The 1,151,180-nt window shown below is 39.8% G+C and overlaps 2 protein-coding genes across 18 annotated transcripts; one reads left to right on the top strand and one right to left on the bottom strand.

The window, feature by feature from the left end:
• The first annotated feature begins 87,405 nt into the window (after positions 1-87,405).
• DIO2 (iodothyronine deiodinase 2) lies at positions 87,406-103,576 on the top strand. 2 transcript variants are annotated; one of them, XM_030950105.1, is made up of 2 exons: positions 87,406-87,627; positions 98,461-103,576. In XM_030950105.1, the coding sequence occupies exons 1-2, from the start codon at positions 87,406-87,408 to the stop codon at positions 99,076-99,078; spliced, it is 840 nt and encodes a 279-aa protein (XP_030805965.1). In that variant the 3' UTR covers positions 99,079-103,576. The 2 variants fall into 2 exon arrangements, with proteins under 2 accessions (XP_030805965.1, XP_030805966.1); XM_030950106.1 differs by having other exon boundaries at positions 98,461-99,033.
• A 75,795-nt stretch (positions 103,577-179,371) lies between these two features.
• Positions 179,372-1,143,561, bottom strand: NRXN3 (neurexin 3). Of its 16 annotated transcripts, none has more exons than XM_030949965.1 (22): positions 1,143,487-1,143,561; positions 1,090,698-1,091,948; positions 1,059,058-1,059,075; positions 1,048,933-1,048,962; positions 1,046,593-1,046,604; positions 884,215-884,516; positions 877,485-877,646; positions 844,497-844,935; positions 839,154-839,537; positions 805,744-805,947; positions 798,168-798,194; positions 721,883-722,002; positions 715,276-715,657; positions 713,711-713,901; positions 713,030-713,203; positions 696,979-697,098; positions 422,970-423,151; positions 313,233-313,404; positions 291,932-292,021; positions 285,378-285,685; positions 217,232-217,316; positions 179,372-182,947 (listed from the first exon to the last, which is right to left on the bottom strand). In XM_030949965.1, exons 2-22 carry the CDS (start codon positions 1,091,404-1,091,406, stop codon positions 182,022-182,024), a joined length of 5,037 nt encoding a protein of 1,678 aa, XP_030805825.1. In that variant the 5' UTR covers positions 1,091,407-1,091,948; positions 1,143,487-1,143,561; the 3' UTR covers positions 179,372-182,021. The 16 variants fall into 16 exon arrangements, 14 of the variants coding, with proteins under 14 accessions (XP_030805825.1, XP_030805826.1, XP_030805828.1 ...); XM_030949966.1 differs by lacking the exon at positions 1,143,487-1,143,561 and adding an exon at positions 1,142,870-1,142,966; XR_004060782.1 differs by lacking the exon at positions 1,143,487-1,143,561 and adding an exon at positions 189,984-190,716 and having other exon boundaries at positions 182,824-182,947; positions 1,090,698-1,091,406.
• Positions 1,143,562-1,151,180: the final 7,619 nt, after the last annotated feature.

Genomic DNA, 1,151,180 nt, shown 5'->3' with positions numbered 1-1,151,180 from the left:
GGCAGTCACCAAAATTAAATGGAGTTCAGCAAAGGAAAGTGATGGATTCTGCATCTGGGATGGGACAACCCTGATGTACAGACAGACTGGGGAATGAGAGAGTGGAGAGCAGCACGATGGATCCTGGTCACTGGTAAGTTGAACCTGAGCCAGCAGTGCCCTGGCAGCCAGGAGGATCAGCCCTGTCGTGGGTGCATCAGGCTCAACATCACCAGCCAGGCAAGGGAGGGATTGTCCTGCTCTGCTCTGCACTGGGGCAGCCTCACCTCCAGTGCTGGGAGCAGTTTTGGGTGCCACAATATAAGAAAGACATTGAACTATTAGGGAGCATCCAAAAGAGTGTGATGATGGTGAAGGGCCTTGAGAGGAAGATGTATGAGGAGTTGCTGAAGTCACTTGATCTGTTCAACCTGGAGGAGACTGAGGGGAAATCTCATTGCAGTTACAACTTCCTTGTGATGGGAGGAGGAGGGGCAGGCACTGATCTCTTCTCTGGTGACCAGTGACAGGACAGGAGGGAATGGCCTGAAGCTGCGCTGATGAGGGAGGTTTAGGTTGGATATAGGGAAAAGGTTCTTCACCTGGATAGTGGTTGGGCACTGGAAGAGGCTCCCCAGGGAAATAGTCACAGCACCAAGCCTGAAAGAGCCCAAGAGACATTTGGACAGTATCTTTGGGTATGTGATGTGATTCTTGGGGCTGGTGCTGTGCTGGACCAGGAGTTTTCCTCAATGATACTTATGCATCGCTTCCAGCTCAGAATATTCAGTGATTCTGATAAAATAATGAGCTTCAGAAGTTTGACACTGTGTGTGTAGAGACCATAATACAAGTCAGTTACTATATTCCTTATCTGCTTGCTGCAATTCTATGGACATCCTACTTTTATTGTACTGAAGATTCATGCTACATTTCCATTATCACAGTATGTCTAGTATTTTCCATTAAAATTTCAGGTTTTTCTGCAGTTTAAGACAGTACGATTTGAATCTCATGATAGATTATATAACATACAGAGGAAAAAAAGGGCAGTACCATGTATCTCTGTGATTTCTGCCTTGTAGTTTAGCTGAGCCAAAAAAGAAACTGGTAAAGAGCCAAGTTCTATTAAGCAGAACACTCACTGATTTGGGCTGGAATGGGTTCTCATCCTGCCTTATTCAACACAGTCAGTCTTACCTGCTTTACTCTCTCTCTATGAAGAGAGTAGAGGAATGCAGTCAAAATCATTGGAATCTGCCATCCTGAAGCCATTGCTAGTAATGCATGAGCAAAAATTGACAAAGGGAGGGAAGGAAGGAAGGAAGGAAGGAAGGAAGGAAGGAAGGAAGGAAGGAAGGAAGGAAGGAAGGAAGGAAGGAAGGAAGGAAGGAAGGAAGGAAGGAAGGAAGGAAGGAAGGAAGGAAGGAAGGAAGGATGGATGGATGGATGGATGGATGGATGGATGGATGGATGGATGGATGGATGTTCAGCAACCAGAATAAAGCTACGAAACACTGAGGAATGCATATAGGAATCTGTATGAAACAGAGTGGAAAGAATTAGGAGGGTCAGACGCTTGTGAACAGCAGAACTGTTGGCAAGATGGCTGCGAAAGTCTAATTGAGGAGACAGTGAAATAAGAATTCATCAAATGCAAAGTGCGGATATGATGCTAAATGAGAGAAGACAGAGGATGTGTGAGGACAGAAATTCAGTTTGATCACCTAAGAATATATGCTCTGTGTACATCCATTTTCTTGTGTTTGTGCAGAAGTTCTAGAAGCTGTGCTTTTTGCTAAGGAAATTGGAGCCAGTTGGGAGTTCAAGGAGAGAAATTTAGAGATGAAAACAATGATACCAAAGTGAGAAGTCCTTGCTAATGCCAAGAGACAACAGGCAGAAAAAACTTTGCATTATCAGTGATAGAAAAAGGAGTAAGAGTAACACAGCTAAAAAATACAAGTGAAAATTGGAGTAAGATGCAGAGAAAAAAGAAGGAAGAGATTTAAGATCTAATATAATACATGACCCAATGCAATATCTCAGTCAAAAACTAAACAGAGCATGCTGAAATCAATGAGATTACTTAAGGAAGAAATATTGATTTTGTTAGGAAGAGGAAAAAGAACAATTAGATTGTTTTTTATCTTCCTAAAACAGTGAAAAGTCAAGTATGCTGAGATATAAAAAAAACACTGCAAACATGATTTTGTTTATTGGCAAACAGGTAAGTGATAACGCAAAATTATGACTAATAGATCAAAACAGTTTGCTGTTTATGGAAAGCTTTGTGAGAAACAACAACCTGAGTTGTCCTGGGAATGAGAACCTAACTGTTTTACACACTAAAATACCTTCTTTCATGGTCCTGAACAAGCCAACCTTCTTCAGAAACACTCTTAATGAAGGACAGTGTTTTGCTAGCCAGCAAGACAGGATTTTCAACTAATCCAGGGTATATATAATCTGTACTTCTGCAGCAGAACTTCCTCCCAAGCAAGGTAACTCAAAGCTTGTTTTAGTTTCCTTTCTGAGTAGAACAGCCTTGCCCACAGCTGCTGTGCTGCTGGTAAAAGAAGAGCAGCATTTATTAACTGAATTGTTCATCTTTGATGGCATACTTTAAGGAAAGAATAAGACTGGGTCAAAACTTTACTGACAGTAGAAGCATACCAATTTTCACAGCAGAGAATGTGGAAGAGAAGAAAACAGTGTCCTCCCAAGCATTAAAGATTTTTTTGTTTAAACATTTTCTTTGGGAATTTCAAATACCTTTTGAATTCTGTGAGCTTAATCTAACCAAGCAGTGGATGCTTGCACAGGTACTGAATAAACACTGTGCTGGAGATAACTGCACATTTTTAGCACCAGTAAGCACAAAGAATTAGAATTTCCAAGCTGAACAAATGTTAGTTTTCCAGTTGAGTGAATAAAACCTGATGTGCTTAATCCAAACTGATTAGGCAATGCTTGAGCTTGTACTTTGTGTGACTTCTTTATTAAGGTATTTCTGTTGGCAAATGTTTTAAATACCCACTAGTTTGTTTCTGAGATGCTGGATAATAATTGACATTTGAAAAGAAGGGAGAGAAGTCTAGGAAATCTAGGTAGGAAGCAGAACTTCCACTCTTCAACAAAATTAGGAATTAAATGAGTTAGAAACGTAAACCTTATTCAATCAAAAGGAAAGCAAGATAGGCATCAAAGTTCAGTTTATGGATGTCATATTAGGGTGAAATCTCATCACAGTAAAGTACATTCCAAAATTATCATCAATTTCAGGAAGGACAAACAACTAGGATTCTCTTTCTTTATCTTGACTATACCTACTTGAGCCATTGAGGAGCCTTTCAATCTCAGTTTTTAATTTGTGTAAGTCAATAAGAATGGAACCCTGACAGTTCTCATGTGCAGGATCTAGTGTACCAGGTTCCACCTTTGACCATACAGGCAGGATTTTGGAAGTCTCACTACAGTAGCATTAAATTCAGTTTTTCATGCTGCAACCTAGAAGCTATTGTCAAATTTTGATCTTCAAATTTTGGCTATCTTAAAAACTTCACTATTATTGACCCTGAAACCTTCTAAAATTCAGACATATCATCCCAGTTCCATTCTTGCTGATCACTCTATAATATTAATATACATCTTGGGTTTATGTTTTTTAAAAAGCCCTGAAAAAAAAAAATCACAGCTCTAAGTAACTAATATCTGTAATGGAACAGTCAGTCCTTTAGGGTGAGTGACTCAGTTCGCAGAATTGGTGTAGTTGACTTCAGATGCCTTCACATAATATTCGCAAAACTTTAATTCATTATTCATAGCTTGAGGTATTCTGAATATTGTTATCAGTTCTGTTTTATGTTTGGACTGCAGTATAAATGGCAGGGAATTTTTGCCTTATGGAGTAGCTAGTTTTGAGAAGGACACTGAAGGCGGTTGAAAAAATGTCTGCATATGGTTTGAATCAGGAGCAGCCATCTGAAGGGAGAAGTAATAAGAAAATCAGCCAGCCAACTAAACAACAGAATATAATTCCTGCTAAATCTTTGGCACAGAAGTGCCCTCCCAGTGCCCCAAAGCATCTGGGAAATGAGTATGACATTCAAAGCCTGACAGATGGTGCGAGGATCCTGCATGTACTCAGGCCATGCCAGCTGAGGATACCTGGTCTTTCGTGGTCCGAATTGCGCTTGAATGCAAAAGAAATTTTCAATCTTCTTAAAATTGAGACCATCTAGATGAAAACAATATCTAGTTTTGATGAGAAACAGAACAGGTTGGATATTGGAACCGAACACTAGAGGCTTCAGAGTGAAAATTGAAATCTCTCTGTGAAACTGGAATGTTTTCTGATCCATACTCTTCCTTAAATGATCTCAGGTTAGCAACTGTGTGTTAGTGAGATATTAACTCTTTCTGAGACAGATTTTTAATGGAGAATTCTGCCAGTCCTATTTCTTCTGGAGAGCAAACCAAGGTCCCTTGGGGCAGGAAATAAAAGGTGGTCCAAGAAGTTTGGCTCCCTGGAATATGGTTGAATAGGGCAAACAATACATGTCTGCACTGAGCAGCCAAGCAGCCTTTCAGATGGCTGGCACTTCCACAAGGTGGGCATCTCCACTGCAATATTAGTTTAAAATTGGCATAAAACATATCACTTTCCCATTCTAAGGGACAAAGTTCATATTAAACAAGAGGCTATACTACATATGTAGGTATTTTGCTCCAAGTTTTTTAGTTTTTTGAAAATTGTTTCCAACATTGATGTCTTCAGCATGGCAGTTTTCATGGTATTTTTTAACTTATATGAGTTGATGATTTTGCTTGGTTGGTTGGGGTTTTTGGATAAATTTTATTTTTCTGAATTTACTTATTATTTGTATCAGCTTTCTACTTGTCCATGTTGGTGTAATTTTGCTTTGTCATAAGGCTTCCTAATAGTCAGTGTGCATTCACCATGTGCCTCTTTAGGCACCTTTGAATAGACATCAGACTGCTTGAAAGGTTCTACCTCTCTTAGATGCTCCTTCCAGCTGTTTTTAAAAGAAAAAATCTTGGTCTTTTGTGTGTTTTGCTTTTGAAAGAGGATGCAATTGTGTAGGTTTTTTTTTAATTTGTTTTCTTGTGTTTTCTTTGGAGGGTGTTTTTTTCTGTTACATGGATACTGAATTTAAGCATGTTAAGGCTGGTGCTACAATTCTTTAATTATAAAGATTTTAAACGTGGTTCTGAGAACTGCTTTGCAACAACTGAAGGGCATCTTCTATTGTGGGATCCTTAATCACTCCCCCATTAACCGTTTGTGGATTGTATGTCCAAACATAGGACCAGAGTCAGAGTATGATATCCATTCCATAGACATGGAGTGTGTTCAAGTCCAGAGCTGGCCCTTGCAAACATGATCAGTTGTTACTGTTGAGACAGCAACTGAGACTTCTTTCAAAGAGCTGATCTGTCATTTACAGCTCATATGTGATGCAACTCTGTGTTTATAGGAAAGAAAGAGCTTTGCTTCCAGCCATAGACACAGAAAAGAAAGACTTCAAATATTTCTTTAATCTTGAAAAAATAACTGGTGAGCACTTTTGATTTCTATTCCCAGCCCACCTTTGAAAGCTTGAATACTTTACCAGCTCTGCATCAAAATCACTGATAGGGATTGCTGTAAAAATCAGGCCACCTTCTGAACATTATGAAGTCAACACTGAACGTAAAATGGTTGTAAGTTAAGAAGCAAATGTTCCTTTCCCATTATTATAATTTCTTATTTGTTATAATCTGAAAATATGGTACATTTCCCTTCTAGTGTGTGTACCTTTTTTCCAAATTGCATTTACTTTCTTTACCAGAAAGTTTATGGAACTGTTACGGCTTCTAACTAACTCTGATTAAAGGCATATTTCCTCTGTGCATGTGTACTTTTCAGGACAAATTTGGGAGCTAGAGGTGTCATCATGGCCAATGGCCTTGTCTGAGCAAGTTATACTCAACATCCTCAGGTTTGCATCAATAGAGCTACTGAAAAATTTGATATTTGACTGATTCTGCCGAGTCGAGAGTGTAGGCTGAAGAGGACAATTAAATAGAATGAAAAATCATTGCTGGTAACTCCCAACTAAGATGAAGAGGTTGCAGGGTGCAGAGATATTTGTTGTTTTATATTCCATGCAGGACAATGTCCTAAGTACTTTCAGTAGTACTTTTCTACTTTCTTCTAGTACAATCTACTTTTAAGATCGGAAAAAAATTACTTCAGTAATTTTGTAATAGAAAAAGTGCAAACTCAGAGTCAAGGGAACTAATATTAGTATGGCAGAATCTGGATAGTTTTGTTTGCATTCTACAGAAGAACTTGGTATTACAGCTTTTGCTATCCAGATGTGTTTCTAATGAACAAGAGTCTGGACCAGTCTCTCCTCTTAATTTTCTTTGTGTGGAGAAGCTTTAAATGAAATTACAGCCTGCTTTCTGTAACTTGTAGGCCAACCTCCATTACCTTATATACTACCTAAGCTCAAGCCTGAAACAATAGTTGAAACTCTGAAGCTGAAAATAACTTTTACTGAGTAGCTGGTAGAGCACATCCTGCTTATGAGCATTGTGTTTAATTTGTATTGTTTCATACCCTGTAATGGAAAGGAGTCCATAAGATCCTGGAATTTGGACCACAGTGTCTGCTTCCATTGTTGTAGAATTCAGTCCTGTGGAGACAAATGCAGTTGTCATCTTTGCTTTAGTATTAAACAGTTCTCCATAATGACATTTTAGAGCTGCAGGCACAGTTTTGAGCTGTGACTGCAAATTGTTACTTGGCTGGTAAAAATCAGTAGGGAGGTGTTAGAACCATTGTCTGAAGCTTATTTTTGAATGCCTTCCTTCTAAAAGGCAAGATGCCAATTTCCTTTGAGTTCTTTTTCTTTTCTGGGTTTCCCTTGGCTTCCCTAACGGATAACTGTTCTCTGATGCTAACAAAAATCTTCAGCATGTCTCTGTTTTGAAGTTTTCACTCTCATTTAAGACATGGTGTAGGGTCTCCAGCAACACATGAGTTTCACATACACAATTATATGTGCTCTAGGAAGGGATCTGATTGTGCCCACTGATGAATTTCTGTTGAGGGAAGAAGAACTTATGCTAAATATCTCAGATTTAGCCCATGCCTTTAACATCACATACCTGCAGCCGCTATTGATATTTATCCAGACCTTGACGTGACTGATCACATTACATTTTTGAATATCACTATTCATTTCTTCCTGAATGTTCACAGGGAGCAATAGTGCATAGCTGCCCCAGTGGGAGTAATTGACTTTAAATATGAAGTTCACAAAAATATTTTGTCTGGCTGCTTCTCTGTCTTCTCATCTTTTGTGCAGTACGTGCTTTCTTAGGCTAAAACTTTTGCAGTGCAATAATGCCCTAGGAAAGGTCTGTGTTATGTTGTGAATACAGTCAGTCCTGGTACTGGCAGAGACCTCAGAAGGATGTTACATCCATATACTAAATACTAATAGAACAATATGTTGATAGCTAGGAATATTTTTCCCCTACTATTTGGCCTAAATTTGTTCATAAAGGAACAAAAAGTTTAGTGTATTATTTCAAAATTAGGTGAAGAAATACAGACATGTTTATATTTAGAACCTTTAGCTCTTTTAAGTGGGAAACACCTTTTCCCACTAATGCAGTCAGATTGTTTGATAAAGTTATCTTAGCTTCCTTGCTTTCACTTTAACCCTGCAGATATTATTAAGTTCAGTATCAATCTGTCAGCTTAACTGCTGTGTGCTACTAGTGCCCAGTCTGATAAAATGTTAATGACTGACATTTATAATGGCATCCAAGGATTTCAAACTGTCTTCTGCCAAAGATTACTAGTCAATCTGTCCTTCATCTCCTTTAACCTGACAAGGAGTTAAAGACATCAATCAATTACAGAAATTACAGTGTAAGAACATGTGAACAGCCATTCCCTGTCTGAGCAGTGATTTATGTAATTTATTAGCCGTCCGTGGCACTGCCCAGCAGAAAAGGCCTGGAGAGGAATGAATGTATTGAATGAACTCTGTATTCAGTTTCCCTTAAGCAGTGGTTTAGAAACTACATCCAGAACACTTCCAGCAATGATAATACTTTCCATTATTCTGATTCCTGAACCCTTTTTATTTATTTATTTAGTGCTCAATTCATATTGTAATGGATTCCCCATTGTAATGACTTGTTGAGTGAAAAGTGGTTCCTTGTTTTTTGCATTAAAACCTTCTGCCAGATCACCCATTTTACTTCCCTAGCCTGGAAAGCTATGAAGAGCAGCAGAACAGGATCCAAAGGATCCTATCCAGATCCCATTAGCAGAGGGACAGAAGGTCAAGGTACCAAGAACAGCCGTGACTACCAGACTTCATGCATTGCAATATCACTTGCAAGTGTCAAGGGCCCTTTGTGCCAGCAGTGGTACAGACTTCTGAGAGAGAGTACGATGCTAAGAATCGAAACTCTAAACAGAAGAAGCTGTCAAAACGAAATAATGGAAAAACAGGGTTCTCATTCTTTCTGTCTGTTTGGAAAGAGCTAGAAAGTCACAATTATTGCTGCTGCTGCCTAGACAGGAGGCTGGGAAATACTCTCGTTCACCATCCTCCCACTTTTACTCAACTTTCTTCAGCTACTTTACACATTTCCTGCTGGATTCATATCAGGAAAAGAAGTAGAAGTTATGCAAAAGAGTCAAAATGTGAATGGTCAGCAGAGAAGTGACTCCCTCTTACGAACCTTATTGCATCAGGATCTCTGAGACAGGGATGTTCAGAAACCACCTGCTGCTCCCTGCACAGGACCACAATTAGTACAGAACATGGACTCCAAGATGACAAGTATTGACTGCTACTTAGGGAAGCAAGAAGCTGCAATGGGCAGGAGAAGGTAGAGAAAGTTCCAGATGAAGTATTCTATTAAGATTTATAACTAAAACAACCTTATGCCCACCCCTGTTATGTTGATGCTCCCTTGTATAACACTGCTGTCAATAAAAGAGCATTCAGACGTTGAATACTAATTTGTGATGCCAAGTAGAAAGCTGGGGTAAGATTTGAAGGAAATGTAAAAACAAGAATTTATCCAGAATCTGCAGTTCTAAATTTGTAGCATGACTGCACCAATGAGTATCCTAAAACCAAACCAAATGACAAGAGAAGGTAAGTACAGGCAATTCCATACTGATATTTCCCCAGAATGTTCTCCCAGTAATCAGGAGTCTACACATCCCTCTAAGACTTTGATGAATTTTTTTTTTCTGTGGGTTGTACATTCCCTTTTTGAACCTGCATGACCTTTGTCTTCTATGGCCATAGGTTAAACAGCACAGTGATCAAGAAGTATCTCTTTCTGATGCTTTTGAATCTAGCCCTTATCATCTTGCTGTTCTCTAGTTATTATATTGAAAAGTTTACTAAAAATTCTTCCACATTTTACTCTTTATCTTTTAAACCACTACTATATTTCAAATTAAATGGTCTCAGTTTCAGGTTGTGGAACCTTAGCTAATTAGTGTTTTTCTGGTTTGGGCTCCCTACAATACTGCTACAGGTCCTTGTTTGATATCTCTTCCAATTCTCCTCTTTTGGGGAAGAGAGGTCAGACCTACTCACAGTTTTCACAATACCAATGAGTCAGGGAGTTACACAGTGGGATAATCCTGTTCTTATGACTGCTGGTGTTCTACAGTCTTTTTCTGACTGTTACAAATTATTGAGATTATGTTTTCATCAAACTATTTAGTAAATCCTCAACATTTTCATCCTGCCTTGAATTAGTCAGCCCGGAGCAAGAGTTTATATGTGAAGTTCAGGTTGTTTTTCCCCATAGGCATTTATCTAAGCTGAATTTCAACTGTCATTTCTTTGCCAAGCCACTCATTATCATAAGGCTTTTCTAAAACTGTCTCTCTTCTTTATTGCCTTGAATAGTTTAGTGTCAGCACCATTCTTTGCCACCTCAGTATTCTTCCCCCTTTAATTCATTTATGAATATACTGAGGACCTCAGGTCCCAGCACAAAACCCTGTGGGACTCCACAGTCTTTTTGTTCTTTGGCTCTGTTTCTGATCTCCTAAACAGTTCTTTATCCATCCAAGGACTTTCCCATGTTGTTTAGATTATTTAAGAGTCTTTGGGTGAGGAACATTACTGAATGCCTTTTGAAAATACAAGTAGACCATATCAAAGGGATATTCCTTGTCCACATTCTTAATTGCTTCTTCAGAGAAATTAAATAAATTTGCAAGGCACAAATTTTCTGTAAAAAAACCCACAAGAAACAAATAGTGTTGACTCTTCTCTATTTGTATTCATCCACATGTCCATTAATTTTAATAGGTAGGATTAATTCCACAAACATTTGAGAGGGCTGGGAGGGTCATTGGTGAGGTCTTCCTTGGGTGTCTCTGAAACTTCTGGAAAATAATCAGCGTCCTGTTGGCCATCTCCTAGTACCAAAGCAGTTTTAGGTACAAGATGCAATATACCACAATTAGTGCCTCCCTTCTTCATCTTGAGTTACCTTAGTGCTTTAGGGTGAACAGAAGTTGATGATAGCTTATAATTAATTTCTTATGTCTTTTGCAAGTTTCTTACCATGATTTTTTTCTTCTTCCTCTTTTTGACTCACCTTACTGTGCTATTTTCTCACTTAGCATGCTGCCACTCAAATTTTCTGAAGGAGTGCTTTCACACTTTAAAAGCTGATTTTATTCTGCTTTCTTCTGGCGCTTTCTGAGACTTTCTTTATGTGCAGTGCTGCTTTGTCCTGAGAATCCAATAAATGGTGGCTATTCCAAGCTGTGGTTGGAAGCTGCTGATAGGAGGAGTGGCTGTAGAACAGAACAAAGTAAAAAGAAAGAAGCAGTGAAGAGGAAGGGAATATATTTTAAGTGACTAAGCATCTTGATGTGGCTCTATAGGACAGCAGGAAGACGTTACCTATGCTCCAGCAATGGAGTTTGGATAGACTCATGATATTGCTAGAAGGCATACAGGATGTTTACTGTAGAGTAGAAAATTGAACCCAGATCTTTAAGGTCCAGGACTGTCACACAGCCAAAGCACCAGATGGATCTCTCTTGCTCTTTTTAAAAGTGCCATTGCTGGGAGGATCATAGTCCTGTTAGCAAGTCAGCATTTTCACTAGAACAGTGGCTCAAATATTATTACAAATGAACTAAAAAGAAAGGAAAATAAAAACAGAGAGATCAGGACCAGTGGCTTTCAAGGAGCATGCTTCTTTTCTTAAACATTTGGCTGGTTGCCTCAAGAGGCAGCTGTGGGAAAAGAGGATTAAATAGGGGAAGTATAAAAGATGCAACTGGGATGTGTACAGCTTCCCTTGAGAAAGAAAACTGAAAAAATGTGTGGAAATATTTGGGAAGAAAAAGTGCTTTATTCTGCTAGCTTACAATTTCAAAGATAAAAGGCCCATGTCAATATTTTTGTTTATTTTGAGGATTTAATTTTGCTAGATGCAAATAGTAGAAAAACAGACATAGAAAGAAGGGAACAAAATGTCAACATGCTCACCTAAAGAATTAATTTTATTTTAATGGAATTTAAGAACACTATTTCTGTATGTGAAATTATGGAGCATTATAAAAAAATCAACTAATGAAAAATGTTTACTGGGAGATATATTTGTTCTTACCTATGGTTCTATGCATGGTTCTTCTCTGTGGTTATCCTATCTGCTTATTAAAAATGGGATGCAGAATTAGATACTTTTCTTCTGCTCCTGCTTCAGGCTCTGATTAGTTTGTAACCTCTGGCATGTTACTTTGTATGTCCCAGCTGTAGAAATAATTGGAACTTATAATACAACCTGAAATATTTTTACTGTATGTGCTTGTAACCATTTTACATTAGATGACTGGTGTCATAAGTCCTCAGCATGTTCAGATTTCAGTATATGTTTTGTATTTTTAGTTTCTTCTTTTTCAGTAGTAAGTCTATCTGAAGATAAGCTATCTGCACCCACTTTGACTTTTGTGGCCCATTTCCCCAGGAACTGGAAACTACCAATTGCTATTTTGTATTCAAAGCAGTTTCATATTTACATTTCTGTTAATTCTGGCTTAAATACTATGGGCTGTATACTTACTTTTAAAAGCATTTAATTTTAAAAGTTTAAAAAAAGAACTTTAGAATTGTATTCTATTATAAGTATTTTGAAGTTATACACATTAAACATTTAGTTTTAATATAAAACATTTAAAAATGCCTCATACCCATTGTTCAGTTTCGTATCTACCTTGCCTTGGGCCCTGCTGAAGTACAATGTAGGAATAGATTGGAAGTTTAGATACAACTCTCAGATATACAGAATTGTCTTTAAACCCTTGCTGCTTGTGCCATCTCTGCCTCTGCATAAGACTCTTTAGAGGAGAAAGGAAGATGAAAGAGCAAAAAAGAAGGTACTTCAGGTAATTTAAACATATGCACTTTTGCACTTCAAATATGAATACGATTTTTAGTTGTTGCCATAACTTGAAAATGATTAGTCAGTTGTAAAATAACATTTATTTTGTATTGAAGACAGCTGAGCTAGATCTTTTTCTTTACAACTTAGATCTCAGAAGCATCTTTTTAAAAATGAGTTTATTCCTGTTTTTGTAGATTTACTGTGACATTTTATGTGCTACCAACTTTAGTAGTGACTTTGTAGTTAGTGAATTTGTAGTGCAGTGAATTTGTAGTTACAATCCTCTTTAAAATTTACCAATCCTCAAGCCATTAGAAGCAAAGAAAATAATTTTGCAGTACCTGGCAACATAATGTATTCAGTTTAGCTTCCATAATTTTTTTTCCCTGAAACTTTTAAACATGAAACATTTGTTAAACCCCTGGCCTGAACAAAGTGATAAGGTAATACTGTGAAATACTGGGACCTTCCAGGTTTTCCCAGATAAAATACAGGACCTTCACCTCTTTCAATGTGCAGAATAGGACTCTCTTGAATCTATTCCAGAAATGTAAAAATAAATAAAAAATCAATACTTCCTGGAATATAGTACAAAGTTTGGAAGAGCAGCAGAGATAAGATAAGCTTCCCATGTGTGAAATCCTTTCACCTCTGTAAAGGCTTTCCTGTGTCATGAATTTCCAGTGAAAATAGTATCAGGAACTGATATAATGTCCTGAATGAAATGGAGTAAATGCCAATCCTCATTTCACAAGCCCCTCTAATGGATTGTGCTATTCTGCACACTGAAATCGTGACAATATGGGACTTGAAAGCAGGAGAAGCACAGCTATGTGGCCTTGAAACTCTCTGAGGGTGCTGCTGCTTCTGATGCACAGAGCACACCAGGATATTAATTTTTCTTCAAAGCTCTGGACACCAGCCTCTTGGATTAGATAGACAATGGACCTACTATAACATAGAAACTTTTAAATGGAATGAAAGTGACAAAAGAGACAAATTAAGACATAGAACAAAACAAGGCTAACAAGGCTGTGAGTTTAAAAGTATTTTGCTGCTTTCTTTTTGGATGAGCTCCCAACAGAAAAAAAAAAGGCCAAAACAACCCCAACCTAATATTTAGTATTGTCTTTAGCTATGTAACAGGAGAATGTGTTGCATCATTTGTCTGCTGCTTCCAGGTGCTTAAAAAAGCTCAGTGGTTGCTCTCACTGAAACTTGAGTGCTGTCCAAATGTTAAAATCGGTTTCTAAAAAGCGTAGTTCATTCTAGAAGGCCATGCCCTATGGGACAAAAACCAAGGGACCCACTGCCCTACTTTGTTGCTATCATTGGCACTTCCCTCTCAGGTTTGTTGGCACAAATCTTTCTGAGACCATTTAATAAACTGGATCAAGGGCTGAAAAAAACACCCTTCTTTTCTGATGGGTTATTTTGAAGCAGGATCATTTCCCTTTTTCAGTTTAAAATGAGATACTACAAACAGTTGTGCCATCAGTGGTGAGGAGATACTACACCTCTTTCTAGCAGTGAGTGGTGGAGATGGAATAGGTCAAACTCCATTAATTCTGTATGGAAAATTTATTCTGAGCTAGACCACCTGATCACTGGTTAGATAAAGCTGTTTTACTACTGAAAGACCACAGAGGGCATATAGGCACTAATATCCTTCATGCATTGAGTTCAAAGCCTAGGAAATCTCCAGAGGGAAAGCACATATGATGTCTTCAGAAAAGCTGTGCATGTTGGTTAATAATTTAAAAAAAAAATGGAAAGGCATGTCAATAGTGGTCCTCCTCTAGACATGTCACAGTACAATTTGGAAGAAGGCAGAAGAAATGCAATAATTAGAAAGAGAATTAAAGAAAAAAAAACAGTTTTGAAATCAGATCATGGTAAACTGTATCAGGTTGTTGTATTCATAATCCATCAAAGAAGTCTGTTGCGGTTTAGGAATGGTACTTTCCCATTTAATGCTTCCACAGAGATTCTCCAAACCAAGCTGCTGCTCACCTGCTCAGCCCCTCTTTCCCCTGTTCCTCTCCCCCGCTGGAGAGGAGGGTTGGAGGCACAAAAAAATTAAAGATCACAGATTGGGATAAGGACAATTCACTGGAAAAGCAATGAGATAAAAAAATGAACAGTAACAGCAAAAATGCTAATAACAAAGTGTACAGGGCAGACAAAGGATAGACATGTGGTTTCTTGTACGGGCCTTACCCAACCCCTCCCTCTGCCCACTGCCCCTTCCCCTGCCCCTGGCAATGGTCTGTGAGACCGTGAACAATACCAGTGCTTGGAAAAGAAGGTGTAAACACCAATCCAAGCTGTATGTTGATGACTCTTGCTTAGTTTTGAGAGGTGGTGGTGAATAAATATGCTGCAAATGTATGCCTCATATTTCTAATTATGTTTGTTCTTATTTCTGAAAATATCCAGCATTCTTCCAGGGCAGGGAGCAGGCCGGTCAGCAAGAAGGCATGGAGTAAGCTTTCAGTTCAGCTTCCTACACTGTTCATATTCTATGAATAAATAAAGCTTCACTGGTTTAGGCTGACAACTTTCATTGAGTGAATTTATTTGAGACTTGTCCTAGTGTTTGGATTTTGGCTTTTTTTAAGGTCTGTAGAACAGATGATGTTGAAGGGAAGCATTATGAAACAGAGCCTGGACTTGTTTTTTGAGGCTTGGTCTTTCCCTCCTGATCTTCACTTCAATTAGCACAGCTGGGGTGTGGCACTAAGCAGATAATTCCCCCCTTCAGCAGCACAGCTGAATGCTGTTAATCTTTCAAATTGCCTTTAATTTAAGACTATTCTTGGTTAGCTTCGCTTGTGCTTCATTAGTAACTAAGTACATCACTAGAGGAGGAAAAGAATAGTTTTCTTTCCTTAGCTGAGGGAATTAATCCTTCAGAAAAATGTGAAGTTGTGATGATGCTGATTCATGTACCACTTAAGGTATGACATGCAAGTAACTTGCTGGATTTTTTTTTAATCTTTACTAGGCCTTTAAAGAACATTAGTATCTAACTTAAATGACTGGTGGCTTAAGAATACTGAATGTGGTAAATTTTTAATCTGTGTAGGTCTCATCTATGGTTTGGCTGTTGCTGCATGTGTAGTAGCAGAAGTACATAGTCTGGTGTACTCATGTATACCAGACAAGTTCTTCCTGCTTGCAGGCACACGTGCTTCTGGAAAATGGCTCTGAACAATGAACATAGAGTGGCTGTAGTTAAGTACAAACTGCTCTGTAGTATTTGTTCCTTCTCATTCCCCTTTGTCCTTTTCTTCTTTACCCTTTTCATATGTAACATAGTATTTGAGCCAAATTTCAAGTACAGTGAGTACTGTGATGTATATCAGTGCTGATAATATGCTAAGAATTATGAATTATGTCTGTAAAGACATCCTGCTTGAATGTGTAAGCCAGTGTTTGGTGTTGAGTTCTGACAGGTTCCTGGATGTACTCTGAGGACCAGTTATTCTTGAAGAATAGTTCATTACAGTCTGATTTTCTTTGGGGTTTTTTGTTTGCTTCCTTTGTTGTGCTGGATCTCATCTCTGCTGAGGCAGCCTCAAAGAGACAGACTTGTCCAATGTTATAAATGGACTTTTAAGATGAAAGGTTCTTAGTCAGAAATTTCCCAGATCTGAGGTCCTTACCACAGCTGTTCTGCAAAACTTGAGTCTGATTTCCTTGTACTATAAAGCATTTTTTTATTCCTTCAGCTTTTTAAAAATATTCTCAGTATGAACAAACAAAATTCCTCTCCATGGTCTCTTACTTGCTTGAGTGGCATCATTAGCCTTACACTCCATGACAGCTTAAACCTGCTGTTTATGTTATACTTTAGACTGAGGGGCTAGGGTTATATTAAAATTTTCACCAAAAATGGAAGCAAGAACAGAAAATAATACAGATGCAAATGTAGCTAACCTTTCCATTGGAATTTCCTGATTTTGAAAGTGGTTTACCAGACTTGGATCAGATTTTGAAACATTTATGCCTCTGTATAACTTTGTATATACTTGGATAACATTAGTCATTAGATAAATGTCTGCAAGAACATAACAGTGTGTTCACGACAGCTTTTTTTCATTTAATTTTCTAGATTTTCCTTAAGATAAAATAAATACATGAAAATTCTCATAAAAGTATTCCAAGTAGGATTACCAAAGCTGAAAGAGGTCAGTAGATGGGAACTTCCCTGAGACTCATTAATCAATAGGAGACAAAATAATACCATGGACAGATGGCACATGACTGTCCTGCTGTTTCTGTGCCCCTCACTTATTTCTTGCCAAGCACCGAGTAGTGGGATAAGGGAGACTGAAAGTCCACAGGATGAATGCCATGAGGGGAGAGAAGGGCTGGGGACATTGAGAGTGCTAAATGGAAATATGTTGCTCCACAGATTGGTGGTTGTATAGCATGGGAAGATAGAGGGCTCCCTTGGGGGAACTTTCAGAGAGCTGGATTGCTATGGGAAAGATGAATTTTGTTGTCCTCACAAAAGCAAAAAGAACCTATCTTGTCTCAGATGGGCTGATCAATTTTCATCTTTTTTTGCTTAGAAATTTTGGGAAAAATTAGCCCTTTTCCTGCCTCCAAAAAGTAATTTCACTTGCAAAGACTGGATCACTTGAAGAAGCTGACTAAAATGGAAAGGTTTTACAATTATTTTGATTGCGTGCAGCAAAACATATATCACAGACCTGACTTTTCCAGTGCTGCAAAATTTATTTTGTCTCAAGACAAAATAAAGACTTTGTCTCAAGACTTCCTTTAGCCCAGTTCTTCCAAACACTGGAAGATCTCTCCCCTCTCACAGCAAGAATTGTGTGGAAAGGTCCAGTCCCCTTTTCTTCACAGCTTCTGAAGCTGTTCTTTGCTGTGAGATCCTCAGATCTCAGAATGACCCTTTGGGACCTATAGTAGCAGGTGTTAATTGGAACAATCTTTTGGCTGCTAGGATGCACTCTGGGGACAAGCTGGAGTTTAAAAGCTGTATGTAAGCGTGCCAGATCTGAATAGTTAAAACAGAAGGTTTGATGTTTCACGTTTCAGGCTTTGTCATGTTTCCCCCTTGTACTGATTTTTAAAAGTACAAATGGAATTAACAGGGATCCTGGGCAGGAGCCATGGTGTTCATTCACTTCAGGCTATTGCAGATAACAATAGAAATAAGAAGTAGTTTATATTTCTCCTTTATTAAAACTACTAAAAAAAAGTCATCATGTATTTGGAATCAGTCTGCATCTGTCTCTTTTCAGCACAGTTTGGATAAAATGGAATTCACTTGGGCACTTTTTCAAAGATAAGACTTATTCTTCACTTATTTAGTTCACAGCCATTTAGAAAAAAAAATCATCCAAATTTCAGTATATTTCATCATACTCCCAGTACCTCCCTACTTGACTGTACTTTCTGCTCTTGAGTAATGAGAACTTGGTGCTTGAGTTTGGCCATCCAACATTTTTGCTTTCTCATAGAGATACAAAGGGATGTGTCTTGTATTCCATCCAATAAAGATTGGGTTTTGACTTATTTTTGGATGCTGGCAGGAGATTTTCTGATGGAATGAACAGTGTTTAAATATGCAATCTGGGCTTGCCTCTTCTATCTCTAAGCAAAACCTTTTAGACTAAATGTCACTGTGGAGCCTAACCTTTGAGGTAGGCCATGAGATGACCAGTGCTGGAGACTCTTACACCCCTAGGATTTCTATCAGCCTAGGAATCTGATAAGAATCTGTTTTTACTCTAAGGAACAGCTACATACACAGAGTAGTAGTGAAAATCTTAATTTGCTATGAAATAGGTTTTTAACAACTAAGCTAAATAAATCAAAAAAGTAAAGCTTGAATTTGTCAAAGGTTTGATAATCAACAATTTTTCCCCAGAGAGCTTTATGAAAATTTTTATGTTTGTGTGTTTTGGGAATCTTTGGGGTTTTTTTGAACAAAACACAGAAAAAGGTGATACCAAAGATTACTTTTTGTGGAAATTTAATTTCAGAGGCAATTTTTTTTAATATTGTCATTTCTCTCTTAATCTGCATTTAGTGTAAGCATAAATTCACCAGTCTGGATGTTTTGTTTTGTTCCCCCACAGATATAAATGACCAAATAAGAGCAAGAACTATTTTCTTGTGCCATGTAGCATTTGTAATTTTCCCGCTTTTTGAAAAAAGAGCATTTCTCTACTGTATAGTTCAGGATAGGAATATCGGGCTTCACTGGAGACAACAGCACATTCAATACAGCATCAGAAAGCAAAAAAAAAGGAAGTAAATCTGCACAGTTTTGAAATTACTTCAATCTTAACCCTCCCCGCCTTTTACAATTTCTTTTCTCTCTGTTTACCATGCGTGTTAACTTTTCTGATGGAGTTTATATGACTGAGTACTCTAAAGAAGATCTCACAATGAGCTGTAAGACTTTTTCTAAGCCTTTGTAATGTCCACAACTTTTGATCCTGTCTTAGAAGAAGCAGTTGTGACCATTTGATGATAAATCATTTACTGGTATTCAAGGATCCACTGGGCTTTGTTCCCACTCCTTCATCTTCAGAAACTTTCTGCACAGAAATATTTTTTTCCCACTAGAAGTTCAGTGCCTTTGGTGGCATTTTAATTTTATTATTTCTTTTTTTTTAACCCCCCTTGTAACAAATATGTTTCTGACTTGATGTGGTAGATTGCAGGGACAGAGAGCTAAAAATGCTTAATGCTGTGTGGATTTGCAGGCTCTGATCTGTTAAGCAGGCAGCAATGACTTTACTGTCACTGGGGTTACAAAATCTTGGCATCAGGCTACCAGAGGGACTTTGCCCATCCCACCCTGTCCCCTATTTCCAAGGTCAACTTTGGTTTGCAGCATTTGATTACCTCATAACTGCAGAACAAAACCAGCCTTTCAACCATTGCACCATTTATATTTGTTTAATTGTGTTAAGTTAGCATACTTTTTTAAAATTTTGCTTTTAATGTGTATTATGAACTCATGATTTTCATAAATCCTGATATATTCAGAAAGTAATATCGCCAGGGGACAGTGGTAGCCTATGATTTATGATAAATTTTCATGTTTCTATTTAGTCTTGAGGTGGTAATTTCTGCAGACTTGTGTTGAAGACCACTGGGAGCTGGGGCCACAGGTAAGAATAAACAGATCCCATAGGCACAGAGACTGGAGACTGATTTCCCTTTCATTCCCTCTTCACTGCTGCTATGTTAAGAGCAGTAGGGGAAGCAGTCAGGTTTCTCTGGCACAGTGACGCTCTCTGTGCACACCTCCCATGCTGGATGCTTTCCTGTCTCATGTTTTATACCAACCTTACATGTGGAGATTGCAGCAGGGGAGAGGGAGAAGGGAACCTGACCTTGGTGTCCTGCAGCAAGTCCTGACCAACATGGGCCTTTGGTGAAGCAGCTGGTATAGATTAGAAGAGCCCTTGGATTGCTTTCATCTATGGAAGGGCAGGGCTGGTGAAAAACTGCCCCCAGGATAGGAGAAATGCATTGGTTTTTCATGGATCTCATCCTCAGCCTCCTCCTTAGTTACATCTAATGAACAATGGTAGAGCTGGGAATGTGGCCACACACAGCTTGGAGAGTTTCTTTTTGTAACTAGATCTTGGGAAAGATTTCCCTTCAATAGAGAATTTCATGGATTTTCTTTGTGCAAGTTGAGAAAATAAACAAACAAACCACGTCCAGCAGTTGGAATGTTTGGGACACCATGAAATGAATTTGATTTCCCTGTCTGATGGTATACCAGGGGCACTGATTGTAACAGATGCCCTAATGGAATCTGAGTACATTTAGGTGTGGTTCTTCCAGTCAAGTATCTGGAATGAAAGTATATACTAAGTATGTGATGTTATTTCTATATATTTTTCATTTTAATGCTTACATTTATGTATTTAAAATATTTCTTGAATTACTAGGAATTTGGCCACCAGAGCTAACTTAGTGGCTCCTGGCACCTGTTTTTAGGAGATTACCAGCTGTTTACCATTTATTGTCCACAGTAACTGCAACTGCTCAGACCTCAGTGTGTTTCCCACAGCTTTTCTGAACTGGCTGAGCCAGTTCTGCAATACTGAAGTGGCACTGACAAATGTTGTTACTTGATTATTACACCTTGTTCAGGCATAACAGGTTTGCATATTTGTATTTCTTTTACTGGATTAACAAGAATTTATTTATGATACTTTAATTTGGTGTCCATCCCTGAAGTTTCTTTAGAATGTCTTTGCCAGTTGGTCTGGTAATACAAATGTAGTATTTTCTTTAGCATGTATAGTGTAGAATTGCATGCTCCCACTCCTAGGTGTGACAAAATACTTATGTCCACAAAAGATGCACAAAAGAACAAACACAATGTCTTGAATATTTACTAAATATGAATAGTGACAAATATTACTTCATCTTTTGCAGTCATGAAAGTTATTCTAGTCTAATAAAATGCCCTTAGTTAAGAGGGAAAAAGAGGAAGACAGAGATTTGGGTGTGTGTAGGGAAGTTAAGTGTAACAATTCATGGGGTTAACTCAGTTTTGCCCTGAGGCCCTTCAGCTTTTTATGTTACGTTTTTTCCGTCTGTCAAACTGGCACACAGGGATTTTATGTAACCTATCAATAATCAGCAGTATAGGGCTATGGAGCAGAAAGCCTTAAAGAAAGTCACAGGATGGATGCATTTGGAAAGAGGAAGGACACAAGGAGGGTGAAATTTCATGAGAAGGACCACAAGCCAAAAGGGGGTACAGCAAACACATGCGCTTATTTTTGAAGTTCACAGAACAGAACATCTCTGAAAAGAATCAGAAACACTCCAGAGACAAGAGTCTGGGTGGCACCATGCAGGTGATAGTAGGGAGTGAAATGCAGTATTTCTTTTTCAGCATCCATATCCCATTGGATCAGCTTAAATATCTAGTGTAATTTTAAGAAAGAGCATATGAGCACATCACAGATGGCTGAATGCCAGTGCAGAGCCATATTACCTTTTCCTGTTCATGTATACCCAGGTCTGGTCACATCTCTTTCCAGAGTAAAAAAAACCAGCCAGAAACAACAACATTGTCGTGTAAGGCCTTTGCAGGATGTTTGAAAGAATTTCCAGATATGATTTGACTTTCATCTGTTTCCCATGGCTTGGTAAAAAGCATGATTTTCCAATGCTTTCTCATTTTAATTTGCAGTCAGGCCAGTGAGAAGATTACACCTTCAACCTACTGCTTTAAAATGATGATTTTTTTAATGTTTGGAAGGCAAGGTAATGTGGAGAACTGAAGTTGAGAACTTTCCTCAGAAGCTTGCAAATCATACTGGATACCAAGATCACAATGTGTAAATGAAATACTGGCTTCAGGGGTGATAGGGAGTACCAGACAACATAGAAGGATTAGGATGTATATTTGCAAACATGTGCATATACACTAGCACCAAGCATGAACTTCAGCGACACAAGTAATTTTGGACCCGAATTTATCTCTACTGCAGTTCAGTGTTATCTAGTCTTAAAGCTGTTGTTGGGAAAATTCAATCACCACTGTAGTTTAAAATTCTTATTAACATAGTAAAAACTAATCTTGTGTCTATAGATAGCCACAAATAAATCATATGTGCTGTAATGCATTCTTTTGCTGACTTACTAATTTTCTGACTGGTTTTGAACGGCTGAGGAGTCCCTTTCTAAAGTTTTTAGATTTCATGATAGAGAGGGCAGCCTCTCCCTGATGTTTCCACTGTGGTCTATGACCATGTTCGAGCTGTTTTAAAGTAGCTGATCTCCAACAAGATGTACTGATGTCCAAACTGAGGCCTGTAATAAAGACTAAGTGTGACTGCAGTGATGTTTTAGAAGTTAATGTCACACCTGAAAGAAAAGCTGAAGGGGAGGACCCTCACAAGGGGGTCTTCTCTAGCTGTCCCTAATACTTTGAGCAGCAGAAACTCACTGAAGTACCCAGTATGTCTCCTCCACGGCTCTTACGGAGACTGAAACACCAAGCACTGCTTCCTAAATTATGTCCAAGTTGCAGCCACTCTCCTGTTTTCTCCTCCTGTGATTTAACCTTGTGGACTGCATCTACTTCTCCAGTGTGAGAGCTGTTGAAGGTTTGAGGCAAAATCCTTTAAAACGTGTGGGAGTCGTTCTTCTGGCTCTTATCAGGCTTCCTGTTCTTTGGTGTTATGGTAACGTATGACCCTCAGTTGACTTGTAATTTTACACTTGAGGAACAAAGAGAGTGATAGCATGAAGCTGATGTTTCATTCCAGTAATAAGCTGACTGAATTGGGGAGGATTTACTGCAGCTGGCCAGAGCTAATGGCTGTGAGTATTGTGGTGGCTGAGAGTTCCCTCTCATGTGCGTGGAAATTCTGAGGAAAAACTGACTCCACCAAGACCAAAACATACTAGTGGGAATTAAAGGGACCATGTGATGCAAGGATGTCTGTCTCTGGGCTGGGAATGCTAGTTTGGGTCAGGACACACAAGCTGCTGCTGAAAGGGCCTGTCTACAGTTGTCTTCTGCACATCCAAACAGGGAGATCTCCTCTAAGAGAGAGGGTTTTTTTCTTCATTACATTTTCCCATTGCTGGTCTTCAAATTCTTTGATTAGGTGGGCAAAATGGGGACATACTTACATGTGATGATCAGTTTAATCCTTTCTGAAATGGATTCAGTGCTGGGAATTCCCACTGAAGACTCCCTACAGTGTGAGTGCTGTGTCCTTCTTCCAGCATTTTGTGATCCATTTATTTGTATGGAAGGCTGGAGTAACTTAAAAGCTGCCTTGAGGCTTAATAAAACAACATCAAACATGTAAGCCTCTGGTCTTCAACTTCATCCACTGTAGGTTCTTTATAACCAACAGTGATTATGCAGAAGTGTGTGTTTTTTTTCCCTACAGGTGAAAATGTTAACTGTGCTGAGGCTGTAGACTTTCCTTGTAGATTTTGAGGTAAATTAATATGTTGGCATGTATGTCCATGTATATTTATGTTGCAGTATCACCTAGTAGTGACAGATCTTTTTGTCTGAGATACGCAATGGAGAAAGCCTCAGTGCTTGCATATTTACAAGTCCCATAATTATTTTTGTGTTTATTGTAGCTTGGCTTTTTTTCAGTCTCAGATCGAAAAGTAGTGTAGTAAAATTGAAGCATCACTCTATCTGGTTTTCAGTGAGGGATGGAGAAGTAAGAGACAGAAAGGCACATGAATGCACATATATAAGCATATAGGGATGAATATCGATGTACCTTGGCAGACAAATACATTGGGTGCGTGAGAATTTAAGAACACCAGATATTCTATAATGCATGTCTGTTCTCCATGCAGTACTATATCTAAGAGGCACATGAATACTTGAAGTACAGAAATCTCCTCTAGGTGACTTGTTGCTCCTTTGGTACTTTTACATAAGCAGGTAGCTCCAGTAGTTGTGCACATGCTTCATTAATGAATAGATATAGTTTTTTTCACTGTCTGAATCTGAGACAAATGAACATTTGGATGAGGACAGCTTGCATGATTCAGATAACATTCTGAAATGCTACTTTGATTTTTGAATGTTAGCTTTCATTGAAAGTGGTATTATGTTAGAGTTCTTTCCCATCCTCAGAATTTCCCATAAACAAGAATCTTGCTTAAAGCCAAATTCAACTCTCTTAATCTCCAGGGATTAATTTGGCTCATTATGCTATGGGCAATTACTGTTATATGGATTTTTAATCTGATTTCTTCCTCTACAATTTTTTTGGGGTTGGACTTTGTTCTTGGGCACACTCTCTCTTTAGTATTCTATTGTTATAATTCAGCTGTAGTTACACTTGTCTGGTTTTCTTTCTGATTGTCATGGATTTAATTCAGAAAAAAAAATATATTTGGCATACTATGATGAATTTTGTCACTCAACCTATTAGACATTAACTCACGTGTGCCAATAATGCTGTGGAGTAATTTTTAAAAATTGCTACATGCAATATAAAAATTAACTTCTGAGCTAAGTAAAAAAACAGTCTCTATAGTTACATAACCCTGGATACACTTTCTTTTAGAAAGCTCAGAAAGAAATTTGACTTGTGCCTCTATTTAGAGCTCATTAGCAGTTCATATTTAGTTCTACCTATGTGGTTCTTCCTTGTTTTTATATTTAACATTAATACTTTAATTGCCAATAACTGAACAACAAAGAGCTACTACAGTCTGAGTATTCTCATTAGAATTTCTCTTCTATGCAGTATTCTATTAATTTTAAACTTGAAAGAAGGAAACAAATTAATGTGGGGAAGTAGCACACGTCTTTGATTGTAGTGAGGTAATTCCTTCCCTTTCACAGAAAATCTTCTGACTGATAGACCTACTAAAGAAACAAATGCCTCTATCAAAGTCATCCTTAGGATTCCCTGCTTTCCTCAGTTGTTACTATCAGTTGTGAAGAAAAGTCATTTAGACAGATTGACTTGGCACACGTTCTATCAGGGCAGAATTTTGTTTTTAATTTTGGACAAGGACCCTCTGTTGGAGAGACAATTAGGATAAACATTCTGTCATCCCAGTGGACTGTCCTTCACATTGTCTTGTGGTATGGTGTTACTTCAGTTTTTTATAGAATATATTTGGAAATAACAAGTATGTTTTGTTCCCATTTTGCTGGTAATGGCTGCGGAATTATATGCACTGTACTTTTTCACAGAACTATTGACTTTTCTTTTGTCATTGACCTAATCTTGAAAACAAAATTACTTTTACACTGAGGGTGAATGGAAGGTTTAACAGCTTCGGAAAACCAGTATTTCATTTTCTGTTTGATACTTCTTGTTTAGTCCATTCTGTGTAATTTTGCTTCCCCACATCCTCAGCAAATATGCAGCGTATCTTCTACACAAGAGCTTTTCCTTGAGACCTGCCTTGAATGTATTTTTTCTTCCTTTTTTTGGTATTGTTCACTCCCCATTGAGCAGGGACATTTACAGCACAGAAGTAGCTAGTACAGGAGGGCAAAGTCTGCCTCCTGAGATATCAGTGACCTGGGAATAGCGTGGTGTAAGTATATTTTTATGGCTTCAACCTTCCTCTAAAGATAGAGAATACTTTCTCTATCAGTTGGAGAGATTGAGTAGCTGCATCTGCTCCTAATCATGCAGGTGATAATAGCCCTGCCATTGCATAGCATTTTCTCCTTTCCTTTGCTTTAATTTTCCAATTCTGCTTGTCACTGCTTGAAACAAAAGGCATTTAATGATGTGATGCAACTTGAAGTAGACAAGGGACACCTGTCTCTGGTTTGATCTTTCTGCAGTACTTCATAATGGAAGACATAGGCAGTTCATTACAAAATCTAAATTAATGCTTTATCTGTAAATATGCTGGGAGGATATGTGAAGCTGAACAAGGAAATGAGAATATTTAGGAAATACCATCTAAAGATTTATGGCCTCTTTGGATTCTCTAAGTGTTGTATAAGAATCATCAGTGGCAGACCAGCAAGTGGATTGCAGTCAGTGTGTGGATACAAGCCCGCTGGAGGGGGCAGGTCAGTGTGTTGATGTTCCTGACCGTGCAGATGCTGTGTCACTGTGCTGCTGAACTCCAGCTCCACTCAGGGCTTTGTTCTGTTTGGAACTGCTAGGTCAGCAATGTGCACCTATTTAGGAGTTGTATATTGTGCTAGATATACTGAGGGGAATAAAGAGAAAAGCATACCTGAATTTACATCAGCCTAGAATCAACTGGAAATGCTTCTGGAACTGAACTGTGGCACTAAATATGAGAAGACAACTTAAGCTTTTCAGCACAGATGCTATGTAACCACACTGTAAGCAATTGCACTAGATTTGCAAGAAAGGACTCAAGTAAAAAGATGGATTGTTATTATTTAAAAATATTCAGTGAGTGGGTCTGTAATGTCACTTATCAACCATGCTCAAATCTTTTCTCTAAAGAGAAAATTATTTTAATGGTGAAATATGATAGTTCTTTCATAATTTATTCTCTGAACCTGGCTCATGTCTGTGCCCTAATGTTTTTCAGTGTAATAGAGAAAGTTAAACTTGGCCTAAAGTAGTTACAGAAGACCAAAAAGTGAAAATAAACAACAGAGATGTCAGTTTTATAACTCTTCATACTTAGGGTTTTTTTTAACTAACGTTAAGTGTTGGAGTTCAGACTCAGTGACTGTTTAATGCAATCTGATATTTTTAAATTCAGTATTTGTCAAACACTGCAGAATTGTTGAACAATTTCACTTTTTCATAATCAAAATAAACTGTTTCTGAAACCTTTTAACATCAAATATAGTTCTGCTGTTTATCCTCATCTTCAAAAGATAGTCAATATGGTACTCCCTTCCTCCCTCACGTATGTGCTAGAGAGGATGTGAGAATCAGCGCTGAAAGGCATCCTATAGGAAACACAGTTGCTGTTGTCTTTTCAGGGTCCTCCTAAGGAGCTGGATAAGTTTGCAGCAGTGAGATTTATTTGTCAGGAAGGTTTGCCTAAAACAATCAGTGAAAATCTCCAAAGTAAGTTAAAGCTGGTGAAATTCTCACTTGTTAGGGTGCTTAGTCTACCCTGGTTTTCTGTGTACCTTGAGGGAGCAAACCCGGGGAGGGTTTAGCATGACAACAGAACATCCCAAAGAGTTATTTGCTTTTCTTTAGTCTCCACAAGAAAAGAAGACAAGAGAGGTCCCACCCTTAAACAAGATTGAGAGCCAGACCTCATTTTGAAGATTATTTGGCAAAAGAAACACAGACAAGAAAGTTTCCTGAAGCTAGTTCATTTGAATGATGACCTTTATCTTTCTCCAGATGAAACTGAAAACTCTTCCTACGCTGCATGACCTCCAGTGAGATTAATCAGTTGCATCATGATGAGATGATTGTTATATATCATCTGTTTCTACTGTGTCCTTTTCCCATATGTGGGTTCCATGTTAAGAAATTTTCTTCTTCATCTCTCTCCCTCCCATCCCTCCCATTTTTACTCCTTCTTAATACCTTTTTTTTTTCACTATACCTCATCTGTCCACTCACTGCCCAGAAGTGTCACAGTGAGAAGAACGCTATAGGCATAAGAAAGGAATGAATAAACTTTTGGTTTTGGACCAGTTTCATAATCTTTTGCAGTTTAACGAGTTACCTCTGTTGCAGGGGACTTCTGCGATAACTTTGCCAAAACTGCAACTGTTATAATGGACTCCAAATTAAATGAATTTCAAAACTGGCACGGAAAGCATAGCTTTACATGTGTTCCTCCTAGGAATGGATCAGAGAAGGATTTTTTAGTTGCAGTTGGTTAGAATGTTGGCTAGGAAAACATTAACTGTCCATTAAGAATGAATAAACTTTTAGTATGAAGTAGCATGCCAAATTCAAGTCCAAAATGTGGTCTTTTTCCTGCATTCTCTCTTAATCTAGATTTTTAGTCAATTCTTATTTCCAGTAGCTGTTTCCCTTGGAAAACATCGTGCTTGAAAAAGCTCTGTTTGTGTAAAGAGCTCTGATTTCAGCTATTATTTCTGATAGTTGACTAGGATATAAAATTTTCAATGTTAGGCATACCATGTAGAACACAAGTGCAGCATATATAATTTTCAAACAAGTATTAAAAGATATAATTTATGGGAAATATTGAAATTGATGCTTACTGGTAATATCATTGTGATTAACCCTTTGTGATGTCCTTTGTGATGTCCTTTGTGATCCCTCTCAAAGGGATGTTGAGTGTAAGGACCTTTACTGCACGCTGACTCTTCTTTACTGACAAAACTGCTTTCTGTTCAATTGATTTTTTTTTTCTTGATTGTCATTTTGATACATTTTCTCGCAGAAAATCAGTTCCTTTTTTGCTCGTCATGTGAAGGCCTAGACATCCTCTGCCTTTGCAACCACTGTTACAGAATCTGCCCTCTAGTTATGACAAATTTCTGAATCTAGTTCTGAGAAGGTGGGGGACAGAGATTTCTTACCTGAATCAACAATGCTTTTCACTAGATTGACACAAGAAAAACCAGCATAGTAGGTGAGCACGCTTCCTTCATTACCCTTTCTGGACAAGGGCTGTCCATCTGCTTGCATAGTGCACAGTCCAGTAAAGCCCTAATTCCAAGGGAGACTTTTTGGCACTAATATGAGTGGTTAACAGTAAATCTGCCATAGAGCATGACGCAGCCTTGGTAGTGAGACAAACAAATGGAAAAGGTCTCTTCAGTCTCCGGTTTATATGCTGCAGACTTAAGCTGAATTCAACTCTGAACCATGATGTCCAAGCAGGAATATTTCACCAGATCAAAAGATTGGTGCATCACAAACAAACCACGTGGAACTTAAGTTAGTGTAAAAAAAATGATTTTCTAAGGATTGGAAAGAATCCTGAGAAACTTTGAGGTAGATAGAGAGATTTAAATTATAGATAAGGTAACAACAAAAACCTGCTTTCAAGTTTTCTTTAGTTAAGAAGTTTGTGTCTGCTAGGGTCCTTCAAAATGTTTAATGATGGCCAAGAGCACAGGGAGTTCTGTGCATCATGATGAGATTTATAGGAGAATGGGATCTCAGTGCAGGTGCCAGCTGGAAAAACTCAAGAGCTCCAAAGAACTGCCATCACGAGTACCCTTAAAATGCAAGGTGAACTCATTGACTAGAGGCTTCTAGTAGCCTTTAGATTGACTCTTCCTGGTGCTGTAAGAATTTGTTATAATAATTTTTGAAAGGAAGCTGTTTAAAAGTTTTTTCTCCTGTGAAAAATATTTGGTCACTTCCAAGGCTATGCAGTCGACAGCACAATAGGTGTAAGGGCTGGGACCCCTCTTTCTGCAATACTTTGTGGACAGAAGAGGAGAAATATCTCACAGACTGATTTAATCCTTTTTATATCTTTCTTGTCCCTCAGGAATACACTCATATACACAGAGAACTGAGTACAGAGGTCTAATGGGACACAAGTTAGTTTCAAGGCATACAGGCAATGAAAACCTATATAAAGGAATACATTTTGACCTTTTTCATACCCATTTCCAAGACTGCATCTCTCCTGATGAGCAGCGGTGTTAATGTTTCTTATGCTATTTTGTTGTTTTTCCAGGAGATGCTCTTATTTATAGTGTGAATAATTATAGTTTAGCAGCAGAGAGGCAGCAGCCTCAGTGTGACACAGCTTTACTCTCACAAAGGCAGAAATGCTGAGTCTTCCTATTCAAAAGGCTGTAAAATGAAAATTGCTTAATGTAGAAGTAGCAGTCCTAGCAACCTTAGCTGTGCTTTTATTAATATATGTGCACCTCCTTTTGGCAGAGATTACACTGCATTTAAAAACTGCTGCAGATGCTTTTTGGGGGATCTAAGCATGTCCATGTGGGTGGTGGGTTTTTTTTAAACAGCAGCAGGAGTTTTCAATCATGCTGCAGATTTCACTCTTGAAAGAATTCACAAAAGGTCCCATCCTTAGTCTGCTGAAAAGCTATAAAAACATAGGCTTAACTGGTCTTGTGTTGGGGAATATATAAAAGGATTTCCATCTAGCAAGCAAACAAAGGTACATCAGAAAGAAAAGAAAATGCACATCTAAGGAAGAACTGGGGAAAAATAGTAGTTTTCATCTCTTTAAATTAGACATTGGATGAGAGCCTGAAAATTGAGTCTCTAGAAGGATTAGGAAGTAAACATCTTCACTTTTCAGTCTATTACAAGATTATATCAGAGCTGATGATGAGTTGTTAAGGTGATGAAATACCAAAAGCTCAAGGCACCAAACTTCTGCTGATGACTGTATTTGGTAGCTGTTAATCTAGCTTCTTGTTGCAGGTTTAAAAAAACGAAGTGTTCTGACTTAATCCTCTCTCCTTGGAACCAGTGGTTCAGAGATTTATATAGTTTACCTCTCTCAATAGTTCAGTATCATCTTTCCATCTTCATGTGTCCACTTGTCTGTGACAAACACATGAATAAAGAATTAATGCTCTCTCTCTTCGCCCACCCCACTCAGTACAGTTTTGCATCTTACTCAATAACAACAATTGTGAAATTTCAAACAATGATCCATCAAGTTCATTCTGAGTGCCTGGGATTTCACAGAAAGGCAGCAGCCATGTCACATCTCTGTGCCTTTAGCCCACAGTTCAGTATTGTGGCTTTGAAATGCAGAACTGGATTTCATCTCTGGTCTTTGGTGATCTGCTGAAATAATAATGCATAAATGTTGTTAATCCTCTAGCAATGGGTAGAATTATAGAAGCTGAATGCATGAATGTTTTCTTCCAAGACTTCACAGGAATTTATCTCGGATATTTTCCAATATGTGCTTGAAAAACATATTGAAAAATTGGATGCATTATCTGCTGGGAAAAGTTTCTCCTTTGCACTCCCTTAGTATTTCATACACATTTTTCAGAAAGAACGTTTATAAATTAACATTTTCACAGAGAAAAAGGAGTAAGAGATAGGGCAAGGTGAGAGTAATTTTAATTTAGATTTCTTAATAGACACCTCAGAAAACTCACATTCCTCACAATAGCACAATACTACTGCTTCTGTCCAATTCATGTTGTGCCTCAGATTTTTGGTAGGAAGAGGCAAAGATGGGCTGTAACAAGGTCTTGTACACACTGATAGTTGCAGTGACTGGGCAGAAGAGTAGGTGGGAGACAGGACATGACAAAATGACCCTCAACTCTTTATTTGAATACTTGCTTTGAGAACTTATTCCATCAGGCATCCAACCTGAGCACCAACCTGTGACCTGTTCAGACTGCCTATAGAGGTTTAGTAGACCCTCTTGATCCTCTTTCACATGAAGGCTGTTCCAGTTTTATACCCCATCCTTAATATATTTGTTTCCATTTTATGTAAATCAGAATGCCTTCATTGTTCATAGGTGCACTTCATATGGCTCTAAATCCTGAAAATCTCATTATATGGTTTAGCCCTAAGCCCTATAGCTACTGTTTAAATTGGCACAATTCATCACTAAATTCTTTCAAACTCTTGGTGAAACATGGAATTGCTGGCTTCTGTGCGAGCTGACAAATCAGAACCACAGAATATCCTGATATGGAAAGGACCCACAAAGGTCATTGAGTCCAACTCCTGGCCCTGCACAGATCAGCTCCAAGATTCCCACCATACGCCCAAGAGCACTGTCCAAATGCTTCTTGAGCTCTGTCAGGCTGGTGCTGTGACCACTTCCCTGGGGAGCCGGTTCCTGTGCCCAACCACCCTCTAGGTGAAGAATATTTTCCTAACATCCAACCTGAACCTCCCCTGACTCAGTTTCATGCCACTCTCTTGAGTTCTGTCGCTGGTCACCAGAGATAAGAGATCAGTGCCTGCCCCTCCACTTCCCTCAGGAGAAGCTGTAGACTGCAATAAGGTCTCCCCTCTGTCTTGTCTTCTCTGTGCTGAACAAGAGGGTAGAAGGGAAGTATCTTTTCACTGTGTTAAATTTCTTGAATTCTGTTCCTTAATGCAATTTTTTTAAAATTCAAAGCAGTGCAGGATTGAGAATCAATACGCTTTACCTTTAGTGATCTTAATGGTACTAAAGTTACATGTTGGAAAAATTTCCTGGAAATTTCTGTCCCTCAGATATTTTCTCTCTCTGCCAGTTTGCCAAATCCAGCCACAACATAAAAAGAGCGACTGGAGATGAAACAGTTTTCCTCTTGGCTTATGTGGCCATATGACCCAGCAAGAATTGAACTGTAGGTAAATGGTGCTAATACACATTTAGAAATGTGCACGGGTAGCTCAAACTGAATCAGCATTCTTAGCACTTCGTGTGACTCTCCTGAGTCACAGGAGCAATAGAAGCTTACAGGAAAGCACTGTGGGAGAAAAGAAAGCTGGTGAGAGAGTTGTAATAAAAAATCTGTAACACCTGTTTCATGTAGAAGCAGTGGCAATTACACAGTTTTATACAACTGCTTCATCTTCCTCTTTTCCTTTGACACCTTTGTTCTTTTCCTCCCATGGTCTTAACCCAAAAAACACACACTTTTTCTTTTATTGGGAAGTTTGTTTTGTTTCTCTCTTTTATTCTTTTATTAATTATATTTAGGGAAATTGTTATCATATCACACATTCTTTGTAGGCTTCTCCTTTATGTGTCCAGCCAGATGTGAGATGAAATTAGCCTTCATGGGTTGTAAAGCACTTTTAGAGCTAAATTTGGGACTGGGAAGGAGTGTGGTGTTTATGCAATGTAAACAAGCAATAGAAGTCAGCAAGGCAGAAAGGATGATTGGGAAGTTGGACACATGTCTAAACTGGCAGCCTAGGAGACCATTTAGGGTAAGAATGAAGTATGCAACAGCTGCTGGTTGTGGCAAAGGAGGCTTGGATGTATATAGCTTATCTGTGAGGGGTGCACTCAAAAACTACCTTAGATCTAGTCGGAGACAAAAAACCTAATATAAAAGAAGTATAGTTACATTATCATTGTGATTTTATAATGAGCTCTGTTCTCAGATGTAGGTTGATTTTTTTCTTAAGTTCAAGCTACTTGATCTACCTCTTCCCTATGCTACTTTTCCATGAAGGAGGTGGCAGCTTATGTCCTGCTTGCTTTAAAAATGCTTTGAAACTAACAGTAGTGAGGCAAAAAAATGCTAGTGATAATTTCAGTAGAGATTTGTTGAACTGTGGTAAAGGAGAAAATATTTTCACTGTATCTGGAGGAATGGACCACCCTGTTCTCACATGGTGTGAACTGGAAAGGCTCCAGTTTGTGGATCTGTCCTAATCTGAGCATCAGCTGACAGTCCAGCTCACTCTTTATGAAGACCACTTCATAAACGGATGAAAAAGTAAAACACAAGATCTCTGCCTCACCATAAGCTCTCCCTGCTAGAAGCACACAGTGCTCTGGGCAACAAATGGGATGCTGAAATCAGAAAAAAATGGCACAATCAGAGCTCTGGCATCTGAGAAGCTGTACTTCTGAGGAATTTTCAGCTGGTTTGTAATAGTGTTTCAGGACTGGCACACTAACAGGTTTAAATGTGTTTTAATCCGCTTATGTAATTTGAGCACTTCTGGGAGTGGTGAGCATTCATTAAATTATTTGTTATGGTGGGAGTTCTATCATATTGAGCCAGATGCTGCTTTCCATGAGATATGTTATTGTGTCTAGTCCAAACTAAGCTGAATAACTCCATCAAATTCGATTAGGCTATAAAATAGGTCTCTGCCATGTATTAAAAAGCACCAGAGCACATCCGTGGCTCTTCTAAGCACCTGAAAAGTAACTTTATCAGCCATGCTACAGCTGACAGTTTTTTCCCTTCCTTTGATATTATTTTTGACTCTTTCTACATCATTACCCATCCTACAGACAAATGTTAGTAACAGCTGATTTAGTTGAGAAGGAGAAATACAGAGGTGTGAAATGGCTCAGAGGTCTCCTTTATTGCTGTACATCAAAGATCATTATCCAAATGAGAACTAATTTGATTTTGGAGGAAACAAAGAAAAATTGTTCAAGTCCATGTTCTGTATTATTTATTCTCCCTCCATTTTGTGAATTAATATGCACATGAGTAATCTATCCCTGCATAGTTCCATAGTTCCAAAGTTTCAATCCTGTGTTTCTTCCATGCCCAGGTTGTCCTTGATCTGAAAGGGAATTTGGAATTTGGTAGGAATATGAAAGCAAACCATCATATAAGGCATATGCTCTCTTGGCATGGGTTGCTACTGAGGTAAGACAAGACCAGAAATCTCACATGTAAATAATGTGCACTAGTGCAGTAAAATTTATTTTCACTTTCTTTCTGAAACATTTTCTCTAATAGTTCTACTTCATTTATTTATAGCTGAAAGTATCAACAACTGCTGGATAGGCCTGAACTATAATTTCTGTCTTAAATTCCCTGTTAGCTTCCAAAGAAGGATAGTTGTATGTGTTTGCAGAGCACCAAGCATTGTTCCTTTGTGACTTTGTTCTCTGTATTCTTTTGGAACCAGTTCAAATTGACTTTCTTGAACTGACTGTTTAGATTGAGGCCAGTATGCAAAGTCTCTATTACAACCCATTTTCCAGTGTAGCCTTTTTTTTACCTTCTCCATCTTCCAGGACCAGCCTGGCATTCTGCTTCCTGCCATTCTGCCCAGGCTCTGTATCCCCTCTCATGGTCTCTGGGCAGATGGAACTTCATCTGTCACACTCTGCCCACCCAGACTGAGGCACTGATATCTTTGTCTCCTACTTCTTGAAGGTTCTGGATCCTATTCACATCCCTACTGCTGCTTCCCATAGTCCCTACACTTTCATTTGTTTAGACAGTAAAATATACAAAAGACAGTGTGCCAAATCCAAAATCATAAACCAGAATAACTGCTAAATAATGTACCCTACAAGAGCTGTGTGTAGGTTTCTGTAGGTGTCAGCAGCTGCAAAATGTGTTGGGTTTGAGTCCTGTAAATCTTTCCTTGAGAGAAACATTTATGGTTTGAGCAAAAGCCAGGGATATATATATTTTTATGAGTTAAATAAATAGAAGCATAAGTTCTTCTGTCACATTTTGAAGATTACTCCTCAACTTGCAAACATTCAGGCATCTTTTGGAATAAATATAAAGTATTTTTATGGAGTGTGAAGGAAAACAAAAACCCACAAGAAACATGATAACCATGTATATCATCTGTGTGATAAACTGAAAACTAACAAACAGTTTCACTGGAAATTTGGCCAGCTTCAGAGTTCTCAGCTGCAACTATCTGAAATGAAGCTGAAAACATTCACAGAGCAACCCATAGCCTCTGAAAATCCATTTGTAAGCCCAAATAGGTTTAAAAGTGAAGGCCACTGGGATGTGTTTGTCTGCACCACTCTTCCTCAGCCGTGCAGCCAGGCCTTGTTTGATGAGGACCTCCAAAGTCCAGCCCTGGCACTGGGGGCTCCCACTGACCAAGAAGTTTGGATCTGGGCTGTCATCCTCTCTATGGCCATGGTGAAATCAACTCTGGCCACTGTGGTTCTGTTAGGTTCAACTTTTATTTAATTTGGTACTGTCTGCTCAGCAGTGCTCTGCTCATCTAATCTGGACCACTTTTGGGTAACCTCCAAGTGGAGAACGTGGTGAGGAGCCCACCCCTGGAAGGAACCCAGGCTCCTTGGCACAGAGTGAGAGAAAGAGAAAGAAAGCATGAGCTCTGCCTTCCCTCTTGGACTTGTTTTCCAGTCTCAGGCTGCTGAATGTAAAAACAGGAGGACATGCTTAGTTCTGTGCCTGTTTTATGCAGCTTCTGTGTCTTTTCATTGACTTTAGCAACACCAACACTCTCTTTGCATTTAAACTACTGGAATACAAATGTAAAAAGAGCAGCAAATATGATTCATAGAACGTATGGCTGACCTCACACAAGACTTCACTGGGTCCCTAGATGTAGTGACTACATCCATTAGACCATTTTTCTCCTAAAACATTTAAAAATTAAAAAATCCATCCTGCTGGTGAAGTGATAGGGTCTGATGTCACCCTGTGAATGACAGTCACATTGTCTGTGAATGACAATTTAAGCAGTGCCCAAGATAACTACTTGCATTGAATACATTCTCCTGCAGCCAACCCTTTAAAAGTCACAGAATTAACATAAAATGTTGATATGCACATGGATTTTTATCACATGCGTCTGGAACCATTCAAACATTTCCCTAATGAAATACATCAGGGCAAGGACAAGTTTTAATAATACACAGAAATGTTAAGAAATGTCTTTGATGGAAAGCCAATTTTTCAACTAGGGCAAGCAATAAGCATTATCTTTGAGAAAAGGTGGCACATGTTTTAATAAGCCATTTTAAATGCGGTTCATCAGCTCTGAAAGAAATAATAACAACAGTGCTACCAGGTTTAACAAAAGTGAAAGGAAAGGATGTTTCTGAAATGCCCAACTCATTTAGGACTAAGAACAGTTAATGAGCTCCTGAAATGGGAGGACTTGTACCAATTAATTTCTCAGAATAGCTGGAGTATATTATCCCAGTTCTTTTCTCCCTGGAGTAGAACAAAATGCTGTCGTTACCCTATTTGGGAGCAAAACCAACCCATTATTTACTACCTAATGGTAGCCAAGATGACTTAGTATCTTGAGTTCCTTGTGTTAATTTTGAGATTGTAGATGGAAAATTGTAGATTCATTTCTGTTTTGCTGTTGGTTCTTATATTTGTACTAAAATACAAACATAGTCAAAATGTAATCGTCAAGGTTTTTTTAAAGTTTAAAGGCAGATAATTTATCATAGATGCTTTTGTCTCACCTAAAAGGAGAAGAAATGTTGGTTTGGCTTTCCTTTACTGCTTTGATGCTGAAAACCATCCTGATTTATAAATGTTTTAATATTAATAGTTTAATCAAATGCAAAATATTCCATTGCAATGTCAGAAAGAGTAGTTATGTATTACTGGCTGAAGTATTTTTTTGCTCCATGTTTTGGTTCCTTAGGTAACTTTGAGGAAATGTGGTTTTACTGGTATAAAGGGAAGCAACAACAGGACTATGAAGAGAATTTAATGGGCCTCAGAGTAAATCTTGTTTTCTTGAGAAGTGTTTTCATATATTAGTCCTTCTCACAGTGAATTTCATGGTAGTCATAATCCCAGCTTGATTTCTCCTGAACAGAAATTCTCTGCAGCTAAAAAGCTATGGAATGGTAGAAGTCGAGGCAGATTCATCTTTCTTTGCCAGAACCTCCTAGTTCTCTTCCATGTGTTCAGTTATTGAATGGAGCACCAGCTTCCACAATGACATCACTGTTTATTGTATCTTTGGAGTTCCTATATTGAGATACCTTGAAAGAATGCATTATTTGGGAAAAGTTGAATTGCCATTCCCTTATAACTTAAGGCAATGTAAGTATGTCTTTTGAAAGCACTCGGATAATGACACATCGGCAGATAAGACAGATAATAGAATAAATCAGAAGAAACCAATTATAAATACTCCTCTGCTACTCAGTATGGAAAAATATTTCCAAACATAGTTTTGTGAGTTTAATTTATGTTGTTACAAAAACTCTATGTAAAATGAAAAAAAATTACATGATTACATAAAATAATACTGACGAGGATTGTAGTGTAAGAGCCCTAACACAAATTCTGATGTGTGGCTGAGTAGCAGAACAGGCAAGAAGTTGCTCTGCAAATGATATATGCCATTACAGAGCCTGAAGAGAAAAACAGTAATGTTTTGCTAAAGTATGTATGTGATAAGAAAATATCAAAACTTTTCACAGACTTTCTAATTCAAGAAAGGCACAGTTTTAATGACTGAACAGGAGAGCACAAATTACCTGAGACCAACACAGTTCTAGTGTAGAACACAAATGGGGTCACTGAGGAGTGCTCCTAACCTCAAAACTACTCCCAGCATAGGAGGAACAGCTCAAATGGACCCAAACGGTCATGGATGATGAGGTCTGAATGGCAGACACACCTGCTGACATTTTTCTACCTGCCAATTTTTTATAACCTTATAAACAATCAGCAGGTGGGGCAAACACCACAATTTCTACTTTTACCACCCACAGCAAAGACATTGCTCTGTAGGAAGCTCTGAGTTATAAGAAACTCTGAGATTTCTGGTGAGCTTGGACTGAAAAACAAAACTCGAGCCTCAATTCTTTGCGGTCACCAATCTTTCCACGGCACTTTTGTGAGCAGAAGTGTTGGCATAGTGGGGTCAGCACATTCTGCTGACCTGAAAGGACTCAGTGCTCTTTCAGTTCCGTGCAGTATGCTCATGGATCAGAAGTCCTTAGCTTATGCTTGGTGCAGCTAAACAGCTGTGAAGTTTGAGCTTCATTGTTCATAAAGTGAGGGATGATGTGATTTGAATTTGTTAGCTGCAGAGAGATAGACTTCATTGAGACATATAGAAAAAAACCAATGTGGATGTGAACAGCCTCAGAACTATATCATGTCCTCAACTCACACAGTCTGCATAGCTCTCTGGATCCCTTTCAATATGAAAAGGTCTATGGACCTCTAGGAGGATATTCTGATGTGGATGCTTGTTTTATGACGATGGAAGAGGGAAAATGCAATGGAAAATTTGATTGGCATCACAGCCTCAGTCAGGCTAATGGCAAAGAGCCCTAAGATTTAAATAATTTAGGATATTGCCTTTGTTTGGTTCTGGTTATGTAATCTTCTGTTAATCTCTTTCCTCCCACTGTTTCTCTGAGGGAATGTGCTCTAATGAGTAAATGTTCTGTCCATTTTATTAAGGATGGAGTGCTAGCCATAAAGAGAGTTCCCATAAAAATCACCACACAGAAGGGGATTAAATGACAAACACCAGGACCAAGGGCCCCAATGGCTGGAATCATGTCATTATTAGAAACTTTAAGCTTCTGTCTTTTGTTTGAGGAAAAAAAATGTTTAAAAACTACTATGTAGTTGAGGAAAACAGTTTTTGAAAACACAAACATGCCTGAATTATGTACTGTATCGTAATAGAAAACCAATTCCAGTTTCATTGTCTAAATCAATGCAACAATGCTCTTAATTTCAAAAAGTTCCTTACAGTGCTCTGCAAGCACACATTGCACCCTCCTTCTACCCCTGCCCCCAAGACACCCCTACACATATCCATTAAAAAAAGAGATCTCATAACTTGACTGAGGTGCTTCAGCTCTGGCCACCTATGGGTGTTGACCCAGAGGTCAGGGCCAAAGTCCTCAAATTCTGTTCTGTTCTGTGGACACAAGAAGTAGCCAAAATTTTATTCCTGACCAAATGTTCTTCCTGAGCATGTTTTGTACACTGAAAGTCAGGCAGGCACGTGCAGTTGTCCTTGCTTAGCCCAGGCAATTATGCTGCCTGCAGAAATCACTTGCAGTGAGTTGTCCTTCCACACTCCAGTTTTAGAGCATTGGCTTTGCGTGGGCTGTGAGTGAAAAAAATCTCAGCCAGCAGTTTTGCAGGAACTAAATCTAAGGTACTTTTTTTTGTTAGGGACTTGCTGCTTTTAGGATATTTTGTCTTTATTTAGTCTCCTTTTGCAAAAGCAAACCTTGTCAGCAATTCACTATAAAGACAGATGAAAGAGTCAACTAAATGACTACAATGGATTGTCACTGATGGCTCTTATGGACTTAAGACAACAAAACAGAAGGATCTTCCAAATATATCTGTAGCTTGATGTCATAACTTTTTACATCAATTAAGGGTTCATCTATGGGAAGAGACTGATTAGTAAGAAAGAGGAAATTACAGTACATAATTGTGGGATGAGGGAAATTATAGGAATATCCCCTTTGTCATTCTGGGGAGGGTTGAGGACTGGGAAACTAACCTTTGCCATTACACCTCACTAGGAACAGAAGACCATGATGGCCTGGGGGAGTACAGCGACTCTTTGCCAGTTAGAAGAGAGCAGAGCCTTTGTGAGTGGTCGTCTAGGACACAAGCTGCCCCTTCCAGCTGTGCTGGGCACTCATGATGAACAGGTCTCTTTTCTTCCTGTCATGGTTTAGGAATAGTAGTATTTCCCCTGAAATCACTCCAGGCCACACACTTCTCTCCTTCCACCCTTCCCCTCACCCTTGTCTGTGGCAGAATGCAGAGGAGAATTGGAGGCACAAAAGATAAGGATCCTGGGTTGAGATAAGAACAATTTACTGGAAACAGCAGTGAGATAAGGAAATGAACAGTAACAGAAACAAAATAGAAGGTTCAAGAAAAGAAACATTATTTTGCATCCCCGAAACTCCCAAAAATAGACAATGCCCATCTGCTCCATCGGCCACGCCAGTCCCACCTCTCCCTCCAGCTCAGGAATGCAGGTACCCACCGGTACCCACCCTCTCCCTCCCTCTGGCTTGGAGCCAGCGTTACCCCGGCGCTCCCTGTGCCCAGCTGACTCCCCTGGCAGGAACTCCTTCTCCTATGAAGAGGATCCTTTTCCCCACCCCAGCAATGATGTGAGGTGGTACAGGATAACCTTTACCCCCTTCTGACTGCTGCAAAAAATTAACTCTGTCCTGGCTGGAACCAGGACACCTCCCCACAGGAAAAGATTAAAGCCACGAGTATTCTCATTTCCCCAATAGGAGGGTGAATCACCTCACCTGGTTCTTAGAACTGGAAGTGTTTGTGTGCTTACACCAATGTGTGCAAGCATTTTTGTGATTATATAGCATAGTTGACATTTTGCTGAGGAGATTAAAGAGTTATGCACCTGTAGAGAATTTTAGGGTACCTATTTTTATCCAGGCACCTCTGCCTTCTCTGCAAACACTGTACACAGTAGATTATTGTTAGGTGAACTTCCAGCATGAATCAAAATTTCAGCAGCTTTCATCAAGCTGTGGACACTGAATCTGCTTAATGGCTTATTTATTATAAGGGTCCTTAAAATCTTTCTGCAGTCTTTCCCTAGTGCATTTTGGGATATGTCCTTAATATCAGCCTTCTGGCAAATATACCATTTGTATGTTATACATGGAAACAAATATGCTTTTAAGTCACTCATCTGCATTTCCTCATGTACTTACAGCCCTGACAAGGGCTATGAAGGCCCAGGTGGCTTTGTGCTGTTTCATCTTCAGAACAGCAGGTTTACTCTTTTGAACATTTCATAATGTGAACATTGTTCTCTAATACCGATTTTTGAAAATTGGATCAGACGTCTGAATATGAAACTTGGAAATCTAAGCAGGCATCCAGGTTCCTGTAAACATGCCTTGCAATTTTGCTTTGCATGGCTTAGAAATTTGAATCCTCTTATTGGCCAGTGAAGTGTGATTGTGATTTAAGTTTTCTGTCTTTCTGATGTATAGGTCAGGAGGGCTCTAACTTTGGAACACACCCTTGTGAGAAGATAAAATGAGTTCTGTTGCCCAGCATCACCTGTGGTTAGAGATCAGTGTGTCAGGTCCTGCAGCACTGCAGTGATTTTCATTTGGAAAGGATTTTTTTGAGGTGACCATGTGAAATGAGGGGTGGTGCTGCTCCAAAGTGGTGCCATGTCCCTTTGCCAGGGATAAGCAAATGCTTTCCTCTTGCTCAGACTTTCTGTACTAGAATTTTGTACAAATATAGTGAAAGAATGAATGTTCAGTGGCACAGAACACAGTTTTGATATTGATTTGTGTTCCTGTTGCATAACATTTAGGGACTCTGTAAGGAGCAGGGTCAAATCAATCTACATGTGTTTAAATACTCAGAAATAAAGCAATGGAAAAATTTTGGGAAAAACCAATCAGATCTTATCAGAAAATGATGTTTATTAAGTGCTAAGCCAGACCAAACTCTCCTGGTCTTTACAAAACCATTATTTTAAGAGCTGTTTTAGTTCTGGAACAACAACAACAGGCAATGAGTATTGACATTAATGGAAAGTCAAGGCACTGTACATATCAAATTATGCCGTGCCAAATTTGAATTTCACTTAGCAAAATTAATAATGGGGATCAGTAAAAACCTGCATGCTCCTGGCTTTTCAATGTAAAAATATATGTAGTCCCAGCATATATATAAATGTGGAGGTTTATATCATGTTGAATTTACACATGGTAGTATGAGGCACAGACAACATAAATGCCTATATCACCTAGAAGATTAACGAGCAAAGTGAGCTACCATCAACCTGTCTTTGTTCCCTGTCCAAGGGAATGAGGAACAGACACTGGTCAGTAGGCAGATAGCAGCACATGAGGCCCTTCTGCTTTGCCACTCTCTAAGACTTTTATTGCTACATAACTGCCTCTTTCACTACAAAAGCTGTGGCCCCTTTATTCCAGCTAAAAGTGCTCTCTGTCACCCAAAGAGACAACCTCCTTCTACATACTTGGTTTGCATGTCAAAGTAGACCCTGGTGTGATAGCAACTTAAGTTTATGTATGTGCAAACAATATATATCTTCTATACACATCTAGATTAATACATTAACTGGGGGGATAGGGACAATTGTAAAGATTGTTTGGTTGAGATTCACACTGGAAATAAGACCCCAACATAGGTTCAGTTTCTGTATCTAAATGTCCTCAGTATTGAACTAGACTCAGATGTAACATTGCACCTCGGAGCTGTCTCCATAAATTTTTTTACTTGATTCTTGTATATTTTTTTCATGGCTGTTTTAATTAGATGGTTTTTAATCATGCTTACTGGTACAGGAAAAAGTAAGTTTGCTGACAGAAGGAATGTATTTCTTAAATAGCTGAAGTTATGGTCTTTTAAAATCAGCCTTGAGTCTGAAAAAAACTGTTTTGTGAGGTTTCCAGAGGTTCCTGCCAAAATGCCATGAGACCATTACTTCACATTTACTTCCAGATTTATCTGGAACCCAGAAGTGCAGACACAACACAGAAGAGCTGGAAGAAGCAAGAGTTCATCAACTATTTCTGAACTTTCAAAATGAATTATTTCTGGTTCAGTCTGAGGAAAACAGAAAAGTTTGTGTGGTGAGGAAGTTGACTTTATTTCCCAACACTTTTCTGTTCTAAAGTAAATCCTCTTCAGATTCAACAACATTGTGATTAATTAGAAGATAACTATCCATTTGCTGACTAAACAATAGTTTCTTCTGTTGAAACTAAGCAATAATATCTTCTTGCTCATCCTCCTTCATGTATTGGCAGCAGATCTCAGGTACATACTGAAAAGAAGGTTTGGTCCCTCTGGGAATGCATGCATGTGGAGGGAAAAAACGCACTCATTTGAGAAGGGTGATTGTAATGCTGCACACATTACTTCAGGTATGTGCAAGTCAAATAGCCACTGACCTGAAGCAGTCATGGTTCAGACAGCCCAGCATGGTTTCCTGCCCGCTGTGACCTGGCACAGCCCAGGACAGCGCGAGGTTTCTCCATGCATGGCTGGCTGCCACTGCTTCCCTAGGAGTAGAAACTTCAAGGCTGGTGATAAAAGGAGAGAAATTTTGCCATTCAGAGTTAGCTTTCTGAACTCATGAAACAAGGTAGGTTCATGATTTCAAATTAGTGCTTGCAGGTAGTGGTCATCCTTCCCTCCCTTTCACAGCTGAGTGGGGAGCACTTTCCTAAGCTGACGTCCAGATTTCAATGCTTTTCTAAGTGCTGGGCAAAGACCAGCCCTACTGTGGTGCCAGTGCAATGGAGACACCAGGATGCCCCAGAAATGATGCCTGGTTTTGCCTGCCTCTTTTGAACCTTCTCTCAACTTTATTCAGGCAGATCTATTTTAAGAAAATTGACTTGTGTAAGATAAAATACTAATTTCTGGAAGGGGAGCAAGTTTAGACAGACCTTCATGTTTTTTTCCCCACATAAATTAACTTTTTGTCACTAGCACTGAAGTAGACATCTCAAGGAAACTCAAGCTCTTTTTTGGTGAAGGAGAATACAATAGTTTGACTGCTTTATAAACAGTCTAACTCTCCTAAAATTAAGTTTTTGGTGTATGCCCAAATATATACAAAGAAAACATTTCCTGTAGTATTTTGGTGCTCCTGTTCAGCTCCAACAGAGACTGAGAAATGTAGAAGCCATTTCAGACATGAATGATTGTAACAGTTTGCACTTGTAAAGTGATCCAGATACTAACAATAATGGACTGCAGTTGGAATGAGAGCATGGTAAAATGGCTCTGTTACAAACACAGTTCTTTAAAGGAAGTGGTGAAAGGGAGAAATTAATTATATTAGGTCTGGTATACTTTGACTAGAGGTGTAGTAGCCTATGAAACTGAAAAGGCTGTTAATTCAATCACTGAAATGATTTAGCATAAAAAAATGGTAATTTTAAAATAAAGCTAAGAGATTTTAATTGCCTAGAACTTAGACTTGCTTGGAACTGCAGAAAAAAGGGATGGATGGGAACATCATGTCTTATCCTTTTTCATGGTATTTTACACACGAAAATAGAGAAAAGACAAATGATTTAGACTGGTTCCTTTAAGTCATATAATGACTTCCTCTTGACACTTTAAGCAATCCTACTGTTCTTAGACATATTTCACCCTCAACTGCAGAATGTTCTAAGTTTTCCTAAGTAAGAAAACATGGGCACTTTTGTCACATACAAAGCGAAAGAGAGCAGGGGAAGCTTAGAGATGGTTGGCATGATTTACAGCATTTGAAAAATAAATATAGGCCTAAATGTTCATGAAGGATCATGAATAGAAGCTTTCCCTCTCACTGAGGATCCTTAGCAGCATTTCTAGTATCCTGGTCTGTGTATATTCTTGGGCTATACGCTCAGATACAATACAGGCCAGTTTGCTATGTGAAACTCACTAACTCAGTGGCCACTGCCTATTCAAAACATATGGTAATCAGACAATTACTGGGGTTACCCCACCATAGTATCAGAACCCCCCACATATTTTTATTAAAGCAAGTGGGAATTCTATTTCCAGTAAATTCAATTTCATAAACACCTATTTAAGACAACCATAGTTGAACACTACTCTATTCCATGTTAAAGAATACACACAGATATACAGTTTGTGCTTTGACAATTCTTTCAGGGTCATAAAGGAAAGTATAAGTTAGTGTTGACTTTTTAAACAGTAGTATTAGCCTTGCATCCCAGGAAAACCAAGCAACAAATCACATTTATGCAGTACTCATAAATCAGTAAAACACAAAGCTGAGCTGGAGAACTTTTACATGACATCAATCACGAACTGTGAAATACCCAATAAAATTTCACAACGTACCTGTGGAACAAGTTTTGCAATGTGCAAATAACACAGATTCCCCACTACCAGGAAGAAAAAAAAAGTCTTTCAACACATACAATACAAATTCTACAGCACACATGAAAAACAAGTTCCACTGTATATATGGGGATTTGAAAATAAATATAGTATCTTAATAGTCACTAAACCTGAAGTGATGCATTGTCTCATGTTTAGCTAGTACTTGGTTCTGTGGTCTGTCATTGCCTCAGGGCTTTATTATGAAGATGAATTAATGTGAAAACTGGTCTTTTAAATCAATTGCTATATTTCTGATCTGAAATGCCATTATCAGTCTAGAACCTGCCTGGTATTGGCCCCAGAAATTGTCCCCTAATAGATTCATAAAGCTTCTGAAAAGCAGAAGTGCAAACAGAATGGAATATAACCATCTGAAACATAGAAATGCTTGTGCTTGGTTTTAACTGTATAAAGTAAACAGATTAAAGAGGCTACAGGGAGAAGGAGGGCAGACTGGCAAGCAATAGTGTGATATTAGAAGGTGTTCCTTCTAGGAGACCAGTAAAACAGCACTAGAGCAATGGATGAGAGATAAAGTTAGGGGTAAACATCCCTAAAATATAGTGACAAATTAAAAAAAAAAACAAAGTTAGTAATAATATCCACAATTTTATAATACTGTCTAAAGAACAGAAGGTACATAAAAGAACTGACACTGCTAGTATCAATCTGTGAGCAAATTACCACCGCCCTCGAGTTGGAAAGATGCTTCTCTTCTTCATCTATGTCCTGGTTCCAGCCAGGACAAGGTTAATTTTTGCAGTAGCCAGAAGGGGCATGGTGAGGACCCTGAGGTTATTCTATACACCCTCACACCATGCGCAGGGGGTGGTTGGGAAGGGGTCCCTTCCACTCAGGAAGTGTGGAGCAGTAGCTGGGTATTGCCAATTTCCATCTACTGAGCCCTCGCACATTAATTATTCGCCTCTCTTGTAAACTCTCCTATCAATATTTTTGCTGTGACTGTTAATTTTTGTATCTCATTGATGCCTCCAGTCAATCACTCTTAACTCAGCCTGTGATCTTTATCTTTTGTGCCTCCAGTTCTCTCCAGCCCACCCCAGGGGGAGGAGGAAGCGCATGGCTTGGAGCTTTTTACTGGGAACTCTAAATTGGAGAATACCATTCCTAAACCACAACAGTTAGTAATTCCTTTTCAAATTCTTTGGAAGTATTTGGCCTTGCAGCTATGGAGGCACATGAATGTTGCTTTAGCCATAGAGCCTCTGGTCACAAAATGTGCAAAAGCTCAGCTTGAAGAAAGGAAACGTGTGTATTTCTTTGCTTTTAACTGAAGCAAAAGGGTGTGATGTAAAAGAAGACCAGAAAGACAAGGAAAGGCAGGTCACAGAGAGAGAAAAGAAAATTATAGGAATGCAGATGTGGAGAAAGAAGATAAGACTTGTCACTTTCAGATAATCATTTGGGGAAGTGTTACAGCACGAAGAGCTTGATTTTTGCTTAGGAACTGGTGTAGAGCAGAGTAATATCCAGTTCTCTGCAGCTGTGAGAAGGGGCATTTATATTTTTCCCTCTCAAACAGTTTCCATTTGACAAAATACTTGGCCACATACTGTGTAATGGTGGAATGCACAAGCCCCTCCAGGTGAGCAGTACTGTACTTTGGGCTATAGCAGCTCACTACCTCAGTAATATTACCAGTGAACTCATGTGCTGTTGTCACTGTTGATTACAAGGATGACAATACTCCTGTGCCTGCTAGAAATCCTCAAAATCAGGCCAGAGAAAATAAATTCCTATTATTTATAGAAACTGCAGCTCCCTTTTGGAAAATGGTGAAATTCATTAAAGAATGACTGTCTTTGTTCTTTTCAGATTTCTGTGAGAGCTAGTCCAAGTAAATCCAAGAACCAAAAGAAAGTTATTGTGTATTAATATATTTTGTTTTCAGTGCTGCTTATTAACAAAATAATTTGAGAAACTTATAGTAAATGAATATTTTTCATGTGCAAGTAGGAATCAGAATCTTGTACCTTATTCCTGCCTCATCTTTCAGGTTTCCTTTCTGGCCTTCAAGTATACTGTCCTATGTATTTCTTTGTTCCACTCAACAAAGGAGAGTCATGTTGAAAGTAGGGCACCTACTTAAGTGTTTAGTTGGATTAGGGTTCTTCAGAGGATTTCCTAACCTCTGGAAAAAAATGATTAATTGTTGAAGCATTAGGCCTTCAAGGCCCAGATTTCCAAGAAATTCAGCTCTCAATCCTGGGCTGGGTTGACTGAATCATTTTATGATGGCCAGACCTAGGACTATGCAGGGTATTGGTTTCTGAGTTCAGACAAAAATAGGAGGAGGTGAGTGCTGAGTGAGTAAAATGAGATTTAGAAACTAAAAAAACTCCAACCAACCAACCAACACCAAAAAACCAAACAAAACTAATAAACAAACAAAAAAACCCAAAAACCCAAAACCACCACCACCAAAACAAAACAACCATCTCCCCCACCCAGAAAAAAAACCCAAACCCAAGTAAACAACCCAGTGGAAAAGAATGCACATTCCAGTTGCAGTTTAAAACTTTCTTGGGATATAGTCATAAAAGAGAAGATATTGTCTGATTCTGTCTTTGTATTTAACTTTGTCAGACCAACTTTCAAGATGAAAACAAGCAAAATTATGTGATGACACTGGCTTTTGACATGCTGCAGTTATCCGTGAAGCCTTGACCATGTTTGTGATGGCAATAGTTTCCCATAAGTGTTGTGCTTTGCAAGGTAAATCACAAAGTTAACTTCAGCTAAGTAAAATTTGGAGGAAAAGGCCCTGATATGGTTAATTGGCAAATGCCCATTTTTTCACCCATCTGAAAAGCATCCACGTTCAATGTGATGACATTTTCTTTAATCTGATTAGAACACTTGAATGCTATCAAATGTTCCCATACTTGCCCTATGTGCTTGAAGACCTTTATGCATTTCTTATACATTGCATAAAAACTAAAATTACTTTCCTGCTGGCTTGCAAATACTTGGGTTAATTTTAGCCAGTAGTTGCATTTCTCGTAACCTAGTCCCTCAAAGTGTCTTCTTTTCAGAGTTTGCCAAAGGGCTCACTTAGAAATGCTAGTTCTCACAACTCTCACCTCACTTTGTTGTGACTAAGCCCTCCTGAAATGCTCTCTGTTCCACAGGACATTCCTTCTGCAGCTGTCACATGCTGCTGTGCTTGCTCTGTGCTTACTGAACTGCCTCATACTCACATAGGAGTCTCAATTGTTTTTTTCAAGGGAGAGTTTCTGTTCTGTCCTGTGTACTTTTTCCTTGGTTGCTGATATCTTATGGTACTCTACAATGACAGAAAAGCTGATAACAATCTTGAGTAGAAGAGATCAGCCTGCCTGAATGCTGATATAAACTGAAATGGTGGTATGAAATATGTCAATAAATCATCTTGCAGTGCATTTCACACATGTTTTTTTTGCTGGTGTGAGTAAGCACATTTGCTGAGATGGGTCAGACCTGGGATAACATGAGTTTTTCTAAGAACTGATGATATCCCTGGTATGTACAAGTGCTTTGTAAGTTTAACCTGTTATATGCTACTTCACCCCTAACCCCCTTTTCCTCCAACTCACCACCTTTTAATTGCCTCCTAGAACCATTTTCATGAAAATACAGAGCTCTGAAATTTCAGCCAAAGGGAGACTCTGCCAATATTTTTTACCTGGAAAAAAATGCTTTTCAAAAATAAATGATAAGGAATAGTCTTAGTTGTAATCTAGAGTTGCACAAAATAATTGGCTGCTCTGAGGCATAGTTATTTGGCACAACATGTTGCTTTGGAAGCTGTTTCCAGGTATAGTGTGGAGCAAATCAATTTCGTTCTTGTTTCTGGGAGTTCCCTGTCCTTGCCATGGAATTGCAATAAGCAGTCAGAATGCTGTGGTCAGTGGCATAATTGGGTTTGGGCCCGGAAATAATGGGAATTCAGCCAAAGCCTCTGAGGGAAAGAGAAAGGACTCTGTAAACAGTTGTAATTGGGTCTGATTGAAAAAAGATCATTAATGGTGCTGTGTCTTTTAAACTGCTAAAGCTTCTCTTATGCTCTAATTCTACCCCTAAATGTCTGCATTTGGTGCCAGTCATTACCTCTGTGACTATATGGAAGACATAGCTCCCATCAATTCTATATTCAAGAGACAGGTTGGATCCTTACTTTCTTCCTGTACTTTTTTATCTTCTGCCTCTAGTATGAGAGGCACAAATGCTGCCAGGAGTTTCTACTGCCCAGTGGGGCAGCTGCCCCTGCACAAGAGGAGTACCATTGCAACTCCCCACTTCTACCTCTACCCTTCACCACTGTGGTGGGATGTAACTCTGCTGATAAGCAGGGTACCCATGGGCTGCCTGCACATTCTGAAAACACCTGAATTGTTCTCTGCAGAACAGAAATGACGGGGAGAACTGCAGAGGAAGGCAAGGTACCCCCCAGAAATCAATCAAGATCTCTCCATTGTGAAAGAAAAAATTGGGAGACAGGAGGAACTGCTGGATGGGTCGGAAATATATGGATATATGGATATATCCAAATATATCCATATGCTTTAAAGAAATTCTCGATGTACGAGGGAACAGAATAAACAAGGCTCATAGATTTTCATTTGAGAAATTTCTTGTGCAAGAAAGTGAAAAACAGTGCTTAGAGCAAGGATAGTGCTATCCCATTATACAGCTGAGCCTGTGGGCACCACTGGACAGGGTGGCCCACTTGTATCTTGGCATTTTTACTGTTCTTTCTTCTAGGGAAATAATGTTTACCATGTTTTCATTTTTTTGTCCCAGTGGAGACAGGGAGAAGTCTTTCCTGAGAAGTGTTTTTTTTCTGTAAGAAATGACTAAGTCAGGTGAGACCTACAATGCCAGAGAATGAAAAAAGAGGCATGAAGAATGACCTGTGTGCCTGAAAACTTGGCTGCTAGTTAATCTGATAAAATATATTGACTTTGTCTACAGACTTTGTTCTGGATAGAAATAAACAAGAGTCATGGTCTAAAATCTAATATCAAGACAGAGTTGTGCTCACATGAAAAACTGACAAAACTGAAGTGCAAAAACCAGAGTGCAGCCCTACCCTGTCTTGGCTCACACTCAGCAGTGAAGGCACTCCAGAAAGGGGCTTTACTGGTATCATCTAACTAAAATCTTGAGTTAGACCTGGTGTGTAATATGTCTAATGATCTGGAAAATATATGTTGGATATTCTCCCTGTGGTAATGGACCTAGACACAGAAAGACAGCCATATTTTTCAAAAGTCAAGATTATTGCTCAGTTTTCACAAAATCTGTACACATTAAAACTGGCGCTGTTTTCTAACTATTGAAGGAATGCAAAATTAGTGGAGTTGGGGAATTACTGAAAGTAATAATACTTTTGAAGTCAGGCCCACCCATATTTAGGTGGAAAAATGCAGTGTAAGCAATACAACCCAAGAATTATTTTCTGTATAACTTCAGTTTGAGTTCTCATCCCAAATTCGGTGATGTACTTGTCTGAATTTCTACTTATCTCCCTGGCTTCATTACACAGCATCTGAATGTTTAAGAGTGCTTAGAAATCTTTATGATGCCTGTGAGGCAGGAGTAGTATTCTTGTTTCCCTTTTGTTTTAAGGAGGAAAAGAAAACAAGAATTGCCAAAGGGTATGCAAATATCTGTGCCAGAGCCAGGAAACAGGTACATGTTTTCAGTGTACCAGCCCGTACCAATGCTTGCAAAGGCATTTTTTTCCCCCCAGTCGTGTCTATGTATGCACATAGACATAAACAGATAGATGTGTAGTGTGATTATTTCCTACTATGTGTTTGCTCCGTGGGCGTTTGACAATCGTGCTGTGACATTGGAGCAGGCCTTGGTCAAACACACACCAAACTCACATCCTGGAAGACTCTTTCAGTGATATAATATGTACAGAAAAGTGGCTCTAATATCTTCTGTCTTGGTCCCGATTCAGGGTCAAGAGGATATGTCCAACAGTTGCTTTTTCCAACAAAGAGTGCTCTGAAAACCCAGGCCCTGTGAACTGAGTGAGTGCTCAGAGCACACACTTCTATAAGAAGCTTGCTTGCCTACTAAGCAATTCTCAGCAATGTCTTTGGCTGCAAGCTATTGTTACTTGTTTGTACTGTGGCAATGCCCAGAGGCTGCAGTCATGGATCAGGGCCCCATTGTGCTAGGTATTCTAAAGACACAACAAAAAGGTCTTTGTCACACTCTTAAGGCAAATCTGAGGTGAGTCTGGGAAAAGAACTTTCCCAAATCCAAAGTTCTAGGGCCAATTTATAAGCAGTTTACTGCTCTCCACACTTTGGGTTTATCCTTGGTTTTCTTATCTGCATTGTTTATTCAACACAGATAATAAATGAACTCTGAAAAAACAATGGGAAATGCAGAAATTTTATGTAGTTACTTATATTTCCTACTGAACTTTTAAATAAATAGCCATTCAGTGACTGACAGAGGTGCTTTGAGAACTTGGTTGCCATCTTTGGCTCCCTTGAAGTATTTTGTTGTGGTGACTAAAGCGACTGAAGACTGAAGTCTGAGGCAGAAATAACACTTGAGAAAACCCAACCTTTTTCCATTTGTATTTTTGATGTGTGAATATAATTTGCTTCATGCATGTGGCATTGCTGGGGGTATCCACATGACACAGGATTTTTGCATCTCAGGCATTCACCAGCTGCTGGCACTTGAAGTCACATTCCTTTCTGTATCACATCAGTTTAGTTGCTGTGGATACTCTTGTACTGCCAAAAACAAAGGATTAGGATTACCGTAGCCCTTCCTCTCCTAGAACAAAAGGTTCTGTTTGTGGATGTCCTATCTGCATTGCAGGCAAGTGGAGCACTGAGGGTCACAGAGGAGGGATGGGGCTGGAGCTCCATAAACACAATGTCTGCCTCCCCAAAAGGTTTTGGGTGAATAGAATTGGGAAGTAAACTTGTATTGAAGTCTAAACTAAACTTGTACTAAAGTGAAAATACCTACAAAGTCATGTCAGATCCACCTCACCACTTTGGCTTTTTATGTTTTCTGGATGTCCTCTCTATACCTCTAGTCTCAAACTAAGAATGAGAATAAACTTTTCTTGGTTTTGGAGATACTGCTAGTGGTGTATGGGACAGTTGAATCCACAATAACAGGAAAAGGGTCTGGAAAGTCCCTGGAAGTGGTTCTTCACTTGTTGAGGAATCACTATGTAAATCAAGACGATGGTCTGAGGCCATAGTTTATATTTTTCTGACCCTCAAAAGCAGCTCTGTAGGAATTGAGTCTATTTCAAAATCCACATTCAGCTAGCAAAGGAAAAAATGAAATGTTTCTGGAAAAAGAAAAAGAAATATAGTATTAATTCTCAGAATAATTCACCATTTAACACACATAATTCTTGCCTATTTTCATCTATATGCTGATTAATTAAACACCTTAAAAACCTGATTATGTATTATTTTTTAAAATATTCTTATGTTCAAAATAAAAGTTAAATTAATACATCTAGCCACTGCTGGTGGGCTTTTTTCATTAGCCTTCTTTGCCATGGATTTAAGAACTGAGAGAACAAACATTTATCAGCTGGAATAAAGACTTTTTTTTGGTTTCCGTTCCTGTCTTCTGAGATGCATTCCAGGCTTTCAAAGAAGACACAATAAAGTTCTAATTTTCTATTTATGTGCTCAAACATTATTTTCATTCATATATCTATAACCAGATAAACATTCTGGAAATTCACATTGCAGTATAATCACTTTGTTCTTCTTTTGAGATACTGACTCATAATTAAATAGATGCAGCTGAAAGACAAAAACATGACATTGAGACTGTACTGTTGCAGCAAGGGGGAAAAAGGATGAAAACAGAAGTTCTAAGGTCAGCAAACCAGACTGGGGTAGGAATTCAAAAATTGGGTTAATGCTCTGGTGCATCCACAAATACCCTTTACAAACCATGTACATTACAGCTAGTGTTTTATACTTTGGCTTTAAAATGGGGATTATTACTTGCCTGTGTCAGAGGGTTTTGTGAGAATATCTATCAGTGACTGTAAAAAAAAATCTTGCAATATGGTAACACTCATATAGGCATCAAGAGAAACAAGAAGCTTAATTAGCATCTCACTAGAGACTTATATTCTCCTTAGAAAGAGCAATAGACTGAGTTACTGAAGGTAGCCAAAATTCAATCCCTTGCTGTTTATGTAATGAGCTAACTCACAGTTGGTATTTGTTGTGAATTGCACAGTAAAAGAATTTACTTTAAAAATGCCTTTTTGTTGAGTCTTGAATGTGTTGTCCAAAATGTCTAATTTTTAACAAACTTTCAGAGAATTTGAGCCTGACCTGGATTTTGAACCTGGCCAGGTTTAACACAGCAGGCAGCATCTGCAGCTCTGGGTTAGGTAGCTGCAGGAGCATTTCCAGGCTAGGGCTGCACACTCCAGGTCTGAAGGCTGACTGGGTTTCACCACCCGGCTGGAAGGGGGCTCAGGCTCCGGCTGTGAAGCCAAGACTTACAGCATTGGAAGTCTGGAAAAGGCTTTTTGGATCTACTGGGCAGGCTTATGCCACCACTAAAGCACAAGCTGTATGTAGGGTCTTAGGGTCTCCCCTCTTCCAGGGCACAGTCCTTTCACAGCTTGCTGTGGAGCTAGGGGAGCAGACAGGAAAAAAAGTGTTAGATTTATTCTTTTATAAGTCCCTGCCTTAAAGCAAACAATTTCTTTCTGGGGGACAAAATGTTCCTTAAATAAAAACATGGTATTTCTTATAAAATCTGTTAATGCTGCTGAAATGACAAAGATAATGATTGCAATAATTGTTTTTAAGGTATCAGAAATGTGCATAGGCATATCAAAACAAAGCAGTCTACTTAAAGCTGACCACACGTAGCAAGTAACAATAGTGTCTAAAATATTGTAACTATCTAAAGGTTTTAAAAATGTCTTTGTTTAAAAATAGGATTTACCCATGGATTTTTAAAGAATTTAAAACAATTACAAATTGATTCATAAGAAAATGCAATTGTGTTATTTTATTTTTAGTCACTTTTTTCAGGAATAGGATAGTCAAATTCCCTGAGTTCTTTGAAATGTTTCTATTAATCTTCAAGCTTTCATTTGTTCATGGGATAATATTCCATGTCTAACCTCAATTTTATTAGAAAGGAAAATTTCTATAACTTGACTCAGTCCGTTTCATGCTGCACTGCAAAGGAAAAACAGCTGTTTTTTCAGACATCTCCCGAGCAAGGTGATGTGTGTTTCCATGTAACTCTTGCAAATACAGTGCAGCCACTTTTACAAAGAAAGGTATTTTGAAACAGTTACATCCTTGAGATATATTGTAGGGTGTTAGGAAATTAGTCTTAGCGAGACTGAAGGTGGATTCTTAAAATAACTTGTAGTGTTTTTAGCTTCTGTAGAATTTTTGATGTGGAGGATCTGCTAAGAGTATAGAATCATAGAATAACTGGGTTTAGAAGGGAGGTTTAAAGGTCACCTAATCCAACTGTCTCTGAAATTAATCCCATCCAACCTGACCCTGATTCCAAGAACGAGGCATCCGCAATTTCTCTGGGCAACCTGATCCAGGGTTTCACCACTCTCATAAAAATTCTTGTATCTAGTCTCAACTTGCCATCTTTTAGTTTAAAACCCCACTGCAACAGGCCTTACCAGAAAGCTGTCCTCATCCTTCTTACAAACCCCTTTTAGGTACTGAAAGATTTCAGTAAGGTCTTCCCAAACCCCAACTCTTCCAGCCCATCGTCCCAAGAGAGGTGCTTCATCTTTGTGGCCCTCCTCTGGACCTGCTCCAACAGGTCCACGTCTTTCCTGTGCTGAGGATCCAGACCTGGATGCAGCACTGTAGGTGAGGTCTCATGAGAGTGGAATAGAGAGACAGAATCACCTCCCTCACCCTGCTGGTCAGGATTCTTTTGTTGCAGCCCAGGATATGGTTGGATTTTTGGGCTGCAATTGCACACTGTTTGCTTGTGTCCAGCTTCTCATTCACCAGTACCGCCAAGTCCTTCTTTGCAGCATAATAAATGACCCATCAAGGACAAAATATATTTGTTCTGAAATTTAAATTCACATATTTTTTCAGGCGTTTCCCACTTCTTAGTCTTAAAATTTGCCTGTTCTATGGGGAATTTTCCTTGAAATTGACTATAATATGTCTGAAAGTCCTTGAGTTCAGATAGCCAGAGGACCTTAAGACTCCTGTCTCTAGCAGGTTTCTCATGACTTCCAGGTTCCTTCTCATGGTGCATCCATGCAGGTTTTATGGACTGGGAGATTTCAGAGTATCCATCTGGGCCTGTCTAGGCTAGCTGATGGCACTGCAAGTACCAATTTCATTCACAATCTGCAAGCTTAGGGAAGATGCTTTTAGAGGCAGCACAGAAATGTGTATTCCAAAGTTTGTTTGTATTTTTGAGCTTGTGAGAAACCAAAGGTATCAGTTTCAGTGTGACTCAGGTAAATATTATATATGAAAAATATGAGATTTTAACTAATTCAAAGTCCTTAAATCTTTTTGAGTTTGCACACATTTCATCACACAAATCATTGTTGTAGTGTAGTGTGTTATCTTTGGATAGAACATGTTAAGATGTATACTGTAATGCTAAAAAAGGTTATAAAGTTATGCTAAAAAAGGGTATAAAGTAGGTTGTTACTTGGTTACATATGATAGAGGTCCTGATCTAGTACATCCATCAATGACTGATCTCCAGCCATTGGTGCTGTACTTTCAGTTGGTAAAATGTCATTTTTTGTGTCATTTTGGCTGCTTCTCTGTCTACCTCCAATGAGTGAGGAAAAGACCCACACCTTCTGCCCTTGGCTCACTTTGCAGGTGGTCTGTGGAGGAAAGGTGGTGCATGAAGTGCTGCAGGCAGCTGCAGTGTTCCCAGGCACTGAGGGCACCGTATGCTCCCACTGCCCACAGAAAGAAGAACATGGTCTCTGCTGGAGAGGACCAGGCTTGCAACAAATAAATATATAAAAAAAATTATCTTTCTATTTAATGAACTTCTACAAAACTAAGAGCTCAGCTTTGAGAAAATGACACTGGCAAACTCTTCTCTGTTGTGAGCAGGATCTTGTCTTCATTCAAGGAGGAATTTCATATTCTGGCCCTAGCTTGCATTGTTAAAGAAATCTGGACATTTCCTAGAAACCTGAAGGTTTTTGGCTACTAGAAATGCTAGAGATTTCCTCATGCTAAGAAAAACCACAGACTTCTCCAATTACAAATATAATTGTAATTCACAATTAGAAGTTACAATAAAATAGCATTTCCTGCAGAACCAAAGACTAGTTTAAACTTGCAGTCATTATTTGCAGGGCAGGAAGGATGGAACTAGATTGTAACTAGGACTATTTATGTGACTTATACATGGCCCTTAATAATATAAACATTATGCCCATGTTGGCCACACTCTTGAAAGGCAAAGTGAACTATTTGAAATAAGAAAGGCATTTCTCAAATGTCTTTTTCATCTTCTCCATCATTTAGTCCCAAAGTGTTCAAGTCACATTGTTGTCTGTCAGACTAAACAGAGAAAGGAAAGCATTATTCAATTCTTGAAATATTTCAGTGCCCACACATCTTCAGTTCTCATGACTTTTTTTTGTCCAGTGATTTGTGTCAATGATATTATCTATTCAGAGAAGTATGAGGCAAGAGGATAGAATGTTAACTTCTATAAAGTCTTTCATTCCACGTACTTCCCCAAACAAATGCTTTACCAAGTTAAATAACATAGCTTCAGAATTAAAATATTCCAGAGGGAGAGGCAAGGAAAAAGCCAATGTTTTCAGTTGAATGTGAAAGAGAGACATGGCAGCTTCTAAGGCCTGTTCTGGGATGCAAATGAGGATGTTCTTATAACCTCAGTTCTGTATTTCAGGGACTTTGTTAAGGGCAGGGTGCTCAAGCAGAATTTGGAAGAGGGCATTTCCAAGGCAGGAAAACAGGACAGAATGGCATTTCAATTCTGTTTAACCACTTCAGGTCTATCCTGCTTCCATGTTTTTTCTGGCTGAGTGAAACACTTAAAAGGATACAGTTTTCCAGAGTAGCATAGATTGATGTGATTCTTAACTCTGCAGTGTGATGCTGGTTTATATGAATTGTCATAGATCATGTTTATATGAAGTGTCAAAGATGAAGACAGTGGAAATATTAGAGTTTTGTGAGGTTTTGCAATTATGAGCTGAAACTTTCCTGAGACAGCCTGTGAGATTTTTGATACACTTAGGTAAGATATTCTCTTTCTGTTCAGAGCTTAATTCCTGGCACACATTTGAACTTCAGTTCTGAAGTTTTATATTAATCAGGTCTGAATTCTGCATATTTAATGCATTTTTTTCTCTTTTTTATCCTATCCATCCTGTATGCTACAATTTACAAATATTTTCTCACCACTTAATCTTTTACTGATGAATCACTGTCTTGATAGAAATGTATACAAAAATAAATGCTAAACTAGAATAGAGTATAGTTACATCACAGAGAACTATCTGGCACCTGACATTAAAATAGTAATGGAGATAATTTTTAAGTCTGTATAAATATGACTAGTAAAAGCTATATCTTTGTGGTTTTCAAGGAAAGTTGTATATAATCAAAGTGATAGACTCCTTACAAATATTGGATTAGTCACATTTAGTGATTTATGGAAGTAGACTGGTCATCCTCATGAAAGCCAACACGTACACCTTTTCTCTTTGACGTTTGTTAGTCATTAAGGAGGTACCTCAGGATACGCATGCTTGACTCTGAGACTAGCATAAAGTTGCACTGGGAAATGCCCTGATGTCCAAATATCTACAGAAAGAAATATGTATTTTTACAGCCACCTGGATATTGTGCAGAAGCAGTGATGAGATGAAGAGAGTGTAAATTCTCTCCTCCTTGTAGAGTGGAGTTTTCCCTCCACTAGTGAAATTACTAGTGTAATTCTGTGAATGAAAAACATAAAATTTATATGTAAAATAGAAAAAAAATAGAAAAATTCTATTTGCAAGAGGCAGGTTATATTTAACTGAATCTTTAAAAATGAAGAGGCAGTATAGATGAATATATTTTTTTACATTTATGCATTTAATAAATCTTCACATAATCCCGTAACAGATATTAAATACCTTAATAGTCTTCCATTAATTTAGCAAGGATGGAACAGCAATGTAGGTAATGGCATTTAAAAGTTTTCAATTATTGCTTGATGTTTGAGGTTCTGCAATCCTACTTCTGAATTTATGAATATATTTGTCCAAAAAATCTATACTTTAATCAAAATAGAGGATTTTTGAATTAACAATCTGGCTTTGCAAGGAGAACTACAAAAAAGTTGTGACATCAGCAGCTGGCATGGGTCTACATGATACCTTTTAACTTGATATGGGAATGTCAGCTGGTCAGCAGAGTGCATCTGCACCTCTTTTGAGCTTTGGCTAGAGGAATATACAACAGGAGGGTGAAATGAGTATTCACTGTAGATTTATCCCTGTGTATTTGCCACAAGTTCCATTATCACAAGCCTTTTTTGTATTATTTGTTCATCCCTGCAAATATTCTTCAAAGAAAGGTCAGGGAGCTATAGAGCTAAGCTTAATACTGCTTTTGAAATATACCATAAAGTGCTGCACACCAGAATCCAACATGTGCAATGGTCATTCCCACTTATACAAACAGAAATGACCACTTTAACTACTGACTCAAATTAGGTCCAGCTGGAATCCTAAGGCAAATTACTAATTTTCAAAGGTACTAAGTAAAATCTTTTTCTCTGCCCTCTCAAATTGTGAATGCCTCGAGGAACTGGAAGTAACTAATAGTCATCTTTGTGTAAAACTTCATTTATTTTCCTTTTAACAGTCTCAAAAAATCAAAATCTAACACACTCTGACCATTCTCAAAATCTGGGCTAAATGTTCTGTCCTGTATTACCCAGCTGGAGAATAAAGAGAAAATAATTCTCTCTTACATATTACAGTCTATAGCTATTCAGTGACAGCAGTCTTCAATTAAAAAAAGGATTTGAATTAAGTAGATCCAAGTCCTTCTGGCATTTTTCTCTACTGCTGTATCCATGTACAGTGACACTGTTGCTCTGATCATCCCAAGAGCATCTATAAGGGCTGGATGTGTTTCAGTGCTCACCATACGACATAATTTTTGCAATGAAATAATGAAAATATTTTTTTTTAAATTAAAGGTCCAGCTAGCTTAGTATCATGCCTCTAACAGCGGTCAACTATGGTTGCAAAAAGAATCAGAATAGGGCCAATGTACATACGTTTCTACATCATACTTTCCTGACATTCTGGAATGTCCTAATGCAGTGGTAATTCTTCTCTGTTAGAAATATAAATTATGTACCCATTACTACATTGTGAGCACCTGTCTTATGGAAAATGAGTATGTTCAGAGAAGCATGTATATGCACACACACACGGAGTTGGTCATTGTCAGATTCTAAATACATTTGTAGATAATTTCCATTCTAATGCCAAAGTGCATCCTTGGTTTATGAGGGCCATGGCAGTAGGGAGGCCTACTGTACATCAGTGTGTGTTTAAAATTTTCACTGATTGTCTAGTAACTATGCTCTTGCTGGCTCAGAACACCCGGCCTCTGTGCATCAGTCCTCCAACACTGTGGACACTTGACACAGAATCACAAAGAATCACAGGAACTTCAGGGTAGGAAGAGACCCCCATGATCATCTAGTCTAACCATCAATTTAGAATTTTGATCACCCCTAAACCACATTCCCAAGTGTCACATCCTCACATGCAGCCACCTCTTGAACACTTCAAGAGATGGTGACTCCATCACTTCTCTGGGCAACTTATTTTATCTAATATTTAATCTGAATCTCTCCTGGCATGACTTAAGGCCATGTTATTTCATTATATAAAATAGTAATAAAAAAATAGCAAGGGAAATTTTCATTGTCTTTTGAGCTTTAGGTTTGGAGAATGTTTTCTGACCCTTTCCCCCCCCAAAAGATTTAAAATAAGAATTTGTTTCCAGCTCTTGAGGTGTCATGTAGCCACAACTTCAAATAGTCCGAGCTGTAAGAAAAGCAGCAAATACAGCTAGCATTGACACAGCAAGTAATTTTTAGGTAAAAAGCTTCAGCCAGGCTTTCACAGCCACTGCTACATTCCTTCTTTATGATGTTTTAGAAGTTCCAGACAGAAGAGGAAGTGCTGAAATGCTCAGAGAAAGGCACTCCTCTGCTCCAGAGTGGAGTCCTGTCTGGAACTCAGCGTGAACCACTGGACCTCATAAGAGAGACTGTGCTTGGGTGAGGCTGATTCTGGCTTCTAAAACCTACGGCAGCTGAAGACTTGAGCTAAGATGCAGGGCAATAGACTGTGACCTTTTGTGGGCATTCTTCCCATAATTATACAATAAAAATGCAGACTGTTATTTCTATCTTGCTAAATATCAGCTGTGAGTTTGAAACTGTCCAGGATCCCAAACAACACACTTTAACTTAAAAGCTAAAAGCAGGGAAAAACCACAAGCTGGAGATCAGGGATAGCAGCATGTTCTACAAAAAGAAGCATAATATGACAATACTGATAGGAACTTGTGTGTGCCTATTGGGTAGAAAATGGAAATTTTCCAAGACTTTCTAGGAAAAGGCAGTATGAGTCATTTTGGGATGCCAGAAAATGTTGACAACCCTCAGGTGGGGTAGCCTTTAGGAAGGTTAGAGAATGGGTTGAGGGAAGGAGATGAAGAAAAAAAAGTCATCATTGTGGACTTTCCATTAATGGTGAGGTAAAAGGTTGAGAAATAATAGCAGAGGGACAAGAATATTTTTATTTACTGAAATTATATTTGCCAAATGAAGCATTGTTAGTCAATGAGAATAGGTGAAAACAATTCCTGAGATGATATCATGGGTCCCGTGACCATTAAATCCTTGCTCACCTGGGTACCTGCTAAATCAGAGTAGGAGGAGCACTCTGGGGGCAGTTCAGCAATTGTCTTTTTGGCACGAACCTGTACTTGTCTTCCATATGATCAGAGAAACTTATTGAGCAGTGTCTTGTATTGACTGATGGTGTAGAAGCTATCATCTGTAGATCTTTCTGATAATTAGTTGGTTTTGTGCCTCCACCAAACCATGGCTGCTGAGGTAGGTATGCAAAGCTCCACGTTGTGCACTGGCTGAGCTTTTCCTGTGGAGTAGGGAATACTTGGATAAAGTTGACTCAGAGTAGATTATCTACCTCGCAGCTATGTGGAGTTTCAGGAGGGCCTGGAGCACTTCAGCAGTTAGTTAGTAGTCTTCACCCTGGGTCTTAAAAACCAGACGGGAATTCTCTTCCCCTTCTAAGTGCTTTCTGAAGGACTTGTGTACCATGTACCTTTCCTGCCACTTCACTAATTTCCTCTGGCTCTCAAAGTATCTTGTGCTTGTATAGAAAGGGCTGAATGGTGAATTTTGTCTCATGATAAGATAAGAATTAACAGGCACAGCAGATTTAAATGAGCTGTATTAAAGTGAAGTCTGTCAGCACAGCCCATTGGCATAGCAAAAAGATGAAAATGTGAGTTATGATGTATCTCCTGTGTGTTGTAATTTTTTGTATGTGGAATAGTTAAGAAGAAATATTAATGGTAGTTAAAATGTATTTCATTCTGATGTATTATCTAGAATTCCTTTATATTTTTGAACAGGAAACAAAGAGATCTTTCGCTCCCTGATGAAGAAATAACTTCATGAATTGTTTTTATAAAAAACCTTTTCCAGACTTATGCTGCATCTGCAATAATTTTGTTAAGAAGGTGTTTGAGACCCAGAATAGAATTTCTAGTGATGACAAAATGCAGTTGCAGAGTAGGTATAGCCCAGTGTGCAGGGCCATCTGCCTAATTCCAATGAATATCCTAAAGTTAAATCTCCAACATCCTAGAAGCTGTTAGTGCTCTCTTTTCACCCCAATTATGTCATGACCAAGCATCAGAAGTTCCTTTGAGAGTTTATGTTTTCTATAGAATCTGGTGATACTTAAATGTATAATGGCTTAAAATAAATGTGGGGGAAAAAAAAAGGAAAAATATGAACTTTCAATTATTTTAAAAGAAAATAGAACTTAAACCCATGAATTTGAGGAGCCACAGTTGCACTTTTTGCCAAGAACATCAAAATCAATCAAAAATGTTTTCTCATTTTTTTCCTTGGTCATCCATTTGAAATGCAAATGCTCCTTTTTCTGCTTATGTCAACACTAAAATGAAAGAATCAGGTTTTTAATAGGATTTTACTGTGGTGAGAATCAAATCCAGTATTATCCAATGACTTTGTGAAGGAAATTATTAACTCTGGAGAAATGACTACAAACTTGGAGACAGCCAACAGAGCTATAAGCAAAATTTATGTCTATCCATAATATTGTTTTTGGCACAATGGAAAATGAATGAGCAAGTGCAAGAATAGGAAGTAGCTGAACTTTGTCAGATATTTTTTGGTGTTCTGAAGAGTTCTGTGAATAAATCAGCAAGAGAGAAACATCTCTCAGGTATGTCCATGCAATTGCCTCCCCTTAGATGAAGGATGGTGACCTGTGGCTCCTCAGGTGGGTGAAGGTTACAGCCGAAGCAGGTCATGCTTTAGGCAGAACTGGGGTGCCCTCTGGAAGTCAATCTGAGCGTGAAAAACAGGGAGATGACAGGGAGTGGGCTTAGTAACAGTAAAATAGGGAATAGCAATATTGACACATTGAATCCATCACTGCTGTGTGATAAATGAACATGCAAGGCACAGGAGCACACGCTCTGAGACCGAGACTTGCTTGCTTTGCAGGCTAGAAATAGACCTGAGTTTGTTTTGAGCTGTTCTTGGATCTGGCAATATTATATCTTGCCAAAAAAGGGTTATCTTTTCATTGCTTCTACCACCTTTTCTGCATCCACCTGTGGTGACAAGCTGAAAGGGCTGATACAGTAAACAGAAATATTACTTGATGTGCTTGTTTCAGTTTTGAGCTTTAAGGTTGCTCATCCTTTGCACTTTAAAGAAAGCAGAACAATGCAGAAGTATGTAAATAGCTTCTGGGTTGCCAGATAATGTAATTCCCTCAATTAGTTAATGAGAGGATGGGCACTCAGGTGAGATCAGCAGCGGCTGTGTAATTGTTTGGGGTTTTTTCCATGTATGTGCAAGTCTGGGGATTTTTAATACCTGAAAATACAGAGATTTTTCCTTTTTTTCTTGCATTCACTAGTCTACCAGAACAAATTGTCCTTTGGTAATTTTGATTTTAAAGCAAATACTTAAACATTTATTTTCTGCTAAACATGGGCCTGAAAAAGCATGTGTTTATAAAGTAATTTTGGGGTGATGTTGAGAGTTGTGGAGACAAGAAAATCTAGATTGACTTTTTTTTTTTTTTGAGAGAAGAGACAGCAGTACCTTCTGTGACAATCACATATTTGAGGGGAAAAAACTTCAATATTTTCAGATTTCTGCTTCCTGCAGGTATAAGATGAAAGAATAGCTTCCTTCCACAAAACAGCTGTGCTTCCTTTGATAATAGGGGGGATAGAAAAGCTTTGATTTTGTCTAAATTAAAAAGAGGACACTGGTACTTGTGAAGTTTGTAGCCTACCCTACTGTAGAAATAGGAGAGCTGCAAACAGAGCCTTTTTCTCTACGCTGTGATACTCAGTACTTGGAACCACCATTCTGAATGTGTTTAACTTTTGATGCACGAATAATTCAGCTGAAGTCAAGCTCACATGAGATTCCACACACCCTCCTTGGGAAAGTAGTCATTACTGCTGGGAATATTCCATGGAGCTACGTGTATAAGGACCACCTATATGGAGAACAAACTCAGGCAGTGTTGCCAGGGAACCCCAGGAGATTTGAGAGCGCACGACAGCGAGAACAGACAGAAAGGGTCTGTCCTGTACTGCTTACACTGCAGAACTACACACTCTGGATTATAATCAGCCCCTTGAGGGCTGCCAGTTTATCCTGCCTGTATTTCACTACAAATCATTCTTCTCTGCTGGGTGTATAGCTGCTGTGACACTGCTGACGTCATCTTACTTCAGCCAAGGTGGCAGTCTTTACAATGAACCACTTCTTTGGCAAAACATTGACAGCTTTATGGTGAAAGTAATTTCTGAGTACTTGGATTCCAGAGTCTCCTTATTTATTTTCGTGTCAGAGGTTTTTAAGTTTTTGGCTACATCATTAAAACTAGTAATTCAGGTGGATGATATTAACTAGCCATTTTTCTTTTCTCTGTCACTGTACTCACAAGCCCATCCTTGCCCAAGGGTCAGAATGTTGCTATTTATGTATTTCTGGGGTATTTTTTCGGACCATGTCACCACTTGTTTTCTTCTTTTTTCACAGCTTCTTAGAAATCAAGATTCTTGTCTTCACCCTCAGGGTATTTCTTGGTTTAACTCATCTACAGAGGAAGAGAGCTGTAACTGTTATTCAGGAAGAGCGTCACTGAGCTCAAAGACCAACCATACAAATTTGCACCTTATTCTACTCTTTGCACCTTATTTTATATTCACGGTATTACCTCTACCTGTCCTGTCTGAGCATTTCTTTCACCATTTTATCACCTGCTTCTATGCTAAAATGCAGGATGTCCTTTCTGAATGAGCCAAAAATACTACGGTACTGACTCTTAGAATCATAAATTCATAGAATATACTGAGTTGGAAAGGACCCACAAAGATCATTGAGTCCAACTCCTGGCCCTGCACAGAACAGCCCCAAGACTCACACCACATGCCTGAGAGCACTGTCCAAATTCTTCTTGAGCTCTGTCAGGCTGGTGCTGTGACCACTTCCCTGGGGGGCCTGTTCCTGTGCCCAGTCACCACCTGGGTGAAAAACCTCTTCCTAATATCCAACCTAGTCCTTCCCTGACTCAATTTCATGCCATTCTCTTGAGTTCTGTCACTGGTCACGAGAGAGGAGAGATCTGTGCCTGCCCCTCCACTTCCCCTCTTGAGGAAGTTATAACTGCAGTGAGGTCTCCCCTCAGTCTCCTCATACAGATTCCTCTCCAGGCCCTTCACCATCTTCAGTACCCTCCTCTGGATGCTCTCAAATGCCTCAATGTCTTTTTTACATCATGTTGCCCAGAGCTGCCCCCAGCACTGGAGGTGAGGCTGCCCCAGTGCAGAGCAGAGCAGGACAATTCCCTCCCTAGCCTGGCTGTGTTATTGTGCCTGATGCACCCAGGACAGGTCTGGCCCTCGTGGCTGCCAGGGCACTGCTGGCTCAGGTTCAACTTGCCAGTGACCAGGACCCCCTGGTCCCTTTCCATGGTGCTGCTCTCCAGCATCTCATGTCCCAGTCTGTCCGTACATCCAGGGTTGCTCCACCCCAGGTGCTAAATCTGGCATTTGTCCTTGTGCAGCTCCATGCAGCTGGTGATTACCCAGCCCTCTAATTTATCCAGGTCTCTCTGCAGGGCCTCTCTGCCTTCTAGGAAGTCAACAGCTCCTCCAAATTCAGTGTTGGTGAACTTACTTAGTGGTTTTATTTGGTTTTTTTTTTGTTGTTGTTGTTGTTTAAAGACTCTTCTGTATTTTACTTTTGCTGTGTACAGGGCTTTAGTCAATGCATACAGTAAAAGGTATCTGTATACATTAGAATTTGTGAGCATAGGTGTACACTGCAACTGCACTGCTTAGCCTTTGACTGTTGGGTGATTAGCTCTCTGGGCTTTGTGTGTGGATTCATTAGACACTAAATGCAAATTAAGGGGAAAAAAAGGAGTCAGGACCATGAATTCACATGGCTTTGAATCTTGCCTCTGAAAATTATGGATACATTCCTCTTAAAAGCAAAAATAAAACCAAATTGATGTGTATGATTAAAACAGAACATCTCTTGTTTCCGACACTAAGTTAAGGTCAGGAGGTAAAATTGGGGGGTAACTAGGAATGTCTTAACAGATTCCTGCCCTGACATCAAGGCTTTGAATTTCAATTCCCCTGTTTCAATCTTCACTGCTTCACAGCAGTATTATGGAAAGTAATTAATTGGCCATTGTTTGTGGAATTAGTTTCTAACTGCAAATGAAGAACAACACAATTTTCTCAACTTTGGCTGAGACATGACATTCTGATTCCATTTCAAAGGGTCTAATAATTTTCTATTTTGGTCTGGCTGTTTGCTGAAAGGGAAATAGGTGTGCAAGGGAATTTTTGGAAAAAACTGTGTAGGGAATTGATGGAAGAGACTGGTATGAAAACTAGACAGATGTTACAAATTCTAGAATAAAATCAAGTTCTGGTCAGTAACAGTAGACACCACAACCACCACCTTTAGTAGACATGATCTGCATTCAAGCAGCAGATAAACTTTGTTCTGTTTGGCCTGTGATGTTTAGAAGGAAGAAGTAAAGATAATGACATATGTTTTCATTACCTTCTTCATCAAGTTTGGAAATTGAGCCTTTTATCAGAAAGTAAGAGCAGTTTTATTTTATTGAAATTGATATCTAATTAAATGAAAAGCAGCATTGCCTTTCAAACCCTTTTTTTTCCCTTCCCCTGAGATAAGACACCAGAGTATAATTATAGATATACAAAGAGCATCAATGTTCGGGAAATGTGTTTGTATCTCATCTTTATTTCAGGAACTTCAGCAGTGGACTCCCTAATAGGCAGTAATCTGCAATATCAGGTATTCCTAATAACCTGAAGAATTCAGGTAAGTGTAATAATATATTCAAATTATTTTGGATATACAGGATCACATCTTACTGACTTTTTAAGAGGTTAATTCTTTCACATACTGGTACAGAAATGAGGTTTGATTGAGTTCTTATGAGCTTTGAAATTTTTCTCAACTACATAGTATTCCTCTAAATACTGCAGGAGGCTTTCTCTGTGTGAGTAGCTGACATTGGAGTGTGTTTGCATAGTGTGTTACAGAGACCTTGGGAAGTGTGAGGAGGACAAGGAAGGTGCATGCATGTGTTGGCTATTTTTTATTATATTCCCAAGTTTATTCTTTTTTTTTGTGCTCTGGTGTCTGAACTACCCTTATATATTTTGTACATAGATCTTCAAATTTGTAGAAATACTGTCACTGGAGAGCTTGTCCCAGTTATATTAGAAATTCTGTGTCTTAAAAATGTATACATTTCCAGTACCTTAGTGACAGAGAAATACTATCATTCCCATTTTAAGTGCAGAGAGTGTGCAACTTTCCAGCATGACATAGTCTCTCTTTTCCAAGATGAAAATTAAATACACAGGTGCTGGATTCAAGCTCAGTTCTGGCATGATCTTCCCCTCAGTTGGAAAGGGAGAAATTGTTCTTTTTCTAGTCCAGAATTAGAATTCTTCTTTTGCCTACAAGTGCTGGTTAGCTTTTAATGTATGAGCAAAAAATACATGACTAACCAAGTCCTAGGAAAAAAATTAATTCTAAAGGGTGATTCTTTGGACTCTTAAATTTCTTCAAGTATTGAGCTCTGTGACCTTCACTTAAGCTCTTTGGATTCACACTGCATCATACTTAACCCTTCTTTCCTATTTGACTTTATTCTTTCTCTTAAGTGGTGTTGTTACCTTCAAAGCACCTGAATGAGCCTCCAGAAATCTTGGCTTAGTTCTTGGTCTTGCCACAAGCCTCCTTCAGCTAAAACTTTCTACTCCCTGCTTTCAGTGGGTTATGGATGTAGGACTTTTGGCCTAGTGAACATGGGCGAAGGGACTTGGATTTTTCTGTAACTCCACTACTATGATGCAACCATGAATAATCAAATTAATATTGTTTTTGTGTACATAGGCATACATCGAGTCTCTCTCCCTCATACCTGTGTCGTGATTTGGGCACATGGAAAGAAAAATAAATAATGTAAAAATGTAATAATTTAGGACTTGTCAGGCTGAGGGATGCTATCTCTCTGCACATTCTCAAGAAATCATGACAAAGTGCCTAGGCAGGGAAGAGACAATGCCCTGGAGCTTGTTTCCCATGTGTGTTGGGGTGTTTTCTTCTCCACCCCCTCTCCTGTTTTACTGTTCTTGTTTCTATCGCTGCAAAAATTATCTAAAGAATGATGCCATTAAGCAATGCATATGCAAGTGACTTAATTAAAATAACTTCAATTATGCTAAACACAAAAAAATAATTATATCCATTTAAACAATCGTTGTTCACATAAAAAAGATTTTAGCAGTAAGACAGGATATAGAGAGGAGAGCCATATAGGCAGCAGAACATAGTATATATATATTCTCCTAATTTAAAAAAAATTAAAATTCCCTTTAATCTCAGTTTAATTAGTCCATCAATCAAACAATTGCTTAAGCATTTTATTTCTACTGACTCTGAAGGAAGAAATTCAGTGGAAATTATGCAAATCTTTTACAAGTGGTCAGTAAGTTAGATGGTGATTTACACTGTTCTTGCTATTGTGGTGGCTGTGATGGCTGTAGATGAAGCTCCTTTTCTATTAGGTGCTGCACAAACACTGTGTGAGGAGAAATCACAGCAGTGAGCAGAAATAGGGCTAAAAGATCTCTGAAACAAAGGCAGAGGAATCTGCATGTAAGTGGTGAAATGACTTCTGTACCTCCAGAGACAATCGAAGAATAAGGGGTAAAGTTAAAGCAAAAGATTTAACAGGTATTTGAAACCAATTAAAAAAATCCAATAGTTAATGAAAACTAATCTTCCATTTTTACACTAGGAAAACTTAGATAAATTGATAGAGAGGCCACAAAAAGGAGCTAGTGAGACACATAAAATAAAGCCTGTCAAGGCTAGAATTAGACCTTGACCCCCAATTCCTTGCAGTAAGTAAATCATGCTGCATGAAATTAGTCGTCATGTGTTTTAGTCATCCATTCTCGGATTGATTAATTTTGGGGAAATAAAACATCATCGTGAATAATTTTAAGTCAGTACAAACAATTTACTTAGTCTATAGGGTTTTACTTAGTCTATAGGGTTTTTTCCCCGTAAGAATCTGCTTTTCCTAATTCCCAGATAAAATGAAACATCTCCAGTAAATGTGATCACTATGCTTTTCCACATTTCAGAGACAGTAGGAAATCCCTTAGGCTGTATGAACAAGGTCTGGCTTGCCAACCTTTTGCAGAGGCCTGAGTAGTCAAAGAAAAGCCAGTGGTTCTGCACAAGAGAGTGCAACAGAAATTGGCTGTGGACAATAATTGTCTCAAATATTTTTTATGGAGTTCAATGATCCTGCTCTTTTCGACAAGATGGTGTCAGCTGCAGCTAGTTTCACCATGGTTTGTCTTTTTTTTTTTCTCTAAAAACTATTTATTTTATCCTTAGTGACTCAGCCACTTTTGCCAAAAAGGCTTTTTAGTTTTTTATTCCTCACAATGGGACAGAGAATAGTGTTGAAAGGTATGGTAGCTGGCATATCCTGAAGGCACTGTGAAGCCAGGTAAAATACTTTGTCTCCTTCTTACTGTTTAATCTTGGCTTGTACTCCTACTGACTTATTACAACAAAATGGAAAAAAACCCCAACCCACCCAAATATTCCAGATTGATTTTATCATGAAAGGGCTTCTGTGCCAAGAACACACCTGGTTGGTTTGAGAGTGTTGTTTTCCAACACAGCCAGATTATTAATTATATTTCTTTTCAGGGGGCTGGTCAGAGTTTTGAACTCTGAACATCCTTTACCTCTCCACAAACAAAGCAAATATATAGGTTGGCTTTTATTAATTAACCCGTCCTGAGACTGCAGGGTGCTGACAAGAGCGCACAGTGGTATTAGAAATTTGGATTTCCAGATGAAATTTGGAATCTTCCTGAGCTATTATGGCTTTATCTTTTCATCAGCATACCCCAGGATCTTTAATTTCTTCATTTTTCTGGTATAATTTCAGTCTTCTGCCAAGTCTTTATCAGATATCTCTTTGTTTCTGACCCTGAATATTTGGAGATGAACTCCTGAACTTGCCAGTTCCAAACCCTATGATCATAGTAATGATGCAAAGAGTCAGGAGTCAACTGGAAATTCAGTTGCAAAACTGAAATTCAGAACTACAAGCATATAATAAGCCCAAAGAGACATTTCCAGAAAAAAAAAACCAACAAAACCAAAACCAGAAAAACAACAAACCCAAAAAAACCCCACACAACCAAAAAACTTGGAAGCTGCTATTCTAGAAATGAAGTGGTGGCTGTCAGTTGCTGTTATTGTTGGCTAAATTATGGCAGCAGGCTGAAAACTGGAGAGTGACACACACAAGGATCTTATGTGATCTTGCAACAGGATATTTTAACTGTAACCCACTGGAATAAAAGGGGCACTAAAACTGTACTGAGAGGTATCTGCAGCAGAATGAGATTGAAATGTCAGTGTTATGTTCCTGCAAGAAAGACGCTGAGGCTGACAGTGGGCTCCCCACCTGATATTCCCAGTGAACTCTGGATGTACATCATATTTAGATCAGCCCTAGGGACATATCTCCTTGCCCAGGCAGTCTAACTTTCCAGTTGCCTCTTTCTATGGCTTTGGTCCGAAAGCAAAGCCTGATCGTTTCTTCTGTCATGATTCTGATGTTGCTTACCATAGATATATATGGGATTTACAGTGTAATTTGAAACTGAAGTTTTGTGTATCTGTCTGGGTCACATGGTTACACAGAAGGTTCCGCAAATGCTCTGTCGCATAAGGTGGTTGTAAGCTCTAAGAGCAAAGAGTATGTTAGCGTAATACTTATTGTAAACGAGCAACTCAGAGTATGAGGCACTTTGTCACCTTTTGTTACTTGTTCTTTCTCTACCATTGAAAAAACTTCCTTTATTCAACATGAAATTCATCCTGGCCAAGATCTGGTATATATTGTCTGAGCCATTTCATTCTATCATTGCAATGTATTTTGTCATTATGACATCCTAGTTAGTTCGGTCTTAAAAATTCAGCAGAGTTGAGACTGGGTGGTAAGTGGGTGAATGACTTCCAAGAAAACATCAGTGTTACACAGGAAATAGCTTAGTGATTCATAGAAAAATTATGATTCTTCAATTTGAAGTACTTTAGAAATAATAAATCTTCTGTATTTTGAAGAGGTAAAAAAGCTGAATCATTCTCCTCACTATGAACCCTGAGGGTTTTGATTTTATAGTTGGTTTGAATTTTTTTTCTTGGTGTGGGAAGCTTCTCTGTCTTACATGAATTGTATGGTGCTGCTTTACTGTTGCCCTTTAGTGGCCCCAAGATTAGTCTGTAATGTCCCTACCTGAGTATCTCTTGGATATTTGTCATGTAGGATGTTCTTGGTAGTAAATCCCTTGGCCCACCACTACTGCACTTGCTGCCAATGTGCAAAGACATTATACTTCCTTCAGGGCACAGTGGGTGCACAAGACTATTATGCACATAATTAACTAGCTGCTTAAGTGAGCTGAGTAATAAAGGCAGGTAGCTTCTTTAATATGAATCAAATATGTTGAAGAAAACGTTGCTGTAAAAAGAAATAAAAGGCATTCACTATTGGGAAAATTACTTGACCACTTGTAGAAGTGGGGGATATGGGAAGGATGCTCAGGGAAAGAGACTTTAAGTGTAAATTTTCCAGTAAGATTGCTGTTTGTCATCAGCTTTTATATTTGTATCAAATGGGAGAGGTGAAGGTGAAAGGCTAACTCGCAGACACAAAGTGAGCCAATGATTAGCATATATTATTCTCCTAGTTTCCTGAACTTTAGAAAAACAATTTGCTTTTTCCTCTTTCTGTGCAATTTTAGGAGAGGTTGGTTATTCAGAATTAAAAAATTAGCAGAAGAGTACTTATGCCATTTTAAGTGTAAGATGCATAGACATCAGCGGGGCCCTTCTCCTCATCACAGCCTTTGCTAGATCTAGCATAGTTCAGCAAAACCTTGCAATGATCCTGCTCAGCCAGTAGAGCAAAAAAAGGTAAAGGAGAGTATGAAGGCGGACTCTTCTCAGAGCTGTTCAGTGAAAAGAGAGGAAGGAATAGACACAAACTGAAACACAGGTAATTCCACTTAAGAGAGAAAAAAACCCCTTTTTGTTGTGAAGGTGGTTGAGTAGTGGAACAGGTTGCCAAAAGATGTTGTGGAGTCTCTGTCATGGAGATCAAACACCTGACTGGAGAAGGCTTGGAGCAATCTGCTTTAGCTGACCCGGCTTTGAGCAAGAGGATTGGACTTTATGATCTTTGAGGATTCTTTTTAATCTCCACCATTCTGTGATTCTATGTAGCTATCTAGAGGTAAGTGAGCTGTATAAACAGTGAGGAAAATTTTCTGCCATATTTGGCATTCCTCAGCAAAACTAAGGTGTACTGGAGTGATCTTTTGAGAAGAAAATATAGAGGTGAAAAGCCTTTTGAATTCTAGAAATTGTAGGTTGCTCAAATCTTCTGCAAGAGAAGGGACAGAAATCACATGCCTGGAAATTTCTACCAATTGAGACAATCCTTTCAGAAGAATTGTAGAGAACAAGCCTATCTTGGCATGGGGTGGACTGCACAGGTCTCTGCCTGTGCAGGTAAATTTCTGTGATTCAAGTATTTCAACACAAAGGGACACATTACTAAAGCAGCATTTTATTTGTGTTATGTAGATGTACTTGTACATGACAATGGCTCAAAGCAAGTTTTAATGTACTAGCAAAAAAAACCCCAAACAAACAAAAAAAGAGAAGGTAATCATCAAGGGGAGGTGACTTGTTTTGTTGTGTTGTTAGTCAAAACAGTTTGAGCTAACTCTCCTATATTCTAGAGTGTGTGAAGGATTTATCTGGGTAAGCAAGTGGGGGGAAAAAAAAGCAAAATGTGTGAAGCCAGATTTGCTAGTCTAGATGTGTCCTTCCTGGTTCCTGGAATGCTTATTCATTCCCTACATCTTTTGCTCATCTGCAAGACCTGATATTTGAGGTTTTGTTGATTTTGGTGTTGTTCATACCTTTAAATATGCCTAAAATATTTTTTAAAAGCTGATTAACAATGCCTTCCGAGTATGGTGTGGGAGTTCACTCAGATATCACTTATCTGCTTACCTTTTTTACTGCTTACCTGATGCAGCATAAAGGATTATCTTTTACTGCATGGTCCCTCATTAATTTTTATTAGTTGCTGGTCAACTCCTTAACTCAATCCACTCTAATAAATTAATGTGATAAGACACAATATCGTAATATACTTATTAATACAAATGAATGGAATCAACTTTTCTGCACACCTGTTCTCAGTAATCTGTGCAAATACCAGGGAATTATCATTGCCTCTCAGAAATAACATCTACAGTGACATCTTGTTATTCTTTTTTGCTGGCTGATGAAGCTCATGTTATTGCATTGCACAGGATGCTTTGGAAAATACTGTGACTGTGAACTGTGGCTGAACTTTACACATCTTGAAGAGACAGCTCTAATTTGCTTGTGGCTCCACCAGAACTGTCTCCCTTTATGGCTGGAAATGCTATAATACAAAAGTGTTTCAGAAATATCAATGTATTAAGTATTACTAGAGCTTAAAGGGCAAAATCAGAAGAGGCAAAGTAGAAGTGGACTTGAGTCTGATGGGTGTAAGTTGATCCTCTGTAGAAGGAATTATTTCCTTGAGATCTGCTCTGGCTCACTCAAGGTCATACATGACATCCATGACAGAAGGCATCCATAGTGGTTTTAACCATAAGGTGCCTGGAGGAGAGGTGCTAAACTTGCAACATACCTGGCTTTCATTAGAGACTGTGAAAGAGGAAGAATATGCAGATAATGTAAATTTTATATAGTGAAAAACATTTAACATATTTTGTCTTGTCTCAAAATATAAAAATTTGATTCCTTTTTCTGTCCTTCATGATAAAAAAAAAAAGTAGTTGCAATACTTGTATCTTTTTTTTAGTTCTGATTTGAATCAGTCATTGCACTTGTTGTAAGGTGGGGACAGTGAGGCATATAGACATCTGAGAATCTGTCAGGAAGATCATTTCAGACATGGACTGGATGAAAGGGATTCATGTTTCCAATTTGGGAGCATAAAGTATTAGAATATCTCCCATGCCCCCCCCTTCTCACTCCCAATATCTGTTTAAAAATCTTTGTCTTGTTCAAAGGTTGTGTTCCAGTGCTCAAGCTTTGGTCTTCTGAAATGACTGAGTTAAGCTTAAGTCCAGAGCCTTGGCATTTTGCATGTGCTGGGAGAAGCAGAACTGAGAAGTTGAATAGCTTCTTCAGACTATGGTCATATGAAAATTATTCCTAACTGTATGCAGACAAGCCATTCCACCAAACACTTTCAGCCAGTTCTGCCCAACATTACAAACAGCATATCTTGGTTTACAAAATTAATCCAGAATTACTGTGTTTTAGTATCTATTCTTCTAGTTTACGTGTGCTGCCACCTCTTATTTATACTCTGCTGTCTTCTTGATATGATACTTAAAAAGTCATGTCAGTCAGGTGAAGCCCCAGGTGACTGGAAAAAGGAAATAGTTGTACCAATCTTTAAAAAGGGTAAAAAGGAGGACCGTGGGAACCACTGAGCTGTCTGTGTCACCTCTGTGCCAGGGAAGATCATAGAACAAATCCTCCTAGAAGCTGTGCTTAGTCACAAGGAGGACAGGGAGGTGATTTGAGACAGTCAGCACAGCTTCACCAAGGGCAAGTCCTGTCTGACCAACCCAGTGGCCTTCTCTGATGGAGTGACTACATCAGGGGACAAGGGAAGGGCTACAGATGACATTTTTCTGGCCTTCTGTAAGGTGTTTGACGCAATGCCCCACAACATTCCTTCTCTCCAAACTGGAGAGAGATGGATTTGGTTGGGTCTGTTTGGTGGATAAGGAATTGGTTGGATGGTCACATTCAGATTGTGGTCAACAGCTCAGAGTTCTGATGTACCTCAGTGACAAACAGTGTCCCACAGGGATCTCTGTTGGGACCAGTGTTATTTAATATAGGCAAAGGGATCAAGTGTACCCTCAGCAAATATGCAGATGACAACAAGCTGAGGGGTGTGTTTGACACGCCTGAATAATGGGATGTCATCCAGAGAGGCCTATATGAGCTCAGAATGTGGGCCTGGGAGCCTCATGAGGTTTAACAAGACCAAGCACCTGAGTTGGGGCAGCCCCCAGTACCAGTTGCTGGGAATGAACAGATCAAGAGCAGCCCTGCTGAGAAGGACTTGGGGATGCTGGTGGGTGAGAGGCTGGGCATGACTTGACAATATGTGCTGAGCCCAATTGTATCCTGGGATCAAAAGCAGCCTGGCCATCAGGACAAGGGATGGGATTCTGCCCCTCTAACTCCCTCTGGTGAGATCCCACCTGGAGTGCTGAATCCAGCTCTAGGGTCCCCAGCAACAGGAAGGACATGGAGTTGTTGAAGTGAGTCCAGAGGAGGGCCACCAACATGGTTAGAGGGATGGAGTACCTCTCCCACAAGGACAGGCTGCGAGAATTCGGATGGTTCAGCCTGAAAAAGAGAAGGCTTTGAGGTGACCTAATTGCAGCCTTTATTACCTGAAGGGAGCCTGCAAGAGAAATGGGCAGGGAAATTTTAAAAGGGCATGCAGTGACAGGACAAGGGAGAATGGTTTCAAGCTGATAGAGGGTAGGTTTAGATTAGATATTAGAAAGCAGTTTTAATTGTGAGGGTGGTGAGGCGCTGGAACCACTGTCAGGTTGTGGGTGTCTCACCCCTGGAAGTGTTCCAGGCCGGCTTGGATGGGGCTCTGAGCAACCTGGTCTGCTGGAAGGTGTCCCTGCCCATGACAGGGAGGTTGGAACTAGATGACCTTTACGGACCCTTCTGACCTAAACCATTCTATGATTCCTCTGTACCAACTTCTCCAAAGAGAACATAACATGTCTAAGTGGTACACTTTCCTACCTTTTCCATAGACAAGTTTATAAGGTCTTAGATGAAGCAGTAATTCCATGTTCATTTTTATAAAATCTGCTGACCAGAAATCAAGGTTTTGCTGCTTTTGAACACTTACAGAATGTCAGCTAAAAACATTCAGATGTCCATGTATTACCAGTGACTTCTGAGAGCACAATAAGAAGAAACTGTCATATCTCTGAGAAACAGAAAGGATGTTTTATATAAATTTACTCTAAAATATCTTTGGAAGAGATTGCTGAAAATGGTTAGGGAAATTGATGGAGTTCACCAGCCAGAGGGATCTTTTCCTGCTTCTCGGTGGAGGCAGCAATGACTGGGCGGGATTATTGTAGCACTGCATGGATCAGTTAGATAAAAAAAATGATTTTTCACTAGAAAAATTACCTTTGTGAGTTTAATAGATTTAACTTTGTATTTATGGATTAAAATTTAGTATGCTTGAAATTGAAAAGCAAAGTTGACAGATGCATCCCAAGTCCAAATATATTTTTTATTAAAGTGGAAGTGTGTTGGAAGAGGGAAGGGTGAATAGTTGTATGGGAAAATTTTTACACAAGATGGTATTGCCTTTAGCTGTGAGAAACTGAAGTTTACTTTTGCATGCAGCCCAGACGATTTGGCTGGCATGATGGGGAGAATGGCAACAGGTGTGAAACTGTCACCCTAGAAGAGCAGCTTCTAGCAAAGTGTAAAAAAACAAGGAAAATGAGGCTGTGAAATTCAGTTGGTGAAACATACTGCCCTTTTACTGGCCACCTCCTTCTTATAAGGAACAAAATGAAGGTCTCCGATGGGAAGTGCAGCATTTTTCTTGAGGGCAGGAGTGCTGAGAACAGCCCTGTTCTTAGAAATGTAAGGTGTGGTTTTGCAGGAAAAAATAAAGTTTTTTGTTTTATAGCTATGACATGCTATAAAACCACTGCTGAAACTGAACAATTCAGGAAAGGCAAACAACTTAGAAAGCACATAAAAACTGATAAGAGACTTCACCTGGTAAAGTCAGTGGGACTTTTTACCTAGTATGTTGAAAGGTTGAAATCTCTGTAATAAAGAAAAAGTGAAAAAAAAAAGGAAAAGCTGTGACGTATAATTTAGGGCTTCATTTTACAGCTTTATTTGTTTAAGTAGTTTCACTCTTTTCTGAAGGCTTATTCCATGTGGTGAAGCATTATTTTTTCCTAAGTTATGTTGCCATGTTAGTGTCTTAATAGTTTTCAGACATAAAGGTATTTGGAGACATATCTTTCCCTTTTTGAAGTAATGACCAACACTCTCACTTAATTCAAGGGTACTTTAATCTATCTTTTCAAGGCTCTTTTAATTAAAATGAATTATTCAGTATGTGTTTAGCACTTTGAAAGTACGCATAGCTACGTAAGTGCTAAGTGTTATTACTATTCAACTCATTATCTTTTATCATAAAACTAGCCATGACTTAGCTGCTGTTAAGCTTCTTAGTTCTCAAGGAAAATGAACACTAGAAAATGCTTTGACTTTTTTTTTTTAACCATGGCAAATTACTACTACCGCTGATTACAGCAGTGATGGCAGGGTATGAGCCCTAACTGAACCAATGTAGAGATCAGTTGTAGCTTCACTTCTTTAGGAAACTGAACTCTGATGAGTTGCTGTGCTGCACTGGATCATAATGATGGTGGACACAGGAATATGATTTATTATTGCTCCATTCTTTTTACAGATACAAACATGCAAACAGTACAGCCTTGAAAAATGGTAACTATACACCTAACTTGTCAGTGGTCACAGGAGTTACACCGGGCAGTGGAAAATCAGAAGTGGAAGACACCTACAAGGCACTTGCACTATGCCTGTGCATATGTGCTTCAAGAATGGAACATTTCTAATGCTGTCATAAGAAATTTCTTTCTATACAAGTGCATTTGAAAATCCAGGCTTTTGAGGTTTCTATGTTGGACTAAATACATCTTGCCTAAAGTTAGGTGTGTGTGTGTTAGTTGTGGGTTTTAGAAAAATTATCTGATTTTGTCAGGAAGATGTAGAACTTTAACTTTTTTCATGTGAAATTAGAATCTTGCTAGGCCCCTAAAACAGGTACTCTGTCAAGTTTGCCATCGAATAATTATAGTAATAATAATTAAACATTAGTAATAATTAAATAGTAATAATTCATAATTAGTAATAATAACAAAATAGCAAATATAAAAATCTACCACTAAATATGTCAATTAATTTGTTTTTCTCAGTGTATATGTACCTTATCCACATATATTCAGAATGTTTTGATGTAAAAACCTGAATTTTGCTGTAGGGGAACACTGTGAATTAATAGGAGCGGGTAGAATAATATTGTGGATACCTCTAGGGTAAACACTACGTGGCATTATTTAGGCTACAAAAATACTTCTCATACTTAGTTGCCTTTTGGCTTGGTTGTTACTGAAGGACCAGGAGAACACTTTAGTTCTTGAAGTTTTAAAAATAAATAGATTATATCCTGCCCATTGCCCAATAGCTTTTTCATTTATTAAATTATTAGTGTCATTCCTATCTATACACAGTGAAGATGAGAGCCCTTTTTTCCACTTGCAATGAGACTTCATAAACAAAATTACATAGAAACTTGATAAGATTCTTGGTATTTTGAATGTGAGGGAATAATAGATTGCTACCTAGGTAACTAAAGGTATAATGAAACCTTACAGGTGAATGGCATTATTTTGTGGCTCTGCTGCATTATTCTGATTACTACTGTTAGTAATATCTGACACACATCTTTTCTCTGAAGATGTTAAAATCTTCAAAGCCTTGAAAAGCTCACTCAAGTTTCATAAAAATCTGTGTTTTATGTAAGTCTTTAGGTAAAAATAGGTATTTAGCAAAGCATGGCAGAGGTTTTCAGAGGTATATTTAAATGCACACAGTGAGCTGTTTGCTGACTGGGGACAGCTTGTTTGACTCTTAATCTAACACTCCATCTAAAATTCTTGTTTCCAGCAGCACAATTCTTCTAATGTAAAGGGAATTACATTTAACTTTCTGAATCACTACATTTCCTTTCAAATGCCTGTTCAAATATTGTTAGGAGGAAATGAAAACTAATGTTCCTGGATGCATGCTCACTTCATTTATTGAAATGGTCTGTCATGCTGAACCTCAGAACAAGCAGCTTTCCTCATCTATAAAAACTTCACCTTTCCCAAGAGAAGGCTAGCTGCTGGGAAGTTTTTTTTCTTTCTTCAGGTTAGGAAAGCAGCATAACAGATCTCATAACAGATATTTGCGCAATTATAAAGAGCAAAATGTACTTGGAGCAAAGAACATGGTGAGGGGATAAAAAGCAAAAATCCTAGACCCTGTACTTGTGTTAAATTTATTTCTCAGACAAAGTTTTGATTTTTTTTTTAACTGAATTGCCCCATTTTATAAACTTGCTTTTTGAGGGTACTCTAACATAAAATCATCAAAATCTTTTTTACTTGACCCTCTGTTGTTGAACATTAGTTGGGGCAGCATCAGGTAAATAAGAAATTGAGAATCAAACCTGCTGTTTCCTTTCTATTTCTGGCTGGAATGAGTCTTTGCTTTGATAAAAGGAGTAGAGCGATACACTGAAATAAAAAGATTACAGAACCCTGAAATTCAAGTTCTGGCTTGTGGCTGCAAATTGCTGAAATTCTCGGAGGCTCTGCCCCTTTCTCTACCTCATTCTTTCAAACTTTTCTACTTAAATTGAAGCTCTTCAAGGCAGGGATTTTCTATAATATATACTAATTCAAGGCTTAGAATAGTTGATGTTGGTGATTTAACTTAAAAAATCATATTTACTAGTGAAATGAACAAGCCATAAAGAAAAGAGCATGAATCATGACCCTAATGTGGGGAACTGTGGTAGGAGGTGGATGGGGTCAGCTGTGGGATTGTACAAGTGTCACAGACTTCTGACGGCAGAAACTGAAGACTGAAATAACATGCTTTTGCAAGGCATCCTAGGCCTAAATGATTTCCAAAGGAAAAAATGGTAATAGGATTAAAATTAATTAAAAACAAAGCCAAACAACAAAAGAACCCAAAGTGGGAATGGAAAAGTCAAATTTCACTAGAATCAAAGCAGAAGTTTCAATAAAGCTGCCCCCTCAATAAGTCTGAAGTCAGTGTCAGCTGAAGACTGAAAGTATTCTTATTTCTTACAATGCACAACTCTTGAGTACTTTCTACTGCTCACACTGTTGAGTATGTATCCTGTATAGCATCCCTATTATCAGTGGAAACACGGCTCAGAAATTTGCTGGGTTTCATGTAAAAAAATGAAACTATTGAAATAGTGGGTTTATTTTTTTGAGAAGTGACTGACTTGAAATATTTTCCTCTGTTCTGAAAAATATTGTCATGGGCAAAAAAAAACCCACATAAATTTATACATATTTAACAGTGCTCTGTAAGAAGCAAAATGTGCACTTTTTGCATTATCACTTAGATTGTTTTAGTATAATAGAATAAACTCTTTCTAAGGCAGCAAAGAAAATGTTCAGTATGGACGATTTTTCAAACTGAAGAAAATATAGTAGAAAACCCAGCATGAGCAGATGGTCTAAGTAGTTTAGGAAAAACTAGAGCCCTGGGCTAAGGCAGACTTTGAGCAATATTTTTCATGTGTTCCATATACATTTAACAGTTCTAATAAACCCATGAGACTGAAGGAGTTCATTAAAGTAATGCCAGTCTTCAAATGGCCTGAAAGGCATTATTTATACCCTTGAATATATGAAAACAAGTTGTTGCAAGGAGATTCGGACACCTACAATATGATTTCATTCAAAGATTTATGGTTTCTGACATGAATATTGAACACATTAAAATGAAAGAAGAAGCCTTGGCTTTCCAATTTTGATATATGAAGTTCCATGTCCTCAGTTAGGAAAATAAATTGCCCATTAACTCCTTACTGCCTCATCCAAGAAGACCTAGGTATTTTCCTTATTCCCAAGGATGAAGAGCTAAAAACTCATGGATTTCCCAGAAGATGCAAACTTCAAGGATATTTTGGCTGCCAATTCATGCTTTCTAAAAAGCATGCAAATGATAGTAATAGAGTATTGACAGAACTGAGAGAAACAAGGTTAGGTAGGAAATTAGAATCCAACTGAAAAAAAATTCAGTTGTCTGATCTGAGACTGAGCATTGATGGTATTTGGATATAGGTAGTTACTAATCTCATGCATCTAAGAGGCTATTCTTGTGAGGAAGGTCAGTGGTTTGTTGGGAAAAAGGAAATGGACCCTTCTCAACTGGAAAAGGTGGGACTGGGGGGCTTTTCTAGAGCTTCGAGCCAAATTACTTAGAAGGGGCTACAGAACTGATAATAAATTTTTTTACATACATAGCTCCCTCTCCCCCCACCAATCTCTCTGGTTTTCAGATGGGTAGGAATACATTAACAGCATAACTCATTGACATCTACGCACTTAGCTGCCAGTATCCTCCTGCATACTTGTATTTCATGTGGATAGTCACGGGAGAGATGGACTATAAATTCTAGACCCATCTTTTCTGGGGCATTTGGGAGGTAATTTACAGAACCTACAAATAGAGGAAGTTGTTCTCATATTCAAGACATAAAAGTCTCTTTTGCTCTTGTGCATTATTCAGAATATTTGGGCTGACTAATTTTTCTTCTGACAAAGCTTTCTGATTATCCTTGTTAATAAATCAGCTTTCCTGGTTTTCTTTAAAGAAACTACCTTATCTTTTAGGGTGGATAGGGTGTTTTGTTTTGTTCTGTTCCCAAATTAAGTCTGACTCACCCAGGTGTGTTTCAGCATCAACTTTGTTGAAAATGGGAGACAATTTTTGTTTTGCATAGAAATTTGAGGATCATTAGTGAAGGGATGTGAGGAATTTTTCTAGTCTCAAATTTGTCACTATTATACAACCACGCCTGTGAGTCAATTTTTTCATTGTGCTATCATACAATGAATGCAGGCTCTTAGAAGGTGCCAGACTGACAGCTTTGAAGTTTACAGAACAGGTTTTGCAGTGGCATTAGCAGTTCTTCTTGTGCACTTCGATCTTTCTGAACAACTGCAGCTTGATTAGAAGACAGCCTCAGTTACTTCCTGGTGTATCTAGTTATAACTTGCCATCTCTTAGGATATTCTGTTCTTTCCTTATCTAGAAGTGACCCAATTATATGGCCTTTTTTCTTCTTCTGCTCATTTGAATACTGTTCCAGTTTGGGGCCTACTGAATGAAATGACCCCTAATTGTAGCCCTGCTTTGTGGACTGAGTGGGCAGTGAGGGTGACTTCCTTCATCTGCTTCAGGGACTTCACTCCAAATTGCTATGGAGAGCTGCTCCTGTGGGCAAATTGCATTCCTCTTACCAGTACTCAGCCACACTGCAGATAAACTTAAGGAATCAGGTCTCTAGGTATTAAATCAACAGCTCTCACAGCTGCCAGTTTCACAAAATAATCAACTCTCAATTATGCAGCATAATGACAATGGTAGAATAACCCAAGTAAAACAAAACCAAGGCTGATACCAAAGGTAAATAAATTAAGCAGTAAGGATAGATTTAGTGTGCTCACCTTGGAGATGCTGATAAACAAATTCCTGTAGAGAGCAGAGGCAGCTTTAAGCAGGCAGAATGGGGCTGGGCATGAACAGTGCCCCATTCAGATGAGGTGATGCAGCCAGGAGTGATGGAGGAAGGTATGGCCTGGAGATCCACACCGTGGATAATCCATTCAGATAACACTGCAACTTGTGCAAAAAAATATATTTATTTTTTCATTAAACATATTAATTCTTTTAAGGAAATATGCTGCTGATCTTAATCAAGAAGTGTAAATAGACAGTGAATGCTCAATGGCATTTTAAGTGAGGGAATTGTTGCTGAGAGATGGGTGTGATTTTTCTCTTTTGGCAAAGAGAAAAAATGCAGGTTTATGAGAGGCACAAATTCTTGTTTGGCTTTAATAAACAAATTTTGCCCAGGGCAGCAAGGCTAAGCTAAACTTTTCTCTTCCCGATCTCTAGCCATATCACTCTGCAGCTGCACAATTCTCCAGGGATAAGCTCATGGACACACTAACTAGCCCTGAAACAAAAAGCTTCATTCTTTGGTTTTGGCAATGAAAGCAGTGAGAAGCAGCAAGGCAGGCACACAGGTTGTACTGAATCCTTTGGGATGGTCTCTCCCATGAACCTCCTGGGGGTAGGACCAGAGCTTCAGCCTTGCTTGCCTGTCACTATGAGGTACTCTTTCACAGCTGTGCTGCAACGAGTAAGTGTATTCAAAATAGTCTTGCTTTGTTGGAGAAAATAAGGCTGAGTAACCAAAATATCAATCAGTCTACTTGGTTTGTACTCTACTTTCTTGAAACAGTGTGACTGAGTGCCACAGTAGCTTTCAGAGGTAATTAGGTAGCCAGCAAGTAAAAACCAACACAAGAAACTGAAGATTGTAAAACACAATCTCTGACATGCAGAAAGCTAGTATGGATGCACTATAAAATGAGATTAGAAGAAGTGGCTTGAGCTGTAGTAATTCCACCTCAAATTTTCTGCGACCAGTTACAGTTATCAAGAGGGTTGCAGTAAGCAAACTTACTAGGGACTCATGTCCTAATCTTCATGCTACTGTGGTTGAAACTGGAAAGAAACCCGATGCTATGCATGGTTTCGGTTTTGACAGCACTGATTTTTATAAACATTACAGAATATGAACATCTATACCGATACTGTTGACTTTAGCCACATACAAGGTTTAGTAACAGTAAATGCTTTAATGTTGCTGGCTTTGCTCATTCCACCTTGACAAATTATGGATGATATGTTTAATTTCCCATTACTGAACCTGACTGCTCCTTAGATTACAAGAGGACTTTTATTTTCTTTTGCTGATGAAGAACTGAGGTACATTGTAGGGCTATGCCCAAATTATATATTGGAAGATATGGCAGAATAGGTAACTGAAATGAGCTTTAGCTGAACCCTATCTCACTTCTGTCATTTGTAAATTCAAACCTGCCTAATTCTTCCTTGTGTATCAAATTCATTCCGTTTTCCTTCAAGAAGGAAGGCTTCAAGACTCCAAGGCTCTCTTAATGTCTCAAGGTCTGAAACACCTAGCCTTTCTTCCTTGTTTCATGATCATCTGCAGGGAAATAGCAACAGAATCTTGACTTCAAAAGCCAGATTGTGCTCTACATATCTGACTTTAACAAAAGATGCAAATAGTGATTTCCCTTGTATTTTTGATGTCTGAAATAAACACAGGAATCAGTTTCAGTCAAGAAGGAGAAAAACTATTAACTACTGTCAAGAAGTAGGGTTAAGGTTTCCATCTCTGTTGAGGGCTGCTGGACTGTCAAGCTGACTAGAAGCACATTGTGCCCTGCAAAGACAGGCTACTTCTGAAGACAGTAATGAGAAACATGAACTTTTTATATTTATTTACTCAAAAGATTTATGACTTTATGTTTGAATTAGGGAGTTATCATCCATTTTTTGACTGAAGCTCCCAATCACAATCAGTTGCAGCTCTGTTTAAGTCTATCCATGCAGTCAGCTTTATAGGCAAGAGAGGTGACACAGTAAATAGGAGCTACCACCAGTGCTTCATGGGCTTCCTGCTCAGTTCCCAATGCACTTCAAAGCTCTGTGGCTGTCTGGTCTCCAGCTGTCTTACAAACAACCTCTTCACCCATGAAGCATGCTGTGGGTAGGGGCAGTTGTTTCACAGGAACCCAGAATACATTGTGTTCCCAGGGTAAGTTCTTGCCTGACTTTACCTCCAGGGAACAGGAAGAGCCTGAGCTGGACTGTCCTCAGAGATGTTTGCAAACTGTTCTCAGAAACAATGGCTGATGATTCATCTGGCGCTGTCATCAACGATCTCCAGGCCTGCCGTTTAACAGACCTTCCCAAAATAAAGAAAGGGCACCTTCCCAGACAGAATCATGTATTTTTTTAGTAGTGAATCTACAGAGGAGTAGCTTAGGCTTAAGAGTGCTTGCAATCAAGTGATTACATATGCTTGCCCGAGGTCAGACAGTAAGCAAGTTTAGCAGCTCTGGGGACCCTTGTTCCTGTCTTGTGCTCACATGACATGAGCACACTGACTCATCCATGTGTGGGGATATATAAATGCCTTCTTATAACGTGTTTTTGCAAGTTTTAGTAATAAAGTCAGATCTGTGAGGCTGCAATCCTTCTATGGCAACAGAATACTGACATCACCAACATTTGACTTAAAATAGTTTAAAAAAGGAACTCAGTTTCTTTGTTTGTTTGTTTGTTTGTTTGTTTTGTTTATGCTAGTAATGCAGAAGGTCACTGGTTTAATGTGTGCAACCTTTTAAAGTTATTTCTATGAGTAAACATTTGCTGGAAAATATCCTGTCTGGGTGATATTTTTCGAGAATGCCTGAAATTAAGCTACCTAAAAAAACTTTGGTGAGAAGAAGACAAGACATGGGGTGGCTTTTCTGGAAGTGTACATCCTAGTATAATGACAGGCCAAGTGATATTACAACGTCTGAAAATTAAAGACCCCAGAGAAAGGAAGACTGATGGTGTTTACCTTCTGCATTTGCTAGCAGTGAAAGGATAGTGATGACAGATGAAGACTAAGATATATTAATGAAGTAGCTTGTACTTCTCATCAAGGATGTGAGCTGACAGAGGCTAGATATCACGCTGGCATCTCTGGGAGTGAAATGTATCCAGGGAAGAGATCCTAGTCAGCACACAGTGAAGACATCCACTAAAACCCAAACTTATGGATGTCTGCAACAGCAAATTAGTGAAATATTTCCCTAAGGGATTTAGAACCATGTCTACTATAGCTCCCCAAAAAATCCTGTGAGAAGAGGACTAAGTATTGGACTAAAAAGGTGAAAGAAAGAGAAGTGCAAATGAACAAAAAACCTTCAGCATGGGGCTGAAGTTGTTAAAATACCAATGGCTCTGCTGGAGGAAACTTCTATTTTGTTTTACAAGCTTTTAACCAAAAGCTAGTTACCCTAATATTAAATAGGAATATTAAAGTCCTTGAAGCTCAGTTGATTTAACATCATTTAAGGCTAAAGCATATATTTTTTAGGCAGGGAACTTTAGCTTCAAAAACCCAAATCCATAAAAAAATTATTTTCTCTCTTTCTTATCTCCTTCTCTTACACATCAGTAGATGAAGTCAGTTATAGGTGTTCACTTATGTTACCAAGAAAGCAATATAAGATATTTATACTGGTGCTTCAGGCAGGTGGGAGAAAAATTACAGAAATGTGCTCTTTCTTGGGATGCATCAACTGACAAAAGCAAAAAGGACAAAGAAAATAAACCAGTCAGGAGAAAAAAAACCTATTGATAACAAAATTCTCTGTTGCTGTGTCATCTTCCATGTCACATGAAAATACTTCTTCCAAAATTTGGAAGAATGTTGTAAGAACATTCAGAAACATATTGGTTTTTTTCTTTCTCCTTTTCAAAGCAAAGCAAAGTTCCACCCTTGCTCTCTGTCTCTCTTTTTTTCTCCTCTCTCTTAAGGGGAAAAAAAAAAGTTTTGAGAATTTCATTTTTTCTATTCACTGCAGTCCTGGCCAAAGTAAAGCCCTCTTTTACATTGACGTCAAGATCTTTACTAAGATTAGGGTTTCATTTCTCTATTGCAGCAATTAGCTAGGGAATGTATAAAAGGCTTCAGGGAAGCAAGCTAGGACTCCAGAGGGGAGAGCACTTTGCACCATAGGCAGATAGCAAAGAGAGAGTGCGAGAGGAGGAAGGCAGGAATACAGAGACGCCGAGTAGGAGGGGGGACGGGGGAGGCTGAGAGGGAAAGAGAGGGAGGGAAGCAGGGAGGAAGGAACAGAAAGTTTATGTTCATAAACCTTTTATTTTTTCAAGTATTGTTGCACCTAGTAGCTAGCTTTACTGACACAGAAATGAGAGGTTTGTTCAGTGCTTAAATATCCGAGAAACAATGGGATAGTGCAGGAAAGTTAACAATTAACAGTCTCAGCTTAAATTTTGTAACTGCAGGGAACTGGAAAAACAGCTGCCTCTCTCTTCAGCAAAATCAGGTCTCCTGGTTAAGAGAAGATTTTAGATTTTTTTGTTAACATCTAAATTTCTGAAAATTAAGCAGCTTGCATTTGAATGAATACCGTGCAGTTATGGTTTTAACCAGCCTGCTCATACTTAACTATCTCTGCTTATTTTAAATAGAGCAGTTGTGAAAGGGGTAATGAGGCTTTTGAAATGCCTTTTGCTTTACTCTTTTAAATGAGGGTACAGAGCAATAAAGCCAGCTGAAGGTATCCGGCTGAGGAGAAGCAGCGAGGAAGATGGGTCTGCTAAGTGTGGATTTGTTGATCACGCTTCAGATCTTGCCGGTCTTTTTCTCCAATTGCCTCTTTCTCGCGCTCTATGACTCTGTGATTCTCCTGAAGCACATGGTTCTGTTCCTGAGCCGCTCCAAGTCTGGGCGCGGTGAGTGGCGGAGGATGCTGACCTCGGAGGGGCTGCGCTGCGTCTGGAACAGCTTCCTCCTGGACGCCTACAAGCAGGTGAGGAGCCCCGGGGACCGGGACAGCGGGGCCAGGGCGGCTCGGCTCGGATCAGCATCCCGCTTGGCAGCGGGGAAGGGGAGGGAATGACTGGGGGGTGCAAACTATCACCTAGCTCATGTAAAGTCTGGTGGAGAAGTATAAACTGAAAGGAGTGGGATTTGTAAGTCGGGGTTAAGGATTCGTGAAATTCTGGAGCTGCTGAATCCCTCTGCTAGCTCTCTGTGCAGCCTTAGCCATGTCTCTTAGTTTAGGCGTGCCTCAGTTTCCCCAAGAGCATGAATAATAATCTGCATGTTTTTGAAGTATTTCAAGGTCTTCGTTTAAGAGTAATTGTAAAATGCTCTAGGTGTTTTCACAGCTGTAGTTTATTATTGCCATGTGAGAGCCTCAGATATTATAAAAAGACTGCATCTTCAGATAGAGCTCTACATAGATAGACGTTAGCTGTGTAACTAGAGTAAAATATAATTTACCTAGAGTAAAATATAGAAATGAACCATTGTCATCACACTGGCATTTTCTATTACTCATATGTTAACTTTTATATTGGAGGAGGTATCCAAGTAAAACTGTGCACCTTTTTCCTTCATGAAAGCAGTGACAGAAGGACATGTCAGAGACTAAAAATGAACTTGACTAGCTGTCGGACAGCTGCCTGGTGATTTAAGTTAATAAAGCTAGTAACAGTTATGCAACATGTACTTTTCTTTTCCTTTTAAGATTTCTTACAAACATTACCCAGTGGTACTGCCCAGGTCTCATGGGGTAGCTGGAATTCCCTTTTATAGATTGAAAAGGTGAACCCAAAACCATGAAATTTCTTGCACAGACCACCCAGTTAGTAAGTAGAACTGGATTCAGAGCTCTGTGGCTCAAAACAGTGCTTAGTCTGTTAATTTGTTGTCTTATTTAGACCATCTAATTTGACATACTCCATGTGATGTCACAGGGGTCCTGTCCAAATGATACTCTTCTGAAATACTTCTTTTTGTATTGCCTTCCCCCCAATTTGCTTTCACACCTCTACAATAGCCTTTGTATTTGCTCTTATCTAAAAATGTGAAGAGCTGGTGATGCTGGTGTTTGCTGGCTTTGTGATATGGAATACCATCTGCTTTGCCTGAAACTTAAGCCATGGGGACATTAATTTTCAGTGTAAGACAAATATAAATAACTTTAGCTTTTGCCAAATGGGTCAACCTCTTACTGCAACCCAGGAATCATCCAGCTGGCTACCCAAATAAAATAATGCTGAATGAAGCCCACTATTCTCTTAGCCCTTCTTGTCTTTGTTTTTATTGTCTTCATAGACATTAAGTAAGTACATTTTACAGTGGCCTTGTTAAATGGGTCACTGAACACAATTGTTCCCATTTTACAGGCAAGGCAGGACAGTTAACACATGACTTGGTCAAGGCTCCAGTAGAAGTTGGTAGCACAACTCTTCAACAGTCAAGTTTTGAGTTCCCATATTTGCAACCTATTATGTGGCCTGGGGTCTGGAGAATTTGTGAAGCTATAGGAGACCTTATATCCATGAGATACTTTCAATCTCTTTTTGCTTAGATGGCACACAATTATTTAAAATTAAGATATTGCATGCCTTTCTGTAGTCTCCAAAGTCATGCTTTGCCTTTCAGTATCATGATGTTAACCATGGGAGTGACAGGTATGGTGACTCTGCTATTTTTGGTGTTGGCAGTGAAACTCATACCTTGAACTTTGGTAATTTTATTCTCTCCCTTATCATGATTAAATCACCTGTGTTGTTCAGGTCGATCAGGCCATAAGGTTCCAAGAATAAACTCTGTGCCTCAATGAACTCAGCAGAAAAATGCATATAAACACAACCAAATTTTATCACCTTGTTCCAAAAAGAGGAAAAAGTCCATTCATAGTAGCTATGCTTAACACAAAATGAATTGACCAACAATTCATGGAAAGACTATTTTGCTTAATAAAATTATGGGCCACAAGGACAGAATATCATTGGAAACTCTCGATTGTCACAGAAAGATAGTTAGATATAAAAATCAAATTGTAAAGGGGACAAAGTAAACTGAGGAGCAATATTGGAAGAAGACTCATCACCTCCACAATAGATGAGAATCTTTTGCTGCTTCTGTAAGGAAGAAATAGGAAAAAAAGTCTCATCTGAAAGTTGTACTAGTAGATTTGAAAAAGATTGAAACATATCCTGCTTTGTAACATATTTTAAAAAGCATGAGAAAGAGTGAAATATATCAAAGAATGTCCTACAAGGCAAATTTTTCCTTAAATCACCCTTTCTAAATCCTGAATAGAATTACCCTGTTGTGATATCTTACTCTGAGATAATAAGTGAGAAAATAAAATCTTATGGAATCAGGGTACTATACAGCATGGCAAAACATAGCTGATAACATACCCATGATTGCTTGTTGCTCCAATTTACCAGCTGAAGCCAGGTATTAGCAAATGACTTTAAAAGGTACTTAAACTCATTCCACTGAGCAGAATTTATGAGAAAATCACCATTTTTCATGCAGAATAACAGAATTGCAGATGTCTGAGATAACCAGAGCCAGAATGCCAGTTAGCAGGAGACTGGATCAAAGAAGTAACTGTGCTTAGTTTTACTGTGTTTTGTGTCACTTACACAGAAGTCTTCCTGAGTACATTTCATAATGTTTTTCACAAAATTACTTTTACTTGTTGTAGAATTTCTATTCAAAGAAAAATTTATGGGAAGCTATTCCAGAAAAACACTGTAGGTAGACACTACATTCTGAATTAAGGTAAACTTATTACAAGAAAGTACCTTTGCCTCAAAAGCATGCATTGTCCCAGAATTCTTTTTTTTCCAAGGCTATTGTGTAGAAGATATGGTCTTGTAATTGTTAGAGTATATTTCAAAGAAGCTCTTCTGATTTACTTTCTTATTGTCTAGAAAACCTTATTAATATCTCATCCAAATGTCAACTTTTTTTGGCTTTTTGTTGTTATTAATTATTATTGCTCAAGATTTTTTGGTGAGGGCAATTATTTCATAGGCAAGATTACCTAGCAACAGTTGAAGATTTTAACATCATCAGTGGGAAAACAATGCAAAGTTTGTTGTATTGTATGTAGAGTATATTCAGTGTTCTTTTCTATTGGAACATTCGATATGACTGGTTTTCTCCACATTTTAAAGTCCTACTGGAATCAAAATAATTGTTTTTTTTGTTTCTTTTGATTTTTAATGTAAATATTACTAATGAATAATATATTTCTTTTTACCTCCTTAGCTCTGAGTTCAATATCTGTCAGACTCAGTGTTGATATTGTCTACACTGCACCGGCTTTGTGATTTATAGACCATGCTCCTATTATTTTCCAAGAGGCAAGTGTGTCTTACATTACAAGGGAGTCTTTAGGACCAAACTAATCATCATAACAGAGATGACCAGAGCTCGTAGTCAAGTTGGATTAACTTTCTGTAATTGAAAGAGTGCAAATGTTCTAAATATTATATTTATATATGTATGTGTGTGTAGATATTTACAATTTTATATGTTTGCCTGTATAAAGATCTATATATACCTCTCTACCTCTATATATATATATTCATTTATGTATAAATAGGAAAAAGTACACATATGTAAGCATACACTTCCAGGAGTCAGTCCCTCTCATTTCTCCCTATGTGTATACAAATATATATATGTGTGTATGTACACATACATACAGCTATGAATGCAGTCACAGCTATTGATGAGAGTGAAAACCCATTACTTTTTGGGAGGGTGTTAGTGTATCCATGACTTACATAGGCCATTTCTACAAACGCCAGGGAGGTATTTGTTCCAGCTTAAAGCATGTATACTGAATGTATCACACATCTGCAAAAATCCAAAGAAAAAGCTGGAGAAGTTTTGAAAAAAGAATTTAAAAGCTTTTTTTTACCTGCTAAGTTCTGTGCTTTATTTAGTAGTGGGATGAATCTAAGATACCAAAGGTGAGAAATTGTTATCTTAAAATGCTTTTAAAATAGGTTAAGAAGTGGTTGTACCCATTAGAGATGCCCTACCCAGTGGTGAGCCCTTCTGCTGGAAGCTTTTCCAGTGCTAGATATGACTCTGTGTTTCAGCAAGGCAGAGCTGCCATTCATGGTCTCTAGTAGAAGGCTTTAATGATATCCTTGAGGAAATCATCCCTCTTCTCCTCCTCAGTGTAGAGTAGCTGTAGGGAAGACCTGAACGGCCTCTCCCTGCAGCAGCCCAGTATTCAGGAATGCTGTGGTGTACCTATGGGGGCAACGTGCACAAGCACACACACAGAGATGTGTGTGGTGTGCGTCATGGGCCTCAGAGGGATGCTGGTAACTCCAGTGATAGATGGTGGTGGGTGTGTGTGTACTTGTACGGCTTTTTACTGTCTCTAGAATGGGCCAGCAGCAAGCTCTGGCATGACGGTCCCAGCACAGGGGAACGGCTGGCACAGGATCCCAGGCTCATGGCGTAGACCCAGCTCTGGATGTAGCAGCAAGTAGAGTGGTTCAGTAAACACCCAGTGAGATTTTCCTGGGTTTTCACACAGGCAGTTAAATTACCTTTGGCTGATTTTTCCTGCCTGGTAGGTAGACAATCTAAAATAAATCAGAATGCAAAGCAAAACACTCCCAAACCTTACATGTTAAATGCATGCTGAGCAACATCATCACAAAGATATATGTGAAAGTAATATAAAAGCATGGTCCTCTATCTGCTCTTTGGCTGTCCAGTAACTCTTTGCTTTTTGGGGAAATGTTTTAAAGGTTGAAAAAAAGACACAAGGTTCATACTTACTATTTGTATTTATTTTGTCTTGCAAGGTAAAGAAGTCTCTCTCCCTGCATTTGACAATGATAAAGGGAATCTGTGAAAGAAAGTCTGTTGTATAATTTCAGAGTGTAGAACTAGACATTGTGTGGTATTAAAAATATTTTATTGGCTTTACAAAGTTCAACTTTACCAGAATTGTTTTCATTGACATTTGCAAATGAAAACAATCTTGAAAGAAGTGAGAAAAACAAAACTGAAGCAAACCACAATTAAAACTTCTCCTGCAAAGTTGGGAATGTAAATTCAACAGGATTTGGTCTTGAAATTATAATTATTATTAAAAGTTTCTTATTATTACTAATATATAATCATGTTTGTTGTAGTTGTGTCTGAGGACCAACCTAGGCCAGACACCCATTGTACTAGGCAGTGTCCCAACAAAAGGAGCAGACAGCTGGTCCTATGGAACTTAAGAGTTCAAACATTCAAAACAGACAAAGAGTAGGAAAAGGAATATGAGGAGTTTTATCTCACATGGGCTCCTATCCCATTTCATTTTTCAGATCTACATTCAATTCTTCCACACCTCTTTGCACTGCTCCATTTTATGTGTGAAAAAATTACTGTAAGGAGTGCTATCCTTGTTGTCAAAGCTCTGTGAAAACCCATTTTGCTGTCATAGACACAAAAAATTAGCTAGTGGGCACTATTCAAGAAGAGGATCCTACATGGTTCTTGAGTGCTGGCTCTACCTCTCTGTCTAAACCACCACTGTGTATTCATACTCATAAAGCTGAGTAAACAAAAAAAATTAAAAAAAGAATGGCAAACTGTCATCCAAATTAATATCAAATTCCCTTCAGGTGCTGAGTAACAAAATCTGGTGAAGGCCTCTGTCACATGAAGTTAGATCCTTGTGGCCAGGGTGTAGTTGGCCATGCTCTCATCTTGAGGGAAACATAAAGCCCTTAAGAAGCTTGCTCTTGGCTCCTCAATCACAGCAACTAAAATTAACTGTAAGAGCACAAGGCAAAAGGCTCCTTTATGCTTTCCTTGTGCCATGCATACTCATTTGTGGGACTGGTGGCTTTTAAATGGAGAGAGTAGCATTTGACTAGTTATTTTTATCTGGACTGTGCCTGGTTTGTTTGCCTCCCACTTCTCTTCATCAGCTCCACATACCTGATCCTAAATGAAAGACTCTGGGAAAGCCTGAGCCATTTCTAGTCTCTGCTCTCCAATTTGAGTAATTCAAGTTGCCACATTCCCAAGACAAATGAAGAACTTCTGCACCCTTACTCTACTCCAGACAAGGGTCTTCTGTGATTTTTGTCAACTGCACAACTCTGGGTCACGAAATAAGGAAAACAAAAATAATAGTTTGTAGAATTTGCCAACCAGAGTAAAATTATGATTTAGATGAAGCTACCTAGCTGAATGGGATCAAATCAAGGCAGAGAATTTTTAAAAAATGTTAAAGGCTGCAGGGATTCAGTTCATTAACAATCATTGTACTCCAGTCCCAAACACAACATGTCTGTATTCAAATGACTAATATCACAAGCTGTTAATTGTCTGGCAGCACCTATTTTTTTAAGGGGGTTGACACAACCTGATGAGTCTGCCAAACTGTATGAAAATCCCTAATGCAGGACATTTAAGCTGTATTCCAGTGCACAGGATCCCTGGAAGGTTATACTGAAAAGCAAAACAGGAAAAAAGAAAAGGCAAATGAGGAGACAATGTTTTGTCTGTGGGGCTTTACCTAGTTCTTATGGAAAATGTACTAAAAACTTAGCAGTATGTGCTATTTCTAGCCTGCAGTTTATGAATAGGGCTTTCTCTCCTGCTCCTAAGTCTCCTTCATTTTGCAGGCTGTGAGCTAAAACATCAGCAATCTTGTTCCCTTTTCGCTTTGCACGCAGACTGAGAACAGGCTGTCAGGCAAACACAAAATTCTCACAAATGATGCGAGTCACTGCTTTGGTGTAGCTGCCTGCTCCTGCTGATGGCAGGACTGGCTCAGGCAGATTTGGTTGGCCTACCTTGCGTGTCCCAAGCAGACTGTGTGGGAGGGGATGCCTGCGTGCTGCTCAGTTGCCGCCTCATTCAGAAGGCTGGCAACAAATGGCCAAATATTCACGCACAAAAGTACGTGATTATGGAAATGCTGGATTGTGTGTGAGGAGAATTCTGCTGGTTTGTTTCTCAGAATTAATATTTTGCCTGCCTTTGTGTAGGATTTCAAAAGCAGTTTGGCTGAATACATGAGTGTTTTTGTTTGTTTTCTCATTGCGTTGATTTTCTTTTCCAAGAGCTATTTTTTCTTTCAATAAATAACAACAAAGAAGATGGCCAAGGCCTACAATGCAGATGATCAGCAAGGATGATATTGTCATCCTGTGTCAATCGGTTCAGAGTCTGGTGAAATAAACAGTCCCTTGGGAACGTCAGGGCTTCATCAACACCAATTAGTGGATCTGCCGCTGCTGCTTATGTTTAAGCATTAACGACTGGGCAGGGCTGCTTTTTGGAGTGCCTGACACTGGCATGGAACAAGGCACCGACCTAATTACTTCTCTACAAGAGCAGAAAATGCCTCGTGAATGCCTGCTTGGCAAGGATGTCTCATTAAGGGGAAAAACCCAACACAAGCACTCCTAGAAACAAAAATTAAAATTATAGGTAACCTGCGGCCATGAGACTTCCTTCATGGCTGTGGGAAATGAAGAGAAACTACTGTAAGGTGTTGTATAGATGGATAAAGGCTTCTTTGTACTTTGTTTCCTAACTCCATCTATTTTTATAGTCCATAAGAAGTATGAGAGGCAGAATGCAAACTTGCATTGTTGACGAACAGAAAATATATTGTCATCTTTGGTGTCAATGTTAAATAGGGCTTGAAGGGCATTCCCATGTTGGTGTCTGTTGGAAGTTGTTTTGTTATATATAGCCTCTCTTTCTGCTTAAAACGATCAAGAAGCAAACTGTGGTTTCCCAGTTCAAGAGTGGTGGCTAGATATTTTCAGTCATGATATTTTGTTAAAATAAAACCTGAGGAGTAAGTAGAAGCAACTGTTCAGATGTTTCTCTGGTCCTCCGCAGCTCTGTTCCTTCCTGACTTATAGGTGCTTCTTTTTACCTTTATTGTTCTTCTCCTTCGAAGAGTGACAGCGAATACAAGAAATTAATTGTGTTGTTTAATTGTGATTTTTGAGATAAATTACATGTCATTGCTTCTTTTCTTTGACTGGATGAGAAAACACTTTTAAATACTGAGGCCCACTATTCATCCAGGGTGTTGGGTGAAGTACAAATACTTACACGTCAGGCTTTGCCCAAAAGCCACATTTTCAGCAAGCTATCTCTGAAAAAGTGTATGGTAGTTCAGGAACAGTTAAGCTTTCTAGGTGAAGAGGGATCTAGTGTTTTTGTAGATATGCATGTGTTGTGTTTCTTGAGATGTCCCTTCTTTTGGTAGTCATCAATTTATCACAAATTGCTGAATTGTTTAATTGGCTTCTGGATTGAATGCAGCTCTCAGGGTGATTATATGGACGCCACATGATCTTGACCTGTGTATTTCTTTGTTCAAGAGCAGCCTTTTACCTTACTCCTGCTTTATCTAGCTTACATCACAGAATGGAAGAGAGAAATGATCAACAGTTGAACAGAAGACTACGTGCTCAGGTGCAGGTAGCCTTAAAATGCTGTAAGATGCTTAATGCTACTTCTTAGATGCAAGAGCCTGAGTTGCTGAGCCTGCCTCTCCAGACAGATAATTTCTTCTCAGAAATTGGGATATAGTTATTTTCTTTCTTTGAGTTCAGTGGACAGTACACTCATACATCAGGTCCTAAACTCAGCTGTTTCAAGCTGTTTTCAAAGGCGAAGCACAAAGCTTTTTTTAAAACTATTACCAGTGCTCTAGCAGAGAGCAATGCTGCAGATGAAGGTTTACAGGGATGGGGCCAAAAGTGCCTTTGCTTTTCCAGAGCATCCTTGTTTCTCTTGACTGCTGCAGCTGCATGTCCTCTGCTTCCAGTGGCATGATCGCCACATACTTGGCCTGGTGAGATTTGTGGGTCTCAGGCCATGTTTCTTCTGTGGTTCTCTTCCTTGCTGATCTCTGGGTGAGAATGGTAGCATGGTTGTGTTTCAATTTGCCCTATCAAAAAGGGTCAGAATAATGCTCCTAATCGTGTGCCAACATGCTGAGACATTCTAATATAGCTGTAAAATCTGGAAGCATTAATGGCTGCGCCTTACAAACTTTTCTTTGATTAGACTCTTGCTTCTGTTGTTATTCTGATGAAATAGTGCAGAGCCATGACTAACTGCAGTTTTGTTCAAGATAGTCAGGTTTCTGAGGGAGAAATGGAGGATCCAGTATCAGCAATCTACTTGCCTTTGGATCTGTGTTCAGCAGCAACTGCATGAGTTCAGTATTCAGCTGTTGACTCAGCTTCTTACTGCATCTAACTCCTGTATTGCATCTGATACCCAATAATGCAATGTAAAATAGAAGTGCACCAAAAATGAGTTATTTATTCAGTCTTTACGCAGTTCTCATCTGTAGACTTAATTGCAGTGTAGCTTCAGAAAAAAATACATAAAATGTTAAAGACTTTGGCCTTGTGTGTTTCCTTCAAAGCAACAATTCTGAACTTAATCAAATAGTCAGTGGACAGAGAAAGAAAGAGTCAGGAAAATACAAAAGGATCATTGCATTGCTGTACTAGAGGCTGATGTTAAAGACTGAGGAATAGGAATTTCTGAGGCAGAGCTCATTAAAAATTAATTGCATTATGCAATAATGTTTAGTGCTTGTATAGTAGTTATCAGCTAAGGATCTTTGAGACCTCTGCAGGCTCCACCTTATTCTGTGATTGCCTCCTGTGAGTTGCTTTTATTCTGTCTTTTGTTCTGTAGACATGCAAACAGAAATGGTCAAGCAAAATGACCTTTCCACCACTGACTGCTGAGTCTGAATTAGATCTGGAGTTGGAGCTGAGAACGGTTAATTTTCACCTCATCTTACTTCAGCCATGATATAAACTTTCCCCTTTTCCTGCTGGATTTTTTCCCCCAGTTATCTTGTACAGAAACATTGCAGTAGAAGGAAATGTGTCACTCAGTCACTGATGAAATTACCACAAAGGGGTTAGAAAAATTTTAGAGAGCACAATCTTGAATGATTCACTGGTCAAAGCAGTGTATATATTAAGTGGGCATTTGCAGAGATCTCTTGTGTTTGGTACTCCTGAGTATTTTCATTCTTGGACTGCAGGATGAAAGAGAATACATTAAGCTGCAAATCTCTCAAAATTGAGAGGCACTGTGTGTGTTGTGAAAATCAGGAATATAATGCAGAATGATTTTTGAGAATTGGAAAAATGGCTTGAACTGTAGTCTGTGGGCTGAAAAGAGACCTAGGTTTTGTAACACTTTACTAGCTAATCTCTAATCAACAGGCTACTGTTTTTCCAAAACAATCATGGTGTCTCATAAAAAGCAAAGATCTAAAATATATAAACAGGTGTAGTCTGTGAGCTACTTCATTATCCAAAGTAGTTGTCTGATTATACTAAAAATTAGTGAAAATACTGTTGAAGTTTTGAATAGTCAGCTTCAAGGATGATGTGAACCAAGTGGAGAGAACTAATGGAAAATGCCAGTGGAGAAAAAACCCCATGTGTTGCAGAGGAAAGTTAGAAGAAATTTGAGGTAGTCTGTCTGAAAGCAAAGTCTCCAAATACATAAGGGTGGACAGGACCAAGTACATAGTGGACAGGACAGACCTCTTATCAAATTTTCTAACCTTAATGAAGTAGCATATTTGTCAGAAATGCCACATTTTCCTGAACTGTGAGCGCAGGTGGACAAGATGACTGTTTTGGAGGTGCTGCTTTTGATGATTTGCTCTGCTCCCATGTGACTTGTTAGGTGTACTCTGAACAAGTGACTCTTTGAAGAAAGTATTCATAAGGATACTGCCCAAGCAAGTCACACTAACTTGCCATGTTTTAATTTGTTCTGCCATCAGGTCAAACTGGGAGGAGAAGCCCCAAACTCCAGTGTAATCCACATAGCCAAGGGCAGTGACGACAGCAGTGGCAGCTGGACGAATGTTGGTGGCAAATGCGGAACCAAATGCCACCTTCTGGATTTTGCCAACTCAGAGCGGCCACTGGTGGTCAACTTTGGCTCAGCTACCTGACCCCCGTTCACAAGCCAGCTGTCAGCCTTCAGCAAGCTGGTGGAGGAGTTCTCTGGTGTGGCTGACTTTCTGTTGGTCTACATCGATGAAGCTCACCCATCAGATGGCTGGGCTGCACCTGGAATCTCTCCCTTTTCATTCGAAGTTAAGAAACACAAAAGCCAGGAAGAGAGATGTGCAGCTGCTCACCAGCTCCTAGAGCACTTTTCCTTGCCACCTCAGTGCCAAGTGGTGGCTGACTGCATGGACAACAATGCCAATGTGGCCTACGGGGTTTCATTTGAGCGAGTATGCATTGTGCAGAGACAAAAAATTGCCTACCTGGGGGGCAAAGGCCCCTTTTTCTACAACCTTCAAGAGGTCCGGCTTTGGCTGGAGCAAAACTTCAGCAAAAGATGAAATCCATTCTCCACGCGAGTTAGGTCAACTGATGTGTCCCTTTAAGGTGATGCAAAAGGGAAAAAAAGAAAACATATGCTAGTTTGAATAAAATCTTTCAGAAGATTGCAGGAGAACACATTTGATAACAATGTCAAGTGAATATTAACTAGGAAAAGAAAATAAAACAAAAATCTAGCTCCACAAAAACATTGTCAAGTGAAAAAAAAATCGCACTCCTGCTCTTGCTATGGGACAGAAGAGGTGAACAGGCTTCTCCAAAAAGGTGCTGCTGGCAAGCAGGTAGGGTGTTAGGTAAGACCTGTTTCCCAGAAGCCCCAGTCCTGGGGTGAGGCACAGAAAGCGTTTCTGCTTGGAAGGCATTCCATGGAAAGGCAATGCTGTATATTTCATCAGAAATGCTTCTTTACCCCCTGTGGCCAATGCAAGGAACCGGAGAGGAGCAGGGGTTTTGCCATTGCTTTGCATACAAATGCAGTGCAGTGTGGTGATTTTCCTACCTTGGTAGAACATTTATAGTTCAGAGACTTCAGGAACCACATGCAGGCTGGCACAGGCAGACTGGCTGCTCAGAGCAAGATGAACCTTTGTCTGCTGGTATTTGTACTCTCTGTGGACACCTCTGCACAGCATATTAACTATGTAATGCTACCTTGCATGTATGTATCCAGTGTGCAGGCCTGTGCCTGCTGAGAAAGGTGTTAAAATCTATGGAGTTGGACCAAAAAGACAAAGGTGATCAAATAAGCCCATTACCATCTGAAAACTGAAATACCTGGAGTAATTATAACACAACATTGAGAATCATCTAGAGCATGCATCATGAGACAAATCTCAGCTGATATCAACCAAACCCTTGGTTCTGAGAGCTGACAACACACATTTATCAATGTTCTCTGGTTTTCATCTCTGTTTCTTTACCCACCTCCACCTCTTTCTGTCTAGCAATAGGATTAAAGGTAATTTCACTTTTTGCTTTAAAAAAAATAACTTATTTCTCTCTTTTTTTTTTCAATGTGACCTTGCAGGTATATTTTGGGGACAGGAGAACTTATGCACAATTTTACCTCATTGAAATGGAAACCTATCCTGTCGCTTTCCCTGTTAAATGTAGTCATGCTGCCTTTCTTAGATACCTGAACCTTGTTTATATCTATGTTAACCTGAAAGTTAAGTTGTTTGCAGCCTTGATTGGCTGCAGTTCTGCTACTGGATGAGCTGATAGTCTGTTTTGCTCATGTTCTTGAAAATCTTCCCAGAAGAGAAACAGGGAGGACAAATATTTGAATTAATGTAAGTGTAAAAGATAGCAGAATTTTCATATGAATTCATATGATTGTTATGTCGAAAGAGATACTGTGAACTTAGAGTACACATTAAGTTTAGGTATTTCTAAAACTAAAATTATTTAATCAAGCTTGATGAAGAGGCAGATTTACAATGAGCTAACCTATTAGAGCTGATAAATGAAAACCCATATGGAGATGGACTATCCAAGTTTTCTCTCATCTTTGGCAGAAACATGAAACAGATAAAATAAGTGGCAAAAATCAAATTAGTTCTTAGTTTCTCATCCTGTCCATCATCAGGAATATAACGTGTTGATGCTGATACAGGAAAGAATGGAAAATACATAAATGTTTTAATTTTCACAATGCCCATTACTATTGTGTATTTCTTCTAGCTTGGCTGTTGGTCAACTTAGCCAATGTAGGAGGAATTCGGAAATGTGTTTTCAAGCACAGATCTGAAATAATGACAGTAACATGGGTAATTTCTCCTGTACTCAGGTTCATGCTTCCCATTCTTCTCACATTTTCCTCCACACTGTTAGACATAGATACACATGCACTTACACAGTTGGTAATGTGCACTGAAGAAGGGTGTAAAGAGTAGCTGTGAGATCTCCTAGTGAGCCCCACTTCTCAGAAGGCCTGTGTCTCTCTGTGTGTGCATTTATATATGCAGCCACATGTATATAATACATTTTTATATGTGTGTATATATATGTGTGTGCACGTATAAATGATGTCTAAGACCACTAATAATCATTATCCTGTCCTACCATTCATTAATGTTACTGTAAATCATCGCTCAATGCAGAAGATTGTTACAGATCTTCATGACTAACTGGGATATATAACTGAATTTTAAAAACCTGTTATCATAGAAACAGTAACAGAGCCAAACTACATGGTTTATTTAATCCAGTGTCCTACCTCTGACTGTATCAGATGCTTCAGGGGAAGGTGCAATAATTTTTAACTTAGAGAATTTTTATTAGCTTTAGCCCATATTGTTTTTGCCTCATCTGAAGTGACTGTTGATGTCTCATCATCCCTCATGAGAGGCTGATTCTGGGTATTAAGATTTAAATACTTTCTGAGGTGGGGATTACTAAAATTAAAAAAAAAATCTTTTGAGTTCAAAGAAAACCAAATGAAAACAGATTTTTTTCTTTCATATTTAAATAGGCTGCTTTTCAATGTCATTCTCATCTCTTGCTGTTATATGCTAAACCACTAAACATAAACGATCCCAATTTTTCTTCTCTACATTGGTCATTATATAATCTATATAGAAATTTGCATACATTTTGTTTGTTTAAGACAAACAATAACTCATATTCTTATACAGATTCATACTCTTTCCTTGTCTTTGAATCTCTTCTGTTTTTGCCACACTCTCCTTTTACTCGGGTGAGTAAAGATGTAGACATTAATGCAAGTGAAAATCTGTATTGATATACCCAGCACAGCATCTTTTCCTTATTATATCCTATTCTTCAGTCAGCTGAAACTTTTTTAATGCAGAGCAACTCCATAGCCTTTGTAAAACTTAAGCTAGTAAATCTTTTCTTCTTTTCCTCATTATACTGTTCAAGTCTGAACTGTTTATATGGGAAATGCTAGCCAAATGTTTAACACAGCTGCTGAAACATACCTTTAGTTCAGAGAAAAGAGTCGGAATTAGTAATTCAGTTTGTTAATACCATTTGCATATCTAAAGTTACAATTACTTTTCAAGTCCATTCTCTCCTTTTTCCATTATTTTGTTTTGTAATTCATAGATGCCTCTTCATCACATAGTATACAGGAATTATAAAATTGGCTCCTGTAAAAGGGAAAAACACATTGATTTTCCAAAAGTAAAAATGCACAATAACTTCATTTTTTCTTGGCAACATGTACGACTGTCCTGCCTAAAATTTAAAGATATTCCAGCCTCACTGATTATCAAGACAGAAATATATTTTGCAAAATCTTGGGTTTCCCCAGAAACTTCTGGTCAGAAAGCAGGGCTTTCTTCAAAATAAAATGGGCATAAATGAAAAAAAAAGGAAAAGTATTTTCTAGGAGGCAGACATAATGACTTTTTTTTATTTTACAAAATTAAAACATTTTATTGAAAAGGTTTAAATGAAATGTCATCCCCAATTGATAATAAAAGTGGCCATATGTCACATATCCAAAATTGTTGTAACAGTTGTTTTGGGCCCAGGTAGAGATTTTACTACTTTTCTAGCCTTGTCTAGTCTGCTGTGAGACTGGATTTGCTTCTGTCTCTTTCTCATTGTGTCAGGGCACTATACCATATTACTTGAGGTGCTCCAGTGTGACATACATGTTGAGCAACAGCTCTGAAAGCATTCTGGGAGGCTACTGTATATAATAGAGGCCCCAATACTGTGTCTCAACATTAGTATGGGAAACTTCCAGTATTTTTCATTTTGAGTAATGTAAAGCAATTCTGGGCTATCATTCTACATTGTTCTGTGCTTAGCATCTGTATTTAGCACTGTATAAAAGGAATGTAAAACATTTTGTGCAGATGAGGAACTATAGCATTTTGCTCTTTCCTTGTGTAGACAATGACATAAATTTGAGGCAGCAGGGAAACATGCCCCGTCAATTAAAAATAAGAAAATATATATGAAATATGTTGTTGAACGTCTGTCTAAACACTCTGAAAAACAAAATACAGTGGTTTTTAGGAAGGTGATCTTGGTGGGGAAACCTACAACACTTCTCAAAAAGGTATTTGTGCTATGAATCCAGGTGTGTGCGGAGGGAAGTTATGTTTCTGCATGTGTAAAAGTGGCTTTTCTGTGATGTGGAGTATAGATTTAAGTTTAAGACTTTCATTCAGTACTATAACCAAAGCAATAAGAGGAGTCAGGTAGGGAATATTGGCCAGTTTTGTACAATCCGACACCATGTCTGTGACAAATCCATAATCAGTTGGGCCCAGCTTGGGAGTCTTCAGTGAAGACGGATTGGGGTGAGACAGGGGAGGCTTGTGTGCTCATGAAGATGGCTAACAAAAGAGTGATTAACTCAGTTAGCTTTCAGATGCCCTCACACTGGCTTTGCCCTGTGCACCTCAGAGTGGCTGTATTTGAAAGAGGAGTCTCTTTGGGCCTGTCAGTAAGATCCCCGTGGTGTAGGTGCCTTTGTGTACTATGTGTGTGTCATTGTTTAAATGTCAGAAATACACTGCAGGAGAGCCAGCAAAATTTTGTTACAATATGGTGCTCCATGAAATGTGCTTTCTAGATTTGTTTTTCTTGTATTATAATAAATGATAATGGAAAATATACCTCTTCTGTGTTTTATTCTGATTGCTAATACACAGTGGAATCTTGACATTTGACCAAGGAAACTTAGACCTATATTTAATACAAAAGGTTGTGCCACCCTGATTAGATCTTAAGCAATGCAAGCAAAGTTCCTTATAAGTGGTGGAGCTAATTTACTATCTGACTACTCTCAGCTTTTAAGAAAGGTAAAGGGGATGGAAACAGAGACCTACAAGGACAGTAGTTGAGTCTGCACAGAATTGTAGCGTTCAAAAAACAGAAGTGCTTGAAGAAAGCATGCCAAGCTGTATACAGCACATGAAACCTAGGCAAATTTGTTATGAATGCATGAGCTATAAACACCACTCCCATTTCAATGTACAGGCAAAAGATAAAAAAGCAAATTAAAACCACAGCTGAATAGCTGCTACAAGAAAAAAAAACTGAAAATGTGCAGCAACTTCTTAACAAACTCACTTTGTGATTTAATTGTATTTTAGAAATTCCCTCTTCTTTGTCATCTTTTGTTACAGTAGGTTTTATAGGGCCCTGCATCTAAAAACTGGTCTGAATATAGGTGAGAAAGAACAAAAAAAATCTGCAAAAGGAAGACCATGAAAAAGGTTATATCCCAGTACCCCAAACAGAATTATTCATTATGGTATACTTTATAGCCCTTGATACAAACAAATATCTCCCTCTAGATTATCTAGCTTGCATCACAAAAATAACCCCCAAAAGTACTGAAAGGAGAATTTTGAGTCAAGAGAATTTTCCTGCAGTCTGGTGTTCAGTGATTATAACCATTATATCAACTGTTGCTATTAGGAGGTACTCAGTTGTGGGCGGATAGAATGTAAGAAAATAAAGATAGAGCAGAAGGTAGTCTCACACCTGAGGAGTTGCACCTGTACTAATCACCAAAGATTAGGAACAGGCCTGCCCTTAATAGGCCACAGCTGTGTCCAATAAGACAAGTGCTACAAAAGAGCAGGTTAGCTGGGTGAGAGGAGAGTTGGAGTTTGTTGGTTGTGGTGTGAAGAAGGAGTCAGTGCTCTGCCTATGAGAAATCACTGAGGAGGTATGGAACTTTTGAAATAAGATGACAACACTCAGCACTCTGGAAGAAACAAAAGTACCCTTCAAGTCTTGCTTCTTATTTCACAGCTGTGTAAATCAGATGAAGAAAGATGTGATGAAATAACAGTTTTATTAGAAAATAGGAACATGAATAAATAGCTTGTTAACAAAAATTAGACTCTGGATACTCCTAAATATTTGTGAGAGTGTTTTGTTTGGTTTTTTTTTTTTTTTTTTTCTGAAATAGTGATATCTGTGGTAGAAACAAACTAAAAAGAAAACAGGTTATCTATGGAGCTGTATCTCAAGATGATTGACTACTGCTCAAGATCTTACTTTCTAACAGAGGATTTCTGAGACATAAAAAACCCTTCCCTAATATCGTCTTCAAACAAAGGACCCAAATCTTGGTTAAAAACACTGATTACAGACATGCCAACTCACTGTATATGCCTGTGTACTTCTTATGCTCACATTAGGGAATCAATGAGCTTAAATGTGTCCTGGAGGGCTAATGTGAAATGGACACACATTGAATGGGCATCCTGTTCAAATCCTTAAGGCCTAAGGATTTTTAAGCCTTGTTATGTGACTTGGCTAGAGAAAGAGAATCCAATATAGGTCATATATATGAAACATATGAATATTTAAAAAAGTTTTAGTTGTCTCTAAGTGTCTGTTATACAATATTAAAGAAGTAGCAGGCAGGAAAAATGATCTTTTTAAATCAGTATTCGCCATGTTTTCAATATGTATATTTTTGTTTTCCGTAGAAAAGATTGTGACTTAGGTATTGGTTAGGTGTGCAGGTAATAGGAGGGGAAACTTTCTTAAAAGTCTTATCTTTAGGCATTGATTAGGTTTTGATGTCCTTTGACCCTATTCTTTTTCCTCATATCCTTCCTGCACCTGATTTCCCATATTTCTTGAACCTGTGATATCACCAGTGATGTTTCCCCCAATTCTGTCTTTGGTTTTGTGGGGTTTACTGAAGGCTACAGAATAGCTGAGGTCTTCATTTCAAGTATGATGTCAGGATGTCTGTTGTCAGAAGGTCAAGTGAGATATGGCAGAGTACAATATTTTGTTCTGTGTATCTCTGTATTCTCAGTGCACATCATCTTCACATGGGCTTGTTCTCAAACATATGTTTTTCTATGCCAGCCTGCAGAGTTAAACTGGCTTTCTGGACAGATTAGAAGAACATAAAATAGCTTTATGCAGACTGGGAGTGAACATACAGGTTTTCAGCTCAGCCCCAGCTACCAGAGTTTTTATTTCCCTGTGTCTGCCAACCTTTTGTGAAAACTCACAACAATGCTCCAGCCTCACACAGAGTGGGGGTCTGAGCACAGTGACTCCCATACATTAGACCTCAGCAGATGTCTTATGAGACAAATCTTTCTGAGGTTTTCTCAGAGATTCACAGGAAATTAGAACAATCCTTCCAAATCAGAAATTGGTAGACTATACTTGGAAATGAAAATCACTTGCTTCGTGAAAAAGGAAATCTTGTAGCTGATGCTGCCATGGAAGGAGCAGCAGAATTTTGCTAGCTGCAGAAATTGTCTCTTAAGTGATCCTTGCAGATCTTCACAGGTGGGTTGAACAGCAGTGCTAAAACTGTCCGCAGTAGTTTGCATAAAGTCTGAACACACCTAATGGAAAATAACACAACTTTGTCACCTGTGCTCCTCGAAGCACCTGAAAAACAGAAGTACATCTCTACTACAGGCTAATTTGATAACAGCTAGGCTGGATGCCTGACTGAAAGCGCATGTAAACATAAGAGCTATTTTCTCAGGATATTTCTCCTGCCTGTCACAAACATCTGTATACCTCAGTATAGTGCTGCTTCTCTTTTGTCCAATACTGTGGCAAACAGTCCAGTATCACACCCAGCTCCTCCTCAGTAGATTGTAGTGCCCTCTTAATTTACTCTGTGTGACACTGGTGCTGAGCTGAAGTTCAGGTCGTCTTGTATTTTATTGGGATGGATATCTCCAAGTCAACAGGTCAACAAATTTCCCAGCATAATTTTCAGCAGTGGAAGTATACAGTAGGTGATGCTGGGAGAAGAAAAGTTCAGCAGATTCCAACGGGACTTACTACTTAATGTTTGCAGGAGTTTTCTTAATATATGTTTAGTTATGTATGAAAATCTTCATGAGGCTTCCACTTGTATTTACTTAGAACATCAAATTCTAACTTCAATGGAACTTTCAGTATCTGAAAAGGAATTTCACAAGACATAAGTATTTTTTTCAGGTTTCAGAAACTGTAACTGTGACAAAGTCAGGAGATACTCATTAAAGTTCATGATTGCTGCTTAGAGATTTTTCTGTGAGTTGTTAAGGGAAGCAGAAAAATAATCATTGTCCTGTATCTTGATCCATGTCAATGTGAGGCAAAAGGAAGATTTTCAGCAGTCCTGTGTGACTTCTAAAGCATTCCTTAATGTTAGTGCCTCTGTTTTGGAGTGGATCATCACTCCTTGAGAAAAATCCTGCTGGGGTGGCCCAGTGGTGAGATGAGATGTTTTTCTTTAAAGGACAGAATTTCCCCTCAACTGACCACTTCAGAGCAAACAACAGGAAAAAAAAGTCCATGAGAACTAGGTAAGTTTCCATTCCCAAACTGACTGTGGAGGAGGAAGGTCTTCCTGTTGCATTTGTACTGTTTGAATCAATTTCATGTTTTCTCCCACTACAGAAGTGACTGTGCTGCTTCAGTGATTTGAACATTTACAATGTCAAAGCAGCCCAGGCTACTTGGATCTTTTTGTGGCCCCTCTCTTCTCCTCCTTTCTTTGTTTGGGGCCAGGTAAACAGATAAGTCATTACTGAGATTACTGCAGTCTGGATCATTACCCAGAATACCATCTGCCAGTATTTTGTCAAGCTTCCTTCTATTAAAAAGCCATTAGATGACATCTGACATTCATTTATGATCAGCAGATTAACCAGTTCCCTTGACAGATAAATAGGAACCCAAGTAACTATTTTTTTATTTGTGACTACTACCGTATGTTGTCACTCATGATATATTTAATCACTGATCATGCTCTAATTAAAAGTATCTTAAACCTCTTTGTCTTGCTAATAGAAGAAAAAACAGATGGCAATACTTTAATGTGGCTTCAAGTTTACTGTAGACTTACGCTTTCACTGACATGCAATAAAAAACTAAATTTGAAAAAAAATTATAGCTGTTATCAAGATGTAGCATGCATGCAGGTTTACTTCTGATATTTGGAGAACAAGAACTGTTGTGTAAAGTTTGTGATACTTGAATTTTGAAGGAAAATTCAGAGATAATTGTAGTATTTTTATTAAGGAAAAGGGCTTTCACGTACTATCTTAAAGATTTTTGTGTACATTTGCTGAAATACCTATTTTAAATATAGTGGACAACAAAAATAAAGGATATTCCTATTAAGTGTGTAAGTGTACTTAAGCAATGTAATTTTTACTTTTAACAGAATGAAAGAAAAAAGTGCTAAATTTCAAACTTAAAGACTGTTTTATATCAGCCTCTCTTTATTTTTCACATCTTACTATGTTAAAAGAAATGCAGTGGAGTGTCCTGAGGATAACTCTATCTGAAATTTAGTTACAACATACTACTTAGCTTGTTTTCTGACTCCTGGCAGCCTGAACCAGAGATGCACATGAGTCAGAACAGAATGCAACAATCAGTGTCTCCTTCAGGGCAGTATGTAAGTTTACAAATAAGTCCATCATGTGATTAAAATTTCTTAAGCATTTATGGGCTTAAAAAAATTAAATGTGGTTAACCTAAATACAACTGATATAATAAGACTTCACAGTTCATACTTTCCATTATTCATCACTCTCTTTTGAAACATAATCTTCTGTGAATTCTTTTTCCCCAGAAACATTCCAACCGTGAAGTCTTTCCAAAGTTGTTGGGTTTTTTGTTATTGCCTTTTTTTTTTGGTGGAAAATGTCAAGACATTTTACATTGCTATTTCAGAATGTGGTAAAGAATAGAGATACATCCACACAGAGACACACAGACTGGTATTTTTCCCATGGTAAAAAAAAGAAGACATGATCACACTCAAATAGGAGATGGCCATACCAAGCATGAGTGATGTTTTTCACCCTATATGTTGTATATAAAACCTCTGAAGTAGAAATCTTCAGGAAAAATAACATTCATGTAAGCTGTTGAATACCTGTAGATGAGCATTTTTTTTCCGAGAAAGCAAGCACATAATGGAAACTGTAATAGTACTTTCCACAGGCTAGGACTTTATCTGTTTTCTAATCCTAAGGATGAACATGGAGGATGACTCTTTTAAAGGAAGTATTCCATAGGAAGCCAGAACCTGTTAAAGGAAAATGTGTGCCACATAGTGTGTGTCTATTTTCAGAAGATTTTTCTTACCATGGGTGAAAGCAACCCTATGGCCAGCCAAACTTTCATTATGACTATCTCTCTAGTTATTTCTGTAGAATCTTGCTGAAACTAACTTTTTTCCTCTCTTCTATGTTCTGCCTGCATCCCTAAATGGGAAGATTTTCCAGAATATGAAGGAATGAGTAAAAGAAAGGAAAATCCTGGAAGTGAATATCTCCTTCATGAGAATCCATGAACTCTAGCTCCAACGGTATACAGCAAGCCTACAGCCTCACATGATTGTTACCCTAACTGAACATATTTTGAGAAATGTGTTTTTACACTCAAGACGCTCAAAGTCTAATCTTTAAGGAGGACATTGTACACTGACATTTCAGACAAGAAAAAATTTAGATAATTGTAACAAAGTTAAGACAAGTTACCTGTAAAACAAAATTTTCAGAAAACTCATCTGACATTATAATAAAGTTTAACTATATATCAATAGAAAGTCTGGAGTTTAAGCAACAATATTTTAGTGATTCATCAACAATACTAACATGATGAGTAATCTAGCATTAAATAATTGCATTTCAGTGGGATGTAAACAATTTGATTATTTTTACTATTTTTGCAAAAAATTTGTCTGAACCTTTAAACAAGTTTTAAATTTAATTGAAAGTGTGAGCACAGACATAATATTCAGAGCAAACATAAGAAAAAAGCATAAAAGAAATGAATTTTACTGGCAGCAGTCATCAAAATATCATAGCTTTACTTGCCTTGTTCTTGCCTTCAACCACTTGGAGTTTATGCTGGTCTGCAGTTTAGGACGAAGGTAAGCATGAGACAGGACCAAAGAAGAGAGACAGCCTTGGTATCAGCAGTGTAAAAATGTTTAAAAAAAATAGTCCTTTCTTTGTCTTAAATAACTGAATGTCATACTCCTGCAGACTCCTGAATCTTTGGAGTATCTACTTTAAAAAAAATCATTGCCTTTATAGTGGGCAGCTCTCCAAGCATTTGTCAAAAGATCAGACCTTTGTGCCCACATGCACCCACAAAACAATATCTAAACATGCCCGAAGTAGGTTAACCAGTACAAAACACATTAGACCTTATATACCTATCTCACATAGAAGACCAGGGTTGGGAAAACAGTAAAAGAACTGTTTTTACTATTTCCATAGTATATTAAAAGGATTTTGTACAGCTTTTTTTTTTTGTCATTGCTTGGTATCAGTGAGAGGACAAGAACACTCAGCTGATTGATTTTTGTTCATATTCTTCCAACACTGCTGCAGTCACAGGTCCAACCCTTCTAGGGCATCCTGTTGCAAAGTGACTCAGGACAACATGATGGATGAAGAACTGGTTGGCTAGCCTCACACAAAGACTTGTGGTCAATGGCTCCTTCTATATGTAGAGACCAAAGACAAGTGGTGTCCCTCAGGGGCTGAAGTTTGCTGACAGCACCAAGGTGAGTGGTGCAGTTGACACATTGGAGGGAAGGGGTGCCATCCAGAGGGACCTTGACATGCTTCAGAGGTGGGCAGATGCAAACTTCATGAAGTTCAACAGTGCAAAGTGCAAGGTCCGGCAACTGGGTGACGGCAATCCCAGACAAACCTACAGGCTGGGCAGAGAAGTGACTGAGAGCAAGCCTGTGGAAAAAGGCTTTGGGATGATGGTTGACAAAAAACTCAGCGTGACCATCAGTGTGGGCTCGCAGCCTGGAAAGCCAAACCAGTCCTGGGCTGCGTCAAAAGAGGCGTGGCCAGCAGGATGACAGAGGTGATTCTGCTCCTCCACTCTGCTCTTGGGAGAGCCCCCCTGCAAAGTGCTGCATAGAATTCTGGTGCCTTCAGTAGGAAGAACATGGACCTGTTGGAGCAAGTCCAGAGGAGTGTCACAAAGGTGGTAAGAGGACTGGAGCACTTCTCCTGTGAAGACAGGCTGAGAAATTTGGGGCTGTTCACCCTGGAAAAACAGAAGGTTGCATACAGACCTCATAGCAGCATTTCAGTAACTGAAGGGACCTACAGGGAAGATGGAGAGGGACTCTTTGTCAGGAACTGTAGTGATAGGACAAGGAGCAATGGGTGCAAACTGAAAGAGGGGATATCTAGGCTACTGTTAGGAAGAAAATCTTTACTATGAGGCACTGAAACAGGCTGCCCAGGGAGGTTGTGGATGCCCCAACCCTGCCAATGTTCAAGGCTGTGTTAGATCTAGTAGGAGGTGTCACTCCCCATGGCAGGGGCATTTGGGACTAGATGATCTCTGTAGTCTCTTACAACACTTAACATTCTAAGATTCTCTGATTCTAGAGAGAATTCTCTGGAGAACAATTTCTAGGTCTCTCTCCATTCCAGTTCTAAGTGATGAGACACATAACTATTTTCCATTAGTATTTACAAGTTCAATTACCTTCATATGAATGTTCTTGGTTTGATTTTTTTTTCTGTTGGATAAAGGTTTTTTTCCCTTTTTTGAATTTTCTGAGACACCCAATCTCCCTTGTTATTAACTAAGAATCATGCAAACAAACCAAAGGCCTTTATCCAGGCTTTCATCCAACCCAATTCTCCCACGTTTCCTGTTTCTCAGCCCTTTCCTTTAAACCTTAGACCACACTGAGTAGTCCAAAAATCTATTTTAAAAATCACTTACATATAAATAAGTTTTAGAGTAGTTGTAAGATTTTGAAGATCCCAGGTGGGAAGATCAATAGCCAACATTCTGTCTTGGTCTTTTGGAAATAGATACTTGCAAATATAGTTGAGGGGTTTTTTGCTTGGGATGCATCCAAGCTGACGTTTTGTGGTCTATCTTCTGTAAAAAAATATGTGTTAAAGTTGCCTCTGTAGGTCTTTGAAGGAAACTGGTAATTCAGAGAACAATGTATACTAAATACTCACTGAATATCTTGTTATGCTGTGGAAGTTACTTGTACAGTGTTAGTTGATACTGGTAACAGTTACAATAAGAATTCAGATTTTTGGACTTATTTCCATAAAAGATGAGAATCTTTCCATCACCTCTTCAGTAATACTCAAGGAAGCAAGGGAAATGTAGCTGTTCTTTTGGATGACTGTTTAAAAATATTTTTTTCTTGCAGCACCACATAGTTTCTATTTCAGTTCTTATTCTTCCAGGCCTGACGTTATTCCTGGACAGGTCTTTATGCATTTATGTAATTATGGATCTCTACCTTTCACAAAAAAGGCACAGGTAGGCCCTGTTGTTTAAGCAGCTTTCTGATCCATGGGCATTTTTCTAAGAGTTTGTTTTTTTTCTGAAAAACTGGGCAGCTGCAGGATGTCAGATGATCAGTGGCCCAGCAGTTGGAACCGTGCTCTCTGAATTGGTATTGCACTAGAGATCCTCTAACACATGTCTGGAGACTATTGCCAGGCAGGCCTCGGTGACCCTGGGCACTGCTGAATTTCTGCTAAGCTTGCACAAGAGGAGTGGTATTTCCCCACTCTCTTTCAAAGTATTCAAAGTTTGCGCAAATCTCTTTTTCTTCCTTGCATTTGCCCAGCTCTTGCCAGGCAGGGGCTCAGCCCTGCTTGTTACAGCTGCAGTCCTGGCACTCTGGGCCTTCATGTGAAGCCGGGGCACGGACTGGCTCTTGCTGCCCTTCTGCAGCAGGTGGTCAGAGGACAACTGCTGACAAGCAGTGGTGAGTGCTGCCTGGGTGGCACGTGCTGAGCTGTGTGGAAAAAGGGTCAGATCCAGAGGAAATGACATAACTCTAACCCAAACTTAGCGAAATACTGCATCGATTTGCCAATGACTTACCAAGTATATAGCCTATGGCTTAAAAACAAATGGTGCTGTCAGAACCTGTGTTCACATACAGGGGAAAAAAGTACTGCTGCTTGTCTTGTTGGTCCTCAGTTTATAAGGCCTACGGATTTCATTGGTTTTTAACTGACTCTTGTGAAACTGCCTTGCAATGTTTTGGTTTTTTTAAAATTCTGGACGCAATATGTTAAAACATTACTATCCTTTACTCCTTACCCTAAACCACATGTACACATCCACACATGAAAAGGCATCACATGCTCTTTGTATGTTAAGGGGCTGAATTTCCAGTGGGTTCAGCTCCCATACAACTAATTTCATAATGATCAGATTCCCAGAAGGGGCTGACATGCCAGTTTTGTGAACTGGAATAAATGAGACTGAGATTCTGCCATTAGTATTTTGGGAGCTCTCTGAGTATTCAAAATATGAGAGCTTTGCTCTATTGCTACATCAAACAGATGCTAAGCCAAAATCAAAAATATTTGGAAATTATGTTATAGGAGCCTTGGTTTCAGATGTCAGATATTAAGGAAAAGCCCCTAGACTTATTCTTGTCTTCCTTAATACAGGTTAATGCTTCTTGCTTGTCTTTGAATGGCAGCAGGCTCTGGACTAGTCCCTTTTCTTGTTTATGCACTGGCTGGGATGCAGATTAGAAGAAATTCAAAGTGAATCTCATCAGACCTGTTAAAGCCTTGCCTTCCCCTGGGGTTTGTCATTCAGTGAATGCCCTCCCTTTACGCTCTCCCCATTAAAACTGAATTCCTGGTTCAGTACAGGAAAGTTATGGGATGTTGTTTTTTTTAACTGAAGAGAAAAGGTGGAGCTTATACCTAGCCAACAAGAAGTACCTGCTTTATATTGACCTGGTGATCTGTCTTCTGCTGATTTGGGTAAGTAAAAAGATACAAGTATGCATTAGTTGGAACAAACAATACATCCTCAGATACTAATGATCCGCGGTTGTTTTCATCAGACCAAGCAGAGCTGTGCAGTTCCCCACAGAGGAACACAAGCCTTGGAAAAGACTTAATCTTTGACTATTGCTTGTGGCTGGGCCAGTTATGATTTTCAAGACAGATAAGAGTTTTGAAAGAAAGTGAATTTTCACAGCAAAATGTCAACTACAGCACTACCAAAGTTGAGAATGGAAGACATCTCTGCAAATGAAACCCCTAGAATTCTACAAACCTCTCCTAGTCTGTTTGGCTGTCTATGAGAGCAGAAATAACATGCTCAGTTCATTTAGCACTCAGTTTTCCTCTTATTTAATAATAGAGTTATTTGAGAGGAAACTCTCCCACCTTCCTTAATTTACCAAATAATTACTAATTGTTAAATTAAACCTGAGGCAGGTGTAAATTTACACTGCCCTGACACAGCAGGCCACAAATGGACTCTGATTCCTATAATAGAGCTTCCAGATGAGAGCTTGGCTGTGAAGCTGCCTCTGCAGAGACACAAGAAGAGGCTTCAGTTTTTAGTATTTTTTTCGAATAAAGGTCTGGACACAGTGCAGGATATGTGCTCTTGAAAAAGACTTGGGCTATTCTTAAGGAAGAGGGGGTGGTACTGAATATCTTTTGGGCTTATATTTTGAGTTTCTTTCAAATCTGAAAGGCCATATTGCTTATACCAAATCAATTACAGACAATATGGTGGCAGGGACCAGGAAATTTAAAGAGGATAGGAGCTTTTACTTCTTTTCATATGCATTGCCCCCTAGCCTATTTCTAGTGCATTCTGTAAGATAACATTTTTTTAGCTCAAATATGTTTGTGCTTTCAGTGCTGATGAACCATTCTGCCCTGTGAGGGCACCTAAAATAACAGTCTTTAAAACAACATTTGGCATTCAAGCAAATATCCCACAACAGAGATGATAGCCTCTTATCATCCCTTGTTTCAGGCTGACTGCCCTCAAAATTTTTCAGCTTAAATCTGTGATGGTCATGGCCCAGGGTGTATCACAGACTTCCTGGCTTTGTCTTCACGGTTATTGCAACAGTTTTGCTGTGAAGGAACAATGAGGTAGTGGGAAAGGGCTCTCATATCTGGGGTATGACTTCTTTGCAACTGGTACTTAATCTTGGAAATTGTGTGTGAGGAGACTTGGTAATGTGGCTACAGTTAAATGAGTGCTTTACCTCCTAAAAAGTGGAGTACTCTCAGAGATAGTTATTGGCTTTGAGAATTCCTAAAGGCCTTTAAAAATCTGGGTGACTTGCTTTGCATTAGCTAATACTCTTAATATGTGTACAGGAAAACCTGTCCACAGAATCAATCACTAGGGATTTTATCAAGGTCAAACAATGAATTAGTTGTAGCGATTAATTACATCTCACCTCTTAATTCCTGAACAATGAGAGAATCATACTGTCTTACAAAGTAATTCCCATGCCTTTCCTTTATTCCTCCACATTATTTTCCCATAGACCTCCTTGAAAGCTGAAGGGTGGGCATGCTGTTTTCCAGCCTTTAGTAAAGATTTGCAAAGGGTCAGCTGTGCATTTAATGTCTGTCCTTGCTCTGAGACAGTGAGTAGTTGTTTAGCCTGGAGAGCCAAATAGCTCTGGGGCAAAGTAATCGGTCTCCATGCATGGTTTGTAACTAATACTATTGTAACACAGAAGAAACATGAAGCTCTGAATGTTTCTTTCCAACACTATGGCACTCAAGCAAGCAGGATATGTTTGAGACATGCCAACTTCTTAATCCAAAGAGTCTACATGATAAAAATGAAATAGTAGGCTAGAACCTGCAAAAACATCTCCTGCCTTCCCCTTATTGTATAGTGCTTTCATACTTGCAGAGAAGCAAATTTCTATAATATCATGCATCTGTCAGAGAGAGGGGATTTTTTCTCCCCCTCTATTGTCAACACAAAAAAAGGATCAAAAATCAAAGGGTAAAAACACTTTCAGATTCGTGTGTTCAAATTGAAGTTCTGCCTTTTTTCAGCTGGCTAAACTCTGTGATTTGCTCTTTGGAGTTTCTCAGCATCAGTTTATTAATGTATGTTTTCATGCAGGGAAAAAAGGCAGGAAATGCACAGCTGAAATTACAGTTGTTTGACCTAGTTTGTGAAGTCCTAGGCTGTGAGTCTGTCAGCCTCTCAAGTCCAGCTCTGTGAGAGGAGTCACGTTTAAGAGATGTGCTAGTTGTTCATGTTGTGTTTGATTTATGAGAGAAGATTTTAAATCCTGTTTAATTTTGGGATGCTGAAATAGAAAGATGTTAACAGTCTGAAAAAATTGTGTGACATGAATACCAAGAGGAGAGGGGTCAGGAGAAAGGAAATATTTAGGAGTGTAGGCAGGATAAATACAAGCAAATGAAAACTGAGATGGACCATGATAAGAAAAATCCTGAAAAATTAAAATGCATTCCACTGAGTTGCAAGTACAGTTGCATGATCCTAGCTCTTTAGGACAGGCAATAGTAGAATAGAGAAACACCAGAAACCTACCTATGTATCTATAGAATCTATCTGTAGACTATCTAAAGAATCTCCCTACATGCATTTTAAAGCGCTTCTCACTGTGCTACTAGAAAGAGGATTGGGGGGCAACCTGCTGAGCCAGGGAAGTGGTCTACGTGGCCTATGTACACGTTCTGAACAAAAACTCTGGAGCCCAGTTCTCTTGCTTTATTACATCACTTTGCCATGCAAATAGGTGGGATTTCCTAGGAGCGCATCCTTATAAAACTTTTCTTTCACTCCTTTACTCAATGTTTCGACATAATCTTACAGCTATCTGAACTTAAACTAGATTTTTAGATGCCCAAAACTAGCTGAACCTGCAGGAAAGTGGCACCACCACTTCTCCCTCTGCCATGCAGAAAGCACTCATAGGTCATCACATTCCAAAGCTGAACATACCACTTGGTTTTCCTGTGTAAACCTGATGTATGTGTTAAACCTCATGTGTCTTTTACAATGGCGGTTTGACTTTTCTGTATTGTATCTAGGATGGGCAATAGAATTAAAGTTAGCTCCAGTACTAGTGGGCTAATTTTCTTTTAATTATTATTTCAGTTGTCTATGAAATAGTGGCTTTAAGCACTGAGGAGAAAATAAATTTATGTCCTTTCCAGCTTTGAGGAGTCAATAGATTTGCTAAGCTTGAGTAATTTTATTTTATTAAAGTTATTGAATTTAACAGGTGGAATTCAGCCATTACCAAGGTTTTGTATAATATTTCTGTTGCCTTACACACTGCCTGTTGCTAACAGCACATTGGCCTAATCTGAGGTGGCCCAGCTTCTGGAGTCTGCAGGCTGAATTAGTTGCACAGGATTTAAGACACATTGCCCAAATGTGAGGCTTTTTTTAGATGGTAAGTCATCCTTGCAGTTTAAGGCTAGAAATGGATATCCAGACAAACATCCCTGAACTGGAGAAGAAATATGGATACAAATTTTGAAACTAATATTTTTCTCTACTGGAAAAGAACCCCCTAATTTTCTATTTATCCTGTTCTTCCTTTCCCTAACAAAGCAGTATTTTTCTGATCATGTGAATTTTATTTACTGACTACCAAGTAATTGCATGGTGAGTAATTGGATGGCTTTGCAGCACTGGAAATGGAATGCTGACTGCTTAACCTGTAGGTGAGTGTTCCAGCCCTGTGCTGTCCCAGCAGTGAGGGCAGATTGTTTTCAAATGCTGGCTGCGTGATATGACGTGGTGGGATTCAGCCCAGTGGAGTCAAGTGTGTGCCTCCCAAAGAACCACTTAGCTCTGTTGGCAGCCTTGGGAAAGGAGCAGGAATGGCTCCTACCATCTACCCATTGTCTGGACAGACTGTGTCTATGGCTGTCTGAGAACACAGAAGTACTTGTAGTAATCCAAATCTCAATTTGTTCATGCTGAGTACCTGCTGAGCTCTGTTATCTTTCACTGACACTAGATTAAAATTAAATATTTGATTTAGTTGCAGGACCTTAAGTAACTGCCTGAATCACTGCTGGAAAAGTAAATAAGATTTTAAAAGAAAAATTTGTAGCAGAGAAACTGCCAGAAGGAAGCAGTACTCAGCACCACTGTGGCTGAAAGAGGGGAAAAATTCCTGCCATTTGTCAGCAGAGGATCTTTTCTTTCTGACCCAGCAGCAGTTGATTAGTTACCCTGAGCTGTTGCAATCTGCACCAGGTCCCACTAAAATCCCTGGGTTTTTGCTTGAGAAGGAATGGTGAAAAAATGCAGCCCAGCTGTTACAATATAGAAACCTATAAGAGCAAGTCTTGTTAAAAGAAGCCCAGCAGAGAGAGAGCTTTTATTCATATGGATAGTTTTTTCTCATTTTCTTTCCTTTTCCTTTTTTTTTTTTTTTTAATCCATGGAGCTTTTCCCTCCTATAGTTTTTTGCAAATCTTCTCCCCGTTGTTGCTGGGAGATTTAAAACAAACAGCCAAACAACCAAGAGCATTTAATGAACTCTGAATTGCCTTGCTATTAACTGAGAGAATTTCTAGGTTTCCCACTTCCCCAACTGGCCTAAAATCACAAAAATAACCTCATCTTGTTATAATCCTGTTTCACAACTGCTTAATTCCACTCTAGACTGGATTTTTCTTTCTTAGCTCTCATTTTTCCCCTATTACACATGTATCCACTCTTCCTCTGTCACAAACAAGCTTGCTCACACACCCCCACACATCCATGCTCACATGCACCAGGAGTGGTTTACAGTTTTCAATTTGAAAGATGTTTCTTAACAACAACAACAACAAAAAGCTTTCATTGTTTCTGATGTGGAGCACAACTAACAAAACAAAGGAAACCAGAGTGGGCAGTAAAACTCTTGGGGTGTGCAAGCTCAGTTGTGGGAAATGTGGTGTTAATTTTTCTTATTTTAAAACCCACTAATGCTTCTTACAGAACTCAAAAGAACATTTTGTTTACTTAAAAAGTAAAAAAAAAATAATCTGATGACTTCGTTATATGGGATTTATTTGGTTTCTTTTTCTTAACTAGGAAAGTTGGTAGGAAAACAGGATATTTGTCTCTGAAGAGGTTGTCTGCTACTTATTTCCTGCATAAACTTCCTGCTGTTGCTACTTCAGAAACTACTGTCTAATCCACTTGTGTCCCAGGCCTTTAACTCTGTCACTATGCACCTGGTCCCCAGATCATGGACTTTCAAAATTCATTCTCCCATATCACCCCTGCCCTTAATTTCTTTAGTATCCACTGGCTGGGTCATGTGACAAGTTTTTCCTCACTCATTCTTTCCTTGAATAATCACTTCGTTCACCTCTCCCTCAAATTTCCCTCTTTCCTCACACGGCATTCTCACAGTATTTAAATTTGAACTGTCCGTTGAAGCCTGCGGAAAGAAGGTCCTTGCTTTTGCGGCTGTTTCAGCATTGTCTTGCTGCACACAGAAAACACCCACAGCCTTGCAAATATCCCTGGAAATTTTATTTCCTGGGGTTTTTTGACTTTACATCAATTCCTTTCATCCTCTAATTAGTACACTTGTTATAGGCTCACTTTAGTTTAGATAGTCTCTGTGGAGTGTGGTAATACCATGCCAGAAATTTTTTTTTTGTGATAAAATGCCATTTTCTTCCATCAGGGCAGGTTACACAGTCAGCTGTGTATTAAAAGGTCAATGTACAAAAACCTTATAAATGTATCGACCGGTCTGGAAGCTAGTTGTTATTTTTGTAATGCCCTGGTGACACAATGATTAAACTGATTAAGCCATAAATGATGAGGACATCAACTTCTGTCAGTTCAGCTCTTGGAATAGCCCTCCAGCCCCTAGTCTCCCAGTGTTCTGGATAAATGTGCTTTGAGTTCGTCGTAAAACGCTGGGTCAATGGACTGCCGAGTACTCAAACAAAGCAGAACGCCCAGACCACGTGCATAGCCAGCTCTCCTGCCTGTGCTGCCACAGGTGAAATCAAGGCAAGGAAATGTGAGCACTTGGCAGACCTACAGCAGATGCCATCTCAGTTTGTCTGTGATGAAGGTGAGCTGTTCCTCTCCAGTGGTGACATGCTTTCTACTTCTGCCTGGCAATTTGCCTGGCTGCTCTCCACTACTTATTAACCAGGTAGTCTGAGGTCTGATATATTTTGCTCTGGAAAAACTTTCTGTCTAAATCTTTGTAGAACATAATCACAGGGCAACAGCTTCAGAGTGAACCCCTGAATGTATCCAGCACTAGCTGCTGTGGCTACTCTAATGGCTCCAACAAATGAAGCTAAACATTGAGAGCATTTGAGGAGTGTGACAAGTGTGGATGGTAGTGGTGGTAGTGACTTGCTTATTATGCATGTCACAGCAGGAACACTGCACTCCAGCTTTCTGCCATCTGAGTGGTGTGCCAGGACTTGGGGCCAAAACTTAGTCCTAGCTGTTTAAGGCCCTGATTACCTGGGAAATTCTCCTTTTTTGCAGTGTCACATACCCAGGGCTGGTGACGAGGGAGCTGAAGTGGGAGTGCGTCAAGACGACGTTTGTGGCAGCACAGTCTGTGGCACAGCCTGCATTGGCTCACTTGCTAGGCAACCTCTGAATGCTGCCTTTCTCAAGTGTTTGGGAGGAGGTGAGCTGATTTCCTTTTGAGCATGGCTAGAACAGAGGAGCTCTGATTCTGAATCATTATTCTGCTACTGATTAATTAACAATGGGAACAGTTTATTCATTAACTCAACTTGTCTCTCTTCTCTGCTTTAATTTGGAAAAAGTAATTAAGTACTAGGGTTGATGAACCAGAGTGTAAATACAGAAACAGTTAGTCCCCAAACCCTGTGCCTTTCTTTATATAAGGAGGGTGTTAACACCTGTTTACCTGTAAGGTAAACTTCCTTCAACTCCCCTGTTAGAGCTTGGAGAATCAAGCTATGGAAAGTAAGCAGTGTGGGTGCAGTGTTGGCACCCACACACAACAGAATCTTGGCTTGGGCCAAGATCAGTGTGCAGATGCAGCTGGTTCATCAGGCCCTGCATGGATTTAGCAGTTGCTATGCATCAGTGGAACTAGTAATGGTGCCCAACAACCTTCCATGGAAGGAATTTGTCATTTTTTAAATCTTTATAAAAAGCCCCTTTGTAAATGCAGCTACTTGTACTTGCTGCAGTAGCAGAGATGATTTTTTGCTATGTATGTAAGGATCACTAGATGCATCACTGAAGTATGTCTGCCTTCTGGATGGAAAGCAACAGTCTTTGTTACTATTTCCTGTGAACTTTATGGCCTTGTGGTCTCTTGCCCCTCTCCAACTCCTAGCATTCAGGATGAGAAAAACACTACCAGATGAATGAGCAACTGGTGTAATCCTGCTGAGACAGGATACCACTTTCAAGTTGCATATGATTGAAATTTGTGATGATTTCCACCCTTCTGGGAATCAGCTGGCCAGCTATAGGCAAAAAATGGTTCTGGGTTTGAGATATCTTGGCAGCTGGAGGGATAAGCTCTTGAGCAGTCATTAACTGATGTAGACAGACAGAAGCAAAAGGAAAGCAACTTGAGGGGAGTGAGATACGTGCTTTTCTTTGAATTTATTCTTTAGCTGCTGTTTGTTAACATGGTCCACTGATTCTGTAGTTAATTTTGTAGCAGAGATTTTGTAGTTTCTTTATAAGCTTGGGTCTCATTTTTTCAGGAGTGTGTTCAAACGTTTAGTCTTGGTCTTGCACTCTCATGTGACAGATTAGGTACCGGCATTATAATTATGACCACACATTTTCTATTCACAAGGGGCTTTCTTGTCTCTTTCTCATTGATGCCTGGAAGAGTTCACTAACAGCCAAGGGAGTTAACAACTGAGCTACATACTTCTTCAGTCCTTGGTGAGATGAGCTTGTGAAACTGCAGACTTGTTTCACTGTTATGTATTAATGGTTAAGAGTGTGGTAGCACCTAGAAGAGAAGACAAAAATACAAATTAGGCCTCCACCTAACAAATGCCCTCCTTCTTTGCTGGACAAATATGTGATGAAAGAAAAGAAGTAAGGCAGACAGAGATGGAGGTACAGAGGGAGACAGCAGCAAAGATGGGGGTGGATGCTGAATAACCACGTCTTCCGGTCTCCTCCATAAACTTTTTCTCTTCAGCCCTTTTAGAGAGGACCTTGTTGGCAATCAAATTAGAAATGGAGGTTAAAGTCTGAGCATGCAGTGGGAGAAAGTGGCAGCTTGAAACTGCAAGACACTTCTCTTCTGTGCTGTGAAGAGGGATTGTCACAGGACTGATGCCAGAAGAACTGGATTGGTTTCAGGGAACCTTTGCAAAAGGGTAGCAGATGAAGGATCTGAATCTCAGTGACACTTATGTGTCTGACACAGCTCAGAGAAAAATGTGATGCTTAATTACATGAGGGTTTCAATTACACAAATTGCTGGTGCAATGTGTGGTCAAAAGCTTGTATGGAGTAGGTCCTTCATATTGCTGAGCATGCTTTCAAGACAAGATATTAAGGATAGACGAAATGTGATTCAAAACTGTCTTATAAAGATGCACTGCAGTCATCTCACTATGAGGCAGACGAAGTTTGTAAGTGGGCAAGGAGTGCATTGACTTTGGTCTCTCTAAGACCCTCACTATGAATTATTTTGACTTGTGACAGCCACAAGCCAAAGTAATAAAATAAACTTAAACCTGACCCTGCATGCAGCCTATGAACATCTCTCTTCTGCCAGACAAAATGCTTTCAGTTGTCTCTCCTGGGGCAATTGATTATTTTGATTATTGAAAAGCTTTTTCTTTTTCTTTCTTTTTTTTTTAATCTGGTGACATACCACTTGCATAGGTAAGATGTTTCTCTTGGATCTCCTCTTCTCATCCTCTATGTTGTTTATGCAGCAGACAGCAGCAGTGCTGCACGTTCCCTCCTAGCCTGGAAACTGACTGTGTGGAATAAGCAGAGGGAGTGAGCAAAGGGAAACTTGAGGTCTAACTGGGCAGTTGGACTTAAGGAAAATAAAGAATAAATGTTTGTCATAGAGCCTGCATGTTAATGATCAGCCAGAGTTGAGAAAATATCAAGCTCAACAGTCATCAGGTGTGACAAACTCCTCTCTAAGAAGGGAATTCAAGGCCTTACTTTGTTAGGATCAGTTCCAGACCAGGATTTAGGTATAATGACTTTCAGTAGAGGAATTCCTTCCCTCCTCCCCAGTTCAAAAGCTTGGTTACGGCATATGAATGTACAGGGCTGACTTTGGATCATTACATCATGAATTTAAGTGACTAAGAATTGCAGTCACGCTAAATGGAGGGGATGAGAGAAAGTCTGATCCAGCCAACTGGCAATGTGATGAGACCTCTCTCTCTGTATTGCCTGGATTTAGAGGGTGATCTCAGAGGTGGCATTTCAAAATAGATATTCAGCTTCTGGCAGAAAAATGCCTGGCCTGTATCTTCAGGTAAAAGCTGCCATTTTTTCATAAAACTTGTTTGAAGGAAGAGCTTTCAACAATCCTTTTTTCATACATATATTACTCATTCAGGAGGTGTTAAAGATGAGTATAGACCTTTTGCCTGCAATGATGCCATAAGTAACTCTCATAGGGAAAATGTTCTGTATGTCTTGAGCCTCACTTAGTGTGCATAGATTCATTGGAAAGCAAGTAGAAATAGAGCATAGTTGAATAGTACAGTGCTTGCACCTTGAAATTGTTGATAATTTTAAATTATTTATTTGTTCCTTTCATTTTGAAGGCAAGAACTATAAATTCATACAACTTCAAGAAAAAATGTGAATGAGAAGCTGTCAGATCCTAGTTAACAAGTTCTGATTACTTCCTCAATGGCAGGGTTGCACTTTGAGTGTTAGAGTGAAGGATAAGAGTGCTGGTTTTCCAATGAGTATAGCAGTAATGGGACCCCACTAATGTCTCTAGTGGCATAAAATGAGACAGATTAAGGACAGATAACATAAGACATAAATCTGTCAGTTATTCTGAGTAGGCAATATGAGAAAGGAGAATTCAAACAGGAGAGCAATAGACTGGCATGCAACTTGGTTGCCACAATCAAAGAGAGTGAAAACCACCACACCCTCAAGAGGTATAATTTTGCTCTATCTTTTTCTGTGCCCATAAGCAGGGTCCACAAAAGCATATTTGATTTTTTTTCCATGCACTTTCCTCTCTTTACTTTCACCTTAGGGATGACACTTGATCATTATGATTTCCAATGACTCATGCTCAACAACACAAAGCTAAATTGATTACCAATCCATCCTCCAGGAAATACTGGTGGGTATCCTCAGGAATCTAGGTTAGGTTCAGGTAAACATCTCTCACACTGGTTCTTCTGATGACTAGAGCAATTTGGTTCTCCCTGCTTTCTGTTTCTAACAACAGAAGACTTGTTCTTAGTTAAATAAAAAAAATATATACTTGGTAGGTAAAAAAATCCACACAACATCAACAAAAAACTACCCAACAAAACGTTCCAGCAGAAAATATAATGATATACCAGAAGAACCATTTATGCATTAAAATCTCTTCTCAATTTTCCAGAAGGCATCCGAAGCTCATTAAAAGAGGCTTTATTTTAGTGTGGTTGTGGTTTTCATTTTCTCTCTTCTTAAAACAGCTTCTGTCACAGACAAATCACTTTCTCTGGCATTTTCAAGCACATATTTCCTAGCAGTCATGCTAATACCATCACAGGAGGGAAGAATTTAACTATTGCTGTTTCACCTCTATCTCAGCAGTGCACAAGTGTGACTTGCAATTGCCATTGAATACAATTTTTCTGCAGGAAAATAGAGCTCTTGCCTTAAATAATAAAACCAATGAACTTATGCAAGGACTGATTTCTGCACTATGTAAATTTGTTCTTTTGCATGGTTGAATTGGTGGAATATGAAGAGATGTGCAAGTCAAGTGATTGGAATGTACCCAGGATGCAGCACACAAGCTTGAGATTCTGTTGCAGACTATGATAAGGATCAGGTCAGGGGCAAAATTATTCAGTTATGCTATGTTTGCACCAAAGTGGTTGATTTTACCTGAAATCTGCCTCTGTTGTCTGAGTGCCAATCTGTGTGGCCTTATCTGCAATATTTGCTATGTAACAGCTTAATTCAAGAAGTTTTGAAGTCAGTGCAAGGCTTCTCATTGTTTTTAACAGTTTTGTGTAAGGCTCTGATTTGAACATGCATGGGAAGCCTCAATTACAGCCTTCATCTCTCTACTTTGAAAATGTGGTCTTGGCCACCCAGCATAAAGAAGCCTTCCTTAGTGCCAACAGCTGGAGCTGGGTTTTTTTATTGTTGCATCCCCTACAGGCAATGTCATTCAGTAGAGTCTGATTTAGCAAGGTGCTTCAGACACATTTTTAATTTAAAGTCGCCTTATGAACGTGTGTAAATCAGGGACAAATTGCTTGAGTACTTAAAATCAGGTCGGTTCTCACCCAAAACCTTAAAAGGCAGAATCAGAATAGCCATACCCACATCTAGCAATCCTCAGTGGTACTGCATTACTAACTACTGCTGTGGTTTTGTGCAATGAAGATGGGACCCTTTGGACCTGAGGTATTCTGTTGAAGGATCTAAAACAAAGCATTTATTTGTCAGAGAAATACAAGAAAGAGATGCTCTTGAAGGGAATATTTGACAGGAATGGCGTCACTGGAAGGGAATACTTGACAGGAGTTAGTCACTGGAACAAATATGCCCACTGATGGAGAAGTGGTTAAAGAGGACCAGCAGTCCCAGAACTAAATACTAGACCAGAAGCCTCTGCCTGAGTGGTTGCTATAGATGTAGAAAGTTAATACAAAGCTGGAGATAAATTCCCTTCTGGTGTTATGGCATATCAGACCAGTTTTCTGTGATGGCTTCAACCTTAATGCTTTCTTCATGGGTCTCCTGATCTGTGAAGGTGTAGCAGCATTCCCTCCCAATAGAGTCGACCTGGTGACTTGACCTTGATGTGCATTTGAGGCATCCTAGGGTGAAATTTTCTAGGACACTGAAGCTGGCCTGATATTTAATTTCTTTTTATAAGAGGTGAGCTTGTTAATTTGTTAGCTTTATTAGTAGCTAGTTTAGGAAGTTGAGTTAGCTTACAAGATAAACAAGCATTGGAATGAGTGCACAGGGAAGTGCAGAAGTAGTCCACAGCTGTGGCAGGGGTGTGGGCTCTCTCCAGAGAGAATTAGACTAATGCAACCACTTCATGGAAGGTCAACATTTTTCATACTTCTTGCCCTGTATTTTCAGAGCTTAATGATCTACCTGGCTCACGTCATGCTTCCCTGTGTAGGATAGTGCTGCAGGACTTAGGATTATTGTGCAGAAAAGGGAAGGTGATAACTGCAGCACTTGTGATGGAACCTGACTAGATGCTGAGTAACAAGAAACTTCCCATTTACTCTGTCTTCTTCTGTCTTCCCATGTTAAGTCACCACCTTCATGAGACCCTCGTTTTGCCTCTTTACAGGAAAAGAATAGTCCTCTACCTTCTAAAAGTATTGCAAGGCTACATTGTTTATTTTACAGACAAAATAGTTGGTTTCAGCTTCAGACCTATCAAACATTCTCATGGTTCTTGTTTGTACACTTAGTTTTCTCATCTCCCATACATTTTTGAAAAAATGAAGGTTAGTGGTCCAAAACAAATTTTAGTGGTTATTACTGTAGCAAATAGTTGGATTAAATAAACATATGAACACGAGCTTTTTCTTCTCAGCACTTTTTTTTTCTCCACAGAAGAATGTGAGCCACTCTTTATTAGGTGTAAATTGTGTATTACTGCATCAAGAGATTGATGTTGATTTACGTGGGATCATGGCTTGGCTCACTCAAACTCTGATCCACTTTGCTGGACTACTTTGTGACTGCAATGAGGCATCCTTCTAATTTCTCCTGCAACCCTATTCCTCACATTTCCCAGGCCATGGTGTTTGTGTTTCCTGATTTTAAAGCGCAGTGTCTTAATTATGGTCAGAAAAAAATGTAAGGGAAGGGAATGTTCTGATCTGTCTTTTAACTGCAGTTCTTACTGGTATTTATTTCAAAGTAATTATAGGAATGGAAATTGCTATGAAAAAATGGTCTTTTCCAATCTCAGACCTTTATGTGTGTTTGAGACAAATGTGCAGACCTTTGTTGACACAAGTTTTGTTGCAAGCCATATTTATTTTCCAGCCACTGCTGTAAAATAGCCTTGCAGCAAGGGCTGTCTTCAAGGAGAGGAGAAGGGTAAAGAACCAGAGGGACTTGCAGCGCTAAAGTCACTTTTTTCTCTTACTCTCTTACCACAGGCAGCTTTTGCTGCCGAAAGTGTGAGCCTCTCCTGCCCCCTCGTGCAGACATGTGAGCACTGCCAGCAAGTCTCTTTCAAAAATCTGCTCAGAGAAATAACAAAATAGAATAACATGCAAACAAGTTTCGAGATAAAGCAGTTGTGCTGAACAGTGTTTTAGAAAGGATAAATGTATGAAGACAGCTGTAGAGACCTGCACTGGGGTACCTCCCAAGCCATTAACAAAGAGAAGTTGCTTCTTGAAACTTGCTTTTCCAGGCTGTAGAACACATAACCTTACGAGAATGGTAGATCTGGTGAAAGTCTGTTTATGTGTCCCATTCAGATTTGACAATAACTGTGTCCAAAATTTTAATCTGAAGAATGGTATCTTCAGGAATTAAGCATGGAAACAGTTAAGCCTTTCTACTCTACTGTTTCTCTCCACAGGACAGCTCTCCCACGTATGTTAAGCCTTTGCTGGCATGTTGCTGGGTCCTGCTGCCACCTGGTGCTTCTTACACCCTCATCTGGTACCCAGATGTCTCGGGCTAGACATCTGCTCTTCTGGCCTGTGGTCTCTCACTATACTGACTTCTAAAATATTTTTGGGTGCCTTTAACTGAAAATAATTATCAAGATTAATATCGAATAGTTTGTCAGAAATGGCGTGGTGATCAAAGGGTGAGAGGCACAGCAATACTAATATTTCAATGCATAGTTTTATGTACCAGCACCAATACCAGACCATATTTAGAAGACTATTTGTTTTGTTTTTCTCAGTGCTAACTTAGACAAAATTTCACTGATGTTAATGGGAGTTCAGCTGAGTGGAATACAACTGGAATCAGGACTGTGGTATTTGGTTGTTTTGGTTTTTTCTTTCCCTAATACAGTCAGGGTCAGAGTGGATTGGTCTGTGTTTTAAAAACACCTTAGCAGAAGATATTGAATTACAGCAGCAGCTTCTTCACCTTATTTTTGAGGACCAAACTAGGTTATATAACTTATGTTGTTGAGCAACCACGTACTGACATTCTCTGTGGTATTAGACATCCTATTTTGAGCGCAGCTTAACTGTTTTAGGAAAAAGAACAATCAATATTACAAGACTGATCAAGAGCAGAGAAGATAAATGGAATGGCTCTAATTCTCTTTGTAGATTCCCACCCTGTAGGGTTTGGATCTTTTTCATCATCTTTCTTCACATAAATGAAATCCTAACATCTCCCCCTCTCAATTCACCACACAAACACCAAACCAAAACTGAAAGCCAAAACCAAAAAAAAAAACCCAAAAAACAAAACAAACCCAGAAAGAGAAAACCCACAACAAAAACCCCACCAAACAACAAAGAGAGGAAATTGCTTCTGTGAGTACTGTGAACAGACTCTTAAGAGCAGATTTTAAAGTCTCCTAGTCTCTAAATTGGCTTTGCTTACAGGGAAACATTCTTGCAAGCAGCAGGGCACCACCATGCTGTACAAGAGAGGGGGTGATGGTGAGGTACTTGAATAAACAAAGTCACAGAATTAAAATACACTAACAGTTATTAAATTTGAGGATACAACTTTTGTGTCAATAATTTCCTAAACTATGGATTGCTGAGGCCCCTGTCTTTCCCAAGGGATAACAATAATAATCTTGCTATGCTACTTCCCTTCCTAACAACTGATAGCCGCTGCCAAAAAATAGATAATCAGGTAGTGGATCTTCAATCTGGCCCTACCATTCTATTCTTAAGGGGGTCTCTTAATCTGAAACCCAGTGAGAGCAAATAAATTGTGATTTACGAGGAAAGAAATTAAGTAGAGAGTAATTCACATGCTCTTCCCAGTGCCCAGCAGACCTGGCTGCAAATGTACAAGTAACTACAGAAACAGAGTATTGGAAGCCACAAAGAGCCATAAATGGATTCATCAGATCCAAATTTTAAATAATTCAGCTTAGAAAGATTAAGTGGCAGTAGTGTTGTTATTGCAACTTTTTTAAGGCCTCAATTAATTCTAGAGAAAGAGAGCCAATGCACCTTTAAAACTTTCTGCTTAATCAAGTATAGCGAATGCTCATTTAATGATTGTCTTTCTGTACCAACAAGAAATAACAACGCTTTTAGCAAAAGAAATGGAATGAGAGAGAAATTGCCTAATCAGCCCTACTCATGCAGTGCTTTGTGAGAGAGATTATTGAATTTTCAGTCTCTGCAGAATTTTAATGAAGCTCTGTCTTGCTGGAAAATCCAGCCCTTTGTCAATAAAGTTCAATAACTCGACCACCCATGTAATAAGATGTACTGCCTGCAATCTTTCACTTGCCAAAGCCAGAGGCTTGCTGAAGTCTCCCTGGAAGTTGAAAGTACTCATTTGTTGTGTATTTTCCTACAGTCTGCATGCAGTGGAATTTGTATTTACTGTAGTGAAGGTGTTTACAGTGAGGTAGAGAAAAAATTCAAATTTGTCTCAATGTGCTGGCTGCTATGGTAATAGGAATATTGCCCTGCTGAAAGGGAATACAATGAACCTGTCTTCAGGACCATATATGTCCTAGTACAACTCTTCATTAAGTTACAAAATAAGTAACAATGTACTGAAGAAGACAGAACTATAAGAAAGGAAGTGAAAGGTGTTTCAGTAATGTCTGAGCTGAGGTGAAAAATTAATGGCCAGAGAAATTCAGAGGGTCACTAAACAGGAGAATACCCTTGTACCACTGCTGTTGCTTGGTATAAGAAGAAACGTGAGACCACTGATCTGCCAAACTAGACAGAGCAAACTTCAAGGGATATTCACAAAACCCTCCAAAAACCAAAACCAAGCAAAACAAAACCAAAACAAATAACAACAAAACACCAAAAAACCCTGAAGAAATGAAGTTAATTTGGCTGGATGGGTATGGAGTGACTATGTATACACCAAATTTTAAGTCTAAAAATAATCAGAAATTGCAGGGATGTGAGCAGGCTTTTTTCTATGGAATAACTGGCCACACTGAGGTCCTCTGTGCTGCTGGTTTCAAACAGAAGTTCTACATTTCTTTCTACAAGACCTTTTGTTGATGAAAATTTCATTGTGGCACTAACTTATTGCAGAGAGAAATTGTTTTTATATTAACTATGGTTTTTTTCAGTGGAAAAACTTTTGCTGAAGTGACTTCTATACCATTTGCTCTCTAACTCTGGAATGTATTCCAAGATGAGCAAGAGAGGAATTAAAACTTGTGAAGTGTAATTTCTTGCAAGAAAAATCCATAGACAGCTGTGGGGAGCTGGGATTTGATAAAACCAGAAGAAGACTCAGTCTCCTCTGATGAGACACAAAGTTATTGAAGATAATGTTATCAGAAACTAGTGGGGTAATACAGCGAATAGCACAGAAGCAGATTAGCCGCAGCAGGAGAAAACTTAGAATCAACCCTGACATCAAGGTTGTGATGGAAGTGAAGAAACCTGTAGAATATACGTCATGGAGAGCAGGAAGAAGTGTGAAGATTTTCTTGTCCCAGCTGCCCATAAACATCTTTCAAACAATGGTTTACAATAAATGAAGCTAATACCACAAAGTCAGAGGGACAGAATAGACAGGGAAGTAATTAGAGATACCCAAAGAATGAAGAATAGGCAGCCAAAGAATAGTAATGCAGTGGATGGTGTTTGCTTTATAGAAACAGCAGAAGATCAGAGAGGTTTAATGAAGATTCTTATAAGCTATGGAAATCTGTCAATTAAAATAGTGTGAGTTGCTGTAAATGTTGCAGACTGCTTTGGAGAAGAATGTTTGTCTGCTGCCTAATAAAAAAACCTTGTAGAAGGATGCCAAAAATGCATTAAAAGTTTCACAGTGATTGCTCTGGAGAGAAAAGGACTAAAGGCTGGTGACTCTAGTTTTGAGTAGCTTTTAATCTAGGTAGGTGTCTGGAGTTCTTGCTACCCTGACCAAAATACTCAACAAGCCGTCCAGATTAAAGGACATATGAGTAATAAAGGACTCCTTTTCCAAAGCTGGTCACAGGTAGCATTATCATCCTCTGGGAATTTTATGACACTCACTGGTAGAAACGAGAAGAAATGAGATTGGACACAGGTAAATATCTTAATGAGAAATATTAAGAAACACTGCTAAAGCTATGGGGATTTTAGTCAATGAAAGAATTAACTTGGAAATAGAAGAAAGCAGACAGAGGGAGGCAAAGAGAATGGGTAAGAGTAAGGGAAAGAGGAAATCATTCTGGAAGGAAATGGAGATGATGGCATTGCTGAAGAACAATTTAATGGAATGGAGCCGTCCATCATATTGAAAACTAATATAAGTAGAAAGACAGATTATTAAATACTTGCAGAAGAATTGTTTTCATGTCCAGCCAGAGCTAATCCCAGAGCAGGATAAGAATATGAACTGAATTTTTAAAAGAAAGAGACTTTTTTCCTGAGTGCTTGCTGGTAAATAGTTTAGAATTGGATTAGCAGAGAATGTATTGGAGAAAGGAAATTTATAAATAAGGTGTTGAAGAGAGTAGGCTTTTGAGCCCTCAGGAGTTGACTGTAAAGTGTGAACAAAGCAGCTATTTTAAAGGATGTGTGTACCAGGAAGGATCTAGCTGACTGAAAAGACAAAAAGAGAGAAAACACCAGAGAAAGAAGCACATGAAAGTTAATGTTTGAGGCATATGATGTGTCCTAATAGCAATGAAGAGAAAAGAAAGGATTGCCAGCAAGACTAGAGATCAGAGAGGGTGTGTCAAACAATGGACTTGCATGTAGCAGTGTTTGTTTGCTGGAGTCAGATAATTGCCAAAGCATTTGTGGTTTATGTGTTAGAACAAATGTCTGGGAAGAGTCCAGGCTTTGTCTTGCTGAATGTACAAACCAACTGAGATGAAGTAAATACTGATGAACACAAGGCAAGAACCTTTTCCTCTGCCAGTGAGACTCTCCAAAGATGGGTGTAGGTTAGCCAAACCTTTTAAGAGTCATTTATTTTCCACCTCATAAGTTATTTAGACAAGGTAAAATGTGCCATTGAATGATACATCCTAGGTCAATCATGAGACATGTTGCTCCATGCAGGGGTTACTTGGATATAATTCTGGCCCTTATGTCAAAGGGAGTCTGAAAAGTTTATTTTAATGTCCCTTTTAGTTTTACATTTCATTAACACAAAGTTTTACATTTCATCTTCTTCATATGGAGACAGCATTCTCTATAGAACAGTGTGTTCTCTGTGTTCAGAGTAGTATTTTCTTACAGGAGGGGATTCTTACTGCATCCCTTTCTACTGGTGTGAATCCATAATTAAAAGGTATTACATTAAGCAGGCGCATGAATAAACTCTAGGTGGGACAAAGCAACGGCACCTCAGCAAAATTTTTTAGAGGAGGATGTGTGCTGGTTCCCAGACTTCCCTGAAGACCCACCTCATGCATTCCTGAGTGCACATCCTGCATGCAATTCTGCACCATAGGAGCAGCAGTAAAGAGACAGCAAGTGGAAGCCAGTAGCATGTGGAATGCATGGGTTTCTGTGAAGCAGCAGTTCCTGCCAACACCTCCAAGACTAGAGTTCAGTTGCAGTCTTGCAGATGACATCTATGTAGGTCATTGTGGCTAATTATATATCTGAGAGCTATTTTCTTTCCTGAAAAGCTGCGAATAACTGTGAGTAGCTGGGTACCTCTCTGAGTTGAAATGGCATGAGATAACAAGATTTAATTACACTAAATACAAGTAATTTTAACCTTGTTAAGAGCCTACGTGAAAGGTAAGAAATATGGGTTTTATTCCTGTGTTTGTTACAGCATTTCCTTCATTATGAGCAATTTTCAAATTTACTCTTGCTGACTAGTACTGTGTTTAAGTATTTTGCATAAAGTTAGGCACCACTGTAAGGGTTAAATCCTTGTTCTTTCTTCTCCTGTATGTGACATTTTATGTCTGTAAAATGTGGCGTAAGTCCTTAATATAAGATACTAAACAAGCACAAAGTTTGGTAATACAGTAAAAAATTATGCTAATGAATATGCAAAAGTCAGTCCTGGTCTTAAAATAAGCATATGTGATAAAATATAGCTAAATAAAACTATAAAAATATATGAAACTGAAACTGATGCAAAACTGCATCTGTCCCAGATATAATGTACACTGTGACAGTGGAGCAAATGTATTTTCATTAAAGAAGCATCATTACTGGAAACATTAACACTGCAAACAAAAGTGCAGGAATATCCTTGACCTTTATGAACAGGTATTTTTTTGCCTTGGGTACATTTTGTTTCATTTTTAAAATAAAACTTTTTCAGTTCAGTGAAGCTTAAGTTTTATAATTAGAAAATACTGATAATCATGCTACTCCTCTTAGTTGTTGCCATTTTAAATTTCATTTGGTACCATGACTCATTATGTACCATGTATTTTATATTTTTGTGGAAATAATACTGAGAGATACTGCTCTTACGATATCTTCATGGTCTCCTAAAAGGAGATATTTTAACATGCTAGCTGCTCTCTCTCTGCATTCAGGACAAAAGCTGAATGGGTCAGGGAGGCTGAAAGCAAGCTCCTTGTTCTTGAAGTTGGTAGGACTGGTTTCAAGCATGAGCTAAGTGTTTGGATTATATAATAACTGCTGACATACATCGTCACAGGTATTTCAGGCCCTTCATTTCCTTTGGTTCTGTGAGTATCAGTGATTTCAGAGTATACAAAGTGATGTATGTGAGCTCCAATATGCTGATAAACGTCCAAATTGCCAACCTTCTTCTTTCTTTCTGGATACCTGCCCCCACCTTCACCACATTATGTGAGGATCTTCGCTTTCAAGGCTCAAAATAAAAGAGTGCTTAAAAAGTTAGATGCTATTACAATGAAAAAATCCTACTTGTGAATCCACTCCTTTAAACTTTACTCTGGCTTCTCTTTTGTATTAAGCACATCCATATCTCCAGTGTTGTTTCACGTCTGCCTCTATGTTTACCCTTGAAGAAAGTGGGGGGGCATAGGCTGCCTTGAGAAAGCGGATGGCAGGAACTCGGGGTAGAATTCTGTTATCTTTTTTCTGTATTATATCCCAACTTTTCTTGATTAATCCTGTGCTAAAGCTAGAGGAGGATCTTTTATTTGCCTGGCCTGACTTCCTCATCCTAAAAGGCACTTTGATTTGCATGGAAGGAATGGCATTGGAAAGATTACACAGAAAGGGGCTTATATGAAGGAAAGCTGATTGAGAAAGCTTATTTTTAAAAGTCTGGTCCTTTTAGTTTTGTATTATACATTAAATTAGTTCTTTACCCTTTATACTTCTGCGCTCTTGGTATGAAATAAAAAGTTAAAAAGAAGGATTTTTAATATACCATAAATTCTCAGACACATTTTACCCAAGAATGTGGAGGCTTAAAGCTGAGGATAGATCCAAGAAAGAGTTAGATGTCCTGTTGAGAGCTGGGGAAAGGTTAGTAAACCTGACCTCATTCCTGCTTCCCTCCTGGGTGTTAGAGCAAAGGACAGCAAGGGGTGGAGTGCATAGAGCAGTTGCTGTCAGCCAAATTGTTGTGGTTTTAGAAGGGAGGTCTTGATGGGTGGGTCCTGAACCATCCCCAGGGGAGCACCATATATTAGTAGAAGTAGATAGACCCAATTTTATAAGAAGCAATGATAGACATTAGTGCTAAAATGAGATAAATCACCCTCAGCTGGAAACACTAAAGGTCATTTGTGATTTAGTACTTGGAGCAGCTTTGGAAAGGCAATCCTATCCTCTTCATTAATCATTAAAAGTCCTGTATTGAATAGCTTCTTTGTCTGAAAAAATTGCAAGATGCAGAAATTTTCATGTTTTCCCTCCTTGATGTTAGTTAATTTTGTACTTTTCATGTGTAATGCCCAAAGGCATAGCTTGTCCTTTTACCTCTTCTTTCTTCAAAGTCTCTTATTGCTGATGTGGTTGTAGAATGACACTCTTGCCCACTCCAACCTCTCACTGTATAAATGGCAAAGAGAAAAGAAGGGAAAAAGTGGCAGAATGAATAGGAAACATTTTGTATCCCAGCTTTGCACAGCACTGAAGCCCAGATCTTGTCTTGTGTCTTGAAGCAAGTCTTGCTGCTAATGAAAAACCTTCTGCCATAGAAGACATATTTGTTGTGGCCTTCCTCTAAATTCATTGTTGAAGGACCCTTTTCCAGACTGCCCCTAGCTGGGTAAAGTGCATTTTACCCTATGAGTAGTGTAGGTAACATACATATTTACACATTGATATGTTTTCTGGCCCTCTGGGAAAAAACTCAGAATTATCCCAGTAAAGTGAATTTCTGCATAACACTGGAAACAATTAAAAAAATCAGTTTATCTAGTCATTAGTTTATCTGCTTCTACCAGATGGGAAAAATGAAGAGGAGATATGAATTTCACAATTACCTGAGATTTAAGCAGAGATTTAGGTCTTTGTTAAGTTCATTTGGTAGAGAAAAATAGGTAATTTTTACAACTTGTGAGAATAGGGGTCAATTTCTTTCAAAAACTTAACTTTTGTCTAGAGCTCCGCATATCCTTGGATAACCCTTTTGGCAGTGTTGATAAATATACTTCCAAAGACTTCTGGAGACCTTTAACTTTGATGAGCAGTTCAATCAACATAGTCAGTTATGACATTACTTCTAATGGATTAGAGCATTTTTTTTTCACATGCAGTTGGGATGTGTCTCTTCCTATAAACAGGTTAGAGAGAATAAGCATTTCTGAATTGTCACGACAATTTCATCTAAGTCTGTAAGCTGTTATAGTCTACAATTTGAGAACAATTTAATTATGTGAACATTGCAATGGTAATAAGAAAGACTGCTTATTGCTAGCTCACAGCAGAGATTATACATGATAGGTAATGAGACAAAGCTGGCAGGCAGCAGTAAACTTGGTCCTGGCAATTCCCCAATTTGAACCTGCTGGTTTTGGAAAAAAGTGGGCATGTAACTGTTTTCATGGCCCTGCGGGTTCTTGTAGATGGAAGCCATTTTGGGAGGTGCTAAGTGGTGCCATGAAGTCCATGGATATAGGGTATGCTTTGTGCCTCTTTGGGGCAAGACCCAATGGACATAAGCCCTCAAACCAGTATTTTTGTAGAGGATTGTTTCATCTGGCCTTTATATCTGTATATGTGGTCTCAAAGAAGCGACTCACTATTAAACAGTGAATCAGAAGAAGCACAAGCAGAGGCCGATGGAATTGTACAGGATTTCAGCAGAACCACAAGTGCCTTTTTGGCTTATTTCTCTTGTTGCCTATGTAAGGCCTTTCACTATTCTGAAAAAGAAATGGCTCAATAATCCCACCCTCCTCCAAGTGGGCAGGATTATTTTTTTCCACACCCCCACCATCCCTCCACAAACAGTATGTGAATAAGGGTATTGCTGGGAAGATGAAGGAATGCTGATCCCTCTAATTTGATCCATTATGCACATCTCTGCCATCCAGGATTATAAAGAGACCAACTTTATCTTATGTAGAAGGTGATTGATGTTGCACATGTGTTGCAAGGCTCGATGGTGAGCCTCTTATTTGTGCTCCTCTACGCAGCTGCTGACTCTGTAACCCAGGGTGGACTGTCAGGACACAGACATTTTAATGTGTATTTCATAGCTATATTTTCAGTGGTTTTGTCTCAAAGTGGCCCTTTTGACTCTGGTGTTATCAAATATCTTTTGAGCTTTGCACTCCTGCAATGTGATATTTCTAACCCCTTCATAAAGTTACAGTTGTGCTCCAATGTCTGTTGGCCTGTTGTTCAATTTCTACATCAGTAGATGTCTCTGCTTCCGTAGTGTGTATGAGAATTGGGTCTGACTGCCTTTATTTCATTCTGTCATTGCCTGTTGCCATTTGGAAGGTATACAGGGCATGAGACTATGTGGCTAGCATGCCACTGCATCACCAGTTTCCATTTTTGTTCTACTTCATGTTAGCTCTTCATCAGCTGTTTTAGAAAAAACTATGTGCAATGAAAGAAGACCTTCTCTTTGCAATGTCATATTCCTTTTTGGAATCCATCTGGGGGCTGTGCCTGTAGCAGCTTTCTTGCTAAATGAGAGACAATTCACCTTTTTCATATTTTCACAGTGTCCATTTTTTTCTCCTTATGTTTTGATGATTTGCAGATTAGGCATGTTTTAAGTCAGCAGTGAAATTGACTGTGCCCTGGGGACCACCATTTAAGGGTAATTTTAGTTCCTGGCACGCTGACTTAGCAGACACAGGTGGATACATCTGCTGTGCACACAAATGTTAAGCCTCTTGAGAAACAGCACACAAAGCCAAGCAAGAAGGCAATACAACACATTATTCCTGCAAATGCCTGAACTTAACAGAACAGTGGTTGTGAAAGTGTGCAGTGTGTTGATTGAATCTGCCTGAATGTGTGTAATTGCACTCATTGTTCATTCAGTCACAGTGATGAAAACTGGTCCATTTTTTTCCTTCTTCCCTCCCTTTCTCTCCTTTTGTAATATGTGACTTTTTCTGTACCTTCCTCTTTGTGTCCTCTTTGCAAATGGTCTTTGCCAAATGGAAATGCTGTGTGGCATTAATGGTTACACTCTGAAATAACATTGCAGGCTGTAATAACATTCCATGAGAAATAAGCCATTATTTTTGAAAATGTGTGTTCTGTACAAGACTGAGTAATAAGTCAAAGTTCTTTGCCGCCTTGAATGGGGAACTCTGCTTCTGTGTTATCTCCACAATACTGAAGCAACAGCGTGTTGCCACTGTCAAATTTTCAATATATTTTAATTTTTTTTTACACTTAAAAATGCTTCTTCCTCCTGTTTATGTAAAACAAAGGTGTCCAGAACTGTAAAATGATTGAAAATGTGTTGCTATTGTTGGGGAGGAGTTTGTTTTTGTCTTCTACACTTCTTTTAGGTCTTAAGTTCCTCTCAATGCTCTTGTACTGAGTTACATTATCTCTCAGTTCTAAAGATTAATCATTAAGGCTTCTTTAGATAGCTTTCTGGTAATACAGAACCTCCAACAGAAACCATCAGCTGTATTATTTAAATATTCTTGCCTCAGAAAGCTCATCTTCATAACAACTGTATCAAAGAATTTATTAGCCGTAACTGTGCCACATTTTACAAAATATGCCAGACAATGGAAATACTATCCAAACTGAGCTTTTGTAAGTACAATTGGTATGAACTAGGTCTTTGGGAACCTTTTTTCACCAAGCCAGTTTGCCAGCCATTCTTCCTAATTTTTATGCTGTTCTCAGTGTTATTTTGCTGGTATGGGAGTGAGTAAACACTTCCCAAACTTCCAGATGGGACCACAGTCCTTTTCTTCTCTATTTCATATCTATCAGGGCTGATGCAAGACCTGAGTGAAGCAGGTAACTGGACTGGGAAACTAGTGTAGACCATTGCCTCCTTTTTTCTGTCAGAGCTCTGTAAAGCAGGATTTATTGCTGCTGATGCCACTAGGGAATGGCTGTCATCTGTGGCATAGCAGGTATGAATGCTTGTGAGGAGTTCAGTCTCTCCAGGGAGCCCAAATTACCCTTCCCAATAATTTCATTACTTGGCAGGAGCAGAAAGTGTGCTCTTTCAACAGTGAAGCTAAGCTTCAGGGGCTCAGCCTCTTGCCTGCCAAGCAGTGAGTGCCCAGGCCTGTGCCTTCTCCATGAGACCACAGAGCTCAGTGTCAGTCACACTGCCTGACACCATGACATGATCACCACAATATTCTGCACTTCCATAAATGACTCTTTTGACTGCAGGCAAGTCACATTCTCAGTGCCTCAGTTTCTCTATGAAACTCACTTCCCTTTTTGAGGAGATAGTGAAGGCTGGGTAAAATTTGATTAATGCTTTCAGAAACAGGGGTAATTATAATCCCCATTCATCTCTTCTTTCCTGTGACAGTACGATGAAATGTGATCAGTAACAATCAATTGCCTAGAACTAAATAAAAAAACCTCAAAAGGTAAAATGGAACTATTGTAGATGCTAGAGGTTAAAAGCTTTAAGAGATGGAAGTGAGCTAGTTTGGACAACTATTTTTTGATGATGCTAGTAGCAAAATTATTCAGTACATGCAAATGGTAAATATAAACTTAAAAATGTAAACTCTAAATCCAAATTTTACCTGGGGTTATCCCCAGGAAAAATAAGTCAGGGAAAAGGTCCGTAAATGTCCATCTTCAGCAGTCCTAAGAAAATGGCAGTATAAGGATGATGTAAGAAGGACACTGTCAGAATCAGGGCTGCTTCTGGTGGTGCACATGTGGACACTGTTAGTCAGGGATGGATGCCCTGTATTTAACTTCAAGGTGAATCTTTCCTCTGAATGATGATTTATTTCTTGTTTTGGTAAAAACCATCTAAACACATGGAATTGAGTCACAAGTTCAGATCCCACCAAAGGAATCTCTGTTGTTTTGAACCTCTCTTACTGTGTATTCACATGACCATATGTGAATGCAAACACTGTCCCTTGAAATGAATTTTGCGTCAATAGCTTGTGTATTGGAACTCAGCAGATATTTGCTTATACAATGAGGTGGGTGACAAGAAAATACTTATGATTTGATGGAAAGAATGTAAAAACCATTTGTCAACTACTCAGTAAGGTGAGTGCTGGATATACCTAACAATTTGCTTTGATGGTGGTGTGTATTTTCTAATTTATTGGATGCCTGCTTCCTTCATAAAGTAAATTATGTACCATTAATCTTGCTTGGAAGTTGGTACCTTCAAGATAATTTAGTGATTATTTTCTTAGATAATCTACCAGTTAGGAAAGTATGATGTGATCAATATAGAGAACTAATCTAGCTATCAATAATTTATGTGTGTACATGTACAATATATGCCACACCACACTTGACCTCTCCTTTCAAAGGCATTCACATTTGTTTTGGGGAGTGAAATATTTTATTTCACATCTTTTGGCACTCAATGTTGATAGCAGCTAAGATTTATAATGGCAAAAGGAGTACATTGATTGATTCCTACACTCATCTACCTAAACATTTCTAAAATGTGGGAAATTAGCACTGATTCTTCAATAACCTCCGTGAAGCCAAAGCCATGAATCAGTGTGCGCTGCAAGATCTGGGCTATAATCAGTGTTGGGAGGACAGATTGATTTTTGATTCAAGAAAGCAATTAAGCATATGCTTAACTTTGAGCACATTTTATGCCTATGGTAATTAGCTACCGCAAAACCCATGTGCTTTTATAGCAGAGCACTGGAGCCCTGATAGGACAGTCCAGAGCCCATCCTACTCACCTGGAAATCACAGGAGGCTGTGACAAGAATGACTGAAGTGGGTGTAAGGAAGTGAGCTGAGCAGGGACAGCTGGTGCCTGTTTTCCTGCTAGGTAACTGTGTCCATGTGTGCTCCTGCAGTGCATGGATGCACTGGAGCTGTGCCTGAGCCTGCTAGGGATGGTGGGATGCTCCAGTGTGACTGCCTACTGAAATTGTTCTCAAACAGAGCCTGGAGGCCACTGTTGCAAACACTACAGGACCAGATATTATGGTCTAAAGATGCAGCAAAGATGAAACCCAGTGTTTTTCTGGAGGTAAAGTCTATTGAATCAGACCCTGTTTAGCAGATGCCCAACCATCTTCAGGGGCAAGAAATATTCTTTCCTTCCAGCTTGATTGCATTTCCAACCTGATATTCCTGTTACAAGAATAAAACATGGAGACAGGATCTATTTGCTTTTGGTGAAAAGTGTAGCTCAATGAGAAGGTAAAGTGGTTTGAAGAAAGTTAGGCTCTGCCTATGTCTTCTCCCCAGCTGCAAGGTTTTGGAAAAAAAATGGGTAAATAAATATATCTTTGATGAAGTCCATTTCCACTGCCTTCTGTGAATTTGTTGGTTCAAGTTGGAGCTGGAGTTATAATTACTACTACTATCCAGTGGCAGATATTTCTATCATGGTTCTAAACCAATGGGGTGTTTTGGTAAGAAGTCTGTTCTCAGGTGATGTTCTGGCTGATGAGACAGATAAATCAATGGTGTAATGCTACTGAAATTAAAAGGCAAATAGCTGTTCTCCGTTAGTTTCATTTATACCATGTAAACGACAGCGGAGCATGCTCTGCTCTCTTGTTCCATGGAAGAGTATTGTCCAAGAGGTAAGAGAAGTAGCTGAACTTTTGGATTGTTCAACTGAAGTTGATTTTTGAACTTTTAAGTTTTGCTTACCACTGAAGCTAATGTGTTCCAGAAAAAGCTGTCTCCCTTTGTGACCTTCTAATGACTGACTATTCTGCTCTATTCCATTTTTTTATTTCACACCTCTCACCTTTGTATTTGGATGCCAGTGAGATGAACACCTTGAAAAGTGATTGAATTCAAAGGACTCCAAGTTTTTCTCTAACTTTAGTTTTATAGAAACCTATTTTTTGCTCCAGTTAGCTGGCCTCTTGGAGATTGCTTTCTGATAGTAACCTGGGAACACTGCAGCCTATTATCCTACAGGATCAAAGGACATGGTTTTTTTGCAATGGAGCTTTTTCCAATCTTATATCAACCATAGTAGCAGAGAATCTGCACACAGAGAGTTGAATCCATTTGGGCTTTAGGATGTAAAGGGTTATTTAATTAATTTTTCACCATAGAAAATGTAGCTTTAAAGATGGCTTGAGTCATTTCACAAGATATAATGGGATAAAAATGTATACATCACCTTGATATATATAGACAACATAGAATTGTGGAATAATTCAAGTTGGAAAGGACCTTTAAGATCATTCAGTCCAACAATTTACCCAGCACTGCCAAGTCCACCACTAAATAATGTCCCTGAACACCACATCTACACATCTTTTAAAGACATCTGGGGATAGTGACCCAACCACTTTCCTGGGCAGCCTGTTCCAATGCTTGAAAACCCTTTTGGTGAAGAAACTTTTCCTAATAACCCATCTAAACCTCCCCTGGCACAACCTGAAGTCATTTCCTCTGGTCCTATTGCTTGTTACTTGGGGGAAGAGACTGACACCCACTTTGCTAAGACCTTAGCAAGGTCTTAGCAAGACCTTGTGTGGAGATCTGCCCAGAGTCTCCTTTTCTCCAGGCTAAACAACCCCAGCTCCGTCAGCCACCGCTTGTAAGGCGTGTGATCCAGACCCGTAATCATCTCTGTTGTCAGTAGGCAGACTTCCAGCCTCTCTGTCCCCAGCCTGGGGCACTGCATGGGGTTGCTGTGACCAAAGTGCCTGCACTTGGTCTTATTGAACCTCATGGAGTTGGTGTTGAGGATATAACAGATGCTATCTCTTATATAGGAGACATTGTATGGCCATCTGCTGCCTACTGTAAAGAGCGTAGGGCAAGGCCTGTCATTCAAAAAATGGCAGATTTGCCTGGATGTATACAGGATCTACTGGTCTTTGCTTATATCTAAAACCACCCAGATCCTTCCAATTTCTGTTCACTTGCTTTATGTGCTTAAATTTTCCTTAATGAAGTTTTCTAGAAAACAATATCTCCTATTAGTCATGCCTAGAAATGCATTGAGTGGAGGGCCAGTGATGCTGAGATCTGAAGTTCACCTATCTGCTCCTTAATGGCTAATGGAAGACGTTTCTGGAATACAGCAAGTACTTGTATCTCTGCACCAAGATGAATGTTTTACCCTACATCCTTTTATTCAGTGACTTAGTCATAAGAGCTGTCACTTCAGAGATGGGAGATTGAGATTAATTTTCTCTCTGCCTGAGGTTTGAAGTTGCATCTCCCACACTAATGGTCTGAATATTAGTCAATTAAATATCATGGGGTGAATAATCTCCATTTCCCTTGAAATGGACCAGTTCATATAGAAAAAATAAGCGACTGAAAATCTAGATGGGGAAAAGGACATTACTGCTTTAGAATTACAAAGCTACAGGGGAAATGGAAAAAATATTTGGCTTCAGTAAACCTTGTGTGCATATTCACTGAAATTATACACACATTGGAACTCAGGTCTCCCCTTTGCCAGATGGGTGGCACAACCATCTGTGTTTCTGTGGATTTCATAGGACAAAAAGGGCCCTAAAATGTTGATGTTGTACAATGCTTGATTCTGGTTGCAAGGGCCAACTACCTTTGAGAATCTAGCACTGACTTTTTGCAGTAGCTGGGGTGTTTTATAGTTGGTAATTACGGAAATTATCTATTATAATTTGCATTTTTATATACTTCATTCACTTAGCTGAATAATTATAGCTTAGGATTTAATTATCCAAAACACATATCCTTCTTGCCTCTAATTTTAGTCTGTTCTACTACACCTGTCTCTCATCTGCTGTGTTCATCTCAGTTGCAATATGATTGGAATGTATTTCATGGAAACATAGAATGGATTGGGTGGGAAGGAACCTTAAAGTTCCAACCCCCTTCCACTAGACCAGGTTGTTCAGAGTTCCATCCAGCCTGGCCTTGAACACCTCCAGCATCCACAGTTTCTCTAAGCAACCTCTGCCAGTGCCATGCCACACTCACAGTAAAGATTTTTTGCCAAACCTCTGATCTTAACCCACTCTCTTTTAGTCTGAAGCCATTCCTCTTGTCCTGTTACTACATGCCCTTGTAAAAAGGCCCTCCCCATCCTTCCTGTAGGCTCCCTTCAGGTACTGGAAGGTATTTGTCTTCTATACCTTTCTTTTACTAAGATTTCTGATCTCTGTGTCAATGACTCTTGTTCTCTGACCTGTTTCAGTTAGTATACAATTCTCTAAATCTTCTTAGAAGCTAACTTCTTTCCTTTTTCATGCTGTTTCCCCCTTATTTATCATGCTCTTAAAATAGAAATAAAACCATTTTGTAGATCTACTAATTTTAAGTAATATCTCTTTCCTCTTGAGATCATTATTTTTATAAACCTTTTTAGAATATAAAGTGTAATATAAATATAAATATTTCTAGAATAGAAAGTGAAAAAGTCACTCTAAAGGAGAAACTGCTAAGAATGCAGAATAGAAATTTTGAACTTCTTCACTTGCAACTCAGCCAAATCTGTGATTGAAAAAGGAATGCTGAAAAATCTTCTGATGAAGAGCTATGCCATTGAACTTCCTGATGACTTCATTTCTTATCAGTGTGGCAGTCCTACAAAGACAGTGTTTTGATTCTCTCCTGTTTGATTTTCTTGTGCTTGGCGTAACAGTGCTGACTGATACACAACTTAGCAAATTTTTACTTTAAGAAGAGGCATTCTCTCCTCAAAATAGCTGAATATTTTGAGCAAAATATATTGGATTTTGCTATGTTGTCAGTTCTTGCTGAATGCCAGTAGAATAATCTGCCTCTGGCACTGTTACGGTGGTAAAAGTAATGTTCTTGAGATCTGAAGGTAAACAAAAACTGGTTGCAACTGTTAAGCAACATCTGCAGCTTGGAGAGTAGAACAAAGAAGACAGCAACAAGAGTCATATTATTTATTTCCCTTTATATTCCTTTGTGAAACCAGAAACCTTTTTTTATTTTTCCTTTTTTTTTTTTTTTTGTAGGTGGTGTCAGTTGCAGCTGCCAAAGTATAAAATTATGGAGCTAAACCTCTTTGCTGAAATGATGTCCAAGGCTAATTCATCTGTCACATGGCATCCTACATCTGGACACGCAAAAAGTGTTTATGGGAGAGTCCCCCACGGGTAGGATCACTGCAAGTGATTGGCATATGAAGAAAATTCCAACATACTAAAGTTAGGAAATACAATCTCTGTGTGGAAGTTATAGCTAGGAGGCATATGTCTCATTCTAACCTGCTGGGCTATATACTGTTAAATCTGGAAAAGAACAGGAGTGTGATTATGAAAATGAAGCTAGATACCTGCAAACAAGCAAGCAGCAATTTTCCTGGGATATGACTCTGTAAGTGCAGACCACTCAATGCCAGCCAGGTGGAAGGTTGTAGTAGCTGTTTAAAATCAACTGGGTTTAATCAGTCAAGCAGCACATTTTTGGGAAATGTGATTTTGTTTTCAAACTAGGTTGGACAGCAGGTTCCTCTGTAATGTATTCCACAGCGTTGCCAGCCTCCAGCCATTAGCTGTGGATGGATTTATCCTGAATTACCATGGTGAGCCTGAGATTCAGATTTCAGCCTTATGTGTTTATTATGAATAACATTGTGAATAAGATTTCAGAGTTTGGGAAAATTTGGAGCTGGGTGTAGTGACACTGGTAATTTGAGTCGCTGTATGAGCTATAGTATGTCTTCATAAAACACAAGGAGTGGAAGGAATAAAAAACTTCTTGAGATGATGCTGTATCACTAGAATCTTCCTCCATGCCTTTGCTTTTGTGTGGTTGTTGATGAACTACAACAAATGTACTGATATGGGCATCACACTGCTGATACAGACACAACAACCTGTCTCTTCAGAAGCACTACTGGGAGCAGTATGCTGCTACTAGCACAGGGGAATTCCTACTCTACATTAGATTCCCATAAAATACCAACACCTTCACTGCCCCAGTTTTTGATTTCAAGATGCTCAGTGATCTGAGCCTGAAAACTGAAGACTTACCTAAAACTTCAGGACTAGAGTGCTCAAAGACTTCTCTGTTAGAGATAATTTATCTCAATTTAACTCACACAGCAAGAGTGAAACTTGCATGTGTTGGAAGTAGAACTGTTGCTTCCTCACACTGTGATCATGATGGCCTCAAAACTATCTCAATCATCACTAAAATTTATTATGGTCTGCTGTTTAACTACCTATGGTAAATGGCAGCTGAAATATAGAAAATGTTCAATAAGTAACTGAACAATAAACCAACATAAAAACCTCATCTTCTCTAAGTAGTAAAGCAAGAAGCAGAGAATCTGCTTTGAGAAGTATCAGTGATGTGCAAGTGCCAGTAAGGTGCTTCTAAAACATGTAATAATGCTATGTTAGAACAGGGCATTGAACAATCAGAGCAATAGAATGTGTCACATTTCCCATCTATTTCCCTTTTCAGTTGTTTGAATTGAATTCAATGGATGTTCTGATTGAGAAGTTTTTGAGTAAGACCACTTACTCCCTTTCCTAAAAATAAAGTATATTTTTCTAGGATGAGTCAGTCTACTTTTATTCCATCTCCAGTACTATCTGGACTGTTGGTTATACTGGTAGCTGGTAACAGGCCTTTGTAGGAAGTAACAGAATAAGCAGTTCATTACTCCCAGTTCATGAAATCTCATTTTTTAAAGTAGAAATGGTGCAGGGGAAAAAAAAAACCTCCAAGAAAACGTAATCATTTGCATTCAAATAATGCAGAAGGCATCTCTTCACACAGCCTCAGAATTGGAAACAGAGTCAATGTGGTCCTACACATGACTAGGACAAAGCAAGAGCCTAAGCTGCTGTGCAACAGAGAGAATTGCATATACAGAGTCTAAGAAATCCTGAAGAAAGTGCTGACTCTCATGATTGCATCCCAGGATATAAGATGAACCCATGCTAGATTCTTTCCAGCTTGTAATAGAGATATATAATCAATTATTTTCAGAATTTCTCAAATCCTGTAAGATCAGGGCTAGGTTAGAGAGAATCCAAGCACAAAAGGGACTGAATTAAAAGGCAATTGAAAAAAGAGCTAAAGAATACGAAGCCAAAGCCAAAGCCAAAGCCCCAGCAGAAACTGCTTTTGTTCTCATAGCTGGGGGCAGAGTCAGTGATCTTTCCTGAAAATAAAAAGTAAACAAAATAAAATGTGACAAGATAGTCCTCTTGACAGATGGTTTAAATTTTAATACACCCTGCTGATGTTTAAGGGCTAGGAGGTTTTTTACTGTTTCAGCCGCCAATCAATGTGAGCTCTTAAGCTTATGTCTTTTCAATTTTCAGTTTTCCCAACAGTAAGATGGAGACAATTGAATTATATCTTTTTACACTGTTTTTTAGCAGTTGAAGATAGGTGAAGGTTTCTGTGGATCTTGTGAAATGGAGCAAATTTAATGTAAATGCTTTTTGTGTTCTTAGATACTTACTTTGCTGGTCAGTGGAGACACACAACTGCTGTGTCACTTTGCTCTGGTACAAGAACTGAGACAGACCACTTCTCAGTCAAGCTTCAAACTGTCTCCAAGTGCTTGTGACATGGGAGAGAATTGGACTCAGGTTCTGGATCTGTTTTTAGTGTAATAAACAATTTTCATCCAAACAGAAGTCTGTCTAAGAGCCATGAACATTGAGCTGAGTTTCAAGATAAGCAAACATGGGGGAAGGTACAAAACCAAGCCTCAATATATCCTATGTCTAGTTACTCACACAGGTGTAGAAAAGAAACCCATGTCTCTACATTCTCCTCAGGCTGCATAAGATTCCTCTAATTTTTCTGTCTCCCTCAGTAGAGCTAGTGTTGTTCATCTTAGACTGAGCTCACAGTCAAGCTTCCAAGCTTTCAAAATAATACTTGCAGCAACTGCAAAAATGCATTGATGGCAGGTGTTTCTGTAGCTATGTTAAATTTTTGCTGTCCTTTATTAACTTCAGAATTACAACACTGTCAGTCATTCTAGGATATTTTCTTTGTAAATTATATCCAGCTATAAACTAATATGTCCTGATAATTACACCACTTCCCTAAAAAATCGTAGAGCTTTATCTCCAGGAAAATGAGACATTACATTCCAGTCATTAGACACATCTCTTTGCTTTTCTGACTTTTAACATAGCTGACGTGTGACTCAGAAAACAGATACATGATTTGGTTTTGCTGTCATTAATTTCTCTAGCACATGAACAATAGTATTTCAGCCCACTCCTATGCTGCTAAGAATATTTCTGCCAGTTAGGGCAGGTAGTGTGATATGGATCTGCTTTCCCCTATATTTTTCAGAGCTGCAGGTACTTGTTTTACTTTGCCATTAGCAAGTTTCACTTCAGAAGCTGTAGCTATCGATTCAGTTTCTATTAGCAATATATGAGCCTGGCTGGTACAAGAGGTGCTTAGATCCATTGTGTAGTAAGAGTTGAGATTCTTGGGCTGATGTGACCTCAAAGAAGCAAGATAGATGGATCTGAACCTTTTGCACCACAGCAGTTCATTCCTCACACCACAAACTACATAGTCAGCATGATGCCACAGGCAATATTACCTTTCCATCAGAATCCCAGTATTTGTCATGTGGTGTATCCTCTCAGACAGAGCTGCTGCATTTCACTTTACTTGAATCCCTGGCACTTTGTTCTTCCAAAAGAAAATTCAGATTCCTTCTCTTCTTACTGATGGATGGGGTGTTCCATTTTCTAGTATTATCAAGCATATAATCTCAGTGGCAAAATTTCTCATTGATCTAAATGCACTTCAGTATGACTAATTCTTCTGTTGGAATGTCTTCCTGATTTTCAGAATTCCAGGTGTCCAGTTACAGATGGGAAATTTTCCTGAAAAGGTTTTTTTAACTGCTCATGGAAATTATAAGCTAGGCTAAAGTTTGAGATTCTGGAGTAAAGCCTATCAAAGTGGAAAAAATCCCCGAAGTACCATCAACATTTGGAAGGCTCTAGATCTGACCTATTAAAAGAGATAAGCCAGATAAGTCTTTTCATTTCAGTGATGAAATGAAATTAGCTATTTATATTTGAGCTCAGAAATATAAGATGGGGTAAACAAAGGTCTTCCATCAGATCTTCATATTCTCATTTTTGAAGGACCCATATGGATTTACAACAGAACAACCGAGATTCTTATGCATGAAGACTGATTGAAAATGTATATGTATAAAAATACCAGAAGAAACAATACAATCAGAAGAATGGCAAGAATTGTTTACCAGGGAAACAGCTGTTTTTAAATAAAATCTGAAAAGTGTGTATTTGCATCAGGACAAGAAAGCTGTTCCTCTGATAAGGTCACAGTAGAGATGACTTCTCAGCAGAAAGCTTGTGCTCTAATAGCAGGAGAAAGGCAACAAGCTACAACTCTGTGTGCTGTTCCTTCCCCTACCTGTTATCCCAAGAGGAATTTGGTCTAAGATTTGTGGAGAATGAAGCAAAAACATATCTTGAGGTAAAAGGTCATGATACCTAGTGTTGCTCCAGCTGTGTATGAAATAACCCTGGGTGATGATGCTTCTAGACTTATTCCTTGGGGAAAACAACCAGTATTTAATAAGCCTGTCTTTATGAGGAATTTTTCTTTCTTATTAGCTTACAGTCCCCTGAAATCAAACACAGTGTCCACACCATCATAGTTAAAAATCACTAAGAATTTCATTGAGGGAAAAAGCCCCATAGAAACCCTTTGCATTTCTAATAGTAAAATAATGCCCAAATCAAAATTAATTCTCATAGGTAAACATCCCCTGATTTTATATGGATCTGAAATTTGGACCAGAATTTTGTTTAGAAACTAATTATTTTACTGAAGGTTCTTTAAACTTCTTCGCTCTTTTTATCTCTGTGAACGTGACTGCCTGTATAGCCACCATAGGTCACTGGGTGGCTTGTGGGCAAGATGTTTAATGGGCATTTTGCACAGAAAAAGTGTTCAATTTTCTCTTCCAAAAGTGAAGTGTTGGCTCTGTCTGCAAGACTGGATGCTCATTTTCAACAACAATTTCTTTAAGGAATAAGTAGCCAATCAGTTGAGTGTCTTTTAATGTTGTTAATCCAGTTAAGTGCTTGTGCAAAGGAGCCTGACAATAATGGCTAACCCATCTGAAAGCCACCCATAATTGTCAGGATCTGGCAAAAGGCTGCCTCAAACACACTGGCTCATACCCTGCAGCTGACATGTCTTCTTCCCTTAAAACTCCCTTTCTGCACATCCTTCTGTCTTGGTTTATTTTGTCATGTCAAGTAATGTCATAGCTGTGACAATCTTGTTTCCAAAGTCTTTAGCATTCATTCCTGACCAGTTTATCTCAGAAAAACTCTTTTCTTCCCTTTCAGTATTTTATAAACTATAGCTGGTGTCTTCATAAGATGTTTTTTCACAGTATTTAAGTTTTAAATGATGTTATTATGGCCATAAGCTACAAGACAAAGGATCATCTACTGGGAATGACTTTCTGACATGAAAATCAGTTTTTGCATAATTGAAATGTTCTGAAGAAAAAGAGGAATAAAAAATTTTCTTCTGGCTCTGCTCATCACCAAACATATTTATTACTGTAATAAAAGTAATTATTTTAATGTGTAAATGTATATTATATTGTGGAATATTTTAACTTTATTCAGTGAACCTAAATTGAATAATTTCAACAGAACTTTGAACTGCACTTTTTATTGCCTTTTGACTGCTGTGTCTCATTGGACCCATGACTGCTGGAAATTATACATGTTGTATAAATGTATACATGGGCCCTTTAAATAAACTTGTTTATTTAACACACCTGGTTGCAGCTGAGTAATTGGTAATAAACTCTGCAATTCAGACCCTCCTTCCCTGGTTTGGTCCGGCCAGTGTAACTGAAGAGATGGTGCTGGTCAAGGTAGGACTGTGTAGCAAGCCTCTGGAGAAAGGTTTTCTGAATCGTGGTTTTGGCTGTAAGTGTGTAACATCTACCCAAGCTCCGTGTTGCAGTGCTGGTGACTTGGCAACCACTTCTACATTGCAAATTTGCTTATAGCCTAGCTACTTAAAATGCTCTATTATGAAAATGCTGTTGCTTGCTATCAATATTTTCGGATGGGTATGCAAATGTAGACAGCTGCATATTAACAAGGTTCTGTTATGAGCTACTTGGAACGGATTGCTGTTTTACAGAAGTGTGTGTTTGCTATGCAAGACTGAAAGAGAAACTCGACATTGAAAAAAGGAGACTTGCTAGAGTTCTCAGCTCCTATGATTACTGGGCAAGGTACCCAAACCAAAATATCCTATGTCAGGATTATATCATAAATTCAAGTATCTACAGCGTGGGCCTCCATACCTGAGCTAGTAATATAAAGGTTTATAAAAGTGTGATCTGACCTGAATGTGGAGCTTAGAATTTAGTATTAAACTGAAGGCTGTTGGCAAACCCTTTGATCAGATCAGTCACAGTGTAGACTCTAATGAGTGTATATGGACAAGATTTCCAGTGATCATGAAGCGGTTCCAGACAAACACAGAGATATCAATGTGTGTTCAACATGTGTTTAACACTTACCTATGTTCCTTTGCTTCTTGCAAATATATGTTGCATACGCCAGATCATAAAATTCAGTGCTGAATGGATCCTTCAAAATTTTCTGGAAGATTACTACTTGTATTCATCAGAGGATTTCAAACAAATTTGCAGGCACATAGCATGGCTAAAAGTACCAATGCCGTATGACTGAGAGTGGTGGTGGTAAAATCCTCAAGAGGTTAACATTGTTTACACTGATGTAGTTATTGGAAATGCACACATAAGCAGAAAGCAAAAGGCTTAAACCAGCCCAGATAACTGTGTGTGTCAGAGTCTGTGGCTGTCACATAGCCTGTCCTTGGCAGCTGTAATGAGGCATTGTAGAGGGACCACAAGGCTGAAAATTGCTCGGGTCAAATTCAATAAAGCCTCCTTCAGGCAATCCTTCCCACAGTCCCTTTTTGGTCCTGTGGTTTTCAGTGCAGATGTGCAGTTTGTTGGAGCCTTGTAGGCGCTCGAGGCAGTAGGTGCATCTTGCAGTTGGTCTTTCTTGCATATGAGTTTATTTGGCATTTGCATGCTGCACTGTATCAACTTTTCTTTTCTTGGTATGAACCATGCAAAAAATCCTCAGCTCTAACAGATCAGAGAAGGTAAACAATTTCCTCAAAGGCACAAAATAAAGTGGTGACAGAGCTGAAAAAAGGACTGAATATCCAGGCCCTCTGATCCTTTTGCAATGAAATTTTGACAGCATTCTTTTCAGAAATTGCTCCAGTGCTACAGTTTTTAGGAGAGGACTGAAAGAAGTCCAATTAAAAAATAAAGACAATCAGCTCTTTATGATTTCTTGCAGGAAAGCTTAATGACATATCTCAAATTTTCACATTTGTGAAGCTCAAACTGGTTAGTTTTTCTCCATATAAAACAAGATATCAAGAGCTTGACAGTAATGAAACATTCATTTTCTTTATCTTTTTACAAGGCAGACAATTAGTAATTTTATGGTTGAAAAAGCTCGTTTCTAAACCTTGCATGTGAATGTTATTGCTAGGCCTATTCTGATGTCAACTTTGTTGAAAAATAATGAGTGTGACTTATTCTGAATCTACTCCCTTCTGAAGGGGGAAAAATCTTTCAAAACAAACAAACTGAGAAACTGTTTTCAAAAGGTTTGCAAGTCTTGTACACTTTCTCTTTTGGTTTGTCAACACAGCTACAATGTATATTTTCACACTAAATTTAAGCTTCACATAACTGGCCTTTCTCTGGCCATCTCGAATGTCTTTTCCTCATTAAGTGGAAAAGATTCTTTCTTAACCTTTCTCTCTTGTGCTGGCTCTTCTAGTGCCCTGATGCACTGGGAGTTCATCAGTTGTGGTTTGAGCAGACTTGTTTCCTATTGATAGCCATATATTACACAAAAACATAGAAATGACTGTTGAGCTGAAGACCTTTTTTCCCCTAAATTTGTCCCTGTTCACGAGTTTTGAGGCCTTGTTTGACATCAAGAAAAATGCTAGATTCAGTCTCTGAGAATCTCTACTTCAAAGGCTTAAGCAATTTTTACTTGGGACCCTCTCCCCTGAAGTTCTTTTCCAAAAAACTGAGAGACTCCATCTTCCAGGATTTAATAATAAGCCCTAATTTTTTCCCCTATCTGTTTCTATGCCAAGGAAGTAAGCCCAAAGGGATGCAACATAAAATTTTATCAGAGGAAAAGAAGTAAGAATAAATAATCGTGATAGGAAAATAAGAAGTATGGGATTAAATTCCTGCAAAAGAATCAGGGAAACTACAATCAGTGAGGTGTCTGGCTATTACTTTTCCGACCTTGTATGTGAGGTTTTAGGGTTGATTGCTTCGGTTTGGAGAACATCAACCTCTGAGCAAATCTTAACCTGTAAACAATATCCAGAATCCAGTGCCTTTTGATATTTGAACAGCGAGTTGCTCAGGGGGAGTTCCGGCTGCTTCAAAGCTGCTTGTTTAGTCTCCCAGCAGATGGTTGTGTTCTCCCTCCTAAGCTAAACAAGCTCTCTAGGATCTTTGAAAAGACAAATATTTATTGAAATTATATTTGCAAACTGAGTGTAATTTAGTAGCATTGCAGATTTTGTTGACCTGTGCTGGGCAGTCCCTCTTGCCCTGGAAAGAAAGGTTTCCTAGCATGTGCGTTCAGTGAATGGCTGTCAGTGCTTGCTGTGTGTGAAGTGGAGGCTCAGTCACATCAAGAGTTTTCCTATGGAAGTTAAGGCAAATCTTGCTTCTGAAGCTAAAACAAAAAATTTCTTAATTTCAAAGTAGTAGTTGAATGCTTAAGCTGATGGAGATTGTCCCTTAACTGCTTGCAGACAGTAATTTGAAAGCTAAATTTTTATCTTAGTTATACCTGTATACCTACAGTCTTTTAGCAGAATTACCTTATGAAAAAAAAATCTTGTTCTTAATTTTGACTTGCTGCCTGGCCCTGAGCTCACTGACATCTGAAGATGTTTGAGGACTGTTTCTTTGTTCTCTGTGGTCTGTATTCTCACAGGCCCAGCCTGACAGATGTTGTTGCAGCAGGCTGGAAAGCACAAGCAGCACTAGGATGGGTAGATGCCTCACTATCATTAAGGTTCTCAACTACTCACTGTTGATTTAGCTTTGAGGGTGTGTACTTGAAACTTTGTGGGTTTCATGGGATGTAATATCACCACTGTGAACCCCAAAATGAGAGCAAAGGAGTTAAAGCCTTTTTTTAGCCAACAACCCCTCATGCAGCTGTGCAGCTCCATCATAAGCTACAGCGCACTGTGCTTAGTCAGACAGTTTCAAGTTCACAAAGATCATTTCTATGATGACCTCCATTAAACTGATTTGTGGAATGTTTCATTTTTTCACAGCTTGGACATCTCTTATAAATTTCAGGAGTCAGGACCTGTTATATCACCATAATGGCTTTCCTGTAGAGGGAGGTTTGAAACAAATCTCTTCAGTGCGATGGGGATCCTTTTATGATCACGAGCATCAGCATGTAGTAGGGTCCTTAAAACAACATTATGACTTTCATGATTTTCCCTTTGTTGTTGCCTTTTAGTATTTCCCTGGACTTGCTTGCCCAATTCCAAACTGCTGTTTTACAAGGGTCTCATGCACCTCCAAGAGGTGAAGTACAGTCCTCCTGCTGTATATGCTACTAGCCTATCTTGAGCTCTGGTTTTGAGTTTAGAAGAATGCTTGCTGTCTCTGTTAACAATTTAAAATAAAAAATCTGTCTCCCTCTTGCATGACATCCCAAAGGAAAAAAACCCCTTTAGTTTTCCATGCAATACACTCTATAATTGCTTAAGTTGATCCAAAATGGCTAAGAACCTTTTTACTATTTTGGACTTTTAAAAAAAATTTTTAAATTTTTATTTAGAAGTTGTATCATGAGGAAAAAAAGATAACCATGGTAAGAACGACCAAGATCTGACAGCACTGGCATTTGCAAGCCATTGTTTCTATACTGTCTGGATGAGGATTTTAGTTATAAGTTTAATGTAATGTATAAGCCCAAATAGACTGTATAGAACTTTGTAATATAGAACTTAGCAATATTCATTGTAACAGTAATGAATTAAAAACATAAAGGAATAAAAAATGGAAATTAGATAAGAAAAATCTCCTTATTACCTTTCATGTTCGCTGTCATCCACCATGACTTTCAGGTGCTATATCAATAGTGTGACAGATATGAAAGATTGCCATTTCAGCTAAGAATAGTGTTTTTAGATGTCTGAAGCCATTTTTAGTTTGTCACTGATGTACATCTAGAATAGCCACACAGATTTTTCTTGATTTACTTCAATTTCACACCTGCATTTCCTTGTGAACAGGTGTGAATGGTTCTTTTGAAGAGAGCAGCTGTGAAGTCCAGTCTTTGGCTGCGCTTGTGCATGGTAGCTCTGGTAAGAAAGCGTGAGGATGAGACTGGGGGGTGTTTGCTGCAGGGCCTGGTGCGTGCAGGAGCTCCCTGCTCCCTGAATCACAGCCTGTCACACCCTCCCTAAGCTGCCACTGGTGCCAAGGATCGTGACGGGTCTGTGGAGGGCAAACTAATTACCACCAACAATCGTGTCTGCTTATTTCTCACATGAATGGATAACATCTTCAGCGGAGCTGGGCACTCATCATCGCTCAGCTTTAAGGGCTGTTGATTGGACAGAGGATGGTTTGTGGCTATTCATAAAGAGGAAGAGTGAAAATATGGCCAGTTTCATCTTTTATAACTGCATTTGCAGTTCCAGGGTAATTATCTACTAAATACTCTGCAAAATCTCTTCTAGATGCAGCAGGTGAAAAGTGCAAAATGTGGAGGATGCAGAATTAAAAAATGCCTTGATGCTTACAGATGTTTTAGGCATATTTTACCATAATTAAAGCAGCTCTCTGTCAGCTACTCATACAAAATGCTGAGTAACTCCTATAGTTAATTTTTCACCCTCCATTTCCACACTGTTCATAGAGTCCAGTTCTGCAAAGTCCTGTGCTTTCTTGGGACAAGCTGATTCCACATAGACTCAAGGGCACATTCTAGAATTGAGCAATGAGCATGGTGCAGATCACCAGGTGTAGATAGGCACACACTGAGTGTGGAACAAGGGTAGGAGCTGAAATGGTGCTTTTCTCCTTTTCAAAAGGGAAGATTTGATATAGGACTAGGTAGGAATCAGTTACTCTGTTGCTAAAAACAAAAGCAGCTGGTATCTGTGGCATACAGGGGGTTCCTAAAGACAAGAAAGGGATATTTAAGTGGTTTTCCGTGTGGCAAGAAAGGATGACTCTGCAGTCCAGGAATCCTGGGAGCTAAAGGAGCTTGCAAATATATATTCACACACATTTGTCTGCTTACTCCCTGCCTTTAGAGTCATGGCTAAAGATTCTGAGTGACTGCAGTGAAGAAAGTACTGGTCTTCGTGAGCTATCGCAGATAAAAAGCCAAAACAAAGCAGAAAGATGGCAGGTTTTCCTACCGATATAAACTCCTGCTGAAAAAATATGGACAAATTATTTGACTTTTGATTTTATTTTTAAATTTATACACCTAACTGCTATTTCATAGCTTCCCCAGGAGGTATTACCAAAGTCACTGTCCTTGAGATCAAGAGTGTGCCTGGAAGGCTGGTGATAGTAGTAATTAATGTAAGTACCAGGTTATTTTGGAAAAAGGAGGAAAGGAGAAGAAAAGCTTCTACCACTGCTGACTACGTTTTATAAGAGTAAAGCATTTCAATGAGCATTTCAACACTGTAAGAAAACTCCCTGTTTCAACATTTCTCTCACCTCTCCCTCCCATCTGTGTTTTTGCACGATAGCTCCCAAGAGTATTGCCACTGGACTAAATCATGTGAAGGACATTTCTCAGGGTGTCCTGCTTTCATTGTAGTCATTCTTCCCCGGAGCTGCTGCTCTTCTGAAAGCAGAAGTCAAGTTTTTTTGAACTAAGAACTCATGATTGTGCTGGAGCCCAGGCTCCCCTGTGAAGATGCTCCTGAACTAGAGAAACATCTGGATGCTGGATTTGGCTGTTCCTGATTGTCAGCTGATTCAGAGACTGCTGTTCTTTTTATGCAGTTTGCTCTCTCCCTCTGTGCTTGCATGTGTGGAATAGGATTCTTAGTAGCTGTTTTTTTCCTCACTTAGGTCCCTGTTGTGGATTCTGAGAGTGGCATTGATGGACAGTGCTGCCTGCTCTCCTAGCTGGAGGACTCTCAGAGATGACATACCATGAAGGAAGGAAGCATAGAAACCCCTGAAGATTTTGAGATCAGTGAAAAAACCCCCAAAATCCATAGAGTAAAACCATCAAGAATTTTCTTTCTCCTGCAGAACGAGCTGCTTATCAGAGTACCACTATTTTGCTGGACCTTTCCTGCCACCTCTGAAAATTCTCTCTCTGGTTCAGGTTCATAGCCAGTGATTCATCTCTATCTGAACTTGCTCTTCAGGCCAGATTTTGGGACACTGAAGAAAGACAATACAGAGAGGCATTTCCCTGGAGAAACTCTTGAGAATTTCTGGTTCTCTGGTGCATTTTGGTATGTAGTCTTGTGGAGAGACCGGCTCTCTTTCTTCCTGTCTCTTCCACTTGTGTCTTTAATGCTGCTTCTCCTTGGAGCCAGGGGCTGATGGCAATGCAATAAATGGGTTCTGTGCAGAGTGTGATCCCTTCTACCATATGGAGAAGGGGTTTGGCTACAAAAATGTTGTTCAAATATTACTGTTATCTTGCCTCATAGGACAGGAACTCAAAGTAAGGCAGCTCAAAAAACAGGCTACTAGGGGGATTTTACCTGAAAATAATATGAGTTTTAAATTCTCTCTGCATGAGAACCTGTGTAGAGCAAAGCTGTAGAATGCCTAAAATCATGCCAAATTGTGAGTTGAACTGAGAGAAATGGAAAGACAATGCAAAACGGTTAGCACAATTTATGCATACACAATAGTCCAAATATATTGTAAGTATGCAATAAATACACAGTATAAATGCATAAATGTATAAGGGGGACCAAGCTGCCTCTTTCAGAACATTACAAATGACAGCAGTGACAGCCAGTGTTGCTAGTGTTGAGAAACTGTAGGAATTCTCTATGCTAACATTTGCACCCCTGTCAAAGGCTGTATTGTTTTAATGGCCAAAGGGTCCTTATTCAAGAAGAAGTGCAATTTTCAGGCTTAGTGATGCCAAAAAGGTATAGTCATTTTAGAAGCTTAGGATTTCTAATTCTTCATCGGGAAAGAAATTAATTGTTGGACAGTGTCAAAGAAATAACCTGGGTTGAGGCTGGCAGCTCAGATTCTTGGCATTTTGCTTAGTGATTGCCAGGAAAATACGCATTTTGCTAGAGAATATAATCTAATGAATGTGAAAATTTCCAAATTGGAATTTTATTTCTCTCTGTCTCTCTCCTAGCATTCCCCTAGGTGACTTGGGAGAAATCAGTCACGTGCTTCAATTACTCCATTTATATGGCAAGCAAAATAGTACAGAACTTGAATTTTGATAAAAGAAATAATCTTGACTCTGATGTCTCATTTAGACTTCTAGTTTCCTACTGCAATCAATCTGCAGCTTCTCAGTAAGTCTCATATTCAGAATAAACTGTCCTCCTGTCTTGTAACTTCTCAGAGTTTCTCTAAAAGTTATATCAAGCTGGTTATTTAATTCCACTAATTCTGAAACTTGTGATCTCTATTTTCATTGCACAAAATGACAAACTGAAGCAGTGGCTCGCTGGCTTATCTAAGGTCACACACAAAGTAAGCATCAGTCAGAGGTCTGACTTTGAGTCCCTGTTTGAAAACACAAGATAAAAATACTTATCTTGGGCACGATTTAAGAACAGCTTGGAGCTTTCCTAGAGAAAAAAACAGAAAAATCCAGGTATGGCCCATGCACTTGAGATCCCAGGTCCTCTAAATACCTTACTGAAGGAGCAGACAAGGGTGAAATGTGAAGGATATTTATGTAGCTTGCTGAGGGTACAGCAAAGGGGAAAAAGAAGAGGGTCAAAAAGATTGATCAGGTAAGTCAGTGAGCTTGACGTAAGGGTTAGAACTTGTGACATGGATTAAAGATTATCTTGGAGACTTATAGGACACAGGGTGTGTCAGTGAAAGATAAGAGTTAGAAAAAGTCAGCAAGATGAGGGCCACAGTTATCTTTACCTTGGGTATAAGTGAGCCAAAGGAGCATGCCATTTCAGGTTGCTGAAGTTTGCAGATGTTGCCAAGAATGAGGACAAACTTGGGAAACACAAGAGAGAATGTAGGCCCAGATTTCTAATTCTTCTGACTATTTAGATTTACTGTCACACAGACACAAATTTAGAGCCACTTGAGATATGTGACTGTGTTCAAAGATGTTTTGAAATAAAGAACACAGATATAATAATCAAGTGTTGGCAATAGTTCTGTAATGTTGAAATCAGTTCTGTATTATTGTAACAGCTCTCACATAAATAGATAAAATATGATTCCTAAGTTTTTGCTAATCTCTATTACTTCCCTCCAGGGTGAGGTATAGTAACTGTCTGCAACAGGGAACAGGAAGCATTTAGAATGATTGTCTGTGTCTGAGCAGAAATGAGAATCTAAGTTTTTAACTGCACCCACTGGAAGTGTGACACTAGAAATTACATATTTTATGGAAAACTGCTCAAGGCAACTAGTGATTAAGCCATCAAGCAATCTGAAATCAAGCAATGCTCCTTCTCAGTAACACAGTTAAAATCAGGTAATTGTTCAGGGCTGTGTCCAGACCACACTGTCTAGGAAGGGGGGCTTGTGGTCTCTAGAATTAAACAAAGAAACTGGGCTAGGGTGAGATGAAAGGGGAGAACACTGCTATCAAATTTTCTGTGGTTCTCTTCAACAATGTAACCAGCCCAACAGGGCTGCACTCTGCCCTTTGCTGAAAGCACAGAATGACAGCGCAGCCCTGTCCAAGTTTATGATGTAATTTTGTAAGTGCTCTCTTATGTGTGTTTGTTCTCAGTAGTGTAGCTCTTTCATCCCGTGCCACCACTGCCTTGGTATTCTGAGCACATTCAGAAGCCAGTCCAATTTAAATGTACCCCTGTTGTGATACCTTTATTTCTCAAACTCATCTTGAGTGTGTGGGAAGGAATCATTGTGGGGTTTTGTTTTCAATGGAATCTGATCTCTGTCAAGACCTCTGCTCTGGGCTTTCCATTAACAGCTTTTAGTTTACTAATCACTTCTTTTGAGCTACAGGCATTAACCATTTATGCAATCTACCATAATACCTGGATAGGATCTTTTACATTTTAGATTGCTGTTGTTTGCTAAGAGTGAAAAAATTGCTTGTTAAGTGGGTGTCTGATGAGAGCATAAATTGCTGGCAAAGGAAATAAAAACAGCCATGCTGTAACATATCCACAGCTCATTTAGACTTTGACAGCAGCTGGATCTGAATGCTTCATCAAAAGGTGTAACATTTCCCCAGCATAAACAATTGCATCTCTGTGTTCCAGAAAATTTCTTTCTTATTCAAACTGGTGCTTATTTTATGCCAGAAAGCTTGAATACTAATAACCTTAATGTTCCTTGCAGTAATAATAATTAGGCTAACATTTTCCATCTATAGAATAAAACCAACACAGTACAGAACTTTACAATTTTAATAAGAAAATCAAACAGCCAGTGGGACACCAAGTGTCACCCCAGTGCAAAACCCAACTGGCAGGATTTTTATGATTCATATACGTCCAGGTCCCAAAGAGCTGTTTTGATTTATTTAGGTGGTAGAGTAACAACTTCTGCAGAAACATTGGAGGTGCTCCTTTGCCCAGCCTGCCTGTGGCTACCAGGCAGGGTGTTTGGACTTTGCTGAACACACCATTTTCCTGTTGTGTCTCTGTATCATCTTGTTGCCCTCTGAATCTTGCCTGTAGACGCACCATTTCCATGAAAATGGCCGTTCATGGAAACAACTTGCTTCCAGCAACAGTCTCTTCCTGTGCTAGTTTAGCTGGGCCCTGTTGCCTCAGTGTGATGGTTCTGAGACATTTCTGTGGACTTCTCCTCCTTCATAGATACGTTGGGAATACTTAGTCCTCTCTGGTCTGGTTTATAGAAATCTGGCAGATGTTATACCTGAGATTAGACACCCACCTTCATTTCAGACACTACTGTATGTAGGCCCAATGCTGATGCAGTACTGACATGTCTGCCTGCGGTCATGCTTTGTTGAAGTGAAATCTGTTATTTCTGCATTGTGCCCTGGCATAAATCCTCTAGAACTGGAATTTTCACATTTCCCAGAAAATGGAGAGCCACAGAACCACAAATAGTACTTCACAGGTAGGGAAAAGAACAGAAGTTACCTGTAGGTCTTCAGGTTGTCTTCTCTTTGGATGTGCTGCCTACATCTAGAGGTCCTGGAGTATCTCAGTCTCCTGCATTTTCTCCTGAGAGACAGTGAACTGCTCAGTACTCCTCAGCCATTGGTTTCATAACATCTTGCAGTGCCTCCATTTTGAGCACAATTTACTCTGAGTACTTTAAAAATTGTCAGAATACTGGTCCTACATCAGTAATGAGGTTTACAAGAGACTGGTGAAAGTTTTCACTAAGACAAATAGACTCTTGTTTCCTGTGTAAGCTTCGCTGGAGCCTGGCGAGTGAGAAACAACTAAACACAGATTTTATGCTTTGAGATATTTTCTGAGGTCTGAAAAATCATATAGAAGAAGAATATTTATTGTTAATTTAGCACAGACCACTAGGGGCAAATCTTTTGTAAATCAGAAGCAGGATGACAAAATTACAATACATCACAATTTATGAAGGAATCTGATGTCTAGCATGACCCAGGGTAAAATGTCCCAAGATTAGAATTTTAACATGTAGCAAACTTTTAACATGTAATTAATTTAAATTAAGGAATGGAATGCAGCACATGTTACACATAGAGGGTGATTTGCTGGCCTAGGGCCTAATACTTAAAGATCCTAAATATCTAACTGCTGAGTGCAAGATCAGTAAAAGCATGGTATCTCTAAGTATGTAACTAAAAGGAGATTAACTTCATCTAACAGTCCCCGCCTTTGAAATTAGTAATAAAACTTCTATTATCATCAAGAACTGGTAATCAAGAGATAATCCTGTTTTATTACTTGGTAACTGAGACACTCAGAGATTAAAAGTAAGATCTGCTAAGAGATGAGTATTCTCCCAACTCTTGTCCTTATGAGATGTCTGAGAATTCTACTGCTGCATTTGCCAGCGCCAAAATATTTTTGAAACCTCCCTGCATTGCCTTAAACTCAGTAGGTGCAGAGCACGACAAAGTATTGTGTTTGTGTCCTCTGTTTGACCTGTGCATGATTTCTGTCTCTCAGAGCACACACTTCCTTGGGTCCTACAATGTTGAATACATTTCAAAGGATACAGATAAAACAGTCTCTTCCACATGCATTAAACCCTTTTGCTTCCTGCTTTCACCCCCTTCAAAATTTCAAACTGGGAAAGAGCAATCAGAAAGGAACCAGATATACTTTAAGGGAGATTTTTTTTAGTGTGTACAAAATAGGAGAAAATAGATACTGATGTAATTTTGAATAAAAGTAGTTGAAAAATAGTGGCAGCAAACTGAGAAATTACATTAATTAAACTAAAATATGAGAGGAAAGGGTTGTTTATCTGTGTTTTAACTAGTAGAAATTAATGGATAATATAGAAAAATAGCTACCATTGCAGATGAATATATTCTTCAACAATTAAAAAAATATTATTGTTTACCTACAGCTGTAGTAAAGAATAAAGGCTATGGAGCCTGGTCTGTGTGGGGATGTCTGTGAGTGCATCAAAAGCAAACTCATGGACACATATTCTTTGCAAAACAAAGGACATTGTTTCCCTATGAAATACAGTTGTTGCTGCCACTGCTTCAGATCTTCTGCATTTCTTCACATGTTCCCAGCCGAACAAGGAAAGGCTTCATAAATACTTTGATGAACTGTGATGCACCAGAAAAGAGGGAGCAAACAGTGCCTTATGTCTCTACCCATCTGAAGACTGGGGGAGCAGAGGACAACCAGGGAGCAGAGGTATAGCAAGGCAGATCTCAAATCTTTAGTAGTCTTGGGTTCCTGCCTAGTTTCTAAGATATAAAGGATTTGTACAGAAGAGCAACCAAGTAAAAATAGTGAGCCCATCCCCTCCCTGTGACCACCTAAATCTCAAACTGCTAAGAGAGCACCTAGTGGCCCAGCCAAGTCAGGAATAGTTATTTTCTTGGCCACTTGGCCAAGTATATTGAAATTCTTGCATTAAGCAGCATGACCAAACCCTGACAATATGGAATTCAGGCAGGAGGAAGACTGGGAGTCGCTGCAGAGCTGGAAGGTGAGAGATTACTCTGGCTAGACAACTGGGAGGGTGACTGAAGGGTTTCATCTCATGGCACTTTATGAAAGCAAAACATATTAATGCTTTCTGACTATTAAATCTGTGCAATGTCAGTGAAACATTGAACATAGTCCTAGCAATAACTAAAGGGGAAACAAAGGAACATGATTCTATGTTTTTGTGGTCCTTACTCCAGATTATTGAATTTGCAGCTATAATATCTTACCCTAAGAAAATTCTAAACCAGACAAGGGATTTTCATTTAATTTGTCACATTCTTTTTGCAAATTTTATTCAATTATTTTTCCCATCAATTAAGAAGATTTATGAATATGTTTTCCATTATGTGATGTTTGTCAAGTAAATTATTCATTAGTTTTTCCTCAGCCAGCAAATTATTTGTGAACCATCATTTCCCTTTTTGTTTTTCAACCTGCTTAGATTTCTAAAATGGTGACAGAATTTGTGTTTGATGAATGTGCTTTGTTTTCTTCATAATTTTTACATAACCAAATACACTTTTTATAGGTACTTGGACTCACAGTTGACTAATTGAACAGTTGCACTTAGTAATGAACACATGTAAGATCCCAGGTTTAGTCTAAGTTGTTAGCCCATCCCATGTTCTGCAAAGGTGAGGTATGTTAGGTCGTGTGTTATTGGTCAGTTGTCTAACCTTAAAGATTTGAAATACCACTGAAGAAGCAGTGGATCTTAACTCTTTCAACTTCCATAATGATCACCCTAACACCAGGCTACAGACTCAGCTGTCATTTCATGAATCCTAGTGCTTTGAATAACAAAGGCTGAAAGGCACATTCACCTGCAATACTGTGGTAGTTTAGGTGAACTTGAATTTTCAATGTCCTTATTTGTTGCTGCCTCAGACAGGTGGTGGAGGATCTTGTAGAAGTTACAGCTACAAGACTGATAGAATTGGATTGTTGGTAGCGATGAACAAAATGTCCATCCCTAGGATGCCTTTAATACAATTGTTTATCTACTTTGTATAACTCAGCAATGCAAGTTAAGAGGGGCAATAACTGTCAAAAATACAGCCAGGGTTTGAATTTGGCATACAGGAAATTATATTAATGGGTGTTGATATATATCTGCAACATCCATGTGACATTAGGAATTGGCCTTCTGTCAGGTCACAGGGGACAAGCACTTGACTAGAACAAGATATGGTCATAATCAACACTGAATTGCTGGCAGACTAAATGCAGGAGCCATATAGGGTGATGAGGGTAAGTCTAATTTGGCCTTTGCATTGATGTAAACCATTCTGAATCCCCAGGCAGTAGTAAGGTGCTACCCTGCTGACACCAGGGGGAAAAAGTGCCCTGGTACAAGTGAGTCAGAAGTGAAGAAAAAGAAAATGGCTGGAACCATTTGTGCCTGTTTGATTGATTCTCAAAGTGTGTCCCATCCCAAACATTTTTTTCAATAATTTAGCTGTTTCTATTGTTCTTGCTACAGCTATTGTTTTTCTATTCCTTCTTGCTGCAGTGGAGCAAGTTTGTTTTTAACTTCTACTACTATGGAGTTTATCTCCCGGGCTCATGTGAGAACGTTAAAAGAGCATGACATGGGTGTGCATGTGGAAATGATCAGTAATCTTTAGCCTGCAATAGCAGAACTCTCTTATCTCAGGACAAGGGAGTAGGGAATGAAATTGGATTTCCTGCTCCTCATGACAGTTTCTATAGCTGTACTGTGGTAGCCCCATTGGGTATGATACAGCACAGCTAACCTAAGCTGCTTTTCTCATTGGGAGCAGCTGCCAGCTTCTCTTCAGAACTGTGGAGTGTGAAAACTATGTATAGAATTGGCACTTTCCTTCTTGGTTTATAATTTTCTGACTCACATTATGTAAAGTTTTCTCAACATTTGTGCCTCACAAGAACACACCCAAAGTAATTAAGAGAAAAGCCCCAGTTCTTTACATGAACAATAAAAAAAGCATTATTGCAATTGTGACCTTAGCTTTTGTCTGGAGAGATAAACCAAGAGCAGATGTTATGTTTGAAAATAACTGACAGTGAATTAGCCATGTAGAGCGTGTCTTGAAAGTGCTGTAATGCAAAACAGACATTGTGTTCCCCCCAACTCTCTGCAATGTGCTCCTTGCATTGGCATAATAGGAGCAACCAGATATTTGCAGTAGTGGAACATGAGACAGGGAAGCTGCAGCTTGCAAATCTACTTGTTGGAGGCAACTCTCTGTCAGGTGAAATCCATGGGATTATTCTCCTTTCTGTTTCTTGAGTCAGTGTTTTTTGGGGCTTGTAAATGTGAGGAATTAAGAAAGATCAGTTCAGTCTAGATGATGTCCTAAACTGATCTATTCCCTCACTTCTTGCCTTCTACTCAAATCATTCTCATCTTCACTTGTGTGAGGTGAAAGTGAATCCTTTGACTTATTCCCTTTGTATCATGTTATTTATTGAGAGTGAGAGCCTTCCACCCTTTTTACTGCTTTTTGTGTTGCTATGGCAATGGTAGGTGAGGCCCATGCTAGTTTGGTTAAATGTAATTTTAATTGCTTCAATAAATGTACTTTAAAAATATACAGTGAAGGCAAATGTTAATCTTGTAGTTATGTTGCATCACATGTAGTAGAGATAAAAATAAACGTTAATGTAAATTTATGTTTAACTGGTTTTGAAGCTAGTGATTTAGCTTTCAGCACTCTGCCTTTTGTGCTGTGGCAGGGCTGATTGCTTTGGGTAAACACTTGTCTTCAGCTGAAGCCATGGGTAAATAGGATTGGAAAGATGTGCCTGCGCCATGGAATGCAGTTCCTTAGGATTGCAGGTGACTGTAAAATAGGCATTTAGCCTAGACTGATGCACAGAGCATCTGGATCATGAGATATTCTAGAAGAACCCTTGGAGCATACTTCAAAATCCTGTAACAGAGTAAAAAACTTTGTCTGCAGAGTGCTGTTAGGAGGAGGGCAAGAAATAGGGCTACTGCTGATATTCTATATTTCCATGATTATCCTACCCTACAGAGCACAGGGAAATCATATGTCATGGCAATGGAATGCATTTCTAAAGGCCTTTGGGAGAACGTTTTAGTGGCAATTGCTTTTGTTCTTTTCACATGTGAAGAGTGAAATATGAGCAGAAATAGGCGTGGTTGTGTCATCTTCTGGCAAGATGCTAAAGACTGACAACGGACCTGTACACTTGGTCTCATATTCAGTATTTCTTCCTAACACTGAATTGTGGAAAGGTGTAGAAAAGAACTGCAAAATTGGTTTGAAAGTCAGAGAAAACATCCTGCAGTGAAAAAGCTACAAAATTGGCATGTTTGAATTATTAAAAATCTTTAGAGGAAGCTTGGACAGAGTGAATAAATATCTTCCTAAAGAGAAAATACCATATACCAAAAGGGCCTTTTACTTAGCAGAGAGAGGATTTGAGACCAGGCACACCCAGACTGGATATAAACCAGATTAAGCTTGAAGACAGACTAATCAGACACAAAGAGAGTGTCCAGCAAGTCTTCCTATGAGGACTGGCACATTCCTAGAGAAATTGTTCCAGTTTTACACAAGCTGGTGGGCAGAAAGGGCAGAAAGGGGCAGCAGAGGGGGAAATTCTGTAACATTTTATATACAGATATACCTACACTGCTTATATGCTCACATAAGCACACACATATAAGGCAGAAGTGATGACTTGTTAGGCTTTTCTGGCTCTAGACTCCAAGGCAGTGATCTGTGTGGCAGTACTGAACTTGCTGTTCATAAACTTCTTACAGAAGACTTCTTAAAATAAGAAAGGTAGAAAGCAATTATAAGTTTTGTTGAAACCAATTATAATTTTTGTTGCTAAAGCTCTGCTAGATTCTGAAGCAATTATAAGAGAATTTGAATTATAATGTAAGTGTACAGTGGTTAGCTTTGATATGTGAAGGAAACATGGTTTCTAGTAATGGAACAATGTTGGCAATTAAACCTTGCAGTGCACAAAATGTTTGTAAACTAGATAAAGGATGTGTGTTTGTTGCAAGGGTCTTTATATGCCATTAGTGAAGTCTCCTTGAGTTTTGAAAAGTTTGACATAACCACTTTTTCATGGAGAATTTATAAAATACAATTTTTAAGTTCTAGATTAAAGCATATTATGTAGATGAAATAACTGACCAGTGGACAGTGTACAAGTATGTACATAAGTCTCATATTCTAAACAAAAAATTGCTTAGAAAAATGGTTTGTAATCAGAGGAAATTTTACTAATACTTTTGCTAATATCAATATTTAGAAGTATAAGAATGACACAAAGTTTGACTTTGTGAGAAGTTTAATTTGGCTTATTGTTTACAATAAATAAATAAATAAATAATATGTTGATATATAATATAGAAATACTATATTGATATGCATAATATATAGGTAAAGATAAAAAAAATATAAACTTAATTTCTGCAAAGTGCTATTTTTTTTGTCTTGATCATGCCCAGGTTTATTAACAGAAAATGTTAAACATGTTATTCTGCAATTCTGCACCATTTCCTACAATAATTTGAACATTTTTGTGTTTTCCAAGGCATTAGGAATGTTAATGTTGAATAGTTCTTAGGGTCTGGCGATAGCATAATGTAAAAACAAAGTTAACCGATTCAAAAAGTTCTAATGTTGAAGCATACATCATCTGTTATAACAGAATGTTTTTTTAAATTAGCAGTTAGAATAAGAGACCTAATTAATGAGCTGTTTTGGGTGGCTTTGCTGACTCACAGCCTGATTGTGCTTTCCCCTGGTGCTGGCTGCAACCTTACCTGCAGTACAGGAGGTGCTGCGTGGCATCCTCTGCTCCTGTGGGATGCACAAATACCCTGGCAGTGCAGGGCTCCCAGGTAAGGGCTGGGAGTGCCAGAAAGAGCCATTTGTGACCCCCTCCCTCACCCCTGCTTCCTGAATCCCCAGCACAAAGGAAATGTTGGAGATGCAGAGTGTACCTGTCTGTTGAAATGAGCAGACATGATGGTTTCAGGTAGTTAATGTTGCATTGAACAGCACTAATTTAATGAGTATGACATGAGCTATTTAATCTGCATCGAATCATTGCCTTGCAGCTGCATCCTAACCCCTAAAAACTATGGGTGTCTAATAAATCACAGGAGCCAAAGTGGCAAGTTTAGAATTTGCAGTACCTCCTAATCCTAGTAAAACAGTTATGAAGTAGGTTGAATAACTAATGGTGAATGATTTTGAGATCTATTTTATCTGTCTTTTAGTTCATAAATAGCCTACCAAAACCTTAGGAGCCTTTTTAACTTGTCTTTTATTACCAATTATTTCCTGATTCCTTTCTGCCGGTAATTTTTGATCTGTCTTATAAATGAGATAGCAGATGCTTTGATGATCAATTCAGAAGTAATAAAAGTATATATGTATTAAAGTAAAGTATACCTTTAATTATGAACAGCTCTTCCTGATTAAATATCTGCCTTCCTCTGAATTATGTTAATTGACTTCTTATTAATTTTGGAATATCTGCATCTGCTTATTACAAGTAAATAAAAAATGAATTTGACATATTTATCTAGGAGTACATGATATGGAAAAAAAATCTGTGAATCACAGAATTGGGTCTAGATGGGCTTCTTATGTTATCTAACTGCAAGAATGCACAAACTCCCATTTTAATGTCACTGCTTCCTCATATGTGAGATTAAACACTTATGATTCTGCCATCTTTTTTCAAATATTTTGAGATTTTAAAGTGGATTATATCCATTGTGATTTGTTCCTGTAGATGAGGATCCACATCATAACCTTTGGGTCTCAACTTTATGAATTTGATCCGGTTTTTTTTTGATGTCAGACCTTCATTGCTACTCTTATAATTTCTTGTTAAAATTTCTTGGTGCTGTCCATATTTGTAAAATGAAATTTGAAGCCTGATACCAAGCTTGTCTGTTCAAAAAGATTTCTATTTTGTGAGGTTTGAGATGTCTACCTCAAATGCAGAAAAAGAAATGTAAGCATGTGTCCAGTTTCTGCTAAAGACACTAGAAAGGACTGCTCTTTCTTTGGAGTTGGTAAGTGTAATCAGATCAGGCAATTTGATGTGCAGTTGCTTGGATACTTGCAGAATACTTTTACAGAGCTGTTATATTACTGAAAAATATTTATTCATTAAAATATTCTGTAAGAGACGACTTTGACCAAGTCAGAGCTAAACCAAGAGCACCGAGAAAGCCTTCATAAGCTTTTAACTGCTTGGGAGGTGTTACTTAGTGAATGTCAGCTCAGTTGCAGTGGATGGTGCCCAGTGTCACAAACATAATACCAGTGAGATGGCACTCTGTTTGGGTCCCAGTTCACTCTCTGTGATGTTCAAGAGAAACATGTTATTTAAATTAGGTGAATACTAATAACCTGGTTATTATTATTCTGAGGCTGAGAATCCCTGAAAGAGCACTTGCTCACACAAAATGTGTCCCAGGTGACTTGATGCCCCTCATCCGTTCACCAGTCTGGAGAAATCTGGTGTTAGACAGTGTCATTCTAGCTGCAATATACGTGAAAGAAAATAAAAGAACAGAACCCATCCCCCTCCCCCCAAAGTCTCTGTTACATCGTTAAAGTTCACTGTCTTTGGCTGAGCTCTGAGACTTGAGACCCAGACGAAAACATCCATTAACATTCTGAAGGCACATTTGTTAACTGCAGAACTATTTCACTCAGCGCCTTGACTAAATTATCTTTGTGCAAATTACATTTTTTCCCTTATCATCTCGGGTGTTCACTTGGAAGGCTTCCTACTTTTCTGCATCCAACTGCCAGGTATTACTTAGAAAAGCTTCACACCAAACTTGTTTTTGATGATATCTGGAGTAAAAGGCCATTAATACAACCTGCTGCTGTGAGCCCACCTCTGGGCCTTTAGCTGTCAGGTGCCTTGCTTTTTTCTTAGCTCATATTTGATATGATGGAAAACTTGAGAGACTAGCCTGTGCTTTTCTAGCACCTGAAGCACATTCAGACTGGATTTAGTCATTATCCTGAACCCTTGCCTATATCTTACATGGAGATGCAAATAAACAGCTCATGCCAACATTCACAGGGCTATTATGTTAAACAGGTGCTGAGGGCCTGGGTGGGGTGTATCAGGGCAGATCAGTTTACATGGCTTGCAGTATGCATCATTACCCTCTTACTTGGACACCATAGCTGCAGGCAGGCACAAGGTTTTACTTGGCTTCAGGCAGGAATGAGGTGTTCTCTTTCTGCCTGTGTTTATTGATTTATGGTAACTTAAGATTCTTAAATTATTAAGTTAATTTTAACACAATGATTTCTGGATAAAATACTCAAGCACCAAAGCAAAGCCTGCACAGATTAACTTATGATTTAGCAGAATGCTGAAGTCTCTGTTGCTAGAGGGATAAATGGACACCCAGACTCCCAGAAATCCAGACTTGAATCACTGTACTGCCAGCTATGCAAGTGGAGATGTTTTCTGCTCTTCATTTTGCAAAAAAACTACTGTGGAGTAAAGACTGAAAAAAAAATAATCCGAGGCAACAAAAATATCTGTGAGAGGACCTAATCTCCAGTTCCTGACCTACAGAAGTCTATTCCATCATACAGTTTCTGAATGAAATGCAGAACAATCCAGGGAATAAAGACCAGATAACAGAGCAACAGGTCATCAATTAAACCATGTCAACATCTTCCTAAAAATGGGAACCATTAGGCACCTGTGCAAGAATCAGGCACCATGAGTGGCATTCTCACATTTAAGGTACTTAAAACACTAACTTTGAAGTTTTGGGCTGGATAAGCAGACAATGAGGTGGATTGAATACTGGCTTAACAGCTGTGCCTGGAGGATGATGATCAGTGCTGTGAAGTTTAGTTAGGGGCCAGCGGCCAGCAGTAGGGGAATCCTAGGGTCAGTGCTGGGTCTAGTCCTGTTTTCATCAATGTACATAAATACCAAAAGGGATGGTATAAAGAAGATGGAGCTGAGCTCTTTTCAGTGACAGGACAGGACAAAACAGTGTCAGTTCATCTGAATTCAGACCACACTTCTCAGACTGAAAGGTATCTAGTTGTGGGGGATGTTTGGCTCTGCACATCAAACTTAGGAAGAATATAGAGACAGCTGAAGCCTGGTGAGATTGCAGAACCTCAGCTCTGTTTTAAAGGGAAATTTAATTGTTGACAGCAAGAGGTTGGCTTGTATCTTTTTCCCCATCCTTTTGTTAAAAGACACCTATTGTGTACACCAGACAAATTAAATGGCCTCAAAGTCTTATACCTCTAAAAGCACAGTTGACATTCCTGCAGAAAAGTGCGTTCCAGACTCCAGATTTCCTTCCCTCCCAACCCTCAGCTACTTTAACCATCAGACGATTCAGCCTCTAACCCATTAATTGCCTAAAAAACCCCATGGCAAAAGTTTTGTGTTAATTGCTGTCAGTTTTGTGTTAATTCCAAGTGCTGAGATCTGACAATGCTGACAATATTTTTTAAGGCTTAGCCTACCTACACAGGCCTATCAAGATGTCTTTGGAGATTTATCTTGGATATGGAAAATGGGAATCTGGGCTGACCCATTTAGGGAATGAAAATAATTGTGATTGAGAGATGCACACAGAGGGATATAAGTGTGGATCTGTATTTTAGTGTGAACAAGTAAACAGTCAGCACTATAATAATCTGTAAGGCATTTGATCCCAATAAACCATCTTAATCCTTAAGGCTATTCTGGCAGTGAGAGATAACTGCACAGAAACAGAAAAGTTCTTAGCATAAAGCTTACATATCTATGTTTACTGTGTGTGTTAGACAGTTTCAGATCCCTTCCCCCTCTTTCCCAAAACTGATGAGAGCTTCATCTGTACAGTCTGCTAGTTCCCTACTTCACTAGCCCTTCAATTTGGATTTTTATTATTTCCAGAAAGGGCCAAGACAAAAGGAAAATCAAGTCATAAAGAAATACTTGGGACTAATGCTACCCCACTGGCATGCCCTCCGCTTCAATGAAGTTTCACTGCAGATTTTGGTTTAAATAGCCATACATGTGGTCCTGTGCTTGGTGGGAGGATGCATTTCCATGTCTCTGCTCTTAACAAGCCTCTGAGCTCAATGTTTTTGTGGCTGTCTCCTGGCTGCTGCATTGTCTTCATTGTCTGCATTGCAGACAAAGGGCTACAGCTCAGAAATGCAGAGATGGTGAATGCCTAGGCAGTGAACTGCTAAAACTTGTTTCATTTGTTGTTGTTACTAAAGACTGAACAATGCTAATGAAAGGGTAGGAGCAAGAGCACATTGTACCTCCAAAAATAGGTAGTGCCACTGCAGGTTATGTTACCATAATTTTTTTATCATCTTCAACCCAGCACTTGCTCCTTCAGTTTTGGTATCCTGGAATCTAAAGACACTTGAGGTCTGTCTGGTATTTTGTGAACATACAGACCTTGTCAGCAGTGCAGGTGGGTAGTGCCTGGTGCTACTGCTCTAGTACAAGTGCTCTGCTGGCCTAAGCTTGTGGCAGACATGAAAAGGGGACTATTACTTAGAGCTCAGAGATTCCCAGGATAAAGGTGGAATATTTCTATAAGTTTTTTTCATTGATCAATTAGTTTGCAAAATCTTTTTAGGTTAGATGGGTGAATGGCCATTAGGTGCCAGGCTTTGACTCAGGTCAAGGTGGTTTGCTAGGGAAGCTGAAACCAATTTTTCCTCCCCCCACAAATAACAAGCTCGGGTTAAGACTCTTCAGCACAAATGTTGCCATGTAATGGCATTAAAATGATACACATGTATTTGTGTTGTGAAGTCTTCAAGGTCTGGAAAAGGACTGAGTTCCCCCAGTCATGCAAATACCAGCAAAAACATTAACCTAGATGGGAACTGCTCTAACTGGGACAAAACTCCCACATTTTGCATCCATATTTCACATTTAGTGATAGCTTTAAATTGCTTTTATAAACAAGAATTTGTAGTTCTACTTCTTATTGTTGGACAAGGATGTATAAGAATTTTAGCTTCAACAAAGCTGCACAGGTGCCACTGCAAGAAATGATCCTTAGTATATGGGATACATTGGTTGTACTGTTGATTGCTAATTTGAGGAGGGAAGTATATATCATTTATTTTATGTAGGGAAACTTTTCCTTTATATGTTTTTTTGATCAGTGACAAAGCATTTCTTAACTTCAGTAGTAAGTACTCAAGGTGCAATACGTCTCAGTGCTAAATAGTGTGGTCTGATGTATTCACCCTGCAGGTGTAGCTTAAGTGCAAGAGCCCATGCTTATGTTAAATGCAACAGTCCTGTTGATGGATTATGCTTACATTTACCTAGATGCACTGTATATGCAGCTTATTTTCTTCCATTTTGCTAAGCAAATTATTCAATGAGAAAGCAATACTATGAAGTGCAATCAGCTATGAAAAAAAATTATAAAGCTATTTGTAGGTAAAATAAGAATTGTAAATTTATTTGTAAGTCTCTTTCTGTAGAAGAAATGTTGATATTATGGCCACTTAAAATGAATTTTGTTTTTGAGGGCCCAGAAACACCAGGAGAACAGAAAAACCTTTGAGAGCTTCTGTACTCTCAATCCTTGTGTTAAAAAGTCTTTGAGGGAGCAGAAACAGTGCTTCAGAAACTTTCCTTGTCGCAAAGTAAGCCTTTAGAGTGCATACCATAATTGTTATTATTTGTGATCATAATGTGACTAATATTAAAATAAAATAAATCAGTGAACACCATGAGGTAAGGAAAAAAGGAAACATCCAAACAGTTTTTACAGCAAAACTTGCAGAGATGCAGAGATTTATGGAAAGGGAGCACTCTCTGTTTATTGTCAGGAAGCTTTGCCATTAGCTTCAAAAGAAGTTTCAGTACGTTCTGAATGTTTGTAAGAGTTATGACTCAATTTATCCAGATAACAATATCTTTGTTATCTAAAATCTTGGAAACACTGTGTATTTCAGTGCAGACTGCGAGCGATAACAATCAACTTCAACTCTCACTGACCCAGGAGGGCTGTGATATGGCATTTAGTATTACTTCCTATAATTACATGTAATAAAATTGTGTTGTCGTTGGTGTTATTGTAATTGGTATAAAAAGTTGTTTATAGCAAAATATTACAGATGCAGGCAGTGATTTTCTGCAGGAGTTCACAGATGGCAAAGCTAGACTCTGGCAGATTAGAACTGCCAGAGTATAGTGCTTGCACAGTACAAATAAGCTCTAGTTCACAATGCACATGGGAGAAAAGGGCTTGATTAACAGATTAGAAGCTTCTTTGGATGTTAAAATGCATTCATGTGCCTGTGTATTTACCCATATGTATAAATCCAGGACATTTAAAATAAACAGTTAGAAACCTAATGGTTTCCATTTTTAAATGGTTCGTTCTTAGTTAAAAGTGTTTTATTCTCTTTTTAGAAGCTCCTGCATTTACACCATTTGTTCTAAGTTTTCTTAGCCAAATCAAATCAAGCCAGCTCTTGATTTGGAGAAGCTAGTGTTAATGGGAGGAATGCATATGTTATACCTCTGGCAGCACGACAGTGTTCTTTGGAGGCATAAGTAAAGTGGGAGAGTCTGGAAGCTCTGAGGGCTAATCTTTTTACAACCATGGATTTTCTATGTAACCACAGGCAAGTCTCTTTGTCTAAATTTCCATCCTTGCACAGGGGAGATACTAGTATCATCTCGCTAGGGAACCATGGAGATAAGTTAATGTTTGTGACTCAGAGAACAGGCAGAAATGAACAATCATATGATGTAGAAGAAGTGGTCAAGATCAAATACTTACAGAATTCAAATAGACCTACTGGAAGTGTCCTGCATAGTACAAGTAAACTCCAGTGCATGATGCATGGGGACAAAAGGGCTTGATTGAAGTTACACACAGAGTTTTTAGCCCTGGCACAGCTCAGCTCAGTATTCTTGTTTTGGAAATCAAAATCCTGTTCTTCACCTGCTGCTTTACTAGGTGAATGGCTGTGCACTGCATGCAGGCTCTGTTTCTTCATCTTCATCTGTTCTTAAAAATAGCTCTTGGAAACTGTTCCTCCGAAGAGGAACCTCATCACCTTGTGAGTGATTCTTCCATTTATCTCTTTCTCCACATAACTAAAGACTTGCTGTTACCATCACATGATAGTAGTAGCAACCTTAAATTACTGGGCCAGGCTATAAGACTGAAAACTGTGAGAACCATGTGCACCAAGGAGGCCATGCAGATACAATTACAAATGGTTTACAGAGCATTCACTTTTCCCATTTCCACTTCTGTTTCTGTGGTATGAGTCAGTCCTGTTTTGTTGTTCTGTGTTTTAATGCTTTATGTAAGTATTCTTGAAATCCAAAAGCTGAGTGAATTTTTTCAAAGTGTTACAAAGGCATTGGCAGCATTATTAAATGTATATATATAATTCTTTCCCAGTGAGTTTAATTTTCCATGTGCATCAGCCAAAGCTGTTAGGCATAGTGCCCGGCTTACGAGCCATTGAAGAAAAGCATGCCTTAAGTTTTTCCAGCTGCTTGTTCAGGATGTATCTGACCCACGTGGACATTGTCCTTTTGTTGTATTCTGTAAACAGGCAGACAAAAGAGATGCATGGTGTGGTAGATGAAAACTCTTGCTGAGTGGCATTAGGTTGTGCTTGGTGGCAGAAGTACAGGTTTGGTCTTCAGTTGGGTTTTTACGAAGTACGTAAATAAGCCAAAGTATTTTTTTTCCTTGTTTTTGGTCTGCCTCAACTGAATTTAAGGAAATAGCATGCTCATGCAGCTTCATCCTAGCATGGTGAAATGGATTTGTCTCCAGGCAATTTACAACATATCTAAACCATCTCTCATTTTTACTCCCACTCTCAGGGCAGGTGAGTTATGTAAGCCTCAAGAGAAAAAGCAGAACCTTGTCCACCACTTGCCTACACCATTAGGTACTGCAAAAGCCCAAGCAATTAACACTAGCTAATTAACTTTATCTGACTGCTACACTGAAATAGCCTCAATTTTTAAAGGTGTTTATGTAGTTGATTTCCCCTGTTTTCAATAGGAATTAGCCAGCTTAATATCTTTAGAAATTTAGCCTTTCTTTAGCTATATGCAGTCTAACATAATCTCTTCAATGTGCTCTTTTCCCTCTCTCATGCAATCCATGTGCCCAAATTACAAACATCAAATCCCCTCAGACCAACATTTACTGAAAAATTTCCTTGAATGGCACTGCATTTACTGATGTGTGAAGGACAACATGAACAGGCATGCCAGAAAAATGGGGTTATTGGGAACTGTTTGGGGACAGAGAGGAGATATAGCACTGTGCAATGTGTATTGTTTGAAGAGAAAACAGAGTGTGATAGCTTACTACACAGCTTTTTACCAAATTGAATAAGAGATTCTGATTCTTTTTTTCCTTAAATAACCCAACAGATGTTTCTACTGTGGGAAAACTTTCACCAATAAAGAGTAAGTATCAGCCAAGACCTTGCACCCAAACCTCCTTCATTTATCATGACACCCCTGCCTGCAATACTTCTATACCGCCTAGGCAAATGTGCTCTCAGAGCTCAGCCTGGGTCCCATCCAGAGAGCCAAACAGCTGGCAATAGTCTTTCTTGCCATGCTAGTACCTCTACCAACCCAAGAAGGTCTGGTGAGGTTGACAGCTGGAAGGCAAATCTTGTTGCTGTTCCATTTCTTTGTTATCGCTTGCATGTCGGAAGGGAAAAGCAGTGACTTGTTCCACCATATAAGAAACATCTTCTAGGGAGCCAGTGCCAACCTTGGCAGCTAGGGAGGGTGTATGATGAAATGGCAACAGCTGCACATGACTTTATGTTCTGAAAGGGCCCTTGACAGAACCTTGTGATCTTGCAAATGCCTTACAGACTGATAGCATTAAAACTGCATCTCTATAGAAGTAACATGCTTAACTTTGGCCCTAAGTGTCGAGTCACACTCATTAGTTATAATTCATGTGTCTTTGCCTTCCTTGGGTGTCATCATTACCTTATGATTGAAGATACTTTCACTAGGGAATTGACAGGAAGGATATTTTTCTTTTAATCATTATTACCCAACTGTCTGATCAGAATGTTCTCACTTCTTGTGGAAGAAAAACAGCCTCGCATGGCACCTGCAGAGGAGATCAGCATATCTGCCCTCCCTCCCAGACAAGAAGCACAGACAGAAAGGTCTGGAAAAGGAACCAGCATTGACATTGCTCCTCACTTGTCATTTTCTGCAACACCAGGGCTGGGAAAGGTCAAGCCCATTTGTGCTCAGATCTTCATGACTTGTCTCAGTGAAGAACCTCTGCAACTGTGCAATAAACAGAGATATGCTGAACAGTTTTGGAAATACAGGACTAGGCATCTAAGCGAGATCTTCAAAAAATGTCACAGTAAGTGGGATGTTGTTTACCAGTACAAAATGGTAGGAAGAGGAGCAGCTGCCCAGCCCTGGTTGTTGAAAAGAGCTGTGTACCTAGCTCAGTTATGGTGATAAGGCAATTGTGTCTGCTCCAGATACTGGAGTGAGTCCAATAAAGAGACATGAAGATAAACAAGTGATTGGAGCATATGTTGTACATGGAGAGGCTGAGGGAGATGGGACAGCTCAGCCTGAAGAAGCAAAGGCTTATAGGGAATCTTACTAATATGTATGAACACCTGAAGGGAGGCTGTAAAGAAAAGAGAGCCAGGATATTTCCCCTGGTACCCAGAAAAAGGGTAAAAGGAAATGGGAATAAATGTATTAAATTTCACTGAGCCACAACAAAAAATGTTTACACTGAGTGTGCTTGTACAGAGCAGGTTGCCTAGAGAGATTGTGGCATTTACATGTGGAGATATTAACAAAAATAGACATAGTCCTGGGCAAGTTGCTGCCGTTGACTCTGCTTTGGGGTGGTAGTGCTTGGACTACATGATCTCCAGGGGTCCTTTTCTATCTCAACAATTCTATGGTTCTGTGATGAGCCAAAGACATACAATAATTCCAAGCCTTTTAGGCAGCAATGAAATCTCTTTTCTGACATTTTCATTTAGCCTAAGTAATAAAATGGTCATTAGATGACAGAAAAAATGAGAAAAAGCATGACTACAGCCAGAGGGTTAGGGTAAGTCAGGTTGAAATTTCTTGCTTCACATAATATTTCATAATGATATGAAGTATAACAAGTTTTGAGAGAAGTATTGAGGAAGAAAAATATTTTTTCAGAACACCAACTGCTTGGTGATAAGGAAATTTTTGGCAATATTAGAAGAGATATTTAGGTTCAGATCTATATTTCCCACCAGCTGATATATATACCAGCTGATTGCTCCAGTACTGGAAATATTAGGTATCAGTCATCACTCAGAAATTTAATGATTTTGGGAGGGAAATGAGTGAAGATTAGACCAGAACCTGTGGGTTTGATACATGTAGGAATATGTCAGAACATTATTCACAAAAGAAGTGAAAACAGTTGAAGAACCTCACATGTATGTACACATACATATTCTCACATATGCAAAAAAAACAATGTAGAAAATCACAGGCAGTACCTGAACAATCATTTTATCCCAAGCTGAATTTTATTTGTAAATGAAACTTGTGGAGAACACTGCTCAAAAGACCTATGGATTCCACCTAGGGGAAAAAATGGTGAAGTCATCCCCAATTGAAAATGAAAGGGTTGTGAAATACTCATTTGGCTGACCTCCAGATGCCTGTAAAAAGTAAAAAACCTTGCAGATAGCTTGTGAAGCTTGAATCTGTCAAAACACCACACTGCTACTGTGAACTGAAGTTCTGTACAACTTGCTGAATGATAGGGTATTGGCAATTTTGCATGATGGCCAGAATCAGACTATAATGCCCAGTAGGACGAGGAACATTGAGTACTGTAGTTGGGGTTAACTGGGAAGAAGTGAACACTCAGAGAATCTACCACTGACTCCTGACCAAAGACGAATCCAGAATCCCATAAACACTATTGAAAGAGCTACACACTTCAAAGGGAGCACATAAGAAAGGGCATACTAAGTCAATGTCCTAGGTATGCTTTTATGTGAGATAACTGAAGCCCACATTACAGAGAATGATGCAACTGAGATGGTGGAAGTGGTATGAGAGAGACTCCAGACTCAAGTTTAATTTATATCTCTGCAAAGGAAAGAAAAAGGATTCATTGGACTAAAACAAGAATGCAAACATGAAGATGATTCTGTAATTTGCTGGATAGACGCTCCTGTGGGATGGGGGATACTTGCATCACAGAATATTTTCACCTTTAAGGGTCTGGAATTTCCCTGAAGTCTTTTGGAAATAAAAACACAGCAAGCTCCAGGGCTTTGGGAAGAACATTTTATTGCTAAGCATATCTTTAAACAAACTGCAACTAAGAAAAGAAAAAGAATCAAAAAGAAGAAGAAAAAGAAAGGGAAAAAAAGCAATAACATCACGATAACTCAAATAAAAATTCTCCAGGTTGTCCATAAAGCAACAGGGATATGGTAGTAGCCCACATACAGAAATGCACATGTTCCCAAAAACTGTCCAATAGAAACTTACACAAAAAAGGAAAGTGTAAATATTTTTCCTTTAACTTAAAAAAGGAAAGCAAAAAGGAAAGGAAGAAAGAAAGCAGGAAATCATTTCACAAGACTCCAAGACTCCAAGAACAGCAATCTTTTACAGACACCAAGATATAATCAACTTTTATATAGTTTCGGCCAGTTAAGTCATCTAAAATCGTGCTTTCATACCTTTTTAAAACCTGTCTTTTTTTCTTTTTAGTATAAAAAATAAAAAAGAAAAAGCTCAACCTCACACACGCACACACGCACCACACACACGCACACATACACGCACTGAAAATATTTGTTAACATGAAAGTGCCTTCTCTAAGTGTTTGAGAAGACTGTTTTTCTGAATTTAAGTTCCCATGTGCGTGTGTTATATCTGATGAAACTTCTTCAAAGTCAAATATTCATGCGACTTATAAACACCAGCAAGAGTAGATTTCTAAACCTAAACAGCTGATTAGTTTTCATCCGCATACAGCAAAAGTTTTCATTTCTGATATCCCAGGGCTCTCAACCCATCTTGGTTTCTGTTGTTTCCCACTGTCTCTCTCTCCCTCATCTACTTTTTTGCACATGATAGGCATGGCCATCATGCCACCTCACTATTGTTCTGTACAGTAAGATAATCCTTTTCACAATAACTGGGAAAATGTAGAAACCAAACAACCAAATTAAATAAGTTAAATAAAACATAAGACATTCCCAATTTAACCATAAAACAGTATATACACCATTAGGGTATCCATATAGAAATTATACTAGCAAAAAAATAGTAGTAAAATATGTAAACAAAATTTCTTTTTTTTTTTTTTTGACACAGGTAACTGTGACAAAGCTAAAACACACGCTCCCCTCACATTTTAAGGTTTGCTTTTGTTGTCTGTTTCTTTTTACTCTGTTCTTCAAGAACATTCTCATTCTGCATTAAGACCATAACAGAACTTCTGTTCCAGCCGTCCCATCAAACATACCATGATAAATATATCTGTGTGTATATATATATATTAAATTATTAAATTAATTTTTCTTTATTATTTTTTGTGTGTCACAGCAGCTTTATTTATTTTCTTTTATATAAAAGAGAAGGAAAAGGGAGAATAGGGCAAATGGAAAGACAGAGATTATCTGAAATGTCAAGCTACAAAATTAAAATATTACATATGAAAAACAGTTATATGTCAAAAAAACTATGTAATTTGCATTCTTTTACAAGTGTTTAGCTTTTCTGATGTTCATTGGTCTTGTCACAAGTTGAACTCCAGTGGTGTCTTTCTGATCACTTTATTAAACTGATTTATTATTATTTTTTGCATGCATTGCAATGTCACAGAACCAGATCCCAGAGGAAGGCTCCTTTACTTTTGCACAGTATATCCAGTTCAGAACAGTTAATAACTTAAGCATTCTTTTTTGAATCTCTGAATCCCATTAACCATATTTTGGTTGTCAAATGCATACTGAGTGCTATACTCAAATAAAGCCAATAACTGATCAGAACAGACCCAAACCCATCTGCTCTTCAGTTCAATTGCAGATACTGGAGCCAGAACCAAGAGAACCAGCTTTCCATGACAATTTTCCTCAGCACCACTCATCAGACACTGTCACTGCGTTGTTAGCAAACAACTTACTACAAGAAGATGGATTGTAGAGACAATACAACCAGATATGCAGAGTAAACACCATGGGTAGCTTTTGAATTCATATACGGCAATAGTCTCTCTTTATTTATTATGGATTTTTTTTCTGAGATTTCTTCTCGTGTCATGGGTCACCCCCCACATCATTCCACTCCACTCTTCCCTCCCTCACCCAAAGTAACCAAAGAAACCAAACAAAAAGCAACCCAAGAAACAAAACAAAATCAAACAAAAAACCCAACAATCTCCAAACTCATTTATTCCCCTCCTCCAATCTCGAAAAGTTATGTGTATGCTGGACACGGCCAGATCAGTTTGTTCAATATATCTTTGTTGTTTAATAATGTTTATATTTTTTCTTTTCCCTTTTTTTTTTTTTTTTTTTAAATAAGTAAACTGAAAAATTATTGATACAGTCAGGGATCACGAACATTGTTAAAGACTCACTTGGAGATATGAAACAAGTAAGCCATGAAGTCTTCTACCTTTGCAGAAAGTTCAGCGGAGGAGGAGATTTGGAGATGTCCAAGTTCACTAACAGAGCAGAGCTGTGTGCGCCATCTCCAGAACGCCAAGTGTGCTTTATAATACATTAGGGCAAAGTTTGCTGACTCCAAGTGAGGACTTAGACATTAACAGTCACTGCTGAAATTTTTTCCCAATACTTTTTCCCACAAACGATATCTCCCAATCATCTCGTTCGCTGCAATGGTTCTGATATCTCAGTTAAATCTCATTAAGTATTTCTATATTTATATATAAATAATAATTCTTTTTACACATAATACTCTTTGTCCTTGTTTTTCTGCTTCTTGTGGCCGCTCTTTGAGCTCTGCTGCTTCTCCTTCACGAGCGTGCCGTTGCTCTGGGCTGAGTTGCTGATGTAGTTCCGCGTCTCGTCCACCTGATAGGACCCCTCGTCCCTGTTCCTGTACTTGTACATGGCATACAGGAGGATGAGGATGCAGAGGGCGGCAGCAGCCACAATGCCGACGACCATCCCCGTTGTGCTGCTCGACTCACGGACCACCTCTGAGGCCCCCGGAACCCGTCTGATTCCCGGCTCCGTGGGGTTTGCTGTGGGCACATTACGGAACATGGGGGAAGTGATTAGCGGGCTCTTCAGCTTTGTGCTGTCTAGCTCATAGGCAGTGGGCAACGGAAGCAAGACTATGTCAGGCTGGGGTTTGAGCTCACGGTTATTCATTTTGCCGGCTGGCAATTTGGGAATCATCACAGTCGAGGACGAAGCTGTGGAGCGGATCAGCTCAGGGGACAAAGACGTGGTAGTAGTCCTACCAGTTTCGGAGACTTTGTTAGGTCTAAAGTCCTTGGATTCCCACTTGGGTGCGTGTGCTTTGTAGCCACCTTCGAAGATTGAAGTGGAAAGACTCTTATCTGTTACCAAGGAGAAGGTGGTGTAAAAATCTTCATCATCAGTAGGGGGTAGGTTAGAGTCAAAGGTTTCCCCTGAGCCATACCCAGATATCACCAAGCCATCATCATCACAACCATCGCTGCCTTGGTCCGACAAGCAAGGTAACCCCGCCTCAGAGGTCATGGACAGGGAATCTTTGGTGGTCTCAATAATGGTGAGGAGGGGGCGAAAGGTAGGGGGAAGTGTAATGAAAGGTGCACGAGTAGCAATAGGAGGGATATCTAAAGGGTCTTCTACAAGTAGAGGGATAACTAATTCACCTCCTGGGATGGAAAAGAGAAAAAAAAAAAATTAGTACATTTTAATGACACAATGCACCATTTTCAGTTTACTTAAGGGTGAGAGAGGATCTGGGCATTATGAAAAGGTATCAGGGATCAGCTTTCTCTCTCTCTAGCTACACTACCAACATACTTTCCGGGGGCTGCCTTTCAGTGTTCCCTCCCACCCTGCCTGGGCATTGGCAAAGTGAAAGCACTGTTTCCTACCTATGCTAGGTATGTACAGTGAAATACCCTGAATTTTTACAGATCCAAATTTTTTTATTTTTGGAGATACTCTCAAGTGACTCTGTGATCATCAATTTTTGGTAGTGATCTTTTTCAAGTATTTGGTCAGAAGACTATTTAAATTAATTACTTTAGACTGCCATAGACCAGTGTTCTCCTAGCTTTATTTTCCACCATTCATCTTGCCAGTTTTTCCTCTTGTGATTATTTTAATTTAAAATAACAGTGGTATTTCTTCTCTGCCATTCTAATATGCTCACCCTCTGTAGCAGTATAGAAGTCCTTTCCCTAAGGTGTTTTCCATTCATCCATTTCTTCCTGATCATTGTCTGGCTTTTAAATTGTGGGAAGATTCATGAATGTGAGGGATGGAATAAGAACCAAGTACTTACTGGGTCCATGAAGGTAGAGAGCTCTACTCTCTCATTTCTTTTTAATCTTAGCATTCTGTTTGACACTAGGAATGTCCCTTTCCTTGCATCTTTTGGGGCTACTAGTGCCATGCTATCTTCATCTTCCATTCTTCTTGATATTCATTTACTATAATTTGATTAAAAATTAAGATAGATTTTATAGTGATTGACAAAAAACTGAATAAGGACTTTGATGAACCAAATTAGTACTTGAGTCCAGGATTGCACTGCAGAAATTGTCTTCACACCTACTGTTACTTCTTCTTGACAGGCAGACAGTTGCAATCAGTTCTACTGATTTCTAGCATGACGGTTACCTGCCTACAGAGGGCTGAAAACAAGGTGGACTTATGGTCTCCTCTTCAAGCAGAACAATAAAGCTATAGATGCAACATTTGTACCCTACAACAGTATAAGCTGCAAATGAAACAAGAAAATCATGGTATCATTTCTGTGATTTGGACTCTGAGCAGCAATATTGCTTTTAGGGTAATAGCCTCCTGTTGTCTCTATATCATAATGTGACTGCACCTCTACTTTTGAGTATATGGTAGTTAAAACTCCAGTGTTTTATAATCTTATTAATTTATCTAATTTCTCTACCTCTGTTTATATAGTCTTCTGCTGACATACAGGTCATCAACAATTTTTTTTAGAGTAAACTATATTGATTTTGAAAGTTTGTGTATAGATTTTCATTTGGGTAATTTTTCTTTGCTTAGCCACGTAAGTAAGCAGCTTAAAATATAAATTGAGTTGTTCAGCTAACATAATGAGAATCACCTAGATCTTTTCAAAGGAGTGCAACTCAGTAAGTATTCCTAGTGCACAGGAAATTTTGATTTATACTCAGCATTGCTTAAGGAGAATGTACAAAAGGAATTGTAGCTTCTAAATAAATAAGTCTCAGTTTTAGTTATGTATTAATAACTGCTAATGAACAGTTTGGCATTGCTACAATGCTGAATTCATCAGGGTCAAAAATTCTACTCTCTCAAATTTACCACATATATTATATGCACTTGTTTCCCATTGAATTCTGCCAGTAATGTCTACGGAATGTCTATAAGGAATATTGTCTAAATCAAAATACCTTCTAAATGCATTTGGAGAGCAATATATTTGAACAAATTACGCAAGGGAGATAGAAATATACTGAAAAAGGTACTTAACAGTTTGATTAAATCTGGATAGCTGAAATAGCAATATGGCTTATTCTTTTCCTTAATGGCAAAGTAAGTGGTGACACAGTTTAATCAATTGAAGCAGTCGGAATTCTCTCAGAGGTACCAGGGTTGAAATTACGCCAAAATAAGAAATGTAGTACTTTGCATACTTTCATGCAAAGCTAGTTTTAAGTTAAGATACAAAGGGACAATTTGAACATGTTGTTTAGTTTTCTGAGCTTTCTCAGTATGTTCATATATCTCTTTTGCTACTGCAGAGAGACTGAAAAAATAAGTATCAATGTCTCTAAACTACATGCTTTCAAAAAAATTATGTAAAAAAGCCTACAGTGTAGTCTGCCAAATGGCTGCACTGCATTTTGTGCTCATGCATCTGAGCTGTTTTCTGAGCAGTGCAGAAACTAGAGCATATAATATGATTTATATATGTCCAGAAGGCCTATCCATGGCTTGAGTAGAGCATCTATAATCTATGCAAACAGGTGGTCTCAGGATGAACTTGGAGTATGCCTTGGAGGGAAAGATCATCTGTGAGCCTGGTTAAAAAAAATGAATAAAAATAACAGAATTTAAGGGAGGATTGCAACAAATGGCATGAGTCTGGAATTTAAGTTCCAGAAAGTCAGGGATAGATAGTGTTTCTTTAAACAGTTTTTTAAGATCAGTGTTTTACTGTTCAATTGTTATACTCATCTGTGATTTTCATTCATCATCTGTGACACTCAACTGGAAAGAAAAAGTTTGTTAGCTTTTAATTGCTCATCTGGAGCCTTGAAGTGCCTTTGTTCTGAAAAGCTATTATACTGGCCTACAGCGTCAGTATGTAGTTGATCTGCCACCCATTGGAGCAATATTTTGGGTAGCTTTCATCCAAAAATAAGTTATTTTGGTCCTCTTAATGATTAATTTACTGGAAGGAATCAGACATTTCTTACATTTAATATGTATTTATCCTTTTGCCCCAGTAACCTTAGCAGGTCTTAGTTTTTGTTGCTATTGAGCATTGAGATAATGATCAAGACTAGTGGAATTATAAAAATGATCACAGCCATCTTGAAATATGAAGTAAAGTTGATAGACTTGCTATGGTAAGTCGGGTTTTACTTAAGTGATGGAGATTTTCAATGCCAGCAAGTCTGTTGGATGGAAGGCAATAAGACAGAGTCAGAACTAAAGTTTACAAAACCTTCATCTCTCAATGTATGTGAGGAGAGAAATAACTTTCATACTGGAGCACTGGAATAATTTTGATTCAATTATTTAATCTCATCACTAGTTTTTATTTCAAATTGTCCAATGATCCACTGTGGTTACATGCATACTCAAGAAATAGAGAGCGTTTAAGCTCCTTCCTTAGGAGTCACTTCTCCATCAAGGAGTTAATTTGTTACGTTTACCTTTGTGGTGTATCAGATAGATGAAAAGGTGGCAATAATGTTTTGATTTTTAATTTTTTAATTGTCCATCATAGAAGAAACTGAGGCCAAAAAAGGCTGTGTGACAGTAAATCAGCAAAAGCACTTTAGGTATCAAATCGGGCTTCTCTTTTATTGCATTGTTAGGCATCTATGCAAACCTCACAGCAAACTTGAAGCTGTAAGTTTAACAGGATGCAAGCACAATGAATACTTCCTGGGGTATGTGATTTATAGGGAATAAAAACATCCTTAAAAATGACATGATAAAAATGCCACTCAGTCTAAGAGAAATGTGTTATTTAAGGATAACAGGGAATGTAAATCCTGAAAAGTTCCCAGGAAAGTGCGAGAAATATGATCACCAATATCTATGGAGCAACTGCAGACTTTCATATCATACCTGCAAGCAACTCTGTAAGTGGTACTACATTTCTGCAGGTAAGAGACATGAGAGGGAGTCTGATGACCAGCAGATTGAGTGTGTGTGTGTAGGGGGAATCATCTTTCACAGAAGAATGGCTGAGGGTGCAGGAAGCTGCCTGGAGCCAGTGGTCCTTTAATGGTCGAGTAGCGATGCCCCTTGCCCAGGCCCCACATCAGATTAAAGGTGAACACTGCAAGATTTTAAAAACTAAAACTGGGTTGTCAAGATATCTTATGTGGGATTTGGATCCTGAATAGTTTGCTGTAGAAGGCAAATGTTTTACAGATTTATGCCGCTAGAAAGAGCTAGAGGAGCCCTTGAAAAACAATGACAATTTTGAAGATAAATATGTTTGAGAGAGGTTTTATGTATGTCAAATTGTCTTTTCTCCTCACAATGTCTACCCATTTTTCAACCCCAAAATGAATGCTTTGCAGCCTTGAATAAAACTTACAGATTCAATTTCCAAATTGCTCTGTTCTATGAAAAAAAAAAAAAAAAAGCAAGGCTGCAACCCTGTTTGGGCCATGGCTTCTAAACAAATATTCATGTAAGACTTAGATTCTGCTTGCGAATGATATAGGCTGTTTCCTGGTAGTTGTAGGTTTCTTTCTCCCCCCTTTATTTTTTCTGTTGGCTGTTAAGTGCCTGTTAAAAGTGTTCACCTGTATGCTATGAATTCAGGGTTACTTTAGCAATCCAAAGATTTCACAAGGATTTTCCAGATTAATTTTTCACCTACTTTGTGCTTTCTCCCCTAAGCAGGGAATAGAGGTTTCTTGAATAGAAATATGTGTTTTAAAAAGCTCCTCTTGACAACACAATGCGAAAGAACTAAACAAAAGAGAAAAAGATAAAATCGTTTCCTCAGCAGTGACATAGATGCAAAACTCATCCACAGTGTAGATGAAAAAAAAACCCAAATCCAAAATGTTTAACACCAAACTGGAAGGAGCTCTGAGAGAACTGAAGTCTGTGAGGTGGGAAATCTTATAACAAAGAGCCCAGTGGTTTGCTTGGTGTTTTCATTCCAGAATGTGTGCATATATTAATTAAAAATTAGCCTTTTAATGTAACACATATACTACTTTCATAAAGTACCAAGAGCACTGGGGGGTATAAAAGGTCTGCTTAACCCTTGGAGCTGCCCTGCTTTTTGCTTTATGAGTGTATTTATAGATATATAATTCATACCTCTGGAGCTGAGCTCTAGTCAGAGTCCTCTGCCACTGGAAAAGACGGAGTGTTTAAAATTTAATAGAAGCCTTATGAACTGTGAGGATGGTGTGGGCAAGCCAGGAATGCAGAGGGCACCAAAAAATCTGATAAATAAAACAACATGAAAAACTGTGGCAGCTGGTTGTTTTCATCTTTAGAGCCACAACTACTTCAGTGGAGTTTCAGGCATCAAACTGATACAGGACAAAAGGCACACAAAAAGGAAGCCTAAAAGATTCATCTTCTGCTGCTGATTGTAAGGAACACACCTTATAGTCTCTCTTTTCCAGCTGCACCTGAGGAGCTTTAAAATGTCATCCATAAAGGCTGCACAATTCATCCATTCCTGCAGGTACTTGAAATTCTGCATCCAAAGTTTGCAATTTTCATTTTATTCTTTTGATGTTCCTCTGAAGTCTGACTCCATTTTTAAGATGGAATACTTGCCAGACAACTAATTCCTTACCTTTCTTCTGCCCTGTATCAACACCATAATTTCTTATTAAAAGACTGAGTTAATAAATTTCAGTCTAATGGTATTTAGTTAATTCTGCTTTGAGTCCTCTGAGGATAAAAAGAGGGAATTATTCAGAATATAGTCTCTGATTCAAAGGAATGATGATGCTAACACAAAACCCAGTATATGAACATCCTCAATATTTTCTACTCTTGCAGTCTGAATTAATTGCAATCGACAGAGAGTAGTAGAGAGTAAAAGATTTCCACAATGGAATACTGCAACTCTTTATCTCAGATATCTCCTTTTCATTTCAGAGACTATATAGTCCTCAAAGTCATTTGATAAAACTGGATTTCTGGTGGAGTTGGTTGAAAAGCATTTCCTAAGTCCCTCCCTCCAACTGCATTAAAAGACATCGGTAAATGCAGTGTTTCCCAACAGATGGCTCATGAGCAACATGAAGGTACAGTTTGAGAGGTCATGAATAATCATGTTAATGTTGGGCTGTCTGTTACTGATGTAAATTATTGCTCACCTTTGTGGAGTTTTAGTGAAACAGAACCTTCCAGAGAGGTCCTGACATCATGTCTAGAAGCAAAATTCTAGAGCAAAACCAAGAATTTTGGTGCCCAGACACTGAACTTCTCTGAACCAATTGAGGCACGCCCTCTTCTATTTCCCACCATTATTTTAAACTTTTATGATTACCTGGTGACAGCTTCCTATTCAGTATAATTATTTGTTGTGTTTTCAGCAGCAGTTGTCCCAGGGACTTGATGGTTGAACCTAATATACGTGCTGAGCACAGCATTAATATGCAGAAATGGTGAAAACATATATACTTATAAAGATGCACAGCTTTCTCTTATTTTAGTCACTGCTTTTTGAAGAAACTAACGCAAACTTCTTTTGTAGTAAGGAAATGTTAGAGGTTCAGGATCTGTCTGCATCATTTCTGGACAATGCTATCAAGTCTGATACTAATAGTAATATGGTGGGTGCACTAACCTGGTAAGAGTACACTTGAGAGTATCATTTGGACTGGACATCAGACACATAATCAGCAATGAAAAAATTCAATAGAAATAAAATAGTTTCATGGGAATAAAGTAGGAATGGTGTAGAGCTGCAGTAGGAAAACCCAGAGAACTACCAAAATGCTAAAGAAGCCCCATAAATTTTGACTTGACATGAAGGCTACACCACCAGGTTAAATACAATTTTAGTAGCATGAAAAGAAGTAATGTTACTGGTGATTCGTGTGGGGAAAGGGAAAGAAAGCTTTTAGAGGGGGACTGAGAAAGAACAGAACCAAATTGCCTCAGACTCCTTCACCCCGTCCTATGCACAATACAATATGGCAATCGACAATATACAAAGAGCACATAACATAAAGGCAAATACAAACTGATTAAAAAATAAATAAACTTATATATATTTTCCTAAAGCAAAACCATACACTAGAAAATAAAAATGCCACGGCAACAAGGTCAGAGAAAGGAAAAACAGAACAAGTAATTCACTTTATCAGCAAAAGAAAGATCAAAACCTATGAGAACTGAAAAAAATTATGAAAATCAGAAACATTATTTCCTTTAAAAAAAGGTAACCAAAAATACATAAAAATATTTAGAAAGCATACCACATTGATTTCATAACAGTCAACTTACATCAACAAATTGCCCGCATGTTTTTTGGCATGAAAGGAAAAATTTACAAAAGAAAGTTGTGTAAGAATGCTCTTGAACAAGTAGCATTGCCACATTCTTGTAACTTGCTTTTTTTTGCTGTTGTTTCTTAAAAACTTTTTTAGCAAAATGTTTATTATTTCTTTTTAAATATATTTGTTTTACAACAAAGGGCGATACAGGGAGGCAACAACACATACATCCACACCACATAACATGAAAAGAAAAAAATCTTGCACCTTAACAAATTTGAACTTTTTCTTTTTTTCTGCTGTTTTTGGTTGTATTTTTTTATCTTATGTAAAGTTGTTAGCATATTGCAGTTGAAAAATCCTGTACAATTTATTGAATTTACTTTTGCTTGTTTGCATATCTACACATATAATGTTTTTTGAAAAGCAAAGTTTGTTGCTCTTTTGCCTTTTTGGTCAATTTGATATATATTTTTTTAAACATTTTCTTTTTTTCTATAATTTTTGTGTGTGTGTGTTTTAAGGAATGGATGACTGCACATAAAATTTTAACAATGCTAAAGAAAGGGGTGGTGAAGGGAAACTTATGGGAAGAAAAAATGCTTAGGGTGGATGGAGTGGGAGTGTAAAAATCTATGAGTGTACTACACAGGAGATGAAGATGATGGGAGTGAATGTGTAAGTCAGTTGCCATGTCCATGTAAGGGCGGTACGGAGTGATCTAGCAGCATTAGAGCTTCTGGCTGTAAGGAAGGGATGGGCAATATACAAAAACAAATGAGCATATTCATGCCCATCAACAAAAAGAAAGAACAGAACTCTAACATTGACAATCTCACAAACCCTAAGCTGCAACTTCTTCAACATGCAAGTTACAAAAAATTAATAATTATAGTATTAATATTTACATTTTCATTAAATGTTCTCAAATTATAAAAACAGTTAAGACTTTTCCCTACTAAAAATAGCAGTAAAAGTACACAAACTAATAATAATAATAATAGTAATAATAATAATAATAATAACCAGAGAGTAAAACAAAAAAACAAGGAAACTAGTTTTATGCATTGGAATTAGAACAACTTCATCTGTAGCTACCCACAGCCTTCTTGTTCTGAGAATCATCTTTTCTGAAGTCCATCAAATTGGCAGTGTATTCTGAGTAATTTGAGGCAATCGCTTCTTGAGTACATCAAATGTACTGTTTCATATGTAAAGATCATGTTTGCACCCCCTTCCCCACTGTCAAATTAGACTGCTTTCATATTCAGATTCCCTGGAGAATCTCAAAAATACAGCTGTAGGATTCTGCCAGTGAAGTAGTTCCTTATTTAAAGACAGAAATAGAGGGAAAAAATTGCAGAAAACAATTCATAACTATTTTGTTTTGTTTGGTTTTTTTTCATTATTAGATTGGAACAAACCAAATCTAAGATAGAAATTCAACCATTGAAAAGAAATACATCAAAATAGAACTATGTAGAGATATACTAAAAAAAAAAGCAAAAGATGAAAGAGAGAGTTCTCTTTGTTCCCAGGAAGAAGGAAGATAAGAACAATTGCTGGACTTTGAAATTTTAATTTTAAAGAAAAAATTATTCCACACACTTTCAAAGATGGACAAACCAGATGCACACATTGAAAGGAACAGACAAAGCAGTCTAGGGACACTTTCATAATTTGAAATTAAAAAATAATTGGATTCTCTTTCCTTCCGTCCCCCTCCCATTCAAATATGTTTTCAATTGTCGGCCAAAAACCCCACCACCCTTGAGTGTTGCTTTTTTTTTTAATACATCTTTTTTTTAATCACTTATTTTTAAAATAAACATGAAGAGGAAAAAAAAAGAGGACGTGCAGTCTGGATGTACGTCATAAATAGACATAGAAAAAGATAGAAGAAATTGGCTGAGATCGACAAATGGGTTATATAATAGCTTAATTTTACTGTAGGATGTTAATAATAATGCATGCTTAAAGTAAGTTGCATTTAGGGAAAGTAGAAAAACAGAAGAGCAAGCAAGGATTTGGGGGGTGGGCAGGCAGAAGGGAAGGCGCGGACAAGGGGTGTACCATCCATGCCTCTCCAGAAAGGGCAAAGCACATTCCAGCAGGATCTCTGCATTTCTGGGGGAGGTCAGAAGGGGAAAAGGGTGAGGAGAAATTATAAGCTACGCTAGGATAGACTTTTCACCCTGACTATGACCTATTTGAATCTGTTCAAAACACCAAACTCCATCCCTAGTTCTGACTCTAACTCTCCAACACACACTGAAATCAGTGACATATTTTTCTGCCTAGTGGCAGAAAATGCTGCCACTGCTACTATTAAGACAGGGACTACTTTCTCCTATGCTAAAAAAGTATTAAAAGTTCAAGGAGCTATTACTAATTAGTTCTTTCCTAAAACAGTATTCCAGATACTGTATGTCCTAGAGGGGTCCTCAGCTTCCTCTGAATTCCTTAATGACACATATGATGTCTGCGTTTCTCTTGTGTAAAGACCATCACTTAGATATCAGAGTCCTTCCAAGAAGGAACTCAGGACCCCAGGCAAACAAACTGTTTTGTTTGGTGTTTTAAAAGACAATAAAATTGCATATAAAGCTCTGGACCCTGCCTAAGAGAAATCTCTCCAGCAGGTGGGAAAATCTGGCTGTGAGCACTGCATGCACCTTAGCTTTCCATCAGGAATGTCAGTAAGATTATTCCATGAGCCATCAAAGGTCATGCTACCATGAATCAGTTGAAGTGGGAGCTATCTTGAGATTGAATTTCTGGGAATAATGGGGATATCCTCTCTGTGGATGTGGCATGGGGTACTTCTGTGACGTTACGATAACAAACAGGTAGGATGTTCTGGTACTTATTAACATGAGGAGCAATAGCACCTCTAAAGCCACTGACCGATCAGTATTAGTTCTGGGGAATATTAAATAAGTATAAATCCCACAAAAATTAAATAGCCTGGGTTGGTTTTAGATGTATTACAGAAAAGTGTCCAGTTCTGAGAGGAGTTATATAAGAGCTCTACTTCAGAAGTGATGAGATTGCACTGACTAACAGCACAGTGCAGCTGCAGCTGGAATGTACCATGCCTATGCTGGGAGGCTACACTGGACTTATCTCCTACATCCCTTTGGTAAACATGTTAGGAAGGGAAGAGGTCAAACCACAGAAGAGGAAACCTAGTCAGGGTATCCCAGGGACAAAACATGCAGGTTACAGGAAGCAAAACGTTGGGGATTCATTTGTGGATCAGAAAAAATTGGTTAGGAATATGAAAAAAATTTACAGAAGCAAGGCCTTTTCAGACCTCAGTGGAGATTTTTGTTTGGCAAGGTTACAAGGCTAGTGTCCCTGGACATCACTCCCCACCAGGATTCCGAGCCTCTGGCTTAATTGTATTTAGGGAGTTTCACAAAGAGGCATGTAAGCTTTGAATTTTAATCAGTATTTGTCATGACTTGCAGCTGGATTTTCAGAGCAGCGAAATATCCCCCTTCAGCACATTAAAATTGAGTGCCTTCTCTTTGATGCAAAACAGACTGTAAGGCATGAGTCTGGTTGCCAACTGCGCAGTCTATGTCAGGCCTCTCCAGAAAATACTTATGCCCTATTTGACGATAAACTTCTAACTCATTGCGTGAGGGTCTGGAAAAGCCTTTTACTGCCTGCAAGATCAAAAGAGAGAACCACAACTGGAGCCAGAGACACTTAAAGAGATGACAAGATTTTGTAAAGGAAATCTTGATGTCAGCCTTACAAGAGGATTTGAAGGGTGCTAAGCATTTTTTTACTTGGTCAATACAGAGGTGCTTGAATAGAAGTAGAATTCTTTGGAAAATCTGGGTCCAGCAATTTCTGTTCAGGCTGGCAAAACCTTATTCAGTATTTAAAAAAATTCTGGCAGTTAATAATAAAAATTAGATGTCCTAATTTGAAAATTGGATCCTAAATGCTTCCACATGAAATTACAAGATGCTATTTTATTACTGAACACTTAGCAAATTATTCCAGAAAAACAAAGACAAAAAAGCATAACTAGTGCAGCTCTTTTTTTTTTTTTTTAATTTTCAAAAACTTAAAGTAGATCAAAGGACTGGGAATATAAACATCTGTATTATCAAAGCTTACAAGTTTTTTGCTTGAAGGATTGAGCTGATAGCCAGTGTTTTCAAATGAAAAAATCCATATATCAACAGGGAAACAATTATACAAAAAGCCCCTTGTTCAGTGACTTCAATGATAAAGTTTTATTATACTATTTTTTGTTTTCAAGTTGCATTTTAAAGGGAAATGAGAAAAGTGAAGGTAATGCACATTTCTCTGTGTGTGTATGTGTGCATCCGTGTGTATGTGTTAAAAAGCAATATGAAAGATGGATGGTAAATTAGCATCTAGGGATGCACTATTGTACCCAGGTTCATGCTAACCTCTGGAACTTCCACGTCTTTTACCACTCTAGTCACAGAATCACAGATTTACAGAATCACAGAATAGGCAGAGTTGAAAGGTACCCACTAAGATTATCGAAGTCCAACTGGTGGCCTTGCACACCACCATCCCCAAGATGAGTCCCACCACGCACCTGGGAGTATTGCATAAACACTTGAACTCTGTCAGGTTTAGTGCTGTGACCACTTCCCTGGGGAGCCTGTTCCAGTGCCCAACCACCCTCTGGGTAAAGAACATTCTTCTAATATCCAACCAAAACCTCCCCTTACACAATTTCATGTCCCTGCTCTCCATTAAAGCTGACAGTTTCTCTCTTTCCTAAGACACTGAATCCCAAATTATTTGAGTTCTATCCACTGCAACACAACTCTGGTTCTCCCTGCTTGTACAAGCTGCCAAAAGAACCTGTTCATTCTTGCATGCTTTTAACCTTTCATAGCGTTTTCCAACCATCCAGCCAAACGAATGCTTAGCATACCACAAGTAACAAATAGCTTATAGATTAATAGGATTAAATACTAAGTTTCAAAGTAAAACCTCTTCCTACACCCCACTCAGAATAAAAATCTGTTCCTGTGATTCCCATCAGCTATCTGCACTAATTTAATCTGCAAGACAAGCGTGTTGAATTAGCTGGTCCACTACAAAACACAGAGATAGGAAGAGCCTAAGAATATAAATTAGTTATATCACTTCTCTTGCACCAGCTGTTTGTACTGGTAAAAAGCTCTCTCATTCTAAGCCCATGGGCACATCTGAAGCTTAGAAATAAAAAAGCAATCCATAGAAAAAATATCTATATGAAAATGACTGGCAAAGTCCCACATGCTGTTCTGTTTGGGTTTGTGTTAATTAGTAGGGCTTCTTTATAGCAATGAGCAAAAAAACTATCATCAGAAATGAAAGCACATTTATAGCTCTGAGAGCTAAAGAAATCATAGGGCTAAACTGCCACAGCAGTAAAGAATTTTTCAGGTGTTTGCCATAAGCTTATTATCTCTTCACAGTCCTTCAAATCCAAGAGTATTTGATGATTCCAGTGCTAAGCAGCCCAACCAGTATCACTGGCCTGAAAGCATTCTTCCCATGCAGCTCTAAACTGTCTCTTTCTCCAGGGAGCAAGATCTGCTGTGATGTTTTTTGAAAGACTGAAGATTGGTATTTGTAGTCAGCCCAGCTATGGCTTTTTTTTTTTTTAATGTAAAGCCAAACTTATTTAATCCTAGAAGTCAGTTAAATGGAAGGAAGTGTTTCTGAAGGGATTTTGCAACCAAAACCCAGATTCTCATACTGACAAACTCAGCAGCAGAGTGACATCCTATAATTGGAGTGGGAGCAGGAATGGTTTACTGTCTTTGGTCTACACATACGTAGCAAAAGTTTTCTGCATATTTATGCAATACTAAAATGTACATAATTTTCTGCTAATCCACAAATATAGAGCAGCAAGGCTATATTAGTCTTCTCCTTTCTTCAGTATACAGCTTTGAAGCAGACAGGTAAAAATACATGGCATCAAGTTGTCCAAATGCTGGTAAATACTTCATGACTTCTGCATATCTTCTCAGTAGTAGCATCCTAAGAAGTCACATCATGTTGGACTGGTTGGACCAAGGGCTGAGATAAAACTGTACAAGGCTCAACAAGGCCAAGTGCTGGGTTCTGCACTTGGGTAATAACAACCCCAGGCAGTGCTAAAGGACAGAAAGTGGCTGGAAAGCTGCCCAGCAGAAAAGAACCTGAGGGGTGCTGATCAACAGCTGCTGAACATGAGCCAGTGTGTGCCCAGGTGGGCAAGCAGGCAAATGGCATCCTGGGCTGTGCCAGAAATAGTGTGGCCAGCAGGACCAGGGCAGTGGCTGTCTCCCTGTGCTGGTAAGGCCACACCTTAAGTGCTGTGCTCGATTTTGGGCTCCTCCCTGCAAGAATGACACTGAGGTGCTGGGACATGTCCTGAGAACGGCAACAAAGCTGCTGAAGGGTCTGGAAAGTCGTACAGGGAGTGGCTGAAGCAGCTGAGATTGTTAAACCTTGAGAAAAGGAGGCTAAGGTGAGAGCTTATCGCTCTCTACAACTACCTGAAAGGAGGTTGTGTACTTCAGAAGTAGGCAGAACACTTTTTCAGTGCAATATTTTTAATCACTTGCAAACTAGGCTACATTTGCCATTTCTGTTGAAAGTTCCTACAAAGGAATCGAATTAATCCCTAAAACAGCATAAGCACATTACATTTTCAAAGTCTGCAGCTAATCCAACTGCAAGGAACTCAGTGGATGGAACTTCCTCCCTTGCTTTGTGAGAGAAGAACCCAAAGCACAGCAGAATCACTGGTAAAAGGTTTCTCTTGCAATGAACTTATTGCTGAAGGAAAAGTAGTGATTCTAGTTCTGCCCTCAATAACCCCTCTTCTTTTAGAATTTCCTGTTGCTGTTAGAGACACAAATCAGTCCTGGTAAGAACCTGTGTTTGCAGCTTGTGTCCAGATATAGATATTGTGCTTTTTATCTTGGAGTTGTAAACAAAATAAAGAAAAGTAAAACCATACAAAGAAAAGTCTTCACTTCTTCAGTGGCTAAATAATCCAGGAACATCCTAGGCATTACTTATGTCTCTGGAAAACAATAAAGATCCAAAGCATTCCACTTTAGAAGTCTCCACTGATGCAGCTACATCTTATTCTCAAGGATACATGGAAATCAGTATAACCTTTAACAGTGTACACACAGTACCAAGGAGAGTGTTGGACAAACTCTAGAAAAGAGCAAGGGTGTTAACATGTAAGCTGGACTATACAAACATGATGATAAATTCCAACTAATAACAATACACAATTTCCTTGATAATTATATCAAGCTAAATAGTGCAATTACTGAGAAGAAATAATTAACCATGTCTTTTCAGCATTGTGAACATAATTTCTTTGTAAAATGTAGAGTGAAGAGAATTTACAGCATGATGGTTGGGAAGAGGCTTATTCCAGCAGGCTTTGAACAAGATGAATTTACCTGTGCCTTAACACCTAAACCTATTTATTTTATTAATCACAGGGCATGATAGGGATCCTTACAGGGCATGCTTTATTCTACTAAGTTTGAGCAATTTTAAGTTCCCTCCCAGAGTAACTGGGGTGTAAGAGTTAAGAATTGAAATGACCTATTCAAGCACATGTTAAAAAACTGCACTAAAACAGGAATAAATAAGCTCATCTTCCAAATGATGGAAGCAGTACAGCCCTGCTGACAATGTCATTTTCCTCATGTTACAAGAAGCCTTTGGAAGTCCAGAACTGAGTCCTAGGACTATGGGAGTTTAGTCTCCTCTTCAGACAAAAACAAGGTGAAACAGTCCCCAGAATGAATACAAGGACTGCCCCACAGCCATCCTAAAAGGCAAGGGCAAGTTCTCCTTCAATAAAATGAGCTGATGTTGCATATACTAAGGCTTTAATCCCCAATAACCTGTAAAGGAAAAATGCTACATAAGAGACTGTTACTAATGAGAAGTTCACTACCAAGTAGACTGCTGACAGGTTCTACAAAATTACCGCTAGGAAGTGATAGAAAACCCTAGGTAGAAACCCTGATAATCTGTAAACATAAATAAATAGAACCCCAGCTCTTCCTCCAGAAAGGAAAAATGGAAGTGCCAAGCTTTTGGGCAGTATGTTAGGTGTTGTTCTCTCACACCACTTCAGACAATGTGAGATGCTCTTTCCTTTTGATTTTAATAATGTTTAAAAGCACTAGAATCCCCTTGAGATCTCAAGCAGAGATGTTTAGAGATGGAATGGCAAATGCCTGTTAATCCATACTTTGACGTCAATTCTCCTACTAGGCAGCACTTGTAACTGCATCAGAGACACAATATAGCTAACTAACATATGAGCTATCTAGCTCTGAAGCACTGCAGGGGGAATCCTTTGTATAGAAGCTTTCAACATGTGAGCTAGTTCTGTCTATCATTTAGAAAAGACAAGAGGGGATGGTGCTGTGACTCAGGCATTTGGGAATGGATCTTTGGCAGGACTTCTTGTTTGTTTGATTTTGGAGGGAAGTTTAATACTAGACATCAAGTGCAGAAGCACAAAGAGAGGCTGCTGTTTTTGCAAATTTTCTTTTGAAAGTTCAGGATTACAGCAATGGAAGGCTGCTGCAGGCAAGTTTGAATCCTCTTTTTCAACATCATGAATGACTGGAATAAATTCTACTGTGATTCAGAAGCCAATGCTTTAAGCTGTTTATCAGAGGTTGCATTACAGCAAGAAAGTGGCTGGGAAGGGTATTTGCTCTGTTTTCATAAAAGATTGGATTAGAAGAGAAACAGATCTCATTCCAAAAGTTAACTTACTTTAGTCATGATGATATTAGTATCTGGGGCCCCCAACATAAGAAGGACGTGTGAGAGCAAGTCCAGAGGATGGTCATGGAGCTGAGGGCTGGGTCTTATTTCCTGTGAAGACAGGCTGAAAGAGCTGGGGCTGTTCAGCCTGGAGAAAAGAAGGCTCCAGGGACACCTTACAGCACCTTTTTCCAGTACCTAAAGGGGGCCTACAAGAAAGCTGGAGAGGGACTTTTATAAAGGTATGTAGTGATAGGACAACAGCTTCAAAATAAAACAAGGTATATTTAAATCAGATATTAGGAAGAAATTCATTATTTTGATGGTGGTAAGGCACTGGAACAAGTTTCTCAAAGAAGCCCCACCCCTGGAAATGTTCAAGGCCAAGTTAGAGCAACCTGGTTTAGTGGAAGGTGTGCCTGCTGATGGTGAAGAGGTTGGAACTAGATATTTGAGGTCCCTCCTCACCCAAACAATTCTACAATTCTATACTATGATAATTGTATCTATTTCAGAATCACAAGTAAAGCCAACATGTCCACAAATAAAGATTGACACCAGAGCTTCCATACAGACTTTTTAAACAAAAATTCAGGATGACTGCTTTTTGCTATTGATTAATTCTGTTTACCTCATTTGTAAGCTGGGAGGCCTTGTCATTCTTTCTCCCTAATCTTCACACCATGATAATGTATATCACACCATCCCAGAAGTTTATTTTCTTTGTTAGAGAAGTTTAAGCACTACCTTTCAAAATGGATGGAGAAGGGGGATGGGGGGTATCTGAGAGTATGATGTGTATTTATTTTTTTTTTTTAACCAACAGTTAATATTCATAGACCAGGGCAAGTCAGATTGCCGTGGATTCACTATTTAAAGGGATATATAGTCATATATTTGAATATCTTTTCCATATTATTTCTTACTGTATTACCTGAAGTATTTACATTTAAATTTCAGGGTCATTGTTAGACAATCAACTGAGAAATGACTGCACAGATATTAACCATCATGTCTGAGCTTCATGGTTTAGTAATTCTCAGGAGCATAAAAATCATGAATACCTGTGAAATGAAAGTTAACTGCAGATCAAGTCTAATAGGATGGAAAGTTAATTAAAAGAGGCTAAAAAAATCTTATCATATCAGGCTTTCCTCCGCTATGAAGTAAGACATTGTACGGTTAGATTTTAATAGGAAAGTCTATTACTATCTCATAGACTCTAATTTCCTTTATCTGTATGAGCCACAAAATTTTCTCATGCAGAATTATTTTTCTGATGAATTCATTATTTCTATTCATATTCTTAGTCTAATTGATGGTCTTAAGCACAATCAAAAAGAGATAGAGCTGGAAACATTATGTTAATAGAACAAACATGTTATTTGAGCAATTCTGCTATTGGCAAACTTGCAGTTTTGAACTTTGTGAATGAAACAAAAAGGTGTTCAAATTTTAACTTATTGCCCTGTGATTTACTGCCTTATTAGGGTATTTATGAACAGCACTGTTTTGAAGTTAGAAGAAATGTTTCAACTTCAAAAGGCTCATTATAGACACTTGAGCCTGTTGCTTGCCTTCTGCAAAGGACATTAAATGAGAACAGACACATGGACCAACATTTTACTGAAGAAGAACTGGCAGATTTGCCTGCTTATTTCCAGTGCCTAAACAATTCTTGCTAGTCTTTCATGGTAAATTTAAGTGTTTAATGCAAAGAGGCTTCTTTTCCCAACCTTCCAAGGCATTGAATTATTCATCAAATTGGAAGCATGCCAGAAGCCAAATTATAAGTTGCTATTGCTGTCTTATAGCTCCATCACAATTCCTTATTATTATTTCATTGTCTGGTAATTTAGTAGTGGTAACCTCAGTTGAAAAATACTGAGAAAGGGAAGCAAGTGGCAACTCAAACATACAACTACAAAGAGCAGAATTCAGCACCGGAGCAATAAGCTTTGAGATGAGATGACAGCTCTGTCTTCATAGGTAGGGAGGCATAACATGGAGTTAACTGGAAAAAACATTTCACTTCTGCTCTTTCCTCATCTTTACCTTTCTCTTAAAAAAATACATTCCACTTCAAAATTCTACCATAATAAGCAGGTGTTTCCTGCTTATTATGTGTCATTGGATGATTTTCCAACCTGAAAAATATCTACTTCCAACTCTAAAGATATTCTTCATTCCAACTTGCTGTCAACCTAAGTTAGGGATCTGAGAGATGAGTTCAGGTCTCCTTTCGTTACCACTCAACAGGAGAGACTGTAGGTTAAGGTATGCACTTGGCAATGTACCCTATTGCCTTCAGTGATCTTACAGAAATATGACGGACTGAACTTTAAAATTGAACATGAATAAATGACTCCGCAGGAAAAGTGAGGGACAGATTGGAACTCATTCCCTAACCCCAGCACTGCATGGAATTTACAGGGACCATCAGGATATAAAACCTTAAAAGTCAGCAGACTGGTGTCTGAAACCAAACACACAGATCAGTGAAAAGGAGGAAACACTGTGTTTGCTCATCTATGACATTCAGGTAGAGCTATGGGTGAAATTATTCCTTTTGCTTAAACAAATATGGCTTTTCATAATGAAAAAAACAATTTTATTTAGAAACATTTCCTGTCCTTTACTAATGCAATTCTTCTTTTAAACTCAGCAGTAGTTTATCCTCTTCCACCTCTCAACTGTTGCATGCGCTACAAATAATTTTCTCCCTGCACTGCTCCATGTTTTGCTCAACTAAAGCTTGTTAGTGAGACACCTCAAGAAGTATCCTTTAAACGTCTCTGATTATTGTATTTATGAAAAGCAGACAATAGCATTCATCACTCCTACTAAAGGTCTGAAAAGCTTCTTTTAAACACCCTCAGAACACGTTTCAAATCTGAGATAAACAATGCCACTGAAGTAGTAACAGTGCATTTCTGGTCAAACACCTTACCTGGCATAAAGGGCTGGGTGCTCTGTTAGATAAGATCAAGAAGATCCATAACACTATCAAGTGCAGAAATAAAAATGGAAGTAGTAATGGCTTACTTTAAAGACAGAAAAAAGCAAAAGGAAGGTTTATCCCTGCTCCTTTCCAGAATATTAATGTGCAGAATACAGATGCACCAGCTGGACTCAAAAAAGTGAGTGAAAGTCAGAAGCTGCCTAATCTCAGAAAATCAACAGACATTCCTTATGTATTCAAACAGTGTAGAATAAAGTAAAGCATTGTAATGAAATACAGTAAAAAATGTAGATGATACGCACCTTATTAAAACAAGCTGCTGTATTTGACAGCTGAGCTTTGAAATGCTCCAGCTAAAGTCTCTCCTCTCTGTTAAATCACCTGGACTTTTTTTTCCAGTCTGTGATTTAAGGTCTAGCTAACTCTATATAGTGATTTTTTCCACATATAACTGTACAAAAGCCCTAATACTATAAACTGCTAAATACTTTCTACTTTCATTAATCCCAAGTCACTCAACATCTCATCAGGCTGCCAGTTTTTTCCAGCCATGTGGTTAATGTAATTAGCAAATATGCAGGCATATGCATATATACAGGAATCTACACAATTTTTTTCCATTTTTTTTTACTATGAAAGTATTTAATTTGCATCCAAATTCCAAACTGCTTTAGACATCCAAGTGCTGACTCTTTCCTTTCCTAAAAGAAAAATCAATATCCTGTTCACAAATGCTGGGGACAAATGCTTTGGAAGAGAGTTATAAAACAAGTGAGGAATGTGGCAGAAAAGTTATGCTTTTGGTAATTTAAGCCTACTACCAAACGTAGTCTCCCAGGAATTCCTCGTACATACACTTGGGGTTTTATTCTGTATATGCTATGAATTACCTAATCTACTCTTTCTGATTTAATGTTCAGTTCTGGCAAACAATCCTACTTCTGAAACTTAAGAGCATGATTTTCTACTCACCTGCAGAAGTTTTACACTGATAATGCTTATATGCATTATTGCTAACTTACATTAGCAGTAAATGAGAGGTACAGCATGTGCATAGTTTCTTACAGCGGAATCAGAGAAACCTAAAATATGACATGCAGTCTATATCCTGGGGAGAGGATATTACCAGCACTCTGTTTGCACATCTAAGATATTTTCTAGAACCATCTGAAAACTGTAATAATATTACATAACTGAACAACACTTACGGGTTTTCATATACATTTACTATATGTAACCGATATATATAGTTTTTTTTTCTTTGCTTTCTATTTCCAGCACCTTTCTCAGTGCTCCAGTCAGAGACATAAAGCTCAAATTTATTGGGTTTTATAAAAGGAAACTGAATTTGCCATCCCTTAATCCTTTCTTGCAAAGAATCTCCTTCCTCCGCACCAGGTCCCTACGCTTATTAAGCTCCCCAGCTACATTCAGAACCCTGGTGCTGTATAAGCAGAGGCGTCACTGTAATGGAGCAGAGAGATAACAGTGCCTCTACTTAGCTTTGTCAGCACTGCCCCTGAAATTATGTGTACAGTTCTGCGCATTTCATTACCAGAACAGAACAGCACAAGACAATGGAAAAGAGAAAAACGATAAAGAACTGCTGTTCAACAAGGAACAACAATCATTGCTCTAAGCTGATGTCTAAAATCTTTGCCTTCACTGTAGATAGCTTCATCATCTTGGTTTGTACTTGCTGAAATCTCCCTTGAATTAGAAAATTGATGTAATATGACACACAGAGTAAAAGCTGTCATTGCTCTAACATGGCTAGATCCCCAGAAAAATGACCTCCTGGTGTGTGTATCTGTCTGAAGATTTGAGAATTCTGAAGGATCAAAATACAACTTTTGTTTAAAAGTAGAGGAGAGATTAACTAAGGTTGGAAACTGAAAGAAGAAGTAAGACTCCAAGGTCAAATTTCAAGTTCTGTCATTCAGCTAAACCTTAAGGGCTCGGTCTACAAAAGGATTGACTATCTCTTGTCAGTGTATAAATCTAAAATTTAGATCCTAGAAGCAAATGCTCAACTGCTCTAATATCCACAAAGCTCCCCTTAGCTGCTAGAAAAATCATGGCAATATAGCTATAAAATGTTGGGGCTATTGGACACTCACATTTGCAGTCAAGGATATATCTCAAGGATATAACTATTAAAATTCATTTAAAATAAGCATCTTGAATGTGCAGCTGGCTTCTGAGATTAAATGCCAATATTAAAATACAATAAACAATATTGCTTGTATAGGGATTTTAAGGCAAAATCCATAGGTGTCAACAGCAATTCATATTCTGAAGATCGTCAAAAATCTGGGCCTTCACAAAATGTCTGCTACTACAGTAGTCCAAATGGCTTTGACCTGACTTGCTGTTTAGACTCCTAATTAATTAGCTTTAATGAAATGTAAGCAAATTTGGTTGTGAAAAAGAAACAAGACTGTTCCAGTTCCTCAGGATACTTTAAACATTTCATGTGAATATAGTGTTCTTACATGAGGCATGCCAAGCTTGGCAGGTCTTAAGAGTTTCTTAAACTATCTGAATTGGCAGCTTGTGTTTGGACACTTGCCACCTACAAGACAGGCCAACAGAAAACTTGCAGCTTGTCATCAGGAAGGAAAGGTCATCTGAGAGGCAAAAGAAAAAAAGTCACCAGGAGAATAAAAAAATCTACTGGCTCAATAGTAAATGACACATAGATGATTGGGGTTCATTTTTCCTATGCTATCACATCTTTGTGTTTGCTGTGGACAGCACTAACTGCTCAGCAGAGAACTGTGTGAATCCTTTCCAGAGGAGGCAAGCTAGGGGGAAAACTGCTGTACCAGGATTCCCCGCTCTTCTTGCACGGAGGAAGAATTACTAACAGAGTGAGTTAGACACACAAATGGCTGCTTTCATCTTTCAACAATCCCGTTATTAGAATAGAGGTGCTGCAGGCACAACATCTGCAGTTTGTTTTGCCATCTGTTTCTAAAAATATCATCTCACTGAAAGAGAATTTTTTTCCTGTCTCTCAAAATCATTTTTGTTTGCTTTTTCTTTCCAAGGCAAAAGTGATGGATTTGGAAAATGGCATATGTGGGAAAGATCACTCAGCTTCAGGGGTGGACTTTATCATTGCTATTCAAAATACAATTAAAAGCTGTGAATAAAACAACTGAAAATTTTGAAATATACTGGCTCAACTCCTTTGATGAATGTAATCAAAGAGCTTAGTCTTCTAACGTAATTCCTACAGAGCTAGTGACAGATGTTTCCCATGCAGGAAATTATGGTTTAATGTTCTGGGGAACCTAATGGGGGAGAAAAGAATTTGAAAAACTGAAAAGAATTACAAGAAGCTCCAAAGTTATTTACAGGTGAAGTTTAGTAGTCATATTTTCAGAAATCAAAAAAAGGAGACAAATTAAGTGGGGGGACAAAAGAAGTTCCCATTAAATACTTCAAAACTTAAGTTTGCTTCATAATTATAGATTTTGTTAGAATGCAATTTTCACTTTTTTTAAAGCACCAATTTCAAAACACAAAAAAAAAAAAAAATCAAACCCAGCATTTTAGGGGTCAAGGACCCTTTTCTTGTTTTGGATATGACACAGACAGCTCACAAAAGACTAGATGGAGTCCCTACTGTATTTTGACAGCACCAAATCTTCATTTTTTACTAAGAAAAACTAAGGCGTGAATATATTCAACTAATTTTCAGTCTCTAAATTCCTTTGGGGCTTATTTGGTATGCTTAAGCATGTGAAGCAAAGGGTGTGAGAGACTGAAATGTTAAAGACCCAAACAACTGGCCATTTGCAAAAGCAGCAGGTGCTTTGCTGAGGCCAGGTTTGCACCCCCACACCAAAGGGGCAGAGGAGACTTTTGGGTGCATGGTGGCAAAACCTCTGACCTGTGTAAGAACAGTCCCAGTGCCAAGGAGGAGTCTTCCACCAGTGGACTGCATATGATCCACAATGTTCCAGGGAATGCCACCCATCACCAGTGGGAATAAGGGCAGATCAGGTAGTACGGCCATTTTACTGAACAAAAGAGCACTTTATTTTATTTCAGATACATAAATACTCCCACTTCACTGACATTCTCTCCAGCTGTCAAACCTTTTTAATCCTCTCCACAGGTCTCTGAGAGTCCCCAGAAGCCTGGCAGAGGTAAATGATTCAGAACCTCACCAAAGACACCTCCCTGCTGTGAGTTCAGATGCGTGACAGGGATCTTCTGGTTCTGACTGTTCCCGGATCTCAAACGTGAGTCACACATGCCCTCACTCACAAAACACCCTCCCAGAATGATGGGATGTACTACCAGCTTTCTGAGGTATACAAAAGCCAAAGACCTGAACTAACAGAACATAACACGTGCATGAGAAAGAGGATAAGGCCAGATTCAATCTATTTGTTCCACATTTGCTTATAAAGCTCCCAAACAAGTTTATTCTACTATTTCAGTTCCCCAAAGTGCTTCTTTTAGCCAGAACATAAACATGGCATGAACAAATGTATAAATATACACACATGTACAGAAAGAGAGAGGGAGCATGTGTGCACGTTTTGCAGTATATTAATCATCCCTGTCTTAGCACTGAAAAAATTAGCATACAGAATCTCCAGGCACTCCACAGTAGACTTGTTACTGAATGGAGAGAGGTCAGAAGAAGAGAATAAAATTTTATTTTGATGCATTAGAAAATATCCATAACTATTTACAGGACTACTTTTGCTCTTTTCATCGGTCAAATACAAAATTTATGAACTCCCCAAGATGTCAGCAGTGAAATCAGTAGTTGCTAAAACTAGTATCTAAAATCAGTCATACTGGTTTCAGTAGTAGGGAAAAATCCTGAATTATGGACATATATTAAAAAAAAAAGCTCAAAATTGCTAAAATTGCTGTGCATTTCTGCCGTCCCTCAAAGACAGGAAAATCTTTCCCCCTTTTTGAATAACTGACATTTATTGTTCTGACACTGAGGTGGAGTGAAACCAGTGGAGATAAAATTTGGGGCATTTTCTTGTTGCTCTAAATGAAGCTAATGTTGAGATTTTGCAACTTTGTTTGTAAAATAGTTGTAGTTGCTCTTGAATGTAAAAAGAGGAGCTGATGATCCTTATAACACCACCCCCTGGGACCAAAGAACTTCAGTTTTTATGAGACTCAGCAGAAGAAGAAGGTCCTTGGTGGTGGGTCTTTTGCAAGGTTTTAATAATGTATTTGTTAGTGCAAAGATCAAATGGGTTCTCAAATTAGTAAACGTCTGAGATTTCAAATCAAGCCAGTCTGATTTATTTTTGTTTTGGTTTTTTGCTTCTATATCTAATTTCCAAACTGGTATGGGCTTTGTCTTCTGTGCCTCACAAAGCATTTAAGCTGAACAGTATTAAAGAAATACTACACTTGATGTCCCCTAGGAACTGGGATCCCCCCTTCTTACACTTGGGAGAAAGCACTGATTTCTGCAACTTGTAAATAAAAAATTGGAACTGAAACAGAGAGGCAGAATGAAGACAAAGCAATAACCCCTTTGAGGTAATTATAAACTTTGGTTTCTCATGATCTACTTGGGTGGAAAATAGAACAGGTTTTCCTGCTCTACTGAGGCATTATTCTAGGTGTTATAGTTCATGTGAACATCAGTAACTTTGAACTTCTAGTACATGAGGCATCCTTAGATCTAGGCATGATGCCCAAAAGAAATTTATAAGAAAAACCTTTAGGACCAAAAGCCTATCTCTGTCCCTAGTATCTGTAAACACTCAACACGATTTCTCTCTAACAGACATTATTATCTTTCAGAAATCAGATACTTTCTTCTTGTTTAAAGGTAACTAATCAGTTGCTATAGACATTTAAGGTTCTAATAAATAAACACTTGCTTTTGATGCAAAATCTGTTTCTGAGTCATGTGCCAGCTCTTCTCTTCCACTGAATGTGTCATTGGCTATTTTTATTTTCTTTACCATATATTTTATGAAGCTGAAAATCAAAGCTAACAGGGACAAAAAGCAAGTCACAGCAGGTTGAAAATATCATATCTTAGTATTTTAGACATGTGTCAGCTTGATAACATAGGCACAGCACTAGAGGGATTGCCAGAATGTGACAGTGCACATGGCTTTGAGTTTAGAGAACACGCTTTATAAAAAAGACTGGAAGGCAGCAAGGGCAAGGTAGCCAGACTGTGGGGCTGATTCTCATCTTTCCTGATTTTAAATGCAAAAACCAGGGAAACTTACACCAGCTAAGTCAGGCTGGAGAAACTGTTTCGTTTTCAAAGCAAAATTCTACGAGCATGCAAGTCCAAGCAATGGAAGTGCTGATATTTAAGATCTCTACATTGCTGTCCACACATGACATTAATTTATGTAGCCTGAGCATGGTTCATTCCAATGCATGTGTTCATTCTAGAGGTAAAAATGATATTTAATGAAAATAATGTCACACCAATGATCCCTGAGATTAAAATACTTGACTTTTGTATCCCTCACTTAATTCTCTCTGCATTAGCAGATTAGGAATTGTACTTACTTTATAAAAATATGTGATAATATTACTTCTCCCAGAAAGTGAAGATAGCATATAGTACTAAAACCTTAACAATAATGCAGTTTATTTGCACATTTCTGGTAGGTAGCAGTACAGAACCATTTTGGGGTGTTGAGCAGCAATTTGCACCTGAATATCAAAGTCCATTAAAATAGTAACTAAATCTCCTTTCCATTCATCTTTACCTCATTTAGCTAGAAGTATTTCATTTACCCTGCCTTACAGGTAGACAAATGAACAATATACACACGCAGTCACAGAAGGAATCAACAGTAGAACTGGAAGCACCACACCATAGCTCGGCTTTTTATTCTTGGCTTAAACAACTGAATTCTCAGCTCTTCCCCTTGCTCAGTGACAAATGTCACAAAAAGCTGAAGCCAGCAGCCTGCCCTGAGACAGAAAACAAAAATAAGAACTAACTATTTCTAGTACCAGATACCCATATATAACCTTACTGGGATAAAACAGAGTACAGTGGGATCTCTCACAGCATCTCCTGAGCTTGAGTGAGCCCCTTGCCCCTGCAGAAGGCTGGTTACAGGCATAGCAGAGGCTACATAAGGCAAACAGGAGTCACCATTCAGTAGGACACAGAAGCTTTATCGCAGCCTGGAGGTTACTGTCCTGATGCCTGGACACTTGATCATCACATTACTCCAGTCTGAAGGTTACCCTGAACTTCATGATGCAGGGAGCTAAAACTCCAATTGTTCTGCTCCAGTAACCTGCCACTTGTTCTACAAAATTGGTTTCTTTTGCTGCTTGCATCGTAACAGGACTGTCCTGATCTCTCTGCCAGAGGGCAGTATTACACAAAACTACAAGCTTGTTGATTACAATATAATTTTATAAGCAGTCGCTTTACTTAAGGAATTGCCAAGAAAAAGCTTTAGATTCAGTAGGAATTGCTGGTTATGAAAAACATGTGAGATCTAAAATATAAACAAAGCCAGCTTCAAATATTGATTCATTTTCTGTTGTAATAATTACACTCAGTAATTTTCCTCAGATTATGTAAGAATTAAGAAAACTAAACTGAACATAAATAATTGGTTCCCACTGGTGAAAGAAAAGCGATCTTTTTATCTCTCTGTAAGTACAGAAAACATACCTTGGGTAAGTTAAATGAACTAACTAAATAATTCCATATTGGAAACCTGAACATATCCCATCACTTCCCTCTTCCGGTAGCTCTTACCCTAAAAAGATAATATATCACGGTCCTGTGAGAAAAGTTCACAGATTTCAATGTCTTCTCTTCAGAACAAACTAATTCCTACAAAAAAGCTGGAATTTTAGCTAGGCTAAAAGTATGTGTCAGTATGCTTTTTGTGATGATGTGAACATTACCTGCACAAAAACCTTTTCTGCCTTTTCCTCCACTAACTGAGCTGATCCACTGATGCCAGCTTATGTATCCTAATGCACTGAAGCTTCCTGTGCCATTAATGTGGCTAGTACATTCACAAAGAACTGAATTAAGGTACCAGGAAATGAACCACTGGACAAGCCAAACTATATTTTTTCTAAACAGTATTTCTAGTCTAGGCAGACGCTTGAAAACTCAGCTTGTTTTCCTCTGCTTTACGCATTATTGCACATTTATGATGCATATGGCAGAAGACACCCCAGATGCGATTCCAGAATTGTGTTCAAGTTATACAAGTAAACATCAGCAAGCCAGTTTTCACCAGCATCAGTAAGAGGCAGAGATCACACACTGACAGACAGAAGACTGGCCCCACAGAGTGAAGACACACTACACTTAGAAATCCTAGATACAGCCTAGACTTTTTTCTGCTAACTACAAACAATCTGTGAACTGTGGATTTTAAAAATACATTCACAAAGGTATCCTTTCTGCACGTGCACAGTGATATTCCTTTTCCAAGACTGCCTTTTATAAGAAGTCCTAAGTACATCCCATTGTCTGGTGCCTAAAGCACAGATAGCAGGAATTCTTACTCTAACACATCAGCATATAGGCACAAATCCCTTAAGAAGCTGTATAAGAAGTCACTTAAGCATTATGCCAGCAAACCACTTCTAGGAGTGAAATGATAACAGAGTTTGAAAACTACTGAAAACAGAACAGCTGCAAACTTGGTCTTATGAAGCTCTGCAGACATCTTGAAACATCCATCCTGAAGCCTCGGGGAGACACTCAGAATATCATTCAAAGCTTGGTGCCTCTTTGTGGACCTCCCTCGGGAAGGTGAGGAAGGGAAGAGGGGAAGGGAAGGGGATGAGGGATGACAGAGCGCCGAGGAGCTAAACACCAGCTTACAAACAGAGAACAGAATCACATAACAACACTGGACCAATGGACTCCAAGACACAGTGACAAGACAGATGGACACAAACAAGACGCAAAATCACTACTGAGAAATAAAAAAAAAGCAAAGAAACCCCATTAAAAAAAGTAGATCTATAATTCCAAGGCTGCAAGAAACAGCCAAGGGTACTGGCATAACTCTTCCAAAAAGAATAAATTATAATATAAATAAAAAATAAAATCAAAACAATATCCCCCCCAAATCATACACTACAGACTTGCTTGGTTAGCCTGAATGCGTAGCTCTGATGGAACATACGATGGTGTCATCATAGCCCATGCACCAGTTAATGAAGGCCATGGTTAGTTACATCAGCTAAACTACAGCATGCCAGAAAAATGATCTTGCACTGACCCAGAAATAAAAGATACAACAGACACTCTGCATTGCAATAAAATTCTTTTTATGCCATCTGCAGTTTCTAGGGCTCTTTACATCGGAAGAGTTTTTCCTGGGAATATGCAGGGTAAAGGGGAGGGTTCATTCCTTCTGGGTGTTTTTTTCTTTGAACTCAATTGGAAAAAAAAAAGGAAAAGGGAAAAAACAGGATAGAGACTTTGCAGAAGTTTAAAAAAGTAGGAAAATAAAAATAAAGGAGGGGTAATACTCTTCATTCTTTTAAACACAACTTTCTTGGGACGTCCAAAAATGTGAATTTCTTGAGGATGGCAAGAAAAGATTTTGTTGCCTTTATTGGTTTGCAGATCTATATCTCATTCTTGAGATGATGAAAACATTATTTTGTTGGAAGAACTCCAAAAATACAAATTGAGAAGTACAGCGATGATTTTAAAAATTAAAAAATAGCAGTATGGCACGATTACAAGCCAAAAAAATGAAAAGGAAAGAAATATAAAAGAAACTAAAATATCAATCACCAAAAATTCATGCGGCACAAGATGAGGTGAAACGACAGAAAATGTTCTTCAAATATATACAATGTATATATCTATCTCTATATACACGGAGTAGGTGTGTATATATCGATCGATATACCTGTATAATTTTTTTTCTCCCTGCCCCACCCTACCCCAAGGCTAATTGGTAGATGAAATTATCAATTAAAATCAAAGAAATAAATAAAAGGAAGAAGGAAAAAAATCTAACAAAAAAAGAAATTAACGTGCTTTGTTCACCAAGAAATAACAATATCATGCATCTGTTCACACCAGCGGATGCCAGGGTTAGATGAAGGCATGAATTTCTGTGTAAACATGTGATTGAATGATAGGGACTACTGCTGATATTGGTCATTTATTACTTTAGCATATAAATATATATGCACACTGTATATATAGTGCATATATAGATAAAATATCCTCATGGGTGGGGCCTTTGGACCTTACATAGATAGAAAGACCAATATGCTGAAAATCAATCTCAGTATTCCTAATGTAAAAAAACAAAAAAGAAACACAAAACTAAAAAGAAAACAAAACTTCCTGTAAGTCATCTGCATGATTGTAAAACTCATTTGACTTTGTTTTGGCTGTAAGATTGTAGCTAGGAAATTCCACCAAACAAGTGATGCTATTACACCCTGGGAAGTGCTATGGATGAACCCCTGTCCTTAGGGTCCATATGGTATTCAGCTTATGAGATGGGAAGTCTATTTCTCTGAGTACTCAGAGGCATGCACACAACTTTAAAGGCCTTTCTTACTCACAACATGAGAAATGGGGAAGCATTCCTGCTTGTCAGAGGGAAAGACTGTGGATAACTGAGCACTGGATTGTGGGGAGTGTTCCAGTTAGGAGAACAGTGAAAATTCCCTGGGTGCTTCAGGAAGGTTGATGCAGTTATGGAGGACAACACTTTTGGTTTCTTCAGTGGAGTTTTCACTTCCAACATATTGGTTTTTGTACTGTGCCAGCTGTTTTGGAAGACAGATTATGCTTGTTTTCTGCAAACCAATCTCTGACCCAGGCAGGCTGCAGGTGGATGGCTGCAGGCCAGTAAATTATAGATACAGAGGGCATATCTGTTGGATATGTGCCTCCTGTGTGTGAGTAAGTGTACAAAACTTCCAATGCAAAGAACTGTAGATTTTGGCATATCTACTGCTGTGTCCAGTCCCCCATCAGAAAGGCTTACCAGTCTGATTAAACAACGACAGCCTTAACATATCTGAAGCCTTTTGGGAGACACAGAGTAAATTTCCCTGGGGAAAGAAAATCACATCGGAAATTGATGGGCTGATAGGAACGGAAAACTGGCAACTGCACCAGGGAAGAAACACAGGATGTGTCAAGCCTGGGAACAAGGATTAAGCCCTACAGACCATTTCAAGAGGCTATTTTCTGGGCTTCAGGCTAGTTGGTGAGTGTTTGAGCCTCACTGTTTTGCGTAGTCCAAGGAGCAGCTTGGGCTACGATCCCAACCAGCTGCCTGGCCACCAGCATCCAGCCTGCCTGGTGCCAGAGCTCCACTAGTGGACTTCCTTAACAGGAATGAGGGCAATGGTGTGAGGAGACAGCAACAGCTGTCAGGAAAGCATAATTATCATCCTCAAGACTTTGAAGTCTCAGTAAGATCAGATTGTAAGGGTGCTCCTCATTTCACTGAAAAGAGATAAATGCTCTTTCTTCACAGTGCTTCCTAGTCATTCCTTGTCAAAAAACATGTTTTCCTTACAAATCTTACATTCTCTGAGAGCAGATGAGTGACCAAAAAACCACCACAGAACTGTGCTCAGAAGCACAGACTCAGAACCTTGGCTTGAGTTTTGAGGAACTTGAATATTTGAGTCTCAGATCTCCTTGGAGCAGGCCAGAAGACAGTCCTGTACTCATACCAGAGAAAAGCATCTGTTTTGGCACAGAAAAAAGAAGATTTTTGGCCATATACTGGGATAAGCAACATTTTCAAAGAGATGAAAGAAGATCTTCTCTTGACTGTTAAGTAAATGCTTCTTCAGGGCAGATAAACAGGTTTTTTGCCCCTTGTATCGTTTAGATTAAGTCTTCTGGGGATCTAGAGATCTAAGAGTTTCTAGGCTTGTCTGCAATAAGATGAACAGGGGGCAATTTCTGTCCCTGAACCTGAAATGGTTTCTTTTGCATTACATAAAATACAGGAGGGGTTTGGATCCACAGCTGTCATTGCTGTCATTTAGAATAATTCCTTATGTGTCTACGGGTGGTGTCTGCAAGCTACCTCAGTCAGAACAAGTCCACTGACAGCTCCTGTTTTTTTAAATGAAGTTTTTCTACCAAAATCCAAAAACAAGAAATCACTTTTGGAAGGGGGCCAGCCTGCTATAGTGTTTCAAGCCAGCCTGAAGAATCCTGAAGAGAGGAGTTAGGGAATCAGCTTCACACTCTCTTTTTTGAAAGAGATGCAAGTGTTCAGACACAGATCGTATGCACATGGGATTCAGATCTTAGATTCAACTGTCAGTCAGAGTTAAGTGGCAGTAAGACCCTGCCAAATGGTCCTCACATGGTATTCAGTCTCAAAGAGGACATGATTTTCAGCCTCTGAGTACACCAAAAACAAAGGCTTCAAAAGGACTCTATGTAGAGTACTGCCTCTGATTCCAAGGACCAAGACCAAAGTAATATCTCTAGATACTGGGGTTTGATTCTGACCCATATGAAATCTGTAAACTTCTGATCTGCAGGGAAATATTTTCTGCTGCCCTTGTCTTGGCTATTGCACAGCAGTTTCATAGTGATGTGTATCATATCTCACAGCTGCAGCAGTGAGTTCAGTAACCTTTACATTACTAGACCATGGCACTGAGGGTGATGGAAGGCCAAATTTGGCCGAAACTCAAGAGCTTTAAAAGCTACACATTATCAGAGCAACAAAAAGAAGACTGCGCTGCGTTAGGTAATTTAATTTTCAGTCTGCTGTAAAAGGGATCAGGCAAGGCAGAAGGCAGCGACCTGTCAACAGAACAGGATGAAGCAATTTCAATCGAGCTCAATTAAAAAAAAAAAACCCAACAATAAGTTAAAAAAAAAATCTGAAGCCACACACTAGAAAACACAAGCAAGATAATCTGGATCTTTTCTCTCCACAATGTACATATTTAAATACCAGATCTTGGCGTGTGGCCAGAATTCCGACTTGGCTGGTGAAGTGTAAAGGCAAACATATCTGCTCAGCCAAGCCAGCACTATGGGATTTTGATAAGCTGGCTCAGATTGCTTTAGTGCTCCAGAGGAGAATGGGCTGAGTGAGTGCTTTGATACTGCCTGTATGGCAGACACTATGCACTGAGAATGCAGACAATAAGATAGACAAAGAAAATGAGAAGCCCCATAAATCTGCTACTTTTCCTTCTAATTACGATGGAATGAGTTAAGTTTATGCAAAAAGGACCTGCATATTCCTCCTCCTTCTGGCAATTCTGTACACCAGCACCTCTGAGAGCAGAAGAACTCAAAATCTGGAAGTGCAGATTTCATCAGCAAAGACCATCTGGGAGACTTATTTTTACATATAATCAAGCTAACTTTTATTCTCAATGTCATAGTAATTCCCTAGAAAAGAATCAGATTTCAGTGGCTTATGTAGTCTACCCTCCTATGCAGGAGGAGTAGGGTGCAATGAAAGATACTGGGGAAATTTACAACAATGTCTGGTAGTTTAGGAGAGAACCTTCAGCAGATTTTCAAAGAATCATATTATTTTGCACAGCAGATATTCAAACGTCTGTAGGCACTTCTATCTGCCAACTGTAATGCTTAGCAGGATTTTCAGAAGCAAGTAATTTTTACAAATCCAGTTTGTACCTGTTTGTAGCATTAGATTTCTAACTGTGTCAGGAAGGAGGTATTTTTAGTCTGGAAATGTTGCTGTACAGCACTATGAAATTTCATGCTAAACATGCTGTTTTACCAAATTTCAACTCAAACTTTGATTTTTCCACTGGCAGCACAAGCTGAAAACATTGCTCTTACAATTTCTAGCTGCTGAAGTTATTGTGATTTTTTAAACAAAAATTTACAAGAGAAGGAGTCTGATAAAGACATCCTTTTGTCCTTTAATTGAAATACATGACAATCAGAATATAAATTCAAAAAAAAGAAGTCTTCACACGTTAGTGAAGCTTTAATGAAGTGACTTTATTTATTTGCATATCAGTTGCAATAACTTTGTCCTTGTGTCCATAGTCCTATTAATCTCATGCCTCACTTTCATCACTGTGCTGGTATTTTATTACTATTTTTATTTAAACTCAGTACCCCCATTGTTTACTTTTTTACTTCACAATCTAGTTATATTTTGACTGATTTTCCTGCAGATGGGGAGTAGAAAAATTCATAGGAATCTGTGAAAAAAGAGATGGGAAGTAGGCTGAGCTACCTGTTACCAACAGTCTGTGTCACTGCCTTCACGGTCATCAGAGGGAAGTCATGAGCACGGGTGGAAGTTCCCAGCTACAATGCAATGCCAATCTCAGGTTACAGCGAGACCAAGTTCTACTAAAAGTGCAGGTACACCATGATGAATTGAAAAGAAATGTGAAAGCACTAGCCTTGGGTGAATTTTTATTTTAGTATTGTATTACTCAAATGGCTTCAGGAAATTAGAAACAGAACATTTATAATACTTTCTTGGTATTTTTTTGTAAGAAAAAACCCCCATCATCCCAAATAAAACAAAGGAAAAACAAACAAAACAAAGCCAAATGAAAAAAACCCCTCAAACTATTTATATGTTTCACTTTGAAAGACAAAAATTCTAACCAAAATTCCTCTTTTTCTTTTAAATGTACACAGAAATTCGATGATGTCTGTTCTCTATTATAGAAATGCTTAACTCATGGCAAGCCTCAAAAAAGAAGACTTGAAAAAGCCTGTAAGAAATAAAGTAGACTGCAGTTGCCTGCTGGATACCACATAATATATCTCACCAGAAAGAAAAGCCATCAATTTATCAAAATGTATCTGAAAGGGAGAAGTTGAGTCAGTTCCACATGGCCAGTCCTTCTGACTCTTTAATGGATACATTTTGAAGCATCACTGCAGATAACAAGGCAAGAATTACTACTAATTTTGTTATGTTAAAACTATGTTTTGGTGCTCCCCAATTTCTTTGGAGTCACAGGAAACAAAATTAGTATAAACACATTACCATGTTAACTGTACTCAAAATCCCATGGACAAATGTATCCCTTAACATCCATCTTCAAAGTAATTAAGAAAGATTAAACATCACTAATAACTTATTTTTATTTCACTTTTCTCTTCTGTTTTCAAATGTTCACCCTCTCGACTTCATAAATCTTCATTATTCGTCACACTCCATATTGATTTTTTTTCCAACTGTGTTAGCAAAGTAACATCTAGAAATATGTGAACTATTAGCTGGAATCACTTTCAGAAACTTTGCCTCTCCATGCGAACAACTTTATATAAAGCGAATAGTGACTACATATTGGTGTTTTGCTGTTGCCAAGTCCATGGGATCTGATGCTTGGCTGTATAGTTTCTTATTTTATATACAGTGTATATATACATGAGTGCATATATATACACATATACACACACATATATACATATATAATTATATATGTATACATTCACACACATATAAAATATATGTATGCATTGTTTTTTGCAAATGAAATCAGAAAGCAAGCAAAACACGACTGACCTGACTTACCTGTACTGGGTTCACAGTCAATGAAATCTTCATCATCACTGGAACATTCAGCTGATGAAACGATGTCATCTGTTGTCTGGCATGTGAAGCAAAGGAACAAAAGAAAACAAAAGTAAGATACTTGCAAGTCAAGAAGCTATTACAGAGGCAGCTAAATATTCAAGGGGAAAAAAAAGGTTTCACAAATCTAACTTTTAAATTATTTAAGTTGTACCAAGCACTCCATACATATGCCTGTGTAAATGTGTCCTCCACTGAGTTGGAGTCTCCTGTTGGACTAACAGTGCCTATCCTATGCTGCTGAATATTTCAGGTGTGCACAGGTGCTGTGCACCTGCTGGGCTGTTTAGGGCAGCAAGTGGATCACACTGGTGCTGTTGAACGAGGTACAGTGGGCAACAAAGCCTGCTTGGCTGGCAAACTGCCCTCAACAGCCACTGTAGATGTGTCTGGGGGGAGGAGGCTGGGCTCCTCCACAAATACCAGTATCATGTAGGGCCAGCCAGAAGGCACTTCCTGAGAGACTTACCATGTGAGGCACGCTCAGACTAAACATGCTTTCTGCAAAGGAAAATATACAAGATAGACCCAGATAATACACATCACTCAGCTAGCAGTACTTTTGCTGTGCCTGATGCACCACTCTGAGGCAGACATAATTCCTGCCCTGTTAACGCACCTCTTGGGCTGGGAATATGGTGTTGACCCAGATAGTAAATATCTGTGCAACTCACTTGTTGCGTGATGAGGAACTACTGCATGTGTCAGGTATGCCCAACATGCAACCTCACCTCCTTGCTTAGCAAGGGAACAGGGATGTGGATGCAACTAGGCTGACCAGATGTAAAGTCTGATTGTGAAAGGGTTAAACCAAACTGTAACCATTCACAAACATTACAGGTTTCATCACATTCCTTTGCATTTCCAGCTCGGGATATTTTCTTCTTCTTTATTTTTTTTAATTTTCATTTTTTATATTTTTTCTTTCTGTGTGTTTACTGCTCTAATTAATGAGCAGCATGTACTGCAGCATGTTAGAGAGACATGTACTGGTGTCTCTTCCCAGCAGCATCTCCTGCCTGTAATTGCTGCAATTAGTTGAATTAGTAATGCAGACCATTAGGGAGAGCCTGTGGCAGCCTCTGGACACAGGTTGTAATGTTCTTGCGCACAATACAAAATTACCCCAGCTCAGCAGCATTGGCTCAACCACGGCTTCTGGTGAAACTGTCTCCCTTAACAGCTCTTCCTTGCAGAGAGCTGCCTATTCTGCCAAGCAGTAGGATCAGTGGGATGACTCCTGAAACAAAACAACTGAAATGCTCCTCACCAGGCAGGAAGCATTGTTGAGCTCAGGAGCAGGACAGCTGCACTTCAGTACTCTAACTGGGTAATATTTCTAGGAATCTCACATTTCAACAACACTTTCAAATCCTTATTCCTGATAAAGACTCTCCAGCTTTAAATAAGGTCTCCTTTACTTTTTTATATCTGCTATGGCTCTTCCTTCTTCCCTTTACAAAAGAGTTCTGAGGACTCTGCCCTTTCTTTAGCCCCCTGTGCTCCCAGCACTATGAAATAGCTCTGACCCCGGCTAGAAGTTCCTTACCCTCCCCGTCTCTGTTTGTATTTGAGCTAAGGGGAAAACAAGACGACCAAGAAGTCAGTCAGAAAGATCAGATTGAACCTAATGATCCCTCAGTCTTGATTTCAGTGGCTTAGATTGAGCCAAGAAAGAAAAACAGGATAGGTCAGTTGCAAGTAAAAATTATAAAAATAGAGTAACTGTGAAAAAGCCAGTCATGAAGTATTTTATGTGTTATTCAGTCATACCCAGCATGGTCATTCGGCAATGTTTTGTGCAATGCTATCTTGCAGTAGTTTCATGCTTAAATACTTTCATTAAAAACTTCTACAATCTCGCTTCCATGGGGAGTCAAGATTAAAAGGAACTGAAGGTAATATGTTCTTGCCTTACATGTCAAGGTCATTTTTTTAAGATCGCCTTTCAGTCATAGAAAGTGGAAGAATTCTGTTGAAATCCTGCTGACTTCTCTTAAGACAAGCTGGCTTTAAAATTTTGTCTGCTCAGCAAGGGGACAAGAAAGGAGGAATGCACAAAACAGAAATTTACTTTTTTCAATTCTCCTCGTCCTGTCACACATATTTTAGAAAGTATTATTTATGCCCAGAAACTTTACAACTTATACAGTAATCAAATCCTCCAACAGTGAAATGCAGCTGTTCCTGGGTGAAAAGATATTAGTTTTTAATCGCACCAATGTAAAGTAATTTAGTACAATTTAGTAAACAAGGCTATACTGCTAGAAATTTTTAAGTAGGGGAAATGTAGTTATAGAAACTAGAGATTCATACTGTAGTTGTCTAAGGGTAAGAATGGTGCTGTGAATAAAGAATAAACTACCCATCACTACTAGAAGACCTTGCTCAGACAGCGCTAAATCTCTGGCAATTGGTTTTGCTTTCCAGGTTAAATTTAGAGCATGTGGATTTTGGTCTTAATTGAACATCTGACAATTCACACTTCTCATAGAAAAACAGTGATGATTTGGTCCAGTAGGAAATAAACATAAAAATGATAGCAATGTGTTGTTGTCACTTATCAGCTGCTATATGTATTTGATTACCCACTTGCTCAGATCTAAAGGCTTCATGTAACATTAACATGGACTCAAATCCAACTGAACTGACAATGTGATTTGGTATTTGTAAAGAATAAGGAGTTCCTTTATAATTATTTTTTCCCTCTTGCTTATTAGGGGCATCATATGAAACCAGGAAGGTAACAAGGCTTTTTTTTTTTTTTTTTTTTAACTGGACACCTCCTTGCAACAGGACACTGGTACATAATAAAAGTTTAGAGCATTTTGGAAATGATCAGCCAAACTGAGGGTCAAAGCATCCTTCCAGACCTATTAATTACCCTATATCTAGTTTGGGAAGGCCCTGTACCACAACCTGAAAAGTCATGAAGCCTGGCCCTTGTTCCTCTTGTTCAATTTCCCATCTCATAAGCAGCTTAACGCAGTACATGCAACACATTTATGCTGCACTCTGATACATGTACTAGATTTCCTCCTATAAAATCCTCTTGCAGCTTGTGTTGGTTGTGAACAAAGAAGGGCACAGTAAGCCAGACTCAGACAAAATGCAAATATGTGATGTGCAATACTTACCAACCCTGTCAACTTCAACCTCTATTTGCACATTTTCATGACTGGTTCCACACATGATTTTATCAATTAATCTCCATCTTTCCTCCCCATCTCTATTACATACTATTTCACCTGATATTCAATTTTTTTTTTTGCTTGGTGATTGCTCTTTATCCCGTCCTGTTGATTTTGTGTGTATAAAAATGAGGGTTAGAAAAATAAAAAAACCTCCAGAAGCGGTGTTAGATTTAAGTCAAGGTCATTAACGAGATCTCTAGAAACCACAGAAAAGATAAGTACACTAATCTGTCTTGCTTTTCCTATCTTGTATTTTTAATCTCAGTACTTTCCATTGCAATTCATCACTAACTGATTTTCTAGTCCCACCGCATACGGGTTTTCCATACACCTTCCGCTCAGACACCACCATCTGAATCACCCCGAAGGAATAAAGCTATTTCAGTGAGAAAGAACGGCAAATTCCTGACCACAGGAACAGGGTCAACAAAACATCCAGAAGGCCATTACTTCCTGTAACAGGAATTTGTACCTTTCAAGACCCTCCTGGAGCTGGGAATTTTCACTGGCTGTTTATTAAACTTGCTGGTTCCACGAGACAGGAGAGACTACTGAGCAGAGACCCTGGAAATTGATCCACTAAGATAATTTCTTCACATCAGAAACAGCTCACTGCGAGGGAGTAAGCAAAAACACTACCCCATTTCTGGTCACTTTTCCCCATTATACTCACCCACTGGCCCCAGGGAAAGTAAGCAGATTAATGCTTTAGTGTCTGCCCAGTGATCCAGGGACAGTAAATGCTAAACATTCTTATGTACAGGCAAAAGGATAGTAATGAAACTTCTCCATATGCTGTGATGGAAATGATGTTTGTGTTTTCATTGGAAAGAACATGAGAGAGAAAATATTTTTCTCTTCCCTATATTAGCTAAATTCTATATTAAAAATAATAAGTCACACTATACTATTTTAAAATATGTATTTCATTTCTAAAGAATCCCAGCTTTGAAATTACTTGGCCTGTATTAAAGGCCATAAAACTAAAGATAGGTATTATAATAACTTTCAATAAAATTTCTGTCTGGCAGGAACCCTTTTTATTCCTTCCTCTGAAAGATTTTTTATGGGATTTATATTATTATTTTTTCTCTCCCTCTCTCTAGTGTTTAATGAAATTGCTTTGGAATAAAACCAGGGTAGGAGAAAGTGCTAAACTCTGGTCCACCCCAGAGGATTTATGGGCATACTTACCTCCAAATTCTTTCTATTTCACTGAATTGGCTCCCCATTCCTTTCCATGAATTATTAGTTCTGTAATCACCTCCTCCTAATTATTCACTCTAAGGGCCTCTTCAATCTTGACACGGTGATAGTTCTACAATCTTTGTTCATTACACTGTATGTACTGGTGCGGGATATGTAGTGCAAGGAAATTTGGCATGGTGTGGCAAGACCTGCTCAAGATGACTCCATTCCTGTCCAATGTTTAAATTGCCCGAAGCCCTAATTTATGTATCAGATCCATAACCCTTGCTCCTTTGTTCTACACAAAATGGGAGATGCTGAATCTTCCTTTTCCCTTTTCCCTTTCAAATTTTTGACACCTTGCTGTTTGGGTACACCACTATTTAAGAAATATTAAGAATGCTGGATAAAATAAGCTCTGTCACAGAACAGCTTTATGAAATTATAAAAAACACACGCAGGAATGATGGAGCTTTCCCTTCTAGAGGGAGAGAAAAGAAAAGGACCCATAAATTCCACCCTTAGAGAAATTCATGCAGAATTACATATTTGGCAGTTGCTTGACTTGATAAAGTAGGATTCCATTTTCCTACTTGCCTTTTTCTTGAAATTCTTCTGCACACTATACATGTTACTTCCAATTCAACATCATTATTTGAAAGGCAACACTTCAGGCTTTGTTGTGAGAGAAGTGTAAATCTATTTGCCACCGAGGAACCACAATTTACAGTACTTGAAATATGACCACCACAAAATGTTAGGCACAAATATCTTCCCAAGGGTGGAGAAATACAGTTGTATTAACCTGGGCAATGCATTTGCCTTTCACACCTAAAACATACAGAGATGAAAGTCAACGAACTTTTTCCTAAATACAAGCACTTGACCCCCTCCATTGCTTCCATACTGCTGTGTTTTCTATAGATCTCAAATTTATTGTGGTCTATGGACTACATATTTTCCTCTATGCCTAAAAGCATGGAGTATAAATGCTCCCTTTAGAATAGCAAAAAGTCAGTGATGCTGTCCAGTCTTCCAGAAGAAACTTCAAGAAGTTTCTTGGCAAAGAATAGGCTCAAGGCATTTGCTGTCGCGCCAAAAGAAGATAGCAGATGAAGTGTCTGTCTCATTAGGAGCCATTTCTAGTTTGAACACCTCCACCTTTTGTACTTTGGTAACTGGGCTTTTTAAAGAACTTTTTGTATTCTGTTCACACTATTCAATTAAATGAGAATCCTTCATCTGTCCTTTCTACACGTTACAATTGTTTCTCACTTTTTAATTAATCTTTATTTGCAAAATACCCTGGAGGTCACTACAGTATAGCAGACCTGAGAGATTCAGTCTGGACAAACTCAAACTACTACATACAGATAGAAATAATCTGCATACAAATGGGAAAAAATTAGAAATGTTGCAAAAATCATAATGAAGTATTACAAAAGAAACTGCAATCTGGGACTGTATAAACTTTTTAGGGGAGTCTTAGGTCTCCTGTCTTTTGCTAAAGTGTATAAATCTTTTCATTACCTGATAGAACAATATGTATTTTCTTATCATGGGACAGACACAGCCACAAATATGTGCAAGCCCTTTGCACCCCCACATACTAATGCTGAGATTCTGTCTGCCTCTGCAGAGGCAACGCATCAGAGAATATGACACTAATAATTTTTCCTCATATAGCTAATTTGAGGTAAATAAAAAACCAAGAGGACCAAATCCTCTGTTTGTTTAAATTGGCATTGATTTCAACCAGACTGCAACAACTTGCAGCAAGAGAGAATGGCTCACTACATTTAATTTTGGACAATTCAATGCCAAAAGATTAGGAGTAGTTTTAGTCAATTCAGAGAAGAGCCACTGAAAAGAGAAAAGAACTTGACAGATGTATGAATGAGACAGGCTTAGTAAAACTAAACATCAGAACTTGATTTAACAAGGACTTAAGGTATGATAAAGTTTTACAGGTGTCACAAAGGACATCAGGAAGAATGATGAACTCTTTAGAGTGCTTCAAAAAAGGATAAAATTAGGAGAAAAAAAAAAGGTGCTATTTTAACTAAGAAAAATCTCAGTAGTGATCTTTATCAACTATGGAGAAGTCTCAAAGAAATACCAGAAACAAGTAGCACTGAAGTCAAGCAGTTGCCTAAGCCATCCTAATGGTAATGAATACCATTAGTGTATGTGCCCTAACAGGCAAGAGCTTGCTCCATCTATCTTTAGTCCAATCTAATTCACTCTAAATCAAGTCCATATTTGCATCTTTGCTGTCACTATGTAACATAAACACATTGCACATTTCTCTGTCATTGCAAAGCAGGCGGCAAAGCTATCCAGCTCAGCCTTTCAGTTTGCTGTGCTCAGAGCCAGAATCACAGAATATTCTGAGTTGGAAGGGACCCACAAGGATCATCAAAGTCCAACTCCTGGTCCTGCACAGGACAGCCCAAGGATAACACCATGGCTCAAGGATAACACCCCATGCCCTCTGTCCAAATGTTTCTTGAACCCTGTCAGGCCTCATGCTGTGACCACTTTACCTGGGGAGCCTTTTCCAGTGCTCAGCCACCCTCTGGATAAAGAACTTCCTGATAACCAACCTAAACCTCCCCTGACCCAACCTGAGGCCATTCCCTTGGGTCCTGTCACTGGGGCTGGTGTGTTACCTACCAAGAGGTTGTTGGGTGTCCAGCAGGCATGTACCCTTCAGCAGTAGCCCAGCAGAAGCGCATCCCCTGGCTGCATGCTCCTGGTTGGATATACAACCTGATTTGCTGTCAAATTATAGCATTACATTGGGATCATGAGAGAGCAACCCCTCAACAAAATCAGCCATTTGTCCACTACTAGGGCAGACAACAGATAAGGAACTAGGCAGTTAAGTAAGAGAAAGCAAAAAATAATCTTCCCAACTGTATGTCAATCTAGATTCATGAGCAGTCATGATTAAAAAGAGCTTTGAAAGCTTGAATTATTCCATCGAAAGCCAAAAGCCTGTCTCACTAAAATCAATAGTTCATTAAGACTGTAAAGTCTGACTCCTCTGGACCAAGTCTGATGCTAAATTTCAGAGACTTTGTTCTCTGCCTGAGCTGTGGAAAGTCAACAGGGAAAAATCATGTTTCCACCTTTTGTCTTTGTCTGCTGGCAGTGGGAAGGGTGATGATGTTGTGAGGCAGTGTGAGCAGAGAGAGAAAGAGAAGGGAGGGCAAAGAGGAGAGAAAGGAAAGTGGGGAGGATTAATTCATCTGTTGTTCAAGGCACCCTGACAGGGGAAAGAGAAGTATTGAACCACAGCAGCTTAACCCAACTTCAATGTACCTTCCCAAAAGCATAAGGAATGTAATTCTTCATGGTGTTCTGCTGATAAGCAAATCCTCCTAAATCCTTTCAATTTATTTCTTGGCCTGAAGAAATTACATACTATTTAGGAGCTAAATAAATAAATAAAATTTCATTTCCATGAATCTAGATTGGCTGTTTATTGATTACATAGGCCCACAGAGCCACTTGCTTTTCTATTTCTTTCCTTTCCTAACAGAACAGACTCTTTTTGACTTGAACTAGGAAAGCATCAACTGGCAAGCCTTTTCCAGACTACTCAATGTAACCTTCAAGATTTGCAAGAGCTTTAAACTGGGCTGTAAAATACCATTTATTGGTTTTAATACAAAAGATAGTCTTCTCTCACACCAACGCTGTTTCTCCCCTCTTATCAACCAATTTCTCCGTTCCATGTGAATTTTCCTTCTTCCAAACAAGTACTTTTAAGGTGAAAGTTGTGTGTCTATACACTGAAGACAGAGCCTCTTGGAAGAACTACACAGGAGAATATTGACACTGATTATACTTTTCATAATTTGATGAAGGAACCTGTGCTCCTTCCCTATTATATTTTTACTTCTTATTGAAAGAAACTGTTACTTGAAACAGAAACCATCAGTCCTCTGTTATATAACCACAGTTATGCAGATGGTGCAGGTGAAAACTCCCTAAGAAATGTACAGAAGGTATGCCCATCATGAACTAAAGTAACTAAAAAGCTTAATGCTAAAAATCAAGCCACTACAGCTGACCCCACAACAACTACCACTCTAAAGTCTGTGAGAGCTGCTGGAAGAACAATTTGCTGAAATTCAAACACTGATCATAAATGTGATTCTCTGAATATTACATTAATATACATAATGGTGTTTCCCAATTCTTGTCCAAAAGTCTTCAAGTGGAAGACATTTCTTTTAGGAAATGGTCTGAAAATAGATACAGTGTGTTCCCCCCTGTGCCATTATCCTACTGAGAAGAACCAACAACCATCTGAACACATAGAGCAGCATAAACTTCAACTTCCCACTCTTTTCAGCATCTGCTTAAAGCAGGACACTGGAAGCAAAACCTGAATAAAGATTCTTATAGGTATGTAAGAAAAAGCCAGACTATTGACAGAATTTAGCATCCTGCTGGTGTGGGCTCTAGTCCCTTAGGTACATATTCTAATATATTATGTTAAATGATCACAGAAATAATTTTATTAATATGGTGGGCTATGAACTACACTTGCTGAAAAATAAAATGCTACATACTTCACCAGCAAAAGGGCAGGGCAGATCACTGGGACGCAGTTACTTTTTAAATTGCCCCAGGCCAAATTGCCAAGGACATTGAAACAGAGCCCACATGTTACTTGATTTTATTTTCCTGATATTGTCATGAATTTGCTATCTGACATGAGCAAAATTGCCCCCTTTCCTCGTGCTTCTGTTTATATTGCCATAAAATGGAGGGAAAACAGTTTCTCTGCTTGCTTGACATACAATCATGACTTTAGTAAACATTTTACATTCTCAAAGCAAAGCCTAAGTACAGAAAACTCCTTTACATTTAGTAAAGGGAAGCCTACATTTCAGAAAGTTAGAGACTCAAATGATGGGAGATGAATCAGCTGCCCTTTGAACGCTCAGCCTCTAGTAAGAGTAAATGGGTTTTTCTTTGCGTGCTAGCTGGCACTTAATAACTGTGTCAGAAGAATATTTTTCATTTACACTTTGCTCCTTTGCTGGAAATCAATATGTCGTTTGCTGGCATTTTCTCCTGGACATCTTTATTTAGCTTGTCTTTTTTCCTCAGAGGGGAGGGAGTTGTATTTGATTTTGTTCTGTTATTGATTGGATCACTCTGAGCAAGAAATAAATAACTATGCACAGCACAGTAGCTTTAATGACAATCTCTTAAGCCTCAAAATCTGCACACTGTGTTGCACTCCCCCCTAACACGATTCAAAAGAAACAAATCTGTAAAGTATAGTTACTGTATAGAAAAGAGGTAGTCACACGTGCAATTTAACTGGCATTTCTACTTATGTGATCCCTTAATAAAACCTTACAAGTTCTGTTTCTATTAAAGTAGCACTCCTTTTCCTGTAGCACCTACTGCTGGGATCTCATAATCTCTTGCAAATGAGGTTTAACGAGAAATTAAAGATACAGGAGATCTTCTCCCAGCAGACATCGTTCCCTGGAGAAAAGAGCAGCACGTTCACACACTAAACACTGCTGGCAGTGCAGCCTGGTCCCTGAGGTACAGCAGGCCAGCGAGTGCTGGCAGAGGGGCAGTCGCTGCACCCTGGCTGCACTGAGCAGCACCAGCCCCAGCAATCCTGCCAGCATCCAGCAGGAAGGGGTGGGCAAGCCAGCCCCAGGGGCTGCACAGTAATTGCCCATCATCTTTTTTTTTAAACAAGGGAGTTCTTTACCTCTTCCCCTGTGTCTCTCTTAATTTCTCTTACTCATTATTACATTGACCACAAACAGTTGGCAGACACAGCTGTAAAATTCATAAAGGAGAAAATACCCTAGTACGGTCCAAACTGTGGCACTTAAAATCAAATGTGACAGGGAATGTTATTCATAAAGTAACAATAAACGTAAAGACTCTAAATAAATGTGCTTTAAAACAACTTCTGCAATTATTATAAGTACCTCTGAGTGCAGTAAAATAAACAACTATCTTTGAATATTCACATTAATGCGCTAGACTATTCTTGCCAGACAAATATTCTTGCTCTCCAAACATTAACCCACACTTAGAAAATGGCATTTAAATACTGTTACTCACAGGATTCACACATTGGCTGACAAGGGGAAGGCAGTTCTCACACATTTAAATGCAGAATAAACATAATGTAGAAGAAATAAATGCAGAATAAATCCTGGCCCTTTAGGTACAAATCAGCCCCTGGAAATGCTCCCTGAATAACGTTAGAGAGTACAACATTTAACAAAGGAAAATAGGCACTAAATACCTATATGTAAGCACACATGCAACATACGTGCTACAAAAAGGCTATGAATGGTTTTAATTTATAAACAATAAGAAGTTTATAAAGACAAATGTCACAAAAGTGGCTGTGGTAAACTCATATTTCTCAGGAACATTGACAACCTCTTAATGACAAGCCCATACTCCCTCTCTTAATATAGGATATAAATGATTATCAGCCCTAGTACAGAGACATCTGTTTACTCAACAAAAGGCATATATTACCATTAACCTATTAACATAATGACATTATCATGGTCAAATCTAATAAAAATGAAGTTTAACAATTCTAGACAATATTTCACCCAGAAATACAACTGCTTAATAGCTAATGTTTAAAAATCATACTTTTCTATCATTGCCATTTTTTTTTCCTATTTGAAATATGAGTAAACGAACACCTTTACTGGAGGAACAGGGAACTGACTTCACACCACATGTTAACAAAAAAACATGTAACAAAAGAGTAAACAGAGAAATGAAATCATTACCACCACCACCAGGGATCATGGGGGAAAACTTAAGAAAGTTAGAGCCAGAAACTGGTCTAATCATAACTTTATCAAGGAAAGAGATCTACTCCCATCAAACATATACTCATCAGCTTAAAAAACATACTTGGTCCATCAAGTACTGATGAAACCAGGTAAACTTCAGCCTCATGAGGTGTGGAGCATGACAAATGGTTCCTGAGCATTAAATCTGAAGTGAACTTCACTTAAATGGCACATGAAGTGGTCCAAGCTGCAAATGGTTGTTATGCAAGAAAATTTTGCCGTTGGGTAAGGCAGACTCCCATGCTTAGCAAGCTTGACAAACACTTATCACCGCTGGGTTTCTCAGCAGCCCCTGCCTAATCAGAACATTTGCCCTGCGAAGGATAAGAAGGCCATTTTCCTTGCTTATTCATTTAGTTTTCTAGTGAGTTTGATTAACTGTGGTAAAGACAAATCAATCTTTTGTGTTTGTGTAAAATGGAAAAAGGAAAAAAGTTAGCTTTAATGGCCCCAGAGATGCTCAGCTGGAAGGCACTTACTGAGCAGAGAGCTAGACAAAGGAATTCAGGCTTTAAACACCATCAAGAACTGGCTGGCATCATCTATACTTCTACCTGCTTAAAGGGAAAACAACAAACCTACTCCACACACAGTGAAGAGGCTTTCTTTTTCTCTGCAATTCTGTCTACAAAGGTATCAAGTACTACAAGGTTCTTCCTTGCGTACTTCAGATTTCCATGGTGTAATTTGGGAGATACTAGGAAACAAGTATCCAAAGGAACATCATCAGAAGGAGAGAGGATTTGAAGCTCTAAATCCATAAGAATACTTTCACTGTCAGTAAACTTGCTTCTCAACTCAGTTTTGTGGCAATTTTGCATTTTTGACATCAGTAACTTCTTGGTAAGACTGAAAGATAGCATGAAATTCATGCCCACTATGAAATGAAGAAGCTTCTGCATAAGGAATTTGAATGAGACACCAGTTGAAAGTAGAACTCTGAGAAATTTTTCTTCTCATATATTCTGATTATAGTGTTGACAACAGTGGAAATCACAAAAGAAATGATGCCATTTTAATGCAATGCCCATTAAAAGGCTTTAGTAACACAAAGCAACACCCGGGTTTCCAGACTATGGACAGCCAAGTTTTAGCCCATGAAGAATTTAACCTTAGTCTTAGCAAGGCATAGAAAAGGACAGCTTTACCAGGATGGAGCCAAAATGTAGCAAGAGTCCCCATATTCAAGATATTCCAGACCCTGAATAGACAGACAAAAGTGCATGCTTAGATTTCTTGCTACATCAGTTTCTGCTTTTTCATAAGAACTAAAAAAGCACAAAGAATCAGAACTTTTGTTCTGAGAAAAACTCCATCTTCCATTGCTATAACACCTAAAGCGACAGCTGATGGTGCTGAGGGGATGCTGGTATGTTTCTGGTCTCTCCTGGGAGGAAACAAGTTCAGTTTCCCTTAAAATTCCCTTTTTAATGGTGTCATTATTGTAGCTTCACTTGTACCAGAAACAAGACATAATAGCCACTGAATTTAAAAGATGGTACCTCTGCAATTTCAGATGTAGGCCCTACTCACACTAAAGAGATTACTGGCATTACAGATGAGGACATACCCAAGCTGGTAGAGCTCCTCCTTTTAGGTCCAGCAATGCTGACTGAAGAAGGCCTTCTGCCAGAAGAGTTACACCACCTATGAGTGTTTCAAACTCACCTGACAATAACTGGCATAGCTATGTCCATAGCAGGATTTTGACTGGCAACAGCAGATAAAATCAAAGCACGTGCGTTTCTGCACTGTGGGACATGCAGTGAAGTTGTCAGAACTCCAGAGTAGGACACTGTATTTCTCTGAAATGCTTGAGGATGGAAAAAGGGTTTCTAAGAAATCTTGTAATTTACTCCAATTACTAGCAGCTGTTACTAAACGTCTGACAGTTATTAGCAGATGTAAGTCAGGATTTTGCAAGTAAAAGACTGCAGTCAGTGAGATTTCTTTTGATTCAGAAATCTTAGGTGAGAGGGGTCCATTATTTTCACCAAGTCTGACTGCCCATTTTACACAACTGTGAAATTACACAGAAGAGCTGAGGTCCAGGAGGCCTCTGCCACTGGTTTGCAATGACCCTTTACAGGGCTGTTAATATGTCAGCACACCACGGCTCAATTTTTAAGATAGTGAAGATATACATGTATCTCTTGGAAGCAAATGTTTATAAATTGCTCTGACAGTACCTTGAGGACAGTACTGTGTAAAGCATCTGAAGAAAAATTATAGAATTCTGAAATTGTTTGGGTTGGAAAACATTAAAATCACTGAGTCCAACCATTAACCTAATACTGCCAATTCCATCACTAAGCCATGTCCATATACGTGCCACATCTTTTCAATACTTCCAGGAATGGTGAATCAACCTCTTCCCTGGGCAGCCTAGCCTGACTGTATCCAGTTCTTTATATTTTGTGAGCAGAAAGACTCACACTGTCAAAATGGAACTCCCATATGGACTGTAACAAACTGTTATGCGGGGCTGAGGTAGGAGGGACATAAGAAACATTCTGCTCTCTTTAATGTTTCTGAAATGAAATAAAATATTGGGAGGTGACTGCACAGTTCCTACAAACAGAGGTTCCTGCAGACAGGAATTTCTTCCAAATTCTTCTCATCAGTGGGAAAAGCCTGCAGTGCACATCTATAGAAGTAAATGGCAGCAGACCTTAACACCAAAGGCAAATGACCCTCAGAAAAAGAACCCTGCCATGGTGCACCACCAGTACTCATCAGAACACAAAACTTGCTTTCACAAGCTCTAACACAGCTTTTCCAACAGGTGCAGAGTAAAGCTCTGTAAACCTCTCTACCAGGCAGCTTTGAATCTTAGCACCTCACAGGTAGTGGAACAAATTACCTGTCTGGTCCCAGGACATCCCTTTTACCTAAGTCTTCCACTTACCCAGAATGTGCAATTGATTGAAACAAACGCTACAATCTGACACCATGGAGCGCTTGACAGCTGTCAACTCATTAAGTTCTATTCACGGGCTTCCCATCTCCTTGCCAATGTATTACACAAATTGCATTTTAGCTGGCAGCCTTTTCCTTTGCCTGAAACCATTTTGTACTGAGCATATTTAAGTTCATTGTTTTTTATAAAAATGAATTTATTCCCTTCCCTTTGGTAATTTGCCTTGCCTTGCAACAGTTTGAATAGGCTGCAGGATACTGTTTCATTATCAAGCTGCAACTGGAAATGAATATTTTATAGCAGCTGAACAGAGGTTTGGCTGTAAATGACTATATCCTAATTACACAAAACAAAAGGAAGACAGAAAGAAAAATGAATTTAATTAATGAAATATTGATGCAATTTACAGACAAAGGCCTTCCCATTTAGAAGGGAATTCCTGCATTGTGAATTTTATAAAGAGCTGGAGGTTCGCTGCCTCCTTCTTGATTTATCTAGTTATGTCTCTCATATTTAATTTTTGCTTCTTTCAGGCTCTTTAAAATGCCTGAAGATATGTCTGCTATCTGTCCACACTAAGTCACAGATGTAAGTGCTTCAAATTCAAATATATACTTATAGTGACTGTTATAAGAACATGTAAAACCAGAGCAGAAGTGCAGTCATGCTAGCTCAAACTCCACTGAAGTCCTGACTCCTGCCGCTGGCATTAGACATTTATGCTTGCTGACAGATAAAGGATAAACACAGGAGAAACCTGCAGAAGTACTTTTCTCTCACATATGCTAGTTGGAGTGGCAAGCATCAGTTAGGAAGTGGTTATACCTGCAACTCTGTGCTGTATAGATTTTGTATTTCATGGTTCTTAATGGGCTTTTCAACCACATGCTGACATATTAGCTTTTAAAATCTATTTATATTTTTTTTCTATAATATCACATGGCAGTCAGTTCCACATTTTGTACAAAAGCACTTCCTCCAGTTTGATCTCCACCTGCTTCTGCCTTATTTTACTCCTCAACCTTTGTTTCATGAGAAACTGTGAGCAGTCATTGCCTAGTCACAATTTCTCAGATACATTTTGATTTTAAAGACCTCTGTTATCACCACTTGGTTACCAATCTTTCATCATGAAGAATGTCAGCCTATTTAACCTCTCCTCATATGGAAACCATTGCATATCCTGCAGCTTTCTTATTCATCATAGATCAGTTTTTGAGAGCTGATGGCCAAGTGAGTGCAATGCAGAAGGCAAGGCACAACATGGATTTATACAGTGGCACAATAATAGTTTAGATTTCTTTTCCCTCTAGCAATTTCTAAATTTTGGTTTGCCATCTTGAATGCAAATTCAGGTCCAAAAGTTACCAAATCTGGTCATCTGTTAGCATACAAAACATTTTTCAATGTTCTATGTAGTTAAGATATATAAATCAGTGCCAAATAATGCATTTTTTTTTGTTTGGCCTCAGTTTCTGAAATTTTTGAATTAAATGCCCTATATCTGAAGTGATTTATTGATTCCTGAAATGCTTCAGAATGGCATCTGTTGAACTGTATATGGAGTGTGATCTACAAAGAACTAATAAAGCTTTTAAGAGGATGCTGCATTTCTCAGTCATTCTAAGTCCAACAAGCTGACACCTTTCTGAGGTCACAGAAGGCACCTGAGTAAGCTCCAGGGATGCCTGACAGGTTCACAGAGTCAGGAGGCAGAAGGAGAGAATTGCAATGCACAATCATTTAAAATGGACTGGAGCAAGCCACACAAGATCAGTAACAGACAGAAGACTCAGTGTCACAAACAGAAATGTGGAATGTATTATACATTCCAAAACTGAGGACATACTGTAGAATCTCCTCCACCTTGTTTCCTTATCTCTTTTTGATGGTAAATGGTCTTTATTATCATGCATATTGTGAAGTGAATTAGGCTTCAATATAATGTCAAAATGCTGCCTGAATAAAATTAGAAGATGAGAATAGACCTGGGCTTTAGAGAAAATCACAGACAGCTGTACTTTGTAGCCCAAAAGACAGTTAAAAATGGAAAAACTATGGCATATGTTTCCCCAAAATAACCTTTATCTTCAAAACACCTGTATCATTTTGGATTAGCATGACTTTTCACCCTGGTGTGGACTCTGTTGTCCACTGAGGATCAGTAATGAAATACTTTTAAGGAAACTGCTCTGGTTTAAAGTTAGTAAGGTCAAAGAGAATGCAGACTAATATATCCTATAACTACAGAACCAAGCAACCACAGAATCTGGCTCTATGTGAAATGCAGTCTTCAGAAACGTGGAAGAGAAGCTATTGACTCTTGCCAGGCCAATCAACAACATACCAGTAGGCAAATCTTGGCAAAAGCAAGAGAAATCATTGACCTGAAAGTATATCATCTAGAATTTTCTTCAGGCGTAGTTTCTTTAAATCCTGTATAGGATGTGAATATAAAAGACAAAAATGAAAACACAACTCCTATACAATTCCATACCTAGCCATTGATTTAAGTAAATAGAATTTCTCATCCACTTCAGCAAAAAGAGAAAAATATCTCAGGAGCGAATGAATGAAATAAATGGATATTTGACAAGTTTGGAAGGGAGACAGATACCTTCCACAGACTTCAGTTACATCTCCCCTGTGCTATGATTTGTTTTCTAGACTTTAGTCTCCATTTCCCACGCACTGTTTCCACCTTCAGCCCAAAGCTGTCAAAGTCTTTCTGCTCCTACTGTGCCTCTCCCTCCCCTGCAGTATTACTGAAGCTCAGCAGCTTTGGTCTTCTACTTTCAACATTACTCCTCTTTTTCTCTGCTACCCCTTCTTCTTTCAGACTCTGAGGAAAACTGAGTGGCCCTTTAATACCAACAGAGATACTGATCATAACTCAAACACAGGCTTTTAAATTTGCAGGGGAAAGATTTCTTTAAATTACGCGTTATCAGAAGGCATAAAACTTATATGTGAAGATACAACAGCTATTACCTGAATTTTAACAATAATGATATTATCCACAGCCTCAAATCAGATCAAGATTCTGTTATTTAGATACTACAGTATAAATAGGATAAAAGAGACCTTGTTGCAAGTACTGCTGCTTCAGTGAAGAAGCAATATATTTACTACAGCTGACAAGGAAATAACAGTTCAGTTTTATGGTGAGTTATGATTTTAAAAGATTAGCTTTTGTTCTATGCTTGAACAACCCCAAATGCCTTTTAAAAACAAACTCAAAACCAGAATGATATAAAATAATCGGTTTTTGGATAATAATGTTTTTTTACTTGCACCTCAATTTCAGACATACCATTCAGTGTGTGCACGACAGCAAAGCACCCACTGGACGACACCTGGGAGGGTGCAGCCCCCACAAAAGGATCCAGGCTTGACATCCATGCTTCTGAATAGCTAAAAGCAGGGAAATTTCTCACTGCATCAGGAGCGTAGGAACAAGAACCTGCAACATCTCCTTCCCACAGCAGTGCCCTGATTGCAGCCTGCTGTGGTGAGAGATCCTCTCCCCTCCTTGCATGACAGAACAGAGAGCACGACAGAAGACAGCCTTAGGAAATACCACTTATAGTCAAGATTAATGAAAATGCAGAGGAAGTATGGGCAGGAAAAGACTGTTTGGCTAAACATGGATTCCTTAGTCTGTTTAGTCTGGGAGATTTCCAAAGAGGCTAAAAAGATTTTATTTAGGAATGCAGTTAGTGCATGTGTAACGTTAACCTTAATAGTCTACAAAATAACATTAGCAAAGATTATACTTATGCTTGTAGGGCCTTCTGACAAGAACAACTTCAGGAAAAAAAATAAGGAAAAGAGAGAACAAAAATGTAATTGCCTGCCTATCAGCTCCACTATCATAATTACTTTCAAACTCTTGACATGGGTTGAATCAGATGAACACCAAATCAATTTTTGCAGCCAGCAATCATTGCATTCTTAGCTCATAAATTAAAATGTCACTGGTAGACTGAGTACAAAATAATGCCTCTTTCAGTATTTTAGCCTGCAGAGAGAGCAACATCTTTCTCCTTGTTTGTGAGGGTAGCTTGTGTATCCTTAATCACTTTACAGAACACTACACTCATCTAATTCAAACCAAAGTTTGCACCGCTGGATCCCACACAGGTAAACAAGAAATTATACACTACCTACAGAGTGGGGTAGTTTATCCCCCTGGGTATCCAGAGCCCCATTCCAGATCTGGGGAGATGGTGACACGAGTTTTTGTCTTGCCTGTGCACAGCAGCAGCATCACAGCACTGGGGATTTGCTGGCTACACACTGGGTCAGGGGAGGAAGTACCTCAGTCCTGCACTGCACTGTCCTCCTCTTCATCCTTTTCTGACCTGCAGTGAACCTCATCAGGCTGAAGTGAGTAGAGGGCTCCTCAATACAAGGAAAATTCTCAAAAAAGCCCCAGATTTTAAGGCCAGAAACTATTCTTTGTTGTGATTTCTTTAAGGAATAAAGCGATCAGGTTAAATTTATGAGTCAGCAGCATCTGTTGAAACCTGACCCATAATAACAAAGTATTTAATTTCATATTACCTTTGGTGTCTCATTTCTGCATCTGAGTAGATGTAATTTAATGGGCTGTTCTGTGCCCAGTACCTTGCCTATCACCTCTCCCTCTCTATTTTCAACCACAAACTCTGCAGCTGATGGTCACAGAACCAGGCTACTGACTTTACTTTTCATGTTAACTAGAGTTACCAAGATATTCCATTGTTTTCCCCTTTTTAGGGGCTTTTGCCCCTATACATAACATTTAACTGTATTTTTAAGTGAAAGCACATTGCTTAACCTAATGATTGAGATATTTTTTTCTCTCATGTAATGAGAAAAAGCCCCAAATAACCTGTTTTTACTCTGAACTATCTCTAACATCATACCAACTTTCCAAAAGATAAAACTTCAAGCACCTTAGTCTCACCCACCCCAGCAGAAAAGGAGATATGAAGATCAACATGGGTTTAATTCCCAATTGCTCCAAAATTCTCCTCCAAAGCTTCACCTCCAAATACCAATGAACAAGACATCCAGCTGCACTAGCAAATCCAACTGATAATTTTAAATGCATTTCTGTAACAGCCAACGTCAGTATTCAGAATTTTGCCTCAAGGGATGTATTTGAAGAGTTGAGGATTTTCTTCTACTCTTTCTAGCCTTCAGAAGCTGAGCTATAAACTCATCTAAACCTGTACTGTAAAGTACTTCCTTATTTAGTAAAAATAGGATTGCCTATCAGTTCAACCCAACCAGCAGCCAGTACATAGTGGAGTGCTGCATTTAGGGAAAGTCTCCTCTCTTACAGTTGATTACTTCTCTGGTTTAGAAAGAGAAGTTTCACTTTAAGTGGAATGATTGACTCTTTACCTGATCAGCGGGGTAATTTGACCTCACAGGATGTGATCAGCCAAATGATCACAAGGTCTGGTATGTTTTTCAGTAAGTTGCCTGCTACTGTCTGCCATGGGGAGCTCTGCAGCTTTGTGCAAAAGCTTTCTGCTGAGCTGTGCCACCTAAGAGCTGACAACTGATCACACTGAAGCTCAGCAGAGATATGGTCTCATACCTCTATGACATTGTCATTAGTACAGTCCAAAATGACAGTAGGTGCAGACTCATCACATACACAAATCACAGGAAAAGAAGAAGAAACCTCTAAACGTGCAGGAGTCAGTACTAAGCTAATTCTGTTCTACATCAAATAAAGCCATGAATAAACTTACTCTTCGGGACCTCTTCCTCCAGATGACTCCCATTTTGGATAGGAACCCATTTCTAACTTCCAGCTGTATCTTATTCACAGTTGGATAGCAGCCATTTTGGGCCATGCAACAATTTTATTTAAAGAAATAGTTTCCCAGTCTCCTCTTTGTAAACACAACACACTTTCAGAGAGCAAGCATCTCTCTTTTATTCTTTCAGTATGCAAGCTAAAGAAGCTAAATGGTGAAATATTTCTTCCACTGAGACTGACTCCCAATTCACAATTTGTTGTCCCTCAAAACCTTCTCTGTACCAGTGCAAAATCCTTCCAGTCATTCTGGAACGTGAGCAGATATGATCTGAAACAGCACTGAGCAAACTTGATTTTTTTTTTTAATAAAATACTTCAAAGAACAATTCTGCTGTACAAAATAGTGGCATGTTTGTGTGAAGATGTTTACAAGTTCTTTACTTTCACAAGTAAAGGAATACAGATAATTATGTTCTGTCAGATAGAAAATCAGGTTAGCTACGAGACCACAAAAAGATCTGACACCAGTTCTTAAGGGAGGGATTTCTAATGGCTTAAATGCAATGATGTTTAAGGATCAGCCCAACATACTATTGAACAAATTCAATTCAGACCATCTACAAAATGGCTGGAAACAAAAACATGCCCCTTGCTTGAGCACAGGAGGAAGTAAAGATATCAAGCTGAGAAAAAAAGGCAGTTACTTTTCAAATTGTCATCTTTTATCTCTGAAGAAACACAAAAACTGAAACTGATAATTCTCTTGATATGTTATCAGTTATAATATCTACATTATGGAGATGTATTACAGAGTAAGTCCTTAGAAATTCCAAACTAAGAAATCAAATATAATGAATAAGTGAGAAAGCCCCACATTCCATTTCAATTCTGCTCTCCTTATCTGCCATGCTAATATTTAGAAAGTAATTATTGCTCTTGATGATTAAATTTTTTTTTTCTCCTCTTGAAATGACTGATTTTTCTTTTGAAGTCTGCATCACCCTGAAGGGAAAATACATTTTTCAGCAGATTTTTTTCCTATTTGCCTAACAAGGAAAGGGGATTAGAAAAATTAGAATAAAATGACAATAAAAATTAAAAAGAGGGAAGGGAAAGAATGAGCAAGGAAAGACAGGATTTTTTTTTTAATGAGGATTGTCTTTGGGAATTCACAAAGAGGAAGAAGTGAAAAATTATGAGTTCATCACATAGGGTATGACACCTCATGCTGCAATCTGGAGTTCCTATAATAAGGTGAATGGGCACTGCTGAGAGCTCATTGCTGGGGAGAGGTTAAAATGAGTTCTGCATCACCAGGCCAGGCATTTTCATCCTACCACATTACACATAAATTTTTTTGCAGCATTATGCAGCTGGGTTAGTTCACTAAAGTGAGCACAAATGCATCTTATCCCAGAGTCTGAGTGCCATGACCAAGTTAATCTGGGCTGGAGGGAAAGGAATTCACACTGTAATGAAGACGGGAGGTGAGGGAACCTAGATAGTTGGACACTTTATCAATATAAAGACTTTAAACTATGGAAGTTTAACTACAGACTCATGTGTCCCCTATAATAAAAGGCAAAGTAAATAAAAACCTAATATACTACAGGATATACCAAAAGCAAAATATAGACATATGTCATTTCTCATTCTGTAAATTTCTCTCATTGAAATGATCTAATGAGACATCAGGGTTTTGGATGTATGGTATACTGAAACCATGTGTGAAACTCCCTAAGAATCAAAGCTGGAATGCAACTCCTCCCCTCCTGAGTTTCAACCCCTGAAATCACTGTATGCCATGCAAATTAGCTTGGCCAACCTTATATATACTATTGCTATTATAATTTGTGAGCATGGCTCCACACTGCTGCAATGTGAACATGCTGGTGCAAAGTTAATGGCTAGACTCGATGATCTGAGAGGTCTTTTTCAACATCAATAATTCTCTGATTCTCAGATTACTGCACTCTGCTCTTGCAGAATGGCAAGCATAAGATATGCATTATCACAGATGAAAGACACTTTCTCCATAGCCCCTATGTGAGGCTGAAAATGTTGAAACTAATACTTCAAAGCACTCTTTGGTAAGAGTACTCAAAATACCACATGACAAAGAAATTTCCTTTTTTTTTTGTTTTCAACAAACCCTCAAACCCCAAACTCATATGTGGTTGTTTCCAAGGGAAAAAAAAAAAGAAAAGAAAAGAAAAAGACAAGGTATGAGGTCTTAGAAGATGACATACTGACCATGATTCCCAGCTAAACTCTCGGATATCTGCTGCTCAAGCCAAACTATAATTCACAGAAACAAGCTGGAGAAGAGCCAGCTCTGGATGAAGTGATTGGCATATTTTGGAATATGAAGTGTTTTCTCTTGACTGCAAGCCATGTTGACTGTCCTTGGGGAGATGCTAAGAAGAAACCTTGATCAGCCATGAGACAAAGCATCAGTATTGGGCTGTGTAATGGATGGCCATTCTATGCCTTTGTATCTGCAAAGAGCTAGGTAATATCTGCAATAAAATAGATGTCTTCAGTTGCTAAAGAGGCTAAACATACATTTCCTGGCATTGTTAGTGCTTGATAAATCATTAGCAAGTTTTGTCATTGTCATCTTCTTTATTTTAAATACACTGCTTTTGAAGTTAATAAAATGACTTGTTTCTCCCTTGTGCTGGACCATTTGCATAATTATAAAGAGGGTTCATGAAAGAGAGTCAATGAGATAATTCCCACATGCAAATTAAAGATCTTTCAATTAACATGGCAGGACGTGTGTGAAAACCATGCTAATGCAGTAGAAGATATCCCTAGTGGCACATCAGTAATCTGCCTGTATACTAAGGCATCTCTTTGTCTCCCTTTGCTTTGTCACTGGTGGCCTTTGGGCAACAGGGTGGTGGAACAGAGCAAAAAAAGAAGCTTTTTGGGAAGGATCATTACTTCAATGTTACTGGTGGTATGGGAGAGCAGTACCTTAATCTTTTTTCAGGCAAAAATCAAGTTGATTAATTAAATAACCATGCTTCTTCATATCAGGGAAAAAATTTAAGAAGAGTCTGATTTCCAGAAAGCTTTTTCACTCACAGATCAATTTGCTTCTAGTTCCCCTCCTGAAAGGTGACTTCCCTCTCTTATCTTCAGTAATAATATATGCACTACTTTCATAAGGCTTCCCTAGTTTCTCTGCTTACAATTAATGGACTCTCAGAACAACTACTGAAAAGCAAATATGAGTAGAAAAGGACACTGGATACTTGATAACACTTAGCTTATACCTGATAAAAAGCAATAAAATAACACCTTTAGAGTTCATATATATATCTAAGTTGGTAATCAACTTCAAAATCTGAATTTAATATTTCCATGAGTATAAACATGCTAGATGATCCTTTATGGAAGTATTACATCTTTCCCTCAAGCTTGGGAAACATTAAAGACCAGATACCAGAAGACAGATGCTTGCTTGCTACTGTGGCACCCTGCTAGCTTTCTAATCACTGAATAAATTTTCAAAAGCAGCTCTTACCCAGGAGAAGTGATATCTCTGTGTCTTCCAGCAAAACAAACAGAACTGTATTATTTTAGGTGCTAGTTGCTCCTGAATTGGGACCTGAATTAGGAGTCTGCAAGTCTGGAAATCAAGAGTCCTTATGTGAGCATGTCAGAACTCTCCCATGAAGGTATCTGCTTTACTGTCATCATGCTGACATCCTGCCCAGGAATCTGAAATAGCCCTAAAAACTGCTTCTCAGGGAAAAACTTACTGATTGCCTTATAAAAACCCAACCCACCAAGCAAAACCCCAAAACCTGCGGTTTGCTCTAGGTAGGAATAATTCAGCAGAATACATATTTATGTGGATGATGAAGGCAAGTAACAGCAGTGATTGTCACAAACTTAGAACTATGTTACGGAAAGCAAGAAAGTTATCTTTTCTGAATGCACTCAAATTGTGTTTGTTTGGTTTTGTTTGCTTTTTTTTTTAAACGACAGACATTCTCTAATTAAAGGAATATGACTTTCACAAACAGGAATAATCTCCTACCAACTAATCATGAGGATGAACTGGTAGTGGCCTTGGTATTAGTATGTCTCTGTCAGATTTAATAATTTCATCACCAGCCCACAGGTCATCCTTGTAGGTATTCCGCTTCCTGGTACTGATGTATCATGGAGCACAACCTAATTTAATGGAATAAATACAAAACTGGGAATCATGAACCCTTATTGTAAGGCCAACTGCTTTCTCCCTGGCTTCTGCACCATACTGGTGGAGCAGGCTTAATCCCTCTCATCTCCCTTTAGGGGCAAATCAGTTTCCCATTCAGGTCTTCAAGTTCAAAACTCACAAGGGGAATAGTGTTGTGAATGAATTCAGCTGAGACGCAAGCCTTGGAGAGCAGCAAAGTTTGCAAGGAAGCAACTGTAGCTCCCACTTATGTTATTGTGCATATAACTTCCAAATCATTGGAGTTTCCATCCATCTACCAACATTTAAAAATAAAAAAAGGATAATTACAAAAAGCTGCTGTATTTGCATTCCTGTCCCTCTGGATTTGACCAGTTTATAGAGTGGTTCAAACAGATCAACAGTTTTAAATGCTATTTTTATGGTAGCAAATAAAAATCAGGAGTTAATTCTCAGCAGGCTATTAGTTTTATAATAATTATTAATACTAGTTGTTTTATTATGTAGCACTAACAAAGTAAACTCAAGCTTTTCCAGCACATTTTAGCTTTAACAAAGCAATTACTTGAGTCAAAATCATGTATTAAATTGAGCAACTTCTAGCAAGAATTGTATTTCTGTCTTCAAGTCTTTGTTTTTCAAATAGTAAGGCATAATAACTTCTTGAAGAATTAGTAATCAATGTGTCACTCCTCTAAGTAATTATTTTACTTGAAACAAGTAATAAGACTGTTCCCATTTGAGGGCACATGTAATTGCAGTGTATTGTTAATTCTGCAGTCTTTTGTACAGAATGAATACTCAACTTTAATAATCATAGGAAACTATCAAACTATCTCTAGTGTACATTCTCTAGAAAAAAAAGAATGAAAAAGTTAGGACTCTGAGTACCTTTTTAAGTTTCAAACTTCAGAGAAAAACACAATTTACTGAAATGTACTCTGTGTGTGGTATTTGTGTGCATACTCAGCATGTCCTAAGGTTTTGTTTGTTTGCTTGCTTTTTTGAAAGAAAACTATAGGCCTAGTAGAACTTAGAATCAAATAGGCTGTTTCTTTATGTTTGTCTCTTCAATTGCATTTTCTGTCGTACAAGGAGCAGAGCACAAGGCTCTTCTCTGCCTCAGCTTCACTGCCTTTAAAGTGCAGAAAAATAAAATACCTGCAGTGAACATTATTGTCATGAGTGATTGTTTTCTAAGCGCTTTAAGGTGAGTAATACATGTTCTTAGCATTACTTGTTTTTAAAAGATAAATTTAAAATAAATATGGTAGAACTTTTCAGCTTAATATAAGTCTTAGGACACATTAGAACTTGAAGTTGCATTTTTGGAATGAATTTCCATGTGAAATGAAACAGATATTTTACAGTCTACATAAACACTATACTTAAGTATGAGAAATGACTTCCATCCACAGAAGGTGTTCAAGAGCCAAAGGATATGGCCCTAAGTAAACTGATATGACCAGACCTACTTTGAAAAGGCTCTTGGTGGAGCTCCTTTTTAGGTAGAGCCTTCCTGGACTGTCCTCACTATTCTGCACTTCCCAAGTGTGAACCTTGTATGAGTGCACAAATGGACAGAACAACAGTGAAACCCTCAGTCTGACCAGCATTTGGCAGCACACAGGATGCAGCCAAGGCTGTGCTTTGAGCCAGTTCTGCTCCCAAAGGTGATTATACATATTACCTCACAACTGTGCCTCTGCAAAGCCTTTCCTCACAGCTGGACTTCATTTGTGGGCATTGTCCTGTGTTAAAGCACGCAGATGGCTTTCCTACTGCAGAGAGCTCAGGGAATGTGCAAAACTGTCCACACCTGGGTGAGCAGTGCTGCCTGTAATGTCTCCTGCCACTACAGAAAAGCACCATTTATCCCAGACTCCAAAAGTACAGGTGCCACTGCTGTGTCTCTGTCATTGCCTCTCACAGCCCTGTGCTTTCAGCACCGTGCTGGGCTTGAATTAATTGCTGCCAGAGAGAGAACAGCAGCTTGTCAGCCATCAGGAAAGCGCATGACCACGCATCATACACCACTGACACAGGACCAAGATGAAGCTGGGTGTCCAAACTGGATGTTTATGTTATTGCTCTTATTTTGCCCGTTTGTTTGTGGTTTAATGCCTAGGTGGTTAATTTGAGGGCGATAAATAGCTTTTTGAGAAAACTCATTTGTACACAGCTGCAATTAATCAGAGTGCAGAGAAGAGTGCACCAGAGCTGAACGCCCTGCTGAAACACATGGCTGTGCTGCTGCCACACACTCCTGCATTCCTGTGAAGGTTAAGCCAAACTGCAGAGCCCTGGGAATTTGAGCTTGCACACATGCTGGCTCTCCCCCCACACTGGGTCTGTTAGGGAAAAGCTTGAATGATTTCCACCTGGAAGCCTCCTGGGGCTTGTAGCCATTAGTTGAGAAGTTTAATAACCACTGGCAGGGGAAAAAAAAACCTACCAGAAACAAGCAATTCGTCGAACTTTTCCAACTGCACAGCTGAAATTTAGTATCTGGTCCTGCTCCTGACTGTTTTCTTTATATTGCCTGATCCTCAAAACTTTCATGGTATAAGAGCAAAATGATAGCAGCCAGATGGCAGCTCCAGCTTACAACAGAGCAACCTGATAAGAATCCGGTAGTTTTAGTTGTTTCTATGGGATTCTATCTGAATGCAATAAGAAGTTAATAGTCCCAAGGACAGAGAAGCTGAGGTGCACAGAGCAAGGTGTAATGGTTTTAAAACTTCTGGAGCGCAGAGTGGGTTCCTGCAAACCTTGAGGACTGATCTGCAGTTGTACTGAAGGATGTGCTGACTCAAGTGAAAATTGTGAGTGCTGGTACCAAACAGAACTTTTCTGAAATGAGACAAAAATTCTACTTGGTGGCACCCATCATGCTTGGGGCATGCAATGGCTTGTAAGATGGTTATTAAGATTATTAATTAGGTTATTCACCATTTGCCTAAGGTGTATCCAAGAGTTACCAGGAAGAGGTTCAGCATTCACTATAAAAATCTTGTCATTTAAAACAAAAAAAAAACAACAGATGAAAACCAGAAAGATTATGTTTGAAACCTGAACCTCTTTCTAATACACAGATGCTCTACATAATCACTAGAAGATGACTAATATCCTTTAAGTATTGCTGCTCAATGAGTCTTAAATGCAGAAGAACAGTGATTGTGTAAATGCCACAGCTATTGCGAGTGATTCTTCAAAGGTCAGTGTAAAAGGTCCTCCCACATGTACCATTATATTATGGAAGATAGTCTCAAAAGAGACTAGTATGAGATATCCCAAAAACACGAGATCATGTAATCTCTGCCTTAATGTTGTTGATTTCAAAAGTGCTAGAATCAATTTTCATGACTTCATTGAGAAACAAAAGGCAACATGGAAGTGAAGTTCTGACTGTATGGGCTTGCTGCAGCTAAAGGAAGAGAATTTCACTTTCCTACCCGTTTTACTTTCCTGTGCAAACACACACAGCCCAGCAGCAATACCTTGAATAAAGGAAGTACTTCAGCCAGGGAGTAAAAGCAGATGGCCAAAGAGTTAAAACCTATATATGCCCCTCCAATAAATTCACATTAGATAATTAGTGTCAGGTTTCTAGTTCTTTCTTCTTTGCAAACTCTTCAATGGCTTCGATAATTTGCCATTATCTTGAAAAGGAGGGATGAGAAAAAGGGTACTCAAAATGGTTGCTTAAAGACCTAAGCACTGTGCTATGCACTTGGGGAATTCTAGTTGCAGGGCAGAAAAATATCTGCATAGATCTTTAAGGAAACTGAACTTGTGAACCCTGGAGTTTAAAGGCTTTTTTATGATTCTGCACAAGTTGTGTGTGCTTTTTCTTCTGGCCAGAACCTTACTTTCCTAAGAAGCGAAAGTAATTCCAATGTTGATTCCAATAAACTTAGAGATAGTGTATTATTTCTCTTGTTTCTATCAACTACATGCAAACATATTCAACAGGCTATTGTCTTTGTCACAGGCAAGAAAAAGGAGTCACCATTTCAAGATTAATCTTAACAGTGGGGATAAAAATAAGAGCCAGTCCTGGAGTTTGATTACAGTTCTGAAGGTAGTGAGATGTAGTTTTGGGCTGAGAAGCTGAGAGGATTTCTATGTGGGCAATAAAAACCGCACATGCAACATCAGCTGAGAAACCAGAAACCCAAGCAGGACTTCCTATCACACTTTAGCAAGGATAAAAAGCTGTGTTATTGCAGACCTTACACAGTGTCTTCTGTTATTAAAGTCTGCAAAATACAAAGCTATAGATCAAGTAAAATTTGTTATTTCAGTCAGAGACAGAAGTCCAGACTTGTAGTTTCTGCTGTTGGTTCTCATATTAGACTTTACTTTATAGGGCCATCACTATTATAGCACCTGACCAAATTTTATGTTTTATCCTCATAACTGATATAAAAACTATTAACCTCACTTCCAGAAGGCACTAAAAGCATCAAAAGGCTATCTTGCCTAAGATCATATGAGAAATTCATAAAAGGAATGAACTGACCCAATTCTCCCAGGACTCATGTTTTGAATTTCCTTTGCTCACATCCACTCAAATGTCCATAACCTCAGTTAGCTCTGGATATAATTTTATTTTCACCAAGATGGGTAAGAAGACTGAATTTTAAAGCCTTCTGAGTTGCTAGGATGAAAGGCATTACAAGAAATTCAGTGTACTATAATAATCATTGGCCTCATACCTTGCAGTAGTAAAACAAAATAACATCACTACAGCTTATTATTCTTCAGATAAAATGCTTTTCTTGTTTCTACTATACTTGTAGTTCTGCAGCGCTTAACTCCATAACACTCAAGGTCTCCTGTTTACTCCTCGAGCTCCAAGCCATAGTTAAGATTTGCTCTGTAGTGCCTCACAGTGAAAGCTTTGGGTGAGTACCCGTGGGCAGCCAGCAACAATGGAAATAAAACTGATCTCAAAATTTATTGCTACAATATACTGATTGTCTTCACTCCCACTGTGCTGAATGGGCTGAAGATAAAATCAGGGATATCCTGTTGGGAGTTATATATCAGCATTACAAAGCAACCTGATCAATGCCTAGACAAGCACATCAGCCAAAACCAGCACAAAGGCATAGCAGCAGGTAAAAACCAACAGCCTAACTGTGACCACACCTTACTGCCTAGAATGGGACAGCTGATGTGAGTTTAACACTAAGCCTGGAATACTCTGCCTTTATGAGACAGTGGTTCACTCAAGTGAACTAGAGGAAAAAAAAATCCCTCAGGCTGAGCTAGCAGGAACAACACTAACAGGTATTTGAGATGTACTTCTACAGTAACAGAAGAGGACTGCTATTACCAGCTTTTAAAACAGGTATGGGGAGCTAGCACATGGCAGCTCAGCAGAATAAATACTCTCATTAAGAGCTATATCCATTAAAGCTATCATGACCCTCTGCCTACAATTTACATAAGCCTTTCCTATCTACATCAGAGTTGAAAGGAAATGATGTGAAAGGGAAATGCACTGATTCAAAATAAAAGTTGCGCTAAAATCCTAAATCATATTCAAGTGTTTTCTGCTAGATCAATTAGTGAATTCCTATTGCCTCTTGTAGAAAGGCTCCTTTACAACGTCTATAACTTCCCTGTACTCCCTATAACAGACAAAGAAGGTGAGATCTCCTGGAGGTGATCCTTCTGCCTTCCTGTCCAAAGCACAGAAAGCTTTTTAAGGGCTATGCTGATGTGACTTGCCTGTGCTGGTGTGAGTGCAGGGGAAGCTGTACCTGCTACACATGCCAAGTGTGAGCGTGGGCTCACACACGCATTTCTTGGTGCCTGCTGAACAAGATTGCTCCTTGTGGGAAGGAGTTTGCTGTACCTGAGAGCACTGACGTGTGTAGGTGAGGAACATGGTGTGGGAGGGTGTAGTACATAGACAGATGAGTAGGTGTGTGGGTCTGACAAATAGTTAGACAGACTGACATGACTGGGAACTTTTCTGTAACTTTTTGGTGTACATGAGTGTATACTCTCTGGGCAAATGGTATCTATATGGTCATTTGAGGTGTACTGTAAGGCATCATAGTAGCTGTGCACACTTTGATGAACTTATTGAAGATCTCTAAGCATGGTTTAAACTTTGTCCTCTCGCCTTACATGTTGGCCAGTATGAGAGGGACCAACACATTCTAGGACAAGGGTTTTTTGTGCAACTAAAGAGAACAGCCCTTCTCTTCCCTTCTTGCTCTTGTCAACTCATCCAACATTAGATTGCTGAATTACCACCTTTACTTGTCCTGTGCATGATCATTTGCGTTTCATTCCCATCATGTACCTGGAATATGCATGAAGCACATAGTTCTTTGAGATATAAATCATGGGAAACCTTCCCAACACCAACAACACACTGTCCTCTCTGCAAGAAGTAGGCAGAAAGCTGAACTGAGCTAGAGAAGATGCCTCTACCTATTTCAAATCAGATCAAATTGAAGTCTCCAAAGGCAGAGGCATGAACCAATTCATGTTTTAAGTGTTTTTTCCTTCTTGATGTTGAAAGAAAAGGTGACTATCACTCATATTATACTTTCTCTTCCCTCTAGTCCAAAACTTCTGCTTGATCCTTGAAAACACCAGCCTGTGTAATTTCTTTTTGGTGACTGGCAGTCTGTGGAGCAGGAAAGCAATCCTTGCAAATGAAATTCATCCAGCATTTACAAACCAGACAAGAGAAAAGGAGGCTGAAGTGAAAAGGAACCTTTTGTTTTCAGCAGAGAGCAGAGCACAACAAGGAAATAAAAAGATGAATAAACCTGTCATAGACTTTTTCTTTATGGAGCAGAAGCACAGTTATTAGGTACCCGCAAAGAAGGCATTCTGGATATATGACTCCTAATACATCGTCCATAATACAGCACTGTGCAGAAGGCATACAACTTTTCAAACAGTTGTCAGAGACAGAAATAAATACAGTGTCTTAGTGGAAAAAAATGGCCAGAAGGATTACAAGTGAGCATTGGGGTGGTGCAGGCAGAAGCCAGAGAGCTCTCTCTGACAATGTGTTTTCATACACGATACTTGTCAGAAAAAAATAGAATTATTAACCTATTATTATTATTTTTCTTTTACTAATCAGGATGAGGTTTTTACTGCTCATAAAATGCGACAAATTGATAGTGCTCAGCAGAAAGGGAAGGCCACAAACACAGAGCTCTGCCAAGCATATCTCCATCCACAATTGTGGCACTCTTTATTAAACACAGGTCACACCACCCATTTGAAACCCATGATCTAACTAATCTAAAGGCCCAAAACCCCACTACTAATCCTCCTCACTGCTAATTGGTAACTTCCTTCCATTTCATCTCTTCCTACAGTTCTCACAAAGTTCAGTGATCTTTGTATCATATTTCTCTTCAGTTTTCTATCTCTGGCATCAACTGCACATGCCACCATGCTCTGTAGCATTCCTTATCTCAGTGCTGACCTCCTAAAAATGAGCAGCATGTTCTAATGCTTGAGTTATGCAAGTACTGCCATATCTCCTAATGCAATAAAGCTAAATTTTTTTGTCATACACTGACTCCATTGCACAGTCTTACCCATCTGCCTGCCTGTCTACTTCACCAGCATCACAGATTTGGGGGGCAAAGACGTATCAGAATGTATAGATCTGGATGCAGAGGGGCATATTAGGAAAGATCAGGTGAGAAATCAAAGGTGGTTTGTCTGCTGTTGCAAATGCTGAGTGGAGGATGTTTTGTTCTGTAAATTTGTGTATTATTACTTTGAAATAAGCAACAGTCTTTTTCTTTTTTTACATATGTATACTGCTAAAATGCATTTGCTGTTGTTTTTTTTTCTTTTTGTTTTTTTTTTTTTGTTTTTTGTTTTTTTTTTTTTTGTTTTTGTTTTTTTTTTTAACATTCAAATAATATCAGTAAAAGCTTCAGGTAATAGCAATAAAAACATTTACCAATTATTGTTTATGCCTTCATGATGACATTAGATCATGCTGTCTCCATGCTAACTAATAAGAATCTATTCTGAAATGAGAAACTGGGAAAATCTTTTCTATCCTTTTTTCAGCAGTTTGCCATTTGATATACTACAATTCAACAGGAACCACTACAAGACTATTGCATAGCCCAAATTCCTTTATAGACAGCCTCATTTAAGACCTGGGCCTGAAAAAGAAAATAAAATTATTTTCAGTGATGGATGATCTCAATAGTGAAATTTTGTCTGACTTGTTGCTGGAAGCAAGGACCACACTACTGACTTGAGGTAAGTTGGTCAGGCTCAAATATCAGAAACTGCAAAACTTGCAAATGAAACTGAATTTGCACCTGAATAGAACTTTTGCTCCGAGATTTAGACAAAGGAGGTGTTTTTTTTTTTCCTTATGAATGAAGCAGTGTTTATAAGAGCTCTAGCTAAAACGACAAGTGCCCTACCACAGTCAAAGCAAAACAACTGACAATCCACCAAGGTTGGCAACACTTTTTCAGTTTCACTGACCTACCTATCTTTCACTCTCCCTCCCTAGCCTAATCTCTTTCTCTGATCTTTCTCCTCTTTGCCTCCCATGTAACTCTCTGGTCACAAATTATTTCCACTGTTTTAGGGAAATGATATAGCACAAAATGAAACAGCATAGCACAAATGCCCACACCTTTCTTATATTGTACTAAAATGTTATGAAAGACACAAGTAACCTTACTCTTTCTGTCTCTAAAAGCAAGGAGGAAACTAATCTGTGACCCTAAACCTGGCAACTGGTGATCCCTAGATATGACAAAAACCAAAAAATGAAGTTGCAGTAGTTACAGCTCAAATTACATCAAAACAAAAAGCTGCATTGCTTTCTGGCTGGCTTGTAACCAAACACAATAACATGTAAAGTAAGGCCAGTTTTTACACCAGCCCTTCTCTTTGTCATGGTACTGCTACAGGCATTATCAGCCTCTGGCTTTGAGCTTCTTTCCTCAGTACCCTACTGTGCATAGAAATGTATAAACATGCAACTTAGCTTTATGGACAAGGCCAGGGCAATGAAGCAGTGATTTGTCCTCTCAATAAGGGTGAAAGACAACTTCATATAATTAAGTCCTTTATTCACTCTGCAGCTAAGCTTTATTCACAAAATATTTTAATGTAACATAAACAAGTTTTATGGGTCATTACTCAGACAGGTGTGCTGCATACTGCATCTTTCAGATCTCAGGCCAGGAAAACGAAAACAGGAATGGCAAAATTACTTGGCTGCAAGCATTCAGAAAATGTGGTGAAATGTTTAATGACAAACATTAAGTTTCACTTGCTGTCTTACAACAACTTTTTTGAAGTTTGACATTACATTTCTTCACTCCTCCCCTCTTTCCTACCTTTCATACTTTACTGAAAATGGCAGCTTTCTGATACCAAATTAATTGAAAATCAATTAATTGCTCTCCTAACTCTCATAAAGTAAGTGCTGCAAAAGTGAAACATTCACCTCCCAAATAAATCAAAAATCTAATCTTGTTAATTTGCACTCTTTATAATACAATCTGCTGTTTGTACCTGGTGTGTAGGACTTAGGGAAGATGCTCTTCTCAGCACAGTGATGGCTAGACCACTTCCTTGCTAATGTGTAATTCCATTCAGAAATAATATTTGTTGGGCTAATTCTACCTTCAGAGGAAATGAGTGTGCTTTTGCAGTTGCATATAAATGCTCTATGGCATTACTTTCCTTTAGCTTCTACATACTGCCAATAGGCTTCTTCTGATGCAGTACCCACAATTTCCAGAGAATTTTTATTCAAAATAAAAGCAGTTTCACCTAATTACCTTCACTGATGGCTTTCATTATTGCATTTTGCACTGATGTAATCAATTCCTATATCTTAACCAGGGCCACTAATTTCTTTCATCATGCAAACTAATTTGAACAATCATATTTGCATCCTAGCATCCTATATGACCGGTCCTGTTTCTGCAGTGAAAGTGGACAAAGCTCTGACCACCTGTGTAGAGAGTTGCCTATTCAAAAAGTTCCTACATGAAGGTAAATTCAAGTAGATAAAATTCATCCCATAAGGCAACTGAAGTAGCACACCACAGGAGGTATTCAATGATTGCAGCAAATGTTTCACTTTCTTGGACAACAAAGAGTTTTTTTGAAATCTCCAGAGTAGAAGGCTTGAGTTCTTTATTGGATCAGTACCTGCAGAAATCTGAACTGGATATGCCATTCCTTCTTTTGTTGCTTTCCAATCTCCCCCCCTCCCCCCATCCCCAGTCTTCATGAAAGTTGGGATTAAAAAATGCAGCTTTAGGAATTAAGTGGATTTTCACTTAAATCTGAATCACCAGCCTCTCCTGTTCTAAACTACTTCTGCACATTACTACACAGCTTTTGCACTCTGCAGAAGACAGATGCAAATAAGAAATGAGGGAAATGAAGCATGAACAGACTAGAAAGACAAATATGTAGCCTGTTAGGGATCTAAGACATTTAGGGCTCTGCTTATGCTGAAGGATTGTAAAAAGTTACAAAAAAGCAACCTATAAATGCAAAAATATTTTGGGGAACATTAGCTTCAAACTGCATCACAATGGATGGGTGGATTAACATTCACATACCTACTTTTTTGATAAATATTTCTCCATGAATTTTGCAGATTAAGAGATATAGTTACACATATTATGGGTTTTTTCCCCCTAGCTCACAGAATCTTGGAGCAGATGAGATGCCGTGTTTCGATTTACCTGAAGAACCTTTTAATCACAGAACTGTAAAGAACAGAGACAACTTTGACTCAAAATTATTTCTGTAGAGGCTGCTTTAAAGCCCATAAAGGGTGAGAGAATCCCATTCGCTGCTGAAAACTCTTCCCATTCTGAAATTTGAATGTATTACTTCCCCACCAAAAAGAAAAATCAAACTGTTCTGACAAGAAAAGCTTTCACATCGTACTTCACTACCCAGGAAGAAAGGTTCTAGTATGCCAGCCTAAAATCATGCTATTCTGAGTGCAACTATTTACATATTACAGCTTGAACAGAGAGGGAAATACAAGATCATTTCACAGACACATTGGCCAATTAAGTATATGGCCAGTTAATCATAATTACATCAAAGTAAGCCAAGCATGACTAGAGGTAATCACAAGGCAAACACATCTTAGTTCAACTGACAACAGAAGCAAAATTTCTTGTAAAATTAAAAAAAAAATTAATGCTATCCAGTAGTAGAAAGATTCTAGATAATTTGAACGCCCTTATTTTACTATATCAAAACTAACATAATTCCATATCACTTTTACAAATTTGTGTATATAAGGAGAATTCAATTACTGTGAAATTTGAAATATTAAGTGTACATGCAAAATAAACTGTGCATTAGAACAGTATGCATATTTAAATAACAAAGGTACCTATTCATAAAGACTAACATCTTATATTTGGTAAAAGCAAATATAGAGAGAAACATTTCTTTTAATAAAGCCAAATGGAAGGTTTTAAACCAGTGTGGATGTGAAAGACAAAGCTGTTTTTTCATTTCCCTCACTAATGAAAAACAGATCATAGATTTACTCGTTACAAGTAGGAGCTATTGTACCATTAGGGTGTGCAGTGTTCTATGGTACAGTGCTACCTACTATGCACTGAAATTGCACAATGCAGTCCTGTGGAAAAAATACTTGCAATCTAAAGAAGTAAATTCTGATACTAGAAGCAATAAAGCCATGTGGTGCTGCATACAACATTGGCTGATTTTCCCTGTTTCTCAACCAGGTAAAATTATCTGCACGGAGCTCTGGGCTGCTATGGTTAAACTGCTCCCAATATCTGTGCACATTTGTTCCAAGCTACCTTGCCCATCTCAGTACAGGACTACAGCATTGTGTGCAGGTATCTAAAACTATTTTACTGAGGGAAGAAGTCAGAGCCCCAAAAGGTAGAGTTAACTGATGTACTGTTTATTAGACTTGGCTTTAATAGCAGTCAGTAACAGCTCAGAGCTAGTGTTTTATAATGTAGCAGGCTGGGTTTGGAGGAGGATGTGAAGGAAGACCGTCTGCTTTGTGCTCTGCTGACGTGAGCATGCAGCACCTGGTAGTGCTGCAGCTTTGAATCACATCAGCCATTAACAGAAAACAAAGTCACCCAAGCAAAAGACAGGAAAGCCACGATACATCTTGGAGTCAGTCCCAGCTAGGACAGGTTCCTTGACAAAAGTTCAGGATGAAAGTGGTATAGTGCAGATACCAGCAAAAATGCCAACTAGAAATTGTTTGCAGAGAAGGAGAAAGATAATCTCTGCATCACATCTGCAACATGAAGCTTTAATTAACATTTCACAAGCCCTGGCACACTTGAAATGTCAGTTTCTGTTTGGTATGGAAAATCTGTGGGGGGTTTAGAACCACAGCTATGGATGAGACACAAAGGCAGGACTATGATTAGGACACAGCTGAAATAAAAGCAAGCCGCCTTTCCTCGTGGCCACATGAATCATGACAGAAATAGAAGCAGCTGTTACTGTTGGTTTGGTCGCACTGGGGACAGCTATTGCCACTGGCATGAGTAACTGGCTAGCTGCTAGCATCGCTGTAGTGGTTCCACTGGCACAGACCACCACTTCCCTGTCTGCAACAGTTTTATGAAAATATCACTGTTCAAAAATTTCCATTTGGTTCAATTTCTTAGCTGATTGCTTTCTTTAGAAATTAATACTCTAAGAATTTTTGGGACTAAGCCCCCTCAAGACACTGTTATATATAAACTAGATCACAGGCAACAGAACTGAAAAGTATGTATTTCAACATGATTTAAATTTGCTAAGCAAGGATATTTTCAGTTCTTTCTTGGGGAGACTATTCCAGAGTTTCCCAAATCTTGCTTTTATGAAATTGCTTCTGCTTTCAGTCCAAATTTATTTATTCTTAGCTTCAGCCCAATAGAGCTAGTTGCCTCAATACACCTATATGCCCTCAATGCATCACTCTAAAGCGTTTATACCCTTTAAATATGTAATGTCTATCACAGTTCTCTTGCTTCAAGTATCATTTAGCAAACAATGCACATTTATAATTTGTGTAATTTCTTATCAGCTCAGCTTGTGTTCTAATTTTTACCTCCTTTTTTTTTCTAGTTAGGCATCTGAAGTGGCATGCAACAATATCACAGAAGAGGCAATTCTGTTCAAAGTTATTTTAAAACACTTTTTTGTGCTTGACAAGCTCTGCAGACAGGCAACTTACAGGGTCATTTGCTATTTACATAGCAGTATGGTATCTTGGCACAAATGGGAAAAGAAGAGCCTTGTGTTCTTGTCATCATCTACAGCATCATCTGCTGACTTGATGAAGCATCTCCATTTCCTAGGCTCTAATTCAACTATTGCTGCACTAAATTCAGAAGGAGGAGACACAGCTATTACTATGGGTACCTAATTGTTTCATTGCCTTTTTGCTGTGACTCATATGGCTCATACTGCACCTTCTCTGAAACATCCCTAGTTCCCTTTGGCTTGTGCCTTAGCAAATATACTTCATGCATCAAGATTCAAGCAGTTCTGTGTGGCCTCTCTAACAGACACTTCAGAAAGTTAAAAGCCCTATTCCTCTGATAGTGTTATAGAGGCACTGTTTCAATTTCTTCATATAAAATTGTTTCAGAGTTTTCAATACATAAGATGTCCCAAATGACCTTTGTCTATTTTTCCCAGAATTGCCAAGACCATTGCCCTTAGAGGTACATCTGAACAACACTTCAAATCAGGATAACATAACTTCTAACCTCGACAGCTACTCTATGCTTATCCTCTGTCCCAGGAGAAGCAAGCTTTTTCTTTCAAAAGGTATAACAGGAGGCAACATGGATACAAATTTCATTTCATAACATCAGAAGCAGCTGCCTCTTTGCACCAGGGTGTGTACACACTATAAATAAAAATACAAGCCCAGGAATGTACAGAGGGATTATTAGAAAGTGGAAATGGATTTTGAAGCATTTTAGGTTGTAGATGTTTGATATGATGAAGCCCTGCAATTCTAACTGACTGCAAGTCAATGAAGAGAGGCCCTGCAGAGAAACCTTGACAAACTAAGAGGGCTGGACAATCACCAACCACATGAAGTTTAACAAGTGAAAAAAATGGATTCTGCATTTGCCCTGGGACAGGGAAGCCCTGTATGTATGGACAGACTGGGGCATGAGAGGCTGGAGAGCAGCACTGCAGAAAGGGACCAGGGGGTCCTGGTCACTGGCAAGTTGAACCTGAGCCAGCAGTGCCCTGGCAGCCACGAGGGCGAGCCCTGTCCTGGGTGCCTCAGGCTCAGCATCACCTGCCAGGCAAGGGAGGGGATTGTCCTGCTCTGCTCTGCACTGGAGTGGCCTGACAAGATTAAAAAGACACCAAATTATTACAGAACATTCAAAGGAGGGTTACAGAGGTGGTGAAGGGTCTGGAGGGGAAGCTGTATGAGAAGTGGCTGAGGTACTTTGGTCTGTTCAGCCTGAAGGAGACTGAGGGGAGACCTCACTGCAATTACAACTTCCTCACGAGGGGCAGGCACTGACCTCTTCTCTTTAGTGACCAGCAACAGGAACTTGAGGAAATGTCCTGAAGCTGAGTCAGGGGAAGTTTAGGTTAGATACAAGGAAAAGGTTTTTCACCCAGAGGGTCACTGGGCACTGGAACAGGCTCCCCAGGGAAGTGGTCACAGCACCAAGCCTGACAGTCTCCCGAGGTCTCCCCTGACAGAGCTCAAGAAGTGCTTGGACAACACACTCAGGCACATGGTGTGACTCTTAGGGAAATTCTGTGCAGGGACAGGAGCTGGACTCTATGACCCTCATGGGACCCTTCCAACTCAGGATATTCCATGATTATTTGAATGTTAAATAAATGCTTCAGAGAAGAACCTAATGAAGCTTTACCCTCACTTATGACTTTTAAACTAACTACATCTACTTTACCTTTCTCTGATGCTTATAGTTATTAATTATTTTTGTGAGAGATTAGAATTTGTATTTATATACTGTGTATCTAATATAATTTTGCATATCTGCATGAATGCATGTGACTAAGGAAGGAGGCAGGACATTGAGGTGCTGGAGTGGGTCCAGGGAAGGGCAGGAAAGCTGAAGAGTCTGGAGTAAAAGTCTTATGAGATATGGCTGAAGGAGCTCTGGTTCTTTAGCCTGAAGGAAAGGAGGCTCAGTGGGACACCTCAGGGGAGAGGTCAGGAGAGAATTTATCACTCTCTACAACTGCCTGAAAGGAGTTTGTAGCCAGGTGGGAATCGGCCTCTTCTCCCAGGCAGCCAGGGACAGGACAAGAGGACATAATCTCGAGCTGTGACAGGAGAGGTTAAGGTTGGACATTAGGAAGAAATTCTTCACAGAAAGGGTGATTAAATATTGGAATGGGCTGCCCAGGGAGATCGTAGAGTCACCATCCCTGGAGATGTTTAAGGAAAAACTGGACCTGGTACTTAGCGCCATGTTCTAACTAACAAGATGGTGTTCAGTCTCAGGTTGGACTTGATGACCTCAGAGGTCTTTTGCCACCCAATTGATTATATGATTCTGTGAAAAAGTTTGTATTTTGAGTGTGTGTAAGGATAACCTCTTCCTGTGCCAGTGAATGAAGAATTTAGACATTTATGTGTGCAAGGTTAAATGTGAACAGGAATGTGCAATGTGTATGTGTAAGGTGCAAAGTCGATTTAAAGACAGTCATGTGAATTCAAGTATAAATACAAATAGTCAGCTCCCTGTTTGAATTAAAATCTTAGGTAGGCAGAAGCTTAGAAAGGCAGTGCAATTCTGTTTTCTTTTGTGAAAAATCTTTTGTAAGCGCGTCTTTTAGGTTTTGAAGGTTTTTGGAGTACTTTTTATATTCTTGCTCTTCCACATGCAGCAAAATATGTTCTGAAAATGATAGTTATCTGTGAACTCAGCAACTCTGCCAACTAGAAAAACAGCTTTCAGCCCCACAACCCGTTTGGAGCGATAAAGAATTGCTGTGGTCTTGCACTGAAATGGACTGACTTCATTATCACACTCAATGATGGTTTTAACTTCATATTTCCTCAGCTCTGCCTGAAGGAAAAATGATAGCTCTGATAACCAAAGAATATTATTAAAGATAGTTTCTCAGGGAGTTTAATGATAACTGCATTATTTCTCCTTAAGAAAATGAAATTGTGAAGCTGGTTATGTTCAGTGTGCTTAACATTGGAAGACTTTGTACTACTGGGTTTTAAAGGGCAAGCTGGCTTGATTTTTTATACCTATGTGTGTTACATTATTCAATGGAACTGGTTTTGGGTCACACTTTGAAGGTAAAAATGAAGTCTTCCTACTACTAAGTGATCTTTTAATCAGATTGTGGTCTTTTCTTTGGTGCTTGTAAACAATGAAAATGAAGTCTGGATTTACTTATTTATCCACTGTGTATTTCACTGTTTGATCACATTAGGGATTTCATGACAGAGAAAACTTTAACTTTACCAGCTCCTCTTTATCTTTGGCATACATCATACAGATGATCTTGCTGCTATGTATAAGATTAGTGGACTTTTTTTTTTAACTATGTGCACATGTTGATGAGTGTTTCCAGGCTCAAAACCTGCTTAAAATGGTTTCTTCAAACACAAGGTGATGAATTATACACAGGAATCTGTTATTCTCTTATACAATAAATTCTTGTATTTGAAGGGATAAAGGGATGGATTATGTCCTTGGTTGTATTTCACTAAAATGGTAATTATAATCTGGTATGCTACCAGATATAACCAGTTACTGATATAACATGGGCTACATTAACATCCTACCAGTGATAAGAAATCTGCCCTGACTTTATGAGTTCACATTTTAAGCAGCAGATACTTCCATCTGAAAAGGCAAGCCAAAAGGAACTATTTAATCTGAAATTGCAATATGGTTTATAAATTTTTTTCACCAATTTAATGTCATCCTTAGGGAGATAGTAATTACCAAGCAGATCAGATGAGTGATCTATCCAGACCAGTATCACACATCCCTCAGAGCAGATGCCAGCAGCTGTCTCCAGAAGACTATACCCACTATTTCATGAGGTACCATGAACCACAGTTGCTTTTCTTTACAGCTTCACAGTGTGTTTCTGTTAGTGCCTTAACACAAGTTGATATCTCCTTTTGGAGTCCTATAAAATATTACTGAGGAGTTTCTCATTAGTATGCATTTATTTAATCCTCTTTTGAGCACTGATAAATTCTTTGGTTTAGGCTCTTTTTTGTAATTAGTTTTATAGGTTAATTATCTTTTGAATAAAGCACATTTTCTTCTATCATCTTCAAAAACATCACCTTTCAATTCCTCTGAAATCTTCCTGTTGTTGCCATTTTGGAAAGGACAAATAAGACCGTTCAGTATTTCCTCCCCAGATCATTCAGGAATTTTTCCCGTGCCTGCCTGCCTTTCTTGTGAGAGGCACAGCCTCCTAAGTATTTCCTGCTGTAATTTACTCTTGTGTCCCTTGTCAATATTAGCAGCTGTTTTCTGAACTTCCTTTAGTTATACTACTTCATAATTCTATGAGCAGAAATAAATGCTACATCCTTGGTAAGGATGTACCACTGTTTTATACAATGCTGTGATCAGTGGAATTTTCTACCCCATTATTCCTGTATCACAGTGTAATACTTGCTTTTTGACTTCTGCTGTGCAACGAGCAGATGTTTTTACAGAGCTTCTGGCGATGTCCCTTAGGTTTTTGTTTTTTCTCCCTGAATGGTTACAGTTAATTTAGAGTCTAGTAATGTGTATGAATGATCCAAATTATTCCTTGCAATGAGCATTACTTTGTAGTTGTCAACAAAGGATTGTGTATGATGTTCTGCTGCCAATACAACCTTTTTTATCAGGTGCCTCTGAAATTCCTCACCATCTTCTTAAACACAGACTTCCATAAATAATTTCTTATTATCTGTAGATCTTGCAACTTCATTGCCAATTCCCTTTTCCACATCACTGATTAAATACAGTGGTCCTCAAACAGAAGTTTGAGGCACTCTTCCATTAACCTTTTGCCATTTTTCTATTAACCTGAAAATCAAGCACCTATTTCTCTTTTTGGTCTCCTGTCCTTTGCCAGTTTCAAATCACGACAGACATTTACCTTTTCCTATCTGACAGCTTCTCTTCCTTATCAGCTCTTACAAGGAACTTTCTGAAAGACTAAGTCCCATTTATTTGTTTCACTATTCTCATTGTATGGATGGCACAGAATTAATACTGGCAGATTGGAGAAGCACATTCAATCCCAGATTCTCACTTTCATATTATATTAAGTGCTGGTTCGTACACTAAATTAATTTAATTACCTAAAGTCACAATTATGGAGCTATATAAATATGTACTGAAATTATGTGTACTCTGCTTCTGTTCTACAGCAGTTATTTTCATGAATCTTTTTCAAGCTGTTAAAGATTTGCTCCTCTATTCTATCTGAACTCCCTTTTTGTTAATCTAACAACCTATTCCTTTATATTATTCTGATCTGTCTTCCTGAAAAGAGCAAGTTTGAAGCATGTTCCCTCTATCATAGAACAGCTTCCAAGAAGTTATTCAGCAACTCTAGTGCTTTCTAGGAAGTGTAATTTCTCCCTTTACTCCTTCATTGTCAAACCAACATGGGGATACTTTATTGAACATTGTGATATTCCACCTGTAAAAATCATTAGCCTGTTACTGCAGACAGTTAACTAAGGAATTCCAAAACAATTTATGTCTTAAAGCCAGTGACTTGAGAGGTCCAGGATCATGAACCATCCTGTAACTTTTCTATTACATGATCAGCTTCAGTGTTTAAGTGGTAGAAAAGAAGGGAAGAATATTCAAACAGAAAGTGCCTGGAGAACAACAGGGAGGTGAATAACAGAACTGGATTTTTCAAAACCAAACTATGCCAAAGCATCCAGCTTTCTCCATGGGTTGTTGATGAGGGTAGAACCAGAATTTATACTTTGAAAACCCTTCAGAAGAGTTTCACATGTCACAGGGAAACATACTTATAGTATGAGGCACATAGAGGCACAAAACCAACCGAAACAACATATTCTGAGAATAATTAGCAGTGGTTCTGAATGAAAATGGGAAGTTATATTGAGTTTGTTTGTCCTGCTTCTGGTATCAATATTTAATTTATTTAGGACCTGGAGGATAGAATAAAAAACAGGCTGATAAAATCTTCATCTTAATCAAATTTGGAATTCACCACAAAACTGAATTTACCTCAAATTGATTTTGAAATTTAAAATATAGGAGGTGCAATGCAATAAAACTAAACACAGTTTCTACAGTAGTTTAGAATAAACCTGGCTGCCTATATAATGAGGACTGATCAGCCTGGCAGAAGTTGTGAAGAGGAGGACCTAGCAGGATACACAGCAGTGAAAAAACTCATGCTGATATTAAAATAGGGAATAATAAACCAAGGTGTATAAATACAGTTATAGATTATTGCAGAAATACAAACCAGGGGTCTACTATAGCCTCCTGTACAATGTATTCAGTGTTGTTAAGTCTTTCCCTTAAACACTGTATTTGGGCGCTGCAGAGCCTGTGAAGTTACAGGAAAAACAGCTGGAGAATATACAGGACACAGCAACAAGAACAATCAGAGCTCTAGAAAACAGAGACTAGAAGAAAGGTGAAATAACCTACTCTTTTGCCTAGAAGCCTGGGCCTGAACATGGCAGTTGCATTAAAATATGTTAAAGTGTGCTGCAAAGAAGGTGACTTGAAAGATGGACATGACAAGAATCACGAGCTTAATTTGAAGAAATGGAGGTTTCAGATAAAACATCTGTCTAGATCGAGCAGGTGGTTTTGTGAGCTTTTTTTCACCCTCATTATCTACAATACTTACTTAAAAGAAAAAAAAAAGAAAACAGCTGCAAGAAAAATGCTGAAGGTATCAGAAATGGCCTTGGGCAATTGGGAATAGGCCATGACACTGAGGAATCAAGTTAGTACTATGCTAGTAAAAATACCTCTTGGCTCCCTCTTTTAAGCCGTGAGCAGCAACTGAAATGACTGCATCCATCAGAGAGAGCACCATCTAGTCCCAGTAAGTTAACTGAGTCATATACTCTGGATTCATCCTGTGGCATGGCACTGATTCACTGCACAGCCTTAGCTCACTTGAGCTTTCTGCACTTGCCTTCCTCCTCTGAGGGAAGAGTACATAACCTACCTCAAAAGCACATCACAAGTGAATCATGGTAGAAGCCTTGGTTAAAAGGGTTCATCATCAAGGAAACTGAGAAAAAGCTTGCTTCCTAGAACACAGCTTCAGATAACTTAAGGGCACAGGATCATTGTTCTCTGTACTGTGGCCAAAGCCTGCATAACACAGGTTGTTTTGATCCTTTCAGGCAGGCTGTCAGAATGGCTGAAATAGTTCCCAACAAATACAGAGAAAAATCTCAGCAGATGGTCACCATGTATCCTTTCAGCCTATTTCTCTGCTTTTTGCCTGCCTTCTTGAGCAGAAAAATCACTGCTCCTAGTACACTCCTACTGAAGGCATTTTACAACATACCACAGTGAAACAAACCATTTCACTCTAAGGTTGTTCTACAAGACATTTCCCTCTGAAGTTCCTGGGCAGTACCAGGTCCTATGTCTCCTCATTGACATCACACTACCCTGCTTTCCTCTGTACACCTAATCTTCCTTCAATCTCTAGGTATTTTACAACCATTAACTTAATGAACCATTATCCTAGTCAGATCCATCTTCACACTTTATAACCAGAAAGTTAGAGTTCAAGTGTTCAATTCAACATCACAAAGCAGGGCAACAACTGAACTAAAAACAGGTTCAGGTTGATTTGATTTCCAGTTATGGGCTATGATAACCTACATATATGCATATATGAGTATGCATGGATATATATGGATCCATATTAGATGTATTTTACATTTCCATATGTGCATGTGTAAAACAGTTTGCTTAGCTGTGAAGACAAATAGAAGCATATGATTCCAGTTTCCCTTTACTCTGTAAAAGTATATTCCAAACAGGTTCAATTTCAAAATATGAATGAGACAACTAAGTGTTTTAAACTATATCTTTCAGGGAATAATGAACACTTCTTAAGGAGTCTTTAGGCAAAAAAGAGTAGAAATTGTCTATGTTGGCTATAAATCTTTTGATTACTGTGTGCCTTATTTAGAGAGCCAACTCTGACTTTCTATTTTCTGGAGAGCTTGCATTCCTAATTTTGGTTGCTTTTTTCTTTGTTGACTACAGAACTGATACACTTTGATTTTCATACATGACTTATCTAGTTTCCATGTGCTTCAAAGCTGTCCAGCCTGAAGGCATCTATTCTGGCCTCAGTCCAAGGCAGACCTCAATACTTAGAGGCAACTGGGGACATGCACAATAGGAGAACACAAGTCCTCTGCTCTTAGATTTCTCTATTTAAAGGAAAAGGCTAAGCTGTCAAATACAAAAAAATGGAAGCTGTGACAGGGCACAATGTAGAAGTCACTGTATAGAAAAGAACAAGAAAATTGTTTGCCTTTTTGAAAGACTCCAGTTGATAACTGACACTCCTGTCACCTTCTTAAGTCACCTGATCCAATTTTCTACCAAGCAGTTCAGAAAAATCTATAGGCAGCACAGCCTTTGCCAAAACAGATCAGAGCATCAGTCAGTCCTCCTAGTTACAATACCCTGCCCCTTCACGTGCCTGGAGAGAGCAGTAGTTTCTCTCATCTCCTATTCAGTCCTGCACTGCAGCAGATCAGATAACCTCACTCAGAATGAACACCCTGTATTCATATCTAGCAGCAACCACATGAACCTACATCATCAACTCTGCTGACAGTCACTGTCTTATACACAGGAAGGGGGCAGTGAATTTGTTCTATTTGAGAAAGCTCTTGTACCATACTATTGCAATATCCGAGCATCTTACAGCAGGATTTTAAAGGCAGTGACTGTATAGCTGAAGAAATTGCTTCCTCTCACTTCATCAGCCTAACCTATTCACCTGGAAAACATATTTTCCTTTGGTAGAGAGGAAGATCATAAGCTTTTTCCTGCATTCTTCTCTCGTAGAAACAGCGATCTTGGGTAAGAGGTAGGCTAGAGAGAAGCAGAAAGGGAAGAGAAATTTCAAGGCGATAAAGTGACCACTAGCTATTAGAAGAAGTGAGAGACAGGAAATACTTTTTCCTGTTGCAGCTCTGCATCATTCACAAGAATGAGGGAGCAAAGAGGTTGGGAAGCTTGAGATGAGCAGAGGCCCTATGTAGAGTCATGATTCTCTGCAGACACAGAAGCACAACTTGCTTCTGCAACTTGCCTTTACAGAAGTCTAGCATAAATGGTGTTGATTTCATAGCTGGTTCTTTCTCACAGAAGAGCAGAGCATAAAACAGCAGTGCTTCAGGAATACATTATGGCAAAAATATGTGAATGCATATGCAAATTAGGCACAGCTTTCCACTCCTGCAACATTACAGAGTATCTCCCTGTGTCACAGAGTTTGGGACTGCCTGTTGTGCAGGCATAAAGGTAAACGTCAAAGCTCTGCTACTTCTACAAGGAGTAGGGGGGGTCAGTGGCTCTTCCTTTCTAGCCAGTGATTAATCATTCTGCACTGCAGCAGAAGCCATACTCCATAGGTTTCTGTCTGGCAATGTTACAAAAACCAGAAGGATGGCCATTTGACAGAAAATCGTTATCTTCCCTCTCCTGTGTATGACCACACTGATAGCTGCACGGGAGAAGTACATGAACAACCTGTAGATGTTACAGAGTTAACAACACACTTTCTTCAACTCTGCTTTCAAAACCATCATCCTAGAACTGCAAATGTTCTTTAAAAAAACCCAATCCTTTTGAGACTTTAGAGAATCTTTCTTTAAAAAAAGTCTGGCAACAGTGAATTTCAACATTGCTGAAGGCCAAAGATTTCCCATTGCAAATATCTTTCTATGAGAAGGTCATAATCCCATTCTGTAGAAATTATATCCGTCATTAGGAGTACTTGTTTCCCCCAAAGTCATATGTCTCTGGCCTCAGCAAAAAGGTGCCATTTAAGGGGAACACACACATACAAGAAAGAGCAGTGAGGGTGTTTCAGTGACCAAGCTCTTGATTTTATCCCTGAGCACGAGATTTCAGTGAATGATTTTAGATTTAAAGGCTTTAAGTTTTCTCCTCATGTTAGGAAGCTTCTCAGGTTATAGCTCTATCCCTTAGATATTGGGATCTGTCAGAAAATGACAGAAATTATGGCCTCCATAACAGAATATACTAATGTCCAGAAATGGGATTGCTAGTGGAATATACTTGGAAGCTACAGAAAGCATGTTTATAAAAAACTCAGTGTATTGCAAACAATAAATTAATAGATCTGTGCCATTGTGATAGAACTTTTGAGGGCTGATCATTCAAGATATTCTTCAATAAAATAAAACAAATAAACTAGATCACCCTGCTCCTGCCTGTGATGTTCATACTATTTGTCTAAACATATGGGATCAGCATCCAAAGTGTAGTGTATTTCAGTAATACTCAATTCATTAGCAATTAAATCAAAGACCATAAAAAATTCTCTCTTTACTAATATATGCATCTTTTAAAAAAAGAAAATTACATTTTTTATGGAAAGCTTTCTTATCCTCAGTTATAAATGAAGAGAATTTGCATTGAAGTGCATAAACTAAAGGGAGAGAGAAAGAGGAAGATGAGAGAAAGTGTGTGAAAGAAAAAGAGTGTAATTGATTGCAACACAACTCATTAGCTTCAAAGGTCAAGGCAGCCAGTGTTTTTATTGGATCTGTTTACCTAGGGGCATTCGCAGTGCCTTGACCTGAAACAAATGAGTTGCTGTGGCAGGGCTTCCATATAATTATGTCATTCCTAGGCTAATGCAAGCATTTCTTGAAGTCCTAGTGCAGCACAGCTAGTTCTATGCAGTCATTATCCATTGGCTGAAAATGCCAGGCAACAAGCAGTGGCACAGAACCATCAAATAAGTTTTTTCAACCTTCACTTCATTGCTACTGGATGCTCTTTGCCCTTGGGTTGGTCTGGTGGCAAACATCCTCCACAGGAAGGAGATGGCAGCAAGGGGTTGTGCAAAGCTGCTTCACTGAGGAACGTGCCTATCCAGGCAGAAGGAGTGTTCTCTGGAGAGCTAGTCCTTGCCAGGGAATTTCAGATGTGCTCTGGGATACTCACAGCACCAACAGTAGAAAAAAAGGCCAATAACTAGGTAACCAGCAGCTTCCCAGATGATCTACTTTCAGCTGCATTTCCACTTGAATTTACAGGCTTATAACTTTTCTCGAAAAGAATGGCTCATCTAGTTAATAAGGAAAGTTCAGGATAGTGAAGTTTTCCAATTCACTCCAGTTAAGACTATTAAATCTTCTGTAGCAGTGGCTCAGATGTCAAGCCTAGTGGAAAATGGCATCCTGGCTGACATAGCAGATGTTATGAAAGACCAGCTTTTATGTTCACCCTATCTTTTATTAGCTGCTTTGGCATGTGGGCTGAATTTTTCTGTCTTGAGAATATAACCCTGAAATTCCTAGTAAGACTTTTGCCAGCCAGTCTTCAGCCTCTGCAGATGGGTTGCTGAGACTCTCCCTGAGGGAAGTACCCAAATGAAGAAAAGATGGTACCCAAAGATGCTTAAAGTATCCTGACTTCAGAAATGCTTCCTACAGAAAGGGTTACAAGTTCAGCCTGTGAAAAAATGACTCTAAAACAGAGATGTGAACTGAAGTCCCTTATATGAAATGATGAAGGAAATGGCAGATACCAATCTTCTCTTCAGCTGGTGGCTCCACAGTGCCACACTGGACAAATGAGGGATCAATTCTATGAAACTACAGGTCAGTACTACTACTTGTTCCTGAAAACATGCTCCACCATTACTAAAACCTGAACTAGTGGTAGGTTTACCAAAGGCTTCAACAGCTGAAGTACAAAGCCAAGTGCACTAAAGCAGCTATAAATTATGGCATAATATAACACCTGAGCACTCATTTCACATAAGCCACAGAAATCTTACAAATCATATTGACTCTGAACCACTAGCGATTTACATTGGATGTGTTCTGGAAGTCTAAAGGCGTTAAATATGGTCTCCTTCTTATTCACATGACTTATTAAAAATGCTTTACAAAAACAGTTGAAGCTTTCAAGAGGTTAAATTAAAAAACCTATATAGTAGCAAAGTTAACCATCTCTTTCTTTTAAAATATTCCTTCCATCTCAGTGAGCACAGTATCACTAGTGCTTACACATGCCACCAATGCAGAAATTTGTCATCTAATAATAGCCAAGGAAGTATTAGAAGCTGCTGTGATGCTCAACGACTGAATCACCTTTAAGGTCCTTCTACCTGGGAATAGTCTGTTTCTGAGACACACATCTTGACAGAGAGGGGAAAGAAGGTTCCAGCCTCAGGGTTTCTTACATATACAGCAAAAATTAGAAAACCAAGAGGTAAAACTGTCTTGAGACCAGTGCTTTCATGGGATGACAAAACTAATTGGAAGTTTTAGGTCTGCAATGTTAAAGGAGAATTTTATTTCAGCCTCTAACTAAAATGAAGGCTCCATAGAGGGAAGTTTATACAGAAGCTAAGATACAAACAATTATCCATGCATTAAAAATACTGCAAGAATTAATTTAAGAAGAGCAATAATCCTTTTCCTGTATGGTGCAGATACCAGACGTAAGAGCAGGCAAAGACTGATAAGAGGTAACTAGAACTCACTATAAAGTGTCAGAAAGTCATTGTCTTACAAGAATGAAATGCTGAAGAAATGACATTGACTGAAAATTCTCCCCATTCCCATTAAAAGTTCGAATGAGATATTTTAATTCAAGCTGATATTATTCAGTTATACACCTCACTTCATTTTTCAACACCCACTCGAACACCAGTCCAACATTTATATTCAGTTTTGACAGTTCAAAGAGTTACAGCATTTGGGAGCTGTTGGTAACCATCAGATACCACATAATGTCATGCTGGCACAATACTGGTATCTGCAATTATAGTTTTACATACTTTTACAGCTCAAAGAAACAACTTAATTGTACAAGGGTGTACCAGGAAAAAAAGACAAAAATATCAGCTGGATAGAGGCTTACTGTAGTACCACTGTTATAATTATGTGATATATTTGTTTGCAATACAGCTCTAGCAATGTGTTAAAAAGAAAACGTTTAAGGTTTGCAACATAGCCTGCCTACATGTAACAATGGGTCTAAGGAGACAGATACCACATTTTGTTTGACAGCATTAAGAGATCAGAATCTTGACCCATCATTTTTATCTCTGACCTAAAGCTCTGGCCAGGCTTTCTTCTTCTTAAAACACTCATTTTAATTAAAGGTAAACAAATGTGATGATTCAAAGAAGTGAATGTGACACTGTGGAATGGAGAAACACAAATGGTTTTCCAGCGAGAACAAAAAATCTCAAGTCTGGGAGTGGTCACCGACATTTCTGATCAATGCTCTTTAAGCATCTCAAGCCACATGGAGAGAAGAGCCATATGAGTTCCCTGCACCAGAATAATTGTGTCAAGCATTACCCATTTGTTGGAGATGCACCCAATTGCTCTCAAAGACCTATGGTGTCCCCTGCTTCTCTGTATTCAGAAGTGGAGGCTTGTCCCAGAAATGCTACCAAGTTTGTGCAGGCTTGTGTAAGGCTCTGGAAGAAGACTGCCGGGCAGGACAAGGCGACAGCACTCAGAAAAGAAAATGGAAGTTATTTTTGCACAACTCAGAATAGGAACACAGTGCGTACAGCTCATCGTCTGCTGTGGTTTCCTTCAATCCCAGCAGTGACAAGTGCTGAGCTGTATGTGCTTTTTCATTTATCTCTGCAGCTCCAGGCTGAGGGCAGACAGAACCCATTTTACCACAAGACCACGCTTGTGAGACAGGACAAGTGTATTTTCAATTTGCAAGTAAGCAGAGTCCTGTCGAGGGCAATATTAATTTCTACAGGGTCTAAAAAGCAGATCATTATTCCTGACTCTGCCTGTGGGTTATTGGTGCATTAAATAAAAAAAAAAAAATCATCCCAAATAAAGGCATTTGTTGTTGTTATTGCCAGCATTCTGTATTGGTCTCCAGGAAGATGTGTCAGCTTACTGCAGGTTTCTTCAGATATATAATGGCAGTACTAATACAAGCAATTAATTAGTATTTTTCAGCTATACATCCAAAAACACTTTACAAAAGAAGAAAAAGGAAAGGCAGAGGACATTTACAAGCTGGATCTTCAGTTTGTCATTGCTTGTCAAAGGAGAAAGCATAAAAAGAAAAAGTAGCAGGCTAGCATAAAGTAACAACTAGTTTAGAAGCTTGCTCCAACATTCATTCTTATTATTTCTCTTGTGTAGTTATTGGACAAGTTATGTTTTGTTTAATTCTGATTTGAAAGAAGAGACTCAGATTATTTCAATTTATAGCTAGCTATACATAGCTAGAGGTTTTCACCACTCTATAATCACTGCTCTGACTACACTGATAAAAAGTTACATGTGACTTAGCCTTGAAGTTATCTGTTACCAGGTGAGTGAGAGAATTCTAGACAGAAGCACAGAGATTAATGAAGGCTGTCTTACCCTGCTTCTCCCATATACACTGAATTTTAGGCTGCCAGTTCTCACGGACTGGATTACAGAAAACAGCAAACAATAGATATGATTGACCAGAGGGTTCCATTTCTGTAGTCTTGTAACACAAAACCAAGGCTAGGCAAATAAAAAAGCAACTGATTCTAAACAAATAAATGCCAGTATTTTATATTTTGTGAAATGTACTGCTGTATTACTATGGCTAATTGAGTAATAAACATCCTGGGAGGATTAAGTATTTTCATAAACAGTGCTTGCAGGAGTTTTAGCCACAACAGTAGTTTAAGGTAGTAGTTTAAGCACTTCTCATGCTCTGGGAATCAACATCTAGGGACAGAATCCAAAAGAAATATTGCACAAATACAAAATTCATGAGCAGGCGCACTGGGAAGGTAACAATGTCCTCAGAAACCTCCTGGCTGTTTCATGGGCTCAGCTACTGCCTGTTAAGCCCATTGATCAAATTAAGACTAAGCCCTGCAAGGCAGGTGCCTACCATTGTCCCAGGAAAGAGCTTCATTCTCTTTGTACTTTGCAAATTTGCTGGAAATGGAAGGGTGCACCCTGTTCAAAGGGGGCAGAGATGTTACAGAGCCTCTAGCATTTGTGAGACTCATAAAAACAACTCCATCCGAGGGACTTCATATCAATGTATTAGGTTTGTGTTCAGCTGGCATTAAAATAAACACAAGGTGGAAGCACTGAAGAAGCAAGGAACTATGAAAAGATGACTGCATGAGGAAGGAGAAAGACTGTGTGGTGAGATGTAATGGCAAGACAGTGGAGAGAAAAAACAAATATCAAAAGCAGAACATGCAAGCTGAGACAGAAAACATTAAGTCTGAGCCCTGGCAGTCTAATGAATTTACTGTGAATTCTTTGTGGGGGAGACAGCTGCCACTGAGTGCACATAAACACTCCACAGCAGAGCAGCTTCAGAAAGCACAGCAGAGGTCATTCAGAAACTCTCCACATCTTAGAAAGCCTTTTTTATTTTAGAAGAAAAACTCCAGAGTTTGACATGAATGGTTTGATTTGTTTTCCAGGTCTGCAGAAACAGATGACACAGTAAAGCCTGGAAAGTGCATGTGAGCTCATCATTTTTATAGAAGCCTTAAACAACACAGCAAGCATCTCAGCCTTGGTGAGAGGACCATGCAGGTGTGCCTGCCACTCTAGGTGTATTTTAATAAAAAACTTGCCTTCCTGGACAAGTAACTAGTTTCACTTGGCTCTTCTATTTTAAAGAGAAATAAATTCTTCAGAAACCATAAGATGTTAGCTTGGAACAGAAGGAGTAGTGAATAAGCCATTCTCAGGGGATGCTAACATAGGCATAGGGTGTGAGATGCCAGTACAAGAGGTCAAAGCCAAAGGTAAGTTTAATGAAAACCCCTGACAACTAATGAAAATCTTTCACTGGTTCAAGAAGGACTTCAAATTGGTAGAAATGTCACAAAATGAAATCCAAGAAATAAGTTGTTAGGTGAATACACCTAGGGGAAAAAGGATATTTGTCTGAAGCAAGTATTGTATTCTTTTAAAAGGTTTGGATCTGTGTCTTCACTGGGCACTGCAGAATGTAATACCATGCAGAGAAACTTCAGTAACACTTTGCAAGGGCATTGAAAAGCTTTGCCATGTTAAGAAATAGCCTCGGTTAGAACAAAAGCTTCTGACTGACATCCTGTTTTACTGCTGTGGCAGTGGTTGAAGACATTAACGTCCCCAGCAGAGGTTACTGTCCCTGCAGCAAGGGCATTGAAGAAGATCCATGTGTCCACTCCTCCACAGCTCCAGCTCAGGAACCAGCATGCAGCCTAACCTGATCATCTGAAGGGGCTGGCACTGCAGCACAGGCTGTGACCTGCAGCAGCTCAAGCATAAGCATATGTCCTGATCTGCCAGCTCTGCCAGGAGGCAGCTCAGAGGAATGATCAGAGACATGTGACTGATCTCCTACTAAATGGCAAAATTCAGTAAGGAAAGTCCTTAAGTCTCAAACATTGAGTCTTTTCCATCTCTTTGATTCTGTCACTGAAGTTGGCCACTTGCACTGTCTGTTCATTTGCTACCCATGAACCTCAGCGACCTCTGAAGACAGTTGCAGTATAACATCCTATCAATCAAGTCACGTCATCTGTGAACCAATTAATCTGACACCATAGATAATATTTCCTGCTTTTCAATAAGCAATGTGATAAGTTAATACGGTGAATATTTAACACTGCCTAAACTGAGTTAATTTGGACTCAGTTTGGACAGTGCTTCTCTGTTGTCCAGAGATGCCTGTTGTTCTTTAACAGAAAAATAATAATAAAAAAAATCAAAACCACCCACTGTCTCTGTAGATGAGAAGAGCTTGCACATGTTAAAATGATATACAAAGTACACCACGAAATACAGATGGGGAAGATTCTCATTAATCAGTAGATGTAATTTTGCCTGTTAGAAGAGGCCGTTGTTGAGGTAATGCTCATATTGAGATCATTTAACTATTCAGAAACCTTTTCTTAAATATCAGTTTTAGGGTGTCCTGATGTAATGACAGCTTGGTTATTTACAGGCTTTGGTTTGTTTTTGCTTCTTGCTTCATGGCCATGCTGAAAGCATCCTTCATTGCCATTCCAGACTACTGCTGGCTTAGCTATGCATTATTAAACAATAATTAGCTGCTAACCTACAATTAACTTCGTATCTGTGATGAAAACAAACAATCCTTAGATACAATTTGTGAGGTGCTTCATAAAAAAATCTTGTTAACAGCTGTTTTCATTACTGTTAGCATGCATACACAATGGTCCAGCAGGTGCCACGAGATCCATCCCAGAGACTGAAGCCTTTGGGCAAGCAGGTTTGAAATCCACCTGCTTCCCTTGCTACAAAAAAAAAAAAAGAATCACAGCCCTACACAGTAAGATTAGGCTGGAGGGATTGCTTAAGTCAACTCCCTCTACCTGGTACTATGTCAAAGGCATCAACTGGATTATCAGTTTTCCCAAATTACACACGCAAATTACACAAGTAGGAATACAATTTTTTTTTCCAGAGCCAGGAATGGCTGAACTTCTGCATGCCATCCGATGCCAAACAAGGTCAATCAAGTTAAAATTGGCTTTCTGATGCTGCCATGTAGGCTACAGCCCAAATTTCACTGCTCTGTGCAAAGGAAAATCATGCCAAATACATTTAAATAGAGTGAAAATGGCACCTGGAACAACATGATCTGGTTAAATGAACAATGACTGCAAGCAGTGATCATAAAAAATGCAGTCCCGCTACAGACACCATACCAGACTTACAGGACAGTCCACACTTCTCCATATCTCCCCCAGGACAATTTCCAGTTAGAAGTGCTTATGATCCCACTCTTCAGTGATGTGAATTTTCTGTTAAAATATTGTTTTGCATTTTCAGAAGGCAAATCAATGTTCACAAACACATCCCCCTTCTATTATTCTATAAGCTTTAGAACTTTCCACCAAATTTTCTTACACGAAGATTTCCAATAAATAATTTTTTTCTAGTAACAGAGAGTATGGCCACTCCTGTCCACTGACATCTTTGACAACTTTGAGGCCACAATTCATATTATGGCTTTTATCATAGTTTTCATCTGCACAGCTCAAGTCAGAAAATGTTTTTTTCCAGACCCACACTTCCATGCAAGTAAAAGTGAAAAATTAAATGATGAATGATAAGGAAAAAAAAAAAACCAAACCCAAACAAGTTATTAATTTAGTTTTAATTCTGCAAAACAAAAACCAGCCTTCCTCTATTTCAGAAAGTACTTTCTTTTTTTTTTTTTTTTTCTTCTTTTAAATGGTCTGCCTGGATATCAAAAGGGAAGAGAAATGGCAGGGGTCTGGAGTGATTTTTTTCTAAAGTCTTTGCCCTCTATGAATGAATTTGCACATGCCTTCAGGAAATAATGCGCTGACTTGGAACATGATGAAGTTATGATTTAGTCCTCATTAAACTCCATATAGTTCTACAGTAAAATGTATCCATGATATTAATAAAATATACTAATAAAAGATGAGAATTTCTGTCTCAAAGAGATTAAATAAACAAGTGGATTTATGAAATCTAGGTAAAGTACATAGGTGTTTTGAATTAATAGTCATTATTTCTCCCCACATCCTTAGTCTGAATTAATGGACCATTGCAGGTGGATGGCACTAGAGCTGCAAAACTCTCAGATGCCAAGGCAGTATACTGCAAATGTAACTTGCCAGATGGAGCTTAGCTCTACTCATGGATAATAGTAATCACTGCTCTTGTTTTCTCTGTAACGTCCTGTTGGGAGAAGTGGGGTACAAGACTGCCTAACCACTGTCACCTTTCATTGCCACCAAGTTGCCTCTCAGATTTAGAAGGACAAAAAAGCAAGGGAAGAACAGCTAACAGCAGGGAAAAAGCCTCAAAAAATTGAAATCCCCAAATCCTTCTGATCTTCAGCTACAGCTGCCATTAAATCAGGTTTGAATAGAAGAGAAATAGTAAGTTCCAAGTGACCAAACCTGACAGAAGTAGAGGGAAAGCCAGCCTGTGCTATTCCCTCTCTTGGCTTCTAGAACAATCCTCAGTGTTCTAAACTGTTATTTACATTCTTTGCCTTGCTCAATCTTCAACTCTCTTGGGAAAGGTGATGACACTGCCATCTTTTCACCCTATTTCTCCCCTCACAGTAGAAGCCCTGATGCCATTTAACTGTGGCCGCCTTTGATGCCTCACATCCACCACCTCAATAGAAAGCAGGAGGGCACAAGTGCCTGCTAAGAGTTGCAGCAGCAGATCTTCCCAAGCCATGCCAAAGGAAACCTGGCCCTGTGGAGAGAGCAACTCAGGCTCAGAATCTGAAACAGAGACCTATCTCGAACGATGTAACAAACCATCATAAAAGAACAAGTCACAGACTGCAGGCCTGGCAACTCACTCCTTTTGACATGGCATTTCCTAAGGCCAAAGTGAACATAGCAGATCCTGGTCCTTAACAATCCACTCCCAGGCTCTCACCTTCCTATCCAGTTCATGCCAACTTCCCTCCTTTTTTACCTCCAGGAATCACATGGAGCAGATATGAACACCATTCCCATGGCTTCAGTTAAGAAAGGACAAAATAAACAGTTTGCAAGCATTGGACATTAGCTGAGAGGCATCCAGAGAGATACTAAGCCTTTTCACAGCAGATTGTAAGTGGTCCTTGCTTCTTGCCAGGGCAACAAATGTTACAGCCAAGCAAGCAGAAATTTCTCTGCTGTGCTTGAGTCCATAAACAGGACAACGTGTGATCAGCCATCTGAGCACCAAAGAATTATTCATCTTCAGGCAAGCAACAATACCTCAGCATGAGTCAGATGTGGGGGTGGAAGAAGTCCTCTATGTGAGAGGCTCCCACTGCAGTGGTTCTTTCTGAGGCATGTACACAACATACAACCCTCCTTCTTCCTCCCATCCATCTTTCCTTTCCACCTTGGCATTCTTATTTATATCTAGCAGCTGGAAATCCTGCTGATTCCCAGCAAGCAAACACAGCTCTGTTACAGAGCTATTCCAGCTGCCCTCCTAGCTCTGGAGGAAGCCCGTAAGCTCTGCTGCACACATCCTCCCCTAGTGCTTTTAAAGCTGGATGCCTTCAGGGACTCCAGAGAAACAGGCTGTATATTCTGACCTGCCTACCACTCTACATTTCTAAATTTCATTCCCACTAATTGCTAAATCTCAAGACAAGACAAGCAGGTCACAGCAGTCGTCACCTGATCAGCCATTGCTCACAACATTAAGAACAATTAATTATGCAAGTCTGACAGGTGACAGAGTAAATGGCAATGCATTAGGCAGTTGAGACAATGATATACAACTTAAATAGTATATGTAAACATATATGGAACAAACATGAGGGGAAGAGTGGCATGCATGAGGAGTACAGAATCAGTTTTAGCTTGCTTTTCTATGCATATCTCTAATGAGGCTATGTTTATAACAATGAAATAAATCTACAAATCTGGGCATGAGAGACCCAAGCGCTCATATAAGTTTTAATACAAATGGCATTGCTCTAGCAGAGAAGAGGATTAACTGCTGTCTAAATGTAATCAATTGGGAGCTAAGACAATGATGCATAAGATTTGGGCCCTAAACATATTTGCAAGTCTTGAGCCTACTCTGAGGGCATTATGCTAATATATCCACAGCAGAGAGTAATCAAATAGTCTCCAGGAATACTGACCCTACCAAAAAAAATGCTTCTAAAGCATAGATATCACAGATCACAGAATGACTGGGCTTGGAAGGGACCTCTGAAAGTCATCTCATCCAACTCCCCCTTCTAAATTAGGTTAACCTTGAGGAGGTGCACAGGATCACATTAATTCATTTTTTGAGTATCTCTAGAAAAAAAACAACTTACAACCTCTCTGGGAAGCCTATTCCAGTCTCTACCACCTGCACAGTAAAGAAGTCCCTCCTGTTCAGAGGGAACTTCCTGTGTTTCAGTTGTGTCTATTACCCCTTCCCCTGTCACTGGCACCATGGAAAAGAGTCTGGCCCCATCCTCTTGACATTCATCCTTAAGATGTTTTGTATACATTGGTAAGATCCTAAACAAGTCTCTTCCTTTAATTCAGGTATCCCTTTCTATATTCTTCTGCTCAAAGGGAAAACAAAACAAGGTCTGACCTCTTAATTACCGTATCTTTAAGTCTTTTTTCTTAAGATCCTGAGGAAACAAGACAATTGAAATCCAATCCTACTCACTCATAAGACAGGCCTCCTACTTAAATCTAAGTCATATGCATTCAAAACATCCATTTCTGTTTTTACCACAGCATAGAGTAAATTTTCTGCTCTCTGCTTTACACCTCTCTAGAATTAAAGTGCAACTTCAGGGTCTAAATGCCACTATGAAAGACCTAGGCCAAGAATCAGGGAGAAAGGAAAGGGAATATACCACCTGATGGAATTTACAAGGTATTATCCATATTATCAGAACAGTGCCTGTGAACTTGGTTGTGAGATGGACCAAGGACACTTATTTTACTACAGGGGAAAGAAAAGAACCATCTACAGAGTGGGTTTCTTGACAGATGCTGAATGAATAGAGTAAGGATTAGAAAACAGTAGCTCAAGGCTCAGAACCTGTATCCAGCCTGCTACAGCCTTTAAGCTTTCTAGCTGAAGTACTGCAACCCCAAAGCAGCTTGGCAGCTCACCTCCCTCTGCAAGATGCTTGTGTTCCACTTGCTGTGGTCTGCCCCATTAATCTTCTCACCATCAAATTTGCTCTTACCTCTTGCTTCCTGCATTAAGTTCTTCTAACAGAAAGATAATATATTAAAGGAATAATAATAACACTGATAACAATAGTTTAAGAAATACATACTTCTTTCTCCGTATTTCCCCTCGTTTGATTAGTCTCCCAGCAAGAGCAGCATTAATCACTGGGACAAGAGATAAAAGATAAAGTCCAATTTGAATTTTGCTGTGTACTACCGAGAATGTATGTGTGTTCAGGCAGGAGGGAGGAAGGCCGCAGGATAATCTGTCATTTTATATATTTATGCTGTTGGAGGCAGTCGGGACTGGTTCTCCATTGTTACCACAGATTAAAATCATTCATGTCCTTATACTTTCATTGGAGGTCATCTTTCAGGAAAAGAGAGATATTATGACCAAGTTAAATTCAAGCTATTTCTGCAAATCTCTGTGTATGGCTTGGACACCGAGGCAACAGCTTGGATGTTAGAAGAACACAACACATAGTGTTTTTTTTGTCCTTACCTGACCTGACTCTTTTTACACTGAGTTTTCTTGCTTTGAAACAGTTATGGGAAAAAACAGTAGCAAGTGAGAGGAAAAGGTGCATTTTAAATTATCTTAGTACAAGTGAGTGATCTCAGCTCTTTTCTGACTTTGAACTGCCATGGAGGGATCCATGGATCCTCAGATCTCACTTCCAGCATTTCTACTGAACTGAGTCCCAGCCAGCTTGGCAGAAATAAAAGACTTTCTCCTTAGGGAACATGGAGTGTGGAGCCAAGCAAAGACTAAAAGTAGAAGAGTGGTTACTAGGCCATATAGTATGAGTTTGTCTTTCCCTGAAACCTTTACTTCTCCAAAATAGAGTTCCTAGAACCATTGGCCTACCAGTTCTGGCCGGGTCACTCTCCCTCTTTAAATCATGGTGGTTCTTTCCCATATCTCTGTGAGAGAGATGTGTCTCATCCTTTGGACCTTAGTTGCCATCTGCCCCTCATCATTCATCCTTTCTGTATCCACTTTGATACATTTAGCCATTGGAGCATTTTCAACATTTCCTACTCTCTTATTCATGCCACCTATAAAACTACTGGTATTCCCTGGGAATTGTCCTTACCCAGAAATCAATTTCCTTAGAACACCTAATCTGAGACCCTGTGAAATGGGCAATACAGCACCAGTCAAAAACTCTAGAAGTAATTATTAGGGAAGAAGATCCCTTTCATTAGTCATTTTAAGGGTGAAAGGCCAACATATTTTGTATGCAAATACAAATACCAAATACAAATACCAAATCACCAAATAATAACATTTCCTCCAAAAATCCACTGTAAGAAAAAACAGAAGTGTTTATATCCTATGCAATACCAGGAGAACTGAAATCTAGGTTTTCACCCCTGTGGCTTTATTTTTCCTTGGGAATTTTGTGGAAACACATTCTTATCTTTCAGAATATAATAGAAGTAATTTTTCAATCAAAATGAACAACATCCCACCTACTCATATGCCATCTAAGGGAGGAGATAAAGAATTGGTGGTTGCATAGCCTGTCTTGTTAATCACTACTTTTACGAGCTGTACCGTGTCAGACGTATCTTGCAAATCAGTGACAACTCATCCCACAGATGAAAAGAAACTAGCAGAAATCCTTCTCTTTCTGTTAGCTAACAACACCATCATTCTGCAGAAAATCCAAGGCATTAATTAGATGGTTTCAGAAAGCAGGTCTGTCACAACAACACGGATGTGTTTCCAATTTCTGTGCATTCACTGAAATGAATGATCTAGGAAAGGTAAGAGGTACATTCCCACCTCTCTGCTAGTCCTGTAGAAAAAAAAAAAAAAACCAAAAAAAAAACCAACAAAAAACCAACAACAACAACAAAAAAACAACCCCCCAAAAAAACCCCAAAAACAAAAACACCAAACCCAAAACCCGAACCAAACAAATAAAATGGAACTATATGTTCAGGAAGCATTCTGGCAATGTCTGCAGCTTCTAGGCATTTCCCTGAAGTATATAAATAGCAAGAGGAACAGATATGCTAAAACAAAACATGAGCCAATCCTCCAATTATATTTAAGCCATAACCATTGATTCTACTCCATTTGTTTCCAAGTAGTTGCTTTTGCAATATTGGATCTCTTCATCATATCTTGTCGCTGCACAACTATTCTAGAACAAGATACTTGTCCTATTCTTTCACTTGGCTTGAGATCAAATGTATGGTCAACAGAACAGCTTCAGTTCCTGAGTACTGTATTAATCAGATTTTGAAAATAATCTTTCACGTGACTTTCAAGAATCCTTTTTGACAGGGTAAATGACATGTCTAAATGCACAAAGGGATACTGTGCTCTGAAAAAAGTGCCTTACGATGTTATTAATTTTACTTTCTGAGAAATGTATGCCTGCCTGCCTGAAGAAGGCAGGTATCAGCTTCCTACAGTTGTTATTTCAGCTTCCTATTCTTTTATTCAAGAAAAAGGTGTGTTGCTTGTTCACCTAGAGGCAAGTAAAAATTTCAATAGTTCTTGATCAAGGCAAAACAAAGTATCAGAGAAAAATCTAAAAAGATTCTGAAATTCTAGAAAAGTGCTAGACCTGCCCCCTTTTACCCTTCCCTTGCTCTTTGACACTGGGCCAAATCTTCATTTCCAAAATTGACAGGAGAACTGGGTACATGTGTCAAAAACATCAGCTGAGATTTTGCTGCAAGACCCAAATGATTGCTCAGACCTGTAAGTTAAGGGAATGTAACCTTTTAGAGATGAATCAGCCAACTCAGACCTTCTGTAAACTTTGAGACTGAAGAAATAAAAAGGCAGTGTGGATCCTAACAAAACACACAGAGGAATGGCTGAAGTAACTACTTGCTAATGCTGCTATATAAGAACAGGTTATCCAAAGAATTAGCGTAAGGTATATTTTGAGAAATCATGCTATATGCCAACTTGTGACTCTCAAGTTTGCCATACACATTCAGTCAAACCCCTTCCCTGGAGTCATGAGACAGACATCTCCATTTGGAGCCAAAAATGGCTACTAAGTTTAATGTTCCAATATCACTGCTGGTAATGTCAACAAATGACAGCACAGACCCATACATGCATGAACTGTTTTACAAGCACAATGTTCTTTATTACTGTAATTGTGCTTAGCAGAAATACAAGGCTGAGTTTACTTTCATGATCAGTACTTGTCAGCACTGGGGAGCATAGCCTGGAAAAATAATAGTACAGCAAAATCACATTCTTCTTTTGAATGGGCACTGTACTTGTGGTTCACTTATGGCACTTCTAGAAGACTGGATCCCTATGGCACTTTTAGAAGTGAAGCACAACTGTCTTCTGCAGAGTGGATGAAAGCATGAAAATGTAAGATTCTATTTTAGATGATATGAACATCACAGGTAATCTGAGTATTCTGAAAACAGCATCAATAAATATAATTTAAACACAGCATACCACTTGCACGTCTAATAGTCACTTGGAGAATATTTCTGTGCCTTTCCCATACAGAACATTATCATATCATATACATGTTTCTGGTTAGGTAGCTACTACATTACACACCCAAGATTCTGTATTTCAGTGTGCACTAAATCTATTTCTCAATTACATATTTGTAAAGTATTTAGAAGTCATTTGGTATTATTGAATTAGTAACTGTAACCGACATGAACAATAGTCTGCATGAAAATTTTCAATTTTTGGATTCTTGCTTCCAAACTCTGCTTTCTTTCTCTGCTCAAAGCACGCTACCATTTACAGAAGAGATGTGACTATGAATAAGTAAATGCCATTTTGTGAATGTCACTGCAGAAATGCAATAATGTAGTATAGGAGAAGGGATTCTACTCTGAAGCATTTGGAACTTTGGTCTCTTTAAAAAAAAATAACGGAGGAAGAAGCGGACAGAAAGGGATAAGAGCCAGACTCCGTAATTCTCAGCTGTGCCAATGAGCCTGTGAAGTCAGTCTTTAAAGCGGAGACTCATCAAAAGCTCTTTTTTCATTAGAGCTTTGCAGTCTTGGGATGAAAATGTCACTAGTGACTTATAAGAAGCAAAAACCAAATTAAAGGCCAATTTCTTTCCCTACCAAATTATTATCTATGAGTGTAAAAGAAAGTACCTAGGCAAGACCAAGGGTGAGACAATTTTATTTGTCTTACTGACAGTGAAAGCCTAATTAGACTGACAAATCTTCTGTGCTATTTTCCTTTGTGATATACACTGTAAGGAAGGATTTAGCCTGGAGCTGCACGTTATGGAAAGACATTAATCAAGATTATTGGACACTCAACAGAGAACACAGTTAGAAGGCTGAAAAGCCTAATGGTTAAAAATAAAGGTGGAGAACCTTATTCCAAGCCATGACAATGGGCTGGACTCTCCATAAAGATAATGGGAAGATCCCCTCTTCTACTCTCTAGAGAGAACAGTCTGCATATAATAAATCATGAACTGTCATTCTATGGCTCCAAGATCATAGCTGAAAACATCCACAAGTAATTTATTCTTGTCACCTACAAGTTATAGTTTGAACAGTTACGTAAGTGTCATTCTCCGCATCTCAAGAAGTTGAGTCATGCCCTGGATATGTAACAGAGCACACAGTTTCTGGCTCCTCATGGAGACCATACCTTCATCTGTCCTCCCAGAAGGGTTCTGATCTCTTTCACAGAGAACTGTTTTGATCTTGGGTCCTCAGCCATCCATGCCATAGGCCAGACTTATTAGGGACCTGCCCTGGGGCCTCCAGGAGATTACTTGGTTCTCCACTTGGATTTGATGAACTGAGTGTGTTTGGAATGAAAGATGTGTATCACAATGAATGATCTCTAGACTAGCTTTAGTAATTAACTTCACACAAATTGTTTGAAAACTGAATGACCCAGCTGGAAACAAAGACAGATTGAGCCACATAAAAGCAAATGGAGAGTCTCCTAAAGAGCTTTGAACAGCGACTCATTAAAGAGAATTCTGACCACTCAAGCAGCTGTCATGGAAGCAGAAGACACAAGAATGAGTGTCACTCTAACCTGTTTTCACAGAGGTCTCCCAAACCAAAAAAATCCCTGAAGTACTTCATTAATAACTGAAGTTGTTTAAATCAGCATATAGGGACAAATAGGGATGCCAGGACCTCTAACTAATGAAGTAACCCTGTGAGGAGCATGACAGCCTTGCAAGATTGCAGTGTGGCTCAGCACAGTGACTCTCATGCAGAAGCAGTCTGCATGGCATCTTACTGTACCACACATTAAAGCTAGCAGTTTGTCTTCAGGCCTTTGTGGCTAATGTGGCAAAGCAGAAGTCTCTGAGAGGATATTATTATCAAAGGAGAGCCTGATGCGTCAGGGGCCTGAGAGGCAGCAAGAAATTAGTACAGCACATGCCACTTCTGAACAGACTGTACTTAAATTCGGGACAAAACCATGTGTGAGAAAGTCCAATCAGTGCTTCTTCTTGTGGCAGCAGAGCACAAGCACCATTTGCAACTCACTGAAACAAACACAAGTCGAAACTTCTTTCTCTCCCTTATTTTCAGTTAGCAAAAGAGTCAGCTCTTACTACTTCCTTCTCTGAATCACAGGAACAGTCCCAGCATACAGCCATATATCTCACCTGTTTCTCACTCAAATCCTAGCTGTCCTCCTTTGCCTTGAGTTTTACTGCCTTGCAGAAATTCAGTATAAATTTATAGACATTTTAAATGTTAATTTCAGTGCCACTGGGTATTTCCAGTAATATTTTTCTCTCAATTCCCTTTATATTGGTTATTTGTCCAAAACTATATACCATGTCTGAGATCTTCAAAAGTTGATGCATATCATAGGCCTGAACATGTACTGTGTATTTCTAAACCTCTTCATTTTCCCAGCTGCTTTGATCTAACTGTGCTCTAAAATACTTCTGTCAGTACTCAGACAACCTAACTGCAGGAGGTGTCTTGGTGTGTGTTACAAACAGAAGATATCTTTGCACTTATCATGCTCTTCTGTAGTTTCCTAATGAGTGATGTGTAAATCTAAGTCCTTTGGAAATTCTGCTGCATTTTGTAACACTTTGTGATTACTGACTTGATATTCTGCACAAGGTTTATATGCATTTCAAAAAAGAATAGTTTAAGTTACTTACATATGAAAATGAGTAATAAAAGTAGCACAGATACTCCTAACAGAGTAAGAACAGTAGTTCTTTATCATGATTTGCGCTATTTCACATTAGATGCTTCACTTTTATTTGTATCATGCTAGGTATTTCTACAATTGGCCAGAACCATTCTGTGCCAAGTAAGGTGCGTGTGCAGAATAAAAAGTACATTTTGAACCAAAGGAGTCTGCAATCTTAGCATTAAACAAGATACTACAAATGGATACAGAAACATGGATAATAAAACAATGTGACAACATTGATTGACCTGACAAACAGTTGTCTTAGATCATCATCACCTTAACTTTTTGACTACTTTTTGGCATGCATCATGATGACAAAAAAGTTTCAATGGGATTGGAAAAATAACCTGCTATTGCCTTTTTTATGGTATCAGGAAGCAGAAAGATTCCTATGATCAAACCTAAGAAGTGAACAAAAAGTGCCTGAATCGTGCTGATTGGAATCAGAAGACACTAAACTTTAAACAGCCTTGAAAGCAAAGAATAACTGTTCATTTCTGAGCAGAAAAGAAAAGAGAAATCTGGAACAAGGTAATAACTAACTGTATTTGTATCTCTCATAGCCTTAGGTATTTATATTTTATGTTTCCCAAAGCGTAAACTTGCTCTATTGGATTTTTTCCACCACTTAGATCTAAAATTGTAAGCAGGCTTGATGATGGTGATGTTGTACACAAGCGAGATAAAATAACCTGAAAAACCATGGCTGGAGATACTGCCCAAAGAGGAAAAGACAATTTCTTCTCACTTTCACCACACAGATACTGCAACTTAAGCAGATAGAATCAAATTCCACCAAAAATAAGGAAGAAAGCCAAGCTATCTCTGCTGCAACAGCGATAAAATGGCCCAATATTGAAATGCAGAAAGTTGTAATGGAGGTACATATTGACCTTTATTTTTCTTTCAGCGGGTAGCACGAAGTGTCAAAGAGTTATTGCTTTAATATCAGCTGAGATGAGGCCATTTGTTGTGGTGCATGTGTATCCAGGAAATCGCTGCTCTAACCATGTTTTTAGAAGCACTTTGACACTTTATTAAATCTTCTTGATGCTCTTTCTGCACACAGTGGTCTCTGTAGGCTGAGTGAACTGCCACGTAGGTTAGGCAGGAAGCTTTCAGAAAGAGTTCCTTTTCAGGCAAGCCAGCATCATTTCCAGTTTGACCTAGCCCATAAAGGTCCAGTGCCATTTTCTGTCCACTGGTATAGCTAAACACAGTTCTGCTGCCTTTAAAAATTATAGAGAGCAGGATAAGAACCACAGACTTTATCATTCTGGACATGTAACTGTACAAATATTTTCTCTAAAATTAGAACTAGTCACTGCAGAGAAGGAAATTCTCATAAAGTTTATGACAAACAGTGACCAAACGTGGGGTAATTTCCCCTCATTTAGTTGTAACTTTATAAAATCACCTACTGGGTGTGTGAGGCTAATAATGCAATTAATCCCAGTCATGCTGCCACCTGGATTTACAGAATACCAAAGCGGGCACTGGTAAACCTCAGCTTGGAATCAATTACTCTAATAGTTGTAAATTCCACTGCAGCCAGACATACCTCACAGAACTGCTGTGGTTGGAAGGGACCTCAGGAGGTCATCTAGTCCAAACCTTTGGTGAAGTAGAATAATGCAGAGTCAGCTGTCCAGGACTATGTGCAGATGGCTTTTGAATTTTAACAGCAGGGACTCTCCACATACTTTTGGGGCAACCTGCGCCCATGCTCAGTCACCCTCATGTTACAAATGTTTCCCAATGATTAGAGGGAAAGTCCTGTGTTTCAGTTTGTGCCCATTGTCTCTGGTCCTGTCACTGGGCACCACTGTCATCTTTATACTCTTCCTTCAGGCATTTGTACACACAGTTAAGATCCCCCCACGAGCCTTCTCTTTTCCAAGATGAACAGTCCCAGCTCTCAGCCTTTCCTCATACAGGAAATGCTCCAGTCCCTTACTCATTTTAGAGACCCTTAGCTAGAGACTCTGGTAGCTCCATCTCTCTAATGATTTCAAAACATGTTTCATTCTAGTTGATAACACAACAACATGATAGCATACTGCTGAAATAAATAATCCACAGCTCAGATTGCTTAGTCACATGATTCTTTGCACAGACAAGGACAGCCAATTGAAGGTGTTTATTTCTAATCAGTACCATATTCTGGCTGCCACAAAAGCAGTTCCAAAACCACTGCATTTTAAGGGTTGAAATAACTACTTTGGCACAACTAAGTCAGATAATCTGAAATTAATTTTTTAGTTAAGAATGATTTTTACCAAATAGATGGGAACTATTCTATGTTGGAACATCTACATTTTGCAAGAAACTGATCTTGATAGCGTTCCTTCAAAATTCTCTGCAGGAAGGCTATAAAAGGGAAATAAAAAATGACTCCAAATGGAAGTAATGCTCCATTGCTTTTCTCCTCATTATGAACTTCACTATTGCAGCAGTTCATCCTGTCATAATAATAAATAACCATACACCCACCTTCCATTAAGCCGCGTAATTCGCTTCAGAATACATTTCCCCACATATGGAACTTTTGACACATAGTTAAAACCTTGTTCTTGATCACATTGTAACAATCTCACACAAATCAGATTGCACAAGATCGGGAGCAAAATCCATTCCCACTCTTACATGTATGTGCCACAACAATTCAGCCAGCTGTTTGTCCTGCGTCCAATACAGGAGGACCACATTTTTAAAATAAAGAGTTTCATGGAGCATTATTCAGAGAAGACAGCTCCTATGAACTTACAAATGAGCAACAAGACAAATTAAGATCTGAAGGAAATGGAGAGGACTAACTGACTCACCTGGATGCTGGGCGGGGAGCGATTTTTTCGGGTGGTAGTGGTCGCCATCGTGGTTGTGGTTTCCATGACTGTAGTCGACATTTCTGGTGGCACCGATGTTGTGGGCGTTGTTCCCAAGATGGAAGGGACTTCCCCAACGAGTCGGACGCTGCCATTGATTTTAATGTTGGGGTTGTTCTCTGCCGCCATGTTCAGCACTTTCAGGCCATTGTAATAGAGCCCGGAGAGCTGGCCTTGGAAGAGACGCCCTCTGTCCTTCCCTCCTATGGCTATTTGCGCCTGGGTGTTGAAGATCGTTAACTGTCGTCCTAGTGAAGGGGGGTGAATAACATTATTGACAGACATTTCCTTCAGTTTGCATACTACATTGAGCCCTGGCCCGAAGTGATGGACAAAGGAGAAGTAGATTCATTCTTGGGAGTGTATATGATGACTGTAGAGAAACAGTATGGAAGTGTGGTGCCTAAAAGTCATTAATAAGGATGATTAGCCTGGAAGTATGAATACCAAAAACTGAACCTTATACCTCAGCATCCACTCACACATCAAAACTCTGGAGGATCTTTAGAAATCTGTACCTGTTCTTTTAGGATTGGATGAATTCTAAACTACAATTAGAACTTCAATATGTGGCTATTTTTGTAGTATCAATTCAAACTGGAGTACCTGTCAAGCTTTAGCCCATAAATAAACCTCCTTTTGGACTTTTTGGTTAAAGCAGTAGATTAACTCATAAAGCCATTTTTAACAATGCCAAGGTTTCAAGGGTTGGCTCAAAAACAGTAAAACATCAGGTAAAAATGAAGTGATATAAGAATTAAGTAGGAGTGTTATGATAGAATCAGTCATGATCTTTCACCTGCAAACTTTGTGTTGTGAAGGCCTGACAATCTAAACCCAAGAAAGAACACAAGCAAACATTTCTGATGTCTCTGAAAAAGCAAAGCTTTTGAAATAGTGAGGATAACAGTGCTTCAGATGGTTAAGCTCCAGAATGCCTTACTCCACTCTACAGACAGTGAAATTCAAATGTAGGCAGGGTTATGTGGTTTAGTTGAGGTCACATCTTGAGTGTTAGAAGAGGTCCAATATCATATGTAATAAAAAACCCAATTATTAAAAATAAACCTAGTAACAATTGCCAATTCACCTAGTTCTGCAGGACACTTACATCACATTCAGCCTGGACTGCTCTATAAATACTGTTCATGTCCCAGGCTGCACTAGGTTTACCATGTTAAGAAATAAATTGCTTCATGAAGTGCAAAGGCAGTGCCTATAATTTCACTACTCCTCAAAAGATTAGGGGCATGCCACCTGAAATCTGCTGAATTGGCAGACAACCAGACTGGACATTGCTCAGAAGGGTTATGAATGCAGCTTCAAGTCAATCATTGTTTAAATATCTTGCGCTTTCCCATTTTTATGAAGTTTGATATATGTTTTCCAATCCCAATCCCACTCCCCAGTTTTCATTTGCCACTTTCTGCCTAGTCCAGGCTGATGAGAGGTGCAGAATATCACCATGTAGGAAAGCACAACCTATGATCCACTGCTCATTCCTTCACAGCCAGTGGTTAGAGTAGATCAAAATACACGGGGGAGCTCACCAATTTTGGTCGTCGTGGCAGGTCTCGAAGCCAAGTGGTGATGCGGTGTAGCATCATCTTATGGTGACAGGATGGACCATGGGGAAGAGAATGAGGACAAGAGAAGAAATGTATCTGAAAGTAGTTCCTGTCCCCAAAGAGGGCCCTAGCTAACTAAGCAACAGTATATGGAGAGGTAACACACAGACATGTGGAGGTGGTCTGCACATCCCTTGTGCTACTCACTCTCAGATTTGTAAATGGAAAATCAGGAGTTGGTCAGGGTGGAGTAAGTGCATTGATGAAGAAATGAGAAATAAAAATGGGGGATATCCTTCCCCTGGAAAGTGTTGAAACACCTGATGCGATGTTCTGCATCTCAGGAGGTTTTAAACTTGCCAGAGGCAACATGTGTCTATTAAACATCAAAAAAAATGCACTGAAGCCACACATCCTCAGAATGTAAATAGAGCCTTTACTCTTGTCTATGACAAAACTAGGGCCCAGTAACAACATCTGTTAAGATATTCATCCCTCTCAGCCCAGCTCCTGTCTGAATTAGAGGAAATGGCACTGTACACTGTAGAAGGTCAAACTCCTGTCCCATACCATGTCCTCAGAGCTTGCTTTTCTTTTCTGTCATGCTGTGCTTTGGATTTTATAAGGGATATGCTGTAAGAACCTCACTACACCATTTTCCCTTCTCTAAATATGTTCCCTCCCACCAGCACTATAGTCCTGTCCATATTGTCCCTTCCCCCAGAAACTCAGACATGTCACTTGCAACTTTTCCCTTCTTCCCACCTCACGCATGATAGAGGTAAAGATGAGTAAAGAAGGGACTTAGGAGTAAAGGGACTTATTTCACTAATCTTGACATGTTATCCCTAAAAACAGATGGGAGATAATGGTCAGTTCCGTTTTCCATTTGCATTTCTGTTTCTTTCTTCCCTTGAACTAATTTAGTATCTTTTTTCATCTCTTGACAAAGGGAAGAAAGTGGAAGGTGGTAAGAATGGAAAATTTTTTGCTTTTCCAGGTAGGAGAGCTCCCCAAACAAGGATAGGAGAGGGGTTCTCTCACTTTTACTGGAGGACTATGACTCAGCTCAAGATATCAACTATTCTAACCCAAGCTCATAGCATAGTTTTACATGTCAGATCTCGCATTATTTGCAAGAAGGAAGAGTAAGTATATTAAGCCTGAAAAAAGAGACCATGTCTCCAATTCTGGGCCTTCATCTGCATCTTCTAATGTTGAAAGAAAGTGTACACCAAGGAGGTGACCCTTTTCCAGCAAAAATAAAAAAAAAAAAAGAAATTTGATTGTGTATTTTGGAGTCTTCACTGTTAAATGGTTTTCCAGATCAGGATTCATGCATTTCACCATATGGTTAATGCTGGAAACCACACTGAAAATGTGTTTGCTAAAAGAACAATCACTTGTTGCAGTCACTTACTACTTGAAATTCCTCATTCTTTGCTCTAAGACGGTGTGCATGTGCTTGGTAAAGACACCAGGGAAATGAACATGAAATGAGAGAAATCTTTGGAGAGAATATGCATTTTGCCACCATATGTCTCTTCTGATCATTCTTTGAATGGAATTTAGCTGAAGCCTTTTACTTCCCCCAAGTAAAATTTATCTGGCCACTGGATTTCACTGATGAACTATTTATATTAGTAAATTCTACTAGGTGTGTAATTCAATTCTGCAGTCCTTTTTTTTCCACAGAGAACTCTTCCTACTGCTATATTAGTGTCATACTAAAGAAAAATAATGAGGTGTTTTGTAAGCATTCTGAATAGTTCAGGCTCTTGTTTCTTTGCTCTCTCATTGTCTTCTTCATTTGGAAAATGGAATTCTAATTAAAAATACCACAGAGAAATCTGAAGTGCAACTTTGCCGTAGCACTAGAAGAGATTTTGGGCCTGATTTTGCAAATCCTAATTCATATTAATAGTACTTGCTTCAAATGTACAGCCACTTACATCAAGGAGACTTTACAGGTAAGAGAGATTTGATTAATTAAGTGCTTCTGGGATCAATCCTTTTGATGAGATGCTTCTGGGTCTTTATTAGCTCATCCAATTGCAGAACAGGTAGCATCTGTGCCTTAGCAGACACCAAGTATTCTGCTAAGGAAATCTGCTGGATTTATAACTACTGAAGTTGAACAATTTAAGACTAACTCTTCTTTTTATATTCACATACATAATCTCAATGAAGTTAATAGCATTTAATATTTTGCTTATTACTCATGCAATTCCAGACTGTAAACCTGGGCTCTTAAAATTATTTTAAACTAATTTATAGAATTTAAAAAACCCTTCAAAGCCAATGTGATGCCCCTTCAGAAAGATAATGCGTTATATTTGTTTTCCAAGAATGAATTATTTCATTATCATGAATAACATAGCAGTAACAAAGGAAAACCAAATCACAGCATTCAAAAATGTCAGTCAAAAAGTGTTTCATCTTACCTCACCTAAGCCAAGAACTCACATGGGCAAGACAGCTATTCTATACGCTGACTCTTCGATGAATCTATTCCTCCCTCCATCAGTTTGTCTTGCTCCATTTTGATAGGAAGTTACCCTTTCACTCACCATTTTTATAAAGTCTTCTGACAGAAGGTTTCCATGTTACATTAATTGTTAGATGGATGACCAGATGGATGAGCAGGCTGGTGAACAGCTACATAAATTACTCACTGTTATATTTTTTAAATTTGAGTGATACCTGAATTGCTGAAAATGTCTGTCTACTTTGGAATGAACTAACCAAGTTACATTGTCTCAGGGGCTACACTGCACACTGTAATTCCCTGACACATAATGGAAAGACTGAATTTCCTTTCACTTTAGTAAAAACATAGCCCTATCCTTCTAGCCTGACCACATCCAGTGCTTTGAGAGCACCGGAAGACTCAAATAGTGTCTCTTTTAGACTCTAGTGCATGCGTGATTGTCTTTTAACAAAGCATCAATATCCACAAAAGGTAGACTTCAGTTCAAAACTTCAGGATGGATTACAAATGAAAGTCTTGGCATGCTTTTAAGCTTAAACTTGAAGAAGCTGCGACATAAAGTAAAAGATTTGGTGGAAAACCAAAAATGAACAAAACAAAATACCAACAAACCCACAACCAAACCAAATGAAAAAAAAATGGGTTTCTCAAGCACATGAATTGCATCAAGGAATTAGACATGCATCTGTTTTAACAAAATTGAGGCAATCATTGTCTTTAGTGTTAAAGGGACTTTAGCAATTCAGACTTACCAAAATTATTCTCTTTTTAGTGTTAAACTTTATTTATCTATTTTAGTTTGATCTTGTAAATTAATAGGGCAACCCACTGAGACTCAATAGCATTTTCTGTTTATTGTTATCTTCAAATTTATTTATAATTTAGCTGAATTAACTGTGTATGACATACTGGTGGTAAAAAACCAATTCTGTTTTGGTTACACAAATATTTTTGCCTTATTTTCATTAATACTTTAGCTTTAGTTTTAAACATTACACCTTTGTAGACCAAACCTGAAAAGTGAGCAACACTACTAGCTCTCGTTAATAGGAGTTAATAGGAACTGAGTGTGCACAACACTTTTCAGGATCAGGCCCTCCACATGAAAATATTTTGACTGGATTTAGCCACATCCTTCCTGACCTTAATTCATACTGGATAAATCAATTTGTTAATTCAGCTGAGGTTAGAAATTTGAAACAGAACATAAATTATATTTTTCCAGTCCTACAAGAGATTGTGTTTCCTTCCTGGAAAATGCATTAACTATAGTCTAAATCAGCACAGAAAATGCAAAACCTGAGTTCAAAGGTCACCCCCTTTTATTACCTGTATTTTCATAAATGGAAACAAGAGAAGATTGTGTTCTGCTTTGTCTAGATTTCAAGGCAAGGAGTTAGTTACAGGGCTTTTGTTTATTAATACCACATTTACTAATAGAGGGAGAAAATCTGGCTGACATTAACTCCACTGTATTACCAAGAGCCTAGTTCATGCCCTACTGAAATCAGCAAGTTATTCTGTTACCTTCAACAGGCTTTAAAATGGGTTCTACATCCAAGATATTTTATTTTTCTGTCTCCAAATTCCTTACCAAAAAATAAAAAAATTACTGTTCTGACACAAGTCCCATTTCAAAAGGTCATGGACTGTATGCAGAACTTTCACTCACGCCATCTGGACTTATTCATGTTAACAAGTTTTTTTGTGGAACTGAGGCCAATTACTCCAGGCAAACCCACAAAATTAAGTGGCACTGCCTTAGACTAAGAATTTGATCCATATTTTAGACAAATAACATTTGACTGTTCAACCTGTACTCCAGACATAGCATAAAAGCAACAGAACAATAATTTTCTCTGTCTCCCTCTCTGTAATTTAAATGAAAATGTTAAAAAATGTTTTCTTTACAACATTTTTTTAAAATCATTTAATTATATTAATACAAGTAGGAAACACATAGCTATAGTGGCTAATCAGACTCATGAGAAAAATCAACTTAAAGGAAGTGGTTTAACAAGTAGATTTGAAAATCTTTTAAGAAAACTTCAATAAAAAAGATATAAATGTAGCTCAAGCCCAAATTAAAATAGGAAAATCATGCAGTGGTTAAATTGCCATAATACATGTTGTTGCTCTTCACTCTTCTTCATTTGGCTTTTTTTTTTAGAAATCATCTCCTGAATTTTTGCTTGTTTGTCATTGCTATTACAGCAAGCTTAGAATTTCGTCCCTTTAACTGCATTTTAATAGCAATGTATTATAGCATGATTTATCAACATATGGCAGGTGGAAGCTGACACAAATTATAATGAAAATTAAAACACTCATTTATGCAGCAGGCGATTATCATTTAAGAAACATTTATTTGCAGGCTTTAAAAATGAGAGTTTAGAACCAAATGGGTTTAAAATGAAAGTTTTAATGACTGTTACCTTTTTCCTGCAGCCACTCCTCTACAGGCCGGTTATATTTGAAGGGGATTTTCTGTTTTACCATTTGGAACCGTTCACTATCAGTGTTGCCTTTAAAGTTTAAAAAACAGCTTAAAAACAATCTGTAAAGTCAATGAAATAGTTAAAACATCCTAGATTTTTTGGTTTTTTTATGACCTTATTTAGCTATAGATAAATAAGTGTGCACGTGTGAACATATATATATATTTGAAAAGAGAGAGATTTATCTTTAGTAGAGTGGAGAATAGTTATACATCCAATTGCCTGAGGTTCTGGAAGGTCAAAGAAATTAAAGCCTACCAAAAAAAAAACCAAAAAACCAACTCAGATTCTCCTCAGAGTATTTGTTTATCCAAATTGGTTAGAAGGCATGTGCAATTTGTCTGCAATGTGAGACCTTGTGTGAACTCAGTGCCATGAGTTAAAACATTCTGATCAGACTCTGGATCTGATTGCATATGGACATGGCACAATATGTCAGTCACGTAAACACACATTAGTAATTTGAAAAACCTTCTTGCACTGGTAAAAAACACGTGTTAGGACTAGAAACCCAGTAAACAGGAAAAAAAGAAAGGAAGAAAATATAAGAAATTGAAGCCAAAGTATCTAACAGAATTAGTTTAAAAAAAAAAATCCAAACACATAAGAATGGAAAGATAAACAGAAAAAAAGAGAAGTAAAATTTAAAAAGAGGAAGAACTGTTAATTAAGGATACATGAAAACTTCTGTTCAGTTACCAAAGACTTGGGCCTGTTGCCAGAATAAAACAAATGCTTAGAAACTAATTTAAATAAAAGCAGAAAAAATTAGCCAAAATGTAAATTCCGGCAATTACAGTTCCATTGTTCCATGTTGATGGATAATAGACTCATCCTACTCATTACTTGCATAGCACAGAGAGGATTCACACAAAGCCTCTGTCCAAATTCCCTAGCTACTGGAAAATTGCACAGGTCAGATGGAACCTCTAGTAGAAAGGAGCAGCTCAGTTTGATGGTGCTAGGAAAGACAGTGAACAAGTGCCATCATTCTGCTTTTTCATCTTCTTCAGCTAGAGCAATTTTCTGATTAATTCTAATTTTTGTTTCAAGTATTATTTTTACAAAAACTCTTCAGACAGGCATAAGAGAAGTCCTTTTTTTACATGTGACATTATAATATTGTAGAAAAAGGATTAAGCCCACAACTTACTGAAGCAATGCTACCATAAGCAGAAGTTCAGTAGATCAGTTGTGCTCCAGTATGTGTTTTGGATAAATGGTGGTCAAAGTCAGCAACTGCTCTGCACAATTTGCAGTATTGCCTTTAAAGTCATATATATAAATATCCTAATGGGGCTTCATATTTATTTGACTTTCTGAAACAGATGCTGTAATCTTTTTTCAATATAAAGGGACGCCAATGATAAAAAGCGTAATTAAATAATATAAGTCCAGCCAGTTGAGAGCAGACACTGTCATACTGCAGGGAATATGACTGGTGAATCTCATGTGTTTGATCATCCTCACTACATAGCTGTTGCTCAGAAATGCTGCCCGTGAGTGTGAGGTACCTGCTGACCACAGCTGGGCTCTCCAGCAGCACCTTGGGACTGCTGACTTTCTGCTGCAGGTAAGAAGCACTACAGCAACACACCAGATATAGTCCCACAAGGATTCATATTACCTAACCTTAAGGAGTATTTGTAAAAATCATCATCTATATTACTGTAAGCTCAGCTGTAAGGAAAGCAGCAATTTGCATTTGGGTTAGTATCTCAACTATAATGATGAACATTTAGGAGCCTTGCTGTTTATTTGGGGTACATGGTAAAAAAGAAGCAAAAGCATTAAATAACTTTACTGGCCCAATTGCTTACTACCTTCCTGAAAAGTCAGATGACTTTTTACCTTCCATATTATATATTAATTGTGGGAAACTTCTATTCCCCCTTGCAGAAATATCTAATTAAGCACCATCTGACACACATTATTGCTCCATTTTCTCTGTTGCACCTCAGGTGCCTGCCATATACACTTGGTTACTCAGATAAACTAAAAGGAAAAGATAAAATTGAAAATACTCTCTGAGTCATCTGTCAAGTCATATTTAACAAAGTACTGTGGTGACTTGGAGTCACACACAGACATGAAGTTACATTTAAGTACATTCCCACCTCTCATAATTCATATGAGCATCACCAAAAAGTCAATTTTATACTTCTATGAATACGTATTCCTAAAATTTGAACCATGTTCAATCCAGGAACGAAGAAAAAACTGATAAAGAGGAGCTGAGTTAATATAAACAACAAAAACAAAGAAAACACTCTACCTAAAGCTAAAGAGACAGTAATATTAACAAAACAATTATATTTGATCTGTTTATTAATAAGAAACTGAAATGACAGTTTCTTTTCCTGCAAATTCTGCCACTCATTTAAGCCTAGGGGCAGCTTACAGGACAGGGAAGCAGATCCATTGGTCTGGGGAGAATAGAAGCAAAATTAAGTCAAGCTCACTACAAAACCAATTTATTTTTTAAGATCAGTTAGCAAGACATTCAGCTTAGGTCTTTTCTCAACACACTAATCTATGCCTACGAAAATAGATAAAATCGCATTAATGCAATCATAAAAATTCTGCATCTCCTTTAGGATTTTTTTTGTTTAGTTGCAGTGTGCCTATTTTTTTTTTTTTTGCATGTAGGGAAAGAGTACTAGGTCCTGAAAAATTCTCAGGGGGCATTTCAATGGCACTTAAAGACCTAAATTTCTCTCTCAACTCAAACTTGAACACTTACAAAGAGATTGCTACTGCATCTATATTGCATGTGATAGTGACAGACACAGTTTTGATAGAAATGGGGGTTATTCCCCACTTTATAGAGTACATTTTGAGCTAGGACTGGTTACATGAGTGCATTGATAATATAACGTTGATGGGCAGGCACATTTTCTGTAGCCCCAAAGAAATTCTCTAACACTATTTACGAGCAACAAGAAGCTCCACTGTCTTCATCCATATCAGTATGCACATAAGTAACCTTTTACTGCTGGAAATAAGGTCTTTTTCAGAATGAAGACAGTTCAGAGGAACACTAGAGTCAGCCAGGGGCTGGCATGGGCTGTTTCTTCCTCTATGTGAAAGGCTGACTGTAGAAAAGAAAAAAACGTGGTGAATTGAAACTCCTCAGAAACAGGGTGTCTGACAAGAACAGGCCAACAAGACTGAGGTAAAAAAAGAGAGTGGGAGAATCAAAAAAAGACATGATGATGAAAAATGGGTTTCTTTTAGTTCTAGACCTTCAAGAAAGCCAGAAAGGACAACTATTCCCCACCATATCTTTAAGATCTTTTTTTAAAATCAGGTTTAATTTAATTTTATTATGTTGTTATTATGCAGATATATTCAGCGAGATTAAAATACATATAAAAATCATACCTTTAAAAGCAATGAAAAATTGAAGGGCATTAGAAAATTCAAGTAGGTTTATGTTGCAACGTTAGCATCTGATCTATTATTTTTTGGTTTGTTTTTAAATTTTATTTCAGACATAAGTAAGAACGATTTTTAAAAACATGTGCATGAGAATGTGTTTACTCATATACCCAATTACAACAGTGAGATAAAGAACAACCTTTTAATCGTTAAGTACTCGGAATAGCCATTAAATATAACCAATAGAACCACACAATTATTAAATTAATACTGACTTGGAGTTTTGCTTTAGAAATAAACACAACATTTGATATGAGAGCTCAAAAAGGAAATATCATGGGTTGCAACACGAAGTAACAGAAGTTTGGCATGAAGAAAGCTTATTGAACCTCTGACAGCTGAGGCATGATATGATTAAAGATGTTTCTCGTCCATCTTCATACACAGAAATTTTAACAATCCATCTGTGACCTCAATGAAATTTCTTTCTATAGTTGAATGATACAAACATTCAAACAACCCCTTCACGTAGCTAATACAGATTCTCTCTTTTTTTCCTTTTGAGTCCAGATTTGATTCCAGGCTGTTTTTCAGAATAGAATACACAGGATAGAGTGATTCAAATTTTCAGAAAATACTCCTAATCACAGAATTCTTCTGCATTCAGAATCAATGTGGGTCTCAAAGGTCGCAGGATATACTTTTTTATAGTAAAATTGTGTTGATTGGTTTTGCCACTTGTGATTTACTAAATATTTTCCTCCCGTAGATTCTAACTGCTTAAGTGATTCAAGTACCAATAGGAAAGGCTCATTTTAATTACGTTTCCTCTTTTTTCCTTCAACCACATAATAAATTCCTGTATAGCAATATGCCTTAGATCTGCTTAACAACTTAGCTTCTTCTAAAGAACTATGCCTCATAAACACATTATTTTGCCTATTTTTATTCCTTTTTCATGTAAAAATTCTAAAGCCACCTGTGAAGACTAGGATTAAAAGAAGTCTTGTGTCCCATTTAGGACTTATACGCACAATTACTAGAAATTCTGCTGCATCTCCTAAGTTTTTCAACAAACTGATAAGCAATCAGACTTTTATGACCTCAAGGATTTTAACAGTAACATCTTGAAATCTTCTAGATTCTTGATTCTTGGTTAACCTGAATATTCTAAATATTTCAAATACCATGGACATTGCTAAGGACCAAGTACTTTGAGAAGGAATATGGCAGAAGTGCTCTATGTTTTTTGGGTTTTCTTGGATTGTCCCTCTTTTTCCAAAGGAAATGTGAAATCCAGTCATAAAAATAAGAGCCTACTGGTTAAATATGATCAGTTGCTGGCACTGTGTCTTTTTTCTGAAGCCCTTGGTATCCCTGCTCTACAGACTATACTGATAAATAGATCAGATTCACCTTGAACTTCAGCTTTTGATAATCTTCAATTTAGACCAAACTAAAATGGGGGAAAAAAATCAAACTAATTTGCTTGTGCCAATCACTACTGGCAGTTCCCACAGGAAATATTTTTTATGCAGTGCAAGAGTCCAAGGGACACAGTTTAAATTTGCTCATGGACAAAGCAGAATTTTCTTCCAAAACCCTTCAGTGCTGGAAGATGTTGTTCTTTTCTGCTGATAGTTCCTTTAACAAAACAAGCAACCTTTATTGCATTAAGCTTATTTCTAAACCAAAATGGAATCTTAAGCCAAAGAAATTACAAGAACAATTGAAGCTCTGAAAAATCTTGCTTCTTGGCCTAGACCAATCATAATGATTTACTACCTCTTAGGTGTGAAAGAGAAAAACAGAAAGGTTCCAGCAAATTGCACCAAGCAGAAGGAAAGTACTTGCTTTTAGGTAGAATATTAATCCATCCTGATGTGTTGTCAAATCTGTGAATATGCTGAAAAGAATACCACAAGAAAACACACATCTGATCTAAATTACTGTCAAAGGCTGTTCTATGAAGCAGAATTTTCTTCATTGCTTCTAAGTCTCTAAAAAGAATGAGACATTTTATCTAATGAGCAGTTATTAAGTGAAAGATGCTACAGTGATACTAATGATTTAAAGAAACATCTTGAGATCAGTGTTCAAGCTTTAAAATGTTTCCACCATTTCCCCTTTGTTGTAGATGGAATATCAGTAGGAAAAGAGCTTGTTAATGCCTAGTGTTTGATAGCTCAGTTCACCCAGCAGCCTGTAATGCCAGATCCCTTTGAGTTTTTACGGATGCCCATAATCTCACTAAGATTTACACACACTTAATTGACATCATCATGGGAGAGAAGCAGTCTGCTACAGCATGAAAAGTGTCTATTTGATGGGTAAATGCTCTACTAACATAAATTAATTCAGTTCAATTCAACTCCAAAACTCTCCTAGGGCTGATGCTGTGTGCCCTGGAAAAGGAGACTTGCATGCATCATGGAGAAGCTGCCATTTCCCCTCTGATAAAGGGAACAAAAGCTTCCCAAGTGTGCTTGTGATTGGCACAGACTGAGTCTCTTTAACCATTTCTGTTTTCAGGCAGCTGCACTTAAAAACTTACACGATACTGAATTGCTCCATTTTCACATTTCCTTGAGTACATATTTTGTTTTAAATACTACAAAGTACAACCACTATTTGTTCATAGCTTGTATGCAATTAGATAACTGACAAAAGTCTATTAGTAAAGGATTGGAATCTATTTTTAAGACTAGACCTTCCTCCATACATCAAAAAGGAATAACAACACTTACAATGAAGTTTTACCATCAGGTCTGTTTATGTATAGATGTTTATTTTGTTGTGTTACTGTAAGACCATATTGTGGTTTATGTTATATAACATAGAGAATGGTTGCACTAAAATCCAAACCAGGAAAAAAATCTCTACTTACAATGGCTTTAGAAAACCCTTGAAAAATGTCCAAACCTGAAACCACAGATGTGGCTTATACAAAAATGAGACAGGATGGCCATGCTAAACAAAATAATTACAAGGCAGATGATCTGGAATCTTTCTATCACAAGCTGTCCCTCTAAAAATTCTTGTAAACCTTCAGTTTTGCCTTGTATAAAAGGAGAGCTATAGAAAATTAATTACAGTTTGGGATTTAATTTCATTTTAGTGAATTGAAAAATAGACAAGTCTTAACATCGTTTAGCTTTGCTTCAGTTCTTGGATATTATATTCTTCCCCTGCCTTCACTGTTCAATAAAGTTGCATCTTTTGCTACTGAATTCTCATTTTATTACTTGTCCTCATTTTCCCCTTAGTCCTAGATGCCCTTGACTTTATCTTCAATTCCCTCTGTTCACATTGTTTGCTGGGAGCAACACCTTTTATTCTGTTCATCTCGCTATGCACTGGAGTTTAAAGCTGACCTTCACACTGCAACCCTCCTCAGCTCACTGCCCTCATGTCAAGAGACAACAACGTCTTGGTAATGTAAGTACTAAAAATATGAGAAAGAATTAGCAAGCAAGACTCCAACACTAAAAATTATTCAGGCAGCTGGAGCTGTTTCTAAGTCTCGACTACCTCGACCAAAACTTTACAACACCACCATTCCCTATTTAATCTGATCTTTTTTGGCCTAAAAACTTGAGGTTCTAATTTAAAGTAAAGCACCATTCAGGCCAAAATCATTGGGAAATTCAGAAGCAAACTAAGAGATAGGAGTTTAAATGTCTGTGCAGGAGGTATAGCTAATGTGGACTACAGTGACACTAATAAGACTAAGAAAGACTTGAAGAAGTCATCTAATTCAATGCTCTGCCCCAGGACAAGATCAGTAACATTTCAACCTCTCTTAGATTAGTCTTTCAATCCTGTTTTGGATGACTGAGAAAATAAGTGCCTTACCTTTGATAATCTAACACAGAAGCACAATAGGAGCAAAACGAAAGAAAACTCAGACTAGCAAAGGTGGAAGAAGGTTAATCAAACCTTTTCAAGCATCCAGAAGAAAAGAAAGATTGTCAAAAATATGACTCAAGTCCTATTTTATATGTGCACATTATGCTGAATCACTTCAGCCCTGTAGAAGTTGAGGCCATGGGCATGAAATAAAAGCAGTCTGCTTTAGTTCTCATTTGAGTTATGTTGGAAAATTGAACTACTGTACAGTGCAGAGAAAGCAGTTACCAGTTCAACCTTTGTAAAAATAAGAAACAATTTGGGTGCCTACATTACTAGATGTTTGAAATGTTTTGTAAGGAATGTGTAAATTACTGTGTTTTTTCACTGACCAGACCCAAATTGAGCCCAATGTCAGGCAGCCAAGGCTGAAGTGTCTATTAAAGAAAAACTGAAACTACATATTGATCTTTCCATTTTAAGCAAGGAAAAAAAATCATTTTGGAGGAAGAAATCAGAGATTGGAATAAAATACACTGCTATTATCCCCACATCCCACATTTTGATTCCCTTGTGAAAGGTCAGGGTGTGATTTGTGTTGCCCAGTGGGAAGAAGCAGCAATAATCAAATACCAAAAGCATTTTATTTCTATTGACACGTTAAATTCTATTAACTCTCATTTATCTAGAGGTTGTTTATCTGTTTTGTGCATTAGGCAAAGTCAGGACATAGAAACACTAATATAATTTACATATTTGAGGTGAGGCATTGGAGCTACATGAGTGTAGCTATTTTGCTTCCAGGAGAAATGTGAGACTGAAAACAGCTCAGTTGCCTTTGGAGGGTGCATGATCTAAGGTAAGAAAACTTGTGGCTTCTTGAAGGGTCAATGGCTCACTACCACAACCCTGCAAACAAGAGCAGTTCAGTTCCAGCAGAGCTGAAGTCTCTGCCTTGGTGCTGGTAGCTGGACTGGCTCCATTAGAAACCTTCAGATGTTTCTGAATCTCATTTCCCTGTGCACATATTATTAGGGAGATAATATGGGGAGTTAAATGTACAAATAGAGAGAGCATGTGCAGTCCTTTCCCATAAATACAGTGCTACTGTAGGGAAGCTGCTCAGTCAGTAACAATAACGAGACTAATGCCTGTAAGACCCTTAGTCAAATGTCACTGATGAGGACTGGAAAGCTAACCAGTTAAAAATGACCAAATGGCAAAACTCTATGGAAGTGGCAAGTTCTCTAGAATGAGTGCCAGGAAATAATTAAAAGCATGTAAGAAACTGATGAAAGAAGAAATTTATTAAGAAGCGCTTCCTATCGAGATTGCATATTAGACAGTGCTACAGTATCCTCAGGGAAATTCTTGAATTATTTAAAATTTTCCTTGAAAAAGCAGTGGGGCATATCAGTTTATTACAGAATGGAATAAATGAGACCAAACAGGCCTTTCCCATTTCTAATTGCTACAAATCACTAAATCAATTCTTCTGTTTGCATCAATTTAGAAAAAGGAAAATTCTAGGATTCTGTAGCAACCCAATGAGTCTTCTCAAAGACAGATGCTATTTGCCAAGCTGTGCCATGACCAAGAGCAGCAGGTACTCAGTAAGTAGCAAAGATGTAAATTCATTGACCCAGTAGGATTTCCATGCTCAGTGAATTGTAGAATATTTTCTATTTAAGTCACCAAAGATAAGGTAAATTGGAGCTTTATCCTTAGTTTACTGATGGGAAAAACCAAGCTGCAGAGTGGTAAAAGCATTACCCAAGATCACAGAGAAAGGCATCTCTGAACACAAGGCTGGGATTCATGAAGTTCTGACTCCTAGTTCCATGACTGGCCCCTCTCATTTCTGACCACCCTTTCACACAGTTGGTTTACTTCAGATTGTAGCAAAGGATTTTAATGACTTCATGCTTTCCAGTGCCTTTAGCAAGCAGTGAAAAGGCTGATGTGGATGCATAAACCCCTTCTGTCACTGCATGTCAGCACGTCAACCTGGGATTACAGCTGGCACTGTTTTTTCTGCAGGCAATGCGATCAGAAAAGCACAAAGTTGTTCAAGCCTGTGATCCCTCAGGACAGATGTTTGTTTGCTCATTCTTACTGTGCACACATGTGTGTTTATGAGAGAGAGACAGGGACAGAAGGAGAGTTAGGGAGAGGGAGGGAGATAGAGAAGAAATAAAACATAAAAACTCTGTTTGATCAGGAGACCTGAAATATAACTAACCCAGGAGAGAAAGGTAAATATATTCATGTCTGGGAACTCACTGCACTGTGCTGTACAGCAGGATTCTATTTAGTCTGAGTGTCCATCTGAGAAATATTTATCCATCCTTCTCTGCACTACTTTATACAGCTACATTTGATGTACCATCAAATGGCTGAAGCAATAGCAATTGGTTGGATGCGGCTTTGAGCAATGTGCTCTAGTGGAAGGTGTCCCCACCATGGCAGGGAGTTTGGAACTAGATGATCCTAAAGATCCTTTCTAACCCAAGTTCTTCTATGGTTCTAATTAATCTTATGCCAGCAAAGGATAAATTTACCAGAAATCATTGTTGATAATGTTTATGCCTGGTGTTTGGACCTCATACAATCATGAAGCAATGGACACCAACAGATGAGAACAGCTCAAAATATCTGAGCATTCAGTCAGGATTCACATGCCTGTGTGAACAGCTGTATACTTGGGCATGGAATTGCTGGAATGTATACCTATATCTCTTAGCATGTAACTACTATTCATGGAAAATGGCTGGATGTCAAAGAAATACAGGGAAAACCACATGGATTGTATTTGTTTTGCACCATAGTATCTCAGGAACTGGGACTCAAAGGCCTGTTGCAAGTATATGAATGCAATGCCAATACTTAGGGATATTCCAAGGTTCTTAAATCAGATGCCAGGTGAGAACAATTAGGCAGAAAGATCCATCAATGCCCTATGGATACTGTATCTTGGAATATTTTAAGTGATCATTCTGACATAGAGCAAATCTAGGACTGGGAAATCATAAAGCTCATCTCTTCCCGAGTTTCAGTTTATGCTGTACTGCCATTGTCAAAGGTTAATACAACTTTTCCTAGGCATTCACCTGTGCTGCAAGAATTTATCTTACAAAGAATCCTAATCAATAGAACTAAGCTAAGAGGAAAGAACTGAGATTTGAGAATCAATACCATCAATGGAAAAAGAATCAGAAAAATAGAGGAAAAATTAGAGATGCCACTAAACTACCAAGGTTTGTTAGGGTTTAAATTTGGCTGAGCAATGGGGTCACAGTGCAGCAGAGTAACTTCTCCAGCTGCAGAAGAAGTGGGAGTATTTCCACACAATCATGTCTTTCTGAATAAATTAATGAGGGGAAAACAAGGAAACATTTGCTTTTCAACTGAGAAATACAAATGTAATTGCTGTAGATATGATACAAACACATACAGCTTATTTGACTTCATATTTCAGATCACAAACTAAATGCAGAAGTAGGGCAATATTTTTTTAGGAGGACATCTTTTGGGGCATATTTTTGTTGTTGCCATGGTGTGTTACTGTAATTCTCTGGAGCATCAGGCACTTGACAGGTCGCAGACTCAATAAGCTTGATTAGATGAACAATCAGGCTCTGGGAAGACAGAAGACAATTCCAAATCCAGGACCATTGGAAAGAAGTGTCATTTTGACCATTAAAGCAAATTTTCTTCAAAAGTATTTGGAATTCATCTGCAGATTTGACATACTGGACATCTAGTCTGATGCAGTAAGATGTAAGAGTGTTGCTACGCTAATTCAGCTAACAGCTGAATATACAATACAAATAATACATATCTCTGGTTTTTTGGACAGCACCAAAAAACTTTTGCTCAAACCATCCGTACTTTCTGTTAATATTTTTTTTATCTAGGCTATAAACTAGATAAATATTTTGGCTAAATTAAAACTAGTATTGCCTCTAACATGTATTTGCATATTAGAAGAACCTTATATGTGATTGTTATGTAGCAGTAATAAAGACTGCTACAGAAGAATACTTCTTACTCCTCTCCCCTCTCACTCAAGGCCTATCAGTGGGATCCTGGCTGGGAATTAGATGGTCATGGCAACTTGCATGAAGATACTTTTCTATATTTACTTCCTTCCTTAGGTAAACTCCTTCTTTCAACCCTATTGCTGTTAAATTATACTGTGCTGCTTGTTCTGTTTCATTACCTTACATGTCTTCATAAAGACCCATGCATTTCCCTCTTTCTTGATGCCAAGCTGACAAATTCCAGCACTTGATAGACTGCCACTCACATGGGCTTGAGGTACTTGGTGAAGTTAAAACTACATCTCACTCAGACTGAATGCAGTGTATTGCAAGAGCTCAGATCAGTTTTATGAAACAAAAAAGGAGCAATGGATACTGGAAGCTGCAATATAACCACCTTTTTGTTTGATTGTTTTCTGTCTTTTCTCTCTTCTGTCCTCAAAACTAGAATTTGGAAGACAGAAAGTCCTTACAACACTTTCATGAAACTCTTTGAGAATGGAGCAAATCAGAAATAAACCACAGCTTCATTTTTTCTGTGGAAAAGCAAAATACAAAGTACGCGGTAGTTAAACTCTAAGCGTAGCGGCAACATTTATGTAACTTTTATATCATGTCAGATCCTATCCCATCATCCAGTATGGAAACACATGCATTAACATGAGGTTTTTTGCACAAATTTCAAAGTATGTTTGTTTGTTGATGACTTCATCAACAAGTCTTATATGTTTTATATGTCATTGGATACAGGGGAACAAAACTTGAGTGTTCATATCAGGTAGCCATATTTATCAGTTTTCCAACCCTAAAAATATATTATAGATGCTATGGCCCTCCAGTGACAAGCTACAATCAACTCTTGATTTCATCAACTTGTCATGCTTTAATCATCCCTCTTGGCAGATCTTTCAACATATGTTGCAGTACTGCCTTCAAAATGTGCTTCTCCAATTCTGTTTTATTAACCCTGTCTTTTTATATGTTTTAGGCTCATTATGAAATGCAGTAAATCTGTCAAAGGCACTTTATACGCTGTCTCCAATTCATGCTGATAGGAAGCATCTGAGAGCTCATTTAAGCCCCACAAAATGAGTACAATATGAAAAGTCAAAATCCACAACAAAGTATGTGACAAGAACCCTGGTGATCACATTTAGCCTACAGGGCTAATCAAAAAATCAGTTCTCTTGTTCCTTACTCATTTCCCACTCAGAAGGACATTTGGATAGGAAAATATTAAGACCACAGTGGGATCTGGTAGCACCAAGAAAAAAAATCCCTTCAGCATGCAGATCAAGAAACACATTAATGATTCCAAGTCATCCAGCACAAGATCCATTTTCATGAAGACAACTGGGTTCAGCCAAACTTCTTACTATAACCTTGGTTTCAGAAGCAAGGTTTCAGAAATGAAAAGGAGATCATAACAGCCTCAAGTCTGAGGGAAGGAAAAGATTGCTACAGGGACACAAGAAGGCAGAAGCCAAAGTTTTTGTGGGGAGTTGAAGGGTAGAAAAAAGACGAAATGACATGTCAAAGTCATTCTGCAAGACAGAATGAATTTGGGGGAGAAGGACCCAGGCTCTAAACAGCACAGAGAACTAGAAATTTCCTCTAAGGATCCATTACTGAACATCTGTAAATCACTGATGTGGTGCAATATGAGCCATGTAGAGGTACTGTGCAGGGATAAGTACAAACTTAGAAAGAATTTGTTGCAATGACTCAAACATCTCAGTGAGTTCTGCTTTTGAGTTTTCCTTGTTAATTCCACAATCAGCATTAGACTTTGCGTCACTGAGCTCACAAGAACTAATAATCACAACACTGTATATTATTTACAATATCAGTGGACATGTCAGCTGAAGAAAGGACACGTAGTCTTTTCCTAATTTCCCCAGTGATGCTACTATTAGACCATCTAAACTTACTTTCCTTTTCTTGTCTAATGCATTGTAAATTAAATAAAGCAAAGTTGGAAGAGGTAATATCCCATTGATAACAGTTAAAAACAGACAAGCTCTCAGAAACAGAAGGTGCAAAAAAATTACAGAAGTAGAAAAATATAATGCCACTGATTAAAAAAAAGCCTACCATGAAGAACTTATATATCCTGAAATGAGGCTGATTTTTTCAACTATATTAGGTTGACTCATAAAAACTATTAACCTTCAGTAATTATGCCTATATAAGTGAAAACTAATACAGACATCACACACTATTTCTCCACAGTTAAGGCACTCCTATTTTCTAGGTTGGTCAGCAGGTACCAAAACAGAGCACAGAGAAGTCAGCTCAGTCCCCTGCTTCCGTCTTGGGAAATCTACTGTCTCCCCATGTTCAACAATAAAGCCAGTGAGATTAACTCTAGCATGCACAAAGAATCTCGATACAATCTTGTGAGACCTTCTGTTTCCAGGACAAGATGGGGATAATATATAAAAATCAGCGATCATGAGTGGGAGCTGCCCTGTATGCTTTACATCAAACAAATCCTTGCTAAATTTTGTCTTTAACAACTACAACAATCACTGCATTATCAGAGGAAATTCCTCATCATAACAAGCTCTTGTGTGTTTTGTGTAATTCCTTTACAAATAACCTTGAGCCTTCTGTATGTCCTCTTAATATCACAGGAGAGGATCTCATTTTCTCCTCCTCTCTTCCTCTCCTGCCTGCCTTCCCCAGCCCCCCCCAATTATCTCTTGCTGTCTTCTGGGTGGTTATGTTTAATCTCAGGATTAGGCAGAAGCCTGCAGTTTGCTTTGAACAGCTTATCAGCTTCCAAGAGACATTTACAGGGAGAGAAAGACTCCAGTTTTGATAGCAGTAATTGTATTTAGCTTGTAAGATACAAGGCTATTTATCTCACGGCTGGGAAATCACAGAGGGAGAGAAAGAAAATGTTGTTGATAAAAACTAAATAAAGCCTAAAAGAATGGAGAGGAGAGGAGAGGAGAGGAGAGGAGAGGAGAGGAGAGGAGAGGAGAGGAGAGGAGAGGAGAGGAGAGGAGAGGAGAGGAGAGGAGAGGAGAGGAGAGGAGAGGAGAGGAGAGGAGAGGGAGAGGAGAGGAGAGGAGAGGAGAGGAGAGGAGAGGAGAGGAGAGAGGAGAGGAGAGGAGAGGGAGAGGAGAGGAGAGGAGAGGAGAGGAAGAAGAGAAGAGGAGAGGAGAGGAGAGGAGAGGAGAGGAGAGGAGAGGAGAGGAGAGGAGAGGAGAGGAGAGGAGAGGAGAGGAGAGGAGAGGAGAGGAGAGGAGAGGAGAGGAGAGGAGAGGAGAGGAGAGGAGAGGAGAGGAGAGGAGAGGGGAGAGGAGAGGAGAGGAGAGGAGGAGGAGGAGAGGAGAGGAGAGGAGAGGAGAGGAGAGGAGAGGAGAGGAGAGGAGAGGAGAGGAGAGGAGAGGAGAGGAGAGGAGAGGAGAGGAGAGGAGAGTCCTCAGAATCCTTTCAGTAGAGGGATGAGGTGGGAAATGGATCTCATTGAACAAAAAGATTGTGCCAGTTGTGGAAGGAGACTGAAAATAACAAGGCAACGGTAATAAATGGCTTGAGTAGGACAATAAATGACCTGTTTTAAAGCAGTCTATGAATTCTTATTCAATAGTCACGGTTGTGTAAAACTCATGGAATTTTATTTGTAGAGATGGGTAGAAGCATTTTTAGAGATACAGAGAACCAACTGCATTTGAAGATAGCTGCATCTGTGGATATCCACATCTCTGGAAATGAAATCTGCTTTTTTGTTTTTCACAGAAATTTACAATAGTACCCACCATGGATTGTGGGGTGCCATGCAACACTTACTACTTAAGCCAACTTCAGGTTCCTCTTTTATAAAATGCCCTTTCCATTTCACATTAGTAGCATTCAGTCTGCTCTCGCCGAAACAGCCTCATGCTTCATTTTTCCCACCTCACAATTCCTGTAAAATCTCTGATGCTGGCTTAAGTCCTCCTACTGTATTACTCCATTTTTAAAGTACCTACAATAGGTTTGGGTGGGTATTTATGGAAAAAAAAAAGTCTGAGATATTTTGATTCTTATTATGCTGCAACCAGTATTCTAATTTGCTACAATCAAACAAAGCATGGAAGGGTTAACATTATCTCACTGAGAAATAGTCAGCACTTTGCGAAAGTATCAAATAGGTAACAGCAATTTAAAAAATGCCAGATTCCAATTATTCTGATACTTTTAATCATAGAATACTTTTGCTAAAGGAAGAATAAGATAGAACCAAGCTTTCAATCTTATCAAGACAAACACAAATACTTCAAGCTCTTTCCACCACCACAATTAATTCTCTAGAGTTAAAACAGATGGAATGAAAAATACATCTATTTTTTCTGTGTTATAGAGATGCAGTATATAATTTCAGGTGTCCAAAACATGCCTCAAAATCATGAAATTTTCTCAAAGATGAGAGATCACAAAGTGAAAAAAAAATTGAGAAAAACTGACAGACATGAGATTCTTTCTCTAGCCTTTGTTGCATCACCTTTCACTTAAATACAGAACTATAACCTCTGCCGGACATTCTCTATTTCTTTGTGAGCAAGTAGTTTAGACTAGACTAGAATATTTGGAAAGTAGCTACAACAATTATCTAGCTCAATCAGGCGGGCCAAATGTCAAAGCATGTTCTTAAGGGCAGTGTCCAAATGCCTCTTAAACACTTATGGGCATGAGGCCTGCTGACAATCTCTGTAGAAAAATGGTTCTGTTTGACCAGTCTGTGAATAATGTAATGCTTCCTAAGATCTACTATGAACCTCCTCTAGCACAGCTTTGAAACATTCCTACATGTCCCATCACTAAGTACCATGGAAAAATAGCGCAGCACCTGTCTCTGCTTCCACCCTCAGAAAGCTGCCAAAAGCAATGTCACCCTTAGCTCCTCTCCATAGGACATGCCTTCCAGCCCTGTCACCAGCTTTGTTGTTGTCCTCTGGACATTTTCATGGATGTTTACATCCTTCTCAAATTATGGGACACCACCAAGAGTGAGACCACACAAATGCTGAATAGAGCAGGACAACCATTCCTTTTGACTGGCTGTCTGTGCTGGCTTTTATGCTCCCCAGAAAACATGGTTTGCTGTTTTCACTGTCAGGGTCCACATATGACTTACACTGAGCTGCTGCCCATCAGCACTCCAGACCCCTTTCTTCAGGGCTGATCTCCAGCCACTCCTCTCCTAATTCCTAGTAATGGCTCGTGTTACTCTGCTCCAGATGCAGAATCCAGAATTTGTTCTTGCTTAATTTTATCCCATTAATCATTGTCACATGTTCCCATCCACCTAGAATTCCCTGCAAGGCTTCTGACCCCTGAGGGGGTCAACAGCACCTGCCAGTTTAGTCTCACTAGCAAATTTCCTACATCCACTACCTTCTCTTCATCCATGAGATAGGTGACCTTACCTCAGAAGAATGAATATACTGAACAGCTCTGTCCCTGGAACTGAACCCTGAGGAACAGCTCTGGTGACCGGTTGCCAGGCAGATGTTGCCCCATCCACCACAGCCCTCTGAGCTCTGCAGTTCAGCCAGTTCCTAACCCAGTGCACTGTGCACAGTTCATCCCACAGCTGGGCAACTTGTCTGGAATGGTGCTGTGAGGGATGGTATCAAAAGCATTACTAAAATCCAGGAAAAACTACATCCACTGCCTTCCCTTCATCCATAAGGCAGATGACCTTACAATAGAAAGACATAAAATTAGTTACATGGAACATTCCCCTTGTGAACCCATGTTGAGTGTGTTTTATGACTGCATTATTCTTCAAATGCCTTTTAATAGCATACAGTATAATCTTCATAATTTTTCCAGGAGCTGAGTTTGGATGAACAGGTCTGTAGCTCCCTGTGTCTTTTCTCACACCCTTCTTATAGCCTGGAATAGCAGTGGCTAGGTTCCAGTCAGCAAGGACCTCCCCAGACATCAAGACCCTTGTTAGATAATTGAGAGGAGTCCTGCTGTGAGCATCCTTCAGTATTCCTTCAGTTAGCTAGAAAAATTATTGAAAAAAGCAAGTAAGAACTCAGCCAGTTTTCTTCCCTATCTTACATAAAATGAGTGGCACAAATCTAGCTACTTCAGATCTTTCCATCTAGCAAATGAAGAAATACATTTTAGCAAGGTAAGGTAGGTAGGAGAATCTAAGCCACTATCACTTGGACCTGTTTCTAGAAAGATTATTGTTTTAGACAAAGACTTTGTCTCACATAGACTAACAAAGATGTAGTTCAAATTGGATTGGTTTCAAATGAAATTGAAAAAAGAAGGTATGCCCAACAGTTCAGGAACATTCAACCCTTGGAACTGGAACTACTCTGAAAGAAAATCCCAGCACAGATATCATGGTCTCAGAATCAGCTTTTTGTTTTATAGGTATGCACTTATCTGGCCAGAGCAGTCAGTTCTGCTGCCAAGAGCTAACAGTCCAGCTTTTCCAGAAATGCAATTTCCTCTCAGAAATGTACTTTAGAGACCAAATAAAGTAGGGGCATACAGGATGAACTATTTTTTCTTTTATCCATAGCAAAAAACCTGCAGAATAATGTAATTTGAAAGGGCAAAGACTACTGCAAGAAGAGCGAGAGATAACTCAAGAATGATAAAGGGGAAAAATATAAAATATGTATTGTATGGATGAAATAATGAACCCTGGTAATAATCCAGTTGTTTAATACTGTCTTAATTCTTGTTTCTAAAATGCATTAAAAAATCCAGGTTACACTTGTTTTGCTGGATCATGCATTTCTTTAAATGACAGCTCCTTCCTACCTGCTGCCTTCTTTCCTTTAATCCTCTCCTTTAAAACATTACTTCAATAAGATATCTTTTTTTACCGTGGATACTCTTACTTAGCAGCTTGTCTTCACCTTGGGGTTTTTTTTTTTTCCCTACTGCAGAATATGTAGTTGGTGCCTGGATCCTTTACCATTTTTCTCTAACCCTTTTCCTTACAAGAAAGTGCAAAGCTCATGTTGCAGGTGACTGGAATGCAACTGGATGCTATAAAACCCAAAATGTCAGTGCCTGAGTTGTAAGTTTGCTGTCATTCTATTTTCCTTGTCTTTTATTTGAAGTTGTAAAAATACAGCTTTGGAGCCTTTTGGTCCCATTGGGCTAGTTTCAGTTAATTTCAATTTAACTAAAGACTGTATTTTAAGGAAAGCCAATATTCTCTCACTTTTCTCATTCAATGAATATCCAACTTTTATTTGTACTTTTCATTGAGCAAGTAATTATGAGTCTAATGTATAATCCTTCCACAAGTAATAAAACTCAGAGAGGAGCATGGAAATGCCATTCAGAATGCAGCCCTGACTGAAGATTGCACCATGTGTGATGACAAAGAAGAAACATTAGATAGTTTATAAAATTTGTAAACATTAGGGTATAGCACTGTGTGGAAAACCAAGTACACGTGAAATTGTTCATTTTACAGACAATGCAGTGTGCCCAAGCAAGCATGGGCTACACATACAAGATTTTTTAAACACTATCAATAACTGTGTTTCCAGAATTGACATGATGCTATGTGAAACATAGGGGATTACTCAGCTACTATCACTCAAGTTTGATATGAATTTAAATTTTCAGCAGGCTCCAGTTGAAACACACTGGATTAGCCTGGGTCCATCCAACCTCAAAGCCTTTACAGAACTGAATCTCTGCTGAACACAGGTTGGTCTTACAGTCAGATCAAAAACAACAGTGCAAGTTGGGTTTGTGAAAGACAGCAAGTAATTAATTTTAAAAGCTCCTGTTCAGTCTTTTTTTTTAAACCATTGTCTGTGCAGAAAATGAGACTAATAAGTATTGGCTTCCTATAATAATTGGTTCATTGAATCTTTTCTGAATCTTAGGTATTCATAATACCACTCTGTTATATGGGTATTCTGGTATTTAACATGAATTGACATCAAGCCACAGCCCTTTCCTTTGGGAAGGCTGGGACATTGCCTTCCTCCCTTGGGGTTTTCTTTTTGTCTTTTTGTTTGTTGGTTTGCTTGGGTTTTTCCCACAGTAATGTAATATCTTCTGGTTTTTTGATTTTTACCTTTTAATTTTTTTTAATTTGGCTAAAATATTGGTTTGAAAGAAGTCGGAAACAAGTAAGGGATAAACCTGCACACACCAAGTATGGTCCCATAAGCCTTATTTTCACAGGGACAGGCTGAAAAATTCATCATCTACAAACAGACAAAAATTGAAATACGTGCACAGAAAGGAAAAGGTGTCTGGAAGATAAAGGTGTCCTTTTTTCTTAGGGTACAACTGCACACACTTAATACTTGCCCAGAATATAAGATTAATGCTGATTCCATAAAACCATACATCTTCTAATGAAAACACAGAAATATCTTTAGCCAAGGCAGAAGCCCAGGGTACTGAGGTAGTCTGTAAGTGTGATTTATTTTCCCTTAAAAAAAAATCTCTAAAGCATTGAGCTGAATATTTTGTTTCTTTACACCAGAGACTTACTACAGCAAGCAATATAAGAAGAAAATTTATTCATAGGGTTTGTAGTGACTGTAATTGGCTGCCAACTGGACTGGAGGTATTTTACAAAATAATTGATCAAAGGAGCAGAAGAAAGATCCTCAGCTGGACCTTTCCTCTCAAACCAATGGACAGCAGAGCTAGAACCTAACACAGCACATTCGTCATGACATTCTTCAAAAAGAATTTTTTCACAGAAATAAGGTTAATAATTGAAATTTATCCTTTTGCATACGCCTCACAAAACACTGACAAAGGGACATATGTAGTAGAGAGCAATATAGAACGATGACTCACATTTAAAAACCTTCCTGTGTGCTTTCTGAGGGAGTAGAAGACATGAAGTCATCCCCTTGGAGTAATTTATTAGTATAATGTCACATAAATTAGCATATAACCTCAAGTTAGAATATTTCCTATGATTTGAGTTTAAGTTTCTTTTGAACAATTCCTACACCACTAGCAAGAAATCTTCATTCTGTCTTGAATTACTACTGTACAACCTAGAAATAAAGAACTGAATGTTTCTTAGACTCAATATCCAAAACCAAGAAGATAATGGCTTGACCTTAGACAACATATGAATAAGAGGAATGCGGTTAACACTGGAGTTCTTTCCTTGTGTTCATTCTTCCTTTTATAACCAGGCACACCATCAGATCTCAGCTATTTAATACACTGTCAGCAGCACACAAAGCAATCTGTTTTTCACTTGGTCTAAGTTTGATCTTTTAGCATGGTGACAAAGTATCATGACATTGTGATTTGCCAGTGGTGGGATAAAACATGTGACAGTGTATCAAGAGCTAGTTATCCACTATTTCTAGTGGATTTAGGGTGATAATTTCCAAAGATAATGAATTTTTCCGCTGCATTTTGAAAGAAAGTCAACTAGGAGTTGTCAGTTTTGTTTAGATGCTGTGTTAACCTTTGTATCTGCAAACCTAAGAGAGAAAGTGAAATTCAGAGGATAAAAAATGATGAGGCAGGCATTAGGTCTGCTCAAATACTTGCTTATCTTCCATGTTCCTTACATTTCTGCTCTGTATTTATATAGATAGTATTTCGGGTGGGGCTAGAGTCTTTTCACTTCACTGCTCCTTTTCATAAAGTCTGTTCTAAACTTTTCTACCCTAAATATTTAGAAAACATCACAAGTAGCAAAACCAAGTTTGTCATTGAATGGCTCTGTAAGTTTGTGTAGAACCAGGATTCACTTAGAGACCTCTGAAATAGCATGATCTATGTACATCATACCACACAGTTGGCATGCTTAATCTTCCAGTGTAAAGGACCATTAGTTTGTTTTCCAAGAGACAGAATATGCATCACCAGGCTTGTGAATTTATTGTTGAGATGAAGCAACAAAGATTTATATAGCAACCAGTTGTTATTAAACATTAGATTATAGGTACAGATAAACTGAAAGAGAACAAAAAGAAAAATATACGTACCTGTGGGGTAGTGTTCATTCACTGGCCAGCTGTCGACCTGAAGCGTTGCATTGCCACCATTCCTGGTAAAGCGTACTACGTGGTATTTGCCATCATTTACAGGTGTGCTTTCCTCTTTAATAGAGATGTCCACCGTGCCAATATTGAAGACTACACCAATCTTGCCTTGCTCCTGAAAGAAGAAAAGAAACAAGTGTTTTAAAATTGCTGCCACTTAGGAGAATGTTCTTAGCCTCTAAGTCTCTAGTGGGTAATTCTGCCGGTAGATGGCACTGGAGAATACACAGAATTGTCATTTTGTGCTTCCTGAGGACACATTTCATTGGTTCTGCTTCAATGTAAACACTTTCTTTCACACTGTTCTTTACAGCATTCACCTGAAGACAGTGACTCATTTGTTCCCATAAAACATCACAGAAGACAGGTGAGAAACCAGGCAGCAAAAATCAGGAGATATGGATAAAGAGTTATTTGAGCAACATCTCTACTGATTATTACTAGTCACTTGTTATATAAAATGCAGCCAGTGACAGGCTCTTATCTCAACACCTGTTTTGTTCTGTTATTCTTCTTGAGAAACAAACAGTCCTCACTCCCCAAAAAATAATTGCGGGATCCAGCAGGAAGAATGCAGTTAGAAGATGAATGGAACTTGAAGGGAGCAGAAGTATTATTAGCTGACTTCGAAATCCGGAGGGAAGCTACCTAAGAGACAGGAGCTGCCCATCTTATTTTTCTCCATCACGCAGCTAACAGTGCCTTACCAATAAAGCAGTGTTTTCCCAAATTTGCACCAGTCAGTGACTGAAAGGGAAGAGCAGGCAAAACCAGTTATAATAGCCACAACACTTCCTTCTGCAGGTCCCCTCAGTGATTCCAAGTAGTGACCATATTTAATGTCTTCAGGTTGCAAAATACACAGCCAGAGTATACTCTGATTAGATATATGCATTTAATACTACTAATTTAAACAGCAACAGAAATTCTCATCACTGTACAATTAAGAGGAATGCATCTTCAAACACTCAGTAAGGAGAGGCACAATATGCTAGTGTCAACAACTATGAAGGCATATTAAGCACACTGCACATATCCAAAACTGGTACAGACAGGCAGAACTAAAATGTATCATATAGGAAGTCAATATATTTGCTAGCTATCCATACTATAAAATTGAAACAACAGAGAGTAGATGGCCATCTTCTATGCAAATATATTTTCCTTGAAAAAACTGAGGTATAATAAAGGGTCACAGGACAATTCTGTTCCATTTACTACCTTACATATCTGCTTAGAGGGCAGAGGATTCCATTCTTCAGGGCTGTTACACTAACTTTAGTACATTCACTTTAGCAAATCTCAGCAATAAGACAGAAACTTCTGCTCTTGTACTCGATGGCCACCTTGGATTCCTCTCCTGGATTTATTTCTGTCTCCTGGTATTAAAAAATCTTTTTCTGCAAGTTTCACCATGTTTCAATTTCTCAGAGAGGTCTTTCTGATTCCTGCTTTACCTTATATTTCAAAGCTCACTCATACCAAAGCACTCATCACAAATTCCTTGTATCTTCACTACCCTTCTTTTTTTTTGACATTTTCTTCCTAATACCAAGTTCCTGGTGTCAGATTAAAACATTGTTTTAAGAAAGGAAAGAAAACAATCCTGTAGCAGAAGAGGTCATGAACAGTGGTTCAACTACTTGAAGCATAGCACTGAAAACAGTAAGCATTTTTTTTTCTCTCATTAAAACAGTAAATTTTAGATTGTGCTAAATGTATGCTGGATAGAAAATTTAATGTACATTCACACTGTTATTCTTTGAAGGGACTTTCCTTCAAGATAGCAATATCATCCTTCTCTTTGCACTGGACTGTGAGGTAAGTGGATTGCTGCTCCCACCAGATGCATGAAATCAGATGCCATTTGGAAACAACCAACTTTTCTTCTCTTATGCTATCACAAAAATAAGTTTCAGTTAACAAAGATTTATTTCAGATAAAAGCATTGCTGGCACAGTTTTACCACTTCTTTGACATATGAAGTAAGTGATCTCCCAACACTGTTTTAGTGAATCTTTTGCTGGCAACCACATAATTATCTTTACCTGCATAGCAATTACCAAAGAACGTGTGATTAATTTTTCCTCAGACTCAAATAATACATAGCGACCAGGTAACCTGGCTACTAATATTGTGGTTTTGCAAGATAGTGCCTTATAATCAGCCTCCTGGATGACTTCTCATATTGCTTTTTAATTGCCATCAACACACCAAGCTTCTTTGGCAAACTGTGGCTGCTCTAAGAAGAGTCCGCCTTGGTGAAGGTATAGCATGAGCAGGTAAGATGAAGACCTGCACCTTTTCTAATGGAACAGATTAGAACCACCACCACAGAAGAGGAAGGGATTAAAAGGTATTCAGCAGAGTGAAAGCTGCACACCTTCAAGCCTACAGGCTTAATGAGGCAAAGGTAAAAACTTGCAGGTGAGGAAAAGGATGGTGGGAAGTTCAATTAATCTCTGCAGAATGAGAAAATGTTTCTGACTTCTCCTCAGAGGAAAAGGAGATAGCACCTTTCACCATTTCTTTTCCCAGGGTTTGAAGGAAAAGACCTATTTAAAGAGCTAGTGATAAGAGGGCAAACTGGGAAAGAGATAAGATTCTGAAAGCAGAGGACTGCAAAATGCCAGTGGCCTTTAGTCTGATGGAGAGAAGGGGGAAATGAGCAAACTGGTGCCTTCCCCATCCCAAGAGGCTTCTCCTCCCAGAGCCAGAGAAGACAGCCCTTCTAAAAGCAGTATAACACTTTGTTGCAATTAAGAAGTGCAAAAAATTGTCTAAAAAAATCATGGTTCTTGTGAACAGTCTGTTCCAGCTCTCTTCAGATCACTCTTGGGCAGAGCTCCCTGTGACTCTTTAACTCGACTTTTGCAGAATCACAGCTTCTGAGACTCTTATTTGGACTGAGTAAGAACTTGTCATGAAAATGGTTTTGTTCCAATTACCAGAATAAAAGACAACACAATATGTCAAAGGTAGGGCTACTGAACCAAACTGCACACACAGACCCCAAGATACAGTTTATTTATGATATTTTAAATCTCCAGGGAACCAGACACTATGAAAAAATTAATAATTAGTTTATGCATTCCCAGCAGAAGAAAAAAAATAAAGTAAAGCAAAACACAGAGAAAATCCTACAGCAGATAACAGTGGCCATGGACACAAGGGGCAAATCCACAATTTATTTTCAACATCTCTTCAAATCCCAGTTTCTTGCACTACAATACTTCATTAAAAACAGCTTTTACCAAAACCTACCTTCCTTCTAAATCTGAAAGACAAGTTTGACCATTACAGTTTAACACTTCATGATGGACATAGCCTTTCATTCCTTTCCCCACACATTCAGCTGGTGGATTTTCTTTCCACTACAAAGGTAGTAACTAGACCAGTAAATATGTGACAAAGAAAGGTTTATATTTGAGCCACTACCTATAACATTTCTTTTTTAGCTATAGGAAAAAAAATCATAACTATGCAGCAAGGGAAAAGGTGAATACAGAGCTACACAAAGCAAACAAGTTACGTGGTCCAAAAGGGTTCAAGAGAATTTTAACAGATGGCGCAATTTTTTTCCTCTCTATATTGGTACTCACTGGGTGCCCCAAAAAGTTTCCATGAAAAGGCAACCATTAATTAATGTCTTTGAAAATTCCAAGTGACATCAAGTGCTGGCACTATGTCTTAGAAAACTGAGAACCATTTTACTTATAAATAATGAATTCAGCATTCAATCTATCTTACTTTTTCTCTTCTTTCTTTAAGGCTATTTGCCAAAAAGGATTTTTAAAGTTTTTTCAAGAATTTGTCTTGTGCTGATTTATCCCATAAAATTGCTGCCCTCAAAAACCACATTACCACTTCATTCCTTACAGTACTTCTGGAGATAAACTTCTGCCATTATGTCTCTAAGAATTTAGAAATGTAATTATGATCACATAATGGAATGGTTGTAGATAAGTTAAAAGAACAAAAAAAGCACAAAGTCCTGAAAAAAAAATTGTACAAGGCTTCTCCTTGACCTGTCTACTCTACACAGACTCCTGCCAACACTTTGTTATATGCACAATTACCAAATATTTTCAACATTATTAAATGACAAAGAGTTAATCTACAGCCCAGATCAGGAGATCAGCAATTTATTGCTTGCCCTGAAGAACTGGTTCACTTTGTGCAAACTTTTCTTTTAGCTTACTGTAAACCAGATTCTTTATCTGTGACAGAGGAGTTATAGACACCTATCTTCCAAGCTCTACAAGCCCTGAAAATCCAGATATATTTCATTTGAACACTGATTATATACTGCCAATCCAAACATTTCAGCCCTGAGAGCAACTATGATCTGAGAGGAGCAGGTCCTAACCTTTCCTCAGCTTCTACATTCAACTCCTTCAAAACAGGTCTGAGGTCTTACATTTTAGCAGGTATGTTTTAACTTTTGTTTCCCTTCATTCAAAGAGAAGCAGAGCCGGTCCTGTGAGCAAATTGTCAGGCCTTTGCTTTCTCCATACCATGTCTTCACATTTTGAAGGCATCTGTCTTTATGTAGCAGACCAGGTACGAAGAAAGTAAAATGGGGTTGGCAGTGATTTTATAAGATGAGCAGTTCAAATGTGTTAGAGGGTACACATACATGAACAACCACATACACTCTGTGCTCTTTACTCTTAGGTTTTCTTTTTCTAAATCTAAAATTTATATTGTCCACACTAGAAGTATATACTTGTTCCCTGTGTTTAGAAAGGATTTCATTTCAAAACCAAGAGAGAGAACTCCAGGCATTAGGACAGATCCTACTCTCAGCTGCCTCAATGTGAATCCATAGCAATTCTGTTGAAGAAACTCAATTCCTACTGATGCAAGTGGAAGCAGAGTTTATCCCAGCATCTTCTTGCATTGTTTTGTTTATTTTTCTGAAGCAAAATGTAAAATTAAAGGAAGCATTTACAAAACATACCTGAAATCTGACTACAATCCCAGGCTGTGTTTTCTCACAGTCATTTTATTGCACAATATTTAAATAGCAACTACTGCACGTACTGCCTCCTCCTCCCACCCTGGCTGGTTCCAGCATGGCTAGACATCAGCCCAAACCTGGCAGACAATACTCCTGGTTACTCTGTCCTGCAAATCACTGCTGATTTTGCTGCTCTCATTTCAAATTGATACAAGCTCTTTTAGTAATACAACAAGCCATTTCACACTGTAGGAAGCTTTATTAAACTTTCACTCCCCCCCCCAAAAAAATGCCACACAGATACACTTCAACCACCCTCTAAATTCAGGAAAATTGCTTTGTTTTGTTATAACCCTGAGAACTGCTCTTCCTGGAATGTCTGTCTTCTGCTTAGGCTCCTCACAGTTGCAGTCTATGTTTTTAAAAGAGATTGAACTTTTATTTCTTCCTCTTTGCTTTCACTTCTTTCTTTAAGACTTTCTTTGCTTGATTTCCTTTGGGGTTTTGTTTGCCTGGTTGTTTTTTTATTTTTGCTCTGCCTCAAACTTGATTCTGAATGTTAGTCCCTCTGAAGGATTGCTCCCTCTCTGTGGTTTAGGGGGCTTTGCAGAACAGTGCTAAATGTCGCGAGTTATCCAGGAGAACCGAAGGTATAGATGCATATTCCACAGAGGACACCCATTTATTACTACAACTACAAATCACTGGATGTGAACTTTCACTGTAAACAGAAACTCAGAAAGTTCTTGCTGATTAGAAAGGCAGTAAAAGCCTGCATTGTCCTTAGAGGCCTGTCTGGGCTGCAGCTAGAACTGAACGCATGGCTGGACAGATCTTTCTGGGACACGCGTGCCAATGGATTTTAGAAGGGCAAGTATTAGAACCTGTATTCAGCACAGAGTATAAGGCAGTTAGCTCTACTCTTCTCTGGCTGGCCATATTCAGTACTGTTTTTGATATCACCGAGAGGTAAATCTGAAATCAGGATTCAATATGTAAAAAACTCCAGGCCTGGGTAAAGGGAGAGTTTACTGAATGAAGTCTGCCTTTATCCAAACAGTGACAGCAGGGGAAGAACACTCAAGAATCAGTATTGCCACCCTGGCAAATATGATAATCAACAAAACCAGCAAATGCTCTGAGAGAAAGGACAGGTATTGAAGCTCACCTGACTTGGAAGTTTTTTGATCAGGGTACCAACACTTTACAGTTATCTTGAAACAAGGAAAAATGTTAAGGGGAAAGGAAACACACAGGTTAGGTAATTTTGTTTGATTTTTAAGGGCTGTTATAAGGAGCAGTAGGTAAGTTTTTGTTCTATAGTGTTATTGCTTCTTTAACGTGCTCAACCACATCTACTCAATGCCAGTTAAAACCTATTTATCAGAAAGAATCACACGCACAGAGGATAAATATATATAGAAATTATTACCCTTTGGGGGCATGGTTTTTAAAAGAAGCATTTCTCAGCAATACATAATTTATAAGGCTAAAAAGGACAATTGTTATAATCCACTCTCCTCTAAAATTTTATAGGAGGTCATTTATCTTGTCCAAATTGATAATTTTTTAAACTACAGAATATATTTTAGAGCAACATTTGTGATTTGCAGCTGAGGAAAGAAGGCTTAGATTCATTACAGTTGCTACTTTGATGAGATTGGCATAGTGTTGAACATGATCAAAAAAGCAAGTGGAATTCAAGAATTATAATGAAAAAGAACAGTGTACAAAAGGAAAACCTCTATTATAAGTTAAAGGTAGACCTTTGACTTAAATTCTTGAACACAGTACACAGATCTTTATAGGCCCTCACAAAAAGAAAAAGAGGAGATATAAAAGGTTCCACAAAGTAGTACACTTGAAACTGTGCATATAGTCACGAAGCAATGATTCAGCATTAGCTCTTTTTAGCTCAAATAACTACAAATATCTAAGAAAAGCATTTTACAATTATGTTTAAGAAAAAAAGTACCAAATTCATGGGAAGACTCAAGAGCCATTGAATACAGCAATATGAATATAACCTTGTGCTCAGCTCCTCCTGAAAAGCAGATCATTAAACTGTTACTGCCTATACTGAAACATGACCTAGCATCATACTGCCACAAATGTCTTGTGAATCTGTGATCCAGCTAAAATTTTCTTGAACATTGCTATTGATTCTTGTTCATTTTAAGAAGTGGTGAAAAAATTACATTGGGAAATATTAATGAAAATCTAATCTTTTCCACTGAAGGTTTAGGAAAGTTTGCTTAGATAAACATCTGTCAGCCACACACAAGGCCTTTAGTCCATCCTCAGAGCAAAAAAAAAACCTAAAGCAAAAGACAGGGTTCAAGCTTCATCTTTCCTTGACTGCAAACTCTCTCCTCAGTTTTACAGAACATAAGAGAAAACCACTCAGCCCTCTGAGTTTCTTGCTTAAAGCCAGGTTTTCCAATCTTTCATTTAAACTTCCCCATGGTCCTTTTCATGGTTTGACACTGGCACAAGGCCAGTGCCCCCATGAAAATACACTTTGCCTAGTGTCTGCTGTGAGATGTGACCAGGAATAAGCAAAGCAGGCTCCTACTTAGGAATAGAGGAAAAAAGTTTATTAACTAAACTACAAGTAAGAAGAAACACACACACACAGGAACAATGAAAACCTCACAACAACATTTCCTCCTCCCCCCACCAAATTCTCCCAATGCAATACATCTATCCACAAACAATCAAACCTTCCCCCAAATTCCCAGTTCTCAGTCCATCAAGAGGAGAGGAGTCCGTCTTGTGCCATAGGCTTCGCCTGGAAACACCGTTGAAACCTCGTGTGTTTCCATGTCACTCGTGGCACCACCCAGAGTACATCTGCCGTCGTGACCTCTTCCTTTCATGTCCAGCACTCTCACCACTGAACATGGACCAGAGCTGTTTCTAGGGTTGTCCTTTCTAAGGGTGCTTTGTCCAGTTCCAAAAAGGGCACAGTCTCTCCTTTCGGGACACATGTCCCCCCCAAATTTTTTCGCCCCCTGGGGCTGAGGGGCAACCAACACTGAACCCTCTCAGTTCCTAACCACTGCCTCCCCCCCAGATGCAGTCTCTGTGTCACAAGGAAGTATGGTTCTGTCCATGGCAGTACAAGAAAAGTCCAGCCAAGGGTCACTCCATCATCTCCTGCCACATAGGATTCTTCTAAAGTTCTTTCACAAACCTGCATCACATCACACTTGCCCATTTCCTGCTCCATTTCATCTCTGTCTTCTCATTCAGATCCAGGAGGATAAGTATTCGCAAGGTTTCCATTATTCAAGAAAAGGGTTAAAATCTCAAGCTCTGCCGCCCCGGAACTCCCATGACTGCCCTGCTGGGCACTTTCTCATGCACCCCCTTCCCCCCCTTTCTCCTTCTCGCCCGGCCGTGTTATCAAATTTGGCACCAGCACAGACACCAGCCCGCTCTCTCCCTGGGGGCGGTGGTGCTGCCCGATGTCTCTCAGTGCTCCTCCACCCTTCCATCTTCAGGGGCCTTCGACCCCCTCTCAGTCCAAGGCCCGGCTCACCTCAAGGCCGCACAGCTTTCCTCTCCCCCAGCCCAGATGGCAGCTGGGCAGGGGAAGGTCTGACCTGTTTCCCAGCTGGAACCCAAAGAGGAAGCTTCCAGGGGAGAGCTCTGCTTTTAACCCCTGTGTTCTCAGAGGCGTATCCAATGCCCCAGTGGCCAAACCAGGTGCCAATATTCACATCTGAACACTTATTGGCCTGACCACTCTATTCCCAGAAAACCTACTTCCTGTAAATCCACGACAGCCCCGAAACTGCTTCAGTTTACTTGTAGTTTTTTTTTAATAGCTGGAGACACCAAAATTTTTAACTTTAGTTTACAGAAATTACACAATCTTACCATGGGGGGCTCATATTTGAGGCTTATTCACCATGATCAACAGTTAAATTCAGGAGTTCTCTCTGGGAGTGTTCCTTGTATTGAAAGATGATCTTTACTCCTTGGTTGAAGACACATTACATTATTTGGCTAAAGTAAAATTCATACTAGTTTCCTTGGAAGGTCTGTGTGGGACACAGATGGTAATATAGTATTTTTTCAATGGCCCTTACAACAAGAAATTGTAGCACAGCAATACACTGCTACTAAAGTACATCTTACTCCTGGCTCCTGGTCTTGAACTTTTTTTGACCAAACACCTTTGCAGTATTACAGAAATAGATTTACCAGTAGGATATGAAATTGTCATTCTCTTAGTTTAATTTTACCTAATCTCTTTGTCTCCCTGCATCTTTCTGTCTTTCAACTTTGCCTTTTGTCTAATAAAAGTTTATTTTATAAACAAAACTACCCTGAAGACAACCAAAAAAACCCAAAAAGGACAAGAATCTCAATTCTGAGACAGTTCGACAGTTCTACCAGGGTCAGGAGTGGCTCATTATGTGCAACAACACACACTGATATTTTCACCACGAAAAGACATGAAATGTAGAAGCTGCTTGTTTATTTCAGCCTAGATACCCTGCATCAGATAAGAGCTTTACACATCACTGAAGCAGTTGAGGTAACATTAAAACATAATATCAGCAGAATTACACTTAGGAATTAATTTTACACCCACAGCTTATATATTTCATGTAAGGTGATTCCATTAGTACAGATTGAGACCTTTAAATTTTAACTCACTCACAGAGGTAATCAAGATTAGTTAGATAGAGTACAGGGTTGAAAGAAAAGGTTTTTGCTCTTACTGCTGGTCTGCTGTACCTTGAAAAAGCCACTTTAATTTCTCTCCCTCCAGTCTGCCTTTTTATAATGTGAAGCCACATTATCAAAAGGCTTATCAAACAGTATATTTGTATGTGGAGCCCTAGTATCCAGTGGGGCCTCCAGATGTTGTTGCAGTACAGTTAATTAATATCAAGCAGGGTACCCTGCTTTACATTATTATCATTACCATGATGAGGCTTGTACTAAGCCTACCCTAACTAAACCCACTTCCTCAAAGTCTGGGGAGTGCTGTGGCATATCTAGTTGCTCTTGTATCTGACACCTGCCAAGCCCAGTAATCAGTGGTATTCAGCAGTCTTAAAAGGGAGACTTCCTTCCGTGCCATTCAGTGCCTAGGATGCAGTGCCCAATTAAATCTTTATTCCTGTTACCTGGGATAGCGCCAGTTCACTGCCAGACAATTAACAGGCAGTAAAATGTTTCAAGAAACACATGCAGGTGTGTTTAGGCCACACAATTTCCAAAAACCAATTGTTATTACACAGCTGGTGAAACTCCAGCCACAAGGCTGCTAAATCCCAGTCATTTAGAGATATCATACTGCAAGTAAAGAAACAGAAATCAGCAGCATGCTGAAAAGGGGATTTTCCTAGGGAAACAGAATGCAAAACAGATTAAAGGGGTGATACCTGTCTATTGGTTCACTAGCAAATACATTATTCAGATGACTAATTTGTTCTCACAGACTAAAATACACATCATAAAAATATGCCCTCTCTGATGGTGCGAACTCCAACTATAATTAGGATTAAATATTCTGACAGTGCCTTCTGAAAATACAAACAGTATATCCTGAAAAGTTTTGTGAAATCATACCTTGTAGATATGATTCTGCACTAGGTCAGAAACAGGAACCATTCTGAATGTTGACACAAGCTTCAATTTTCCCAGAGAAGGCAACCAATGCATATTGTGTGCTGCATTTTAAACTTGAAGTATGCTTAAGCTGCTGCATTCTTCCAGAATTATAGAAGTTCACTGATTAAAAGTAGGCCTTTACCTAAGAGCTGCTCCGCAATTCACTCTTCAGACAAAAACATGACCAGCTGCTAAAATGTCACATTCACTCAATAAAGAAATGACTGCAGTAGCAAGTCACGTTTTAGTAGGGCACAAGAACAAGGAATTTGCTCCAAAGCAGAGATCTTCCAGGAGAAAATATGCCCATCCATCTCACAACATCTCCCCTGGGGTTTCAGTCCACTGCGTAACATTGCCAACAATTTGTGCTGGCAGAAGCTAAAGTGGCAGTCACACTCCAGTGGTTTGAACCTTGCTGGACACCAGATACTCACCAAAGCCTCTCTATCGCTTTTCCAATTCAGCAGGACAAGAAGAAATAAAATTAAAGGCTCATGAGTTAAGGGCAGGGAGAGATCGCTCATGAGTTGCTGTCACCGTCAAAACAGTCTCAGCTTAGGGAAATTAGTTTAATTTATTACCAACCAAATCAGAGTAGGGTAATGAGAAATAAATCTTAAAAACACCTTCTCTTGGATTCTCCCTCCTTTCAGGACTTTACTCTCAAACTCTCTACCCTCTCCCTGCTGCCTGCAGCACCATGGGCTTCACCATGGGCTCTATCCCACTGCCATTGCTCCTGCTCAGCAACTTTCTCCCCCCTTTTAACTATGCTTTCACAGAGGTTATACCACTGTCATGGATGGCCTTGGCCACCAGCACGTCCTAGTTCTGGAGTTGGCTGGCATTGGCTCTGTCAGACACGGGGGAAGCTTCTGACAGCTTCTTACAGAAGACACCAAATCCCTGCCATGCAAACCCAATACATACACAAAACATGGAGTTAAAGATTTGATACTTACAAGCCACGTGGAATAAACCATGTACCTTAACTACAAGACTTTCTTATCAAAAACATGGGTACAATTGTGAAATGTCAGTAAGCTGAAGGCACAGAATATATTACTCAGTAACAGCAATCAGAGCTGTCTGTCTCAACCCAAAACCAACAGAAAAGTGAGCATTTGCCACGAAGATGGCATTAAAAAAGGACACTGCGTTCTGACAGGAAAGGTGATCACAAATACCAACTTGCCACCATCCAATTAACCCAAGTGCAACAGCTGTAGAAGTGCAAGGGGTTAAGAGGCTTTGGACAGACTTAATCTATTTAAACTTGATTTTGCCTAGAGTATATTTTTTTGCAAACTCTCTTCTCTTAATCATAAATAATATCCTAGAGTTTGAGTGGTCCAAAAATAGGTATTTACATGTATTATATGACTAAGCACTATATACTACTGCACTTGCCTTTTTCTTTACTTTCTTTACAGTGTTTTCTTTACAGAATTTTAATAGAATAGAATTCTAATAGAATTTAATGCATCCAGGGCCTATGTTCTATGTTCCTTTTGGAATCTATGAACAGATTCCATAAACTGTATAATATCAACAGCCTATTGTAACCAAAGACCAAAGTCTTCTTTACGAGACAAGCAAGAAGTTTGAACTAAGGTTCACTAGGTCCCTCCAATCCAACAAGAAAAAGAAGGAAATGTGAAGTTTTGCAAACACAAACAGTACCTAGATTTAATAACAGCTTATTTCTAGTTTTTCAAAGCTTGTTTTAAAATGGTAGATTTTTGTGGTATAATGAGGCTTTTGAGATGTGGCTGGATTCCAGGTGAAGGCCTTCCTAATCCTGAATCAAAGAGGTTTCCCTAAGATTTTTAATGGAAGCAGAGCATTAAAAATACATGAACATTCCATTTCTAATGAAAATACTCTAATTACTCAAAATAATTTAATACTCTACCTGTGGTATAACAGAGCACTGATAGATAAGAAATAGTGGAATAATAGACAGAGATGGAGAAAGAGAAGAGAAGAACACAGTGGTTTGAAGACACAGCTCACAAAGGAGGCTACCAGTACCATTTGCATGCTGGAAAGCAGAGACAAAGATAAATGACTTGAAAAAATTCTGCAGGAACAAGTAGTTACAGAAAAAGAGCAAACAACTGAAATGTCCTTTCATTCTTAAGCCACTACTTAGCAATTTACATTACCTTAACATTGCTACCAAGGAACACTTCAAACACCCATGTTTTACATACACATAGGATGCACTAACTACTAAGTAGGTCAAAAGGCTGCATCTCAAATTGGTTTGAAAAAGGATCTCACATCAAGACTGACTTTTCCTACAAAGATGAGAATTTTATTAAATAAAGCTAGGCAGCTGGGGAAAAATACAACTTCGCTATTTGCATATTTATTTTGTGTTGCAGAATTTGCTTATTTTTTGGCAAAGGGGTATCAGCTGAGCCCCTTGCCAAGTTTGTACTAGGTTAGTTAGAACTGCTGATATCAAATTGAAACTTGATTATTTGGAATGGATATCACAAAAAAGCTGAAGTACTTCCAGTACTGATTTTTTTTTGCACAGTAGGTGTGTGAAGGAGTAATGAGTAAGGAAAAGGCTAATGTCACAATTTCAGCTTCCATACTTCTTCCTGATAGCTTCTCTGTACTTCCTAGGAAAAATGTTATCCTTTTACAGATTGGCTGTAAAAGGACAGCCAATGTAGCAAAGGAAAACCCTGTTTTAGGACTGTGCTGAGATCCTAATCCTCGTGTAATACCAGCAGTGCTTATAAATTAGTGTCCTCTAGGTTCTAGAACACTTTGAAATCAGTAGGAGAGAAAAGAACTTAGCATAGGGATGCATTCCATTACTCAGCCTCCCTTGTCCTTACGGCCACTCACTTATTCACATAAGCTTCCATGGGAAGAAGCTATGTTTCATCAGGCCTGCATGAAGGGACAAAGACTACCTTTAGAGACACCCTTTATTCAGAAATCAGTGTAGCTACCATTAGGAACACTGAGGGTAAAGGAATCTCAGGGTATGGGAGGTAAGACCAGTACAAAAACAGCCCTAACATGTCCATTCCTTGATCAAAGAATAATTTTTGTGAATAAACTAGAGCAGCCAGAGGAATTTAGAGATACAGGACTGTTGTGATTTAGACTATACAGTTTATACTTACATACTGGAAGGAAAAGTTTTCTTGCTTTTGTCCAGCACTCTGTGATTTAGCAACACTCAGTAAATATTACCCAAGTGCAAGAACAGAGTTCCTCTGTTCATTGATTATTTTGTCAGCAGGCTGCTGAAATTATTAGGTCAAACTCTGACATTTCTACTCAGGAGAAAGTACTACAGAGGACCTAGATCTGAAAAAGGATTTAGCTTGATACTGTATGTTCAGCACAAAATAACACAGCCTTTAAAAATCAAATTTAAAGAACTGCCATTTTGTTTAGGGGTATAAAGAGTAAGATGGGCCTTACCTTTTTGCAATGATATGACCATACCCCAACTCTCCATATTTTCTCCTTCCTAGACAATTTAGTCATCTGACAAGTTGATTGGGGGAGACAACTTGCAACAGGCAGATCTAGTAAAACACAAACTGAAGGAGCAATAAGGGTGATGGATGTCTGTGGCCAACTACTACGGCTGTTGTCTGTGTCTTCAGGCAGATGGAGGACAGCACTGGCAGCATATGGCATGGGAGTTTGGGCTTGGAAGACAGATACAGCAGACTCCTGATAAAAGGAATTAAAACCAAAGCAGCATGGTGGCTAGCAAGCCAGACTGACAGACTAAAGTGCTGATCACCTTCCTCATTTCTGCTTGTCTACATCTTGCTCAGTTCTATAGGCTCCCACCTCCATACCTAGAGCAAGTCTTCTAGCTCTGCCTGCAGAGAGGGAGCCAAGAAGCCTTAGCTGGAGATGGGCTAGTGTCAACAATCATTTTGGCAGATGCAGCCAGGCAGCAGTGGTCAGTTGGTGAAGCTGGCCATGGGGAACCTGGCCTCAAACACTTCCAGGGATGGGGCAGCCACCATTTTATTAGGCAACCTGTTCCAGTCCCTCACTACCCTCATAGTATATAATTACATACTAATCAGAAGTTACAGTATTTTAAACAGAGCCATTTATTATAAGAACATTGGTTTTCACAAGTGAAAAAAAAAGCTCCTGAGGTCGATACACACTGTCAAGATTCAAAAGATTTTTTTGCAAATTGGTGGACAATGCTAGTGACACAGCCTTGTCAGGCTATAAAGAAAGTACCAACAAAACAAAGCAGACAGTATGTGTATGCATGTGTGGACACTTCAAGAACAACAAATAAAGGAATGCTGGCATGGATTCCCTGTGTTTGTAGCTACCATGTGTTCTATATTTAGTCATATTACAATTAGAAGAAGATGAGAAAATACAACAAAATAGCATATATCTGCTTTTTGCAAAAAAAGATATGGTCCTGCTTTTGCAAAAAAAAAAAGAGATGGCCCTGTTCATCTCTGCAGAGTCCCACTGCTCCTCTGAATAAATATCACTATCCTCAAATTGCTTTCTACTTCATTACAATATTAATAATCAATTACTCTCCTTCAGAAAATGGATATAGTTGTTTTGGAACTAGTAATACAAAATTTATGTTGATCCACCGAACACCATTCAAGCGCTTGTACCAAAGAAGAATTAAGTACACGACGTAAGTGAAAGAAGCTCCAGGGAATTCATGTAACACCAGTCTGCATGCAAAGATAGCCTATACTAACACTTAAAGGACGGATAAAACAAACAGATTGCAGTTCTGTATCATAAAATCACGATGGTCTTTTTTCACACTAGAACACAAGTTAACCTAATTACAGTTTCCTTAAATAGATGGGTACAAATGCCAGCCTTAATGCACAGCAGATTCCTGCGTCAGGGCTCTAAAACTTTCAGAAGGGTTTGCACAGCTTCTCGTTAATGAGCCTCACACAGCAGCAGAACTGTCCCAGTGTGGGAAGAGACCATCAATGAATGGCCAGAATACATCAGGGAGCGCAACAACTGGTCCAAGACTTCAGGTTTTTTAAAAAAAAGTATCAAAGACTTTAAAAATTCCACCCTATGATGGCGTTTAAACTTCTCAGATTTTCCATAATAAAATAATTACAATGGTTTTATTTAATTACCAAAATTTTGTTAGAATTTTAATTTCTAGATATATTACTTATTCTTACATTTGGTCTGTATTTTCATCCTCCCTTTTCCTTTGAACAAAAAAAAGAAGCAGAAAAGATGACAAAATGAGATAAAGAAGAAATCTTCTTACCATTTATAAGCCTAAACTTCAGATATTTATTTTATCTGCAGACACAATTTTCTAATACAAACAGCAACATTATCTTCAGGGGGAGGCATTCAAACTCTAAAAATGTGTCCAGTTAAAATCTTGCTTTATAACATTTGTAATTTACTTTTATCTTTCCTAGACAAAGAAATATGTGGGTTTTTGAATTGAAATTACCTGCAGAGCGTAACCACTTCAAACTGGTAGCTCATGAAGCCCACTACTACTTTCAAAAAGGCATATCATAATCTTCTGATTTTGTATACTACATTTATTCTGTGTGGTTGTTGCTCTTGCTAAAGAGGTTGGCCTCGCTGAAGCTCCCTGCCAAACTTTGGGAAGCGTTATCTCAAGGGAACAATAAGAAGAATTACTATCAGGGGAGATAACACTGCAGTCCTTTTAATAAGGACTCTTCTTGACATTGAAGCATGTGCTACATGGTCGCAAGGGAAAGTTTGTTTAATATAATTTCCTCACACAAAGTTTTTTGAAACTTATACTGGTCTGGTGCTGTTTAAAATGTAATTATCAATTCATTTTTATCATGATTCACTTTCTTCTTTCAGGTGACTACATCTCAGATTGTTTGGGGGTGATTTTGCTTTTAATGTTGCATATTAAACAAAGATGCATCCCTAAAGTAGTGGGCTGAGTATCACAGTCAGTGGTTAACAACCCTACAACATTCAAGGTGGCACTGGAGACATCCACTACCTTCAGCCTTCAGGGCTACATTTCCTTCTTTATTTGTGAAACCATGTAGGTGGTTTCAAGAAGAAAAAAGAACATGAAAGCCTTGCCATCTTTTCTAGCAAACACTTCTCCAACATTTCAGAATGATCTGAAATGGGATGGAAGCATGAAAGAGGCTTTATTGTTTTTGTGAGAAAGGTTAAAAGCAACAGCTGCATTTAAGAAAGAAAATAATAGAAAAGAAAAAGGTGAGGGAAATGAGAAAAACCCAGCAGTTATGTCTCAATTTTGATCAAAGCAACAGAGAAGTAGCTGTGCCGAGTGTCTCCCCATTTTTCTGGATAACTTTATAGACATGCAAGATATAATACTTAGTCTCCTTTTTTTTTTTTTTTAAACATCCAACTATATGCAACAAACTGCAATGAAAACTCCCTATGTGCCAGCCTCACTAACCAATGCACCATCTGAGAGGGCTCCAAGAAAAAGAGTGAGATTCAAACCCTACAAAACTTTCTCTATTCAGGTTTTCAGGACAGATGGACAGAAAGGAGTTTTAACTTATTCTGAGTGTTTAAAACCTGACTTTTTTTAGCATTTGCAATTTTTCCAACCACTATCAGTTGGGCTGAGACTCCAGCTCATTTGCTGGAGACTACCAAACAGCTACAGAAGATTTGGCGTCTACTTTTATTACCTGTGTGGATTGAGATCAACTGCTAACTAGAAATTAAGGGCATTGTTTAATCCTGGCAGCATTCCTTAGACTTCAGTGTTGCTTATCTAGAAATACATTTGGCTTGAAAACTGTTTCTTTAAATTGATCCTCTGAGTCTTCTTAACCCTGTTAGCAGTGGAGGATTGGGTATACTGCATTATTTTCTGAGATTTGCCTGTGGTTTATTTGCAAAAGCCACTTTTCTATCATTGCACTGACACACAAATGGAACCTGCACTTAACCCCGCCACATTTGCTAGTTGAACACAAATCAAAGATTTCCACTCTTCATTGTCAAAAAGATGAACTATTTTCTGTCCAACTCAAACAGCCCCACTATATCCAGATCAGTTGCTTTCCAGAAACGATGTAAGCCACAATAGCAGGTCTTGACCGCTAACGTCTCAGAACATTTCCCTCTTTTGACTACGGGTTTATGAGTACCTTTCTTGCTGTGACAAGCAATTTTGAAAACACTCTGTAGTTCCATTTGTGTATGTCACTTACAAGTTATAGTGCTTTTTGTCTTATACACCAGGGTTGGAACAACGATATGAATTGCTCCTTCCTGAAGAGGCACTCATAAAACTATGAAAAGGAAAAATGGGAGAAATTAAGCAGGAAGTAGACCCACAAAAGCATCAACACTATGTACCAAAATACTACTGCTAGCACAGATCAGTGTCTCTACTGCATGTCTGAGATAGCTGAAAAAGAGAACAGATGCAATGACTCATGTCACTAAAGGTAGAGGGCTTGTGATCGGAGCCGAGTTTCCTGGATTCTTAAATCAGCAACTTTGTTAAATGCTGAATTAACGGCGTTTTAGATAGTATTTCAAAGTTACAGTTGGTTACATTTGAGCATGCTGACCTTAACAATGTTACATTAAATATTTTCTTTGTAATTAAGGTAATAGCTATGCTCTGAAGATGGGTAATGATTTTCACTTTTTTAATTTTACTGTTAAATGGAAAGCAAGACATAGAAACAGATTAGCAGAGAAGCATGACAGAATGGCCCTTTCAGCTAGCCTGAGCTGCCAGGATGCTCACAGGGCAGAGGCAGCAGTGTCAGGGCCAGGCAGGCTGTGTGTGCAGGAGCCCTGAGCTCAGGATGGCTCAGCACCCCCAGCTCCACATGCAGCTCCTTGGAGCAGCCAGCACTCACCACTGGCAGCCACGCTGGCTGCTGCCGACACAACACACTTAAACTTCTGCACAGATACAGGGGAACCCTTTTCCCCAGCAGCACAAGGGCAGTTCTGCAAGCTCCTTTTCTGTTGGCTGCTGGAGTGTTAACACTGGGTGTCCTTCCAGCATGATAAGGGAAAACTTATGTGTGCCAGCAATAACTTAGGCAGAAAATGACCTACTTTGGTTACTGAAGTTCAACCAGATTGCAACATGATACAACACTGTTATCATGTAACATAATCCTACAGTTTCAAGTGGATTACTTATATTTAAATTAGAAATTAAAATTATTTGTGCTATACAGAGACTTTTATAATAGGAAAGTCTCAAAAAACTCAAAGTGCTTCAAACTAGGACAGCGAAAAAAGTGAAAGTATGAGATATACAAAATAATGTATGAAACTGAGAAGTCAAGCACTTTGATTCATCTTTTCTAATTAACATATAACTAATAAAACTAAGTTATCCATTTCTTTTCTTTTTTAAAACAGTACTAGTTCAAAATCTAGGCACATATTTGTTATAAAATATTTTTGAGACCATTGCATTAGGAGTTAGCATTCATAGAGATAACAAAAATTTCTAAGAATGCAATTTTTAAGGATGCAATTTTCTTTTCAAGAAATCAAGAATAAAGACTCTTGTACTCCAGAATATGAAATTAATTGATGGTACTTAGACAAAATACTTTTCTAAGGGCCCAAACCAGGAGCTACTTCCTCTCCTTGTGTTGGTTTTACTTCATAAAATTTACTGGCCAAGACATTCCCATATGGAACACACTGATAATTCTTCAGTGTTCAAATTTATCATTCTGAATATAGGAGCTCTTAAAAGTTTTCGTCATGGATTTGCGTCCTGTTTCCACAAGCAATAAATGTTTAATCTGATTCTTCAAAATTAGGCCCATTCATTTTATCTAATATATGATGAAGAAAAGCTCCTTTACCCTTCATAATTACAAGAGAAAAGTGTTAACTGTTAAGAAAAGTAAACATCTTTCATCATGCTCTCTTTTTGAAATTATCATGTTATTCTTGCTCACAGGATTTGTTACAGAGTAAGGAAAGATTCTCATTGGATCCATTCTGAAAACACCAGTAGCACATCACTGCTCACCAGGTAAAGAAGGACAGCTGGCAGAGCATTTAGTCCAGCGACTGGAAAACAACAAGTCATTTGTTTTTCTGAGGAAAGCCATGGTTTAATAAGCCAATTAGAGAGCTTCATGTCAGAAGATCTTTATCCTATCCCTTATGTTAGAAGGGACTTACTGTGTAACTAGCAATCATAATGGCAATTTTCCCCCTCTTTCTTTTTTTCAAATGAGAACATAATTTTTATTAAGTGGGTACAGAGAACCCAAAATGGGAGAAGTCTTGACAAATGCAAACCTCTACCAACCATTGTCCGACCTCTTACTGAGATATTTACAGATTTGTCTGCACGCTCAACAGTTGCTGATAGCAGGATGGCTTGTTTCAGTGCACAGCCCACCCCTCCTGTCTGCAGCTGTTCTCAGGGGACACATGTAATCATCACATTTGTCATGATGGCAATGGTGATAATGATACCGTGTGCACTAATGAAAGGCAAGTACATATTTCACTTTCTGTGAGGGTTGGTGCTTGGGCAACCCTGCCTGCCAACTGTCTCTGTCCCCAGCACAACCTGTAATTTAGTTAACAAAATGAGCCATTTCAGAGATCAGTCATTATCCTGCCTGTCTTTATCCATTTACTGTTGCTACCAGTGATAAATATAGTAGGTCTTACAAACAAGGCCTTTATGGTTGGAAAGGATGGAAAAATAATAATAGAAAAAAATATACAACTCTTCCGCAATCTGATCTGACTAGTCAGATCGTTTCACCAGAGTTCTGGAACTTCTGCTTCTTCTCATCTCTAAAGTTAAGCAAAAGTCTCTTGGACACACAATTAATTTTCAATTTTGCATCTTCACTTCCAGCTTTCTTGATACTTTAAAGGTTTTTGTGTGGTAGCTGTGGTCTGACAAGAAATTCCCTATAAAATTTCTTCCTGCTTTATGTCCACCATGTGTTTTAAAATCCAGATAAATGCTATGGTTCAGTTAGTCTCCCAGCCAAATAAACTTTTAGGGGTCAAACAACTTCAGTGGCCATAAAGAAACAATGTTTGTCACTGCTGATGTTTTACTTCCCATTTGCATGAAATTTGATGAAAGAATTCAGAATATTTTGTTGATTTATTTTCCCCCTCTATTGATGGAACAGGTATATCCGACACCTCTCCTAATCAGTAGTGGGACCACTGCTTATAATTCAGTATTAGTCAAGAACTGAGTGAAATTCTGAGAATAAGTCATTCTACATCATGATCTACACCTTCAAGGTCTCACTCATTTCCCCTTCAGTATTTAGTTAACATTTGGTACTGCATCGTCCCTTAATTCAGTTGCCACTTACTCCACTCCTGTATCCCCATCAAAAAAACCAGACATCTTATATCTTCGAAGATTGCAAGGATTTCTACATCACAAGAAGTAGGAAGAAGGATTTGGTTTAGTCTTGAGGACTTCAGAGTACTGTTAGAAGAGCCCTAATTCATTTTTTGAGAAGCCACTCAAGTATCCCACTGTCAGTGCTGATGAGGGGCATGCACACTCCCTGCTCTCTGAATGCAATCAACTTAGGTCTTAATGACTCTCCAGATGATTTTAAATGTCTAGAGCCATAACCTAATCACAAGGATTTCCACCAAGATTTGATTCTGAAAATGGTAACTTGAAGAGAAACTTTATCTGCAGTCTGAACTTCACACAACGGTACTGCATGGAAGCAAAAAAGGTGGAAAAGGGACGATAGCAGGTCTGGATTTTCCCTGTTCGTACCACAACACTAATGCTATGCTACCATTTAATGACTGATGTGCAGTTCATTTTTTAAATAGTTGTGAAGAGCTGCAGTATCTACTGAAAGACACATAAATAGTTAACATACATTATTCTCAGAATACAATACAAATTGTGGTGGTCTTTCAAACATTTACTTAACAGTTACAAGTAAAGTTGATTTCCTAGCAAAATTATACAACTATTCATACACGTCCTGTCGCAGGCATTTCTTTTATGAAAAATCCTTTTTAGGATGTTTCCTGCTGAAGCTGAGAAGTTTCAGCAGCCAGATGTAAACAGTGATTGTTTGCTGCTGTGGAATGCAACAGGTGGACCTGTGATCTGTCTGGTGTGGATGTTTTGGTTCAGTGACCAGGCACAGCAGAGCTGGCTCTTGCTCTCTGTCGGAGCCAGCTCATTTGTTATCATTCTTTACTCTCTATTCTTAGCTTAGCAGCTTCTGGAAACCTTCCCTTCTTTTTCTTTTTAGTATAGTTATAATATATGTATATATCATAAAATAATAAATCAAGCCTTCTCATCATGGTGTCAACGTTCTCGTCTCTTCCTTCACCCAAGAACCCTTGTGACCACCATCAAAGCGTCCTATAGAGAACAGCCACTACAGTACTGGAAAGTAAGACAGACATCTTTGGGTTTTGGTAGTTTTCTTTGTTCTGGGCTTTTTTGGTTGCTTTTTTGTTTGGTTGTTTTAATTTGATTGTTGTTGGGGGTTTTTTGTTGTTATTTGTTTGTTTTTAAATATTTATGATGCTTGTGACAATGAGGCACCTGCAAACCCTACTTCATTGGTAGGCACTGTACAGAAATAAATGTCACAAATTATTAAAATATGACAATACAAATGCATTTTTCTTTCTATAAGCAATAAAATGTACTAGGACTCTTTGGATCTACAAAGACTTAATAAAACAGCAGATAAAAGAAAACAGATGTCAGATAGAATTTCAAAAGGCCTTTTAAAAGAGCACTTTACCAAAAAAGCCTATAAACATCATAACAGGAGAAAAAGTGCTGTAAAGTATTAAAAATGATAAAAACACAACAAAAAGAAATTAGGATCAAAATTGTGGGGTTTTTTTCAGTATGATAAAGAAAACAATGCAGGCATTTTGCTTAAGCAGCCCCACCTCACTTAGCTGTCAGGGCTGTGGAAAAGGATGTAAATAACAAAGAAACAAATCTGCAGCTGGAACAAAATTATTTAAGTTGTTTCTTAGTAGAAGATCTATGAAAATGGTCTATGCAATGGCAAATTAAATTTACTGTTGACAGATGCAAAGAAATGCATGCTGAAAATAACGAACAGCTGCATGTGTACTGCCAAGTTCCAAATTAACTGGAAGCACCAAGAAAAAAGGCCCCTGTGTGTGCATCTCAACCTGTCAAAGTCTAAACATGAGATACAACATGGGATGAAGATCCTAAATGAGGGACACAGTAAAACCACTCAGGCAGAAAACTTCAAATACTTGGGAATTTATTTGGAATGGCTTTTTTTTGTTTTTCTGAAACCTCTGCTCAGTTCTTCTATATTTCTAATACAGACAAGTTTTGACATTAAAATTTGTCAGAAACCAAACAGCAAGAGAGCATACATTAATCTGGGACCAAAAAAAAAAAGTAATGTCCCTTAAAGAGACAGATTTTGAAAAATATTTCCACATATATGTCAGTACATGAGGAGGCCACTGGAGCATCATTAACCCTGGATTCTACAACATGTCCAGATGGATGCTGATTAGATGAACCACTGGTCCGAAGAATAATATTTACACCTCTGGCTTTGCAATGCAATCCAGTTCTGCCCTTGATAGATAGCACTGTCAAGATGTACATAGGTGTGGCACATACTCAACCTCCTTTTATTTTTGCCTTTGATTACAAAGGAGTCATTGCTCACACTGAAGTCTTGAGTTTTCCAGATTGTGACACATCTCTGATGGATGAATGATTCACGTCAAACGAACCAAAGCCATGCACAGCCTTACATCAGTGATGGAAAGATGCTGAAAGCACAAGCCAAGTGTGTTTATTTCTTCGAGGACCCTATTCCAGGCAAGCCAAAAGAACAGCCTGCTTGGCTTGGTGGGTGACGCAGACAACGGAGGCAGAATTCATGTTGCATTAAGTGTTTGGTAACAACTCGCAAAGCAGAGGATGTGATCTGACAAAGGGGTGGAACATGTAGGAGTAAAAAACTTCTGAAGATTTGGCAGCATATCCATGGGTTAAATATGTAAAGTGTGAGAAACATAAAAAGTATTTAAGGAATGTAAGCTACAAAAAAATTACTCCTCTCCAAACCCTGAGAGTTCCCTACTGACATAATTAGACTAAAAACCAAACCACATAGACAGGGCAGCAAACTCACCTTGGGATGTGATCTAGTTTAAGTAGACATGGGGCTGCTAAGAACTAAGGTAGAAGAAGGAAATGCAAAGGGGTCCCTGCTTTTTCCTTACCTTGCCCTTGTTCCAAGCAGTTGTACTTGTGCAAGTCTCATGAGTTTAAAAATTTATTCCTTACCAGAGCAGGATCATTACATTTCTATCTGTCCCTGCTGGGATAAAAATAAGGTCAATGTGTCACAAGCAAGATGATCTCAGTGTGCAAAAAGGAAGAATATTACTAACAGGAAATCACTGAGCAACACATATGCTTCTCAGTCCTGCACACTATGAGAAGATTTAAAATTCTGAGATCAGAAAGAACAAATAAAAAGGAAAGAGGGAAAGAATAACTCAAATAATAAACACCCTTTCTTCACAGTAGTAGACATCTTCAGGTTCTTATTAATGCATTCAAGAGGAGAGGCTATATAAGCCACATAAGTATCTCTAATCTAAATCTTATATCTATGTTCTGCATACATAACCAAGACCTGTTTGAAATGGTTGTGTGTTTGGTTGTCCTCTACTGATCTACATTCTTGTCCGCAGAATGTACCAACCATTTACACAGTTTAAATTTAAAACATCCTGATCAACCTGGTCAAATTATTATACAAAATACTAGGATTGGAAGAGAGTATGGCTGTGGATGAGTTTAATGGAGTGGGTAAGAAGGAAATGGACGTTTTTACATATATCTATGTTGAAAAGAGAAAAAAAAAAGTCTAGTAGCAGGTGCAACCACCATGTCTTCTCTTCCCCTGCCTCCATACCTTCATCCAAATAACTCAGTATTAAGGTACCAGGAGAAGACATTTCACATTTCTGTAAGATCAACCTGACAGCTTACCAGCTGTTTCTTTACTCTTCATCCCACAATGGCATGAGTAATCCAAAGAGTGTTCTCACTTTCTCTGCTAGCAGCATGGCTACCTGCTGTTCATTTCTCCTAGTCTATTCTCTGAGCAGCGAAGCACTGTCTCTTTTAAATCCCACTCACTTTGCAAACCACAGGATCTGATATTGTGTAAGAGCAGCTATTACCTCTATCTCATCCTAGAAGTTCTCATGCTGGGAAAACAGCTTCCCATCTCCTTTCTCTAACGTCACTGTCCCAAAGATACATTGGTCAATTTTTGGTGCTATTACAGCACCTCAGCCTTAAGAAGAAATTTATGGGCCAACATGTATTTCAGCTGTCTCCTTAAATACTAAAAGAGCAGAAGTCCAAGTATTGAATAAGAGATAAACATGGTCATTTTGGGGGAAAGTCCTTTTCTGTTACAGGAGTCTAGTTGTGTCTGAGAATGAAAGACACTAGTGCAGCAGGCTTTGAGGGGCTATGAGTCTTGTACTCTCAAAATACAAAGCTCTTAGAAAAAATACTGTAATAAAATCACTACCCAGGACTTGAGCCAATCCTTGCAGATATGTCTAACTTATCCTGGGTTGCACTGTATCACCTGAAGTCCGGAAGTCTGAAGAAAGTACATTTAGTGTCACAATCAATAATTGGAAGGACACTTGCAAAGCAAGCGTACCCCAAATTCTCTGGTGAATCTTGTAGGTTAACACCTGCCACGTCCCATTATTTCAGCCTGAGAACATGTAAGGGATGTGTATAGTCTTACCCAACCGAAATCACCCCCCCCCATCTTTTTTATTTTTTTAAGGGATCTTTTTTCCTGTTGCCTGTGTCATTCTGTTTTCTGAATAACTGTGTCTGTGTAGGTAAAAGGCCTGTGGGATTTGTTTGCCCTTCTGGCAAAGCCTGCAGGCACGTCCTAAAATGGAGAGCCAGACTTCCATTGTGTTTGCCAGTGCTGTACAACTGGCCTTTTTGAAATGCTACAAAACAGAAACGGACTAAAGGAGGATGGCAGTACTGGCCAAACGCACACACTGGTCTGGATAGTCACTTGGGTGAAGAAGTAAAAAGCTGTTAGCACTGGGATAGAAACAGACATCCAATATCCCCACCCACACAGATGGAGGAAAATAGAACACCTCACTGGAAATGGTTTTCAGCAGGGACACAAAGCAGGAAACAAAAGAGGACAGACACCAGCAGCACCATTTTTTTTTTACAACAGGTTCTTTTTTTTCTCTCTCTCTCATCTAGTGTCTAATACATAAAGGAGCCTAAATCTCATCTTAAAAACCCCCTCTGCTCCTGGATGCACTTTACAGGCAATGATGTATGAACACAGGAAAGCACTGTGCTTAATAAAAAAGGACTTTCCTGTCTCATTCTCTGTAATCATATAATAATATCTCACATACCAAATAAATGGAGACAAAACAGAAAAGAAAGAAGGCTCAGGATTAAAACTGTGAGGCCTAGGTAATACCACATTTCTTCAAAGCTTTTGACTGTCTTTCTGCAGCTCTCTCAAACTAAGGTAATAAACAAAGTCAACAGTAATAATACTGATACTGCCAGGAGTAATAATTTATCCTGAGACAGAGCAAGAAGAAGCCATCAAGAACGTGGCCTTGTCACACTCAGTGACAGGACAGCATTCACAGTATAAAGGATACAAATCAGCAACACAACGGGATGCAGGACAGATAATGCTTGGTTTGTCTTCAAATGGGACTTGTTTAGCAGATCAGACAGAGAAAAGATACTGATAGTAGAGACAAGGCAACAAGAGACAGTGACCAAGTCTCAGAAGGAGGGAAACAGAAAATAAATGGATTAAATCACCAATCAACAGAGATGATAGGAAGTTTTCCATATTTTTGTTCTCTACTTAAGTTCTTTGAAGAAAACAGTTATAGAACAACTCACTAAGGTTCTAGCAAAAGATATATTACAGTACAGTCACTATTATTATCACTGCTTAATAAAAATTCCTTTTCTATACAGTCACAGCTCTAAGACCATAACAAAGCATTCTGACACACTTTGAAACCAGGACACGGCACAATGGTTAGCAACTAAACGAAGGCACAAATGAAATTTGCAATAAAACATCTTTAAGCAATTTGGGCCCAGGAACTAATCTGCCAATGGGAAGTCAGTCCACTCAAAAAACTATTAGCTTGGGAGAAATGCCATAATGGGAAAGTACAGGTTTAAATTTTAGGTGCCAAGTGATTACAGCCCCATTTGAACTGGGCCAAGGAAGCAAGGCTAGCACACTTTCTGCTGTGAAAAGCACGCAGAGATATTTAAAGACCATAAGCACAGTTGGAACATCAGTTCTACCATCTGTCTCAAATGGATCCTCTTCAATAATGGTTCCACTCAACACAATTTTGAAGCCCCACTTTTGTGTCAGCTCTGAAAGTAAGAAAATATTTTAGCCTTCAGCCTTTAAAATGGTCTTTAGCTCCCTTCACACCCACCACAGCTTGTTGAATTAAAAAGATTACAGTCAAAACCAAGCACAGTATCCAGGATTTGTAATGGAAATTAACAAGAAACTCACATGCACTTGTTGAGTTTGTTTTGGTTTTGTGTGTGTGTGTTTGTTTTGATTATTCAAGACTTGCCACAGAATAGTCAAAAAAAGCATTTCACAATCGGGTTTGTGCAAAAACCCCAGTAGTGATGGGAAAAATATAGGTGAAAACAGTGCTAATATGGTTGACAGTAATGCTTGCTCCACCAGCCTCCAGAAAGCTTGTTTAACTTATGTAGACAGCTCACGATATCAACTCTATTCACAGAATCAGGATCACTACATATCAAAGAATAGACGACTCAAATTTTAATGGTCATACTTCCTGAGAATGTCCCTGTTCCTTTGTAAAACTGTTTTATTTCAAGCAACAAGCCCCATGATTTGACTTGGGCAAAGGAGAGCTGATGGTTCCAACAAGATCTGTGGTCATCCTGCACTTTTATTGTAGCACTTGATTTGAGCACAGATTTAATTCTCCACAGCTTTAACCAACTGTGTATTTTCAAAGTTTTGAAATAATTAAACTTCTCCCTTCATCTTCCCAAGAAGAGCAACTGTGAGAAATGAGAACATACTGAAAATATGGAGATGACTAACTGATACCAAATTTTCAAATTTTGGAGGTTGCTGTCAAATAAAAATGCAACCCACTTTTACAGAAACTGTTAATATTGATGTTAAATCATCCGCATCCTTGAACGGTTCCAGAAAACGTAAAAGTCACCACTGTGAGTGGGAGTTAATCCTGTATGTGAGACAGTGAGTTCCAGAACCTCACACCATGAATTGTAAATACCATGCTCACAGTGTGCAAGCATGACTCATTGATCTATCTGTACAGATGAATTGCATCACTCCTGAAATGAGAAGAATGTTACATATCCTTAGTAGCACACAGCAATGCCAAGCATCACTTTATATCAGGAAATGTTTACTCCAGCAATGTACAACTGAATTGTAACATAATCTGACCCATGTGGAAGGCCAGTACATTTTTCCCAATGTTTTTGGCTTCCCAGCAATGTTCTTGCTTTTGCTTTAGGAATCCCATACATAGGCACAAAGCAATATAGACTCCCTTTAGTTTTTGAAAGCTACTGAGATCACAGGCAGGCCTGCCCTGCCTACAGCTGCACCTACACTCCAGTGCACTATGGAACAGACATACACAAGAACAGAACACATCAGTAGGACTTGGCTTTGAACAACCAGCTCTGTGCAGCAGGACAGGTTCTCCAGTACCTTATGGGTACACAAAGATGGGGTTTCTCTCCCAGCATTAGTCACTACTATTCAGACATGTATTCATAGTTAACTGGAATACTCCCATACTCAGTAGTGAGCAGGAGCACTTTCAGAATGAGTCTACCCATTTATGCCAATGGCATGATCTGCTCACTGGGAGCACCTATCCCTCTCCTGACTATAAACAGAACCCAGAAAACACCACTGGGCTTAAAATGCAAGATTACAGACAGCTGATAAGTAAATTATATAGATCACATTACAATTACATTTCCATAGCTCTTTCTCATTGTTATCACTCTCTGACTATACATAAAAGGAGTGTGGAAATTTAGTAGGTCTTTTGGTCCACTGTTTTTAAGGAAGATTCATTATCTCAAAATACACCTACATCTGCCATCCTTTGCTACCACATAGCAATGCTTATTGACCTCAAGTGGCACAAGTATGTTTTCAAGCAATTATTTTCAATACCTATATTTGCCTCTACTGTTTTGTTCTGTAACCATCTAGAAGTATTTAGGTTTTAAAAAATAAATTATTATGCCAATAATGCCTGAAAGAAGAAACATATACTAAACATGCTGGAGTTATAAAGACCCCAATGAAATGACAGCACCGAATATGAGAAAGGTGGTAAAGACATGGGTGTTTTCACCAAATATGTGATAGCCTTGTTTTCTTCTAGCCAGCAAGTGTTTTAATGTATTGTGTGATGCCTCCACTCCCCATAAACAGACACCGTGGAAGTTGCCCATCTTGTCTTAATCAAAGCACTGGAACAGAAAGATAATAACATTGTATAGTATTATTACTGAAATACTTTCCTGTGTTTATTTTTTTAAATCCTAGTTTTTCATGTACTGCATTCTCATTAGATTTTGATGCAGTCAGCATCAATTTCTAAGCAGCAATAGTAAACCTCATGAATCATTTTGGCAAAACCTTCCTTAAAGTGACTTTGAAAAGGCAAGAACTTTTGCTAGCTTTATCTTTTTGTCTTTGAAAACTGGCACCATCACACACTTCAGCACATACTTCCCCATTCATAAACAGCAACACACTTACAGCTAACTTTCTACCTCTTGCAGTTTTAAACTTCAAAAAATCACCTTCCTAATATGTGCTTCTAATTAAATTTCAGTCCCTAACCACAGCTGCTGTGATTCATGCATACCCTGCAAGGTTCAGTGTTAATTAATGAGAGCTCCTTAAATTCTCTGAGCCGGGTTGTGGGAGAGAAATAGGGTGTATGCATGACATGAGGATTTCTCACAGTTGGTTGTAGGGTGTTGTGATGCCCCTCTGGGAGGCAGCTCAATTACAGTATGCATCCAAACAAGAATGAAAAAGGAGGTGGGGAACTGGGAACAGAAACCCACACAGTGTATTATTCATAAGCAAATATATAATTATGCAGTCTCATGAATTAGGGATCTACACGTTTAAAGAAAGACAGAAAAACTGTGTCAGAATATTGCTTTGCAGTGTATTGGTTTAATATTCCCTTCCTCCTACAAAAATTTAGAGGTAAAGTGGGACACAGTCAACTGATCCCAGGGGCCTGTAGGCAATCCAGGGACAATTTCTGACAGGTACAATCTGAAGTATTAATAAATTTCATGGAGTGTGGATTTCTGCAATCCTTTCTGGGACTGCAATTCAAGGCTGCAAATGAAAGCACCCAGCAGCTCAGCATCTCTACAGATAAAAAAATTTCAAGGTGAGATTCTAGAGCTTTGCTAAGTAAGCAAAGCAGTTGGTCCGGCTCACATGCATGTAAGTTCATAAATAATCACAGTTATTGTCATGTATTTGTCTTATGCACTGGGCAGGCTGCTCGAGACACCACAATTCTCTCTTCAGCTAAATGTCTGCCAGTTGAGAACACATCTACTCCTCACAGGTTGCACAAAATATTGATCTGAGAAGGCTATAATTGGTTGGATACAAGGATAAGCCTTTCACCTTTGTTCTTCAGTATTTATTTTTCACATGATTGCAATATCCTGCCTCTCCCAAGCATCTTTCATCCTTTATGTCTGCTCTTAGCAATGCAGTACAGAAACAAAGCGACCCCAGTACCAGGATCTGAAATTAAGTAGCTGATAGCTAAATGAAACCTCAGAGGGGAGGTTTAGAGAAACAGAATGTTAATTACTGAGGAGGGATTTGGCCTTAGCTTTCACAGAGCTTCCTCTTACAAAATATTCTTTGGTACATTTAACAGTCCTGAGCAGTCATATCCTCAGACTTCATCTTACCTGACCACTGATATTACAGGTGCTCTGAAAACTCCAGTCCCACAGGTGATAAGCATCATGCTCGCACCTGGGGTGGAATCACATCTTTCTTTCTCTTTCAGAGGGAAGTTTACAGTAAAGACATCAGCAAGCCTTCCCAGAATCAATTTCATGTTTGGTCCTCTGAGGACTTTAACTAACAGTGGATAGGCAATAACCACAAAGGCTCTCAAAACACATTATTTTTTCCTGTTAATAGAAATTCTGCATAGGATTAAAGAAAAAAAAAACAACAACAACAGATTTTTAAAGTAACAGGGGGAAAAAACCTCCTCTAATCCACTATCTATCCCTAGTGCTTACTGTTCCTTGCTGTTTTGGAAACTCTAACCCAGGGATACTCAGTTATTGTTTTTAATGGGTGTGTAAGTACCTGGTAACTTAATCATTACTTTTTCAAGTCAAGGACTGGCTCTGACTCTGCTGTGCTAGTCTGAGTTAGGTACTCCCTTTGCAGGGGGCACACTGCAGCTGCTCACAACATGAAAAAAAGACACACAAGAAGTCTGAAAGCAAAGCTAGCAGAATGATCTAAGCAGAATTTATCCACTGCCTAGATCTAGATTTGAGTCAATCTCAGGAGGAGCCTCATGCAAAGCTCTTCAAAATTTGCAGCAGGCAGAGGGGCTGCTCTTTTAGTAGCTCCAAACAATTGGTTTACCAATAGAAACTCTTTCAGGATACAGGTTTTCAGCTCTGGTTAACAGCTTCTGGATTTTAACACTTGGATCTTGCCTAATAAATACAAACACTGCAGTTATACTGCCACTGGAGCTCTTTTTACTATTTCAGATAGCAAGTTGAAGCCAGCATGGTCTAGGAACAGCACATTGTCTTCTGCCTATTTCTGTCTCCAACAGGTGACAGTTATCATCAATTCCTTCTTAGATAATTTCGCCGTTGGCAAGCCCTCTATTACCCCAGAGGCATTATAAACTGGTTAGCCTTGTTTCCTTAAGGTACAAATAATTTTTTATACTTAGATCTTAAAAGACAAGAGAAAAAGCTTTCACTTCTCCCCAGAATACTCAGAAAAAGGTGCCCTTAGTCTGACCCCCAGGGAGAGTAGGATTTTTCTTTCATTTAGACTAAAGGAAGAATCCAAAAACCACATCAAGAGTAGTGATCCATGGAATTGCAGCCCTACATTGGCAATTCCTAAATATTACAGCAAAATATACCTTTTTAGCTGAAGCAGAGGAGGCCTACCTTTCCAGAGTCAAACGAGATGGACTCCAGTCCAATTCAGGTCTATAATCTCACTTACTAGGTTTGTCATAAATTTTATCATGATCTGATTTATCCCAGACTATAGGCTCATGGGGCTGCTATCCTGCTGAACTGTTCTCTAAATCCTTAGGTGCTATTCATATTGGACTGTAATTTGAATCCTTCTTTCTACCAGCCTTTTTCCACTACAGTTCCACTGCCTTTCTAGTGCTCACTCATTTGTTTTGAAAGGATAATCTTTTAACCCAGTCATTTATTCCAGAGTTACAAGAAGCTACATGAAAAAATCTGCTCAAGTTGAAGGCTTTGCTTCATCTTCATGCCTCTGATTCTATAAAATACTCTTGGGTATAGGCAGTTCAGATAACACAATGAAGAAAATTATTTGTGCCTTCATCCGTGTCAGTTTTGGTTTTCTATAGTCTTTTTGACCTTTAGAGCACATAGGAGGTTGTTTTCTTACAAGCACTTCTGACCACATATAAGACAATGATGGAAGCAGCACAACCCCTTGTAGCACTCACAGAATACTACCACTACCTGCTACAGAAAGTTTTGCAACAGATTTAAGATTTGCCATTAAATGCTAAAATCTTTGGCTGGGAGTGGAGATACTTCCTCTACCCTAAATTGCAAAGTATCTATTATGTCACATCTTTTAGGGCCACTAATATAGCAATTTCACAGGGCTACCATTGATTTCAAATAAATTGAAAGCCCATTTAAAGTAAACCATGGCACCCACACCAGAATACGAAATTGCATTTGTATATGATTGTTCACAGCACTCAGCAGCAAGACACCAGAGAACTTTGCTCTGTCCTTCCACATCCCCTTGCTGCCTCCCAATGTCTACCAACATGGAGGGAAAGTAATCAGCTTTGGTAGTGCTTCTGAGGCAATCAAGCTGCTCAACAGAAAACTACTATCCCTCAAGACAAATACAACAAAGAACTGACAATTCTCTGTATAATGCAATTATTTCCACCTTTAAAGACATGTTAAGAGTAGCCTATGAAAGATTTCATCTATCCATTAATTTTTCAACATGCAGGACTCTTCTCTGTTCCTCCCTGGGGATCTGTCCCTTACATGATCCAATGGCTGATATCTCCAGAAAATCTTGGAGACTGAAGTAACCCTTGTTTGAGGACTACTGCTGAAAGGAATGTTTGCTATTCTCTGAATATTCTCCACAATGCTATGAAATAAAAAAGGATGTCTGTATGGCTGAAAACTCAAAGAACAAAGTCAGTGTGTAACCAATAATTGGAACCTTGACATCTTCACAAAACTGCCAAGAGATAATGATTTTGTGCTTGCTTCTGGAATGTTGTCCTGCCAATTTTTATATTTGGAGAGAGGACTGCAGAAAAAATAGAAAACTATTTAAGAAATAGAACAGTTGTCTTCCCAATCCAAATCACTAAAAACACTTCTTTATTCAGACTTTAGCTAAAAAGGCTTAGATGATCCTTAAATTGAAGTGGAATTAGGATTTAACAAATCAAATCCTTCTTCCTAGATCTCAAAATGAGCCTGGCCCTACTGCCATGTGCAAAGACATTAAAAGAAGAAGGATAAACTCTTCTAACCTTTAATCTTAATGATATTTTAATGTTGCAGAATTCAGTGGAAATGTGGCTTCACACCATTTCTCTTTTTTCTTTTGCTGTCAAAATGTCGTGATTTGTAGTTTTATGAATTTGCCACTTTTAGAACACCAAAAAAATGTACACACAAGAAACATAATAGCATGATACCTAACTTATCAGTAAGTCTGAACTCTGTAGTCAGTATTTCATAAAGATAAGGGCACACCATCGTCATTACCACACACACCCTTTAAGAACTGAATATTGTCCATTTATAATTTTTAGCTGTAGGGCTGTGGGAAGCTTTGCAATGCATCCTTTGCAACTGTGGATGATTATAGTGAAAATCATGACTTTTTCCCCCTACAAGTTTCAATGGCAGAAAATATCAAAGTCAGCTGTGTTTCTCATTAGAACACTGGTCCATAAACTTTCAAAATAATTTGCTTCACACTTAGAAATTTGTACATACATACACACACAGACACATATATGTATATATATACACACACACACACATACATATTGTGGGGGTGTGCAACACATATGTATATATATTTACGGTGCCATTCCCCAGTCTTTGGACCATGCATATGATCTATGATCATCCATTGGCTTTATATTCCAATCTCAGCTCTTCCTCCTGGATTTCCACAACTTTAAATAGGTCAAATTGCACCGATAAATGAGCCCCTAATATCTATGTACAGATTATTAAAGAATAAATGCCTTCCAGAGTTTTTGCTAAAAACAAAATTAGTCAAAGAAATAACTAGATTTTGGCTGAAATTAACATCAATTTACCTTATTGAAAGCTATGAAAATCTTAAAACTCCTGCCCCTCACCCTTTATAAATATGACCATTATTCCACCAAAACACAATATTTTACAAAACTGCTTCGTTCACAAGACAGAAAAAATTTGAGAAAAATAATTTGAACTTTCTTCCCTCTCAGCTACTCAGAGTTCCTTCCATATAGTCCATGGAGTTATGCTATGAGACAGTGTTGTAACACTGACTTCTATAATTAGTCAGTGAACTCTTGCCCAGTGATACCTGGAAAGGATACAAAATTCCCATTTTGCCTCTCACTTTCTGGAAAAGTATGAGCCCTTCTATGTTTTTAATATAATTATCTGAAACTATGGAATGTGTCTCTCTTAACTTTTTAGAGATCTCTAAAAAAGCCAGCTTATCTTTTGAAGTGTCCTGGAGACCCATGCACAGGAGTACCTCACATAAATTTTGTTCTATTTAACTGGATGAATTTTAAATGTCATGGAGTAGTCACTTTGAGAACATAACAGAGAACCACTTTTGGTTATGTCAAATCTTCATGATCTTCAGTCTGGTAGTTAGTTTGCCCACCCTCTAGATCTTCTTACTATCTAAAGTGCTGCCTGGTCTTTTTTTTAATCTTGATCTATGAAAAACCTGTTATTGCTCACATCACCTGTGATAGTGTTTTCCATTTTTGTCAAACTTCAGGGGGAAATACTGACACCCCAGTTATGAGCCATGTTCTCTGCTTAGAGATACTTGTTTCTCCTACCTACCAGTGTACTGGTAGCCTTCATAGGATGTTGTGTTTGGGGGGTAGTGATCTCAACCAGACCACTGGACCAGACTGTCAGACCTTGTACTTGGGGCTTGAGGAGCCCATGGCAGAGCAGCAGCAGCCACTGCATGGGAGCCTGTGGGAGTGCCCTGCGCCAGCCCTTGCTGTGGGCTGCTGTGTGATGTGACAGAGATAACCTCACAACTTGTCAGGAGTAGCTACATGATTCTGTTTGCTACTCAAAATAAAAGTGCTACACAACAGGAGGGAGGCAGGAAACTCTCTGCAGACAGGATCTGGGCAAAGTGCTGTGGGAAAATGCATCTGAGCTGCACCCAGTGCTGCACAAAAACAAGATTCCCAGACTCTGAAAGAGTGTGAAAATTGCTCACTATCGATATTCCTCTCTTATTGAAATGGCTATCCTATTAAGCCATTTGTCACCTGGCCTTTTTATTTAAATCCAGAAAGAGCCCTGCTTTTCCAATATCATGCTCCCTTCCCTTCTGCAGAACATCAAGCTGGTCCAAGAGGCCCAAAGTCTTGCTGGAATGAAACACATACTTTATGAGTCATTTTACCTTCACACACAAGGACAGCAAATACTCCTCTAAAAGATCAATTTGTTCCTCATACTAAGAGAATACTTCATTAATTGACATGACAAATACAGGCTGGGAAAACACATCATTAATCAATAAGTATTGGAATGATAGATGTAAGTCGAAAGCTTTGCAGCATCAATTGGCATTTATTTCACAGTTATGTTATTTGTCATCTGTTGTTCAGGCAACGGTTCTTAGACAGCCTCTGGAGCATATAGAATATGACTGCCAGCATGTCAGAGGGTCCCATGTCACATGTGGCCTGTGAGGTGTCCTGGGGGAAGAGTGGCTGCTCCACAGTGCAGAGGGTTCCAAGTGATACCTTTACTTGTTCAATCATTTTCAGCATATATCGTAATATTGCTGTTTACAGGCACCTGGTTAAGTTGATTTATGGATTATATTAACTGGTTTTAATGAAACCTTGCAAAATGGACAATTGTCTTAAAAACATTTCTACAGAGAAACCACAGCCTGAGAAGACTGATAACATGAGCACAAGTGAACAACAAAAAATGGCAGAGTTAACACTACTTCTTACTCCTAGCTCAAGCTCCTCATTAGCAACTTTATGAGGTAAAAACAGTGACAATCTGGTCTGACAAGAACTAGGCCAAACATATTTTGTAATTATCAAGAAGATGATTTGAAATATGCATTTTCATCCGTGATCTTGATGATAAACCTTGCCCTAAACATACAGTATGCTTTGATATAGTATGAAGTCTCCAGAATTAGGAGGGCATTTAAAAACTGAGCATCCAGAACATGAATGCAAACATTTTATTCATGCAATATCCAGCACTTTACAGGACTCAAAGGCTGTTTAGCAGTAGGAGGTTTCTTATTAAAAAGTGGAACAAAAAGAGCCACATGTTGAAATGTTTGTTCCTCCTGCCATGGTAAAAACTACTGGAATAATACATGGAAAACAACAAACTTAAATGTTTTCCTTAGTTAGCAAGACTTTAAACCAGCAGATTCTTTACAAAACTTTGTAGAGATGGGTGGGTATTGACTGTGAAAATCTTTTGTACCACAGAGAAGTTGTCTGGTTATCTTGTGGCAAAGTGCTTTCACTGAGCTATCCAGCTTAAGGGTGAGTTACATACTTTAAGAAAAAAACAAATGTTCCAAATTTGCTGACCTTTCTTGAGATGACAAATGGCTGTCAGCAGTATGCTACCTAGCAAATATACTGAAAAAAAGAAACACAATCTGTCCCTTCAAAGACAGGTGACATTTTAAGGATGACTGCAAAAACATTTACTGTTCTAAGAATAAATAAAATTAAATAATTATTTTAAAATATTGTTAGTCATCCTAATCTTATCCATTTTCTATTTTTGTGTAAATTATGTAATAAGCACAATATATTAGTACAATAGTATATATATGCAGTAGGACAAGCAGAGTTATGATTAACTAAATACACATATGTAAGGGGCAGAAGCTCAAAAACTTTTTAATGATAAGGAGGTTTTTAATCAAAACTGTTTGGAGATCCCTACTGTAGTGTAGGTAAGTCAGCACTTCCAGTGGCACATTATCCATAGCATGCTGTGGGATAAGGAGTGGTCCATAGAGTAAAGGGAAATTGCATATAAGAATACCAAAACCAGAAGAATTGGGGAATAGCACTTTGCAGAAAGCCTGCAAAAAATAGTTGATTGAGCTGGTAAAACAGCTGGTAAAAATCAGCCTGTGATAGAGCTGAGGAGGAAACAGGTTTAAAAGACAGTGCAGACTAGCAGGGCAGAGGGAATACTCTATCATAGGTGCTTTATGCACTTGGAATCACACATACACACCTCAGCTGTGAAAAGTGGCTAAAGCTGTGCTGCTTGTGAGAGATGCTGCTCAAGAGCATTTCTATGAGTGTCCTATGCTTATATGTCACAGTGGCTTTATCTCTGCATATCAACCTTGCAGCTGCTGAAGGGGGAAATAAAAGAAGCTTCTTTCTGAGCAGCTGAAATCATACTTTTAAAGTGTACAGTTGCCTCTTTGATAGATCCTTGTGAGACAGCTGAGAAATGATGACATAGGTGAAAATACTTCCTTGTAAACTGCAGAATTTCATCACTGAGTCTATCAATCAAAGTTCCATTTATCATCCATCCTACACATGTAGTAATACTTATTACCAGAGGTGGGAAGCTGCTGCACTCCTACCTCACAGCTAATCCTTGTTGTAAAGAATCACAACAGCTATTTACACACTACTGATCCCCTTACCACAAGAGATGCACACTTATTCAGCATGCTCTCAAAGACCTTCATCTTATTTGTCTGAAAGGACTGAAAGAGATGAAGGACTGAGTATCCTAAGGGAATGGAAGGTAGTACAATTAAGGACTGTTTGCAGGAATGATTTTCACAAGTTTTAGCTGAATGCACCACTATCAATACATGGAAGATGAGTGGGGTTTTTTCCCCATTTTGAATATTCTTTAAATAATCTTAGTTAGACACCAATCTCAGCCAAACCAGAGCAAATTCTGTATGCAGCACATACTTCATACTGCTGGAGGTATGAAACAAGATCCAAAACTAGGCATATTTTTAAGTTAAATTTTTCTGTGTGGCAAAAAGTTGATTAAACCCAAAGCACACAACAGGAAATAGGAACACAGTGAATTCAGAGGAAATATTGGGAACCTACCATAGTATTATTCTGTTTGAGGTTGCTAAGAGCAACAAAGAAAATCTAAGAACTATTGTATTCATGGTAATGTAAATTGAAAATAATAGCCAAACATAGTAATTGGATGGATGGCCTCTCCCTTCCCACTGAACCTAAAAGATCACTTCCATAGCAGTAAAGGGCACTAAAGTATCATCATTCCCTTCAGAAAGGTGTGGAAGCACCTCTAGCAACACAGCATGCTCTTTACTATCTTCTAATCCTTCTAGAAATGCAGCACTAAGACAGTCCTGTGACATATCTCTAGTTTGTTTCTTATTTCTCAAAGCATGGTTTATTTAACAACAATACATGGTACAAGATGCAAAAAGGACACATGTAGTTACACATGGCCCAATTTTCTCCCTTTTACAATTGTTAGGTATGGGGTATTCATACACACACACATAGTATTCAAAATAATACTAGCTTGCTCAATTCCACTTCTCAGCTCTATTCCACCTTTTAAGAGATCCAACAATTGATGAAATTTAATGAAAATAAAAGCATGATACTGTGCTTGCACCCTTAATTCATTCCTTATGGTTAAATCTACTTCATCTACTCCAAGCAATTTTCCTTCAGCATTTGCATTCTTCAGAAAAGCCAAGTGCAAATTAACAGTATTTTCAGGTTTTTTGTAGACAGAGCTTTCTGAGGGATGAGTCTTGGAACAGGAAACAACATATCTCAAATATCAAGACAGTTGTAGGTAAATCTGACACTGGTAGGTATTAGACTGACATGACATTGACCAGTATCTATTGGACACATGGTTATCTTGCCACTATATCCCCTATCTTTTCTTTATCATACACCTTTGTGAACAGCACAAAAGCTGATCAGTTGAATATGTAAATTCTTTTCTTGTAAGTACCTAATGGTTATTCGAAGTGACTCTAATAGTTAAATTTCCCTGTTCAGTATGCAGCACATTAAAATTTCTGTTTCATGATTTGTTCATTAATGGCACTACAATAACTCAGCACCTCATCAGCTGCTCTAAACAAGCATTTTTTAAAACTAAATAATAAATAATTCATAAATATTTATAATTAATAAATTAGAGAGCAGAAAGATCAATTGTTGTGTATGTTGTATGAAAAGAACATTCCATTAAGGCATCAGTGGTGCTGTTGGCTGGAATACTAAAGAAGAGAGAAGAACTGTGTATTGGTGGAAATGTAATGCATTCAATCCAGTCTTTTCTTGTATCAGATTCTGCCTCAGTTTTTTACAATACTTATACTGATTCAAACCTATGTTTCTACTTGATCTTGCCAACTTACATTTCAGCTCAATCTCAGTCTAGCCTTCTGGCCAACTTGCAGACTCTGGGCAAAAGGTTTCTGGACTGTCTAATTAAATGTTAGCAGGTCTGAAATTGAGATCCTAAATTCCCCTCTTCAAATCTTTCCTTTTACTGTCACTGAACACTTCTTCCTACATTCTCATCACTTTTATGATTGTAACAATCAGAAGAAAATGCGGCTATGCCTAATTGGGCTGCTTTCTTTCTATATCTCCTTTGGAAATACTCCTCAGCTTCCCTATGGACTACTATTAAAATGAACTGCTCAGTTAAGGCAATCCCTCCTTTGCAGTTTTCTCTCTTTTTTTTTTTTTTTTTTTTTGTGTCATGGGTAAAATATAACAGTTTTTCAATAGACTGCAATAAAACATGCAGTAATTCAGGCAAGAAGTGAAGAAAATTCCTTTAACTGAATTCAGAGAGATGATGATATTACTTCCAGGCATAGATGTACTGGGATACCAAAAGTAATATCTTTTATCTTGACAATCAAGTTTTGATGACAACATGTGGGCAAGTAGGTTGGATGAAGCAGCAATACAATGTCTGTAGCTTACATTTCCTTTCCTTTACATCTCTCTCTCTTTCCATCCTTCTGTCCTCTCTGCAGCTAATGTGGAAGGAATACAACCCAAAAAATCTGATGTATTTCTTAATGAATTTCTGAAAGAATTAAGTAATTAAAATTGAGCAGAATAGAATAGTATTTTTCCAATTATCTTTTTCAGACATTTTTCTGTTTTTCAAAAACTTTAAAACATCCACAGAAGTTAAGATATTACTCCAATGCATAAGAAATCATGTGCCATCAGTCACTGCCATGGATTTTCTTTTGCCCTTGATTCTTCTGACTGATTGCACTAGACTTAAACTATTAAATATTTAATTGCTGTATTTCTTGGCCTCTGTACATCAGTAACTCACCTTGAGGCCATCTAATTTTGTATTATGGTAAGATTAAGTTGCTATGACTGTTCATTTTGTCATTTATCACTTTTCTAAATGATGCAGTCTGAAAGCATTTTTAAAGGAAGATCCAGTGGTTCCATTTGCACCTTCTATTTTTCCTTTAAAAGAGCATAGGATGATGGCTGCTGTATTCCTCCCAGCAGACATCATCACAAACGAAAACATTGTGCATTTTATTACAATTAACAAAAGACAAAAAAGGAGAAACTCATGCAACAATTCATATTCTCTGATAACAACATAAAATATTTTAGATTACACATTTTTGCAAGGCCTGTAACAGCAGAGCAAAAGAGGAAAAACGAGAATCTCTTAAGATGTCTCCCTAAGAACAATTGATGGAAAGATGCCAGAAACTGGTACACAAAAGAAAACCACATATAGTCACATAATAATTGCATGGCTGACAGCCTCATCAAAGTACCTTGATTAGCATCTGTTCTGGTCCCAGTACTGAAATATCCACAGCATGAAGACACTACCAGCTGTCACAAGCACAGTTCTGAGAACGAGTCTCAGAGATGTTCAACCTGCTTCTTAATCTCCTGAAAGGCAACATCGCCTGCTTCAAGGATGAAGGGGAGGCAGTAGACACAGTTTATTTCCTGGGATTTAGTGTAAGATTTTTGATACCATCCCTCACAGCACCATTCCAGACAAGTTGCCCAGCTGTGGGATGAGCTGCGCACAGTGCACCGGGTTAGGAACTGGCTGAACTGCAGAGCTCAGAGGGCTGTGGTGGATGGGGCTACATCTGCCTGGCAACTGGTCACCAGAGCTGTTCCTCAGGGTTCAGTTCCAGGGACAGATCTGTTCAATATGTTTATCAGCAATCTGGATCCTGGAGTTGAATGCAGTATTAAGTCTGCTGTCAGTAACAACTGGAATGTGTTATCGACTCTCTTGAGAGACGAGAAGCCTTGCAGAGGGCTCTAGATAGATTTAAGAACTGGATGTCATTAACGGTATGAAACTGGACAAAATGATTCAGATGCAACACACAGATGCAGGTAGAGCCACAAGATGCAACGCTAGAGACTTCAATAATGAAATCCCATCAATGTATCATAGAAATTTTATGCAACATGATCAACTGGTGTTATTTAATATATTTCTGTTGATGGACGCTTTACTGGAGATAAGAAAAGTAATTAGACTGTTGAAAATTGTGTTAACATCTCTCATAATTCAATATTGACCATCACCAGCGCTACAATATGTGGTAAGACTGATAACTAATTTTGTGCGCAATTCCTGTAATAAGGCAGAAAAGAAACAAAAAGTGATTGGAGGTGAAAGTGTTGCGGGATTATTTGATGAAACAAAACAGTGTTTCACCAGTTTGACTAACTATATCTCTCCTCTATTTCTTACCAAAAAATAGTTCCAGTTTTGGTAAAATACCATAGGTATATTCACAGACAATATAATTAATTGTTCTAATATCAACATATTTTGAGAATGAAAGACATATTCTAGTAGTTATTCCAGCAAAGCTCTCAGGGATTTTGGACATTACAAAATGCATGAGAATGTGTTATGAAATTGAGTTGTGAGGGCTATTAAAAAAAAAAAAAAGAAAGCATGGTTAAGATATTTGCAGCCTCTAGTTCCAAATTATACACCCTTTATACAACACCTTAATTAAGTCACATCAAACAAAAAGCCTTGACCTAGACTCTGCATCAATAAATATACAACATCTGAATAATACAAGTGCCAACAGGAACAAGAGAACAACCCAAGTTGATAATAATATTCACAAGGAACATAAAGCCTTTCAAGCAGCAATGCCTAGATGCAATCATAGATTCAAAGTATTCACCCCGTAAATCACAAAGATTCTTAATAGCAAAAGGTTTTGAAACAGCATATGTAGTACAAGCAGTGGAACTTCCACTTAAGTATTCTAAAATAAAGGTAAGTAAAAGACAAGTAAAATAAAATCTCCTCTAAATTAGGAATTTCTTTTGCAAGAGAAAGACAAAAAAATCTAAGAGCAATTTTTAGAGAAACTAGAAAACAGCAGAATAAACAATCAAGATTTGCCCAAGATGTTTGTGGTAGTTTTGGACATGATGAAAGGAAGGATTGAGGTCCCTAGTGAAGGCAAAATACTCAGGCAGAGAAACACATCTGTGAAAGACTATCTGTGGTCACCCTGTCCTTTAAAACTTTCTAAACATCTCTGCATTACTTGGTCTTTCTGTTTGCACTCATAAATAAATAAGTAGCAGTCATTCTGCAGCCAGATCTTGTATACACACTTACTGTGGCTTGTGTTGGAGCAAAATATTTACCCAAACAGCTTCAATGCATTTCTTTCACCTGACATAAATATAAGCAACTTTGAAAGCTCAAAGCTTGAAAGTTTCAAACAGGATTCATTTAGAGACATAAACCAAACAGTCCTATCAGACTACGTGCTTCAATTTGGAAAACATATAAGAATGCAATTAAAACTGGCTGTAGGTCAGCTAGCTTGTAATTTTGTAAATACCATACACATAGCCAAGGGACAACAAAGCATGGGAGGGCACACACAGATGTGAAGTGTTCTTAAAGATCTGTTAATACATTTTCCCTCCACAAAAAAACCACTCCAAAACATTAGGGCTTTTCCTGGAAGATTTCTTTTTTAAACAACTATTAAATTAACTTCTTGTAGTATTTCTGTTGATGGTCAGTGTTGGATGCATGTTACTATAAAGATATTTATCTTGCTCCCAGGAAAGGTGCACACCAGTGTTAGTCAGAAAATTCAGCCCTGGTGGGACAGCTATACTGATTCACTGCAATAATTACAGTCACAGTTCCTATTTCATTACTTGATGGACACACTGTTCTGAGAAAGGTGCAAGAAGAGAACAAACAGTTATCCCTCCCTTGGGAATTCCAGTTTCTAACCGATCTCTAGATTCTAAGTGCAGTTACCTTTTCCTATGGTCATCTCAGACCTTGGCTAACATAAATAACTAACTAGGAAAGCTAATCCAAAAAATAGTAACATTTGTGGTGACAATTTTCTAAACATACTGCATACATTCTGTTGCTGGCCTCAGCCCATTTGGGTCTCCTGCATGCACTGCACACAGCCAGACCCTGAAGGAGTTCAGTGTCACTAACAATATAATGAAAGCTAGTAAAGGGAACTGGGAATCAGAAATACATTAAACACCACAGACTTTTCATCCTTAATTGGGGCTTTGTATCATTCCCACAGTAGATAAGTTGATACTGACTTTAAAAGTCTCAGAGTTGGGACTGTTACAATGCTATTGAATTGGTATTACCTGGACTTGAATGGACCATAGTAATAATAATGGAGCTCACTGAAACCTCACAGGTGACTTTCTCAAATATCATTTACTCTTGATTTTCTGTTTCTGTTTAATACTTCTTTAGGTGGGCTTTGTAATGCCCACAAAAGTTTAAAATTATTTGCCTTCACCCAGCTGGTGACTCTCAAATTCTCAGAGCTTTCCTGTTCTTATGTACTAAGAACAAAATAATGCAATTGTTGATTTCAATGCTTTTGTTTCAGGAATAAGTTCTTTCAGGGATGTCTGTGTACATTTTTGTGGTTTAGTGATTAAATAACGTTTACTGACAAAAGTTTAATAGAAGTGTAACAATGCCTTGTATTTACAGATCATCTTTTGTTAAACATCTGAAAGCACTCTATGAATACTCATGACATCAGCCTCTTAGGTGGACTTTGAAGGAGGTAGCAGGTCTATTTTGCAGAAAGGAAACTTCAACACAGTAAAAGAAGACGAAAAGACCTTTTCAGGCAATATGTTCAAGACTATAAACAGATCTTATAATACCAAATCTTGTGTTTAATTACCAGCCCACTTTTCACTTATACATCAAATAGTTACAATTCTGTGTCACCTCTTCTTAGGAAGGTTTCACTGCAGTAATTCAACCAAGTAACACTGAAGCATTATAACATCTCCTGCTTAACCTTTCCCTTCTCCCTGACTGCCGCAGACTCATACATAATTTGCTGATGTCTCTTTTGGCCTTTTGGCCTCCTACTTGACAAGCTGGCATAACTTGTGATTTTTAGTAGATAGACTGACAAGAAAAAATGGGAGGGATCAAATACATACATCCACATTTAATTAGCCTTCAACATGACTGCTTCATGGAGAGCAAGTTCATAAACATCAAAAAGAAGTAAAGCCTCAGTATAGACCCATATTCTTAATTGACTGCTGCCATTGACAGGAAGGCTGCTTTAGTGAGGGACTAGCCCTGCACTTAGGGGTCAGAACAGAATGTAACAAGTTAGAAATGAGCAGATACAGGCAGTCCATTATTCTAAAAGACCAAGTCATATCATTTCCCCAGCTCATTGCTTTTTCACAGGTTTATATCTTAAAGCTCCAACAACTTTACATCTCATATCACATCTCCTAAGAGCTGCTCACATTTACAAATGGGAACCTAAAGCCAGAGAACAGATAGCTGCAATGGACAGCCAGAACACGCTGCAAAACAGCGGCAAAGATGCGTTAGTTCAGGAATGTTTGTCCACACTCCTTGGACCTCACCCCATTTAATCTCAGTGGATTCCTCAAGACAAAAAGGAGCAGAACTAATGTACTACACTAAGTTGCTGAAATAAACATAAAAAATGAGACTTTTAAGTGAAAACTCTAGCTCTTGATGAATACATGTCTTATTTCTAAGCTGATGTAGAGGACAGATCAAGGTCAAAAACTTTTCTGTTTTAAGGTGCTTGTTTAGTCCCCGTTGCATTCTGGTAGCATAAACCTGCCACTAATCACTTTTTGCACTAGAAGTAAAATGCAGAATGACTAGGGCAGAGATTTGCCTAACGTTTGCAGATGTAGGATTCACTGCTTAGAAATGCCTTAGTTAATTTTCAAAGCACTTCTCCTCCTCCTTCATTTAGTCTTCATTCGTTGCCCTCTTTCCCATTATTTTCCTTCTGTTTTCATTCCCTCACCACAACCATCTTGGTTTTGACTAGGTGGTGATGAGGGAGAGAATACGACTCCGCATTTCAGCAAGACTATTTTTCTTCAGGTAACAAAAAGATATTTGCTAATTTCTCTCTTGAGTGTGTTTTGAAGATTTTCCAGGGCTCAAACAAGTATTTCTTAACTACTTCTAGAGCATCCAGCTATTAGAAACTTTCAGGTTATAGTTCAGAACATTTTTATTGCCCAAATTAGGCAGTTCTTCCATCAGTTGGCATGATCTGGCAGCAAGAACTCCAGAGCATGTTTCTCCTGCATACCTCTTGTTCCAAGGTTTGATGTAATAGTTGGCATGCTTTCCTTCTCTTTCATGCCTGGCAGCAATGGAACAGTGCACACATGGTACCCTGGCCCCCATCACAGCCCACCTGCACAGAACGAGGCGACTGCGGCGCACGGCTGAGGACACAAACACACCGAGACCAGCCTGACACTACAGCGCCAGGGTGGGCACTGCTGCTCAGGAGGGGATTGCTGTTCTCAGAGCAGTGTCAAAGCAAGCAATCAAGCCAGCTGCTCCCTGAAGCATCCTCCAGGCCTCAGCTGCTTCCATGCATGCACCCAGGACGCTGAATTCCAAACGCTGCTTGAGCACAAGCACCTCACTGATGTCTGTTCTATATTTTCCTGTCCTCAGCTTGCTGAAGTCATGCAGGGCATTCAGGAAGCTGGCTTGATATTTCCTACTGACTTCAGTTGGATCTGAATGGTGCCCCTGCTAAGTGGTATTGCGGTGACAGCCTTTGGAAGGGCAATGACAGAACAGCTTTTAGCTGAGATGCTGAAACATGATGTATGACATGGAAGAACAAGCTGGGAGTGTGTTGGGAGCTTAAGTTCTGTGTCTGTCTGTGAGGACTGACACACAGTCTGAGCGATGTGCTACAGCAGCCAGGCTGCAAAACACCTCACATATTTAAGCAATCAAGAAAGATTTATCTATTAAATAATCACTGCCACCCAAGGATATCTCTCAGTGAGGGTAAATACATCCTTACTGGGAGATTCTAGACAGACCAACTGATGCCCCATGAAGACAGGAGATGCTTGCACAAGGCAAGGTTATTGTGTTGGTAGCCCAGACAGATACAACTTCTGTAGTCTTACCAAATGCAATAAAGACCAGCTTGGAAGAGAGTGATCTAACTCCGTTTTTGTAAGGGATAATACGGTAGACAGAAGAGCTTCTTGTAAAGAAAATTATTTTACCTGCATATATAATCCTTGTCCACAGCAACATTAGGTGCATCTGTCTTTACTGACTGTTTTCGCTTTTTTTTTTCTTTTCAACCGTCTAAACCTACTCTAGGCTTTCACAGGGCACTGGTGTATGAGAACTTGTACTTGAGTTGTTACTACTCCCTTACAACTGGACGTCTTCCTCTCTTCCTCTCCTTCCTGTTTCTTACTGTGCATCAGAAATATTTAATTCACCTACCAGTTCTCCTGTATACTTTACAAAAAAGAAGAATTGCTGAGATTATTGATGACTGAAAACAAGTCTTTTAAGTGGAGGTGTCATTTAACCTAGAACTACTCCCCTGCACCCTTGATATGCCTCAGAGCCTGAAAAATCAAAGTGTATTCATTCACAAAGCTGATATCTTTTTATCTCTATCAGCTTTGGCAAAAGATGAAAATGGAGTTTTTAACCTTGCTGGTCAATTCCTCAGGTATCTTATTTCCTCAGAACAAACCTGCATCTCTCAAGATTAGATGCAAGTAATTTTTTTTACGTGCTGTTTCCAAGATTTCACCACAACTCTAAGTCAGGAATCAGTAGTACAAAAGGTTGCAGGAAACTAGTGTAGTGAGAGAACACTGACTGTACTAGAAGTGAAAGAATGTACAAATAAATTCCACTTGTCTTTGTCAGGATGAGAAAAGTTTTCAAAAAAGAACAGAGACAGGACAGGATCAAGCAGCATTTACTGATACACAAGACAACAGATACACAACTATGGCACCTGCATCAGTATTTCCCACCAGCAGCCCAGCATTCTGCAGTAGCAGCAAAATAACTTACACTTCAGTGGAATTTTAACTACAAACAAATTGAGCACTTTCTTTGTTCCTCTGAATAGGAAGGAATGAAGACTAAATCTCCCATAGGAATGGCTTGTATGCACAGAAAGTAATGTAAGTCATTTATCACTACTCTGATGGTCTTTTCTAATGAACATCCTCCAGCTACTGAAAAATAACATCATAATGTAACACACACTTTGCTACCTGAGTGAAAATGCCACTGACATCTTCTGTTTACTTAACTAGAGAATACAGAACAACGAAGGTTAAACCATGTAGTACCTTCTTTGGAGTAAAGCAGATTTATTCATACAAGATGGTCCCCCCAAAAAAAACCAAAAAACCAAACCTAACCAAACAAATCACCACCGGAGCTAAATTGCTGAAACAAACAAAATATTAGATGAGTAGAAGTAAAAGTATTGAAACTTCTAGTCTCTGGCTGACCAGTTCTTATCTGATCTATGTAAAAAGAGGCCAAAAGCCAACATTATCAGATGTTAAGGGGACTGCATGAAATCAGCACATGGAATTTAGTTCAGGTCCATCTTACAAAAGCAGTGAAGGAAACAATAATTGCTTTCCCTTGCTTTTGACAATTTCACTGTAAAAAAGCCCAACCCACTGACACTGACTACCTTGCAGATGCCCAAGAAGGCACTCCATCAGGTACAGTGAGTGCAGGGACACAGGGACGTTTCCATAGATCATACTTGTGACATAATTGCTAATCAAGTTAACAGAAATCACTATTATCCTTTTCAAAGTTGTCATTAGCACTAAATCCAGTTAAAATGGAGCGAGACTATAACATCAAAAACAAAAGAACAAATCCACAGGAAAAAAACAGCCAAGCAAACCCACAAATGAAAAAAAAAACAACTCAAACCAAAATACCAACATCTCTTCAAACTTTTCCATTAATATTGTCACTAAAAAACCCAATGGCATTTGATAATGATTTATGAACATGGAAAAAATACCAGTTAGTAATTATTTCTGAGAAAGGTTCATATGGTTTGGTTTCTGCTATTACTTGGACTATTACTTCATTAATTATTTGTGTGCAAGTTTAGTTCAGAACTGCATATTCACATGCCTTGCAGCTTGAAGATTTTGATTGCTGCTGCAATCCCCCACTTCCTGGTTGTATTGAGCAATGAAGCTGTCCAGCTGTTCTGCGGTGCCGAAATAGTGATTCAGTGAGGAGGTGATGGCATCAGATTTGATTTGTTAGTTTGTATTGTGGTTTCTAGAACCCATGAATCCTTCTCATTAAATAACCATCAATCGTGCTGGAGATGATTAACTTCTGAAGTCAGAATTAAATCAGCATTGAATCTGCACTGCTATTAGTACAGTTAATTTTCTGTTTGATGGCTGATATGCCAGGTGTCCATTGTTCAATGTAACTTGAAAAGTGAAAAAAAATAATTGCGTGCACACGCTCTTCTTATTTCAATAATACACTGGAATTCAATTTCAAAGAGTGGGTGAGAGCAGTGGGAGTTGTAATGGTATTGACCTTCCCCTCTGTGGAGGATGCTAATGCTGCAAAACAATCAATATACTAAGAAGACAACCAAAAAAATGAGGCCACATTTTTGCTTTTCCTCCTTTAAGATTTTTATACTGATGATGTGCCAGGAAACTCATTTTACATTAGACCAGTAATTCTTTCTATACAAAGAAGTGTTATATTAGCAGCTGACAATCCATCGGAGCCAAGAGAGCCTTCTTAAGAAGAAAGTGAAACAAGAGAGATTGCAAAATGGAAAATTTTGACCTTTTCCTTGCATCAAATAAAATTCCCAAAACAACAGTTCCTTGTCACAAAAAAATAACTAGATCAAACAGCAATTCTCTCCATCCTCCATTGAAACCACAGTTAGAAACCTATAGGCTGCTTCTAAAGGAGGAAAAAAATCCACCAGCTTGACAGCTGAGCATTCTTTTTTCTGCTGTTACCAGTGTTTTTTGGGCAGAGTACAAGCTTTACCCTTTTGTTCATTAGGCAACAAGGTCACTGCTGGACATAGAGTAAGAGCCAAAGTATTCATAGTCAGGATTTAGAAAATCAGCTTTTGCACAAGAACAGGAGATGGCAACTTTATCACAGACTGTACTTCTAAGAAAAATACTAAAGAAGCTGGACTTTTGTTAATGTTTCAGTGTTGGGCACAGCTCTCTTTCAGCTCTCTTGTCGTGCCTAACCTCAGGCCACTTGTCTTTTATCCCTCTGCCCACAGAGTGCAAAACAGGTTGAAAGACAGAACCGGCAGAGGTGTGAGCAAAAGAGAGCTGAGGAAGGGTTCATGTCACCGGCGTGCACCTGCACAGCAGCAGCCTGTGCATGTATGAGAACAGCCTGCCCCAGATGTCTGACCCCTGCATGAGTGTCACCCACTGAGAGACAGCCTTGTCCTACTGCCAACAAGCATCAGAAACCCAAGCAAATCCAACCTATCTGCAACATGGAACTGTCATAATGAGGGAAATTGACATCTTATAAAGGCCCATTAGCCTTCCTGGAATTTATAGATACTGTTGGTCTACAGAAGAATAATTAAAAAGGTAAAAATACTTGTAGAATACACCCATAGGAGGAAGTTGATGGGGCAGCCAGCACTAGCGCAACCCATTAAATTCTGTTTTGGTAGGTGTGTTTTATCACGATGGTCCTTTATTAAATCATTATTTAACCATTTAGAACTTGCAAGCTATACACATCTTGGTGTACTTAACCACACAATTGTTTTAGCTACTCCTTCCTCCTACTTGTTAAATTTATCAGACTGGGCACTGGTAGACTGTCAGGAGTAAGTCTTACTTAACAAGGCAATTAGCCCAACAATTAGTATATATACAGGATCTGTCCCCTCAACAACTTCTACAAGCCAAAATCAGATTAAATACTTTTACTGAAAGCAAAACCAGTCATAGACAGCCATACAGCAAATGAACCTACTGAACTAAATAAATGGAAGTACTTCTTAAAACCAGTTTGGCATCCACACAACAAATATTCAATAGCATTTACTTGATCTTTGTTATACCCTTCTGCCTGCCATTGCTGTTATTTTACTGTACAGTTGTAGGCAGCTCATTTTCATCATCAGGGACTCATTAAGAGTCAGCAATTTGGTGCTTAATGACTTGTTAGCCCTGAATAAATATATTTAAATAAATTCAAATTGAATTGCATTTGGATTGTATTTTCTTTTATTTTCTTTTTTGTTCTGTTTAGTTTTGATTTTTTTTTTTGTTCAATAACATCTGCAGCAAGAGAAAGTAGCATTTAAAAAGGAATTTTTGCTAAAATATATATTCCAGATTGTTCATACTTTTCAACACACAATCCACCTTCCTATGGTTTGCACTCTTATATTTTGTGTTACTTCCTTATGGTTTATATAGTTTCTTCAGCTATGGTGTTAGCTCTGATATTGAAGACATTCAGCCTACTCTCAAAGACGTCTTTTACATACTTGAGTACTACTCTCCCTCTTCTTCCATTTTCACCCCATTACAAATACAGTTTTAGAAAAATCCACTCTTGTTCTTTTTCAGGGTTTGGTTTTATAAACAAGGCATGTGAAATAAAAACATCAACACCCAGACCATTCTATTTGGATTTTTCTATGCCTAAAGACTGCTGAATCTTAAGTGTTCTTATATGCCTCTCTTTTTATTTATGTCCTAACAAGAGGCAGTTACGGAGCTCTAGCTGGTTCAAATCAACAGGAGAACAGAAAAACAAAAATAAATATTTGCTGGAGATCTGCAAGTCTTAGTCCTTCTCCACTGGGGGAATCAGGTATCTGAAGCTTTAAAAGGAGCTGTTTGATGCTGTATTTTGGCCTGCTACAAAGCTCTTATGGCCAACTCAAAACTACCTGTGGATGATCAGAAATGAGGTGCAGCTGTTCTACACCATCAGTTTTCAGGCACTGTCTGCAGGCACAGAAGTGAAAGAAAGCAGAACTCCAAATTGTATTATTCTAATGACCATCTTGCTCTGCACTGCATTGTTCTCCTGAGTTGTGCTGCTCTTTTCTCAGGAATTATCACTAAATAACAGAAGTTTCTTTTATTTTATGCACTAGAACTATCCATGCTTAACAGAGTACAATTGGTGTGCTACACATTTGTGGGAAGCAACTCCCAGAGTTGATAAGGAAGGGAGGTCTGCTAAACATTACAGTGCTGGGGCTTTTTACAATATCTCTACTGAACTTACTGACAAAACTGGCATTCAAATCATTAATTCAGAAACAACACGACTGCAACAGAATGGGCCAGCCTTTATTTTTCTCGTACATTGTACAAGTTCTGGATACGACATCAGCTAAGGAAATGCTGATATTCTGACCCCAGATCAATCCTCTGGATTGTTAATAGCATGATCAACTGATAAAGGATATAAATGCTGTTAAAGTGAGTTACAAGAAAATTTTAGGGGTGACAGGCTGAAATGTGAAATCAAATTTTATAGGCAAACTGAAGGGTGTATATATATTTAGCTATTTTTATTCCTTAATTTGGCTTACTAGATTTTCTAATTTACAGAAGCCATTACTGATTTGGAACTTTAATTTTTTGGTTTTTTAAATTTTGCTTATTTTTACATAATTCTGGCACCTGCACCTAACAAGTTCATGTACTACCCTCAACAAGAAAAAGCACAGGGAACACAGATGCAGGTGGTCTTGAATGGAATAGCTTGAATAAGATTTGTGACGGCTTCTCCCCCCACCATGATTTTACTTGGCAGATTTCACAGATGAGAAAGACAAAAAATGTCACTAAACACAAGCAGAAAGATGCTTTCTCAAAGTGTACTGTTTAATATAGTGGCTGTATGTTGCTCAAAAAGATTTTTCACAAAATAAATGAGATTTTATGAGTAGGTGAAGAGAGTCTCTTCACTTGGATGTCTAGTCAACCATGGGTTGACTCAGTCAAGTTTTATATTTTGATACTGTGTGTATTTTAATTTGAGAACATGGCTTTGGTTTCATATTGAGAGACAACTCAAAGCTTCATTGAGTCTTACAGGAGTGCTGTTCCTTGGATAGAACAAAACAATTGTTGAGTTCAGAAAAAGAATACCAACTTAAGTTATCCCATATAATTAAGAGAAACAGATACTGCACACACAAGCTGGAATTTGGTGTAATATGGCAAGACTAACACCTCATTTTTTGGAAAGAAGTTACAGTGATCTGACCAAATGCAAAGGACTTGAGGCTGCTGCTTTACTTCTGTACAGGAGAAGTACTGCTTCAGTTGATTAAAAAACTGCTGCTAGGGAATGCAGGTATTCACACCAGGGTTTTGACCAGTTGCTTTTTAAAATTCCTTATGGACAGTTTAAAATAAACGGACAAATAAAATCCTAAAATGACTTGCTATTTTAATTGTGGACTGTCTTAGCAAAAGTAAAACTGAGAGGATGCCTACAAATGACAGGTAATTGATATCCATACTTCTACAGAGTGAAAATAGATAAAAAGAGTTCCTTCACTATTGTGGTAAATAATCAAAACAACCAACAAACATTTTTGATCCATGGTACCATTCACTCAGAATCAGACTCATTTTTGAGAACCGGTGCCTAAATGAACAAGCAAGGGATTGGCCTGCTGTGGCAGATCCTTGCAGTGAAGACAACAAAAGTACACTCTCTTTTCTCTAAATAGTGTGCCAGATAGACAAATCAATGAAATGCAATTTCATCAAACTTGGCTGGGGTGGCACAGACTGTATGGCAGAGTATTGTCTGACCCAGATTCATCCAATACAATGTGATGAGAAGTTTATGTGACACACAGAGATGAAGCAGAGAAAAGAGCACAGAAATTTGCAGTTTCTAATAGAAAACACACATCTTTCCACTGTTATTTTTATATAGGGAAGCTTGCTAATCATACAAGAGGTTAAGGCATGTTCTACATCTCTCTTATGAACAGGAAGGCCTTTATTTTATCCTTATATATTAGAAATAATAAAGAAGTCCAAAATAAATTTTTATCATTAAAAAGCCAGCTTAACTCTGAAGACTTTGTTTACCTATTTCTTCTGAGGTCATTCTTTTTGTTGAAGAAGGATTAGCCTACTTCTAGACTCTGTCATAATACATAACATCTGTACTTTTTCCTTTCATTCTCTACAATGAGATTTAATATATAATACAAAGTAAGGTATAGCTTGACAAAAGGTCATTTTTAATGGCCTAAAAACCACACAACTCCTCTGATTCCTTTATAAAACAGATTTAGGCCAGTACTACCTCATCAGTATTTAACAATGTTACTCACAGAAAAAGAACCTGGGATTGCAGAGAGAACAATGTTTACATCTTATATAGGAAGCTAAGTCCAGTAACAAAAACCCAGTAAAAGAACCGACCCAAAAAACCTCCAACCCTCCCATCCCCTGCAAGTTCCCCCCAAAACTTCCAAACCCAACCGGCAACGACAAAAGAACACACAAAACTCAAACCCAAAACCAACCCAAATCTCCACCATTGGGAAAAGAGGCAACTAGTGACAGCAGCAAGTTTTTCTTGAATTTTTACCTGTATATTCTTGTGAACAAGGTATAAAAAAGAAAATCACAGGCATTTACTTCACCATCACTCATTTATTATAACTCTCTCCCAGTGCAAGGTTGTCTCACTTCTGCTAGTATCTTAGCTGATCTATTGCTAAGACAGAATACAATTCTGTCAGTAAAGACATGATGTTTATGAAGTAATTTTCTGAGGAAGCACTTGGAAGCCCTCAAGTGAAATAGATGACAGAAATTCAGAACATTTTAATTATTTAGTGCATTTCCTAATGCTTTGTCCTGCTTTATTTTGTAGTATTCAAATAATTAGCAGTACAAATGGAAGTGGCAAAAATCCCAAATCTATAGCACAAACACAAGAAACCACACACTTGGACTTTTGCGCTCCCCAGTTTGCTGAAACTCAGCAGCAAGAAGTTTCTCCTCTTATGCCTTGCCTTATAGTTAGCTACAGAAAGTCACAGGGCATATAAGCAAGATGGCAATACTACAGATAGATGCTGCAACTTATTCACACCATCTTTTTATTTTTATCTCAGTCTTCCCCTCCAACATTGCCCACACTGCTTCTATCCACTTAATACTCACTGCTATTTCTTGCACTGCAAGCTTACCTCACCTTACAATATTGTTGCATTGTAAAGCTCCTTTCTGAGCCTGCTATAAGGCCCTGATAATGCACATGAATGCTGACCTGCCTGCCAGTACTTGATAATTTACTTCTATCAAACCATTCTTCTGTTTCAAACCTTCTTGATACCGTAGCCTTGCACCATCCTTGCTGTTGCATTCCTGCCCAGTCTCTAGCCCTGAACATAAAACTCATCTTAGTCTTAAAGTCCACTGCTACTTCTGTTTGAACATCAAAATAACTTTTTTCTGGTACAATGCACTCCTCCTTGATTCTTAGACCAAGACTTTCCAACTCAATTCCCTGAAGTTTGAAAACTCTATGAAAGTTTATGTTCAATATTCAGTGCCTACCTTCAGGCACTAACTGTTGTGGGAAGTCCATTGCATGCCCTGAGGTTACTCTTCCCCTCCAGACTCCCTACCTTCCAAGTACAAGAAATGTCTCACTGTAATTCACAGGCATAAAACCCACATTAAAGGACAAAAAGTTGGACCTCTTATATTCCTCTGATGCCATCTGCCCTTCCGCAGATGCACAGCATAAAGAACCACCAGGTTCTGCTTCCTGAATAGGTGATGCCAGTGAAGCTATGGCTTGTTGTTGAATATAGACAGATGTGTCCATTTCTCACAATTCTAAGAACATGTAAGGGTGGATTAGATAAAATACAGGTTATTTTCAAGTGAAATTATCTTGTTTCTAAATTGCACTTCAGGGTTGTGCAAAGAGAACAAAGATTTGTTATCTAGAAGCAGAAAGTTAATTTGTGTGATAAATAAATATAAAAACTTTTGATGAATGAGAAAATAGAGAAATGGTCAGTACCTTTGAAAATCAGCTATCTTCTGCATAAAACAGACAAACTGCTGATATACCAAGCACATAGATATATGATTTACTTCATGAATGATTACAAAACTTTTTCAAATCATTAGTTCAAAAAAAATGCTTGAAACCTAGAAGTTCTCAGAGCTGATCCATTACCTAAATGACGCAGTATACAAACCAACCCAGCATCTCTGCCAGAGGTCAAAAGAAGCTCTTTTCTTGTAGATCAGCTAAAACATGAAATGCTTCAACAGAAAATATTTCAACTCTTTGACTGACCACATATTGTTCTTCTTGATTGCTGTCTGGCTGAGGACATATCAGAAAAAAATTCATTATGACCTATATCCTGATCAGAAAAAGACACATGTAAGGTTACACACATGAAAATAATTTCATTTAGTTGTGTTGGGGGCCTGGAGTGTCTGCCTCACTAAAATTTTGGAAAATATTCACTGTGGAAAGAAACAAACTCCAAATAAAGGAAGAATTCATTTCTCACGCCATCAGGGGATCTCAGAAGATTCTGAGATGTGTCTACTATAGTCAGACCAGCCATGGTCACAATAATGTCGCAGAGTAGGATATAAATGTGCTGCCTAAATAAGAAAAGACTAATCATCTTCCAAGAATCTTCACAGCCTTTGTCAGGTAGCTGTTTTCATATCTACACACTGTCTCTTTGTGTCAGTAAGTCCACATACATTACCCTGCAGCATATGCTCATCTCTTTATGGCTGCCTATTTTTCTTTGTATATTATCCCATTTGTGAAAAATCTGATCATATGTCTAGAGAAGCTATACAAGAAACATCTTTCCCAGGTAACTACTGCTTATAAGCTTTTAAATAAACTTGTTTGAATAACTCTACAGAAATCTTGAGGAAAGTGAGTTTTAAATTAACTACACCTTTCTCTTTCCCCCTTTGGTCCAGATCAATCAGTATAAAGTAATATCAAAGTGGGATGAATCTTTTTCCAGCATTCCCAAAGTGAAGCAACTCTTCATGCCTTTGCTCTTTTCCTTAAAACTGACCAGAAAAGGAAAAAACCCTGGTTTTGCAGTTTCCTGCTGTGTAGGTTTCTTCCTTCTCCTTCTTTGTGTGAAGATAGGTAAGACAGTTGAAAAAAGAGAAGAATGAAAAAAGGCAGCTTTTCTGACTGATCCATTTCCCACCAGGCAGTCTATTGTGTCTGAATCGCATCTTCCTACTTGGACTGTGAGCAGGTCTTTGACTGAAAACATTTGTTAGTGACTGCAAATGGGAAGTCAGTCTTGACTTTGAATACTCAAGAAGTTGGAATTTTTTCCAAAGGAATTTATTCAAATTTTGTGCAGCTGGATATTTCTGCTGGGGATGAGACTCAGAGGTGCTTTGAGGGCAGAAAAGATCAAGGTGGTAACAACTTTCTGGATGATGGAGAGAAACATGAGAAGTCCTGAAAAGACCAGCACCCATCATCTCCCCTCTTCCAGCCTAGTGCTGACATTTCCTTTTCATTTGTGCAGGAACATCTCTCACTACCGTCAATTCATTGCCCCATACTGAAGTGTAGTGCCTCTGTGCATTGCTAATCTCTTACCACATCTGGTTTCAGCAATGACCAAATTCAGGTGAGAATGACTCATACTGATACAAAATCTTAACATTCTTTCTGAAACCATCAGGGTGACAGGACTGTATGAATAATGCTGTTAGAAGAGTATCAGTAATGTGTTTGTCAGCATAAGACCCCTTGAAACTCTGGGCTTGGCTGCAGCACTCAGAGCAGTGGAAAAACAAAGATTTCTCTGGAAACTCTGTAGGAGCTGGGAGCTGCCGCCTGTCACAGTGTTTAGGTACCTCTGGGATAAGTAGATGATTATCTGACTGTGACCAGATGACAGTCCCTGACCTGTGTTATGGACTTCAAAATCCCAAGGCAGCAAGCCTTGAACTTCTGCTTTTCTAAGTGGAAGCAATCCTTGATACAATCTGACCTACTTTACCTGTAAACAAACAACAGGGACAGATACCACTGATCAGCTACAGATTGCTTTTTTGCTGCAATGAAATCCCACTGAGGTCTTGGGGATCTGAATGCCATACAGTGATGGCACAGCGGTGCTCAACAGAAATACCAAAGTGGACAGCCTCAATGGAAGAGCGCATTCAGCCTAGTTAGGAAGTGACAAAGGATTACAGGTCAGGAGGTGCCTAGAGCAGACCTTCAAGGGCAATGTGATTAGCTTGACTTTAACCCCCGTGCCTGGCCCAAAAGCAACAACAACAGATGAAAATACTGGAACCTTTTCATGATTTACTTCAAAAAGTGATTGGCAAAAAGCAGCAGAAAGGATGCCAGTGTGCCATTTTGAGCCCATGGTGCAACAGACAGGATTCCATCATAGAAAAAGCATTTCTACTTCCCCTACACATGCTGTGACACAGGGGATCTAAGATGCCTTACTGAGCAGCTTCAACGTGGGAAGGAGCAACTTATGAAAACCTGATACAGCTAAGAGGAACTCTTCAAAGGAGTAATTTCAAAGAATTTTAGACAGACCAAGTGGAGAAAAACAGAAGGCAAGGAGAAATTCTATCATATTTGTTATATCCAGGATCAATGGCTAAAGGCAGGGAAGGAAAGTGCCTGTCACCCCAACACTTTGAATTTGTCAACCAGAATTTAAGGTGATCCTGGATTTAGGCTTTCTGCTCATGTTCAAGATGACTGTACTTGACTTCAATTCCTGGTCCCTGCTTTGAGCAGAAAAGGCAGTGTTAGAGACAAGCAGTAATTAGAAAGTAATAGAGGGAAGAATTTACTATTCTGTTTCAGTTTTTGCTCTGTCACTTGCCTATAACCTAGTCCTCACTCTTCCCTCCCAAAGCCAGTGCCCATTTTTAAGAAGAAGCTGAAGGAATACATCTATGATTTGCTGTAACTGTATATTTATGTCAGCCTGTTAACTTTTCATTGCAAGATGAGCTTTTCATGAGTGAGAAATTTTTACAGTTCTGAGAGATGCTTTACTGTGATGAGGTAGTATTTTCTGTAGCCATTTACAGTGGGGGACAGTGAGGAATACAAAACTACTACTATACAACTTTCAGCCCTGGTTCTACACTCAACTGATGTAGAGAACTTGAGTCTGGACTTTAGCAACGTCACTGAATGGTGTAATGATAAGCCAAAACATTTGGCAGCATTAACATTTTATTATCAACATATTAGGGGCACCTGACTATCTTTGTCCATATTTAACATTCTTCATTTTTTGCCATCTCAAATTCATCAATTTTCACAGCAGCCAGACACCTGCACTCTGACAATCCACCACCTTATTTAAATACCAAAGCATGAGAAGTCTCTCAATAAGGTTAGAAATCCAGGTCTGTACCTTTAAAAAATATTCTTGACCATATGGACATATGGAATTTCATCATAAAACACTCAGTGACTGCAAGGCAAAGCAGAATTGACATACACCAAGATAAAAAATGAAGTATGGCTGCTTACGACACATTTTGGATTTTGTAGTTCTATTTTTTGTTGTCTTGGTTTTTTTCTTGGGTGGGAGTGGGAGCTACAATTGTTATTAGCTATAACTTTTGAGACTTCTATTCATTTTGAAATGGTACATCATTGAACTATGACACTTTTGCCTAAGACTTGAACACAGTACAGTGGAAATTGTGTTCTTTCTTCACTGTGCTTACAGTTACGTAAAATCTTTATTTATATTGGTTTAGGAAGCAGGAGAATTAGCTCAAAGACACCAGTAATCTCTGTGTAAATCTGAATTCATTCTATTTTAATGAAAATCTTCCAGTTCTATTTAAAACAGGGTAACAGCAAAAAACTAAGTCTAACTCTTGGGCTAAGGATACAGTCACTGCAAAGGATAAGCACCTGTTCAGCTTGAGACACACGCAAATGTAAATCCAAAGTGAAATATGTCACATGGTTTATTTCATTATGCAACTCTTTCATCCCTCCCAATGCTTTGAAAGCACTAAGGCTAGCTGAAAAAAAATCACAGGCACAGCAAGTGATACAGCTCCTGTGATGACTCTAATGTCTCCCTGAAATGCTTTTCAAAAATTGTGGTGCAAATGTTAAACTTTCATTATAAGAGCAGAAAAAAACCCCAATTTTACCTCTTTGCTTTAGAAGGAAACAGCTGTCAAAATAGAAGCAGGTCATGTGATGGTGTCTCGTTAACCCAATTTTACAGAAACTTCTCGGCAGCTAGACAATAGCAACCTTTAAGATGTAATTCAGCCTCCACCTGTGCCATTACTGTCAATTATGGATACTTTAAATGTTAAAATTGCAAAAGAGAAATTAAACTAAACTAAACAAAATGAAACCAACCAAACAAATAAAAAAAAAAGGGCAAAAAAGTGATACCATTAAATGAGACCCTCCCAACATTTACATAGCACTGCTACACAGAGAGATTGTGGTTGGAGAGTGGTGAACATTTTTCCAAAGTGTTATTTAATACTAGTCTGCACCTCAAGTATGGCAATCTAAATTCCCCTACAGAACAAATCTTTTGGTTTTAAAGACATAGCAATTTCTACCCATGCTTAAAGAAAGAGTGGGTGTTGTGAAAATCAGAAACTACTGCACAACAGAAGGTCTTATGTTCCACCTAAATATTTAGTTAGAAAAAGGAAGGCTAAATAGCTGTGCTTTTCCTATCCATAAATTTCCCTACAATGAAGAGAGGTGGGAGAGAGGAAGAAAAGTTAAGCTAGAGGGTAACACTGGCCTCAAAACAAATGGCAGTACATGGGCTAACAGCACACCATAGGATGCCAACTAGAAACTGTGCCTCCTCATTATAGGATTTGGGTTCCATAACAGCTTTTCAAAACACAGCAAAAGGAAAAAATTCAATGAGTTAAGAGACAAACCAGTATTATTATTGAAAGAAATTAAAAGACACAGTGACTTGCAGTAGCAATAGTTTGGGATCAGTGACCCACAGGTCTTTTGCAGCCATAAGGTCCATATTGCAAAGGAAGGAAATTAACCTATGTCAGAAAGAGAAATCATTTAGACCACCACCTAGATCACAGTGACAACACTGTACTCATGCTTCCTGCAGTGCCTTCCTGCAGCCTTGCTGAGCACTCAGGCAAGGAGTTCCCACCTGAAACAGGACAGGACCAGCCTCAGTGGTAACACCAGGATTTGTTCTTGTGAGCTAATAGAAGTATCATATACAGTCAGGGAACTAACTGGGAAGACTTTCTAGAAAATGAGGGATAGATACTATGCTGCACCATTTATTTGCTATGAGAAATTGTTGGCTGTCCTGGAAAGGTATAATCTTCCTAGACAAGCCAAAGTAACAGCTGTCTGACAATACAGTTTGCCAGAATAATCATTATCATGCCATTACATAGCAGGCCCTGTGAACCCAGCTGTCTTTTTAATGGTGGCAGCTCAAAATCTTGTTGTGGGAAACAAACTCATTCTCTCACTCCCACCCATGCTAAATGCCATTACAAGCCAACATATTAATATCACTCCACTTGTATATTACATATCATGCTTATGTTTAAATAACACCCTCAGATACAGTATGAGCAATCTGAACTTTCTGATAAGACTGAAAGCTGGCTTCAGATTTCAGGTCTTTCATGTAATGACCTGTTTTCCTTAGTCTTTGCTGTACACAACAAATCTGGGAGATGAGCTTCCAAGTTTCTGGTTTCGTTTAGCAAAAGTTACCATTTTAAGCCTTAATACATTACCTTCCTGGAACAAAATCTTCTCCCAAACACACAAATGTCTGCTTTGCGTAGCAAATCCTACTAAATAAATTTCAAACTGTAAGGAAAGAGGAAAGAATATGGGGACATACACAAGTGTTGCACAGCAGGACCAGCAAGACTGGGGGACAGTTTGAACATTCTAAGAACAGGATTCTGTAAATGTTTTGTTTCCTGGTTGCAAAGGCACTGGAGAAAGCACAAATATATATAAACTGTATATCTCCCATGATACTTCACTTATTTGAAACCTGTCACCTGTTTATGCCACATGCTGCCATTCCAAGTTAATTAAAAAAACCCAAACAAACAACAACAACAACAAAAAATCTGTAGTTACAGAGGCATCCAGCTTACATCCCTCCCCCTTTACAAGCTGTGGAATTTTTCCCACCTAAAAGGTCTCAGTTCAACTTTGGTTCAGGCTGGATACTATGTTCAAACCAAAATACAGCAGAAGTGTCTGCTAAACAGCTGGCTTTCTGGACTTCCTAATGCTTAAATTCCTGCAAATTATCTGTGCCAGGTATGCAAATGAAATAGTGCAATGAATCATGGGAGCACTCAGGTCTCAGTGTTTCATGTAGCAAAGCACTTTTAGCCCACCCGCTCTCATGGGTGGGTGTGTTACCTCACAAGGAGTGCAGGGCCAGTTTCAGCCCTAGCTGCTGTCTACAACAGAGGAAGGGAATTCTGTAGGAAGCAGCTTTGGCTGGAGAATTGTATCTCTAAGTCTATTTAGGCCAATACATGAACACCACAATATGACTCTTCCCATGCTGTATGTTATGTGCCTTTAACATCAAACTTTAATTTGTAAAACCTTTGCTTTCATCACAAAGAAATCTAGCAAATAGTGGGTAGCTCCAAATCCCATGACTTTTGTGGAGTCCAAGAATATCCTAGGAGAACACTGTGTCGAAAGAACACCCGTTACAGCATTTGCTACTAAATTACATCCCAAACTTGAGAATAATAGTCCCTATTATGTAAGGCTTATAATTCAACTTTTCATTTGACATCTCCTTTGTGCACCGTAGAGCCAAACAGGCTGCCTCTTCTGAATGGAACAACAGTTCTCATTTCATATGTCTCATTGAAGCAACACCTCTATAGAACAGATGGATCTCCTTTGCACTACACTCTATGAAAAGAAGTGTCATTTAAACATGAGGCCTTTATATCAACTGCAAATGGAAAAATAACCAGCATGGCTTTCTGATCCTGGCAGAATCTGACTGCCGGCTTCTATTTGTATGCTTTTGAGGATGAAAGTCTGAGGAAGAATAAACGAGGGTAATTTTTAAAAAGCTAAAAGCCAATACTTATCCCCTCAGTTTCTCTTCTTTCCCCTGACATTAGTTGGAAGATAGTGATGGGCTGTGTGCATGCATGCAATGTGCATACAGACCCCTTGCACAACTGCAGAAGAAAACCTAATTTCAGGAGTACAGCTAGATACACAGAACTCAAGAAGCAAACTCTATCTGTACACAATCCCATATTGCTCTCAACAACTCCAGCAGTGTTTATTGGACATCTGCCCTGGTAGCACAACAGTGAAACATTTACAGTCCCACACACTCTCTATTGCACAGTTCAAGAAGAAACTAACACACTACTTGAGTAATTGGGTTTTGTCTGGCTGCTGCACAATGCCATCTGGGTTTACAGGGGTTTTATTCTCCAAGTTATGAAGTCAGCATGACACAGCTATTTTAGAGGATGGCTACTGCACATTGGTCATAATCTGAAGCCATTTTCTTCCACGGATAGAAAAGAAAGAAGCATTAAAGTAATGCATTTCCTTTCTGGAATTTACTTTAGCTGCCTAAAGCTAAATGACTATTGCATGCCCTCCAGTTTGAGAGAGAGAAGAACAGGAAGGAGAAAGGGATCATTAAATGATTATTTACCACACACATGGTAGCTGAACAAAAGTCCTGTGTGATAAGAATGAAGCACTTTTTACGTTCTTGGAGGTAGAAGAGCATAATACTGACAACTGGTGTAACACCAAGAAGAGCCTTCTGCCTCTCTGCTCTGAGGAAAATAAGGAATACACATATTTTAGTTCAAAATGAAACCTCATTCTCACAAAAAAAGACTTAAACATATACATTGAACAAGCTATCCCTATTCCAACAGAAGGAAGCACCCATCAAAATAGACTTTCTCTTCCACACAAAACCCCCAGACAACCATCAAGAAATAGAGCTGAATTGACAAGCATACTGAGATCCATAGGTTTCCAATGTCATCTGTCTTTCAAGGAGATATCCTGGTATGTCCACAGGTCAGTGTGTCCCTTACTCTCGAAGAGTAAGTGTGGAGGTGCCCAATCTGGGCAGGTTCTGCAACTGCATCAGTCATAAATGCTTGGGCCATTGGACTGCCTCTGTAGTTATGCATGGTTTGAGAAAAGGTGATTGTCAAATTGGATGAACTAAGGAATAGACTAAACTTTCAAGCAAAGCTTGAGAAATATCCTGCTTATTCCTAACAGAAATCAGTACTTCCCATATTAGGACAGAGCTGGAGATAGAAGTTTGCAGAAAGGTTTGTGGGAGTCAGATACTCCAAGTTTATGTCCACAGAGTATGTTCACAGAGAGGAGAAAAAGGAGCATGTAAAGGATCAGATAGAACAAATCCAAATTAGATTATGCTGACAATTTCCTGAGAAAATACACTCAGGTGAGATTTCCAGGCCATCAATCTCTTACCGATTCTTATATGAGAACCCTTGAAAGAGGTTCATATCAGGCTCTGTACGCCAGAGCCCTCTCAGCTGTCACTGTTACAGGAAGATGGGCTGCAGTAATAAATCAGCCAGGGAGAACAGGCTGCTTCTGGTTGCCATGCAGCTATGCTGGGTCTGTGATCTTTCCTCTCTGGCAGCTGTGTCAGCTTTCCCACACTATGCAATACCCATCCCCACATAAGAAAACCTGTCTTGGCTCTCACTGTGCTAAACATTACCAAGATCAATGACACAAGTGACCTTTTTATTTCAATAATATAGGCAACACTGCTCAACAGATATCTACAAATGACTTTTTTTTGGTATGTGTATACATGAGCCCCTGTATTCACCAACATTTCAGAGAGGCAAATATATCTATTTAAGAAGAACTGGTTTAGGTCTAATGATCAGAGATGGCAACAGTCACCCTTCTCAGGCCATTTTATTATGTCTCAGAAGCAGGCAGCTTGTAACAAGTGCATCACATCCTGCAGAAGATGTAACCAGGACAATTGTTTATTCCATTACTGTTTTCTTTCCCTTATGGTAGGAGCTCTGCTGAAGAAGAGGTTTTTGTCAGTGGGAGAGCAATTCCTAGTGCTACTTTGTCATACCCCACAGCCAGGTATCCTTTACTTTTCTCACTGCTACAGGTAGCTCAGACCCCACATTCTACCTTCATTTTCCCTTAACATACCAGATTTCATCTCTTTTCCTCCTAATACTCCTCTCCACATTGCACATTCCTTCTCTTGTTTTATTTAAAACAAGTAAAGCTGTTATTCAGCAGCTGGGAGAAAAGAGATTTGATGAGACTCATCTATTGCTGAGACCATGCTGACCTGGATCTTTCACTTTTCTCTTTCTCTCCCCAGTGAGCTGCAGTAATAAGAGCTCAGCAGCTCTAAAAGCAATCGATACAGAGATGACGTGGGCAATTACCAGCCTGGACAACTCAAAGGACTTCCAGTAAATAAAGAAAGAAAAAACAAGTTTTCTCAGGCCAAACAACTGCACCAGGAGACTTGGTTGAGGTGGAAAGTCACAAGGGGTGGTGGTGGTGAAATAAATCAATGTCCAAGGCAGATGAGAAAGGCTGTAAGGAGGGCATGAGAGGCACTATGCAAGCTGGCACAACGGAAACACAAGGGTCCAAAGACATGAGGACCAAACCCAAGTTTGCTCCAGCAACCTGTCTGCACCATTATAACTCCACTGACTACAGGGATACAGCAGAATGCCACCAGTGACTTGCTGTGCTTACAAACTCACAGTCATACAGAGGTGTACCTTGAGGACATATGAAGACAGGCATTCCATTTCTCCTCTCTATTTCACCCCCCACCCAGAAAGCCTGCACCATCACAGCATGTAGCTTGTACCTCAATACTTCCCTTTTCCTGCAGCCAAGACTAAATCCATTTCCCTGTGGAATGCTGAGGGAAAATCTCCACAGCTATGGCAGGATTCCACATTCTTCCATCACCCTTCAAGATGTTAATATAATCCTGGAGTGCCAAAAAGCTCAACCCCCCTCTATTAATCATCTCACTAATGTTGTACTTCCACCAGTCCAATTAATATAAAATAGTGCTTACTGAAAGAAATTTTTAATGGCTGTCCTCTTGCACATTTGTTGAAAGAAAAATTCTCCCAGATCAAACCACTTGCATTAGTTTCGTGAGAGTGATTCCTTTTACTTTCCCATCACCTCATTTTTATTTATAAAGATACTCCTTAATCCTTCAACTATCTAATGTCTTTGCCCCTTTTTACCCCTTCCTCTCTGACACAGAATGTTTGAGAAATCTGATGTCCCTCCTCCCTCCTATCAGAACCATGCCAGAGGCAGCAAACGAGATGTCCTGAGACTGCAGTGTAGCCCAATGGAACTGTTTTTCATGTCTTGCAAAGCTGTTTCACCACATGGTGCTCTGCATCAAACAGCTCTTACAAGCCTCCTGCACCCTTAGGGGGTTTGACTCAGGCTTCAGCAGCAGCAGGCAGGTGGTCTGCAGGATGACTGACACTTCAATACTTACTATAGGACTGGGGGTGGCAGGAAGGCACATAGATATTTCTTGTCTGTCAGTGACAGTAGAAATGGGAAAACAAGTGACACCTGCTGCTAATGACAAATGATGAGCTCAGGTTCAGAAAGGCTCATTCACACTGCAGGCAGTATTCATGTGATAGATGTGGGCTCTGAGATCCAGAGCAGCTTCAGTCACTGGCAAAATCTGGATGTGGAAAAGAGGAAGATGACCAGCAAAAAGCAGAGTGAGCTGCAGACGGTGCTGCCCGTGTTGACGTGTTTGCACCCCTCATCTCACAACTCCTTTGAACTAAAATTTCGCCTATATACAAAAACTGGATGCTTAGTTACTGATAAGAAATCCCAGCATTGTTTGAGATCTGTAAAGTTCAGGAAGCAGCCATGAGAAGTGCAGACTGTTATGCTGTTAGTGCAAAGACAAAAGACTAGGTCAGGATTAATCTAGGATGACACAGATAAGCAGGGGTCTTAGCCATGGGAGTTGTAGTATCAACCGCCAAATAAAGTTTCTGCCTGTTCGTTAACATCCACATATGATTCCAGCATTTCTCTTATAAGAGAGTCTCCAGAAGCCATCACTGCTTCTGGGAAAACACTGTCCCTATTGCCTGTGCTCTGCTAGGGGCATATGCATCTGCTCTGAGGCTAAAAACAGAGCCTGGCCAAGGCGATTTCTATAGTAACAAGATTGTCCAAGGGGGCAACTACTTCATCCCTTTTTTCAACAAAACCTTCTCTAGTAACAACTGGACTTCCTTGCTCATTTGTCACTGTTTTTTGAAACAGATGGCCATGAAACAGATGCCAGTGAGAGGGAAATACTAGGGGTCACTATACACTAGGCTTAGCAATGCCTTTGAAGACTGGGCCTCATGGCATATATAAGCTCCAGTGCTTCTTGGAGACCACTCAATGGACCACAGCTCCTCTTCCCTATGCTCCTTCACTTTTGCTAAATCTGAGGCAAAAGCAGTATGTGAATATTCCTGTGGGGTTTTTTAGGAGAGAATCATAAAAGTGTAACTTGATGACTTAGGTTTGGATTATCGACAGGAGAGCTGACAAACAGTTCTGGCTTGAGTGATAAACTTGGATATCAGAGAATAAATCTAATAGAAAAGAAAAATCTATCTGTCATTCTTGGTCACATCTGCAGAGCCTGAACTGGCAACAGGGATTTATTTTCTTAATTATGAGCAACTTGGAGCTCTCCTGTGGTCCCCTGTATCACCTCTCAGGCCCCACAGACAATATAATAGCATGTTTCATTCTAAAGCAGAAAAATTCACCTTAGATCACACCCCTTCCAGGTTGTTTGGTTTTTCTCTCTTCACCTTCCCCTGCCTGTCTACACTCACCCCACATATTCAGACTGCCATGTGCAAAGTATTTGTCCTTTGACCAAAGTATGAGAGAAAGGCAGATGAAGCTGAAGTCAGAGAAACACTAAGCCCACTGACCCTGTGCACCTGAAACCCCAAACCAAGTTCCACTTCAAGTGTGTACAAACACAGCTGGGTCATTGCAAGATTTATCACAGTGTGGATTGTAGGACCAGCCTCAGAGTATCTACTGACATCTTAAACCCTTAGTCCTTTTGCTGTGGGGGCACCTTGAGCTACATTTGTTGATTAGTCTTGTAGTAATGTATCCTTGCAGTAATAACTAAGTAGTCTAACTTCAGGCATCTTAAAAAACAATAGTCCAGCAGAATTGGGCAACATCCAGGGATTTATGGACGCTTAAGGCTCTTGTGACTCACCAACAGCCTCCAAATACCTTGTATTTCCTTTCACAACTCACTAGTTCTCCCTTGGATATCATTCTCAAGACTTTTGCTATAAACACTATAAAGTCACATTGATTCTTCAGAGCATTAAAGATGAGTATGAGGTAAGTACCTCCAAAATGCATGCCATATAATGGCCATGTACAAAAGTGAATCTGCTATAGCTGTACTTTCATTTACCATTTGATTTAAAACTAGTGATCAGAAACTCTCTATTGCATAAAGAAGTTTCTGTGGTGCTAATCTTACAATGGCAAACAATTTTACAGTGTCATACTGAAGTGTGCTTTCATTCACACAAGGTAGGGTATGGTGACCAAGCCATGAAGTACAGTCAGAATAAAAGCACAGGTTAAAGAACAAAAGCCTTGAGTCCCTCCTGCAAAGCAGAATTGTCATCCGTAATAGTTCTACAGTATAATGTAACTGAGTACTGACTGCAGGAATACATGTTGGCTAGTGGTTAGGGCATAAAAAAGAAAAGAAAAACACATCAAAAAGTTATTGCATATCTTGACATTAAACTTGGAAGTTCAGCCAAGCAAGTAAAGTGGTGCAGGGAGTGTATCTTGAACTAGATCACCCAGTGGTCCCTACTTCAGAGTAAGCTGAAAGACAAGCTACAGCACCCTCACCAAACTACTGTGATGCACAACTATTTGCTCCTCACCCCCATATGAGAACTAGCCCAGAAAAAGGAAATGTGGACATAGCATCCTCAGAAACAACTCTTCTATTTTACAGTTATTGTCCCATTCTGCCATCCAGCTTGCTAATGTAACAATGTTTCCTGTTTTTTAAAGTATTATCTAAAATTATCCTGGCATGTACAATTTCCCAGTCATGAACTAATTTGAAAAATAGTAGTGAAGTGTTTTTGTTGCAGAAAACTAGGAATAAAACTCCCTAACACCCTTTGTAGTATTAAATTACTTTACTTTCAGTGCTGAGAGTGCAGGGGATATCTCCTCCTATCACACACTGCAGTTATCTAACATACTAGTTTTATATCTATGTAACTAGTACATATTCATTGCATTTCCCCAAACTCATACATATATGCTAAACATTCCTGCAAATTCTTTTACGTATTTAAATCACTTCTCAGAACTCATTTACGTTAGAGTAGTTACAGTAGAGTAGTCTCTTGTGGTTGTTTTTGGGAACATCCCATTCCTCAAATTATCCTTGTATTGTCACAAGCCTCCAAAAAAGGAGTTTCTTCTTCTTGAATGCATCCCAGCTATGTGATACGACCAAGATATACCTACTTATCAGCTTTGCTCAGGCCAACAGTTTTTAGTCTCAAGGCTAAGATAGCCACTTGCACACATTAATCAATGATAGGGGTGAATATAGGACTAAGCACTGTCCCTTAAAGCAAAAGGAATTTACAAGACTTAAACACAATTTACTACAATTAAAGATTTTTCCCAACAGCTTCCCAACCTTTTCCAAGAAAAGCTTGTTCTTTGTCATGATGTAACCCTCTTCCCCTGCAACTGCTGCTGTAAGGTTTTTCCTCCACCCCCCCTTGACAGTTTTATTTGTGTATCAAAGACCCAAGGCCTGTCTCTGACACAAAACAGTTACTGGGACTAAACAGCTGAGAAAACTAGGAGAAAATCTGCAGAAAACCAGAAAAGGTAAGAAATACAGAGGGAACTAAGTTTAGTGAGAATAAATCATTCCTATCTCCAGAATTCAAGAGTGAAAACACCAACACAAAAAGCTAAGAAATCCTATGAAAAATTCAAGGAACTAGTCAGGCCTCCAGCTTTAATTGGAGACCAGTCTAGAACACATACTTGGATCAACCTATCCACCTTCCTCAGGATGCTTCCTACAGATCCTGGACTTGACTTGCTCTGCTTCTAAAGCACATTCAAATGTTTTGAGGAGGTTGGGAACACTCAGGGCACTGATGCCCAAACAGATATCCTACAAATGAGGATATACAGCTCCCAAAAGAGTCACTTAAGAGTAGAAGTAACAAAGAACTATTATCTTTGAAACCTACTGCCTATTGACTCTCATGGTGGCTGTTACCGCCTTGGCGTCCCTGTGCATCCTGATGTGATTGGAGCACACCAAGCATTGCTTCACTCCCCATTTCTTATCTTATGGCTACATCATAAGGTTGCCAAGGCAGGGAGTATCTCATGGTGTCTTTTCAAGGCAGACAATGAGCACTTTGTTTTATTATTAGAGTTCCATCACATTAAAGTGCTATTGATAAAAATGAATAAAATTATCCATGTGGCTCAGATGAGTCAGTGCTGCCTCATCACAAATTTTTCAATAAAAATAAAGTTAGGGCACCTTCACTGAAACATAAAAACTGGCATGGAATAAGTTCTTCCAAGTGTCTAAGAACTGTCCTGAATATCTTACAAAGTGTAGAAACCCAAAGTTGCACACACTCTACTACACTCCCTACCTACACAAGCCAAGGTTTATTCAGCTTTTATCCATTTTAAATGATGTTTGAGTTTCATTGCATGCTTTCGTCAACTCGCAAACTCAATTGTGGTTTCTCCAGTTATCTTTTATTTCTTCTATTGACCCCATATCTTCTAAAATTCTTCATTCCTAGTATAAAAACTCCTTGCTTCACATCTCATACAACAGTCCCCTCAACACTCATTTCCTTAAGCTGCTTTTAATGTTTGCTGTCTTTTATAGACCTTCCCCATTGTAGCCATTTCGTTGTGATCAAATCCCCATAACTCAATATTGTTTTAACTTTTGCCACTAATTTATTTGGAGATTTTAAAAGCAGACACATGTGGGTGTCTGTTATGAACCAAAGTCCCAGTATCTGGATCGAAACGGGACAAGGCAGTGAGAGAATGAAACATATTGGATCATATTCTCTGAGGAGGAAGCACACTTCAAGGTGTTTTCCTACAGAACATTACCATAGGGTAGGAGGTAATGGAACAAAAAACCTTGGAGAAATTACAAACATTAGAACCAGCACTGATCAGTTAATAATGAAATTTCTGTAACATACAGACAGGGTAATTGGGGGGGAGAGACAAGTATGATAACATTAAGAAGCTGAAAATGCTGGTGACAGCAGGAAATAAGCAAATCTGTTCTGACAGAGCAAGAATGGATGTGAATGTCTGCCACATTAATGATAACTAGAAGAAACTAGGCAACTGGCTTTCCTTTCTCTCCCCCTCCCCCACTGCATTTGGGTTTGGTCTTTTTCTTTTTTTTTTTTTTTTCCTGGTGGATGCAGTTAAGGGGGAAGAAGTTAAGGAAGGAATCAGGTTATAGAACATGGACAAGATGATTGACATTTGTTGTTTGCAGTCCTCTTGGAAAGACACATCGCTGAATGTTGCGCCGGCGGGGGAAAAGCCACACTTGACTGCAATTGATCAGCAAATCCCGTTTATTGATCATCGGATACATCTTTTTATAACAGGGATAATGAACTTCATGAATAGTCCAAAAGCGAGCTCATAATTGGTCACACAGTCAACGGTCTATCACGCTTAGGTCTGCATTCCTTTGGTTTAATTAGCTGGGATCCTTCTACCTTCCTGCTCCTGTTTTCCATCTACCTTATCTCCTGACAGCTGCACCCCAAGGACAGCCTAATTCTTTCCCAGGGGAAGACTGAGAACTAGCTTTGTTTACCTTTGCTTCTCAGGCCTGCTAATTGCACCAGAGAGCGACCTCTTTCATTTAACCCTTCCTCTACAGCTGAAATAATAAAAATACTAGCTTTATATTTCCCAAAATCAAGGGATAAGGAAGCTCTCTGTTGTTATTGCCATTAAATATTTATACTGCTGTTCATAGAATAGAACACAGGTCAGGGCACAAATGTTCTGTGCAAATATTGCAAAGGATAGTCCAGACTCAAGAACATACCAGTAAAAATAAAAACAAAACTCAAATGATGCTGGAGGAAAACACAAATACAAGGGTCCAGTAAAAAGCTGCGCTGAAAAAAAATTCCATCTGTTCTCTCTCTTTTAATCAATCCCATCTTCCCACAACCACTGAAGAACCTCATTAGTTTCCTATCACCATAAATCCAGAGTTCACTGCCCAGATGAGAGGAAAAAAAATTCAAAATCTCGTTCATGGCACCTCCTTCACAAACCTGTCTTTTTCGCACAGATTCACCTATGCTCTCTGTCTGTATGACCTTAATTCCACTCTCCATCCCAGCCCTCTGTGCCTTCTGCCATAGGAATGGCCAAGAGTCAGAAGTGGCTGGGGGACAAAGCAGGTGTGTGAAAGGAAGGCGTTCAGAGCCAAGAGCTCTGCCATGGTGCCCTGGCCCTACTGCACTCCTCCTCTCTGGAGCTCCTCTGAGGTACAACCAAGGGATTAACTGGTTCAGATGATAGAAATCACCTTATAATTCTGCATTTCAACAGCCAGTGTTCACTTGAAACAAATGCACCACTATACTAGGGTTAGCCCTGAAACCATAAGAAAAGTTAACTTGATCTTTGTGGGGGGAAAAAATCAAGGTTAGAGGAAAAGGCAGACAAAAACCCCACAACCTCACCATCACCTACAGAAGCATTTTTAGAAAGAATGAATTCGAAGAAATTTTTAAAAAAACAACTTTAGAAACACAAACACTTTCCTGGGGCAAAAAGTATTTTTGCTTCCTAAATGAAATACACCTCCCATTTCCCCAGATGGTAATAAAACATACAAGCATTTTCTAAGCATGTCTGTATGTGATCCTTTTGTACTTCATGGCTCCAGAAACCTAAGCCACAAAGAAATTGGCAACTTTGGAGTCTGTAGCTCTTCATGTCCCAGGTTCTGCACCAGGCAAGCCTTACAGAACATATCATTATCCCATACCTCTGGAACATCTCCAGGCAGTTTCCTTAAAGTACCAGAAAAGAAGGGAAAAGAGATGGTATGCAGGCTGCTAAACAGGTGCCCTCCAGGAGGTTACAGAGGTTTCCATCTGAAATGTACTCACTTTTTTTTTCAACTAAATACTCACCTGGATAATTTATTTTCTTTTAGGAAATTAACATTTCCAATTAGAAAATTCTTGACCCAGATCCAGTGCTCATTAATCAGTGTATATTACTGAGCACAAAGGACTAATACATCTGTGAATACACAGACATGCTCCTCTTTCCCTGAAGCACTTTGATGTCCAAAACAGTGGGCTACAATATTCCAGAGATGTACATGTAGCACAGCCTCAGGCATACTGCACCTGCTGAAAGGGCTGGCTCTGGCTAACTGCCAAACATCTTTCTTTTGGAAAAAGCATTTGCTTTAATATCTGCTAATTCCAGGAAGGGGGCTGTGCTCTTCTTGTTTGGCTATGTGTTTGCATTTGCAATGAACAAAAGAAAGGGACAAGGCAACCATCTGTGGGTGCTTCATAGAAAATAAAACCCCGGTGGGCTTCTTATTACAAGGAGGAAAACAGAAAGAATAAGAGATAAAACAAGCTGAATGAAACAAGCTGACACCCTGAGCTCACTTCTCTGCAGCAGACTTGTTAAGCATTCCAGCCCAGACAACCTGGAAAGTCTTTGAAAAAAAATTTAAAATCAAAAGGTTTCCCCAAAGCATTTGCTTTTCCTTAGAACAGTTTTGTTCCATCTAGTTTAGAGAAAGGGAAACCTACTCCTCCTACACATTTTTATAGTCTTAAATGGAACTTAGCCAGGCATCAGCCAGACACCAATGGTCAGATGTATTAGAGGTATTTGCATTTGGCAACTAGAGATGACGATGAATACACTGTAATATTTTGAATTAATAAACATTTCCAATTGAATGCATATGTAATTGCTATTCTATGATCAGATTCACTCCGCACTACAATTCATAACATAAGGTAAACAGAATTTTCTAAATTCCTTCCCTCCATGTGTTATGCTATTTCTGTCCACATAAATAGCACACTTAATATCAGCAAAAAAACAACACAACCTGCTTCCAAATACAGTCTCACATCTTTTAACTTTATCAGTGTCTCAAGATTTTTACTAGCATGAGCCAAAATACAATGCTTTAAGTATAAAACTAAGGCTTCACACTAAAACAAAAGAGTGAATCAGCAAAAGAAAACACAGCCTCCTTCCCATACTGAAGAGTGCAGTAACAGACTTCTCTCTGGAGATTTCCAGTAATGAATTCCTGTTTTAATTGAAGATGCAGCCAATGCATGAGATCCAAATAGGCTTCCCTCTCTTTCTCTCTCTAGGTGATGCTGTGCAGGAAAGAGCTTTTAAATCAGTCAGCAAGCATAATGAACTTCAATTTCCCTTTGACAAGGGCAAAATTACAAACATGCACTTCACTTCCAGACAATTAATTAATTTGTTTACATGATTTCTTTGCTTTGTTTTATTTTCATGATTGTTTTCCCCCTCCACTTATTTTAAACTTTTTAACTCTCTAAGGTGTAGGATTAGCTTTTGACAACTCATCCTGGTCTCAGGCACAGAGACATGAAAATAAAGCAGATTTTTACAGCAGGGAAAGGAAGCACTTCCCTTCAGGCTTACTGCTATTACCTAGGGACAATGATAAAGCACACATGCCCATTCTGTAGAGGACAGCATCAGCTTTTGCCCCTTGTTAGCAAGGCAGACACAGTTGTTGCCACTTGGAAAATGTTTGCCCACTTATTAACATGAAAGGGTGGACTCAAAGTGCTGGTGTCTGCAGAGACCACAGGCTGCCAGTCAGAGATTAATGTGACTGGCTTCCAGGGGCAAAGGCCCTCTCCACCAATGGGATGTAAAGGAGAAGGCATCCAAGTAGCCAGCCAGAGCCAGCAACCACAGGATGCACACAAATATGCAGCCTCCCAACACTGGGCTCCCACTCCTGTGGGATAAGGAAACTACCTCAAAAGCACTTGAGAGGAGTAGCAATGGGGAAAAGAGAAAAATCACAGGACTCAGCAACGACAGGACTGATAGATTTGAGACAGTGAATATAAATAATTTTTTCTTGTAGAAAGAATGTTTCTTCTACATAACACCACAGATTAAATCCCTCTAGCAATATCAATACTGTCTACATTACCACAGTGGTGCATGTTTAATTTCATTTCTGCTGCTACAAATATAGGCCAATAAATTTGACAACACATCTGTTATTTACTTGCACTCAACACGAGCATATTCATGACATTTACTTTGCCAGTTTTAAATTTAACAGCTTTCCTTTTATTTATATCTACTTAGTGTTAGTGAAAAGTGCTCTGGTGACTTTCCATATACATGTAGTAAGTGCAGCACATTTAGCAACAGTAAAATATTCCTTGGCTATGTACCATTACTGCACACATTTCTGATCACATAGAACGAAAATATTTTACAGTGGTATGAGATTGTTACATCCACTCACTTTGAGTATAACTAGTAACTCTGTGCAGCTAAATCATGCCTGCAGTTGTGCCATCAGTAGAGACCCAGGAACTCATTTCAGTGCTCACTGAGTTGCTGACACACACTGAGGTCCTTCATAGGCTGTGACTTGCATCACAAAGAGGATTTCACATGAAATATTAGCTCATTCCTATCCTCTCCATCCTTTCATTACTCTTTTGGAGTAAAATATGAGTAGGGACATAAGAAGTTGTGACCACAGATATAAAAGAAACGCCACAAATATTACACAGCAGATTCTCATGAGCAGCAGGAGAGCTTTCCAAAGTAGTGTAGAGAGGTGATGAGTGCATCCAGCTCAAGGACATGAGCACAGAGCACCAGCAGAGCACAGTGCCTTGCACACACTCATCCAGGAACCAGGGACTGGGGCTGTCACACAGAGCACAGCTGCACTGCCTTGCTCTTGCACTGCCCCTGAGCTGGGTTATCAGTCTTCTGTCTCCTGCAGCACAAATCCACTATTACAGTGGCTAAACCATGTAAGTTTGCAAATCATGTTAAACAAATCACAGAAGACCAATGAGGGAGATGAAAATTCACAAATCAATACAAAAGCACAGAAGTGAAATTACAGCAGTAAGATGGCTTTTCCTGTCTGACCTCTGGCTTGGAATTCTCTGCATTTTCATGGTACTACAACTGGAACAAACAAGCTCATTGACATTTGACAAAACTATACAACTACTATGCATTCATGTAGTGTGGCCTTTTTCAGTATTAGTTTGAATTGTTAACTGCACAAAACTGACTCCTTAAATAAAAGATCAGAAGCATGTTAGAAAAACTCAATACTGTGCTGCTTAACAACAAGACCCTCAGCCCATGGTCAGACTTTTACCATGTATAGTCTCAAGTATGGTCTGCTGCAACAAAAACATGCTAGCAAATTGAAGACCATACCACAATAATCTGCTTTGTGAAAATACAGTGTATAGAGAACTATGCATATCGATACACTTGATAACAGTAGGACAGGGGCACACACAGCATGGGGTCTTTCAGAATCTATTTTGTAGTTTTACAGATGTAACAGCTTTGCAGAGAGAAAGAATAAGCAGTGCAGAGGAACCAAGAATTTATCTATTGAGTGGATGTGGATACAGCAGCCAAACTGCAAGTGTGTGTGCTTGTGTCTGTTGGGGAGGATGGTGGGGGCAAATGGGACAGAGTAAGACAAGATAGTTCACACCACCCAAGCTTTCTATCCTGTGCTAACCTGCTACGTACTTTCCAACCTGGAAAAACCTTGCTAACTCTGCTGAGGACACACAGTTGGCTCCTAGCTTGTGATTTTACCATCAGCAGTGGAATTGCTGCTGCTCCAGACTCCAAATCCTGAGACAACAGTCACCTTCACCCCGTCCTATAGCTTGGTGATGATGCTGGTAATTCTGTCATGTCCATAAATGGCCTCGCCAGTTAAATCATTACTCTATCAGTCCAATTTTTGTTACACACTCAAGTTGTTCAGAACAGAAATTACATTGCCTCCATTGACCACCATTTCAACTCCTGCTCTAAAAAAAGCATGACAAACAATAAAACACCATTTGTGGTTAACTAGCCTTTGGCTTCATTATTGACAAACAAGAAAGAAAGTTGATACCTTCAGTATCTAAAGGGGGCCTCCAAGAAAGCTGGAGAGGGATTTTTTCACAAGGGTGTGTATTGACAGGATAGCGGAAAGGGCTTTAAACAGAAAAGAGGTGGTTTAGATTAGATATAAAGAAGAAATTCTTTACTATGAGAGTGGTGAAGCACTGGAACAGGTCTCCAAGCAAAGCTTTGGATGTGTCATCCCAGGGAGTGTTCAAGGACAGTTTAGATGGGCTTTGAGCACCTTGGTTTAGTGGAAGGTGTCCCCAGCAGGGCGGGGTGTAGATGATCTTGAGGTGCCTTCCAACCCAAACCATTCTACGATTCTTTGGAAACAAACATGTCTTTTAATCACTATTCAATGCTATTTCAACAAACTCCTTCCTTCTTGCCAGGATATCCAATAGAGGTACTTACACTGGAAACTGCTGAATCTGAAAACTAATGGAAACAACTCCCGACCCTCATTCTTCCTACATTTTCACAAGCAATTTATTTTTTCTCCCGTTGTTTTGGCTTAGTTTGTTGTTTTGCCATTTTCTTCTCTTTCCCATTGCTTAGATGAAATGCCAACAGCCCATTTCTCACTGCTTCATACAATGGCAGCCACTGCAGAAAAGGCTGTAAAACTTGGCACCAGTAACATGGAGCAGAGGAGGGGAAGTGCCATTGCCTGTGGGGGTGTGTTAGAGAATGAGGAATTGCTCCTTAGTTACCTGCCCAAAAGCAATTTTCAAGAGGTGTGAGGGAAGCTTGGAGGTTTCCCTCACAAATACAAAGAGCAGTTTAAGGCTCTGTCATTTGCTGGGTGTCATTCACACTCAGAGGACTATTTTCTTTAAATAATCTATGATTTCCAATCTGCCTTTCAAACTCTAAGCTATTTTTCAGTTAAAATTAGAGTCTGTCATGATCATAGCATTCAGGGAGCATATCATAGGGGGCGTATGTAAGCTGGTATCAGACATTACTACCAAGTAAGCCTGTTCTCTCTGCCTTACCACTAGTTCTTCTCTGGCCTTCAACCACTATCTGCAGTAAACCAAAACAGTTTTACAAGATTCTCTCAAGATCAGTTTGCTGTTTACATAGGCAGCCTAGTAAAAAGCTTTCCTGAACAAATCTGTTTTATCTGAGTGTTTATGTCACAGATTATTCATCTCATCTTCTTGCAATTGCCAAATTTTGCAATTGAAAATCTCCTGAAGGCATTCATTGCATCACCCAACCCTTTCATAGAAAGGTTTTCTGGGGTAAGTATTATCAAAACCTCATTCCTGGAGATAACTGTAAACCCTTTTGTTTCCCACAGCACCCTGGTAGAATCCCCACTAAGTGTCAGCACAAAAAGGGATAAGGCAACTGAACTACAAACCTGTGACTTAAAGGCCTTAAAGGCACAGGCCACTCTGCCCCATAGCACTAGTGGTATGTCACAGGAACTGCCATCAGGACAGTACAATGCTGTTATGATAATTATCTCCTAAACACAAACTGGACACAGCTTCCCTCAGTTGCCTGCAGCTTGCATTTCTCCTAAAGCTCTGTAATAATGGAGAGCAAATTAGGAAGATGTAAGCTACTGGTAGCAGGAGCAACCAGCACACTTCCCTTGAGCCTCACTTAACTCTGATGGTAGAAGAGAGCATAGACAGACTCTGTTTAGTGGTGTAAATCCAGGCTCAACCCTGTAATTTCACTGGAATCACTAGAGGTTCACACTAAGCAAAACTCCAGGACTATGCCTCTAAATAACTATGTGCAACAGGTAAGACACTTTAGATATTTAAAGCTCACAAAACTGAGTAAGCAACAATGAGCAAAACCGTCAGATTTACATGATAGATACATTTTTCTTGCAGAGCATCTTTGAAAGGTGTTTAAGGTCATCCAAATATTCCCTCAGAGTAATGGAAAAAAGCTGGTTCCTTTGAATTTTTTTAGCAATATTAACATCTGATCAGTGCCATTTCTGAACAGGTAGCAGCCCAATGCCAGGGCATGCTTATACATAGAATTGAAGACCACGTTCAGCTCATTTCATTAAGAGCTTTTCACACTGCACAAAACAGCAGTCAAGTCAGGTCACTCAAAAGCAGGATGACTGTGATTGTTAATTTAATTTCCAGAATACTGGTATCTATTCTACCAATAGAGGATAAACAGTAGGTTACATGCCTCTTAAAACTTCCAATAGGAGTATCAAGTAATCTGTGGATAAAAGATGCAGTCAAATTAGCTGACTTCTAATTCCCAACAGATACCTGTGTACACTGCAAGAAAAGACAGTCATAGTCCAGAGATAGGCTGCCTTCACCTTGCTGTGCACACAAAAATGTTACACATATTAGAGATAAATCATAACTGCTCAAAGTGGTCTGACAGGTACTCAGCCATTCAACACAAAAATAGACAAACAGAAATGAAGACTGTTAATGACATGTAAAAGCTCTTCAGACATCAAAACAGGCTTAGGGGCATTGGAGAGATACTTGCAAGAAGCATTTTGATTATACAACTGAAACTACAGGATTCAACTAAGAAAATGCTTCAGCTTTGGGAAACCATGAGAGCTGGTGTGCCTTTAGAACCAGGGTAGGTTCTTGTAGCTTTGAAACTGGGTACCCTGAGAAATTACAATGGGGGCTCCAACCTCACCACAGGTTCTGGAGATGAGGCTACAGAATTTCCTGCTACATGAAGAAGTTATGGTAACAGGAAGAAAGGAACATTAAGGACATTTATTCTCTGCCCTAATAACTCTGGTAGAAACATTCAGTTATTCTTGCCAGGTTTTGGGTGATGCAAATAATTAAGTACCCAGATCTGTAAGCGCACAGAAGCAATGTACATGTACTAATTATCAAAATGCAAATCAGTGGCATGACTCATCAGAAATAAATGAAACTAACTCTCAGCAATATATTTTCTTCAAGGAAAGATACTTCAACAGGAAAGCAGAATAAGCCAACGCAGGCAGGCGTAAAACGCAACATGAGATTTCCCCCATCTTGCAATTCCTACAATAAGCATGAGATTCAACCTGTCCCAAAATCCTTGGTCACAGCCATTAAACCAATTTATTCTTCTTTCCCTATCACATGCAGAAAGACTGAGAAAAGCTGAGTTGAGGTTAACCCCTTGTTCCCTGAAAACAAAGCATCACCATTTGAGATTCTCACGAGCTTTGAACACATGGGAGATGCAGGAATAGATACCAGATAATGCCCCACTCAATCTGATTTACTCCCCTAAACAAAAACCAGAAGCCTCCCTTCTTCATGGTAATTAAAAAATTCCATCCTTCCCAAGACAATTGCAGGGTTCTGCGTTTAAGTCTGGAACTGACAACCTCTCTACCTCTACAGCCTTCAACCAGCTCAACTTCCCCTTTTGATCTGCCTTAGGTAGATGGGCAAGATCTGAACAAAGAGTCTGTTCATGAAACCTGACCCCAGAGACCTAGCCTTACCCTCAAGGCTTTTTTTCCCCCACCCCTAATTAAACTTGAATTCACACTTACAGACCATTATCATTCTTTCTCCCTATGCACATGCAGAAACTCATACTATATACATATTTCTGAATAAATACACATATGTGTACTAGTTTAATGCAAATTTCAAAGGCCATTTGCATGTCAGGTATGGAAATGAGTCCTGAACCTTGCTTTGAAGGTTTTTCATTGCTCTACAGAAGAAATTAGTTCCAAATGGTCCCAGAGAAAACAGGCTGTTGTTAAGGGCTGCTGAAGCACTAGGTTTCACTAGTTAGACATCAGTGGTATCTATATGTTCATCTGTCCACAAAGGTGTTTCCTCTTCTCTGCCAGACTACATACCCACTGATAGCACCTGTGAGAACAAGGTGATTTTAGTAGCTTTTGGCACGTAATGCTTTTTAAATTATAAATTATCTGGGCTTCTACCTTTGACCAATGCATTGTGTGCTAGCAGAGCATAACTCTGTGACTTCCACTAATAATCTGATGTTGATTTTACTAAAAATTAAAAGGAAGAAGTAGTACCTCAAGGGACTGTATTTGGTACTGTGCTGATTAATGCAGAAAAAATTGAGGTTATATCATACATTTAATCTCTAGGTATTACAAAGTATTTAACAAAACAGTATAATTGGTGTTTGAAATGAAATAACACCTGGGCAAGGGAAAAAAAATCAGCAGCTACAATGTACTTGAGAAAAGCTTTGTCAGTCTCAGGGTAAAAGCAGAGCTTTCACACAAGTTGTACCAACACATGTTTTGATATTGGTTAAAATAACCAGATTTATCTGGGTAAGTTAAGTGGCCCTTTATGCTGTCTTTAGTTTCCAAATAATTGACATTACAGTGGAGCACCAACAAAGGGAGCTAGGAAACCTCCTGTCATTAACGTTTTGGTGTGATCAATTATTTTGTGATCTTTTGAAGATCCCAACTAGGAAGAAACAGGAAGAATGTCAAATAACAGTCTTTAAGAGAAATAGAGGAGGTGTCGGTCTTTTTTCATCAATACAGAAAGCCAGTAAGTGCTGTGATCCCACAGCTGCACACAAGTTTATCAAATAATTATCATTTGAGACTGGCCTTTGCTTTAGTGCCTAAAGGAAAATACAACAAAGAGAATTCTACATCCAGCCTTAAGAGCCCACTGAAAAATCCAGGTGGTGGATTTTTCAAAACTATAGTGTTTGATTTTGCTTCTGCTGCTGATGACATTTGCCTGGACTCCAGTACCTTGACCTGTGAAGCAATATGTTGGTAAGCACAGTTTGCATCATTATGGATAATGCATATATTCTGTATAATGCTACTGTCCAATGTTTAATGCATATATAATGATACAAACACCACAAAGCATTAGAGTTATTTATACCTGTGTGATTCATACACAATACCACTAAGATCTGGCTAAGATTCCTTTTCCCCAGAAAAGGCCAGCCTTAAGTCTAACCATACACTGTTATGTCATTGTAGGCACCCATGACATATAATTAAGTTACAAAACACAAGCAGTCATGAGACTGTTGACGTTTAGAACTGTAGGGCTTTCACACACATCTGCTTGACTTGGGATATGTAGGTGAACAAATTCACAAAGTCCAAACTGTGCTTTCCTGTGCTTTTTAAAATAGTCAGAAGATGACCTTGATCTTGCTTGACTCTAATAATCTATGTTTTCTTTCAAGATTTTGTATATCTCTGTAAACAAAAATGCAGAATAAGAATAAAAGTTATCAGTTGATGAAATTCATCTGAATTTAAGACTTCTTATTGCAAAACTTTAACAAGCCACTAACTTTTACAATCTTCAGATAGCTGAGGATACAACACTCATTTCTGCTAGCACTTCATAGCCATCTATAATTCTGCCACAAAGATTATTTTTCTAATTTGTCACTGTGACATGGTCACACATCACAGTGATCCTACCTCTGCATTGCTTCACAGATTTCCTCTCTCTGCCTCACATACATGGTCTGTCTTTATTTTCACAGCCTAGCCTGTCTAGTTTTTCTCTTATTAAGAGATCATTTCTGATCTTCCAAAGATCTATTGTTTCAGTCTCCACTCAAATTTACACACAGGCAACTTTTCACCAGTCCTGCTCTTCATACTCGGCAGGAGCTCCCAATTAAATACACATGAAGTACCCCAGTACTCCCCTGCAATTTTCAGTTAAAATTCTTAAAAACTCCTGAAATGTGGAGATCACCACCCACAGCTGCCTCATTGTTATTCCTGTCTTATTCCCTTCATCAGCCTATGAAGGTATATCTCTTGTCTTTCCCTAGGTTACTAGTGTAACACTCTTGATAGAATAAAACATGGGGTTTTTTTACACATAAATTCAGTTACTGAGAAAATACCTGACACTCATTTCCAAGTTCTGTAGCTCAGTATCTTTTTATCATTTTCTTTCAAACCATGTCTCCAGTGTTTTCTTCTGAGTAAAGTAGCAGGTGATAAGCACAGGAAGGTAAGCAAGAAACAACTAGAAACATCAAATAGAAAGACTCTACACAGCTGTTTCTGAGCTAAATAGAATTTTGCACCACCTGTGATAAGGGATAACTTCAAATTACTAAATCCTCTTCCACAAAGTCTACACCCAGCCAGGCTGAGCAGCTTCAGTGTCCTAACAAGTGAATAGACACATTCAGCACAGATGCCCCTGTTCAACACATAAAACCTGAGAACCCTCACTTTTCTGCAAGTTAAGATTTCCTTCACCCTCCTCCTCTTTTGCAAGTGTGTGTACATGTGGCCAGCCATCCTGGTGAAAAGCAGAGCTGCATCCTCCGCAGGCAGTGAGCTGCTCCTGCAGCTGCTAGCACAATGTCTCCCTTGAGAGCCCTATGAGGCGCTAACAGCTCACCATAACTTCCACAAAACCTCTACTCATAGGGCTTTTCCCCAATTTCATTTATAGGTGAACTCTAAGATAAGCAAAAAGAACAAGTATCTTCTTCTACATTTGGATTTTTTGAATTCTCTTGAAGAAATTTCCCCTATAGGGTTTCTTCTTAGAAATCAAACACATTGAGAAGTAAGCATCCAAATTTTTATTTTTATATCTTTAATAAAAACATAAAAGTATAAATAAATAAATAAATACACATATGCATTTATATTTATAAAACCAACCATCTTCAGATTGGCTGGATTACTTAAAACTGAATACCTCTGTCCTAAGAAGCTGGGGACTCAGTCAAGAATGTAAAACCAGAAATGTGCAGGGAAACAGTCTCTTGCTGTTACCTACATTTAATTACCCCTCACCACTCATCTACCATCCTACATAATCTCAGTATATAAGAAAAGACAATGCCTTCCCAAGCATGCAACAATCCAAATCCCAAAGGTTTTAGTACAGGCTCTCAAACCCTCTCCAAGCTAGTAGGGAAAAGGAGACTAGCTTTGCTTTCTGGCCAGTGATTTTCTTGGGAACCTTTTAGTGGTAGCCTTTTTCAGGCATGCAGCAGAGTGGGGTCAGATAAAGCCCTGCAGTCCAGTGCTTAGGGTGCTACTGTTAGATACCACAAGCCTCCTGCATTTCATATCTGGCTCCAGTGACAATTTCCTGTGTGGCCTTGCTTTAGACTTGCATGAGATTCATTTGTTGCATCTGTAAAATAGGTATGATAATAACAGCCTAACTATTTTCCTTTTGACCCAGTCAAATTTTGTGAGCATCACTGATTTATCCAGTAGGAGCACCTCTTCCAGTGATAAGCACTTTGAAACTGTAGTTTCTAGGTGGGCATTTTTACCTACATTGTATTCACTCCATCTTTCACAGGATAAGACACTGCCTCCAAAGCTGAACACCATACCTTTTAATTTTGTATTGAGGGATATTTCTCTTCAGAATCTACTTGTACTGCACTCTGTCTTGCCAGTGATGTACTGTAAAATCTAAAGTAAATCACCCACCTCTTTACCTTATTTTGCCTGTTTTATTTAATAGAAGCATTGCTGTGTTACTGGAAATATCTGCAGGGGCATTCTTAGGGTCAGCTAGATATTCATTACCTCAAAGAACCTAAACAATGCAGACATACCTAACAGTCTATTCCAGTGCTACAGTGCCTTCTAACAAAAAACCAAAAATTATATATGATTGTTTGCAAAGAAAAAAGAACTGCTAGAGACTAGCTCTAGATTAAAGCCCTATCTTTTAACAAACAACAAATATGTGCTGCCAACTGCATATTTGAGAAAAAGCTACTCATTTCTGAGGTCAGAGGGAACAACTCCTTTCTGGTATAAAAAAGAAAAAGGAATACCCTTATCAAGTAATAAATAAAAGGGAAGAATTTTAGCCCATAAAACCATTGAGGCATACCACAGAAAGAAGAGAGGCTGAAGAAAGACTATCAAAAGAGACGAGACATTCATTGTAGACAAAAAATACCAGGGATATAATTCAAACTGCCATCAAGGCAGAAATCAGCAAAACCACCACAATGTGCCTACAGAACAATGTAATGAACACACGGAATTTCCCTTTATTATGGGTATCCCATGTTCTTTAGAAGGAAATGCATCATTACAGAATTGTCAGCCAAGGGATATGACTAAAGGCATCACTGCAGCACAACAGACTTAAGGCCCTGCTCATCTGTTGGAAGCAGCTCCTGCACAGCATGCAGACTTTAATGATGGCTGGAAAGCCCTTCTAGGCTTAAAGCTATTTGCACACTTTGAGATCATAGCATGACTGCCAGCAGTAACTGCCTTAAAAATAACTCCTAAATGTTTAGTCTATAACTGGCACTCGCGCTGTTTATTGGAGAATTAGATGATCACTAAGGCAGGCGGAGATGCCACAAAGGGCATAAAATGATGGATCATTTTTTTTTAATCCGTCACAAAGCTCCTGTCTGTATGTCCTGGGTAAAAGCAACACAGTCTGAAAGCACCAGAGAAACAGATATCTTCAAGATAGAATGCAGAAAGGAAGAACATGCAATTCTATAATATATCATCACTAGGGCAGGTTCTGGAAATAGCATGGATATACTCTTTTGGGGTTATAAAGAGAATTTTTTGGGTTTCATTTTTTTTTTTTTTGAGGGAGTGCTGGGAGTGAGTTAGTTCCCAGACAACTGTGCTGTAAACCTCAGATGAAAGATGGCAAGTCCATTTCATGTATTGTTATAACCTTTTACAGCTCAAATCTGCCTGCAAACCATGTAAATTCAGAAGCTACCTCCCATCAAATTTTTTGTTACCAGAAGATTTTTACAGCAAAAAACCAATCAGGAAACAAAAGTGGTAAGATGCTAGTAACAGTAGAAAAAAAATATCCATGACTAAAGGTGTGGTGTTTAGCATCTGCCACTTCTTTGGTGATAATTCTCCATGCATTGAAGGTATTGCTCATTAAAAGCTATACCAATTACTGTAACTTTCTATTTTCAGATCTGCATAGAAATGCGTAATGGTACCATGGAGGGTTTGTTCATGCTTTCTTTCTTTTCTTCCTTCATTTGCTCTCTCTTCAAAATACAGATGATCTGTTTTCACTTCTGTTACAGTTACTCTTACATGGGAAAACTTCTCCTCACCGCTTCATTCTTCCCTCACCTCTTATACCCAGTGGGCTATCTTGCATGAATGCCTCTAAAAAATTCACAATCAGAAATCCCACTTGCAGAATTTTGAAGCTACAAGTTAGAATTGAAGGCAGGCATCTGGAGCAGTTTACATAAAAGCATTTTTTCTTCTACTGAAAATATAATTTTCACCCTATCTGCAGGCCCAGGCATCATCCCCTTCCTTCCCCAAACATCCTGCACGTACACACACTCACTCCTCAGAAGCATTTGCATAACAGCCTCATCTGGGGTTTGCATGTTCTTCCTTATTAAAGTAACTAAGTCCCTTGATCTCAGGTGAATTATGTACTAGAGGATGCATATGCTTAAGCCTTTTCAAAACATGTTTAGGTGGAAGAATGATTTCCTTTTGGTTCCTTGCAGATAGTATCTGCACCACCAAAAATCCATCAGTTACCAACAGAAACTACTTCTTGAATTTTGAATGTCCAGTTCAGTTGTCCTCACAGCATAAGACAAAATGGAAACACACTGGAGCTTACATAAGATCCCAGTAAGAAACTTCACCTTCCTATCCATAAAATAACTCAAGTAGATGAATATATCTAAGTGTCTTTATCATTCATCCCTTTAAGGAGAATTGAAAATATATTTTCCCCACAAAGTGTTTGCCATTATGCTCAAACAGATGATGCTTTGAATGAAAGGTTGAAGTACTGAATGGAAGCAATATATACAACATTAAATGGTCTGGTTACAGCTAGAGTTAAACTTCACACTTGTGTGCAGTATTACAATGTCCATAGTGCTTTCCCCACAGGGGGAAAAAACGTCAGGAAAAAACCTTCACACTATCCAATTTTGCCTACTGACATTATAGGATGGCTTTCTCAAACACAGTTGAGGTATTCTTTACCTAAACCATCTTGTGTCCTCCTACATAAGCCATCAATCTTGGAAGCTTCTATGTTGTATGTATGCATGCAACCAAGCCAAAACAGATAAGTTAAAACACTATGTTTGGAGGGCAAACTCAAATATTGAATTAATAAAACATCAACCATAAACTGGATTGTAGCATTCAGTGCAAAGTGGTCCAAATTCTGCTAAGGGCATCTACAACAGGACCATTAAACATACGTGGTAATGTGATACATATGGTTTTACAGACAATTATGCCACTCCAGTGAACTCCAATCAAAGTTAGTCATTGTTTCTTGGCTGAGGTGCTTGCTTGTGGCCTATTCACTAATTCTATTTATGTACTTCTAACAGGGATTTCTGGTACACTTCCAAATAGCTTTATTCATTTATTAACAATGTGAACTGGGATATGCAGATATTTTTCTCCGTAGTCCCCTGGAGATCAAGGGGCACAAACTTGCATAAAGCAAAGCCAACAAATGAAGTGAGTAAATTAAAATTGTAAGAGGAGAAAAAAAAATTCAACCAATTTCCAGATATTGAAATTATTGTTATTGAGAAGAATAATTATGCAACCTCAAGGAATAACTGAGCAGTATTTGTTTCCAAAGTATTCAACCAGCTTCAGACCATGCGTGAGCACACAGCTGTGAGAGGCTCCTTCAACTACTCATTGCCACTTCCCTGCCCCTTTTGTACCAGTAATAATTAGCAACATAAAGAAATATCCCCTGCATTTTTGTCATCATGCTGTTCAAGCTGATTTTTTGATAGCATAATCCAGTGTTTGACATATTGTTTTAGATAATATGATCTTGCAGAAGCATATTGCCAAGCAACCTCTGAATGAGGACTACATTAATGAGGACTACTCAAAGCCTGAGTGAGGATTAAGTTGAATAACAGATACTTCTAATACATTAAAACCATTACAGAGCAGGCTTCTTCCTAATACAGGTGCTTGACATTTCCCATTAAAATATCTTCTTTCAAGCTATCACCATTGCAAAAATGAAAATGTTTACACTGAAGTCACCAGTACTATCTGTCTGCCTCAAAGTTGTTTGCTTCATGAAGTTTTAGCCTCAAAAGAATATCTGCCTCTTAATTCTATTCCCTCTTTGGAGTCAGGAACAGCCCCCAGCACTTCCCAAACCACAACATTTTCATACTTTAAACAAATATTTGTGAGCAACTGATCCAATAATTTCTCTCAACTCACTTTAAGGGATTGCTCACAACATTAACAACCTTGGGAGGCTTTATTGAGTGAGGTGACATCTTTTAGCATACTAATACACAATCCAGCTAGGAAAATGAGGTTTTAGGGAAATATAAGCCCTTTCTTCATGTCCCAAAGGGAGAAATATGTTACTTTACTACAGCTTTCAGAAGAAAATCTCATTTCCCCAAAAGCTTCCAGACATTCATCTTCTAGGTGGTCAAATAAAAGTTATTGTCAACATACAAATCCTGCTTTGATCTTTAGGACATTACATCTACAACAAAAACAATATTATTCCCACCAGTTACTATGTTGTGTTCAAGTAGCAAAAGGAAGCGCAGTTACAATTAATATTCTAGTCCTTTTTGAGCTGGAGATATTCCATGGTAGAATCTCAGCTTTTTGAGTAATTTGCTCATTTTAGTCAAAGCCAGGGAAATACTACACACACAAGAGAAGAGTATTTGCATGGTCAGATACTTAAAATAGGTAAACAGAATTGTTTTACTATTCATTTTTACTTGCCAGCTATAGGCCCCAGGTTATGATTTGCAGAAATACTGAGCATTCAACTTTAACTTAAAACAACAGGAACTCTGTGTGAAAATATGTAATACCACCTGGTACTAACAAGAAATTCTCAAAACAGCTTACGATTACACAATTTACTAAGGAGAATAAATTTGTCCCAAACCCATGGAAACTCTTGACTTTAAGACTTGTATTCCTTAATAATGACCTTCCAAAATATCTATGTGCTTTGGTGATGACAGCAGTTGGAGATACACTGTTAACAGCTGAAGGTTTGACTCATTTGGGCACTGATGAGCTTATAACCCTTTAACATCTGTACATAATAATACTAGAGCATTACTGTTGTGATTTAACCCCAGCAAGCAACCAAGTACTATGCAGATGCTCACTCACTTTTAGCCCCCTCACCTCAGTGGGATAGGGAAGAGAACTGGAAAACAGCAAAATCTGTGGGTTCAAATAAGAACAGTTTCAGAACTGAAATAAGGCAAAATATTAAAAAAAATATCGTAACTGAAAAAAAAAAAAGGGACATAACAAAAAGAGAGAGGAAGAAACCCCCCAAGATGACTGGAGATGCAAAACACCTTTGCTCACCACCCAGAGACTGATGCCCGGCCTGACCCCAGCAGGGACTGTCCCCCCAGTTTAAATATTGAGTGTGATGTTCTGTGCTATGGAACAACCCTTCAGGCATTTCTGGTCAGCTGTCCTGGTCATGCTCCCTTCTTGCTTTTTGTGCACCTCCCCTCTGGCAGAGCATGAGACACTGAAAAGCCCTTGACTTAAGGTAAGCACTGCACATCAGCTAAAACATCAGTGAATTATCAATGCTATTGTTACACTGGACCCAAAACACAGCACTGTAGCAGGTTCTAGCAAGAAAATTAACTTTATCCAATCAAAATACAAGACAATCCATCTACAATGTCTTATTAATAATTTACAAGCAAGAGGAAACTTTGCTCCAAACATTTGATAATCCCCACAAAGAGATAAACTAGCCTATAACAACAGATAGTAGCATTGCATTAATATACAAAGAGGGTGGATCTCAACAGTGTTCTGCAGTCTCAAAGAATGACCTTGCCTCATGCTCCTGAGTCAATAATGATGGCAACAGCCCAGCGAGTATGAGCCCAAACCCTAATGTTGAATCAATAATCACTGTGCTGCGTCATGGCCCTGCATCAGTCTGAGATGGTTTTATATTACGATGTTGCAACAACTTGTACGATATTGCAAGGTCACCTTGCATTGGTTTGGTGGTACCATGCCATGATGTTGCATGAATATACACAGATACTTGCCTGTGACAGCAAATGAGTATAGAGAGATGCTCAGTTTTGAAATGATCATCAGGGAATCATCATGCATGATATTATTGATAATGATTGCTGACTTGTATGTCACAAGGTCACTTAATTTTGTCCTTACAGGACAAATTCAGGGAAGTGTGAGTCAAAAGTAGTAAAGTTTTGCCAAAACTAGCAAAGGCACCCCTTTACCCAAACTGTCCTTTCACATTTTCACTCCAACCTGAATGGACAGCAGGTACTTTGTTCTTGCACACTTTTTATCTGCGCAGCCATTTGACTGAATATGATTGACCTCACTACAACCCGTGCAGAGTAACAAGATTCAAAAGGAAACTACTGTGACAGGGAAATGGCCCAATTATGCTGAGACCAGCTTTTTCTCTGGCAAAAAGAGATTCCAAGCATAACACATCAAGACACAGAAGGAAGCAGGAACCCAGTGATTGCTGTCAAAAGAGGAGAACAAAGGGATGGCAATTATTTTAATAATTTTCCAAGAGGTGGCAATAATGTTTCTTATAATTGCAGAGAGAAGCAGAAATGTCAATAGTTCCAACCAGCCTTTCTTTCTGAATGGTGCCTGAATCAGCTCTTCATTTAGGCTACTGAAGCATCAACTCTTTCCCATTAAACTATACTTGGGTCAGTCTGCTTTGGTCACACTGAGCTTAGATTGAATTTGAGAGAGATAATTACTGTGAATTCACATCATTTTCCTTGGGTGAATTTGTTTCAGTTTCTTGATACTATTTCACCATGCATGTTTCCTTATATGTCCCCTTTATTGATACATTGTTTTCTTCTATTTCGTTATTATTGCTACAGTGCTGACAGTTGTTGAAGTATGTTTTCCTGAAATCCATTTCATGAAATTTTATCTTTAAAAAAACCCCATACACTTATTTATAACTGTATTATAAAATATAACAGCAAGGATTGCTTTTAAATACAAAAATAGTCCAGTAAGAGTAAACAAAAGATGGCACAGCAATTACTAGTTCTTTTGTCCTCATTTTCAATAGTCCCTAGTAAGCAACAACCCAAGCTAACAGTAGACCTTGTACTCTTCTACCTCTACTCTGTGTGTGCCTGGGTACTGGGCAGGAGCAAGAATCACTCCCTAAGAGCTTGCAGTTTGAAAATTACACAGAAACTAGTCATGGATGTTTTGAGGATACTCAGCAGAAGAACAAAATGTAACAGTGAGGCAGAATGTAACTCTGTGCATACTCTGCATGGGGCTGGACTCGCGAAAAGGTTCGGCCCAATGTCAGCATTCCAGCACCTCTGATAGCGCATACAAGGCTCTTCCACTAAGGACTCCAAGACGAATAAATATTCTCCTTCCTATCATTTACCCACCTGCTGTAACATTACAGGGGAACTGATCCAGAAAGCAGTTATAATAGAAGCGTATGTAATGAAGTTGGAGTATAACAGTGAATTTTAAACAGAACTTGTCTCAGTCTCCCAGTACTGTGTGTAACTGTTCTGGGGTTCCCAGCCCATCACTTCATATTTCATTTTGACAGTTCAGTGTAGCCCACCCTGAGTGCTTGACCTGAAAATGTAGACATGTTTCAGATGAAACAGAAGGTTAATTAGAAAAGCTGAAGCCATTAATGAAGGCTATCAATTATTAATCAGTTGGTCCACTATTCTCTTTCCCCCTATCCAGAAGTATTTATAAGCCAGTGATAGGATTTTAGGACTGATGACATCTCTTAGAAACTATATCACACTGGTTATATGATTAGACCCCACAAGCAAAGGAGGAAAACATGAAACATATTTTCAGACAAAAGATTTCTAAGGAGAAACGCAAAGTGATGAAAGACAGAAGACAAAACTACTTCACACCTCCAGAACCTTCCTGACCACTGCACTGCAGTGGACTCTGGCCTTGCATCTGAGTCACTGAGTGTTACTGGTAATGAAGCACTGAACCATGAGACACAGAGGATTTTAACACAGGCTTGCATTTTCATAAAGAAAAATCACAGCAACAGCTGTTTTAAAGTAAATATATCAGTCAAATAATATATGCATCCTATGTTATAAAGAACCTACCAGGAGTTTGCAGCAGACAGGTAATTTTGAGTACTCATAGACAATGTTGAAAGATGCCAGAATATTAGCAGGGAAAATTATCTTCAGAAAATGAGAGCAGAGTTTCCATTAATTGTCCTCACATACATGAAATTTATTTCCCTTGCAAAATAAATCTATCATTGAAGAAAAATGTTTAATTAAGAAATGTTAATAGAAACATGCCTTTTCAACAATTTATATTAAGATTTTATTGCTACGTTAAAGATGAAAGCCTACTCAGTTGTGAAATCATCACTTATACGAAGTGCTAAAATCATCATCACTGGTTAACTGTAGAGTAAGGGAAAAAGACTTAGGAAATGCAACAGGAAATCCATCTTCAGAGCAAATTATGATTACTTTGGTCTTTTCCTCCTCTGGGATTCTTCATTACTGCTAGATGCAGGGTATTTTTCCATTGCCATTTTTCAAAATTTAAATATGCTTTTCTTGTGTTATGGTTTGCATCATCACAGATCAATTTTAACTTCTAACATGAATGATTATAAGTTTGTTATGTAATACCACATACTGCCACTTCACAATAAATCAGTATACATAATTATCATGAACTCACAAAATGACAACATATTCCTCCCCTCTAAGGTCATTAAAAATAACTTAAACCTACCTAAAAAACCCAAACCTTACTAAATGTGCATTATTATGCCTTCTGCTTCAGAAAACTTTCTATTCCTTTTTGCATCAGAGATCTGGAGAATAAACTTTAGTAATACTTAATGTCTTAAAGTTCAGCTTTTATCCTTCGGAGAAAACTCACGCTCAGGTAATTCCTCTGCTTGATTGTTCAGTGCAGACGGAACATTTTCCAAGGAAAAAGGCTACAGAAATTTTACAGAAGATACCCCACCATTGTACCAATTTTATATCTCTTTTTATCTTACCTTCCACTTGGAATAAATGATTGCTTGCAAATACTTTCCTGCTGACCTTTGTCCCTCTTCTTCACATCAAGTTTCAGGAAGTCCTGGACCATTTTAGACATTAACTTGCAAGTTCTTAGTGGATCTTTGAGAAAAGTCCATTTCATCCTTCTAAATGGACCATCACTGTTGCCTCACTCCCACATTTTGAAGACTACACTCCATCTATACTGAATCATAATTTTCCTCAGTTTGGCAACCCTTTAACAAGCTTCCAAAGCCTGAAGGAATCCCCCAGCACTCCAAACATGGGGGCAGAAACTGACAATAAGTTGGCACACACACAGGCTAAAAGGATCTGCTTCTTCATGTTGGCCTTTACAAGTTTAGATACTTCTATCAGTCAAACAGAGAGGACATAAGTAATGGGGAAATTCAACAAAACTACCAGGGTTTTTAGTAAGATACCATCATTACAAACCTTCAGCTCTAATACTGATCTCAGTGAAAATTCTCAAAAAATAGTCTGTTTCTATAAAAATAATCAAAGCACTTTGAAAAAAGTAAGACAACTGAGTTGTTTATATTAGCACAATAAAGCACCCTCTTACCTTCAAGCAGTAGCCCTTTTATAATTTGAAAATTAATTCCAGATCCTGCGAGGCTCTTATTTTCTTTTCAACTTCTAAATGACTATAGTTAAATTCCATGGCTTCTTCCAAATTTTTTATAATCTATGAGTCAGTACTTATAACACATTTCCAAGCCCACCATCCATACTCTGCTAACAGCTCTGACATGGGAAGGGAGGCAGGAGGCACAAATCGTAAGAAGCAGCACAAACCTGGACAGTATGAGATGCAGTGATGGCACCCTGAAGCCTAAATTTACTCTCTTTAGGCAGACACCTTCACCTATCACGACTTTTTAGACGCAAAGCACTCTTTAGGGTCAAATGGAGCCATTCCATATGGAGCAGATTCAGGTTTACCAACAAAAGAATGGAAGGAATTTTAGTCTCCCATTTGCTCAAAACTGCCCCCCTAATGCATTTTAGTGGCAGTGGCTTAGACCTGCTGGCAGCCAAACTCTCACCCAGCTGCTTTTTCCTTCCTAGTTTGTCCTCCCTTCTGCTGAAGACTAGGAACAAGAAGGCTCATGGTTCAAGATGAGCACAGGGAAATCACTTTGCAATTACTGCTGGGGACAAAACAGATGCAGCTGAGGGAAATTAATTTACTACTAGTTAATGTATATTTATTTATTTACTGGTTGGGTTAGCAGGAACAAAAAAAAGACCAAATTAAAACAGAAGGAAAACACCTCTCTACTCCCTTTCCCAGGCTCTACTTGACTCCTTCACTGCAGATTCCAGTCCCCTGCCTTTGTAATTGCCTCAGGCTACACACACTCCCCTCAGTGAGGCAATAAACGTGGATGGGGTGGGTTACTGTCAGTACACAGCTGTTCCCTCTCCTCCTACTTCTTTCTTACACTTTTGCTCAAGATTCTCCACAGGCCATTTATTTTTTTGGAATTTCTACCTGTTCCAGCATGGAGTCTTCCACAGGCTAAAGCAGACAATCTGCTGTGTCATGGAGCACCTTCCTCCTCCTCTCACCTTGGTGTTACCTCTGATGTTTTTCTCCCTTTCCTGAATGTGCTTCCACAGGTGACACTGGCTTGGCTGATGGGCTCAGCTGTGTTCTGCAACAGGTCCATTCTGAAGCCAAATGAATCTGGCATGGGGCATACCTTGGCCTCAACCCACAGAAGCCACCCTGCCCACATTTACACCCAATACATGGTTTTACATATGCGATGTAATAATTCAGATGGGTGCAAAACACCCTCTCGTTCCTCACAGCAGTATTTAAACAAGGCACATTCACATCTGTGGATACACCAAATTTGAAGCAGATTAATTTACTTTTGAAGATATCTGCCCACTTCTGCTATAATTTTTAGGTGTCCCTGTCATCTCTGTACCTAATTTATACACCTGAGATAGTGCAGTTTGGTAGTGATGTGGACCACAGGCTCTTCAGCCCAGGCAAGACAAACCAAAAGTCCCAAATTATGGAGGAAGTAATTTTTTTTGTTCTCATTTTAAGCAAGTGACAAGAGCAACCTTCTCCCTTGTACTCCTCCATTTGTCAAAAATATACTTCAAGTGAACAGAGTGAATGTCACTAACGTTCACACCTGACAAAAGACACAATGCAACAATCTCACCAGAGAGCACAGCCCTGCAGATGAACTCAGTCTGCCCCATATTTGCCTGGTTTCAGGAACTTATCACCTACTCTAATAGGCAAGAAGCACAAAAGAATGGTTCTAGTTGTACTTGAGTAAAAAAAAAACACATCAAGATTAATTTTTAATGACTTCTTAAAAAGTACTGAACAATATTCAGCAGCTAAAGCTTTGACCTCTTTCACTAACTCAAATGTATTCTCTGGACTTTGCCTTGCCCAGGTGATATGAGTGACCCACAAACCCCAAAACCACTTACTGCATCAGCAGCTCTGGGAAAGAGGCAGTGAATCTCATTTTCCGAGGAAAAGAGTGGCTTTTGACACAGAAGTGCAAATGGGAAAACAAAAAAGCTTCTGTAATAAGCTAGCTAATTTTCTTCTTTCATGTACGAAGAACCAGAAACTATCCAGTGACTGTCAAGCACCACCTCCATGGGTAGCTCCAAATCAGGAATTGCTTTCAGCAAGCACTGGGGAAGATGCATCATAAACCAAATACTACACTGCATAATGCTCTCAGGCACATGGCATTATTCTTAGGGTTGTCCTGTGCAGGGCCAGGAGTGGAAAATGATGATCCTTGTGCATCCCCTCCAGCTCAGGATAATTGATGATTCTGTGAATCCTATGAATGCTCATGAAGGGGTTTTATACTCACAATTCCTCTATGGCAAAAAAAAAAAAAGTTTTCCCCAACCTTGATAGATTTAAAAGTTGTTTAAAATTACAATTTGCCACTTTCATTGAAGATGAAACTCAAAGAAGAAAGAAACAAGAATCAGGCACCATGTACATTTCACAGTAGCAATATTGAGAAAGCTACTGGATTATCATCCTGTGTGTGATGATGTCAGAGTAAGGGCAGGTGTTATGCACAGAACAATACTAAAGGCACTATGCAATACCTAAATGAGGTGGGCAAAGCAGTTCACATTCCTAGTTTGCCTATTTTTGCATTTTTAAAGACAAAATACTCCTTCCCTATGCCTCTATAAATCTCTTATTTTCCTAGCCTCTTTTCACACCCAGTTTTGTAATCTAAGTTTTTCATTAAGGAAATAAATAAGCTTGCTAACAAAGAGCTCTTCTGAGGGGGGGATAGGAGTAGGGTAAGCAGGAAATATATTGTGCAACTTGAACAAGGGATCTTAAGACAAGGCCAAAGTAAATCAATATTGGGTGCCTTGCTTTAAAATTGCATGCAACAACGTATTACCTCTGTCCCCAAAGAGCAGCAATCATCCTTCAGTGCCACTGCTCACATTACAAGTGATGTCTTTTCAATTATCTCAAAGGCCAGATTTACCACTCTCTATTCACAAGTTCACAAGCCCATTAATAGCCATCTTGGGAATCATTGCAAGGCTGCTGACTACGAACCACATGATGATCTCTCCGATAAAGGTTGTATAAACTGAGTCAACATGCCATCTAACGTGTCAAAATACTTTTTTTCCTAGACTGGTAACAGGAAACCAGAGCACAGCCCCTCTGCCTTCTAACCCAGCATTACCACTTAATACCAGCTGTCACTGAAAGCTGGAAAAATAAGTTCTAGAAAAATAATTACACGTAATAAGCAATGATGTTATGATGAATGCCACCACACTGGGAGGGAACTGAAAGGTCTTGGTTGAGAACACATCCTTTAAAATGACCCTACCACTGCCGTAAAAAGAATTTTGGAACAGATGTGATTGGATGACATCTGTGTGCAGATGCACCCAGCTGTGTCTACACAGCCAATCAAGCTCAGAACCAAAGACACCCTGGATGGCTTGCAAGGACCCAGCTTGGGTCTACAAGAAAGTAGTGATGCATATTTGGCGCTGCAGCTGCATGAATAAATCCTCCCAAACACAGCTGGACATTCAGGTGCAAAAGCAGTGAAACCTGCCTGGAGCTGCAGCTTCTGGACTACTTTGTTTGAATTTGCTTTAGTCCTGGGATATCTGCATTGTGACCCATTATAATACAGAGATAGCCCAGAAGAGCCAGGGGGGGTTGGTGGGGAGCTGCTGACACAAAACACGGGCAAGGCAATCCTCTTTGAATGCCACTGACAGGTAAACATCAACAAACAGAGAGGAGCTGAAGGGAAACATTGGCACAAAACAAATGAAGGTTAGACTGAATGAATACATACATGTACTCATTCAGTATTCATTACAATACTGTATGAATATATGTCTATATATGTATTCATACAATACTGTATGAATACATATATAGACATTAAAATAAGTTAAAATCTTAGAAAAAACATTGATTTTAGAGCAGCATTTCAACAGAAATAGCAAACGAGAAAACCAGAAGGGATGAGGTAGATCTGATACAGCCAGAAAAGAGGATGCAATGGTACAGCATCTATAAGGGTAGAGGATTGGACTTGATAACCTAGATAGCCCTTTCCCTGTTGTGTGTCCCTAAATCAAAATGCATACCCAGCAACCCCAGAAACCTCATCTATATGTAAAGCCACAAAACCAAACAGATTTTTCCCATCAGAAAGGGAACACAGGAAAAATTTTGATCAGAATAAAAATTAATGAAGATTTTTAAGTCTGTTTCAAGCAAAACAATTTTCTAATATGTAAAATAGTTTGAAGTATATGCTTTTTTATCTACAGATTCTATTAAAAATTGAGTTAATTTCTTTGGAAAACATTAAGGTAGTTAACAGCAACAATTGTGGGAGGACTAGAGTTAATTTGGCTCCCCAAAAATTAAGTTTTAAAGAAATATAAATGAGAAAACACAACCTCCTTCCCTTCACAGAAAAAGACAAGAGAAGACAAGAATATGGTGCACAACAGTAAGAAGTAAATTTTAGCACTAAAAAAAAAAAAACAAAAAACCAGAGAAGATCTGCACATGAAAAGACTTTAAAATTCTTCAAATAATTAATACAAAAAGAAAATTCTCTAGTCTCACAACTGGACAGAATTAGTACAGTTAGATTTTAACACATTGTAGGAAAATCCTTTCAATGTAACAGGACAATGGACTAAATTCCTCTTGTCAAACCTTCCCAAAACTGTAAGGGTAAAAAAAACCAATTCTCAGCAGTGGTCTCTGGAACGATGGATGCTGCAGAGTATAAACTTATACACAGGCTTCTGTACATTAGTAAAGCACCACACAGAAAATCACAACCAAAGGGAAAATCACACCATACTTCTCTCCTTGGCAGTCTCCTAGTCCAACAGCTTAAATATCCTCTGGCACATTAATGTTGCCCAGCTCACAAAACAATGCAGATCCTGTGGCTGCTCTTGAAAGTCTCTATTAAGGAAAAGATCATTGATCACTGAGGGCATAGTCTCTCTGAATATATTTAGGATACAACATACATCTATGAAAGGACAACCTACTGATAGCAAGAATATTTGTAAGAATTGTTTAGCAATGCACCCAAAGACCTTCAAAGTTGGTGGATCTATTTCTATTGCTAGTTTAGATAGCATATTAGAAGTATGAACATAGTTCCCTACAGAACTGATTAATCCCACCATCTCTTTAAGGCTGAGCAGTATCATACTAGAAGGGTTAAATTATCCAAAACCTGAAATCCTGTACATGGTACTGGATTTCAGATGAGATTTTTTAAAAATAATACAATAAAAGAGACGTGATAAGATAGAAAAGGAAGCCTGAGTCAGTATAAGATACTTTTCTTTTTTCATACTTAATGAATGCTATTACCCACCTTCCAGAAATTGCACTCTTAACACCAGTAATTGACAAGAATAAAGAATAAGCTAAAACCAGGCCTGTGTGCACTGAAAGTAAATTTGGACAGTCAAAGCTAGTAATATACTTGATTATCAGGTATGGGTAAAAATATGCTCAGCTGATGCTTTGCACTGTCCCAAATTATATCAGTTATACAAGGCAGTCTTTTTCTGTAGGCTAGAAATTGTTTAAACAAAGCACCAAGAATTTAAATGTAGCAGAAAAAAAGATATGCCAAGATATTTAAGAGAATATTCACACTACATAAGCTTTACTTCAACTTGCTTTCAGACTGTTGAAGTCTTTACAGTCTCTCCATCCCACTTTTACATAAGGAGGTGGAAGAAGAAAATGCCTGTATCATGTATTTAACATAAAAGCCTTTCAAACCAGCAGGAATCCTTCAGTTCAATCATGCTTTATGTACTGAAAGGTTAACTAATGGGAGAGGCTTATTAGCACAAATAACACCACTTCTGCCTTGATCCCAACAACACACCAGATAAGCAAGCTCAGGCTGCATGCACACTTGGAGCAGAAAAACAAGCAACAACAAATGTACCACACAGCATTTTACACCTGGTGCTGTAAAATCAGTTCTCAGATGTGTGGGCAACAGCAGCTTTCCCAGGGCATTATCTTCCCCCAGCTGCTGGGACTAAACCTCTCAGGTGGGAGAAGGGAGCACTTTGAAGAATTCTGATTTAAGAGAAGATGAACATTCAGAGCCACCCAGCTACAGTTCTGAGGCAACAGACCTGTTACATCATTTAAACTCTAAAGCCTCAATTTTCTCATTTCAGAAGTATGTTTAAACTACCTTTTCAAGAGATATGGTGATGTATTGTGTTTATACAGCTATTCTAAAATTACATGCAAAAGTATGTTTTAAGCATTATAATAACTGTTAGAACAATGTTTCTGAATAGGAACTGTTTTCAAGTAACATGTTTCTTGAAACTTATGGTGAGAGAAACTCACAAGAATTTGAATGCTAGAGTTTTAGCCAAATTCCACTGCATTTTCTCCTCAGAATTGACTCTACAGTGTCCTGATAGAATAGGAAAAGGCAAAATTGCCCTTAATTTCCTTTATAAAACTGTGCAGGACTACTTTTTCATGTTTTTTACAACAGATGATTTTCAACTCAGTCAGCTGCATATCAATGATCAAGTTTTCCCTGCATTGAGTTTTGAAACCCTATAAAATTCAAATCCTACAGCAAACAATGTGTAATACTGCCTGGATTAGATCAAGTTCACATTTTTTTCCTCATAAGGTTCAATAATATATCCTGTTTAGGATGTTCTTCCTAGAGGCTTAATAGAGAAACAATTCATTTTGCTGTCGCTGATGTAGTATGAAACAGTTGTTAACCTTTGATGAGAAGGTTACATGAGATACCAAGCTGGGGTAAATTATACTGACAATTGCCCTTGCTTAATTGCTTTTGAGTAGTACTCAGTATGTCTAAATGTGTGGTGAATTATTATTGTACCCTGCTGCTATCCATTAACATGGAGATCAAGAATTTTATTTTACATTTTTGATGCAACCATAGAGAAGGTGATAAAGGCTTTAACTGCAAACAGATTTATTTTAGAACCTATTAGTGCAATTTATCCAAGCATACAGAAAATAGGTTGGTCTGAACAAGCTTGTACATTTAAAGCTTCTTATAAAAGGCAAAAATCTGTATTGCCAATTGTTACAATCTACAAAAATGAAAGATTTTAGTCTCTTTTGGAACAAATACTGAAAACTTCACACTTATCTTATTTGAATCTTGGTTATTTCAAGCCAAGAACTTCACTGGAGATGATCTTATTTCTTTGGTTCAGCCAGAAAAAAACTTCACATTACCTCAATTCCTTTGTATTTAGTATTTAAAAAAAAATATTAAGAAGCAGAATGGAACTTTTCTCAGCATCAAAAAAAGTATCCCTAATCTAATATTTCTTTGTTTATTCATTCACTGACAAGACTGTGTGACAAAATTTGTGTGACAATTATTAGTTCTGAAATCCTAAGAGAAGGTACTGCAAAACAGGAAAGGCAATTCATCTCAAGTTTTATTGAAATTATGATATATTATATAGCCCTAGATGACATATTCTACCTAAACACTACAGTCAAAAGAGAGAGTAAAATTAATATCAAGCAAACCACAGTATTTGTTTGTACAGTGTACAAGAACAAGCATTAGCATAATATTTATTGCCATAGAGGATGTTTGGATAGATACTGTGAGGTACTCAGAGATTTGATTGTTTAACATCTAATACCAATTCACAGAACCACAATGAATCCTAAGACAAACCTGGACAAAATAACAAAGTTTCAAGCTCCACAATGTATTTTAAACAGAGGCTGCATATTTAGGGATGAATCTTTCTTGTGAGCTATCCCATTTGCTTCTAATTAGGAACAATTTTTTTTATTTCTGCACTTAGACTGAAATACTAGTGTCTGACTTTGCCAGATGTATAACACTAAAACTGGCATATGTGTATTCTGAAAAAATGCTGTCCGCTATACCAAACCACTACGATCTTAGATGTTTCTGTGACTCAGCAAAGCTCCATCTTTTAAGTTATAGTATTTAGTTGCCCTTATCTTCAAGACAGGTTTCAGAAAGTTACCAAAATGTAACTTCCCACTGAGTGTCCTCCATCTCCTCTAATTCTAAATTTTCACTCTCTGTTATCCCACTGAATTCAACAGATTTGAGAGCCAAACTCCCCAAATTATTTTCAGATGGGTGACTCTAATCAGGCTAATTTATGGTCTAATCAGCAATTTTACTATTCATGCCAACATTGCCCTACCAACTCTTTCTTCCATGTCTCCAATCAGCTTCACAATGTTCAATGACAACTGCAAAAACACTGGGATCTATGCACAAACTGTCACTGAGTGAGGAGTTAATGAACCCCTGTATCAAAGCACTGAGCATCCACACTGCCTGAGTGGAGCTAGGGATGTAAAATCCACCATCTTTAGCCAAAGGACACCAGTGTGCCATTTCCTGCACTGCTGCATTCAGCGCCGCACGCTCCTTCAAACACCTGGGACACACAAGGCAGGGAAGGAAGCACGAGAGAGCTGGGTGGGGCACAGTGCCGAAGGGTGTCAGCCACAAATAGGCACACCAGGGTGAAAACCTCCCCCATGTTCATAGGTTTAGTCTCGACTCATGGCCTCCTACCAGAGACTCCTGCTCAAGAGTTAGGAGACAACAATAAATGGACAATTCCTATGCATAATATGAACTAGCTAAAATACAGTAAAAATGGATTATTAATCATGTTCTAAAAATAAAAAAAGAAGTACCAATAACACGTTTTAAAGCTGGCTTGAAAACCGAAAGTCCGTTTCTTCTCTTCAAATTAGTTTTCCTTTACTAATTCTTCTGCGCTCTAGGGAACAATAAATGCAGCATGCACAAACACATGGGACTTCAGAGACCAAAAGTGTTTAGGAAAGGACAGGAAAAGACTGAGAGCATTTTGGGACAAGATCATTGTGTATTTAAATAGAATGCTTCCATAAAAAAAAAAAAAAGTCAGGCTCTTTGGCAGTTTTACACCAGCTGGCAAAACAACCCGTGACGTGCATATCTCAGATTTGAAACTCATTCAGATATAGCCTCTCTCAGGCAAATTAACAATGCTGAAATCATATATATTTGCTATGGGGATTTTACTAATTCTTTAAACTTGATATAATGGGCAAATAGCTACATTAAAGTCCATTTCTTTGTGCAGATGATCTGCATATGGTAGCCTATAATACATTCACTACTTTCAAAGTACATGATCAAGAACAGAAGCCTTTTTCCAGGTCAAGACTAAGTAGGACAGCTTGACCCTGCCTAGAAACTGAGGACCCCCAATCTGCTCATTCACTTACTCCTCTTGAACAAGGATGCAAAGAAAATTGGAGAAGCAAAAGTGAGAGAACTTGTGGATGGATATAAAACAGTTTACTAACTGAAGAAAACCATACTGCTTCCCATTTACAGGCAGATGTTGAGCCACTTCCTGGTAAGCAGGGCCTCTACATGCATAACTCACTTGGAAAGACATAGGCCATAAACCATCAGCATCCCCTCTTACCCCTTTTTTTGCTTGCATTTTATTTTTGCCAGGCACATTATCTTATGGCATGCAATGTCACCATGGTCAACTTGGGTTAGCTGTTCCAGCTGTGCTTCCTTCCAAATTCCAGTGCACTGACAGCATATTCACTGACTTATGAATTCATCATGGTTTGTATTTTAACTTAGATAGTAGCTTTTAGGGTAATTTTACCATCTCCAATTCTTGTGATCAACATAAAGAAATGGAGTGCCATTAAGATGACAGCCTCAACTGAAGATGACTATCATCCTAAGGAAAAAGAAAGATGTGACTTAAAACTTGCACTTAATAACACAAATAATTATAGAAAGGTTGTAAACACTTGTGATGTGCTCTGTAGACACTCTTAACCTATTTGTCATGCAATAGCTCAATGCTTATAGTTTCCCAAGTTATTCCTTGCTGCTAGGGAACAGTGCTGCCACCCCAATCATTGTGGTGCCAGCACTCTATCTGGCCTACACAGCACAGCAGAAACCTGCTCCACTCTAGCAAGAGGAGGTAGGACATTTCTTAAGGTACTGCAGTATATGGACACATATGTCACATCTTAAACGAGGATTTTCTTGCCAATCCCAATTACCTTAAATGGAATGCAACCCAAGTTAAGTTAAAGGTATCCATTAACTAGTTAGTCTGAACTTCAAGAATTGACAAATCACAGTAACAGTTGCTTATAAGATATAGATGATTATGTGAAGGAGGGACTTGAGGAAATCTTCACACACTAACGTTAAATCAAAACAGTTCTTCCAGTCCTTCATTTGGCTCATTTTCCATCTTGCCTAGGAGGTCAGCAGTCAAGGTTTCAAGTCTTCAAGCATACATTAATTCCTAGGTGGTACCTATTAAAGATGGTATATTCAGAAGTGTCTGCCAGAGAACTTACTCCTAGCAGGAAGCCACCTTCAGACAGTTTTTATATGTTAATAATCACAGGAGACCTGCAGAGCACTCCCTTAGGATGGTTGCTAGATTTGTCATGGTAAAAAATGTCTGCAGACAGTTTGTTCTTTTAGACCTTCTAAGGATTTAGACAATATAATCTTTTGCTTGAAAGCTCGTCCTAATTCTCTCCCCTTACCAGCAAGCAGTCTAGTCACTCTCATTCACTAACTGTTCACTTCCTCAGCTAAATGTGCTATACAAGATGTTGTCTCCTGCACTTAGCAATTTTATGAATAATTTCTTGCCTCAGCAAAGAAGCCTTTGTCGCATTTCACCTTTTTCACTGATTGCTTCACTATAAAACATCTTTGATTGAACATGTGTTCTATACCAATCTGTAAGGGCTCATAATTTGTATAAATTAAATTAGGAGAAATGCACACAGTTCTTTGCTGTTTCATGAAGGAAATGAGGCATGATGGGCATGAAACACTTTGGAACTGGTAACTGCTTAACCACTTCTGGTATTCTCCAAGATCTGTATCAAACGCAAAGACTTTACACACTGCTTGAAATCCTGGAAAGGCAAGGGTAAAAACACTGTTCTAAATAGACATCAATGTAAACACAGTCAAGATATGGTAGATAAAATTATTTATGCTCACAAAAATTAAACTTGAACAAACTTAGGTTTCTATATAAGAATAAAAAGTTGGTCTAACATGGTGAATCACCCGAAGAAAAAACTGTAACTGTAACATCAGTAAAGGCAGCTAAAAATAAAGCAAAAACACAAGATAGGATATTGAAGCAGATCACTCACTTTTTTTCATGATCTATAGTCTCTGCTGATATACTGCCTGCAAAATAACGCAGGTTAGTCTTAAGGAAACTCTGCTCTTTCTACTTTCTTGGATACAAAAATGTAAGCCTGTTAATGCTTAGTCTGTATTCGGCCTAGGAAAGGCTGAAATATCTTGCATCAAAGAGATTTTGGTTTCAGAAAAGTGAGACACAAACTCCCATTGTATTTTGCCTCCATTTATTATCTCAGAGTAGCCCTTAGGTTATTCAGTTCATCATATACTCTCTGGTTATGATAAGGACACCCTGCATCTATCCCTCTCCTGATTCTAAATCATCTGCTTCTTCTGTGTCTGCTCAGATGACATGCCACTGCAGTTTGGAAGGCAGACTTCATAGAGAGGAGCAAGAATTGATTTTACAACTGTAAAATCCACAGACTTGGGCCAATCACAGTATAACTGAAAAGAAAATAAATGACTGAAAGTACAAATTAATTTTCATCCCTTGATACATATTTTCAGTTAGCAATGTCATCTCTAACTCAGGGAAAACTTACTTTTTGCTACACTTGTTGCTTAAAAATCAGAATGGGCTACAGCAGATTCTGTAGCTTTCAATGGCAGTCTAGTGCTAAATGATGGATCCCCCCTAGCCTGGGTCTACTTAAGCAAAACTCATTCTAAAATCATTAATGTTTTTGCCCAAACCTGAATTCCTTCTTATAGGGAATTCAGAAACTGGAACAGCCTCACAACACCATTCTGAAGATCCAGAGGCTTGATGGCAGTTTACCACACAGAACAAAATGAAAGAATGCAGACTAACCCAGCAGCACACATGAATGATTTCTGTCTCCACAATTACTACAAGAATGACACCCATCACCACTTGCAGCTGTTTCTCTCCCCATTTCATCTCTATGTTTTGTATGTGATGAAGCACCAAATACAAGGTGTAGTGGTGCAAAGTGAATAAACCTACAGAAGCATTGAACCCACAACTCAAGACATGCAGTCTTTTAAATATCCATTGTGGAAGACAATTTCCTGGTATAGGTTTGGACTTGTGCTTTGAATGAATTGTTAGAAAAACAAAAAAATAACATAAGGAGGGATCTAATGCTCTAGCAACACTCTCATTCCATGTGCTACAGTCTGTTCACACAAACATCTCATGCTTCATATGCAGCATTGATCTGGATGATATACCATCCATTTCTGCAGGGCTGCCACCTCATACTTCACTGTAAGTCAGGAGAGAAAATAGTTTCTCAGAGGCTGTAATTTTTTGTCATATAAAACAGACATCTTAGTCAATAAATTCCCACAATATCTGAAAGACTCATAATTAAAAAATGAATTCTAACAGAACAGCTGTAAATTAAACAGATAAATATGCAACTTCAAAATAAAATACCTTCAAATCTACAAATAGAAGAGATCAATGGATGCTCCAGAACATACATGATATTAAAAAAAACCCAAAAAACAGGCTAACTACTATAAGGTTTCCTTAGAAGAGTATGAGCAAGTTTTACAATCTTTAAAATATAATCAGATCTTGATAGACCATAGCCATTACTATTACTTTTGGATTAGATTTTAGTTTAATGATGCACATTAGAAAACAATGATCATCAGGTGGCTTTTGCCATCTGTTATCACCAATAGAACACCCAGGGAAGTCTGAGGAGGTCAGCATCCAATAAATAGCATCCAAAAGAGTCTGTGAATGGAATATCTAAAAAGGCTCCCATAAAAGAAGTGTCCCCAGGATTTTTTATTAACCCAGGCAAATCCCTGTCACTTTCATTATTACTATTATCATTAAATATAATTGCACCTGAAAAAGTCAAGATGCTAAATATATATAAAATAAATTATATTAGTGTTTTCTCCTTCTCTTGTAATTTGCTTTATGGTCTAAGTAGTTAGGTTTTCAAAGTTTATTTTATTATCACTTTAATCTGTTTTCATAGCTCTGATTTTAAGATATATTTATCCCACATTTCTATTAAAATTTTACCCATGCTGCCTTGTTTCTCTTGACAATTGAAAATGGCCTAATGGGAGGTTTTGAAGAAAGGAAGATGGACAAAGTCTTTGATTATCACAGCACAAGCATGTGGTAGTTTTTAGACATTTACAAAAGATCTTGCTCTCATGAAAAGTTTGCATGCAATTTGCTAAGAGATCCTAAATGGTCTTGCATTTTAAATGTCATTTCAAGTTGCACCTTTAACTTCAGATTTCATTTTTTTTCCAAAATAATCCTGATGTAAGCTCACTTCTATTTCTTTGAACCATAAATTGGCGATAACAAAGTCCTACACACATTCAAGAAGTCAATAACACTTTAAAAGTTCCCTTCAACTTTCCTATTGGATGTCACAGCATGAGTCTCAGACAATATTCTTCATTTGAACAGTTAGGTAGAGCCACTTATATATATGATGATCACTAATACCATACCCAGAAGAGCACAGCAGCATGCCTTTGCTCCTCATGAATGACTGGCAAATCCTCCTAATCCATCCTGACCACAAAGGAACAAGAGAAATTAAAGCTGAACTAGTTCTATATTTACTGCTAGTGAACAGCTTCAAGGATAAAATTGGCCAAACTACACAGAAAGCATTCAACAGAACTTTTAGCAATAATATCAACCACAATTAGTAGTTTTTATTTAAATATCTGAAATAATCTGAAACTAGCACCATGCCATACAGAGTAGTTAGAAAAAACAACATGGAAAAGAAGCTGAAAATTTTTCATTATTTTATTTTCCAAAACTGATTGGAAAGAGAAAGCAATGATTTTCTCCTGTTATTATTTTTTTTAAATGAATGGTTATATCTCAGGTTTAATTTCTTTGTTTCAGTCTGTTCAACACATTTTTTAATAATTAAAAAATCAGTCATTAAAATGTCCAATTAAAGGTAGGGAAAGGTTTGAGACCAAGATATAGAGAAAAAATATGTGTCTTCATCATTAATGCTGAAAAGAGTCATTGTGCAAGTATTTATCTTAGTGCAGAACTTAAATTTCTTTGGTTGGTACTTGTGACCATTTCTCTTCTTCCTTCCACTGACTACTACAAAGAAGAGCCTGACTTTCATCTTCCCTATAACATCCCATTAGGCATCCAAGAGCAACATAATATTATCTTAGACTTTTTCTACAGCCTTAACAAATTCATATCTCTGTACCTCTCCACACACGCAAGAATACTGTTTTCCAGTTAACTGATAGCATTTTACACGTTATAATGTAACACCTGAAGAATATACATTGCCTTGCTCAGACACATCAAGCCACATTTGCTTAATTTGAGTCACAGAGTTCCAAGCAATTAGGCTCAGCACTGCTCACTTTTACAGTCTTCTGGGGTTCTTTTTATTTTGTTTTTAAGAAAGGAAGAAAACCTGGTTTTATATTTAAAAAATGCCAAGATTTGATCTCATTTTCATTCCAGCACAAAACAAACTAAATATTTGGATATATCACGAAAGAGAAAAACCAGAATGGGTGACAGTCTAATGGCTCGAGCCATATCTATCCCATTCCAATGAATCTGAATTTTACAACAGGAATCAAAACAAAAATCACTGAAAATGCTGGCAGTGAGCACCAGAACATTGTTTCTGGTTGTTTCAGAACTACCCTGCAATATACCCAGTGCTTCAACATGATTCTGAATGTGGCAAACTCCAGCAGCAGACTGAGGTCTTTCGTCATTCACATTAGGTCTGTTTTGGCCCCTGGCATTCCTTCCCGTTTACTTATATCTTCAAGGTTCCATGAAATGTTAACATATCCCCAGCTCATTCAAAATTTGCAAAGGGCCCAATTGCCCTTCCACTATGAATTAATGCATAATACATTGCAAATAATCTGAACATCAAGTAACATGATTAGCCTCTACCTCTGGTAAACCTCTTGGCTATTTGCCAGGTGAAAACAAAGCAAACAGCATCTCCTCCCAAAGAATCACATAAAGTAACAAACCCCAAGTGTTTCCAGTTCTAGTGTTCTCATTTTCTCAAGTAATTCAATATCCTAAAACCCCCTTTGCTCAAGCTCTCACAAAACTCTATTCTTTTCTTGCAAAGCCATGTTGCGCTAACATACAATTCTTATTCTTTTGAGCTACCCTGCTAAAGCAAGCATCAGCTTGAGGATCTGTTCAGTTCTCACTTAACTTTCTTCGTGAGGAAAAAACCAACAACCTCTCATTCCCTCTTACTCTTTGCCTTCCAAAAATAGTAATACTTCACCAGAAATTCAGCTGTGTTCAGAACTGTGAATATGAATCAGTAGATTACCACCAATGCAAAATGTTTCTTCACTTTTTGAACAAATCCTACTATTGAATCACATAAGGCTTTTGAGTTTTGTTTGTTTCCTCCCTCCCCAATTACTTCTGGCATCAAGATTTAATTCTCTGTGCATCCCATTCAGCAGCTCTACAAAACCCTAAAGAACTACTATAGGCACTTGAATCTGATGGGAATTGAAGCCAAAGAAAGTACAGAATATGACACATGGTATTTTACAGTAACAGCTTTCTTCAAACACATATCCAGTTAGGAGAAACCCAGGTCTGGGAGAGACATGGGCCTGTCTGTACTCACTATGTGCAGCTGCAGAAAGTCACCCAGCCCAGGGGCGCTGTCAATCCGGACGAGGATGCCATCCTTCACTGTTGTGCTGAAGCCCACAGCAAGACGGTCTGTCCTCGTGCTTGGTCTGTCATTAGCTGGCCAGGTGTACAGGATGAGACCTCCACTCTTTCCAAAGATATATGTGGCACCAGCTACAAGATACAAAACCAAAGAAAAGTGTATTAGTGACTTATTTGCCAAGTCTTGTGGCAATCCTATGACTTCCAGGAGGAACAACTTGAGCAAGCACATGCTTTCATTAGTTAAGGGGTGAAACCAATGTGTCCTGCTGGCCAGGCCTGATGAAGTACATTACTAGTTCCTCAATAAAGTCATACAGCATCCAAGACAAAGAAAAAGGAGGAGTTGATCAAAAATCACCAAGATGGCTTATCAAGAATGAATTATTTCATTAGTGCTAATACCCCAGACAAGGCTGGATAGGACACTGCTGTACAGGGGCAAAAGCCACAAGCCACTCCTGTTTCAAAAGCATGGGATTCAATCTTATAAGACAATTCAAACAAAATATTTCACATTTCTCCTTTAGGTTGGACTTGCCTTCAGCTAAAGTCTATTCACACATAGTAGGACACTATACTTTTCTCAACACTTCATGAGATTTTTTGATATCTAGTCCACATATTTCCAGCACCATTTATCTTGTCACAGCTGAGCCTGGGAACTTGTTCCTTGCCCTTGTTTTTAAGGACAACACCAAACTTCTCCCATGCTGAACACTGTCCTCCCACATTCATGAGGGCCATCTGAGCTGAGGAAGGCAGAAATGCAAGCGAGGAATTATTATTGCAGACGAGGAAGCTGAGAAGCTAAAGCACATGGAGTTCACATTCTGACTTGTACTCAACAGTCTGAGTTAGAAACAAGATTTTATAACTCAGCAGTTATAAAACTGGCCCCCGAGCTTCTTAAAAAATAGATCTAAAATTCCTGTCCTGTCCAAACCTACAGGCAGGCCAGGAACAAGACTCCTCCATGTTTCAGCCACTCATTGCACCTCATTTTTCTGAGCACTATTACAATGGTTACAGAAAAGTAAGCAAAAATAACCAGCTTCTGTTACTGCAACAAGGATAAAACGTATGTAGAAAGTACAGGCAATTACTAGGTACATTTTCTAATCTGAGTGAAACTACAACTGAGGGTTACAACATGGATCACACAACCCTGTACAGAGTAAAAGCAGATAGATAAAGAAACAGGTAGGATCATATCACGGTAATTTCTACACTTGCCTACAAAGCTGCAGCTTCACTAAAGCTCTCTATGAGCTGAATCCCAAATAAATGCTACATATTAATAGAAATAATTGATACACTTCTCTCTTGCTAAAGAGGCTTCCTCTAGACATCTCAGAACATATTACCAAAACAGACATCAAAAACTCAGCCACCTAAAAATGAAATTATTTGTGAGCAGCTGACTCAATGACAGAGTGATAATGAATCATGTTTCCTTCTTCCTTTCCAGGCCTGTGCACATCCAACAAAACATGCCCTCAGTAAATTCAGACAAAAGTGTCCAAAATCAGGGTCACATAGGAAATTTCAGTCATAATTCTGAACTACCAAGAAAGAACATTCTGGCATTCTGGAACTGCGAACATACACTATTTCAGTTTGAGAAAGAATAATTTTACAGATTCAGTCTCCTCATTTAGCTTTAAGCTCCAGACAGAGGGTGTATGACTATTTTAGGATGTGTAGAAAGAGGTTTTGTCTGTTTGTTTAAACACATCCCCAGCTCTATCTGCAACCTTATGGCTAGACAGCTGGAGATGACCAGGTAGTGAATTAACTATGTCCTCTCCCCATGCTCAGGTATAACAACAGTCCCCAAAACTACACTACAAATACACTCCTTCAGTTTATCAGTTTGTTCTATAACTTGTATGTATTTGCATCACAGACAAAAACTAGGCACAGCAATGTGGTAAGCAAAATAAGATTTATTCATTGTTAATGGCTTCACAAATGAAAACCCACTTCCCAAAATGACTCTCACTTGAATTTCAAGTTCTCCTCCTTTGCTTTGTACTGGTTATCACGCCTTTGAGCAGCAAAGTCAAGCTTGGAGGTGAGTTCTTCACTCTTTATGAAGACAGATTACTTTTTTGCCTCTCTAAGAGTCATTTGGCTGCAGGTAGACCATGTCAGCCCTCCAATGAGAGGCAATTAGAACCAATTACATCCTCACAAGCCTTTCATGAGACTTAACTACTTAACCAGATCTTATTTTCTCCTCAAAGAGCGTAGATTTTGTGTTTAAGCCTAATCTGACAATATTTAGTACTTTGGTACTACGGCACCAAGGTTCCTAAGGTAAGAATCAGGAACACTAAGAAATAACACAGTATAAATCTGCCTCTGTTGGGTCTTATTCCACTTTTCTCTGAGATAGCTCTACATAAGGCTTCATGAAGAAATGTAGTACTCTGGTTCAGCTGGGAATGTCAGCTTGGCTCTGGAGTTCACCTGGTCCACAGGCTGTCCAACTTTACTTCAAATGTGTCAGGGGTTTACTGTGGTAGATTTTGCAGTCATATGTTCTGGCAAGGCACTGAGTTCTTGAAATAAAGATAATTCAGATGCAACAATCAGAGCAGCACTAGCCCAAACAGACCTGTAAGCAGAAATCTGATGGCCAGAAGTCATTTCCTTATTTTCCAGGTCAGAAAATATCTGCATAATGAGAGATGGACCACTTGCTTTATCTGTGTGTAGCTGAATGTACAAATTTGTTGGATACATCAATGCCCCTTCCCTTCACCAACTTTTTGAGGACAAATAGGATATCCATTGACATTTTTGGAAAGAGATGTACATTGACATTGTGTCAGTATATTTTTTCCCCAAATTATGAACAAAATAATCATTCCAGTCTGAAAACACAAGGTTCATCAAGCAAAAGTGAAAGTATAACAAGAGTTAGTACCACATTGCAATCACATAAAGAGAAAAGATAACAAAAAAAACCCAACCATACTACACAAACACACTTGACTTAAATACTTCTATTTGACTGCAGCAACCATGAATTTCTAGAGTTTGAAAGTTCAAGACAATTGAAAAAGACAAAATGAAAGCAAATTATAACCCTGGACTTCAGGAAAGGAGATTTCACCTTACCAGAACTTGACAAGGCCTGGACAACTCTATTGGATTGGACTTGCTTTAAGATGGTGTAAGCTGGCTAGACCAGTTTACCTCCAGCAGTCCCTCCTGATCTTACATCAATAATTATCCTTTCTTTGTGGTGTTGCAGAGAATTGTAGAATAATTAACTAAAGCATTCTGATTTTAAAAAAATCTGGTGAAATGCGCATCTCTTCATCTTGATACCTTCTTGTACCTAAACTCTGCTACAGTCCTCTTTATAAGACAAGAATTAATAGTTTTCTTCCAAGATACTTTCTATTCAAGACTGACAAGAGACTACACTCTTAATGAGCAGCCACTTTATATTTAGTTTTTCCTCACTGTTAAAGGTTTCATTACGTAACTCTTTCAATAAATACAACACCAACTGTGCCCTACCAATAGAAAAGTCTGAAGGACTGATTAATTTCACTGTTTTATATGTATTGTTGTTACATTTCACCACTTCAACTTTATAACACTAAATTCAACCCAAACCATGTAAAAAAAGAAGAATAATAAAATCAGGGATACAAGCATACAAAATTATTTCCCCAGTCATTTTTGTGAGCAATCTCACTTCTCATAGTGCCCTAGGCCAGATTACTGTACCAACACATAAAAACAAAGGGAAGTAGAATATTTTCAGGTACTCTACATGTTGCATCCAGAATTTGGTCAGCACTGGGAGCTCAGAGAACTGAAGAAGTACACAGCGAGGAAACACTCCCTTACAGATTTAAGCTAGTAGGACACCATTACATGTTTAGCATATACAAAGCTTATAAACTCGCAAAATTTAGTGTGGCAGATGGGTAGTTGACGTCTCCCAGAAATTACATAACCTGTAACTTCTATCATTGGTGTTTAGAGATCAAACATGGGTTACAACATGTCTTACATTGTTACATGTTGCAACACATGTGACAATGCAGTCTGCATATCTAGCTTAGGTAAATTATGCATTTGTTAGTTATATTCATGAATAGAGCTGTTAGATTATTCATCTTCAATCAAAACAAAATAGTCTGAGGCAAAGACTCCTCATGGAAAACTTCTAACAGAAAAGTCATAACTAAGATTATAAACCACAGCAAATAAAGCCTACAAGTGAGGTGTTTTAAGAAGTGTTTAGTTTAAGCTGGCACCATCCCTTGTCATTTTAATTCATAATTGCCCAAAGACCTCAAAAACCTATTTTAAGGACGAATTTCTTCAATCAGCACAGTACAACTGCAACAAAGTAAAGCAGAAAAGTAAAATAGTAAAGTAAAAGTAGAGTAGTAGAAAACAAGTCTATTGCATCTGCACAAATTATAACTGCTATGCCCTCCACTCCTGTGAATTCTCCCACATTAAATCATTGATTGCAAATTATCTGTTTGCACCTACTAAGCCATCAAAAGCCTGATATTCTCAGCTACAGCACAGCACACACACTCATTTCCCTGTGGCCAAGAAAATTTAACATTTGGAAGGTATTACAGTGTTTATACACTGAAGGGTTAACTGCAGCAACTCTGCACTGGGGGGTGAATACAAGTTTAACATAATTTAAATGCTACAGCTCATATTTTTACAATGAAAACATACCTTTAAAATGCAAATTATGAAGAACCCAGGCCAATTCAAAAGCTGCTATACTTAGTTGAGCTCCTTTCAGAAATCTGCACCAAGGGTGGATAATCATGAGTGGTATGGAATGTTGGAGGGCATGGGCTACCTTTTGAAGGCCTTTCCTGCTGCAGTGATCTGGAAGTTCACCCCTGAACAACTACAGGACCCTGATAAAGTGACAGAATATTTGCAAAGAGAATGGTGTGGCACCTCCAGAGATGAGCCCTGGAGACATATCCTGTGCCTCACACCACTGCCTGGATGACCACCATGGCTCTTGAAAAGCAAGTCCTGCAGCAGCACAGCACCCTAGAAAGGATTGAGTCTGACAATGGAATTAAGTTCAAAAATAACTTTTGTAGACATCTGCACCAGAGAGCACAGAGTGGGTGCATTGTACTCCCCACCCTGCACCAGCCTCTGGGAAAACTGAACAGTACAATGGACTGTTAAAAATCACATTGAAATCAGTGGGTGGTGGGACCTTCAAACATTTGTATGTACATTTAGTGAAGGCCACCTGTTCAGTTAACACCAGAAGCTCTACCAGTCAAGCTGGCCCTGCACGATAATAACCTCCACATACCAGAAAGGGATGAAGTCTCTGTGGTGCACATGAGAAAGGTGTTAGGGAGGACAGTTTGGATTAGTCCTGCATCAAGCAAAGGCAAATCTCTCTGTGGGATTGTTTTTGCTCAGGAAATTGGATATACTTGGTTGGTAATGCAGAGGAACAGAGAAACACAACGTGTACCCCAAGAGCACTTGATTTTTGGGTGAGAACTGTAATGCTGAATTTTATAATACTGGTGGCTAAAATGATGTTGCCACTGTATGCCACAAGTACCACAGAGAATGAGGGTGGATTGCTTCAGTTACACCAGTTGTGAGCTCGTGATGCAGCTGGCAACCAGCTGCATCTGTTGCAACTGGTTGCCAGCTGCCCTCCTGTTCTGGAAGACATCTAGGATGGATGGAACCCACATGGAATAAATGAACCCAACAGACATCTTGAAGGGACAGCCATTGACTATGGAAATGAAACCCGTGCTTGTGTTTATATATGCATATAGCTGGAAGGTGTAAGATTTGAGCATGATATAAGTGGTATAGAATATCATACGCTAAGTTGGGGAATATCATTTCTAAACCATAACAAGTATAGGTATTATTTCACTTCTTAACATTGTTGTAAAGGGAATGGAAATTTTTTTTATATTATATTCTGCTTAGTCCAGTAGTTCAGATGAGTCTCCTATGGTCTTTCATATGCTGGTGTAAAGGTCCTAAGAAGTTCATTAATAATCATAAACTTCTGCTATTTAACAAGAAGCTATCAGTTCAACTACAGGAAAATTGATAATGGCATGATGATGGCATTTTGCTCTTCTTTCTTGGCAGGAAACAGAATTTTAGGTAATTTTCAAGAAGCAATGATGTCAAAGGATGAAATCAGTAATACATTGTGCTTGACCACAGGTTACATGAGCAAATCAAGAGCCATTTCACATCAGGAAGGAAACGTTGGTAACACCTGTAATTAGCAGCCCTTTAACCATCAGGCTTCTGAAAGCATAACTAAATAATGGAGACCTCAGAGTTTATGCAGACATTCAAAAAACCCCACAAAATCTCAACAAGAAAAGGTAGAACTTTTTCCAAACTTACATAAAGAAAAAGTAATGGTGACCTTTATCTTACTGTATCTGGACTAAGAAGTTAATTTACTATTTCCATCACCAGAAAAGGAACGCAGGTTATAATACTGGCATGAAAGAAAGTGAGATCAGGCATACATCTGCGAAAACTAAGTAAGGAGACAAAATTTGCTGCTGCTGGAAGCATCATAATTGGGTCATGTAATAAAAAAGCAGTTCCAAAAAACATGGTATACAGAGAGTTATTCCACTCTCATAAGTGGAAATGAACAAAGCAACAAGGAAGACCTGCTAAGATCAATTTCTGTTGTAATAGAAAACTCTAATAACATAGATTGGAAGTTTTGCCAGAAATCTGATCAGACTGATTTGAGCACTGTCCCCAGAATTAAGGTTCTCAGCCACATGTTTGCAGCTAAAGGAAGACTCCATGTTTGATCACTGTTTCCAGTCAGAGGAACAACTGTAGAGTAGCTCCTCCTGTCTTTACTTGGCCAGATAGTTCAGCATCTTGTTTATTTATGCTTGCTACCCTTGACCAAAAACAATCCATGCTTTGACCACCAGCTCTAAGGGGAAGCAAACAACACATACTGCACAAACCAGAAAAGAGAACCACAACTTTCAAATGACATCTGTTTGTTTATTACTCCCCGAGAGTTTAGGACATCACAATGCAAACAATAAAACATCAGTTGAAACCTGTACACTGCCAAAAGGATGCACTTTTGCTGAGTAAAAAATGAAGCTTCTGACACTTGTTTTCAATACTTAAGTCATCCTGGCCACATAAAATACACTACACACATGCTGCACAACTCCAAATTTTCATTAAATTAATTTATTAGGAGTAAAAAGAGTTAAAGAGTGACAAAAGAATATTTTGAGAACAGCCGAAGAAAGGAAACAGTGTCCATATGAATTAACAACAATAATGATTAAAATAGGTAGAGTTTTCACCTAGCTTTGCAATATCCTCCCAAAGAGCATCGATGATTTAGCTGACTCTTCATTACTTGAAATCACTTCAACTGGGTCAATTCTAGGTGCGTTGAAACATCTATATTGACTAGAGACAACCTAACAGGTATTTTCAATTGCTAACTTCTGCAAAGTTACTCCTGTGGGTCCTGTCTGCTAAAGGCACTGCATTCAGCATAATACAGCTTCTTTGCCTCACAGTTATACTGGATGCATGACAGCATTTCCAGCTACTACTATGAAACAAATTAAGAATTGAGAATAAAAAAAAGACCAAGAGAGAATTGTCCCATTCCTTCTGCCCTTTCATATTTACCAAGGCATCAGTTTTGACAACAGCTATTCTTCCTTCTCCAGGTATAAACTGTCATCTTATTGCCCTCAATCCTAAACTTCAATTACATTGTTATCCTAATCCCTCTTTTACTCCTCATCTTCCTATCCCACTATACATCACATCAAATTAAAAAAAAAAGTAATTCGACAAAAGAATTAATTGTATCTCCGGAACCAAAACCAAGCTAGACATCAATGCCATCTTCTGCCTTGAAGCACATACAACAACATTCTTACATATCAATCAACTGCAATACCTGGACATCCCAGGGACATCTTGTGAGCTAGTGCCACTCAATAAAACACATAAAAAAATGGAAGTCTCATCAAAACTGAGTATCATCAATCAGGACAAAAAGTCTTACTCCACTCAGTTGCTGTGTTTTCCACACCCTGAGTTTAAAAGGTCTATTGATACAAACACCTGCTTGATTAAAAAAGGAGATGGGGGTTAAAAAGGTTACAGAGGATCCAATCACCATCATCATCTGGCTCATTTGACCATTCCATCACAGTATCCTTCCTGGCAGAAAGGCAGATCTAATCCTTTCTATGATACGACTGAGGAAACATCCTTTTATTTATAAGAGATTTAAATTGCCTAAGAATAAAGAAAACTTAAATCCCTGGAAAATGCAAAGCTTCCAGTGTAATCCTGAAAAAAAAAACAAGTTTGTGTGTTTAGAGTTCTCAGGAACTAGCTCTTCTTCCTTTCAGGATGCTCACTCTTTCCTTGATAAACCCTCTGAGACTGAAACTGAACACTATATGAATCTCAAAAAAGCAGACAATGTTTGACATGGAACTTAAATTCCTTCCTCACTTCAAAATATGAAGGAGCTGCTTCTATACAAAAAGAAGGAGGAGCTATAAAAGCTGCAAGACTAACACAAAACAGAAGCAGCAATTCAGATCATGCCTGCTTTCTGTGTTTGTCTTTTTTAATGACAGCAAATTAATACGAGTCACTTTCTTCCCAGTATGTGTGCATCAGCCAACAATTGGATCAGACAGTATGTTACTTCTTATTAGTTACACTGCATTAAAAAGATTGGAAGAGGAAAAGAAGGAGAGCAAGGGAGTGTTCCTAGAACTACTACAAGGTTCAAGATAATTAATGCTTGAAATAGGAATTCTATAAATCTGGGATATCAGGAAGATTGAGGTTTTCTCCAAATATGAATTTGCCATGGGGCATGTTGGGGATGTTTATCATCTCACAAGAAATTTAGGGATTAGCTCCTGACTAAAACAGACATAAGATGACCATAGGCACACCAGCTTAAACATAAAAGATTGCAACATTTGAAAATATTTCAGAAATACCTTAATTTCCATTTTAACAACACAATTGGTCAGACAAGGATTACTGTCATGTCTTCAGCATTGATCCTAAGTGTATACCCAGGGAAAACTAAGTAGAATAAGCCTATTTCCTTTAAGTTTGCTCTCAGACCATGAGTCTTTTCATCATTTAACTCAGCCTCATGTGGTTTGTTTATATAGGAACTCCAAAGAGATCTATTTTTCAAGTACTTATCCAGTCTCTCTTTAAATTCATTTAAAAGTTTTGCATTCACCATAATGTCTTACAAACCCTTCCCAATGACTCACACCAATCTGCCATTGATGCAGCAAGTTAAACATTAGCCAGCTGTGGGCCCTATCAGCACAGGCAGCCTACAGCATCTTGCACTCTATTAACAGGACCTGAGGATGTTCGTAGATGAAGTGATTATTCCCCTTTACTCAGTGGTTGTTAAACTGCATCTAGAATAATGCATCTGATTGGATTGACAAACTGGAGTGAAGTACCACAAAGGCAGTTGGGTGGATAAAGTGCCAGCCTTGTGAGGAAATGCCAGCAGACTGGGGCTTTATCAGCTGGGAGATGACACAGCTTCAAGGGGCCCTGAGGGCAGTCTCACAGCACCTGCAAGGAGGTTATGGAAAAGCCAAAGGTAGGCTCCTCACAGTGGTGCACTGCTGAAGAACAGGATGCAACTGCCATGCTTCAAAGTAAGAGAATCTGACTCTGCAGCAAAGAATGAGCTTTCTCCTCACAAGGACAGACATGCAAACAGGTTCCCCCAAGGAGATTTTAGAGTCTCTGTGCATGGAGGTTTTCAAGATATGACTACGTAAACCCCAAGCAACCTGATCTGACCTCACGGCTGACCTTGCTCCAAGCAGGGGTTTGGACTAACAACTTCCTGGTGTCACTTTCCATCTGAGTGAAAAAGGATCACCTTTTTGTGTGAAGAATCATCTTTTTCATACTTGCCCTTGATAAATAGATTACATGCTCCCTAGGTCTTGCTCTGTAAGTAATCCGTCCCTATAACAGTACAGGGACAGTAATCTGTCCCTATATCTATCCTCTCAGTGCCAACTTTGCCTTGCAGACATATCATACCACCACCCTCAATCCTTAAGTAATTTCTTTCAGTAAAGAGATCAGTTGTGCCATCAAACTCAGCTCCCACAGCTTTATGCAGCTAGATGACAGTTATCAATCTAGAAAAAGTCCATAAGGAACACTTCTCCAGGTTTTTTTCTTTTTCCTTTCTTTTTTTCCTACACATTACAGAGGATGAAAAATATTTTGCAAAATAAACCATCCCCAAACTCCCCACAGTACTGATAACAAAATTGAAAACAAAAGGCTTAAAAACACTATGCACCAGAAGAAGAGACAAAAGAAACTACAAACCCAACTGAAATATGAAATTTGCTGAGTAAAAGTGCCTGGAAAATTGTGACCCCCTTGTAGAACAGCAGGATATGTTTACTAGGGTCAAGTTATCCACCGCCTACCAAGAGATTCCATTACTTCATTACCTGCAAGTGTGACTAAATTCAGCAAAGGTAGATGGAACCATTTCTTAGTTGCACTCTGCTGCCAAAGGGGATCAGGATTCAATTTCTTATTTCTTGGTATTTCCTGATAAAAGAGCACACTGTGAGGATGTCTTTAGAGAAGCCCAGAAGGCAGGATGCCAGAGGAGCTGAACACAGAGACTGCTGTTAGCAAGGAGAAGCACAGCAGGATTCATAGCTCACTTGGGGCTTGGAGGAAGAACAGGAATGTTAGTTCAGTACAGTTTTACAGAATCTGAATGGTTACAAAATAGCCTAGATACCCCTCAGGATGGATGAAGGCCAAAATGCTATTGCTGATCTCAACCCAGTCAACACTCCTCTAGAGAATCTCTTTCTAGTGTTTATCCTAAGCTATATTTTATTTATTTCATTAAAACAAACTAACCCTCACAAGAAGTCAAAAGCAAAACAAAAAATACGAGCAAAAAAAACTCCAAAACAATGAAAACCAACCAACCAACAAAAAAAAAAATTCCCCAAGACCCAAACACCAAACAAAAACCTACACCAACACAAAAGCTAAACCAAAACAAAACTGCAAAGACAACTTCTGTTCTCTCAGCTTGAGTCACTTCAGCTTAAGTAGCATAACACCTTGCATGACCAGTCTGCGTGTACAAGGTTTCTCTTGTTTTAACTGTAGGCAATCCTTCACTCTTCCCTACACACCTGCTCTCATTTCCTTAATCACAGATATCAAAACAGAAAATAGAGTTCAAATTTACTGCCTTCATGGTCATCACTGCAAGAGACCAAGTCCAAATTTTCAGTCCCGACAGCTAAAAATATCAGCTAGAAATATCAGCTACTGGTATTTATTAGAGCCTCAGAAGGTAAGAGTTTTACCAAATCTAATATGCTAAAATTAGCAGCAGAGTTTGGAAAAAGAAGTAAGCTTTCAGGTATCTAACTTTTTGCTGGCTACTAGCATTTTAACAGTATGCTTTTGAAACAAACTTTTTTATCTATCACCACTAGATATGTTTTGGTTCTCATCAGAGCAGTCTCAGAGCACACAAGCTTGACTCCTTAAAATCTTCCAGTTCAGTTTAAAACTAAACAGGAAGATTTTAAGGAGTCAAGCCTGTGTGCCCTGAGTTTAAAACTAAACTGGAAGATTTTAAGAAGTCCAGTTTAAAACTAAACTGGAAAATGCAATCCAGCTTTTAAGAAGATATTAGTCTATCGTACCAGACTAGATCTAGTCCAAAGTAACACTTCAGAAGAAAAAAGCCTGCAGTATAGATCTCAGGTCCTTGGTACTTATTTTTTTTTTCTAAAAAACAACTCTCACACTGGTTGTTATTGTAGACACAGCCTAGTCTTCAATGACTAAATGGGACCCATTTTGGTCCATCAAGGAAAGAAACTCAGTTCTGAGCTCTTTGACCTCACCTCAAATATGACATTGTCCCTCACAAGTACTGGAAGGTCAATGATGCGAACAAATGCATTTGTGGAAGCTCACCATTCCCAAGGCTCTCTAACTTTCCCCAAGGTCACATAGCAGGGATGTAAAAACAAAAATATCCAGAGCTATTAATAGGGCATACAAACTATTCTGTAAATGATATGCAGCTTTCCTTGCTATTACCTCTTCTTGCCACCAAGAAAGGACATCCACCACTAGGAGAGATGGACATAAGTGAATTTCATACAGGCAATCTGTTAAAAGTACCATGCCAGAGCAAAAGACAAGTGTAATGGTTGTTTAATCATTCTCACCATGAAGTGCCAATTCTTTAGTGTCTTATGACATTCATGAATGATGCAGAGGGCTGGCATGATGAATGCAGAGCAATTCCGACTGACAGATACTTTCAGAGAATTTATATCCTTCCCACACTTCCAGGACAAAGGGGCTCTTGAGCCGAGTTATCATTTGTTCCATGAGAGGATTTACAGTCTTGCCAGCAACTCCTTTTACCTTACTCTATAAAGTGTTTATTTTGATATACTGATTGTGATCATTCAAGAACAACTGTATCTGAAGAAAGTCAGCAGGGGAGAGAAAAAGCAGAGTGGCTCTGAATAACTTGCTCACCTTGACCTGGGACTTCATTTCCCTCAGCCAGTTTGCTTTGTTTTTGGTATCAGTTTGTTCCCAGCATGCTCTGCTATTCCATTGTATTACATTACAAACGTAATATCACTCAAGGGACACATGTAATCTCCCATGCCAGGCTACCCTTTCTTCATGGCAAAAGCTGAAGTTTAGCCTCAAAAGCCATCCACCACAGTCCCTTCTTACCATTTCACTAGAAAGCACCTCAGCTTCACAGTTTTCACACTAGCCTAGAGTAGACTCTATCTTACAGTTACACATAGCAACAGCTCCTGCCGTGAGACTCGGTGGCAAAGGAGCACCTGGACCTTATCCAGAAGAGCAGGGTGATACAAGCACAGAGTACCAATCTCAACAGGACTGAGAGACCAAGATATTCCCTCTGCTGTGATGAGCACATCAGAGGTGTATTGCAGTTCAGCTAATGCAACACTTCTCACCTCTGGCAGAGGCTACCCTAAGTCTTGTGGCTTGATATTCAGACACTATCTAAAAGTTTTTTCATAACTCTTGTATTCTGAGAAATTCAGCAGTTTCAATCTTGACTAAAATACATCATCACCTAAGAGGCCCTGAGTCTGTGGCCTTCAGCTGCACAAAGCAATAGCATGTGTCACACAAGAGAGGATAATGAAAGGTCTGTGTGCTGATCACATCAATCTAACAACAGCAGTGATTTCCCTACACTTCATTTGGAAATCTTTAGGTGACTTCAGGCAGAGAAGCAATAGGTTTCTATGAATATTACAAATAATATCCATAATATCATTACAGAGAAGGATATTATCTTTTTTTACCCATTTTAAATGATGTTTTAATGTCATACTTTTGCACCTCTATAAGTATTTGATTTTAAATGCCTTGAAATGCTCTGCTCTTAAAGGGGACCTACACAAACTAATAGGAGAAATTTAACTTGCTTGCCTTTGAAATTAATCAATCCTTACTTTAGAGGATATTGCACTCCATCACCACACAATGTTAAGGTAGACCAGTGACAGATGCTATCAAATACCTATCTAGAAATGTAGAAAGGACTTCTAGAGCAATGAGTGAACCTTATAGTATCTAATGGGTATTGTTAAGAAGTTCTTGAAAGAGAAGTTAAATTAATAAGACTGAAGAGATAACAAAAAATGGGTATGCTATGTCCTCTTAATCTCTTCTCCCACTGAGAAATTTTGATTAAAATTGAAATATGACTGAAGAAAATATTTATCAAGTATGTATTAATCACCTCTAACCACTAAACCTCAGTATTTTTATTTCTGTCTCTACCACTTTATTGTGAATTGCCAGCTTCATTCCCAGTAAAGCATTTAATTACTCTATCATTTATTTGGGAGACAACATAGGGAAGAGTTTCTTTCAAGTACACCTTTCAGGGTGCCAAAGACATAAAATTCTATATAAAGTTGATTTCTGTGCTCCCTAAAGGGGAAAAAAAATCTTTTTCAAATAACCTGGAAAAATAAATCCCAGTCTATCTTTTCTTTTTCTCCCATGCTGTAAATACAAACTATTGATTTACCTCTAGCTCTTTCATGCCTTTCACACGCTTCAATAGTACAGAGGATTTGTTCATCATCCTTTCATCTCCAGGCCTGGAATGCCTCTTAAGCCCTCTGTTAAGGGTCACTCATTCTTCCTCCAACTGCAGCACTAGCACCCCACAGAGCTCCACAGGTGACAGCTAGCGAGACATGCAAGTAGCACATAATCACTTACCTCCTGATTTTTTTGGCAGGTGAGACAGAAAGACAAAATTTATATAAACCCAAGTTATTCAAAGTTTTGATCATTTATGTTTGATCTTCTGTAAGCCTCCTTCTGAATGCAATATAAAAACAGTAAAATATGGATAAAAAGTAATTTCCAATGCAGCACCTTGCATGAAGTTGAACTGGCAGCACTGTTCCATCAGGTCTATATTCCCATAGAAAACATGTGGACATTCTCACCTCAAATGGAGGTGGAAGATGTGGACATTCTCACCTCAAATGCATAGAAACAAAGAATCATTGTATAAGTGGAAAGAACATGCAGACATAATTTTGTTTTCCCTCTCCTCCAACTCAAAGCAAAGTCAATGAGAAAAGGTTATTTAGGAACTACTTCAGTCCAGTTCTGAATGTCTCAAAGAAAGGAGATTCAACAGCTCCTTCACTGGCAACCAATTCCAGTACTTTACTGTCCTGCTTGGTAAGTTATAATTTTCTGTATTCCATCTTGTGCCTGTTACTTCTCAGGGTATTTCTGTGGATCTCCAAAATGACTCTTATCTATAAATTCCTAGTCTGGTAATTGAAGACAACCACAGTTTTTCGTCCCTCTCTCCCCTTAAGGTTTAACAAACCATGTTGTCTCATATTTTCCAGCACTTTTACCAACTTCACAGCCTTCCGCCAAGCGAAGCCCAAACCTGAATGCAGTACTCCAGATGCAGTCTAACAATTGATTACAGGGCAGGAAAGCATTCCCCGAGCCAGCTGACTGTATTCTTGCTCAGGTAGGTCACTGTGTAATTGGCTCTCCAAAGAAGGACAAAGTCAAAAAGTCATGAAGTCAAATGGTCAAACACCTTTTCTACACAGCTGCTTTCTTTTTCATTCAGTTGGCACAAGCCCGGTTGCACCTCTTGCACAGGAATTCTCTATCCTAGATGACTTGGCATTTTCTTTTGTCAAATTTCATAAGATTCATCATGATGACCCCATTTCTCCAACCTGTTGAGGTCTCTCCAAATTGCAGCTCATCACTGGCTGTCCCAGTTTGGTAATTTGCAAGCTTGCTAGAACCACACTCAGTTTCATCACCCAGGTCACCAGCACATACATTAAACAATATTGGCTTCAGTATCAACCCCTGAGGGGTAAAACTAGTCATAAGCTGCCTGATGAACTTTGGCCATTGAGTACAGACCTTTCAACCAGCAAGTCAAGCCAACTTCCCACCCACCCAACTCATATCTCAAAGGTTGGTATATCAGGATGCTGCAGCAGACTGTGTCAAAACCTGTGTAGGACAGAAAGTAAACAACATCTCCTGCACCCATTATCCACAGAGCCAGTCACTCAGGGCAATGAGTTTGGCCAAGCATAAGCAGCCTGCAGCAAATATATGTGGGCTATTCCAAATTAGGTTTTCATCCTCTGTGTGCTTGTAGGTAGCTTCTAGGAAAATTTGCTCAGTAATCTTCCCAGGAACTGATGTTATGCTGACTACACTTTAATTCTCTACTAAATGTGGCATTTACCTTCCCTCCCAACTCCCTGTCACTAATAATATTTTGACTGTTTTGTTTGGTTTTGTTTTTCCAATCTATTTTCTCTCCACATATCTCACAATTTCTCACTGTATTTATTGAAGATCAAAGTGCCACAGTGGGACGTAGGATCTTGGATCTTAATATTTCTCCTATCCTAGATAGAATTTCCTCTCATCAGATAGTCTGTCCTCAAGATTCCTGTTAAAAATGGATCTCTCCTTGTGAAAACTCAGCCTCAGGATCTGCAAGCATTCCTTCATGTATTTAAGGGCCTGAAAACTTAAAGAAAAGCTCCTGTTCCACTTAGTTCATCAAAGAATAGGACCTGCTCCTGAATTATGTGATTGTCTGTTTCATGAACACACCAACTATGACCAGGGCTACATATATCATAATGTCCCATTTTCCTGCAAATCCAGGAAAGTGTTTTCCTTCTTGTGGAATGGGTCTAGACTCACAGTTCATTAATCTGATATTTTCTTCATTTTAGCAAAGTTGAATGGGCTCCCTCATGTTGTATACTTAGAGCTATAGGTCAGACCTTCTGATTTAGGTATTCTGCTCCAAATCCAACTCCTAATTCTGCTCCTTTGCTCTAGAGAATAAGATTACTAAAGAATTCTTCCAGCCTTTCCATCAGTGAATGCTGCTATAAGATACTCATAAAGTCTATGAGAGCTGCAGTTTCTTCAGGGAAGTCCTTCCAACATGTCACTCTGACACTTACATCTTCCCTTCAGTTCTGATAAATTGAAATGCCTTCAAAGAACATAAAGCAAGTTCCAGGAAAAGCAAATTTTTTTTTCAATGGTCTCAGAGGTGCAGGCTGTTCCATGGGCTCATTTTCCTTTGCCCAAAGGTTCACAGGTTATTTTGAAAGGTGGCTTCCATACAGTACTTTGAAGTACTTTACACATTTGTGTGTGTATATATATATATATATATTTTTTTTTTACATCCAATCAATTTCCATGTCATTTTTGCTAATCCTCCAAGTTATTTATATTTAAACAACAGCCTCTGGCTTTTATTCTCTCCACTTGATTCTCCCATAAGTCATAAAATGCTGAATTGATAAGCTAACAATAATTGCCACAACAGAACAGTAAGGTCACAAACATAAGCAAAAGAGAAAGTCATTCTGACTTTGCAACAAGCGTAAATCTGAGTAATTCATCTCAGGTCAGTGATTTAATTCAAGTACATTTAGTTATAAAAGAAATCATGCTCATTGTAGTACTTCAAGGCAGTATCTGTTTGCATAACAATTTACATACAAATATAACACCTTCTGTAACATATTGTATTGGGGAAATAAGAGGGAAATCTAATCATTGGAAAACTGAAATCACTACCAGTGACATTTTCTACTTCCTACAGAATGCATCAGAACTTCCTCCACCACTCGTATATTTCTGTAACAATGTATCCATGAGTAAGTGGGATGGATCTTTCTTTTTCAAGGCAATCCTTAAAGAACATTTCAAGAATAGACTTAAACCACACACAGTTGAGCAGAATTATAGATGTTTCTGTCCAGTTATTTTGGCATTACGCATAGTCTATCAGCAACCAGTTACTGTCATGGTAGAGCAAAAGGAAACTGAAGACTTGTTTGGGCTTATATAGCAGCTAAATCATCAAGTAGAAAAAGACTGGAAACCAAACAATGTAAAAAAAGTAAAATAATCTCTTTTGAGTTATGTAAAGTTAGGCTATACGTGATGAGGGAGTTTATGGCTGTCCTGTGCAAATTCATGTGCCCTGGTGTATCTACAGCTGAACTACACCAAGGAGAGGGTACAAATAATGCCTTACAGAAAAAGAAGAGAGACCATGTGCTAGTGGATGCCAAAATACCATTGTTACTTGTCCACTCATGAAAGACCAACCAATCCAGACACTGAGCAACTACAACCACACTGAACTCAGTCATCGTAAGACCTATGGCCCACATACATTTCTGTGTTCAGTCAGCAAGAACCAGGTAAGTAGCAGACCTGTCAGCCACTGGTAAAAGGAGCTGGTATCTCAAGAATAAATAACTATTAACTATCTAGGATAGTTACTATTTTCCTCCATATTTGCAGATACACTACATTTGTTTTCTATATGCAGCATTACAAAACCAAGCTCTTTCGTGGATAGAAAAATGGGTTTCGTGGGTTTTTTCCTCACACCACTTAGGAAAAACTTTGTAGGAAAAAAAATCAAAATAAACATACTAAGAAAATACCAGAATGAAAAAAGTATATTTATAAGTTCTAAAAATCTCACGTGAGACTCTCGTGACAGCAGCAACCGTACATGCTAACCCAACTAACCAAAACACAAGAGTCATCTCCCCCTCCTGCACTTCTAACAACATGCCAGCATCTTGCTTAAAAAGTTTGCACGAAAACATAAATTTCCATTATTCCTCAGCTCTCACTTTTGAATGTAGAGATTTCCATCACTAAGCACTACATAAATCAAGATATTGCATTTCAGCATGCTTTCTTACTACAAACATACTGTTAACCTTCTTTTTATTAGAAGGGGAAAGGTTAAAGAAGTTGTTTCCTTCAATTAAACTGCAAAGCTTGGTTTTACTTCTTCAACATTAGCATCGTAGATTATTGTGCTCATGTTTATTTCTCCTTCCAGGCTACCCTCTGTATGCAGAAAAGAAAATAATTGCAATGTTTTCCCCTCCAGATCTTCTTCTATGACATACATCTTCAACAAGATCCATGAGAAGTGAATTATGAAATGATGGGTAAGGCAAATAGCATTTAATAAGAAAGAAAAATATTTGGAACTTCCTAGTTACAAATGTATACCACTGAAGGTCAGCCATTGATTAGACTCTCTAGAGACTGCTGCAACACAAGTTGAAGAAAAGTATTTCTGTTTGAAAAGACAACTGATCCAGCATTCTGAAATAAAATTATTCTTGCTTCCAGGCACACAACCCTATTACTGCAGCTCCCATTTTTCCTTTGCTATTCCTGCTGTTCCTTAGTAAATTGATTTGCATCCAGTTTGACATTACAGGAGATCCTGCCACACAGAAGCATCCTGTATCTCCAATACAGGAATAGAATTTAGTGATTTGTTTGTTCAGCACTGGTCCAAAGGTATTTTGATGCAATGGCGGTATTTTGTCTGCCACCAGTATAAAATAAGCTAGTCAACAGTAGCATGTGTGTCAATAATGTTGAAGCACAGACAGCTTAAATGTACATATTTTTCTGAATTAACTTAAACTCACTATATCAATCTATTTGCAATTTGCAAGGAAAAACAGACAGAAGTATTGGCTAACATCATCCCTTTCTGCTCCAGTCTGAATTATCCACATCTAAAAGGACTGAATGAGGAAATGACAAAAAGGTTACGTACTCTACACATAGCTTCTCTAAGGAGCATGTTTCAAAGATTCCTATAGTGAAAAAGGAGATAAACTTCCTACGTGGCAGCAGAAAGGAACAGCTAGGAGTAATGCAATGAAAATGGAAGGGGAAAAAAAGAAGGAAAAAAAGAGTCAGCTGAATATCAAGGGCAACAAGAAATTAATAATGATTACATTAAGGTTGGAAAATACTTCCAAGATGATCAAGTTCAACTTTTGACTGAACACTGCAATAGCACTAATGAAGATGAGCTCTCACCATGCTTTCATTTTCCCCCTCCTATTTATGAAGTAGGCCTTCTAACAACCATCCTCACTTCAAATCTATAGTGCCTAAGCACCCAATCAAATTTTCTAGATATGTTTCTAGTGGACACACAAGAAAGCTGTCTTCCAGAAGTGTATATGGGTCCCAAAACCTCAGGTACAGCACTACTATTTCTGGTGACCAATCTACACTGCTGTATAAAGACTGAAATTTTTACATAGAGCCTGTAATCAGCACTGTTCAGATGCGCCCTTAAAGCTCTTTTCAAGTGGCAGTTCAAAGAACATCACCAGCAATATTTATTTCTTTATTTTCCTGCCATATGTCTGGGACCTTTTACTTGGGGACTTTTGTTCGACTTCAGTTTCAGTTTCACTGCTTTTTCTGTCTCCCTGCTGATGCCTGCCAGAGGCATCACCATGGTGACTAAAAGACCTCCTGAGAAGATAACAAACTCTCAAAGTTTTCCTTCAGAGCAGTCTCCAGCTGTTGCAAACGTTCCCCATTTATCTCTTCACAGCCTCAATTAGGGCAATTGCATCTTGGAACCGATTTCCTCCTCCCTCCCACTGAAAATGCTTTGGTCCACCTGTCAATTCACATCCTTGCTTCATTACTTGCTGACAGCTCACAATACAGCTCCCTTCCCCTGGCAAATTACTCCTAATCAATTCCTCCTGCAACATGATCTCATAGCTCTTCAACATACAGACACACACTTTCGCACACTGGGAAGGGGCTAGCTGGAAGGGCTGCCTCCCTAAGAACTATGATACATAAGGAATTTGATGCCTGGAATATTTTCCTGGGCTTGCTGCTGGTTTGTTCTGGGACACTGGATGAGCTTCATAGCCTCCCTCTCCCCTTCTATCTATACAGGGTGCCTAGAGAAAAGTTGATGGAAGAAAGCTTGATTACTCAGGATGAAAACAAAGAGCAAGTAAATAAACAATATTAATAATCACTGCACTGCATTATAATTGCCTGTTTACCTACAATAAACTCCCTGATAATCTGTTGATTTTTGCTTAGTTGCCCAATCAGATAATGCTTTTGCTTTAATTCCAAATCCTCATCCCCTTTCTTTACACCAATAAGATAACATGGCAAATACTGTAAAAAGACAGCTGCCTGTTCTGGAACAAGAGACAAAAAGAGCCTTCACAACTTTGATGCACCATCTCGGGAACTTTAACCACATTAAGTGAACCAGGCTGTCTTATTCAGAGAAGACAGAAAAGATGAAAGTCATCATGAAATGTGACCCATACTACCCAAGATTATTACAACTTATTCTTCTGACAGGTGGATGTTACTTGATTCTGTTACTTCAATATTTCTTAATGCTGTTTTTCCTCAATGGTGCCACACTATTCACTAGACATCAGTCTAGAAGGGTGTTTGAAGAGCTTTTATCCATATGTTCTATGTAAGTGTCTCCTTTGTTTTTTAACAGTTTGTTAATGTAATAAAAAACACTGAAAGTACCTGTGCATGTGGATACAACAAACTCATCAACTGACTGCTTCTAAATTATTTGGAGCACACAAGGGCACATTGCTGAGATGTTAAAGGTCTTTCTTTGCTAGCACATTTAAAACTGCTGAAATTTTCTCGGTTGACATGGCTCTGGATAAGGACATCTGCTTGGCAGATTTATCACTGGGAGAAGCCACACAGGTTTTAACTACACAGCCTCCAACACTGCTGCTACTGAGTCATGAATTTCTAGGGCCGAGAACTAAGTTCACCTTTGAATTGTTTTTTACTCCTGGCCCTCCCAGGTGAGGCTGCCAAGAAGATGTGCAATCAGAGTCATGAGTGATAATGGGAACTGCCAAATGGATCCCAGATGCACCAGCTTCTGCCTCTGTTCTGCACAGACACAGCACTAAGCCTTTAAGGGCTAATGTAATGTCACAGAGCAGCGCTTGTTCAGCGTCCTTATTATGTGCAGGGAAGCAGTTTTCATTTTGTGCTACAGAGTGCAGAACTAGAGGGCTGGACACAAAGATCAGAATAAGGAACATTGTTCTTTTTTCCTATTTTTCAATATGGAAGAAGTAAAAAAAACTTGTCCACTTCCCTTAGAATAAGAAAATCATTCTGGGTGCTTCATTTTATAAACTGAAACAAGCTACAACTTCTAATTGTTTTTTTTTTTTTTAATTTTCAAGCAGTTAGTAGTCCAGAAGGCACATGTTTGTGGGTATCAGTAAGCATGTGACAAGTGTAAAGGATTATTTATTACAGGCTGACTGGATAAGCCATATATCAGTCAAAGGTGGGGAAATCACATGTACTCATATCCCCAGAGACAGAAGCATTTCTAGTCTCATTTGAAATTAAAGGAAAAAGGAAATAATACATTTCTTTTCAAATCTGTGCTGTCATGCAAAGAAATAGAATTAAACCATTAAGGGAAGTGAATGACTCCCAGCAATCTGTAATAAAAACATGTTAAGAAAAAGAACCTGACCTTATAAGTTTTAAGAAAAGTTTTTTCTCTCACTCCTTATTACTCGGAAAACAATTATCAAGAGAACATGATACATTCTTATAAACAAGATTTTTGAGACATACTACCACACAACAAGCTCACAACAGACAAAAAGTACTTTTGATTTCTTTTTGCTCTCTGCTTGCAATTACTTCAGGCACCCAATACACCCCAAGGAAACAAATCCCAGCACTGCACAAAGCTAGCACATCAGCTCAGAGATCTTGCTCAGACATACGCTGTTGAAGTGAATTCCAAGAAAGACTGTGAGGTCACCTTCCCCTTTTTCATTATTAAGAAACACTTAGATGATGCTGGCTTTATAAAATGTGATGATAATTTACAATAGGGATTCATAACAACACTGTCTAATTTAAATCCATTTTTCTTACTATGATTTCATAGTACTTAGAAAGAATAAATACTATTCATATTTGGTAGCTAAGTAAAAGCACCTCAGTGGCCCACACTTCTGGAAGAGCATGCAATTCCTAGTAGACTAAATCAATAAGTGCAGTAGGGCAGATCTCTGTCTGCCTGTGATATACCAAGCCCCATAAGGTCAGTGAGACAGTAGAGAAAAAGTTCAGGGATTCCAATAGGGGGATTCCCAAAGGTGACCTAGGAATCCATAAAGACAATCTGAAATTGGACTGCAGAACCCCATTACTATGTTTCTGTTTTGTTTCTGTTTAGAAACTCTATGATGCATTTATGATATTTCCTGATAATTATTTTTGACAGTAATTCAATACTGAAAAGAATGAAAGATAGAAAACACCCTGTTCCTTACAATATCTTATCCATTTTGACAGGGACCTATGCTGACATCAGAGTTACAGCTTCTGATGAGAAAGGAGTTCCAATAATAGAAGTGACCAACACATTTTCGTGGAATGAGTTGCACAGAAGAGTGCCTAGTAATAAATAGCTAAGAGTGACAAGGACTGAAAATGAAAAATTGAAAAATCACAATCATTCCTTCATAAGTCTTATCATTTCAAACATATGCATCAGGACATCTGCTGCTCTTTAATCTCTCTTAAAAGCAGTTACATATGACTGTGAGGAAAAAAATTCTCCTGACCTACCAGTGGCACAACTGCAAGCAAAGCTGATATATTAGTTTGATGTTTATGACATCTTTCTTTGTTTAAAACCAAGTAAAAACATCATTTTCTTAAGCATTCAATATAAACCAGAGGACAGAAACCCAACAGAACCAAAAAATTTGACCTTAAAGATTCAGTGGGACTAAAATAACTGCCATGCAAACCCTTAACCTCTGCTCCCTGCTGCTCAGACTGGGATCCCTGAGGTGCTTTGCCACTGAGGCACTATATCTTACCACCAGGATCCACATCCTGCAAGTGCATTATCTCCATAAGATTGTATAGTTTGCTGCTTCTACTAATTAATTACAAAAATTACAGTCAAAAAAAGCCTACTGCTCAAGAAAGGGTGCATACAAAAATGCACTGAACTGGAAATGATAGCACAGAGCCCTGCAGCAGAATGATCTAGAATATCTAATTAGCTATTGCTGAATTTATTTTAACTCAAAGGTTTCCTCTTCAACTCATTTGCAGAGGCTTTCACGAAAGAACAACAAAAATTGTTTACAAATAAAAAAAAAATAATTTGTGGGACGTCTACAAGAGACATAGAATTCAAGCATCTGCACTATAACTCAAGTTATCTGCATGGCATAGAAGAGGCTCAACCACTGTTTCTTGCCTTACTAGAAGCATTACAAATACATCAAAGACAGTTCTGCTGCTGTCCCATTGTCAGCCCAGAAAGGTTATCTAAAGCCTATCTTCTTCCCAAAGATGCAAGTAAAGACTACAGAACAGGAGACCAAAGACTGAGTCCAGAGAGACCTCTGACAGTCAAAGGGAACATAACCCTGTACTTTTCATATGGGAAGTATAGTCCTCTGTTTGTGAAATCTCTAAAATGTAACAGGCCGCTTGTACATACATTGTCAGTTTAGTGGAAAACATAGTACGGAATAATTTCCATCTGCAGAAAAAACAGAGATTCCCACATTCATTCTAAATGACCTAAAAATAGTTCACAAATACAGTTATACCACTGTGTGCAGGAATCTTCTCACCAGTAACAGTAGAATACAGTATATTCAACCATTTGAACACATTAAACTGACACCAATTTAGCTCAGAAAATATCCAAGGTGCAGAAAAATATGCACCAAAAGCATCAACCCTTTTTCTGCAAGTGTTATGTGACCATGTGACTCTTTGAAACTTTAGAAATAAGTGTTCCTAAAGATCATCCATTTATGCTCTCTACTAGAAATGTAATTTCAGCGTCACCCAGGAGTTAAAAAAAAAAAAACGTTACTAGAAACAATGCAACATCGTACTTATTGACATATTTACTAAAACCAGAAAAAGCAAGTACTCCAATTACAATATAAATACAGCTCTAAGCCATCTGGGATCCTTCCTACAATGCTGTTCCCTCCTTAACCCAGCAGGTGCCATTCCTGCTTTTAATGAAGTCAAATTAAGATCTTCCAGAGAACTTCAATGCCTCAAGATGAGACACTGCTTCTCAGTTGAGACTTCCTTAAAGCAAATCAAAAGGGTAAACGTCTATCACATCTTCACCTTTTTTGTATGTACTGCATTTTGAGCATGCAAATAGAAATTCACTGCATTTCCCATCCCTTCAAGTTCCAGATACGCAAGTCACGAAACGATCGAACCTACAGTCTTTGTTTGATCCTAAACCTATTGAGATGAAAGGCTTTGAAACAGGACCTTTAATGTTTGGAATGGATTTCAAAGAAGCCTCTAATTAAATTAATTTCTTTTTGTATTTTTATTTTTCATGACGGAGTTAAGCTGTAATGGGACAAAGATTTGAAAAACTCTGGTGAGGGCCACATTGATATACAGAAGAGTTTGAGGAATATTTTTGGGTTTATTATCCATTATCTGCTAGTATTCCCTTAACTTTAACTTGCACCCACCAAAAAGATTTTAGCCAGAGGGTTACAGCTGCTCAGGATATCTTCTGTGTTCAGATCCCATTTAATTGTATATTATCAACCATTCCCTGGAGAACACCTTTCATAGATGACAAACACGTTTCACAAACAAACTTTCTCAAGAGAATTGTGAGATTTGAAAGCCCTCACAGAGAGCAATGATCTGTGTAACTTCATATTCTGTGGGGAAACCCATTGCTCTGTTTGAACGCTCAAATGGTGGGGAGCCCACCAGTGAGGGAGGAATTCTAATTCTGGAAATACATTAATAGGTAGAATGAGCACTCATGTTGGATTGAAAGATAGTACACTTGTTGGCTGGGTGCTAAATATCCCAGTTCTTCAGAGGGATCAAAATATACCTCTGCTCTGCCCCCCAACCATTTTCTGCTTATTCCCTTTTAGTTTCCAATCCTGTAGTCTCTCTACATGTATAAAATGAAGTGAGAACACAAAGCCTGAAAACAGGTATTAACTAAAGATAAGCAGATGTTGCACTCAGGGGTGTCTGTCAGATGTAACTGTTTAGTAACCAGAGGAGAGGACACTGAAGGGGGAAGTCTCTAACAGAGAATAGCTTGACAGAAGGTAAAGCACAGGAGACATAACTGAGGGCATAATCAAGACACTAGCAACCTCCTCCTGCCATGTTCATGCACTGTTGATTCAGTATCATCTTGATCCATTTATAGAGAGACAAAAAATATTATCTATAGCTAAACACATGGTGAAGGATCTGGGGGAAAGGACTGTCTCTAAACCAGTTCAAGTGCACAGCACCAGCATCCTGAACCAGAGCAGTTTTCAAACATACTCCCTTGATTAATCAGATTATGACAGAAACTTAAAAATCTTTTTAAGAAAGCCTATCAACACAATATTAAGGAAAAAAAGTGTTCAAAACAAATATCACAATCTACATATGTGTATGCTTTGGCAAACTGTTCTTCTAGATTAAGTCTTTGTGCTTTACACTTACACTACAGTCTGCAATACACAGTCATTTAACTGGAAATTAGGTAAATTTGATCAAATTAGAAGTTTTGATGAATTAGACGCAGAATAAAATAAAACAAAACAAAACCAAAACGAAAAACAAAAAAAAAAAAAAACAAACAGGAGACAAATTCAGCAGTCTGGGCAAGTATTCATTACAGCCAAGCAGCTTCACAAATTTCCATCTCTCTCACTGCAATCAGGAAGCTATAAATAAATACTTCTTCCCATTTCACTTTTGTAAGATCTTTCTTCCATCAAGTAATATTCTAGAAAAGTTGGATATTCCAAAGGTGCCATTTCTGACCTTCTGCATTTCTTCCTTTCTTTACCCTGTTTTCAAAGAAACACAGATGCAAATACTACAAACTGACTCGGAAAACAAAACAGACTTGGAAACTTTAAAGGATTTTCTGATGCAGCCAACTGTGTAAAAGGCAATAGTGTTTCTCTCAGATCTATGTTTATCTTGTTTTAATGAAGTGGATAGCACCTCCTTTTAACACATTGCTTTCTATCTATATATTTTTATTCAACTAGAAGTATCTAGAATCAGTCGAAAATTCATTAACACTGACATTTAGACAACACAAAGCCATTTCAATTCAATTAAACAAACACAGTGTGTTAACCTTCAGCAAAAGAAGTAGCCGTTCATTTTTATAGGCTTCTGTAAACAGATTTCTGGGCTTCAAAGCCAAGATCAATAAAGCTTCTGCAAACAATAATAGTCTCACACAGACTCCATCGACAGCTGCTCAGAAAATATAGGCTGATTCTAAACATCTTAGTGACTGGGTTCTTTCTCAGTCTTTTCCTCTTGCTCTCTAACATCAGAGTGCAAATGCCAAGACCTTAGTGCATTCCTTCAGAGCAGATACCAAAAGGAGCTGCTCCCTTCTTTAGCAAGAAAGTCTTCCCATTGGGAGAAAACTTGGGGACAACAGTGAATCCATGCATTGCACAACTACCTAAATGCTGATGAGACATATATTGTGCTATAAGACACTATTCCCATAAAGCAGTGAGAGACAGATGAAGTCTTAAGCCTTCCTCTTCTTCCTTTAGATCAGTGCTATTAGCTTAACACTCAAGGAAAACTTTCTCTCATCCACAGAACAGGCACATTTCAGGGACCAGGTCTGTCCACAGTGTCTTGCTCTCCTTCCTAGAGTCTCATAATGCAAAGTAATAGATAATAATTCAGAACAGCAGCTTCTGCATTCCTTAGTCCTGCTAAAACTGCCAATGCAAAGGCCAGCCTCATGTTCTTATCTACTCCAGTAAACATTTTACTTCTTCCTACTTACCTCCCCAGAATCTTTTTGACTGCCTGTTTAAGGGGGGGGTATGCCTGTGTGCAGGGATTTGCTTGGGTTTGGGTGTTGGCTGGCTGTCTTTTTTTTTTTTTTTTGGGGGGAGGTGTTTTGTTTGGTTGGGTATTTTTAAACAGCTCTTTGGAGCAGAGATGGTATCTTCTCTAGTAATGTTGTGCTTTAAGCCCACTGATAACTGAGAGCCAGCAAATACAGTAGCAGTGCTATGCTTTATCAAGTGCAGTTATTATCACAATAGTCAACAGAAGACAAATAACTGGCTGATCAGGAAACACAAAATGCAAAGAAGTGGATGGCAAATCATGTCTTTGCTCTTCTAGGTACATTAGGACTCTTGCAGACACAACATCTCTGACACTAATATTTAACAATGAGATGCACTATATATCCACAGTTACTTAATCACATATGGCCAGCATTAGACTTAGGCCTTTATTGTAGCACAAGATTAGATCCTTATATTGTTTTTCTTTCTTTCTCAGCAAACTCCCTGTGAAGTAAGGAGAAGGGATAAATACAGAATGAGTACAGAAATTTGGAGACTTCCTCCTATCTTCTCTCATATGTCAGAGAAGGATTGAGGTGAGAACTCAAAATGTACTCTCTGATAGCTCAGAGATCAGGTCTCACTCAGGTCAGTGGATTAGGCTGCTTGAGAACTACTGAAAAGTCTTATCTCTGAATAGAAGATTAAGGCTTAATTTTGTGTGGTCAATATGAAGTTTTTGGAGGGTTTATGTAACTCCACAATGGTTGGTTCAGCTATTGCATCAAAAAAAAGAAGTGCACATCTTTCCTTTAGAATACTTCCCTACAACACTACAGAGTTACATAACGTATGAAAAGGAAGCTACCACACGTGTTTCTGTCAGACATTATACACCAACAAGGCACATTCCATACATTTAATTCTTTCAGAGCTTAGGACCTCATACATTGTCTGATGTAATAAGATAAAGTATAATTTAATCACAAACATCAGAGATATCAAAGGAATTTAGGACGTTTAGTCCATCTTAATAACAGACGACAAGCATTCCCACAGATGGCCAGGTATCACATTCATGGTTTAGCTGTAATTTTAGGCTATCCCCACTAACTTTAAAAGTCTATTTTCATAGTCACTCATTTCATTTGGATTCATTTGGATCAGAAGGATTGGACCTTCTGGGGTATTTAGTAAGTATGTACATGACACCATACTGGCAAATAAGTAGTGTTCTAATCCATGTGTAGATTAGATGCACATTCTTGATGCACAGATGACATTCTGCTGAATACCTACAATTTGCACATGAGGTGGTTCTGGTGCTTGCTGGATGCCTCTGGTTTTTCTTTACTGTATTTCTTCACTAGAGCACCAACAAATTAATTTTCTATTCATGGACATCTCATCCAGAGGAATCCTCAGCAACACAGCACTTACTGAAGCAATAAAACAAAATCCAAGCAATAAGCCTGGTGGGGTATATTCCCATTTAGCTTGATTCCCAAATCACCTTGACAGATGGTAAGGGAATCTAGTTCATGGGCTACAGCAAGGCAATTAATTTAGGTCTTCTAGGTAGAAGCCTCCACAGTGTATAACAATTTTTCTTTCCTTTCACTACTGCAAACTAGTGCCAGATTTACAAGATGACATTTCCAATGAAGTTTATAAGGAACACTAAGTACTCCCGACATCAGCACAGGCACTTTTGGGAAGTGGGTGCTACTCTACCCAGTTGGCAGAATTATTTCAGTTTTCAAGGGCATTCAGTAACATTAACTACATTAATTTTGAAAGTAATTGTGCTTCTGCTAGTAAACACCATTTGTATCACTGCATAAGAGGTAGATTTGCTTGGTTCTGTCCACTCCTCCTCTTATCCCTCAATTTATGAACGAAATCTACTTTTCGCTGTGAGCTGCCTCTTTGGAGGCAAACAAAGCGAACACACAGAAATTCAGCAAAAGAACTGTGAAGAGGCATCACTGGTGGGACTTAAGGGAATGAAAAGGAAATAGATCCTAACAGAGGGTTACACAAAGCATCTGAGCCCTACGGCAGAGGGCTCTCACTGCTGAATTCAGTTTACCTGCAGAAATGAATTGTCTAGTCATGCGGAAAGAAACTAATAAGCTTACTTCTTCCAAAGGCAGCAGTTCATCACACCTCCAACTTCAGAGGTTACAGGTTTACTCAGATGAAGTTAGGCAACAGGTACCTCATTTTTATCACACCTGGCCTAAAGGAGGAAACCTGTTGGCAGGAAAGGGCATCCTTTGTACATCTCAGCACTAAAGACACTGACTGACCATTCACTCAAGAGCTCATGTAGCTGTTATTTTACTTTTTATCTCTCATCCTGCATTGCAAAAACACCACAATTTGATCCTTGAACTCATGCGGATAATATAGACTATGTTCCTGTATCAGCATCTTCACACCCATACTGTGCCCAACATGAACAGCTGAATGAAACCTATACTTCAGAAACAAATCAAATAAAACTCATCTTCCCTCTCATCACATAAAATGATGTCAAAGATGAGACTAATCCTCATGAATCACACAATCCACTTCCTTGAGGCATTCAGCTTCTTGAGTCATCCTTCAAGCTTATCAGCAATTTCACCAAAATACCAGCAAAAAACCCCTCACGACTGCAGACACGTACGTGGGTGTGATGAGTTGGCCCTGGCAGGAAAGCAGGAACCCACCAAACCACTGCATCACTCCCCTCCTCAGCTGGACAGGAACAGAAAATATAAGGAAAGGCTTGTGAGTCAAGATAAGGACAGGGAGAGATCACTTGATATTACTGTCATGGGCAAAACGAACAGACTGAAGTTGCAGAAATTAATTTATTACTAATTAAATCACAGTAAGATAATGATAAATAAATAAAAATACTTTCCCCGCTCCCACAAAATTCTTCCCAGACTCAATTGCACCCCATTTTTCTCTACGTTCTCCTCACAAGCAGTGAAGAGGAGTGGGTTAGTTTGTCACACACTGTCTCTGCCACCATTTCCTCGCACTCTTCCCCTGGTTCTGTGTGGGGTCCCCTCCCATGGAAGACAAACCTCCACAAACTTCTTGCATAGCCCCTTTCCATGGGCTACAGCTGTTCACAAGCCAGTGTAACGTGGGACTCTTCCAGGGGGTACAGTCTGGTCCAGCATGGCTCCTTCATAATGTCTGAAGTCCTGCCTGCAAATCTGCTCCAGTATGGGCTCCTCTTCATGGGGACCCAGGTCCTGCCAGGAACCTTCTCCAGCACAGGCTTCCCACAGGGTCCCAGTCTTTCAGGCACACACCCCTGGTTCCACTATGTGTTCCTCCATGGACTGCAGGTGGATTTCTGCTCCACTTGGACTTCCATCAGCTGGTTTCAAATGTGACAGTGGAATAATAATATATCTAGCTGTCCTGGTTTCAGCTGAGAGAGAACTGATTCTTTTCCTAGCAGCCAGAACAGTGCTGTGTTTTGGATTTGGTATGAGAATAATGGTGATAACACAATGATGCTTTTAGTTGTTGCTCAGTAGTGCTTACCCTAGGTCCAGGACTTTTGGGTTTCCCAGTTTCTGCCAGTGAGCAAGTGCACAAGAAGCCAGGAGGCAGCAGCTGACCAGAACTGATCAAAGGGATGTCCTACACCAGAGAATGCCACATTCAGTTTATAAACTGGAGGGATTTGGCTGGGCATCAGTCAGTGAATGGTGAGCAATGGTATTGTGCATTACTTGTCTTTCTTGAGTTTTAGTCCCCTTTATACTTTTGTTGTCTTCCTTTTCATCATTATTATTATGATTCCTATTATGTTTAACTTAATTTCAATACTTAAACTGTTCTTATGTCAACCCATGTACCTTACTTTTTTCCTACAATTCTCCTCCCCATCCTCTTGGGATGGCAGGGACTGAGACAGTGGCTGCATTGTACTCAGTTGCTGACTGAGGTTAAACCACAACACACACAAATAACAATTACATCATCAATTTTCAGAGGGAAAGCATTTCTATTCCCCCCTCATGGAACACTGCTGTCTTAAAGCCTACAGCTCTGATCTGGCTGTACTGGAAATATTAGCATTGTTTAGGGGGAGTAAAACGAGTTCACTAAACAGAAACTGCATTATTTCCTTTGGGGACAGCAAAAGGAACATACAAGGGCTCCCTCTTAAATACCTGCTGTCACTTTGCCTACGCTCCATACAAACCTAATACATAGAGTTAACATTCTGATAAACAGTTTATGCTAAATTAGGATCTAACAGAGAAGGCTATTTTACTATACAGAATTTCCCACATTTTGTCAGAAAATATCATCCCCATGGCTTCCACAGGGGTTTCTTCTTACCATGCACTTGCTAAAGAAAAGAATAGATTTCCATTGTTTATCACATGATATAAAAAACATTAAAAATGCCATAATTTAACCATGTTGTTAACAGCTGTTCCCCTTCCCCATTGGCATACACATCACCAGCATTTAATGGATATAGTTAATGATGCTTCTGCTCGAAAAAAAAAGTGTCCAAGACAGCAAGGATGATAATCAGTGTTCAAGTTTTCAGCATAGAAATCAAAATCTGAAAATCCAATTCCCTTTTCTATCTTTCCTTTCAAAAGCACACATGCAAGATACTGATGGCAAAGTAAAAATGGCACCACAGTTCATGATGAATCACTTTCTCCTCTTTCAACTACTCTATTGCAATTTTCATGAGTGGGAAGTAAAAGTACAGCAGATGATGAAGTAAAGTCCTTCCTAGTAGTATGGTACAGCCCCAGGACATCACAATTCCATGCTTTCTCACAAGACAAGCATCAAAGGCAAGCAAATGCACTTGTCCAAATGGTACTACTAAGAGCAGATTTGTGCTGGCTGCAGCAATAGTTACCAGAGCTAGTCAAATACACAAAATTTGGAAAAGGCATGTTCTCAGAAGGAAACATGGTGTAGAAAGAGTGATAGACTGTAACAAAAATACACAAAGAAAAAGAAAAACATGAAGAATTGAGGCCGGTGGAAATGAAGGGTGAAGAGTAGAGTTGAGAGGAAGCAACAAGATCGATAGTTAATTATTTCTACACATAAGAGAGTGGCAAATTAAAAATTCAGAACACACGAAGACACATATATTACTGTAACAGACCAAGAAAATGTTCATTTCAACAGCACCTGCCTGTCCTTCCCAAAGGAGAAACATGCTTTGATCTGACTCCACCAAAATCCTAAAAGAACCAGAAAGAGCTCTAGTTGTAAAAGTTCTACCTAAAAAACAAAGAAAAGCCATGGCCAAAGCACTCAGCCACAGGACTTTGTCATGCTCTAATGCCTGATTTTAAAAAATCAACCAAAATAAAAAAGCCAAACACTCCACAAAACCCACCAACTATCAAGTGGGCAAAGCCACTGCGGTGGCCTTGATGACTCACTAAGAGGCTGTGATATCTTTTACAATCTCTGCTCGTGCTGAATATGCTTTCTTGAGCTGCTGCCTGACTGTGAAGCAGACAGCATGGGCTGGAGGTCGTTCATTTAATTGTCTTGCCAGCTGGATCTTCTTTAGGACAAATCCCAAGGGCTCTCTCCCTAAAGCCCTCACTAAAAGCAATGGATCAGACTTTTGAGCACCAACAGTGACTTTAGCCAAAAAAAAACCAAACTGCTCAGAAAGTCAGACTTGAGGAAAAAGATTAAGAAAATTAGAATTCAGTTATTCCAGCTGCTTGCTTCATCCATCCCTTATCAACCTGCTTGTAGATTAATCAATACATAGATAGCAAATTATTTCATACACACAGTGACCTTGCAAAATATTCCAATGACAAATTCAACCAGGCACAACAATAAGACTGTTTGCTACAGAGGCTGAAATTAATATTGAAGTCACACCAGAACATTTTGCATTAATGCTGAGTATAACAGCTGAGCATATCAGCATTATATCCACTTTCCACACTCTTTGTGAGGAGATGAGGTGAGGGTTTACATTTCTGCCCCCTGTTCTTTTTTCCATTGTGCTGACACAGTTACTTGGAGTGAACCAATCCAAAAACTGTTTTCTAGAATTACTTTTCTGGATCACTGAACTGGTTCCCCTCACAAACTCACACAGTAGAGTCAACACCATCCTAGCAATAGCAATGGAAATGTTTAACTTGACATCACTGCCAAGATCCCAACAATGCGCAACAGTAATGTAGACAGACCTCAAAAACCACCACAAAAATGTAACCTACCATGCACTAACCTCAGTGACCAGCTGCTCTGAGATCACAAGCAATCACAAAAGCATTAAAAAACCTCTGCATCTCCTCTCTCCCCTGCCTTTTTATCATTAATAAATTAAAGACATAAAAATATTGAGATTACTATTCTGTATAGACTTGCTTCTATACTCCCACTTACTGTTCTATGTACCTCTCAAGTACTGAAGAGTAGAATAGAAGATGGTTTCATTTGGATTGTTTTCCTCTTTAATGATTGTGTCATTTTAAAAATATGCTAGAGAAGCGTTGACCCATCAAACACCTTGAGCTTCAACTAGCATTAAAGTACTTGAGTTCAAGTGGTGACACTTGCTTTCCCACATTCCTCTGCAGCTGTCATTTAGCCCACTTGAACCCTACTAACACAGTGTTTCTTTTCTTTCCCGCCCCTCAAGTGATGTCTGAGAGGATGGTATTCCTGACACAGATGCCAGAGCAGCATCTGTACCATTCTCTACATAAACTGCTTCGTCTCACTGAAAGGTAATGGAACCAAGTAGCCTTTTACTCAGTGCACAAGAACTGCTCTAGTGATCACACCCCCTGGTATTTCAGGCTGGGTGCACACAGTATTTTTAAACTACAGCTCAGCTTTCACTTAAGAAAAATCTGCCATTAGAGAAGCAGACAGGGACAGAAAGCTTAGTTTTGCTTTACTGGCAGAAACCACAGGTAGAAAAATCCACATGGTTACAACAGTCTATGTGCCATAATTCCCAGCAGTCACAAGCTGAAATTGTTCAAACAACAATCACCAGCACTTCAAACTTCATTAGGGAATGCAGTTCTGTTTCTGCAGCTGGCAAGAGGAACACATCTCAAGTATGAAATCATATTGTGTGTGCCTGGGCAATGTTTTGGCTGCAGGGGTAGCTTCCTATGAGAAGATGCCAGTAGCTTCATAAGAGTTGAGTCTGGTTTGGCCATCAAAACAGCTGGTGAGTGGTCTCTCCCTGTCCTTATCTCAACCGAGAAATCCTTGGTTGCAGCTTTTTCCCCCGTCTAGCTGTGGAGAGGGAGCGAGAGTAGTGTGGCAGGCCAAGGAAGGAAAGAACAACCAGCCCTCATCTTCCCACTGATTCCTTGTATCTGCCCAGGAATGATCCTCTACCTGCAAAGCCTCTACTTCCAGAAGGGGAGTAGGCAGGAAGGCCTTGGCTGCAGCACACTGGGAGTGAACAGCCTGTTAAATTTCTTTGCCATGAGCCACCATCACTATTTTGTCACTTCCATCATTAAAGGTGTTCAGTTTGCCTACGCCAATCCTTTCACAGCCCTCTGCTAAGGGAAACATTGCGCACAAAGATGTAAAGAAAACAGAAAGAAGCGAGAAATGAGAGACTCACTGCAGTTAAGGATTCAAAGCTGATGAAGTAGAGGGTTTTAGGTTATTTTTAAACATTGATGCAGTACTGTAATGTGCTAAAACCTTAAAAGCCAGCATCATAAGACACACTGCCTTGGATTCTGTAATAAAGCACTTGCAGCACACCAGTCCATGTGTCAATAATTGAGCTTCAGGGTTTTTTTCCTTCTTTTTCATTTTTTTCCTTAAATAGTATGCTGATATTCAAACAAGAATATTAATTACTTCATTGAATAGAAGTGTCCTAGGGCTTTTTATCTCCTGCTCAGCGTATTATGATGTACTACATGGATTAGACTGCACCAGCTGCTAATTTTTTTAAACAGTGTTCACTCAAACCTTCTGTATGTGCGCTATTATGCAGGAATTGTCAGGTCAATTAGGACTAGTGCAGCCAAAGCTCAAAAAGTGGTCATTTCATTACTGTAGGGATAAAGCTGAATAAAGGACATGGGAGATGCAGTAATGTTAAGAAAGAAGAAAATTCTTCTAATGGCTAGACAGACATTACTTCACAGCCAGAAAAAAAAGTTGTAACTAGTTCACAGCCCCAGTATGGATTGCTATATGACCTTGAATCAGTTCTCACAATTCTCACCAGACATATTATGGGACCTGAGATCCTCAGCTAAGAGGTACTAGAACCATGCAAAATTAAGGCCTATTTCAGAAACACCTGCCCTCCCTTCTGTTTTTTTTTAAATGCAGGTGACACAGCCAATGACTTCAGTAAGATACTAAAACTTGCTTAGCACAGCCCTTCTACACTCACTTTCACCCCCCTCTCCTTTGGCTCCTTATTTAACCCCCTCAAATACACACAAAGTGACCCGTAGGTGGAAAATTTCAAGAGGCAAAGACATCCCAGAGATTTAAGATTCTGCAGTGAATGGATATTTATTAAGTACATGCAGCAGACACAGTGGCATTGGTTAGTTAGGTTTCACACTTCCCTGCCCCTCCTCCAGAGTTACTTTAAAGACAATAAACTTTATAATGAAGAATTGATAACATCTTCCCATTTAGGCTAACAGGCTTATCACGCACTCCACCACTGAATATGCTGTTTTAATTAGCAAGATGGATCTCAGAGCTGATATGTTCTGTTGTGCCATAACTTCTGCCTTTACAGTAATTTTCTCCTGTTTTTCACAGTATAATGTGCTATAAATCCTACTTAGGCTGCCTCACTGGCCTGTTGCTGCTCAGAGTCAATCTTTCAGGCCCTCTGTTTCCATGACAACTTCCTGCCATCCTCCCATTTGCAGGATTATCCTACTGCCCCCTGGGGACACTGTTTCCAGTCTGGATGTTGGATGCTCATGGGCTCCTAAATCTGGAGCTCCACTCAGCCCCCTCTCTGCCTCCAGCAGATTTGGTTTGCCCAGCCTTGTCACGCTGGCTGTGCCTGGGGGGCATCCAGGGAGCTGGGCAACCAGTCCTCTCCTTATCCCTCTGGAACAGGGGTGCCTAGAAGAAAAAGCTTGGCTGCTTCAATCCCTAAACAAGTCATGAACAAATTAAATAACCTAATAACCTGTCCTCTCACTCCAGCATTTTGGGTGCTTTTTTCCTTTTTCTCTGTATCCTCTGCTTCCACATTCAGTCTCCATGTACACATTTCAGACTATAAGCACATACCCTTACTGGTTCTTAATTTTCAGTTTTTGTCATGTTATCTCTCTCATATTCTTCTTTTCCCCTATTTTATCTTGCCTTCTGTTCCTTTTTTCCTCTCTATAATATTTCCTCATATACTACAATGCTTTCTAAAGACAGCTGTGATGATCCAGAAACCATTACAAGGTCATCCATCAACTGCTCCTGCTCCCCCAGGTCATACACCACATTCCACTAATACTTAATTAAATTTCAGTCTTTGAAAAAATAAAAGCAGTATTTTTTTTCTCTCCTATGGGTCTCCTTGTTTACTTTTTCTTCAGTCTCATTCTGAGTTGTGAAACATTTATAAGTTTGGAGCAAGTATCAATCCCTCCATGCTGTTTCAAGGAAGAAAAAAAAAACAACTAGGATTGACTGTTCTCTAGAGCTAAAGGAGAGGCAGAAGGGCTGCACCTGAGATGGCAACTTTTCTGAAGTCACTGTATAAAGACAGCAATTAGGAGCCTCCAAACATGCAGGCCGTGGGGAAAAGTATTTCTCGTATTTCCCTCTGCATGACCTATTGATTCTCCAACCTTATTTCTGTTTTTATAGATGCAGTTCTCTATAAACAAAGGGTACATAACTGTTAACAAGAAGAAACACTTTAGGGATATATACACCGCCTAACCTTAGGCATCTAATAAAACTCAAAGCTCACAGGTTTACAGTTTATGAACAGACGGGATCTTACACATCAAGCTCCTCTAAACTTTGGCCTTGGCACCAGGCTGAAAGCCCAGGTCAGGTGCTTCAGGTAAGTTGGGTGATGGAAGATGTAAGAAGGAATCTCCTTACAGAAGATTCTTCAATAAGCTTATAATTTCCGCAGACTGAACCCACATCTGCAACGTGGCAAGTCTCCAGCTGGATTTCGGTAAGGTATGACAGACTTGGGCACAACAGCACTTCTTCATACCCATGGCACAGTTAAAATGCAAAATGACTTCTGCATGGAGAGATGGGATCATTGCCATCCTTTACTCTTCAGAATAATGACAAAGGAAGCTCTCCAAGACAGCAAACGGAATCCACAGGTGTGAGTCAAGTAATTTGAGAGCACACATTATGGTACCAGATTTCTGATAAAGTGAAATATCTCATATCTTAGCTGTAGCCACAGTATTAGCAGCTAGAGAAAATGCTGGAAATCCTTCATAATTCAGTAGCATCTCTACAATCTTTACATTTCCACTATAGTCCAAGTTTCCAAAATGCAATCTGGGCTTTGAAACACCTGCTGCCCTTTCAGCTCTAGACACAGCCCTTAAGATAAACCTTTACAGAGAAGCAGAAAGTGCAGCAAAAGAATTTAGATCAAGAAAAAATAAACTTTCCCTAGGGAAGCCACACTTAAGAGTGTTTTGGTTTTTATTCCCCCCCTTCATGCTGTCATCAGTTTATATTCAATAGAGCTCATGATTAATGTAAATAAGACACTCCAGATATCTTTAATTCAACAAGTGGGATTCTTTTAATCACCTTGTGTAATATGGATTGTAATTCTACCTTTTAGAATTTGGTTTTTACACAAACTAAGTCTGATTTTAAGACTAACAAAAGATTATACACTAAAAAGGTGAGCAAATATTAGAAAATACAGAATTAATTCTCATTAAGAAAACTTACACAGAAGTAAGGATATTTTTCAGGACTAAAATTTCTGGATTTTTTTTTTTTTTTTTTGCTTACAATTTCTTGCTCTTGTGAGTCAGGATCATCTTCCATCTTGCACATGAGAACTTCAGTGGCTAAATGAAGCAATACTTAGCCTGTACATATTCCATATTCCCCACAAGATCATATTAAGTGCCTCAGATCCCACACTTTATACAGATTGGCAAGTGTAACATGTTTGTCACAGTTATCATAGGAATTTCAGCGCCTTCATGAAGGTTTTCTCTGAACTGGGTAAAGTGCTGAGCTAAAGCCTAGTTTAAATTGTTCTTTTTTCCTCAATCTGTTTCTTGTTTTAGAACTAGACTTTGGACTCCCTTAACAGAAGCACCACATTTGTTCCAATTCATACAGCAGACCAAACTTGAGAGGTTTGATTTGAGTTGACACTGCTGCAATACCTATGTAATGATTAAAGATTGTTTTTAAATGGTACGTACCAGGAAGAGGCGTTCCATGTCAGATCTGCCCTCCATCTACTCTATGTTCTACCCCTGATGGTTGCCAGTACCAGATATTTCACAGTAGCTCCTTCAACCTTCTGGTTAACTCCTACTAACAGCCTCATTCCCCTTCTGAGCCAGAGCTTAATATAAAATGTCCTTCATCTTATTAAAGTGAACAGAAATGGTTTAGATGAATCTCAAGATTCCACATTTCAAGGCACTGACACATTTGAGCATTAAACATTTAGTAATTTCTCTGGACTACACCCATTAATTCACCTGAGCACACAGCTACAGATATGTTTTCAGGGAGTTCATTAGCATCTCTGCTGTTCTAATAAGGACTTCCCATCCACACTGTAGAAGGGCTATCCTGCTTCTAGCAGGACTAGAGAAATTCCAGAAAGCTAAACTCACAAGGATCATGAAAGCAAAGCTTTTAGTTCATTTCCCTCAAAAAGTTGATTATTCATGCACCAAGAAGCAGGGTTTTGCCATATATAAATACACACACACACACATATATTTTCCAAACTCTGCTTTGATAATAAATTGGAAATTGACGTCCCCAATGATACCCCCAAACACCTCATAAGTCAGTGACATGTTTCCAAAGTGACATTACACTGCACTGACAATGGCTTTGTTCATGAGGGCAAATGACTAAATCATGTCAGCGCTCAAGCTTGATGAGCCCAAGACAGTCACGCCAGTCAAGATCATCAGTTGATAAACTGCAAACAGTTCTCAGAAACTGGAACAGTGTTCCTTGCAACTCACAGTAAGTTGTTTCAAGGCCTTTCTCTTTTTTAAAGTCAGTTGCTGTTCTTTTTCACTAATTATCTCCTTTTGTAAGAAAAACAATAATAAAACATGAGGTTGATGTTTTCCAGAAGCATTAGCTAACTTGAATTTTGGCTGTTGTGTTCTCACTCTCCCTTCCCCTGTGCAGCTCTCCAGACCTCACACTGTTTACACCACAAGGCAGATGGACCAGCTGAGTTCTGAGCCATCTAATACCAGAAAATTTGTTTATTTGAAGGGGTTCTATTCACTTTTGGTTGGTTAAGGTCACACGGATAACAACTCTTCACCTGAATTCCAATGGCAGCATCTGCTTAAGGTTAGAACATGAGAGCAGCAGCCTTCCCTGAAGGCTGGCTTATGCTGTCACACAACATCCTGATGCCTTCACCAGCACAAGTGCAGAGCCTGGCTCATTTTTTGAACTCAAGGAGGGCACAGAAATATCATGTTCTTATTAAAACATTTTAGTTGAATAGACTATTTCTGTACACCTCACAAAAAAAAAAAAAGAAAAAAAAAAAAAGAAAAAGAGAAAAAAGCTGCTCCCCTGTAGCTGCATCAGTGATTGGCTAAGAAAAACTCTTTTTAATTGTGTAATAGAGGTTGTACAATGATTTTAGAACTTTCAAGTATATTGGAAATAAAGTTTACAGTGCACCATAGACATGCATTTCTCCCACTGTTCAAAGCAAATAAAAAAAAACCCAAAACAAAATAAAACCAATTTCACATCAAAATAATAATTTAAAAAAATCATAACCAAGAGTCACAACTCACAACTTGCTCAGAACCCTTCATAGGTTTCAAACTCCTGAAAACACAGTTTGATCAAATCTTTGTTCAGGACAACCCATCAGTGGTAAACTGACTCCATGCTATCAGTACCACACAATTCCGGCTCCCTAATACATACAAACTGCAAACAGTCAAGCCTGTGATTATGTGAAAATTGCTCTAATACTCCTCTGACAGCACTCCAGCTGAGAAGTCTCCCTGAGCAGTGAACAGCTGTTGTGTAGTATTTACATTTACTTCTTATCTTAGAGAGTGCTCTCAGTACAAGCTCTCCAGTATAACCTGCAAAAGGATGACATACTAATGACTACCTGAGTTCCAAACAAAACCCCAAACCAAACAATCACAAGCTGTATTGTGAAACACTATACTTTTTAAAAGTTGGAGGGCCAAATAAAGAACCTTTAAAACTTTCCTTGTGGACTCAACCATGCAAATTTCAGTCCAGATTTTCAGAGAAGTTTTGCTACACAAAAACCTTCTCTGTACTTTGCACTTTTGCTGAACTTTCCAATAAGAGACCAGACAATGCCCAGAGACTGGACACCTCTCCATGAACATTTGAAGGGAGCTGTGCATGTGTGGAATAAGAATGAGGGAAGTCAATGGCCTCTTGAGCAAGAATTACCCATATGTTATGGAGGTTCCTGACTCTTTTTTTGTATGTTCAATATCTGTTATCAACAACTTGAATACATCAGTTTTTAAACAAGGAGTTGGACTTTTCTGACAACAGTTTGTTATCCCACATAGAAATGTATCAGATACTGAAATATCGTGTGTTTTGAAAACAAGATTATCCTCATCAAAACAAACAGGAAATTCAAGGGAAAAAAACCAGAAGAAAATATTGCACTTATCTAAACTGCGACACTAACCCAGGAAACTACTTCAGCTAAACTTGTTCCAAGAGTTGAGTAATACCCCTGAGAAAGCACACATTTCTAGTAATAGCAGCAACTCAAAGATAGTGTCTGGAAGGAAATGAAGATAACTATCTCAGTTTTCTTACCACAGCATTACCCAGTCTGGGGTGTAGAAACAACATTTCCTCCTGATACTGTTATTTCTCATATGCTGTATTTAGCATTATCTAGGGATACAGGTAAGATACCAGTTAGCTGGAAGTCTGTTTTGTTTGATAACAAAGCTTATGCTCTCCAGACTGTATAAAAATTGGGTAATGAGCTTGCAAGCTCTGTTCCACTGTATTTTTATGGGAGGATCTTGGTCTCCTGGTACACACAAGAGCGAGGAGATGCAGTTTCTCCATATGCAACTGCACTTGGTGCCACTGGGCCACATGATGGGGATGTGCTGCTGGGACCATATGTTGAAATTCAAAACAGACACTTCAAAGCACAGACATGCCAAGGCACCCAAGGTCACAATCACAGTACTTCAAAACAAAATGTTAAAGTCTCTGGCAGACCAGGATTTAAAAGAAAAAATAAATTAAAGCCTGCTATAAACCTTTCCATAACAGATTCCACTGGTTCATCACAGTTATTCATTACCAGGTAAATAACAATTGATTTTAATGTCCCTGCACACATCCTGACTCAATAAACCATTTTTCAGCTGATGAGCTACAGGTGTCCCTGAGATAAATATCACCCAACTTTAAAACTACATTAGAACACATCCATGTCACCATGACTACTGCAGGTTTTGTTTGGTGACAAAGGTCAGTGAATGTCAGGAACTACTTTGCTTATGTAGCTGAACGTGTATATATGTTAGGTTTTCTCTACTTTAGTACCCATTATAATACTTAAGAAAAACATTAACTAATTAAGAAATAAGAAGTGGGAACTACTAAAGAAAAATCTGACTCAGGCCAGAGTTTTCTTGTGTGGGGGACACACCCATTGCTTGAAGTGTAACATACCTTTTCTGTTCAGTTTTCACCCTAAAATGCCTTATATGTCTCAAAAGACAGAGAGCACTCTTGATGTCTTCCACATCCACCCACACCTGTTAGGACATCCCTTCTAGTCAGAAACAATCCCTTCTACCCCTGCCAAGAAACAGTACAACAGAAAAGAGGAACTAAATTCCCCCTCCATTGCCTAAAATTAAAATGCCATGTCTTGCTCTTTCTGCAATATTATCAGGCATTGCCTTACATGTCTATCTAACCCTCTCTTTCCACAGATGCCACTTGAATCCCAAGATTCACATAGCTCATCTTAGCATCTTGGACCCAGTTTTCCAGTCCTGCACACAATCTTAGGGTACCTTACAACCCAGCTTCCACAGCATTTTCAGGTTTTTAAAAACCTCTTTTCTTTCTTATCCCGTCCATCAGCAGTAGCCATCCATACTTATCCCTGTACATTCCACTTCCACACTCTAGCCCTCTTGAGCTTGAGAGCACTGATTGCATCAAATTGGGCATAGTTACATTTAGTGGCTCAGCATCCAGCAAGAACAGGCTCCAGCCATTTGAAATCTTCATTTAAGCTCCCTGCTGAGCTTCAGGCTTACTGAGACAAGGATGCACTGAATCTTATATGGACACTTTACTGCCAGTGATTGACTTGTCTGTGCCTTGCACCCAGGGAATTCTTCAGGTGCACAATCTGTGATAATCTTGCACTCACCCATCTGTGCGATGTGACGTGCCAAGACCAGGCAGAGGAGGAATGGTCTGCCTCCACACCCTATACACACAGATGTAAAGAGCCTGCATAAGCTGTTTATGCACTCCTGACCCAGGAACCCATTTGTGCATGGGAGCACCATCAATTAAAGAAATCTTTATTACCCTGGAGGAGAGAACACCTTTAGCATTCTGCATTATTTTTCCTAGACCGAGGAGCATCGGGTCAGGCACAGCAATAGTCTGACCCAGTGCTTCCCAAGGGACAGCTTGCTTTGCTTGTGCTGCATCATGGAGGCTGCAGTAAACTACCTCTGCTTTCCTACTTCTTCTCAAACACTGGCCTAAGGCAACACATCCAGACACGGCTATATGGAATGATATGCTGGGTATGTTTTTGACGTACTTTCCAGAGCAGCAAATAAAAAAAAGTGTAGCATTTCTTCAAATGTAAACAGGACAAGCTGTCTTTCAACAAGCAGTTAGAGTACAGATAATCCTTGTGTAAATTGTTCAATCACATTGGCAGCAAGTGTGGAAGCACTTCCAGACAATGGAACACAGGTTTATACCTTCCACTTAGCATAAGAAAAGGTAGTTCTTTCACCCACAGAAATATTTGGTTCTTAGAGTTGTTTGTCTCCGAGTAGAAGAGCACTGTGCACAAAGAGGACAAGGACCATTATGCTCTGTTAGTCATATGAGCACAGAGGCAAGGGGGACAAAAAAGGGGAGAGCTTGCACCAGACTGGGACACGGAACAAAAAAAAGCAGCAGCAACAAAGCCTGGAAAAGGAGAAAGCTTGGCTCAACACACTGGGGAATGTAACTGCTTGCAAAAATTTGAAGTGTGCAAAAACAAAAAGTATCTTAAATAACTCTTAAGTAGAGGAAAAGGATGAAATTAAGCAAAGGAAATTGCAGTTTGAATGCCAAAAATAGTATTTATTTTGAAGGATTTTGTTCTGTGAGTTATATGTGATGAAAGACATTAAAGACTACATGCTGGCAATATATTGATTAGGAGCAATGCTGAACTGGCCACTCTGAGTTTGTTGTGCCTTGCCTCCCACCTCTCTTGTTTTTAAGAAGTTTGGCACACATTTTTCTTTCTTCACCTTCAGCATCAGACAGATGCCAGAACAGCATTTGATATTAAGCAAAAGCCTCACACTGGTACCTTCGGAAACAAGCTCCAATGCCCTAATTAGTCCAACACATCCTTGGCAATGTCTATAACCCTTATATAGTCACAGCAGTGCGAATGATACAATCATGAAATCTAAGCAGGAAAACAGATGGTCTTAAATAAAAACTTGGTGTGTAATTCATTTTACAACATGGTGCAAGGTCTCCAGCTTGATAAAGAAATGGGAAGGGGCAACTCTGAAGGGATCTTTGGCTTTGAATTCCTGTGTTTAATTTGGTTTATAGATTAAAATGAAACACAAAGATTCAAATTCAAACGAGCCCATGAACACCTAAGTGTATGCCACAGAACTGGGATGCAATTTAAGAAAAGTGGGATAGCTCTCAGAGGACAGCAATGCAGTGATTTTCATTAGTGCATTTCATTCTCAGGAAGATGCAAGCAGTGGCACTTATGAGAAGGGAGCACCATGGACCTCTGTAGGAGTGGGCCACATGGAAAAGCTGGACACATCAGCAGTTAGGGTGCTTGAGGACACAGCTGAAGAAAACTCCTATAGTTTCTCTAAGGAGCCCATGTTGAAACTGTCAAAAAAACACTTCAAATTCTAGATCCACTGAGCAAAAGCAAACCAGGACTGTAAGGGATGCTGTGTGTTAACACCTGAGGTTTTCAGCAGAGCCAAGTACATGGAGCCATGTAGGTGCAGAGGGTTGCCTCAAGGTGAGGCACATCCAGCAACTTGTAACAGCAGAGGGGTTACAAGGGAAGGAAAATGTCACAGAGAGCTCACAGACATTATCTAAAAATTTTCTACCCCATGATAAAGCTTCCAAATGAATTTCATCAGCACATCATTACTAAACTCCATTGATTTGGAAAAGAAAACAATTAATGCCAAAGCAAACATCTTTGACATCTTTTAATATGATACTGCAAACCACAGGAGTGTAACTTAATAGCTAAGCATTTTGAAATACTCCAAGTTTTACTGGAGCATTGAGGAGAAGACTTTAAGATGTGAGCAAAAGTCATCCAGCACACAGACCAGTGCTATTACATGCACCTGTGCTCTGTTACAGGAGTTGTCATAATAACACGGGCAAACACAAACTCCAAAGTCTCAGGAGGGTACCTGCTACTAAGTGATACATTCAGAGGATGAGAGAACTAGAATCTCCACACCAAATGCAAAAGACACTGACAGTTAATTACATTTGTTCACTCTCGGCCTGTGTAAGAGTTTGTCTCCTCAATAAAACACAACTTCCCCTCAGCTTTACCCTCTCCAGCTTGAGCAGCTCTCCTTCCTCAGTCACAGTGAGGCATCTCACCAGTGCCATTACACCTGAAACTGATGGACTAAGTCAGCCAGTAACCAGTTCTGTTGGGCACTGACAGCACTCAAGCTGTAGGAGCATCCAAGAAAGGCCCTGAACAAGCCCAGTGCTGCTTCGTCAGCAGGCACACAGCTGTGCACTGCCTTCTTTCAGGCATCGACTGCCCATTTCTCTCCTTTTAAAAAACCCAGGAAGCCATCTAAGGTATGTCAAATTCCATCACCTAGTTTCATAACCTGGATGGATACTCGTCAAAGGCTGTAATGAACCCTAGGGAGCTCCAAATAATCAGCATGGTGGTGATGCCAGTGGGAAAGTTGACTTGGCAAGGAGGATCCATTTAATCAAATTCTCACTTTGTGGCATTCCTGCAGGCTATTCCTAGGACTCTGAAAACACTACTGCAACATCAAAGAATACAAAATAACCAAAACTAGACTTTCACCTGTGGGGTTTGCTGAGCTGGGAGGAAGGGGGAATAGGCTTGCAAAATGTGCCACTTAAGTCTGGTAACCAAAACCTGAAAGTAAAGTACTCTTCCCAAAGTACTCTTCCCTTTGACTTTTGCAAGGAAGGCAAATAAATAAAAAAGACTCAGGGACAAACATGAAATATGTTTGCCTTACACATTTTCTTCTTACTCTTGTGAGTCATTCCTCTTCAAAATAAAAAGAAAAAGAAATTCAGGGGAGCATGCCACAAGGCAGAGAGAAGGCTGCCATTGAGATAACATATGAAAGTCTCTCTTCATAGTTCATCATCCTAAAGTTCTGGGTGGCTTAGAGCCTTTGCATGAAACTGTTATTGCCTCTGAGGAGGAAGAAGGAATCAATGGCAGGCAAGAAAAATTGTATGCAGCTCTGCGCATTACTTTTATTGCTGTTCAAGAAGAGAAATACCAGAACCAGGCTTCTGGCTGTTGTACCAGAATCCACTGCAAACAGAGATATAAAGTCAGAAAAACAGGATTACAGAATTTCTGGGCCATCCTTTACTGCTCAGCACAACAGCCCACAGAATTCAGGTAACAACCACAGAGCCCCTGCCACAAGAGGTGGCAAACTGCCTTAGCAGCTTCTTCAATCACTAAACAAGGACTGCAGCCTTACACCAGAAGAAAAACAATTGGATATTGCTTGTCACCAGGTATATTTTGCTGAGGCAGGTTTTTTTATGTGCTTTTTTCCTATCTTCATATAAACATACTGTCAGCAGGAGAAGTCAGATCATTATACAGCAGAAACTAACTTCAAAGCAAGATGGTCAAACTCAGTCCCAGGCCAGGCTACATGCAGGCCTATGGAATGCAGTGGACAGTTTATACTTTCACTTAATGGTCCCTGAAAGTTTCAAGAAATATCAATAATCCAGAAATATCGATTTAGATCACCTCCAGATTCAGTATTCAGGCTGACAAAACTTGTCTCAAATGCGAGCCCATCCCTGCCACATTATAAATCAACTCACAATAGTAAAATCTTATTTGTAAGGGAGGAGAACCATGGCTGGGGATCTCCAGCCAAGGAGAGCCCCTTTTCTTTCATATCCTTCTGCAGCAGCTTGTAAGGCTGCTTGTAAAGACAGCAGTACTAAAGAGTCAGAGTGGAGAAACTGGAGCTAGAGATTTGAGCAAGTGATGGGAATGCTTTCAAAAGGAGTGTATTTGCAGCAGAGAGTAATTACACATTCAGTGCTGAATCAAGTGCTGTCACCCTAACATGCAGCTACTCCACAATTCTCTGGGGCTAGGAAACATCTCCCACTACTAATAAACTTCCACCATCTTTCCACAATCTAGACAAGGAGTAACTTCCATGCAGTCCTTGTTTTCAGGATTAGATTATCACTAAACTACTACCCATTGTCCTTTATGAGCACACAGATAAAAGGTCAGCAATTCACTTGAATTATTTTTCAGTAGAAAGTTTCATAATGAAAACTCTCAAGTTCTTCCTCGAGTTGTCACTTCACCAATCTAGACAACAGTTACATGTGTTCAGGAGATGCTTGACCACATTAGTCTGTGGTCTTCCTTCAGACAGATTCCTGCAGCTTTCAGAACGCATTACTGCTACGATTCATCAAGGGATACTGTTTATTTTCTCATTGTCTTTATGCAGGACTTTTTCTGGTTACAAGTTATCTATGAATGCCCTTAGTTCTTCTCTGAATACTATTAATCTCTGCCCATTTAGTAATGCCTAAGTGCTCACAAGTGGATACAAATCTGAATAGCAAGCAGTTTTAAAAACAGGTAGAACTGCTTCATTCTTGCAGTCAGAGCACACTGCTTCTTGAAAGATGTTTTAAGTTCCCTCTTGCACAAATGTGATTCTCAACCACCTCATCAGTAACCTTAAAACAAGGCTAGGGTACCTTTTCTTGTTCAGTGCTCATTTCAAATGTGGTCCTTTTAGAACACCAAGAAGTAGAAACCCATAGTTTCTGTGGGATTTTCACATTATTACCACAGGAAGAGTCTATATTTTATAGTTAACCTGTCAGCTGGAAGTTCTATCTCTACATTAGAGGTTAGAAAAACTGTAGTTAGACCAGGAAAGGATTATATATTTCCGTCAAGCTGTATACAATAGCTCATCTCAGAAGACAAGTGACACAAAACTCATCCACAGTTTCCAATTAAAATTTATAGATACATACACCAGCTAGACATAGGAATCTCAACTCTGGACAGATTGCTCCTTCTACACTGACCACACATTACATAATCTGAGATATTTCACCACAAATTTGAATCCAAGCTAAAGAAAGCTTTTTTCCATCTTCTCAAGGGGTCAAGAGACTGATACTGTGAGCCAGAGCAGGCTTTCAATACCTTTTCCACTGAATAAAATTAAAAAAAAACAAAAACAAAACAACAAGTAATTTCATGAAGCAACTTTAAAGGGAACCAGTAAAACATTGACTTGATTTCTACCCTACTCCCTCCCTTAGAACAAAACAACTACTGACTCCATCAGCACAGAAATATGCTCTTGACCCAATCCTGGGCAGTGAGTACTAATACAGCACTGTGTAAAATACCCAGTAAAGTACGGGATCTTAATCTAAATTCTGTAAAAATTTTGTCATACTTTCCCTAAGAGTTCTCATTTTCTTCATTGTCAATTTGTGACCTCAGGACACAGCACCTTCTGGGGTTTTTTTAAGGTAAAAAATGTTGCCATTATACAGCAAGAGTTCTATTGTCATTACACTGCAAGGGTTCCATATTGCTGGAGTTTTGTACCTCCTCGATGTTTCTAGTAGGCAGCTCCTCTAGGCACTGACTCTTCCTTGTCCTCACAGTGGCCAACTGACTCCAGTTCCCACCAATCCACTCTTTTATAACACTCTTCAGATTGGCTACAGCTGCGGCCTGTTAACATCAGGCCTGCTCCTAATCCTTAATAATTGGCTCAGCTGCAGCTCTTTAGGGGGTACGATTACTTTCTATACTACCTTTATTTACTTATATTCTATCCCCCTACAAAAAAAAAAGCCTGATGGTTGTTTCATTTCTGAAACATTTCTACAGAGCTGTCATTTGAAGATAAACTACACCTGCATATTCCAAGTTCAAAAACCTTTGCTTAGAATTCACCAAATGGGTATTTCAACACTGTACAATATCTGTTCCTTTTTTAAAATAGCATGAAGCCCATAGCTTTTTATGGTAGGGAGACAAAGACACCAGAGCACCGAAGCAGATGGGTCCAGCTGCAGCTGTGGGTTTTATTTTGCCAGAGAGACCCCAACACTGAAAGTAAGTTTTTCAAGTGTGTGTCCTAGTGACAACATCACAAAAATAACTTAGAACCAAACACATAATTATGTGCATTTATTTCAACCTTCCATTACTGGAGATAACAAGATGAATAGTGCAATGCGAACTTTAACAATCCTGTAATTACAGCCACTGAACCGTATGTTATTGAAAGAATTGTGCAAAACCCAGATGCAAAACAATCAATGAGGTATGTAAATAGAAGTGAAACAGTAAAATAATCAAGTGATAAAGAAGTAATGTGCAGCACTAAATAGTTTCTCAGCATCTCTTGCTGCCATGTTTAGTGAATACTTTCATTTTTTCTTTCAGGTTATCACTTTTTCCACTACCATATATTGTTCAGAGGTTATTCTTATAAGTGGGCTGGCTGAAAACACCCTGATAGCTACTGTAAACAGTTGAATATAACCAGAATTCTAGAAATACTATGATATCTTCAGTTGACACAGATGAGAAAGACTTAATTATTACAGGTAACCAGTCTTACAAGGACCCAGGAACTTCAAGCTGCCCCCATGAGATGTAGCACTCTCCTGAATTCCAGCAGCCAAGCTCAGGAGTTATCCTCCCCCTGGGGTAGGCTGGCTTTCAGAGCCAAACTACAGACACCAAAAGCAGACTATTGTCCACAGGCAAATTGAAGTTCCTGCTAATACACAGCACAGCCAACTATTTTAGCAAGGTTAACTCATTTTCTTTATGATGGGTAAGGATCAGGAGGAAAGGACAAGTTGTTCTCCTCTTTTCCCCAGAAGAGCTATTTTGTGACATACAGATATCTGTATTTCAAGCAGTCTGAAGCTATTTTAGTCTACAGAAGAAGAAACATGCAACCTGGATTTTAACAATCCTAATGCATCTTGGCCTCTTCTGAATAGCCTCTACTCCATTTAACCTATTATTTGACTTCTAATTTTGACAGCACAGAGTCAAGGGACTTCTTTTTAACCCCAAGGGTCTCTCCCTTCTCCACAAACACATCAAGGAAGGAAAACAACAGACTATTCTAACATCTCACAGTATACTAAGAACCCTGGACCTTGTCCCGGCATTCAAAACACAGCCATTTAATCAAGTTACCACAGCTCAGCAAAGGCAAATGGTATCCTGGGGTGTGATATGAAAGATTGGAAATATATTATAGACTTTCTACTCCAGGAAGCAAGCATGTAATACCATCCCTACTGGATATTTGGAAGAATAGGAAAAATTTTACACTAGCCTAGACACTAGCCAGTACTATTAACCAGCATTAACTCTAGAACCTGCTTTGGAGGTCAGGCCTCACAGCTTGCAGTGCCCACCGTGCTGCTTCTCAACAGCTTTATGCACCTACAGTGCTCTGCTTGTAACAGCTCAGAGTATCAAGCTACCCTACAACATCCATTTTATTAGTCTTGCCTTCCTAATGGTACAACTGGCCAGGTTTAGCTTAACAGTCCTTTTATCATTCATAAGCCATTTTGATAGGACCATCCTTAGCTAAGTTCTAGGTTCACTATTATAGCCCAAAGATGAGGCAACTGGGCAACCCAGCCTCTGATCTTCCAGAGCTCACAAGCTGCTATGCTACTTTCACCACCATAATTTCTCTTCTTCTAAAAGACAAATCCCCAGCCCCTCCTCTTATTGAATTTCCTGCCCTAAATAACTAAGCATTCTTACCACTCACCAATATCTCAATCTTCACAATCTTCAATTTCCATCTTCATAATCCATACCTTCTCCCTGATGAACAGGCTCATGGTTTTCCCATCCTGGGAGGCTGCCCTGTCTTAGGGCACACAGATGTAACTGACCACAACTCCCAGCTGGAGGAAATGATGAAGTCTCCTTAACCCTTGATGGGCTGAAGCTGAGATCTTTATCTCACAAGTAATGAACAACTTCAAGGCATTTTTGGGTAGGGCCAGAGAGCTTAGACAAATAAAGTGTATCAAAACTTGTGTATGGTGCATTTGACATCATTATTGGCTGGTGGGTTTTACTGGGATCTATCACTCATTTTCTTACAAGCAGTCACACAGCTACACACAGAGCAAAAGATCATCACAGTGTGCCAATGAGACTCTTTCAAAGTGAGCAGAGAACAGCACTGAGGACTTGCCATTTGTTTCAGATGTTGGCATGATTTAAGGAGATATTTCATTCTATATGTCTTAAGTGCTTTTTAATAACTAGAAGCATGTCCTTGTTTGTCAGGTTTCAAAAATATTGTTGGTATTAAAAATACAGAACCATCAGCTAGATATATGCCCAGGAGATATTTATCAAAACAAAATTCCAAGGAAAAATGGAATAATTTTTATTTGCCCTCCTTCTGTATTTCCCACTGGTTAATTATGCATCATGTAATACATTCAGCAGCATCTAATGAAAACATCCTCCTGTGCTTTGACCTAAGAATGTCCTGCTTATAGGTGAAAGACCACCAATTGCTGAGTAATCTTGACTCCACAAGAGTTGACAGTCTAAACCCCTTGCACCTCCCATTGATAGGTTTGAACACATCTATTTGCTTAGAAGCACAATTAATGCAGGCAGAACAGAAACCCATACCTGAGTAATTAAACGGGAAAGAACATAGGGAGCCCAACTGTACCCCCTCTTCCCAGGTAGTTTGAAGTATATAATGTTATACTCTGAGTGCAGACAGATAGCAGACTCTGAGCTCCTTCAGATCTTTTTCCCCCTGACCAAGTGAAACTAAAGGATAAATGGAAATTCTCTGTGTACAACTAAAAGATCAGAAATATAACTTCATTGCAACAGTCTGACTCTAGAATGTTATCTATAAATAGCAAACAATTCACAGACTGCTTCTGCCTTCAATCCTGGAGCAGATGAAGGATATATTTTATATACTTTCATATATATTTTTATATACTTTCATATATACTTTATATACTTTTCATATATACTTTACCTTGAGATGGTACCATTACTGGTATTTTCTCTCCCCATACACTACAGGGAAACTGATTTTCACTGACATCCAACATCCCTTTGATATTTAGAGACTAAAAGCAAAGGTATTAATTGAAGAGCATGGGAAGGAGGCTCTCCCTGTATGGCCTTTCCTAATCTTTCTCCCACCTGCTTGAGCATGCAAATTTTATTTCCCCAGGAACAAAATTAAGTCAAAAGCAAAAATAATGTCCCAGACTTCTTCAGGCAGGGTTGACAAGCATCCCTCTTCCTCACATCCCCATGTTATTTTACATGGAGGTAGCATCAAAAGTCCCATCCAGTGGAGACTCACTTCCAACCATGCAATTTCTTCAGCAATAAAGTAGGATACAAACAATTCTGGAGCTTAAACTGAGAAATGTGAACTTAAGATTAAATGACCCTAAAGAATATATCTAAGCCAATATAGTAAACTTAGATGAAGAAGATGAAGACAGATCAACCATGATGCATATTAAGCTAAGGTATTTCTAGTGGATTTCTCTGTCCTGTCATGAAAGTCCAAAGAGAATTTTTAACTGTTCAAAAATCTAAGATGGTATCAAAAAACTACCTATGCTTCCTGACATCTTTTATGCTTTCTTTTGATGACAATAGCAGCAGGCCCCTTGTATAAGTTGCACTTTGTTAATAATTCTAGTAGTAAGTAAGATTGAATATTTTATTTGTCCTGACCAGTAGGGAAACAACAGACACACAAACTACTGCATAGCCAGGTGCTTCCAAGCTAATTAACACCTTTTTAGTTGGACTAAGCTAAGACAAATACCAAAGCACATATGCAAAACACACAAGGAAGGAAAAGGGAAGAAAACACACCTACGCATGGAGGGAGAAGAGAAAAAGATTAGATAAGGGTGGGGGGAATAGCGCAGCAAGCATTTTAGAAATCTCTGCTCAAATCACTGCTTAGTTGGCTGGGTGAGAGGAGGTTAAGATAAAGGCAAAACCTGTCTCTGAGCTCCCATTTACCTCAGCAGATAAACAACTTTGGATTAAAGGCAGAAAAAAAGCTGAGATGTCAGCATACTTCAAAAGCAGAACATTTTACTCAGTACACTTTCCATTAGCTGGATTGCTTCTAGCTCTCTCTCTCTCATATATTCCTCACTGATTTAGCTTACAATAGTGTCAATGACAAAGATGAAGTTACTGATAAAAGCCTCATGGAATCAGTCTAATCCATGCAGCATAGACATGCTGTTCCCTAACTACACCAAACATTACTGTTGGGTAATTTTCTGCACAAAAACAGAAAAATGAAAAAGACATGCTTAGTATTTTTTTCTCCTTCACCCTCCATACATATTTTTATAATCTGTCCTTATGTGGCAGGACAGATTATTAAAGATTATTTATCAAAATTAATTTGGGTGGTATGTGTACCAGAAAGGAAAAATCCCATGCATTAGATTTGATGTCTACAAAGCAAATGTGAGGCCAGATTTCTCTTTGGTATTAAAAAAAGCTATTAAAGTGGGTAAACTAAATAGGCCTGGAACATCAAATAATCTAAACACAATTTCTAAGTTTATGAAGTCTGAGAACTGTTCATCTCTCTTTCTGATTTTTGAGCCCTCTTTTTTTTCCATATATCCTTTTTTGTTCTGCCACCTTATCAGGAACAAACAGTGGGGAGATGTGATAATAGTTTTCAAGTACCTGAGGCTGCTGCAAAGAAGGAAATAACCCATTCTCCTCATCCAGAGTGGATAAGGCAAGAAATAACAAACTTCAGCTGCAGCAAAGGAGATCCAAGTCAGATATATGAAAAGGTTTTCCATACTTAAAATATTGGAGCCCCAGCTCAGACTGCCTGGGGAGACTGTTGAGTATCTGTCACTGAAAGTCTCTACAAATAGACTGGATCACCATCCATCCAGAAAAAAAATGTATAATTTTTCTTGCCTTGATGCAGATAGATGAGATGATTTCTTAAGGCTTCTTCTTATCCTGAGCTCCCGTGATCTCATAAGATAAAAAAGGTCTGGATTTGGTCTGGTAGGTACTTGTAAGACAGGTCACCTGACAAATTAGCCGTGGAAAGATTTCTGAGTGTTCTCACCCCTCTAACCAACAATTAGCCAATATCTCAACTGGGCTATGTTCTATCAAAAGTGTCAGCAACTTAGTAAAAGGGGAATTCTGATGACCTTAGTCTACTAAGGTTGTTTTCTCTAAGCTGAAGCCTCAACAATGTTTAGACTGTCTGCGATTTATTGTCTTAGTAAGTCCTTAGATCCCAATTAATTACAGTGGGTGTTTCAGGAGGCATATTGGAGAGAGATCTTAATCTAAAGGGTGCTTTGGAGTGGCCAGGAAATACAGAGTTGATCAGTAGTACATGGTGAGGGTACATTCCCAGCTCCAGCAAAAGCAAGTAGCTCAACATCACACAGAAGTGAAAATAAGGCAGACACACATCCACTCTGCAGAAATCAGATGGGGAGAGAGACAGGGCTCTATTTGCTTGTCCAGTTTTGTATCAGCGGCCAGACTTGAGTTTTAAAGTCATATAATGCATAACCAAAGCAGCTACATTTTGCATGCAATAACTTCAGAAAATCCTAATGAAAGTTGAATAAGACAAAATAACGTAACACAAAGTTATTATGAACAGAAAACTAGTTCGCTTCTTTGGAAGCTATGCATTTATACTGCTTGAAGAACACTTCAATTACATCTTGAACATCTTCTGAAGCAGGAAAAGGAGGAGATTCTCATCGCACTGTGACCTTTCCTACCTCCCTCGGTACACCATCCTCATTTCTGTAAGCAACCCAGCCTGCTAATGAAAAAATCCAATAGAATTTTCCTCTTTAGGTTTGGAAGGCAGATCATTCTAAACAACACAGAAGCAAAATACCCCATCACAAGCAGATCAAAGGAAACACAGACAATAATTCTGCAGAGAAATCTCTAAAATCAGTTGGAAAAAATGTTTTAAGAGTCCAGTATAGTCCTTTCTTCATTTATTGTCACGGAACACAACCTAATTTTTCATAGTTGGATATGAAGAAAGTATTCTAGAGATTATATATCATTTACCTTCACCCGATTTCCAGCTAAAACACATCAGCCAAGAGAGGAAAAAGACTTTTCTAAGGTCCTTGGCCACTTTGACGAAAGCCCACTGTGGCTGCTAATCTGAACATTACTGAGCACTTTGGCTCTAATAACACAGTTGTGACTGCAGGACTAAAGCTGCTCTATTCAGCTGTCCTGCTGCTAAACATATAAAAAAATATTGGGCACCCCAAGCCCACAAAAATGCTAAGCATCATATGAAAATCAAAATAAAAGCAGTCATTGGGTAGGAGTTTTCTTGTGCTTAAACCAGTGCCATGAAAGATTATCTCCACTAGCTTCCATGGGAGTTACACAGAAGAAAAATCTGTATGAGAAGGAAACTGGAAGCAGTCCTGCACCAGAGGACTTCAGCAGGCGGACTCTTATCAGAGAGAGTGGGGCTCACTCAGTGTCTCACTGGGCTTTTCAGAAACCTCAGACATTTTAAAAAGGCTGCAAGCTACTACTTCAGGATAGGGTCACTGACAGGAACCATCACCTCCAAAAGAAGTCAGTATCGAGAAGGAGCAGGGAGGGGAAAGACCAGAATAAACAACACAAATATACGGTGTTTTCACACTCACATTTACACAAATGGCACATGAAAGAAGGAAATGATCACTGAAGAGAATGAAAGTCTGAAGTCAGATGAGAGGAGAGCACGCAACAAAACCCCAGAGACTGGAGCAAATGTAAGGAGCCAAGTGGAGACATCAGAGAAAAGACAGAAATTTGATATCGCTTTTATTCACAAAAGATGACGTACTATTAAGATTCTTTCAAATGGTTTTTCCCTAAGCAGTGATGGACTAGCAGCATGCAGATATTTTATTTCTAGTAACAAAGATGTTTTAGTGCCTAGGAGTGGACAGGCACGTTACTGGGTATCCGATATTGGTTGTGTCTTTACTGGTTCATTTATCAAGCTGCAGACCTATGCATTTCTCACCAGAAATCACTCTGGGTATACGTAGTACCTGATTCTTATTTATACTAAGGCTGCATTACTCATTCAGTGCAAAGGATGCTTATTCTGTGTTGCCTCTATACATCTTCTACACCACCATCCCTTTGTGAAAAGGCCTTGGAATAAATGAGAATCACATCTGTAGGTTACAAGTAATTATTGCGCTTCATCTTTTTACTCTACGTTATTTCATTTCATTACTGCCCTGTTTTCTCGTGATGCCTATTGACAGTGACTGCAGTGAGAACATTACATGAATTTTACTTTCACCCTAGACTCATCAGAAGGCTGTTCCTCTGACAGCATAAGGGAAAATCATAAGTCTATCCAGAGCAACTTCCCCTTCAGAAGTTTACAGAACATAACCACGAGATGTGTCCATATAAGGCGCCTACATATAGTCATGATGGGTATAATAGACAAATCCAGATGTATGTACTATACACAGGACAGCAATAAACCAATTAAGTAGAATTAGATGAATAAATTTTCAGGCTCTGCATATAAAATCTAGCACTTAGAATACAAACTGCACAGCTATTTGCATTTACTTTTAGTGTGTTCTCAGGGAAGTACTAATCACCTCCTCAAATCCCCACATTTCACCAGAAAACATCATAAATTACTCTTCTTTTATACAATATGTAAGGGGAACATCTTTCAATATACTGCAATTATACCAGTTCTGGATCTGAAATCTACAGTTTCAGAATTTACTCTGTGGTTGCACTGATAATAATTTAGTGCAGGCCTTAGCAGACTTAATACCATTTTCAGGACACAATGACACCACATACTGACATAAATCTGTCATGCAAGATGCAACTCCACACTTTCTCACCTACATTTTTCCCATTTCTAGAAAAACCACACACAATTTCACTTTGCAATGAATGTTTTCAAATTTAACTTTTTAAACTGTCTAAAGTATGGAGAGTATTTTTTCCTGGGTGGTCCACAATTATTATTATTATTATTATGGAGAAAAAGATATTGAAAGAGAAGAGAGGAAAAAGAAGGGGGAAAAAAAGCATGTATGAGAAGAAAACAGAAAATGTGTAAGATGGTGTGAGAAGAGTGAAAAATACAGAGAAAAAAGAAAACATGTCAAAGCAAGTCCGCAATAAAAAAAGTTAAGAAGGGGCAGGAAGGAAAAACTATAACACATGTTTACTACAAGACGATATATAAGACAAATATATGATTCTCATTATAATCCCCCATTCTGGCAATTCATTACAATACAGGATCTCAAGTATCTATTATACTTTTCAATCTGCTAAAGAATAGATGTTAAGAAGATAGAGGCTGAAGTATGGTATCAACATTTCCCTACAGCCACAGACCTCCCTGTCAGCACAGATAAACCTGTGCCAGGATACCTTTCTCATCAGAATATGGGCAACAAACAGTTTAAAATCCTGTTGGATTGAAAAGATCATTCTTGTTGCAGCTCCCTCAAAGTAATCAGAAGAGCAGCACAAACATATGCTGAAATCAAAACACCTTTGCCTCCTGATAGTGAGATATTAATTATGTACTGGGAATCAGCATTAAGAGAATGATTTCTCCTTACTGACCTATGCCTGCTAAGATGCTGAGCTACAAACTGAAGTACAAGCACTCTGGCCCAATCTTATCCTGGGAATAGATAGATTTGTGCAAATTTTGGTTACCAAGATTTCTGAAAATTATATCTAATGAGAAGTGCCCTGTTGTTTGCTACTAAAAGAATAAAAACCTGCTGTTGACAGCAAGAGATCTAATCTCTGGCCAACATTTCCACACTGAAGGAAACACAGTTAATTACAGAGTTTTATTTGTTTATGAAAAATTGTAGAAAAGCAATAAAAGGAAAAGCAAGAATCATTAGTGAAAAACCTTCCTGACAGTGAGCTCTATCTGGCTGTGAAATTGTCTCTCAGAGGAAAAGAATCCATTGGTCATTTTTAACTGGAATAGACAAAAATCCTATTGAAAGTAACAAAATTCAACACAATTCACTCAGAGCTTCAGAAATTCCTCATTAAATCTTCTGAAGAGCTACATCCTTAGATGCAGGGTTCTACCAATGGTCTTAAAATCCCTAGGGAAGGACTGCAATTCTGAATTCACAAGAAACAATTCACAGGACTATTTCCTATTGGAATAACATATTAATTCATCATTCATACCACATGTACTCATACCACACTTGATCTGGCTTATTAAGTCTTTCTCACTTCTAATTTACACACAAATATTCATGCAGCCTTTCATTTTTATATTTCAGGTTCATGATCTGAAATACCATTTTTTGAGTTATACCAGTCAAGAGTTATGAAATTGCGATCAATGTCAGAAATATCACTATATTTTTCTGTAAATGACAACTTTGATTTGCTAGTGAATCCTATGCTTCATAGTTGTCATAAAAATTACCTTATTTCTTGTCTTATATTTTTATGAAATTTTTATAGTTCTTCATTAGTACCTTGATTCTTTTAATTTGATGTTTAATCTAAATAGTGCTAGAAAGCAGGATGTCTTTGTTATCAGCTATCAGGGAACTGTTTTTTCCCTGGGGAAAGTCCCATTATTTCCATGAACTGTGCTTTCACCTACTGCATAACACTGGTTGACAAATTTCAAAGAAATCTGATAAATTTATTTACTACAAGGCTGTCAGAAGGGGCAGATGTAGAACAAAATTCAGATGCTGAATTGTAAATTAGAACCTGTTAAGTAGGTTCAAATTCCTTACCAGTTTAATTTTACTAAATTCAATTTATTGACATTCTAAGCAAGAATATACTTCATCCTAAATACCACATCACTGGACATGTTAACAAAAGTAGAGCAGCAGATACAGACTGACTGATGTCATGGGGAGGATTTCTTCAAGTATTACTCCCTATGAAGTCAATAATTTCTCTTTTCTATACTCCCAAACATCAAGGGACTGCTCATAGAAAGGGTGTCCCAAAGACTGTACTGCTTCTTGGTACAATTTCCTACTCATTCTTCCTACTCATTCTTGTGCCTTCAAATATACATGATAATGTTAGTGGTGGGAAAACTGTATGAATTAATATTGGCTAAATGAGCATTCATTTTGCATGAAGACTTTCTGTTTTATAATCCAATCTTTTCACAACTCAAAATCTCATGCCCTATTATTGTCTTCCATACTGCCTGGGAGAAATGGCAGACCCCATCATCTTATTCCAGTTCTTTGTCCCATCTTTTAAATATTTCATGCTCTTCTGGTTATGAAAACCAGGAGACAGTCATCACAGCATGGTGTGTCTAGCACACACTGGAGACTAGCTGTTGGAATCTTTCATGAGTTATGATTTAAAATTTAAGAATGATGGATGGTTGGCATATGAGACACAAGTACCCTTTTTGACCTGACCCTTGAGAGATACTATTCTGCTTTCATTAGTTGTAGAATCACACTTTATGCTGTTATTTCAATTATAAATAATTAGTGTTTAATCAATGTTGTCATAAACAGCCAAGCAAATACCACAGACTCTACTGAAGTTCACTGGATGATAGGTTTTAATAGCTGTGGCTCATAATCACAATAAAATATTCTCCCCTTATGTGTTGTGAATAACAGCGGTATTTTCTCATGATGCTTACTTATCACATATGAACTCTCTGTAAGCCATTTACTATTTGTTATAAATGAGAGTAGATAAAATTCAATAGACAAACATGTGAAAGCTCTGAAGAGACATGAGCATTTTCTGCTCTTCAGTCAGTCAGCCAGGTGTTCTTGCACAGAAACATATACATGCTCATCTCTCACACCTGAAACAGAGATATGTACAAAATCTTACTGATTGTAATTAGGAGATTAGATAGTCTATGCGACTCCTATACAGGTGAAGCAACTTTCTTTATCTGATGAAATAGGTGTGTACACTGCTCTCTTGATAGTCAGCCCTTTTATGCTCTGCAAGAATAACAACCCTGGTTTTCCTGAAGGTGACTTCCATCCACAGGAAGACTGCCAACATACTTAATTTCTATATACTCCAATATAGTTTAGAATAAAAAAGTGCATGGAACAGAATAGCTGTTCCAGTGTCACATATGGCCAAATACTCTGTAAATAATGCAGGCACTTAGCATTTTGACTTAGGGAAATAGATCAAAATATTACAGGAATTGCTTCACCCCATTCTACCATGGAGACTAATGTTATTATAAAAGGGCTATTTCTAAAACCTGTGTACATGTTTAACTTTAGTTAACAAGTCAAGGCACTTCATTACATGCACAGTAGAATTTTATGGTATCCTTGCATTTGTTTTCTTTTTCTTTTCAGTCTCCTCCATCTCCTCCAGTCTCAAATATGTAGCAGTGATTTATTATTTTCTATGGGGACTCAGAGAAATGCCATTTCATTTCCCTGTATCTTTCTATTTTTCTAGGATGACTTACGGTTGAGAGCATATTTTTACATGAGAGCTCAAGTACTGTCATCTCATTAGGAAAAGAGAAGGGCTCAGCACACACAAGGAAGGGGAGAAAATTCAAATCCCAGGCCATTCATTTCTTCTGTAAAAATAACTTCCATAATGCTACATGCATTAGTAAAAAAAGAAAACATGGATATTTCCAAAAGCCCAGCAATTATTGAAAATCTTGAAGGCTTTTGAACTTTTGGACTATTAAACGTTCTCTCCAAAATTTGCTCTGAAGCAGGACACCTTAGAAGAAGTGAGATAGAGAATACAGCTGGTGAAGCTCTAGGAAACTCTCCCTGTTTTTCCCTTCACCTAGGGAAGAGCCTGCAGTCATGGGCTGACAGGGGAGAAAAGCTGTACCAAGTTCCAGTTCAACCTCTGCTATGACAAAGGCCAACTCCTCTGAATTTAAAAGGTTCTGACTAAGGGCAAGGTGAAGGAGAAAAGCTTTTTTAAAGCTGCATGGTGGATGGAGCCTGCAGAGGTATCTGCCAGGATGGGCTGGGGTTTGTGCACATCCATGTGTGAGCTGGGGTCTCCATCAGTCCCCATCAGGTGTGGCCAGGGGGGCACTCCAGGTGCACCTTTGAGCAACAGAAGGCAACTACCAGTGCTTGAAATTGGCTGCCTTCTTCAGGTAAGCAGTAAATGGAACTCAATGTATTTCAAACACACATACTAGTGCTCTCTGCAGAGAAAACAATCCTAGCAGAAATCATATCTGTTGCATCAGAAGGATGCAACAGAGCAGAAAAAGGTAAGAAAATGGCAAAATGGGGAAGGTTAATGTGCAAATATAAATTAAACTAAGATTATTCAACTTGGTTGACAGCATTAGGAAGATTTACAAGACCATGAAAGAGACAGAGAAGATAAATAGGGAATAATCACTTACTATTTCACAATAAAGAAACCAGATTAGCAAGCCAAAGCTTTTTGAAAAATAAAAGGAAATACTTTTTTTTTACATGATTCATAATTAAAGTTGTGATCACAAATATAAATGGACTGAAAACATCATTAGAACAATTCACAAAAGAAAATTTCACTGATGATTTAAATACAGAGATGTAAATAAAATCTCTGACCTTGGAAGATTTTTTTGGGACATGGGAATGTATTTCAGAAAAGGGATAACTTTATTTTTGCACTGGTTTTATACTTTTTCTTCTTACTATAATATTTTAATTTTTATTTTAACTTCTGACCATGACTGGATATGAACAGGAACATCCAGCTGTGTATTAGAGCTAATTAACAAAGATTTCCCTTCAGTTCATGTAGCAAACAAACATATCCTTCCATTCTATCATTACACTACTGTGGACTTTCAAGCAAGCATCATGTGGTATACTCCTTGGTGTAATGCAAAACCTGAAACACTTAGAGAAACAGAGTTTTGCAAAGTATATTTTAAAATACAGCAACAATCCCATTATGTCAGTGCTAGACCACATCAGAATTCTGACTTTGTTCTGCCTTTTTGGACAGACAGCTCCACTCATTGTAGTTTTAAGAGTTAAGAGTAAAGGACTACAGTGTGTCATTATATAAGAGAATGCATTTTTCATGCAAGACCCTGGCTATAATGCTGACAGCATATTATGAATACAAAAGCAAAGTCATCTTCATAAAAAAGCTAAAAAGAAAATAGATTTGTGGCACAAAGCAGAAATACCCTAGTTGCGGTCTGTAGAGCACAAAGGGTAGATAAGACATTTCTTGGCTGTCTGTCTGGGAAGAGCAGTTTCATCATAAAGCTCTTCCTCTTTCTCCTTTTTTCCAATGACAGAATTGCATTAAAAAGAAAGATACAAACGTACAAATTCCTAATCTCACTTTTCCCTGCAAGCCATCGATATTGCTGTCATCAGGATGTTGTGGGTTGAGAATCAGTGAAGAGATGTCCCAAAAAGATAATGTATCTGTAAAATGTTTTGGAATCCCTGTAATAAATAATGCATATAACAGCATGAGAAATAATATGACTAAAACCTAAATGGCACAGTTCAGGAGTTATCAACTCAGCTGGATTAAAAGTTAAACCTTTAGACCTGAATAACTCAAACTGAGCTCCAGATCTGAATATAACTTCATATGTACAATTCAAACAAGCTAATTAATTTTTAACAGAAGCAATTTTGCTTCAGTGGGAAAAGACTATCTAGTACAAGGTATGTCTATCCCAAGATAAATCTCCTAAAGGATATGACTTATGTGATCTTCTAAGTGCCCTCGCAATAATTACACTTTTTGAACTCCGCTGCTATGCAACTCTTCTATCCAGTATTGCTTGGGGACACCAAGATAAATAGTGAGCAGCTGCGATGGGTTGATGCTGGCCAAACGCCAGTGCATCCATGAAAATCATTTCTTCATTTATGCTTTAGCATAAACAAAAAAGTTGCACATTAATAAAGGCATAGATAGCTATTCCACAAAAAAATTGCTGTACTTTTCATAAAGTAGCCACCACCCTTCATCCCAACCACTTAATGTGAAGAATTCAGGTATGCAAGGCAAACCAAAGCCTTTCAGTTTCATTACCTTGCCTAAAAGCCCAAGTTAAGAATCCAACTTTGGGCCAAAACACCACAGTTGTTAGTACAAAACAGGCGTAATGGAGTTACTTTCAAAGATACACTGATAGTTAACAAGTAGATTAAAAAAAAAATCCAAATTTAATTGTGTGGTTTTTCCTTGGCGTCATTCACTCCTCCAATATGCAGCTATCAGAAGCTGCTGAGTGCAGTGGAGTCTGGCAGGGATTTATGTGATCAGGACCTAGCTCTGCATAATGACCATATTGATAATGTCTCGGGTTGGCAGCTGAGGTACACAACTCAGACATACCAGCACCTTTTTTCTCTGTTCCACAGTTAGTGCAGCTGCTTGCTCTAAGAGTGCCTTACCAGCATGGCCAGCTGATTTTTCCAGGTGGAGATGAAGTATGTTTATAATACCCTTCAAAATATTCAGCTGCAGGAACTGCAGAGAATTGCAAAGACTTTTATTAAATGCAAGGAGAACAAAGAACTCACAAACTCCTACAGCATATTAAAAAAGTGGTTCCATGCATAAGCAAATAAATAATGATGCGTTCACATAAATATAATGGATTTCTCTTCTCCATCTATGGTTCTTTCCCTCCTGCAATTATTTCTGAGTGAAGTGAAATTGTAAATAGCTTTACCCACTAAATGATCTTGAGAAAATTATTTCTGAAGTGCCACAGTGCAGCTTGGGGGCTTTTCCCAATCATTCAGTGCTCAGATGATTAGCTTGAAGCAAATTTTTGCAACTATGCTCACCAGGGCAAAAACACATTGTGAGGAATGATGAAAGCAGAACCTAAGTCACATTTGATTTTCAGCAGAAAAAGGCTTTGAAACAGGACTGGAAAGATGCTGAAGGCCACAACAGAAGCACTTGCAAGAGCTGGGGTTGTGAACTGGAACAGTGAAAGCTGCAGTTATCCATACTGAACTAGCTAATCTACAAACTTCAGTTCAGGATAGAGATGCCAGGCTTGGACTGCAAGAGAGCCAAGGAGAGCAGTGAGCACTGCATGTGAGAAACGAAGCACACTGGAAATACTGCCAAGAAAACCCAGGTTGGGGCAGCACGGATGAGCGAACAGCCCTGGCAGAGCTGTACAGTGCCCTGCACGAGGCCTGGCTCCAGCCAGCAATGCTCAACCTTTCCACTCAAACAGACAAGCACAAATCCATCACTTTTACAGTTTCTTCAGAGTCTCGAAGCTCTTTATCTCTCCAACTAAGGGATCAAGAAAATAAGTAATTATCTATCTGGTTTGAATTAGTTCCTTCTAGCAAATGGTAGAGGAGAGCCTTTGAAACACCTCTGTAAAACACTCCTGTGACTAAACTAATCTTCCACACCATTACCAAGATTCCTCTACGGAAAGGCAGGCATGAAACTGTTCCGATTGAAGAAATGTACTGCCTTGGTCAGAAGGTGATTCTTTTACCCAGTAGGTTTCAAGAAAATCTACCAATTCCCTCCAATTTATGTGAGAAGCTTACACCTGAAGAGAACTCAGCAGCCACAAAAAATCTCCTAAGTAGTCTGAATCTTGATTGTTTTTACAACAAAGAAAATAATTTGCACAATATATCACTTTGAAAAACAGTTCATCAGCACTGATGTCTCAACATCATCAATACACTAGAAGATTGAAAGATAGTCAGGAGACTTATTCATCATACACACAACTTGGGTTCCATCAGGCTCCACATCAGCTGAGAAGACAGTGTGAACATCCAAGGAAGGGGCAAAGAATAAGAATGTCCAAAGAAAGAGTTTACTCCTGATGTTCATCATGCCCAAAGTTATTCAGCTTCACTCTGTTCACAGGAAAGGATATCAGGATGGCGACCCAAGGTGCTGGTAGGAAATGATTGGTGCCCATCTGCTCACTATATTTCTTCACCAAACACATGTAATGCTGTCATGCTACAGCATGGCTCCATCCTCTGATATATCCAATGCACACAAATAGGTTATTTAGGAGGTTCTATAGCTGAGTTAAATCATTGCCAATCAAAACCAGCTGCTGATCAGAAAAAAATGTTGCCACAGATGCAAGAGAGGTGTTGGTTGTGTTCCTTTAACTGGATGTGGTCATAAGGCAATATCTCCTCACCAAACAACCCACACTACACATCTCTGCCTAAAGATTGTTAGTTGGAAGTGAGGTCTACCCTAGCAGAGTTGGTGTGGCAGTCTTTCAGATGGATATTGGCTGGGTGTCACCCAAGAAACCAGTAGGAGTCAGTTCTACGGGGCATCCAATTCTGCAAGTTCTCCGTGACTGAAGAAAGATACACAATTAAGCATAGCCCTAGATACCATGATTGGAAGCAATAAATGTAAGAAAACCATATGTAATCTTCTTCATCTCCTATTTTCATAGAAGAATTGGCAACCCATAAGATTGACTAGGACAGACTGAATGTTTCTGTCAGAAACAGATAGAGTAAGTGCATTCATTAAAATGGATTTTTAAATGTATGTTGGCCTGAGGGAAACAGCTTTGCTCAAATCTTTGTAAACAGTTATTCACTCTCTCCCTGCCTTTTGAAGCAGATGTTCATTGAACTGTGAGAGGGAAAAATACCTAAGTCCAGGATGTGTTGTTAAAGATCTGCAGCCTCATCAAAAGGTTCAGGTACATCTTTTGTCACCATGATGGGTACAGCTCATCTCTGCCTACAGTAAATTAAACTGATCCCAGTAGCTGAGACCACACTGTGTCAAAGAACTAGGTGTGCAACAGAGCAGAAGATACAACTGGAATAACCATCATCAACAACGTTTTGTCAGCTAAGAAATGACTCTGATCTCCATCCTCATTGCTAATTTATTACAAAGCATCATCTATGAAGGAATATCATTAGATGCCTCCTTGGCTTTGGTATTTCATACTTGAAACCAAAATTTAGTTTTTGATCCATGAAAGTGTAGTGAGGGACAAACCCAGCACAGAGCTATGAGGGAGTATCTCATCTGCTACGGTACCCTCACCTGTAAATGAGTAATGAGTAAATGGCAGGGACTGGCTGTAGGACAACAATTCAATCACTTTTAGCTGGCCTCTAATTAGCACAAAAACTTAACAGTAAGTACACAACCATTTCTGCATTAAACCAACACATTCCCAGAAATAAATGGGATAAAGGTGCTTCAGGACACTAAAGCTATCTCCCTAAAAATCTCCTGGCAAGAAGAAAAAGACAGGGAACTCTCTGCTTCTTTTGATATTTTTATGTAAATGATCAGTCACCCTCTCTATTAAAATTGTACCTGTTTTTCCTTTTGAATATATTTAGATTCAACTCCGAGTTACTGTTTTTCATTACATAGTCCTCTGCAGATCAAAGATCCATTAATGCCTGGTATTTTCTTCCTGTAAACATACTTTTATACTGATGACAGGTCACCTCCATTTTTCTTTCCTACGGTGTCTTTTAAAAATGATGGAGTGGTGTTGCAGATAATACACCTGGGGACAGTTTCAGGTAGTTATTTTATTCTGTACCTATTTTTCTCTCTGATATTTTGGATGTTCCAAAAGTTGTGTATGCAGGCTTCACATGGGAACTAGTTAGGAATTTGATGAAAGTATGGAACTACAGATCTGCAGAACTGCACTATACTTTAAAAATAGATAAGGGTTTTTCCTTCTTTGTCAGATCCCAGATTAGAAAATATTTTTTTTTCTAGGTTCAACAGAATACTGCATTTTTTCACTGTATCTTCATTCTTGGTGGAAATTTTCAATAGCTGCAATGGTTTACCCTAGAAGTGGCTGCATGTGCCTGTAGCTTGAAAGGTACATCTGGAACACTGAAACTTATTAGAGATTACAGGAGCTTTTTTCAGGTAAAGGAAAGTAGTATCAAATGTATTAACTTTTAATACAGAGTAAATGTCTGCTAGAAAAAGCACTGAAGTTCTGCTTTATTTTTGACCTTGAGATTACAGTTTGTATGTTTTACAGAGTCACTGTGGCAATCTGAAACCACACATGCTTTGCATTTAACCATGCCAACAATGATGAATCTAGCTATCAGAGAGAATACTTAAAGCTGTCAGTTTGAATTAAGGCTATATTTATCCTTTAAAATGCTGCTGATAATAATGATTTCTCCCAAGAGTCAATAACTCCCTGAAAAAGATTAAAAAAGAAAAGCACAGGGAACAACAAATCAGATTCATATTTTTCACACAGTATCTTCCACTCTACCTTCTCTGCTCAGGTGAATTCAGGAGTTCTAGAGCTATGAACCTATGACTTGAAAACATATGAAACAAAAAAGTAGTCCCAGGGCATCTCAGTAGTCCCATGGCAATGTCAGTGAGTCCTAAACAAACAATAATTCAAGATCTCTAAGGACAGGCTTAAAGTTAGGCACAGGCTTGTGCATTATGTTTAGTGAAGAAAAAAGATCTCTTAGATACCATTGCCATTTTCAGAGTAAATCTTTCTTCTTCAAATCTCCCTGATCTTTTTCTAATCCAGAATGGTTGGCTGAAGCAATTCCATGACCTCCCTTCTTCCCCTTCCCAAAGTGTTTCAGATAAAAACACATTTTCCATTTTGATTTTTCTCACAGAAGAAAAAAGAGTGGAGAAACACAAGGGTAGTTGCACAGGTGTTCTTACTTCATATATAAAAGAATAATTTGGTTTCAAATGTTTCCAGCATTAAGAACCAGTAATTTAGCAAGAACTGAAAAAATTTCAGTACTTTGGAAAAAAACTATTTGTTTTTAGAATGTGTGGGTAATGTGGAGATGTCACAACTAGTGTGATTTCCAGTACAACTTGATCAAATTGCAGTGACATCAGTACTGGTACAGAGTGTTAGACTGTCATCCCTATAATATAAAGCCCACAGAGTAGATACAACTTGAGTTATAAAGGAGAGATTGCTATTGATTCTTGCAAATGTGTCACACTGGGAGAGGCATTTTCCAGAAAGCAGACTGAGTTTCCTTCAGTATTTCAGCTGAAGATGTCAAAGATGTCAGAAAACCATCAGTGTGCTCTTTAAAGAGGGCTCCTTGTATACAGCCAAATAAACTCCTTGTATACAGCCACATGAAATCCCTCCAAATGAAAACAGTCAGCCAAAATCTCACAAAGTACATAATTCTCCATCACTATGGAAGTGGACTGGCATCCACCTTCTTTCTTCTGCAAATTCCAGTCATCCTTTCTTGTGCTATAACTATCAGCAGAACCTGCTGAACACATACTCTGTGGGCAAATAATGAATTGAAAGGATAATAATTATCTCCATGTGGAAACCTAAGGCTCATATATACTTCAGGTTGCCAGACTGAAAATTACATCTATTAGGCAAAACAAATTACTTGTGTACTGTACTAGAGGTAACCCATAAAGGAATTTACTTCTTCTACCTTTGTACCAACCTGTGATAATTTAGATGATAATAAGTGATGATTTGCCACATTAAATGATTGCAATAACTCCATAAATTTTTATCCTATCAATTGGCCCCTCTCAATTAAAGAAAGAACAGAATTAATCATTGAAAGTCAAGGTTTCCTAGGAGATCTTCTCTTGCTATCATTGAACTGGTAAGAGGGGTCACGAGGTCACCATCTGAAATCTACCCAGACCGGTTACCACTGTTGCACCAACTGATAACAGTCTGTATGGTCTCATTCCAGCCTGCACACTGCAAACATATCTCACTAATACTATAACCTTGGTTTATTTCCATATGCTGGGTAATTGCCATGTACTAAGTGATAAATTAAAAAGATTAACCAAAGTACTAACTACAATAAAGCAGCTAATTTAAGAATTTCAGCTTTATATTATCTTCTCTTTATTGAAATGGAACTTAAAAATCCTCCCTCTGCTTCAGCTAATGATAAAATGCTGGATAAAGATAGGTTTCTGTATTCTCTATTGGTTGACAAATAACAGTTTATCCTCTAATTATGCAGCTCAAATAACATTTTCCTTGACTGCAATTCCACACTTGCATATGGATCTTAGCCTGCCTAAGTGGAAGACTGCCCCCACAGCAGTTGTTTTCAGTCTCCTGCAGGTTAGAGGACAGAGAAGCTGTCAGCATGTCAACAAAGGCATTTCCAGAAAAAATTCCTGGTGTGACGTGGAAATAGCAAAGATGAAGAACACAACACCAAGGCCCCACCAATACTCTGGAGTTTATAGAGCTTTTGCCATTATCTGTAAGCCTTTCAATGCACACTGAAAAGCTGTAGTTAAACAATAATAAAAACTCCTTCAGTTAACCAACAACTATTTAATCTTTGGGGAGGATGTCTGCCCCCTCTGCATCACTCCCTAAATAAACATTATGTGCTGATGGTCAGGAAGACAGAAAGAGATTCAGGCTACTTTGGTCCTGGGTATGAAACCGAAATCCTACACTACCAGTCACCTGTCTGGGCTCTTTTACACCCCAGAGTGTCTCTGACTGTAAGCTGTGAAGTCCCCCATTACTATTCTGAACATTGGAAAGACAGAAAGTGTGTGAAACCACAGATATATGCTCAAAAATGGGGTTTTAGAATGAGGCTGTGCAGTGCAGATCTCTTTGAAATCCAAAACACAGATTTACAAAGGGCCATTTTGATAGACATTGCTCCTGGCTACCATTCATAAAATGATAAAATCATGGAATCATTAAGGTTGGAAAAGACCTTAAACAAGTTAGACATGACTGCCCCAGTACTGAGCCCTGGGGAACCCCCCAAGGGACTGGATGTGGCACCATTTATCACTCTCTGGACCTGGCTGTCCTGACAGTTTTTAACCGAGTGAAAAGTGCTTCTGTCCAAGCCATGGCTGCCAGCTTCCCCAGAGAATGCTGTGGGAGACAGTGTCAAAGGCTTTACTGAAGTCTAGGTAGACTACATCCATGGCCTTTCCTTCATCTACTAGTCAGGTCACCTGGTCACAATTTGTCTGACTAAAGATTAAGAGAAATCCTCTCCTTGTGGGTTGGTACATCCTGGGAGTACTGGGAAAGGTTATATGTTCATTGCAAGTAACCTTTAGCACCACACCATAGTTTTCCTCTTTGTATTACAAAAGCAACACAGGACTTTTTGCCTGAATTGTATTTATTCTGCCAAACTCAGAGCATGCCTATACAAAGGACATAACTATGTCTTACCCCTCTCTGTTCTCAAAGCCATCTTCAAATGAATCAGCTCAAATCTGCAGCTACATTTCTGTGGTGCTATGCCCAGGCTAACATGTCCTGCCACTCAACAGGTCCCATTATCTGGGTCACAGTGCCAGGCTATCACAACTCTGCAAATTTTGGACTTGATCTTACTCATGTCTGAATAACTTCATAGTCAGGCAGTGTCCTCATATCCATTTCCATCTGTTCACTCTATCTACTTCAGCTCTGTTTGAAAAAATATTCTCAAGCTTTATCTTAACAGTTTTCTGACTCTCTTCACCTGCCTGCCTGTCTTTGGAAACTGCCCAAAAACTTCACCACTGTAACAGTTAAGAATTTTTCTGTCATCTCCAAATTCCATTTATCCATCACAAATTTATTCTGTTACCTTTTTTGGTAAAATTTGCCTTTCTGAACTTCAAAAACATTGCTCTCCTTTGTGCTTAACTGGCTGATGCAGTTACAGGGAATAATCACCTCCACTCTCAGCATTTGCTCTGCAAGGCTGAATAAATCAAACTGGTTTACAATCATTTTCTGGGAAGAACTTTTCATTCCTCAACAACCTAGAAACTCTTTATCTGTTCCAGAAGAAATTTATCTTTCTTGAATAGAAGTGACTAAAACCAGACACACTTTCTAAAAGAATCCTCACCAGTTTGGCACAGAACAGCACTAATGCTTCCTTATTTCTGCTGGATGTATGACAGGTCTGCTCATATATCCTGGGATATAACCTGACATTTCCATCACCTTTTCATGTTTTTTCAAAGTCCTTTGTTTCACAAAACTGCACTTTAAATCTCAGAGGAGTATATTCATGCACAACATTTCTGATCCCTTTTAATTCTAAGCAAAGGCAATCTTCATCAGAAAAAGTTCCGATCTATGTCTAGGCACAAATACCTTGGAATCTGACTATGTTCAAAGTTAGTTTTAATTGGATCTATCTTTTCTTTGTAGTAAGCTATAAAAATTGCTCCTACTAGAGTTCAGACATTCTCAGTTTGGGACTAATTTATATTGATGCAAAAATGCAAAGCAATTGAATAGTACAACTACACCAGATGTTTTCCAAACCAGTTTCTTAACCCAGTTCTTTTTCAGAAATAGTTAAGAGAAGCAGAATGTTCTCCCTGGACTGTTTTGCCCACTCCATTCATCCCTCTGATGTTCTGAGTAAACCCAATACAAGAGCATTTTCTTCCCTGAATCCCTTTCATGCTTTTTGCAATCCTGCTATACAATGCAAAAGATCCTGTAAAAGCAGAGTGGTTTGTCAGCCAGATCTGACACTGGCCTTGGCCTCTCTTCTCTCGAGTGGCTCTTGAAATTGAACAAGAAGATTACTCAAGTGCTGCTGGAAGGAGGGAGGGTACAGTGATGCCATTCACACCACACTCCATACAATTTCTGAAGATCTCACAGCAACATGCCACACTTAATAATCTCTTCACTACCAGCTTTAACCACCTCCTCTCTGGATCATGACTAAGTTCAATTTTTACTAAAGAGACCCTGTCAGATATTTTGTAAACTTGCATGGGGTTTTTTCCCCTCTGGATATCTTAGGTTATTTCTTCTACTGTGGATATAGTTTTATTTTGAGCCAGGTTTTCAGTCAAGATAAGTCTGTGAAGCTCTGCAGAATTCAGTTCACATCACTTGATGAGCTTTCCTTTAGCAGACAGATGTGGGTTTTTTATCCCAATTGTTTCTTTAAGACAGGAAACAAACTCTTCATACTGTCTATCTTTGTATTTCAGGTCAAATCCAGGACACCAGCAGCAAACTATGTAAGTGAATTTAAGTACTGATTTGGCTTCAGTTAGGAAAACAAAACAAAAAATGTATGTACTGAAAATGTACAGGGCCTGGTTACAAATAAGCTAAAATCTCAATTAAAAAAAAAGAAAGGCCAAGATTTAAAAATCAGTTTGCAAATTTCGCAGCATTTAAACCTTTTTTTCCCCCAAACAGAACAAGGAAAGTGATAGGGAATGAAAGGCCTCCTTTATGAGATCAAGATGGGCAGAGTGATGTATATGTGGACATGGAGTAACCTGTTGAACAGTTACTTAGGAAGCTGACTGCTATTTTCAGTTCCACCAATGACATGCTTCATAACTCTCAATAAATTCCTCTATTTCTTCTGCCTCATTATTGTTGCCACAAGGCAACAATAATAATTCAGACATCACATAGCAGAAAAAAAAGCAGAAAACACAACCTAAATGTTAGGTATTGATGTCAATTTTTTTTCGTGTAAACACAGGGCAGTCCTTAACAAAAGTCCCTGTAACAAAATTGCGCAGAACTGTTAGAGATCATTTTTCACAGAATCCCCTTTAATTTAGGTCCTCCTCAAGTCTCCTTTTAGCTCTGCCCTATTTTGCAGAAGTATTTTCTATATTGATTTGTCTTTACTTAGGTAGGTTGGTTTTTTTGGTGGTTTTTTTGGTTTTTTTTTTTTGAATGAGAGATTTTCCAAGTGTTCTGTACATAAATGGCCTTTGAAGCAATCCAATATAATTTCAGCAATATTAATTCAATCCACTTGCCATTCTTGAAACAATTTTTGACTTTGCAGAAACCAGCGTTTGCGTCTAATGTAGCAAGTATTGTAAATTGCCCTTAAGTGCTTAAAAATTAGCTTCAGGCTGTATCTGGCATCCATTTGTCACATAAATGCCGTGAATATAAGGCTTTTATCAACAACATCTAACACATCTGAAAGCCATAGAGTAACTGTCAAATGGCAACAAATTTTGTTTGAATCTAACCTAAGTAAGATTTGAAATACAAGAGAGTGTTGCAGCCAGCTAACATCCTAGGAAGCAAGATATTGCTTCAGAAGTGTGGCAAGGCATATCTTCCAATATGGGGGGTGTATGTGCATTTATATACCACACCTGGATGAGGAGTCTCTATTTCTTATCAAATTAGTTTACAGCACACTGCAATCCCACCACATTAAAGCTACACCAGAGCTCTGTGATGCAACGAAGCTGAACACACACGTACTGGTATTTTGTATGTGTGTGTGTGTGTGCAAGCCTGAAGTCTGAACCCCTAAGTGATTAAACAGGGAAAACTTCTGAAGTGAGAAGAACAAAGTCAGATTAATTCTACTGCTTTCTACCTCTAAACGCAGGTGCCATTATATTAGTTTTCCAAATGTAAAGGTACAGTACCTAATTTTAAGCACTTACAACTAAAGTAAATGATTAATTAAAAATCTGATTTTCATCACTTAAGAATTGTAGCTTCCACTGAAGACAGTTGTGGTCAAAAGCATTCAGGCTTAGATCAGGTATAACAATAACAATAATAATGGTATTGAAGTACATAAGTCTTATTGGGTGTCCTAGTTTTTCATTTTCCTCAGTTTGCAGATAAATACCTAAATAGGTGCTAACAGTGCTGCATGTGTGAGATGAATGGAGAGGCATGTTCTGTTCCTCACCTTCAAACTTCATTCTCTTTCTATCCTGCCACAGCTTCAATAGTCCCTACAACAGTTGAAAAGTACTTGTGAAAGCCTCCTAGTTCTTTTTTAAGGGTCTACCAAGATCTCTATATATGGTTCTCACTGCTACTACACTTTAGGACTCACCAACTTTCTTGAAAGAAAGCTAGGAGTGAATTTGATCTCCACCTTTCTGAAGCAAAATAATTTTGAGATACGAGGTATTAAAATGTTCAGCTCTTAGAGGATTACTTTTTGTAAAAAAGCACTGAAAATCCTTTGAAAGAAAAAGATCTTTTCCTTCACCTTATATTTTACATGGCAAGATCTTGGTTTGTGGGAAGGCAGAGAAGGAGGTAAGGCTGTCTGGTTCGTTTAATGAATTTCAGATAATCACATCAGAAGCCTGTACAGAAGCAGAATTAACCAGGAATGGTTCTTTAGAAAAACCCCTTGAAACTAAGCAATTATTTGAAAAATTGGCCCAAACTCTCTTGCATTTATGCCAGTTTAAATGTGATGCAAATTCACTAGCTTCTGTAGCACTGCTTTCAGATCACAGCCATAGCAAGAAAAGAACCAAACCCAATCTTCTTATTCCCAGCTCATAAGCAACATGAATTCAGCCTGAGGTTTATGAAATCACTTCCGTGCCACATATCCTTCCATTCTTCCTCTGCCTCATTTGCTGAACAAATGAAAAAAATCACTTTCCGTGAAAAAGCAGCAGTAATGGAATTAGAGCTGTGAAGGTAACCTTAGCCCATTCCAACTCCAGTCCACAGCAAACTGCTAACTGCTGTCCCAGAGAGCTGCACTCTGGAGTGGCCCAGCAGCAATCTCATTGACTTCAGCTTCCTGCAGGATCAGGACACCATTCCCTCTCACCTGGACCTTCCCTGCATAGTCTGGGGCTGCTTTTCTGCCCTTTCACTTGGATATTAAGCCAATGATGTTTTATCATCTAATAATTACATAAGGTCACATTATTTTTAGATATATTATTAATCTATTGGGGGGATCTTAAAAAAAGGGGAAGATAAAAAGGCTAAAAAGGAAATATAATTCTCCCTCAATGGTCCCATGTTATTTTCACAGCTATACACTGTATGGTATAATGTTGCCCCTCACAGGCTACAAGGATGAAGCTTGAAGAAGAGTAATGAGAATAAGGAACCAAGAGGCATGGCTCAGTCAGGATTTCTGGTTTCTGTTGCCAGTTCCAAAAGAATGCACTGACCAGTCCAACACATGTTACTTCTGTGCTGCTGGTAAAAGGCACAACAAGATTTCCCTCCTTTCTCAGGCCATGTCATGAGGATCAGGTAGCCACAGAGCTGCAGCCAAGAGACTGCACTGCTTTTCCTTCATCCTCTCTCCCTTCAGCTTCCATGTGCACTGAAGCACAAAGATGCCTAGCTCTAAACACTATTCTTTCATTAAAACAGAGGGGATGCAGGTAAGGATCCCCTATACATCCTGCTTACACAGGGCTTAGCACAGTTGAATGGCTCTGAGAACCATTCCTCATCTCTGTAAGGTTGCAGTCAGAAGGTTGAGCTAGGCACAGCACAGAGAATGCAAACACATATTACAGTCAAAGAGAGGGTCAGGCTCAAGTCAAATCCAGCTCTGGATTTCAAACTCACATTAGAGTCTGGAGAGACTGCTTTTCAGAACTGAGAACCTGCTTTTAGGGGGGATGTATAACAGTAATGGTATCAGAAGCAACGAGCTGAAGTGACTGTTTGCTATTTTCTCAGGACCTAGAGAGATAAGAACAAAACAGAAACAAAAGATAGGGAGGAAGAGAGGACAATGTAGGCAGTAAACACTTATCTACTTCAAAATAATCAAAAAAGCATGATAGTAGGGAAAATCCTACAAGAAGATGCTACACTGTCAGCAAGAAAGGGCTGCTGCAGAGGGAGATCAGCAAACAGACATTCTTAAGGCTCAGGGATTTTGAATTTTAGAGAGATTAAGGAGACACATGATACTGGTGCAGGAGTAGAGCATTATGTCCAGTTCACTCTAAACATGTGTGAGTCTTAATACTGCTTTGTCTTGATACTATTTATGACATAAGCTCTGTAAGAAAGACATCTGATATGCAGAGCACACATATGGTCCCTTACTAAACACAAAATAGGACAGGCATTCCCCTCTAAGAGCAGCCTGCTTTACAGATCCAGCACAGCACAATAACACACTGTCACTCCCATGCCATTCGTTCCTGCAGTCATTATCAAACAGTAACGCACATTGCAAATGAGAACAGGCTAAAGGGCTAAATGTTTCTCACTGCTTTCAGGAAATTATTAGTGTATTTTGTACCCAGCTTCCCTACTCGAACTGTCTCTATCTTTGGGAGCCCAACAAAAAAACAAATGATACCCTAAGGATGTTTAACTTCCTCTACATACTGCCTTTTTTTGCTAAGCCAGCCAAATGTGAGGTTGGCCTGCTTTCAGTATGTGACAGACCAAATTCAGATATAACTGGCCAAGTTCAAGCAAGGTATATGCCATGCTCTCCAAAGAAGATGATTAAAACTTAAGGAAATGTAAGTCGAGTCATCTTAAATCAAGGAAATGGGGCAATGCTGTAAACGTAAAAGGGGAAAAATTATTTTGAGCATGTCTTGGAAAAAGTCTGGGACACATTCATAATGGCACGATATTCCTCAAGGGTGTTTTCTTAAGGGATATGCAGACTGGCGCTAGCCACAAAGCAGCAGGCTGAGAAGGATTGTGGGAGGGAGCAAGAGAAATTTGGGACAAGAGAGGGTGGTCTAAAGCAGTCATGTGCTAGGAGGCTGAAAATAAATCAGCTCACAAAACTCACATAGGCTGTTATGCAACAGTGCGTGAGATGCCCAAGTATCCTCAGATCTGGTCATCAGTATCAGCAGCAAAGGCATAAAAAAACCTTTTGGCATCCAATGTGTCAACTGTTGTACAACTGCTTTCTGCTTGTTATCTTAGGAGGAGAATGTACATATGATAATGTTTTATTTATTTATATATGTATTTATTTTAAATTGTGTAAAGGCAACCTATTTGTAAAGAAACAAAGTGCAATTTCAGTACCCTTAAGTGTAATTAATTAATTTCCTTGAGCTGATATAAATGTGGCCAAGACACTCCTGGCACTTTTCACTCCACTGTTCTCCCCACAAAATATCTCATCAGTAGCACTGAAAATCTCTTTGGCCACAAAAAGGCTTCACCAGAAAAGTCCATCCATATCCTTAGTCTGTTTCTTTCCCTGACATATCTTCATTTTGTATAGTATGTCAGGTTCCTGTCTCTTCAGCTGTTGTTCATATTTCAGAAAGCTGCTGGGACTGAGACAGAAACACAGGATATTACTTCACCCCAGTTTAGACCCAAAACTGGCAAAAAGGGTACAAGAAGAGGCCAAATAGCATTTTACTAGTGGGCTGCAGGCCTTTTGTTGGTCCAGGGCAGGAGCAAACAAAAGTGAATCACATCTGCTGGTGGTTCAGGACCCTTCTGACATGAATTACATGGATTTGGATCTGATTTTTTAGAGACAGTATCAACTCAGGAAAACCAACACATACTGTTATCCTAGAAGCACCTTAAAAGCAAGGAGTCTTTGGGGAATACCTCAACAGCAAATACAAGGAATCACTGCATAACAGAGATCCCCTTCCTGGCCATATACATGAGCTCTCCACTGTATACATATGGTGAAAATAACAAGAGAAGCTGGCAGACAGGCTGTCACTTTATCACTGTAGCCATGGTCAATCAATTGAATTCAACAATTCAGCACTTTCCCCAAGTATACCGACACACTATATATCCAAACTAATATAGCCATATTAAAAATCCTCTAAAGGCTCTAGCTAAAGGGCTAGTTTCCCTTGAACTGGAATCAAAGATGTGATGAGAAAATGTACAGTTTTTTTATTACCAATTATGAGGGTATTCATGCAGCACTGCTTAAATATTATCTTCTAAAACTGATAAAAGGGCAATGTAAGGGGGAGTTCTTCAGAGAGCAGGAGACCAGACAATTAAAGCTCTTAATTACAAGGCAATGCCCAAGAACTTAAAGATCATACCCAGACTAAACTCTGTCCTTTCTATCAATATTCATCCCACTAATATACATCTCTTTAAAAAAGTCCACACATCATAATTTTCTATCATATTTTTAAAGAATTTTAATAACATTTCATGCACCAGTTAGTTCAAAGATACTATGATACATTAAAAGTTCAAAGCTGCAGCTTCTCCCTTTCCTTTTATATCTCATTTTAAGAAGGAACAGTTGCATGCAATTTAGTATTCCTCTTCAGCAAGAGCTTGTACTTGTTGCTCTTACCCTGACTGATGTAGAAGCTCCTTTAACACAGAGAAGAAACAACAGTATATACTGTACTAATGGTAGTGAAACAGACCAATCACGTTTGAAAGAATATGGGAAATTCCAGACCAAGAGTCCTTTGTGCACAGAGGAGCACAGGTCAATAACCTGCAGCTGCTCCCAGTTAGCCACCATGACATATTTAGACAGCACCACGGTGGGTACACTACTGTTGTGAGGGAAAACATGAGCAGGTGGTGCACTACTACCTCTAATTCATCATCTTAACCAGTGACATATAAAAAGCAGTGAAACACAAAGTGCTATTAGACCTGAAAAGTTGCCATAATTGCAATAGAATTGCTAACTAACCATTCAGCCCCATGTTCTGAGTAATTAGGGCAATGGTTTATGACCAGCGCTTGGTGGCATTAGCAAAATGGAACAGGAGATTGAGCGTGACGGGTGGGTTGGTAAAGAGGGGGAGGAGGAGAAGATGTAATTTACAGCTCTAGGGAATCACCTGTTAAAAAAACATGTGTCCTTTACTGAAAAGGAAGAAGTTCCCATACTCTATGGATAAGGAACAGGGATTCAAGAAAATGGCAAGGTGACAGTCTTTTACAAGAAAGTTTTTGACTTTTCTCCCCACATACGGATTATGATATTTGCTCTGACAAGTCAGCAGGAAAAAGGGAAGTTGAGCAATCAGGCTTTTGCAAGATCAATTCTGTATGCTTAAATGATTTCAGAAAGATGTTACCTTACTTCCTCTTAGAATGAAAAGGTTGATATAAGTCACCTACACTGCAGCTCTAGACACAGTAGGAGGGGACTAGGGGAGTTCACATAACACAAAGAAAAATACCACAGAGGGAGGAGAAGCTCTTGCTTCTTGCCCTCCAGTGTAAGGCTTCAACAGTGAAAATTCTGCAGAAGATGCAAAAGATAGGTATGTGTCACTTATTTTTTCATGGCCATTAAAAATCTACCCTGAACTCTAGCACAACTCACGCAAACTTTCTTGTTTTAATTCTTACCTGAAGTCCAATAGCAGGGTGCAAAATACAGAATTCCATTTTTTCAAATTCTTTCAGTGGGGGTAGCAGACGAGATTTTTGAGGGAAAGTTTCCAGCAGTGATGGCTTTCCCACACTGCAGAAAACTGAAGTGTGCAGACTATTACACGTCTACATTTGTCTAGTTTAAAGTTCCAGCCACACAATCATGTCATGATTTCACTTTTAAAAAACTAAAAGCTCTCTTAATAAATTGCTGTTTACCACTGTATGTAGCTGTAGATTTTTATTGTCACCCCTCCATTCTACAGAATCATTGAATTATTTAGGTTGCAAAGACCTTTAAGACCATCGAGTCCGAATGTAACTTAACACTGCCAAGTCTACCACTAAACCACATCTACACATTTTTCAATATATTCAGGGATGATGACTCTACCACTTCCCTGTGCAATGCTTGACCCTTTCTATGAAGAAACTTTTCCCGATATTCAATCTAAACCTCCCCCCCATCACAACTCAAGGCCATTTCCTCTTGTCCTAACACTTGTTTATTTGGGAGACTGACACCCACCTCACTACAACCCCTTCTTTCAAGAAGTTGTAGGGAAAAACAAGGTCTCCCCTGCCTCTTCCTTTTCAGGTAAATACTACTTATCTCTCACTGACAAATTTTTCAATTCTTGTACCAATTATTATATTTAAGAACTATCTCTCCTCTAAGGTAATAGCAGCTGTATAAATAGAAATGTATCTCATTCACAATCACACCAAGACTAAATACATTTGTTCCTACTCAATACTGTCCTTTAACATAACCAGAATAATTTAGTCCTTTGGCCACCATATTACCCTGGGAACCCACTTTCATCTGAGTAAAAGCCATGATCCTGAAATCTTTAGCAAAAATCAGTACTTCCTAAGGTCCTTTATAAGGATGGCTTACATTGTTTTAAAACTGATAAATTTCAAAACAGACACTTTAAAATGCATCTTGTTCAGCTGCCCTCAATTTGCAGCACAATTCAGTCTATCGGTGACATTTCATCTCTGAATGTTTGAACTACCCTCTGTTTGAGCCATTCAGTGCCAGGTGCTTTGTGAAGAGGATTCACAAGACACCATTTTCCTATGCATATGTTTTTTCTCTCCAAACAGCTGTTTAAGGCACAACTGTACATTCTTATTCATTCAGAGAATCTTGCAACACAGGTGGCAGTGGCATTGTGAAGAACAGAAAATAAGCCAACTCTGCCAGATCAGGCAGAAAGAAAGGGTCATGTTGGGAGACTAGCTCAGCAGAAGGAAGCTGGCATACATGAGTGAAGCAGGAATGATCCTCCTCCACATTTCAGATCACCAATCTTTGGGGCTGGGTGCCTCTCTATATCTGAAACAAAAAGCTCTGAGACTGACATTGCTGATCAGGGACTGAATTAAAGGTATGTGGCAAGGGGATGTTAATGGTGAGAAATACACACGACAACCACGCTGGGAGGAACAAACAACAGGACTGCATAACTTGCATTTCCATGATAGGAATTTGTTTTTTCATGGAGAAAAATTTAAATTGACTGTCCCTTAAACCTTTGGTTTTTTGGTAACAAAGTCAGCAGGTTCTGATAAGGGAAAGCAGAGGCTCAGAGGCTTTTTTCTGCTTAAGAAAATATCCTTTTCTAATGGGACATAGAAGATTCTATAGCCTCATCCCACCTGCCATACAGCAGTGCATGCCACATAACAGCATGCCTGGGGACACTGGCAAAGGGAATAACATTTCCTCAGAACCCTTGATGGTGGATAAAGAAAAGGGCACTTGGTCTTCCCCTGTTCTCTTTGAGCTGTCACAGAGATGTGCTGCACCCATAAAACAAGGCAGGGGCTGCTGAGAAATTCAGAGCTCCAAGGGAGCTTGTTTAGCTTTTTTCCAACCTCCAAGAGTCAGAGGCCTATAGTAAGTACTGTGGTAAGCATAACAGCAAGACCAGAGAGGGGAAAAAAGGGTGTTTCTGGATTTATAGCCATTTGTTCTGAGCCAACTGACAGAATCCTGAGTGGGAGGGTGAGGAGCACAGGGTGCAAAATTAGCCTGCATTTAAATAAGAGACATGTGGGTTTGGAACCCCTCCCCCCTCTGTTTAAACAGCCCAGTGCTGCCGTGAACAAAGCCTAAGAAGATTATGTTCTGTGAGGATAATCTCAGCTCTCTAGTGCTGTCTTGGCTTCAGAAATGCAGCATTCCAGTTTTCTCTCAGGGTCATTTCTACCATTTCCCTTCAGCTCCTATATGCTTCTCCAGCTACTCTCTGATTTCTGGAGTGAACTTTTTAAAAGTTATAATTATCAAGGCTCCTTGGATTTTCCACCATTCAGGCTTGAGAGAAGGTAACAGGATTAGGTGTCAAGGAGCTTTCTCAGCAATCCAGGTACCCCTTTGGAAAGCAGAGGAGCAGCATTCTCCATGTGCATGAGGACCCAGCAGCCCAGAGAGCCTCACTGTCCACCCAAACACATTATCTCACCTGGGCATTAAATAATACAAAAAATATTCCAGCAGCTCAAATATTGAGTAAGTGGTAATGATGCTGTCACTTTGGCAGAATGCGCAAATATTGATGCAGATGGATAGCATTTGTGAAGGAAATGAGCAAGATGAGAGAGGACCCCTTTGATCTGCCCTGTGCAGTTCCCATTGCAGCTGAGGGCATAGAGCTCTCTGCCAGTCAGGGACAGCTGTTCCCATCCTGGCACACCCTTTCCCACTCACGTGCAGACTCTTTCCAGCTGCAAGAGTGCAGAATGGCTTGCCTGGCAGGCACTGTGCACCACTTGAAACATGCTGAAGCCTGAAGAGTGGCATCTCTTTATGCTAGGTTTGAATTCACTCCATACCTGCCAGAAGACTGAAGAACATGCTGTGTAGGGTTTTCCCCTGCTTTAAAAAGGTAAAACAGGTAAATGAATGTCAGAGATATTTTACACATCTGAATATGCTGTGCATAATATTCCTTGGTTGCAAATACTGTTCCTCATTTTGGGGTACATGTTGCCTCATTTAAATCTACTGGTTGTATATGGAACAGAAGCATAACTACCAAGAGAATTAATAAATACGCAGGAAGAATAACTGGGAAAAAAAAGCAACACAAGGACCAGGAGTCAAAACACTGTTAAGAGTTGCAGCGTCTTCCTAAGGTAGGGTCTGGGGTACCTGGAAGCTCATTGCACAGGACAGGCACAAGTCTCTGGACTTCTCTGTGCCAAGACCACAGGATCAACCTTGTCCAACACCTGGATGCCACAAACCCAGCTTGAGAATGCACCTTCTTCCTCTGGTCCAATGAAGGTTAGTCTGCATTGCACTTGGTCTTACCATACTACCTTAGTCTTTCATTTGGGCTGTGGACACAGAACTCTGGCACTGACATGAAAGCAACAGAGCAAATAACCAATATCACATAAATAACCAAAGTAATTGTAATTGTTCTTTGTGGTACCAAGTCCTGCAGTGTTGACACCAAACAAATTCCTTTGACTTCTATGGATGCTTGGACTGATTATGGATTATCTGAATCAGCCTGTATACCACAGGCTACAAAGGAAGTAGAGCATCAGAGGAAGAAAACAAACACGAGTTGCTCTCAAGTGCACCCTCAGGCTTAAGAAAGATTGAAACCAGCCAGTACATTGTCTCATTCCATCATAGTCCCACTGATCTGGAGATGCTGCATCAATATTTGACAGAGTCTTTCATATCAGAGCTCTGGATGGGAAATCCCAATTCCCAGTAAACCCAAATAAATGCCCAGATTAATTTAAAAAACAAATGCTGAAATAAACCCACTTACTCTAATGTAATTTCTTTTCCAGTGGCATGTTGCAAAGCCCAGCAGGAGCACACCTGCTGCATGAAAACCTCAAGGGCATTTTATGAGATTTCCCTCAAACCCAGTAAAAATGGCCAAGAAATTATCTTGGTGTTACAAAGCATCATGCCTTAAAAACACATTAGAAAGCTCTAAAGGATGAAATACAGTCTCTGTAGTCAAGAACTTTCAATCCAAGGAAATTCCATCAGGGTATGCACACAGTGCAACTGATTGCAGCCCTCCTGAGGTGCCAGGTAGTAACTACACATGGTATAAAGTAGTGGATTAAATATCACATGGGATTAAAAAAAATAAAGGATCAAATATCAACATGCTTCTGAAATGCTGTAAGGACATTCAGTGTCCTTCCAGATCACGTAGTTGCTCTGGGTGTAAAGACACAGACACAGTAAGCCCTTCAAGATCCATCTCCTGCTGGAAATCCAACACACAGGCAAGGAGCCAGCTAAACCACTTCTGTCTATAAACGTCCTGAGGCTTCCTGGTGTACATGCTCCTAGTGGCTGGATGCCTCTGCCACCAATCAGCTCCCCAGTGCAAGCCTTTCATTTTCCTCCTGCAGCAATTCAGCTCAAAAGCCTCAAGTCAGGCATTAGAAAAAGGGAACAACAAGGTGAAGTCTGACATCATTTGGTGCTATTTGACATGAGCACGTGCATAGGTGTATGTAATTCTCCCTGCTAAGAAGCCTGATCCCCCAGGCCCCAGAGCCATAGCAGCAAAGGAAGAAAAACACCCCAGCTAAGCAAGGAGAGCAGTACTAAAATGACAGCCACTTTGCATTTTTAATGAGGATTGTCTCCTAAATGTCTCTGTACCTCCACAAAGCCCTTAGCACTGCCTCAAAACCCATCTTGTTTCTCTCAACTGATTAGGAATTTTTATTCTTTCTTGTTTCCCCTTCTCCCTGCCTTTTCCTGTGTCCTTGGTGTTAGTGTGCCCTGACAGCAGCAGCTCTGTGGTGCTCTCCTGTCTTTCCCAAACACAGCACCTCATTGTGCTGTCAGTCACCCACTGCTGCCACTTCTCCCGCACCACTCACACTGGGCAGTCAGGAAAGTCTCCCTCCCTGCCCCAGCCCAAGAGGAAGGAGCATGCACAAGGCCCTAGGGAGCTTCCACACTGCCCAGTCCATGTCTGTACCCTAAGTCTGTCCCAAATCCAAAGTAGGGCAAGAACTCCACATATATCAACCCTCCCACGTAACACCCTAGTTTTCATGAATGGGAAACCTGGAAAAACGAGAGGGTGTGGAGGTGCCACATGATCTTGTCCTGGTAAAAGATTCAGATCACTGGGAGCCCAATAATTCATGGTGCAATACAGTATACATGCAAAGTAAATTTAGCTACAGCCTGACATTCTTGCTTTCCTGCTTGTAAACAGAGATAATTGTGCTTTCCTAATTAGTGCATGAGTGTTGAGAATAAACAGCAAAATTCTTGAGGCACATCTTAGCATAAGAACAAAACTCACGGAGGCTAAAACCATCTACAGAGGCCACAGGAAAGCTTTACTTCACTTACAGAAGATGTGTTCAGAGAAGGCTGACTGCTTCCCAAATGGAACAAAACCATCTTAAAGCCATAAAACCTCCAGAGTACATCCAACAGTACCAGACAAACATTCCCCTTCCTCTCACAAGCTCTTCTGACCTCTCTCTTTCCCTCTACTAGTCATCCTAATACATCTTAACAGCTGTATACTTTAAATATACTTGTACACGTTACTAATGCCAGTTCTACAAGGCTATAATTTCACCATGTTTCCTCAAGGCATGAACAGCTCAGGCTCTTTCTTTCCTCCCAAAATCCAAGGTTTAGATGGCTCTCTATGGCTCTACAGAGTGAAAGCTCTGGGTATACATCAAATAATTCAGAAGTAGAATAAGCATCAGGAGCTAAAACTGACTAACCTTTTAGTCCCTGAGCTCAGCCCTTTTGTTTTCCAAGCATTTGACAGACCAGTAACTCAGTCTTCACTCCAATCACATTGAAATTTGAAGGCTCCTAAGACAAATTTTTCATTCAAATAAAAATATCCCAAGAGTCACAAAAAAGAAGTGTGTGCTTGTTCTTCAAGTGAGACAACATGTCAATTGTATTTCCATTTTCTTTGTAAGGGATTGCTAATGTTGTAGCAAATGATGGCTTCTAACCTAGGCAGCACTGCAGTCTCACAGCAAAGTTTTAGTGAGCAAGTGGAATCCTTTTGGCAGGTTTATTCACTCATAAGGAATTCCTTTCATTATTTAGTACAAATAAAGATATACCTTCATGAAAGGCTTCTGCTGCTCATGATGCTCACTTTGATAGCTGAACAAACAGCTAGAGACTTTTGCCTGTTCCACACTAGTGTGCAAGACAGGTTCTCTTCTGAGACTGCTTAATTTTCAGAAGAATATTGGGTTTTCATATAGAATTAGATGGATTTTGTATCAGATTTTGCTTTCTACCTTTAATCTCCTCTAAGGGAGTAAAAAGAGCTTGCAGCACACTTTGCTCATCCAGCAAAGCGAGGCACCACAGGGAGAGACTCCTGCCTGACCTCTACAGGCGTCAGATAATGACTTGAGCTATGTGATTTGAATATCCCTCTGTTCGAGCCTGAATATGCCTCTGATGCACATTCCCCTGTAAGGGCAGGGAGTGAACTAGGACTGTAAACAGCATTTTAGACCCTCTCAACTTTAGTTCTACATTAGACTAGGAAGGACCTTGTAGGGACCCTATATATGCCTTCTCTCTGCCCATGCCTGTTCTCCTCCTACAACAGCACTAGCCTGCCATCATTTTCAAAGCCCCCAAAAGGTTTGAGAGAGAGGTGGGAGTTATTGCATTCCTCCTCCTGCTTTAAGATGGCTGCACACAATCCAGTGTCTTATAATAGCAACTTGTTACTATTTTGAGTGAATGTGTGAGCTGGGTTCTGCTGCCCTGTGGCAATAGATGGTATAATGCTGTAGGTCTTGTTCACAGCACAAAATGATAGTTCTTTTAACATCTCTGCCTTGTGTTACTGGCTGGCCCTTTAGTCTCACATTATTGAAGACTGAGAACTCAATGCTGATCATTTGCTTCCTGATTCTTCACAGTCCTTTCACTAACAGTGAAGTAGCCTTCACTACCTCAAAGGTAGACAGTCCTTTTCAGCATCTCCTGAACTTATCACCTTCAACACTCAGTGCGTATTTTCTCCCCAGATTGTGCCAATGCTAAGAAAACCCAAAGCAGAATTTTGTGCTCTGATTATGTCCAAGCCAGAAATCATAAGTGCAGAATTTGCTAGGGGAAATCACTGCAAAATAAACAGATGAATAAGATACTCTGCATATTGCAAGCCTATAAAAAGCTGGGTTGGAACAGAGTGGGCAGGAACTTAAGGGCTGAGTGCCAATAAGGATAGCTGAGGGGTCTGTTAATTTATCCCCCAAAGATTTCCTTCTCCCTTAGGTTGTAACTAATAACACAAACTCCTATCTAATGCTACTAATGCTATTATGCTGGAAAGCCCAAACCCGAGGAGGGAAAAGGCAGCGTCTGGCAGCAGATGCCAGAAATCAGCCAAGATCAGAAGCAGAGCATGTCTTCTGGCTATATGTATGAGATAAATGTGGACTTCATTTCTATCCATATCCCCCATACTCTGCTCCCCTGAACCCTCCCAGTGCCTCCTTTTCCAAAACTCTGTTCTGTTCATGTCAAAATGATAATTGTTAATTTATTCTGCTTTTCTGGTTGCTGTGCTAACCCACAGCTTGTGCTGCTTGGTGTCTAAGCAGCTTGTCCTGGGGATATGGTTAAACCTGCCTTTGATCAGCATTTAATCCTTCAAGGTGCTCTAGGGGCTGCATTTTAGTTTCTATGTGAAAGCAATGAGAAAAGGCAGAAAGGAAGGAACAGGACTTTCACTCTTATTCTCCCTCCAACCCTCCCTGTCTCCAAAGAAATGTTTCCAATGGACTGGGGTGGTTGTTACAGTGGGGGAAGGAGTTGCTCCAGGGGCCTGATCCAGAACTGATGACTGTGAGAAGCAGGAGCTCTGAACTTCAGGAGCCTAATCTGTACATCTCCACAGATAGCCCAAAGATCTGCGCAAATTTGTTTCTCAGCTAAATATAAGCTGCTTGTTAGGGAGAGAAGCTTATTCTCCCCTACCTTCTTTCAAGCTTCCATCGGGGAGAACAAGTAGAAGTAGCATTTTAAACAGATGGGAGCTAAGGGAATCTTTCAAAGTAAATAAATAAAAAGCAACTTGCAGTTCCTACACACAGCTAAATATGAATGTCTAGATAAAGCCCTAACGGTGGGGCACAGCCATCTGCAGGAATACAGAAGCTGCAGTAGGAAAACAAAGGGTGGAGCTGGAGAAGAATTTGAGAAAGCAAGGCTAGACTGGATGAAGAAAGGCAGCTGATGCCAAACATCCCAGAGAAAGCTACTTAGAAAAGGATTCAGTTAATGTTCTGGTACAGCATCTCTAGGAAAATTCCACACCTAAAATCACTGAAAATTAAGTGGTGTGATGTCCACATCAATGTATTGCCATGGCACAGGACTTCCCTCAATGGGGAAAATGTACCATCCATTCAAAGAGTTTACAAGCGCTTGACCCTTGTGAATCAAAGAGCAGCATACTGTCCACTTGTCTCCCACATTTCTGGCTTTAGACTCACACTGTAGAGGGCACAGAATGGTACCTCTCAACTTCTCTGTACATGGAGCTTAATCATTGCAATGGCACCAACTTTTCTGTTGTTGGCTAGATCGTGTCAGCCAAGCTCTTGGTGTCACAGAAATGAGATACAATACAATAAATGCCTAGCGAAGGTACTTCCAGAGTACTGATCAATGCAGTTGTCTAGGAAATGTATCATCAGGATATTAAATTGGTTACCATTCCCCAAGTGCTCTGGTAGGTTACTCAATTTGAGATTAAAGGAATAAATCAAAAAAATGGTTTGAACTGTAACAGGAGAATGCCACCACTGTGACCACCTGTATATGGCTTGGTTTAGTAAACTTGGGATACGCTGTAGCTCCTGGATTTTACTTGTTCTGCAGCAGAATTGTTTTGTGCACCTGATGAGATGCTTCTTTTCTCTAGGCCTCAGTAATCTCATGATATTTAGTTTCCTTATGAAACTCAATTTTCAATGAAATGGAATTAATGATATTGTCCTATTTCGGTAGGATACTTTTAGCTGGCTCTAGACGTGTAAACAGCTGTGAAATTGCAAGTAATAATTTATCTCATTTGCACTTGCTCACAGCTACACTATTGTAACTCTTTGTATGCTCCCATATTTCTGCTCTGTAACTGGAGATAGGAATTAGAATTTTAACCTGCTACTTATCACATCAGAAAATGCAAGTCACTCAGCTCCAGTATTTAGGAAAAAATTCAAATAACTGTATGCAATTTTGAAGTACCAAATGAACTTTACTGCTTGACTTGAATTTCACAAATCTTCATGCCATGACACCACACTAAAGGATTGCCAGCTGAATGTGCAGCAAACAAATGAAAATCCCTTAGCAGTTATATACATGACTTGTTCAAATACCACACAGGAGAAACATTTTTCATCTGGTATGGAAAATAAATTAGACACCTGCCAGCCCCAATTAGGCATATATTAAATTCTATGAAACACCCCCTTTTATCACACTTAAAACATGTGGAAAATACTGATCACACAGGGTTAAACTGGTCTTCAGAAGAACTTAAGCAGATTCCAGGAGTGACTATATAGACAGGAGCTCCCTGACATCCTATGCTCTCTGCTCCATGGCTCTGAGCTGTCTCAGGGCAGGAGAGGAGCAGCCCCTTCCTCCCCTCTTCTGCTGCTCCAAGCCCTGCAACCTTACAAGAATTCTTGGTTTCTCATATCATGTTGTACTCTGCAGCCCTAAAGAAAACATCACATTGGCTTTGCTGCAGAAAAAATCACTCCTACCCTCAGTGTGCTAGCAAAAAATAATTGAGAGGTACTTGAAATAAAGAGTTAAATCTTTTATAAAAACATGTCTCAATCTCTCTTAACTGAGATTCGGCTATTGTTATCCAATTTTTCCTTCTCCGGCTTTTTCAATATAGAAAAAAATAATGTGTAAAAAAAAATAATAAAGCCAGCTAGCACAGCAGGAGCTACATGCTGATTAGAAAAATTTTGCTTTCTTGGGGCGCAGGTTTGGGAGCGGGAGCAAATGAAGCAAATAAATGGTATTAATCTTTTAAACCTGAGAGTTTTAGCTATTGCATTAAAATTTGGCAGTGGTATCTTCTAATCCCAAAGCCCAAGTACAGAGTATTATCCAGCAGACTGGATTCCCACACTTGACACCTCCCTAAAAGCTTTCTGTCATGTGTGCCAGTTTTATCGGCTACCTGGAGGACTAAAAGAGAATTCACTCACTAATTCCCAACCTCAGAGCAATCTTGCTCTGTTCCTTGAATGGCAGGGTGAATAGGGCACTATCTTTAGAAAGCCTTTGCTTATTCAGTTACACCACCTTGCTTTGCTAGCAGCCCTGAGTCCAAACCATATTAGTGAGTAGAAGCAGCAAAAGCATTCACTGGTGGTCTAATTCTGCTCTCCCTGCCTTGCCCCGAGGTGTCACTGCCTCTGATGTGGACCATGAAAGCTGAATAGCAGCTCACAAAGGCATGATCAAACACTGCAGGTCAAGACACGAGGAAAAGTCAATATCCAAGTAAGCCTGCAGGAAGAATGTAAGGAGTCAGAGTAAAAAAAAACATAATTGGGATGTAGCCAGAAATGAGGATTAGCACTAGACAACATCAGTGACAATGCATGATGAGGACTTCCAGCTGCATGTCTTATACCAAAAATATCTCCACAAGTAACAACCTGCCCCTAGAGGAGTGATCTCAGTGCTAAAATGCTGGAAGTGCCATTGCAGATGACATCTTGGTCCACATAGTGCAGTATGTGTCTGTGGCAGTAGCCAGTGTCATACCCTGTGGTGAAAGGACAGCAAACCTTGCTGTAAGAGGAAATTGATGTAGTTTAGTAGAACAATGGTGCAGCTGGAATAAACAGGCAATTTATCAGACAAAATATTCTTCATGTCAAAAAACTAGTCTGTTACAGACCAGTTTTATCAGTGGTTTACTAACCTTTCTTCATTTACACACTAACAGCACTGCAGCCACAACAACACAATTAACAACAGTCTGCTCTAGTACATTTTGGGAATATGTGCTTCCGTACATCCTAGGTCTCATCTTCATTTCTGGGCATAAGCCTTGAAACAGCACATTTCTTACTCAGAGTGAGAGACCCCTCATGCTACCTTGTCAATGGCCACTGTGAGGCACAATCTCCTTAAAACCATGCTGAACCAACTTCCTGGTCCTCCACCAGAGGGATAAGGAAACACCACCCAGTTAAAAATAGATGTTGACAGGTTTTGTATAATTAATATTGATGCTTAACAACTCCAGATCTCCTGCTCCTTTGTGAGCTCTTCCGTAAGTGCAATATGGGGTCTGCAAGGAACATGATAACTGTCCTTTAATCCTGTCCTCTTTCGAGTTATAAAATAAGATTTCATATTAGTATTTGGGTCAAGGGACAAACCGCTTGGAGTTTTGGTGTAGCACAATATACCGAATGCATTATTTTTCCAAGTCACAGCTTCCCTTCTGGATTCTGACAAGGAAAGACTGACACACCGGATAAACCAGGGAAGAAATTACATCATATGCAATCTGTTACTTTCTCTCTTTCTCTTTTTTTAAGACACCTGAAGCAGATAAAAAGCGGGGGGTCAGATCCCCGCTGGGTATAAGCTGGCATAGCTCTGCTATAGTCACTGAGTAGAATGAGTCAATATATTGATACCTACTGAGAAGTTATCCTGTGTATCTTAAATATTAACCCCAGAGTCAACATGAAGGAAAATGGAAAGGGGCTTTCACCTCGTCTGTTCACCTTTTCAGCCTAATGAATGTATAAGTTCCCTAATGAGCACACACACTTGCTAAAATAAGCCTGGCTGAGTCAGAGAGGCACTGTGGGACCCATCTGCCCCTGCTGATCAACCTCCTCCGCCCATCCACCCACCTTCTGCCCCAGAATACACCTTGCTCCCCTGCCATGCTTCTGTGTGGGGCACAAAGTTCCCTGTGCAAGCAGAAGAAATAAAAATAATAGCCTAGGCAGGCTTCCAAAAGTCAATTATCTATCTGCTTTTTTTTAATTCACAGGGTAATTGGTCCACGTTCTGCTATTACTGTTATCAATGCAAACCTGGGAGATTGCAGTTAAAGACAGCAGAAAAGACCTAGGATGAGAACCAAGTACTCTCCTGCTATATCTGAACTTAAAGCATAATTTGGCAGTATATAGTATATAGTATACATTCTTGCTTCTTTTTGTGCCCATTGGACTAGTTCATGAACACATTATTTAACCTAGGGAAACATCAGAACTTTCCTTCATAAATTATTTCAATCCAGAGGATTGCTCAAACAGAAATGTCCAAAAATTTGATTTAGAGGAAACCACAGCAGAGAGGCTGTTAGATGATGAGAAAAGTCTTATGGTATTTAAACATAGACCAGAAACAGACAGTGCTGGATATATGTGTGAAGGTACATTATACTTTTTGTACAGCTCTCTTTCTCTCTCTTAACTGAAGGAGCCAGTTAAAAAGATGATTTACATGCTCTGAAAGGCTGGGATTTGCAGTCTGGAATGGGGAATGAATAACAGCAGCAGCAGCAGCAGTGTCCTTTTTGGATCCCAGCACAAACTATACACTATAGGCAGGATCTATGCATTGCCCCCCACAGCAGAGTGAAGCTTTCCAAATTAGGTGCATTCGACTCAGGACTTCTCTCATACATCTCTCCAGCACTGGCAGACTTTGAGAATTCTCAGCTGTGTCATGTGACAAAAAAAAAAAAATCCAGTTTTGGTCTCCCCTGAAAACCTCTGGCATAGGTGTGGTTATATCTAAAAAAAACGCTGACGGTGGTCAACAGCCTTTGGGGATTTCTGCTGGATTGGGAAAGTTTAATACCAGGCATGCTGGGCAAAGGACTAAAATACTTCCATATTACGTGTCAGGAATACACACAAGGAGATTCAACTCAACCAACTCAATGCCTTCTTGTTCCTGTCACACCTGTAAATGCTACTGACTGTCATCCAGGGATATGCTTCTCTAGGACAAGCAATTTTCCTGTGCAAGGGAAGTTCATCACCATTAGATATGAAGAACTATCCTATCCCTTTTCATCTCCAGTCTCTGCTTCCTTTGGCAGTGTTCTGGTGCTGATTTTCTTAGATAACACAATCCTTTAATGTTTCAAAACTAAAGACTTCTTAAATTGAAAAGTGGTGTTTTAACAATTACAGTATTTTACTTTTCAACATTTTTCATTTTTACAACATTTTAAATGCTAATTCTATTATCAAAAATGTTATTGGAACTGTTACCAAAATCATTATAACTCTAGTAAACCCCCTAAGAATATAAACCCCAAATCTATCTTAAACCCTGCGAACAGAAAAAGCATCGAAACCTCTATATTGAAAGGGTAAGTTGAGAAACATTATTCAGCCCAGCTCTTTAGTAAGTCACACAGTTAACTCACTCCTTGCTGCACTCTCTCTCTCTCTCTCCTCTCTTCTCCATACTGAAATGTAAGAAATACAAGCACTGAAATGAGGGTGGCATTTATTTCCTTTCAACACAACACAGAAAGAATTTTCCAGAGTCTACCATCCTACCTACAAATGTACCAAGCAGAGTTTCTAGGGGGCTAGCTGCTCACTTGCCCACAATTTCATGTAAGAAGTGTGAACTATACAGGTTAAGGACACTCTGAATAAACTGTTTTACTGGGGCATGCTTTGCAATAGGACACACAGAATGCTACGTGGTCCTGACCACATGCATACATGCACATGCCAGGGGTTGGGTCTCCAGAGCTATTTCGGCTGTTGGAAGAAAGATCAATGACTAGGAATTAGGGATCCTACTTACCTTTTTGCCTCTAAAATGCCAGTGCTAATGAATAGCTGCATGTGAAATCAACAACAAAAATGGGAAGGGAGAAAAGAAAACCCTTTCCTGAGACATAAATTATGATCTTTTTTTTAAAGTAATGGCACAAAGATCTCCCTCTTTTTTAAATACTCTCTGGGAGCACAGCTTTACAGAGTTCAGTCTAACAACTAAAAGGGTTGTCACGTTAAATGGAGCCAATGATGGCTAAGTCTCAATCCCCAGTTAATCATTTGCTCTCACCAACATGGTAAAGCTGAGCATCCCAAATCTCCAGGACAGTTGTGCTAATGAAATAAGCAAAAAAAGTCAAGTGAGATGTTATCTGAGCCTGCCTGATGAGATTGCAGTTTGCAGACAACCCTGGCTTATCTTAGATGATGAACTATCGTGGATAAACAGAAAGCATCAAGTCTGTTTCCCCAAGACCTTGACTTGCTGGTGGTAGGGGAATATGAATAACATCTAGACAGCTCAATATAGATTAAGTGAGGAACTGGATAAGATCATGGTGTTAATGAATATGCCCTTTAAAAATATCACCAAATACCTAGTCTGATAACCACACACTGCAAAGCTTTAGGCGTCTGGTATACATTACTTTAGGGCAGGTAAATTAAGGTTAAAATCAAGGACTCTAAATGTAGTATGTAGTTGCAAACACACACAAGGTTTTCTTTGTGTGTCCTTACAATAGTACCCAATTGTAACGTGATTGAAAGCTACTATCCATCTGAAAATTTATTGCAAAGCTGTGTCACTATCACAATTCTGACACATAGGAGGAAACTGCAGTATTGGCTAGGGTTATAAAACCAGAACATGCAAGATGCAGAAGAAGGTTCTTGGACCCTGCTCTCCTCTGCATTCACAAACACTATACATCAGTGATGTTAGCCAGAAAAAGTTTGGTAAGAAAGCCATAGAAATCTTGCAAAATGAAGACTGAGTGTTGTCCCACACACTTGTGAGCTCATCCAAATTATATATTCTGTTTGATAACTGCCACTGAGAAACAAATTTGAAAACATCTAGTTTAGGCAGGCAAATCGATAATGAGTAGAGACATGTAAGGAGTATTCATTTATGCAAATGTGACTGCATTATAGGTGTCTGAAGAAGCTATTGTAATGCACTGCATTAATGTACCAGATTGTTTATCCTAAACAACGTGTTGTCTAAACAGTGACTTGTTTGGGCTTCAAATTTATTTAGCTTTAAATACCCAAAAAAATCTGGGTACCTAGCCATGATGGTGGGATTGAGGCACAGTTCAGGCTTGCCCCACCAGCAGGTTACAGATCAAAATTTCTTGGTGCAGAAGTAGTACACAAGTTGGCTGTGAAATCTTTTTGCAAGAGAATCAATGACACTTTAACAAGCCCACAACTACAGCTGGGTTTAGAAAAACCTACAGCACTGGGTTATTACACAGTGGCAGTTAAAATAATACCATGACCTTATAACAGATGCATGACATTGCTCCATGTCTTGGAATGCTTTTTCTCAGAATGTCACTGGCAGCAATTTCAATTTAAGAATTCCTCTTCAATTAAAATCCCAGCTAAGGAGTCATAATACAACAAGCATTCTGCCTTAAGCCTAAAACTGTGCAAAGAAGCATGCTTTAGAATACTCACTTCCAGAGCCCTAGTCACCTACAGCTAAAGTCCAGAAATTTTACTCATTCCCCTTGCTGTTCAAGCCACAATGTATCAAGTACAATAGAAATAACAGCAACTATTTTGGGAGCCTTCTAAATGGATTAATACTCATGTAACCCAGGCTTTCAGAATGGTTTTAATGGCATAGATGTGAGCTTTTGCTTGCATTTGTCTACAATCATTTTATGACTAGCATTGGTTGAGAATTTTCCACTGAAGGGTAAGTCATCAGAAGTAAACTATTTTTAGGGATTGTTCTGTATTCAGTTTTAAACAAGTTTAGGCATTTAACAATAAGGTTTCAAGTTCTATTGAAAACACGTTTTTTGCTTGGAAAGCTTAATAAATAAATACTTCAAAAAAATTTAAAATGTGATGTTTCTATACCCATGATGATTAATAGTTATAAATGAGCAAGATTTGCCTTTAGTAGACCAACCAGTATAGAAGGAAAAAAAATCAAAACAAAAGGAACATAAACCCTATTCAGATCTAAAAATATAGCATCAGCTTTCAAAACAACATTTAGGTTTATACCAATAGCTCTAAATTTAATACTGTAATCTAATAAATAAGCCAATTTGAGACAAGAGTACTGTTACCTGTAGATCCATGGGGAATGGTACCAGAAATGGCAATAGGCTCTCTCCCTCAGAGGGAGAACTAATTGAAAAGAAGGAGAACTAATTATTGCCTATAGGATATGAAGAGTTCACAGGCAGCAGGACATAAGAAGAATTACAACATACAATAAATTATTATTGCTATCCTCAGCCCTTTTAGCAGTAACAAATTTTAGTTTTTAAGATCTTTCTTTGAAACTGTTTTGAAGAACTCCCTTGAGGATCAGGGCTAATAGGCTAGAGTGGTTATTTGTGAAAAATGTTCTCCCCCCGTTAACTGGATGGTTCTATTTACTGAGTGTCTGGGTGAGTTTCCCCTGGTATAAGGCAGGTTTCTGTTTTCCCCAGCTTTGGTTCCATGAGGACCTCTGCAAGCACTGGATGACTTTACAACACTGATTAATAGGTTGGACCCTACATGTGTTAAATTCAGGGCTCTGGACTGTTTACTGTGAGTGACATTTTACTATGGCAACTACAGAAACCAGGCAGTCTGTGCTTGGTTTCATTAAATGAATTTTGTTTCTGGGGATGAATTTGGTAAGATTGTTGTAGAAGTAGTCTGAGTGTACTGGCATTGTAAGGAAGGAATGAGTTTTGGGGGAACATCTTTTAAAGATACTGGTTTTCTTGTAGAAGTTTAATGATTTTCTGTTTAAATTCCTGCATATGGTGTTAAGCCATGAGCAGATGGTTACAATGGGTGTGTGTGCACAGAAAAAGGGTTGTATTACCAATGCTTTGCACCAGGTTCTTGGATGTTTCACAAAAAGATATGACCAATCTCTCTCAAGCAGTAACTGCTTAAAGAAGTTATTTAGACTGATCTCTGGATTCCTTGGAATAACCAGTTCAACATTTTTAGCTTTTTGGAGTTTTGTCCATATGGAAAAAAATAAAAAAATCTTGAGTAAAATAGATGGGACAGCTCTTTATTCTCTGTATCCTACTCTACTCACATCATATGTTACAACAAATGGAAGTCCTTTCTGCCCAGGTCGTAAGTCCCCTTTTGTGGAATCCCTTCTCTGCGGCTGAGCCTGCCAACTGCTAGACAAATACAAGAGATCAATAAAGATTTTCATTTGAAGTTGGCACAAAGTACAGCTGAGGCTGAAACTGGGATACTCAGGTCAGAGTTACTTCTTTTGCTAGGCAGGTACAGACTGGGACAGCAAGGGAGCTGCTGTGACCTGCTGAGAGCCAGGTGAGAGCCTGGGGCCAGCAGAACAGACTCTTCTTGATGCCAAATGTCTTCTGGTTTCTAATGGTGAAAGTAAGATCAGGCTGGTTACGCCTCCCAAGACTAGGAAATATTTCAACTCCCCATTACTACCTGGGAGTTTAGAATATGCAAGGATCAAGCTCTGACTTTGTCTAGAGCGACAGCAGAAGGCAGGGCTAAACCATGACCCATACCCACAAGTTGATGTTTCCATACTCCTTGCTCAGACTACTCTGCCTCTTTCCCTGTGGGATGCTCATGTGAAAGCTGTTCTCTGGGAGATTTACATTAGTTTAGACAAAAACACTGAATATAAAGGACTTATTTCTATGCACCACAGACTGTAACTGAAACACTGAGAGTCCATGGCAGCTGCTGTTTGACACTGGACACAACAGGCTTAATGTCACAGTTTGGAGGCAGAAGAGAAAACATTTCTGGCAGCATTTAATGTGACTGAGGTTATTATTACTAGACACAAATGCAAACAAAACCAGCTTTTCTGCAATACAGTGTGTAGTTGTGTCTCTCACACACACATCATACTTCCAGTCCTCAGAAATCCATGATGGAGGTTGCTATTAGGAACCAAAAAAGGTACAATACTATAATTCTTGTGTAGCAAGCCAATTTCAGGAAGACATGGACAAGCACTGTACCAACAATCTACCCAGAAACCATAATTTTTTAAGGAAAAAAGTAAGTATTTTAGACATATTAGCCTAAAATTACGTGGATAGACTAATCATGATGGTCAATGCCTCACGGTAATGTCAAACTAATTATACAGGGGCCTCCCTTCCCTGTGTGTGTATTTCAGCAAAGAAATCCTAGACACAACCATGCCACCATGCAAGAGCAATGTGAAAAGTGCACTGGATCAGATGCCACCAGTGCCAGGATGTACTGTCAGCTTAGACTTTGTGCACAGCCACATTCAGATAACCTAAATTCTATTAACCTCCAAAGCCTTTTAGGTGCCTCCAATCAGGCACCTGATAACCTGGACTGAAGTGACAGAAAGCAGTAAACCCTGGGATTTCAGCAGAACTCGGGCTGTTTAAATGTGGCAACAGTTTCTGACTCAGCAAACTGCTTTGCCTCTCCATGTCCCATTTTCTCATCTTAGAATAAGAAATACAAAAATTGGTTTCTTGCCCTCTATCAGGGCTGTGATGGTCTAAGAAGCTGCATAAAATGCTTTGAGATGGCAATTTAAAAATAGCTAAGGAAAAAGTTAGCAAAATAAAAAGACTTACTAATACAGAACAGCATATGAAATATTATAACCATGACAAAACTACAGTGAGTCCCCTTCTCAGTTCTTTACAGCATAAGGCGATCATCATTTGTGAGGTCAAGGAAAAAAAAAATACAACCCTCCCTTGGGATATACAATTAAACATATCAAAGAGGTTATTTGCGTCCATCTGTAGCATCTGGCACTGGCCACAGTTGAGAGACAGAATACCAGACCAGATGGACCAGTGTATACAGAAATTCTTATGATCTTCCGTGATTAATTTCTTCCTTCAGGTTGGATATGTCTCTTCAAATTGTGTATCAACATCTACCCAAAACTGGTGCTGACATATCATTGATTGCACTGTGAGTTTATCTGCAGCTCAGCGTTCTGGGACAGTTTAGTCCCTTGCTTACCTCAACTCTAAAGCGGAATTTCTTTATCAGTGAATTTCTACATTCACTCACACATTTTCCAAGCCTTATCCTCAGAGATTTCTGACAGAGTCCATGACTCAACTGTAAATTGAACCAAAAATCCTTTTTAGTTCCTGAATCTTTGCTACTGTAAGACTGTAGCCTACAAAACTATAGACTATAAGACTCCAAACGATTTGCTAATAGTACACTCTTGTCCATGAACTTATAGAGCCTAGGTTTGCATGGCAGGATCCTAAAACTTGCCCACAAATTCTTTTGGAATGATTGCACTGTTTTCCTGTGATCCATGCAAAGATATGCAAAGTAAGGGTGAAGTAAAACAGCAAAGATAACAGAAATCTTCTCTTTTACAAGAATCACCCATTGCATTTTTTTTGAGGGCCATATAGGTAAGAATAATAAATTATTTTTAATCCTTATTTTATTTATAAATAATTTATTTTACAAATAACTAGAAATCATTAGCACTGCAGTACAAAATGACGACATTGCAATATTATAATACATCAGGGACTTTGTTGCCATATTTTAAGCTTCTTGACTAACTAGGACCTCTGTAAACATGGTCAAGTTCAGCTACACGAAGGGCAGGGATTGAATCATGCTCTCTAGTAGGTGCCCTTGAATCCGGGAATCCAAATAGGTTCTAGAAAAAGGTTAATGTAGAATGGTTGCTCAAGCAGAGAAATAGGATAAAAGAAAGAGCTCCTGCAGATATTACTGCTTTGTCTCTACATAGTATTTAAAGGGAAATACTCTCCACACACAGCCCCTAGCCCTTTCCTGAACCTGAACTCAGCTCTCTTATGGACATGAACTAAGCATCACCCCAAACCTCAGCAGAAATCTAAAAACCAGACACTGCTTCTAAGAGAAGCAAGTTTCCCCAAGGAGAAATCCTGCACATATCCCTGTGCACACATGGAGGGGTGCCCTGGCAAAAATGTGCACTGTTCAAGCGCTGCGTTTGAACAAACTGCTCCAAGTCTCTTGTTGTGTAACAGAGGAGCACAGACAGGGCAAGCACACCCCCAGAGGCACCACCACTGCTGACTGCCACACAGCCCTGCCTTCACCTGGGCCTGTTCTAGTGACCTTCTCAGCAACACAAATAAAGTACTGCACAGCTCTCCCCTTGCCAAGCAGCAGCAGAATCCACTCTTTCTCCCTCCACAAAAAAAACCGCGCCTTGAGTCTTTAGACTGATAGGCATTAAGTTAAATTTATAAATGTCTTGTTCTAGATATTGATAATAAGACTTCCAAAAATACATAGTAGGGGAAAAAAAACCTAAAAAAAAAAAAAAAGAAAGCTAAACAGGTGAATCAATCATCACAGTAACTGGACTTCTGAAACATAGTGAATCCTCTGCAGTCTAGATCCAGGGTCAAAAAGTGCGTGGCTAAAAGACCACTGTACATCGAACATCAACAGCTCAGGGCTCTGCTGGACAAGATGCATATCCCACAGCCTTCTTCAGAGCACTTGAAACTCCAGCTCAGATGAAGAGCCAACAGGACAGCTGCTTTGCTGAGCTCTGATACTGCTCCTTCCTGTCCTGTTTATTTGGTGTACTTTTTCCCCTAGCTTCAAATTGCCTGTCTCTTTTCTTGAGTATTACTTGGGTCTTTAATGGCTCTTCTAATGCTTCCCTCCTTTACTTCTGATTAAAGAGAAAGAAAGAATGGGAACGAATTTACACTTCAGCTTAATTTCCATCTTTCTCCTCTTTTCTCCTTGCCCTCCTCTGCCCCTTGATTGCTGAAATAACCTCAATAATTTTGTTCACGATTTCTGGTAAAATGAATTGATTGAACAGTTTCAGACAAAATCTAACTTGTGACAGAAGCAGAAGACAGCCAACAAGGACAATGAAAGTAGAGGTTGGGATATACAGTCAGCTTTTGGGTCACTGGTCTAAAAAATCCCCTCCGATTTCTAAAACCAGTGAAGAGAAATGCATGTCCACAATGCTCCTTGAAGCAGTAAATGAAACTATCACCAGCAGTAGGAGCTGCTCTCACAAAGAAAGGACTGAAACAAAATACTGTATCTAATCACACAGTCCCGGCATCTCCTATGCTTCTGACAATGTATTCTTAGGATGAGAATCAGTATTTCTTTGCAGAACTGGCTTCCTAAAAAGGCACTCATCCTTCCCAGGACTTCTTCTAAAGAGAGTACCAGGAGCCATACCCTGTGATGTTCCTTAAACTCCAAGGACCAAATATGCTGGCTGAAGTTTGAAGATACTTTTCCAGAACATTGGGGCAAAAAAAGTAACAACATAGTTCTTTTCCCTTCATATGTGTTACGTCAGGATCTAACAAGATTTTAAAAAATCATCATATATTTGCACTACAGCACAGAGAAACTGAATCACCTGGCAATGTATGATTCACCATCCAGTATATCAAGGTAAGGCAAGAGCAGAGCTAGGGAAAACATTTGGGAGTTCTTATCTTCACTTCTGTTCCATGCTGTTGCTGAGGAAAAACCTCTTCAGCACTGCTCATTAACAACTGGAATATGGCTTCAATGACATCAACGAACAAATTTCTCACCAAGGAATGCACAAAAGGCTCAGGTTTTGACCGTTTTTGAAACAGTTATCAAGTATTAATTAGACCAGTAGGGGAGGTTGCTCATTTTGCCAGTGTATATTTCCTAATGACTGGGCCAGGAAAAGTAGCCAAGTATATGGCTTGTTAAGTAGAAATTAACCTGTCTGAAATAACAATAACCTGAATTGAAATAAGCTTTGATACACACCACTGGCAGAATTTGCCACCCTGCCATCTGAGCAGAATTTGCCACGTTGATATTTGGTTACAAGACATATTCTTTTGATATGAAGCAAATGCACATCGATTCCGAAGGACAGGCACCCACATCACCTTATTCTGTTCCAGCCTACTGCAATCCTGACATGTTCATAGCGCCTAGTGTCAGAAAAATAAGTTACAAGGTAAATGGATGTTTGTAGGGCACAGACACTTTTTGTCTCCAGATTCTCCATGAAAAAAAAAAGTTTGAAAATAAGTTCGTAAGAATTCTCTGCTCTGTTTCTTCTCTTCAAGCCTCTATAAGGTGCTGAATATATTTCTCAAGGAAAATTAATTTCTTTGTCTTTCCCTTGCCTCTAATGAACTGCCTCTGAATGCATGAGGGGACAGGAAAGAGAGCAGGCTCCATGGTGAGATAATAAAAAGTGAAAAGGCATTCAAAGCCATCAGTATCTTCCAAACTTACACTGACAGAAATATGCTGGACTGTAGACAGGGGAGCAAGATCAGGGAAACTTAGAATAGCTTTGGCATTCACTACTAAGCTACAAAGAAAAGATGACATTGGGGGAGCAGAGGTCATGCTACAGAGAGGTTACACAAGCACATGACTAGATGTAGGCCACGTAAACTGAGGATCACTCTAGGTCCTATCCAGGCCACCAGCATCCCGAAACACTGTACTCAGTGAACATCAGTGAGTGACAAACTCTCCTGTGAAAGCACAGAACATCATCGTTATCAGTAGCATAAGCAGAATATGAGAAAAGCTGAGATAAGCTACCATTAGACAAGTAAGTCAAGAACAAATAAAGGAAAGAGAAGAATGTCAGGTTTCAACCCATTGTTTCCACTTCCATTTCACCAGATACTAAAAGATCAACAGTGCCTGTAAGTTAGAAGACATGTCTATATTACCGCAAGCTCCAAGAGTCTTTGGTGTGAAACTGTGCCACATGATCACCATAACTCAGGAAATTACAAAAGATTAAGGTTTGAATGCAATAAACACAGGAATTCCTATGTGTTAAATCAGACAGTGCAAATCTTTCCAGAGTAGAAGCCAAGCAGAGACATTGGGAGAACCCATTTTCTATGTGTAGTCCAGTCAATGTAACACCCAAATAAAATTGATCAGGTCCTTTTTTTCTCCTTTTCTTTTTTTTATTTTTTTATAATTTTCTTACTCAGAAACACTTGAATTTCTTCAACAATTTCAGGTCTATTGTATTTTTCATGTGTTCTCTCCCTTAACCACCCTGTATTTGACTTCCCAACGCTACTCAGGGAATTTCCATACTCTGCTGCTTTGTCCTCACGCTCATGGTTGAAGTACTTATCAGAAGAGGAGGACTTTTGTGCACTGAAACATTGGTCGCTGAGACAGAAAATACTCAGAACCAGCTGGACAGAAATATTTCCAGACATTACTCCGGTAAAGTCTCCACTGGCTGGAGTTATTAAGCAAACCAGCTGGAGCAGAGCAGCAGGCTTTTGTAACTGCAAGATCCAGCCATGACAGGAAGCCATGAAAACCATCACTGGGCAGTGCAGCAGATGAGCAAGGAAATAAAAAAGTTCACCAACCATGTCCAGAAAGTCAGTTCTTGTCATGCAGCACGACGTTAAAGATTGAACTTTTTAAAAAAAATCCCAACTTCACCTCCCCACCCCTTCCAATAATTTGATCTTCTTAATTTAGAGTAATAATCTTCCAATAATTTGATCTGATTAATACAGATTAATAATCTTCCAGTAATTTGACCTGATTAATATGCTGAATTTATTTTAAATTCAAAATCAAGTTCCAAGGATAGCACAGAAACTGATTCCCTCTGAAGTTATTAAATAGAGCCTGGACTGCTGACTAAACTGATAGTACTCTCTTCCTGAACACTCTGGAAAACAAAGTCTTCCCTCACTCTTTACCACGTGGTATCCACAGAATAAGTGAAGGATCTTTTTTCAGCAATATTTTTATGTCTTTCTGATTCATTCACCTGTTCCTTGATCTTCTGCAGACACAAGACTCTCTGTAGATTGTAAAATACGTCCCCCACTCCTGCCCCCCATCATCAAAAATGCAAAAAGATGAAAGATGCAAAACGAAGAGATGATAAAGTAAACTTCAGCACTGGATCAATTTAGTAATGTCCTCTATCAGCCCCACTATTCATGCTTTGCAACCACTACAGCTCACACTAACTTCATTTTCATCTTAATACACCATACAGAAAAGCAGCCTAAATATACATCCCCAGATATAAAGCGTATAATCTGTAAACTACAGGAACAGGCAGATCATTTCCATTAGTTTCTTATGTAGCAAAAACCACAATTTACACCCAAAGCATATAATTATATTCAAATTCTAAAAGACAGTTTCGGAAGTACTTTAAATTCATAGTTTGGGGGAAAGTCACTCAGGGATATAAGAAGTTGTTTTAATGTGCAAAAACAACACACACACACAGAATGCAAGAGAAGTAATGCACAAGAGTGGTGAGAGAGCCATGGTGAATCACAGGTCCCTTGTTCCAGCAGCTCCCTGGAGTTTGGCATAGCCAGCACTCTGCTAAAATGCTCTCCTGTTCCTTCAGAAACACCAGTGCTGGGATTTGGCACTAGAGCCTGTCCAGGGTTTAAAGCCATAAGGGATAACACTACTAGGATCTGTGCTCAGAATCGGAAGGTGTCTTGCTTGTCCTTCAAGAAGAGATACAAGCAGGCTGCTCTTTTAAGGTTCTCTGACATCTAAAGCCCAAGAGGACTACTGGGGTTTCATTCATTTCTGTGGATCCTTGCCAAGGGATCTCAAAGCACACAGATGCACCAGAACTGCTCACCTCACCTAGGGGAAAAAATGGTTTTCTCTTAATTTCACAGATGAGGAAAACAAGTCAGAAAGTATAATAATGTCTTGTCAAGGTCATACAGCAAATCAGATCCATCGGTCAACTGCATGTCGTCTGGTGTACAGGGGTTACACAGAAGACATGAAAACTTTGGTTTTTTGCTAGTACAAATGACCTTCCATAGTTATCAAAGACCACCAGGACAGCAAGGGCAAAAACAAACAAGAAAATCAACCAAACAAACAAAACCAAAACAAGGTGGCCAATCAGCACAGGACTGTCATCCTGGGCAACTACCTAGAGAGCTGGTCTTAAGGCACAGCGCAAAGAAAAGAAAAAACCAGAAGACTGGTCATCCTTTGTACTTCCCAGACAAAACTTCAAAACTTCTACTCCTTGCGCTAAGAAGCTCTAGCTATTTATTTGGTTACCTGCTGTATGGGAAACCATGGGACTTCCCCATCACCAGCTAGAGACTATTACGTTCTTGTCAGTATTGCCACATTACACGACCTAGATGCATTTTCCTCATTCTAGTGAGATGTGTAAGGAATTTGTAGCTCTCAACAGCGCAGTATATAATAATCCAGTGGCTGTCATAATGCTGTTCAAGCATATATTTTCATGCCATGGCAAAAGAAGAGAAAGAAAAAGAAAACAAGAAAAACTAGCCAGTATTATTAGGGAAAAACCCCCAATATTTTTAAATGCAGAAATATTATAGAAGGTAACATTCTCATTCTGCAGTATTGTGACTACATAGCTGATGTCACATAACCATATATTCTTTACAACATCAACACCTATACAAAGCATACAGCAGGATCCTTTATCTTTGAAATGGAGTCACCTCTGCAGAAGAATATGGCAGCTCCTTGAAAAGTCAGGGTTGTATTATCCAAAAGCAGAAACAATAAAGAAAAGAAACCTCTCTCCAGTCCAAATTTCAAAGGAAATACAAGGAGGAAGAAAGCCCTGATCTAATTCTGACTAGGACTAGCATTGTCCCTTTTGCAAAATGTGCTATGAGATACTGAGCAAGCACAACATAGCTTTCAAAGGAGGCTTTTTTACACGTCTTAAGAAACTATACCTTCAGCAAAATAGGTCTGAGCAACATTTCAAAGAGCACAGAGACATATATTAAATAAGACTAACAGGGTTCAACAATAAGTTTCTCATGTTCCAGATCTCATAAGATCATTGGGATCTCCTAAGAACAAGTACCAGGTGAACAGACTTTAACATCAGTTTTGGAGATCAATCAATTCCAAGCTGAGAACAGTTAATACAGTGCACAGAATGAGAAGTCAAAGCACCTGATCAGAAATTGTTTCATAGAAAAGCATGTAAAGGATAAGTCAAATAGCATAAGTCAAATAGCAACCTCATTTTGAGGAAACAAATTTGTACATACCAGATTTTTTCCATATTCAGCTACTGAAAACTGTGCTTCCTCAGAAGAGCTACAGAGTCAGCACAGGGAGGGAAAAGCCCAGCTATGATCACTTAAAACTCCAAGTGAGTCAGTTTGGATGCTTTGATTTCTGGATAGCCAGCTTGAGATAATTTAAGGAGACTTCCTTTAAAAATAATTAATCATTGTTAACATCTCTGCAGAAGGGAATGTAAACATTTGGGCATACACCAGCAGTAGTCTTTGCCAAAAAATTAGGCTTCATTGTTGATAGGAGAATAAAGGCAAGCCACAGAAAGCAGACAGACTACTAGATTTTCACCTTTGCAGAACTTAATTGCAACTTTAATTTCAGCTCTGAGTGAAGTTAATTTTGCTGGATCACTGACTGCTTTGCACAGAGTGATTTTTTCCATTTTGTTAAAGCTACCAATCTTGGCTCAAAGTAATCTCCTGGTGAAGGAGGGATGGGAAAGGTCCTGCTTTGTACTGGGGAATGGGCAGTGCCAAGGATGGGGAATCTGTTTCCTCCCATAAAGAAAAGGCAGGATTGCAAGAAAACAGAATCTTGAGATGAGGAATAGGTCACACTGGAGGAGCAGCAAGGACATCTGTATTCTAAAAAAAGAAAGGTGCACTGCTAGAGCTGTGTGTGGCAATCTTTGACACTGCTTTGCAGAAATACCTGCCTATCTTATGGAAACACTCTCTTGATTTGTCCAAGCATTCACTCTCATTTGCTAATTTAAAAAAAGACAGAAGGAAATGTTTCATATAAATAACAGAACGTCTAAGAATTTATTCAGGCCTGAGAGTTATACCCACAAGATCTGGTGATTGCTCACTACCAGTCCTCACAACAGACCTACACTTTTTCCTAAGACTAGTGCAACAGCCCAGGCTAGCCTAGGCCCCACAAAGTGAAAATGAAGAGAAACTATCCCGTGCCCAGCACTGCTCCCACAGCTGCAGAGCAGCCCCTGCAGGCAGGGGCAATCAAGGCATCACACATCACCTCTGAGAACCCCTGCTCCACAGCCATTAAGGACAGCCAGAGAACAAACAGCCGGAGGAGAAAAAAAGAAAGTAAATTAATTAATTCATCACTAAGACCAAACACGCACAAAATCCCTTCATTTTATCTGTCAAGCAGAGGCACACATTATTCATCAGCTGAGGACACGAGGACTGCAAAGAGGGGCTGTGAAGTCACTGCTGCAGGCTCTGGTAAAGCAGCTGACCCAGCACGGCGCTAAACAGCCCAGGGGAGACAGGAGGATTCAGCACATGTGAACTTTCAATAAACACTGCCCCAACTTTGTTCCTCCCTCTGTTTCACAAGCCCCTAGTGAAACAAAGAGGAATCAAGGGTTTCCCTTCCTATTATTCAGGGATAAAGATTCTGCTAGTCTAGGAAGGTTCTCACATGGAAAAAAGATTTGTTCTAACTTGCTGAAGTCCCCTGCCTGGCCAGGCTCACTCCTCTGCCGAGCAGAAGGTAAATCTGTTAGGAAGACTTTCTCCTTGAGAAGATGTGCTGTGCCAAGTTTTGCATTTGCAGGTTGCAGCCCAACTACCATAAAGCACCAGCTGGGTGATTTCAGAATTAACTCTTGTAACACCAGCCCAGCAGTGACTGCCAGATCTGGGTCTGGTCCTGCTCTAGGTAAGCCACAAGAAGATACTCCACTGATTTTAAAGGAGCACTAATACACAGGCTCCAAACAAGTGCTCACTGGTGATAAGACAATTATTTTTCCTCTGTGCTAGATATTAATTTGCTTCTTCAAACAGATTGAAAGCCAATGGGATGTAGGAGGAAAAAAGGAAAATATGTTTAAATACAAGACTGAGTCCCAGTGGTCAGCACTGTGGGGCTGGAAGACAACACAGCAGGGTGGCCATGATCCTGATCTGATTCCTTCCAAAACCAGCATTAATGTAGCCACCAAGCAGGGCAGCAATCAGAATGAATTTCTAATTTCTCTATAAAAAAAAACAAATAATGAAAATCCCAGGAAATACAGGGAGTGCACAGCCTCCTTGGAATCTGACTCCTCAATGCTGTTACAGATCCAAGTTCCAAGGGCCTCTGTTGTGCAACAGCAAAAGAACACACAAAAATAAACCATGCATGTTTCCAAGACCAGCTGTCTTTGTGGTCTCTTCTTCCTCCCTCAATCTGCCCACCTCATTCACCCTCTTATTCATGGACAAAGGAGGTTTTTATGATAGCTTTGCTACAAGGCATGATAAGGAAAAAAAAAAAACCAAAAAAAACACAACAACAAAAAAAAATCCCACAAAGAAACCAAACAACTCACACTGCCTTGCGCATTACCCTGAGCTCCCTGAGTTCTCTATTTCCCTTGATTCCTTTCTGCAATGGGGACACCAAAAAAATGCCTGTTTCTTACTGAAGTTGATAACTGCTTTTGATCCTGACTCTTAAATGAGGCTTTGCTTGACTTTCAGGGCAGATGGAAATGGCATCAAGGAGAAAAGAGCTATCATTTCTTGACCAGAAAACACACTGTAGACTCTCCCACAGACTACTGACTTTAACAGCAAAGCCAAACACTATCACATTTTTGACATCCTTCTCTCCTTTCCTCACAAGTGACCTACAAGCCAGACTTTGCTATCCCCTTTCATCACAGAACTAAGCCACAGAAGCTGGGGTGTTGAAAACCTTTTGGGGCAGTGACTGGCTGATCCCTCATATTTCTTGCTTTAGCACAACAGGGACTCTCTCACATGGTCCTCAAGCATTGCTACAAATAACAGGGCTCCTGCTGCTAGTGATTAATAACCCATAACTGAGTTTCACATGGGTGGTGCTTAACAGATGGTCTCGATGTCGGGCATGGCATTGATTCCCTTGCCATGTGGGGCCTGAATGTTTCTTTTGCATTTTAGGATGGATGTGAACTTTGGAGCAGAAGTGGGAGTTTGATAGGCTGAAAGGATAGTGCCACTTGTGTCTGCAGAAATGGCTGAACACCTCCCACTCAACCTAGTGCACCCAGTGCCACTTCAGTCCTGAGCCCTGGCCTCTGCAGCACGGTGCTATTCTGCAGTGCCCTGGGCTCCCCCCTCCTGCACTGCCAGAGCATCACGACCTACCTTGCAGAGCTCTCTGTCACCCTCTTCCAATGCCCTCCAGCAGCTCTGCCAGGGCACCCCTGCTAGCACAGCCCTGCTCCGCTGGTGCTCAGCTGTGACCTGCAGCATCTGCCTCCTGGCTGTGTTCCTGAGCCCTTTCCCTCTCCAGTGCTCCTCAGCTCAGACCTGCAATACCAAGCCTCTTCTACAGCTCTGCCAACGTACCTAGAGATCTCAGTGGAGTGGAGGTCCATTCATTGCTGTGCCATTTGAACCCTCCAGACTGCTCTGCTGGTAGTCTGAGCACTTATCAGTGCTCCAGGTTTCAATATCCTGGTAACCCTGACACAGCCCTGCCAGCACATCCTCATAGTCCCTGCTGCAGCCATGTCATGCGGCACCAACTGTGCCAGGGCTCTTCCTTCCTTCCTTCCCTTCCCTCTCCTTCAAAGTGTTCCTATGCCTCATTTCTGTTCATACTGGTTCTTCTTCTTCTGGCCCTGCACAACAGTGAATCTCCAGGTGAATACTCCTATGATGGAAGGCCAGACCTGACCCTGACCTGCAGCCCTGGAGGAAAAAGGCCAGGCCTTGGCCTGCCTGCCTCTCCCGGCTGATATGACTGAAAACAGAAGCTAAGGGACAAGGACAGCAGACAGGAGAAGGTGGGGATGAGGAAAAGCCCCCATGTCAGACAGGCCTAGGCCAACTCCTGTCAGGGTGGGAGACTTGAGAGAGCTGGTTAAGAGACTGTGTAGGTCCAGCTGCCGAGCATTGCTCAGCACTTCAGGGGCACGATGCTGGCCCTCTCACTCTCTCTTGGCATCTCTCAGACACCGTCCTCCCCTTCTCCCTTGTTGCCAGACTGAAAACCTACTCCCTATTATATCCTGCCCCGGTGCTTCCCAGGAAGACACTACCAGATACCAAGCAGGAAGCCAGGAGCAGGAATGAGACCTCGCCTTTTCCTTTGTACGCCCCTTTCTCTCCTCACCCAGGAACGCTGCGAGCGCGCAGGCAGGGGAGGAGCGGCGGCAATTCCCCAAGCTCCCGGACGGCCCTCCCGCAGCCGGGCGGCGGGGAAACCAGGGTGGCCGGCGGGGAAGATGCGCTGCTGCAATGACCATGTCAGCTGCTACAAGCCAGGGAGTTAGTGCTTCCCCGTCGCAGGATCCCAGCGGGACAGGAGCGGATGCCCTTCCGCCGTCCCGAGCTGTTCGGCGCTGCCACAGAGCGACCCGAGCCCGTCCCGGCCCCCACCCTCCCTCCTGCTGGACCACAGCGGCCGGGAAGGTGCCTCTCGAAGGGTGCGTCCTCAGCCCTAGGCTCGGCTTGGGGGCAGGGGAGGAGTGGAGGGTTAATGGGGAGGGGGCAGAAATATGAGGGGCAGGGAGGACCCCCCTCCCCCGGAGACACAGCCATCGTCCCTGCTCCCCCTCTGCTGCTCCAACAGCTCTGCAAAAAGGTTAGAAAGAAACAAGAGTGGGAACCCACCGTGTCCTCCTCGGAGGGAGACAGGGGAGCGGTAGATAGAGATAGGCACAGAGTGGTGCTTGCTGCCGTGGAAATGATGCTCATACTGAGCCTGAGAAACAGACGAGGAAGAGGAGGCAGAAGAAGCCACGTTAGAGGAACTCCACACAGAGCTGACGATACATCCCCAAAAGAGGGAGCACATCCACAGGGTCCAGGCGGGGCGGCGTCCCGGGCAAATGCTGGGGTCTATTCTCAGGTGCATGGTCAAGGCACAAGACACCTACAGACGGGCAGTCTGAATTCCAGCCACGGAGAGAGAATAACGTTCATGATGCCAGGGGACCCATGCTAGCAGAAAGGAGAGTCGCTTCCGAGGCTCTAGGGGTGTGCGTGTGTGCTCAAGAAGAAAAGAGACAGTGTGTGTGCGAGAGAGCGAGTGCTAGCGGGGAAGGGGAGGGATGGGGGAAGGTTAGTAACCACACAGAGACGAATAAGACGCGCCGTTTCCCAGGGCTGGATCTACTGTGGCAGGAACCCCGCGGCCGTACCGAGCCTCCAGGAGTGCGCAGGAAAGCCGCACATGTCCGCACGAGGGTCCTGTTCACGTTCCTCCAGGATCACGGGGTCCTTGAGGACTTTTCCCTGCCTGCGATTCCTGCCTCTCACTTTGCTGAGAGGGACTATTAAAAACGAAAAAGAAGAAATAAGCCAGGGACCCCAGGTAAAATTTTGGGTTTTTTTTTTTAATCCCAATTCCGGGGGGTTTCTCTTGCTTCTCCACTAGCAAGTGTTGCAATGCAGAACTGCTAGGACACGCACACGCGCGCACACACACACACACACAGCAATCTAGATTATCATCCTCCTTCCACCGAATCCAGGCGACCGAGGGCTCAAGCCGATTAACCCTGCGAGGCCGTCGAGCACATCGCCAGGTCCTCCCGGGCGGGTTGGAGCGGCGGAGCGGCGGGGCGGGCGGCGCGGTCCGGGCACGGAGCGAGCGGAGCCGGGGCTGGCTGCGGGCGGGCGGCCGGCGCCAAGTGCGGCCAACTCGGCGGCGCAGGTGAAGCGCAGCCGGGGCGGCCGGGGAAGCGGCTCCGCCAATGGGCGAGCCGCATGCAAATGTCCCGGCGCCGGCGAGCCAATGGGAGCGGCGGCAGCGCAGCGCAGAGGGACTGGCTGGCTCCGGGGGGAGGCGGGGCCGGGGCGTGGTACCGCCCCCGCCATTCATGCGCTCGTGCGGTCCCGCGCGCTGCCGGCCCCTGGGAACACCCGGCTCTGGAGCCGCAGCACGGGAACCGGAGCCCGGCACCCACCGGAGCCCGGCATCCGCCGCTGCCCCGAGCGGCCCCGGGCAAACGCGCTCACCCCGTCCGTGCGGGGACGAGACCTCCTCCCGTGCCGCCGTCCCGCTGCGCCCCGGGGGCAGCCGGCGCGGGGAGCCCTCGGCCGCGGCGCGGGAATGGATGCGCTGAAGTGCCAGCGTCCCGCCGCGCCGCCCTGTCCCAGGGCTCGTCCTGCGGTCGCACCTGCTCAGGAGCAAACGAAGAACCAGGAAGGATCGCGCTCTTTAAAACTCCCTACGGCTATTACCGATTTTTTTTTTTTTTTTTTTTTAAGGCTCCTGCAACAATAGGTTTTAGGCCAAGCAGGTGTATCTGCACTTAATCCTCGGAGAGTGAGGAATGCAGCCGGAGTTTGCAGCCCATAAATTAATAAACAAATGCAGTAGCTTTATCTAGTAATTTACTGCCTATCAATTTGCATGGCAAAAATCCCCAGCCACAGTGGGGAAGGCAAGCACCAGGAGTGAAGTGACTTACACATGATCACTCAGGGAGTCAATAAGGAGCTTTAGAAAAGGAGCCAGCCAGCCCCAGGACTCACCTTGCACTGCACTGCCTCCTTCCCTTTCATTTATTCATACAAACGAATAAATTGTTTATGACTGTAAGTTTTTTGTTTTCCCCTCTAGAGCCGTGTTTGTAGGTGTGCACGCATGCGCCTCTGAAACCTGCTGTTTGACTCGAGTATTCCCTAACACGGAGGTGCTCTGTTTTCCGTCATTGATCTCAATTTGGTACATGTCAGTAACTTGTAATGATCAGCCTGAGTTGCACACCTAATACTATTAGTTGAGCCTGATATGCTTGTAAATTTATTTTCTAGTAACTTACAGTATAAGTGATCTAAATCAGGGGCTAAAGCATCCAGAAATGCTTTGCTGTTTTGCTGGGTTTAATCAGTGATTGTAAAAAGCAAGAATATTATCTTCACATTTATCTCACATCTGCCACCTAAGAATCTCAGTGTGCTTTCAAATCTTTTATTAATGAAGCCATTCAACAGCTTTAGGTATTGCTTTGCCATTCTGTAGATAAGGAAACAGAGGCTCAGTCATGTTGAGCCAGTGAGTGACTGATAGACATGGGAACTGAACAGACACTGAGATTCTCCCTCCCAAGCAGTACATGCTGCTATTATAAACTATTGGACTGATCTGGTGGCCATTTGCTAGCCTTAAAGCGTGAATATCAGCTTTCCTGACAAGGGGACACACAGGTGGAGACAAGACTGAGTACCCTGCAGTGCAGGTGCCTCCCGGATGGCAAGTCTGCAGTGCCATACAGAGGGCACAGAGCAGTTTTATCTATGCAAGACAGCTTTTCCTGGCCCTTAGTTTTGTTGAGGAAACTGAGGTTGCTGCCATACATGTGGCGGGATACCACGTACATATATATGTACTTGGGGGAAGGGGGGAATGTAACCTGTCATAACACCTTGAAGGGCTGCTGACCCATGAGTCAGCACCCTTGAATCCCTCATCACAGAAGTCCTAATTTTCACACAGCCCACAGACAAAGTGCTCTGGAAAATTTATTGTGTAGTTAAGCTGTAGGGAGCATGATTTAGGGGAAGAGGGGAAGGACAGGTATTAAATACACATCACTGAGGAACTGATTTGTAAAATATAGGAAATCTGAATGAGTTTCAGACCCAGATAATTATAAGCAATGCAACAAAGATCTGCCTCCCATCATTTTACTTTGTTTTCTCTGGCTACAGCATTACAAAAAGGACAGAATGTGTCACACATTACACGATCAGTCAAAGGGGCTACAGGTGCTACAGGTTTAAACATTGAGGACTCAGTGCTGCTTTTCCAGGAGGAGGGGGTGAAAAATTCATTACTTTGTGTGGAAAATATAAATGTTTTAGAAAGTGCAATTCCAGAGATAAGAGCAGGGGAACTGCATGGATACACTCCTTGCCCCTGTCCTGCAGCTATTTGCCCTATTACTGAAAGAGAAGAAAACAGAAGAGGTTGTTTCTTTGACTAAACTGTGGTGGCATCCTTCAGCTTTTAATTCCGCTTCAACAGTCCAACAGGCCACATTCTCATCTCCAAACTCAATCCCCTGTCTATCCTGCCCACCTACCTCCTACCTGTGGGAGGCAGAGCCCTCAATGGCCAATAAATTACCAAACACAAAACCAAACCACTGATCCTTTTCTTCATTCAGTCTGCCACCAATCCTTCCCCACATACAGAGGTACCAGGTAAGGCGTTGGTAGGACATACAAAGGTGAGCATCACTTCAGACTGCCCTGGCCAGAGACAGAAAATGCCTGGAAAGTCCATGAACAGGAGAAATAGAGTGGCTGTGTGTTGGCCCTCTGATAGGGATTTGCTCTACATTCTGCCTACCAGCCTTCCTTTGCTGAAAAGCAGTGGTTAAATTGCCTTAGGCAAAAATGAGAAGGGCCAAGTAAACCAAACTCTAGGAGTACACCATAAAAATAAATAATGAAAAAAAGGAAAACCTGGGAAGCTAGCTATAAATACATCATAGGATTCTGGTGACACCATAAAGTGCTGGAACTTCACTCTGCCTTGCTTTATGAGATGTCAGTGGATGTATTTACTGCCCTGTAGTTCACAGGTGACTCATTTATTTAGCAGCACCACTGCAGGAAAAGGGCAGATTTCAATTGCAGTCTTCCTCTTGGGTGGCAAGGGGAAGTTTATAGTCAGAAGTGATGTTTCAACATTATTCCCATTAGATTTACTTCAAAAGAGGCTGGCTTTGCTGTATTCATATCAGTTTATTTGATCATGGAGTCTGTCTAAATGCTCTTGTGTCTTCAGAACCAAGATGGAATCCCTTAACGGATAATGGTTTCCACGATATGCTGTGCCTTACAAACATGAGAAAAGTCTTTTTCCTGCACAGCTGTTTTTTTACTAAAAGAGCAGAGGGCAACTATAATCTGCAGAAATGAGAAATAATAAAGCAATTGTTTCTGAGTTTTAGAATCCCAGAAAGAGACCCAGTCATCTTCAAGCCCAGTAAGGGTTTGTACTCCACCTTATTTAAAGGAGCAAGTACAACTTTCTCTATGTTTCCTATTAAATCTTAGCTGTTAATTACTTTGCTGCACTCAGAACTGAAAAATCAGTGCTGCTGTACAATGAGAGATCTTTTAAAACTGCATCCAATGGGGAAAGTTGATTAGCATTTATCAGGGCAGGGTGCCTGCTAGAGAGAGGACAGCTTTGCCTCCACCAGTAGAAGCTAACAAGGTACAGTGTTAGTCAGTGCTTTGGTGTATAATAAGGTTAGGAGAATAAGGTCAGCTAGAACAGCCTGTCACCCAGAAGCTTTTGCCAGACTGAACTGCTTCTCTCAAGGTTCAAAACAGTTCCATTATTTTTTTTGTGTACTTTTCCAAAAACAAGGAGGGTGAAAATATGCCATACATATGACGTTAAAATACAGTTTAAACTAAACTAAACTAAACTAAAATAAACCAGAGGGAATTGCATGCTGTAGAGAGCTGAGGACTGGCATTTAGACACCTTTGTCTTTAGCAAGCTACTTCAAATTCTGCTGACAACGGCAATGACCAAAAATCTGGTAAATTCCTCAGCACTGCTGGCAGCATTAACTGCTCTGAGACTAGTCCCTGGTGCCCCACTGTCCTTGTCATCACTGTCTCTCTGCAGGCAGCCTCAAGAGGCAGGACCCAGCAGCACCAAAAAATTATCAGTGTTTGCTCATCCAGAGCGAAAGGGGAGGGTTGCTCCAGGACAGGGCTGAAAAGTATGCACACAGCTGCTGTTATGCAGTACTTTTTTTGCATATAACCAAGTTGCTGCAGTCTCTGTAGTTCTCAGTTTTATTCTGTATCTGGGGAAAAAAAAAGAAACAGGAGCAACCTTTTCTCAGGGCTTCTGTGCTTTCCTCTAAAAACCACTAAGTCCAGTTACCCACAAAAGTTGAAGCATATGTCTTACATGTTACCAGTAACAAAGGTCAGGTATTCTCTTTTCTGCTCAGCTCCAAGGGTCCACATATTGCCAAAAGCAACTAATATAGAAGCTTTAGAGCCTAGTTTTGTTCTTATTTATGTCAGGGTGAATAAACTCAACACAGCCAGTGGATTGACATCAGTGAAGGGAAATCTGACCCTTAGTGTTCATTTGTGAGAAGAAAAATGCAAGTTGATTACAACCAGGTAGTCTGGACTAGCAGTAACTTAGCCAAAAGCGATGGTAACCACTGAGACACAAATTCAGTTCTATCAAACATCCAATTTAAGGGCCAAAAATCTCAAAAAGTTCAGACTTTCTGACACACCCAGAGCCCTATGTTGGTGGAAACAAGCAAGAACAAGTGCATGGGCACACAAATACAGTAATATGTCTCTTTTTGATAAGCATTAATCAACTATAATTGGGAAAGTGGCAATGTCAGGATTTGCTAATGCAAACTGACAATAACATATTAAAATTGCCTGTTTGCTGGATAATGTGCAAAGGATGATCCACTGTACTCAGCAATATGCAAACTAACACAAGCTGAGAGTCCCTTCCCTGGAGAGATTACAGACTTGCTGGAAAGGCAGGAGCCAACATATGTCAGAACAGCTTTATGAGCAAACAGTACCTTTTCTTGGCCAAAGTCTGCTAGTCTGCAGACCTATAAGAATGGAAAGCACTGGCAACAGTGCCTTGACACAGGAGTGTCTGGCCCATGCTTTCAGCCCTGAGCATGGGAGTTCTTCACTCCCTCATCCCTGGGAATTCTCCTTCACAGAATGTGCTGCAGAGGTACCCCTAACCACCTGCACAAAGCACCAGCAAGCATCCTCTCTCAAAAACGAGGACAAAATCCTTTCCACACCTCAGACCTCTACCAGATCAGCAATTATGAATGGGATTTGTGCTAAATAAAGGATGCTCAAGTTTCGTTTATTTCAATCATCATAAGGAGGTTCTGTTATTCAGGTACCAACCCTCTCCCCTGGTGTCTCACCAACACTTTAGTCCCTGCCTCTGGAGTACTTTATCAAAGTGGGCTAAGCAGGCTCTAGTCTGCCCTCCAGCCGTGTGCTGACAGGCAGACTCTCATCTCACAAGAGACAACTGATCTTCTGTGGCTGCAGAGCTTTTTCCTCCAGGAAGGTTGGAACTGCATCTATCTCTTACTCTCAGTAAAAGCTGGGCTCAATGGCAGCTGCTCAAAGCTTGTCAGGCAGAGAAACAGAACCTGCTTGGACTTCTTGTACCCCTTTCAGCAATGTGACTTTTTATCAAAGGTTTGTTCAGGCTCAGAAAGATTCTAGAAACTAAAAGACTAGCCAAGTCAAAAAATCAGATTTGCCCACTGCTTGACCTTAGTAATTATTGAATCACCAATGAACAAAAAGTGTCCAACAGTTCAATTTTATGATGTTTCTTTCACAGAATTCACATTTCTACTACCTAAGTTTCACTAAGTATATCAGTATAAAATGGTAGTGACCTGTAGAACTGATTTCCATCATTCATAACAGCCCCCTCTTACACATCTGGGATTAGCTTGATTTTATGTTGACCAAAATTAATCTCTAGCCTAACTCCTAGCAACTGATACTATGGAGGCATGTGGCTACTATGTTTATGGAAACAAAAAGAGAGGTGTACCTTCTTATGTTTGGAATCAGTGTTGGCAAGTCTAAGGTGAAGGGGAACAGCCTGTTTCCAGCCTAGGTGTGAGCCCTGCCTGGGGTAAGACACTGCTGTGATCCCTTGCCTTCAGTGACTCTCACAGCAGCAAGAGCATAGATGCACCAGCACATCACAGATGTTGCCCACTGTAATTTTGTCTGTATCTATTCTGCAGATCTAGATCTGGAAGGTCTGCAAGCTGTGCCTTACACACTAGGGCAAGTATTAGCACTGCAGAACTAACATCTCTGTCACAAATTCTTAGTGTGGAACACTTAGCTGGGAAATTGTTTTTAAGAGTTATGAGTTCTAAAATTTAATTATCACCTGAAATACTGAAGTAGAAAGACAGAGAGAATAGATGGAGCTAAAATACCTGCTGAGATAAATAGGGAACTATTTTAATTTTACCCATGAAAGCAGAAAGAAGACTTATTTTTTCTTTTGCATTCAAAGAAATCTTGTCTGACACAGAAAGGAAAAGCTGGAAAAACTGTTGCTCCTTTAAACAGACTTCTGTACTAATGAAAAGTGAGCTCTCTAATATGCACTGTGCACAGGCTCCCCTCTGCTTCTCTTCTCTCTTCCATCTATCATTTTTGCCTGTAATCACCTGTTCAACTCACAGCAATAACTTCCAGGTGACTGCTGTTTGCTGTGGTCATCCAGCCACCAAAAAAAAGAAAAAAAAAAGAATTAAAAGCAAAGAAAGATATAGGGGGAAAACCTTTCAGTGCTATGAGTGCCTCACCACCTGACAAAGAGCAAACTGATTCCAGCAGCCAAGCCTCCTTGCGTGGGAGCTGCTGGTAGGTGTAATTTCCTAAGATGTATACCTTGTCAGAGTGCAGGAGATGAAAAGAAAAAGAAGGTCAGAGCAGCCAAAGCTAAAAATCTGAAGGACAAAAGAAGATGCTGTGGGGAACAACTCTTCTGCTTTTAACCCTGAAAGAGCCCGTTCTGCATGGTCTGTGTCAAATTACTTATTGGCTAGGGTGTAACAAACAAGAAGCTGATAGATGGCCTTCTCCATGCCCACAGGGGACAGCTGTTTTTACAGGTGGTGCCTGTGCTACATGACCTGCACAGGGTAGTACAAGTATACAGTCCAATTGCTCTTACCCACAGTGGAAATGAACATTTCCCCTCCAGGTAACTAGGCTCATAACAGACCAGACAGGCAGGTACCTGAAGAGGCTGTATTGTCCCTGTCTCCACCAATGCAGTATAAACTTTGTCTACAACACTCTTGCTGATGTCCCAAGTGCAAGGATGAAGAAGCAATTCTCTGGAAGCAATATCTACCAGCAACTTTATGAATATTTTTTTTCCCTCCTTCTCACAAATTTGCCATAGTCAAAGTCACGTGTGACACGTATGAATTAAAAATGCATTATTCAGGATATAATTAATCTTAGCTTTGCTTCTGCCTAGGTATAAACATACTAAAATATTGTAACTAACAGCAGTAGATAATATATTGCAACACTGATGGTATATATAAGCATCTCACTAAGTATGTGAGCAACATGACCACCAAACAGGCAAACAAGACATAGTTATTTGCTCATAGGAGGCATCCAGGCAACAAAAAGTTGCAACAAAGGACAAGATAAGCATAAGGGATCCAAACAGACAGGCATCCTGTTAACACACAAGAAGCATGTCTGAGGAAAAAAGAACAGGAGAAGCAGCACTGTTGGCAGTTGAAGATCCCATTTTTGGGAGCTCAAAATAGCATTAAAGAATCAAGCACGTAAAGGGTAATTGGATATGGAAGATGACAAGCCAGCATCACTTCCAACTTCTCTCATCCTTCTCTACTTCTCACTTCTGCAGCTAAAGCAACCAAGAACTGTAGCTGTCAGTGCTAAGTGTAGAGACTCAGCTCTGTGGCACTGTGTAGTCACACTTAATTTAGGACATACATGTTCAAGAATAACAGTTCTGTAGTTTTGTATACAAAGCAATAATTAATGATAATATTTGAGAATTAACCATTGGCATAAAGTGGGTTGCTACTAAATGAGTTCAGTAAAGTTTTGGTTTAAAGTTCAAAACTGGCCTGATTTACTAGTGTTCTATATGTTCCCTCCCTAGCAATCTACAATTCCACAACATAGAGATACATACACATTTTCAGTTGCAATATTGAGGTGTTATTTCTTCTCTATCATACAAGAAAGATTATTTCCTTCCTCTTTACAGATGCTATTTACATATTTGAAGACTTCTGCTATGTCCCTCCTCCCTAGACTAGGACATTTGCTCTATTGTTCCTTAGAAATCTATGGGGTTTAGACTCTGCTCATTATTGCTGGTTTCCTAGAGACTTTTTCAAAGTATCCACATTTTTCTTGAAGTGCAATGTCCCAGACTGGATGCAGTCCTTCAGATAAAGTCTTATGAGCACTGCATACATAAGAATAATTATTTCATGTATCTTATTGATGATACTCCTGTTTACATTCCCTTTAAGGTGTTTGCCCCTCTTGCACAGAAGGAGAGCTCATATTAGCACCCTGCCATCTACTCCCAGTTTTATATTTTGTAACAGAATTATATATTTTTTTAATAGAAAATACCACTACGCCCTGGTCCACAGGCTCCTACGCCTTTTGCAGTGAGATTTTTAAAAGCTTTTGCAACTTTCAGAAAGTGCAGCTTCAGTCACTGCAGTATTATGCTGAGATGAGTAGTTATACAGCATCAACTACCTGTTCCCTGCTGATATATGTAATACTTCCAAGGACAGGTCCTGGCTTCAAGGCATGCAATGCACCCACACAAACAAATCAAAGAGATGGAAGCAGAATACACTCTGTGTCCATTTGCAGCAACTGATCAGGGACCTTACTGGGATACTTGGTCTCCAGCAGAGAGGCTCAACAAAAGCATAATAGTGAGAATAAGGAGCACGAACTGCTTTAAAAACATCTCTCTCCTTGTGATGCACCTCCCTCTCCTGTCACTCCTAGGGTCTCAAATTCCACCTACACAAGCTTCCCCAGAACTGCAGGTCTCCTGAGGCCCCAGCAGTTTCCTTGACTTGTCATATCCTCCAACTGACATGAAATTCAAGGAGTGTTGATAGTATTCAAAAGGATGCAAAAAGCCAACTTCCTCAAACTGAACACTTCTCTTTGCCCAGCACCCCAGTCTTTGAGCCAAATCCAAGGGAAAGCGCCTCACAGCAACAAAATCCCACTGGAGCTGCAAACGCTACCAGAGCAAGTACATTTACCAGGTGTAAAAGGTCTTTAAGGACCAGGCAGCCATGAAAACTGGGAAAAAGGAAGGAGTAGCAAGCTCCCTCAATGATAGACTGTATACAAGAGATTAGGCATGAACTGCTACCAGCATGGATGTACTCTCTATTGGGTAGAGCCCACAAAAAATCCAGCTACTCATTGTAAAGGGCCAAGGAAAAAATAAAACCAGCAATGCAGGGGTTACACTTAGATGCATACAAACACATATGCATGCACAAGAGCACACACATTTCTGCTCTGCTCTCTCCTCTGTAGCCTCTTTATCTCCTCCCCAGCCCATCAGCCCAGGACAGCTACAGAAGAAACAAGAAAAAAAGGGAAAATAGCAAAATGCCTGGCATAACCTGTAGAGGGAAGTCACTTGAAGAACCACACTTCTTTATTTCTTCCATCAGAATTTTGAATTGGTCATACAAAAGCCATCTGTACCCTGGACCAATATATCTCTTAAGTAATACCTTAAGTTATAATTAGGTCTGCATAGTTTTAATTAGATGCCACATTTCACCCCCATTGCCTTTTTATTAGTCACCTAAAGTGAGCACTCAGGATGGCAACACACAGTCTGCCACTGACTCGTCCAGGATACTGGCAGAAGTATGGTGGGTATATGAGGGTGAAAGAAATGTGAGTGGTCTTCAGGATGACTAACGGTGAATCATTTTGTTGCTGTCTTTATCTCTGCATTCTGATCTCCTCCTGCACAGAAATCTGAAGGTAGCTATTTTGTGACAGTGCAAGCTACCAAAAAAAAAACCCAAAGAGGCAGAAAGCAGTATGTGATCAACAGAACAAGCAGATATACAGGTGCTCTGTATAACACATTTTCTTGCACTGAGACACTACTTACCCACTACTAGCCCCTACACTAGGTGTTATCACCAGAAATGTAGCAGCAGGCAGATAAAACAAGGGCATCTGATATTCCTGGCTACCTGAAAAAATGTTTGTTCTACAAGCAGCAGAACTGCAGAAATAACTAATTAGGAAATGAGGCTTTATGATTCCCCTTTGTTGTGCTGTGTGCGCCCTCCCCTATTCACCAGAATGTCACCACATGACCTTTGGTTCCCCCTTCATTCTGTCACACTCCCTCCTCTGATGTGCTCTGTTTTTTTCCTATTTCCTTACCCCACTGTAACACCTTTCATTTCTTTTCCTTCTCATGTCTTGCTTTGGCTGAGGAAGAGGTAGTCAGTGTGGATGCAGGCTCAGAGTTGCAAGCCTGCCAGCTGGTGGGCCAGCCCTTACACCTCAGCAGGGATGAGGAACAGGTTTTGGAGGAATTCAGTATCTCTGGGGCTTTAATGCTCCTGTCAAATGTGGTGGCTGCTGGCCAGGCAACCAAAGGGGTAATGGTCAAACAGAGTGATTGTAGAAGCATGATCTCCCCATAAGAACAGACTGAAATAAAACTGTATTTCCACACTTGTACAGAATGGTCCAGAAGGAATCCTTCAAAATTGAGTAATTCTATTCCCCTTTGGTCAAGCATTATTCTCCACTAGAAATGGGAGATTTCATCTGGCACTAGCAGCAGGACCTAGACCAGCTAGACCCCAAAGGTAGGATGCTGCTCTTCCTCACTGCAAACACTGCTTCTGTATCAGAGCCAAACCCTGAACAAAGCTTGCACTGGAAAGAGAAATCAATTATCTAATGAAGTTAGAGGACAGAAGAAAATACTACACAAGCGTAAATTTCAAAACCAGTAGAACAGCAGATTTCCAACTTCTGCCAGGGAAATGGGTGGCCTCTGAGGGAAGCCCTAAGCTGTCTAATTACTTGTGGGTTCTTTGAAACCCTTTGACCCATCCCCAGAAAGAATGCTGAGCTTTAAAATAATTTTAACAAAATTTTCATCTAAGGAATAAAGCTATAAAAAACTTCTGTTTTCAAGAAAGGATGATCTAATAATTTTTGTTTGGTTTGTTGTTTGGTTTTGGTTTTTTGTTGTTTTTTTTTCCCAGCAAGCTGTATTGCAGCAAATCATTCTCATTATTGGGTTTTCTCAGGCCACTAGTTACAGGCTGAAAATAATACATACCCAGATGTTTATACAGAGCTTATCATAGCTTAGGTTACATAAATCATGGTAAAATAGAGTTAAAATCACACTAGACAAAGCACTGAGACAACCAGGCAAAAATCCCACTCCATCCAAATGGGACAGCTGGCATTTAGCAGGTATTTTTATTGCAATCCATCTTCATTTTTCTCCTTATCTCCCATATTTGTAATGGCCCATCCCACCCTGCACAGTAACACACACAGGCTCGCCCACTCACTCCCATTTCTTCTCTTGCCAAGAAAAGCATCCTGGTGGGATTCAATCATTTGCTGTCCACAGAACTTCTGGTGTGTGTCTCTAAATAGCTGACATCTGGAGGAGCTATACCTTCCTTGGCACAATCAGATGCTGCTAAAGAACATGACAAAATGCCTCATTCTTAAAATATCTTCTTTCTTCCCCTACTTTATTCCAATGAGGTGGTTTTTTGTTTTGTTTTGTTTTTTTCCCGAGAGGGATTCACAGTCCACTTCACATAGTGACCAGCTTTCCCAGCTGTTGTTCCCAGGGACATAAAGAAACCAGTGTAGAAGTATACACTGATAACAATCCATTCTTTCTGCCCTCACGTCTGTAACATACTCATTGCTGTTTAGGAAGAATGCATCACTCTAGTATGCTGCTGTTGAGCCAGGGAAACAAGTGAGGCATTGGATTCCTTAATTACAAAACTCCACTTTTCTCCTTATTATTCAGAAAATTTTTATATCAACTAAAACAGAGGTTTCACAAACAACAGAATTTTCCATCTATAAAAATTTGTTTCACTTAATGATTCTTTCTGGCTCAGAAACAAATAGGGAGTCTACATGAATATGATCCTGATCTTGATATGATTAAAAAACTGAAAGAAATGCAGAAGGGGAAAAATGTTACATGGATTTCCAGCTTGCCTCAATTTTGAATGCATGATTTTGCAATAAAAATCCCAAATTACTCAGAGCAGGGTTGTTGTTGGCTTTTTTAATGTTCTCTCTCACACACACACACCAATCCATTCATGTTCATGTGTAATTTTTACTTCAGTGGAGTATGCTTTCATTCAAAAAATACAGCTAGCACATATATGCCTCAGGTCACCCAGGCGAAAGGAATGCTAACAGCCAGCAAAGTGATGGGCAGCACAGATGCTCCTAAACTGATTAAATTGCTGTTGCTAGAACAAACACACCACAAGCCCTTTCCCTTTTGGTTCATTCAAGGTACCCTGTCATTCTTCTCCAGCCCCTTCCAAACTGCTCTTGTTAGCAGGTTGAGAGAATTAAGTTGACTCACTAATATTAACAGGTCTCTCTAATTCAATAGCAGTTTGTTCAGAGAATGCCATCTGCCTTCTCTTTAAGCAAAAGATACTGAAACACAGCCAACACTTCACCCAGCTGTTTCAAAAGCTAAAATTAGATACACCTTTTTTAACAGTTGTTTCAGCAGCTGGACATTGGGATTTGGATCATTCAGATTTACTCACAGCTTTTTCCCCTTAGAGCCAATAGCGCAATTTTAGTGTTTCATCCTGTGTTTAGAGAAATTATGCTGCAGCGGATGGTGTGAATGAATCAAAAGAGGTCACAGTGTTTCTCTTCCACATTGCTGGACTTTGCTACAATCCAAGAAAAACTGCCTTTTCAGTTCCTGCCTTCAGATTCCAATGGGATTGAGATATTCTGGTCTTGACCTAATAGTATACAAGAACAATATCTTGAACCATCTATAAACCAACATAGTGATAAGCTGCAGGTATAAAATGGCAAGTTTGTGAGATTTGTACTCTCTTTTTGCTGCAATGAGTTGACAATGCTCATAGCTAAAGCCAGCAAGTGAATCCTGCCAACTTTTCCATGGAAAACCCACTTCGCCAGCATCTAAAGCACAACTGTCCCACCAGTTGTGTTCACATTCAAAGTGATCCCCCACTGCAGAAACCTATGTTATGCTGAAAACAAAAACCACTGAGATGTTATGAAAGAACTGACTGCAAAGTGAAAGACAAAATACATTAAATCTTACTGAAATTACACTTTAAACACTTGCTGGAGCTGTTTCCAAGCTTCTGTATCTGACCAAGTTGCTTGAGAATACAAAAACCTTGTCCTAAAAGGAAGGTTCAATTCCCTAAAATCATGGTATTTCACAATCTAGTTCTGTTTTACTTTTTCCCTGAGGCAAAATCAATTTATACAGTGCTATCCAGACCCATTTATTTCCAAACTAGAGTCAAGCCCTCTGGTGTTGAATGTGGGACCAACTGGTAAACACGATCAGGGAGATAATCTATGTTACAAAGAAGCATGCAAAACCAGGAATTCCATGAATTTGTGTTATAGCTAAGACACAGAAGAATTCTCAAAACAGTTCTTGAAGTTACAGTTGGCCCTGTAGTCTTAGTGTTCCCATATAATCAGAAGCCATAAATAAATTTGTAAATGTGAGTGCACTGAGTTATATAAAAGTAAACATCTCACAGAGTATATACTCATTATGTACTCCTCTGGAATGGGCACCTGAGTGTTTTCAAAGAAAAGACACCTATGCTATGAACCCAGAGAGGTAGCATGCACACCTATGGAGATTATTTATAATGTACATGAGTGTATGCAAGCATACAACCATGGCCATACATCTCTGTAGCCAAGGGAGCAGGGCCCTCAGAGCACACTGCACATTATCAGCTTCCCATCAAAACACACTGCAAATTTTCTAAGAGAAAGGGGCAAGGGTAGGGAGACTACTTGGCTGTCAAATCCAATAATAAATGCTTGTCAGGAGTGTTTTTGAGTAAAAGTGCTTGAAGAAGTGGGGCCACCATGATCAAACTGTCCAAGTTGAACTCAAGAGCAGGGAAGGCAGGAGAGACAGTGACACAAAGACTTTCTCCTCTTTCTGGGAAATAATGATCAAATCCTTCAGGGTAATTACTCTGTTACACCTGCTAGCCCTGCTCTCAAGTCCATATGAGACAAAAGATGCTCCTATCTTCCCTCAGATTAAATGTGCCTTGTAAAAAGCGATCAGAGATTGGCACGATAATTATCCTTCCTCATTAGAAAGCAAGCCCTGAACCTGACTGAATACGACTCCTCTGTCAAGGCCCTTTGTGGGCCCTAACAGAACCCAGCCAACATCATAGGCACAGCACTTCATGTGAACAAAACAAAGCAACATATCAAGTAATCTTGTCTTTGAAGTTGCTTTTTCTCTTCCAAGCCTGATAAGTGAGGTGGGAAGGTGCCAAATTCTTTTTTAACTAGTATAAATGAGCCTAAATGTCACAGAAGAGCCTTGCGAAGTGAAAAGCTTTCTAAATGTTTTTCTCTCCCACATCTAAAATAGATTGCTCTTTTTTCTTTTGCTTTTCAGTTAAAAAAGGCACACTCTCTCAGACCACTGCCTTTCACCATTCCAAGGGTCAGCCACCCAGAGAGTTTTCAGTGTTCTTCTGGAGCAGTATTACCCCAATAGTGCGAGGGCACATCTTTGTACACGGAAGCCAGAAAGAAGGGTAAACACATGGGTAAATGCAAAGTTAAAAAGTCTTCTGACAGGAGCATGAGCAAACCTAAAAGGCCTTTCTGTGACAGAACATACATGCTCCCTCTTTTTTTTAATTTTTTTAATGCACGTGGAGCATATTTGTTGCTTTGGTTCTTTTTTGTTAGCAGGAATGTGAGCAGTGACTAACCTCCAAGAATGCTGACCCCAGTGACTGCAGCACCACCATGGAAAGGGCAGTGCTGAGGCTAAACACTACTCCTGGCACAGACAGGGCAGACAGGACAATCTCATTTGAAAGGGATGAGTGGGAACAGCTCAACCTTCCACACTGGTGCACATCTAGATATGACTGGTAGATACAGCACAGTGAGAAGGATGGGTGGTCAATGGTCAGTCATTATGGGAGCTTTGTGACAGCAGATGAGGGCAGACAGCACTGGCTAGTGCACACACTGAAGCATTAGGAAGAACTGCAGAGAACTGTGTTTAGTGGCTTTAATGAATCAGCTACTTCCCTTTTAGTACAACCAGCCGTGGTCACTTTATCATTCCAAAGGTCACTCCTACCACCTCAGTCTGGCTCATTTCTTGATGGTCTCAGTTAAAAAGCTCTGATTGCATTTCTGGGCTTACCAGAACAATGTCAGGAGAAGCATCCCCTCTGGTTCTGCAGCCAAATATAAGGCTCAAAGAAATGATCACATCCTACAGCCTGTTTAACAAAACATGCTGCAAAATGATGCTACTTTGTAGCAGTAGGAGCAGAACTCTGTTAATGCATTACAGTATCCTGCACCACTGTCAACTGAGATGTGTGGTGCCAAAATGCAATGGCATTTAAGAAGAAAACTTATTCTTCAATCACAAGATTACAAGTACATCACAAGAACACAGAAAACACATATAACCTACAGGAATGCTATAACTTAACACATAAGAGTAGAGTCAGACACCAAATTTAGGACACCTGACATCACAGAAGGGTAACCTTGGATAGTCTGCAAAGGAGCTCTCTGTGAGCTACTCATGCATGGGACTCCACTGCAACCAACTCCATTCTCAGCCTCCTTCCAACACCCAAATCAAGAGACACCTTCTACACTGAAAAAATGAAGTCTCACAAAATTAATTTTACTATTTCACCATCTGCCACAGTCTGCTCTTTCCCAAGAAGGAATGTGGGCCTTTCCATTCCAGGCAGAATCCAGAAGCTCAGACTAGTAAAACTACCATCCTCTGAAATCTAAATCTCAGAGCTCGCCCCTCAGGTGCAGCAAGAGGGATTTTAAACTTTTTTGTTGTTGTTGTTTTAATATTTTATTGTTCCTTTTATTTGCCTTTTCTTTTTGTATGTGGGTAAAGGGAGAGGGAAACTGGGGTGTGGGGGGTTGTTTTCATGCTTTCATCTGTAGTAAATAAAAACTTTTGTTTCATAAACATGAAATGAGCAGATTCAATGATACTATATGCCTGAAGGAGCTCAGATTCTAAGATACACATCAGCCACCAGTGGCCTCAAATTAAATTATGCACTAGCAATAAAAAGCATCTCACATTTAAAAAACAACAGAACTCTTCATCAGTGAACATTTCAAAATCTCTGCTCTGCAGAGGCATACACAGGTGTTTGCTAGGCAGATGTGACAGAGCATTACTACACTGGAGCAGTGGTTAATTGCTGTGATCATTTAAATACGCATTTATTTGCCTTTGGATTGAGAAAATGAAAATCTAAAGTGGAGTTGTTTTGTGGCCCCAGTGCTAGTAACTAGCCTCCTCATCTAGGTAAATTTGGGTAGGCAACATTGCTCTTCCTTGCCTTGTCTCAGATTTCCTAAAACTAATCATCTTCACAGAAATCTGACTTATTTAATTGGTCTCCCTTCTCCTGTGACCACTTGCCTCTTTCCCTTTTCTGTCTTCCTTCCTTGTCTCCCTGTTTCATGGGCTGCACTGGGACTAGGAGCAAGAGGAGCACATGCATAACCCCATTTCTTTACCTTGCTGCTTACAGCATTTCTCAATTTCAGGAAAGTTCCTTTTTATTATTGCTGGCTGGCACCTTATTTGCGTAAGGATGAACTATGAAGAAGTGTTACCTCTCTTCTTCTGCAATACCAGAGTGTCTCCTGATGAGTTTGAGTAGTTTTAAACAGGGTTATGCTTTCTCTTGTGCCCTCTTGCAAGCTTGGTGCTCTGCCAGGCAGCTGCAGAATGGCTGCATTGAGTGCTGAATATTCCCTGTGCAGCAGGATAACAGGAGCTCCAAGGGGGAAGGCTCATCCAAGCTCCCACAGCTAAAGCCTGACAAAAAGAATGAGCATTCCTGCTGCCCTGAAAATGATGTATGTGCCCAGAGGCTTTGCACAGCTTACAGCCATGTATGATGCCCCACACTGCTGCCCAAAGCCCTGCACGTGCTGTAAATGGCCATGCAGAGAAACACACTCAACAGCACTGACCTGAACACCACCAAGATCAAGTAATGTAAAAGGTAAAGTAACTCTACTGCCCAGGGTCAGCCTTGGCTTGCAGGGTTTGTTTTTATGTAGATATTCATGTCTAGTTTAATGGCTGGCACATTGAAGGGGACAGCAGGAGATAAGCTGGCTTGTTCCTTTTGGATAGGATTAAAAGCTTTTACACTGGTTCAGCACTTCTTGAAAAAAATAACTGTTTCTCCCACAAACCTCAAAAGGCAGGAGGTTGCAGTCTAGCTGGAAATGGTGACAACAGGCCTTTTGGCACTTCTGCTCTAAAAGGAGCTGTGAAAAAAATACGATTTTCTCATCTTCTCGGAATTAACCAGATCAAATATTCCTGACCTTCTGAAGAGCAGGAAATGTTGGGGCACTCCTCTGTCAATGCTTAGACCTGAGAGAAAAGTTGAGGTCATATCCAGCTGGTCTGACTAAATTACAAAAAACTTACAAGTAGCTTAACCTCAGCAGTTCCCTTGCAAAAGCAGCTACAAGACCCCCTGGCCAGTGTGATAGTGTGATCCCAGCAGCCCACATGGAATTCACCTCCGTGATGGCCTCAAAGCAAGGGGTGCACATTTACAGTAAGTCACGCACTAAATACAATTTGCAGCCTGCTAGCAATGAGAAGGTTTACTGCTAAGAAAGATATGGGATTGGCACTTTTTTTTTTGTCAATTGTGCCAGACATTTAGGTAAAACTCTACTTGTCCTGGGAAAGTGGCCAGGTGAGATTATGCAATACCACTGACATCTCATTTTCTGTATACTTGTTAATTCAGTCTATTAACAAATTTCATCACAGTTACAAACACTGGCATAAACAAATATTTTCTTATATTCAGCCATGTTTTCAAAAGTTTTGCAAATCTCTCATCATTTACAGGAAAATAGGGTCTGCCAGTTAATAATTTATGTCAGACTCACGCAGAATACCCAGCTATGTAGCAGGAGAGGACACTCCATTCTCCTGCTCCAAAGCTTCTGCCTCCTAGACTGCAGAAGACCTTATCTCCCCACTGCAAGTAGTGTACAAAAATATCAGCATACTCTGAGCAGCTCTGGGCCTATTCAGCACAGCAGCAGAGCACTTGGTTTTATTCTACATTAAATGCATAACCCTGAAAATACACAAAAATCCTGTTCCAAAATCCACAGTTATACAAAGAAATTGTTTACTACATAGGAATATTTTATATTTGTAAAATGTATGGTATCAAACTATTCCAAAGGAATTTACTGCCAGAGTGTACATAGAAAGGAAGCATTAATTACTCCAACTCAAAGGAGAGCCAAGATGAGGCAGTGAGGGACAGACCACACCACTGGTGGGGGCAGGAGTTTTCTGTGTGTTTCTACACAGCCTCTAATGATCACATGCTACTGTTTTTTGACATGACCTTTACTTTACTCCTTGCACAAGAATAATAATGCCTGTTAAAGGTATTGTTACTTGATTCTATGTTTTTCCTTCATTGCTCTATTTGTGGCCCTTCTACACACTACTAATCCTGCCCTGAAGAGTAATTTATTTCCACATGGGCTTTTCTGTGGCGCCACTCAGCAAAGCACTGGACTGTTTTGCAAAAACTAATCACTTTGGACAACACCTTTCTCAGGTCATAAGCTCATTTTCCAAATGCTGAGCTGAGGAATAGGGAAATTGAATCAAAATGTCCACTGGTATTGAACGCACAGTCTCAGATTGCAAATTCTGCATACACAGTGAGCTTAGAACCTAATGGAACCTTACACATTTGAAGCATAGCTGATGCTGACTTCATTCCTGCTTTTAAGGGCTCAATTCTGTTTCCATACAAGCTCTAGATCTCAAGTAAGGGACTGGAACACAAGAAATGCATAATTCAGAGGTAACCTGAAGAAAAAATTAACTTAGCAATTTCCCCAGCACCATACTGTGACTCTGGAGTAGAAAGAGGGATAGAAGAATGAGATGTCTTCTATCCAATGCTTTGCTAAAGAGGTATCCCTCCCTTGTAGGAATCTTTTTCTTCATTCGCTACACAGTCAGCTTCAGAAAAATCAGTGGCATCCTATGTACAAGGCCATCAATTTGAGAACAGATACCAAGTGCCAGAAGCTCCTTTTTCTTCTGTGCACAGCATGGGTGAAAGGCATATAGGGGAAATAACGAGTAAAATGTTACCAAACTCTGTATCACAAAGACCATAACCAAAGGATCACAAAGTCTTTTTACACTAATTTTTAACTCCTTGACTTTGGATTGTCCCCAGTCCTTTCAGATTTGTCAAATGGGAAACAGCTTATATAAATATTTATATAGAGATAGATAGGTTTGAAAATACAGATATACAAATATATATATATATGTACATAAAAACATATAGCCTTCTCTAAAACTTATTTAAAGTTTTAGTGAGTTCCTTTTGATTTAAAGAGATGCTACCATATCCAACGGCATTTCTGTTTTACATTTTTTATTGAACAAATCTAGAACTGAAAACTAGATTTCCTTCAAATTCCCCTACCTGCATAATGCAAGGAAATGAAAATGTCTGTCAGCAAAAGTAATGTGTTTAATACCACACCAGCCCTAAACATCAGTAGAGATTTCTGTGTATTGCAGATAATTCTATCACCAAGCCATATTGCTCTGTGATGTGCTTTTATCTTTGCTGTAGGATAATATCAATATTTCAAGCACGAGCAAAAGAATGTTTTATGAGATTGATGTGGGAAAATACGGTGACAGGTACATAAAAAAGGGCAAAGAAAAATGCCAGGTACTCATCATAAATGCCTTCCATTCCCACCAGAATTTGTCTAGTTTATCCAACTTTAATCAACAAATAGAGATCCACTGGGGCACCAGTGGCTTGGATTACATTTTCAGTGCCAAAGAAGAACAGCAAGCAAAAGACAGAATAAAGAAGGTAACAGGATAGGGAGACTGTTACCTACATCCTAGAAGTTTAGACCTTTAGAGGCCAAAATCGTATATTGTTAAACTTTTAAATTAAATAAAAAGAAACGATTTTTAAAGAAGAAAATTCAATGGGGAAAAAAATTATTGAGCCATTTGCTGTACTGTACACATGCCTGATAAAGGCCAGATGACACAGGGCAAAAATACTCAGGGAATAAACCCATGATGCCCTGAGCAGGCAGCTCTTTGGGCACTGCTGGAGCCTGGGCATGGAAGTGCTCAAACAAGAACTTAACCCTGTATGGCTTTGGTTGAACTTGAATGAATTATTCACCTCCTGCCTACTTCTGAAAAGTAGACAAGGTAGGTTTTCTGAAGAAAAACTCTCAGTTACAGATACAATTATACCAAGAAAGACAGTGTTTTTCCCCAGTACAGCTAATTAGTTACCTGTGCCTCACACTGGCGCAAGATCTAAGCTTGTTGATATAAACTTTGCAAGTAACTCTTCTGGCAAATCCACCAACGCAGATCATTTGTCATATTGTCCTTTTTTTTCCTCTGGGGCTTGCAGTTCCTCCCAGTTTGACAACAGAACTGATGACTAGTATTTAACCCCTTTCCACATTAACACTGCAGCTGTTCAGCCAGACTGATTTGTTACTGTTGTTTGGTGTTATGTACCTCAATATTCGTTTGTTGAACTGAGAACCCTTACAAGAAGCTGAGTTTCAGGAAAAGAGCAATTGGCACCTTCTGTAATCAGTTTTAAAACTGTTCCAAGTCATTAAAATTGAGGTAATCAAAATTATTAGTTCTGTCAATCTTGTCTGATTTAATTGCAAGCAAAATAAAATCTCACAGCCCAATCTTTTCTGAAGTATCCTCCAACTCTACTGTCCAAGTCAATGTTCTCCTGGGGACAATCAGATAGTTTTTAGTCCATCTGAAACAGTGCTCGTTTCAAACCCAATTTCATGAAATGCCTAAAAAACTCTTAGAAAATCACTCTCATAATAAGTACTGAACCTTTTATGATGTTACATTATTACCAGACAGTAAATTCGTCTGTCTCCCCAAATCCCTTATCAACTTCTTTTAAATACATAAATAAAGAGGGGGAGTTTCAGTGGATATTATTTCACAATATGTGGATTTCAGACATTTTAATAAGAAAGGCACTTTCAGGCTAAGAGGTATGAGTTGTACACCAAAGAGAATGGTTTAATACAGTGCTTAATGCTGTCATCAAAAATGATAACAACATGATGGCTTTTACATATCTTAACATTTCTTTAGTGCTGGAAAAAGTGGTAGTGAGAACTATATTTGTATATTACAGAAATGTCAGAAGTCATACAGAACCACACAGTTCTAACAGCATTGCCTCTCCCTCACCAAAGAAATATTACCTGGAGGGATCCAGGGATTTCCTCTGAGACTACTCTTAAAGAGAGTGCCTCTGCCAAATACCCCACCAGTTCATGTGAAATAATGAACACCTGCCATGTCCTCACATCCTCTTGCTTCTATATACAGTGTGTTTTTTCAAAAGCTTTGACACAGAGTCAAGGAATGACATGTTGATAACAGCATTTGAAACAGGAGCAAGATGGACAGGATACTCCTATCTACCAGGGAACAACCCATGACCAGGAATCCCCTGCTGGGCAGAGAGTCATGCAGGAGACAATGATTTTGGAGAGGCCATCACAGCAGCAATCACTTGTAAGCTCTCTGTGCAAGGACCTGGAGAGACATCCTGAAGCATAGATAAATATACCTGTAACAGCACTGTAGCAGTAGTACCATGGATGAAAATAACTCTTTTAGGAGAAGGAAGGGGCTCCTCTCTCAGCTATAGCCTTTCCCTAGCAGAACCTTGCCAGGAAAAAAAAACCCTGACTGTATAGCCCATGATCATACAGAAATACTGTTGGGGGTGCATCCTTCCATTTCTTAAAAAGAGGTAGTGGAGGCCAGTAACTTAAAGACAGCAGCCTCCTTAACTGGCAGCAGCCCACAGGAAGCCACCCAAGCCTTGGTGCTTTTCCCTTTCCCAAAAGGTAGAAGGGGAGAAGTGGTATTTTCTGGAAGCAATCCTGGATCTCCCTTTAGGGAGTCACCTCTGCATGTGTCCATAACTGCAATGCTAGCACGATTTTGACTCTCATAGTCCCGAGGATGGGAAGATTGTCAGGTCCCATATGGGAATTTCCAGGAGTGAATATGGGACTTAACTGCTGAGGCATTGACTATAAAAGGAGAGGCAGAGGAAGTCATATTGCTCTGGCTTTATTTAGTCCAAAACATAAGTCTTGTTTTTGTGTTCCCCAAGCCCCACCAGGCTTGTGATATAGGACCCAGTCTACTCACACAGCACATATTCATTTCATGTATTCCTGTGGACTCAGATTGACCAAGTGGCTCTGTCTTCAAGATACTGTTGCAAGAGGAGAGCTTTTAAACTGCTAAAATGCCATGTAAAAGTAAATGGTCTTTTAGTGTTCTGTAGCAGGGCTGTTCTAAATTGTGCAAGCTCTAGCAAAAAGTATTAACTTGTACATAAATGTTTTCTCCTGCTTTTTTATTCTTCCAATGAACAGGAAGTCCCTAGGGTCCTGTTAACTGAGAACAGTAAAGACTACTTGCACTTGTCAACAGAAACAGGTTTTACATCTAACAATAAAGTATTCTGGCACTTCATAATGTATATTTGCTTTTAGCTCCATACCCCTTAAGAGGGATGCTGGCACTTTTGCACATTCAGTGGGGGTAAGTGGGAAACATCTGAAGCCACCTTGTGCCCACTTTCTGGAGGACAGGGACTTTTCTTATTCCATGGAACACCATTACCTTCTTGAGGAGTCAGCACCTCCAAATAAGCAGGTAGCATTTTCCAAGAGAGTGTTTGGATTTATCAAGCATTCAGGACAACTTCCAGATTTCTCTCAGGTTTCTGTCCCAACCTGAGAGAAATCAGGTCACCAGTTTCACTTGTCCTACCATTCAAGACCTCTGTTTCCCATGGCAATATTAAGAAATCTGTGCTAAGGTATAACAGGAGAGAATAAGTGATAGAAATTTCCAAGAGGGAGCATATGCCTGATATAGGTTGTCTTGAAGACCAAACACATAGCTCATATGTAGCTACTGACCTAAAAGGTGTGCATTTCCCTTTCCTTTTTCTAAGGAGCATGTTTTCTACACAGGAGAAGTAAAAAAGCAGTTTTTTCCAGGCTGGAGTTGAAGGTTGGAGCCTTTTACTTTTCATAGCTTTATCTCTTTTCATAGGTGTAGGAGTCGTGACTGTTTTCATATTGAGATATGTTTGTTGAAAAGGTCAGGAAAGTCTAGCCCAAGGTAATGTTAAACCTTAGCATTACCATGAAGAAAAAAGAATGTTCTGGGTTCTAGGCAGTGGGGGCTTTATAAAAGTATTAGTTCTTAATGCTGAAGTACACACGTGTGAAGGGGCTGAAGGACACATGAATGAAGGGAAGTACACAGGTAAACAATCCAAGTTTCTTAGCTGCCCTATCCTCCCCTAACCTCACCCTCCACATCCCTCAGCCCTTCCCCCAGGGCTTCTATGAATTCTTAGACCTGGTTTCTCACACAACTGACCAGCATTTACTTAAATGTGTGTACAAGCACATCTATTTTATTTACTTCAATGTAAGTATCTTCATGGGCTTTAGAGAAAATTTTCCCCCAAGTATGAAAACATAGTACATTCAGCTATTCTTTACCTAAATAAGAAATAGCTGGAATACTGGTATAAACTAGGTTTAAATCAGAGTCTAAAGACAGTACACTATTTAAAATGGCTTCAGGAAATTAGGATCTTAAGCTTATAAACACAGTTAGTTTCTCATAGCTCTGATAGGCTTTCCTATTCGACTTGTTTGCAGCTTTTCAAAACTAAAACCCTAATAACATTTCTGGGCTGGGTGCTATGAGCACGGCATCAAAACTGCAAATTCTAAAGAGTGAGGCCTGGTAGTTTTGGTTGTTCTGGGGTTCTTTTTAAAAAGACAAACAAAAAACCAAAAAAAACAACAGGTTGATTTTGGACTTAAAATTGCATGTGTATAATTAAGAATTGCACTTGTGGATTCTCTTTGAGTGCTGACCCAGCTGAGCGCTGCTCCTCAGCTCTGCACTGCTGCTCTGCCATTATGTCACAACTGATCTCAAACTCTTCCATCTGTGAGTTATTCATTGCCTCTCCTCATGTTCGTCTGCTGGCTATTTATAAATTAAACTCCACTATCACAGCAGTCACTAGTTTCCCTTAAAGAGAATCTAAATTTACAGAATAAAATGCTGAAGTTGCACAAACACTCGCTACACAGGGAAAAAAATTAATTCCCATCTTAGAAACAGCAGTTACTGTGAAATATTTGAAGTATTTCCACTTGAGTCTATTCTAAGTATCGCCATTTGATGCAGCCATTTTGGATTTTAAGGCATAAGGGCACCAACCAGCTTACTGAGAATCATTTGCACATATGCTGATAAACTCCTGGCTTGCAAGAGACTGAAAAAGCAATCACCACTAGGCAGTTCAGCTTCCTGCAGCTTCAGAAAGCCTGTGCATAAATGACTGCAGGCTGCAAATCCCTAGGTATCTTATAGCCATACTCTGTCAGAAATAAGCCCTGGGGACCAGATCCTCAGGTCTGTATTCCCATTGCCTTTGGGAAATCCTTCTAATTTATACCAGCTGAGGAACCAGGCTTTATATGTGTAGTCTCCATAATTCTCTTCTACAACACCTCAAATAAAATGAGAATGATAAAAGCTGAAAGGGTATCAGAGCGTGAAAAGGAAGCAAGTCCCTGCTCTATCTTATACCAGTAAAAACAAGAAAAAGGCAGAGCTTGGAACAGAGGCTTCAGATCCACCCTGACACACAGAGAGCAAAACCTGACCAAAGTGATGTCCAGAATTAGGAGCGCAACTCTTGATGCATTTTCTTATCTCTGCTATGCTTTCTTCCTGACCTTGGGTAAGTTGATTAACCTTTCTCTTCTAAGTTTCTCTAAAAGTGGTGTGAGTCTGCACCTCTCATAGAGGTTGTGGTGCTTAATTGGCCAGTATCTCTCAAACACTTGAAGTGCTTTGGATGAAATACGTTGTGCAAGAGAAATAATTGAAGTCAATGGAGCTGTGACAACTGACATGAGCTGGTGGAACCCTGATGTTTAATAGGATCAGAAGGAGGCTTAGTTAAAATCACAGGAAGCCAAAGAGGCATTTGGTGGTAATAAGATCATAAATGAGTCAAAGGGGTTACTGTTTGCTGTAGTAATACTCAGAATTTTTCATCTTCCAGGCATTTTATCAGCATCCATTAATTTTCAGGCCTCCCCATAAACAGATCTGTAATATGTCTCCCATTACACAGATACAAAAATCAGGCAGATGAGTGATGTGCCTTATCCACAGAACAAAATGTAAGAAATCAAATTTGAGGCCCTGGTTCCCAGGCCTATTTTCAGAGCTCCCTTTCTGCCTCTCTTTTGTTGTCTTATATATTTTCTTATCTTTCTGTTTCAATTATGAAAGCCCATCTCCTGCTCCATTTTCTGCAAGCATCCTTGCCTAATTCCCTGTTAGATACTGCTCAGATCTAACTCAGATCTGCTCTGCCATAAACTTCTCAAAGCTTTCAGACAGAAGGCAAAGCTGGGGGGAATGCTGCTGGGCTGAGCAGCTCTCCTTGTCTTAAGCCCCTCTTCCCAAGTGCCAGGATGTAACAGTTTTGCCCTTCCAAGTATTTTTCCTGGTTCCCTACCAGTTCCCCACAGCACCTGGCTGCTGCAGTGCAACCTCTCTTCTCAGAAGCACTTCTCATCAGAGTATGCTGGGACAAGGTCTGTTGCTTCACACTGCCTACTGCTCATTGCTGGAAAAAAATCATGACCTGCTTAAGCCCCTAGGGAAAATTATTGTCATTACTTCAGCTCTTGAAGATGTCTGTCATGAGAGGATGCAAGGCTGAGCTTATGTAAGTGTGCCAGACAAATCCAGATGTTCCAAGGAGTCCAACCACAGCTGCTCTGCTCCTGGCCCCCTCTGGAATGGGTGTCAGGCCAAGATTTTGGGTGCTCAGTCTAACTAATAGGCTCTAGGCACATCTCCACAGACTAGTTTCTGTGTAGAGGGAATACATAAACTTGAAGCAGTCCCCTACTTGAAAATACAGAAGTATTAGTGTGCTGGGATGCTTCTGTAGTGAAGTGTCCCAGCAGATGGAAATGTAACATGAAATGAGGCAAATTATTCAACTGTTATAATGTTATTAATCTATAAATATGCAACAAACCCAGACAATATTGTTTACTCTAAAATAAAGACTTCCACTGCTGCTTACAACAATTCCACAGCAATACTGGGGGTAATTACTCTTGTATGCTAGGGGTTTCTTTAATTTTTTTTAAATTTATTTGCCCTATATTTACACTCATAGTTCAGAAAGAAGAGGTTTGGCTACATTATCTCTACTTAACTAAAACCCAAACTAGAACAAAGAGGAAAATATAAAACATTACCCAATCAAACCCCAGCACTTATTTGTGATAACACCATGATGAGCCACATTTGCACACATTATTTTCTGGCTAGCTACAAAAGAAGCTGGTTTTTTTCACCCTTAAAAAAAACAAAACAAAACACCAACCAACGAACCAAACAAAACCCCAAACAAACAAAATTGAGCATTTCAATTGCCATAAAAGTGCAAATTTTGAAAATGAAATTATGAAATTTGAAGGACTAAGAAAGCAAACTGAGTACATAACTGGATAATAATTTGTTTTGTTTTTTTTTTTTTAAGGACAAAAAGGTAAAGAAGGATGCATATTTGCCCTTGCTGACACTTGAGCGCTTTGATGGTGACATAACACTTCTTGTGCATCTCTGTTTTATACATTGGAGACAGCACATGAGACACAAGAACTGTAAAGGTATACTGTAAATTCTTCCAATCCAGATTAAATGGCAGTTAGACTCATAAAAAAAAATTATATGAAAAAAAATTACTCTTCCTGTCCTATTCTGTGCTCTTTGCTTACTAAGATGTAGATTTTGAGACTTTTGATTGAAATGTTAGGTTCTTAATATACTGAGTATCTTTTGTTACAACACAAGTGAACTCCCTAAAAATTTTAACTCAAAGTCAACAGATAGGATTCAGCTGGACTGACTCCCTGTATAATATACAGGTTATAATCCCTGTATAACCTTAGTGAAATCTCTTGTCTTATATTCCTCCGGTGGGAGCTATTACAGTCAATTCATTAATGTGTAAAAATGTGATTTAAGACCATCAGACAGAAAATCTGAAAGAAAAAGCATTGTCATCACAGATTTACATCAAATTATCTTAATAAAGTGAATGCTGTGCTATCTTTAGTTACAAAGTTAAAAAAAAAAGTAGGCTGCAGAGTCACAGTATCCAATAACTAACGCAGCGGGGAGATCTGTGACAAGTAGATCCACAACAGCTAAAACTTCTGAGGTTTTCTGCAAAAGTACAGGTGAAAGCAATGACATCTTTCATTTAGAGGCTTGCTCAAAGCTCATCTCCTAATACTGTTTGTCTGGAAAAAAAAACCCAGAAGAGAGAGAAGGTAGCAATTACCATTGGGGAAAACATAAAAGATGACTGCTCTGTGTGTGCCAGGCATTGGGGAAAATTACTACTTTGTCTTTAGCAGAGAGATGACATTATCCCTGCAGCCAAACAGAACCTACACTGTAAATGCAATGTCCAAATATATTCAACAAGAAGAGGAGAGAAATCCAGCTGGATTAGAAACAGAGCCATTCATAAACTAATTGGGACAAAGAAGTTTTGCTGGCAGTCTAGGCTGCATACAGCAGCTCACTAGTCATTTAAAAGAGGTGGCAGTACCATTCCCATTTTGGGAGCTGTAGCAGGTTAGTGATGGGAATTACCCAGGATAACAGTGGGAAGCAGAGTGGCCACGAGCACAGGGGAGGTAGTCTCAGCTGGCAATGGGCTTTTTGGATGCATTTAAGTGAAGGATACTCCTTAACTGCCAAATGGAGAGACAATAGTTTCCCGTTTGGAAATAGATTCCAGGATTTGATTTTTTCTAGGTAGCATTGATCTGGAATGATCTACAATGATCCAGTGGGCATATACCAAATAAAATGATGACTCATTGGATATGTGAGCTTTTCACATTTGTGCCTGCTTTTCTCTATGTGGCTGCTGGCTTGGAGGGAAAGACTTGGACAGAAAAGAAGAAAAAAAAAATAAAGCAGCACAAGAGCTCAGGGGAAATGGGGCAAAACTGTAATGAGAAAAAGGAATAAATAAATTGAAGTGGTACATAAGCAGCACTTAAGTCTGTGTGAGGTTAACACCAAATGCTTACTCCAAGCTAAATAAATGCTGCCTGGGGACTGTGATTAGAGCAGGCAGCTCAGGGGAGCCAGCAGCCTCTCAAAGCTGGAGCCAGGGGAAAGCTTTGGGAGCTCAGCAGTGTGGTGAGCATTTTTGAGCATTAGCTCCATCTGACCAAAGGGAACATGATGTTCACAATAAGGGTGAAAGCACTCCCCCTACCACATCTATCTAATGCAATGCCATCATGCTGCCAGCCTGTGCAGAGATGTCATGTCATTCTGTCACATTAACATCACAGAGTTTCAGAGCAGCTGGAGATGTCACGTGCCCCGTCCAAAGTGACCAACGCATGAAGCCAACAGCTTGAAATGCCTCCTTCCCAGGTTAGGGTCCTAGCCCAAGACAAATGAGCAGGCAGTCAAATGCAGATCAAAATCTTTGTTTGAATAATCTGCCTCTTGTAATACTTCTCCTTTTTTCAGAAGCAGGTATTGGATAAAACTGCTCAGGTGCAGCCCTCAGTCAGAGGTAGCAGCCAAATTATCACTTTACTTCTTCTGATTCATATTACATTCTACCTGCAGGTATGTAATCAGGCTTTTATTCTCCTAACTGCTTTATCCTCTAACAAGCCATTAATCTGAAGAGATTTTTACTGCAGGATTTCCACTGTAAGGATCTTTTTTTTCTGTTGGAGAACAAACTCACTGCTTCAGTGCAACACTTTTGCTCATTAAAAATAATTTCTCAGTAAGTTTGGTCATAGTAGCTCTTCAGTCATATTAGAGACCCTGTTGCAGCATTAGTGCTGGAGAACATGCTAAAGATCAGCAGGGAAAATGAAAGGGAGAGGAGAAAACAAGAGGATGGAAGGACAAGGCAGATTGCTGCAAATTATAAGCAAGCGCAGACCTGCTGCTGCCCACTGAGGTACTGATTTGTTGAGCCCTGGGAAATGTGCTTGACCATAAAGTCAGACTGAACCCTCGTCAGAATTTCTCACCTACTCACAAATACAGTTCTTTATGTATTTTCTCTCTTGCCTCACTCTCTTCTTGGCTCCCTTCCCTCTCGCATCATCCTTGGCTTTCTTCCTTTACTACCATAACTTCTGTGCTCACCAGGGATGCTCTGAAGCTTGCTTTCGCAACATAGCCTCATTCCAATCTTTAGGGAAATTTGGTACAGAGAGAGCCTGTAGTTTATATCAGCAAATTTGGTAGCACAAGCACATTGCCCCAGAGAGATGGCATGTTCAGCTGCCTGTGAGCTTACTTCAGCTCCTTTGCTTGTGGAGCAGACAAGCCCCTCCTCAGTAAGCCTTGTGTGTGTGTGGTGAAGGGCAGGCTCGCAGCAGCCTGTTCTGTTGTTACAGGATGGAACAAAACCTGACAACTTTCACTGAAGCTCCCTGTTTTCAACTAAATAAGAGAACTGGCACAATCTGGAGGTGGAGAAAGATTATTTCAAGATGCAAAGCATGTTAATTACCCTTCTTTTGACTTAAGCACAGGCACCAGTCAGTGACTATTTCTAATATACCATGTAAATAATGAATAACATTATTCAGAGAAGTATCAGCTCAGACAAATACAGAAAGAAGCAAGGTACTACTTTTCATTCTGTGGGACAATTTCACCTCCAAAGTAAGTTAAAAGCCTTCCTGAGGCTCTTCATCAGTTGAATACAGCTTTGTTTTAATAAAATCAAAGCAGAGTCCCTTAGCATAAAAGTGCTAATCACTTCAGGGAATTCATGATTGTACAATAACATCTACTTTTCTTTAAGTAGCAGAAAAAGGAGGAACTGGATAGTCTGTCCTGGGCACAGGAAAAATATTGTGATTGGTCACTGTCTAGCCTAAGGGAACATACTAAAAGATCAAATAAAAAACTGCAGTATTTGTTTAGAGAGGGAATACTGCTCTAACACAAAAAGAACTCATATGCCAGACACCTCCCTGCCTGAGGTGAAACAAGAGACATACAGCTCCTGGGACTACCCTGCAGCAGAACAACCAGTGCTGCAGAAAGAATTAACTAGAAGAAATTAACTTTTAGACCTTGTCCATCTTTCATCTTATTGAAAAGAGCTGTCCTGGTCACTGTGGCTGTGTAATCTCCTAGGAAGACAAGGGAGTATAAATTTGGGCCTCCAGGCTTGAGAGGCTCATGTCAGTGTTCACTACTGACTCCTTTGTACCTCTGCTGCGTCTCAGGAGTACTTTGATTCACTTCTAACTTTGATTCTGGCACTGGTAGGTGAGAAATGGCCCTCCCACTTGCTTTTAAACCCTGGGGAAATTCTGCACTCTGTTTTATTTCTAGTATCTGTTCAACTGGTGTAATTGGGTTGTTTCAGGATGGATGAAGCTAGAACTGAGAAATGGGTATCCATGAGTTACTGAAAGGAGAAAAATGTAAACAAAATCAAAGACGAAGATAAAACTTAGACACTGCCCTCTCTTCCAAAACCTCATCTGTAACATGTCAGCAAAACAGATGGTATAGGAATATAAAAGACTCTCTTGCCTCCTCAGACTGGTCCAACAGTGATGATGATAATGCCAAGAGAGCATCTTTCACCAGGAAGGGGAAGAAGTAGTTTTTGCATTCAAAAGAAAAGACAGAATTAAAGCAAACAGAATGTGAAATGAGGAAGCTAGCATCAAACAACAGACATGATGAATTGAACTTACAAACAGATTTTCTAGTTGTCAAGCCAGTATCCTCTCCCAGAAAGCATGCTTTATAAAGCACTTTAAAAAAAAATCTGTAGACTGCTACATAGAAAAGAAAACCCCATAGGACTAGAGAAGAATGTCAGCGAAGATGCACTGGAACCTCCTTTTTTATCAACAATTAATGGGACTAGTGTCAGCCCTTGTATATGGAAAAATATACGAATACCTGAAGAGAAACAAGCATGATTTGTCAGCACTCATACAAGAAAAAGCCCCATGAGCATCTGTCACTCTTACCCATCCTTTACTAAGTGTGATATGTGGCTTCTAGTGAGACTTGCCAAAAACAAACAAATCACCAGCCCATTGGGTAACCATGGTACACTGGCCAAAATTCAAACTGTCTGATTTAAAATTCAAATGGGTGCCTCAGCATCACAATCCTGCTGGCGAGGACTCACCCATCATCACTTAGGCCTCTACATATGAGAGAGTCAGTCAGATTTCCCTCCAAGTCAATAGGGCTATTTCCAAGGCTGTGTCTTTTAGATGTCCATTTTAGAAAAAGAAGAGAGAGATACCAGCTTCAACACTGAGCCTCAGAATGGAAATGTAAATGTTAATGTGTATCAGATCTTTTACTGAACCAACTCTCAATCAAATAGATGAAAACTGGGGATTGAGATAGATATACATAAAATTCAAGTAGTATGAGCTAAAATGAAACGTTACAGGAAGTCCTCTCTAGTGTCAAATGGGAAGCTTGTGTGCCACAAAGATCAGCAATGGTAACATACTCCATCAGATGTTCCCCTGTATTGATGCATACTGCCAGGAGAAAATGGCTACAGACTCCACACTATGCTCTACCAGCACGTTTGCTACACACAAGGTAAGTAATGCAATAAGTAAGCATAGAGACTGGTTATTACATTAAATTCCATGACTGAAAATGAAGACTAATTCCAACAAGAAGACATCATTAGAACTCAGCACCCAGATTTCAGCCAGTGTACATTTTAAGCCAGTATTGACTCTGAGTGCAGGAACTTAGTTTGGTAAAACCAGCTCTTCCTCAGGAATTCAATGAAGATAAGGCTGTTAGCTGTGACTAATCAGAACTGTCTCTTATGAAAAAGGAGAGTTTAATTACCTCGGTGTTCTACTCAGTAACTTTTCTAGATATACCGCACAGTGAAAGATACGTGACAATGTGGGTGCCAGAGTTTATATCATCACGAGCTTGGGACAGCCATGTTAGTCATGAATTTGATTCCTGTCTCCTTCTTTTCTGAGGTGCATTAGCTGCTATGGAAACTGTATCATTAGAATGGGCATGGCTTTCTGACACCCCGATGAACCCTGTGCTGATGCTAACTGATGTATCTTTTATGCAGAGATAGGTCCAACCCCAGCATTTTAACTAATCCAGATCCATCACACACCATCTGAAATACATTTCTATACAAAGGAGGTAATTGACAAAAGTTTTGCAGTTTTATCCTACTCTTACCCATTCCTGACCAGTGGTGGACTTCTCACACCCTATAATGCCATGAAAACAGCAAACTGCTCAACACACAGCTGCAATGATTGGCAATGTGACACTTAGTTAAAGAAGCCTGAGAAAATCTTCCATGCTCCAGAAAGACTAGAATCCCTCTGATGAAGTACAACCACAATGTAATGAAATTAATTTTTTATGCTTCTTTCAATTTTCCTTTTGAAAGGATGCTGCAAGAGGTGCTACTTCAATTGGATCAAGAGATGTATGGAGAAGCCAGACTCTTACATCGCCATGCTAAATGGTGCTTACCAAAAGACTAAGATACAAACACAATGAGACCCTGTCTTCAGAAGGAAAAAAAAAAAAAGGAAAGGAAAACCAGTTCTCTTTAGTTAAGAGCCTTATCAAATTCCATAATCTGAATGAAAATTTTTCAGGGAAACAAAGAAACAAGAACTTTTCTGCTCAATCAAATCAATGGCTCCTCTGTTCTTGTGTCTAAATGCGACAACTGCCAAATTTTCTGAGCAAGATGTAACCAATTCCCTGTCTGCTACTGCAATTCATTTCCATGCTACTGCACTATAATATGCATTGTTATATTCCTCCCAATGCCATTCTGCGATCTCAGATAGGAGGATCAATTTGGAAAAGCTTCAAATGCTGCAAAATATTTACCAGATTTTAGAACACCTGGAAAGCTATGAAATAATAATAAAAGCAACAATTACAGTATATTGTGCTTTTCCAACAGTGTGCTTGTGATTTATTTCACTTCCCCAGTCTTCTGTAACTACAGAATAAATGATGAGACATCACAAGGAAAGCAACTGTTGGGATCTTTCATGCAAGCCCAGAAGTGTAGGAAATGCCTTTGCTTTAGCAACCAATCCTACACCATTGTAGAGACCCAAAAGACTTTGAAAATCTCAGTGAAGCTTCTAAACCAAGAAGCTTGAAAAATTCAAATTATCACATTATTCACAGCACTCAACCTCCAACATGTCATTTTTGGTCTGTATGCCTCAGTTTACCAATTAATTCTGAACAGCAACCTCCTGTGACCAAAGACTTTTTTTCCCCCCTGAAACAGTATAGTCAAATTACATATTAGTAATTAACCCATAGTAAATTAGACTTGATTGATTAAAATCTACTGCTCTGCAGAAATAAAATTAACTGGAAACCATCATGTAGCTATTAACTTCTAACAAAAAACAGTCAGAGAAGTCTGACTGTGAAATAGCACCTGAGCTGCATATTGCAGTGGAGAAACAAGATTAGGACTAGGGCTCCCCCTGCAATATATAGTTGTAATGTTCCATGTTTGGAAAAATGAAGACAACTAACCACAACACAATAGGCATGTGCATGCTTTCATTTTTATTTCTTAGCTAGAAAATTTCCAATTCTGCCTTTGAAATTGCTAGCAAGCTATCTCTTTGACAAGGCTGGTCTTTCTACTCTTTGATATTAAGCAGAACTGAAAAGGAGTCTCTGGTGGAGTCTTACATATCTTGAGCCTTGCTAAACTGAACAGGGGAACTTCACAGCTCTCCCCTGAACAGTATTCAAGGCCAATGGCTGAGTACTAAGAATTAAAATCCCCAAAAGATTGTAAAAAGGTTTGAGGCACAGCATGCCTGCGCATCTATGACAGATGGTTACTACGGCTCCGTGATCACACAAACAATTCTCACTCAGATCAGCAGATACTTTGTTTACCTTGGATTTTTACAACTAGGAGGAGGCAAGGATACATTCTTCAGGAGACTGCTGAGCTAATTAAAGATTCAACCTTTCAGTTTGTACGCACTCAAAAATTTTTGGGCCTTTCTTGTAGATCTCTATATAGCAGCTTTAAAACAAATTACAATAATCTTGCTTTACTTAGTTACTTTTTATATAACTTAGATGTAGTCCACTTACATCTATTAGTCAAAATCTAAAGACATGCCAGTAGATATTTTCCATACCTTACTAATGAATCCATCAACTTACAATAAAAAGTCAGTTTATCAATAGTTTTTCCTAGTAGAGATCACTGCTCTCAAGATACTTCCACGGTCTGTTACCTTTAATCTCCTATTTCAGGGCGAAGTGCCACCACACTGTAGTGTTTGCATTGCACTCAGCGGGCCTAAGACAATCTTGTGCTGCCTGGGTGCTGCAGGTTGGCCTTTCAAGATGGATAATCCTGAGCAACCCTGCAGCAACCCTGCAGCAAACCCGGGATGAGTGAATCTATTTCTGCCTGCATCCCTCAGTATCCTATGGCTGTGTGGTGCTCACAGGGTTAGGAAGAAAGTCTACAGAGATAATGGCTGCAATTTGCAAGGGCTTCTCTTTGTTTCACTGTCTGAGCTTGCTTGCTGAGGCGGCACTAATTGCAGAACAAGGCTTCAGCTCAAGGGGCCTCACAAGCAGAGCTGCTCGCTCCTGAAGCTTAATTCCCTGATTCGTGACCTTGGAACAGCAGGGATGGGGAGAAGAGGGAGCACAAATCCGACAGTTGTTGCAGAGAGGATGGCAGAGTGGCCTGAGGGCTCAAGACATAGATCCTGTTCTCAGCTCTACTTTCTACTGGATGTCAGCTGTGGACATCTCACAAAATCTCTCCTTGGACTTAAGTTTGTCTCATACTGGCAATGATCAAGTGCTTTGAGATATTTGGAAGATAGAAAATGCAAAAACATTTTGGAGCATCTTATTATTAAATATAGGACTAGACAAACACCTCTGAATTTTGTTATTATTCAGGTAGATAAATATAGAGCTGGTTGCACTGAGTTCCTTCTGTGTTTTCCTTCTGAGAATATTATAGCAAGTGACACATAATGTGGAATGAGAAATAAAAAGGGAAAAAGGATAAAAAGAATAATTTAAAACTTGTATTAGAAGCTGTTCAAAGAAGGAGATTTTTTTTGATTGTGTTAGTGCATTTGCATTTGAGAACTGACTTGTTTTATGGGAAAAAAACAATATGGTCTTATTGTAAAAATAATAGCAATAAGCCTCCCTAATTATAAAGCCCACTGAACTATCCTATAGCCAAATCCCTGAGTAGCTTCCTCCTATGTGGCATCTGAAGAACCTTCTTTTCTCTTCAATGACTCAGAATTCTGTGTACCAGTATAAAAGTAATTTAAACCATGCCAAATTGTCATAGGTACCTAAAGATAGGGATGGTAGCAGGAGTCACATTTAGGATCAAACTGAACAGGGAAACCACTTCGCAAAAGTTTAAAGAGAACAGCGCTAATGGGAGAGATGAGTGGGAGCAACTCTCCACAGTGAGAGGCACTGTCTCTGCAAAAGGGCAAATGAAAGACACTTTGAGCCTCCCAGCTCCACAAACCCAGAACCAGGGAGCCAGTGGAAGGGCTTCCTTCCTGACACCAGACTATGCCCAGGGCAGCTCCAGCACTGCCATGCCCGCACAGCCAAGAGATCCCATGTGCAAGACAGGGCAGGAAAAGGCACCATCTCCAGATGAGGATTCTCCAGGGTAGAAAGAAGACTCTATCTCCAAATAAAACTAGGTCAAACTTCCACATGCTGTTCTTTTGGTTTGGTCCTCTCCAGCCTCATCTATGCTCTCTGCTTATGACCCCTGGGAAAATCAGTAATTACTGATAGCACGTGCCCCTAACTTGATGAATTCTATGTCCAGCACCTCAGTATTGGCAGAAGTGTCTGTCTTCTACAGAGAAAGGAGGACCTAAATGACCTCCCTATGTATCTGACAAAAAAAAAGCCAACAAAGGAAAAGCAAAAGTCATGCAGTACAGTTTGTCCTCTAGGCAATTAGTAAGGTCAGTCTCAACAAGCAAAACATAAGAAAGGCTGATGTTTGGAGATTCAAGCTGAACCCCGAAATGTCATTGTGCACCTTGCTGGGTGGAAGTTTGATTACTTTTCTCACTAACAGCTTCAACTTCCACCACCAGGACTGCTGGGAGAATTATATTCACCTCATAGTAAGCAGAAGTCAAATTTCAAAACAGTTTTACATCAACAGAGGTATCAATAGAGGTGAGGAGAGGTGAAGATGCTGAGGTGAGAGGCAAGATGTTCAAATAACACAGAAATAATGCCCAGTCTTACTTCTCTTTCAGATTTGCTCTAAACCTTACAGAGATTAAAATAATACCAATGTAACTCCAAAGAAAATAGACTAGAAAAAGTGATACACAAGTACTAAACATGTTGTACACAATGGCCACACTATGACCAAGGGGCCAGAAAGACTGTTGGACTTCTGATTTTTATTCCTGAACTTGCCACGTCTTTGCAAGTTCATCTTCAGCCAGCCATTTATAGGTCTTCTGTACATCTCTTTCAGTTTATAAAAGGCACAAATTTACTTCAAATTCTTCACACAAGAAGTGCTGTACATGACCAGGGTGTTATAATTACTATTAATTCATATAACCCAATAAAAAAATCTGAAGTCCTTAAAAAAGAGGAGTGTAGGATTGGGCTATGATGCTGGAAATGTTCATAAGATATTTCTAAGGATATTAATTTATTAATCACTTTTCTCCTATATAGCATTGATACAGATTAATAATCTTCATGGAAAAGAGAGAGTCTTGGCAGTAAGCTTCAAGAGCATCAGGTAAAAGAGCCCAAATTGCAAGTGTTCCTGAAATGACAGTTTGTTCATTGTGTCCCACTGGCATCTCCTGATATCATATCACAAATTTTTTTTTACTGTATCTCACTTTATAGAAAGAATCCTTGTAAATCCAAACAGAAGCACATTTAGAGCAGTTAGTACACCCAAATTTAATTACCTCCCTTTCCTCTTATTTACAAAGACACACATATTTTTATCTTTGAGTGTTTCTATTTTACAAATTCAACCAAGAAAAAATCTGTAGCCTGACAATACAGCATTGGCATCTCCTGCTGAAGGAAACCAGGTCCTCCCTGCCATTTTCAGTGACTACCAAATGGTTTTTCCCATAATCTTTCAATGTTTATATTTTATAGGAATATGTAATAATAATAATACATTATGCAATAACATATATGCAATATATAATAGCATATAATAATGTACCATATAACAATATGTAATTATGTTACATGAGAAATAAAAGCAATACTACTAACTTGTACTGCAGCACAAGAATCAATTGAAGATGTAACATTATTGCAGAATTTGCATTCCATGTCTAGTATTCAGATGACCAATACTGAAGGACGTTAAAGAAAATTTCAGTACCAGAGCTTCTTCCCATGAATAGATAAGGCTTCATCTAGATACCTAGAAAAGCACATTAGACTTCTGTATCCTCTCATAAAAAAAACCACCAGCAGTTGTACTGGACAGGTGTGGGCTTAGCAAACACCTAGGACTGCTCTGGCCACACTGACTGCATGCTCAAAGCTGTTTATGTCAAACACATCAATCACTTTCTCTTCAACTCAGATACTGCCTTCATCATTAAAGCTTCCAAGCAGTTGAAGTGAAAGGTTACTTTCCTCTTTTCTTGCAGTTCTCTATTTAATGTCAGGATTTTTTGAGATACTTGCTCAATTACAAATTGAGTGTTCATTACCGTCTCAGTTTAAGCAAGGTTAGTGTGCTGTGGCCACAGCAGTTTACCTTAGTTGGAACTATCACCTTAATCTGTGCTGTCCTTCTCTGTTGATCATCTCTGCTTGTCACCTCTCAACTTGATTTTAGAATAGCATCTCTTTGGGAAAGCAACCACATCTATCTGCAACATGTTTTAGTCATTGCCTAGCATAAGGCAGCTGTGATATGAATAGAGAAAAAGTTGTCAAAAATTGAGAGAAGCAGAGAGCTCCACTGGCCATAACACTGAGCTTTAAAGCCCTAACTTTTAAATCCAGCTTGACGCATGCCACAGAGGAATCCATTTCTCAGCAATGAAGTTCACATTGCAGTGTGAAGAATTTTGGAGCAAACACTGTTGGCAGTGGTCCACCTAGAAGGTACCAGTCACTTCATTATATAAGGACCAAAGATAAAATTAGATTGAGAACAATGTGTAGCATCTTCTACAGCACAATGACTCACATTCACACGAGGCTGTCAAGCTGGAAAACGGCCATGGAGAGTGTAAAAACAAGGCTGCAGTAAAAAGTACATCTCCAGATTCTCTTGCTGAAAATATAGAGAAAACTAAAGACCTAGAGGCATATTAGTGATCTGCAACTTAGTGCTGTAGGCCACAGAAACTCATGAGCCATAGCAGATAAATAATAATAGCTCCTTCCCTAAACATTGCAAATCAGCAAACAGAGGGAATTCACGGGGAAAATTATGACAAAAGAAAGACTAAATATCCCTAAGAGGAGTTTCAGGAGAAACTACTCAGAAGGTGAAACCCTTTCCTGCAATGACATGTCAGCTCACACAGAGACCCCAGGCTGTCTTATTCCAGTTTACATTCCAGTTTAGCACAGACTGGAAAATGTAGGATTCTGTACAATTCTAGCATTCAGAAACTGCGTATCATTCTCATTGTGGTACACACAGAATGAGATGAGTAGATCTGTCTGGCTGCAAACATCTGTTCTCTTCCCTCATTTCAACTTCTAATGAAGGAAGCAACATTGCTGATCCTCCCTTCAGTGCATTCTCTACCTGTATAACCAGCACAGCCTTGCTCATCAACTCACACAACCAAGGAAAGACAGACCATTTTTTGTTTCCAGTCTGGTTTTATCCACCTGAGTCCATAACAATTCATGTTTTATAATTCATCAGAAAACGGTCCTCAAAACAATTGCTGGGTCCTGACTGCTGTCCATGCCTACAGCAAATACTGTCAGGAGGCACTTCCCAGGCACTGTCAACACCTCTCAGTGAATATGTTCAGAAGCTGTCTCCCAACAACTGTGAAGAGCTCTCAAATTATGTGGTCTGAAGCTAGCACCCAGCTGCTGTCACCTCACAACACACCTGGGCAAAGCCGCTTCCTGAACAGCTCTTGATGCCATCCAGGTCACTTGTGTGTACTGCTGGTGACATGAAGAAAGCCACAATGCAATTTGGCTTCCACAACAGCTAAACAACTGATCTCTACAACGTCATCTCACAAGCAGCAAGCAAGTACTCTGTACTGTGGCCTTGGATAACAGGGAATCCCTGCAACACATGGGAGTGACAGCACTGTGTACCAGTGATCAAGAATTATCCAGCAGTTTTATACAAGTAAGCAAGTAAAAATACCACCACTGAAACAAGGTGGATCTCACTGCCATGAGGTTTTACCTCTGGCGCATTCAGGCGAAAATTCCATTCTTAAGATGTCGCTTCTCCCTTGCTGTACCTTCTTTTCTATGGTTCACTGTAAGCAACACTTCTCAATCTTTGATTTCAAATAATCATCTCATCCCTAATTAGTCACAAATTAGTCAAATTGTGCACATTTAGTTTGTTCATTTAAATTCACATGCAACTGTTTGGCTCTCTTAGGAGATGTACAAGGCAAGGAATGCTTTTAGTGAAAGCAGAAAATGACAGATTGTCCCTCAATGTGTCTGTGTATATATATACACACACACATACACTGTATGTTCTGGCACATGATAGGGTGTATTTGCTGTATGAGGCCATATGTTTGAAGAACTAGAACAGAGGAAAAAAGCCATTTTCTGAATATTATATGTCTAGTTTACATATTGTTGAATATATTCTAAATATACGGGAAACACAGTTCATGAGATTCATAATTGAACAGGCAGTCACATATAAAGATCAGTGAGTGTTCAGGAGTCAGATTTACAAAGAAAGAAGGTAGAGCACTTCTAATCTGTATGAAGACTTATCACTGCTCCTGTCTTTTCAGCTTAATAAAAAACTCTCATAAAAAATTGAGCATGCCAAATGTAGCAGAAGCAATATCATAATCCTTGCATCATGTGTGGATTTACTGGAATACGCTTCCACTTCCATTGGTGGAATTACTGGGTGCTCTAATCATGTAATACAAATATGTCTGTAGAATTCTTGATGCTTTTGTGCAAGTGTAAATATGTTCAATGGATGAAAACATTGAGAGTTAAAAGGCTTTTTCTACCCAAAAGAAAACAGCATAACAAGAAGAATTAGCTGAGTGCTGGAAAATAAAGCAAGATAAATGATGAGAAATAAGCACTCAATAACTTCCAAAGAATTTGAATATGTAGATTACACTTGTAATCAGAAGAGATTCAAATTTTTAGAGTGAGTTACCTACATCAATGCTTTCTTACCCTTTGTTACTTGTTGTTTTGAGGCATCTTTTATTCCTTTCTTATGTCATTATAGATCAGAAATAGCCACATTTTGTGACACTTCCTTTTCACTGGAGTTTTAACTGAAAGAGAAGAGTCCAGTGCTTCGACAGAGTCAGCTTGGTGACAGCTTCCAAAGGCTGTCACCACAATTATTTGTATCCATTTATCTGTGCCAAGTCATAACCTTGTGAACTTGTCATTAAAACCAAGACTTGGGAAAATGGTACCCCTGGGGAAACATTAGACAGGAGCTAGACCCACTCTTTAGGATTTTCAGGTGTATAGTGAATTAGACATATTGTTTTTAACACATGCAGCACCTTGTTTGGAACCTCCTAATGTACTGAATTACATAGCACCATTGTGAAACCAACAGTTCTCTGATTTTACAGTTATTCTCTTAATTAGACAGCTGTGAATAATTCAGGTTACTAAAGAACAATTAAATTCATTTTAGTCTAGCAAACTATCACAGAATCACAGAATACAGTAAGTTGGGAGGAACCTACAAGGATCATTGAGTCAAACTCCCAGCCCTGCACAGCACCATCCCCAAGAACCACAACATGTGCCTGAGAGCATTGTCCAAATGCTTCTGGAACTCTGTCAGGCTTCATGCTGTGACCACTTCCCTGAGGAGCCTCTTCCAGTGCCCAACCACTCTCTGGGCAAAAAAACTCCTAATATTCAACCTAAACCTCCACTGACACAGCTTCAGGTCATTCTCTCAGGTCCTGCCACTGGTTACCCCAGAGAAGAGATTAGTGTCAGCCCCTCCACTTCCCGTCACAAGGAAGCTCTAACTGCAACGATGTCTCCACTCAGGCTCTTCTTCTTCAGGCTGAACAGACCAAGTGACCTCCGCCACTCCTCCTATGGCTTCCCCTAAATGTCCTTCACTATCTTTGTGGCCCTCCTTTGGATACTTCCCAATACCTTAATGTCTTTTTTATATCGTGGTGCCCAGAGCTGCCCCCAGCGCTGGAAGTGAGGCTGCCCCAGTGCAGAGCAGAGCAGGACAATCCCCTCCCTTGCCTGGCTGGTGATGCTGTGCCTGATGCACCCAGGACAGGGCTGGCCCTCCTGGCTGCCTTGCTGTGAACTATGTCAACAAAGGACTTGACGGTACATCAAATCACAATATTCTCTTCAAAAATGTGCCAATTCCACAGGTGCTTTAATAAGTGAACCTAAACCCAAGGATCTTCATGAACAGATCAGCTAGCTCTGCTTCTTTAACTGAAACCCATTCCTGAATCATGATAGCACTAGGAACCAATTATACAAGGTACTTCAGTATGCTTCAATTAACTGTTGCCTACAAAATATCTCTGTAGTTTTGGCAGGCCTCATTTCCCATTCCATAGCCACTGAACCTTTGTGAAACCTAAAATCTCTTCCCATTTCAGTGCCTCAGTTCCACTTCCTTTCAAACATAAGGATGATGATGTCAGTATCTACCTCAGAGGAATTATGAGCATTAATTGTCAGATGACTTGAAATTATCTGAACTATGATATGTGGGTAGAAACGATGAATTATTAGCAGATGTTATTATTACAGTGACAATTTCCTACATTTTAAAATCTCACATTTTTGTGTGACAGAAGAAAGAGAAACATCTCTTGGTTTCTACACCAGGACTTAGATTTTTTATTTCATTTTAACCTTTAAGATTCTTTTAACTTTACTGTGCAGAGAAAGAAGATTGAAAGCAGGGACTGGAGAAGCATCTGAAATTCAGAGAGATTCTCTTGTCTGTCTTCCTTCTTCATAGTTTCTTTAGACCTGCACTATTACCCATCAGTAAAGCATTCTGCCCCACGGGTTAGAAGTGTGCTGAGAAAACACAGTCTCCAGCTGGCAAAGGCAGGACTTGATACATAATGTGAAACAAGCAGCAGCAATGACAGGACAAAAAGGACTTTGATGGAGGAAGATTGATGGTGGCAAATGGAGAAGTGTCACAAAGCCAACCTCAGGCTTGCCAAACTCCAAAGCCACATTTTTCATCTGTGGCACTTTTTCCCTGGTGGAGGCTGCTTGTCAATGGGACTAGTTCGAGTGTTCAGCAGGTGAGGAGATGTGGAGGTGAAGAAGTAAAGACATCATTCTTCATTACTCACTTCAGAAAGGGGGAAATGAAAATAAGGAAGAGTCAACCACAGTACAGTCTTGATTAATTACCAGGCTTGTCAGTGACAGTGAAAGCCAGAGGACAGTGAATCTTATTGCTGTATACACACAGAGCAAATACAAGTTCCCTGAGACCCATCAGTTCAATGAGGCAGGCACTAGTGTCTGGATCCTGAAGTCCTGCAGGCTGAAAACACAGACCTGCACAAGCATCCAGCCCCTCCTCACTCCACATTGCTGCTCTGGCCCTCAGAGCTTTTTGCATGGCAAATCTCAATTTCTGGCAGTAGCTCTGGCCTCAGAGTAAGCAAAATATTGCACACGTAGTTACTAATATGCACATTGCATCTACAAACTGTGAGAAAATTCTGTTGTGTAAAACTGGAGTGGTTGCAGAGGATTTAAATACTTCCGAAGTGCAAATCACATGAAATTGTGATTTTAAAATCTTTTCTGATATCTATCCTAAAAGTAGATAAAGACTTCATTTGGAAAACCTACCTTTATTGCTAAAGAGGCCAATACCTGATCTCTCCTTACATGTTACTTAAAATAATTTAGAGTGTAATTATGGGTCTCAGACCACGTACACTTAGAATTCAAGAAAAAATTGCTGGGTTTTCCTTCCCGGATTTCCAACCTGGCAAACTCAACCTCTGACCTAAAGTCTACACTTGCAGCTCATATAACATCTGAAATAAAGAAAGGACTTTTGGACTTCACAGTCAATCCTATAAAAACTTGTAAGACATGAAAGATGATGCATCTCTTTTCTCTGAAAGTTCTGGTGACTTTCATAAAAGTGAAAAATACTTTAAATGCATCTTAATTTCTACATCCTACAGTTCCAACTCTGCAGTCACAAAGGATTAAAAATTGTGCCTATTATTATTTGAGCAAATAGGCCTGAAATCATATTCCAACAGGTTTCAATCTCTGTGGCAGCTACTGAAAACCACTTGTCCCATGCTCGTTAATAGTAAAATTGCTTACAGCAGTGGTTGAGTGGGGATTAGAGCCACTGATGACAATTACAGTTGAAATACAGGTCACTTTCCCAGTACACACTAACCACAAGCCTCTGCAGTACCCAGAATAAAGACTCTGACACTAAGGACCTGTGTTGTGAACAATTTTTTTACATAGGCCCTGAAAGAAGGAAGATTTCCATAGCTCAAAGACAAGTATTCAGAGGTCTTAATAGCTGTAGGGGGTCTAAAAAGCATACCTATCAATGTGGTCTCTCTCAATCTCCTCGCACCCTGTTATCTCCACCTGAGTTAGGCATGAGGACATCCAAAAAGTGAACTCTGCATACATCCAGCACAGCAAAGTTGGCAGCTCTTCTGGGCAACATGACAGCAGAGTAGAAGACCCCCTGGCAAAATTTCACTAGAAAATACACATACAGTGTCACAGGCAGCCATGCTGCCTAAGCAGAGTTTTCAGTATCTTTTAAGCTGTACTTCTACCACCAAAGTGCTTTTGTTGATACCAACCACAACCTTTTGCCACAGAGACTTTCACCACCCTGTTAGCAGAATATATGATAACCTTCAATGTAATGTATCCTCCTAAAATGTGAAGGACAGAACTGAGAAGGACATAACTGATGTCACACTACACTATGACCTGAAAATAAAGTGGTGGATGGAGGAACATCTTTCAGAAAGCCATGAACCAGTTGTATCCAAGCTGTGCTAGAGTCAGAAGCAGCACATCTGGAGAGCACTGTGTCTGCTAAGAGGCAGAGACCAACAGCTGTACACGGATAACACAACACTCCTAGGAGGAGAACAGCACATCTCTGCGTGGATCTGTTCCACACATTACAGAGACACGACTCATGGAGCTGGGCCAATGCACCCTGCACCGTGCTCAGCTGTGCAGCACAGAAAGGCCAGTCACTGCTCAAGGTCACTTTATTCATCTACAGGAAGTATGGAAAATGTGCAAAACCTAAACTCCTAAAAATGGCATCACTTTTATCTCCCTGCTTCCCCCTGCCCTGATTATCATGTTAAATATGGTTCCATCTCTTCAAAACATAAACATTGTCACCCTCAAAGCATGCATGCTTTCTCAGGAAAAATGAGTCACTTCCTAAGTAAAGGCAAACTTTTTTCAGAATGTTTTAAATGCCTTCATGCAAACATGAAATACCTGTTTTAGCACGGTTTCTCACTAAGCAGGTGGTTCAAATCCCAGAGAAGAAAAACTGTACAGATTTGTGCCTTTTTAAAAATAGTTTAATTTCACCAGGTTCTAAGTTGCAGTTCAAGGTGCAGAAAATATGTACTACTACCAGGGCCTGTCTTTTCCCTGACACACTTTATTCATTGATCCCACATAATGAAGGCCAGCTTGAAAGACTGGTCTATTTTGCATCCATTTTTCATGTTCACTGGCTCTCAGCATCCTTACTGCAGCTGGTGCCTCAGTTAAGTTCCACAGATCTGCCCCCTGCCATCAAATCCATTCTGAAAGCACCCAAATCTGCTCTCAAGCAAAGAAAAATAAATGTACCTGCAAATGCCTGAGTAGCTTTCCCCTCCACCCCTCCTTGCAGGTATCCATATTTTGTTCTTCCCAGGTAAGCCTCCAAGTTACAGCCACTATCCTTCTTCCTGGCCTGACAATGAAGCCTGACAACACTTTCTCTCAATCATCTGAAGCTTTCAGTCATTATGATTGACACACCAACTCACAGCTTGAACATATTACACCCACAGGAGTCCCACTGCTGTCTGGGCTACACAGTGATAGTTTCTGACCAAGTATTCTAAACCAGGTCTGGACAAAGGGGCTGAGGCAGAAAAATACAACAGATGTGCCACCAGCAGGTTGGTGCTCTCCTATGCCCTGTGTCCATCTCACAGCTCCAGAGCAATAGCAGGAATGAGATTTAGATCACAAGACTGCTGAGGCAGAAACTGTACATTTTATTATGTGCAAATTCAACACACTGTACGACATATCTTTATCTTAGTGCTTGAACTAATAGAGAACCTCCATCAATGGACAGGAGTTATGACACAACTGAGAGATTCGGATTCAAGCTGTTAGAGAAAGCTATATATAAATGCACAGTTTATCAGACAAGGGAAAACCTTCCTACCTTTTTCCCCAATACTCAAACCAAATGTTTCAAATGTTAGAAAACACTTATAGTTCTTCCCTATGATACTTCCATCTTTGCACCTGATAATACAGTCACAATTCAAAGTGGGAAGTGAAAATTACCTAAGAAACCAAAACCTCTATGTTGTTTCAATTGCCCAAAAATGAAACAGAAATACTAGATAAGGTATAAGAAAGACTTTCCACTTCAAAAATAAACTATGATTACAGAGATCATAGTATCTAACTGACAGGAGAAGGTAAAGAAATTCTGCAGAAATTATATGGTGAATTTATTCTTAATCCTGGGGCTTAAACAGGATGATGTCTCCACACCATGCTGCCCTATGTCTATTCCATGCTGAGCAGGTATGAACTCTCAGTGCTCTTTGCACAGGGTTGACAAACTCCAGGGAACACAGGCTGAAAGAGAAATGAATCCCCTACACTCAATACCCACAAAAGTAACATCAAAGTCTTGTCATTTAATGTGTGCTCAGATGTTTATTCCCACTCTGCTTAGGCTGGTGAAAGTATGGATCAGATGCTTAATGTTTTCAGCAGCCACCTAACACTAGAATCAATACTGCCAAACACCATAGGTTGTCTCTCATTAATACCCTTACAACAGTAGTGTCTCTGATTTAACATACTTGTAATGGCTTTGAACACTTGATCCATACACTTCACTTGCCTAAACAGAAAGCAACAAACATCTCTTGACACACTGCACGATGTGTGCATGGGCTATGAAACCAAAGAAGCAGAGTGAACACTGGGGCAGTGTCTGCAGACAGTCATGCTCATCACTGCCCTTAGCTCTTTAATTAACAGACAAAATTTCACCATTCCAGTAGATAAGTAGTAGTGACAGGAAAGGCAGAAAGCAGGGAATCAGAAAGAGAACAAGGAGAAGGCCAGCTTTCATGTTACTGCTCACGTTTAAGGAGTAGTTTGGAGTGCTAAAAAAACACAAGGAGCAAAAAGGTTCTGATTTTTCATCTTTGGGGACTGTGCTATAAAGACTTGATCTTGTCTTTTTTAGGATTTTTGCAAAATCCCCTCCACTTTTTTCCTAATGTTGTATCACACAGTATGGAAGTATTTTTGCTGGACATCACATGGTGGTACCAGGTGAATATGCAGCTACACAGGATGCTCTGGGGCCTCATGTGATAGGCTGATGGTATGACTGTGTAAGACAAGCGCCTGTGGGTAGATGGATTGTCCCAGTGTATAAACACTAAAAGGGATCCACAGAAAAATACATGTCCCTCAGATCCAGCCCCCTCAGAACTACTCAGTGGCTGTTGGTTATACCCTCTATGTGTGCATGTGCATATATTATCAGTTGTACAGGCACTCACACACAGGCATATAATCTCTACTCAACAATTTCCAGAAACTAATTACAGCCTTGACAGGGTGGGTCTTGCATCCTGATAAATTGCATAGCCACAACCCATATATATTCCACAAAAATGTATCTCCAGATTACTATGCTTGTGGTCACAGCTCAGTGAAAAGCACTCTCCTCTAAAGGATGACAAACAGCATCCTCACACTTTTTAGACTTTTGCTCTTATGACTGCATCCTAGCAGCTTATCATGTGTTTCCACACCTGGGGTCTCCAAGGAAATTCTTTAGCACCTAGTGCCTGCCAGAATTTAGATTTCACTGTGATAGAGACCAGCTCTGCATTTCCACAGGGGCTCTGCTCTCTGTCTCTAATAATCTGCACAGACATTGCTCTATGGAACAAATCAGAAGGGCAGATGACAATGCATTGCCCTCCCTGCAGTTTGGCCTACCCATCACCTTCCCTTAGGTCAATAATTTTCTTCTGGCCTTATTGTGGCTGCCTTCCATATAAATACATCTTTCACCTTCTACCTTTGCTTCAGGTGCTATTTAGACAACATAATATTTCTTTCCCTGTGGAATATGGGGGATGGGAAAGTGGCAGACCCTTGCCTCTAGGAGAGTGGCACATCACACTCAGAAATCATGGGGACTTGTTCTAACTTAGTATCATCTGTAACTCAGCTGATTCTTCTGTTCAGTTGTTGATTCTGTCAGGCTCATTTGTTTCCCCTGCATAGATGCGTACCTCTCCCTCAAATAAAGAAGCATACAAGACAGAGATGGTAAGAGGAAGAGGAGGAAGGCAGGGCATATTTGTTCCTCCCATAACAGCATGAGGAAGGTGTGCTGGGGACAGAGTAGAGCTAGTGCTATCCTCCAGTAATCACAGCTCAGGGAGAGAAGCTTGCTCTGCAAGGTGCGAAACATCTTTGGAATGTGATTTTCACTTGATAACCAGGTTTTCTTTTATATTCTCTTCCTTTCCTCTGTTTCTATTGCCAGCCTGTAACACGTGGGAGTATTTTCCTTCTATTAAAGGGGAGTTTATCTCCCATTCTTGCAATAAAACAAAACACCTAAACAAACACATGAAAAAAACATCACCAAGAAGAACACTCTTAAAATCCATCTAGAATAGCTCAAGAAAGCAGCTAACACAAATTGGATCAAATAGGAGACAGAGGACTTCTGGTCTCTCTCAGAATTCTTGTGGATTTCCTGTGTGGTCACCTTTGGTAGTAAAAGTCCTTGGAAAAGTTTCAGCTTGCTGCTCTCCAAAATTTAGAAGAGAAAACTTTAAATACCTTTATTTCTTACTTGTGTAACATCCCTCACTCATTTTAATGGTGGAAAGCCTGTAGTACTGTGGCAAAAAGGAGTATTCAAAGAGTTAGTACAGTGGAAAAGCGTGGAAAACCTTAGAATACAAGGCAGCAGTCCATTACTATGTTCTACTAACGGTTGCTCAGCCACTATGACACCAAAGGGTGGGAAGGAAGAGAAAATCCTGCTGCTGTTCTAACAAATAGCAAACATGGTCTTGTACCTGGGGCCTGGGCTAGCAGTTAGGAGATGTGGTCTTATTCCCCAGCCATGCCTCTCCTCTCCAGCAGAATGTCCATCACACCAATACTCTGAAGTTCAATTTCTCCATCTATATAATGGGCATGTATTGGTTTTCTTCCCTAGACCACAAAGACCCACAGAAAACTGACACATAAGTGCTAATTATTGTTAAAAATATGATTCTGTCCTAACTCCTTCAGACACACTAGCAGCAGCTTGGAAAATGAACAGCGCAATCTCAGTAACGATGATCATCCCAACAGCACTGGTATGTTTAGCTCTGTATAAATCAGGCCTAGCAGCTTGATGAGTTGCAAGGAAGGCGATATTACATCTCCAGAGGAATGGACAAGTGCTGACAGCTCACCAAGGCTTCCTCTGCACAGACATTAAGCAGCTTTCTGCAAATGCTCAAGCTCCCGTGAGAGGAAAGAACCGTACGAACAGAGGGAAAGGAAAACACTTTGTACACTTTTTTCTCAATTTTTTTAACTTCTGCTGCTGCTCCATCTCCCTCCCCAGCTCCCTTTTATTACAAATTAAACAATTGCTGGGCTGTAGCCCAAAACACTGAAGATTTCACATCTTGTTTGGTCTAATTATATCAGTCGGCCTGACAAAATGGTTTCATCAATGGAATTGCCTTGCAAGAGCTCCAGCTAATCAATTCTTTGACACTTAATTAAGAACTCTGCTGGTCTGGGAGGATTCAGGGAAGTTGGGGGGAGTGGGGGAACGTTGCGCAACAAAGTATCTGTAGAGTGCAGGTTGTTAAAACTCCTCGCACAAATGGACCTCTAATTCCTTCACTGTACCTACTTTAATATTACCTCACACTTTATCCCTCTCTCTAACCATTAGCTTCAGTTGGGTTTTTTAATTACTTTAATCTTAGCCCTGCCACCAGTAATGGCTTCAAAACACCTCTAGGGCCTTAGATTTACTTTCAGACAGATGTTTCCAAAGCAGGCAGCAGCAGACAGGCTCAAAGCATAATGCCTCAAGCTGAAAGTGCACTGGACCTCAAAGACAAACCAGCCTGAGCTTGGCAGCACGTGGGGAAGAGATCTGTGCAGGGGAGACACACGGCCATGGTGAGAGGAACCCAGAGCAGGGTCATTCCCCTGAGCCAGCACCATCCTGACACTGCCTGCATGCCCTCGCAGGCTGCAGGGCAATGGCTTTCTTCTGAAAACTGCCAGGCAATCGGGGTATCACCCATCAGTGCAAGCTGTCATCTAGGTCTGCAGCAAAAAGACAGTTGTTTTTCTTTTGAATGATCAGTGCACTAAATTCAAATCTTATACTGGGTTTCCTGATTATACAGGCTTTCATCTGGCTAAGGGAGAACAGATAAGGACCATTCTGGCACAAAGTTAGAAAAGAGCAGAGTACCTGGTCTAGGATAACTATTTCCGTTCACTGCAGGGTTAACCCGCTAATATTTTTCTTAATAGCTTAACACCACCAATGTGAGTTTAACCTGAACAAGTAAATTGTATTATTTGGTGGCAGTGTGTTTTTATTTGGCCCAGATCAGAAATTAAAAAGTGTGAGCTACTTGAAAACTGTACCATTTAAGAAAGAAAAGTGACTTTAATAAATAACATTGAATTAGAAAAAACAGAATAAATAAACAAAAAACCAAACCCACACAAAAAAAAAAGCGCAAAAATTGGTAGAAAATTCTTGGTAAAATCTGCTTAGTTTAACAGTGTTTAAAGAAAACACGCGACAAATGCATCCAATGTCATTTCACATGCTAAAGCCACATCACAAAGCACATACTGAGCCCTAGCTTGCTGCTCTTCTCATGGAATACACAAGGTTAGCACTACCAGAGGTAACAGAGAGGTGGAATTCTTTTAGCTTGACCATACATTAGCCAGATTTGCACTAAAATGCTTGGCTACACTGCAGATTCAGAGCCTCAGTTCAATTTCAGCAGTGGCGAAGACTGACTATTAAGAGTTAGAAGGCCAAATGCTTTACTGCAAAGAAAGTAGCCAGAGTAAGGCTCCTTCCCAACATTAACACATTTAGAACTGTTACACAGAACTCTGTGGGCAGTTACACTTTTTCATTCTAAACTCCATACATTTTGGAGTGCAGCTCAGAAGACTTTTGATGAAAGATAAGCCTTGAAAAGTTTCTCTATCTTCTGAAATTTAGGATTCAAATTCAAAAAGTCTGTTTTAGGTTCATCCAAAAATCAGATACATGGCAGAAAAGGAATTAATCCAAGATATAACAAGAAATGACAAAGCGTGGTTTGCACACATTTGCTTACATCTGAAAGACATTAGCCAGTAACTGTAAAATCCTCCAACTGTTGTGTCCATTCCTAGCTTGGAAATCAAAAAGATTCCAAAAAGAACCAAAAGGGCTTAAAAAAAAATCAATTTTTAGGTGTAGCATGTCTAACTTTTACCAATACTAGATGGCAAGACTGGCACACATGGGAGATTCCCCGAATCTATCATCCCAAACAGGAAAGAAAAAGTGGTAACAGTGACAAACTGAACATATAAATGTGAAGTTTTGGCAATCTTGAAAGACCGTGAGAAAGCCAGATACCCTGTGAAGAACCAAAACTGGAGGCAAGCAGACATCTTTAGCTCTCAGCTTCCAAGAAGGTTCACCTCATCCCAACAGCATCAAGATTAAGAGTGACTAATTTTCTCTCAGTTTTGTCATTGTCTTTCGCCCAATTTTAATACTGTAACTGAGAAAACCTTTCCGTTTGCACCTCCTGCCATCAGAATATACTTTTCTCTATTCCTTTCTCTCACTCTCTTAAGCTCTCAAATTTTTTTGTTTTCCCAAGAAATTCATCACCTTATACCTCTTCACTTATTTTTCACTTCTCTGAAAACAAGACTTACTGTACTTTTATTTCCATTGATGGAGGTGTGTCAATTTACACAGTGGAAAAATTTGTTTACACTAGAAAATTAGCTTGATAAAAATTATATAAGTAATAATAGGAGAGCTCTTTTATTCACTGCTAAAACAAATCTGAGTTTGTAGCTTGCAGGAAATAGTGAATTTTGTAAGAATTAGCTGACTATCTGGATCAGCTGGGACTGAAAAAAGAACACAGCAGAACAAATGGAAGATGAGGCTAGTGAAAAATGAAATTTGGGAATTAATTAGGAGCAGAATGAGAAAGATTGAAAAACTACCTTTATAAAGCTCTGTATTCATTCCAGTCCTTCAGTGTTGACTGTCAGGAAGTTAGTATTTTGCTGTAAGAAATGTGCAAATCTTTCATATTTGCAATTTTATTTTTTTTTGGTGATGGGTAAAAAATTAAGGGAAAAGGAGAAAAGGTCCATTTGCTTCTTCGCAGAGAATATGATTTCAAATTTCAATTAAAATGAAACGAGCAGCACGATTATCGCTATGGAGCAGGCGCTCAGCAGCGCAATGGGTGCCTTTCACTGCCATGGCAACCGCCCTCATTGTCACGGCTACCTTGGCACTACGTGTAATTGTCCATGTGTGAGCCTGCCTGATAATACACAATCAATACCCCATAAGCAGCAAACATCATTTTCTGTCTGAGGGAAAGAAAGAAAAAGAGGGGCGATGCTTGCAAAGGAGAAAGAAAGCAGCAAAAAGAAACAGGGAAGTGAGAAAAACAGAGTAGAAAAGAAGAAGGGAGACCTAACTCGAAAATACCATTAACAATGAAACATGCAGCTTTTTTTTTTATAAAGCAAATAGCTGGAAATATCCCACCAGCACACATGAGCACCTGCTAAGCCCTTCTAATAATATATTAACTAATTGTTTACGCCAACATCATTAAACTATTATCCAAACACCACATCAACCAACGGAATGCTTTTTGTATGTAATCAACAGTAATTTTGGCAATGCCAAGTTCTCTGGAAAGAGCCAGCACTTACAGTCCAAAGCAGGAAGCTGATTTTTGTATATGGATCATTAGGTTTTTTGACTAGTTGAGTATAAGAACAAAACAAAACAGCCCAGGGAACAAACAGATCTTGTAGGGGAGCTTAGTCCTCAAACACATAGCAGAAAGTGAACTGTGATATCAGAGTGGAGACAGGTGCAGGAGGATAAATGGAGAAATAAAAAGTCTGCTTAGTATTAACACTAATACTTTGGTCACCTCATGTTCTTCTTTGGACACTGTGTCCTTTTACCTAATATTTGCATGCTGTGCAGTGCAATTGGGTCCCATTATCGGTGAATGAAAATGGAAAATAAGAAAGGATACACAGAAGAGTATAAAGAGAAAAGTGGAGGGAAAGAAATTAAAAGAACAGTGCAGGAAAAAAAGGGAGGAAAGTGAAGGAAAAAGCTTGACTCTATTTTTTATAAGTGTGGGGTCCTAAAGATCAACAATGCAGCCATGTTTACTTCAGTGTGAGCTACCTGCATGTTACACCTGTATATACAAGCCTACAAGACAGAGCCTACAAGACTGGGACCACTAGAAAGGCGGCCATGCAGCACCAGCCATTCTTCTCCAGAGGACTGGCCACCAGCAATACTAGAGAGATTTCAGGTCAAAGTGGCTAATATAGGTATGAGATGGCATGAACTCACTGTCTTGAGATTTAAGGCATTTTATTCCCTCAAAATTCTCTAGGGATAAGTATCATCAAACTCTGTACTCACCTGAAAAAGTGAGGCAATAGTAAGGGGACTGAATTCCTCTAGATATGAAAACAGGGATCACAAAAATTCCTTAATGGGATGCCAGGAAAAGTCACAGGCTCACCCAATCATGGGGAGATAAGCTGCATCTCACACCCCTGCACACCTCTGGGTGTTATCAGGGGGTGTTAGTGAGGCTGAAGATAGCTAAGAAAAATGTCTTCAGAATGGTATTGAAAGGAAGTGCTCCCTGTTCTCAAACAGCCTTCTAGATATTTTTTATTTTCTTTGTAGATTTACGTATTCCTATGAGAAACTGATGTTATGCAGGTATACATGAACAACTTTTGAGTTTCATAGCACAGGGCAAGGGAAGCTGATGGTACAACATAACAGAGATAAGCTTAGTATATTAATACTGAATGCACAGTGAGAATGTCTTCCCATTTTAATCCTTTTGAGATAGTCATCTGTAATAAATTAGACACATCAGAGACAGAGAAGAAATTCTTCACTGGCTTGGACAAGCATGGGCAGATGTGAATCACCCTATTTTTAGGTCTACCATTTCTTAAATATCAGCGTTCTGTCTGCTGAATCTGGGCATGTACCTTTGCTTTAGATTGGTGTATTTTCAAAAGCGTGCTTCTCTGAGTTATCACATGTAGTAATATTAATTTATAAAAGCACATCATGCATTCAAGCATCCAATATAGAAGTGAGAATGTGTTTCTGAATGAGTCCATTTAGACAAAGTTCCCTGTTCCCATATGTAACTACACAATGCAGTTGATGTTGAAAGTTCAGTTTTCCAAAATAAATAATTCTATTATAATTACACAGCGTTATTTTAGTTACAATATCAATCACCTCTTGCACGAAGGAGAAGTGCATCATACTCATTTGCCAAGTCCAGGAAGAATCCTGCACTAGTACTGTAGCAATATGCTTTGCATTCCCTTATTGCCAATCAAGGCAAGCCCCACAAAACAGATCAAGGGATAGGTACCTGAAGCAGCTTTCGCTCTTCCCATTTTAATCCAAATCTGAGATAAAGATAATGAAACATATGGATCTCACCACACTTTAACTAAAGACCAGCACAATCTCATATCATAGAGCCCTGAACCTTTTATATGCCTTCAAACTCCCTGACTCTTCTGAAACAACATGATACCATCTTCCTAAAACTCACACTCCCTCCAGAATGATCAACTGTAACTTGCACCTTTATTTGTCAAATTCACACTGCATAACAGATAGGATAATTGGGCCCCAGTCGACTAACTTTTATGGAACAAACCTGATAACAACAGATTGATTGACAGCCCCAGCTGTAGAACACAAACACAAAGTCTTTTAGATTATAATGTTCTAAATGTTAATGCTGGGGTTGAAAAGCAAAATTAAACAATAATAAAGGACATACCTGTAACAAATGCAATGTCAGAAATTTCCCTGGGGCTTGAGTTAGGACTGATAGCATTGTTCTAAAATAAAACTTGAAGACACTATAAAGTTCTAGTTTTAGTAACACTCCCCCAGGCTTTCCAGGGATGCCTTCTTATTTCCCAGTATCTGAAGAACTACTTTCCAGACACTCACTTAGGAAGCTTTCATTTTCTTTTCCCTTTATGGACTTGTGTTTCATCTTACTTTCTACCTCTGCTCCTGACTAGTCCCACTCAATCACACACACTGAAAATTAATATAAACCCCTAGAAGACAAAAACAGCAATCTGTTTAGTTTTGGCTCTTTGTCAATTTATCTGATCTATTCTGACTTTCAAGTTCTGTTTGAGACAATATGTCAGGGGAAGCAATCAAAACCATTTTTGTTTACTGTGTTCTTTTTAGTAAAAGCAACTTTTTATCCATTTTCTAAATACAAGTTATTAATGATGTCTAATTTGTGCTATAATTAGAAGGAAGAAAGAAATTAAACAGCCACTCTTTTCCTCCCAAAACAATAATAATGTTAATAATATCCATTGAATGTATTTTACATAAACTTAGAATACCTAAGTAATTAAATCATGTTATCTTGCAGCTAGCAAGGTTTGTAGATACAGAGGCCTCCTAGCTCATTGCAAGATAAATGCCTGCCATACTGGAAAACATCCTTAGCTCTGAGAAGAACATGTGTCACTTGTGGTACTTTTATCAAGACACGCTGAAGAATTTAAAACTCCCTCTATCCTTATTTTCAAGTATTAGAAGAAAATGTGAAAAGAAGATCTGCAAATATGGCCACTCTCCATATCTCAAAACCAACACCGCTTATGAGCACTGGGAATAGGAGTGATGTGCATAGTCAGGACAGAGGGATGCTACAGCCTGAGAGAATGGAGAGCAAAGGGAACAGCAGTCTGACTGAAATACTAAAGCCCTTCCATTAAACCACTCCCACTTCCTGAGTTTGAATGAGATCCAGTCCCTAGTCACTACATTTACAGCTGCTTATTTGTGCTACTTAAGGTAAGTCATGAAGCACCACATGATGGAAAGTTAAGTTCCTTATAGCTCAGGGACCATATTTTGCCACTAATATTCACAGTTAATAGTAAAGCTCCAGAAAACCTGATATGCCAACAAACCTTTAAAACCTTTTTCTGTTAACCAGCCTACCTCTTCCAATGAGATCTAACAGGCAATCTAAGCTGGCATAAAACAAAATCTGCTTGAAAAGGAACTTGGGCCAGTGGGTGAATATGTCTGGCCTCCTTGCACCTCATAACTCTTCTCCTGTCCTTCCAGCTCTGGGTGACTCTGGCATCCAATGGAGACAGTGCTTTTAAGTCAATGTTACAGTTCAAACTGCTCGTAGACAGGGCTACAGACGATCGCAGGGGCTGTTTGACAAAACCTGCCTGATGGTTGGAAAGGCAATCTCACAGAAAACAGCGTGCTTCATAAATGTCTATGAGCTTTTCATGGGCACATCATGCAAATGGGGAGAGATAGAAGAAGGGGAAGGAAACAATTCCAGGTTGTGCAATTAGGAAAAAAAAGACACAAAGGAACACACAGGAGAAATGTCAGGATGCATTTCTATTTGGCCACAAGGTCCCTGGAACAGCCTCCACAGAGTGATGGTGGAATTTATGTTGCTATAGTCATTTATAATTAAACTGGATGTATCACTAGTGATTGTGACATAAAGAACAAACTTGTAGCAAATGCCAAGGGAAGGACTAGATGGCACAGGTGTTTGCCATTTCTTGTGTCTAAGGCATCTTTCACTTCATTCATAAGTGTTTTCTAGTCTTTCTCTATAAGTCTTTTAATCCCACTACCCTGGCAAAATTCCAACTAAGTGATTAGTTTCTGTCTACCTTAAATTTCCTTTTGTGGCTTTGATTTGTTATAGCATTATCACATCTCCTCTTAAGGGAAGTATAATATTTTGCTGCCATGTTCCACTCCAGAAGTAGTTTTTAATACACACAGAAGGAGAATGTGGTGGCTGTTTAAAACAGCTCAGCAAACATGAAAATGTAACACAGCAAATGGAGGAGGAGATCGCAGCCAATACAAATCTGCTGCAGAAACTAAGCAGAAAATAGCTCCTCAAATTGGAACTAGACCAGAACCCTGGATTTAACATATCTGCAATTGTGAAAACTGACAGAAGATCTTTACAAACACCAACACTCATGAAATAGGCCTATGCACTATCCCCAAAGACCAGTGGAATCAGAACTCTTTCAAGGGGCAGAAGACCATCTACCGAGTCATCCCTAGGGATTGCTGCAAAAAACTGTTTCTTTGGGGTGTTTTGGAGATCTTTCCTTTAAGCCCTAACTAATACTATTTGAAACCTTCTGACATCAGAACACAAGGCTGTGAGGCTACATGAAGTCAACTAATTTCCTTCGTAGACCACCCTCCTGTCCTGTGTTTTTAGCATATATCTCAGCCTTAAAATATATGAAAAAGTAAAGACCCCACAGACCAGACTTAAAAGAAAAAACAAACATCAAAATAAGATGTTAGGTTCTTTTCCTCTATGCTTTTTTATTCTGTTAAAACTTGGCAATTTAAGTTCCTAGTTGGGTTGATTTCTTCCGTTTCTTAAAAATGCACCCACACTAAAAATTACACAACACTGCTTACTTTTAAACTGTAAATGTTCAAGAAAAACACATACCAGAAAAAAATAATTTCTTCCCTTTGTTCTTCCCAACGAAATAAGTTGCATGTATACCACATGCAAAAGTAAATCCTTGGAAACTGCATGCTAGGATCTCAGGAGACATGGAAGAAGAACTAGAGATGACAGTATTTTCGGACAGTCATTACAATTACTGCTCAATTTTGAAGAGAAGCATCAATACAAAAGAAATATGAAAGCATTTTTTTTAGGACTGCAAAAAATAAATAAACAATTGCATTAGTTAAATCCATTCTCACATCTTGAGAGGTTATTTATTTTCTCTGAGGGCTGATAAAAGTTCCTGATGACATGCTTTCTAATTTTAAAATTGCTCTCACTTCACAGTTCTGAAAAAGTGGATGTCAGGGAGTGAGTGGGCGGGTCTGTTTTAAGTGTGATTCACACATTAGATTCTCTTATCAGCTCATCCATATTCAGAAGTGCTATCCATGGGCTGTGGGGTTCAGGAGGAATCCAGAGGGCCAGAAAGGAAAAGGGTCATTTGGAAAGAACTAATTAAACTAGGGGAAATAAAATAGAGTAATTGTTACACTATCTGTGCTTCATGTTTCAGGCATGCAAAAGATGGCATATTTATGCCTCAACAGAGTATGTCACAGCTGCAGAGAGCCTCTCCCTGTCCTGAGCTCTGGTTCTTCCCACCATCTTGTGACTCTCAATATGCAGAAGTAAATCCAAGGCTGCCATAATCTCCCCAGAAAAAGGAGACATGTTTTCAGAGATGCCTGGGACTGGAACTCAAGATCCAAAGCTAAGGCTGATTCACAGGGTAGTGTTTGTGTAAGTCTTGTGTTTAAAGCATCCTGAAATAACACACTGCCCTGCTAACTTGTCGTCTCTTCTGTACACACTTTTAAACACTACCTGCTCCTACTGTGGGTCTGATCAGGATAGCTCTTCCCCAAACTAATTCCCAGGAGAAGAAAAGGCCATTCTTGAGATGAGATACAACCAGGTAATGATGTCAGCTATCCAGGTGAAACTCTGCTGTCAGAGTTTCTTGGCCTGTTTCTCAGACCATCAGGCTGGCTAGCAGAAATCTTTCCTCAAAGTCCTTTGCTAGAGGGAAGTGCTTTGTCTCTTCCCCCTCCAACTGCAAGAGGTTTGCTGGAATTGAAGAGGGTGTTATGGAGTAACAAGATAGCAAGCTTGTGCCATCGTGTTGGTGGAAAACCGAAATTCAGCCATGACAGCTATACAAGAAGATTCTGTATGATGGCTGCTGTGCTGGACACAGACATGCCCTGAGGCACAATCTGCTTCTCTCACTGCCTTCATGGTTAACATAGCCCATGATGAACAGCCTCGTCACAAAGTCTCTGCAAATCCTGCTCTAGCCTAAGCAGATGAAAAAGGTTCTGTTGACTGCAGTGCACATACCTTGGTCCTCAGGAGCTGGCAAGCACAGCTGAGCTGGGGGAGGTAGGAAGAAGGTTGGGTGGCAGGGAGGGAATATGTATGATATAGACACACACAACACTGTAATTAAGGGTAATTTCAGAAGCATTTACCTGTGTTTCAGTGTCTGACAACTTTTCACCTGTGAATGCTGCAAACGCCTCAGCTCTATAGACTGATCTTGTTTTTATGTTGCTGGAATGGGAGGAGCAGAAAAATGAGAATGTCGTTTTCTGAATTAATTACCTGCTCAGATTTGAGCAGCACACACTGAAATGCAGTTTAACTCTTGCTCAGGATCTATTTGCCTACAGTAAAACAGAACTGAAATGGAGCCATGCCTTGTGTTTACAAATACAGAGCTATTGTAGAGGCTCTCCTCCCTACAGAAGATAATCAAGGATGAATGCTGCCATATAGAAAACTCACTGTTTTTGAAGAACTATGCTGGAACCTTAACTCGACCTAATATGACCTCTAGCTAGCAAAACAGTTACCATATATATCACCTTTGTTCAGTCACCACCCTAAAAACCACCACTTAATTTCAATTTCCTTTTGCTGAAAATCTGAAGTTCCCTGTCCCTTAAAAAGTACTATAATGGGATTGAAAACCAAGCTGCAACTCACCCAACTTATGTCCCTAATTCTACAAGTGGATCAGTTTTGGGCACATTACATTCTACATTTGGGTACATTATATTCCTATTTGCCTGCTCCCTAAGGCAGTAGCAGCATCTTTCATCTTTGTCAAGTGTTCTGAAAGCAGGGACTCACAGATGTCTGAATAAGGAAATCTTTGGAGATGTCCAGAGTTAAAAAGTTGTGAGGAAAATTGCATTTTAAGTCCAACATCCAGTGCTTGCCTCACTTTTTTATTTACTTCTTTTTTAAATTAGCTTAGCAATTGTGCTCCAGGTCCTGACCCACAATGTCACTCTCTGCCATGTCAAGGTATGTCACACATCAGACTATGACTATATTGGACATGATACTTTTTGTCATGAAAAAAAATACTCCTTCCTGACTTGGTGGCAGTGATGGGGTAAGAAAAAGGAAATATAAGTTGCATGTTATTTTTTCTCATTTAAATCAAAATCACAGTTTATTTTACCCATCATTTTTCCTTAAATACATAAAATATTTCCAGAGTTTATAGTACAGCATGAGTAAAAGCATAAAGTCGAACTGCACAAACTGTGCCCAAGTGATACCTGCCATATTCTCAAACACTTCTGTCCTGATGTTCAGCTCCCCAGATAGTTCAGACCTAGGCACTACAATAACATTGTCACCCTTTTCAGAACTCATTCCTGTCCTTTTGTTACCTGTAGCAATTATTCCACAAGGTAACTCAATCAGCTCTACCAATGAACCTCTGCTAAACCTCGTGTTGTTCTAGTATTTCAAGACTTTAAAAGCCCCCTCTGGGGCTGGAATCTATAGCAGAGGAGTCTGAGATCACCAGGTGCTTTTACTCCATCTGACTGCAAATTTGACCCTATACCTATACAGACATCTGAAAAACCTGAATCTTATCTATGTTTACTGTTTTAATCTAGTCTTTTTCCACTGCTCCCACTATGCAAAATAAGTATTTTCTGAGTAGGTCAGTGTACGGCTGCTACAACGTAAGAACATAATTTCTCCTTCCTGCCAGTGTGATATGCAAATCTTGTTCACATGTTTATGGTATTCTCCTTTGTTTCTCTTTTAAATGTGATTTTCCAATCTTCTAATTTTTTTCCAGAGCAGCAGGGAGCAGTATGCAGCTGAACTAAATTTTCTGCAGCTCACAAATCTGAACAAGCTCTATGTGAACAAGCCTTGGAGTAATGATCACTAATAATCCATCCGGGTAGAACTAAGAACAATTATGACCTCCATTTCAGTATTCAAAGCAGCAAAATCTTTCTGTAACAGAACTAATCTGTCACTGACAGCAGAAGGCACCACAATCAGCTGAGAAAACACTGAACAGATTCTGGTGAACTGTGTGGTAGCAGCAATTAACTTTGGGTTGTCATGTACCCACCTCTGAGAAACAGCATGACAGTGCCTCTTGCTAGTACCAGACTGAGTGGACAATTCTACAGCATTACACTTACATCAGCACCACTGGGTAGGTGGCTCCCCCTCACTCACTGCACAGTGCTATCTATCCCTTTAGGACACCTGGCTGCTCACACTCCCAGAGCATTGAGTCAATCCCAACCCAGCCAGCAGCAAAGAAAGAGGTATGACAGTGGTCAGAGCAGCATACAGAGAAAGATGATGCTGGTTAGTGCCTGACATTGAATTGCAAGGGAGGAGAGTTTACTGTAAACAGAATACTAAATTAGGGATGGGCTCTTTCCTATTGAAACAAATCAAGAAATTACATGACTTTTTGACACAACTTGAACTGATATATGCAACAGGAGAAAAAACAGGAAGGGAAATATCATTTGTACTTTGTATTCACTTCCATGGATTGATTTGACTGCGGTTGGTGGACAAAATATCATAGCAGCTGCTTCTTCTCCACTGACAACTCTTAACGATTGAAAAAATCTTCCTGTCATTAATCCTTCCAGTCAGAGCAAACCTTATCCTGCAGAGCACTCTTGTATCTTAATGCAACTCAGTTGCTGCAAAGGTAGGACCTGAATTCACTGTGAACATGGACAGGACTTTTTGAGGAGTTCCAGTTTCCAGTCACAGACTGGAAACACAATTGACCCTAATAAAACAAAAGAAAAGAAAAACTATTTGATAAAAGCGTCAGATCATTGGGTCTGGGAAGGACATCATCAACCACACCTGTTCTAATCCCAACACAGACCCACAGATCTGTCCTAGGCAGACAAAGCTACTCAGCATAATAAAGATGAGAGGAGCAGGGATTCATACTGTGTTTGCAGGACCTTGCAGCCCTCTTCAGAATGTGATTCAGAATGAGTGCCTGACGTTGGTGCTCCAAAACTCTCAGACATCTCATTTCTCTTCAGAGCCTATGCAGTGCCTTACAGCTTAGTTACTCAGAATTAGATCGCATGAATAACTTTCAAAATACTTATGGATCAATCACAAGTCCAACTGTCTCTCTGAGGAAGACTGACAATAACAAACAATAAATTCTGTTTAGTCATCTCTGATTGGCAATTAATCATCAGTCCCCATGCCAGCACTTCCCCTCCTGCATATTCTTCTCCCATCATACAGGTATATCCATATAACAGCTCCATAAACCTACCAAGTGCCTCTTTTCTGGAAATAGGTCCCTATCTCCAGAAGGCTAACTATGGTCTACTCATCCCTCCAGCCCTACAGAGTGCCCTAACAAAGCAGCCCTTGGAGAACAGGTATCCTAGGTGAAACCACAGGGATACAGAAACAGAGAATGCAGAGGCAGCAGCTGCCAAGATGGATGGATGTCTCTGACACTGCAGTGAGCATCACAGCCTCTTGTTGCTCTCTATTTGGAACTGAAAAGACCATTTGTAAATCATTTTCAATTGTCATGTTAAAGTGCAGAGAGTGCAGCAATCAGAGCTGGTGGTGTTGGAGGCCTGACACCACCATCAGGCACGGATCAGCAGACAGAATAACAGGAGGAGAAGCTGCAGGGTCACACAAGCAGGCACAGGCAGGCAAGTGGGAATGTGAGAGGGGAGGTCGACTGGCATGCCCTCTCACTGCTCTCTTCTGGGGAGCAACTCATGTGAACTCAGTGGCAACACAACCTCTTACATCATGCATTAACTGGGTCAATTAAAAAGACACACAACTCGAAATTTTCAGGGGATTTTTCACAATGAAATGACTGGGTTACTTGTAATTTTTCTCTTTTTAAGTGCTGTGAAGTGGCTTCTTCAGCTCCTAGTAGTTCATCCCTATCTTGACTAGAAATTATCATGAGAGGTTGCTGCTGAAGTTCAGCAGTCTCTGACAAGCTATTCACCTTATTGCTATTATGCCTTTAACCATCTCTTAAGTGAAATGGTTCCTAGAAAATCTCACCAAGCCAGGGATCTTCTTTCCAGAAGACATAGTTCTCCAGAAAAAGATACTCAGAATCAGAAAAGGTCAGTCACTCTGGAAATATCTTTTCAGTAAGTCCTGTACTAACTAGAGAAAGAACTTTTTAGGTTGATCTAGAAGCATGGGTTCAGTTGTTTCTCATTAACATGTCTGCCTCAGGGTATCTGTGAAACACCAAACACAAGTTTGGATCCTGTTTGTCAGAAGTTATAATACATAGTAATGGGTGTTCACTGACCTTCACATGCTTCTCACAGCTACTATTTGCTATTAAAAAACTCTACAGCACTTTAAACCGAAGTGCATTCAGTTGAGTTTCAGAGGGCAAAACCCCTCAAATTCCTTGCTCACCTCTCCGATCAGTCAACTACTGGGGAGCATAGAAAAGCAAGGGCTGAAATGAAGGATCTACCCTGCCTTCTCCACAAGTAGCCAGACTACTGGACTAAGAAGTCCTGGGTGCATTCTCTCAGTAGGTACAATCATTATGTGAAACAGCAGGCAGCAGGAGAGAGGCACAGAAAAGGGTTCTGCTTCACTGAGGATTCTTATTACTGCTTAAATACAGAAGATTGGATTTTCTTTCATTATTACTCCCCAGGAGACCAGGAGCCTTGCAGATCTAGGATGTTTTGTAATCTGACATAAGGGACACCTGTTCATCTGCAGCACACGGATTCACTTAGCAAACACATTCTGATTGTACTGAGAGCAGCAGAAAAGCTGTGCTTGCAGTTTGAGGGTGGAAGGTAGCAATGGCTAACTGCTGCCCTTCAGACTCCAAGAAACTGCTTTGATTGCTGTTATCCTATTTATAGTTTCAAAGAGTTATCCTTGCAATTAGAAGTAAGAAATTGAGAACAGTCATAGCCATGCCCACCTCTTCTATAGCAGCACTCCTATGGTCATTTTTCTGCCAGCCAGAAATTAGCACTATGAAAAATGACTTTCATTATAAATAAATACAGAAAATAAATTCCAACTTTATATTATGAAAGCAGCAGACAAATGCTCCAAAACTTGGTTCATTATGTTTAAGAACAAGTCCAATGCAATACTGATCAGGAGAGAATCAGGCTTATCTTCTCTGATATTCTTGCTGCAGCTTTCTCAGCCGTAGGGAACAGAGATGATGCACAGTAAACAAACACAGCCAGTTCCCTATGCAAGATTTCAGTGGCCTGCTGAAAGGAGTTCTATATGTCAGGGGAACCTGTCCTGGGATCATTCAGGCTATCCCATTTTTGACATTTTATTCAATTCAAGGTCTTACAGCAAAAGTGTGGTCTGCAAACACATTCATCAGGCCACTGACCAATTCAATCGATTTGTCTGTCTTCCTTCCTTTGTGAACCACAATTCTTTTGACATGAGCTGCCTGTAAAGCCACTAGCAGTCTCTTTCCATCCAACCAGTTCCCTCTGGAATTGCTGAAAAACCTTCCTTCTACTGGTGCTATCCTTCCAGAGAAGCACCATTTCACCAAGGAGCACAGTATAAAAGCCATGTGAATGGTTTTGCTTTCACACACTTTGCTTTTAGTTCTGTGATTGGTGCTCTAAGGTGAAGACAAGTACATAGAATAAAATGCAAAAGAGATAAGCACAAAACAATCCTCCAAAAGGAGTAACTACACGGGACAGAAAACAAAGACAGGCTCAAGATACTCTTCAAGTCACACTTTTTAAAACAACTTAGAAAATCTATTTCTTGACTACCTTGATTTTATGTAGGAAATTGGGGGTTGGAGGTGGTTAATTTATGCTTCGGGGGAAAACAGAATGTTACTCCTCCCATTTGCAGTTTTCTTCAGTTCATTAAATGAAAGAAATTGATTTCGTGAAGGTAATTTTGTAATTAAAAAGCTTATCATGGCTTTCTCTAATGAGCTGAGCAAACAGACAGTAATTCAGTGACAATATTTACACAGTGCACACTGGGGGACGTTTGTTTATAAAATTAAATAATAGAAGGAAATAGGAAGAAGAGAGAAGGAAAAGAAAGGAAGGAGATGAGGTCAATTCTAGATCCAAGTTCATCCCAGGGCACTGGTCCTCTGATGACTTGCTCCTGTTTCCATTGCATCACAGCAGCAAAAAGAAGAAAAGGCTGTAAGTGACCTAAGCTAGTCCCTTGTGTAAGTGGGCTTTTCACAGACTGAATTTACTATGCTCTCATCTCCAGCTGGGAGCATAGCCAACTCTCTATTCAGGATTTCAGGGAACAGCTTTATACTCATTCAAGACTAAGAATTACCTTTCCAGGATACATTTCCTCCCTCTAGGGTGCCAGAGGCTTCACTGACTGAGGGCACAGTATGGAAGGGAAGAAAAACTCTTGAGAACTGTAGGTAAACTTAACTTCAAAAAGCTCTTCTGTTACATTTGGAATGAAACTCAGAACTCAAACTACTCCTTTTTTACCTTCAGAAAGCAAGAAAACACAACAAAGATCCTTCCTGAAGCAAAGCTTTGTGCGTTGCAGGATGAAAAAAAAAGAGAGAGAGGAAATCCAGCAGTTCCCTGGAGATTTTTTCCCTCTTGGTCTGCTCTGCTATGCAGAGGCACCATTCCCACCCTAGGGGAAAGCTTCCTAGTACAGAAAGGAGGAAGTCTCTTCTCTGCCCCTGTTTCTCTCAGCCTTCAAAGTTTGTTCTCCAATCATCTCTTCCCACTCTGTGTAACTATGGATGAAACCTCTGGCAGTTTAAGAGTGGAGAGAAGTGAGCTCTGGAAAAATCATTCTCAGTTTTCTGAGCTTCTCACACTTAAAAAGCTGTTCCCTCTATTCTTGAAAAGAGACCTGGCTCAGATACTGTAGCAATTGACAAGTGTAATTCAAAGGAAAAAGATGAGTTCCAAAAAGAGTGAGCAGAAGATCAGTTAGACATGAGGCAGCAGAGAGAGAGGAAAATGCTGCTAAGAAAAAGGTTAATAGTGGGAGCAAACTCACAAAGCTTAAAAGACCAGAGAGAGAGAACAAAATGGGAACTTCAGTGGACAGAGTAAAAGAACCTGTAGATCTAAAAAATTGTCACGTTTCAACTCAGAAATAGCTGCCTTCTGATGCCTAGCATATGCTTTCAAACCCTTCTTTACAGCTATAACATAGAGCACAAAACTCATATTAACAAAGAAGAAAATAATTTAGGAGATTAGACTCACAAATTTCCAGATGAATTTCCTTCTAAAGGAGAAGGTAGATTCATCCCTTTGCATCATCAGAGGTCAGCATATCACTGTGCCTCAAGGATATATGAGGGGGGACATAACAATGAGACCTCTTTCTTTCTTTAATATGTACTCCATGATAAGACAGCCCACCTCCACTTTGAACTGAGTCCAACAGGAACCACTGTTGACGGTGGTCACAAGGGTTTCAGGGTGAAGGAAGAGATGAGATGGGCTCCATGATCAGAAGGCTTGATTTATTACGTTATGATATAAACATCTATTTAAACTATACTAAAAGAAAAAGAAAGGGAAAGTTTCCAGAAGCTGCTAGCTACCTAAGAAAAGTAAAGAATGAATAACAAACCAGCTCTCTCAGACTGTGTCCGAGAGATCTCAGTTCTGGATTGGTCACCAACCCCAAACATCCAAACTGGGCCAATCCAGGCAGACCTGCCACATTCCACAGCAGCAGATAACCTATTGTTTATGTCTGGTTGCTGAACTTCTCAGCTTCAGCAGGAAAATCCTAAGAGAGGATTTTTCATAAAAGAAATGTCTGTGACAAACCACTAGTACAGCAAATGTTCCAGCACCTCCTGAGACTGACACCAAAAGGCATTTTTAGATGTAAAAAAAAGAACAAATGAGTTTCTGTCTGCTGAGTCCAGGTCCACACCTACACTTTTCTGAATAGCCTCTCAAAAATTAACACCAACCCAATTTACTAAGTTAATAACTGATTTCTGTGCTGTAAAAAGGTATCTGCAACTTACATACAGTTGTATGAAACTCAGTCAAACTGCTCACTTACTAATCATGCCTTATGCTTCCTTACAGTAAAAAAGGAAGTTCTCCATCTCTGCTTTCCTCAGAGGTATCGTGCATACATCCCATTTTTCCTCCAATACTGGATACTGCATAAGAGCATTCTGAGACCACAAGGCAGGCTCTGAAGTTCTGCAGGAACTGAACTCCTTGCTGCAGGAGCTTGACAGAGCCTACTCATAAGTCTGAGAGCACACTCATGATAGTGGCTTGGAACAGAGGATAAAGTCTCTAAAATGATTGGAGAGACACAGGGCAAAACAAGACGGATAAAATCACAACCAAACTGAGCATTTGTAATAATCCTTAATCTATTCACCTAGATAGGAGACTCCTGTGACTTCTCCAATACCACACCCTGCTGGCTGTCTCCGAATATTCTTGACAAGAGGGCACGATTGCACAATCATTAATACCAGACATCCACACATTCTAACAGTACTAATTTGATACATATCAGGCATAAAACCACAGCTTCACCTCTCTAAAATTAGCCAAAGAACATGATAGAACATTTAAGGCTATTGTCATGTCAGTTGGGGTTGAAAGCACCTGACCCAGCATATAATCAGAGATGCAAAACCAGACAGTCCAAGATCCAAGTCTCTAAGTACACACCAAAATCCTTTGAAAAAAATATGAGAAAGCAGAAAAAGTTTATTGGTTCCACATGGCCCAGTTTTTCTGTTTTTATCTGAGATGTCCTAAAGCTGCGTCATTGAAACAACATCATTTTGCACGGCAAGGAGAATCTCTTTCAGCACACAGGCACAGAGGCAGAACCTAAGATAAAACCAGAAGTGCCCTGCTTGCCATGACTCACAGTCAAATGTGTCTAGGAATTGCTGATAATTAAGACTTATGAATCTCAGCACCCCACACTCAATCCTGCAAGCTAACATGCACCCCATGAGTTAAAGGAATTTGATATACTCACAACAGTTACTAGTTGGTTACCAATGAACTGAATAATTGGTTGTCAATATTCCTCCCAAATCCCCTTTTCAGCTATATTTTCCAGCATAAAAACTATTTTCCTGTTCTTCATCCTTTGTCTTCTCTCATCCTTATAACTCTTCCCTTAAGTGCCTTTGAATCCAGGAGCAATCCCTTCAGGAGAACAAAGTTAGCCAGTGATGATTTGCTGGCAAAAAAACAGACAAGAGCCCAAGAAGCTGCCTAGGTCAGACCTCAGGGTACAACTGTGCCACTTCATTAGCTGCAACAGTAACATGAAAATCCCAGTGGCTCTGCAGTAATAAATATGTAATAAATACTACCTTTATATATAACAGAAAAACCCCGCAAGTTACACTGCTGGGGAATAATTCTGCTTTGTGCTTAAGCAAACTGACTAAATGGAATATAGCAAGGCAAGGCTTTTCCATCTCTTAGTTCTGTAACCTAATATTCTCAGCAAAACAGCAAATACATTTCTTATTTCTGGGGTTTTTTTTTTTGGTTGGTTGGTTGGTTAGTTGGTTTGCTTTCTGTTGTGTTTTGGTTTGGGGTTTTTTGTAATGATAAACTTGTGATTGATTTGTTTGTGGGAGACTGGGTGTAGCTGCTCCCACAGGACAGAAGCAGAGGTGCTTGAGCAGACAGCACTGCTCATGAGCTTAGACTGTGAAGCCAGAGCAGAGAGTCTCCTACAGCTCAGGTGGAGACAGCCACTGGCTTTTTGAAGAATAGGACCAGACCTATGTCCAGTGCCATTATGCTGTATTGTAGGGACTCTTTTTTAATAAGATAGTAACTGTTGAGAACTCACTCCAGATTTCCTTTGACCTGAAAGAAATTATATCTGAGGCAACACTACACAGAGAAAATTAATAGATAATTACTTAAACATCAGAGGGCCAGCTGAAGAGAAGGCAAACAGAAGAGCTACTAAAAAGAGCAGAACTGAAAAATGATCCACACATCTCCCACCTTACTGGCAACCCAGGGTGGGCTTTTTTCCTTGTCTTTTTATTTTTTTACCGTGGGAAGTGAGGTTGTCATGATGAGAAGAGAATGAGGTGGCTGTGAGGTTTCTCCAAGGAGTACTTAACTACTCTCTGGGTATTTTAGTGCCTGCACACGTGAAACACTTGAGTATTAGCTTACCACTCTTTCTCCAGCTAAAAGCATAAAATTGCAGATACCAAGTGTTTTCCTCCCCTCATTCTCTTTAAAATTCCTGAAAGCTAAAGCAGTTTTGTCATGACTCACATTATAAAAAGAACAAGCGATGTAACTGCTCCCACTTATCATGCACATGTACAAAACAAATATTCTCTGTCCGCTCTACCTTGACTTGCTGCTGCCTGCAGTCCTATCATCACTGCCATCTGTTTAAGCATTAATGCCAAGCTCTGCTCCATGAAGCAATTTCTTCTTTTTTTTTTTCTTCTTTGTTTTTTCCCCCCTCAAGGTTGGAAATCTCCCCCTACTCCATTATTCTTCTATCACTCCCATTAAATTAACTAGAATTTGTATAGGACAACGGGAAGAAGAATTAGGCTACAACATGAGTAAAATCCTAGATGGTGACAGAAAATACCCATTCTCAGATCGCAGAGACTGGACACAAATCACAGTTCCAAAGAGAATTTGAAAACAGACACTCTTTATGATTTTATCCACAAGCACTTATCTCCCAGAATATATGGTTATTCTTACTAGAGTTATTCATGAGCATAATTCATTCAGTGACATGATCTGATCACTGTTATACCTTTTGATTCAGCAAATTTGTTAGCGATGGAAACATGATTATGTTTCTAAATTAAAAATACACTGAGAAAACTGGTGAGGCTTTACATTAACCTCATAAGTCTTCTCAATGAAGACATTAGTTGGGTTTTCTCCATAATCAAAGTAATGTCAGTGTCTGGAAAAGAGGCTTTTCTTTTGAAAAATTATACCACCTCAGCCCCTTTCAGCTCTCAGCTCACAATGTTACCACTGCTGCAGTTACAAAGACATCCAAAGTACGATAGGAACTTTTGTGAAGTCACACGAAAAGTTAGGCTTTAATTGTCACTTGAGCACACCTTTCAAAAGTTGCAACAAAGAATATAATTTAACCATGTAGAACAGGTGTCATGTTTGGGACAAATAACAGATTAAATTTCCAATTTCAATAAAACAGATTAAAAAGCTTTACAAGATAGGAAATAGCTGTTCATTAAACCCTCACAAAGTACAAAATTTTTGCAACTACCTCTTAACTTCTGCTCCTTTTAGACTATGAACCTTGCCATTTACATATATATGGAGCTGCTGAAATTATGAAGCACTGGACCATATTTTGGTGACAAGCTTTTTGAGTGACACTAGTTCGTCTCTAATAAGGATGACCCTCCAATCTTGTGAGTCCTTGCAAACAAGTTCAGATTCAAGGAGCTTTGGATCTGTTCCCATTTTCAATGTAAAAGCAGAAAGAAAACACTGCCAAAGGCTTGTGCACATTTGTACATTTATTATAACCAAATTTCAAACCTCAGCCTTTCCAGTCTTTCCAAGGGATGGGTGAATGGTTAAAAACCTACAGTTCCATTTCATACCTCAACCCTTTTCTTGTAATAGGCACCCAGATGGAGCCAGAGGGTTCCTTACTACTATGAATTTGCGATGCACACTGCTCTGACTCATGACCAACTCATTCTTATGACCAACAAAGGTTGCACAGTCTCTGCAGAAGGCAGAATTCCTAACTCACTTTCACAAAGCCTTTTATCATCGATAGTGTGTATAAATCACCGAGTAATAATGATTATGGTTAATTTTTAATTCACTGGAGATAAAATCCATACAATTTTGGCCCTTCTTTATTGCTCATGGACTAAACCATATTTCTGTGAATAGATTTGTTATTCAGAAACATCCACCAAATAGTTCATTTGAGCACATTTCCGCCTCCAGAACACTTGTGAGCTGCTCACTTCAATTATCTGCTATTCACAGTGTGCGAGTGGCAGCACACTACTGTTTCCAGTTCCTGACTACAGGGAAAAAAGTTTTCAAATGGGGGAGTGATAAGCAGTAAATGCTACATCATTTTTCATAAATAGCTTTCAGAGATAGATGACTTCATGGCTACATGCTTACGTTAAAGTCTATAAAACCTACAAAACAGAGAAATGTTTTTACAAACATCCTCAGGAAAGGAAGACTCTGACCCACATACAACTATAATCATATTCAATACTTTATTTCTAAAATTATTTACAAGTTACCTTTTGTATTAAGCAGCAATTTGATATCCATGAGTGAGAGGTTCTTTTAAACTCTTGGGCAGTGACACTATACTGAAGAATTCAATGCCGTTTTTCAAATGGAAAGCAGAGACATATTGGAGGAGAAGCAGTCATTTTTAAGCAGATTCTGCACCTTTTCTACTGACAATCATCACCACTTCCTTTTCCCATTTTGTGTGCTGTATACATATGTGAGTAATGTAATCTTCCACCCAAAGTTGTGATGCTAAAAACCCACCCACATTTTTCCACTACCTGATAACAAATCACTGCAAAGTTCTCTGATTACTGTGTGAAGCATAATAACAGACAGGAAGGGAGACAACCGAAAATTTATTGGCATCAATCTCAATAGCTAAAAGCTGGTTATGCTATTTCTGTGCCAGAAGAAGGAGAAGTGCTATACTATATAATTTAGCAGCTGGATTACAGCATTCCTCTGCCATGGTTGAGATGTGGCACATGATCATTGCACAGGGACATTTGGGTGGCTGATTGATGGAGAGTTTTTGCAACACTGAGTTTGACAGGGTGTGGCTGTGCCATGACTTTGCCATGAGTGACTTAATTTTTTTTTAAGGTGAGGAATAGACAAGAAGCTGTTTGAGTTGACAGAAGTCAAAAATGAGATATAATAAGTACCACTCTAGCCATCTATAGCAACAACATCTGTTCCTTCTGAGTCCTCTTTTCATTTTAATTTTGAACTGTCAGTAAAAAAGGCAAAATACCCAATGCTGTAACTGTCAGAAGAAATCAGCCAAGAATCAAGAAAATGAAAGGCAACAAACTTCCTACAGTTTTTTAGCCTAGCTACCCTAACCCCCTTGGCTCTTCCAAATCCTCCCTCTTGTTTGCCAATACAGTGCTCGCCCCCTCTTTATTTTCAGAAGTATTTTTTACAGTTAAGGGCTGACTGTACGCTGCAGGGCTGACGGGGACTTGGACTGGATGCTCACTTCACAGGGAATGTGCTGGGTGCTTACCCAGGAATGACAGGGCATCACTGCTGCTGCTGCACGCAGCGCGCCCTGGTGAATAATCGAGGCAGCTTTTATAGACACGCCAGAAATGCCCATCACAGATTGTCTCTGAGTCAGTTGACATTTTTATTTTATATATAAAGCAAATTAGGGTGGAAGACAGACAGAGAGCAAGAGATGAGGCTGTGTGCCAGCCTCTTCAGATCTCATTTAGTCTATGTTACAGAGTACTTAGTCTTTACAATCCAGCATGCTAATAAGAAACATATATCCCTTCTCTGAGAAATTAATAAATCTTGAGACAGCTTAAAGGAAAGACAAAAAAAGAAGTTACAGCCTTTAGTGTAGACATCTGTGCCTCTGTATGTGTAAAAGGATTAGAGAGGGAGGGGAAGGTTTTGCAACATTGCTGAGGAGAGGGGTGTGGGGAGTGTCAGATATTTCCACAGGCTAAGAGCCTTTCCAACATCTATTAAAAGTAACCTGGTAATTACACTGGACACAAACAATGACAGTGAAAAACCAGCTCCTTTTATAGGAACTCTGCCACAGTGCTTTGAAAGCTCTGCTGTCCTTGTCATAGTCCCCTACCACCCTCTCATTGCGCTTATTCCAGCTTGAGGGTACTCCCAAACCTCAGAGACACATCACCTTGCTGGGAAGTGAGTGACAAGAAGTGTAGGCCATCTACTCGACAACTTGGTAAGATACAAACCAAACTCCTTTTAAGATTTCATCTTTTTGAAGAAACTAGAGCTTCATTAGTGCTTGAAAAGCCTGACAAGAAAAAAAAATCAGAAGTTTCACAGGTGGGAGAACTGAAGCACAACACATCAACAGCAGAGTCTGGAAAAGAGTTTGGAAAAATCACCCATCACCTTCTGCCTATTCCTTGACATTTTTGCACTATTTCCACTTATCTCTGGGTCCATTTCCTATCTAGATCAGAGTTACTTTCCACACAACCTTATAGTGAAGCTAAAGCCAAAGCCTACTTTTTTACCACAGTATTTCAGGAAACAGCGAGGTAGGTCCTCATAAAGAGAGAGAGCACCATGCATAGCCAGTGAGAGTGAGGATCCTGGGAGATACTTTGGAACAACCTGAGTTTCACATTTTTGACTGATCCTGCTTGAGGGATGCTCTGTTAGAGTGAATCTTATTTTTTTTTTTTAGAGGAAAGGACTGTATTTTACTAATCAACCTGTGCCAGACCCAAGTTTTATCAACGCAATAGCTACATGCAGCCTAACGTGCAATTTAGTACATGATTACCTACTGCCAGTGAATCCTCAATCTTTACAGTACAGCCAGTACTGACAAATGTTCAAAATACCACTTACTGTATTTAGTGGAAGAGGAAGAGAACTGGAGGAAGGAAGTGGGAGAAAGAAATAGCACTATAATGAAGAGGGAAAAAAAAAAGAAGGTAAAAAAATTGAGAGAAATAAAGTGGGAGAAAAGGGAGATGAGACTTAACGAGAAGAAGAAGTTGAGACAGGAGGGCAGAAATGGATAAAGGGTGACTGCAAAAGGATAAAAGTTTTAAAAAGCTGAAAAATAAATTACCTGGTTTTTTTCTCCTCAAGTGAACTTCTTGTGCAACATGGCTACAGCAAAATTCACTTATGATGCTCCCCTCTCCCTGCTAAAACCAGCCCAAGATTTCTCAGCTGAACTGCCAAAACTGAAATTTTACAGCCAAAATAAAGTAGATTGGGAGTGCTGTCAGCATAGGAGCTTGAGCACACCACTCTTGTCCCTTCCCATTTTATGTGGGCATTGGAGTGACAATAGCAGCAGTAATCCCTGGCTAAAGGGTAGATATCCAAGAAAACCACCTCTCATAGGCTTTGGAGCTGCAGCCAAAGCCAGGCTGCTCTGCCACCATCAAGCATCCAGCAGTAGAAACCTGCAGTCCAGGGAGTGTAAGGCACCCCAGGATCCAATTCCTCTCCTTCTAGTACAGGCAAAGGTGTCAGAGGGGTTACTCTGTGTTACCACACTCAACAAGTCACCACTAACAAGCACCTGCTTCCTTGAACTGTCCTGGCTGCTCCTACCACCATGGAAGAAATCAGTGCTTGGTGCTCAACACTGGGACTGTGCACCACTGTATGGTCTTTCTTTGTCTTCTCTCTGCCTCTTTTTGCCTGACAGCTTCATTTCCCTAATGGCCAAAATATTTCCATTTGTACTTTCCTCCATTTACCCTTTCCACTGTGCTTTACCTGTGTCCTTCATTTGCAATTAAAACTGTCTATTACTGGACTATCTAAAAATGTTACTTTTATTATAATTATTCTATGTGCCTTCTTCTGCAGTCTCAATATTCGGAAAAGCAAATTGATTTCACTCATATAGAACATGAATTCCCTGTTCTAGCTCTATGCAAGATGCAGTAAGAATTTTCCTTTTATTTTTGGAATTTCAGCCCTTCTAATCTCAGGACTGCATGCATCAGAAGAAAAAAAGGCAAACCAGATGAAACAAGAACACTGGAAAAAATTGGCATGTAATAAAGGACAATAATAGTTATTATTATTATTATTGTTGTTATTATTATTATTCAAAGTGAGGCTAAGTTCTGATTTTCTCCTACCCAGATCATATATCTTCTAGAAAATATTTGCTCTGTTGAGTTGGATGTTTCCACTTTTATGGACTCTGAGATGAATGAACATGAGTTAAAGAGACATACTGAGAGTTCACATGATTATTTTTCTTTTTGTTACCTTATCAATTTCAGAATGTCTTTGCATTAATGACTTAAGTAGTTAAATAACCTATGAGCTATTTGCTTTACACTGAATTAAAATACAGACATTTGATTTTTTTTTTGTATTTTCTTTTGTTAAGCCAGTGCGTTAAACATATCCCAGAAGCACAATGCCACATCAGTGTCACTGACTACAAAGCTGAGGCTGTGGCTGAATTTTGGCAGCTTGTTAAGTGAGAATACTGGGCAGAGACACTGACTGTCTCTCTCTCCTAACAGCTGTTTTGCTTATATGTTGGGCTAAAAGAAGTTTTCTAGATGGGAATATGCTGAAAGCTTTTCTAATTTTTCCAGCAGTAAATGTTTCTTTTTAGTTTAATTTGGTGGTTATAAAATGCTCCTGTTTCATTTGTATGCCTATTTGGGGGTCTGTGCAAGATTCAGATTCATTATCTTGTTTTATCAAGCATGTAATAAATAAGTTCAACTAATTTGAAACTTTCCATTTGTTCATGTTGTTTATTTTTGTATCTGTACTAATCACAGTTTTTCTAGCTCTCCTTTTTTCCTGTTTACTGTACTCTTATTACTATTTTCTTATATTTGACTGGAAGTTCCTCACAGTCATGCTGTCAGATACATTCACACAACACAGACTGCATTGGGAAATTGGGACCTGATACTTAGAGGAATTTGAGAGTGATCAAAACCAGACCTGATAAACAAGAAGTAAAGGTAAGTTTATCACTCATGCTCATTCATGATCATGGCATTGGGAGAAAAAAAATATAAAATTGTTTTCTTGGCAATTTATTATAATAAATCTATATCTGTGGTAATGCCTGAATACCCAGTAGCTGCCCCTACAGGAGAGCACCTGTGGAAGAAAGCCATCTACATTGGGACAAAGAAGAAAAATGAAAAATCCAGACCTAAATTATATTCATATTCCAAAACATCTAAAATAATGTTCTGCTTCTTTACTTGATCTCTAGCTCACTCAGCCCTCAATCTACTGTAGAGAGCTTTTTAACTTCAGCCACGGATGGTTTTTTGCAATTGTTCCAAAGATAGCTCAAGTAGGTACATCCAAGAGCACAGGAAGACAAAACCAAATCCAGTTCACAAGGAGCAAATAAAAATAATCCAAATTTTCTCCCCAAAATAAATAGGAGACAAGGATATGGATGATGTTCAAAACCTACAGAGATTATCAGAAGAGTACAGTCACAAGTACACATATGTCTATATCCTTCCTTTTGCAATTTCACACTTGAAGCAAGTTATTCAGTCTGTCTGCTCAAAGGAGATTCAGGGCTCAAGGTCAGAGGTGAAATCACTCTCCTTCCACTGGAAACTTCTGTTAACAATGAACCCTCCCCAGTACTTCCCCCTGAATTATGTCCCCGAAGCAAAAAGTTCAAACTCCGTATGTTTCTATCTATGCTTTTTCCCCCTCCAGTTGAAGCACATCATCATTTTAAAGCACCAAGGCAGTCTGAAAGGTTCACCCTAGTGACCATCTTGCAAGGCTATCAAAGTGGAAACCTCATTGAGAAGCAGCAGCATCAAGTCAAAAGCAATATTCCAGAGAGAGCTCCCCTTAGCCACATTACAGTAACTGGATCTTTTCATGACCTTCAAGATGCCACTTCAGTTCCCTCCAAAGAGACTTAAGCAGCCTCTCTGCCATTAAGATGTTCCTTCATTTGTCAACAGAAAGCTGCTCAATTGCTAGCCTGAGCAAATTTACATAGAAATTACCAGTGATACTCTGCAAACAGTTAGAGAATGACAGCAGAGACACCCAGCAGAAACAGTCCAGGATACACACCCTTCACAGTCACTACTCAGACAAAGACATAGAGTAAAATGTTACCAGGAAAATTCACTGGACTTGCAGAACTATTAATATATGGGCATTCAGCAGTGTGAGGTCTACTGGGGCTCTGAGTTCATCCAAAACCTTTCCACAGAATGAAGATGATGTTGTCAGCATTTCCTTCCTACCTGACAAGTACTTCCAAGTTGCCAGGCAGCTGAATCTTACGTGAAGCCTGCAGATTGAGAGGGCATCCTGATAAAGGATGCCTGGCTTTTCAGCCTAGCACTCAACTTTATCCTCCTGTCCCTGACAGACAAGTCTTGCTGCCACCCTCAAAGCTCCTCCTTGAAGAGAGCAGTCTCTCCTTGTCACACTCCTCAGGCCCTGCATCTACTCTCAGTCTTCCCAGAGCCCTTTCCCTACCCCTAGAGACAGAATCCAGGCACACCAGGAGCTTGATTGGTTCAAAACTGTCTTTTTTTTCTCCCTTTTTTTCTCCTTTCAAGGGTTCTTGACCTGATCACAATAGACTTTTATGTGAAAAATTGTAGAGCTGTGAAGTCTGCACTTAATCCCTTTGTCAAGCACTACTTGTGGTAGTATCTAACTTCCAAAGCCTTGTATGAGTGCTCAGACAATCAGAGATAAAATACAAATCTGACATGGCTGCTTCTTGACTGGGAGCATGACTGAAAGAATGCTATAGGTTCTCAATGGCAACATTTCCCCATAACTGCCCTTCAACAGAGCAATTTTTCTACAGCAATCAACAGCCTCAGCACAAGGCCTTAACCCCATAAAAATTAAAATACAACCCAGAGACTTAGAAGTAATTATGGTTGAGAAACACAAACAGTACTGGGCCCTGTCTGCCCAAATACGGACAACTCCAGAAGCCAAAGTAGTGAGCACTAAAGCATACCAAGAGACAAGTCTACATTCCCTTAGACACTACTGCAGCAGAGACTGCAGTTCAGGATCAGTTCAGGGCAAATAAAGAGGAATCAAACAGCAAAAAACTATCTTCCTTTGTGTAGTGATGTATATTAACGGAGGTACATTTGTGTGAGCGTACACACAAGAGAAAAAAAAAGGTGGGGATTCAGCAGGGCATGGGGTATCTGATCCTTACTATGTGCTCTTGACATCAAATGACTGCACAGTGTAGAAGAAAAACCCTATTTCAAATAATGATCAAAGCCATCATAGGGAAATAAGCAGCTTCCACTACTTAAAGTCAACAGGCAGGTAATATTTATTCCACAGTATAGACAAAACTCTGCCTTCTGTCAAGGAGAAAGGAATAAATTGTTTGCCCATAATGGTGTTTTCTTTTCAATCAATTTCCCTTCAAGCTTGATTTAAGAGGATGCCATGCCAGAACCTCAGGCAAACAGAAACCGAAGATACTCCCCCAAGAAAGGTGAAAAGGATGATGCAAAGTTCCATCCAAACACCAGTGCTGCACGTGAGTTCAGTCATGCACTCCTCTCCCTCCTCCTGCTCCTTTTCAAATAAAAGGTTTGCAGCAACAATGCAACAAAGGGCCAACAACAATGAGGAGGAAAGAGTTCAGAGCATTAGGAGTAACAGCAATGGAGATAAGCTGGAGTGCATGTTGCTTCAGTTAGGGATAGAAGCACTAGGGAAACTCTTACAGCTCATTTTGCTACATACACAGGCATATGTGTATATGTTATCAACTTTAAATTTTTTTATTAGTGAGACATTTGTGGATATTATCTTATTAATAATATGCATGCATATAAGAAAGAAGAACAGCCACATCTGGTAAAACCCCTGGCTTCTAAGAAAAGCTGGAAGGGGACAGAATGAAGAATGAGATTGTTCCCAAGGCATTGCAGGCACTTAGGTACTTGCAGAGCTAGGTCATCAGGGAGCACTTCAGCTTTAAAAATACTGCCTTGTTAAAAATTGTGCCTATTTTCTGGGGTTACAAACAGCCCCTGTGAGTTGGAAAAATCACAGTAGTTCCACAGTAGTTTTCAGAAAGAGACTGATATTGTGGAAACTTCCCCATCTATTTCTTTTAAATGCAAATTGTAGAAAGACTGTTTCCAGGAGGACAGGAATTTAAAAATAAAGTTATTAGTATTTTTTAATCTTGGAAAAGTGTTAAAAATTTGACCCACAGAGAGTATGGACACTCAGAACAGTTCCAGTAATATCAGAACCCAAACACATAGTCTCAAAATTCCAACTAAGCTTTTAACAGACACAAATTTGAAAGACAAATGACCCCTTATTTTTTCTCTCAAAAGGTGCTTCAGAGGATGCAATTCCCAGTTATATAAATCATCTCTTCAAAAGTCATGGAATTCTTTCTATAAGGTTTTAGTGACAGGATGTTGATTTTAAAGACAACTCCATCCCATTTTCTTTCTTACAGACCTTTTATTTGAATGGATGCTGCCTCAAGACAGGGCCGCTTTGCATGTTTGAGTACAATGAATTCCTCATGGCAGTACAGTAAATAAACAGCTAGCAAATTATTTGGGTGTTCAATGGACTTTGCAAGCAAGATTCTTAACAACAGCAATGTTAGTTAAGCAAAAGCTAATGAACACTTACTACAAATGACATTCCCATTTCCTGGCCCTAATTCTCTTATTACTTATCTGCAAGCATCATAGGCATTTACTGGTTTTAGCATTTTTACTGGTTTTAGCATTACTGACAACAAAAACCAGAAGCACAAAGGATGCCACACCCAGTGATGACAGCTGTCAATTAAGTTGGGGAAGGGACTGCTGGGGAGGACTGAGTTAACAGCCAGCCCTGCCTAGCTAGGACCAGCAATGAGAACTCCCTCCTGCTGCTGAGTACTGACCCATGAACACATCTATCTGCACATGCACCTGCACAAGAGAGAGCCTTACAGGACTCTTTTAAAGATTAAGATTTTCTCCACAAATGTAGGCCAACATTTTCAAAAATAGATGTCCAAAGTTAGGCATTCCAAAATCCATATTTAAGCATCTACAGAATTGTCCTCATTCTCAGAAGTGCTGAAATTGCCAAGAGCTGTAAAATGCTCAAATTTTGAAAACCAGGCCACATCTTTAGGTGCTTGAAAACAGATTTAAAAGCCTAAGTTTAGGCATCTGTATTCCTGACTGTAAACTTCTATTACCCAGGAAGATCTGCTATAATTCATCACACATACATGACATTCTCAAAAATTTACAATACTAATTGTCCTAAATTTTCAGTTGCATCTGAAAAGTGCACTGCCCAAATCAGAGCAGGATCACAAAGGTAGCCACTGCCCTTCTTCACCTATTTTCTGGTAGTATTTATGGCAGTAAATTACAGTGATTGTCAAAGCACCCGGTGAACAACAGTGGCAGCTGACCTAGTCCATATTACCTTTATCTACCCTGAGTCTCCAGCAGAAGAAAGGATGAAATTGATATAAGGTTGCACAAATCAAATGAAAAACAGTGCTGGTTTTGGCTGGGATAGAGTTAATTTTCTTCATAATAGCTGGTATGAGGCTATGTTTTGGATTTATTCTGAACACAGCGTTGATAATACAGGGATGTTTTAGCTGTTTTAGAGATAGCTAAAACACAGCCAAGGCCTTTTCAGCTCCTCACACTGCCCCATCAGGCTGGAGCTACACAGGAAGCTGGGAAGGCACACAGCCAGGGCAGCTTACCCCAACTACCAAAGAAATATTCCAGACCAGATGGCACCACCTCAGCATATAAAGGTGGGGGAAGAAGAAGGCAGAGAGGATATTCAGAATGATGGTGCTTGTCTTCCCAAGTCACCACAAAATGTGATGGAACTCTGCTTCTCTAAGGAAGGACTGAACACCTGCCTAACCATGGGAGGTGGTGAATGAATTCCTTGTTCTGCATTGCTTGTGTGTGGCTGTTTCTGTATTTAAATCTGCATCATACAAGTGAAATAGGCTCCAGACTTATCAATGTCAATGTCATTTATTAAACATGTGAATAGGGTATATCTGCTTATTTAAATGTTACCAAGTATAATTCAGTCGTGTCTTTTGAAATCGATGTCGATCCTTTAGCTTAGGGAAATTAAAAAGAAATACACACAACTGTGTGCTATGCTGATGCCTCAGCAAACAAATAGCTTCCCCCTGTGCTACATGTGGTAAAAGCAAAATAACAGCATAGTTAATATTTAAAGGAAAAAACACACTAAGGAAAATTTCATCAGTGAAATAGCGAGTATAGAGAAGATTTTATTTTAATGCTTTGATACAACAATTCTGCCTCCTCTGAACCCAAAATCATGATATTAACCCTGTGAAATATACTCTGACAAAGCTCTTAGTATGAATCAGGGTCTTCATGTACCTCTCTTCTCCATTTTTCAGTAGCATTTTATAATATTTGCTGCATCCTGTAGCTTCAGTGATTAGACAGCAGCAAAGACAACATATTCTACAAACTGCCTGCACCTGTACCCAACTAACTATACTGTCCCACACAGCTGGCAAGTACTTGATGAATGGGCATACTAGAACCACACAAAATTATCCTGAATGTGAGGTAAGTCATATGTGGCAAAACTGCAGTGAAAGCAATCATACTTGTGTAACTTATTTTATTAAAAAAATTCCCTATTTGTCTACCATATTTACATTTTCAATATAGTCTTACAAAGGGTCAAATTCTCAGTTGTCCTCAAATGTCGTATTCCACTTATATTAGAGCTGTTATTGTCTTGAACAAGTGAGAATCTGATTACAAACTGCTTCACTTAACAATAAGCTATGACCACTTCTGGGACAGTTACAATCACCATTCAATGGCACACAAACAACATTATCTAATAGTTTATAGCTGGAAATAAAGGAAAATACCTTCTTCCAAAGATACAGCAAGAGGAAATTAACATAGGAAATTAATCCAAAGTGGCCAATGCTTTTAAATATATTGTTTCAACATGATGTCCCAAAGAAAAATACATCTATTTGGTCACCCCAAACCAGGAGCACAGTTTAGCTTAACCTCATACAGAGCAGCCACATGTGACTCCTAACAGGAGCCATTGTCACTCCCTCTGCCCCACCAGCCTCCTCTGGTGAGGCCACATCCCTTTGTGAGCTACCCACATAAGCCCCTCATGTTTTAATAGGACTATCTCTGCTACAGCATATGTCTATATGCTTCTTGAATCCAATGCACAGAGGGACTTGCTTACTCAGCTCTAACTTCTTCCCAGAGGCTCAAAAGCTGCTCAGAGGCTAAGCCTATTTATTCAAGCACAGAACCAGTTATATTGGCTTCTAGACCACTCTGTTTACTCATCAACCTGACCAAATGCAGGGCAATTCCAAATGCACGTTTGTCAGCAAAAGGCCCTGCAAACTTCTCCTTAGCTCATGTGAGCCAAAAATGCTCCAGTGAAAAGGTGGCACCTCTGAGCTTTTTGTAGCAAAAATTCCTTTTCATTTGCCACACAGCCCAATGACACATGAACTACAAATAAATTCCAAAGGTACAACAAATGAGAAATAGTCTCTTAAACTGCTTTTTGACCAAAACCTTCCATTTTCACTTGTGCTGCTAGAATTTTGTTTCTGCAGTGACTTGGGAAAAAAGAGGTTATGGGCAAGATTGCAAGGAAATACTTGTATGAGTTGAAAATGGTGCTTAGCACACAAAAAAGACCGGGCAAGGCAAGGCATTTCTTAAAGAGATAACAACGGAAGAGTGGAAAACCAAAAAAATTATGATCCTGAAGTCTGATAAGAGTTAAACAGGAATCACATGAAGCAGAAATGGAAGGAAAAAAAAAATTTATGGTGCCTTGGATGACAAACAATATGGTCTGAGCATGAAATGTAAAAAACCTGTCAGTTCAGAAAGAAATGTGAAGAAAGTAAGATCAGCACTAATAGAGAAACGGCTGCATAGTGCTATCTCAACAGCCACTTGAATAAACTACACACAAGGAAATCCAAAGGAAGAAAGTCACAACAGTCACAGTGCAAGAGATTAACAGAATTATGAACAAAGCTTTTAGCTGGAAGACTGAGTTTAGTCAGGAAAGTGACACCTTTTGCTGGCTGTGCCAGATCAAGAATTGGATGAGTGACAGTTGGCCAGTCACCTGCTCCCTGTGAGCTGGAGCTCAGATCTAGTAGTGGGCCAAAGAAGGAGAGCATGCTTAGCTACAAATTTTAGTGTATGGCTCTTGTCACTGAGAGAGGAGCTGTGCTCTGTGTCTCACAGTGTAGGAAGAAACAGCTGCCTCTGAATCTTGGTATCTCTGCATGGCACAACTTCCCAGAATGCCGTCATTCACACAGCAATGCCAGATCCAGGTTTTTCACAGCAAGTATTTGTCTTTGAAACCCTAAGCTCAGTTTTGCAGACTTCTACACAGGAGAACACCACTGAAAGTCGCATAGAAATGTTCCTGCAAGAAACGGCTCAACGGCAGAAGTGGTAGGAGTAATGGGACCGCAGGAAAACATTAGGGCAAAAAGGCTCAGATTTCTCTGCTATAAACATTTCATCTTTATATTTTAAGAAAAATCAACTTAAAAAGCTTTCCATGTTAACCAATGTATCTGCTGATCCCTAAGGATTCCACCATCAACTTTAAACCTCGAGTTTATGAAGCTCATTTTTCCCCTTGATTAGCTCTTATTGTCCTATGTGTGCTGCTGCAAGTATCTCTGCAGTTCTTAGAGAGATAGTGGCTTGCAGCCTCCTTGGTCCCTGTGGAGCTGTGCTCTTCAACACGACCCTATTATTCTGACACTGCCTTTCTTATTGCACCCTCAAAGGGCCAACTCCCTCTTCACAGAGGCAGACAGCCACAGTTACAAGAGATACATGTCATGTGCTCTATTATTAAGTAAAAAAATATATACATATAATAATAGAGAGGGACCTTTTGTCTCATATCAATGCTAGCAAATGCACAGGCTACCGTTAGCAGACCAAAGCCAGCGAATACTGAAAAGAAGTGGTTTGAAATTTTGGTAAAGCTTTGCATGGAATATGGTTTGCTAATATCCAGCATTCAATTCTGCCTTGTGGCCTGTGCCACTGTAAATGTACAGTTCCTGAGGAGAAGAGAAGCATGGACACTTTGCAGTATTAGCAAGAATGTGCTTCAGAGTTTTTGGAAACATTTCCTTTAGTGTAAGAAAGCTTTTGATAGGTCATTACTGAGTATGTGGCCTAAATATTTATTAATCTCTTACTTGATAGTTTGTTTATATTCTCTAAGTATTGCATTTTGTATTTCTTACAGGTTTTCAAAACAATTTTTATCAGTGAGAGATTGCTCATTAGTTATATATATTGTTCCATATAACACTTCCTGTACACCACAGATTTCCAATGTACTTAAGATTCCACAACACCATACAGCAGTGAGTTCCATAGGCTCATTATGTACATAAAAACAGAGTATTTCCTTAGATTTTAAATACTCAGCTTCTTTGGGAATCACCTGCAAATATGCACTGTTAACATTATATTCCAATCTTGCATTAGCTAACAGTCTCACTGTACTTAATACAGATACATAATCAATTAAAACCTGCACATCTTAAGGACTCTGCTTACAAGAAAATAATAGTAAATCCACCAGCACTCAAGAAAAGCCAAGAGCACACCATAGAATAAAGCCAGTGCTGCGATTTCAGTATTTAATGATAGAGAACTATGTTCAATAACAAAGTGCGTTTCACTTTAGATTAACATCACTTAGGTTATTGAAAACACACTGTAATCTGTAGCTTACATTTTTCTGGAGGAAGAAGGGAGTATTAAAAACTTTCATTCACTAACATAATCACAATTTGAAGGACACAAGCTAAAAATTGAAGATGGGCTTTCTCAGCTTGTTGGGTTTCTCAGCTTTCTAATTATATCCCTTAATATCCCTTACTCTATAAAACATGCACCAGACTAAAGAACCAGAGGAACTGGCAGACTGAGGCAGACTGAAAATGTCTTAATTCTTCTCACCTTTACCACAATTTTCTTTCTCCAACAGAATATACAACTGACCTTTTCCACCTAGTGATAGGACAGTTTATGGCAGATTTCCATTATCAAAAGCTCTATGCAAATTCACTGCAGTCATTACTGGTAACCCAGCTCAGCTCTGCAAGGATATAATACACAACTCCCTGAAACCCTAACTGTTGGTTGGTTTTTTTGTTCCAGAAAGTCACAGTGGCCATGCTTGCATACCTGCTAGTTTTCCAGATGTGCACAGAGGCAAAATACCTGCAAGACAGCCAAACATTACAGCTGTTCCCAGCAGAAACATGGCTGAAGTGTTTCCAGATGCACCAAACATTCATCTAGGTCACAAACTTCACTGGGTTGAGGGATGTCTCAGTCATTAGGCTGCCTGCCTAGCATACAGGAGATCTCTCTCTGACTTAGGAGGTGACATTGAGAAAGTCACTAAACTCTTATGGCTCTGCTCTTTGTCTGTAGAAAAAGGGTGGACTGCATCTCCTCTTCAGTGTTATGAAACTCTTCAAGACAGTGAATCATTTACCACTACTCTGGTAACAAGGTCCAGATGGAGAAATTTGCAGAATATTTTAGTTTAAGTTTATAATTTCATTACAGAAAGACAACAAAACATTGTGGCGTATGGTATACAGGTTTTATTGGTACAAGCTGGATATGTGATTATTCATACCTAGAAAAGCCAAGTGATTCATGAAGTTTGCATCAACTGACTAGCAACAAAGACTTTGTACCCAGCTGTACCATCCTGGTCTTTGCAAATTTCAGACGTCTATTAAAAAACCCAAATGTTTGTGATACTTTTTATATATTTTCACATCTTTTTAATTGAAACTATTTTTACATTGCTCCAGCTGTAAAGCTAGACTCTTTTAGTAACCGTGTGTTCAACTACAAGGATCACTGTTGAGAGAAAACTTTATATTTCTATTCCCAAAATAACCTGTATTCTTATGCTTTCTTTCTTTGTTTAAACTAGATTCAATACAGACATATAGAGTCAGGAGTATTTTGAGTGGTTATCATACGTCTTGACAGAGAGTACCACAAAGTAAGAAGCTTTTCTGTAACTATATGTCCCTCTCTGGTCAGCAAAGACAAAGCTGCTGGGGTTTGCAAAGGAGTCAGAGGTAATAAGACTTAAAAAAAAAAATCTATAAATCAATGCAGCAGTTGCATTGAAAGTGTGGGAGTGATATTTGACTTTCTCATTCAGACTTGGCTTGGGATTTAAAATCCCAGGGGTTTCCATCCTGCATCTTACTGTGGTTTTACAGGGAAATGAGCACTGAGAGAGAAACATGAATGCTCAGACAGGAAGGCCAAGAAAAGGATCAGAGAAAAGTTCGTGCAAAACCAACACAGTGAACATGGGAATCGAGCCTCCTTACATGCATGACCACTCATGATCATGTTTTGAAAACAGAAGTGGAATTAAATGGGAATTGAAGAGGCCTGTGATGCATCCTACCAGTAGAGAACTTCTTGAGGACACATCACAGAGACAGCTAGAGAAGTCCTGAGTGCAGCACTCAAAAATTATTACAAACAGCACAAAACATTAAATCCGATATATGTAATCTTAGTGCAAGAATTTCAGGGGTCTGACTATATTTACTTCTTGGGTAAATGTATTCTAGGTTACATAAAATTCCACTGCAGACAATATTCTTTGCTTTGCTGTATTTTGCCACTAACCAGTCATAATATTTTGTGCCATTATGACAGAGAAAAAACTGTTCATAAAGCTTTGCAGGGGCCTTCCACAAAGAAAAAATACACTCCCAGAAACAGCATTCCAGGAAAGTGTTATTTCAGATTTTAAGGTAACCAGAACTAGTGCATGGTTCATGTACTCTTAATTTAGAATTCTACTGACACTACTCAATAGTTCATTCTACGTTGAAAGGAATTTGCAATACAGGTATCATTTAAAAACACCCCATGCTTCAGATAGAATGCCTCAGACTGGGAATAAACAGTGACTTACAATCAAAATCTAACAGGACAAAAGTACTATATAAAACATACTACGTATATATTTTAAATAAATATATAGTTATATGTTGCACATAGAAAGAGAAAAGATATTGAAGGAAAATTAATGAAGGTAGAATCCAGAAAGGAGCACATATTTTAAATCTTACAGAAAAATCTGACTTCCCTGTAGAATTCCAACCTGGTTTCTTTTGTTTTGTAACACAGAAAAGCTTAGGCAAATATGTAAAGAACTGATTATTCATTATTACTTAGCTAGTGGGTTTGGCTCTGACATTTCCTTCTTCATTTTCATTCCGACTGCCTACCAAATACTACAAAGCTCCTTTTGACAATGCTAAGAGGAATAGACATGAAAATCTGTGACTGTCTTAGACTGATTTAGGAAGACAGTTTCAAATCTGTATATTAAAATCCTGGGCCAATGCTGACTAAGAAAAGAAATAAAATTGGCAAATATGAGACCTATAGGAAAGCTGGAAGACCAATTCAAAATGATAAAAATCAAATTAAAAGCATAAAAATATAGACTGAAGAAATTTAGACTGGAAATCTTCCAGAAAGTGAAAAGATACCACAGAATTATTATTTATTGTTTACAATGTTTTCCACAGAATCTCAAAACTGGATCACAAATATAAAGTAACAGTTTCATTTCTCAGAGGATAAAATCTCATCACTAAGGGCACATAATTAAAACACAGAAGAATGGAAAAAGCAATTGAAAACAAAGCTGTAGGGGCTTCACTGGTGCCAAGAGTAGCATAAAATAGGTTTTCTATTTCTGAGGAGAGTGATTGTAGCAAAAGTAAAAGACTTGCAGCCGTAGGAAAAAGGATACAGAGTCTTGGGTTTTTAAAGAAGATGTAATTATAGAGGGAGGATCCTCCAGTGGTAAAACACATGCACAGGACAGTAGAACATCTCTTACATGCACGTCAAAACATTGCTGCTGAATGCAGAGACAAGGTGACTTTGCTGAGCAAAGGCCACAGTTACAGACACATATCTTTTGCTTATCTTTTACAGCCACCTGAATATTCCACCAAAATCTGATGCACCATGAAATTTTCAAGAAAGTCCTGCTCTGGGATCTTTTGTTCATTTTGCCACTTTCACATCTGAACTCCTCCCTCTTCAACAACCCAAAGGTGAGATGCTCCCTCAGCCTGTCTCTGTCTGAGTACTTTGGAATCATTTTGCATCACAGAAAGAATGTACTTTTCAAGGTCTGCCATTGACAGCCATTCTCCTTTCCCACTCATCCTTCCTCAGCAGGCTAACACATAACTCATGCTAACACCCCCACTGAAGGTGAGAGAGATGACCAGTCTGAGCGTCCTCTGCTTTTTCCTAATCTGTAACTGATAACCCCCAGTGTGACTCAACTGTTTATCTTTGAGAAAAGGCTAAAAATAAAGGAAAGCTGCAATGGTGAGAAGCTGGATGAATAAATGTTTCATTTGTTTGGTTTGGGGATTCTGGAATATTTAGTTACAACTGACAGAAGTTTGGAAGCATCATCTACTTCCTCAACACCTTGGGACTGCACTGAAGTTGTGCTCCTAAACTAAACCAAAGATAAAATAATCATCTTGTCTTGGTTTTGCAGCATATGCAAACCTTAGATTTCATAAAACTGTGAAGATTTCATACAGATCCTCAGAAACCAGGTATTTCAGGAAACATCAAGCTGATATTTTCCACACTGATCCAGGGGAAGAGAGTATGTACTGGCTGGAAAGCCATAACTACGGCTTTATCTTTACCTTCCTGGCCTCCAGGGAGAGGTGAGAAAAGAAGACGACTAATTTTGCTTTCTTCTCCATCTTTAAAAGGGTTTGTTTGCATGTGCATGTTGGGAAAAAGACATGAAGGAAGGGACCCGAGAATAGGAATTTTCAGCAGCACAGCACGTCACCAAATACTTTGCTTCTCCACCATTATCAAGAGTAGTACTTAATTTCTCCTTTCCTGACAGATTTGCTTGGTAGGATTTGCCACACACAGGCCTTCATTTGCCACATTGTGGCACAGGAAATCTGGGGTTGTCTCTCTGAGGGGCTAATTAGGGATTTCTATTCTGTTCCAGTATCTCTATTTAATGCCTGAAAATACAGACACCAAAGCTTCTAATTGAACTCATCCTTGCTCTGTATTCCCATCCAACAGAGAAAAACACCCTAGAAAAATTGCTACTAGAGCAGGCTAACATTAAAAACAGAGTTTGCTTTTCTTCTTCTAAATGAGTTAGTTAGAAACCAGTCAGCTGTTTGTTCAACATTCTGAACCAGAAGCCAAGCACAGATCTCTCCCTTGACATACATTTGCTTGGAGAGTGCAAACAATAAGCAAGCTGGGGCTTAATGAGCCTGTATGTGGGGTCAGTCTAGCAGAACAAGAGAGGATGGTCATTTTTTGAGCCATCCCAGTTTGAAACAGAAACTAGAGAGAGGATAACAAGAGCAACAATGAAATAAGGACCTGCAGAGATAACTCATAGAAAGGATTTCTTGGAGAGCAACTCCCTCATGGTTTCTTTACTCCAGCTGATGGTAAAATACAATTTCCCAAGCACTGGCACTGAGCAGCTAACCCGGATCAGCCTGCATCAGCCTTTGGCACAGTGCAGGGGCATATCTGGACTGGGAAGGAAAGACTGAGCCTCTTGCACAGGAATGTATATTTTCTTTTAGAGAGATTTGTTTCAGATAAAATGTGTACTATCCAACATGCAAAAAGAACATGATTCCAAAAAAAACCACCCCAACATCTCTAATATTTTAACTATTTCTGAACAACACATGATAGAACCTTTTGTTAAAACCCAATTGTGTTAAAAGCATGGACTTTCACCATCAGACCCAAAATTAATGTCCAAAGCTTGTCTCAAAAACATGGAAGATAAACAATTCTAGACATAAAAACACTCCACCAACTATGTGGAACTGGACAATACATGCTAGAGGAAATACAGAGCCATGGTAGCATCTTCAACCAGTCTCTTTTTCCCAGCTTATGCCACAGACCACATTCTAGGGCACATTTCATAATCTCTCTTCTACACAATTTAACAGCCTCCTTTGATTTGCCTGGCCTCCACACCTCTAAAGAGCAAGAGGAATGCCAACTCATTAACCCAAGAGGTGCTCAGTTATAAAGGTGATAGGCTGATAGAAGATTCTAAAGGCAGACAGGATTAATGTCATAGGCACATCTCTGGGCCACCCAGAGAAGGAATTTTCAATTACTACAAAGCAAGGTAATGAGCTTTTCAAAAATTTACCTTGGAAGAACATTCCCCAAACTGCAAAACAATGATCAGAGAAACTGAACATCAGACAACTGAATGGTTAAAATCCTGCTTGTGATTTGCTGCAGATGCTTTCACTGGGAATGTTTGAGCATAATAGTTCTGCGTAGGAAGAAAGGAACTGTATTTTAGTCATCTGCATATATTTTAGTTTTGGTTGAGTTTTTGGTTTTTTGTTGGCTTGGGTTTGGGTTTTTTTTTTAAAGCTACACTTAATGATTATTCAGAAGTGGACTATTACAACAGTTAAAAATAATATTCTTACAGATTTTAATCAGCTCCAGTGTCTCTCCACATGTGTGTGGGTAGGAGATGAGCACCATGGCCAGTAGGCAGGGACTTTTTTTGTACTGATGGGGGTGTATATTAAAACTTTAAAAGTTACTCTGATTAATTCACATCAAGTCAGCATAATTTTCTTCACTGCTTAAGTATTCCAGCTGCCAAGATTCCTAAAAGAGAGTAAGCTATGTTCCTGAACATGATTAGGGTCATGCCTTTTTTTTTTCAACCAGACTGAGACCCACCAACTCAAAACTTGGCTGGGACTTTTCATCAATCTCATTCTCAGAGCAATATCCAGTAAGGTAATTTCATAGTAAGACTCCAAGTCTCCCTTTCTCAGCAGCTCTCCCCTTTTAGACTATTGATAGAATTCAAATTAAGTAATTTCAGTTCTCTCAGGTACCTTAAAAATACTCTGGCTTTTGACATAAGCACCAAGAAAAAGGCCTTCTTACAAGTTTTTTTTCCATTAGCAAATGCCCAGGGAGCAGGAGAGGTGGAAAGATTTTGCTTCCCAATTAGTTTTTTCTGGGATGTTAAAGGAAAGTCTTCCTTTCCTATTCTATCATCCATCCCCATAATGTCTAACTAAGAAAGTAGCACCAAGTTTTACAGAGCAGTTGTAGCTTCTCCCTAACAATGATCTTTTTCTGTCTGTAGCTTTCACGTCATTGTTTTGCTGATGCTTTTAGCTCTTCTTGGTTTGCATCCATTTTAAATGAAATAACCTGATTAGATTCCTTTTGTAAGAAGGTTGAGGTCACATCAATCATAGCAAGAGTTTCCTGGACACATGGAGAATGAAAATAGGTTGGATACCTTTAAATTTTCCATTCTCCTACAAAGAGCCAGATTATCCATTCATATAATAGTCTTTAATACAAGCGTGCAACACTTTATTGTATGTTTCATTCACCCTCAAAAATGCACATGCAATTTAACTGAAACTACTACAAATGAAAATCATATTCAAACTGTTCCAGCCAAAACAATAATGTCTTGTACAATCTAAAAAAGGCTACATAGTGTTTCAAAAGAAAGCCTTTACATTTTCATATAAAAGTGAAACTCTCAATTTAAAATGTCTAAATTTTTAAGTCAGTAAAAATAGTAACTAAGCACTCGTCCTAGTCACATGCAGAAATATACTGAAGTATATTTTAATTATAGAGAAAAAAACTGTGCTTGACTTTTTCCAACACTCCTTTCTATTTCAATCAGCAAATTATAAAAACAGCCTTTGCATTTTTGTTCTACATACATTTACAAAAGCTATCTTTGACTTTGCTCTTCAGTTTTCTACTGATGTATAAAATCATTACAGCTACACCTGTTCTGCTAAACTGTACTACCTTCAACACTTGAAAATTCAGCCTACAAATGCATTTTGCTTCCTAATCTCTTGAAGAGGCTATTGGTTACACTATCCAACTTATTGTAAAATATAGAGAGGCAGTGTAAATTTCTGGTGGTCATGCAGAAGGTTTAAAAAACATCTCTCCTGGCTTCAGACATGCTTTCTGACATATATCCTTTTTATTATGCTAATGAGTCACATATAAATGTTTGTACTGCTGAGACTGCTAAGGTTTACACAGAACCTACTCCATCAGCAGAGTTCTGATCTGTCTTAAACTGTGTTGCTATTGATATTTGCTCCTTAGCCCCATGTAGATCAGGATAGATACCCACATAACCAGTTCGTTCAACACAGCAGTACATTTGCAGCTACTATGGAAAAGTTGCATTTGTTTTTCTCAACCAAAATTAACACGCTGAACTGTCACTCTGGTTTTAGTAAGTAAATGAATAGGAACTAGGCAGAAAGAAACCAATGCATTCATTTGCTCATAGAAATATAGGCTTAAGTAACCTTGCTCTGCAGAGGTGAGAGGCTTCTAGACACTGAGATAATCCAGCTTGGTAGCTTCTGTCAATTTAATTATTTTTCACTGAGATTGGCACTCATAAAACCATCTCTGATTGACAGCCCTGGAGATGATGTCCTGTGTTATCTATGGAACAGATACAGTGTAAGGAGCAGCAATGTTTTTAGGTCTGATTTATTTTCATTTCAGTCTTAAATGTGTCCTTCAATTTTTAATTGATGATAGTGACATCTCTTCCCCACTAGCACCCTTTCTTATTTTTCTGCAAAAGACAGTTATTTCCTTCAGCCATATAGATTTTATTTCTAAACTGATTAATTCTCCCTAAATACAGACCGTATCTTCATAAATAATCTTATTATCGTGATTGTCAAAAGTCTACAGGTTACTTAATCAGTGACTTAACTTTTAAACATGGAAACTAATCTTCATTTACACTAAATGCAAACATCTGAGTGGTTACATTTTAATAAGGTTTTGTTTTATGGAGAAAGATTGCTAACTGAAACTGACATTACAGAAATGCAATGAGGAATGGAAATAAAGAAAAGGGAAAGAAAAATGGGGAACAAATAATTTTAAGATATTGGCTGTCATGTGCTGTTTCACCTGTATATATACCACTAACTACATGGAGCAACGTAACCACTTTGAGGTAAGAGAATAGCACAAAAATGTCATTAACAGTAAGAGAAAATTTTCAACCAACATCTGCAGGAGGCAAAAGAGCAGGAAGAAGGAAAGGATAATCTAGTGAGCAGGCAATTACGAATCTGCTTAAACCTGAGCCTCAAGAAAGATACAAACATAGAGGCTGGTGTGCTCACAGCCTGGCTCATGAAGCGATAGTTCCCAAGATTCAACCATTAACATGAAAATGCAGGGAGATTCTGCTGTAGGCAGCAAGGAGGCAATCAGATCCTAATATAAAAGGTAATATCCTCATCTCCAATCTTGATCTGAACCATGAGGTTTAGTACCCTTTCCAACTTCCCTGTCCCTGTTAATAGGAATATCCAAAGTTATAGCGATTATCAACATAAATGTCATTTCTGCATCTGGCTAAACTCCTATTCTTAATGAAACCCTTTGGCAAATCATGCATTCTAGTACTTAGGTTCAGCCTGTTACCATACCACAGACTTGTGTGTTATATGCAAAATCTTTGAAGAAAAGATTTTTAAAGCAAAGTTTTTTAAAGGAATTTAAGCACATTACACATCCTTACAAATCTGTTAGATCCTGCTCTTATAATGAGGATAACTGCACTTTGCTGTATCTGACTTATCTTTACAACATCTCCAAATTACAGACAGTAAAAGCATTTACTACTTGAGTCATGACTACGCAGGTGTGTAAGGGACAATGTACTTAGTGATGAAATTAGGTAAACTGTCACATAATGGCTAGTCACCAGCTCCTTCGGCTTGGAAGAATTATTTTCTAAAGACCATTCTCTTGTTCTTTGTTAAGTTTTAAGTAAATGAAATATCAAGACTGCTCAAGATTGCTCTCCAGGGGCAATCACTTCCCCTGGCCCTGCTGGCCACATTATTGCTAATACAGGCCAGGATGGCAGTGGCCTTCTTGGACACCTGGGCACACACTGGCTCATATTCAGATGGTTGTCAACCAGAACCCTCAGGTCCTCTATACAGTCTCAGATCCTTTTCTGCCAGGAAGCTTTCCAGCCACTCTGTCCCCAGCCTGTAGCACTACCTGGAGTGGTTGTGACCCAAGGACCCAGGTGCCAGGACCTGGCATGTGGCCTAGCTGAACCTCATTCCACTGGCCTTGGCCCATTTGTCCAGCCTGTCCAGATCCCTCTGCAGAGCCTTCCTGCTCTCAAGCAGATCAATATTGCAGGCCAACTTGGTGTTGTCTGCAAACTGACTGAGGGTGCACTCAATCCCCTCATGCCTATCATTGATAGAGATATTGCACACAACTGACTCCAATACTGAGCCCTGTGGAACACCACTTGTGACTGGCCATCAGCTGGGTTTAACTCCATTCACCACCACTCTTATGGCTTGGCCATCAAGCCAATTTTTTTTTACCCAGCAAAGAATGTGCCTGCCAAAGCCGTGAGCAGTCAGTTTCTCCAGGAGAATGCTGTGGGAAACAAAGTCAAAGGTTTTACTCAGGCCCACATAGACAACACCAACAGCCTTTCCCTCATCCATTAGTGGGTCATCCTGTCATAGATGGAGATCAGCTGGTCAAGCAGGACCTGTCTTTCATAAACTTGTGCTGGCTGGGCCTGATCCCCTGGTTGTCCTCTGTGTGCCACACAATGGCACTCAAGATGATCTGCTCCATAACCTTCCCTGGCATCTAGGTCAGGATGACAGGCCAGTAATTTCTTGGATTCTCCTTCCAGCCCTTCTTGTAGATGGATATCACACTGGCTAACCTCCAGTCTTCTGAGACCTTTCTGCTCAACCAGAACTGCTCATAAATTATTAAGAGTAGCTTTTCAAGCTCTTCTGTGAAAGGATCCCTCAGTACTCCTGGGTGGATTCTATATGGCCCCATACACTTGTGTGCATTAAAGTGGAGCAGCAGGCCTCTGTTTTCCCTTGAATTATGGGGCTGCATTCTGCTTTTCATTTCTGTCTTCCAGCTCAGGGGGCTGAGTGCCCTGAGGATAGCTGGTCCAGCCATAAAAGACTGAAGCAAAACAGGCACCTCAGTCTTTTACACATCCTTTGTGGAAATATTTCCACCCACATCCAGTAAAGGATGGAGATTCTTTATGCTTACCTTGATAACAGCAAATCTTTCACCCTTCTGACTTGTCAAAAGAAGAAAGACATCATCGCTATGGGAACATAACTATGACAAAGAATCCCTGAACTGCTTATTGAGCTTTGCCTTGGACAAAACCTACAACAGACATATCAAGGAGGCCTGCCAGGGACAGAACATGTACACAGCCCCTCCACAGTGAGCTCCTTTCCTTATGTTTTATCCCACTCCTCATCTTGTTTGCTAAAGCCCTTACCAGGTCAGAATTGGAAAACTTATGCCCTACCATGGCTGCTTTGACGCAGACTTTTCCACAAAACCTTAAAGTAATTTTTGTACTTTAGAAAATCTATATTATGAATGATAGACAAAAATGCATGAAATTTGTATCAGGTGTCAGCAAGACACCTATTACTTAAACTCTAACAAGGTCCAGTGAGGCCCTGTTGAGCAGTCATAGGAATACCATAGGCTGGAGGTAAGGAAGGAAAGAAATGAGTCAGGCTAATTGTTCTCTTTCAGAATTTCTCTGCTTGCTATCTTTGGCAATGCAGTTTCAAATCCCAGTAATAGACAGAAAGATCTGAGATCAACATTCATTCTCAATTCTACATCTTAAAACAGGGACAGAGAATGCCCTCATTTAAGATTCAAATTTAGCTCCCTCCTACTCGGACCTTTCTGCCATCTTGTGCACTTCTTATGAAAAAATATTTACATGGGAATTGTCAACTCAACAAGCAAAGGGAGAGGAAATTTTTATGCCAAAGGAACAAAGCCTGATGCAAGTTGACTTTCTCTTTTTCTTCTTAACAAATCATTCTGTGGCATGAGTCAGATAATATGGAGTGGGAGGATCACACTCCAGCAGGCTGTGGTAGAGCAGGTGGAGCCGTGGAGACAGCTTGGACACATGCAGCATGTGTGTTTTCTCTGGAAGGACTTAGAGAAACAAGTGCTACAAAGCTGATTTTGCAAAGGTATCTTGCTGGCTAAATTTGTACTTTAAAAGCACTGGGATTTCTGAGTTGTTTTCCTCCACTTGCATCAATTAATGTTTTTCTTCTGTATTTTTTTTCCAAGATGAGGCAAAAAAACCACAGATTTGTCTCACAGACTATTTGGGAAACTAATTCTGAGCGCAGATGACAGCTGTTTCAATTATCAATGCATAATACTTATGCTATTTTCTGGACACAGAGCAGACTCAACAGTGTAGAAGGCATATTCCACAAGGGGGACTCATATAGTGACGCTGGATTATTTTCCCTGGCCCCTAATCACTGACTTTTTTCTGATTCTTCTGCTGTTACATTCCAGGTTAAAGTAGCATTGTGGTACATGCAAGCAAATTGTCATGTTAACTAGTCAAAGGTTTTCACAAGTCTCTGTATTCCTCCAACCATCAAGAAGCTTTTTAACAGTGCTGAAAGTCCCTGGATTTAGTAATCAGTTTTATTCCATTTCCAGGATTATAGATGGCCTGGGTCTGTTTGTTTGCCTTATCAATAAAATAATAATGACAGTGATCCCAGAGAATTCACACTAGTGTAAATTAGAACGTCCAATATTTTTAAAAACCCAACACTTTAACTGCTCCAGCCTTTTCCTCTTCTTCCTCCCTAATAAAATCATCCACTCGTAGCTTTTTGAGGACAATGAGACTTCTATTTTGGGTGAAGATCAAGAAACACAAAAAACAAAGCTCCATGGTAAGGAGGCCAGCCCTTGCATTAATGTAGCCTCTCAGTGGCCCAGCAAATCATTTAAAATAAATAAACAATGTGAACAAGACACAGTAAATCCAAATTTGAATACTGAGAACTTAAGGTTTGCTCTTCTTTGGAATATTATTTAGCTGAACAAACAGTAGCCCCAGCTGCTCTCCAACAAGCCCAGCAAGCTCCCTAAAGGTTTGTTAGCTGACTGCTTGCCTGAGGGCCACGGGATCTACCACAGTCTTGCTGTAGCTTCCTCCTGTACTGAAGAAACCCTTCCTGAGTGTCTCAAATCTGGCACCAGGCTAGTCAGTGAGTATGTCAGGAAAATTCTGTGGAGACCCCTGTGAGACATTACTTACTGTGCCTAGCTTGGGATGCCAGACTTTTGACATCTCAGATCACATCTCATTTTTTTATGCGTGTTAGGAGCTTTCAATTAAGGTGGAGCGAAGTGTCCACTCTCCTTCCATGGCAGACAGCTCAGGCTGGGCACGACTGCAGTACCAAGGGATAAGGGAAGATCCTCAAGGGGAAAAGTGGTGATGAAATTGGCATGATTGCTAGTGGCTGCTTGTAGGAGACTGAGCTAGTAATTTGGGAAAACAAGCTTGTTAGAGGAAAACAGGAATGACATCAATCTGCTGTAATGAGCGGGCAGTAGAACAGTGCCTTCATGTCAAGCTCCATTCTGGGTTTGAGCCACACACTGCAAAGGCTGTGGCCTTGCTGGGTGTAAATTAACACAGCCTAATGATTTCTCCTCTCTTTTCAGTCTCCCAAGCTAGTATCAGTTTACAGTGAGAACAAAAGACAAAAGCAATGCAGCAGAATTGAGGGCAGACTAGGAGATTTCCATCAACCATCCTATATAGACTTTAATTTGTCAGGGCAAAGGAAATGAAAGACTGGATGCTTTAACCAACTGTTTTGGTCCTGAGGTTAAGCAGTTACTCACCTGGGGCAAGGAGCTTCCAGCTTCCTCCAGACTGTGGGCATTTTAAAAAATAATCATAACACTCCAGAGTACCATGCAGCTATGAGAACATTGTCCAGGGAGTAAATTCTTCAGATGATGAAATATTCCTTTTACAGATGGGAACACGGTTGCACAGAAGGATTAACTGACTTGCCCCAGTATTATAAAGTAAATCAGTGATAAAATAGAGAAAACAATCAGATGTCCTGATGCCCACTTCTGTATATAAATCACTAGACCATAATTTCCTCTGCAAGATCATCATTTCCTCCTTTCATATGCTATCTTGCTGCCAAGAGAAAGATTATTCTACATGCTGCATGGACTAACATTTTTCCAAGTCTAATTCAAAACCTGTCAAGCCACGGAGTTGCTCTTCTCTTCCCCTGGGAAATGATTCCAGAGCTTGACAGGGCAAGGACATATCTCCATGACAGGAAGTTTTCCATAATATTTACCCTTAAATTTTTCTATTCTCCACTTGTAGTCATCTAAATATCTTGTCTCTTTCTATAGTATTTATGATTATCAAACACTAGCAGAGTTGTATTTCCCCTTCTCTCTCCTAGATATTACTTAAGCAAGATTAACTAACTCTTTCAGTAATACCTCTAAAAGCAATTCCTTTAATTCCCAAAACAGTTTTAATTTCTTTCCCTAAACTTTCTCCACTTGTCCAATATTAGACACTTAGTTCAATGTTTCCACCTTTGACCTTGACCAGTACTTCTTTTCTCCCTGCTGATGGGACAGACTGCAGCAGTACATAGGACACTGGGAAACTGGAGTCTGGAACAGGAACTCAGTGAAGTCACAAGACCCCTAGGGTTGAGGGACTACAAGAAAGCTCCTGGAGCAATCTTTGTTTTCATCCACTGGAACTGGAAAGAGTGCCAGATCCTACATTAACATTGGGCTAATTTACCCGAAGGTGAGAGGCAGAAGTTACTGCTTCCTTCCTGTTCTTTTTACCATTTTAGCCCACAGAAATCAGAAAAAACAGACATTAAATTCCATCATTAAATAATAAACATTAGATTGTTTGTTTCACTGCTTGGCTAAAGCAGCAAAAGGCAAACACCAGTACCTGAAACCCCTGCAGTTTCTACTGTGGTCAGAATGAAGCCTCACAAAAATGGCCATCTCAGCAGAAATATACAACCCTGGGCTGCCACATTACCATAAATTACAGCAGCCAGAAATTATTGCTGCCTCTAATCTCCAAAGACTCAGGAGCTGAGCTGCGTTCAGCGGAATGACCTGTCCTTCATGATGCATTAGTGTTTGCACTCTCTCTCCCATGCACACACAAAGCCCGTCCTTTTGAAGCACAGAGATTTATGCTTTCTGAAATAAAAAACCCTATACTTTAACTGCTCCTGCCTGGTCTCCTTCCTCCCCCCTAATAAAATCATCAACTCTTAGCTTTTTGAAGACCGTGGGACTTCTATTTTGCGTGAAGATCAAGAAACTAAGAACAATCCAATGCTTCAATTAGCATCTTGCTACGGCCTCCCAAGAAGAAACAATAACTTCCTTTCATCTCACATTTCTAAACTGAAAATGATGTGAAACAGTTACCAAGAAGTTACAAAGAGCCTGTGTGCAATCATGCTTGTACAAAGTCACATAAAAAACCTAGCTGCTGATCTTCTATTTTCTGAATTTATGCCATCCATCCCTCTGACCCATCCCCTATATCCCATGTCTTCTCTAACTTGTCTTTACCACTCCTTCAAAACATTACAATTATGCCTATGAACAAGTCTGTCTAAACTAGGAGAAACCATTTATTTCTACTAAAGGCTGACTTATTTTAACTTAATAGCTGGCTTTTTGTTTGCTTTTTAAGTGCTTTAGTTGCTTTCAAAAAACTGATAATACCCAAGTTTAAACTAAAGTGGGTAGTCTGGCTTAACAAGGCTGATAGGAAGCAGTATCTTAAATTTAACCAGTACAACTGATGGCAGAGGAGACCAAAGACTGAAAGTTTACTGTTGAAGAGAGAACAACAAAGGTTTGCCTAAAACAATAATAATAAGCAGAGGCTGAATCACAGTAGAAATGGTAGATTTAATTGCCACCCAGGTATTTGAAAGGTAGGCATAACAGAAAGTTGAAAACAAGGTTCCACTTCAGACAAAAGAATGATATCATCCTGTTTGAGGTCTTGAGCAATTAGAATTTAAAAAAAATCCAACCAACAGCAAAACACAACACAACACACTATAGCTATGCAGCTCCTTTAAAAGTCAGGTGAGAGCAGATACACTCTCCAGGCAGAGAGAGTGACAGAAGTTCAGGTCTGGCTGAACTCACATGTGTGGTGTGGGTGAGGGATGAGACATTTGAGGAAGGATACACACAGAGAGAACTGGTGCTCTGAGTAGACAGGAGCATCTATGTTTCGTTTCTTACTTTGTTTGAGAATGAAGGACTTCATATAGTTCTTTAAAATAACAAAAAAACATCAAAGCTTTCTGACTCCGTGAAAATCATTTCCTCTTCATAAATGGAATAAACTACTACCCCCAAATTTAGACCAACTATTGTAGTGAAAAGAAGCAGTTTTTAATAGGAAGGTGGTAGCAATAAATAACCTGGGATCTATTACTACAATAAGAGCACAGTGCTGACAATGGCTGAGGGTTACTACTCTGAAATTGCCCTACATAAAATGACAGATTGAATCAAATCTAGCTCTATACATAATACAACTCTTCCACACATTCAAATGTTATGTTTTAAAAGCCAGACAACAGCAAACACAACTCTCCACATTGCCACCATGTGACCTGAAGATTCCACACTACCCTTCACTCTCTAGGACTGAACAGCTGTCATAAACATAGAAAGCATGTTAATACTAAGGATCACTGCTATTACAAATGTACCAAATAAAATAACTGGAGTAAAACAGTTATTAATAATCATACTTAGGACATTTTATTTAGGACTAGACATTAGCAAAGTGCTACAACAGCATGTTAATGGCTATTTGATGCAGGTAACCCACACTGCAGAGCCAGGAGAAAACCCAAAAGGTTGCTTCCAGAGAGAGCTTTGCATCTACTCTAAAAGGCCTTTTTAAAGACCAACAGCAACACCAGATTAAATCTGCAACAGAATGGATGACTTTCAACTCTAAATCAGTGAAAGTCTCCCACTCTTCTATTTCAAACTCATCACATGTTCCCACCAAAATAATCAGCTGTGAAAGAGTGAATTATGCCTATATTTAAAGTTCATACTGTTAGGCTTTGGAGCTGCATCCCCTTGAAACAAACAGACAGACATAGTCCTAACATCCCTCAAAGGCACTGCTTATAGGTTGTCTACAGCCTCATCCATCTGCTTGGAAAATATTTAAAAGGATACATATCTATGAGACACACTCAATTAAAACATTGCCAGCAAATACTTCAGGCAGCACCTAGTTCTCCCCTCATTTATACCTCTCCTTTCATTGTAAGAGACAGCACTTTCAACAGTCAGGCCCATCAGGTTATGTCAGAAACATAACCACTGTCCTTGTGTCATCTGTGTCACAGATATCTCTTTTTTCTTCCTCTTCTTCCTCAGATCTAAGTCCCTAAATCTAGAAAGGTTGTCTACTTCTTTTATGCCTCAACTGAGAAATCAATAAATGCTTTCAGCCGTTCCAACTTTATGTTTTTACTTGACAAGAGTATACAACAACAACGATCTATGTGACACAGTTACAGCAGAATATTCTTAGGTGTACTATTACCTTTCTGCAATTGAACAGGATACAATAAAAGAGATTTAAGCTAAGTGTTACCCTGCCTTTGCAATGAAGAGTGTGCAAACAGTTAATTAAAGTAACTTACCTAACACAATATAGTGTGATACAGCATCCAAATCTCACTGGTTAAATTTTAAGGTGACACACTCACTCTGTGGTAAAAGATCATCCAACTCAGGGTGTTGTCTTGGAATAGCTATTTAATCACCATTATTCAAGTCCATGTTCCCTATTTCAGCAAGCATACACTATAGTCCCTCTTGTCCTTCCTCCTAACCCGTTACGGGCTCACTGGATTTGCACAAACCTGTAGTGCCATGCTACAAAAAATCTGCTAAGGAAAATGGACATATAGGATTCCTGCTAAGTTTTGGGATGCTTTGTCCAAGATTACACCAATGAATTAAGGATCATTACATGAATCTTAAACTTACATGAAAACCATAAAGTACTCCTAGATATTAAGGAGAGATCAGGGGCCCCCACCTTGTCACATGCACATTGAACTTGACAAAAATAGTTTTCTTAAATGAGCTCTCCATTTTGCTCATTTTCCTCCACTTAAAGAAAAATCCAAAATGAAACAAAATATAAATTATTGCCAAAAGCTCAAATAAGTAAACAAACAACAGAGATCATACAAACTCATCACAAAAGAAACAACTTGAGTTTCTTGTGAGAAATATTCAAAGAAGCAAGGCTAAGCTAATCAAGTGATGCCAAATGCAGGAAGGCTGGGATGGCCAAGGCGCCTTCCTGCCCTGATAATTATATATTTGGGCTGCATTGCCATAATTATGGCTTATGGCAGTCTCTTCCCTTAAAAAAAAAAAAAAAAAAAAAAAAAAAAAACAAAACAAAGAAAAACCATGGAAAAGAAAAATCAAAGTCAGCTATGGTTCGACAGGTCTGCAGTAAAGCCCAGCCATGTAGAAAATAGAGCAGCAGCTGCACTACAGGATCAAAAAACTGAGTGAGTAAACTCCATCATCAGGCAATCAGGCAAAATTATCTTACTGGATAAAAAATAAAAAAAAAAAAAGAGATAAAATAAATACACCCACCCTCACTCCCCAAATGTCTCACCCAAACCCAAGGGATTTGGGTTTCTGATGCAGGATTTCTGCATATCATCCAATACCTGCCTTACAGGCTTATTTTCTTCAAATATTTGGTTCTCATCAGACTTTAGTTTAGCATTTCAGAAGGAAGAAGCAAAAAGCATGCATAAGGCAAGGAAGTCTAACATATGAGGGACATGTCTGTCCTTCACAGTCACATTCCGTGCACAAGGCTCTTGGAGGAGTCATCCTGCCAGGCAAGGGAGGAGGGTTGCTCCCACATCCTGTCAGGGCATAACAACAACATGGCAAGCTCAGGTAAGGTAAGAGTATCATAGCATCAGCAGACAGCATCCAAATCATCTCACAGAGACAGGCTTAAATCATATCTCCATGAACAACTACATTCTTAGAGTGTTTTGAAAGTTTAATACTGCTAATACACATATCTACATGTGAATCCAGAGGCAAATTTTAGATATTAAACTCTCACCTCAAGTTCTTCTCTCAGTATATAAAAGAGCTCTGCCCCAAAAAAGCTCAGCCAGCCTTTATCCCAAAAGATAGTGGACATGAGGCAGAGAGCTCAGAAATACTTCTGGCTAATCAATTTTGAGGCTCTAGTATACACATGCTGCCCAGAGATACAAGGATCTTCCTTTTTCTGAACCTTATGGAGCTAAATCCCTGCTTTGGGATTGGTAATCTATTCCCTAAAACAGCCCTACTTAAATCCCTAGGAGGAGGAGGAGTGTCCTCTTATGCCTGTACAATTTCTGATGGTGTTCTCAGCTGACAGCAAGAAATTGCAATTCCTGAAATACAACCAGACACTGTTCTCCATCAGGTGTCACCAAATCACATCATCATTTCCTAATTTCCCCTGTCCAGCTCTCACACCATGTCTTGCTCACTTTTTTCTGCCTATTTGAATTCATGAATCCCTGGCTGCAAAGACTGAGGCATCTAAAAAGGTCATCCCCAGGTGTTTATGGGACATGTCTACTAACTTCATGGCTGGAATGAATGATACATAGCACTCAAGTACGCTCTTTATTCATGCATATTTGTATTTGTGACTTGTTAAAAAAAATCCTCAATGCCTCAAGCAAGTGTTTACAGGACAGAAATGCCAGGAAATCCTGTTAACTAAGGTGTCAGTGCATGGGTAGTATAAATATACATCTTCTAAGTGGTTATCATACAACAAAGGAAAGTGAACACCAGCAAAGAGGTCTGGAATTCTGATGCTCTTTCAATGCCTTGGTCTTCAGCAGAAGGTTTTTCACTTATCTCCATCTCCTACACTTCTTTAGCCTTTTGGGATTGTCAGTCCTCTGCATGTACAGGAGAAGTGAAAAACCACAGAAAAACCACAGAAAAACCAACTATAAAGAGCAGAGGGGAAAAGGTGGGTGTCTTTATGACAGAAAAGTACTGAGGTACACTTTGACATAACCCTGCACTGCAGAGAAATCAACTTACCCACAGCAACAGCAGCCAAGGGCAGGGAGCACACCCTTCTACTGAATTTGCTACCATTTGTGAGATGATCACAGCATAAAACAGCACAGAGAAATCCTGTAGCTGCAGTAAAAGCAGGTACCCAAGCTTGAAACAAAACAAACCTCACAAGAAAAACAGAGTAATCCAAGGAATTTTCATTTAATCCCCCCAAGTCTTTTACATTTAAGGCACTTCTGTCACTTCGACAATTCTTACTGCAATATGCTGTAAGTGCATTAGGATTACGAAGAAAAGATATATAAAAAGATAAATAAGCTCTTGAAGAACCATGCTGATACAGCACTGAAACACTAAAACACCAAACTGGACTCACAAGATAGCTTTGGCTTTATAAGCACCTCCAGGTAAGCTGAAAGCACCACTGGACACTGCCCTGTTGCAGTGATGCCTAGAGGGAAGGAGTAGTAGCACCCTTTGGCACTGCACAGCCCTTCCCTCCACAGCACCCACCTGAAGAGGGCAGGTGGCTGCGGCACCAACACCTCCACAGGCTAACAAATCCTCTGGAAGCACTGACAGCCAGTCTCCACAGGGCCTGAAGGAAGCCAGAACTGCTCTTCTGTAGCCTCTGTCTTTCATACTCCAGTGCACTTGACCTGAAGCAAAAGTCCATGTTAGCTGCAGATCAGCCCGCTGCAGAGTCATCCAAGCCACAGGTAGAGGGATAAATAATGGAAGTCAACATGTTTGAGAGCAACTGGGAAGTGCAAAAGTTTCACACAAAGCAAAGACAAACAGCAACATGATAAAAAAAGTAGCTGAGGTGAATGCAAGCGTCACTCATCTGCAAGAGGTGACAGCACAAAAACAACTGACAACTGGGCACACTTGGGAGTGTAACAGGTCCTCTAAGGATATGGTGACATGCAAATGATGATCTGCCTCTGGGAAAGCACTTTTCTTAATTCCTAAATTGTGTGAATGGGCATGGGTACATAATGCAGGGGCATTTTAGGGATGTGCCCTTATGAAAAGACTTACTTTGCATCTAGAACAACTGCAAGTCAAGGGCTGTCTGTACTGCTTCAAGATGAGCTGCAATGCAAGGTCCCAACTGACTTTCAAAATGGTGCCATGAGGAACTGTCCTCAGCAGGAAGATCTTACTACTGTTCCTTCCAATTTCACAGCCACAGGAAAGACACAACAACAAAACTCAGTCCTTAAAGTCACCTTGTGAGACTTAAGCGTTTACCCACGAAAATCCAGCTTGTGGATGCACAGAAGTTCTTGAAAGAATGAATGGTAGGTACAGAGGACCAAGTTTGAAGAGAAACAGAACTAGAGAAGAGCACAATGCATCGACTTATTTTCTCAAATTCTGAAATTCTGCTACACTTCAGAGATGGTCTGGGCTATGTTGGAGCCCCACTGACACAGCAGATTTCAATAGAAAGCTCTCAATAATATACTCAACAATCTGACTACCACTGGCATAAAAGAAAACATGCACATGTGACAACAGTGTATGAGCACATCTCTGGAAGGTCAAAATAATACTTCAGTCTGTGTTGAAGCACTTACTGCATGTCTTGTCAGGAACTACAAGGGTGTCTGCCTAACAGATTTTCTAGAAGAAAATACAGCATAGGCATTAAAAAAAGGTGGTTGATTCACATTAAAATATAATACTATAGACAGAAACGTTAACCTACTTTAGCTCTTCTCCAGCAATGGGATGAAAAGGGATTTCAAGGTCATCACTCATCATCATTACAGCTTCACAAAAACAGTACTAGCAAGAGCTGTAGATAAGAATTATGTTTTTACCACTGTATCCTGTAATTCCTGTAGTTTTCATAGGCATACCGTGTGATTTGGTTATTTTTGCAGCCTTTTTGCATTTGCAGATGTTCTAGCAAATGGTATTTATAAGAGGAATATTGCAGTCTTGAAAAGATGCACATTTCAAATAGCATATTTCCCAGATAATGCAAATTTGGATAGGCTTAATGAAATGGAGAAAAGGTGAAAAAGAGGCCAGATTCACCAAGAAATATTTGTTAAAGAAGTTCCTGAAGAGCATGATTTAACCAAAACTTCTCAATTTGTGTAGGCCAAGAAAGAAGAGTAAATATGCAAATATATTATTTGTTTTGAACCACTTTTAAACTTCAATAGTTTCAACTTCTTAGTTTTAAGATCTTGGTATCTAGCTTGAAAATAATCATGTAGAATACCTGTACACAGTCCTCTCACATCTATATTTTTTAATCATTTTGTAATATATGTCAGAACTTAGATGTCTCTTAAACATCCACAGCACAAATGAAGTATTTGACCCTATGAAGTATTACAAACATTAGCCTCTACTTTCACACCTACAGCAGGCTGACCTGATATCAGAACTAGCCCTGCAGTCCAGGAATTCTGACCATTTTGACTGCTATCTCATGCCAGCTCTCATCCTTCATCACAGTAGCCACATACCCAACTTCATAGTTCTTACTTCTAAATATTCTCCCAAATTCTTCTCCACAAAGCATCACAAGAAAAGCCAATCTAACACTGAAGGAAATATAACAAAACCAGCTATGCTGGAGATAGCTGCAAGCAATTTCCAATTACTCCCCGATAGCTTGGCATCTCTTCATAGTGTCATTCAACGTTATCAGGTAATAACTAGTTATTTCTCAGACAAATAGGTGAAATCTAATCCTCTTCTACTTGGGTTTGCAAGACTTTTCTTATGAGTTATCTTCTGAGAATTCTCTCTTGAGATTTTCTTCTCCAATGCAACAGGGCTAAAAGATATCAGCTAAGTTCAGAGTTCACCAGGGCACTTGACAATTTCTTCAGAAGATGTTCACATGCAGACTAGGTGAGATATTATGCTGAATAATATTGTTTATGCTGGAAACATCAGCCTGAAAGGGACACATTTCCTTGGAGTAGGCAACCTGGAACTAGCTAGAAGTGCAGTTCAGAAAACAGAACAACTGATGGACATCAACCCAAGCTGCACACTCATCAAGGAAAGAAATTACCATGTTAGTCAATACTAAATTTAGCTCCAAAATTTATACACGGGAAAAGAAAACAGAGTAACTCAGAAGTCCTTGACTTAAGTTCTTTCACTGCTCTGTCACCAGATATGATTTTATGCAACAACCAAAACACACTGGCAAGCTGCAGCTTCTGATACAAAAATGCTCACATCTCTCTCCCCAAACATATCATAAAAAGCTTCCCATCACAGGCACTTCAGCAGACTGTTTATGGTCTGTAAAAAATGAAAGAAATTATCTCTCCTTCATTCTAAGGGCACTAGGCCACGGCAGCACAAAAAAGGAAACTGACATGGCTGTTGATTCACAAAAGTTTTGTTTTAGGAATTATTCTAGGGTATTCCTCACCATATGTCCTAGTCCAATTCCTGTCCCAACACCCTCCATTAAAAATTATAAGATAAATACGAAACAATTGGAGAAACATCTGAGGATTCATCATATTCTGTAAACATCTTTGCAGCATGGTGTTTGTATTTATCTTCTTTTCATCCACCCTGATGTGAGCTGCTTTTGTAGTTCTCCACAGACTTTGTGCTAACATCTTGGGGAAAACAAAACCACTTTAGAAGTTATTTTGGAATGTGCAGATATAATGCAGGAACACCATTCTCAACCTTTATATTTGTTTCAGAGGTAAAACAGAAAGTGCATTAAGGCTGGTCTGCATAAAATTTCTCATGAAGCCAGATTTTGGTGCGAGGTAGAAAAAAGACTCTCTTTGAACTCCGTATTGCTTGCATTTGCATTTTGAAACTGAAATTTCCCCTTGAAACTCCCAATATGTTTCTGTTACCTTCAGGGAACAATAAGGGAGCCCTCCTGTGGATAATGCATCAAATTTAAATTCCCATGACCGACAAGGAGACTACGTAACCTAGGGGATAAAATGGCTCTATTTTAGAGCAAAGAGAGTGAGGTGGTAATCCACTGGAGGCTGTAGTTTAATTTAAATGGCTATTAACTTTGTTCCATTGGGGCAGTTATAGCTTAATTCATACTACTTTTCTGAAGAAAAAGAAATCATATAAAATAAAACATCCAGGCTACAAAAGATATTTTAACAAGACAAAAAAAATGTGCGATGACTTTTTATATAAATTATGAATGTAAAAATATAATTATTTATGCTTCCAGCTCTTGGAAGGAACCTCATTCATGAGGTTTAACTTTAGCTACAATAGTCACATGAGGGCATCAGTATTGTTTATATTAGCATAGTTAGGTCTTTGCTTGACTCTGCATTCCTTAGCACATCACTTCTTTCTTTACACAAAGCATGGCAAAAACCAGAATACCCTCTTCCTCCTTTCTGAAAAAGAAAAATACTCAGAAAGAGAGAACACCAAAACCAAGTTAACTCTATTGCCTGCCTTCAGTTCTTGTGTTCAAATCATCCATTTTGTTGGCTTTAAACAGCAGCTCTGCTCCTGCAAGGAGCAAAGTGGACACATTCACCATCACAACACACTGTTGTTTGTTGTCTGCCACTGGCTTCAAATAATTTTTTTAGAAAAACAAATGAAAAAAAAAGTATTTGGCCCTGCTGGGATTTCAGCACCAAAAAAAAAATTTCTGCGACAAGCACTTCCAGAAAAATGCAAATGTCTTAAAAAGTTTTGCATGATCTTACATTATGGACTATAGGTGCTGACTTCCATCACATCTAATGGGGCTTACAATTGCCCAGCACCCTTACAGGATGGAGATTCTGCTCTAAAGATCAAAATTGCTGAGTTCCCGCAGTCCTCAGACTTTTTCTTAACTATTCTCTGAGCTGAATTCCCCCGGCTGATTTCACTTTTGAAGTGGTTGCATGCAAAAGGCCAATCACAGTAAAATCCTAGAGATGTAGGGACTCCTACTATAGAGGACACTACTGCAGGAATTGTACAGGCAGGTCAATTCACCAGCAGGGAAAAAAAGAGCAGCACTGGAAGTTAACAGAGCACAACAATTTTTTTACAATTACTTTGGCAAGGAACTGAAGAATATTCAATGCAATTGAAACTTCGGGGAAAACTTAACGATCACTTGTACTCCAATTTGCTCACAACACTGAAACTAATGCTCTATCTGAACTTACTACACAGGTATTTTGGACTGCAAATAATCAAGGCTTGACTTCTGCCTTCTGCCAAAGGAATTTTATCACAGATTTTTACAAAAGTAGTGATAAAATTCAACAGTCTTTGATATCATGAGTCCTCTCTATAAACAAAGAACATTCAACCTAACAATATTTTCTTCCTTTGATCTGCTCTCTGAAAAACTGCACCTATTAGAGTATTTCTCTATCCCACATGAAAAGCCAGTAAGGAATAAGACACGAAAACATCCCTTACTTCTTTCTTAGTCTGCCATCACACAAGGCCTGATTTCCAAATTCACAGACGTGAGCAGGAAGATTTCCATTTCACTCAACTAAATCAAAATCAAATCCATAGTACAAGACAGAGACAAAATATTTGCAAACTCAAACACAAGCAGCAGTCTTAGAATTTGGTATGTACAGAGTAAGGCAGTAATATTGTAGACTCAATACCTACGTACCAGTGTAAGCACAGCAATTCTGAAAAAATGGTCCATCAAAAGAACACTATCATGCATATGGCAAGAAAGAGGGAAATGGACTTAATATTTCAGATTAATAGTAACCCCTATGCATGAGAAGAAATTTCTTCTGTGAAAAGATGTCTGAAATCCTAATGCACAGTGGTATGCTCAATATTCCCTTTTCCAAAATCCACAAGGAAGTTTAAATTAAACTACACAGAAGGATGCTTGAAAAAAGAAAGAAAAATCAAGAACAACAAAACAAAACAAAAAAAAAAAAAAAAACACAAAACCAAAACACACAACTACTTGAAGACATGTAAAAAGAGGAAAAACCCTAAAGAAAACCAAACACCAAGTAAAGGAAGGAAATACCTTCTCTCTGGGATAGAAGCGCTACTAAAATATTAGGAAAGCCAATGAATGAGAAGATAACCACACTGAATATTGGGATCCAGAAAACAAATGTGGGTATCTCACAATGACTGGTCTCTCCAGATTTTCACACAATTACTCTATTTTGTCATGAGGTAAAAGTTACAAAAATCCCCACTGCTTCTAGCAGTTTTAGGGAAGAAGACACCATAGAAGAGAATTTCTACAACTTTAGGAGTTCTTTCAATATTAAAAAGAAAAAATTTCAAGTCTTGGGATAACATTCAAAGCCAGCCACACTGCAGCAACTTTGACTCATCAAATTCTCACCTAACACAGCATGAGAAAGGAGAAAAGATGGAGGTAAAAAGGCATGACACCAAACCAGTTCCAAAGACCTTTGTGACCGGAGGCAGATTTCAATGAGTAGTTTTATAACACCTTCAGTCCCTGCCTTTTACTGGAGTATGAGCCAGGGTCACCACAGTCCTGGAGATGAGATACTAATACACAGGATAAGGAGAGGAAAAACAACATAAAAAGAAGATTCACGACAGAATCTGGAATCTTTGCAGCGTTTAATACATCTCCTTAGAGATCTTAATTGCACATCAATCTTCTTCAGCTGGAGAGTGAGAGGTGAACGTGCAATTCTTTAGCTTGGCACAGAGGGCAAACTGGAGTTAAAAGAAAAGGAGAAAAGAAGGGCATGCTCAATCAAAACTGGATTTTCTCTCCTCTTACCACAAGAGGACAAGAAGTTTTTCCTTAGTGCTTGCCAATACAGGAAAATTACTTTGGAACAAATAAGAATGTGGCTTAACAGCATTCTGTCTATAATTCTCTTATTCTATACCTAGAGCTCTTTTGGCAGTTAAGCTTAATCCATTTCTAACCCACACAAAGGCATGTTCAGTGCAGGGTACCCACGCAAGGAATTAGTAGAGAATAAGCATGCTAAAGTAAGAAGACATAAGCTCAACGTTCTTCATCAACCTTCATTGCCAGCGTCACCCTTGTGACACTCCTGCTGCCAAGGCAGGAAAAAGAATTAGGTAGGAATTGTTGCTCTCTTCTCCTATAAATGAAAGACAAGAATTACCCTCTACTGGTATCAGGGCAAGCCACATCCAAGCTATCTAGCCATATTCAGACTGGCATATGCAAGATAAAACAAGGAGAGTAATGTCCTATCTATGCTATGTTTAGATGAGCTGGACACAATCCTCTTAAATGCCTTTAAGCTGTGTGTGATCTATGCAGCTCTAGACAGAACTTTAACATTTCTCACTCTAAGTCTTGGTTTTGGCTAGGATAGAATTCATTTTCTTCCTAGGGTCTGGTATAGTCCTGTGTTTTGGATTTAGTATAAGAATATTGTTAATAACACAGTGATGGTTTTAGTATTTATGCTATGTCAAGGACTTTTCAGCTTCTCCTGCCCTGCCAGGGAGAAGTCTGGAGAGGGAGAAATAGTTACGAAGGGACAACCAGAATAGCTGACCACATTATGATATGCCATAGCATATGTGCCACGCTCCTCATATAAACCAGGGGAAAGTTGGTCAGGACCCTCGGCTCAGGAGCTGGCTGGGCACTGGCTGGGGAGTGGTAAGCATTGTATATCACTTGCTTTGAGTATTCAAATGCTTTAGTTATTATTATAGTATTATATTTCTTTTGTGTCCCGTTTAATTGTCTTTCCCTCAACCCGTAAGTTATCACTTTTAGTCTTTCTCTCTGCCCTAGTGGTGGAGCAAGGGAGCAAGTAAGCAGCTGAGTGGTGCTCAGTTTCCATCTGGGCTTTACCCATGACACTGTATGAACAACTCATCTATTTAACAATAGCAAGAAAAACAATTGTTACAGTCCAGACTTAACAGATCTAGATTGGGGATTTATGTAATCAACAGACACTTGATTAGTAACTACGACCTTGTCTGTATTTTATCCCATAAATTTAAGATTAGTAAAGTCACTAGAGTTGAGATGACTATCTCAAACTCGAATTCTCAAACGCTCCTGTTCTTCAAGTTCCTAAAGGTACACCAACAAAGGAATGCCCTGTAATACGACTCCCATTCATACCAACAATATTTTCCTCTAAAGGCAGCTTAGAGTTAAGCAGAAAATTAAAAAGACACTAAAAAGCATTCCCAGTTTCTAATTCAGAAGAGTCATATTTTAAACTACGTTCCTTAAAACACTGTAGACTTATGCCCCACTTTAGGTTTGGGAAAATTTCTTCACAGATCTAAACAAACAGTGTCAGGATTAGAATTATGGAATGTCCCCAGACGAGCATGCAGTGACACACACCTTCGGACCTCTTTAAGTCATCTTGCCCTAGGTTACTCATGAGACTATCAGAACATGTTAGAAAAATGTAGGTTAGATTTCCCTATTATTTTAAGATATGCATGAAGCAAGAGATGAGTGGTATCAACCCATTGCACTTTCTTTTTATGCTCTGCTCTTTCTTGCTCTGAGTAGTAAAGAATAGAGAAGTCTCTCCCGCTTCTAAAAATAATGATATTCAAATTCTCTTTTTCTATAAAGGGTATTATAGAATCTATACGTTCTTGAGGTGAAGCACAGGCCACATTAATTTTTAAAACCAAACCCACATTTTGAATCTAAGTAGCACATTTCTTATTTTGGGTCTGGCATCTCAACCGTAACGTAAAACTTGCAGTAGCAAAGGATGAAAAGGAGAAAGCATGCTTGTCTGCCCTGGAACTCTGCTGCCCTTAGGCATGAGCCAGAAATAATCCCAGAGGCAGAATGCAAATGAAATGTCTCGTCAGCGTGCAGGCCTTAATGCATTTTACCTTAAACATTTACATTAACAGATGGTCCCCTGCAGTCCCATAAACTCACTCCCGAGTTCATTTCCATCTCACTCCAGGCCCCATTTGTCACTGGTCAGACAGAAGAATGTTGCAAGAGAATTGAGCCAGAACAGAGGAATGGGACAAACTGTATGAAATGATTGGTGTCACCTAGAGACAAGCATTTGACCTCAGTTACAAAGGGAGAAAAAATTGTATGTAAGAGGAAAATGAATGAATATGGTGATGATCTGGTGACCTAGAACTACCAAGATTAAAAAAAAAAACCTTCAAAAAAAAACCCAAAACACAAAACAACAAAAAACAAAACCAACAAAAACCACAAAAATTTCCCCTTCAAAAAACCAAAAACTACCACCACCAAAAATCAAACAAGAAAACCACACAACTCTTTTTGTGGAGGAGGCAAATGGTACTTTTTAAAGTGGAGATGTAGCTGTGTACTGTGACAGTGGACCAGGTTGGCTCATGCATTTAAGTAAAAGTGACTGACATCAGGAGTGGCCTAAGACAGCCAGACTGCTCAGCCTTCACTTGTGGGAGACATAAAACTCTCCAATCAGCCCAGTGCGCTTGTACAAGACTTTGGCTTTTGCTGAGTCTCTAAATTCTCAGCTCTGTCACAGAAAAGGATATTGGTTTTACCAGGGGAAGAATAGAATTAAGCCCTGCCATGGTAGGTTGAAAGATACCAGCTCTCGAGCCACAGCTCATCTGTGGCTTGGGTTTGTTATAGCAAGGAAATAAATTTTGATTTGCTTGTGTTATTTTTGTCTTGGTCAAAAGATACAAAGAAATTGTTAGAACAGAGACACCTGCCAAAACAAAACTCTCAAGTGCAAGAAGAAAAACCACAGATCAGTCTAGTTGAACTCTATGAGGGATCAGAACATAAATGGATAAAAACTGGTGACAAGGTGCTACTTCTTTATTCAGGATCTGAAGGATATGAGCAACAGAGTTTGATCTATATTCTCACCAGAGCCTTATACAGATGCCATAGGTGCTCAGACTGTCCCAGATGTATAATACACTGAGTTATCTCAGAACATTTCTCTGAAGCACAAAAACATCAACTCTATTTTTCAAACTGAACTACATCAGAGATAAAGAAAATTGTCACTCCACAAAGAATACCCCTAGTCAAAAAGAAAAATTAACTGAATCACTCAAATCTCCACTTAATGTCATAATCATTCAACTCTGCCCAGACCATGCAACTGCTCTTTCTCCCTTCCCTGAGCAAGCAGAAAACAGGTACTGGGATGAACTAGCACTATGGCCTAAGCTTCTTTGCTGTGATGGTAAGAAAAAGCACTGCCAATCCATTGTTTTCATCTGAGAAACGATGCCTTTGTTTATTAAATTAAAAGCTTACTTTACTTCTCTAAATTGCTTCAGGGGATAGAATATGCTACACTCCACATTGCATCCATGGATTTTATACTGCAAATTTGAATACAAGACTTATATTTGAGAATTAATGACAGTGTTCTACAGTAAAGATGAATCTTCATAAGAAAATCCCATTGTGTCAGATTACTAAAATATATTGTTTTCTTTAAATCAGAGGAAGCTTGCCTACTCCTACAGTCTATATCAAGTCTTTCAGCCTGAGTCAAAATGTAAGACAATTGTGAGAAATAGTGTTTTCCATTCACCAGCAATATTCACACAGGTTCTTTAGCTGCAGTTCACTACTGCCTAATGACTTCACAGATCATGCACCAGAGCATCCAGGTACTTTGGAACAGGATTTTGCCTAGCAAAATTTAGGAACATGTTCAGAAAGATGTGATTTTTCTGTAACATCTCATACTTCAGAAGACATTCGGGAATTTGTCATGCTTCCTCTATTTTAGCGGCTCATTAGAAGCCAAGGTTTATAAAACAGAAACGGAAAAACTGCATTCTCCAAAGGTCCCATACTTGCATCCATGACACTCACACATTCTTTTCTTTCTCTAGAGTCTAACAGCATATGCCTTGAAGGAAACCTCTACCCCTGAAGTGAGTGAGCAGTATTCATGATAATGAGAAAATTAGAAATTGTGGGTTATCTGCCTAGCTGAAAGCCCTGCTGGTACCTGGCAATGAGAGCAAGTCACAGCAGAAAGGGTACAGGAGAGCTGCTGGGCACTGCACTCAGGGCAAATGCCTCTGGCTCTCTCCTTGTAAACTTAGGCCACCTCCAAGTATAATTAAGGGACTGTGTCAGGAGGAGAACAGCAGCCTTGTAGAGATAGCCAGCTATATAAGAGCCACCTATATCTTTAAATTGTTGTAAACTAGTAGAAATATCAGTTGACTTGAACAAAAACTGGCCATGACCTGTATTTTAAGCATTTTCAAGTTCAACTAATCAGTTAATAATTAGGGCTCTTTGTCAGAAGTCTCTCTCATTTATGCCATGTCTGCAGCTGAAATACATTTTATTTCACCTTTTGGCCTGTTCATAATGAGGAAACAGGAAATGTAGCAGTAGACTGGTTCTTCAAAGATATGATAACAAAACAAGTTGTGAAATGACAATAAGAGGGAAAACCATAACATTTTGGAAGTCAGCAGCCAAAAAATTACACTGCAACAATATTCTCCTCCGGCAGATAAAATGCAAGCCTGACTGTTGCTGCATGCCTTCTACATTAAACTCAGTGAACACCTAGGGGGCTGCAGTGAGAGGGAATTTTAGATGCCACCTTGTGCCAAAGGCAGCCCTCAGAACTCCTGCAATCTCAAGGCCAGCACAGTCTGAATTTCACAGTGAAATTCAGCCAGCCTGCTTGCAGCAACAGCCTCTGCTTTTACATCAGGTTACCCTTTTCCTCCTTGCTGCTCCTCGCACTCTCAAACCAGCTGGGTAAAGAACACACCCTCATGGCTACAATATTCTAGTTCCTATTTGTTATTATAATTACATTTTGGTCTTCTGATGTAAAAAATCTGAATACATCTTACAAGTTTCTGCAAACTACATTCCCTAAATAGATATGCTGATCATCTTCAAGCAACAAGAATTTTTCAATAATTATCTGCTAGGATATCACACTGCTCATCCACTTATCGTGGCCTGAACTGGAGGATTTTTACAGATATCACAGCATGTGCTGCAGTGCCCAGAGTAATGGCAACCCCACATGTATAGAGTATTTATACACCTCTAGAAAACACCCATACAACACTGCTTTAAACTGCATTTGTGTATATCCTGAGTACAGGTGACTTCTACAAGAGCAGCAATTCTCATAGCTCCTCTTGTGGGAAAAGGTTTCATACCAATGAACAGATAAGCTGTCTCCATGGGCAATTGCTAGATTTCATCATGGTGATTACAACACATTGCCCATAGAATCATTCCCTGAGCCATCCACCACAAGGAATTCAAGTCCAAGAACAAAACAAATGTTTGAGTACAGGTCTAATACTTGCAGAACATTTGTGCATACCCTGCTCTCATTTTTATGTCACTTTGACTCAACTGTAAAGGAAAGAAATCTCCACTCAGTGCTACTGGATGAGATCATGATAGCAAGTATTTCATTTCCACTAAGGCAAAATTTTACTCATTAATCTTTTCTGTTTTTTCAGTGAGTGGTGATTTAAGCAAGCTGTATTTATAGCACTGATTCTGCAAAGGGAGAGAGTGCCCAGTGCGAAAGGACTGCAAGTGATGGATCCCAAGGGAGCTAAAACACAGATGTCATAAAAACGCATTTCAGAAATTGTACACAAAGGCACAGCTGTGCACTGGGAAGCAAAACAGGTGGCACTGGCATCAGGGGCTGGCAGAGCATGGAAATAAACACACCTGCCTCGTGTTACAGTACAACATTGCCACAAGATACCATCAAAAAGGACCCTTAAAAAAGGCCTCTTAAAAAAGACCTCTTAAAAAAGACCTCTTTCTCCACTGCCTCTGGAGAAGTTGCTGAGGTTAAGCAGCCCCCTTCAAACAAAGCATCCCTAGAACAGAATGCATTTGTCCTCAATCTGTGAATTTACACAAACTACCAAAGACTTGTGAAGCCAGCTGGAGTTAAGAGCCCCTCAGCAATATACTAAATCAGTTCCACACTCAGCCCAGAGTCCTCTACTTAGAAGCAACTGTTTTTCTACTGCTTTGTTCAGCTTTGCACCCTGAGGTTGAACAGGCCAGTTATCCCTCTCACTCAGTGGCAGGTCAAGAGACAGCAACTGAAGCAGCACAGGACCCAAGAGTCATCCCATTGCCACTTGCCGGTCTGCCCACCAGATCAGGCTGCTTCATTCCCTCTAATCTGCTGGTGTGTAGACAAATTCTGCCTGCACAAGAGATTTTGAAGAGTTAACCAGCTCTCTCCTCAGTGGTTAGAACAGATTTAAGGGCAGTGTGATCCTAGCAGGATGTGAGCTTGTGCTATTTACTGCTATAAATCAACTGCCTGGATTGAGATTTGGAAAGCTGGAGCAGCTCCCTCTGAGGCAGTGAGGAGCTCACGCAGTTCACTGACATGTGACACCTTGCAATGTTTTAAAAGTGTGTTCTGAAAAGCAACACCAATAAAAATAACAGTGTAGAGCTTTGTTTTTGTTCTGTGATGCCAGATCAAATCTTCTGAACAGAGACTCAAAAATCTAATGTAGCCATCCCCATCACACTGTCTCTTACGTCACCATCCACAACATTCCTGTTTTAGGAACATGGCTGCCACTACTGGTGCAATCATGATAAACATACTGGAGGGCCCACTATGTCCCTTGCTTTCCAAAGGTTCTAAATCTAATCTTTTTGAGAAGGATATAAGCATCACCCAAATAGCTAGCTTGGGACCAGGTTTATGTCACCTGTGCTTGTTTTCACATGTGAATTTTATTCTTTTTGATTACAAAAATAAAAATAAATTTTAAAAAGAATAATAGCAAATACTTATATCTCACTGTTCATCTGTAGAAAGAAGATATTTGTATGCCCAGCTGCTTCACAAAATCACTGAAGAACATGTCAAGTTGATCATAATTGAGACACCAGTAAAATGCAGTTAACTTAAGAACATTAAAGCAGCTTCTTAAAACTGGAAAGTGTATGGAATTATTTTTGCTATCAGGCATTTCAAAGCATTCAGTCTTTCCTCTGATACTTGTTTGTACTTGTATTGTTTGAAGGAACATGCCAAGATTTATCATAACTAGAAAACTGCTCAATGCTATTACTCTTCCAAACACTTATATCTTTTGATGAAGAGGATCTTCTTCCACAGTGTTTCCAATGACTGAGGTATCCAAGCAGCGCAAGGTGCAGCTCAAAGAGATTAGAGGCACCAAAGTTCAAGACACAACACTTGCAGAGAAAATATTAACATAGCAGGTTGAAAAAAATGAAATTTTGAAAGAGAGTTCAGGATAACTGTAGAGATCACCACAGAAGCAGCTTTTAAAAACAAAAAAGCCTCTTCTGTCCCATGGGTCAACTCCAGTGACAGAGTCTCCAGGTGGGATATGGCTTGCCTCACTGCTGGAATCTTGTCAGCCCAGCTTCACTGTGATCCTTCCTTTGACCCCCACACAGACACTGCAAGGTTTTGCTGGTTCTCAGACATCAGGCATATGAAACAACCAAAGAATTGTTAAAAATTACTAATAATTGACTCAACTGAAATTTTCCTTTAACAGCTTATATGTGGGGAAAATACAAAATTCAGCTTGATGCCAGGGAGCCTTGCACTCAGACCATCCAAAGACCATGAATGCTGCAAAGATAACCTTGCAAAGAAAGCATAGGTTTAGGACAATATCACAGTATTGAGCTCAGTTTTCCAACAGTTTCTATGAAATACCAGAAAAAAAGATATTCAAGCACTTTTGTACAAAACTAATGATTTAATTTTATTTATCTAGAAAGATAATTATGGTATATGAAAAGTCATTGAGCACACAAATGCCTTTAGCATCAATGGGAAGCCAAATATCTCATTGTGACTGCAGGGGTAAGAAGACAAATGAATCAAGCTTCTTACCTCAGTGCATAAATTCAAATTCCTCATGTGAAAACCCTGCCCCTGTATTTTCAGGAGAAAGTATGGACAAGTAAACAATACTGGATAAAAGCTAATTCTTCTCAGCCTACTGTGGTTTTGGCTCAGCCCTGCTACAAATGGTTTTCCCTCCTTGAGCTAACTGTGGCCACACCCCCATCTCCATCCAAACATGCCTGGTTCTACTAATTTTTACATCTCGAAGCACTGCATCTTACTGCAGCCATCAGATTGAGCCCTGGCTATTGATTAATCCTTAGCAAAAACTGCTACAACCCTGTTTACCCATAGGCAAATACTATCAGATTCCCCAATTCCTTTTTATTTTTCCATTGTTTTTTTACTGTCCTTTCTTGTTTTCTTTTTAAACTCAATTAATTAATTAATTAAGTGCCTAGCAGGGCCAAGGCCCTCCCCACAACCTCCCTTTTGAGTAACATGGCAGAGCACCAAACCAGCCCTTTGTAAATCTAATTGAAACAAAAGCTATTGACCCAGACACATGCGCAAGTAAATCTGGTCGGACTTCAATCAGAGAGCATGTGTTTGACAGCAAATTATGCTTAAGTGCTACAGCAAGAAAAATTAAAGGACAAAACACATACCAGCAAGTCTAGCAAATGAGATTCAGGGCAGAAAGGAGAAGTGCAGGGCTGTTTCTTATTATAGGAATCCAGCACTAAGGAGATTTGTTGTCCTCCAAGAATGCTTGGGCACAGGAAATGATCCTACACTGCTGTGAAAAGGGCAACAACCAGAGACAGGGGCTGAGGGGGAAGTTAACTACATTGCAGGAGACCTGAAAATGTCACCTTGCCTTTTGATTAGGGGTTTTTCAGTCTAAAGCTGAAAATGAAGAAAGCACAGTTTGCAACTGCTGCTCCAAGAAATTATCTTCAGAGAGGCCACAGCAATGCTACAAGTCAGTGTAATGCAGCTACCAGCCCTGTCCTCACCCAGATAATAATCTGCCATGTATTACTGAAACAAATACGAATTCCAGCAGAAACAACTGCAGTAGACAGCTGAATCCCCTGTTCTATAATCTCACACAGCACAAGAAACAAAGAGATCCTGAGCAGGAAGATAAAGGGTTCCTCATGCAAGGAAAACCACAACAATCATTGCTTGCTACAATTCAACAGAAATACAAACATCATGTTCTGGAACAACTTGGAGGGCAGAAAAGCATATGAATGTTCTTAGGGGAAAAAACAACCCAAAAACCCCCACAGAACATCATCTTCATTCCCACCACAAAGGGGTTAAGACAGCTCATCATTTTTATTTAACTATGCTCATTTGGGTGTGATACTTATCAAAATAATTATTCCAACACAAACCCTAATTTAAACACAATTCTGTATGTTGGCACAGTAATCATGGCAAAGACCAGGATCTCTCACTCTCTTCTAAAACTACTGTGCTCTGCATTTGAAGCCTTCTTCACACCTTTTCATCTTTATCCACGTTATATCATGGTGAAATGTCATGGTTCATAATAAATAGATTGATTAGAAGTGGAAAATAGTTTCCAACACTTTTCTCTTGAGACTAGAAAAATAACCTTCCCCCTCAATGTTTAAATGAACTTCATGAATGGACAACCAAGCCTCGTAGGCTGGCATGTCCCATGGAACATTACAGACATAAATCCTCTAATCATGCCCTCCTAGTAATGTGTGTGCTCTCTGCTGCTATCAGCTGGGTTCCCACTGAACAAGGCAGGAGGTCTCACAGATCAGTGGACAAGTTGTGCCTCTGATGTGTTTGACTGTCACATTCATAAACACAACAAGCTATGCCAGCAGCAATAGCAAGGCAGCATGGTGGGGGATTCAATACAGCTCACATGCTGCACAACATCCATCAGTGCAAACAAACTCAGTCCATGGCTTCTCAAGCTGGTTTTCACAGCAGGGGCAGACAGCTGCCAGTGCTGCCCTGTGTCCTGCTTTTGCTCACTCCTCAAACCCTGAATCCCCAACACAGCTGCTATTCTTCTGTGACCTACTGGAACTCGTGGCTACAGCCTAACAAACACTGACCACGAAGGGCACTTTTAGAAGCATCTCAGAGACATGTCCCACCTCTCTCTTAAGGGGAATTGAGTGCCAAGCCTTTCTCTGCAAAGGGATAACCATATAAGCTACACCAAATGCCTCAGACAATTACATATCAGGTCCAAGTAAGTCCCCTGGTACCCGAACCCAGCAAAGACCATTGTCTATTAGGCCATGACCTCCATCCACATACCATCTCCTCCTAGCATTCAAGTGCATATGAAGGTAAGTGTTTTTTAAAAATAAAGTAGTAAAAAAATTTACTGTGATTCTTCAACACCAAACAATTTTAAAAATGCATGTTTAGGAACATTTCTCTCTCCTCTTCTGAAATGCTATTACTGAGATGAAATTGGAGTATTTAACAGCACATTCAATTACAAAAGAGAGAGCAAGGAAAGGAGTCTATATTCAAATTTTAAAATAGAAACTCAGGAAAGAATAATCTTATTATATAACCCATAGTTTGAAAGGGTAAAAGATTGCTCTGGCCAAGAAATCTCCAAGAATTTCATCCATCCCTGGAGATGAGACTATTAGTTTCATGCTTGGTAAAGAATTACACCACCAGTCCCTGGTACCCTTGGCTTAGTGCAGTGTCCTAGATCAGAGCTGATGGGAAGCAGACTGCTATCTACTGCATTACTCCAGCTCTTGGACTCTCCAGACATCAGCAAAGATGAGAACCCAATGGATGGCAGCTGGGGACTAAACTATGAAGGGAAAGAACGCAAAACTAAAAGAAAAAACTAATTGAAAAGAGAAAACTACGTTGGGTACCTTGACAGATATTGACAAGAATAGAAACAATAAAAAAGTCCCTGCTGTGAAAAACTCGTCAAGTAGGGGATGATGCATACAACGCAGACCTCATGCAGTGTCCTCCCTCAAAGATGTCACAGTTCTCATCATTTGCTACTGTAATATTCCTTCAGGAGAGCAGAGCTTAGCTGACACCCTTGCCAGTCGTCCCAATGACTGCTGACAGCCTCAGGGAACATAGGGATGGGAAACTGATGCCTGCACTCAAAGGCTGCTGTCAAACCCAGATAATAAACCCATGCTGCAAGGCAGCATAGCCTAAGCATGTGGAAATACCTACAGGATCCATACATACACACACATTTACATATCCTTGGCTGTATCCACAGTGATGAGAGGGAGACAGAGTTGAGTCTGCACGATTCCAGCAAGCCTGGGGTGGTGTTGTGAGGCGCAATGTGAGCTTATTCACATGACAGCTGCACTAATTCCTTTGATCTGCAGTGACTGGGTTGCCTCATTGCTATGTTATATAATAATATAAATTAAGATCAGCTACAGTAAACAATAATATAGCATGAAATACAGTCAGTGTTTGTTCAGTGGACATTACCAGGACAGACCCAGAAATAGCACAGCACCTGGAGAGACAAAATACTGCCCTGAGGTTTTGACATGAATTTACTGAGCAGGACCTAGTGGATGCTCCTTGCCCCTCATCCTCAGAGTCTGAGTGTCTTGCCTCAGTTTTGGACACATTGCAGAGCAGCAAACTCTGAGCCTATGCCATTCTCCCCTCACCTCAAAGCTGTAAGGTACCAGTAACCCTTGCAAATTTGACTCTAGTCTAAGTATCAGTTTCCCACTGGAGTGAGCCCAAATGGGCTCTTGACTACCTGCCACACCTTGCCTGCAGCTAAATCCTAAGGATGCAACAAAAACATTACCCTGTATTCCCAGTACCTATTTGACTAACAGCAGTAAGAAAACCCGAAGGAAAATGCAATATGACATTAAATTAGTTCATGTTCTATACATTTAACTCTTTAAAAGTTTGCTGGTGTGGGTATCACTTGTTTTAATTCTTGTCAGTATCACATTCCTGAAGATGCTTCTTTAACGCATGTCAGTGGCAAAGATGAGGGCTGGTAACTTTGAGGGGTGCAGTTAGATGACACTGCAATATTAAAAGTATTCCTAAATTTTTAATTTAATTCCACCTTCTTTTTTTAATTGAAGAAATAGAAATAGAAAAAGGATAAAAGACCTAAACCCTCCACGATCCAATCCAAACATTAATTTTTGATACAGGAATCCACAGGAATTCATGTGTTTTGTTACTGTCCAGGGCACTGTAGAAGCTGACAACCAAATTACCAATTTATGGGGCTACCCAGCCTTAATCCACCTAAGCAGCAATGTATTTCATAGAGTACAGATCTAATTAAATATACATCACTTGGGCTGTCATTTGGTCAGATAGTGGTTTACCAAAACTGCCCACCTCCCCAGTAAAACATAAAGCAGTACTTAGGTTTAAAAAAGGTGACAACAGTCAACATCATTTGATGGAGGGTTTTCCTCCTACTCTCTTCCGTTATTGCACCATCTGGGTTACCCAGGACTCAAAACCTACAAGAATAATATAATTCAGTTTATCCCCTTCCCAAAGCAAACAAAAAAAAAAAATCAGCCCATGAGTTCCTGAGGCCCTATGATTTACAGGCAAGCATCTCTGATTCAGTCCAGAGTGAAAGAGATCAACAAGAAAAGAAACCAGAACCATCACCAAAAGTTAAGTGTTTTCAGCTTGCCACAGCACTGATTAAAGAGGAAAATGTTTCTCAAAGAGTGTGGGGAGCAGTCACCTTTCCCAGCACTGACTTTGTGCCGTTTTTCAGATCATGACAAGGAATTCTCTAAAACAGAAAAAAATCAGACCTCTCCTTATCAGGTTGCCTAAGTTAAACAGCATTTTTTATCAAAAGTCAGCCACATACCAAAGGAAATCTTACTAAAGAGAATGATATCAGAAATTGCACTAATCCATGTACATTACATTAGTGGTTCTTCCCTTATGCACCAACACTCTAAACCTGGTCATAAGAAGGCCATTCCCAGAAAGGCATGTGACAATGCAGGCTAAATCATAGCTGGGACTGGAAGTGAAAGACTGCAAAGCAGCTGTAAGGGGACTGTTAAACAAACAGAGACTTTGCTGCTCAGCCAGGGTACTGATGCTAATGCTACTGGCCTAAAAAATCACCAAGAACAATATATAGCTCCATTCTAAGGAAAAGCATACCAGAACTTTGTGGATGGAGGTTGGCCTCTCCTCCCAAGCAACTAGCAAAAGGATAGTAGGAAATGGCCTCAAGTTGCACCAGGTTCAGGTTGGAAATCTGGAGGAATTTCTTCACAGAAATGGTGTTCAGGCACTATAATGGGCTGCCCAAAGAGACAGTGGAGACATCATCCCTGGAAGTGTTCAAGATGTGGCACTTAGCATTATGGCTTAGTTGACATGGTATTGTTTGATCAAAGGTTGGACTCACTGATCTTAGAGGTCTTTTCCAGCCTTAATGATTCTATAATTACCCACAGGTGCACAGGAATCAATGAAGCCTATGTCCATGGTGCCTTTGACAGCAGGCACCCCTTCCCTTCAAATCTGAGGAGACCCACCTTCACTTTACTTTCCACCTCAAAAATAACACAAAATGTAGACAGGATCACAGCCACTACCAAAAAGCTGATTCCTCTCCACAAAGCATACTCAGTATTCTTCAGAGCTCTCTAACCAAGAGCTGACCCTGCCCAGCCCTGCACAGAGGGGATCTTTGACTGCATGATCTAGCTATGCCACTAGAAAGAGGTATTACTGTCATATCCATTTACCTTTGCTAGCTCCTGGCAGCACTGGTAGGCTGTCAAGAAAAGAAATGAGCTAATGTTCACCAGCAGACCCTTGCCCGCTTCTGCTCTCTGGACATGACAAGCCCTGTCATTTCTCATATGTGAAAAATCAGAGTAATAATGCCTCTTCCCTCCAGGATGATATAATGGTGTCTGCACAAATAGAGAAGAGCAGCAGAAACTCTGGCATTCTGTACAGTGTGCAGTATACAGATACCAAGAAAAACAACAAAACATCAGAAGAAAACATTGTTTTTTAAATGCCATTTTTGATCGGAAGAGGATTTCATACATGGGGAATTGGCTCACACTGCTATTGAAGAAAAATCCATTGAAGCTGGCTCCTCACTGTTGGTCCTTTCAACAGCTCTGCCTGTACAAGTCAGAGCTGCCACATTTGCCACTTCCTTGTTTTCTCCAACTGTGAACCTGGCTGAGGCATCTGGAGCTCACACTGCCTGTAATGCAGACCTTTCTCTACTGTTAAGAGTTGCACAGGCTACAGGCAAAGACTGCTACTGCCACTCTGTGCTGACACTGGCACTGATCATTTCAACCAGCTGAGGAAAGGAGAAAGCAATGTGAAAGGTCCAGACTGCTGAGGTCAACTCTTCCCTCCACCTTGTCAACAGGATTTTTCCATGTGAAAAGCAAGTACCAAATTTATGTCCTCTTATGGTTCAAATTCTCTCAGAGACCCTTACCCACACAAACTCTCACCTTGACCAGTTAAGAGTACTGATGAATACCATCTCTTTGGAAGTTCATCAACAGCATCACACAAATAATACGAATGGCATTGAGAAACAGTAAAGAGAAGCCCATCAGCAGCAGCCTTAAGAAGATGCAGAGAGTGTTTAGCCAAAATTATCTTAAGTGCTTATAGACTACTTGTCACTGCTGGTTACAGAGAATCTTATTCCTTGTTGAGTCACTTTTTACACTCCAGCGCACAGGTCATTTCAAACAGACCCCAAAAGAGATACTGTGATGTACTGAATAAATTGTGCAAAATCTCTGAATGGCTCTGACACATGCAAGAAAATAATTGCACTAAGGGAGCTTCAGCTGCCCCAGAAATGTGTAATGTATGTATGTGTATACATACTTGCAGGAAAAAAAATTCAAGTTTAAACACTAGGCATATAGTAATTTAAGAAACAAGGTGATGCAGCAAGTCTGTTGCATAACTCAAAGCATGAAGGAAATCTTTTCTCACCATGTACCAAAACATGCAAAGACAAGGCACATAAAAGCTCACCTGTGCTGTCACCTCCTCCTCTGCTACACATTGTATACAAATGATTGCCCTTGTGGGTGCAATTTAATTCTGCTCATTTCAGAATTAGCACAGTTGCTATTACAGCAAGGCCATTTTCTCTGCAAGAATTCATAAAACTTGAAGTCCAGAAGTTTATCTGGGTTCTTAAACTGGCAACTGCACTTATACACAGAGAAAAAAGGAGAGAAACAGCTTAAAAAAATAGGAAAAAACTAGAATGACTGAAGGATTGGTGAACAGACAGTGGTCAGCAGACAGACAGCAAAAAAGAGAGGAAGAGAGAGAAAAAGGAAGGAGAGAGGCGAAAGAAAGAACAAAAGTGCATTTTTATTACAATACTACAAGCCCTCTGATTGCTCTAATTACACCTAAAGGAAAACAAAACTTGCCTGCTAGTAGCAAGTGAATGAATAATTAAATGGAAAGGAAGGAAGGCAGCAATGCTGCAAAAAGCCCGAACAATCTTAAGCCATGGACAGGTTCTCTGCAAAGCAGGAAAGCATTTAGTTCTTGGTGTGTGGTGGTGTTTTTTTCCATTTTCGTCCCTTCCTGTATGTCAGCTGAGCTTTCCTTCTCCTCCCCCACCATTCTTGGCCTGTGGTAAGCCACCTCATCTTGTGATGCTTATACTTCTTACTGTGACTTACCACTGTAAGCTGTCTGATTTTACAGACTGTTTGGGTGAGAGCAACTCCTAGGAAAATCCAAGAGAACACACAGGACATGGATTTTTTTTTTTTTAAAGAGCAACCACTCAATTGCACTAGTCCCGTAGTCCCAAAGGGACTACAATAAAATCTAAGGCTTCAGTAGACACTAAAAACAGACTCTTTAAATGTAATAGTGCCCCCTTTCACAGTTCTTCTAAACAAAAGGAGTTTGGGCCTCAATACCTTAACACACCTCCAATCTTCTTAATGAATTATACAAGGACATACCATAATGAATTGAAGCAAAATGATGCTGTTCTTTTTGCTTGCTCCCTAAACTGTCCTTTAATTTTGAAAAAGTAACCCTCAGGAGCTTTGCCTTAGCATTGAAAGTGAAACTGAAGTGTTAGGCTTTAGCATTTATTGTAAAATACAAACCCACCTAACTAACCAATCACATAGGAAAGAGTAGAAAAGGGTTTGATCATGTACAGTAGCATACACAGTAGACAGATGGAATGGAACATCTCTGGAATGAAAAGAAACAAACTAAACTAAAGGTGATCAAATAAATATCTCAGATAAAGCTTTTATGTTCAATATAAACAAAACCCAAACATTTCTGGAAATATGAGTAGAATTTTATTAAGTAACTAGAGGGGATAAGGGGTGGGTAAATATGTTAGTAATGACTATAGAACCTCAGATGATGAAGTATTAATCATCATTTCATCTATTTTGCTGAAACCTCAATAAAAGAAAGAGAATCATCAATTCCAACAGGAAGATACTAATAGGATCCAGCAAAAGTGGTATCTTTTCATCCTGAAGCAATGTCTTTGCTGGTCCTTAGGAATGAAAACATTTGCTCGCAATTAATCAAGGAATTACAAAAGAAATCTTGACTTAATTTTCTGGCATTCCAGAACAATGCTGATATCAATCACTTTAAGTCTGTGGAGGGTTAAGTGCTAAATAAAGCAACTTCCAAATTATGGATATTTACCAAAATAAACAAACATTACACAGTAGGCAAGGAGAAGAAAAAGAACAAGAAGGAGGAAAATAAAGATTTAGAAGGAGAGGTCCTTATGTCTATTTATTTATCTAATATCTGGAAGTAAAAGCTTTTTGGAGTGCAGAAATCCAATTGCTACATGCACCATGATGGATTAGCTCTGGTAAGATGAAATAAATAGCCATTCATCTTACTGCTCACATCAGCACTGGGTGTACCATGTACAGAACTGAAATGAAAAGCCTACAGACAACCCTAACCTGGGGATGAACAGACATTTGCAGTGTTAGGGCTGTCTGTTGCCTGCAGAGAACCCTAACATGCAGCACAAACATTTGCAAAACAGCTTTGGTACCAGAGCTAATTCTGAATGCCCCTTTGGAGTCTCAAACCAGTCATATTTGAATCAGCCATTCTGTAATTCTCCTCTCTGTGGATAGGCACACTGAGAAAAGCATGTACATAGTCATCCATCCTAAAAGGGCTTGAGGGCTTTCTCTCCCCTCAAAGCATCTCAGGAGGTCTGTCCTTCAAAGACCTTTTGTCTACTGCTGTAATACAACTTCCACACTACCACCACCAAATGCTGTGGCAGCATTTTGTTCTCACTTTTAAAGTCTCTTCTAAATATGAAGACTGAAATAAACATCTTGAAACAGCAAGTTAATGTATCAAGGGCTCCTCTTACATACATTCTATAATGCCTTAATAGTTTTACTGATCAGCGGTATATTGCCCTAAGGAAAAACAGAATTTCTCCATTTATGGCAAGAGCATTAAGAGCAAAAAAAAACTAGCCTTGCTGGAATTTGAACTTACGGGTTCAGGATACCTTCCACTTTGGTGCTGAGAGCCCTGAGTAATGATCCTCAGTCCAGTATACCATTTTCCTCTTCACTTTGAGAAGAAAAGGCTTAAGAAAGCTCTGATCTTTAGCATCCTATTTCAGGGCCTTTAGAAAAATTTTGAGGACATCATCATCATTAGTATTAAAGTAGATGCACAAAAGTAGAGATTCAGTTGAACAGAAAGTTGAGAGCATGGACATTGAGCAACTCAGGCATAGCCACACATTTTCTCTCTGGCACAGCCAGAAATGACTTGTTATTTACCAAGCCAGATACTCACTCTCACTTACTGACTCCTGAGCCATGCAGCAAACACCCCATTCCTACTTTCTTCCCCAACAGATGTAATTAAACACCTTCAGGACAAAATTGTTTTGTTATTTGATTGCTTTGTTTTTGGTTTTTTGTTTTTTTTTTTTTTCCCAAAGCACCTTGTCCTCTGTCTCAAACTCCTTTTTACTGCTTAGGTGAAAGAAACTTAACGACTTTTCAGCAGTATAGTAATTACAGTCCTGGTGGAGTCTGTAGAGGCAGGAGGTCACTAACACCTGAGCAAATCTGATTCCAAACAGCCTATCTACACCTGAAACAGAGAAGAGCTGTAGTTGCCTCGGGGTATTCATTCTGCACTGTCTTGCATGAGTGGAAGCATATGTTTCTCTTCCTCACGAGTGTTAGTTTGTCAGAAACTTCTCTTTCCTAAATTTCCTGGTCAACAGCACCAATGGTACAGTTGCAGTTATTCCATCCTCCTCTTCTCTGCCCTGAGAGAGGAAGAACAAAAGGAGCCCAGATAATAAGGTCAAGGCTGAGGAAAGACTGAAGGACTTCAGGGAGAAAACCATCCTTCCCCTACTGCTACGGAAGTGTTCCAAAGCCACATGCAGAAGCAGTAAAAGAGACTCTCTGAGATGCAGAGCAATCTGAGAAAGGAGAGAGCTCTACCCACAAAGAAAACTGGAAATGAGAACCAGTAACAGAGAAGATTCTACACAAATTGTGTACTTGAACAGAAAGAAGTCTGTTTTCTATCTTTCAGCTCCAGACCCTGAAAAAGAGGATGGCATTATAGAGCCACTTTCAGCAGCACACACACACACTATGACTCCAGTCTCCAAACAATAAAAAAAAACAACCCAAAGTGATGAAATACTGAATGTTTCCTAATGTACAGTATCCTCACATCCTTCTGTTATCCCTCCTCTTCTGAATAGACACTTTTTAATCAGAGTGGCATGCATGGTTATTTTTGAGTAAGATACAGATGATTACTCATATGTGAACCTCCACTTAGGAGAGACAGTTCCTGATAAGCTTTATTAATATTATTTTAATCCACAGATAAAAAGTTAGTTGCTCAGAGGGTTTCGGTGTTCATCACCTTCAGTTCATACACTCACCTAGCACTAATTCTATTAGTGCATTTCATCATTGAAAGAGAGCTCCCATTAAATAAACTTCATGAACTGTTCCACAGATGTTTAACAAACTGAACAAGCTTCCTCACTCACAATCCTAAGCATCTGTGTACAAAAAGCTCCAGCAGATTAATTTCTAAAACTCACCAGCCTCACAATTGAGCATGTGCCCAGCTGTTGCATCCTTGTTAAATGCTCTGATTACATGAGCTTTCGCTCAACAGTAGCTTTGGGCTCCTCCCAGGAGCCAGGATCTGATGAACAAACATTCATGAAGCTCCTGGGAAGGAAATAGTTGTAAATGCCAAATCACCATAATCCAGACTTTATGAGTCTGTTCTTCACCCTTCCCTTTGGCTCAGTCCTCTTCAAAGGGAGACATCTAAAGAGAATCCAGTGGCTGTCCACTCTTTCATGTGACAATAAACCTGTCATTCACCTAGCAGCTTCCAGTGATCATCCAACATTTTCTGAAACTCATGCAGCTTTGTTGTGCACCACCACATACTTGTCTCATTTCAACCCAGAGGTGGATACATTGCCTGACTGCAGCTCATCAATTGCTTCAGGTCTCCCAGTAAAGGTGCTGGACAAATAAGAGCTATTACTAGCATAGACAGCAGCAGTGTCCAGCAGCAAGGACTGGACAGCACTGGTTAGCATTAATCTAGCCCCTCTGACTATCAGGATCCTCCCTCTCCCACATCTGTTGTAACACAGGAGCAGCATATCAAGCCATCCTGCTGCCACCAAAAAATTCAGTGTGATGACCAATAAACTCAGATTTTGCTGGGACCTAAAGAACACCCAGGAGCAACAGTAAAGACACACAGAGCTGCCTCATTAAAAAGAGGGATGATCTGAGAAATATCAATGTGCCAGACAGCTGCTAGCAAGCACAAATTGAAGGGCGGCTGGTTTGTGCCAGCTGTCGCCAAAGCAGCTGCTTAGGGTAGGACACAACTTTCTGATGAGGGCAGCTGGGAGTAGAAAGCATGGCCCAACAGCCCAATGAGTTAATGCTTTCTGCAGAAATATCTCCAAGCGTGCAGTTCAGTCTAGTGAACAAAAACAATATTCCATAGGAGAAATGGAGAAGTCTTCAGATCCAAAAGACATGAGGAGGCTATAGTAAGTTCTTGCTGTTGACAGCATTTCTCTGCCAGAAGTTCCATTAAAAAACTGCTCAGAAAAGCTGTTTATGTTCCATCATGTTGCTTTTCTTTAGATTGGATTTCCAACTCATGACTAGCAAAGTCCATTTTTAAGATGTGGAACACTTATTAGCACCACATAACCCTATGAGCTGTCAGAGGCTATCGTATTCCTTTCCTACACAAAAGCACTTGACAGAGAGTTTTATAAAAGCATTATCCCCATGCAAATTAAATATCAGATTACTGATCCTATATTCAGGGAAGCTGGAAAGGTATATTGTTCCAGGGACATGGATGGGACACCAAAATCCAAACTATAAGGAGAAAAGAATCTCTCCAACAAGAACATGCAGAACTTTTATTGTCCTTTTTCATCCAACAGCTCCCAACAAAGTGATGAGGAAAGAAAAGAGATTAAATATTATGTGATGGATAACAGAAAAAAAAAATAAAGAGAGGAAGTAAATTGGTATTTTTAGGTCATGTAAAGAGTAAATGGGAGTGCTAATAATGAGCAATACCAAATTATGTCTCAGGCCCTGAATGGATCATGCTGCCTTGTTTTGACCTAAATGCTGGAACTCAATTTTTTTTTCACATCAAATCAAAATCAGAATATGGGTCCTTTTTGGTTTTGTTTTGTTTTTTTTTTTAATCATGGCAGTTGACAAGACTTCAATCATTGCTTTTACAAAAAAAAAGACTGCTCAGTGATATGCGGCAAGCCAGAGTAGCTGCATTTGAAGTCCACGGTTCATTCATATTCTGTGACAGAGGAATATATAGTTATAATTTGTGACAATCCCTGACAGAGTTTATCATTTTTAAAGGAACAAGTACTCTCTAAGCCTAACAAATGGAGACCATATAACACATCTATTTCACTCAAAAGTGTGTAACTTAACATAGTACTTTTGGCCAGCTCTGTAACAAAGAACTGAGAACAACAAAGTGAAGATGCTGGCTGCTGAAGCATTGATTCTTCATGTCTGATTACTCCCTAGACTGCATCATCTCAAAAGCAGACCCACAGACTTCTAGGTGTCTCCAGACTCTGAGAACCATTGAGAAGATAGCATTTCAACTCTGAAACACATCCAAGCAAGACTTGAAAAAAAGGCACGGGGAGAGGGAAGTAAAATTCAGGCAAAATCAAACTTCCAAGTTTCCAGGTTAATCTACATACACATTAGTCATATGCTAGGTCTCTGTATGTCAGGACATAATGAAACTAGTACCTAAATAAAGTGACAAAACCAGAGACAACATAACCCTACTGTGTCTAATGAAAATTCTCTGTTATAAACAGAAAATAAAGGTGTGGAGAAGACACTGCTCTGTAAAACTACCAGTGATATCCTTTCTCTGCATATAGAGAGCTTTAAAGTTTTATGAAGTTCAAGTGGGTGCAACTTGCCTTCTAATTTGAGGTAGCCTCATTCAGAGGACACATTGCATGACTCCTAAATACAACCTGACTTTTAGTCTACCTCATTGTCATTACCTCTTAGTCTTAAATGGAGGTTGAAGAAAGCAGCTGCCTTCTACTGCCTAAAAAATAAAAACTAGCTTTTGGCAAACCCAACAACTTCCATGTTACCCATAGACATCATCAAATATTCCAAAAGATCATCAAATATTCCATCTTCTGTGCTGCCTTTGGTGGGAAAACAAAATCCTCTTACGATTTGCTTCATTTGGCTATTTCAGATTTTACTCCTTGAAGCCTCATAATCTGTATACAAGCAAAAAGAGGAGTGCCATAACTGGGATTCAGAGTTGCTTATGCTGTAAAACTGGTAGCCTCACATTTTCTGTGTTGCTAGGCAGGCAACAGAAACAAGGACAACCAGTGGAGCATACAATCAAACCTGTACTCTTACAAAACTCCTCTGGTCCTGCAATGAATGCAATGAATCTTTTAGCCTCTCTATTGCTTCCCCATTCTCACTTGAAAACAAGATTCCAAATTCATCCCTAACCACACAGTGCTTAGGGCGGCTAATACTTTTAACAACCCATTTCTCCAGGTCACACCAGTGTCTTTGAATTGCAGCCCTGACATTTGGCATATCAATTGATTCCACTATCTAGTATTACCTGCAAACTTAAAGAGAGGGATTATTCTATCCTGTCACCTCACTTATGAGTGAATGCATTAAGCAATATGAGCTCCAACACTGACCCCTTGGGAACACCACTGCCCTATGCCAAAACATAGGCATTTTGTTTCACCTTCCTGAAAAAACAGCTCTTCATGAGGAAAAAATGGGGGCCAGAACTAGATGATGTATAAGGTCCATTCCAACCCAAGCTGTTCAAAGAACCACCAGTACTGCAATGATGAAATAAAAAACTGATTGGCTGACAAGTTAGAACTCATCACATCTTGGCAGGGGAAGAAACAGCACAGGTCAGATCCACTTCATAAGTTTATTAGTTATCAGACACCAATGTCTGTTGTCTCTGGCCACTATTCCTAAAAAAACTAACAAAGATTTTTCCAAAGAAGCACTGAGGAAATCTAGACTCTGACATGAGCCATTATTTACAGAGTTAATAAAAAGGCCCTACATTATTTATTCCAAGATCTGCAGCAAAAGTACTACTTTCTCAACCAACATGAATAGTTTTTGCTTGAAGTGAACACTTGCCACCATAATATCCTTATTCTGAATACATGCTTTGCATTATTTCTACATTTTTCAAAGTATATTATGGTTGGAAACATCAGCAATCAAGTGTCCCCGTGAGGCAGATTTGTGCTGTTAGTTGCAATTGATAAAGTGCAGCAACTTCTAGGGTTGAAAACAATACTCAATTACAGTATTCACACACAACAAAACCCTGATATTACATTACAGGGTCCATCCAATCCAGAGGCTTATTAAAAAACTCTGATATTTGTATTTAATTAAAGTAGTTTATAGTCAGACAATGAATCTTCCCACTAACTAATTTTGAATAAATAAGGAAAACCACTAGTTGCAGGATCATCTGGTCAGCTACTGCCCTGTCTGTGGATTCTTCATACTAGGAAAGAAATGGGAAAATTTCATCAAGCAGAAGTCTTCAAGTTACAGTTCAGAGGTCTGAAATGAATATGCGGTATCTTTAAAAGAAAAGAGAGTATATCTGATCTGACTCCTGTACTTGGGACAGTGATAGAGCTGGACTGTAGAATGGAGTCTCACAGCCAAGTCTTAGTTCAGAGCACGCTGTGTCAGTATAGTATATGCTAACCAGCAATTTTGGCAATTTGTGATGCATTTCTTGTATATTTACTGTTCACATATAGCAAGTGCTGTGGCCTAATTTTGTTATGTTTCTGCTCTGAAAGAATTTGAAGCAATAAAACATAATTGACTGACATTTTGTCTCCATGCCACAACACTGTGCCACAGAGCCATGCCACCTGTCACCACTACTGGCTGCAGGAGACTGAACCCTCCACTAGTATTTCCCCTGATTATCCACGGCTCACTGGTCAAAGCCCTCTGCATTTTCAGTTCCTTTAGGGATAATCTCCTCTATAATTGTACTGATGGGAAATGACAGAATAGAAGGGAGACCAAATGATTTTCAGTCTGAGCTCTAGCAAGTTCTTGCTGGATTGTTCTCAAAACTGCATGCTCTAGGCTTTCCTAGCAGTGTCCTACAAGCCATCTCAACGTTCACACTGCAGAAGTGCCTGTAATTCAAGGCTGCTGAAAAATCAATTAAATCAGAAAAGAACAGTGATGCCCATCCTGTCACTCATTTACAGGAAGAAGTAGATAGGAAAGCTATGTGTAAGAAAAGGTTGAGGCAACAGATTTGTCTCAAAAGTTGAAAATTATTTGTCAGCTATCAATGCTTTTTAAAACTACATCCTTGCTTAAAACACTGAATGCAGCAACAAAGAAATATGACTAGGAAAAAAAAAGTGTGATCTGTACCTTGGTGAAAAGAGATGGGCCAATCTTGGCTTTCTGTGCCAATTCATGGCAACAGGACTTAGCAAAGCGCCACCTTCTGTTCCCCACCTCAGCTTCCCTAACCACAATTATGAGTTAGAACAGTTAGCAATTTTCCAGCAGCATTAGAAACCTATGCATACATAGAAGAAAGCTCCTCAAATTGCAGTTGGAGAAGAACCATACACAGCTTTAGTGCTGGTGCTTTGCACAGTGCTGACTTGACACCCACCTGGAGCCCAGGGACAGCTGTAGCCCACAACTCTCTGCTATTAAGGGCTGTACAGAAATGTTCCCTCAACATAGAAGGTAGTGATGTGAGCTAGCACAGAACAGCTGACTTTCTTTAAAGCCCTGAAGTGATCAAAAGATCTGATGGGCACCACAGAGCATTTAAAAGGTGTGAGAGCCTTTGGGATCAGCTGGGTGCCAGCCGCTCTGTAGGCACAGCTTGCAGAGCCAGCAGGCTGCCCTTCTGCACAGCCTCCATTCCCAGCCCCTCTCTGCCAGACGTCTCACAGCTGGGGAGGAAATGCTGGCTCAGACTCACAGGGGACACAATGGCAACACTTAAAAGAAAACAAGGTATTCTGCTTCAGAAAAATGTAATTAAACAATCCTCATGCCAGCCACTTTTCCTCAAGCTCTGCATCCCTTGTACAAATAAAAAACAAGAAAGAAAACCCACCACAGATTCTTAGCACCATATTAAGTTTTATGTCCATTAAATTTTACCTGCAGAAAATAAAACAATTTGTCTGTTTTCTGTCTTCTCATAATGCATTTTTATGCCTCTAGGAGCCTGCCTGTTTAGACTCTAGGGGCTGTAAAAAGTATTCTGTACACCATTACCTGAATAAACACCCTATAAATTACATCTGATATTTATCAGCCTCATGGCAATTCCACTACACTAGAAATAGTACAAGACTGTATTTAGATTGATAAGATATGGGTAAAAGATTAGCATACAGAGATGTCTAAAAAAATCCATGTCTGCTATTCTAGATGAAATACATACACGTTACTTTAATTAACTTTCCCCGCATTTGGAATTCCACCAGGATACAAAGATAGCTGGAACACTAAATGCAATAGTATTTTCAGCCCAGCCTGATACTTCACCAGAACCATTCAAATCAATTTATCCAACAGAGACATTTGTCCCTGGCCTGTCACTGTGGCCTGCATTGAGCCTCCTGCACTTCTTTATCTTCTGGCAGGGCCATCATAAGCAAGTGACACAGAGGGCGATATATGGGTACTCAAATAAGTTATAAATCCTCCATCCCTTCATCAGCCATCAGCCTAAGTGAATTTACTCCAGTCAGCATTGGCAAAGACTCTCTGCTCTCAGGAACAAGTCAGCTCTATGACATGTTCTTCAAGGAAAAAGCTCCTCATTTCTTTTGGGAAAAGAAGGGATTGCAGTGGGAAGGAATGGCAAAAGGCTGCATCCCTGACAGGTAGTGATATGCCTAAGTATCAGCAAATCTCTTCCATGTATTCAGATGCTTCTCAAATGTTTAGAAATCCAAATTAAGAATCTGGCACACAAAAATCCAACACAGTTATTCCACTGACCAATCTTTGTTTTAAGACATTATCCTTAAAATAGTAGTAATAGTAATGACAAACCAAAATGCTAAAAAAACCCAACCCAAAATACCCAACACTGAGACCTAAAAGAGTGGGCAGTTACCTGCACTTCAGAATAAAGAAAACTGAGTCATTTTAAAAACTCAGAGGAGCAGTGAAAGATACTCTCCTTTTTCATAACAGCATCCTAGGGTTTCTTGCAAGGTCTTTTTGAACACCTTTGAGAATGTCACAGGTGTCCATTTTCCTGTCACATAGCTAAAAGGATGGTAATTGAAGCCATTTACTCACTAATGCAAGAATCCTTCACTGACAGGGTACAGAGGCAGCCAGATGGTCCAGACCAGTAGAGACATCTTTGCACAAAGCATTTGAAATGCCAACACCCAAACTGTAGGTCCATACTAACTCCTTTCCTCCCTGCTGTAACTGCAGGCCTCAGCACTGCACTTGTTTATTTGATTAGCAGATATCACTTCTGCAAAGCTCCTGGGTCTTCACTACTTCCCCCTCCCTTTTCAGTGGTATGGATACCAGCTCTACAGCACCACTCTGCACTCAAGGGGCCAAGTCTAAGGCACTTTGTCATGGCAGGTCAGTCCCTGGATCCACATGGCTACATAGCTACAACTTCTGTCTATAGAGAGAAATGCAGAATAGAGACAGTTTACACCAGTGAAGTCAGAGCCCTGGCCTTTTCCCTAGCAGAGGATATATGCTGGTCAGCTAAGAACTAGTCCGATTGCATGTAAACACAGATTTGATATTATGAGTACCCTGTTATCCGCTTTTTTGTGATTTCTAAGTCACAAATTATCCAAAAAATCTTTATAAGCTACTACCAAGAAAATATTCAAACACTTTCCCAACAAAAGCAAAATTAAGACATTTTGTTCAACAGTATATTAAAAGTTACAGCAATAAGGTGAGAGAATTAGATAAACAATGGATCTATTCTGAAAGATCTGGTGCATGTTTTCTTACCCTGGCATATTGAAGAAAGCAGAGATATGGGTGCTTTCCACCCACCAGCATTTCTTTTCTTTCAGGCACACAAGACTTTGGAACAGCTATGATAGGGGGATGGTTTAGGTTTGAGACACAGCCAATCTGTTCCAGCCTGGACACACAGGTTAAGAACTTTACCAATTATTTCCTCATCAACAGCGTCACAAAAACAGTTTTCCAGAGGTTTTCCACCTCTGGAAATACATACAAATTTAGTTCAAAGCACAAAACATCAACATAAAAAAATTTAATAAGCATCTCGGTTCAGCTAAAGTTTCAGGCATTTAAGGCCTAATTTCAGTTTGGAGAAAAGTTTAGGTCAATGGTTATGACCTAAGACCCTTTCTTGTAACAAGTTCAACTACAGAGCTTTCAAACAGAAATCGTTCAGCCCACCCTGCCCTGGCATCTGCCCTCCTCCTCTGCACCCACTCTCAGAAGCGCACGTGCAGGCACACTCAGACTCTCACCCCAGTCATTTCACACCATCATAAAAGCAGCAGCCTCTTCTTTCCTGTGCACACATCTCATTACCCATCCTTAGTACACTTCTTGAGTAATGCAATTTAGTTCAATGTCACCAAGAGAAAGACATTCCTCTGGGACTGTCATTACCATAAACCACAATCTGCTGCCAGTTTATATGTCCTTATCCACCCCTTGTTTTAACTTTATAAAGCATAACCAAGTGTTTTGCACTCCAGTGCTGTCACTTAGATTCAGAAATCTTTCCCTCTTCCCCCCAAAATCATGCTTTGCATTTTGCTCCCCTGTACATCCCTATATCTTTCAATCCCAGCCCCACAGCACAGTTCTGTTGCCCTATCAGTGCCCATCTGCCCATCCCAGGTTGACTGCCACCTTACAGAACTACTTCCCTGGCCTCTTACAAGTCAATTGACCTCTCAAGACCACATGATGCTCTAGCCAGCAACCTCAGAGGGCCTCATGCTACTGTCAGGTGAAGCAGGACAATCAGGACAGGTCATCAATGTAATCATAGCTGTCCTGTATGAATAAGCCATCTCAAAGTGTGATCCTACAGCAGCTCAACAGCTGAAGAGAGTTAAAGTTGTGCAGGAGATTTTAACATCTCTATAGCAGAGATTCTTTTACTTTCCTGTGTAGTTGTCTGCCACCAGCATAGGTTAAGGCGTCACAACAGATTAGAGAAAGAAGCATGAGTCTTGAGGGGAAGAACTCTTGAAATGACCAATATTGATATTTTGCTAAAAAAAAAGGCATTTAAAAAAACAAACAAACCAAAAAACAACCTCCAAACTACTAGAAGGAGCTACAGAGAGTTTCAGCAGTAGATTTAATAAGAAGATGGGTTCAAATTAAGTGTATCCAAATCAGAACATGATTTGTGAGGTGGTAGTTAAATACCTGGATGATGAGTATTGCTAGTATATGACTGTACCCTGTGTCTATTAGGGATAAAAGTCTTATTTTTCATAAGTAAATTGAAAAAAGTATTTGGAAACAAAGAGCAGAGGTCCCTTGTCAAAGGAGATATTTCTGGACTTAAAAGTAGAAATACATGAGACTTCAAAATCCTAAAAAGTGGACTTTTATCTACATTGTGATTGAAGCTGGTCAGAAAAGCTAGGAGAATTATTTCATGGAACATAAGGAAGTTTTTGCCTTATGCAAATATTGAAAACTTTTTTAGCTTATGAGAAACAGTTAAATCTCTGTTTGTTAAAATATTTATTTGCTTTTATTGTTTCATCAGTTTTAATAAGGTTTCTTGTTCCCTAAGATTTTTAATGCAAACTAATTTTATGAAGATTTTACCAAAAATCAGACAACCTCTGAAGAGAGGTGCTGAAATACAGAGTCAAGAAACTACTTCTATTGCTCAGTCAGAGAGCAAGCATATATTCCAAGCAAACTGTTTCCTCCAGGATGCTTTACATGAACACAAGTGGTCCAGGTGGTGCTGGTAAGATACTGAATTATTCACTGACCAGCAAGCCCTGGAGATGCAGCATCCCATTACTGCATCCATCTTCTGAATCTTCTGATGTTTGTGTACATTTCTGTCACATGCTGCTCACACCAGCTCACTGGACTTCTGGGTGGAAAAGCTTTAAAACATGTCTTAGTTATACAACAGCATGCCTCCTTAACCCTTCAGAACTCTAGCAAAAAAAGGAGGGCATATGCAATTATAGCACGACCAAATAGATTTTGCCTCCTTGGACTCTTCTGCTTTTAGCATGGTGTGGAATTTTCCTTCATCTGTTTTTCTTTTTTCTAGGGTTATATGCTGTTGAAAATCCATCAAAGTCTATCTCAAAGAGCATTATCTTGGTGTGCAGCTAATACAAAAATGACTTTGCAATGAAAGGTGCTACAGGAGCACAGGTGCCAGGGACCCCATGTTACTGAAAGACTCATGGAGTCTTTACAACACTTTACGCCTTGTACTCTACGCCTCTGAAAATGAATACATCTGCTCCTTTTTTGCTAAATTCTAGTGCCCATGCCTTGTAAATGATAATGAGAGTTCCAGAGGGAGGAAGAGCCAGGCCCCAGAGTACATGCAGTGACCCCAAACTTCAGCAAGGCAAGGGGACTTGGGAATGTCATTCCTTTAGTGTGGAAAACTGCACAGTGAGAAAGACAGCAGAGAGAACAATAGCCCGGTGTGCCAGAGCAGGACCCAACTGCTGATTACTAGCTCCCCTTGCACAGAATGGCCAAAAATGTCACATGGCTCCAATAGTAAGATTTAAATCCTCCAAGAACAACAAAATAACACACAAAAAAAAAAAACTGCTAAAGGGGGAAAGCCAGGGCTATAACTGCAGCTGAAAAGCATCATTCTTTGTACCAAGAGAAGCTATGACAATAGCATTAAAAATAAATCACTCTGACTTTTTTTGTTCAACAGTGGCATTTGTCTGCCACTGCTTTTAATTCAAATTGGGCTGAAAAACAAGACTCATCCATTTTGAATCCCGGATCTCATGTAACAGTAAGGGGCAAGCCACACAGTTATTAACAGCCAAGCAGTAAAGAAAAAGGAACTTGATAAAGGTGGTACATTGCAGCCAAAAGGAGATCATTTTGCTGCTTTGAGATTTCAGCAAGGCTGTGGGAAAGCTTATATATTAATAAAACATGATTATTGACATTCACTAAGACTTATTGTTAGGTCTTTCCCTTTTTCTTGTATACTTGTACACTTGTACTTATTTATCACAGTCTATAAAAACCGATCATGAAGTGTAAAAATGTTAGAATTACTTTATAAAGGGTTATACATCTATACAGTGTAATTCTGCAAACAGCTTCCCAATATGTCAAAAGCATTATATATAAGAAATGGCATCCTGTTCTTTAGATTGAGGTCATACTGCCATTTTTGGCATTAGACAACACCATAAAGGCCGTCAGATCTCTCATACTCTGTAGCATTCACATTCTTTTTCCTGTTCTATGGAATAGGTTATTCCGAAATTATTTTTTTTTCTCCGAGGCAGGAACATTTCGACACTCCAGAAATAATTATCTTATCACTTGATGTGAGCCTCAGTTGGGCAGACTAGAGAGAAATAAATAATCAAAGAAATCAAGCAGCACACCTGCCCATTTAGGCCCTCTTCTCCTTCAATAGCCCAATGCTTCTTGCTTTCTTTACTTGTTCAGGATTTTAAAGACTTGGGAATCCTTTACAGTCACGCCACATGTTGCTTACTGTTACACATCACCCCCAAATACGACTCATTTATACCAATAAGCAGTAGATTGGGTAGTAGGTTCTTCTCAATCAGTCTTCCTTTTCGTTAGCATCCACATTATCTGTTTAACACATGAGGGTCCTTTAAGAGACTTCCCATCTTTTAAATGAAGCGGCACGTAAGTGACCTTATTCTGTTTCTGTGAAATGGTATAGGGCACATTAGCTTATCTCCTAGCTTGTTTCCTTTATCTGTCTCTCCCCAGTAATTTAAAAAAAACTCAAAATCTTTCTGTGCTGCTGAGAAGAACTGGCTCATGTTTCAAACCTGTTTCCATGCAATAAATTCAGCATTAGAGCAAACTTCTGAGGTACCCTCCATATGTCAGGTTTCTTCTTTGTATGCTCTTTCAGAAAAGAGACAAGAGCCCCTAATCTGCTGAATCTGTTCTGCCTTGGCTTGCTACCAAACTTGCCAAGAAAAGTGATAATCACTTGATTTTAGAGAAGCACAGGAAAACAGATTCTAAGGAAAAGGGAAGTAGCTACTTGTTCTACAGAAAATAAAATTAAACCCTAGATTTCACCAGGATGCCAAAAGAGCACACACTCTCGCACTACATCCACCTTGGAGTCCTCCAACCCCTTGAGCTGTTGTAGGTTTTTATTCTTCCTTCTACTTTTTGCCCTTTTTCCTTAAGACATGCCCTCAGCTTCCAAAAGAGAGAGACTGAATAATCTCTTAGTAGCTGACAGAAACAAGATCTTCCCACAGGCAATCATTCAGCCAGAATATCATTCATTCTCTGCTTTTCCCCACCTATCGTTAGGCAGTTTCAAAACCCTGAATGGCCTGGCAGTCCTTTATGCTCTTCCTCACCACGTATCTGAAAGAAATGTAACTGCTATAAACTCGATTTTGCTAATATGAGCTACAAATGTGGGTTTAATCGACTAACTGAATGCACAATCCTATTTACAAAAATGTTCATGAGCAACAGACAGTAACAAACTTAACAGATTTTAGAAAGAGATGATTCAGGCCCTGAAGGCTTCTGTTGTTCTTCATTGTCCATAAGAGGAGTTTGACTAGTTCAAACATCCCTAATGGGGCAGGTGTCCGTGTAAGGTAATAGCGAGTCTACAGTGTGACTGAATGTGCCCAGGTTCACCAAGGTTTGCCTACGATGAAACAACTCTGCCAGACCAGCCAGGCGCCCCAAAGCACTTCTGAAAAGGACACCTGGTCTGCAGGAGCGTTCTTCAGCTGCCCGAGCCAGTGCTGGGAGAAAAGGACATATCCCAGCATGTACAAAAAAGTCTTCCTTTACTCTTGTGCCAGCGCTGCACACAGACATTGCCACCATTATTTATTTCTATTTACCAAGCATCAAAGGAGGTAAAACTTGCAAGGAAAACCAGTAGCGTAGTTCAGATAAGAGTTATACTTCCACATAATACCCAGTTAAAAAAAGAGCAGAACATTCAAAAATCCAGGACCGGGCTTTCTGAACACAAATAAATGTCAATGCATGTACAATACCGGTCAAGGAAAAATAACTAAAACAGATGCAGAGGAAGGCTATCAGGGGACAGACAAACCGGTCTGGGAAAAAGAATATTAAAAAATCTTGGCTTGTTCAGACCATCTAAATAAATGTTGAGAGGAGATACATTTACCGTGCACAAACACCCAGGGGCAGAAATAGCTGAGGAGTGGAAATGACTATTTAACTAAGGACAATACTGGTACAAGAACAGATGGTTATAAACTGCCAAAGAATAAATTTAGACTGAAAATTAGACAAAGGTTTCTAATCAGCAGAGCAATGAAGCTTTTAAAAAGCCTTTACAGAGAGCAGGGGCAAAAAGCTTCTCTAAATGAGGGATAAAGCTTCATGCATTTCTGAAAAGTATTATGAAATATGGTTCCCTACCAAAGCACAGTACTGGAGGTAAGGACTCCTGAGGTTCCTTGCAGCCTCCTGCTTCTCTGCATTTCCCATTAAAATCCACTCACAGCAGCACCAGCATATTAGAAGTACAGTTCTGAAATACCTTGACCTCCCAGAACAACTACATGAAGAACCATTCTGGCTGGACCCTGCTGAAGGGTAAAACAAGGTAGCTTCTAAGGGAGGGACCTCGGGAGCAGCCAAACCCGGGAAGAAAGCCTGAGCTGAACTTTTACGTTACCTTATTATGAAAGCCACAGACAGAGGACAAGCACAGACAGAACATGTCATCTCCTTTAAAAGCTCGTAAAACAAAACTCTTAAAAAAATTCCAGGGGCTCATGCATACAGAAAAACTTCTCAACACATTGCTCCATGCCAGGCAACCCTCCTGGTGACTGTCAGTCATTGAAAGATGCAGTTTTGTTGTCTGACCATACAATATCTTTATCAAAAGACCAATTTTTTTTTATTTATTTTTATTAAGGTTTTCTATAAAATACAAGGATGGAGCATTGTGTTTTTGCTTTCTATGAACAGGACACATACACAATGATAAATATTTGATCTTTTCAACACGTGCATGTGCCAAAAGTGCTAAAGCACAAAAGGAAAGAAACTTCCTGACAAGTCCTGCAGAATTATAGGGTTTAATCTGTTTGCTTCATTCCTTAGTTATGGCTGCATTGTGTTTATGCCACACACAACATGTATCATTATTTTAGGGTCAAAAAATCCAAAAAGCTCTCTCAAAAAATGGAAATTTGCTACACAAACTGTATCTCATCCATCAACTGCCTACTGACAGCCATTTCTATAGTCCATATTATCAGGGCAGTTGAAGAAGATATTCTAAACATTTCAGGCAAAAGTGCTTGGAAAGCCCTAGACCCTGAGGAGATATTCTCTGGCATACTGAGAAAAAAGGCCAGAAATAGGCCATGGATAAGTTATCTGGCCAAGACTGTTCCTGATAAAGTGAGGAAACACATGAGGTATTTTTGGAGAACACAAACTTCACTGCTTCTTCAGAAAATCTTCAGCTGACTGATGTAAGACAGTATGTGGTTTTCAGTTGCAAGCTCTGTGCCCTTGGGCAAATTAAGAGCTCCAAAATTTGCATAAATAACCCTAAACTGTTCCATGCAGAGACCATAGCCAGTACCACTGTACACCTCTTTCCACAGACTATGACCACGTTCACTGTGACTGAATCCTCTGATGATGGGAGGTTTTCAACTGCATGCCTGATTAAATGCTGCCTTCCAGAATTCTTGGATAACAGGAATTAAATTTTAATGCCCTTAATCTAGTTGACACTTTTTCATAAGCTCTTCCTCCCCTCCTTCTCCTGTGTTATAAATGACCAATTACCTAATCTAAGGTAATGCAGGCTTTGGTGGAGGCTAATGAAGATGCGGTGGGTGAGATCCTGCTTGCAGCACAGTCCCATTAGGAAAGGTTAATCACCTCCTATCTTACAATCCCACGTTTTAGCTCCAAACAGCAAGGAGGCAGAGAAAGAGGCATCCATCACATTAACCAAATAGTACAGCAAATGCCTGGCACTTGATCAGCAGTAAGGTGCTCTCCTGATGGGAAGAGGAAGACTGCAAAACAAAGACCAACAGTGACTCTCCAAGGTTGCTCAGGGACAGAGATCCCCATGTAAGAAGTAGGGAAGGGAAACACACCCAGATAACAGCTGAGATTTGTGCTTTAGAAGAGAGGCCTACATCTTCCTTCCCTGAGAAGGAGGTGCATCATTCTCTATGTGATGTTGCCCTTTCAAGGAATTAAAAACCTTGTCTCAATGAAATGCGCATAAGCAGCTGAAGGTAACCAGAGAGAAACAGTCCCAACTTACAAAGAATGAAACAAACCTTCAGTGTTATTTTATAATTCCAATGCCTCAGGAATAGCCTAGGCAATGGTGTAGTGATATCTCGTCTCCATATTCAGACTATTCATTGCTGTTCAATGTTCACCAACAAAAATAATTTATATCTAGTGAAGTCAGAATGTACGTGAACATAGAGCCAAGGGGTTTGTTTATTGCATCAAAATGACCCAGCCCTGGGTGGCTACACCTGCTTCTGTAGGTATCTAGAACGAACCTTCATGACACCAATTCATTCCATTACTAAGTCCTTACTCAAAGAAAGAATAATTTCTTTTGTGGACTGAGGCAAAGGGATGGTTGGTAGGAGGAGAGGAGACATTCCCCTAAAACTTTTGCATTCTCATTGACTACACAATAATGTTGTGTAATTACTAGAAAACATAGGGTTTTTTTGTTTGTTTTGTTTTTTGTTTAACTCTGAGGTTTTTTTCTAGAATTGTCTTCATTCATTACTATTGTGCATGACCATTAAATTTCCTTCGCATAAACAGTGAAAATCCTTCCTCCTCATCCAGAGATACTCCCAGAAAAATGAGAAATACTTTAGTTGTGAGACAGAGGTATTGCCTCCTTACTGTCTCTATATATATATCCATGGTTCCAGGTCACCTTCCTTGCTGGACCTCTTCAGCAATTAAGGTCCTTGAGTGTTCTTGCCCAGATAACACAAATACTCTCCCTTTCATCATTCGAGATATCTTACAAACCCAATTTATGCAATCAAGAATAGGTCCCATGATGTCAAAGCTGAAATAGGATCCCCTGAAACTGGTAACATGTATGGCAGAAGATAGTAAACAATTTTTTTTAGCTGTGTTTAGTCATGATCAAATTTAGGCTCTTTACAGCTCTAGAGCAACCTGTCATCAGTGAGTGCTCTATTTAGTTCGCAAAGTAGGAGGATGTTTCCATGCAGTCTAAACTTAACCTTATTTAAACAATTTCTGCTTCTCTCTACTCTTGATCGATAAATATTCAAGTGAAACATTTTATGTTAATTTCTTCTGAAGCAGAAAGGCAGACAATAGTAGCAAAAGAATCTTCTGCTTGGAATCTGAACAGTGAAGAAAACATTCAGATGGTGATCCTCTACAGCTGCCTACTTGAACTGCCACCAACTCTGACAGCTAAGGGACAAATTATGAAAAAATACAAAAGGAAACCCATACAGACAGCTGAAGTGGCAGGCAGAGGTTTAAAATTTGATCTGAGTGATCGCTTTGCAAATCTGCAGTGTATGTAAGACTAACATTAGGCACAGGAGAATAAGAAACCTAATTTAGAAGTATGAAATTGCTTTTTGAAAGGATTTTGAAAAAAGCTTAGAAATTAGCTTTTCAAAAACTCCTGTCCCAAGATTGCTTTCAAATTATTTTCTAAATACTTAACCCTTTATTTTACTAGAATAAACTTTATTTTTTCTTCTTTTTTATTAAGGCTTATTAATGTGTGTCTTTAGATGAACTAGCCAACAATGAGCATGTTTGTTTTAAGAACAAGTGATAAACTTGCATTTTATGCCCAGCTAAGTTGAAATAAATACTTTCAGGTTCTCAAGCTGTGTCTACACAGCCATACTTATCAGGCAATGTGCAGAGACTCAAAAGGACCTACTATCATACCTATTTATGGTAGAAACCAGTGTAGTTCAATGAACATATGAATGGATACGGCAAAGACACTAACTCATGGATTACAGCAGTCCAGGTGAAGATGTCCACAGCACCCCACGAGCACTAACAAAGAAGAAGAATTTGCTGCATACAAATTGCAGGGAAAAAGCTCTACATCTTCCACATGGAATGGCTGCAGTTAAACAAAGACCAGCACTAACATCACACTAAGAGACAGAACCCAGGTGCCCTCAGACAGTTCCAGCAGTCTCTGCCACAGGTGGTTTCACAGATCAAAAGGGAGAAGACAGATTTACCAGCCAGGCCAGAAGGTCCCAGGCATAGGAGTGTGGGCCTTGCTGTGCCCTGCTCCTTCAGGCAGTCATTTTCCTTAAGAAGATTTTTCCTTTTCCTTGGTGTGTGAAACAGAAGGTAATTCTCAGGTGGATTCAGAGTTATTCATAAGTGTCTTTGGATATTGCTGCAGCTGGTCACTGTGCTTGCTAGTTTGTATTGTACTGGTGAGTAAGTGAAATAATAGGGTAACTGCTACCAAGGACTTTCCTATTACAATTAGGAAAATTAGGAAGAGATACTTCCATTATCAGGTTAACAAGTTTTACTAGCATTACCAAAACATCCAGTCAAAAGCTGTAATTGGCAAATGCTAGAGATCATGAACAGCGGCTCCATCAAAATTTCCTGTTGGATTTCCAATTAAAAAAACTACAGCTTTCAGCATTTATTCGACAGCGTTCACTTACCTTAAAAATATAAAAACCTTATTCAGGTTCTGACCTCGCTTCTCTGACCACAAGCCTTAATTAGAGCCAAAAGCAAGAGAACTGTTCTGATGTTGAAGCTTTTCCTTAAGAACTTTTCAAGATCTTCCAGTTCTCCAAAACATCCCACAAAGTAACCTATGTAGTGGTCATCACAGAACAGCTGTTATTTTCTCAGAGACTGAGCCATATCTGACCAGAGGAAGGTACATAACTGATCCCAAGCTAGCTCATCTTCCCTGCCATCTTCCAACTGCTTTTTGAAGAGGAAGCCCTCTCTGACATGAAACAGCCTCACTACTTTCTGTAGCTAGCAGTTCCCAGATTGAAAAGATATATAAGACAGGAGCAACGAATGCCAAAGGAAAGTTGGAGTCATTAAAAAACAAAACAAAGAAATTAACAAAAAAACACAAGCAAACAAAGAGCAAGCATGCTTCCCAGTTTAAAAATTCTGTCTCTGGAGAGTTCAACCCCTTCTGCTCTGATGTGTCCTCCTGCTGTTTTACTGCAAGCTCTGTCAATTCACAGCTGCTGCTCTGCACAAGTCCTGGGCTGCCTTCAGAAAAAACACATGGGAGAACCATTTCCCCCACTCAAACAGCAAATCCCAAGTCAGAAAGAAGACACCAACACAGAAGTCAGAAATCTGCATTATAACAGCAATGACAAGGTGAGTCAGGGCAAAAGCTGTACTCATCAAACTAATCAGAGTAGCATCAGCTATTTCCCACACTGAACAGGTCCTGCTTTGAACTAGTCTACCTCACCCATGCCCCTGCATTCTCATCCAAAATGCTCTCAAGTGACTGGTGCATTATGATCCAGTCTGGTCCCCAAAGCTCCGTATAATCTATATGTAGTGAACACGAATCACTCAACTGGAACAGCAAGAGGAGTTATTTGCTAACATGCATGCTTTTGAGGAAGGCAAAACAACATTGTATGCAGAAAACACCTTCACAGTGCTATTCATAAAGTCTTGATCATATTTCTCAATCTCCTAAACCTTGGAGACATAACTACTACATCAAGATAAGATAACCCCAGAGAAGTATCTGGGAGGGACTCAAAGACAAAAACCTATCAGTGAAGCCCAGCTTTTATTGTTTGGTACATTTTCATAGTAGCAGAGACAGGACACTGTCTGAGACAGAGTGACAGGACACTGATTGAGAAGTGATGAGAAACACCACTTCTGAAGTTAAAAATCCCTCTGGTGTATATCTGCTGATACACAGAAGCACTTCTGAAGTTGTATCTGGGAATTAAAATTTGAATGAGAAATCAGAGATGAGCTTTGAGCATTGGAACATTTACTAGCATCTTTAAAAACTAGCTAGAGGTATTCAGATAAGAAGCTTTTCTTGCCCTGGAGAACATGCATGACATGGAAATTCCATGCCACAGCTCTTGGAGATTAACAGCTGATGGCAAAAACTGCTGCTTATATCCAAAACACATCCTGAGGTAAGAGAGTAAGAAACAATCCTTACACAATGATGTCATCAATTAGGTCCTAAGGTTCCCAAGATAAGTGAAAAGTTACAACTGTGAAAATTGTAAGATGCACATTAGGAGTCCTGCTGAAATGCCCTTAGATATTTGAAATGGAACACTGTTTCTGACTTGCCCCAGAACTGCAGTTGCTCCACATTAATCAGGACTAGACATAAGGAGTTAAAAAGTGTGGAGGGTCTCAGCCTCATTTAGGCATGTAAAGATTTTGTACCTCTTCTCTACTACTCACCTCCACATCACTTATGGGGATTTGAGACTAGATATTATAAATCAGGAATTGGCTCTCAGTCAGCATAAAAGCAGGAAAGTGCAGGTTCAAGCTTTTGAAAACTGCTAAGAACAAAAGTGGGAGGATAAGTGAGGTCAGATTGTACTTTACAGAAGCATGAGAAAATCAGAGGCAGAGCTGTGAAGACACTGGACACACAAAGATATGAGTGATAATCAGGAAGCTAAAATGGCAGACTCCAGGGACACACAATGGATGGAGAAGTCTTTCACCCCAAATATCTGCTTCTGTAAAAAAAAGAATCTATTCTACAGAACAAAGGGAAGGTCTCTATCCATAACTTCAAAATTAACTAGTAAGTTGTTTCTTTTACTTTCCACGCTGACACAAAACTCGCTTTAGCAACCCAAGAAAGGCTAATACCCTGGAAAGTTTGTCAAAGGTGACTTTTCTTTTACCCCCAAGAAGTCTCTTTCCCCCTTGTGGCAGAAGATCAGTGGACTTCAGCCATTTCAAAGACAAGGTTCCAAAGTTTCCTCCTTGCTAAGACAGTACCCTCAGTAGTGCCCTGCTCCAAATCTAACTGAAAACAGGAGAAATAACACACAAAATAACTCCCAAAACCATAAATAGGAAAGCATACGGTAAGAGAATGAGAACAGCACAAATGCTAGTTATTTTAAGTGACAAGATCACATAATTTAAGTTTCTAGGCCTGAAGCCCTGGAACATTTTGCACAAGACTTTAATAAATAAAAAAATGTGGAACTAGGCAGACCCCTGCAATATACAGACATCTTCCTGACTCAGCAAGCTATCCACAAGGAATGGCCACACACTGAGGTTTTTCTTTTTAGTATGCCTGCCCTGAAACTATGGCATCTGGAAGCAGCCTCCAGAAGGTTTCCTAAACCCTCAAGCCATGGCAAAGCTGCAGGACTCCATAAATATCAAGGAAGACATAATCTGCAGAGGACTATACAAAGCCTTAGGTGATTTTGGAAAACCTCTTTTTGAGATTAACTTGGAGAGGTGAAAAAGACAGCTGGAAGATAGAGATTATTTCTAACTTCATTTCAAGTTTTCATAATCCAAATATCCACCAACAACCGGGGAAAACTCAAAGGATTCTTGGGGTCTGTGGGTACACAGCACCATCTCGTGGAGTGAATGAAACAAGTACAAAAACCAAGGAATGATTCCAGCACTTGAGACGTCTGCAGCTTGGCTTTTTGACAGGCTGCTCTTCTAGAAGGTTAACAAATCTCTCTATCGAATTTTTGCTTTATAAAAAAAGTTCACTGCAGATCTATAAAGAACAAATGAACAACAAACAACTCCCTATTTTTATCTTTCAAACTCATCACTGTTAACATAAACACTGCAGGCCTCTTCATAAATAGAGTGTGGGCAGACAACCATCTGTACTGAATTTTATTTGCCAGCAGGCCTAGCACAGCTGTGAGCACCCTTTTCCTACAAGTCTGAATCTCATGTACTTAAGGTGGGCAAAGAAAACAAGTCTACAAATACTAAAATTTGCCAGGAATAACAACCTATACCTCTCTCTATTTAGTACTGGAAAAGAAAAAAGTCCTTTTCCATTTAGAAAAAGAAGGAAACTCAGAGAAGCAGCTATCCCACCCTTTCCAGTATTTGCTCCCAAGTATGGAGGTATGTTAACAGTGTCTGAGAAGGAACAGCTTAAGCTACCCAATGGGTTCACATCTTCGCGGCAATAAATAACGATTTCCAGAAACTACTGAAAGAATGAAGACCTGATTCATTTCTACCTTATGACAGGTAGAAATTCATCTGTGCCACAGAAAGCATTTAAGTGTCGTGACTTCTAGAGGAGCTAGGAAAATACAGGGGTCTCTGTGCAGAAGGGACGTAGTTGGTCTTATTTTCAGCTCCATCTCAATTATTGTGTTATACCCAGCTCCACTTCAGAAAATACTTCAAGATTTATTCTTAGTTCATCCTGGCCTCCTGGATGAAAGTTGTTTAAAACCAGAAAGCACTGTGTATATTGTCTACACACTTCAAATAGCTCCCATAATTATTTTATTACAGGTCTCCCAAATGGGATATTTGGGCTAAGCTTGTTCTCTGGTATGCCTAATTTAAGTTTAAATGACTTGAACTATCTATATTCCATGCATATGAGCCATCAGTAGCAACTCCACAGCCAAGTGAAGATCTCCACGAGGATGCCTCCCTTAAGAAAAAATTCAAATTTATGTTTCAAGTATCCATCAGAATAATCTCTATTTCAGCATGAAGGGGTAAGGGATTTAAGCCTCTCACCTCTTCCAAATAGGACAAATGCCACTGGTAACAAGTGCAAAAAATGGAGACAAAAAAAAGAGAATAGGCTGGTGGTTTAGGTTTTGGGGTTGTTTGTTTTGGTTGTTTGGATTTTTTGAGGTTTTTTTTCCTGACAGTACAAACACTTAACTCCTATGATTTGTGTTAAACAATGTGAAGCATAGACAATTCTGACTGATGTCAGTTTCCAGCATTCAAGTAACTATAACAAGATAAATTCTCAGGATAATCTCCATGTGGCAGCACTATATGCTTCAGCATCATGTGGCATGTAGGATTAACATGATGCCTTGCCTAGCTCAAAGTACTACACAAATGTACACAACTCAGCAATAGTTCACTCAGGTATTTCAGATATCTGTGCATGGCAACTCATCCAACAAATGCATACTCTGCACAGCTGATACTACCATTACAAGACATCAAAATCATGCCCTATTGGGTAACTTTACATGCTTCTGTAAAATATTATGCCCATTGAACTCAAGACAGATACTGGTATCTCTGCCTCTCACACACACGTACAGTACTCAAACAGATTTTTCTCTTGTCCCATATCACACAGCAGGAGTGCCTACAACTATTTGCTGGCAGTCAGATTCACAGACACTGCTTCTGAGAACTTGGGCTCATTCTCACAGAGCCAGATCTGCTCAGCTCATTCTGCACTGGTAACAGAACCAATCCAGTGTTACAACAGCAAAGTAGGAAAATGAGCCTGCTGACATCAGCAATAGTGCTGCCTTCTGTAACATGCAGCTGGCTTGGATCCATAATGTAAACCCTGGTGCACAAGCACTTTTTGTGACAGTCTGCATACCCAAGTGAAAGGCACCTGATGGCTGAAGTCTTCAGTATGAAAAAGAAATAACAATTTAGCCCGCTCTTCAGCATTTTGTGGTGTTAAGCTATGAAACTATCTGTGACGGATGAACTGTTAAAGACACAGATGCTTCTGTGGGAGCTATAAATTGTATGATGGATGGCTTGTGATATTGCTATCTATCTTCATCATTTGCCTGAGATCAGAGGGCAGAAATGTAACAGAAAGAAGGTCATTTAGTACAATCTGAAAAAGAAAAAAAAATGAAAGACGATAAATATGACAGATGTTTATGGGAAGCCAGCAAACCTGACACCAGTTTTGCTGTGGTCAAGCACTGCAAATAGGTTTCAGACCAGAGACAAGAGGAAGAATAGAGCCCCAACCACATTTCCTTCAAAATAAATGTTGGAGTCTCTCTGGAAGAAAAATATGCTTTTATTTGGCAGTCATATTATTAAAGTCAGACTCTAGTCAAGACATTCTGGTCTGGAGGTCAGTTATCTTATCTGAGACAGTTACTCAATAGACATGAGCACAACTACTCTCACATTAAGGCTAGAGACACCTGAACAAAAGCTACAAAGATCAAACTCTGCTTTCATAGGGATGGAGTCATTTTCACATCTCTTTCCCCATCCTGCTCAAGACCACGCTCCCAAGCACTGCTGGCAATATACAGAAAGGCACATCCTAGACTAGGGAGGCCACCACAAGCCTATGCTGCTTATCTCCAACACAGAGATCATGAGGAGCCTCAGGAAGTCTCAGCCAGTAGCTTATTAAATAATAAACCTAGGCAGAGGAGGATGAACTAACTTAGATCAATGCTTTTAAACTAAGATTAGTTGTCTTCTTTCTCAGGATTTTAGGCATTTTCTGCTAACTTGCACAATGAATTCATCCTTATGATGCAGTCAATAAATCCTGAGCTTAGTTTTGAAAATAATTAAATCAACCACATCCTACTTTTTTATTCCTTCCTATTTTCTGTTCAAAGCTATTCCAAGACTTTCACTGAAATATGCAAAGTTTTTCTTGCCCTAAGTGTGCAGTTTTCGTCAATTAAACTACCGCCCATGAAAAATTTTCACCAGCTCTGTACGCACCCAAGACTTTGAAATGAACTAACGTTCACAGATTGGAAAGCTTTTTCATCTGCAGACAGCTGTTAGCTAACTGGAGTTTTGGTTAACACTTACATCCCAATAGAATTCAAATCATATGATTATTCTTAGGGTTTCTTACTAAAAAGCCTAATTCCTCCCGCAATCAGAAAAGTTATTTTTTGTCTCAAAATCTCTAAGGACAGCAAAAGGCAACTGAAGTCCCAGACTCCTCTCCCAGCATTTGCCAAGGCCTCAGATGTCAGTACACAATGAAACACCTCCACAAAGATAAATTAAATCCATCAAAATGTGCTCCCCTGTGCAAAGCTTGTTTCACAGGTACCCAAGCAGCCAATTTCAATCTGCCCCTCAGGGATCATTATTAAGATAACTGTAATTAAGGTTTTTCATCTAATCCCCAATGTTCTACAGCTGAGATTATATACCAGCTCCTGGGTAACAAGATTGCAACATAATAAAGCTATGTCCCTATTGCAGCTAAACTCCACTGGAGATCAATAGTAGCCTTCTGTCAATGACAGGAAATAATTAGTACATTAGGCAGCTCCGATAGTGAACAAAGAATCTCCTTCAGGACCTCTGACTCCTCCTGCCTTTGTTTTTCTGTTAACAATTTCCACTGCAAAACAACAAATAAGTATAAAAGATGCATCTCTTGATCCCTACAGACCCCAGCTTACTCCCTTAGGTAGCCCCAGACGTGCAGGCTCAAAAATCAGAAGGAAGAAAAAAGTTTAAAAATTCCGGTACTGCCTGTCTGCATGTTGGCATTCTCTCAGCTACCCACACTGTAAATATTTTATGACATAGATTTGCCCACCTAATGACTGTAATCTTAAAGGTAGCTTTTAGTCTAAGGTCTATAAAAACAATATATATGAATCTTAAAAACAAAACAATTAGGCATATTTGATATGGGGACTGAGAATCCCATAACAGATTCTGATCTGCAACTATTGGCATAAATGAGAAGTTACCTCATTGAATTAAAATAATTACTTTGTATTTATAAATGTTACTGCAAATGAAGTCTAGTCTGTAAAATAGAAAATATTTACTTCAATCCTCATCTATTTGTTCTCACCCAATAATGTAGGCTTCTCTTTGTAAACTGTTCTCTATGTACACAGCCTGAAAAACAAGCAATAATCACCTTGAGGACCCTAGAGGAATAAGGAGGCAATACAGTGTGTGCTATGGCAAACAGCTCTATGCTGTCTGGAAAGCACCAAGTGAACCCTACCCCATCTCATTAACACCATTACACCCCACTTATCACTCATCAGATTCAGATCAATGGCTTAAAAGCACACATATATAACTCAGCTGAGTGCTGCAAAGATGGGAGAGCACACAAAGCCCAGGTGGGACAAAAAACAGATTAAGGATTATTGCAAGTTAGAGCTTCCATCCAGACCGTAAGCCCAACATGGAAATCATATTTTCATAATCCACAGTGCAATTTACAACAGACTCATAGGGGATTGGAGGGGATGATCAAAGCCAGCTGGGTGTTCACCCGGACTAGTGACTGGGTATCCCTGCTGCAGATCAATTGCAACAGCTAAAAGACCAAACAGATTTTTCAAGGTTTTTTTTCCCTTCTCTTCACAAGAACAGGTACTATCTGCATACCACATGGCACTCAAAATACCTCATGCTGATGAAACCATAGCAGGTGTGAGATTATCAAAAGTATTTGAACAACACAATTGAGGACAGAAGTTTCATAGCATTGTGTGGGGAAAATAATCCATTTAATATAAAAGTCCTCAAGCACAGGGTGATTTTTGCCTTTAAAATCCAACTCTACATACATTTTTCATTATCTTCCAAATTCAGTTCTGTACTATCTACTGTGAAGAAGCTATAATAAGAATCTTTAAAGACTAAAATTGATGGTTGAAGACTTTTTGTATTTTTCTGAGTTTTTACATTTTCTGCTTCTCAAAACAAATATGAACATCTGGAGGATATTACAAAGAAAATGCTAAATTTAAAATTAATCAAATCATTGTTGCACTTGACAATTTAGAACACTTAATTTATTATCTTACGTTCAGTCAAAAGATGTGCTTACAGATCATCATCGCCAAATGGAGCTTGGGGTGACAGAACAGAGACTCTTATTCTGCTGTACAACATTTCTGTTTCTGCTGCCAACTTACATCAGTGTCTTATCAGTGATTACACCCTGGGTGTGCCATTACTGAAGGAACAGCTTCTAAGGCCAAATTTCTCATGGGGCAAAATACATAGGACACAGTACCACTTGATCAGCTACTTTTAAGTTGAAAAGTGAAAATTATTGTCATGACTACCAAAGAGCATCAAGTTAAAGAAAAAGACTGTCAAAGGGAGTAGAGATCACAAGGAACAAAATTATGGCAAGAGCTTTCTGTGACATGCTAATGAAAATGGCATAGCTGCTGAACAGCATCGGGAAGGGAATTAACTGCTTGAACTGTTCAAAGGCTGATAACAGGCTGTAATCACTCCCACCTGCAAAAAGTCTCTCTCCTTCCATGCTACTGAAGTCCGTAGCACGGCTGGACCATAGCTCATGTGCTGACAGCAGCCAGGTGTGCACAGATATCAATGACTGATTACAACTCTCATTCTAAATGCTCCTTCTGCCAAGCTGTTGAAGCAATCGTAATTAAATTACTCACTAGAGACCTAGCTGCATTTTGGGGAGCACAAAAGGATAAAGCTGGCTAGCTTTCACTACTAAAAAAAGGAAATACTTTCCTGTCAGGGCACCTTGAGAAGCTGAAAGGTGCAGAAGAAGCAGTTTCAAAAAGCACCTGTCACTCAAATTCCCTCTTTCTCCCACAAAAACAGGGACAAATTTCTCCCTCTAATGTTGGCAGCACTGCCCATTCCAGATGACTCCCAAAGGGAACATGGGGCAAACAAGTTCTTGATCTGCAGTCTGATCTGATGTTTAGCAGCTGTTACTCAAGGGAGGGAAAATGCCTTTCAGTACACTGAGAAGAATGAGCATTCTTAAATCACTGAAGAGCTAAGGCCATTACGTAGTGGGCTATTACTAACCATCAGAAAAGTGCATGGTGCTTAAATAAGAAGTAGCACCAGTTCCTTGCCCTAAAGATGTTACCTTTCTTGGACCTGCAGAGCAAATTAAAGTAAACAGTGCTAAGAAGGATGAAAGCAGGGTTCACAACTCAAATCACATTGGTACAATTTACATCATGTACTAAAATACAGAGTTACATTTCCCTTCTTTTTATGCCCATTCTCAGAAGATATGGTCAGAAGACACCAAAGGCTTAAGTTAGGAACTGAAAATGAGCCATCAGCCAGAAAACATTAGTTATAATAAAGGAAAGACCACTAAGTAAGCAAGAAGAAAGCATGAGGAGAGAACTAAGAAGTAGGCAGAGTGTCTGACCTGTTGTAATGAAGTATGATTCACTCAAGATAAATCAGAGGTGACTCTTGCTTCATGTAGGATGGATGTCTCTGTAGTATCAAAGGCAAATCCCCAAGCATGCTGATATTTAAACAGCTGACTGGTTTAGCCATGCATGACTAATGAAGTCTATGCAGATTTATTTTCTACACACTAGCAACCTCTTGCTCTCTGACTCAGTAAGTGAGTAAGCTGGGCACATTAGAAACAAATGGGTGATAATTAAACATGAACAATGAAGAGTGTTTCTGTAAGTAAATCAAGCTGAGTTTTTGGCATTGACATTAAAGGAGGTCATGAATTCTGGACAAAAAATGGCCCAGATGGTGAAAAACACAAAATACTGAGACAGAGGGAATAGGGCTCATCTCCCAACTGGGGCTCTGAATCCTGCAATGGAGAGCACGAGTTGTAACTGCTCAGTGACTCACAAAGTAAATTTGGGGTGCAAATGGCTCATGAGCACATCAGAATAACGCCATTATCATAAAGGAATGGTTACTTATTTAGTCATTTGCCCTGCTAGTAGTTTCTTCTAATGACTATTCTGCTATGCTATTTAAGCAGGTGTGAGGGAAAACAGTTCTGCAACTGCAACCTAGTTTACAGACTGTGCTCCAGAAGCATCAATACACTTTCATACTCATTCAATTACTTTGTAGAGTGCAAAAAAGAAGGCATTAATAAAGAGGGATGGGTCTGCTCTGACAACCTTGTATTTCACACATGTGGGGCTAAGGCCAGCTTCAATCTTCCTTAATCAATCAAAAACACTCAGTGCTTTACTCTAAAGCATTTTTCTCAAACAATTTTTGCTAATTTTGATATCCTTCCTTTTATGTCAAGTAAAAAAACTATTTTGGCTAGTAAGCCTCACTCACTATTATTACATAACTGAAGTTATCAAAAGCTCTCCTTGTGATGATGCTAAATTAATGAACAATGGAACAAAGTCTCCATACCTCTCTTTCCCTCTAATCCTTCCCTCCTCAAAATGTGACTCACATAAAGACAGTAAAAGTATATAAGTTATACATCACATGCAAAGGGATTGTGGAAAAAAACATAACCTATTGCACCAAAAAAACCCCAACAGCCTTGTCTACTACTTCTCTCCCAGACAAAAGCAAGCATCACTCAGCCAAGCAACCTCATTGGAAGGTTACTTAGGAACAGGATCCTTGAAAAGCATGGAGACTGGAGGCATATGAAGATACCAACACAAGAGAAGAAAAAGCTTGGGCTGCCTTTTCTCTTTACCGATCAAATGGAAAAGTTGTTTTTAAACCAGGTGTTTTAAACCAGGCTATTACAACACAAAGTTTATAAATAAATGAATAAATAACCCCTCTAAAAAGACAATCACTAGTCGGCAGATGGATTTAACTGTTTCAACAATAACATAAAACCTGTTTGAAAAGGTGATTTATACTCTGCTTGCACAAGTCATTGCTGCAAATCATTGATTTTTCACAGATAAACACCTCCACTAATACATACTTGTGTCACCCTGGCAATTGCTCTTGGAAAGCTTGACCCTCAGTGTTACTCATCTGCATGAAGCACTGAGGAAAAAGCAGCATTTTCTATTATCTAGTTTGACAAGGATATACCATTTGCATTTGCTAGATTGCCTAACAGGCAGCATTGGCATTCTCTCTTCTGCAGAAAATGTTATTGTTTCATCACATACACAAGAATGTGAATTAATAAAAGAATCTGTAAAGCTGTTCATAGACAATAGTTAAAATACAGGTCACTTCTCAGGTAGGTTGGAATGCTCAACTCTCATGTTTTTATCACATTTCATGGTTAACATTAGCAGGATGGAGTACACCCCAGATGCAAGACACTTTCACTAACATCGTGCGTTAACTTTACTTCTGCTACCTTACATGCTTAAAGTTGTACATTTGAACAGTTTAAGCTAAAGCTTGGCATGCCAAGCAAGTATTATATTTCTAATATTAACTGCAGTACACTAACACTGACTTCCTACATCTTAGAGTAGTATGTAGATTCTTAAAATAGGTTGAAAGCCCACACTGAATGTGATGCTGAAATGATTAAAACATCTATAAAGATTGAAGACCATGGAACAACTTCAAAAATTTGAGACTGTATTTTAAATGACATGGAAAATAGAACCAGTATATCCTGAATAGCATTATTGCTTCTATTTCTACCTTTCATTTCAGATGCTAGTACTGGCCAGTGTGAAGGGCAAACCTTTAAATTCACTTTTGTACAATGGATCTTCTCGAATAACTTGAGGAGAGGGAGTGTCTGTGGATTTTTCCTGTGTTTGGTTTTTTTAAACATCAGTACAGTTGTACTAGTCAGAATGAAGCATATTAAAACTGAATTTATGCCCCCATAGCTCCCATTAATTCCTTATTCCGAAGCATCTTGATTACTACAAAGTAAAGAACATCTAAAACAGAGCTACAGACAAACAGCTAAAAGGCTATATCATCATTTCCATTAGGAATTTAAATTCTAGTCTTGTTAAGCAATACTGGTGAATGGATAAACATGTCTATAGGTTTACAAAATGCATCTCTGTCACCTCTGAAGGGTGAAGGGGAATTACAGGTGCTTTCTCAACATCCTTCAGAAACAGCAGTTCCAAGCCATTTGCATCTGAATTAGGAAGTTTAATGGCCTAGTCCTGGGACAAAAATTAAAAAGGAAAAGCATATTGGTGCATCAAACTTTACTCAGCATTGATAAGACTGAATAGCTTTGCAAAGTTTGCTCTAGCAAATAATAAAAAAACCCAAGCATAAATCACACCTACCAATAGTTAATTAGGGATAATCTAGGAGATCAACAAGAATAATTGAAGAGAACACCATACTTTCCATTTATCCGTCTCAGAGGCACAGATATATTCTTCATCAAACACACAAAAATGCAAATTTCCAGCGTGGACAACTGACTTGATTAACGTAAATAAAAATGCAAAATATGTACAGTAAGTCAGCCTTTCGCTATCATTTTCAATGCATAAAACTCGACCTGTTCCATTTACTTCAATATTCCATATTTACACCAGTGGGAGACCACCAATTGCTCATAAGGTAGAAATAGCCATCTACTAAATAAATAGAATGGACTGCTGTGGCCAAAAAAAAGTTCTACCAAAGACCCTGATGCATTTCTAAATAAAAGGCCCCAGGTTACACAGAAGGTATCTCCCCTTGCCATTACTTGCACTAAAACCCAGACTAGAGTATTTGCTTCAATCGATAGATGCCTGTACTTTGATTAGCAACGACATCTAAAAGGTAGGAAGGAACAGGACTTTAGCCTTCTCAACTACACACCCACAATGTATCTTTACTGTATCAGGAAGCCAGGAGTAAAAGTCTATTTCCAATGTCATGATACATGACAAAGACAAAATCAAACAAACAAATAAAACCCACAAAAAATGTCATACGCACTTTTTGAAGGTCCAGGATGAAGTCTTGTCATGTTCCAGAAGGACTCCACACGACTTACCTTTCCAGATCACTTTGAAACCCATATCCTTCTGCCCATGTTTGTCAATTACCAGCCAGGCCTGGTAAGTGGAGGCTGGCTCCTACACTGCCCACAACACCCCCACTCATTTCAAGCTCCTTTCTCAGCGTTATTTCCAGCTGCCAGCTCTAAAAATCAGCAAGAAATCCCCAATTACAGACACAGGAACCTGACTCTTCATGATACTTCTGGGCCTTTTCTAAGCCATTAGCAACAGCTTAGCAAGGGCACAGCAATGTTCTGGAGTTGTGAAGCCAAATACATTAGAAACAAACCCCACAGTATCAATAACCTAAGAGATTTCCTGGATATGTATTTAAATGCAACCCAACAGAATTCAAAGTAGTGTTTCTTTCACACATTTGTGTGCTACCCTTAGCAAGTCTAAACTGATTGACTGAACGAGTAGTTTGACAGTGGGAAAGTGGGTGTCCAATTGATAAAAGCAAACCAAAATAAAAATGCAGAAAATTGGCACCAGATCTTGGGACTCCAATATGAAATGCTTCTTCTGGACCCAAAGGAAACATTCTGAATTCCAAAGCAATCCAAAACCAGACATAGCATTACAGTCTATGAATCTGTGTCAGTAGTACCTTGTTTATATAGCCCCTGTCAAAGTATGAATGCTGATAGGTCTTTCCAATATCTGTTTGAGAGAAATATGCTGGAAGAAATGGGAGACCAACACAGACAATATTACATATTATGAATGACTCAGAAAAGCAGGCATTTTGGCCTTCAGCAGAGATGGACTGTCACCATATGCTACACAGCCTGTCATATGTGCCATCAATTCAGTCATGTCTCAGATTTTTAGGGGAAGGCTTGCAGATATGACAATGCTGTGGCACCAGTATTGCATGGACCTTGCTGGTACCACTAATTAAGTCTACCACAGATACCTTAACGAAAAGCAGTTTTTTCTATGTTTAAAATTTATACAGTCAGTGAACCAAATTATTGAAGCCTACTGTTACATTTACTACAGCACTCATGATGTATTCCTTTGTTCCCTGCCTTTGAGCAAGTGAGGGAGAAGGGGGCAGTCACCTCAAATAAGAGAAGCAGGCAGACAGTAAAGCTGAAGTGATCTGTTCCCTCCAGGCAGGAGCAAAGGCCAAACCATGATGAGCAGAGGGAATGTCAAAAAGCTGATTATCTGCCCCCTAAAGGCAGACTTAAGGGGTTTGTTGAATTATTTTATCAGACATCCTAGTACTACTTGGCCAAGAACATTCAATGTTTTGAGATTAAGCAAATCAATACCAAGAACCACAATGGTTCTGCTGTGTATTTAACTGATTGCTGGTTTTAAGTGAACATTCTCAGAAACATTACTCAGCATTTCAGCATACAGCTATTTCAATCGAAGACTAGAACACTGCTATCTAGAACACTATTCATTTTACATGCATTCCATGCCTTTTTCACCAAGGTTTGAATGAAAATCTCAAAGCATAAGTCAGTACACAAAACCTAGACATTTTTTACCTATGAAAATATTACATACAATATCTGCAAAGTCATTCCTGGTTTCTCTAAACCAGGAATTCCATTAACATCAATTACCACTATTGGACTGGCAAAGTTAGCATTCAAAAAGAAGAGGAGGAAGAAACCAAAAACCAAAAAACAGCAAAACAAAACCCATACATGTTGAATTGCATATTTTCATTTTAAGCAGAAAAAAAGATAACCTGTTGTAGGCTTTAAAGAAATTTCCAGGAAAAAAGTTTGGATTCGACACTGGGAAAGTTGTATTGCAACTGAAAGAGCAATGAATCATGTGTTTTCTGTACTCTCATGTATCAGAACTCACAGGTCACTAATGCACTGAAAAGTCTACTTACGATCATTACACTGGCTCCCAGAATATGAAGTCATGGAGCAATCACAGGTGAAGCCTTCCCACTGCTGATTACAGATGCCCTGATTCGCACAGGAATCTTCCTGGCAGGTAGTGCTCGGTCCTGGAGAAAGGATGACAAGAAAAGAGTGAAATAAAGCTGAGAGAATCACCAGGTCAGGCCCACAATATCTTCAATTAATCACTACCATGACCATCAGGATCCTCATGCAGAAGAGAGAAAGCACTAACCAAACACTGTTCCACTGCTGGACGTGCAAGAAACTCAGGTAAAAAGACACAAAGACAGTGTACACCTCACAAGAAAACACCAAACTGTAACACAGAGCAAGGAAGAGGGAACAGCAACATATTCCCTCTTAGGCAGGCCCAACTCATATGTTCCCAACTTGCTCAAAGAATTTTACAGTAAAACAGGGGTGATGCCAGGCCAACAAGCATGGTCAGGTTGTTGTGCTTCCCTAGAAGTTTGATCCCCTTATAGAAATGAAAGCTAATTAATAGGTCCCTGAACAATGCTTCATCATACCCAAAGAACACTGATAATGTAGATTCAAACTGAAACTTCAAACTGAAGTTTTGAAGCCTCAGCTGGCTACAACTTGGCTTCATAGATTAATAGAAGTCAGCCAAACAAAAACCAAACACTCTGACGTATTATATAGGTTCCTCTGGAAACACGCTAATAAAGTCCTCAGAAGGGCATGACATTTATCCACAACACTTCTCTTTTTTGACTGCTTTCCATGCTTTTGGTGGAAGCAGAGAAGGAAGCAGCCACCACTAACAGAACAGCCTTTCATTGTTCTGTGATTTGCAGCTAACAGTTGCTATCCTACTCAGGTAAGCCTTGCAAAGACAAACTCCAAGAAATAGGCAAAAAAGTAATCTTCAGATCAGTGAGACTCTGAATTACAGCTACTGTAATCCACAAGGAGGTAGTTGGATTCTGAATCATCTGAGAGCAGGCATGAAGCTGCAAGTCATACATCACAAGAATATGAGTTCACAAGTTACCTCCTGGGTAAGTATTTTATATATTCAGCCTTCTAGACAAAGGTATGTCGCTCCTGTTGTGCAGGTTTTTAAATAAAATGTACATATACATTTGACATACCTACTGTGCTATATCCTGTATGTGTTGGAAAAGAAGAAATGAAAGAAATAAAGAAGATAATAAAGTATCATCTGGCTAGGCTGCCTGAGATCAGTTCATTAGCCACTTTTGGTCTAGAAGAATACCATAAGGACAAAGAAATAACTGTTTAACCCATCCCAGCATCCTTCTTCAGTCTTTGCTAGCAACAGCAACTCCACAAGACTCAGTCCTTTCCTTATTTCTTCATCACATCAACACTACCATCTGTGTTTTATAGATTAGATAGGACAGACCAAAGCAGAGACAGCATTTTTAGATATTTTAACATAACATGAAACCCTTCAACCGTCCATAGTGATTTCACTAATTATTCAGCATCTTTGATACTGACATTGCACACCTGGGCTCTTCCATATTTACAAGCCCTTGCAGAACCCATATCTAACTGCAAGTCCCATGCGAGGCCACGATGCTCCCAACAATTCAAAGACCAAGCCAGGAATGGACCCTTAAACCTTTGGTGCAGAGTTTCTGCTCTCCCCACCAGACCACCTTTCCTCACTGAAAGAACAGAATGGATGAATTTCGGTAGTTTTTCAGCTATCTGCATTTCTTTACATCTCTCCTGCAATGAGAATGAACATGTGACTTGGTAAGTAGAGTTTGACTGAACATTAACAAAAACCTGAGCTTCTTCCAGAATTTACACTGTTATAAAAAACCAACCAAACAAACAAATCCCAAAACCTCTACGTAGAAGCATAAGTGAGGTTAATAGAAGACGACAACAAAATCCCTAAAGGAAAGTTCACCTATTGAAAAGAAGTGACAGCAGCAGCCACAGCAAGAAAACCCCTTGTTGCCATGCTGAAAGAAAGTTGAGCAGCATTTTTCAACACTTTTCTCCTTTCCCCCACCTCTTCTTCTCACCCACCTGACTCTCATTTGCAGCCATATGAATCCCAGTGGTCTCAGTGGTACAGTGTGAAATTAACAGATCACTTCTAGATTAGAACAGAGCTGACAGACTTTCCAGTGTGGGCGGGCAGGCACATGTATATACAGGCCTCCCTCCTGCCTTTACTCTTGTAAAAATCATGGATATAAATAAATATACCTGTGCATCAGTTGGTGGTCTGATATTTGCTGCAGACTTACTCTGGCCAAGAAAAAGAAGGGATAATATTTAACAATCTGAAATAGAATATTAGTTGTCATTTTGCCTAAAATGTCTCAATTATCTGAGGATAAGGAATGAGGAACAGATACCTCTCCTGCACATTACTACCCCACTATCTAACCTCTAACATCAATCATGAATGCCAATACTCCTAGAGGTATAAACAAGCAAGGTATCTATGCCTATGTTTTAAAAATTAAACCAGAAAGCAGCTATGACTCTATGCAAACTTGCTACAGCCTCAACTATATTTACAGAGAAGCAGAGCAGAACACCATTTTCAACAACAATTCTCCACTTTTCCTACATTCTTCTGAGAATGCTGGACTTGACAATGGGCATATCCTTTGTCTAGATGCTGCAAGAGAGCAGACTCTGTTCAAGGAATAAGACTGCATGAGGCCCAGTACCTTGACTTGAAGTCTTCATATGATAGAGCCCAGAGAGCCAAAGCACTTGAATTCATGGCCTGTATTATGGTATCTGAATTGTATTGAACAGAAATCAGCTGTGAAGATGGGAACAGCACTTTCAGCAGCCAGAGGGGGAACAAAAAAGGAAAAAGAAAAAACCACAACGATGAGGAATTTTGAAAGCCTGACAATACCACAAGGAAGCTTGAAGCCTGATCTGCCATCTTTAGAGTCGGTCGTGACAGCACAGCATAGATGCTGGGTACTTGGCCTCACTTCTTAGTACTATGGGCCATTTGAATCATAAAAGGATCGTTGTCTCAGAGAGTTCATCTACGCCTGCTGCTAACAGTCACTGCCTGATGTCATAATCCTCTGTGGCAACAGAATTTTCTTCAGAGCAACTAATAGGGATGTCACAGGGAATTAGGATTTTGGATTAGGGAGCAAAGTGACAGAAGCACAGGAAGGATTATAAAACATGAAGATTGTGCTACCACGCACATGCCCTTTAGTGCTAACGAACAAGGAAAGAAGATGACAAACAACTTATATATAAAGCAGTCGAATTGTTTCTCAATTACCAGTGCCATCAGGACTCAGGTCTATTTTTAATCTCATTCCTCTGGCAACACTAAGAGCAGACAAAGTATTTAAAAGCAAAGTTTCAGAATTAGTCTTCACATAATAATCTGAGATACCTCTGATGTTACTGTCTGTCTGTAGCTGAGCTTGGTGCATTGCCTTCTTCATGCCACACACACAGTGGAAAGAGGAGTAAGTGGGCAGTAGATATCAAGTAGAAGTGGAAAAGTCCCCAGAAAAGCAATGCCACTAGCAGAAGCATGACTTGCTGTGCCTCTTCCTGTCCAGGCTAAGCCTACGAACAGAGGCATGTCCTTTGGAACATGAAATAGCAAGCCAGGATTCTTCAACAATGTCCTTTTTATCTTTATGTCTGGATCTCTTAATTTTTACTGGAACAGCTCAGTATCCAAGGGCTTGCAGGATCTGACGTTCGTTGGGTCTCCCTCCCCGGGAAGGAGACTAGTACTACACTTTTCTTCAGCTACCTATCCAGATGTATTGTTTGTTTACAAATTTTTCTAATAAGTATTTGAAGAAAATCACCTTTGAAGAGTATAATAGCCTGATCTTGTATCTGTATTCTGCTTAGACAAATTGGTTTTTCTGCCCTCTTTCCTACAATATCAGTTGTATTGTATATTTCTCTTTGCCCTGAAATTAAAAAAAAAAAAAATTCTACTGCTGCATGTTGCTAAAACTTCTATGTTTCACTGCCAAGAAAAGTCATTCTTCCTGTATCTTTTGAGACCTCTTTGCAGGAAAAGGAAATTGAGAAATAAAAGACAGCATTGTGTTTACTGTTCTTTCAAGTTACATGTGGAATCAGTTTATACAGCAGCTGCAGCATTATAACACAACTGCTTCATGCTTTGATCACAACTAGCAATAAATATTAAGATAAGAAAACCATTATTGGTCTTGCACATAATACCTTCCTCCACACATCAAAAATTCACTCTTTTTGAAGGGACTCAACCATTTGTGTTAACATTATTGTCTCAATAAGATGAAGATCAGCAACAGGGGATGTTCAATAACAGTACGGTTCCATTTTCATTCTTCATCTCCCTAAATGCTCTCATCACTTCCCCTTGTATCTTCAGAAATGATACAAAGCAATAGGAAAGTAATACACACAAGGCATCATTACAGCCTTTGCAGAATAAGGTGCTTTTTTAGTCCTATAGTTTCTAAATTACAAGTATCATGCAGCACTGAAATATCTCTACCAATATCTCTACTGTAAAGTCAGACATTTCAATCAATTTACATCTTTGATAAATCTACACTCTACTTCTGTCAGCATTCCTCTTTCATAACCAGAGAGCATCAGCCTTTTTTAATTCACTCTGCAGTAGCAGTTCAGCTCAGAAAGGCATCAGGTCTTGGAAACCATATGTACCAGGTAGAAAATAAACCTGTTCCAGGACTCACTCCTCCTTGCAGGTTAAGTAGGAAACAAAGTTATGCCCAATACTTTTCCAGTGTTAGAATAATTTGGAAAACAAGATTTTTCCTGTTTAAAAAGTGAGCAAAATTAAAGGTGAATCTCATGGAACCATCAGTTTCTGGGATGGATCATACCGCATATACTGTTACTGCCAAATACATATTGGTGGTATGTCAGCATTTACTTTGCACAAAAGCAAGAAACTAAATTACAGTCAGGGTTCAGTGCATGATTCAGAAAGTTAGATCCTGTATTTTGAGTCACAGATAGCAGAAAGCAGGAATATCACAGACTAATATAGCAAAACCAGAACCAAAAACCAAACAGATTTTCAGCGATTGCAAGGCCAGCTCTTCAAGCTCTCAGTTTCATACTTTGTTAAGAACTCATCATCCCTTTCATCACCTAAATAAGGTTAGGCATCTGTCAGGTTCCATATTTAAAGTTACTCATTGTCAGAAATAACTCAAAAGCCAGCATTCTTCTGTCCTCTGAGAAATGTAGCCCTTTTTTTCAGTGCCTCAACAGAGCCTGAATGCTTCATCCACCTGATACAAGTCATGGTGCTGAGTCCTTTTGTTCCAAATAAGTGGCTGGTCTGAAAACTTCAGGAACTGGGACTAGTTAAAATAACAAACGGACAAACACGCTTTCTCCCACAGAAAGCACATCTATCTTAAGGTTACAGAAGAAGGGAATCTAGAAGCAATGGCAAATCACAGAAATGGATCTGCAAAGTGCTGGGATTTCGTTCCCCTCAAAGAAAGCTGGCATATACCTATCACCCTCTCCCTCGCCACTCTTCCACTTTCCATTTCTAGGTAACCTAAAAGGTCATGAGCAACATGCTTTATACACATGCTTGTGAGGAAAGAACCAAAAAAGGCCAAAAGAATAAAAATCCCAACCAGAAAACAAGAAATCAACTGCATAAAAGGGAGTATGCCTGCACACAGAATGCAACAAGGGACAGGGAGGTAGAAATGAAGCAGAGGAAGTAAACAGCATTTGGACATTCAGACACAGAAACTAAAAGCATAAAGGAAAATTGAAAGGGCTGTACACGAACAAGAAAAAAACAGAGTACATTGGAAAAACATCCTTCCTCACTGCAAATCACAGCAATATAAAAGAATCACAGAACAGTCTGATTTGGAAGGGACCCATGAGGATCATCAAGTCCAGCCCTTAAGTACAAGGCATCATGGCGTATCCTGAATTAGCCAAACCTATTTAGCAAAGGTTGGTTTCCTGGAAAGCCAATAATCCTCTTTATGCACTCAAGCCAAATGCTTCCCCTTAGGCTTCAATATAATCAGATGTCTCTATCTGAAGGGCAAATACTCCTACAGGGTTAAAACCTTGGTAAAAAAATTGAGCATGAGATGCAATAATCTTCACAGGTGTAATATGCCTTTGGTTCTGAGGACTCTGGAAAAATCAAATCAATAGATCTCTTTCTTCCAGAACTTCCTGCACATGATGCATCCACTTCAATGAGCATCAAAAATCAAGCTCAGGAATTCCTGAGCATGCATTCTGAATTCTGATGGACACATAACTGACTACAGAGAACAACAGTGGCTGTGGCAAGACACACAATACTTGCTGATGTCTAATGTAAGTCCTACAATCATTGCCACAATTTCAGAGGATAGCAGAAAACACATTAATCCTAAAGTTATTTATACTCAGTGTACTTCCAGGATGCTTTTCTCTTTTCACATCGGTCTCAGTCCACATATATTCTCTATTTTTTCAAATCTCATCTTTTACCCTTTTTATTTATATAAACTTCAGAAATCCCCTAGGGGCAGCACATCTCTATATCACTCACCTCTGTAAGACAGAGTACTTCAAATTTTACAGTTGGGAACAGGTCAGAGATGCCAACAAAACATAGTTGCAGTCAGATGCTCCACACACATAAGGCAAAATACATCATATTAACTTCTGTCTACCTCAAGGCTGTCAAATATTTCAGATTCCATGTCTCATACAGATTCAATTGCTAAAATTATCTCAGACAGTCAGTATCATTACCTGTTGGGTAAGAGAGTATCTCTTAATATGCTCCTGTCAGCAACTGCTATAGCGATAAACTGTTAAAACATCCTTATTCGTCCAAATTTATTTTTATCCTTTTCTACTGAGCCACAGAACACCAAACTCTACTTTAAAAACACCGATGATATCCTGAAGGAAAGTTAATGGCTACCTGCCTATACCTGGAATACAGAACAAGAATATTTTAATTTGAAAATGGCACGTATTACATTAGATGACGTCAGCAATATCACCACGTCTTCACAGTAAATGCAATGATTAGAAAAGGAGTTTATGAATCATGTGATTAAAGCTACAAAACCCTAATTCCAGAGATATGTAAAATTTCAGGAAGTCTCTATCTCAGAGAGTGAAACAGGAACATTCTATGTTTTGTCTCGCAACAGGACCTTAGACATTAAGTGGCTTAGACATAAAATGTCAAGGTGACTAAGATGATCCCATAACAGATGCTATCTGTGGCTTCAGGACTGCTAAACAGAGACACATTGTTCAATTCCTCTGACTTTCCCTTATACCTGAAATCATTATCTCTTTTCCTATTAAAAAAGAGGAGCATTTTTTTAACTTTCACAGCATTCCAGAATAAATTAATTTGTACTCTATATTGCAGTCTTTACAGATGAATTGGGAAGTACATTTTCATTATCATATTTAAAAAGATTCACTTTCAATGCCATGGAAAACATCTTTCTGTTTATACTAGTATCAAAGACCTAGTAATCTCTAATAAGCACATTTCCTTACTTATGTCCCAGGAAAAAAGTCTACACAGTTTCTGAGAATACCCGGTTTCCTTCTTATTCTCACATTTGCTACTCAAATAACTCCTTTACCTGGTGGCACAGCTCCTGGAAAAGGACACACCTGCAGGGGAGAGGACTCAGCCCAAGTTTCTTGGACAGGCACTCTGTACCACCAGGGCCTGCAGACCTGCCAGAAAGTCTCTTTGGGGGGAAGCCTGTGACATCAAATGTGGCAGCAGCCACTGGGGAAGGAGCTTTGTGGCACAGAACCAGCACAATGTTGGCAGCACTGAATGCTGAGACAGGGACAAGGGACCTCCTCATCCTCCTCGGTGTTAAGAGCTGCTCCCATGTGCTCCTCTCTGGTACTGCTACTGTGCTGACCCTCCAAAAAGGAACCCTTCCTACTCTGACTATGGCTTGTAAAAAGCCATTTTAAATATTGAGGGAGCTTGTAGTTTAGAGATTCTTGGTTTGGGGTTTTTTTTTTTTTTTTTTTTTTTTTTTTAATTGAAATTCCAGAAAGTTATTTCTGCGGGGTTTTTTTTTCAAAATCTACATTAAAAAAATAAAAAACAAACCCAACAGTTTTTACCTCCTGATCTCCCTCCTTAAGATCAGTACTAAAGAAACTAAGTCAGCTTTCTGTTTTTCAAAGCTCTGAGGGCCTTCTACATCTTGATGCACAGCAGGTATTTGTGTGATCATTAGGCTTTCCAGGAAATCAGCTGGTGCTTTTATGGCTATTCAGAGATTGATACAGTCAAATCCCCCAGGTCAACAGAAGCAGCTCCATTGTTTGCCATGTTCTTCAACCCTGAATCTCCCACCAAAGATGCCGGGGTTTGCCATTCTGTTCCTGTCTTAGAGGTGTGACTGCACCCAGTAAAAGGCACTAAATGTTACATAAAATCATCTTTCATTGAAACAAATAATGGAGAAATGGAGAAGAACAACCTTCACTACCTTGCAGGTCAGCTTTGGTCAACTCAACTTTGTTAGCCAAAAAAAAAAAAAAAAAAAGCAAAGACAATAAACAACAGGTTAGTATAAAAGCAGATAAACCAGGGTAACATCACTTTAAATAAATAAAAGCAACTGGTATAACTATCACAGCTAACATGCATAATCAAAACACAAAGAAATGACAACATAAGCAACAAAGGTGCAGAGGGACTGTGACCACATTAATGCAACCAACAGATAAAACCAAATAGAAAGAGAAGAAATGCAATTCATTCATGCACACACAAAATCACAAAATTTATAGAGAATACAAAGGGAAGAAAAAACATCACATTCTTTAATCCATCTCTCAGCATTTACAATAATTTTAGAGAGATTTTGTCTTGTTTGAGAAATACCTAGAATCCATTTAAGTAAAAAAAAATCTGTTTGACTTTCAGTACCTCCATCAAGCATGCATTTAGTTTATTTGGCTTTTTGTCCAAAGTGGATTTATTCCCAGAAAACCACAGAGGACTGATAATTCTATAAGACAAAAATTTCTGTTTATCCAAAACACTGAACTCAACACGGGATATAAGTGACAGTAGCACCTTGCCCCCTCACAAGCTGTCACCTGCTTATAGATTTCAACACATTCTTTAAAAAACCTTACATCCACAGGCAAGCACACAGCTCAGGCTTTAGACCCATATAGACTTAATCAGTCATCAGAGCAATCAAAAAAAAAAAAAAGGACCAGTTCATTATTTCACCTAGGTTAGAATAATCTTGTTATCTGTGGTCAAATCATAGTTCACACGGGAAAAAAAAATCATAGGTCTACCAAGTCTGACTGTCTAAAGATCCAAATGCACTTTGTGAAGACTGAAGAGCATTAAAAGCAAAACAATACTTGCACTGATGCTCTTCCATGTAGGCACAGGGTTTCTGTTATCTTTCCTTTTTTTTTTTGTTTGGGCTTTTTGTTTTGTTTATTTTGTTTGGTTGGTTGTTTTTTTTTTTTTAATGGAGTCACTTTACAAGGAAGCCACATAGATTTTTGGTGTGTTATACATTGATTCTAAGTTTTCTCTTTCGGAATGGAAAAAGTAGAGGACAAAGATGGGAGCACAGGCAGCAGCTCATGAATCCCCTGCCTCTGAAGGTTAAATATTTCTATTACACAGCATAATAAGAATAACAACAAAACACCAAATCATCAACACATTGCTCAAAAGATGGTTATTTAAGAAGTGCATACTTACCTCCTTAACCTGTTCTTAAAAAGTTCTAATATCACAGCTAATACTGAAGAAAGATTGGTAGTTCTCCTTTCCCCATTGTCTTCTTTTACATTTACAACCCAATAAATTAGAACTGACACATGCAGATGCCATTTCCCGTGCTTCCTAAGAATTTTAACATTTTAAATCTTTGCTGTCTCATAGCCTATGAATGACTCAAGATAGCAATTATCCTCCCTTTTGAGATAGTCTGAATTTTCTCTCCACTTTTGAAAATGCTTTACTACATAAAGCTATAAAATCCCATTTTCCTTAAACAAAATTCAAAAGAAAGGGGGAAGGAGTAGAAAGAAAAGGATGCACTTCTCCATGCATCATTTTCAACACTTATTCTAACAAAGTAATTTCTCTACAACAAACAAGTACTTTTCCTACTTCCCTGCGCCTCATTTTCTTCGTAGCTGAGAGAAAAGCTCATATTTGTTCCATAAATCCAGCACCATTATGAGAATAGCATACAAAAGCAAGGAAAAGGAAAGCTGTCAGACCATCATGGAGCAAATTAATGGTCCACTCTTCAATGGACAACCTTTGATTCCAGAGAGAAAGTGAAGTATGACCAGATTCGAATTTTCTCTACTGAGCAGATGAAGGGTGAAATCCTTTTTGACATTATCCTGCTGTGAGATTTTAAGCATGAGATTAGATTTGCTGTTTTCCACATACTGCTTAGTATGCAAAATGTGTTTCTGATTATCCAGCCTGTATATGTCATTCATGCTTTTCATGCACCAGTGAATTCCAAAGGTTAACTATACTATTTCATGGAAAGTAGCAAAAGATTATGATTTTACTGTGGGATCTGGAAAGAAGATTAAATTAGGACCAAAAAAAAGTCCCAAAACATCTGGAATAGTGTCAGCCAGTTTAATAATAGTCAGTCTCCTTTGTGAGAAGCCGTTAGTGGAACAGGTGAGGTCGAAGCAACATCTCTAAAGCACATAGAAAACTTCCTTACAGAAGAAATAAAATCTTCTTTAGACACTGCTGTTAGGTTTTTTGGCTGGGCACAGGGAGGGGTAAAAATATTTAGAACATGCAGCTGAATTTTAGATAGCTCTAGTGCCCATGGTAAGCAATACAGGGATGTCCAATTAACAGAAAGGAAAACATGTGAGAACATGTGGCAAATTAATAGAGAGATGAAAAAATGCCTCAAAAGGCAGAAAGTACTCATCAATATTGAGGGCATCCTCTTCAAACTACACAAAAGATTGGACATCTGATTAACTTTTTCAAGGACCAGTGAGAAAAAAAAAACCACTGAATCACTCAGTCTAGACTTTTGTGGATGGAATTAATTGATCCATTTATCTAGTAGTAAAACCAGGAATGAGGGGTTCAGCAATAAGAACTCAATTTAAAAGTCAAAAAGTGAGAGAAAGCTGAGGTGAAGTTTAAATTGTTTACTTTAAAGAAGGGAAATGAGGTCACCTGGTACAACTTCTTCCATCTACCAACTCTTCATATATACCATAAAGCAGACATCTTTTCTGTCAATCTGTGTATGTTTTATGTAGAATAGTCTGTATTGCTCAAACTCGGAAGTAAAAAGTTTCCAACCACCCTTCATCGGCTGTTGAGATACAGACTGGAGACAACTGTGTCCTGATAGAACACTTTTCTTCAGTTTCTAATGCTTTGCTCGTGTCCTAGAGCCTCAATTCACATTTTCAAAGTGGTTTACAAGACATAGATGAATTTCATATTTTTATCACAAATACAAGAACACCTGGAAGATGACTTTTATGGGTGGGGAAAGCAAGGCCGAAAGTGGGTAGCAGACTTGCCTTCAAGCTTCCATTAGAAGAGGCCATCCCATTTGAAGACCTTTCTGAGAATACATTTTGTCTCTTCAGTGTGTTCAATACCCTGATGCAACACTGACACAAGGACCATTTAAGTCTTAACCTCTTCCCTACTTTTGGTAACTTTTCTCAGGCCCTTTCACCAATGCCTTTTCTGAGGTGGTGGTAAGGGGAAGGGCCCTCTTGTTAGGTCAGAGATAATGGTGAAAGCTGCAGTGAGCACAAGAGATCAAGAAACTGAAAAATGAACAAGTATATTGGTATCATGTCATTCTCGCCAAGATTTTTTCTCCTCAGAGCTGTGTGCAGCACACCTGAACATACCCCAGGCAGCAAGGTGGTTTCTGGCTTTGCAACATCCCTTCCAGGGAAACACAAGCTGCCACTACAGATCTGACCAGACTACCCAGATCTGTGAAGAGCTGCCTGTTGGTCCTGAAAAATGAGGAATGTAGCAATTGCAAAAGACCAATGAAAATAAATGAAACCACCATATTAAAAAAAAAAAAAAAAGTGTGTGATATGAAGCTTTAACTTCATAAACTCATTTGACATTTCACACTCTTGGGTTCTCTTCTTCCTGGTAATTCCCCTCAAAATCCTTTGCCAAAAGCAAGATACATACAGGATACAGATATACTACAGGGTACATTGAAACACAAAACATGTCAGTGTGGTAGCTATCATCTTGTCAAACACACAGGTGATTGAACAGTAGACTTCAAAAGCTGAAACCATAAGCTTCTACAGCACACATGGAAGCTGCATGGTGCAAAAGGGAGCTGATCTGTCACCTAACAAAAACTATGAAGAGGTTATTTAGTTGTGCTAGCCTAAACAAATCCCACCATACATAATTTAAAGAAATTATAGCGATAGAACCAGTAGGACATTGGAGGTAAAGTAATTCTTGCTTTAAGTCTTGAAGTGACTTTTTTTAGCACTACTATACACTGTTAAACATCAGCCAATTTCAGTCTCAAGGATGCCTGCATCTCAAGAGTGACTCGTATGTATGACTAAGAATGTTTTGGTAGGTTCCAAAGAAAAATATGTCCTATAAATACAAATTATTGAAAGGGTTTCCTGTTAAGTAGAAGCCTTACTCATCACTGGAACAAAGATAATTCTGTGGTAAGTATGTGCTTTGGTGCATAGGGAGGCTGAATCATGCTTAAGCACACATGTTCAAGGAAGTTCAGTGGCTTGCTCAAATTGAATAAAATGAGGTAAGACAAGACAATAAGGAATATTATTTTCCTATCAAAACTTGTGAATCTTAATTGGTGGTATGAAACAGGGTCCTGAAACACATGAACAGAGATAAAAACACAAACAGGATGCAACAATGTCACCCTTTGCAGCAATACTGGTGCATCTTAGCCAGGACAGTGCTCTCTGCAGACCTACATCTCATATTCTACTGTTCTCAAGGCCTTCTTCTAAGTATTCTTTGATTTTGTCCTGAGATGAAACTGACAGTTTCTAAGAAAACACTTGCCACATGGTAATCTCTGCCTCTGAAAGCAATGTCTCAACAAAAGACAAGCATTAGAAGAAATCTCTCTCGCATGACCTTTGAAAGACAAGATTCATTGTGGGAATGGAACAACATTTCTTTAAGCATGCATGTTCCCATCACATATGTGGTCCCTCTGCCCTTCACGATGAAATACAGAGATGTCCAGCAAATCAACACACAGCATGACTACTCAGACAAAAAGCCTGCAATTGTCTATTAAAAACGTATTTAAACACCATGAGGCAGCGAGGACTACTTGGAACTTCTGCCCTTAAAAACATTAAGACTGCACCCAAAGTTACTTCAGATGGAAACAAACTAGGGAAATGTAAATAAGGATTGAACAACCTTAAGAGTTTTTCTTTCCTTAGAGAATGGGAGGTAAGTGTGACTTTCACTGGCAACTGTAAGAATAGGCACCAGCAGGCAGCAAGACAGATCTGAGATGAAGCTTTGAGGATTGTTATGATTCAAAAAATTAAGGGAAAAAACCAACAACAAATGTAACAGTTTTACAGTAACCAAATTCTCAGGTTTTTTACTAATCCTAAATATGCTGGCAAAAAAGAACACTTTCCTCTTCAGCAGCTTCCTTGGTACTGAACAGGGACCATTTGGGAAGGTAGCAAGGGCACAGCTTTCCAAGATCAAGCTCTTCCACAGGCAGAATAATGACCGTCACTGACCTTATCACCCAATTTTTTAGGTCTCTTTCCAATTCTAAGTCCTGTTTGAAGGACTTTAGAAGAGAAGGGGAACTTGCATTCTGGAAACCAAAGCAATCTCCACATTCAGGCAGCAGCTGTGCTGGTACCACACTAGCACACAGACAAAGTGCCACTTTATGTGTTTTGGGAGCAGCATTGATGTTACACAAACTCAGCAATACAACACTACATCAAAGAACTACACTGGGTACAGGAGAAGGAAACACTACAGCTCTAATGGGACACTCTTCAGGGCAAGCCTCATGGCTCTGTCCCTGAGCCACACACAGAACAACAGGATGGTCTGACTGGTTCTCTGGAGGAGGAGGGCTAGTAGAGATCACATCCCAGCTAAAGAGCCAATGGGTTGCGATAATTTTAAACAAAAGAGTTATCAAAAAAATTACTAATATTAAAAAGCTTTCAGTGCATCTAATACAAATAGAATAGACTTTTTCATAAACCTCAAATGCATTTTTTTCCTTAAACCTTATAAACAACTATATAGAAAAGGGGTACTTCTTTTGTTGGCTCTACCCCAAACAGGCAAAGACACAAGTTCTCCTGCAGTGTGCTCATTTCTACAAGGAACAAAGTGGTTAATAGACACTATTAAGGAAAAGAGAGAAAGAATAAAGACAGCCTACTGTTGTCATCCTATTGCAAAATTTCCATACCTTCTCAGTGATTGCTCATGGGCAGCTCCTCACAGCACTGACTCCATCTCCACAGCACAGCCAACAAACTCCAACTCTCAACTCAGCACAGCCAACAAACCGCAGCTCTCTCCTCAACCAGCTAACCCACTCTTGTAGCACTCTTCTTCTTATTGGACACAGCTGTGGCCTATTAAGGGCAGGCCTGTTCCTAATCTTTGGTGATTAGTACAGCTGCAACTCCTCAGGGGTGAGACTACCTTCTGCACTATCTTCCTTTTCTTACATTCTGTCCCTCCACAGCCTCACACCAATGCTGTGAGATGGGAGTTGACATGGAGCAAGCTCCTGTGAGAGGACACAAAATTCTCACAAACCAGCATATTATTGTGGGAGCATGGAAGGAGGGGTGGGGCACAAGAGCTCCCAGCCAACCAGAATACTGAGACATAAACAAGGAATCAGACCTGATTGGATGGTCAATTTGGTATTCAAAGTTATCTCTCAGATGATATATTCAATCTTAAGACAGAACAGTCTTGACAAGCGGAAGGGCTTTGTCATGATGTCACTCGTGATCTTGACACAGTAGGGAAAGACGATCAAGGAGTCTTTTCATGTGAGATGTTTGAAGGATCAGTTTGGGACATACATCTTGTTTTAGCAAATGAACATACAAACTTCACAGAAAAAGCTATCTTCCTATAGTGACTGGTAGCCAACACAGCAGACTGGTACTGAGTGATTCTAGACATAATGGTGATTCTCATTTAACTCAGACAGCAAAACCTTGGACTTCTGGATGGTAAGTATCCCAAGTGCTTTGGGAATTGAAGCCATACTTATTGTACTGAGTCAGTGATGCTGAAGTCTATATTCTTTTAACTAATGGGAGCTTACAGGAACAAATTATTTAAAGAGGCTTCAAGAAATCATTATGGTTTACATGCTGCAAAAAGTAACTCATCCCACTTAGTTCTAAACTGTCTGAAAAAGAAAGACAACTGAAGAGAAATGTTTCCCAGGCAGAAAAGGCAATGCCTCCAGTTCTTTCCCTGGAGGTCCACCTCATCAAAAATTAACTCCTCTTCCAGTCCAATCTTTACCATTCAGCCCCTTCTACCTTCCATTTCACCTGTCTCTATTTGTTCTTCCAAATACTTACTTCTGCGGATCCCAAGAAAGGGTGCTCTGAAGCACAAATTAACTGAATGCTCAGAACATCTTCCAAAGTATTTTAAGGCTACTGCAATGCTAATAAACCACTCTGAGAAAACTACTAGTAAGTAGTAGTCCATCCCATAGTATCATCCCTTCCCACTAGTAAAGGTACCAACTCACAGGGGATAGAGCACAGAGGCAAAGAGCTGCTAGGCCACTCACAGGAACTGGCAATCCACAAGCTGCATTTGGTAGACAAAAGTGTAATTGCCATGGAAGCAAACTAATGAAATGGACAGTAAGGTAATTAAGTAGATGCACAGAGTGCAACAATGAAGTGTGAAGTGAGTGCTGGAGAGGAAAACCTCTCTGAAATCAGTCATACCTTCACATCCACGCTCAATCTGCCCACTGCGGTGCAGAGCATCGTTGATAAGGTCAGGCAGACGCCCATTCAGGTCTACAGATGCCAGACAGCCCTGAAATCCATCACGAGAGGCCACAAGCTTCGGGAGGTTGCTATACATGCCTTGAGCCAGGCCAGCAATGTAGAGATCACCTAGAGCAGAGATGGGTAAACATATAAGGAGGAGGAGGTTACACACCTTCCAGAGTCACTTTTCTTGCCACCCAACGTGAATAAAGCAAAGTGATCACACGTTCAGAAAAAGTTAAGAACCAAGCAACAACAACCAAGTGCAAGAAGTCATTTCTGATTCCTTTACTACAAAATAACTAAAACAAACCCGAAACCTAAACAACCAAACAAAATAAAAACAAAATCAAATAAAGAACCCATCACAAAATCCCCTAAATAACCCCAGTTCTCATTGCTACCTAACCCGGAAAAACTGAAAAATGACAATTTCTGAAAAAGCAAAATATGACAAATTATTTGGCTACACGAAGTTGTCAAACATAAAAGAGATAAATGGATTTCAAAGCCAAAATATGCAAAGTCCAGATTTACTGCTTTGCAATGCATGGTTACTCCAAGCTTTCTCCTGTTCACTAGTTCAGCCATGCAAGAACAAAAGGGGGAATCTGTCAATTTTGTAGAGTTTACCTTTAAGATCCAGATTTTTGGCACCGTTGATAACCTGAGTGACCACCTTGGTGTCCACTTTTAAGCTGTGTGTGTTACTGTTATCTCTGGTAATGACAACATTGTGCCACTGGTTGTCATTCAGAGGACGATCACTGTTGCCTTTGATAACATTAGGTCCATTTCCAAGGTCAAACACGTAGTGTATATACCTGTAAATATAGCAAGAACTGGTTAATATGCTGGAAGAACTTTAGCATTAATGAAACTTATTCTAGCCAGAGCTGGTAAATTAACTTTAAAAAGTCATGAAGGGAAATATCTCTGGGTTAAAAAGTTCTAATAAGCCAAAATATTAGCCACTGCATTGAAAGAATGTAGTAGTTTCCTTTCCACCAAAGTGTAAAGATTAATATTTTGAGATGACAACATTTCAAGAAATCAGATTCTAACCATAAAGCATTCCTCTTTTTCACAAAGTTCTCTCAGATCCACAAAACCACTGTCTGTGCATATAATCATTTTTTAAAAATTGGTAATATTGATAAGTGTACTGGGGAGCAACACTAGATATGCTTATTTGGGGTATATATTCCCCAGGTTAATTCTGAGTTTTGAATAACTCCCATAAGAAGTTAATTAGGAAACTCACTTGAAAAATTGTACTAAAATTCTCATGAGATCCTGACTTATTCAAACAGCTGAAAAACAATTAGCAAAGCTTTTGGCAAAAATAGAGACCCTAACAAAGACTGAAGTCATGGGAGTGTTACCCTGAATTATTTATATAGTTCAAACACAGAAATCCACCTGAGGATGGAAGAGAAGTATTCTACTCAGAAAAGAAAAGGAAAAAAAAAGACAACAAAATTCTACTCTCAACAGAGCACCAGGAGATCGTGACTGTTGCTTTTTTTATTACTCAATGTCCCACTTACAGAAGTATGTGCAAAGGCAAAAACAAAACCAGATTGAACTGAAATAAACAGGACTAGTAAACTGTGGAAAACATGTCTACCATGACTAAATCATCAGAGATCTAAATTTGTTCAGCTAACAAGGATTTTTTTTAATGAGCTATAGGTCTTCTGAAAAGAATACAGCAGCTCAAAAGCAAGCTGAGTTCGCTTTTCATCAAGCATCACCAGCAGAAGTACAAATTCAGCAGCCCATGTGCTTTTTCTTTTTCCTTCACTGGAGATGGTAGAAAACCAGATATTACAATGGAAAAAGAAAAGGGGGAGGGAGTGGGGAAGAAGAGACCTACTGAGCACTCAGCACATCTCCTCAGTGCTAATCTGCAAGGTTGACAGAACAGAACATTAGTCTAACTACGTCCCAATGACTTAAAACACTAGTGTTCCACACTGTAAAAATGTCTCTCCCACAGCCAGAGGAGGAAGTCAGTGATAAAATCAGGAGTCTTAAGCTTCAGTGTTTTTGTTTAAACATTTTGTCTTAGAGCTCAGCAAACAGAGAAAACACGAGTATCAGGTGAACTGCTCTTAATGTAAGCTTTAAATGCTTACACCTATAAGTAATTTACCTATAAATAAGCTGGTAGAAAACAACAGAAAGCCACTTACCCCTTGACTAGTTCAACTGCGATAAAGTCATTGCCATCACCACTGTTAAAGAGGATGAAACCATCAGCTGAGGTGGTCTTGAACTGAAAGAAGAGGTGCATGGATGTATAAGCCTGCAAGGTGGCCAAGCTTAAGTAGCTGCTCTTAGTCTTGAACGTGACAGGGTCAGCTATAATGTTGCGGAGCCCAAAGCGTGCCTTCAGCTCGCAGTAGTCAATGTCGCCGTTCTTGCACAGGTCGATGTAGAGCATCCCATTGAACATGAGGCTCTGCAGGTGCCCGATGAAGCTGGAGGGGATGACGGAGATGTAGCGCTTCTCTGTCATAATCCCTGTCTCGATGTTGTGGAACTCCAAGCGGGTGTGATCACCAACCATTGTGCCTGAAGGACAGAAATAAGGAGGAATACTGGGGATCAGCAACAGGTTATATAGAGCCCACCAAACTCTAGTTTCCAGACTGATAGCAGAACTAAATCTTATCCAATCACTGTTCAGTAGCTTGCATAAGAAAGGATGTACAGAATCTTGGTGAAGAGGCTTGGTGGAAATGTGTGAGTCTGGGAGTTGCCAAAACCTGGCAGCAAAGACAGGCCCCTAAAGGGCCATGGGCAGCAAGCTCTGTCCTTTTCCCTGTGCTTCACATACTATTGTCTGTGAAGAGGACCAGGCATCTCCCTTAAAGCTGACGGTGATCTATTTGATGCAGCAGACCATCTGCCAAACAACTCGAACACTTCTCAAACAACTTTTCCAAGTGCATCTCCTGAAAACACTTGTTAAACATAGATTAATATAAATAGAGCAGTGAGAGAAGTGAGAACAGTCATAAAATTGCTGATATTTATTCCTTTGTTCTGTCCTTATGCCTAATGTTGTTCCTCTTTTAAGAGCACAGCAGGAGGGAAACACACAAAAATGCAACAGGTAAAAAGCCCTCCATCTATTTAAATCATCAACCTACCACTTGGGCTATTTACCACATCATGACAAGATTTTAACCTCTCAAAATATCCAAGCTATTCAGTAAGCCAAATACTACTGTCAGACTCCTCATAGAGCATATTTAAATGTTTCACTAAGTGTGCTAGGCACCAGTGCTGACACAGAACCCATACAGACAGATGAAATACAACAGTATGCTATAAAGACAAGTTGGGCAAATCAGAATGAAAATCCTTTCAGCCAATCTTATTTTAGCCCTCCATAGCCCTTCATTAAGGTAGCTTTCACTATTTGGTCACATGTGCACGGTGTTTTTCTACATGGGCCTTGGTCCACTTTGTAAACAGGAATGAATGAAATACTAAGAATGTAGTTGTTTTCCTACCCTTCACTGTACAACCACTATTCAAATTCTGCTACATGTAGGTCATTATTTTTTCTCTCATTAAATTTTCTGCAGTTCTCATTGGGTTTATGGAGCGTGGTGTTGGCTGTGGGGTGGCTGCAAGGCAGCCTTAGTGAGGAGAGGCCAGGGCTATCCCATGCCTGAAACAGCCAGTTCCAAATGGCCCCAACCTGCCCACCACAGGGCACAGCTGAGCCCCTTGGACAAGATGGTGGTACCTGGGAGAAAACATGTAAGAAAGGACATAATGCTACCCACAAGAAGCAAAGGAAAAAAAAAAAAAACCAACTCAAACCCCTATGAACATCAAGGACTGAAAAGAGGGAGGAGGCATTCCAGGTGCCAGAGTAGAAATTCTACAGCATTCACAAAGATCACAGTGGTGCAGACAACTACACTGCAACTCATGGAGGACTCCTGTGCTAGAGCAGGTGGGTATTTCCTGAAGGAACTGCAGCCCCTGGAGAGCCTACACTGGAGAAGGTTTTCCTGAAAACCTACGGAGACCACCCACACTTCATGAAGGATTGCATTCCATGTCTAGGACCCACACTGGAGCAGGACAGAAGTGTGAGGAGGAAGGATCATCAGAGAGGAGCTGTTACAGGCTGAGCACAGCCACCATTCCCCCATCCCCTTCTCAGCCTAGTGGAGGCAGGTGGGAGAGGCAGGGAGGAGCAAATCCAATAAAAGAGGGTGGCAGACACTGTTCTACTTTCTTGTCTTTGTTTCTCACCATTCAACTCTATTTTTAATTGGCAGTAAATTAAATTAATTCTCTCCAAGTCAAGTATGTTTTGTCCATTATTATAATCAGTGCACAGTCCTCTCTTTTAGAAGGTTTTCCAAAAAAAACAGCCCCACTACCTGTTGGTCCCTCTCATAACATTTTAACATGCTGGTCAAATTCACCAGGTTTAAAATCCAGAGGGAACAAAGATATTTAAATTCACACTAGCTTTGTGAAATTTGACAACTGGATAAAGACCTGAATAAATATTTCCAGTGTGCTACAGACGGACAAAATTTAGCAACACTATCTGACTAGACTGCATCTGCTGGTCAGCAAGCATATCTACACAACTCTCAACCAGTCACTGCAAGAGATATCTGTCAGTCATTGGGGTTATACCTAGGAATCATACCATTCGCCATAGCTGAACCCAGAACAAATTCCTCCAACTCCCCTAGGTTATATCAAATAGGGCTTAAAAGCTTTCTCATATTCTGTCCTGTCTCCTGAAGTCTCCTAGCATTTCTTACCATAAGAGCTTCCAGGCATGAAAAGACAAAAAGAAAATAATAATCAACTAACCAAAAAACAGAAGTCCTTTCAAGACTTTTCCTACGAGTTGTGACTTTTTTTTTTTAACCTGTTGAGGATAGAACAAAACCTGAACACACTTATACAGACAAGTGGATGATACATCCCAGCTTGTAGTGTATAGAGAGTCAGTTTTCATGAACTGATGGTCATTTTCCATCTTAGAGATTCTGGAAACTCTGAAATATTTCTAACTAACCTCTCGCGGTCATGTACAAACTGCAGTTTTCCAGTTTGTACCAAATGTGACCAAGTTTTATTCAAAGATAGCAAACAAACACAGTTGTTATAATTTTTTTTTTGGCTATCTACTTCAAATATGAAGAAAAAATATTATATAAACCAATTCACCTTTTTCACTTATTCCAAATTTTACCAGTGGCTCTTAATATCTATACAATTATACAAAGACCATGGAAAACTTCACTCCAAGCAGATACAGCTGATCAAACTTAGAAGCAGCTGAAAGCAGTCCCAAATTTCTGACTATTTAAGAATTCAAATGTCAGCACCAATGCAAATGTTTTTAAATCCTGAAACAGTTCTTTACCAGAAATAATATTATTTTAGTTTGAAAAATTGAAGTTTCCAGAAATTGAAATAGTGCATGGGGAAATTTGTTTAGGCAGCTTTCTCACTTCCACTACTGTGATCCTTAGAGTTTCAGTGTTATAAAATTTATGATTTTTCCAAACCAGAAGTGTATTTTCTTAACATTATAAAAGTCACTTAAAACAATCCTGCTTCTTTACTTCAAAAAACTAGAACAATAAAATTAAGAGATATCAGTTCTCAAAGGCAAGAAAACTCCTCCCTTTTTCTTTTACACTTAAATAAAATACAAGGCGATTGTGGTCTGAGTAGGAGAAAAAAACCAAGACTGGGGAATCCAGAGTACACTGGGACAGAGAGCCCAAATATAGGGGGCATTAAAAATGGAGTGAGGAAGTTTGGAGAAGGTGAGCCCAGAATCTCAGAAAAGGTGAAAAATGAGAAAACTGGGGCTGAGTTAATAAAAAAAATTAGTGCTAGAGGCAGTACTGTACAAAGTCAGGAGTAGTTCCGTGAAAAGCTGCAAAGGACATGGCAATACAGGATCAGAATCAGGACAGAGATGTAATTTCCTAGGAAATCATGGAGTGCAATCCAGTATTTTCTGATCTCATTAGCTATCAGCCCCACCTGCAGAGTTCACCTCTAGTTCCCCACTGTGCTCTATAGAGTACTGTACCTACTACAGCAATCAGAAGCTCTCTATTTCAAGTGGCAGCAGACAGAAAAAATTCCAGCCTCCACTGTGGTATTTGGGTGCTAGGAAGATGCCATAGAGAGGATTATATCTGCTGTATTTGTGTCTCATTTACCACTGATGTTCTGACATCTGTTCTGAGGTCAGGAGGAATGTGGGACAAAGGTTTTGTGAACCTTTGCATTAAACAGTAAAATACTGTCCAGAATTGGATTCTGTCTCTGCCTTAGATGTTCTACAGGAAACCAAGTCAGACACTTCATTACAAATTTTTCATAGGTGGTCATTAATTGTCTACATCTAATTCCCCAGGGGGCAGGGTTCAACTAATTTACAGGATGTAATTTACAGACATGCTGAATCTTTCTGGTGAAAATGACTAAAAGAACACAGCAAATTTGTACCAAATACATCCACCTATAATCTGGTCCCTTGTTCCCAAACCTGTAAAATGGGAAACAGATGCCCACTCACTTCACATTACATAGACATGGGAATAAATGCAGTTAAAGCTTCTTAGTTCTGTATAAACATATTGATGAGTAGCCTACAACACACACACACAAAATAAAAAAAATTAAAATTAAAAAAAAAATCTTAATTTAGAGCAAAATTCATGCATTGTTCCAAACAAGCAAAAAGAAGACAGAAATCAAATAGGCTGTTTATTTTTACTGGGGGCCTAATTTAGATTTTTGATCTATGCCTAAGACAGCAAGAATCCTGTGGAAAAATCTATGTGACCACACCACTGAAGACTGTTATCATCTGCCCAAGGAAGTGGGATGCAGATTGCACAAAAAATCTCAACTCTGGCTTTTCTGACTTCTGACTTTGTCATGATGGCATTCTTTTAAAAGATATTTTTAGCTGTAATGCATCTTTAATTATGTAATTCATATACATGTACATATGCGTATCCTATTTTAGTACAGGATTGTATCATTATTATTTATAAACTCAGCTTCGTGAAAAAGGCTTCAAGAACAGATGGCTTTGGGGGAACGATTCGGTAATGCAGAGAGTGCCACCCCGTGGTGCTTCCTAAAAAAGCACATCCAGAAGAATTGTTCTCAAATTTAGAAGTAATTGGGATGAAGTGTTTCTTTTAAGTTCCCTCCTAAATAAAATTCATTTTTCCTTTAAGCTAATTTTGACCAAGCCACTACCAAGGCTGAATTTCAACAAGGAGAGGGAATTATTTTTCTTGGAAGTTTCTTGTTCTGTCTTGCAAAATCACAGCCTACATAGGACAGTACATATTTACTTCAGAGAGAAAACTTCTTTCAAACCATTTTCCTGTAAGCCAACTTCTTTGAGCATATTTCAGATTTCTGACTCCTGGCTTTCCAAATTATATAAATTACCACAATATTTAAAATAATTCACATTCATACAGAAGAAAAATACTTTTTTTCAGAGATAGTTTATAGAGGTCTGGCACTATGTGTGGCAGCCACTACTCCTAGTTGCAGTCTGAGTAGATGCTACTCAGAAAAGAGGATTTCAGCTTTTTGGCAAACCAGCATGGGTGTAAACTAACAATTATACCTGCATCAGTTTTGCATCCAGGGTTCCCGGGTTTGGTTTTGGTTTGGGGTTTTTTTGTTTGTTTTGGTTTTGTTGTTTGTTGTTGTTGTGTTTTTATTATCAACAGCCTCCAGACTGCTGATGTTTTTCTCAAAAGCCCAGTTCCTAAAGTTATATACAAATATGAGAATTTTAGACCTTCAAAAGAAAATGAAGATAGGTTTCTGGCTCTTGCAGTCATGGGGAAATGGACCTGAAAAGTATAATCTCTTAAAAGTCTGCAATTAAAAAAGGATCACTCTGGAGTACTTTGATCATTTCAATGCAAATCTTAACCTGGGACGCACTAACTTTCCTGACTGATCTTTCTTTCATCCTATCAACTATATTTCTCTGCAACAAGAAGTAGGAGCTCAAAAAGCTGTCTGAAAATGCAGAAAATTATTTTTTTTTAAAAATCAAGGAAAAAAAAAAGGACTGACACACTCTGTCAAGTCAGGATCCTTCCTAACCTCTAAACCAAAGCTGAGAACAAAATGCTTTGCTTGCTTTTTTCTTCTGGATGGCTCTGAACCATGCACACAAGAATTTGGGAAATTAAAAAAAAAGTAAAGAAAATAACCTATAATGCCCAAACTACAAAAAATAAAATAAAATTTTAAAAATGGAAGAAAAACCAAAACAATGAGCAGCAGAGACATAAATCTGTGCTCTATAACACAGGTACTTCATGCAGGTTTGTCATCAAGGAAAAGTTTGTGCAGAGGAATGGTCCAGAGAGCCTTGGCCTTGATTCCACAGCATTGGAAACCACCACACATGAAACTCAGGAATGGAGTGTGTTCAGTCTACCTGGACCAAGAGAAAGTTCTGCCGAACCCCTCTACAGTCTGAGATAAGTACAAGCTTATCTGTCCCCTAAACTCATGTCTCAGGTCATTACAGTTGTCACAGAAGTTTCTGGTGCTGGCTAAGCAGTCTCTCAGACCTCAACATTCATTTTCAACATCATAACACTAAATAATGCATGAGTGCTAACAGGAAGGGGTGGGGGGAGAGATACCCAGAAGAACAGGGAGAAGGAGCATAATGGCAAAGACTAGGAACAGAGACACAAAGACAGTGATCAAAAAACACCAATGCATCACACTTACCCTCAGCAACATCATCATCCACGATGAGCTTGAGGCTCTTTCCTCGCCGCACCACCCGGACAGTGTGCCACTCATTGTCATTGAGTTTCTGCCCAGCATAAAGAGTTTCAGGTCCCTTGCCTGGGAAGGGTGATAGGTGCAGGAGTTAAAGCCAGACCCACAATTGCTTTCTCAATGGGAAAAGTCATGAAAATCAACTTGGTGTGATACAGACCAGTAGAGTGTACAGGTATATAATAGCCTCAAAGCAACCCTCACACCTACACCTTCCCAGCTCAGGGAATCACAAACCCTTCCACTCAGTCAAGTGCCTCCCTCCACAGAGCCCTAAAATCACACACATTAAAAATGGGTAGAAATCTCTCTTGTGCTGTGGTACTAATTTCCAAGCATCACACTGCACAGCACACTACAGTAATAGGAAAACAAGTTGATGACTGAAATGTCTCAAAGGGGATCCATTACAGTAGCATTTCGCTCTCCTAAGAATCTGGATTTACAACACCCCCAAGGTACTTGGGATTCTTTTCAAAGTTAAACACACTGGTCTTTCAACACTTCAGTATCAAACACCAGGTTGGTTTCAGTCTCAAAACAAAAAACAAAAACTCCACAACCCCCGCCAAAAAGCAATTAAAACCTCTCACAGAACTTCATACCCCACCTTTATAAATAATTTTTTTAAAAATTAGAATCTCAAATAAAACCATTCACCAACCTTGCTGATTGCTTTAAGGTTCTTTGGCAAAGCAGCCTAGATTTGAGGTGCTTACGTCACCCCTTGGATTACAGTCAAAAGAGAAAGAGGAGCCATGTCTTCTCCAAAAGGTTATACCATAGTTGCCCTTGCAAACAATGCTCCTGGGAAAACAGCACTAGTGCTACCCATATTTGTCTAGTTTTGCTCACCCATCACAGTTGACAGGCAATTACTTAAAAAATTAATTGTTCAGATTACAGGACCGGAACATCTCACTCATGTCAAATGGTAAGTGAAATTGAATAATGGTGTGTGCTAAATTAAAAGCATCTATCCTCATTTCAGTACAGTATTAAAGTGGGGGGTTTTGATCTAGGTATACCAGAAAATGTAGAACGAGCACAGCCAATCTTGTTGCGCACTGGTCTGGACCCACTGCCCAAACTGGCAAAAGGGAAACCCAAGAAAAAAAAAAAACAATGAGAGATATTGAACATATTTACAGAGATGGGATAGGGACACTGAGGCACTGCTACAGCTCATCATACTGCACTGGTAAAACTCATATCAGACAGTCCACAGCTCACAGCATGCACAGTGCCTAATGAGCAGCATTACTGTAATTGCTTCTCACCGAAGAAGGAGCATGGGCAAAGAAGGTGATGTCTCATTCAGCTAGGATTCTATCTCTAGTACAGGAATTCTTCAGAAGGAGACCAAAGTAAAATAAATATTCCATTACTCTTTTTGAAAAAATCATGCAGTTCATGCTAATAAAAAAGGAGATTAATACCTTTTTCAAATAAAGACCATTGCCAGCCAATTTTACCATAAACTAAGATGAAGAAAAATGTTTTTCTAGTGACCTAAAAGATAAGTGTCATTCTTGGATTAAAAGGATGGGGAGTCACATATTGAAGTTACAGAGAATATCTCCTTAGCAGGAGAAACCCATAACTCCTGCTGCCCCTGATCCATGTGCAAAGTCACATACCACACATGTAAATCCATCTGAACAAGGCAGCTAGATCACGGCCAGAAAGTTTAAGTTTTTGGCACCAGACAAGCAAAACTCTAAGAATCCAAGAAAGTTATGCTAGATTTACATCAGTAAGTACATTTCATCCTAAAGCAGAATTCACAAAATTATATTTCTATCTGGATAAACAGCGAAACTATTGTGTACATCAAAATATACAGCATATAGTTTTATAGTTACTATAGTTCTACACAGCCATTTCCCAGGTAGGAAGCTGAATGAGGTCACCTGGAACTGTGTGTTTATATAATGCTATCTGGAAGCAGGGGAAACAGGGGAGGGGTGGCAAATGCTTTCTAAAAAACCCAATTTTTTCCACATATCCATTAGAGCTCTGGAGGGCTCAGCCAAGAGAAATAGTCAGGTGTGCTAGAGTCTGCTCATTGGCAATGCAATGCTTTCTATGCAAGAGCTCTGTGTTCAGCATGGTTGAGTAACTCGGTTGCTGCTCTTCTAGTCCCTATTTTTCAACCCTAGCCTGACAAAACAGGGATCAGCTAAAACTGTCCAGGGTTTGACTTGTCTTGATGGCCACTGTAACACTTTCAAAACAAAACTGTGACACCAACAGAGGTTATACAAATATATTCTTAGAAAATGTAGCTTAACCAATTCAGAAATAAATGAACAGAAAGTTGCAGCATTCCCACATTTTCCAAACGAATAAGGTTGTCTACTTAGAAGCAATTGGTTAATAGCTTGGGCTAAAAATTTGAAAATTAAGCACTGCAGATATGAGTTACTTTATTATTTAGCTCCAGGTCTTCATCAGCCAATTTTATATTTGATCAGTAGAAACCAAAAAAAGTTTTAATACTTTTGTTCACTTACCACCCTCCTTTTTGCAAAAATGGGCATTGGCCTCTTTTAGTAGGACTACCCAAATAACACTACATACAAAAATTCAATACTTGAGCATGCTTAAGAGCATTCAGATAAGCTTTTCTGACCAAACATATCTGATCTTAAAAGAAAACACTAAAAATTATTATTTTACTCTATTCGAACTGGTTTATTTTCAAATGTTTTCAAGGTATTTAGGCAGCGGAGGGCTGACCTGAAAAACAGCAAAAATGCGTCCCCATTTTTCAAGAGAGAGCGTGCAAATAAATTTCTGCTCTTTGTATAAGCTCCCATTGAATTCTAAGTAGGTCCAAGAACTGTGTATGCAAGGACTTTCACAACTGGATACCAAAATTCATTGAGCATGATTACTACATGTGCCATTACTATACAGACATTTAAAAAGGCCTTGAAGATTCCTAGTCCAACAGTTGCTTATGCTGCGGAGAATAGAAAGGAAATGGGCCACATGTTCCTGCACCATAATGCTGTCCCTAACAACAATCTCCTGCCAGGCATTTTTGCAGTTTTATGGTTTTTTTCCTCCTTTCAAGCTATCTGCACATACATCATCCTTCAAAAAGAACAACAAACATATGAGGAAGCAAAACAGAAGATCAAATGGACAGAGAAAGAAATCTAGAGATTTGTATGTTCCCTTTGTATAACATTCTTTTACGATAAAAGACAAGAAAAGGCAAACAAGAAACTCTTGCAGCAATGAATGGCTCACCTGGAAACACTTTCTATTTATAATACTTTGGGCCACTGGGCATTAGGCAATTTCAACAATCTATTCCTTTTTATGCAGGAAAAGAGTAAAGGACAACATAACAGTAAACAGAACGAGACAGTTTTTCCTGCTGCAATAATGTAATAGTTAAGCTGACAGACCCTCACTCCTGTTGGTGTCTCTGATCGTCTTGGTCATTCCATCCCCTTTCCTTATCCTGTCTGAGGGTCTGTGTATCATATGGAATTGATCACCACGTTTCATTTTCCAACTCAAATGAGGCAGACTAGTGAATATTCCTTTTATGCTTGCAGTGGCAAATACTACTTAATCAGAAGCAAAAATATCTGTCTCTCAGCCATCCCTAAACTGTGGACATGAGTTCAGTTGCAGTTCAGGCTTCTTGAGCAAATATTACTTGATTCAGCCACAGTGACTCCTCCTCATTCTCCCATGAATCCTCCAACATCTACTCAAACTTTTAGGCATACTGTTCATAAAAAAAAAATTAGTATATGCTTTCAAACATGGAAGAACTCCATCCAATCTGCCCAAACATTATCTCTGTATCAAAGGTGCAGTGCTGCTAATTAATAGCTTGGCTCAAATAACCTATATAAAAGTGCCAAGAATACACATACCAAAGTATAAAGATTTAAAAAGCAGATCATGCCTCCTAAAAATGCCAAGTTGCTTTCTATGTGCTCCCCAAGAGCTCACTTGGTTCAGAACAAACAACTGGTCAGAGGAATGCAGTTCTGACAATACCTCTGCAAATGCACTGCTCATTCACCCTCAGCGGCTAACAGCACACAGAAATTCCTCTGTGAGATAAAGGAGAAAGAGGGTTAATCCCCTCTGCAGTTTCTCACAGGTGGATCAAAGTGTGCTTTTACTTTGGTGCAGGCTGCCATCATCCATTTATAAGATTACATGAGCTTGCATGAAACCAGGCTATCTTTATCATTGCATATCCTATCCAACACTACAGAAGTGGAACAGTGAAGTCTACAGAACACCACAAGAGCTGAACAGAAGGGAAATTGCCATATTGATGAGAATGGACAAGGTGCTTCCCTCAGTACAATTACAATGATAAATAATATAAATAATTCTACAGTGATACTAATGCTTTTCAAAGAAGACTCTTGGCAATGATAAGGTTTTCTCTGCTTTTACTTTTTCATTAAAATCCTTAACTACCACCTCAGATTTTTTCAGTGGAAAGATGAATCGTTGTGTCTCTTTTATACAAGGCAACATCCTGTCAGAATGCCATTAGTATTCCAAGAAAAGAAGGGGCTGGGAAGGGGAAGTTTCTCTGCCCCCCCCCTCCTTTTTTTTCCTTTTGTGATGGAGGGGGGCATTGGTTGTTTTCCTTCCACCTTTAAATAATGACCTGAGAAGTTGTGGTTTGCTGTACATGTGAACACAGAGATTTGTGAAACATGACAATGAATCACAAGACGTCAAAAAAGGAAGAAATGGGTGCAAGGACAAAGATGCAGGCAATTTTTCACACACCTTTGTGGCTTCCTGATGTGCAGTAAGTTCCTACAAAGCACAGGTCAAATATCAAAACACAAGAATGGCTCAAAAGCAGAGCTGGCAGCTGCTCTGAAAATCTTCAGTAATTCTCAACCTTGGTTAAATATAAAGCACTAGTGTAAATTTCCTTGTTTCTTTCAGGCAGCACTAGTATGGACAAAGTGTTTTAGGACTGCCTTTTCTTTGACCAGGATTTGCTGTTCAACACCAGGAGCATTGTTAATTCCTAAGAAACAAGTGGCAACTCCAGACTGTACCTTGCAGACATTTATCTAGCTATCCCAGTCCAATCAACCCATATTCTCATACACACACACTTGTTTTGCTCATATACAGGCTTTAGAATTCCTCTTTACAAGAAAATGTTGGCTGCTAACAGGGAATAAGCAGTTGCACTCCCCCTATAGATACTCAGTGTCTTCACTGGAGACCTTACCTGCAGCAGTCTTCCCATTTCCTCAAGGAGCAGGATCATGTCCATGTTCTACCCCACAAGTTTAAACAAAACATAGTATGCACTTAAGAAACAACCTTCCTGTGAGGCATGCAAAAAACTTTTATGTTTACAGCTTTACACAGTGGCTTTACTGTGAAAAGTCAATAAAGTTGAGATGATTTACATCAGCCTACCCAGAAGCAAAATTTAATTATTGACATCCATTCAGCAGTAAAAAGCATATACACAAAGTCCTTTAAACACCCACAGAGTCAATTAGCCTCACAAGTGCAAGTGAGGATTCCCTGAAACACCCAGACTAATCAAGTGCAGGGAATTAGCTCAGCAACTAACTGAAAACTAGCAAGACCACCCTACTAGATCTCTCAAACATACCCCCATCTCCATATAAACATATGGAAAAAAATAAGCTAGGTTTAATTATTTTCTGGACAATCAAAACAACCAAAACCAATCCCAACAAAGCACAACATAGTTCCTTGCTTTTGCTATAAATACATATATCACCATACTGAATAACTGTGATTTTCACTGCAGACACCCTGGCCAATAGCTGTAATAAGGTTCAGCACAGATTCAGGCAGCATTCAACACAGCTGCAGCTTTTTCATAAGGGTCTGAAACAAAACTTAGTGCAGAAATTAAGTTGCATGTCTTTCAGGTGACATGACTATAACTTGTGATTAAGAACAGGGAAATAATTTGATTGCATATATCGTACAGGACACACATGGTACAACTGTATTTATATGGAGGTTTTTCCATCAAAGTTAGTAGGTTATGCTCCTTGTTTACTTCAATTTCACTGCTGCTGTATTTTAATGCCTTAGACATTACATTGTGTATCAAATGCAAAATAATTTTTAACAGAAAAATGTTTGTCTTAATAGAAAGTTGATCCCCTCAAAAGGGTTTAAATAGAAATTTTAATGAAAGGATATTTCAACTCATCCAAAAATAGTTTTATTCTGATTTAGAAAACATCCAAAATATTTCAACTTCAAGCTAAATGAAAAAAAAATTCCACTGTTTAAATAAAAAATTAAGCATCATTATCTATTCAAGATAATTTTTAATGGTACTAGATGGTTTCCCATTTTTATTGAGTGAGTTTTTTCCACTTTTAATGAAAGGGATTTTATTTTATATTCATAATCAGGGAGGAGGTCAAAAAAGGACACGGAAGTATGTAAAATAACCTCAAGTATTCATGCTTTTTAAATTAAGAATTACAAGAGTTTAATTAAATTAACTTCAAAGTGATTTCAGTCACACTGACTCTATGTTTGTTTTCAGATAAGGCTGTCATATGAACCACTTCACATTTGCCTAACGCCTTAAACTGCTGTCCCTAAGAGATCAGGGCAACAAAAGCTTCAGTGTTGCTATACCAAGGAGTATAGAAGCTGCTATATTGTCACTCATCTACAACTTGCCTAAGGAATTATTTGTACACATGAAATTTTCACAGAGCAAAGCTCAAGACTACTCCTGGTGTAAGTGGGGCACCAGGCAATCACAGGAGCAGCATCCACCGCAGGGAGCACCACTAGAGGGAAGCCACATTCACTGAAGCTGCTGCTCAGACAGTGTTACGTGAGTACAAAGGAGTTACGGTACTCTATGCTGCTTTCCAGAGTTTCACCCACTGATTTTGCTTTGAAGACTACTCCGCTCCAGCAATTAATAAAATAACTCTAGAACTTCAACCCAATTTTGCCTCCAAAATAGCAGCTACCCATTGATTTCAGGTATATTTGTTTAATGGGTGTAATTTGCCAGCCAAGAAATGAGTATATGCAGAAATCCCAAATATGCAGAACCTCGTGAAGTTTTACCATAAGAGAGAGTTTCAAAGTAAACATTATAGCAACAACTATGCAAAGACTTTAGCACACCATAACAGTAATAAAGAGAAGACATTCTATTTAAAAGAAGCTTTACATTTTATTAGCTTTTATTTATTAGTGATGCAGTAAAATCAAAGCACGATGGAGGAGTGAAAAAGCTGGAGATTTAATTCTTCTCTTTCTTCCTGTGTAGATAAAATAACAGAAATACCAAACCCAAACAGCTTCACACTAATCCCATTCATGTACCTTACTTGAAACACAGATAGAGTATGTTACCAACAGTAAGACCTCTAAACTTTCTCTTCCTGTTTAGTTTCAAATCTCCATAAATGCTACAAAGCAAGTGAATTAATCATGATGATAGTGAGAAAAAGATACTGGTGATGAAGCTGAGACAACTGGAGTGAGCTGTATTCATTATACAAACACAAATATAGCAGCAATGAAATAATTTGACTGTTAAGTGCCTGTATGAGATTCAAACCACTTAGAGGGAAAAAAATTATGAATCAAATGTATGAGTATTTAAACCAAGAATTGACCCCTTTCCCTCACACCCCTTCTCAAAGATCTTTGCTTTTGCTATGTTACTAAGTAACAGGAAGGAAAGGGCTGGAAAAGCTCCTATCATCCCATTTAGTGAGTATTTCCATGCTCTAATTGCCTCTATTACTCCATTTGAAAGGATTATTTGAATTTTGGAATGATATGATTCCTAATGTAGAGGGGAGGTTTTGTACCTTTTAAAAGTATTATAGTAGCAACTTCTCATCTAAATCTGCAAAGCAAGGAGATCAGAAAGATGGATAAATCATACAGTACATGGCAATACAGCACCTTATGGTACTTGCACGTGTCTTTCAGAAAAGGATCTGAGACCACTTCCTAACAACAGGATAGCACCTTTGTCCCCCTCTTTCAGAACACAGAAAATAATACCAAAGAAAGGGTCTCCTCTTCCCAAAGGCACATGTGGCAGTTGAACAGAGAAACAAAGCTGACTCAGAGAAACAAAAAGCTCCTTGAAGCTCCAGTCCCAAATATTGCATTAAAGGTTTTTTTGCTCTTTTTTTAATGATCTTTAGAACACACTGCACAGTCCTCACCAACAGCATAGCGTTAGAACAGAAGCCAGTCCTGGTACCAACACTTCTTTATCCAGATATGAAAAGCAAAGAACAACATCATCACATGTTCAAAGAGCCTAAACACTTCTCTCAATTAAAGTACCTTTCCCTGTGGCACCTGTGTACCTGAGGTGTTACAAAGGCACACAGAGTTACACCTCCATTGCTCCTAGGAGTATGACATGAACTAGCTTCAGCCTCCCTCTAAGAGCATAACAGCATCACAGAAACTATGTCTAACAGATTACAGAGCCAGCAGGATTACAGTATTCTGCAGGGGGTACAAAACACTGCATATGCCCTTTAGCTTTAGCTCTCTTTTTATTACCTCCATTCTGAAGGATGTCACTCTTTTTATGATCTTTGGAGTTTTTTAACTTGTATATTAACCAGTATGTAAAAGACTACTGGGAACTCCGGGTGTATTGATTGGGGGAATATCAAAATGCATAGAAATCATACTATTAATAAGTACAAACAGCAACGAAAATTTGCGTGTGGAGATCCTTTGTGTTCAGATATTACAGGCAAGCTATGTGTGCATAACTAGTAATGCACATTGGTCCTCGTTCCCTGAAGTGAGAAACTACTGAGAGAAGGATGGTAAGTGGAACCTGGACCTAATATGGAAGAGTCTTTTTATTTCACTTAAGGAGCTATTGAGAAAGGATCAAACACTTCTGGAAAGCTGAGGGATCAGGAGTGCAGACTGCAGTGTTTAATGCTAAAGGCATTTAAAACTTACCCACCTCAAAGAGTGGCTTTCACAGGGAACAGAATAGAGACTTCAGCTGCTGTTACTTTTTGAAGAGTCATTGAGTATTCTCTCATTTCTTAAATAGGAGTGGTTAGCACAAGACAGTGACCATATAGCAACACAGATGACACTATTATGACTGAAATTTTTCCTGCTATTTAATAACTACAGCATTGGTATGTTTTTTACCTATTTAGATAAACCACATTTCCAGGTTACATAGCAGAAAACAAGTGCAATCCAATAAAAACACTTCATGGGGAAGTTCTACTTAATCTACCTATACAAGGAATAGAGACATAGAAGACTCTCTCCAAATGCCCCTTTATCCTTTCTCTTCTTGAGCTGCAAGTTAAAAACTTCATTTTGGTTGCCATCCTCTAAGCTTTTGATTTTCTTCTCAGTATCTGTAGAATTCTTTATTTATCCAGGACACTACAACACAAATGAAATCTCAATTTTTTAGGAGGCAGAATGTGGACAGAGTTGTGTTGCCAGCAAAAGTTTGGACTCTCTTGTCTAGCTGCAAATAATTTGTTTAATGACATTTAACCCTTCTATTTCCAAAAACCTTTTAGCAGTAGTCATAATGCATTCTCCCAAAAGAACTGGGACCCTGCTAGCATAAACCCACCTTAGTGATAGCAACAAGATCAGTATCCACGGATGAAAATCTTCCTCAGGTGCTTTACAGACACCACCAATCTCCAGTCTCCTGATTGTACTGACTGCTTCCTTTCTACCTAAACTGAGAAATCCAGATGAGAAAGACAAGTGGTGTGTAGACCTACAGGCAAGAGCCTCCTTATTTAGCTTAAGGAGCTATCAAGGAAGGATCACTGGCTTCTGGAAAGCTGAGGGATCAGATGTGCAGACTAAAGGATAGTTGAGGATTTACAGATAAAGATGACATCTGAGGCAAATATCGAGAACTCCTTTGAAATTCAGATTTTAAAAGTCACAGCTTTCATGTCTGCTAAGGAGCATGTAAAGGAAAAAAATGCCCTGGGAGAAGAAGAGGGAATTATAAAGTTAAGCACATAACTTCAAACATATCCATATCTGTGTGTCCTCAGTGCTCCCAATAGCAAACAGTGTAAGATCCAAACTGATGCCAACCCTCTTCTCAAGAGGATGCCATACCTCTTGAGTTACTCCATTTCATATTTATAGCTTCACAAAAATCCTCTATGCTTCATATAACATCTACATGTAATCCTAATATTGTTAAAATTAGATAGGAGTATACCAGGTAATTAATTGTAAGGAGTCATCCTAAAGGAGCAACATACCAGGAGAAAGAGAAAAGAGAAACAAAGCAGATCTCTTTCCACAGGAAGTAGACTTACTCCTGGAGAGGTACCACCAGCATTTGGGGATCTTCTTTTGGTGCCCAAGACAGAGAAAAGTTAACGATCACTTCTAAAAGGCCAGAGATCTGACAGCAACATCAGTGTACAAACCACAAGCTGAACACAAGGAAGGAAAGTGGTGACTTTATAGACCCTGAGCTCAGCTGATGCCTGTGCACCTTCATCAGCCATCTTGGTTACAATCAAGGTTTATCAGTCCTTGTCCATCACATCTAAAATCCATCTTTTCCCATGGAAAGCTTAGTTGGTTTTCCATTGTAAGTTTGAAAAGACATCCTTTTCCTCTGAGAAAAGGTTAATTTGTGTGCTGCCTTTTCAAAGACTCAAAAAAAAACCCCAAACCCACAAAACCTCAACACAACTTTTTTCTCCATCTCCAGCTGCCTGTTAAAAAAGGAGGTAGCAATTTTTACAAGGATGGGTAGATTTTACACCTCTCTCCCGATATATTACTCCCCACAATGTCTCTATTTCTAGCTGGTGAACAGCTGGTGTGCTGCAATGCTCATCAAATCAATATTTCTCTAATTTCTATTGTTCACAGGAGCACTTTGAGAATGAATCTGTGCATGTTTAGAAAGCATTCAGATTCTATGCTGAACAAATGCTGCAAAAAACAGCATTTATAGAGTCCATACCATCAGTAAACCTAATTTTAATATCATCACAGCAGCAGAACATTTACAGATTCTCTTTAAAATGTGGATCTTCACATGCTACAGTCAGTGCAAGATAAACATCACAGTAAGTAGAAGAGACCATCAAGTCCCATGGGTCAATCAGTTGAGGAAATTTGATTCCCAGAACAGCACCAGACTTCTAATGCAGGCTATGATACAAATGACTGGCACAACTGTACAGCACATGAGTTTTAAGCTCTCTAAAGTTCCCACAATTTCAAGGGGAATAAGCATTCCTCTCAAGAAGGGTTTTGATTGGGTGGAGGTGTTGGGTTTTTTGCTTTGTTTTAAAATGCAAAAGGATAAGGCATTTCAGGATGATATATTAAGAATCACTGCAGAAGCAATCAGGAGAAACAGATGCCATCATTTAGCTCATCATACCCTCAAGAACATTAATGATGTAGTGAAGTAAGGGTTTGATGGAATATTCAAAGTAATAGCCAAGCCTGGAGAATAAGGATTAGACCTCAGAAGACTCCTGTTTCTAAATCTTTAAAGTACAAGTTCTTCAGAAGTCAGGTTTTCATAAAAATAAATATTATTATCTGCAAGTGTCACATTAGCCTGATGTCACTAAGGTCTTCTCAAACAATGCACTGGGTAACACTCTAGGATCACAGGTCAAGTTTGGCATTTTTTTTTTCTTTTGGTTTGTTTGTTCTGCTTTTTTTTATTTGTTTAGCCTGTATTTCTACTGGATGCTTTAGATTACTGGTTGTAAAGTACTCCCTCTTACTGGTTTGTGAGCTTTTATCAAGTGAAGCATTTCCATCCAAAGAACTGGAATGGCTTGTTGGAAACCTGAAATGCTTGAGTGACAAGCAATTATCCCCAGTCACCAGCCTGGGTTTGTTACTCAGTAGTTCAACAACCCCACCTCTGGGCTGAACTCCTGTTTGCTAGGAAGAGGCCTCAGGGTTTCTCTTTGCTTCCTCTTTGATTTACTCTTTTTTTAAGGAAGAGATGGAAACTAGTTCTGACCCTTTTTCATTGCAAAGACTAATTAACAGTATCTCAAACTGACAGCAGTTCAGTTTTAACAAATGCATGTGCACAAATTCAATGGCAGCTTGATTTTCAGAGGTGCTGAAAGGAAGCTATAAAGCACATCAGTCTGGAAAATCAGGTGAACTGGTATATAAGTTCAAAACCTCAATAAATGGTAGAACAATTTTATAGGAAGGGATGGATTTATACATGCGTCATCTCTCATTCACTCCCAAGTCCAGTTTTAAAAGTTGCTAAACATTTGTTTAATGCAAAGCATGCTTAATAGCAAATTGGTAGCTGAAGCTTTACCTGGAAACCAAGCCATTTGTACAAGGCTGCAGGCAACTGGGTCACATTCAATATCCCTTAACGTCACTGTCGCAATTTCACACAGGTACAGAGTAAAAAAAATGTGTCAAGTACTACTGAGATGAGCTGGAATTAAGGAACTTCTAATTTCTCATTCAACATCACTAGTATCACAAAGCAAAACAGCTTCTAGTTTTATACCAATGCTGCCTTTAATGAGGTGTCAAATAGAGACACATGGTTTCATGCAAAGAACAATTAAAAGACTATTTCTACCAGAACACCAATCTAGGACAACCATCTGGATCAGCAAATTTACTCTTTTATATTTATAGTCAAATATAAGCAATAGCCACATAGTCAAAAATTATGCAAAGAATGTCTGCTCTCTCACCAGCACAAAGAAATATCCCTTCAACATTTAAATAAATGCAATGGAAAAATGCACCTTTTCTGTGAATTTTCTTTTCTGTAAGCCACATCTGATTATCTGCTGAAGAATGCCCCCTGCTAGAACAGAAATAGCATCTATGTCAGGCTATGCCATTAAAGTGAATATTAATACTATGTACAAACACATGTTTGCAGAACAAGAACTGGACCATGGAAATGCTGCCACAGCACAGATCAAATTTGACATTCAGGAAATAAAATAACAGGAGGCATTTTTGATTCACTGAACAAATTGGCAACATCAGCAGAAGAAAGAGAAAATAATTTCATGCCAATCAGAAAACGTCCTTGGTTTTTGGACCAAAAATTGCCCTGTGAAAGCAACCCAAATAATGTTCTGCATGGAGATTTTTTAAAATTTAAATAAGGCTGAAGTACTCACACTATGCCTTCTTTGCTCTGGTATTCAATGGTGAGGTCAGGCAAGTTTCTGACATATATAAATAAATTCAAGGGACAAGAAAGGCTGCCTCCAAACATACTGAGGGAGCCAGCCATGAAAGAACTCCTTCAATCACCTTTGAAAGGCTGCAGTCACAGAAGGAGGTCTCAAAATGACAAATATATTTTTAAAATCTGGCCTTGTTTTATGCAAGGAGTTGGACCACAGGCCTCCAGAGACCACTTTCCAACCTAAGTTTTTCTATGAAAACATTTTATTTCACTGGCAACCAGATGTTTTTTGTTTCACTGACTGGGAATATAAATCATTTTTGAATAAGTTAAACATTGAGACATTGTGAAAAATGAAAAGTCAAAATATTTTTATATTAAATGTCATAATATTTTTATGCTTCCCATTTCTTTTTCATAAATACTTGCCAAGTTCAAACTAAATTGACAAATAGATGCAGTCAACATAAATCTGAACATTTCAGCTAATAAACTGTTCAAATGAAAACACTTAATCTAGTTGTACTTGGCAGTGATACTACTCCTGGAAAAAAAACAAAATATTTGTGAGAAAAACCTCTATTCAGAAAAAACTGCATATAAAATTAATAACCTCAGGCAAAGCCTATAGACTAATGTCCCTCTTTACATATATTTATTAATATAAACCACTGACCAACATAGAAAAAACTATTAGCATCAGACATGAAAACAACTGACCCCAAGTCTGTATTTAAAAACTCAGGTCTGTGAACTCAAGCTGACCAGCACCTCTGCAGTACCACGAGCAGCAATGCTCTGAACACACTAATGGCAGCTGCCTTTTACATCAAAGTTATTCTTTTGGACTGCACTCTTAAGACAGTGCAGATGCTTACAGTATGATCCCTTACAGAATGATCCCTAAGGAAACAGGCAGATTTTGCATATAATTATCAGTTGGGAGAGTTTGCCCTTATCAAATTGATTTTGATTCTTTTTATCTTCATAGTGAGAGATTTGTCAAAAATGCTTCCCACACTCCTCATCTGTGTTCATGGCAGAGATGGCTCCTACAGCCCAGTCAGTGACATCACAGCAAAGCAGCATGGAGGAGGAAATCAAGTCTGCCCTGAACAGGCAACCATGCTAAGTCAACCCCATTCTCTCTGGGTGCCTCTCATCACAGCAGTGACTCAGTTCAAGCCCTCCTCAGTCACAGTCATCAGACATGAACAGAGCAACCCCCAGGGCCTCTCAGCAGGAGGAAGCCTGGACACCTTCACTTCTCCACATGCTCCCAGAGAGAGGGGAATGGGCTGTATCCCCCACGCACCTGATCTGACAGCTTTCCTCTGAACAACTAAAAAAAAAAAAAAAAGCATACAGACACATTTCTCCTGCAGCCCTCTCACCCTGAACAAACATGGAATGAGTTTTAATAGTTTTAATGTCAGACTGCAAGACTGTGCAGAGAAACGCCTGAATCTCCTTACCAAGGTTTTGTTTGTGGCAGTTTTCAATTCCCTGCCTGACAGTGTGAACCCCTTCATTAACATAACATGATTTATGCAAATAACCACAGCTAGCATAGAAGGCATTTATTTTGTTATGCCCAGAATTTACATGCATTAAAGGAAAGATAATTCTTTCTGTCTGGCTGCAAATTTGCCACTAATATTACATAAACACTTCTCTGGCTTTAGGCCAGAACCCCTGCTATGCATGCATCATATATTCAGTTAACATCCAGTTTCAGGAGAGCAAGGTCTACAGCTAAACTAGTTCTTGGAATAGGACTGGTACCACCTTTTGTCACTGGCCTTTCTGGTGAAATTGCATCATGAGGCTGGCAGTCTAGGTTTTATAGCAAAGGCTTCTGCTAGCCAGCACTCTGAAGCAAAGGAAACATGTGCATGTGTGTGGGAAGGCATGATGGGGAGATGCAAAGCAAAAAAGTTTATTTTCCCAATGTGCTGATGCTGAAAATTTCTCTTCCATCCCCTCCTTCTCTGGTGTTTGCATACCTTCTGTCCATATGGACAATGCACTGGATGTGCCACAGAACCACAACAGGCCAGGAAAGTCCTGCCTTGCAGCCTCTCTCATTCAGAATGACAGAGACCAGACTGAAACAGTAAAGCCCCTCAGCAAATGACTACAGATTGGAAAGACTCAGAGAGGCTTTAATTTCATTATGAACCTTAAAATATTAGAAATATTTGGGCACAACATCAGCATTTAGAACAACTTGGATATCTGTGAAACTTAACCATAGATAGTCTTACAGTGGAAAAACAGGTCAAGAATTTCTTGCAAAGAATGCAGACAGTAACTAGGACAAAGGAATACCTTGAAAATATATGGATAAGAATCTGATTTTACTAACACTTTCATGTGGAATGACACTGAGCCAATCCTATACAAAATGTGAATCAGCTCAATATTAGCCACTTAAACAGCTTAAACTGTTTTCCAACTACCACCTAAGTATACCAATGCTAAGAAATTAATAACCACCAATTATATTCCATGTTAACAACTATCAGAATCGTTTAATTACCTTGTAATTTCAAATTATTTTAACAGTTTCTTTCCACTTTCTCCATTCACCTATCCTGTCAAAAGAATTAAATGCATCAAATAATAAGAGGGAAAAGATGTATTTCTAAAGGCTTAGAGGGAAAAACCTCAACATTACAAATAGACTGCAAGAGCCCTTGGGAACATTCAAAATGTATTCAAACTTGCAAAACTGAACAAACACCCAGAGTTATTTTCAGCTGACATCTTACACTAACCTGTCACAACAGATATATAACAGATATAAGAAGAAATGACCTCAAAGAGCTTTACACTTAAATAGCCATAGACTAAATGAGAGGAATTTATCATTTTCTTACAGAAGCATTACAGAACTGAGAAACAGAAGAGTCTGAAGTCCTCACACTCATACTTCTCTGGATATAACAGATTAACAGTTTTTTCCTACATTACAGCAATATTTAGATACATCTTGCAAAATATTATGCCTCTCTGTAATGGGTGTTTATCAAAAGTAAATGGCTGTTTATCAGTCTAAGCACAAGTAGCTTTTTTCTCAATTGCCATCAGTGTTATTTTTCTCCACAGATAATGGCTGGTAACCTCAAGGTATGTTTAGGCAAGGCATAATGTCAAGGCAACATTATAACTATCATGGCAAAGAAATAACTCATAAACATGTTGGAAGTTTCCAGTACATTCTTCAGAGCTGACTGATCTCTGAATTATCTTTTTCTTGACTTCTCCTCTAATCCCTGCCAGTTGTTGTGGAAAACAAGGAGAAATCTGGTTCAATAATTATTTCTCTCACTGACTCTGTGTCACTTTCCTTTCTATGTGTCTGACTCCTTCCCTGCAAGATTCCTGAGGGATCACAAGTTTTACCATGCTAAGAAAGCCTGACTAGGAAAGCAACTACTTGCAATGGTGTAAACATTAACTTAGTGCACACATGCAGCTCCGGGGAGGCCATGTAGATCTGCAAGAGTCAGTTTGTCCTCAGCTTACGTATTGCTGGAACTAAATTAACCCCATCTATAGTGTCTTTGTAATCCAGGAGTACCAATCTTGTCAGGAATGAGCGAATTAGGTAGGAAACACAAGGAAGTTTAAATGAAAGTAATTCCTAGAACAGCCTACTCTACAAGCAACATAAGTGAGCTGTAGGTAAAGAGTACTCAAGATATTTGATGTTTCCTAGATTGCTGTGCTTCTTATTAAGCCTTCTTCAGCTACTTACTAGAGCTGTCATCAGCCACCCAGCCTTACATTAGCCTCTATAAATAATGGGAGATCTCCCTGACAAAAATTAAAAGTAGCGTCTGCTCAGTAGTAAACACAGCTCAAACATCTTGTATTCATAAGCAGTTCAAAAATTCATAAGGAAAGAGAAGTACAATATAAACTTGTATTAGAATTTCCCAATCAACTAGAAAATTATTGAAAAATGAAAAGCCTTCTGCTTCCCCACCCAATGCCTCTCTTCTTCACCCAGAGAAAGTCTGCTTGCAGAATAAGTTATGAAAGATTAATCTGCTAGGCAAAAGAACTCAGAAATTAGTGATATGACAAGGAGAAAAAATGAAACTCCAATTGGCAGAAGATCCTGTGTCCACAGATCCCTTGCATTTAAGCCCAGAAGTAGAATCTCAGATACCTTCACTGTCATCAGCTGCCACAACGTTCTAAGGGAAGAGACACAGTCTTACAGAGCCAGGATCTAACAATTGCAGAAGTTTGAGGATAGCACTTTGGAAAACACTTTGAAAGTAAAGGAAGATAGATACCACTATGAAGTTCAGAGGCAATTCTGCAACTAGAAGGAGCCACTGGTATGAGTTACAGCTGAAATGACCCAGAGCAAATAGAAAGGCTTCAACATTTTGACTAAACATAGGTGATTTATATGCTCTACACGGGCAGCCAGGAGGAAATGACAAGTTACAAGCTGAAGAATAAGTTTGTTACAGCCAAATCTATCTATTAAGATGTCTTTTCTTCAAGCATCCTTCCCAGCTTGCTAAAATTCAAGCAAATCTCCTTTGCTTAGCATCTGATTGTATCAGGCCCCAGGAATGAAAGCTGCTTCTACCTACTACACCAACGCAAATTGAAAATCGTTGTAAAACCTGGAGAGTTCTGTCAAGACTTGTATGCTAAACTGATGTAACTGTGATGCTTTGCATAGCAATTTGGAAATTCATGCAATCATAGAAAATAAGTCTGGTAAGACTGACACATATGATCAGGCACTATTGTCCACAGTTCACATGAACTAAAAACACTTAGCCGTGTATTTAGGGATTTCATAAAATCACTGATAAAGAAAAATGCTTGCAATTTAGACAAGTCAAGTTGTCGTTCCATAACTGACTACACATAGATGAAGACTTGCAAAGAGAAACTGACTGAAACTGTCTACTTTGACCGAAATTCACAATTCACTTTCAACATCTACAATAAATATAGCACAAATAGTAGAAAACAAATTTTAAACTCATTTATGGTTTGAATAAACATGTCAATAAGCTCCTGATTTGCAGATCTAAAAATGCCTGAAACACTTACCTTCACTGAGAAAGATAACCAAAGACCCTTTGATTATTTTTTTGTTCTAGTTTTTGGGTTTTTGTGAGGTTTTTTTGGTTTTGTTTGTTTGTTTCAGGCATTTTTCTTCTGATGTCTTCACTTTCATATAGCAACTTTTCACACTTTTGGTATATCACACTTTTTGTCCTAACAATGTTGCATAACTTTAGAAGAGTAAGGCTTGCCTCTGCTATGTTTAATCCCAACAAACATAAGAGCAGTATTGTGTGCTATTGCCAAAGACTTTCTCACAGAACAGCCAAATCACAAAATTTTCAGTAGGTTCTAGAACTGTGACTTTCAACCCTGTTTCAAGATACACTCCTTGACAGCTCCCAGCATACTTTCATCATTTTTATGTGATGTTTACATCCAGTCCTCTAAATTTAATCTCTTGTATTACCATTACGTTCTACTTTGATTAGATTTTTCTCTAATAGTAATAGCAAAGTACTTACATAACTGTTGTATAAATGTGATGAGTTCCTTATGAGAAAGCAAAACTGTATAATTTTTCTGGAGCTGCAAGGCATGTTCTCTCAGCTGCTTGTCTCCAATTCCACAGGTACTCATCCAAATGCTGTGGAGGATTCTGCTTGCCAGGCTCTGCCACTTTTCACAAAGCTGAGTGCATGTAGCACTTGATCTCACACCATAGCAACTGACAGTAATGTTGTCAAGAGAGAGAACCTTGGTATCCATCTTTAAGGTGTTGAATAGTCTTTTGATGACATAAGGGTGGAAATCACAAGTTGGTGAGTTTTTTAGTGATATTCAAAACTTTCTTGGATAAGGCTCTGCAGACTGACTTAATTAAACCTATTTCACATAGCATCCCAGATGAATGGCTCAGGATATCCTTTTAGAGTTAAATCATTCAAAATTCTCTTCTCTTGTCTCCCAGAATCATAGAATGGTTTGCTTGGAAGGGGCCTGAAAAATTATCTAGTTCCAACCTCCCTGGCATGGACAGGAACACCTTCCACAAGACCAAGTTGCTCAGAGCTCCACCCAACCTGGCCTTGAATGCTTCCTTGACCACAGCTTTCCTGGTCAACCTATTCCACTGTCTTACCACACTCATAGTAAAGAATTTCTTCCTAATATCCAATCTATATCTATTGTGTTTCAGCTTGTCCTATCAGTATGTGCCCTTGTAAAAAGTCCCTCCCTATGCCCAGGCTCCTTCAGGCACTGGAAGGCCACAATTAGATCACCCCTCAGCCTTCTCCTCTTTAGAGTGAACAGACCCAATTCTCTCAGCCTTTTCTCACAAGAGACATGTTCCAGCCCTGTAACCATCTTCATGACCTCCTGTGGACCTGCTCCCAACAAGTGCATGGTGCTCTAAGAGTTGGACACAGAATTGTAATAAAACTAGGGTCTCCACAGAGCAGAACAGAGTGGCCCTGCTGGCCACACTGCTTTGGATGCAGCCCAGTTTGGCTTTCTGGGCTGTGAGCACACATTGCTGGATCATGTCCAGCCTCTCCCTCAGCAGCACCTCTAAGTCCTTGGCAGAGCTGATCTCGATCTGTTCATCCTCAAAGTCTGTTGATACTGGGGTTTGCCCTAAGCCAGGTACAGCACCATGCATGTAAAACTACTTGGCCTGGCTAGCACAGAACTCCCTGCCACCCAAGGCCTGCACACTAAAATGTTTTCTTAAAACAATAATCTGTAAGACTAATGAGAAGCTGGAAATCAGGAGAGACACAATAAGTTAGCAGATGGACAGATAAAAGATGAGATGATACGTTGATGCAGAAAGTGGTGTAGAATGACATATTAAACTAGAACAAAGGAGAACATGCCCCCAGCAGGAAAAATCACCGTAAGAAACAATAAAGACAGGCTTTGGGGGTACAAAAGAGATACAGAATAGGTGACAGGAAAAAAAGACTACATAATTTGAAAAGACCCTTGGAAATAAAACAACTGAAAGACTGCTAAAAATAATTGTTTGCTAGATACATGGTCCAAACATGATATTTGAAGAACAAAAAAAAAAAAAGAGACAAACACAAAGAGGTAGAAAATTGTTTTTTTAAAGCACAAAGCTGAGGAAGAAAAACAAACTGCAGGCCTTCATGCTGAAAATAGCATTTGCAAGTAACCTCCAGCTTTTCTTCTACAGAAAATATTTCAGAGTGCCAAACAACAAAGGAGAGTATGGCAAGCAGCATCCTAGGCATTTCAAGGCAGGTCTACAAAGCACAGCTCAATGTTCAATCAGCTCTCAGATGGAAATACTGCCCTCACACTCACATAACACATCTAAGTACAGCCAAGTCACTGTAACCTTCTCACATGAGCAGGAGCAGCCAAAGAACAGCTAAATATTCAGAATCTACATTATCACAAGCATGTATATTTTACTGGAATGAGGAATGGAAGAGAAGGCTGTGCAGAGAAGACTAACATGTAGTTATAATCCTGTATTAATTGCTGCATTTAACAATACTTGCAAGGATTTAAATACTTGGATATTTATATGAAAATTATAGAAAGACCAACTTGTTTCCTAGGTACACACTTGAGAAAACTCAACAGAAGTAAAGCAACCACTGTTTTTGCTTGGGTAGTAACTTCTTTTTACCACTTTCACAAAAGTGCTAGATGAAAAATATATTTAAATCACCTATAACTTCTGTTCTTTTTCCACAAACTACTCAGTCATGAATCCATCTTCAGCCCTTGCAGAATATAAGTAATTTTACTAAACACTCCTGAAACACAGTTGGCCTCTTCACAGCAGGCTAAGCAAAAATACCATTTGGAGTTGGAATCAAGCTCCAATTTCAGTGAAGTTGCATTCAGGCTTAATTGGCCTCCATATCTCTCTCATAAACATGATGAAATGACACAGCAACCACAGTCACTGTGGTACAATGCCATGGAGAACCATGCAGGAAATACCTTGCCCAGAACTCATCTGTCCTGTTAGTGATATTCATTGCAGATTCTATGGCTTCTCTAACAGAAATGTAGATGCTTTCTTGGGCCACAAAGATCTAGGCAATAAAAATAATCAGGGAAAAAAATAGTGACGATTTTTTCCCCACTATTAAATAGCTCACTATTGCTATATTTTATATTTGTCACATGGAAACCATCTTGAGTGAACTTCAGAATGTGAGTGGTCTCACCATGGCACAGATAACTTATGAAGAACAGGCATATGATTGCTTAATTTACTTCACTAAGAAACCAGGGAGAGGCTTCCTTTAGAGTACTGGGTTATTATATATGGAGGTAGAATAATAACAACATAAATTGGATTGCACTCTAGGAGATTAAATAAGAAGTCACTTTGTGGGACAGCTACAAAATTAACATAAAACCAACAATATAAGCATTGAAATTAAGTGTTGGACTGCTACCATATTATTGAAGAGGAGCCACAATAGAATGGTTTTGAAATTTAACAAATAAGCTGATTATAATTCCAAACACTCTTCAGCATCCAAAGCTTTCAAGCCAGGCAAACACCTTGGGAATGCCATGAAGCCAACTGAGTGACAAGTTCCTTTGTATCTTGCATTTTGAGATGCTAAGTAGGAACTATTTAGGATTTTGTGCAAAGCTCATCTGGTCTTCTCTTTAATATTAATCTTTTCAAACACCTGTTCAACATAGCTCTTCTAGGTCTTGCAGTTTATCACCTATGTGGCACAGAACTGCATCCAGAATGGACTACAGTATTGTACTAGAGAAGCTAAAATGCCCAAGTAGAAAAAGGAGTTGTCACTTCTCCGCGCTGCAACGGAACATTTTCCCATGGAGCTCCAAACCCAAAAGGACAACCACACTATAATGGAAACTAAAAGTGAGGGGGTTTTGACATTCACATGACAGCATCCCTTTCAGGACTTGAAGGCAACTCCCTCACTTCATAAAGAAAATTACTGGCAGAAAGAGACACCTCAAAGAGAGACCCTAGTGATGAAGAAAAAAATGAAAAAAGTGTTGTGCAAAGGAAGTTGCTTCATGTTCACATCTTTGCACCCAGGAGTCCTTCAGAGCAGGTGCTTCATTACATGCACTCCTCAAAAGTCAATAGGATTGAAGAGCCTGAGCAATATAAATCTCTGGGCTTTACACAACTCTCCATGCAATTCTCATGTTCACTCTTTGAGAGTTCTTCGGCACTTCGTCCTGCAAATCTCATTTTCCTGTCAGCTTCCCTATCCCTGGAATTCTCATGAGACATCTCTGATAAAAAGTAACACATTCAACTGCACACTGAGCAAGTATCCAGTTCATATAGGGGTATTGAATGCATCCCAAACTTCATACACAGATACAACATTGCCCTCATGGTACCTAGTAACACTACCTGGTACCATTGTATATTTTTTGAAAGAAAAGTGGCTGGTTTAAGCTAAATTGGTGGTATAATAAAAAACAAAGTAAAACAAACAAACAAACAAACAACCACAACAAAAAAAAACCCTCTCCAACACATCTACCACTATCACTCATAGGAAATAGGGGGTTTGGCATGTTAGTCTCTGTTTCTACAACACTTATTCCACACAATGGATGGAAACGCTTTTGGGCCTTCTGAATAAAATGTGAGGAAGTTGAGAGGTTCTGAAAAACCTTCATAGCCTTAGAAACAGAGAAGCAAGCAAAGAACAGTGTGTTAATAACAGTTGAGACTGTCAGAAAGAGACAGTTCATAACATAACTGCTAGTTTGGGCCTGGTTTGATCAATTCAAAGGATTGCCTGCAAGCTGAAAAACAGATGAAAATATAATTGAGGCATTATGGGACGCTGAAGAGCTCTTTCTAAAGGCCTTTGAAACACAGTCAGTGAATAAAATGTAACTATTACGCTTAAGTATAAGAAATGTAACAGCCTCAAGTCATGACTGTAAGCTGTAACAGTTTTGAGAAAATAAGCACAACAGAAATGTATCTGTCAACTTCCTGAAAGAACGAGAACAAATTCAAGAATTGGAGAGCAATTTCAAACAGAAGCAAACTGTGATTAAGTACCACAGCTTTCCTACACATGAAGAAATGAAAGTCCCAGGAGAAAAGCCCCTAGAAAGGAGGATAACCAGGGTCACTTATAGTTTTCATTTTCAAAATAGAAGAAAATGCTACATAAATAACTATATTATGTACCATATAAGGTGGAGGAAGTTAAACTATCCTATACTTGAAATGTGTTTTTTCCTTTGGTTCTCTTTATGGTTTTTTTTTTCTTAAATTTCTTGTAGCAACAAAGCCAGAAATTCCTTTTGCAGGTTACCATCATAAAACATCATAAGACCCTGAGATGATTGTATAAATACTCATAGTGTGCCGTGTCAGAGAAGTGACAAGTCAGTTCCAAAATCCTTAGCAATTTTTTTTTGTATAATCTATATCTGTCTTCATTACAATTCAATTCTAAAAAAAAAAAAAAACCCAAAAAACAATAAAGTTAAAAGCCCAAGTTATTTTTGGATAAAAAATAAGGGAAGGGGGAAGCCCTTTAAAGCCCTTTAAGTGTTACATACTTACTTCCTTCCCATAGGAATAAAGTCTTTATTCCTATCAATCTTAATGTTTGTTTGGTAATAACACATTGATAATTTAATGGAAAGATTAAAGGAATTTCTGTGTGCACTTACACACAATCTCACCAACCCTTGGATGGTCATTCTTTGAACAGTCTATTCCAACATCTATTCAGTGTATATAAACTCTTCAAGGAGAAAGAAAACAGCAGGGACATCCCCAAGACTGCTTTAGCTTGGGAAGGCAGAATGGCAGAAGACAAATCTTTGAAGAATGTGGGCTACTTGTACATGGTGCTTCCCTGTGTGAATAAGCAATAAAACCTCCTTTGCTTACTTGTAAATTAGCTTCGTTCTAAGGCAACTCCCCAGCTCATCACTGAAGCTGCAATACTGGAGAGACTATTCACAAATATAGTATATGAAATATACCAAGTTAATTAGCACTACTGTCTCTTTGATTAACTTTCTGCTGTTCATAGAGTTGCAACAATACTACAAATAGTAGCAATGATAGATTGTAGTATTATCAAAATTACTATTGAGCTGCTTAAGGACCCCAAAGGAGTTAACATCAACTTGTATACCATGATTGAAAGGAGGTAAGACTATTAATTGATTTTATTTAAATTTCAAAACAGAAGCAGTAGCATTTTTTAATAAAAAGACTGCATGTTGACTGCATGTTTAACAGGTATTGTCATTAGGCTGTTCTGTAAATAATGAAAGAAAAGTGAAGCCCACAGCCTATATCATCCTTCCACAGATACATAATGTGGACCAGAGATGCTAATTCACCATCTCACTAAGGCACAACTAGGTAAGTCCTATCACCACAAATCCACATCACAACTTCTGATTACACTGTAAAATAAAGGGTTTTTTCCTTTTTTGTCACAGCATTTGGAAATCTAAACCAAGACAAGTTTAGGCTTCCTTTATCAAACAGGTTTCTTCAGTAAGATACCAGCAGGCACCTCAGGGCTGAGAAACTTGTATTGGAGTATGCTCACACACATGGGTATGGAGTGTCCAGCCTAGAGTGCCTGACTGCCTACCCTCAGCTTAGCTGCTGAGTGCCACTCAATGTCCCACACAATCTAGGATTATCCAAGGCATCATGATACCCACCCACAGTATCCATGACATCTGATACTGTCAAACAATAACATTACATGATTTTTCTTTCCAAAGAAAAATTACCCTGCTGTAGTACTACTTCTACTTTGACAGCTCACACTGATGTTTGATATGCAGGGTGGAAATACTGGAAACACAGTTTTTCCCAAGGGAAAGTTTTCAAATGTCAGCTCACACAAGCAATGTGCCTGAGGTTGAATATTTCATTTAGAATGTTTAAATGTTGATTTGAGCAAACTGAGCTATAGCAGAAAACAGCAACGTGCAATTCCTATCAATAAATCAGCATGAATGACTTTCAAACCAAACCAGTCAGAATTTTTGTAATTGTTTCCACCTTTTGTTTAGAAAGCTATGCAATTAGAGGGAGTTGTAGCCAATTACCACAAATATTTACCACTCCATGACTCTGCTTTAAAAAGATCAACACAGAATCACTTTCCACTTAACTCCTGCCTGCCAGTGTAACGTATAATGACAGAAAAAAGGAAAAGCAACCTCTTTCCATTGACGGCTAACAATTTTCCTTACTCAGAGTATAAAGCAGATGAAACGTCCTAGTATCTTGACAGTCTAACTGAACTGTTACAAAAATGTCAAATTGGTCACTACCTATTCATAACTGAACGGTTTCATAATCTCTTTCTTAATGAAAATTTGCTTTCACACTAGTTTCTGGTTTAAATTTGTACTTTAATAAGGAAAATCTTCCTACCTCTTGATAGAGAACAAGCTAACACACTTTTGAAACCTCACATCATTATTTTTCGATGGGAATGATAAATTGTGTTATCACTAAATACTAGACTTCTTGAGTCATCCCACTATCTTTCTTCCTATTTATAAATACAATTTCCAGCTACACTTGACCATCTCCCCTCTGAGTTAACACCACCTCTACAAAGTGGAACTCAGTTGAACTCCCATGTCCCACTTCAGTGCCCTGTGCTTTTCCCCAGTTTGCCTATGCTGGGTTCTGAGGTGGGATTGCAGGTTTCACTGACTGGTTTCCTGCAGTAGGGTCTGTGAGCAGGAGAAGCCAGGCATCACACACAAAAGCAACACAGCTTACAAGTTTGCTTGCAGAGGGAATCACCAGAAAGAAAAAAAAAAAAAAAAACCCAATGAACAAACAGGGGGTATAGTATCAGTGGTTATTTTCAACAGCAGTCCAACATGAGAATGTTTAGAAGCATTTTTAATGAGCTTATGACTGACAGAAAAGGGAACTGTCCCAGACTAGCTTCCATGCATTGCAGGGAAGTATTTTATGCCATTACTTCTCTAGCATTGCACAGTGGCATTACTTAAATGTAAAGACATTCTGTTCCACAGCCTATATAAGAAGTATTGATGGATGACCCTTAACTACTTTCAGATCAAACTTAAGTTCAATGTTTGTCTGCATGCAAGTACACCACAATCTTCAAAACAGGAATATAATCTATTTTGCATACTATTACCACCACTATCACTAAACATCATGTAATTCCATGTCAGGCGAAAGAATGCCAGTTATTTGGGAATAATGACCTATGGATGACCAAAACAAAAAAAAAAAATCTACCTTTTACAAGATATTGTCATCATACATCTGAAGGTAACTAGATGAGGATAATGTGCAAAGATCTTTTGGTAAATAAAGCCACCACTCAGATGGGTCACATCACAACAGAACAGTCAGTCACACTGCAGACTACATCTTTCTTCTCCTTTACAGCTGATTTCCTCTGTGGTGTCCTTAATAGATCTACAGATAGCACTTCTGATGTGTAAATCACAAAAAGCACTTTGCCTGAACAGCCCACAGGCAACATTTTATCCGACTCTCTGTGCATAATTTAACACCATACCTAGGATCTCAACTCTGCTGCAAGCTTCTCACTCCCTTCAGACAGTACATTCTGCATAAAAGTGCAGCAAGCAGTGTGTACTCACATACACACACACACACACATCTACTTTTGTATTCTTACTGCAATTTCAATAGGCGTTCAACTGTACTTCAGTTGTTCTGGGGGTGGAACCTTATATCTGTGTAGAGATTTTCTGTGGGCTAGTACCTGCTGCAAATACTGATAAAATAAAACTTGAACAGATGAGTCATCATAAAATCTAGAAGCAAGTTTTGAAGCTGTTTAAACATTCACAGTAGTTTCCAAAATACATTATCTCACCATAGATAGATCAGATTGTTCACACTAGCATTTTTGCTACTCAAACAGAATACTTCCCTGCTGAGAAATTCATACACATTTATTTTAAAGATCACTTTGTAAGTAATATCAGTTTTTAGCAGCTTCTGAGAGCTCTACATCATTTTACACCATCTCCTTAAGATTCCAGAAGGTTTGCTAATAGCTTCTAGAAGCTGCTGATGCCTCAGGAACATGAGAAAAGGACCTAGAAGACACCAACATTTGGTGTATTAACTGTTGTATTGTTTCACTTGCCAATAGAGAACTTCTAGAAAAATAAACATGATGAATACCCACTGGGCAAGGTGTCACGTATGAGGCTTACATGCATGGAGGAATATGAGTGTTATTTCCACTTGTGCATTTCATCCTCCCTTAACATGGGTGCAACATTTTCACTAGAGTGAATTATGTACACACTCATTTGTCAATTATGAAAAGTACTGCAGAAAGCTAGCAGAGACTTCATCTTGCCTTTTCCCTCCCCAACTTCAGCATTGAAATTACAGAGTGGTTGCACAATCTGCTTCCCAACAACCAGACACACACAGTGCACTTTAGAAGAATACAGAAAATCAGAATATGACGAAACAACCTAATATAACAATATGGCAGACACACAAAAAACAAGCACTGTTGTGAGACTTAAGCTTTATTACCATCAATATCAACTGATTTCCATAGTTACCAGTGGAAATTGTTTCCTAATTGACCATCTGTGCAACTGCTCTCTCCTTTACTCCAGTGCTACCAAGATGCATTTCATCACGTCAGACAGTAGCTCTTCATCAGTATTTCATAACCTCCTGCTCTCACTCTTCAATTTTCTTCAGGAGTATTTTATAAAAGCTCTGTTCTAAGTATTCATGACAGCTTTCTAAATCCCCAAACTACTCAAATACAATTACTCCTTGCAATCTCCTAAGCAGTCTACAGAGAACAGGTAAATTCAGTCAAGTAGTGGATATATCACCAACAATGGGAGGAACAGCACTGCTTAGAGACAACAAAATTATATTCATCAGCATTTTAGTATCCCATTGGAGGAGGCCCAGTGGATGAAACACCAGCAGCAGGTTTGATTACTTTGAACAAGTCATCACCTTCACACTATTGATCAAATGAAGTAAAACACTGAAATAAATAAATAAATAAACAACAAACCAAAAGTACTCAAAATAATGAAAAAAGTAAAATTTTGATATGTGAGGAGAAAGAGAAATAAACAAATGCTTCACCTGATCCAAGATATCCAGTGCAAGTAAAAAACTCATCACAGCACAATGTGTACCAGCACAAATACAATTTTCACTTTTCCTCTACAAACCTGCAAGCTGCTTACATTTTCATATAGATAACAAAATGACTTTCCTATGTACCAATATCACTTAATGCATCTACCACAAAAATGTGTCTTTATCTAGGCTCAGCACTTGAAAAGTCTGCACAGGCCTCCTTTCCAAGGTTCAAGTTGTTTATCCAAAAACTACACTCACTTTCCTTTGTTTAATCCAACCTAAGCGTTTTCTTTCCATTTGCCTATGCAGGCATCACAAAAAGGGCACATATTCCTGAACAGTGGTGAACATTAAAAGAGAAACAAAAAAGTAGCCCCAACCCTTTATTAGCCCATTTCTCTAACAAGTATCTCAATTATTACATTCAAGAGTCGGTTTGAACCTGTTCCCATTAGGCTTTATAATTGAAGTCTTCTTTAAGTGGTCATGAAACCTATATATACAGGCAATTACCTTTTTCCTCTTCAGCCTTCCAAAGCAAATATTTATTCTTATAAGATGTCTATTTATCCTCATATAAAAATGAAACTTGCAGGAGGCTAGGACAGTACTTGCCATCCAGTCCTTTTGTCTGCTTTTCATAACCTAGTATACATGGTTTTCTTCAGACTATTCAGACTCTGTACAATGTAGGCAATCTCTGATTTCTGTCAATAACTCCAGTTCACCATTATGCCAAGACTTGTTGCCTCTGCTTTTACCCTCAAAGCACTTATCTATTCATACATTTAGAAAGCAAAATTAAGTTAGTGAGGCACTGGAACCTCAAAAAAAAAGAAATAGTTCAAGCCACATCAATATTAAATTGAGAGCAGTCTGCATTACTAAAGTGCCTTTCAGACTGTTCTTTCAGGTATGAGGAAAACTAAACACTGTGTTAAAAAATATCTACAAAACAAAAATGCACAGATAATGAAATCATTACCTCCACTTTTCATACCTAAACTCCCATTTCCTTCCTCTCCCACTGCTCAACCATTTTACCTATACCTATAAAAACAGCAAATACACAATGCCCAGCCATTTTAGTGTATTTTTAAAGAATTTAGATGTATTAGTGGCTTATTGCTCTCAGCATTTCTTTTGGTTTTCTCACCATAGTCTATCTGCATCCAAGCTCTGATCTTAGGAAACTGCAAACATGAAATATCTCCACATAAGCAAAAGTGTTTCTGTCTCTTTCTCAAGCCTCATTTCATTTGTCACAAGGTACATTGTGAGAGGAAGAAGGTGGCCCTGGAAGTCTGGCACACCTTTAATTTCTAAAGGATATATTCCACAGCTTTTCTTTTCCAAATTCCAAAAGTGGCTTAGTAAGGAACTTTGAAATAAACAAATCTTAATTAGAGACTGATTAAGTACATTAACATAACAAAAAAGCTAATAGCCTTAAAACTACAGAAGAGTAAATTTAGATAAGATCAAAAGAAATAGCTTCTTAAAACTCAATATAATTTCAAAGAGAAAGCCCTAATTTAAAAAGTTGTGAAAGGACAAAACCAGAACTACTAAAAGCAAGATTCAATAATAATTCCAGGGAAGCAGCACCACAAAAAGTCTGCAGCAGTTCCAGCACAAGTTTGACCCCTACCAACCATAACCCCTCAGATGTACAAACAAGGAGTGACAGCACTGGGGAGGAGCATTAACATTTAGGTCAGGAGGGACCTCTTGAGGTTATCTAGTCCAGTAGCTGTGCCTCAATCAAGGTGACCCACACCAGGTTGCTCAGGAGGGTGTCCAGTCAGGTTTTTGATATCTCTAAATGTGAAGACTCCACAACCTCTCTGCTTCCATTCTTTAAACAACTCTCAGTGAGGAAAAAAAAAAATTTCATCTGGTGTTCCCATGGAAATTTTCTAATTTTTAAATTTCTGGGCACTGCTGAGAAAAGCTTTGCTTCTTTAGTCCCCCATAAGTCCTGACTCTCTTGAGCTCTTCTTCCAGAACCAGAATCACAGAATTTCTAGGTTGGAAGAGACCTTTAAGATCATCGAGTCCAACCCATCTTCTAACACCTCAACTAGATCATAGAACCAAGTGCCTTCCTTCCCCTGCTTCTTCCTCAAATCCTGAGATCACTTAGGAGGTGTCTGCTAATCTGGGCAAGCCTCCTGCTTGGTTTTGCTCCATTTCCTACTTGTTGGGACAGACCTTGCTTAAGCTTGGAAGGACACCTTAGCATCTCCATCAGCTCTCCTACAGCCCTCTTTTCAGGGCTGTATCCCATGGGATTCTTCTAGGAAAATCATTAAGTCGGTGAAGTGTGCTTTACTCAAGTTTAGGGATGCGTCCTGCTTTTTCTTCTACTCCCTCCACTTAGGATCCTGAACTGCACCAGTTCATGGTCAGTGCAGCCAAGTCTGCTTTCAACCTTCAAACTGTGGCCACTTCTGCCTTGTTTGCAAGTACCAAGTCCAGCAGAGGACACTTCCTCATTGCCTCCCTGATCATCTGTATCAGGAAATTGTTATGAACACACTCAAGAAATCTCTTTGAGCCATACAGTTGTCCTCCCAAAAAAATACAGTGGTTAACGTTCCCCAAGAACCAGGGCCTGTGAATGAAATTCTTCTTCCAGTTGTTTGAAGGCAGTCTAAGCTCCATTTTCAATCACAGACACCTACTCCAACACCACCCACATCTTCCCCCCCAAACTCCTGACTGAGTCCTGGATGGTCTCAAAGCAGCACCTCATGCATACAGCTGCTCTCACACCAAGGGCAACTCTCTCTCTCCTTGCCTTCCCAGCCTGTCCTTCTTGAAATGCTGTCTCCCTTGATTATAGCCCTTCATCATGTAAGCCATTCCACCACGCCTTCACAACCCTGGTGAGGTCACAGTCCTGTTACTGCTCAAGGACTCGTAATCCCTCCTTTTGCTCTCAAGCAAATATGCTGCATAACAGAAGCTCTCCACACCTCCCCATGAAGCTGCAAGACACTTGGATGCACAACTTCCATTGGCCTGATATGACATCAATAAGCATGTTAATAGTCTATGATTTCAACAGAATTGCACAAAAAATATTTCCTTTCACAAGCTGCTGGCTCAGTCAGAAACATACCAAAAAAAGAAAAGTAGCAGCATGTATTATGAATGGTTGCTAGTACCTATAAATAGGCAAATCTGACAAATTCAAAAGCAGAAAAAAGAGGCAATAAGACAAGATGATGAAATGAAGAAAGTTGAGACCTAAAGCTTAGCAAAAAAAGTGATAACATAAAATATACTCCACAGTCAAACATAAGTATGTGTGAGGGAAAACAGTTAAAATATTTGGTTTATGCAAAAGATGTGACAAGATGTTAACACAGTTTAAGGAAGCCTTCTTCCTCTTCTAACAGACAAAGAAGAATTGTAGAGATTTGGGTGGGTGTTTGTACATGTTCTCTGTTAAAGTGAGTTAGTAAAACACAGAATGTAAGAGGACTTTCTGCTGCCCTTCTGCAAGAGCACACCTCTGTTTTTATCTCCACAGAATATTGTAGAAATTCCATTAAAGGACAACATTGAAACTGTCAACTTGAACAAGACAGCTGGATTCTTCTCTTATAGCAGATGGTGTATGGGTTATAAATAAACTCTCTTCTACACACAATTGTAATGAAAGTGAAATAAAAGAAAAAGAGGAAAAAATGTGTTTGATTGATACATTGTAAAGAATTATTTAACAGCATCCTCCTCTACTGTCTGATCTCTGATGTCAGTTCCATGCAGAATGCCTGGGGAGTGGCTTTTACACTGCATCTTGGGCTGTACATTTCTTACAACAGAAAGTTCAGTTTTCCTTATCAAAAGTTTTCCCCTCTCACTCTTAAGGCTATGTTGAGACTGCAATTTGTGCTCTGATCATCACATCAGGGTCATGACCACTGGTGCTGGTAATACTGAGCAGAAGGCTGTTTGCCACACAACAAAACCCTGCATAGTGCCTGCCTTGCATCTTAGGACCATTCTGGAGCCTACACGAAGTCCCTGCTGCTGTAGAAGTAGCCCACTAACATGTCTATCCATATTGGTATGCCAGCAGTATCCAAGCTAACCTGAATTGAGCTAGTCTAAATCTAGCTTGGGAACCTCAGGGAATGTATATTTACAGGGGCTGGGAGGGTCTTTGCCACTCAGAAGCTACCGAGCTTTGCTACCCCTAGTATTCCCACAGCAACTGCTACAAGGAGACCACCTTGCCAATACAGCCACACAGCTTCTCCAACTGATCTGCAAAGCATTTTCTAAGCAGCCTGTGTGCTTCCCCAGATGATCTTCAAGGGGTGAAGTACAGAAAGGCATCCTACCACAGCTGAGGCTCCACAGCTTTCCTCTGTCAGCCAGGCCAAAGTCTGAAGGCTCAGCATTGTGGAGCCCCAGCTCCTTATCTGGGAAAGGAGCAGGACTCTTGTTAGCTTAGCTCCTAACATAACCATTGTGCAGGAACATCTTTGAAAACCAACCTGGCGTTCTGTATTCCTGCTAAGAGGCACAGTGAAGTCAGCCCACATTACTCTCGCATAATAAGCTTCCCTCTGTGGGAGCAGCAGCCAGCAGAGACCTCACATTTCTGCTGTGTGAGTACAGGTTTCAGTTAATGAGCTAAAAGATATGCTCTATTAATTATGAATAATGTACAGCAAGAACTCACAGTAGAGCTGCCCAAGAGAGTGTGCACATGAAAGCACCAGACCTCTCTGATATTTACACACTGTGGTGCTTGCAGCCTTGCAACAGCAAAACCCCTGAATGGCTACTATGAAAGGCCAATTTCAGTTTCTGCTAAAAATCATTACAACAGCAATACAATAGTACAGCAAACTAGAGGGAAAAGCTGCAAGTGATTCCAAACTCTCAATAAATGATCAGTATTAATTTTTGTATAGATGATATACACATACATATGAAGCTGAATTAAGACTCAATTAGATTATTATCTCTTAGAAAAGCAATTTTTAAAGCATACACAATATCTAAAGATATATATCTATCTAAATATTTGTACAGATATATATATATTTACATACATATATATACATGTGTGTATATATATACATACATATATATATATACACACACACATATACATATATATACATAGCCTTCATAGAACCACTCCGGTTTTTTCTACAGTTTTCTCCTGTGAGAGCCCTGGCAGTGCCCATTACGTGTTTTTTAAAGCCACAGGGAGTGGCAAACAGCCGATGCCCAGCGGGACAGACAGACAGACGGATAGGCGGTGCATCCATCGCGCTCAGCGCTCCCGGCAGCAGCGCTGAGCCCGGGCCCGGTGTCACTAGATGGAGCTCACCACCCACCAAAGCTACACACGGCACAGGATCGTAAGTGGGAGTTGGAAAAACGTTGTAAATCAACCAAATTTATATTCAGGCAACCTATTCAGTTGGTTTGCTTTCTTGTTTCATTTTTCTAAATGGTCCCATGAATTCTTAACCATAATCTCAGCAGCTTGATAGGACACAGAGAGAAGTAAAGGAGGACCAAGGTATGACTGCTCTCTGCACATTCTAGTTTATGCATATAAAACCCACAGTTAACTGATCCCCAGGCAAAGGAACTCATGCCTTAACTCCTTGTTTCTGGGGATAACTTTTTCACTAAGGTAAATCCAAATTAAAAATCTTACTTTACTAGATGAGAAAACGGAAATCTACAAAGCTCAGGGCTGAACATAACATTTGAAACTGTTTTGAATCAATTCTATAGTTGCAGTATATACTTAATATATTCCAAGCTTGAGCTGAAACTACAAAATTTTCATGTCCTACAAAAATTAAACCTCAGTAGGCCAATTCAAACAAATTTACAAACTCCCATCAATTTCACTGCCAACCAAATATCAATAACCTTTGAAGATTAAAACCGAATGATCTGCCTGAATTTTATAGCTTTGCTTGTCTTGCAAAAAGATCCAGGTTTACAGTCCTTTGCCTAAATCAAAAGGATTTTTTCATAATATTAACAATGATAAATGGCTCCAGAAAAAAATTTTATCTTCTCTTAAAAGACCAGGATGCAGTGTAGTAAGACTAGTAAGATTTTTGAGAACCAGAGCTTCAACCCCTTTCAGTATGTATGTTCTTTATTAGTGGAGAAAAACACAGAACTGAACAAGGATCTTTCTGCTGTTGTGGACTGTGAAGGAACAGAAGTGCCAAGAGCAGAGAGATTTCTAAAATAAGATGACTTTGCTTAACAAGTTGATGCTGTCAGAAAGGTTTGCAAACAGCGTTCTTTGGTTCATGGACAGCTTTGCAAATGCTTATGTGGCCTCACTGGCAGTTTGCACATGTCTCCTCTATTGACTTAAAGTGGAAAAGGCACAGAGTGCAAGAAGGGAGCAATGTCTTTATTCCCCATGCATCACTTTCATAGCAAAACATTCCCCAAACTGCAAAACATGTAATCAATAGTGCTTGAAGCACAGGTGACTCTTCTCAAAACCTGAAAGATTTTCTGACAGAAAATTTCAGGCAGAACTGGCTTTAAGCAGTTAAGGGAAGAAAGGTGAACAACACTCAAAAAACCTTCAATAGTGGGCCTCTCTCTTGATCAGCTTTGTCTGCTCACAGCACCCTGCGCCTAAGAACAGCCAAAACAGAGTCCCACTGCAGGTATAAAGGAAAGTAATATTCATATATTAGCAATAAGCAATCACAGAGGAGTCTGATCATCAAGAGAGGAATCTCTGAATGTGAGAGGTACCTTCTAAGACCCTAGAATGGAAAGACTGAAATAAAAACTAAATTAGTGCAAGTCTCATATGTCCCTTATGTATATTCTAATCTATGAAAAGAAAATTATAACCTAATCCTAGACGTACTTTTATCCAGATGAATTTTCTATTAAAGAACTGCAGTTAAGCTCTTTGCCTTGATGCTATCTTGCAGTAATGAGTTTCACTGCTTAGTTACAAAACATGTCAAAAGTATTTTATTTTATCAATTACTGTTAAATCTGCTGCCTTTCAGTTCTAGTTCCATGATTTAGGTTCTTCTGTTACTTCAAGAAAAAAAGAGCAATCCAGGCATCTTATCACCATTCATGACTGAGTAGCTCTGTCATTGTCTGCCACTCACACCATATCTGGCTGATATATTCTTGATTTCTCTTAGGAGTACAACCTGGTTGCCAACCATTTATCACTTGCTTGTGAAAAGAAAAAAAAAAGAGAGAAAAAAATTACAGTCTCAGAAGGAATTTTCCCACTGCAATTAAATTTTACTTAAATAGGTATATATATTTAGAAGCACAGAATACTAAAGATGAAAAAGAGGAAGCCTTGTACCACCAAACAGAAGGAAATGCCTCACTGGGAAGTATCACACAGTGAGTAACAAACTACAATCAAATCTTAAGTACAGTGAGAGTCTATATCTTACAGTGAACTTGCAGCTAAAAAACAAACAAGCTCTAATCCACTTAATCCACTTCTCTCTATTTTCAACCGTGGCTGTTGCCAGAGGCAATGGCATAGCTATAAGGAAGAGCAAGAGTGGGACACTGTTCTCTGCATTGCATTTCTTCACAAATTTTGTGTTGTTAGAGGTTGACTATGAAATTGGGCCATAAAGCTCCCCTCAAACCTCTATGACAAACAGCAAGATAGAATCCAATCATCTATACAGAAAACTGAGAACTTATTGAGGTTTTGAAAACATCAATCTGAATGATTACAACAGTTTATCAATTGTTTGAAAAGTATTTTCTTGTAGTAATTTTGCATTTTCTATCCTTTCATTTCTAACAGGATTTTCTTAGTGTTTTATTAGTTTCATAAAACTATATTTCCTCTGTCATTTATAATTTTAAGTATTTTGGTCCTTCCTTAGTTTCTGCTAAAAACCAGAACTTTAAAATTCAAAAAATTATTTCTCACATCTTATCTTCACACAGTTCCACAACACAAAAGTTCTTTTTTTACCTAGAAGGGCAATCTTGAATTTTTCAGGAACAGAGAACCAAGTATTTGTAGAAGCAAATAAGTTCACATAGCTCTAAAATTAGAGAATCCTTTGCTCAATAAGTAAGTACTCCAAGCAGCTGGATGCAATTAACTAGAACAAAGTCAGTTTGCAGCTAACTAGAGCAAAGAAAGTAGCACTAAAGATTTAAGAAGGAATATTATGCTTTTAAATGCCTTGCATCTCTCAAACCCTGCAAGTTTGGGAATCAAAGTCTGAAATGCTGCATATATTTAACTAAATGGAGTCTTGAAGAAGATGGTTTTTCCTGTCTTTTCTCCTCTCATGTTTAAACTGAAACCTGTAAAGCTTTCCCAAAGAACAATTTAGATTACTCCAGCCCCAATGGATATTTTTTCATTTCTATTTCCTTATCCTCCAGGGAAATAAAGGGCAGAGAAGAAAGAGCCTTTCTTGGGCTTTATTTCAACTCAAAAAAGAGAAAATTAATAGAAGACCCTAGAGTGCTTTGAAATGGAAGGGAAAAGAAAAATAAACATTGAAGTGAGGCAGTAAAAAAACCCCTTAAGTTCCTGTTGGCAACTATGCAGCATCAAGACATGCAGGAAATAGAGCATTTGAAATTTAAGTAATATTTTAACATTACTGCTTTTCAGTCTATTGTTCAGTTTCCTATGTCAGGGGCACATGAAGAGAAATATTCCTGCTGTAAATCACAAGATAATTTCCGACTAAGTTCTCCATTCTCAGCCTGCATTCAGGGTTGCATGTGACAGCTTGCCCTCCCAGACATCAGATTCTCCAGCAGCAGAGTGCAGGGAGGGCTTCCTGACCAGCTCATCCCACAGCAGGTTACTCCTCTTCCAGAAAAGGGTCCATTTAGATGAGAAGCTCACTACAAACTCAATTACTTGAAACAAAAGCCACAGATCTAGGTAAAAGCTTTATTTTCATCAAAATTAACAACTATATTAACCATGAACAGATATCACTAGACATTAAATTAATTCCAAAATATTTATACTCCACTGGTTAAGTAACAAATTGTTTCACATAGTACTAAACTGAATTTAGTTCCTAAGTGAAGCATAAAGCAATACTAGAGCATGGCATAGCAAGTAAAGACTGTCACGGATAAGGGTAGCTGAAAAAGGAAAAACTGAAAATTTGGAAATAAGGGGTACCACTCAACATTCCCATCCTTGGCAAATGCCAGTTGAACAAGCCAGGTTTGCCTTCTCAAGCTACACAGTTTGCTGTTGAATCAGAGGACAGTTAGATGGTATATCACCATACAACATATCAAATCATACTAAAAACATCATTAAAATTATGAGGTGCTATTACTACCCAAATTTCTGAAGAATCCTCGACAATCACATGCTCTTCTCACCAGCAGCTATAGCCCTACTATTTATTTATCTCTTGTCTGCCCTAGTCTTGCCCCACTCATAAAATTTTACTTAGCACAACATACTGCTGCCCAAGCACATACATCTGCACCACTTAAGACACAGTAGCATTATCCCAGACACCCACACAGCACTGGCAAATATGACAAGGAAAGCTGCGCTTTCCTGGAGTGCCAACTACAGGCTAGGCTAGCTACCAAAGGAGATTTAAAATGACACTGTACACCACCCTAGAGTCAGGTGAATCCCATCCGCATTCAGCCATCCCAACCCAACATTTTGGAGAGGCTGGAGCAGATCTCTGCTCCCCCAGCCAGCAGCTTTTCTCCCAGTAAAGCACTGGTGAGAAACAGTGCTGCTGAATAAGTGACAACTGGGCTTTGGGAAAGCATCTCATGGTGGAGGATGATCCAAGGAGACCACTGATGTTGATTATTACTTTTGAGAGGGGGAATCCTAGGAGAGATGAATGGGGTCTTCCTGTCCATACTTCAATCTGGGAAATAATTACCCCAAGAACAGGCTTCCAGCACTGAGATCCACTGGTGCCCAAGAGGTCTGGCCAGAGGCTGTAGGATAACACTTTTCATCTAGGCCAGAACTCCAGATCCCCCTGATGAAATTTAACTTGATGATAGCACAATGGATTTTAGCACTGGTAGATGAAACACAAACCACCCGTGCCTCCACAGCTGAATGGAAAGCAGTCAGCAGCAGCATCACCAGCAGCTTGCAGCAGCAGCCCTGCAACTTACAAGAAATGCAAATTTTTAATCATCTCTTCCATGCTCCCAGACTACCCAGTCTGACAAGATCACACCTACAGTAGGAAGAGCTGTAAATACTTTAATGGGTAAAAATATGCAGGTTTCCATTCTGAATAACTGACTTGGAAGGAATCACAGTGAATTTCAATATCCCTACATCTACACACTAGCAATAAGTGAGAAAGACTTATAAAACCACAGGCAAGACTAGTTGATCCCATCCAATCTACACCTTTACTATCCTACTGGAACACAGAGTATTTCTACAGGATTTCCTATATTTATTTATTAAGAGTTGATTTCTTTTGATTGTTTTGATGTAAATTCCTTTAGCCAGTCAAAATACAAATTAAAGTTTAGTTTTTATCAGCACCAGTCTGAAAACAAGCACCAACTTATTGCATTTCAGTCCTTGCACTTCCAACTTCCCCATCTCTTTTTTGAAGTCTAATCTGAAGATATGAGTTCTCTACTCCATAGGAGAATTCACTTCTCCATAACAAGTATTAAGATGCAATAAATTCTCCTGCCTGCCACACAGATTCTTCATCCAGTTTTCCAAGAACAGTATTTTGTTGACAATTACTTACAAAAGAGTTCACCTTGAGTTCAAGCATCACTTGATGCATGGGTACCATCAAAAGCTACTTCAATGATAATAGGACTGGTAGACAGGACTCTGCCTAAGTGGGTACATATTACCCATCCTGAGGGGCCAAGGATGGACTTTACACTATCATTCTTCTCACAAAAAAGAGCTGAGCCATTAGAAACAAAGTTTGCAAGTCTTTTACACATTTCAGGAGGAGAAATTTTCAAGTCCCTGGGATCCTAGAGCCAGAACAAGGACACGGCTCTAACAAGATCTAAACTATGAAAGGCAAGACATAAATTGGAGCCTACTTCCTCATCTTACAGAACATGTGCGCACAGGCTAAAATCCAGATAACTGCAGTAGGTTATTACTGATGTACCAGAGACTGGAATCTCCATGTACTACACTGCTACTGTGAAGTTTTACTGACTTGTACAAATATTAATTTAGCTGTATTGTTTTCCTGTTATTCTCACTTCAAATTAATGAACAGCTACAGGGATTTCTGGTTTTGTTACTAACAATTAAAAAGATAAAATATAAAAATATATTAATAAATAAGAACGAGGAATTTCTTTTTTTCTCCCAAATGAAATTTAAACCAAACAAGAGGCAACAAAAGAGTGCACAGGGGAGTCTCCTCTTATATCTGGAAGAAAATCATTGTCAAAACACCCAAACACTGTCTAAAGAAAAGGATATGGTATGCCTAGTAAAATCATAGACAATACCAATGCAGGCATATATGAGAAGATTAGTGTTCCAGATAGATGTACATCTCCCACAGCTATGCAGTGTACAGACTGTCAATGTATCACCAACTGAGCAGACACAAAACCACTTCAAAAAATCACAAGCAATGTCTGTATAACCCCATAACTTAGCCACATCGACAGGGAATGTGACTTGGTTCTGTACAACTTCTGTGTATCTCCACCACACTCCATTTCATGGCAAAAATATCCCTTCAACCAAAGCCTCCTCTCCATTTCTGCAGGCTTTTCACACACACTTTGACTCAGAGGTAAAAATTGTTCCACATAAAATGAACATTTCTGAAGAGAAACCTGTGAAACTCCAAGGCTGGTGTAGGGCGGGAAGCTGGGTTGCCTACCTTAGAAGTAAATATTCTAATTGGTTTTTTTGGTAAGTCTTCAGAGAACGACAGAGGCTTTCACTGTGTGACCATGAGGTAATGGTGAACTGCTATTTTTTCTCAAATTACAATTTTTTAAAATGGTCATATGGATTAGGCAGTGGATTGAGACACAAATATAGCCCAAGTTCTTTCCAAACTCTTTCCCAGCTTCCCTTTAAACCCCTATCTGTTCATCCTTAATCTATTAACTGAGACAACACTGTCTCTCTCTCTCTCATGAAATACCAATATTTTCAACGCATCAGAAATGTGTCAACAATAGCTGTGTCAGAAATAAAATGGCACAACACATTCAGCACAAACTGAAGCAGAAGATGGTCCCCACCATTCAGGCATCAACATGAGTGCTGCAGATGGCCTCTACATGTTTTAGATGGCTGAGCAGATTCTGGCTGGGGTTTTTTTGGTAACAGAAAATAAGCATTCTGGATCATATATGAAATGACAGTGACCAAGTCGGTTGAAAACTCTTCTCTTCTAGTCCCTGATTAACTAGCACGGAATGGAGATCAATAATTTTTTGAACAAAATACATACAGAAAATGGCTTAAAAACAGGACTCACCAAGCTCTTTTGAGGCTTTCATTCACCTCTAAGTATGGTCAAGTCCACAAATTACAAAGAATGCATCTTCTTTGCTTTCAGATATTAGGAATGAGAATGGGGGACAGGGGAAGAATTCACCTTACCTTTTTCAGAAGCACCATCTGACGATACTTTTCAAAAGCATTTTATACAGAGTTAGGTTTTCACCATGGAATATTACTGAACACATACTTACTTTTGGTGCATGCGTCCAATCCTCCATCACCTACCATAGATATGCTTCAGGCATAAAAAAGCACCAGGATCAGGACTTCTAACCAAAGCAGAGAAAGTACCAGAAAGATCCTTTAACAGGAATAGGTAGGAACCAGCATAAAGTGAGATTTAATTGGGAGGCCATACCCACAGATACCCATAGCAAAACATCTTTTTCTTCAAGGACACATTCTTTCTCATAATAAACTTCCAGTGTCTCCAAGCATAACTTACCAAAACCTCAGATGTTGGGAGCCTTTCTGCTTTTATATTTTTCTTTTCTTTAAAGTGAAAACAAAAGAAATCCAAGCTACATAGACAAGCAGGACAATTTAATTCACAGCAGCACAAGCTGTATCACTTAGTCAAAGGAATGTTCTAAACACCTGTTTATGAGCAAAACCAGTCATAAAAACAGCTGTTAGCAGCAAACAGAAGCTAACAACAACAATTTCCCATCCTTTTCCAGACACATAATGACATTTAAATCACATAGCATCACAGAAGAATTGCAAAGAGCTGATGGTAATTGACGTAATTACTTGTATGCATTTCTCCACTACATAGTGTTGTGCTGTAAACCCAAGCATGTTAAAAGTAAACAGAGCTTTTGAAATCCTAAAACAAGAATACAACATTCCCTGCTGGATCCTTTTTACTTGTAGGTGTAAAGAAAACAACTAGTTCAAAGTTTTAGACTTCAAAATGCATAATTTAAACCTCAGGCAGACACTGAAAAAATTAAAACTTTGCCAGTTCCTTTTGGTTAAATGGGTTCAGATCAGAGCGGAGATGATACACAAACAGGTAATGAATGTTTATGTGATTAAAGATGAAGACAAAAAGGAAAAGAATCCACTAGGGAAAATATGCATAGTTGTATTTTTCTTCTTTCTTTCAAAAGAACCAAATCTTTCACCTGCAGATCTTTGACAGATCAGAGCAGGGAAAAACACATCAGTGAATGTGAATCACAGAAAACTCTCCTTCCTTGAGTATGCATTAGCATCAGCAAAACCATAAGGGAAGCAATGAATTACAACACACTGAAGGTTTCCTCTCAGAGGGGACTGCTGTTTAAGAATGCTCCAAAAAACCTAAATGACAACAAATTTTATTAATAAATATTTGAATCCTATGTATCAGCCACATACATGGACTTTGAACTGGTGTTACAGGTTGGGAAGAGCAAAGTAGCTCTGCAGTCTAATGCGTCTCTAGTCACATACAGATCCGTGGGGAAACTGTGACACCATGTGGAAAAAAAATCTCTTAGAAATACAGTTAAAGCATCCAATAAAGAACATCAGCGGGGAAAAGCCACCCATCTCCCATATAAATAATAAATGCATCACTCTGGATAATGAAACTCAACAGGTTAAATGATGAGCCCAGGTGGAGGATTGATATCAATAGAATATCCTATAATAAACATGGAAGAATGTAGAGAGGAGACAGCATCCTCCACACACAAAGAAAGAAGGTTCCAAAGCTATCAGTTCTCCCATACATAGAAACTTTCAAACAAGCATTTCTCAAAAGATTTCTTTTTGACTCCCCATTTGAAAACATTTCTGGATTCAAAATAAAATAAAAAAGTGGCAGTGGGGAAAAGCCTAATGGCCCAGAGTAATAAAAAATCTCTAAGAAAACCCCAACCATATCACCCCCAAGATATTTTGCTTTGGCATAGCTTTTACCAATACTCCAGACAAAGCAGAAGGATGCTGTGGCTGTATCCAGAACCACAACTGTTGACAGATGGAGGGTGTCTTATAAGTACTTTTTAAAGATTAAAACAACTGGGTATTTTATTTCTCTACATGGCTCAACCTGAGCTGCATCTTAGTAGCTTTCAGTAATTAATCCTTCATTCTTGTTCTCTGTGTTAGCAATTTATTGGGACAGCAGCCTGAGATAACTTTCATATATCAGATGACATGTCAACAGATAATCAAATAGTGTGTTCTCTGTTCATTTGTAAAGCAGCCCTTCTATTAAGCACAAACAGAAGAAGCCCAAGTGATGTTGAAGCTACACTAGTTGGGCACTGATTTTTGCCCCACAAGCACAGTACCTGGTGTTTAGAAAGAAGGGAAGAAGGCCACATGCCTCTAAAAACCTTTGCAGGTTCTGGTCTCATGTTACATGCATATGGCTATTGAAATAACACAAAGAAAAACATGGAAAGCTGTAAGGAATGGAGCGTAACAAATCAAAGATAGGGAATGGGGATCTACAGAATTTACACAACTGAACACTTAAACTGCACCTTAACTTAGCTGCTATAGTGTTTCTGGATCAATTGCAAGATAAGCTAATTAGAACTGACAAAATAATGGGGGTTTAAATAAACCATGTCTTCCTCCAAAAAAAGTCAGAAAAGCACATTTTCTTCTGCAGAAGGATCATAACAATCTGTATTTCCCCAGATTTAAAAATGCTTGTCTTCCAAGATGACCTCAGGACCCATCTCCCAGACAATTTTAAAGTACTTTTAACTCTACAGGTTAAGGACAGCTCGTTTTTCCTACTTACTATTCAGCCTAAGCTATACTTCAGTCCTTTCCTAATATAATGTAACTTAGTCAAAATCAAATTTATCTATCCAGCACTGGAGCAGGTAAATCCTGTTGCAGCTAAATCCCAGTCAACAATCAAGTACCACAAGCTGCTTGCTCACTCCTGTCCTCACTTTGTGGGAGGAGAAGAGAGTCAGAAAAAGGTAAAGTGCGTGGGTGGAGGTAAGAGCAGCTTAATAATTGAGCAAAATAAAATACTATGATAAAAGGGAAAAGATAGAGAGGACCAAAACCCCCGAAACCCCAAAAACATTGGGGCTCACAACCTTAACCCACTGCTCACCACCCACTGACTGATGCCCAGCCAGGCCCCCCAGCAGCATCTGGCCTCTCACAGCCAAGTCCCCCCAGTTTAAATACTGAGTGTGATGATCCATGGTCTGGAACATTCCTTTGGGCAGTTCAGGTCAGCCGTCCTGAACATGTCCTGGCTTCTTGTGCACTGCCTCACTGGCAGAGACCAGGAAACTGAGAAGTCCTTGACTGTAACAACAGTAACAACTAAGCCCTGCGCAGCAACAACTAAAACCATCAGCGTGTTACTGACACCATTCTCATACCAAATCCAAAACACAGCTCTGTACCAGTTACCAGGAAGAAAACTGACTCTATCCCAGCTAAGATCAGGACAATATCAAAAGTCAAACCAACATTTCCACCTGCCTCTGTCTTAACCTCTCATGAGAGCAATTCATACTAATGAAATAACCTGATCTCCATGCATTACAGTCTTGGTTATCAAGTGTATATTTGCAGTAGAAGCTCTGTTTATTTTAATGCAGAGTCAGTTTGCATATGCATTGAACCTGCTGTTTAAGACTATTAGGCAGAGACACATCATTTCCTCAAAAAATCCATTGTTCTACAGCCAGGAAAAATAAGAAAAAGATGGATTAACTTTCTAATGCTTTGTCAAGCTTTTCATAATTTGGTTTCAAGGGGTCTTCCTGATGTTCAGCAGTGTCCATCACCTTATTGTGTCACTGAAATCCACATCCTTGGCAATTCTCAAGGCTTAGCATGGAAGTCTTGGAACTGTGACATTCTAACTCAAAGATCAATTTTACCATTTTTAAATCAAATTGTTTGTTCCTAGAAGTTTACAAGCAGAGTAAAATAAAATTGAGAAGCTATGGCTCATACATACATGCTCTGTTAACAGCAAATCTGTAAATTAGAACTACATAAAAATGTAAGGACAATATAGTAAAATGGACTCCTACATTTTTCCCAAAAACAAACAACCAAAAAACACAAGAAAACACTTAGAGGTTTTTTTTAAAGCTTTCAAAAATGTTTTGGGTAGTAAGACAATTTATGAGCAGCATCTTCAACCACCAGAAGATCTTCCATATGTTCAGCACTACAATCTTACACTGACACTGACATAAAAAATGGGCAAAGACACAAGAAGCAGCACTATACAGGGTCCCTAAAATTACAGTATACTACTGTGGAAAAGCAAATTGCCGATGCTGACTGCTGTCTAATATAAAAGCAGTATAATTTTAAAAAACCCAATACAGAAAGTGAATCTACCCTACATAAGCATGCTGCTGTCTTCTGTTATTAGAGGTTTGATGGGCCACAGATAAAACCATAAAAACACAACCAACAGCATCTACAGTCTCTCTTGTGTGTAAGTTCAGGAAATCCTAATTCAAAATTTCTAGGCTATATATACTTAGATATTCATAATTTTAAACTTTTCCTAGAATTTTGTGATATGAATGAAACAGGCAATCAGAAAAAGTAGTAAGGCTGTAAGTAAAACAACAGCAGACATAGACAGCCTCTTCTTCTACTACAAGTTATGGCTGAATACATACACAAAAGCCAAGATGTACTTCATTCTTGCTTTTTTCTCATAAGCCATCCAGAACATCATAAAGACAATAATCTCAAACCCCCTGCCTTTTTTCACTTCATTGTTACAAAGTTTTCTGAGTAAGTAACTCTCTTAAAGCTCCCATTTTAAGACCAGCTTCAGACCAGATATTGACTAAGCAGTACTCCTTGCTTTCTGCACTACAAACACAACCTGACTGAATCCCTAAGCCTACAGAAGCACTTGATCTCTTTTTCAGCAAGATCAGTGCAGGATACTTCTCTATGCTGTTAAGAACCCTTGTTGGTATTTGTACACCTTCACACAAACAACCAAAAGTCCAGTGTCCAGCAGGGGAGTGTCCCTCATGGATACAGGACAGGATGATCCTTTGCACCATTAGTCTTTTCAGTAAGAAGATTTATTGCTGTAAAAGTAATCAATCCACAGAGACATATAGCAGTACTTGTAACAGAGGGCATCAACCACGTGTTACTGAAACACTTCAGGGAGGACCGCATAAAAATCAAAGTGCTTTGAAGAGAACTATCCCCTCCCTGCCACCATGAAATCTCACGTCAGTAGCATTCATCTCAGCTTTAAAATTATAAATATGCTTGGAAGCAAAGATTAGTTTCAGTTAATTTCCACTCTCAGTTATTTACTAACACTCAAAATATCAATAAAAATTTGTAACTTTATAAAACCTTCTCTTAGAAAAATTCAAAAAACACTAAAAAAAAGTAACTGTCTTCATTTTATGAAATGGGAAAGTGAAAAGTGTTAAGGGGCATGTAAATCACAAAATACACTCTGAGCTAAACTGAACTCAGTTGCTTTGTTTCCTGGCCTTTTTCCCCAACCATTAATGGGTATTCCTCTGAAAGTGTAATTCTGAGTTCTCCCAAATGGCTCTGCTTTTCAGAAAGAGAAAAGAGCTATCCAAAACTTCATTTTTCCACAGAAACAAGGGCAGTCTTTAAGCATCTAGAAAATAGATTTAGGAAACAACAAGTAATACTTGTGGATTGTTTACTAACAATGAGAATTGTCAGCCACATGAATGCTCAGAAGAATAAATGATATAATGAGAAAGCTGTGCCCAGTCTATGGAAGTCATTCAGAAGATCATGCACATCAGTCTGCTGAGCTAAATCAACAGCTCTGCATTGAGACACACATTGAAGAAAAGGGAAAAAGCAGGAACAAATGAAAAAAATACCAAAATTACCAAGTATAAGAAAATATGTATTGGTGAAAACTGAAACCAAAGCCAAAGTGACTTTCAGCTATAGGAAGATACATTCAGTTGGATTAGAATGAAGAATGGGATAAAAGGACAGAAATTAATCCAATCTCAGAAAAGTGCCAACTGAGATTGATTTTATTAATTAAAAAAAAGGGAGGGCAGATAAGAGGACCTGAATGTTACACTACAGTAAAAGAGTAAAAGCTGTCACATGTTCTGCAGCACACAGGCAGTGGGTGGTGGCAAGCAAAGACAGCATCCGTTTAATTGTGTTAGCACTGCCCAGCAGTGGAGTTCTTTTCACACTCTGAAGTGCCAAAGAGTGGTTAGCAAGTGTTAGAAAATTGATCACAGGCTGAATAGGAACACTGCAAAACAACAATGAGAATTACCGAGCACAAATCACTATGACAAAGAAGTTCCAAGTGCCAAAAGAAGTTGCACCACATGATAATGTAACCAGCTTTGGAGGAGACTGGTGGGAAGGACAAAAATTGAAAACAACTAAAGCATAGATGAGAAGGCCAATTATGTGGCATCACTTAAATGTTCAAACCAAGACAGTCCCCCAGTCACACCTGCTGAAGTCAATACTTTAAAAAATGCTCATTCTCACTAGTACCAGCTAGATCACCTAGTAAAAGCATTACAGGATAGCAATGAAAGCTATGCACTGAAAGTGAACAATACAAAAAAACTAGAAATGGGACTGTAATGAACACCTGTTTATAAAAGCAAAGTTGAGAGTTTTTACCCTCTAATAGTTTTTATTCCTTAGAAATGCAAACACCTGTAAGACACTCAATGAACCGACCTGGCTAAACTACATATTTGGTGGGAAGGTGCAGCAGAATTTCAAGACTTCAGTTTCCATATAAATAAAAACTGGTTTTAAGTACCAAATTTATTGCAAATAATGCAATAAGGTTGGGGAGAAAATGCATTTCAAATAAGCCCATCCTACTCCTCAGTTATTCACCTGATTGCCTTTTGGGATGTTTTGGTTGTTAATTATTTTGCTCCAGTTGAAAATGATTGCTTCCTCTATATCAGACCTGGACCAGCTGTTTATTCCTTCAGCCTAGCACATCTATTAGCTTCATTTTCATCTCATATGGTTATTCACACATTAGTTGCCTGCTGGAGAAGTAAATTTTTACATAAAAGCTCTCATCTAGTGTCTGTTCAGTTTTGCACTGTCACACCAGAACATTGTAGCTGCATCCTCAATCTATAGCAGAAAGGTATCATCCAATTTCTGTGAGAAGTTTCTGGCATCAATAGAAAAATAAATGGCTAATCAGGCAGAGGCTTGAAGAGGTAGTGCCATACCCCAGAGAACATTGAGAAGATTGAGGACCACTTGTAGTTATAAACAGCTGACTTAGATTGCCTCTTGGAGGAGGGGTACCCCAAATGAATGAGGAAAGTGTGCTACCTGCAAAATTACAAGATGTCACCACAAAGAAGTGTTCAGTTACTAACTATCAGGGCACTGACAGCAGAAAGCTTCCATCTGGTTTAGATAAACTCCAGCAAAAGAAAGCTCTGTCCAAATGCTCTCACAAAAAAAAAAAGGAAATTTCAAAAACATTAAGCATAAAATAAAGCTAGTAGAGTGTTGACAACATTGTAGAGAAAGGATAAGGTAGGCCTAATAGTCAAAGCAATAAAATATATCAAAACATCCATCATTCCAACCTTTAGTTTAGGCAAGTTCTGCTCTAAAAATAAAATGCAATATGCTTCACCTTTAGCCAAATGTCCTGAGGAAAAACGATTTTAATTTTGCATCTGCACACTCAGTTTGGTAGTAGGCACATGGCTATGATGGATTCTTTCTCCATTGCCTGAGAAGGGGGGCAAGACATGAAAGTATCATGAGAGTCTCACTCTTCTGCAAAGACTCCTGCAGTTCAAGAAAGAAAGCAGCCCAGTAGTATGAAAAACTCCTGCCCCTCCTGCACACATCCAAACTGCCCTAAGAGTAAGCACAATACAAACACCCAAGCTTGTCAATCCTGCACCTTCAGCAAGAGTTCCCTCATTTTAAGCAATCTCAATTAAAGAAAATTCAAATTAATTTAGTTCTGTACCGTGCCCTTTTGACCTCATTTAGGTCTCAGACCTCACAGTAGCCCATAGCAAAATGCAAGGGTGGCAGCAGTACTGGTCAGTAAGTGTTGGACACTGGTGCCTTCAACACTGAAGAAGTGCCAGTTCTACAAAGGACTGGAGAAGATGGACCACAGAAGCTCCAAAATGGAAGTCAGGACTTATAGAGGCACCAGAGCAGCAACAGACATAGGTTTCTCTCTTCAACATACAGAACTGTCTTTCCTGTGCAGGTAATCTAGTTTTTGGCACAGGTGGGACTAGGTTTTGATTTGCAGATATAAACTGAAGTGTTTCTCAACTTGGTGAAAGGCTTGTTTCTGCTATGTATAATGTACAGAGAAATATAATGATTGTATATATTATACACCTGCTAAAAGTCAAAACACTATGCTTTTTTTCCAGCATCATGGAAACCATCCCCCCTGGACATTCTGGACCTGCAGAATACAGAAAGGTACTACCTAAAACTAACAGTTGTTTTCTACACCTGATAAAATGTGGGTGAAATTTCAGAGAAAGAACCAGCAGCAATTACAGAAGCATGAGTTCTGTGGCTGAGTCTTTAGAGCCCTCTCTGCCTCATCAGAATTATCTTGAACATTACAGGGTGACACTTAAAGCACTTCCTGACAAGAAGATTCGCTTCTTGGAAGACATGAGCGGTGTTTAAACACCAGAAGGGCACACCACTCATAACCCAGGATTCACTTATTCATTCACTATTACTCAAAGATCACAAATTATAGTTTAATACCATCATCAAAAAGAATTACAACCTTTCCTTCTGTCAGCAAACCCTGAACCCTGACAGAAAATGTCTGATTTCCAGGTGCTTGCCATTACAGCTACACCACTGAAGTGACAAGAAAGTCAAAAGTGACTGAACACAGAGACTTAGGTTGACCTGCCCTTTCATATCTAAATGCAAGCTTCTTTTTAACAAACTCATAACAGCACTCACATCTATCATTAATGCTGCTAAACTGCAATTAGAGCTGGCAAGTATCTAGTTCAGAGAGAGCAGCAAGCAGCAGGTGTCCCACCAAGTGATGCCATGTTTCCACCTTCCCTTCAAATAGTCTTTGCTACAGAAGCTCCTGGCATTGTTGGGCAGGGGCAGACCAGGAGAAAAGTTCTCACACAATTTTCTGCAGCTTCAGGGAAGCTATACATAGAGCCATACCAGCAGAGACCACAATTTCTAGTTCCATATGTTTTCTGACAGCATTTCTGCAGCCTTCACAGCCTTTATTATTAATTAAAGTCCTGTAACTTCAGGGAGGTAAATACCACTCATTCATTTACATACAAAGTCACTGACTTTGAACAAGGTCAGTTCCAGGAGAGCCAGGAATGGATTAATATATTTTTCTGGGCAGAATGAGTACTGTGATCATATGCACTGACCTCCTGCACAATGCAGGCCACAGCATTTCAGCCAGTAATTTCAACACTCAGACCATAACTTCAGTTTGAACTAGAGCTTATCTTTTAGAGAGACATTCAGCCCTGATTTAGAGACTCCAGGTGATGGAAAATCTTCCATCTAACTAAAAAAATTGTGCCAGTGAATAATTACCCACACTTAGAGATGGGTTCCTTATTTTAAGTCTCAATTTGCCTAGCTTTCACTTTAGTCATCAATCCTCATTACACATTTTCTGCTCCAAAAAGATTAAGGAGCAGTCTACAATCAGAGATCTCTTCCCTGAACAAGTATCTGTAGGCTGTCTTCAATTTCCCTCTTAACCTTCACTTCTATAAATTCTGTAGAGTGAGTTTCCTTGTCTCTCTATTCAAGTTATGACACTTCTAAAGTACACATCCTTAGGAAGTAAGATATCACATCATTTTTATAGCCTCCTTCTCAAGACTTCCAAGTTTACTAGGAAATGCTACTTTTGATGCAAAGGACAAAACCTTAAATCCTTACTTTGTTAACGGTCACCAATGTCACATCCAAGGCAATTCCAATGCATGAATATTCCTCTACTTGTACAGCCCAGTTTCCTCAGCTACAGAATTAGAGGGAGCATATGCTTAACTGTCTAAAAAGTTTCTCAGTTCCATTTTCAGAGCTACTGCTTGCAAAGTAAGAAATGCTCTTTGTTACTAGAAGCAGGAATTTGCCACAGGCTGTATTAAGAAATCAATTACCCAAATGAGCCCACCTCACCAGCCCTCACCAGCTATTAAAAAAAAATCTAGGATGGTTGATTTTCCCACACCAGTATTTGCCTCTTCATTACCTTTCTGGTAATTTTAACAGCTGTGTCCTTTATCTGCTCCTAACATTACACCCATTACCTCCTCCATGCTCTTGATCAAATAAAGTGGTGCATGTATGGCACACATCATCCATGGTGCCATCTTTCCCCTTCCTCAAGGGTGTCACTGCCACAGCTATTAACTGACACTGCCCTTTATTTTCCATTGTCTAGGCTTCACTAGAAATCAGAACTGATATTTTACAGATCAATTGTTTCACCTTTAAAAAATATTTTTGGAATAAATATTCAGGTCTCAGAGGCTTAAGACCCATGAATACAGTACACATTACACATACAGGATACTCTATGATCACTGCCACTGAACTATTCTGAAATAACAACTGGCACTTTTCCAAATATAGAGTAAGGAATTTGCTGATTACTACTCCTTTCTCTGCACTACCAGTGATCATTTTAGATATTCATCACTCACACTCCATAATGGGGTTTTTTTAAACTAAATAAATCTTTCAGAATTGAAACTTATTCACCATAGCCAAGTTTATGGTGAAGTATTTTTTATTGTGATTGTCTGATTTTGTTGTGCTTTTTTTTTGTTTTAAATAAATCCACATGTAATTCCTATAGTTTTCTTTTTCAATTGCTTGCACTCAATCTCCCAATTTCTATTTCCTTCCCCTCAACCCAAAAAAGACCATGCCCTGTAACTCTATCACAGCACATTTAAGCAGCACACAGAAAGCCACAAGAACTTTCATACATTTCACTATGCACAATCAGTCTCAAATAACATTGCACTTCATGACCCTTACATATCCCAGCCACATAAAGGAAGATGCAAATCATTTTTACAAATATATTCCTTCAATATAATAAGAAAGGATCATACATAGCCGAGATATATTGGTTCAGAACTCAATACTGACAAATCCAACATTACCTGTTATCTAGTTTTGTCCAGAAAGAAATCCTTCAGCTTCCAAGTCAGAAAGAGACCCAGGGAAACTGGTGGCCCAAATGCTGCACAGCTAGCTACCAATGCACATATAAAATATTCCTCTGTAGGACGATTTTCCTCAAATGCTATCAAGCTTCAACTACCTCATGCCTATGGATTAAAAACCTTAATAACATTATCAAAAACACCTCTGAAACAAAAATAGCTGGGATACAGGTCCAGTTAACAACAGATCACCAGTCTCAATACAACAAATCAGAAATTGCAAGTTATTCCCATTAAATACTCAAGAGAGCTACAGAAAGTACTTTGGTTTTGACTTCCAGATCCAAACTATCATATATTCCATTAGGCTGCTCTAGTCACAGAACCTGCAGAAAAGAAAGAACCCTTTCTCCCTGATGGTAGGGGCCCAGTAAAGCTCTACAAGAAGAACTCCCAGAACAGAATCTAACTACTGAGCCCATTACTTGCAGTAAATAACAAAACACTAATCAAGAACAGCAGCTTACCATCAAGAAAAGGTGAGGGTAAGTATAGTTACCTTTGGCAGAAAACAGATTCACATTGGAGTTCCCATTTAAGACATGTTTTTAAACTCAAGGAGACTTTCCAAAACCAGATTATCTTATTTCCTTCAGGATAAGTTTAAAGCAAAGAGAAAGTAATTCTGAAGTGTGATGGCCTAGGATATACCAGAGTTCAGGCCACAGTGTCATAATGATTCCTGGTGCCTTTACAATTTATGAAGGGGGGTTCACAGCCACAAATGCTGTTCACACACTGAAGAGGAGGAACACTCCCCCACAGGGATAGATGAAATCAGTGTTTCATTTTCTCTCCCTTTTAGAAAGCTGAACTGATCCAGTAATATTGACCTTTTATATTTAACAATATTTTACAGTGCTCACAACTTACAGATTTTATTCTGTTAGTTTTCTTCCCTCCCTGTGGTAAATACAGCTTTACCTGCTTCTTGGTCTTCTTCTCATTCCTTTTCCCTCCTTATCTTCCTGCATTCATCCCCTTTATGTTCAACCACCTTTCCCACTACCAAGAACCATTTCCTTAGACTCTTTTCATCCCCATATACACATGCTACTTAGATGGGAACAGCAGAGAAAGGAAAAATGCATATCTTCAGAAACACTGTGAGTCAGCAGGGCTGGTAAAAATAAATTACTTCACTGATAACATGCCACAGGGCTTTCTCAGGCTACTGTCTGTCCTAATGAAAGGAGTAACACATGAAAAGGAAGGAGGAAGAGGCAGTTTAGACTTCATGCTCTCAGGTAGGGCTGCCTCTTCTAAAACAGCCCTCTGAAATATGCCATTTGAAGTGTAATACAAAGAAAAATATTTTTTCATCTGTGTGCCTCAAGTAAATCAGAAAGCTTCATGTGTGCTGGGACAGCTCCAGTGGGGCCAGTCTGCACCCTGAGGCATAAGGAATGCAGAGCTCTGAGCACAAGCCCAGCTGTGCAGCCCTCCCACACCAATGTGGAGAAAATCCTCTCTGCTAAGTAAAAGTTATATAAATGAGAGAGCAGATAGCAATGAAACATTCAGCCAGGAAAGCAGGAGGGACCTGGAGAGCCTTATACTGTCCAGCAATTTTTTATAAGTTCAATTGAGAGAACTGGAAGAGTAAATTCAGTTATATTCAGGATAAGCAACCACAAATAAGTCTCAGGAGTGCAGCACTGGAGCTTAATGAAAGTAAGTAGCCTTAGACTGCTAATAAAAGCAAACACCAGGTTTCACCCATCTAGCATCCTAGGTTATTAAATGTTTCTTAAAAGGTGCATCACAGGAAAGATTAGCACAGGCCAAAGCTCTGAATACAAAAGGCTTTAAAGCCCCACTTGCACTCCCTGTTTTGTCAGTCCTCTTGGAAACCCCTTCTGTCCCCAGCATGTGCTTTAGGCCTGTCCCAGCCTTTCTGTTAACACTCAATGGACAGCAAAATTTCCAGTCTAGAAGGCAAAATAGGGAAAATTTTAACTAAGGCAGGTGACTTATCCTGTCCAAACCAGAAATCATCAGCACACTCCCCTCACTGACTTACTTTTACTATAGTTTAAATTCTGCAGGGGAAAAAACAGAAGGGGGAAATAACTGCGCACAGGAGAAAAAACCCACAAATTCCCAGCAAAGCCAAGCCCACAGACCCTCCTCCAGCCCCACTGACCTGCAGCTGTACAGACCCTGACTGCCCACATCTCTTGCTCCCGGAGAGGAGAGCAGAGCCCGGGAGGAGGCAGCCCCAGGGCAGCAGCCTCAGCACAGCTCTGCCCAGCTCTGCCCAGCTCTGCCCAGCTGCAGCCCCAGCACCTCCCCAGGGCCTCAAACGGCCCCACACCAGCTGAGCTCCAGCACTTCAGTGGCTGCACCTGCTGCCCCACTCCATCTGTTATTCAACAGGAGAGAAGACTTTTGAAATGTAGCATTTTCTTGGGCTTTTAATAGCAGAGATACAACGAGCAAAACAGACCTGGAGGAAAAGGCCTCAGTCTGTAAAAGCAGTGGCAATGGCTTGTGCTAGACAGTGGTGAGGTATTGCTGCTGTCAAAGGTGAGGAGTGGGGGGAAGACAGAATATGCATGAGATGCAGAGACTGGTAGATGCTCCCACAAGACACATAGCCAGTCACCTCCAAAGAAAAGCCAGACCCTGGATGGCTGGGCACAGAAGAAGGGCGCCATGCCATGAGGGGAAGGCCTTGGCTGGGCAGTCACAGGATTTCAATCTCACTTTCCCAGCTGTTTGGGTCACACCTTTGGAAAAGGAAATGCCTACACAGCTTCTGTCCCTATCACTATTGAGTGAGGCTACTCTCTGCATGGTCTGGCCATGCAAAAATGGTACCAGGTTCCATCTGACCCACCTTGATGTCAAGACATCCCCATTCACTCATAAGAGCTATACCAGCACTGGTTTCCACCTCTCTCAGGGGATTCTGACTAGATTCAGGACTCATTACTTTCCTCATACCTTGGCAATGTCTTAGGTGCAAACCAAGTCCCACATTCCTGCAGAAGGCCCAAAGTTTTATGAAGAACCTCAGGGAGGACTGTAACTCCCACCAGTCTCTGTCTGCTGAGGGTGCACATAGTATGGGACAGGCTGTCCGAGCTGAAGACTGCACAGCTTTTTGCAAACTCCAGTTAAAAAAAAAAATGGCACTGAGATGGTCTATCAAAAGGCAGTGTCTGATGTCAAGTGACTGATGTATCAAACCCCAGTGGTGCAAATCAGGGCACTGCTATTCCAGTAATACTACCAGAGGATCCAAATAATGCCAAATAGGATGAGCCTAGCTTTGAGCACCGGCAATGGGGTTCAGTGAACACTGATTCTGAAAAAAGGTACATCCACAGGATTTTAATAAGTTGGACTTAATTTATGGCTTTACTATATATATTTCATATATAATTGGCAAATGCCCCTTATGATTTTAAGGGACTTGTAAATCCTTAGTGTAGATACAAATTTTAAGACAAATGTAATGAATGGTGATGCATCCAGATAAAAAATATTTCAACACAGATGTTTCATAGTTTAAAGGGCATTTAAATGCAGAAATCAGTCCTGAATCATAAAGGAGGTCAGGATACATCATAATGGCATCTTCAGGCCTCAAAATGCATGAAGTAAGGTAAATGATAAAGATGTACTTGTAAAGCTGAACTCCTGAAAACAGATTATCACAGACAATTCAATGTCTATGTGCTTTGCAGAAGATGTGTGACTCTGTGGAGTACTTAAATTTGTTGTTCATGACCTGTGTGTACTAATGTGGATTCTTTGACTTCTGTGGTCATTGTCCCAGCACTTCATAGGGCACCTCACTTTCTCCAGCGAGGAGCTTGTACCACACTGACTGCTGTTTCCACGATTTTCAAATCAAACTAACAATAAGTCTTCAACTTAGCATTTAAGACTACCATAAGCATAACATCTGAATTTGAAGTTTGCTATTAGTCACATATTCCCATCAGGGCGACAGTTAACAATTCAATTACCAAACCTGCAAGGCCTCTTTCTAGCAATAGTTTTCATAAAATCCCACTAGCAGTGATTCACATCCTTCCTAGTCCTTCTCAGTTTGTGACTAACACTGAAATACTGAAGTATAGGCTTACAAGCAAAATTGTCTACTTAATTTGTATGCCCCTCTAAAGCAGGGACACGGTCAAGTCTGCAGTGTGAGGCAGCAGACTGCCCTCAGTGCTTCTTCAGACAAGCCTAGATTATCAAAACTGGTATTTAGTTTTTGACATATATAGCTTTAGGAGTATTGAACACAGAAAATCTCCTGACAAAGATGGGAGCTGGAAAACCGACCCCACATTTTGGAAAATGTTGATTCCCTGTCAGATCCCCTCTCTAGGTGGAATATTGTTGCATTTTATTTTTAATTTATTCAACATTCTCTAGGTGCTGTAAATGAAAGATTAGATGGCTGTAATTTAAATATTCAGTGTCAGTACAATACAAACAGCCAGATTCCTTCTGAGAATAAATATTTCTTAGCAGCAGTAGTTCAGCCTGTAGATTATTTTTTTCATGTTACTATAAAGGGGAAAATGCTAGCAGATATCACAGTTCAGTGTTTAGCAAGCAACAGAGTGCCAAGCATTGTCACCAGATGAACTATTATAATGAGTGAAGAAAGAAATGCTAGATCTGTCAAGTGGGAAGGAGATGCTTGTGGGCTTTTGCTCTGCAGAAGGTAGACAATTGGTTCCATTTAGCACTACCTGCTCTGAAACTTTCTGTCCAAAAAACCCTTAAGAATGCTTGGCTTGGAAGAAATATCAACACAAAATCAATTAGCAGCAAAATTGTACTTTCCCAATTGGACCCCTTTTGGATCAAAATTAATCAAATTCATATGATTAATCTCTCATGACTCAAAAATCAGGAATTTGAGAGCAGGATCAAATGTAGTATAGATGTAGTATTTTGAGGGAACTAATTCTCTTTGTGGGGAGGCTGGAGAGAAGAGCTTTACATGACAGGGTACTTCTACATTCTTTCTTCTTGCCTTTTTAAATCCATATGTCAAAAGTTAAATACCAGTTTCAAAAATCTGAGCCTATCTGGAAAAACATCAAGTACAGTCTTCCGTCTCACACATCAGATTTGACTTTAGAAGGTCATAAAGACTGAGCAGACAATTCTGCTCATAAAGTCTGTACTTTCTGCAATTAAAATCCTCCAGAACAGTCCAGTAACAAAAAATAGTGGCCAGAACCACAACCCAGCAGGCACAGTTTTGATGGTGTTACTTAAACCTGCTTGAAAAGTGGAAGTGTAGAGCACAGAGAGAGTGGAATTTCTGAACACACAGGATTCAGCTGGCAGCCTGAGCTCAGGTGTGAGTGCTGGCCCTCTGCAGGGGTGTGACAGCCCTATGGCTAGTGAGGGAATAACATTGGAAAAACCAGAAAAATTAAATGGACTCCTAAGTCCCTTCTGTTAAGCAAACAAAGTCATTGCTTGTTAGTACTAAAGAGGAAAATCTCCTTTGAAATGACTGAAAGCAAAGGCTTGGGGAAAGGGCACTGGACACGAGCAGTCATTGTGCTGCTGATGACAGGGTATGGAGGACAGCAAGGATCCTGCATAACTCAGCTGGTGGAGTCACATTTTCCCTTATTTTTACTGGAAATCAAAAGCCCTTGTCTTGTCAGGCGACTTGATGTGCCTCCTGTATCTGCATTTAGTTGCCTGCATCAGCACCCCAACTTTTGTCTCAAGCTGCCCAAACAGCTGTAGAAATTAAACTTCACTGACACTACTAATTTATATCTTTCCCTCATGAAAAAGCAGCAGAAGCCATGGAAGATTGTTGAAGATTGCATGCAAGATGTTTTCCATTACCATCTGTATAGCTGATTACCTTGTCAAGTGAGCAGTTTGCCTTATCCCTCTCTTTGAATGACCACATTCACACCTCCCTCGGGAGGGGACCTCCGCTGATAACAGACTATTGAATATCGGTGCATGACTGATAAGAACTATAACATCCCATTGTGAGATGCTCCGCCCAGAAAGAAGAGCCAAGCACTGCTACCCCATATACTCTGAAATTCTGAAATTGCAGTTCAGTTTTGTTCTCCACGAGATTCCCCAGAAGAACAGCAGCTGCCTTTTCCTCCTAGATCTTCAGAAGAAGACTACATCCTTCTCTACAGATTCCCCTTGCTCCAACAGAACCACACCTGATACTTCAGAGGACTGCAGCCACATTTTCAATCAGACTGCCACCAACACCCTGACCAACAGGGTGTCAAGTTAAGTTCTGACTCTGTCAGTGTTGTTCCAGTAGACTGTATTGTTTATTTTATCCTTTTTATTTCTTCCCTATTAAAGAACTGTTATTGCCTGCTCCCATATCTTTGCCTGAGAGCCCCTTAATTTAAAATTGTAGCAATTCGGAGAGGTGGAGAAAGTTTACATTCTCAATTTCAGGAGAGGCTCCTGCCTTCCTTAGCAGACTCCTGTCTTTCCAAACCAAGACAAAGATGCAGAGTGCCATGGAGAAAGAAAAATTCAGTAAGCAATTCTAGGCACAGATTTTTAAACCTGGTGCTTATTTTTATCTAAGCAAAAAAATACTTGGTCCTGTTGAAAATCTCTCTGTCTTAGCACTCACATTTTTGGCAGTGGTTTTGGTGAAAGTAAAAACACAATCTTAGACCTGCCTTGAAAAGACAGGACATGCAAGCTGAGCTGGCTTGTTCTAGCTATTCACAAAGCAGTTAAAATGGCTTCTTTCTTCTGTACCATTGACATGAACAAATCAATAAAAACATAAAAAGATTAGACAGAGTGAAAGAAGAAATGACTGACTGGCAAGATAAATAGATTCTGTAAAGACACAAAACCATGCAGAACCATTAAGGCCCACAGGCCAATTGATAGATGTACTCAGTAAACATACACTGTGCAAGAGTGTTCAGCAATTGCAGCAGAGAAATTCTAAAGACAGAGGCTCTCCCAGAAGTCAGGAGGTAAAGAAAAATGGTTCCAATCTATAATAAAAAATTACATGCACACACACGCTGTGGTTTTGAGCATGATTTCCTCTTTTATATTCCAAGGCTTGGAGGTTGCTTTGTATGTTCAGATCAAAGCAGCAGCTGTCAGAGCTCTGGTATTGTTTGGCGTTATTTATAGAAGGGCAGAGAACAATTATTCTCAAGGTACATGAGGGCTCCAAAACAAACAGGTTAAGACCAAGCTGAAAGAATCTGGAAGCCAATTTGCCACATGTTACATATTATACACCCAGATCAGAAGTGCAAGTCCTCATTCTCTCTCTGCTCTGACTTGAGAATACTTGTTCACTTAGAAAAAATAAAATTAATATTATATTCTCATGAACAGATGACCCCCCTTCTCATATATTTCTCATGCTTTCCCACAGTGAAAAAATGACTGCACTCTACTTTTAGACATCTAAAATCGACCTTGTCAAAACTACAATGTCTTTCATTATTTTTGGATCTTTCACCTTCACTTGTTATTTAAAACCGGTCTCTTTTCAATCTCTTCCTATCCCCTCACACATAATTTAGTCTCTTCTGATAAAAACTATTCTTCCTCTGCATTTCCTCCATGCCTTTTTTACCTAGCTAATATTCCACATTTTTTTAAACCTCATCCAAGAACTTATTTCATTCTTTTATATGGGATGCACATTACAATTATTTTCTTGATAATACTTGTCTTAGTGCTCAAATTCAAAAGGTATTTTGCCTTCTTATGTCAGTAAGAAACAGAGTCATGTTCCAATCACATGTGTGTCACTAGGCCTTGTATGTGCATAGATCTCTCTCTCTCTAAGTTTATATAAAATGAAATGCCAGGAGACACAGTTAAAACCAGAAAAATTCTGATCATATATATAGAGCTGCTAATCACCTGAACACTTCTGTACAACATGAAGATGCCTATGACATAACTGCATAATTAGAAAAAAAAATTCTGTAACAATCCACTTCAGTTTCATCTCAGATTCCAAAACAAGAATTTCATCAAAGCCATGAAGTTTAATGCCAGCAGTGTTTTGCTGATCTCCTGCCACTTACCAAGGTAAAGGAGCCACACAGGAGCCACACCTCTAGACATTTCCATGAGTGCAAAGAGAAAGCCGTGCTACGCACAACTTCAGTCACAGCTGTAATGACATTTCCCAGTGCATGGGTCAAAGGGAAACCACACTGACATAAAACTCATCACAACATTAACAGGGTAAGCAGATCATATTGTCATGGCACAGGGTCAGCATCATCACTTTGCTAGTATCTAAATAATTAATCATTTTTTAGCACACAAGCAAATTTTAGCTTTAGTATTTCTTCCTACAGCAACTAAGAGACTGCCGTGTCTGTAAAGTAGCTATCTAGTTCTGGTGTATAGTAATGAAAGGAGCAAAACATCATATATGGAGAGTATCATAAAGCAGGTAACCTGTTACCCAGTCTGCAGATATTGCAGCCATCCAGAGAGAGATATGCAATTATGTGTAAGCCAGTATAACTTCTTAATGTCAACCTCATCATTCTGGCCTAATTATTCTGTCTTTTTTATGGAAATTACAACTGAATCTGAAGTACAGTGCACAAATACCAAGCCTATAAACCCTTACATACTAACCACATTTACAGCAGTCCAGTTATTGCTGATGCAGGAGACTGAGGATTTGTTCCATTGTTGTTTAAGAATCAGATTCATCATTTCACACTGTTTTTGAAGATAAAGGCATTGGTATAAGAAACACAGTTATCTCCCTCAATGCACTTTTCTCAACAAATACAGAAAAATCAAAGCACAGAAGAGAGACAACTGCTAAAAACACTTTCAAATTTCATTGTAAGATTTGATCATGCATGGATAGAACATTGCATAAACTTATTTTTGCAAATATTTCCATATATTCTTCCTCATTTAACTTCATTTTCTTTATTGCAGTTTAATCTGGCTTTTAATTCCCGATTGGTGTGGCATTTTTCATTGAATTGATGGTATATTTATCTAAATAACTACATCTAAAATTACACATATGCCATGGATTTGATTTCTTTTATTTCTTTCAGGAAACTAATTACCACACATAAAAGAGAAAAATTCGCTTGCTGTGATTCCACCAAAATGAACCAGCCAGACAATCTGGCCTTTAACATTTTGGAAAACATTTCATCTTACTGCCACTTATTACTGTAATGTCGTCAGTAATAAACAGAAATTCACAATTCTTTCATAGGCACTAAATATGTTTACACAATACCTTTTACTTATGATATTAAAGCCATTACAGACATTCATGACTTCAGTTCCTAAAGCTTTCTGGTAAGAAGGTCACTATTATTAGCTGCACACCACTGAAAAGATGAAATTCTGGTAAATACACGACTTGCCCAGAGTCTTGATGCTGCAGAGTTACGTTGAGATGATGATGATGATGATGATTATTACTACTGTTAATATCTGGGGACTGTGAGGTGATGTTGATTTAAGAAGCCTCTTTCAGACAATGTTCCTGACAATCACCAGGATGTGTAGGTGGCTCCAAATTGCCTACTGGAGGAGGCCGAGTTAGCTTCCAGCTTCAATCCATTCTCTCGAAGATCTTAGTCCTCTTCACTGACTAAAGACAGACTAATGTCAACAAACTAAATACTGCTTAATTTAATCATTAGTCTAAACATGAATGCCCATACACTCCCTCTATGCCTTTTATCCTTGAACACATTTGGACAACAAAACCTACAGAGCAGATTCTGTCTCTAAGCCATCCTGTAAAAGTATATGGCTCTCCATACACAGATATTATTCTTATCAGCAGGAACTGAAAGTAGGTTTTTCTCCATACTCGAAGCACTTAATATCAAAACAGAAGTAGTACTATCCTGTGCTGTGAGGGCCCCAATAGGATGTTTTCATCAAAGGACAGACTACCTGTCTACTACGTCAGCATACTGGTATTCTCTGATATTAAGTAGCAATCAGGTTATAGATATAAATTACCTCACCTACCAAAACTGCCTTATCTTTTTCAAATACAAGTATTCTGGTCTCTCTTGCCTGTGAACATACAAGAGCTGGCCACAGTAGAAGGCTGTGGAAGTGAGGTAGGAATGAGGATGCTAGGCTTTGTCTCCAGCCACTGTAGAAATCCTAGAAGCTATAGGTAGAATTCTCAGTATTCAAAGAAAGTAAGTTTGAAGTTTGGACCAACCAAACAGGAAGAGAACTGGGGCAGTGGACTGTGATTGAAGGGATTAAGAAACATCTGTCTCTTCAGATCAACATTTCAACGGCATAATGAACTTTTATGACCTGTTCACTAATAGTATTCTTATAAACTAACAGTAAGCAGAACAATCTACAACTGATCTTCCATTGTGAGATTTTCTACACTCAATAAGAACTGACCCAAACTTCCCTACAGTCTCTGATTCTTAGAAGTTAGGGTTTGAGTTTCTTTCACCTCTGTGTTTGCAGACAGAGAAATTGTGTGCCAGAAATTTCGGCAGTACTTCAGATAACTTTCTTCAGAGAGTGCTGATTTTAAAATGTGGTGCCAATGCTCTGGGGAAATTTCTTCCTAGGTTTTCCTCTGCCCTTGCAAAATCTGTACAGGATTTACACTGGATCAACTACAGTTTCAGAAGACTGACTGCTACTTAGAAGCAAAAGGTCTGAAACTACTGTCACATGAGACTGAATGTAAGGTTTATTCCAGTAGTGATGCAATTAACAGTGTTCACATTTCATGGGTAGTGCTTTATCCTTATCTGATCACTTTCAGGTATACTTGTAGTTAGCAGCTAAGCACTTTTATTTCAATCAGTGTGTAGCCTACAGGTTTCCAAAACGTGCACTGGCAATAAATTCAGTCACATCTCCTTCTTGCAAAAGTTGAAGTTGGATATGCTATTGGCGCAGTAAGGAAACAAGAATGAGTAAGAATGCATAATCTTTGTTTTTGCTCATATTTCCCTCTCTACTGAAACATGTAGTGTAGCACCAGGGTTGAATGGTTGCAATGAAGCTTTCCATCACTGTCAGAAGAGCTTGAAGAATGGTACCATATTAGGGCAGGTTTGAAAGCCCATAATATCACTGCTATTGCCTCTGCACATTTAGTCCTTCACTAATTCCATAGTGACAGTAATGCCACCATTATTGAACCTCGTAAGTATTAAATCATCAGCATCAGTATAATACTCTAAAGATAAAAAAATGCTTAAGAACTCTTCAGAATTTTAGGCTCAAATCTTAACTCACTATGAAACAGAATCAAATATTCTTTCAGTAGCGTGATCAAAAAAGAAATGCCAAAATAAAGCAATGCCTTTACCCATTTTCAGATTAAGTTACTGTTCCTCCACAAAAAAAAAGAGAAGGGAAGTAAGTGGGTTAAAATATTTTACTACACATCCCTCCTTTATTTTATTAGAACTGTAGTTCTACAGGTATCTCTAAGTTTTTCTGTATTCCCAAAGCTCTTGGGAAAGTGATGTTTCTGTTACATTTCTGGTCCAGCCAGAAAAAGCAAAAGCAGAAATCTTACATGAAAACGTGTTCATGTTTACTCATGGAATCTCAACATAATACAGGCCCCCAGAGGTAAATCTGTAATACATTAAAACACACAGTTTTGCATTAAAAGCTGAGTGACTGAGATCCTCAGTCTTCTCAGATCTAAATCATTCAGATCATGGTGTTTGAATTAGGCAACAACTCTCCCAACATGAAGACATATCTGTACAAAGAACTTGGATTTACTTAATTTCCTTCACGATAGGAAAAAATACACAGAACCTCTCATTTGTCATCATTTCAGTTCTGAAAATTTCCCCATAGTATCTGGGAGTAGATCTCTTGAGGCCTTAAGGTCTGATTCTTCAGAAATGCTGAGATCCTGTGAAATTTGACAGCAGTTGACTATGTTCAGTACCCCTGCAAAATAGAGCTAAAGTAGAAAAACATCTTAATAACCTCCTAATGGACTACTGAAAACCATAGTTTCAGCAATCAGAATGACAGAAAGCTGGCTCTTTTTCCCTTACAGTACAGAAATAATTGACATTTGAAAACTATAAAAAGTGATGCGAGGAAGAGGAATAGATTTGTATTTTAACTCAATTTGAGTGAATTGGACAAAAAGGCTTTGCTTGGAAGGACAAAGCAGAAAAGTACCTCTCTCAAAATAAGGAAGAAATATTTTTTTATGATGCATCAAAGTTTACCTGAAACAGGAAAGTATCTTTTACTTTTCACTTTTCTATTACCCATAGTGAGGGAGGTGGCTGGCTCTCATTCACAGTAACATTTTCCCACACTGCATCTTACACATTCACACTTTGCAATTTGAAAGGAAACATTCTCCAGCCCTTTGTCTCCCTAAACAAATTTCAGAGCCCAAGTTCTTTGTCCTGTTTTTCAATAGCTCCCTTGCCCATTCTTTGTGCAATGGTGAAACACACTTATTTTTCAAGTTTATCTTGGCTCAGCTCAAAAAGTATCTGACTGAATTTATGGTAAAGAAAAGCACAAGATCTTGTAGAAATTTAGTCAGGGGGTTTTGTTATGAAATGTACATCAGATGCAGTTCCAATATTAGCTTAAAATGGACTTCAAGTTTAATTACTCCTACTCAGAATTCTCAGAGAGGTTCCAGCTGCTTCAGCTGAGGATTCGGCTCTAAAGCAACATCATTTCTTCCATGTATGCAAGCTGCCCTGGGTTTCTACAGCCTAATCAAGGAAACTCCTTTCTGAATTCATGCCCAGTTAGGAATGGCTGAATATCAGCTATGACAATATGACTGAGTTTAATAAATATTTTCTGTATCTTCTTAGCCTAGCTGCCCTACATCCACACTTGGCTGTTCCTATTATGAAGGATTATCCACATTTCTGTATGATTTATTTATAAAACACTTCAGCTCCATAAGTATTCTACAAAATTTCCAATTTCAAGAGGTGTTAAACATTTGTATAGGTATTCCCGCTAATATATTTTATTAAGGATGTTCTGTACATACTTACCCATGCATACTTTTCGTATTACATCAAGCCTGATGTAGATATCACTAGTTTTACTGAACTCTACTTTTAGAATCAGATGCAGATGGCAGAAACAAATGTTTTAAATGTAGTAATGTATCCACAGTATGTGGATGTGATCTCTAGGAAAGAATACTGAAGTTAGGATAACCTGATTTGGAGCAGCTGTCAGAGACACAGAACAGTAGTTTCTGCTATGGCCTGGCAGTCCCTTCAGTCTCCATTTTTGGATTTATAGTATTTAAGGCACAAAGCTTCAGCTGCATGGCATCAGCTGTTTTCATCTGAGGCAAAAAGAAGTAACTCCAAGGAAGCAGAGCATGCAGTTGTTTTCTGTGCTGATCAGTGCTGGCCTATGGTACGGTCCATGCTTTGCCAGAGTTACTTGCTTCCTATAGAGCACAAAAGATGCGGTAGCCCAGTGCTACTGTCAAGCACCTGTTTGCATTCAAGTCTCACACAGCTCTGCCAGTGAACAGAGTCTTCATCTTTGCTGCTTTCTATGAAGCACTGTGAACATACCTTCAACCCTTTCCCAGGTAGAAAACAATAACCTAGCAAACGCAAAATGATCACATCACTTTGGAGATGTTTTTAAGTTTCTCAGCACATGAACTGAGAGGAGACTACAAAATCTTCAGCTGCACCACAAGATGGTGCTCAGCCCCCTCTCCAAGACATCCCTGGAATACACTAGAGTCAGGAAAGTTTGCTTGAACTGAGTATTGGCATTCCCAGCATAAGCACACACAGACATGATTCTTTCTATGCAGCCCTGCTGGATACAGCATTTCCTGAAAAATACTATTGTGCTGCAAAAAAAGAAAAAGAGAGAGAGAGAGAAAGAAAAAGGTTCTGCATTTTTAAATGTTTTTATGCTGCTCCACCTTCTCTGTTGCATTTTATTTTGCTTGAAATGAATGAAAGTGTGACTAGTGAGTGAAATATTATAAACCTTTATTACAATAAGAAGTGATCGATTTTATTGGGCCTGCTTTCAGTGGCAATGATAATTTAGGAAGCAAGTCTCCTTTAATCTAAAATTCTCCTAAGCAGAAAAATATCATACTAAAATAAATTGCAAGTAACAATTTTTCATTCTTTCTAATATAAGAAAGCACAGAACTAAATGAGGCTAGTTTCTGTCCATCACAAAAAAAAAGAAAAATAATTGATATTATCCATATTTTTGGCATCAATATTTTGGCAATTCTAGGACTATGATCTGTATTTTCATGAGAGAATGCAATTTGGTGGCAGAACAGGCTACAGTAGCAATGTAATTGGGATATATGCAATAAAAGTTACAGTACAATAGTAACTACTAGTGTATGGTTTGGCCAGCTGGGTACTAAACTCTAAAAATCTCTGTGGTCCTCTACAAATATACTTCTACCATCTTGCATTAAAGTTCAGAGTTGCCACATGGTCTTGGATGCCATCTTTCACAGCAGAACTGGCTACATATCAGCAGCAATGAGTATTTAATCTGGAAGAGCCATTATAAACTCCTGGCTTCATTCATTATCCTACTAAGCAAGCACTCCTTACTAGCCTGCAAGGAAAAAAACCTCTCACATATCTATAGCTCTTACCAGGGCCTCTTTGCATTAAAACATTTTTATATTATTTCTGTATTTAAAAAGGAATTATGAAATTCCAGCAACATTTGCACCAAGCAGTTTTTCTTCTTGCACTGAATGTGCAAACCCACTTTGTTCAAATTAGAACTTGTACCATTATAAAATCTACTCACGTGAACTGCAATGTAGGGAATCTGTTCAATATCTGGAACTCCCACTTGAATAAATGAAAATGGGAGAAAACAGACTTGGGTTTGGGACCATGACATATCAAACCTATGACATCTTTCCCCAACTCAGGTAAGAAAGGCTTGTGGCTTTGCTTGCAGCAGAACAATTTGGCAAATTCTGTCCCTCCTCTTGAAGCTAAGAACTGAACTCCAAAGTTCAGGAGGAGAGCCACGCTAGATGGAAGACTGCAACTTTAAGTTGCTTAAGCGCTTTGTTTAAGTGCTCGGTAAAGCAGCAACAGCTTGAAACCTGAAAGATGCTCTTATGAGTCAAAAGCAACACCAGTTACATTTCTTCTTTTCCCTACCAGTTCAAAACAGCGGGCTGAATAATTTCAAAGATTCCCCTACAAGAAAAAGGGGAACAGAAAACACACTAATCCAGATTATGTCAGCATGCTAGCAGTTTATTAATATACAATTAAATCCTTATCTGAACCTACTCTTTCATTAACAGGTAATTAGCATAATAACTTCCCTATTTTGTTTTAAGCTTTCTGGTGATTCTGTACTCAAATTTCATGAGAAAAAAAAATATCCTTAAATGATTAAAACTCTGCCTGGTGATTTGATTTCCAGTACATAGTCAGGCCTGCACACTGGGAAATCCACCAAAAGGAAGAAGTTATTCTTCCATAATGCAGTGAGCTCACATGACTGTTTAATACAGCAATCACTGAAGTGACACAAATCAAAAAGAAATTTCACTGGGAAAATTACTTAAGAACTTCCCTCAGGCTTTCTAACTTTTCACATTCAGAATGAAAATGCTCAGCATATTGCATTTTCCACCAGGTAGAAAATGATTTATGATGGTATAACGAATCTTCACCACTGATCAGACACATTTGTGGCATCTTGATCAGGTTTCTTCTGCCATCAAGGCTTCCCAAGTATTGTACCCCCTTTGCACAAAAGAAGCAAGAAGGCAACTACTGTCTTCTTGGCCCTGAAACCTCAAGAATCACCTTTTTTTTTGAAAGGAACAGAAGATAAGACATTAAAAAACATTACTGCTGAAAGTTTTGCTAAGAGCACGTTTCCAGAGATGCAGCAGCAATGCAAGCTTGCCATGTGCATCATACACCAGTGTGCACCAGCTTGACCAAGCAAGAGCCTCTCTGGGAGAAAAAGGATTCTTGTTCTCCACGACTCATTTTATCCCTGCCACTAACAGTGAACATTTCTAAGCTGTTTCTTCCAGAGGCAGAGCACAAATCTGCAGCTCACATTTCCCAGCTCACTTCTTAGCAACCAATATTTAAGCACAGAAGCATCAACAGATATTTTTTAAGTGAACTTCTCATTCCTGTGCACAATTGCAGTTCTCTGCTCCCAGAGAGAAATTTTCTAGGAGCAGTGCCCTTTGCCAGACAAACCAGCCTGGCAGTGGAAAATACAGGCAATGTGATGGATCAGAGTGGCAGGACAGTAGCAGTAACTGCTGAAATAGGTGGGAAGAGTGAGGATTGTTAAACCTGGAAAAAACCTCTCAGCTCTGGAAAGGCAATTGTTCTCTATTATCAACCCTCTCACCATTCATGGAAAGAGAAGCCAATACTAAAGTCATAATGCAGTCAGTATTTGATTTTAAGATAATCAACAGCCTGACATCTTAATCCTGGAAATAACATCTTTCATACTCCTACACAGCTCCCTGGTGCTACCTCTCACACACCAAGTTTGCTCAAATGCAGTGCCTTGTGTAGAAAAAGAAAGTAAGTGAAACGGAAAAAGAAATTACCAAATACTTGATGGCTGGACACCATAAATGACATTGTTTCAGTCAACCTTTAGCCATCTATCTCACTGTATGCAGCAGAAGCATTGCCTTTTTAAGTTCTATATCAAAATTTCCACAAGTTTTCAAAGGTATATTCTCTTTCTGAGTGTACTGGCTCTGGCTGAGAGGGAGTTAATTTTCTTCAGAGCAACACTCAGGGTGCCATGTTTTGGATTTGAAAGCAAAACAGTGTTGATAATACACAGGCAGGCAGAGAGTGAGAGAGCAGCTGTGTGCTTCTTAACCACCTACAGGGGTTAAACCAAAACATTGAGGAAAGTGCAAGTGATGACAGCTGATCTGAAAAGAACACAAATCAATTTATACAAGGAAAGTGGCCAAAATAACAAATTGAGGTGCTTACACATTTTCTCTCAAAGCCTTTTTTTTTCCCCCAGGCATCCTGGCTGAGATCCTGCAAATATTGCAATAGAAAAGGAAAAAAGGAAATAAGACTGTTTTCCCCAGACATGAGAAAGGAAGCTGATAATATAACAGCTGGTGAATAAGAGAAAAATGTTGCTGACCACAATTAGTTAATCCAATGTATCATTAAACAAAACCTAGCATCACAAGCTTTCTTCCTCAGTTATTCCAAGCTTCACTAACAGTATTTTTCGCCGATAAAAATAAAATAAAAATAAATATTTTTTAAAAAAACCCACCTCAAATTTTTCATATTTCATGATCTTTGTTATAGCATCCAGGATCCCAACACTTAATTAGCATTTCTAACATTAAGTAATGGGTATCTATTTTAGTGACTGACAGGATGATTAATATCATTTGCTTTGACCTTTAAAACAGTTCTCTTTTTTAGTTATAATCCCACAGAAGGGGTGAGAGGCTAAAGGAACTGAAAATTATATATATATAAATCTACAACAAACACAATCTTTTCAAAAGTCAAAAGGAATCAAGAAAAGCTGCTGGGGTAGAAATGATAGCCAGCAAACCAGAAGAGCCATTTTCCAAAAGTGGGTCATTGATTCCTGACAGATAACTCTTGAGTTTCCAAGGTTAGTTTTCTTTCTTGTTAGGTCTCACCACAGCAATTTAGGTAAAAACAATGCAGAACACATTCTGTCAAGCCCTGCTTTCATCATTGCCATCCCTCCACACTGATGACCTCTCTGTCCCTGCATACTGGAACTGAAGACTCAGAAGTGAGACTTTCAAAGGGACAGTATTAGCTGGAAGATGAAGGCTGACTGCTCTTAACTAACAGTTGGGCCTAGCTGAATTCTAGCAAACACAGACTTGTGTTTGTAGCCTATATCTGTGGCCCCGATGAAATTTTCTGGGATTCAGGGACCTTGTGATAGAGCAAACTGCAGTTTAGGATTAAATGCTCAAATCAATTATGCCACAGCAAAACCTTAATCTTCATGGCACTGTCTGGGTGAGGAGAATTAAAGACACTGTGAAAAGCCTGTGCTCATTAAACCCAATATTCTGCCCCCAATAATGGCAATCACTAGTACCTCTTGAGCAGTCACTCCTTATCCAATATCCACTGATCCTTAAAGCTCACTGATTTGGCCTTAAATTTACAGAACAGGTAGCATCCACCATAGCAAGCAGTGCTTGTGCTGATTGATTTTTGTCTTTTTCTTCATAACTATTTAAAGCCTCATTAGAGATGCTCTCTGCGTTGTTCGCAAACAAAATTAATAATAAATAAAATACTCACTTCCTCCTAGATCCTGAGGCATGAGTTTTCAGTTTTGTGCCAATGTTCTTGGAATTAAAAAAAGGAAAAAGTGGATGTTCTGGCAACTAATTACACAATGTAATCTACAAAAGACATATTGTCTAGACATCCCTGAAATGGAGCAGTTTCTCATATGTTCTTTATGTTTCCTCTCACCCAGATGGAAGATGTCCATGTGGAACCCAGCCTAAAAAGGGACTCACCCTCTCCACTGCAACTGGTAATTGCATGGATTCTTCTGCTATCTTTGTAAAACAAGCTCAGAAGCACTACTGCACTTTGTAGGGGTACCAAACAACCCCTGAGTTGGAAAACGTGTCCTGTTTTGGGTTAAGGACAGGGTTAATTTTTTGCAGCAGCCATGAGGGTGGGGAGCCTGGAGCTGTGTGGGCATGGCCAGGGTCCTAATACCATTCAATACCATTTCATGTCATTGCCAGGGCAGGGAAAGGGACCCTCCTTCTCTCCCTTTTGGGAAGAAAGAGAATTCCTTTCTGGTCGTGGGGAAAGCTGGTGGGTGGAGGGTCTGCCTGCCATTATTTTCATTGTCCCAGGCTTGGTGGGCATTTTGCATGTAAATCACCCTTTCTTTGTACTTTCGTTGTTATTGGTATTGCTGCTGTTCATTTTCTTATCTCATGGATGATTCCAATAAATGGTTCTTAACTTATCTCTGCCTTTTGTCTCCCACTGAAGGGGAGGGGGGTGTGCAGCTCATGGTTTTCTTTTCAGTGGGAGTACTAAATTGAAGAATACCATTCCTAAACTATGACATTAAGTCAGGAGGGTATTTTTGCCACTGGAGACTTGGAATGGGCTTGAATCAAGAAAGTCTGAGACAAAAGAGGTCGCTCTGTAATAGCTGCCACAGGGAAGAGGAATTTGCTGGATTATGAAATAAAGCTCATCTCCACATCCATAAAGGAGCTCAGAGAGACAGCAACAGGAGGGGAGCACAAATAATGTCTTCCTGGGTTATATCCAGGGCCATCAGCCCACCAGAGACCCATATGCTCAAGCCCTGAGGAGCATGGGGCACAGCAGCAGGTGGGAGCACAAATCATGGACTCCTGAGCAATGAAAACCTTTCCAGGTCTGTCCCAGGGGTGTTCCAGCAGAGCCATTGGTTCCAGTGCCTCAGCATGACACCCATCACTATATGATAGCTGGACCAGCTCTTGATATCACCTTTTGGATTAAGGGGATTGCTGCTTAAGGTGAGACATATGCGATACTGGGGAAAAGCAGTTTGGGGTCAGACAGACTTACGATGGGATGTTTAGGGGAGAAACCAAAGGCACAAAAAGGGAGAAGCTTAGGTGATTTTGGGAAGAGCAAGAATGGGAAAATAAATATAGGGGTAAGGGTATAAAAAGGGCTAGGCATGTAAATAGTTGCTGATCAGTATTTTTATCTGACCAGTACAGCCCGTCCTGTCTTCTTATGAAATTCCTTTCTATGTCTTTCCTGGATGAGAGCCTTTTATTCTCTGTTCATGAGGGTGTATGAGGCTATGAGTGCTGCAACTGGAGTCAGACCATGGGGTCAACAGGCCCAGATGTTCCCGGTGCCAGAGACTGGAAAGGATGCGGGTCTGCGGGCAAGTGTGTGAGCTCTAGCAATGGGCCTGCCAAGAACACATCTTCAGCTGGCCACAAACAGAGCCTGGGAGCAAGCAGGGGCAGCAGCCTCACCTCTCTTGGGCTGTTAGAACTAGCAGGGCAGGTTCTCCTCTAACAGAATTCTTATCTTGTCATCTGACAAATATCTGGGAGGACTGCTTTTGATCCCGAGAGAAGTTGTCTTCCAAAGACAGGCTTGCTCTCTTCTTTTCTCCTGCACTGTGGTGCAGCAGCAGCACAAAGCCAGACCAGCATCCCAAGTGTGAGACTGCTCAAAGGTGAAATCATTCTCAGCTGAGCTGTGCAGACGCTACAGACAGACACCAGCTTTGCTTTCACCACTACAATATGACATACTATCAACTGACAACTATCATACTGACACTTTTCAGGCTGTATAAGTATTCATTTCTTCCCGATTATGTTTAAATGGAGCTAGGAGACACTACAGTCACAAATATGATGTGGATGTTTAATCATACCACTTCACTTTCAAAAATGTTTTTTTGTTAGAGTACTATTAAGATTTTATTAAAATGACAGCAATGTAACTAGAAATCGGGTAAGTGCACTTGGTTTTACAATATTTTGATTAGAGTTAGCACAGCTTCCTATTTACTTATGATGATACAGAAAAAAGAGAACTTTAAACCTCTCCCAGAAAGTTACACATCACAGATTTGTATTTTATGCTGTTGCAGTGACACTTAATAAAATGAATCATTAACACTGCAGTGAATAAGGCACTAAATACAGTAAGCATGGCAACTGAAACAGGAGAACCAAACATATTCTAGCTGTCATTATTGTCAAAAATTATTGGATTTCAAACAACATGTTAAATGTGAGATCTCACAGAGACACAGAATCAACTGTGTAGTAGTGATTAGACTGATTTTTTTATCCCCTTCTATTTATGCTTTTAGTAGCAGATAGAGAAGAAGATATGGAATTTTTGAGGCATCAAAAGTGACATGAAAATAGATGATGGCTTGTCTGGCAAGCTTTAGTGAGAAGAAAAGATCTTATTATGAAATAACAAGCAATAAGACAGAAGTGTTCACTGTCCCAAGGAGCTACTTTTGGCAGATCTCTCACAGTATTAGTGTCAAAGTATGTGACTGAATAATGACACACCACATAAAAGGCTTGTGGGGAGAGAGAACTAGACCAAGAGTAGCATCCAAAAAAGAACACAGAGTGACAGTTTTCTAGGAGACGGACCATTTTTCTAATAAATACTACTTTAAATAAATAAAATACATGTAGCCAAAAATCCAAGAGACTTATATTTATATATCTATTCTCCCCATGAGTCCAACCAACAAATCTGTGCTATCCATTATGTTTGCATTATGTTGAGGAATCATTCAATGCAGTTTATTCACACAGTTTATTTAGCGATTCTCATCCTGCTTTTGGTTGTGCTGATTTCACACTCAAAGGAAAAGAGGGTTACTATACAGTTCCATATGTGTGAGCAAAAGCATTGTTGGGTCTTCTAAATGTGCAGAAACAGAAAAGCTCAGTTTAGGTGTCTTCAAGAGTGAAAGGAAAGGGTGAGATGAGTATTAAAATAAGTACAGAGACAGTAAAGAGCTGAAATACAACAATTATGAAACACAGAGAAGGTAAGATAAAACTATGGAAAACAATATTTTGCACCAGATATAAAATAGCCCAAAGATACACAAGAGAAAAAGCCCTCAATCTTTTCAATGAAAATTAAGAGCAAGTATAAATGCTTACCTGGGACAATATGCAAGACTCCTCTCAAACAGCATGAGCTTCAATGCTTGAAATAGTGGGCTCTTAAGCTACATGTTCCACCAAACCCAAAAAGTACAGCTCTGTTTACCTTTAAAACCATGCACTGGGTCCCTTCTATTCAGTTACTCATGGCGACTGCTTGACCTGAAACTCTTCAACTGCTGGGAAGCCCATTTGTCAAGTTACTTTAAAACACTTCTGCTCATTTCAACAGAACCTGGCAGACATATCTGTATGTGGATAACTCCCTCTGCACAAGTAAATGTCAGTGTGCCTGCAGCAATGCTTCAAGTAATATTTGGTCTGCTTCTGCCTAACCATATTTTATTCATTCAAGGGTACAGTTTTCACCAATCCCCAGCAGGTTCCCTTCTAGGAAACAGGACAGATGACCAGAGTTATTGCAACAGGCAGCAAAAAAAAAAACAACATTATGGAGGGACTAAGAGGAGAGACATTTGTTTACAGCAAAGCATCATAAAAAATAAATTAGGAAGATTCAATGTGTTTTAAATAAAGAAACAAATCTAAACCTTCAGGGGAAGACTGTATTTAAAAATGCAACAGGCTCAACTATTAAAAATGCATGGTAGCAAAATGATTCAAGATGTTTTGATGCTTATGGGGAAACTAACAAAAACACAGAATTCTAACCGTCTTTCCACTGCTTTCATTATATGATTCTCTTTTTCCTCTCTTTTTTTCATTTTTTTTTTCTAATATTTTTTCCAATTAGTGCTAGCTTTTTATTTGCATAAAAACCAGATGATTGCTACTTGCTACTAAAACTGACTTCCCACCTGAAGATAGTCTTCCATAGCTAAACTTTAACAGGCAGCTGTCATCAAAAGATTGTTGTCCAGTACCAGAGGAAATGGATCCTCAAATAACAAACATAAAGAAGAACATGGGCAAGTGTTTTGATGGAGTTACAGATGGCTAAGCAGCAAAAGCATATGAACCCTTATGAAGTAAAAGATCCTATTTTTATGTAAATGTCCTCACCACTACTGTGTAAAATCTGACAATCTCAGCTACCACATTCAAGACACTTTTTCCTATTGCGCATTCTATCTTGAAATTTAGTGTACAAACTTCAAAGAGCAAAAGGAATTCAACAAGACCTTTCAAGATTTGAGTCATACACTGACTAATCCCACTTGTAGCAGTTTAGTCCCATACAATAACTAAGCACCATGCAGCTGCTTGTTTACACCCCTCCTCCCACCAGTAGGATGAGGAGAAAAATCAGAAAATGGTAAAACACATGGGCTGAGATAACAATTTAATAGTTGAAATAAAGTAAATTATCGTGAACAAGCTTCTGTGGCATATCAGGGCTTCTCCCCAGCTACAGGCTCCCAGGGACCACTTCCCAAGTCCAAAAAACCAACTGCTCACACTTTTGTGCAAAGTAGGGTCTCAATCAGCTGGCATTTGCCCTTCATAAATACTTCTACATAAAATCTAACATAGAGGACATTCAGGAAGCTGGTAACAAGTTAAGATAAGCCTCAAAGCACACTTGAGAGCTAAACAGCTCCAGTGTTTGGGGAATGCTTTTTACTTTAAGGCCTACATGAAGTTTGATCACCTCTTTGAAGTGGAACAGAAAAGATTTGGCTTGCTCAGTCAGTCTAGAAATGGATATGATCTTTCACTATTATCTTTCACAGAAATATATTCCTTCCTCCCTACTTCTATATACTGAAAAGAATTTTAGGTGACCCAGAGGTTCAGATGGAATTTCTTACAGAAACCTAAGAATTGCAAATGCCATATATATATATTAAGTATATGTAACATACTCTAAATGTAAAATCTAAGTTTTCTTTATTCTATACCCAAATAAAAAAATAAATTTGAATAAATATCCTGTTAAGTTGTCACTAGTCTGTAATAAAGCAAGAGTTTGAAGCTTGTTTTCTTTGTTTTTAAATATACCTGCCTTTTTGTAGTGGAGAAGTGCATACAGTACCTGTTGTTATTCTTACGTAGTTCCCAAAGTTTTCATAGAGACAATAGGTTACCAGTGATATATAATATCAGCTCATCAGGTTCCTGAGGTGCTCTTCTGCAAAGCTATGAAATAACAGTTCATCTCCTCCTTGGAGAAACCTAATACAAAATTTTCCACATACAATCACCTTAAAGTCTTCCCTTCTCCCTTTCCAGCATCATATCCCACCCAAGCCCTTCAATTTCAAAAGATTTTTTTTAAAGAAAAGAAAAGAAAAAGGAAAAAATAAAAGAAAAACAGCTTATAAAACAGCAAAAAAATAAAGTTATTTTAATATATATACAAAGAGAACAAAATGAAACTTGAGGGAAAACTTACTGGCGTTACAGTTTATCCTGATACAGTCTAGATGGGGAAAAATAAATGAAAGATGAAATTGCATCCTTCAAGGTAACAGCTGCAGACATCCAAAAACAATCAGTCCACCCTTCCGGGGACAGACACACGCAAAGAGATGTGGCCATTTTATACTTATACACAGTCTGTACAAGTTCAGGAGTGGGTGTATATGTACAGTATATTCTATCCAAATATCTGTTACATAAATATATATATATATATATATATATATATATATATATATATATATCATATATGTATAGAGAAATATACCAATATACATACATAGCCACATGTTGCTACAGAAAGTTTTCTTTTTATAGAAACCTACAAATCAAAGAGAATCTTCCACTCCAGACCATGACTTGATATGAATTACAATTTAAAAAGTTATAATTAAGGTATTAAAATCTCCCTCAAGACACAAGTCATACTCAAGTGTCATTTTGCTTTTTAGAGACCTTTAGCAATTTCTCTAAGAAGCTTGAAGCTCAAAGTGAACCTTTACACTTGGTTTCTTTTAAATTAATTGGTATTGTTATTGCATAAATACACCATCTGTCAACAGAGAATACCTGTAAAATCAGCCTGTGAGATTTTTTGGTGCAATATTTAACCCTTTCCAGCTCTCCCAAAGACAGACCCTCTTCTAATTCCCCCAAAGCCAGCCCAAAACACTTTCTAATATGTGCACAGACACATTTGACGCTGTCTGCTCAGGTGAGGAAAGGGTTAACATACTGCCCAGTTGTGTCCTATCATAAAATGGCCACTTGCAAACAGCTAACCGCACGAACGCCCAACCCAGATTTCAGCTACTTCTGGAGGTTGGGAATACTTTTTGTTGGGCTTGACAGGGAGAATGGGGAAGTCTTGCAAAGGTCCCCAGCCCTGCCAGCTCCTCAGAGCCCAAGCTCATCTTGCTGCCTGAACGCCAAGGCTGAATGGGGTGCTCATAACATTCAGGGAGAAGATGAAACAGGCAGTGAAGTGGCAGATCTGGGAACCTTTGCTGCCCTGCTTCATTCAGCGGTCACAGGCAAGGGAGGGACAAAGAGAGGTACAGGGAGAGAAAAATAGAGTTATGCTTGTGGAATCCAATAAAAGGTAATGGAAGGGTCTCCACAAAGAAAGCAAGTTGAGGTAGGAGAGCCTGAGCTAGAGGGCTTCTGAGCATTGCTTCTCTCTTTTAACACAATAATGCTCAGCATATCTCAGGATGTGATCCATAAGAGGATCTTTCCTTTATAAATGCCTATTTACAGCCTTGTGAACATCCACTGCTGTGGTGTCTAACATGGGTGAGAGCTTTCATTTCAGTGCTATTACATGTCTTTGGCAATACAGGCCTTCTTGCAGGAAATCATGGCCATGAGTAATAGCACCATGCAGTGGACATGTTGTCTGGACAACTAGAGCTTTGATCACCAGGAATGGTTGTATTTATTACAGAGATATGGCCCAGCAAGGGAGATTATATAGAATGACAGAGAAATATAATGCAGTTTGCTTCTTAACTGGACTACTTTTATGTTCGCTCAGACAGATGTAGGAAAATTATTTCAGCAGCTAAACTCAGTTCTTAAAAAATGAAGGAGGGGAAAGAACAAGAGTCTATAAATAATAAATAAAGAGTTGTAATGAGCAGGGACATACCAATCACGAGTAACATAGCCAGAGAGAGTCTGTTTTCAAGCAGAACTTCTCCTGAGAAAATCTGGGTTTGGTTTTGTGCGATTAGGTTTGTCATGTGTCGTCAACCGCAACAGAAAAGTGGGAGCAAACAGCCCTGGAGCAACTGCTACGATCACCATACAGTGGTGGCCATATCCCTTACAGGAGTTGGGTGGGGTGAAGGGAGCTCTGAAGTACATGCAGGGGAACTTCCCTCTCTGATCTGATGGAGAATGACAGCAAGAGAGACACCCAAGTCTCACCACAGGCAAGTGAGGTCAAGAGAGTTGCTATAGCTGGAACATGGGAATTTCTTACAGACTAAAGAGCAAGTGTGCTGGAAAGGGAAACATACGTGGCTGGTCCTCAGCAACATTCATCAGAGAGACTAAAATCACTCTTGAGCTATTGATTTCTGCAGAGTTTTGTTTTGGTTTTTTTTAAGTGATACCATAAACTATTTGTCCTAGGGCTTGCCCTCAGGCTGAAACACTATTCCAGATGAAGGAATAGATCTTTCAAACTGAAAACCAGTGTAGCCCTTATCTTGGCTGCAAGATTCCTGTTTCAAAGGATGAGAGTCCAGGCCACTGAGAGGGCTACCCTGACATGGCACTACTACATCTCCAGACTGTGAGCACAAAGTCTGCAATGCCACGTAATTGGGAGCCAGACAGAAACACCCAGATGCACTCCAAAGGAAGCAGCTCCCCATCCAGGTCTCATCTAACTGGGTCAGCGTGGATCCTGCAGGGCAGCTAAGAGAAGGTATCTGCCAGCACTACCATCCAAGAACATGCATGGGATTTTTTTGTTGCCTTAATTTTGAGCCTTGCCCAAAGCAGTCCAAAAATTTTCCAACCATTAACACATGAAGTTGTTCTCTCCATCTGAGTTTTTAAAAAGGAAGAAAACCCTTATGTTCCTCTAAACTAGTAAAACAGTACAAATCCAAAGCAGAGATTTTTCCTGGCAGTGAGGGGTGCAGGTGTAGTTTGGTCTTTGTGCTCAGAACAGCAGCATATGGCTAATTCAGGAATAATTTTAAAAACTCCTTGGGATTCCTCCTGCACAGAACCTGGGCAGTAAGACTTCTGGTAATCATCATCTGGGGCACTCAGCCCTGTTATCAGTATTTACTTTTGAGATAAGTTTTTGGGATGAGTATGCCTGAACAGCTGCAAATCCAGTTACCTGCCAGTTCAGCAATTGGATGAGGAATGTGGTGAGTAGCAGGGAAGTGAAAATAGAGTCTGTTACTGCATGGGGAGCAGGATTAGCTGGTAGGACATCCTGCAGTTACTTTCTTTTCATTAATTGTCTAATGTACACCAGAAGTTCCTTCCTTGGTACTCAGATGAAGGGTTTTCCAGAGCATATCACCTGGAAAATGGGCCAGAGACAGTCTCCTTTAAAAAGGTTAAATAACTCAACTGCAGTTAGCTAACATAAGGGATCCATTGTCTGAATGGAGGTATCTTTAGCAGCAAACAGAGATCTGAAATTTAGGCCTGTGTTTCTCACCATTTTTATCTTTTTGTCTGAAAATAGTAATATTTATTTGATGCTGCTAAGGCTTCAGGCTGTTTAATCCTTGAATAAAAAAAGAAAATTACCTTTACTGTGTGAGGACAAAATGGTTTTTCCTTTGGATGAGCAGCCAGCCATATGTGGTTGTGGAAGAGTACTTGAGGGCAAGAATAGGACAAAGAAGATAATTAGGGCCCAACTTTTTCTTAGCTCGCTCTGAGTTATTTCCTATGGGAAAACCAGATAAAGTCCTGGGCACACTTACCCTACATTACCTTGAGGCTCCTTGCCTATCTTCTACTTGCATTATTTTTATGTAGAAATGACAAAAGAAACTTTCCCTTTTGGATGGGCAAATGTGGCTCTGACACCCTTCAGGATTTATCTTAGGAAAAGATAGGTGAGAGAGAAGATTACACCTCCTTAAATGAGAGGAGGCAGGAAATACTTATCCTAGTCACCAGTGACCTGAAGAAATGCCAGGCCAGGAAGAAAAAAAACCTGAAATACTCTTTAATGAAAGTCAGTAGAACATTAAAACCCTGCTACTTATAAATGGGAGGAAAAAGTGAACGTGGATCTCCCTATCAGACCAGCCATTTCTTTCCCTTTCTGCACATCATCTCAGCATCAAAAATTATTCCCAAGCATGTTCCAAGCTATGATTTGCCTAATATCTCTCACTTTCTCTCCTTCCACTCCAGACCCATTTCTTCAAAATCCTTCTCAACAGAGATATGTATCACATTTGGATTTCTGTTCTTCACACAACAAAAACTCAAACTACTGAGTCAACTCATGTTGACTACCATCAACATGAAAATTTTCAGTGCCTCAGGCACCTCCGCTGTAAAGGTCTGAAGCAACTTCCTTGCCCCCTTCCTTAGAGAATTATTCATTGCTGCTCTTCCTTTCCCTCCCACGTTCCAGAGCAAGCCCCCAGCTGCCCATGTCCACTGCATCTCTCTCCCCTGGCTGGTTTGGACCCTGGTTTTAGGGGTGAGAGGGATATGCCAGCCCCTGCAGGCTGCTCCGTATGCTCTGTTCTCAGGGCTGTTTGCCGTGCGGGCCGCAGGCTTCAGGCCTTTGAAGGGTCGAATACCATCTTTTGATTTACCATGGCTGATGGGTATGGGAAAGCTTTACAACTGAAACACACAGAAGAGTCAACAAAAAAAAAAAAAAAAAAAAAGAAAGGAAAAAACGTAGGGAAGACCTTAATAAAGATACAGATGATAAAAAGTAATCAAATGGAATAGATCACAGAAGAGAAAAAAGAGACAGCTCTTAGTAGTAGTATTAAATGACATAAGAAAAGCACAATTAAATAATGCACCCCTCAAAACAGTCCTTTTTCACACACATCTATCATGGGTTAGATGCTCAGGGGATACTGACATATAGCTAGTCAGCACCAGGCATACTCAGATCTTCAGAGGTGGTGTTGATGACTTTCTCACTGGTAAGGAAATTTTGGCAAGGTCAGGTAAAGATTCATTTCTTGTTTGTGACATTTGGGCTATGAGCAGTCTCCGTACATAGTTATTGTGACTTAGAGTAAACAACTGGAAATGAATGGCTCTGGTAATGGGATTCTTCCTCAAATTCTGTTCTCCAGCAGCAAGGTAACTGCTGTTTTGGTAGAAGGAAAGTCCTGTTTCAAGGACATTCTCTGACAGTTTTATAAATCTGAATAAAGGAGAGGTGAAGCTCAATCTGGGTTCCAAAACTCAAAACTACCCCTCTGTTGAGTTAGACATAGGAGAGTGCATCCAGCCTATAGCCACTTCAGGGAAGGTTCAACCTCACAAAAATTTACAGCTGAAAAGCTGGCAAAATGTGGCATACACATTGCTTCAGTCCCTACTACTACACAGAATCAGCCTCCAGTTTACACAGGGGTTTGTTTAAAGATTTTGTCCCTGCATTAAGCAGTCAACAACACATCTTTTCCCAACATTTGTAGACCATCTGTCAAATCTTTAGCCACATATTTTAGGAGCCAGACAGAGTTGAACAGTCCACCTCTAGGCTAAGTGGTGGCATAACAAATCCCAATGAGTGCCAAAAGTGACCAATGCCAATCAGGCTTACAATGTTGACAGACCCTGAGGGAAAATGCCTTCTGCCAGCACGATATAATGAAAATTGGAAAGGAAAAAGTAAGCTTTAAAAAATAAGTATATTCAGGGTGATATAAATATCTTCTCCTCATATCCACTTAGGGTCTAAGTCTAGGAGGTCCCGAACACCCAAATGAGCAATTCCCCTAATTCTCATTCATTTTTAAGAAGATATAACAGAATCAAACAAGTGGTATCTTTCTCAGAAGAAAAAGTGACAGTTTTTTATGAAGTCTGGCAATTTTCATGCTGTAGTATTTCTCATGTGGGAATATCAAAGCTGATAAAAGCAGCCCTTACTAAAATACTAGCACATCCCTCACAGGGTGCAAAGAATTCTCCTTTCAACAAGTAGGGAACTAGGGCTTGAAAAGTAAAAGGACTGGCTCTGGGCTACAAGAGGATATTGTAGAGTTGGGCAGATACTCAGTTGCCCCATCACTTCCCCAACAGATGCCTGCCACTACCAATCTTTCAGTAATTAATTTTATTTTCTGAGAAAAAAAAACCTAGTCATAATTCCCAAGAAATTAAATAGGGGAAATATAATCTTATTTTTCTTGATTATTAGCAACTAATTAGATCATAAGAAAATGCAAACACACATAGATAGACAAATGCTCTGGGGTTTTGTAGAAGATTCTCATTGCACATGTAAGGAGGCTCAACAGCAGTTCTTCTGAGCTGCTCTCCAGAGAAACCCTGCAAATGTATGAAATTTTCCTTCACTTGGAGTTAATATAGGCAGAAATGGCTATCATCAGATAATGGCTGTTTCTCTTTATTTGAGGAGTTACTGACACAGCTGTGGTTCATCTCTTCTATCTGTCCTATAGGCCAGTCTGCATAACAGCAAGTGCTCTTATGCAGCTACGGACTTAATAGTGCTTTATGCTTCTTCAGTCAAGCTAAGTTGAGCAAATATGCAAATATATGGGGTTGTTTTGTGGTTTTTTGTGGTTGGTGTTTAGCTTTTATTTACTACAAGGCAAGAGATTCTATTTTAGATGGACGCTTTTCTTTTAAAAGTATGAACTTGTTTGATACATCTTCTTCATTTTCTTATTCAAAAAAGTAAATAATAGGGTCTGGGTCACAATTTCAAAGCCAAAAGAAAAACCACTAGGTAAAAATTTTAAAAGCAAGCTAGTTCCAGAGGACAACATATTGTACAAACAAAGCTGCTACATGGTTTGCTCCTGGTAGCCACAGCAGGGCTCTGAATATGGTGATATTATAGCTCAAAAATGCAAAACTTGTTCTAGGGGGCCTTAGAACTTTAAAAGCTGACAGAAGTTTTCACAGACCATACATGAACCTTCATATATAATAGCCTACACATTAAGAGGTATAAGATTACGCACTGTTATGTTAGTTTTGCCTCTTTGAGTCAGAACCTCTTTTTGTTTATATTCCTGAATTCACATGAAGCAACAAGCTGCCTCACTGGAAAGTGAAAGAAATCTTCAACTCATGTATTTATGTTCTTTAAAAAATCTGTCATTTAGTAGAATACATAAATACTGGCAAGAAAACTAATTGAGGCTAAATTGAGGCTAATCTAATAGCACATTCACTCTCAATTGTTCTTGTATTGTTGTTATTGTTGGACTTGTTTCTAATTGTCTTTTTAAATTATTTTCTGGGAAAGTGTAACTCTAAGGAGACAGAACACAGCCCTTTGCGATGGGGGGGTGCACTTTTATTGTTGTTAATTTCTTTTTTATAAAGACACAGCAAAAAGACCAGCCTTTTTTATTAGATATATAAATATAGCAAGCTATATCAAATGCTGACAAATTATGCAAAGGGCAGGGGGTTCACAGGACTTCTGCCTGTCAACATATCAATTTTGCTTCCCTTCCGTGTTTGTCTTTGACTGTTTTGAGAGATGCTGGATGAATGAGGAATGTAACTGATCAAAAGATGGACCAAGTAGCATGTTTCACACAGAGCTCACCAGTCCCAGACCAAGAAAGGAAACTTAAAAACTTAGAAACTTAAAAACCAACACTATCCATAACGAAGAACTGACAGCAAATCTTCATGCAGCAATGCAGAAGAGAATTTCTCTCCGCAAGAGAATATAATTATAAAAATTTCAGCAGTTATTTTAGAAATCAATCCAATCAAACCAACAGAAAATAAAGGAAATCATTTTTAAAAAAACACTAATCACAAGCCCAAATTAATAGTGAGGAGGGCAGTGGGAGGTGTTTATACGATACCTAAATTGACCATGAGTTTGACCCGGCCTCCATCCAGCTCCAGGCGCAGAGTGTCAGCGGAGTCCCGGGATGTGGTTGCCATCAGCAGCCCATAGGCACGCTGGGACATGAAACGGAAGGACACATCCTCTGCTTCTGTGTGCATAACCATTGGCATGATGATCTTCATGTACATGCTGCCATCATAGCTCAAGATAGAGGCCTCTGCAAGGAATCAGCAAACAATTGCAAAAAATAAGAAGTTACACCTCTGAAGAGCCCTCATATCTACCATAGAGCACATTGTTTACAGAATCCATAGCACTTGCCACAGAAGGGTATGTAACTGGGGAAAAATGCAACATTTAACTGCACCCAGAAACCCTGCCAGGCAAATATGAACAGCAAAGAAAGATATGGTGTTCACTACAACTGCTGACAGCAGTACCTATGGACACACAATTCCCAAGGTCAAGCATGTTAGGACAGAAGCCGTTTGCGATTATAAGCTAGCAAAGCCTTCGTTTTTCACATGTCCTTAAGTGCACTAAAGTCCAGCCTTCCCAGGACTAGCAGTAATGACTAGAGTGACTAGAGTTCTAATTTCTGGTACTCTTGCTGTTCCTTATTTAGAGAGGAATTTCATTTCATTGATATCACTTTAAAGACAACTGCATAAAGTGAATTTCCTAATAGGTCTTTTCTAAATCAGATTTGTTCAATTTTTTGATTTTATATTTTTCCACCACTTATTAACAACCAGTGTTGGTAGAGCTCTGCTGACACAACCAATGCAAATGAAAAAGGAACAAACCAAACTCCATTACAAGTGCCATTCAAATGCAGGAAAAGTTAGAAGATAGAGGCACAATGAAAGCCAATAGGAGGGGAAAGGAGTGAAGAAAGAAGTTATATTTTTCTATCATCTCTGAAGATGTCACAGAAAATTGGAATTTCAGCTGAGGAAAAGAGTTAAATTTAGCATTCTTTATTTGTTCAGGGTCTTGCCTGCAGAAAGTGATATTCTTCTCTAAGGGGTAGAATTAAAGTCTTGTGTTAGAACTGCAGCAAGCAGTACAGCATGGCAATCATTGTTTCTTCACGGAATATGCTCAAAAGTATTTTTATCTACAAACTTTACTAATCTACATAAATACATTAATACATGAATTAGAGCATTTCTATTCCCCACAGCCAACCCCTATCAAAGCCAGAGCTGTAGACATTGCCCCATATAGGGCTTCTACCATAAAACTACATATCAAAATCACAGAGTTAAAAAAAAAAATACACTGGTTCGGCTTCCTAGAAACATGGATGGATTACTCTAAAGCTCTCGTACCAGTACCTCATCCAGTTCAGTTCAGCTGGAGTTTTCTCAAATGATTGACTGGGATTCTCTCCAGGTGCCACCACCCCACCACCAAGCCCATCTAATTTAACCAACTGCAGAACATGTATTTGGAATGCAGATGTTCTCCTTATGTTTTCCTTAGTCCCATTTTTCCCAGCCAATGAGAGCAGAACTTCCATCAGGAAACAGCAATCTTGGCAGAGCCGAACCTTACATCCTCTCAATGTCTAAATGTCAGATGCTACAGTAGGGGAAATGGGTGGGAAACTGAGGAACAGCCAAATGTCCACGCTAGTACCCATGGCAAGCTCCAAAATGGCCAGTAACAGAACTGTTAATGCAATGCAATAAATATACAAATGAGGTAACAAATAAATATATAAATATTAAGCTGATAAAGTGACAGAGAAGACATGTATATGGTTCTAAAACATTTGGTGGGGATCACTAAGTTGTGTTGGTGCAGCAACCCACCACAGTAAGCTGGTATGCAGCACATCTGCAGTCACAGAACACACAAACATATTAAGAAAACTTTTCTGGGAGTACCGTTAAGATGAACAACATCCCTACTCATCAGTTTTCTTAGCTGCACTCACCACACACTGTCATGGTCTGTACACAGAAAGCTTTCTACACACATCACCCACTCAGCCGTTACATCACACACATCTCTGGTACCAGCTGCCAGTGCTCCCCTGGTGTCCCACATCTTCATTTGGCCAAGAAACAGAGAAGGAAAGAAAGCTTCTTTTTCAAGGTGGAAGAATACTTTCTTCTTTTCAAAGTGCAATTCTCTTCCCCCTCACGTCCGTACCTCTCACTTGCCACCCACAGCTGCAAGCTGCAGCTAAATGTACTGCATATTATACATACACTCAAAGGCAATGCCTATGTACACACAAACCTTTCTTGCTCTCTTTCCTCTCTCTCTCTGCAGATTGTATTAGAAAATGCAGTCAGGCATGAAATGGCTCTTTTGATGCCTTCAGCTCAGATGTGCCTTGCATGAAACTGTTGCTGGGCCTGGCACATGAATAGCTGGGAGAAGGGGGTTGGAGGATATCAGGACTACGAGTGGGAGTAGCTGACACAAGTGTCCCAGCTCTGCTGCTTCCATCTCCACAGTGCCATGCATTAGGTGTTTTGAAAAGATGAGTTTTCTGCAGTGACTAGAACAAACCAAAAGCATGGTAATAATGAGTCTCTTCCCTTCAGTAAGAACTTGCATTCTTCAGCTTTACTGATCCCATTGCCAGACAATTACTGTCCTTAGACTAGAAATCCCAACCCTTACTATTACACTTATGTAAGGAGGACCTGAAGAATACTCAAAATTGCTGAACATGACATAAAAGTCTAGACAGTGTTTCAGCTGACATCCCACAGTAGCCTAAATCAGGTATTACTGTCCCTTCTCCAGTCAGTCTGCTACAAATACAATATGATGAAACCTCATAACAATTAAGCAGATAAAATTAAATATCTTGAAACAGCTGAAACAGGCTCCACACAACCCCAGGAGACAATGTTCTGTTCTTGTGTGTGCCCTATGCACTTGATGTATTCCAAAAATGACAACATTTCATTCTCACTTTTCAAACCTTCACAGTCTGGAGTATCTGAGAACTTTTCAAAACATCATGCAAGCAGAACATTCCCTCCAGCTATGAAAATACCCCTTCAGAGGAGGGTATTGCCTAGGAGAAGTCTTACAAGTAAAACCTAATTCCTTTTCCTGACAGTCGGTCCTCAAAGCTGGAGAAAAGCATGTTACAGCTGAGCAAAACATACAGCAAATCTGCTCAGGGTTGAAAGCAACCTGACAACAAGTGCATGACCTCAGCCTCCCAAACACCTGTGCTGGCAACTTCTGCCTGAATCCAGGCATCCATTCAAGTGTCCTCAGCCACCTGCAGCAATGGGACTGTAGTGCTTTGTTCAGCACCATAAATACAGGCAGCAGCACAGTATTCCAAGTTTAAAATACATGCACATTTCTGCCACCCTTCTACTTTTAGGGTAGCTATCATATTGGATGCATAGGAGCGATATGTGAAATCATGTTTGAGACCCCTACAGGTTTGTACAGACAAAAACATTGAGTGGCATTCATTTGTGATCCCAGTGCCAGAAGCTCCATTGCCATTAGATTGGAGATGGGAAGAGGAAGAAACCAGGTGCTGGTTCAAAACTGCTCTGACATAATGCCAGAAATCTGTGAAAATCAGTATGTTATTAGGAGCAATTAGCTTCCCAGTCTTGTGCTCTCAGACCCTGCCAGTTTTAATTTTACACTTAGCATCCAAAGGAGCAATTCATTGCTGCTTCCACACAAGGCTCTGCATAAACCTCCTAGGGAGATGGAACAGGCATATTCTTAGCATACAGACAGAAAATTATTCAAGACCTCTTCATGCTTTTTCTCCTGCTTTCGAACCACTCTCCTGTATTAATCTCCATTCCTCGCCTCTTTTCTTTCTCCTCCCTTTTAGTTTTTCTGTAGTCACCTGTTCTTCCCTGTGGTCTTTTTCCTATGCCTCCCAGACTACAATACAGTGTAGTTTTTTACTGAAATTTTCAGAAAGGTGACAGTGCAAAAAGAATTAAAAATATCCACACTTCATGAAAGTTGAAGTCCCCAGTGACAGAAGTTCAGGGCACAGGACATTTTCTCCAGCTACATTTGCAAGACCAAAACACTTAGACCAAAGATTTCCACATGCTTGAGAATTCAAATATCCCTAAAGTGCCTAAGCTTTGTATTCACAAACCAAACGCTTTCCTGCAGGCATTGATTGCACAGCTCACCTCCTGCCCTCACATATCCACTAGCAGACACATGGCACCAAATAAAAAATAGATTTTCTAAAACCAAAATTACACTTTAAAACAAAACAAAAACAAACAATTTTTTTAAAGGAGCAATAAATCCTCTTTCCCGTCCGGTCCGAGTGGATTCCATACAGATGAGTTTCAACAAAAGAAGCCTGACAAGTTATTTGGGAAGCCTGAATGTAATCACTCAGACTGAATCTGATGACAACCCAAGAGAAAATGCTCCTGTTTTGGTGGAAAAGATACTATGGGAACTTTAAGTGCTCACAAGTGAGCACTTGTGCATCATCCAGCAGGATGGGTGCCAGAAGCTGTGGAGTTCTCTGAGCCAGTGCCTTGCTGCCCAGGGCTGTCCCACAAACACAGGAAGGTGAGAGGGACAGATGGGGGCCAGGTCCAGCCAGGAAACCTCATGGTGATGAGGCAGGTCCATGCTCAGGCCAGGAAGTCAGTCTGCTGGCCAGGGTTCAGGGTGACTGCCAGGCAGGGCCACAGTGCCAGGGTTGAACCAGGGCCAGGCTTGGTGCACCCAGGGCCAGCACTCTGTGGGACCTTGGGACTGTTCCTGTCACAGCACCACCTGGTGGGGAGGGGCCATGGGGGCTGCCATGGGGTTCTGGGCCAGGAGCAGGGTGGGGGAGCCCCAGTGGCCAGGCAGGGCTGGGGGTGCCTGGTGGTACTGTGCTCTGGGACAGCTTCTCATTGACCCATAAGAAAAGTCCATGTTTTCTAAATGTGCTATGACACTTTCTGCAGTAAATTAAATTTTCCCTGGATGTCTCCCATCTCATTGTCATCAGACTTCACCTTAAACTTAGCCCACCAAACAGGAAAGCAATTTGAAGGGATGTAAATGTAATTCACTAGCACTGAGAGGGACAATAACAGAAAGCACAAAACCATCTTTTAAAACCTGCCTAAACTGAAGCATTACATTAGAAATAAGAATGGGATTCATTAGTCCAGCAAAATACCATGCAAACAATAAATATCACTAATATTTAGCCAATGATAGGGTTTACTGTGCTAGTAAGAACAAAGCTATTCTGCTTTAGAGATTTCAAACTGACAAGATGTCAGTAGTTTTATTGTGAGTTGTCATCCAATGGAAACTCATGAAGATAAAACAGTAAAAATCTTGGACACATACAGTTACAGAAAAGTAAAGAAATCAGGCTGCTTTTGCTAGTACTTAATCTCTCTGAAAGACCAAAGTATTTTTTCAACATCAGTCCAAGTTTTTCTTTGCTTGAAATTAAGATGACACCTTCCTTCTCCACTGCCAAGTGGGTATATGGCTGCTTTACAAAAGGATCTTTGTAGCCTGAAACTCAGTATATCATTATTCCAGCTCCCTCATTCTATTTTAGACTAAGTAAACTCCTTTCTACTCAGCTTCTCCTAGCTTTTATTTTCTAATACCTGCCACTCTTGCTTCTCATCTCTGGCTTCTTTCGACTGTATATACTATTTTCATAAATTCAAGTTTTCCAGTTTGAATAGCACATGTCAGTTAAGACCAAACAAGCACTTAGAGCAATTACATAAGACATCCTTATCACTGCACTGTGCACAAAATAGTTCCAAATGAACAGCAAATGGGAGACATATTAGAGCGAGCTCCAAAGCATTCATCATTTTCAGGGATGCAAGAATACTGGTGGAGCAGTAGTAATAATTGTCACTTATAAGGCCCCTGCTATAGACAAAAATTGCTAGTGGATGTTCACATAGGCCAGAAGACATCCAGATGAATATTCTTCACCATATTTTTTTCAAAACCTTGCAAATTTTATTTCATAACATTAATTAAACATTTAATTTCTGGGCCTGAAAATTCCTGAAGAAACCTGAAGTGCAAACCACATCTATTTCTTTATCTAGAAAGTCAAAAGAAAATAAATACTCTATTCACCAATTTTCTTTCCATACCATTGTCTCCCCCTGTTCCAGTACCTTCTACCCCTCTAAGTCTTCCCAAACACATAACCAAAGCCTGCAGATAATATTATTGACTAAGTATCTACAAAATTGAAGACATAAAAAAACTAGGTAAAGAAGGCAAATAAAGAGCCCTAAGCACACAGTGCATGTACTATGACGTCCTTCAGACAAAAAAAATTTCTTAATTCATAGAGTTTAGACTTTGAAATTGCTTTAGTTATGAACAAAAGTAATTCTGATTTTTCTTTTTAGATCAGCACCAATTTTCTTTTTTGAGTCCAAAATTAACACCCCACTCTTCTGCTTCAATATTATACCAAAATCCTGTAAAGCCGTCCTGAGAATTTTCATCTTAAAGTGGACTAAATCTCAAGGAGTTAAATCTGTGAGACTTCTACCATTTTAAGGTAAAATCCCACAACATTTTTGCCTGTCTACAACAAAATCTTCAAATGAAGACCTTCTAAATTTTAAACTGACCTAGGGAAGATATATTAAGGACATGGCTCCCAAATCACTCTCCATTAATAAACCTCTCCAACATTTGTCATCAAGACTCCAGATTTGCTTAACTTCCGTATTTAATCAACTCTCCAACTCCCCAGGTTAACCTGTGTCTACCCTACAAAGTGGTATGTATCAGTTTCCATCAGCACCAGGTTTGGTATGCCCTTCCTACACTCCTGTGTGTGCCACCACACACAAGAGTATGAGTTAATCAAGGGGGTTGTCAGGTGGGGAGTTACCAAAAAAATAAACTCCTGAACTCCACAATGAAAGGCAAATAAACTTTGCTTCTCCTTTCTCTGGGCTGCAGTCATGAAGAACTGGCCTAGGGAGGAGCTGTAAGAGCATTGAGTACCACAGTGGAAATATTTGCAGACAGAGGAAACTGTAGCTTGTAAATGTTATTGCTAGCCCTGGGAGGTGAGGAGTGAGGTTATATTGCCATTCTGAAGCTTGGCAGAGACTCAGGAGAACCAAGAAGGAGCACATGTGCTTTTCAAATCTACTCCAAATGTCACTCTAACATTTACAGAGCTGTGTACAATTATTTGGGAAGAAACCTCTGGCAAGGAGGCTGAGGGTAGAAGAAAAATTGCTCCTCAATGTAAAGAAGCATAATGGGGAAACATGATACTAAAACGAGAGTTTGAGAGTTTGCATTAAATGGGTGGCACTTTAGAAAGTGACACCACTTCTGTTTAGTTCAAACATCTTTGAGTCCTCTTCATGTCAAGCTACATGAAACCTTTGATCACTATCTGCTGAATAATGTGCACCGAGAAAGGGAGATTACAGCAAAAATGTTTGGTTTACCTCAGCATAAAGTGATAAAAGAGGTAGCAGACACAATCTGTAGCAAGGGAAAATCAAGAAAATTGTAAGAAAAAAATTACACAATGAGGGTTGCCACAAAGTGCAACAGAACAGCTGCAGAAACACCAATCTTCAAGTTAGTCTCACTTGAAGCAAGTGGTGGGGACAACAACTTCCAGAGATCTCTTTCAACCATGATTATTCACTGCCAAGTGCCAGAATGCCCTGATTTCACTGGGTATTGCACCTTTTCACAAACATCACCTTACACCTGCAAACTGCTACTGATTTGAGATGGAAAAGGGTTCCAGAGTCACCATCTCTGGAAGCGTTCAAGAGGCATCTGGATGTGGCACCTGGGAATGTGGCTTAGGGGTGATTATGGTGCTGCTGGGTTGACGGTTAGACTAGATGGTCTTGAAGGTCTCTTTTAACCTTGATGATTCTTTTATTCTCTGATCATCAGTCTATAATTTTTGAAAAGCAAGGCTGTGATGTAAACTACATTGATAACCTTTTTAAAATCCATAAACAACCTCTTCTCAGTTCTGTTTTTCCAATATGGCAAAGAAAAACTAACTACTATTGCCTCTGACTGTTGGTTTAAGGAAGGCTCACAGCATTAGACAACCCTCAATTTCATTTCCTTCCTTTTCCTCATCTGACAGCCCAAATCCCTAAACTTTGTAAATTCCTGGAAGTACTTTAACAGAACAGGGAGCAAATGGAAAACATTGGTCTAATAACAATAGGTCAAAATTGTCCATATCATACTAGTTTTGAAAAAGCAAAAATTCTTCAAGCCAATCAGTGATTTAGGAAGGGCCAGAAGTGAGACACTGACGTGCTGAAAATAAGTAAGCAGAGGAACTTGGTAACTATTTATTAAACTCATATAAGGCAGGCAGCTTCATGGAAACAAGAATGTCACAACCCTTGCAAAGGATGGAAAACAGGTCATCTTTGAAGGGAAGCCCAATACAACAGAGCAGGTAGCAATTAGGAGGGTAACAACAGTAATACATGCTATGGGAAAATACAGGATAATATGTAATTTGGGGTCTCAGGCTACAACTTCCAAGCTTAAAATACAAGATAAACTAAACTGAGTTTATAATTCTAGGATCTGGAGGAAGGTTCATTCAGAGCGTTTTCTTCTCCTATCACAGATCTGCTGTCTTCCCTAAAAACATTCTCAAAACCACTAATCTGAGAGTGATCCCCATCTGAGAGCAGCATTCAGTCAGTGCAGCACAGACAGTGCTGAAATGGTGACACAGATTTCCATGCATCCCACAGACTCTGTCCATTCCTAATGAAGTCATCAGCAGAGATGCAACAGCCAGATCTGTTCACTCAGCTAATTGCAACCACTGTTCAATTACTGGAACCATGACAAAAAGGCAAAGAGAAGCAGAAACTAGTAGCTGGCATGGAATGTCAGTTGATATTGCCAGGATCATGAAGGCTGAAGCCAGATGTACATGTTCATGCCTATAAATTTCACCAGCAGATAAAAGAAATTTAGTTCTACTTTCAAGTAACAGACATTGCCTTTTGAAAACATGATTGTATCCCAGACCAAATTCCACTTCACAACTCCAGTACTTGTAGATAAATGTTTTTAAAATAAAAGGAATTTCAGATAAAAAAGGAAGAAAAAAAGAATTGGCATGGATGTGTAAGATGTTTATGTACTAATGATGACCCAAATTACACAGAATTTCAGTGTTTGGACAACTACAGAAATGTCCATGAGCTGTCCTTCTCTGACTCCAAACATGACCAAGTGCAGTTGCTGTCTTACAAAACCAGTATCTTTTGGTAAGGACCCAGTTAGAAATTCATAGTCCTTAACACTGGTCATAATTATCACACAATTATTAAACTCCTACAAGCCAAAGCTGTAGTGCAGGATCTACAGTGCAGGACTGTGTACTGGTCCAACTGCCTAAACTGGCATTCAATGAATGCATTTACAAATAACAGTAGCCAGAACAAACCCTTAGTGCAAAACTCAAAGATTTGGGTTCATGGAGAAGAGAATCCCATTAACCTTTTTCTTCTTTGAGCTCCAAGAGCCTCCAAGTCATCTTGATGGGAATTGAAAATGATAATAAATCCTGCTTCATGTTGAAGCTGTGAAGATTTAGTCAGCATTGGCAATTAATAGGATTCTCCAGTCAAAAGAACTGTAGAAATATAAATTATGACAGCAGCTGTGATCCTAAAACTTTCACATTCACCATTGTGCAGCCGATTTTATTCTCTTTGAAATTCAGGGTGTCAGTCAAAATGCAGTGAAGAGTGTCATACTCCAGAAGCACCAGCCTGATGTCACAATCAAGCAGAACTGGATTTTCTTCAGCTGCTTCTCTCATGGACTTACTGCTGAGGCCTGAGACTATTCCTATTCAAAACAAGACCAACCAAATCTTGAAATCACCAGGTATCTTAGACTGAAAATGTCATTTATGTGCAAAAGATTTTCAGATCACCTTCTGGGATGGCTATGGCTTTTACTGAATTGCCTGGATCACTCCTGCTCCTAACTGAAATTGGAAAGCTGTCACATTGTCACCCCATATCGAGACACTTGCATCCATTACAGATAAGATGTAAGAATGTATTGTTCTCTTTATACTAGACATAATGAAAATCTCTAAGTTAGGAGAGCTTTAATGGTGAATAACTGGCTATTTATCCTGTCTAAAGCACTTCTGTCCACTCTATTACAGTCCAGAGGGACATTTACTCTCTGGATTGCTAGCAGTAGATTAAACATAGCCTATTAGGGAAGAGGGTCCCCCCAGACCTGTAAACTGTCTCAAATGTAAAATTCAATATCTGCTTATCAGTGACTGCACCTCCTGATTGCCGTCACTTTCCATACACCTTCACTCAATGCTAGGCAGCACACCTGCAGAATGAACTTCCTGGGAAGGAACTCTGCCAGGAGTGGGCAGGTAATAAAAAGCTTCACTTCACTGTGGTCTTCCCAGGTTGTCCAGGCTTTTGAACAATCTGTTTATGAGATTGAGAACCTGAAATACTTACAGAGCAATAGCAAGGAACAATTTGTCCCTCACCCACATCACTGTTAGTCCTGGCACTGTTCAGAAAACCATTAAATATGGTACAGTAGATATCTCTGTCACAAGGGTGGGGTAATAAATTCAAACATCAACCATTTTTTCCTAAAGACCAGAGTTCAGAAATTCCTTAGACAGAGAAAAATAGGAACTTTGTAATCTCTAACTAATATCAAGTTTTCCACATCCAAAAATCAATGTTTAGAATGACCTGCAGGGCTGCCTGTGCTCTGAGGAAGTCTGAGACAAAGGGAGGAATAAAGCTACTCATCATGAATATGACATATTTGCTAATCTGGGTGGCAGGCAGAAAGTACAATCTCTAAGAATGGATTCTGAATCCTAATAAAAACTTAGGTGTTTGACAAAAACATCAACAGCCACAGTCTTAACACTCTGTACAGTGGAAAAACAGTTTGCTTTCACCTAAAATGTCTCCCAGGCCCCTAAGTGCAGAAGAGATGGAACTAGGAGACTAAATTGCAAAACCCATCCCATTTAGATAACTGGGATCACATGTAAGGTCAGGGCAGTTAATCACTCCCTATTTGCTGAAAATTACCCATAAAGGATATTAGATGCACAATACTTTTACAGCAATTAGCTCTTGTTGATATGAATATGAAATAGGTACCTAGTAAGAGTTACCTAGGTAACAAAAAGAAGGAAAATAATCAGAACAAAGATGGAAGACAAGGTAAATTTGGGGGCTGGCCAGTTCAGATATATGTTTGGAGGACTGGAGAATGCTTTCACATGTATTATTTGGCCAAATCTCCAAAGTGTATCAGAGGAAGTGAGATTATTAGAACAGAGTCCAACACAATTTAACAAAGCATGGTATAAGCAGATGGGAGCATGGCTATCAGATTAACTTTGCATAAAAGCTGTGGCAAATCCATCATGAGCTTTTCCAGGCTCTGAGAAAGCCTGACCAGAACTGGCTATACCAGCAAATTGTGTTTACTTCAAGGATGAAAATTTTCTCTTCCCTTATTATACAAGGACAAAAAAGTGGCAGGGGAGAGAGTCTGACATTTCCTACTCTCAAATGGTATTTCTCTATAGAGATAAAAGCCATTAATCATTACTAATTAAAACTGAGGGGAAAGAAAAAAAAAGTAGTTACATCTGAAGGCATTCTTTCAGTTTTCCCACTTCTTGTTGCTAGCTCCTTCTCTTGGGCTGTCTGCAATCTGCACCTCTACTGTTTCTGCACCAACTGGAAGGGGTTGAGAAAGCTGGGCTGCAACTCTGCAAATGCAGCCTTTAGGTGCAGGGAGAGGAGTCTGGCTGCTGCCCAGGCAAGCAGGAGGAGTTAGGAACAGCCAAACAGATGTGCTCTTCACATCTGCCCACATTTAGAGTCACAGAGTCCAACCCAGGAGATAACAAGCACTCCAAGTACCACAAGGACAGAGAGGCAGCCAACAGCTGTTACCTGTGGCTGAAGCATGATAGTAGAACCTCCTGTGAAACTGGTATAAAGCCTTGGTGCCCCAGATGGACTCCAATTGGAAAAATATTTGGGACACCATCCAGAAGCCTTCCCACAAGGGATGTAAATTTGAATTAAAGCCAATATAAGGAAACAGAAGAACTCAGTCTGGAAGTCTCTACATTCTTAAGGATCTTGTACAATTTCAGAAATTATTTAGACAAAAATTATTTCGTAACAACAGGCTCTGTTTGAGCCTGATTGTAACAACTGCCTATAGGGACACCTTTGGTTTAAAATTGAGTACATTGCAAAAAATAATCTAAACTCAACTATCTGTATGTACTTCACCTGCCAGATTTCCCCCTCCTACTGCTCATGGCATCAGAATATGGTATTTCTTTTTTTCATATCTTTCATATTTTTCTTTCTCCTGTTACTGCCAGTACAAAGAACATGAAAAACAGCAAGCGACCTGCACCAGGAAATAAACAAAGCACATCAGAAAATTACTTCCTGTAAACTGAAATAAAATTTAATTCTATTTTTCAAACCTGTTTTTCTTTCAATTTCCATCCAGCATTAGAACAAAACAATCAGAATATGCACAGTGCTCCCAAATACACAATACCATAATCTTCAATGACAGTTAAGGGCTGACTCATTCTTAACAGCAATTTTATCAAGTCAGAACAAGATTCTGCAGAATATCAAAGCAACAAGGGTTGTATTGAGCCACCATTGCACCCTTTCCCCTGGGGAACACACAGTTACAGCCACAGCACTTGGCCTTCCACAGCACATCACTTCTTTACACTACATAAACATCCTCCTGTGCTGGCCAGGCCGAATACCACAAAGGGAGGAATACAGCAGAAAAATACATAACCAGAGGAAGACAGGCCACGCCCTCACTCTTCCAAACAAAGTCAAGCACTGAGCAACCAGAACTCAAGAGACATTTGGACAATGCTCTCAGACACATAGGATGATTTTTGGGGGTATCCTTAGCAGGGCTAGGTGTTAGACTCGATGATCCTTGTGGGTCCCTTACAGCTCAGGATATTCTATGATTCTGTGAACTGTGGTGTTAAAACTGCCATCTAATGGTGAAACTGTAACTTTGAAGTAGGCAGAATAGACAGCACACAAGGAAATAAATCCTGTTTTGACCTGCAGCTCTTGGATTTGGATTGACAATCACCTTTTTCAGCAACATTTAATTATATGCTGCTTCCTCCAGCACTAGCTGCTGGTGAAGCAAAAGTGTATGTTTTAAGTGACAAAACACATTTTCATCAGGGATGTGATTACTGACTCAGACTGCCAGATTTGATTTCCAGTTTTGTGTCACACATAAGAGACTCCACAACAAAAAATATAATAATGCCAAAGTTCAGGCTTGGATCTTTTGAGGACTGATAATGTCATCTTAATTTCTGATGAAAAACCTACCAACGTTGAACACATGCAGAAATGCTGAGTTAAACCATCTAAATTACTCCAGTGATATAGATTTACTGGACATTTCAGCTATTCCAGAACCAAATCACTGTCAGCTATCTATCATTTACTTTCCTGGTGACTCAGGTATGGGCAGAGTTTTTGGCCTTGCTATGCACCTAAACCAAAGGAAGCTAGTTCAGACAAGTCAGTATTTGCCTTTCCACTTTGCTTAAACTATAATTAATAGTACCTCTTTATTATGCTTCCACTGATACCCTAATAATTGTAGAATCACACAATGGTTTGGTTTGGAAGGGACCTTAAAGATCATCTAGTTCCAACCCCCTACCATGGGGAGGGGCACTTTCCACTAGATCAGCTTGCTCAGAGCCCCATCCAACCTGGCCTAATAATGTGGGCCTCATATCTAAAGCAAAAGGACACAAATTAGAACTCCTGAGATCTATTCAACAAGTCACTTTGTGATTTTCCTTATGTGATCTGAAAGTAGAAAGGAATGTCATTTACCTCTCTTCAACAGCATATTTTAGATTCTCACTTAAGCAATCGCTACAAAGTAAGCCAAATATATTAAAAGGATGTCACCAAGGGAAAAATAGAACCTAACGAACCCTTGTATTGAAGGTACTATATGTCAGGCACAGACACATTTGGAATCCACTTCTGACAGGTTACTGACATCTAATTCCATACTATCACCAAAGACACCTCAATTTGCTCCCCTTTTAATGTGCAAGTGAGGGCCAGTGAAACTGTCCAACTCATGATGAAAGACAAGTTCCTAGGACACATACAGAAAAAATGGTTCCTTCATAAAATTCTCTCCAAGTCATTCAAGAGTTTAGAATCACAAAACTTAATACATGAGCCATCATTCCCCATATCACTGGAGAAAAGGGACATTAAGCTCTTCACCCACAAAAGCAGGCATGTGGCCTTTTTAGCAGAAAGAGAGACATTTCTATTTTCAATATAAAGTGAATCACAGGCTCTTACACTTGGGCTTAATCACTATCCTGAAAGTTCAGTGCAACATCTGTAGTGAATATCATGCTCTGCTTTCTCCTAAGGACTCCTGGAGGGCTGCAAGGGTACGGGGGAAGCCCAGAGGGCGGAAAAGCTGTGTGTATTAAGGAGTTAATACACTTCAGGATGTATTTCAAGTCTGTTTGAAGACAAACACAGTGTTAAGCTTTTCCCCAGAAGGGTTGCTAGCAGGAACCTAGCAAATCAAGCGAGCCACCAGTTGCTGGGTGAGCAGAGCAGGCGATGGGGATGCAGAGGCCATGGGTCCCAGGGACCAGTGCACTTGCTCAGACACTCTGGGGGCACAGCGAGGGGTGGATGTCAGGACTGCCTGAGGCCATTAGATGGTGAAGGAGGCTGTAATTGTTTCCTGACCTGGCCCACTAGTGCCGAGAAGTACTTGTTAGGTGCTTTTTCAAGGGACAGCAGTGTGGCTCCTCCCTGGGTTAGAAGAGAAAGCAGAGACACACAGCAAATCCCAGTCAGTTTTGTGTGTAGTGTCACTGCCACCAGCTCTCACTATCACTTGTTGGACAAGGTCCCAGGTTTCCACTCCCATCTGCAAAAGTTCTGGATCAGCAAGGGCTGTTTCAAAAGAAGCTTTTCGTAATTTACACCTGGAAAGGATAAGACACAGCTCTATACCACAATACAACCACAAATAGCTGTTTTCTAAAATAAGCAGCTGACGTACTCTGATCAAAGAGGAAAAAGAGTAGGTCTCCTCATAGGATGGTTTTCCTGTCCTCAATTCCTGTTATTTGAAGTCCTCCACATCATTTCAAAGCATTAAGATGCACTCAGGAGTGTCTTTTGAACTGGCCTACTTTCACAGCAGAAACTGAGACAGAAATAGAAGACAGCTCATCCACTGTCACCCTGCAAAGCCAGGACTGTGCAGGGACACAACCCACTGTCCACCACAGCTGGGCTGCTGCCCTCTCTTTTCTGGATGATCCAAGAGCCATCTGTACTTTTCATCAGACAAACCCTGAAAAATTCTCAGAATATCAAACAAGTCAAAATAATGAAGAGGTCAATAATTCCTTTGGAAACTGGAAAATAATCCACAAGCCTAAAAATAATCTAAATCTGTAACGGAAAGGGGACTGATCTTGACATCACTTGAAACATAGATGGTAAGACTCTATAGATACAGCACCTGTTTTTCTTTCAAATTCTGCAGATAGAGAAAGACTCAAAAGGGGAAGAATTGAGGCACAAGACAGTTTTTTAAGATTTCAATTGGCCTTTTTTTTGGACTAGAATTTATTTACTGCAGAGTTAAGCATCTCTCATAGTTACAGATTCTCTATTTATATCTGCTAACTGTGCAAATTTCCTGGTTCTCTGATTCCAGACCAGCTGCTGGGCACAGCTGTGCTCCAACAAAGGCACCAAAACCAGCAGGATTGCTGTGGGACTGTCACACTTCCCTAATTTCATCTGCATCTGGAAGAGGAAATCACAGTGCTTTTCTCACCCACTCCTGACACAGCTCAACAGAACATCACCAATGTAATTTAAAAAAACCCCTCAGAGATAGATTGCCAGTGTGAGAAGCTCCCAAGCTTCCACAGCTTTCAAACGTTGCACTAAAACTTCCTGCACAATGTACAGGGTTGCTAACACAAAGAATACAGGCATCTCAGTGAACAGTCGCCTGCAAACCAAAAGACAGAGCAGAGGACATCCTGTGAGCAACTTGACACGTGGAGGGATGAAGGCATAGAATTGCAAGCAATATAGAGTCTGGCATCAAAGAAACCTCTGTTGAGTGGGAAGAGGGGGAAGTAAAAGCAATGCATGTAAGCAGAGCACCCAAGGTCTCACAACACACTGCAGGCTGTATGACCACATACAGCTATGTGGCATCTCAGTCTTGAAGTGGGTTTTTAGAATGCAAATTTCATATTTCTGTGGGCATCAAACTCAAGGATGCAGCAAGAGCAAGCCTGCACCCAGCAGAGGGGACTGGCACATCCTCCTCCTGGCATGCACCACTGGCTGCCTGAAGCCTGTCCCTGCTTCCCTCGCCCCCTGGCTGCCCTGAGCACCATCCTGACTTAATGCCTGCTTCACACCTGAGCACGTTACTTACAGATTTGGATTTTACTCTAAGAGCTGATGGGCCCCTAAGCACTACAGGGAGCAACACTGGAGTTTGTCAGGATTTATTGCTTTTATTCATGAAAACCTAATTGATTTGCCGAAGATCAAACAAAGTCCGTGACAGAGCAGGACTAAATGCAAGTGAACTAAATAGTGGACTATGTTTTCGTTGGTGTTTCGGGGTTTATGCAGATGAATAATATTTTGGATGACAGCTTGTCAGTCAGAAAAGTCTCTGTCTTCCACCTGCCACAAAGATGAACAGATAGCAGCATACTAACATTCTTCTGCTTATGCACTGGCTGGAAAGAATGAACCTTATTGTAGGCTCTCCTCACCAGCAAACTGGAAACAACATTCCATACTTCTCTTTCTCACATGAGTCTGTGAATACCTCTTCTAACTGAGATTTGAGCTTGCGATCTGAAGGTTTTTTGGCAACAGCTTTTCCCTGCAGTGCATTTGACAAAACCCTCCATAGCAACAGTCTGTTCTCATCTGATACTCTAATACATAGCACATAAATTGTTTCTAGTTTGCCCAAACATGGAGTTTGTTCCACAATTCTTTGAGACCTAGCAAAGAAGCTGAAGTATCAAAATGTTATCTTTACACCATTAACTATTGTAACCCTTCCTAATTCAGTATGAGTTGTTATAACAAGTAATTACATTAAGAATCAAACAAAACTTACTTCGATAATCAGTGTCTTGCATACTGTATAAATTTATTTGTGTACTCACTAATTAGGAAAACATATCCAGTCATTAACAGGATTTAGAAAGGAAAACAGGTCTTTTGAAGTTGGAAGACGCTTCCAGGTTTTGATTCTGGGCATACATTTCCCAGATTGATTCAAGCTGGAAGCAGAAGAGCTGGCTAGATCATGAAGCTCCTCCCCTTCCTGTCCTCTTACCGAGCGTATTTCATAGAAGTGGAGAGCAGCCTGGCCTTGCTCTGCCATTTTAACCATCCTAGTTTCCAATGCCTAACAGATGAGATTTCCACCTTTTTCTATTATTCCTGCTACAGCAAAATAAAGAAAAAAAAAAAAACAAAAACAAAAAACAAACAAAAAAAAAACAAACACACACCCCAGCTCATTGTTGTGATAGTATGATATTCACCATTTTCCTTTCTTAATTTAACCCAATATTCCTGTCCTGTGAACGTCCTTAAACAAATCCTCTTCCTGGTGAAGGCAGTCCTCCCATCAGAGCTGATTCGCCATCCTTTCGTCAGGTTATCATGTACCAATCAATATGTACTGAACTCTTCTAATCTTTCTCCACAATTCCTCCCTTCAGCCTCCTGATTACATTTCAACTTATTTTGCCAATTTCCTTCATATTGTCGGATTTTACTCTAAGCTGCACAACAGCGCTTTCTTTACACCTTTTATACTTTTATTTCTTGAATATACATTTCTACTTGTGTGACTAGGAGTAGTTCTAACTAGCAGAGGTGTAGCTGAGTACCCAATGGCACTTCATTAGTACACAATTTAAGTGGTGAGGAGTTGATATTCAGGCTTTATTATCTTGGCAAAGGTCAATGGGTAAAACTATTTAAGGCTCCTTCTTGTGTGCTCTGTAAATCTCATATCACCATCAAGTTAAATACATCCAGCCAATCACTGACACACTATACAAAATTTCATCATTTGTTTAGTGCCTTATAAAGGGCAATGAATAATTTTACCTTTTCAATGCCAAAGGAACAAGAAAGTTTTTTCCCCTTGAGTGGCTCAAGTACTACAGCATTTTATCTACAAAAGGTTGCTTGTGTATCTCAAAAAAATACAGCATTGTGTCTCAACAACCACACAAGGATTGCAATAGCACTGCAGGTGTAGAAAAGTAAAGACAAAAAGTTACTGCTATTTCAAAAGAAAATAGCTGACCTTTACAGATTTTAATACACATTGCTGGTCTAGGCAGTGTTGTTCTTTTGGGGAGATGAACTCAAATTATTAACAACACCAAGACTGGCCCCCATTTCTGTACTGATGAAGAATAAAATACTCTCTGTCAAGTAGTAATAGCAGAAAAAATAGTTAGATAACACAAAAATAAGTATCATTCATTAGGTTAGGTTTCTACCTGTTCTCATGGGAGGATGTCCATTAAGATTAAGAAAAACTATGAAACAGAAGGTCAAATATTAGCAAAAAGTACAGATTTTGCTGGTCTTCAGCTTTTCTCATCTTAGAATCTGAAGTTCTTAGTGATTCATAATTTTTTCCACATTGCAACCCTTTTATGGTTTTTGGAAAGTCCTAAGTATCTGGCTTTTTGGGGAAGTTTTTTCTGCAGCTGGGCAACATAAGGCACAGAAAAATGAACTTGCCTATATTTATATAATCCAGAAATAGAATTCTAAGGCATGTCTACATTGCATACTTTTGTGAAGCACCAGATTAGTGAAGTCCTATATATGTCAAGGCCTGTTTTGTGAGAAGCCCTGATGAGACTCACTCCCCAGCCTGGCAGAGATGCTAAACTGACATGACACGACTCCCCATTCATCTGCAGGTACTGCCACTGCAGCAGGTGGTGCTGCAAAGCAAACAGGACTACACACAATGTAGCACAGGATGCTCTGTGCCCAATACACTGCAACACAGCTTCTGAACAGCATCTGCAGGGCAGCTTTGCAAAGATTTCTCAGTAACAGCATTTGTTGTGCTTTTACCCTGGTCCACGGAAAATCACTGGTTTTTAGCTCTCACTGTCAGGTAACATTTTCTTAATCTTTACTTGTTCCTTGAGGTTTATACAACTTCAGTTTGGCTTATTAGCACATCCACTAACTTCCATGTTTTAGTCATTTGGAGACCCCTAGACTCTGATCACACAGGGAGTGATACCTGAGTGACCAATGCTGGATAAGAGAGAGGCTGACCCATGGGGAGCTGTATGGTAATCAGCTTTTCATTACTGCATGCTGAAAGGCCAAAGTGATTCATGAGTGCTCTTGTGAGTGGGAAAAAAGGAGAGGAAGAGAAGATGAAGGAACTCTGGTTCTGATATGAATTATCTCTATCCTATCACAATATATATTTATCTCTAGAAACTACTAACCAAATATCCCAGGACTATATTATCATGTCTGCAGAGATCTGCAAGTATTATTTTAGAGACATCAGATAGCTTTTTCAAGGTGGAAAGAGTAGCTTAGTGCCCTAAGAGTCTAATGACAAAATTAGACAATATCTTAGATGCAGACACTTAAATCCCAGTAAATGAAATTTTCTCAGAGTCAGGGTCTGCGGCTAATTACATTTGTAATCTTGAATCTTACTGTAGGTGCCTTAATAGTTCTATATCACAGTTTCCCAAAATATAAAATTATGATGATATCAATCTCAAATACTCTGCATATGGTAAAAAATGGGACTTGTTTGTATAGGATTATCAATTTGCATCCTTATTAATAGTTTAATGTAGATTTATTTAGCATATTCTAATAGCCCAAAGACTGGTAGGGATGTCCACAACTTCCTGGCTTTCTCCCAGCTATGACCTTGTCTGCTCGTTTTAAGTTTGAAGGGTCCCCCATGAGTTATCTGTATGCAGAGGTACAAAAATTCACCCAAGCCTCTGTCTCTGGCTTCTACAGAGAGAGAGGTAATACTGTGTTATTTGGCAGGCCCCACAACACTATGGCGGAGAACAGCCTAAAGTCCATTGCCAGCCCATGTTTCAAATGGGTTACAGTTCACTGCCAGAACAGAAAACATCTCATTTCCAAACACAAACAGCCTAATGCCAGGACCGCCATTCCTGGCTGTTTCTGAGTGTTCTTCCTTCCTGCCCTGAAGCTCCCCTAGGCAGCCTTCCCCAGGAAACTGCTCAAGTGTGTAATCCAGAAGCAATGCTGAAGCAGAAAAAAGCACAGTTACCTGCAGGCACCCAAACAGATGCTGAACTACAGTTCCTGACATGCACAATCTCTTCAGTGCCTAACAGGACACTACCTTTCAAGGGATTGACATGGGAAAAGAAAGTTATGGGTGCCACCCAGTTAAATAGGATTTTATTGACCAACACTTTGATGGAGCACATAGATTAAGCATCTCTCCATAATCTGAGTGAAAGATGTCTAGGAAAATCAACTCACAGCAAAAGGGACATGGCAGCTGTACCAAAGCTGCTTCTCCTGGAAGATTTACTGACTGAGCCTTGGCCGGTGGCACAGACTAGGGTAGGAACTGTAAGCAACACACACATAGACACACAAAGAAAGGTAACTGATCTGCATTTTGATTTTTACAGCTTCTACAAAAAACAACAGTGTAAAAGAGAATAGATGGGCTCAGCAAATCGTCACCAGCCAGAGGGAAAAGACAACAGAAAAAAGAAATCACAGCAGTGTAAATCAGTCAGGGAGAAACGGCTAAATGAGGATACTGATTGCTAATCTACATCCTGTCACTCTGACTTTATAAACAGGTGAGCTCAAGAGGCCATGTGTGCAAAAGCAGCCCCATAAAAGCACTGTTTTTCCCAATCTCATCTGTATTCACAGTGGGCCAGGTTTTTACTTTATGGCTGCAATGTTCCTGTTTCTTCTGCAGGTCCATTAGCACTGTGCACATTGCATAGTCAATACCAATTCCAGCCTACACTTTTCTGCCTTTTTTATTTGGACACAAGTCCTTCTGTCTGCTGGATTCATTACTCTTCGACATGGTCATTTGTAGTCTCCCTTTATGTTTTGATTATTTTTTAAAGCAGCCCAAGTGTTTTGACTTAAATACAAAAATTAAAAGACAAAGTGAAAACAGGGAGGCATTTAAAAATGTCATGATAAATAATTTCTGTTTCTCTTTACTTTAATCCTTTTTATTTTCCATAATTACTTTACCCAAAAAACTTGCAGGCTGTAAAATGATGCCCACATCTTCCCCCCAAAAAATACCAGCCTTTTGTTCAACAAAGCTCTATTCATTCCTTTTCTTGTCCCCTTTTCCCACAACCCAAGAAATCTTTCAGGATATTCGTAGTTCTTCTGTACCAGACAGGAATGTGAAATTTGATCAAACTGGAAGGTGGCAGAAGGAATCTGGCAGAAGGAATCTGGCAGGCTTAGGGGAATGGCATACAAGAATTCAAACAAGATACAGAACCATGATGTCACCTCAGTAAAAGGGAGGGCAACAGCCTGAAACAGGAGTCAATCTCCACCTCCTTCACCAAGGAGGCTAAAGGCAACTCCTTCATACCACAGTGGTGCTTCCAGCATCAGACTGGGACTGGTGAAAAGGGAACTGCCAACTATTACCTGTGCCTTTATTTATATCCTCTGATGACCAGTCCTATGTTTAACATGAAGAAAAGATAGAATTATTAAAAACACAACTTTGAGGCAAGCACCTTGGATACAATGCTAAATCATACTCCAGTAACACTTGACAGGGAAGGAAAGGTTAAAATTCATCATTGGTCAGTCCTCCAAGAGGACAAAACAATCAAATGCAAATGTAGAATAAAGGAAATTTGCACAAATTGGACATGAGAGCTGACCAGCAGAAATGAGGTAGCAGTGATTTGTGGGGCTTGCATCAAAAAATCAGATTGCAACAGAAGAGAACTTCACTGAAGAAATGGTAATAAAATGGTGGAAACCTGGACATTTCTATGACTGTGTGCTGAACTGTTAGGCTTCCACCTCTACGAACCAGAACAGTATGATTCTTGCAGAGACTCTTGATATTTTGAAATTCCTTAGTATGCCAAAAACATTTCCTTTGATCTATTTTTTTCCTCTTTTGTCACAAAGATTCTCAGCAGAGAGATTAACAAAAATTACAGAACTATAAAATATTTGAGACCATTTCTGTTTTCTTGCTTCCTTCCCACTTTTTAGCAAACACATGCTTTTTGCCAGTCACTTGCTCAGGGGGGGATCTTGTCCTCACATGGCAGATGATACACACAGCACAAATTCCATTTTGTTCTGCTTAGTTCCAGCCTTGCTCTGCTCCCCAGGCTGGGTGCAGTAAGCTGCCTCATGGCTCTCTGTCTTCAGCAGTTTCACACACAAAGGAAAAGAAATCAGAGCTATAGAAGAAGAGCTCCTCCTTTCACCCTTCTACTTTGTAGCTCTACCAAAGACCAGGCACGTCAGAAAGACTGACCTATTTCCTAACCTCTAATGCAAATACTTCTCCAAGAGATGACTAAGGTGTATAAAGGAGAGGTACTCTATATATTTCTCATTCTAAGTACAAGCCTAGGGCTCCAAGAGCTGTCAATCTAACATGCTTTTCAACTGAGGGGCTGAATTGTTATTTTCCATTTTACTGATTTAATGAAAGGTAGTGGAAAAAAAATCACTGTTTAAAATACCATATTTTTTCTTTCTCAGCAGTTTGAAATAGGGCCTGTGGGTATTGGGGCAGTAAGACTGAACTAATTCCACATGACTCTGTTTGCATCCTAAACTCTGGTGCTTTAATACAACTTCCAACAGTAATCTCCTTCAACCTTCCCTGTCCTTTCACTCCCTTCAGCAGTACCACAACATGAAAAATTACAATTGCTCCTTGTTCAGAAATGGAAAAATGCTGTTCCTCACAAGAACACAAGATTAATGTGGCAGGTAACCCAAAGGGTCCAGGCTGACCACAAGAGGACCTCACCCTAACAGGCAGAACTTCAGAAGTCAGAAGCTGTAGGACATAAAAAATGGAAGCATCACGAGACCAACAGCGCTTATCATTGAGCTGTTTTTCTTGCACACCCTCCTTGCTACTGTGTCCTTTTAGTGGGAGGACTTTTGCCTCAATGTGATGGGTATCTCCTAAGTTTTACATTTTATCTATTATCAACTCACTGCCTATAATCATCACTGAGCAGGAAGTCGCTCTGAAACTCGTATTAGGATTTGATTTATCAGGATGCAGTTTCCCTTTTCTGCACCTTATCTTCCAATTTTAACCTCTTGTTCTCAATTACCCAGGGAAAAAAAAAGGATTCTAGGAAGAAATAAAAATGATGACTATTATCTTTCCTTTACACATTCTCAGATGCCTTAGCAGTGAGAGTGAGAAGGGTTTCCCCCTGGAGGGCCATGCCTTGGAGTCTGGTACCTAGTGGCAGTGGATTCACTAGGATCACCCTGTGGGCTGCTCTGTGAGATAACTGCATTTGAGACAAGACAGACAAACCAAGCAGACTGGGGCCAGCCAATATACACCACCAAATAAGATCTTTCTATGCTTGTGGTGATGGCTGTGCTGCTGCATATCCTTTCCATATCACATAATAGCCTCATCCAATCAATCAAAGTGTCCAAGGGCCAACTGCCTATCTCCACATGCAGAAAGAGTCAATTAAGGGAGCATCATGAATGCCAAGTCTTTCCTCTCCCCCTGAGATGAATAGAGGGAAAGAAATGAGACAGAAAATGCACTGTGCCAGTGCCTGCCTTTAAGCATGATGGCTTTGACTAGGCAAAGCAGGGAGATAGAGAAAGCTAATTTCACAGATAACATCTCCAAGGTCTATATAGTAATTTTAAATATTGGAAATAATTTTTCATGACAAATGAATCTACTTCATCCAGGCTTCTTCTATCAAGATATTCCCTTTAATTGTAAGGACAGTTGGTAGTCTCAGCAGAAACACAAACTGGTCTGATTGGAGGGTATGGAAAGGAAGTGGAGTATAAAGCCACAGGGACTGAGTTCAGCCACTAAGCTGTAAGAGACTCAAAGACAGAGGTAGGCTGAAGCGATTTTTGAACCTAGTGTCAACAGCTAGTCTCTGGACACCTGACAAATCACAACAGATGTGGTGCATATTCATAGTAAGTTCATTCTGGATCATCCATGTGACATGCTGTGAGACTTGACTAATAATGATTACTGACTGAAAGCATTTGCCCATTTGGGGAGGTGCCACGATGCTTTGCTGAGGCAGGTTTGCACCTCTGGAGGAAGGAGGGGAGCTTTTGGCTGTGCCATGCCTAGTCTGCATAAGACAGAGGGGGTGAACTGTCTCTGCCTGGAGGCTGCAAACCACGCTTTGAGGCTGATCAGAGGCAGACCTTGTGGAGACACGATGGTGTCTTTTATCATGCCAAATTGCCCTCCTTCAGACATCCCAACTCCTCCTCCAGGGGAGGGTCACATTCACACTTAGACCTATCGATGTCAGAGGCAGCTGAGAAGGGAACATAAACCATCAAAAACCCTCAAAGCATCCCCAGACTCATTTCTGCGGCCTTCCACCAGAGCACTGAAATCTCCTCCTCCCAGAGGAGGTACCTGAGTATTCCCATGAAGTCAGAGTGTACTTTAACCCACCCATTGGACTTTGTGTTTTGTTGGTGTCTTCCCCAATCCCCCAACAGATCAAGATGGATCAAGACCATTATTAAAAAAAAAAATCTACAGGTGGTGATAATGTATCTTTTCACTCTTATCCTTTCTTTCTCTTGCTTTCTTTCCCCTATTCATTTTCTTAAGTAATATTTTTATACTTTCATGCTGCTATATTACTATAGATAACAACCAAAACTTCTACATATCTGCTTTCCATTGCAACTAAAGAGTTCAAAAATAAACCATATATATATATATGCATATTTTCTAGCAGTGTTCTTTCACTGTAATCCATCCAAAAGAATCTATTAACAAGAACCTGTGTTACTCTTGTCTTTGTAGGGGAGAATAACACACCATCATGTGCCTTGCAGGGAGTAACCCAGAAAAGATATCATGAAAAGCTAAAAATGTATTTTCCTTCCTTCATGATGAATTACCTCTTCGTATGATCCAAGTTTTACTAAAATCTGCCTTCCCTTGTGTTCTGGTTTTTGCTGGGGTAATTTTCTTCACAGTGAGTAGTGTGGGACTATGCTTTGGAATTGTGCTGAAAACAGTGTTTACCACATAGAGATGTTTTTGTTATTGCTGAGCAGGGCTTACACAGAGCCAAGACCTTTTCTGCTGTCTGTCCTGCCACACCAATGAGGGGGTTGAGTGTGCACAAGAATCTGGGAGGAGACGCAGCCAGGACAGTTGGCCCTAACTGACCAACAGGATATTCCAGACCATGTGTCATTCATGCTCAGAATAGAAAGTGGGGGGAAGAGGGAGAGATTTGGAGTGACGATGCTTACCTTCTCAAGTCACTGTTACATGGGATGGGGCCCTGCGCTCCTGGAGATGGCTGAACATCTGCCTGCCACGGGAAGTGGTTGACACATTCCTTGTTTCACTTTGCTTGTATGCGTGGCTTTTGCTTTTCCTATTAAACTGTTTTTATCTCAACCCATGACTGATTATCTCCCTGATCCTGCTGGTGGAGGAGTGAGTGAGTGGCTGCTTGGGGCTCGGTTGCTGGCTGGGGTTAAACCATGACACTGTGATAGTCAGGCAAAACTGACCTGCTGTGACAAGCTGTCCTTCAATCTGAGAGTAATCTGAACAACATTTTGTGCCTTGACTTATTTTGTGGTTTACATTAAGGAGAAACCATTGTTCTGAAGTGTCATTTATGCACCAGGAGAGAAACAAAAACATCGCTATAATACTGGTCCTGTAGAAGAGGCCTATACTAATAAAAGTATCATGTTCTGTAAGCATTAATCAAATGTTGTTACCCACCCATCAATAACTCTTTTTGATGTTGTTGTTCTAGTGTTCTTTACAGTACACAAAATCATACAGTTTTGGGTAATCATATTTCTTGAACTGGAAAGACCTTATGAAAGCTACACTCAGCAATAAACAGCCAGAAGTACAGAAGTTTAAAGGAAAACAGCAGAAATTATCTTCTTCTGTGCCATCAACTAACATATTCAGATGAGCTGAAGAGCACCTGGAGTGTAACAAATTTGCATGCAGCACGGAACTCAAGAGTGGCCTCAAATATCAAAAGCATATGATGATGGAATCAGGATGAAGAAACAGGAGGAACATATGGATTAAAAAATCAAACCCATAACATTATACGATACACGAGAGACAATCAGTTGGTTTTTATACAGTCTCAGATTTTCCAGCTGCTCAGCAGATGCAGTTGGAGATTGTCACATCAATGAGACTCTTCGAAGCTAAAGTTCAACAGCATAAAACCCATGAAATGGTCTTTTCCCAAGTAGATGTAATCACCCTGTCTGCAGAATTAACTGCACACTCTTCTGTACTGAGGATATCACAAAGGCATTAGAGTGCAACAAATGCAGTTACTGGTCCTGGAAAGCACGTTCATTCAGAGTGGCTTTTGACTGAATGTACGTATCTATGCACAGTATAGTTAAAATGAGTAGTTAGAATCACAATGTAAATCGACAAAAGTGAGAGACTTTTAAATTCTTCCTTTACATTGTTTCTCTTCCCTTAGAAGCCCACCTTGGCTGCATTCTCCTTATTGGAACTAGCACAACATCTAATGAGCATCTTGGAAATTTTTTGAATGTTAGCACAGAAGTTATCCCATAGAAGATAAGGAAAGAATTATAAGACAGAAGATACATAAAAGCCAAATAAGCAGAATAATCCAGCATTTATCCAACAAACAGTAGCCTTCTGGTCTGACAGTCAGTTTCGATGCAGAGATACACAGGAGCTAATCACATCACGCCAGGTGTTTCTTGAGAAGGACTGTGAACACTATCTTTCACAGCAGTAACTGTCTGGGCCAGCCATAAAGGGATCAGCCCCAAGTGTTACAAATGGATTGATGGCAAGTGAGAAAATTAACTTCTCACATAAAATGTTCTTAGGAAAGTCAACATTCCTCAGATCATGTTTAATGGAGATTTTACCACAAAATTAGTGAGAAACAAATTGAGATGGGTGTGAAGGGATTGTATGAAATTTTTTAGCTAAATTCAGATGATGGTTTTTTCTGCAGTTTGGCGACAATTTGGGAAACTGTACAATATGGACCTTTCTGGTACTAGTAAGTCAGTGAATAGATGAGGTCTAGAACAGACCTATTTTCTAACATCCTACTTTATATCATGAAATCAAAATAATTATTCTGATGTTTTGATTTTGTTAAGTCTTTGACTGTTCAAGATCTAGCAAGAATTAAAAGAATTAAAAACATTGCAGCAAGGACTTTTCTCCTAATGTGTCCATCTCTCCTGGGAACCATCAGTCCTATAGGAAAATCTATTCTCAGCAGTTATCTAGCATTTCACTGCATATTCAGAAGGTCTGGACAGTCCAAAAAGGATCAACACTTATGAGCTGCTTTAAACAAACCTTCTAAGATGTGATTATCATCAAACATCTTCTCTAAAATTAAAAAGAAATCTAACCTGCTACCTGTGCTTGAGACAGCAAAGTATGCAGCACTTATCCTGTGTAGTAAATGGTTCCATAGCATTTCTTATTACCAGTAATTTTACAACATCTCCCTTCATTGCATATATAATGGGAAGAAGTGTATTGTCATTAAACTGGTCTTAGTAAACACTGCTGCAAAGGTACTTGGCAGATAATAAAATGTGCAGCCCTATGCTCAATATCACTGTTGTTAAAACACAGTGAAGGCTGTGTTTTAACAAAACACAGAAGAAGGCTGCTTTGCTCAGGATGTTAGCTGTCCGTCTGTGAGCCAAAAGAAACCAGCACTGGTTCCAGCCCTTGGGAGAAGAACCAGAATGGGATATTTCTGTCTTTCTGCAATAATCACTGAATGCAGCTCAGCAAAAAAGCTGGAAAAAGCTTTTTTTCCCCCCTTTCCCTGGAAAGGACTAGGGCTGTACCCAGTTCTGAGCAAATACCTTCTGAGGTGTAAAATCTAAACCTCAACATCTTTTATTTCACTCTTAAACGATCAGAAGTCTCATACCAACCTGCCTTTTTCAATATTATATACTTCTTAAAAAAACATCAAGCAAACTGCAGTCAAATAATTTAAGTAGGAGAAAATGTTAAAAAGTGACTGATCAACAGCATTTGATTCTCATTGGCCTAAAATTATCTGATTTTCAGTTGTCTTTTGCTTAGGGTCCTTCCTGGGGTCTTGTCTTCTGCAGTCACTCTCACAGTGTTTCAGTAGAAGGAAAGGGTGCAGAAAGATTTCAAGACCCACCAACAGACCTCATGCATCCTTTTGAGCCCGAGGCATTTCCACTGTAGCTACAGAAAACATCTAATTTGAATACAACTCACATTCCCCTCCTCCTGCTTAGTTAATGCCATGGCTTTGAGGTCCTTTTCAGAGAAGTCCAGGGTACTTTGTAATCACAGCTAAGTAGTACATCATCCTCCATGAGCCAGATACCAGCTCCTGCCTCTATCATCTTAAGTGCAATTAACAGGGAGTTGTAATGACCTGACGCAACCGATGTCAAACACTAACAAATTACAAAGCAAAGGGTAAAGAAGACATTAAGTACTTAAAAAGACCCACCAAGGATCCCTCACAACTGCTGCACAAAGCCACACTTCCCACTCTCCTGCATGTCTGCAACAGTCCTCCAGCCCTTGCTGACATGACCTGCAACTCACCCTAATTTCTCTTAGGTTCAGTTTGGACAGGCAGCTCACATGCAACAGAAGGAAGTATGGCATCCATCACATTGGAGGAATCTTTTTGTCAATTACCTCAAAGTTTGCCTGGCATCTGATGGTTAGAAAGCATTTGGGAAGCATTGCCATGGGATTTCCAACATTTTAGGTCCTTTATTTCAAACTAACCAGCAGAACAGCAGACCTGTTGAAACAAGGTACTTGAGAAGAGAGAGGCTGCACTGCAGACACTGTTCTCTGGTAGTTTACTCTTTCTAAAACTCTAGGGTGCAAGAATGTTTCAATACTACCAACAGTACAAGCACCAATGTTTGGGGTTTTTTTTCCCCAATCCCTAGCACACCACAACCCAAAACTAGCAAACTCAGTAAAAAGTCTCAGCATGCACTTGCAATTATAACTGTCATCATAAATCCACTTCACTGTGCCTGTGATTCATTTAAGAGCCATCCAAAACTAAATTAAGTTTGGGAGTCTTTCTGGCATGATTAAATCTTTCTCTTCACCATATTTAACAGCAGTGCAAGAGAGCTCAGGGAGCAGGGGAGGTGAGATCATTACCACACTGCAAGGCAGTCAGAGCATCACTTGCAGGAGGAATTGTCTCCTGTCTCTTAGCTTCTTCTCTTTTTCTTGCCTTTCTTTACTATATTTGCAACATAGTCACACTGAGTTAGACTGCTTAGTAGAGAACCTTTATGGAAAGGTGACAGAGGATGAGAAGCAAGGATTTAAGAAAATAGCAGTGTGTTACCTGACCATCAAAGTCTCTGGTGGAAAGTGTGAAATGGGGACCATATTAAGCTAACTGCCAGCATTTTCTGCTGCCTTTGCTCAGCCTCACAGCCTGGCACTGAGCCCTTATGGCCCATGAAAGCACAGTCTGGTCTTTTCCATGCCTTGCCCCATCTCTTCCATGAAATTTCAATAACCCAAGGAGAAACTACATTACTATTAGAAAATATGGCACTTTCAGACTATTAACACTTTGTCTGCTTACATCACTGCCAATACCAAAATAATGACTAGATGCTGGAATTGTAAGAATGACTTTGAGGCCTTGGCAGCAGTTTTCTGTTCTCTTCGCTGTCAAACTCCAGTTACAGCAAGGTTTCTCTATCTGCAAAAAAGTACTGCCTTGAGCAGACCACTGTAGCCAAAGTCTATGTTGCATCCAGTGTAGCTGGCTGAATATACAGAGGTGTTACTTCACTGACAAGACAAACTCCCACAAGCTTTAGATAGAAGTGACATACTGAATACAATGTATTTGTATTGTTTCACCATGAATAAAAGGAACCCAGACTTCTTTTCTAGCTGACACAATCAATGTCCTTTTTAGTCCCTTTTAAATGTATAATGTGCTTCATATCACGAAGTATAAAATTTATGAGAAATACAGCATTATAAATGTAGAAATCCTATAGCTGGAAGGTGGGAGGTCGACTTTACCATCAATAACAAATTGATTATCTGCTTCTCTTCTAAGAGTTGTATGTCTGTCCTTCCTATTTTTAGGACTTTAACTAATGTTAAATATATGTTTTGCTTTGTGGTAAAGACTGATTTTCCTGATAGTCACCAAGCACAGGAGATTCTTCATTCTAGGCTCCTCTGCCTGTTAACCCTTGATCATACATCTTGGGCTGCAGGAGTTACACTCCTCTTTTTGCAGGACAGAAGTAAGAAAACAATAAAGTGAGAGATGGCAAACTGGAAAAGTGGGCCAGTAGCTGTCCTATAATAGAAGATCTAGCCTGCTCCTTCTTCATTCCTACCCTTATGCACCAGCCTGGCGGCCCCCCCTGCTCCAGTGGCAGCTCATCAGTCACTACACAGCAGTGCCACTGTGGCATGGCAGCATCCCTCACTTGCATTCCTTTCCCAGGCTCCATCTCAACCTTTCTCCTTCCAACAGGATCACAAAGCAGATGTAATCAGGACTTGAAATAATCCTTGGGTGTCAGACCAGGAGAATGAAAAGCATCATTGGTAGCCAGCAATGCTTTTAGTTTATGGAGGCAAAATCAGAGGGCACTAAGGCAGATGTTGACATTAAGCATTTATATAAGAGCAGCATAAAGCTCCTATGTAACACCACATAAATATTCTGGACTCAAATGCACTTCAACTTGTACAATTTTTTTCACTTACCCAGTCTCAAATATTTATTCCCTGTGAGCCCCTTCTCACATTGCCAAGGAGCATCAGGGATTATAGTGCCATGTTTTGCCTGACACTGGGAATAAGCAGCAATGGCTCTGTGGTTTCTAGTTACAGACAAAATTAGTTTCTCAGGATTAGAACCTTTGCATACATCTTTTTTACTATCCTGAACTGTTTCATCACAGCTTTGTTCACCTTAAATACACTCTGATTCTAAAATATATTTATTATGACCTCAAGTTCCCATGCTGGACATAAATTCATAAATGTATCTCCCTAATTCAGACTGATGCACATCAGAGCACAGCCAAGTTACGGATCTCAGGCCTAACTTGATATTCATTTCTCCCAAATTAAAATGCTTACATGCCTTTAACCTACTGATTTCTTTTCACTGACAATAGAAATAGTAAAAGCTAACACCATCAATATATAAAGGTTCTTTACATGAATCCTTTTCTTTATGTCACTGTTAGCTTTGGATTCTCTTCTGAGAGCCAGGTCTAGGAGATGGACATGAGACAGACTGCACAAAGCCCTGAATCACAGAGCTGGTCAGTCCTAATACTAGAGACCAAGGACAAACACATGCAATTTTTGGGGGGAACGATACAACTGGCTAAAACAATTCCCAAGGCTATGGCCAAGAAAAATTTATCTGATGTTTTCCAGAGTTTTCAAATCCTATGTATTCAAAAGAGAGAACTGCTGAGCTGACATTGGCATAGCTGATGTCCATGAATCTTACATTTTCACCCATGTTCCCCCAGCACGGATGGCAGTGTTGATGCTTCAGCTGTTTTAAGGCCCACTGGCAATTAACTACTATTGCTGCTTAGGGCAGCATGCAATGAATTACTGGATGTGAGCAGTTTTATGAACAATCACAGATCTTGTACTTGAAAACCTAAAAACCCTATCCATATAGGAAGAATTTTGGTCATTAACAAAAAATTTCTGCAATGAAGAAAATCCTCTGTAGAGTGAATGAATTCCAAATCTCAATTATGCCTAATATTTCATGCATTGTGGCTAAAATTCATGTTTTTCCTCATAAGTGGCATGCTACTATGATTAATATTTAAAAATGCAATAAGTGGGAAAGGTGTTGCTCAAATATTTATAGCACAAGTTCAAAACTATCTGAATTTTAAGTTCTAAGATACATGCTATCACCATGGTGCCAAGTGAGGTGATATAAAGAAGGGACTGAAAGCCCTGAGACTCTGCTAATGGTTTACTGTTATTTCTTGGGTGTACTGTGAATGCAGTTTAGCCTGAATGCAATGCTAATGGCCAAATATTAACAGAAATATAAAAATAATATAAGAAAAAACCCTCTAGGGAGGTGGGAGTGTTTTGGAACCAATCTTAGCCCCATCTTTTTCTGTAAAACCACTCACCTACCTCTTTCTGATGGGGGCAGCAGCATAATAAAGATAACAACAATTAATGGAACCACCTATGTACCTGAGAAATACATAGTTCAAATATCTTCCATTCATAAATCCTTTCCATGTGCTCTATAACACGTAGAAAATGTGCCTGCATACGCAAGCTTCACCTGGGCCTCACATCTCCAAATCATCTGTCTTTAAATCACAATTCTGTATGAGTATCAATAAGATGCAGAGACTCTCCCATGAATCTCCTACAGATTTGCCTTACCAGAGATGAACTCAGAGACATGTTGCTTTTAACACTATCCCATTAGGTAGCTTTACTCATAAACAGCCATCAAGGAAATTCTACTAGACAAAAAAAAAAGAGGAAGCCCAGATAGAACTGGGATTCATCTCATGCAGGAAAGAGCTTCATAACTAAAGCTCACACTTGGTACAGTTTCCAGTAATTTGTTTGAGACTTCTCACATGCAGCTGCATTTTCCACCTCAGGAGACAAACCATACTTAGCTAAAGAAACTCTGGAACCTGAAGACAGGATCTACAGAAGGCTTAGAGAGGGAAGTGGCCAAGTAAGTTCATGAAACAAGGGTGGAAAAGACTGGAAGGAAACAATCAGAGAAGAAAGTTTTTCTACTGTGGGGACTGGAACTAAGCCTTGGGAAGACCAACAAGGGCAGGGGAGAGTCTTATGGGAACAGTGGATTTTGTTCTTGTTCTCATGCACGCCTTCAGCTTTGTGTACCTGAAGTCAAAACACACAACTTACCTCGCTCACATGTTCTACCCCAGTAGCCAGTGCCAGTGCAGTCACAAATGAAGCGGTTCCAGCCATCCTTGCAGACTGCATTGTTCTTACAGGGGTAGCTGTCACACTGCTTGGTGCTGAGGCGGGAGCAGGAGGACTTGACCCCGGCGGCATTCTGCGCCTCTGCCAGCTGCCGGATGTTCTTGCTTCGGCCATCAATGAACAAGTCTCGGATACAGCCCACGTAGCCGTAGTTCAGCATTGCTGTCCAGAGCTCTGTGGGAAGGATGAGTCCTGCCCGGTTCTCTGGCAGCCCACCCAGGTACATGTCACCTTCCAGATCCAGGATCTCACTCTCCCCACTAGCGGTGAACGGCGTGCGTCGGCTGTTCACTGATATGGTACCTAAAGGAGGAAGATAAGGAGACATCAGCACTTTCAGCTACAGACTCAGTTCAGTCCATTTTTTTCCAATAACTGAGTGAGGTTTAAAGTTTAGCACAGGAGAGTGAAGATTCTTTCCTACCCAAATGGCATTTAACAGTGTCTTTCACAAAGTTCCCTCTCCTCCTGATCCACAGGTCCTAAGTACTTCGATGCAGCAACTGATCATGAGTCTATATCCCAAATTGCATTAGAAAGTCAGAAGCATAATTCAATAGATAAATAAGAGCATTTAAAATTTGAGCATTATTCAATGGTATTCATCCAGCAAAGCAAAAACTTATTGAGAACACACAGGAGTTCGATGGCATAAAGACTAGAGAGAAAAAAGATATGCAAAAAAACCCCACCGTATAGCTCTTTCAGAAAACACTTCATCAATGCCTCCAAACCTGGACCAGCAACCATTGCAAGGTGGAGCAAAGAACTGATAGCAGTGTTTGATGTAAATCAAAATCAATAAATACAAAGTCCTACAAGACCTGAGTCACAAAAGCCTTACACATAAGTACAGGCTAGTGACCAACTGGCTAAGGAGCAGCTCTGCAGAAAAGGACCAGGAGATATGGCAGAAAACTGAACCTTGAACAAGAATTAGCACTGTAAACTCATAGTGGCAGGAGACATGAGCTGCAGTAGGGTGTCCTGGTTCCAGCCAGAACAGAGGGAATTCTTTACAGTAGCTGGGAGCGGCATGGCCAGGGGAAGTAAGTGAGCAATGTGATTTGCAGAGTCTCAATAGGACCACTGAGAGTACCATTCTTAAGCCACAACATAAGGGAATCGCCAACTCCATAGAAAGGGCCATTTTTTACCACAAAAGTGGTCAAACACAGAAAGAGAAACCTCAGAGAGGTTTACCAGACTGAAGGTATTCAAAGCTCAACTATACATGATCCTGCAGAAAGTCTAAACTGAACTAGAAATTTCCAGAAGTTTGTCCCAAAATTAAATATTGTATAGCTTTCCAAAGAAAGTTTTCTAGTTTCCATTTTATACAGGAAAATTGAGAAAAAGAGAGACAAACTTATATGTGAACAACAGTTATTACTAAAACTATGATAAACTTCCATATGCTCCAAATCAAAATTGGGCATCTGCATTGAGGTCATTCACATATATTTCAAGAAATTGTCCCAGCACATATAATACAGAAATATAATCAGAATATTTAAAACAAGTACAGAAAAGCAAAGTGACTTGTTTAAGGTCAGACAGTGCATCCAAAGAAAAACAGGGAACATAATGCACATCTCACATTCCAGAACAGCATACTCTTCTGAAGAGCATTCAGCAGTTTCTGCGATAGGGATATCTGCCCACCAGACACTCATCTAAAAATCAGCAATTCGCTCTCTCTAGCTATAAATCATCACATCGAATTGCCTTGTCATTAAGACGGTCTGTCTTCAGAGACACTATCCAAGCTTCAAGATTAATTCCACATCATTGGACTTTTGATCAGACACCCCTACAATAAGGAAGGTGAGTTAATAGAGTTAACTCTATTGTCTCTGTAAGAAAGTACAGTTATGCACACACACCTTTTCTTCAGCTGTAAGAGGTATCTTCTCAGAGAATTGCATGTATGACACAGACACAAGATATTCCATCTGTGTGATTTTCCTCAGTAATTGAGGAATAATATCGGAGGCAGCAGAGTGTCAGAAGCAACAGAGGCATTACAAATTAAAGGCTCAAAGAGAACCAGTTATTTGATGAATCATTTTGTATCAACAAGCTGGAGCACCACAGGCATTTTCTCTTTTATAAAATAAGGAAAGAGAAAATGTGACAATACACATACTGTCACAGAGGCAGCATGTCATGGAGCCACAGGAACGGAACTCCCTTTCAATAATCTCCACTGCTATTTGTCAAAAGCAGCCTGTAGAGTACATATTACTCTAAAGCTTAGAACCAAAACACCAGAGGGCTGAGCTCTAGACAGTTGCTACTGTGGAGAGAACGAACATGTGCAAATGCCACAAAGATAAAGAAACCCCCTAAAAGACAAGAAATATTGGATAATATGAAGTGTAAAATCTGGAGAAAGATGGTGAGATGGTGAACAAGAAATAGGCTAGACAGCAACCTAAACATTCTGAGTGTTTTGTACCCTGCAATAACTCCCGCAAGGAGATGGCACTAGTTTGGATGAACAGCACTTTTAAGGCCAAGTTGCTGAGATGGAGAAATTCTGTATTGATCCTAGAAAGAAGCACTCGCATAAGCTGACTTTTTTTTTCCCCCTCTAGAATCCCTGTTTTTCACTCTGCTTAGAGTAGATCCAAGTCCATCTTGAGAAATCAGAAGCATCTAAGCATCTCCTCTGCAGTGCCATCTCCTCTTGGTGCTGGACTGAAGAACAGACCAAAACACCCCAAGGGCAGAACAGGCACACCAAATAGTGCACTGATACAACTGTAAACCAAACCATCTAGTAAGATTTTTAGTGCCTGATCAGATGGGAAATCACGTATGTTTTGTAGCAGATGACTAACTGAAAACACCATCCTGCATAAAATGCTCACTGTTCCCCAGCTAGAAACTGTGACAGGTTTTGAGAACCTGCTGGGAGCTTTCTCAAAGGACAGAAAGGTTACAGGACCTTTAAGAAAGGGCAGAAAGGTTACGTGTCCATTTCCATGCTGCCAGTTTCTGCCAGTGTAGAAAGACAAAATCAGGTTTTGTTGCTCTGGCAGCCAACACAGACCAAAGCATACACAAGGCCTAAGGGGACTAGAGATGCCAGAGGTTATCTGAGCATGACTGCCAAGCTTCCTTGCCTTAGTGCACTGCAATAGTGAAAATTTGGATTTTTAAGCTATTTTAAATCGCAGAACCTGAAGTTTTGGACTGTTAAGGAAATGGGAAAAAAATTGAGAGACATGACACTTAACATAGGCCTTGCTGCTTTAGTAATGAGAACCAGAACTTGCAGATTACTCACTCATTAAACTCAAAAGGGTGTTTTTAGCCTCCATTAAGTAAACTAATTTTTCAGTTTCCAAATTGTAGTCATCTATACTGGGGGTGGGGAAATCTTCAGGGTGTAACCATTATCTGGTCCACACGTGGAAGAAAAGCCAAGGACTAAACAAGAAGAGGTCTTGAACTCCTTTCTCACACTTATCCAAAGTGGATAAGTGTATCATAAGATAATAGTGACTGAAGGTACAATGTATAGAAATCAATGCCAGTACCCTGGTTTTCTCAGGACACAAGACATCAGTCATTGGGATCATTAATTAAGTATTCATTGTGAGCAGGGAACACAACAAAATAAAAATAAAAAATAAAAAAAAAAAGGACAAGACATCATACAAACACGTTCTTTCTTGTTGAGAGAACTGTTTCAAAATCTGTTACCTCTAATCAGTGTCCAGAACATCATAAACCTCCCTGCCAAGTGACAAACAAGTCAGCCCTACAGTGTCATCCATCAAGTAGCAATGTGTCTGCCACACCCTCCTGTGAACGTGTCCAAATTAACACATGTCCTTCTTGGTAGGGTTTTGCAAACATTCTTTGCACAGAGCCTCTGTCATTTCACACAGGCATCAGAAACATCAAGCCTATTTTTTTTTCTGTCTCTTCTCCCTCTGCAGCTGTTTCTTCAGGGTTGACACACTCCCCAAGGGAGCAAGTAAAACTGAAGTCAGTATGAAACACAGCTAATTGAGTTTACCCCTGGAAGTTAGTTAAATTTTAGCAATTCTAAAGAAATCAAAGCTCCATTTATTTATTTATGGTTTCCTTTGTAAAATGCGCCTGTCGATGTCTTTAGGAGATCGCAATATATAACCACACATATTAAGTCCAAGCAGAGCACTACGCCAAATACAAAGAAACTACTCACATCATCAAAGGAAAAAATAGCTTCAGGCAAAAACCTGTTCAAACAGCTAGGCTTTGCATGGTATCTCAAAGTCAGCTCTTCTTAAAACTCAAGGGAAGCAAATTCTAGCACTGCATTCCCTATTCTGATGGCGTTCAGCAACTGGAAACATAAAATTAGGGACCTAAAACTATCATCTGGAGATCACCAGACAAATCTCAAATCCACTGCCAAATGTAAGCAAAATTCCTTTTGAAGTGAAGGCTTTGAGATACCAACTGTTCAGAAAAAAATTGAAGTACAATTGTTATTGTCTAGATGAAGCTACAGTAACTGAGCTTTTTTTTTCCTCCACAATTTCAGAGTAGATCATGAGAAAGTTGGCTTGATATTCAGCACTGGAAACAATAAAAATATCTCTTGGCAATTACATGGTAAATGTACTTTTAGAATACTAAAGCCCATATTTGAAAATGAGAAGCTGCAAAGAAAGAAAAGAAACATCCACTGAATGCTGCCTCAGATTTTAAGATTAGAATCTGTCATTCAAAAGAGTAATGAAACCTAACTCAAAACTACAGGATACTAAAGGAAACAGAATGGGATGAAAATGTTGATCTGTTGCCATAGTTTTGTTACTAGTTGTGCCCATTACTTTCATTTTTCTCTCAACAAGATCCCAAATGCTGAATCCCAAGGTAGATCAGGAAGAAGTTCTCAAACTGAGAACAATGGTACTGAAGGACCTTAAACCTTACCATGGCCCACAAAGAAATCATCACCGTAACTATTCGTGCAATTGCAAATATATGTCCAGAATAACTGATGATTGTGAATAAAATATTAATAGATTACCTCTGTGATGTGCTATTCAAAGTTCTCACTACACATTTAACGAGAACATTTAACAAAAACCATTCACATCTTTGCCTTGCTGTATAAACACCACTGGAATAACACTATGCTTTGTTAAGGAGGTGACTCATATTTAATAGGTTTTGAATGTTCTGAGAATTAATACATAGCCCTAGGTCAGAATCTGAAATATGAATCTATTTAAGAAAAAGTTATAACTTTACCCGATCTTCCATCTCGTTGAATATCTACATGATACCACTCTCCATCATTGGCTTTCTTCTGGGTGGCCTTGACTTTAATGGTCCCAGAGCCCATGTCCAGCAGCAAGTAGAGGTTTCCATCTAGAAGCTCAACTGCAAAAAAGTCTACCTTTGTATTTTTCTGGCTTCTGGTATCTTTCCTCTCCTGAGGCTTGCCGTGGGTGAAAAGGATCAGTCCATTGGGTTCAGTGGTTCGAAAATCAAATGAGATGGAGCCCATCCTCTTGGTATTCCATTTAGGCAGACTAATATAGGCCTCAGGTGTCTCGAAGCTGATGGGGTCCAGTGTAGCCACATTTTCACATATGAATTTCACTTCCCCATAGATCTTCATCTTAGTATCACCAATCCGTGCCAGGCGAGACAGCTCCAGACGAATGTCATTATTCTTATAAACAACCTGCCAGACACAAGGAAAAATATCATACATCAATCCTGCATACAATACAAACACCCCAATTACTTTCAGCCATGGGAGATAAACTTTTCCCAAAAGGCAGTGGGGAGAGGAAAGGAGAGCGTGCAAGAGTCTGACATCATGACAGAGGGAGCAAGTTGAACTAGAAGAGTGTATAGAAATGACAGCAATGGGTACTTTGCAATGACTTTAGATCAGATAAGCAGTCAGAAGACAATATTTAACTGAAGGGCAGTGAGAACAATTAACTCTACCACAGGCCCACTCGGCTGTAAAAGCTTCTGTATGTAAAATCCAGTGTGCGTTTGGTATCATGCTGTTATATTTGCATAAATCCCATACAAAATACACAACAAAGTATAACCTCCATGTCCATCTCTACTAGTCACAGCAGGGAACTCAGTACCACTGTCATTTCTCTATTATTCCTATAGCCTACTTAACTACCAGGAGAGAGATGCAAAAGAATTTCAGCAAGTTGCTGTGAACTGTTAGTGATTGCCCTGTGGGTCCTGAAGAAAAAAATAACAAAGACTTAAAATTTCTCTGAGCAAGAAATCTTAGATCACTACTGACACAAGCTTGCCATGGAAATATCTCTATAGCTTCCCTTACTTCAAGAAAGCAACAATTTTTTGTGCTAACACATAAAAACCTGTACATTTTCAGTGTCTGGACTCTCACTTTCTCTGGGTTAAGGACCAGAACTCTGGGGTATATTCCTGCTACATAGATTGAAATTAGCCAAGAGAAGAGTCTCAAACAGGTAAGCACTCCTGAGCACATCTGGCTTACTCAGGAGTCCAGACCTCCTACTCTCCTCTTTCTTTCAGGTTCAGAATGAATTCCTGGAAAGCAGACTCTTCTCTGGCCCATCCCATTCTCACAGAGGCTGGAACTGGAGAAGGCACAAAATTGAAATACTTCTAAACTGTACTTCCTCTCAATCACCTTCCACACTTGCTAAATGCAGAGCTGGCACGTACAGCAAGTAAAAGCGCTTCTGCTACTAGCATAATTTTTATTTAATTCTTGTTCAGTGATACTACTGAAGACTCTAATTTCTTCTAAGGAATTATTATTCTAAAATACTTTGTGTCTGTCACATATAGCATATATATACACATATTTGATTTCTGCTTTCAAAATCTTATCAGGATGAGCTGTCAGCAGTTTATTACAGAAATAGAAGGGAAAGGAGATATGCATTGTTACTTCTACTATTAGGACAGAAAAGTCAGAGAAATGTGCATGCAGTAATTATTAAAAGGCAAACAAGAGAAAGAATGAGGGATAAGCTTATAAATTAGGTAACCTCTAGATTAAAAAAATAAATTAAATTGTGATTCAATACATTCATAGCTGGCAAAAATTTCCAGCATTGTCTAAGCATTAAAGGAGAATTTCTCCAGCGCAGTCAGATTTTCCTGTTGCAAAGGCAAAACGCAGAGTGAAAGGAGAAGTCAGCTGTTAAATGCCATTTGGAGAAATGGCACAAAGCTCTAGCTCTTCCCAGCAGAGGACAGTATTGACCCAAAGTAACTGGGTCCAATTCCTAATAATGTGCTCTGCCCTCACACAGGCATCAGAAACATCAAGCCTATTAATATCTGCAGCAGGGATAAAATTCATTTTCAATTTATGGGGCTGTAGTAGTTTTATTCTACAGATTAATCATGTCAAATGCTCTCGTTAGAGAGATCATACACCTCCTTCCACTGACACAGCAAGGGGGTGCATTAGAGCCTCCTCTCTTCCCAGACAATGAGGTGCATCTCAGTCAGACTTTAGTTCTGAGCACGGCATGAAGTCCTGTCTCTGTTTCTCAAGGAGAAAGAGGAAATAAATAGAGCAACTAAAAGGATGGAACAGGATGCTTTATGAGGACAGGCTGAAAAGGCCAAGCTCATATTTGGAGAGGACTGAGAAAAATATGATTGAAGTTTACAGAAGATGGAGAAGGTTAATGTGGAACTGCTCTTTGCCAAACCCAGCAATAACAGTTAGAGGCACTTGCTGAAACTTGTACGAAATCAGCATAAAATGGATTTTTAGAAGTACTTATTTACACAGAGGGTAGTGAACTTCTGGTACTTGCTGCCAGGCGAGGTCATGGAAGTAGGGTACAACAGAAGACACAAAAAGAACCAGAAATAACAATGGACAGCAAGTCCACAAACTGATACTGAAGGAAAAAGGAAGGAGTACATATTCTAGCAATTGTAAACCAACAGCAGTGGGTGCTGCAGGAATGTCAGGGAATGCACCACTGGCAGCAGCCATGGTCATATGTTCTCCCTAAACAGCACCTGCACCCTCCACTATTGGGGACACCATCCTGGGTGCATGGATTGACCATTGTCCAGGCCCATGAGGGCTTACAATTCTGGTGTGCTGCTGCATTTTTCAGTTCCACCACCACATGGAGCTGCTTTGGTAGGCAAGAGAATGCCAGGCCTGAACGAGCTGTGGCTTTACTGATTCTAAGGAAGGAGAGCTGCCCTTATAGGATACCACTAACAACTGGTCAAACCAACACTCCTCTAAACTGCATCTTGACCCAGTCTTCCCATACACGAGAGGAGCAGACACTGATTGATGGGTGGTGCTGGGTTGTATCTAGCCTTGACTCTGAGCTGTTTTCAGCAATCTCTGTGGGTTACTGGTAGGGGGAATATCATATGCACATAAGCAGCTGCCACACATAGCTGACCCACATAGACGTTAGTGTATGCGTATATTCCCTCTTCAATGTATTTGATATTTGAGTAACAGGTCTCATCTTTTCCATGGAAATGCAGAGGGTTTGCCTCTGACATTTTTTGAGGTGTGATACTGACTGCTTTGTGTTTCATTAATCATACAAATACCACAGCTGGAGAATCCTTGTGACAGAATGCTTTAAAAGGAACCAGAAAAAAATTACATAAAGTTAGTTGTAATCAAGAAAGAGACTAACAATGAAGAATCTGAGGCCAAGAATGAAGAGACTAAGAAAGCAAGCACAAAGGAAGACCTGGGGAGGAGATGAGGAAGGCTGCTGAATAGATACAAGAGTTCTAAATTCAGTCTTTACAAATAAACATATCCACCCCAACCTGAATCTCTGTTATTCAAATGTCGTTCTAAATTATTTTCTTTTTTAAAAACCCAAAACAAAACACCTAGTTTGAGAAATCTAAAAAAGCACCTATGTTTATGGAAGAAGTGCAAGTGTTTCCATAGGTGACTTGAAGTATTATTGACAGACACATTTGGACATCAACATCATGATGTATAATCAAATGCACCAGAACTCTCATAACAATAAAAGAATAGAAATAATGGTTGGGTGTAAAACCAACATGAATCCTTGGCAGGAATGGATAAATGCTAAGGCAGCTTCTGATAATAACAGTTCAATTGTTAAACCAAAGTTTCAAGATTAAGGAGGAAATAAAATTAAATGACTGGTATGTATGTCCCATAGTGGAGAACATTCAAATTCAGTCTGTTTAATAGGCAGAGGTTAAAATGTGATTTGATTGCAATCTTCAAGTACCTGGGCAGAAAATGGAATTTGGCAAGAGAGGGGTCTTCAATGCACGTGACAAAGGGACAATGAGATCTGGGGGCTAGACATTGAAGTTAGAGAAATTCACATTTTAAAATATTATGACTCATTTTTACATGAGAGTAATTTGCCACTGAAATAATTTACTACAGGTTATAGTGTGTTCTCTGCTGCTGGCAAATTTTAAATTAAAATAGTATCCTGTTTTCTCTAAAAGACATAGTGAGACAGGAATTAATTACACAGCAAATCAGCCTAGATTATCATAATGGCTCTTTCTGGCCTCATAACCTATGAATCTTAGTGTTTTAATGAAATCAACAGAGGCTTCAGTGCAGTTTGCAGGACAGATGATGCACTTCTTCCCAGCTGCTAAAACTGCCCGGTAAAGGAGAAGATGCTACTGTCAGGTCTGGTCTGACCTGTCATCAGTGTATTCAGTGAAGCTTTTTTAATATTTCTATATGTTTGGGATCCTACCTTAAAACATACCACTTAAAATGAAGGCAAGCAAAAAGTCTTGGACAAAAAAAAAGCCTGATTCTATAACTCAAATAGATACGTTTCAAGAAATAGTTTCTTAGAGTCACCTGCTGCAAGTCAGAGAAGGTACATTTACATGTTTCACTGAGCAAGGTTTCTGCTCAGTGGATTCAGTAGAATCTGCCATCTGCATAGCACTTCCTACCTCGTTGTCTCATTTTATGAGCAACTTCTGAAGTAACTTGAAGGTTCCTCAGTATATGCCAAAATACCTATTGAAACCCACTCTTCTAAATTCAAATGAGGCCATGACTATCTCAGAATGCTGCTCCTCTCTAGGACAGTCTTCTAGGGCCACACATGGCTTCAAAAGCAAACGAGAAGTAAGCAGAGCAATGAAAGCAGTGCCCATAGACTTCTCCATTTATGTCAGGCCCCTTCTGAACAATGCCTGTCTTGCCTGTTAAAACAGACACAAGCTTGAACTCATCCCAAGTCTGATACATATATCAGAGAAGGTCTAAGGCAGTCAAGGACATGATTCCTGATACAGACATAGCCATCTTTATTTGGGAATAAAGATGGAAAAGAAAAAGGGGAAGAATATCATTAGCAAAAGCTATGCACAGAACTTTTGAAAAGTAATCTTCATTCCTCCAACCTTAAAATCGCTTTATATTGCAAAAATGAAATAAGAATAATGAAAACAATGGTTTTTTCCTTTTCCATGGGTATTGTTTCTAAATACACTTTAACCAAGGAATATTGACCATTCAATGCCTTTGTTTAATGAATTAGACTAATATAAATGGATGGTCAGGAAGGGGCATATACACACGGTCCTGATAATCAGCAATAGCATTTCATGACATCTAAACATTCTGAGGGAAAAAATATATACATTAAATCATGTTTCCTATAAATCTGCTGAGAAAGAAGAGCTTGTTTTAAGAAGAGCTAAAACAAATTCACAATCTAGTTATGAGATTTCTTTAAAATGGCAACTCTGCAATTCTGAAGCATTCAAGGAATTTCTCTAGCTAAACTTCTTACAAGTTTCACTCATGGGTTAATGACAGCTCTAATCAGATGGCTTTTCACAATGATGAAAAGAATCTCTCTGCAATCAAGTGAAGTTGCAGATAGAGAGGGAGCAACAAAAAAGGAGGGAAAATTATGTGCGAAGTTTGGCCAGTAGCCAATATAAAAATTTCTCTCCAAGTGGGTGTTATTAAGCGGGAAATACTATTTCCAGTACAGGCTGGACACAGGCATGCTCCAAAGGCGAATGGCTGTCAATAGCCCGGCAAATTAGATGACTACCATAATGAACTATCACGAAAAAGAGCGATAACCTGAAGGCTGCATATGTTTAGCTAGCTAGGAAGAGCACCTCTGAAGGCCAGCCAAATTGTTCACCTATTGCACCCTGGATAATGCTGTTTTCTGTCCCAGGCTGCACCCCTTCACCAACTGCCCATATCAATTCTCACAAAGTATAACTGCCAGATGTTCAGGCTAGTGCCTAAAACTTCTTTAAAGCCATCTACACATAACCAAGCAAGTTCCTACAGAAAAAAAAAAAAATTATAGTTTATCCATTGGTTTATTAGACCTGTGTTTTCCTAGCCCTCCCTGACAAGCAAGTAGAGAAAACCACACTGGGTTAGCAGCACTTTATTTTGTGTCTGGGGTAGACTGTGTATCAAGTGATCCAAGTCTTCAGCGATGGGTAACTAAAGCTCCTACACTTATAAATACCACTGTGTGGACTGTGGATACCTAGTATAAACATATTTGATGTTCCACTAGGATGACAACTGTATTTAGATGATAAACACTATCACCATTCCCCACACACTGAAAGAGATAAATTTACCTATTGTGTAAAGCAATTCATTGAACATGGATGAAAAGTAACAGAAACTAAACAGTCAAGACTCAAGTACAACTTGTGCAATGTTGACTAGAGCAATGCAAGTCTAGATTTCATCTGAATTATGTTTAATGAAGAATATGTGTTCACTCAGTGTTTGTCTTTACTGCTAAAGCTAAAGAATACTCTGAGAAATTAGATTTCTCAGATTTCAACAGATTTCTCATTCTGTTTCTAAAAATCAAGCTGATTCTTTTTAATACAAAGGTAAAAAAATTAACTGTCTGGTATTTGACATTAACATACTTCACATTTAAGTCATAGCAAAGTGTTTAAGGCATTTCACTGTGGATTGAGATGCACAAACTAAACTTTCCTCTGTTTATGTTCTATTCAAGCTCCATTTGGCCTAGTAACAGAGAAGAAAAAAGCTGCAGGACAAGGGAAGCCAAGACAGCTAGCTGCGATGTTCCTCACTTGTGCCACAGACACAGATATGCCTCATGATAGCCCTAAAAAGTAATTTGTACCATAGACGTATTTCTGTATGTAAGGACATGGAGAAGATATGTCTGTACTTTAAAAGTATGCATCCATATACAACACTGAGGAAATTCTCTGTTTTACACTGAGCCTAGTGCAGAGGTAAAACACAATAGAAGAAATAAACAGTTAGCTACACATAGAAAATCATTCATTGGATGGGTTGAAAGACGCATTCTGGAATGTAGGGAGATACAGAAAAAGATAGTGCTGTACTCTACTGGAGCTCATGTTCACTTTGGAGAATTGCACTTCAAGAAAGGAGTGCAACTATTAGAAAGAGTCCTGACTACAGCAATGAAAATAATCAGGGGTCTAGAAAATAGAAGTTTGAAAGGAGACACTATAAAGTGTTTAAATAGAAAAGGGATACTATAAAGCAGAAAGGAACAATCTCCTCTTTGTACCCATGCTGTAAAGGACAAGAAATAATTGGCAAAAAATTACAGCAAGAAAAGTGATAGAGAAAGGCTTTTTTAATTTAAGAACAGTGAAGCACTGGAAGAGGTTGTCTGAAGAGCAACAATTACTGGAGACCTTGAATTTCAGGCAAAAAATATTGCTGTCAAAACTCGTGCAGATGTCATTGTTTTTGTTTTGGGACAGTGGAAGTGCAAAGGATTAGATAACCTCTAATGGTCCATTCTAGTTGTATTTTCTATGATTCTGTGTTGCAGGGGAAGGGGAGAGTAGAGGAACATGTGAAAAAGCAAATAACTATCTATACTATCATGTATCTAAATACTTACCTATAGTGTTCAAGCACAGGAAGGAAAAATAAACCTTATAATAACAGAATACTGACACCTCACAAATTTGAAGAGCCTAAATTTACAAATCACCTCCCTAGCAAATGAAGGCTTGAGAGTTAAATAAAAAAAATAAAATTTAAAATAAAAACACTTTAAAAAAATTATTATCACAGCAGCTTCTTTACCAGCATGCAGGAGTTGACTTGAATTACATTCAGTCCTGTAATGAGCATATACAGACATTCAGCAGTTACAAAATATTTTGCTCCTCCCAAATGCATCCTGAAATCTCAGATTTGTCTAGCAAGCACAAGCTAAATCTGTCAAGCTTGGTTCAGTGATGATTAAGTGAGGAAATGATTACTGTCAAGTGTCTTAAGAATTTCATATGAAAGGCTGAGAGGAATTATTTTAGGATGGCCCCATTGATCATTTAAGGCTTGAGCCTTATTACACTGAAAAGTCTATCAGACAATGACTTAGCAAATAACACTCCATTTAGTGATTTCTTTGTATTTTAAATCCACCTAAGATTGTGCAAATACAAAAGACCTATCGCAAGGAAATAAATCTGTTTAGTATGGCTGAGTGAATGCTTCCATCAGGATGACTTTTTAACAGAGAATCCCATTTCCCTTACAGAGAATTAGTAATGGAATGCTTCACTTCAATCTATAACAAACCAAAATGGCAAGTTTTGTTTTATTGAACTTTACAGAAAAGTTTTTGCATTAACTTAACCAAAACATAAACCAGTATTTATTTTTCAGGCATTGGATTTACTTTCAGTAGTGGTCCCCATTTTTACCTCCGGTCTCCACTCCCTAAGAAAATACTTTGACATGACAGAATGTCAGTGTCCCACCTGATATCAGCAGAGACACATGACTGATTTTGCCACAAAGCAGCCTGACCAATACTCTGGTCCCTCTGGGAGAATGGACACAAGGGCCCTATGGGTGACATGAACTGCACTGGAAAATATAGTTTGTGTTAAACTGGCTCCAAATTATTGGGGGTCAGCTCAATCAATATGAAATAATTTGATTCGGAAAATACCAGAATGAACCCAGTTCACATGAACCCAGTTTTGAAGATTTCATGGATTTACATTTTGAAAAATTCATCTTACCAGCAACAATGAAAACAAATGTCAGCTGGTGGAAACTCCTTTGGAACAGAAACTCTTAATTTCACTCAGCTTTTCACTTCAGTGGTAAAATGTGTTTTAATAGAACACTAATGTGTAAAGTCTTCTGTGAGAATACTGAATAGATATTCCTCACCCATAGATATGCAGGTTTTTCCCACAACATACCTTCCGTAGCCAATATGCCTTGAGCATGCTTCGCTAGAATATCCCTGGAAGCTGCAAGAAGGAAGTTCATTCTCCATATGCCAGGAGTCTCACTGCTGAGGTTTCCAATGTAAGCAAAGCAACTGCTCAGCAAATTGTGCCAACCACAGCAGCGTCTTCTATGTTTTTGTCACTTGCCCAGCAAAAATCAAGCTGAAAATATTTACCATTACATATGGGAGAGCACATGCTCAAAAGTGAGGACAGTTCAAGTAACAATGAGATTACAGCCACAGGGGAAGCACTTAGTGGATTTAATATTGTACAGACTAAGCCTCAAAGCGGCGCCACTGCAGCAGGATGGTGTCACTGTTCGTAGCTTAAGGCTGAAAGTGCTGCATCCCAGCATGTGTCCCTCCCTCAGCCTTAGCACAAAGGTCTCAGGGGCACTGTGACATGTCCCACCACCTGCAGTGTCAGCCAAAGAAAGAGGCATCCCTCCAGCTAGGCTCTCCTCCTGTGAGGGACCAAAGACACTCTGGGTCTGCTGAAGAACTCCCATTGCAGGATGACACTGTCTCCGTATGTCTAGCCCAAAATACTATGGGATTTTAAACTTCATTTTTAACACACCTCTCTCTTTTTGCCCTGTGCAAAAACTTATCAATACTGACATCTCTCCGGGATCTCTCTGCTCATCTCTCTTCAAATTCTACAGCATGGAACAAAGTTCAAATTCTCCATGGGTAGGATTCCCCAAATATTGATCTGCTCTGGACCTTATGTTGTGTGAAAACAGCGATATCATGAGCTAACTATTTGCTTGAATATTTGCTGTAGAGGGCAGAGAATGTAGTTAATTCCCTAACTGAAAGAAGAAGCATCAAGAGAAAAATACTATCATCTTATAACCTCCAACCTGGTGTGAGAAAAAGAACTATAAGCTCTTTTATATCTTTCTCTCATGCCTATCTAAAACTCTCATCTGTGACCTTCATCTCTAAGCTTGCAACACTAATAAAATGAAGAGGGGTAATTTTGTTTTAAGAAAAATTCAATACCTGTCTTCTGTTTGGGACTGAGCCCCAGTTACCACAATGCCAAAAGGTCTAGCTCATCTGTTCATCCAGAAGCCACCCAGCTGCACCAGCTTTAGTGCACAGTACAACAGTGAGACCAACAGACCAATAAAGGGAGGCTTGGAATGGGACAGTTCCCTCTCAGATGTTCATCTGGTTTTATCTGGCCTCCAGAGAAACTCTTATCTAAAAAGCTCTCCCCTGTGCCGACCACCTTTACAGGTTTCTTGGGGAAGAGTATTAATACATGCAAAGAGCCCAGTGGCACAACCAGGGTTCACCAAGGCTGCTGACAAAACTTGCCCTTCATCCCTTGCTTTGATCTGGAATCTGTGCTCATGGAGTGCAAGTCCAGCAGCTCCTGGGGGGGGATAGGGAAGCATTCAGCACAGCCAGAACTGCTGCCACAGTGAGAGAACTTCAGGGAAAGCACATGGAAGCAGAAACAAAGCAAACACAGGTGATATTTTCCAGTGGAAGCACTGAAATGAGAAGCAGAAATGGAAGACAAATGAGGAACTCAGCACCCAATTCAGCGCCAGATTACACTTCCTTCCCAAAGTAGGTGGGCTGCTGCAATCAGGAAGAAAGAGAGCCCTTCAGAAAGGGGAGGTCAGGACTGGAGTCAGCACTAAACACCAGACAAAAGAGACACCTGATTAGCTGGTTCCCAGCACAAAGGGAGCTGGAAACAAAAAGATCACGCCATTGTAGAAATACTTTCCATAAGAAATTCCTACAAAGCAGTTTAAGTTGCTCAGTGAATATTAGTGTCTTGGCATTAGTTTATTTAATATTGTACTAGTTTCCACTCCCTCATTAAGGGCCACTATCCCTGATTTTGAGAAAGTGAAAGAGGGAACTGAATTCATACAAGACAATAGATGGCACAAAAGAATATTCCTTCTTCCTAGCTACTACCTTGTGCCTAAGCTGGAGAAAATATTTTGGTAACACAAATCAGTGCAAACAACCTACTAATCTCTTTCAGTGTTAGAATTCTATAATATAAATATTGAACAATAATAAACCTTTCCCTCAGTTTGTTTACTTTTGCTACAGTGCCATTTTAATGCACCCAGGCATGGGGTTCCCATCGCCTCTGCGTGGAGCTCAAGAAAGACTGATCTCACATGTAAGAAAGCCTCTTTGATACAAGACTAATTTACTTACATTTTCTGTTGAGTTCAGTACTGTCTTACTGCTTTAGAATTACCTATACCAGATCTTAAGCAGAGCAATAGAGCTTACATTGCGCAAACACTAACAGGCAGAAAATAAAATCTGCTTTAGCCAATCTTTGGCAAGAATTTGCCTAAACCTTTCTGTTTAAGTGGACTTCCCATGCACTTTAGAGGTTTAAGTCCCAACAACCTCTTCCAGAGCACCGAGGTACTACTGTGACAGCAGCAGTTTCAGAGCATGGTAAACTTCCATTCCTGGAGATGACTCCTTTGGAGGAGGGGATTGAGAAGAGGGCTCTGCTCTTATTATTACCCAGACCATGTTGACGAGAATATAGAAATGATTGTTCTGTCTGCATGGTACTCAAAGAACCTACTGTTTCTCCTCTACAGCAGTTTTATTCTCCACTGAGCAAGCGCTGTCAAAAATACACAGAAATCAGTCAGCCGTTCTTTTTCTAATATATCAAGAAAACTTGTCTGTGTGTTTTACTGGCAGCTGAAGGGGAAAAAAAAGGAAATAAGAGAAAATGGCTGACATAGTCACAAAGCTTGAAAAAAAACTCCTGGAAGCAAGACCACGTATATATTCCTCAGTGTAGGACAGGTTGAATGTTTGGACATGTAATCACCCTACACGCTCTATTTTTTTGCGTAGATGTACTTACATCTATTTACATATCCATATACTGTACATAGATGCTCAAGATAGCATATGTATTGATGTATAGATCTGCACTAAAGGCATATATATGGGTTTATATGCATACAGACAACCCTAGCTGACCAAAGGGATATGCCAGACCATGTGGCATCATGCCCAGTATAGAAAGTGGGGGCAAGCAGGAGGAGGGGGGGGATGTTTGGAGTGATGGAGTTTATCTTCTGAAGTCACCATTAAGTGTGATGTGGCCCTGCTGTCCTGGAGATGCTGAACACCTGCCTGCCATGGGAAGCAGTGAATCTATTCCTTGTTTTGCTTTGCTTACATGTGTGGCTTTTGCTTTTCCTCTTAAATCATCTTTATCTCAACCCACAAGTGTTCTTAGTTTTGCCCTTCTGATTCTCTCCCTGACCCTGCTGCTGGCTGGGGTTAAACCATGACAAAAGCCCCACAAGGATGGAGTTACCATTAGAAAAAAGACTGGTGGAGGTGAGATTACACCAGAATCCTTTCCACTGAAAATTCAGCCTTTCCACACCTTCCAGTATATCTAGAACTAAGACATCAGTTCAGAAGATACAACTAACTTTGCTGTGCATGACATTGGACTGTGCACTCAATGGGACTTTGCAGAACCTAACCATCTCCTTCATATATTTCTTTTTCTTTCACACTGGCATGGTCAAACCTGAAAGAAGCACAGAAAAGGGAGGAGGCAAAGAAAATGACAACAGGGGCTTTTAAGTGAAGTATTTCTAGTGTAAGCTGTACTGGATTTGGCACATTATTGCCTACAGTTCTGTTCCAATTCCAAATAACTCAATGTCAGCCCTGGCTATTTTATTATTCCAAATATGCAGTTTAAGAAAGAAAAAGCAAAAAACATAACCACATTTAAAAAAAAGCCCCATGTGCAGAATATTAAGAAGAAAATGCTGAAATGTACATTGTTAGAGAATATATGTTCAGCCCATGATGCTTCCCAGCATCAGTGTGTCCTGCCATTCCCAGGCAGTCATTGTTCTGCTTGACTCAGGTCCTTCACATATAAGGCACTCAAAAGCAAAGAATTGGTGGTGATGGTTGTGGCACACTGAAAGTGCTGCTGTTTTCTATACTCTTTTTTTCTCTTTTGTTCCCTACAGCAATACACTTTGAAAGGGTTACATTTTTCAGGTACCCCATACTTCCCCATTTTGCTTTGGGAGCAATATAAACAGTAAACAAAACAGGTAAGTTGTTTCTCTAACTCCTCAGTCACTCTGTCAATAAGGTCTGTGTGGTTTTATAACACTGTTTCTGTGCCCTTCAAAGCACAAGAATCTCACACTGTTCTGGCATCCACAAGCCTGATACCTCTCACTGCAAACTCATCATTTGCATTCAGATCTATCAACAAGTATTACTAAGGCTAAGAATTATTTCCCAAAAGCTTCTAAAAGGAAAGATGGCTTGCAGACATCTGTCCCAGATTCTACTAGTCCCTCACAAAGCCACAGAGGTTCAGAAGCCAGAAAAGAGAAAAATTCTCAACTGTTGTTTTGGCACTGTGCTACAAATTTGTTTTGTCCTACATAGGCTGGCATGGCTCTTAAAAGCAGATCATCACCTTCTTGCCGTTTTCTTCCTTGCTTATGCAGATGTACTAGACCCTGAAATTCAAACCCTAAAATTAGTTTTAAGCAAGAAAATAAACCCCCTCATGTTAACCACATCCTGCAAACTTGGCTTGCATGTTCCTGTAAGAGGTATAAGATGCATAGTCACTGCCTTCTAAAACCAAGTTTCATTTTGCCAGACTGAACATATAATCTATGCCCCTAAATGAACATTACTATTACATTATTACTACTGTTACTACAATTGCTATTGATTATTACATGTTGAAGGCACTAGTATAGACAGGGAAGTGAGGAGGTAGCAAGTGGCAGGTAGCAAACAGCAAGTGACAGTTTCTACTGACATGGAGAAACATAAGGATCATCCTGTACCATCAATTACCAAAAATTTAGGACTGCAGACCTATTTCAGTGGATCCCTTGCATTAAAAAAAAAAAATTAAGGCCAAGAAGAGGAAACACACAAACAAGTATATTTTTCTTTGAGGTTTCTTTTAATTTTATAGAAGAAGTGTTATCAATAAAGCTTTCCAGGTGCCAGAGAGAGACAGACTGGGGCAGCACCCTGGGGAAAGCGACACTGCCCAGAAATGTTCAGTCCTACCTCAACTGAGCTACAACCACAGAGCAACCTCCAGGTACTACAAAATAGTCATGCCACCTAAGCTGGCTTTTGGAAAAGAACAAGAAGATAGCTAAAACTCAGATTACTTATCACTTTGACATGCATATAATAATATAAACTCAGTCACATTATTTCAGTTCAGGCCATTGCTAGATTATAGATTTAGGATCAAAGAGTCTAAGCAACTCTCACACAATGGAACCGTATCTAAGCCTTCCAAACAGTGACTTTGAAAAGAGCATGCATGCCTTGGTGCATAACCAATTGAACATGAAATGCCTTTGTAAAGCAGTTCTGAAGAGGACTAATTGGGATTCTTCAGTGTCAAAGTAGGAAACTATGAAGAAAGTACAAACAAAAGACAATGATTAAATCTACAGTACTAGTGAAACCATTTCATAATACTGTGGCCTGTTATCTCGCCTATGCTTTAAAAAATATGTTAAAAAATACCAAAGAACACAAAAAACCCTTAATCTTATACTGTACTGGGTGAGCTATCCAATGAATTCCACCTATTTTACCCAAAGGTAGGTTATAAGCTGATCCAAATCCACACGCTACAGGGATCTTTATCTGACAGAAGAGATCTGCTTTAGTTTAGGAGATAAAAGCATAATGATACAGCCAAACCACCACTATTCAGGTTGGAAGTAATGTGAAATGTGTCCTAGTGAACCAAATAAAAAATTAAGTCTTTAAATCACTGTAGGATGCACTAATGGTTAAAAAAAGTTGTATCTTGATACAAAAGTACCAAGATGGCAATTGTTTGTTTAAAAGGTTCAGCTTATATAATTTATTAAGCATGTAATATTTTTTCTCTTCCAGATATAAATACATGAAGAAACTAAGTGTTTATATCACAAGAAGATGGCAAAGTATTTTGCAATCCATGAGAATAAAGGAGGATGTTGATCAGCTACCAGGAATAAATATGCTTTATTTTTAATTTCACAGACTTGGGTCACTTGCTCCAATTTCTTAAAAGAGCTGAATGAGGAGATTTATTATCCACTGGGGTTTATTTTTAATCTTGGAATAACAGAAAGATAACAGAAGAATTAAAGAATGATAATGTTGTGTGAATGTTTTAAAAAGCCAAACAGGACAAGATGCATAACCATAGAAGGGTTTAGCCTGGAGGAAACATCAACCCTGGAGGAAATAGCACAACAGTTTCTATCTGAAGCTCTTAATAAAAACATTGAGGGAGAAGAAGACAATACCTACTGTCATTAGACCTTCCTGTGTAAAAGCAGCTTCTGTCAAATAAACCTGCTATAATTTGAATGACATTGGTGAAAGAAGAGATGAAACATTTTTAAGGTAATTAGCTGAACACCAGAAGATAGCTCTGCTCAAATAAACAGCATACAAGAACAAACAGGATGTAATGACAGAGAGAGATAGATAGATTAGATAGACAGATTAGGTAGATAGGTAGGTAGGTGGATAGATAGATAGACAGACAGACGGATGGATCATCATTCCTTGGCTGACAAGTCTCACAAAGTGTTAGTCAGTGGAGTAGCATTATTGATAAGGGGCATTTGTAATGCACCACAGGAATCTATGTTTGATGCAATAGTATTAGATATTTTGACAATTACCTATAAGTAAATATAAAAAGGACTGAAGCTGATACTTGAAGGCAAGACCAAGTTTGGCAGACTACTGAACGACCTTTCTGACATGTCAGTCATATAGAGTTATTCGCAGAGCACGGAAATCCAGGCCCTTTCATTCCAAGCAGCTTTTAAAACATTTGAATACTCAAGTATAGAACCTTAGAGAAGGTTCTATATGGAAGACATACCTGTGGAAGACAGACCATGAACTACAGAACCAGGAAGGGGAAGCTGCAAGGAAGCTGCACTTTTGAAAACAATTCAGAAAACATCAGAGGAGAAAATGCAAGCTTCCAGTAAAACACTACGAGCAAAAGGGTGGTCCAGTCTCAGAACAAATGAATAGAATAAACAATACGCAGCATTGATGCCATACGCACTGTAACCCTAGGTATAATTCTAATGTCTACATTTTGTTAAAAGACTCTAAATAATTGCAAAGAATATATCAAGCAGCTTCGGCATGATTTGAAAACTAGAATAAATGCCTTAGAGTAAAATACAAGGAGCTCCATTGGCTTAGTTTTTCAAAAGATCAATAAAGAAAAGACTTGATTACAGCAGATAAAGGAAAGACAACGCATTTCTGAACCATCTTTGTTTCAGTAGAAAACTGCATCAAAAGAATCCACATTTAGGGGCCATTGTCAAATTCCAAACAGATTAAAGACCCAATTGCTTTTGTAGTACAAAGTGGTTAACCAATACAACAACTTAAAGGGATCCAAATTATTAGATTTAATGTGGGGGACACTGAAGAAGGTGAGGCTTTATGTTTGTTGTTTATGACCACTCTGAATCCACACATAAGTGGGGATGAAGGCTGAGCTAGCTGGGTATGGAGGGGGTTTTGGGCCTTAAAATTCTCTGACATTTTGATATGTTTACATGCCACAAATCACTTAATTAGGAAGAGAAAATATGAGTGCGGACACAGTTTAAGTAGCAGGCATTTTTATTCAGCTGAATTAAGCAACACATCAGGTGTTATGTCTCCTGGTTTTTATTCCTGATCCTGCCACTTATCCATTAAATAACTTTGGCCAGGTTTTCATATGATTTCTTAGTTGAAAAAGTCTTTAAATAGTTAAATAGTGCTACTACATGTAATTCTCCAAATAATAATTCTTTTCAATTTAGTCACTTTTTATTTTCATATATGTTTGCTGTTAAGTCTCCAGTACCCAAAATGTAAAGAAATCAAGGTGCAAAGAGAAGTCTTACTTGTCCTTAAGACATCTTTAGCAGCAGTAAACAGAACCTAGAAAATGACAGTCACAGTCCCATGGAGAATAACTCTTTGTAGAAATGTTTCCAAGTTAATACACTGAAGGGAACAATGGCACTCCTGGCAGGAGAAGATGGACAAGGTGATCTGACAGATGTTTACTATTTCTACTATCTATTATTCTCTGGAGTTTTTCCCAGTAGGGTAAACACTTATCATCCCTTTTTTACATACCACCAGTCCACCTTTCTGAGGAAGCAGAAAATGCTCCTTGGGTTTTAAGTCTTCTGTAAAAGACAACTCCAGATGAATTCAGTGGTCAGAAAAGGAGTCCAGTTGGGCAGTAATAAACCTTCTTAACAGTTACTTCCACAGTTACAGCCAAAGGGAAAAAAATACAAATGATCACTGTCTGACCATTAGTCATGGATGGAAAAATCCCCAAATCCAAGTTAAGCCTTGAGAGCTGTCTGCAGCTACCACAGCCTGTAGTGATCTGGGGAAATTTTCCTATTGGAAATCTCCCTCCAAACCTTTACAGAATTCCCAATTCCATACATAGAAAGATCATCTTTTATGACAGACAAATCCTTTTACAAATCCTCTGCAGCTCAACAAGCAGAGCTGTAAAACTGCTTCTAATATCCTCATTTCCAATCAATTGTTTTGCAGGCCTTAATAATTACAAATGGAGAAAGAATTCATGCTGTTTTGCACTTCCCTGCAAACATCTGGGATTCATCTAGCCCTCCTTGTTTTTCTTATCATTTAAAGCAACTTCCACAAATGTAGGCTGCCTACACATATGAAAACCAGTTTTCATTCAAAGGGGCATCATTACACCTCCTGCCAATATGGGGCACTCCAACATTTTCTCAACCCTTGTGTGTCTGTTCCTCCAGCTCTTCCAACACATCTCACTTCCAAATCTACACATTGCTGCACAAACCTGTGTGCCAAACTTCACACCAAACGGATTCTCTGCTGCCTTCCCCCTCAGCTGTGCACAGGCCTTCAGGAACATGACCTTGCTGTGCAATACTTGCAATGAAGGGATTATTTGTACTATGGCCTCTGATGGGTTGTGGAACACTGTAGTTAAGAGAAGGCAAAGCAAATGGAATATCAACTTTGAAATACTGCAGGGAGCCTAGGAATGGTGTAGCTGTACCAGGAAATATTTAAACATAAAATTCTCCATATTAAATTGGATCAGTATCCTATATCTGAAAACCACCTCCTCAAATACCCAAGCATGTCTAGCAGAGCATCTGTGTGGCAATACCCACCGATAAAACCATTTCAGATTCCACTTATCTGGGGCTTGTGAGGGTCTGCAGGCAGAAACTTATGTCTTTGTATTTTATATACCATCACTATTTTTTCTTCTGTGATTTTTCCAGGCACTGTAACATCCCATAGCAAGGACTTCCATTACTTTAATTGCCATCATATTTCTTTTTGATTGTTCTGAAGCTTGCCCTACCTTTGTCTTTTGAACTTACACTTAATCCCTGTGTTCAAAAAGAAACAGAAAATACACTATTATTCCCCACTCCCATATCCTTTTTCCATCAGTTCAGTTACAAAGAGCCCCAGGCTGTACTGACAGCACTTGTATAGAAGTCTCTCTAATGACCTTTTAATGATCTTTGTTGCCCTTCTCCCCTTTCTGAGATTAAAACAACAGGATGACAGCATCCAGTGTGGGTGTATTTAATGACATCATTATATTTTCTGTTTTCTTTTTATTGCCTTCCTAGAAGTGCATAACATTAGATGTTCTTACTTGCTCAATATTGACCGCTGAGCAAATATTTTAAAATAATTATTTAATAAAACATCAGAAACAACTTGAAGTCCATCATTGCAAATGCATAATAGGGATTCTTTTCTCTCCCCTTCAATATAAAGACCTCAATTTGTGTTTACACACATATAATTTAATCTGCTATTTATTTGTCCACATATTCAGCATTACTAAGTCATGCTCTGCAGTCCTGCAGACAATTCTCACATGAAAATTTTCATTCTCAGTAAAATGTATGCTGTCTCCATCCACATTCCTTTCCACTCAATTTTACTAATCTTCAGACCTCAGCATGGATCCCAGATGACTTTCCACTAGGGCCCTCCCATGGGAACTATTTAGTGCATTCTGTTTATTCCATTCTGGTTTTTACCTTCCCAACCAGTTCTTCCTCTGTGCCCAGACCTTCTTTCTCTGCCATTGCCTTTTCAGTTCCTGAAGAGCCTTTTGGTGGGACACATCACTGGAAGACTTCTGAAAGCTACACTACATTTGCCAAAACTCTCCTGACCATACAATTATTGTGGCCTCAATAAAACCAAAGATCCTGGCTGCAACAACTCAACACAATGCCAGTACTGTTCTTAAGTCCTTGGCACCCCCATCAAAGCTTGTCTGCTGCACTCCAAAGAACTGGAGTCTGTGGAATGGTTTTAGGGGAGTATTGCCACACAGCTGATGGCTTAGATGGGTGTTTGAGGAGGCAGTTTTCAGATCCAGGCCTTTGACATGGCTCTTCACAACATGCTCCTCTCTAAATTAGAGAAATACAGATTTGATAGATGGACTGTTCAGTGGATGGGGAATTGGTTGTGTGGTTGCATCCAAAGGGCTATGGTCAATGCCTCAATGTCCAAAAGGAGATCAGTGAATAGTGGGACCATGACTGTTCAGTACCTTCATCAATGACATAGACAGTGTCATCAAGTGCACCTCCAGCAAGTTTGGAGATGACACCAAGCTGCGAGGTGCAGCTGACACACCTTGAAGGATTGGATGCCATCCAAAGGGACCTGCAAAGGCCCAAGAAGTGGGCTCACAGGAATCGCGTGATGTTTAACAAGGTCAGCTGAAAGCCCTGGAGTAGCTGCAGAGGAGGGCCACAAAGATGAGCAGAGGGCAAAAGCACTTTTCCTATGAGGACGGCCTGAGAGAGTTCAAATTGTTCAGCCTGAAGAAGAGAATTATTCAGCTCTGCAAAAACTTCATTGCAGCCTTTCAGTGCTTAAGGAGAGCTTTTAAAGACAAATGTTTTTGCAGGGCCTGTTGCAATAGGACAAAGGCTTATAGGTTTTACACTAAAAGAGGGTAAATTTAGATTAGATACAAGAAAGAAATATTTGATTATGAGGGTGGTGAGGCACTGGCACAGGCCTTCATGAGAGGTGGGATGATCCCTGTAAATATTCAAAGGCAGGCTGCATGGGGCTCTGAACAGCCTGATCTAGTAAAAGAAGTCTCTGTTCATTGCAGGGGACTTAGATTTAAAGGTCTCTTAGAATTCAAAAGATTCAATGGTTCTTACCAAAAGGTGTCCTCATACATACCAAGTTTTTCCCTTAAACTCCAGTTGCAAAACCAAAGAGGAGACCAACATTTAAGTGCCTTCCTCTGCTGGATGCACAGGCAAATCCAGCCTCCAGGAGAAATGTGGAAACAGCTGGAATCAAGTTTTTAAAAACCATCTGTGGTTTTCACACAGACACAAAACTCATAAGAAGGGATAGAGTACTTTAGAAAACGCACTTGATGTCAAAGCTGTCCTTTGAATTATTAATGCATAACTTTAAGTGAAGCCCACAATAAGATGAAAGTTATTAACCTAATAAGTTACATGCATAATTAATTTCTCCTATGATATATGATTTGTGAAGTTCTAACAAAATGTGTCACAGAGGTTGTAAACATGAAAATAGCCTGAAGCCAGAAAAGCTAAGCATATGCTAATTAGAGAACATATGAGAAATACACAGTAAGAAAAAAACTGAGAAGAGAGAGGAAGTGACAGCACTGCATATCTATGTGGCATACTAGTGTCAGTTATGAACAACAGGAACTAGGCTCAGACAAGGAGGGAGAAGCAAGCACACCAAACCAAAGGAGAATGGAGGCATTCAGTGTTCTCATTATCTTAGATGAGGCTACATTAAGACAAATCATCCCTGAAATATAAATCAGGGAAATGGAGGAAAGTGCTCAGTTGACAGCTTGTTAGCTGAACACTGAAGCTGCAGAGGAACAATCTATTCTTAAATATGAACTCTAAATATGAACTCTACTTTCTTAGAGCTTTGCTTTGTAACCAGTTTTAGTACTGCAATTGACTGTTTAGACACTATCTGGACAGAATAAATAAAGTGGGCATCCCCAGTAATATCATCTACTTGAGAGAGATAACAAACAAACAGCCTTGTCCTTTAGAAGGTGCAAGTCATCACAAGGATCTCGATTTACCAAAGCCTTCAGAAAACTTTTTACTTTTCTATATGTGGTTTTCTTTACAATCCTTTACATCTTTGAGAAGGGTGGTATGGCAGTCCCCCTCCTTTGGGAGGCTACAATCAACATTCCATCTAGTCAGTCACTATAAGGGATTATATAGGGCAGCTGCAGAAATACACACATGGTTATATCAGCAGCACTAGGAGAACTGATTTCACTTTAGCATCTCACTGGTCTTCTCAAGAAAAACTGTTGTTTTGAAGACAGCCATAAAATAAGTAATAGAGTGTGAACTGATCTTAGTTAATTGTCTGTTTGTTGGGAGACTGTCCTAGCATCACTGAAGCTGAAACACAGGCTAGAAACCCATGTCAGAGGTGTGAGAGAACTGGCCCCTACATAACCAGAATAACCACCTCCACTCAGATATTGAGCTCCTATTACCTAAAACCTCCAAGCACCAAACCTGTCAGGTTCTGCTGAACTTTTAAGTCAGCAGTTAACAATATGAGGGAAGCACTTTGCTTCCCCATTTTGCTGCCCATGCAGTAAACTTGCCAGAGACTGGGAAAAATTTTGTCATCAGAGCCTGTTTCAGATTGTTGCAGTGGTTTGGCCAATCCAGCTGCAAACATGAAAACAACTATTCTACCCTCCTAGCGTTTCACAGCAATGTTTTAGTCACCTCAAACGTCTTGCATTCCACAGCCGGGTCTTTTCTCTTGTGGAAGTTCAGAAAGTATCAGCATACTTATCTTCACATCTGTTCAGGGCTTGAAACCCACTGGAACACTTCACAAACAAAAACAAACTGGAAAAGGAACACTGAAAGGCAGTTGAGAAGCAGAACCAGAATGGTATGGAACTTGACCAGCCTTCTGAAAAATTACTGGCTTCATTCCCTGTTGCTGTTGCTGCCTCATGTTGGTGAGTGCATGCAAAAGCAGATTCTCCGCCCACCTCCTGCCCCAATCAGGGGAGCATCTTGCCTCTGGCTGGCATCTCACTGCATTCAGCTGCAGTGAAAAAGGGAAATCTCAAGGACAACCAATCCAGCCAGGATGTTCTGCCAAGGTCCTGTTCCTAGCTGAGGAAATAGTCCTCTCAATTTTTCTCAGCCAGAAAGAGAAAGAGAATGTACACACACACCCCCACCCCCATTATCCTAAAGCCCGCAGGTGCCAGCAATCCAAATAAACGTAGAGCAATTAACAGAATTAACACAGCTTTAAATAGCTTGGCACACCAGATGCGGACTCCTAGCAGGGTTCTATAAAATGTAAAGTTATTACAGATAAAACCATTAATCATCTGTTCAGAGACTTGTTCTAGATGCAAAACCCATTTCACTTAAAATGGCTAATAATCAGAAAGAAAGGCACAGATTTAACAGGAATGATTATGCCGTTCTCAAGCCCTATTTCCAAATGCCATTTTTCATCTCTGCCATCGCTCCCAAACCTCTGTGTTCCTTCTGCTTGCTAATGCTGATACAGTAAGAATGCTTTGCAGGCATCACTCACAATTACCTCTCATGGTGTTAGAAATGGGACGCCACCTCTCAGCCTCTTCCATTTTGGACAGAGGAGGTTAGTGACTTGCCCACTACATGTTGCTGCTTTCCTGGATGCAGTTGCTACTGTTCAGTTGTGTGTCACCAGCCCCATGCAGCTCACAGATAACTGGTGCTCACCCTGATGAAACTAAGTGTTGAACTGGTAAGAGATTTGTGCTTAGAAAACACAAGCATTTGAATATTCCCCACATTGTGGCAATGCGAAGTCACCAGTAGCCACCGTGTGCAATATAACAATCCTCCTGATATTCCCTTAAGAGCTATTCAAGTAACTCCCATTTCCTACATCTATGTCTAGATAGCTACAGGAAGCAGAGGTCAGGGGCTGACCCTAATTCACCTTTGAGCTCTGATATTACCATTTCTAACACTTCCACTTATGGAACCATAGCTTAAAGAGCATTAAACCCTGTAAGTAGCAATTCAGAGCTAAAATTGCATCCTTCCACATATTTATATTAATCCCATTGATTTGCTTAGGAATACAGATACATACACTGTTAATTCCAACTAAATGAATCCTGCCTGTGCAGTTTGAAAAAAGGAGGGAGATAACACAATCCTAAAGCACAAATATTGAGTGCAACAGTAGACCAAAGCCAGAGAGCAGCAATGACAAAGAACTAGAACAGAGAGCATATCAGAGACTATACAAAACCTGCTTCTTTATACCAAGCCTGCTGCCTTTTCCATGCAGTTCAAATAACAAATGCTGCCCATTAGCTGCCTGCCCACTCCTGTGCTCCTCACACTTGACAGCTGGCTCATTGCTACAGAGGAGTGGCAGACCTGGGCGGAGTTGTTCAGCCCACTCACTCCACATTCAAACTTCATCATCTTTTCCTGCCTCCCTTGCTGGCACAGCTGAGCAGCCCGGATTTTTGTGGTGGGTAACAGCTGCTCAGTCATTCCCCGCTGCCCACAATACAAATGCACATTTCATAGCAATACTCCAACTTTCAGGGTCAGTCTGCTGCTCCCAAAGAGGGGACACTTGTCAAGTAGCTGAAAATGCCTGCTTGATACACATGTGTATATAAAACAGAACAGTTTTTCAACTTCTCTCAGGTAATTTTATCTTTATTGGCATATGGCTGTCTTGACGCTCCAAAACTACTCCATTTGTATTTCTGTCTGACAGGATAAGGATGGATCCTTAGCCATCTCTTTAGTGCAACAAAATGAGCAAGAAATAAAAACATACCTCCTATTTATTTTCAGTATTCATCCAAACTAAGAGTTTACTGATCTCAGTGAACTACAAAGCCAGGTAAGGCAAAAGAGGCTCATTTACTTTACTTTAAGATGAGCACATCAGACTTTGGACAGCTGAAGTTAAGATCACAGCATCCATTAGGATGGTGTTGCAGACATCCCTTTTGTGAAAATCCCTTCTTAGGATTTTTCCTGCTGAAGCTGATAATTTTCAGCAACAAGATGTAAACAATGGTTATCTGCTGCTGTGGAATGCAACAGGTGGATCCGTGATTGGTCTCGGATGTTTTGATTCAGTGACCAGTCACAGCAGAGCTGGCTCTCGCTCTCTGTCCGAGCCAGTTGCTTGTGTTATCATTCTTTTATTTTCTATTCTTAGCTTAGCCTTGTTAGGAAATCTTTCCTTCTATTTCTTTTTAGTATAGTTATAATGTAATATATATATCATAAAATAATAAATCAAGCCTTCTGAACACGAAGTCAACACTCTTGTCTCTTCCCCAATCCAAGAACCCTTGTGACAACTGTCACAGGATGGGACCATATTAGGCTAACAGCATATGAGAAAGACAGCCAGAAATCCTTACCAGAGTAATCACCAGAGTATCACCACTGCTCTGCTGATGACTTCAGACTCAGCTACATTTGTCCATCAATATATCCTGTCTTAGTTTGCTCAGCCTTCAACGGGTAGAGATTAGACCATATATTTTTGTAAGGATTTTTGTTTTAATATTGAATAGTCACCAACTAGCTTTATTATATGCACCAAACACAGGTTATGTTGGTCCAATCCCCATTACGCTTTCTGAATTTGTTGATATAAATATAGTTCTACACCTGTAAACACTCTCATTTTCTGAACCACAGCACATGGCACACCCCTGGCAGCCACAGAAGCTCAGCAGGAGTTAGGTTCATTATGTAGGAAAAAAAGCCTGATCCTGATGATCTTACTGCTAAGCAAGCACAGACGGCCACAAGACCAGGACTGAGTCACATGCAGACAGCTCAGTCAGGATTCAGTGGAGGGCTCCCTTGCTGCTGTGACATATCAGCCAACTGGCTACACTGCCCAGTGGTGACACCAACCTCTGCTACTAGTTTCCTCCCTAGGCACCTGTTCCAGTGGCAGCTGAAGACAGGTGAACTCAGTTAGACCCCACTTTGTTTTAGTTCCATATATTCTCTTTATCTTGTAAGTACATAGTTCAAACAGCCCTGCAAAAAGAAACCTCTTACACCTCATGCATAGAAAGATGCAGTTGCTATGTTTGCTCATCAATGCTTGCTTTAGAAGGTATGTTCAATATACATACATACTCTATTATTCAGACTTTGGCTATTAATTACTTCAGTAAAATTTCTAACAGAGCAGTAAGTTCAGGAGTTCAATGCCACTGAACTTGATATGTGAATTCTCCTTTAAATTAATCCTCAAGAAAATATGTGTGCTCAGGCTGACCTAGAATGCCTACAAGATGCTGTTTGCTGACTGATGGGAGTTCCAGAGAACAAAATACTACATTGTAATAAATGTGAATAGAACTATAAAACAAACAGAGTTTTTTACTTCTAGATTCATTATGGCTGTAGGATTCTACAGCCTTGCTACATGAATTGCATTAAAGAAAGAATTTTAGGAGCCTAGAGTTTTTTAGAGTACACAGTTGATAAAATAATATCTCCTCCATCTTCTGTCCCAAAGCTAACATCCGAAAACTCAGTTCCTGTCTTTGGACTTCCCATGTTTACTAACTGAAAAATAATTCTAGCACTTCATTTTCATACTCCGTTCACTAAAGATGAATTTCATTAAGCCATTTAAAATTGTTTTTCTGCTTAACTGGAATACTTTTCATGGATTTATGAGATAATGAGTAAACTTTCTACAGTCATGAGTACATTACTCTTCTACTCTTCCACTTTCCTATGTATCCAGAAACATTTCATGAAAGAGATTGATCAATAACTGAGGTTAGCTTATGTTTATTTGCAACAAACACTCATTCAATATCATTGGCAGCAAAGCTGCTGTTATGGATGCACATGAGCCAAGGTAACCAAGTTCTTTCAGCGTCATGCATGGAGCAAGTCAATAACACTATCAGAGACCTCACTTTGGTAGAGTAGGCAAGGGTTAAGCTACCTAAGGAACAGAGGCTTTGAATAACCCCTTAGCTAAAGCAAAGCTGCAGCTAATACAGAAACATCAAATGCAAACCAGCCCAGGACCTAAGCTTATAAGCCTTACCCCATGAGAAAACACTATCATATTTCCCTCCCCATCTATTGGTCTACTCAGAATTCTCTCAGCATCTTGCCTCCTATTGTGTTGCTCTCAATTTACAAATGCCTCCGTTCCACCTCAAAATTAAATCTTTCCAGAAATAAGTGGGGATTTTTTCTTATTAGCTAAAGAATGTCATCAGCAGCCGATCAAGATGCCGGCCTGCGTCTCCACTGTTTTGTGTTCCTACAACAGTGGTACTTGAAAACCTGATGAAGGCTTTGTGTTGGATGCTTTGCAGATGCACAGAGTAAATGACTGACATTCTTGACTCCCAAGACACACACTGTATAGCTGCAACAGGACACTGATCCCCCACAGCAGCAGCAATGCAATTGGAAGTTTGAGAGTGAGAGGTAACCAAAAACTTAACAGACCCCTAGATCTGGAATCAGACTGGATGATGATTATGACCCTGATTCCTATTTTGAAGGCTCTGGCAGAGACTATTAATGAGAGACCAAGACAAGAACAAGTAATATTTTGAGGAGTGGAATAATATTCAACCTTTGGTTGTGCTTTGTCTGCTTCTACATAGTGCCATTAGCCTCTCCCTTTCTTTTTCAAATGTTAAATTTATTGAATAATACAGACAGGAAGCAGACAGGCCCAAACACAATAGGACAGCTGGAGCAGCAGGATTGGATTAACATATGTGGGCAATTAGTGCCATTCATGGGGTAACTTCTTCCACTGTACCTCGGCACAATCCCTACCCTGTTGATTCCTGATACTCTTCTTATGCATTCCTGGGACTCTGTAAAGTCCCCTGTGGACAGGGATCTTGGGCACCCAAAAGCTTTTAGGCTTAGGGAGGGGCTTTTACAACTACAACTTTCTCTGTCTTCCTGTTTTCCTCTGACTCCAGTTTTAGGCTGCCTTCCATCTGCACCTTCAGCCTCCTCCCAAGTGTGACACTGCAGTCAGAAAAACTCATCCCCAAACAGAAACCACATCATCACTACACATCAAATAGTCCTGAAAAAAACGTGGCTTGCAGATAGAATCTGAGATTTACACACAGCAACTGGGCACACTCATGAAGCATTTTGAAATCTGGCTCCTAGAAGTTAAATTGCAGACAGAAATTATCTAAGCTTTCACAGCTTTCTCCCATCACAGACAGATGGTACCTGACCCCTGTAATAATTTCTGCCATATTCCACCCATATGCAAGCCTCAGTGCTTCCATCAAGCTGTTAGTACCAATCAACATTTTTCAGAATTGAGATTTTAATAACGCATTGATAGAAAAATGTGAAGATTTCATAAATTCTCTCATGAATATCCATTCTATAGGGACAACCTTAGGCTCTTCTAAAGCATCTCCATCTGTACCATTTAAGTCCTGCTCCAACCAAATCAAATCTCAGTGTCTGGCTCCCTAACCCCAGGAAATATTCTGATTCTCTCCCTTCCCTAGCAACTGGATATTGAAATACCATTTTTCCCTCTTTGCCCACAGAGCTCAATTCCTACCCTGCCACTCTCCATCTCCATCCTTGATTACTAAAAAGTCCTCCCTAAAGCCCTTGATTACACATAAAACACAGCTGTTTCTTGTTACCTTTTTTGTCCTAACCCTTTTCTGGCCATGAAAGTTCCATTCAATCCATTATTGGATTCTCTTCCCTTTCCACCTTTAGTCAGTGCTTCTCCCTTTTTAAAAATCACTATCTGTGAAAGCACAGTCATACCTTCCTTTCCTGACACCCATTAAAATTATTTCTGCTCAATTGTCTCAAGATGTGTTCCTGTATCTTCTCTTATCCCATCTCTATATCTGTTCCATCCATGTCAGGAAATGGATGAACCAGCTTCCCCCAAGATTTTCTCTAGAATGATTCATTTTAAGAATGAAGGTCCAAAAAAGCTTAGATTCTATGCAACTAGATTCAATGCAAAAAAACTTTGATTCCATGCAATGTCCATACTTCATGTGTGTGTACTACCCTATTTGCATATCCTGTATGTCTATTTTCTAGTCTCATTGCCTCTTTACAGTGCCAGGTATACTGCAACACTGCCAGGATGGCTATGGAGAAGTACAAAACAAACATGGTTCACCACACATCAGGAACTCTTTCATTCCAATGAAAATAGAGGAAAAATCCCAATCTGAACTACACATTAAATACTTGTATTTATGATTTAGGTATATTACTGCTACCAACTTAGTGGAATCTGTTCAGTCAAAACCTATAGCTCCAAAGGGAAGAAGAGACATGAAGATCTATTCTATGGTAAAAGGAGATACCATTAGGTCAGAAATTGTCTGACCTAAAAAAAACATTATCTAGATAATTAGATATTTAGATTTGTGACGGTGGTCACAAGGGTTCCTGGGTGAAGGAAGAGACGAGAAGGTTGACTCCATTATCAGAAGGCTTGATTTATTATTTTATAATATATACATATACTATAACTATACTAAAAAGAAAAGGAGAGTTTCCAGAACCTGCTAGCTACCTAAAGATAGAAAAGTAAAGAATGATAACAAACCCCACTCTCTCGGACTGTGTTTGAACGAGCTCAGCTCTGGATTGGCCATTATTTTTAAACATCCAAGCTGGGCCAATCCAGACGGACCTGTTGCATTCCACAGCAGCAGATAACCTATTGTTTACATTTGTTTCTGAGGCCACTGCTTCTCAGAAGGAAAAAATCCTAAAAGAAGATTTTTCACAAAAGATGTCTCTGACATAGATTAATTTTAGGAAATATAATATAGATACTACAGTAGAGGAGCCCTGAGACTCTTAGTTCCTTGCCAGGAACACATTCTTAGACACTCCAATTTCCTCTAGCCAAGGCTTACACTCTGCTCACATGAAGTACCTACCCTGCCAGAGCTGCCCCTGCTCCTGGCACCAGCGCAGGCTGAGAGGAAATGTCCCTTCCTGCTGCAAAAGGGCAGAGATGGTCACCAGGCACTCTGCCCCCTGCCACTTCAGCACCTGTATGTCCTCTCAGAGGAAGTGAGAAGGCAATGAGCCACTCAAGGAGCCCTCTTAGCCCTAACATGAGCAAATTTCTCTGTGTATTCTGAGACTGATGCAGTCTAGAGGAAATACAAGAGCTTACAGAGGAAAGGCTGAAAGTTTCACCTCAAATTTTGCATAAATCCCTTTACCTTCCTAGGAGAGTAACACATGCCTAGAGCCAGTAGCCAGTCTTGAATGAATGGAGAGACCATTCTGCTTTAACACCTTCAAGAGATCAGCACAGGGCTTGGCAGGATGTTCTCCACCATTAAAAACAGCAATCCACTCAGGGGTGTGCTGTGTCTCTGGTATCAGCAATTACATAGCTAGGACTTAACTACGAAAGAAGATCTTTGCTCTACTAGAAAGCATAAACCGAAAGGAACAATATTTTGTAATAGTTTACCTTCAACTACCTTCAGCTTAGAAAACTTTTGTTAAAAATCCAAGTTCCTCCAGTACTGGCTAATGAGAGACTGAGCATCTTTTTTGGCTATGGAGAAAAGAAATGTAAGCTTGAAACAAGCTATGGGGACTGATTTATGAAATATGCTGACAAGTGTTGTCATCCTATTGCAGGGGGTCCATACCATTGTCTCCTATCACAAAAGTTTCATACCTTCTTGGTGTTTTCTCATAGGCAGCTCCTCTGAGCACTGACTCTTTCACCTTCACTAAGTGACCAACTGACTCCAGTTGCCTTCTCAACCAGCCGCCCCACTCTTTTATAGCACTCTTCTTCTCAATGGCTATGGCTGTGGCCTGTTAAAGCCAGGCCTGTTCCTAATCTTTGATAATTGGCCCAGCTGCAACTCCTTAGGGATAAGATTACTTTCTACACTGTCTTTATTGTCTTATATTCTATCCCCCTACAGACAAACTACACAGAAAGCCAAATAAAGTTCCCTGTAGCCAGTTCTGGAACCAGACACATCATAAGCACACAAGCACTGCACTAACCCAGTTCTGCCTCCTCCAGGATCAAAACTCATTGAAAGCATTACTGAACCACTACTATAAGTGGGTTGCTTTTAAGCAGACCATATCTCTAAAGCAACCATCAAGTCAAGACATCTGTTCATACGCATCTCCTGTCATTGCCTAGTCAAGTGAAGATTACAAAGCACATTTTGATTATCTGTTTTCTTCCTCTCATGCTTAAGCAGTTGCCAGGGTTTTCCTTCTCACAGAACATTATGAGCCTGGGATGACTATGTTGGCGGCTCTTAGCACATTGTGCAAACTAACAGAATACAAATGATTATATAAATAATAAAGCTGCTGAAGATTTTCTTGTCACTGCTTTTTTGCTCCATTGGCTTGACTTAAAGCACACATAAAAATGGCCTCTGCTAAGTGTTATGTTCATAGCATTCATAAATAAAATTTAGATCCTGATTTAAACAGACACTAAGAGGCTGTATCTCCTCCTGATTTCAGTCAAACTGGGATGCTCAGTGCCCAGGAAAATCAGACCCAAGGCTCTACAAATGTAACCAGAAGGATTTAATCTGTGTATGGCAGTTTGTATTCAATCAGCAAAGTTTCATTTCCTATATACGATGCTCACAAACTCTTCTCTAGCATATGTATACCCCTTTCATCCAGAGGTCAGGCAGGAGAGCAGCTTCAGACCCTAACACCTCTTCCTCACAACAGAGGCCTGCCACATAACACACAAACCCTGACACCATCAAATGAGCATCAGTAGGATAATGACTTGTCAAGGCAATTACAGCCACAGAACAACATCTAGAGCTCAGAACTGCTGCTTCCATGACTCCTATGTAAGCTTTTTATAACACTTTGTGGAGACATCAATATCTGTATCCCCAGTAATCACAGTAATAATCACAAATTGCTTTAGAAGAGAGAAGAAAGAAGACAAAAGATGACTGCAAGCCAACATCAAAACTAAAGTGTACCAAGTTTGGGATTAGGACAGAACTTATCTTTTGTTTTGTTTAGGGTTTTTTTTTCAAGGATCACTTTTTTGGTTCCTGCTGCTAGCCAGGCAGTCCAATCTCTATTACCCATGTGTGAAATTTCTCAATGCTATGTGGCAAGTGCAGCCAGCCAAAGTACAACAACAGTCTTCAGAACCAGCTAGCTCTTTCTGACCAATGCAGCCACTCCACTGCACCAACTTAGCAACCCAGTTAAGGGACTTAAATATCACAGTTGTCTGTCTCAAATACTGTTAAGGCCATAGAATGACTTTGCCATGAGATGAGCACAGAATAGAGTGACAGGATAGTGCTAACTTCAGGCAGAGGTGAGATCTGGTCAGCACATCCTGGGTAACGCATCCAGACAAAACTTCCCACTGTGGCCAATTTTGTAAAGAAGCCACTTCTACACGTATCACTGGTCAAACAAAGATTCCCTTCCCCAAATATGCCTCCATGGAACTTGGACTGTAAATTAAGCCACCATTACCAGGAACTTGAGATAAGATAGAGGTCATTCTACTGTCCAAGTGTTATCTCAAGCCTAGGGGGAGGTAAACAAAGCTGTGAGAGAAGAATGTATAACTCATAATGGACATAAAGAACGCAGAAATTATGGGCCACAAGGAAAGCAATTATGCTGGATCAGCTTGGACTGGGTAAAAGGTAATTCCGTCAGGGGGAGATTGTGGCCGCTGACTCGCAACCAACCAACTCAAGAAATCCAGCAAATGCAAAAAACAAAGACTGAGCATGGGACTAATTAACATTAGAAGCAAGGGAATTATTTAAGCAATAGAATTAAAGATGTGTGTAACCAATGAGCATTAATTCCTTTGTTTGAAAAGATATATAAACAGTGAAAAGTTTTGAGTGATCTCAGGCCCTCCACCACTGAGAAGCCTACGGTGAAGAAGGACCAACAGGACACCACTGAATGCATGGGTGGTGACTATCTTCTGTTTAATCTGTCTCTCTCTTTTTCTCTCTTTTCTACTTCTTTCTATCTCTCTACCTCACATTTCATTGTTCAATAAAATCCATAGTATTGACTTCAGCATATGGTTTTGTTTGCACTTTAATTCAGGGAGAGGCATCTCTCAATAATGATATCATAACACACAGTACACTTCATGTCCACATGCCATGTGATTGGCACACCTCCCTGATACACCCTCATGCTGCATTCTCCTTGCAAAATTTACACTTTTTATGCTACCTTCTATTTTCATTTTTCTGTTTTATTCTATTTCTGTATCTTCCTGGAAAATTCAGATCTAACTACACTCCCAGGTGAAATCCAGGACCTTAAAAAGTATTCTAAATAAGCTTCTGATTATGATTTTTCATCTCAAATTGCTACTAAGTAATCAAAGGCCATTTGTCTTTTTATAATGGCTATTGCCATTATAAGCGGTGCCTAGAAGATAGTAATGCTTTCTTCTGAAGATAGTAGAGCTTTCTTCTTGAGGGCTAACAGCTTAGAGAAGCAACCTCTTCTACTACCATGAGTATTTTTTCTATAATCCAAGTACCAGAAGTATGATTTTGCCCTTAAGTTCATGAGTTTTCCAGCCTTCTGACCAACTGAATGACAAGTTTATCTTTACAGAGCTGTTGCAGTTATCAGTATAAAATTAGGCATCAGCAAAAGAATTGTGTAAGGCAGAAAAGAGTGATGAGTTTAGCAAATCAAAAGCACAGAGACAAGAATTAATTTCAAATAGTTACCTCTTTGAGGCAGCCCATGAAATTATTGCTTACTGGAGACCCAGGTAAGTCAGCAGTACTGGGGCTCCCTCCCACGTAAAAGAAGTCATCTGAGCCCAGCATGGTGTAGTCCTCCTGTGTGTAGCCCGTGGTGGTAAGGATGCCATCCACAGAGATTGTCACCTGTTTGAGGGACACAATGGACAAAGAAAATCCCAGCAATGACCTTACAATCCAGAATAGAACAACTTACCTCCCCTATAATTTTATGCCAGTTTTATTAAGTATTTTGTTGAGATTTGGTATGCTTTTTTTTTTAAAGTTAAGTCGAGCTCTATTTTCTGGTCTGATTTTCCCACAGAGAAATGCTTCAGCATCTGCTTCTTCCCTTTCTGCTGCATCAGCTTACCCAGCAGCCTATCCATCCAGATGCTTTCCATCTATTCAGGCCAGAAAATATAACTGTCCTTGAAAGACATTTCTCATATTAGCTGATTTTATGATTAATTAGAATTTATTTTAATGATTACAGTTAGTTATGGTTGTTAGTAAAAAAAAAAAAAACCACTAATGAAGACGAGGTTGGTATTTTTTATTTTTTAAGTTTCTTTTGCTCACGGCACACTGACAATCATGCATTCAGGGATAGGGGGAGAGGGAACTCACTTTCAATACATTATGGATGTGCATGCCATGTACCTGGAGAGACACACACCCACCACAAACAAACAAAAAAAAGCAGAAGAAAAAAAAAACCACAAAGAAAAAAGTTTTCAAACTAACCCATAACCAAAATATAAGCAGAAAATAAATCAAAATAAAATAAATCAAAATAAATCAATCGCACACCAACAAATGTAATAGAAGTGGATATGAGACAGAAAGCAAGAAAGCAAGAAAGGGCTACAAAGCGTGCACACACTGCACTTTGACCTGTCATGCCAATATATCTGAGGTCCAGAAAGATGATAGGAAAAAAGCAAAATAGAGAGAAGGAGAAGAAAAAGGGAGAAATGACCATTTCACACTTGCATGCAATCAAAAATAAAAATACCAAACGAATTCCATAATAACAAAAAAACTCAAAACGAAACAGAAATGTCCCCAAAATCTCTAACCACAAACACATGGAGGGTGAAGGGTGACAGAAGGAAAGGGTGGGAGAGGAGGAAGTGAACTGGATGTGTTTTGCTTGATGTTGTTAGTGGTTGCAAGGGAAGATGGAGGAAAAGAGATCGAGGCCAGGAGGAGACGGGCGAGTCACCAGACGTGGACATGCCATGCAGAGTGTGTACTGAAACAAACAACCGGCTGAGCTCCTGTTGGCCACGCGGGTAGAGGTCAGAGAGAGAGAGAGAAAGTGAGAGAGAGAGAGCAAGAGGGAGGAGGAGGAGAAAAAGCAGAGGGAGAGAAGTGGGGGAAAATCATGAGAAAGAGGACAGCTCTGGCCAGTTTGCCCTTAATAGCCATTGTCACAACAAAAGGGTGAGAGAAAAAGAGAGCCTTCACCACCACGGACTAGAGGCCCTGCAATGGTTCTGATCTAGAAACCTTCAGAGTAAAAAAACCATACTAAACTAAAAGCCAAGAAAAAAGCCAAATGAAAACAAAAGCAAAAGAAAGAAATCTGAAGTCAAAAAACAAGGGACAAAAAACCCCAACAATTTATCACCAAAAAGAAAAAGAACTGAAGACACAGGTGAAGAAAACAATGAAAGAAATGTCCAAACCCTATTTCCAGAAGAGCTGTGTTAGTTGCTTTTGATGCTCATTTTTCTATTCAAAAAGAAGAAAGGAAAGAAAAAAAAAGGGGGGGGGGGGGCGGGAATAACGTGTTTTCAATGAAATTAGAATAAAATTAAAGGAAGCAGTAAGTATAAAGGAGGGGGGAAAAGAGCAGGTAGGGGGAGGAAAAGGCAGGTAACACACGGCAAACCCAAAAAAAGAGACAATAAGAATGATATCTACCAGACAATGTAGTTTGTTTACCATAGCGTGTCCAATGCCTGAGTGCTTTGCGGAAAAGGGGGAAGAAAGGAAATTAAAAAATCGTGAACAGAACGATTGTTAATTAAAATAACTAAAAGCAAAGATGAGTCGTTAGGGTGTTAGTACATTAGTTGGTTAGTAAAAATGACACATTGCATGAATGATCTAGTGTTAGTTTTTCAAAAAAAGGCGTGGGGCACCTGAGACACACAAAGTGAGGAAGAGGACAATATGACCAGGACTCTATGGGGAACCATGCCTTTTAGACTGTAAAGAAACAGGGGGCTGCCTACTCTTCCTCCCACCCTGGTATCAGTCATTAACTTAAATCCTCATACACATTATCCAGACCTGAAGCAAAGTTAAAACAGTGCAATACTTACTCTTCAAATGCTCATCAAGGTGCTTCTCTCAAACAAGAACCTTATGCTCAGAGATATACACACAGAGTATACAATTTGCCCCTTCAGCACAAACCCAGCCATGACTCCCTCTTCCACACACCACCACACCAGCTCCTCTTCCAAGCTTCACTACCCTCAAGAGCTGCAGAATATCACAAGGCCAGTATTTCCTTTGGCTGGAGAATACAGATGAACATGAGTCCAAGACTCTGTTGTTGTCTTCCATCCAAGTTTCCGAGTCTGCAGGTTTCTTTACAGCTGAGTTTGTGACTTTCAGGAGAAGCACATAACAGTGCCTGTGCTTGGCTGTTTGCCTGTAGCTCACTTCTGTCATCCAAGATACAGGAATTGAACCTCTCCTACTGTAGGGAGAAATGTGTCAAGAAATTGTGTAGAAAGAATTGTGCCCCTTGTGTCCAGGTTGAAGACAGAAGATTGACAGGACTTAGCTTCCCTCCTGTTTCACTGCATCTCTATTACACAGGAGCTAGGAGAATTTACCAGTTGGTTTGGTTCAACAGAACTTTTTTAACCTGTCCCAAGGCATGCAGATGTCAACTGTTAGAACCTACACTTTGCTTTGTGTTTTAGCAGTAAAGGAGCTAAAGATTTTCATCTTCATCATAGATTTTGCACTGTGACTAGCTTTAGTGTTTATAGGGAAGGGCAGCCTGTGCAGACTCCAAGTCCCTGTTCCAGTGTGATTGAAGTTGGCAAGAATTATCCTAAATTACACAGGCAAGATCTACGCTGCCTCACGTAAAAAGCATCTGCTTGCAGGCTTCAGAGTTGCGCAATGACTAAGGAAATAGGTTTTTAAAGACTTTGTGGCACTGAGCATGAAGTCGCAAGGTTATTTGCCAATGGGAATGAAATCATAATAATAGTCTGTTCTTGGAAATAATGAGCACAAACTCCTGAATTCTTCACCAACAAAGTCTTACTCACAGCAAATTGTTGTGTTAGTAAATTTATTTTTACAAATAAGGGAGTGGAAGTATGGGACAAGGAGAAGAGCATGCTAGAAACAACGTGGAGTGTCAGCAAGAGACCTGAAGACAGACACAGGAAATCTGACCTTCAGTCTCCTCTGCTCCTCCTCCCACCAGACCACACTGCCCCAAACATGCTCTGAAAGCCTGGGTAAAATTCAGCCGTGATCCTATTGCTAAGTAAAGGTTTCTCACAAGGCAGAAAGAGGGCTTAGTTTTAACTGAAATAATAAGATAAATAAACAAGGAGATTTGCTTTGACATTAACAATCACTACTCAAGGGAATCTGTGGATTCACTTGGTTTGTCTCTAAGGAGATTAACTGCTGTGATAGTTATTTGATCTAAAAAAAAGCAGCCCTTAGTACTCTCCCAGCTTAGCTACAAAACATTTAACAATTCCAAAAACCACTAGGCAAAAATCCAACTATTTAAAGTTCTACTCTAATTCTAGAAACAGCCAAAAAATTATGCAAATCCTCCTCCCCTTTCTCTTAGCCCCCAAAAAAGCAGAGCAAAAGATTAAATGGCATCCTGAAGCTGCTGATAGTCCATTTAGCTGGAATTGCTTAGATTTAGATAATATTCTTGGAATGTCTAAATTATTGCTTTTAAAGTTCATTTTAAAGAGAAATATATCTACCTCCAGTGCAATATTTTCAAGCAATTACAAGGAGGCTACTGATTTTCTTATAAAGCTTCAACATTCAGAGGCAATATATTTTATTGGGGTTTTATGTTTGGTTTTGGAATGGGTTTTTTTAAGGAAACATGAGCACAGCTGGAAACAAGGCTTTCTAGTGAACTATATTGTACTTCAACATTACAGGTGAATTTATGTCAGGAAAGACATAGAACCGATAATCTTTTTCATACAAAATTATTTAAGTGCTACAATATATATTGAATGACAGCTTTTAGAACTATCATGACTACTCTGCCTCAAGTCCTCATCAGTTCGAATATCTCGGCATCTTTAGGTTCTGGGTCAATGTCTTGATTTTGAGACAGATCAAAAGTTAAAATGCAAGTATCCAGGGAAAAGATGACTAAAAACAATCCAACCTTATTGATATTTATTGGTTGAACTGTATTCTGTCATGTTTAACTATAGAAATGGACCCCAAATCACTTCTGCTACTTAAATGTAATTTGATTTGAAGACACACCTTTCTTTGCAAAGACCCCATCCATCTCATTAAAACATTTCTCTCGCGCCTAGTCAAGTTGGACCCTTTAAGAATTCAAGATCACTTAGAAACATTCACAGTGAATAGATCAGAAGGCTTAAGTTTTTACAGTAATTTTACAGTACTGCTTAATTGGCAAGGGACTACCTACTTTCTAATAATCACCAAAGTACTGCCCTGGACTCATCCAATATGAAAAGCCACTTCTGTGGACCAATTAAAAAATCACTAGCTAAAATATTAAGAAAAAGAATGTGACAGCTTCCCATCCACAGTTTTGTTTGTGACCCTTCACCTTCTGCATCTCCAAGATCCCAACCAATCCTGGCATGAAGCAAGGATTAATTTTGCTTCTGGCACATTTGCCCACTGAAATTTATTTCAGATGAAAAATAAAAAGTACAATTAACTAAAACGGCCAATAAGCTCTACTGAGATATTCAAGGACCAGCTGTTCTGAAACTAGCTAAAAATAAATTTTAAAAAATCACATCAAATAAAGCCATATATTCTGACCTTTTGAGACTGACAAACCTAGACCAGTTGGTGCATCTCCCTCTACTGTACTGATGGGAAAGGTCAAGCAAAATAGGATCATTAAGACCCATCCACTGCATAAGAAATGAAATTTTCATCTGTATATAAACTATTGAAAACAGACTGATTTCTTCATAGGTAAGAATTCTGTAGTCTCATTAAAGTTTGATGACAGATTTTTTTTCAGACCCAGCCATCCTAAGCATGTATAAATACAGGGATTTACATGGGAAATACAAATAAAAATCTCCAGCCCCAAGCCTAAATACTGAAAAGACACGAACTCCTGATAACAGAAAAATTATCCACTGATCTCTACTAGTAGAGACTTATTCTGATTCCTAGCTCTGACTATCCTATACTCACAGAGACTTTCCTCTTAGCTAGTGTAAAATCCTACCACAAATTACATTGTATAAACTTATATAAAGCTATTTAAAGGTTGTGCTAATATTGGCATTAATGAGAAAATAAACAAGTAACATCATATTCACAAATTGATTTTTAATTTAATTTTAAATCTTAGTTTACAAGCTACTTCTGCTCCTCTACCAATCAGCAAGACATCAAATAGCTCCTATTCACCATGTAAACCTCATTTATTATGCAGCAGATGGCCCTTAGTGACTTGATATATTTACCAGCTTTCAGAGCAAAGTTATTTAATTTTATCTTATCTATTTATGTATGAATTTATATTTCATGAGAAAGGCTTCAGGATTTTAAGACTAGCCTACTATCAAATATGTCACCTGATATAGTTGTCTGCTAGAAAAAGCAGCATGTAGATGTGCAAAATTACAGTGTTAAAATCAGAAAAACTTTTCCAAAGTGGAATTGTAGGGTGCTGGATTGATCTGAGTTTGCATGGGGTTTTTTGATCCTTCCACTTTTCCAGTCCTCACAGCAAACTGAAGAGTCTCAAGGCAGAGACAAGAAATAAAGTAGAATCTCATTATAGAAAGAAGGGGAAAAAATCAAAAAGAAGAAAAGAAGAACAGAGAATCAAGAAGACTCAGAGAGACTCCAGCCAATTAATTCCAAAGCTATAAAGTTAAAATAGTTACACACATACCCACCAGCCTGCACACCTGCACACTCATATGCACACACAAAAGAAAAGGAAAAGAAAAACAAAAGACTTTCAGAATTAGAACTGTGACATCATGGCAATGGTTAAACCAATTAACAAAACTGAGAGAAAAAGGAGAGAGGTGTAGAGCGTTGGCTGTTGGCAATAGACTCTATTCCCACAGTAATTTAATGCAACAAGAATATTACTGATAAGATTGAATAATAATTAAGGAAATAATAAAATTTAAAAGGGAGAACAGAAAAAAGAAAAATGGAAAAGGGAGATGAAAGTAAAGTTATGTCACAAGTTTTTATTATTAAATCAAACCGGGGAAAAAATAGAAAATTAATAAAGTGGAAATGAAGATATTGCAGGAGGGATAAATTCCCATCAACTAATGTTTTTTTCACTGTCCTTTAGGCACCAAGATCCAGAACAGGTGGAGAAACTGTAGCAATAGCACTGAGCTTCCCCATTTCTCCATTACCCTCTCCCATGTGCCTGTCCCAACAAAACGAAACAAAACGAAACTCTCCCCCAACGCTTTCTCCCCTTCACCATTACCTGCCGCAGGTTGCGTGTCACCTTAACGTCGTGCCACGCGTTGTCATTGAACTTGCCATTGACCGGCTCCACAATGGCCTCAAAGGCCCCAGACCCCAGGTTGATGACCAAGGACACTGCACCGTCCTTCAGGGCCAGGTTGACGTAGTCAGCTGACTTGCCCGTGTGCAGGATGAGCCCGTTGCGCTGCCAGGTCTTGAAGGAGAGTGTGATCTCATCGCTGCTGCTCTGGATGGGGTTTTGTGACAGGTCATAGCAAAGGTACTCGGAGCCACGGAAAGTGGCCATGTTCTCATCTCGCGCTGCAAAGAAAGGGAAACAACAGGTCTATTCAGAAGTCAGCCAAGAAGAGATTTATGGTCGTCACGAAGTTTAGGCATCCCATGGCAGTGTCAGCTGTAGAGCTAAATATCAAGGCATGCTAATAATTGTGGAGCTCCTTTTTTAATATGGCTACCAAGAGAATTAACTGCAGGGTTGTTGGTAGCGATGAATTTCAGTGCTGTGTTTTTAGTTTCACTGCAGCACTGTCTCCATAGGGACCATTCAACAGTATGCAGTGGTGTCTAGGAAAAGCACATTTAAGGACTGTTATAAGACATTTCACATCCTTTTTAGGAGAAGGATTTTATTCTATTATTCACAACACAACCACTCTATTATATTTTATTCTATTATTCACAACATAACCACTACATACGTGTCAATTAAAAAAACACCAACATTTCATAAAGATTGGTATTAAAATTCAGCACCACTGCCATCTGAACTTATCTTAACCTATCCAACAGGAAATTTAAGAAAGACACCAAAAGGTAATCCTAACAGAGCTGCCCCTTTCTTTCAACTGAATGAAGACCAAGCAAACAAGAGAGCCACATGAGGTGTCCCTACAGATTCCTTCTCTGAGAGCATGAGGGAAGTCCACATAAAACATTTTGTCATTACCAGATACAAGTAATGTTGCTGGTAAACATGTCTGAGAACTTTGCCTGTCTTATCACCTTTTCCAGGAAATCTGTACTAGATTAGTACATGTTTTTCAAACAGCAAAAATAAACATGGGGAATTATTCACAGCACGTGACATTTAATATTTCCTCGCAAAGAAAAGAAAAAGCTTATGTACAACGAAAGTCACTGCATTTATTTCTCAGCAACTGGAGGCAGTGTTTGAATACCAGGAACATCCTTTGTGTGAGCCAGAGGTCTACTTCCCAGCACCTGGGATTCCAGTCACTCAAAGCCAGTTCTGCTGCAGTATTGTGCTTATGTGACTTGAGCCAGCTGCATTCCCTGATTTTATCCAGTGGAAGAATTACAGAAGAGTGATAGGAAGGCTTGGAGGAGGGCTGGCTAGCGCCAGCTGGAAGGAAATGGTACTTGCAATGGAGTCTGTATAGATCCCACCCCCCACTCCATATTGCAGCACCTTCCTGACTCCCAGCTGTGAAAGCAAGGCTGAGCAGGAGATAGTACAAGCAGTCAAGCTATCATTGCTTACAAATCACTGCATAAGGCAAATGTTGGTGCTATTTTCATTGGCATTATTAGTACTTTCCTGCTTCATTTCGTACCATTTAGTAATCCTAATAAGGATTAGCCAGAATTTATTAGTACAAGACCGAAGGGAAAATACGCGTTGTCATAGCCATTCTTGGAGAATAACTACATGGTAAAATCTGTGTTCTCACAACATACAACAATAGTGAAAAAAACAGCACAGTATTGCAACTTGTACGTATAACATTCTCAAGTGAAAGGTCTGATTTAAGCAAAGACTCTTGCAGAAGCAATGTGTGTTTGCACTTCAGTAAGCAAGCCATGTGTCCAGATATTCCTGCAAGCAAACAGCCACCCAAATTGCTTCATGCAGCAGCACACACTGGGAGCCAACTGGCTCAAAAGCAGCTTTTCAGAAGAAGACCTGTGGTCCCAGCAGACAAGCTGAGCACAAGTCAGCAGCGCCTGCCCTTCCAGCAAAGGCCAGCTGCAGCCTTGGCTATATTAGCAAGAATCCAGTCAGCAGGCCAAGGGGAGTGACTCTTCCCCTAATGGAAACTTATGAGATCACATCAGGAGTGCTCTGTCCAGTGCTAAGCTCCCTCATATAAAAATTACTTCAAAATACTGGAGTCAGTCCAGCAAAGAGCTACCACCATACTCAAGGTACTGGGGTAGTTAATGTGTGTGGAGAGGCTGAGGGAACTGGGTTCATTCTGCCTCAAGGAGAGACAACTCAAGGGAAACTTTACGGATCTCTTTAATGACTTAATGGAAGAACACAGACAAAACAGGGTCAAATTCTTCTCAGAGTTGTGCAGAAGGATGAGAGGCAACAGATGCAGTTGAATACAAAAAATTCTCATTCTGAACAGAAAAAAATGTTTCATCTTGAGGATGGTCAAATAGTAGGAAGGGCCCACAGAGACTGAAATCTCCACCCTTAGAAATATTAAAAACTTGATTAGGCAGTCCTGAGCTGCCTGAACTAACTGGACCTTCTCTGGAGGTCCCTTCCAAAATATTTTAGCTTTTTTATGCTTGTATCAGTGTTAAACCAGCCTAAGCACAGAGGGTTGCTATTGACTGCAGTTCTGGAAGTCAGAGCCAAGCACTTAACTACTCTCTCCCAACACTGACAATTGCCCTGCCTGGTCACTCCTGATCTATCAGAAGAGAATATGTTACAAGGAAGTTAGACACATGCTCCATGTACCTGCAGGTAATTCCCATCAAATAGCCAGTGTCTGAGGGCAGGAGTCAAACACAATCATTGTGAGTGAGCCTTTTCCCTGCAGCTGAAGATGTGCAAAGCACTGAACACACATTTGTGAAGGAGGACACTCAGTTTGGGTTGATTGTTCACTCAGTACAAGACATAGCAATAGGGCTCATTTACACTTCCTCAACCACTTAGATGAAATCTCACTGATCCACTCAACACAAAGGAAAAGGCAAAGAGTAGATTAGAGATCTAAACAGTAATTTAAGGCAACCATTGAAGACTAATCAAAACAGAGTAGAGCAAATTCAAAGAGATATTACTCCTACTTGTACCACTGGTTTTAATATAGGATGCATTCAGCTATGTCATCTGCCTGTTTCCTCCAGTCATCTGCTGCTGGCCCTTGTCATAGATGGGATTCTGTACTTTATCCACCTCTGTATACTTCCTGTTCTTGGGAGAATGTCAGCAATTTCTGTTTCATGTGTTGTTATGTGGTTTTTATTCCTCCTGTGGCTGCTCTGAACAGACATTCAAATTTGCAGATCACTAAAATATCTCTGGGGTTCACTGTGAAATCAAAATTAATTCCTGTCCAACTCATAAGCACAATTCCCAAGGTAACTTGGGTTTCTAAGACTGTATTTTCCAAATTGCTGATTCCTCAACAGTTTACCAGTGGCCATGTGTTTTGGCAGTATCATGCAAGATTTTAGCAGTCAGAGCCTGGTATGTGCACTAAAGAGCCTGAGCGTGCATCCCCCGAGCTACAGCAGCTTCTGTCAGGCTACATGAGAGGCTTCTTGCCAAGCATGGCCTCTCCTACTGTTCCAACTGTTCGCATGCTCCGACGTACACCATAGCTGTGGTCAAAAAGCACCTGAAAATTACCAGAGAGCATGGAGGGAGGAAAGGATATAGGTTCTTTCCACAATGAATGAGGAGAAAAAGCCCTGAGTAGGCCACAGGTCTCCCAGTATTTCTTTCTGCTTTCAGACATGGTCTGGTGACACCTGGAAGACCACAGAGCAGTGAATCACTTGTTACTTGTTAGCTCATGACCCTTGTGTTGTAGAGTTTTGAAGATCCCACAGATTGCACTGTGATATTTATCTCTTCTGTATTCCTTAAATAGTGGCAGCGTACCCAAGCAGCTTCTGCGCAGCAGCACACAAGCTAACCTCAGGATCCAACTCAAAGTCAACAGGGATGCTTAGTTCGTGTTACATGAAGCAATAAATCAAACCCTGATTTTTCTGTTATGTGAAACCCTGTATATAGGCATTGATATTTCATTTAATTGATTATCTAGTTATTCAAGGGTGGCAATGCAACTGCATAAAATAACATTTACTTAAAACATATTTGGGATATGTTTGAAACCTATTGGTTTTTGCATGATTCTCAAGATTTAATTTTTAACTCAGTTAATACTAAATAGATATATAAAAATCAGAATCTGTCAGCACATTTAAGGAATCAAATCTTCCATTCCTCTTGTTAGTATTAATCTAAATCCATTATTTACTTCCTAATACATTCACATAGCAAAATTCTCTGCAGCAGCTGAAATTTTCAAAGATCCAAGATTTGTACAAAATCCCACACTTGGACTTAAACCTTCACATATTCAAGATGCAAAAATATCACCTGAAGATAAGCAAAACTCAGCATCTTCAAACTAGCACAGATATTTTCCTCGAATGAATGGAGTCACGGATCACTTTAATGGGAAAATGTTACCCTTTCCTGTCCAATCCCTAGCAGACACACCCAGCACATTTAGCAGTCACCATCACCACCACACTGCAAAGCCAGTTTTGTAAGTCTCAGACTTGTATCTGTTTAAAGCCCAAACCAGCTATCAACACATATCAAAGGCTGAGTGCAGGAACAGAAACAAAACCATAGCAAACAAGTACCTAAGCCAAGCTCCTGCCTCTTCCCATCCCTGAAGAAACCCCAGAGCTGGCTGAGTCTCAGGTCCCCGGGAGAGGTCCAGAGCCCAGGATCTTCCCATACAATATATACTTATATTGCCTCTTCAGGAAAGCCAGATGGCAATTTTAGCTTCAGTTTTTATGTGCAATGTTGTTACTGTTCCTTTCAAAGCTCTTTCTATGAAGGAGAATATTCAGAACTCCCAGGATCACTAAGAGGTAGAAAACTTGGCATTTTGATTTATAGATGAGGAAACCAATGCACAGACATTTTAATGGGTTTACTCAGAGCCACCAAGAAAATCAATGATTGAGAAAGAATTTGAGTTTAGGAGCTCCTATCTCTCCATCCTGGGCTCATTCCAGAGATTCTCATACATTTGTGGAGGGAAAACAACCACCTATTTTTCTCTAGTTCTTCCAGGATGTCATCCTAGCTAAGGTGTGGAAAAAGCAGTCTCCAAAGTTTTGGATGATGCTTGAAAATAAATACTTCATGACTACAAAGCTGAAAACTCTAGAAGCACTCATTTTGCTCAGGGGCAGGAAGTTTAATACTCAAGAAAAGCAGCATCTCATGTAACAGGAATTTTGTCCCCAGACACAGTTAAATATATAGAAACATATAAAATGGGCAGTGACTTTCCTGATGTCTCCTGGAGCAAACTTCAAGTAGCTCCCCTAAAACCAAGGGTCAGCTGCTCACCTCCCTCACCTTCACTGCATTACAGATGTCCTGTGAGGCAGTCCCTGTTCTCACTGGGGTTTGGTTTACAGTCAACATTACACGACTGAATGTTAAAACTAAGGAAAGCCCTCAGAAGTGGTCAAAGCACCTTGTCCAGATCGATGTCATTAAAACAAACCTCCAGGCTTAGTAGTTTAGTAAAAAATTAGGCTTTTATTTTAAAGAGATGGTGACAGAATGCAGTAGTAGCTAAAAGCGGATTACTGCAGTCTCTATTTATCCTTCTGCTGCATTCCTCCTTTCCAGCCTTTCAACAGGAAAAATAATACATCCAAGTAATTAGTTTTTTCTAGTCTAACCATTCTTCATACCACCTGAACAGGTCAGTAACACCACTCATCAGACTCTCTCATATACAGATATTATTTCATTATTTAAATACATTAGAAATAGTGTACAATGCATTCTTCAGTGCATGAAGCATCTTCCAAGCACCACCAACAGTGATACTGATATGTGGAAGCTGTGAGAGCCATATCCTAGCCTACATTAATTTTCCAAATTACATTTATATTACAAACTGTAAAGTAAGAACATGTCAGTCATATTAATGTCATAATGAGATGACTGAACTGATTGCATTGATTAAATCTTGGAAAAAAGAATATTACTTCTAACCTCAAGGAAATTATAGGAATAATTTTTCAGAAGAAAAAAAAATTTTGCTGTTGGAAAAAAATTGTCTGTAAAATCTTAGAATGATGTTATAACAGATAAAATTAAGTGCTGAGCTGGAGTCCTACAGTAAAAAGAGTAGTCTCTTAAATGCTTACTAACTTTAAACCATTATGGGACATGTTAAGTCTTTCAGAAATATTGTTTTCCCAGGCTCCCCATGCTCACTTACTCCATCTACATAACTTGTAACTTGGAAGCAGGGAGAAATCAGCATTACAACATCAGAAACAGTGTGGGGAAGAATCAATCCAAGGCAACAATTCCCATCCTGTTAAGAGATGCAAAGAGTCCACAGTAAGGGAGTTAGCCCAGGAGTCCACAGCAAATGTGAGATGCATTCAGCAGCCGGTGCTCTTTCAATGCCAAACTCAAATTTTGCACGTAGTGCAAGAACTTTAATCTTATGCAAAATGCTCTTTCACCTCACCAGTAAGAGCAAAGGAAGCATTAATGTTCCACCAGAGAACATCAAGTGCCTAGCATGAATCATGCCCTCTACTCTCTTATCTGCTACTTTACCCATTACCCTTCAAGTCTAAAGCAAAGTGCTTGTTAAAAGGTCCTCAAATTTAAGCCCAGAAGAGATCAAGGAGACTTGGCAATACAATGAATGTTCAGGGTTTTTTGTCAAACCTGACTAATCTATTATTTCCCTGTGCAGCTAAGCTCTTAATGAAAACAAGAAGAAGAACTGCTTTATCTGAAGATACTGCATGAGAGCTCTGGAACTGCATGTTCCACCTCCACTTTTGTCTGTCTGTGTCCTTGGATGATGCTCTTTGGGCTGGCTCCAACACAGAGAAGGCTCTGACCTACAGGACGGCAAACCATCCCTAAGAGGTCCAGAACCAGCCCTGCAGAGTGATTTATTTCACCTGGTGAATTTGGACCACTACACAGCAAAGACTGAATGCAAAGGGGAGGAAGAGGCATGACAGTGCCTGAATCTTTAGCCCAAAGAAAGGAGAAATTTTCCCTAGGCTCCTGTTCCTCAAAATAGTTGACACATACTAAATGTATAAAGGAGTTTCCACATCTCACTGTCACATAACAGTGGCAGAGCTAGTAGCCTGTTAGAAGCACAACTGCCCTGTATTTCTGAAGCACCTATTAAATATACAGTTAGGGATCTTATCATCTAAATAAATAAATATTCACCCAAATGAAAAGCTATTTTGCTTGTCAGTGCTGGGAATCACCTTTTCACTCAACACTATATTGCAGTTATCTGACAAAATCTCTTCTGAAAGGAAGAAACGTAAATGAGTTATACCACACAAAATCTCCTAGTTAGTCCATATATTGAGCAGACAGATTTTTTAACCTAGTTTTGCCAATTATATGATCCACAGGTTCCCTACTCACTCGCTAAGCCACATATTGTCTTTTCTGAAGAGAAAAGCAAAAAACAGAAGCGTCTGAACTTCTCCAATAACGCACACAAAATAGCTGAAAAACACAGCCATAAAAACCTTTTTTGCTAAAATGTTTTGATGACAAAATATTAATACTACAATAATGAAAATGAATAAATGACATGTCTACAAAAGATTATAGCACATGTCTGCTAACACCATTTCTTTAAATTGCTCATTAAAATTGATCTAAATGACAAAGTCAAGGCGTAGAAGTCAGAATCCCAGCTTTTATGCTCAACTCTGTCACTGATTCACTGTGCAACCTGAGGCACTTAATTAACCTTGGCTGTCTCCATCTGTACTATAAAGATAACGAAAACATAGGTTAAGTCCTTCAGACCTACGGGAAAAGAACACTCCATGAGTTTAATAAAACTCTGAAAACCAAGAAATGTTCCACATCTGTGAGTAGACTCCCTCTACCAAACCAGTGTATGTGCAGTGTACAAAGTGTCCTGAGAATCCTCTTCACGTATTTTCCATTGTTTGCTAAATACAAACTGTACTGGTATCTGTGTGTGATGTTGCATTCTCTGTCAAAGAAATTACAAACTCCAGGTATTGGTCTGCCCATGGCACTATGTACTTAGAGCTGTGTTTGTTCTTTATCTTCTGATCAGCTGACCATAGGGACTAAAAAAATAATTCTGTGACAATGTCTTCCTTAACTCAAAATGAAGCTTAAAAATTTTTGTTTACACGCCCTGAAAAATATATTTCTTTAAAAAAACCTACAGCTCCATTTTAAAATGAAAGCATGAAACAAGTTTATTTTGAAATGAATGATGCTGAATAAATCAATTTTTAAAATAATTTGCCTGAAAGAATTTTATATAGTCATATAAATTAACAATTTGTTTTGGTTGAACAAAGTATACTTTCTCTTTTCACTTCTCTGAACAATTTTGCTACTCTCACTCCTAGCTCCAGAAGGTAGAGAAAAAGCAAAGTATTGCTACAAATTTTGTCAAGAGATACGATGATGATTTGCTGAGTATAAGACTTCCTCTAGATTCCTCAATGCTAAGCATGGGTGAGGGCAATTCCCACTGCTGCTGTATTTACTTTTTCTTATGTTTTTATTTCACTCTGCAATTTTTATAGCTTTCTTTTTTTCCTGCTGCATCACTCTAAAACATAAGGATGCCAGTCACTGAACACGCCACCCAGAAGAAATGTTTCCTCACATGCTGAATGTTCACAGTACCACGACCATGAAGTTCCAGGTCTAATATTCACCAGCCCTGCTCTCACAGAGATGTCTCTACTGCCAGGTTGCTACCTGGCCCATCTACCCTTCTGTGTAGAGCGCACGTGACAGTACAGGTAAGAATGTGGAAGCATACGGCTGAGCTCTTAATTCACCAGCTTTTCATCTATGTATTCCTGACCAAAACTGCTGTTTCTTTACACAGACCAAAAAACCAAACCAAAACAAAACAAAACAACAAACTGAAAAACTGAAGCAACTTGCAAGCCAACAAGCAACAATATATTCACTCCTTAAGAGAGATTTACTGGTCTTCAGCAGCAATCTGTATCCCATCTGCAATTCCCAATTTCACACTATCTTTACTCTTCAAGCCTATTAAAAATCAGAAGTCAAACACCTATTATTAATCTTGATTTTAAGCATTTAGACCTGTTTATTACTGGCTGCAGATTCAAGAGCATTAACATTCAGCTATTAAAACAGTGTGCACTTGGCATTCCATTCCACACTGAAGACAAGGTCTCTCCACAATTTTCTGACCTTAGCAAAATGTCATATCATTAGAGAGAAGAACATCAGGTAACTATCACAGTCTTCCCTACATGTGTGGTAGGATTAGTCCTGCTTGGGAGAAAAAACATGAAGGCTGCCGGAGAGAGTCTTCCAAGACTAACGCAGGAATAAACAGAAGTATTTACACCAACACCAAGAGGAAGTTGAAAAGGCATTCAGAGCAAAAGCACATGTAAGGAGTCCGACAGGAGGCAAAATTCCTGCTTCTGTTGAACAGCACTATTTTAGAGCACTGCTGGAAGATCACAAAAAAGGAGCAGAAGGGAGAGAGGCAGCAGTGCCAGAGGTGAGCTGCTGCATGCCTGTAGGTCTGTGCTGGCAGCAGCCTTCCAGCAAGTGTCGCACTTGCTGCTGAGCAGGGAGCCCCTTGGGCATCCTTCCAGCGGGAAGTGGGAGTAGAAAAATAGTTACCGCTAATCACTGTAATAACACAATAATGATCCACAAAATTATCCTTTTCAGTACCACTGAGCAGTATTGAAAGCCGTGCCCATGGGAAAGGGGAAATGCAAAGGAAGGTGAAAAGCAGAAGTGCAGTGGAAGAGAGATGAGAGTGGGGCAGAGCAGCACCAGTGGTATCACAGAAACTGCGGTAATGTCAGCTTCCCACGGCTGCTGTGCTGCTGGAGAGTGGGTACATGTGGAACCCCAACACTGCCAGGATAGCAAAACACACTGCCAAACACTACTGCTGCCCTTCATTTATGCCCGTTGTGAGATATCATTAGGACCATTTATGGAAGTAGCAGTATCCAAACCCAATTTGAGGCAGCACGATTCTTCTCAAACAAAGCCACAGGCGAGAGACTGTTACAAGCTGGCAGAGCAGCTTTGGCCAGTAATTATTTAGGGGCAAAAATGTGTGCATTTGTATGCAATGAGAAACATGCTAGGCTTCTGCTGTTATATACAGCAGCAAGTTCCATGTGTGTTTACCAGGGCAATGGACACATATGCACCATAGGAAGGACAGTTGCCTACACAGCATATTTCTGTGGAAAGGCAAAGTACAGCTGAACAAACACAATAGATAGACATGAAGAGAAGGTCTGTCCTTTGTTATAGCATGAAAGGAAGCAACCTTAGTGTGAAGAGATTTAGAAGAGCAAGAAAGAGAATCAGGTTGAAGTGGATGCACTTGCATACATGCAAAATGTGGGATAATTAAAATCCTTATACAACTTACAGTACACATGAGGGCAGGAATGAAATGCATCTTCCCCATGTAACTTCAGGGCACACACACATGAGGACTTACACACACACATGCATGTACACAGAAAAAATGAATGTGTATTGTGACGGCTGTCACAAGGGTTTTTGGGGTGATGGAAGAGATGTAGATCTGACTCTATGATAAGAAGGCTTGATTTATTATTTTATGATATATACATATATTATACTATACTAAAAAGAAAAAGAAAGGAGAGTTTCCAGAAGCTGCTAAGCTGCCTAACCTAAGAATAGAAAAGTAAAGAATGATAACACACAAGCTGGCCTTGACAGACTCCCAGAGCCAGCTCTGCTGTGACTGGTCACTGAACCAAAACATCCACACCAGCACCAATCACAGATCCACCTGTTGCATTCCACAGCAGCAGACAATCTATTGTTTACATCTTGTCGCTGAAACTTTCAGCTTCAGCAGGAAAAATCCTGAGAGAGGATTTTTCATAAAAGAAATGTCTGTGACAGTGTGTCTTGGCCAGGAGTAAGTACTGGAGTGAAGTCACCCAGTCTCAGGGCACAAGTACAGATGTCCACGGTGCCCGAGGATGCGAGCGTGGTGGGAGCGTACGGAACTGGCTCTGTGCATGGGCTGAGAGGGAGGGTGTGCCAGGGCTTCTGGCGCATGCTCCAACTTCATCCTGGGCTTTTTTCCTTCCTGATTTAGTTTTTTTTCTGCGGCAGAGCAGACTCCATGTCTACAGGGAAGGTGCTTAATGAGTCAAATCCAATCTCTTGAATGTCTTATCAGTTGTGGACAGGCCTGTTTCTGACAGCTGACCTTTCTCACTGCACGCTGCTGAAAAACCCATACTCCACAAACAATTAACACAATGCTGAAAACACAAAGCTGAGGGAAGGGAAGACTCTAGATCACTACAGACAGCACTACATCAGAAGGAAGAGAGTAATGCACATAAAAATGACAAAAAGCATCTATAGAAGGGTTTCATTCCACCTTATTTTGCCACGCATACACTTTATTACCACCTTTACGGCTTGGCTGTAGCAAAGTTATGTGCAAAAGCAAGGGTCATGTAAAACAAGAATGAAAAGCATAGAGAACAGGGAACATTTTCTGTGATGTATATAACATTAAGTCCATGCACAAATAAATATACATCTGAATAAATACATCCAAAACCAATACAAAGAGGAAAGATCCTTACTAGAAAACAAAAGTATACAGAGTAGAGGAGGTGAAGACAAGTATCAGCCTGCCCTCCTATACCTCTGCTGTCATGGGACTAGTTCCTAAGAAAACACACAATAATACATTTACTAAAAAATCTAAACTGAATGTTGCCTGAATCAGAAACACTAGAAACAAAAACATTGTCAAATAGTCCCTTCAATAGTGACAAGGAGGCTCATGCCATGATGAGTGCAACTCCAGTTCCAGGTAAGCAGGAGGTTGATTCTTTCGGGAGGCACAAACACCTAAACATAAAGTGGACTGTCTAAGCCAGTTGTTCAAGGGATTTGTTGCTCAAGAAAGGGTCAGAAAAAACCTGCACGTTCTCAGCTCTGCTGCCAACTCAGCATTAGACTTGGACAAAGCATAAACATCACATTTTCTGAAATCTCTCTTCACTATCAGAATTTTCTGCAATAGGTACATGACACCAATATGCTTGAAGATCAAGACTCATGTATCTCAGATTTCAGGAGCAGATCCTCAGCACACAGAATTCATATCCTAATTTGCAAAAAGCAGACGTTTATCTTCTGTGTAGTAGTCTCCCTGTATATGAAAAAAGAGCACAGCCTACCATTATCACATTTTGGTTTTTTACTATTATTTAATGCAATAGCATAAGCTAAAAAAGGAACATGTTCTTCCATTTTAACAACTCCTTACATGTTCAAAATAGGAGCTAGATGACACTGAGGAAAGTTCACAGAAAAAAAGTTTGCTGGAAAGTTCACAGAAAAAAAAGTTTGCTGGAAGCTCCACAAAAGTCATCTGGATTCAGCATCTAATTCACCTAGACACCTGTGGAAAACTAAACATCTTTTGAAAATTTTGCATGCAACCCAGACAAGACTGACACAGGAGTGGTTTAAAAGGTATAGAAGTAATTTAAGGTCAGAGAGTGGGGGAAGCTCAACAGCAGTGCAAAATGTGTGTCAGTTTGGCATGACTGGCTGGTAGTGATGCTGATGAACAGAAAAGGTATTCAGGCATAAGTACTCCAGTTAATCACTGGAAGTACATAAGATCTCTTCAAAGCTCAACAAATCGAAAAATATTTCAAGAATAAATATTTCATCATAGTAGAGGCTTTTTGTATTCAAGTGAAAAAATTATGTCATGATTGTAATTCTTTCTTAGCTATTCCCACGTGGTCTTTTCATATATAGATATTATATCCATTTATTTCAATGCAATAAAAATTGATGCTTAGTATATACTGTAATTATCTTTAAATACTTATCTGCTCATCTGTTTTCATAAATTTCTGAAATTATCTATGCTACTTGGAATAATAGATAACAGCTATTCTATCAGCTCATCCAAAATTAGTAACTTCATATCACCAATGAAATGAATTTCATATCTTGATGTGACAACACCAAAAATGAGTCCAGCTGCTTTCATTAGTTCAAACTACTGGGTAGCACAATCTTATTAAAGCCTTGTACACATTATCAAGACTGTATATCAACTAAAAACAGCTAAACAAAACCAGTCTAACCAGTGCTTCTTTTCAGTACTATAAGCCAAACTCTGAACTCACTGGCCTTGATAAAAATAAGGAGCAATTTCATGGCAATCAGTGAGGGTATACTGCTGGATGTAAGACAGCAATCATGCTGGTATCCGTGTTCATGTTATTTTTCCTAAGCCTGTTGCTAGAAGGTCAGAACTGATGTAATTCTTACTCTTACAAGCAAAGCACAACTGCTATAAAAATTACTTTTCAAATCTCTCCGCAGGAGATGTGACACTGCCCTTGTGCTACAGCTACTGTTGAAAAATCTGTGTTTCTCCTTCAGTTCAGAAAGGTGCTGCCATTATTTTCCTGGAGATGAGTTCAGCCTGGAGGTCTTGACTTCTGTGGTTTTGGGGTTTGGGACTTGGTTTCTTTTTGGTAGCAAAGACCCTCATTCTAATCTAAACACCAGGAGTATTTGTATATTTTATAAATATTTTATAAATATTTTCCAACTCCTGTTTCACTGAAGTGTTGTCCCCCTTTTCCCCACACATTAACAACTCCATTAACCTACTGACACCATAGTCCTGTCATTTTGGAACTGAAAGCTGGTCAGAGATTTTGGGAAGTTAGGATGGCAGTTTTGGTCACGACCCATAGAGCAAGCCCATTGTGCATCCCATGCATGTGGCCAGCATGAAGGATCATTGAAGCCCTTGCCATGTGAAAAACATCACTGTGTTTAAAATACAAGACAATTCTGAAAGTGGACTCTGCCAGTTTGTAACCTCAAGAGCCTCCAGATTAGTTGTCTCTTGACAGCTCTCTGGTCAAACATGCTCATTCCAACAAAAAACAAGTGTTGTGGCTTTTTCCCCTGTAACTTTTATGTCTACCACTACTCTGTAGAATCACAGAAAAGCTGAAATCTTTTTTCACGCTGCCTCTAGAAACAGAATTTTGTGAAAACAAGTTCTACACATACCTTCATAACGCCATGATCTATTATAGGGCTGCTGAAAAAGGACTGTTGGCAAAATTTGGCCTTCACATTGTAATTTTAAGAGCTTTTCTGTTAAAGCATATGTCAGAACAAGGTATTACATTTTCTCACAACTCTGTTGGCTCTGCAGAACTAAAAAAATAAGAGGAATTAAATTATATAACATTATATTAATTCATACAGTTGATCTACCTAGATATAGATATATATGCAGTTTTATCATTATACACAGATGACTTGACACAAAGAAGTAAAGAAACTTCACTAAATACTTTTTCCCCGATTTTACGCAATTTTTTCTTGCTTGCCGCTATACATCAATCCCACAAAGGGACTGAACAAAAGAGAGCTGTATAACTTAACTAGTCTGGAAAGACAAAGGAGGAAGAGAACTCACTGCATTTAGTATATACCAGGACTGAAAGCTTCTTTACAATTACCTGACAATTTGCAGCATTAAGCTTTACCATCTGCAGCCCACAGAGCATCACAATTGTTCCTGCTCTTGCCTTTACACTTTCTTGGAGCACCACTTCCCTGTTTCTTTGTCCTACAGATGAGCAGATTTTGAACTTCTGTGACCTACTTGGCTTGACCATACCATGATGTAAAAATCCTAAGACATAGTTGTGTGCTCCTCACCTGTGAATGTCTTATTGAATGGCCTTCACAATGAATCCTTGTTAAAAAAAGTTCTCAAGCTGCAGAGACAGTAGCAGACAAACGTTAGTGCTGACCTCAATATTTCATAGCATCCAGTAAAACAAGATTGTTGGCCCCAGAGATTCTGTTTCTCAGTGAGGGTAAATTAAGAACTCATTTTCAAGCTCTTACAAGAACTGCAGCAACTCCACAAAGTTCTTATAGTTGTGGGTGGTTTATATATATATATATATGTGCTAAAATTGCTTCATCTGCCAGAACTGAGGCTGTTCATCCCCAAAAGACAGAAATGATCCTTGACAGAAACTGTAATTTCCCACCAGCTACAATTTCTGATAGTCATGCAAGCACCAGTCAGAACAGGCTGCGGTCAACCCTGCTGATCCTTCAGGTGGTTACAGCCCTGCAGGCTTATAAATCTCCAGACCCCACCTGTGCCTGCTTTTTCACCTCTATAAAAGAGAGTTCTGTTTACTGGCTATAGCAATTACTCTTTCCAGAGTAGAACATACCCTGTATGTACAGCTCTGCATCAACGTTCCGTAACCACTGAGGACTGAAACACAGCTGGGACTTGACCTTTCTTAGCTGCAAGGGGAATTTTAAAGGGGCAGAAATACATAGCAGCAATGGGAAACTTGGCTTCTGCGCATCAAAGAGTAACCCTGACTGAGAGGCAGGGCACTTGTGCCTCTGTGCACTGGGCAAGCATGTGGAATACATCACATCAACTCCTTCATGGCAGCTGCACACATGCATCACCTTACCCTTCAGTAAACACAAGGCAGCTCATGCCTCAGTGTGAATGCACTAACTTGCTTTCCCTTAGAATGAAAACAGTACATGTGTTTCTTTTTTATAGGCAAATTCAGTCTAGGTTGCTTTGGAGTGATTTTTTATTATGGTAAAAATCTAAGCCAGCTATCTCCCTTCCAGCACCACCCACCTGGTATTATTTTAAATTCTTTCTGCATCTAGGTTTTTCACTGAACCCTTTTCGGACTCTTCCAAAACTCCCTGAATATTGCTAGAGATTAATGCACCATTTCCTGGGCTGAACTTCAAATGTCAATGGCTCCAGCCCTCCTTCACCTCCCTGGTTGCGTCTACTATGAACCCCTAACTCATAAACACAATCCATAACCTGTAACATCAGAGTGTATCAGTTATTTTCCCATGCTGCATCTGCCTGCCTGAGGTGTTAGGCTTCCATTGGGATCAACATACACCTCTGATAAAGGAATGTTTGTTTGCTAACTGCTTCATATTGATGTGTTTACACTGAACACTAGCACAGAGGGAGAGGGAATAACGGATTGGGACCAGTTCAAGTTATTTTTACAACACTTATAATATGCATGTGGTTACAAACAGACTTCATGGCTTTATTTCAGGGGAAAAATTACAATGAGAAGATTTTTTTTTTACCAACTGGCATCATACTGTAGCAATCAGCTTTAAAGGCAGATACATTGGAAAAAACTCATACTTGATGTTCCTGCTTGCTTCTAAAAGAGTAAAATGCCCTTACACAGTGATGAATAAAAGCTCAGATTATAAAATCAACAGATGACCACGAGAAAATATGTCCAGCTAGTACTAGAGCATCAAGCTCACTGCAGATTTTGCCAGCCAGTTCGTTAGATCTTACTAACAGCCTCCTAGAGGTCTCCAACTTTGCCTTCTGCTGATTAGCGCTTCTGTGGCCCACCCAGTGCAGCAGGTGGGTTCCTTTGAAGCGGTCACATGGCTGTGTGGGAACACATCACTGGATGGCCAAGCTATACATGGCACATACATGATAAACACGTATCACAAAACAATCAGCATAACCCAGACTGATTGTCTTAGCAGAAGCCAGCAACTGAATGAACTATTGATATTAAATTCCTCTCCAGAGCAACTTTTTGAGCCAGACAAAGCTCTGATACACACCCATTAGCCATCTGTATGGCATTTCAATCAAAGATGGCTCTCTTAGTTTCACTCGTCTCCAAAGCCTAAGTGTTTTCTGCTTAGGCTGCTAATGACAGATAGGAAGCATGAGAAAATAAAAAAAGGTGAAAGGGACAGAAGAAAATATCTTTAGTGATGGAAGATATTTTAAAAGCCAGAACTGAGCTTGCCTTATCCTCCTAAATATAAAGCCAGAGGAAGGGCTCCATGTAGAAGACTCTCTGTTGTTTCACATTTGTGGCACAGGACTTCATGATTGCAAGCACATACACAGCAGGAGCCTCCCCTCAGTGGGAGAGCACACGGTGCCTCCAGAGCAGCTCTCCCTACCCTGGCATTGCTGCCACACTGCATGTGGGTGCTCAGCAGGGCAGGCAGCCATGAGGGATCCCACAAGCACACACATACAGTCCTTACAAACACATGCAAAGCTGGGCTTACAGCTGCACGTGTGGCTGTCTGCACATGCAGATTCACACACCATGACACACACGGGGCCTGGTGCACAAGTGCTTTTGAACGCACATGCGCACACAGTGCCCATATGGGCTGGGCAGGGTTCCCTTCTCCCTCTCTCTTTTCTTCATTGAATGGGAAAAGGCTGTCAGCAATTTCCTTCTGTCAGCAGCTGGGAGACAGTTTTCTGCAGTTAGCTGCAATTTGTTTCAATTATGTGTATTAATCACAGCCTGCTCCTGATGGGATTCTACATAAATGAAAAATTTTTAAAAATCAGAGCTTTTCTTTTTAACAAGACGATTCCTCTCTCATGATGGCACTTAATGATTGCAGATTTGTTGGGAGAGTGAGGGAAAAAGAAGGAAAAAAACCAGAAAAAAACACCTTAAGACACTTGCCCGTTTGCTTATTTCATTAATAAGCACCATGGCTCAAGAAGGTAGGGCATGCAATTGAAACAGAGGCCAGTTCACTGTCATTTCAACTCTGGAGAGAGAGACCTCTGAATAGCCTTTTTACATTAAAATCTCCTTGTTCAGAGAAGTGGTAGAATTACATCAATTAAGGATTTTTGGACTCCAACTTGCTTTCTTTGAAACTTAAAGCAGAAATCACCTTCCTAGTGTTTCAATATCTTACAGCAGGCATTAATTTTAAAAACACTGGAAAAAGTAGTAAAAAACTGGGAAACCTATAGCTGCCTAAAGGCTGCTCCCAAAGTCTGCTGGAGCATATCCAAAGTATCAGTGAGGATGAATGCTATGCAGTGTCTCAGAGTTGCCTATTTAATCTGTGAGTCCTAAGAGGACTCCTGAGGAGCATGCTCTACATTTGCAGAGAAGAAGTAAATAAAATCAGGTACTTAGGATGTATGCTGATATTTTGGAAATACTCTGCTTAAATAAGCTCCTCTGCTGAGATATAAGGGTGTATCAGGATATAAGCCGAAAGGATCTTTCCTTCTTTCTCATTATCTGCTTTCCCCTAGCAGTTATCATCTTACCTGCTATTGTATTAAAGATTCCCCCTGCCCTGATTTGTCACAAATCACAGTGGGGGCTGATGAACTTGGAAAACTTAGGAGTCATTGTACAGATTTTACCCAGAGGTGTAAACATTTCTAGGAAAATATTCTAGGTGTAAATATTGCTAGGATTCAAGCAATGGGCACTTACTCCACAGCCCTGGAATTTTTAATTAAAAATTATCCAAGTACCAAAAATGTAGATGGTTTGCAAGTCATTATCAATGTATTTTATCAAAGACTGAGTTAGAACAACAAAGCTGTGATAGAATAACAAGAAGGTCCATAAGATTGGTACTCCTTAAAACTGTGTTGCAATGAGTCCTTGCAAATTTGCTTTCTAAAAATCTGTTTAGCTAGATTTGCTCACTCAATCACACTTAGGGAAAAGAATAATGATCCTATTCTAGGTCCATATGGCACAATGTGTATAATACATCGCTTAAAGAATTTAAGCCTACTCCTACCTTAAGATTTAATGGCACAGACACTGTTTGGGTGTACACAAAGCAGCCACCCAATATATTCCCTGAAATCATCATATCAACAATGACTAAATCACAAGTGAAGAGGTCTTTACACTGGCAGAAAATACAACTTTATTAGTATGTTTTCTTTTCATTAGGGTCCAGGCACACTAACAAAAGAATTTATAAAATATATGTATATATACATATATATGTTTATATACGTGTATACGTTTATATATGTATATGTGTGTGCGCATGTGTTTTATATATGTATATATATATTCAAATGAGCTCTTTACATAACTAGGTTAATGAAGTCATAGGTAAGGCAAGTCAAGTGAAACAGGTTCTGCATCAGACATGTTTTCCAGGACACCGACATGAGACAGGGATTGATGTGATGTGATTTGGGACATAGCTACAGTAACTAAGGACTGTGCAGCTGCCAGAGCTCTGCCACATCATGTGATTAGGAACTCTTACTGCAAGACGGTGCAGATTTTGTGGGAGAAGATGATAGCTCCTCTGCCCTACCCATCAAATTCATGTCTAGACCCTGCTGATCTGTGAAGGTCACTGCCATGGATGCAGCTACACCCACATGACTCTATGTCCATGAGGATTTCATGGCTCTTTGCAAGAAAACATGGAGGAGATAGTCTGTACTGAAAAGAGCATGCCTTTGCCTACATGAACTGCACCCACAGGGAGCCCTTTTACTGAGGTCAGAGCAACCTTTGAATCCAAGCAATGAGTTTCACAGGTCTCAATTTCTTCCAGCTTAAAGGTAGTACCTGAAAGATAATTGTTTACTTCAAAGTGTTATCTACAGAGGGAGAGGTCTTAAAATCCTGAGACAGGATCACTTGCCATCATCAGTGCCCCTTGTTCTCATCTCAGATTTACACAAGCAGGATATTTAGAGAAACTAAACCCAGAGCAGTTACTAAGTGAAAATAACTGTGAATAATTAAGGTGTGGAAGAGTCACAACATCAGGAATCATTTAGAAACCAACATGATTTACAACCTAGATTGCAAACTGCCCAACCTCTGGGAACTCTGGGGTCAGCTGTGGTCACAAACTCTGGCACCACAAGAAGCAGTACAACCCTTCTACTAGCACTTTCCTCTACATTTTCATCAAAAATTTCCATTACATCATGTTTTATTTGCCAAATTAAAACACAGCCCATGTAAATATGTTGGTAGAAGGCTCATCCAGAAAACTTCATCCTTAGTAGAGTCATGCTGACATGTGCACAGACAAAAGGGAAAAGAACTAGGAAGAACATGGGAAGTTTGAAAGGTGCAAAAAGCTTGGAGCTTCACAAAACCCATGGGCTTCAGACACAGCAATTTTCAACACCAATAAATCCAGAGAACGTGCTAAAGGAAGAAAGAGGGGAAAGAGGTGGGGAAAGGAGAAAAATAAGAAAGAAGGAATACAAAGAAATAGAGGAAAGCAAAAGGGACAAGTGGAGAAAACAGGCAGAAAAGGCAAAGAAAGAGAAAAAGAAGAGGGAATGAGAGAAAGTGATAGACAGAAGGGGAGAGAAATCTCTGCTGGTACAGTAACAAATAAATCCCTGCAGCATGACAGGCGTCTGCTGAAGCATTTCATTTCCCCGCAGCATAATGGTGCGTTATTGCCCATTATCTGTTCTGTCAGTGCCAGAGTCGATATTAAATGAGGGGCAGCTGCATTTAGCTGCCATTTTTCAGCTGTCTCTCTGTTACCATGGAGACACACTTGTTTTTTTTGATGAACCTGGCTGTGAGCAGAGGGGTGCATGCGCGCAAGGGGGAGGCAGGAGCACCGCAGAGCAGTGGGAGCAAAGGACCCAGACAAACACAAGGGACACAAGCAAGGGTAGGGCAGGTCCCCTGTACCAGGCACCACAGAGACAGCCATTGCAAAAACCCTCTTAATATGCAGAGGGGTCCACAGCCGAGCATAAAGACATTGCTGTGACTTTCACGGATTCTAGCAATTGCTCCTTCATCCCTCTGCCCTTCTCCTTTCCCTGCACCCTCTGCCCCATAATGACAGCAATCCTCTCCTTCTGTCTGGTATCTCTGCAGTAACATCTCTAAGACTATTAGAAGTAATGATTAATTAAGCCTCTTAAAGACCGTGCAGCAGGTTGATGAGCATTAATATCGCTAAAATACGAATCCAGAACACAAAGCTCAATGAGATTGGATGTGCCCCTCTTTCCCAATAAGATTTATGCAGGAAGCTGCTGCCACACATGGGTGCTGAAATCTAGATAACTTCACTCACCATTTTCCTGCTTCAAATATAATGATATTACCTACAGGGAAGTGGATGGGAGACATCTACACAGAAAACTGGAATCAAATGAAAGAGATCTCATTTCCTTTTCTTAACTTCTTAACACAAAGCTTCTTTAGAGGAGAGATGCACTGTGGTCTGTAGCAGGCCACAGGCCTGCAAGGGCCCCGTGGCGAGCAGAAGCCTAAAGCTGGGAAATGCCAAGTCATGGTGAATAGGCTAGAAGCCCCTATTCCACCTTTGGGCCCCTGATTATCTCTTTGTAACCCTATAGGTCACTTTTCTTTAACCCTTGCCATTGGACCATTTCTGATCCCCCTGTACCCTAAATAAAGAGCTGGTTTTGCCCGGTTCTGGTAGAAGAGCTGTCACTGGAACCCTTCTCAGTAGATTCAATAAAGACATAGCTGTGGAACCCCATACGGCCTTCTCCTCTCTCTCCCTGTGTCTGCCTGCCCAGGCATCCAGCAAGCTGAAGAGCTGAAATCACAATGAGCTGATAATCACTAAAGAGTTGATCCCACTTAAGCTTGCTAAGGTTGCCTGTGGCTGAAAACTGCTTGGGGACTCGGACAGTCCATCCCAGAGGGGACTGCACTATTGGACCCTGCAGCCTGCTGGGGACACCCTGAACCCAGCAAGGCCCATTTAGTGGTCTCCCTGCACCATTTACTTAATGGTGGCAACTTCAAACCCTGCATATAGCATAGATTTCATCTCTAACACTGCTGGCTTTAGATCCACAATCAGCATACCTGCAGTGGTTGGGAGAGCCCATCTGTTCTCTAGTGGCATCTCAATTCCCAGTATGAGAAACTACTGTTCAAAGTGTGGACCACACACAGCACAAGAGCTAAGCAGTCAGTTCCAACAGCATTTTCAGTTTACTTACATTACTATAAGCTATTTATCTCTGCTTGAGGGCCTTGTTTTTCTGAATTGCTTGTAAAGGGTTTTAGAAACACTGGAGAGACTGACATGGTGAAAGTCAAACTATTTGACTATATACCAACACTAACAAAAGAAATGGAGCCAGGGTGAACTCCTAGAATTTGGAACTTGGTAGTTTGCAACTCTAAACTATTAGAACTCTCTCCAATATAATTTTCTCATTTTACTAGCAGTCTTACAAATTATTCTGAGCACAACTTAGGGGTTAGGATATGCCCATGACCATTTCCAACGCCCATTTTTCATACAACCATCTTGTTCTGCATGTTTATGAGCACAGACAGACCATCCTGCAATGGCCAGTCTCAGTGCCAGGAAACATTTCCACACATGCTCAGCTGATTAGTAGAGACAACCAGGCAATCCAGCTTGGCCACAGCCAGACAGTACTTTGTGCAATGCAAAACTGCAAGGATAAGGGTCTTGTTGACATACCCAAGCCGTGTCCATCCTAACTCTCTGTCAAAGGGCTGACTTGCACAATTCTGCTTGCCCTGCAGCTTGGATGGATGCACAGAACAATGGAGTCACAGCTCCTCTGTAAGCCACTGAAAACTTGAGCCATAGATCTGCTGAGATACATCCTGCTAAACAGACAAATACAAAAAGAGGACTAATAATCCCACTCAAGTTGACAAGGATAATAGGATGCCTGAGAAGTAAATCACAGCTTTAAGATACATACCAAGAGCACTTTTAGGGTCTCAAAATTCCCTAGCAGTAAATGGGAACATTCTGCTGCTACACTCTGAACTTGCAGAAAGCCTCACCTCTACATCAACTATCACAATACTGAAAGGAATTGTTTGATGTGCCATGTTTATTATTAAGGCTAAAGATGACCACAGGACATTTACTCCTCAAAGGTGAATTCATGATGCAGATATGTTGTCAGACACTGAGAGCATTCAGCTTTTCACACCTGAATGTTTCGACAGCAAGCTGCTGTTTGGTCTTTAACTGATATCTACATTTGCCTTGAATTCTGATCTACAGCTTCCCAGTCCAACCTCAGATTATGTTTCTCAAAGTCCAAACCTTATACCTCCCTTAAGCCTCTGTCCTGTCCCTTTGCCCCAAACCCCCAGTCTGAAAAGCAACAAAGGTCTTTGCTAGGAAGTTGCAAGCAGAAGATGCAAAGGTGCCCAGGCGCAACTCTGGTTTGCAGTGGAGTGTCCAATCTCTTGCTGTTTAATCTCAGTGCAGGTGAAACTGAAGATACACTGATACATAAGTAACACCAAGGAACACAGCAACACTGAGTAGTCTTAACTTTTAAAATTGTAATTTGCTGCTTCCTTTTAGCTTAGAGCACCCTCTTTTCCATATCCCCTGCTTTCCCAATGTTTTTCTTTGAATCTTCTCATTTATTTGTTCATGCTGTCCAGCATCATCTAACAAATAAACTTCTCAATACTCAAACACTCAAGTAGGAAACTACTGTTTTAATAATTGTAAAAACTGCAGTACCTTCCAATGATCCACTGCATTGTCTTCCAGGGACCTGTTAGTACAGACAATTTCAGTGTTTGACTGTGGAGCAGTCTTCTTCCTTTATTCAATATATTTGCTTTATAGAAGCCATTTAAAAGTCACTATTTCTCAAGACCTGTCTAGCTCTCCCTGCCCCATGCTAAGGGACAGTAAAAACAAAGGATCCAAATGCATCATTCTATATTAATAGGTAAGTCCTCATCTCATAGCTCCAATGTACCCATATCTTGTCATTTTCTCATCACTACCCCTTACTCTGATGTTTTCCCACTTTGGGCCTTCTGGAACTTGACAAAACTTATAAAAGCAGATTCTAAAGAAACTCCTCAAGCAACATTTAAATGGCACAATGCTGCTGATCTTTCCCCCAACTGATATCTGCTCCCTTTCTCTATGACAGTTGCATAGAACTGCTCATGTATCTTTTCTTATCTTGCTGACCACTGATTTCGTTAAAATTTCTCATTGTCCCACATGGATGAAAAAAGTTCTGCCTGAATTGCTTACATGCTTTTCCTTTCTTTAGCTTTTAGCCACTTTCATAACCTTTTGCTTTTGAATATGGAGCTATCTTAAGCACCACAGAGTACCAGACTGACATTGGATTTGCAGGATCTTTTTTCTCTTAGAGATGCCTCCGTTCAGAGTGTCTGATCAAAGTCATCTTTGTAGTCCAAGAGAATTTTGCATACAGTAGTGGAAACAAACATCTGATATACATGATTGAGAATATGAATGCTAATGAACTGTTTAATCTGTTAGGTCAACGACACTGGTTTTGGGTTCAATGAGTCAGGGAAGCTAAAGGAAAAAAAGAAATATGCTCTAATACTGAGAGATTTTATTTTAATGTAATCTCTGGTCAGCAAAGAGTATGATGAGCAATAACAGAGCAGTTTTTGAGACAAATGGGAAAGCAAGGGGGAAATTATCCTGCAGAGCTCTCATAAACAATTCTGAGGTCATTTCAAGGAGTTTCTAGAATTGTGCCAACTGCGATCGAAATTCGTTTATATAGCACAGATAAAATGGTTCCAGAACCTTCCTAAACTGTCCCATTTGAGTTAAGGAATACATTCAGAAGAGCAAGGGAATTTGAAATTTATTCCTCTGACCACATTCCCCACACCCAACAACTCCACTTAACTGAGAAACAAAAAAAGAACAACAAAGATGTAAAAGAAACCCAACTGCTAGATACTACAGACAGATTATATTTATTCAGTAACAGTTTCTAATCAAAAATATTGATTTCTGACTCAGGGACCCTTTGTGGAAAGCTTTCAGGTAGACAAAACTAGCACTTAAATTTCAAGGAAAGAAAGAAAGATGTATCTATCTTTTGATGTCTTTGCATCTTTATTTTCCCCACTCTCTCTTTCCAAAGAACAATACCCATCAGTTTTCTTCCTACAGCCTACTGTCTCAATTCAGTCACTGAAAAATAAGTATGTCATGTTTGGCTCTAATTATTTGTATTCATGTAGCACAAGGCAACATAGCTGAGGATCAAACCTCAGTGGCACAAAGGCTGCCCCAAAGGTGCCCCTTTAGTTCTGGCATTAAGGTGCTAGTGCTCCTGGCGATGGTATTCCTAAATCTGATTCCTGCTACTGGTGAAGGAATGGTGCACACCACTCTGCCAACAGCAGGTCTGCTTTTTTGTGCATCAAAACAGGATCCAACTTTGAGTATTTCAGTATTTCACTCCAACAGAAGCTGGGACCGCTCAATTCAGAAAAATACAGGTCCAAGGGGCAGAAATGTGAGAAAGTTAGAGTCTAGTATCACCGACAGCTTTCTACAAAAATGTGGCCTCAGTTTTGACTATTCAGGAACAGATTTCAAACCTCAGCATCCCTGACGCTGAGCACTCCTTATGCCTTGCCTATTTGTAGGTCAAGTCATTCAACTGCAGAGCTGGAAAAGAAGGTTGAGTCCTCCAGATGCAACCTTTTAGTACTCCAGTCTCTCCTTTCCTACTCTATATTGCCCCAGGAGGGGAGACGGTGTTTTGCAGAACACTAAAACACAGTCATGAGAAGTATAAGCAATGAAGTGTATTTCCATGTCACAAGACTTTATTAGCATAACTCCTAATTGTGACTGTTTAGAAGCCTCATAAGAGCAAGAATAATTATGTTTAACAGGCAAAGTGATAAAGAGACAAGATAAGTCAATTCTCCATCCCCCTCCCCTTCCCAATTGCTACAAAACCCTTTTTCTTTTGTCTGCCTTTGGGAAATATGTACAAGTGAATGTATTCTACAAGAAAATAATGGAAACTTCAATTTCTAGGAATCTTCTACTTGTGACATCCTAACACTAGTTTCCTTGAGTGGGACCTTATACACACTTGTGAGCGGCAGTGTAAAACAAAGACAAAATTTGGAACCCCGCCAGAAGACAATCTAAAGGAAACGGCAAGATGTAACTAATCAGAGGGAAGTATTGCAATACTTTCCAAAACAGCACACTGTGAAAAGAACCCATCATTTAGACACGAGTTTGCAATTTCCACTGTGTTTAGTACAAACATAGAAGACAAAGCATTTAGTGCCTTATCACGAAGCATCACTTCCTAACCTGCCCCTGGAATCTGAAGCACCCGTCAAGCAACTCTGAGCCCTTGTGGTGCAAAAACAGTCAGAGGATAATCCAGGGGGTGCAGAGACTGGGGCACGAAGCATTTCTTCTGTTATGGCAGGAGAGGACAGGCTTGCAGTGGGGGCTTGCCAAAAGTACTGGTCTGTGGGGGCTTATGGATAGAGGAAGCTCCTCTCTGCAGAATCCAATTCAATCATTATAAATATAGCAGCCCTCACAAAAGCAGCTCCTTTTGGGAGGCCTATCTTGGATATTACCAACTTCCAAAAACATGCAGGAGACTGTTTTGGTAATAAAAGAATGTCTAACAAGGACAAGTCAGGGTCCTGAGCACACCAAGACCCTGGGCTGGGGACCACCCCTTCCCTCCCTGCTCTCTCCCCAGCCTGCACAGTGTCTCTGTGGAGCCAGTGGGACATCCCGTGGCTGACAAGGAGCCAGTTCAGTCAGTCCAAGGGCTTGCAGTCACCAGCAAGCTGTCAGCCCCCATGGTGATCTGACACAGCAAAGGATCTTTAGATGACAACTGGTACCATCCACAGCAAATGCAGACCTGCTGTCCCAACAAACATGAAATGATGCAGCTATTCCAGCTAGCAACTTTAAAATACCCTTCTAATATGCACTAGTTACATTCATTAGAGCCCAGGGATAGCCGAACCACCTTACACCTCTCCTTTTTTCCTTTAACTCCTCTAAATCTTAAAAGAACATTTGTTTTCAAGCTGATTTGTCACGTAACTTCATCCTCTCCCAAAACTGTTGGCAGTTTCAGGTTCAGATCAGGTCTAGAACTGTCACCACAACACAAGGAAAAGCACTTCTCTGCATTTAAACTGCATTTTACATAACCAGGATATTAGAGCAGCCAAAGGCTCTGGGGTTTAATTCAAACTTAGACTCTCAGGTGTGATTCTGTTTTGCTGCAGGTATTTTAATTTCCATTAGAGAGAGAAGAGGAACAGAATCTTACATGGTTTCATATGCATTTGTTTTGATTTTTATAGTTGGCTAAAGTGCTATATTAATAGCACAGCAGGGGCTGCACTGAAACCAAAGACCTGGAAAATAAAATATTCTCAGTATTCATTATTTCAGTATTTGCAAATTCCAACAAGATGAGAGTTCTACAGGCTTATCAAGAAAGAAAAAAATAGGCATGGATTAAAATAGATTTAAAAACCCACTATTTATTTACAGTACATAAAGCAAATATACTTGCAAATTGTAAAAGCATTACCCTTGGCGTCCTCAGAGATTCAAATGTATTGGAACAAAAAGTAGGCATATCCAAATTAAAGGCTCAAAGAGAAACTGGGAAAGACACTTTCAATCTGATATGCAACTGCTGAAGACAGACAAGCCAACACTTAGAGCTGAGCTCTGAAGGTTTGAGTCATGAATCCAAATTTCAGACATCTGAGTTTTCACAAGATGTCTGTCATATCTCATCTTAAATCTCACATGAACCTGATGTACAGACATGGTTAAATCACCTGATCCTCTCTTTCTAAAAACTAAGACTCTGATATTGAGGCATTTAAAAGTCTTCTGAGATAAATTGCCCTTAGCATTGCAAAGCAATAATATTGCCACTTAGTTTGCCTAGTATTAAACAAAAACTCTTCAGAAAGAACACACACACTTGTTGAGGTCTTAATTCCAGGAAGAGCAAGTGTCGCATGTAGCCAGAACAATCAAGAGTTTTCAGTAACCCTCTCCCATTCCAGTCTTTACTTTGAGTAAATGAGCCTCATCTGACCTAGTTACACCAAAAAAATTGAGTCCTTTAAACTATTCAAGCAAACATCAAAGAAATATAGAGGAAAAAGAGTTCCTCAAAAAAAAAAAAAAAAAAAGACAAATGCCTAATAGTAAAGGGCTTCTGACATTCAGTATGATGAGCTCCTGCTGACCTTATAGACACAAATTTGGGGTGGAGGGTATGTAGAGCTTCACAGATGATGTCCTATACCATCATGCAGAGCTTAGCAGTCTTGACAGATGCATGTGTGGTGCAAGGGGCCAAATCTCCTGCTCAGGGCACTGCCCCATGGCTGATCCTTCACTCTGCTCCTGTAGCTGCAGCAAATACACCGACAGCCATTGCAAGTCACCTAGTGCAAGAGAACAAGGGTCTGCATGGCCCTTCTGGGGGCTGAAATTTCTCTAGGAAAAGCGTTGTCAGGACCAGGACAGCAAAAGATCACGACTCCTCAAATATCCCCCTTGTGTGCTGAAGGGGTGGGAAGGAATCCCACCCCCACAGTCAGTCTGCACTCCCCTGTTAGTAACAACCAACACCCAAGCACCAAAACCAAAAATTTTGGTAAAGGCTTGAGTCATTTAGAACTGATCTGACATCCCCCAACTTGCTTCACATAAGTTCTAATTTCATAGAGAACCTGCTATTTAAATGTCAAACGGGTGGTAAGTCTAGGACTGTGGGCAGAAGCATGTGTTTAGTCTGGCCCAGGGAAAGGGACATCCTCTAGTGAAGCCTTGTAGCTACAGTAAATTTAGTTCCTATGTGAACCAAACACAGGGCTAACAATGGCTAATCCTGCTACACAACCATGAACAAGTAAATATGAAACACAGTAACAAGCACAGTTTTTCAAGTATGCTATCAGTTGGCTGAGAAATCACAGTCTCAGACTTGTCTATCAGACAACTGGTTAGTGATACAAGGCTGTTTGACTTGTAGCATCAGAAAACTATGTATTAACACTTTGCCCCGATGATATAGGAAACTAAAGGGGAAGAAATGCACTGCAAGCATCTCTTTATATAAGGTTTGTCCTCAGAAATATTCTCCTGAGGACTAATGAAATAAGTATTTTGGGGGCAAATGTTTAAACATTAGTGAAGACCAACTTAAATTGAATATCTAATCAACAACAATGAAAACTGGTCTCTTACAATGGCTCCCTTCCACCTTTTGGTAAATCACAGCTCTGCATTGTAGAGGCTCTTTCATTTAACAATTAAATATTCCACAATGAAAGAAAAGCATTTTTTTGACTTTTCAGTTGTTTTTACACAAAAACATACACAGTTCTCTAACAGCAGCACAAAACCAGTGTATTTCTGATGACCTGTTACAAACCAAGATTTATTTGCCAAATTAACATATTTCAATAACATTACAATTAATTTGCCAGCAGAAAAAGGAAGGGGGGGAAATGTAATGAACAAAGCATTCAGTTTCCCCATTCCCTCTGCTCCAGATGGAGTGGTGTGGCTTCAAATTAATGGAGAGATCTCCAAGGTCAAGACGGAATGGTTACCTGATGGGGTCTGTGAACCAGACTCTTCTCCCCAAGTCCCTGCCCTTCAGTGAGACTGCAGCTTTTGCCATGGAGAAATTATTTCAGCTGTTAATTTAGTCTCTCCTTTTTTAAAATACACCTAATAGTACTCACTTATCTACCTCACTAGGATGCTTCAAGGATTAAAATTGATGTGACCCTGCTGAAGTAATGTGCTATAATTACCTTGTTAATGTGCCCTCTCTTGGATAGAATGAAAATTGCTTAGCTGTGTGTCACAGTCCCACACCGCCAGAGACTTGGGCCCTGGGCGAGCTCAGGCAATTGGACAATGCTCCCTCAAGCTGATTTGTCTTGTGCAGCTGAAGGGAAAGGAAAATGGCAGCCCTGCAGCCAAGGAGTGCAGCAAGTACACTGTACTTGAGTCTGCTTCCTCAAAGTCACTAATTATGCAAAGAGTGCTACCTTACAGATTAGTGGGAGGCAAGGACTACATTTTCTGCCTGCAGTTGGGTGACAAAAAAAATCCCCAAACCTGTTGACACCTTCCTTTACACAAAGTAGATCCTTTCCTGATGAACACAGTGAAGCAGTTTTTAAATGCATCTACAACATACAAGCCCCTGCCTGTGCTCCAACCACTTTTCCCCTGCTGTATGACTGTGCCCAGCTAAGGGCCCCCTTTTCTTCAGCTGTTCTAACACCTAAAAATGAGACTAACACTAAGAAATTACGCAACACAAAGGGAGAAGGTCTAACATTTCATTTCTTTCAGAGAAAAGTAGTCAGAAGTACCTTTATTACAGGTGCACTCTGGCAACTGCAAGTCTGTCTCTACTATCCAGAGATGTGCATGGCAAACATGGGGGAGTCCAGAAAACCAGATATGGATAGCAGCTGGCATTTGTGGAAATAGAAATAAAATAAAAACAGCACCATTTAATAAAGGGCAGGCAAGACCCTAATATGAGTATCCTCTGCCTCCAAAACTTAAAGAAACACAGAGCAGAGCAACATTTACACACTGAATATCATAAAGTTATATCTAGATAAATAGGTTTTCCTGATTTTACAGCCCTATTATAATAATTGGGAATAAGCTGACCCTCCTGTCTCAGGAGAGGCATTTCAGGGGAGCCATTTCAAACAGCAACACAAACAAGAGTGTTTCAGACAGGCCAAGGCCTCCTAATTCACTATACACATGGGGACAAAGGCAAGATTGTAAGAAACAAACCCCACTCCTTCACCCTTGGAAAAGTCAAACATCCAGCCTCATACATGAGAATCTGTCCTAAGCAACCCTGTTTCAGAGACAGCCAAGTATTATCACTGCAGGAGTCTTAGAGGGTCTGCATTTCTTACAGATGTTATTTTACCCAAAGGCTTTTCTGCCAAAGTTACAGTGATTATTTCTATTGTACTCCTTTAAAAAATAAAGACACCATTATAAAACTTCATAAAGTATTCAGTACACAGCAATCCCTGAGCAATGATGACTCCACACATTTGCAGTGCACACGTATTGTTTAAAGCACTGCAGACATCAAAGACTGGTTCTCCTGCTGTTTTTAAAGGTGGGCAGAAAATGCAAGCAATACCAATGAGGTGAAAGATGCAGGATTTTTAAGAGTCACAGCTGTGTTGGGAACCAGTTGGGACCCCAAGACTGAACTCTGAACTCTGCAAAGAACAACTTTTTGTTGAAACAAGCTCCAAAATAGCCAGAGGAAAGCTCAGCTGAGAGAACTGCTATGACCTCTGTCTATCACAAAAGTTGTTTTTTAACAGAGCCATCATATGGCACTGAGCTGCAAACTCAGTGCAGCATCCAGGGCTCTCATGGTTATCTCAGCCTGCTTCTGGGTCAGTAGAAGCTGTTTTGATTAGCAGCCCGTGCTGCAGGAGAGAATAAGATTTCCAAGTAGTTTCAAACAGGATTATTAATCACTATGAAGATTTTACTCATAACCCACACTGCGTTGTGACATATGGCTGCTTTGCTGCCTCTGTGAGTAAATCTGGCACATTATAACATTCCCTGTGTGCCAAGTGTTTAGCAAACACACATGTTGGCAGCCAGAGTATTCCTGGAAAGAACATGTATCTTGAAATGAAGCTGTGCCAACTGCTGCTCCATGTCATAACAGAGAAAGTGCCCTAATATCCGAGTTCAGCAGTGCTGGCACAAAGAATGACTGTCATCCAAAAAGCAGAGCTGGAAAAGTGCCATGAAAAACACAGTCATATTAACAAATATGTGGGTTTGAGTACATCTGCTTCAGAAGTATCTTCTGCTCTTCCCTTAATTGATGGAAATAAGAGATTCCATCAACAAATACCTTGGAAACATTTGGCCAGAGGTCAAAGGGATAACAAAGCAAGTGTAACAAGGCAAAGAATGTCAAGCAATTTGTATAAAAAAATTGAATTGCTGCCCAAAAGCCATGAATACAGGTATCAGAGCTTCACATGGATCAGTGACCAGTATGACACATGCACCTCTATTATATATAGCTACCTAAATACTAATACACACTTTAAAAGCTGATGTCTAAGAGAATTTAGAAAAATACAAGTGGCAAGAAGAAAGAAAATATTTATGAAATCCAGAAAAATTTATAAGCGTGTATTTGGATGGCAAAGTACAGTCAGATCTTAACATGATGCATACTATAGAAACAAAATAATCCCAAGTAAGTCCAAATGTCAACATTTGTGGATCTGATTTTTCTGGACTCATTTGGTTCAAGAGTCTCCTTCTGGTATAATCAGTTCTCATCCTCCCTTGTGAAAGCTGATTCCTGATATTTTCTGAGTATTCTGATAAAAGTGTATATTAACAAAATTACAGCTGCTAAAGAGCTCATCATTTAAATTTGTGTGTATTTCACCAATACTACACACTCTGAGCATTTAGGAAATGTTTGGAAATAACACCCACAGGCTCGAAAAGGACAATTCTGTGACCCTGCTTACAAAGAAAACTGACATCTCCCTAATAATCAGCAGCACAAGGATTGTGGACATGTGATATTTGCAGCTCTACTCCATCAGAAACTACAATGAAGCACAAGCATCAGCTAGGACTTTGCAGTTTTATACCACCAACTATTGATATTATTGAAGAAATGAAAAGAGAAAGAAGAAGCTGTTATAGTGGGTTTTTCCACATGAGACAAAGTGGCAGAAGTGATGTGCAGATTGTGGATAATTTTTCTGTTGAAGGGTAGAAGATACTTTCTCGCCTTACCTAAATTATGTTATTCTCTCTAGACATTTGCAGCAAGTTGTATTAAGTAGCTGATAACAAGTTAAATGCTGCAAAAAACATCTATGTGCAATTTTTGCCTGCCATTACCAAGTGACTGACAGGCACTGTTACCTGCATTTCAGCACACATAACTGCTGCTGAGTTTTAATTGGGACATTTATTTTGAAAAGCTGAGTGATAACATTATCAAGAAGGAAATACTCCAGAAACAATGAGAGAAGGGGAGCTGAAAGGATGGTAAACAGTGCTTATCCAAACCATCTTCATCTCAGATAGAAAGTAATTTTCTGAATCTTCTCCCTCCAAAAAGGGCTATAATGGGGTTTCTCCTTTCCAGCTGCCACAGGCAGCAAATCTCCATCTGTACTGCCCATTTCCAAATGTGTTATTCTCTCCGAGATTCTTTTAATTACAACCACTAAAATTTTTCATCAGAACTTTTAACCCAGCCTATATACTTGTTTGGAACTCAGAAATCTGTACTGCCTAAGTTTGCAGTTTCCCAGAAGCCTGTACCTGATGCACGTGGCATGCTAATGCAATTAAAACTGCATGTCAGATTGAAACATTCATCCAAAACCCATTAGAATCACATTTCACTTAACAAAAAGAAGAAACTGTCTAATGGCTGACTGTGCCACTGATCAAAAACCTCCTGCTGGCATCATCTTTACCCAGTGCACCATAGGATACTGCTGATTTTACCACCTAAATTGCATCCTGCCCTCCTCCTTAAATAAAGGCTAGTAAATCCTACCAGAGAAATGCAGGTATTAATCACTTGTGCTTTCCCATCCTTTCCACTATATATTCAAGTTAACATCTCCTGACATTTTGATTACCAGAGAAAAATCCATAGTTTCAAATACTCATCTAGACATAAAAGAACACTTAGAGCATTAAAATTTTTATTTTAAAAAGCCACCTTTAGAGGAGATGAAAAGGAATAAACTAACTAGTCTCACACGACAGATTATAGGCCTGAAGGCAAACTCATTTTTTCTCTGAAGGTGCCTGTCTTTCAACAGCACCTTCCAACTGGAATATTGCATGTACTTTAAAATATTTATTCATCTAGTTTCATACCATTTACACCACCTATGGGCTATTGAAGGTCAGTGAAAATATTCACACTCGAAGCAAAAGGATACCAAAATAGTTATTTGTCCGAAAGTTAAAGCAGAAATTAGCCAGAAAAAGGCAAATCTTTATGTCCCAGAATGCGCCTTAATGACTGTCCCTACACACAGCTTGGTCCTTCACAGGAAGGATTAAATAATAATATCATGTTTCCTGTATTAAGTATCTTTCACTGCAATGGAAATTCATTGCACATACATCTGTAGGTAGAGGCAAGTTATAAATAATTAATATGATTACATGCAATATATATCAAGCCTGCAACAGCTTATGTATGCTGGTCTCCTACTGCATCTGCTGGGAGAGTGTAATGTGATTTAGTAGATAAAACACACTTATTATTTAAAAGGGTTATCAAATTTTGAAGCTGCATTAAATTACACATTGAGTCATTGTGTTTGTGGGGGTGTATGTACTCCTATAGTTCCTGTGTACAAATCAATTATGCTGCCTGTTAATCCCCTACACGTGCATAACCCAGAGCACCAGACTGTAAGGAGTAAAAGCCCAGTACAGCACAAAAATAAATGCATTTTAACATGCACTCTGAGCTTGGCTCTAAAGGCAGGATAGCCATACCATGGACATTTTCTAGGAAGGAATACACAATTCAGGATTGATTTACACCCCAAATCTGTAAAGTTTGACTGCAAGCTGAAGGAGCACCTCAGCGTGCGTGTGCACACATGCGACACGGCCGTTTCTGCTGCAGGCGTTCAACATCCCCTCAGTGCAGCAGGTGCTTTGTCCCTTTGTCTTCACTGAGCTGTTTGGCTGCCTCTCCATCGTGGAAGCAGTATGTCAGTGATCACCCAGCAGAAAGCAAGTGCGTCAGACAAAAAAAAAGGAAGCAAAAGAGCTCCCTCTCCTTGTGTCACCCATCTGTGGTATTTCTGGTCCATCTCACTTAGTAAGGTCAGGTGAAGGCTTCTTACACACAGTTCTGCCCACGCTCTGCAGTCATAACCTCCATGGTAGTGCTATTTCCTCTAACACAAGGCCTGCGAGCAAAGTCTGACAGATTTTCTAATATATGCCACCTGGGACTCAGCATCTTCTTTTCATTTTTCCTCTCACAAACAAGAGTCTTTCTGAATACTCAGGTCTTTGATAATAAAACATCTAGATCTTTGTGATACTTCATCTTTTATGCATTAGGTTGAATAAATTAATACCAATCTAGTCCATTCACATTGTCAGTACAAGAGAACATGAAGGCTTTCACCCTGAAGAAGTGTTAGAAATCTTTCATGCAGGACAAAGGTTCTATGTACAGCTGCTGCAGTATACACACATACACACATCCCTACCATAATCCCATTAACTCACAGAACAGTTTTCTTCAGAGTATGTTTGTATATGGTCATTCAATTTAAGAAGGCATCAGCAGAAACAGAAAGGATTCTTAGGAGCACGCGGTGGCAGGGAGGGGTAGGAGTGGGGAATAAAATTATGAGACAGAAGAGAGAACTTATACACAGAAAATCCTTGATTTAACCAAAATTAAGGGTAAGGTAGAAGTACAAAAAACAATGAAGCATCCTATAGCATCTGTCACACTTTCACATTGCAGGAACAAGAAAACTAGGATGTTTTTACACAGTGCATAAGAACCTGTGGCATTCACTACCACAGAGTAATACTGAAGCCCAGAGGCCCAGCAGCACATAAAATAAAGCCAGGCACTTAGGCAGATAACAGAAACTGCTGCAGTCACAGCATGTACTTATTAAATGATGTTTACACATTTCTAGAAAATACACATTAACCCTCTAAAACACGTGCAGAAGTACTAAGTGAAAAAAAGACAACTGTCAATGGAGTTGTCTGTCAAAGCTGACTGGAGCAAGAACAACCATCTTCAAATGTCCTTTTACATGTCAATTGTAGCAGCAGTGCTAATATACTAATTTTGACAGCAGTATGAGAAGTGTCACATTGATACCAAATTGAAAACCGACATTTTTCCTTCATGAATGTTACCTTTGCTACTGGAATTTATACTGTATTCCTCCATATGACAAATGAGAATGTCAGGTTACAGCAGTGCAGCTGTTTTGGCTCCCTGTTACTTCTAGGCTGACAGAGAAGGCTCTCCTAGTTAATTACTATGCAAAGTGAGAACACAGATAACGACAAGCAGCACAGAATTTATTATATTTGGCTTTTTTGCTGCACTGGAAGGGTCTGAACTATCAATTACCTTTTCTGCACTTGAGGTCAGCTCAACCATGCCCCATTCCAGATCCCCCTCCCCTTTTCTGCAAGAGCCTTACCTTTATCTTTACAGCTTTTCCTACAACATCAATACTTAGTTAAAAGAAAACATGAACAAAAGTTACCTAGTAATTCCCCAACTGACTAGCTCATCCCTAAAAAAAAAAAAAATCATAATCTCATAAGAATTATGGGCCAGAACCTCGAGATTCTGTTACCAACTAACATTGATGAGGCAGGGCTGCTCCCATAAATGCAGGCAGGACCTGGTGAGCAGAGAGGATGATACACCATTTCTTTTCCTAGGTCAGCAGCTAATTGCTCCACCTCCCGTTAAGAACGTTTATGTTTGTGCAGAAAAATGAGCTTGATCTATTACCCAGCAGAGATCATCATGAAGAAACAGCAAATCTGCTCAAAGGCACTGATTCATCGGTGCCCTATATAGTCAAAGGTAAGTGAATTTTAGGTTTGTTTAGGGACTTTTGGGGGGCAGGGGCTTGGGAGTTGAAGCTGGGTTGGGAGCTTTGGGTTGTTGGGTTTTTCTGTTTGTTTCTGGGGGTTTATGGTGGGGGGGTGGTTATTGATTGGTTTGTTTTTTGTTGTCATTGGGGTTTTTTGGTTAATTTTGGTGGTGATGGTAGTTTGGGGGCTTTTGGCTTGTTTTCTTAGGTTTTTTTGTATCCCCTTTATAACTTGCAGAAATCATCCACTCCTGTATCCCTGGGTGGATGAAATCTTTATGTCCTTGGCCCACCAGTAATCTATGCCCCAATGAAGTAGCATCATACAGTACAATGGACCACACTCAGCAAGTTCTACATAAGCACATCTCTTCATATTAATATCCCTAAGCACTCCTGAAAATTAATTTTCATAGTTTGACATTCATTCAGGGGTCAATTATCTTGCAGAGATAGTAGATAAGAGTTTGAGAATACATAAGGGTAGCTGAAGTTATGTGGATTTAGAATACCTTAATGGTGCACACACAGCCTGTCAGAAAATAGAATTTTTAAGCTTTAGAAAATGACTTTTTGGTAAGAATTATTATACCAACATATTTACATTACCAATTGCTACCAGAAAAAAATCACTGGGAATCAGACCCTTAAAATTCAGTTTTAACAATGGGCTTCTGAGGTGTGTATTTCATGATAGATCACAGTGTGTCCTCCTGGCAGTGGGACTTGGAGTCACTGGCCATGCATCATCAGAGAGATGGATGAAGTCTGGCTGCCAGTCAGAGAGCACCAAGATAAGAAGCCACCAAACACCTGCTGCTCTAGTGGCATTATCATGCCATCTCTACACTGCAGAAACTACATTATTAGTCAAAATATATGTATTTTTAAGAGATTATTTCACACTTTCTACGACAATTTGGTTTTGTAGCTTTTTCAACCAAAAAAAAAATCTTGGGTCATCCATTAATCTTTTTACTGCTTTGCCCCATATTGAAGACAGGTGTGAGCTTTTGACACGCTGAAAGAGGCTGATGGATGATTCAGCACCATCTCTGGATTCTGTCCCACTCTTTGGTTCATTTGTGGGTTTGCACTTGAACAGGGGGAAAAGTCAACTTGGTGAAAACAATGAGCAGTGTCCTCCAGAAGGTTCTAGGAGCACTACTTCTCAAGACCCTAGGAATAAATTGAACAAAGACAAGGAACAGAGGCAAAAAAAAAAGTATAACAGGTAATCCTAATAGCTCTGCTTGGCACATGTTTGTAACTTCCTGGTACTTGTACTCCCCTGCTCTTCACAGTCATGCTCCTTCCATTCCCCCTCTGCACAGACAGTCCTTGCATCTCTCTCAAACAATCTTGCAATGAATTACACTGGACACTCTAACTTTTCCTTTCAAGTTACAGGCAAGGGCATGGATCTTCCAAGCTGCTAGTCAAGGTACCAGTCTCTTTCAGGAGCATAACCACATACATCTCTGAATGCAGTCAGTAACTTCTGCACCTCTTAAAAATATCATATACTGCTATTTTGGCCATCATAGAGGACCTAATCTAGAGCCCAATCCACTGAGGTAGGTAGTCCTAAATGCATGGTTTTCCACTGAATACAAAATGAGTTTCCTGCTTACTCATTATAATGTTATTTCCATGTTTGTAGAGATATGCAACAGGAATTAAGGGACTTGAGCTTCACTGAAGAGAAGTATGGCTTCAGATCTTTCAGGTTCTGTGGACAAGAACTAAGTGTCCTAATTTTTGTATTAGGATGAACAAATCTGGGAAAATCGGCAAGAAAAATAATAAAATCCCCCAGGAGGAGTTAGATAAATAAGGAGTTTCCTGCATAGTAATCTAACTGAAGACATTTTAACTATTGAGTAATGGACCCTACCCTTAAAGATTTGTCCAAAACCAAGCTAACCACTAGAAATTCCTGTTTTAACACAGAGTGCCTCCCTTATGCTTCTATTTTCTACTTTATAACTTAGTCTCACTCTTTCTGCTATGCTCCCTTAGCTGAAACATTGCCCACTATTACAGAAATGCTATGCAATGTCCTGTGGGTCAGTTGTTCATCACTGGGGAACATGAGGAGAAAAAAAATCCAAGTTCTCTTGAAACAATGGCAACTTAAAAGAAATGCTTTCTTAAAAATTCAAGTTGCTGCAGGGCACTGGACATTCCATTTCTGCTTTTACAAAAAGCTGTGTAAGACTTCTACTTAACAAATTTAAGCACAAACATATGGCACATCTTATCCAATCTCAAACTTTTTTAGTACATAATCACAAACTCTGATTAATCATCTCACTTAGAGACTGGAAGTATTATTTTTTTGAAGCCTGGAAAGGGAAAGTAGTTTCCTTATAGTAATCCCAGAGGCCCATGGCAGCATCTGAACCATTATGTCTTCCAAACCCCTGACAGAGACAGCTTTATTTTTCTTCACAGCTAGTGGTTGGGATTTGGGTTTGCTAATTAATGCTGTGGCATTTGCTCTTGCAATACTGCAAAAGGCCCAGGTTAAGGTTAGAGAGTTCAACATTCACACTGCCCAGCATGTTGGCATTCCATTGGAAATCTGCTGAAGTATTTACTGTGCCAGGAATCTACTCAGCATCATAGATTGGACACAACCAGTGTCTTCAGTATGATGAGAGAAAGAATACAAATAGTACCTCCTATGAATGCAAAGGTTTCCATCTGGAAACCAGAAAAGAAATTTATACATAAATTTGAAACACTATGCAATAAAGTGATCCACCTTCAGTGGAATTTACAACGACAGCTCTGTGTCAGGAGAAATTGCAGATATGAAGCGTAATTACCTTTTTCTTCCCTCCAAACTCAGTGTTATACAAACTAGGACTGACAAACAAATAAAGAGACTGAAAAAAAAGCAGGTTTTATCATGCAGCTTGTTTGGAAACCCAGCCTACAACTAGCTGGAAAATGCAGGGGCTGCTAGCCTATGAAGCAGACCTGAATTAAGGGAGAGCAATAGCTAAAATGCTCTGCACAGCTGGTTCACATGCCTTTTGCAAAAGTTTATATGCTACTTACAAGAAATAGATATGTCCATGGAAACAAAACTGTCAGCACTATTCTGCATCCAAAGGCCTCATGGCATTTTATAAAAGAAAGGGGCACCATTAACTTCCATTTTAGAAATTAAAAAACCTAAAGCATAAAGATTAATCTCAGATCAGCAGTACCACCATTTAGATCACACAGCCCTTGCTCATGCAGTTGTTCTCAAATCTCTCTCTTGTATGAAGAAAAACTATGTTTTCAAGGCTTCAGTGGATCTGACCAAGAAATAAATGCCATGTAACCTGAAGAAGGTAGGACGTAAGATCTAGAGAAGGTGAACATGTTAATCCCGAGCACTGCCAGCAAGCCACGAGAGGGGATCCTTCATCTCTACTCAGCCCTGCTGAGGCCACAGCTGGAGTGCTGTGCCCAGTTCTGGGCTCCTCAGTACAAGAGAGACTTGGAATTCCTGGAGCAGGTCCAGTGGAGGGCAACAAAAATGATGAAGGAATTGGAGCATCCCTCTCATGAGGAAAGGCTGGGGGAATTGCACTCTTTGGCCTCGAGAAAAGAACTGAGAGGGGACTTTGTCATTGCACACAAGTATCTGAAGGGAGGGTGCCAAGAGGAAGGATCCAGGCTTTTCTTAGTGGTGCCAAGCAATAGAACAAGAGGCAACATGCAGAAACTGATGCACTGTAAATTCCACCCAAACACAAGGAAGAATTCCTTTACTGTGTGGGTGACTAGGCACTAGAACAGGTTGCGCAGAGAGGGTGTGGAATCTCTGTCACTGGAGATACTCAAGAACTCTCTGGACACAATCGTGTGCAATGTGCTCTAGGATGACGAAGCTTGAGCAGAGAGGTAGGGACCAGATGACCCCACTGCTGTCCATTCCAACCTCACCCATTATGTGATTTTTTGAAACAACCACCTGAGTCACCAATGCAGGAATGCATTTAATTTAATAGCTGTTTAATATATCTTAGAAAATTATAAAATAGTCTTTGGGAAACCTATACTAATGGCACCTGCTTAAAAATATGCATTTAATACAACATTGAATATGTTCTCCACATGATTTGATCAGGATAGTGAAAAGACAATGTAAGTGGCACAAACATGCATCTGCTGTGTTTAGAGAGTACCACCACAGATCACATAGCTCTGCCCTGTTTTCTCCTTCTCCATCTTGCCTAATTTGGACCTAAATAGAAAGTCAGAGTTGCCAAACTCCCAGCTCCAACAGACTGAGCTGATATTATCATACATCAGTTTCTGCTCACCCGTTGTAGCTCAGCTTTAGCATGCTACAAACTCAAGAGTTCCCCAGTTTCCTCAACGAGCCCAAACAGCAGCTCAGAAAGGCAAAAGAATTATCACCTCTCCAGGACTATGGTTGCCCCATCCCTCACTATGAGAAGGTACTATCAGTCATTTCTCAGTTTGCCAAGTTATAACAACACAACTTGGTGGATTCTACCATTTTCTGTGAGGAAGCTCTGAGAACTTGAAACAAGAACTTGAATTTAGCAGATGCACAGCATGGGTACTCAGGATGCATATTGTAGGCCAAGTTCTTGTATTAGAAAAAACTTCTTGGCAAGTATTACAAGTACAACACTATTAATGCTCTGTAGCTGCATTCTAGGATGGAACTCTCACAGATTTGCCCTGGCAAAATTAGGTATTTAATAGCTTCTTAACCAGAGAGAAAAATTAAGATCGTGTTTCATATAGACTGTTGCCAAAAGTTACTCCTTGTAGGTTTGACCATAAATCTCTACCTCCCTCCTCTGCAGTAGATCTAGCAATTACAAGGCTGCCATAAACTAATTAAACTTCAGATCCTGTTAAATGCAACATCAAATCTCACCATAAAATCTGAAGTCCAAAACTTAGATTGTTCATTCAGTACAGTGAGGACTGAGGCCAAATCTGTTCCCTAAACCATGCAAGATTTCAATGCTCTATATGAGATTGATTACAATGTGATTTGCTTTTCTGAGAAATAGAGTTTATGTCTGTCTCTCACTACTTCAGGTAAGCATGTCTGCTTGTCTCTCACTTCTCCTTTGCAACAACGCTAAATAGGAATGTTTCTGAAATTTCAAACAAATTTAATGGAACGACAATCTTGCTTCCCACCTCGTTGTCTGCAACATTTACAATAGATAATCTGTGAAAGCAACTGACAATGCCAGCCAGACAATAGAAAAGAAAAAAAACTAGTATGACAATACCTGGGAAAGCATCTTGGTTTTGCATATCTTTTCTTGGTAATTAAATGCCCAAATTCACCACCACCTTCGTGCATCTTCACACCCTGGCTCCTAGGTACCCAAAAATTCAGTACCCCCATTTCTCTTTAACTCCATTACAGAGTACCCTCTGCACAGAACTGGAGACATATTTACCTTGTCTTTTTCATGGCAGTGTAATGGAGTGCTTGAGTGAAGACATCAGAGAGCCACAGAAGCATAAAATGGCTCAGGTTGGAAGGGATCTTATATATCGTCTAGTTCCAATCCCTTGATATGCACAGGGACACCTTCCACTAGATCAGGTTGCTCAGAGCCCCATGCTTGAACGCTTCCAGGGATGGGGTGTCCACAATTTCTCTGGGCAACCGTTTCCAGTGTCTCATCACCCTCACCCTTTCTTTCTAATACCCAACCTCAGTCTACCTTCTTTCAGTTTGAAGCCACTCCCCCTTGTTCTGTCGCTACATGCCCTTGCAAAAAGTCCTTCCCCATCCTCCTTGTAGGCTCCCTTTATGTACTCAAAGGCCACAATAAGGTCATCACAGAAGCTTTCTCTTCTTCAGGGCATAAAATCCCCACTCTTTCAGCCTTTCCCTATAGGAGAGGCGCTTCATCCCTCTGATCAACTTGGTGGCCTCCTCTGGACTCTCTCCAACAGGTCCATGTCCCTCCTGTGCTGGGGACCCCAGAGCTGGATGCAGTTCTCCAGGTAGAGTTTCACCAGAAGGGAGGGGCAAAATCCCCTCCCTCACCCTGCTGCCCACGCTGCTTTGGATGCAGCCCAGGACACAGTTGGCTTTTTGGGCTGGGACTGCACATTGCTGGCTCACGTCCAGCCTCTCATCCGGCAGCGCTCCCAAGTCCTTCTCAGCAGGGCTGCTCTCCATCTGTTCCTCTCCAGCCTCTGTTGATACCAGGGGTTGCCCTGACCCAAGTTCAGCGCCTTGCACTGGTCTTATTAAAACTCATGAGATTCTCATGGGATCTGTATTGGGCCCATTTCTCAAATTTTTCCGGGTCCCTCTGACTGACATCCTGTCCTTCAGGGCGTGGCAATCACACTACTTATCACAATGTCCATCAGGACTCCGAATGACTGACTGCCACCTTCTGGACGCAATCATTCAAACATGTTGTTATCTACCACGATTCTGGCTAACTTACACATAGAAGCCCTTCTTGTTATTCTTTGAGTCCCCTGCCAGGTTTAGTTCAAGATTCATCTCGGCCATCCTTACCCCTCCCTACACAACTGAACTTCATCTCTTCCCAGGTTACCTGTCCCTGTCTCCACTGCCTGTGCATTTGCTTCCTTCCCTTTAGTTTGAACAGCAGCTCCCTACCCAGCATGGGGGTCTCTTGCCTTTCTTGCCTGATTTTGTGCTCCTGGAAATTGCTAGCTCCTGCACTCTAAAGAAGACTTTCTTAAAGATCTACCAGCTCTTTTCCACTCCCTCCCCTGAGGGCAGTCTCCAAGGGGATGCCACTGACAATCTGCCTGAAGAGCTGTATTCCTTACCTGACCCAGACCCCTCAGGACTGCAAACTCCACCAATGCATGGTCACTGCATCAGTCATAGTTTTAAAGCTGAACTAAAACACAGGAAAAGAAAACCTCTTCAGTAAAATCACTTAGCTGCCAGTGGTGGCCACAGAATTCTTTTCTTTACTGTTACTGTTAAATTATTATTACTAATGCAATTCTTATTATAAGGGTGCAACTGCAATTCATGTGGTTTAAAAAATAAAAGAAGGAAAAAAACCCAGGAAGTATTTAAAATGCTGCTGCAACAGTAAATATCACCTCTGGCATATTTGTCCTGGAAGAACAGAGCATGATTTGGAATACCTAATTGAAATGTGCTACAGGAGATAAGGCTGGCTGCAGAGACTGACATTTAAAAGCAGGAGACACCAAACAAGACATAAAATATCACTGTTGCTGCCTCAAAGCAGAAAGCCACTTTCACAAAACTGAAGTTTTCTCCTACTCACCCCTTGCCCCTCCCCAACTGACAGACACACCAAGCAATTAACCCCTTCCCTGATGTCACCAGTAATACCACCCCCACAAAAATGGAAAGGTTGTTACAATTTCATGTAGTTATTTCCTCCTGCAAATCACACAGCCCTGCACGAAGCAGGCTATGTCTTCCCTACATCAACATTTTGAATTCCAGCACACAAGATGCTGGAAACCAGGCTCTGCTCTTGCCTAGCCCTGCATGGCAGCATGCGCACCCTGTGCCTACTGGCCTCTGCAAAGAAGAGCCAGTAAACTCCTCCTCAACTGGAATGGAATCCAGGGATAGTGCCAGAATACAGAGCTTACAAAAATATCTTTGGCACACAAGGGATATTACGATATGTTTGACTGCTCAATCCTTTGCTACCTTAGAAGGAGCACTGATGCCTTTGAGTCATCTGATGTGGTGTTGTGGACAAGCAGCAAGGGATATAAATCCAGCAGATTCCATAAATACACAGTTTGCATCAACAACACTTCAAGCAAGGACTTAATTAGAAAGTTACGGTTCATTAAAAGAGCACAAATTAGCTTTTTCAACTACATATTTTTTCCTATGCCAGGATAGCAAGGCAAAGATTGGGATGCATATCAGAACCAAGCACCTTGTGCTGCTCAGTGAAACATCCCAGTCTTATTGAAGGAACAGCCCTGGTTAAAAAGCTGGGTTTGAAATAGATGTTAGAAAATATGCTGTGAAGTTTCTGAGTCATTAGGCTGTTCATGCCAATAGACTGATCACTGATCTTGAGCAAAATGGGAAATCCTAGCCCAAGAGAAGATATTTTTAAATTTAAAAATTAGATTTTTCATTTTCGGTCATCAATCAACACTTGCTTTCATATAGTACCAGTTGGCATCTCCTTGCTTCCCTGAAACAGAATAGGCCAAAGGAAGAGGTTCCTCTTTGTTGAACAATACACCATGTGGAAAGGCCCATGGTGTAGCCAAAGAGACTCAGCAGCCCTGTTTTCCTGAAGCTATTCTAGTCACTCCTGATAGGCAAACAATAGTTCTATTCTCCCTGTTTTCAACTCAGACTTGCTGTGTCACTCCTTTCCATATTGTAGCACACACTGTATTTTCTCTTCCATTAACCCCCTTCGCCTGATTCTGGAGCAATTTTATCAATAAAACTTAATACACAGAATTAGTAAACTCTGCGGACCCCTGACTAGTGCTCCCAGGTGGAAAGCTTGATACACAACAGAACACAGAAGAGAAATGCTCAGAAGGCTTATCAACCCTTATCACAGCATTTTAAAGAAGCATGATAGAAAGATTCCTTAGATGAGAAATATCACCTATGATGCACCCCTGCCTCATATTCAATAATGACCCAAATCAAGGGAGGTTTTTCTTGAGAATGCTTTAACTGTATCCCAAAAAGATATGCAAAAAAACTACATGCAGACCAGATTGAAATGTCAGATATCCAACATGTGCCATTCTTTTCATAAGCACCTACCTGGTCATTTAAGGATATGTAACCGTAAACAATTGCACAACATTTTGTTTTCTTACATTTCAGTGACATGGGTTACAAGTTTACATTAGAAGCTACTATTCAAAGCAGGTGGCCACCTTATCTGTATGAAGCCCAGCCCTACCAGAATCCTTGCTCTTCTGCCCTCCTTCACACTATAAACTGAAGTACTCCTGAAACAGAAATAAAACAAAACAAAACAAAACAAAACAAAAAAAATTAAAAAAATCAGTCTGTGCTCTCTGGTTTGAAGGATTTGGATGCATTGCCAGCACACATGGAAACCAGGCAAGGAGGCTGAGGCTGAGGGCAGGGGTGCTCCATGTGTCACAGTATAATATTGTGATGTTTGGGATGCCTGTTAGTTACAGTGCCAACACCAGCGCTCCTTCAGAACCAACTTCTGCCACCATAAACTGGCACCACATGGAATGCACTGCAAAACTGGAAAATCTCTCTCCAGAGACATTCAGGTCAAGATCCAAGTGCAGGAATTAGACAGGAAATCTGACACAGGACAGAAAAAAAATGAGTGCAGTGCCATCAGTCAAGTCAGGAGAGAAGATACTTCTCAAGTTGTTTGTCTGGGTGAGCTCACCTAGAGAAGCAGAAGTACTAGGAAGTATGTTAGAAATCTGAGATCCAAGTGTAGTTTTACTACCGGAAAACAAGAAAGATATGAGGCTGGGATTCAGATACCTTAGCAGATTGGCAGAATCCTAAACTGACTCCAGAGTAGGCATACATCAGGAACAAGGAACAATCTTTTTTTAATTAAAAAATTGCCTCTTGCCAGTTCACTAAAATGTCTGTTACTTTAAGAATGGTTTTGAATGTGTCCACAACCAGGTCCTTCCACAGAATCATGAAGAAAAATACATGCTTTAGGTACCAATTTGAACTACAACTTTGTGCAGCCCCCACTAGATTCTGCATGGTGTAATATCACTTTACATTGGGATGATCTGAGCAGCTGTATCAGGCCAACACTTCGGTGGGGTTGGTGAGAGAAATACCTCCTAATTTTAATCATAGAATGGTTTGGGCCAGAAGGTACCTTAAAGATCATCTAGTTCCAACCCCCTGCCGTGGGCAGGGACACCTAATACTAGAACAGATTGCTCAGAGCGTCATCTGACCTGGCCTTGAACACCACCAGGAATGGGCTATCCGTGCTCCTCTGGACAACCTGCTCCAGTGCCTCAGCACCCTCATAGTAAAGAATTTCTTCTGACACTAAACCCACTATCTTTCAGTGCACAGCCATTTCCCCTTGTCCCATCACTACACACCTTTGTAAAAAGTCCCTCTCAGCCCTCTGGTAGGCTCCCTTCAGGCCACAAAAAGCTGTTCCTAGAACCTTCTACTATCCAGATGAATAATCCCAAGTCCCTCTGAGTTTTCTCATAGGAGAGATGCTCTATCCCTCTGATCATCTTGGTGGCTCTCCTCTGGACTCTCTCCAATGGGTCCATGTCTTTCCTTTGCTGGGGACCTCAGAGCTGGATGCAGTTCTCCAGGTGGGGTCCCACTAGAGGGAAATAGAGGGGCAGAATCACATCCCTTGCCCTGCTGGTCAGGCTCCTTTTAATGCAGTCCAGGATACAATTGGCTTTCTGGGGTGCAAGTGCACCTGGCTGGGTCATGTTGAGATTCTTGTCAACCAACACCCCAGATTTTTTTTCCTCAGGGCTGCTCTCAATCCATGTTTTACCCAGCCTGTATTTGTGCCTGAGCTCCCAACCCACACGCAGGACCCTGCACTTGGTCTTGTTGAACTCCATCTCTCTGCTAACTGTATAGGGAATTAGGGGAAGGTTTGGGAGGGGCAAACATGCAAACACACACTGTGCAGTGTAAACCTGTTCACCTTATTTCTCAGTAGCTTCCAGGAGTTCTTCCCTTTTTTTTTTTTTTGGAAGTGCTAATGGATGGTGGCAGAAAAGGAAGGGAAAAGGAGGGGGAAAAAGAGAATTAATCACAGTTATGTGCTTTTTATTTCTCCTCTTCCTAACTGAAATCTTCCCCAGTGACTCCGTTAAACTGCTGTGGCTTTAGAAACAGCCTGGACAATTAAAATGCTCTCTCCAGGGTACTTCCTGCAGCTTCCTCTTGCCTCCCAACTTGCATCTCATTGAAGAAGTGACCATCCCTCTATATGAAGACAGCCTAAACCAACAGGGGATTAGATTAACTTCCATTACCCATGAATTGTCCCTGTTCCCACATCTCTCTACTCCACTCTCCTAATCATTTTTAAAGAGACTTCTTTCAGTGTGTCTGACTAAGATCAGCTTTTTCACTGCCTTTATGGGATATTGGATATTCTCCCAGCTGTGCAGAGCAATTTTAGGTCTACACAAAGCACACCCCAGCAAATTAACTTGTAGTGTATTCAGTGAATTGCTCTGGGATACCACTAATAGAACCAGTGCAACAGAGGAAGGAGGGAAACTAGGGAACTACCAGGCATGACACGAGCATGGAAGTCCCACAACGTCAGACAGAAGGAACCAGGGGAAGTCCCAAGGTATCACTAAGAAAGAATTGACTGGATTAGTGAGCTTTTGTTGGGCTTTTTTTTTTCTGTTTAGTTGGTTGATTCAGGGTTTTTTGTTTATTTTTTTTTTTAATTCTATGGTATAAGATTCAAAGCAAGCACATTTCTGTCTGAACTAGCCTCCCCATTAAAATATATGGAATGTCCATCTCTCACAGCCAGAAGCTTAAATATAACTAGTATTCGTAAGTTAGCACCACTATGAGGTTGAACCACATTGTTATTTAAGGGATGAAGTGGTAGGATTGGTTTTCTAGTCTCTCCAACTGAAAGGCTAAGCATCAAGACAGAATCAACAGATCTGAGATGGACATGGCATTAAGTCTCTTCTGGCATGAGATGACCTTTCAGAAAAACACACTGGAAACACTGATAGTCACTGAGCACAAGTGCAATTACATGGTGCTGCCAGTCAGAACAAATACACTGTATCGTGGCCACTGTGGCTGGTGAAGCAGAACAGACCCAGCCCAGGATGCCAGGCCTTAACCAGCAACTTCAGAATTCCTATTGCTATCCAGGCTCTTCTTCCACTCCAAGTGGCTGGACATTTTTATTGTTGGATATCTTTTTTTGCCCTGGGTTAAGCCTGTGGGTTTGCTTTTGCATACTGAGCGCTGCCTATTAGCATATTATCACACTAACCCTCAGGAATGCCTTAGCTTGTTACTGGAGATGCAGAGTATTTGTTTAAGGACAGAAAAAGTGATGAAACATATGCCCAGCTCTTGCTTTCATCTAGCCTCTGCAATACATAGTCATTGTTGTGCTGTCTGTGACAATTCAGCCTGGTCCTAAAATAAACTCAGGTAACAACCAACCTTTCAGCAGGAGGTAGGAGCAGCAGCAGGTAAAACAACACAAGGACACCAACTGTCCAAGGTGCTTCCTTACATCACCCTCAAGCAGCTGCTAAACACCAGCTCATGACTGCTAAGCTTAGCAAGTTTTGCTTCCTCATCCCTCAGCAGCCTTCTACCCATTATCCTCCTATCTACAGGAAGAAGATCTGCAAGTGAACTTTTGGTTGTTCATTATGTATCATTCCCCCACTCTGCAAAGCCTGTGGCCAAATAGGGTCCTCCTCTTCCTACCCTCTGCCTCATTCCCACCTCACAATCACCTTTTTTGCCTGCATTCTAATCTCAGCAGCCAAAACTTGCTGAAATTAGTGAACAGTTGAGATCAGTTAAAAATTTCAGAGATTGTTTAAAAGAAGAGAGTTGTGCAATGTGCTCAATAGAGCATGCTAGCGTCTCAAAGGATGTCTGACAAGCAGTTGTACAACCATGGCCTTCCTCTAAAGCCCAGGACTGGGTACTAAGAAACGTGATTTTTATTCCTGGCTTGTCTAAAGACACATATGATGACAGACAAGCCATTTAACCTCCCCCTGTTGCTTTTCCTGCCTAAGTAATACTGAAAAATATGAAAAATGATCAGCTATGATTCTCAGACTCAGCTTTATCTATAAAACAGAGGTTCATGGGAGCAGTGGGCACAGAAGGACAGTCCTTAGCCTTACTGCTGGAGAAAATACAGTGATTGATGTATTGTCAGACAGCTTCTCCCTAAGTCACCTAAGTCTTTACAGTGCCCCAAACAGCTGAAGTTAGAAGACAACTAATAACTCTACTGTGGGCCATTATAGGGTTTCTAATCCCATTTCCTCCCAATCAATCTTTCTCAGGTCTGTAAGGGTCTAATGAGCACTGTCAAACTGAGGTGAACTACGAGCGGTGCAGCTGGACAAACTGGACCAAATGGCTTCCAGTAATGAGCACACTGGCCATCAGGGGACAAGGTCTCCAGCCAAAGTTAGAAACTTCAGAGAAACCCTGAGGTGAATGTTAGAGACTGCCCCTGGGTTACATCATACAACAAGAGCCAGAACTGCTAAAAAATGACATGTCCCTTTGGAGCCTCTTCGGAAGGGCCAAAAAGCTTGTGCAGCAGTGTGAACATGCATGTCATCACTTCCCTCTGGGAAGGCAGTGCTGCATTTTGTTGTTTTGTTCCAGGTTTTGCTGACTTCCCTGCCTGGAATAATAAGCCAAATGGAAAGTCTGATTTTATAGGATGAGAGCAGTGTGCAGAAGTTAACAGTGGAGACAAAGTACCATGGCAGCGAAGAGAGAAAACTCATGGGGTGATGTTCAAAGGAAGACTCCAGGCTGAAAAGGAGGAAGAGTTGTCAGAATCTGGGGTACAGGGGAATGCAGAGCACATAATGAAGACAGCAGGATATCCAAAAGCACAACACAAGAATGAATGCATAAAATGAAGAAAAATCTCCCTCTGAAAGGACAGTGCCTTTCAGACACAAGCACTTTTTTCTGCTTAAAAGAAAGAATATCCACACCCATTCAAGTAGCTACAACTCTCTCCAGGACTGAGCACAGTTTCCTTCATGAGGTGGCTCCAGCTGGGTCTGTGTCCTCAGCACCCAGAGAACACCTCAGCTGGAATGTAGAAAGGATTTTTCAGGTCTCTCCTCTATAATTAACATTTCATAATCTTAGCTAAAAGAAAAAGGTAGATCAATCTCTGATACTTTTTCATAACAATGTACTACAAGTGGTGAGTAAAAGCCCAGCCCTTTCAGTATGTGGTATACCAAAAAAAATGCTTTGCAGTTCTAATCAAGTCAGACTACCTGAGAGTTAGGTCTATGCAATTATTGTATTTACATTTTACAGAGAGGATATTACAAAGAAACATGACAGAGGAACAGGCACAGTACCAATATTTTCAAAGACTGAGTGCCCAAACTCAGAAGTCCATACAATTTTCAAATGTCAACAACAAGCAAAGATGCTCCTACAATCTGAAAATGCAGCTATCATCAGGACTTCCTGCTCACAAAACAGCAGCACTTTTAACCTCATCTAACTCACTCCCACATCCCTTACAAATATTAACAATTGGAATGTCTACAGGACACTCAACTTCAAAGAGACTGAGATAGTACATAGGACTCATTTAGCCTATGTAAGAGGGAGGAAAAAAGTTGCTTTTCAATTAAATGATAAGACAAACATTGTGAAGAATTGAGTCTTTTCCTTAAATTATAGTCCTAATTCAGTCATTACACATAATTATTAAATTTGCACAAAATGATTAGATAGGCTTTACTTACAAAAGAGAAATAAATGGAGCTGCCAATGTTAGCATATATCACTATTTAAAATAAAGACCAGAAGTCCTCCTTGGCGTTCAGGCCTGTTTGTGAGTGCATTTGCACCAATATCCGTTTCAGACAGCTCCATTTTTCAATACACCAAATACCTAATGGAAGATACCGTCTATATTCAACTTAGAGCTTTTGATGTGTCCTATTCACAGGGACCATCAGGGTGATGTAAAACATATATTTGTGTTCAATTAAAAAAAAAAAAGAAAGAAACAACAAATGAGCAGAATTTGGAGAAATAATTGAGTTCTTTCAACAGGGAAAATCAGCAATGCTGCAAGCAATGCAACAGCACAGTAAAATGCTCTGGATAGAACAGACTACAAGGAAATTTCCAGAACTGATCAAAGCTCTGATCTATCAATAAAAAGGCACAGTAAAAACATCTTCCACTATGTACTTGGGCACTATGTCATATGCAGTAACATATATATTCCCCTTATTGGAAACTATTTGCTTCACTGGTGGTAACAATTGTCACATTGAAAAAGTGCAATCTTAAGCATGTCAGAAATTTTATTTCTCAATTACCAGGAAAAATAAATCTACTTCAAAATTCAGTTTTTCCTCCTCTACCTCTACTCGGCTCAGCATGATGTACTTAAATGTGAAATATGGTGTAGTTTAGCAAGATTTTATAAAAGAAGTAAAAAGAACAGCTGAAGAAGGATGCTTGCTGTGGAGAACAGCAAGCTTTCTAGGTCTTACAAAACCAGACTCTTACATATTCACTAGAACACTTATCTCTGGAAGCATTTATGACTAGATAGAGGGAGGCTTCTAGGTACTCCTACAGATCTCCAAGCAAACATTAAAGGCTGCAGAGCCCTCCTGCACAGCAATGGTTGTTGCTGTTTACAGAGGAGCACACAGTGCTGAAGTGACAGGAGCTGTACCAGAGGCTGCCGCTGTGCTGGGGACAGACAGTGCAGGCAGACTGACAGCCACTGCAGCTGGGAGCAGGCATGTCTGGACACCAGAGGAGGTGACCAGCCTGGCATTTTGAATCCCCAACACCAGCCTGCACCGAATTAAGCAAACTATTCAGCAGCTGCAAAACTGCAGAGGCTGCTGAAAACCCTGAGTGATAATCCTTGTTTATTCAGCAAGGCCACTTAACTGGAATGGGTAATACACCAAGGCCCCACCACAATTAATTGACACATTCATTGACAAGCCATTGCCTCCAGCTTGTTTGATGCCAGGTGCTGACTGTTCTTGTGGACTCCCTGGCTGCCCTCTACCCACGGACACATCCTGCTGCAGCTCAGGCTGTCCTGGGGACATGAGCAATTTGCAGGAGGGTTCAGCAGAGAACTTGCTTGTGTAACATAACTGTTTCAGCCTCTCTGCCACCAAATATCACCCTTCGCCCAGGATTTCTGCAAAGGGAAAGCAGCAGGCTCCATTTGGAGCTCTGGGAAGGCAAAATGGAGGTTCTACAGCAGCTAGGGACCAAGGGAGAATATTAAACACTCCATGCCTAATCGAGCATCTTTTCAAATTAGCCTGACTGCCTTATTTGCTCTATTCAGACAGAACAATGAGCCGAATGTTACAAAGCATCTGCAGCACTGAGCCCCACAGGCACCCTCCCCCTCCTGCTGTGCTGGGCCGTGGCTGTAATACTTTTGCAGAAAGAAAACCTGGGCAGACTGGGCTTGAGAGCCCCTCTGCTCATCTTTGCCCGCTTGGTGCTGGTAACCTCCATTGCCACGTGCCAGTTGCACAGGAGCCACTCCCACCTAAACACCTTCTGGTGGCTACACCCCCTTATACATAAAACTTTTAATTCAAAAAAATAAGGCTTCCCTTTTAAATCAAGAACTAGTAAAGAGTATCTCACCAGGTAAACCACCTCTAATTATTTTAAGACAAATAAGTCTCATCTGCAAATAAAATGGGTACAAATGTGTTAAATGCACAGGGATGGTTTGACTTGGTTTAAGGGTAAATCTGTAAAAATCTATAGCTCATGATGTATATAGAAGGCCAGAGGCTGGAATGATCTCATAGGCCCTTTGCAGTTGTAGATTAAAATTTTTATAAAACAATATTTCTCTGACTCCTCACTGCTCCAACCTACATCCATACTCATTACCCCACATAATCACTGTGTGCCTGCCCCCAAACCAAACCACGGAAACTACTGATCAAAAAGAATGCATGAACAGCATTCCCTATCTCAGTGCCTGTTCCACCCAGCCTTGCTGGGTCACCAAAACATCAGCACTGGAAATTAAAGGTATCCAGTATAAACTGAAGCTAGAGAGAGCTTTCCACGGAGCAGCCGTAAGAACTTTTTTGCAAACAGGGCAGAAAAGTGTAATGAGTTCAGAGCAAGCACTGTTTAATTAGGGCAGTATGAACTGTTGTAGCTTCTTCAAAACCCCCCTCATTCCAAAACTCCCCTGCAGAGCAGCCAGGGCTGCAGCAGACATCCTCTCACCTGTGGAATAAGAAAGGAAAAAAACTCTTCTGTTTCTCTTTGTGCATGTTTCCACAAAATGCTTGTGGCAGAAAGGCCCAAGGAGAAAGGAAGGAAAGACTTCTTCAGAATACCAGACCAAATTTGGAAAGGTAACAGTGATTTTCAAATCAGAGCAGCCTTTTGCTCACCTAAACACAACCTAAGGAGCAGGTTGTTAGCCTCTGCTATTGACTCAATACCAAAAGTCATGAATTTCAGGAGCGAGGAAAAAATAGCACTAGCACCAGTGATCAAATAATTAAGGATGCAACCTCCAGTTTTTGGTTCACCTGGGATCCAAAGAAACCCATTTAAGAAATTCCTGCTGATAAGCCCATGAAGAGACACAGAGGGTAAGCCAAGGGGAGACTTTGATGTGCTTCTCCATTATCTGCACCACTGCCTCCTCACCACACCAACATGCTCCAAACTCCCCTTTCCTTCCAGCTCACCACCTTCCCAGTACTTTTTAGAAACATTTTTGCTTTAATTTGCTTGAATTAAACAATCCCCCCTCCTGCTGCAAAAAGAAAACCAGGAAGGACTGTGAATGTCTGCCTAGTTTAGGAAAGCTAATGTTGATTTAGACAACATCACATGCATAAGGCAGGCCTGTTTGTTTACATCCTGCACACTGCTTGTTACTCATCTTAACAGCATCCCACATTACTGGCTGCACTGCAACACCCTCAAAATCTTTTCAGTGTATTGACGCTATCTTGAGAGTTGCCATATGCTTTCTCTAACTGTTAGATTAATAATTTAAGATCTGACACTGATCAGCTCACAGCATTTGTTCATTCACCTGAAAAACAGCTGCTGCATAAGAGCTGCGAAGGTTTACTCGCAACTAAAGCAGTAACTTTAACTTTTCCTCTTTTAAAAAAACAATAAATTATCTAACATAAAACAACAATATTTTGAAAGACAAAGTTTTGGTGACTGCTGTTATTTGATGTATTCAGAAACACTCTTTCAAAACCACATTTGGAAACATGATTCATGAAACTAAGGCAAGATGTCTACTGGAGACTTTTCGAGCCCAGAGAACACCAATGTGTCAGCTTTCTGGGTTTGCAGTAACAATTGTCTGTCTTCTCAGAGAAACAGGTTGAGGACTAAAATGACTTATTTTTAGTGGTTATTCATATAAAATGAAAATTTCAAATTCAGATAAGACAGATGACCGTACAGCCTAAGCAATGTTTTCAAGAAATAAAGGTTTTGACATTCATACTAAGGAAGATTCTCAATCTTATTTCAAGTTAATCTGAGGTATAATTTCCAGAGAAGAATCCCATTTTGAAATAGCATCCAGCATTAAATCTTGCGAAATCTGACACAATAAAGTTAACATAATAGTAAGTAACATAAAGTAAATTATTGTTGCTGCAATAAAATTTTGCATGTGTAAGATTGCTCTGTAATCTTAGTAGACAGAGAAACATCCAGAAAATAAAATTTCATCCTCTATTTGTCTATTGCTAACCCGTGTCTGACATTCTTCTAGGCACTTCCTCACTTTCTCATAAAGCAAGGGAGAGTAAAAATGCAGCAGACTGCATTTCAAAAGAAGAAAATCCTATAATAGTTTTGAATCCTCTGTTATTCACATCAATTTATCCCCTCAGCAGTAAGACAGCATTCAGCTGTCTCTGATCTGACCTACAGTCTTTCCCCATTCACAATGGGTAGCTCTTCCCTGTTTGAGTAAAAGGCCTGCTAAAACTGATTTATCTGGTACTGCCTTCTGTTTGGTTAGTTACGGTGCCATTCAGTTTGTTACAAGAAATACCTCAAGCTGCTTCCATAATTCAAACATGCACAAGACAGTCAAAAGAGACTCTGTTGTCAAGCCCATCAATGTATTAGTTACACCAACAAGTTCCAGCAGCTTTTGCAAGAACAAAACCATATCACAGGTTATGAAAACAGGCTCAGACTTCTCATAGGCCTCATGATATTATCACTTGATGTAGAGCTATAAATCAGTATAAGCATCTCTGTATTTTCAAAGCTGTAAGACAGATAACCAAGGGTGACTGAGTTCACAAGGCAGAAGCAAACAGCCCTTCTTTAGCTCATCAACCTTCCTAGATACTCTTGCTTCAGAGTACCCAGCCCAAATACCAGCATTCTGAGATGAACCCTCCCTTGTTCACCACCTAAAATCATCTGTCTCCAAGCTCTGATCACTGCCATGAGCACACCCCCTGCACTAATCAGCTCTGCAAACGTCAGAGTTCACTCTCACACATAAAATACAGATTGAAGGAAATCCTCAAGCTGCCCCATGGAGATCCAGGTTCACTCCTGACACCAGTGCTTCAGCTTTCAACATCTGACTTCTACAAAACAGCCTCTGTTCATGGGTGTCTACTGTTCCTGACACAGCTCCTTCGCATGCTGGAGGAACTAAGACTTTAATGGTACACAGACAGTGTTCATGCTTGTTTCCCATGTTTGCCCCTTGTGAAGGATCTCTCAGACAGCAACACCACCAAAGGCTGTATGAAAAGATGTTCTTCCTTTTCCTCAGCAAATTGCCAGAGGCTTTTAGGAGAGCAAGCACAAAATAAAATAGGCTCTTCTGACATTGCATCCCCCAGATTCTACTGTGTTGAAGAAGGAGGCCAATACAGGACCTTTTCCCTCCAGCACTCAGTTGGAGACTGGAAGACAATGTTGGACAGAAATCATCACAGAATGTGTAATACAGCATGCCTTGCTTTTATACTCTCTCACAGACATCCACTTTTGGATGCTGTTGGAGAACAGAAACGTGTTCCGAGTCATTATGGCCACCCATGTTCATCTTATGATGGACAGCTGCCATCACTTACTCTCCTCTTTGAGCAAAGCCTGATGCAATTCTCAACTGAAGCAGGAAGCCAAAATGGGAGTGCTGCAACTCTCTTCATCCTGACCTGGGCCAGTGAAATGACAAACACTGACCCTGATTTTCAGGGTAAACTGTGACAAGAACATTACAACACGAGGTCTGTGTAAGAGCCTTTGGTGGAAAACAGACAATGGCTATTGCAGGAAGAGATTGGGAGCATCTTCTGTTCCAATCAGCTCAGTGTGGGACACTGTACCATTTGTCATGCTGAAGGAAATGCAGTGCTTCTGTAACTAGGCAGGCAGCACTTGCTCATTCCCTTAGCCTCAAAGCAACAGAGATCTTTGCTATTTAATGGAGATAGGAAGCAGAGAGCTGGGGAGAATTTTAAGGTGGGTGGTCTTGTTTGAGCCATTCTCATTAAGCTGTATAAATACTCAGCCTGGCCAACCACTGTTTTCATGGCTGTACCAGCTGGTCACAAAAATTAAGATCAAAAGAAACCAAATGAAGTTCTTTCCTGTCTGTGTAGAAATTTAAACTGATGGATGACCCACAAATGCATGAAATGGCATACCTCTAAGTCTTCTATCATAGGCATATGTCTACATGTGCTGGCATTTTTCCACAAACAGCTGCACATTCACATGAACTTATCAGAAAATCACGAAATCCTATATTGACAGGTTTACTCACACATTTGCACAGAATTTCACTTCTACACAGTATGACAAACTCCAGCTCACCAATTTACACAAGCAGTGATGTAGACATGCCCTCAAACACTAAATCTGCCACTTTCCCTTCTCTTTTTCTTCCCCAAACAGGCAGAGGCACAGTTACAGGCATATACAATTCCCATGTGCATTCCTAAAGACCCTTCTGAGATTCAGCCACTCCATGTTTGTCCTGAAATGAACTAAAAGGCAATGCCAAACCCTGAAAAAGCAATGAGCATAGCTGTTAAAAAGATATTCAAATACATGTATTCTCTCATAATCATAGTCATTCCTAGTTAAATCAAAAAGGACAGAAATTTGCAGGAGAACCAATGCTAAGTAAGAACCTTGTTAAAACAGTGATGACAACAGACTGGCTTTGCAGGAGAGCTCTTGGGTTGGAAGGAATCTGCAAGAACATTGCACAGTATTCAATTTTAGACCACATCTCACTTAATACATTAATCTGACTAGGCACAGGACAGGAATATGCTAAAGTAAATTACTAGCATTCAGGTAGGAGATTCTGTTAATACAAAGGAGAATCACAATATCCCAAGGATTGGATGGATCATCATTAGGACTGGAAAAAAACAGAAATAGTATGTGACGTAATATAATGCTTATTTCTGACAATGAAATGCCATATCCGCATCCCTCCTATGGATCCTATCAGCAGCAACAACAGCTCTCCAGACAAGCCTGGCAGGCTGCATCCCCTCCACAGCCACTGTCCTCTAGGCACTAAAGTGCTCCCTGGTCATCAGCGAGGATGGCTGCTATTGGAGTATCTCCAGGCTTTCCAACATCCTAAGTTGCATTTTCTGTGGCAAATTTACCCCAAAACCTCTGGCTTTGTCTTGCCTTCATAGCTGAAAACATAACTATGCTAAAGAAATGATAGCCAAGCAAGTTTCCCTTTACACAGAAATCACATTAATGCACCACAGTGAACCTGGATTATATTAAGGGTGGCAAAGCCCAGGATAGTTCCCCAGTTATACTGGATGATCCCCAAATCATGACAACTCTCCTGTCCATCAGCCTGTTTCTATGCTGTCCCTGCAGATCAGGATGCTGGAGCCCATGGCCTTTGACAGGAGATCAGTGTCAACCCCAGAGCAGACAGAGTGACAGGGCCTGCTGAGTGAACTAGAGAGCCTGATAACACACAGGGACAGAGGACAAGGAGACCTCAATGCTGCAGGCTGTTTGGCAAGCCTTGTGCTGTGGAGGCCACTAATACAATTCTCCAGGAACCACCTCAGCCCAACCAGGTATGGCAGAGCCTCAAGGAGACAACCCAGCATCAAGGGCACTACACAAAGGATAGTTATCTTCTATGTCTGCACACCCCTGAATCCAAACCCTCCAGTTCCAAGAGCAGGCACCATGAGCTGCTTCCACCATGTTATACCTGGGGGAACTGAGGCAACGGTTCAACAAGTGATCAGCAAAAAAAAAAATTAAATAAAAGGCATCAGGACAGAAACAGCCTCATCTATTGCTCTGACCACTCACAGCACTGCTTCAGTCAGAAATCCCTCTACAACTGATGATTTGTCATACAGGAGCTCCCAATAATTTCTCTGATATGTGGCGTGTATTTATTTTTTGCCCACACCTCCTCATTAGCATGTCCTTCCTTGTTCTTGTGCCCCATTCCTCTGGCCTGTGTCATTATACTTCTGTGTGCCATCCACAAAGCTACTCCTGCTTCTCTAAGCAGCTCCAAGCAGCACATTATTCATCCAGCACACAGCCCTGCACCAAGCTGGTTCTCACCAGCATCAGGATTCAAAAAGAGCAGAATGGGAAAAGGCATCCTTGGAACCACAGAGCCAGACCTCATTTCATACCATAACAGAAGGCCTGAGAGAAATTAATTCAGGAAGAGAGTAGGCACAAAGGCAAAAATTCATGAGTCTTCCATTTGATTACATTTCGGAGACAAGATTTGTTTGGTTTATTTTTTACTTCCCCTCTATCTCAAACATATAGAAGAATAAAAAGGATAATCTGGAACTGGGAACTATTTGAAAACCAAAGGAACTCTGAAAGAAATTAAAATTAGTTAAATATTTATACAGTGCAGCTCTAATTAAATTAATAGGGCTGCAGATGTGCTGAGGAAATCAGCAAACTACCTTTTTCACCTTAACCCTCTTATTCAATTATCACTGCAAAAATTTTAGCTAATTACCAACACAACTGAAGCTACCTTTAAAAAGGCAAATCAGAACCAAAAAAATTGAAACAAATAGAAATAACAACACCTTGCAAAGAAAAGAAGAATTGAATCCTCCTTCTCAGCACAGGTATCATGCAGTAAATATTTAAGAGCAGCACACATCTTTCCATATAAAGCCCCTCAAGTTCTTACACTCCCTGGGAATTCCTGAAACAGGATCAGTGAGCAAACACTGACAAACCAGATATACAGCCACGTTCACTAAGTGTAACCAATCTCTCTTTCAACCATTCTGCCAAACAATCAGCCTTATCACCAAGTGCAAGTGATGGATCTGGACACTCTGTGTGTCAAACCCCTACTCTTCACCTCTCTGCCATGTACTGGAAACTGCAACTCTGAGTTAGGCAGTAACCCTTTCATGGATGTACAGAGTTGAGTGTGAGAGACTCAATCTGCTGCATTCAGACATTAAGAGATTCCTCCCTGTGAGGAGATAACCAGGTTCCCAAGTCCTGCCCAGTGGGTATCCTAAACACTAAACTGCATATCCATGTTTATGCTTTTATGCTTGTTTGCTCCTACTTTGCTCTCAAAACATCATGACTATTTAATTACTTCAAGCACAGAAGAGAGTCTTCAGAAACAGGCAAAAAGAGTTATACCTGCCACTGCAAAATTATCTACTGGCTGCAGCAGTCTGAGAAATGCTACATAACCAGTGGCTCCCATAGGCAGGCTATGGGCTGCAGCCAGACAAAAAGGGTGGCTCCCATCATTTCCATAAGCAGGCTGGGACTTCACTCCTGAGAGCAATTAGTGCCAAGATTATGGATTCCAACAGACACAAGCTACCCACTGGCACTGAGCAGCGCTGTCAAGAGAAACAACCCTGCATGGAGTTTTAGGCACTTCAGGAAATAGAAAACAGCAGCCTAATGACCTCCAGCATAAGTCAGTAGTAGGGAAAAATAAAAATGAAAGGACTTGGAAGATCTGTTGAGGGTTTGAGCACCTGAGAAGCAGTTAGATGGCACCCAGTCATGTAATTTTCTTTTGTGAATATAGTTCAAAGTCTTATTTGCTGATGTTTATCACAAAGCTCCCAAGTAATTTTATGACCTCACATGTTGTCATCTTATTGCAGAGGTTCCATACTGTTCTCGCCTTATTACAAAAGCTTCATACCTTCTTGGTGTTTTCTCATGGGCAGCTCCTCCAAGCACTGACTCTTTCTTCTTCACAAAGTGGCCAACTGACTCCAGTTCCCTTCTCAATCAGCCACCCCACTCTTTTATAGCACTCTTCTTCTCATTGGCTACAGCTGTGGCCTGTTAAAGTCAGGCCTGTTCCTAATCTTTGATAATTAGCCCAGCTGCAACTCCTTAGGGGTAAGATTATTTTCTACACTGTCTTTATTTTCTTATATTCTATCCCCCTACACTCACAACAATTCCAGGATTTAATTCCAAAGATGGGGTGTACACACCCAAGATTCTAGATATCCCTTAATAAAAAGCAAGAACACATACAACTTGTGTCAGTGCTCAAATTCTCCAGATCACAATGCACTACACCTTCCACTGTCTCTCTCACTCTCACCCTGAAGCAGAGAGAAGGACAACAAAAGTTGTTTCTTGATACAGCACTACAGGGAATTCCCAGAGCAGCCCTGTATCTAAGGCTAACCTGCAAGAGAGATTCTCCCTCCTTATCCCCAGCTGAGATTAAATGAAGCTACATGCTCAAAATTATATAGACAGCTACAAGCAAAACCAGAAATACAGGTAATACCTTTCAATCCCTATTCTGGCCATCAGAGACAAACTCTTCTGGCATTTTTGTGCTTCCCTGTTTCTGACCTAAGATACCTAAGTGCTTCTTGAGTGCAAAAAGGATCTGGATCACTTACTTGCCATGGGTATTGATGTGCCACAAGTAACACAACTCTTGTGGTTTTAATTCAGGAAGATACAGAACTACCTTGTACAGAGAAGAGGAGAAACAAAAAAGCCTTGCAAATTTTTTACAATACCAATTACCTCAGCCCTTCCTGTTCTAGTTCCACCTCTAAACCTGGCCACTATTTCAATGGCTCTAGCAAATAATGCTCCTCATCGGATCTCAAAAGGCCACTTAGATCACACCACAGGCCTCAGTGTTGTACCAAGAAGAAATTTGCCATTATCACTGTCCTCAAAGAGAGAACTGAGATGCACAAAGGATAAAAAAGACAACAGAAGGATTTCAAGCACAAGTCATAAGAATATTGTGACAAAAAGATTCAGAGACAAAAACAAAGTTCCGCATTCCCACCATCCATATATCAGGAAGCAAAAGTTAGCCTTTTTATCAACTCCAAACTAAACTAGCTACACTCCACTCCCCACAAAGTATAACCAGCACTGGTTACCAAAGTCTTCTTGCTCTGTCCATAAGATCTAAAAGGCCCACAATGCCACGTACTACTTGGAAAAATACCAAACAGCACAACCACTGATTAATTAAAAAAAAAAATAAAAAAAAGGAATGGATCCAAGAGAAAATGAAATGAGGAAAAGCCCTCAAGCATAATTTGAAGTAGAGGGCAAAGGCAGAAAGAGAAAAACAAATGTCTGGAGACACTTAAAAACAGGACAGCTGGGTGAGACTGCTTTCTGCCGGGCTCATAAAGGCTCCCAGCCCATCTCTTTGCTTTGACTGCTTCTTTTTGCCAAAAACATCTTGTTTTCCTCCTTGTCATCATTGTGGGCTTTTTCCCCCCTTTCTCCCTCAGAGCAGCTGTCACATTTACTCAGGTCTCATGAACTACTGTGCTGCGGGTGTGTGTGATTAATTATTCCGTTAGCCTTCATTAAGTCAGTGGATTGGCACCCTGGTAGAGAGGCAGCAGGACCAGAAGGAGAAGCTATTGAGAGCCAGCAGGATCTGTGTCCCACAGTTTGTGTGGTTTTTGGGCGTGTGAGCCTTTTGTCCTCAAAAATAGCAATATCTGAATGGTTTTTTTTATGCTTTGATAAGCCACAAAGCTTCTGCCTCAGTGTATGCCAGGCTCAGTAAAGGAAAAAAAAAAAAAACAAAGACAAACAAACAAACAAACTAAAAAAAAAAACTAAAAAAAAAAAAGAAATCAAGCTCCTTGAACATTTTACTACCCCAAATATCTTTTTGCTGTTGCCTACTTGGTTTTGTACAGTGGAAACAGAATAAGCTAGCATTATTAGCAGAATTGACCATGGTTTTTGTCCTCAGGCCACTTTAAAGAGATAAACCAGAATTCCCAGATGGGGTGGTCCACTTTCTTTTAGGATGACCAAACACACCTAAAATGCTTCCCTTCCATACTTCACAGAAATACTGCTTGGTCTTGCAACAGCCCAGAGAAAAGAGCATTATGGGAGGCAAAAGAGACGCCATTTTGTTCATTCCATGGCATTGGCTTCTCCCACAAAAGGACATGGGACATGTTCTCCAATGCTCAAAGATCAAAAAGAAAGCTCTGTTTCTATTCAAATTGCACATATTCATCTCAGCTGTTTTTACCTGTCTGGAGTATAACCAATAACTGAGACCAAGTTTTCAATACTTCATAAGATATAACTGAAGCCTAAAATCTTCATAATTCTGCTAGTAACTCTTCACTCTGCACTACTGAAAAGAACATAGTTTCTAATAGCTATGACATGTCCCTGTTTTCTTTGGAAGGATTCACTACAGATGTTGTTGGAATTTCTTCTCAGAAGCTCTCCAGCTCAAAGCACAGAAATTCAGTTTTTGACATGATGATATTGTGTTTTACTAGTCATACATGAACACTCTGTGGAAGAGAATTTGAATTTAGGAAATAGGGTAGTTTGACCACTCTAGTTACATCATGTGGTTTAATAAACAGAGAAGCCAAAAACCGATCTTCTCCAGATTTTTTTTTCTTTTAGTTACCATTAAAAAAAATCCCAAATGAATATTGTTACAGCTCGTTCTTTGCAATTTCAAATCTCAAAAATTTGGTTTACCACAATTGTAAATTTTGCTATACAACAGAGATCTAGGGGTGTCACAGTCCCCATTGCCAGCTACACCAAATCCAGATGACTAAAGGATGTATCCAAATTATGGTTTAAATTACTCCAGACTAGCCTCAAGGACCCCAGAATAAGCAGAATCCATTGACCCCATTTGAGGAAGAAGATACCAAAATGTCTCTCTGGGGAAGGGGCACAAGTGACTCAACATGGGGAGCTTCAACAGATTGTTTGAGACAGATCAGATAAAAGTCCAATAGAGCAGATGCTGTAAGAGGATTAGGGCAAGCGGATTAGAAGCCTTGAGAATACAAAGATCATCAGACTCATGATTCCTCTTTAAACATAATCAGGAACAAGTATCCCAACTTCCCCTACCCCTACTAACAATGCTCCACGTCCTTATTTGCTCTCCCCCTCCTCTTCTGCTTCCCAATCAACCTCTCAATCATTTTATGTTCCTGAGAGGTTATTAACATCATGTGACGGATTTGCATGAAGTCAAGTTGAAGTTTCTAGAAATGTGGCAGGATCCTCTTAGGCTTGGAGCAGCAGACTATGAAGCTGGCTAAGGACATACCAAAAACCTCAGATCCTGATAAAAGCTGATCTTAGGTGGGTGGCAAGCGGGAATGCCAGATACCTGGGAGAATGCAGGCCCTAAATGGATGAGGCCAAGAACACAACTGCTTTTTCCAAACATTCTACTGTCCAAAAACCCACTGTTTACATGACAGCATCACCTGTGTGTTACACTACCTTCAGCTCTCTTTCAAGTAATTTAGTTATGGCTGAAGAGCCCACCAGCATCCACTGAATAACCTTCATCAAGTTACACAATACTGCTCTTTACTTCCAACGTTGTATCCATCCAGTTTGGGCTGTACTGAAAGCATTTATCCACAGGATTTTTCCAATCATCTTCTAAGAGTGTTTACAGATTAAGTGTTGGGAAAAGATCACTATGTACTGAGGACCAGCAGTAGGAAGCTATGAAATGTATCCACAAAGTATGCATGTTTGACATTTGCTTAACTTGTCAATATAAACCCACAGGCATCCAAAAGCACAGCGGGAAATATCATGCTATTCACAGGACCAGCCACACTATGGAAAGCAAGAGTTTAAGTAAACAATTGTGCATATGCTATAGGCTGAAATAAACATAATCTTTTCCAAACAATTATGAATCAACTCAGAGTCTGTATGTAATTCATGTGCTGTAAAAACATCTGACTTAAATAATTTGAAGCATATATAACTATCCACCCAATTCCACTTAAAGTAAATCATGTCACCATCAGTTTTACAGGGCCCACAAAAAACCCAGACAGTCTAGAAGCCCTCATTGTTCAAATGAATCATGAAGTCAACCTACATTGACTCCATGAACATAAATATGCACATCCATGGCAAAGCACCTCTAGCTAATGTCACAGGTGGCAAACCTCCTACATACTAAGCCATAAGCTCTGGAATGGGAGGTTTCCATCTTCTAGAGATCAATTGCATTTTGACACATCATACTTAGCTCTGGGTATTGCCTCTGAACTCCTTATGACCTCTCCTGATGCTGTCCACACTGATCTGCAGTTCAGGTCACACGGAGTCTTCCTCATGGCGTAGGCTCCAGACCACTGTCTTATCAACCTCCTCTCCCAAAGCCTGGTTTATGTCTGCTTTGTGTTTGCAAGCAAATATAAGTAGATCTTTAATTCCATGTTCAGTAGAAGTCATAAATCACTACCCACCCTTTCTTCACCAAAGTTCTCCAACTTTGGTGCCAAATGAGAAAAGTGGTAAAACACCTATCAGGATGTTTCTGCAATCAGCAAGTTTGGCCCATACCCATCCCTTCTCAGAAGGAATTCAACTGTTTATCACAATGATTGAAAACATACATGTGTCACCTCAGCTTTGCACATGACCTCTGCTTACTCACCTCTTCACAATAGCTCCTGGTGTTTGGCCTTCCTCCACAGAACAAAGAAAAATCAGGCACCATGGTTTTCACCAATCAGCCCCACCAGCTTGCTGGGTTTTCTTTTCAGTCCCAGCAGCAGGGTTGTGTGGCTGCATGCCTGCAAACCCTGGCTAGCTTCTCCCTCCAATCCCTCACAACAGCCTTCAGAGGATTTGCCATGACAGGCTGGCCACCTGGCTGGGGCCAAGAGAAATCCTGCCCATCACAAACAGAGCTCTCAGCCAGACACATGCTTCTCTTCCAACATGCTGAGAAAGGAGAAGACCCAACTCCTGCTACTGGTGTACAGGAGTCCCCTCCCCAAGGTGACCCAAGTTTCCTCACTAGCCATGACACTGCCACGCACATCAGAAACACCCATACAGCACTCCAAGAACTGTTGAAAACAGCAGTGTTACTATCACAAATGACAGGCTAACAGAGAAGATTCCTCCTGTTTAACTCTTACAACAACTGAATGGACAGCTGTTCATTCTGCAGCCTTGTTTCAGTCTCTGATTCTGATGAGAAAGGGGAAATAAGGAGAAACAAGGATAGCAAATCAACTAGAATCTGATAGAGGAGCAAAACTAGCTGGATGCACTAAAAGTAAATGCAGTTGTTAAGCAAGGATATACTATAACTACCTACCCGAGTTATTCCTACCAATGCAAAAATATAAATTAGATGGTCTTTCATTAAGAATGAGATCTGTGTTAAAGCCAAAGGCAGACAGCAGAGTTTTACAACGCAGGAATGCCATGATGCCCTCAACAAAAAAACTACAATAGCCAATGTATGCAGAATTTCGGAAGATATGTCCTGCTAGGGCAGCTGATGAGGGACCAATGAGAGGAAATTAAATGAGATCTGCACAGGAAAAGGCCATTTATTTTTGAACTTAGAACTCTGGAAACTGCTTTGCCAGTGTACACAAACCTGACCCACTCTCTGAGCCTTTGATAATTAAGCTGTCCCCTACATTCCTCAAGCTTCAACTTAAACATCCCTGCTAGTAGAGCAGTTTGGACACCTGAAACATCCACCAACTGCTGAACTACTTAGTGATGTGTGAAACATTGCAAGTATGAACTTGCTTTTAAGGAACTAATATTTGACCTGTGAAGGCCTGCGCCTCAGAGATGAAGTAGTGCAGTATCTTATCTACATCTCTGCTGATAATCTGGTTTATATCCTCCAGGAAGCTTTTCTTTTTCTGGATGCAGTGGGAAGTAAAATAAATTTTTAAGAAAAATTAAAAGAAAAAATAAAATGTTAAAAATTGAAAAATAAAATAAAAAAACAACAATGTTTGACAAAGGAACTCCTGAACTTAATAAACTTGGAAGAGAGAACAAGACAGTAAGTGGCAAACAATAAGAACATTGTCTCCAATGACGTGCCATGATGAAGGGGAAGTAAGGATCCATGAGACCCATCTGAACTCATCTGCTTTTAACCACTGTAGAAGGAGCTGTGCTGACAGACTCCCATCTGCTGGTGGATCAGATACTACAAAATGCACATTGAAAAAAACCCACATTATTAGGAGAAAGTTATGTATGTGAATCTGTATACACAGTCCTCATCTAAGGCTAGCAAGCGTGCTAGGCATTCCCCAGGACATCCACATCTGTCCCCAGTACTATCACTTTGCAGTTGTCAGATGGAGGGCTTATTTACAGCTCAAGGGGAACACTTTGATGAACAGCTCTAAATAACTTAGTGAACCATAAACCATTCTCCTGAAGCAAAACCCCCAGAATCTATCCTGAAGCCTAGTCCATAATAATAACTGAACTTTCCTACAAAAATTTTTTGTTGTTCCATTACTCACAGGGGAGTGAAATGGTTGCAGCTTTATCACCCTGTTGCTAAACTGTCCTTCCATAAGCAGTTCTTATCTACAGAGTCTCTCCCCCCTCAGTGGTTAATTCTCTTAGTATCCTGCAGCCTTCACTCACATCAGTCAGGTTAATAAACCCCTTCCCAGTACAGCCCCAAGTCTTGTTTGATAGCTCCCTCTGAGGCATGATGCACATATAAACTCCAAAGATTTTCCACAGGAGACCATGATGGGAGATAGGCTTGCAGAGAGTGAAGGATTCTTTATTGCCCCGTTAAAGACAGAAATCTGTGGCTGCAATTTTCTGAACAGTAAGACATGCAAGAAATAAAATTTGTCCAAACACAACAAACAGCAAACGATCCAATCTGGGCACCTATCAAGGGAAAAGAATACTTCAGCTCAACAGCTGTCACGGCAGGACAGGAGCTATTCCTGATGAAAAGCAACCAAACCCTAATAAAAAAAATACTTCCTATGCAGAGACACCAGAAGACAGAGAAGGACATAATAAACCCATAGGGAAAAGTATTCCTTTGACATGGGCAAAGACAGATCTGTAATAGGCTGTAAATTACATGGTAATCGTGTATGAGAACAGTATCTTACAAACTCAAACCTTTGACAAAATCCCAACCAGATCCCACATCTGTTATCACTCTTGGTAGTTTGTTCTGAACAGAAGCAGTAGAACTCAATCTATAGGGCACAGAACAGTAAAGCAGGAACTCAAGACAGTTCCTGCAAATCTGCTGGAATATTCTGGCTAAGCCAATTCCTCTCCTTGTGCCTAAGTTTCTGTGCCTGTACAGGGAGCAGGCTCACAGCACATTTTATGAAGCATTTTCTATCACAGGAGAGTAAGTTTCTTATTCCTCAGAGAGTTAAGAAGTATGATACTTCTAGGTTTTCGTATCACATGAAACATTATTCAGCCTTTTTATTATCTAGTTTGTGAGCAGCAAAAGCAGAATAAATGCAGCAAACACTTGACCTGCCCCCTCTGTACAGGACAAAAAAATCCCAAGCCCTTACATTTATGAAAATTCTCTCTTGATCAAAACAATCTGGACTCTTTCCTGTGATTTTTTCATTGTGTGGTAGGGTCACCTGGCAACAGTCAGAGAAAGCGGGAGCTGAGCTTTCTCACAAGCCATGGTTTGGCATGGTTGTGTTTCAGGGGAAGCATTGGAGGGGCCAGGCAGCTGAGAACAAACCTGGTCTTATCCGGGAGGGGGCACTGGTAATACACAGTAGCCAAATCTTCAGGCTACCAAGCACCAAAACGACAGAAAACTAATTTTAAATTAAAATAATTAAGTATATTGTCTTGATGTTCTAGAAATTTAATGATTTGAAAAAATAAACACTGTATTCTAAATTAACACAGGTAAGCCTTCTGCACTTTTGTAGAACCAAGCATATTTCCTAGCAATAGATCTGAAAAAGCTCCCAGATACCAGTATTTGGCCAGCAGTGAGCAGACTGCATTTTACTAAATATAGATATCATGGCTGCTGCCCACAGAGGCACTCCACAAACTCTGTGCAGGTTCCTTGTACATACAACAGCATGCAGTGGTGCAAAACCTTTCCATACCACCCTCCGTTCCCAAACCAAACAGCCTGGAGAAGACATCACTATGAGTACTGAGACTGCTAAAACTGAAATATCAGAAAAAGAAACCCGGACACAGCAAGTGCACGCACTGAGGGACCAGGATGAGATTTCACCTTGTAGAGCAGTGTACCTCAGTGTGTTTTCACCAAATACATGGAGCCTCTGGATTTTCCTCTGCACTCCTCCCACATTCCTCATCCCTTACAGCTGTGGGCTGTGACAAAGCTTATTAAAGCATGAGGTCTACAAGGCAAACTTCTAAGAGAAAATACCAAACATGCATGTTTACAAAAATATATGTGCTAGAATTTGGGAATACAGACTTCTTCCAGCCAGTTGTTAATTTTGGACACCTTTCTATGTTGAACACTGTGGAGTTTATGCTCCCTTATATCTCCTTTCTTTCTTCTCTTTATGCCTGAAGCCCCTCAGGCCAGAATAATGTTGTTGCCTCCACTGCAGACTGGAACATTTGAGTTTGGCCTGTATGCAAAAATGCCTGAATCCAGTGCTAGGCATGGGGGCTGAGGGGGAGTCAGGAGTGCCAGATTTTACACTAGGCTAGAGGTGGCTTAGAAGTGATCACCCAAGCAATTCAAGTGTAAACTACATAAGCCCAATGCTAGTTCTTCCAAGAGACTGCAACATCTCACCCCAAAGTACCTGACAAGGTCCCAAAAGCAGGGCTGCTGTAGAAGATAACAGCAGCCTCATCAGTTTGCCCTGCTTCCAGCAGCTCTCAAACTTGGTCACAGAGGAGCTGTTTCACCCCAGGCCTCTGACTGAGCCCCAGCAGCCTCACTTGGCAGATCTCGCACTAATCAGCTCCAAGTTTCTCTGCTCACTGCACAGGAGAATGCTACCCTTTAGAATAAGTACAGCTCCTCACATGTAGCCTGAGCTACCAACACCCAGGAAATGTTGTGATTATATAGTAACAAACACGCTGCCATTCAGGAGCTCAGATCTGGATACCCTGAGCAGTGCTCCTGATGTCGGCGGTAGGGATGGCTCCTCCCGGCTCTGTCAGCACAAGGCCCCAGAGAGGAGGGAAGGCAGATGAGGCCCCAGACAGGAGGGAAGGCAGATGATGCTTTCTGCCGACAGCCTCAGGCCTGCGGCACAGGTGGGCGGTTTTGATTTCCTCCAGCAGAGGGCAATACTGACATAGGAAAGGAAAAGTAAACCACAGTACTATTGCACTAAAATAAACAAGCAAAGGAATTAAATATCCTGATCGTGCAGCGCTGAACGCAGAACAGAGCACTTGGATAGTACATGTGTTCACTCCAGAAAAAATGCTTCTGCAGCCTGACCCCGTTTAGCAGAAGCTTGCCCTACACAAAATTTTCAGATGTTTCAGGTAAGATTTTTACTGTTCCAATTAAAACAGACAAGAGATGCTTTGTATTGGTCAAAACAGAAATATAAACAAACCTTTTTTGTTGTTCATTAATAAAGAAACTTTTCCATTCCACAGATCTTTAGTCTGCATATATGATAAGGCCCAAAAGATCAGTGCTTCATCATCCTCCCTAAACTAGCCTGTTTGATACAGACCATTTCTTGCAGACAAAGAGATAAAATTTACCGGCATTCATTTGTATTTTTAATGGAATTGCCTCATGCTTGTTAGGACCTGAAATTAACTTTCTGTGACCAAAGCTGCCACACATATACTTGTCACACATTTCTAAAGTCTGTGACAGTACTATCTCAAATTGTACTATGATAGCATCCTTCCACAGTAAGTTTGAGAAATTAACTCCCTGTATTTCTTTTATAATATTTTTTCCTCTTTTACAAATAAAAATATCTGCTTCTATAACTTTTCCATCCCTTGACTTGAAAATAATTTAAAAACATAAGTAAGTCTCACAAGCTTCTCTTACACTCTGGCAAACATCCTTCCTTAGAGACTGGGAAGTTGAGGTATATGATGTGACAGTGGGTCTCCCCTAGGTCATACATATCTAGAATGGAACAAGATAAGAACCTTTTCTGTAGCTTCAGCCTTGTATTTTAAACATTTACCCATGGTGCTAATCATGCTTGCTGGCACAAGATACCTTTTTTTTTCTCTGAAGTCATCTATTGTCCTCAGATGATGGAGATGACAGATGGAGAGAAACTGTTTTCCTATTCAGTGTTCTGCTATTATGTTTATTTGCTTATAAACAAGATAAGATATTTTCTACTCTTTCATTCCTTTTGTTTACTTTTCCTTTCAACTAAACAAAAAACACCCAGGACTATCTTCCTAGATTTTTTTAAAAATCAAATAATTTCCTCCATAAGTATTTGACAAGCCAAGTCACACCATGACTGATCTCAATAATAAAAAAATAGCATATTACACACAAGTCAGAACTAGCCAAGGCTAACATACAAAAATCTGTACACAAAGAGCTGTTAAGACCAGAAAGAAACACATCTTTTTCGCCTAGGGAAATGTACCCGTGAATTTGCAGATCTTGGCTCAAATTTCTATATGGTGCCCAGCTTCTTCGGACCTCTTTGGAAGTTCCAACACCTGGTAGCACTCAGATGACACTTCTTTGTGGATATGAGGCTTACTTCTTCCTCTGTCTCCCTTACAGCCAGGCAGGGCCAATTCCACCCAGCTCCTTCAGAGGTGTGAACTCTCTCAGTCTATCTGCTCTATGCAATGGTGACCTCTAGAAATTATGACCCTGTTTATGGTCACAATTTTTTCTAAGGCAGAAAAACATAAATTGTTTTAGGCACAGGGTTAGGTATAGTCAGGCACCAGAAAGAACACACAGTCAGAACAAAGCCAATTGTACATTGAGCTCCTCTCAGTCGCAGAACAGTGACAGTCTATTTACCATTACTCCCTGCGTCAAGACAGAAAATTAACAATTGCACCACCTGTTGCCATGGATCATTTCTAACTTATTATCACAAAAGCACAGAAACAAAGGATCCTAAATATCTAGCAACAAAGAGGTCTGCGTTGTGTCCTCTGTCTCACAGCTATCCCAAAATACTTGCCTTGACTTGTCACCTTGACTTTAACATCTCCCTTTCAGCATGAGAATAATGACGTAGCCTCCTTTCTAGCAGTGACACTCAGAGTTTGAATACTCTAGCTTATTACTGCTGACATAACATTATGGAAATATGGCATAACATTAAGGACAGACTGGACATGGCACTCAGCACCATGGTCTAGTGGACAAGGTGGTGTTTGGTCATACACTGGACCTGATCTCAGAGGTTTTTCCATCCTATGTGATTATGCAATCAGAGTGCAGGTAGGACAGGATGTATAGCTCTCACAGTCAGAAGTGACCACAACACCAGTTTGGCCACCTTCTTTTAAGGTTTGACAGAAAGATATTTCAGGGCATAGCCACATAAAATTATGGAAATTTTTTTCACCACTAATACCCCTGAATCCTGCCACCCTGTACCTGTGATCAACACTTTGACTCTAGAAGGCAACTAGAGCAGGGATCTAGTGATAGCATTGCTCGTTTAAGTGTGACATGTTTATTTATAACAAAAGTAGCTTCTTATTAAATAAGGTCTTTTCCTCCTACCACATAAAAGAGAACCAACCTGTAGCATCAGCACTTTCCCTGCCAGCAAATTAAAGTTCCCTAAGTAAGGCTGTAAGGATAGGATAATTGTGTTATCCTAAGAGAAGCTGAGAGACAACAGCACTCTGTGCACTGCTGAGGGATGGTATGACATGGGCTGGAGAGAGAGGAACTGTTCTGTGTCCCCCTGACCCTCTGCAAGCTGACGTATTTCGTCACTGTCGCAATTGGACTTATCCTCATTGTCATGCTCCTGCAGCATTAAGCTGTTAATTGACAATGAAGTAGCTCTAACTTGGAAAAGTGGCTCAGCCTGAGGCCTGGAACACATAACACAGGATATATGGGGGAGCTTCTATGTCACCCAGGAAAGCAAGCAACTCCTAAAGCTAAGTAAGGTGATTGCAGATAACAAGCAGTTGGGAAGCTTTCTGCATGCAGTTCTGCAAATGCATCTTGATTCAAGTACAGAGTCCATCACCCAACCCCATGCAGGACATAAACATCCTTCCGTCACAGGGCAGGGATCCTAGAAATGAAGCAGTCACCTGCCACCCCAGAGCTGCATCCCCACACAGTCCAGACACCCTGACAGCCCTGGAGCTTTCCTACCCCTGCTCCCCCACCCCAGCCCAGCCCAGCCTGCACACCTCAGCCCACACAGCCAGCGCTCTCTCCAGCAACCTGACCCCTGTGTAGCATGCCATGCCCGCTCCCCAGGGACCAGTAACACCCTAGCCAAGGCAGCCCAAGCCAAGCTCCCACCCAGCACACCCCACCAGCAAAAGAGATTTCACCCAAGACATCAGCTGCAGCAGGGAAATTTGAGGGCTGTATTACAACCGGGCATTTCTATGAATAACTCACAGGATCAGAACGATCTTTTCATTTGCATCTTTTTTATCTCCTCTCTGTACAAGATATTTTCTTACAAACCCATTACCATTTCCTGAACAAATACTACCATGTTTTTAAGCCAAACCACTTTTCCAGTTCTCTTGTCTGCCTAAACATAGTGAGGCCTCTCTGTACATAATACATGCCTGTTCAATAACTATTTTGAAAACTGCTCCAACCTTCGTTGCTTCGAGACAGATCATGCAATTTGTGTCCTACATGTGCAAAACCTAATGCAAAGACTGACTTAATCAGACTCACATTTCAGAAAGCTGAACTCACAAATTACCAGGGCTACCTAATGCTAGCTATAAATATTAGCTAGAAAGCCATGTTCTGAGTTTCAGGTGAAGAATACATCTAAAGTCATGGAGGTGTCTCATTCTGTGAGCTTCTTTGAGTTTGTATTAAAGAAACAATTATGTTTACACATACACACAGATATAAAAAATTTAAGTGTTGGATATATTGCCTTAACTCTGGATGCTAAGGCAAAACAACATTTTGAGCTACTACAGAAAAGAGATCAACAACTGAATGAAGCTGGAACAAAGGACAGGTGTCCACAGCTAATAAAATACAGATCTTAAACAAATATTGTTGAAAGGCTCTTTGTGTAGCCTTTCTATTTTAGTGTTTCTCTTTAAATTGTCTATAAGGCCAAGAGGGACAAATGGCAGGGTATATTTAAGAAGCATGATTTATTTCCCTTTTAATTTTTAATTTCCCAGTAAAAGTGACAGTGTTATTGCTAGAAACTCACTTGCTCAGGGGCATTTTTGTAGTCTCCAGCTTTGCATGAATTGTCCCTAGAGATCTCAAGTTCCCCTGACTCTCATCTAGTAAACATCTGACTAAACTGCCTATTAGACAATAATGCCCTCCAGGCAAGAGGGAAAACACAGCTCTGTTCCTCTGCAGCCTTCTCCCTCCACCCTCCCCAGTCCCCACATTGCACAGACAATACTGCAACAGTCTCTGTTTCAGAGGAAAGGTGACGCAGGGTGAAGCCTACTTAAATGGAAATTTCTGTTTCCTAATGTTTTAGGCTAGTGGTTTTCCTCCCTCTCTGGCTAGCAAGGATAACCCAGACTGGGGTTAACCATTTAGTTCCCGTAGCCCACCGGGCATTCTACAAACTGGCAAATTCAAAGCCCTCTGAAAGGGGCTGGATATGACACAGCAGGAGACAAATATCAAACATGCCCTGAAAACAAAGAAACCAGCCTTGCATTCCCAGCATTAAATGTTCTCTGGCAAACCCAGCCTCACACACAAAAAGGATTCCTGCTGGCCTCTCATCTGCCAGGGCTTATGTATCAGCACAGGAACCCAGCAGGAAAAAGTCAGAAGGTCTCTCCCCATCTTTTACCCTCTTGCAAAAATAATAGTTCTCCAATGGACTGAATACTTTCACGAGGAGGGAAAACCCCTGCAGGAGTGAGGACAACAGCAATGACTTTTCCGCAGCTCTGTAGCAGTGCATGGGGGATTTATCTGTCAGCAATTCAAGCATTTGCATCCCAAACCACACTTACCATCACCATTCCTGAGCAACCTGGTGCTGGGTGCCTTCCCTCCTTGTGCAGATATGCACTTTCCTTCATATTCCTGAAGAGAACTGCTCCCCACCAAAAAGCCTCAAACAGAAAGCTTTAGAATTCGTGATTTTTTTTTTCTTCTGTGCCCTACCTTGCTGGAGAGCATCCAGGATTTACAGTGCTGGGGCTGAATTCTTGTCTCTAAAGTAATAGCAGTGAGGATAAAGGAGCAAGACCCAAAAAAGTGAGCTCAGAATCTAGCCACTAGCTTTCTGTGCCCTGGATCAGCCAGGGACACAAATGCTGCATGGAGAGTCACTTTGCTCAAAGGAGAAGAGAGAGTGTGCTTCATGCAGCAGGAGCATCTCCAGCTGGTAGTCTCCAAAACAAACAGTACTGGGGATGAAAGAACCCTGCCCTTTACACTGCTCATGCAGTACACATTTGCCATAATCTTCCCAACACTTCCACTAAGCCCCACAAAAAGAAAAGCATTTAAGACACCTCAAACTCAACAAAGCAATATGCATATGCATTACAGTGCAGCAGTTTGGAACTGAACTGGCAGTGAAACAGACTTACTGGATCAGTTATTTTATATCTGATTTCAATTATTCTGCTATGCAAGGAGGTGAAGGTCACAGAACAATTTAGTGCCAGGGCTGCAGATCACTCCCAGGTGACAGACAACTAAGCCCTCCTCCCCTCCAGCCCCGGCCTATCTCTGAACTACCAAAGAGCACAGGAGTCTCTTATCAGCTAATGACAGATGCAACTGGGTCCCCAGAATGGGAAAAAAAAGAGAAAAAGAGGGTCCCCCAGGTTCTGGGAAGGATGAGAGGTTGCTGGGGATATCACTTTTCACAATCTACTACTCTTATTTTTCATTGTATTACACAGAACAAACACACTTGGCTATTAAGCAAAAAGGCACCAAGGGACCCAAAGAAGACAAATTAATTCCTGATTTATGAACAGAAAATGCAATAACCATAAGGGGAAATCAGCATATTGCTCATGTACTAAATGATCATTTCATAGACAAAACTGGGAATAAATCCAAGAATAAAGAATAAAAGCAGCAGGGCTGTGGTTGTAGTGTTGGGCATCTAATCCACAGAGGAATATTATGGAGAGCCCTATTAATTCATTTACCTGGAGGAATAACAGCATCACTGGAAAACAGAATACTTTGATTCACTGTAGAGCAGGGCTAACTCAAGCCAAAGATATTCTCATAATCTTAATATCAACAATAACTTAGTATGTATGTGCATATACTTAAGCATGACTACATGTGTACAAAATGTTTTTAACTTCCCGTAGCATCTTCTGCTCTCTAGTCCTCACCCTCTCACACCTCCACCAGTGAATCAGAATCTCATTTATAGCCTTCTATTATTCCATGCTCACTTCACATACAGATCTACTACAGGGACCCTGCAATTCTACACCAAGGCTGAGCTATGCAAAAATTAATTGTGATCTAACTAGATACAGCTATGTGCCAGGTAAGATGCACAGGGATCTGGGAAAAGTACTTAGCTCTTACAGCTGAAGGACTGAATAAGAAAGAACTCAGGTCTGAGGAAACAGGAACTACATCAGTCTTACCTGTGTCAGCCATGGAGAGACTGTCGCACAGCAAGAATATTGAACAGTACCAGTCCCAATACAGACCCCAAAGGGACACCACTTCTTACTGATCTGCATTTGAATATCTATATCTTGACTGCAACCCTTTGGATGCAGTCATCTAGTGAATAGTCCACCCATTAAATCCATATTTACTGCTTCAATCACTAAAAACCTTTTAAAGCTGAAACAAGAAAAAAGGCAACTAAAACTAGTGAAAAATCCTGACTTATATATCATATTTGAAAATAATTTAGAGCTGGCATAGCCCAGCAGGAAAGATCCTTTGGGCCACATCTGCAATGACCTCACCTCTTTCTCTTTCCTAGAAAGATATTAAAACAACAGTGTTATATAGCATCAAGGGAAATCCACCTGGGTATCAACTCCACATCTGCTCTCTTCTCCCTAGGTCCTCTCAGTAGCCTTTAATCCCCCATCCTGGATCCACACCTATCCTCAGACCATAGCTCCAGCCATGCTGAATACAATTACTGTAATTGATGTGCTGCTTTTGTTAACACCACAGTATCAATAAATGGGAGTAAAACAAGCTGCTATAGAAGGTGCAGGAAATTTATTAGAATGAACGTATGCAGTGGTTGGCATAATAACTGTTGATGGCCAATTCATAAATCACAGCTGGATTCTTTGGGAGACTTGTAACTCCCAGGCAGCTTCTCTCACAAAATAACAACAGTACGAGGAAACAAATGACAGAGTGCTGCTAAAGCCAGTGAAAAACCTTTGCTACGCCAGTCACAGCCTCAAAACCTAACAAAAATCCATTAGCCTAAGTTACCAGGCTCAGAATCAGCTAAAAAACTATCAGGAAATTTCAGACAACAACTTCTCCTACCTTCTTTTCCAAGCAGCCAGTCACACCTCAGACCTCTAACAACTCATACCTCTGACCTCTCAAGGCCTGAAATTTTAAGAGAATCCAGCAACTCATAAAGCAAGCCAGTACCTATCAAAGCTTACCAAGCACTTCACAAGTGTCCAGTCCTTGCAACAATACCACACACCTAGCCAGCACATTAAGACTGCTGCACCAACCACAGCAACTCAGGGCACGACGGGAGTTATCACAGCACATGGCAGACCTGCCAGTCCTGGTGGGACTGCATGCAGGCTGTGGCAAATGACCCAAAAGCACAGCCATGGGGCTGAGCAACCCAACCAGGGAAATGTCTGGGTTCCATCCTGCTCTCAATGTGGCAGGACCATCCAGAAGCAGGTCTTCATCTTCTCCTATGGTAACCCTGCAGCTTGTCTGGCAGACTCTTTGCAATAGATCAGAAGCAGAAATGCCATATTGTTTTGGTTGCCCCATGTTCTCCACAGGGCACGATGGTCTCGTTACACGCCTCTGTCCCAGCACTCCCTAAAACAGAATCAGGGTGGTGATGTCCTGGTCCATTCCCTCTGGCTTTCACAAACATCTGGGATGTGCAGGGTCCCTGATTACAAGATACTGGTGACCAAATATCCCACGGGTGAACTGACAAACCAGGGCATCAGTTTGGCCTTCTGTCTTAATCTCTGGAGCCCTTACCTGTTCTGCACCCCCTTTCTCCCATATTCATATCTGTGGTGTCTGATCCCTGTCAGTGGTGATGAGAGGATAAGGAAACAGCCAGAAAAGGACCTACAGATAACAACTGTTCCATGTAAATTTATAATGGCAATAAACAGGGTTTATTTTTATGATGATTTATTAACATGCTTATAAATGTGTAGACTGGCCTGAGGCAGCATTCCATTGTATTAGATGTTGGTGCTGCTTGCAGCTGGGGTTGGTAAATAGCACCTCCTATGCAACAGGCTCAGGAGACCTTGTTATGCAGTTTGCCCTTTAGGGCACTGCACTGCTTTAGGACCAGGTCTGTGCACTGCAGCCTTACAAGCTGTAGCTGCTACATCCCCCTTCCAAGCCTTCTCCTCTCCCTAGGGTACTGCCAGAAATCTCTCTAAGCTTATGCTGTAGGTCGAGGATCATGGCCAAATCTCATTTTGTTCTGTAGTCACAAGCCAGTCTCCCAACTTGAGGGGTCCATGTCACACATGACCAGTCTGGCTGGCTGGCTCCATGAGAGCCATGCAAGTATTTCCAACTGCGCAACACTGTTCACCATGCTGCAAAATACTGGCTTACCCAGAAAGACATGAACTTGCTCAGGGCTGCCTGTTTCTCCAGCAGATGTTACAATAACATTACTGTTTTGGTACTTCAACTGCATCTTTAATTTAGGAACCCCAGAATGCTTTTTAGCAGCATCATTATCCACAGCTTTCCTTGCTTCATATGAGGAAATAGTTCACATAAATCCAAAAAAATTGCAAGTCACAAAATAGGAATGGGAAAAATTTTCTTCAGTTGATCTGCAGTTAGGATCTTTCTAGATGATCCTTCAGTATATTTCAAAGCCAAGAAGGATGCAGAGGTCAAGGTGCATACTCTGAAAATCTCACAGCACTTAAACACCATCATCTTAATCCAGTTTTATAAACCTTTATCCATGAAAGTGAGGCACAAGACTGGCAACTCATTTAGCCGAGGTCCCACAACTGTTCAATGTCATTTAGTTTGAAACAACCCTGAGAAAGATAACTAACACCATTGATGCCTTTGCTGTTACAAACGAAAAATTCCAGTTAACAATAAAAAGCTCAGTAACTAACTGCTGTAATTTTCTTGTTTACTAGATAAGCAGTGAGACCATACATCCCACTACATCCCTGATACAAGGACCTTTTGTTATTTTGGGGCTTTTAAAAATAATTTTTGTTCAGAGACCCAAGGTATGCAAGTCACTCTACCAAGGAATTTACAGTTTTCATTAAGGCAAGAGCAATAGGCAACAGTCACAACAGAAACACCACAAAAAAGGACACAGTAAATAATGATGCATATATATTGACAGAAAAAAATAAGTATTGATGCCACAGGCTCCTCCCAGGTGTAGTTTGTGACATTTGCGTGTTGAGCACACTCCTGACATACAGTGTGTAACTCTGCCGTAAAAGCTGAGGCTCCAGAGGCAGTGGCTATAGATGCTCCCAAAGATGCAATGTGTACTCAATTCAGCCCCAAAGATGCAATGTGTACTCATTCAATAATAAATAACTAATAGATTTGATCAGGCTTCAAAGTGTTCAGTCTTTAAAACCATGCCCGTTTAACTTGAACTCTAATCCCTCTGGTTTGTTTTTTTCTTTCTTTCCATGATGCTTGCTTTGATGTCAAAAGTGGAGGAATAAGGGCTTCCAGTACCCCTGTCATCAAGGTAATAGATGTGATAGGCTCAGGCTTACCACTGACTAGGTTATTGATTAAAATTTGCCAGAAGATGCTTTGGAAATGCTGCAAGAGGCTTCTAACAGGGTGGGGGGAGGGCAGGAAGAGAAAGTAAAATGTATTTCACTCCCAGAAGTGTATTTCAAATGACTGAAGGTCAATTATCCCAGCAATTTACAGCCAGTCTCAACAATTTGGCTTGATTAGAGACTATAATACAATAGGGGAGTTCTAATCGCTCTATCTCCCCATCTTCCCTTCTTTAGCAGAAGGTTTGAATGGCAGAAATAGCAGAAAGCACAGGGCACCTATACTGTGGAATAAAGCATCAAACAACCATTTGTCCATGGATTTTGGCAATTTCAGACTTAGAAAACATGTTAACTAGAAGGCACTGCAGAAGGGTTTAAAAGCTTGAAGGACTCGGTTGGTGACAAATCAGCAAACAGGAAAGAGATGCTTTAATCATCAAGAAAATAATTTGATTGGTGGGGATTATCAGTTATTGGAGGAAGAGACACAGATTTGGCAGCTGGAAAGTAGGTTTGTACAGAAAAATTGATAATTTCACACAGTCTGTTCTTCTCTTACAATCTCTCTCACCTTCTGCACTGGCCTGCCAGAGCCATGATGTTTGCCTTTCCCAGGCCATGCCTCCATTGCCAGAAAGCAGAGCTTTGTTGTTTTTCCACTGCCACCATGCTGTGCCACACATCCAGCCTGATACCATCTTAGCCACCAATATCCAGGCTTCTCCAAATTTTCCAACTGGTTGTTTTAACTACTCTCAAGGCAAGTAGTAACAATGGGTAACATGTTCTGGATGGGTAAAGCAGGGCTGCCATGCTATTCTCAGCAGCAACCAGACACACTGAAGGATTGTGAGTTGGTATTTAATGTTATTTGCATCCAAGATCAATCTAAGAGGTTGGCACCTTCCTGCTGCCCAAGCAAAGCATTCTCATACACCCATATCAACCTCAGAAAGGCCAATACATGCCTACTGCTTTGTCTACTGATTACTGCAAAATGTGCATGCATCCTGCCTTTCAAACTGGCAGGGTTATAAACCTGAAGTGCCTCTGCCTGCCTCCGTGCTAACAGGGTGGTGAGTATTTTCTGTTCACTCTTTCATCTCATAGGTTACCAGCTGCTCACTTCACTGCTTCTCAGTGCAAACAAGAACTACCAAGTCTTTCTGACCCAGAGCACACCAATGTTTGATTTCAAATTGTTTCAAGCTTCTATTCTCCCAAATGCACAAAGCTGTCTTCATCCCACAGGGGAGCAGAAGGGTTAAAAGCCCATCCTCATTCTCCTTGATGGAGGCCATCCAGCCATGACCCTGGTTGAGTGGCAGACACATAGGAAGTAGATTATCAATAACTCTTTTTTCTACTTTCTTTCACCCTCTCTCTATACAACGTCAATGAGCTGGAAAATGAAAGGAATAATGCAGGTTTAAGAGGCCAATAATTAGGTCACAGCTGATCTCTGCTCAGATCAGCTGACAGCTGGTGCCTATCCTGCCTGAGTGAGCACAGGGCTTTCAGGACTCACAGGTTTAGGCCAACCTCCCCTTCTCCCTTCGCTCTATTTCTTTGTCTTCAGACTCCTGAAAAGCAAAAACTGACAAGTATAATGCAAATGTACTAGGTTTCCATCCACTGGAGTTTACAGGGAGAAATTACTTTGCTTGCTTTTGTCCTAAATTACCTTAAATCCTCTTCCCTGCTGCCTCACCACCACTGTGGCAGACCAGCATCACAGCCTGAGTTACTACTTCTGTGTTGTCCCCTTCCTCCTGCAACTCCATCCTGCCCATCCCCTAACATAATCACAATGTTTGCTTGTTTTAGCTTCCATAATCCTGTTGTCTTGCAAATCTCCTCACCATAATCCTGCTTTTGTCTGTCAATACAATTTGTTTGCAGTGGGGAGGAAGGGAGGTGAAATGTTGCTTGGAACACAGAAAGCTTTGGCTGCTGTATTTCAAAGCTCTATTCGTTTTCAAACACACCCTGAGAGTTTGGCACTGCTGTCCACTAAACATTTGAGAAGGGTGTCATAGCCTCCAAAATGAAGAGTTTTCTGGGTCAAACCAGTGGCTACTACAGCATTAAAAGCATGACAGCAAGGATGTGCTGTTTTATGTACCTGCCCACATTAGAGGGAGAGCAGGCAAGAAAAGAAAGCAGAGAAAAAAGAAGCTCCACTTTGCCTTGTCAAAGAGCTTGCACTGTCAATTTTATCTGGATAAAGCAATAGCAGAAGCTGCAGAGCAGGGCACTGCTGTAGGCTGTGGCACTCAAAGGATGGGAGAACAAAGCCTGTACCACTCACACACTGACAGAGTGGTAATGGGCAGACACACAAACTAGTAATTGATTGGTAGGAGCTGTGGCAATTTTGTGTGTTTGCGTGAATAAAGAATCAGCTTAATCAGACTAATTCCTTACAGTCAAAACACAACATGGGCTCCAGCACTCACAGCAAAACTCTGTTGCACCAGCCAAGTTTCACACCAGAACAAAGCAGCTAAGAATTTCACTCAATTTGGATGCAAAACTGAGTCAGGCCAAGTGCCCAGAAAACTCTTCTGAATTCAGACAACAATCAGCTGAAAAAGAACAACAAATCATGAAACTACAAGATGCTCATATGATTTGGGGTTTGTTTGCAAACATTTCAAAAAGAGATATAGTACCTGAGCAATTTGCTCCTCAGAAACTGCTGAAGTGGATAAGAAAAGAAGGGAATGCATGTCATTCCAAGAGTGAAAGGAAACCTTAAGCAATGCTTTCAGGAGATTAACAAAAGTATCATTAACACCCCTTTCCTTATGTCAGTTCTCTACCTCAGGTCTCCTACTAAAAAAGAAAGTATTAAAGCATTGCATCCAGAATATCCCTCCTCCAGGGGAAGTCTGGCTCAAGCTCTTTGCAGAGAAAAAGGATTTTTGGATTTACACTGGGCTAAGCTTGAGACTCAAGCACTTGGGATGCTCAAAGCATATTCAGATCAAGCTGCAGACATTGTTCATCCTGCACTTCCCATTTCAGGCCTTACTCTACAAAAGTTTTTTGTTTTTTTCCCCCAAAATGCATCATCTCGACAAGTACATTCTGTGTAGAACCACTCAAGTTTTCGCTACTATCTATGTAACATTTTGATTTCTGTCTTTAAGGTCTATTTGGAATATTAAGTTTTAAGTCAATTAAGCATATATTTCAATTTATTGGAGATGATAAGGCAGAAGAAACACACAGAACTCATAAATAAAACAGACGCTCAAAGACTGCAAACACTGTTAATAAACTTCTGCACTCTTGATGCAACATGGACATGATTGCCAGACTAAATGTTGCTAATGCAGAAATAATGTAGGAAAGGCAGCAAAGACTCTAGGAAAGGTATTTTATGAAGATGTCTATAAATTCACATGAGGACAGTAAGAGTGGACTCATGCTATGGGATGAGCCAAAGCCAATGCTGCATAACCACTGCTTTCCCAAAGGAGATGGGACTTTGAGGAAGGAATTATGCAAGGATCTTGAAGCAGCATCTGGGACAGTAAGGAATTCCAGTAGAGCAGAAGTGGTCCCTTCCCATACTACTTTCGAGTACATCAGGAACCTGTTATTCACCAGTTTATTCTAGAATATGTTGTGGTTTATTTTCCTTTAAGTGGGAGAGCTCCTTTAGGTTCAGCTAAAGATAAATATATTCACTCATACTCATCCAATAACCTCCCCCATCAAGACTTCCAGACATAACTTTTATCAGCAAGTTTATCCCACTTTCATATACCTGTCCTCACCTACCCAGGAATTCAAGGCATTTATCATCTCACAGCAGTGTATCACACTCCATTTAATTTCTGAGCAGTCATCATCTAAAGATATGCAGCTCCACGTTGTGTGTCTTGAATCAAATGGAGTATTTCCAGACAAGTCATGGTATTTCACACATATTTGGTTCAAAATCTGGTATAGATTCTTCCACCTCCTGTGGTAGTCCAGCTAGCACTATTATGCCCACTGTAGAGATGCAGAAGCTTGGGTCACAGAGCAGAAAAGCCCCTCTTTGTCTAGCTGCAGCAGAGCTGGTAACCAGGTGATAATTAAGTACCTGATCCTGGTTAGTGATTTTTATTGCCACCTACAGTACTCCCTCTATACTTGAGGATATATACAAAACCTCCCTCAGAGCTTGCAGTTTTAAACACTGTTGTGTAGAAGGAGCTTTCTCCTCAAAGATAACATGCTTAAATGACAAAAAATACCACCCTCTCTGAGGTAGAAAATACTACACCATGGGACATCAATCACCAATGCCCCCAACTCCACACATCCAGAGCAGCCTCACCATCTCGTCCAGACCACTGGTGTGCAGTGACACAAAAAAACACCTGCTGAAGCCAGGTCTCCCTGTCATGGATGGCACAAATTATACTGCAAGAAACCAGATCTGAGTGGTTTGCTTTCAAAAGGGCCTTAATTTAAATATTTATTTAATACTTAGGTTCCTAATACTGGTTTACAAGAGGCACCTGTCCCAATCCCGAGCAGGAGACCTATTTTTGCAGTAGGTGCAGGGAGACGGAACCTGGAGCTAGGTGTGCATGGCTAGGAATTCACTCTATACCATCTCACACCAACTACCAGGGACAGAGGTGAGGAACTCTGGCTTTGGGGAGGAAGGAAGTGATTTTTCCAGTGGGGAACCTGTCCACTGTTGTTCATTGTCTCGGGCTTGGTGAGCATATTTTGTGTGAATCGCTCTCTTTTTTGTATACTTTAGTTATTAATATTGTTCCTGGTGTTGTTCATTTTCTTATCTCATTGCTGTTTTCATTAAGTTGTTTTTATCTCAACCCATGATCTCTGCCTTTTCTGTCTCCCATTCAGGGGGTTTGTGGTCTTTTCAGTGTGCATAATATGTTGGATAATATCATTCTAAACCACAGCAGCATCCTACTCACATAAGATCTGTAGACCTGCACAACCAGCTTCCTCCCTCCTCACACAACCCTAAGTCCCCCCCATCTAGGATTCCAATACAAGAAATGTGCCCAGTTTTGAAGTTTGAGGAAGCTCAGCTTCTCTCCTCCACACCTTCCCACATGACACCCACACCTCCCTTACATTTTCCCATAGCAGAGGCTTGTGTGTTTCAGAGGTCCATGCATAATTTCCTCCACATGATCAGAAGCAAAAATCAACATAAAGCCATGAGACAAGGAGTGTTTTAAGGAACTTGCCACTCCCTCCCTTCCACCCAAAAATCTGTCCATAAAAGAAGGAAGATGGTGAGGTTTGATTGCAGGATGATCCTGCGAGCACTTGATGAGGATTGCTGAGCAGCAGCTGTGAATACGGCATCCTACATCTAGCACTGACACTGAGGAAAAAGGATAACATCTACTTCTACAATTCCATCCACTCCCATGTATTCTGAGGCATTTTGAAATCAACGTAAAGCTTCGATACCACAGAACGCAACCTTCACCTACTTTGAGAGATGGCAGCTGATCATCTACAACATGCAAGACTTCAGAGCATGGCAGAGAAGGGTTCTGCATGGAGTGGAGAACACAGGCAGAGAATAACTGAGACAGGGAGGTGATAAAGGTACAGAAATGACCAAGACAGAAAATCTAATAATCACTATTAAAAATGTGATATTTAAGTCAAAGAGGTCAGTTTTATACCGAGGCTGAAAGCAATTATGGGAAGACATCCTGCTTCCAATACTTTATCAAATGTTGTACATAGAAATTGGTTTCACCCTTGACTTCTGGTAGATGGATTTTTCAAGACTCAGTAACAGCAAAGACCTCAGTTCTGAAATGTCAAAATTTATGATCAGAACAGTATCTGACCTTAGGTTACCCAAAATACAAGAGATAAATAAAAATTTTGTTGGATTGTTTTAACAATCCATATATCCAAGTTTACTTCTGTGCCTGTTTTACAACTGCTGACACCTTTGACTAAAACAATCCCCACTGGATCAGTGTAGCTCATGACTTTTCAGTTCAGAAGACATGAGGCTGAAACCCTGTAAATGCATCAGCAGAAGCCGCTTCAGGTTCACTGCTGCATTAGACTGGATATAACTTGCTCTGTAATCCACTTAACTGGGACATGCTTCCCCAAGGAAGTATGTTTACCTACCAGATTCCACAAGGAATTGATATAAGCCAGCAACACTTAATGGCAATAACTACAGTATAACAGAGACATTAATTCTGCTCATTGGGGACAAAATGCATCTGTTAAGGAAGTTTTACTAAGACCTGCCAATGCATAATGTTTACTCAAGATCTCTGCAGGCTTACATAAGTTAAGCATTTTCCTAACTGGGACAAACAATCGCTCCAGGTGCAACATTCAAGCCTGCAGTTTTGCTAAGACTGCACAACTTACATTAGACAAGGATTTCAGGTGGCCCATAGCTGCCAAGCAGCTCTCAGAAATTAACTCTAATAATCTTTACTCCATTAGCATCTCTTCTACTTCCCTGAAACCAGCAGCAGCTCAGACATTGACTCCAACAGGAGGAAGCTAAACTTTCATTTTTCTGTATTTATCTCCTGCTCCCTTTTGAGACAGAGAAGGTTTCAGTAAGTGTATGTTACAATAAAAATGCCAACAACATTGCTGGGAATTTTTATTTTCTGCAAAGCTGTGAAACTGAGCATGTACCTCAAATTCTCTATCAAACCAATTATGTTGGGACATCTCTCACCCCGCTGGGAAACTGTCAGTGGAAACAGCAATGATGATCTGGACTGTGATGCCCTGTCTTATGAATCCCAGGAGGAGCATAGAAGAAATACAAGTGTAATTAGAGACCTTCAATATACCCAAGAAAGTAGGTTTGAGTGTGGGGGAACATTAACAAGCCAGTACAGAGTGACCTCTGATCCAAATACAGTGTTCCACTGTTTGCTTCTCCACTGTGTTTTCTGCACCAATTCACAGCCACTGAAACATCAAGACAAGCTTCCATATGCTTCATTTACTGACAGTAATTAATTTCAGCCTCTTCCCACATACACATTCATTTTATCTGACAAGCAAGTCGTGAAAAGCAAGTCCATTCTCATAAAAATACAGGGCAGCTACCAGAGGTTGCCTTTCTTCTTAGCAAAGAAAATCTAATTGGTGCACCTGCTAAGTCACAATGCCTCTCTCACCCTCCACTCTTCACTTCGCATCCCCTGCCCAAGCTGTTGCTTCTCACAGGCCTCCCCCCATACCAGAAAATGATTTTTAATAAAACACTTTATTCCAGATGATAAAGGAATAACTGGCTAGAGAAACGTCTAGGCACCCATCTCCTTGTCAAAACAGTGAATCTATTAATGATCATGAGGAAAGGAATACATGTTTTAAGAGGCTTAACAAGTCACTCAGAGAAGCAGAGACTCCACCCTCCTGCTGTCCCTTACTCACTGACAGTTTAACCCATACCAGCAAGGCCTGTAAATTTAAAAAAAAAAATTAAAAAAAAGGAAACACCAGGTAATTGATCCCACTTTAAAAGTTCTTTATTAGGAAGAAGACTATTTTTTTTTCTGAAATCCACTTTTAACTCACTTGTTCTCATGCCTTCTGCAAACTGCTACTCTGTTATTTTTCTATGCCAGCATTATTTATGGTCTCCTTGCTAAGTTAGCATTCTTTTATTAAATTTGGTAACTGTGTTTTTAGTTCTCCAGCGTGTCTCAGTATTGAGGTGGGTGAGAGAAATAACCATGTGATGCTGACAGAAGATAACACAAGTCAGCAACTAAAATCTAGCAAGGCTACCTCAGAGCTGAAGTCACCATTACCTAATCAAAGTAAATCTTCACAAGACAGGCAAAGTGCAACATGTATATCTTAAAATTTTGACAAGAAACAAAAGACAAAAATAATACATACTTTGAAAACTGTTAACCCAATTTTCACTATATCATCAAGCACTGTTACTGCGCTTAGAATCACAGAGGTAGAAAATAGGGGCCCAAAATGTCCCCAGCAGACACAATGATGCCTTGCTTGTCAGGATGAGACACCTAACTGAGAAAATAATGAATACTTTAATTTGTTATTATCACAGAGAGCATAGAAACACAGACTTACTGACATGTACTTTTTTCTGCCATCCCAAATGAGTGAGAAAACAGACATGCACATGGAAGAAGGGTCTTGAGTTACAGATTCACTGTATCAACTGAGAAAACAGGAACCAAATCTAGTCCCCACCACCTACCAGGCACTAGGTCCCTTTCTCTCAGGGGAAGACATGGTATGCTTGAATTTTCTTTTTACATACTATTTTTCACTTTCTTGACTTTTATGTAACAGCCAATCTATGCCTTTTTCACTCTTTGATGATATTTTGAAGTATCACTTCTATCTAGCAAGAGTAAAGCCTATTCTGCCCTCCACAAGCAAACTTCTTCTCACACTAAACAACGTGCCTAGTTCTAACAGCAGCTATGTCACTGCCAATCTACCTACTCTTCTTAAAACATCTGAAAAACAATTAATTCAGCTGAAGAGTCATTCCTATCACCAAACAGATAAGAAAACCAAGCACAGAGCACCTTCAATCAATTTTTCCCATGTATTCCTTACTTTAGTTGCTTTCTTTTAGAGCTGTTCAATATAAGACAGGTGGAACTCAATTTTCAGAGCATTCTCAATATATAAAAAAGAAGAATTAAAGCCATACAGGAAACAAAGATCAAGCCCAAACTTAATAGCCAAAGTCATTGACTACTTCTAGTCTGACATCGGACAGCAAGTCTGTGGAAAAACTGGGAATAAAGTTCAAAAGTGCTGAAGTCCTCATTAATGACTAATCTACCAAAAATATAAATTTTCTTCAAACTCCTAAAATTTGCTGCCCTCTGTCCAACACTTTGAATTGACACAACACTGTCCTTGGGATTTAACCTGTAGGAATGACATTGTACTTGTGAACTTGTTTTTCAATTCATATTTATGAAGAAATAGAATAATCAGCCAATGGTTTAAGATATGATAATCCTTCTTCTCACAAATTCAGCAGGAGAGAAGTGAGAATCAGAACATAAGTAGCTGTTCATCCAAAAAAGGAGCATAAAGGTTAAACATGTCCAGCTGAGCCTCACACACAGAAATACAAACCTAGTTGTCTAGCACATGATAGCTGAGAAAATTCATGTCCCTTTTTTTGGGGCCATCACACAAAACAGCTGATCCATGTGCATTGATCTGCCCTTTTTCTGCTACAATATACACAAGATGAAAATCCTTTTAGCTGATCATTTCTTAGCTCCACAGTCCAGTACTAAGGAAAATGTGCTTCTTGTCTGTAGAGCAAATGGTTATAATACAAGGACTAAAGGCAAGAGCTGGCTTAAGATAGAATTCCCTGACCCCTCCCAGAAAATACCCATCAAGAAAAGGCTGAACCATGATGACACAAAATTGCCACACTTTTCCTACTTAGTCAAATCAGAGCATCAGCCATGGACTCCCATAACTGGATCTTCCTGCAGTTGTTAAGTTTCCTACAGAACATATTATACTGCCATGCCAGATTATATTGGTAAGGCTTCTTAAGCAGATGCTAGTGTGGATTTATCCCAGGTATGCAGGATCAAAAGGGCAGCTTTGCAATACAGGAGAGGAAAATGGCTACTGGATAAATGGGACAACAGCACATTTGACAGCTACTGCAAAAGCTCTTGAAAATTTCTTTGGTCCTTTTTTGCCAAAAAAGAGGTGATGGTCCCTTTCATTCCTATTTTCTACACCTTTTCTCTGCCTTCCTACCCTGTCTCAATTTCACCTTCTCTGCCCATTCTATGTTTTTTTCCATCTGTCCTTTTGCTCTTATCTTCTCTCAAAGCAATTGCCCTTGTTTTTCTCCTTTATTTACTTTCCAGCGAGTGAACAGCAGCAGTGGTGCCTGCTTTGCACGCTGTGAACTCCACTCCCTGCCTTCATTTTCCTCCCAGCTCAGGCTCAGCAGTTCCACCTCAGCGCTGCTCTCCTGAGACTCCCACAGCAAGGAGCAGCCTCAGCTCTCAAGCCTCAGTAGGTTAAGGAACATCATGGAAGGGAGGCAAGTGGACACCGGAAGGGGAGAAATGTGTCAGAGTCACTGCAGTCAGCCATTCTGAAGGTCATAGCAGAGAATCCTCCCCTCTGCCTGCCAACTTGGAGCTGTCACTGGTATTGTGAAAGCCTCTGAATGAGGGACTGATATTCCCTGCAAGCCACTATTTCCTTAAAATAGGGCCAAGAGAATGAGTAAGCTCAGCAAGGAGAAAAAAAAATAAATTTGGAGGAACAGTCAAGCTCTCAGCCAGCACATGCTGACAATGAGAATGAAACATGGGAATGGCAGACCAACCACGTGCTAAATGTCTCACTTAAATACCTCATATCCCTAAGAAACAGTATGATAAGAAAGGACCCTGTCAGCTCAGGTCTCCCCCCTCCCAGAGCCTTTATCTCATTATAGAGAAAAGAACTGAGCACACCGTGCTGCCAATACACACCTGGCAGTGTCCCTGGTGGTAGGGCACACTCAGCCACCTTTCCTATCATAACATTACCAACACATGCAGCTGTAAGTAAGGCATTGCACCATTGCACAAACAATGTATAAAAAGACATCTTGTTCCAAACAACACGTAACCAAAATATAAAGCAGGATGCTGCTGAAATACATAGAGAGGACAGTGCATACCAGACTGATGCATTTTCCACATAGGGGCTTGTTTTCCCTTCATTATTTCATCCTCATTATGGACAGTAATCAACTGGAATAATGGAAAAACTCACTGGCAATGTGATTACCTCCTCTACTCATAGATTTACTCTTAAAATTATCCTCCCTTGCAAATAGCTTACATAGATCCTCCATGTGGCACACCTACTGCTGTCAGGTATATTCCTACTCTCTCTCAGGCAATTTCTGATGCCAATTCATTGTGTTCTGTTCTGGCTTTAATTATAACTCCTGGTGCTCAATACACTGGGGACAGGGGAGGCAGAGGTGGGCAGGGAACATGTTAAGTATGTCTTAAGCTGAAGGCCAGAAACACACCCAGACAGAATCAGTAACTGCTACTGGAAACTGTGCCCAAAGTGACCCACTCACTGCTCCAAACCAATAGCAGAGCCAGTGGTGAGATATATGAGCTCAACCTCAGCTGCATCTTTACTGTCCATGCTGTCTCCAATGCAATATAACAGGCTCTAGACATGAGTGAAAGTTTCACATCCCATTACTCTGTCAATTTCAAAAGAATGTTCTGGAGCTCACAAGGTGTGAGCTATTATATAGACTTCAGAGATTTCTCACAGATAGCAGAACAAATCCAGAATTATTAACTCCCAAAACTATCCCAAATTTCTTGAAAGTTTATGAAGTAACTCAAACCAGTCTCCTGAATCACCATCATCATCACCATCTCTTCTTAGAGGTTCCCTATCCAGCTGCTGACCAAAAATGCATTGCTACTCAGGACAAACACCTGATAAGTTCCCAGCAGCAAACCATATACTGGCCAAGTTCACGGCCAGTACCACTTTCAACTAGTTGAGCAGCTCTCCTGGCAAAATTTTGTTTTTAACTTCAGCACTGAAATCACTTTATCCTAAGAAAATTAACACAAGAAAGATATGAAAACATAAGAAAAGGGGAGAGAAACAAACTAACAGGGCAGTCAGAACTTGCAAATTATCACGGACAAAGGACAGTCTCAAAAAAGGAGTAATTCAACCATGTCGAACACCTTTTCTCCTAATCAGACAAGAACACCCTGATCAGCTGGGGAGAAGGCACACAGCCAAAAGCAATTCAGAAACAGCAGAAGGTTAAGACACTAAAGCAGTCGAAACAGCTGCAGGTATTTGAACATTTTTGGCCAAGTCATTACACATTATAGAAAGGTGGCCTTAACAGAACTACAGATCCTACCTCCATCATTTTGAAACAGTTAATTCCCTTCACACTTGTCACTGACTTGCCAAAAAAAAGTGAACTTGGAAATGTAAATATCACATACTCTGCCTATGCCCTTTCATAACGGTTGGGTAAAATCCCAGAACTAGCGAATTCAGAAAATTTTTTTGTTATTGAGGTCAATGGAGCCAAGATTTTACTCCTAGCATCTTTAGAAGTTTCTTACTATGCTATCTATTACCACATCCCTAAAATCTGTGTTTCTCCACTTTCTTTTACCTATAACAGACATTAACAATGGTATTACTGACAAATAATTATTTCTTTTCACTGTTGCATAGCACTGACAAGCATCAGCAGAGCTCGGTGAGCCCCTCACACTAGGACAGAAAGGAAATGCCCAGGGTTGTATCACACTGGCAGAAACACACATACCACTGAACTCAAAGCATCAAGAGGAGTTATAAAGACTGACATGTGTTGACAGAGATGCAAATAATTGGATTTGCAGAACCTGTACCTGGCCCATGGCAGATGCTAAATAAATTTTCATCAAGAATTCACCAAACTCTCCTGGACATTAAAAACAAAAGGATGAGGGATATATGTCACTTATCACACTTTTAGGCCCATATCCTGTCAGGCTGGGCACCAAACAGAGTGGAACAAAAAGAAGGTCTTTTCAGCATACAGCTTTAGTTTCTCAGTAACATTTTGGGTACTCATGGCCTGTTTCTGATAATAGGCACAAAAAGACCGACCAATCTCTCAGACTTATGGACAGCAGTAACAGGAACCAAAGTCTTCCTCCCACTACAGAAAAAAAAAAAGTCAAAGTTGTTGAGCAATTCCTGCCCAAGGGAAGGGAAAGAATGAAGAGACAGGCACAAGCCCTGCAAAGCCAGCCTGCTTCTGTCATAGCTGCCAGACACACTGGGGCAGATGCTGGGGAGCACAGGACTGCGGGCAAGGGCTGGCAGCAGTTGTGGCAGTATCTCACTTAGTCTGCTCATGTGCTCTGAATTCCGCCCCAGGAGTGGCAGCCTGGCTTTCCCAGGCACTGCCAGGGGCACAGAGCTGCTGTGCTGTCTCCCAGCACCCTTGCCCCACAGAATCTCACACTGGCCAGACTCACTCCTACTCTGTGGCCACAAATAAAGCAGTCCTTCAGGACAGAGACAGCTCTCCACACACAGTCACGAGCTCCACACTCACACAATGCAATCATTAAGTATGTGCCAATTAGATAATGTGACGTCAAAAGCGAGGGTTCAGAAATGAGCAATATGAAGGATGAATAAGCTGAAGGGACTGATTTATAGAAACATTATCAGGTGGTTTTTCTGCTTCTTGCTTAAATTTGTCTTGAAAAACAGGATTACATAAACCAATAGCAATGTAGAGTCAACTCTGACTTTTGTGCCTGAAATTAGACCCAAACTTTTCAAGGCTGCCCCTGAAAAACTATTACAGCTCTGCGTGCAAAAGACAGTCGAATAGCTCAGAAGTGATTTGTGCTGTCAGTTTTCCTGACTACTAGGAGGAACTACTTACCCAGACTACACATGAAAAAATTAGAATATTGACCTAAAAACGTTCAGTTATTTTATTCTAAAACAGCTCCACTCAAATTTTTAGTTTCAATAAGAACTTTTAATGAAAGTGCTGAAAAGAATACGTTATTAGACTATACAATTTTGTGTTGTAAACTCAGCCTCCTATTAAGCTATTTCTCCACATTGTGATGAGCAAACTACAATTTTTACAGGGTTTTTCCATGGGGTTTTAGACTTTTGTCAGATAAAAAAAATAATTAACAGCAAAAAAATATTTCATTTGTCAAGAAGCACAGTTATCCCCCCATTCTCAATTTCAACAGAACTAGTCGGGGTTTTTAAACAGAAAACTTTCTCTAGAAATTGATCAGGATCAGCATTTGTGTCAAGCAATGATTTACATTTTCAGAGCCAAATCTTCATCTGTATGCGCTCAATGAAATGAATTATACTGATTTACGCAGTGGGGTCTTTGGTCTACAGGTTTGATTACCAATAGCAGTTGATTTTGTATTGCCATACACTGAACTTCAGAGAAAAGAGGGGTCTACTGTTAATCCAAGACCCTACAGACGTAAAAATTACAGACACTGCTTAAAATCAAGCCATTCAATTGCCTCTGGTACATTTGCTCTTTCATACTCAACACATCCTGTGACAATTCATGGATCTATGAAACAAGAGCCTGCTGGATTTGTTCCTTGCACCTCACTGAACCGAGAAGTAAAGCCACAGATGTAGTCAGAGTTGCACTGATGTAAATGCTCTCTTGAGACAGCAGGGCCTTGTGGTTCTCTCCTTTTTCACCTTGCAGCATGCTAAATTGATCCAGAAAGCAGTTCATCTGAAAAAAATAGCTACCAACAATTTGTTTTAAACAAACACTTGCAGCCAGAGCCCCCATTCTCCATCAGCATGTGATTGTCTCAAATCACAAAAGGCAAGGAAACCAAAATTGAAAATTGATCTCTCTGTGGCCACGTAGACAGGAAGAATGATTTCCTAGATGTGATTTTAAATAACTCTTTCTTCTCTCCCCTCTACCCCCTCCCCATACACATTTACATTTCTTCTCCTGTATTCTCCATCTTTTGTCAAACAGGAACAAAGACTTCCACCATCTCACTCTCTTTCCCCAGCTTTCTCATCAATGTTCTATTATCAAAAAAGGTTTTAGCTCTTTTTTTCCTCTTTAAATCAATAAGAAGCAAAGCAGTGAAAGGGCAAAAATTAAAATCACAGCAGATAAAGGGTCTTTAAAAAAGTTAATCACTGCTAAACACTGACAGCTCACTGGAGTGTCACACACAGCCCCTGCTACATTCTGTTTGGTCCCACACTGTCATAAAAGTAAACTACCTGTACCTGCCTGCCAAAGACAACTGAGACAGCAGAGAAAGCAAGAATAAAACTTTCAGAATTGGTCTTCATATGGATGGTTGTCACCTGAAATCTGCAATGAGTTTGTAAGCATGACCACTGGGTGAACATAATGCTGAGGAAGCCCCACAAGTACCTGTCATTGAGAAGTACCTTAGCTCCCAGCTGGAAGCAGGGACAGCCAAGCAAGCCTTGGACATTTTCTAATATTGAAGTGCTCCTCCTTCTCTCCCAGGCCTAAGACCTTCCCCCACCAACACATCCATACACGATGCAGACAGGTTTCAGGTGTGCTGCTATACATATACATGTATATGCATGCATATATATATACACACCCTGACACATCAAAATCACGTGTATGGGATATTCCATATAACATCTTCAAATTTCAACATCTTCATTCCATACCTAACATCTTCAAATTTATCGCCACACACATTTACCAAAAACACTCTTACATTATTTAGAACAGCAGCAGAAGGAAAAGCCAATGCAAAAAATAGGGAGCGACAGAGGAAGAAATCTGGGTGTGCCTGATGCCAAAACTGCTGATAAAAACAGCATTTTCCTTAAGCCATGTGCCTGTACTATTTTTGCTAGTACTTCTTCATGATCAAAGGACCTTTCTAGAGTCACAGCTGGACAGATACTCCATGTCAGAGGCAGGAAAGAGCAGAAAACAGTCCCACCACAGACAGCAGTCAAGTATTTTTTAGGAATAGCTCTTAGAACTAGAAAGTACAGTCAATTCAAAAATAAAGCAAGGGAAATAGGAAACCACTCAGTTTTGACTCAAAGTAGTTTTACATCTTTGGGCAGCATACATTGCTCCTCTTCTGCCTGCTAACAAACTCAAGCTACAGCTCTAACCTCACACACCTGCCCCAGCACAGATGACACCTCCATACTCTGTCACAGTGCCCTGCTGTGCTGGACAGCACTGGGCTGCACAGCTTCTCTCAGGCAATAAAAGAAAACCACCTAACTTCCCACAGAGGGAAGTATGAAACAGCCCATAGAGGGCTTCCCATATTCCACAATCCCTGTGACAGTCACAAGGGATTGCTGGGGTTCTGTGCTCTTATCGCATCAGGAGACACACACACACACAGACTCTTAGTGAGGAACAAGCTAAACAGAGGAGTTTCCTGTTCCAGACCACCAGAGACGAGAAAGAAGCAGCAATGAAATTAGGGGAAGTTTGACATGACAATCTGTCTATCCTCAGGAAGGATGACCATGAGACAAACCTGCTTGCTTATATAAGGATTCCATCATCATTTCCAGTCTCCAAAAACAAATTACAAGCATCCTTAATATTAGAAGGACCATATTTTGTCATTACCTTTTAACAGAGAAAAATTATTCAGGGGACAAAACAGTGAGTCAAACAGGAGGCCTCTAAAGAGAGTGTTTGTATCAGCAGGACAAAAGTGGGATGACTCAGGAGAGCACATCTCCTGAGAAGTTGCCACCAATCACCTCCAAACCTTGCTAGAGAGCACTGTGATGTTACACAAGATGGATTCTGCACTTTGTTTAGGTACAAAGGTCCTCAAGCATTTACAATGAACAAAAGCTTCTTTTCCCTCCACACTGCTGTAGAGCACAGTGTGTTCTTTCCACTTGGTAGTGACATGTTCTTCCAGGTATGAAGAGAATCCTGCATAAATACCTTATAAAACACTTTGGATCTATATGTGCCATAGAGGAAAAGCTTGAATTCTTACTTTAAAATATGCAGTTAATTTGATATGTTTACCTGGAACAAGAAGATAAGAAGGGACACAAGAACTTGGGGAAAATGCACAGTTACATCACTCAGTGATTCTAAGCAAAGTCACCAAAACCAGAATCATAATGAGTTTAAAACTTCACTCCATCCCTGTAGTGAAGAAATACACTTGTCTTTTCTGATCTCTTGGATTTTCCCCAAAAATGCCCAGCTACCCATGATGCCAAAGCTAGGGTTCTTCCTCAAAAGTTGCCCCATCCTCCTGCATTCACACTCCCCTTTGCTTTCCTGTACAGCAAGCAAAAAACAGGAACTTACCTTTTCTCTCCTAGCAGCACATGGCAACAGAAATTCCCCACAAACCTTTCAGAAGCATCTGTACTAAATTCTATGTTTAGCAGCTATATTAATCAGAAGGGCAAACTCAGGAACCAAAGACTTTTGTTACACAGTGAATTAATGGGTAAAGAAAGTAAAACTAGAAATCATTTGAAAAATCTCAGTTCAAAAAAAAATTTGCAAGCGGAAATATCAGGCGATATTTACCAAAGGTGAACTAGAGAATAGCACCCTCAATTAATGGCTTGCATCCCTCTCCCCTAGGGCTTGGCATGCTGTTGCAGCAGCTCCACCAGCAGTCATAATCAAGCACTCCCTCACTTCAGCACAGGACTGCTGTCTTGACAACTGCCCATGGCCTTTGTGAAGGCTGTCTGCACCCATGCTGACACCTAGGAGGCTCTTGGGAAGACACACTGGATGTCTGCTCATAAAACTGCTGTCTTGCAGAGCCAGCAAGTTTGGTCCCAGGAGCTGCTTTGAGTGTTAGAATATATTCAGAAATTACTCTCCCCAAAATACAGTGTAAGGAACAGTCAGGTGTGGAGAGACCAAATACTCCTGGATCCACCATAATAGGAATACAACCCATAACATGCAGCTCAGCAGATGAACACCTGTAAATGAGCAATGGGCAGCCCATCCAATACCTCCCAATATACAGATCTGGGAGCAGTGTGCATTACTCCAGCCTATACAGGAGAATAGAAGTACAAGTCCTAGGAGTCTCAAGCTGCAGCAGAAATCCCAAGCTGACAGGCTAGCTCTATGTGCACAGCCCTAAAAGCAAAGCACACTCAAACACTGCAAGTAACGCGCAGGAAATAAATTAACAATGTGACACATTCAGAAGGAAAAAAATGGTAGCAGAAACCAAAATTCACTTTACAACTCCCTAAAGGAAATCACACAATCATAGAATGGTTTGGATGTGAAAGGACCTTAAAGATCATCAAGTTGTAACCCCCACACCAGGGATAGGGGCATCTTCCACTATATCAGATTGCTCAGAGCTCCAACTAGACTGGCATTGAACACTTCCAGGGATGGGGCATTCTCAGTTCCTCTGGGCAACCTATTCCAGTACCTCACCACCCTTAAAGAATTTCTTCCTAATATCTAATCTAGATTTATCCTCTTTCAGTTCAAAGCCATTCCTGTTTGCCCTATCACTACATGTCCTTGTAAAAAGTTCTCTCCACTTTATTTGTAGGTCCCCTTCAGTACTGGAGAGTGCTACAGGGTCACTCTGGACCCTTCTGTTTTCCAAGCTGAACAATCCCAGCTCTCTCAGCTTTTTCTTAGAAGAGGTACTCCAGTTTTCTGATCATTTTTGTGTGGTCCTCCTCTGGACTCATTCCAGTAGGGCCACATCCTTTCCATGCTGGGGGCCCCAGAGGTGGATGCAGAACTCCAGGAGAGCTCCTCAAGAGCAAAGTAGAGGGGGAGAACCATCTCCCTCAGCCTGCTGGCCACATTTCTTTGGATGCATTCCAGGATACAGTTGATAATGTAGGGGAAGAAAACTATTGTCTAAAGAAGGACTGAAAGGAGACAAACACCTCAAAGGTTCCTTCATCTCACACAATCAGGTTTTTTTAAATTTTTCTTTCATGAAGCCAAAAGAAGCTATCTCCCTATTCCACTGAAAGAAAAACTCATTCAGATGTCCTTGTCTGTGATTGGTTGGAAGCTGTCAAGCAAGGATGTGTCTATACTTTTACTGCTGAACAAGGATCCATAAAACCAATCAGATGAAAGAGGGTGTCCAAAGGCACAGGAAGTGAATGCAGACAGATGAAAGGGCCAAAATTTGTCACTCACCTCCCTTAGTCTGCAAGCCCCATGGGAAAGCAAAAGGAAAAAAGAGGCCAGTAACCATAGGTAACCACTCTCAGGTTAATCTCAGATGGGGAGGGCAAAATGCTTCTCAAGATTAATAGCTAAAGTACTCAGGGATTAGAGATTAGGAGGAGAATCCTGTTTGCTAGGATTAAAAGGGCTGCGTTCACATGAAAACCTCAACCAGTGAATTGCCTCCAGCAAAACAGTGGGTTTTATTATTATAATTATTATTTTATTCTCCTCCAATAAATGAAAAACATCAGCAGGAGGGCAGCAAAATCCATCAAAGGTTTAGAAAATAAAATCTCTGAGGAAAGGTTAAGGGAATGCAGTCAAGATAGAAATCAGATATTAAAACCAAAAATCAGCCCATGTTATTAGTAGCACAGAAGATTATAAAGAAGAAGAGATTTAAAAAAAAAATCAACTTCACTTCCCAGAATCCATGTGGTGTAGTCTATTCCTTTGCCCTTGGCTTAGCTGGAGGCAGGTGAGCTACAAAAATGGCGAAACTTACACAGTTTGCACATAAGGAAGGTACAGTTCAAACATCCAATGGCTGGTAGTTTCTGGAGTGCTAACTAGGATCTTCATTTCGACAATTACTCTTAGTTGCTTTTCAATGACACATGATTAAGGTACTTAATGGAAGGGTAGAGGAAGGAACAGAAAAAGAACAGGACTGTGTTCTATCAGATGGGGTTAATAGAGGGGGGAAAGACATTAATCCTAATCACCAAAGCAGGCATCCAAAAATTTAGTTAAGCAGCTTTTCTGAAACAATTTTCAGTGATGAAACAAGGGAAAAACTTGGATCCACCACAACAAAATTGTCTGAACTATATTCTACTTCACTTGACTCAATCCTTGTACAAGTAAGAATATTCAGTCTGGATTAGGTCAAAAGACCTGCAAGGCAGCTCATGAGGTCAGCAAGGAGAGGCAAGGCCACAACACTGCCCTGTAAGCAAGGACCACACTGAGTGATGTGCTACTGCAAAACACATTCCTCCCTCGCAGCCCAGCGCCACAGGCCCTCCACAAAACCAGATCTTCTCTGCAGCCCTGTGTCAAAAATGCCCTGTCAGGAGACTTGGCATCAGTCTTCCTGAGCACTGGGAAAGAACCAGGAAATCTGATTACTCCAGCACACTTGCCCTTTCAGGTTCACAAGAACTGCAAAATTGCTGTATCCCTGCAAAAAAGAAAGCCCAGGAGGTTGCTGGTAATAATGCCATTCCCAACAAAAGCCATAGAGAAACAAGGATTGTAACAGGAAAGAAAATAAATAAGGTATTCTTAAACACATGTGCTTGGCTGTTTACAAGGGACATTTAGCTGCAGAACAGACCAGAAGGTCCTCAGCTTGCTTTAACAGGGAGCTGCAAAACCATCTGTATACCTGTCCCTCAAATCACATGCATAGGCATAGAGGAAAAACTGGTTCCACCTTTTACTGGGCAAGACCTCAAGGGGGAAACTTTTTCTGTTGCAAGTTATTTGGAAATTTTATTAAACTGCATGTGTATTAAAAAAAAACAACAAACCAATTCACAAAGCCAACCCTTGCTTTGTCTGATGCCAGATGGTGTCACTGCCAGACATCCAACCACCACTGGCAAAGGATTCCCAAGGGACCAAAGCTCGGGAGGCTGGGGTACCACCCAGGACAGGAAATCACAGTTTTCCACTATTTATACCTCTGCATGAACCCTGGTCCTTTGGGGCTCCCAAGGCAGTAAGCAGCAGGTGGAGATCAAGGTGATTCATGGGGAAAGGAAAGCACAAGCACAGCAGAGGCGGACACGCAGACCGAACTATTCACATCCTGGAAGCACCACTGCCTCCTCCCACCTCACCAGCTGTGCGTCTCCTCTCTCTCTAACCTGCTATTTTTGGAAACTCCATGACTCACCTTCCTGATGAAGCCAGGTCTAGTTGGCTCTGTGCCCTGACACTTTTTTGTACAGAACAGAAATGGCAATTTGCTTGAACCTCTGCTTCTACACTCAGGTAAGCCAGCCATGTCTGCACAGGAGCATAGCAATGCCACTTTCCCAGCCCAGCAGCATTTCTATGCAAGCAAGGAATGCAAACACTGAGCTTCAGAGAGACTGTATATCAGGTTCACAGTCCACTTGCTTGCTTGCCATTGAAAAACAGACACTGGAAGGTAACACATGGTCTAGGAGGGAGCAAAGTGGAGAGGAACATGTAGTGAAATGAAGTAGAAAGTAAAAGCCAATGTATGATGCATACATAAATGACCAAGGCACACAAAATCCCTTCCCACTATTGATCAGTCTTAAGTCCCATCTCAAACACTTTAATTCTGGATCCCACAACATAGGGGGAAAGATAGAAAAATACTGGGAAAGATCTGGAAATCACAGGAATAAGGAATTAGTAAGTACTAAGAATCAGCTTTAAAAATTGGCTTAAAAAAAAAAGCAAACCAAAAAAAGCAAACAGTGAAGATGAGGAGATATGATGGATGCATGTATTTCCAAGGAAAAAGAACATTGAACCAGAAAGGATATGCTCCATTGCTAAAGGGAGAAACAAGACAATTAGATACTTAAAATCTTCAGTTTACCAATATCACGATACTCCCTTGCAAATAGCTTCCCACTCTCCTTTCTCTGGACTGCTTCCACAACTATTGCTGTCCCATCCCTACAGGCAGTGCCTCCCCACTGCCACTGAGTCATGTTTCACTTACCCTCTAAATCAATACTTGGTCCTACCTGCGCCACGTCTCTTCCTTCACACTCATTCCTCCCTTTCCTTGCAATACTGATTTCTAGTACAGGTTAGAGATTAAACTCTCTGTTACAAGATACTACATTTCCCATAAAAGTAATATTTTTAAAAGCCAAAATCGACCATGCTTTACTGTACAGTAGAAACAGCTCTGCTCCCCTTCAGCCACCACAACAGGGAGAACACAGAACTGCCTTCTGAGGCAGGCTGAAGATCCACTCTTGGAGACTAATGCCTTCAAAGACACATCAAAACTGGTGCTGATTCTTTGGTTGGGAATAACAGTTTCAGTATAAAGATTGGTTAGGGCTGTGTTCCACAGACAGAGCAGCCGCTTCACAGCTCAGATTAAATTGAAAAACTGATGGTGGACAGTGGTGTGAACAGTGTTATGCTCACAGTTAATTACACAAGAACACATTGCTACAATGCCTTCACTCACTGGCTCGTAGGTGATAATCACAACCAAAGCCAATGTGCTGTTCTTGCTCACTGGGATGGTTGTGACAGACAAAGCACCAGCACATCAGAGGGCAGCAGCAAAGCTACATTCCCTGGCAAAGGTACATCAGTCCTAATATAGCCTTCTGCTATAAAAAGACAGAGAAATTTTACTGTGAATGGGGAGTTACCCCGTCCACCATAATCACATCATTTCATAAGAGCAAGAGAGATGGAAAAATGAGAATCAGCTCCTGACAAGAAAAGACAAAGCATTAAAAACCCCCAAAAAAACCAAACAAAAAAAATTTAAAAAAACACCCCTCCTTTCAACTGAAATCATCTAAAGAGAAAAAGCAGTAGACAGCAGAACTCGATGTGTTTGGCTGAGAAGAAAGTTATTTACAGCAAGGTCTGGCCTCTCACTGCCACCATGTAATTCCAGGCAATTGCACTTTCAAATAGATATTTTTGGAAAAAATCAACAGTGGCTTTGCTTTCAATCTACTGGAAAATGAAGTCCTGCAAATGTGTTACATAAAGCTGCAGCAGAAAGAGCAATGTGCACATAGGCACATACTCTCAGGTGGAGGTTGGTGGGCTTAAGTACTCAAGTCTGCCAGGCCCACTTCACATTTCCCAGCTCTCACATCACACTCTGGATTTCCTGTAACTAATGATGCCAGCCAGATACTGTGGCAGTGAGAAGTTTCCATAGGCTGAGTCCTGCTGCCTGTATCAGTCCTGTCTCTCCAGGTCCAAGGAGAAGTGCCATCTCCAAGGCTCAACAAAGCTATAAGCCTCTTGATCAAGGCCCTCAGCCATTAAATATACAGTCTGCGAGGCAAAGGATCATCCCAAAATTCACCACTGATTACAGTCCACATAATTCTGCCCCAGTGTCACCTTTATTCAACATCAATGTCTGCCCAAGTGTCTACAAGGCAATTTCCCAAGCCTGCAGTGACCAGTACTGCCCTGATCAGTGTATCTGCAGCTCTCCCCTCCTACAGAGAGCTTGTCCCACTAGTGTCTTGTCACTCAGGAGCAACAGACACTAGGCTTTGAATATTTTATGTCATTGACAGCATAGCAAATATTGTAGAAAAATCCTTCCTGACAGTTAGTACAAATACTCAGAAAAACTTCAGAAGGGTGGCAATTGAAAACAAAATGCATGTCTTCATGCAGAGAGGGCTGGGGATGCATCATTATCAGAGGTCAACAACACAGGAACACAAAGGTAGCACAGTCAGACTCCATAAATCCCATCACCACAAGCTGTTACTGTGTGTCACCCTCTCCCCCAAGCCCATCCATACACACACATGCGTACACATGCATGCCAGCCCCAGCATCCATTTCAGACAAAGACCAAATATAAATTCAGGAATTTAATTTCAGAGCAAGTCAGAGGGATGGAAAGTAGAAGGCAAACCAAGGTTTTGAATCATCTCAGACTAGCTCAGATACCTACCTTGTGGACATAGCAAAAGAAAAAGGTTAAATTCCCATTTTTCATTCCATCAGGAATGAATTTGAATATTTTCCTTCATTTAAAACACTGAAAAATAACAAGAGACAAACCTGGCATTAGTAACTCTAAAACAAGCTAACCTTAAGACAAACATGAACAATCCTTCTTGTTTTAGGAATACTGAAGCACAGGTTCAGAAACATCTGGGTCATTGAGTAGGTTTTGGAAAACACCCAACCACACATTTCAGTAAGTGTATGGCCGAGGCTTCACAGCAAATTGCAATCGTGCCCAAGATCCTCAGGCCACAGAACACCTTCAAAACCTCACAGCAAACCACTTCCAAAAAACTAAAGCTTGTCACTGTAATATGGGAGATCAGTGGAGATTCAGGATCCCCCCACCCCCCAAGTGCCCCACTTCTCTCACACAGAGACTATATGAAAGAGAAGTCTCCTATAATCTCCTGAAACAAACCATGCCTGTTTCCACACCAGAAGGTGATAAAAAAATGAACCAAAGCCTGACAATCTGACCAGAAGAAATTGCATTTTCTCTCCCTGAATCTGGCCGTTGCTTTAATCCTGACATCGTGAAGGGGACATGAAATCAGGCATCTGGGATAATGCAGTAACAATGGGAGTGCTGAGAGGCTTGCTGCAGCCTGCAGGCTATCTCTAACTGAATCTAATCTGCACTGCTCCAGAGAAAGATGGAAAAATTATCAGTCAGAAGCCTATTTGCACAAAGGTGGAAAACATTCCCTGCCCTTTCTAGACAACTGGTCCAGGAAAGCTCCTTTATAGGATCAAACTGACTGCAAAGCACCAGGAACCCTTTTCACTTCTCAGGGCTGACACCCATGCAAAGCTCCCACGAGCAGCAATGTCTGTCCACTGGTTATTCCTGCTGCAGTGTAGGAAACAAAAGAATTCAACACAATGAAGTAAATGCAAAAGAGGTTTCTAGGCAGAAAATATTGTAGCTTTTTACAAGGAAGTAGAGATTAAATTTAAAAAAATAGCAACAGCAATTGCACCATGAGGCTTGCTGGCTGTTCCAGTGCCACATAACACAGTGAGTTAAGACTTCACAGAAACAGCACAGAGGAGAATTCAGGATCGTATCCAAAAGTACGTGCCTCTGCCACCCACACATCAGAGGAAGCGCTACTACTTTTTTTTTTGTTTTCTTTTTTTAGCTCTCTAAGACACTCAGGACCTGACGCACGTAGCCCAGCTTTTCCGAGAGCCTCCACTAGAGGACTTCTCTTCCCAGGAGCCATTAGTCAGATTACAAAGCAATAGCTGTTTCAAAGGAAACCCTCTCCTTACACTCTGAGCCTCCCACAGGTGGAAATGGTACCAACCCAAACAGCGATACACCCTACACATGCATTCACACTCCCCTGAGCACAAAAGGCTTTAATTCATTAATTGACGCACACCCACCCAGCATTTTGTATGATTTACCAAAACCACCAGCAGTGTGACAGAGAGACCCTGCACTATGTCATGAACAAGCCATGAGCCCTTTCTGGAGCAGCACTGGGAAAGAGTGCCAGGCCCCTCAGACAGCAGCAGCTCTTCCCGGCTCTCCTTGTCCAGGTTTCTGATCCCTTCCTGCCCCATCCCCCTGCCCTCCTCCTGCTGCCCATGGGGCACTGCCATCCTCCAGCCCCTGGTGCATCACTGCCAGGCTCTAAACCCCCAGCACTCTGAGACAAGGGAGCCCAAACAATATGGGCCTCGGGGAATAGCTGACAGCTTTATCTGCTGAGCCACACCACCTCCTGCAGCCTGTGCACAAATGAGATAACATCCTCCTGCATCTGAAGGATGCCCCTTTTAATCTTATGACTAAAAATCCTCAAAAACATTATTCAGAGAAAGCATTTTAAGATAAATTAATTTGAAACATAATTTATGGCCATAGACTGAACCACTACATTACTGGGCACACAGGGAAGTACTATTCCATTTGTTGCCCTTGTAAACAAAGACACAGAGACAATCTTCACATGGAAACATGCTTCTCAGCACACTGAGCACAGCTTTTCTAAAAGTAAAGCATACAGACCTGTAATTAATATTCTAATGCATCATCATGGACACAGCCTGTGTCCTAGACAGTGATAAAGCCATGACATTTACAGCATTCAGAAAATCCAAACAATCAATTTGGTGCACCAAGCTACATAAGCCTGCAATAACATAAGCCAAAACCGAGCAAGAGTAGCAATGAACAGATTACTATTTTTAAGAAGTTTCTGTTATGTGGGTTCACAAAGGCATATAATTCAAGGCTACAAATCAAATCACAAGCACCATCCTTGCATCCCCCACTCCAGCTCCCCCTTCTCTGAGGGAAACACTCAGCAGCACTGCCCGGATGTTACATTTGCATTTTATTCAATGTCCAGATCCAAGTGCCAGATAATCACCATATTCAGTTTTTTACAGAAAGGTTAAAACCTTAATGGCCTGAACCATCAGAGCATTACTTCAGTCTGATTCTAATGTAAGCCTAATGCTTTTAGCAGTTGTGCTGGGGGGAAAATCAGTGACGTGACTGCAAAACTGAATGGCCTAAGCATCTTATACAACCGTTATCTATATCACTGTTCTGGTGAAAGTGATATAGAAACCGAAAGATGTAGGAAAAGCTTGTCTCAAGATGCGCTGCAAGCCAGTTAAAGAGACGTGAACAAACCCTGCCAGTCTTGGGACTCCAAGCCACATCTACTGGATCAATTTTTTAAAAAACCCTTTTCTCAAAACTACACAAAATAAAAACCCAAAGTCATGGCTTTTCTTTCCCTCTCCTGCTACTACTGCTACCACCTGGCCTATCTGGACAGCAGCCTCTCACTGGCTAAACACTGGCTCTCAGTTTGGATATCATGATTCATATGGGAGGACAAAAATCCCTAGGAGAACAGGAAAAGAAAATCTCTGCACCCTACACTACCAGTGCAGATAAGACCCATCTAGTAAGCTGCACCAAACCCTGCTGCCTCTGTTGTTTAAAGACACATGGCTATGTAGCATGCTCTTTTGCACCCAAATCAACAGCTAAACAAGGTCCAGACTCCACTGAACTATAGACATAGCAGTACATAAGCAGCATTTCTGCTGAAGCTGTCAAATTTCTGGCTGGGCATATCCTTAACTACTGGCTGTGACAAAGTCATGGTGCCAGACACCTGCTTTTCACATCTTCATTTCTTCGGGATGCAGGTCAGAAAGCATTTTCTGCGATGCTTATGCCTGCCAGTGTGGTGAGGACAAGGAAGGGTCACTTGACTTGACATGAATAGTTCTGGATCCTGTAAGTTTTCCAGATAACACATGGACAGGAGAAAGGGAGACCCTCAAATAAGCATTTAGATCAAAAGGTGCAGAAACAACCATGGAAAAGCTTACTCAGCTCTAGTTTTCAAGCAGAGGACTCCATCCTCGCCAATATTTGCTCTACTAATGCCTTGTCAAGGCTCACTTTAAAAAGTAACAGTAATGGGATTTGTCTCTTCTCTTGGAAAAGTTTATTAAAGTGAAAAAAATTCTGGTAAAGTAAAAATTCTTCTTTCAAGTTCTTCTCTTGAATTAGCATAATTTTGCTCGGAAATGGATGCAGAATCCCTCTAAATGCTCTGAAGACATGAAATAATAGCTAAGTGTAGAGAAGTTTTTATTTTTCATACTATTGAAACTCTCTTGGGAGAAATTGCTTTTGAGTAATCATCCAACATGACTTTTTTATGTATAAAGAGTGAAAACATTTTTGCATGCTTTTTTAATGCAAAAATGAGGCACAACTCAAAAACAGAATCCACATATCTACAGATATTTACAAAATATATGCCACCATTGTGTGTAGCCACTAGAGCATGCTTATGTCAAGTTGTCTTGAGCTCAGGTTACCTTTGATAACAGTGAATCCCACACTGTTGGAAAAGTCACATAGTACATTCACCTTACCACAGAAAAACCCACGAGACAAGGGCAGAGAAGTGGAGTTGGGAGATTTTACTACTCACATATCTGAAACTTTTACCAGAAGTGAGAACAAGCAACTTAAAAATGCATGAACCAAGTTCTCTCTAAGAACAAAGGAAAATGGGGCCAAAAGATCACCAAAATAATGTTAATTATCATCAATGTTTTAATCACACCCAAGCAAAGGATTTTGAAATCATTACTCTTCCTGCAACCACATCTTGATTGCAATGCTAAGATATTATTCCTTTCACAACACTGTTTGGTTTATTTTCCATATGTCATCCCATTCTCACTTTTTATCTTACCTACATTTATTCCTTCTGCAGAATAAATATCATCCTGAAAATAAAGCACAGTGTGTCTTTATAGCTGAAATAGCTATAGGAGCAAAAGAAGATTTTTCTCATCTGTGGAAAAGTTTCAACAGCAGAGAGACTAATCAACCTAATTCCCTAAGTGGCAAATGACTGGTAATGCTCCCTACCCTCAACAAATGCTTTCACAAATTAATTTCCTTCAGAAACAAATCAAAGCAATAATCAAAGAACTTTTCTAACTTAATTTATAAACTCCTTAGGATTCATTCCCCAATTTGGGGTTGAAAGCAAGATGAAGGTTTTTTGGTAAAAAGTTGTCTCAGAACATGGCCAGCTTAGATGGCCACAGAGCAAATACTCAAGAACACAGAAGACATCTATCCTTTGAGCTTATCTCAATCATGATGTGTCTCAGTGCTTTAAGTAAACAAAAAACCAAAAAAAAACAAAAAACAAAAAAGAAAGGTCATTTTTTTGCTCACACAGAATATTTCTCACAACCAAAGTAGAAGAACCCACAGAAGAACCACTGCCTATTTAAAAATCCTGCCCTCTAGACTCTTTATCAGGTCCCTTGTCTTTCTCTGGACTCACTCCAGCACCTCAATGTCCTTCCTGAATTGAGAGATCCAGAACTGGACACATTACAGTGTCCAGTATGGTGTCCATGAGATGCAGAGTAGAGAGGGACAATCAGTGCCCTGGTCCTGCTGGCCACACTATTTCCTTACAGGCCAGGGTGACATTGGCCTTTTTGGCCACCTGGGCACATGCTGGCTTGTGTTCAGCAGCTGCCCACCAGCACCCCCAGGTCCTTTTCTGCTGGGCTGTTTTCCATCCCCCCTGCACAACAACATCCTGGGCTGCATCAAGAGCAGCATGGCCAGCCAAGCCTGCTCCTCTACTCTACCTGGAGTTCTGCATCCAGCTCTGGAGTCCCAAACATCAGAAGGATGTGGACTCTTAGAGGAATTCCAGAAGGGCCACAAAGATGATCCAAGGGTTAGAGCATCTTCATGTTAGAGAGGTCTGCAGGGAGCCTTCCAGTACAAAAAAGGGGCTTATAAAAAGGGAGAGAGCAGGTTTATACACTAGCATAGGGTGATAGGACAACCAGTTATGGTTTTAAACTAAAACAGGAGAGATTTAGGGATTTAGGTTGGATGCTATGAAGAACTTTACTCAGAATGCAGTGAAGCACAGGAAGAGGTTGCTCAGGGAAGTGATGGATGCCACACTCCTGGAAGGGTTCAAGGACTGGTTGTATGGGGCTCTGGGTAACCTGGCCTAGTGGAAGCTATCCCTATCCCTAATAGAAGTCAGACACAACAGAGTGTTTTCAAGTAGGGACCCTCCTTGGGACCATAGACCAATCATTCTCCCCTCAAGCTTCAGCTGTAAATTTCAGCAGCACCAAAGTGGTGCCAAATCACTAACAGATCTATCCTCATAAACAACTGATCAGTGGGAAACTGCCTCCAAAGATCATCCTCATCAGATCTGTCTACCGTCTACCATACTTGCCAGATTTGTGTGCAACAAATGCCACGTATTTTTGGTATTCCAGGTTTCCTTTTTGACACATTATTTCTCTCATTCACATTACACTTAAATGGAATACAAGTTAACGCTTAAAATACGAAAATATCTTGCTTCACCCAATTTCTTCTCAAAACAATGCTGGAAGTATTGGCTACACCAACACACCTGCAGACGCTCATGTTATTCTGGGATGGATAACCACCAGAGCTCTGATTAACATGAAAAGAACTGACAGTTTCTAGAAGCATTTGTCTCTGAATCTGTAATAATCTAATACTTTTGCAGGGAAATGTCCTGCTGCAGTAAGGAAACAGGGCAACACAGTATCAGTTCTCTAACCTTAAACTATGGTGATTGTAATTACTAGAGGCTGCAGCTTCCCTGGAGAGGACATACCTGAAACAGACAGAAAGTGAAGGTTTTCCCAACATGCTTTTTAAAGATTTCATGAGCAACAAAGTCACTTATCTTGGCTGCTTTCCAACATCAGTAAGTGTCTCCTTTGAAGTTACAATCAGATGGGAAATTTTTCTTCATTCCCGTACTTAACAATGCAAGTTGAATTAGTGTGCTGTTAAATGACAAATATCAGTTGCAAGCTAAATAAATCCTCCTGTCTACACAATTCTGAAAGTACTTTGGGATCCTTCAGGATGAAAAATGCTTAAGAACAATCATGGTATCTTGCAATGAGTACTGCAATCTTTTCATTTATTCAATAATAAATTTATTTCTTCCCTAGAGCTGATTTTTCCCTTGTGCCAGTCTCCAATATCCTTCCTTGATGCAGCAGTAAAAGATGAAATTTTTTCATCTGGGGCTAAACTCCCAGGCACAGTAGTTCTCCACGGATCAGACTTTACTATTTTATCATTTGGTTCAATAGTTGGTCTTTGTAACATCTGTTCAGCTGGTGGAGTCCTGAGACTGCACTCCCTTAGTTCAGCTCTAGAAGTAACTTCTTACTTCTTTTAACATCTCAGGGGGCTGCAGAGAATTCTCAGGTCTCCACTGGTGAGTGGGGGTTCATCTAATAGCTATGATGCACTGATAAATTGTGAACCAATAAACACAAAAGGAAGTACCATTATCACATCCACCTTATTTCAACACAAGAAAGAACCCTGAAGCTTAAAGTAATTCAAATACAGCAGTGGAAGGAATTTTTCACCCTCCTTGGCTCTGTATAATAGCAACCTTTTTCCAATCCCTTCCTGAGAACTCCAAAATACACTAGTTTTTCTGGGCTTTCTTCCCTCCTGGTTCTTAAACTCAGATTCCCAGAAAGGACTCCTTTGCAGGGAATGCCCTCTTATTTTGGGTGCAACTGTCAGCATGCACCCCTGCACAGGGGATGCACAGAGACCCAGGAGAGACCTTCGATAAGAAAGAGGCGGGTCCTGGGCACAGCTTACAGCCATTAAAGGAGTCACCTATATTTATATTGGACAAGGTGCTTGTTCTCTAGTACAGTCTGTTGTGCAGGCAGTCAGACACCTAAGAAAAGCATATATGTGAGACCCAGCTGCCATGTGGAGCAATGACCCATCACCCACTGCAGGATGGACTGCACACTTCACTCAGCGGCACCAGGGCTGAGCACAGCCTCAGCTGTGCCGCTCCACTCTGCAAGCACTGAACAGTAGGAAAGGACGTCACACTGAGTACAAGGGAATGACACTTGAAGCCCAAGATGAGCACTAAGAAATATGGGCAATTTGACTAACAATACTGCAACACAAGCATTTCTGCATGGAAGAGTAGCTGCTTTGGGCTGAGTTTCTTCCTCACTACCACGCCTTTCTCTTTACTGGTCTCATTCATCTTCTCCTATCTTAATTAATATAGCATCCCTTTCCTTCAAAAAAGTCCTCTCTGTCCATAAAACTTTGCCAGAGACAGGAAAATTGCTGAGCATCTTTTGTATAGAAGGCAGCCACAAAGCCACCCCTGCTTTTAAAATGTGCAAAACACTAACCTCATGGAAAGCAGCAGTGTCTCTTTCTGCCCTTGTGTTCCTACAGGGCACATAGATAACAGCACATCTCCTCTCCCAAATTGCCAATAGGCTTCCTGACAAGGAGTTTTGCCTATAAGCTATGACAGGTTAGTTAGTGTTAGTGCCCTTGAATTACCTGGCCAAATTCACATACCCACCCTCAGCCAATGCCTAACCAAGCTGCACACACTTCACAATTTAAATTTCTCATCAGCTACTCCATCTGGTCCTCCAGGCAGTGCAATGAAAGGCTCCAATCTCAGTTTACTTCTCAGGCATTGCACTCCTCATTCTGGGAAACACAAGGCCAGCATGGACCTACAGGATGGTCACACCTATACAGCTTCTTCCCAGGTTCAGCAAGGAACCAAAAGCAAGAACATACATTAACAAGTACTGTGAAGAGGCCCTTCCTCAATAAAATACAACATTGTCACCTAAAATATCTATTAGTAGTGATTTAAAAGAATTGGAACTTGACTTACACTGCTATTTGGATTTGACACACGGTAAATGAGTGTTACTGGGAAAGGGGAGAAGAGGGGCTAAATTACCCTCTTGACAGCTCCTGAAGAATGTTTTGCCTTGTTGAGCTACTGATGCCTCAGAAGGGGTCTAAACACCTCATTTCTCAACACATAGCAAATTTCTCTAGCTGGCTACCATGAAAGTAATATCCTACTACTGCCTGAACTAGAATATAATAGAGAACTCCAAATAATCTCTGAAAAGGATGAGACTACTACATGGAGACATCTTGTAGAGATACCAAACTGGGACTGGAAACAGACTGTGGCATTGCTGTAGTCTTCCACTTCAGCTAAATCTGTTTTGAACCCATTTGGGCTGGCTCTTTGGAGGGGTAATGTTGCATAAGTGTGGCATACATTGCATTCAAGTCAACAGCTACTTAATTCCCTGTCTATTGCTCTATCTGACCCTTACTTCTTGACAAACATACACATACACTGAGTCAACTGACAGCCTCAGCAGCAAGTATTGTATTCCCATACCTGAGCAGTGGAATCAACACTGTAAAATCAAAATGCTCCGAGTAATTCAGTGGAGCACTTCAGGTAACTCCTAGACCCATGCAAATCATTGGAGAAGACTTGTTTGACCACTTAACCTGATAATCTCTGTACCAGCCCCTCCAGCCTAATCTCATTAGCTTTGCCAGTTATTTCCTTGCTGTCTCAGATAAGCACCTGACTTCTTAATAATGTAAAGGGTCTCACAGCTTGCAAAGGGCTTTTTAGTATCTAAATGTATAGTGCTATGCTCTGTTTCCTATTATTACATCTCATTACATCCTTCCAAGCCTTCAGCAATTCTATTGAAACAGCTTTTTGAAGTATTTAGAATTTCTTAAAGGTCTCCCAACAGTCTCCTTCTTTGCCCACAGTATCTAACAGTTCCATATCCTCTGGTGATCTGGCAAAGGAAAACCAATTCCTGTAGGATGCAATACATGCACTCTATTCATAGCTCTTCCTCCAGAAAGAGATGGCTCACTTGTAAACTTCTGGGCTGAAATCCATTGGAAAACAGTCAAAACAAATTTTTCATTCTGTTGCCACTGTAAATAAGAAACTGGCAGTACCACACAAAGGTCTAAGAAGAGTGAACTAATGATGCTGTCTTCTTCTCAGAGACCATGCCACTGGGAGATACACAAAAAGGAAAAGGCAACACATTTGGTCTCAGACAGATGATAACCCAATTCATCTTGTGAGTGGTTAAAATGAACCAGTTCAGGTAGCCACAGAGGTGAACACTCCATTCCAAACCTCCACACCAGCTCTCTGTAAAAATCAGATTTTGCCTAGCTGTACAGAGCTTTCACATCCTTGCTGCTCAGACACAGAGCAGCAGAGGAAGACTGCTCTTCCTTATAGCAGGTGCCTCTTTGCATTAGCTGCAGCAGATTTCAGTCCCTACAGGAATACAGCTTCCTCCCTTCCCACTGGGAGGATTAACACTTGTGTTCTCTACAAGCAACTGCTTGTCTTGCAACTCCAAAATAAGCACCTTTGAGGTGCCTACAGGATACACGTTGCCTCTGGTTCCCTGTGCTCTTGTCAAGCTCTTGGGGCGATGCAAGCTGTCAGCCACACGATCCCAGAGCAGAGGAGGGAGTAACGCCGGTGCTATCCATGGACAGAGCAGGCTTGCTGTAATTGCTTCTTAAAGCAAATTCCACTGGGCCCAGGGGAGGGCAGAGACTGGCACGTGCCTGTACATACTCACACAGAGGATCTCTTACTCCTTTCAGCTTCTACTGTGCAAGCTTACTGACCTCCTGCAGTATTAATGAATTCCTCTCACCTCCTTGCTCTGACATCTGCTCAGGAGAACGGATGAGTAAGCAGGTAATCCAATTGGGCAGGAGCAAAGCAATGAGCCAATTCTCCCACACAACTGTGTTACCCTACTGCTCTTTGGCACTGCCTGCCCCTACAGGCCCTGTATTCCAAGAAAAAGCTTTTGGGCTTCCTGCCCTGAGGATAGCTGAACAGACCTTTTCCAGCTCCAGCTTATTTTATTGCTCCTGTGTAAGTTTGACATAAAAGGCTGACTACTCATTTCCAAGATTTCAACACTGACAAAGCAAAAATGAAAACTTGATTTCTCTTCATCTCCTCCTCGCTTTCTGTAAAGCAAGTTAACAAAAACAATTGCTCCCACACACAGCAAATTAGACCAGACAGATCAACAAAGCTTCTGCACAATAGAAACAAATCAGATCCAACTCAAACACTTTCAGTAAAACAAGTTCTCAGGTAACCTTCAGAAAGTTAAAACAGGCAGCTGGGAATTAAGGCCAGAAAAGGTTCATAAAGTTACTCCAGCTCATGTCAGGGCTAGGACAAGATTGGCTGATATAAGTTACCAACCTGTGTTTTTCTCTAGGCTTGCTGTCAAAGGCATCAAACAAACTTTTATTGATTCCTTTCCAATATACATTCTATTCAATCAGTATAAACATTAAGACAATTCTAACTGATGGTCAGATTAATTCTTCCTTATCCAGGCATTTCTGCTACCACTACTTAATTTTCAGTTTCACCTAAATTTTCTTCCCCAGTTTAAGCATGCTTAGGATGCCTATTTGGCTTTCCATGTTTCACAGTCTTTCAGTGGAGCACCTCAACATAGGAAGAGCAAAGATCATCTCTCCCACCTCTGCCATCTCCCATTCATACCATATCACTAAAGGATCTGCTAAAAATCAAGGACAAAAGCAAGAATGTAGACAGCTTTTCTCATTCACTATGAGAATGTGTTCATCTCTGCTTGGCTCAAAATAGTATCTGACAAGAGTGAATCACATGAGTTCTGAAAAATTCACAAGAAATAAGCAAAGAAATCTATAGCTGCCTTCCTCAATCTCACTCCCTGACTGTCTTATTGACTTCTGCTGCCTGCATCGACCATTTGCAGATACCTGTCTGCTTTCTCTTCCACTGAGGTAGCTACCAATACAACATGAGAGGAATGGGAAGAAAGGGAAGCACCGAATTACTGTGGGGATCTTCAGCACTGCTTCTTGCTGAGAGGGATAAAGAGGGACCAATGAGGAAATACACAGCACAAAAATCATTTGCCTTCATGAGAAGCCAGTGAGCTAATTCAATATGAATAAAAATCATAGAATAGATTTTACTTGATTTACATAAATGCAAAAAATATCCCAAAATACCTTGATCAGTGTAGCCCTGGAGAAAAGAGAGGACAGGAGACAACCTTATAGAGCCTCTATACCCAGGATGCCTCTAACCTCCAGAGCTGGGTATGGAATTAAGAGGACATTTATCTTCAGGAGAGATTAATCTCCATTCTCTCCATTAACTCACACGTTCAACAACTTGTTCCGCACTACATTTCTTGCTCCAGTCTTCTCTCTGTTCTCCTAATGTAGGAACTATCCCAACTGACACTGTTTACATGACTAAATATGCTAACCTAGATATGAGGTAAGTTGCATTTTTATGAAAAGGGGGTGCAAGGACTGAAATGAAGCAATAAGCCAAAATATGTTGGAAGAGCAATATCCATGTAATTCCAAGCCACAAAAGGACTAGTATGAAATTTGCTCCCATTTCTTTTCAAGTCAAAGAGAAAAAAATTATGTATACATTTCTCCAAGCATTTGACTTTTTCCTCTATCCTTTTCCTTCTCCTGACCCCTTCTATTTTCTCTTGCTTTAAGCTTCCCTCCTTGTAGACAATCCTGTGTTGTTAAAAAAAGCTATACTTGATTTGGGAAGGAAAACAAAGAGAAAAGCATTAGCTTTTGTGTGTGGGTATGTATATAGAAAAAGGCTAACAGCTGAACTCAATGATATTGAAGGTCTTTTATAATCTAAACAACTCTATGAGTTTATATGTTGTCATCTTATTGCAGGGGCTCCATACTGTTTTCTCCTTATTGCAAAAGTTTCATACCTTCTTGGTGTTTTCTCGTAGGCAGCTCCTCCGAGCACTGACTCTTTCTTCTTCACAAAGTGACCAACTGACTCCAGTCCCCATCTCAACCAGCCACCCCACTCTTTTATAGCACTCTTCTTCTCATTGGCTACAGCTGTGGCCTGTTAAAGTCAGGCCTGATCCTAATCTTTGATAATTGGCCCAGCTGCAACTCCTTAGGGGTAAGATTACTTTCTACACTGTCTTTATTTTCTTATATTCTATCCCCCTACATCTACAGACCTGTATTTATAGATACATACACACGTCTTTCTCTACACAAGTGCATAGATGAAAACCCATGATGTTTGAGAACTATGCATTAATATGTACACATAAACAGCCTTAGTCCCTCACTGGAGCACTATATTCCTATGAGTTTTTTCTTGGTGGAAAGCAAACACATGGAGAAGGCTGCTCACCCTGGCCTCAGCCCAGTGCAGAGTCAGCAAGCACCCTGTGGTCACATCCAGACCTGACAGCTGGAAAACACCTCCAGGTTTAAGTGCCCACAAGAGGTTAGGAGAAAAAATATGAGAGCAAACATTAGAAATTATTTTTAAAATATTTCTGCCAAAACAGAGAACATTATGCCTCTGAATATATTTTTAAAGGAAAAAAGCTGAAATACAAACACTGAGTAATATTAATCTTTAATTACAGAAAAGTTGTAAATTTAGCCTGTGTAGAGCTCCAAAAGGAAAACAACCAGCCACAGTATTATAACATTAAATTTTTTCAAATATCCTGAGACTCAGAAGAAGGCTACAAGTAAAATTTCTTCAGAAAGCACACCTGAAAGCCGAAGTCCTCTTAAAGATCTCAATTTAAAACATCTTGCTTGCATGTCATCGTGTCTGACATGCACCAAAAAACCCTCATGGAGGCTTAAAACATATGTAATTTTTCCTTAAATGAAAATGTAAGTCTTCAGATTATTTTCTTAATATTACAGAGGATATTTTTAAAGCTATATGTATATATTTCAGTTACACACCAAACATACAGATTTTTTCAATACCATAACTGTCATTTTTTAACTTTGTTTTTTTTACATAGATAAGCAAAGATTTAGGTGTTTCAAGGCCCACAATCACAACCAAACCTTGACACTTCCATTCTAAAAAGAGTCTCCTTAAAACCAAAACAAACATGTTGTGTCCAGCTCTTCCAAAAACAAGGCTACATAAACTGGTAGGCTTTTGTGTCACATACAATAATTATTCCTGCAAGCAGAGGGGGAAAAACAAAACAACCAAGCAACAAATAAACAAAAAAAAAAAAAAACCTTTCAAAATAAGCATACCTTTGCTACAGAAAGACCTATTGCAATGGGAAGCCAGAATAGAGTGGAAATTCCACTGCTGAATGCCAGACACAGGACCAGGAAGCCCACAAGCAGAGAAGGCATAACTGTGTGAATGGCAAATTCAGCCTTACTATGTGTCTCCTGTTTGCATCCACAGCAGTATGAAGCATCTGTCTTCCCCCAAGCAGCACAGGGAAGGGAGGAATATTTTTGCATAGAGAACCATCTTGAGCAATACACTGTGGTCAAATTAAGTCAATGAGTCACACCATAAAACCAAGAAAAATCAGATATGTGCTTACTTTTTCCTACCATGACCTTGATTCCATTCATGCAAAGCAAATGTTCCTAGAAGAAGTTGAATGCCTGGCTATGAGTGAGGAAAGAACCAAAACAAAAGAGAACAATAAATAGGATTTACTGGTTTGGTACACTGGCACAAAATTGCATTCCCCCAGTCCTCCAGCACCCATCAAATCTATCCAAGGCTAGAACAAGGCACCAGTCTCATCCTGCAGACTAAAAAATTCAGTGAGCTTTTCGTTTGCTATGCAGTTACAGCATACCCCAAGCACATCCTTGCAGTCTCCACTAAGCAGAGGCACTATTTAGTAAAACTGGTCTGACATATCAGTAAGACAATTGCTTAAGAGAAATATTAGGAGGAGGATCTTCTCACCTGTAAGGAAGCTTGGGATGAGAAGATTAAGTTACTTGGAGGGAAACCAAAGTAACTGAAACAAAAAAGGCAGTTCCTAATTTTTTTTATGTAACAGCCATTAGACTGATCTCAGAGCTCTGACAGGCTAAGACAAATGCTTTGGAAGAGGGAATACCAGTGACAGGATTCAGCAGCAACCAAAGAGGTGGCCAAACCAGCAGACAATTAACCAGTCATGAACAAGCTTCTAAATCAGGTTCTTGATGGAACATACAACTATAGGAAGAGTCAATCCAAAAGTCTCAAGTCACATAATTCACATGATGGACAGATGATACACTCCCTTCTCCCAGCCCAACACTGCCCTGGATGGCAATAACTTTCCTCTGAGCAATGTTGCTATGTCAGTGCTGCTGGTCATGCTCAAATCTCATGGTCTCACCCAGATGGCAGTCTGGGATCTGATACTGTGCAAAAACTGAGCCCAGAGCATGTACAATAAACCAAATAAATTCAGGAGCCCATTCAGCACCTATATGCACATGTATAAAGATAATCCACTTCTTACAAGACAAAAAGCATTACATTATCATTTTGTGACCACAGAGCTGCTTTGGGCCTTGTTTCAAATTGGACTCTGCAACTTTAAGAGCTTATAAACCACATTCTAATTCCTCACAGCCAGACATGTGCTCTTAAACAAGGGTCAGGCTGGAATATAAATGCTGCACATCTCCACTGCCAATGCTTCAGAGTTGTTGAGTTCCCTCAGATGAGAGCTGGACTGAAGTCAGTTTGAGTGAAGGGTCTTGCATCTGGTTCACAGATCTCTTGTACTGCAACCATAACACTTTCCCTTCCCTCTTTAAAGTATTTTATATGAAACATGGTCTCTACATTGCTTCTTTACAGTTTCTCCTCTCCTTTGATCTAGGCAGGATAAAGTAGGATAACCATATTTTTCTTCAAGATGAAGAAAATCTCAATTTGTGAAAAAAAATGACTCATTTAAAGAAATGCGAATGTACGATGGCTGGAAAGCAAAATGGAGGAAGACAGAGACAGTGGTCATAACCCCATAAATCCACTGCCACTGTATTATATTTGAGTATTAGAATGGAATACTTTGCCTGAATATTGCTCTCTCCCCCCCGCCCTTTTTTGCTTCTCTTCTGTTTCTTGTAATTTTAGCATAGGGAAAGAGGGAAAAAATTCTCTTTCAAAGATATTCCAAATTATTGATCCATCAGTTGTTCTGTTCTTCTCAAATAAAGAGGGGTATATAGGCAACATACATATGACCCAAATCCTGTACTTCCTTAAATTCTGAATCTTTAAAATATCTCTGGATCTGAAGATGCAATTACTGGTCTGCACACCAAAAAAAGCAGGAAAATAAGTTTAAAAGAGAGCTGATATCAGAAGAGATTTTGATAGCACAAGGGAAGATTTCATCATGCAGAAAAACAGTTCTAGATAAAACAGAGATCTTGCTTGGCTTTTGATCACACAATGACCAGATTATATGAAAGCTCCGCAGCTGTTTTGCTAGTAAAAGAAAGCAATAGCGGGAGGATTTTAAAATAAAAAGCATGAAACCCTAAAATTAATTACAGACGGAATGGAGAGCTATTAAGTGATTTACCCAAATATAGGATTTGACCTTCTTTCTTGCTGTGCCCAAGAAGGCAGGCTGAACTCATAATGGTTATGGAAAAGCTGGTCCCAGACACCAGCACACTCCAAGGCCTGGCAAGTCAGGCCTTGGCATCTCACCAGAGGCAGGAATGGCACTAATGTAGAGGATGTATCAGAAAAGGAAGGACCAATTTGTATTAGTCATGGTCTTTGTGGCAAAGGTAGCAGCAACAAAATGTGAAACAAGGGGATAGGAAATTGCATGGCATTACCTTTAATAGCATATTACCAAGACCCAGCTGCCTACACCACACTGGCTTCTTTTTGGTTTCTGTTCATTTTTTTCATTGACAAGCACACAAAGCAGAAACTACTAGTTCATCATCAGTAAAAATGGGATTTGCATCCTAACCAATTCCAAAAGACAAAAGGTGTGTGGTTTCAATCAAAAAGGCAAAGACAAGAGAAGCACAGCCACACTCCCATCCAAATATCATACACCCCATCCCCAGATTCTTCCTGTGGGCATCAGGTCTATTTCTAATTCCCACTTTCTGCCCCCTATGGAATATCTTTCTCAGTCTGGTTATGTTCAGCACTGACCTCTCATCCATACATGGCACCTTCAGCTGCACTTGCAGGACCAAAAAATATTTCATCTAAAATGTCCAGCTCTTAAGAAAAAAAAAGTTTCTTATCTCCTGTTGTAGCTCATACTGGTGCTAGAAGCGAGAAGACAGCCAGGTGGGCACTGGCTAGAAGAGCCAGAGGCAGCAGGGCAGCACAACTTTAGCAATCCTTGACATCAGCATTCTCACCATTACAGTTTCTTTGCGTCAGGAATATATCTGACTGAAACACGTAAAATAAGTGCAGGATACATATATTTCCTATGTGAGTGTAGCCAAGTTCCTTTCCCCACCCACACCAAACCTTATCAATTCAACTGGAGATAGCATTCATTTGTGAAGGAAAAAAAATAGGCAAACAACTTATCTGCTAAAAGCACTGTCTGATTATGAAAAGACTGTCCAAATTTAAAACAGAATTGGCAACAATTCTTGTAACTAAAAGTGTTTACCCTATCCCTAATGTTTATCCAAAAAATAATTTCAAAAAAACAAACAAAAACCAAACAAACACACCACCACCAAAACACCAGCATTCACATAGCATTTGGAAAACTACATAGATAATATACTGTATGGCCAAGTATTCTTAACTTAAAACATTTCATTGGGCTGTTTACATAACCTAAAATGGTCTTCAGGCCAAGACAAACCAAAATTCAAACAGTCTTAGCTTGTAAAATATTTATATAAAATGTTGCATAATAGAAATGCCAGACCAGTGAATCAACAAGCATAAGAACACTGTAACACTGAGAACAACGGCACAGAATGTACAGAATCTACTCCCAACATGCTGTGCTGTTTGATATTCACTTGCTAATCTTGCCTGTTAGATTATCCAGATACAGGAAGGAGTACAATAACTAAAGACTTTTTTCTATGTGTAATAAGAGCCCAGCCCAAAGCCAAGCCAAGATAACGATGTCAATGGGCACTGAATTACATTCACTTTAACAATAAACAAAATGGTCTTAATCAAATCTTGTCTCATTCTTCACAATATTTCATTGCATTATGATTTAAGCTATGCAAATTTAAATATATTTCTTTTGAAAGGAAATTAAATAAAAATTCAGATTAGTAATACTTACCTATAAAATTCAGAATAAAATTTAAGACCTCAAGAAAACTTGAAAATAAACACACTGCTTCTGAGGATGGAAAATTCTGAATATCACTGCACTAAAAAGGTGATTTAACATGTCACAGAAGTTTTGAGAAAAAATTAATTTCTTTTAAATATTAAAAAAGGACACCACACATACAGATGTCACAATAGTTGTTCTGTGCTATCTATTTTTATATAAATCCACTCTTTTATTCTGTCCAGATATTTTCCATGTGTCACAAACTTCTGATCTAAGCAAATCCATCAAAGAAAATGCAAGGAGACCAACTATGTTTTGGCAGCTGACAATAGCATCTTTTGACAGTGAGGAGTCAGGAAGGCAAGTTCAGATTGTGGGATATGCTTCTTCACAGCAGCTCTTCCTGCTACAATGGTCAACAGGGGGAAGGCAAACAGTGCTGACCTAAAATGAATAATTTTAGGTTCAATCACTGGTCATATGAGACAAGCAGTCCCATTCTTTTGAAAACAACCCCTTCAACCAACTTGCAGATATAGGCAGGCATCATTCTGCTGGTTTTCTTCGGGTAGTTTTTATAAGGTCAGCATCTCCAAAGATCTAAAAAAACATCATCTAAATTTTCAGCTGATGAAATCAAGGCAGACCAGGTTAAAACAATTCACATAAGATTATTAGCAAGGAAGTTTTACTAGTGCAAGAGCACAAATTCTGTGTTCAAGGTATGAGACACCATGTCTAGACTTGTGTTCTTGTAATATGTCCTACCTCTCCACAGCGGCAGTTTGCCCTTCCAACACAACCGCCAGCATATAAAGCTTTCAGTCTGGTCCAGCTGGCAGCAGGGCTGGAGGTCTTGCTCTCAAATCAGCAGAATTTCACACTGGGATGAAATCCAGAAGTCACTCAGATTTAGGCAGTCACATTTTCCCCAGTTATCCAAAACAAAGGGACAGGGGTTTCCACAAAAGAGGTGGTTTTCCTGTGGCATAGAGTCATATCCATCTGGGCACAAAACAAATACCCTCCATTTCCTAGGTTTTACATAAACTGTGGGCTGCTAGGAACATAATAACTGTGTATTTTCAGTTTTATTTGTTATTAATCCTGATGAAATTTTCTGGTCATGGATCAAAGTTCTTCAAAAGCATGTGAAGTTAAATATGCCATATCTCAGTGTGTTGTTAAGGCAACTGAATACCCAAAGTTACCAGAAAACAAGTATTATTTTAGCTTCCAGTTCTATTATTTTTGACCAGAATATGACTGTATTCTCTCCCAGTCAACTAATTATTCTTTTTGATCCCAAAAAGGCCAAGACAGGGGAGGCAGAAAGGGTTGCATGCTTTATCAAAAAGAACTGTACAAACTTTCCATGCCCAAGGACAATTAAAGAAGGGTTGTAGACATACAAAGTACATCAATGCCCCCCAATATCTGCTCCTCCCAAGACTTTCTCTATTGCAATAATACAAGCAGATCAAAATGCATATAGAAGCCAAAGCAAAGCAAAAGGAGCTGGGATTTCTCTGTTCAGCTCCAAACTCTACCATAGCTGGCTGGGACAACAGGCAAGTAGCTAAGTGCAATATTTAAATTTTTTACTATTCTCAAAATGGCTTAACTTGTATTTCTGATTTGAACCACATTAGTCCTGAACCTTAGAGGTATTTATTAAATTATGCATGTAATCCAGCACGTGAGAGTGGAAGCAGGATTTCTTGGTTACTGCACAAAAAAGAAAAACAAACCAAACAAAACCACCTCCACTAGTCACATCACAGTGAAGATGCAGGTTGGTAGTTATTTTTGACAGCTGTCTTTAATCTTCCCATACTCTGGATTCCCACCTCCAGAAAGGCTAGTGACACACACAGTCCCTGTTGAACTCATCAAATTGCTTTTCCTTAAAGGAGCAGAAGAACAAAGTCTTTCTCTCCTATTCATATACTAAAGCATAATCCAGGGCCAAGAGTATCATCTAATTCAGAATAATTCTGACAAGCCTTATCTCAAGTCATTCTTCTCCTTAAAGTGAAACAAACTAGAGCTATACACAATTCTAACATCATTCAGCTTTCCATTTAATAAGTTTCCAACTACTCCTGCTTCTGTTTTACTTCTGGCCCTATTTAATTCTGACTTTTCTTCACTGCAAAATAATACTGTACATTTCTCCGTGTTCTTGTTCTTGAGTCTTTTTTATTCTCTCACCTGATCACTTCATTTCTTTTCCTGTCCATCCATGTTCTCCTTTTTTCCACTTCTAAATCTATCCCTAGCTACTTCACTAAGCCTCTCTTCCTGACTTCTCCTACTTGCTCACATCAGAGACTCACTCTACTATCATTCTCACCAATCTCATGCCACATTCAGAGCCTGAGAATTGTACCAAGACATTATGACTAGGAAATTAAATTTTAATTCAGTATGGAGATGGAAATGTAGCCATCTGGGCACTCTTCTTTCCTTTGTAATCAGGTCTTACAAGGCACTTTCCAGAGAATCTGCCCACAGAACTTCCAAACATAATTCTCAAGAGACTTCCATGCCCATTTTACTGGCCCAAGAACACCACACCTAAAAATCAAGTTAAAAATCCCAAACCCTCTGAACTTCAGCTATCACTGAATTGCAAGTGGCTGGAAGAGAGCAGATGTTCAGGGATGTCCATCCAGCTCTATAGTCACTCCTGCAAATCTTCTCTAGCTGTAACCACTTTAAAGATTTTCACTGATTAATTCAATTTCATTCAGAAATAACAAAACAACCCCCAAAAAAGTATAACCAAATTTAATGCAGGCAAATTTCAGAAATATATTGAATTTTTTTAGGCTACAAACATTAAGCAACAAACATCATTCTGTCTCTGCAAGCTGTCAGTCTTGATTCTATCAAGGACAGCTAGCTTGCTTTCTTTAGTTTTTCACATAGGCAATTCAATATAGGTAGGTAGTCCCTTCCTTTGTCTTATCATTCCTATTCAGCCAATTCTGCAGGAACCAAGGACTATCTCATTTTCAGATTCCTGCACATTCTTTCTCACATTCTCTTGCACTGCAATTCTTTCAAAACTGGATTGTCAAATGAATAGTATTTATCTTGAGTGATCTTCCAAGAGGAAACACAATGTAGACTCCTTCTCCATTAACTATTTTTGTTATCTTATTCTGCGCATTAAAAAGTAACCACATTATTTTGTCCCTCTCTGAAAAAGGAATTTCACTGCTGAATTTTGTATTCAGGCAATGCATAGTCTGCTCACATTGACCATTCAGAGAAGCAACACTTCTGAAAAACATTAAAAAGTAACTCCTTGTCTGCTTCCCATTCAAACACTACCCATGACTACTGCACTTTGAATCCTCAATTACTACAAATCCTGCTCAGGAAACAATGAAAGTTTTTTACTGGGACAAATCTGGCTGCTGCTTGTCTAAGACTATGACTCATGTCAGTTCTAAAAAGACCACATAATAGACTGGAGGGAAAGAATTGTTAAAGAAATATAGGTAGAGATGAACAGATACCAAGTATTAGTATAGTAACTGAACTATGCTCTGAGAATTTATGTATACAAACTATCTATAGTTAGACAATAGCAATTTATACACTTTTTTAACACACTAAACATTTATCTGTAATTATCTCTAATAGCAGAGAGTCACACAGGTTGTAGAGTTATTGTGCTAGTAAACAAAGAGATAACAGCATGAAATAAAAAAATGAAAATCAACAAGAATTAGGAGATGCACACCGTATTAATTTCATTCATTACAGAAGTTCTATCTACACTTGTCTTTGTAGACAGGAGATCTAGGGACAAATCTGTGATTACATGCTTCTGTACCGCAAGCAAGTCCTCTCACTCACCAATAAGAAATGGACAGAGTGGCTGCTGCCTCCCACTAAATGAGCAAAGGCCAGTGATACATTTGATGTGCTTTCAGTCTCTATAAGAGCAAATAAGATCTTCTCAATAGTTTCCCTGGGAGATTGTATACATAGAGATCAAATACTGCTAACAGCAGGAGGGCCAAACTGATGACAGGAAGAAAAATGCTGAAGCTGCTGTGGATGAGCCAAATTCAGCTTGCTTGTCCTTCTACCCCTGTGCAGCTCAGACAGATCTCTTCTACTCCAGAGAGAGTCAAAAAATAAGATGGATGCTCAAGTAGATTCAGTCTAGGAAATTCAGTCTTTGGACTATCCAACTCAGTAGCCAATTACATTATTCTTATACTTTTTATCACATAGTTACCAATTCAAGTGTAGCCCCCATCCAGTACCATAAAATAAATCAGTTTATTATAGTCAGATTCTTAGACAATAAGTCTCCATAGCAATACAACAGCAATATTACCAGTTCCTCTATTATTACTTTATTCTTTTCTTACATATATATATATTGTGGACAGTAACTTCCAGCTATGCACAATAATCTCCACCTCACTAGACAAATGTGCAGTATAAAAACAACAGTGATACATCTACCAAACCATTAGTTTGCTATCTAGAGAGAAGGAATTCACAAAAGTTTGAGATAAGAGACTTCTGATCAAATACCATCTATACTTCAATTCCCTAGTTTTGTTACTTAGTAGGTAGCTACAGCAGCAGGAAAAGAGTTCAGGAGTCAAGACATCTCACCTTACTTAGTTACACACAATAGAACATAATTGAACATAATTGATCTAGGTACTCTAAAAATACTTCCTGGCCTCAAGCTTAAATCCAGTCTGGAATTTAAATCATTAGATAAATAGTGTGGCAGGTAGCCTGGCTGGACTTCTACACTCCTAGTCTTTCCATTAAAATTTGTCCTGGGGTCCTAAAAGTAAGAATACCCAGACAATAAGTGCCGGCAACTGATTCTACTCTGAAACCCTTCAGACCAAAGTCTCCAAACATCCTGTACAGCCCTTTGGGGAAGGGAGTACATAGGTCCTCCACAGCACTTGTTCATTCTAGCCTGGGCAGTACACAAGTCTGTAATGCTATTTGCAGCTTCAAAACCCTGCAGATTCATCACATTCCCATGGCTCAGGAAAGCCTTAAAGGTCTCAACTCTAAATCCTACCTTCTAGAATCATAGCTCCCACCTTATCCCAAGAAACCTAACGATAATGATTTTAACAGAAAACCAGGGATTCCTGTTGATTCTCATTCGGTGTCAGGGGACATTACAGGACTGCCTTTCCTCAGGGGTGGGAACTGAGGGGAATAATGAGACCAGCAAGACCAGAGCCTTACTGGCCAGGGTCTGTCCCAAGGTACACAAGGAAGACAAACCTGGAAACGGCAGCCAAATCCAACCAAGAGTCCAGATCTTAAAGTAGTATCATTATGACAAGGCAGTTCCAAAGCCAAATTGGGAAATCAATCCATATATTAAGAGCTAAGATGAGGTCTTGCAATTGCCAGGCATAACCATGGTGATGAAGCTGGGCCAAAAATCAAGCCAGGTAGTCAAAGGCCACAAGCCAAAATCCAGATGACCCTATTCTACGGCTAGGCACTGGCATTGCTGCAGCTAATCAAAAATCAGTAATCCTTCTGCATTACAGCTCAGAAACAAAGACTGAAGCTCCAATGCTGAGTTTAAATAGAATTCCTGGGCCCACAGGTGTGGGCTCATCAGGGCTATTAGGGGTTATTAATGTACTTAGAGCTCCAACACACCTGCAGTCTCCAGCCTGAGGAAGTCTGAAAAACAAAATAGAACCCCAGTACCAGTGTTCAACCCTAACAGGACCCTAAAAGCTCCAAAATTCGACTTAAATCTGGGAGAACCCCTTGAATCCTGTGTAATCTTAGCTAAGAGACTTATAAACCCCCAACCTAACCTCCTACAAGTTGCAGCTATGGTTGCCCTCCAACACTACAAATCAGGCAAAAAGGAAGACAATCCCTTTTAACAGCTCTAGTAGCCCCATTCAGTGCTGCTGGTTCCTGCTCCAGACAGCACAGCCCCATCACCAGGGGTCTTAAGCCCTGCCCTGCAGCAGGAGTCAGTCTAGGTAGCACATGACTAAGCTATTACACAATTTTTTTGAGAGGGTGGGACAACCCAATAGGAGTTAGGTGACTTGGCCAATAGGAGTTAGGTGACTTTGATTCTTAACCAAACATACCTCTATTATTGACTTTCAATCCTTAGCTAAGATACCTTCTACAGCTTCAGCTATAGGCACAGAAACCATGCTATGTAATAAGCAGTCATTTTCCATTTCATGAGAACATCCCCAGACTCCTCAGCTGAGTGTACCACGGTCTAGCCATTGTAATGACTTCAGTACAAACTAACAGGTCCAGAAATTTTAGAAATCACTTGTAATAAATATGGTGAGTACATAAGGAAGGCAGGGGAAAACTACAAGGTAGTTTCACAGGGTGACACTTCATTTTCTCCAGTAATAAGCAGGGAATATTCTACACAAATATCTGGAGAATTCAGATGCAGAATCAGCCTGCAACTCTTAGCAAGAGCAGTGGAGCCTCTGCTCCTCACAGTGGGAGTGGGGAACAGCAGCGGTTGGCAGGGGATGGAGACTAGACTTCTGATTAACTCTAGACAGAAAGGCTTAACTCTCCAGTTATGTTCATCACAGACAGGTCACCAGTGCCTAGTCCACATAAAAATAATAATATTAACGACATTAAACAAAAGGTTGAATATCAAGGTCAAAGTAATGGTAGACAAGTTACAGTGGTAAATGTCCCTTGAGAGCATTACACCTGAGTGCTGTATCAATAGGCTCCACAGCTCAGGCAGGGGAAAATCTTCCTGTCTGCAAAACTAATGCCTTTTTATTCACCCAGGAACAGTCATGCCCTAAAAAGTTAATATTAGATTTTAAAAATCAAATATCTCACCTTCCAGAAAACCTTGCACTTTCTCAACCCCCTGGAAGCGTTCCTCAGCTATTCACTTCAGAAATAAAGACCCCATCCAGGGAGCTGAAATATGTGGGTTATGCACTGAGAAAATATATTAAAATCTTTATTGGCTTCTCCATCCAACCAAGTCTTTTCCCATAAAGAAAACAGCCCCCATGACACTAATTCCCCCCTTTGAGCTGAGTGTTCTGTAAAAGTCTGTGGCTCCAAAGCAGACTGAAATGCAGCCACACTGTCAGGGCAGCGCCAATACTGGGAGCCCTCATATGGCCCTGGCACCCCTGGCAAGCCCTGCCTGCAGCAGCCCCACTCCATCAAAGCCCATTTGCTGCCTCTCACCCAAAATATGGTCATTCATCCCTCTCTTCTTTGAAAAAAATTTAAACACGTTCTTCCGTTGCAAAGTCTCACACCATAACATACATCATGATAGGGGTTTATCAAATGTCCAGAACTGAAATCTAATCTGAACCAAGACAGACAAGGCTCCCCTAATTTGGGATTTAGGGGAGAGATATGAGAGGCATTAATTGGTATATAGCCCCCATCTATATTGATAGTTTTTTCCAACTGAGAGCTTATTTTTACAGACACTTTCTTATAGACTTTAGTTAAGCAACAAAGGAAGAGAAGGGAAAATGGAGGAGGATGACAAGGAGATGAAGAGGATTGTGTCTCAGAAGCCAAATGGATAGAGATAGATAGATGATAGATAGATGATAGATAGATAGATAGATAGATAGATAGATAGATAGATAGATAGATAGATAGATAGATAGATAGATAGATAGATATACATAGAGAGAGAGAGAGAGAGAGAGAGAGAGAGATATTTATATTACACACCCACAGACACAGGACCAGAATGTGTCCACATCTTTCCACTGGGTGCTGTTCTGCATTTACACGTTGTCTTGGGCAAGACAATACTCCTAAGTATTCTTATGTAATATTCCAATAGTCCTACTGTAAGAAAAGCTCCATTTTACAGTGCTGATCCCTTTCACAGTTGGCTTTTATCTTGCAGCAGTGAAAGTGGTGGCTCATGGGCAATCATTTTTCCCATGCTTCTCACATTTCTTACACGATTTTTACAAAAAATCATCATCCACAGCAAAAGCTGTTTCTTCCATTCTCCTTGTTTGTTACATAGGCATACAAAAATGTTGTACTCTATGTTTGTGGTCTGAGAATCTCCATTCACAAGAGTCACTGTCAGGTTCACCTCACAGTGACTCCTATCAGACCACATATCTGGAAATGCTTTTGCCTCTTTGAAGCCACCAGCTCAAAGTGTTTAGCCTGGTTCTGCATCTAACCCCAAATAGCAGCTTAAAAAGTGCTCTTGACCATCTGGGTGCTTAGCCCAGATGAGTAAAACCTAAGAATATATATATAAAATATCATTTTTTCAATGGAAACCACTAAAACAAAACAAAACAAAAAAATCTGGCTCTTTCACATTTCAACTTTTAAATACACCTACACTTTGATTTGCACAGTCCTTTCCTCCACCTCCCAAACCAAGGAAAAATTAGCAACACCCTTACACCCAAGCAAAAAGAAGAGCAGTCTCTGGCTCTATCAGATACATTCTCAGAGTCAATTCAGGGCGTAAAACACTCTCCAACATTTTCACCTACATAATTTCACATACATCTTAAGTAGTATGCTACTGCCAAACTTGAGAAGTAGATATCTTTTAGGACTTCATGATAGAGTCATATTTGGAGCTCTCAACTACAATGCTTTAATGACAGTCATTAAGACAATGTGGGAAATAATCAAGTGTCAGTTTTAAATTTCCCTGTTCTGAAACAAGACTGACACTTTTGAACCAACAATATAAGAGAGAAAACAATAATTTTTTCCACTTGTTCAGCTGAAATCCTTCACACTGTGCAAAAATCATGTTGGGAATTTCCTGAGAACAATCCTGAATAAAATAGAAGGGGAATTCCCTGAACTCACTATATCAATTCAGTCAAAAAATACCACATGAAAAGCCTTTTTGGCTAGGATCCATGCATACAAAGACTCAGGATAATAGAAGAAAAGCATTTTTACTTTTCCAGCCTTGGGACAAGTCTGAAGCAAATTTCAAACTAAGTTCTGATTTGGTTGTTTATTTATTTCTCAGAAAAACAGAATTTGTCATCCTTGCTGCAATAAGAGGGAAAAGACACAGAACACAAAACTTCTAGAGGAGATACAGCTATTAAGTTTTGTACAGCTCTATAAGCAGTATTAATGAATTTGCATTATATGAATGAAATAATTATTTTGCTAACAAGCTCAATGTAACTATAAACATAAAATTTAAAAATACTGTCTGATTTAGCCAAGGCAGTAAATTAAGTGGTATAGTAGCTACAAATACTGTTTCAAACTTATCCCATTCTCCCAGAAGTCTTTAAAATAGTAGGAGCAAACATGATTTAATTTCAGAAAAACATGAACAGTTCAGTTTTTTCTCAGGCTCATCTTGGCCCCAGCAGTCTGAAAAAAACTTCAATGAATCTGCAGCTCAAAACTAAGAACTGAAACACTGATAATTAACCTAAAGGATGTCACCAAGCATTCATCAGTGAGAACCATCCTCTATTCACCCAATCTGGGTTGAAATAATGACATGGAGATGAATGGCACCAACAGCAATGTCCTGCAGCCTCTGCTCTCTTAGGTGTGCCAACATCATGCACCTGGGGAATAAGACTGCTTGTTCAGAGAGGTAAGTTTACTTTCAAACACAGTTTGAAACTGTGTTTCAAACTTCTTGGAGCTTAAGGCATGTTATTCTGCTCTCTAGGACTGAGAAAAAAATCTTCCTCATTCTTCAAGTCCTTCAAACTCCCTCCAATCAATTGCCTAACCCCGTTTCATTAATGAAACCACTAAAAACTTAACTAAAAATAAGCATTTACCTTAACCAAGAAGGAAAACGTGATTTACTTTTCTCCCTTATCAGGTGCCACTACTTAATTTAAACACACATCCTTGAGATTTCCACCCCTCTTTCTCTGTAACTACTCCAGTTACTGTTGAACTGCATAAAACACATGAAACACCAGCAATTGCTGCCAGGACACCAAGTTTTTACTGCTGTTGGCAAGTCAGCCCTGACTGACTTGGGTCTCAATGCACCCTTCTGTCTATTAGCATGAGATATTAGATGTCCCAGTACATAGGCAATCGTCCCCGAAGGCTGTCTCAGTACACAGAGCTTTCCTTCCTCAAAAAGGAAACTGGTAAAGTAAATGAACTGCTGATCAATTTTTATCAGAGAACAAAATTCCCTTCCGTAGTCTGCAAGTCAGCAGCCTTGCACCTAGTTTTTCCCAATGAAATACAAACTCCACCATAAATATAACGATGGTTATTAGGGACTCAGAAATGGTTATCAAAATTAGATAAGAAAAGTGGTATAGAAAAGTCTGGACAATGCCCCAAATCCTAGGCAACCTGCTAATTTATGGAACGGTGCCTCATTTTTTGTCTTCGTATCTTCTCTGACACAGAGGAAACCATGAAAGACCCATCAAAAATGCATGTATCAAAGCAGGCATATGAACAACACTTGGCAGCTCTGAAAATATGAACATCAATCATTGTTTTGTATATGTTCTACCAAGCTGTGAAAATGAGCCTCTCAAAGTAAGGTGTGGGGGAGAATATATGTCTATTACACTCCAAGACCTCAAAAAGCAAAAACAGTCTACACTGCTTTCTCATACTATAATAATCACTGAAATACATAAACCTGTAGAAAAAGAAAGGTCACAACCAAATGATGTCCCTACCCTCTTATCTTTAGATGCATTATCTATTTAAGTTTGACATTCAAGGTTAGAATTTTCATGATGAAGTTTCAGAAGCCCACAAACACTAATGGTCATCTACATTCACCTTTATCAGAAATCTTTTTAAGATGTAGGAAAGCTGCATTTCCAACTCCTTATGAACTAGAGAGGTCAAGAAGTCAAAGGGCTCACAGTACATGCATTCTTTCCCTTTTTTAAATACAAGCATGATCTTATTTGGGGAAGGAAACTGCCACATAAACACACAGCAAATTTACTTAATGAAAATAGATAAAGGAGTCTCTTCGGGTTATTCCAACATGTGTCTTACATTTACACACTTAAATTTCATTTTAAAAAAGTCCAGTTTATCAACTAGTCTTTTAAGCCTTTCTTCTAGTCTGTGTTGATCCTTTGAATCCACACTGTCAGAAGCAGTATTGATAAGGACAGTAGAACAGAACAGCATTTTACTCTGATAAGGACAGTAGAACAGAAGAGCACAGCCTTGGAGAAGCAGATAAAGGATGTAACCTGGGCAAATAGAAGTCATGCAAAATGCACGCAGGATGCCAGCTCAGCTCTGCAAGGCCCACAAAGCAGAAGTTATTCAAAACAAAAATATTGTGCTTACTCCAAAGCACAGGTCAAGGAAGAGTCACCTAAGGACGCCAGACACAGAAGACAGATCCCCAGAGAACCACATAAGGACTTCCAATAAAAAGTGCAACTATGTAAAATAAAGTGATACAAATACATCAAGTATGGGGGATAGCTAATGAATATGTAATCAGTGTGCATGATAAACATTCTGTTTACCCAATGCTTGAGCCACTCCATTAGAGGAAGGATCCTCTGTGACCAGGACACTGTAATAAAGAATGCCTGCCTTCTAATACTCAAAACTGTGTTAGAAAGTTTCTATCTGGACGATTTTGGTATCAGCATCAACTACAAAAGGGAAGGGAAGAAAGGCACTTCCATTGCCCCTTTTAGTGGCCCTCACCAGGCCTATCTGATAATGAAGTTTATCCAGTACTTTCCAAGGAATGACTGTGCATCAGCAGTGCCAGAAATAATAACTCTGTGTCAGCAACAACAGAAACGTACAAACTCATGTATCCTATTCCTATACAAATATTTCTGCTAATGTTTCTGCAAAGAGTTTCACTATTTTTTTTCCTTTTTTTTTTTTCAATGCCCGAAAGACCACCACCAGAAAAACTTCTGAAGTATATCATGCAATGGAAAATTCTGGTGCAAGCTGTAGATCCTCCTAGCAAGGCTAATCACACCCCGAGGTGAATCAGGACATCTACTCAGTTCCAGTCTCTTCTTCCTGGATTAATTACTCAGCAAAAGAGACCACAAAATGGCAGCTAGCACAATCATATCACTCGCACAAGACAAACTCAGCTGCTCGAATCAATATTTGCTAGCAGGCAGAACAAGCCAGTTTTGAGAGTGTTCTAATTAGACAATAGATATTATTACAAAACACCTGCAATGTTTGTAATTGTTAAAAATAATGAGAATCAGTATTGGCTTCCAAAGGCACCATATGGTAAATGCTCATTCCAGGCAGGCGGTCCCTCATAGGCTCTCAGTGCTCCAAAGTGCTCATTAACATTTTTTTTAATCTAAATGAACTTGTTCTCAGTTAATGCGAGGGCCGCTGCTTTGTCCTCTGCCCGCTGACCGCCCCCAAAGCCGAACTGCGGCGCCTCCTCCTCTCCTGCTGCGGGACCTGAGGCGGCTCGCTCGGGAGGCGTCGCCGCCAGACGAACAGCCTCCCTGCACTGCCCTGGGCTCCAGAGTCTCAGAGGCCTCAGAAGCCATTTGCAGGGAAGAAGTGTTGCTCAGTGTTTCCTCAGCTAGTGTCACAGACCGAGGCCTGGCACGCAATGCCGCGCTGCAAATGCTGTCTCACGGCAGCGCTGTCTCCCCGGGCTGGCAGCCGCGGCCTCCGAGCGCCGAGGGAGCCGAGAGAGCCCCACAGGCACCGCGTCAGCAGCAAGTCCCTCAGAAATCCACACCAATGTCTCCATAAATGTGAAAAATTAAGCTTTACATTCATACACACTGCCTAATGTCCTTGAAAACAAATACGGTATCTTTTCTGTAAGTCATATCAGCAGATCTGTATGTTTCAAGTCACTGACAGTATTTTCTAATTGTAAGAAAAGCAGGTTAAACAGCCACAGTGTTGTAGAAACAATACATGGTAACGAATATAAAAATCCCCATAAGGTAGCTATTGCCATATCTCTTTTACAGAAGGATAAATTCAGATCTAGTCTGTCCACACCAAGATAGAAATTATCACAGAGAAAAATCTTCCCGTGTTGGTATGCAAACAGGCCTGTGTCTCCCCCGGGCACACTTTGTGCAGTGACTCCTGGGAGCTGGTTGGGAAAGGACAAGGAGGACGATAAAGGAGTTACTTCTTTACTTCCTCCCCTTAGACAGCAAGAAAAAGAAACCAGATTCCAAATAAATGTAAATGTACTATTTTACAAATTAAATAATGTAGCATTAGAGGTCCTCCGCCACACTCTTTGCAAGTATAACTACTTAAGATGCCAAAGAGAGAAAAAGAGATTCAGGAAACTGAGGAAACAGAGATAAACAAATCTTGAGATTATGTAAGTCTAAACTTAGATAAACTTGATACGGTTTTGCTACTAGATAATAATTACACAGAACTGTGTTTACCTATCAACTTCCATGCCAGGGATCTCCAAGCGTGTTACTTTAAAACTATTAAAACACTATTCCCATCCCGGATACGTAGCCACCTTTTTTACAGTATAGAGGCTGCTTAAATGCACTCTGTAGATTATATAAAACAGGCATACAGACTGAACTGTAATCAATTCAAACAGCAAGGGAAATGCAGAACTGGAATTGAATCACCTGAGTTTGGAATTAAGGCTCTGGGGTGAAAACTCCAAGACTTCAGAAAAAATATTACTAGATTTTTAAAGATTAAAAGTAAAAAGGGCCTCCTTTGAAATATTCAACCACCAGTCATGGTACATTTAGCTGTGGCAGTGAACATTAGTTTTAAGTAAACTTGGGGAAGGAAATAGCCTAACAGAGATCAGATGATCTTTCAAGATCCCTTCCAGCCTGGTCTATTCTATGATCCTACTAAATCATCAGGGCAGATTCTGCTATTTTAGAGTATGATCTCATTATAAAGACAGTGATTTTTCTGCCTTTATTTTATTGTTTGAGATTTTGAGACAGGTCAAAACTTCAGAGAAATTTTTTCATCACTGCAATGTATCAAGTGGCTTTTGGAGGCTGCTACTAGAAAAATAAAACTAAGTATTTGAGTTTAGACATCTAAAAATAGAATTTTTTTCTCTGGTTTGCTCAACTCCCCTGGAGAGAAACTATACTTCATTAAAGAAATTTGTCAAAAATATATTTTGCTGAATGTTTTGATAAGCTCACTTTAGCCCTGCTATGGACTTCTTGCAATAGAGAACCCTGGCAGATATCAATAATGCATGTGTCACTCTGCTGCCCTTTCACAAGCTGCAGCAAGTGATACACCAAAGGAGGTGCAGATGAAAAGAGAGGACATGGCTCCTGGGTCCAACCATAATCAACAGACCCCCCCAAACTGGGCAGCTGTGAGCTGCTAGATCAAAATACACAAGGCAGTCTTGCCACCCCTCCACCATGAGGTGTTTTAAAACCTGGAGGCACAAAGGTGGTGCAAAGCCATCATTACTGTTTTACTTACTGGTTGGTGTTCCCCTGTTGGTTCTCCTGAATGTAACCCTGATTTGGACCAGTATTTTGTCAGTAATCTTTTCCCCCAGCTTTTTCCCCTGCTCATTCAGCTTAGTTAGAATTATATGACCATATCATATCCCAAAAAGGGATAGATAGCACCAGGAATGTTTGTTTCATGAGACAGCAAAGGCAAAGAACACAGTAAGAAAACCTGAGGCAGGATTTATTACAAGGTTTGTCCTTGTCCAGGGTTTTACACTTCATCTTCCTCATTCATTTTCTTTTGAATATATATGGATTGTTGCTCTGAATTGTTCTGGTAAAGCACTGCCTGCTAAAGAGTCTGTGATCACAAACTCTCTGGGCACCAGCATTTGTCACCATGATTGCAATTCACAGCAATACATAAACTTTTTTAAAGCGCTGTGAACATAGCTTCAGAGGGTTAATAAAGCTGCTTTCCAGTCCCCTAGCTCCTTCCATTGATAACTTATTCAAATTGTAATTGCTTGCAGTGTGCACCCTATATCACATAACTACTTCTGTTACATGTTCTCCCTGGGGCCATCCATCACCCCTGCCTACCAGAAGAGTCCTTGTTCTTGCCCAGTGATGGCAGCCAGGGTACCTCTAACACATGTGGTTTGTGCCTAACCTCAGCTGACACCCTCCAGCCACAGCTGACTCCATCCTGCATTTAGCATTTCAAATTTCTTTTATCCTCAAATCCAACTCAGTGCATTGCTTACAAATCAACACTTCAGCAAGTACTTCCAACAGACCTATATGTGTTACACATGGAAAAGGAGCTTTTTCCCCCCACCTTTTCTCCCCTGGAAAACTCAAAGGCCAAGTTTCCTCTCATTCAAACAGCACTTCCATCAGCCTCCATATTTCACAGTAAGTCACTGCTTCCTTGGCCTGGGAGTACAAATAGCAGTGTACTGTTGAAGGAGGTAGTACTGCTCTTTCCAATCAGGAAAAAGCACTAAGCAAAACTATATCTTCACAGCAGTTGTAAGGCACAAAAAATTGAAAGGACAATATCACAAAGGCCGACAAAGCTGAGTAATCTTCCCTAGCCCATACTCCTGAGTAGTACACTTCAAGACTTACTAGTAGTACATGCTTTTATCTTTGTCATTAATTTTATAGCATTCAAAGTTATAGTAGGTTTTTTTTTCCTTAGATGCATAGGAGAGTATGTAGTCTGAAAAATCATTTTAAATGAGAAAGACTACACTGGTAGTAAGGAGAGGTTGTGTCCTGGGGCAAGGAAAACTCAAGCTTGACTCAGATGTTCAGCAGAAATGTCTGTGCTGTGTAAAGACACAGTAAATAAAATAGTGGGCCTTTTTCAACATGGCCTCTTCTGGCTTTACTTTTGAGTCCCACACTTATCCCTTCAGAAGGTCTGTGGTTTGACCTGCAGCTTCTAGGCTTGGATGGCATAACAATATTTTGATATATCTTAATTGCAACACTTCACACACTGAATTTCTAGTGAAGGCCTTTCTTTAGGAAAAGGATGGCAAAGAATAACAGATACTGTAATTTTAAACTATCAAGATGCCTCAAAACATGTTAGTGTTTTGAAAGACCAAGGTGCTTCACCAAGAAAACAATTTACTAACTGTTCTTCTTTATGTACAGATCTTCATAGCTCTGCATAGTGGGTTTTGCAAGCAAATTAATCCTCAAACGATCCTAGAGTGCATGTATCAATTCAACTTCATAGACCAAAAAATGCAAAAAAATCTAGAGGGTAGGTTGTAAGGCATGCCCAAAGCTATATAGAAAGTGATAGACCTGGTACTATTACTCTTGCAAGTCTTGATCTAACATCTACACCCGACTACTCTCAAATGGTGTGTTCAGCCTCACAAAGGGGAACAAAGCTAATAGAAACTGAGGACACATTTACCTGGTCATCAAGAGGCAACCCTAAGCTGCAAGCTGGCTAGATGTGAGCTAGTTCTGCCAAGAAGCAGTGTGGTCACCTTACCTCAGGTGCGGTGCTACACTAACAATAGTCAAATTAAATTCCTGAGCATCAAGTGTCAAGTTCTGTTAACCATTCTGAAGGAAATCTTCACATCTTGATGACTTGGATTAGCAAGTTGTGTGTCAATATGCTTGCCTCTACCAGAACATACAGATATGCCCTAGAAAATCTTAGTCCTGAAACACATTTACCCTCAAATCTATTTGACTCTATTTGACTTCAGCAGATGTTTTTTCAGTGATTCTGAGACACAAGGTTAACAAGTGGTTGGGATACACACTGTGACAGACAAGTCCCTTCTTTTTCTGTATCTCTTAATGATATGTCTTTCTCCTCCTCTAACACCTATTTGCTCTGTGGGTTTACATTTTTTAGCTCAAGGATTGTCTGTTACTGAGCAGATGGATACCACCAGGCTTAACACACAAGTGCTGCTGAAACACACATCATTATAATTTCCCTATCTGAATATTATACCAAAACATCCCCCCTCCTCTAGTGACCCCTCACTGAAATGGCTCAATTGAGTACTATAGTGTTACATTTGTTCAGAAACACTACACTGGCTTTTGGTACAGATATTCTTGGTGCTCTGCACATGTACTGAGCCAGCAGAGGTGCAAGCTACAAGGAAAATGTGGTGGGTCTTAAGCCAAAGCACTGTATTACTTTTAGCTCGTGGCTGAGTAATTTAATGTATGTGAAAGGAAGAGATAAGCATTTAATTGTTACTAGAAGTGGGGAAGCTGATCAGGGCTGAATTAGTAGAATCTGTGACCTAATTTCATTATTGTTCTAATGTTCTAAAAACACAGAGCCTGTGCTCCTGCCAAAATGAGGCAGACTGCTCTTCAGACTGCCTTCTGCAATAGATTTTCCCTTCCTCTCCCTCTCAAACTCATCATTGTTTCTAAATGAAGGTGACCAGCCCATTAGGTTGTAATTACTTCTATGCTGCCAAAAGACACTCTACCCTTTATTTTTTGTGCGTTCAGGCACTGTTTTTCCTGGAATATCAGACTTGAGGTTCTACACTAATTTCATCTAACAGTGACTGACAGCAGCTTCTCCAAGTGTCCCAGAATATGCATATGTACAAAGCACATGCTAGATACTGTATGCTATGTATTTATATGTAGTCCCAAAGATAGTTATGTTATCCTACGCAACTCTTCAGAATAATCAAGTTGTAAGATCTTGGAATAAGTGAGACAGGGTTGCATGCGACACGCAGGTGTCCTAGCAGAAATGAACCTAGACCTCTGTTCCTCAAAGAGATTTTGTCCAGCAGCCTACCTCTAACACTGGGGACATGCCTTACTTTAGGGTAGAATCAGTGTCTTTTCCCGTAGAAAAACAAATAGATTATCATCCCTTTACCTTCTTCACTTCCCTTTGGGAGGTCATGCTCCGCATGAGGCCAAAGGGAGGAGATTTTCTTAATCTTGGGGGAAAAAAAATAGAAATAACAAAAAGGGAAAGGAATTGGACTAGGGAGAACAGTTTTGTCTTTGTTTCCTTTCCCTACCTCCCCCTTGCATGGGAAAAAGTCTGTTTGGAAAGCATTTGTTTGCAGTGGTTTCATTCAACAGGAGATCAAACACCTCAAACTCTTTCTGACACCATTGGAGTTCAGGGTGCTTAGCTCCTTTTAAGTTGAAACACTAAATATGAGAGAGCTTGAGTTATTGTTTAGGAAGATAAATAATAACTGATATTAGACCTCTTCCCTATCTGCCCCATCATTTAAGACAAATTATTTACCTTCCTAGAGAACATGAAGAGAACATGAAGTGTACCAAATTCGCCAGGCTGCTTATCCAACAGGAGACTTAATACTCCCGAGCAGGACTTCTTCAAAAGAAGACTGCTTCTCCTTTGCAACTTATATTACTAGAGAGTCTGTGATTAGCCAGATATTTTATCTCTGACACTGTGAGAAATATCACTGCCATAAACCCTGCAGTCCTTAGTAAAAGTGGAAGTACTTGGCAAAAGCTAATAAAATGAGGAACAATGACAGCAATCTCCAATGAATACCTAAGGAACAAATGAGCCAGCTGCCCACGCATATGCACACACACTGAAGCATTTTTTCTTCACATGGTGCATACACCAGCAGAAAATGTATCATAAGGACACTGCTATTTTAACTTCATGCCATACAAAGCACCAGCAGGGAAATGGATGAGGTGCTTTCACAGATCCTTAACTCCTGATTCACATTTCTCTTTACAAACTTAGTATCTAGCTTATTTAATAAATGGTTCTGTTTATTTCTGGATTCTTACCAATGAGAGCAAGAAGAGGAGACTGTGTCTAACATTCAACGAATGCAACAAAACTTTCTGTTCTCTCTTTTACACCACATCTACTTTTCTTCAAAGTTTTGAGCAATAAAATACAACAGCTGAAGAGTAAGGAAATAGGAAGTTGAAACACTTAGGGCTGTTCCAACCACTGGCGGTGATCAGGGAAACAATCTTATGCCAGTAGTTCCAGCTCTGGAAAAAGAGAAAGGGAAAAACTAAGCTATCTCAGCAGAGGAAACAGAACGATATAGACCTCTAATAGGTCTCTAATAGGCCTATTAATTCAGCTGGGACATCATGAAGCATTTTAAAGATGAGAGAAATTTTGAACCTTGGAAATACTGCAGCAATAACATGACCTTAAAGAGCTATTATTCAAGGTTCCTGAGAAAAATTGCTCACTGTTCTCTTTCGCTGATCTCTACGAGTCCCTAGTATCAAAACTCTGAGAAATTCTGAAAATACAGGGTGCAATATTCAATTCTAGAAGTTACCAGCTGAAATCACTAGACCTGCACAAAACTAGAAGACAACATTCAGATCCAAGGAAAGAATATTTTGCAGGGACAGTGTCAAGGTCCATTCTTCCATTTCTTGTAGGGTTGGTCTTGCAGTGTTTAAAAGGGGTACTTTGGGGCATGCTCCAATTTTAAACATTTCTGTATCCAAGTTATTGTTCCAGCTGCTATGCCTGCAGCATTTTGGCTGTACACTCCATTTGCTGTTAAGAAAGGTGTTTAATATCTCAATAAGAAATTTTTTCAGTTTTTGGAAACTGAAGTGTAGTCTGACAATATACACATATGACTACTTTTAATTCTATTAAAACACTTTTAACTCAAGAGTTGCGTGGCAGTACTCACACCCATGGGAAGCCTTGTTCCTCTTATCAGTAAATCAAGAACATATCTTTTCTTTGGACAGTAATTCAGCAGCATTTTCTCACAGCTCTGAATTCTCCATTCTCCCTTCTTCCTGCAAAATCCCACTGATGATCAATCTCACTAAGCATGTTAATATGCTCCACCATATTTGGCCTTAACTTATTTACATTACTGTAAAGCTTCATGTGATTCAGTTTTGGTCTGCTCCTTGAAAGATAAATCAAGGCCTCTGTACAGATGAACTTTGGACTTCTGCAGCAATGTCTGTCACCATAGTACTTGTGACATACTTGCACAACTCACGTACAGATGCTCATTCTTAATATTAAGCCTTTAGTTGCTTATTTTTGCATCCTCAAGCTGGAACTTGCCTGTATTTAATACTCCTACCCTTGCTTTCTTAAAGATCTAAAGAAATTAAGGAGAAATAGTCAGCCATGCAGCGCCTGAGCCCCTTTGAAGTAACCAGAGGCAAGGACCTCTAATGAGACCACCTATCCCTTCCTATTCACAGCAGGACTGAAATCCACCACTTAATTTTGCTGTCAGAATTAAAGAGTAATCAGTCATTGCCAGCTAAGGTAACTATATTCATAGTGATGACCTACATGAGAAAATGTAAAGACACAATTTTCAACTCCCCAGCCTAAACAGATCCTTCCATATAAATCTGCTGCCATTAAAACATCAGGAATTATTACAATGACGAGGATGGTATATCAAAGAATCATAGAATGTCTTAGGTTGGAAGGGACCTTAAAAATCATTTAGTTCAACCTCTCTGCCATGGACAAGGACACCTTCTAATAGATCAGGCTGCTCCAAAACCCATCCAACCTGGCTTTGAACATTTCCAGAGATGGGGCATCCCATTTCTCTAGGCAACCACTGTTCCAGTGCCTCATGACCCTCACAGTAAAGAATTTTTTCCTAATATCCAACCTAAACCTACACTCAGTTTGAAACCATTCTCCCTTGTCCTATCACTACATGCCCTTGTAAAACATCCCTCTCCATCTTTCTCGTAGGCTCCCTTCAGAAAGCTGCAATTAGGTCACCCCAAAGCCTTCTCCTCTCCGTGCTCAACCATCCCAATTCTCTCAGAATTTCTTCAAAGGAAACGTGCTTCATGCCTCTAAACATCTCAGTGGCCTCCTCTGGACTCACTTCAACATGTCCATGTCCTTTCTGTGCTCGGGACCCTGGAACTGGATGCAGTTCTCCAGGTGGAGTCTCATCAGAGCTGAACAGAGGGAAGGAATAACCTCCCTTGACCTGCTATCCACACCTCTTTTTATTAATAATAAATAATTCCATCTTTTTTGAAGAGATAATGCCTCTATTGGTGCACAACCATAAAACTAAACATAAAGTTCATCAGTACTTGTGGCCTTCTACCTTCTGACCTTCCAACCTTCTCTGAACTACCTGCTTCCTACACCATTCATTTATCAAGAAGATTCTTCTTTGATAATGATTAGCCGTAGTCCCCTGAACTCCAAGACAGTTGTCTTGATATACCCCACCACAGAGCGTGGCCTCTGTGATTACACAGGGAGGCCCCAGTCGGCTCCTGTCCCAAGACCTGAGATTTATACATGCCCAGTCTCCTTTTGGCTTGGCATTATCTGCTCTGCCAATGGTCTGAGTCATTCCCTTTAAGATGCAACAGCCCCGAGGTGGGACTGACAGACTGTGATGAAGAGGGACAGAAGAAGGGGATAGATGCTCCCTTTATTTTGTCATTGCATTTACCCAAGCACTGCAAGGGAAATGTTACCAGGAAGCTGTTAAAGGGCAACTTTTTCTGGAGTCACCGATACATCTCCATGTGACATTTACTCTGTGAGGAATGATTTATCCCTTGAGAAGGAAAGGCCTGAGTCACAGTTCAGAAATAAGTAAATCACCTTCTGGAGGAAGATAATGGCTCTGCCTACCATAGGGCTTTTTAAAATTTATCAGACAAAACTCTACCCCATTCTTGATGAATACTTAAATTTCATGTTTAGAGTATGTATGGTATTAATGCCCAAAAATATCTCAAGAATATCTCAGATTTATACCCTCCTCTGCCGCTAATTCCCTACGGGACCCTCTTCCTCCTCTTCCCCTTGGAAGACAAGACACTAATCATTCCCTAGCCCACACAGTAATTGTGGGAACACAGCCAATACTGACAAAGAAATCTGACTCACAGATTGGAAGTGCCATTGGGAGAGTAAGGAGTAGCAACCTCTCACTTTTCTACTACTCCAACAGAAACATAATAGAAGAGCCAGGATCAGGAGAACAGAGTGATCTGTACTGAGAGACTTCCTAGCATTACAGAGCCTGACAGAAGAAAAAAAATGGAAAAAAGACAGAACATAAATGCAACAGTATTAATAAATTATATTCACTATTAGAATGCTCTTTAACACCTTTCCCTGTGTCTTATCAGGTTACAACAACTTATGTTCTGCCTCAAACTGCCTGCTATTCACTATAAGATTATTCTCCAGTGATGTATTCTCATTATTTAGCCTAATCCACTTTGAAGCGATTTGAGCTCCAGTTTCTGCACAGGTTTAACTTTGATCACTTACAAGTGGAATCCTCCGGATGTACACAACATCTATGTAAGTACAAGAAAAGACACAGAAGAAACACAAGGTCACAGTTAAGCATGTACTGGAAAAGCTCTACAGTGTGACCTAGACAGAATTACCAGAGGAAGGGAGAGAAAGATTTATACCTATTTACATTATCCTTTCAAACCAGGAGCAATTTCCCCTTACTCTAAAACACTGAAATTTCCTATGAGATTTGCTCATATAAAAGATGCAAAATGAAACTTCAGCTGCAACCCCTTAAGCCTAAAACATGTTAACACAGCATTAATGATGTCTTGTTTTATTATTATTAATAAACCCTCTCTCAGACAGGATTAAACGCCAAAGGGAAGTCCAGTAGTTGTACCTCCACAGGGGAACTTGGGTGTCCAGAAATTTCCTGGCATTATTCACTGCTGCAAAGACAAGAGTCATAAAAAACCAGCAGAGCCTGAAGTCAAATATATCTCACCTGCAGCAATGGTGCTTGACAGCCAGCATGTACACCCTGTAGTCAATACAAAAGTTTCCTTAAAGTTATGGGATCCTGATGTGATCAGAGCTTAAAGGTACATCAGTCCATGCTTGTATATGTAGGTGAAGCATCACAAATACTTTACTCAAAATTAAGCCAAATATATTTTTGGGATGGACAAAATGAAAAGCAAGGACACAGGACAAACTAGGGAAAATAAAAGTTTCAAGTTACCCATGCTACCTTTTTTGGTGGCCTTTTCTCCCTCCTGCCTCACGCTTTGAACATGCAGTCTCATAATCTTCTGGGTTGCAGTATACCATGCACACTCAGCAGCATCCCTGGGAAAAAGGTCTGTCCTTCCACAGTGTCCAAGATCTGGTTCTTTGGTTACTCCTGTCAGTATACTCCCATGGCCACATTGTGCTGCAAAACCCCTCTCTACTAAAACCATTCTTGAACCCCCCTGCACACTTCAGAAATCTTCTTCCTCAGCCTTATGATCCAGGTCTCCCAGTGGAACACATTCTCCTTTGGTCTGAAAAGTCTCGTCTGAGCTCATCCATTGAAGGAGAGAATGAATTTAAAGGAGACAGTAGCATTGTAAGCAATAAGAAAAGTCCTATCTGCCAAGCAGTCATTAAAAATTCTGCTTAAGGAAGAGCAACTGCATTTGGCTGTGTATTACATGTCACTATGGACACTACTCTCTTCTAGGAACAGCTGCAGACTAACTGCACTAGCCTGTGAAAAGCCATTCTGTATCAGAAATGGCCCAAGGACTGCCAAAAGGTCAAGAACTAGAGGAAAGCACACCTTCTTACACTCAGCCAAAATGCATATCCTGCAGCCAGTCAGATCAAGAGTTCTTTGATTACTCTGCGAGATAAATCCACTTGCAAAAAAAGACCTTATTGCAGGGAAGCAGTGTCTTGAGAACAGACAAAAACTAACTGATAGAAGAAAATCACTTTTCTAGGCAAGTGATGCCATGCTGTCACTCTGTGTTTAAGCATACATAGACCACTTGGCTGATGTGAAGCTTGCATTTGGTAAGAATGAAAAGAACAAATGGGAAGCATAACCAAATCCAAAAGTGGCCAGGAAAGAATATGCAATACATACCATTTGCTTATTTGCAAGTGGACCCATCATGTCCCCCTGCTCAGTACTTGCTGCAGTAATTACCTAGGCAGCTTTTGTGGTCTTCTGGAAACAATAACAAAAGTTAAGGGACTTCAGATCAACACAGAATTATGACTTTTTTATTATAATTCATCAGTGGTAAATCACTCTTATTCCCCTCTTAAGAGACAAAATCTGACAATATTTCTTCTGGGACATTTCTCTAGTTATTTGGAACAATCAGCTTCTTGAAGGACAATACAGGAAGTCCTTTTTCCTGATGAGTGTTGATAATAACCACTGAACAGGTCAGAAGGCACACAAAGGGAGCTATGACCAGTATCACTACAGCAGAAATATGCATTCCCATTAGTAATGTTGGATGACATGAGCCACAAAGTTTATTCTGATATACTCATTTCGTCAGTGAGGTGGCTTTCAAATTCCTTTCTAAACCAGAAGAGTATAAGGATTAGTTTTTTGTGACTACTAGAGAGCTCTTCGGAAAGCAGCTCTATGATATTTGCAACCAGAAGAGCTGCTGGCACTTTTGGTGGTCTCAGAACAAGGTCACTTGGTCATAATGCTCTTTTCCCATCATTGTTCCTTTTTATCACTGTAAATATTTAAGAGCTTCTTTGTACTGATCCACCAAACTTATCTCTCTTCGCCTGCCATTGCAAGCCCTTGGATGCTCCATGAATCCAATGTCCAGACTGTTTGCTCCACTGCACAGAAACGCCATCATGCTGAGAGTCGTTTGGCAACACCTGCCAGTGATGACTCTGTTGTATAACAGTCCATTAGCACAAAGTTCTTAATGAAAATGAAAGCTGGTAATGAAGCCAAAAGGCAGCAGCAGTCTCTAGTCTGGGGAGGGTAATTAAGCTAGAAGAGATAGAGTGACTGAAGAACAAAATTAACACACAGAAAAAGAAAAAAGAGACCTGGTAGTGCATTAGCACTAATGTAGTTATGGCAAACCATCCAGTTTCCTTTATGAAAGCATTTTGTTTGCATTTGGTGGACTATTTTTTAATTGCTAGCTGATACAACAACAGCTTATTGCTCCCTTAGAGATACAGATGTCACCTAGAGCAACACACACAGGATTTCAACATGGAGCAGATGAAGAACCTCTGAAAAATGATGGAAATCTACATATCTATATTGTGATACAGCTGAGCTTTGGAGAAGGGGAAAAAATTAAGTTATCCTCCTCTAAGTTGCCATCTCATGTTCACTAGGTGTGGAAGAGAAAGACTCCCCAGAATGGCTTAATTTCAATAAAATCGTCAAAAGTCAGTGGCTTGCATCTTTGCACTTGCTAAAATACTCTATAAGCTGGTGCTGTAGCACTCATTGCTAAGATGTCCTCTCTTGCTACTGGACCTAGAAGGCCTTCAACGAATTGAACAGTAACCTTTCTACATAATTTCTCTGAGACAACCCCACGATAATTCCTTCTTGTCCTGCGTGTTTATGGTCCATATGTGTTTGGAGATGGCTTTCATATCTTGCCACTTCCTCAGCATGAAGACCTAGTATACATACGAGGCCTTTGTCTCTCCTTCTTAATCAAGTCATGCACAATCTTAATCACCAACCCTTTAAAATACTTAGAATTTGCTTGACACATCTCCACCTTACAGTACTTAAGGTCCTTAAAAGTTTAGTCTAGGTGCAGTTTATCAGGTCTCTTTACAGATGAATTATGCACCTACTGCTTTATGAAGGATGTCATGGCACTTAGAAAACAGAAAAATGTTGCCTGTCCACACTGATGATTGCAATTCTTCCCATTCTAGTCAAATCTATACATTTCATTAATATGTCATTCCTTCCCCTCTTTGTGATCACTAAGAAAAGCACTAGACAGAAATGACAGTAACTTCCAAATTGTCTAGCCTTCTCAGTTCATGAAAATGCTGTTGCATTTTGAATTACTAATTTATTTTAGACAACTCATGTTAAAGCCAAATTTTAATTGTGGGGTTTTTTAAAGTAGGGCATTTTGTCAAATGACACATTGGAGTTTAAACAATCACTATCTTCTTTTCATCCACTAATTCTGTAACTGAGTCCAAAAGCAATCAAATGTCCTTTATGAGTTTTGTTTATTAAATGCCACTGATAATTGCTCATGGTTCTGTTATTCCTTATAGTTACAAAGTCATTAATTTTAATATTGTTTCCATTATTTTATTAAAGGCTGATAATTCTTTTAAGAAACAGTTTGAAAGTTAATTCATTTGTTAATTCTTTGTTTGGGGAACGACTCAAATTAAGCCATGCATAGAATCTAACTGTTGAAAAGCTGCCATAGTTTTTGATTCTCCTAAGAGTGTAATATAAAGGACCAGAAGAAACACAAGCAAACAACAACTAGAGGTTATATTATGATCATTATGCTATTGTAGTACAGTTAATGCATACACACAATGTACCACAACTTCTAGAAAAATCCAGAAATGTTTAACAGCCTCACAGAACAAAAGATTGATGATCCCACTGTCTGTGGGTTTGGCTAATTTTTATGTATTTTATTATCATCCTATACAGCACAAAGGTATCTCATGGACTTCACGGTCTCATACACTAGAAATCATAATAGGAAAGGCGTACTTAAATCTTTTTCTTTGAAGTAATGCCTGAAAGGTGGCAGGGAAAGAGTTAGAAGGGGGAAATATGAATCCCCAATACCTTGTGATAGAACAAGAGGAATTTTCACTTTCCTGCTCTAAGCAGCCCACCATGCCAACACGTGACAGCAAGATGTGCTAGGAACAGATTAGAGACTCTGACACTCCCTGCCCCATCCCCAGGGTGCCAAGTGCCCCTGCTGAAAATTCATATGAACATTTCTAACCATTTCCAGCAGTGGCACCAGCAGAGAGCTCTGCCAGACAGCAGAACAGCCTCCTGCCTGCTTTGGCTCAGACATCACACCCTGGGAAAACTGGGATCTACAATCAAACCTCTTTAGGAGTGGATTGAATAACTGGCTCTGTTTACAGCTGTTCATGTGGCATCCCAGCCACCACCAGGTAATCACCTGAACCTAGGGAATCACTGGCCTGTAACTAGAGACTGGCCATGTAATAAATATACTGCTCAATAAAAAGACAGATAATCTTGTAATAAGAGACTCATGAATCAATCTTGTTGTTTCAATGTTTCCTTCCTTTCTTCAAAGCACTCTCTTAACCAAGTGAAATCTTTATGTACAATGAAGTGAATCTCTCCATTTCCTGGCAAGCCAGTGTCTCAAGTGCAGGAGGGACTTTTTATTAATATTATATGCCTGTGAAAGATGAGGGAAATGCAACAGTAGCAAATTCTACATTGCCTAAGAACAATATCATTGCTTAGGCCAACTTCTAAATGGGGCTTTGATGTGACTTGCTGTACCTAGTGTGTTCAGCTGAAAGCTTGCTTAGCTCAATAGCTGTGCCAACAGGAATCTGAGTCTCTGGGCTTTGTTCCTAGCCTTAGTAGTTCACCCTATCTCTGTGGAAAATCAGGTAGTCTCTGTCCTTCACTGTCTTCTGTTAAATGGAAAATACTAAGTGCTCTGAGTGACTACACAGTACCTCCTGCTCACAGCTTTACCAGTATATCTTGTTTCTAGTTCTGCTACCCCATAACTTGCTGAAGTCCAGAGTGCTGCTAACTGCCCCTCTACTTGCTGAAGGTCCAGAATAGTGTGCACTAACCTAACGCTGAGCCTGAGCAGCAGCATGGCATCAGTGCCCTAGACCAGAGCACCAGAGGGATCCAGCACTTCATGGCAAGTCAAAGCAAGGCAGAACTGGGGCTTGAGTGGTAGAGTTGTGGGACAAAACAAAACAGCTGTACTACAGCTCCAAATCTAGTCACACAGGCAGGGTAACATAAGGAGACACTTTAAAATGTGTTTGGCATAGATGGAAAGATACTGACAGTTATTCTGATAAAAATATACTTGGAACAAAATAGATTTTTTTAATCATAGCTATCCATCAATACAAACAAGGTAAAGCAAAGTGACACACTAAGAATAAAATCAGAATAAAAGATACAAGAGAAATAATGATCACCAGATAAAAAGAGAACAGAAGCTTAGGCAATCATCATTATGGAACTACTGAAGGAGAATAGTGGAATTTTCATGGAAAACTTTCATTTATAACTTCTGAAAATTCATATTCTACATGGTCAAAGTTCTGGGAACTCACTGTTCCTGTCCCCAAGGTGACCCATGAGCCAAAGAGACTCCAATCAAAGGCAATAAATGCATTATAAGAAAGAGTAGCGTTAAATGAATTATGCGAAGGTTTAACAAAAAAATATCACAGCCCTCAAAAAAGCATTCAGCAATAACTCCACTCAAATTTTTTGTGTGGACTTAACAGGGCACCATCCCCTCATTTCCACTTATACCCCATCTTAGTGATGCCTGACTGTCAACTGACAGGAGGGCAGAACTGCTCCAACTCAGAACCACAATGAAAGGAGTAAAGTTAGGATATATCTGATCCTTATCGCAAAAGCCATGACAGCAAATATTAACTGGCTCTTTTTTGGTACATGTAACATAGAAGGGTGAAGACCATACAGTCATAGCCACTGTTGTGACTGTGGTCCCTAAGAACAGAGTTGAAAGATTTGAGTGAATGGGGGCAGCACACACAGTGGTAAAACACAAAGTGAGAACAGTAGCATGGGTAGGACAAAAAAAGTCTCTGCCTGGGTCATGTCTGTGCAGAAGATCTCACACTAAGATGATATGTTAGGTGCCTGTCAATCACAGCTGCTGCCTGGGGAGCAGCCAGCAGTGACTTCCAAAATCTGCAAACTGCAGAGGAGAGCAAGCAGCGGGTTCAGAAGTAAGATACAGGCCCAGGGTGGAAAGGCAGCACCACCAATATTAACTTGCCTGTCTCTGGCTTCAACTACCCAGTGTAGAAAGAGAGAACATACTTCCTGTTGCAAAGAGAACATCCATTTCTTTCCTGGAAAGTATGTTCCTTCAAACAGTACAAGCTGCAGCTAATTAGTCTCAGGGACAGACAATTTAGTAGGGCCTGTATTGACAGGACAGGGAGTAGTGGTTTTAAATTAAAGGAGGGTAGATTTAGTTTAGATATGAGGAAGAAATTTTTCACAATGAGGGTAATGAAACACTGGAACAGGTTGCCCAGAAAGGTGTTGGATGCCCCGCCCCTGGAAAATTCAAGGTCAGGTTGAATGAGGCTCTGAGCAACCTGATCTGGTTGAAGATTTCCTGTTTTCCAGCACTGTTTGCTTTCTCAACACCACAGCACAGTTTCTCTCAGGATCTGTAGGCAGTGCTGCACTGTAAACCCATGCAGTATCAGAGCCAGAAGATGTGAATAACAGAGCTGAAGATGAACTCAACTCTTTGCCTAGGGCCCCTGCCCAAAGTCCAGGCTCCTGTCAGGGGTGATTTGCCAGGCCCTGTGGAAGCACAAGCCAGACTCCAGGCCTCCAGTTTGCAGGTAAGGTACAGCATGACCCAGCCTTGTAAACTGTGTTGCCCCTACAGTCTGGGCATGCCAATCCCATGGGGCAGTTTCTCTGTTCATCCCAAGAGGGGGCTGGGCCCCCCTTTTCTACCAGCATTGTGTCTGCCCATTACACAGAGGGAGAAGTAATAGAGGAAAAGAAATTACTCAAAACATCTGAAATAATTTGTGACCACAGCGTGGGGCATAAGAATACAGAGAATCCTTTTCTTTTGTACTTACTACCCAAAAACCTAGTACACTTACAGAGTAATTAATTTAGTTTCATGCAACATTAGACAAGAAACTTATCACCACTTCCATTTCACACATGGACAAGCTAAGGTTCACTGTGGGCAATCAGAACAGCCTGAAGCAAAATCAGAGCAACCAAGAACTGAACTGAAGACTGTAAATCTTGTGCTTTAACACTACCTTTCCTTTTTCAGCATGACCTCCTCCCAAGCTGAGATGTTACTTTTCCATATTCAAAGGTATTACCTTCCTCCCTAGAGAGACCTGAAGGCTGAGCTGGCTTCTCTTCTTTCTTTGCTTTGAGGAGAAAAAAAAAAAAGGAAAAAAAAAGAAACCATATCCACAAACACACTCCAAAGGCAGTCTTATTTAATCCCAGTGTAATTCCCACTGCTTTTTCTTAATCCTTTCACCTGTGAGATAATTGCCAGCATTCTGGGAAGAACTCAATGCTAATCATAGACTTGCATAAAAGGAGACAAAGAACCAGATAAAACAGTCTAAAGGAAATCACAAGGCCTGATTTAACCATGCACATACATATCCATTCCAGACACCCTGCTGAACTAGCCTCTTTCACAACAGATGAAAGGTCTGCTAATGGGCTTGGAGGAGAAGGCCATAAAAAGCTATGTCAGTAAATAGAGGCTTTAGTCTTCTCCTACTGCATTGTGGAATGAGATATCACAAAAATCAAATACCAAAATAGGCTACCAATATTAATATCTAGTTGCCTAATACTCAGCAAAAAATCTATGGGGCTATCTTCCCATCTTATTCTGTCCAGAAGACCAATATTCACAGCAGATTCCTCTTCCACCACTTTAGCTGGGACTCCCAGATAAGAGTATGTATGTTTCTGCTACTCTTCCTTCTGCTTCCCTTCCCTCTTTCCACTGCTGGTGCACTTCCTTTCACTGAAAAAAATTTTCCACTCCTTGAACAATTTAAGTGCCTTAGTTCTTTTCCACTTGCCCTTAAATTTCATGCCTTCAAAGAGAAACCCTCATTGTCTCTGTGTGCTCACATTTACTTTCCCAACAAAATCCTTACACAGCACACTCAGGGCACCTTTGCATTAGGATAGGTTATTTCCTTCTGTAGAATGTTTTTACAGAGAATATGTGTCATTTCCCTTTGTAAAATATGGTTGCTATTTCTATGGTCATGTACATGTTTATCAACAGGTAAATACAGTTTTAATCTTTTTAGAGTATTGCTTTAGCAAGTGGAATCTAATTGGGAGAGTCCTTGGTATAGGAGGCAAGTTATTTGGTGGTTTATAAAATAGATTGCACTGGTGCTTAGAGAAACAGGAATGGACAAGAGAACTCTGGCATTTATTGCCTGTTCTCCTCCAGCTCTCTCCATCTCTGTGTGCTTCTGCTCATTCAACTGTAAAACAAGGAAAACAAATAATTAACCTTCTTGCTGGATGGATGTGAAGCTGAATGATAATGCTCTGTACTGGCTGTGTATTGTTTTCAGGACACGCTCTAGGTGTCAATGCAGCAGCTCCTTGTGCAGTGGTGAGAGGCTTTTGCCCCCACTCCATTGCTGCAGAGGCATAAAGACCCCAAAAATTCACAGGGAAAGTCAGCTGCAGAGCCAGGAACACAGCTCTCACTTCTGAGGCCTCTTCTGTAAGCATGATGCTGTGCAGGAATGTACTCCAAGTATTTATAAGACGCCAGGTCAGGAGGTTGGTGAATTGTCAACATGCTACATGTGCTCTGCTGATGACAAACAATCAGCACACACACAAAAAAAGAGTTTTCATGAGATTCACAGATAGATTTGGCTGGAAATAGCACAAGGGAAGAAAAGCAATCACTCATAAGAGTGGAGGCCATAATTCAGTATCTCTTAAAATGAACTGCTGAGAAATGGCCAACTGGAAATCCCAGCAAATAGAGCTGTAACAAGCTCAAGGCCAGAAAAAAGGGAATCAGTGTGTATCCACTGAGCTCATCAATGTGAAAACTTGTAAAGAGGTTTCAAGCTCCGAAATCAGTCAGATGGGAGGAGAGTCAAAGACAAAATGATTTCTGAAATAAATTTATTTTCAGTTATTTTTGGAAGACAAAAAGGAGGGACATTGGTACATTGGAAAGCTGACAAAAATCATTATTCTCTATAAATTGCTTTGACATTGTATATGCAGTGACCTTCACAGCACTACCAGTTTAATGGCATTTACTTCAGCAGTAGCTGATTTCACTATTAAACAGGGATGCATAGCACAAGATTACACAACTAAATCACTCTTGTAAATATTTAATATCATTGCCTTTCTTTTTTTTCCCTTTTAACAAATCACTACCAAAGGCAGAGCACACAGTAGAAAATACATTTATTTATTCTATCCTGGAAAAAGCTTAGTGCTCATGCATTTTATCTATCTAGTTCTCCAAATGACTTTGACACTTGAAAGCCCTTGTGATCAAAACAGTCTGAAGGAAGGCAATTTTGCAAACATTTAAGAACTGATTTCATGCACTGATCAACATTTACAAAACTTGCCTGATGGAATAGCACAAAGTTTAACCCAGCAGATTGATAGCAAACACCTGAAGGAGAAAATTAGTAAGAAAACTGCACTGCTTTAAAAAAAGTACCTTAGAAGACAAAAAGAAGGAAAATCAGATATTCTCTCTCCACTCTTCTCTTCACTGACACCAAAAAATAAAAAAAAATTAAAAAAAAAAATCATCATTTGGGAAATCAAAGGGAACTCTCATACTTCTGCCTGATAATACAATAAGTGCATCCACCACATAATACTTTCATACTATTATGGATGTACAGTGCAGCATAGCAGGAAATTAAGTGTCCACAGATTTCTCTTAAAATACATTTGTTTTAAAGACGGAGTCAACAGAGAGAACAAATAAAGTACAAGAATGTAGCAAAGAAAAATTACTAGTGTGTATAGTATAATATCTTGTCTCCAGTATAATAGTGTCTCTAGTATAATATCTTAATATAAAATTTGTTGATAAATTTAAATGCCCAGCCTGGAATTGAGTACTTTAAGTATAGCAAATAATTTTTAAAGAGAGCCTTACAATCTGAACATTCTGATTTTTCCAACTTAAGGGAAAGATTTTTTCCACGATCTGGCATAAATGGTCTGTCACAGTGTGGCAAAAATGATATTCTGTTCAAACTGCCAATGATCAGTGACATAAAGCATTCTTTGTAACAGTATTTCATGAGACAAGTAATAAAAGTTATGCTTCTTTTCAGCAGTTTCACAACAGGGGAAAGAAAAAACAATGGATATTTAGGAAGTGAAAAAATTCTGGGGAAAAATAATTTGGTAAACTGAAAGATAAAAAACACATGTAGAATGCACCTTGCACACGTCTACAGACTTCTCTGAGTCTGTAGAGTAGGACTATCCAAAATAAATATGAAAATAGTCAGATAAATGTGTTATTTGGATGATGGAGTTGGCCAGTCCTGCAAGGCACCGGTGCCTGAAAGGTGCGTGCCCTTTGTGAGAGCTGGGAAATGCAAATGCACAGCGATGCTAGGGCTGCCCTGGGTTTTACAAAAGCTTGCAACGTCTTTAATGCAGAGCTAAACGAGAGCCTGTAATCCCTGTGCTGCGATGCAGCAATGTGCTCTCCCCTCACAGGACAAGCCAACAGCCATGCAAGATCCTTTTATCAACATTCACAGGGTTGGAAAATAACTGTTCACAGTTTGCTTCCCAACATTAGTGAGTGAACCGAGAATTGCTCAGAGAACAGGCAGCTGAATACACATGTAAAAGACAAAGGTTCTTCAGTGATATTTATTCTAGCCAAGTTTTAATATTTCAAGGCTTATAGCAACTAACTCTTTACATAATCAAATGTAATTATCTGATCCCAGCTGGTGATCAGAACATTCATCATCAACCTGGTCATTATTAATATACCAGTAATTAAGGGAATAAAGGTGTATGCTTCATAATGCTGGCTTAATACAATTCACTATACATAATAAGACCCCAGATCCCTTTAAAAGACAACTATTTTAACATATTATACCTTTTTCTTACTACTACTAACAATGAAAAATCACAAAGACATAGTATTTTAGAGCAAATACGATTTTTTTTTAAGTCTTCAATAAAAAGAATTTGGTCAATTAAAAGGAATCATGTCTTGTTTTAGAAATAATCTGACCCATAAGCAGTTCCCTAATCAAACTGACTGATATGAGAGAAAAGCTCGATTAAAATGCATGCAATTGACAGAATCAAATTGTAAACACTTACCTACAAATATTACAAACCATCTTCTTGCTCTACTGTAGGAGAGGAGGTGATTTCTCAGGCACCACTGTGTGGTACTGCTTGGCAAATGCTACTGACTTTTTAATGGTGACAACTGTGTACACAAATCCTAAAAGTACCAGTTCTGTTTAAAGCCTTTCCCCACAAAGCAATGCTGGTAAAGAACCATTTCTATTAAATGCTTTGTAGTGTTTAACAAGAGAACTAAGGCCATAATTTAATGAGAATTATCCAGAGTCCCTCAGGATAGTGTTGGAACAGTTTTAGAGTCAGATTCCTCCCTGCACTATTTCTTTTACAGTAGTGCGTTTCCTCTGCTTCAGTATCAGGTATACCACAATAAAATGCTTCCAGAACAGTGAAGAATATGGCTCTTAATATCAGTGCATGAAACCTCTCAGTATAATGAGCTCATCTAGTATGAGACCAATATCTCACAGAAAATCTTCTATAACAGACTCTGGGGATTTTATCCCTGGAGGTACACAACACATTCCCAAGTGCAAAACACCATTAATTTCTATAGGGTTCTCCAGCTGTTTAGGGAATGCAATAGACTCAGCACAGCAACTTGCAGGGTAGGTTATCAGGAACCAAAATTTCAAAACAAAAATGCTTTCAAAACAAATGTATATGCCACAACCTGTGATGGCTGGGTTCACACCTCATTCCTTGCTCTCTGCAGTGGTATTTTCTATTATCTAACCTTATTTCATAGCCTATCAGCACGGATTTCTATACATGCACTCCAAACTATCAAGGCTTTTGAAACAAATGAGGAAATGAAAATCAGCATGAGAAGGAGCTCTAGCTCCATGAAAGGATGAGTACAGCCAAATAAATGAAGAGTTCTGCATGTCACAGGAAGATATGCTTTGCCAAAATCAGAATCAAAACCCACAATACTGATGTGGGGAAAATCACACACCATTAGGCATGAATTAGTAACTGACCCACATGACCTTCTTCACAGTAATAGTTTTACAACCATTTGCATGGCATGTTATTCCCTGATCTCTAGTCAAAATATTTACCAGCTGGTAAAGCACAGCAAATAAGGCTGCTGTTTGTAAGCTCTTATTTTTAATGTACAAGATCCAGCTTACACAGCACATATTTTCTAAACTGTTCAATACCATAACGTTATCTCTCTAGTCCACAGAAGGCCACAAGGAGCCTTAAAGCAGGAAACTCCCCTCTTTCACGGGGTTTCCTATTTTTGCAACTGTCTGATGTGTGTGACAGGGTCTATTTTAGTTCCTGATGGCATTATCATCACTTTGCTGCATTACCATAAAGCCCAGGAAATAAGCTATTACCCACCACACTCCTCCCAAACGTTATCAGAGACAATCATGCACTCACAAAACAGCATTAACTGTGAGAATTAGAGTCCATTTAAACTGCAGCTGTTCCTTCATTCCTAAATAGGTTCTTAAATCAAAACTTCTCCCTGACTGGTCTCATTACTTCATGTCCATTTCAACTGGAAAAAAAAAAAGACTACTTTAAAAAATTTTATGTTTTACAGATAACATTTCTTCCCTGTAATATGACAACCAGGTAAGTAACATTAAAGTGAAGAATTTTTCAAAAAAATACAGTGGACATTTTAGCTTTCAGATTTGTGGGTTGAAATTTTGCCTTCAAATCCTCTCTGGCAAAAGAAATGAACCTGTAATTTTGATTTTCTATTTCTAGTTTCTCTTATTTTCAGAATCAATCTCAAGCTTCAATTATTTAAGGGAAAGATGTTCTATTTATTTTTAACAATACTAACTCTGCATCTGCTGTTAAATGCAAAACTTAAATCTTAGATTTAATATACATGCCGGTGTTCTTTTCAGCTAAAAACCCATGCCCTAGAAAGTCCCAAACCACCACAACCCTGTATTTTGCTATTATCAAAAAAACCCCACAGATTATTATGTTCCATTTCCTATTCTCTTTCTTTGTCTCTTTGTTACCATCCATTGAAAGGGATCAATCTGCAGAGGAAAAACACTTTCAAATCTAAACTGAAAAACCTAAATGTCAGGAACATGCACAATGTCTCTTTAAGAGTCAACAGTAAATTAACTTGCCCATAACAGTGCAATAATTAGCAGTTAGTAGCTTATTAAATGGATGGCAAAGGCCAAGCTGCCATCTGGGATCTCCAGTTTCTTGTGATTGTTATTATGTCAAGATGTGCAACTTGCATTAGCTTTCATGTCACTGTGCTTGCCCTTACTTTACATGTAAATTTTAATGAAACATACAGCACTTTAAAAATCAGACATCCATCAAAAGTGCTATTAGCCTGCCTTTTACAAAGCACATGGCCTGTTTTGCTGCCTCTGCATCTCTACATACCACTAAATGCCTCAAATGAGAAAAACAGGGTGGGGGGAGTAGGGGAAAAGACTTTCAATTATATCAATTAAATACTCTCTCTGGGTAGAGAGAAACCTGAGCTTTGTTGAAAACAGGAGACTACAATATGGCCTAAGACAATATTTTAGCTCCTGTTTACACACAACACAACCACAATGCCTTTAACTCTCACAAGAATCATTATTCTTAATAAAAATGAAGGCCAGCAAAAAATCAGCTGCTTATCCACACATCAGAGGGAGAGTTTTAAAACAAGGCAGAAAGAAAACATATGAGAAAAAAATTAATTACCTATAAACCACAAAATACTTAAAGCATTATTTAATATCTTATGCATATACAATATTTGTAAACTCACATGCTCATAAGCACAAAAATAATTTACCAGAACTGTCCTATTATGTTTGTGTTCATAAATGTATTACAAAAGAGGTATAAAAAGAAGAATAAGACATCTATTCCTTTGCATTAGCTGATATTGAACATTTAAGTGACTTCATTCCCCAAAATTTAGAAAATGTCACCACCACTGGAATATAAAGAAATAGGATTAATGCCTTGCAGAAATGCCACCAAACACTTTACATTTGAAATCATCAACTATCAATCACCTCTAATCAGAGACTTCAACAAATTACATTAAAATATTTGTTTCTTCCCTAAACAAAATATGAAACGAGCAGCAAAAATTCACTTACAAAAAATTTATTCCAGAAGAATAACATCTTCATTCAAGGGGCTTTGATTCTATCAGAGAGGTTTTGCATTTTTGTTATTTGCTAATCATAAGATAAAATGCTTGATTTTTTTAAGTAGTCATTAAGAGTAAAGTTAGAATTGAAAGTCACCATCCTTATAATAATGTATGATTTTTTCTCACCAAAGGAAAACAAACCCACTACCACACATATTTTAGAGTCCTTTCATTAATACTTTTAATTGTAGAAACCAAAACCATACAATATTCACATTTAAAATCCAAATATCAAGATACTTTACAGGGCAAAGCACAGTCTAAAAATCACTGCCAAGGCTGGCAAGACAAATGTAGTGTTGTTTTTCCCCTTGTATAATTAGACATTTAGAGAGCACAAATGATTTAATTTGCTACTGATGTTTCACTTCAACATTTGCATAAACTCTTGGCCATTCAGCTGGACTTATTCACATACAACCATAGAACCATTTAGACTGGAAAAGACATTTAAGGTCATGAAGTCCAACCCCCAGCGCTGCCAAGTCCATCACTAAACTGTGTCCATGAGTACCCCATCTACATATCTTTTAAACATCTCCAGGACTGGCAAGTCAACCACTGCCCTGGGCAGCCTGTTCCCATGTTTGACAACTCTTTCCATAAAGAAATTTTTACTAATATCCCATCTAAATCCATCCCTGGTGTAACCTGAGGCCATTTCCCTTCATTCCATCTCTTCTTACTGAGACGAAGAGGCTGACCTCAACCTTGCTAGGCTGGCCTTTCAGGTAGTTGTGGGGGCAAGGAGGTGTCCCCTGGGCCTTTTTTCCCTAGATTAAAGACCCCCAGCTCGCTCAGCTGCTCCACATAAGACTTGTGATCCAAAACCTTCACCAGTTCTGCTGCCCTTCTCTGCATCTCAACACCTCGATGTCTTCCTTGTAATGAGGAACCCAAGGTGCAGCCTCACTATGTACAGGGGATGACCACTGTCCTGCTCCTGCTGGCTACACTATTTCTGAAGCAAGCCAATACAAATCCTAATGGTATTACTGGTGAAAAAGAACTTGAAAATATTTTCCTGATCAGTAAGGTCCAGTCATTTCCTTCTATTCAAGCCCACAAATGCTATTTCATTTTTCCTGTGTCATTACCTTCAGGTCAATATTACTGAACATCTCAATGAAATAAGAACCTCACTCTTTGAGAGCAATGCTAAACCTTTCAAGACTTGAAAGACCTACTTCAGTTAAGAGCAGGTAGGACCAAAGCAGATAATCTGATTTTGCAATGCTGATTATTAAATGGCAGAATTGGCAGTAGCCTTTGGTCCACACAACATGCATTTTAAAAGATCCCACTCTTTCACTTCTCTCTGACAATTAAGAAAAAACCTACTTCATACTGAAAATGAGATGGCAGCTGTGTAGTTCACACTGAGCACAACTACTGATGGAAGAAAGGAAGGAAAGGAAGGAAAGGAAGGAAAGGAAGGAAAGGAAGGAAAGGAAGGAAAGGAAGGAAAGGAAGGAAAGGAAGGAAAGGAAGGAAAGGAAGGAAAGGAAGGAAAGGAAGGAAAGGAAGGAAAGGAAGGAAAGGAAGGAAAGGAAGGAAAGGAAGGAAAGGAAGGAAAGGAAGGAAAGGAAGGAAAGGAAGGAAAGGAAGGAAAGGAAGGAAAGGAAGGAAAGGAAGGAGCCACATGCCTTGGAGAAGAGCCAGCAGTCTGCAGACTGCATGGGAGCTACAGGGTGTCCCGTGCACACCCAGAAACCACCTCACTGGTCATTCCCTGTGTCAGAGAGGGCATCTTCAGTCCTTTGGGTTATTGGCCCACTGGAGTCAATGTGAATTTTGCTATTGCCTTCAAGGAGACAAAGGACTTACTTCACTGAAAATTGCAGATTCCACCAAGAATACAGACAGTTTTCAAAGGGGACATGAGCCTCAGTAGAAGTCAGATCCAAACCAAGAGTGATGGTAAAACAAAACCCACATGGTAAAACGTAACAAAATGGCAAATAAGCATTTCCTTAACAAAGACTTTCAAGAGAACAAATGATATGGAAGAAGGTGATAACACACTAACTCCAATAGCAAATTAAAGTTGGATATTTGTCATTTCCTTTGATATCATTTACTTGTGGGGAAGCATTAGGGAAGTAAACTTAATATAATTGTTCCTTAATTGCCAGTACCTCTCCAGAAGAGAAGTCATATTCAGCAATTCTTGCCAAACTAAACAAAAGTCCTTGCTCATCACATATTTACCTCACCTCCATGACCAGTTCTGTACCTCAAATAAGAACTCAATGCATTTAACCTGAAACCTCAGCTCAGGTTAAAATGCAAGTGATATCCAGGTGCTTGTCTGTATCTCAACTACTACAGCGATTACCCCAGAATACCTACACTTCATCTTGTTCAATTTTCCAGGAACTTATTTTAAAAAAATTGAAATTTCCAGAACTTTTTAAAAAGGATAGATGCAGAGAAAGCCTATTTACTGCAGTGGAAACAACTAATCAAACACTTACTTTAAATGATGAATGCAAGGTCACAGACCACTATATGCTATGAAGAAGTTTTATGAAATCAAATACATCATATCCAAAATTAAATCAAATACATCATATCTTTTGGCTATATACATGACATGAGACAGAGTTGTTGCCAGTTTTTACTAAAAACTACAAGAATGCCAGAAAAATATGAACCTTCCATGCTAGCACTAAAGACATCTGGTGCCACTTTCTCTGTGAGCTGAAGGCCATGTGTGAGTTCAAAATTACAGTTTGAGCCCTCTGAAAGCAATGCCATTTTTCACATAGACTGATGGTTCTCTGACAAAGTCACTTGCTATAACTAGAGCTAAAAACTACACATAGCTGGGAAGTGAAATGATATTGTCACTCAATGACACAATAAATTAAGTTTCAGTACATATTAATTAATTGTGGACTATAAATTATAATCCTCATGCCTACCAGTTCAGTTAGAATATTTGCCTTGGAGAAGACTTTCAGCTTGGTCCTACACAGGCTGGTCTGAAGCATAAATACCACCCAAGAAAAGAACATGAACTAACATCACACAAGACTTGCCCTGATCTACACTGACCCTTAAACCACACTAAGCCATATATCAGCTAACTGAATTATTGGCAGCTGTGTGGAGGCTCTGACATTTTATACGGTCTGCTTAGAGCTTCAGGATCTCAGATTTTTTTACAGTGTATATATGTGATTATTATGTTCTGATGTTCACCTCTTACTGAGAAGATAGCTCTGAGTACAGCTTAGGTATTACCCCCCATCATCCAAGTTTGGAGATAATAGAAAAACTATGAAATTAATTATTGGAATATTTTTCCAACTTCAAAATAGAACAAATAATATTGATTACGTAATGTAGTCCATCACAGAGAATTCAACAATACAATATTGTTAGAAGAAAGCTGGGCATCAGAGAAAGGAATCATACAAATTAAGGTGTTTAATATGCCTTTGTGCTCCCTTGAATTCAGATATTACAGGAGTAGTAACTATTGAGCAGAGACTGCTTGTGCCTCAAAGGAAAGTTATTATGGACAAATCCTCTGAGCTCATATCCCTCCCAAATTCATAGCTGCACAACTAGTCATTTCATTCCCCAGTGTCTTACTGGCATGGACACAAGCAACATCATCCAACATGTTCAAATCATGCTAATAAATATATCAGATTTTTCAGCAGTGTATTCATTGGAACAGAGTAAGCCTCAGCATAACAAAACCTTTTAATCTTTCTCATTGGAAAATAGGATCAAAACCAAGATTTTTCTCAAGCCATGTCTATAACTTATCAATCAATCTTTCTTTTCCTTCTGGTTCAACTGGAGACCCATAGCAAGTTTGCAGTGTTTTGCCTTTTTGGCAGTTTTGATAAGCGATGGATGACTGCCCTCAGCATGCCTAAGATGGGTGTGAGCTGCTGAAGAGCAAGTTGGAGCCCCAGAGCAGACTAGCATGCCCTGTGCTTTACTGGGCTGCAAAGGAAATGGACCTCTCTGCTTAGCAACTCTGATTACTTCTGCTTCCTCTGCAGCATTTTTGAAACTCAATTTCTCTTTGAAAAATACCTTTGCACTAACAGGAATGATGGGAAGCGGAGCCAGAGGAAGAAACAACAGCTCAGAAAACCTCCATTGCTGAAGGGTACTGAACAAGCCCAGGTTCTGCTGCCACCAACACCAGTAGAAAAACTACCAGCAGTGGCATCACTCTAGAGGAAGTGTCAGCAGGATGAGCTCACTGGCCTATGGCTCTATCCTTGCCTGAACTGACAAACCCTTTGCACCCCAGCATCATCAACTACAGATGGCCTGACACTGCACAGCCCATACTTGGTGTGAATAGGGAGAAAATAACACCTCTTAGGAAGGCCTCAAAGTATTAATCTTAATAAATATTTCCTCCATAATTCAATACAAAAGATTGTTAAGAGACTTTTAAAAATAAAAGCATTAAGTTCCAATATGAAACAGATTCATAAAAATACACTTTGCCCATCAAACATTTTACAAGCAATGAAGTCTTAGAAAGAATGTGATCTCTACCTTTACTTCTACCTACAGACAGGAAGGTGTGCATCCAGTTAAGAGGAGGAACAAGAGAGGTGTCCACCATGGAGAAGGCAAAAGAGAAGAGAAGGAGGAAGCATAAAAAACCAGAAAAATACATCACCAGCCATACTTATAAAAACAAGGAAACGAGCAAATTTATCTAGCAGCCAAAACCAACAAAACACAATGTCAAGGGAAAAGCAAGAGACACACCACAACTAAAACACAAAGCAAAGCTTAAACCACTGACAGTACAATCAGCAGCTGCCTGGTTAAGCTTTAATTTGATTTTCTACTCAGAAATGCAAACTGCTCATGCAATACCACGCCAGTGATATGCCTCAATCCACGTCAAATTCAAAACAGCAAAGGCAACAACAGACTAGGACAGGAAAAAAATAAATCTCATGGTAATATATTTGCTAAACACATCTCACCTACCAGAGCTAATGTATTTGTATATAATGTTGACATTGCACATTTACTCACACATATACATTTACATATTTTATATCCATCATATTTTTATAGACAGTAAATATTTATCAAAAGGCAATATCTGTGAGTTTGTTGGCAAGAAAAGAGAAGCCACTATTCCCTGATGTGTTATAGATAAACAAGGGTGGCTGAAGTTGCCAGAAGCCAATAGTTTTCACATTTTTGCCAGATGAGGGAGTATAGAAAGTGCTGATGACTGGCCTGAATAGGTCATGCAAGTCTTCATGAGCCAGCTGGGTTGCAACTTGCAATTTAAATGTCCAAGTGCAATTGTTTACATAATCCAGTGCTAAATCACAGACCACTACAAAGAAATGTTCAGTGTTTTTGAGAATGAAAGTGGCCATCAACTGTTCTGATCACTTTCCAACATGCTTTCCTTTGCCAAAACAGCTTGCCATACTCAACTGAATCCTGAGCAACTATGACATGCTGAAGGGACCTGGCTGCTGGATGATCCTTCAATAAGCACAACCTCTGAGCCATGAGCCCAGCTGAACAGTAAGTGGGGACACAGAAGGAGCCCAACGCTTTCCAGAGTCTAGTCAAATGCTCCACGTGCCAAACACTGTGGTCTTGACATACATCTATAAAAAGCCTGATTTGCCTACCTTTCCTACCACACAGGGACGTTATGCAGTACAGAAACTGTTAAGTAAGCCCCTACTTCACTTCTGGTTGTTATCTAACCTTTCATGACCTCAGAGCAGACATCTGCCTTGAAAAACAGAATAAAAACTGAGTATGTCTCAAGTCTTTCTACATTTCACTGAGATACATAGAAATTACATCTGTTTCACTCAAGCACCTAATTAATCTTTAGCCTACAGTGGCACTGTGCACTATCTTATTCCTTTGACTGTCTATCCTCAGATACACGCTTACTTAATGCCAAAAAAACTTTTGGATACATCTAGTCTAGGAAAGCTTCATCAGGCTTTAGAGTCAAAACTTACATTTTCTTCCCATAGGCCAAACACTTGGTCTGGTCTTCCTAGTGTACCACTTGCACACACCATGCATTAAGTCTTACGTCGTTTCACTCCTGCGTTCACAAGACCAGAAGGCATCAGGAGTGCTGCTAACTCCTGTGCACCCGTGTCAGTAAGACACTGGCACTGTCAGAGGCAAACAGAGCCACAATTCTCCTTGCTTTACCTGTTCTCACCAGCTTCTTACTAAACACCCTCACCGTGCAAAATGGGACTAATTACTCCATCCTGTCACAGACAACAGGTCTGTACCTCTGTGCAGGCTGAAATATTAAAATGTGATCTCTGATCTGGGCCTAGATTGCATTTGTAGCTCAATATGGGGTTAGCCTTGTTGTTCTTCTCAACCATTTTGTTCTGTATGTATTTGAGTATTTTAAATTGCAGACACAGGACTTGCAGGCCATTATATGCAAATTTCCTCAGGATTTATAATGAGTTAGGATCATGCCACAAGGGTTATTAATATACTTTTTGTAATAATTGTACTCTTAAAATAAAGACCAACGTTGAAGTCTACATTTAGTAAGCAGAAGTGGGAGTCATTACAGCTGGCACAAGAAGAAAGAAATGGCAAGATAAAGTAGTTAGTGGGCTGCCTGGAAGAAGGATGCATACCTTTTTACCTTCCATGGAACCATTTCATGCTCCCTCCTGGGTCACTGAGTCCCAGGTTGACAAGAAGCCTTGGCTCATGGGACACAGAGGCAAAAATGCAAATGGCTTGACTGGCACTCCATAAGTTTAGCTGCTTTTGTTATGCAAAGCCCAGCCCAGAAATGCAGCGGGGGCAAAGCTCCTTCATGATCAGTGATAGAAACAAAGAAAGAGTGGAAGGACTTACCTTGTTCACCCATCATCAGGTGTGAGAAGCCTGAGAGAGAGAGAGAGACAGACAGAGGAAGTAAGAGAAAAAGAACAAAACTGAAAAAGAAGCAGTAATATCCATGCACACTGGTCACAGTCCAATACCTGTCAGGATTGGAGCTCACATACTTGAACTAGACCAAGTATGGTTGTAGCACAAACATTAGCAGGCACTGCTTCCCACACTGAGCAGGAAAGCATCTGTCACTGGTAGAAAAAACCTGCTGCTCATTGCAGAGTTGTGTCTGAGGTTCAGCACATCCCTGGGAGGTGGCTCCAAAGGCACTGCACACCACTGTAACTAAATGGGCTATGGAAGCCAAGGTCTGCAATGACAATCTGCTGTGAGCTGCTGTTCCTCTGGAGAGATACAGAAATAACTTCTCCTCAGCTAGAGACTTTAAATTCAAGATTGCAGTGGTCAGTAAAAGGGATGCCATGATCACACCACACCTGCTTCAGATGAATCCTCTGGTCTAAATGCATACACACACACAAAGCTATCATTATTGAACATGTGGCTTCATTGTGCACTTTTAGGAGCCTATCAACACTATTCACACTTACTAATTAGACACCAGTACACCAGACATAGCAAGGACTAAAAAAAATCACCTGTAACCTATTTAAATACACCTCCAGACCCTTTCTGGGAAGAACTTCAGTTTCCTCAGACAGTGTGCTACTTTATGGCTCTATAGCTAAAGCTACTCTTCATAATTGAAGTTTCATAATTGAAGGTAAAGCCAGAAGGCAGCAGAGTTCCTCTGAGCAGAGACAGTCATTGTCAGCTCTGCAGATGAGGCTGTAGTGTTTACTTGGGCTGCTCCCCTCTAATAATTCTTTCTGGCATGAACCTTGTTTGTTTCAATCAAATTCTACATCTAGGCCAATTTTCAAATAGGTTTACTGTACTGTATTCACACAAATATTGTTTAGGTATTTCTGTATATATATCCATGCCCAAGACATTAAGCATGAAGTGACCCATTAATCAATTTTGTGACACAAGACATCACAGAACTAACATAACAAAAATCAAGTCCTACACACTCAAGCCATGAGGGACCCCTTTCATACTTGCTTCCCTGACCAACTTCCCTTAGCTTGATTCCTTCTCACATCTCCTACCTCTCATAGCACTTAATATGGCAGGGCCTTTGATGCACATACACACCCCACACCCATATTTTAAGTCAGTTTCTTAATCAAACAGGGCTGTGACTTTTTAATTTCACGGAGGCTGAGAGGTCAAATGAATTTATTAGGATGAGAATTTTCAACAAGCAGCTTGCTGAGTTTGAATTTGTTTATTCCTTTCTCTTTTATCATTTTCCTTTGCGTTGGCTGAAGAAATCTAAAATCCAGATCATCCTAAGAGTATGTTCACCCACAGAGAACTTCAAGCCAGATAAGGGGATTAATAATTGTACAGTCTAAGGAATGCAAATACCTTAATGTTCTTGAAGATTATTGTGGATTTAGAAAAATAATCAGAAACATAACATAGGTTTAGATTCTTTTAGGTCTTTTAGCTATAAATAAACCTAGCAGATTTGATACTGTAGGACACTTCTGGTTTAATTTACAAGATATAATTCAGTGAATCATTTGCTCTGCTAGGAGAGTGGGTTGAATTTTTGTCTCTATTTTTGGCTACTGACCCCATCATTCTTGACAGGCAAATCTTAGGTCTGATCAAAGGGACACTTGAAAGTCACCATAAAAGGCAGGAAGACAAAAGTATAATTGTTAGGACCTATAATGCACAGAATCCCTGTACCAATGCCAAAAAAGTGAAAAGGGGCCAGAAGATGTCAGTGTGACATGCAGCAGAAGCTGGCTGAACAGGGAGGGGACATCAGATCCAAAGTGGAGATGAGGATCCTGAGGCCTTGTACACTGTGGGAAAGGAAAGTCACACCTAAGAGGCCCACCAACAACAGGTGCAGCTACTGGGGATGGCAGGGGTTTTGTCCACTTGGACACAAAGAGAAATCCCCAAAGAAGGTTCAAAGCAAGGGTCTACATTAAACACCATAAATCACACCAGAAAAAGATGCATTTTCTCTCCACCAGCCACAGAGGAGCTTTAAAAATCTCAAAAGGTCAGGAAAGTCAGCACCCCTTTGTGTTCTTATCCCCAGAAGGCCAGTGCCACATGCCCTATCTGTCAGGCACATCAGCCAGATGCATCCCCACAAGCCCTCTGCCTGAGTTGAGGAGCGAGCACACCCCCAAAGAAACACAATGTTGTGGCCCCTAATTTCACCTTGGTTCAAATACCTGTAAAAGGAAGTATCCCTAAGAAATATTCTGGCATTTTCTGCTTCTTCACAGATGTGAAACACCACAGCAGCCATGGTACTGGTATTGTATGTATCTCTCAATCTTCTAGTCCCAACTCGACCATGAAAGCAGGGAGATTAATGAAAAATAATGCCCTTCCCCCCACCCACCCCAATGCTATTTTTTTTCCTTTTTTAAAACAGGAAGAAAAAGGAGGGTGGACTTGGAGACAGAACAAAATAACAGTATTGTATCATATGTTGTCCATAGACAGAGACCCTTATTTTAACAAAGAATACCAACAGAATTCCAGATTCATTATTAGATAAAACTAAAATATAAATAATGAAATAAAATATCAGCTTTTCTCATCTGAAAATATTCCTGCCTTGCATTTTAAAGTAAGAGTGAAAATGAGTGTATTTATCTCCAACTAAATGTCATTAACAACCAAAACCTTCAACCATTGAGATATAAAATCTGTGACATTTGCAACATGTGTAACAAAGGCCTCAAATCAGTCAGAGTAAAATCGACGTGGAAAATGTGAACTGACATAGTTGTCTCACCTTTACATCAGTTTCAAGACATGACAAGATACTAAAACAATTTTCAAATCATAAAAGTCAAAGCCACCTCGAGGTGGAAAGCAGTAACACTTGCTATTGGACTGTAAGAAACTAATGTGGCATCCAACAAACCAATGCAAGAGCTGTACAAATTGTTCAGACCTGCAAACTAGACAAGCTTTTTCCAGATCAATGGGGACACCTATCACCATGCTGTTTGGGCAGCAGTCATAAAGACAAGCAGATTTTTCAGCAGGCTCAGGATACAAATGAACTCATTAGGCCCCAATGCACATTATTCACATATTCTACCATCAGAATGTTTGTGCCAATAGGCATCCCATTTCAGAAGAATCCTATAAGAAAATCTGATTTTCCACCTAAACCCAGGTGAAACACATTTTCCTTTGAATCTTCGATTTTTTCAACAAGAAACTTTGACTATAGCCTCAGCTATAAGGAAACCCAGCCAGTGCAGAACTTGGAAAAGGTTGATAAAAATCTGCATGAGCTGTAGTAGCCAAGGGGTTTCATGCTTTTTCTAAACCAATCTAGTCATCCTTATAATAATTTACTGGCTGAACAGAAGGGCTGCCCAACAAAAATGGTGTGTAGTAAGTAGTCTGGAAAAGGTTTAGGAAAACCTCAGAATAAATGGCTCATCTGCCCGTAAAAAACGTTATGTCCAAGTAAAGAATATGGTGAGTTTCTATTCCTGAACTTCAAACATGAGTGGTAGTAAGGACAAGCGCATGGCTTCAGAAGAAAACTCTCGACAGGTTTTTTAGATAAACATCTGCTTGTACTCAGCCTCTCGAGGCTCAGCTTCTTTGAACATTCAGCAATAATGTGAAGAGAAAGCAGTCTGTTTCTTCAGAACATCAGTTTGTTATTAAACTAATATGTCCATTGCTGAGGGCAGACAGACCCAAACTCTGCTCTCTGGCCATGATTTATGCCTGCCACAACTGACTTCTCCTATTTAGGTCTGGGAAGTTTTTTAATATTTCTCTAACCTACTACCCAGTCAGTATTATTTTCTTAAAGTTTAAAATTAAGCTCCCTTGATTTCAAAGATTTCAAACTACTTTTGCTCCCAAACATTTCAAACTATTTTTTTTAATATTGTAAACCATCTCCTTTCTATATCAAAACAGTAAAATTAAGTGGCTGTAATTGTACAAAGTACCAAGGGCTAACACTGGATACTTATGAAGCCAGAAGGACATTTTTAAAAGTAGCTTCAGAGTACAAATGATATGGAAGAGCAATGTAGTTAAACAGCAGTCCTCATCTTTAAGGGTTTGCTAGGGGCAATTTTCAGTGTGGAGGAGAAAATATGGGAAACCTTGGAAACAGTTTGAATCCTGCTTCCTCCTACCCCATTACTACTTAGCACTTAAAATGGAAAATAAAGCTACAAAACATAAGAAGGTGAGGATAGCACAAAACACAGCTGAGAGTGACAAGTGATTGCAGCGATAAAGAAAGATAGACTTGTTCATCTAGTTAATTATAGCTTGTCCTGTGCTACTGGGCCCATGATCTGGGGGTGTGCACGTGTGCGTGGGTGTGCACGCACTGCTGAATTGCTCTGTTATGGCAGGCAGCCTCAGTCTTTCCCTTTTAATGATGCTACCAAAATGATTAGCCCAAAAGCTCTTAATGAGTGGGAAAAGAGACTGCTGGGCAGCAGCAGCAGCAGCAACCCAGATCTCCCCTGGGGCAAGTTTGCCCAGAGAGGATCTTTTTTCAGGGTATCAGGCTGCATGACCCATTCAGACAATAGCAGGGCCAGCTGCAATGTATGTCTGTGATAGGACATCAAACCCTCTAGTCCAGGATATGCGCAAAATCCTTTATGGCAAAGCTGAAGAAAGAAATCATGCAAAACAGGGACTCTTCCAGAAATAAAATGGCATCCACTATAGAGAACAGCACCCAGATGAGTACTGGAGTCTGTTGTCTTCACCTCCTTTCTGAATGTCCTAAAACTAGCAGTTCCTTAAGAAATAGGCTTTCCTCTACTCTGAGCCTCATACACCAGCCCTATTGGCAGTTCCCTTTTCTATTAGGGAAGAGAGTTGACAAGATCTTTGTCTTCCACGTGGTCTTCATAAAATAGGTATCTTGAGGTTCTCAAAAACCAAAAGTCCAAGGAAAATTCCATAAGAATCCCCAGATATCAAAAAAGAGGACATTCCAGCAGAGTCAAATGATGGGACTCAGAAGAAGCAGCAAAACTCTTGTCTTGAGAGATGTGAAGAATGGATAAAGAAACAAAATCATTCTGCAGCCTAGTTCAGACCTTTTACCTGCTAGACAGGTCAGCTCTGCCAAGAGGGTAACCTGATTTCTTGCCTGCTGCTGTACATGGGGCCTTCTCCTTCTAAGCCAGCAAAGCAGTAGCACAGGTTGGGGAGGTCAGCTCTGTTTGGTTCAAGCATGACACGCACGACAGCCAAGGGGCTGCTCTCAGGCCCCAGCAGTGAGCCCAGCCGGGAGTGCAGTTTTGTTATTGTAGCCGCAGGCCCACTTCCAATCCAATTACACACAACAGCTGTGCTAGCTCCTCTTTCCCATCCCCTTTGGTCCCTCTGCTATGTAATTCCAGGATAGGTTTTGTCACTATCAGGGGCAGTAAGTCAGGGTGAATGGCATCTACTTTGAGTGATCAAAGGAATAAGAACATGACATAGAAACCAAAGACAAAGTTGTTTACCCCAACGTCTCAGGAAACAATAGTGAAAAATACATACTATCTCCTATCACTCCCAGCAAAAACAGTATTCTGATATTCCACGCAGCACTCTCCTGTAAGTATTTGCATAGGAAGGGCTAAAAACATGGTGGTGTGTGAGAACAAACGTGCAAATGTTCCCAAAGATGACCACATGCACAAGAGAATGTGAGAGTACATGTGCAAGACCTGAGAGTGAATGCATTTTATCCGATCCACAAAATGTGTATCACTGCAAATCAGAGCACCTGATGAAGTAGGTGCAAAAGCTGGGAAAATAACTGTTAGACATGGAATACAATTCTTCAGCTTAGCAAAGATATCTCTGACAATATATATGATTGAGATAAAACCCCAATTGAGACAGAGCAGGTGAACAGGAAAGAGATTTTTCTTTATTTGTGGGAAACAAAAAAAATAGAAGTCATTGGATAAAATTCTCAAGTAACAGGTGTAGAAACAACTGAAATAAAGTACTTTCCACATTTCAATGATTAAACAATGGGACTTGTTATCACAGGATACAGTGGAGTTAAAAAATACAAGTGGATTAAGAAAAACAAAGTGGATATATCCAGAAAAAATATGCCCATCAATGACTGCAGAACACAATTTGGATGCAACATCAGGTCAGAAAGTCCTTAAATAGTAATTACCAGGAAACACCAATGTATTGAGACAAGATCTATGCTATCATAGTTTCTTAAACTTCCTCCAAAGCATCTACTTTCATAAAAAGACACTTCCAGGATAGAGGAATTCTTGTTCTCACCCCAGTGATTACTACTGGCATATTTTTGCAAATGGGTTTGCATGCAGCTAAAAACATTCACCTTCCAGTGTAAGAAAATCACATTAGGGGACAGTACTTGTGCAAAGAGCATGGAAGAATCAAAATAATGGTGACACCTATGAAGAACATAAGCTCATACATATTGGCTTCAAACTCCTAATGAGTGGCACTGACAGTATGGCACAGATGGATTCTGACTCTGACCTAGTACCTTCTGCAGACAGGAAACTTCAGATGGGCTGAAACCCATCATTTTCATGGCCCAAAAACAGAGTTCTTCTTTAAGGAAGCAGAAGCCAGCATACAGGTACTGCTTAAATGACCTTATGACATGGAATAAGGGACACCAACTATAACAGCAGACCTCAGATGAAGAAGGGAAAGAAGCATTTAAAGATGGCATTTGAAAGATTAAAGACCTGAATCAAAAATGCGTAATATGCTTATGCTTTCAATGATCTCTGCGTCTTTATGAAGGATTTGTTCAGGTAAACAAGACTCATTTTTCCTCTGGGAACTACCTAGGTAATGTCTACTTGGCTTTGCCCATTCAGTTATATGCAAACACTAGTAAGCAGTAAAATCATGACAGCCAAATGTCCAGAACTTAATCTTTTAGCCTCCTCCCCATAAGCATTTAAAAATCTCTCCTGCAATGGGAATAAGGATGATATGAATAGGAAAAGCTCTGTTTAAACTCTGGCACCACCCTCCCTAGGTATCAGTAACAGCCTCCATAATATCAAGGAACCATATTTAGTTTTTTCTCCTGCATATATTCTTTCACTAAAAAAAAAAAAAAAAAAAAAGAGAGAGATGGGAGAGACAGGAGCATGTAACTTGCTCTTTGATCTATTGGCCTTTTTCCAACTACTTATCTTTCAGAATCTATACCACTGGTAAAGAATAGAAGGCGCAAAGAAAGAAGCAGATACTGTGCAGAAGTGACAGAGGCATTCATTCTGGTCTGTGCTGCATGCCACTTCCCAGCCAGGCACTTAACCTCTGTACTAAGGCTTTTAAACCTTATAATATTCAGCCCCAGCAGTCATACCAGGTTGTGAACGTGAGGTGAGGCTGCAGGTATAACCCCAAAGGGAAAACTTAAGTACTGAAAGAAGCTATTTCTCCTCTACATGACACAGCAAGTCAGTGACCCAGCCGAGTGCAGACAACAACAATCCCAACTCCAGGGCGCTGTTCAAAATGTGGTGCTGGTGTTTTATTACACTTGCAGGAAAGGTGGGCTGACATCTGACAAACTTCTTTTATATGTGAAATGAGCCAGATGGGATCAAGTTGGCTCTTGAAAAGAGTATGGCAATGAGGCCCTGTTGCTGGAGTGTCCTTCTGCACAAGCACAGACCTCACAGCCAGGAAAGGCTTCTGGTACGCATTTCTGTTTACTTTAAAAATAAACAACCTCTTTGCACCTTGAAGTAACTGCACCCAGCAGAATCCTGTGGTGCCCACTGCTGCCAGCCCCAGCCTATTCACAGCTACCTCCTCTTAGTGGGGAATTAGTTTGAACCAGTCTATTCAACAATAATGAATACTTATTTAATCAATGGGCTCTTTACAACCCTTCTGCTGCCTGTGGGTAGTTACCACAAGCACATAAAATCCCTAATTTGTCTTTCAAACAGTAGATGGTTAAAGTAACCATTTTGATAGGGGCCTGAGGCTCTGTCCTTGCAATATAGATAGCTGGATGGCTAAATAGGTAGAAAGTGTCTGCATAGCTTGGCAGAGGAGAAATGCAGACCCAAACCCCCCTGGAGGTCCATGTCACTGCACAATCCCACAGCAGTGCTGTGCCCCCCCCAAGGCTGAGACAAGCAGAGGAATGAGACTGCCCAGGAGTAAACAGTGACAGAGCCTTGTAATGGGGTTTGGGTAATTGTCAGACTGAAAATATACAGATGATTGAGAGAACACATGAAAAAGCATTCATATGTCACTAGAAATCCACATGTGACTTAAAATCCACATGAGAAAGCACAGAGCAGTCCTGAAAACAACATGTGTGTGAGCAATGGGAAGAATAAAAAATGCACATCCAAGCATATAAATCATGAGACTACAGGGCAACAGGCAGAAGAGCACAGTCAGAGAGCAGAAGGATGGACTGCTCCATGGTGCCCACACTAACAGCAGGAGAGTCCTGTACTGGATGTGTCACCTCTGCTTGGCTCCTACCAGTGATGCTATCAGCTCCTGTACACCGGGAGATGTCCCTGATATTATTTGAGGCAATGCTCATTACTAGCGTAATATCATGTGTCCTACTGTTAGAGCATAGCAAGGCCATGCTTTCCCAACTCACTCATCCTCCTCTGCCACACACATCAACATCTTCAGGATGCTGTGGAGAGACTTGTAACTCAAAGCCTTTGGTGCATGCCCTGTCGGATCCTGCCAAGACAAGAGGAAACAGGAGTTCCTGGACACCTCAGACTGGGGCACAGCTGATACAGTTTCAGCCTCATAGATAACTGAAAAGATTGCACATCAAAGTTAAGAGAGTCTTTCTTTCCAAAGGGTGCCAGGTGACATTTGCCATTTGGCCACTTCTGTTCCCACTGCTGTTGGATGAGATGCACACAGAATGCAGAAGGTCTCAGCAGAACAAAAAGGTGGCTGATGAGAGAAGCCAAAAGGCTAAATATGCCAGGAAAATACCCAAATGACAGGCCCTCCCTGCATCTCTCTGAAGTGATGCACAAGATCTGATTATCCAAGTGTAGAAAATAAGCAAATTGAACAGAGAACACATTCCAGATCCAGATAACTCATTCCAGGTTAGGTTTAGCAAAAGTTATGCAGGAAGCTGAGAAGTAAAAGAGCTTTGGCTTACCCATTATCCCATTCCAGTCAGGGCCACGATAGGTGCTTTCTTGGGCTCTCATTTCCATTTAACATAATGATAAAGCAGGTGGAACTGCCCAAGTGTCAAGTAAAAATTAATCTCTAAAGTTTCATTGGCAACAAAATGTGGACTAGAGTAAAGTAGCCTACTCCATCTAACACTTGTAGCTGAAGTTGGGGGACCCTGATCCTCTCAACAATGAGCAGCAATCTGAGGAGAGAGGTTTGGAGTTCTCTGTGGTAACATATGCTGTTGTGGGAGAACTGCACATATAAACAAGCATGCGAAACACACATTCATTTTTCCTTTTAAATCATTTGTGCTTTAGTGGGAATAAAATTTTGATATCTAAATAAGATCACACATTCAGATTCAGCCAGAAATATACTCACTGGTTTATAAAAATGTAAAATAAAACAACAACAAAAACCCCTTTTGTTAGTAGAACTGAAATTCAACATGTTATCAGTGGGAGTAACAACTGGAGTAGACTGCAGTAGGAGAAAGAAAATGACTAAACTAGTCTTTTATGCCAGACTACACAGAGATGTATCAGACATAAATTGTATATAATGCAGTTTTCAATGCCAGGTTCAACTAGCAATACAAGCAACCATTCTCAATGTAATTTTCATTAAGAAAGCATCCCTTTAACTGACCAACATAATGTAGTCTCTGAAGAGGGAAGTTTGTGACCTTTGCTATGATGAAGGCCTTCTTTCAGCAAAGCCTGTGCAGTCCAGACCTTGTGATGTCCAGCAGGATGCAGGATGAGACCTGCCTTGGTAACTTACCACCACTCCTTAAGGAACAGCCTTTCAGCTCAGAAAATTAACACTTACCTGGAATATGACTGACATCTGTTGAGGTGTGTTCATGGCAAGCAGAAGGGAGAAAAGAAAGAGAAAGAAAGAGAAGAGAAAAAAAGCCATTAGAGATGCACACAGCAACTCAGCATCCTTGCATGGAAATCAATTTCATGCAAAACCAGAAGTAATTAGGTTTGTTTGAAGGCCACCCATCTGCATCCAAGCACGCCGCCATGCAAGGGAGGAGGCACTGGCTCCCTCTCCACTGTGCATGTCAAAGTGAATCCAGCACCATATCTGTCCGGAGAGAGAGTTCCTGGAATCAGATAGAACCAAGCCACATCAGTTCCTGCAAGAATATTAGTTAAAATATTCTATGTTTTTCACACACACAAATGCAAAAGAGAGAAACAAAAACCAACCTGCCTGCAGAAGGCTTCTATAGCACATAAATTCAAGCAAGTTTCCAGAAAAATAGAAAAGAACCTGCTCCCCTTTTATAAGGGGTCATGTGAATTTATGACCAGGTGTAAGACATACAACATAGTCCCAAAGTTCAGAAGAGAGCCCATTCCTTTTCATTCTTTCTGCCCACCATCTTCCAAAAAACATCCTTCATTGCAGACAGTAGTAGAGGTGGGGGAGAACTAAGTATGGCAGAGCTCTGCACATATTGTCTTTCTCAAGATGCTAAATTCAGAAAAAGTGTAATTTGGTACTTTTTCTCTCTGTGGTATAAGACCACTTTTCAGAATCAATCACATAAATTTCAAAATAAGTCATTTAAAAAGGGAGGAGCAAGACTATGTAATTCATAGCATTGATAGCAGAGAAGGCATATATTTGAATGTACTGTCTGTTTTGGGCAGAGCCCACCAATCCCAAAGAAAGTACTTTAACCAAATGCTTCTCACAACTTTTTTAGCATCCCAAGTTTAGTCTTCCTCTGAATAAGCTACACTTATCATAATACCAAGAGGGAGGATCCCATGAAATCTCATAGGATTAGAGTAATATTTTCCTTACAAGGAAGCCCTCAAAAAAAAAAAAACCAAACTTGCTTGTGGAAACAGAGAGGTCAGGTCCATAGAGGTCCATAGACAGCACTCTCCTCAGAAGCTTGTACCCTTGTCCAGGAGTTGGGCTGGTGGAGTTTTCACCTTTCCAGTAAGGCTTCAAAGAAATACAGTAATGATTTGGACTACAGATCCCAGACTGCTTCTGCCACAAATCCAGGAGCATGACATACTGAGTGCACTGGCTTCACACTAAGGTCTAAGGCTATATTCTACTTCTCCCAACATGCCCTCCAATTTCCATCAGTATTCCACCTTCCTGTCCAAACCCACTGTGTTCCTGTGAAACTGGTGCTGCTTGTTGTCCTGAGACACTTGCCATTCAGTGGTGAGTGATTCCCGTGCGTGCTGCTTCCTGCTTATCACTTTTTAATGGCTCCAAAACCATTTGAGGAAAAGTCTCTGTGGAACATCATCCATATATCAAGCTGTCCTTTCCTAAGGAGGCAACAACCCAAATAAAACAATGCATGAAGAGGGAAGGGACTGTTGCATCAATTAATTTAAATTCCATAGCTTTTACTAAACATATATGGCAGATCTGATGTGGATTACTTGCTGCCTTTCCTCTTTTAGCCCATAATTGCATCTAAGAACCAGTGTCTAGGCAAGCCTAGAAGGACACTAAGCTCTGACAGTTTACCTGAAAGTAATTACTTTTAGGTAGGAAAAGAAAACAAGTGTAAGGTAGCAATGCATGCACTGAGGATGGAAAGAAAAAGAAGGTGATAGCAGGGGCAGAGGAAGGAGGAGACCCTTAAACACCACTCCAGGATGTGAACATGATGACAAAGAATTTATAAGTCCACTGCTAGGGGCAGTCTTAAGTTGATGTGCTGCTTGGGGAAATATCAGTGGCAGTTAGAGATGATCACTTATCCCAAAAGACGTAGATGTGATTACCATAAGGTACTGCAAATGTTTCTGATAACCCAGCATCTACTTGAAATGCTATCCTAAGCAGGTAAAAAGTCCTTGACTCATGTTGTCCCCTGAGCCTCCCTGCACACCTGACAATAGAGCAGGCACTGCTGCAGTCCAGGGGGGCCTGGAACAGCAGGCAGCCTCACCAGGGTCTCTGTGCTCCAGCAGGAAATCTGTGGGGTGGTTGGGAAATAAAAACTATCAGCAGATAGAAAGGGCAAAGGAAAGAGCTGCCCATGGGTTAGCAAGGGATAAACACACCAAGCAAGTAAGAGAAGAGGCAGTGGGCTGTAAAAGATACACTGCTTGAAATAATATTTACTTAACTGCGTGAGAATTAAACAAGTCATGAAGGTGTTAACAAGGGAAATGATAAAGTGCTAGAAGTTAACATAAGCATCTCTAAAATTTAGTTCCTCAATGGCAAGTAACAGCAAAGGGATTTCTTTTTACCTGTCTTTTTTTTGTCTGCCAATGTCCCTAAGAGCAGCCATGCCCCATCCTGACTGATTTAACTCTTAGGTTTTTGCTGTACCTTTTTTTGTAAAGTTTCCACCCAAAACGATTTCTGTATACACCAGTTGCACCACTGAAGTCACTGTCTGCATCTCTGTGACACTTCCACAGTACTTACCTACATGGTAGCCTGGGTCATTAGTGTTACTTCCCATACTAAATGCAGAAAGAGTTTCTTGTATTGCAGACACCCCCCCATGTGGTATCTGCTGGCAAATGCTGATTTCCAAATGGTGAAACTACTTGCTTTTTAGTTTTAAACGACAAGAGAAAGCACTGCTTTCTTTGCAAAGACAAAAAAAAATTACACAATAGCCAGTCAGTTGTCACAAAAGTCCCTACAATCAATACCACTGTGGCATACAGGTGAAACTGCCATGCAAGTCACAGACTCACAAAGGACAAAATACTCTCAGTTAGAAGTGACCCACAGGGATCATCAGGTCCAATTCCTGGCCCTGCACAGCACCATGCCCAAGAACCACACCATGTGCCTGAGAGTTTTGTCCAAATGCTCCTTGAGGTCTGTCAGGCTTGGTGTTGTGACCACTTCCCTGAGGAGCCTGTTCCAGTGCCCAATCACCACCTGGGTGAAAAAAACATTTTTTAATATTAAATATAAGTCCCCATAGGAAACACCACCACACTTTTGCAGTGTGGAATGTTATTCCACTTTGGTTCACAGTTAAAACTGTGGTTGCATATATTGATAAAAGGGACCCACCATGCCTTATGGCTGGTGGCTCTACAATTAGGAGACATCTAATGCCTCAAGAAAGGTAAATGACAGAGATGACATATAGCTAGTGTGACCAGATTTGGGGACCTGAGATGACTCTCCTTCAGACTCCGTCATATGAGATGTTCTTTCAAATTCTCTTGTTGTTTTTCTGTTTTGTTTACAATAGGACTTTAAAACATGTGCCCCTTCTCTCCCTCTTCCATTAGCACTACCTTCCTCCACCTACACAGACCTCCTCCCTGCTACAGGGACTGAGGAGGCAGAGCATTCCAATGAAAGAGGGAGCATGCAGAACTCATGGCCAACAAAAAAAATTGGTGACCATGGGACTGTAGATGGAGGTTTCTCCACTTCCTTCAGCTCAGAGCAGTTCAAACACAGAAAGATCTGCCGCTTCACATAAGACAAGGCAGAGCCTGCTTTATCCTATACACAAGAGTCCATTTATTGCTCCTTTGTAAAGGGCTGAGCCGCAAGCCAGCAGTGTTTGCTTTTGTTCTTTGATGATAATAGCTGTGTTGAAAGAGGGATCAGCAGGGCCACTGCCTTTGTCTGGTGCAGCCCCAGCCATCTATCTGGGTGGGGTAGAGGATGAAGGGGAGCAGGGGGAACAAAGCAAATGTTATTATAGCTCAGATCATTTCCATGCCTGTACAGGAAACATCTGAGGTATTTTTCACTCTAACATTTAAAAAAAAAGTTTAGCAAAAAAGGGAAGTTATCATGACTGCACACTTCTCATCACCCTGACTTGAAGAGACCTTCATTGAAGAGACTTTCATTTCCATCTCTGCAATCCATTCAATCTTGTCCCCTGTTTTGATGTGCTGTGGACACCTGTCTTCTGGCAGCTGAACTGTGAGCTACAGACTGAATTCACCAGTCACAAACAACCTGGCAGGCAGAAGCATCCTAGGTTAAGTGGAAATAAGCACCTAGAAGTGAATGGCACTAAAGTTCTCCAGCATCACTCTTCAGCATTCTCTTATTACTCTCACTCAGAACAGCAGTGTACAGAGAGGACTGGGGAGCAGACAGAAACTGGAGAGAGGAGGAGGGCAAAAGCCATAAAACTTTGAGGTATTTTTTGTCATAGGAGACCCACTCCCAAATGAGAGGAAATCCAGCTTTTAGACACAAAAATTACCATACTCTGAAGATTATCCAGATATTGACACCTAAAATAGCTTTTCTAAAGTTAGATTTGGCTTTTATCATTCTGCAAATACAGAAATGGATATGGATAGACTCTCACTGACAGAAGCATGACTGGTTGAGAACTCAGCCACTTAATTTGACATACTATATATATACACATACACACATATATATGTGTGTGTATCTATATATATATATAAACATAAACCATTCAGACCATAGAGTGATGCATTTATGGCAGTCTGTGAAATGATTCAAAAGATACGTGATAAGCCAGTCTGAACTCCACAAGTGCGGTAGTAAGAGATGTCATCCAGTGACTCAGAACTGGGTGATTACCACCTAAGTGAGCTCTGATGGAACATTTTAACAATATGAAAAGCTGCATTTTGATTCAGCTGAAAACACCTCAAAGTGGCAAAAGCAAATTCCTCACTAATTTGATACTTCATCAAACAAAGAGTTAATTTCACATGCTGATTTGGCAAGTGGTCTCATTCTATCCTAATCTGGTCTGTTAAGGCACTGATAAACACATCGTCCTACTTCAGACCTCCTACAGACTCTTCTTCTTTCTCTTCAGTACACAGTGGTTCAAAACCATCAGGGAGGGTTACAGCAACTCCAAAACAAATAGCCTCTCCATGGTATAAACACCTTATGACAACAATTTGCTTGGGTAAAGATGGGCTCAGTAATGAGATCAGCTTCAAGCATTAGCACATCCCTGGATACAGTGGTCACACTGGACACAGACACTTTGAAGACTCTTGTATTTATGGTTAACCAAAGTTAAAATCTTGGCTCCATTGAATCCATAAAGGACTTGAAAATTAGTTTAAGAGTGTAATGATTTTCATCCTTCATGTCTGCTTAACATCTTTTGTTTTACACTGGTAGTAGGATGCATTCCTGGTGTCCTTCCATGGGATTAATTCACTAAATATTTAAGTTGCTAAATGCTTAGGATACTGAAACAAATCCAAGACCCCTCCAGCCTGTGATGTCTGTCACTGAGCAACACACTGGGATCATGAAGAACTTCACAGTACTAGCAGGTGTAGGCCTTATTGTCTCACTCCAGAAGAATAGGACCCTATAATTTGTGTTAATGGAGTGTTGAACACTTCTGATTTTATTCAGTAGAGATAAGTGGTGACACATACACAAACAAGTTCATTACAATCAATTACATTTCTCTGTGTTCTTTGTCCTGTGGGATCTCTTAGGCTGCCAGCCTCTTGGGAATAGTATTCACTTGATACATTGCATAGAATTGCATACATTTGTGGTACTGTGCCTTTGCACAGCTAATACTTGGGATCCCAAAGCACTTATTAGCTGTGAATATAGGACTCATTCATCTAGTACTGAAAAGCAGCCAGCTCTGAAGTGAAAGAGACAGATGTTTAACAGCTTATAGGAACACCATACAGCAGTTTAGCATGTCAGAATTAGAACAACAAGAATTACTTAAAGAGGCAGAATGAAACTTCGCTGATTCTACTAAAAGTGCTGTGTGATTTTAAAGCACTCCTGATTTAAATGAGGTGAAGAGATTTGATTTCAAAACTTATCTGGTTTCAAATCTTATCTGAATTACAGTGATTTGAGGCTGCCAATCCTTTTCCCCATATTGTGCACGTTAATGTTGTGGGCAGCCTCCCCTCTGCATGGGGTCAAATGTGAGGTCGACTGAACTATGTCCAAGTATATCACCTTCTAAAGTGCAGGAAATTTGAGTGAAGCCTTTAGCTACTAAGCAATATGGAGCCTTTACCCTAGGGGGCCAAGCTTTTTCCTCTCAGGGAACCAAAATACTCAGGCAGAGTGTGTGCTCAAGCTAGCTGGGGAGACGTATGCAAACCACTATGATTTTGCTACTGTTATGTGGCCATATAGAAAAGGGCTTTCATATCAACATGGTATGGATTGCTTAAGTATGCTTGCTGCTTTCAGAAACCAATGCACAGAGTTACTTGGCTCCAGTAAGGAAAAAAATATTGAAAAACAAATTCCTAATAATCCCTCTAATTAACTCTGTATCATTACTATTCACAGAAAAAATTGCTTGCTGATGTCACAGCTTTCAGTGACAGTACCATCCTCTACCACATATCCTAACAAATACACTCACGTACATTCCTCAGGGCTCAGGCTACATTGCTGGGGGAAAGTCAATAGTAGACCACTACTAGCAAAAATCCAACTGGAATTTAATTACTCAGTGCCCTCCAAACAATCTGTTGATCTTTATTTAAGCTGCCTAGTGCCCAAGCTCTCCAGGAGGAAACTTCTCTATGTTTCATCCTAAGTGTCTGGGCACTGGACAAAAGAGAGGATTTGCTCCCTGCTATTTTGCAAAACACTCTCATGCATCTACCTTCAGCCAGTTATGTTCCCAGTCTTGTGGGGAACACAAAGATACATAACTATATAACTTTTGAAGGGCAGATGCAAGTAAAAAAGTGTCCTTCATATTCACCATAGAGAGAAGGAGAAGAAACTTCTGATGATGAAAGAGAAGTTTTGGCTTAATGTCAGAGAAATTTGGTAGGAACAGGGTAGTGAGGGTCTGGACTATTTTGGCCACTGAGAGCTTGCCAAAAGCATTGAAGACTATTAAGAATTTGCCAAGCATTGAAGACAAGTATTTCTCATTAATTTTTCAGATTCACCTGATCTTGTCTTTGAAAGAGTAGTTGGCCCTTGTGACCTTTTCCAATCCCATTTTCTATGATTTTATTATTCTAATTCAAAAGACACTCTACCCAGACATTCCCATCAGTAACAACTGCCAGGCATCCTAAGCCAGCAGCTTCACTAATGGAGCAAGGCAGACACCAAAGTCAAGCCTCTGACAGCAGCAATGCACAGGTACTCAGCAAAGAGTCAAAGGAACCAAGAAAAATCACAGTACCATTATCAACAGCTTCCAGCAATGAAACTGGTGGAGGTTGCATCATGATCAAAATGCTGGTCATTCCTTGATGGACTTCTCCATCCTTGAACTTGTCAGGTCTATTCCGAAACATGTGAAACTGATTTTCTTTGTTTATTTAAAACGTGCAACTGGTCAATCCCCAAACTGTTGCTTTATAAAATACATGAATAAGCACTTTCTATTCAGCATCACTACAGCATTTCTGATTACAAATATCTACTTCACCTCCTGCTTTAGCCACTTCTTTTCTAAATTGAAAAGTGCTGGCCTATCAACATCCTCTGCAGATGGCAGCTGTACTTGACCTGTAGTGAAAAGGCACCAATGTTATCAACATCAAGACTAGTTTTGATGTTTATCCTGAAGTTAGTTGTACAAGGCCATTTGTGTAACTAATATATTTTAGCACAGGTCTAAGCCCATCAAAAGTCCTTCCCTCTCCTAAGCACCAGTATGACCAAAACTCCAGTGAGAACAAACTTATTATTCCCATCAGAAACACAAACTGACAAGTTTATGAGTAAGAAATGCAGGCTGTGTTTGGACAAATCAGACTAAGATCACCCTATTGTACCTCACCAGAGGCTGGTGCAGATCCAGGTCCCTTCTTCTCTTTCTGTTTAGCAGTATCACGCCTATAAAGAGCATTTATCTGCCTTAAAATCTCCTGAAATGCTTGGGCCAAGAACAAGCTATAGCCCCTGTGTGTAGAGAACAAAGTATGTTACAGAACAACAAGGACATTCCTGATGGCATGTGCCCAGGTTAGGCACACACACCACACTGTCTCCTCCACAAGCACTACCATCTGTCCTTCAATGTTCCACGCAAACAGCAAAAGTCACCATATGGTTCATTGTGCTATACGTTGGAAATCACAAAGATTTTCCAACCAAGTGGCCACTCACAGGGAAAAAAAAAGGGACTAAATGACTTTCCATCCTTTAGCTACAATATTTGTAAGGCATTTGTATATTAGGAGCAGTGGCATGGTCACATAGAAAGTTGTTTTTCAATTTCCTTAGGTAAAGAGAGGAAGATGATTTCTCTTTACTTCCCAGCTTGGATGAAACAAGAACCTATGGCCTTCTAAAAGCATACAGGCATACTTGATGTCACACTTCTATATCATTACCTAGGCATCTCTGTATCTGCTCCACTCTTCCATCTCTGTGTCCAGCACACACTTATGGCTGGAAAAATCCTATCCTCATTCAGATTTCTGTTCATGGTGAAAAGTCTCACACTCTTTGAAAAGCCTTTCAAAAACTATTTGCAACATTCCCATAGGCAGTTGCTTCCTCATGTTTTAATTACAATTGAAACTACCTTCCCATTACAAGCCAAATTTTCCCTTGACTTTAACAAGAACTAAATCAATTAACGTGACATTTCAGGGGCTGCATCATGGCATAGCATACTTATTCTTCTAAGCTGGAGGTGACACACAGGAGATCTTAGGGATACAGGAGTCAGTTTCTCTCCAATGGTCCTCTTGTTTCAGTCAATTTAGACATCAGGAAAGGATGGCAGCTGGATGACTGCCCCTAAATGAAATACCCTCCCTGTCAGGAATGTCTTCCCTGGATTCACCAGCATAGCTACTTCTCTGACCTCTCAGATCCAGCAAAGGCAATACTGCTAGAGGGTTATCAGGACATAAAGACAACCAAGAGCCTGATCATGCCGATGCACAACAGTGGACTTTCCTAAGATGGCCACCACGAAAATTAACTTATTTTTAAGTAGTCTTAAAAATAGTAAACTAACATGAAAAATTGAACTAGCCATATGACCCAAGAAGCTAAAACTAGTTTAATTGCTGGCAGTCTGAAGTCTGCTCAAAGCACTGAAACCAGGCCCATGGTGTTTGACCCTTGTCCACATCACCTGCAAGGCTGACACAGAGACTGGAAGCTGAGGCATTGCCCACCATATCCCACAGGAGAGGACATCTCCTCCCATTGAGGAAGAGCCTGCACACATGCTAAGGATTTTTGTATTTGTCTGATTCTCAGAACATCACCATGACAGCTACAAAAGGCATTTACTACTGCCAAATCCATTGTAAATTGTGCTGCCTCTGTTCCTTTCTTATAATCTAAAAAATGACAGATGGAAATGAACTTTGGCCATATTTCCTATGACATATACATCAATGAGAATATTCAATAAATAGTAACACAAAGAACAGAAAAAGGAGTTAACCCAAGGAGATTTTGGCAGGGGGGGTGGGAATTATACGTAAGCAGAGCAAGGTTTGTTAAGCCTATGAAATGGCCCAAGTTATAATCTATTTGCTGTACCCTGTCTTGTAATTAATAAAACAAATTCCTTGATATGTCTGACAGAGTTATTAGAGGGTGTTAATATTCCTCTCAGAGCAATCTGAAAAGGTGGAGCTGGAGGCACAGGATGCTGTGGCTAGTCTAGTCAAGCAAGGGTGGACAGAGAAGGGGATCCCGTCTTCAAACTCGCCTGACTCTCACTGTCAACATTGCTTATTCCTGTCCAGCCTACTCTAGAAAGTGTTAGAAGCTGTAGAACAACAGGCAAAGCCACACAGTGGAAAACTCCCCATCCCCACTTCTCAATCTGACATGAGGCAGGCAGAGAGACACTGTGCCCCTGGTTGAGCCCTGGGATGCCTGAGCCCTTCCCTGTTCACAGCAGGCTGGGGGGTCAGGCCATAGAAGGGAGAACATCCTGTATCACTGATCTCAGAGGACAGCCTGAGCTCTGAAGAAAGACGAGCTCATGCAGGCTTGGAGGGCAAGGAATCTTCACTTACCTGGTTACACCTGGCACTTACTAGTGCCATATGCCAACATTCTGTGCTGCATCACAACATCCCAAGGCCCAAATGCCATATTACATCCATCTGCAAGACTTCCCAGAAAAATCAAGAGGTGACTTTTTCTGCATTAGAAGAGACCTCCAGCAGGCTTTGTCCAGTAGCCCAGCTATTGTATTGTCAGTATCATGGTACTTCTTTGTTGGAAGGTCTGAGTAGAATTATTGGCATTTTACCACCAAATCCAGATCATTTAATGTTCCACACTTCACCAGCATTCCTGAGAATATATATCTGTTCTTGAAAAACAGAGCAAGGCAGTGGGATAAAACTCCTACTTTCTTGCGCAATACTGATTATAGCTAATACAGAATAAAATCTAGGTTTGTTACAGGATTTAGATAGCAATAATTTGGAATTCAGTTCTGTATTGGGTGCCTTGCAGAAAATACCATATTCAAGGAGTTAGTGAACTCAACCAGACCATGTCTGTTGTGTTGACCTTGTACTTGGGGCTTCAGAAGCCCACACAACAGCAGCAGCAGTCACTGCAAGAGCTTGCTGGAGTGCCACGTGCCATGAGATGTTACAACAGAAACAAAACCCTAACCCATAAGGAAAAGACAAGTGATTCCATTTGCTACACAAAATAAAAGGCATTACAGCATGGGAAGGAGGAGGAAAATCCATTCAAGATGGATGATATCCGAGGTCCATTTGATGGAGCATGAAAGCAGGACTCCAAGCCTCTGAAGTGACAAAGCATTTCCTCACTCATATTCTTCTTTTTATTATATCTTATCACAATGTCTATTTTATTACACCATTTGGTTTTAAGCCTTTTTCTTTAGATCCAGAAAAATCCCTGCACACGCTCTCACACACAGGTGCTTCCCAGCACTAAGGGAGGGACTCATCAAAAAAGGCTGGCACAGTTCTGGTCAGCCACTTGGTGCCATCAGGTGCTAAGATTTGTGCTTCAGCTGGTCTTTTCACCAGGGAACCACTCACAGTCTCCTGCTTTAAACACTCATCTCCCTGAATTGTCTAAACCCCCTCTGGATTTGGTGTAAGTATCAATTATTGATTTGCTCAGTCCAATTCCAATTAGGATGGAGTTCCAGTGTGCCTGAAAAGAGAACTCCATTTATTACACTATAAAAATATATAGTGCACACTCCTCCAAAATCATCCTAAATACAGCAATGAGTAATCAGAAGAAATGCATCTTCTTTTCCTCTCCTTTCTACACTTACATATAATTTTTAGAGTTGGGTTAATGGGTTTTATATTCCATGTTATTGCTGTATTTGCTGCTGCAATATATATATATATTTTTAAATTAAACAGAAGTCATCAGGAGGTTCTATTGGAAGCATTTGCCTTGTTTATTGTTGAAAGGCACTGCTTGGAAAAGAGTAACTGCTGACTTCAGTAAATGTGAAACATAATGACAGGAAACAGCTGCATTCTGCATCTTTCAAAATGCTAAATTTTCTTGTGTAATTGTCTAAATGTAGACCTGCAGCCTAGTGCAGAATCTATGCAGATGCAGGCCCAAGTGCATAATCACAGGACCTCATACCCACTGAATTCAGCAGATGTCTCTCTTCATTGAATGGACTAGGCCCAGGTCCCTAAAATTAACAGCATTCAAACACAGGAAAAAAAATTGTTTGTTTTTTCTTTTGATTAATGTGTTAACATAATACACATAAGCTCATATCCAGAAAAACAGAAAACAGAGAGGGTGTAGGAAAAAGGTATATATATTTTTAGTACTGAAAAAAATAATGGTTTAAAATTTCTACCCTTTTTAAATCTGTGAAAAATAGTGCATGCAATAAATAGCTTCCATGCTCATTATCTCAGATTTTTTATATAAAAGACACTGCTGAACAGTATGAAGCCTCCAAGCCACCACTTTAAATCCACTGTAAGTCAATAAAGATTCAAAGTTATTCCCAGCTAGCAGTCTTTCCATAACCTAAGTGGAAACAGATTAATAGACCCCCTCAATTCATCTGCTGGCCGATTTCTGAATCCAGAAAATCCACCATCAATAACTGGCTTCCAACAGTACACAAATGTGTTGAGCACTGTATCAACTGTGAGAGCACAACCCCCCTTCCCACCAAGAAGAGTGCCAAACACAGTGTCAGACACTAGCACTGATACCTCAGCTGAGTCTCAAGCACAGAAAGAATGCAATTTAGTCCCTTATTTCCAAATACCATCCCTTTGCAGAAAATTTCCACCAGATGCCTGTTACATGAGTAAAAGCCAGTATATCTCCTCCAGGAACTGTTATTACTCACTAGCCAGGATGCAGCTCTATGTGCCCATGCACTAAAATCATGGAAGAGGAAGGTCTTACAATCTGCAGCATACATCAAGCTGTTCCAGAGTGTTTGTACTTCCATGTCTGATGAGGTCAAAGAAAGCCACAGCCCCTTTTTATTCCCTGAGCAATTCAGGGTTTGTAACTGCAGCATGAACCAGGGAAAGCCATTCAGCTTGCTCTGATTAGATCTTAAAGAGCCTCATTCACTGCCAGGTGAGTAATCAGTCCCACACTTAAAGAGCTAATAAAAACTTCCTTCACTAGGAAAACACTGCCCTGAAATAAAACAATAGCAATTAGAGAAAAGAGATGCAATTCATCTTTGGATTTCAGTGATAGTCATAAGCACAGTTGCTCAGGGATTTGGAAGAGGGATAGTACCTTCTTTTCTGTGCCTTCTAATTACTAAAAGGGTAATATCTCTTCTCTCCTCTTCAGGAGTATGTCAGTATGGATCCCACTAGAAATTGCTGGAAAGCAGTAGCCTTCCAGGATGGTAGGAGAAAGTATTGAGAAAGTATTTTACTTGCATCAAGGAGTGATTGTAGGACAGTATTTCTGAAATGGCATCTGGCCTAGCTGGGTTTTCAAAGAAATAACAATATTAAAAATTTTGATTATTCTGTATTGTCACCTGACAACATGATGTAGAAACAGGTACTAACATGGCCTTTTGAGTTCATACAATTACAAAGTAGTTGAGGTTTGAAGGGACACTCATGACCATCAGTACTGACTGCCCAACTCCCCTAGGTCAAAGCAGACCAAATTGCTCAGGACTTTAGTCAGGCTTTTACTGTGTTCAAACACAGAAGACCTTGCAACACCTGGTGAAGTGAGCCTGGATACAAAAAATAGGACATACATTTAAAGAATGGTACACATTCATATAAAAAAATGGTACACATTCATATAAAATGGAAGAAGGAAGGAGGAGTGGAGGGCATTTAGACATCTAGACCAGTATGACAATACAAACACTGTCATTTGGTAAAAGATGAGCAGGTAAATCATCATCTTGTACCACCTAACCCTGGATATTAGGCAGCATACATAGGGAAGTAATAGAAAACTACACAGCTGCAAAAATAGGGCAATAGAAACCTAGCACAGGCAGTACATAGAGAAGCAGATGAAGCACTTGGTATCTTCCCTTGTAACAAGTCGGTCATGGAATATTTTTATTAGGAAAATGTACAGAAGGAGATTTATAAGGACTTCTTTCAGCAGCCACCAGCTGCTGGGTATCAAAAGTCTGGTGAGGAAGCTTGCCAGCTTGGAGGTATAGAGCCACAGGATTAATATTTGATCCAGATACTGATGATTTTCCAGTGAGAGAACAACTGAGTGCATCTTCCTGGCTGTTTATATCATGTAGCATTTTATGGACATCTTGCTTATCAGCCATGCCACAACAGAAGCAATGCCATGCCATAACAGAAGCAGAAACACTGTGTAGACCAGCCCTGAGTACTTTCTAATCCAGGATATTATTGTAGCTTCATCTCCTTCCCAGAGCACACCACTCACCACTGCAGACAGCTCAAGTGTCGATCTGCACCTTACAGTGATATTGCCCTGTTCCTATTGCCTGTGGAGTAGTCATGGCCATTGTCACTGCAGTGAGGACAATAAGGAATATTCTTTTTCTCCAGGATTAGCCATAAGACTTTGAGGTAAAAACAGGTGATCCCATTGCTTTATGGTGCCTAGAATATATTGAATATATTGACCTTGGTCATGTTCTAGAAGGCCACAGGTGAACTCTAACAAATAGCATCAGTTCTGCACACCTTATTTGAGAAGCACCAATTCCTTCTCAATAGCGTAATACAACTTAAACCCTAGAGAAAAAGTAGCTATCCAAGAGGAGGATATTGCCTATCAGCCATAATGTCCATGAACATAATAGCTTGTTATGAGTGAAACAGAAACTGTTGTAGCTTCTATCTACCAGGAAAGTGATCACTCTTCTACTCCAAAAGCTGAACCCCTTAAAGTAACTTGAAGAGTAAGGTAAAAAAAAAAAAAAGCAGGTCTTATATGAGGAACACTGAGGTCAACAGGATCACTCCAAGGTATATCCCACAGACTTGACCTTGGTGAGGTCAAAGACCCACTTCACTAGTCTGTACCTCAGGCAGAAGACAATATGTATGCATCTGCTGGGTTCGTTCAGACCCACAAGAGGGAAACAACCTCCCTTATTATTTGGCATAATGGAGCATGAGCAAAAGCCACTTCTTCACTCCTACATAGTCTCTTGAATGACTCACAAAGAAAGCAACACCCACTTCTATTGGGGCAAGCTTTCTTAGGAGTGACACCCTGAAAAAGAAGGGGGGGGGAAGATATAAAAGATTAAACTGGTCAAGTAGCTACAGCCATACTGAATTTACAAAAGAGGGTGAGTCTGTTTCCAAAGATTTATTCACTAAACTCTGAAAGTACTCCTAATCACCACTGAAAATTTGCAGGTGAATAATGTGTGTGGGCTGTATTATCAGGGAAGAAGACAACTCTTATCCACCAATATCTCACTGAACTTCAGGTTGGGAAGAAAGTTAAATCTATTGACCTGAGAATTGCATTCACTGCAATTCAATGATAAAATGCAAAACCCTAGAAAGGACAAGTTGGGCCTTTTGATATTTCAGAACATTCAGTCCAGTTCTGAATTACATCTATGAAGTCTCAAGTGAGCATTAGTAGTGCTTTCTCACTAGATTTTACTCTTCATGGTCTTTCTCCATACCAGTACGGAAAGACATTTTCCATTGTCTCAAATGCAATGACCACCTTCTTACTGACTTCAGATCCCTCAGCAGTGCACAGCCTCGTGGCATATAGAGTATCACCGGTTTGCTGGATACTGGCTATTTCTGTCAAGGTCTGAGGCAGGACCTTTGCAATCATCTTAGAAAATACAGGACTTGGCTCCACTACCAATGATGATCAAGACAGCCTTGGTGCTGCTGTGTCACCCCATGAGTGACATCAGCCCTGGCTGTTTTCTGCCTGCTATAGTTTTCACATGAGTCTTTGCTTTCCTGTCTGCTGCAGTAGGCACTGAATGAAGCCACCTCATTTGGGAGCAGGAGGCCAGAGCTTGTCTCCAACAGGACCTTCAAAAACTGCTCCAGCAGATGGAGCTTTTACCTTGTATCTTGCAATTTACAGTTTTGTAGAGAATGACAAGTCAGGCATCTGCTCTTTTCTGAAATTCCACACAAAAGAGAAACCTGTTGTGTTCAACCCCTGTAATGATTAACCCTGAAAAATACAAAACTCTTAAAACTGGCAGGGCTTTGAATCCAGAGGGGCCAGGAGGAGTCATTTCAGACAGATGGTCTTGGAGATAAGAGAGATGAGTATTTTCTCAGAAATTAGTTTCATTTGAGTGCATTAGCAATGTTCCATTATCTAGTTCTCTGTCCTAAGGTCTGGAGGGAAATGAAAGAAGGTCACACCACCTTTCCATTATCCTATTAAAAGAAAGGGAGACCCAAAGTTCCTACATCTCTTCTAATTTCATTTATGAGGAATATGTAGGCCAAATGGGATCCATACTGACATCTAAAGACCTAGACGACTTCACTCCTCAAAGCCAAGAGCAGAGGAAAAAGAAAAAAAACAAAATAAGAAGACTGTTGTAGGAAAAAGAAGATTCATGCATCACTGCATTCTTTTATTTGGCAAGGGCAAATTTGACACATTTGTCAAGGGCTAGGAAGGTGTGAAGAGTGTGTCTCTAGTTCTCCAGTATCAAGTGGCAAATTCCAACAAGGGAATCAGATGTCAAAAGGAGGGAGATTTAAATTATGTTCATGGAAGAGATCCTCAAAGACGTGGACATTTGACCTAGCTGAAGACAAATACTAGAATGCAAACATGGAAGTGCAGCTTTCCCTTCCAACTGAGTGTCTTGAAAGCTGATCAGTTTTCCATGCTTGGACAGTTTTCCTGCTACAACCACACAGCAGGACTGGGTTTTCCCTTGCTGACTCGCTCTCTTTTGCTCCAGTTGCACATCCCAGCCCCCAGCTTTGCCTCAGAAAGACAGCTTTGCCTCCCAGTGCCAGTATGCAAAAGCTAGCCTGGCCAGTCGCAGCCAGGAGGCTCTTCCCATGCTAGCCATGATCATCTTGACAGTTCTGCTTTCTTCTCACATCATCCATCATCTCCCTCACAGCACCACCCCACCCTGGAAGCAGCCTCCTCCATCTACCACTTTAGGGTTGGGGGCAAGAACAACGATCAATGCCAAAGTCAGAGCACATACTCCTTCTTTCCTTCTCCCACTAGAGTGATAAGGCAAACAGAGCCAGGATCAATTAGGATGGAGGAAAAGCAGCAGAACCATAAGCTGCTCATACAAAAAATCAGCTCATATTTCTGCTCTGAGAAAGGAACAGCTGGAGTGTTGATGTTTAGGTGTGCTTAGAAAAGACTGCCAGAAAGATTGAAGGAAAAGATCCACATAGTCACAGGTCTGCACATCACTTTCCAAGCATCCATCATGGAGATAATAGCTGTACAAATACATCTGAGTCTGGACTGGCCACTCGCTTTTGTGTGCGTATCTTGGGATCCAGTTTGACAGCGCTACCAACAAATGTCACTCCTGATCTTGGGATTGCCCATTTGTTTAGATCTGTTTCCTTCTGGCCTAGTTCTGATGATGAGTTTTATTACAGACATAAAGGAATTCCACTGATGTGGTTCTTCACAGCACCAACAATTAATTTGCTGTGCACTGCACTAAAATAATTCATACATGCTTACAGCTTCAAACAATTTAATTTAAACAGCTTCCACAATAAATGCCAGTCAGAATTGTTAGCTACCCTGAACAGAAGAGTCCTACTCAGACTCCTGTATGCTATGCAGTAAAATAGAGTACTGCTGGAGGACAGCATGGTTAAACGCAGTTTATCACAATTACATAGAAAATAAGAGAGTACTTTTGGGCTAAAGAGCATCTAGTCATGTTTTCTCATTATGTTATTGTTTCCAACATAAGCACAATGTCCTCATGCCCCATCTGCCACCATCTACATTCCACACTGAACTTGCTGCTCACTTGGATAACTCTTCTTTGCAAGGCAACTTTGTTTTCAAGGGTAACATGAGAAATGAGGCATAGTGGAACAATTTTTAGTGTCTAAAGAAGAGATTTTTGGCCAACAAACACAGGAAAAAACTCTTAGAAAATTTTAAGCTGCTGAAAGTGAGTAAAGTTAATAGAAGAAAAGGTCTTTTCAGGAATCCATTTTTCCATGGGACTTTCTCTCTGCTCCTGTCTTGGACAGGTGTACACTTTGCTAGGTAAAAACCTGGATGGCCAAGCTCGAAGAGTGGGAGTGAATGGAGTTACATCCAGCCGGTGGCCGGTGACAAGAGGGGTTCACCAAGCTCTGTACTGGGACCAGTTGTGTTAAGTATCTTTATCAATGATCCAGATGAGGGGATCAAGTGCAGCCTTACTTTGCAGAAGACACCAAGTTCGGTGGGAGTGTTGAGCTGCTGGAGGGCAGGAAGGATCCGCAGGGGAATCTGGATGGGGTGGATTGATGGGCTGAGGCCAATGGTATGAGGTTCAACAAGGCCAAGTCTCAGGTCCTGCATCTGCATCACAACAACCCCGTTCATCACTGCCAGCTGGGGGAAGAGTGACTGCAAAGCAGCCCAGAGGAAAAGGACCTGGGGGTGCTGGTCAACAGCAGCTGAACATGAGCCAGTGTGTGCTCAGGTGGCCAAGAAGTTCAGAAGCATCCTGGCCTCTCTCAGCAATAGTGTGGCCAGCAGGAGCAGGGCAGTGTTTGTCCCCCTGTACTGGGCACTGCTGAGGCCACAACTCGAGTCCTGTGTTCAGGTCTGGGACACTTACTACAACAAAGACATTGAGGTGCTGGAGCATGTCCAGAGAACAGAGCTGCTGAAGGTCTGGAGAGTAAGTCTTTGGAGAAGCAGCTGAGGGAGCTGGGGGAGAGAAAAAGCCTGTAGAAAAGCTCAGGTGAGACCTTATGCCTCTCTACTACTACCTGAAGGTAGACTTGGCCTAGGGGAGAATTGGCCTCTTGTCTGAAGTAACAATTGATAGGAAGAGAGGACAGAGTCTCAAGCTGTGCCAGGGGACATTCAGGTTGGATATTAGGAAAAATTTTCTTTACAGAAAGAGTTTTCAGTGCCAAGTACTGAAACAGGCTGCCCAGGAAAGTGGTTGAGTCACCATCACTTGAGGTATTTAAAAAAATGTGTAGATGTAGCCACCTACCACTTAGTGGTAGGTTAGTGATGGGACTTGATGATCATAGATGTCTTTTCCAACCTAAATGAGTCTATGAAAATAACCAACAAAACAAAAACGTCAAATTGAAAACTCTTCTTTCTTCATCACATATGCACAACCTTCTATACAATCAGTTCTACTCAGCTGGAAGTTCAGCACAACAAAGTCCTGCCTTCCGTGGTTCATTGGAGCCACTCCACTCTGGAACAAAGTTTCCAGTGAAACTTACTGTTTCTATGGACAATGAAGGCTGGACAGAAACAGAAGGTTACATGAGAGCCTAACCTTCGCAGGTTTGAAGAAATTCAGAAGGGAGGCGAAATGTAAAACCATACTTTCTCCTATCACCTTCCATCCAAGGGTATGTTCAGTCACGTATTCAAATATTTGAAATTAGTCTTACATTTTGGTATTTTAAGTGAAATCATAAACATTTCTCTATTGGATACATTTAGAGAAACTGGATCCTGTCTTGAAAAGTTGTATCGGAGCACACATAAACCACAGACAGGCAAAACCAGCTAAAATTTTTATTGCTACAAGTCTATTTTTCTTTATTACTAATTTGAAAAAAGCACTAAACAGGGGAATCCATAAAGCATAGCCCAAGCAGTGCTGCCTACTGGCACGAGGTACAGAACAAGCTGGTTCAAGATGGTTTCAGCGGGCAAAGTCATGAGACAACAGCCCCGAAGGCAGAACTTCCTGGTTATGGACAATCCAATCTGCCAAAAAGAATAAAAAGAGAGTTGAAATTCTCTGAATTTCAACTGAAATTTTATAAGAATCCCTAAAATCCAATGCTCTGGTTTTAGCTTCACATTCAATGTATACCACAGTATTTTGTGGGTTTTCTAGCACACTTGGATAAAACTAGATAAACGACTACATCGTTTAATACTTAGGATTTAGCATTCTGGATTCCAATTTCACCTCAGGCAGCTTCTGACTTGATACCCTTCAATAATTCTCATTCTGCTTGCCTCTCAGTTTTGCCATCAGTAAAATGGAGATAGCATGCATTCCACAGTGCGGTGGAGAGATGTGAAGGCTGACTGATTTATCAGTAGTTGTGAGATGCTTAGGAATACTCTGATGAAATGTGCCACATGTATGCACAATTTATTATTAACCTGACAGCGTTTTAGCTCTTTTATTTTCCTGCCTTGCACACAATTTAAGTGCAGGATGCCTGAAGCACATTTGAATGGATGCCATGTGGCATTTTGATTGCAGCAGGTACTACTGTTTAATTCTGAAATTCACAACTTCAAGATCACATTTAAGCAGGATTTTTGCAATTCATTTTCCTTCTTCACTCGCTTTTAAAAGAAGAACATTTGATTGGTCTTGGTTTCAATTCAGTATTAGATCATTAAAATTATTAAAGGCAAACACAGGCAAGGAAAGAATATCATGGAAGAATGTGATCTTTGGGCCAAATCTTTAGAGGTGAAAAAGGACAGAAATAAACACAATATGAAGGTAAAATGATCAAAACTGCTATTTTGAATTCCAGATCAGTCACAAGGCTTCAAGGTGCCTGATTCACTTTTCAAAATGGGACTTAAAAGTAACTTGACAAGATCAACAAATCTAAATAGATCTGTGTTCAGTTCTTAGTTAAGGACATCTTCCATCAGATGAATGAAAACTTTGCTTGAATAACGAGTAGTTGGTATATGAAATTAATTTTGAGTATTATTTATGGGATCAGATATGCAAGAAAACATTTTATATAATGATCCTGGCATTTGATATTTTCACTACAGAACAGCTCATTGATGACACAGTATCTTTAAGTTAAAATAATTCACATGCCCATATTGCAGCAGAGCTGTGCAGAAGGCAAAAACAGCTGGGCAACTGTAAGGATAGAAACTAAAGAAGATGTAACCTACATTTTGTTTCACTCCCAGAGCAGAAAAGGGGCTTAAATTGTTTTAGTCAGCTTTCCAACAACAACATTTTGTCAATTAACTAGGAGGAAACTTAAACAATTTCAGCTCTGGAAGAAAACTAGTGGAGACTGTTACAAATGCCCCAGAATAGCATGATATAGATTCATAGATTTTTAAGACCAGAGGGAGCACTAAACAGACCTACAATATAGCAGTGACCTCCACTGTAAGTGGTAGCAAGGCTATAATTAAACACCACTGACAAATGAGTTCTGAAATCACAGCCAATTGTTCTCCCGGGATAGAGGATCTGTTACTTAGTGCTTCAGTTCAGCTATCTTTTGCCTCGGGCAAACTGGGAGTCACCACACTGGCAGCAGCAATGACAGGGAAAACAACCCAGAGCTCAGGAATGACTGTCATGCCATGCTGGTGCAGATCTCAAGTGATTTTCATAGGCAGAGCCTTGCTTATCCAGCCCAAATTTCAGCTTGGGCTAGCTACATTTCAGAGAGCATTTCTTGCACAAAGAGATAGTTGTTAAGCTCTTCTTTGGGAATGCCTGCTGCTCAGTCCTTAGGTCTGGCTGCGTTGTAAACTACTTAGGTTCAATCCAACACACTAAAAAGCTAAAAAACAAACTGCTGACAATCTCAGGCTCTCACACCAGCAGCTGTGGTTCTTCATTAATATACTCAGCCTTGCTGCCTTCACTGTCACTGTTGAGAGACTGCAGTGTTCAGTGATACATACTAGAAGTCAAATGGGTAAGAGCCCACTCGAGTCCTATCCACTCATAATTATTCCTCAAGCCTTTCTTTTAGTGGAGCTCTTGACAGACAGCAGTACCTATGGAGCTGTCACTTCCAACAAACTGAAAGGATAACAGTGCTTCACACCACTCTTCTCTCCTGGGAGGCTTCAAAGGGCACCAATCTGGTCATTGCTGTATTTGTGCTCCAGGCTCCACTTGCTGTCTGCAGGCTGGAAATCTGTTCTCCTCTCTGATTAAGTTTAACCTATGCTTATGTCTCCTTTTGCCTGCTCTTCTGAATCTAACAGTTCCCACAGGAGCATGGTGGGGTTGAATCCATGGGTTTCCATTAGTTCCATTTGGTCACTGTGGGAGTACATGCCCCTTCCTTAAAACACTTCAACACTTTTGTATTATATTGCAGTTCATCAGTAGTAGATCCATAGTTGGGCTAATCATGTTGGTAAATTTTAAAATAAGCTACATTGTTATGTGTAATAAAGTATTTTTTTTAATCAGGATTCAGAAATTCTGCAAATTAAAAACACATTGCTTTTTTTCTGCAGATTGTCATCCAAATCAGCTGGGTTTTTTTCTTTTCCTAAATATTTTGATCTGAATGAAACCACCATTTTTCACAAGGAAAACATTTCCAGTCTGTCTGATTCTGCTGCATCTTAGCTGGTCAAAATGTAACTTCACATGTGTTTCATTCAAACATGCCACACCATAGGGCAGGCAAACACCAGACTGCCTTCAAGACACATTTCTGTGTCAGATGCAAAGCAGAGGTAATGTGTATAGGTATATAGGCCTCATGTCTGTTCAAAACCAACAGGCTTTGGAATTTGTTGTAGATGTGTTCATTGATGCAGCTGAGACACAATTGAGCATTTCAGCTTAAGTAATGAAGGAAAAGAAAATTTAGGAGGAGGCAGCCAGCAAGCAAAATTACAAATTGATCACTTGAGCCCTACATTTTTTTTTTCAGTGAAAAAAAAAAAGTCAGATCTCCAACAACACAGTGCCCACTAGAGGAACTCTGAAGAAAGAGGATTTTGCCATTTTCTGCAGCATCTGATGTTTACTCAAAAGGTCTTCTACACAATAAACTTATAACAATATCATCATATTTCAAGCTCTGGGATCACACAGCTACCAGTACCTAATCTGCCAAATTTTCAGCTAGATATGCCTGTATGAGTTTTGCCCCACCTTTGACACTAATATAAACCCACCTCTAGCTCTGGTTATCCTGAGCAGCAGGATACAGCAATGCTACTGCTTCACAATGGCAATAATATCCATCCATAATCTTTCATGGTCACTGATCTCCTGTTATCTTCCTTAAAGTCAAAGCTATGTGAATTACAAGGACCTACACAGATCTCCCATTACACCAGAGGTCTGGTAGGCATCATGCAGGGTAGTTGCTTTTGCACAGCCCCCTGCCTCCTACCACACCAAGTTCCAGAGCAGGTCTCAGAGAAGACACAGAGCAAAAGGCAAAAAACAGAAGTGAAAATACAGAAATTCTTGTTACTTTACCAGCTTTTTCTTTTAGTTAGTCCTAGACAAGAAATTTAATCACCTTTCTTCTTCACAAACTTCACCTTTTTCTTTTTCCCTTTATTTTTTTAATCAGCAATTTATCAAGGAATGACTCCACACACTTCTTCTCCATTTAAAAAAAGTCCTTGAGGAATATAAGAAATTTTAACCACATACAGAATGGCACTTAAGGAATTCAGCTGCAAATATGACTGAACTATGAAATTTGCAGATCACAACACTTGCCATTCTCTTCATGGCTAGCCATTCCTCAACTCTTCTTCCTGACCAGCCTCAATGGAGAAACATGCCTTTAGTTCCAAGGATTTCTCCTGTATTACCTTGAGGAGAAAGGTACTGAGAGGCTCTCCAACCCTGAAAGCCAGACTTGCAAGATGGATGCAGCAGGAATAACCAGAAAATCAAACACAAGCCTGTGGAGACACACCAGAGGTTCGGAAATCTCAGGTAGTGTCATTTTTCTCAAGTACTAAGGCAACAAACCACAAAGAAATGAAAATCCACCCAAGAGACAACAGACGCTGTGAAAGGCTTCTGAATAAATGCAGCAGCCAAGCAAATTATGGAGTTTGCCAGCACTATTAGAGATTGAAGCCTGGTTTTAACCTACAGCTCAAATTTCTATATCTACCAAGGAACTGCTTCTTGCTTTTCTGATAAACATCTCTTGCCAAATACTCAGAGCTAACTCCAATCCATTATATTCAATCAGGTTACTTAACTGGTCAAATTCCATGAGTAAGAGGAGGAAGATCACACCTCAGAACAAAATCCTCAGAGTCAAGTATACCCTTCCTCCTTGCCCTACATTGCAAACTGCAAACAAATATATCGGCTTTATCTAATAAGCAGTCAGAGCTTTGATGAGAGCTAACAGGAAAAGTAAGGTTTTTACACACCCTTTCAGTGCCTTAGAACGACAAAACACTTGCCAGTTTTGTGCTAATTAAACACTCAGAAACAATCCAATGGGCTTTCTTTGCTATCCTGCTTTTTATGCAAAGAGGAACAGAGGAAGGGCAAGCTATGCCATTCTGCTTGGGTAGCCTTTTGTGCTCTCTTTGCTTCCCCTGACAGCACAAGGTGAGGTGAGTCTTGAGCACGGAGGGTGAAAGGGACAGGCTGAAACCAGCAGCCACAGCAGGGAGAGAGCCAGTGCAGACAGGTAGGCAGAGGTGGGCCACAGTACAAGGAAAAGCATCTGATCAGCATCTGAGGTTCACAGCAGAGGACATTTGGGGGAGGTCAGTGGAGCACATGGGTCAGATACACCAAAAAAAAAAAAAAAAAGCTCTCTTTCTCCTATTGCTTGTATCAGCACCCTGCAGTGCAGCATCTGCTCCATGTCACCAACAGGGAAGAGGCTACACTGCTGCTCAGGCTCTGTCTTTACCAGCACAACTGCAGCCTGGCCTGGGAAAGGTCAGCCTACTCACAGTGTGACTCTCCACAGAGTAGCAGGAAACTGGGAGATTTCTGTTCAAAAGAAAGATGAGGAGCACTCCTCAAAGATGGCCACTTAACAAGGAAAACCACCTTAATTTCTAACTGCATGTCCTAGCTAAAAAACTGACTATCAAACCAGGTCATCCTACTGGGTGTTCATGCATTATCATCATTTACTTGTCATGCTAAGATATTTATATGTCTCTATCACTGTCGTACAGAAGCATATGGGATTCTTAACACCTGGAGTATAGGAAGCCCCACTGGCTACATATTTCAGATATAGGAACTGAGACACACGAGGTAACCAGGTACATATCCTCTGCAAAGAAAGGTCAATTGATTCAGCCTTGAGTCCTTCAGTCTGCCAGCAAAGCACTCCTGGGACGCAGAAAGACTGTAGCAGAAATGGAAATCAGCTTCTTAGGTGCCAACACTCTTATGACCAGACCATTCAAGTTCTGCTGCCCTGCTCCACTTCCTTTATGCGTTATACCTTGGTCTCTTTTCAGAATAATGAGGTGAACAAGTGTTCATGCAGGCAGGGCCTGGAGAGCTGACACAGCATAACTGGCAAAGGTGTCAGTAGCACAGAATGTGAATCCAGTGTACTCAGGTCTCAGCCCCATTTCACAGCAAACACATTCAAATATAAATGAGTTCTGCTTCAAGTAGATTCTCACATCCAGAGTTCTTCGTACCACCCCCCACATCTACTTCTCTCAGCCCTTGGGCTGTTTTGCACCCAGTTGTCAGCTCCTGGACCTGTTTACAGATGGAGAAAGGGCAACTGCTTTGCTCTGCAGGGTGGGTTTACAACGGCAGTGATCCTGTCTGCAATGAAGGATTGTACAAGAGACACACACATACACCAGAAGTCACATTGCTGTTTCTGGACAGCAATAACATGGCAGCTGCCTTGCTTTCTATAGGGAGAGACAAAAGCTTTTCTGTCCATCAAGTTCAAAGTTGGTCAGCAAAGAAACAATTAAAATCAGAAGTGAAATTAGAAGTTAGCCAAGGACAGGTGGGCATTCTACCATTTCATCACATGGATTACCACCTTCTCCTGCACCAGGGAGCACTCAGTGCTGATGTTGACACGCAGAGGCTCATCTTCTTTGAGTAGTGACAGAGTTCACTGGACAGATGTGCTCCTCCTCCGATCCTCTCCCTGGAGCTTTGTGGCGCCATTTCCAACTTCCTCAAGGTGTCTGGGAGGATTATTGTCCTCCATTTTTCACCAAAACATAACAAAAATTACCTTGTGGCAAATGCCCTGCACACCTTTGTACCAGAATAAGGATGAAAGCAACAGCTACAGCATGTGCTGTCTTGCTTGGGGCTGTATTTATTGTGATTAACCTCCATGACAAGCTGCCTAGCTCAGCAGAAGCCTGTACAAAAATAATAAATCAACTCTTCCCCCCACTTTTATTTTCTTATGGCAAAACGAAAGGAAAATAAACCCTTCTTCAGAAATCAAGTTGGAAACCCCTGCACTGGAAAGAGAAATTTCTGACTTGGCTCACCTTCACATAATTATTACTAGTTACTTTAGTTTCGATATTTATTTAGTAATGCCCAAAAATTCCAGTTTAGATCCAGGCTGTGCACACTTTGGGACAGAGCAGGAGCCAGCAGGTAGGTCTGTGGGCTCACAGAGAATGCTGGTATCCAAATTCCATCTAGATTTAGTCCTCCAGAAGCTTGGTCATCACATTGTCTTTGCAAGAGCTAAGAACTCTTCTTTTATTCTATCAGGCAGGTAAAACCAATATGGAGCAGCTCCTATAAACAGTGTATATGAGCTATGGTTTACACTTCTATAACATTTTATAAAAGAACATTTTCATCCTGAGACTTTTTTCCCCTGAGTTCGCTCTTCTCCATGCCCACAAATTATTGTTGCTCTTCACCAGTTCCACCTTACACCAAGCAGCAATCTCCTTTGTACCCAACCACCACCTGCCTCACTTTATCAGAGGAAATGTCCAAGCTTAGCCTAACTGAGGGGTTTAATATCTCTTTTACCCAAGGTCTGTAGCTGACCTGCAATCCAGCAGAAAAGGATTGTAGCCCCATAGTGGTCTATAATACAAGAGGGAAATTACAAGAATATAGCTGTCAGCATATTCTGTAGTCTGTATTGCAGCCAGACTATTTGAATCAGTGGCACTCACCATACAGGGTCCTGCAATCGCCCTGCAGCTCCCCTGCTTTTAAAGCGGAGGAGGCTACAAAACAAATCCAGCTAGCTCTGGGAAGGGTTTGCTTAGTCCACATTTAGTGAGGGGGTGTCCTTGGCATCTTCTGTGAAAGAGTATGTAGGATCTAAATTCAAATCCTGTGGCTCCTGCTCAATTTTAATATTTATCATTAAGAATAACAAATGGTGCCTAAACTCCACCTTGAAATTTCAAAATGCTTTATAAACATTAATACCTGAACACATAATCTTTCTCTGGTGCTCATCTGGCATTGCATAAAAAAAAATTGCAACCAGACTGGAAAAAATATATTATAATTTTAAATACAACAAAACGAACTTAAACCAGGAAGAATGAGCAAGCAAAAGAGATGGGGAAAACTGAAGTGCTGCAAAATGTAGTATGGGCAAAGTTCTTACCAGCTTTCTGCCCAATGACCAGTGCTGTGACATAAGAAGTGACATAAACCAGCAGATTGCCCCTTATAATAATTACTCCACAGACCTTGGAGACAATCAACTCTGGAGTTTTGCACTGGTGAGTGAAAATCTGGGCCCATCCAAAGCATGGGCCAGAACTGCCTGCTGTCCTCTAGAACAGCAGAGCACAAGACCAAATGGAGGGTCTGCAACTGTTTATTGCTGGTGAATTGAACAACCAATTTATATTCATCTATCAAGGAACATGCAAGTAGAAGCAAATATTATGGTCATGTTCATTTGTTTCTGATTACAAGATGTATGTAAATGTATATGCAAATTAAGTGCAAGCATCAGGCTCATGGCAAAGTGCCAAACTATTCTTTAGTGTTAGGGAGATTGGGGTGGCTGGCAGGGAGATCCAGTGACTGCAAGTGAGGCTGGGTAGTGCCTTCAGATACAGCCAAGGCTGGGCTGCTCTGAAGGGGTAGGAAGAGGATAAATCCTGCAGTAACTTGTCACTTTAAACGAAGCTGAGGGGCTATAGAAAAATCTGTTCCCGATGCAGTTAGAAGTGTGATAATTACAGAGCAATGGGCTCCTCTGTCATTCAGCAGGCAGCATCCCCAGGAAATCTTGCTCTGTAATCAAGGGAAGAGCTGCAATCAAGCCCGTATTCAGCCTTCGTTTAGAAACAGCCCCTGCAGGCAACACAAAGGCTTCAGCATGGTGCTTTGTGAAGTTGGTGATCAACGTCTTGGTTCTGCAACTACAAGCAGAGTTAATGCACTTCTAAGCACATCTTCTGTTCACCTTTCCTCAGGAAGTCCAGAAGGAGTCTTGGAAGAAGGGTGAGGGCTTAGGCCAAAATACACTTGTACAAACAGTGTTGCGTTCACACTGTCCACGTTTGTGAGCTCACTCTCTACACAGCAGTGTCAGAGAAAATTTCTTGCAGACTGACAGCATGGTCCTGAATGAGCAGATATGAGTAACCTCATCTGGCTTCTACAGCACCTCAGCTTGCAAAATTTGCATGGGGAAGGTTTTTCTTGGGTTTTTCCTCCAGAAATATGAATGTATCTGTGATGATCAAGTTCTACAGGAACCCCATTCTCTTGGCAGCATCCTGATTCCACAGAGACTGATGAGGTTTATGAGAGGGGAAGATGTCTGTGAGTTCAGCTTTTATGTCTAATGCCACCATTGCCCAGAAACATACAGACAAATAGCTACTCAAATCAGCTATCCTTTGTACCCTACAGAGCTGTCAGATTCAGTGATCCAGTTTACTCCAACTGCAATTAAAATAGTCTCACATTTTATTCAAAACAGTCAAACTTCCCAAAGTGCATGTATTTCCACTCCCACTGTATAAACTCAGACACAGAAACTGTACCTGCTCAGCTACCATCTGGGCATGTGACTGCCATGATGTACACAATCCTACCAACTCTGGGTGCACATGAAGTGCCAACATATTTTTTGCACACTGGAAGCACCATTCTGGACAGGATTCACAGTTTCATCTCAGTATGGAATGGTTATTCTCTGTTGACGTCCATCATAACTGGAACTGCAATTGGAGTTACAATAGCCCGTAATTCTGTAAATGGAGCTTCATTCCATCATAGTATAGAAACAGCAGGTTCCACTCTCTATTTGCTGCTTCTATCTCTGGCCACAAAATAAATAAGTTTGCTATGGTTTTACCATCTGCAGACACAGGTATCAGTCAATAGCCAAGTAATGGCCTGGACACTGTCAAGAGAACTCATTATTAAAAAGGTACACATTACATTGAGCTGTTCAAACAGAACTCGTTATTGATCGGATCCATCAGTTCCCATAAAAGAGCCAACTCTGATGATGAAATGAAAATATGCACATAGACTACAGATTAGTAAATACTGTAATGGAGTGAAGGTTCCCTCCCCAAAAAGGGAGTTGTTGATATCCAGTTGAGAGACCAATCTTTTTCAAAAGTGAGACTGGGAATAAAATAACCATGTTACTTCTACATATATCCAGAGGCATGATAAACGTACAAAACCAAAAAGGAACAGTTCTGACAACAAACATCTCGGTCTCTTGGGGGAAAAAAGCAAACAAAGAAAATACAAGTTGTTTAATGGCCAATCAAACCACAAGCAGGAAGGGCCTGTAACAAGTTCTGCCATTTCTGCCACATCCTAGTGTTTATCAGTGGAGATTCTGCCACACTTGCAGAATTGAAAGACAACATCTTGCGCTTTTCAAAGTCAGACAAAAAGGTAGCTATGCTTGATTTGCTTCCTGTTTTTTTTTCCTCGACACTTTTCTTTGTCTGCTTGTTTCCACTTACTAAACAGCCTTTTCTTTTGGTTTTCCCATTCATCTGCACAGACACTGTAACATTTTTTTCAATGGCAGTATTTAACACACAGAAATCCCCACTGCTGCAGCACAAAGGAAGCAGAAAGCAAGGCTGATTATAAAATTCTAACATAAACCAAATATACACCACTTAGTAATACATGAGAAAACAAGAAGAATCAAACAAGGTAATGACTATGGAAATCTCTACATTTGATCCCTTGGAAAAGTTCTCCTCACAGTATCTTCTCTGAGAGTGAAAAGACTCCAGCTAGCAGTGAGTTAAAAGTGTTTGCTTAAGAAGGCACATTGTGACAAACTTCTTTGCTCACCCTTAACAGCAGGTTGGGCTGGAAACTGATGAATCACTATAGAAAACAAACAGCAATGGTGACTCACGGCTTCAAACAGTAACAATAGCATTGCTTTATTCATGGTGTCTACAACAAAAATATCCCTGGATTCATTAGAAGATGTATTTCAGATTGTTCCACCCACCCAGGAAATGCAGAAAGTTCACCCCCTGAGCCCTGGTTAGAGTTCTTACAATTGCCCCACAGGTACATGGAATTCCTGCTCACTTACAGTACCTTCTCAAGTGGTTCACAGAAAATCATATGCTGGTGATGTCTTGAGCTGCTCCCCAAGGAGTCTGGATCCATTAGCCCAGCAGCAGATAGAGCCTGGCATCTTTATGTTTCAGGATCCACATGCCTATGTGGCTCTTGCAATTTTCTATCACTATGGCATTCAGACCTGAGGTGTGTTTACTCCCTAAGTGTATGAGGATCAGGCTGGCAGCCCAGCTCCTGAACTGCCTGGTCACATCCAGAATTCTGCCCAGCACCATGTAACTCATGGCTCAATAGTTCTGGCTCATTAATGGTTTGGACTAATCAGGTCGGAGTAAATAGCCAGGAAGAATTCTGGGTTCAACACTTCACAGGCTCACACATCCTGTCTAAGGCTAATCTACTGTTACTGTATTATTTGGATATAAAGCCAAATTTTCTGTTATTATTAAAATCACCCTAAAATTAATGCACATATAGACGCTATGTTTATTTTCCAAACTTTCCCTTCCTATAAAAACATGTTTGCTTCTCCATCTAAATGCAGACTGTAAATGTGGAGCTGTAGGGCTTTTTACTTAGGTAGCAACAGTATAAGGACTGTTTTCACCACATCTCACATTGTACAGGCTAAACTCTGGTTAATCTAGTTTCATTGCCAAAAGAAGTGAACAAATAGTAGTTGTGAAAATATATTATTGCAAAGAATTCCATTTTGACAAAATTTCAGGTTGGGATTTTTTTTTTTCCTTGAGATTGGACACTTCTTGTCCAGGTTGCATCTTTGAGTTTCAAGCTCAAACTGTGGTGTTTAAAACCAAATGTCATAAATAATGTTGTGATGAGATTCTCAAATTCACACAGGGATTTTCAGTTGACTTAAATCTCCTGCACATACAAAATCAATTACCATCACATTGCTAAAGACCAAAGGAAAAATCTGAAATACACTTCATCATGTAGTTTGCATGACTTAAAACTCTCAAACTCAAATTCAAAAAGAGAGTACCAAACAATGAGGAAACATTTAAATTCCTCTTCCCTTTGCAATACTAAGATCAATTTAAAAAGCAATTTAAGCAATTTAATCAAGGATGCTAAAAAAATCAAGGTGCCATTCAGTGATTAGTATGCCAGCAATTGAAGGGAAGCATGGGGCTTCCACAGGCTAGCAACAGCTAACATCAAAAAACTATACAATGTCCCGTCAATCAGTTATGTGATATATGTATTTATCAGTTATCCGTATATATATATGGCTCCTGTTTGCTGACACTTCACTCAGTTTTCAGGGTCTACTGAAAAAAGACAGCCATTTATTTTACCAACACTAACCAAAGGTACTTCTTAGTTTTATTTACCAATTTATGCTCTCTACCCTTATTAATAAGTTGCTGATGAAATGAATGATGATGATGCTGATGAAAATCTCTCCATACTACAAGTGCAGCATCCTTTCAGAAAGACACTTTCTTGCAGTTTCTCATACTCTTTATTTACTGCTATTTAATTACTTCTATTTGGAAAAATAATGGTGGAACTTGAATTCCTTTGACAACAATCAGCAGGAATAAGTCTGTCATAGCTCTGCTAAACAACAAATTAACTCTGGATTGTGTAAAGGTCAACGAGAAGTAGGGAAGTATTCTCTTACCTTCAGAACACAGCTTGCCAGCATATCCAGTGGCTGAGCAGTCACAGTGTGGCTCGCCATCCAGAAGGAAGCAAGTGCCACCATTTTCACAGGGGTTTTCTGAGCAAAGTCCTTCCATTTCCAGTCGGACCCCTTGACTGCCCAGGAGCTGCGGCTCAGAATTGCCATATTTAAGATCCAGGATAAATCCTTGAAATGGAGGCTCACTCAGAACACCATCAAGAGTCAAGGCAGCAGGACGGATGTCCAGGGGCACTCCCCCAATGAAGAGGTCACTGACGATGTTCATATACTGGCGCTGCGGACGCACCTCCGCGGGCTTGGCCTCGCCGTCCAGCACCAGCACGGTCCGCAGGTGGTTGCGGCTGACCATCAGGAAGTGCCAGCTGCTGTCGTTCACCTGCTTGTCTGTGACCACTGCCGTCTCCGCACAGTCCACACTGAACTGCAGCTGGATGCGCCCATCAACCAGGGACACGCAGAGGAAGTCACAGACACCACCATCATCAAAATAGAGAAGCAGCCCCGCAGAGACATTGGTCTTGAACTGGAAGCTGAGTTCGCTCCTAGTGCTGGCATCCCAGCGGAGGTAGCGGGCCCACTGGTTGGGGATGCCCATGAACTCCAGACCCAAACAGAAACCCAGCAAGGAGCCCAGCAGCAAACTCACCTTCAAGGTGAAGTAGATAGAATGCAGAGTGAAGCCCATTGTTTCAAGAATCTGCTCTTCCCTAGGAGAAAAAAAGAAGCCACACTACTGGGAGAAGAACCCCAGCAGTCAACACCAAATGTTAAATCCAAAAGGAAGAGAAGAAGAGCAGAGGGAGTGACAGAGAACAGGAGAGTAAGTGGAAAGTGACCAAGAGGAAGTGTCTCCTCCCAAGGAAAGATCTCAATTATCCTTAGGAACCAGAGGCTTCTATCTCAGAAGTACAGGGTACATGAAGTGACTTCTCCAGAGGGTGTACTTCTCTGAAGGGCAAAATAACCTACAGTGATTTGTTTTGGTAGAACACAAAGGTGACACTGGTGTTCCAGGAGGAAGGAAAGGGAGAGCCAAAGCCCAAGCCTAAAATTCTTGTTTTCTAGAAGTGGTGACAATATTGACGAAGATGGCAGTGAGATAGAATAGAGAGTGAATTCATAAAGCACGTGAACTTCAAGAGGGCAAAAATAAAGTCAATCTTCATGATGCACTGGTGGATACCCAGCCCATAATTCACTGCTTGGCACTCACGGAGCTTGCAGGACCTGTGGGGCCAAGACAAAAAAAGAAAGGGAAAAGTTAATCTTATTACTCATCATACCTTTAATATGAAGCTTATTAACATCTTGTCCAATACGTCATTTACATTTCTTGATATTCTGGACACTTCTTCATGCTTGCAATTGGCTGTACAGGTCCCAAAAGACCTTGCAAGGACATCTACGTCCCCAAAACTAAGAGGCCAAAATAGAGAACTCACCAAGTCATCTGCACACATACCAACAATGAGCAATATAAAAATACACCAAATTATTTAACTCCTTTGATGGATGCAATCTCATTGACTTTACTGAGAAATGGTGCTGGAGCTTTCCCAGTAGCAATTACCTCTCCATGAAAATGCTTAGGGCAAAGACCAGAGTTCCTTAGAGTTTAATAGCTGGTAAGGGCAAGAGACCCCACTAACCAAACTTCCTATTCCATTGCTTACATTATGCTTCCTAGCACACCAAGGAAGGATTAGAGAATACCACCCTGCTGTCAGCCTGTCACACAATAGCTGCTTTTACTTTACATGTCTTGCATACTTCAGAGACTCTACCACGGACCTCTGCAACCTGGAAACATGTGTTATGCAAATTATTTATGGCAACCTGCAGCTTAGATGATAGCAAACTTGTAGCCGAGATGATAAGAACTGTCTAAGCACTCAACCACTTACAGTGGTCTAGTGGTTTGGCAAAAAGGCCAAATTCACCCCTAATTAAGAGCAAAGAATTCCAACTGCCTTCAATTAGTTACATCTGTTAACACCAGGATTTAAGTCACTTCTGCATACTTGCATGTGGGTGACTGTATGCCTGGTGTAGGAGGATGTTTTAAGTGACAAGTAAAGGCAGTACAAAGCAAGGCACATTCTTTGAAAATTCTACCCAAGAAAAAAGTAAGTTTTCTATTAACACACCTGTTTGTTCACAAAGATGGGTTGGACACAAGAACAGCTCTGGGAATGGCTACCATTAGCATTGATACAAAGCAGGAAAGGAAGTGATGAGAATCAAGGCCTTCTGCCTCACAGAAGTTAGCATAAACATAGCTTCCACAAACTGGAACACAAATATTGTGGGGCAGTATTTGCTTGGGAAAAGTGTTTTGTGCTGTGGACGATGAGAGTTGCTCGCAGCAGATGCCTTGCAACCCCATTGTCCATCTTGCTCTGAAGGAGAAGGCACACAGACACTGCACAAGTGGGCAGTGCTGGAAAGTTTCTGTTTGGTAGGGGGAGAGGTTGAGCTGGAGGAGAATCACTAGGAAACAGAGGTGAGGGTTCACACAGTCACATCCTCACCTGCCCCAGGGACCTGCAGAAGCCAAAAGTCTCCAGAGCTGTCAGTCTGACAAATTTAGCCAGCACAAAAAACAAGTCACTTAGAAAACAAAAGGGGTAAATTAAAAGAAAACATGCAAGTTGGAGAGAAATGTGAGCTTTCAGTGCCCAGTGGAGACCGGGCCTGTTCCCTGCAGCTGCATGTTAGCTAAACTGCTATAAACACAAATAAAATCAAGTCAAAACCAGAGGGAAGATAATTCCTTTTAATTGTTAACAGCTTGGCTGAGGAAAATGGAAGGTGGGAAAAGGAGGTGTTAGGAGAGGTGTAAAATGAACAAAGAATTAAACACAGAATCCAATTCCTCAATTCGTCTTCCCAATAATCACAACTGGGATTGTGATTGTTCATGGGGTTGTATTGGCTAAGTTAAGTTCATGGGGGTTCTGGGGGGTTCTGAAAAATGGACTGGGAAAAAAATTATGTGGTTCTTGTCCATTTACCTTTCTTCTCTGTGCTCCCTAGTGGATCCACTAAAATAGCCCGTGTTTTATGGAGAAGAATAGAGTGAGAGAAAGGTAAGAGAGAAAGTGATGACCCAAGCCTGGAATTGCTGATGAGATGGAAATAGGAATATCATAATGTGTGTAAATTAGCCAGTGATGTGCTTCCAGCAGCTCAGTGCTTCCTGGACCATTTACTACCACCATGGCAAAATTCACTATTCCATCAGACATCTCTCTGCTCAGCCTGAGCTGAGAAGGGTGATAAGCCCAGCATGGCAGGAACCATCCACAGAGACCCCAATGCAGCAGGGCTTGCACCTCACCTTTAAATCCCCCTGGGCAGGGTAGATTGCACCATCTGCAACAAAAGCAGCCTCAGTCTTATACTCTTCTCTCCCTTTTTTAGAAGACCAACACTTCGATAAGCAGTAAAAGATGCTGTAAATCACAGCAGCAGGTGTGAACACTATAGATAACCACAGATGAGATGCCTGTGTCCACACACGACTCAAACTCCTGTCTGAAAAGCCTATCAATCTCTCCCAATCCCAGGATGCTGAAACCCTGTTTTACAGAGACAAATCCCAGCCTCCATGGGTCACTTCAATCCTTGGGATCTTTCAAAGATACGATAATGGGAGTAGGCTACCTCTGTGGTGCAAATTTCTGTAATGATACAAGTGCATTAGGGCAGGACAAAAGGCATAGCAAACGAGGGAAACCAGACAGAAATGGTTAAACAAGAATAGCAGTCTTGACTGAGGGAAGCCACGGCAATTCTTCTTTCTGTTTTGATCGAGAGAAGCCAAGGTGATCCCTTTCTAGCTGTTTTGAAAGAAGACAGTGCCAGCTCTGTTTCAGAAGAGGAAGACAACGCAAAAACCATGAAATATAGGTGTCATTGCTGGGTGCTTCATTGCCTTTTAGACACTACAGCTCAGATTTTGGGAAGGCTGCCCACACCCAGCCACTAGCAGGCGAGGGCCATCTGTGACTCCCCCAGAGCTCTGTCAGCACACGTCAGTCCTGACTCACGGTGCTTCCCATTACTCCAGTTTTACGTCTCACACAGTTAGGTCTGTGAGAGCAAATCCTACCACAGCAACAGGGTCTTCAAGAAGAGCTCAGAAGACCGAGTACCCTTTATAGCAGGAGGCAGGATCTCAATCCCAACCTTGAGAGAGTAAATCCTGACACACCAATTCTGTGTCTCACCCATTCCCACAATGATTCTCCAAGACACGCTGAGAATTAATAATTTTCTGCTCTTACCATTTTATTTTTAGCATAAATACTACCCTAGCAGCCTCATACAGCACACTGCTACCATAGCAATACATTACAGTTTGGGACAAAAGCTACAGAATCACAGAGTATTGTCTTACACATTTTATCTCAGAAATCTCATTGTCACAGCACGACCACATCTTGCACAAAAAGGGACTTCATGATGGACGGCAGGGAGCAAGTTATCTCCACTGCACTTCCAACAGCTCATACCGCCTCCCTGGCCCACCTGAGAGCTGCAACAGCGAGGAACCTGCACAGTGAGCAGACAGCTCAGCATCTCTCACACGCCAAACCCACTGCAGGAAACAGCCACTGGCACCAGAAACGTCCCACTCACAGGGCTGACAGAGCTGCACAAGTTCCCTGGCCAGGGAAGGGAGGCAGCCCCATGGCAGCGCCAAAGGCGAGTGCTGCCTAACCACTGCACACTTCCCCAAGCCTGACAGCAGCCTGTTAATGCCAGGTCAGAGCCATCTGCTCAGCAGCCCACGGAGGGGGTCTAGCCCTTGCTTTGAAGTGGCTCTCAACCACTTATCAGCTGTATGCGGAGAGTGAGTGACATTATCTAATTGCCAACTAATTTCCATAATTACTGACTGGCACACTCTCTATGCTGGGTTAATATCTTTGCAAATGTCTTGAAACGCACCTGCTTAGGAAAGGGGGTGAGAAGCTGTTGCTCTGCAGCTTATTTACCCAACTGCACAGAAAGGTTGCAGGAGATGGGTTTGTCACTCCATGTCCTCCCTCCTCCACTACCTTCCTCTCTGGCTGCTAATTGCTTGGGCATGGACTTACTTGTATTTGAAAGTGTAATTTTCAGCAGAAAGAAGAAAGAGTTCGATTAATTCAAAGACAGGCTGGCTTCCCTTGCAAACCCCTGCCTCAGCAGCCCAGTGCAAGCCTGTGTAAGTCCTGTTATTCCACTTCAGGATGCTGGACAAAATCCCACTGATACACTGATGGGAAAAGTTTACAGTCCACCAGTCTTAGATCCTCTTCCACAACCAGAACAATTCACTATGCCACAGTTTGAGCAGCAGGAAAAATATACATTGGTCACCTAAGTTCCATGTATTTAATACCCCATGTCAACTCACTTTTGTCCTTTCCTTCACTCGAAAACAAGCAAAATCCAATTGTTTTCTTTATTCCCCAAGCCCTAATGAAGTAGCAAGTTTTAGGAAGGAGTAAGCAGAATCCTAATTTGGCTCTACAACCACATGTCTTCCCTCAGCTGGTGCAAAGTACAGCCATTAAATCATTACAGCTCTATGACATATGCTGCTCAAAAGGATACAGTAAAATTTACCCTCAATAATTGACATTAAAAGTCCAGCTTGCTAGCAGAGAGAAATGGGGAATTTATAGTATTTATTCACTCATCCAGTTCAGAACAACAGGCTCCTTTTGGCTAATGCTTTGAAATCTTTCTGCCTGATCTATCCCCAGCTGAATTGTGACAAAAGACAAAGGGTCAAAGCATTAAAAAAACCTAACCCTTCAAATAAAAAATGCAGATGTGAATACTGTGAGTTGCTACAGTGGAACACAGAAATCTTCCCATCACACAACGTCCTCAGCAAGGATGCATGCAGGGATGTTTACAGAGAACTGCAAGGGGACATGGAGGGTTTGAAATTCATGAGACTAGAGAAAACTGCAGGGGCTAATTTAGTTTTTAATTCCTCTAGCAGTATTTGCATCTCAGTAATAAATGTGGACACTGCCTCATACCCTTGCTGGGATGGAGAGGACTCTGAGGTGGTGCCAGGGAAGCTGAGCTCAAAGAACTAGGATGAAGATAGAGACAGAGAGCTTCTATCATCTTTCAGTTCTACAATTCTTTTACAAAGGGAGATTTCAGTGGCACTATACAGCTCAGAGGGGTCACAGGTAAGGCAAGATGGGCTCTGCCCAGTGAAGAAACTGGAAGTGAGGTCCAAAATGGGAGCTTTGCTTAGCAAAGAGCTGAACACACCTAGGTTCTGCTGAATTTGGCAGAACTTCATGGGATGCAGCATTTACATTACTGGCTGGCTGGCTGTAAGGAGAGAAGCAGTGATATTTCAGGCTTTATCTTGGATGTAGAGATATGTGCATATGAAGACCAGCATCTTAAAATTAGGGACTGAGGGTGACATTGAGCACCTCTTGATCTCTTCTGCATTGTCTTCAGGGATATAGTATTGATGTCAGTCTCTCACATCACTGTGAAACCTCACATGCCTTTGCCCTACTCCAAGCCCAAGCAGAAGACATATTCTTCCATGTTCTTTGGTACTTCACAATACTGATATATCTTGCAAGCTTAACTTTTCCATTCTTGAAAACGGATATTGAGTTACTTAATTCTTATCTAAACTCAGCATTGAGCTCCCTAGGACATAGCTGCAAATAAACTGTATCAAGCAAAAAGCAAGAAAACGGGGTATAGAGTTGCAATTCAAGAGTGTCCTCTTAAAGTAAGAAAAAAAATAGACTATAAAGCTAGATTAGTTTGTCTTGCTTCCCTGTAGTGGATTAGTGTATACACATGCACATGCATTCACCATCAATTGTAACATGTAAGTAGGTGGTTGGTTGGTTTCCTGGTATCTGGGCATGTGATCTGCAGTCAGTTTAAGCCCACTGCCCTTCTCCCCATTCCGAGTTCTTCCCTGGGGAAGGCAAGAATGACTGCTTATGATAGGGCTAACATTGGAACTCAGCTCCAGAAACACTGTATAATACCCAAACTAGGCACCCATGCCTGGGAGGGCTGAAGTCACCTGCACTAGCAAGTCATACTGCTGAAATGCCACCAGCAGCCTCAGAAGGGATATGAGCAAACCAATAAAGTGCTTAGTTCGATAAACAGCATGAGACCATGGCAGCATAGCCCCACTTCAGACTTCTCAGGCAGAAAGTCATCTGACTGCTGAAAGAGTTACTGTTTTATCAAAACCACCCTCCATGTTTTTACCTCCTGGGCCTATTTAAATAAACTTAACTCAGAACTGGAGGTCTACAAATCTATCCCGGAAAAAGAAGGGTTAAAAAATCCACAAGGGACACTGTGACTCCCTTCTTAAACACTCTCACCACCCCACAGAGGAGGCCATCTAGTCCATGAGAATGACCTTTAACTAGCCTACCTGGCCCGGGCTCAGCATGAACGCAATTTACAGACCATTTCAGCTCTCCAGCTTTCTTAACACAAAGAAGAAAAATCAAAACCCGAGCACAATGGAAAAGAAAGAAAGAGAGAGGGAAAATAACCCTGCAGAGCAATCATGTCTGGGGCTGCTCTGATGGCTTTCTGTTCACTTCCAGGACACAGAAATGACTCCCAGTGTGTTAATTACCCCCATTACCACAAACTCTCCACTAACAAGGAGTAGCTAAAAGGAAGCGTTGGCAGCAGCTGAGCAGTTATTGCTCTGTACTGCCACGAAAGAGAAACCAGACTCCCCCATCTCTGAGCTGGTACTAACCAGGAGAGCGATTTCTGCAAAACTCAACAGCCTTTATTGTAATTCCCATGGCAGCTGCACTGGGAACACTGGCCTTGCCTCAATTCCACCATCGTGAAAAGAGAACAAAGAATACCTGCTTTTCTACAGACTTTGAAGCTCAACAGTTGGAGAGCTCTGAATCATTATCATTTATTTTACTCCTTCTGTAGCTGGTCTGTCTCCATCCCCCACGTCCTCTCCCTTCTGCCATCAAAAAGCTCAGACAGATCTGTAGCATTGTTTATTCTACCAGACCCTAATACACCAAATGCAGTCAGTAGCTACACACATCTCAGCAGGGAATGTTAGTGGGGAATTTGGTAGTATCACAGAGCTGGCATTATTGATAAAGCAATACTTCTTCCAGAAGTATAAAGTATTTCCATTTTGTTTTAATACATGCATACATAGTATTTCCATTTTTATTTAATAAAAATTAAGTCTTTTGAAAATGTGCTTATCATTACCAAAAACCAAAGTTTGAGCACGGCACGAATGCCTGAAAACAAGGCTGCTTCCAAGATTTTCCTAAGATTAACAGTGCAGAACGGGCTTACTTTTCCCCCAAAATTTATTTGATACTACAGACACAGGGCAGCATTAGACACTCCTCAAAGGGGACACACAACTGGAGTGTGGGGGGAAATCCTGACTTTGAAGCAAGAGGAAAAAAGTCACTGATCCACTGCTTTCTCAGTTACCTGATTTTAGAAAACTATACAAAGCACAAAATCAACAACAAAATGAAACAAATGGCCAGCATACTAAGTAACCCTACTAATACATTGCTCTTCCTAGTTGTCTGTCTACCCATCTGCCTCTTCTTTGCATATGCATTTTAAGTTCTTCAGGAGCAAGAACATTTTCTGTTCTGTCTGGCAGAATCTAGCACAACATAGTCAAGAGCAGAGTTATGAGGCACTACACATGTACACATTAATAACTGTGATTTTATGTACTTGAGCTAGCACTAAAATGCCTTTATATTCCAGCTGATGTATAACACTTTCTTAAAAAAAATGAAAAATAAAAGCTTAAAAGGACTATCAGAATGACTATAGTAAGAACAAAATTTTAACACACTTTTTGTTTCACTTACAGATCACAGTCAATTCACACTTTCTCAACATAGTTTATACTCCTGGATCTATTTCCAGTAAGTCAGAGCAGTCTGCATGTTTTTAAATGTTGTGACAGTATATTAGAAAGACAGGAGGCAGGTGCAATCAAATTTGTTACTGTACTAAAAACATAGCATGTATAGAGGGGACACTGAACCTGGCCAGATTTCCCGGTCATTAGTATGGCCAGGGATTATTTTAGATCATTCTCTTAGTCTGCTGGCTCACAGGAAAATAAGCACCATCCACTTAAAAAGGAAATAAAGGACCCATGGACATCTTGAAATCTACAGTGGATTTTCCCATTATGTAACATGTTAGCACTCTCTAATAAGTGAACTCAGCTCTCTGAAGTTGTACTGCAACTTAGGAATCTCATGCAAAAATTTCTACTCAGCTTCCCACAAAGCAAACACAAACACCTAAACATAGCACACAGATGTGAGAAGCTGCCCAGAGCGCAGGCAATGCCCTCAGTTCCTAAGCCCTTTAAACAGCCAAGGTTCCATTGATGGACCAAAGGCCTTTCAGGGAGCCCAGTTAAACACTGGAACTGAAGTGTGGCTGATCTGTAAGCACCCAGCTCTCACACTGCCTGATGCTGACCAACACAGGGAGCTGGCACTGGCACCCTGCTAAGTGCTCTACAAGTCTCAGCCACTGTGAGAGGATGCCTCTGCTTTCTGAACCACACTCCTCTCCTACCACTAGCTCCAGAAACATGTTGCTTTTCATGGGTGTACGCATAACAGCAGGCTGGGAATCCCCTGCCATGGGAAATCAATGTATTCTTCCAGCTATCTGTTGTTTTCATCCTCTAACACACTAATTTCTGCCAAAATTCATTCCACCCCATCCCTCTCCCCACTTCTACCTCAGGGTAATTGGGTGAACATGATGAGAAACTATGCATAGATAGGTTTCTCAGTTCTAGCATGCTGGGGAAATGGAAGTGGAAATCTTTGCCAAGACAGACTAGTTGCAAAAATCTCTAAGTGTCACTGTCTTGGTTGGAAAAGGATAACACTTCAAGTGGCTAAGGATATTGAAAACTTTCCAGATCATCAAGGAAATTACTTGTAATTTTGCATGATAGGGGTCAGTTTCTAAACTGACCAGCAATTATGGCACAGGTAAGAAATACACTAAACACACTCTACTTGCAAGGAGTCATTTCAGCCTGGCCTGTGCCTGCAGCACTACATGGTGATCTGTCAGTGTGCACCAAGCAATCCTCCACCTAACCCAGACTGCCTGCAGGCAAGGCTGGAATAACAAACCTGCCACTCTGCCACAGCAGTGGCCTCACAGCTAAGGACTAAAACAGCGTTGAGAAGGCTACCTAGGCTCCAGAGCCCTAGGGACCCTCAAAGCAGAAATACAATGCTTCTGGCACAATGTCTTTTGAAAAGAAGGCTGCTGAACAGGTAATCTTAGGCTTAGGAGTCCTATGGGCCCAGACAGTGGGACAAGTCACACACAGAACAGAGTTCTCATTTTTGTTTTTTAATTCATTTACATCTTCCTGGACTGCCTTTCTGCGCTTCAAACTCTTTTGCCCTACAAATTTTCTCTCTAGTTGTCTTTTCCTCAGAAACTTCCTGCTCTGAAATGTAGAACCAAACATTAATATGTGCAAAACAAAAGGGTTTTTGCAAAATTCAAGTGTAAAGGATTCATCTGCCTATTTCAGTGGAACCACCTAATAATGAAATTACATTTCCTGGAGTAAGCAATACACAAGATGCCAAAAAGTCTGGGGATGCATGCATGTGGCAAAGCACAAGAGGAATCATCATACACACAGAGTGACAGGGAGGCAGACACTAGCTAAAATAAGAAGTCCAGAGGCTGGACAGTCCTGGGCTTTCAAAAGTACTTGGGCATGACTGCAGAAAGGTGGAAGAGCAAAACTGCATTTTATTTTAAAATTAACGTGGATAAAACCACCAGTAAATAGTGTAACAGAGAACAACCCTTCAAACACCTGATAAACAGACTAGGGGCACTGCACTTCTAACTTCTCTCTATATTAAAGCCCCAAACACAGGAGTGTGCCAGGGCCACAGACCCAGGAAGCAAAGTCTGTCAGCCAGCTTAATACCTCAAGTGAGCTCAGGGAAAGAAAAAGCTAACTAGCAGCACTATGGAAATTAATGCCTTTAGAAATTAGTTCAAATTTTCTAATGGAGCATTTTAACACCACTGGAGAAGGCATGTCTCTTTATTTATCCATTACTGGCTACATATTGATAAATCAATCACACGTGGTATATTTAGGGAGGCTTAGAAAGAAAAGAAAAAAATAGAAATATATATATATATTCCTGCAAATGTTCCTTTAAAAGTCAGATGGTATTTTAAAGAGCTTCCAGCCTTGGGACTCACAGTGCAGTGCCCTGGAAGACAATTGACATTCTGAGTGACTGGGCTGCGAATTCAAAATCCCAACTCAACCTGCTCAAGCCAGGATTCAAACTCACATACTTTAAAAATAGGAAAGGAAAAAAAACTACAAAGAAGAAAAGAGAGAGCAAGGAAAATACCTGAATTCCTGCACCTCCCCAGACCAGAATCTCTAAGGCTACAGATGCAAGAGTGGCTCTGGGAATATCACTATATGGTATTCCATAGCTGCATGGGACATATTTTCTGCTTTGCCATACTAAATATGAATCTCTCTATGGTTAGCAATACAGCTGACAAAGGATAATTGTTTGTTATGAAAGCCACTAGTGAAAATGAAAATAACTTTTATTATATTGAGGGGCTTTAATTGAAATTTCTATTTTTAATTTAAAAATGAAACATTCTAATTTACCTGGCTTTGGATATAGTAACTTCCAGTCATTATTTGCAGTTTATTTTTATTTCTTCTGGGAAAGAAGTATAGGATAGGGAAGGAGTATAGAAGTGGGAAAACTGAGACTGCTATATAAATAGCTTCATTCCTAGCAACTGCATAACTTTTCATTTCAAATCAATTTTAAATGTATTACCCTCCCTCTCAACAACAAAAAAATCTGAACATTCTGAATAATACATCCTTTCTGCTAACATTGTTTTCACAGTCTGAAAAGCCATTATTTTGACAAAAACATTATGAGCAGTTCTTGCTAACAGCACCCACTTTTTCCCTTTCATACCAAGCCCTGCACTCAGCTCACATGTTGGGAACTTCTGCATAACTCTAGAGATAAGTGATGAGGCAGTGATGGGTCTCGCTCCTTTTTGGTCCCAATTTTCACCTCCTTGTTCCACATACAGGTTTTGCTAGCTAGTGCAAACTGGAAGCCAGTGAGGGAAATGCTGCAGGATTAGCCCCATTTTCTAAATTAAACACCACAAACCCTCACAGTGATTTTTCTGCGGTCCACTGGCAAGGCAAGCAAGGAAAGACAAAACAGTGCAACTCCTCTCTATACCTAAGGAGACACTCTGCCTAGGATGTAGCTAAAACATGTGGGTAGAAAAAAAACCTCACTAGTGAGAGCACTCATTCCTGGGTAGACTGAGCACTCCAGTCTCCTACCCCACACCTGTCAAGAGTACAAAAATAAGTCTGGGAGAAATGGGGAAAAGCTTTTCTAATCAACACTTACATGGAAGATACCTGATGTGCTTGTAATCACCTGGCAGAACTTCTGCTTCTAAATTACATTGAGTAACTGAGATTTAGAAGTAACTAATGAAAATGATTACTTGATACCACGGGCAGCAGATGGTTCCTGCAACCTGCCAGTTGCCAGATTCTAGGCCAAACCTCTCCCCCATGTAACTTCATCACACATGAATTTAACTCATTTTATCTATAGCACCTAGTTTTTAGCTGCCAATATTTTTCTGCTCAGTAGTAAGATTGATGCAATGAACTTCATGTTCTAGCAGTCAGAGTACATGCAAGAGTCAAAATAAAGAGGCTCATGACTTGTTTGGCCTTAGGCAAAGTGCTTTTTCAGGGGATATAGCTAGGACTACAGCAGCCACATTGTAAAGTTTAATTAGTCATTGTGAAGTGCTCAAACCACTCAAAAGGCAAGCTAACAGAAGAGCAATCTATCTTCTTTTATGGCATTAAGAGTCTGCTCTCAAATTAAGCAAGGGAAGATGTATCTATAAAACACAGCATATTTTCTTCCATTATTCCTGATGTTTCAGTCCCACAGAGGCACAGGTTTACTCAGCAGGCAGGGAGAAAGACAGAGCAATGATGGGGGAGTGGGGAAGCCTTCATCTGCCTCGACTCCTGACCTACCTGCAGCTGCCCTCTCACTCCCCTGCAGCAGACAGCTTTGGCAGAGCAGAACAGCTCAGTCACAGAGAGCTGACATGGTCTGCACCTCCCTAGGGGCTGCCTTGCCCAGCCATACAGAACCTCCCTCCTGTGATACAACACAACAAACCGGGGCACTCACCTTCCCCATTTAAATACCAACCTAATGGATCTGTACAATGGCTGCTCTGTGTTTCAAATGGGAATCATGGCCCACAGTTTATGTACTGCTCAGTCAGGAGAACTGCAGCCCCTCTTTCCCCCCGCAAAACTCCCTAAGGGAGAACTCATCTCTGGGGCTCCAGAAACAGGCAGTCAATCATGTGGGGGAAAAATGGGTACGTTTAACTCCATTTTTGACCGGGTCATCTTAAACTATCTGAAAGGCTCAGAGGAAGAGAAAGACATAAATCCAGGCAGGCTGCTTGTATGCAGCATTGCTCAGTGCTAAAGATCTGCTAAGTACAACTATTTCGACTTGCTTCCTCCACTTTTCTGGGGCTTTTAAAAGTCTAAAATTAAGCAAGTTAAGAAGACATTCATCTAACAGAAGAAAGTCCATCTATGCATTTAATTAAGATCTAAATGAAGGGAGGAATCTACAAAGTGTGTTTTGAAAAAATATGGGGTTTTAGATTAACTTAATTATGAACATCGTTTAAAAAAATGAAAAGCTGCTTTCAAAGTAGCTGGCTTTCAAACATGTGCAATCTACCCTACAGCAAAAAGTAAAAGTGTCTCCACAGTTTACAGGAAAGGGAAGACATACATCACTGTAAGCTGCTTTTACAGAATCCCTAATGTAGGATTTCCTACCGAATTAAATAAAAAGGGAAGAGGATATGGAAAACCCATGAGTCCATGGGTCTTCTGATTACCTCACAAATACAGGCTAGAAGTAGTCACCTGTTAAAAAATACATGTCAATAAAGGTGTACAATTACTCTGCAGCACTGAGCCAGTCTGTTGTCTTGGACTACAGCTCACTCTTGGCTTTCTGTCAGATGTCTCCCAAGAGAATCTTTTACAGCTTCACTATAGCAAACACTGCTCGTCCAGGGCAACAGAATTAGAGACATTCAGAGTATATCTCCTAAAATATCTATTCCCAATAGCTTTTTCTGACTAGTGGGAGAGATTAAGATTGCAACTGTACCATCTACACCTGCCATTCACTACACAACTAGTTGATTTTAAGCCACAGGACTGCAGGCTGTTTCATGATGATGAAAATAAAGTCTGAGGTAACAATACCATAGAGGCAGGAATGCATGATTGAGCAGAGGAGGGAGGGAATGGTAGTGTTCAGTAGAATATTTGGTATTTAGGTAGGTAAGGGTAGTAAAGTCAGAAAAAATTATTTAAGCAGAACTGCTGGGGGAAAAAATAAAAGGACATCCCTCTGATTCAGCTGATTTCACAGACTTCAAAAACAAACTTCCCTTAATCTTCACACTCACAATAGCTAAGAATTCCACTGGGACATTTTCCTCCTTAGACATTCATCCCCAACAGACTCTGCAACAGTAGGCTGAGAAAATTCTGCTGTTGAAGACAGCTGGTCTTTTTCCAGCTAGACACTAGTCCAGCCACCCCACCCACTGCACATCCTCATTCAGTACTTCCACAATCAATACACAAGACCCTGGATATTGAAATCAGCCTGTCTGTACTGCAACTGTAATGTAACTTTGCAGTAAGAGGTTCTAGTGTGTGCTCCTTCCTTTCCTCCTCCCCAGAATCTTCCTCCAGTGCCATCTCCTACTGCCCACTGTGGACTGGAAGTCTGCCTCCTGCTCAGTCATTTTACATCCCACTTCTCAACACCTAAAGACACATTCACACAGTTTTAGCCAAGCCATCCATCTCCTCTCCACTTCAGTCTTGGCTATAACCCAAAACTGGAAGCCACTTCCAGACCACTTCTCCAGAGCAGTGTGGCTTTTACAGCACTCCCTGCCCTGGCCCTCTTCTCATAAGCTGAGGAGAGGGAGCCCTTCCATCTCTTCACATGGATATCACCTAGGGTCTGGGGAATGTTTTTCATGTTTCTAGGTGGGATCACCAGAACTGCATGAAGCCAAGAAGCTGTATCGTACTGAACTGGGATATTGGTGGGGTTTATAGTGCAAAAAGAAAGCAAATTAATTTAAAAATAGGAGATGGTAAAAAAAGAAAACAAAACACCAAAGTACCCCAGCATACCACTCAGTTTACTCTGAAGTCCCTACTAACCTGGATTCTTCTCTGGTTCTTTTAAAGCTTACATCTTGGAGGAGTGTTTTGCTTAGTGCATAACACTAAGCAATGTGATTAGAATTGATCCAGTGAGTCTCCTATCCTGCCCCAAGGGAACAATCGCACTGGATTGTAAGGACAAAATTGAAGCACTTGATTTTGGACCAGAGATCTGCAGGTGAAAAGCCATGCTCCCATCCTTGTACTAAACCTCCCAAAATATTTATCCATACCTACTGGATAATAACTGTTTGAGTACGTATTTTTCACAGTTATCAAAACATTCACCAATCTGTTCAAGGTAATCATGTGAGGGTTTGGGGTTGAGGATTTTATTTTCTATTTTTGAGTAAGAGATTAAGTGAATAAAAGATTTTTTTTTGACCACAAGCTTTCTTAAACTTGCCGAAGGGGAATGGAACTACATTCCACTAGCGAAAGAGATTTTCAGAAAAAATCCGAAGTGGGATATGAAAAAATAACAGTAGATTTGGGTATGTCAAAGCTGCAGCCTCTGTCAGAGAGCAGGATGGGGAAGAAATGTCAGGAATAGAATGATAGAAGGCCTATAGTCTCCTGTAAAACAAGCATTTTTATTGATCACGTTATTAAACATTTTATTATTTGAGTGACTACAATAACCCCATTTCATGCTCCTGGGTTCGTGCTTTTCCATTATCAAAATCTGACCAAAATACCAATGGCTCAAAAAATAAATTAGTTTATTCCCTTTTTTAAAAGCTGTGTTTGACTTTAATTACATTGATACTTGCTTGGGAAATCAGACTTCACTCTCAAGAGAGTAAAAAGGTGGAAAACGAAGGAGAAAAAACAGACACAGAGAGAAAGAAATAGAATAAGAATAGACAATGGTAAATCAGATTAATCAAATTAAAAGTTTCTAACCTCCTATCTCTGAAATTTCAGCCAATGCCCCTACTTAGGAATATGGGGAAATGAGCTTTTTAATTATTTGTTAAGTTTTCTTTTATCAGTCATCTATTCAGAAAATTCTGACATCTTCAAGCAGACATGGTTATCAATCATTAGAAAGTGCTTTTATCTGGAGCTGCTTGTAAGAAACTGAAGATTTTCCAAGATGAGCTTGATGCAGAAGGATGGTACTTTTCAAGGAAGAAGAAAGCAGCAAACATGGGAGAAGTCTGTTTACCTTTCTTTCCATGCAGGTTAGTACTTAAGACTGAAAAAACAAAGCACTGCAGTCACAGTAAACAACCAGGGAAGATTCTGCAAAAGTGGGTAAGAAGTAGTTGTAACACAGATTGCTCCATGGAAAATGCTTTTGTTTTTTTCACTTTTTCCTTTCATCTTTTATGACTGAGTTTCTCAGTGACACAACACCATGTTGCTTGTCCAAGCTGTGTCCACAAGTGCCAAAATATTTATTTCTAGGCATCTGTTTCACAGCTGCTGATCAGCACTCAGCAGCATGGTCAAACCTTCATCTTTCATTCCTTTCTCACTCTCCTGCACTCCCATCTTCCTCTCCTTCCAGCCTTTCTTTCCTCCACTCATACCCCTTCTCATTCCATTTTAATCAAGGTTCTTTCCTAATTAAAACAAACAAATATATGGAAGCAATTAACGTCTTGAAGGAAGCAGATGGTGGAATAGTGCCATTTTGTTATTGCATTAAGCCTTAACTTGCGATCTCTTCAAACTTTGTGCACTTTAATTAAGCGCTGTTACAGGCAAGTTCAATGGGCTCTAGAGTAGAGTTTATCCAATGAGCTCCTGAAAAGCTGATGGTGCATGGTGGCAGGCTGAGCATGCTGTGGAGTGTGCAGCTGGGAGGGCAACACCAGAGCCAGAAGGGACTAAGAACTTCCTTTACAAATCCAGCAGGCAGGAAAGGGAATCAGAGAGAACCACATGTTGGTGATGGGGCAGAAATGTAAACTAGCCCTGCCCTGCCATGTACTGGTGGAAGTTTGCCAGTGCCCATGTCAAAGGACTCAATGACCATGAATTGTATGTGCACATATTTTGATGGTGACTTTCAGTGTCTATGCCACCTTCCCAGAGACAGGGAAGACATGAACTGGTCAGAAGAATTTTCTTTTTTTTTTTTCAGGCCTATTTACTGTCATTTCATCTTCAGCATTAGCACCACTCCAATCTTTGGCTTCCATTATACCCCCAGATACAATGGACTGATGAAGAAGAGGCAGTTAAAGATCTTGAGTCACCTAGAAAAATATACTCAGAAACAGAAGGACTCTTTTTTCCCCTATGCATTTCTGTTTGCAGTCAGCCCAACACTGCTGAACAGAAGCTTTTGCAGCTAAAGTAAGGAGCGAGGAGCAGTTGTGTCATCCAGGTTCATCCTCTCGCTGTGCTCCACAGACACATACCAGAAACGTGGACAGTCAAAAGATGCAGTGACCCAATCTACCTCCACCCTACCCCATTCTGGTCAATGATACACTTCTATTCAACACTGGAGGCAAGTGTCTCCAAATCCTACTCGCAAATATTTAAGGAAAAACAGCCAGTGTAACTTAGAGAGAAGCAGCCCTATAGATCCCAAACTTCCCTGCACACAAGTGTCTCAATTCTCTACACCTATATAAGGAAAAATATACATCTATTTTATACCTAGAATGCAAGACAGACAATTTTTGTCATTCCAGTGTCATATGGGGACCATGTGGAGGAAACACTTTCCTGTGTCTGTCAACCACAAAAATTACCATTTTTGTATAACCAAGGTTGGAATATGACTTAAGGAGGATTCACAAATTACATAGACAAGAACCATCCCTGGAGGTCATCTAGTTTGATAACTTCTCTGAATTAATTTCTGTTTGAAGCAGGGCAAAAAAAGTCCACTCCTGTCCTAAAGACTTCTATTAATGGAGAGTTCATAACAACTCCTAGAACATTTTTTCAGGGCCTAATTATCATAGTTGTTAAAAATGGGCACCTTATTTCTAGTCCAAATTAATCTATTTCAGCTCCTAACCACCTGTTCATGTTATATACTTTTACCTGCTCAAACGGAAAATCCTCTAGTGTAAAAGGCCCTCTTCTTCTTAGGATAAAAGAAAATATGCAAGATTTGCTGAGGGTAAGCCTCACATCATAGTGCCCTGGCACCTCTTCATTCAGCAAAGATTCAAACTCAAACAAGGAAATCATCACAATATTAAGAAATGCAACCACAGCATGCTATAATTTTTTTCTTGCAGACCCTTTCTTTTACAGTTGTGCAATATACAGTGCAAATGTATTTATTGAATATTTAATCATGCAAAATTCAAAGATTGTGATCATCCAGTTCCCGTCATAACCGTGGTGTAGCCCCAAGAACAGACGTAGAATTTTGTGTTTTCCTGTGGATTTTATCTTAATTGTGGCTTGAACACATCACATGGAAAAGAGAGTTTGTTAGCACTATGGAAACAGAAATTCTCAATTTCCAAACTTTGGGTACCTAAACTGTTATATTATCACACTATGAGGTGGCATGCAAAAATAATAGGGCTATAGAATAAAGAATCACAGAATCATTTAGGTTGAAAAAGGCCTCCAAGATCACAGAGTTGAAGCATTGACTCAGCACTGCTAGGTCCACCACTAAACCATGTCCCTAAGTGCCACATCTACATCTCTTATAAATATCTCCAGGGATGGTGACTCAACCACTTCCCTGAACAGCCTGTTCCAACGCTTGACAACCCTTTCTGTAAAGAATTTCTTTCTAATATCCAATCTAAACTTCCCCTGGCACAACTTCGGGCCATTTCCTCTCATCCTCTCACTTGTTACTGGAGAGAAGAGGCTGACCCCTCCCTTGCTACAGCCTCCTTCCAGGGAGTTGTAAAGAGTGATAGGGTCTTCCCTGAGCCTCTTCTTCTCCAGGCTCCAGGTCCCTCAACTGCTCCTCCTAAACCTGTGTTCCAGACCCTTCCCTAGCCCTGCTGCCCATCTCTAGCACCCCAACATCTTTCCTCTTGCAAGGTGCCCAAAACTGGACATAGCACTTGAGCTGTGGCCTCATTAGAGCCAAGTACAGGCAGATGATCACTGCCCTACTCTTGCTGTCCTCTGCCTCAGTCTTGTATCCTCTTGCTGATCCAGTCCAGGATGCCATCTGCCTTCTTGGCCACCTGGGCACGCCCTGGCTCATGTTCTACCAGCATCCCCCCGTCCTTTTCTGCCAAGTGGCCTTCAAATCACTCTTCCTCCAGCCTGTAGCACTATGTGGGGTTATTGTGAACCCAAGTGACCTGACACTTGGCCTTGTTGAACCTCACGCCACTGACCTCAGCCCATGAATCCAGCCTGTCCAGATCCCACTGCAGACCCTTCCTGCCCTCCATGAAATTAACATTCCTGCCCAACTTGTTGTCATCTGCAAACTTACTGAGGGTCCCCTCATCCAGATCATCAATAAAGATGGTAAACAGAACTGAGTTCAGGACTGAGGCCTGGGGAACCTCACTAGTGACTGGATCCACAAGCTGGATCCACCACCATTCACCAACACGCTGTGGGCCTGGCCATCCAGTGTTTTTACTCAAGGAAGAATACACCCATACAAGCCATGAGCAGCCAGCTTCTCCAGGAGACTGCTGGAGAAAATCTGCTCTAGGAAACACTGTCAAAGACTTGACTGAAGTCTAGGCAGACAAAATCCACAGCCTTCCCCTCATCCATGAAGCAGGTCACTTTGTCACAGAAGATCAGGTTGGTAAAGCAGGACTCTGCCTTTCCTAAATCCCTGCGGGCTGGGCCTGATGCCCTGGTTGTCCTGTGCATGCCACATGATAACACTCAAAATGATCTGTTCCACAATCTTCCCCGGCACCAAGGTCAGGCTGAGAGGACTCTAATTTCCCTGGATCCTCCTTCTGGTCTTCCTTGTAAATGGGCATCATGTTTGCCAACCTCCAGTCAACTGGAACTTCCCCAGTTAGCCAAGACTGCTTATAAATGATGGAAAGCAGCCTGATAAGCGCTTCAGCCAGCTCCTTCAGTACCCTTGGGCAGATCAATCCAGCCCCATAGACTTGTATGTGTATAAGTGGTGTACCAGGTCACCAATTTTCCTTTTAGATTATGAGCATTTCAATAATATTCATTCTTAATCATCAACAAAATATTGAAACAGTTTGATATATATATTTGTAATCTCACATTACAAGTGCATTTATATATAACCATTTCATTTCTATCCTTATTTAAGGCATACTCAGGTTCATATATGAAGTATTACATATAACTATACCATCTTCTCAGAAAATAGATGTGTTCAGATACACATACTATAAAAAAAAGTGCAACCCTCAACTACACTAAAGGAAGACCTATTTTGCACTATTTGTATTGTCTATCTGGTTATTTGACCTCATAAATCAATTTGGCCATGCAATTACATTAAGTAGATCTTTAACATAGATGCACTAATAGGAAGCAGCAGATATGCTGGCTTCAGAATTACCTTCAGAATGCTGGCTTCTGAATTAAATCTGACTTGGCCAGTTTACATCTTTATTACCAGCTACAGGCATGAGGAAATTCCAATCTCCAGTGCCTCTGGAGGAGAAGTTGAGTCCATGTTGCCAGAAGGACCAACAGCCATCATCCATGCTATGAAAAGAGAGATCCTTTTTCTTCACAAATATCACATGAACTAACACAGTTTGTGCAGACATTTAAAATGTGCTAAGACCAAACAGGATCTGCACATAAAGCTGGTGATGAGATGTCTTAGAGCAGAGGTCCTAAACACATCACACTGGTTAGATCTGCTCTATGCTATTCTGACCACCTCTGCTCATAAAGGAGGAAACCAAGTCTTCAGAAAGCCTCTGAGGATGAACCAGGCAACCCTGAGCATATTTCACAAGAAAAGACTAAGACAACAGCACTTTTAGCCTAAGAGGAAGGCAAAGAGAAATGACTACTGACTGTAAATACTTTAAAGACAGGGAAAAAAAGAGATTTATTTAATCTGAAGAACAATACTGACACCAGAAGAAAGGTGACAAACTCGCTGTAAGTACACGTACACTGGGAATGAAAATAGCATTTCTAACAACCAGCAGAGTAAAGTTCTGAAATGGTCATCCACCCAGGAAACTGGCATACACAAAAAAAAATACTGGGGATTATTTTCTGTAGAGGACACACATCTGCATAGCATAGGGCTCAGGATGTCCTCTGCAATCTGTGTTCCTACCCTGATCAAGGTAAATATTGTAACACAGCCACAAAAAAGCACAGTCTGAGTTCCAATGAGCCAATAAATATCAGAAAATATTTAAAACAAGGCTGAAAGATGGTAAGGGAGAGAAACTGTCTCCAGTGTACTGTTCCCAAAAAATTTTCAAGTCTCCAAAACAGTTTCAATATATGAGCATATGCTGTAGCTCACACAGTTTCCATTACACAGGCAATTGGAGGAGATCATCATAATGGCCACTTCTGGCCTCAAAATTCATGGATCACAAGGCAAGGTAAAAATGATAGAACATCAAGAGAAAACCTGATATTCTACTCACATTTACTCAGCACTTAGAACCTGACAGCTGATTCAGATCTCAAGGCTTCTCCCAGCCAGGTGTTGCAGTTTTACCCAGCAGGCAGCTAAACACCCCCAGCTGTTCACTCACTCCTCCCCATGATGGGAGGGGCAGATGCTCTTGTGTTAACTAGCCACATGGCTTTTGCTAAATGTATGTTGCAATGTTTGAAAATCCCACCACCCATTACTTTCAGTGTAGTCTTTAGCAGTCCATTGTATCATTTGATTTCCCCATAGGCTGCTGCATGATAGGAAATGTGACTAACCAATCAACAGCATACATTTTGGCCCACATCTCCATGAGGCTGCTTTGAAAATGAGTCCCATTATGTGACTCAATTCTTTCTGATGTGTCATTTCACCATAAGACTTGCTTTTCAAGGCACAAAACTGTTTTGGGTGGTGGCATGTGGCACAGGGTGTGTTTCCAGCCAACTGGCGGCCGTTTGCACAATTGTAAGGCCATAGTGCTTGCCTTGATGGGTTTGTGAGAGTGTGATATAATCAGTCTGCCAGACCTCCCCATATTTATATTTTGAACATCATTCACCACACCACAGAGGCTTTAACAACTTGGCCTGCTTGATCACAGCACACATTTCACCTTCACGAATAACCTGTGCTATAGTGTCCATGGTCAAGCCCACCTCTCAATCACAAGCTGCATCTCTTCCTTGGTGACCTGATGGGGTGTCACCGACCCACCAAGCTGGAAATAATTCACCCTTGTGTTGGCAGTCCAGGTCTGTCTAAGCTACTTCAGTCTTAGCAGCCTTATCCATGTGTCTGTTGTTCTGATATTCTTCGCTGGTCTGACTCTGGGGCTATGGGCATCTACGTGACGTACTTTCACAACCAGGTTCTCTCCCCAGGCAGCAACATCCTGCCACAGCCCAGCAACCCAAAGGGGTTTCTTCTGTCCTGTCAGTTGCTCGGCTTTCACTGCTGTAGCCCCCGCCTTCTCCCCCCTCCGCCCCTGGTATCCATGAATCAGTGGCTACTAAACTAATATAATTAATGCTTATAATGAGTTTGTTTTAACATGCTCTGGTCAGCTCTGTCTTTATTTCAACCCTTAGTATCATACATAGGGCACCAAAAAGGACTGTTGTGGTTTAAAACAGCAGGCAGCTAAATACCACACAGCCTTTTGCTCAGTACCCCACACTGGGATGGGGGAGACAATCACAAAAAAAGGTAAAACTCCTGGGTTGTGATAAAGACAGTTTTTTAGGACAGAATAGGAAGGAAGGCAAAAATAGTAATGATGACAAAAGAATATACAAAACAAGTGATGCATATGCAATTGTTCATCAGCCACTGGCTGATGCCCAGACAGTCCCCAGGCAGCAGACCAACACCCTGCCAGCCAACTCCACACAGTTTTATTGTCCAGCATGACACCATCTGGTATGGAATATTTCTTTGACCAGTTTGGGTCAGCTGTCCTGGTTTCTTACCCTCACAGCATCTTGTGTACCCCTGGCCTAGTCACTAGTGGGGCAGCATAAGAAGCTGCAAAGTTCCTGACCTAGTGTGAGCACTGCTCAGCAACAATTAAATATCACCGTGTTTATCAACATTACTCTCATCGTAAATTAAAAACACAGCACTATGTCAGTGGAAACAAAGGCACCACGAAACAGAATCCTGACCTAGGACTCATGCAGTGGTAAACTGTAAACTCCAAATTATCTGATCTGTATTAGGTAAGAGCCCAGAGACACCTTCACAGCACTGGTTTTTGAATTTGTCATCATTTAACATGATCTGGAGAAATGTTAGTCCCTAGATAAAGAATACAAAACTAGAAGTCAAAAGTGCAAAGTAAATCTAGTAAACATAGTTTAACATAGCATGAAGGGGGAAGAAGCACTTATCCTAAGAAAGCATTAACAGACTATGTATTTGCAGTCTTATAAAAAACTTTCAAAGAATAACCATGCATAATCATAGGTGTGACTTTTAGAAGCCCTTCACAGAAACAGGCAAAGCACAACCCTTGCATTAACACCCATGTTTCACCTCCTGCAGCTATGGTCCACCCTATCAACTGCCCTCTCTGTGTGTTGGTAAGAGTTGTTGGTAAGAGAGTGCTCTGCCCAGAACTCCCTTCAACGAGTCAGCCCCACCCACTCCAGGGACAAAATACATTGAATCCCCTAAAATACAAGAACAGAGTGAGTTCAGCTTCCTCACGTTGAGTGAGTTGAGAGGTAGTTGAGATTCCTCTAGAAAATGCCCCCAGAGAAGTGCAGTCTCTAATGTGGGCAAAGTGAGCAAAATAATCAGAATGGGCAATGGCCAGAATGCATATGTGATATTAATTCAGAGCATCTTCCTTTTTGAACTCCCAGATGAAATTCAAACCTTCCTTGCCTAGAGGTAACCAAAGAGAGTGCAAGAGAGTGCTGACTCTTACAGCAGAATTTACGTGCACACGAGTCCTCTGTGTGACTGAACAGATGCCAAGTCAGTCTGAGAAGAACTCTGAGGATCTTCAGATGAGAGTATCTTAAACCTGCACAAAACAAATATTTATGGTCTATAAATATACACAGGCACATTCCTTCGCCTTCCTCCACAGAGCAGAAACTCCCACTACAAAGTGTCTTGCAACATGTCAGACATACTGACAAAGCAAGCAGAAACTGTGTTTTTCCTCTGCTCCACATAGCAAGGCTGTGTTCTTTATTCCTACTCTTCTGATATTATCCCTCCCTTTCTTCTCCATTTTCTGCCTCAAGCCAGAGGCTTGTCTGCTGTCTCTTCATATTGGAAACATGCAAGTTTGTTTGGTTTAAAAGGTCAATCACAGCCTGTTTGTACTAAGTCTCTGATGCAAAAATCTCTTTGTATAAGCTAGGAAAAACACTGGACCAGAGAGTGCTGGATGGAGGACTGTGAGGTGCAGGTAACATATCAGGGCCATGGACACAGCTAAGGCACTGTGGCATACGGAGGCAGCACCCACGGCTCATGGGTCTATGTCCTTGGTCAAGAGAAGACAATGCAATTAAATTCAGCTCATAACAAGAAAGGCTTAAGCCAAACGAGGTTACCTTATATTCATCATAAACTAATAGTGTCCACAAGGATGGTGATTATCTACCAACTGTGTTAATTTAAAGCAATTGACTGTGCGTTGCAAAATTTAACTCCTCAGGAAAGGGGCTAAACCAACACAGCTTCTGTTTTACAGATGGATAAAGCCATTATGGTTGACACTTCATGATCAAGGGTCATGATACAGGCCAGGACATTTTAAAGATGCACTGCGATTAGTTTGAGAGGGGTTTTTTTTAATGCATAAAAAAAGCTCTAAAAATAAAACACAAAATTTAAAAATGTATGTCATTGATGGGTTGTTCTACTTAATTTAAAGGTAACAATAATCTTTCAAAATAAACTGGACATAATGCATGGTGCCACTACCTAATTCTATCCAGTTTGGCCATGTTGAACTGTGTGTCATTAAGTTCTCTAGAGGTAACAGAGCAATTCCATGATCAAAACCTCTCCAAAAGTAAAACAGTGAATCCTATTCTTCACCTGCCTTGCCAATGGTTATATTATATAGATATACACTATCTACCACTTTTGTCAATTAAAAAAAAAGGTAGTTGTTTCCTGTTTCCCTGGCCTGCCTAACTATCACTGCAGCACTGTCTTCTACTGTGCTGATGGCTGGTGGTACTTCTGAGGCAACTGCACAGGAATTACCTCTTGGCCTGAATCAGATGCAGTGAGGAGAAACACTGTCCTCCACCACTGGAGGAGATCCTGAAACCCAGAACTAATGTTTACCAGCAATAAAAATGCAGCAGACTAAATGTTCCCTCATGTTACTTGTCCCACAAACTACTTCATGTCCATATTTCTGTCTTTTCCGTACTGCAGGCCTTGGAATTCATTTCCTCCTTCCTCTTCCCCTTAACTGTCTTAATAAAAAGAATCAAGTTCCTTTTCCATTCCCAGGCCTGCCCTCTGTCCTCTTCCAAAGCAGCTGTTTTCCACAGTATAGCCAGCCACCCTGGTCACGCCAGGACCTCAAGTGAAAACCTAACCCAACCACAAACTCCATCAGCAGAAAGACTAAAACCAGGGTTTGCTTTTAACTGGGTTTAAGAGGGACCAGCTTTTGGTACATTATTTCCAAGTTATTGATAGCCTTTTGCAACTCACTTAAGGACTCCACTCTGCACTGTCACTAGAGAGTTACAAGACCATCAATAACCATTGAAAATAATGCACCCTGAGAGAGGCCAGAGCAAAACCACCTCCTCCAAAATCTTTCTTTACCCATGTAGTCTGCAGTGAACCACAGCACTGAGTAGCTCAGTAGTACAGGCTTCATCTGATACCCACGCACCAGTGAGGAACAGCACTCCTCTTCCATAAGTCAGCAAGTTCATTCTATTAGGGAAAAAAATTCCCCAAGAAAAATACTACTGTTTCAGGTTTTTTTCTGTGTGAAAAAGTGCAAGTCCCTGTCCTGTATAATCAGAGACAGCCTTGGAGCAAACACCCACATAGCACCCTGCTGCTATTCATTAATCGCTCCAGCAGCTTGCAGTGAAATCCACAGGGAAATTTTATAGCCTTTCTTTAACTCTACACATCTGTTTGAAGACACTCCAGATAGACACACACACTACCAAGTCTTTGAGAACTTGGTTCCTGTGGAATATCAGAGAGGTGCCGAACATACCTGCTCCCACAACAAAAAAAAAGTAGAAAATCAGTGATCTCCATTTCCAGCACATGGTGAAATACTACTGTACAAACTGGCCTTGCCTGTGTCTCCAGAGGGTTTCAATACATAACACATTCTGGGAAACTCCCATGAGATATGTGACGTTCAAGAAGAAATGCTTTGGGAGATAAATATCAGACTGAGAGCAAAGCAGCCGAGATGGTGCAAAGAAACAAAGTAAAGATGTTCATTACTTCATCCAGACTGCAAGAAAGGCCAGAAGTCACAATTGCAGCCAAAGATAGAGCCTCCTCAGCTACTGTTGTTCCCAGATGCACACAAGTCTAGAGAGAGTCTACATTTTGTTGGGAGAAGATGGTGACTAATGTTATTCAAAGAATTAGGGGAAATAATTCAGTAGTGCAATTTTCAGCCCTACTGAAGTCAGAAGCAATTTTTATTGGCTTCAGTAAGGCTGGAAAGTACTTTTTATCCCAGATCTTTTATTTGATACCTAAGACAGGATATTTTGTAATCAAAGACACCAACAAGTCCTGAAGATTGAATTTTGAGCTGCTCTTTTTTCCTGAAGTTTAACCTGGGCATTTCTGAAAGACACAGACTTCCTCTGTGTTTTTTTGAGATTGGAGCACAGGACAAAGCCTCAATGATGTCTACACCACTGCAGATGCAAACTGCCACACTTTCCTTCTCCAGTCCAGCATGTTCCTGTTCTGGTTCAGATCAAGCCTCTGCATCCCATTTCAGAAACTGAGATTGTAGATAAAGACACAAAACCTGGTTAACTCTATTAACTTTACAACATCATGTCATGAAATGTCATCTCAGTTTCCAAGGCTGTCAATTTATGCCACAGCCCTTCTGGCCTGGGTTCTTCTTGCTCTTTCCATTCAGACATGCACAGCAGGCAGCAGCCTTTCTGAGCTCCCCAGCTCACCTGTGCACACGCACTCTAGAACAATATGAATATTACATGTAGCAGCGTTTGCAGCAAAGGATATATTAAGTCCTATATTTTTAATGCCACTTTTAGTATGCCTATAAAAAGACTCTATGCAAAAAACTGGATTATGTATTTCTGTTCTGTATGGGAATAGGGTACCTAGTGAGAGACATGGCAAGTGGGAATGCTCTCATCCAGGTGCGGCAGCCTTTGGCAACCTGCATCTGCATGGGATTTGCAAAGAATTACATAAAACTTAACTTCCTACAAGCATGAGACCTAGTTGAGCCCATAGGATTTTTACATCTCAAGAGGTTTTTACTGGTAAATCACACTAGAAGTGCTGGTGAATGCTATCCTTCACAGTGACTGGATGACATGCTGCTCTTCCAATTCCTCTGTAACCACTCAGAAATGTGACATCTTTACAAATCATTGTGTGCCTTCCCACAGTTCATATTAGAGGGCCAGAAGAAAAAGAAATTACTGCCAGAAACTCGTAACAAAATTCGGTTTTTGGAGTTTTCTCTTGTATTTGCCCTTACTTCTTCCAAACCAAACTAGGGCAAAAGAAATAATTACAGCTTCACAAATATCTTACCTGCCTTTGCATTGCCGCTGTTACTATACTTCAGTTCAGCCTGAAAAGATTTCCCCAGCAGCAAGAGAACATCTAACCTCCATGACCCTTGCAACTTTGGGTTTTCTAGAGATAGAAAACGTATGAAACTAGCAGGACTGGGAGTATGTTAAAGCATGAACCCCTGAGATCACTTCAGGTCTTTTCCACCCTCCTGGCATGACATGCCAAAAGTGACATTCTGTAAGAAGTAGGGTTTCCTAGCACCACTTCTGCCAAATAACAGAGAGACTTACCTGGGAATTAGGTCATTAAAACAGAGGGCCTGACTCACAGTGAGATCTGGATCAATAAGTGACCTTTGACAGATTGGAGCCACTGATCAATGATTACTTTTTTATTAAATAATTCTTTTCCTGTACCAGCAGGGACTCCTTCCCTCATACACAGCATTAACATTAACCTTTGCTGCACAAGGGTTAAAGGAGATGACACCATAGAGAACCATTGAGAAAGCAGTGAGCAGTAAGGAAAAAGGCAAAACAGAAGCTTAGCCCAAGGAAACACACTCTTCCCTCTACTCAGGGCTGGCTCATGCTGCCCAATTTCCCCATCGCTACTCCACCCATCTCTACTCATTATATATAAGCACTGCCAGGTCAGTCTGAGAAAGAAGGCAGCGCTCAATTCAACTATAAAGGCTGAGAAATCAGGGATACCTAGTGAAGGCAGACGGGGCAAGGTGGCCATGACATAATGGTCACAACAAAATAAATAAATCAGCTACAACATCATAATGAAAATCAAGGACAATTCAAAAGGAAGCTGAGCTGACCCATAGCTCCCAGGACCTTAACTGATGGCAGACACAACCTGAAGCATTTCTATTTCACTGCTTGGCTTCATCCCAAAACACTTCTATCCATGCCAAACTGTTTGTCTTCACAGCATTTGCTCCTCCTGAGTGGATATCATCAGTCACACCCATCTGTGACAGCTATTTTGTTATATGTGGAAAAAAGACCCTTAGGGAAAAGCACAGTTCATCCAATGTGCTATACCTTGGACTTGGGTTCAGTCTTAATGCAGGTCTCCTGGGGTGACCCTGCACACTAATCAGGTGTGCCCTTTGGCACTGTGCCCACAGCAGAAAGACCAGGTGGAACCAGGTGAAACCTTGAAGAGCTGGAAGACTGAAAGGATGACACAGGGACATGAAAAACCCCAGCAGATGGCAGGGAAGAAGCTCCTTTCTGCTTTGACAGTGGTTTGCTCTAGTGTGGCTTTTACTGTGAAGGTTCTGCTGGTTTCTCCATATACTTCTTTAGATTATATATCTCACAGGAACTGGAGAGAGGAACATATATTCTCCTCTCACACAGTCTAACTCCATTATTCCCAGTAAGTGTTGTACCACAGCCCCCAGTAAAGCAGTATGTCTGTGTCTTGGTGCCAAGGAACCAAGTGTCATCTGAGCCTCAGATGAGGAGAACATGCTACAGGCAGCACAGCCCCCAGCAAAAGGAAGCCTTTGGCTAAAGAGAGAAACATGGAAACCAGAGAACAATATGACAAGAAGTATCTAGTTCACTTCATACATCTTGCATGTATATAATTCACCACCATATATTTCAACAGCTGTCACCCAAGGAGAGCTCACACAAACTTGAAGTGTCTCCCATATATCTCAAAGAAACAGGAGACATGCTCAGCTGAAGTCCACCCTCATCTAAGCATTATCAATGCAAAAGCAGCTGCACTGATGGCAAGAACACATGCCCTGTTCCTTGTCTTCTGGGGTGATCAGTTGTTCATTCTTTAAGCCTTGATGTGTGAACCAATAACTCAGCATGAGCCCTCCCCAACAAGAATGCAGGGAATGTCTGCTGTCTTCAGAAGAGACATCTACTGCCCTTATCACTTCACATCAGTTTTAGTCCATGCAGAACAAAATGTCTTATGGAAGAAACAGAATCATGTGCACTAAATCAGAGACTAAATTATCAACAAACAGATCCCAGTAGTTAGGGAGAGGCTGGGGAGCTCATCAACTACTTTGCACAGAAAAACCCCACCCAATGTGACAAAGCTCACCCATCTGAAGAAGGCAGTAGGCTCTCAAATCTTCTTCTAGTCTTGCTTTGACAACACATTTCCTGGCCCTGTAGGCCTCATTTCTTAGGACATACAGACTCACTGGTCTCTTCAAGGTCTCAATCCACACATACAGTGTTTCCCTGCATTCTGAACTTCCTCTCCTTTCTCATCAGGGAAAGGAAGAATCACAGGGAGACCTCATATTTTAAATTAACAGAATTCTTGTACAGACTAAGAAATTGCATTGTACACATTTGTGCTTCCCTTTCAATCCTCAGCAGAGTTTCTGGGCCTCACTCCTTCCTCACTCCCATACCAACTCCCAAAAAGAAATCCTCCAACACCTTGTCACAGACAGCAGGCAGGACTAGCCAACATCAGCTCCCCAAGAGACCTTCCACTGTCACACCAAGCAGAGAAAGCTGAGCTCTTCCAAGGGAAACACAAGACTCTACCTCTCCATCCAGAGAAGTCAAGGAGGGATGAGGATACCCAGTGTCAAATCCCAGCCTCAGGCTGGTCATTTGATAAAAGGTGGGATTTTAATTCCTAGTTTTAATTCCTAGTTTTAATCAAAGAAAATGTAGTTACAGACTTTGAAAAGCAGTGGCATCAAGAGAAAAAGTGCCAAGAGTATGCATAAATCTTCTTGCCAAGTCCCCTGTTTCCCCTGGAGAAGGAAATGAAGCAAGAGCAGATGCAGCAGCCGTGCTGTCCCTACAGTATCATTTCTTCCCAATTCATGTGTCCATGCTTTGTCCTTCCACTCACAAGGTGCAGACTGAATCCTCCCTAGGAACTTGGTCAGACTGTAGGATTTGAAGAAAAGGTGAAGGGAACATTATCTCCTTATCCTATACAAACCTGCACCCCTCCTCATTTCTTCTCAGGGCTTTTTCCATGTTTTTAATTTCCTTCAATGATCTATATAGCTGAGCCATGTGTTTCTTCTCATTATGAATATGAATTATTAGCCTATTCAATAATTTAAGTGGTCCAAAATGATACAATTCTTCAAACCTTTTCACCTTGAACACAGATGTATGCATATGCATATATATATACAATATTATATATATATTTTTTAAGTGAGTAGGATCAAGGCAATTAAAGACTGGCATCTTCTTTCCTAGAAAGCTTTTAAATTCAGAAACTTGTACTTATTTTTTAACAGATCTTACACTGATTTTAAGCACACTTAAAATTAACAAAAAATTACAAAGCTTTCTTGCTATATCTTGGATCAAAAAATAAACTGGCATTGGCAAATTCTATTCCATTAAAGGATACTGCCAATTAAAATAAATCATTATTCCATTTGAGTACTTTTTTATTTGCTATTGTTGCAAGCAACACCTAAGATTAATCCAACTGAAGGATTAGAAGGGAAAATACCCTTCACCTAAGTGCTTACTCCACGCATGTGACAGTACTTTGTGTCAAGCCAGTTTGACTGTTTCTCTTGCAAGCAGTCAGATCCCCTTTGGATTACATCCGTAGAAATAAGGAAGGAAAAATACATGTGGAAATGTAACTGCAGAAACTCAAATATTAGCAAGTGAATCCAAAGAGAACACTTTTTCTTTTCAGCTAAGTAAAATGAAGCTGCTGCACAGTCCTTAAGCAACACACACACTCTGAAAATCCTCTGCCTGAAATAAACATGCAGTTCCCATCAGGCACAAAAACATATTCAGTGTTCAACAGACAGTGTCAATACTGGTTACAGTCTTTTTCACACACTCTACCCTAGAATGATGAAGCATCTATGATTCATTCTCCAACCCACCTCTCCAATCACACACCTAGGAGGAAGGCATGTTGAATGTTTTGGGGGTTGTTTTCACATCAAAGAATAAAAATATTAAAAGCATTGCATTTCTTTCGGGATTTTGTTCCTCCTCAAAAGGAGTCTCGTCACTTAATTTTTCCTTTCTGCATTTCCCCACACTTCCCTTACGTCCAACCCACTGTCTGATATTCTTTCCCTTCCCAGAGATTGTCTCCTTTTCAGCCTTGCTCCTTCCAGACATCCCTTCCAGTGTTGCCTCCTGGCTCTCCCCTCTTCCTTTCTGTGTCAAGTCAGACAGGTTCTTGTGCAGATGTCAGCAGGGTCCACACACACAAGAAGCTCTGTTAGATCTACACTTCATAAATCAGAAAGCTGCCTTCTGCTCTCTTTATTCACACTCTTCATTCAAAAACTTTTTCTCTAGTCCTTCTCCCTCCCAGCCTCTTCTACTTCCCTATATACTTTTGCATCACCAAAAGCTTCGTACTTTTTTTCATGTTTTTATTTCTTGTTTTTAAAACTTCCTTTTTCCTACCTGTTCTCCAACTACTTCCTTTGGGTTCTTTTGCTACCAGGCTGTCATCTATGCTGTCAGTGCCAACCACATCTACCATACAGTGAAATCATTTATTAGATTCCTTTTTTGCTTATTTTCCTCATTTGTTCCTTGGAGGCCTACCACTGTCAGCTCCCAATCACAGAGGCATCAAACCTATACCCTGTCCCCTCCTTCTCTCAAATCTTTTACTGGGAACTGACCACTCTTATAGGATGCAATAGCAAATTCACAGGGGCACATGATGATGTGTAAGTGTTAAGGAGGTGGTTTATATGAACTGATTGGAAGAGATAAGTGAAAACTTGATAACCAAGACTGACTCCATTTGCAGTTTAGACAAAGGTTTGTGCTGACCATTCTGGGCAACTTATTGTAAGAGAAAAAAGAAACATATAAGAAAAAAGATTCAACTGAGATACTTTGGTTGTGGACAGAGCTAAGCAAAGAAGTCTGCCCCACCAGCCAAATACTAGAGCAACCATTTAACTCTTTAGAGTTCAAACCCTACAGTCATCAGGCAACTGACTGAAAGAAAGGCAACTTTCCAGCTACTTAGAGTAGCTAAGAGCAATGAGTCACAGGGTCAGCATCTATGATGCTAAGAGTTTCGCCTGGAAACATGAGAGAAAAAAAGGACAATAGCATCTGCTCACTAGGCTGCTCCATAAGGCACATCATGGGACCAAAACACACACACCCCAAACTCCCAAGCAGTGAGTCAGGACAGAGCCTTTCAAATCCTGATGCACAATACTCCAGATGAAAGTTGTTTGCAGTGACCTGTTGCTTCCACACCTTATAGGAAAGTTGCCTATAACATCACCCCCAAACTTGTGGCAGGTTACACTGTGACATGACACACAACACCCAGGCAGATGCAGAAGGGTGTGTGCAGTTGACAGAGGAAAAGGCAGTCAGAGAAGTGAATAAACATACAGGCAGCAGTGATTGAAAACTCTGAAAGTCTAAGGTCCCTGCAAATGCCTGAGTAAAAGCAGAGGCAGTCTCCCATATCGATTATGCATGCACGCCACTGAAAACACAGACTGCTAAAGTGCCAGAGCTCTGCTGGATAATTTATAGGCTGGTGTTAGTATTCACAGAGGAGTGGGCAGAGTTCAAAGGAGCGAGGTGAAGAATAAAAGTTTGAGCCTTATGAAAACACCATCACAGCCAGCGTGAGCACCTGCACCACAAAGGGCTTCAGCTGTGCTGGGTGCAGGCAGAAGCCAGTGGATATTATCAAAGTAGGAGCCATCAAGTGGCATCTTGGCACAGGGGCAGAGAGTTCAGGGAGGGTGTACAATCAGAGCATGCACATGTGCAAACTTGGCAAGTGCTGAGCACGTGCCTGCTTGATTTTTGGAAAAGCAGAGGAAAGCTGTGTGCCAACAGCCTGCAAGCTTGCTCTAGCACGACACTTCCTCACAATCTTCTTGATTCTTCTACGCTCGCCATGCACCAGATTTCCTGGGCTACTTCTGGTCACAGAGAAATACACCAAGCAGGGAATAACTGAAGACCTTCACATGCCTTTTTTACTAATGGTCTCACCAGGATTTGAAGCCAGGACTGTAGGGAAGAAATTAAGCATACTGAGCCATCCAAAATGCAAGCTTTATTTAGGTGAGCTTGAGTTTTCCAGCTTTATCACTGTCTGAGCCTCTTAGATATCTAGTTATCCAGAGACAAAGATGGCAAGACAGTGAGGTCATCAATTTACTAAGCCTTATGTCTGCTCACATTTCAGATTAGACACAACACCAATGGCATTAGAATAAGTACTGTGCAGTAAACTTCAGCAGAGATGTAAAGCAAAGGCTGCCTCGCCCATCTTCACTCCTCTCTCTGCAAGGCTACTCTAAAGCCAGATCTTACAAACAGATATGCAGGTGCACAGCATGTACTGCCACTATTCACTGTTACCATCTAGTGCTGGAAACAGAGTGCAAAGGAAAGCACAACATACAGACAAGATGAACTAAGGGATTTAATCAGTGTTTTTACTATTGCATGCATGCCCAGATAACACCTTTAAACTCATTGTCATAAATTCCACAGCACTCAGAAAAATCCTCTCCAACCCTACTCATTCCAAAAGAGAGTTGTCTGGAGGTACAAGTAATTTTTTGTTCTAGAACCTTTCCTAAAAGAAGCTCTCTGGCCCTTGCAACACCTACCCAAACTGGGAAGGCCCACAGGAATTTGGTATAATACAGTGTGCTGCTAAGTATTCTAACAAACACTCATCTGACTCACTTATTCCTGCGGGTTAGCCTTCAGGGACATTCTGTCTGGGTGCAGTACTTGAGGCTCAATCAATTACAGAAAGTTATCTCTATTAGAGGCCACAGAGGGGCATGCTTTAGAGACACAAATCACTTAGGATGAAAACCTTTTGTTCTACACTTAGGCAGCATCACACAACAAAATTCTTGTGTATGACTGGGTAATACAGTAATATAATTCAATAGAGTAATTGTCACTACAACTAGACTCCTCTCTGTACAATTAGAATATTAAGGTGGATTTTTCTCCATAGAATCTGGAGGAGTGCAGTATTGATGGATGCCCATTCTTTTAGTCATGAGAGGGCTGAGCAAAAAAGAATTGAAATAAGGAACCTATGTCTTTATTCTTTTAAGCAATGCAAAGAATCTTCATAAAGAGATGGCAACACTATTACATGGAACATGTAACTGGATTAATTCTGTTGCTAAACATGTGATCATTAGGGTCTTGGCAATTAATCTATGGTTAGTCCACAGTGTCATTCCAGGTGGGTTTTTACCTGCAATGCTATTACAAGTCAGAGGACAATGGTACACAGTGCACAACACGGAATGTTGTGGGTTGGCAGCATCTGCTGATATGTCTGACAACCATTAACTGAGAAAAGTTTGGAATACTATCTCAAACCAATTCTAAGACGAAGAGTGCACCAAATGTGATTAAATAAATCGGTCTGTTGTCTATGATCTTCAACAAAAATAATTTAAACTCCATCTATTGAATTTGAGACTTTTTTCAGAGATAAGAAATAGAGATAGCAATTTGCTTTTGTCATGAAATAACTCAATGGCAGGATGAAAAAGAAAGTTTGTGCTTCCTGCCCTTTCCATTTGATTATTTACCTCTGACAGTATAAAGAAGGGAGGTGTCGGGGGAAAAGAAAAATCACAGAACAAGAAAAACAACTTCACCATAAAATAAAACACATGAAAATATCTAGACAGAGTCCAGTGAAAGAGGCTATAAAGCCGTGTTCACATGGCAAGGTTCTGGTAACTGAGGGACTGCAGGGGTGGATCCGCTGAGAACTTCCAGAAACTTCTCCCATGTTCAGGAGAGGTATTGCCAGTCAGCTCCGAGACAAATCTACTGCTGGCCAAGGCTGAGCCAATAAGTGATGGTAGTAACACCTCTGTGATAACCAATTTATGAAGAAGAAAATGTTTCTTTTTAAGAATTACTTGCACACAGAATTAATTGCAGACAGAAAAGAGAGGAGTGAGACTACACGACAGGAAGAACTCTGCAGAGCACCAAGGTCAGTGGGGAAGGAGGGGCGGGAGGTGTTCTAAGCACCAGAGCTGAGATCCCCCCACAGCCCACAGTGAAGACCATGGTGAGGCAGGATTTGCCCCTGCAGTCCATGGAAATCCATGGGGATGCAGAGATCCCCTGCAGCCCATGGACGGGACCCACCCTGGAGCAGGTGGATACCCAAAAAAGGTTGTGACCCCTTGGGAAACCTGTGCTGGAACATGCTTCTGCCATGACTTGTGACCTTGTGGGGAACCCACACTGAAGCAGTCTGCTCCTGAAGGGCCACATCCTGTGGAAAGGGGTCTATGTTGGAGCAGTTTGTGAAGAACTGTGGCCTGTGGGAAGGACTTACGTTGGAAAAGTTCATGAAGAACTGTCTCCTGTGGAAGGGAGCCCACACTAGAGCAAGGGAAGGACTCCTCTTCCTGAGGACAGAGCAGCAACAGAAACAACATGGGATGAACTGACTGTAACACCCATTCCCCATCTTCCTGCACTGCTGATAGCAGGAGGAGATAGAGAATCAGGAATAAAGCTAAGGCTGTGAAGGAAGGAGAGCTGCAGGGAGGTGCTTTTAGGAATTTTTTTATTTCTCGTTATCCTACTCAGACTTGGATTGGTAATAAATTCAACTGCCTTCCCCAAGTCAAGTCTCTTGCCCATGACAGTATTTGGTGAGTGATCTCTCCCTGCCCTTGTGTCAACTCATGGACCATTTGTTGTATTTTCTCTCCCTGTCCAGCTGAGGAGGGGAGTGGCAGAGCAGCTTTGGTAGATACCTGGCATCCAGCCAGGCTCAAAACCTGCAAGACAGGAAAGACTTCAATGGAAATAGAGAGAAGAGGTATAAACTATTTAACATATAAGAAAGCAAAAATTACAGAGAACAACCAAAACTGAAATGACATAATGAATCAGTTTACAAATAGACCCCTTTTTCCAGCACAATTACAGTGACAGAATAATCACTGAAGAGCTTTAAGAAATCATTCACTGAGCTCTTACATGGGATAATCTAGCAAAGGGACCCAGGAGACCTTAAAGATCTTAAAGAACAAACTCCTCAAAGCACAAGAACAGTTCAATTCAATTTGTGGGAAACCAAGTGGGTGTGGAAGGAAGCAGGCAGCTGAATGGGAAACTCCTGACAGCACTCAAACACAAAAGGATGCGAATGAAAGGTGAAAGTGGGGGTGTGCTTCTCAGGAAGAATACTGAAACTCTGCCTCAGCATGTCAGGATGAAAATTAGAAAAGCTTGAAATGGCATGAAAATTCATAAAATGTGAAAGGCATCAAGAAGGGCTTCTTAATGCACCCTGCTAGCAAAAGCATGACTAAGAAATCTGTGGGCCCAAAGCTGAATGGAACAAGAAACTAGTGGTAAAAAGAAAACATTTAGGTTGCCTATGGATGGCATTAGATAGATTTTGCAACACTTTGGTAAGACACCACTTCAGCCAACAAACCTCCTGCATTATGCCACTTACTTTGAATATTCATCCTGCTGAGATCCATCAGTCTTTTCACTGTGTCCTTCAAAATGCAGGGCAGCAAAATCCCATGTTTAGTTTCATTCTCTTTCCACAATAATAAACTACAGTTTTCTTTGAAAACTGCAATGGACACTTCATTGTTGGACCAGTGTGTTTCCCTATCTATACCAGATGAATGATGGGAAGTTTTGGGACAGAAAAAGCTACATTGAGTGAGAACTAAGCTGTTTTATTTAAACAGATGGAAGATGCACACACAACACCACCAAAGCAAAGGACGCCATTTGAATTATTGTTATAATTCTTTGCCACATGCCCACAGAAAGCTTGACAACAGCTAAGCTGTCAACATGCTATCATACCACCCATCCTGCTGACCAATCTTTGGGTTTTCTGTACTCCCCCAGTTATCTGTGTCCATCTGTTGTCTCCTGTCTCATCCTTAGCTTACTAGCTCTTTGGGGCAGGGAGCATTTTTTGCCTTGTGTTTGATCAAGTGTTGTGGTGGGGACGAACACCAGCAATCAAGCATTGTGTAGGTGCTACCACAATAGGCAGGAATAAAAATAACAACAATAATTAGGTTATATCTTAGTATCTCCTTGGGTTGGAATGTTTCCCTCCTGACTTCACAGCAGTGTTCATAAACAATTATAACTTTGTGCAATATGGGGCCTCATAAACAAATAATTACATCCCAACCTACCTTCAACCATTTCACCAGTCATCCCTCGAGGGCTGATCTGCTGAGCTCTCCATATGCTCCAAATGGTGAGTGTGTGTGAACTCAGTTTCAGCAGAAGATACCAGCCTTGCAGTGTAGCAGGACTAACACCCTGCATATAACCCATAGATTTTCTTTGGACAGAACAAGCTTCCTACACACAAACTGTTGCCTCCTACTTTTGTGTGTCAACCCTGACTCATTTCTAGTACCAAGAAGAAGAGCATAGTATCTTCATCCTCTACTCCCTCTGAAGAATGGCGAAAGCCTGCAGTTAAAAGTTTATGTAAGATGGTGGAAAACAGTTACATTATAAACTGTGCACACAGATTGTGGCCAAGCACAATACTGTACAACTTCAACAAGCATATATTGCCAGGTGTTCTTTGACACTAAAGGGAAAATCTTCCTTCCTTGAAGGTCGCTAGGGAAACTGGCTCACTGCACTGGAGACACTCAAATTCACTCCTAGGCCCAACTGGATCCAGACAGGCTGTTAGTGTAAATCTAAGATTCAGGAAAAGATAGCAGTGACATGCCACATAGTATGTCTTGGACTGCATGCTAGTAGCTGAAAGATTCTGCTGAACTCTCAGAGACGAAAAGCCCCATTCACCAAGAAACATCCTCCTCTCTTAAAGTGCCACGAGCCCCTCTCACAAGTACCAAAGTACCAAAGTATATGTCTACTGAATCAAGCATTAGGCTCTCTCTTCTCAAATCCACTGGGTGCAAAGACACCTCCTGCAATGACTTATCCACACAATTCTGCTTGAGGACACTGGAAGAAATATGTTGCAGTGAGGAAAATCCTTTGCCCTTGTCTATTTCTTTTGATGGAAGAGCACAGAAAAGTTATCTTGTAACTGTAACACACCATACAAATCTGCAGTGGGTTTTGATAGGTAAAAGCAGAAGTGTAAGCCTTTTTTTCCATCTCCAAATAATTTCACCAAATCTTCCCACTGTAGATTAAACAATAACCAGGATAAAGTCTCCAATAACTTCCAATTCCTAGTTATGAAGATGCAGGCAGTTGGGCCAGCCCTCTGCTTGTTTATCTACAGAAATAGAAAGGCTTACAGTGCTGGATGCTAATGTAACACTACTGAACACACAAGCTCCCTCAGGTCTTTTTGGGATGTGCAGTGTAAAACTGGATTATGCCAGGGGCATGGAAGGTGCTGTAGGGCAATTTGCAGAGGGAGTGATTCACCCTGGCTCTGCTTCCCCACGCTCCCACCACAACTGCCAGTGAGGGGACAAGCCTGCCTCTCAGGCACTGCAAGAGCTGTTGGGACCAGACATCAGGAGTTCAGGCAGCCCATTCCCTTCTGAACCTGTCAAAACTATAATAAAACAACCTAGATAAAATTATGTGTCTCCTGTCTCATCTGCTCTTAAAACTTCCTGTGATGAGGGCACTACAGCCTCCCTCAGGACACTGTTTTCCTGCTTAACTTTCCAAATACTCATAAAGCTTTTCCTAGCACTTACCTCCACATCTTCCTTGCTACAAATTAAGCTGATTACTTCTTGTCCTATCCCCAGTGGACACAGAGAACAATTAATCACTGTCTTCTTAAAACAAGCTTTTAAATATTGGACGGCTTTTCCCTCGTCAATCTTCTCTCTAGTCTAAACCAACCCAGCCAATCTTCTCCTTGCAGACAGCAATTGCCGCTCTGGCTGCTCTCTCCTCATCTCCTTCCACTGTTTCTGGTTTTCCTGCTCTCCTGGATGCAATGCTCTGCTATGGCTTCAGCAGTGGCTGCTAGCGTAGAAAAACTACAGCCTGTGTGCTACACGTGACTCTCCTGTTAAATATACCCTAAAATGGGATTTGCTTTTTTGCAACATCACCACACTGTTGACTCACATTCAGTCTCTGACTCACAGTAGTGCCTCCCATATCCTTTTCTGCAGTTCTGTTTCCTGGCTTGTTATCCCCCATTTTACATACAGGCATTTGAGTAGATCTTTCCATTTGTCTTTAATAAATTGCTTCTTATCAAATTTAGACCACTTTCTAGTTTAATTGGTAAATTACCTATGTTGTGCCAAGAAAGCAGATCAACTTCTAACCTCATGTTACACATTGACAACAAAGAGCATGAAAGGAAGAACTGCTGTGTTCAAACTTTTTAAGAAGAGTTACTGTCTCATCAGAAGCTCAGCAATTCACTACTCCCTTTTCACTCTGCATTCTACCTGATTCTGGCAGGTTGACCCTGGCTGGATGACAGGTATTCACCAAAGCCGTTCTACCACTCCCCTCTGCAACTGGACAGGGAGAGAAAATATAAAGAAAGGCTCATGAGTTAAGAGATCACTTATCAGTTACTGTCACAGGCAAAACAGACACGACTTCAGGAAATTAATTTAATTTATTACCAAGCAAAATCAAAACAGAATAATGAGAAGTAAAACCTAAAACCACCTTCCCCACATCCCTCTCTCTTTCGTGAGCTCAACTTTATTCCTAATTCTTTACCTTCTCCCATCAGCAGTGAAGGGAAATGGGGAATGGAGATTATGAGCAGCTCATCACATGTTGTTTCTGCTGCTATGGAGAGGAGTCCTTTCCCTGCTCTAGTCTGGGGTCCTTTCCATAGGAAACACTCCTCCATTAATTCCTCGAGCATGAGTTCTTCTCATGGGTTACAGTTCTTCACAAACTGCTCCAAAACAGATCCCTCTCCAAGGTGTTTAGTCCTTCAAGAACAGGCTGCTCCAGCGTGGGTTCCCATGGGATCACAAGTCCTGTCAGCAAACCTGCTCCAGTGTGGGCTCCTCGCTCCATGTGTCTGCAGGTCCCTGCCAGGAGCCTGTCCCAGCATGGGTTTTCCAAGGCATCACAACCTTCATTCAGGCATCCCCCTGCTCCAGTGTGGGGCTCCCTCCATGGGCTGCAGGTGGATGTCTGCACCCTAATGGATTTCCATGGGCTGCAGGAGCACATCCTGCCTCACCATGGTCTTCACCATGGGCTGCAGGGGGATCTCAGCTCTGGCACCCAGAGCCCCTCTTGCCCTGCATTCTTTGCTGACCTTGGTGTCTGCAGAGTTGCTACTGTCACATATTCTCCTTCCATTCTTCTCTGGCCACAACTGCTTCTGTGCAAAATTTTCGTTGCTTCTCAAGTACGATTATCACAGAGGTGTTACCGTGATTCCTCGGTTTGGCCTTAGCCAGCAGAACATCCATCTGGGAGCCAGCTGGCATTGCTTCTGCTGGACATGGAGGAAGTTTCTGGCAGCTTCTCATAGAAGCCACCCTGTAGCCTCCCCAGCTACCAAAACCTGGCCATGCAAACCCAATGCACTGATACACAGTGGTCTTCGTAAATTAACAGTAGTTCCCTCTAGCCTCATAAAACACATTTACTCAATGAAATTACAATCTGCTGCCAAAAAGGTACAACAACATCCTAGGCACCACATCACTCTATGACCCAAGCTAGTACCAAACAGACCTGCTAGCAACTCATTAGCCCATATCAACCAACAAGGAAGAGAAGGGGCACATTTTAAAAACTAATTCTTTGAACTACATCTTTTTTGTTGACCTGGCTCAACAAAATTATGACTTTTGGTCCACTGGTATTAGATACACCCTTAATATGTATTTGATTAATGACCTATATGAAATTACAGCAAGAATCAATGTTTCTTTGTATTTTCTCCATAAAGTTCTTAGCATTTGATTCCCAGATATGCAGCATGTATTTTCAATGCACATACCTGAAATTATATTATATCATACCCTCTTTGACAATGCTGCTTGAGCTGACCAGACAAACTGGCAGATTTTAATACCAGGATATCAATGAATTGACAGGCATTCTGAGTCCCTCAGGAAGACTGGGCTTAGTCTCCTCACAGGACTTCTGCACTCCCTTTGTCCCCCTTCAAAAAGTCAAAGTAATCAATAATTTAAAATTTGTTTTCTTTTTGGTCTAAAAAAAAAACCACAGTGTGTAACCAGCCATCATAAGAGAACAATAAATTACCAGAATTTCTCTCACCCCAGAATTAAAAAAGATGTTAAGTGAATGTGTCCAGAGGAGGATAACAAAGCTGCTGAAATGCTAGGACACATGTCCTCTGAGGAGGGGCTAAGCACTCTGGGTTTATTTAGTTAGGAAAAAAAGGGGATTGAGAGGCAAGCCCACTGCTATCTACAGCTTCCTGAGGAGGAGAACTGGAGGGAAGTGCTGAGCTCTTTTCCCTGGTATTCAGTGACGGGACATGAAGGAATGATTTAAAAATGCTGCAGGTGAGGTTCAGACCAGATATTAGGCAACACCTCTTTAGAGAGAGAGACCAAACACTGGACCAGGCTTCCTAGATGGGTGGTCAATGCCCTGTGACTCTCAGCGACACTTGCACAATGCCCTTAATAACATCCCTTAATGTTTAGTCTGTCCTGAAGTGTTGGACTAGTTTGAACTAGAACTATTCTATTCTGTTATCAGATATATGAAGCTTTCCTTTCCAGGAACTCAATGTTTTACAAAATATAATTTTGAATTTTCAGTGAATGGCAAAAGTGATGACTGTTATGAAAAACTGGTTAAACACACTCTGGGCAAGATCTCCAGACTTCTGCTTAAGTTAATACTTAAGGACCATCCTGCCTGCTCTGCTGACACTCAATACCACTGTAATGAAGTTCATGGGTCATGGATCAGAACATGCTGAGGATCACCTGATTGAAAAGCTTTACAGAAAAGGACCTGAGCTCCTGGTGGACATCACATTGAATATCAGCCAACATGCCCTTGCACAAAAGGCAGCTAATGGTATTGTGGGCTGCATTAGAAATGTTGTCAGCAAGTTGAGGAAGGGGATCCTTCCCTCTACTCAGCACTGGTGAGGCCAAATATGGAGCACTGTGTGCAGCTCTGGACTCCCCAGTACAGAGAGACGCGGACATAACAGAGGGCCATGAAGAAGATTATGAGTGTCTCTCATACTAGGAAAAGCTGGAAAAGCTAAGACTGGAGGAGAAAATACTCTAAAGGGCGTCTGGGGTGGGCAGTGTCTGATCAATGTACATAATTACCTGAAGGCAGGGTGTAAAGGTAACACAGCCAGGCTTTTTTCAGTGCTGCTCAGTGGCGAGACCAGAAGCAATGAGCACAGACTGAAACACAGAAGGTCCTGCCTGAACATCAGGAAACACTTTTTTACTGGGAGAGTAACTGAGCCCTGGCACAGGTTGCCCAGGGTAGTTGTAGAGTCTCCCTCCTTAAAGATATTAAAAAGCCATCTAGACATGGTCATAATTGCTGGGTGGCCCTGCTTGAGCAAGGGGTTGGATCAGATGACCTTGAGAGTCCCTTTCAAATTTAACCATTCTGTGATTTTCACCAGCCATCAGCAGGTCAAAAATCTTCCTAGAAAATAGTTGCTCTGTGGCCTAATCTATTATTTTTCAAATGTCTCCTGATGCTATAGCAGATCCTTTTGTACTTTGATACTGCAGATGGTGCAGAAAGGAATTTAACAGCTAGGACAGGTTCCTTCTCAGGACAATGCTGCTGTTTCACTTACTGCATGAACTGATTGAGATCTTTGTGAAATCACTTTAATTCAGACTTATGCAATGCTCAGAAAGGTCAGACAGGTTATTCCCTCCTTTCCGTTACTTCCCACAACTAGTGAAGACAGAAAGCACAGTGGTCAAAAACACTCAAATCAAACTGTTTAATGCTGTTAAGAATATATTGCTCACATCAGCAGAGAAGTTTACTCCAGATAAGATCTCAGATTAAAGCAAGGACTCTTATCTTCTCTATGCATCCCCAATACCTGGGAGCACAAAAGGAGGACAGCACAGCCTTCCATTGGCTCTTCCAGTCTAATGAACAGAAGAGAGTTCAACCAAGCAAGGGAAGGACATATCATAATCTTTTCTCACTTTCTAGTGCTCCAAGGACCAGAAGAGAAAGTATCAAAAAGTGTGCATCACAACCTACAACCTTATATGTGTGTTCAGTGACAGACATCCACATGTAGTAAATGAAGATCTGTTGGGTATTTGTGAGTAACAAGAGCATTACAGCTTGTGGCTTAACTTGCACCACACTTGATTCACTTATGTGTGAATCAAGCAACTATAAGAGTAGAAAATTAGAAGAATATCAACTGGACAGAAAGCCTCTCTAACACCTTGAAAAGAATCTCTCTTCCATTTTGCTTTTAAATAAAAATTAAGCATTTTGTAAGAAATACTGTTGTCTACCTGGTAATTCCTTAACTCATATCAGTTGAAAACTGTGCAGTTACAGAAGGAAGAAGATTCACACTTAAGATGAATTCAGAACTCTAAGCTTAAGGTGAACAGATTTTTCTACAACCCTTGCCTTGCTTCCCTCCATGACTAGTCATGAAGACAGGACAGAAGGTCCTTCCACACATCCCTCACCAGATCCCGTTCCTCCACACTCCATTTACTTTCTGCAGTTCAAGCAGATTCCTTTTCCTCCTGAAATCAATGTTTAATTAACACATTATTGAAAAAAAAAAAAAACCAAAAAAACGGGATGCAAGAGCAGACTGAAACAAAGCCAGCAGTACCCTACTCTGCAGATGCAGCCAGTCCCATTAGACAATTACCCCATTGGAAAGTTATTCCTCTCCTCATCCTCCTTCAGCTGCCAGCAAACATCATCCTCTTGCTTAGTTACCTTTCCTTCCATCCCCACAGGACTCTTTCCTTTCCTAGAAGTGGTCCACAACAGCAGAAAAGACAAAGTAGAGGGAGAAAGGGAGCAAGTGCTCTCTGTGCAGCCTCATAGTATGACTGAGGCCTCATCTTTAATCCTGCCATCCCCACAGGAGCAGCACACTGATTCCCCTGATGACCACCCCATCAACACAGCATGCACAGCAGAAACAGGACAGTGTGCTGTGCCATGAGCAGAGGGTTCTCAGAGGGTCAAACCCACAAGCAGATCCTGGAACTACGCACAGCTGGATGTACCCAAAGGCAGCAGAGATGGTACCGGCAGCTTCAAAAAGTTTACATCATATCTCCCCCTATCCTCATCAATTATTATTCTATCCCATTCCTTGGCTCTCATCCTGCTGCTAGGAGGTACTTGGATGCAGGGGATGCTGCAGCACTGTCAAGGGCATTATAAGGCAGGCCCAGGGCTTGAGCGCCACACTACAGGGCTGGTGCAGCCAGCAAAGGACAGCAGAGTCCATGAACTCCTGGGCTGAGCTGCCCTAGCTATGAAGGGAGACATCAGGATCTTTGAAGGAGTCTACCAACCCAGCACTGTCATTCTCAGATCCAAAGCTACTAGTGTTAATTAGTTCTCATGATGTGATGGATGACAAGTGGCAGGACTAGGAATGACACAAGCAGATTGTGTTTGAAATAAGCCGTCCCTCACCATCAAGGGCAGAGGAAAGGAATTTGGAAAGGACAGGAGCTCAGCACACCAGTGAGAGACTACAGATACGTTGACAGCCCCAAAATCCCTGATATACCCTTCCCACCACCCCAGCTCGGTCCTTCTGCCAGCAGACAAAAACAGGCAGGGGACTAAGCCTGGGAGAGAACTCAGGCACATGGCTGTGAGAAACAAGAAGAGAGCTCTCAGACAAGGGGAAGCAAAGCAGATGAAGGGCTAATCCACCCTGTTGCAAGAGACCATATTTCAGACAGAGCTGAACTTCTGACAGCTGTAAGCGAACCTCCACCACCCTCTGAAAAGCAACACAGTGATCGCAGCAGCCCAGAGTCTAAAGAGGCTGAAGGCTTTAGCCCAGACAGAGCACTTTGCCACAGTTCACGAGAGCTGTCCATGGTGCTCAGAGAGCACTGTTTTCTGCGAATGGTAACAACAGAAATGGTGTTCCCATCTTCCCTTAAGGGAGAACATAGGATCTTCCAACATCACTAGTGTATTTCCAGTAGGAGTCTTATTGCTCAACTTTTCAAGAACATTACTACAGAAACACTGCATTTTATCCCTACTAGACTTCAGCAAAACCATACTCAAGTTAGCCCAACCAAAAGTCATGGTTTTTCCATTAAAAAAATATCACAAAAGGGTATAAACAGAGCACTAAAAGGGTTAGGGTTAGGGTTAGGTCCTTTGCCCACAACAAGTTGAAAGAAAGAACAAATTTCTCCCATGCCGTCTTTCTATGAACGTGTCTTCATCTGACTGTTTGGATGGCAGTGAGAAATCAAAACACCACTTCAGATTCTCAGAGTCCTTTACACATGAATTGCCTTTATCTATGCCCAAGTAAGGAGAAACAAAAGAAAAGGCAAATAACCTGAACCAAGATTATGTAGTGTACTGGTTTCAAGAAGATACCTCTTGTATCTTGGTTTCAAAAATTAAAACTATCTTCCCCACCACTTGCTGTATGAACAAACCAGCTCTGCTAGACTGACAGACTGCTATTACATAGAAGAGGGGGATGAGGGAGAGGTGAGAGCTGACAGAAATTTCCAAAGCTTAACCAAAATTTGGGTAATTTCTGGCTCCAGCTTGGGCATTGTCCAAAAATAAACCCTGTCTTCTCTTCATGCTGGTGAGGGGCAGGGGCAGATAAAGCTGGATGCATTTGTTTTTAAATTAAGCACCATGTCTCCTGCATCATCATCAGAGGCTATGTCTTATCCTGGCTTTTGGTCATCATAAAGCTTCTGATTCTCTCAGTTTGCTCTTGGACAGATCACTGTGTGTCCTTATCATTGACACAGCCTATCACGGCTCAGCCAGCATCCTGACATCCACCTGCACGTGCCCACAGCACAGGGCTAAAGCAGAGGGCAAAGGAAAACAGATTGGGGGTGGGGGAGAAATACACTCTGCTTCTCAAGAAAAATACTCTAAAGAGCCCTGGAGGAGGCTGCAGAAAAAGAAGTTCAGTAGATCCACCAAAATACCACTGCTGATACAAGAAAAAGGGAACTAAACTCTACCTTCCCAGGAATAATACAGACAGGAGCCCAACCATCTTGTACAGCCTGAAGGTGTCAAGGCGTCCTCTAGATTGAGGGCTTAAATCCAATCCTAACACACACACACACACACACACAAAAAAAAAAAGTTGCCTGTACCTGCTGGCTTGGCAACTTGCTTAGAAAAGGAGGAAAGTAAGGGACAGAGGAGGTGTAATAATCGTTTTTGCACAGGGACTTAAAATCCACCATCGCTGCTACCACAAATTACCCCTGGCACCATCTCTCACTCTCTGAATGCTTTGCAGGAACTGAGTTCTCCTCTTACTTCAAGGATGCAAAACATTCAGGGTCGGGGCAAACTCCAGCACTATGTAATGTTTTTCCTTGGGTCTGAATCACTGGGGAAAAGGAGGAACCATAAAACCTCGGGCCCACCTTTGCCCTTCAGGGCACCAAGGAGACACCAGGGAGGCAGTCTCCACAGGATGGGAGCAGGAACACAGACCCTGCAATACATTCTGCCTGTTGCTCAGATGGCCACCATGTTATCTTAGAGAGCAGCCATGTAAGACCCCAATGTAATAAGGATAAAAAGGTGTGAGAGAGCATTGAAAGGAGGGCTACAAAGATGGTGAAGGGCCTAGAGGACAAGACTTATGAGAAACAGCTGAGGTCACTTGGACTGTTCAGTCTGCAGGAGACAGGGAATAGTACCTCATCAGAGTCTACAACTTCCTCATGAGGGGAAGTGGAAGGGCAGGCAGGCATTGATCTCTTCTCTCTGGTGACCAGTGACAGGACTCAATGAAATGGCCTGAAGCTGAATCAGGGGAGGTTTATGTTGGATGTTAGGAAAATGTTCTTTACCCAGAGGGCGGTTGGGCAATGGAAGAGGCTCCTCCCCAGGGAAGTGGTCACAGCACCAAGCCTGACAGAGTTCAAGAAGCATTTGGACAACACCCTCAGGCACATGGTGTGATTGTTGGGGTAGTTTGTGCAGGGCCAGGAGTTGGACTCGAGCTGAGGGTACTGTATGATGGTAAGATTCCTCCAAGCACAGGAGCTGCAGCACAGCAACCACTTCCAAAGTAACTGAGGTAAGAGGGACAGCAGGGAGAGCTCAGAAGATAACTACTGGGGAAGCTGGGCAGCTGAAGCAAGATTGGCTCTGGTGAGCACAAACCAGGGGAGCAGAGGAATCTCTCCAGGCATCACCTAGAGCAACCATGTGAGGCACTGGACACACTCCTGCCCCCACCCTCCTGCCTGTAGCTTATCACTGCACCTCAAGGTCAGAGAAAGGAGAAAAGCAAAAGGCGAACACCAGTAGCTCTGGACAGATCTATTTATTCAACTTTTGCTATTGTTTCATGAAGTGGAAAGATCCAGAAATATGGAGACCTCAGAGCAGGCACAGCCGCACGGAGGAAATGAGAAGTAGCAGCGGGCAGAACCACAGAAGCACCTTCCTGCCACAGCTCCCCTCGCCCTGGGTGTGAGCAGCCCATGGCCAAAAATGGAAGTCAGTCCTTCACACCCAGGAAAGGAGGGTGCTGAGCAGTTCTGTGAGCCTTGGAGAGGGTCCTGAACATCCTGAAATGCAGTAAAAGCCTCCCTCTCAGTGTCTCAGCTCCCTCACCCCCACATGCCAGTCACCACAGTCACCCACTGAGGCTTGTCGTGTTCTAGCTGGGGGAATAAAGGAGGGGAACAGTGGATGGAGGGAGAGACTCTTTCCTCCCTTTGCTTCCCCACCCCAGCCTTTTCCCTGCTCCACTCAGACCTGAAAAGCCATGGCTCTCCTGCACATCCTACAACAGAAATACAAGGAGCTTTTCTCCGCCTCTCAATTCACCACCCTCCAGGCTCCAGCAGGGACTGCATGGAAATGGCGATATTCCTGTATTGTCTGGATCAACAGTACGGATCAGCTCAAAGAGGGCAAGAGAGGATGGCATGGGAGGATGAGGCAGGAATGCTTTGTTCAGCCCTGGTTCCAGTGCACCCCCTCTCTCGATCGCAATGCCCTCCAGCTCGGACATGCAAGGAGGCATTGGAAAGGGAGGGGACCTGGGACGCTTATGAATTTTGTTTCCCCTATCAAGGGGACAGCACACTCCCTCGAGCATGCCTGGCTGTGACAGAGCTCCCTGGAGTAACCTTTATTCCAGTGTGTCGCAAGCATGTATTTCACGGATGGTTACACTGCATCATTATCACCAGACGTTCATTTGACCAAAATAATGTTATTAGCATCGTCAGGTCCATTTTCCCCCACACAATTTCTCCCTCCCCAGTACACATACACTCCCTCCAGCCCCCAGGCCCCTGCCATCCACACAGGGCACACCCCTCCCCGGCACAAAACCTCATGATGTGTGACACAATGTCCAGGAAAAGAGAACGGCAAGAGGGGCTGGCGAAATGGATGGACGTGCCTTTGGCAATTACTGCGTTCCTCACCCTCTGCCAGTGTTTACCAACCGCACAGACACACAAAGATGCACACACAAAAATTTAAATCACCAACTACCCAAGGTACATGACCATGGGTGTACGTGTGTGCCCAAGCTGCGGCCACAGTCCTGTCGGGAGCCCAAATCTGTGTGGCATGAAGTAAAGGTCATCGTGCCACTGTTGTGATGCACTAAAAAAAAGCCGCAGAGCCATCAGGATGTAACACAGAATTTTCTCGTCAAGGGATGAGAAACCTTCGGGGGAGTGGGGGCTGGGAGGAGGAAAGCGGGTGTGCGGATGGGGGGGATGGGGGAAAATGGCAGAAAATGGGGAGGAAAATGAAGAATACAAAGCTCCACTTCGCTAATCCAAGATAGACAATCCATCCCTTCCCCCCTCTCTACGCCCTCCCTCCCTCCGAAATGTTGGTGCAGATGGATTTCTGTATCTTGGTTTTGCAGCAGTGGGTCTAATGACTCCCATACCAAACCCCCTCGCTATGATAACCCCTCCCACTATTTTTTTTTTAGACCCGGTTGAAGAATAATGTGTTTTTAGAGATAATGGGTTTTATAAAAAGAAAAGAAAAAGGGACGCAGCGCAGACATTATGCGAATAAGCTGCTCCCCGCATCACCCCCATCTTCTCCCAACCACACATTCCGATTTCATCCCCTCCCGTCATTCTCCAGCCTTCCCCCATCAGCTCCCCCAAGGAAAGGAAAAAACCCACAGCGCGATCTGGGTAGCCGATCTCAAAATCCCAAGCACTAATCTGCTTGAATTTGTTCTTGCCCTTATATAAGCAGCAGCACGTCAACATGTTCAGTGGAAACGCAGCGTAAAATGAGGCCAGGCTACAGCCATGAACAGGGGTGATATCGGCAGATATCGCTTCTATCGAGAAGCCATCACCACCAGGTTGATGAAATCAAGCATTGGGCTTCCAGCCGTTCCGTTGCTTTATTTATTTATTTTTAAACGCTTACTCTAATTTTACTTTGTTTCATTTTGGTTTCGCTCTACTTCATTTTTGAAAGGACAAAAGTGAAATAAATAATTAAAAGCCTAGAGACATACCCCACCAGAAGGTGCCCGAATGCTCCAGAAAGAGAATCCTCATCTCCTAACTTTGGGGTTTGGTTTTTTTTTTTTAGTAAATAAATACAGTCCTGTTGCTCACATTATCCCCAAACTTCCAGTGTCCCCAGCTGCACCTCCCTACTCCCAAAAACCAGACACTTTGCTAACGAGAGACAAAGGCTTAAGAAAGTGCCGAATACTGAAAAGAAACTGATAGAGAAATGAAAATTATGTCTATACAGTAATCCAGTTCATTCAGCTGATAAGGTGCGTTCAGTCGCAAACCCACAAGCAATAATCTCTGCAACCTCCTCTCCCCAAAATACTACTAACCCTTACATAAACTTGCTAAACGTAACACTGATGACCATTTCAAATGAAACCAGTGACAAACGTAACACCTTTCTGGTTAATGCTACAATTAATAACTGACCGTATCATCACGGCAAACAAAACCTTTTGTGATCAAATTTTCCCCCACCTACTCAACGTTTCTCTTAGACTTTTCACCAGTCTAGTTAAGAGTTCGCCCCCTCAAAAAATAGCCCCTCAAAATTTGCAATAAGGAGGTATTAGTGACCGGTCATGTCGATATACACCTTTTTAGGAGGGCTGTGTGCTTATCTCAGAACGATTACGGGTAGCAAAAATACAGGAGGGACAAATAATATTTAGAAAAAATCCAAATAATTTCTTAAAACTATTTGCAACGAAGTGTCGAACAGTTTGACCACAGAAAGGTGGAAGGAGAGCTTGGAAAAGCAAAAAGCTGAAAGTGTGCTTTTTATAAATGATTCAATGTTTTTAGCCCCGGTTCTGCCTCCCCAATCCTTTGGTTTTTCCACCGCTGATCTCATGCCTAATCTTTTTTATTGTTTTCTTTTGAGGGAGGAGGGGTAGGTAGAAATCAGGAAGAAAAAAAATTGAAAGTGTTCAATTTGAACAAAATACATTCTTAAAACAGCACCGTTAAATATGTTATTTCGTAGCCACATAAAATTACCATTAAAATAAATTTAAGAGTAAGCAAAAGACAAGTCACCTGCAAAGCACCAGAGTCGGTGCCCTTAGGTAGGAGAATTACATCACTCCCTGACTCAATGGTGTTTTCTTTTAAATTATAAAGCAGGTGTAATTTTTTCTTACAGAAAAAATCCCGATAAGAAAAAAACTATAAAGCCGTTATTTCACATAGATTTTGCACGAAAAAAGCACTGAACCAACCTTTAAGGTCACTGACTGCCTGAAAACCCACGGCAGTCACTCACGGTGGAAGTTTTCAGGCAAGACGGCTACTAAATCATTAATACAAACAAATGGAAGGCGGGGAAGAAAGGCGCTACCGTAATAGATCCGAAGACTTGGAAGAGACAAAAAATATTAAAGAAAAAAACTTTCCTTTTAAGCCTCTCTTCTTTTCTCGTTAGTACTAAAAAAAAAAATCCTTGAGCTTTAGTCAAACAGCAGGCTCACTCTAAGGGTCTCCCTGATGTAACTCAGCGTAGTATCTTCTTTTTCGAAAGCCCCCCCACACTAATTTTCCATTGCAAAATGCCCCGCCGCGGGAACTGCGATCTCCCGAAAAGTCTGACCAAAGGAGCCGGAGCGTCCCGAGGGTCGGTGCGCGCCCACTCCGCTCGGGCGGGCAGCGCCCAGCCCCGCCGGGGCAGCAAGGAACGGGAGAGGGATAAAACGATCCGAAATAGTTGTCGTGGGAAGGGCGAGGAGAAACCCACCCGCGGAGCTCCAGAGCGGCGGCGCCCAGCACTCGCCGGGCGGGCAGCTCCCTGCGATCCGCGCCGTGCCGAGCCGAGCCGCCCCCCGCCCGCCGCCCCTCTCACCTCCGCAGCCGGGCGGGCGCCGGCCGCCGCGCCAACTCGCGGCTCGCCTGCGCTGCGGGGCAGGGGGCTCCAGCGTGGCCCCAGCCGCGGGGGCTGCGGGGGTCCCGGGGAAGCTGGGCTGGGCTGGCCGTGCCGAGCCGAGCCGAGCCGGGAGAGCCGCGGGCGGCCGCGGGCGGAGCTGCGCAGGGCTGAGCGCGCCGCGGTGCCGGAGCAGCCCGAGCCCCGCGCACGCCGCCGCCGCCCCCTGCTGCCGCCGCGCCCGCCCCACCGGCCCCGGCTTTTAAAGAGACCGCGGGTCCGCGCCCCGGCCCCCGGCACGGTCCGCCCGGCCCCGGCAGCGGGCACGGCCCCGGGCACCGGCAGCGACGCTCCGCCGGGCTTCGCCTCCCACGCTTCCGCCGCCTCTTCCCAGCAGAGAGCTTCGGCGGCTTCTCGGCCCGTCAGCCTCTTGCTCCTCGAGCGCTCCTTCACCGGGCCGGCGCAGCGAGGGCGGATTTCTGCCCCTCTGGTCCCAGCAAGGCGAAGCCGGGCAGACGCGGCTTGTTTTTTCCTTCAGTTTGCTACCAGGGACCAGCCGTCAGAGCAGAGGGAGCGTCTTCCTCAGACGATCACTTTCATGAGTACCCCAAAACCCTTGAAGTTCACAAAGAATTTTCCCTTCTAGCTCAGAGTTTGACCCAAACCTACTGTGTATTTCTAGCCAATTTATACACTGCCCATTTCATTTAAACCAGCCACTAAGTTTCCATGGACAAATATCTCAAACTTTTTATCCACACATTTTCTCATTTCCAAAAGTAGAGACAACAGCCACTGATAGACACCATCGATTATGTTGGGGTCAATATTTCAATCATTTAGAGTGTGCACCCTAGATATTGTTATTTATCATTTTATCACTATTAGTACTTACAACAGCAAATGTACTGTGGGGAACACGTAAGTAAAGATTTTTAATATGTTATCATGCTAAAAGTCCACCTCAGTGAAGACTAGCAGACAAGAACACTATGCACATGAGGTGCACACAAACCCAAAAGTGAGGAATCAAACTTTCTGGCCCCTCTCTCCAGACTGTATGGTCTTGTAGAATTTGTGTATCATGCTCATACTGCAACACCAGACACTTAGAAATGCATTTGCCTTAGGGACAGACTGCAAAGCTATTTGTCTTTCCTTCCCCCTCTGATTGCATATCCAAAGGTTTTTGTCTTTTTCATGTTTTGCATAGCAGGCAACCTACCCGCAGTACTCAATAAATAATAAATAATTATTATTTTATACAGTATCTATTGATCACCTTCCTACTATCGAAATGCAGCTGTGTCTGAGGTGGATAATAGCCACACAGAAACACTAAATAATAGTTACAAGTAGTAACTATTGTACAACACAGTCCTTCACACACCCTAACAAATTCATATACATGCACAGAGAAGATGATAGAGACCTATTTCAACAAGGTGACAATGGTCTAGCAAAGAGGCATCTTCCTAACCAAAAATCAGCATCCCAAAAGCAAGATTTTATTCCTTTATATGTTTGTGCAAAGGCAGGTTATTGTTGATTGTTTTGAACCTGTTTTATATGGACATCATTGCAGTAAGAACTATCAATCCCTCCCTTAGGGCATGGGATTAGATCCTGGTCTCAATTACTGTGAAGAAAATCAGGTATTACTTCATTTACTTCAGTAGTTAACTAGTTAAAAAGTGCGTCTGACAATAAAATCTGGCCTCTCATACATTTCTTCACTTGCTGGTAGTTCTGGCAATCTAGCATTTTTTAGCTTGCAGTTTATCAAAGCAATGATTGGTTGAGACAGTCTTCTGAAACTGCACCACTTCTACCCCTTCCCCATCCAAGGTCTTCTAAGACCGTGCACACACACACTTGCATCATATTTTGATCTGACTGCCTATCAGCAGAGTGCCTTCCATGTAAAATCAGTGACAACAGCACCATCTCCACTTCCAACTCCAAATTTAACCTCTTTGGTTTAGCAGACAGAAAACAGAATGTCCTTTGTGAGAAAAAACAAATTAGCAACTTTTAACCAGCTTCATCACTAAGGGTAAAGTGAGCCCAAAAAGATTTGGGGAAAATAAGCTAGTTTTCATCCTATCCTTTCAACTGGAAAAAGAAAAGCCTAGGACACCTATATTTGAAATGTCTAAAATTAGAAAAAGGGATAGAAGACTTCATCTAACTGAGAAACTTCTATTCAGAGTGCAACATGGAACCAAGGAGGATAACAACTACTTTGGAAAAAAATCTTACAGTGCCTAACTCCGACACATAGACCAATACTTCTGAAAAATTGTTACAGTTAGGCACCAAAATAGCAGACATCATTTTATAAATAGGCACAGTATAGTGAGAAAATATTAGAAGAAAAGGGAGGCTTTTTTAAGGTTGCAAGGTACATCTTTGCTGGGGTGTGAAGAAAAACAGAGACAAGAGGAAAGCAGTGCAAAATGAGAAGTTCTTTGTCCAGCAGGCAATGCTATAATTGCTCAACAAGAGAGTGGATTTTTCTGATTAATTCCTCTAATTCTTTCTTTCTTTCTCATCTCTCATTCTAGCTGTGCAGTTTGCAAATTAATTGTATGGAGACCAAAAAAAAACATGATTCCTACAGTGAGGTTTGTACTAGAACCCTCTAATACTACTCATCTCCCCAGTATGTGTCACTGGATTATGGTGAGACTTTTCAGAACATATGACATGCTCTAGATAAAGTGTTTTGTCCCCATCTAAAAGATAATTAGATACATAAGACTTTTTCAGTGTCTTCATTAAGAAAATAGCCAACTTCCTTTCCAAAGGGCCTTAAAAATTAGCAGTGACATAGATTTATAGACCTAAGCACCTGACAATTCCCTCCCAACACCACCAGAGAGAAGAGGCAAATACAAGAACACACATTCGTAGAAATGCCATTCATCTTCTTTTGTTTGTTCCCTTTAGAATAAATTCCGAAAAGTTTTTACCAAGCCAATGGGCTTTTTATAACTAAAAGAAAAAATGCTGTCATAAACTGGGGCAATTCAGTCAGTGCAATTTCAATACATTGCTGTGTGGGACTGCTCATCTTCAAGGAAGTAATTGTGCTCTGAGACCTGGGCTTGCTAACTCAGGGCAGCAGCTGTAGCAGGCACCACACACAGCTTTTGCTTAGGTCTGGCTAGAGCAGCGAGCTGGCTCACAGGGGGAACCCATCCCCCTGATGCCACAGAAAATGCTTGTGCCATTATCAGCAGTTCCTGGTTCCCTTCTTTCCTGTTGAGCAGGGGTGATGAGAGAGAGGGATCAGACTAGATCCTCCTGGAAAAGGCTCTGGAGACAGAAGGTAGAGGCATCATCCATCATGCCAGGATATCCAAATGCTGCACCACAAGATCTACAAGATTCATTCTAAACAAATGCCTTGAGTATGACAGCAGGGGATAGGAAAAGGGGCTGCACTGCAATATTGACATACAGAGTATAATCTCCTGGTATTCCTCTTTAGCTTCTCTAAATGGCATTCACCAAAAGCTTGAAATTAAGCATTTGTATGGCACAGTTTAATGGAAATGAGGCTCAAGGGGATTTTGCCATTGAAACAGTGGCAGGGAAATCTGTGCAACATGGCAAGAATGCAATTTATCTCTGGCTTTTTTTTTTTCCCTTTTGGCCATGTTAGCATTTTCAGTGTCTTTTTGGCCAGAAGTTAAGACCCAAGGTGAATTTACAAGCTGCAGTCCAAATTGTGATCAAATCTTCTTGGGTTGTGCCAAACAAAGCTGATCTTATCTCACTGGTGACCTTATTCTACTTGAGAGAGCAAAACTCATTACAATAATGAGAAATAACAGAGATGGGGGAAAGTAATCATGACAGTGCTTGGTCAGAACTCCCTTTACCATCATTTCAGAGGATTAGTTCTAAGCTCTTCTGCAAACACCATTTTTTACTCCAGCTGGAGGTTCAGCCTCCAAAGTTAGTCTGACCATTTGCAGGACATTGCCATTTATGCTTGATGCACAGGCTTTTTCCTCCTCCAAGCATGTTCTGTTGCATTTATTTAATAGAAACTGTACACACTATATACAGGAAGTCATTTTCTGAGCACCATTTTATTTGAGTGTATAGGGGACAGAAACTATACAGGACACAACTTTGAATGTGTGGAAGTGTATGAATGAATAAAAAAAACTTTATGTGTGTGGCCAAGAATGCAAGGGTGAACCCATTCAGGTGAAAGGATTCCTTGGGGGAACGGTGCCTGAGAGAGATTAAATAAGTAGTGTGTGTGCAAATGCTGCAAGAGCAATTTCCAGGCAAATCATGTAGAGGAAAAAAGTATATTTCATTGCATTAAGTGATTTGGGGAAAGAAATTATGCAAGCCCTTCTTCAAGATTCATACACTGTTTTTCACCATCTATAAGAGCATCATTGTAAGAGGGTGCATTGTATGTGTGTTTTTACACATAAGCATTAACAACAGATGAGACAGATATGGGTGTATGCCCAGTTCTGCAAGGGAGAATAAAAGAAAAGCTGTGCATTCTTCAAGCCAATAATACAAAATTCCATGGTTGTCACATTGGATTTGTGACCTCCCCTACCAGATATTAGACATACACCTACATCTTATCCTAACACAGAAGGATATCCATTGCCATCTCCCATTGCCAACAAGCCCACTGTGACCCTGACTCAGTGCAGGCCAAAAGGAAGAGAATCCCTTTCTATGGGCAGCAGGAAGCATCCAGTGAAATGCCCAAAACCAAAGCCACAGTTCAGAGTTAAAGCACAGCCTTCCAACTGGTATTTCCACCAGTTTTGAACTCCATCCTTTCTTGCTTCTTGTATCTTATAACTCTGTGGGGTCACATGGATGATGTCATCCAGCCCCTCACCTGCAGTAAGACTCAGTAGAACTTTATTGATTACTACTCCTTCCACTTGAACTCTGCCTCCTCTCCTTGTTTCTGAATCCTCAGATGGAGCCATGAAAATTAGCCAGTGACATCACAGTGTGCTTCTCTGGCAAGAAATATCATGTCATACCTGCGTGTCCATCAACAGGGTTGGGTAAGAATAGCAATTGATGAGAACTAAAAGTGGAAGAGCTAGAGAGACATGCAATCAGAAAAGCTGGATTTAACATGAGTGAAAGATAAGTCTCTCTTTAGCAAAATGCTAATCTAATGCATTCACAGGAGCTACTCCTTGAAGAAATTCAGCAGCTCCTCAAGGAAGATTAAATAGTATTTCCCTTTTTCCTTTGACCCATTCAGTGACCCTGAAGTACACACCTTGATTGCTCAAGATCATTGGTACTACATAGGGACATTTCCTGCTATATCCACTAGTTAACACTCCAAACAATGTTGGAAACACAGACAGTTTGGGAATTTGTATCTGGCACTGTGGTCTTTAGAACCAACCCCTAGCAGTCTCACGCCAAACATGTAGCTGGCCACTTATCCACACGAGACAGAAACCCTTCCTGGCCAACAGGAGCAGGTGGGATAAAGACATCGGTGCAGAATAACAGCATTGGGGCATGACAAGCAGACTGCCCACTCTTTCTCTCTAAAAGCAGACCCCTCAGACTGCAGCACCCATCTCATGTTCTGAGTTAAGTGCAGATTCCCCTGCAAAATTTCTTTTATCCCATGAGCTCCTGAAAGGTGTTTGCAAACATCAAGTTATAAGTAACTAATCAGTTGGGAAGCTCTCAGGATAAGGAAAAACTGCTTCAACCAGTGCCTTTCCAATGGTTGAGTTATCTCATTTTAAAACCTCATGCACTATTTTGGATAAACATGATAAAAATGGAACAGCTGTTATTTTCTCTGCTGACATGGCAGACAAACAGAATGCATTCAAACATCGTTCTATCTGTAGGGGGAAGTACTTCTCATTCACAATCAGATGCCAATAAATGTCCTTTTTTGGCATTAATCTATAATGTGAAGATTTGAGGTGAGATGAGACACCCCAAATAGAACTCCAATAAAACCAGGGCAAGGGGGGAAAATTCTCTTCCTGCCGCTATAAAACAGTGGGGACTGGGAATTTTGTAGCTTCAACAAATTCTTCAAGGAGCCAAAAAAGAGCAAAACATGCCTTCTTCTCACTTAGCAGACAGTATTTTTGACAAAAGCCTTTTAGCTTCTGTTTGGTGATAGGTGTGGCATATCTCCAGGGCAAGCCTAAAGCATTGCTTTTGACCTTTAAAGCATTATATGACTCTTCTTCAAAATTAATAGGCATTAGGTATCCATGCTACTTAAGCTCTTTCTGAAAATCCTACTGAGTACCTATCTAGGAAAATCCAACCCTCACCACCTTGGATCTCATCACATCTTTTCTCGAGGGAGGTTAAGCCAACACTGGCTCCCAGGCACAAAAGGAGGTCTATAATGAACCAGCAGCCAGGGCTCTGCCCTGCACTGCTTGCAGGGCTGTGCCCTCCTGCATGTCTCCCCTCCACACCTGGTGAAAGGTTTGACCAGTGCTGTGAGGCTGGCAGCAGGCACAGGTTGCCCAGTTACAGGTTCTGCACTCATCACTCTGTATTAAGGCATATTCTTGCATTTCCTCGGCTCAGTCTAGACTTTAAGACGGGAAAGTTGAAAAGCTAGACAAATGCATATATTCAAAAAAAGGGACAGCAAAAAAAAAAAAGGAGAGCAGTTCCCCTTCTATAGCCTGGCCCCTGTGTCCCAGAGCAAATACAAACCTTGCTTTAGGGCACTATATAAATTGGTATTATAAATTCAGATGGTGCACCAGGGAGTGCCTCATTCTGTATGATTGGAGTCATTCTCAGGAGCAGTTCAGGCACTCAGCCTGCCACATGCGACTGCTGCCCCAAGGGCTGCCATTACAGATGCATTATTACAAAGCGCTGCAATAAAGCATGAACTAAAACAACTTCATTGAAATGAAGATTAATACTGAACATGTGTTCACCTCCTTACACTCAGAAGGAACAGTCCAGCAAATACAAGCACCACAGTGCTGGGGCTGATGGGCTAGGGGAGCAATGTGCTGGCCAACCACCGCTATCGCTGAAGGCAAGCAGTACATTTCCATAGCATCTTTTAAGTGTCCACGGGTAGATTTAATGCAGCAGCTGTGAAGCAGAGAGTAAGGCAAGCAAAACATGTAGAGTGCTGAAACATGCAGAAAAGTGAGTTGTGTTTGAAGCAGAAAACAGAGAGGGATGCTTCAAACCTAGAGAAGAAATACCATTCACTGCAGAATGATCCATGCCTTTAGTTATCACAGACTTCAGCGGATATTGATGGATATTCTCAGCATTTCAAAGTGTTGTACCCACATGAGACTTAGAGGTGAGAAAGATCAGCTAAGGTGATAGTTCTTCCATTCCACTCACAATCAGAACAAGATTATGCCCCATGATCTATTTACTGGTGCCACTGTCACCTCAGTTAAGCTCTACTATGCCATACAACACTCACTACCTCCCCCTTCTGATGCCTTTTGAGAGTCTCATAAATTTCACCATTCACATAAACTGAGGGCCATTACATCTGTATATTTCCTGCTCAAATTAAACTCATGATAGTCTGTTATGGTTTAATGGCCCAACTTTTATGGTTCCTTTTCCTGATGCAGGTTTTTCACTCTTCCTTTCCTTCCAATCTTTGTAAGGCTCCTAGCAAAACT

Source organism: Camarhynchus parvulus, chromosome 5, assembly GCF_901933205.1.
Source record: "Camarhynchus parvulus chromosome 5, STF_HiC, whole genome shotgun sequence".
NCBI classification, from domain to species: domain Eukaryota; kingdom Metazoa; phylum Chordata; class Aves; order Passeriformes; family Thraupidae; genus Camarhynchus; species Camarhynchus parvulus.
The sequence above is the reverse complement of the archived record's forward strand: the minus strand, read 5'-3'. Positions and strand labels throughout refer to the sequence as shown.

Coding starts and splice junctions, on each gene's coding strand:
- NRXN3 (XM_030949965.1), bottom strand. CDS start 1,091,406: ATGGGCTTCACTCTGCATTCTATCTACTTCACCTTGAAGGTGAGTTTG. Junction 798,195..805,743: donor CAAACTCATGGTCAATTTAG/GTATCGTATAAA, acceptor TTCCCCATCTAG/ACTGTATCAGGATAAACTGT. Junction 697,099..713,029: donor GATTGAGCGTGGATGTGAAG/GTATGACTGATT, acceptor TCCTTTCTCCAG/GACCGAGCACTACCTGCCAG.